The sequence below is a fragment of the Balaenoptera ricei genome, chromosome 4 (assembly GCF_028023285.1).
Source record: "Balaenoptera ricei isolate mBalRic1 chromosome 4, mBalRic1.hap2, whole genome shotgun sequence".
Taxonomy (NCBI): Eukaryota; Metazoa; Chordata; class Mammalia; order Artiodactyla; family Balaenopteridae; genus Balaenoptera; species Balaenoptera ricei.
Window position 1 is genome coordinate 81,796,654 of NC_082642.1, and position 1,153,433 is coordinate 82,950,086.

Here is a 1,153,433-nt window from a genome sequence, read left to right on the forward strand (position 1 = left end):
AACTGAAATAGACAAAAATTACAGGGGGCTTTTCGTCTTGTAGAAGCCTGTCTCCCCAGTACTGAAGGCATGTGGCCAAGGGTATGTGAGACCCCTAAAGACCCTGCCATAAATATCTTTGGCACTGTAATGTGCACGTACGGAGGGCTGGTGAATTTCAGTTGCCAGGCTACCTAGTCAGAACAAATGTTCTTTATGTTCCAAAAGGGTCCTGAATAAAGGGTTCCTCAATGTTTGGGGAACAGATGCAACAGGCCTTTTCTCTGGGGACAAGATTTTTCAGAGAGTCAATAAAAGCAGTAATCCTCACTTAAGTCCAAGGAACTCAGCTTTTATAAACTTCCGTATAGGAATCTGGGATGTCAGATTACCGGCCCTCTTGACTAGCCCTGGAGTCCCATCTGCGAGATTCTGGACACCTTAGGGATGGGAGATGCCAATTTTATGACAGAAATTAGATTTTTAAAAAAAGGATTAAAAAAATATAAGCTACAATCTACCTCCTGCCACGTCCAAATTTTGATTCTAACTTCTGCACCTCTGGGGTCACAAGGGCAAGTTCATTTCTGTTCTGTGGGTTGCTGAAGAAAGAAAGCCATTGCTTTTCTAACATCTGAGTGCAAGTGTTTCTACAAGAATGTTAAAACAGGCTATTTCACTCGCTAAAAATCAATCATGGGGGACTTCCCTGGCGGTCCAGTGATTAAGACTCTGAGGTTCCACTGCAGAGGGCACGGGTTTGATCTCAGGTCGAGGAACTGAAATCCCACATGCCACGTGGCGTGGCCAAAAAAAAAAAAAAAAAATTAATCATGAATCTTGGTTTATGGTGACCATAGTGGGCAATGACATACATGTAGTATATAATTTTCCTGTGGTTGAGCTTTAACTCAACAGAGTTACCAATTCCCAAACATCATTGGCAAGTGTGAAAGATCTGGGCTTAGATTCAGTAAACTCCTGTTAGAGCCTTGCCTGGTCTGAATGATCTCAAACAAGTTTCTCAGCCCAGGTCCCTCACCTGTGGAAAATGGAGATAACAGTGGAGCTGTAGGGTCCGTGGTAATCTGAGTTCTGCAAATGTCTGGAAATCTGAGTTCACGTGTGTAGAAAGGGGTGGGGAGTTCATTAACTCACTTTAGTTTCTGTCTGTGAATGAGCTGTCCGAGCTATGTAAGTGTCTTTACACTCATTCGTAGTTGCTGAACCCTTCTTTTTTTTTTTTTAATTTTGGGTATTTATTTAAATTTTTATTGGAGTATAGTTGATTTACAATGCTGTGTGCTTTTGTCTAGGTTGTGTGCCTGCAACATCTAACAAGCCAGCTCAGGGTTTTTCACATACAGTTGCGTTGTAAACACAGCAAGACAGGGTAAGAGCAGAAGCTACAAGGCTTCTCAAGGCCTAGGCTCAGAAGTTACAAAATATTACTGCCGCTGTATTCTTCTATTAGTCAAAGTCACAAGGCCAGCCTCCATTCAAAGGATGGATAAGTAGACTCCACCTCTTTGTGGGAGGGATAGCAGAGAGAGTCACATTGCAAAGAGATTATTGTAGCCATCTTTGCAAACATGCTACTGCCCTAACCAATGGCGATTTTTGCTTAAAGATACTTACTTTAAGTTTTCTTACTTCCTGATATTTAAACAAGGTATAGCATATGAAAAATGCAGCCTGGGGACTGAAATATATGCAAGTTGTAGGAAAAGTGAAAATAAATCAGAGTCCTTCACTTGTCTGCGCTACCGTAAAGTCTAATCTCCTGCCCACAGCCTCCTCAGGTCTGGCCAGTGCACCCTCTGGCCTCACTCACCTGAGGCTTCTGTTAGGATTCCAGTTTGTCACATGTCACTGGGAAATGACCTGTGAAAGTTCCTCTGCTTGGGGACTCTCAACCCATGGCATGGTTGGGCCAATGAAGTCTTTAGAAATGCCCTGTGCTTGCTGCTTGCTGACAACAATTACATGCCCATGAATGAACTTTGCCACAGAGAGAAGAAAGTGGCCCAATTGTTGTAAAAACAGAAATAATGCATGTACTAGTATGTACGCTTTGTAAGGATCACAGAGGGTTCTGATTTATGAACCTAAATCAATTAGTTCGCCTAAGTCCCCTGAGAAATAAGTGATACAAGTCTATGCATGTGGTTGTGCTTCACAGCGATAAAATTATATGCTTACGGTTTTTTAAAATATTTAATCAGAAAGCAGCTCCTGGGCACAGGCTTCCATAGGGGAGAATAACAGTTGACCGGCGTAGCCAGTCACTTCTAGTCTTTATGCGTGTTGACGCATTGAAGCTCACCACGAACCCATGAGGCAGGTTCTATTATCTCCTCATTCACACATTAAGTTCACAGTGGTTAAGTGACTTGCTGAAGGCCTGACTTGTAAGTGGCAGAGCTGGGCTGTGAAGCAGGGTAGTCTGGCACGCCAGCACCTGGGCTCTTCACCGTTGTGTCCACTGTCTCTCAAGGGATATGTGACTTATGTATATGGCTTCTGCCCTTCACGCAGGTGACTCTGGCTCCGCATATGAACCATGAAGCTTTTTATAATTACAGATGCCTCTTAGACTCTGCCTCAGTGGGTCTAGAGTAGGTATTCACAGAGTAGCCGAGGCAATAAAATATGAACAAGAAGGAAAAATGTAATAAAAATTTTTTAATGTAAAAATGATGAATTGGGAGATTGGGATTGACATGTATACACTGATGTGTATAAAATGGATGACTAATAAGAACCTGCTGTATAAAAAAATAAATAAAATAAAATTCAAAAAAAATTTTTTTAATGTAATAAAAATATAATAGATGAGATATAAGAAAAGTACTATGGATGTTCAGAAAAGGGGAGATTTTTCTGGCTGGAGAGGTGGAAATCTAGGAAGACTTTATGGAGAAAGAAAACTTTGGTTTCAGCTTGGGCAGTTGAGATGATATATGGGTATATGAAGTGATCACCTCTGGTTGAATGAATAGAATGTCCCCATCTCTGTTGATGCAGCAGTGCTGACGATTGGACTCTGCTCTGTGTTGACCACAACAGAGTGTGGGGAGCAGGCCTCTCTTGGTATTTCTTAACTACAACACATTTGAAAGTCAACTCAACAATCGTTGATATGAATTCTAAGAGACAATATGGCACACATATATGTGGAAACCACTCATAAACTGTAAAACTGGAAATAAACGTTAGTTGTTTGTGTTATGGTAGATTATGTGTTACGTATCATCCACAGTTTACAAGGTATAACTATGTACCTAATAGATTATCAATAAAATTCCCGTGGAATGAATTCAAAGTTGGTCACTTAATTGGATCTGGAGATTTACATTGGGAAGAAAGTTGTACTTGCCTGACTCAGAACTAGTGTGCAAGAAAGCTTAATGGTTGATGCTTTGTCATGATGATGGACTCTTTCAGAGGCTGGGATTGCTGAGTCATGGGGGCTCGTGCACTGGTGGCAAGGAGAAATGTTAATTGGGGACCGCTGTGGCTGCAGAAGGCGTGTCTCCACTTGAGAAGGCAAACAATGAGAGAGGAAGCCTTTGGCTTTAGGTTGTTCTAAAAAGAAAAAAATACTACTATAGCAGAGACTAGATGATGTGAGAATCAAGAATCAGGCTGCATATTCTTGTAAATACTAAGCATTTATTATTAATAGTTATGGCACTTTGACATTGTCATATTTGGAACACAACAACTTAAGTCCCTAAAAGCCAAACTTGGCTTTATCATCATTTTTAGGATTATAGAAGGCTAGATTTGGAAGGGGCCTTAGAGAGCTCTGAATCCAAACTAATTTCTTCTAATTTTAGAGCAAACAGTTCCTCTGGAGCCCAGGAAGCAAGTTGCCCAAGGCAGGATAGTAAGTTGTTCTAAATACAGAAAGATACAACATGTTCTTTTTGGTGTTTTTTAAAAAGAAACACAAGTATTTCCTTGGGTTTTCTATTTGTCAAGCCTAAAAAGCTATTGTTACTAAAACCTCTCAGTTGCTATATTAACCAAACTCAAAGCAATGCTACACAGCTGGTAAAAAGAAAAGACGTGGGGTATTTCCACAATCTTTTGCACCTGCCTCAACTCCTAGGACAAATGATGAATCATTCACTTAACAACACCTATTGGTGTTTACTGTAATCAAGGTATTTTCAAAACTCCAAAAGGCCTTGAAGAGCTCATAGTATAGCAAAGGCTTTAGACTATTACTACTAATACTACTATTACTATTAATAACATAATAATATGAGATATAAAGTGTAAAAGACCTGAAGAAACACACAGGGAGTTGAAGGAGGGTTAGAATACCAATGGTTCTAACTATCAGGGAGGTTTTTGTAGGGAAGGTGTCACCTGAACCAGCTTTGAAAGACTATAGGATTTGTCCCCTCAGATATTTTTGGTAGGCTGGGAGAGGTGGATTTCCCAGTTAGTAAAGACAGTGAGGTGACAAAGCATAAGGTAGTTTTGTTAGAACAGAGAGCAGGAAGGGGAAAAGTGAGAAAATGCTGGAAAGGAAGGCTTAGGGGAAATATCCCATATAAGTTATGATTTGTTTCCTGGCTTAAGTATTCTCACCATGCCAGAAAACATTTATTTAAAAATTTTTTTTATAATCTGTAATAATCAGCTCATTCAAGAAAACCTGAAAAATATAGAGATTTAAAAAGAAATAATTTTATTATTTAATAATTTGCTTTATTTCCTTCCGGTATTTTTTTAAACAGACATAACTGTTTTGATATTTTTTAAACATTGTTTTAATCACACTTAATTGTTTTTCTCAATAATTAAGTGATGGGTCCTGAAAGAGAAATTTCTTGTGTTCAATGACAGTATTAGTCTCAAAAGAGATAAAATGCCACAATGAAAGCGATAAAAGGGAAACTTCGATCCAGACGCTACTGCAAGAGGGCACCAACGCTTCCTGTTGTTGCAGATGCTTCGTCCCACCTGTTTAGTCACGGGTGATCTTGACCATGCTCTTCAGGGACCTTCTGATGAGGTGGGGGCCCTGTTGACAGTTCACAGAGCAGTTTGCCAATCATTTAAACCATCACTTCACCATTCCCGAGTTCATAACTTTGGTTCCATTGTTGGTCTGTAGGGTTCGTCTTAACCCAGTGTTTCTCAGGCAGTAACACGCATAGGAATTGCCTGAGGATCTGGGTAAAATGCAGATTCTAATTCAGTAGGTCCGGAGGGCTGGAGACTCTGCATTTCTAACAAGCTCCTAGATGGTGCTGGTGCTGCTGGCCTACAGACCATACTTCCAGAAGCGAGATCTTGGAGTATTTTCTTTTTCATGCCTAAGATGTCTTTCTGTTGCTTTCACACAAGTAAAACATGTTCATTTGGTCAAAACTATTCTCCCCAAAATGATATAAATCTTATTTTATTTACTTTTGACATTTTATTATGGCCCAAAAAGCTGAGGCTAAAGTGATTGTTTAAATTAATTATTTTTTTAAATTTTTGGCTGCATTGGGTCTTCATTGCTGGGCGTGGGCTTTCTCTAGTTGTGGCGAGCGGGGGCTACTCTTTGTTGCGGTGTGCGGGCTTCTCATTGCGGTGGCTTCTCTTGTTGCGGAGCACGGGCTCGAGGCACGCGGGCTCAGTAGTTGTGGCGCACAGGCTTAGTTGTTCCGCCACATGTAGGATTTTCCCGGACCAGGGGTTGAACCCGTGTCCCCTGCATTGGCAGGCGGATTCTTAACCACTGCGCCACCAGGGAAGTTCTGAGGCTAAAGTGATTTTTATTCCTTGCTAGGTAAACTCTTTTTGCCACCCAGATGTTTATGGGATTTGTTGTTGTCGTTTCGCTTTACTCCGTGTTACAAACATTTCACCCTGATGTGTGTGCGTGTGAATCTCTTGTCTTTGGTTTTGCCTTGAATGTAGTGTGGAGCCTGTGACTTGCACACCCAGGTAACCTCTGCAGCTTGGGAAAGTTTCCTCTACTGATGCCCTAGTCAGTGTTTCTGACCAGTGATTGTTTCCGAGCCAGGTCCTGTTTTCTTCCTAAGGACTTACTTTCAATAATTTTCAGGTTGGATCTCTGGCCCCTGATTTACATAGATGATTTTCTCCTTTTACTTTGATCTCTTTAGGCTTTTTTCCATAATCTAGGAGAGATGCTTAAGTTTATCCTCTGTGTCATTGGTTAGATTTTTCTGGGTAATTTCTGCTCTTGGTTCTCACCCCCAAAGTGGATGTTAATTCTGCTATTGGCACTTTTTAAATTTCCTAAATATTTGTCCATTTCCCATTTCAGTTATTCTGTTGTCTTTTCATATTGAAATCTCTCTTTATTACTTATGTCCTTGTTGCAAAAGGCATTGCCTTTAACTTTTTAGAGAATACCAAAAACCTCTTTCTCATTTTCTTCTGGTTCCTTGGGCAAATCAAAGGTTGTTCTCCCTTTGTTTTTCCAGGATAATATTCTCTTTTCCCTTGTTCTATAGGGTCATGGACATTTGTCATTCTTTTTGTGTCTCAGCATCTGAATCTCTTCCTTCCTCCTTCCTACCTTTGGAGAATCTCCCATTTTTTGGAGCAAAGTTTGTTTTCCATATAGAAATTGAAAATGCTGGAAACTCAATTTCTCCATCTCCCTTACCATCAGGGCACACGCAGTAGGCTCTGCCAATTAGATGTCTCTGGTCTACGCACTGACTAACACGAGTGGATCAAGGAAGCAGAGCAGAACTGGCCAACTCCAGTTTCCAGATGCAGCATGGCGGCAGTTCTAGAGGCAGCACCTAGGGTTGGGTACAAGCACTAATGTCCATAGCCAGCTGTAGCATTTAGGGGTGTCACCATGGGAGCAACTCAATAGCTTATTATATAGTCTTTGAACCTGCGCTTTAGTCTCAAAGTAGACAATGGAAGCTCCTCAACATCAGTTTAATAAATTTATTTTCTGTTTATATTGTCAGAGACTACTTCACAACTAATTTACAACTAAGAACCCTGCATGATACGATCAATATCTTTTAAACAGACCCCATGGTGGTCTTATTTTCTGGTTACCGTTTCTTAAATGAGTGGTCATCTGCTTTTATAGCACAGTAAATCCTTGACTCCACTCTATCCACCTGGGTCCAGGTCGAACCCATTCTCAGAGTAGAGCTGGATGTCATATTCCATTTCTGGCCCAGTTCCTGGTGTCTTCAGGTTTTCATTCTGTGCAGGTCTGTTGGTTGGGGCTGGGATTTCCTAGCTCTGAGAAAGTAGAAATAGAGGTCTGATGGGGGAAGGGGTAGCTACCTAGGGCTCTGTCGGGTGTAGATCTTGCCCAGAGGATCAGTTTCCTCACCTATTAAAGTGGAGGATGGGATCTGGTGATTTCTAAAGGCTACATACCTGTATATGCATGCAAGGCTGACCCACAAGTGATGAGGCAGGCTAAGAGGGACCAGAGATAGGAATCAAGCTAAAAGGTGCTGGGTCAGGGAGAGCTTCTGGCATTACACTCACTCTCTAGAAGGACAAACTAAGTACGAAAGCTTGTCATCACATAATCAAACTGTAAGCAGGGGATTAGCAACAGGATCAGATAAACTTCCCAGGGTTCTTGATTCTCTTTATTCTTTACCCTAATGAATGCTACTTCCCTTTTGATTAAGTGTGGAATATGCAACGGGAAACATTGCAATTTAGACACTTTTTGAACTGTAATCATTAGTCAATATAAAACAGAAGGAAACAAAATCAAATCTGTTTCTTCTACCTCTGCCATGGTGATCAAGCATAATCCTCTAACTGTAATCAGAGGTAGGAATAAAATGTCAAAGCCATGTGCTTTAAAGAATTTAATTGGAGACTCAGCCATCATCCCAATGCGGCAACCACTTTTTTTCTCTTTAAAGAAAAGGAGCATTTAAGCATCAGTTAAGTCATCCTCCATTTAAGAGCCTGATGCCCTAGAAGTCTTCTTATCTACATTCTATTCAGGGAAATCAAGGCTCAATATATATTGCATTTGGGTCAAACTGTGGTTTAGTAGATCTATTGTTACCAATAGGTTGACAAATTTAGGGTCAAATAGACCATGAGAGAACACTGGAGGCTAACTTTGAGAACAATGTTGAAAAGGTTCAGTGGGGATAGGAAAAGCAGTGCTAGGAATCATGGAAACCAATACCAATCGTTTCAGACATTTGCATGGTGTTTATAGTCTGCAATGTGCTTTCACATTCATTATTCATTATGAGCAGAGTTGGGACCAGAACCCAAGTCTCTTGACTCCTTGCCTGAGCATCTTGCCCTGGGCTCAGTTATATGGTTGAGTGCTTCATCTGTGCATGGTACAGGGGGCCTAAAAAGTGTGACCTGTCCTACTAGGAATTTGCAAGTGCCACCGGAAAACATTCACACTGCTTATCTTTCTGCTAAGGAAATCTTGAAGGGTTCTTGTTCTTTTCCTGTTTGTCTATTAAGCCATATGTGTGAGCAAAGAGAAAACGTATAATAAAAAACCTGCTGAAAGGAAGCTATATCTTATTGCCAGAGCCTTCTCAGTGCCCTGCAGGTATCTGAGCCTCAGGTTACACAGCTGCAGCCACCTGGGTGATCTGGAACTAGAGGGGATCAGGATCTAAAGGTGAGATATTAAGGTAGTGGGGTAATCCATGAGTCAACCTGACAAATGAAATACCATGTGCCTGACTGGGAATCTGTAAGGTTCAAATGGAAGGTGAAAACACCAAGCCCCCTTGGTTTAAAAAAATCATTTTAGGATGCAAACGTGAATTGCTGACCTACTATTCTAGATGTATATTTATTTTTATTCTTTTTGTTTCTTTGGTAGGATTGTGCTAATATTGTGTACTCAAAGTGCCTTTGAATTTTCCTGGTGACCATTCAGTGGAGCCCCATCTAATGTTAGTGTTAGTGATTGAAATGAAAGCATATAGTGAAAATTTTTGCTTGAAATTATCCTTGAAAAATACTTAGGAAGGTGCCCTGTTGGTGCCCAACCCAGCCTGTTTTTCCTCCAGCTTTGGAATTAATTTCTGTTTATTGGTTGAGCCCCAGAAGCAGTAGCTGGCTTTTAACTGAGGACCATGCTGAATAAAAAATGGGTACCATTGGGCTTCCCTGGTGGCACATTGGTTGAGAATCTGCCTGCCAATTCAGGGGACACGGGTTCGAGCCCTGGTCTGGGAAGATCCCACATTCCGCGGAGCAACGAGGCCCGTGAGCCACAACTACTGAGCCTGCGCGTCTGGAGCCTGTGCTCCGCAACAAGAGAGGCCGCGATAGTGAGAGGCCCACGCACCGCGATGAAGAGTGGCCCCCGCTCGCCACAACTAGAGAAAGCCCTCGCACAAAGACCCAACACAGCCAAAAATAAATAAATAAATAAATAATAATTTTTAAAAAAAATGGGTACCATTAAACAACAAAATCATAGAGGTGGGAGAGTTGACAATGAAAGATGGGCAGAGACTGGGAGACCCAGTGTGGGAGAGCAGGTTCACATCTTGCACCTCCTGCTCACAAGAACCCTGGTGGTAAGGACCACCAGCGGCATTTCCATGGTTACCTCTCTCCTCTCTCTGCTCTCATGCTGAATTTGTGGATGCTACATGCATCAATGATGGGACTACACTATAATGAGAACCTGACCTCACACAAGGGGACAAGTGGGAGAGAACTGTTTAGGGCAGAATCGGCTAGACTTGACAACTCATTGAAGAGAGGAGTTGGGGGGAGAGAGAGGTCAGGAATGATTCAGGGTTGTGACTGGGATGGTTGGAAGTAGGGAGGTATAATGTAGGGAGGACTTAGGAAGTTGAATTTAGAGCCATGTTGAGTTTGAGGATTCTCAAGTAAAGGCTGGATAACCTATAGATAATACTAGTTTGAGTCCGCAACTCAAAAGTGAGAAATAAAAATATGAAAATTGTCTACAATTGGGAGCTTCTAATTAAAATTAAATTTATTCTGCAAGGTAGGAGAAACCTAGTCTCATTCAATTCGAGGTCTATTCCACCCTTTCTCTGGGAATGCACTAACACAGAATGTCTTAAGCTAACTGGTTGAGTGAAGGGCTAACGGTTAGAAATATGAGTAAAAATCTCATTAAATATTTCAAAATAATATCTCACTACAAACCACCTGCTAAGGATTCCCGAGAAGATTCAATTGTCAAAAGAGGGACTGCAACTTTCCAAATATTTGTTGGTTTTTTTTGTCTTAAAAAATGAGAGCTATATTGTCTTTGTCTTATTCCAGACACATAGGAAAAGTTAAAATAATATAAGCTTATTGTAAGAAAATTTTGGTAAGTAAAAAGAAGGAATCATCTTACCATTTAACGAAAATCACTTTGAAAACCTAAGTTCATATCCTTTCAGATTCCTCTTTATATGCCTATCCTTTTTTTTTTTCCACTTTAAAACATCGTGTACTCAAGATAAATGAAAATACATGACCACACAGAGAGTTTTACATGATACATTCATAGCAGTGTCATTCATAATAGCTCCAAAGTTGAACTAATCTAAATATTCAACAACTGATAATGGATAAACAGAATATGGTATATCCATCCAATAGATTAGTATTAGGCCATAAAAAAGAACAAAAACCATTAATACATGCTATAACATGGATGAACTTCGAAAACATTATGCTAAGTGAAAGAAGTCAGATGCAAAGCCGCACAATTTATGATTCCATTTACATGAAATGTCCAGAATATGCAAATCTATAGAGACAGAAAGTAGATTAGTGGTTGCCTGAGGCTGCAGGCAGAAGTGGGGAATGACTGTAAATGGGTGCAAGGTTTCTTTGGGGGATGATGAAACTGTCCTAATATTAGAGTGCAGTGATGGTTATACAATTCCATAAAGTTATGTAAAATCACTTGTATGCTTAAAATGAATGAATTTTATGGTATATAAATTATACCGCAATTAAGCTGTCAAAATATATATCATGGACCTCTTTTCATTCACCTAAAAGTGTAGTTGGAAATATAAATCTAATCAAATCCCTACTGTTGGGCAGAGATTCTCTCTCCTGCCCTGATAATCTGCTGTGATTCCCTAAGAGTGGGTGAGGCTGTGTATCACAGCCACGAATGAGGCAAACTACATCCTAAAGCATATCCCCAGATACGCAGATCATCAAGAACGAGCAGACCCTCTTCAGAAGTCATACAGCTCTACAAAGCTTCCTAAAGGAAGCAGAGAGGCCACCAAGACCAAGGCTGCAGACGTCAAACCTCTGGACATTATCGTCTACCTCTTGCTGTTTTGTGAGGACAAAGATGTGTGCTCCATGTTTGTGTTCCTTCAACGGGCCCTGGGGGTTGTCTCCAGGCTCATCCTTGCCTGCTCCATCACTATCAAAAGAGGCTCCTGGCTGAAGTAGCAGGTCCAGTCCATCCAGGGGTCCATTAGGAGATCTCAGCCGAACTATCTCACCCACTCCTTCCCTTGGAGTTGCTATCCTGTTTGATCTTTATTTTAACATGTAGAACTGGCATTGTGTCTATTTTTCTCAACACTATTCCTAGGTCTAGTACAGTTAGCAAGTGCATATTATATACTTGTTAAAATAAAAAGGTGGCATAAACTGTCTCCCTTTGTGTTTGAGTCTCTCTGAAACTTTTCATTGGTAGTGGACCCAAGAGGGATTAAAGCTCCATCCATCAACATTTCTACTACCACAGACCGGCCCCCTGTCAGACTAGACTGCCTGACCTTTGAAGTTTCACTGGCTTCCAGGCGTGGTCACAGCTCTCCTATGTTCTGGGCTTACCTGAGGTCAAAAGCCAGCAGACTTGTGCAAGGGGTGAGTTGGGATGGGCCAGAATGCATTCAGATAATCTGATCCTGCGATCTGATAAAATGCAAACAATGATTACAGCCTCTGGCTGAAAACTGGGCTGCAAAGCTGGGTAAAATTGTGCAGAAATTCATGGGCCGATACAAACTATCATTTGTCCACATTGGCTTGATTTCTCAAAACCAATAAAGAAAGTAGCTTGTGACACCATTTTGCCCTCAAGAAAAAACCAAGTCTTTTCTCCCTCTCAAAACAGGGAGAAAATATTCATTTAGGAAGTCTGATAATCTATTCCTTTTTTACATGGAGATAATTTTTTCCCATTGTACAATGAGATGTGAAGAATACAGAGTAAAGAGACCTTTTGTAATAGACTTCATTATCTTAAATACTGCATTTAATAAAAGTCTACCACTATTGTTTACCATACAAGTTTTCATCTCTTTACAAAAGGCTGATGCTTATCTGATCTGGTCAGAGGTCTTGTTTGCATCACAGGCTGGTACAATAGTCTTGAGAAGAGAATTAAGCTCAGCTATAGAGCAGGACACATTAAATATTTAAACTGTCACTTGTGCTTAATTCTTCCTGGAAAAAGTTGACCTTTAGTATTTTTTTAAAGAATTTATTTGATATAAAGTTGCAAAGCAACCATTGCTTTAATTCTGTGTCTACTCCCAGAGCAGAACTATATCCTTAGATAATCTGTAAAACTGATATATGCTAAATGTGAGAAGACCTAGTGAAACAGGAGGGAAGGGGGCAGGGCACAACCTTTGAAAGAATGACATAGCCCGAGGACATAACGTAAGCTGATTTGAACCAAATGGGTCCAAGATGGCGGACAAGTCGATTTCCATTAGGTCTTGAGCCTCAGTATACGCTCACTGTAACACATGAGCAAGCTAAATGACACACCCACAGGCTCCATGACAGTCCCAAGACTGACCATAAGGATCAAAAAGTGGGTGGTGCGGGGCTTCCCTGGTGGCGCAGTGGTTAAGAATCCGCCTGCCAATGCAGGGGACACGGGTTCGAGCCCTGGTCCGGGAAGATCCCACATGCCGCGGAGCAACTAAGCCCGTGCGCCACAACTACTGAGCCTGCACTCTAGAGCCTGCGAGCCACAACTACTGAGCCCACGAGCCACAACTACTGAAGCCCGCACGCCTAGAGCCCGTGCTCCGCAACAAGAGAAGCCACTGCAGTGAGAAGCCCGCGCACCGCAACGAAGAGTAGCCCCCGCTCTCCACAACTAGAGAAAGCCCTCGGGCAGCAACAAAGATCCAACCCAGCCAAAAATAAATAAATAAATAAATTAATTAATTAATTTAAAAAAAAGTGGGTGGTGGCCCAATTCCTGGAAATCCCTGCCCCTTTCTGAAATAGCTGGAATACTTCTCCCATTCATTTGCCTATTAAATTAACCACTCCTGTAAAAACTGACAACCCCATACCCTGGTGCCTTTCTCACCTTCTGAGATGGCCCACGCTCTGTCTGTGGAGTGTTTCTCCCTAAATAAATCCATTTCTTACCTATCACTTTGTCTCTCACTGAATTCTTTCTGTGATGAGACATCAAGAGCCTGAGCTTCACTAAGTCCTGAAACCAGTTGGTGATCTCAGTTGGAAGACTGTGGGTTTCGGCTGGGTTTGAGTCCTGGCTGCGTGGGTTCAAGTCCCAGTCTGGGTTTTGGCTGGGTTCGAGTCCCAGCATGTGGGTTCAAGTCCCAATCTGAGGTGCACGGTTTCTCTAGAATCTCACACACAGGGCACATTGTAACAAATGACAAATATTAAATCCTCCCCCTCTCCCTCATCCCTCCTGGTACCTGCCCAGAGTCATGGGCTAAGATAACATGACCAGTCTTCCAGAGAGACGATATCAACTGTGTTGCTCTTCTAGCCGAGACGAAGGGTTCACGCACGCACGCACGCACTGGGTAACATTTGAGCGTAAGTCCCAGGTGTTGTCATGGCTGCTGGGGAGGAGGAATGAAGAAGATACGGAGCTCACTGTGAAGAGCTGTACGTTTGACAGGAGCAGATCAAACACACCTAGGAAAAATTACAATGCAATGGGACAATCCAGTGCGTGCCTTTTTCAGAAGATAGAGAAATTATTTTCATATCAGTGGAGGAGATTTGGAGGGAATGAGCAACAGGGGAGAGATTCCTTGAGAGGATGCTGGCAGGACAGGTAAAATCTGCATTCATGGAGGTGGGCCTGGGAAAGTATTTTGAGAAGAGGGGACTAGATGAGAAAAAGTCCTGAGGCAGGAAGTGCAGGAAGCTGTGCGTGTGTGTGTGTGTGTGTGTGTGTGTGTGTGGTGGTGATGGTGGAGGGTTGGAGGTACAGTCTACAGTTGGAAAAAGCTGATCATGGAACCAGGGAGGGGCAGCTGAAGAGTTTGGACTTAATGTGGTTGATATCATGGAACCTTTACAAGTTCAGAGTATAATGTGGCACGCTATGCTCTGGGAAGATGAATTTGGTCAAAGGGTTGAAAGTAGCCTCAAATTGAAGACAGTGTTGGAGAGCATAAAGTCTGAGAACCTAAACGTGTGTATAAAGAAACTGAGACCAAAGAGGAAGTGACTTGCCATGCGGTTACAACGCAGTTTTAGGACAAGGAAAGGACTACAAACCTTCCTCTCCTTTGCCTCCCCATGCCCATCCTGCTTCTGTTTCCAAGTGGCCAGGCCCTGTTGATTCTTCCTCTCCCTTCCCACTGGTCTGCTTACATCCAGTCTTCATCTCTTGAGGAAGTTATTCGATTTTATTTAAATGCCCAGGCCTTTTACCTTCTGCATCTTCCTCTGCCTTTGACCAGGAACAGGAAGGAAAAAAACAGAACACAACAGTTGAATGCCTACATTGACAACGGCAGGCACTTTGTTAGAGACTCAGAGACAAATTGCACTCTCAGCCCAGTAGCTGAGAAAGAGAAGGTGACCAATGACATCATGCAGAGTCACAGGGACTGAGGGTAAGCACAGAGTGATGGGAGCACTCTGTAGGGGCAATGCATCCAGTGGAGGTGGTGGGAGGGGCAAAAAGGCCTTTCAGAGGACATGATATTTAAGGCAAGCCTGAAGAAGCTAGGTAAGGGTTGCCAGGTGTACAGAGAAGAAAGAGAGCTCCCGGGAGAAAGAAGAACCCGTATAAAGGCAGAGGAGCAGGGTCAGTTAAGGTGTTTTGAGAAACCACCAGACCTCCAATTGGCTGGAGGGTTCAGGACTGGCAGATATGAGGCTGAAGAGCTATGCAAACTACACTGAGGAGTTTGGCCTGATGGGTTTTAACCCGGGGAGAGGCCACATAGGGTTGGTATTTACCTTCCATCTTCAATGTCCCTGTTCTTATTATTTCTCCAGTAGCCTCTTCATATCTTTTCCTCTTGGTCAGCCACGGCAGATTATGAGTTCTGCACATTGGAATGTTCAATCTGAGACCAGATGGCCACTCAGCAGTGGGTAAGGGAAGAGTCAGGCTGCCTGGGCTCAGTGGGGCATCTCAGTTTAACCGGGTACTAGCTCTGTGTTAAGAACAGGCTACTTAACCTCCTTGGGCTAGAGAAAATAATAATGCCAACCTCAGAAGGGTTTCCTGAGAGTTAAGTGAAATGCAGATGAAAAATCCTAGAATATTGCCGGGCATATATGAGGACAGAGAAAGGACTGAGAAGAGCTACGCAAAGGCCTTGGGGAAGGGGATTGTCATGGACGCAAGCAAATGGTGGGAACACAGCCTAGCATTGTTCAGTCTCTGGTGTCATCACTGGCAATCCTCCAGTCACATGCCCTCCGCCCCACCTGAAATTCCGTGCTTCTTGCAGTCTCTGAATTGGTAAACCTGTATTTCTCTAGCATTGAGTCTGCAGATTCACACAGCCTTCCCTTCTTTCCCAAGTCCCTGCACGCAGCAGGTTTTAATAGGGTTGTTGAGAAAAGTGTGAATACAAAAGAAACCAGATCAGCAAATGAGAAGGAGGCTTTTGATTCGGGTTTGCACTGATGACAACACTGCATGCGGTTCGCCAAGCATCCAATTTATGACTTTGCCTCTTACGCTCCTGGTGAGTGCCTCCTGAGTAGAAATTGTCTTTTGTGATTAACTTTATATAATGCTTGTGCTAACTCTAGGCCCACCTGAGCAATTCATAAATATTTCAGGAGGAGAGACACAGTGATCTTCCCCAACACACTCATACAACAGTTTCAACATAATTAGGAGCATTTCTGGATCTAACACTGCACTCTCACAATGTGTATGATGAAGGAAATGAATGCTAATTATACGTTATTAAATCTTATTAATCCTCATTAGAATCCTATTATTCTTTATAAGTGGGTTACTGGGGAAGAAAAAAAAAAGAAGCACTGGTCAAGTCCCGTTATGTCCAGTGGGGAATGGGTGAATCTATTCTTAGTTTGTGTGATACCAGGAGTTTTTCATGTTAAACAGTAGCACTCAGAATGTGGGTTTGCTGAAACGTTGAGAACACAGTAAGTGAATTGTGGTGTAATAGAAGGATCTTTTTAAAGCCCCAGAATAAAATCTCTTTAAGAACTCATGTTTCCTATTTCAAACTACATTAGTTGCAAAGACAAAAATTTTCATTATTGCATGGAATAGGTACCCTTGACCTTACCTCTACTACTATCTTCATATTTTTTGTATGAGTAGATGAGAAACTGAGAGCAAGAGAGATGGAGTAATTTGGACCCAAGAATGTCTGGATTCAAAGACTTCGCACTAAGAACATGCTCGATAAAGCAGTATCTTTACCAGTATCTGGTAAGTGCAGAAATGTGCTTCAGCGTTTGTTTAATTCTTGGTCAAAAAGAATCCCACCAAATCCCAAAAGAACCAAGTTTTGGAGGTTTCATGAATCAGTAACTCACGGTGTACTCTCAACATTCATTAACAGAAATTAGGAGGTCAGGGCCTCCTTGTTGGGTGGAAAAATCATGGGATTAGTCAGGTGACCTGGCTAGGGGGAGGTGGGTTCAGGTGCTTGCTCTGTTGCTTATTTTGTGTTGGGTAAGTCATTTTACCTGACTTTTTACCTCAAATGTAAACGATGCACTATAATCTGTCCTAACAAGAAGATCTAATAAACCAGTGAGAAACTGCTTTTATGATGTGCTGAGGTGAGGACGTCAGTAGGATAGAAATACAAGGAAACAGTCTCCAGCCTTGGAGTGCCTTCCAGGCAATGGCTGCTGCACATTTTAACCCCGACACAGTAATTGGTGGGTCCCCTGGTTGCTCACATTCACAACCGTCTGAGGAAAAGAAGTCCCACTCAAACCTTCCAAGAACAGACTTGCCTTTATTCAAACCCGTTCACCCAGTTCGCAGATTTTTTTTTGAAGCTGTAAGCACAGAATAAGCTTTCTGGGCTTCCGGCAGGGCTGTGAAGTGAACTCCAGGGTTTCGTTTATTTGAGCACCGGATAGAGGGAGTTGCCCTGAAGCAACTGATTGGCATGGCTATCCAGGGCTCACTGGCAATTAGAACCTTCCAGGAACTGACTCCCTCCGGGGCCCAGGGAAGCTCTGAATCTCTTCCCAGGGTGGTCCTCGTTGCCCGCTGACATCTAGCCTGGTTCACTGCTCCGCGGGAAGGAGGGAGTCAGGGCTCTGCCTGGAGACAGGAACACAGCTGGGAGGCCGAGCATCCGGGTCCCGCGCCTGGATCTGTGGCGGGCATGACCTTGTAAGAGTCATTTCTCTTCCGAGAGCTCCAGTTTTCCCATGTGTGAAGTGGACGGCTTGGAAGTTGGTCTGGGCCAGCTCTGAACCTTGCTGGGAATCCGGGGCGGGGCTCACGAGGAAGATCTCGGAAGGGGATTCAACGGCAGGATCTCGTCTGCTCAGATTCAGCCCCCTTATCTGGCGCCCTAACAGTGGACGCAGGTTCCCCCATTTTTTCGGCAACCCCTCGCCCCGGCCGCTTCCTCCTTCTACGTCTCCTTCCTCTTCCTCCAGTGCAGGCAAAACCTCCACACCTCCCTTTCCCTTCCTCCTTTGCAGTCTCCCCGCATCCCCGCGTCTTCCCTTCCTCCCAGGAAATCAACTGTCGTCAGCGCGCCCACCTTGGGGCAAGGCCACGGCCCGCGGCGGGCGCCCCCTCCCCCGGCGGCGAGCGCGGCGCGGCGGCCCCGCGGGCACCCGCCTTCCCATACCTTACATGGACAAATGCGTGCAGGCAAAGTCAGGAATTCAGGCCCCTGACGTCAGCCTCCAGCTCTCAGGGCACCGCACGGGAGACCGAGGGGAGGGGGTGGGGACGGTGGGGAGGAAGGAGGGGGAAAGGCACCAACCAGCAGCCGCTCCAGCCCTGCCGAAGTTTCACTTTTTGTCTGTGGGTTCGCTCCCGGGCCCCGCGCGAGCTTTCCTGGGATAAGTAGCTTTAGCGAGCGGGGGAGAGCCGGCCGCTGCAAGGTAAGGGCTGGCTGCGCGGCCGGGGGCGCGGGGCGCGGTGCGGGGCGCGGGGCCGGGCCTGGGGACAATGGGAGGGGGAGTGCCTGGGCACCTCCTCCTTCTCCGCTGCCTCCGCCTCCAGCCGCCGCCGCCGCCGCTGCCCCGGCCGCCTCCTCCCCGAGGTATTTGTTGCAAATCCTCCTTCCTTCCCCCCACCCTCCGCCCGCGGGCGCCTCGGGAACCCCCAGCCCTCCCCGAGCGCGAGCGCCTCCGGGGTGGCAGGAGCGCGGGGCGCAGGGCGCCGAGCGCGCGCCCGGGCCGGGCCGCAGGGCCCGCGGTGCGGAAGTGCCGGCCGCAGCGCGATCATGGGGTGCACGCGTGGGGGAGGGGGACCCCGAGTTTTTCGGGAAGCGTCGACCGGGGGCTGGGCGCGGGTGGAGGCCTTCCCTGCGCGCCCCCTGCCCGGGCTTTTCAGGGCTCCCTGGGGGCGGGGCCACACCCAGCAGCTCCGAGCTTTCGCGGAATCACAGTTGTCACAGTGGAAGGGGCCTAGGAGCCCTCACATGAAGTTCCCCCGTTTTCCAGCTGGGGCAACTGAGGCCCAGGGAGGAGGAGAGCCTACCCAAAGTCGCTCACTAGAGGCTGAGCCATAATTAAAATAAATGGCTCCCGACTCCTAGTTCCTTTTCTCCAAGCAGTTTTCCAGCGCCCACCGTGAGCCCGCGCTGTGCTGGGTTGTTGGGTCAGATGCATTTAGGGCCCTGACTCTGCCCTCAGGGAGCGCACAGTCAACCCGAGGAGCCAAACGTGACCCAAGGTAGAAGGTGCTAAGTGCTGGGGAAAAGGCAAGGGTAAAATTTCAAGGGGCTCAGAGAAAAGAGTTTGGTTTCCTCGTCCCTCAGGAAGCATCAGAGGCTTTTGAAGGATGGGGGGTTTTCTGAAGCCAGCCAGGCACAAGGAGCGAGGCCTTGTGCGGGAGGCAACCGCAGAGCAGAGAAGACTCAATAAAATGTGGAGAGTGGGGATGGAGCTGCAACTGTTACCGTGCTGGGAGCACGGGGTTGGGAGGCGTGGGTTCAGGAGATGAGATAATCAGTGGAATTGGGCCTGAGGGGTGTCTTTGGGACTTTGAGGTGCTGGGGGAGCTGAAAGAGCTTTGTGGCTTCCCTTCCCTTCCCAGTGATCCAATGTCTGCTCGCCCTCAACACAAAATGCAAAAATTTAGGTTCACGTTTGAGCTGCTTTTCTAGGACCAGACTCGCTTAACCTTGTGTCCAATCCCGTCTCTCTTTCCACCTCCTCCCCCTTTTCTAGTGCTTGCTTACCAATAAAACTCATCCTCACGAAGGTGTTAGTGACTTGGCAATGGCTTACCTCGCCCAGCACAAGAGCATTTTAAGAAAGCCTTTAAGCGGAAGGAGATAAAACAGCTAACTAACACTCGCCTTTCCCCTGCATCCTCACCCTCCCTGCCCTTACAGATAGGGAAACATAAATAAAAGCCCAGAGAAGATGGGTGCCAGTTCTAAAGCCTACAGTGAATAATGGTAGCCGGTGGGAGGCCAGAACTTCCAGTAGGGTTCTCTGTACCCCATGACCAGCCTTCTTCCTTTCAGGGTCTCTGCCTGCACCAGGCTCAGTCAAAAGGAAGAATGTGTATCTTTTTTTTTTTTATCTCAGTATAAGAATACACTTTTTATTTTATTTTTTATACAGCAGGTTCTTATAGTCATCCATTTTATACACATCAGTGTATACACGTCAATCCCAATCGCCCAATTCATCACCCCACCACCCCCCCTGCCCCCCTCCGCTTTACCCCCTTGGTATCCATACATTTGTTCTCTACATCTGTGTCTCAATTTCTGCCCTGCAAACCGTTTCACCTGTACCATTTTTCTAGGTTCCACATATATGCGTTAATATACGGTATTTGTTTTTCTCTTTCTGACTTACTTCACTCTGTGTGACAGTCTCTAGGTGCAAGAATGTGTATCTTGCATTTAATTTTTGCAAGGCAGTCCCCCAACACCAACACCCAGGCCTTCAGAGTCTAGAGTGTAGACTCTAGATGCGAGATAGGTAGCCGGGGTTAGCTGTGTGAATGGTAGGGGTGCACGCCTGGGGCCTTTGGGTCAGGCAGCTGCCCAGGGTCATGCTCCTTGTAAGCAGCGGGCAGGCCTAGCCGGCTCTGGGGATTGACAGAAGGAGGAGAAATAGCTGTGGAGCTGGTTACTGTGATTGGGACTGACTGAGTAGGACCCTTCTTCGAGTGACATATACCAGTGGACAGTCAGTTCCAGGCAGTGGGAGGTGGGAAAGGAGGCTTCATTATGAAGGTCCTTAAAAATGCCAGGCATGGATATGACTTGAAGTGATCATTCGAGGGTTCTGAGCAGGCTGGGACACGAGTGAGAGGAGAGGAACTGGCATTGGGAGGCCTTCTGCTGCCCATTCCAGTGAGAGAGGCCATAATCTGGCCTAAGAATATTATCGGTGGGGTGTTGCTCATTTACCCCACGTATGTTACTGAGTGTCTGTTATGTGCCGTTAGCAAAGTTGAAAATTTTACGGCAGGTTCCTTATTTTATTAGGCATATAAATTGTACATTGTATGTATTGAGGCATATAAAAAGTATACTTTTTCCCATTTTAATATCACTGAAATTGGGTTGTCTTATAATCACAGATGTGTCATAGTTGAGGGGCTCTTCATTCTAAGTTGATAATGGTACATCTTACCCTTGATGGTTAAGAGTTGATAAAATTTGTTGATCATACCCTTTATGAATGTACAGTGCTTTGCACTTTATAAAAGTTTTCCATCAGATATTCCATTTGAATCTCAAAAATCCCCTGAGAATTGGGCCTGGTGATCCTGTCATCTCGATTTTACCTCTTGCGCAAGGTCACAGAGCTAATTAGAAATGTGCTCAAAATGACAGCCTAGAACTTTGACTCTTGATGTTCATATGTGACTTTACCCTGCTGTGGAACTAGCATGGGTTCATTAGGTATGGGAAGAGTCAAATTGAATTTGATTTCAGAACTATGGCTGAAGATGCTGGAATGATGGTGGTTTTTTTTTTTTTTTTGGGTGGGGGGTGGTTTGGCCAAGGGCAGAATGTAACTCATGAGGACTGGGAGGATCCCTTAGCCCAGAGATTTGCTGCATTAAATAGAAAATGGGCAGGGAGATAGAAGATGCCAGGTAATACAATAAAACCAGAGGACGGAGCACGCTGCTGTTTTTACACAGAAAGGAGAGGAGCAGTGGATGAAGCACGCAGGTTCTGGAGCCTGCCTTCTGTGAAGCAGGAACTGACTAGCCTGGGAGTGCAAAGATGGGGAGGACACGGTCCCTGTTCTTGGGGAGCACGTGTGTGTGTGTGTGTGTGTGTGTGTGTGTGTGTGGTGCTGTTCGAGGGGTATGTTTCTGCTGCACTGAGGTGGTCCCACCTCAGGGAAGCTACCAGAGGGAGCAGTGTCTGAAGAGAGTCTTTAGGGTTATATAGGAATCGCCCAAGTGGAAGAAGAACAGGTAAGGGCTGAACCTGTTAGGCATATGCAGACAAATGTAGGGAAGGAGGAGCATGGTGGTTGAGGCTGGTTTTGGCATGGCCAGCATGAACAGGGTGGTGGGAGATGGGAAAAGGGAGGACTTTCATTCTTTGCTAAGTAGATTTAAATTTATCTTGTGGGCTATAGGGGCCATTAAAGGCTTCTCTAGAGATTTGCACGAAAACAAGGCTGGGCAAGGGCTCTGGAAGCATCTGTGGGATTAGGTATTGGGATGCTTACCGCAGGAAGAAGAGTAACATATTTAGTAAGTGGTTGAGTGGAGTTGAGACTTTGACCCTGGGCAGTAATTAGGAGTCCTAGCTCAGCGTGTGCATTGCTGGGTGGGGACTTTTCCTGGATAATGGCATTGGAAGGCAGCACCCAGCTGGAAGAAACCGAGGCGAGGAAAGGGGAGGTAAAGTTGTGATGCATGCAGGAAGCTTATCTGGGTGGAAATTCACGGGCTTGAAGGTGTGTGTGGAGCAGAGGTGGGGAAGGGAAGAAGGAATGGAATCGTGATGTGGGAGTCTGCTCTAGATGGCTTGGATGTGTGGAGGAAATGGCAGTGCCTTCTTAATGCGAGTCATAGAAATGGGAAGGGACACTGATGCATTGATGAGGACCTCACCTCTCCTGACTTTCTACAAATAGGGTGGGTGGCTGGCCAGGGTGTTAATGGGATTCATGCTTGGAAGCAGGTAAACCGCAAAATTGAGGCTAGAAAATGTTTATCTTTCGATCCTTCTTTCTTAATAATAATAACATAATTTAAAAAAGTTGAGTACTTACCGTGTACTTACATAATTCTCATACTGATTCATTAAAGTAGGTTTTATGATTATCAATCTCATTTTGCAGATGAGAAAATGAGTTTGGTTAACTAAGGTTACACAACTACTAAGTGAAATGGCTGAGTTTAGTTAGAACCTTTCCCTGATCTTCACCGCTCTCTCTGTGCCCACAGAAGGAAAAGTGAAAATTGTCCATGAAAATTAATCAGTCGATCTAAAAAAGAACTGGAAAATTTTATTCGATCCAAATTTGAGCATTATAACCCGGGAAGAGCATCTCAGAACGCTCTGAGAACTGTCTCGCCTGTTAGAAGTCAAGGCACGGTTATATAAGCTTTTTGAGACAGAGGGCTGTACGTCACATGATGTATTGATATTATCAACAGTTTACTTAATGCAGATCTAAGCATCATCCTGGTGGGTCATGTGACCCCCTACAACATCAAGAAGGAATGTTATTAAGGCGTTGTCTGGTTGATGCTAGGAGCATGTTGCTCTTGACGGTTGAGCAGGTATTCCTGCCGCTGGGGGAGGTCTGGTCGAATCGTAATGCAGATACTCGATGCAGATACGCGATGCAGATACGCGATGCGCATTGCGGGGAGAGAGGGGGCCAAAGGGCAGGGAAGCATTTTTATGTTTAAATTTTCTTGCCTTGCCATAAAATATGAATTTTATTTCACAAAGTCACCACTGTCTTTCAATGTTCTTCCTCAGAATTTAACTCAGTACCCATTCCTTGGGCCCCAGCAGGACCATAATCCAGGGTTTCCCTGGGCAAGCAGGCTTTTCACTTCCATACTGGTGCTGCTTCAGCCCGGTCTCTCATGAGATGCTGCCATTCCCTCTTCCCTTTGAGTGTCTTCTCTCTGCACAGCTGACTGGAGAGGACAGAGCTTCTCTAGCAAACATCTGCTTCCTCCCCCCGACATTGCCTTCTCCCCAGTCTCTTGGAGTAATAAGGATTTGAGGTACCCCACAGAGAGGCAGTTGGGGAAATAGGATAACAAAGTAGGGGAGTGATGGAGGGTCTTGATCTCAGTCATTGCCCTTGATCTATGGCTCCTGGGACAATGTTCTCTGGAGTCGAGCCAGATAGCTCCTGTTGGATCCCGCCCTTCCCTAGGTCATGCAGACCTCTTCCTCCAAGAAGGCTTTCTGGCTCAGGACTTTGAGGGATCAACTAAGGTCCCTTCTGTGACCTACCCACCTCAGGTGGGTTATTTGCATTTTGATAACTTACAGGTAAGATATTTTCCGGGGCGAGAAGACAGATCCTAGGAATGGCACCCAGCAAAGTAAATAAGACCTTGGCTTTCTCTTCTTTGAATACCTCTCATCTCTGGTACCTTGAAGATGTTCAGTAACTGCTTGTTTACTCATTTAGAATGAGTAACATTTACTGATACAATGTAAGCACGGATCGCGCTTGACCACATATATTTGCTTGACTTTGCTCTCCCCTCCACTTTAAAATAAGCGGCAGGAGTTTCTCACGGATGCCTACTTTGTTAAGGGCCATGATCCCCAGTCCAGAGGAGTGCCTGGTACAGCGTAGGCACCCTGGAACTGTTTGTTAGGTGAAGAAAGGGGTTGGCTTAGTTTACTGCGACCACAAGATAGCAATGATGGGGGAAAGGAACTTTTTACTGACCGAGAAGTTTGGGCCTGTGGGGTCCCAGGACTGGATTGAGTCCCCACAATGCTGTGAAGCGGTCACAGGTGGTACTGGGCAGACCCACCATCAGGGTCAAGATTAGGGAGCGGGAGTGTAGAACTGAGTGTCTAAACTAACTAGCCACCCCAAGAGTAAGTGTGATTCAAACTGCGCTTTCCCTTCTCCCTCACAGCCAGGTGGTTGTGTTGTCTTTGAACATTCCGCTGTTTTCATGTCCATGCCTTTCCTTATGCTGTTTTCTCTACCTGGAGTTCCAGGCCTCTCTGCGTGTTGTAAACCTATGATTTTTTAAGTTCAAGGCGAAAACCCACCTTGTGCCATGAAGCCATTCCCAGACTCTTAGCCCCCTTATACCCCACTTATATGTGTGATCACATGCATCTCTGTCTCTTGTGTTCAGTTCAGCACATCATTCGGGTCCTGAGTGATTACCCCATGCCAGACAGAAATGCTGGAAACTGATCTTACAAAGACAGCTAAGGCTCTGTCTTCAAGGATCTTCATTCCAGCCTAGGAGACAGACTGAAATAGAACATGGGAAGGCCCTACTAGAGTGATGAACAAAGAAATAATGGGAGCAGTGAGAAACGGCTGACTGACTATCTGGAAGAACAGGAAAAAATGCTCATGGAGAAGAAGACATTGGGTTGGGTTTTGAAGGGTGAGTAGGGGTTCTTATGGTGGACAGAGGTGGAAGAGCTTTCTGGGCAGAGAGACCTTGATATACAGGCACAGGCCTGAGGCCTAAGAGTGTTTGGGGGGTGTGTTTGGAGATCACTGAGGAAGATGGGGCTGGCCAGGGAGGATTAGAGGGTAAAGGGCTGGCAGCTTGAGCTAAGGATGATGGCAGCGGTGGTGGTGGGTAGGGAGCAGGAGGGCTTTTGTTACTTTTTGAGCAGAGGAGGGTGTCGTTGGGTCTGTGTTTCAGAGAACTCTGGTGGCAGAGTGATAGCAGTTCTGGGCCAGAGGCGGTGACACCGCTTAGGAGGCTGCTGAAATGTTCCGGGTCAGGAAACACCGGCCTGCACCAGGTCAGCAGAGTAGAGAGGGAAAAAGTTGTTTACTGGTAGAATCTTATCAGGCAGCTTAGTTCCTATTCTTGTCCTTCCAATTATTTGCCAGCTTATCAGCCTTGACTGGAAAAACTATTTTATCGGCACCAAAGCTTGTAGGCAGTGGAAGCAGCAGGCTGGCAGCCAGTTCATGCCTTAGAATTGTGGACTGGGGCCTTGGTGGCCAGAGCGACCTGATTCCTCCTTTTGCTGGTGAGGAAACCGAGGCCCCAGGGAAAGGACGGAAGTCCTCGGTCACACCCTTGTCCGCTGAGCTGGAGTTGGGTGTGGCCCTTACTCCATTTCCTGCCCTCTTCTCTCTGCTGAGCCTGGCTGGACACATTCCTTCCCCACCCCACCCCCAGGGGCTTTGCTTGGGAGAATTTGGGAGGGACTATTACTTGGAGATCGTTGTTACCGGGCTTGAACCTTGTTCTTTGCACTTTGAAAACAAAGTGATTAAGAAGGTTCAGTTTCAGTCTACCGGTGCTTTGGGGGTTTCTTTCTTTTTCTGCTGTTTATTCCTGTTGCTTGTTTGCCGGAACCAAGCTTCTGCATGATAACTTTAAGGTTCCTTGCCTGGGGCGGCCCCCACCCTCATTCCCCTTTTATTTTTACTTATTTTTGCTTGCCTAAAGGTTTTCAAGTTGCCAGCATTAGATCCCTTACAGGGTAGATCCTGCTGTTTTTTCTTTCCGTCTTAAAATCTGCCCATCACAACCCATCTCATAGAACCCATTAGCGTTTCATAGCCTTTGTAGCACTTTTTATGTGGCGAATGCATTTTACCGTTGTTTGTTATTACTTAGCTCCCAATTGCCATCCAAGGGATGGGTCAGCAGGATCAATCTTGTAAAAGTTCATGGGTGAAGGAACTTCCCCTGCGGTGCTTAAGTGGTAGAGTGAGAATCAGACTCCCAGCTCTAAAGCTCCTGTCTTGCTCCTTCCTTCACTTCTGCTGGTGAGCAGGAGATAATTTATGTGAAAGTCCTTAGCAAGCCCTATACACAGGTGAGAAACTGTTATAATTTCATGGTGTGCTAACTGGTAGCATTAGCTGCCCCTGTCTGTGACTTTGGAAGGCACCTGAGAATCTGGTTGGAGACCCCAGAGCCCTGAGGACCTGGGCTTCAGATGCTATCATTTCAGCAGTACCATCAACAACTTGGTTTTTGGTGTAAGAAAACAAAGACCTGTGTTTGAGCCACACATTAGCCCTGTGATCTTAAGCAAGTTCCAGAACATTCCTGAGCCTCAGTTACTTCGATTATAGATCATATGATCTATCCCAATGTGTCTGTGAGAACCAGACATTTCCCTGACAGTGCTTTATACATGGTCGTATAGTGTGTAACGTGGCCGTGCATTGGGTACACGTGGCTAATTCTTGCTGCCCAGCAAGGTGTCTAGCCCACAGGAATGGCACCTTGTTCTTCTAGAGGAGATTGTGGGATTTAGACCCAGGCAGCTCCAAGTTCAAGTCTTAGCTGTGCGACTTCATGGAGGGTGCTCCCTGGGGTGATCACGGGCGACCTGGTGTACTGACTTACTCATTTTTAGACTTCTTATTCATGAGGGCATCACTGTTGACAACAGTCACTTTGCGAAGTGGGGCAAGTGCCACAGACGTTCACAGGCATTTCCAGGCTGTGCAGAGGGATGGTTTGTCACCAGTGAATGGCTGTCCAGTGTTTCTTCTTCTCCGTTGTGATCCTACAACTCTCTCTTGGTTTTTTAATTTTTTAAATTTATTTTTATTTGAGAAAAATCGGCTGACATCTTTATTGCTTTGGGGAAGGGGGTCACTCAGGAGCTCTTTGTGGGCAGGTCTGCTTCCTCTTCACCGTCACAGGCTTCTGGCAGCGCAGGATGGCGCTGGCTCTGCAGGTGGCGGCCAGGCACCAATCCGTGCGGTGCTTGTTCTTTTGGATCACGTGCCGGATGCTGCTGAGGGTGGCCCGGGCATTCTTGTTGATGGTGGTCCGCAGATAGGTGGCCGGCTTTCGGGGGCCGGATCACCGCTTCATCGCTACCACGACCGCTTTGCTATCTGCCGCCGGCTTCACACCCACAGTCTTGCGGTGAATGAGCCCGTTGTGGCGGAAGGAGTTGCGGGCCTTTAGGTTACTGGGTTTGGTGCTGTACGTCTGCTTGTTCCTCTTGATCAGGAAGCTGGAGCAGTTCCGGACGACCAGCCATTGCAGACGCGCGGACATGGCGGCAGCTCCTCTGGTTGCGGAGGCTGGAAAGAGGCAGGCGGGGGGGGGCGGGGCCTCTCTGGGGTTTGGTTTGCGCTGTGTTTGTGCTCTGCTTCTGCTGCAGTCGTTGCTTCTTTCCCGGCCTCCCATCGAAGCCCCCTGTAGTTCCCATGGAAAGCTGGTGCTGAGGGGTGGTTCCAGGCCTTCCTCAGAAACTTGTGTGGGAACCTTTCACAGGGCAGGTAAGCAAGAGGGTCAGGGCAGGGCAGAGTTGTTTCAGTGTCCTTCAAGAAGTGTGCTTTGGCCTCATTCCATCCCCACAATGGGCACTTTTTCCGCTGCAGCCGTGATCGGCATTCCTTAGTCACTCAGGCCATCAACCAGCAGCTTCGGAGAAGATGGCCGTGGGCATGTGTAGTGCGAATTCCTTGGCATTTTCAGGAGACCGCTTTTTGGGCGTTAAGGGAATCCTGTCTTTAATGTTAGTGTCGGGTTCCTTGTCTGTAAAAATGGCTGTAGCAACAGTACTTGATGCAGAGGTAGAGGGACCATACTTTCTGGTTTTGCCAGGACAGCCCTGGTTTATGCCCGTGTCCTGGTGTAGTATATAGAGCGTCCCCTTCCACTCTCAGAGGTATTATGATTGGAGGTCACCCTACTTGTTAGTACTGAGTGAGGTTGTGTAAGTCAGGGGTCCCCAATCCCCGGGCCGTGGACCGGTACCGGTCAGCCGCCTCTTAGGAACCGGGCCCACAGTGGGAGGTGAGCGGCGGGCCAGGGAGTGAAGCTTCATCAGCGGCTCCCCATCGCTCACGTTACCGCCTGAACCAACACCGCCCCCCGCCCCGTCCCTGTAAAAATTGTCTTCCAGGAAACCAGTCCCTGGTGCCAGGAAGGTTGGGGACCGCTGGTATAAGTAATATGTATAAGACCAGGACTAAAGTAAAATGTCAACAAATGTCTACTGTTTTTGTCAGAGGAGATGCTAGGTGCTCAAGAAATGTTTGTTCAGTGAACTACTTTTTTTAAAAATAAATTTATTTATTTATTTATTTATTTTTTGGCTGTGTTGGGTCTTCGTTTCTGTGCAAGGGCTTTCTCTAGTTGCGGCGAGCGGGGGCCACTCTTCATCGCGGTGCGCGGGCCTCTCACTATCGCGGCCTCTTTTGTTGCGGAGCACAGGCTCCAGACGCGCAGGCTCAGTAGTTGTGGCCCACGGGCCTAGTCGCTCCGCGGCATGTGGGATCTTCCCAGACCAGGGCTCGAACCCGTGTCTCCTGCATTAGCAGGCAGATTCTCAACCACTGTGCCACCAGGGAAGCCCAGTGAACTACTTTTATAAAGGTAAAGTTTGAGGATGTTTGAAGGGCATGTCTAGCTTGTAGGCAGTTAGAGTTTATTAGGTTGATAAAAATGTGTTAGTACCTGTTTAGAATATAAAAAACCGCCAGGAGAGTGGTACGGATGGAGGGCTTATTGAGTTCTCTGGAACGTGTGCGGAAGCTTGTTGGAAGGGCTGGACCTTGGATTAAACATGGAAGGACAGGAACGCTTAGTCCAGGGTGTGATGGGGCAGCTAAATTGCTCTGGCTACTTATAGTTAAGAAATAAGATTGAATCTCTGTCCATGTGTGTATTTTATATATTTATTTCTGGCCACACCACGCGTGGGATCGTAGTTCCCCGACCAGGGATTGAACCTGGGCCCTCTGCAGTGGAAGCGCAGAGTCTTAACTACTGGACCACCAGGGAAGTCCCCATGTGTGTAATTTAGCTGGGTTTTAAAATCTATTATTTTCTAGCCGATGGCCCATCTTGATAAAGATCTTTAACTGTAACTGTGACAGCTTAATGCGGTACCAAGTTCTGTGCCAAGAGGTCACCAGAGTAACTTACACTTATTCTTCTAACGAGTTTCCAAAGAGTATGGTTCTTGTTTAGTTCCCAGGAAGAAAAAAAAAAAACAAATAAAAAAAACTTAGTTGGCACCTAGAGCGTCTGTCTTGTTTGATATGAAAATGAATCATTTTCAGGAACTGGAGGAGGGAGTTGCCAGCCAGAGGGCAGGGTGTGCCCCGATTTCATGGGAAAGGCAAATTCTGAAGTGACCTGGAGGGTAAGCGGCACCTTTTCTTAGAATGAGGTGAAAGGCAGGTCAGCTTTCCTGTAGTCTGGTTGTTTCCAAACTGGACTTCTCTTCTCGGCTGCAGCAGCTTCACTTCATAGGAGACTGTGAGGGTTCCAGTAACGACAGCTGGACAGGACCCTCCAGATACATCTGTCCATCGATCTGATGTGTTTGTGTGCTCATTCATTCCACACCAGGTGCCAGGTGTACGTGTGAATGAATGAGTGAAACTCTAGTCTGGGCTTGGGGGGTGGAAACATGAATGCTGTGCCATCCCTGCCTCCAGAGGTCATTTAAATAATCTAGAGAGGATGTAAAAGTATATGGAAAAAATATCTGGTGACTCTAATTGAATGGCGACTAACTCTAGGGACCCTGGGGAAACTTCACAGATAAAAAGACTATCATTTGATTGGGCCTTGAAGGATGAGTGGGGATTTGTCTAGTGGGCTAGAGGAGGAGGGGGGTCATTGAGCAAGGGAAATAACACGAACAGGTGAGAAAGTGCATGGCACCTTGGAAAACTGGAGTCATTGGGGATGGGCTGCGGAGTAGAGAGGCCATGGAAATGAGGGTGCAGGGGTGGGCTGGGACGCGGATTGACAAAGGTCTTGATTGCTGACTGAGGACTTGAGACTGTGCTGTGAAAGGAGCATCACGTAGGGATGGGAGATGATTGGATCTGTGCTTTAGAAAAGTGATGGGTTACGGATGGTTGGAGGGGCCTGGTACTGGAGATGGTGAGATGTGCTGCTGTAGTCCAGGCACCAGATAAATGGAAGCTGAAATGAGGTTGAGGCATTGGCTATGAGGGACAGTTCACAGGTGGAACAGAGGTCACCCAGTCTCCTCATTTAAACAAGAGGAAACCCAGGCCCTGAGCAGGTAACACATACAGAGTCCACAGCCCTGGTTCCATCATAACCCCCAGGTGATCCATCCTCTGCCCAGGGTAACAGGTGCCTAGTTGCTGAGATAGCCGTTTGTCAAGAGAAGATCTGCATCACTTTTTATCTTTTAAGAATTCCATGGAATCTCTTAACTCTGAATGAAATTGGCTCTTTCTAGAGTTATTGAATCTGTGATCACTGGAGATATTCAAGCAGTGGCTGATTGGGATGTTAACAGTGAAAACTCAGGCAATGGTTGAAGACTTGGTCTAGAACATCTTTGAGGTCTATTAACCCTGACTCTTTTTTTTTTTTAACTCATACCTTCCTACCTCCTTCCCTCCTTCCCTTTCTTCCTTCCTTGGAGAAGATACTTATAACAGTCTTACCTGGGGTTCCTCTATCCATTTGGCTCCTCAGGATGATTTTAGCCAAACTGGACAAAAGGCAGAGAGAGTTAAAAATGGATGATTAGGCACTAAGAATGGTGGGCCATAGTTCATGCAGAGTCATGAGGGAATAACCATTTGGGGGCCAGTAAGTTAATACTCCCCAGGGAGACCTTTGTGACCTAGGCCAGCCTGCATGATCCTGATCAAAATGGAATCCGCCATACAGTTAATGATGCTTTCGACCAATCGCCATTTTTATAGTGCTTTACAGTTAATCATGTATTTTCCTACAAATTACAGGTAAATCCTCACAATAGTCCTGTGAGCAGTTATTATTATTGTTCAGGTTTTACTATCAAGAACGTGAGGCTGAGAAAGATTCAGTGACTTGCTCAGGGCCCCAGCTAGCCAGATGTTGAACCAGGACTTCAACTTGAGGTTTTTATTTGCACAATTTTAGATTCCTCCTATTCCCAGGCTGCGCAGATCCCCGAGACAGGCTCTAGCTTTATTCCTATTGATAACCTTAAATCCATTGTGGATCCTGATATAAGGTAAGGATTTAATCAGTGCTTGCTGAATGAACATGTGAGTGAATAATATAAATGAAGTAATAAATGACAACTTGAGTTTTAAGAATATCTTTAGTAATAAAAAAACCTAATTGAGCTCCTCTAAACATTAATTAATCTGTTATCAAAAGACAATGAGAAAGAACTCATTTAGAATACATTTGCTCAACTTCATTAAAAAAAAAAAAAAAAAAAAAAAAAAAAACACCAGAAAAGCTCCCACCAAAACTCTTTTACCTGAATACCTCTCTCTGATCTTTTAGGGAACCATAACCCTGACCTTAACCCCCCCGAAAGGGCATGTCCACTTCTCTGTTTGTGTGCAATGTTTCCTTCCACCTAATATTATTACAAGAAAAGCTCTTTCTTCTTTTGGCCTGGTCTTTGTCTTTTTTATAAATGTATTTTATTTTATTTATTTATTTATTTTTGGCTGTGTTGGGTCTTCGTTGCTGCACTCAGGCTTTTCTCTGGTTGCGGCGAGCGGGGGCTACTCTTCGTTGCGGTGCGCAGGCTTCTCATTGCGGTGGCTTCTCTTGTTGCGGAGCTCGGGCTCTAGGTGCTTAGGCTTCAGTAGTCGTGCAGCATGCGGGCTTAGTTGCTCCGCGGCACGTGGGATCTTCCCGGACCAGGGCTCGAACCCGTGTCCCCTACATTGGCAGGCGGATTCTTAACCACTGCGCCACCAGGGAAGCCCTATATTTATCTTTTATATGACTAAAGATTTGTTGAAATTGATATTACCCATGTGGACACTAGGATAGTTTTTAGTTTTTAAAGAAATTTAATACAATTCAATATGTTAAAACATGCATTGTAAATATCAGTGGACAAATAAATAGCTTTTACTTCCTTCTAAATTATTTCCTGAAGACAATGATTTCTTTGGCACTTCTACTTTCCCGCACACTGGTTACCATTTTGTCCCTTATGTTTTGTGGTTATGTGACTATGTATCTTATCTCCTCAGGGATGTAGGAGAAAATGCATGTATGGCTGGAGAGTCAGACAGGTTTGGGTTCAAATCACAGCACTGTATCTTGATAGTTATATAATCATACTGGTTACTTAGCCTCTGTGAACCTCCAGCTGGTCGTCTGTGAAAGAGGATAATAGTGCCTTCCATGTAATGTCATTGTGGAAGGGATTCTGTGGTCAGGGTAGGAAAGCACTGAAGCCTGCCATGTCATGTGCTGAAAAATGCTATCTCTTCCCTCTTTTCTCTCTTGTCACCCACCAGATGATAAGACAGCCAAGATCCTTCCCCTTGTATTTCCCCATAGAGTATGACCCATAGCAGGTAGACCTTAAATACATGTTTATCAGCTGGCTAAATAAGTTTTAAGTTCTTTCAAAGGAGAATTATAGGCACAAAGTACTGAATAGTTCTATTACTTTTCATGCTGGTTGCTATTCAGCCTCCAGAAAGACTGTACTCATTTGCAGAGTCATTAGCAGTGGGTGAATCTTCTGGATTCTCCATGTCTTCCCTAGAATTTAATTTTATAACTTTACATTTGTCTCTGCTAAATTAATATGTAGGAAATCATATTTCATTATTGTTTCAATTTGCATTCCTTTAATTACTGCTAAATTAATATGTAGGAAATCATATTTCATTATTGTTTCAATTTGCATTCCTTTAATTATTGAAAAAATATCCTGAGAAGTGGTTTAGAGTTTGTGTGTCCCCTTGCGTGAATTCTCAAATGGCAATATTTAAAAATGGTCTGGGCTGGAGAAGGTTCATATGAAAGGGCTAAAAATGTTTAGTGTTTTGAGTTGCCTAAACTTTAGTTTATGTATTCATTTATTCAGTCACTCAATGTTTATTGAGCACCTGCTATGTGCCAGGTACTCTTCCAGGGGCTATGCATACCACAAAGAAAAAAATAAGTGAGTAAAGTCAGTGATCTCCACTCCAACCTCCTCAAGTAATATGTGTGGTGGCTGAGATCTAGAAAAAAGAGATTAATTACCAAAGTCATTCAGCTTGTTCAGTAGCAGAGCCAACCATTTATTTGAACAGTAATTGTGATTTCGTATGTTTTGTATCAGTAGCCTTTTAAGCCTTGGAAATATCCTGGAAATTGCAGAATTGTGATATCTAGACAACACCTCCAAACTGTATCTACATTGAGAAAGCAGAGTCCAGATTTTTGATTTAGAAAATATGATCATCCGGTTCTTCAGTCTCATATATAACTCCTTCCTAGAGCTCTTTGCCTCTTACATTTACATTCATTCTTAAATGAGCACACTTATTACTATTTATTTTTTTAAACATTTTTTTCGATGTGGACCATTTTTAAAGTCTTTATTGAATTTGTTACAATATTGCTTCTGTTTTATGTTTTGGTTTTTTGGCTGTGAGGCATGTGGGATCTTAGCTCCCCGACTAGGGATCGAACCTGCACCCCCTGCATTGGAAGGCGAAGTCTTAACCACTGGACCACCAGGGAAGTCCCCAGCACACTTATTATTAAAATAGGACTAGAAAACAAAATTACCCCATCTAAGCCGTTTAGACCAACTGTGAACCTTTTTGGACATGTTTTTGGTAAATGGGAAGAAGGTGACATATTTCTCTATCAAATAAAGTAGTCAGTTTAGTTTTAATAAGGCAGTTATCTTCAGGTAATAAAAATTCAACTAACTTGCCATAACTATCTTGTTTAAAGTCAATTAAGAGCCTCATATACCTCACTTGCTGGGTAAAATTTAATAGAACTTCAGTTAAGCATTTATTGCTTATTTAATTCAAAATTAAGTTAATCACCACACTTGGTAACAACCACTGAGTATTAATTAACATTCAGCAAACTATCTTATGAAGTCTAAATTAGATACAGACAGGTCTTGTTGATCCCCATCAGTTTGCAAACACCATTTCCCCACCTCCCACCCCAAAGGGCCTTTGGTTTTCCCATGGCTTTCCTCTTCTGATTTGTCATCTTCATTTTCATCTGCTTGACACCCAACTTGGGTGAAGGAGGAGGAGAAGAGGTAGGAGTCTATTGTGTTATGGGAACTTTCTGGCTTGGGGCGCAGCTGAGAAATTTTTCTGTTCCATTCCATTGCATTGCATTCCATTGCATTCCGTTGCATTCCATTCTTCAAGAATTGTTGAACACATTCTCTATGAAAGACATTCTTTTGAACACTTAGGAAGATACAGAGGAGGTCATGTTGACATACTTGGTTTTATTTTCTCATCTTAGAAATGAGAGGACTGGATTTAGTGCATTCATTGAACACGTATTTTTTGGCCTACAGCTTGTAAGGCACTCTGCTGGGTGTCAGAGATACCATGATGATTTAGACAAGGTCCTTGCTGTTAAGGAAGACATGTAGTCTAGTATGAGATGAGCAGTAGTGGAAATATTGGATAAGGTGCTGCTGTAGAAGCTCTGAGGTCCCTTAGTGTTCTATGAGAAAAGGTCTCGTAGCCAAGAAAGTTTGGCAGATTAAACAAAATTAAATGGGTATCCTTACTGTGGGACGTTTCTGAATCTTTAGGGAACTAATGTGCATTGTGACTTCCCAAGAGGTTTGTTCCCAAAGTTTTAGATCCTAGACTGTCTGCATCACCAACCTTCACCCCGCCCCCGGACGTTTCTTGGTCTTAGTCTTCCAACGTGCTTTGGGAAAAGCCACTGTGAGCCGTGGATCTGTCTCGCCGCATCTCCGCCCAGCAGGGGTACGCAGGCATGCACCCTAGTAACCCATACAGGGTTGGAAGTTCTAATTTGTATGAAAGGTGTGCAGAAAAAAGTGGGTGATTTCAGACATAGGGACTTTTGGCTGGGGTTGAAGGTGTGAAATCAGGGCAAACTTTCCTCATAGAGGAGAGTTGGGCTTGTGAGAGAGACACAGTTTGTGTAAGTGGAGAGGCCCGGAGGATTGCTTAAGAGTCATTGGGAACAGAACAATTGTGAAATTCTGACATGGCTGATTTGGTTGAGACACCCCAGCATATGGATACAACTTAGACCAATTTTTGTTATCGCCTAAATCTAGAGAGGTAAAGAGGCGGCAGATTTTTTGGTGCAGAACTGTCTGCTCGTTAGGCCTTGTTCCACCGAGTGACTGCCCATCTGCGGGAGTGATCCCTTCTGTAAGGCATCCTGACACCGTCTGGGGCAGAGCCTCTGCCTTGTGAAGAGGCATCTCTGCTTCTTCATTGACAGCTTCAGTCTGGCAGGTCCGGTTTCCATTTGCCTCATCACATCCCACACTCTGCACCTTTCCTTCCAACCTAGCGTCCCTTCTTCTGATGAGTCACCTGTGTCTGCATTTTTCATTCTTTTTTTTAATAAATTTATTTATTTATTTATTTATTTATTTATTTATGGCTGTGTTGGGTCTTCGTTTCTGTGCGAGGGCTTTCTCCAGTTGTGGCAAGTGGGGGCCACTCTTCATCGCGGTGCGCGGGCCTCTCACTATCGCGGCCTCTCTTGTTGCGGAGCACAGGCTCCAGACGCGCAGGCTCAGTAATTGTGGCTCACGGGCCCAGTTGCTCCGTGGCATGTGGGATCTTCCTAGACCAGGGCTCGAACCCGTGTCCCCTGCATTGGCAGGCAGATTCTCAAACACTGCGCCACCAGGGAAGCCCTGCATTTTTCATTCTTATCCATCTGTATCATCCTCTCCATCTGAGGCAAGCTACCCTTTATATTCTTCCTGACAAGTCATTTACTTCACTTGAAATAGTGCTACGAATTTTCTCCTCTCCAGGAGCAACCAGCAGATGGAACATGCTGGATGAAGTGGAGGATAATCTACAGATCTGGTCCTCCGTAGCAGGGGAGATTTGCCCTCAGTTTGGGTTCTTTCTGTACCCACCTTGTTAACCATGTCTGTATGGAAGGGAGCACAGGCAAAGGAATGGGGAGATCTGGGTTCTGTTTCTGGGCACGAGCTTTTCCCCTGTCTGAGCCTCAGTTTATCCATCTGTGAAATGTTAGGTGTAGGCTCAGTGTGCTCTCAGGGTCCTTTCAACTAAACATGTTGAGTGTTAGCATTTGCTAAGTCAACATTTGCTGGAGTCAGTCTGGGCTGTTTGATGAGACGTATTTTGGAGCCTGGAAATGGGCAATGGGCAGAGTTTTATGTCCATACATAGGAGGTGTGGTTCTCCTATGCCCAGCCTCCAACTGGATTCATTTTCCTTATATTGCCTGTTACTTTTTAGTCATACCTCCTTCTCCTCTGCCACTCAAGCTTACCTATTCTTTGCCAACACTCTCCCTGCTGTAAGTGTTCCTCTCCTGTTTGCCCAAGTGTATAGCCAGCGCCCCCCCCCCCCCTTAGATTCCTTTTTCCCTTCTGGATCTGCCCATGGAGGGTGTCCACTCTGGAACCTTCTAAAGACAAATGACTACCATGGTGGGGAAGATTGGGGAATGGCGGTCCTGGCCAGCTACAGATCTTTTCAGGAGACTATCTGTTCTTCAGAACTGTTTCTCTATTGAACAAATATTCTTCAATGAATGAGAACAGTCTTGCCTAGAGGGAGCCCACAGTGGCAGTGAGAAGCTTTCTGACGTCTCGTTGACACTTGATGGAAACCATAGTGAGTGAGGAACATTATACATTGGAGAGGAAGGTTTTTTGCTTTCTAGAACTGGGCGATGCACTGATAGGTCCTCGGCATGGACTCTTAAGCATCTAGGAAAACTAATCACTTGGAAAGCTGAAGCTTGTTTTGCAGACCTTGAAAAGGCAGCATGCATGTTTCATTTCACCATCTACCTGGACAGGCACTTTAGGGATGAAAATGTCAGCAGGCAGCCTGGCAAGTGACACACCAGAGGCCATAACATGGGCTGGTAGTGCAAATCATCAAGAATGATGTGTCAGGGAGCACAAGACACAACACAGGCCCAGAGATGTCATTCACATGTGGAGTCGCCATTAGTAACGCCAGTGAGGTTTGGTTCTGCTCCAGAAAAGATTTTCCGAAGTTAGGAATTTACCTTGAGAATCCTTTGGCTTCCTCTTCTTTGTTTTAAACATAACCCTCACCTTTTGGTCTTTGTGATTAGTTCTTTGGATTTTCCCAGTTACATAGGCCTACTTGAAAAAAATCCAGAAACATTTTGAAAGCTTTGATCTGTGTAGCGCTTTAAGAGCATGTCCTTTGGAGCTAGGCTGCATCCTGGCTCAACCATTACTACTTTGACTTGTTACTCAGTCTCTTTAGGATTTTGTTGCCATATCCACAGAATGGGAATAAGAAAATTACCTATCTCCTTGTTGTGAGGATCACGTGAGCTATGTCAAGCCTTTAGAACAGAGCCTGACACATGCCAAGTATCCATTAAATATTGGCTGCTGTTATTATGTGTTATCCTTATAAAGTCAGCAAATTGTGATTTGGAAAAGATATTAGAGATGAATGAGGTTTTGTGGGCTCTTTTTTCTTGTTTTTTTTGTTTTTGTTTTTTGCCTTTTTAAATAAACTTCATTTTGGAATAGTTTTAGGTTTATAGAATAGTTGTAAAGATTGTACAGAGAATTTCCATACACCCCTTACTCAATTTCTCTCATTTTTGACATCTTACATTAGCATGGTACATTTGTCAAAACTAAGAAACTGACGTTGGTACATGGCTATTAACTAAACTATAGACTCTATTTAGATTTCACCAGTTTTTCCAGTAATGTCCTCTTTCTTTTTTTGCAGGATACAACCCAGGGTACCACATTGCATTTAGTTGACATCTCCCTTGCCTAGAGTGGCTCTAAAACTTTCATATTTTTTTTTTAATAGGGAGGGATTCTTTATAGAAAAGCCTATTACAACAAGTAATGCTGAAGGAATAAACTGGAGCAGCTGTGGATGAAATGGGGCAGGACGTACCCGCCTTTCTTGCCCTTCCCTGCTTTTTCTATTTGAAGAGGCTCTGGTAAAGCAGGGCTTAAGTGTCAGGGCTTAAGTATCACCATAATCCAGTCTCCTTGTTTTCATGGGAGGAGACTGAGGCCCCTGATTGGGGAATGATGATGCTTCGTGAAACTGGAAGCCCAGAGAAGGTCAGAAAAGGATCATGGGAATATCCCGATCTTGTCTCTGTTGTTGAATGGATGAGTGAGCAACAGTCAGGGAGTCTGGAAGATCTGGGTTTGGATCCAGGTTCTTCCACTCTATGCCTCAGTTGTTGTTATCTGTAAAGTGTGTTCAGCGGTCAGTGATACCTCACAGTACTTAATACTCACAAAGTACCACCATTTACCTTGTGAAAGTTACATGAGCCAAGATGCTTACTTTTAGTATAGCCTGAAACGTAGTAGGTTCTCAGTAAATGCTCGAAAAAAAGAAGCTTTGAAAATTAGGAAACTTTATCATTAGAACTGATTTCAAGAAGATGGGGACAAATTGATACAAAACCAAAACTAGTCATTCATAAGGAAATCTGTGACACTCAGAAATGGAACCAGTGTTTGAGTTGCTGGTAAGTGGGGTATATACTGTCTGCTTTTATTCTTGGAGGCTTTTATCATATAATACAACATTATGTTGCAGTCTGTGACTTTCACACAAATTGGATCCCAAAACTTCTTATAGGAATTAAAAATACAAACTCGTGGGCAGTATGTGTTTTATAAATTACAGAAAACAGTAGTGTAACGACATGGCATAGTAAGTACAGTTAAGCCTGCGGCAGGCACTGGTACCCAGGAGGAAGACAAGGTTGTGGCGGCCGAGACGGCACAGGAGGCGGGAAGCGGGATGAGGCGATCAGGTGTCCAGCGTCGTGCTCAGTGCCAGGAGAGATGGAGGGAGGCCATCTCCAGCGGGGAGGCCGGGTGGAGAAGCTGAAGGCAGTCCAGGCAGTGGCAAAATGCTGGAGAAGGAAACCCTTTGTATATCTTTAAAAGATTTTTTAAATTTTAAAGACTTTACTTGTTAAGAGTAGTTTTAGACTCACAGCAAAAGTGAGAGGAAGGAACAGAGATTTCTCACATGCCGCCTGCCCTCCACACATGCAGAGCCTCCCCCACTATCAACATCTCCTACCAGAGTGGTATGTTTGTTGCCATTGGTGAACCCACGTTGGTACATCATTATCACCCAGAGTCCATAGTTTACATTAGGGTTTACTCTCAATGTGGTACATTCTGTGGGTTTGGACAAATGTATAGTGACATGTATCCATCATTATATCATACAGATTATTCCACTGCCCTAAAAATCCTGTCATCTGCCTATTCATACCTACCTCTCTCCCCAAAACCTGGCAACCACTGATTTTTTTATTGTCTCCACATATATCCTTTTTATCCAGCCATTTATGGTTGTGTTGAATGGGACCAACTGACTTTTGGAACCTAACCTCCATTGCTTTCCCTCACTCTTGCTTCATCGTAACGTTTTCTCAGTCTGGATTGCTGTTTTCTGCCATCATCACCTGTTTGAATCCAAATTGATCTTCAAAGCCAGCACTTCCTCCATGAAACAGGCCTTGATTTCCACCCTTTGCCCCTAAGCAGGAAATAATCCCTTCATCTTCTGATCTCCCATGGCCCTTTATCTGGACTGCATGCAGGGCACTGAGCACTTTTTACCTTCTATTGTAGTTATCTGTGTTCCTATCTTGTTTGGGGTCTTTAACTTCTTTAGGACATTCATTCCCGATCATCTGGAATCTGGCAGACATATAGCAAACGCTTGTTGATGGATGGACGGATGCATGGATGGATGGATGGATGGACGGATGCATGGATGGATGGATGGATGGATGGATGGATGGATGGATGGACGGATGCATGGATGGATGGATGGATGGATGGATGGATGGACGGACGGATGGATGGATGGATGGATGGACAGGTTTGACATTGCCCATACTACTCTTAAACTTAGTTCCTTTAGAGTAGCATTTTAAGTTGCTAATCTACATTCCCCCCAGTATCAGTACTGAGAAGGTGCACTTTTATTCGTTCGTTCATTCATTCATTCATTCATTCCACAATAGACTTTCAGGCACTACTTCAGGGTTGAAGCAGTGAATAGTCCATTTGTTGATGGTCTGCATAGAGAATAGAGTATTCTTTGGGATGTGTTTTTATTCTTATAAGGTTTATCTGGAATTTTTTTTTTTTTTTCTTTTGACACAGAAGGACCAAGCAAGAAATGTTTTGTTTCATCTACTTGTGTTATTGGTGTACAAAGCAAATGCTCTCTCATTCCTTCAGCTGGCTTGGTAGTAAAGAGAGATCACTGGGCTTAGAAAGGCACCAGGGTATCTGGCAGTCCCTTACTGATTTCCTTAGGAATAAGTCCTCATCCCAGTTTTTTTAAAGATGGTGCCAGGATGCCACAGTGCTCATGGTTGGGCTTCCTTGCTGATGTCTCTACTCTTATTTTTTTTATATAGTGACAGGATGCATACTGCTGAGGTGGTAAATGGAAAAAGAAGTGCAGTGGAGTTAACTGTCTGTTTCTTGGGGCCTTCTGTATTAGTCACAGGAGGAGGTGTCAGACACGGCCAGATGAGAGAGCCAGCTGACTGAAGTTCACGTCAGATCGAAATCAGAGTGGCAAAATTGGGAGGACTTTGATGATGCGGAACTGTGGACGCTTAAGGTTCTGGGTGGTTAGGGATGAAAGGATCCGAAGGTCATCTAGTGTCATGGTTCTCAGACTCAAAGGAGCACCAGAGTCATCCTGGAGTGTTTGCTGGACCCCATCCCAGAGCTTCTGATGCAGTAGATCATGAATTTGTACTTACGACAAGCTCACGGGTTGTGCCAGTGCTGATGAGAACCACTGACCTAGTCCAACTGCTGGTCTGTTGGTTTTTTATAGATGGGGAAATGAGATGCAGAGGTATGTGGAAAGGACTTGCCTAGAGTCACACAGCTGTCAGGAGCGAGGCTGGAGTGGAAACCATGAATCCTGGTTTGAAGTCATTTCCATACTGTCACCAGAGACTGTCCAGGAACAATATTATTTTTAGTTCTACTGCAGGGTGATGGTTTGGTTTCACCAGCTTTGCCTGATCTGGTCACAGGTTTATTTTTCATAGCCTTCCATTTAGTTGTCTCCACCTACATATTCTTATTCAGTTAATCCACATTTTTGGCTACTGCTGTGCACTGGGAATTGCATTTGAACCCGAGGTGGTGTAGCACTGTGGTAGTCTGAAAGCATGGGCTTCAACTAGTCTGACCTTGAGTAAATTACTTTTTCATTTTCTCATCTGAAAATGAGAACAGTAGCACCTCCTAGGACTGTAGGTAGAGTGCTGAGCATGTACCCGGCCTTCACTATGTGAATGGTAGCTTTTGTTGCCATCATTATTACTAAAGATGGTAAGATGTGGTCCTTACCCTCTCATGCATAGGTGGCTTCCTGAACTCTACAATTGAGAGGAAGTGGGAAGTAGTGGAACAAACACATGGCTTGGAATTAGGAGAGCTGAGTTCAAGTCCCAGCTTTGCCACTTACTAGCTGTGTGGTCTTGGGCAAGTCACTTGACCTCTCTGAGCTATAATTTGTAGCAGGTAGACTTAGTTTATATAATAGAAGAGCATAATGAGCAAGAAAAAGGACAGAAATTGGTTAAAGGTGGAAATCTGTCTGCCAGATGCAAGTTGCGGGTTGATGGGGAATGCTTCTTATTGAGGAAGAGGTCAGTAGAAGGAGCTGGGTGACGTGAGGCTTGGTGTTGGAAGGGGCAGCAGGCCTGGGGGTGGTCCAGTGGTGGTGGACTGGGCCAGCCAGCCCAGAGAGGGGCTTGCCTGCAACCCAGAAGAGATGTCCTCACTCCCATGTCAGGGACCCCCACCAGTGGAGAGCCCTCAGGACTGACAGGGAGGGGGCTGCCAGCATTGGAGCATGGCCAGAGTCATGGCATCTGCTTTGGACTAGGGCCTGGAGGTGAACTCACGGTTCTGCACTCTGGACCAGCACAGGATGAAAGACAGTGCAGTGATTAGAACCCAGGATTGACCTTGGCACTTTGGTTTCTGGGCTTATTTAGCAGCAAATAGATTAGATTAGAGAGGTACTGGATTTGATTGCTCTGTCTTTCATGATTGGTCCAAGAGCTGGGAGAGGCCTGACTAGAAGTGGGGGTGGTCCTGGGGAAGATAAAGATGAGGTCTCCCACAAGCCTCAGTTTCCTTATCTGTAAAATGGAAATGATGATGATTATGCTGATGTCCTCCATTCTGTCTGGATTAAGAATGAAAGTACTTGTCTGTGGGAAGACACTTCATGGTTATGAAATACCAGAGACCTGCGTGGTGTTCGTATTATAGGGGAGCATCAAAGAGCTGCAGAAGCATGAGAGATGGGGAGATGGAGCTGCTACAGGAATCTGGGAAGTCATCGCAGAGGAGGACAGGGATGCTGGGAGGATGGGAGTATGTGTGTGAGGACTGTGTAGGGTTTAAGCGTCTACGAGAATGTTACTTGCCCCGGGCTGATTCAGTACACACTCTTTTCTTTTCACATCCATGGAGCTTTCAGCTCAGGTGGGCCTGGGGGCTACAACGGGGCGGACACTGCAGCACCCTCGGTTCACACGGGTGAGAAAAGCGAGGCTCTTGTGGTCTCACTTCGACAGGGGTGTCAGGGCGGTGGGTGGTGCTCCCAGGGTGTCCAGGCTCTCTTGTGGCCCCATAGCCAGTCTGTGCTTGGAGAGACCTCAGGGATTCCGCTCATTTCACAGATGGGGGGAGTGATCCACGATGGGAAGTCTGTCCCCCGTTGAGTGCACCACACGCCCATGGGAAGGGCCTCCGTGCCCCTCACAGCCCCCTCCCCTCATGCTCCTCCTTTCTCTGGCAGGTTCCCCTCGCGCCATACTCCACGTAGGCCGACCCCCCATGTCTTGCCTTCTCCACCCATCTCGGTGGGTCTCTCTTCTCTGCTGCCTGAGACTACTACGGGCTCCTGGCTACTTGCCTCCCACGTGCTTTTCCAAGGTCTTGGAATCTCTCGATCTTCACTCAGGACAATATGGTATCATTCTTCCATTGTTTGGCTCCTACCCACTGCATCAAACCGCTCTTCCTTGATTGGAATTAAACTCCAGGTGATCATTTACCTCTTTGGTTCCCTCAACTATGGGTCACACTGTTGGTGAGTCAGAATGAGAATCCATCAGGCGTTTTGCTTGGTGTAAAAGGAGAGTCGTAGCTGACGTGTGGAGCAGAGGACACATGTCGACTCTGTGTCCACTGTCTGACATGCCTGGGACGGGGTGGAGAAGATGAATAAGGTACCCTTTCAGCCGTCTGCGAGGTTGTGGTCGACACAGGAAACAGACATGCAAACCAGATTGGGGCAGCGGGCGAAGCAGCGCCGGGTGTGTGTGTGTGTATAAGACACAGAGGAAGCGTCCCGGCAGCTGGGTGATGTAGAGAGCCCGTCAGGGTTGCAGATCAGTGGCTCTGCAGACATGCAGAAATGTTTGGCCACCAAAAAAGAGAAAGAGAGACATTTGCGAGCGTTGATGTGCGCCCTACAGAGCCACAGTCCTCCCCATTCCCTGTTAACCTTGGCAGCGTGCGCACCCCAGGGCTTTTGAGTTTGCCGTCCTTGAGGGCTGTGCGGAATCTTCCACAGCGGCCGCCTCTTGCATTGCCTCCCTCGCTGGCTCATCCGTGAACTTCTGCCCCGCAGCCCTCTCTGCAGCCCTGAGATCTCCTCCCGGGCTCCTGCCCCAGCGCTGCAGCTCATTTCCTGCCTTGGCTCCAGGGCCCCTGGAGGCTGGGAGGGCTGGCCAGACCGATCTCCTTCCCGTGGCTTCCCCTGTGATTCCGGAGCCCCTGCCCTTCTGGGGTGCCCATATCTTGGACACACTTGTTTGCCCAACACATGCTCTGCACTTCTCAATTCCTCCCTTGCTCTCATATTTCCATTTAAAGCCGTTGTGAGTAGGTCCTAATGTCTCCCACCAACACCCTTCCTTTTGGTTTACTGGAGCCCCATTTCTCTTCCTGCTGGGAAGCCAGTCTTGAATGCGACTTTAGCACAGCCTCTTCTCTCCTCCAAGATCATGACCTCCTGCTAGGGAAGGGACCAGCCCTGTCTTACCTTATATCCTCCTTGTTCCCCTCTTGTGAGGCTTTCTTCTTCTTCCTCCTCGTCCACTCAGCCTCCTGCCTTGGGTCCGCTGGACAGAATGGCACCTGTTCCTTTGCCTGGCATCTGTGCCTGACACTCAGAAGTAACTTGTGAAGCAACACAGAGGGTTAGTTGGGTCTACTTTTAGGAGGAAGTCAGAATGGCCTCTGACAATGCCTGGGACAATAAGAACGTGTTGGTTTGATTTCCCAATTAATTTTATTTCTAGGCACAAATACATGCACAGCCTTGTTAGGAGAAAATGAAGGAGAATCGTTTTGTGAGGGGAACTGAGTGGAAGACACTCGCCTACCAGTTTTCTCCCTGGTCTGCCTGGGCTTCTTTGATCCCCCATCTCTGCTTCAGGGCAGGCATTTCTCCTCCAGCTTCCCAGCTGGCCTCTGCCTTCCCGCTCACCCTCTCCCATGGCCTGTGGGTAAAATCCTTCCCTGGGCACACCTCTGCTCTGCCATCATCTGACCTTGCCTCGGTTCTAGAAGTGTCTCCTGCCAACCCTTGCCAGTCACATTCTGTGCTTCAGCTACCGCAAGTGTGTTATTGGTCACCCCATCTCACACGCCTGTGTCTTTGCACGTGCTTTCCTCTTGGCCTTGGGCCCTTTGTTTCTATTTGGTGAACAACTTGCTTATACCTCAAAAGGTAGCACAGATGTCTCCTTCCCTCGAACCTCTTCTCAATCCCTCAGGAAGAATTGTGAAAGCGTAAAACAAGGCCAAATTTTATAAGTATTGCTCTAAGAGCAGTACATGCTCATAATAAAATATTTTGAATATATAGAACCAAATAAAGGAGGAAATGAGACTCACTTGTAAATCCATGATTTAGATTCAAACACTCTTTTGTTTTTAATATTATTGAGTAGTTCTTTTCATTACTTTTTTGTGCATTTGACTGACTTCACGTCTTAACAGTATATATAGTTTTGTATGTTACCATTTCACCAAACAGTAGAGCCTGGGCACCTTTTTATGGCGTTAGGAGTTCTTCATACATGTAATTTTTGATGACTGGATATTATTCTATCATAAGAATATACCATAATTGTTAATTTTTTTATTTTTTTTATTTTTTTTTTTTGGTAGCTGACATTTGAATTTCTAATATTTCATCATTGTAAATAGCACTGTGATGAACATCCTTTTTACCAAATTCTTTATCTGCACCTCTGATTATTTTCCAAGATAGATTACTTGGACATGAGATTGCTTGCCCAAAGTACAAGAACTTTTTTTCACCCTTAATTTCAAAATAATCCATTGTCACTGAAGAAAATAAGGAACATATGGAAAAGCACAGAGAAGAAAATAAAAAACTACCTGTAGCCACTTGCAATAACCAATGTGATATTTGTGTGTCGTATCTGTGCATCTCTCTATATTTCTAGCCCAGGTATCGGCAAGCATTTTCTGTAAAGAGCTGGATGGTAAATATATCAGGCTTTGTAGGCCTCATACAGTCTATGTCACATCTTCTCCTCTTCCCCCTCCCCCTCCTTCTTTTTCCCTTTAAAAAATATAAAAACCACTACTGGCTAGAACCCTTACAGTTCTAGTCTCCAAAGTGGGGCCCTGCCGTACATACTACTTTGTGGTGTTCTCCTCCACAAGGTAACTACCTCCTCACTGCTCCTTACGGTTTTCTGTTTCGGATATTATTAATGGCTTCTTGCTGGAATGCCCATGACACCTTGGCTCTGCCTCAGACGTAGAACTAAAGCATTTTTTATTGCGACTGTTTGCTGAGATGTCTCTTTTCCACATCTTATTCGTCTCTGTCTTGCCGGCCCCAGCACGGGGTGGAGTGGTACTTAGTTGATGCTCAGCAAATTCGTGTGTGAGTTTACCCCCTTCCAAATGCCTCTATTCAGAACACTGCTGTTCAAGATTTATTTCTCGGGCCAGTTGCGTCCGTATTACCTGGGACTTGTTAAAAATGGAGACTCTCAGCCCCACCTCCGAATCTGCATCTTAACAAGTTCCTGCAACGATGTGTGTGTACCCTAAGGTTTGAGAAGCACCACTCTAGCGCTCACCTCTGCTCTTCTGGGCATATGTTTGTTCACAGGCAGCCCTTCCCCATTCTTTCCACTGGTAGGAACCTCCTGGGGGTGGACCATGGGTCTGCACTGATTCGGACTGGCCGGGTTGGCCAACACAGTTTGTTTCACAGCTGCCGTCTCGCCTACTAGAGCCTGTGTGGCTGCTGTTGCTTTTGGCTGGGGGGTGGATGTGATGGTGGAAGGAGTGAGCCTTTAACTAGTACCTGTTGTGTGCCAGGCCCCGTGCCAAGATCTTTACACACATTTTCCCAAAGGTGAGGCGTGATGATCTCAGCCAGAGAGGACATAGGGATCTTTAAGGTCTATGATTCTTCTTTTTTTCCCCCTTGAATTCTTTTTTTTTAATTGAAGTATAGTTGATTTACAATATTGTGATAGTTTCAGGTGTAGAGCATAGTGATTCAGTATTTTTGCAGATTATATTCCATTAGAGTTTATTACAAGGTAATGGGTACACTTCCCTGTACAGTGAATCCTTATTGTTTATCTATTTTATTTATAGTAGTTTATACCTGTTAATTGCGTACCCCTAATTTGTCCTTGCCCACTAAGGCCAGTGATTCTTAACCTTCAGAATCAGCCAGAGAATTTTAAAAATATATACATGCCCAGCTGCCACTCCAGTCCTGAATCAGAATTTCTGAGAGCTAGCCTGGTCCCGAGTACTTAGAGAAAATTCCCTAATTTTTGCCGGGTTTCCCTGGTTAACGAACCAACAGTCTAAGCCAGTATCCAGTTGTGCAGATGAGGAAAGTGAGCCTCAAAGAGACCACTGAGCCTCCGGGATCAGCTAGAGTTTAGTCCGAAGCCAGGACTGGATCCCGTGTCTTCTACCCGAGGACGCAGCCCCTGAGCTGCTGACGGGTGGGAAGTAAACTGGGTGAAGAGGAGGCAGACGTGTCCCAGGGCGGCGAGTGGCTCAGCAGCCTGACTGTAGAGGACAGACGTGGTCACGTGCTGCTCTTCCCTTTCGTCCCTACCTTTGCCCTCCTTCCTGGTGCCGGCGTTTGGGGCTGTGATTGGAGAGGCTTGAGGACTGTCCCCAGCTCCAAGTGGCCGAGGCGGCTGCTGAGGCATCTGATGTCCTTCACTCTGTGGAGTGGTGGGTGGACAGCACCCTTCAAGGCAGTAGCTCACGGATCTGTGTTCCCTGACTTTTCATGGTCCTCTCGGTGCCAGGGTTTTAGTGAGAAGTGTGGTCAGCCCTTGCCTCCATTCCTGCCAACCAGTGACAAACAGAACGGGATGTTGGTTGAGGCTTTGCAGAGACCTCCTATGGAAGGGTAGACAGGCATCACGGAGAGGTCAGGGGTGCGATTAGCACTCTGATTATGCGGCGGGCCGGAATGGGAAACAGGAATAGAACCAATTACCGTGATAGCTGCTCTTTATTGAGCGCTCACTGTGCTGGGCACTCTGCCTGAGTTATATTTCTGTTACTCCTTTAACAGCCATGAGAGGCCTGGGGTTTGATGCCTTCTCCCAGGTGGCAGGCTGGAAGGTGAACCCAGTTCTGCTTGATTTCCAAGTCCATGCTCTTAGTTGTCACGTGACACTGCTTCTGCAGCTGGTCCTGTGCTAACCCTCTCTCACCTGCTGCTCCTAGGGATTTAACCGGGAAGCCCATGGAGATAGATTGAACTCAACATTTAAGAATACATGGTAAGAGATATCAAAAAATGAGCGAGGAAAGACTTCTAGTCGTTGGAAGTGTTCAAGGAGAGCCTCTTGGCGGGAGACTGTCAGATGGGGATTGGACTGACCAAGATGTTGTAAATCTAATTGGAGGATCTAGTGATAAAACAATAAAAAGTACATTATGTGAAACTGAGAGGTGGTGAATTTTTGATTTTATAGGGCTTACTTCCAGCTGCGAGAGCTGTGCTGTGGTGGTTTCCTGAGTGCCTCCAATGCACCAGGACTGTCAGGCTCTGGGGTTTCCTGGGTGTGAGGACCTGCCCACAGGGAGCTCCCCATCCAGTAGGGGTGGGAGGACACGCTCCCATGAAAAGTTAGACTACCCAAGAGCAGATAGTGTGGGGAAAGCGGACAAGCGTGTGCCCCATAGGCTTAGAGGAAGGGGTGGGTTCCATGAGCAGGGAATTGTACTGTTCTATGAACAGTGTTGGACTTGAACTGGGCTTGTGAGGTTGCTTAGACTCCCTAGGATGGGGCTCATTGTATGCTGAGAAGGCAGGTCGGGCCCTGCTGTGGAGGGCCTCGGCTGATAAGAAATTGAAGAATGAGTCTCTTGGGCTTCTTCCGAAAGTTATAGTGATCTGTTAAACTCTTATTTTGCAGAGTAGTGGAGAAAGAGCAGGGGTGTCTTATCTAATTCCATTAGCACTTTGCTGTGTGGCCATTGTGGCTGGAGCGAGCAAAGCCCACCTCTAAGGATGAGGAGGGGTGAGCTCGAAGGAGAGGTCAGGCAGGGACCTGTCAGGAAGAGGGAGCTGTGTAGGTAAAGGTGTGGATGAGACTTGGTTATCTCTGTGGCCTTGAGGTGTGTAAGGGTCCCACATCTCTTTGCTCTCCTTGATCTTGACCTGGATTCAGTGCCTTGGTGTGTGGCGCCAGAAAGAGCTGGGAAATTCCCAGTACTTTGGTCTCCTTCTCTCCGTCTGGTATCTTCTAGTAATTGAAAGCTGAAGAAGCTCTTGGATAAGTTCCTTTTCATCTCTATTTTTTCCCCCTTATCTTCAGCATGAAATAGATTCCACTGTGTATTACTAACCGATCAGGTGCTGTATCTTCCTCCCACCACTTCCAGCTGGGAGAACTGAAGTGTGTTTTAGCATCTGTTAGAGTGGTCCAGGGATGCTGGCTCATGGGAGATGTGCACTGCTGCCCGTAAGGAGGCTGGGAGTCAGGAGTGGATGGTATGGTTTCTGCTGTGTCAGTACTTGTTCAGTTATTTGCTTGTCCTTGGCCTCCTATTAGGCTGAATATTTTGAGGGCAGCCTCCCTGTGTTTTCAGCTCTGTATCCAGGCACTTAACACAGCATAGTGCCTACATGAATTAATTGCTCAGTACATTTTTGCCAGAGGTATGAATGAAGGACTTCCCTCGTCTGCCTTCGTATACTTATGACCAATGTAAGTTACTTCTCACCTCCGGTTGCAGTATAAGACCATTAAGGGTAGGTGAGGGAATGCCTGGGAAGTCCCCTTAAATTCATAGGCTGGAAAGTTTTGAAGAATTCATGGAAAATTCTCATGGGAGTATCTGGGTAGCTGGTAGCCAGGTGGACACTTGCTAATATGTAGCAAACTTACAAACATGGGCCAAGACTTGCAAGGCACAGCTATATTTAAGTAGCTAATCTCAGTACCAACCTTGGTTCTGACTTCAGGATGTCCAGATAAAGGGCCAGGAGTGTCCATGTGCCTACAAGAAGGGTTGGGGTAAGAGGAACTGATCAGTGGATGTGATATAGGGAGAACAGTCCTCAGGCTGTATTTTTTTTAGTTGAACACCAGACTCTAGATTTCTTTTTTGTACAGGATAGCAAAGCAGTGTCCCTACATCATGGAGTTGCCACATGTAATGGGGAAACTGGTGCATCCAGTAGCTGAGTTGTATCTTAAATCTTTGTTTCATGACAAGGTCACGATCCAGTCTTACCTGAAGCCTCCCCTCCCCTGTGCCTCTTCTCTTTCCCAAGCAGAGGAAATTTGGCATCACCCCTGTCAAGTTTATGGGGACAGTTTTGGGTGGATATGCAGGGAAAATTAGCAGATGGACACAGAACTGCAGAAGGCAGGCCTCCCTATGCAGGAGAGACATGTGCCAGGCAGAGCTGCTGTTCCAGGCCACTCACCCTAGAAGCCTGACTGTGTTTGGAGGGTCTCAGGTGGACGATGCTGAGATGCGAGACAAGGGCATGAAGCTGGAGCTGCTATCTCCCTTAGGCTCGTGGCGATGGAGCTCAGATTTGTGGGTTTTTGGTGGCTCATGCTGTGTGATCCTTTCCTACATAAAGCAAGGACCCTGTGGAGTGCCAAACCCTGGGAGATAAAAGTTGAGCCAGGGCCCATGTTTTGAAAGGCTCTAAATGCTGAGATGGTGACAGCTAAGGTGTTGGACAGTATGAGAGGGAGCCCTTTAAACACTGGCACAGGTGCAATGTGAAATTTTGGAAATTCCTAAAAACGGAAATCCATGAGTTTTGCTCTGAGCTCTGAGAAAGGTTCACACATGGTCACTGGCCTATCTCCTTAGCCCCTTTTGCAGAGATGCCTTCTTTTCCTATTTCTTTTGGTGGCACAGGGAGAAAAGGCTTGGGTTTTAGAGCTAAAGAAACCTGGTTTTGAGTTTGTGCCCACTCTTACAGCTCCGTGACCTTGGGAAGGTGGTTTCTCTGAGCTCCAGATTCTTCATCTGTAAAACAGGGGGAAAGCATCTTACCCTGCTGGGTGGTTGCAGGAATGGGAGAGAAAGTCTATCAGGAGTGCTGTGTGCTCTAAATTTTGTTTGTGCTCCCCTGTTGTCTCCCTGAGGTCAAGGTTCGGGTCTGACTCATCCCCACCCTCCCTGTAGCACTGAGCACATGCCTGGTACATAGGGGGTGCCCAGTAAATTGGTCTTAAGTGACCAAAAAAAAGTGATTGGGCTGATGGCTGGCATTCCCCTGGCCTTAGAAACCAGAGAGAGGAAAAAATGGTTTAGGAATGGAGTGTCAGGCCAGCAGGTTCCTATTTCCTCATTTGGGGTGTAGGCTGGGATTGCCCGGAGCCACAGTTCCTTGAGACTTGCCACCTCGGGCCTAAATCTGCTTCTTTTAATTACCTCCTTTCCAGGGAACAGGAGTCCTTGTTGTCTGCCCAGAAGCAGCTAATTATAGCTCCAACCTCCAGGCCCTGGTGCGCTTCTAGGCCACAGGACCGCACAGGCTGAGCTGTCTGTTGATTTTAGGGTTTCCTCAGGGATTCTTTACATTTTCAAGTTTGCATTGAGGTTTACTTTTTATTTTGAAGCCAGCGAAGAAAATTGAGGGACATGGAGTGTTCAAAATTTTATAGGAAGATGTTAGGAGAGAGTTAAAGAGCTTGGGGAGAGAAGGGGAGAGGGAAGTTTTTAAAAGGGGGCAAAGTGACTTAAAAAGGGAACTGGCTGTACATTTAGTATCTACACGAGAGTGTCCTTTTGTAATGATTTTCCCAAGAAGTCCTCTCCACATTTGACCTCTGTGACCTCTGGGTCGTGCTATTTGGAGCAATTCCTTTTTCCTTTGAAATATTATTTTTATTATTTTTAAAAATCTTAAATGTTGTTCAAATAAATACTCATAGTAAAAACACAATAAAATACTACAGAAACATTTATTAAAAAACCAAGAAGAAGAATTTATTGTCCCATCTCTCCCTACCCCAGTCCCTTCCCCACTTGTAACCATTTTTTGTTTTTAATTCTTCTCGTGGTTATTATCATATCTCTAAAGAGTATGCTTATATCTTTAGTTTTTAAGTTATTAGTTTCAGGTGTTTGACTTCTGTCTTTTGTGATAGGCAAGGACGAACTCACATACACGCTGACACCTCCCATCCCCCTTCCCAATTTTTGACAGTTGGATCATTTCTTTTACTCTCTGGGTTAGTTTCCTTTATAAATTTATATAATGTGCATTCATCTCCATTCCTTGCCATATCAACTTTTGGCAGTATCTTTTTACCCACCATTTTGTAAGATGAAGATGTTGAGGTTTCTCTGTACCTTTCTTCTCCCACTTTTACTCTTAAAATTTGTCAGTTATGTTTTATGTTACATTTTGCATCTCCAGCTTTTATAACAGATACATGTCTACATGCACTTTTATACAGTTTTGTAGCCATCACTGAGTCTTCTATGCTGTGTCTGTGGGTTGATTTCAAAAACTGAAAACAATTAACAACATTTACATTATGATTTCTAGGTAAATATTGCTCAATACCAGGCTAAGTCATGTGCTGTGGTTTCATTTCCGTTTCTAGGCTTCTGAGGTCACCACCTATAAGCCACTCACAGGGGACTGAACTTTCCCTTAGTTTGCATCAAAATCTAATAGATCCTTCTAATTCTCCTCTAGTTGTTTAGAATCATTCCAGGTTGTTTGTTTTATTTCTACACTGAGACTCTTGCTTTTTTGTTGTTGTTGTTAATATTCTTGAATTTTGAGGGTTGTATTTTTTTGATTGGGCAAAGAAAATTAAGTAATTAAGTATTTTCTACCATATCCTATATATCTTCTGTCTTTCTAACTGCTCTCCTGCCTGCTTGGAGTCTATTCTGCATTTCTTCTTGAAGTTCCATCAACTTTTTCTTTTATTTTGTACTGGTTTCTCCAAATTTGCATCATAATTTCTCACGTAGTCTTTTGTTTTTTCTGGAGTTTCTGATTGCCTTCTATTTAAACCCCTATGTGTTTATCATAGCTTCAGATATTTCCAGGCTGTCATGGAGGAGTCATGAGTCATGCCATTAGCTGTTAGTCATCATCATTATTATTCAAAAGAAGGTATGTTATTAAAATATTATCCACTAGTACTTTCTTATTCTTACTAGGCAGTTTTATTTGCTCTTTTCTTTTCTCCAATGAGTATTCCTAAACATTTTCAGGTTATTTTATAGTTCTCATTTTTTTTTTTTTTTTGTTTTTGGCTGCACCACGTGGCATGTGGGATCTTAGTTCCCTGACTAGGGATTGAACCTGTGCCCCTTGCATTGGAAGCGTGGTGTCTTAACCACTGGACCACCAGGGAAGTCCCATATAATTCTCATATTTTTAATGACCACTTATATTCCATTGGGTAGATGTACTGTTTTTAAATTTAGCCATTTACATATTTTTGGACATGGATTATTGCCAATTACCTGCTTTTCTAAATAACACTGTTATGAACATTTTAACGCATAAGGCCTTTTTCATTAGTTTGTTTTATGAGTGCTTAGTAGGGAAAGAAAACTGGGGGACCTGTGTCATCATCTTTGAGGACATATTCCAGTGACTATGCTCGTGTTGGGTTCTAATAGAGTTCACCTGGCATTTCTTATTAAGAAACTTTTTTCTTTTTTGGGAAAAGAGCAGTAGGAAGCAGGAGAGAAGTACCACCTCTGAATCAGCATGTTGAGTCTTCTTGGCAGCTTCAGGAAGATTTAGTGTGATGTATTGCAAACCTGATACTGCTTAGAAATCCACTGAGTATCGTATCAGCCTCTTTAGGTGGGTCCTCTGGGGTCAGCTGTGGCTCTGTGACTTGTGCCCATGATGCTCTTATCACCCAAAAACTTCATGTGATAATTTTCTTGGCCAAGTATTATTCAGCCTGATCCCCTACAACTGGATTATCTCCCTTATTCACTGGAATTGTCTCTCAGTGACTGTTGCAAAAATAAGAATCCATCTCCAAAATCAGAGGTACTCCCATTGGGAATATTCTACAAGATCTACAGCTGCTTCTTCACAAAGTTTATAAGGAAGGGATTTGAAGAATGGCAGGAGTATTAGAATAAAGGAACCACTGTGAAGAAATCCACAGTCGCGGGAAGCCTAAATTTTGATGTATTGTTGAGACTTATTGTTTTATTCTCACCCTATAGCATGCGTTACTCTAAAACTTCATCAGTTTGGCAGTATTTACTCTATGGTATTTACAAAGTCTGTGTGACATAATTACATGAAAATGCAACCCTTGTTTTTGAAAAGCTTTACAATTCATTGACAACACTGATCACATGCTAAAGGACATATACCCAGTTACACTACGGAAAAATTCTGGGCTTAATGAGTTACAGTCTAATTATTTTGGATAGTGGGTGATAATATTATATTGAAGGTGATGATGAGACACACAGATCCAGAATATCACAGCTTGGAGAGGATCTGCTCCAACAGTCCCATTTTAATATGAGAAAAAGGGGACCCAGAGGGGAGAAGGACTCACTCAAGGTCATATAAGTGGTTAGTAGCAGAACCAAGTTTAGACTCCATACCCCCTCACTTCTAGTCTGTTGGTCTTTTCTTATACCATCTCTTATAATTTAAAACAGTTGCAATTTTATTTCTAGGTGTGTAAACTGTAGTTCATGGGGTTGAAAATTAGAGAAACATTCCATCATCTACAGAGATGCAGAATATTTAACAATGGAGAGAATACATTTGCCTGGAATGGAATCAGCAAGAATTTAAGCTTTGAGACACAAGGAATCATTTCTGAGCTGAGGGAACGTGGTGGGCAAGCCAGGGTTGTATCTTAGGATATAACTGGAGCCCTGCTGTTGTTAACTGATCTTTGGGGAACTTGGGGGGTTTGTTCTTGGCTAAGACACTTCCATTCTCTAGGACACAGATTCCACGTCTATAAAGTAAGAGAGTTGCACTTTATGGGCTGGGCTTTGTAGACATTTTTAGCTCTGACCTCTGTGAGCCCATGATTCTGTGTTATGACCTATGTTCAACATGACTTGGGGGAAAAAAAAGGACCTTGCTGAATCACTACCAGCATCACCTGCTTTGGTCTGGCTGGGAAGTAGGTCAGAGCTTGGCAGACATGAAAATGTGGTCGTTTGCAGCTGTGAGCTCAGCCTGGGCCTCTCTCATAGACACTGGCCACAGGAAGGATCTGACGCTCAGAGGTGGAGAAGGGCGGAGGTGGAGAAGGGCGTATTTGTGGCCTTAGGGCTGCAGGAGATGGGGGTGATTGATAGGAGAAGGAGACATTTAGGGGTGGGCGGGGATTGAAGGAAGCACAGCTGGTGGCTGGTAGAGAAAGGGAACTGACATTTATTGACTGCTTATCTTGTGTGGAGCACTGGCAAATATTTTTTTTTTTACACCCCCCCACCCCCAGCACACTGGGGAGTAGGTGTCATCATTTGGCTTTTAAGGATGAAGAGATTGAGGCTTGGAGAGGTTTAGTTGTCCACTGTTAGGCTGCTGGTAAGGGAGGGTGGAGGGAGTCAATATTGGGTCTGACTCCAAATCCTCTTTCCTTTTCACAGTCAAGTGCACCCTGCTCTGTTCTAGGTGCTGGGATATAGTGATGAAGGAGACAGGCAAAGTCCATGGCCTCGGATTGCTGGCGGTCTAGGGAGTGAGGCAGACAACAGACAAGTAAACAGATCCATGCTTTCAGAAAGTGAAAAGTGCTACGCAGGAGAATACAGCAGCCTTAGGACCCAGCGAGCGACAGAGGTGTGTGTTGTGTTTTCATATCCTAGTTCATAAAATTGTGCCTTAAGGAGATGCGCTTACCCAAGGGAACCCGACAGCTCTGGATTGAGGTTCTTGAGGTTAGAATTCAGTGGTGGCCGATGTGACTCAGCTGTGTTACGTGGCGAAGTCACCTCCCATCACTCATATTGGAGAAAGTAATCCCTGTTCTTCCTACTTCACTGGATGATGAGGGAGGAGGAAGTGAATCAATTTGATGTAAAAGGTGTTTAAAACCCTAATACGTTATAAAAATATCAGGAGCTGCTTTTAACAGCTTTGGTTAACTTTTAAAGGGTAACTTCTTACGTTTATGCACTGCCCTTTGTGTACTTTGAGGAATGGTGTGCCCTTCGGTCATCTCTGTATTCCTAGAAGGAGGTCAAGAATGAGGACGCCCGTGCAGTCTCAGGAGAGTCTGGATTGGTTTTGTCAGAACTGGGGGCCGTTGGAGGCGTGGAGCAGAGAGCTGGCCTCTCGGTTGTGTCGTTGGGGGGTAAGGATGGACTGCAGGGTCAGCAGCTGGGGTCAGGGGGCTGGACTGGGCAGCTGGGGGAGGCGGGAGTCAAACTGGGTCTGACTCCAAAGCTGCACACAGCAGGGCGGTCGGGCAGCAAGGACTTACTGAAAGCCTACTATGTGGCAAGTCCTGGCTGAGGAGGGAGAACCATCCGAGACATTGTGAATCACTTGGGCATTTGCTACGAGTTTGCCCTGGGGGGCGTGTTCTGGATGCTGAGGAATCAAGTGCTTCTGATCTTCAAGGAGCACCCTAGCCAGTAATGAATACCTGTCCTGCTCCAAAAAGTATGTAAATCAACGTTTAGTTTAGAGGTGAGTTGTCCCTACAGACAGAGGTGATATTTATATGTGTATAATCCCCTGTGCTGAAGGGGCACAAGCTCTGCCACAGGGAATCTTTTTGTTGCTGGATTGCGGGGAGGTTCAAGGGGTCCTAAGGGAGGGATCGGGAAAACTGAGGTGATGTGAGGGCATTTGGGGGCCTCGAAACAGAAGCTGGGCAAGGACATATTTAAATATTTTAGCAATCTGTATCGCCACATCTCTGTGTGTTGTGAATATCAGCTTTGCATGTGGTTATTCAATTATCTTCTAGTGTCATCAGTGTAATAATTCATGTGCACACGAAGCACAGAGGAAGGAATGATCAGAATGGCTGCCTGGGGTCAGTGAGGCTTGAGTTGGGTTTTATAATATGAATAGGAGTTTGGTAAAAAACTTTCTAGGAAAAAAGGGAGGACCTGGATAAGAGCACCAGTGTATGTAAGCACAGAGGACGTGACTGAATGGTTGAAGGGCTTAAGGGATTTTATGCCCAGGTGACTGTGAGCATAGCAGTGCCATTGAAAGAGCAGGGAAGAAAGGAGGAAGAGCGCCACGTCTATTTTATCCTTCCCACGAGGGAAAGGAAAAGATCCAGGGGTAGGGGGTGTGTCGGGCAATTTTTATTTTTATTTAAGATGCAGTGGTTCCTCTTTATCCGCAGGGGATATGTTCCAAGACCCCCGGTGAATGCCTGAAACAGTGGATGGTGCTGAACCCTTTATATACTGCGTTTTTTCCTATACATACATATCTATGATAAAGTTTAATTTATAAATTAGGCCAATAAAAGATTAACAATAACAATAATAAAATAGAACAATTATAACAATATGCTGTAATAAAAGTTATGTGAATGTGGTCTCTCTCTCAAAATATCTTGTATAAATTTAATGCCTTTTCCATCTTAACTAAGTACATATCATGTACTGTAGCCATAACTTTTGCAGTTTGAGGTGCGACAGCAAAACTAGCATGGATTTCATTTTCCTTCTTCACAATTTCATGGATTCGTTCTTCCTGTATGTAGATCTTAGCAACCTCAGCATACAATTTTTTTTTTTTTCCTTATTAAGTGGAGAACTTTTCACCTTTTATTGCCAGCATCACTACACTTGCGCTTTGGGCCGTTGTTACGTAAAAGAAGGATGACTTGAACGCAAACGCTGATACCGAGACAGTAGATTCGATAACCAAGCTGGCTACTAAGTGACTAAGAGGCACGGGATATGCTGAATGAAGGGATAATTCACTCTGGGGGCGACCGAGCAGGATGGCGTGAGATTTCAGGAATGGCCCTCAATTTAAAACCTATGAATTGTTCATTTCTGGAATTTTCCATGTAATATTTTTGGACCGCATTGACCTCGGGTAACTGAAACTGCAGATAAGGCGGGGAGGACTGTAGTAGCTGCCCTGGGCCAGGTGTTACGCTGTTTGCAAGCATTGTCTCTAATCTCCCAGTAACCCTAGGAGGTAAGAATTTTTATCCTTCCCCACTTCATGGGTTAAGAAGTCAAAACTCTGCATGTAACTGTCACAGTGTCATGCAGTGGCAGGAACAGGATCTGAACTTGGATTTGTCTGACTGCAGAGCCTGAACGGTCCCCCCCCTGCACTGTGTCACCACTGTGTCCCATGAACTCGTAGTGACGTCTGCGAGGAATGGGTGCTTCTCTGGAACTTGGAACAAAACTGGGGGCAGCAGTGTTCTCATCTGCAGAATGGGGATTGGAGTCCCTGCTGCAAGCATGGGAAGTGCTCGGGGAAGAGAGGGCCTCGGTCCTGCCTTCCAGTCCTCTCAGCCTGACATCACGGGGGTGATGCTTCAGTCTATCTCTCCTGCCGTCCCTGAAACTCGGACTTGACTTCACCTCTCCTGAGACCACCTCCTGACGGTGACAGGGAGTATACTGATCTCACGGACACTGCGTATTTCTGGTCTTGTGACAGGGCTTTCTCAGAGCAAATCAGTAACTTGGTTCCTCATTAAGATTTGGCCTCTCTTGACACTTGACTTTAGGGAGAGAATGTGCTGGTTGTGCGCCCTTCATATTTCTTACTGTCCATTAATGTTTGTGTTCTCTCCCCCAACAATAAAAACAAGGAGGACAAACAAAACCAACTGAGAGGCAGCGTAGCATGGAGGGGAAGAACACAGGCGTTGAGCCAGATGGCCTAGATTCAGTTCCCAGCCCCACCACTATCTATCTCTGAGTCTACCTGTGCCTCAGTTTTCTTATCTGTAAAATGGGAATAATGATAATGGTATGTACTTCATAGGGCTTGTTGGGAAGGTTATATGAGTTAATATCGGTAACAGGCTTAGAAAATTACCTGGCACATAACAAGTGTTTGTTAATCAACAATAGCAGTATTTTATAAATGGACCCTGCCTTCCATGGCCAGGATGTACTAGTGTGTTCTGGTTTTTCTTTAAAACCTCATCTTGTGCAGATGAGGGCACAAGTCTGACTTCTGCTGTGTGGTCAGCATAGAAAGGTGATGCGTTCATCTGTGTGGTCGGGTGGAGACTGGTTGTGATGGCTGGTTTGCCAGAAGAACTTTACTGGCTGTGGAAAATGTGTGTCTGAGAAATACCAAGTGGAACAAAGATTTGTCTTTTGCTAGTAGAACAGAGGTTGGATTAAGTGGCATTTACAGCTAAGTTTATATATTTTAAAATTTTTCCTGGTATTATACTCTGCAAGCTGTGTGTCAATAGTTTTATCTGGCTGGGTTAATTAGTGGGTAATTTTTAATTTGGCCTTTAAACAGATCAGGGGTCACATAAAGGGAGACAACAAAAGATTTGGATTCTGATCAACAGGGTTTAAGGCTTCGCTGTGCCACTCACATAACGTAACCCCATGGGTGACCCACTCCCTCCACCCCTCTTCCCCTCTTCCTCCCCCTATAACTAGGGACCTCCGCTTTCTCTTCTTCATATTGTTTCTTCCCTGCTGAAATTAGGTGCTGGATGGTCAGATGAGCTCCTTCATTCTGGGGTCTGTGAGTGGCCCTCATTCTTGGTCAGTTAGCTGCAGAGTTTTGAAGGAATTTTTAAAAAAAATCAGGTTTGTGGATGGTGACCCCGGTCAGCAGAAGAAACAAACTGATCATCTTAATTTTTTTCTCTCCATTTGGCAATTGTGCCCCTAAGAAGTCTTCATTTCAGCTTCACACCTTTTCTGATCTCCCCCAATATTTGTGTCTCACGCTCAAAAGGCCGAATGAAAGCAAATAGTTATTACCATTCCGCTCTTGGGAGTTGGGTGGGGTGGAGAAGATTTTCACTGTTAAAATCTAAGTGGTCAGTCCAATACAGGACATTTTCTGTGTCCCATCTGTTGAAAGGCCATGGAGCCCTCAACTGTACCATCTCCCAGGCTTACTCACATCCTGGACCCGCACTTTCAATTCTCTACTTAAGGCTGGTGACCACATCTTCTGTGGTTTTTGCAAGGAGACAGGAAGAATAGTGGTATTGGAAATTAAAATAGTAATGTTAATGTAGCCACACAGAGTTTTATTTGTTTTGTATGTGTGCACGTAGGCACGATTGGAGTTTATAATATGATAAGCTCATATGGTTTATATTTATAATATGGGGAAACTTCTTGGTGATACCTTGCTTCTGTGTAATACTTTAGTGTTTTCACTATTTTGAGTTTTCAATGAGTCTATGAGATATGCAGAGTTAGGCTTATTTTTTTATGGTAGGGAAAACGGAAGCTCAAAGCGGTAAAGTGACCTGCTTGAGATCTATGTTAGTGGTAGATCTTCTGACCAGTGTTTGACAGAGTTGTTTTGCTCTAAGAAAATGAGAGACTGCCACTGTTTTTGAATTTTGAAGGAAGAGAGGAAGTTTAGAAGGAATAGAAGTTATGCTGTTTATATTAATATTAAGCTATACCAAGGCTCCAGTCATAATATGACCCAAGACTGGAATTTTAAAGTGTAGTTGATAAAGGCAGAGAATCACAGAGACTTCAGTAATTTTCTCAATGGAATGACAGTTCATCCGTCCATCCTTCCATCCATCACTGGTCCATTCATTTCATCATATTAAAAAAAATGCAATGTGCCAGCTTCCATGCTGAGTCCTGACTCGTCAAAGTAAGATCAGAATGACATGTGACTGCTGAGGATTTAAAATGTGGCCCAGTTCAAATTGAGATGTGCTGTAAGTGTAAAATAGCAGATTTCAAAGGCTTAGTATAAAAAAAAAAGGTAAAATATCATATTAATAAATTTTATGTTCATTACCTATGAAATGAGTATGGGTATATTGGGTTAAGTAAAATATATTATTAAAATTAATTTTTCCTGTTCCTTCTTGGCTTTTTAAAAAAGGTGGCTGCTGGAAAATAACAAATTGCAGGTGATGCTTGCATGATCCGTCTACTGGGCAGCACTATTCTCCAAGCCTACTGCCTAGTAGGGGAAGTAAGATGTGTACTCGTTTCACCTTCTCCAACAACATGCCATCCCCCTTCTTTGCTTCTCTGTCTTTACACTTCTCTCTCCTTCCTCACCTTCTTTTGGCCTCTTAGCCCATTGCAGTCTGACAGAAGCAGCTCTCACGCAGGTCTATGGGGCCAAGTTCATTTCTTGTTAGCACTGCTCTGATCTGGCCTCTGTGGTATAGTCACTCTTGACCGTTCTTGCTTCTTTCATTCTTTCCCTGCATCTGTCCTCAAGGTTCCTTTGCTGGCCCTTGTCCCTGCTCACATGCAAAGCTTTGTCTTTAGCCTCCTTCTATGTCTCTGTGCTCATGACTCCTAGGGGGTTATATTGGGTTTGGAACTCCTGAGCCCCAGAGCCGTATACGTAAGTGCCTTTTGGATGCTCCGATTGGAAATCTTAATGTTATCTTTTTCTCTTAGCATTGTCACCTTAGTGAATGATAGCAACGTCTGTCTACTTAGTCACCCAAGCCTGGAAACTGGGACTCATTCTGGATGCTTCCTCCCTTTCCCTCACCTTTCTATCTATTCATCCTCAGACCTTGTTGAGTCAACCATGGTAACTCCTCTTCCTCACCCACTGCAGGTAACTACACCCTACCTACCCACTCCGCCTTTGCTGCCCCGCCTCAGTTCACACCCTCAGCATCTCTCTTCTACAGGGTTTCAGTAATGCTCGACTGGCCTTTGTTGTTTATTCTTTGTTTTTTATTCTCACCCTCCTCCAGTCCATTCTCTGTTCTTCCAGAGTGATTTTCCAAAAAATGCAAATCCAGTCATGCCAAATCTCTGTTTTTAAAATCCTTCAGTGATTTTTGGGTAAAATCCAAAACCCTTTGCATAAAATAGAAGACTGTTGGGAATTTAGCCCCTGCCTCTTTTCATCCTCATCTCACTAATCTCCAAGACAGATCCTGTGCTCCAGAATATACATGGGATTCTCTGTAGCCTCCACGACTTAACATACTGTTTCCTTGTCAAAACATCGCTTCTCTCCCACCTTATCAGGGTAGCTCACAGGTTCCTTTCAAGACTTTGCTCTGATATCAACTCTGCTTGGCATGTACCTCTGACCTCTGATAGCTCCACTTCCCCCATTTTTTGGCTATTTATTGCAGTTGGTTATCTTTCCTTGAAGGTAAGGGTTATGCCTTTCATTTCTGTATCCTCAAGTCCAAAATAGGTATGCAAGAGATATTTGTTGAACAAATAAACGCTAAAAAGAAAAGGGTAGAGATAAGGCATTGTGGAAATTGTGATGAAAATTCTAGCTGGGTAGGGATGGGAGCAGGGAAGGCCCCAGGAGAGGTGACATTTGAGCTCCACCTTCAAGTCTGGTGGCATTGGGTTGGGAGGATGCAGAGGAGACCCTGGTGGTCATCATCAGTGTGCTGTGTTCTACAGCACACAGGAATATAGACTGGGCCCTTCCCCTGGTCAGTACCATCATCACCAGAGTAGAATAAGGAGGATAATCTCAGGAGTCCACCTGGGCTAGTGTCTGTCTTTGGTCCTGAGCTGGGTTGTATAACTGAGCAGAGCCTCCTTCCCCCAGGGCACAGCTGGCATGGCAGGTAGACACCCCATCCTTGCTTGTGAGCTGCCCTGGAGGAAAGGAATGCAGGACGGTTGCTTGATTTTTTATCTTTGCTTGTCCTTTGGAGCTGCCTTTCGGGAGAGCAGAGAGGTGACCTTAGCAGCCAGAGCCGGAAAGAGCAAAATGAGTCATCTCAGGCCCTAATGAGGTGCATGAGAGACCCTTCCTGAGAGTGAGGGTCAGGTGAGGTCGAGCTGTGCCTGGGGTGAGTTTTGCCTCAGGGCTCCAGGTAGCACTGGAGCAGAGCTGAGCTAATTTTATCCGCAAGAGCTGACTGTGCTGAAGGGCAGGGCTTATGACATTGGCCTTATCATCCTGTGATGCCCAGAGAGCTCCCAAGGTACAGCCCCGTTATGTCTGGGCTGGTTTTTCTCCTCCTGCTTAATACCTTTTTCCATTAGGTGTTCATATTAGCAAGCAGGGCGCTGAGGTGCAGAGAGTGTCGGATTTGGTGGGAGCCATGGAGGTGGATTTGGATCCTGCCTCCACTCCTTGCTTACCAGCCGTCTTGACCTTGGGAGAGTTATAGAATCTGAGTCTCAGTTTCCTCATTTGTAGCAATAAAACAGGACTTAGACCTGTGTCCTACGATTGCTGCTAGGTTATATACTAGGTGACGCGTAGTAAGCAGTCATTGCGTGCCGGTTGCTCTTGTAGGTGCTTTATTCATAGCGATCCACCTAATCCTCTAAACAAGCCTACGAGGAAGGTACTAGTGCTATCCCTATGTTACAAATAAGGAAACAAGGACAGGAACAGACATTTCTGGAGGCCTTTTCTGTGGGGCTGCACAGAGCAGATGGGCTAGGTGTGCAGCCGGTATGCCTCTGAGGTACTGAAGGATTCAGTGGCAGTTCTGGAAAACAAAGAGGTCAAGCCAAATAATTCTCGGGAAAGAGTCAGTAATTATGCTATAAGCGTGCTTCATTGTATAAGAATTAGAGTTTCTGTTGATCATCATCTAGTTTATGACACCTGCTATTTATGTCCCTTAGGTCTGTTTGGCTGGTTACAATAAAGTGACATATTTTTCTCCCCTTCACACAGGCAAGGGAGAAGGTCTAGGTATAGATAGACAGAGGTCTCGATCAGATCAGAAATAGACGAATGGATGATCAGTTAATTGATCTATTGTTTTGTTTTTTCCCCCCTTCCTGTGTGTTTCAGGCTTAAGTGCGGGAAAGACATTCCGCATAATTTAAGTGGAAAGGGATTAATTCGGGGAAAGAGACGCTAACAAAATTGTTGGAAAGGCTGGAGCAGTGGGAGCCAGGAGGCTACATCTATAGCAATTGAGTTTAAGGATTTATTCCACAGCTGCAATCCGGGAGAAGGGAGATGGGATTAGGAAGCCCCTGCAGAGACCTCTGACGTTTTTCTCAATGTCCTCATGGTTGGCGGCGGGACATTGGATTAGCAAACAGAACGGCATTTTGACTTATGATTGCAAGGTGCAGCTTGCCAGAAGAAGGAGCAGCAGGGGGCCTTAGCCTCACTTCTGCCTTCTAAGTCTCACACAAGTGCATCTTATTCCTGGATTCTAGTTTATTAGCTTCAGGGGAGTATGGGAAATGTAGTTTTTAGCAGTCTGCTTCTGTGGCACAGGAAGGCACTTCAGAGGGTGTAAGGGAACTTGGAGCCAATTGAGAGAATGTATCAGCCACTGACAGTCATTTAAAAATGCCCAGGGCTATTATCCCCAAATACTTAATATGTATAATTAATTATAATACTGTAATATAACTGCTGGAGTGTTCTACTTCATATTTGTTTATTTAGATAAAATGTATAACATTACTATACTTAATATACCGAACAACAGGCCATTTGCTCAGTCTCAGCCCCTGCAGTGAGTTCTCCTTAGTATTGACAGCACTGGTTGATTTGTAATTTTCCAGCTCGGTTTAATCTCCTCCTGAGAGTCATGCCCTGGACAGTTGTCTTGTTTATGTAATTTGTTCATAAATGTTTATTAAACACTTGCTATGAGCCTGGTGCTGTGCTAGTTTTGGCACCAGGGGCAGAGATAAGTCATGGACGCTCCCACTGGGAGCCCTCCCTGGAAAGGGAGTATGTCAAGTACGTAGTGAGAATAGTACGAGGAAGGTCACCGTCCATGTCCTAGGTAGCAGGCTGAGCAAATCCAGAGACGAGAGACTATTCTGGCTGGACCGAGAAGCAAGGGAGGTTTCATGCAGGGTGACAGTGGTCCGGTGACTGTCCGTTGGGGGGCAGTAACATCACTTTCAGGGGCATTTGCGAATGTGGTGGAGGGTTTTTTGTTATCTCAGTGCTGGAGGCCAGACCACCGTTGTCATTCAGCGGTCAGGACCAGAGGTGCTCGGTACCCTGTAATGCATGAGACACTGCTGAAATGACTGCCTTTCTTCAAAGAGCGATCTTGTTCCAGTTGAGAACTACCAGTAGGTCTTGTAGGATTATCTATAAACTGATCTTGGCCTGGGGAAGGGTAGTAGGTCAGGCAAAAGCACCAAGAGCTAAGAGTTCAGTCTGAATAAAGCAGAGAATGTGTGCTGAGTGGGAGCGGGAGGGAGTTCATGGTGGAAATAGAAGATTGAGTCCAAGTTATTGAGAAACTTGAGATATTGGATAAAGCGCTTGGCCTATTCTGTGGCCACTGAGAAGCCACTGAAGATATTGGCGCAGGGTTCTTGAGAGCAGAAACCTAGCCTCATCCTATCGCTGTGCATTAAGGAGACATCAGTGATGCTTTTTGAATGAATGAATGCCCCCAGGCAAGTTTTTACAGGAGTTGGACCAGTTGCTATTTGAGTTTTGCCAGATCTAGGATCCTGTGGTCCTGGGAGAGCCTGGCAGTCAGCATTTGGACTTTAGGAGAAAGCACAGAGAGGGCACGGCAGCTTGTTCCACAGATACTGTTTTCACATCCGGATGGGAGTGTTGCAGTCAGGCAGCAGTTGTAGTTGCTCGTGCTAAAGAGAGAAGACGTGCTAATGTCTTCAGAATCTTGAAGGAAAGGGGTTTTTCCATTGCCCTCCCTCGTGGAGCTCATAGGCCATGGGGCATGTAAGATGCATACTGTGCTGTCCGCGTTAATGCTTGTGCATCTTGAGCTTATTATAAATTGCCAATCAAACCAGCAATCTGCTGACAAGGTTCATGCACTGTGAACATGACTGCAGTTGTTCTTGGGGAGCAGCTTGCTGGTCTCTATGGTGATCCTGCCACACTGCATTCCCTGTGCTGTGTCCTGTAGAGTCCTGGTGGCTTTTTGACACTCGGGTCAGTCACTCTTCCTTCTGTCGGGTTGGGTGTGGGAGTTTGGGAGGGAAAGCTTGGGATGGAACTGACCAAACACATACACAAGATGTTACCTCGGTAATTCCCTTGTAAGGTTTTTATTTCAGAAATCTTTCAAGGGGAGAGGGAAAGGGGTATGCAGATGTGTGGGATGACCTCAGAGCCCTTATTTTATGGCTTAGAGAAGGAAAGTGATGTGCCCTGGGCCATGCAGTGAGCTGGCCGGGAGAATGGCACCTTTTACAGCAGGGTTTCAGTTGCACTCAGCTCCTGGGGGAGAGTGTAGTGTGTGAGGGCTCTGGAGCCAAAGCCCTGTGCTTGGCTACCGGCTCAGCTCCTGACTATATTCTGGACCCTCAGGTTCCTCATTTATAAAGTGGGTGTCATGGTCGTATCTTACACGAAGCGTTTAAAAAGGTGCGGCATGTGAAAAGCTTTGATGACAACAAAGAAATACACAGATATTTCTTCTTCCCATGCTGTGGATGTTTATGGACCAGTAGTTGGTGGGACAGTCTTTAGAGAAAGGATGGGGCAGTGAAGACACTGTTGACTACATCCTGATCACAAAACACTCCCAAGGGTTCCTCTTCCCCACTGCACAGTGAAGAGATCTGGCACTCAGATTTGGAGACACAGTCCTGGGGGAAGCATGGCCAAACCTTGGAGTTGGGAGGAACTGGGGGTATACTCTTGCCTGGTACCCTTAATGACAATATAATGGAAAGTGTGACTGGAAAGATGGGTTGGGGCCCATCCTGGAGGCCATGAGTGCTGTCCTGAAGGAAGTTGGACATTATTTTTTGTGCAGTTCAGAGCACTGGTGAGGGGTCACCTGCGAAAGTTGGGATGAAATTGGGGGTTAACCTGGCAGCACCTTCAGGATGTTCAGGGAACCTGGGGCAAAACTCAGGTGAGAGACAGGGAGTCTTGTAGTTGGAGCAGGGGCCTCAAGATGAGGTGATTCGCAAGTTTTGGGCACATTCTAAGTTATTTTTTTCAGTGGTTCAACTTTTTACTTGAGGTTATAATAAAAATGATAATAGTTTTATAGCCAGATCCTGGGATACCAAGTCTCACACTTTCTCCTGTGCCAGTGACCTGGTTTTCTCAAACTCACCTTCTGCACCCTGGACTGTCTTGATTGACATCGTTGGAAGCCTGAGATGGCCATGAATTTCAAAGTTTCCAGAGACAAGATGTAATATTTTCAAAGATGATCTGTAGGGAATTTGGGACATGAAATGTATTCTTCCCTTTAGCTCTTTATTGCCATCATATTGTTTGTTTAGGTTGAAATGTCCGTGAGAGCAAGGAAGGAAAAAATTGGACCTCTGTCACTTGTTGAGCATCTTCTTTGCCCTGGATGCAGTGCTACCTGCTTTTTCATCTGTGGACATAGATGGACTTCTAGATGGAGTGATCATAACACAGCATTTATTGTTGCATTCTGCTAAGCAACTTATGCATGAAATTAGTTAATTCTCATAAACGCCTTATTAGTTGGATAACAATATTATTTCCCATTTACAGATGAGAAAACTGAGGTTTAGCAAGATTTAAATAACTTGCTTCTGAGAACACAGGTCTTTAAATAGATTATCAGCCAGGTTTTCTACTTTGAGACCTCTTTCTTCCCCCTTCCCCGCTACACCATATATTGCCTGTCTCACTGGTAAAAATGCAGAGCTGCTTAAAAGGAGGTACATCTCAGACCTTGGAAGTTACTAGAATCAGAGCTGGAAGGTACTATGAAGCTCTCAGAGGCTGCTGGTTTTCAAGCTGTGCTCCCCTGAGCCTGGGAGACTCCGAGAGGGGCCTTGGGGTTGGGCTGCGAGGTAGGGAGGCGACAAATGGTCAGAAGAGTAGGAGGGAAGGGGGCTCTGGAACCCAGTCTTAGCAGCTCTGCTTTTATCTTCCTTACAAGCTAAGCATCCACAAAGCATTTTGCATAATGGAAAAGCTCTACTGCTAGGGAAAAAAAGTTTGAAAACCACTGTGCTGGCCCAGTCTGTCTTTGTACTAAGGCTGAAAGGCAAAGTGGCATAGCACCAGTCACAGCTGTGAGGGTCCCGGAGCTTTTTCCTTTTGTCAAGGAAATAGGTGTCCTGTCCACCTCCTTCTGATGGGCCTCTGGAGCACCTGACTGTAGGTTCAGAGTCATGCATCCCCTGAGTAGCTGCAGAGCCTTCGGGCTGCTCCAGGCACATGATTCTTGACCTGTATCTTTCAACTTGGCTATGTCTCCCCTTTGGATCTTGGGACCCTCGCTGAGATTAGTTCCATTTCTATGTAGAAGAGAGTGGAAATTACAGCCAGTATTGTGTTACTTCCACGGTCCAACCTTCAGAGATGTTGTCTAACTGAATAACATGTAATTATTGATTGTCCGCTGTGTGTACAGTGCTGAGACCACAGACAAGGTTCCTGACGCCAAGGGCTTTGTGGGGAAACAGAATCAAGTAGGGAATTTTGTCAACTATTTTTGGAGATCATTATGTTTGTTATATAGGATTATTATGTGTGATAGGATGATTTTATCTCATAGAAATGGGATAGGAAGAGTCTGGGCAGTAGGAAAGAAGAAGGTTAGAAATTGGAGAGTGTGGTCTAGAATTGCAAGGGGTTGAGTTTGCACTGTGAGTTAGTTAATCCTGGCCTCTCCCACTTTCTTTCTCTAAGACTGGCACAGTTTATCTTTAAGCCTTCATTTCCTGATCTGTATTATGGGAGCCAGACTGCCTAGCTCACAGGGTTGTTGATGGGGTTAAATGGGACAGTGTATGCAGCCTGCTTTGTTCGGTGCTCAGCACAGATGAAATACTCAATAAATTATAGTTGTTATTGTTATTATTTAGCAGTGAGGAGCCAAAGAGACTATTTTTTAAAATATGATCAATGGTGTGATCAAAGATTGCTTCTCAAAAAGAAGACAGTTTTTAGAACTATAGAATACAGTCACCTTAGCCTCCAGCTATTATTTGGCTTCAGTTTACCTTGCTGAGCTACTCTTTGTCTCCGCTCACCTGCCCACCTGTCCCACTAGTTCCCTACACATCCGCTAAGCTTGCTGTTCACTGGGCATAGCTCCTTAACGCCTGGGCTCAAATCTTTCCTTTTGCCTGGCATGTCCTTTACTCCTTCACCTCCCCCTTTTCCTGTCCTACCCTCTTAATAGCTGACCCGGAAATCCATCTCTCCCATCGAGGGGGACCCTACTGAAGTCTCTTGTCCTGTGTTATGGTCAGCCTTTCTCTTCCATGCTTGTGAGCTCCTTGAAGTTATTTGCATCTCAAAGCCCTTCGCTATAGCATCCCTGAGGATGCAGGCACACACTCATGGGTAGGAATCACACATCTATGCAACAAAATAATGTAGGATCTTCCTTCACCGTTAAGCACAGGGAAGCAGATGATCAAATGCAAACTAGAAAACAGTCATCATTGAGCTGTGTGTGCATCAGCCTTGGGAATGGATTTCTGGGGAAGATCCGGCCCCTCCATAAATGCCACGGATGACTTGGATCTTTGCAGAAATTGAAGAGAATCCTGATGACTAGTGTGTTGGGGGAGGCCTGAAGGAAGCCAGGCTCCCACCTGAGCTCTCAGATCTTCTTGGGTGCCTTCTGGCTCCTGGTGACCTGCCGCAGGACCTCTGGTACGTAAACGGGCTTCTCTGCAGCCTGGGCTCCCCGAATGCCAGGCTGAGCCTCTGTGAGCTGGGCCGGAGGTTTAATGGGTTGGAGATTTCTTTTGGAATCTGCAGCTTGAAATATCCTGTTCCCTTGATTAATTCATGCTCGGGAGCTTCCTTAGTGTCCTCTGGTAAATAGCTCCGTACCGTGCGTTTCTTTCCCTACGGGCTTGTTGCAGAGAGACTGGAGCCTGTGTTTCTAACAAGTTCTCCAAGGAAAACATTGCAGGTCACGTTTTCAGAACTGAGACTCTCAGGGGGTCTTCCCAGCGCCCATCTCTATTACCTCCTTTTGGCCTGGCATTTGCTTGTAGCCAAAAAGGGCGAGTTTGTCTTGAGCAGTCCTGGAGACGTTTGTGACGTGGGGCTGAAAATCTGACAGTTGCTGCTGAGTTTCAGCTGCACGAATGAGTAGCATATAGACAGAACCCTGCAGCACGTCAAATCATTTCCCTTGACTTCCCAGAGCCTTAATGTGACTTTGTCTTGAGAATGACCTCGCTGCTTTTTGTGTTTGTAATGGAATGCACAGTCATTGACAAGGAATCACCATAATCCCCTACACTTTTGTAACACCTACCCATTTTCCAGAGGGCTTTCACTAGCCTTATCTCAGTTGATCCTCATAACCGCTCTGAGAGGTAGGCAGAGGGGCTGTTTTCATCTCTAATTTTCAGCTGCAGGAACTGAGGTTTAGAAAAGTCACACAGTTGGCCAGAGGTCATTTATTTCATATGCAGCAGAATGGAACTGGAATCTTAAATAGTCTAACTCTTAAACCAGCATTCTTTTCATTACTTACCATCGGTGTGACCTTGGGAATATACTTAACCTCCCTGAGCCTCACTTTTCCTATCACTACAGTGGGTATACTCCTCCAGGGATAGTTGTCAGTAGGGATTAAATGAGACTGTCTGGTAAAGCACTTACTAAACTGTAAAGAATGCAATAATCTGAGGCATCATTGTCACACATACCTTGAATTCAAATAGTGCCACATCAGAACTGTGGCAGAAAAGAACGTTTTTTCCCCCCAGTTTGAAAGGACACTGAGGAGAACGGTGCTGGCAGTTGTCAGGGATCACGAGCTCCCAGCCTTGTGATCAGCAAATTGGCCCTGCTGCCCTGCCTGCAGGCCGCTTTGTGATTCGGAGAGCGCTTATGTTGGCAAGGTGCTCTTTTCTTACAGAGTTCGCTCTTAATGTTCCTTGAAACAGTCCTGTATCCTGGAGACAGTTTTAGGTTGGCCAGGCTGGAGAGCAGGAGTGGGGAGCTGGGGAGGGGATCTGCATTCCTGAGCTTCGTCCACAAAGGGTGGGAATGTGGTGTGGGTGATGGGGTCCAGGTGGATGAGGAACTGATCTCAAAGTCTGTTTTCTCTCTTTTCTCAGTGACTGGGATTTAATAGGGTACGTCTTGTGAACCCACAAGGCCAGCAGTACATATGCAGAATGGGTTGCTAAGCACTAATGCTTATTGGAAAAATCCAAAAAGGATGGGCCTCAAGTTGGCAGGAGGCAGCCAAGGTGACCGAGGAATGAGATCTTGGAGAGCTTTGTTTCTGTAGCCACATTCACCTACAAAAGTTCCAAACCCACGAGACAGACATAGGTTATTTGTATGGTTCAAAGAAGCAGAATAAGGAGCCAGAGGTTGAAGGCCCGGAAGCCATATTTATTTCCATATAAGGAAGAACTTTCTGTTGGAAAGATGGAATTTACAGCTGCAGGAGATAATGATCTCCACCTCACTGGCGACCTCAGGGATGCCATGGGGGGAGGGTTTGGTTCATAAATAGGAGAGACATTGGGCTCAGTGGCCTTTATGGTCTTTTCTTCCCCTGAGATCCCGGAGCCAGTGATTGTCAGGGGTCATGAGGAAGAAAGACACACATACATTAAGGAATGAAGGGTTGCTTTGTGGATATGGAAACTGATCTCCAAATGCTACTAGCAGAATGGGGGGTAGCTTTAGACCTTTCATTCTGGTTTTCATTCCTGTCTCTGTAGTTCCCTCCTTGGTCCTTGGTTTACAGAGTTCCCAGGTCATCCCTGGGTAGCTATTTTCCATGGAATATCTCTTTCCTCTGCTCCTGTTGGAATATTGGAAGGAACTCTGAGCTCCTGAAAGGATGACAGTCTATCTACAGAAACACGAAGTCTGATGACTGGTTTCATGTCAGTTACAAATGAGGACCATCTCCTTACCCTCTTCAAGCCTACTTCTGGGACCTCTTGGGAGTACTGCAGTTGTAAGAATTCTGTGCTGAGTTCTGGTTCTGGCATGTGGTGGAAGGTTTTCTGATCCTGTTTCCTTACCTCATTTAGTAATCACTTATATTTGTGTTTACTTATGAAACATGCAATGAATAAGAAGTGTTGGCCATTTTTTCAGGTACTTGTGGCGTGCTTGCAAAAATAGAAAGCAAGTGATCAAAATAAATGTCAGGACTGTTCGATAGGCCGGACAGAAGCTGCTTTTAGAGCACATAGTTGGACAATTTTGGGATATCTACCCAATTTGTAGATGAGAGAATTTAAGCTACGAGAGGAGAACAGATTTGTCCAAAGTGGTAAGGAGTGACTGACCTGGGCTTAGGGCTTGGGTCCCCTTGCTCCCCGACCAGTGGTGTTTATTGCTTGAAGGTTGCCTTGGGATGAGAACAAGCACCCTCATGGTGAAGCCCCAAAAAGCAGCAAGTGGGCGATGATTCTGAACAATGGTTCATCTGACCTACAGAAAGCCTTTACAGCCAACAGTAGAATAAGATCGTGCTAAGGAATAGAACCACTAGGAAGCCAAGATATGGATTCCTTCTCTGAGCAGACCCCGACTTCCCCACACTGCCATTTCATCTCTCTCCTTTCTTCTCTAATTCAGTCTGGAGTCATTTCAGACCAGATTCATCCCTGATTGACTCCACCGGTTCAATTTAGTCATTGGACACTTTTCAGGACCTTCGGATGAGAATTAATCTTACAAACGAAGGGAATGAATCTTACAAATTAAATTGGGCATGTCACGCTTCTGTCCACCCTCCCTCCGCCTTCCCCCCCCACCCCCTCCAGTTTTCTCCTGGAAGTCTGGTTTTATTCTGGGTCTTCTTGCCTGGTGTCTGTCCTATGAAGAACTCATGCGAAACTAAGTTCCCAAGAGGACTCTAGGCCCACGGGGGTCAGGGATTGGGGTCCAAGGGTTGTTTTCGTACTCATCTGCCACTGAAAGAACTGTGGGCTGGATTCTTGGTGACCTCTTCAGGTGCATCCCCCTAAACACCCCCCTCCCCATTAATAAACTGACTTCGTAAATGTAGTTGCATTCTAGATGGCCCCATTCCTAAGATGAACTTAAAGCCTTTCAAACCAGTCACTTCCTTATCTGGACAGGGGAGCCTTTTTCCTGTAACAGGAGAGCCTGTGGAACAGCTGAGACTCCACTTCTTTGGGGGTTAATCATTCACTCTGAGTAAGGAATTCTGTCTTCAGTGGGGCATGTTCTTCAAGTGCCAGAGGAGAGAAGGGTGATTTTTCTGACATCCTCCAGCCTGCTTCTCCATATATGGAAATGTTTACCCACCACACTGATCTATTGGAAGGGAAGGAGGTGACTCAGGGTTTAGGAGAAGCAGGATTTGAATTCTTGTTTCCAGAAACAAAGTCGCCCCCTCCCCCCCCCCGCCCCTCCCCCTCCATTCCTTTGCCCCTTGTTCTGGGAGCCGAGGAGAGAAGGTTTCAGTGCTGTTCCCCTCCGGCCTGGGGACAACCTCCTTGCGGTGGGACTCAGGGTGTGTGAGAGAGAGAGTGAGGGCCAGCGGAAGGCCAGCTGCCTGTGGGGCCTGACGGCGCGTGAGTATATCGTTATTGCCAGAGCCAGTGACATTTCTGTCCGCAGACCCAGGGCTCGGAGTCCTGAGGGCTGGTTCGCTTGCATGGTGGTGGGGCATGTGGCTGGGAGCACTAGCTGCTTTCCTTTGGGGTGTGGACAGCTGCTTTCCCAGGGTAATTCTTCTCACAGTGGGATTTAGAGACGGGCTATGCCTGAGGAAGAATTCTATTCGTATATTAAAAATTAGAGAGGTATTCCTCCCACCTGAGTGAGGCCTAACTTAATTTGGGGAGAAAGGTGATTTGGGAGTGTTGTTGTCTGTCTGATTGCTAGGGCTAGAGCAACACCCCAGAAGGGGTGTTTGTGGACACTTGGGGAGGGCTAGTTTTATCTTGAAAAGCAGAGTTATGGTTGGACTTAAGAGTACGCAGAAGGTTTCTGTATGGCATTTGCACGGCATTCACTCTGCAATAAATACCTGGCGTGTGGACACTGCGTAGATCTGATGCACTGCGGGAGTTGGGATGATTTGATTGATCTGTTTCATTTTACAGCATGATGGTGGGCAGGGGAGGCCCAGGAGTGCAGCTCACCTGCCTCGCAGGTACATGGCTAGTTAGGTGGGATTAGAATCCAGATCTTTTTATTCTCGGGTCATTCCTCCTTCTACTATGTGGAAGCTGCCCCTTCAGACAAAGGCAGAGAAGATGCCCATTTTGTAGATGAGGAAATTGGGACTCAGGATGCCAGAGGTGCCCACACTTATTGATCTAATGTGTGAGAAATTGAGAACTGGAGCCAAGTTCTCCCAGGTCAGACCTCTTTCTGTCACATTACGTGGACTCAAAGGTCTGAATTTGATGGTTTTTTAATTTCACTTTTTTTTTCTTCTTTGGTTTCTACTTACCCTTTTCTTCTTTGGGTCATGTGAATATTGTTTGAATGTGAGCTGCTACCTTCCGATCTGCCTTGCTGCCTGTTATCTTTTTCTTTCCTGAAAGAGGATGATAGCTTGTCCAAGAGGAGGAACTGAATAGTGGAGGCCTTTATTTCAGCTTTACCCGGGGAGGTGAAATTATGCACAGGCCTTGAAAGAAACTGATCAGGGCTTTCCATCTGAGCCTCTCCCACTATTCTTAAAGCTGCAAGAATTCTGGAGTATAATTCCCATTCATAGGTGAGCCCTGATTCTGAATAGATTTTAAACACACACACACACACACACACACACACACACACACACACAGAGACATCTTTAGCCTTCTTTGATGTGCCAGCAGCATTCGACAGAGACCAAGAGGGCACCACCCTACTATAGTCCCCCAGATGTTACACAGCCCTAATGAGTAACTCTTCGTAGTCAGATCAGTTTCTGATCAGCTTGGGGGCCCCTTTCTCTAGTGCAGGAAAGATGTTGGAGATGTGTTTTGGAGAAGTGCTTTGATGCCCATGGCGTTAGGTGACAGATCACCATAGAGGGGAGAAAGTGCTCTGACACCTGAGCTTGTGTGGTCGGTGAGGAAGGGAGGGGAAGCAGCTCTCTAAGTGGCTCTGAAGCACAGGGGAGACAGGGACTTCCCTCCCGGGAACCTGCACGCACCCCACCTCCTCCTCCCCGCTGTGCCTGGGCCGTGATTGTAGGCTCTGTTCACCAGGTGGCACGAGCCTACCTTGAAGCATGGAGGCTTGGGATGTTTTCCCGCTGTGATGCTGACCAGGGGCACCAAGAGGTTAGGGTTGGTAGTACCAGTGGGAATGCTATTACTGCCCATAAGGAAAACTAACATGCATTGACTGCTTTCTGGGTGCCAGGCACTGGGCTAAGCACTTGACCTACATTGATTCACTACTACAGCTACCTGTGAGTAGGTACTATTTGGGGGGGTATTTATTTATTTATTTAAAAATTATTTGATTGAAGTATAGTTGTTTTATAATGTTGTGTTAATTTCTGCTGTACAGCAAAGTGATTCAGTTGGTACTATTGTTTTAATTGTATTTTTAATTTTGGTAGAATACACAATGATTTTTACTATCTTAACCATTTAAAAAATTTTTTTTAAATTTATTTTATTTTTGGCTGTGTTGGGTCTTCGTTGGTGCACGCGGGCTTTTCTCTGGTTGCGGCGAGCGGGGGCTACTCTTCGTTGCGGTGCACGGGCTTCACACTGCGGTGGCTTCTCTTGTTGCGGAGCACGGGCTCTAGGCATGTGGGCTTCAGTAGTTGTGGCACACAGGCTCAGTAGTTGTGGCTCGCGGGCTCTAGAGCGCAGGCTCAGGAGTTGTGGCTCACGGGCCCAGTTGCTCCGCGGCATGTGGGATCTTCCCAGACCAGGGCTCAAACCCGTGTCCCCTGCATTGGCAGGCGGATTCTTAACCACTGCGCCACCAGGGAAGCCCCATCATCTTAACCATTTTTAAGTGTACAGCTCAGTAGTGTTCAGTACAGTCATATATTGGACAACCAATCTCCGGAATCTCCGCTTTTCATCTTGCAAAACTGAAACTCTGTACCCATTAAACTTTTACTCCTCATTCTCCCCTCCTGCAGCCCTTGACAGCCATCATTCTGCCTTCTGCCTCTATGAATTTGACTTTTCTAGGTATCTTATAAAAGTGGAATCATACAGTATTTGTCCTTTTGTGACTGGCTTATTTCACTCAGCATAATGTCTTCAAGGTTCATCTATGTTGTAGCATGTGTCAGAATGTCCTTTCTTTTTATGGCTGAATAGTAATAAATTGTATATATACCACCACATTTTATTTATCCATTTAGGTACTATTTTTTACCTCCATTTTATAGCAGAAGAACCTGAGGCTTTGAGGAGTTAATAAGTAAGTTGTCCAACATCATGCAATCAGTAGTGGAGCTGGGATTTGAACCCAGGTCGTGCGGCTGTAGAGTGCATGTGATCAGGAGTAAGCAGATGGTGGAATTCAGCTGGCAAGAGTGTGAAAAACCAGGGTGATTCTCACCTGGGTGGTGACACCTCCTCACACAGTGCTGTGACATTTCAGTAACCAAGTGTTCCCAAGGACCATATGTACACAGGTATTTCCCTCTGGTTTATATTGGCCTCTGGGAAGCTCAGAGCCAAATGTGAAGCTCACCTCTAGCAAATGGTATGAGGCATATGGCTTATATTTCTGTCCCTTTCCTTCACCTTATTTTTCCATCTCCCTTCCCAATTTTCTTACTTCAAAAAAAAATCATGAACAGTGTGCATCTTTTGTCAGGTACTTCAGATTTTTTCTGGAACAAGGCAGAATATATAAATCGATGACATGATATCAGGTATTTTTGTTATTATTATTGTCTAAGGAATAACTGGTCTGTGGAGCAGTGGACAGAGACTAAAAAGGAGATTTTCTAACCTGACTCTGCTGTTAACTCAGTGTCTAACTTGGGCGAAGACGCATGCACCTTTCTGAGTCTCAGTTTTCCCGCCTGGAAGATGGGGCTGCAGTTGATGACAGCGAACATTTCGTCTGTGCTGAGCCCTGCTCTAGGCACGCCGCATGGTTTATCTCCTTTAATTCTCCCCACACTCCCACAAGGCAGGTGCTGTTGTCCCCCCCGCCCCACCCTTAATTAATATTATTTTTCTTTTTTCCTTATTTATTTATTTATTTATGGCTGCGTTGGGTCTTCGTTGCTGCGCGCGGGCTTTCTCTAGTTGCGGCGAGCGGGGGCTACTCTTCGTTGCGGGGGGCGGGCTTCTCATTGCGGTGACTTCTCTTGTTGCGGAGCATGGGCTCTAGGCGTGCAGGTTTCAGTAGTTGTGGCACGTGGGCTCAGTAGTTGTGGCTCGCGGGCTCTAGAGCGCAGGCTCAGGAGTTGTGGCGCACGGGCTTTGTTGCTCCACGGCATGTGGGGTCTTCCCGGACCAGGGCTCGAACCCGTGTCCCCTGCATTGGCAGGCGGATTCTTAACCACTGCGCCACCAGAGAAGTCCTGTTGTCCCCTTTTTAGTTGAGATAAATAAGGCCTAGAGAAGTGGGAAAACTTGCCTTAACTCCTACAGCTCCTGAGTGCAAGCATCAGTGATCCGCGTCTGACTCCGAAGCCCAGGATGTTAGCCGCAGTGCTGGGCTACTTGCCTTGAAGCAGCCTTTGAGGCTTCTGCCATCTGTGGCATGCATTCATCTAATTTCATTAAGTCTTTATTGGATTCCCAATTATGTGCCTCGTACTGCTCTGGGCGCTGATCCAGTATTGGGTTTAGAGTGAAGAAAAAGACACACAAAACAATGATCCCTTGGAACTTACATTCTAGTAGGGTTGTGTGGAGGAGGCGGATAATAGATGAACATGTAAACAGCAGAGAATAATAAGTAACGCTTAGGAGGGTTCACAGAGGGTGCTCTGCCTGTGAGGGAATGCGGAAGAGCCCAGGAAGTGATGTTTAAGCTGAGCTCTGAATGACAAGGAGCCAGCCGTGGGAAAGTCGGGGTTGGGCAGGGAGCGTTGTAGGCAGAGGGCAAGGCCAGTGCCAGGGCTGTGGAGTGGGAATGAGTTTGTGTTTGAGGAACAGAGGAGACCAGTGTGCCAGAAGGTAGTGGACTGCTGGGGGAGAAGCATGAGATGAGGGCAAGGCAGCGGCTGGTAGGTGTCAGTGAGCTCGAGAAGGGGCTTGGAGCTGAGTTGAGGTGTGATGGGAAGCATCTGAGTTACGTTTACCAGCATCATTCTGACTTCTGTGGGAGAAATGCATTGCCAGGAGTAGAAGCAAGCCATAATCTGGGTGAAAGGTGGTAATCACAGTGATTAGGGTAGTCGAAGTGGAACCAGAGAGAAGGGGATGGGTTCATGACATGCTTTAGTGGGATCATCTAACTCTGTAGGATGTCAGGTGCAGTTTCCTCCAGAGAAATGTCAAGCTCAAGTGGGCAGCAATCTGAGAGACCCCGATGGAGGTGGAGTGGGGTGCACAGACTTGCAGCTGGTTTGGACTAAGGAGTCTGAGTGCTCCCCGCTTTGGTTTCTAGCCTTGAGCTTCTGGCCAAGGACCGGAGGGCAGTGGCTTCCTGCCTCTGACGTCCTGGCTGAGAGCTGCTGGAACGCCCCACGATGAGCCCCGCAGAACATGCCGCTTCCTTTGCTCTTTCTGGGTATTGTATAAAGCATTCTTTCCCACCAAGAATACAGAACATCAGAGTGATGTTGACTTCATGGGCCATATTTAACATACGGTTTTTCCTTGATGTGTCCTCTGTTCTTGCAGAGACTCCTGCCTCCGGTAAACTCTGTGGTGAGGCGCCTTCAACCACCCTGTCAGATGGATTTAGAAGGCTCAGTGGGGGCCCGGAAGAGCTGGGGCTTCAAAACCCCACCTTGCCTTGGGGACCCTGGTCCAAGGGTACCCCTCAGCCCTCCTCTTTTATTTACATTTGAATTCACACTTGCTGGCCCTTGCCCTGCTCCCTGTAATTCCTTTTAATGGGCTGGACTCCCCTGTAAGTACTCCAAGTTTCAATGGAGAAACTGGTCTCAGAGAAGTTAGGTGATTAGTCAATGTTAGGTAGTGGCTGAGTCAGTTTGGGAATCCAAGATTCCTGACCGAGCCTCGTGCTCTGGCCACCAGGCCAAAGTGACCTAGCATGTGACCTCTTTTCCCGGGGTGTCTCATGGCGATCTTAGACCGCACTTGGCTTAAGCCTGGAGATGCCCAGAGATTATAGACGAAATCATCTGAAATTCGCTCCTGAGGCTTCTTCACAAACTCCTCTTCAAATAGTTTGCAGTCTATAGTTGCTAGTGTTGTTTTGTTTTTTGTTTTTTGTTTTACACCTCCTTTAGCATCATCTCTTAAAAACAATGTTTTGTTTTTGCTCACTTGAATTTCTTTTAAAATTTCTCTTGTATATTACCCATTCATTTAGTCAACAAACATTTATTGAATTCTTACTGTATGCCAGGCATTGTGCTAGGTGCCGGGGATGGATTCAAAGATAATTTGGAGGCGTATGGGAGTGGATAATTACAGCACAGTGAGATAAGTGCTATAATAGAGGGATATATAAGGAGCTAGAAATAGCACTATGAATAACATCTCTGAACAAATTGCCTTCTTTTTTTCCTTTTGGATTATTCCCTTATGTATATTGCCCAAAGTGGGATTACTGGGTCATTTAAAAGATGAAAACAGTTTGGCACAAAAAGATGTAGTGACTTTGCCTGGGGAATATAGCTCAATTTTCAACAGGGGGAAAAATTGTTGACAATTCCAGATTTAGATACTTCACCAGGAGGATTGGGCAGTTTTTATACTATTTCTATCAATGTGGTGGCTTTCAAGGGGAGCATCTATTCTAAACACGTCACCCCACGTGTAGAAACACATATCCTTATATTTAATCTCACAGATTCCTTGTTAATGCTCACAAGAACCTAGCTATGTAAGTATGATCGTTTCCATTGTACAACTGAGGAAACTGTGCCTTCGTTAAAAGGAAGTGACTTGCTCAGCATTCCATAGTTAATTAGTGGAGAATCCAAGAATCAAGTGTAAGGTCTTTTGATTCTATAACTCCTGTCCTGTACTCCATGCTCTTTTTTACCAACTGGGGGGTACTTATGCTCCAGCAAGGTCCTGGAATTCATTTCGTTATCTGTAGAAACTCTTCTCGAGAAGGTCAGGATCTATGAGATAGGTATAGAAGTCCTAACCTCCAGAGGGTCCAGTGTCCCGCTGTACATTGACCTGAAAGGACTTGAAGGCCCTTCATTCCTGACTCTGGCCCGGGTCCTGAAAGGTTAGTGCATGGTCTTAGCACCGAAGCACAGAATCCCAAGGAAAGCTGAGACCATGCCACAGTCCTGTTTTGAAACATTTATTATTTTCCCAGTATATTCAGCGGTATTTCCCTGACTTTAAATTCACTTATTTTGTTATTCATAACATTTTCCTAGTATTTTTGGCATCTAAGTAAACACTCCTGCCCCTGCTACCCAGGGCTCATCATAACCAGACAGCAGTACCTATCCACTGTGAACACCCTTGATGTTGCCGCTCACTCATTTTCTCACCTTCGTGCTGTAACTCATGCTGTTCTTTTGGCCTGAGATGACCTCTCCCATCTTCATCCCTAGAACTCCTGCTCCTCCTGTAAACTTCTGCACAGATGCCACCTTCTGAGTGAAGTAACCTCTGATCACCATCCGTTCCCTACCGTCCGTGCTCCCCTAGAAGCGATCTCTCTGTTCTGCTAACTCACAACCCAGTGGGCCAGGAGGCAATAAAGTATAACTGTATGGTGCCTACAGGCATGGGATCTGGATTTGAGTCTTGGCTGTGATGCTTCCCTAGCTGTGTGATTTGTTAGGTCAGTTAACCTGATGAGTTGCCTCGTCTGTCAAGTGGGTACAAATAATCACACCAACCCACAGGTTGTTATGAAGATTTGTACTGTTATCTGTGCTCCTTCTATGGCACCTGCCATCACCTACTTTATGTTTTATCTCTATCTCTAGACTGGGAGCTCTTTAAGGGCAGGAAGGATCACATCTTGCCTGTGCCTTTGACATATGGGACCTGCCACAATGTCTCCTTTAAGGGAGAGGTTTCCTTATAACATCACTGGTGGCATCACTCAGTTCAGGCTCATTACAAGGCCCCAGTCACGTGGTGCCAGCCTGGCTGGGAGCTCTGTGATATGGAGCTTTGAGCACACATAGTGTGTGCTGGATAGGCCTCTGGCTCCCGCTTCTTGAGTGACAGAAAAGAGGCTAGAGCTTGTGTTTAGCCTGTGTTCTTCTGGTTCATCAAATTGGGTAGTGCTGACATTTCCCTAAAGGCAGAATGGAAATCCTGTTTGGAACACGAGACTTGGTTTCTTTTCTGGGTCTTCCATGGGTGAGTGTTCCAGACTAGAGGAAAGTGTCAGTGGAGGGGTGGGTTTGGGGCAACTCTGAGGGCCACCCACTCCTCTGACTTCTCTGGGTGGGGCCACAGAGAAGGGGTCCCTCCAGAGGAAGCTTTTGTTTAGACACGCCCACCCTTGCTGTGCTTGGAAGCTGATTATGGAAGGGGATTCAGTTCCATCTAGCTTTCTCTTGTGTCATTTTCCAAAATGCAGTAGCCATGAGTCTCAAGTGCCAGTGTTTTAGCCTGGCACACAAGGTCCTCCATGTTCTGGCCGCAGCATTCCTTTCCAGCCTCATGTCCCACCACTTCCCTCCATGTTTTTTGCCACTGGCCTCACCAGATTAGTCACTTTCCCCAAGAAGAACACCCTGAACTCATCTCCTTAAAGCCTTAGCACACTGTGTTCTCTGGGCCTGTTTCCCTCCTCCTCATACGTGGAAATCCTCTTGGATCTTCAGGCTCAGTTTAGAAGTCATCGTCGGCAGAGCTCTTCCTGACCCTCAAAAGGACACTGCACGTACTGCTACTTTGCACACTTTTCCTGCTGCCTTGTCCCGGGTGAGTGTGTCCCTCTTGAACCTGTGGGCTCTTTGAGAGCTTAAGGCATGTCTGACTCAGCGCCTATATCTGCGAGGCCCGTACACTGTGCCTTCTTAAGGACGGGAGGTGCCAGCAAATGCCTGTTTTGTGCACCTCTGAATGCAGGGCAGCTGACATCGTGGCAGCTAACAGTTGCGCCGGGGGGTGTTCAGAAGCTCATACTAGGATTACCCGTGATCCATTTGATCATGAGCCCAGACATTTGAATAATGTTTTTGAGTTGCCCTGGTGTTAGCTCACTGCTAACCTTTCTCAGGCCTGCTTCTCACCTGGCAGATGTCTGCTTAGTGCCAGGGCTCTGAGCTCTTTATTTCACTTAAGAACATAGCAGCAAGATCATATGGCAGCTTCCATTTTTAGTTTTTTGAGGAACCTCCATACAGTTTTCCATAGTGGCTGCACCAATTTATGTTCTCACCAACAATGTAGGATTGTTCCCTTTTCTCCATATGATCCAGCAATCCCACTCCTGGGTGTATATCCAGACAAAACTATAATTCGAAAAGATACATGTACCCCTATGTTTATAGCGGCACTATTCACAATAGCCAACATATGGAAACAACCTAAAAGTCCATTGACAGATGAATGGATAAAGAAGATGTGCTATATATACACAATGGAATACTACTCAGCCATAAAAAAGAATGAAATAATGCCATTTGCAGCAACATGGCTGGACCTAGAGATTACTATACTAAGTGAAGTAAGTCAGAAAGAAAAAAAACAAATATATGATATCACTTACATGTGAAATCTAAAATATGACGCAAATGAACCTATCTACGAAACAGAAACAGCCTCACAGACATAGAGAACAGACTTGTGGTTGCCAAGGGGAAGGGGAGGTGGGGGAGGGATGGATTGCAAATTTGGAAGTAGCAGATGCAATCAATTATATATAGAATGGATAAACAACAAGGTCCTACTGTATAGCACAGGGAACTATACTTAATATCCTGTGATAAACCATATTGGAAAAGAATATGAAAAAGAATATACATATATACATACATATATATATCTGAATCACTTTGCTGTACAGCAGAAGTTAACACAACATTGTAAATCAGCTCTACTTCAACAAAATAAATTTAAAAAAAAGAACATAACAGCAAGGTGACATTCAAGAAGGATCTATCTGCTTTTAATGTGAACATTTTTTAGTTTGAAAGTTCAGACTTCGTTTTAAAATGTGAACATAGCAGAAGATTTTTTTTTCAGGTATATTTCTGCCTCTAGCAGAATAGCTGTCCATAGTATAGTTTTAACTGCAAAATAATAAAACACAGGTCGTGGAGCTTGATTTTGAAGACTTGGGGTCAAGTCTGGGCTTTACCATTTACTAGCCCCCAAATATTAGACAGTTGTTTGACCTCCCTGACCCTTAGTTTCCTCAGTGGACAATTGGGAAATCTTTTTCATAGGGCTGATGGACAGTTTAAATGAGGTCTTGGGCATTAAATTGGGGTTTTTACTACTGTCTGGCTCATCAGTTGGATTCGAAGGACATTTTTAGATAGCAGTTCCAAAGAGTTTGCTTTTGGTGGCAAATGCTTGGATGTGTAAGTTTTCAGGCATGTATTTTATTTTGTTTTATTTTTTAGATGACAAAATAAATGAATTTACAGTCAGGGGACACACAGTATCTCACAGACCTAGTGAGCATATATGGCTTATAAGACTCAGTTATAGTTCTAATAAATTAGAACCACAGAACCATAGGCTTTGAGAAATTGTAGATAGAAACTTTGGAAGATGAGGGGGTGAACATTGATTAATGCACACTGCCTGCAGGCTCTGTGCTTTGCATGCTGGGTACGGCATCCCAAGAAATGATTACATACACCCTGAGGGGTAGGTGATATTAGCCCCACTTTGAAGACAGGAAAGCTTGAGCTCAGGGAGGTTAAATAATTTACACAGGTTCCCATAGCAAAGCTTTGAACTTCGCCCTGTACTTGTGATGACCTCTAGAAATCCTTTCCATTTACAGAAGTGACAAGACCTGCCTTTATCCCTTCATTCCAGGGCAGCCACAAGTTCTGGGCCAGATAAAGCAGTGGAAATCGGCAGTCTTAATGTCCCATAACTTGTTTAATGAGTCTAGAAGGGTGTCTTGACTTTTCCTGCCAGGAATCTGCTCATTTGGAGCTCCTTTGACTATACTCATTCATCAGCCTTTACTTCTCTTTCTCCCTTTTGGGGAGATATTTGCCATTGACCAGCTGCACTTTTGAGGTCAGGGATGTATTTGAAGATGACTTCATATTTTCTTTAAGAAAAAAATTACAGGTGGAAATTAAATCTGTTGAGCATTTCCCATCATCTCCTCCAACATGTGGTAGTGGGAAGAGACAGCACGGGGCTGGAAGGTAGGGAGTTCTCACCTGGCACCTGTCACTGACCAGTGAGAGGACTTGGGCCAAGCCTTCCTTTCCCTTTCAGGGTTTCAGCGTCTTCATCTGTAAACAGTGAGGGCACCATCAGGTGACTCCTAAGATTTTAAAACTCTGCATGTCTTGTGGTGTTGAAACCATCAATTTCTGCTGAGCTGCGTAATCCTGCAGCTGTTTCTCTGCTACTTTTCAATCTTCAGGTTTAATCTATCCAACAATGTATAATTTTTTAAAGGGAAGCTTTTATAGACACTTCTGAAAATAAAATGGGGGGGAATAAATGGATGTTAAAAAATAGAAAACAACCAATTAAATGGTGTATAGTATGTAATTCTCCTTGGAAACTTGCGGAGAAATCGAGGCGCACTTTAACAACTGGTAATTTAAATTGCATTTGAACTCTGCTAATGGTTTGTTTGCATGAGAACTTCAATCATTTCACAGTGGTTTTTTAGCAGAACTGCTTGTTCTCTTTATGGAAAAGAAGAAGAAAATTGTTAGAAGAAAAGTTGACTACGGAGAAGGGGAACCGTGTTCATTTGTGCACGGAGAGAAGCTAGCCAGTGCCTGAAACACTGCCCTAGGCCCAAGGTGGAGAGCTTTGCCTTTCAGCGAAGTTTGAAAATCTGGGAAGTCAGCTGCCCTTTGCTGCTGTTGTACAAACTGTTATGATTGATATCTCCCTCTGCAAGGAGAAGCTTAGGTTTCCTGGGGCTTGGAGGTGGGGTCTTTTTGTTTTTATTTATTTAGTTTTTTTGAGATTTCACTGTCCATAGAGCCAGCGTTGGACTCCTCACATTCCATCCCCTCAGCAAGTTGGAAATTATGCCTTTCTCTCATTTCAGTGAGATGGCTTTGAAATTTCGAATGCCCGTCAAGAACGCTAGCTCTCAGGAAACACATTGCTTTGCTGGACTCACCTTGATTATACTCCATTTTCCCAACTTAGTTTCTTTCTGCTGTTGGGCTATATGCAAGAACTTTTTTTAAACATCTTTATTGGAGTATAATTGCTTTAAAATGGTGTGTTAGTTTCTGCTTTATAACAAAGTGAATCAGCTATACATATACATACATCCCCATATCTCCTCCCTCTCGCGTCTCCCTCCCACCCTCCCTATCCCACCCCTCTAGGTGGTCACAAAGCACGGAGCTGATCTCCCTGTGCTATGCGGCTGCTTCCCACTAGCTATCTATTTTACATTTGGTAGTGTATATATGTCCATGCCACTCTCTCACTTCGTCCCAGCTTACCCTTCCCCCTCCCCTTGTCCTCAAGTCCATTCTCTCCGTCTGCATCTTTATTCCTGTCCTGCCCCTAGGTTCTTCAGAACCATTTTTTTTTTTTTAGAATTCCATATATATGTGTTAGCATACGGTATTTGTTTTTCTCTTTCTGACTTACTTCACTCTGTATGACAGACTCTAGGTCCATACACCTCACTACAAATAACTGAATTTCATTTCTTTTTATGGCTGAGTAATATTCCATAGTATATATGTGCCACATCTTCTTTATCCATTCATCTGTCAATGGACACTTAGGTTGCTTCCATGACCTGGCTATTGTAAATAGTGCTGCAGTGAACATTGTGGTACATGACTCTTTGTTTTTTTTTGCTTTTTGTTTTTATATCATCTTTATTGGAGTATAATTGCTTTACAATGGTGTGTTAGTTTCTGCTTTATAACAAAGTGAAACAGTTATACATATACATATGTTCCCATATCTCTTCCCTCTTGCGTCTCCCTCCCTCCCACCCTCCCTATCCCACCCCTCTAGGTGGTCACAAAGCACCGAACTGATCTCCCTATGCTATGCGACTGCTTCCCACTAGCTATCTATTTTACATTTAGTAGTGTATATATGTCCATGCCACTCTCTCACCCTGTCACATCTTACCCTTCCCCCTCCCCATATCCCCAAGTCCATTCTCTAGTAGGTCTGTGTCTTTATTCCCGTCTTGCCATTAGGTTCTTCATGACCTTTTTTTTTTTTTTCCCTTAGATTCCATATATATGTGTTAGCATACTGTATTTGTTTTTCTCTTTCTGACTTACTTCACTCTGTATGACAGACTCTAACTCCATCCACCTCACTACAAATACCTCCATTTCGTTTCTTTTTATGGCTGAGTAATATTCCATTGTATATATGTGCCACATCTTCTTTATCCATTCGACACTTAGGTTGCTTCCATGTCCTGGCTATTGTAAATAGAGCTGCAATGAACATTTTGGTACATGACGCTTTTTGAATTATGGTTTTCTCAGGGTATATGCCCAGTAGTGGGATTGCTGGGTCGTATGGTCGTTCTATTTTTAGTTTTTTAAGGAACCTCCATACTGTTCTCCATAGTGGCTGTATCAATCTACATTCCCACCAACAGTGTAAGAGGGTTCCCTTTTCTCCACACCCTCTCCAGCATTTATTGTTTGTAGATTTTTTGATGATGGCCATTCTGACTGGTGTGAGGTGATACCTCATTGTAGTTTTGATTTGCATTTCTCTAATGATTAGTGATGTTGAGCATCCTTTCATGTGTTTATGCAAGAGCTTTGAAGCGGGTGTTCTGAGGTCTGGGTGTGTAAGTCCTGGTTTTCCTCCAAAGCTGATTGCATGGCTGATGGCAGGTCTCTGGCCAGTGAGTGTCGGTGATCTCTTCTGTTACAGTGGCCGTACCTCGGTCCAGTGGAGCGAGCCCCGGACTTGAGCCCTGGGCTGCCTGCCACTCACTAATGGTGCGCTCCTGGGTGGCCACCTCCCTCCTCTGGCCCCCAGGTTCTTCTCCTGTCAGTTGGAAGAGTTGAAGTGGGTCATTTTTAAGGTCTCTCTCAACTTTGAGCTTGTACAGGTATTTGAAGATTGAATGGGATCATATTCACAAAACAATTGTATGATTGGTTCAATAATGTTTCAAATGACAGCAATGAAAATGGGAGTAGTCATTTTTCTGGTATGTGGATTTCCCCTGTGTCTACAAAAGACACATTTTGTAGCAACCAGCTACCCTGGAATACTTGTCTGTTGGAATATATATTGAAGAATCCAAAATACTGATAGTTCTTTTTTTTTTTTTTTTAAAGTATTTGTTTTTATTTATTTATTTATGGCTGTGTTGGGTCTTCGTTTCTGTGCGAGGGCTTTCTCTAGTTGTGGCAAGCGGGGGCCTCTTCATCGCGGTGCGCGGACCTCTCACTATCGCGGCCTCTCTTGTTGCGGAGCACAGGCTCCAGACGCGCAGGCTCAGTAGTTGTGGCTCACGGGCCCAGCTGCTCCGCGGCATGTGGGATCTTCCCAGACCAGGGCTCGAACCCGTGTCCCCTGCATTGGCAGGCAGACTCTCAACCACTGCGCCACCAGGGAAGCCCATACTGATAGTTCTTAATGAAATAAAGCCAGTAATGAGGACTTCCCAGGAAGCCTCAAGGTTGTCCAGCCCTCTGCTGCTCACTGGCTCTCATTTTTTGGGCAAGGAAACTAAGGTTCACAGCAGCCACTAGATCCCATAGTTAGAAATCTATCTCCAAACTCATATTCCTTGTCTCTTTTTATTTATTGTAGTTCAGATTTTGCTGTTAGTTTTTTCTTGCCTAAAATGTGAGTATCTAATTGATCTATCTCTTTCACTTCTGATATTATGATGAAGCTATATTACCCCCAAAAGCTGAGGTATGAACACTGGGGTACGAGCATTCTCTTTCCTCATCATTCTAAGGCACATTAGTGAAATAAAAGTGCCAGGAGCTGACTGGCAGCTTAGGAGATACAGAGGTCAGCCACTAGATTTGCGGGTTTCAAGCCTGGTATTCCCAGTATGGTTTACCCAGTAAGTTCATAAACTTGGGAAGTTCTACAGCTGGTAAGATCCTAGAGATTCATAAGCAACCTCCTTCTCCCATTTCCACAGGTGGGAACATTGAGGAAACAGAACTGAAGACAGAATCCAGTCACCTGATTCCAGTTTAGTGCTTTCTCCGTTGTTCTACAGGGCACTCATCAGAGGGAGGATATTTTTCCTCAGTTGGTGAGTCCTATGCAAAGAAGAAAACTTTTTCCTTTTATAATCAATATGCATATTTTAATGAGTTTTAAAAATTAGTGGTTTCCATTTAAAGCATGGGCACTGGTAACTAGGATGGACTAAGAACTAAGAAGAACAAAAATATTCTTCCTGTCTTCTTGAGCCGATTTCATTGGCAATGGACAGGATATAATAATGCTAATAAAATGTGTGGCAAAGCAAAGGCAGGACTCAGCTCTTGGAAGGTGGCAGGAAGAGAAATTGGAAGAAGATTTGGACGAATGAGGATTTTAGATTGCCAATAATTGCATTGCTTCCTTCTTTCTCCTTTGTCATGGAGGGAAGTGTTCTTGAAATTGAAGGACCAGAAAGAAAGTGTCAATGAACAGTGTTATGGGCGTTTCTGAGGAAAAGAAGTCATAGTATTGAGCTGCTCTTGCTCACCCCGGTGCAAGAGGCTTCTTCTGTGATCTTATTGTATTTTCACATCAACCCTTTGAGGTAGGGGAAGCTAAATTTGCTTAGTCAAGGGTGTGCACCTGTGTCTTAAAGGGCCTGCACGGTCTCCACAGGGATCTGAGTTTGACTCCTGGAATCCTGTTGCACACTCAGAAAGGAGAATGGTGAGCAGGTAAGGGAAACTTTCCCTTGTGTTTTGGAATTCCTCTGTGTTTATAGCAGGTAGAACATCGTATTCTAGAAAAGAATCGATGATATGGGATACCCTGGGCTGTAGGGGGATCTGAGGAAAATAGCTGGGGGATTCTGGGAAAGGCTTCTATGTAGAATTCTAGATTTGTGCTCTCCATCTCCAGGGCCAGTCCCTATATGCCCCGCCTCTGGCTTTTTACCAGATAAATAATATGTGTTGCCATGATCGTGGTGTAGTTTTTCAAAAGGGAGCAGATGCTGTAGTGGTCCATAAAACCTAATTTCATTTAAAAGTATGTCTGAGTTTACAGTTACATTTTGTCACCCTTTGTTTTCTTAATCAATGTATCTTAAAAGAACACCGGGTTTTCTTTGCACCTATGGATCTGCATAAGATGAAAGGCTGGAAACCACTGCTTGGACTCTTAAACATTTTAGTCTGTTAACATTTCAAACATGGTCTGAGATGTCTTGCCCCAAGCATACGCTTTGAGCATCAGATGTAAATCTTTGTTCTCCCCTCTACTGCCTGAGTTTTTTCAGTACTTAAAATTAAATTGTGATGAATATGAAGCCTTGTACTTGGATTCAAACAAAAAAATCGAGTGTGTCATGACAGAATGGGAGAGAGCACCTTACCAGGAGCGCGTTGGAAGAAACTCAGAAGCGTCTGTTGTCCATAAGCTAATTATGAGCCAACAGTGGCTTTTGTCTTCCAAAACACTGACGCAGCCTCAGGCTGCAGTACAGAGAGAACAACGTGGGGCGGGGGGGTGACCCTGCCAGAAGCCGGCAAGTCCCGAGGTAAGGTGGCCCTTAGGCTCAGTTTGAGCAGGACCTGGGCTCTGTTTCTCTGCAGTGCTCCTTGCTCTGCCCTCTTGTGTGTGTGTTGGCTTCATCCGCAGGATGTTTCCCCTCTTGGTCACGAGCTGGCTGCCTGCTGTCACCTGGAAGCTTATGGCAGCTCCACAGTGGAGAAGAGGTGGTTCCTCCAAAGAGTATGTGAGTGCTGATAGGGGGCAGAGAGAGCACTAAGGCTTTGTGGGCGACCATGAACCTTTTGTTTACCCTCCTGTTGGGGCTCTCCTAGGGTATGGGACTTTAGTCCTTGCCTCCTCCTCTGAAAGGGACGTTAGCCAACTGGCCTCTCCGCACTAGGATGCTGAGAGGACCGGAAATGATGTCCCACGGTTACAGGGATGAGACCCGGAAAAGGCAGGATGCAGGGCACACATGACAATGACCTTTAAGGATACAAAATGCAGTCAGAAGAGGGGCAGCATCTCCTGCTCATGTGTGTAGCTCCACAGGCTAGTAGGATCTCTGGCACATAATAGGTGCACAGTGCATTTTCCTGGGTAGAAAGACTAAATCCAAAGGTAGTGACTGGCCCTTTTCCTGAGGGTGTTCTGTCAGGTGCTGACCAATTCTCTGTTGGCAAGCTTTAGGAATTCTAGCACAGATGAGGCTGAACTGCGTGGTTGTATGAGAATGGAACAAATAACTGGACAGAAATAGGCTTCTGGGACCAGTACACCTTAAGAAGTTTGCGAGTGCATAAAAAGGCAGCGAGTATGGTGGCATGGGGTATCAGAAGACCCGCCAAATATTAGATGTGCAACCCTAGAAAACAACATCCCTCCACCTTCATTCCCCTGATCAGAGAATGAGGAATTATAATCGTTGTCCTGCCCACGTCTCGTGTTTGTTTAGAGCAAGTGGGTTGATAGATGCCAACTTGTTTTGCAAACTGTAAAGTGTGGTCCATACGTGATAGATCGTTACAGTTGTTTTCTTCTTTAGTTTCAACATAAAGAGTATAAAGAAAAATAAGACATTGACTATAAAGAAAAATATTGATCTTAAATATAAAGAAACATAAGAATGTAATGTGCAATCCCCTGCACTGTTCCTGGTGCATAGTATATGCTCAGTGTGTGCCCTTCCTTCCAACTCTGTATCCCCATCATCCCCAGGACTGGATGGGCAGTAATTTGTCCTCCGTCTTGGAAAGGAGCTAGATCTGGAACCTAGCTTAATGATCATGGTTGAAGTTGAGATGAAGTTGTGTATCATGATTACTTTCCATATTTGTTTTTGCTCTAGGCGGCAGGAGGTGGAGGGAGGTAGATTCAGAGACTGAGGAAGTCTCAGTGCTTTGAGAAATTCCCTAGAAGCTACAGTCTAGCCATTTGGGACTTGCGTTGTTTGATTAGATAATCACACCTTCTGCTCTAGGCGTGACTGGCCTAGTGGGAGTCAGGAAGGAAATTATTTCCCTCTGTTGATACTAGCATACAATTGTTGATGGTAGCCAAGGGCTTTCAGTTTTAATATTTCCTCTTTGGTCCTCAGAAGAATCAGGTATTACTCTCCGCCGGAAGCAAAGCATTGGTCACTTCCGTCAGAGGTGAAGGTCTTGGCTCCCTCCAATCTGTCAGTCAGGTGATTTCTGGGCATGTGTGACCATCTGTGTAGCCAGCTTTAATGCTTTTATGTTACTGCTTCAAAAGTTGCAAAAGGATTTGTTGGGTCTGAGCAGGGACTCATCCAGACTCCTGAGGCCCTGCGGCTGTTCTGTAACCAAGGGATGTGTTGTCGGAGATGTTTTGCTGTCCATGTAAGTAGAAGGTGGAGCTGGCTCTTTCTTTTGTTTCTTTCCTCCTAATTCCACATGCTTCTATTTCCTGACCTCAGCAGAGTGGACACACTTCTACTCTACCTTGGGCAGAGCCCTAGGTTGTCAGGAGTTCTCAGGTTCTCCCCCATTGGGCTACTGTGTGGTGGAGGGGAGCTGATGGTGAATGGATGGAGAGCCCCATGAGTCCTGTGTAGATTGCTGCCAAATATTTACTCCTGGTTCACAAGGTGTGTGCTTGCTCTCTGCCCTGATCCCAGTGTTTGTCTGGAAGTCAGCAAAACTCAGGATCTTTAGGACACCATGGTGAATTAGGCATAGTCCCTAACCATGAGAAGCTTATAGTCTAGTTGGAGAGAAAGACATACATAAGAGGGAAATACACATTAGAAAGCTATTGTTTACAACACACATTCATTGATCACCAGGTCTTTTTTTTTTTTTTTTTTAACATCTTTATTGGAGTATAATTGCTTTACAATGGTGTGTTAGTTTCTGCTTTATAGCAAAGTGAATCAGCTATACATATACATATATCCCCATATCTCCTCCCTCTTGCATCTCCCTCCCACCCTCCCTATCCCACCCCTCTAGGTGGTCACAAAGCACCGAGCTAATCTCCCTGTGCTATGTGGCTGCTTCCCACTAGCTATCTATTTTACATTTGGTAGTGTATATATGTCCATGCCTCTCTCACTTCGTCCCAGATTACCCTTCCCCCTCCCCGTGTCCTCAAGTCCATTCTCTCCGTCTGCTTCTTTATTCCTGTCCTGCCCCTAGGTTCTTCAGAACCATTTTTGTTTTTTTTTTTTTTAGATTCCGTATATATGTGTTAGCATACGGTATTTGTTTTTCTCTTTCTGACTTACTTCACTCTGTATGACAGACTCTAGGTCCATCCACCTCACTACAAATAACTGAATTTCATTTCTTTTTATGGCTGAGTAATATTCCATAGTATATATGTGCCACATCTTCTTTATCCATTCTTCTGTCGATGGACACTTAGGTTGCTTCCATGTTCTGGCTATTGTAAACAGAGCTGCAGTGAACATTGTGGTACATGACTCTTTTTGAATTATGGTTTTCTCAGAGTATATGCCCAGTAGTGGGATTGCTGGGTCGTATGGTAGTTCTATTTGTAGTTTTTTAAGGAACCTCCATACTGTTCTCCATAGTGGCTGTATCAATTGACATTCCCACCAACAGTGCAAGAGGGTTCCTTTTTCTCCATGCCCTCTCCAGCATTTATTGTTTGTAGATTTTTTGATGATGGCCATTCTGACTGGTGTGAGGTGATACCTCATTGTAGTTTTGATTTGCATTCTCTAATGATTAGTGATGGTGAGCATCCTTTCATGTGTTTGTTGGCAATCTGTATATCTTCTTTGGAGAAATGTCTACTCAGGTCTTCTGCCCATTTTTGGATTGGGTTGTTTGTTTCTTTGATATTGAGCTGCATGAGCTGCTTGTATATTTTGGAGATTAATCCTTTGTCAGTTGCTTCATTTGCAAATATTTTCTCCCATTCTGAGGGCTGTCTTTTCGTCTTGTTTGTAGTTTCCTTTGCTGTGCAAAAGCTTTTAAGTTTCATTAGGTCCCATTTGTTTATTTTTATTTCCATTTCTCTAGAAGGTGGGTCAAAAAGGATCTTGCTGTGATTTATGTCATAGGGTGTTCTGCCTATGTTTTCGTTTTCCTCTAAGACTTTTATAGTGTCTGGTCTTACATTTAGGTCTTTAAACCATTTTGAGTTTATTTTTGTGTGTGGTGTTAGGGAGTGTTCTAATTTCATTCTTTTCCATGTAGCTGTCCAGTGTTCCCAGCACTGCTTATTGAAGAGGGTGTCTTTTCTCCACTCTGTATTCTTGCCTCCTTTATCAAAAATAAGGTGACCATAGGTGCATGGGTTTATCTCTGGGCTTTCTATCCTTTTCCATTGATCTATATTTCTATTTTTGTGCCAGTACCATACTGTCTTGATTACTGTAGCTTTGTAGTATACTCTGAAGTCCAGGAGCCTGATTCCTCCAGCTCCATTTTTCTTTCACAAGATTGCTTTGGCTCTTCGGGGTCTTTTGTGTTTCCATACAAACTGTGAAATTTTTTGTTCTAGTTGTGTGAAAAATGCCATTGGTAGTTTGATAGGGATTCCATTGAATCTGTAGATTGCTTTGGGTAGTACAGTCATTTTCACAATGTTGATTCTTCCAATCCAAGGACATGGTATATCTCTCCATCTGTTTGTATCATCTTTAATTTCTTTCATCAGTGTCTTATAGTTTTCTGCATACCGGTCTTTTGTCTCCTTAGGTAGGTTTATTCCTGGGTATTTTATTCTTTTTGTTGCAGTGGTAAATGGGAGTGTTTCATTAATTCCTCTGTCGGATTTTTCATCATTAGTGTATAGGAATGCAAGAGATTTCTGTGTATTAATTTTGTATCCTGCTACTTTACCAAATTCATTGATTAGCTCTAGTAGTTTTCTGGTAGCATCTTTAGGATTCTCTATATATAGTATCATGTCATCTGCAAACAATGGTAGCTTTACTTCTTGTTTTCTGATTTTGATTCCTTTTATTTCTTTTTCTTTTCTGATTGCTGTGGCTAAAACTTCCAAAATTATGTTGAATGATAGTGGTGAGAGTGGACAGCCTTGTCTTGTTCCTGATCTTAGAGGAAATGGTTTCAGTTTTTCACCATTGAGAACGATGTTGGCTGTAGGTTTGTCATATATGGCCTTTATTATGTTGAGGTGAGTTCCGTCTTTGCCTATGTTCTGGAGGGTTTTTAATCATAAATGGGTGTTGAATTTTGTCAACAGCTTTTTCTGCATCTATTCAGGTGATCATATGGTTTTTACTCTTCAGTTTGTTAATATGGTGTATCACATTGATTGATTTGCATGTACTGAAGAATCCTTGCATTCCTGGGATAAACCCACTTGGTCACAGTGTATGATCCTTTTACTGTGCTGTTGGATTCTGTTTGCTAGTATTTTGTTGAGGATTTTTGCATCTCTGTTCATCAGTGATATTGGCCTGTAGTTTTCTTTCTTTGTGACATCTTTGTCTGGTTTTGGTATCAGGGTGATGGTGGCCTCATGGAATGAGTTTGGGAGTGTTCCTGCCTCTGCTATATTTTGGAAGAGTTTGAGAAAGATAGATGTTAGCTCTTCTCTAAATGTTTGGTAGAATTTGCCTGTGAAGCCATCTGGTCCTGGGCTTTTGTTTGTTGGAAGATTTTAAATCACAGTATCAATGTCAGTGTTTGTGATTGGTCTGTTTATATTTTCTATTTCTTCCTCGTTCAGTCTTGGAAGTTTGTGCTTTTCTAAGAATTTGTCCATTTCTTCCAGGTTGTCCATTTGATTGGCATATAGTTGTTTGTAGTAGTCTCTTATAATCCTTTGCATTTCTGCAGTGTCAGTTGTTACTTCTCCTTTTTCATTTCTAATTCTATTGATTTGAGTCTTCTCCCTTTTTTTCTTGATGATTCTGGCTAATGATTTATCAATTTTGTTTATCTTCTCAAAGAAGCAGCTTTTAGTTTTATTGATCTTTGCTACTGTTCACTTCGTTTCTTTTTCATTTATTTCCGATCTTATCTTTATGATTTCTTTCCTTCTGCTAACTTTGGGGTTTTTTTGTTCTTCTTTCTCTAATTGCTTTAGGTGTAAGGTTAGGTTGTTTATTTGAGATGTTTGTTGTTTCTTGAGGTAGGATTGTATTGCTATAAACTTCCCTCTTAGAACTGCTTTTGCTGCATCCCATAGGTTTTGTGTTGTCCTGTTTTCATTGTCATTTGTTTCTAGGTATTTTTTGATTTCCTCTTTGATTTCTTCAGTGATCTCTTGGTTATTTAGTAGTGTATTGTTTAGCCTCCATGTGTTTGTATTTTTTACAGATTTTTTCCTGTAATTGCTATCTAGTCTTATAGCGTTGTGGTTGGAAAAGATACTTGATACGATTTCAATTTTCTTAAATTTACCGAGGCTTGATTTGTGACCCGAGATATGATCTATCCTGGAGGATAGTTCCATGAACACTTGAGAAGAAAGTGTATTCTGTTGTTTTTGGATGGAATATCCTATAAATATCAATTAAGTCCGTCTTGTTTAATGCATCATTTAAAGCTTTTGTTTCCTTATTTATTTTCATTTTGGATGATCTGTCCATTGTTGAAAGTGGGGTGTTAAAGTCCCCTACTATGATTGTGTTACTGTTGATTTCCCCTTTTATGGCTGTTATCATTTGCCTTATGTATTGAGGTGCTCCTATGTTGGGTGCATAAATGTTTACAATTGTTATATCTTCATCTTGGATTGACCCCTTAATCATTATGTAGTGTCCTTTTTTTGTCTCTTGTAATAGTCTTTATTTTAAAGTCTGTTTTGTCTGATATGAGAATTGCTACTCCAGCTTTCTTTTGATTTCCATTTGCATGGAATATCTTTTTCCATCCCCTCACTTTCAGTCTGTATGTGTCCCTAGGACTGAAGTGGGTCTCTTGCAGACAGCATATATATGGGTCTTGTTTTTGTATCCGTTCAGCCCCAGTCTATGTCTTTTGGTTGGAGCATTTAATCCATTTACTTTTAAGGTAGTTATTGATATGTATGTTCCTATTACCATTTTCTTAATTGTTTTGGGTTTGTTATTATAGGTCTTTTCCTTCTCTTGTGTTTCCTGCCTAGAGAAGTTCCTTTAGCATTTGTTGTAAAGCTGGTTTGGTGGTGCTGAATTCTCTTAGCTTTTGCTTGTCTGTAAAGGTTTTAATTTCTCCATCAAATCTGAATGAGATCCTTGCTGGCTCGAGTAATCTTGGTTGTAGGTTTTTCTCCTTCATCACTTTAAATATGTCCTGCCACTCCCTTCTGGCTTGCAGAGTTTCTGCTGAAAGATCAGCTGTTAACCTTATGGGGATTCCCTCGTATGTTATTTCTTGTTTTTCCCTTGCTGCTTTTAATATTTTTTCTTTGTATTTAATTTTTGATAGTTTGATTAATGTGTGTCTAGGCATGTTTCTCCTTGGATTTATCCTGTGTGGGACTCTCTGTGCTTCCTGGACTTGATTAACTATTTCCTTTCCCATATTAGGGAAGTTTTCAACTATAATCTCTTTAAATATTTTCTCAGTCCCCTTCTTTTTCTCTTCTTCTTCTGGGACCCCTATAATTCGAATGTTGGTGTGTTTAATTTTGTCCCAGAGGTCTCTGAGACTGTCCTCAGTTCTTTTCATTCTTTTTTCTTTCTTCTGCTCTGCGGTAGTTATTTCAACTATTTTATCTTCCAGGTCACTTATCCCTTCTTCTGCCTCAGTTAAAAAGAAAGAAACAAAGAAAAAATAAAATAAAATAAAAAAGCTATTAAAACAAAAAATAAAAAAAATTAAAAAGTAATAAAAAAAGAAAAGAAAGAAAGAAAGATCAACCGAGCCAAAAAAAACAAATCCACCAATGATAGCAAGCACTAAAAACTATACTAAAAAACAAACAAACAAACAAAAACGGACAGACAGAACCCTAGGACAAATGGTAAAAGAAAGCTATACAGACAAAATCACACAAAGAAGCATACACATACACCCTCACAAAAAGAGAAAAAGGAAAAAAAAAAAATCTATATATATTAAAAAAAAAGGAAGAGAGCAACCAAATCAACAAACATATCTACCAATGATAATAAACTCTAAATACTAAAGTAAGATAAACATAAAACCAGAAACAAATTAGATGCAGAAAACAAACCCCAAGTCAACAGTTGCTCCCAAAGTCCACTTCCTCCGTTTTGGGATGCTTCGTTGTCTATTCAGGTATTCCACAGTTGCAGGGTACATCACATTGATTGTGGAGATTTAATCCGCTGCTCCTGAGGCTGCTGGGAGAAATTTCCCTTTCTCTTCTTTGTTTGCACAGCTCCTGGGGTTCAGCTTTGGATTTGGCCCTGCCTTGGTGTGTAGGTCGCCTGAGGGTGTCTGTTCTTCTCTCAGACAAGACGGGGTTAAAGGAGCAGCTGACTCGGGGGCTCTGGCTTACTCAGGCTGGGGTAGAGGGAGGGGTATGGAATGTGGGGCTAGCTGGCGATGGCAGAGGCCGGTGTGACATTGCACCAGCCTGAGGCGCGCCGTGTGTTCTCCCGGGGAAGTTGTCCCTGGATCACGGGACCCTGGCAGTGGCGGGCTGCACCGGCTCCCGGGAGGGGAGGTGTGGATAGTGACCTGTGCTTGCTCACAGGCTTCCTGGTGGCTGCAGTAGCAGCCTTAGCATCTCATGCCTGTCTCTGGGGTCTGCGCTGATAGCCGTGGCTCGCGCCAGTCTCTGGAGCTCGTTTAGGCGGCGCTCTGAATCCCCTCTCCTCGCGCACCCCAAAACAATGGTCTCTTGCCTCTTAGGCAGGTCCAGACTTTTTCCCGGACTCCCTCCCGGCTAGCTGTGGCGCACTAGCCCCCTTCAGGCTGTGTTCACGCAGCCAACCCCAGTCCTCTCCCTGGGATCCGACCTCCGAAGCCCGAGCCTCAGCTCCCAGCCCCGCCTGCCCCAGCGGGTGAGCAGACAAGCCTCTCGGGCTGCTGAGTGCTGCTCGGCACCGATCCTCTGTGTGGGAATCTCTCTGCTTTGCCCTCCGCACCCCTGTTGCTGTGCTCTCCTCCATGGCTCCAAAGCTTCCACCCCACCCCCCCCCCCCATCTCCGCCAGTGAAGGGGCTTCCTAGTGTGTGGAAACTTTTCCCCCTTCACAACTCCCTCCTAGAGGTGCAGGTCCCGGCCCTATTCTTTTGTCTCTGTTTTTTCTTTTTTTTTTTGCCCTACCCAGGTATGTGGGGAATTTTTTCCCTTTTGTGAAGTCTGAGGTCTTCTGCCAGCATTCAGTAGGTGTTCTGTAGGAGTTGTTCCACATGTAGATGTATTTCTGATGTATTTGTGGAGAGGAAGGTGATCTCCACGTCTTACTCCTCCGCCATCTTGAAGGTCTCCCTCTGATCACCAGGTCTTGTATTAGGTGCTTGGGAAATCGAGGTAATTAAGTTATAGCTTCAGTTCTCAAGGGGCTTAGATGAAAGGATGGGGGAGTGGAAAGAATTGGGAACATTGGGGAAGGTTTCTAGGAGGAGGGGGTCTGACCTCAGAACTTCTCAGTGAACCATGGAGCTGCAGTTTGGCTGGACAGGTTCTGATGGTGGTGTAGCTGATGGCAGAACACAGCTGGGCAGGCAAGGAGCCTTTCACCTTCCACATGTGCTTCAGTCTCTGGTTTATTTCCCATCACTGTACTGCTGCCGAAACCATCATGTTGATTTTGACCTGCACTGATATTATTTCCATGGTCACCTCCAGGTGGCCAGAGCATGCGTGGGTATATGTTACCAAGCCAGCAAGCATCTCTACATTCTGTGGGACACAGGTTCCTTTCAAGAGTTCCTGATAGCCAGTCTCTTTTGGTCTACTCCCTAAGCCTCAAGAAAAATGGTGGTGTTGGTAGGGGCCTTTAAAATAATCCAGGACTGGACCTCTCAGATTGGAATGCCGTCTTCTCTATCTATTGCTGCATAACCAGTTACCCCAAACTTAGCACATTAAAACAAGAAACATTGATTATCTCACAGGTTCTGTGAGTCAGGAATCTGGGAACAGCTTAGATGGGTACCTCCAGTTCTGTCCTGAGGTTACAGTCTCATCTGAAGGTTCCACTGGGGGAGGACCCACCACCAAGCTCAATCACGTCGTTGGCAGGATCCAGTTCCCCATGGGTTGTTGGACTGGGGGCCTCAGTTCCTCTCAGACTGTTGGCTGGAGGCTGCCCTCAGTTGCTTGCCTTGTGGGCTTCTCCATAGGCAGCTCACAACATGGCAGCTGGCTTCCCTCAGAGCAAGTGAGCAAGACACAATCCCTCAGATCAAGCCACATCCACAGCCTTTTTGTAACCTAATCCTGGAAGTGACACACCATTTCCTCTGCCTCGTTCTTCTTGCTAAAAGCAAGTCACTAGATCCAGCCCAGTCAAGGGGAGGGACTGCACAAGGGCCTGAAGCACAGGAGGTGGAGTTACAGGGAACCCTCTGGGCGCTACCTGCCACAGGCACCCAAGCTTACATGGCAAGGGCTAAAGTGCATAATCTCAGTGCACCTCTGTGGATCAATTTTACTTGAAGACTTTTTTGGGGGAGAACTCCATTTAAAATCTGAATATAAGCATTGATATGTAATCACACAGAATGAAAAACTAGCATGGCTTTTCAGAGGAAGAACACAAGTTTTTAATTAATGCTGTGCTACTATACCTCTAACTCTTTGCCCTCTTTAGCAGTTAGGGCTGCTTTGGTGGAAATGTTTGCATGTTCTTACTTGAGCTCTTTGCTGTGCAGATGAGATGCCAATACCCAGAGAGGGGACAGACTCTTCCAGGGCCACGGAGCCAGGGGTAGCCATGGGAGGGACATCTAAGGCACCTCAGACTCTGGCCCAGTGTGTCCCCTCCACCTCTCCGCACAGTCTCTGCCTCCAAATCAGTCCATACAACTTTTAGGCATGTATTCTCTGCTTTTTGCAACCTCTATCCTGTCCCAGAAAGAGATTGGGGAAAATAGGTCAAAATTTGGAGACTTGAGCCTTGATGTTGTTGTTTTAGTTAAATTTCAGGGTCTACATCTCCTATTGAGTCACGCTGTGTCCTGAAAAGTTGCATAAATCAGTATTACTTGGCTCAGACAGTGTGTCTCTGCAGTTATGAATAACATTTGTATTAAGAACAGTGAGCCAATACACAGCATTACTGTGAGACTGACAGGATCAGACAGAAAACCTCAGTCAATACTTTCTGTCTGGCAGAAAGCCCTTTTCCAGAGCATCCGTCTCCTCCCCCCACCAAAGTAGTCTTTTTATAAAACCAAGCTCGGCAGTACATTTTATAGAAGATGACAGGTTCCCTTAGAGCCCACCTTAACATTCCTAAAAATTAATGGAAATGGGAGACTTAAAAGCATGGTCAAACTCATTAGCAGCCCTGCAGCCAAAACAAGGAAGGCCAGCTTTGGTCATTGAGACTGTCACTGGCCAGAATGTTAATACTATTCCCAACTCCACGGTTCCTTTTGGATTTCAATATTTTTTTTTTTTTTTTACTTTTGGTGCTTTCAAAGTGTTTCTTATCAATTATTTAACTTTTATTGAAAGTCGATAGTAAGAAGTAGTTTTCATTGGGGGAAAGCAACGAGATAAGCGGAATTTTTTTTTTTTTTTTTTAAAGGATAGCTTTATTACTGATACGTTGCCAGGCAAAGGGGGACACATTGGGCTCCTGCCTCAAAAAACTATGTGTCCCTGATAAAGCGGAATTGGAGTAGGGAGACTGTCATATATTAGCTTCATTGTCTTACTTAAGTTGTTTAATCATTTTTAAACTGGTTTCCATGTCTGAAAAATATTGTGCCAGTAGCACCTATCTTACAGATTCTTCTGTGCTCACAAAGCAGCATGACGTATTTAAAGTGCCAATTGTGTATGCTACTTAGTGCATAGTTGGTGCACATTAAACGGTTTCGTTTCCAATCTCCTTAATAGTCTGTAACTGCTAGAAACAACCCTGGTTCTTTTCTTTGTCAGACCATTATCTCAGTGGCCCCACTTTGCACTGTCTCCTCGGCTTGGGCCAGACCTGCGGCATTTGCATATGTGACCCCAGATTTCATCTTTTCCTGAATAACTAAAAGCCTTAACCTTTATAATTTTGCTCAATGGCTCCCAAGACATAAATACAGCCATCAAAATATGCTCATGTTTCCTGGTCTTTGGAAATATAGTCGTTTTGGGAACAACTATTTGTACACTGTGTTTCATGAGGAAGGTCTATTAAGAAGTCAGTGTTGGTTTTCATGACAAGATTGCTCAGTCCAGAGGATGAGCTCCACTCAGCTACCATCAGCCACCTCTTCCTTTGTAAATGGAAGCTTCTCTGGGACCTGCCCAGGGCTGACCCTCTCCGGTTCCTCTTTGGACTCCTTTAGGATGACATCACTTCCCCCTGCTTCAGTGGTGACTGGCTTGAGTTATATCAGTTATTAAAAATGATCTAATATTTTCCTCTTAAATCTAGGGCCCTGGCTTGTTCTATGATTAAGCTGGTGATTTATTTATAATATGGTACGAGACGGCTACAGCCACTCTATGATGTAATCTAAGAATGACATGAAAACAAAATAGGCTTTTACATAATGAAAGTGTTCCTGTAATACAGTTTAGGGCAAGGCTTTTTTTCCCTTGAGAATAGAGATGGATTCTTTACTTTCCCTCCCGTCCTTTCTTATCTCTGTTTCCCATTTGTAAGTCTTAAGGACTTTAAGTCAATTTTAAAAAAATCAGCATTTAAAACCCCCACAAAGACTCTGGTTGACTCTTGTCGTCATCTTTGTTCCCCTCCCCCAGTGCTCTCCTTGGCCTCTGTTTTGGCTACAGCTCTCTCAGCAGCCCTTAGCCTCCTCTCATCACGCCATGGTCCTCACTATTCCTTTGCTTATGCTGTTCTTGCTACAGGAAATGCTTCCCTGATCCTGAATTTTCTTCGGCTAAAGGCAGATGTAGCTCACTGGTTCCTACAGATAGCAAACTTCTTCAGGCCAGCTCAAATGCACCTCTCCCTCCAAGCCTTCTCTGAAGCTTCTGCCTCCTATTTAGAAACCCCTTCTCTGTATTTAATACCACAGAACTTAATACAACAGCGTTCCCATCCCCACTGCAAGGAACACTGATAGAATATCAGAGTTAGAAGAGGAGAAGGGACTCAGGAAAATGGAGAGGGGGCCTTTGTAGTTCTGGTTCTGCTCCTAACACTGAGACACCAGGGAGGTCACGGCCCATCTTTGAGCTTCAGTTTTCCTCATCTGAAGAATGAGTAGTTTGGGTTTCATTTCATGTGGCCGCATGGTGGATTGGTAGTGGCTCTTTGAGATGCTGTGTTGAGAAGGATTCTGAAGCAGTGTCCTGACCGAGAAGGAAGGAGTCCGTGATCATTTAGCAGTGTCTGCCATGGCTGTGGGTGGAGAGGGGAGGGTGGAAGCGCACAGGAGGTCTCTGGGCAATTTTTGGACTGGATGATTTAGAGCTCTCTTTTTGTTTTACCTTCTGGGATGCTTTGATTTGCTGACTTTAAGTGTCTTGCCCAAGGTCACACAGGCAAGTAGTGGTTCGAATCCAACGCTCAGATATAGAGATGGTTAAAAACTACATATTCTAATGCAGCCTGGCCGTGGGAGTTGAGAAGCTGGGATCAACAAGACTAGAGGGGCCATGGTTTACCAGAGGCATAAGACTCCCCAAATTCTTTGTGTCCTTGGGGTGGAGTGGGCTCAGGAGGTGCTCTTCCCCTCTTTGCCTTCTTTGCTTCCAAAGAGTTATAATGTCTACAATATTCTAATTTATGTCAAAGGTGGCATTTCAAGGTCAAAGTCAGAAAGTTAGGTTACTCTGCCAGGGTCTTCTTCCTGGGTCAAGGCTCACAGAGTTAACCCATGTTCCTTTGGATCCTCTGTGCCCCTCTCCCAGACCCCAGACAAAATGCTCAGCTCTCCAAAGAATGCTAAATTGCTTGAGCACTAGATCAGCTCCAAAAAAAAAAAAAAAAAAAAAGTCCTGGAACAGTGAGAGACAGAGAGAGATAGAGGAGGGGAAGGAAGGGGTCAGTTTAGGATGGATGAAAGAAGGAACCGGAAGTGGTTAGTGTGGAGAAGAGAGAAAGGGGATGGAGGAGGAGGGAGCAGAGTGGGACTCTGCCATGGAAGGGGACATGAACTTTCTCTTTGTGACCCCAGAAGGAGTTCTGGGAGCAGTGGGTGGAAGCAACAGAAAGACAGTGTGAGGGAGAGTGTTTTAGTATTAAGAGCAGACCACAGTGGCGTGGGCCATTTCGGGCGTTAGGGTTATTTAGGTAGAGGCTGATACTGATGGGTCCTCGCAGAGGAAATAAGACATTGGACTAGATGCCCTTTAAGGTCGTTCCTGTCGGGAGAGCATGGAATTTTCTATAGACATGTTTTGTGTGCATTTTGTGTGCAAATTAAATAATTTTCATTTTAAAGCGAAGGCTGTATGGAGGAAAGTGATTCTTCTTTTCTTCATGGTCTTGGCACACAGAAATGCTGACTTATCTTGGGCAATCTTGTTTCACTTAGCATTATTGATGAAGGAAAGGAGGCTAACTAAGGATGTCTAAGTACTTGTTTGTGCTGAATGCAGTTTTGAGGATGATTTCTGAGCTTCTTTTCAAGATAGTTCCAAGGAATTCTGTTCTGTTGGCGTCCTTCAGTCCGCTCCCCACCCACTCCCCACTCCAATGTCAACAGCTTGCTTTTTCTGTACTATCAGAGTGCTTTGTTTATACCTCCAGTGGAGCACGTTGCTTTGCTCTGCTATGTAAGCAGATTTCCAGTCTTCCTTCTCCACGAGGTTGTAGAAGCTTCCTAAGAGCATAAATCCTGTCTTATTCCATAAGAGGACCTATGGTGCCCAGTGTAGTGGTTTGCAAATAATGATGATGACTCATTAACCTAACAACTGGGTATTTAGCACCTACTGTGTGCTAGACTATTCCAGGTGTAGGGAATAGAACTATGAACAAAATCAGACAAACTTTCTCTTTGTTGGAAACAGACAACACATAAATCAATGAGTAAATAGATAATATTTAGGTTGTGATCTATTTTCAGAAGAAAAATAAAGCAGGTTAAGGGCACAGAGTGTGGGGATGACACAGATTTAAAATTCATTGGTCCGAGAAGGTCTTACTGATACGAGTACACAGGTACACGGGCCTGAAGGCAGTGAGGCAGTCAGCTGAAGAGAGGGGAAAGAATGTTTCAGGCTGAAAGAAAGCAATTGCCAAGGCCCCGAGGCCGAAGCATGCCTGACGCATTCCAGAAAAGTGAGGAGGCCAGCGTGGCTGGAGTAGAGTGACCGAGGTGAAGAGTGCAGGAGAGGAGGCCTCCCATTCTCATAAAGACAGATGCAACAACAAATATTTGTTAAGCACGTACTGAAGATGCTCAGAAAAAAAAATTGCCTTTGTGATTTAAAGAATCCACTGCAATCTAAGAAAAGGATGATGAAAGTTATTTCTGGCTTTCAGCTTTAAGATACAGGGACAGTGGATGGAGAGCTGGGACAGTACCGAGGGCAGCTCAGAACAAGTCCAGTTGCGGAGGGTATGGTTTCCCTCTTGTCTGTCGCTCTCCGTGGTGGAGGACCCTCCTTTCTTAGTCTCTGCTCCTGCGTCAGGCGCACCTGCAGGGAGGCTGGGGCCCCGGGTGCAGATGGGCAATTGCATGCCTAATCACCCATTCAGACACCCACTTATTTGTTTTCCACATGCAAATATGGGTTTTTTGCAGATGGATTTAATATATTTGTTGCTTCCCCATTTTATTTAAAACAAAACAAACGACCAACCATGTCAGTTGAGGGCAACAAATAGAAACATGAGTATTATACGGTCTTTGCCATGCGTGCTGATTACATGGCTGAGAGGATTCCTAGGCAAATCAGTCTTCTCTGTGCTCAATTTTATTTTTACTTTATAGTACTCCTCTTACTCTCATTATTGTTTTAAAAAAAAAGTTTTAAGAGGGATGTGGTATTATTTACCCTAAATCATTTTCTCAATTTTTCAGGCTCCATGTTTTTACTGTGTGGTTTCCACGTTTACCTTTTTAGTTTCTGAACTTCTGGTCCATTGTAAAAAAAAAAAAAAAAGGCATCATGGGGTCTCCAAAGGCCAATAGCAGGTGGTTCCTACAGCTTCTTTAGCCTGGGAATAAACAAATAAACAAACACAAATTAGAAGTACTTGCCCCTATTGATGCGCTATTATTACTTATTGTGCAAGATCATGCAAAAAGTCACTTCCATTTATCTGGGAGCCTGTAGGTCAACACCAATATCAGAGAGAGGGCTTTGGAGGGTGTCTGTTTTGATGTCTGATGAAATTTCAGAGCTCTAGAGAAGGATGTCAGAATTGGTAGTTGCATTGGCATTTATTTTATTCCGAATGCCTCACTTTACAGTTAGGGAAACTGAGGCCCAGAGAGGTAAAATGACTTGTTCAAGGTGTCAGAGAGTGAGGGGTAGAGATCAGACTTGAGCAGCTGGAGTCCTGGCAGGTGGCAGCCTCTGTGGCCGGGGGATGAAGAGACTGCTGGAGCCCCCAGAGGATCTCATCTCAAGGTGAGGTCTGTGTGTAAAGCGGGGGGCATGTGTCCCATTTTTTTCTCTCATAAACTAATTAAAAAATCCTTTTGGTGTCAAATCTTAAGCAGAGAAGCAGTGATGGGGATTGTGGGTAGGAATTGCTTGCAGTTTGCCTAAATAACAAGTTTGTGGACTGGATAAGAGGGATGTTGGGGTGGATTATGTGTGTGTGTGTGGCGGGGGGAGAGAAAGAGAGAGAAAGAAGAGTGGGGTGGGGAGTGAGAGAGAGGATGGAGATGAACAAACTAGGAGGGAGAGGGCAGACCACTTGGCAGTAGGAACTAAATAATTAGGCACAGGATTTCTGAGCCAGAAGGAAGTCTAAAGCTTATTGAATTGGACTACTTTATTTTGTAGAAAAAGAAACTGATGTCCAGAGTGGCTGAGAGCCTTGCCCCCCAGTCATCCAACTTGAACTGAGTAGTTAGAATATCACACCGGCAACATCCTTTGATAGAAACTTTTATTTGAAAAAGTACCAATCATCACTATCAAGTCGTATTTACTGGTTAGCCAGTAGGGCCACTCATGTGAGAGGAAGCATCTGCCTTCTTAGGGGTTCTTTTCTCAGAGGTGGCTTTGCCAGGAGGAGATTGTCAAGGGCTGTGACAGCTCCAAGCACAGGTCTTCTCTGTTCTTGCAGCCGTGACAGACACCTAATCAGACGTCAGATGAACGCTTGACCGACCTCCCCAGTGGCCATCTTCCAAATGATCTTCTGAAAAAGTTAGGTTTGGAGATGAAGGCCAGTTAAGTAACATTTTGTGGATCTTTTACATGTTCTTTAATGTAGGACCCTTTCACTTTTAAACGTTAAACGTTAGGATGCTGGATTACCGGAGATGTACGCAAAGTCCAAGGTGATATTTTCGGAGGTAGCCTGAGAGGAGGAAGGTCCGTATGTATGAAAAGGGCAAACTTGTCAGGAACATATTGAGAGCCGGTCAACGGGTAGTGGCGGCAGGAATGATGAATGGTTCTGGGGACAGCCTTGACCCTGAAGGCCTCCAGGAGTCGAGTGTGGTGAGCGAGGGAAGGAATATTGATATAAGATGCATTCAGCTTGCTGTGTGGGCTCTGTGCAGGGGCCCTCTCTGCAACTGTCTGCCCTGAAGTACTCGCTGTCTTCTTCTCCTGCTGATACTGTGTGGCTTGATGTAAATGCTTCCCACCGTGGGCTGGACAATGCCAGACACCGCCCGCAGCCTCTGTGTCCGTGTCAGACACAGCGTGTTGGGCGTTCAAGTGGCTCCATCCTTATTCCCATGTCTTTCTCTCCCCTCCGCCCCACCATGCCCACCCACCTCCCCCCTTTGAGAAAAAAATCACCCGAATTGTTTGAAGGTTCATTTGTGTGGATTTGTTTGTATTTTTGTTTTATTTTATTTAATTAATTAGTTTGTTTGTTTTTGGCTGCATTGGGTCTTCGTTGCTGCACGCAGGCTTTCTCTAGTTGCGGTGAGCGGGGACCACTCTTTGTTGTGGGCTTCTCAGTGCGGTGGCTTCCCTTGCCGCGGAGCACAGACTCTAAGTGCGGCAGGCTGCAGCAGCTGTGGCTCACGAGCTCTAGAGCGCAGGCTCAGCAGTTGTGGCGCATGGGCTCAGCTGCTCCGCGGCATGTGGGATCTTCCCAGACCAGAGCTCGAACCCGTGTCCCCTGCATTGGCAGGCAGATTCTTAACCACTGCGCCACCAGGGAAGTCCTGTTTGCATTTTGTTACTAATTTGTTTCCTGTTCATATCTGAAACAAATTCACCTTATGTGAGACCACATTATAATATACTTGAATTCTCTTTGGCTCTATGATTTCTTTTGTTTTTTCTTTTACTTAAAAAAGGGATTTTTCTTTCTCTCCTCAGACCTCTAGCTTTCTCATCTACACAGACAATCTATTTTTGAAGACTCTTCAGGGAGTTGCCAACTTTGTTGGAACTATTAGTGTAGAAGCAATTCGGATGACAGAATCCCACAGTTAACTTGCTTTTCTAGAAACAATTTATTTTCCCTTTAGCTTCAAGGAGTAGCAGTGGGGAATAGGGCGTTCTGAAAATAAAAAAAATGTGCCAAATGACTTGCTGATTTCCAGCGAGGCACATGGAAAAAAGGTTTTGATTTCAGTGACCTCTCTGCTGGTTGGAAAACTCTAGGCTGGTAGATTTCATGATCCGGAGACTGAGTGCTCTCAGGTTACAGAGAGAGATGAGGGGAAATCTCAGGGTGGAGGGCGCTCTCTTATTGGGCTCAGGGCTGTTACAGAGACATAGTGTCCTTTGGCATTAAGACACATCATTTCTTCCAGTCGGGTCATGTTTAAGGACTAGTTCCACCAAATCCCCAAGTACTCGGAGCCCAGAGGGAATGCAGAGCATTTGAAGAGTCAGCCTTAGCATGGATTGTGTTTGTACGTGGCCAGTGGCCAAACTTGGTGATGCCTACTGGCTTTGTTCAACAAATTTCTTACATCTAGACACAGGCCTGCATCTTATGTGCCCCCCCCCCCCCCACCGCCTTTTTGGTGGTGTCCCTATTTGATTCGTCTTGCATTTAGGTCTATTTGGTCTTAAAAATAACACACTAAATAAGAGGCCGGGTGAGCTGAGCTCCGACCCCAGCTCTGCTACAACCATCTGCGGAACTACCCTCAAAATTTTCATTTATTCAAGAAATATTTAAATGAGCACTTTTTACACATCAGTTACCTGAGACACAAAAAATGTGTAAGACACGGTTCTCACCTTGGCTGCTCACAGTCGGGGATAGAGGACCAAGTACAAAAATAGATCACGAAGTGACTTCTCCTTTCTGGTCTCCCTTTTACATATGGAAGAGTCAGAGCTGGGGCAGGTGATGGCCACGTCCTTTCGGAGGCTCACATGCAGTCATTTGTACAAAACTCATCAAACATCTGATAGTCACTTATCTAATTAAAAATTGACAAACATTTCCCTTTTCTCCCCAGTTTATCAGGGGTGATGTTGCAGATGAATGAGGCAGTATCTATAGAATGCTTTAATAAGCAAGTTGGAAAAAGACGTGCTATAACTTTGAGGCGTTATTATTAATGGAGAAATGAAAACAAGGGCTGATGTTTTTAGAGAGAGAACAGATGGTTCCTTTGTTTAGAATTTGAGTATAAATGAGAGAGGAAAAGAGATACTTGCCATATTGTTTAGGCCCTGAATGTGAGTGACTTTAAAATGCCAAAACAATCTGGTGAGGAAAGTCCCATGGATTCAAAATAGCTCCTACACTGATCAAACTATAATTAATTTAACAAAAAAATGACAGTAAGAAAAATCCTAATAAGAATTGCCACGGTGACAATTGACAGAACCTAACAAAAACTCCCATTTTTGCGTCAACTCCAGAAACTTAATTTTTCCTGTGTTCAGGACTTATACCACACAGCAGAACAAATTAGTGGGAACTGATTTAAAACGGTGTTTCTTTCTAAAGTCATCCCCGCCCCCCGAGTTATTTCAGTTTCCCATGACTCAGAAAGGAAATCTTCAGGATTCACGAGAAATTGGCAATCCTCTCCCACCTTTGCTGTCGGAAACTGCTGGAAAAACTGAGAGTTGGGGCAGTTTAACATGGGAGAGCAAACCTCAAAGGACATGGGTTGGGATTGCAGAAGGCAGGGTCTGGGAAGGTTCTTCGAGAAACTTGTGGACAAAATGTTGTCAAATGGTTTCTTTCTCTCTTTCTGCATTTCTTAATTTCTTGTATCTGCCTTTGCAGTCCACACTTAATTAATGTATCCTTTTGGTGTGGTCCTTGCCCTCTTGAGCCGACAAAAAACGTGGGCTGTGAGAATGAGGTCTTAGGCCACCAGGCCTTTCACCTTGTCTTAGGAGGCAGCTTGTGTGCTAATGCCTCCCGTACAATGAAGACGGCAAAGTATAATTGAACAATAAAGCATGTTTTCTTCTCCAACCCCCGCATTTTTTGTAGGTCAAAAAACTTTGCTTTTGGGTGTGCTCTGCTAAAAAAAAAAAAAAAAAAAAAAAATCAAATAATGGTAAATATCCTGTGCTGCTCTTACCGTTCTCCTTTGTCCATGATATCGTAATATGTTAGGGAAACAAAGATTTCCGTTTCTTGACTGTAATTGTTGAAATACATATTCTGAGTTTTCCATTTTATGTATTGGCTGATAGCATAAAATAGTGTGACATGGTGTAAGGATTTTCTAATGGAGAAATGTCTGAGAGTATCCCTTGGGTGTTGTATCTGCTTCTTAATTGTTTTGTCATCTTGAGGAAGTTTCTTTATCCCTTATCATTTCTTGATCTCTAAAATGAGATTATCAAGATGATCTCCACAACTTTTTTTTTTTTCCTCATTAACATTAAATCCGTGGTACCTGAGAGTTTTGGGAACAGACAGATATTTCTAGGCATCTTCATTTTTCTGACCTTTAAGTGGAATGATGACCCCTTAACGCACGTAATCATCAGCCTCAGTAATTTTCAGACGCCTCTAGGAAGCAGACACCCCGCACTTCATTGCACTAATTTGTTTGTGATTAACATTCTCTGCCCTTTCTCATATCCCAAGCTCATGTTTTGAAATGTAACTATAGGGTATTCTTTCCCTCTTGCACTAAATATCTTGCTCAAAGTTATTAATACATTAAGTGACAACAACTTATTGACATCTAAGGCTTTTCTTTCATTTTACGGCCTTAGATGAGAGGTTTTGGGGTCTGAGCCTCCTTTGCTAGAGGTTAGTGAACCAAGACCTGGTGAGGGGACTCTGGTTGTCTCGTCACCCGGATGAACTAGAACAGGAACTGTAGTCATCTTATACTTAAAGGCCTGACAGGAAAGCCTCTTCCCTTCAGCAATCAGAGAGGCATGTTGGTGTGGAGTTGGGGGATGTCAGTGTGACTAAGCTCAAATCACTTGAGCTTTCTGAGCCTCACTTGACCCATGCGTGAAATGGGGTAATGACCTCTTTTCTGCATGAAAGCGGAGGGCTGTCCAGACAACTTCTGGGGAGCTCTTCCTACCCTGGGATCTATGATTCTGTGAGCAAGTACCACTCCCAAGGTACTAGTTGCCAGGTACTTGGGTGGGGAAAAGAAGGTTGAGGCTATTTTCAGAGCCTTAGACTGCTTATAGACTATTTGGTAGGAGAGCAATACCTTTGAAAAGTTAAGGAATGCTTTTATATATTATGTAAGGAAGTTGATAAAAACTGATACATATACAAAGTACCTTAAAATCTATCACCTTTTTTTCCTCTAGCTTGGTGAAATTGGTTTGTCATTTTTGCCATTTTATTTTTGTGGAAACTGAACCAGGGAGAGAAATCGTAGGATGCTGTCAGTGTCAGTCTAAGGATACTGTAAAGCAGCAGGTGAAGTTTTTCCTAGAGCTTAGGAGCTGCAGGGGAGTTTACAATCTTCCAGTCCAGTGGTTTGCAAGCCTGGCCACCTATTAAAATCTCTGGAGGAGCTAAGAAAAAAAAATGCCCTGTCCTTAAGCTGCTCACCTGAATTAGAGTGTCTGAGCTTCAGTCTTATTTTAGAGCTCCTTGGAGACCCATTGATCTCATCTTGATCTTTAACCTGTGTCTTTGGTGGTATCTTGGTAAATATCTCTCTCCATGGGCTGTCACACCCCTGACACACAAGTGAAACTGCTGGAGGACCAAGAATTTCACCCAAACAACACGAACGCACTGGGAACTCTACCTGAGAAGGCTCTTAAGTTCTGCGAGGCCTTAAAATAAACATAAAGGGAGAGAAGGGCTTAATATTTTTTACACTGGTACGTGCCTTCTTTTATGCTTCTAGGAACGTATAAAATGATAGCAAGGAATATATTTCATCGCTTTAATTGTTCAGGTCTTTTTAAAGTCTGTACAATAAAATACCATTTAAGCTAACTGACATTTATATTTTAATGCTTTTTGGAAAGGAACAATACCTAGTATTCAGCTGCAGTATAATTTTTAATTTTATATATATATATATTTTTTTCCCCAGTCAGCAGGCCCTGTTTTGGAACCAGAGGGCTGAGAGTTCTGCTGCCTTCCCAGATATTTTACCTGTTTCTGTTTAAACATCAAATTCTATTTGGCTGATGGTTCTTGACCTCATAATGTCTAACCTTCATATCTTTTTATTTCCCTCTCCAAACTTATCCAGGAAGAAAACTGCAAGGCCTGATTCACTATTTTTTCCTCCTGCTGGGAAGTTCAGGTGTGTAGCACATGTGACCTAGTTTATATTTTGACAAAAAGAGTGTTCCTTGCCCATCCGCCTCCCCAACACCATGCACTTGGTGATCTTTAACCTCAAAGGCCACTGCTGATAGATTTTAAAAAATTGATGCTAGCTATTACCTTGTTAGATATAGCTCTTCTTCCAACTCTAAACTTGCTCTTTCTAGAAGGGAAATAGTACTCGGATTGCAAATGTGGTGAACTGGAATTTCAGAGGCTTGAATTGACCTACAAATCTTGTAATTGTAGCCCTGGTTACATATACACTGTGGCCTTGTACATGTTATGTATTATTTACCCCAGGAGTTTTAGAAGAAGAAATGATAGGATAATCTTCCATGTTAAGAAATTAAAATGTGCAAAATTCTTTGTATCGCTATGAAACATACAGACACATATTATATGGAATGAAGTAGTTTTGACTTAATTTATTAATTACTTTCAAATCCTGTTAGAAAACAGAGCTACTTCTTAATTGTTACATTTTTTCCCCTTCTCTTTCTCAGTGGTTATTACTTTAATTTTTTATTGTAAGTGATTTCCAACATAAAAAAAATAGTCCAAACAATACCCATAAGCTTTTAAAATTTAAAAAATTTTTAAAATTATTTTTTTATTGAGGTATAGTGGATGTACACTATTATTTAAATTACAGGTGTACAACATAGTGATCCACAGGTTTTAAAGGTTATACTCCATTTATAGTTATTTAAAAATATTGGCTATATTCCCTGTACTGTACGATATATTCATGTAGATTATTTATTTTGTACATAGTAGTTTGTGCCTCTTAATCCCCTACCTGTATCTTGCCCCTACCCACTTCCCTTTCTCCACTGGTAACCACTGGTTTGTTCTTTATATCTGTGAGTCTGTTTCTGTTTTGTTATATTCACTAGTTTTTTTTATTTTTTAGATTCCACATGTAAGTGATATCATACAGTATTTCTTTCTGTCTGATTCATTTCACTAAGCATAATACCCTCCCGGTTCATCCATGTTATTGCAAATGGCAAAACTATTCTTTTTTATGGCTGAACAATATTCCATTATATATCACATCTTCTTTGTCCATTCATCTGTTGAGGGACACTTAAGTTGCTTCCATATCTTGGCAGTTGTAAATGATACTGCTATGAACATTGGGGTGTGTATGTCTTTTCAATTTAGTGTTTTTGTTTTCTTCACATATATATCCAGAAGTGGAATTGCTGGGTCATATGGTAGAATACCCATATGCTTTCATCAGATTCATCAATTGTTAACATTTTATCCCATTTGCAGTCTCCCCTCTCTATCTTCTTCTTATGTGTATACACACACACACACACACACAAACACATATACATATATATATTTTTCTACAGTATTTTTTCTACAGTGTTTGAGAGGAAGTTGCACATGTCATGATACATCATGGCCCCCTATGCCTAAGTGCAGTGTGTATTTCCTAATAATAAAGATCATCTCTTCATATTCACATTATAGTTATCAACTTCAGTACCCATAACATTGATTTAATACTTTTTTTTGAATTTTATTTTATATATTTTTTTATACAGCAGGTTCTTATTAGTTATCCATTTAATACATATTAGTGTATACATGTCAATCCCAATCTCCCAATTCATCACAGTACCACCCCCCCTGCCCCCCACCGCTTTCCCCCCTTGGTGTCCATATGTTTGTTCTCTACATCTGTGTCTCAATTTCTGCCCTGCAAACCGGTTCATCTGTACCATTTTTCTAGGTTCCACATATATGCGTTAATATACGATATTTGTTTTTCTCTTTCTGACTTACTTTACTCTGTATGACAGTCTCTAGATTCATCCACATCTCTACAAATGACCCAATTTTGTTCCTTTTTATGGCTGAGCAATATTCCATTGGTTATATGTACCACATCTTCATTATCCATTCATATGTTGATGGGCATTTAGGTTGCTTCCATGACCTGGCTATTGTAAATAGTGCTGCAGTGAACATTGGGGTGCATGTGTCTTTTTGAATTATGGTTTTCTCAGGGTATACGCCCAGTAGTGGGATTGCTGGGTTGTATGGTAGTTCTATTTTTAGTTTTTTAAGGCACCTCCATACTGTTCTCCATAGTGGCTGTATCAATCTACATTCCCACCAACAGTGCAAGAGGGTTCCATTTTCTCCACACCCTCTCCAGCATTTGTTGTTTGTAGACTTTCTGATGATGCCCATTCTAACTGGTGTGAGGTGATACCTCATTGTAGTTTTGATTTGCATTTCTCTAATAATTAGTGATGTTGAGCAGCTTTTCATGTGCTTCTTGGCCATCTGTATGTTTTCTTTGGAGAAATGTCTATTTAGGTCTTCTGCCCATTTTTGGATTGGGTTGTTTGTTTTTTTAATATTGAGCTGCATGAGCTGTTTATATATTTTGGAGATTAATCCTTTGTCCGTTGATTTGTTTGCAAATATTTTCTCCCATTCTGAGGTTGTCTTTTCGTCTTGTTTGTAGTTTCCTTTGCTTTGCAAAATTTAAGTTTCATTAGGTCCCCTTTGTTTATTTTTGTTTTTATTTCCATTACTCTAGGAGGTGGATCAAAAAAGATCTTGCTGTGATTTATGTCAAAGTGTATTCTTCCAATGTTTTCCTCTAAGAGTTTTATAGTGTCCGGTCTTACATTTAGGTCTCTAATCCATTTTAACTTTATTTTTGTGTATGGTGTTAGGGAGTGTTCTAATTTCATTCTTTTCCATGTAGCTGTCCAGTTTTCCCAGCACCACTTATTGAAGAGACTGTCTTTTCTCCATTGTATATCCTTGCCTCCTTTGTCATAGATGAGTTGACCATAGGTGCGTGGGTTTATCTCTGGGCTTTCTATCCTGTTCCATTGATCTATATCTCTGTTTTTGTGCCAGTACCATATTGTCTTGATTACTGTAGCTTTGTAGTATAGTCTGAAGTCAGGGAGTCTGATTCCTCCAGCTCCGTTTTTTTGCCTCAAGACTGCTTTGGCTCTTTGGGGTCTTTTGTGTCTCCATACAAATTTTAAGATTTTTTTGTTCTAGTTATGTAAAAAATGCCATTGGTAATTTGATAGGGATTGCATTGAATCTGTAGATTGCTTTGGGTAATATAGTCATTTTCACAATCTTGATTCTTCCAATCCAAGAACATGGTATATCTCTCCATCTGTTGGTATCATCTTTAATTTCTTTCATCAGTGTCTTATAGTTTTCTGCATACAGGTCTTTTGTCTCCCTGGGTAGGTTTATTCCTAGGTATTTTATTCTTTTTGTTGCAGTGGTAAATGGGAGTGTTTCCTTAATTTCTCTTTTAGATTTTTCATCATTAGTGTATAGGAATGCAAGACATTTCTGTGCATTAATTTTGTATCCTGCTTCTTTACCAAATTCATTGATTAGCTCTAGTAGTTTTCTGGTGGCATCTTTAGGATTCTCTACATATAGTATCATGTCATCTGCAAACAGTGACAGTTTTACTTCTTCTTTTCCAATTTGTATTCCTTTTATTTCTTTTTCTTCTCTGATTGCCATGGCTAGGACTTCCAAAACTATGTTGAATAATAGTGGTGAGAGTGGACATCCTTGTCTTGTTCCTGGTCTTAGAGGAAATGCTTTCAGTTTTTCACCATTGAGAATGATGTTTGCTGTGGCTTTGTCGTATATGGCCTTTATTATGTTGAGGTAGGTTCCCTCTATGCCCACTTTCTGGATAGTTTTTATCATAAATGGGTGTTGAATTTTGTCAACAGCTTTTTCTGCATCTATTGAGACGATCGTATGGTTTTTATTATTCAATTTGTTAATATGGTGTATCACAGTGACTGATTTGCATATATTGAAGAATCCTTGCATCCCTGGGATAAATCCCGCTTGATCATGGTGTATGATCCTTTTAATGTGTTGTTGGATTCTGTTTGCTAGTATTTTGTTGAGGATTTTTGCATCTGTATTCATCAGTGATATTGGTCTGTAATTTTCTTTTTTTGTAGTCTGATTTAATACTTTAATCTATTGTTTTGTACTTCTGTTTTGTCAGCTTGCCAGTTATATAATATGCTTGACAGCATTTTTCCCCTCTAGTAGAGAATCCAGCCTAAAATCAGGCAGTGCATTTAGTTGTCATGTTTCTTTAGTCTCTTTTAATCTGGAACATTTCCACAGCCTTTCTTCTTTTTTTATGATGTAGACATTTTTGAAGAATACAGTGCCGCCCTTTTGAGAAATATAATATTCCTCATGTTGGGTTTGTCCACTGTTTCTTTGTGTTAAGATTCAGTTATGCATTCCCCACTAGAATATTATGTAGGTGATGTTGTGTCCTCTGCGGGAATTCTGTCTTGAGGCTCACGATGGTGAGTCAAGGTATTGCTTCAGTTTCTCCACTATATAGTTACCATTTTTCCCTTGCAGTTATTAAGCAGTCCACAAGGAGATACTTTATTCTTGCTCCTCATCAAAAATTTCCTTGAAATTCTTGTGAAACCAGTCTTTACTATGATGTTTGCCAAATGATGGTTTTCCATATTTAGTGCTTTCTTAATGTTTATTATGCAACATTCTGCAGTCTACTCTAAGCAAGACTCCTTCTCTTCTCTTTCTCTCTGTTTCAAATATAGGTATGGACTCCAGTTTTCTGTTTCAATCTTGTATAATTAATTAGTGCTATTTAATTATTGTGATGCTTAAATTGTCCCAGACTATTGCAGTGGAGCCCCTTTAAGCTGGCTCCTGTGTCCTTGTGATATGTCCCCATCTTTGTTGTTGCTAGCACTTATTTACCTGCTCAGATAAAAAGATATTTTAGTTTAATCTTGTATCTTCTGTGCTTGAGCTCTGAAGTCAACCATTTCTTCACTGTGTCCTGGTTCTTTTCAGTGGAGAATGCTGTTAGGGACCAATATTTGAGTGCTACGTATGCTCATGTGTACTGTGGTGCCTTTGGTCCTAGGCCCTTCCAATGGCCAGAGCCAGGAAATTTTACACATAAAAGTATATAGGCAAATACGTGTATATATAAAGCACCCACATATATACATACCTGTGCTATATGGATGTGTATCCATATATGTGTATACAAATAATAATAATAATGATTTTATTTTTATTATTGTACACTACACAAAACAAACCTGCTAAAAAGAATTCAGGGTTTGCTTGTGATCTTCTCCCCCCATCTTTAACCCTTCCCAGGATTGAGGGTATATTGTCAAATACTGTGTTTAGGAATTACCTGGATTGGTTCTTTTTTCTTTACGATCCTTCCCCCCAACCCCTCAGTGTCATTATGTTGTTCATTTGAAATTTGTTTGAGTTCAGTTGTTTCATTTGGCTTTGGATTTTATTTTCTCTCCTTCCCACCCTTGTCTTGTTGATTTAATTTTATTTTTTGAATACGTAAAATGTTAACAAGCTTCAAATGTCAAAACTAAACAAAAAAGTATACTCAGAGAAGTGCTACTCCCTCCAATATTTCTTCTACCCTGTTACTCCCTACACCTCTTGTAGGTAATCAGCCTCATTGTTTTCTTGGTTATCCTTCTTGTGTCTCTCATATTTCCTTTTCTTTCTTACACAAAAGGTAACATATATGCTCTTTTGTACTTTGCTTTTTAAAAATTCTTTTCTTCTTTCTTTCTCTCTTCCTCCTTTCTTCTTTCTTTAGAACTTCCTTCCTTCTTTTCTTCTGTCCTTCTGTCTTTCTCTTTGTCTCTCTCTTCCCTTCTCTCTCTTTTCTTCCTTCTTATTTTCCATCTTTTTGCCTTACTTTCTGCCTTTCCTTCCTTCTTTCTTTCTCTCTTTCTGTCTCCTTCTTTTATATGACTGATCTCCTATGCTTGGACAGTTGAGTAGTTTCCTGCCATGAATAATATTACGCATATTTATTTTTATAACATTGGAGGTGTATCTTCAGGCTATATTCTTAAAAGAGGGAATGCCAGGTCAAGGGAGAATGTTTTGTTAGGTAGGTAGTGCCATATTCCTCTCCATGGGGGTGTCCCACCAGCATCCTCAACCACAGAGTGTATCGTCAAGCTTTTGAATTGCTGCCAATGTGATGGGTGAGAAATGATATCTCAGTGTAGTTTAAATTTGCATATATCCTATTATGAATGAAGTTGAACATCTTTTCCTGTGTTTAAAGACCATATTAGTTAATTTTATAAATTCCCTTTTTGTGAATTGTCTGTTCATATCTTTTGCCCATTTTTTAAATTTGGATTTTGGTCTTTTTTTCCCTCAAAAATGTCTCTGTAAATTAGCCCTTAATTTATGAAATATATTATGAATATTTTATCCCAGTTTGTTTTTTGACTTTGTTTATAGTGCTTTTCTCTTTTTGTCATGAAAAAAGGCAACATTTATATTTATATAGACAAGTTTAACAATCTTTTCTTTTTTTTATTGCTTCTGTTCTTTGATCATAGTTAGAAAGCATTTCCTGACACGATATTTGCTTGCGTTATCTTCCAGTACGTGCATAGTTTCACTTTCTTTAAAAAAAAGTAATTAATTAATTAATTAATTAATTTGGCTGCGTTGGGTCTTCGTTGCTATGTGCAGGCTTTCTCTAGCTTCGGTGAGCGGGGGCTACTCTTCCTTGTGGTGCACGGGCTTCTTATTGCGGTGGCTTTCCTTGTTATGGAGCACGGGCTCTAGGCGCGCAGGCTCAGTAGTTGTGGCGCACGGGCCCAGCTGCTCTGTGGCATGTGGGATCTTCCCAGACCAGGGCTCGAACCCGTGTCCCCTACACTAGCAGGTGGATTCTTAACCACTGCACCACCAGGGAAGCCTATAGTTTCACTTTTCACATTTAGATATCTGATTCATTTGCAGTTTATTCTTATATGTGATGTGATGAATGGCTCTAATTTTATCTTTATCCAAATGGCTGTCTAGGGCCCCAACACCATTTAGTTAAACAATTCTTTGTGATTTGAGATTGATGGTTACTTTTTAACCTATACCTTGACTAGATGTGAAGGAGAGTGAATGATGGTGAACAGTGGAATAGGGTGACTAGAGGACAATTGAGAGGTTCTGGCTAAAGACTGAGACCAGAATCAAACCTGTATCTCCTCACTGTCAATCCAGAATACTTGACCTTTTATAAGTCAACCTCTCTCATCCATTTCTCCTAACATATTTAACAGGAAAGATGTTTAAAACAAAAGAGGGGTTTAGGCATTATCTGTCCTCTCCTCCTTCTCAGGGATCTGTAACCACTCCTCCTACCTGAAATAGATTATGAGAACTTGGCTGCATACTTTTTGGTGAGCACCTGTGACTCTGTGTCTGTTGTCTGTAGCACCTGGTCACACGCTGATTACTCACTTTGCCCACTTCTGCCAACTGCCTTTGTTTCAGTGACATCTCTGCTTGTAGCCCGTAGCCACATGGGGTGAGAAGGGATCCCAGAGGTTTTAGGGTTTTGGAAGGCTGGCTTTACAGCTCCATAAATCTCCATGAAGTTGGGAAATATACCAAAATCTCTTTTTCCTAGATTTTTGGGAATGAAGAATTACAAATAAATAAGTTTCATACCTTCAGGAGTCAAAATTTAAAAGTTTGTTAATTTTTATAGAACGCATAATAAATGTCTCCTATCTTCTTTAAAAGAACTCACCTGATAATTTAATATTGATGGCACAGCCATTTTTGTGCATTTTGCAAACTGAGTTCTGCTAAATGTTAGCCTTCTTTGATCTGTGGATGGCTATTCCATGAAAAGGGAAATTTTTGTGGTCAAACATGTTTGAGAAATGACAGCTTATGCAAATTTAGACACATTTCTTTGCTGTAGGACTTCTCATAGCTCTTAGTATGAACTTGTCAAATTTCTTTAATCAGGAACAAATAACTGCCCCCCTCTTCCCAACCCATTTACACCTATTAATAGCTTTGATACTTTGATCTGTACCATCAAGTGTATTTGGGCTGCAATACTGTATCATATAGTAGCAGGATTCCATATCCCCTTTTTGGTTTTATTGTTTCCTCCTAAACTCTTCTGAAGTTAAGCTCTGTGAAGGCATTTATTCATTACTGTGCTACAAATACCTACTGTGCTACAAATACCTACAGTGCCTGGAGTGTAGTAGGTGCTCATTAAGTATTTCTGAGCTTGAAGTTGTCAGCTCTCATTGACCTTGCTACAGTGTTTCTGGTTTGGTTCCCCTTCCAAAGGTATATGTTCTAAACAGCAGTTACTTTCTTTTTAGTCCTAACAATCAGACAACATATTTGCAAAGAATTCTGTGTATAACTTCCTGGCCTCTCTAGAGGTGTAAAGCTTAATCATGAATCATTACTATATAAATGATATAAACATTGCCGCTTGTCACCCCGAAATACACACATAGAAATGCCCCTGGGAGAAGCAGCTAGTTTACCAGGCAATGCCTGTGCTCGGGAGCTCTGCCCTTCTGCATTTTCAGTTTAGGACTTGGACTGGAAACCACTGTTGGTTTTCTCTGTCTCATGCATCTTATAGATTTGAATAGCTTTTCTGATCAGCGACTGCGCTGATGTATTCCAGTTTCAGCTGCTCTGAAAGATGACCACCTATCTCCTGGAGCTTGTCCAATCTTCCCTGCACCTTCCCATCCCAACCAGGATCTTACAGAGGATCCCGTATTTTAGATTAGTTGGTATCAGCCATAAATGTGTACTTAGGTGCGTGCATGCACATGCACGCACATACATCTTCTGAGTGAGGGGCTGAGGTGTCACATATCTAGGTTTAATACAGGAGCTCTTTGGGAACTCAGAATTCTGAGCTATTAGTGTGCTTTCTTTCTTTTCTTTTTTTTTTTTAAAGTTAAATGAGCTGGGTTTTTTTTTTAAAATTTATTTATTATTTATTTTTATTTTTGGTTGCGTTGGGTCTTTGTTGCTGTGCGCGGGCTTTCTCTGGTTCCTGCGAGCGGGGGCTGCTCTTCGCTGTGGTGCACGGGCTTCTCATGGAGGTAGCTTCTCTTGTTGCAGAGCACGGGCTGTAGGCGCGCGGGCTTCAGTAGTTGTGGCATGCGGGCTCAGTAGTTGTGGCCCGTGAGCTCTAGAGCGCAAGCTCAGTAGTTGTGGCGCACGGGCTTAGTTGTTCCGTGGCATGTGGGATCTTCCCGGACCAGGGCTCGAACCCGTGTCCCCTGCATTGGCAAGCGGATTCTTAACCACTGCGCCAGCAGGGAAGCCCTTTCTTTATTTTCAATATTATATTTGTGTTCTTTTTGAATATACAAGTAATTAATTTTCATTATAGAAAATTTGGAAATCACAGGAAAGTATAAGGAACAAAATTTGTATTGCCTGTAATCCTATTACCTCAAAATACATTATAGTGAATAATGTTCTATCCTGTGTATATGTGTGTGTGTGTGTGTGTGTGTGTGTGCGTGTGTGTGTGTACACACTGCAGACTGCTGTTCTGTGGCTTGCTTTTTAAACCAGTCCTCCACTGTTAAATAAGTCCTGTATTTTTAACATTACAATTAATATTTATAATATTTATGTATTGCAACACTCAACAGTTAACCTTTACTTAGTGCCTACAAGGCAAATCATTGTGCTACGTGAGTCAACGGTTGTATCTTGGTTCACCTTTGTACTTCTAGGGGCTAGCTCAGGACCATCTGTGCACATGGTTTTTGCTCAATAAATGCATGATGAATTTCAGTGGCTAGACATTAAACTAGAATTGGATATGCCCAACTATTCTTAAGAAGTTAAATTCTACACGTGATGTATTCTAAAACTACAGAAGAAGGTGAGAGCCACTACAGATGAAGGTGCCCTTATAAGGGCAGGACAAGTTCAGTAAGATTGTACCAGTTCAGTAGGTGTTACCTCTGCTGATTTGGAAGTGTCTGCCAGTATGAGACAGGGCCTCAATTTATTGTGTGGTCAGCACAGTTTGTATCTGGTCCTCATCATTTTAGGCCTGGAACCTCCCACTCCCCTTTTTTAAAATAGCGAATCAGGGTTTCAGTAGTGGGATGGGGAGGAAATTGCGTTAGTCAGGTGCATGAGGCAGCCTGGGATCAACTCAGTGCCACTTTCATACATGCCTGGGAGCAAGAGCTTTGCATTAACTGGCTTGCCGGTGTCTGTGCTCTGCCTTGGATGCTGTTGGAATGGGATTGCTTGTTAGAGACACTGCATGGTGAAGGAAGAATCAGAGCAAAGCGTTTGGAGGGTCTAAAGGAGAATATTCGCTGCTCCATGGGCATCTTCCTCTCAGGGCCCCAACAAGCTTGTGCCCACCAGACGCAGTGGGTAGAATTCCTTCACTGCCTCTCCTTTGGTGGAAGATGTGGCATGTGTAGCTGGAGGATCAAAAATCACCCAGGGCAACTGTTATCGGAGGATAGTTGCCTTCCTGGAGTGTAACCTCTCAGCAGGACTTCCAACAGAAATTGATGCCTAAATATTTAGATCCCTGGAGGCTTTGTCTTTCTCAGCCATACTCACCAGTCACAGGGTCTGTCTCCTCTGTGTAGTGCTGGACAAACACAGATAGACCCTCACATTCCGACTCACTCCCACCCCAGGCCAGGGAGGTTATAAAATGTTTGAGTGGCTTACTTAAGTGTTATTCCTATTATGGCTTCTTGGGAAAGTACCCTCTGCCTTGATGGAGTTGTGGAAACATCTTGGTTGTTTCAACAACAGGGTTAAGAACCATTTGGCTGCAGTCATGTACTAGGCATGTGCATTGATATTGGGAAAGGAGCAAAAAAGATACAGAATGCCGTATCCACAGCCGGAGACTGTGCTAGATGCTTCCACTAGATACCTTGTACAATCTCTCCAACACCCACTCAAAGTAGAGATGCTACCCCATTTTACAGATGAGGACACTGAGGCTCATATATTTTATGTTACTCTCCCAGGTCACAGAGGTAGTAGTCACAGAACTGAGACTCAAAGCCAGGTCTGGAAAGCCATGACATTTGTCACTATTCCTGTCCACCCTGCCATTCTAGAGCACCACTGTTTCTCTGAGCTTGTTCATAGATTCAGGTCATGCAGCCTCCATTTGGGGCTTGAAAGACCTGTTCTGTGAAGGTTTTCCTGATACCCTGCTCCCCACTACACACACTCTGTGCCAGACCTCTATGAACACAGTGATGGTTGTTGTGTACATATTTGTCTCCTGTGCTGAACTGTGAGTTCTAGATATCTTACTTAGTATGGTACCTGATTCATGTCAGGCCTTTGATATATATGTATTGAAAATTCTAGTTTTTGCCCCATGTTGTGTTTCCATGCTAAGACACTTTAAATCCAGAAGTGCCATTTTAGAATTAGGCAACTCAGTTGCCTTTAAGGATGCACTGACTTTGTTTTTTGCTTTAATATTTGGTGTAAAGATGCTCTTTGGCTTAGATCTCTGCTTCAGCCCTTGGAAGGGTAAGATAGCCATATGCCTACTTCATTAATATTTTGGGCATCTCTGTGCAGGAAGCGATTGAGTGCTAACATCACATAAGTTCTGTCATATCAGCATAAAATCATTTGCAATATGAACAAACATGTATTTCAGATTTGTTGTTTATATCCAGATATTACTTTCCACCTAATATCTGGCAAATTAATTTCCAGATTGTTACTTTCAAATATAAGTGAATCTTTTACATGTAATTTGTAGTGAAAAGTCTTCTAAAAGTGTTTTATACCCTGAAATTCTACAAATCCATTGACATATGAAAGTATACAAGAGCAAAATGCAACAATATTTAATGGTGATTGTGAAAGCTGTTAAATTTATGGGTAAAATAATTATTAAGAACTTTTGAATTGTTAAACAATTAGGGAAATAAATTGATAGTAAATGCTAGTATTAGATTAGTGAAATCTTAGTTAATAGGGTACATTAGCGAGGTAACTTTGGGAAGAACATCATATTCTTTCTTAGCTAATAAGTGTTTATAAAAATATAAATTGTAATAGAGGCATTGTTATGAGATTAAATTATATTATAATTCGAGTCATTATAGGATTGGTTGGTGAATGCATTCATAATTAAAAAGAGTGACTATTAGGAACTGTTTTTAAGTTTCAGTATTTAATTTTACGTAAGGCCATGAATCTTTCTAGAAAAGTCCTATTTAAGAATTGTTTAATTTTTTTAAAAGATAAATTACAGGAAGATTGCCAACTTTGTCCCCTCAACATTTCATGATCAGGAAGACCTCCACAATCATGCACAACAAATAATTGATAAATTATCTTCAACACAGAGAAATTTTGTATTTATTCTTGTATCAAGGAAATCTAGATGATGATGGTAATAGATTTCAGTCTCAGTTTTGGCTTAGTATTGATTTTTAACACTCAGCTATTTGGCATTTGGCCCAAGTGGGTAATGGGTACTAATCTTCTTTCAGTGGATTTTTATGCTTTTGTACTGAGATACAACATGTAGGTGTCTCCAGGTCAGACTGGAAAAAATTCCTCACGTTTATCTACTGTTAATTTGTTTACAAATGGTTTCCATGGTCGCCGTCTACTAATTCTGCTGGTGATCCTTAAGGATCAGGTGGTGGGGGACCCTGAACATTTGACCCCATCTCCATTCCAGTGCTTGGAATCCCCCAGACCTGGCTTTTAGTCCTGGCTTTGGAGCTGTTCCTGGCACACATAGAGTAAGGCATTTAATTTCCATACTGCCTGTCTTATGAGAAGAAGTGTTAGTAAACTCATTAATTAGGGTGTGTTTACAGTTCTATTCTGAACATCAGTAGCTCCTAAGTTTAATTAAAATTGACCACCTTCTTGAGGACAGACGTGCTCCTTACACGCTGTGTGTCCCCCGTCAGTCTTGGTTTCCTCTCTCGCTTGCACAGTGAGCCTGATGGTCATGTCTTCTCCGGAGACCTTTCAGCTTTGTCTTTCTGTTGTGTGATAAAGGCTGAATAGAGGAAAGGTGAGTCTTGATGACTGATGGAGTCCTGGCCAGTTTGTATTTGCTGACAGGTATGACTGAGGGCAATAAATTACATTCTAAGTTTAAACAGGCTGGTTTTTAGTTGTCACTGGAAGTGCAAATAATACTTCTTCCTGGTGTATGAGATGCAATTGGTTGTCTGCCACATATATTTCTTATTTTTGTCTTCAGTTCACGGTGTGGTCATGGAATACAATTTTGGGGGCAATTTCAGGTCGGTTTATTTGCTCAATAATGATAATAATATATTCATTGTCATTTAGTGAGCATCTGGTATGTACCAGACATCTTTTTTTTTCTGTATTTTTATTTTATTTTATTTTTTATTGAAGTATAGTTGATTTACAATGTTGTGTTAGTTTCAGGTGTACAGCAAAGTGATTCAGCTATACATATATATGTGTGTGTGTGTGTGTGTGTGTGTGTGTATATATATATTCTTTTTCAGATTCTCTTCCCTTATAGGTTATTACAAAATACTGAGTATAGTTCTCTGTGGTATACAGTAGATCCTCATGGGTTACTTATATATAGTAGTGTATATATGTTAATCTCAAACTCCTAATTTATCTCCCTGCCCCTTTCCCCTTTGGTAACCATAAATTTGTTTTCTATGTCTGTGGGTCTATTTCTGTTTTGGATATAAGTTCACTTGTATCAGTTTTTTTAAGATTCCACATAGAAACGATATCATATGATATTTGTCTTTCTCTGTCTGGCTTACTTCACTTAGTATGATAATCTCTAGGTCCATCCATGTTGCTGCAAACAAACAGCATTCTTAACCTTAGAAGAAAAACGACATGCAAGGCTTATATTCTAATTCCCAGTTTACAAATAAGGAAACATAGGCTTGGAGAGATGAAAGGACTTGCTTAAGTTCACGAAGAAAGTGGCAGAGTCAGCATTTACCTAATTGCAAAGCCTCTAGCCCCACGTCCACACTGCCCCGGCGTTGAAGTCTGGAAACTGAGATCCGCACACTCCTCCTTGTGGGAGGGAGAACTTTACATGAGCCAGTGCTGGCTCCTGCTGCCCTGGTGTCCTTGACTTGTGTTCTGATGTGGGGGACATACCTTCATTAATTACAGGATGCTGATGACCCTCTAGAAGGCATCCGCTGACAGACCCCGGGGAAAGCTGACCCCCCTCCCCCCGCCAAGAGCTCACCCTGGACTCTCCAACCAGAGGGAGGATTCCTTGACAAGGAGCTGGTGCCTGATTGGGATTACTGTGCTGCTTGAGTTGGGGTGCCAGTCAGTTCTTTTCATTTATTTGCTGTCTTGCTTTCCTTTGAACATTTTATCCAAACTTCCAGCAGTGACTCTCAATCCTGGCTGTGTGTTAAAATCACCTGGGGTTTTAATTATAACCATGCCTGTGTCCCCCGTCTAGACATTCTGATTTAAATGGACTGGGGTGGGGCCCTGGGTATCAGCATTTGAAAAAAATAAGTACTCCAGAGGATTCTAGTGTCCAGGCAAAATCAGTGCTTTAGGGGCAGAAAAGCCCTCTCTTTACTCTTTTGTTGACGTGGTATGTTTTCTTCTGACTTCAGTGAACCCTCAATCTTATGATGTTATCATTCCATTGAGAGGTTGAATTTACTCATCCAAAGCATTCATGCTTTTTTGAGGTGGCTTAGACTTTGGAGAAGGTGTTACGGGAACAGACACAGATACTGAAATCAGTGGCCTTAGAGGACGGGAATGAGCCACTTTGGAGCAACCAAAAGACAGAGCCATGACTTTTGCCACCTTCCCTCCTAATTCGTTCTCTCCCCCCACCCCGGCACCAGATTTTCAGCGTTTGAAGGCGTGTGTTTTTTAGTTGTGGGGTATTTACAATTACTTCCAACGATTTTACTCCTGAGCCTATTGTGGCTTATTTACACTAGCTTGGATATATGTTTATATGTAGCCTCTTTACCTTTTGTTTACTGATTGAATTTACTACTACGTAGAAAAGACTGGCTTCAACTGACAAGATCACTATGCACGCAGAGGCACTGCATCTTGCTCTGGTGGAAGTACACCCATCCTCCCAGGCTGGCATTCAGAATTCTCCCCATCATCTGATGCCAGTCTTTCACTCTGGAATTAAGGCCACTCTTGAGTGTCTTTGGGCTCCAGCCAGCTGAACTGTACCCTGGACCAGGGTCTGCCCGATCCCTGCCTTTGTTCCCTTCTTGTCCTGCTGGAACATTACCTCAGACCCTCATCCCAGAGGCTAGAAATAATGTTTTCTTTCCTAGAACCCCACACTGCTTTGAGTGGGAGCACTTTTAGAACTTATCACATTGTACCTTGAGCTATTCTTATTTATGCGTGTGTATAATTCTTCCCCTTCTGTAAGCTTCTGGAGGGTGGGGAAGCTTCTTAATTTTGGTGTCTTCTGCTGTGCCGAGAATATTGGAGCCGTTCCCTGAATGTTTTTTGAGTAAATGTGTTACTTTTAGTTCAACTCAGCAGTTGTCCAAAATTAACCTCATGAGATGTTGGTAGCTTTGGTGAACATTTGGAGAGGTCTACCGTGATAGAGTGAAATCCGGTGACCTAGTTACAGAATATCCCCTGCAGGCTCACTGGTGAGGGAGGCTCATGTTTAAACTCCGTGAAAGAAGAGCCTTGATTTTTTGTGGTGGCGGTTGTTTACATGTCTTTTAAAATGACCCTTCCCCCCTTTTTTATGGCTTCATGATTTAAAAAAGTTCTTTAGATATAATTGGATATTATCAGCTTTACTCCTGTAGTAATTCTAAGCCAGGTCGTTTGTTATTTGAGGACATATTGACTAAACGTTTATTTTTTATTTTTCAGTTTTTAAAAATTTTACTGAAGTATAGTTGATTTATAATGTGTTAGTTTCAGGTGTACAGCAAAGTGATTCAGTTATACATATACATATATTCACTCTTTTTCAGATTCTTTTCTCATATAGGTTATCACAGAATATTGAGTGGAGTTCTCTGTTCCATACAGTAGGTCCTTGTTGGTTCTATCTTATATATAGTAGTGTGTGTATGTTAATCCCAAACTCCTGATTTATCCCTCCCCCCTACGTTTCCCCTTTGGCAACCGTAAGTTTGTTTTCGATATCTGTAAGTCTGTTTCTGTTTTGTAAATAAGTTCATTTGTATCATTTTAAAAAATTAGGTTCCACATACGAGTGACATCACATGACTAAGCATTTAGAATGGGGCTGGCACCCGGCTCGGCGCAGGCGTTAACCAGAGCCGGAGACGCTGCTTCCGCCCTCCGGGTCTCAGCCTGGCCGAAGTGCGCACATCCGGAAGCCGCATGTGCTGCGGTGGGTGGGTGGGTGCGCAGGGGGCCCAGGGGCAGTCATGATAGTCTCTATTCTGTTCTTCATTTACCAAAATGAAGACTGCACTCGCATTGTTAGTGAGCTTCTGGACTCTCCCGATATTCCCTGCAGGTATGATTCCGGTTATTATTAAAATTAATTAATAATCAAATTAATATTAAACATAGTGGTTCTTTTGGTAAAAGTAACATGTGCTCATGTTGTAAATTTAGAATGTGGAGGAAAGTGTAAAAAAAAAAAGAAAACCACTTGTAATCCCACCCTTGACGGGTCACTACTTTGACATTTTATTTGTGGAATTCTGTTTGGCTATGTGACCCCAGGTTTTTTACCTGAACTCACTCTCCACAATCTAGTTCTCAGCTCTACTTTGTATCATATTTTTAAAGCATTTGAGATTAAAAAAGTACTGTATTTCAAGCAAAATGCACATTCATCTCTTTTGACACAGGCTAACCTCATACACACACACACGCACACACAAAGGGGAATGATCACTCTTGTTGAGAACCGACTTCTCATTTTACAGATAGGAAAACTGAGGCCTAGAACTTGTCCAAGATCGCATAAAAAAAAGTGGCAATCGACACTTCAGCCCAGGTCTCCTGAATTCCGGTCCAGTGCTCTTCCTACTCGACAGTGATACCTCCTTACTAGGTCATAGAAGCACTGGTGGAAAGAGAAAAGGAAAAACACGTCAGTTCTAAAGAGTGCAGGTTTTTTCCCCCCCGCGTCCTTTCGCAGAGCTATTTTTGTGACTATTCAATACATGTACAGTGTTGCCTCTCGCAGCATTCTGGCTGGACCAAGAGGCCATTCACTGCTGACTGCAGACATGCTCTCCCTCTACGGCAGGCTGCACGGAATCCTGGGCCCAGAAAGCAGATGGGAACAGGCTTTTTCAATCAAATTTCAGGGTCTGAGTGTACACAGAAAACAATGACTGCGTATCCTGTTCAACTTGTGTACTTAATGAAACAGTGATGGATGAGCATGACTGACTGGGGGTGGGGCAGGGGGTGAAGTTGAGGTGGGTTCATCTTAGTCTGTAATTCATTCATGAGCTCCAGTAAGTCTTATTCACACATGCAAATTATTCATTCTCTCTAAATGTGACCCTATTATTCTAACTCCCCAAACCTTCAGTTGTTCCCTTTTGCATACAGAACAAAGCATGGACTCCTGCCTGGCATTTGAGGCCCTATGTGATCTATCCTTGACACCGATATAATAGGGAGATGTAATAACGTAGCCGTTAGGAGCCAGACTTGGCAGTCAGGCACCACCAATTAGCACTCTAACCTGGGCAGGATACTGCACCTGTGTTTCAGTTTCCTCATGTGTAAAATGGCAATCAGATTGTTCTGGGGAGTAAATGAGTCAGGATTTGTAAAGGTTTACCAGTGACTAGGTCCTAATGCATTACATAGAAAGTGCTTTCTTTGTTTACTAAATGGGTACCTTTCCAGCTCCTCCACTGATAGCATTTCCCTTTTGCGCTAGACTTGCTGGTCATTCCTGAGACGGTCCCCTCATTCTCCTGCCTCTGTGCAGCTGTGACCCTTAACTTTAACATGTTGGCTCTCTCATTTCATGTGTGTCCAAATCTTAATCATCCTTTTAAGGCCAGGCTCAAATGCATCTTTATCCATTTCTTTCTTCACTAATTCACATATTCTTTACTCCCTTAACAGATTTTTTTTTTTTAGAGATTCTGTTGTGTGCCAGGTGCATTATTTAGGAAGGCTTCCACGGTTCTTGGAGCTGGGGGAGGTCCATCACTTCTGCCATCCCTCTGACACATCACCATCGACGTTGCTTTACAGTTTTGGATGGGTTTGTTTGATCTCCCCTACTAGAATATTAGCTCTTTGAGAGCAGAGTGCTTATTAGTAGGTGCTTATTAAACTATATTTAAATTGAATAAATGAATGAATAAAGTCCCACTTTGTGGGTATTTATTACCTTCTAATAAAGGCAAGAAAATAGGAACAACACTGTGTGTTGTTCTGTGTGTGTTGAAAATAGAACCAACTTCTCATTTTACAGATAGAAAAAAATAGGAACAACACTGTGTGTGTTGTTCTATCTGTAAAATGAGAGAGAGAGAGGGAGAGGGAGAGGGAAGAGATATTTTGAATGGGAAGGAGGATGAGGCTAGTTCTGAGGGCAGAGAACCCCTTCCAAGTTGAAGAAGGGCAAAAAGACAGGAATGAAAGGAAAACTGCAGAAGTAGAGAGAAACGGGATGAGAGAGAAGGTTATTCTCTGAACTGTAAAGCAATCGCTCCAAGAAATGGTTTTCCTTAAGTGGTATAAAATGTGAAGCGAATTGAGTCTCACTTTTCCTTTCCCTCTTTAGGAGGTTGGAGCTGATTTTTAAAATGAGGTGGGGGAGGGAGGTGGAGTTTGGAGAAGGAAAGTGAAAACTGTTTTCTGAAGTTCTCTTGCCAAATAGCTCCCTGGAGAGAAAGTTCAGAGGGAGGGCCTGCCTAAGCAGACTAACTCGCTCTTTCTTTCCTTGTTGTCCTGGTCACTCCCCCACCCCTATTCTTCACTTCCAAACATCTTCTTTCCTTCTTCCTTTTTTTTTTTTTTAAATCGTGTAAGTATTACAAATGAGAAGCTGGAGGAAAATTAAAACGAAACACAAGGCAAGCAGATAATTTCAGTCTGCAGTTATAAAAATGATGTGTTTTAGATTTGTTTTCCTGATCTGTTTCCCACTGGGAGCTTCCCCTCCTGCCACCCCTCCTCATTTCTTTTCCCAGACTTCCACCCACTTTCTGACTCAAAGCCAGAGAGGAGACTGACCACACAACGGGATTTGAGAAGTGAGCAGGGCAGTTTTCAAGTGCTGATTCTAGAGGTTTAACATGAGCAAATTCCTGACCTTTTTCTGAAGATTTTTCAGCTGACTTTTTTTTTTCTTTTGGGTCTCTCGAGTTTACTGCTAAAGATGCTTTGGTGTGGAAGGCACCAAGTTTCAGTGATGGGCTTGCCTTGACTGAGTGCTTGGCATATGCAGGCCTCAAGCTATTGGTGGGGGATGCTGAGATAGGAAAATTGGACTTCTGACTGCAAGGGCTTGGCTGTGTGTGTGTGTGTGTGTGTGTGTGTGTGTGTGTGTGCGCGCGCGCACATGCGCACTGTGGTTGCTGTGGGGATTCTGGTTTCTGGGGATGGAAGGGGGGGCAGGGAGTAGGTAGATTGGTTTGTCCACAACTGATGATCACCTCCTGGACGTGCTGTGTGCTGCTGCTGGGGAGAGCTTCACTGGGGGGTGTGGTGTTGAAAGGTCTTGAAAGATGGCTAGGACTTTAATACACAAGGAAGAGAGACATGCGTCTTCAAGACAAAGGGAACAGCAAAGGCATGGGAAGACAGAGAAGAATGGGGAGTGGCAGGCTGCGGAGGTGAGGAACCATAGAAGGGGTAAATCCTCCACCCCCCTGTATGTTTGGGTTTTTTTTTCCCTGTAAGCAGAAGGGAGGGATTATGAGTTTTAGAAAGAGCTGTGATAGGATTACTCCGGTGCGTGTGTGTGTTTTACTTTGCTTCTACTTTTTAATTTTCCGAGTCTTTTTAGGAACTGTGAGGCAACCTTGACTCTGGGAAGTGTGCACTGCCTGTCTTTCTATGTCTTTTTTCTTTCCTCTTCCGGCCTGGCCTGGGGCCTTGTGTGGCTTCTGATAATGAAGTGTGGCAGGGCCGGCTCCCGGGAGCCGATGTGAGGTCCGAGCAGACCCTGGGCCTGTTCTTCACGGTTTCCCGTCCTTTTTCCTCCTCTTCTTCTCTCCTCACCCCCAGCAGGAGCAGCAGCTCTCCCCTCCCTAAAATAAATAAACCAGTCGCTCCAAAAGGTTCCAAGCACATTAGTCACATATCCCAGAAGTTTAATACAGAATTATTTTGACAGTGAGAACAAGAAGTGTTTTCTAGTTGAACGCACAGAACTTGCTTCTTCCAACTGGGCTTTCTGCCGCAGAGACAGATGATATGTTTTTTAGATGGATCAGCCGTGCAGGAGACTGCGTCGCTTCCCTTGGAAGCATGACAAATTGCTCACTACCAAAAGTGGTTGGGGAAAAGATGTGAAATGAGAGAGAGAGAGAGAGAGAGAGAGAGAGAGGGAAATCGCATCCTTATTGAGAGCATAACTTTCTCCCTAATAACTTCAATCAGCCACTGAGAGCTTTCTATGTGTTTATTTATTTATTTGGCCGCCCCTGGAGCTGTGAAGTCCTTTTTTAAACCCGGGCTCACGGGTGTTCTAAAAGATGAGGACAGATCGAGTTATTGCAATGCGGGTGGATCTCCAAGCATTCCAGTTGAATAGCTCTTCCAGAAATATTTCTTGACTCACTAATTTAGCACTTTCTGTTGCCGTTACTAAGCAGATTGGAGAGTCCTGCCTGCGATTTCGCCAGACTCCTCTAGGGTTGATGTGGATCCTCTTATTCCTATCTGGCCCGTGGAAAGGTGGAGGAATGCAAAGCTCAAGTCTACTGGCGCCCAAGAGGGACTTTAACCCGAGCTGCCAGAGTGCCGTCTGAAGAGCCAGAGAAAAGTGTGTGCTCTCCTTTCCCAGCTTCGCCCTTCTCCTTCAGGGCCCAGCCACCATGCAGGAAGAGCTTTCTTCCAGGGTGGCTCACCTGGGTGTGAAGACCCAGAGATGAGCGTGGAGGACAGAAGTTAAGGAACTCCCAGACCTGGGATACCTGTCCTTCTGGCTCCCATGATCCTCCACTTCTTGCTTCTCAGATCTTTCTAGAGATTTCCAGCCTTTTGGGAGGGGTGGGGCAAGTTGACCTCTCGGATTGCAGTGCATGCTCTCTGGAGCGCTTTTAACCCCTTCTGATTGTTTCTCATTAGCCCCTCATTCCCAGGCCTTCATCCAAGAAACGTCTGTGTGGTCCAGACATTAACTGGCCGTATGACCTTGGACAGTAGACTCATTAGGCCTTGGTGTTTTCAGAACCTTTCCCTTCATGGAATCCTTTTTTAAACCCCTCATGAAATATCATGGGAAATCCCAGTGCAGGTTTCCCCTGCTATCCAGAAGTAGAGTGTTCGTATAAAATGTTTTATGAGCCTAAGTGGAGTAAAGCGAAAATCCTCTTTGGCTTTCTTTTGGTTAGTGAAAACAAGTGTAATGTAGATCTTTCATAAAAGCAAAGTGCTATAAAGAAAACTTTCGAGAAGCAGAAGATACCTGAATATAGAATAACCAAAGTAGAGTTATATGGTGATGCTGTTCTTAAATGGTTAAACAGGCTTCTATCCAGGGCCAGGTTATCGTCCAGAGCTCTGTGCCTCTGCGGAACGCGCTTTGAAAGCCATTGTAGTGGAGGTGCTTCAAGACTTCTGGCAGCCCTGGTGACCATGGTTCTGGCTTCTTCAAGCTTTCTGCCTTTCTGGACATCTCTCAAGGTTGAGAACGTGGCACCTGTACAGATGAGGAAGATGGGCCCAGAGGGAGACTTGATCTTACACTGGCTGTGAAATCCCACGTTTTGAAGGCCTTTTGGCTTGCTCACTTCCGGTGATTGTTCTCAGGGGGCTGCTCAGCCCCCAGGCCTCCTCACCTGGGCCTGGACCTGTGCCTGCCCTGGCCAGCACCTCATAAATAGTCATTGCACTGCACTGAGCAGTCATCTCAGTCAATTCTTGCCACCGTTGTTGGGCGCACAGCCTCTGTCTCAGGAACATTATGAGAGGAGTAACGTGGCATTCAAGCCATTTTTAAGGAAACCTTTTTTTTTTTTTTTTTTTTTTTTTTAAATGCTGAATTTCCTTTTTGGCAGAAAAGTAAAGCACGGGCCATCTCTCATTTCGCTATTGATACTTATGCAGTACCTACAATCGTATGACACTCTACTATTCCCCAAAGAAGGTTCTGACCTTTATGATCATACTTCACATTTTCACATTGCAAGACAATTTCTAAAGAGCTTTTTTTCTAGCTGAGATCTCACTTGAGCCTCACAATAATGCGGATGCAAAGGAGACTCAACGAGGTAATACATGTGGAATCAGAGTCAGGCTCACGGTGCACAGTCAGGTTGGGAAGAATTACGGGGATGTGAACCTTAGGCTCCGTGACTCATACCATTGTACCAAAGTATTCCTTCTCCTTGTAGCAGGAATTATGACTGAATATGCTACTAACAGCTACTGTTTATTAAGTGCGTATTTATGTGTCAGACACTGCTAGGGAGACACTTTGTAAAAAGCTCATTTAATCTCTTCAGCTACCGTATAAGGTAGAAATGATCATGTCCAGTTTGAAGATGAATCGCTGGAGATATTGAGAGGACAGGTAACTTGCTGAAGGTTCCTCTTCACAGAGTCAATGGACCTCGTATTCTAACCAGGACTGCTTGCCTCCAGAGGCCTTTCACATAGAGGATGTGATCTCTGCCCATCCTTGGTCCTCACTAGGGAGACCAAAAGTGCTCTCTTGAAAACGACAAGGCTAGTTTGTGGGTGACCACACGCTACAGTGAGTGCTGCATACTGTTGAGGGTTAACAGGTGGCCATTTTCTCTCTGCTCTTGGAGCTTGTAACATCTTTATGCAGTCTCTTCTCCTTTCCTTTTAGATTTTATGTGCTCACCACGGGAAATTACTGATCTGTGCACCATTGGGCAAGTCATTTATCTTCCTGGGCCCTTGGTTTCCCCCTCACTCAAAATAGCTTTTCTTTCCTGATCTTTCTGTCCTAAGTTTACATGTCCGGGGAATGTGCTTATTGAATTCTCTTCGTATAAGTCCTTTCAAAAATATTGTTGGGAATTATAGATGCTCAGTAAATGCTTGTTTTAAATTGAAATGATAATTGCAGGTAATGCCAGTTTTCAAAGAGATTTTCTGCTTCTGAAATGCCATTTGCCAAAGTTTGAAAGTCAGACACCGCATGAAGAGGTAACTAAGTCGTATCAGGAAAGATGAATGCCTAATACATATTCTGATTGGTTTGCTGGTGGTGTCTTGCTTTTTTCAGTGTCAATTTTGTCTTTCTAATTCTTGTGTTAGGACAACTATCCTCCCCTCCCCCAAGACACACGTCAGCATGCGCACGCACAGGCACACAGATGCACAGACACACACACACACACACACACACACACACACACACAGAGTTCTTGAGCAAGAGACCCTCTTACATTTGTTAAATTTGTCACTTTCTCCACAGAATCTGGTTAGCATACCTTTGGGTGAGCAAAAGAAAAATCTTTTTCTCTGTGCCAAGTTCAGGGTGTGAATCAATTCTCCCTGGCTTTTGCATTTCAGTAAATGTTTCCTAGATGGATTCATCGAATTTCCAGTAAAGACAAACAGCTCAGAAAGCAGATTGCTTTCATACCCGAGGCCTGAGTTCTGTGACCCAGGCATTGGAGCTCAGTTCCATATATGGCCAAAAGAGAAACAGAGTGAGGGAGCGGAGGGAGAATACCAGACATAAAATGCATTCCTGAGAAGTGTGCGTTCGCAACTGACAAAACAGGACCCTCGTTGGTTTCCATCTTCTGCAGAACATGAAACTGTGACGTTTTCAGAAAGAAGCCAATGTTCCAAGCATCTGCCACAGGGAACAGTTTATTTTCCCTTTTTCTTTTTGGTCACATGTAGGTTTAATTTGGAGTCAGTGTTGAAGTCAATGGTAGCAAGGAATGAGGACTCAAAAATTATTCTTGGAGTCAGCAGATGTGGGTACTCAGCCCAACACCACCGCCATCCAGCTGTGAAACTCTCTCTGGCTTGTTTTTTCTCAATGTCAGAGTGACAGGGCTGAATATGATGATCTCTGAGATCTCTACTATTTCTGTTGTCTTTGGTTCTAATTTTGCCTGAGATTTTCCAGTTCCTGTGGAATTCCCCACAGAAAGTAGTTTCTAATTCTTCCAAATACTTTCTGTGGTTTGAACTTAAAAAGACAAAATAAAAACCCTGGTCTTGAATTTTTCTTTGTGATTTCCTTAAATATAACTTGGACACGTTGTTAGCCTTTCACTTGGCAGATAGCTTCTTGCTGAGGGTGGAGATGGTTGCATTTACTGCACCCTCATGGTCTTTCCCCTCTGCTGGTCCCTCTTGTTGTTGGAGAAGAAATTCAGGTATGCCCAACACAGAGTTGTAGGAACAGGTGTGCACTTAGCAAATGCAGCCTTGTAATGGCCTTATCAGTTGTCTGCGTCTTTTATAAATTCTATCTCCTCTGTGGGAGAAACGGCATTGGTAGGAGGCAGCTCCAGAAACTTCCTCACACCTCGGGAAATGGAACTAGGGATGTGAAATGGAGGTGTTGGCTTTCCAGTTAGTAATTGTATGAGTCACTGGCCTGTCACAGATGTTAAGAAGGTTAAGAAGAAATAAAAATACAAAATTTTGGCCCTCGAGAGGACCGCAGTCATTTCTACTTTATGAGACCAGACGTGATTTCTTTCTTTCTCTCATTGCTCAGTTGAGATAAAGGGAGCCTTCTCTGTTCCCTGACAAAGCGTTCCAGCCTTCGGGCTTTCCTGTCTTGATGGCAGCCCATGCCCACCAGCACGCTGAGCGGTCGTGGAAAGGTGCTGTTTGGAGGAGCCCACGGTGGTTCAGCAGGTATCCAGGGGAGCCCCTTTCTCCCTGCTGAGGCTCAGCTCCGGCGCCGCTCTGCCTTGCTGTGACGGCCCCTCCGATGGGACCAATAAATGCTCCTGCAGAGCCGCCAAGTCCTAGGTGGTGGAGGAGGAGACAGGCAAGTACTGAGAAAGCAGAGAGCGATTGCTCCAGAGAGAGTGGGAGCTAAGAGGTCTGTGTTCTGTTGGCACCTGTGCCGTGAGCTTTCTTTGTGACTTGGTCCAAGATGCTTCAGGTCTCTAGGCCTTCATTTCTCCATCTGGAAAGTGAAATGCTTGTGGGCCTTGGAAGGTATTTAATTGAACATATTTCCAGATTGTTGCTTCATCTCTCATATTGCTCCTACTTCATATCCCCAGTCATACTGAGCTCATCAACTTGCACAGAGTTCTGACCAGGCCTCCTTAACGTCCAATAGAACAAAGGCAGGATGGCTCCTCTGTGGGTTCTCACTCATTATACTATTTTGACCAAATTTTTTAGCAAGGCATTCAACTCCCTTCACAGTCTAGTTCCAACTGATGGTTCTGGGTTGGGGAATGGGGGCTTCAGCAGCCGTTCCTTGCATGGGTGGCCTTCATCTTGACTTCGAGCCCTCTGGTGCCACGGAGGTAGGTGTGTGTATAAAAGAGAAGAGACTGCACACGATGACCAGGCAGCGTAACTGGGGCTGGAGTGGAATTGAGAAGAATGAGTCAGGATCCTGAGCCTCTGTGATAGACTCTACCAGTGAGTTAGGGGATATTTAAGGAAACTGAGCGCAGTGTATCTTCTGCTTTGGTAGAAAGCATACATTGTAATGGTTACAAATGCTTGGTGCTATTATGAGAAAACCACAGGGAAGACCAATCATATAAACGGTAATAATTTATTGGCTGTGACTGATCCTTCGGGGAGTATGATATGTGATGTAGGTTTCTACAGGGCTTTCCAGTGGACTAACCCTTTTCCATACGCATTAACTCATCAGATCCTCATAGGTGAGGTGGCAGGCTAAAGAATATACCCTCACTTTACTTAAGAGCAAACTGATGCTCAAATAAAGTTGAAGAGGCTGCCCAGTGTCGCAGGGTAAAGAGATGGCATGGCAGAGATTTGTCTAGTGCTTTTATGCCTGCACTGTGTTTCTTTTTGAAGCTTCAGCCTATCCAATAAGTCAGGATAAACACATACACACACACACGTACACACCCACCTCCCCCATCAGAGGATGGTAGAAGATGGTATTTAATTAGTTGTGAATTGTGCGAGCCATAATATTTGGTGAATCAGTCTTGGTGATGAGTAGGGTGGTGTGACAGTCAGTTCACTTTCACAGCTAAATTCTCAACTAGGGTACTATGACAGGGAACAGAACTGAGGATTTCTAGTTTGGGACTGTTCATTCTTGCATGTGTACTTTCATTTACTTAAGACAGCAAAGAACTAAAAATTATCAAACATTTAATATGTGCCAGGTTTAGTGCTAGATTCTAATCCGTAGAAGTGAATCATAAACGAAGGGTTGGGAAGGACTTTAAAATGTGTGTAGAATACCCCATCTTTCCTCTCATCCATCATTCCCTCCTCTGTTATTCTCATTAGGTGATATGTCCAACTGAACTTGACTACTTCATGCAATCTCTTATTGTAGGGGGTAGTTGCTCCAAACACTTTGATCTTTAACGTTTAGAGAAATACCCAAACTGTTTGTAACTTCCATCAGTGTTAATTTATTCATCTGTTAAGTGGCTTTATGAAAATGGAATCCTTCTCTTAAATTTATGTTTTCTTCTTAGAGTAAGTTCCTTGGGTTGGCTGACTGCTCTTGAGAGAAATTATTTAACTCTCATTTCTCCTAAAATTTCCTCTTACATGATTTGGGGCTGCTTATCTTGATTCTGGAAGGTGAAAATTGGGGAAATAAGCCCATATTGTATTCTTTCCACTCCATTTTTGGGACCAGAATTATATCTGTATAATTGCTCAAATTTTGGATCATGTAGGAACATGTTTCTGCACATGGTATTTGAAAACTATTTATACTTTCTTAGAAATGCAAACTCTTCAAGTTGGAAGGGAGCATAAAGATTCCCTCAGATAGCCCTAGACTATAAATTCCTTGAGGTCAGGAGCTGTGTCAGATATATTTCTGTACCTCTTACTGCCAGTGCCAGGGGGCCTTGACAAAAGAATTGGATTGATTGGATTTCTCAGTTTTCGTGCTTTCTTTGCCCCTTCCTCAACTTGTTCAGTCATTGGGAGAAATTGTATGGACCCATTGAGTGTGATGAATAAGTAAATCACGGGGTTAACCCCCCTCCGCTAGGGCTTTAGCTGTGTTTAGATTTAAGAATGCTGAGTAACTCATAAAACACGATTCCAAAGCACTTTGCAGATAGAAAATGCTTCATGTGTAATAAATAATAACGGGCTATAGAAACTTCTGATAGATCTTATGGTGGTAGAGTGAAATGGTTGGTGTTGACCCCTTTCATCATTTTGCAATTAGTGTTTCCATCTTCAAGTCACAGTATATTCCTCATTGTGGGCAAAGTTACTTTCTAAACTGGCTAGGAATTAAGCCTTCCAATTATCGTTAGGAGAGGGATCGAAGGAACATCATGAAAATTGATAGGCAAGTCTTTAATTGATAGGCAAGGCTTTAATTCCGTGCTTAAATCCAGTCCTTTCTGGATCCTGTCCTCTTCCTCAACTGTTATGTCTTTTACGGAGTCTGTAGTCACCTCTATTTTACTTCCAGACCATGAGTATTCTCAAGTGATGGAAAATGGCACCTTTCTCCAAAGGAGACAGTGGAATGGTCAGGGCCCGTCCTGCCTTTGAACCATCAGTATAAGAGGGATTTCATCCAGGGAACGGCCTGCCTTTCCTTTGTCCTGAAGCGTGGGTCAGTCTGATTCAAATTTGGTGAATATACGGTGACTGCCCACGAGGAACCATGAACTACATTTTCACCTGTGTTATCCCACCTTATGAAAGTGAGTGAACTGAAGTATAAACAGAATCTTGCTGTTTTTCTTGGTGACTTGCAAAGCCTCTTTCTTCTCAGCAACAGTGACCCACTGTAGCTGAGCATTATTCATTCAATTAGTAAATATTTATTCAGCACCTGCTATATTCCAGGAACTCTTCTCAGTGCTGGTCAGCGCATAAAACAAAGTCCTCTCAAGCTAACATTTGAAGGATTTAACACAAGTATGATTTTTAAAAAAATGACTGGGCTTAAACAAATAAACACCACAAACAACACACCAGCTCTTTCCTTCTGCCCTTTCCTCCTACTCTTTCTCTTGTCTCTCATTTTTTTTTTTTTCTCTTCATAACCTGACTCAACACCCTTTATTCTCTCACCCTGTCTGACCAAGAAGCCTGTATTTTCTTCATTCCTTTCTTTGTCTCCTCTTTATGTCTGCTTGTGCTTTGTACATGGGGGTGCAGCAGATGAGCCCTGATGCTGGCTTGCTCCCAACTTTGTGCTCACACCCTGGCTTCCCCGTGCTCCTGCTTCACCTCCAGGCATGGAGTGGTGGGTAGATGCCCATGCTGCCAATTGGAACCTGGAGGGAAGGGTGGCTGGTGGCTCTGGAGCTTTTGGTTGCCCATCCAGCAGCACTGCATTGTCAGGATCCTGTTGAAGAGATGGATGTGGCCCCAAATCCTAGGTGCTCCAGCAGATTATCAGCTCATAGGGGCTTCTCTCAGGCAGTCTTCCTTGATTCTCTCCTCTCAATTCTTATCATGCATCTTTGCCAGAATAGAAGCTCAGTAAATTTAGTTCCTTTGCTTCTCTGAAGTCTCATGTCTCTTTATCTGGGCTTGACTTAATGGGACTTACTCTTTAATTTCATGGTTCTTGTGCCCATTTCTTACCTCCCTAGGAAGCATGGACTGTGTCCATGTGTGTTAAAGTCTGTTAAATGAACTGGGGGTGGGAGGGGGAGCATTTTACAAAAACTAAAATTTGTTTCTTGTTTTAGGATGAGACTCTTGGAGCCACATTTATTACTCAATCCTAGATTTTAGTGGCTCAAATGCAGAGAGCTGACCTCTACACTGATCAAGTGGTTAAATTTTCAAGTGCTTCTGGATTTCCACTCAAGTCTGAGGTTTGCAGATGCCTGACCATTTCTGGGTTATTGTCATCTACCCCTAAATCTGATATTTGGGAATGCGACCATGATAACTCCCTAGTAGATACAAAGTAGAACTGGTAGGATAGAGCTTTTCTTCTCTGTTCCCATGATCTTGACCTCTAACATCATGCTTTACTTTTTTTAAAAAAAATAAATTTATTTATTTATTTATGGCTGCGTTGGGTCTTCGTTGCTGTGCGCAGGCTTTCTCTAGTTGTGGCGAGCGGGGGCTACTCTTTGTTGCGGTGCGCGGGCTTCTCATTGTGGTGGCTTCTCTTGTTGCAGAGCACAGGCTCTAGGCGCGCAGGCTTCAGTAGTTGTGGCTTGCGGGCTCTAGAGCGCAGGCTCAGCAGTTGTGGCGCACGGGCTTAGTTGCTCCACGACATGTGGGATCTTCCCGGACCAGGGCTCAAACCTGTATCCCCTTCACTGGCAGGTGGATTCTTAACCACTGAACCACCAGGGAAGTCCCATGCTTTACTTTTTGCCTTTTGTTTCTGTGCTGGATTCCAGCCCCCAGTCTCTCTGGTTAGCATGATAACTCATGTTTATTGCACATGTACTAAATGTCAGGCACCGACTAAATTGCTTTCCATATTTCCTTTCATTTAATCCTAAAAGCCAGCCAGTGTAGTAGGTAGTAGTATTATCTATGTTGGATGGATGAGGAAATTGAGGCTTAGAGAGATTTAAGTAAGTTGCCCAACATCACACAAAATGTGATGACAGGGTTTGGGTTAGAAGTCAAATCCCTCAGGCACCAGCTTTTGATTTCTGAATTACTCTACTCGCCCCTGGTTTCCTCTCCCGCCCTTTTCTGCTCTCCTTGCTTATGAGAGTCAAGGACCAGGTATTGGATGGAAGGAAGGCTCTGTCCTCTCTTCTTTCTCCCACTGGCACCTGTAGCCAGAGCGCTCTATTCTTCTGACCTCTCATCAGATTCTACATTGGCTCTCAAGGCTGAATTTGCTGACAGGTACCTTCTAATGGGTTCATTGTTTTTCATGGTTTACTTGGTTTATCACCAATGAGGGCCAGCTTGACATTTACTTTCCTGTCTATTGGATTCTGATCTCCTTTCAGTGTTTCTCCACACTTAGCAAAGACTCTATGACCGTGTGAACTTATAGCAAGTACCCTCCTGCATATCCATCATAATACAATATGTTATAATAATATCTAGAGGTATAGTTGAGATTTTGGGAGCAGTCTAAGAAAAGAGAGTGAAGTTTGGAGAGAGGCGTGGCCTTCACATCTTCTGGTGGATGATGGTGAGCACAGCCCAGCCCCTTGAAATCATTTGCTCTCCAGGGACCTGCCTCAGCCTGGGGCACTTATATTATTGGTGCTTAGCATTTTTGTATTACTTTACATTTGCAAAGTGCTTTCCAGTGATTTATTAGCTGTTCTTGTTTTTAATAGCCCCTGGAGGTAAGTTGATATTCAACCTTCTGAGAACATAAAACGCATAGAGAAGGCTCATCTCATCAGATATTATTGGATCTGGGGTCAGGACTTTGAACTCCTGGGATGAGGCCATTTGGGGTCATTGCCTCATGAGGATTAATAGGAGACCAAGTGGACTTTACTTTAGCTCCCAGGGTCTCTAAGGCAGAGGTGGAATGATGGTAGCTATTTAAGGAAATTGCCTAGAAGCCATTATCAAAGGACCTGGATTCCAGTCCTGACTTGGCTGTTGACCATCTGTATTGACCTTGAGCCATCGCTTTGCCTATCTGTATCTTGGATTCACTCTCTGGTAAAACAAGGGTCATCTCCCAAGTCCCTTTAGATCCAACATTGTGTTAAATATAATTCTATGACTTTGGACCCCTTCTTTGGAAGAGGTAGTTGGTGAATGATACGACAGGGAACGTGGGTATAGATCTCAGCCATTAGGGGATGTATATTCAAAAGGTGTTCACCTTCCCTTTTCCAGGATCCAAGGACAACCTGACAATGATAAGCCTTCAGATTTATTTGAAGATGCACATAGTCCTCATTCACTGTAAAACTAAGGTACTGAGTGGAGCTGCTAGAGGAAAGCCAGACTGGAGCCAAGAGCATCAATCCTGTGTCTTATGGATGTTGTAGAAAGTAATTAGTAGGCTTGATTATCTAACTGGTTCAACAAACGTTTTGGGGATATGATGTAATGTGAGGAAACATTTAGTTGTCAGATTTTAGGGCTGTATCAAATTTATTCTTGCAGGAAAAGTCTAGTTGTCCTGGCAACCTGAAATTGATTTTCTTTTTGCTCTTGTCAGCTGAAACTGGTCCCCGTTGAATCATTCCTCTAATTTAATATAGAGAACTGTATGTCCTCACCTGGTGACCAAATCGTTCTTAATGACAGGTAACCCCAGCAAATGTTTCCTCTTTCCTACCTGAGCCAGAGGCTATAGTTTATTACTGCCTTCACCCCATGTTGTTCTCTTTGTGGTTATTTATTCATCCGTGGAGTCAGGTGAGGAAGTAAAGTGGCATTCACTTAATTAAGAGTTCAATCAGGCCTGTAGAGCAATGATGTAATTGGCAGCCAATCACAGCCTTTCGTTTCCAGTTATTTCTTGGACAGGGATGGGATTAGAATGGGCTCCAGGGGAGGGAGTCCTTTAGTGTTCTGTAACCTGGGGAGGGTGATGTAATGGCCCAGATGACTGTTTTCTGCCTCTGTCAGTCATCTCTGTCAAGGGAAAGGGGATGATCTGTGAGCTAGGAAGGGTAGAATCGACGTCATTAAGAAGAAATTGATGTCCTCGACGGAAGAGGAGGTTGCAAGAGAGCAATCTGCTCTACTAAATGATTTCAAAGTTCATGGGCCACATGTACTGCATCTCAAGATACAGAGGACGTCTGATGGTGACTGTGGAAGGGCTGCCAGTAATTCTGAGGAAACCTGGAAATCAGCAGAAATGCCAGAAGTGAGAGATGAGGAAATAGATATCAGTTATCAAAAAAAAAAAACCCAAAACAAACCAGTATCCGGAGTCTAGAATCTGCTGACTTTATTGTGATTCCCCATATAATTCTAGACTTGCTTTTTCGACAGATGATTTTTGAGTCTTTGAAAGGAAGCTGTGTTCATGAGGAGCTGGAACAGGGTCACCTCGCCATTTCCCTTTTTGTTTGAGTTAATCAGCTGGTGGATTAGAGTGATAATCATAGACATAGTGTAGACCGGGCAGGCTTTGGAATCAGGTCGTCTGGGTTTAAATCCAGCATCCTCTGCTTAGTAGCTACACGACCTTAGGCAAGTTGCTTAATTTCTGTGACTCAGCTTCCTCTTCTATAAAGTGGGGCTAATGATAGAACAGAGGAAGACTCTATGAAATAATGCATGTGAAATCCTAAAACAACACCTTGCACATATTAAGCATTCAGTAAATGTTGCTATCGTTACTCGTAGTAGGAGACCTTTGAATTTAACAAAGCATTTAAAATCTTTTACATATTTATAGATAAGATGGAGACATGTAGGGTGGATTATGAAACAGGCAATGGATTAATTTATGGGTCCGTGAATGAATACACACTTTTTAGTAACATGGGTAGAGAAGCTTGAAACTTACATTGCAAGGCTGAGGATGCAGGGAGTGAGTGAGTTTGTGAACCTTTCTGCAACTTACCAAACCCCTTCCTACTCCCTCATCCTTTTTTCTCCCAAGAAGGAACCATCATTAAAAATTTAGTATGTGTCTAGTTTTCCCCTGTACATTTATATTGCTATAAATATATATTTATTTCTTGGTTTAAAAAAAAACCTCAAAAATTATTTGTAAAAAGTTTACATTCTTTGTTTTTTCAAAAGAATACCAGGACTATCAAAATTGAAACAGTCACTTGGAGCTGCAGTGCCATGTTTGACTTATTTATTTATTTTTTTTAGTTGAAGTATACTTGATTTACAGTGTTTCAGGTGTACAGCAAAGTGATTCAGTTCTATTATGGATTCAGATTCTTTTCCATCATAGGTTATTACAAGATAGTGAATATAGTGCTCTGTGCCATACAGTCGGTCCTGGTTGTTTATCTGTTTTATATATAGTAGTGTGTTATCTGTTAATCCCAAATTCCTAATTTATTTCTCACCCTTTTTCCCCCTTTGGTAACCGTAAGTTTTTTTTTTTTTTTCCTATGTCTGTGAGTCTATTTTTGTTTCGTAAATAAGTTCATTTGTTTCATATTTTAGATTCCACATATAAGTGATATCGTATGATATTTGTCTTTCTCTGTCTGGCTCACTTCACTTAGTATGATAATCTCTAGGTCCATCCATGTTGCTGCCAGTGGCATTATTTCATTCTTTTTTATGACTGAATAGTATTCCGTTGTATATATGTACCACGTCTTCTTTATTCGTCTCTTGTTGGACACGTAGGTTGCTTCCATGTCCTGGCTATTGCAAATAGTGCTTCTATGAACATTGAGGTTCATGTATCTTTTTGAATTAGAGTTTTCTCTGGAAATATGCCCAGGAGTGGGATTGCTGGATCATACGGTAACTCTATTTTTAGTTTTTTTAAAGGAATTCCTTATGTTTGACTTATGTATAATCATTCTTTATCCGTAGGCAGTGGTACCTATACTGTTTTCCCTTCTCACTGTGGCCTTGGGAGACTTTCCTTTCTTCTTTCACCTACCCTTCCCTTCTCATCTGTTCCCTCCCTTTCTTCCTTCCTTCCCTCCCTCCCTGGTTATCTACCTTCTTACCTTTCTTCCTCTTTTCATTTTTAAAAAATCTCTGTCCTTAGCTTAAATTGGATCTTAGTGACCATACTTTGCATGATGTTATAGGCCTTTGGAGAATCAGGCTTTGGCCACCCAGTTCCAGCTCTGAATTGCCAGGTCTCACCGATATATTTTCTTGGGCTTCTGTTTCCTTGTCTTTAACACTGGAGGTTGTGGTACCATGTCCAGCCTCAAGAGGCCATATTGGGGCATGAGTGAGTGATAACATGTCTTTCCTTGTTCTGTCTGTGGCATGCTAGGAGGTTGGCTTGCGTGCACGTGCACATTCCTTGGTTTTTTGGAGGGGTAGGTTTTATTTTGGTGGGGTGCCCTGAGAGTCGTGAGCTCACAGCCTCTGTCATGAGACTTGCCTTGTGTTTTTCTGGCCTCCCAGTGTCCTTAATATACGTGATAAGCCTGCCCAGGGCCCTACCCGATCTGACTTCAGGCTGCCTTTCCCCCTGCTCCCTGACTCCCCCCCCCCCCCCCCCCATCTACCCCATGCTCATGCTCTTCATCCCACCGCGAGGGCCATTCTGCCAGGCTGGCTGTGGATGCCAGGCACCATCCTTCCCTACCTGGCTCCAATTCCGCCTTCTCAGAAACATCAGCTTTCCCATTTGGAATCAGTCTCTTGGCTCCTACCTTCCCCAGCCCATGGTTTGTATTTTCAGAAACGCTTTCTCAGACCATCTTGTATTTTAATGGGTGATATCTGTTTCGGAGCTCTGATCTGCAGAAGGCGGGTATCTCTGAGCCTTGGGAGCCTAGCTCAGTAGCTGGCATTTTTAGGCACTCTGTAGATATGTGTTAAATTGAATTACTTAGGAGGCCTGAGGGGTTGGAAGGTTATCTACAGTTAACCCAAGGAATTAGAAGGGCTCCTGGGAACTGATTTAGGGACCTATAGCTCTTAAGAGCAGCTCTCAGCTTTTCCCCCCCCGGCTCCTTCTTAATCCTGTTTTTCCAGAGGCAGAGGGAAAGGTGATGTCTGCTTAAGATGCTGGTGACGACAGACTGGAGAGCAACCAGTGATTACCTGCTGACAGGGTCTCGCCCGATGCCCGGATCGGGAAGTGCCAGCTCCACTTGGACCCGTATTGGGCCACGGTCCAAGTTTGGATCTTGGCAGTTATCCCAAAGAGGACGAGCTTTCTCAGCATCTCTCTATGCGAGAGCTGCTACCCCGTCACCACCTCTTAGTTTCTGAAATGGGAGAGACTTCAGGCAGCTCTCCTCTCGGTGGCCGTTTCTAGGCAGCCGTCCAGCCTCTGACATTCCCTTCATAAGGAAAAGCTCACTACTTTTAAGGCCACCTTTTGCGCTGTAGACAGTAGCTGCTTGTGGCCGCCCCCTTTCAAAGCTACAATCTACTTTCTCCTATTCTGGGGGAGAAAGGACTGGAGGGGAGAAACCTTAGCGGAGAAACCTGCTAAGATTTTTTAATGCTGTCTTCACTAAATGAACTGGCTGAGGGACAGTCAGGGAGGAGAGAAGCAGGATGTTGGAATAAGATGTGTTTACCGATTTTTACGGCAATTCCAGGATGTTCCCTAAGAGTCATATATTGCAACTATTCGAAGGCATTCTGGCAGATGGAAAAATTCCTCTCTCATTTGGAATACTGTTTCCTTCCAAAGGAAAGCAGAGACTCAATGGTATGATGGCGATATCAGAGCTATCAAAACAGAGTGGGAGGATCTTCCAGGAAACAAGGAAGGGAGACTTGCAGTTGTTAGCAGAGAAGATGCAGGTTTATATTAGGGTCACACCAGTTAAGTGGAGGAGCACAGGAAGCTTCTCAGCGGCCACACAGGCCTCATGGCAGTGGAATGTGGTTCACATTGCTCGAGGTAAAGAGAGGCTATTCTGGTGACCTGACCAGTTATTCCCTCAGAATTAAGCTTCTCTTAGCCTCTTCTTCAACCTGACCTGCCTATGTTGTGTCTTGCATTCAAAACTAGATTGGATTATTCTAATTGGATTATTCAACATATACTGTGCAAAAATGCCCAGCCTATTAGGTCTAGCCCTTTATAGCATACTACCGGCCCAAGAAGCAGGGTCACATGGCATAATGCACGGCTTCAGGCAGGCACAAAATTTTCAAGGACTCCAAAACCAAAGATTTATCACAAACACATATATAGAGATTAATAGAGAATAAGCCTGTGGTATCATCTAATGCAGTAGCCCTCAAAGTATAATCCTTGGATCAGTAGCAGTAGCCTCAGAACACTTGGGAACTTGTTAGAAATGCAAATTCTAAAAAAAAAAAAAAAAAAAAAAAAAAAAAGATGCTGGTGACATTCCCAGTGAGATAGGTCAAGATGCACCATCTCTTCTTCTAGCTCTCAAGTTCTTGGAGTATCGACCTTCCTTCTGTCAGAAAAGGTTTCCTTTCTAAAAAAAATTTTATTTATTTATTTATTTATTTTTGGCCGCGTTGGGTCTTCGTTGCTGTGCGCAGGCTTTCTCTAGTTGCGGTGAGCGGGGGCCGCTCTCTGTTGCGGTGCACGGGCTTCTCATTGCGGTGGCTTCTCTTGTTAAGCCCGTGCGCCACAACTACTGAGCCTGCGCTCTAGAACCCGTGAGCCACAACTACTGAGCCTGCGTGCCACAACTACTGAAGCCCGCGTGCCTAGAGCCCGTGCTCCTCAACAAAGGAAAAGATTTCCTTCTGAAGAGGAGGAAGTGGCTTACGTGATGACCTCTGGATTTCTGACTTTGGTTATGAACCTTCTTGAAAAAAACTTTGCGGTTGCCCCTGCTACAGGGGAGGTGGACAAGTCAAGTTGTGCTTTGTGAAACTGAGTGAAACTCCAGCCTTGCTCTGAGACTCTGACCCCTGGGAACAGTCCAGGGTCAGGCTGTACGCACATGGCGTGCTCCAGAAATCCACCTTCCGCCATCACTATTGGGATCTTAACTCAATTGCTGCTTGTGAAACACCTTTTCCTGACTTGCAGTGCAGATTCTGCATGGACTACTGAGGGTTGCTTCTAGTGACTCATGCATAGAAAAACGCTTTATGTTTAACACATCACAGATAGAGATAGAGACTTTAGGTGTGAAAAAGAGGCGTGATACAGAGGAAAGAGAAAAAGAGCAAGTCCAGGACCCCTGCTTCCAGTCCTAAATGTGCCAGAGACATATTGTGTGGCATGTGGCCTTAATTTCCAGATCTGTAAAATGGGACACTAATAATTACTAGGAGGGGTTGTTATGTATGTTAACTGAGATTATCTAGGCAAAGCATCTGGCAGAGCACCGGACATGGTTCAACAAGAGAGAATCTCAGTGAAATTGTATCGACTTGGTTATGAGCCCGTTTCCAGTAGCTGTTTGAATTAAGATGATTCACATAACTTCAGTGAGACTGAGTTACTAAACCTCTCTGAGCCCCAATTTAAATGGATTTTATTTGGCATTAAATATACCTTGCATGCTCAGTTGTAAAGATTAGACAATGTTTGTAAAAGCCCTAGCAAGGTGGTGTGTCTCAGCATCTGGCCCGGGGATTGACCCTCCCCACTGCCCCAGCTTCTCTGGAGTGGTGAGATGTACGCTGTGGGGCGGTGTGTCTCAGAGGTGTTGACTGAAGTTCCCCTTAGCGCCATACTTCCTTCCTGTGTCCTGGGCACAAAACCTTTCTCTCTAGAAACCAGACTTGTAGAATAGACTTAGTTATGGAGATGCTGATTTTAGGAGGATACCAACCAGAGCATGTCTGGAGAAGTGCAGCCAGTCCAGTGAAGGATGTTTTAAGAGCTTTCATTTGTTGGAGAGCTGGCAGTATTTCAGTTAGGGAAAGGTGGATTTCGGATGCGAGGGGAAGGTTGAGATTGGTGGTGGACAGAGAAGTTAGTGCTGGTCCAGGGTGGAGGTGACCGGGCCTAACAGAGGAGAGTGGAAGGTGAGGATGGAGAAGCGGGGCTTAGCAGAAGGAGGGTGGGAATTAGGAAGCCCAAGGAAGAGGTGGAGGGTTCTGGTCAGAGTATTGGGTGCAGAGGCTGGAGACACATGAACAAGTATGGTGTAGCTGCGGGACTTCGCAGGATAAGCAGGACAGGGGCTTTCCGTTGTCACCATCCCACTAGGGAAAAGAAGGGATGGTCCTAGGGTGTGTGTGTGTATGTGTGTGCGTGTGCACGCGTGTGCATCTGTGTATGTGCATGTGTGCATAAGTGTGTATTAGGAACAGGACCAAAGAGGTTGGGGATTTACCCAAGGCCATGCAGCTAGGAAACATCTTTCATTTGCTTAAAGCGCTAAGTTTAGTAATGACTGTGAGTGACAGAAATGGGCAGGGGGAGCATGTAGGGAAAGGGCCTCAGCCCCATTTCCTGCTCCCTCCCAGGCAGGTAGTGAGTAGGAGTTTTAAGTTTCACTGTTTGATAGCATCACCTCCTCTGCTTTCCCAGAAATTATTCCTCGAAGTATGACTCGAATCGTTACTCTGTTGGGAGATGTCTCAGTTCAGAGCTGACTTTCTGCTGTGGTTGTTTACTAAAGAGATGGTGGCCCTGGCAATTCAGAGGTGGCTTAATCAAGTGGAAAGCACAGGGGGCCTGGGTCTGGGTGCTGGGCCTGCTTTGTGAGACCCATGAAAATTGGGCGAGTGAATAGACTTCTTAGTGCATGGCTTTTTGATTCCTACTTGATGAATTTGTCGTGACGATGCTTTGCAAATTGCAGTGTTGGTCCTCGTATGATAAAGATAAAGGGGTGTCTGGACTTTCTAGGTGTGTGAAGCAGAGGGGGAGGTAGCGAGGTGGTCAGCTCCCATGGGTGGTGTGGATCACTAATATCAAAGGAATACCAGAATTTTCTTTTTTTTGGAGGTGGTGTGTCTTGGAGCATTATGATTAACGCCTATAGAATCTACCCTGCCTTGGGCTGACCACCTGTACCAGCATTTCCCCCTAACCCCCAGCTATGGGCTGAGGATCTCCTAGCTCTTGTGTTATCTGGGGGGAATTTCTGAATTTTTAGGCCTTTACGTCTTTATCTGCAAAATGGGGATAATAATCAGTGCAGCTTTGGCTGCATTGTGAGGATTTGCTGAAGAAAGGGATGTGAGGGCACTCTGTAAGTTGCATTGAACTCTGTATTTTTGAAGCCCATTTTCTCTCTCTTTCCCCTTCTGCTAATGGCCAAGGGACATCTTTTGTCTTGAAAAGGCGAAGCGGCACAGAGGAAGAAGCGGGGGCTTATAGAGGAAGGGGACTCTCCAAGGCCCCAGAGTGAATTGGAGTCCTGGGATCTGTGCCCAGTTTTGTCACAACATGTCAAATTCCTCCATTCCGGGCAAGCCTGAATTTTTCCATGCCTACGACCTAGCCGGGGGAGATAGAAACTTCTGGAAGGGGTGTCAGCCCTTTGAAGCCTTGAAGGTGGTGGGAGAAGTCACTGGTGTGGCTGCTGCAGGTGTTGAGGTTCCTGTTCGCTGCCTCTCTTGTCCAGCAGTGACTGGTAACTTGGGTATTGGGGTTTGGGGTGAGTCAACAGGCCCATGACCCAGAGGACCTGAGTGTGCTTGGTGGCAGGCTGGAATTAGTCAGAAGGCAAAACTGGTCATCCTAACCCCAGAACCCACGTACTCTGGCTGGATGAGGAAGTCCTGTCTGATTCTTAATTTTCTTATCTACAGCAGCTTCTGGAGAAGAGGATTTTCTCTTTCCTGCTTTTATGGGGTTCATATGGAAATCAAAGGAAAGAGGGATTTTTTTAATAAATAATATTGCAATATTCAGATAGCACTAGTTTCTGCTGCTTAAAATAGGCAGCTGACTTCTCTTCTTTGCTCCCTCCCAGAAGTAATGTATTGATACCAAAGAAGAAAACCAATTAAATTCCTGAGGGCAGTTGGTAAACAGTCCAGTCTTGTTTATGTTTTTGTGTTTGGTGTCTGAGGTCTCTGAATTTAAGCTGAACCATTTCAAATATATAGTGGGGATACACGGTAAGGAGGGACCATGTAAATAGAAATCAAAGCACAAGTTCAAGAATCTCAGGTTCCCACGATGTGTCTACCTTGGCTTATAATATTTCATTCTTCATAGACACTGGGGCTTTGGCCCCCATTTTTTATGTCTGCCGTGGAGACTTGTTTCTCAGAGAGACTTGATCATGGGGCTCTGAAGGTCCCTTTGTAGGAAACTGAGTCCCATCAAGTCCTCCCATGGAGGAAATGGCAAAACTCAAGATGAGAAGCCAGGTGTTTGAATCCTCAATTCCCTGTTCTTTCTGACACATCACTCTTCCCTCCTGTCAGGTGAAGAGAGAAGCCAGATGGTTTGACAAATGGTTCTTGTTGCTGTCAAATCTGCCTCCTCTTTCTGCTCAGAAAGACAGTTCTTACCTTCCCTTTTTGGGGGGCTTAGATGGGATGGGCAGAGAGGGAGGGAGGTGCAGGAAGAAACACATTTTATTGCCCGATTCTTTCTGTGGCAGAGATGACCAATAAGTTCTCGTTTCTCTGTCAAGAAGCAACGCTGAGGCAATGAGGAATCGTCACCTTGAATTTACAGCACACAGAGGCCTCGAAATGGCAGGCTGTATTAGGAGACCACACTGATTTCATATATATTCATCTGAAAAAAAAACATGTTTAAGATGCCATATCCATAAATACTAATAAGGCTGTCTGATTCCAATTTTCAGGTGAGATTAGCATTTCATTGAGTATTTTATCTGTCAGATTCAATACTCGATGTACCATCCTCCCAGGCTTATTAGCATAATTGCTGTGCTTAAGCAACAATAAAAAATTCAGCAGTAAAATAGCAGTTAGTGCAGGCAATTTGTTATCAAAAGCTTTTACTTAAGGACAGCTCCAACCTGCATTTATTAACAAGTTAGGGTTATAATTTATTTTTATTTGGAAAAACAAAAGGGGGGAAGTTTTTGCTTTTTTGTTGTGGAAATAATAGAGACATTAAAAAGCATCACCTCTCTGGAAAACCGTCTGTATCCCTTCTTCCTGTGCTGAAAGCAGGCTAAGATGGGCGTAGATTCCACTTCTGAGGAACGGTGGCTCTGATGAAAAGTTGCTCTCCTCGGCATTGGAATAAACGGGTTACTAACGCCCATTTATGTTTGTACAGATGTTTCCAAAACACTTTCATATCTCTTTTGTTGCTTAGATCGCACACCAGTCCTGAGAGGGCTCCATTCTGAGCACAGGAGACTGAGTTGAAATGGCTTGTTCCAGATGGGGCAGTTGGATGGCACAACACAGCTGGGCTGCAAATCTAGTCCTCCGGCCCCCAGGGCCCAGGCAGCATTGTGACCCTTTGCACGCTGCCCAAAACTCCTGGTGTGGGCACCCCTTCTCCCGCCCAGTGGTGGATGGTTTTCATCTTAGCTCTTTTTCATATATGTGCGTGTGTGCATGCACACATGGACACACACCTAAACACACATACACACACACCTATACACACACACACACACACACACACACATTTTTTTCCTTTCCACCAAATTTAATTATGTACTCTTAAAGCTGTTTTTCCTTTCATGTCCTGGTTGAAGCAGTTCTGCCATATGAATTTTCTTTTAATGTCAAATGTCCTCTATTTCTTGTATTTACAATCTCCCCTCCCATCTCTCTCTCTGTCCCTCCTTCCTTCCTTCCCTTTCTCCTCTCTTTTGCTCACCAGTGAATGACTGAGGAAAGCCCTGTGATTACCATCTCTGAAGGACCTGATGCAAAATAAATGATTTTATAAGTAATGGTGTAGTCTTTGTAGAGAAGACAGACAAAAAGTTAAAAAATGTGGAGGTTGGGAAATCATTTTTCTTCTTTATTTCTTGAGAAATGTATCAGAAATAAATAAGAACATTCAACTGAGGCCTTTTAGTGTGTTTTAGGACTTCAATTATGGGTAATAATTTTCACATTGAAGGTAACATTTCCGGTGAGAATGGACAACCGAAGCTCCCAACCTTTCAGAGAAGTTAGCATCTTAGATTAGCATCTTAGATTTTCTTTCCTCAGTAAGTTCAGAGAAGGATCATATGATCCTTGACTCTAAACATCTCTAATGTGCAATATGTGCTGGCCATGTGGTGGGGTTTAGGGTCTGAGTCGGAGAGGGCTGTGAGACAAGACATGTTTAGACCATCAGAGGAAATGCACAACAAATGAAGATCATTTTTGTCTTTGAGCAGCTATTATATGACTGGAACTCTGCTAGGAATTGTTCTTAGATTATGCCATTTGATCTTCAGGTTTCACTCAATTACCAGTGAATTCTTATTGAGCACTGATGATGTATTGGTCACTGTCATAATGTTGTACATGCATCATCTCATTTAATTTTTATAACAGTCCTCGAGGTGGTGGTGGGTACTGTTATCATTGTTCTTATTGGTTCGATGAGGAAACTGAGGCACAGAGTAGCTAAATAACTTGCCCAAGTCACACAGCTGGTAAGTGATGGAACCTCTCTGGTCTTCCTGTTTCCTAAACACATGTTCTTTCCACTGCACCACTTGTCATAAACTAAATGAGCAGATAGCTAGGTAGATATAGATAGACAGTGCTAATGATGATTAGAGGATTGTGTAGTTTGCTGCTGTCAGAGCTGGGGCAGAACCTGGATGTTTACAAAGAGCACCAAACTTGAAATTGGACAGGGGTTCAAATCCTAGTGTGCTTCTAAGTGTTTGTTAAAACCTTGGTTAAACGACCTCCTAGAGTCTCTGTGTCTTTCTTTGAATTCCAGATAATAGAATCTGTCTCCCAATGTCACTGTGAGAATAAATTAGAAAATATACGTGAGAGCCTCCAGCGGTGCCTGGCTCCTGGTGGGTATTCAGCCAGTGTGGGAAGTACCCAGGGATAGGCAGAGCGTGTGCGGGTGAGAGCGGCCATCAAAGCCAGACCACCAGGGTCTAAATCTGTCCACTACGTGTTGTCATAGAACCTTGGGCAAACAACTCCATCTCTTGGCACCTCGGTTTCCTCATCTCATATACTTACCTCATAGGGTCGTTGTAAGGGTTCAATAAGCTAAAAAATAAGTTAAAAATGTGTGTAAAGCATATTTAATGGTGCCTGGTACAGCAAGCCCTCTGTAAGTGTTAGCTCTCATTATTCCGTCCTGCTACAGTGATGAAGGACAGGTACCAAGTGAATGGTTTAGGTCTGTTTTAGGACCCTGGCCTGTTCACTCAAGGACCGGGAACCAGTTTAGCCTGGGACATAGGAATTGCATTTGCACAGCCACTCAGGACCTTGGAAAAGTTTGGCTTCTCTGTCCTTGATCTTTGCTCATCCGCAGATGGTAGTTGAGAGAGCCAACTTCAGATGATAGCGTGCGCGTGGGGAGTTGAAGGCATCCACATCCTTGATAAGCTGCTTCCTGGAGCGTTGCCATGTGGCTCTGAGGGTCAGTTTGCTGATCCAAGATGGCCTGTAGGGTGGAAGTTTTCCTGTGTCACCCAGGCAGGTTCTGTCTTCTCTCAGTCTGCACGTGCCTGGTCCTGTCCTCAGTGCTGGCTTCCATTTCCCTCCTCTCCAGAAGACATTGATATGCTGGGGTCACTTCTTTCTGGGACCGTTTCTCCTGCACCAGAAGGAGGTGGGTGGGGATTTTGGCATAATGGTTTCTGAAAGGTGATATACTCTAAGGTATTTCACACACCTTCAAAAAATAAGATACACTGAAAGACACTAATTTTAAAGCTGTGCTCATGAGGATAGCTCAGAGATGGAAGATTCTTCAGGAGCTGGTGCTTTCTTGGGCTTATTGTCTTATACAGCACTTATCGTTAAAAAGCTTATGTGTGTGCATGTGTGTGTGTGTGTGTGTGTGTGTGTGTTTGTGAGAGAGAGTGAAGCTTCCTGGAACTGGTAGTGCTGATTTTGGGGGTGTTTCCTTGGCTTATTCAAAATAGAAACAGAAAGGCAAAAGTGTTTGCTCATGTCGTTTAAAAATGTCTTTATAGGAAAGGATATTGAGATAATGCCTCATATTATGAGTACCTCACATTGTGTATGGGGCTTTGCGGTTTGCAAAGCACTTAAATACACATTTTCTTATGTGCACCTTATGACAGCCCCATGAGGTAGGCAAGGCAGAGCTTGTCATTGATTTCCCTTTTAGAGATGATGTAACTGAGGTTCAGGGAGATGAGGTGAGTTTTCTTAAAGCAGTGATGGATGCAAACCTAGAACCTTTAACTCTGGGCTGCTTTCCGCTTCACCACCCTCATTCGGGTGTAATGAGGTCTTACCAAGCGCTATCTAGGTTGTATAGAGTTGCAATAAACCTGAAAAATGCTCCCCTTTATTTTAATTTTTTCCCATTGGTTAAAAAGTTAACTATGATTTGATATTAACTTGTTTCTCCCCAAGTATAAGCAGCAATGAATCTCTAAAACTTTCTGTTAAATCAGCATGTGTTTTTTAAAAATCAAATGTCAAAGTATTTCCTGAATACTTGCCTTAATGAACAAGAGAGGTGAAGGTAAAATTCCCTTTTTTGCATGAGGTAATTAGGAAACAGGATGTACGAACTTGCTATAGGAATTTAAAAAGGAACACTTGTACTGATGTACAAACTGGATGAATATATTAAAGAGGGTTTCATGCTGGTAGAAAGTTTAAGTGAAAGAAGCTCTCATTAAGTGTGTCAATTGTTTATGGTTTGTGTGAAAACCTAATGTTTCATGTTCCATGAGTTGGATTCAAGGAATGTATACATCCCTACACTCCAAAAAACAGAAACATGAGTTGGACTTCTTGTTTGATGGCAAAGTACCTTTATCTGGCAACTCAAGTGTGTCCTCAGAATACAGGACAGAGGAATGGAAGATGCTCTTGAGCTTCTTAATGACGAGGAGTCAACTCTACTCTTGCTTAGGGGGTGGGAAGGACTGAGTTCTCTTTGGCAAATGTCTTTGAGTCCCTTAGACATATGGCACCAAATAAGCCCAGTGCTGTATTATTGGCCTCATGTACCAGAGTATGGTTAGATTACATGTATTTTGGAAGCCTGTTTCTTTCCTTCACAGTATATGGTTTCTTAGGTAGCAACTTCTGGGTGAATTGCCAGCTTCCTGACAGTGTCTTAAAAAGCCTGCTTTGAAGGAGGCAGAAATTCCTTTGGTTTGGACAGATGACCCCCTTGACTTTCCATCTTGGATGGTTGCTTTTTTGGTCTACATTATCTGGTGATGTTAATCATGTGCGTGCTGAAGTTGTCTCTGTTTTATGCTCCAGATGCAGATCAGTTTGTACTTTTTCAGGACACTCATAGCTATGAATTCTCTATCTCCATAAAGTCTATGTACTATCTATGATTGTCATGTTGTAATTAGCTCCCACTCTACAAACAAGGTTAGAAATGAAATCACTAGCATGGCAAGTGAGATGTAATAAGCTAGAGATTTCCTTCTCTCAGTTTCTCTCACACCCTTAATTCTGTTCATCAGGCACTGATTTGTCCTGTGTGTATTCCTTTGGTCTTTTCTACTAGATTTTAAACCCCTGTAGGGCAGGTGTCATATCTTATTAATCACCATGATAGTGCCTGGCACATCGTAGGTGCTTATTACTAAGTAGTTGGGTCATATCTTAAGAAGCTGAAAAAGGTGGCTTTCCTAGAGAGAGAAGTGGATACTCGTGCTGTTCGTCCAGTGCATTCCAAGTGATGCTGGGCGCCTTGGGGAAGTTGGAGATGCAGACATGGCAGCTCCTTCCTCAAGGAACCACTGTCTAGCTACATGGCGCCAGTGAAAGCTCTTTGTAAACTGTGAAGCCATGCGCAGATGGGTCATCGTGATGAGCTTTCACTTTCGAAAGGCTGAGGCTGCTAGGTTCTGCCGCATCTTCCCACATGTGTGAGGCCCTACTACAACCCCACGTACCTTACATGTCTGATGGTGACTGGATCATGAAGGGGATTAGCAAATTATCTGCCAAGCTGAGTGCTGCTAAATAATTTGCTATTCTTTGGTAGATCTATTTTATTTTTAAAAGGCGGATTGCTGAATGGCTAAGCAGAATTTGGTATATCCATAAAACAGAGTAGTAGTCAGCAATAAAAAGGAATGCAGTCCTGATACATGAATGAATCTTGAGAACATTATGGTAAGTGAAAGAAGCTAGTCACAAAAGGCCACATATTATGTGATTCCATTTATATGAAAAGTCTACAGTAGGAAAATTCGTAAAGTCTATAAAGACAGAAAGTAGATTAGTGGTTGCTGGCAGGGGTGGGGTGGGGGGTAGGGAGTGACTGCTAATGAGTATGGGTTTCTTTTTGGGGCAATGAAAATGTTATTAAATTAGATTGTGGCAATGGTTGCACAACTCTGTGAGTATTTTAAAAACTGAATTGTAGACTTTAAATGGGTGAATTGTATGGTGTGTGAATCAAATCTCAATAAAGCTATTAAAAAAAATCAGTACATTGCCTTTCAACCTACAGTCTCTGAGGGTTAGTCTAGAGTGTCAAGTTTTTAACCCACCTTGATTTGTTTTGGGCCAGGAAGTCATGCGTACAATGGTGACCATCCCTAAGGAAAAATTGATAATACAACCAGAGCCACCAGACTTGAAATCTTTTCTCCCCAACTTCATGCATGGTCTTTTCAGGAGCTTTAAAAACTTATATTTCCAGAAATGTTGATTAGTGAGATATCCGATAAGAAATAACAGGGTACTGACAGCCCTGATTGTATAAATAGGCGTTTGGGATTGCGTTCATGGTTTGCTTGTCAGTACAAGAAAAGTGTGTGATTATGTTGAATGATGGTTAATTTCCTTATCCACCCATTTGAAAAATAAAGATGTACGGCTGGGAGACAGGTGCCCAGGGAGAAAAGGAGCCTTGCAGTTTTGATAATGAACTCCAGAAAGGAACAAGGTTGTATTGAGGAGTTGGCATTTGAGTCCTGGCCAGTGTCAGACTGTCGCTGATGAGCTAGGGAACCGTGTCTAGTGCGGTACAGAGGATTTATCACTGATTCCTGTTTTGTGTTTGGACAGCTTTTCCCCCTTCTCTTTTCAAGATCACTGTCCCACCCTCTTTGACTAACTTACTGTGTCAACAGGTTAGAAGAGCAGCCGGTGAAAGTGTGCAGAGGCTGGAGAAGAGCTGTGCTTTCTAGCTTTGTATGTGAACTCTTCATACACAAACACTTCTCTTTGATTAAGTATCCGGTGAAACCAATTCACATGAACGCCAATTAAACTTTAATGAACCAGTGGGTGTATTAATATCAGCTGAGTAATGCAGGCAGCACGGATTCCAGTAAGTGAGTCACTTCTCTGAGCAGCTCATTCCCCATGCACAGTAAGAGTTACTAGAAAGCTTCCAGCTATATTTGAGTGGATCTGGTCTGGGCCTTGTTATTCGAGCAATCCTCGGGGCTTGTTATTCATCTCATGACAAAACCACAGTGATCCAGACCTCTGTTTTCAGAGCAAGGATTCAGGTTGGGGAGCCTTTTCACGTTGATCAGTTAGACCTTTCATGGAGCGGTGACCACCTGGAGTTTTATTTTCTCCATTTACTTCTTCTTCTTCTTTTTTTTTTTTTTTTAAAGTGAGACTTCTTTTCCTCCTTAAAGCCAGGGGCAAGTGTAGGTGAAGGTCAAGGTCAAGGCAGTGAAGGTGGAACCCTCAGTTTGGGACTGAATTTAGTCCCCCTGAGTCTCACTTCCCATCCCCATCTGCTGTTCTGTCTCAAGTCTGCAGGTCTCCCATAGTTACACCAGACACAGTGAGATGTGCTTGGCATGATGAGCCTTTTTGAGCACAGACCCTGTTCCTTCTAGAGAAGGATAACTGTACCTACTTCCTAGGGAAGATTAAACAAGGTAGTGAACATAATGCTCTTAGTTTCATGCCTGGTACAAAATAAGTTCTCAATAAACACTAGTTAACTTTTGCCAGTGGAGGAGTGATGGGGAGGAGGTGATTGGGATTTGACAGTGAAGGAACTAAGACTCTGTCCCAGAGATTAGACTTACACTTAAAAATGTCTGTGATTACAGTGATAAAGACCAAGAGAGAATGAGCAGTGAGGATTCAGGGAATGGAGAGGTCCCTGAGGTTGGCTGCATCTGAGAAGGCTGGGTAATCCTGGCCTGTGGGTCGGGTGGGTCCAGTGAAGGATTTGGAAAGGTAGTTCGAGGATGAATGAGGAGTGTGAGTGAAGGCAGAAGCCCCAAAGTACCACGTGCAAGGTCACGTGCAAGGTCGGGTATGTTCAGTGTGGTTAGACTAGGTGATATGTCGGGGTTGGAGGGGGTTTGTTGAGGCTTAATCTAGCCTCTGCCTTGGCCCTTAAGCATCAGTTCCAGCACCATTTGCTATCCTGCCTCCTGTTCTTGTGTGTTCATCTAGAAACCAGTTGAAGGTAATGCAGCGTCAGGCAGCTGGAGATAAAGACTAGTTGGAGAATGGGCTTTAGGCCTGTTAGCTCAGTGGGCTTGTTAACACAGCATCCCTGAATCAAAGTTACCCTCTTCCTCTCGTATATCTTCTACCTGTGACAACTCCCTCATAGGGGACTTGGCCTGTAAAATTCCTCACCTTGAGCCGCAGGGAGGGTATGCTCCCCGCAGTCAGGTACATCCTAAGACTGGGAGGAAGGGGCTGAACTGCCCATGCCCAGTTCCTTCTCCAGATTCAGTAATTAGATAACTCACTCCTTCTTCCCTGTGGACAAGGGGGGTGGAGAGAGTCCAACATGGAAAGGCATGAAGCAAGGTAGAAAAGAGATGTTCTGCCATCCCCAGGTTCCTCACCACCCCCACTCTTACCCAGATCCCAACATAGTTTTTTTAGGGGCAATAGTGAGAGGCTGGAAGGAAGGACAGAGCTGTATTGTGAAGTGAGGGACAGTTTTTTGAGCAGAGAATAATGTAATGCAGTCATTCAGGCTGGTTCATCTATTTGGGAAACACTGAAGGACACACTTAGATAACTCAAACTAGAGTAAACAGATCTCAGGGTCTATGGTCCATCAGTCACAGAATCAGCCCCCATTTCAGAAATAGCAACCATGCCTCAGTGTTCAACTTCAGACCTCACATGTGAATATCAGACTCTTTGCATCCCTCCCAGACTTCTTTTCCAGAGAATGTCATAGGATAAAGAAATCCACAGGGTAAAGGCATAGCTTCCATAATGATAACAGAAGTGGGAAAATCTAATCAAATAGATAAATTCCATATTTGGAATTCTGGATAAAGCAGAAGGGATTCTTGCAATTCAGGTTTGAATAGGTTGATGATGCAAATTAGGAACTAGATGTTGCTTTTAGAAAAACAGAGGAAACGTAGCTCTTAATTATGTAAGTCATTTATTTAGCAGTTAGAGCTAAGTGTTTCATTATTTGGCAACTGCCTAGGGTATTATTTCTTTTTTATACTGTGGAGAGGAGTCTGTTATTCCCATTTTACAGATGAAACAATGATAGACAAATGTGAAGATCATTATCCTAGTACACCTGGACCAGGTTTCATCAGACAGATTAACCTTTTGTTTTATTTTGGGGCTTTCATATTGAAGTGAAACAACAGGATTTGTTTATAGGGACTCATAAGACAAATGAATTGGACTTGGTTTTGACATCCAAAGGGATCAGGGAGTTGTAATTAGCTAAGCGCTGTACCTTGTTTTGGCCGAAGAGATTTGTCATAGAAATTTAGTGGCCATGATGGATTATACATCTTTGATTTGGGGGCCGATGACAAATTTCTTTCCATTCAGGGTTCTTCCGGATCCTGTTGTTGTTACAGCAATATTTAAAGAAATGTGCAGAGGATATGCTTATCTATTTTTATCTCCTGTCTGTTTTCAAGATAATAAATTGAATATATTGTATAAATTGATTAATTAACCTTCTTGAGGTGAATACCTTTTGCAAACCCATCCCTGCAAAACCTAAATCCTGTCCAAATTTCCCTGTTTATCTCATTCCATGTCTCCTAAGTGGATCCTCTTTTCTGGAGATCTTTGACAGGACTGCTCTTCCCATGGGACACCTGTCTGTTGCCCTGGTTACTCTCCGGTCCTCCTTTCCTCCCTTTGTCCACCATGAATGCAGGTTACCTACGGGCCACTTGGTCCTCCTGGGGACACTAGCCCAGGTACCCCATTGCTTTGCTTCCCATTGGTTCTCCTGAGTTCCCAGTTTGGTGATTGCTCCCTACAGCAGTAGTTTCTCACCTGAATTTGTGGATTGGCATCCCTTAGGGGAAGTTTTACTAGAATTCAGATTTTCAGCCTGCATCCCTAAATCTTTGGGTATGGACATGGGCATTTGCATTTTGAAAACCTTTTTGGGTAATTCCAGTGGGCACTCCAGCTCAAAATCTACCCTTTTCAGTTTACTTATGTTGTGCAGTGCTTAGAGGTAAAGCTTTTTAAAAGATATTTAAGCTGTGGATTCCAAGACGGGAAGGACAAACTCAGGGCCTGAAAAGAGAGTCAAGGAGGGCGGAGAGGAAGCTGGATGACGCTGTAAGGGAACCAAGGCTCGGTGTCCTGACCATCCGCTTCTTGTATTCCCCAGGCTCATGCCCAAAATGAGTCTTTATTTTGCCCAACACAATTCTCGTTGTTCCCACATGTATGTGCTATGGGTTCTGTTCTAGAAGTTTCCACAGCACAGGGACTGAGAGCAGGAGTTTTTAGCTCATCCCCACTAAAGATGAGGCCAATCATGGGGCTCTATCTTATTCTATAGGGTTCAACCTTTTTACGAAAACAACCTCTATTCCTGCCCCCAGGCCCTAAGCAGACCCAGCCTTTTCCTCTATATATTCCCCACCTAACTAATCCGTCTTATGCCTTTAGTAATGCACCAGGTTTTGTCAGAATCAGCTAATTCTTTAGTAAAAAATCCAGAACGGACTCTGGTGCGTTTACTTAGTGGTGGAGGTGAAATGCAGGCCAGTGTTCCTTCAACTGACATTTTACTCTCCTTGGGCTTTTTTGAGTGTAGTATGTGGAATCAGTGTTATGACTTTTCAGTCATATCTTCCCTATTTTAAAACTGCAGAGTTGGGCTTCCCTGGTGGCACAGTGCTTAAGAATCTGCATGCCAATGCAGGGGACACGGGTTCGATCCCTGGTCTGTGAAGATCCCACATGCTGTAGAGCAGCTAAGCTCGTGCGCCACAACTACTGAGCCTGCACTCTAGAGCCTGCGAGCCACAACTACTGAAGTCTGTGCACAGCTACTGAAGCCCGCACACCTAGAGCCCATGCTCCGCAGCAAGAGAAGCCACTGCAAAGAGAAGCCTGCGTGCCGCAACGAACAGTAGCCCCCGCTCGCCACAACTAGAGAAAGCCCGTGCACAGCAACAAAGACCCAATGCAGCCAAAAAAAAAAAAAAAAAAAAAGAAAAAAAACCCCAAAACTGCAGAGTTGATCTTACCGCCTTACTGGGGAGCACCTCGGCAATAAATTCTAATGGAAAAAACTTGTGTGATGAATGGAGCAGGAAGGCATCACAGCAGTGCTGGTGAGTCATCCCAAGACCAGCAAGATTTGAGCAGAGGTGCTTCTTTGATGCTGCTGACTCGAAGCCTCCCTCAGTATCCTGTCCTCTTAAGCAGCTTTCGAATCCTTGTCTCAGATTTCTTTATCTAGGTCAGACCGTGTCTTTTAAAAAAGTTGTGCCTGGACATGCCCTTCATAGATTGGACTGGTCCCATTAGGATAATTGGCTTTATATGCTTTGAAAATGGCAACAGTGGGACATTTTGTCATTCTTGAACAGTATTCCCTTCCCGCTCTGGGGTGAGGTGTTAGGGAGCCCAGGTATGCTTATATGTGTAGTTTTTTTTTTTTTTTTTTTAAATAGAATGTTGACACTTTGGGGTTGGGAGGAAAGCAAAACAAGGTTGGAGCCCCTTTAGAAAAAAATCCCTGAAAAAGAAAACTCTTTTCCTGAGATAAATGAATGGAGCTTGTAAAGAAGGTGGTAATGTACCAGGACACCTTGAGTTGGGTCTGCTCTGTCCCATTTTGCTCAATGAGCTTGACTGCTCGCTGTCGCCGGGGATCCTTGACCCCATCACTCTGAATTGTTGAATAGATCAGATGAGCTACTAATGCATGTGAAAATACTATGTAAACAGGAAAATCAAACAAACCCTTCCGATTTGTTACCTTAGCACAGCTGCTGGACATTTTCCTAAAACAAAATAAACCTTTCTTTTTCAGATATACAAGTTATATACACTCATTTTAGAAATTTAAATTTCACAAAAGTACGAAGAAGATAATTAAAACCCCCATAACCCATCATCCAGAGATAACCACCGTTCTATTTTACACATATAACCACTCTATTCTTTTTTAAAGAGGGGTCATGTTACACATGTTTAGTTGTATATGTTTCCTTTACGTAATATTTTAGTGTAAACATTTCCCCGTGTCATTAAACATTCTTCAAAAGTACATATTTTAATCACTGCGTGATATTGCGTTATGTGAGTGCTGTGTTTGCATTTATTGTGATATATTTGACCGTTGTTTCTATTGTTAAGTGCTGACTGTTTATCAAGAAGAAAACTTGCTTTAAAACAAGGCAGGGGCCCTTGACACTGTTTTTACAGTAGAGGAATTTGACGTATTTTACTTCATCCTATAGTAATATATATTGGGCTGGAGTTTAGCAGTACTTTTAGTTATGATCTCAGTTTTAAGGTAAAATTACACCTGTGAATTGTGAATTTAGAGAAAATTCTGACAGTAACAAAATCTATTAGGCCACGTTCTCTTAATTAACATAACAGTAATTAGAGACATAATTTTCATAATTTCATTTAGACATTGAAACATAGTAAGGGTAGTCTCATGAATGTACTGCATTAGAAAAGTTGCTTGATGCCTTCTGGAAGAATTTTTGTTTTCTCTTACTAGGAGGATATGGTCAATTTGTATTGCCCAAAGGGTTCAATTTCCATTGCTGGGCAGATACATAATACTATGGTTACCACATATTTGAATATGATGATGTAATGATGAGGAGAAACCTTTGGATAGTCTTAAAAATGGAGATTTAAGGAGCAGTGGGCTAGAGAGGGAATTGTGCTAGTATTTCAGTCCTGAGATTGAGCTTTTTTTGTCATAGATTTATCTCTTTGCCTCTCTTTAGGAATTTCTACATGTCTGTGTGGCATCTTGTCATCTACATTTGCCTGACTTCCATGCCCCCACCCATCCATCCTTCCACTTATCCATCCAATCATCCATCTAATCATCTCTCCCCTGGCCATTTTATCTACCCACTCACTTATCTCTCTCCATCTCCATCGCTCATCTTTATCCATATCTATCTGTACAGTGAAGGGTGACTATTTTGATGGAAGCACATGCATTTCTTTGTTACATTTTACAAAGGGGATCGCAGGAATCAAGGGCGCCAGAACCAGAAAGTGAAAATGACTAGAACTTGACCATTTTTGTTTCACCTTGAAATCAGAGGGGATGTTCAAAACTGACCTGATTACCTATTCTATGATGCTCATCAGGAGGGTCTTAGTATATTGCATTTTGGGGAATGTTGTTTCAAGTAATAGTTTGCTAGAAATCAGTCACCAGGAGATAGACTAAACAAGAGCTATATTATAGCTTTTGAGTAGTAAATTCAGAGGGGAACAGAATTTTCTTGAGTTTGGATTAAAAGTCAGAGATGTGCAAATGACATCTTTCCAAATTTATTGCCTTAATAAATGTATTGTAACATTTTTAGGGAATTTAGATATATCAAACAAGGGTATTGTTGAGGTGTAGGGGCCTGTGTTGAACTTGTTAATGGAAAGAAAGGAACCAACTGTTACTGAAAACCTATCTTCTTCTCATTCTAAGAAAGCTGCTTTGCGCTTAACTATCTTCTTCAATTCTCACATCAACCCTGTGATGTAACTTGTATTATTCCCATTATGTAGATAAGAGGCAGAGACTTGAAGAAGCTAAACAATTTTCCTAGTTTACATGATTAACGAGTGGCACAGCTTTCTTGGAATTAAGACTTGTTTGACTCTAAAACTGTTACTCTTTGCAGTAAACCACACTGACACCGTGCTGAAGACTTGTAAAACCTTAGCTGTATATCAGCTCTCCGCTTTAAATTTTATAGTAACTCAGCCTCTGAAAAGGATCCTGCAGTTTTCAATTCTTTTCTTGAAAGATGAGAGGGTTTGCATATGGACATGATAAAGAAGACAGTTCTGAGGATATGGATATAAGACTGAATCTATAAACTTGACTTATTTGACAGAATGGGTTTTTCCTCATGTGCAGCTCTGTGTTTGTGTTTGATTTAACATGAGTCTTCTTAGTCAGCTTGATCCGAAAGACACAAAGTTCCCATCCACAAGATGCATCTTTTGAAGCAGACGAACCAGTGAAATACAATAACAACTCTCCTCAAACTTTTGTAAGCTCTGGAAAGCCAGACATAACAGCTATTGTAATATATTTTGCCAGACCAGCTGGTATGATCACAGGTGGACCTGAAATAGTCATGACTTCTGAAGACACAGCAAATTTATTTAGTTCTTAAATTTTCTATAGGTTTGAAAACTTATCCCCTCTCTTTTTATCATCCTAAACTGTAACATTGCTAGTAACATCCTAGAAATTGTCAATTATTAATTATTAATGTTTTGACATCACTAGGAATGAAGATAGAGAGTAGGTAAAAGAAGCTCTGCAATAGGACCTGCCTTACATGATCTTTTTTTTTTTTTAACATCTTTATTGGTGTATAATTGCTTTACAATGGTGTGTTAGTTTCTGCTTTATAACAAAGTGAATGAGCTATACATATACATATATCCCCATATCTCCTCCCTCTTGTGTCTCCCTCCCACCCTCCCTATCCCACCCCTCTAGGGGGAGGGGTAAGCTGGGATGAAGTGAGAGAGTGGCATGGCCTTACATGATCTTATTTCTCACTTTCCAACTTCAGTTTATTCTCTCAGCATTTGTTAGTGCCTTCTGTCTACCAGGCACTCTGCTATACGGTGATATACTAGAACAGGGGTCTTTCTATAAAGGGGCAAGTGGTAAATAGTTTAACGCTGTGGTCTGTGTGGTCTCTGTCACAGCTACTCATTCTGCTATCAGACAATGTGTAAAATACTCAACTCTGCCATAGACAACACGTGAACAACTGAGTGTGGCCATGTTTCAAGTACAACTTTTAACAGAAACATGCAGTGAGCCACATTTGGTCTGTGGGCCACAGTTTGCCAACTCCAGTACTTGAATGCCCATGAAATTGTGAACTTTGTCTTGTTCATTGCGATGTCACCAGTGCCTAGAACAGTGCCTGGCATGTGGTAGATGCCAAACACTCAATAAATATTTGTTGAGTGAATGAACTAATGAATGAATGAATGAGACTCCTCCTCTGATCTCTAAGAGTTCATAATCCAAGAGAGGAGATAAGAATACACGTATGAGAGTAGAGGAATCAGGTGGTATTTTAACTGGATCCTGAAGAATAGGTAAATATAAATCACCAGCCAGAGATGGGAGAAGCACACTGCAGGCAGAAGAAACACACACATTGACAAGAAGCAGGTCATTTGTGATGAATAATGAGTACTTTAGATGTATACTGTAATAGGATTTCCCTGACCTGCCTAATCATTGAAATTGTTGGTTATTAATAATATAGATTCCCAGTACCTTCCCTAGAAATTCTGATTTAGTAAGGCAAGTTTGGCCAATACTAGCTTATGAATAAAGGTTTGCAAGGAAGTAGTAGTGGGAGATGACACAGGAAAGATACACTGGGGTCATTTCTGATGGGAAATAAAATTTTTACTTTTCCTTCCAAAAGAATCAGTATTGACTGATGGCAGCAGGACCTAGATTTGTCCTGTACCTTCTGCCCATAGAATGGAGGGGGAACTCTGGTAGATATCCACCGTAATTATCTGTCCACCTTCATATGTCCCCTACTGATCTTGTAGGAGTACTCTAGCCTTTATGATGGGACGGCATGTAATTTAGTCAGTTGTATAAATTATAATGAAAACATCAAATTCCGTGTAGCTACTAGATTTATTGCTTTTGAATTATTGATTGGCAAACATCTAAGAGGGCAAATGGATTCAAACAACACAGTAGAGAACTTGCTTTCTCTTGCTGTAACTCCAATTCAAAAGGTCGTTTAATTGAATGCCCACGTTTGTAGACTGTGACCACTGGGAGGGCCATATGTCTCTTTAATGATGGGGGAAACTGAACTAAAATATAGGCAGTGACTTGCTTAAGTTCTGTCACCAAATTATTGGCAGAACCAGGAGTATAACGCAAATACCAAGTTATTCAACTTAGTTTTCTTGTCATAGTGCGATGCCACATTTATCAATAAAGGTCCTAATTTACGTAATTTCTCTTCCCCTTGACTCTCATAGCCTTTTGCCCATACCTCTTGTATGCTGCTTATCATCAAGTTATATCCTAATGTCTTCTCTTGGACCCATATCTCATTGTTATCCCAAATAAACACTGAGCTCTGTTTCCCTGGAGAGCTTAACATATTTCCTGGCACTTTAGCATGTATTCAGCAAGTAATTGTAGACTTGAAATATCTTGAGCATCTTTTTCTTTCTTGTGTGTTTTGACGCAAGTTTCTTTGCAGTTATATTGTCAGAAAAGTCAGGCTTTTACAGAATTGCTGAAATACAAAGATACTTTCTCTTAAATTTCCTTAAAAAAAAAGTTGAATTCCTCATTATGGCTGAGACCTTTCTTAACAGCTCTTTTGATAGTTAAATGTCAGTAACTTCAAAAAAGAAATGTCAGTAAATTATCAGAGAAAGAAATTGCATATTTATTTGGGTAAGGTATATTTTAATTGACCACTTAAAGTTTATAGCAAACTCCTGAGAATTTCATATCTTGCACATTTCTCTCAACCGCCAGAGACATTTGTCTCTCCCAGGAGATGGTGAGCATCTTGAATCAAAGCTTTTAAAAAAATTAATCTTTGCATCTCCACAAAGCCTAGCTCTGTAGGTACTCATACTAAGTATACATTTACTTAAAGAAACATGGATAGAAAATGGTCAGTCTTATCTTTACGTATTCACTTAATTCTTTCTTATTTTGCATCTGACTTTGTGCCATGCTTTGTGCATAACATTGGTGGTAGGGCTGCATTGGGGACGGCATAGAAAAGTGAATAGAAGATGGTTCGTTCTCTCAGGGAATTCTAGTTTGGTGGGGATGTTGACATACAACACATAAATATAATGTGATATAGAAATCTTAGATACAAATAACCTGTGTGGAATCTGGAGGCAGGTTAATTCTGATGAGGTGAATCAAGGGAGGCTTTAGCCAAGAGACATTGTTTGAGATGAACCTGAATGTGTCTTGCTCTTTCATTTTAGCCATTGGTTTTGATCTTTGTCAACACGACACATACACACACACCTGTACACACAAGGTGATGGTTTTTGTTTTTTGGCATTTTTTTGCAATCTGTTGGGCTGTAGATATAAGAGTAGAACTATCTTTACATGGGACAAAAGGTAGGGAGAGGAGCAGGTTTCATCGTGTCATCTGCAGGTTTCGCAACATCTAAAAGACACAGATGGCCTTCGTCATCAATGGCATGGACAGCAAGCAGATTGGCCAGAGAGAGAGTATCCTGTTCCAAACTAATGGTGTTCTTTCCAAGAATTTTCCCATCTAGTTATTGTTCACCTCAGTAGTTAAATTACACTAAATCGTTCCCTGGGTGGAGCGAGCATCGCGTGGTGGAAGAAGTTTCGACTTTGACGTCAGAAGGTTCTGGTTCCATACCTAACTTTGCCATCTATTATTCATGTGACCCAAGACTGTTGCTTATCCTTGCCAAGGTTTGGTTTCCTCATCTTGAAAATGGTCGTAATGGAAAGCACCCCCTGGAGTTGTGGGATTAAAGGAGCTAATGTTTGCCAAGCTCCTATTTCAGTGCCTAGGATATGAGAGGTCATTTGCCTACAGAGTCATGTGACTTATGTAAAAGAGGGAGCAGATGATGTGTAAGTTTCATGCTTTTGACACAGACACTGCATTGGCACAGTTCATAGACAGAGATCCTTGACTGCCACAAAGAAATGCTTCTGGTCCCTTTGCTTGAAACACAAAGCCCTTTTATCTAGTGTTCCTTTTCCCATATTTTGTTTTCTTTTTTTTTCGTAGGTAAGATAAAAGTGCAAGTGTGCTGATGAAATGGGACTTGTTCTTGGCCACAGTCTGAGCATGTGTCTTGGGGAGAGAGCGGAAGGGGGTAGTGGGGGACATGGAGAGCTTGAGAGCGCTGTCTCTGAGAAGGGTGGCGCTGCCTGGCACTGATCAGTTATTGCACATAGGAATGCATGGTCAGATTTTTTTTATGTGAAGTGTTTAGGTTTTCAAATGTTGGCAACTCATTCAAATATATTTAAAACATTGCAAGAGATACTTCCTCTTGGAAGGAGAAAAATGCAACTTATGATCTCACTCAGTAACATCAACTTTGGCTCAAAACAACAACAAAGCGCTTTAAAAGTCCACACTGTACATGGCAAACAGAACCCATCTAAGGACCAGCTTTGACCTGCAGCCCTCCAGTTTGCATCTTCTGTGCATATTTTTAACTGTTAAAGGTAACAGTGAATGATGGCTAACACTTCCTGAGTCCCTTCCATGTCCTAGGCACTCTTCTTTGGACTTTACATATATCAGTTAATTCCTTTTTTTTTTTAAATTTATTTTTATTTTTGGTTGCATTGGGTCTTCGTTCCTGCGTGTGGGCTTTCTCTAGCTGCGGCGAGCGGGGGCTATTCTTCATTGTGGTGCGTGGGCTTCTCATGGCAGTGGCTTCTCTTGTTGCAGAGCATGGGCCCTAGGCATGCGGGCTTCAGTAGTTGTGGCACGCGGGCTCAGTAGTTGTGGTTCACGGGCTTAGTTGCTCCGCGGCATGTGGGATCTTCCTGAACCAGGGCTCGAACCCGTGTCCCCTGCATTGGCAGACGGATCCTTAACCACTGTGCCACCAGGGAAGCCCCTCAGTTAATTCTTACAGTAACCCAGAGGTACTGTTACTATTATTATCCCAATTTATAGGTAAGGACACCGAAACTCAAGAGAGATTAAGTATCTTTCCTGAGATCACACAGATCATATGTAACCGGTGAGTTTCAAACCCAGGCCTGTTCATTTTCAAAACCAAGCATGCCAGTGGTTCTCAACTTGATTGTGTGTTAGAATCACTGGAGTACCCTTAAAATACTCTTTCCCAAGCCTACCTCCAAGCTAATTAAATCAGAATATCTGGCGTTGGGACCCAGGCATGGGTATTTTTTAAAAAGCTCCAAATCGGTGATTGGAGGTAGAAGCAATATAGATAACAGCCTCTCTCTCCACATCAGGCATTCCCGATCTTCTGTACCCTGTTTTATTTTTCTTTAGAGCATTAATTACTCTCTGAAAGTTATGTGTTCATTTACCTGTTTGTGAATTTTTTGCCTTTACCACTGGGATGTCAGCTTCCATGAGGGCAGGAATTTAGGTGGGTTTTTTTTTTGCTGTATCCCCACCATCTAGATTAGCGCCTGACACATAGTAGGTACTTAGTAAATATTAATTTGAATGAATAATCAGTCCTTCATTACGGGGTACTTACATTCTAGTGAAGAAGACAGATAATACGTATTTGGTTCTATGACAGAAGCTGATAACAGTGACGGTCATGCCGACTTCACTGAGACTCGGAATACTGTTGTTTATCACTTGCATGTTGTTGGGATAAATTGTCTTGACACGTACTGAATGGACTGTGGGGCATTTTTGCTCACCTGCTGTGCTGGACTGGATCCCTTCTGTGTGTGTGTGTGTGTGTGTGTGTGTGTAAGTGTAAATTGAGCCACAGGTAACACCCTCACCTTACCCTGTTTGGGTTCAGTGTTTTAGTGAGACAGCTAGGGATTACAAGCAGGGCGTTCTGAGTTTTTTTTACCCAAAGATCAGGCCATAGAACAGGTTCAGGACTGATGGTAGAGGTTTACCCAGTCTACAGGGAATTCAGATATTTTCTTCTCTTTCTAGGAAAGCCAACTTCTGTAGGTCACTCTGCTCCCACCACCTATAGCAGTAGTTCTCAGCCTTTATTCATCACAGACTCTTACGATAGATAATATTCCTGTAACAGAACACCATGGGCTGTGACCCACGGAAGGCAGGCTGAGGTTACATGGAATAACTAGAGACCTAACTATAGCTCTGCCTCTTGTTCTTCCATTTAAGAGAGTCAGTGGGAGTGTGCTCGACAATGTCATAGGGATAAACCTTGATAGAGCACTAGTTTCTAAATAAAAACAATTCATTTGGAACTTTAACAATGACGAGTAACAAATTGCTTGTGACACATCTGACAACTGAAGGACCTCGGGTGACAGTGAAAACACTTAACCGCTGGTGTGGCCCAGGCACTGAACCACCAAAACCGACCCTGACAGAAACAGTTGTGCCATCAAGTACAGCCTTGCTAATGGAGTCAGAGCCTGTCATGACAAAGCAGCCAGGAGCCAGCGATGTACACAGGATGGAGGGAGACTCTGGGCTGCTCTCCCCAGGCGGGGTGGGGAGTGGAAGAGATCTTGTTTCCCAAAGATAAAACTTGGGTTGAGGCCCTGTTCTTGCTAGTTCTTGCTGGAAGCTTCTGGGCAATTCACTTGCCCTTTCTGAGCCTAAGTTTCTTCTAATACAAAGTGAGGGAGCGTAATTTTGGCGACCCCTCATTTCCCAGGCTTGATAGGATGGGAAATACGCCCCCGTGCGAGACAAATCACCATAACCAAGGTAAGGAAGATGAGGAAGGGAGCGACGACAGCAGTGTTTTTTCTCCTCTCGTAGAATGATGATCCCTGCCTTCTCTGTCCAAATGTAGCCAAGAGTGAAGGTTGAGAGGAGTCTGGGGGAAAGGGGAGAAAAGCAAAGGCGGAACTGGACTTCCTTCTGTGCTTCTCCAGAAGAATTATGTTCTGTGGAGTCCAAAGATACAATTTGGGCAATCTGTTTCATAGTTAAGATTGTTTAACGCAATAAACTGGGTCTGAATAGGCTCATGCCTCTAGGATATTCATGAAAAGTGCCATGTCTGAGGTGGCCTGGTTGTTTTGAAAATGGGCTGATTTTGACCAAGGGGAAAAATTGGGATTCGTTTACTGTAAGTTGCAAGTAAGAAACAACAGAAAGTTGAATATTAGAAGAACTTGGCTATCGCAAAAACCACACACTTTCACATCAGTAAAACATGGAGTTCTGATCTGAGTGGAATATGAAACTCCTTGCAGACCACAGAGAGTAAAAAGGAGTACTTTTGTTTCATTATTAATACCGTTGTCCTTATTTCTCTAAATGAGAATTGATAGCAACCATAATAGAATCTTTCTCAAAGACCCAACACAGAAAGAAAAATAAAACAAAATAAACAAATAAAAACCTCACCACCACCATCACCACTAACAAACCCCAGTGCGCAGAGGATGCGTGGTCTCTAAACTAGCCACTTTTAGGTCATCACATTCTAGGGGAAGGGGCCTGCATTTCTTAAAACTATTTTTTTCTTTTTTTCCCTTTTCTGGAGGACTGGCAAAGTTGGCCTTTTATGACGCTGCAAGAAGGGTAATTTTGTCCTTTAATGTGCTTGGGCATCCTGAGACAGATGACTTTGTGTGTATTGGGACTATTCAAGTTCACTAGGAGAGAGAGGCCAGAGATGCTGGATTGAGGGGTGTGCTAGAGAGTAAAAAGGGAGCTCTCTGGAGGTAAAACAAAGCACCCTTTAAAAATGAGAGACCAGTGAAATTGAGGGAAAGAGGCCCATTCCTTGCCAACACATGACATGTGGTGAAACGTCTATGGAATGGAGGTCAGGGACTTGAGTGTTCGTCCCTTGGGGCTGCCACTTAACCACAGCTGGCCTCTGCTCATTTCTCACTGAAATGTGGGAGTTGAAATAGATGTTTTCCAGTCATTCTCCTGAGTGGTATTTAAAATTGGTGATTATTTATTCAACTCTTGCTTCATGGGGACTTGGGGTGTTGTGGCCGTGGGAAGGGAAGCTGAGGCCAGGGGTTGGGGGGGTGGGTGTTTGGTTGAATGGATGTGGTTGAGCAGAACAGCACTAGAAAGATTATTATTATTGTCGTTATTATTAATTCAGGAATAGTCCTTATAGTACGGGGAGCTAACGTTTATTGAACATATATTCCTTGCCAGACCTTGGGCTAAGAGCTTTATACTTGTTATCTTATTTAGTTTTCACCACAGCTCTGTTGAGGTGTGAATCTTAGCTTTCTGTTTCACAGCTGTGGAAACTGAGGTATTGCAAGAATAAAGAACTTCCCCAAAGTCAAAGCTATTAAGTAGCTGCTTTAGGCTTCAAACCCTGACACCTTTGTCATTCTCATTCCGCTATACCCTGTTCAGTTGCAGAGTTTGAAGGTTGCTGGCCATCTAGCAGGCTTCCTTCCCCTCCATTTGAAGTTCTCACTGACGCATTGTTGGTCAGACTTTCTCTAAAGAAAACTAAAAATTAATCTGAGGAATCAACACAAAAAGATAGTACACAATTAAAAAGTTACAAAAATGCATGTAATGAAAAGCAAGTCTTACTCTTATCAATGTCTTATCTCTCGACTCTGCCCGCTCTTTCATCCCCCTAAGAGGCAGGCACTGTTATTGGTTCCTTATATCCCTTTGTAGAAATAAACTGGGTATAAACAAGCATATATAAGTATTTATATTCCTTTATATCCCAGTGTATATAGAATATTTACACAAAGGGGAGCATACTACACTCATTATTTGGCATCTTGCTTTTTTCATATAATCATACATCTAGATGATTTCTATATCAGTATCTTGTGTCTGGTATCTTGTAGATTTAATTTACATTTATGTTGTTTAGTGATTTTGGGGCATCATTTTAAATAGACTATCCCCATTTGTATTTCCTTTTTTGTGAACTGCCCTTTGCCTCCCTTTCTATTGTATTGTTGGATTTTTTGCTTATTGATTTATTACAGTTAAGAAAATGAACCCTTAGTCTGTGATAGGAGGAGCAATACCCTGCCATTTTGCATTTGTCTTTTGAACTTGCAGATCAAAATTTAAATATATATATAGTCAGTTCAATCTTTTGGTTTTATGGCTTTTGGGTTTTGTGTAACACTTTGAAATGCCTTTTCCACTTCATTTAAAAAAATCTTCTAATTTTCCTTCTAGTTGTTTCATCTGGTCTCTCTCTCTCTCTGTCTCTCATCACCAATTCATTGAAATTACATTTTGGTAAAAGATGTGAGGTAGGGATCCATTTTTATATTTTTTCAGACCCACCTGTCCAAAAGCTATTTATTGAATAGTCCATCTTTTCCACACTGATTTGAAAAGCCACCTTTATTATATATTAAGTACTTTAATGCTTAAGTACTTAAATATTTAATACTTAGGAATTTGCCTCATTTGGGGGCCTTTTGTTCCATTCATCTGTCACTTCATGCATCATTATCAATTACTGTAGCTGTGTAATGTTTTATTATCTGATGGTGCTACTTCACTCTCTGATTAGTTCCTTTTTTTCCCAAGTTTTTGTCTTTTAGCACTTGTTTATTTTTTCCATGAACCTTAGAATGAACTTGTCCAGTTTTAAAAGTAATGTCCTGTTGACATTTTTATGGGAGTTGCCCTAAATTTGTTCATTAACTTCATGCATTATGCATTGTAAATTTGTTATTTCTTGTTCTTAGAACACTATGCCTTTGCATTTGTTGAAGTCTTCTTTTATGTCCCTAGGAGCGTTTAAATTTTTCATGTAGACCATGCATGTTTCTTCTAGGTTTGTTTTCTTAGGTATTTTCTGTTTGCTCTAGTTAATGGAATTATTTCTTATATTATACCATCTAACTAATTGTGTGTGTGTATGTGTGTGTGTGTGTGAGTGTGTGTAGCTTCTTGGTTTCAGTATTTTTTCTACACAGTCACCTTACTAAATTCTTTTATTACTTGAATAATTAAATTTTTTTCTAGTTTCTAATTAAGTAATCATATCATCTGCCAATAATTTACCTTTCTCTTTCTAATTTTTATAACTCACAGCTTTTTTCTAATTATATTGTCTACTACCCAGAGAAGAATGAATATAGAATAGCAGTGTTAGTGTTAGAGTGAATGACCTCTTCTTTCTGACTTTAATGGGAATGCTCATAATGTTCCCTGTTCATTGTGATGTTGGGTTTTGTTTTGAGAAATAGATTGTGTTAAAAACTATCCATCCTTATTCTGAGAGTGTTTTCTTATTTTTTTAAGTGGAGACTCGTTGTTAAATGTTTATCTAATACCTTTTTGGAAACTATGGAAATAATCATACATTGTCTCCTTTTCTCTTTTCTAAGAAAAGAGTTGTTTTTCTCTTTCATCCTATAAATTTGGTGAAATATATAAACACATTCTTCAAACAGGAAATCATGCTAGTGTTCTTGGAATAATATCCACTTTGTAACAGTTTGTGCATCATTTCATTTTATTTTATTTTAGTATTGTTGGAATCTAGATCTCAGTGCTCTATTAACAATTTTTGCATCAATTTCCATAAATGAGACTATTTCAAAATTATGTTTGTGTATATGTGTGTGTATTTGCATTGTCAGATTCTACTATTAGTATTATGCTTAAATCATCATAAAAATAATTTGGAAGCTTTTCTTTTTCTTTGTTCCTTTTTGAAATAGTTTAAATAACATTTGTATGATCTATTCTTTAAAAGTGTGTTAGAATTCCTCTGTGAAACTGCCTTGACCTGGTGCCTTTTTTAGAGCGGTGGAGGTGTTTGCTTTTTAAAAACTTTTTATTTCTTCTATAGTAATTGGACTGATTTTCTTTTATATCTTTTCTGTGGCCACTTTTGTTAATTGTATTTTAGGAAAGTCACCTATTTCAAATTTATTTGCATGGAGTTAAATAATTTCTTGTAATTATTTTCATTTCCTCTCTGTTTATGGTTATTTCCACATTATTATTTACAGTTTTGTGGTTTTGTTCCCCCTGCCCCAGCTATCCTCTTTTTGATTAGTTTAGAAAAAGTTTTATTATTCATTCAAAACATAGTTCTTGCATTTATTATTGGCTGTACCACTCTTTATTTTCTCTTTAAAATCTTCAATAGTATGTTTCTTCTACTGTGACTAGGTTTATGTTGTCATTTTTCTAATTGAGCTTGACTCTTCATTCACATATTTTCATTTCTGTTTTCTTATTCATATAAATAAGGAATACATTTTTCTTTACAGATTTCTCTAGCTGTATGCCATACATTTTGTTTTCGATTTAGTTATTTGGCTATGTACAATTTTCTAAAATGCCAGATCCAATTATAATGTAAGCATCACGAGGATAGGAACCTCTCTGTTTATTCATTTTGAGCCTACCATAGCGCCTATCACATAGCAAGTGCTTAAGAAATATTTTTGTATGAATAAATAACCCTATGAAATAATTATGGGATCTGTGGCTGGTTCTCTCCTGTTACTCTAGTTCATTTCTGCCATCTTTGGACATTCTCTCTTGGTATCTACTAATGTGGAGGCATGAGAAAATATTAGACGTACTTCACGTTCTGTTTTCAGAGTATGTTATTAGTGGATTTATTTTTAAAGTCTACCAATACAATTTCCCCCCAATCAAATAAACCTGAGTAAAAAGAAGATTAGCCCAGAGAAAATATATTTGAGTAGAATCATAATGTGAGAGCTGATGAGTTATCAGAGATCATGCCCATGATTTTTGCGGACTTGGGTCCTTTGTTCAAGCTAAATCTTGCAGACAGGCCCAAGTCCAGAATGTAAAATGATAAAAACATACCTGCTATAGTAGAGGGGAGGGCACAGAGCCAGGGAAGCCCAAAACCCTACTGCTGGCTGCTTTCCCTCCTGACCTCCTCCCATGTCTCATTTGAAAACCATAGTTTAAGTTCAAAAACTCTCAATTTTCAGCTGAGAATGAAAAACAAAAATGCAAAGAAGGCAAATGATTCATTCAAAGTTACTCAGTGAATTAGAGGCATAACGTGGGACTACAACTCCGGCCTTCTGTCTCTGCATTTAGTGGTATTTCCGGGCTCCCGGGAGGGCTCCTGTACTTTGCACCAGTGCGTGCTTTTTGATGGACCTGATATTTGATGACCTCCCTCGGCAGGCTTAACAATCCTTGCTAAGGCATAGGCAGTTTATTTGCTGATCCCGGAGGGGAAAGCTGTGATTCAGGCTCTGAGGTCTACGAACTGCAGACATAGTTTCTAGTCTCCTGATGAAATTGCTAATCTGGGTGCCAATGGTGTTTCTGCTGCACGGACACCTGCCCACATAGCATGATTAGAAATTATAATGACGACGACGATGAGTCTTCCAGGACACCCACGTTCTTTACAAGATATTTCTGCTAATCGTCTCTACCAGAATCAGTTGGAGAACTTTTTTCTTTGAGTTTTCGCCCCTTTCTAAATCAACTAAAAATGCCGGTCTAATTCTGGTGTAGGTTAAGATTTGTCCTCTCCGTTCCTGGTGTGTCGTTTGTTGTGCAGGGGATCGTAGAACCTAGGGATAATGGAAATCGCCTTGGGCCACATATGAGAAGATTTGGGTCCCAGTTTCAGCAGTGCCAGAACTTTCCTGTGAGCCCTTGGTAGAGGTTACTTCCCATCTCTGCAACTTTGCTTCCCCTCTGTTAAATGGGTATCTAGTTCTCCTGTGCCTGTTTACTAGGGTGGTGGGAATCAAATGAGGTTAATAAGTAAGGAAATGCTTCATTAGCTCTACACTGTAAATCGAGAGGGTTGTTATTGAAGTTATTTTTGCATTGTCGATAATTTAGTCTGTTAAGGTTATGTTTACTAGGTGTGAGAGCTGGGAAGGCAGATTGTTGTATTTATCCAACACTGGGGATGGTTAGGACAGATAAAGGGCCAAAATAATGCCTGAAATGTAGTACGTGGGCTGTACCTTCAACCAGGAAAAAAAATGCTGCCATGAAGGGATGGCGCCCAGGGAGGAAAGAGACAATCTTAGGAGCTGGAAGTCTCAGTGGAAAAGTAAAAGTAAAAATTAGAGGTGGGAGAACAGGAGACTAGAGTCAGGGTGTGTGATAGCGAAGGAACGACTGGAAAAGTACCGGCAGTGGCTTTGGACCCTGTCTATCTGGAGTGTGAGAGGACAGGCAGACACAAACAGAGAGGTTGCAGGGAAAAGAGCATCCTCAGAGACGAGCCGTCTCCAAGGAAGCCCTCCACATGTCCTCCAAGGAGTGTAAGAGTGGTTCTAAAGCTCCTTAGGGTCAGGGATGGCCTTGGCTTCTTTATTTGTCTCCGTATCCTGCCATTAGCATGGCACTTTGTTCACAATACTTGCCTTTTTATTATTTTATTTATTTATTTATTTATTTATTTAATTTATTTATGGCTGTGTTGGGTCTTCGTTTCTGTGCGAGGGCTTTCTCTAGTTGTGGCAAGCGGGGGCCACTCTTCATCGCGGTGCGCGGGCCTCTCACTATCGTGGCCTCTCTTGTTGCGGAGCACAGGCTCCAGACGCGCAGGCTCAGTAGTTGTGGCTCACGGGCCCAGCTGCTCTGTGGCACGCGGGATCCCCCCAGACCAGGGCTCGAACCCGCATCCCCTGCATTGGCAGGCAGACTCTCAACCACTGCGCCACCAGGGAAGCCCAATACTTGCCTTTTTAAAAAAAAAAAAATTTGTTTTGGGCCTTGCTTTTTAATTCAAGGTTAAATATCTGAAGGAGTGTTTAGGAGGGGTTCTGACAGGAAAGAGCTGATTTGTGTAATTCCATTTCTGTTTTAGCTTCACTGTTTCCTCATCCAAAAAGTGTTGGGCTTCATGACTTGGTTTCTATAACACTCACTACCTTTGTTGAAGGGAAAACATTTTTCTAAAACTAGGGCTAAAAAAATTCTCAGTGAATATGTTGATATTTCTGTTACAGTGCTAAGGCTTTGGGAAGGAGTAAAATGTTTCCAAAAGTCCTTTTCCTTTAATGGAGGACTTCAGCTTACATACTGGGCTCAGACAATCTTAGCTTTTATTCTTGTTCTCTTTCTCTCTCTCTCCCCCTCTCCCTCTCCCTTTCTCTCCCTCTCCCTTTCTCTCCCTCTCCCTTTCTCTCCCTCTCCCTTTCTCTCCTTCTCCTTCCCTCTCCCTTCCCCCCTCCCTTCTTCCCTCCCTCTGTCTACTCTCCTACCCGCACATCTACCCACCTACCTCCCTATCTGCCTATCTATGGAAGATGGTATAATTTAGTTTCTCTTATGCTTTAGACTTTGGTTGGTTTGGTGAATCAAGTCAACTGAGTTGAAGAAAAACTGACTTTTGAAAGAAAAATTTGAAAAAAAAAAAGTGTCATGATTCCTTGAAAAGGATTTTTTCCACCCTAGGTTATATAGTTTCACAGATACTTGGGATGGGAACTAAAAAAGTCTGGACACACTGCTATCTGAAAACCCTGTGAATGTGTTGGCTAAGCACTTTTTCTTCTTAGCACAGATGGAGACAGACTCTTTTTCAGTAAAACAGAGCCAATATAATCTTTGAAACTTTCAAACATGATTTGGGAAGATGATTCCCTATATAATGCCAGTCCAAATATAAAATTAAAAACTTCAATAATTAGCAAACATGTGACTTTTTCAATTACCAATTTTTTTTTTTTGGGCCAAGTTGTCCTTTCACATTCGATTCCTTTATTTATTTATAATTAAAAAAAATCTTTTTAATTCAGCTAATTTCTAGCTTGCAGTGAATCTTTTAACTAATTGGAAATATTTTTTAATTTATTATAAGAACCACAAAAAGCAAGAAGTCACTTTATGTAATGTCTTTTCTCGCAGTTCAGTGTTGTCAGCTCTTTTCCTGATCGAGTTTTGGTTTGGCTGGAAGCAGCCTGAGGGTGTTCATTTCCCCAGTAATTTTTACCTGTTTCTGTTGGTGAGTTACGAAAAGAGTAGAAAGTTCCTTTGTACACTTCACCCAGCTTCTGCTACTGTTAATAGCTCACATAACCAAAGTACATTTATCAAAGCTAAGAAAGTATCATCAGTTCACATGGTTAATTAATCTACAACTTTTATTTGGATTTCCCCAGTTTTTCCACTAATGCTTTTTGTCTGTTCCACGATCCAGTTCAGCATACTCTTCTGCGTTTGGTCATCATGTCTTCTTAGTCTCCCGTCTGTAACCATTTTCAGCCTTTCCTAGCTTTTTATGATCTTGGCACTTTTTAAGTGTACTGGGCAGGGTATTTTGTAGAATGTCCCTCTGATGTTTTCACATAATTAGACTAGGCTTGTGGATTTTGGGAAGACCACCATAGAGGTAAAACCCTTCTCATGGCTTCATATCAGGGACTACATGATATTAACGTGACCTCTCACTAGGATGTTAACATTGCTGTTGATCAGTTTTGTTTTATTATGTTTTAACTAAAGACCATTTGTCTGGGACTGTTAACACTCGGACATCTTGACACATTAGTGGTGACCATCGCTGACTAGTCTTCAAACTACCAGCTTCATTCTAACGGAAGTGCAAAACTCCTAAAGCAAGTGTCTGCCAAAGCTCAGTTAGAAAATGTGGTTCTGACGTGAGGCTCATCTTGGGGCTGGCTTCAACATTTCTCCAGTCCTAACCCTGGGCCTTGCCTGTGGGGAGAGTTGAACGACGGTGCTGGTTTTGTGCATTCTTACCCAGTGAACAACACAGGGATTGGGGCCCACCTTAGAAACCAAATCTCCAACAGAAAGGAGAACACTAGGGAAGGCAGGAAAGAGAGAGAGATAGGCTCTGCCAGACTTCTGGAGATGATCCCTCTCCTTGATTGGTATGGCTTCAGGGATGCCAGCCATTATCATCCTCCTTCCTATCTTGGGGGAAGAAGTGATAGACGGAGAGCTCTTTAGCATTTGACAAGGGAACGGAATCTTCCATATTCACGCACCCAAACCAGAAGATATGAAAAGGTGAAGAGTTTCTCACTTCTTTTTTTCTGTAGCTTCATGCATTGACGCATTGCACATTTACTGAATTTTTACCTACCTTGTCTTATTCTCAGAGGATACACAGTCGGGTTGGGAAGAGAAGTACTGATGACTAGAGTTGGAAAACAAACCTTGATTCAAGACACAAAAGATTTGAGGATAGAATCTCAGGTCCTCTGTGTGATGATATCAGTATCCCAGTGGGTAAAGTGGCTGAGTTGCTATTTTTTTTTTAAATAAATAAATTTATTTATTTATGTATGTATGTGTGTATGTATGTATGTGTGGCTGCGTTGGGTCTTTGTTGCTGGGTGCGGGCTTTCTCTAGTTGCGGCAAGCGGGGGCTACTCTTTGTTGTGGTGCGCAGGCGTCTCATTGCGGTGGCTTCTCTTGTTGCAGAGCACGGGCTCTAGGTGCGTGGGCTTCAGTAGTTGTGGCTCGCAGGCTCTAGAGTGCAGGCTCAGTAGTTGTGGCGCACGGGCTTAGTTGCTCCGTGGCATGTGGGATCTTCCCGGACCAGGACTCGAACCTGTATCCCCTGCATTGGCAGGTGGATTCTTAACCACTGCACCACCAGGGAAGCCCTAAGTTGCTATTTTGTTGGTCATAATCCTTGGTCCTCTTTGGTTTTCCTCATCCTCACATATGAGATGGAGCATTTTCTCTCTCTTGCATTTGCTTTCACAGTGACCTACAATCTCTTAGTCTCGAGGTATACGGTTGAGAGAAATACTTTGCAATATTGGGTGAGTTGGGTCTGCCTGTGGGAGTGGAGTATCTTAATAGCTATTGTAAAACTTTTTACCTTTCTGCAACAAATGTTTCACTCTGTTAGGTGAAGGTTGAGGAGAAGTTGGAGATGTGCTGTCCAGTATGACAGCCACTAGCCACGTGTGGCTATTGAGCACTTGAAATGTGGCTACTACCACATGCTGAAAGAATAAAATGTTGTATCTATTTGTAAGATAAATTTCTTTTTAATATTCTTTTAAAACGTGGTGGCTAGAAAATTTTAAATTGCATATGTGGCTCACATTATATTTCTGTTGGACAGTGGTTAGAACCTGGGAAAAGTAGGGAGCACAGTGAATTGACCTTGTGTTCTCCTCTGAGTTCTAATAATGCTGGCATTAAAAGGAAAGGCTTCAACAGTCATAATTTTCATTAAAAAAAAGTCTGATTCAGAAGAATTAGTTCATTTTACATGATTGCTTGGACTGGAGAAGAATCTGACATTTGGTATTTTCATAATTGAGAACATAACTTGCTGACTTAAAAAAAAAAAATCACAACATTTTGTGCTTGGCTTCAGGTACCAGACTTTGAGCTCTTTGAAAATAAGGATGGTGTCCTTTCTCTTTCTACCATCCTTTCCCCCCAAACCACAAACTAACACATAGAAGGTGGTTAACTGGCATTTGTTCAGAAGCAAAATAACTTTTAAAGAAGTGAAAACCTTATGAAGCTACCTTATATTTATGGTTGGAAGAGAGAAATATCCCCCTTTATAAGGCACCCTTTTTTCTTAAGTCAGTCATGAAAAGTAAAGAACATTGATCCAAGTGTTTATTTACTTCTTGATTTAATTATCATTCTCATCAGGTGTCCCTGTCAGCTTTGCTTATGATAAAGAATCTTTTCAAAATGCTTATTAAGTTTACCACCCCCCTGGGTAAGGGGAGACAGAAAAAGATGCTGCTTGCACAAATTAATCCTCATCTTGTTCAGATATTAAATCTAAGGGCCTGAAGACTGGATTATTCTTATTTTTCCTCTTGTTGGATCCTTTTCATTATCTACCTGTGCTTTGGAGGATCTAGGAATACTAATGAAAAATGAATTTAAGCTTGGGCTATATTAACTTTTCATCTGGTTTTTAAATTTTATTCTGCTTCATGCTGAGCCAGAGCCTCTGTGAACACATGACTTACAGGCCCTTACTCTTCCATTACGTTCATTCCCTTGAGTGTTCCTTCTTCAGTATAAGCCCTGGGGCTGGGTGAGAGAGCAGGCTTTGTGCTATGTTGTTATTTGGCCTGAGCCCTGTGCTGGGAAATTCAGGAGCCTCCATGACTTTTGATTTTACATTATGAATGGTGCAGACTCTACCTAATGTCCAGATGTAGTCCAGGACTTGTTGCCTCGGTTAGAGCCAAGGCTTATAGAATCTACAATGGCTTTGTAGCTCACTATTCCTAATAAAGGCCTCTCAAAAGAGATTTTTTTGGTTATATACAGCCTATTTCTTCTCTTTTTTTTTAAAATTTATTTATTTATGGCTGTGTTGGGTCTTTGTTTCTGTGCGAGGGCTTTCTCTAGTTGTGGCAAGCGGGGGCCACTCTTCATCGCGGTGCGCGGGCCTCTCACTATCGCGGCCTCTCTTGTTGCGGAACACAGGCTCCAGACGCGCAGGCTCAGTAGTTGTGGCTCACGGGCCCAGTTGCTCCGCGGCATGTGGGATCTTCCCAGACCAGGGCTCGAACCTGTGTCCCCTGCATTGGCAGGCAGATTCTCAACCACTGCGCCACCAGGGAAGCCAATATACAGCCTATTTCTAAGACTATTTGAAGCTTTGATTCTTCTGCTGAACAGAATGGAAGGTTGTGCATTCTCTTGGAAGTGTGTACATGGCGGCTGTAATGAGTGGAAGAAGTATTGGCTTTGGAGTCAGAAGACCTGTGTTTACTTTCTAGCTCTGCTATTTTCTAGTTTTCCGACTCTAGACAAGTAACATATTATCTCTGAGCATAAATTTCTTCATTGGTTCAAATGGGACAATATCTCCATCACAGGGTTCTCGTATGTTAATAAAGGTGCAGTACTTATTTTAGGGACCAATCCTTAGGCTTTACAAACACTAAATGAATTGGTTTTCTCACACAGGTCTTGTGATTTTGCTGGTGATAGACCACTAGCCATCTTCTGTCTTCATTTGGAGGTGGGGGAGGAGGGCACTGCGGTGATCGTGTGGTAAAATCCACTTTAATTCTAGCTGTGAGAAAAAGAGCAGGGAAAATGTAGTAAACAATTGCTTCTAAAAAGCTCAGACTAAAAGCACTTGATGGATTTGTGCTGGTTTCCCGGTAGACTCATCTCTGTACTGCCCGCCTAGCACAATTAATAGTTACTACTCAAGAAAGAACAAATAAAAAAAGAGAGAGAGCAGGCCTAAAAACATGCTTTCATCTTCCTGAAGACAGTCCCCTTTGTCAGGTCCGTGGAGCCGTACCTGTGAATCATCCTGGGAAAGCACAGTGTGGGTGACTAGAAGGAAGGTCTTGTGGTTCATTTCTTACCCACTTCCTGGGCTGGCAAATGTCTAAGCTCATCTTTCTTACCTGCTGATGCCTTGTCAATATCCACTACCGTTCACCATGCATCTTCACAAACAAGGGCCTCTTTCTCACATCCTTACTCCAAATACATCAATGTATAGAGAGCTTGTTACTCTCCGGGCAGAAAAAGCTATAAAGCAGAATCAAGTTGAGAGGGTAAGCCTGGGGCCAAGGAAAAGCACATGGAGTAGGTATATAGAAATGTGAGTGTGAGCACAGAAACACCCAAGCCATGTTTGTTTTGTGAGGGTATGAAATGAGTCACAGCCTTGCTCCAGACAGGCCAGCTGACCTTGGTTGCTTCACTCCTATGCTACTAGATAGAGCCCGTGGATCAAGCTTTGCCACTTGCAGTCTTAAAGCTTAGTCAGATTAGAAGAGAAGCCTGACTTTGAGGATGAATGCCCTCCATGGGCATCTAATTCTCCTATAGATTTAACTTCGCAGGCAGGATTGAGGTGAAGGTCATGGATTATAGGGTCCGTTCCCGTGTTTGAGTCCAGTCTAAGCAGGTGTGATTCTGGGCGAGCTACATGCTGAGTTTCAGTTTCATCTCCTGTGAAACAGGGATAGCATTGTGTCAGTACTGGAGGTAGCACGTGGAATAAGGTGCCTGGCACAGAATAAGCTCTCAATAAATGACTGGTATTGTGTTTGCTATTGTTATTGTTATTATGTCACCACAATCATTTTCCTTGATGCTGCCCTATAGGGATAGACTGTGGCTACAGGAAACATTAGTTGTGAAAGGGCTTTGCACTAGAAAGATGGAAACTATCCATTGAGTGAACAAAGTCATTAAAGAAAGCTTGGAATCAATTCTGCCATCTTCCTTTATATTTGCGCTCATGGATTGTTTGGCCTCAGGTTTTGGATATTATCCTTTTTTTGCTACATCTCTGGGATATTTTCCCTTTTCTCTGTTCCGCCTATTATTGCCCTAAGACACGTTCTCATTGCCTCCTGCCCGACTGGTGTTCCTGCCTCCAGACTCTCGTAGAGCCCTGGTTCTCAAACTGCGGTTCCCCGGGCAGCAGCATCATAGCTCGCTAGACAGGCAGTGTCTCAAGCCCCTTCCAGACCTGCTGAACCCTGGGGCACATCCCCTACCGGGCTGCGTGGTCTACATCCAATGCCACTTGCTACCACCTACCCCCTTTGCTCTGCTTGGCCAGTGTGTGTTTGTTCTGCCTCTGGAATATTTCCTGATTTTGATTGTTCTCACTACCTCTTTCGTAAGAGGTGGTTGAGCAGGTGAGCGTGCGCCGTGGAAAAGCACTGGGATAGAGTAGTGACCCACTCGAAGTCACCATTCATAACCTTGACTATGGCAATAGAGTCTGAAACGGTCTTGATACTTTTATGACTTCCCCTTGTGACCTTTCTGCATACTTGCTGAGTGCTTACTATACACCAGGCACTGCTTATAGTATACTCTAATGGGTTAGGTAATTGGATTATCTCATTCTCTTGAAGGATTATTTATTGATATCTTTATCTTCCTCTTGTTTTAGGATGTCAGCTCTCTAAAGGTTGGGGACCTTGTCTGTTGCCACTATATCCCCAGCCTGTGGAAGATTGCCTTACATAGGAGAGGCACTTGGGAAATGGTTATTTAGGGAATGAATGGGTCCCAGAAGATTGTCATTTGGAAACAAATCTACATGCAAGGAAGGAAGAGTCTCTTTCTTCCCTATTCCAGATATGTTCCAGGAGAAATTAACCTTAAGTTGGTCTTTATCTTTAGTCTAAGAGGTGGAGCAGGCATTGGAATCTGATTTAGGATTTGCTCTAGTGGCCTTGGGTACAGATGCAGGTCCTGAAAATCTGGGAGAGAGGTTCTTGAGTGGCACCTTAATGAGAACAAGTCTTTCTAAAGCCTTAAGTTTGGCGATTGGCCTGGTTGGAAATACAGGGCCTTCCGAGTTTTATGTTCTTTGTGCGCACGTTGTCGACGTGTGTATGTGAACCTTTTATTATTATGGACTCAGCCAGCAGTAACCATGGTGAGTAGACCTATCACACAGCATTTTTCTGAGTCAGTTTAAAATGCTGACAATTAAATATACCGTACTCTTTTAAGCGATCCATCAGTCTCCCTTGTTGTCATGGTGACTGGAGTATATTTAGAAATGTGACAAGTACACTGAGTTCAATTGCACTTTTGCCAAAACATAGTTTTGCAGCTAAAATTGAATTTCCTGATTGAAGATCCAAGTGCTGTTAAGGGGGCATGATCGTTTCTATACATTATTCTGGAAGCATAACTTACATCATTCTATTAAATCAGCAGTTGAAGTCTTATCAGGCTAGTAAGATATTGACACTAGAAGTGGTTATACTTAGAGTTGATGAAATAAAGTGAAATAAAGACATCTTTTTTTTTCCATTTAAAAGTGAAATTTGGGCCTCATCAATATAACTAGTTTAATGATTAGTACCTTATATATTTATAAAAATTTGGAGGTAAGTGTGCATTTGTCTGTTCCTCCAGATTATATTTTTTATTTAAAGAAACTTATGAGGACTTCCCTGGCGATCCAGTGGTTAAGACTCCATGCGCTTCCACCACAGGGGGCATGGGTTCCATCCCTGGTCCGGGAACTAAGATCCTGCATGCCGTGCCATGCGGTCAAAAAAAAACGAAAAAAAGAAAAAAAGAAAGAAACTTATCAAGGACCTCCTCTCTCCTACTTATAATCCATTCTTAGCAATATTAGGGCATCTCTTTTCACTTTTGGTCTGACCTCAGATTGACAAACATCCTTATTTTTCCCCAACCTCATTCCTTTTGGGTTTCAAATGAAGTGGAGTAAAGAGATAAAATGAACATGACTTTTTGCTCAAACAAAGGAAAAGTCAAAGTTTTGTCTAGTCAGGAACTTGGTTTGAATCCTCACTCCCCTCTTGTCCTTTGTCCTGTCCCCACAGTGCTGAGAATGATGCTGAGTATGAATTGCTTGCTCGTTTGACCACAGAAAGTTTAGGCAATTATGCAGTGGCTGGGTCATTATTACAACCCTGATTTCATTCCTGGTCACAGACAGATTCTTGTTCTTTTTTTTTTTTTTTTAAAAACAGAATGACATTTTATTTATTTATTTATTTATTTATTTATTTATTTATTTATTTCTATCTATCTATCTATATATTTATTTACTGGCCTCGCTGCGGCTTTCAAGATCTCAGTTGCCCAACCAAGGATTGAATCCGGGCCATGGCAGTGAAAGCCTGGAATTCTAACCACTAGGCCGCCAGGGAACTCCCCAGATTCTTGTTCTTGAAGTGAGAAACAAGTGCTCCTAGATAATTTTGCTTCTATGTTTCCATGGAGCCGAATGCTTTGGTAACTGGGGTTGAGTTTTAAGCCTCTGATAATATATATGTTAAACTGTTTTTATTTCTTTCATGTTCATGGCAAACAGTCTGTTTTGGTAAGAGACATCCTAGTTATAATAACGGTTGGTAAGATTTACTGAGTTTTTACTATAGGCCAGGCGCTGTGTATACTAAGCTTTTCAGTGGATCATTTCACTGGAGCGACACAGTAATCTTGAGTGGGTCCTAATGTCATGCTCATTTTTACATTAAAGAAACAGGTTTAAAGAGGTTTTGTATCTTGACCAAGAGCATCCCTTAAGTAGTAATGGAGTCTGGATTCTGGTCCACCTGACATATTAACCAGTGGCTGCCCGCACGGAAGGCACCCAGTGAATGTCTGTTGACTAACCGAAGGACTACTCCATGGTGAAGCCATACAGATGTTTCAGTGTTTCTAAATGCTCACTAACATTGCAGCTGCGTGAAGGTAAACAGGTAGCAGGATCTGAACGCAGAACTGAGGCCACTCTGTATCTTCCCTAAAGGTTTAGAACCAAAGAAGATTAGTAGGAGGTGGGAAGGGAGCAGACATAAATCCCATCAAGTCCAGTGGTTTGGTTTCAGGACCTATTTACATTCTTAAAAATGAGTTTTTGTTTATGTGAGTGATAACTAATGCTATTCACTATCTTAGAAATTAAACAAAAATAAAACCAATATTTTAATAAAAATATTTGTATGAGAATAAGTACATTTTCCAAAATAAACAAAGAAATTAGTGAAAAAAGTGGCAACTGGATTCTTACCTCTGTGTTGTATTTTTTGCGACATGTATTTTGATTAAAATTTATGAAGAAAATCCAGAAAGGATTTACAGAAAGGATTGGAAAAGGAAGTAAAAAAAGAGGTAATTGTGGATTTTCTTCTTTGATAATACACCAAAATTTGACAAGTGGTAGTTTCTTAAAGTTTAGTTGCAATGTGAAGTCTGAACTCATATCAATAAATCTTTTTTTTTTTAATAATCCATTATATTAAAATCCACTGGTCTAATTTTTACTTTGAATTGATCTTCACCTATGATTGTGTAACATCATTCACTGGTTATTTGGTTCACGGAGTTATGCGTATCTTCGAAATGTTGACATGTTTTATTCTTTAGCATTTAAAAAAACAATTACATTCATTAATATCACCACTGATTTCATCAAAAAAGAGTGTTTGAAGTATTAGGAAGATGTCAAGTGCATAATAGTAGATGCAAGGTTTTAAAAATTCTAATTTTCACTTTAACATTTGAGTTTTATCAACGACAATGAATCCTGTTAGCTGTTTTTCTTGAAATGATAGGTTCTTTTGGTTTATTTTTGAGAAAATGTATGACATGACCAAGTCAGAATGACCACAGTTTGTCCCTCATTCTTTCAAATAAAAATGGTGTTTCATGCAAAGAGCTGTTAGTTCATCTCTCGATATAAACAATCACACACGTGTGTTTCTTGGAGGCAACCATTATAGTTTGGGATTCAGCAGAAGTGCTTTGTGAATACTTCCTGCTATCTCACACAGAATATTAAAAAGATGTATCAGTCTTACGAAGAAGATGTGAAAACCTCAGGACTGAGATTTAATAAAATTAAGGATTTTTAATTCATTAAGGACAGTCTTAAGTGAAACAATCCCCCTGCACCCCCCCTTTACTGTGGGTGCTTGGTGGTGAAAAGCACAATGGCTATCAGTACATTTGGTGCCACTTCCTTGATTCATGTTAAAACTCCAGCCATTTTTACCCACTTATTGCTTTTGCACCATTGGTGTAAATGTCCACGCAGTGAAAAAGGTTCATAACGTCTTAGTATTATGAACTTACACTCCCCTGAAAAGGTCTAGAGGACCTACGAGTTTATGGATCACACACTGAGAGTCACTGATCTAATCCAGTCTTTGCATTTTATGACAGAGGGGAGCTGGAAAAGACCAACCCAAGACAGCCCCACCAGTTAGTGGTAGAACAGGGACAAGAGCTCAGTTGTTAGTGCATTCCTCTTTCTTTTTTTCTTTTGATTTCCTGTTTCAGTTTCAGAAATTTCAAGGTAGATGTTCGTGACATTCTTTTGTGAATATGGTGATGCCAAAGTATATAATTATTGAACATATTTAGGAAGATTTCCATATTTTTTGCATATTAAACCCTTTGCATATTTTCCCTACTCTGTACTCGCCACTTCACCACTGCTCTCTCTTCTGCTTTTCAATATTTCAGTAGTTACCACTGCTGCCTCTTTAAACAGAGCATGCTTTGTCTTTGCCAAGTGGAGAGAAGGTGAGGGAGCAGTTGACTGCTTATTCATTTTCTGGTTTAGAATTCCAGCTTTGTGGGGAGAAAAGAATCAGTGAGTTTGGGCTGAAGCAACGACTTCCTTCTTCACCTAGATTAGTTAAAAATCACAGGAAAGGAAATTGTACACACAACCATTATCTTTCGTATCACAACAAGTCATCTCACCGGCCAGCCACCCTCAACCTTCAATTCTCTATTAAAACTTGTCTCTCTCTCTCCCCCTCTCTCCCTCTCTTCTTCTCTCCCTCTCTCCCTCTCTCTCCCTCTCTCTCCCTCTCTCTCCCTCTCTCTCTCTCTTTCCTTCTCCCCTTCCCTGAAGGAGGGAGGTTGTCCAATAAAAATTATTCTTAATTTTGCTTTTGCTTATGTTAATGTTTTATGTGATGACTTCTTCAATAAATATTGGTCAGATTTTGAAATTGCAATGAAGGATGCTGAGAGAGGCAGTAGAACCAGACCTAGGCATTGCATTTTCTCTTTAATACCTTCCTCCTGTTTTAGAGTAGTTTTGAGGGAGGTTGGGGGTTGAAAGCAGTTGCAGTGTATGAAAATGAGTATGTCTGGCAAGCCGTAAAAGTAGGTTTGCAGACTCCCAAATGTATTGTTCTCTCATTTTCAAATAAGTTGGATGTTCTTTTGCAAGATGTCATTTTTTCCTATTTCTCATCCAACATTGATCGCTTTCCCTTACCTGTGAACTTTGTGAGCTAAACTTGGTTTTCTAACTTTCTGATTCTTCCCCCATGTCTGTTTTCATTACCCCAAAATGTGATCAGAACTGGCCTTTGGTCACCCCTGTGAATCAACTCTTTCCTAAACCTAGGCCTTTGGTCACCTCTGTGAATCAACTCTTCCCTAAACCTAGGCCTTTGGTAACTTCCTTTTCTTTCCACAAAACTGATGTTTCCGGCCCTTAGTTACCTGCAAACCATTAAGTCTTTTTTCTTTCTTTTTTAGACTTCTAGTTATGGTTTTTCCCAGCCATTTATTAGGCTCAAAAATTGCCTAGCAATAGTTCTAACTCTTCACAATGTTTTCCGCTGTCTTGTCGGAACTTCTGGAGCTTGGGTCTGTCCTATGCTTGGTGCATCATAGGAGCTCCATGGATGTGTTGAGTGGATGTTATTTTTATCTCTTTTTCAAAGGGCATTCTTCAGATTTTTATCTAGTGATCTGAGCTATTGTTTATGTCTCAGTATTGGCCAGCTAAATCTCTGAAACACAGAGCTGCACTGGCCCGTCTTCTCATGTTGAGTCCCTCCCACCAAATGTCATGCATGCTTTTCCTGGCAGATGGCCACTTAGCCTCTACTAGAACACTTCTAATTCTTTGGGGGCAATTGGTTCTGCTGCTGGACCACTTCATGTTTAATGTTCTCCTTTGCATTGCTCTGAAACTGGATTTTCTATCATTTTAACCCTAATAGTTCCAGCATTGTAGATTATTCAAAAGTATAATATGACTTATACAGGACACATCCTCAGATACCTCAAGATAGCTTTGATTCCCTATCCATCTTCTTTCCTCCTTCAGTCTTTTTCTTGCTACTTATGTCCCAGGATGCTCATATTCCTTATGCCTTCCCTATTTCATACCACTTTCTAGAGTTCCATCTTGCCATCCAACTCTAAATGCCTCTTTCAAACCGACTTCTTTTCTTTGTTATTATACTGAGAACAGTATGAGTTTGGGGGCCTAAAACCTGGGATATGAATTCTAGTACCATAACTTACTAGGTGTGTGAACTTGATCAGATTACTTACTCTTTCTAAGCATTCCTTTAGTCAGATGCAAGAGGGAAATATAATGACTTCTAAGAATATTTTTAAGGATTAAAATATGTGAAGGGCTTAGCTCAGTTACAGAAACATAGCATGTAATAGATATTACTTTTGACTTGATCAATTTTTTAAAAAATCTTTAATTTTTTTTATTGAAGTAGAGTTGATTTATAATATCGTGTTAGTTTCAGGTGTATAGCACAGTGATTCAGTTTTATATATATATATATAGTTTTATATTTAAATATATATGTATATATATATATATATATATATATATATATATATATACCGTTCTGTCTTTGATTTTCTTTTTTTCCACATATGACCTGGTTTTTAGTATTCATTATTTCAAGAATCTCTCCTTCCTCTTTCTTTTTCCATTGTTCCTTGTTTGGATTTTATTTATACCTATAATTTTAAAAGAAATTTCCATTATCTCTAGATTATTTTCCCCCTCTATTTTTAAATTTCATATCATTTAGCATGGTTTTCTTGACAAATATTGTTTTCCTCTACATGAATTTTCTCAACTCCTGCCTACATTTCTGTTCATATGTCCAGCCTTTATTATTCTTCCTGTGAAGAACATTTCTTCACCCCTCTACTGGGTTAATGATGGCTGGGCCACTGCAGGTTACTTAACTTTTCACTGAACCACTCACTTAGTAGCTTTTAGAATCATTTAGTTGAACAATATGCTTTTTAAATTAACTGTTCAGTTAATTTCAATTCAACTGACATTTACTAAGCACTTGTTATATGACAGTGTATTGATCTAAACGCTATAGGAATTACATAGAACACTTTTATCATTTGTTCATGCAGTCATTCAGTAAACATTTTCTTGAGTACCTGCTAAGGACCAGATTCTGGATTTGGGGTTTGGTTTCAAGAAATTGAATTGGACAAGGTTTCTCCTTCAAGACATAGAATCAAGGAAAAGTTATAAAACAGTGTGGTAATTTTAGTGATCTAGATATGAAACTAGACATTATGGTCATCTTTGGAAAGACTGCTTCGCCAAACCCCTTTGGGTCAGGAAAAGCTTCATAGCAGGAGATACGCTTAAAGGCTGAGTAGGGGCTTAGAGTCCACTGGAAAGATAAGACCCATATACTAGGGGTTAGTTATGTTTGGTTATAAAGCCAACTTCTAAGTTCTATGTGTTATCATTGACTTCCCCACCCCTGCTGCCCAGAATTGCATACATGCAACATTTACCTTTTTTCTGTTTAGTTTAGGGGCCTTAGAACCAGTGTTTGGGACGTAATTACTGCATGAATGCATATTTTTGTATTCCAAGATAGGAATAATAACATAAATACATAAAAATAATCTCATGATGGTAGGACACATTACAAAGTCTTTCCCCATCCATCATCTCCCTTACTTCTTATAGAACAGGTTAGTGCCTGTGGGTTTCCTTAGTGAGTATCTTAAGCATTGTTACAGATAGATATTAGCACAAGAATTAGCACTGAACAATTATGTATGGAGGATTTACAAATAATTTTTTCTCTCTTTATTTCAAAGTGATCATGCTGTATTGTCTGATTTTATTTAGATCACAAACCAGCTCTGCCCATAACCAGGTATCTAAGAAAGAGTCCCTTTTCTACTCTGTGCCTCACATTTGTCACTTGTCAAATAGGAATATTGCTACTATTACTAACAATAATACCAATTTCACCTCATTGGCTTGAGGTGAAGAATAATATCATTAATCCATGTGAAAACACAATATATATAACTGATCACAGTTAAAAATACAAAATGTATCTTTTGAGTGACCAGATTGTTGTCTACTTTGTCAAGGTCAATTCAGCTTAATTAAATAATTTTCACTTGTTTCTTAAACTTTCTGAGGTAGCTTTGTCTTACTTTCTTCTGTTTACCCAATAGTGACTGCTGGCAAGTGCTATATGTTCAGTAAACACTTGTTGATTGAATTTTTTAAAGTATTGATCTTCTAAAGTCCAGTGCTGGAAATTTGTGAGCTACTTATATTTCTGCTTAGGATTCCTAAAGCCTCTGATTTAATTTCTAGATTATAAGTTACATTGATAGAACCCTTATAAATATCACATGAAGAAAATGAGCATTACCTTTAGGCCATGCAATTTACTTTTTAAAAATCTGATTAATTTCAACACAATCAGCCAGGATGTCAGAAGATCTCAGTGCCTTTGATAGATGCTGACAGGTGAGGAAATTAAAATCAGGGAGGGAAGCAATCAAATACTGGCAAACATTACTTTAATGAGACAACCAAATTGTTCATAAGCCATGGAGTACGTTGTATTCTTGATAAACGTCTTAGGGTATCAGGTGAGCGTGCATTTAAAAATGTTCTTCATACGGGATTTGATGATGGGAATGAAGGACATTCCATGTTTGTCATCTAAAGCCTTTGGCCTAATCTCACATTTCAATTGCTTTTGGGGTCAGACTTCCTAATAATCATGTTTAAGATTATGACATTGTTTAATTTATAAGTAATCCTCTCACCACCACCTTTATCAATCCATAAAACTTACCAAAATGCACAAAGTCTAGACAAAATAATTCTTGGCCTTTTCACAGTGGTTTAGGGACAACCATGGTCAAGACCCATGGAAAGAGAAGTAGAAAAATGTATATTTAATACAACTTCTGATTTAAAAGACTTGGGAATTGTAGTGCTAAAACCAGAACCCAGGTCCTCAATCCAGTGTTCTTTTCAAGATAACCCCCCTTGCTCAGAAAGAAAATCTGGGACCACAGGACTGAAGACTTACTTGTTTATTTGCTTAGAGGAAGTTTTTACAAGGCTCTGTCAACTGCTCATTTGTACTATAGCACTTGTAAAATATCAAGTATTAAGGGGCATCTATACATTGACCTTAGTGATTCTCATGCCATTTGGTTGGAATTTTTGTTCGTAATGTCAGGATCATCATCTAGAGTTCTGTTGCCTAAAAAATGTTCTGGGGTGCAGTGGTCAATCCAGAGGTTACCATGGTTTGTGAAGAACCTGTCGAAACAGGTCTCTCTGCTCTCTTCATTGCTCATGTCCTCCCGTTCCTCTCTTCTTTTTTCCTTATTCCCCATCATTTTTCTTTCCTCTCTCTCTCTCTCTCTCTCTCTGTTTTTTCCTTTGGCTCTGTTGTTCTCTCCAATTTTCCCCCAAATACAGTAGAAATGATGAATTATTTTATACTAGTCCCAGCTAGGTTTGGTGAGTCTTGCTTTTGCACTGATTCTAATTAATAAGTTGAAATTTTGTAAGTTAGAGGTTGATCATACTGATTTCTTTATTTTTGGCTGAAATTGCTTCTGGAGATGAGAACAGTTTTCTTGGGAGAGGATGGGTGATTTGATAGAGGATGCAGACCTGCCAGGTTCTGGGCCAACAATCATAAAATCTACAGAGGCAGCCAAGGATAACTGGCTTTATTACCAAGACGCTAGAGTGGGATTTGTCACTTGTCCCAGATGTCTTTATGGGTCTAGTGGAGAACTCCACTGCATTGGGATATACTCGAGTTACTGAGGACACGTGCCACTCAAACCGTGTGAGAAGAGGACGGCGAACTTCTTAGCTAGAAGGTTTCAGCTTTTCTACGGTGTGAGATGAAACTTAGTGATGTAGACCCCTTTACGAAAATTCAGTGGTACAGCCTTCTGTTGTTTCTGTGGCTTGTGTTTCGATAGCTTGCCCAAGGATGTCGCATCTCTGAAACTTCACTGGGGAGAGCTGAGAAAGTGTTCATGGTAACCCTGCATCGAACACTCTTTTGCCTCAGCTTAGTAATGTGTCATCTTCTGGTTAGACCACAGATGTGAAGTCTCTCTCCTTTCACTTGCCAGTGAATCAGGACTCAATACTAAATGTGCTTTGGTGCCTTGACAATGGACTTTAATTGGGTATATACTCATTTTACCTTTCCCTCCAAATAGAGCGCCCCCAAATGGGAGGCTGCATCGTGTAGTAGAAGAGTCCTTACTTGTTTGGGGATCAAGATACAAGGTTAAACTTTTATCTGTTCCATGTTAACCACGTGATTTTTGAAGTTTGGTTTCCTGATTGGTGGAATTGGGGTAGTAAGGTTTCATTGGGGTTATGTCGAGGATGATTTGAGAAAACATGGTCATGAAATACTTTTCAAACTATAAAGTATAATGTTAAAGATGATTAATGTTTTGATATTGGTGGCATATGATAAGAGTTTCTTGCAGAGTATCCTATCAACCATGCTCTATTCATATAATCTGACTTGAGCCCTGTATGAAAATGGGATATATTCATAAAACTTCTCAGAGGTCTTTACTTCTCAACAAGTCTATGCTTATGTTAAAACAAATCCCCTTGTTCTTGCACTCCTGTTGGAAGCTCCATGTCTCTGAACCTAAAGCATGATACAGGCACAAACTTTAGAATGATCTGTGATAAACCTGCAGGCCATTCACCTAAAGCAGTTTTTTTTTGCTTTTGGGGGTTGAGGGGATACATGATTCTTAACTTTCGAGGTTTTGTCGTTTGGAACAAAAGTTCTTTGTGCTGCTGTTAGGTGAGGCCATGTTAAGATTGATATAGATAAATTTTGTGGTATTTTAAAACTAGGGTCACAAATCAAGGAAATACCCAACCCAGAGATATCCTCTAGCCTTCCGTGCTTAGAGTATCATTCTTTGATCATATAAGTGTGGGCTCATAGGAAGAAATGTTACCATTTTGTATACCACCGCTGTCCATGCCTATAGATATGAAATAATGGAAGAAAATCTTCCAAAAAAAGTTTAACTCATCTTTGGCTATGAAGTAGGTATTATATGCCACATTTATGTGTAAGGACATTGACATTTGGGGCTTAAGTAACTTGCCTAAGACCATTGGTAAGAGGAAGACAGGTCTGACTGGCTCTAAATCCCATCTGTTTTTGCTACTTCTTCACATCAATCAAATAGCTGGTTTTATTTCATTATTCCCTCTTCCACTAAGTCTAGTGGATCTAGTCAGTGAGTTGTCTGTCCTTGTGTTTTCCCACCTAATATCCTAGGTATAAAGGAAAGACCACTGGATGAACAGGCAGAGCTCAGAGGGTCCAAACTCTCACTCTGCCATGTACTATACTATGTAGTCTTGGACAAGTTACCTACTTTTTCTGAACTTCAGTTTTCACATCTGTAAAATCAAGACAATAATACCCATTTCCCATGACATTTGTGAAGTTAATCAAGAGAGAGATGTTAGTTCCCTTCTCATCCTCCTTATCACTCTGTGAGCTTCTGTTTCCTCACCTAAGAAGTGGGTAGAATAATCTCTTCCTGCTTCTTCACCAGGTTGTCATGGGGTGAAATGAGATAATGAATGTGAAAGTGTTTTGCAAACAAGAAACTGCTGTATGGATAGAAGAGTTTATGATTGTTAATGAATAAATAGAGCTTGGAACCTAAGAGTAACCTTTACCTGTTTCATTTACAGACACTAGCATTGCAGTTTGCTGAACCTTGTGTCCACTGATCATTCCAAGAGCTAGCTGTCCAAGGTAAGAGAGGCTTGGCATCATCATGTTTATGAAATGCTGATAGGCATCTTAGCCAGTAATGTTTAATGTAGATTTCACTCCCAACAGAAGAAATAGTAAGGTATTTCATGAGCATCAAAACCTGAAAAATGGCCAAGACAGTGAACTTTGCCCCTTTTATGTCTTCTTGATTTGATTTCTCTTTCAATTCCTAGCTTTTTAAGGTTCACATCAAAAGCACAAAAGTCTGGGCAACATGGAAGTATTTAAGTGTCCATAGTATGCCATGTCCTAGGATGGCCTTTTTTTTTTTTTAATTAATTACTTATTATTGGAGTATAGTTGCTTTACAATGTTGTGTTAGTTTCAGCTGTGCAGCAAGGTGAATCAGCTATACATATACATATATCCTCTCTTTTTTGGATTTCCTTCCCATTTAGGTCACCGCAGAGCATTGGGTAGAGTTCCCTGTGCTATACAGTAGGTTCTCATTAGTTATCTATTTTATACATAGTGTCAATAGTGTATATATGTCAATCCCAATCTTCCAATTGGGATTGGGATTGACATATATACACTATTGATACTATGTATAATAGTATCATAGTCTTCCCCCCCCCCCGCTTCCCCTTGGTATCCATATGTTTGTTCTCTTCCTAGGATGTTCTTATCTAGTACCTTCTTGTATCCCCAGTGAGTATATAGCAGGAGGGCTTTCTCTCCAGTTTCCTGGCTGTCGATTGAGTGCATTTTTCACTACACTATGCTGCCAGTGTTACCTGGCTCTGAAGGGGCCAAACTTTACTCGTTGGGTCTGTCACTGCCTCTTAACTGCCCAAAACACATCTCAAAAGGACATACTCTAAGCCTACAACAAAAAAAATCTTAAGAATACAGGACATGAGTTAGAGTTTTTTGAAACTCAGGGCCTATAGTGTCTGGATTCCACTCTCCTGGGGAACCAGTGTGAAGCAGTTGGGACTTTGGCAGAAGAATTCATTCTTCTTGAGTTTGTCAAGAAAACAGTGACCAGTTTAACAAAAGACCCGGAATAGCCAAGGCAATCTTGAGAAAGAAAAACGGAGCTGGAGGAATCAGGCTCCCTTACTTCAGACTATACTACAAAGCTACAATAATCAAGACAGTATGGTACTGGCACAAAACCAAATATAGATCAATGGAACAGGGTAGAAAGCCCAGAGATAAACCCATGCACATATGGTCACCTTATTTTTGATAAAGGAGGCAAGAATATACAATGGAGAAAAGACAGCCTCTTCAATAAGTGGTGCTGGGAAAACTGGACAGCTACATGTAAAAGAATGAAATTAGAACACTCCCTAACACCATACACAAAAATATACTCCAAATGGATTAAAGACCTAAATGTAAGGCCAGACACTATAAAATTCTTAGAGGAAAACATAGGCAGAACACTCTATTACATACATCACAGCAAGGTCCTTTTTGACCCACCTCCTAGAGAAATGGAAATAAAAACAAAAATAAACAAATGGGACCTGATGAAACTTAAAAGCTTTTGCACAGCAAAGGAAACCATAAACAAGACCAAAAGACAACTCTCAGATTGGGAGAAAATATTTGCAAATGAAGCAACTGACAAAGGATTAATCCCCCAAATTTACAAGCAGCTCATGCAGCTCAATATCAAAAAAACAAACAACTCAATCCAAAAATGGGCAGAAGACCTAAATAGACATTTCTCCAAAGAAGATATACAGATTGCCAACAAACACATGAGAGGATGCTCAACATCACTAATTATTAGAGAAATCAAAACTGCAATGAGGTATTACCTCACACCAGTCAGAATGGCCATCGTTAAAAAAATCTACAAACAATAAGTGCTGGAGAGGGTGTGAAGAAAAGGGAACCCTCTTGCACTGTTGGTGGGAATGTAGATTGATACAGCCACTATGGAGAACAGTATGGAGGTTCCTTAAAATCTAAAAATAGAACTACCGTACAACCCAGCAATCCCACCACTGGGCATATACCCTGAGAAAACCATAATTCAAAAAGAGTCATGTGGGCTTCCCTGGTGGCGCAGTGGTTAAGAATCTGCCTGCCAATGCAGGGGACACGGGTTCGAGCCCTGGTCTGGGAAGATCCCACATGCCGTGGAGCAACTAAGCCCGTGAGCCACAACTACTGAGCCTGCGCCTCTGGAGCCTGTGCTCCGCAACAAGAGAGGCCGCGACAGTGAGAGGCCCGCGCACCGCGGTGAAGAGTGGTCCCCGCTCGCCGCAACTGGAGAAAGCCCGCACACAGAAACGAAGACCCAAGACAGCCAAAAATAAATAAATTAACTAATTAATTAAAAAAAAATTAAAAAAAAAAAAAAGAGTCAGGTACCACATTGTTCATTGCAGCTCTATTTACAATACCCACGACATGGAAGCAACCTAAGTGTCCATTGACAGAAGAATGGATAAAGAAGATGTGGCACATATATACAATGGAATATTACTCAGCCATAAAAAGAAACGAAACTGAGTTATTTGTAGTGAGGTGGATGGACCTAGAGTCTGTCATACAGAGTGAAGGAAGTCAGAAAGAGAAAAACAAATACCGTATGCTAACACATATATATGGAATCAAAAAAAAAAACAAGGTTCTGAAAAACCTAGGTGCAGGACAGGAATAAAGACGCAGATGTAGAGAATGGACTTGACACGGGGAGGCGGAAGGGTTAGCTGGGACGAGGTGAGAGAGGGGCATGACACATATACAGTACCAAATGTAAAATAGATAGCTAGTGAGAAGCAGCCGCATAGCACAGGGAGATCAGCTCCGTGCTTTGTGACCACGTAGAGGGGTGGGATAGGGTGGGTGGGAGGGAGACGCAAGAGGGAGGAGATATGGGGATATAGGTATATGTATAGCTGGTTCACTTTGTTATAAAGCAGAAACTAACACACCATTGTAAAGCAATTATACTCCAATAAATACGTTAAAAAAAAAAGAAAAAGAAAACGGAGACCAGTTTAAAAAAAAAAAATAAGGACGCATAAAATTTGTTTTATGTGTTTAAGGAAGCACAAAAAGTTTTAAAATTTGCAAAATGTGAGTTTTCCTCTGCAGATAACCAGCTGATATCTGTACTTCCCAGCTAGCTCCGCTATGCTCTCTATAATCTTCTAGAAGGCTTAGCCAAAAAGAGGTGAAGTAGTCAGTATGGTGATCCTAACTGCAGCCCCTATAGAATAGCAACTTTGTGGAAGATTTGATATCAGCATTTCAAGTACTGTAAACATTTGTTCTGATGAATATTTTGATTATCCCTTTGGTATGTTCTTTCCATGATCTTTTTTTTTTTTTTTAAATATTTATTTATTTATTTAGTCTGTGCCAGGTCTTAGTTGTGGTACGTGGGATCTCTTAGTTGCCGCATGTGGGCTTCTTAGTTGCGGCATGCATGTGGGATCTAGTTCCCTGAGCAGGGCTCGAACCAAGGCCCCCTGCATTGGGAGTGTGGAGTCTTAGCCGCTGGACCACCAGGGAAGTCCCTTTTTCCATGATCTTAAACATAATTTTTTAAAAAATTTTATTGGAGTACAGTTGATTTACAATGTTGTGTTAGTTTCAGGTGTACAGCAAAGTGAATTAGTTATATATGTACACATATCCACTCTTTTTTAGATTCTTTTACCATATAGGCCATTACAGAGTACTGAGTAAAGTTCCCTGCAGTAGGGAATTCCTATGCAGTAGGTCCTTATTAATTATCAATTTTATATATAGTAGTTTAAACATGATTTTAATTACACAGACCTTTGAAAGAATTGAGGTTTGTTGGTACTGACCCATATTTGCAGGAGCTAGCAATTTAGAAATGAGTGGAAATTTTGGTGTTACATTAATACGGTTTTCAAAGCTGATATTCATCATACACATGGAATAAGAAGAGGTCATGTGCAAAGAAGGCCGGTGAGGGGGGACGTATGGACTGTGAAACTCTTCTATGAGCAGATCAGACCTAGAAGCCACTTGTGTTGTTTAGACTTTATGCTCATTTCTACAAAAGAGAGGGTTACTAAAAAAAAAGATGGTAGCCAAAAATACAGGAGTGACTCCTGCCCATCTTTTTGTCCCTCTCTAGTCCATAAAACACCTCTGCAAAAAAATCCTTTCCTATGTACTTCATGTATTTTCAGGGATAAACACATCAGAGAAGAATGTACTGTAGACATGTGATATCATAATTTTTGGTGGCTCTGTTAGGCAGAGATCTATTTGTTCACTTAGGAACTGCAGTTATTATATTAACTTTCCTCCAAATGCCAGTTGTTAAATATTAATAAAATAAATTTTGAAAAGTGGTTAACTATGCCCCCACTTCCACACTGAAACCCATCTTGAAGTTACAAAGAAGAGTTTAAGCAAGGCTGGAAAGGTTATGAAAAATTGCTGTTGAGAAAGAGGAATTTCATCTATCTCTCTATCTGCCTATCTCTCTATCACTCCATCCATCCATCTATTCATTCATCTATTCATCTATTTTTTTTTATTTTGGAAGTGGATTTGGTGGGGAAAGAAGGATAAAAACTCAAATAGCCTTTGGAAGGTAGAGAAGTAAATATTCTGGGGGCATGCTACAAGAAATTTAAAATAATCTTGTGGTAATAATTGGTGTCAGTGGCAGTAATGAAGAAAGAATAACAGTTTAAATAAATAATTAGACTTGACAGTAGATGTGTCAACAGGTACCCACTTAATTAGTGTAATCATTGTTTTTCTCAGCTTTCAACATTGATCCACTGACTGTGGTGTGTTCCATGTCCCATTTCCAAACCGAATCTATTTAAAGCTGTACTCCATGGAATCTGAAACTGTATACCCTGTTTACTATTTAGAGCTGATACCTGATGTTCTTTAACAGGGAAGATCTGTACTTGAGCAAGAACAGGCTTCTGGCCTTTGGTAGACTGTTGATTATCCCTGTTTTCCACAGGGTAATTCATTAGCAATGATGAATAATGCACAATTAATTCTCATGGACTTGTCTATATTGCTACAGTGAATTGTTTATTATAATTTGATAGAAACAGCCCTAGTCTACCTTAAATCCAATAAATCAGTTATTGTTATTTGAGGTAGAGTTATTATTGAGTTATGAGTTATTGTTATTTCAAAATATTTGAAATTATTTTCTTAGTTACCTGGATAGAATCTCATCGCTTGCAGGAGTGAAGTAATGTGTTATGGGTTATGTTCTATGAACCAGGAGTCATGAGAATCTAATTCTACTCCCATCTCTGGCTGTGTCACCTTGGGCAAGTCGTTTTCCCTCTTTGGGGTCCATTTCAGTATCTAACAACAGGTAGAGTTGGACCATGTGCTTATGGCATTATTTCTAGTCAAATGTCCTAATATCTATGATTTTATTTCTTGGTCAATTCTTTCTTCCTCCTGCTGCCACTTTTCCAAAGTCATAGGAGAGTTCAGTGTGTGAAAATAGTTGTTCTTTTTAGCTTTTGATTCTTGTACATACCTGAAGGGCAGTTAGTGATTTGAATTATATATATATACTGTGATTGGGCATTTATGCATTGCTTGTTCCCTACCCCCAGCAACATTCAGTTTCTGGTTAGAAAGGAAAAAATAAAAATCCATCTTTCTTCATGTTTCTCTGCTTGATAATCCGGGTCTCAGTTTTGAGGCTCTGGTAAACTTCACTAACAATATAGAGAGGATCCTCTTCTGTTGTTTGACTTTTCCAGGGTTGAGTCAGTGACCTGTAAGGAGAGGTCAGAATGTCAAAGGCAGAGGGAACTTTAAGGACCCATCTAGCCAAATCTCAGAGATGGAGATTTTGGGGTCAGGGAGGGAATATGATTTGTCTAAGCTTTTAGTGGCAGATCCTAGGCTAGAATTCTTTCTTCTGACTCCATAGTTGTACCTCTGTTTTAGGAGAGGAATCTCTGTATGTGAAGTATCCTTTCTCTTCCCACCATTTAAAGGGACATTATCTTTCAGGCAAAACCAATCCTATTGTTAATGCAGGGATGTGAGATGCCCTTGAAACATAAGTGGATGCCAGACTTCTTCGTTCATTCCATGAAGCATGGAATAGAGGATTCTGGCTGGCCTCTGCTCTCTGTGTTTATTAGGATTCCCTTGCAGTTCTTCCTGTAAGAGATTACTTGACCCTGACATCACACTGTTTCCTCCTGTCCTTTTCTGATCCAATGAATTATAGGAAGCTAAGGATGAGTTCCTAGCTGGCTGTGTACTGTGCATAGTTGGGAACATTAATAAAGAGAAGACAGATGCAGGATTAATACGCAGGAGGACAGGTGAGTAATAGCCAACACAGTGAAATCTAGTTCAGGGCCTGCAGTTCCCGGTCTCTGTGCTACACAAGATTAATAGCAGCATCTCTCATTCTTTCAGATCTTCTCTCTGCCTTGTTCTTGTGGGACTGGGCTGGGGCTGAGAAGCAGCTAGAATGATCTTTGCCAAAACCAAACTAATGTTTTCATGAGATTTCCAGGTCCAGAGAAGAGAGTAGTAATTATCTATCAGTTGGAAGATAACTTAGAGGCCACTGGGTCTAAACACTTACCTTGTACTTCATAATAATGACACACTGAGTGGAAATCATTTTACTGGGTCTGAGGTTCAAATCCTGACTCTACTTTATTTGCTGTGACTTTGGTGAAGGCATTACCTTCCTCTGAACCTTAGTTTTTCCATCTATGAGATGCGAGGAGGAGGAGGAGGAGGAGGAGGGTGAAATAGATTGGATCTCAAAGGTTCCCCAAAGCCTGATTTTCCTGAGTCTCTGATTTGCCTAAGGTTCTGTAGCAAGTTTGCAGCCAAGCTGAGTCTTAGATTCAGAGCTCTTTTCTCTGGATGGGAGCACTTATCGTAAAAACTTCCACCGTCTGTACTTTCTAAACCGCATGCTTGTATCTTTCAGCCTTGTTTTATTAAGTGAACTTTTTCTCTCTCAGTTGGCAGATCCCTTTCTGTCAAGGGACTTGCCTAAGGCAGTAGTTATTAATTCGTCTGTGTGTGTGTGTGTGTGTGTGTGTGTGTAGTGGTGGGGAGAGGATTACGGAATATTTGGAAACTCGGATGAATCTATGAAATAGTTAGAAAATGCACATCTGCATAGAATGTTGTCTACAATTTCATGAGGTTTGTAAACCTTCTGAAGGCCATACATAGGTTCTAGGTTAAGCGAAAGATTTTTTTCAATGTGCGAAGTTTGCGATGACATTTGGGTAACACATTTCCTTTGCTGTTGGATTTCTCCCACAGTTCACCTATTGTTTTGCTCTGAGTGTCAGACTCATTATGAGTGTGACTCTGGACATTTATGTTTCAAACTGTTGAGTGATGTTTTAATATTGAAACTCTTATTCTGCTTGCTTTATTCATTTATTCACTCACTCACTCACTCACTCAAATGTACTTTTAACCCAGAATCTGTTAAGTGCTATCCATTTTAATTCATCATTTCATTTAATCTCATAAAATAGAAAATTATTTTTTCCCACTTTTCATATGTGGAAACTGAGCTCAGAGAGGTTGAGTAATTTGCCTAACGTCATACAGCAAATGAATAGCAAAGTTTGGATTCAAATCCAGATCTGCTTGAAAATATGTGAATACCTCCAGAGATAACACTGAATGTGAATAGGGACAATGGAACAATTCTATAAATGATAGAAATTCCCGGTAGAAAATGGCCAGTGGGCCCCCGAGGAGTACAGTGAATGTGTGCTCTGGGAGTTCAGAGAGGGACAAGATCACATATCCTGAATCGTTTATTTGATAATTCATTAATTAAATGCCCTTCTGGTACCTTAAGGCAGAATAAGAAAAGCTGGGCAATTGTATAAACTGCATTATAAATAACTCATGTTTTTCCTCTTCTTTCAAACTTCTATCAGGTTAGTGGTCTCAGACTCTCCATTTTTGTGAGTGCAGGAGGAGACAGAGTGATTAGGGTCATAGAGCCCTGATCATACTGCAAGTTATTAACTGAATTGGAATTTCGATGCTTTGGGGAATCTGTTGGTTGTTTTCTCCCTGTTATATTGAGCGTGAGATATTTTACCAGAGATAGACTTCTGGCCGTGCACAGATCAGCACAAATGCAGATGTGAGCAGCTAGAATTTGGATCGTGCCAAGATGTAATGACTGCCACATGTGTGAATCTAATCTCAGTGCCTGGTGACCCACTGTGAGTCTTATGTGGGAGCCCTGGGAATGAAGGCCGGTGTTAGACGTGGAAGAGGCCTTGGAGATTTTCAGGGGCCACAGCTTCGGATGGGAAGACGGAGGCCCCGAGAAGGGGCGGCAGAACAAGAAGCAGGCTTCATACCGGCACCCTACAGTAATAGCTACTTAAATTTTCTGTCTTCCACCGGCTCATGCTTGTACTTGACCCTGGATTGGGAGCCTAGCATTATTAGCTGCATGACTTTGGATGCATTACTTGATTTCTTTGGGTCTCAGTTTTGTTGTCTGTAAAATGGAAATCACACCCTATTGGCAGGACTGTTGTGAGGGTGAGTGAAATACCATTGTGCTGTACAACACACAGAAGTATCATTGTCCATATGATTAACAATCCTCATCCTATCCCAGTGAGACAGGCACGCGTGTCCTGCTCTTACAGATTCTACTTCCTAACTTCATCTTGATACTTTTCAGGTCAAGTTGCTGCTCAGAGTTTGGTCTGAAGACCAGGGACATCAGCATCACCTGGGAGCTTGTTAGAAATGCAGACCTCAGGCCCCACTCCAGACCTCCTAATCAGAATCTGCATTTTAATAAGATCCCCATGTAGTTCCTAGGCTCGTTTGAGTTTGCGAAGCATTGTTTTCCGCTGGAGACAATTCCGAGACTGTTGGCCACAGGCCTGCTGACACTGACTGGGTCTGAGCCAGCATTCCGTGACATGCCTTCCCCAAGCCTTGAGAGGCAGGAGGGAGCCCTGTGAAGTCGCTCCCTGGGAGTAGTGGAAGGCCGGGTTGCAGGAATCCAGCAGGCTTTATCTTTTCAACGCCCTTCATTTCCTCAGAAGTGCTATTCACCAGGGGTCAAACTGGGATTGGATCCCAAGGCTTTGGGCTCCCAAAGTCTGTGTTCTTTTCATTAAACCACGATGTCTCAGTCAGGAGGAATGCTGCGCTGTGTGGGTGATAACTCTTCATTTCCCATAGTGCCAGTATTTCTACACTTGCTGTTTTACTCTATTACTCAATTCCTAGAGGGGAAGAATTCAAAAAATAAAATTAAGTTAAATGAAGAAGCTTGAGCTGAAAGCCAGGATCCTGCAGCTTAATCAGTTATTTTCATTTTTTAATGAGGGAGACTATTGTGAAATAAGTAATTATTAATTACTCAAAACTAATGAAATATTTTAGTTTCCTTGCTAAAAAAGCATATGGAAGCTAAAAGAAAGCATATGGGTGTTTTTCCGGAAGCATATTGGTGAATGGACAAATTACAGTGGTGCCAATATGCCTTTGCTGTCTGGCTGGGGCCATCACTGTGTGTGCTGGCATCTGAGTCCTCGTGTGTTTAAAGGGATTATTTAAAATTCCCATCTGATGTGTGCCTTGGGTTGCCTCTGGAGTTGCACAGCTCTGCCTCATGAATCTTTCTGCCATGTTTCACTCCGACATTACTGGTGGAGTGTCGCTCAGTATAAAACCTTTGCAGTCGAGGGCTACCGTGCTCTTCCTTTCCAGATGTTTCTCTCTCTCTGCAGTAGACGGAACGGACCTGCCTAGCCGATGGCTAGGTATTGAGACTTTGCCCATCTCTCCATTTACCATGGCATCCTTTCAGACTGCAGCACTGGACCTCCTTGCTCCACTGGGGACTATGTGTGAGACTCTGGGCCCCCACTGGTGTCTGCACTGCAGATTTCTCCCTTGTAAACCCGGCATGGTGATTCCAGTGCATCTCAGCTCGCAGGCATGGCTCTTTATCCGATTTGCAGTCCATGCCCTTTGCTCCCCCTCTTCTTTTCTTTATGTCTCTTCTCTCTTGCTGTGTGTTTAGTCGCTCTGGTAAATAGCTTGATGGATTTGGAGGTGGTTGAAGCTCTTTTGGCTGCTCTGGGGATCGCACACATCCAGGCTTGTGATAATCAGAGGCAGCATGATATGTTTGAGAAGGTACTTAGCCGAGTGTCAGAAAACCGAGGTGCAGACCAACCTAACTTGAGAAGCATTTACTTAGCACTTACTGAGAAAGGTGGCTCACTAAGACATCGAAGGAGGGAGCTGGCAGGTGTGTGGAGGTGAGTTTGATTCAGGGCCAGCCAAGACTCAGTGTGATGTGTGGGCTCAGAAATTATACTTCGTGAGTGAGAGAATGTGGGAGGTCTTTCTACGGGAGGTTTCATATAAAACCAGGGACTGGAATTGAGTTTGAAGGATGATTGGATGGACTTTGGTGGGATATTACAGGGACTTCAGAGGAAATCTCTGGCAGGCAAGGATCAGCCTGAGGCAAGTCCCAGAAGCAGGTGAGTACCAGCCTTGCCCAGAGAACTGGGCACAGATGACAGAAATGTGTAGTTGAGAGAAATCACTTCTTTTCTGGCGGACCTCAGTCTCCTCATCTGCAAAGCGTGAGCTTTGGACAATTTGGTTCTCAAGAAGCCTCAAGAACTCCAACTGGAATTCTTCAAGCTCTCCTATCCCACAGCTAGATAAGCCATTTAGCTAAAGGCTGGCAGCTCATAGTGGCAATGGAGCAGGTCTCAGAACCCAAGTGTCCTGTTTCCTATTTCACTGCTCTTCCTGTGACCCCACAGAGCATTATGATGATGAGTGGGTGGGATGACCATTATTATTCTATCCTTTAATGTATGAAACACGGAATTTTAAAATAATCTAAGACATAAAACAGACAAGATACTTAACCATCTTACAGACCTGATGACCCTTCCACTGGAGAGGGTCCACTCTTGTAAAATGCTACCTTCCTCCATTTTGCCTGTGTGGGCTTTGCTTTCCTGTCTGAAGGACCAGCACACATCCCTCCTCCTGAGGAAGCCTTCTCTCTCCACCCCTTGGCTCAGAAGTATAGTCTTAGAATTGGACTTTGTTTTATAATTGACTTTATTTTGTACTGCCATCTTTTTGTATTTCCTCTTACCTCCCCTCACCAATATACATATATTATAAGGGTTCTGAATCTAAGGACTACTTCATTCTGCTTTTCTGAATTTCCTTTAGCTCCTGGCACAGTGCCTTCTGTATCGTGCTCAATAAAGAAACGCACAACTGTGTTCTTCAACGGTTTTCCCCTCTGCTTCTTGCTTGTTTTTAAGATGGATATGACACTTAGAGATGTATAGAATTTCAGAACGGGAAAGGAACTTAAAAACTCTCTGTCTAGTTGAGCCCCCTCCTGGGGAAGAAATGGCTTACCCTACTTTACCTGCCCGATTAGTGACGGGTCTGAGAATGGCGCCCCCATATGACCAAGCAGGAGAGGGATGGTTGGGACCTGAGCTCCTGCTCACCACTCGGCAAGCCTTGACTGGGTTCCTTCTTTCTACAAAGAATGTTAGGAATAAAGGTGGTACACGTGACGCTGTTGCCGTATGAAACAGATGGAAGCAAGCACACGTTTACTGGGTGTCTACTGTGACGTACTATGTGACAGGCCCGTGGCAGGTGCTTTCACATCGTTTAGCTCGGTCAGTCATCATAATCTAGAATTCCCACCCCTACACGTGGGAGACAGGTGGAAACAGGACATTTAGCCAGAGCCCTTCCCTGTAAGCTCCGAAGAGTGCACAGTAGTGGATAGGTTTTTGCCTCCTACAGTGTGGGCAGAGGGCTCTGCAGAGTGGTACTCTTCACTGTTCTAAGGGGAACTGATGGGGGAGACCAATGGAAGCGAGCCGAGGTGGTGATCACAATTGCCGTGGGAGGACCTGTACTCCCCCGAGTATAAGAGAGGACTCAGCTCTCCCCCTCTCTCCTCCACACGTGCATCCCTGAGTCTTTGGAGAACTGAGACAAGAATGCCTCACACTTGGGGGTTGGTAGTATTGGCTCATACTTGCTCTGGTTACATCTTACTCCCGCCTCTCCCCTAGCCTCCAGCCTCACTGCGTCTATTTTTCTCCCTTCTATTCATTCTCCTTCTCCCCCTCTCTCCCTCTCCTGAGTTAACCCTGGGTGGCCTCAGGTTCTGAAGGCTGTCCAATAGCAGAGTCTCCTGTACTGGACTGTGAAAACGCTGGCAGGGAAGACGGTACACAAATCTGTTAAATACACAGTAAAAATAGCTTCTGATCTATGGGACTCGGTATTAAGCAAGATGATATTAACGAGGTTTGAGTGCTGTGCTGAAATGTGGCAGCTGCACATGCATCTTGGCTGCTTTTCCTCCCTACCTCTGGCAGCTTGCGAGCAGTGTTGCCATGACACTCCTTGGGCTCTGTTTAGATCAGCTATTTTCTGAAGGAGTCCCTGACCTTCCCCACAGTAGAAACCGTTGATGTGGTCATGTCAGTGCCTCTCCAGGAGGCCTGGGACTGGTGGGCCCCCAGTTATGACTTGGAAACTGTTGGAAGCTGTAGGTCAGGTCACAGACATTGAACATTTAGGAGCAAGAAGGGCTGTTAAATATCCTCTAGTCTCCTTTGATGAGTGAGGGTACTGAGGCCCATTGAGTGGAAGTGACTTGCTCAAGGTCGCAGAGTGAAGTAGGGACAAAGCTGGGACAGGAACTCAGGTCTCTTGATTCTCGGTGCGCTAATGTTCCAACTGTGCCACCCTTACCCCTGCCTCAGGGCCCTTTTCAGCCCAGATGGCTGTGGATGGAGATGAGCCAGACCCGGGGGCATGGCTTCCCTAGGAATGGGCAGAGGAGGTGAAGAGAGCAGGGGAAGCTCAGTGCAGAGGGACGAATGAGGAAAGGAGGGGGGTTACGGATAGAGTGGGGGTGATAGAGGCCAGAGCAAACGCCCGAGGGGCCCCTCAGCAAGGCCCATCCGAAGAGACTCTTTTCTATCAGATTCCACAGGTTGGTCCACTGAGAAGTAGATGCTTACAGGGGCAGGGGAATAATTAGGTCACGTTCTCTATTGCTCTGAACACTTTCTTCACCTCATGTTACACCTCATATAAAACTACCATTAAAACCCATTGTCAGCACCACCCTTTTTGGGGTACTTTATTATATAGTGTTAAGTATTCTTCAGAAAGTTCATATGTGAAATGCTGTCTCCTTCACAAGATTACAGGGTCTTAGGGGACAGAAATCGTGTCTTTGCTGGACCTTCCTCCCTTCCTTTTTCCTCCCTCCTTCTCTTCTTCCTTCCCCTGCCCGCCTTCAATCATGGCACCTGGCAGAGACTGAAATCACATACAATGAGCATCCAGTAAATTTTTGTTGAGTTGAACTTAGTTGAATTCAGATGACCTCTTAACATTTTTATTAATGGATGGTAAAAATTGGCAAATAAATGTTTGGGGGAATAGTGTTCTCACCAATTAGGATTCAGTGAGATTTCTTGTACACTTTTAGTTAATCTTCATGAAACCCAGTACACTGTCCAGTATTATCCTCATTTTACAATGAAGAAACAAAAGCCAAGTGACCTGCTCCAATTCACTTCAAGGAGTAAATGGTGAGATTTGATTTGCATCTAGATCTTCTGTCTTCACATGTTGTAATGTTACTTCTACTCTTCCCCAGTACTATGGAAGAGCAGTTGTTCCATAGACAGTGGTTCACCCTTCTATCGAGGAGTCTCCAACCTTTGAAGGTTGTAACCTACCCCCTTAAGAGTTTGGAAAAGTAAGTATGAGTCCTCAGATTGAAACAGTGACTTATTATGGTTTGGACATAGGCTGCTTTTTTTCTTCAGCAAGCCAAGGGAAAAATAGTGCATTTCTATATTCTTTAATTTGCTTAGTTTGAAAGAAACTTTGAAATGGTGTGTAAGACTCTTTGAACTTTTAATACATTTGGATACATCCAGAATATGGGGATTAAAAAGGCCTTCTGCCCTAAATGAATTGACTAATTTAGCTAAAAACAAAATTAGAGCACTTTTTTTGGTTACGAATGAAGGACGCAAGAAGTTTTTGATGCTGCAGCTAAAGCCTGGGTTTCGGTTGATATTCATGTTTTGTAGGTTTTTCTCAATATTTGTCATATACATTAAATGATATCCATTATGCCTCCTAACTCTCATAGGATTTGGATGCATTTGGTCGATAGCATCCTGCATCCTTTCTGAAAAAACATAAGTGTGGAGCAGTCTTCCTTTTTTATGTATGTGCTTCGGAAGACCACCGTTGTCTAATTTAAATTTCAGTACAGAGACAAAGCTTATCTGTAGTGAGCATAATATCTTGATATATATAGATCTCATGTTTCCTTTTTGTGTCTAACTTTCCAGGTGTTTAAATAGGAGAATGATTTGAATAATAATGGTATAATGTCCAGAGAGAAAGTTGAATACATAAAAGAAATACGCATGGAATCTATTTCTGTAGTGTGTGTGTGTGATGAGCTCAGTCTTTTTATAAAGTTGTCTGTACTTTGAAAGTACATAATAACTTTGGAATTACCAGAGAAAATTGAAATAAAAACTTGGATGTTTAAGGGGATGAATATCTTATCTTTTGTTTTAGAGCTGTAGATGAAGTGAAAGGTTAGAAGGGTGTATTGTGTGGTGTTAGATGGAAACCAAACACTATCTTTATATTTTCTTTGCGAAGAAAGCTTGGCTTGGGAATCTGAGTGTTCTTGCAAACTTTCTAAATTTCTTCAGCCCCCACTGATGCCCATACTTTGCTTAATTTGATTGAATTAGTTTACACTGAGCTATGGCTTAGAAAACATGTTATTTATTATAAGCAATGCACATGCACACTAAATAAATAAAGGAAAGGAAGAAAAGAAGCAGCATTTTGCACTTTTCTTGCATGTGTGAAGCAGTCTGCCTTGCTTTAGAATTGCATATGTGTGTGTCTCTTTAAATAGATTGGGAACACCTTGAAGACAAGAGAAATGTTTTATGCATGTTGTGACAATGATTTTGTGAACTCAAGTGCAGTAAATCAAAACAACTTTGATAAAATCCTTTACTTGGAGTTGATAGACTTATTCAGAATTTCTTAGAAGTCATCCTATTACTTTTGAAATTCCTCTGCTTCATATACTTTCTGTGGAATGAAGAAATGTTGTCCATCTGCCTACTTGCAAGAAAAATGGATAGTTAAGTAGTGCAATATAGCCTGTTTACATACTGGCCCAAACTGTCACTGTAAGAAAAGGTTGCGTATATTCTAAAATGTTACAGAGCTAGGAAAAATATACACACATAATATATAGAGTGAATATATATGTATATATATGATCATATATATATGATCTGTTCCTTGTCACAATATTTAACCTAATGTGCTATTTACAGTAATGAATCAAAATGTCAGTTTTAAAAATATGAAGTGTCAAAGTGTTCCCACGTTGTGGGAAAGTTTGATGTGACAGTTTGTTAATCATATGACTATTATATCAAACGTGTCTCACAGTGTTTTTTGCTCAGTTATCTTTCTTGTAGGTTCCTCGCACTTTTTCAATGAATTCCAAGTTCAAGTTACTAACCCAAAGAACACATTTGGGTTACGTGTCTCCCACAGCTCACACAAATGCTGCTATGTTTTCCTTTACTTACAACTGAATGGATTTAACATTTCAGAGTAGTTTGACTTTTGTGCCTGACACATTTATGTATAGAAGCTAAAAGAAAAAAAAAAAATTCCCCTACTGTAATTTTGTTGTTTTCACTGCAAAACCAGCACATGAAACCTTCATAGAATGGATGTTTCGTGTTCCTCCAAGCTGGGTTTCCCAAGGTTTAATTTAGATGTCCTTACTCTTTGACCTTGGGCGCATTTTTGAATTTTGCTTGGCACATTGATCATACCAACTTCTTCATCCTAATAAAAGGGCAGAATCCTAGAACATAAATACTATATGCTTGGGAAAAGGCAGCATGGTTTCGTTCGGAAGAATTTGTGGCTATGCTACTTACTAGCTCTGGATACAAGGACCACACTCAATCTCTGGGCCTCAGTTTCCTCTGGAGAATTATTAAGGTTGAAATTAGATTAGATTAGTGAATTTTTAAACTTATGCCTTCAAGGAGCCCAGAGTTCTGGGTGGATGTACAGCCTCAGATGATGGGGTGCGGGGAGAGTGGCGAGGACTCTGGGCCCTTCTGCCTGAGCAGCTCACTCTTAGATCTGTTTTAATTTAGTTTTATATACTATTTCATTTAAATAAAAGGCTCCACTGCTTAAGCGACCAACTTGCCTACCTGTTGGCAACCACTCTACTCTGCGATGTAAAGTCAGTGTTCTCTGATTCTGCGGCTCATTTCCTGAGAGATACCAGCTGGCGGCCACACGAGCAGATCTCGGCTAATCTGGCCTCAGGTTCTGCCTGTGCATCCATGTGGCCTCTGTGGAAGTCCTTTCAATGGCAAAGGATTCTCCATGGTGAGATTTGAGGGAAGGGCCACTAACTGAGGGCCTATCCATGTCTGATTCTAATCCTTGCAGTTTTTTAGTCTTAATAAACTTACTTTCCAACTTGGCAGATGTATACATCATCAAAGACTGTTGTTTAGAACAAGTACAGACAGAGGAAGTTATAGAAGCTTTGGCAGGTGTTTGATCTGCTTTTGGTTGAGGATAGATATGAATGCTACTCGTTAAGCTGGAGCGTTTCAGCCAATTTGGGGAGGAGGGTGAGCACCCACAACTTGGAATTTTACTTCATCCATTATTTTCTCCTTCCCTCCACCCCATACACTGCCACCTTGATCCACTCTGCAGGACATATTCCTGTGTATGTTCCCCAGAATGATGGGGCAGGTGAATTAAAAAGTTATGAATTACAAATCAAGGAAGAGACTGCAAATGATCAAGGGATATGACGTAGCAAGACTTTAGAAAAGCCTTTAAGTATGAACATAATAAAATCAAATTAGAGAAAATATTTCTCATAGATTAAAAAAAGTGTCCTAAAAATGGGAGAGAGGATGAATGTCTATTTTGCTAGACATTCAGAAGCATCATTTTCAAAGTTCCTCAGGGATCAAGTTCGGGGATTAGTTTAACTCTCCTAATATCTGAAATTGTGAAGGGAGAGAATGGTCAAGTGTACAATTTTGTCATGACAGTTTCTTATAGTGAAATGACCCTTTGGTAACAGATCTCATCAAAACGGTGTAAGCCCAGAAGCAGTAGCTGAGTGCCAAGACAGGATGTTCTTTTATTGAGTCACATATCAGCCACTGGGGATGCACCTGGGCTTATTGGGCTTGGTGGGGGGAAGGGATGACCCAAAATCCATGTATAGGATAACTAGAAAAAAACCAGGAGTGGTTCCTGACTTGTTCCTTAAAGAAACTGGTGAGATGAGGCAAAATGTTCTAAACCAATGTCAAACTCTAGACATCCAGTTTTCAGTGGAACAGGAAGCATTTTGTGTATAGTTTTGGTCGAAGTGGAATAGTATAAAGGATTGTTTGGATAGAGGGGATGACATGGGGACAAACCAAAAGGTACAGCCCAGGACTTGAACTCAGGTAGTCTGTTCCCAGCAGCTGCTCTCTTAACCACTAAGCTACGTTGTCTCCATACTGTGGGTGTAATTATACCTGCCTGTTCTACCTCCCAGCATGTCATGAGGCTGAAACAAGATGATAGGTGTGAAAGTATTAGGAAAGGGGTGAACCAACAGGTGAAGGTGAGACAGCACACAAATAACTATAAAGTAGAAAGTAGAAACTTGCTGAGAAAGTTCAGAGAAGAGAAAAGAATGATCACTTCCAACTGGGGTGGAGGGCAGGGGATTAAGGAGGGCTTCCTGGGGAAAGTGACACTTGGGTTGGCCTTGAGCGGGATTTTGATAAAGGGGGAGGCTTTTTGAGCAAATGGAATGAACAATGGAATAGAGTCATCGAAGTGCAGGGTGGTGAAAAAGAAGGCGTTAGTTCATCAAATGCTGATGAGTTTAGCAGATTCTTTCCAAAACTGTGTGCACTGAGGAACGGGGAAGGGAAGGGGCATGTGGAGGAAGGGGAGGACATGGTGAGTAAGGTAATGAATGGGAAGATGGAAAAGCATAACCAAAAACTGCCATCTTCATCATCTTTCTGGGAGTCAACTCTAGGCAAATAGATGATCCCTGCCTTACGTAGATCATGCTTTGACTCAATTTGTTTTCTTGTGCGTGGTCCATAAATACTAGTCCAAGGAGATACCAGTCTAAAAAGATGTGTCCCCCGTAAGCCTGGAGAATGCAGCATACTCTGGCGCCCTCTTAGGTATTGACAATGTATGTTAGCTTGTTAAATCTTTCAGGAAGCCCTGTGGGACAGCCGTCAGCTTACTTTCATTTGACTCTGGAACTTGGTTTTTCCCTTTGAGCAACCCTAGTTAACATCCCCGAGTAGATAGACTCCCAGAGACCTCCAGCCCACCAGCTGGACTGATCTGTGTCTGCTGTCCAACAGATCCTCTGAGAGGAGAAGCAGATCCACTCTCAGGGCAGCCCGAAGTCCCATTCTGAAAGAAGAAGTTGCACAGAGCACTTTTGCCGTAGAAATGGTTATGTGTCATTTAGAAAGAAAGCTGTGCCCAAGATAACCTTGAGAACCTGCAGCCCCTCTGAAAAAGTAAGAGTGAGAAGCAGGAAGTGAAGGAGCCCTAGGTCTTGGAATGTGTCTGAGTGCAATAGATCGCAACCACAGGACCACCCCCAGCAGGCTGCCCTGTGAACATTTATGAGAAAACATCCTTCAAGTCAGGAGCTTGCCAACCAGCCCTGGAGAGGGCGAGGAGCCTAGCTCACTCTCATGTGCTGCATTGTCCTGAAAGGGGAAGAAAGGCAGTGGGCTGTGTTGAATGTCTCCTCCTTCCCAGACACCACATTCGGAGTCGTCGTGGTGTAACACTTTCTCACTTAATCCCCTCAACAATCCCACTAGGTTAGGATTATTAATCTCGTATAGATGAGGACACCGAATCCAGGGTGTCTCAGTAGCGCTGAATACCTCACGTTGTTTTATATCTTGGACCTTGACCATGTTCCTTTCCATCCTTGTCTGCCTGGTGAACTTGTGTTTCTCCAGGTTGTAAAAGAGGTTCTCCTCTAAAGACCTTCTGAAACCCGTGGGACCTCTTGGTCCTGAACTGCATGATGCTCTTGTTGCTTAGGGCTACATGCTTTCTCTCAAGGTTCAAACGTGGGGCCTGAGTGATTCTAGAGCTGCCCTGCTCTGCCTGCATTCAGCTTTCTCTACGGTGTGACTTCATCGTCACTTCATTCAGACCCCGTCCTTCACAGGATACTTCTTCTCCAGCCCAGAGTTCTGGACCTTCTTTGCTGACATATTTTGAGTTTTCTGGGTTCTGGGCCTCTGAATTTTTAACGTCACCCCACTTCCACACCCCGTTCCTGGAACCTACCTGTTACCTTCTTGTTATTTGCTCAGGTCTGATCGTAACTTTCAAGCGACACTTTTCAAACTTGCTGTGCATTGGAATCACCTGGGGAATCTCACCCTCAGAGGCTACGGTCCCGGAGGTCTGAGAACACAGTGTGGGAGAATTTGTATTTCTAACAAGCTCCCAGATGATTCTGAAACTGTCAGTTTGTGGGCTCACTTTGATTAATACACCTTTAAAGTACAGTTCAAGACCCCTGTTTTCCAGGAAATTTAACTATCTTTACGCAAAGTGGTTTCTTTCTTCCTTTCTCTCTCTTTTTCTTTCCTTCTTTCATATTCTAATGGAACTCAGCTAGGCCCTATCTGATTTAGATAACTTCTCATTTATGTAAGTCTCTGGGGCTTCATTATCAACTTCTTGTGTCTGCTTAAATGCTTTAGATAAGAGAGACAAAGTTGAATAAATGAACCTAAGTCCGGATGGAGAATCTCGAATCCTGAATTCACAGGCTGTCATAGCTGCTTATGAGCTGTGTGTTTTGGGGCAAATCACATCGTGTAGAGTTGAGTTTTCTCATCTCTAAAATAATTATTCCATTTCCTCCTGCTGCAGAAGCTCATGGAAAACATCAAATGAGAGAGTGGGTATATAAAGTGTGGTACAAATGCAACGATGTTCACAGTAAATTATTGTTGGTGTTTTGTTTGTTTTGTGCAGTTGACTCATTCACTTTATCATTAATGATGAGGCATGAAGGAAATGCTGTTGGTTTTTGATGAGATGTGGAGTGGAGGGTGGGGCTGAAGTGATGCTGAGATTTCAGGAAAGTTCTTTTCAGTTTCTGGAAATGATTCTCACACTGACACTGACAGTTATAAGCCCGTGCTCAGGTCAGAAAAGCAACGTGCCTTTATATTGAACTTTTTCTTCGGGTAGGCCATGATAATGATTATGAAAATTGTGTTCATTTTATGAACTTTTCATGTAAACTTGAGTGATGAAATAGTCATAGTGGTTGTCACTTACAGGGGTTTGTAGGGTGACTGCTGGTGGTCAAGTTTATAAATCCTTAAATTTCTGTTTTCTGTAACAAGAATACCTAAAACAGGAAGTGTCCTCGTCTAGGTTTTCTTAAGATAGCATATGCATTCCTTAAGGGCCTACAGTGCAAAGTCTAGATCAGGCACTGAGGAATAAAAATATGGTGGGATGTGTAATTTCTTCTTTCACGGAGTTTACAGTCCAGTGGGAGACACAGACACATGCACAGCTAGCTGTTTCACAAAGCCAAACCAGCTAGGTGACAAAGGAGAGGTACACAGGTGGCATGCTGTGGGAACCCGGAGGAGGGGCTCCTGAAGGAGGTGGTGTGTAAGCATGCCTTGAAGAACTGAAAGGATTTCAGCAAACCAACTTTAGGTTGGAGCAAGCCAGATGAAGAGACACTGTGTTAGTACTCCAGGCATTTCCTATAGTGTTTTATAGCCAAGGTGATGGGAAAAGTATTGATGCACAGCAGAAGATCTTCTTTGAAGATCCCCTGCTGATATTCTGGTCCATCTGACTATGCTTATTTTATTTCCTTTAGTATATTTGTCCCCTCCTTCTTTACAGGATATCCCTTTTTGCCACTTCCTTGCTGGTGTTTTCTTTTCTGGTCCTTAGCCTCTCTTGCCTGCAAAGTTGGCTCACCCTTGCTACCATATCATCATACTCCTTTGGACCACCTCTTTCTCTGTTCCCCAACTATTTAAAAACCCCCTTTCATCCTCACTCTTGTTTTGATTTGCAGCATTAACGATTGCCTTTTAAAAATGTCCGTGTATTGATTAGATTGACGCGTTCACACTGATTTTTCTCTTCTCCAGGCTCTGGATCGCCAAGCCTGTAACACCAAGTCTAGGTGGTACTTAGATGTGTATAGTGCCTATTGTGGCCAAGAGGAGATAAGGTCACAGTGAAAGGAAACAGGTTGTTAAAATCTGTTGGAAGAAACATCAGGTGCCAGACTTGTCTGGGAATGCAGTGTAGATTGACTTTACATTCTGTGGCCCGCGTGTCAGAAGCCTTTGATGTTTAGAGCCTTACATTTTGATACTTGTAATCATGTAATACAAGTTTATATCAACTGAATCCACTGAATTGATGGTGACTCAATTTCACTATCCACTACATTATTAATTCCAGATGGGAAAATTCATGAGGGCTCAAATTTTGTTTGAAGCCCAACTGCTTCTTAAATTATTATTACAATTATTATCTATTTATTTTTTTACAACTGATGGGAAGGAAAATTTAACAGCTGTGTGATTAGCAGGGCATGAAATTAAAAATGTTTTGCACAGAATCAAGAGGTTGTTTACTACAGAATTCCTCATCTGAGAATTAAGTATCATTAAGATTGGCCACAAGATGCTCTCTTTCATCATTTAAGTTTGATTTTTCACATCCAGTTCTTTGCTAAAAGGCCTTTCCCCTTTTCTGGAAGGAAAATACTGACCAGGTCATCACAAAGCATCTCTAGCAGTCAAGGTAACAACCCCATTTCTTTCACTCATAAAATAACAGTGCAAGGAAAAAGAAGTTCAGCCTCACTGCTCTCAGCAAAGAATGAGTAAGTTCCAGTTTGAGGAAGTCAGGTAAATTAGAAAAAGCTACAGCTTTAAAGTGGCTTTAGTCTTCTCCTTTCAAATTGCGCAGGTAGAGACGTCTAGAATGTGATGTTTATCCTTAAAGTTTCCTTTACCCGTATGCTGTTACTTCTTGGGTCCTTTTGCAAAAGTACCTCCTTTGACTGGGTTCTGGAGAGTACCACCTCCCTCTTCCGTTGTGCAGGATGTGGACAGTCTTTTGCAGAAGCAGGAGAGCGTGGTGGTCAAGCACGTTAGCTGGAGTCTCTTTGCTGAAGTGTGAAGCCAGCTCTTCTATTTGCTTGGGCAAGTTGTGTGAGCTCTCTTTGACTCATCCCCTTATCGAATGGAGGTAAAAACAGTACCTACCTCCAAGGTTGCTTTGAAGATTAAGAGAGTTAATACCTGGAAAATGTTTAAGGCTCTACCTGACTCATAGCCAGTGCTCAGTTAATGTTAGCTGCCTTCATTTTTATAAGGCAATGTACTGTTCTGTGTGTGAAGGTCTTTAGTACACATCCCACACGGACTTGCTTCACTTCTAGTCTGGGATCCTTCATCTATCCTTGTCGTTTTATCTTTAATAGAATCATTCCTGTAAGATAATTATTTATATACTTGTTTCAAGTCTTTCTTTAGACAGGTTTTATCTTTATATTTGATGAATTCAACAAGACCCAGTCTCTGCCCTTAAGGGACTTTTTGAAGGGGAAATTGGGGTTGATGAAAGTTAATGCAGATAACTCTTATTGGAGATAGACTAGAGATTGTGCCAATGAGAGTTAAGATATTTGAATAGTACTCCTAAATATTAAGAGGTCTAGTTAAGGAATCTGTGGTCCTTAGAGGAGAGAGACATTAACTTTGGTTGGGGTTGAATGCAAATGTGGAGAAAATGAAGGAGGTCTTCCTGGAGGAGGAGGGATTTGATCTGGGACCTGAATGCTGGGTAGAATTTGACCTGACCGAAAAGGGGAAAAGAATTCCCAGGCTAAGTGAAGCGAGTGAACTGCACTTGGTTTTCTCACGTTTTCCTCGTGCTGCCCTCTGGCCACTATCCAGGCCCTTTGGAGAGCTGTTATTGCAGGTGGAATCTCAGTTGGAAAGCCAGTGAGTGTGTGAGTGAGGCTTTCCTAGTCCCCAGGTCCTGTATAAAAAAATGGACGGGGGCTTCCCTGTTGGCGCAGTGGTTCAGAGTCTGCCTGCCAATGCAGGGGACACGGGTTCGAGCCCTGGTCTGGGAAGATCCCACATGCCGCGGAGCAACTGGGCCTGTGAGCCACAATTACTGAGCCTGCGCGTCTGGAGCCTGTGCTCCGCAACAAGAGAGGCCGCGATAGTGAGAGGCCTGCGCACCGCGATGAAGAGTGGCCCCCGCTTGCCACAACTAGAAGAAAGCCCTCGCACGGAAACGAAGACCCAACACAGCCATTAAAAAAAAAAAAAAAAAAAAAAAAAAGTGGACGAAGGAGCCATTCTAATGAATGTCTTTTAAAGGGGGTGTAAGAGAGATACATTCTAATGAATGTGTTTTAAAGGCGGTGTAAGAGAGGAGGAATGGGAGAGACAAAGGCAGGAAATGTTGGATGTTTGTAGAGGGATTATAATGAAGGCCAACTGAGTGCTCTTTATGCTTTCTCAGATCACTTTTAGGGGAGATATAGGTGCTTTTGCATATATATATATATATATATCAAAGTGTCACTTTTTCCTCCTTGTCTCTTCTTCTTCTTCTTTTTTTTTTTAAGAACCAGTATTAAAATCACTCTATCCTCTGCCCTTAAAAATAAATCTGGGCGGGAAATATGAGTCTTTCCTGGAATACGTTATATGCTGGGCAATAGATCTGGGTATTTAAATGCCTTTCCTGTAGAAGCAGGTCATTATAAGCCAGGATGCTACCAGCAGCCCTGTGGGTGGTTGGTGAGTGTGCTTCAGCGCTGTGGCTGCTCTCCATCAGCTCTCTGCCATGTCGAGGTGGTTTTGAACTTACTGACACTTTTAGCAAGATGAGGCACCATAATGTCAGCTGGCCAAACATAACATGGCATGGTTGCAAAATAACGAGCCTGGAGTTTTAGCCAACACCCTGGAACGTGTAGATGCAAGTAGCGCTCCTTGTGGGGGTACCATTCCAGCACAGGGAGCGCTTGGTCCTAAGTTGCTTCCACTGCTCAAAGCATCCTTGGAATCGCCTTCAGAGATGATGATGAGCCACCCTAAAAAGTCATAGAAGCATGAAATGTGAGACCATGGAATCCACTAACCTCATTCTGAATGTGAGAAAACTGAGGCCCTGAGACAAATATTGATGTGTACAGTGGGGTCTTTCCCTTAGATGGGGAAACATCCTGTTCTCAATTACCTTGTTAACTCTCTCTGCTTATTTTCTCATTGTGTCTCTGCCTTAAGGAAAATTGATTCTGTGTTAAGCCTGTGAATAATTAGAAAAAAAAGAGAGAGAAGGAGAGAGGGGGAAAAAGTTCCCTTTAGCATTGCCTAACATCACAGAGTGTATCTGTAGCACAGGGAAAACCCAACCCTCCTGGCATGAGGCTCCTTCTATATTTACAAGAAAGTTTCAAGACAGAAATCACTTTATCAAAGTTTCTAGTTGGTTATAGTTACATCTATTGTAAAATCTGGTGTACATAAAGCTAGAGTTAAACATACAAGTTCCTAATTGAATTGTAGACCTTACCTTTCAGGGGTAGGGATTTTGTCAGGGCTAAAGCTTTGTCCTTGTCATGGTCCATTGGCAACATTTCCTAAAGTGTGCTCCGTGGTGTACTAGCTCTACAAATGGCCAAATCAGGTTGGGAATCAGTTGCTTTTATTGCAATCTCCATTTTGGAGATTCTTCCTGTACCTTTAGCAAGATTAACTCTGAGAAGACCTATAGGTAAAAAAAAAATAACCACACCATTCCTTTCTGTAATGTGAAATTCAGGCTTTGTCAAATTTATTTTATCATGGAACCATTTTGTGGATGATTTCCCAGACTCGTGTTCTGTGGAACATTCTTTGGATAGCATGACTTTATTGTTAAAATTCTTAAGGTTCACATCTGTCATCTTGTAATAATCTTGTGTGAAATATAAAGTCATCTGGGCTAAACTATAGACCTTCACCTGCCCTCCCTTCTCCATAGGAGAAATTACAAGTTTATTTCAGGATCAAACACTTTTCAAATGAAATGTTGTTAGGAGAAAAAAAAAAAAAAAAAAAACCCTTTTAGAGCCTAATAACTGCAGAAAGAAGACAGTATTATACCAGCCAAACCCAATTTTGTGAATTAGGGCTTTAACTTGGAGAGTTGTTCCTGAAAATAGGTTGTTTTTAAGCAAAACTTTTATGGCTTTTGGTGGGGGACTCTTTCACCATCAAAGGCACGAATATGGATACTTTTAAACTGACATGTTTCTTGCATTCAAAACCAGGGCTTGTGGAGGAAACAATACTTTCTTTAACTTTTCCGAAACAGTTGGCTTGACCATCATGGCATTTTTTTGGTTTATTTAGGATATTAGCTTTTTTTTTTTTTTTTTTTTTTTTTTTAAATGCGGGAAGGGTCCTTGTTGATCTTGTCCCAGCCTGCACTTGACAGATGAGGAAATAGAGGCCCAGAAGGCTTCAGTGACCTTTCTAAGTCTCTTTACTAGTTAGTGACAAAACCAGAGATAAAAATCAAGAACTCTCACTTACTTACTAAAGTAAGCCTAGTAACTTTTTATTTATTGTATACTCTGTTAAAAAGAAAGGAGTTAATTGCTTCTCTTGATTAGATAGTAGGTAGGTAGATATGTACCTACACAGATGATAGATAGATGCCCATAATTAGAAACTCTTTTACCCTCAAGGTAAGAAGACCCTCCGTAGTTCCTTGGTTGTCTCCTTTTTTTTTTTAAAAAGAACTTCATCCACCTCAGGCCAGGTCTTTGATACTGTTCACTTGAGAAATCGATTCACTTCCATGGAAGAGATAGGTGTGAAAAAGAGGGTCATGCCGAACATTTTAATCTCTCTTATTTCAGGCTGAGAGATTCACTACAGCAAGGGGGTATCTAAGGTTTTCGACATAAGGAGAAGAACTGGCTGTCACCAAGTGCTTGAGGGCTATGGCTTAGTTATACATCATTGTGTGGTTATTTCTCTCCTCTTCCCCTCCCCCTTTCTCCTAGTTTCAGCCCCTCTCTCCTTTCTCCATTGCCCATGTCTTCAGCAGGAGGGCTATCTCGCTTCAAAGACAGGAAAGAAAGCTCAGATCCAAGGAAGACATTCCTTCTGTGAGGTTTCACCCAGCTGTAGCAAAAGCAAAAAAAAAATTCTCATGCCTTTGAGTTTTTTCCTTTAGGTAGAAGGATTTGGTGGTTAGAGATCTTAGGAAATTCCCCATTAAAAAGCTACTGCAGAATCTGTATTCTGGTGCTTGCAATAACGGTGGTGTAGTATCATGTGAAGAAGGCAAGGGCCTTAAAGTTAACAGTGGAAAATATGGGTTCTGGGCTGCACTTCTCTGCTAACTAGCTGTGGGATCCTGGGAAAACCAAAAGACCTCTCTGAGCTTCATTTGACCCAATCTCTTCATCGGGGCTCGGGGAATCATGATTCCTGGAATTGTGTGGATTAAATGAGATAAGGGATATGAAAAGGCTTTGTAAACTATAAAGCGCCCTATAAGTACTTGTGAGCATATTTATAGCAATCAGGTAAGCGATAATAATAGCAAACACAACTACACTGCTGCTTTTGAGCCAGGTACCGTTTTAAGCCTTGTACATCTGTTGGTTCACAATTCTGACAGCAGATCTGTGTGTTAGCGAATAGCACCTGGCGTCATAAATCACCAGGCGGCTGCTTACCTGGATCAGCAGGCTATTTACTCAGTGGTTGTGGGTACGTTTCTCCCTTCCCTGGGCCTGAGACGTGTTCTTTGTAAAAGAAGCACTTGGACTCTGGTTGAATGTCAGGGCCCTTCTGTTCTGGGATTTGTGATTCTGTTCAGCAGTTTTTTTTACCCCTCACAGGTTCAGTCGCTGATCAGTAATCAGAGCTCACATTTAAACTGAGGGCCATCATCATCTTCATTTTACAAATGGGGACACATAAGCACAGAGAGCTCAAGTAACTTTCTCAAGGCTGCACAGCCAGTGAGTGGCAGAGCTAGGATTCAAACTCTGCTCTGGTGCCCCATAACGACGGCAGCTAGATAGATTTGAAGAACTCTCCAGCGATCCCAGGTGTGTCCTATTGTCAGAGTCCTCATCTAATCAGCTCCATGATTATCATTTAGCTCTTGAGGTTTTTGGTGGTGGTTGTCATTTAACTCCACATTAGATTTCCAGCATCTTGATTGCAGGTTTTCAGTGCTGGAGTGTGTATTTCCAATGTCTGATACAGGGTTTGGCAATGGGTAGTATCTCCCTGTATGCGCACCGTTTGTTTTCTGGCCAACCTTAGAGTCTTTGAAGCCCTCAGGGAGGCCTGCCATTGGCATTTCCCCAAAGTGTGTTTGACGGAATGACCTTTTCACATCAAAAGCCAGTTGAGGTTGCTGTGGTGTGACTCTGGACAAGTTTCCACAGGGAAGGCAAGTTTCAAGTTGCGGCCCGTTTGTTTTCTGCGTGACGTGCGCGCTCCGACTTTCTTATGCCTGCTTAACTTTATCTGAGTGAGTTCTGGTTGAAGACTCTCCACCAGAGTCTCCCGGCTGCTTCAGCTTGTTTTGGTTTTGCTGTTTTTTTATTTTTCTGAAGGCCTGGTTTTCTTGGGCTCTGCTTGCATACCACCCAAGATTTGTAGCCCAGTTGCATCTGGGAAAGAGTCACACCCATTGAAATTGGGAGACAATTAACTCTTAGAGCCCAAGGACATTGACATAAATCTTAGGTCACACACATCTTCCATCTTTCTGACTCTGCCTTCCTTCTTTATGTGATGCTGTTCCAAGATCTCTTACTGGCACCAGCTTTCTTGGAGGGTTGCCTTTAACTCCTAATCCACTCAGTAGATTTTACCACTAACACACCTCTCCAATGGATGGTCTCTTCAATCCCCATAAGTGACCCACTCTGGAGTTCACTTATTCCTTCATCTACATATGAATTATGTGATATTACCTACCTACCAGACAGAATAGTGATACCAAAATAAATTTGACACTATCCCAGTTTATAAGGACCTAATACTTTGAAGGGGGGAGGATTCACTTTGTTAAACAACAGTTAGTTCTTGAGTGCCCACCATGACCGAGTGGCAGAACCGTGGATACCAGCAGATACAAGCCCTCTCATCATAGGACTTCTGGTCCAGGAGTGACAACCACCACATTCATAATTTCACAGATAATTATATAATTATGGCTGTGATAGGTGCCACAAAGCAAAGGTACAAGGTGTGGTGGGAATATTAAACAGTTTTTTTTTTTTCCCTTGGCCTAGTTTGTGGGCGAAAGACAAACTGTATGTTTGTGTGTGTGTTTCCCAAAAGAAGTGGAATTAGCCAGGGAAAGATGAGCACAGGGGAGCGGGCTTGGACAGATAGCTCTCATATAAGGTAGAAAATGGTCAGTGCTCAGCTCAAGTACTGTGGAAGTTGAGGTGAAGAAGAATGTTTTGAAAACTGGTTTGATGATAAAACTCCTTTCAGAATATTTCCTTGTTGGACTTCCCTGGTGGTGCAGTCGTTAAGAATCCGCCTGTCAATGCAGGGGACACGGGTTCGAGCCCTGGTCTGGGAATATCCCACATGCTGCAGAGCAACTAAGCCCGAGCGCCACAGCTACTGAACCTGTGCTCTGGAGCCTGCGAGACACAACTACTGAAGCCTGCGCTCCTAGAGCCCATGCTCCGCAACAAGAGAAGCCACTGCAATGAGAAGCCCGCACACCCCAAGGAAGAGTAGCACCCACTCGCCACAACTAGAGAAAGCCTGTGCGCAGCAACAAAGATCAAATGCAGTCCCCCCAAAATAATTAAATAAATAAAGTTATTTTTTTTAAAAAAAGAATATTTCCTTGCTTTTCCCCCCTATAAGTGGTGGGTTTTTGTAGCATCCTGACCTGGTTTAGTAATTGTAAATTGACTTAAGAAAAGAAGACCTCTCTGTTTTCCTTACTACTTCCTAGATTGTTAAAATAATTCACCGTATTTCATGTGTACACCCAAAGTCCTTGAATCCAATTAGTAAGAAAAACACTTTTCATGTCATTGTTAAGTAACACAAAAATAAATAACAGTAAAGAAAAACTGAAATACCAATGCCTTGAGATTTTTGCTGGAATCTGGGAGTGTCTTATCATAAGACATGGTTTCAGCTGTACCATTTTCATTCTGCATGTATTTATTTATCTATTCAGAGTGCCTCCCTTGGGTCCTTTGGTATTGAAATGAACCGCTGGAGGTGAGAAGGAAAAGGGTAGAGGCAGAGCTACTGGTTACTGCCATTTGGATTATATCCTGCTCTAGGGCAGGAGGGCAAGTGGGCGTCAAATCCTGCCCCGCCTCTATTTGCCAAGCCAAGACCGGGTGCATTTTTCTAATGTGTTCAAAAGAACCTAATGGTTAGCAGAGGCCTGGGTATGGAAATGTCTGACACAGGTTTGTTTTTCTCTGAAAGCCCTCATAGTTTAGTGGGGGAGGCGGACATGGGAATAACTAAACATAATTATACTGCCAGCCAGAATGAAATATGTTAATCAGAGGTACAAATGACAGGCTGAGGGGCCTTAATTGAAGGATTTTAATTCTGACAGGGTGGGGAGAGTAAATTTATACAGCAATTGAAAAGCCAAGTTGGATGGGCAAGTTTTTTCTTCTTCTTTTTTTTTTTTTAAGTAGTAGCTTTATTGAGATCTAATTCATATGTCATACAATTAGCTCTTTTGAAGTATACAATTCAATGGTTTTTATTATATTCCCAGGGTTGCCCAACCATCGGCAAAATCAATTTTGGAACATTTTCAGCACCTCCAGCAGAAACCCTGTACCTATTGGCAGTCTCCGCTTCTTTCCCCAAACCTCCTTTCACCTAGCCCTAAGCAGCCACTAATCTACTTCCTGCTCTGTAGAGTTGCCCAGTCTGAACATTTCATATGCATGTGATCACATGATATGGGCTCTCTTGTGACCGGTCTCTTTCACTTGCCGTAATATTTTCCAGTTTCATCCATGCTGTGGCATGATGAATAGGTTTTTGATTGCTGGAAAACAGAAGGAAGTTCACCCCAAAATGATGCGCTAGGGTGAGGTAAGAGAAAGACCTTCTTAAGAAAGCATGGGTTGTGTTTGAGGGGTTGAAAGTAGAATTTCGGGTCTGCGGAGTAGGGCTTGTTGGGGAACCTATGGTAAATATAGATGGAAGTATAATTTGGAGCAGAGTATGAAAATTAGGAGTAAGTTTGAACTTCTTTCAGGATGCAGATGTTTTTGAAAGGGGAGTACTATGACTTGATAGAGATAAGATAAAGAGAAATTGGTAATTAAAACTCCAAGGTCACCTAAGTTGGTTGTGGAAAGCCAGGTGTGAAATCAAGAACTCCTAACTCCTGAGTAATTTTTCCTCACATTCTACTGCCTCTTGCTTTTTATTTGTTAGCTGGAGTGAGTAAAAAAAGTACAGGTGACTTTTTCTGTTATAGTTGTTTAAAAAAACTATTAGAAGCATGTAAAAAATAAAACTATATAGGTTATGATTAAAAATGCTGTTCCTTGGACACTTGGGATAAGGCGATATTTTCATGGTAAAGCCCACTATGTATGTTTCTCACATCAGGAGGAAACAGGCTCTCCTCTGGCCCATTCGCTTGCCTCTACAGTATCCTGTCATGTGCTGTTTTGGATACAGAGTCTGTATTAGTCAGTTTGGGCTGCCATAACAAAATACCATAGACTGGGTGGCTTAAACAACAGAAATTTATCATTATTATTATTATTTTTTATGGTTCTGGAGGGTAGAAGTCTGAGATAAGGGTACCAGTATGGTCCGGTTCTGGTGCGGTGTATTTTTCTGGCTTGTAGAAGACCACCTTCTCACTGTGTCCCCACATGGAGAGGGGAGAGAGAGCAAACTCTTTGGTGTCTTTTCTTACAAAGGCACTGATTTCATCATCAGGGCCTCCCACCCTCATCAAAACCTAATTACCTCCCAAAGGCCCTATCTCCAAATATCATCATGTTGGAAGTTAGGGCTTCAACATATGAATTTTGTAGGGAACACAATTCAGTCTGTAGCAGAGTCTTACTTTGTTTGATTTCCTTTGGACTTGTGGCCTTGGGTATGTTCCCTATAGTCATTTGATAGATTCCTGCCAATCAAATGAAAGTCAGAGGTATCCCAAGTGTAGTTGGTAAATGTTTGGTTCTCTTAAAGCCTACAGAAATTACTCATTGTTTGTTTCTGAGCTGCTTATGTCACAGGCTTTTTCAAGAGGAGGGATTTTGGAGATCATCTGGTTCATGGACTATTGACCTAAGGGTTAGTGGTCCACGAGCCTCCTGAAATTGTTTGTGTAATTCTCTAAATTTGTGTGGTGGCATATCTCCTTCCCCCAAGTGCCTAAAAGATTCTCAAGTGGTTTGTTTCCCTCCAAAGAGGATAAATCTCTTCCATACTAATCATATTGAGCTCCTTTGCTTATATCATTAAATCTTTACAACTCACCGTCAAGGATCACGAAACTGAGTCATACAGCAATTAAGTCACCTTGCCCAAGGTTACAGAGCTGGTAGGTGACAGAACCTAGATTCAGACCCTGCAGTCAGACGCCAGAGCCCATGCTTCTCACGCTTATGCCTTTTCACCAAGCATGTCTTTTGCATTTCTCTCTTTTACCTTGTTTAGACTCTGGAGTTGATTGACCCTCCTTTGATAAAGGGATCGTAGAAGGCCAGAGAGAAGTGAAACACGTTCAATTTGGTGCTGTGATTAAGAACACATACCTGTCAACATGTGACAGTGATACAAACAAACCCCAAGTCAAACCATGAGACTTTAACACACATTTTAAAATTAAAATAAAAATGCTCCTTTTTGACCTTTTGGCTCTGCTTCTGACCCTCATCCTCTCTCTTTCCCCCCTCTCTTCTTGTCTCCTTTTCTTCCCTCTCCTTCTCTCCGTTCCTTTCTCCCCTTCCTTTCTTCCTTCAACAAGCATTATTGAGCACTTACCTTACTGAGCTAAGATGGAATCATTAGTAATTGAGTGTTTTAATGTTCCTAAGATGGTTTTGTGGTGGGGGACCTGGAAACTATCCTACTCCTCTGTGGTCAACACGTCTCTATCCCAGAAGGTCCTTGGTGGAGCTGTCACACATGAAACAGTGTTGAGGGAAAGCAAAGTACCTGAAGCCAGTGTCTTACCCTCTGACAGAGGAGGCTCCCTGATTTCTAATTTTGGAGACTGGATGGTGGCAGTCATTGAAATAGGCAATACTGAAGGCAGCTCCCCTGTTATGTGGGTATAGGGCAGAATGGGAGTTTTTTTTAGCTTTTCAGATCTGAAAGGTTAGCAAATGAATTATTGTATGTTCAAGACTAAAATTTCGAAGAAAGGTCAGGACTAAAGTTGGGAACTGTCAGGATACAGTGAAAGCAGAGCAGTAGACGATATGGCTCAAGGAACTTTTGAAGAGAGAAAAAAGTTCTCTCCCTCCTTTCCTTCTGGAGGGTGACATCTATCTCAAGTCCCATCTGCCCAGACAGCTCTTTTGTCACTAACCTGGGCAATGTCCACCAGCCCCAGAACTCCTGTAAATCTCCTTTCCCCCACATTTTTTCCCCCACATTTATAATATAATAATTATGATGTTTGTTTTCACTTTCCAGGTAAACTCTAAGTTCCTTTGCATTTACATACACTTTTTCCTCTCATATACATTTTTTTCCTTTTAAGCTTCCTCAGTACCTATGTGTATTAGACGTTCATTGCACAATAATGATTAGAGTCTTATTTCTTTTCTTCTGCTTTTTGTTTTTTGGTTGTTGTTGTAGCATTTATTTTGAAGAAGTTTTCCCTGTATGTTAGTGGGATGTTAACTTCTCTATAAAGAATTTATTCTTTGACTTTATTGGTCCCCTCCCTTGGGTCTCACCTTCTGCTGGTGTGCTGTCCTACTGCCATCAGGTGGGTCTCTCCTGATATCCTGATGTTCTCACTCTGCCCCAGCAATGATGCCAGTAGTGTGTCTGCTGACACTTAAATCCTATAGGAACATAGAGTCCAACTGCTTCATAGAAAACTAAGGCCCAGAGAGGGTTCATCCATATTTGGTTCAGGTCAGTGTGGGTCCTGGTTTCAGATCGGTGCCAATTCTGTGCTTTCCACTCAGGCTTATTGATGTTTGTTTAGCTTCTTGCCTTTTAATTTTTTTTCAGATTTTGGGATGAAATTACTGACTTTTATCACATTAAAATTTCATTAGGATTCTGTTTTTGAGCCCAGTTCCATCCTATTCTACTTCAGATTGCACTCTCCTTTTCAACCTGTTGTGGTGTGTTTGTTCCTAGACATAATCAGGAATGACGCCAGGCATAGAAAACATTTTGCCATGTATTAGGGGAAAATTTACTGTTTGTTTTATTGTGTTGAATGTCGCCAGTATGGATCCACATAATCCATTTAAATTGATTTTTGGGTAAATATTATTCTCAGTTTTCTTTACTTTCTCCTCACCTCCTTAGCATGGTTTGCCACTTAATTTTTTTTTTTTTTTTTTTAACCAGACACCATGTAAGATGCTTTAGGACTTGAGACATGGTTAAGGTGTAGTTCCTGCCCTCAAGGAGCTCTGCGTCTAGTGGAAGAGACAGACATTTTAACAGGAAGTTTCTAGCACTGGCTGGGTTAGGATGCTTTCAACAGTAAAGGCACAAAAGTGTGTATTGGAGTATGTGAGAAGAAAAGATTAAACTTGAGTGGGGACTCTCATGAAGTTGCCAGTATACTCATTTACCATTGTGTATTTAGCGCCCACATTCTCCTTGCCTGAGGTGATTCTTCTTTATATGTAATACAAAATTTTAAAATAAAATTTAAAAATAAAACTATATATACACACACATGTATATGTGCATATATATATATATTCTTTATACATTATACAAAATTTTACCTGACTTTTGCCTCACTCTAACTCAGTCTTTTAATTTTAATTTTATTATGATTTGAATAGTATCAAAGCAGAATGAAAGATTTATGGGGCTTTTTTTCAGAAGATGAACAAGAAAAAGTATGAGGATGATTGATGTGTATGTCAGTGTTTAGAAAACCATAGGAATTAGGGAGAGAGATCTGTAGCATATCAGGAAATAGGAAGCTATCTCACCAGTTGCTGGAAGTGGTTGTTCAGACTCTTGGTAAGTGTGCTTTCAACAGATGATGCTTAAATCACAGTGTGTGCCCGCACACAAACATGCACACACACCAGTCTCTCTGCCTTATTAACCATTTATTCCTAACTCTGTTTTATTTGATGACTTCCTTTACCTTGTTCCTTTCCAAATATTACCTCCACTGGGACCTAATTAGAACCTCTCAAAATTCACAGAACACTAGAATACATGTGGGTTCCAAATGGTATCTTTAGGCATTACGGAATATTACAAACTAATTATGGTTATCCATTGTGTATACAGGTATATAAATAGCTTTTCTGCCAAATTTGTTGTCAGGCTGCAGTGAGAAAAGTCAAGGAACTAGTTCTTATTAGCTTTTGAATTTCAAAGGTATTTTCTCCCTTAGAGTAATAATACTGCAGGTTGAGACTTCGCAGTTTCTAAAGTAAGTGTCCAAAGGCGGAGTTTACCTTTTTATTAAGTTAATGCTTAACTCAGCACTGAAATTGCTTTATGATTTTATGTAGAAATGACTATTTCTACTAAGCAAGCTTTTGTAGAAAAGACATACTTTGATACCCTCTGCTGTGTTGAATAGCCGTGTTTAGAAAAAAAGTTTAATTCAATCTCTAGCACATTAAAGCATTTTGTAGGATTTTTAAAAGCAGTTGCTCTCTTAGACAGGTAATTGAACATTGTTATTTTCGTTTATATTAATTGTTTCATTGTTATTTTATATATTAATAATGTATAAAAATTTTTAAATGACCCTAGAGTTGGTTTGAGAAAAATGACAACACAAAAATGCTGTGTAGGAAAGAATACTACCTCTCAAGTCTGAAGACCTGCGTTTTAGTCCCAATTCTGTCTGTGACTTGATCTGTGGGCCTTAGAAAAGTCAGATCAGACACCTGAGTCTCATTTTTCCACCTTAAATAACAAAGGAATTGCAAAGCTTATATCTGGAAGGCAGATTGGTCTGCCAAAAAATTGGTCCTCTCTTTTAAAAATTTTTTTAAGTAAAGTTCCAACATTATATCAAGCTCAGACCATTTAGGAGGGAAAATGTCACCCATAATTCCACCACCTTGATAAGTACAACCTATCATTTTTGTATATTCCCTTCCAGTCTTTAGCTATTAGGCAAAAATTACCATAGTGCTATGTATCATATACATATATGGCATCATATATTAAGCGTTTTCTGTACTGCTGCATATTCTTGAAAGATTACAATTTTAATAACTGTTTAATATTTCATTGAGTGGTTACGCCATATCTTACTTAATTATTCCATTATTTTTATGTATTGCTGCGATTGACATTTTTATGCATAAATATAGCTTAATTCGTCAAAAATCTTAAGCATGTTGGAGGGTTGAGATCTCAGGGTCAGAGGTTAGCATTTTATGGTTATTCAAATTCCCCGATGACTTGTGTTCTACAAGGGATGTTTCTGTAATTGCAGCAGGAATGTGTGAGTGGGTCAGTGTCTCCCCAGTGGTGCCAGCATTAGATACGTTGTCTTCTTGGTACTAGTATTTCTTTGGTTATTGTGAGGTTAAACGTGTGTCCTCGTGTCTCATGTCTAGTTATATTTTGTTTATGGCATTTGAAAATGAATACTTTGTGATCTATGGGAACCTCTTCACAGCAAAATGAAGAATCAATATTTTAATGAGAATTGTACATGACTTGTCCAAAGAGGTTCTAGAACTTTTTGAGTCATATGAAGGAGCCCTTGAATAAATTGAAAGACATACCTTATTCATAAATGGACATGTTAAGGTTGTTAAGTAGTTATATACCCCTACATTTTATGTAATCTCAGCACAACTTTCAAGTTAATTGTTTTTGAATCTTAACAAAAAAATTCTAACATGGTCTAGATAGTAAACAGGCAAAACAGCTAAGAGAAATTTGAAAAACAAGAGTAATGAGCGACAGGGACCAGCCTGGCCAGATGCTAAAGTAGATTATAAGGGAACCATAATTGAAGTGGTGAAGTGTTGGTGCTGGAATAGATGAAGGCCATTGGGGTGACGTAACTCACCCAGAAACAGAGCAACTGCAGGTCGAATTCAATATGCAATAAAAGGACCACCTCGAAACATTTTGAAAAGGGAGGGTTCTTTTAATGGCATTGGGATAATTGGTAGGCATTAATGAAAAAAGAGTTGTATCATGAATATATATCAGAATAGACCTTGCTATGAATTAAAGGTCATGTTAAAAAAAAAGACAACTAGAGAAATGCTTTAATAAATGAACAGATTGATTATATCTTTAGTAATTGTAAATAATAACTTTTTAAAATTTAGAACTGGGGTTTACAAAATTTTTCTGTGAGGGACCAGGTAGCAAATATTTTAGGCTTTGAGGCCAGAGTGTCTCTGTCACAACTACTCAACTCTGCCATTGTGGCACCAAAGCAGCCATGGACAAGTCACACATCTAATAAAGAAATAGAGAACACATCTGTTTGTAAGAAGAAACATAATATTGTAAGTGTCAGTTTCCTCACACATCTGTTCCCAAAGTGAATTTTATGTATCTTTTAATTTTTTTGCCAGTGTGTGAAAAGTAGTATCTCCTTGCTATTTTAATTTGCATTTCTCTACTGTTGAAGTTGTGTATGTGTATTTTTATTATTATTATTATTTGCTATATTTGTTTTCCATTGAGGTCGCCTCTTCAGTGAATTACAAGTAGGGTTAATTTATCTCACTTATTTTATCTTCTTGTCACTTGATGTCTCAAGGCCCTGGAGACCTGTGGTATCTCCCGACCAGTGCAGACTAACAGGGCACCATTTGGCGTCACGAATTATAACTCTTCCTGTAACTTTGTGCTCAAGGGCCTGGGACTTGATTTTCAGTTCAGTTCTTACCCGTGTCCTAGGCTAGCTACTTGCCAATAGACTGAGGCTGGAGGACCACTTTGTTTCTCCATCCTGAGTGGTGCTTTGCTGCTTCCAGCTCCTTTAGAGTTAGTTGTTGTCTGAGTATTACCTGAACCTACCTATGCCCTTTGGGGCCTGAAATCCAATTGTGGGCAAGATCTACCTTTGCATTTCTGTCTGTCCTGGTGAGAAACCCTAGAGCTCGAGCCTCCCTCCCTCCAATTGCACTCCTTTAAAGAATGATCAGAATTATGTTTCACTCCTGAGTGATGATGGTTATTTCTGTTTTCCAAGAGATATGAATGAGAAAATGGTGAAGTGACTTGCCCAGAGCCACACAGAGGTTCTTAGAGGACACACACGGTGAGATTATGATAGGGACTGAGGTGGAAGCGTCCTTTTCTTGGTCCAGGGTCTCCATGTCCTGGGTGAGCTGCCATCACAAAGGTTTCCTCTGCCCCTCCCCGCAGTCTTTCCATTGTTGTGTGTGCTACAGGAACTGAGACCGTTATGACAGAGCCAAGCTGGTTTCTCTTCTCTTTTGGACATCATTGTTTGTCACAATTCTGAACACTATTTCTTCCTCCTGATTATAAAATTGTAAAATCATGGCTATATTTATATTTCCTTTTGCTGTGAAGTACCATTCACAGCTTTCCTAGTAAATTCCTTTACTAATAATCTTTCTTCATATATATGTATCATCTGCTGTTTATGAAATGCTCTTGTGTCCTGTGTTACACTTAATCCTCATCAACACCTATGAGGTAAGCAGGGCAGAGATTGTTGTCTCCATTTTACAGATGAGGAAACTAAGGCCCAGCGAGGTCTGGAAGGCCCTGGCCTTAGACTGCCCTTGGAGCTGGTAGCAGAACTGCCTTTAAATGCATGACCTTGACTCTGCTGACATTTTTCTTCCTGTCCACGAAATTGCTTCTCTTTTATGAGTTTCAGGGATTTTCTTGTCCAAGACACGAAGAAACTGGTGACTTTTCTTGAGAGATCTAAGCATTATTGCATTTGCCTAATATTTCTTTCACGTATTGGCCTGAGTACTTTCAGAGAAGATAGTCACATGTAAATATTCCCCCTTTTTTTTTTTCAGTCAGTGAGGCAGACATTTTCAGAGAAGACAGAGACCCTGAAGAAACTGTGTTTGTTCTTTGGTATTCTTAACAACCATTGCAACTATGAGTTTGGATTTTTTCCCTGAGGTTTTCTAGTTGTAGGCTGCTATAATGCTTCACATTTGGGGCTCAGTGATTCCTGTTCCTATTTTAACTCTGAGGCTTTTGTGTTATGTGACCTTTGTGCTCTGACCTTCAGATTTAGGGAACTGAAAATTTAGGAAGTTTTGTTAGGACTTGAATCCAAGTAAATTCCCTTATGAGTACAAAGACTCATAGAACTGTGGAATGTTAGAGTTTCAAGGGACTTTCATCCATCTAGCCCCCTTGATTTGAAAATGTGGCCAGTTAGTGATAAAATGGAGGCTAGGTTGCTGGAGTTAGATTAGGCTCTCTGCTGGCTTGTTGCATGTCGCTTCATACTTCCCCTGCTGTGTTATGTCTCTTCTTACCAGTCTCTGAGCTCTGAGAGGGCTGGCACTGTGTCTGCCCTGGGCATGGCTCTGCTCCCTAGTGAAAATCAGAGGGCTTTGCATAGGCACGCAAGGTTTCTTTGCACAGGGAGTGATTTGAACCTGTCTCTTGTTGATAAAATATCATTACTGTCTATTGGCAAATGGAATTTCAAGGGTATGGAGGTGGGGTTTAGTCAGGGTTTACTCTGGGAAGCAAACCACTCTAGATATTTGAAGCAGAAAGGTTTTAATGCAGGGTGTTAGGTGCTTCAAAATCATTGGAAGGATTGTATAGAGCCGGCTATAGGCTGAGCTTCCAATAGTAAATCTCAGAACCACATAAAATTACTGTGTGCGGGACAGCAGAGTCATGAGGCTGCCACGGAACTGCCGTGGTCAAGAATACGGCACAGTACTTGTGAACCAGAGGTTAAGAAGCCGCGATCGGGAAGGTAGTGATTGGACCCTAAAACCTGGAGTCCACCTGCTGTCTCTGCCGCAGCTGCTTCTTGACAACCACAAGGCTGAAGACTGAATGTTGGAATGTGGATGCAGAAAAACCCTCTGTCTCCGTGACCGCGTTTCCAGCAGACAGCAAGCCAAAGTGGCAGAACGTGGCCTCCATCTTACTTTTATCTTCCAAGTCTGAAGCTGGTACATATATTTTGGCAAAATCTCTTTTGCAATCTAACCCTACCCTGCCAGCCAGCCTCTGCAATATGGCAAGGTTGAGTGCTCATGCACCATTTCCAACACAGTAAGGGTTATTGTTGTCACATTTTGGGCATGCCTTCCATAAGGCTCTGTGTGTAGTTGATATTAAATTGAGGATGGATTAACAATTACGTTCCATTAGATCTCTATTTGTCAGTGTAATTAATTATATAACAGAAGGGAAGGCGAGAGTTTTACTTTAGGGAATCCCTAAGGGGAATTCCTATTTATCAGAAAAAAATGCCATAAGGAGGGAAGATCCTGAGCTGGGAGAGTATTCTAAACTGTTTTGGTTTCAAACATCTTGGAAGGTACTACAAGGAGACATGCGATTTTATGATACAACAGTGCTTACCATGTCTGGGGGGAGTTCCGTCTTTGGCAGGGGTTGTCGACTTTCCACTTTGAATGCTTCGCCTCCTCCCCCGCCCCTGTGGAATATACATTTTGAATTTCCAAGGGAAATCAACATAAAATAGTTTATTTAAAGTAAATTAAATTGACATATAGCCTATGGGCCAGCATTGAATTCTTTTGACTTCGTTTCCCTTAACTTTCCCCCAGACCCTATTTAAAAATGTAAAACATTTATAAGTAATCCCCTCCATCTTTACCCTTGTACCGTAGTGAATACATTTGGACGCACTTTATTTCTGTTTCTTGCCCACTCCCTAATTTTTCCTGTTCCAAATTGTCCTTCTACTTGAAACAGAGTAGACATAAAATCACTGGTAGTATTGATAGTCATGGGGACAGGAGTGGGCAGGTGGTAAAGATATAATTGAAGTAAATAATCTGATTTTCTTGGAAAAGGTGATATTCTTTACTTCAGGAGAAAGAGGCTGAGTGAGTAGGGTAGTTGATACTAGCCTCTTCTTGATTTCTCCTGTATCCTGTATTTTTCTACTCCTGTGCAGTCATTCTGGTACCTTCTTCCGTCCTTACTGGGAAGCACGTGCTTCTGGAGCAGGGAAGCCCCCAAGACCTTCTCACTGCTAATTGCTCTGCCCTCTTAGCAACTGCAGTAATAGACTCAAAGTTGGAAGGTCTTTGGCCATATGGAGCCTTTGGGAGGGGACCCTATCATATTCAGAATTCTCCTGGACTCAGTGACCAAAACCTCATCATTGCTGTTATAAGTAAAGTGACTATATATAAGGTATTGTCTAAATGGGGACACTTCTGAGAGTGAAAAGGGACACTGTTAATAATTACACTGAAACAGCAGGCATAAATTGGATGTATGGTCACCCTAATTATAAGGAATTATGGAGAACAGTGCTTGAAATGTGAACTGACGTGATTCAGAAGCAGAGTTTAACTCTTTATATTCCCAAATCTTTAAGTTTCCCTTCTCTTTTATATAATAATCACATGCTAAGCACTGATGATGGGACAGGTTCTGTAGTAGGCACTAGGAAAATAAAGGAAGATACCGGCCTGTGTTCTTTATTTCCTTGCAATCACTGTAAGATTTTAGAGCAGAGGGTTTTCACCCTGGCTCATAGCATAGTTCTCATTGGAGGGCTAAGGAAGTAATACGTTTTATACTTCCCCCACAAGTGAAGTGTATTCTGCCGAAGGACGAAGATCTAAATACATCCGAGGAACTCTTTTATCAATTTGTCCATTTTATTCTTGGGATTTTCTTAAAGATTTGGCATGAAGAAATAATGTTTTGCCAAAGAAAAGTTTGAAAACTACTGGTTTGAGATTTTAAATTTTATGTTATTGTTCTAAAGCTATAAGGCTAGTTGGAAAAAAAGGAAGAATGGGACTTAGAAAAAGTTACGTACGAAACTAAAAAAAAATATTTTAAGTATCTGGAGGGCTTCCATGTATAAGAGGGCTTGCGATTCCAAGGAAAAAGCAGGACTGATCGGTGGTTCTTAGGGGAATAGTTTTCAGCCTCACATAACTTTCTAGCAGTTAATAACTTTCCTGCCATGGAAGGGGCTGCCTTGTGAGGTAATAAGTTCCTTGTCATTGATTTGGACAAGCACACTCACAGAGGGTGATTAAGTTTCAACTTCAGCTCCATCTTAGAAGAAATAACTTCATTAACAATTTCATGCTTTTTGGATATTAAAGCTTCTGTATTCGTAAGTCGTTAGCTACTGCCTTACATATGTCTAAAGTGCACGTGTATGTATGTGTTTTATTTCCCCAGAATATTAGCCAATTTAGTACATTCTTCACACATGGCATTGTCTTTTTTGCATGGTAGTCAGTAATTAATAAAAATGCAGAAGGCATAACGTCAGCACTCTCATCGAAAGAAATTTGAAAGGGAATAACATCCACCCATGTCATTCTGAAACTGATCCGAAACAGCCTGGCTCGTTTTTACTCAGCGGCTATTGGTCGATGCTCTTACAGATTTTGTCTCTGTTTCAAAATCTTGAAATAAAAGTGGAACAGCTTCCAACATGACTTAAGAAAAAGGTCACCAGTTGAAAATGGTTTCAACTGTTTTGCTATGAAATGTGAAATTGGAAAACTAGCCTCTCTTACATAATTTGAATTTATAACACAGTCTAATGAGAAGCCTGCCTGTTTTTCATACCATTTCAAATACTGAGAAATTTCTCCAGGCTCTTGGATTGGTGTTAAACGGAAATTTTTATTTCAGAGCATATAATGCATTGAGTCTCTTTCTTCTTTAAAGCTGTATCTTATGATCCTTGAAGGATGAAAAGTTGTGCCTCTTCTTCCTCCCCCTTTATTTTTCCAGTGACTGGGCATTTTAATTTAATTTAGCAATATCCTTACATTTTAACCTTAGAATGAAGTAGATTTTGGGTTTAACAGAAATTTAAGATGAAAATTAAGTATTAGAGAAACAAAGATTAATTTGGAAACTTTAACTTGTAATAATCATATTATCCAAATTCAATAATGTTAATTCAAATTATAGCATCCAAACTCTATGCAAAAGCTCTGAACTAGTTTACAACCAGTAATGAGACATTAGGATACAAACAGCACTGTTGACAGGTGACAGTTTTGTGAGCAATATAATGTTTAGAAGGCTGGAGGGTAACAGTTAACTCTACGTCTTGTTGCTATGATTACTCTTGGCAGGTTATATGGTCTGAGCAAACATTGCTTCGCAGTGTCACATATAGTAGTGTCATGTAAATATGGCCTGAGATTTGTCAGTAGAGGGTTTATATTCATTGAAGACAAAGTGAAATATTTCTACTTTTCAAGATATATCTAAAAGAGAGTTTTTTTTCTCTTATTCAGTATAGTTTTATTGGGATATCAAAGTGAATTTGTAATAAAGAAGAACAAAAAAATTATTAAAAAAATTAAAATCAATGAAAACATCCCTCAAGTGCTAGTGATAGTCTCTGATCTGTCTAATGGGAACAATGGACTTGTAAACAGATTGCTAAAACACGGTGTTCATGTATTTTAATACAGGTTTGAACAAGCTGTCAGGGGAAAGCAGACAGTGAGCAGCAATTAACTTGTGGACCTACCCACTTGGCAGTGGGTTTGGAATGAGAGGATTCCAGCCAGATACCACCAAAGAGATTGCTAAGCCTTGTTAGAGATGCTATTGGTGATTTTTCCCATAGTCACTTTTTCATCCTGGTGGAGGGGCAGGGTATAAACCAGAATTTTAAACCCTTATGAATCAGGCACTCAGAATCTCATCTTTGTAAATCCAGATTTCCACTTTTAGAAGTAGACTTACTGAACTCAAAGGGCTCAAAGTATTGTTTGCCCCCTTTTCTTGGCCTTGTACAGAAAAGTCTGCTAGAATCAGAGACTTAAGAGAAAGCTCCTTAAGAGGACATTTTAAAAATAAGCACAGCACACTCCGCAGACTAGCCATACCATTGCAGAACATAGCATGTTGGAGATCACCTTCTTAATGCTCATTATTTCAGAGCTGGAGAATTTTTTTTTTAACATCTTTATTGGAGTATAGTTGCTTTACAATGGTGTGTTAGTTTCTGCTGTATAACAAAGTGAATCAGCCATACATATACATATATCCCCACATCCCCTCCCTCTTGCGTCTCCCTTCCACCTTCCCTATCCCACCCCTCTAGGTGGTCACAAAGCACTGAGCTGATCAGAGCTGGAGAATTTGAGGTCCAGACAGGGTACATATTTTCTTGTTCACTTAGCCAAGCAGAACCATTGTCATTAAAGGTGACCTGGAGTGCAAAGTTGGGGTCTCATGACTTCAGTGCTGATCTCCAGTGGCGTGGGTGCTGACTCTTTGGGAAGAGAAATTCTTTAATCCTATGTCTATTTCAGTGCCTTTTACCCACTCTTTCTAGTTATTATCCAACAATAAGCAAGAGTTTCTCACTTGTTTAGTGAAACTTTTCCACCACAGACACCTTCTGGAAGCAGAACAACGGGGTTGAATCCAGGTGCAACTCCCTGTGACTTCTTAGCCATTGAATAGCCTGTGCTGGCTGTTGTCACCCAGTTGCGGCAAATAAAAGCCCATGAGGTAGTAATTGGTTTGGTTGCATTCTCTCCTTTACCATCTTCTGAGAGGCCTGGTCTTCCAGTGCTGTTGTTTCACTGTCAGGGTCGCTTGTTCCCTTTCCGTGTGATATTCTGAATCTGAAGTGACAGTGCAATGTGGATTATGTCTCTATTCCGCCTCAATTCTTTATCAGAGACAAATGTTTACTTGAACGGACTGATGCTTCTCCCTCTTTCTGCTTCTTAGTTTACTGGCATCTGCAAATGTAGTTGGGTTTTTCTGGCCACCAGCTGTGTTGCCAGTCATAGGGAGTGCACCTTTAGCATTGATTTGTATTCGTACTAACTCTGTGCAAGGCAGGTTGGCATTTAACCTGTTGAGTCCTGGTCTGCCTCCCCTCACTCTACCGCCCCCAGTCAAGGGGACTCATAGGAGTGAAGACGGTTTTGTAAGAAACCTCAGCTCACTCAGCTGGCGGACTTGTAGGGGGAGTCATGGAACATGAGGGTTGGAAGGAATGGTAGCGGGCATCTCATCTTCGGTTTACAGATAGGGAGACACACTGAGGTTCAAAGAGGTCAAGGGACTAAAGTCATAGAGCCAGTTAGTGGCTGTGCTGGAAATCCACCCAAGTCCTCTGCATCTCAGTCCAGTGTTTTTTCCAGTATTTCCATCTGTCTGTCAGATAGTCTGTATAAAGGTTTGGCATTTCTGTAGAGTTGTTCTCTCGTCACCCCTTCCGAGTAATGCCAGCTATCCATGCGGAGAGTGGGGCACTTAGCTAGTGCGGGGCCAGAGTTGCCTGTAAAGAGAAGTGGAGTGAATGCATTGACATTTTCAGCCCGTGGCAGATCGTGTTTGCCCTTCCAGCTCTCATCAGAGGAAGAGTGATTACGTTTGCTATTCAACTAACAATTGTGTGCACTTTTCAGCCTGCCTTGTTGTTTAACGTTGTCTTCCCATGCTTCCGTCACATGCCACAACATATCTGCTTTGTAATTACACTTGTAGGGACTTACCTACACCGTTTGGAAAAGGTTTGCCTAAAGTACTTATTTACTTGTGCATAATAAATCTTGATTGATACCTTGGTAATCTCTGAGATCATTCTAAGGTTCCCTCCCACAATGGGGAGGATTGAAGAGACAGGGAAACGGGTGACAAAAAAAGAAGAACAACGACAACAAAAAAGAGGGCTGTGTTTCCTCACTGATGACCTAAGAGGAGAATTATGGATGATTTGGAATCTTCATGGCTGACTTTTACTTGTTTCTGGCTAGTTCTACAGTCAGGATCTTCCCTAGACTCATGAGTTTGTGTGTAGAGTTGTCATTAGCATTCATCTAATAGTCGAGTCACATCATTTTCAGAAGAGGTCACTGTGATCCCAGAGAGAGCAAAGGTTGCGCTATGAGCTCATGGCAGAGCTGAGACTGGGAGCTGGGTCTGAATTCAGAAGATCAGGTATCTTGCAGCTGAGGACCAAGATGTAGAAAAGGATAATTAGCTGTAGTCTAGGGAGGGAAGCACAGTGTACCATTTTAACAGCCTCTTAAGAAAGCAGTTTTGAAACTCTAGGAAGGCACTGACTTTTATACAAAGAGGGAAGATCGTGAAAAATCTCCAAAGGTATAGGACAGTGTTATTTAAATCTTAATTGCTTGTTTAAGTGGAGAAAATGTTGCTAAGGGACACGAATCCTAAACTTAATCGGCTATCAACTACTTCTGATGTTTAAGTCAGAAAGCCCCTCAGCCTCTCAGTTCTTCTACCAATAAAATAGTGTTGTTCATACCTGTCTCTTCCTTCAGTGTCATTCATTTATTCAGCAAACATTGACCAAGAGCCAGGCCTTGCTTGGGTTAATTGCCAAGGGAGATTAAAGGACTGATGCAACATAATCAAAAGATTAAAATAAACACTCTAAGTCAATTATTCCCAACCCTTGAATCAGAATACATACATAAAGATTCCCAGATGGGTCTAGTGTGCAGTTTTGAAAACCACTTCTTTAAGCTTATAGCACCTGGTGTTAGATAATACCATACAACGGGGCTTGGTTGTTTTTAAAGTTTGGTGAACTATGTCAATGTTTAAAGAAGAGTACTATCGATTTTAAGCTTTTTTTTTTTTTTTTTTTTGGCTGCGCCGTGCAGCACACGGGATCTTAGTTCCCTGACCGGGGATCAAACCCATACCCCTGCCTTGGGAGTGCAGAGTCTTAACCACTCGACCGCCAGGGAACTCCCTTGTTATTGATTTTAGAAAAGAAGCAAAACTTGAGCAAACACTAGTTGTTCTATTTTTGTGGATGACAGTGACTTGTCATTCACATGCTATCTTTAGAGAGGCTTGGTAGCCATTTTTAGTATTGAATGTCACCTTACCTGTAGCCCTAGGTTTTCCCACCCATAGAGGAAGGGTCTTGGACGTCACATGGCCTTTTTCAGTTGTTTGTGTTTTCTTGTGTCTGATCAATTTGGCTAGACTTTTGGCTTCATCCATTTGTGATCCTGGGGCTCATGATAGTTAGGTTTGATGGAACAAAATAGAGAAGACATTATGGCAGGTAGGATGCAGGAGCTAGGGATGGATGTGAAAGCAAAATCTCCTTTTTCTCAGTGATGACTTTCTTTGGATTGTGGTGTTCTCTTTTTCCTCCAAACATACAGGTAGTACCATGGTGAAGACCATGGCTTTTGGGTCCAAGACTTGTGTCCAAGCTTCAGCTTTGCTCTTTCTTAGCTGTGTATCCTTGAGCAAGTTATTTAACTCTTAGAGCCTTACTTTCTTGATCTGCTAAACATGGAGAAAGATAACCCTACCTCATGTAATAGTCAGAATGATTATGTGGCCAGTAGAAAATTGCTTGGCATATAGTAAGTCCTCAATAAACACTTTCTATTTATTGTTAGTCTGTAGCTTTCTTGTACTCACTGAACAGTTAGGAGGAAAAGACAGAAGAGCGACAGAGCGGCAATAAGTGAAACCTCTTAGGTTCTACTTAATTGCTTTGCATTTGATGACAGTTCCTGAAAGACCAGTGCTTAGGGAGCCCCAGCTTTTTAACTCCCATCAGCAGTAGGCATCGTGCTTAGAGGAGGGCCACTTCTCTTGTTTTCCTCTCTTCTGATGGTGTTTGTGTATTTTCAGAGCCTCTGTGTAGATCTTCCCTTTCACTTCTTGCTTTCATGATGATTATATGCTTAGAGTGAAACCAATCGAGAACCAGAGGAAGTAAGAGTAGGGTAAGTTTTGGTCCAGCAAAACCAGCTCTCACCAGTGCTTATCTCTCTGTTTACCATGGGTCTCTTTCTGAGAAGCTGAGAAACCCCAGGGAAATGTTCTAGTTCGTCCGTTCACTAAACTTGTGAGGTTTTCTCAAACCCATTTATCAAAATGAAGGGCTGTAATTAAGATTTCAGAGAAGGAAAGCACTCTAGAATATTAGAGCTGATTGGGACTTTACAGACATTCATTCTGCAAATGAGCATCCTCTCTTGTTAAAGGTCACACTGGCAAAGCTGAGACTAGAGCTGGGGTCATAGGGACTCTATGTCTATACTATTGTATTTATCTCCTTCCTTGGATCCATTTTGCATAGATTAGTTTTTCTTACATAGAGTTTTCACTCCTGTTAGATTCCCATTCAAAGATAAAAGTTCTAGCTTTTAATTTCTCTGTATAAGACATTTAAATGAGCAAGGCTCATTTTAACCTTCCAAATCTTTCCCCCAAATATTCTTAAGTCCCTCATTTCAGTTCAGCTGGTCTGCTGCCTTCTCAAAGAAATGCCTTGCTTCTTCCTTCAGTTCACAGAATTTTCAGGCATTGTCTTTTTGCTTATTCCCTTTGTCTTTCAGAGCCCCCTAGCTTTCAAAGTACCCCTGTGCTAGATCCTGTGACATACCCCAATTGGTTTTTTTTTGTTTTTTTGTTTTTGTATACTTTGTGTTGCCCTTTTTCTCTTTTCACATATAAAAATATATCTTCCTCAGGTAGGCTTTAAACTCCTTGAAGACAAGATGATAATCTGAACCATCTGAATACAGGATGAGACTTTGCTTTATCTGGAGCTCTAGGGCTTGGCAAATAAATTTACTCATTTATTAAATTAACGGACATTTTTATTGAGTGCCTATTATGTATTAGGCCGTGAGGTTAGAGCATGATAATTACTTCTGCTCTCAAGGATTGAAGAGTTTAGTTTGTGATACAGGCAAGCAGAGAGGCAGAGTGACATGTGATGAGAGTGATGACGGCAGTATCCCAGGTGCTGTGGAAATGTAGTGAAAGGGGACATAGCTTGAACTGGAGGATGGAGAATGTGAATTATGTCTTCAAGGACTAGTAGGAAGTGATGCTCAGATCTAAATGATACATAGTACATGAGACATCATTTTTAATCGAGAGGTAGCTTGGGTGAAGGGGAGCAGAGATAAAACCTAGAGGAAATGGATGAATTTCCAGCAGAATATAAATACTGAAAAATGAGCTCAAAAGAAGTATAAAACTGCTACAATTATTGTAGAAGTTCTTGGAAATATGATTAAGCTCTATTATTAAAGAAAGTTTCATATCTAGATGGCTTTACACTGAATTCTGATAAACCTTTAAAGATCAGATAGTTCTAATCTTATCATTAAACTAATCCAAACAGTAGAAGAGGATGCAGAACCCCCATATCAAAACCTAATAATGATAAGTAAAACAAGTAGAGGAAAACACTACAGAATGATCTTACTTAGTATTATATGTACAGAAATTCTATGTAAAATAGAATATTTAATTCATCAATATACCAAAACACGACAACTGTGACTGAGTAGGATTTTTTTCTAGGACTGCAAAGATGGTTCAATATCTAGAAATCTATCAACACAATTCATTACATCTCTAAATTAAGGGAGGGAAAAAAGAGATGATTCCATCAGTGGATACTAAGAAGGGAGATGAAGATTCTAGAAAGGGAGGAGTAACCAAGGAGATCAGCATTTATTCATTCACCCATTCATGCATAACATATTTTTCTAAGGGCTTCCTGGCCAGGCATTGTGCTGGTATAGTGAGACCACTTAGGAACTTCCAGCTTATTGGGGGCAGATAGACAGGTGATTAAATAGCTTACATGTGGACTGTTATTAGTATGAAACAAGAGCCTGGGAATTAAGTTACTCTTTCTGGAGGGAGCTAGGGAAATGTTCACAGCATCAGAGACATTTCAGCTGGGTCAAGATAACAAAGAGGAGGGGGGGTGTACTTGGTAGAAAGTAATGGCATTGTAGATGGTGGACACAGAATGAGCAAGTCTTCAGGGTCATTAAATTTCATTATAAATCCTGGGAGTGGTGTCACCGGGCCATTGGTAACATATAGAAGAAAGGTTTGAGAAAATGCTGTTAAGGTCTCATGCAGACAGGTACTTGGCCAGACCCTGGCGCTCACTGGAGGTGTCACTGGGGTTGCCTCCATGGAGAGTACAGTGGAAGGGTGATATATGGTGCTGGGGATAACTGAAAATATGGTGGGGTCCATGGTTTGCACATGGATGCTTACATTTTCATTTTTCATATTCTCCCAGAAGTTTCCTGTTCCTTTATATCTGTAGAATTTCTGAAAAGGCCAGGATTCTACAGTCAATTGGCAATGTGCGATTGCTCTGGAAACGTGCCTCTTTGCTTTAGAAATCACTGTATCCTATATTAACCCATTTTGAAAGTTTCTATTTTGGAATAACTTGAGACTTTATAGAAAATTTGCAAGGATAATATTAACCCATTTTTAAAAAAATCCACAAATAAAATTTATACTACAAATGTGCAGGGCATGTTGAAATTTTCAAATCTTAATCTTATCCTACTTGTTCCCCACTTATACTCACTTTGGTCTTGTTGAGAGTAGAACAGACACTTTATTCCCTTTTAGTAGAAAACTGAGGCTCAATTAAACAAACAAAACCAAAATTAATGTTTCTCAACCCTGAGAGATGAGCTTGGTTTTGGTATCTAAAAAAAAAAAAATCTCCAAGACTTCTAAATGTGCAGCCAGTTTTAAGAACCAGGAGTAAACCAGATTCACAGTTGTTTTTCTGTATTGGTTTTGTGCTGGGCCTTAATGGTGGTTTAGGGATGTATAAAATATGGTCCCCGCTCTTCCAAGGAACCTACAATTTACCAAGTGTCTGTGTACATTAGCATGTGTACAAGGTGCAGGGGAGGAAAATAAGGCCCTGCAACCGGAGTGAAAAGCCAGTGTCCCCACTGGCTTAAGTAACAGAACCCTCCTGATTCCTAATTTAGAGGCTTCCTCATTGCTTCATGTCGTCCTCTTTGAGAGACCTACACCTCCAACAAGTTTCCTCCCCTCACTTTGCTTAGCAGTTGACAGTATATAAAACACTTTAATGTTGTCATCTCATTGGTTGTCATGAAACTCTGTGAGTTAAGGAGGACAGGGAACAGGGGAACCTGGGACAGCGGATAAGGGCAGTGGGGCTGCTCAGGGTCATGTCACCCCTCCTGGCGTGGTGTAATGCTACCCAGGCCATGCTGGGCCCCATCTCTCCCTGGCCATGCCACGTGCTGAGGCCTTTATTTTTTCCTGCATTTCCAGTTTTCTTGGTTGTTACAGACATCTGGAGGTAATCATGGAGCCCTCTCAATTAATTCAGTCCAATTAATAAATTATGGGGTGGATTTGGGGCTGGGAGAGGGTGAGGGAGGCTTCCGGGCCTCCCCGCGCTGGAGAGCTCTTGCAATCAGACTTGGAGAGCCCTCCTCAGCGGCAGTCTGTGAGGCTTGGCCCCAGCCTGCAGGCTGCCTGTAGGGGTGGTTGGCTTACCCTGACACCAAGACACTGTTTTTCTTTCCTCGCAGAGTGTATTTTAATCCCAGTAGGATAGCCCCTGGACTGGCTGGGCTCTTCCTAAAGGTCCTGTATGGCATCCGCTCAGCAGAGTTCCTGATGCGTGTTATGCGGGGCTGCCCTGTGCGTTACAGGGGTTGAATATTTTAGCCCCTGGCTACTAAGTACCAGTAATTGTCCTAGGCATTGCGGCAAACGGTGTCCCTCCTTGTGATTTCCAAGTGCCCCTTGGTGAGGAGCAGTCCTGCTCCTGCCAGAGGGATCATTTTAAATGTCCTGCCTTGTGTTAGTCATGCCCTTGTTTCAAGAATAAACCTTTGGGGGTTCCCTAATGCCTGCAGAATAAATTCGGACTCCTCAAGCTTGCATGCAAAGCTGTCAGTGCTTTGGTTCCATCCCTCATTTTTAGTTCTTTTGCTAGCTACTTTTCCTTATTCCCCCACAGCCACGCTAAACTGAAGTACTGTGTACTTTTCTGCTCATGCGAGGTTGCCTCCTTTGTTCGGGCCCGACCTCTACTCAGCACTCAAGGCCCAGTCTGAAGGTTGCCTCATTAATGAGGTCTTAGTTCTGCTCCCTGCAATAAGTGATCTTATCTTTTTCTACATTCCAGCAACACTTTATTTTTTTTTACCTCCTTTAGATAATATCACCTCATTTAGGTCACTTACCACCATTTAATTGATGTGGTAATCATTTTAATAGATTATTAATAAAATTGAAGCTTTTTTCCAACCTTGCTAGTATAAGATTCTCCTACCATAGAAACTTCTTAAGGTTAGGGACCATTTCTTACTCATGTCTATTTCCTGAAGAGTCCTAGGCACTAAAATAGGTAACTGTTGGAAGAGAGGAATTCCAGATTGGTTGAGGGGAGTGTTCAATTTTTCTCCTCCTCCAGTTAAGGCAAGTTTTTCATAACTCTCCTCCTTTTTTTCCTCCCCTCCCCTCCCCTCCCCTCCCCTCCTCTGCCTCCCTTCCCCCCTCCCTCCCTCCCACCCTTCCTTCCTTCCTTCCTTCTTTCCTTCTTAGAGTCCTTTTTCAAGATTTTATTAAGTATGGATTAAGAAGAAGTAATAACAAAGTGAAGTATATTGTCTTCATTTTTGTGTTTCTTTAAAAACAACTGTTGGTTTCTTTTTAATTCCAGATTCAACAATGTCTCACCCATCTTGGCTGCCACCCAAAAGCTCTGCTGAGCCCCTTGGCCATGTGTCTGCACGGATGGAGACCACCCATTCCTTTGGGACCCCCAGCATTTCAGTGTCCACACAACAACCACCGAAGAAGTTTGCCCCAGTCGTTGCTCCAAAGCCCAAGTACAACCCATACAAGCAACCTGGCGGTGAAGGTGAGTGAAGGATTGCAGAGGTGGGTGCCCCAAATGGGAGAGTTCAATACCATAAAAAGTGATTTGTAGTACAAAGTTGTGTTGGAACAAGGTAGCTCAAGAATTTGTGGTGTGGTTATCATAGTGTATAGACTGTCAAAGGTTAAAAAGCATCAAGTAACCATCCAGGCAGCTCTTCTTTTGGGCATAAAGATTGAGATCTCTTAGGGGCTATATGACTATGGTTATACAGTGAGTTCGGGCCAGAGCTAAAACTAGAACCCTCATCTCTTCATTCATAGCTCAGTGCTCTTCTACTGCTGTATCCTCCATCCCCATCCCACCGTCTTATAGAAATGTGTCTAGCACCCAGTCGTCCCTCCCTCTTACCATTGGACGTGTGTCCAAAAATGCTGCCAAACAGTGGACTCCCTTCTGATGTGAAGGGAATAAAGACAGGGTTTCTTATAGAGAAGGAGGCAGAGGTGTGAGGAGGTCTAGCAGGTATGACAGTCGATGCACACCCGAGGGGCAGGATGGGGCAGGTCCTATATCGTGTTGGCGTGTGTGAGAGGGAGGAGAGAAGCAGGTAATGGGTGCACTTCAGACCCCTCCTCGAGGGGTCAGATTCACCACGAGTGCTGTGAATTCCGGTGAGTTGTCCCCTTGGCCGACTCTTCCTGCATTGAGATGCCCCATCCTCGTCACTGTACTCTGTGAGGTTCTCCCCCTGTCTAGCTGCGTCTCTGGGGACACTGGCATCATCTCTGATCCTCTGCAGCTCTTTGCTCCACTCTTTGTCCTTTCTTAGCATGACACCTCACACCCTTCTGTCACCTGTCACCATCCTATTTGTATCACCTTCTCCGGTGTCTGGACTTGACCTAGATCCGAAGTAATCACTCCCTTCCCTGGGTTTCCACGTGCATCCTATTCTGACTATCAACTTCCTACTTCTTTTGTTGTTCCTCCTGCTCTTCTTAATCTGCCGCTACTGACCAGATAGTCCGTGTGAGGCACTGTGCTTTTCACTGTCATTTTATTGCCTTCCCTATAACCCTATGAACTAAGTATTTTTTCACATAAAGCAATGGAAGCTTAGAGAAAAGAGGTGACGTTCTCTGCGGTTTTGTGGCTACAGAGTTTCTGAAGTGAGGCTGTTGTCTTCACCCAGCCTGCCGTGCTGCCGGTCCTTCTCTTCCTGGCATATGTGGCACTCAGGCCCCATATGATGGTGATACTTCCCTACTTCCTTATAAGAATGTAAGCTTTGTTTCCCCATTTAAGCAACAAGACATGGTTTCGCACTCATCCTTATGTTCCTCTTGGCTCTTATTATGCTACTGTGTTTTTAGTGGGAATGATTGTGTATGGTCAGATGTATGTCTGTATGTTCCTATGTGTATATATATTTGGATGTATGGCGGATGGCTGCATGGGTGAGGGCACCGCTCAGTAATTCTCGTCTTGCAATAAACAGTTCGGAATGTGGCATCCTCTCTCGAAGCAACTCAGTCTCACTGAATTTCTGAAGTCTTGAGTCTTTCTTGCAATTCTGCCAATCTCTCTTTTCTTTTTAATATAACCTTTTTTGAATACGTAAAGGAAGAAATTTCCCTTGCATATATACATTTTAAAGACAAACATGGATAAAGGTTCATGGATATTCAGACTTTTTAAAATATAGCTCCATCTCTTCATCTGCTATATATTATGGCACGATATTTGTTAGAAGTGTAAGATTTGCTTTCCTTTATATTTAATTTAAATGTTAGTGCATCCTCTGTGGCTCCCAGTGTTTTTATAATTCATGTTATTTTTGTTTAATTGTTTATACATTTCCTAAAGTTTATATCCATTTTCTTTTTCTTTTTTTGTCCATTTAGAATGTTCTGTACCATTAGTGAAATCCCCAGGTAGTAGGTAACACAGTTTTCATTTACCGCGTGAGTTGATGAGGTCTCGTGTCTCAGCTCACGCCATTGCCATTCTTTGCCCCGTACATACGCACCCTCAATTTCTAGCCCATAAAGCCTTAACATTCACAGCTTAATTCAGGCCCTGACTTCCAAAAACCTCAGCCACAAGGACAGAGTGTAGAACTAACAGAAATCACACAGTCCACCTTTTGCTGGTATAAAGATGAGAACTGCAGTGCAGAGAGACTGAGTGATTTGTTCAGAGATGCACAGCCTGCTTGTGGTCAAGTTGGTACCAGACCTCAGGTCCCCTTTGTTTGAGTCCAGAGTTATCAGGACCTTGTATTATATTCTACTCTGTCCCTCAGCCATAACCTCTGTTCATCTCATACAATCTTTTTCACAACTGTCCTTTTAATGGATTTACTTGTGTATGGTCCTGTCTCCTTTGGTAGACTCGGACCTTTTAGAGGCTGGGGCTGCCTGACTCATACCTTTTACTCCCAACAGCATCCAGCAGGACACCTGACACCTAGTAGCTACTCAATGATGTTTGCGGTGATAGTTAAACTACAGCAATATGAGCCTGCTTTTCCAGGCACAGATTCGAGCTTCTTAACCACTTTTTAGGCTTTATGGTTCTGTTTGAATTTCTTTTACCTCGTCTCCCCATTCCCTGAGCTTTTTAGCCCAGGATTTGTTTAACCACTGCTACCTTGAAGTTACCAATTACATTTCTCACCTTGGTATTTTGTCTGTAATCTCTGGGGTTGGGTTTGCTTTCTCATTTTTAAATTCTGACTGTGAAAGTAGAAAAAGTACCCACATGTTTTCCACGTCAACTTATATTTATATAATTTTTTTTATAAGGTATTCTGCTAATAACTTTCTCTAAAGGGCTTTGGCACATTTAAGAGTGGGTGTACTTTTTTCCCAGTTAGTAGCTCTTTAGGTCTTAGGGTCTTTTTATTTTACTACCATTGTTCTCATTTTTCATTGATTTTTCTTTTTCAACAACTTGTGTGTCTTGGAATGCCCCTGCATTTCCAAATGCCTTTTTGTGTCCTGTACTATATGCTTATGAGCCATATATATTTTTTATTGTTTTGTCTTCTTGCAAATTTTACCAGGTTAAGTGTCTACGTATTTTTTTGTGGAATGAAGTTGGTGTGTATATATGGTTTTGTCTCATCACGTTCTGTTCTAGACTGATGAGGGCAATAAGATGATGCAATTTTTCTTTTGGTCTTGAAAGTACTAGCAGTAGTGGTTTTTTTTTTTTTTTTTTTTAATACATATTAGTGGATATATGTCAATCCCAATCTCCCAATTCATCACACCACCACCCCTACCCCCACCACTTTCTCCCTTTGGTGTCCATATGTTGCTACATCTGTGTGGCAATTTCTGCCCTGCAAACTGGTTCATCTGTACCATTTTTCGAGGTTCCACATATATGCGTTAATATACGATATTTGTTTTTCTCTTTCTGACTTACTTCACTCTGTATGACAGTCTCTAGATCCATCCACGTCTCTACAAATGACCCAATTTCGTTCCTTTTTATGGCTGAATAATATTCCATTGTATAATAATATTCCATTGTACCACATCTTCTTTATCCATTCGTCTGTCGATGGGCATTTAGGTTGCTTCCATGTCATGGCTATTGTAAATAGTGCTGCAATGAACATTAGGGTGTCTTTTTTTTTTTTTTAATTATTAGCACCTTTAATTATTATTTATTTATTTATTTATTTATTTGCCTGTGTTGGGTCTTCGTTTCAGTGCGAGGGCTTCCTCTAGTTGCAGCAAGCGGGGGCCACTCTTCATTGCGGTGCGCGGGCCTCTCACTATCATGGCCTCTCTTGTTGCGGAGCACAGGCTCCAGACGCTCAGGCTCAGTAGTTGTGGCTCACGGGCCTAGTTGCTCCACGGCATGTGGGATCTTCCCAGACCAGGGCTCGAACCCGTGTCCCCTGCATTAGCAGGCAGACTCTCAACCACTGTGCCACCAGGGAAACCCTGGGGTGTCTTTTTGAATTACAGTTTCTCTGGGTATATGCCCAGTAGTGGGATTGCTGGGTCATGTGGTAATTCTATTTTGAGTTTTTAAAGGAACCTCCGTACTGTTCTCCATAGTGGCTGTATTAATTTACATTCCCACCAACAGTACAAGAGGGTTCCCTTTTCTCCACACCCTCTCCAGCATTTGTTGTATGTAGATTTTCTGATGATGCCCATTCTAACTGGTGTGAGGTGATACCTCATTGTAGTTTCGATTTGCATTTCACTAATAATTAGTGATGTTGAGCAGCTTTTCATGTGCCTCTTGGCCATCTGTATGTCTTCTTTGGAGAAATGTCTATTTAGGTCCTCTGCCCATTTTTGGATTGGGTTTTTTTTTTTTTAATATTGAGCTGCATGAGCTGTTTATATATTTTGGAGATTAATCCTTTGTCCGTTGATTCGTTTGCAAATATTTTCTCCCATTCCGAGGGTTGTCTTTTCGTCTTGCTTGTAGTTTCCTTTGCTTTGCAAAAGGTTTTAAGTTTCATTAGGTCCTATTTGTTTATTTTTGTTTTTATTTCCATTACTCTAGGAGGTGGATCAAAAAAGATCTTGCTGTGATTTATGTCAAAGAGTGTTCTTCCTATGTTTTCCTCTAAGAGTTTTGTAGTGTCTGGTCTTACATTTAGGTCTCTAATCCATTTTGACTTTATTTTTGTGTATGGTGTTAGGGAGTATTCTAATTTCATTCTTCTCCATGTAGCTGTTCAGTTTTCCCAGCACCACTTATTGAAGAGACTATCTTTTCTCCATTGTATATCCTTGCCTCCTTTATCATAGATTAGTTGACCATAGGTGTGTGGGTTTATCTCTGGGCTTTCTATCCTGTTCCATTGATCTGTATTTCTGTTTTTGTGCCAGTACCATATTGTCTTGATTACTGTAGCTTTGTAGTATAGTCTGAAGTCAGGGAGTCTGATTCCTCCAGCTATGTTTTTTTCCCTCAAGACTGCTTTGGCTATTCGGGGTCTTTTGTGTCTCCATACAAATTTTAGATTTTTTGTTTTAGTTCTGTAAAAAATGCCATTGGTAATTTGATAGGGATTGTATTGAATCTGTAGATTGCTTTGGGTAATATAGTCATTTTCACAGTATTGAGTCTTCCAATCCAAGAACATGGTATATCCATCTGTTTGTATCATCTTTAATTTCTTTCATCAGTGTCTTATAGTTTTCTGCATACAAGTCTTTTGTCTCCCTAAGTAGGTTTATTCCTAGGTATTTTATTCTTTTTGTTACAGTGGTAAATGGGAGTGTTTCCTTAATTTCTCTTTCAGATTTTTCATCATTAGTATATAGGAATGCAAGAGATTTCTGTGCATTAATTTTGTATTCGGCAACTTTACCAAATTCATTGATTAGCTCTAGTAGTTTTCTGGTGGCATCTTTAGGATTCTCTATGTATAGTATCATGTCATCTGCAAACAGTGACGGTTTTACTTCTTCTTTTCCTATTTGTATTCCTTTTATTTCTTTTTCTTCTCTGAATGCCATGGTTACAACTTCCAAAATTATGTTGAATAGTAGTGGCGAGAGTGGACATCCTTGTCTTGTTCCTGATCTTAGAGGAAATGTTTCCAGTTTTTCACCATTGAGAATGATGTTTGCTGTGGCTTTGTCGTATATAGCCTTTATTATGTTGAGGTAGGTTCCCTCTATGCCCACTTTCTGAAGAGTTTTTATCATAAATGGGTGTTGAATTTTGTCAAAAGCTTTTTCTGCATCTATTGAGATGATCATATGGTTTTTATTCTTCAATTTATTGATATGGTGTATCACACTGATTTATTTGCGTATATTGAAGAATCCTTGCATCCCTGGGATAAACCGCAGTTGATCATGGTGTATGATCCTTTTAATGTGTTGTTGGATTCTGTTCGCTAGTATTTTGTTGAGGATTTTTGCATCTATGTTCATCAGTGATATTGGTCTGTAATTTTCTTTTTTTGTAGTATCTTTGTCTGGTTTTAGTATCAAGGTGATGGTGGCCTCATAGAAAGAGCTCAGGAGCGTTCCTTCCTCTGCAACTTTTTGGAAGAGTTTGAGAAGGATGGGTGTTAGCTCTTCTCTATATATTTGATAGAATTCACCTGTGAAGCCATCTGGTCCTGGACTTTTGTTTGTTGGAAGATTTTTAATCACAGTTTCAATTTCATCACTTGTGATTGGTCTGTTCATATTTTCTATTTCTTCCTGATTCAGTCTTGGAAGGTTATACCTTTCTAAGAATTTGTCCATTTCTTCCAGGTTGTCCATTTTATTGGCATAGAGTCTCTTGTAGTAGTCTCTTAGGATGCATTGTATTTCTGCCGTGTCTGTTGTAACTTCTCCTTTTTCATTTGTAATTTTATTGATTTGAGTCCTCTCCCTCTTTTTCTTGATGAGTCTGGCTAATGGTTTATCAATTTTGTTTATCTTCTCAAAGAACCAGCTTTTAGTTTTATTGATCTTTGTATTGTTTTCTTTGTTTCTGTTTCATTTATTTCTGCTCTGATCTTTATTTCTGCTCTGATCTTTCCTTCTACTAACTTTGGGTTTTCTTTGTTCTTCTTTCTCTAGTTCCTTTAGGTGTAAGGTTAGATTGTTTATTTGAGATGTTTGTTGTTTCTTGAGGTAGGCTTGTATTGCTATGAACTTCCCTCTTAGAACTGCTTTTGCTGCATTCTATAGGTTTTGGATCATCGTGTTTTCATTGTCATTTGTCTCTAGGTATTTTTTGATTTCTTCTTTGATTTCTTCAGTGATCTCTTGGTTATTTAGTAATGTATTGTTTAACCTCCATGTGTTTGTGTTTTTTTACGTTTTTTTCCCTGTAATTCATTTCTAATCTCATAGCGTTGTGGTCAGAAAAGATGCTTGATATGATTTCAGTTTTCTTAAATTTACTGAGCCTTGATTTGTGACCCAAGATGTGATCTATCCTGGAGAATGTTCCATGTGCACTTGAGAAGAAAGTGTAATCTGCTGTTTTTGGATGGAATGTCCTATAAATATCAATTAAATCTATCTGGTCTATTGTGTCATTTAAAGCTTGTGTTTCCTTATTAATTTTCTGTTTGGATGATCTGTCCATTGGTGTGAGTGAGGTGTTAAAGTCCCCCACTGTTACTGTGTTACTGTCGATTTTCTCTTTTATAGCTGTTAGCAGTTGCCTTATGTATTGAGGTGCTCCTATGTTGGGTGCATATAGATTTATAATTGTTATATCTTCTTCTTGGATTGATCCCTTGATCATTATGTAGTGTCCTTCTTTGTCTCTTGTAACGTTCTTTATTTTAAAGTCTATTTTATCTGATATGAGTATAGCTATTCCAGCTTTCTTTTGATTTCCATTTGCATGTGATATCTTTTTCCATCCACTCACTTTCAGTCTGTATGTGTCCCTAGGGTCTCTTGTAGACAGCATATATATGGGTCTTGTTTTTGTATCCATTCAGAGAGCCTGTGTCTTTTGGTTGGAGCATTTAATCCATTCACGTTTAAGGTAATTATCACTATGTATGTTCCTATTGCCATTTTCTTAATTGTTTTGGGTTTGTTTTTGTAGGTCCTTTTCTTCTCTTGTGTTTCCCACTTAGAGAAGTTCCTTTAGCATTTGTTGTAGAGCTGGTTTGACAGTGCTGAATTCTCTTAGGTTTTGCTTGTCTGTAAAGCTTTTGATTTCTCCATCAAATCTGAATGAGATCCTTGCCGGGTAGAGTAATCTTGATTTTAGGTTCTTCCCTTTCATCACTTTCAATATATCATGCCACTCCCTTTTGGCTTGCAGAGTTTCTGCTGAGAAATCAGCTGTTAACCTTATGGGAGTTCCCTTGTATGCTATTTGTCATTTTTCCCTGCTGCTTTCAGTAATTTTTCTTTGTCTTTAATTTTTGCCAATTTGATTTCTGTGTGTCTTGGTGTGTTTCTCCTTGGTTTATCCTGTATGGGACTCTCTGCGCTTCCTGGACTTGGGTGGCTATTTCTTTTCCCATGTTAGGGAAGTTTTTGACTATAATCTCTTCAAATATTTTCTTGAGTCCTTTCTCTCTTCTCTTTCTGGGACCCCTATAATGCGAAAGTTGTTGCCTATAATCTCTTCAAATATTTTCTCGAGTCCTTTCTCTCTTCTCTTTCTGGGACCCCTATAATGCGAATGTTGTTGCCTTTAATGTTGTTCCAGAGACCTCTTAGGCTGTCTTCATTTATTTTCATTCTTTTTTCTTTATTCTGTTCTGCAGCAGTGAATTCCACCATTCTGTCTTCCAGGTCACTCATCTGTTCTTCTGCCTCAGTTACTCTGCTATTGATCCCTTCTAGTGTATTTTTTATTTCAGTTATTGTATTGTTCATCTCTCTTTGTTTGCCCTTTAATTCTTCTAGGTCTTTTTTAAACATTTCTTGCATCTTCTCGATCTTTGCCTCTATTCTTTTTCCGTGGTCCTGGATCATCTTTACTACCATTATTCTGAATGTTGCCTATATCCACTTTATTTAGTTTTTTTTCTGTGGTTTTATCTTGTTCCTTCATCTTGTACATAGCCCTCTGCCTTTTCATCTTGTCTATCTTTCTGTGAATGTGGTTTTTGTTCCACAGGCTGCAGGATTGTAGTTGTTCTTGCTTCTTGACACAAGGTCTGCTAGTGTTGGAGGGTCTCCTGCAGAGGTGGGGGGCAGCTGTGGCTCACCACGGGGATAAGGACACTGGCAGCAGAAGTTCTTAAGAGTACTCCTTGGCGTGAGCCCTCCCAGAGTCCGCCATTAGCCCCACCTAGCAGTAGTGTTCTTTTTCCTATCATCAGGGTCCTCTCTTTGCTTCAAATTTTCGAACATTCCCCAAAGCCCTAGACTTTGATGGTAGAATAAGGTATAGATCTTTCTTTTTTTTTGTCCTTGGTAGATAGCAAAGTAAGTGAGCTTTTTTCCTTTACTAATACATTATTTTATGGAGATGGTTTTGAAATTTTCCTACTGTTATAACTCTGGCAGTTGGAAATTTTCTCTGTCTCTCTCTCTCTCAATAGTTTGGCCGAATGACATTTGATAATGTTTTGTAACCCTCATTGCAATAGATTATCATACAGAATGATTTGTAAAGTTTGCAAGTTTGTATAGTTGGAGTTATCTTACAGCTTTAAGTTGACTTTCTCCAGTGTCTGAAGTTTCTTTTAAAAAATATTTTTTATATAAGATTTTAAAAAAAAATGATTCCATAGGGTACAAATTCGAGGTGACCCTTTCAGTAGAATTACTTTTCCTTGTACACTCCTTTGTAGTTCATAAAGCACTTCCATATTCATTGTTATTTAATTCTCAAAAGAGAGTTTTTACTGTAGCTCTCTGAGCCAGGTAGAACAGATGCTATTGCCATTTTACTGAGTGGTAAACTACCAGAAGTGAAATAACTTATTCCATAATCATGTAGTTAGTAAAATTGTAGAGCTAGGCTCTATTCTTTATATCTAGGGCTCTTGCTGATTTTAAAGGTTTCTATTTATTAGAGATTGGGCTAGACAGCCTCATCTATTTTAACTCCATTATTTTATTATTTCATGATTTTTCTTTGAAATTAATTTCAAAATGGTTGCTCTTTTCACAAACTTTTCCTTTGTATATTACCTTACACACTTCTGTATCATATAAACAAAGCCTCTGTTTTCAATCTTTACCTACATTGCTTCACCTCGACTTGTAAAGTCAAATCAGAATAGGTGAAGTGAATTCTATTCAGTGAGGATCCTAAGCCTGGAAATTTTTTACTAGATCTCTCTGTGCTTTCTGCTACCTGAGGTTACTAATCCATTCTATGGAGAGGGAATAGTTATAGGCGATTGATAATCTGGGGTAAACATAGTAACCAGAACAAATGTCCTCATAAGCAACTGATCTCCCATGATGGAAATGGCAGCCAAGCTTGTTTCCATTCCACTCTCCTGCCAGAGCCATTCTTCATGTTTTAATCACGAAGTCTTTGAGCAGCAGAACTAGAAAAGTGTTTGAAGGTTTTCTAGGCCAATTCTTTTACTTGTCAGATGTGAAAACTGAGTCTGAGAGGGAAGAGAATGTCTTCCCAAGGTTACCCAAGAGTTTGGGGCTGAACTGGCTCCAGAACTCAGGCCCTAAATATACTCATTCCATTGGGTCTCCACTGACTTAGATTGGAAGAGACAAAGTTGGGGCTTGGTTCCTAGGAATTGATGAGTCTGATTATTGTTACTTGGTGCAGAACTAGCTTTTAGTGATATGAAGTCATGTAACTTGGTCAGGCAGGACATATTTGTTTTCTCAACAGATAGCTAAAATGTGAGGGAAACGGATGGCCACCTATGGCAATATATTGGAAGAAGTAATTTAGAATGGATTTTTTTCTGCCATTTTTAATCTTGCCCATATAAGCCAATTTGATGCTGCTTCTCTTCTTACAGTTAGTAAAAGCTTTTTCTTTTTTACACCTGGAATAATTGGTAGTAGAAAATATATAAGGACTGATGGTGAGCTCTGAACAAGTTGATGTTGAAATATTTATACTTGCACTGTACGCTCCTGTCCCTGGAGTCCTATCGTCTCTCTTCCCTGACATGAAAGGTGAATCTGGCCTGTGATTTTGGAGGTACAAATGGGAAACATCTTCCTTATGTAGTTCTGACAGTCCTGTTAAGTTGCCAGCCATCGCAGAAGAACACTCGCGACTTCTCAGACTGTTTGTTATAACCATGCATGGTCTGTCAAGAGGACAGTCGCAGATTCACTGAAACATCAGGAACTCTAATGAGACTCGAGTTTGACTGACATGTCCCTTTTCTGGTTCAGGGTAAGCATCTTGAGCCTCATCTATCACTGTGGAGTGCCAGTACATGAGTTTTAATTTTCAGAGCCTCAGGGGGGAAAAAGGACAAGCTGTTCATTCATTAAAGGGTTGGGTAATAATTGTATTAATTTGATCTTTACATTGCACCTTCCTGAAGAGGAAAGAACTTGTAATTGGGTGAAATCGTGAAATCAGATCTTACTAAATATTCATAGGCCTTATTGACACTCAAAAGAGCCAAGGTTCAGTGGTGACTTGGTTGTCAGGGTATTTACATGCCAGCCTCAGTTTCACCACTTGATCTTGGGCATGACAATTTTCTATTCCATATTCCTTAATTTATAAAACTAGTTGTTAATATTAATTATCTTACCAGATTGTTTTGAGGATCAAATATAACAGTGAGTGTAAAAATGTTTTATAAATTATAAAGTACGTTACGACTCTAGGAATTACTTTTGCATACTTATTCAACAATCATTTACTTAAAACAGAATTTGTGCCAGACACTCTTCTAGGGGCTGAAGTAATGAGCAAAACAGAGATTGATCTCTGCCCTCATAGAGTGTATTTCTTGCTATAATAAAAATAACTAGTTGCTTTTATTAATATTAAGTAATATTGATAAAATTATAAAACGGTATTTAATAAATGCATTTCATAATTTTATACACACTATTACTAATAATTTTTCTAAATTATAACACTAGTACTATAAGACTAATAAATATATAGTAATATAAATATAATTATTACTAATAATAATATTCATAAATACTGGTAAACAGTATTAACCTCTAATAACAGTGATAGGAATCACAGTGCCTCAGTATTATATATATTATAAAATTCTTGAACCAGGATGAATCTTAAAAATTATCTAATACAATTTCATTTCTCACATAAGGATAGTTAATTCCCTAATACATTTCTAGGAGGTTATAGGACCTTTTCTCTAGGAATGCTGTAAATAACAAATCAAAATTGTTGAATACAGGCAGGGGTTATTACCTCAGTTTTAAAGGTTCAGAGCGGTCAGGTTGTTTGTTCAATATTACAGAACAGTAAGTGGTGAAGCTGAGTCTGGATCCTGTGGACCCTTCCATTATGGCCACTGTTCCGTGTCACTGAAGTGTTTTGGGTGACTTGCTTAGAATCTCCAGTGATAGAATTAATGTATGTGCACAGAGTGAGTGGATTAGATGTTTTAGAACAAAAACGAATTCATGAATTGTTGACAAAAGTCTCTTTTATTTTGTAACCTGTCAACTTAATTAACTGCTGAAGTGAATGCCTTAATGAGGTGGTAGATTCCTCATCCGTGTCTGACTCCAAAAACTGTGAATAATGCAGTATTGTGTGGTGAGGTGCTCTTCAATCTTCATTTTTAAATTATGTAAATGTGTGATACAATTTTCACTCCATGTTTTAAATATGAAGAAAGCTTAATTTCTTTTTCAAGAATAAAAATAAATGTAGAACTACAATAAGGCGTCACCATACACCCATTAAGCCAGGTAAAATAAGAAATCATATATGCTGGCGAAGATGTGGAGAAGCTGAATTTCTCATACATTGCTGGTAGTTGTATGTAAAATGGTATAACCATTCTGGAAAACTCTTTGGCAGCTGTTTTTTTTTAAACCAACATAAATGTGCACTAACCATATGATTTAGCAGTTGTACCCTGGAGCATTTAATCCAGAGACATGAAAAGTTATGTTCACAGAAACTCCTGTACATGAATGTTCATAACTGTTTTCATAACGGCAAGATACTGGCAACGTCTCAAATGTCCTCCAGTGGGTAAGTGTTTAAATAGAGTCAGGTCCATGCATACAGTGGAATAGTACTGTTCATTAATAAGAAGGGGTTGATACATGCAGCATCCTGGATTCACCTCAAGGGCATTATGCTTAATGAAAAAAGAAAAATCAATCTTGAAGGATTACATATATCGTATGATTCCATTTATAAGACATTCTTGAGATGACTAAACTCTAGTGATGGAGAACAGATGAATGGTTGTTAGGGGACAGGATTGGGGATGGAGTGGGGCAGGGCATTCATACCAAGAAAAAGCAACAGGGAATTGGTGGTGGAAGAGTTCTGTATCTCGATTGCGGTGGTGGTTACATGAACCTGTACATGAGTTAAAATAGCATAGATCTATATACACAGACAAAGGAATGCAGGTTAAAATATGGTGAAAACTGAATAAGGGCTAGTTAACAGTAATGAAACAATGTCAGTTTTCCTGGCTTGGATATTGTATTATATCTTTATCAGACGTTACCATTGGGGGAGGCTGGGGGAGGCTGGGTGAGCAGTACTTGGGACTCTATACTATTTTTACAACTTTCTGTGAGTCTATATTTTAAAATAAAAAGTTTCAGAACAATAAGGTAAATACATACATATAGATTTCTTAATGTTTTCTTGTCCTTCTCAAGGTACCATCTTGCATGCACCATTTGAAGATCACTGTTACAATGGTGGTTTACACCAGTGGTTTTCAAAGCTGACCAGTCATCAGAAAGACTTGGAGAACATTAAAAAAAAAAAAAAAAAAAAAAAAGAGCACGGTCCCTGGGGCTCATGTCAGTCCTATAGAATCAGAATCTCAGGGCATGGGTCCCAGAAATCTGCATTAAGGCAAAATGAAATAAAACTTGCCAGATAATTCTGATTGATACTCAACCAAAGTTTGGGAACCATTTGTTTATTTCAGTAACTCCAGGGGCCAATCTTTTAATGCCCTTGAACCTTCTCCAGGTCCTGTGGGTACAGACTCTCTCCTTAGTAAAGGATAGTGGCTGTGGAAGTCTTATGCATCTTTTATTGTATGAACAATGTAGCAATTCAGGGGCTCAAATCGGCCTTCATGATGCTGTGCTTTTCATCATAAGTACCAGTTTCCTGCATATGTTGTTCCAAGGAATTTTAATTGGGATCCAAAAACAGAAGAAGATGTAAATAAAAAAGATTCTTCTAGAATGCCTCAGCAGTGCCCAAACTTTTTCATTATAGAGCACTTGCTCTTGTGTAACTTCAGGTAACAATGCCTGAAATGTCAGCCGATTTTGGGTCACAACAGGCCTATGTAAATCATCTATAAATGGATTCATTATGAATATTATAAAAATAAATCCGACACCTAAGCCTTTGGGCAAATGTTCCATATAAAGAAATCATACCCTGGAACAATGATTGACCCTAGGAGCTGTAAAAGAAAGAAATATCATGCTGTTATATTTTTTATCATCCTTCCTTAAATTTACAGTATCCAGAGACTGGATGGCTGAGGACAGCACCAGAGAGAGAGGAGGGCAGATCCCTGAGGTGTGACACCTAGACCCTGCTAGCACTTTGACCTTCCAGCATTCTCTCTTACTATCCATTCTGTATGTTGTTCTGTATCTTGCTGCTTTCAAGCAGAATAGATGGTCTGCTAGTAAAGGTAGACATATAATAGCAGAAGTTGAATTCTGTAAATTAAGTGCTGTAAAAGAAGATGAAGGATGTGGTGTAGGAGGAATTGGGGAAAGCTTCACAGAGGAGGGGACATCTGAGCTGAGTCTTGGAGAGTGAGTTAGTTGTTTGCCAGGCAGAAGAGGGTGGTGGACAGCGTGACACGCCAAACAAAGGGAACGGCATATGCAAACGCAGAGCAAGGTGCCGGTTCTGACCCTTGTAATTTTAGCAGCTCTTTGCTGATGTCCTTAGGTGGTGCATCGGGGCTCCTGGGAACTTTGCAATATGAGCAAAGTAACTTCACTCTGAGCAGACTCAGCATCTCGTGTGCTTTGACACATATCTCTAGGAATAGCTCCAGGAAGTTGGGTAGCTACAGGCAGGAAGCACCAAGAAACAAAGTATACTGATCTTATTACACCATGGGCAAGAGGTACTATCCTGGTGGTCTTGGCCAGAAGGATCAGGCCATTTCTGTCCAAGCGTCTATCATGCTTGAGAATGAAATGTTTCTGTATGTACAGATGCTAAGTCCAAAAAGCAGGGGAAAAAAACCAAGTCTCTTTTAATTCTCCCCAAACTAGGTCAAAGTAGCCTTTTTTACCTAGTCAAACACTCATCCTTAAGAATGTGAGATGTGAGGCAACTAAAACATTTTTTTTTTTTTTTTTTGGTTTTGGTTTATCTCCTTTTTGGGGTGATCCTGAGAAAATAGGAAGCAGTGAAGGAAGAAGTTTATTATGGAATATTCACTATAACTTGCAACTTTAAAGATGTGTGTGTGTGTGTGTGTGTGTGTGTGTGTGTGTGTGTGTGAATAGATTTTGAAGCACTTTCCCACATAGTATCTAATTTAATTACCACCATATCCTGTAACATTATTATGGTTCCTATATTATTAAGGTTCCTAGAGACAAATGAACAATTTGAGATTCAGAGGACTCACAGTGAAGCTTATAAATGTAGAAGCCACATGTGACCAAACTTGAGTGTTTTCCCTTAAGTAAAGCATTGGTAATATAGAATAACCAGTGCATAATAATTGTTGACCACTGCTATTACTAAAACAGTTTCTCTGGGAGAACTTTGTTGTAATGATGTAAAAGACTTTTTAGTGGATTTATTAGTCTGTTTCATCTGCTTCATTGTTAACCTAATCTTTCAGTTACACTATAAAAGATGGGTATCATCACCTTCAATCTACAGAGAATATAATACAAAGTGAAACAGGCAGCACAGGGCAAAGCTGGGATTTGAATCCTTGCTTCCTAGCTCCAAGTCCAGAGGTTTTCCTTGGCACTACATTGCATCTCATGTTAATGCTATTATTATTTTTTAAAAGAAGAAAATTCTCACAATCATTTTCCCTAGTCATTACCATTCAGAGATGTTTGAAAATTGAATTTGTCCAAAAATATGTGAAAATTACTTAGAATCACCTGTGCATGGGTGTGTATGGGATGATATATGAAAGTATAAAACAGCCAAAGTAATCTCTGTAAGTCATTACCAAGAAGACATTATTTCAGAGGGCCTTTGGAATAACCATTTGAAATATCCATTAATTCTGGTGAATTATGTCATTTTGCTTAGACTTGTTAGATTGCATTGGTAGTTTTACTGACATTAAAATGAAATTAAAATGACATTTAAATTTGCAGATATTTTTGTTATTGATCTGTTCATATATAATAATGACTTGTAGTTTATTAAGTGCTTCCTTTGTAAAAAATATATTTATTGGAAAAAGAAATCTCCAAGTTATATGATGTGTATCTAGAAACATCACCATTTGAGGTGTCATACATACCCACCCAGTATGGTTCCCAGTAGACTGAATTTGCATTTTCATACCTCACCCTCTGCCTTTACTTCAGTTCCCCTACTCAGGCCAATTCAGATGCACCTTATGCCATTTTTATTGAACAGAACTCTATAATAGATAGGGAAAGAGTAAGAACACATGCTAGCCCTTAAGCAGTTTATATTTTCATTAGAAACCTGACATATGAAAATGATCAGGTAACTAACAACATAAAGCTATAAATTCTGTCTGTGAAGTGGCTTTATGGTTAACTTCTCAGAGGGTTCAGAAAGAAGAGTTTACTTGGGGCCAGGACAGGATTGGAAGGATAAAAGAGGGGAGGCTCAGAGGAGGCAGTGGTTAAGCACATAGACTCACATCAGATAGATCTGGGTTCAAGTTTGGATTTTACCCCTTACTTCTCTAGGAACTTGGGCTAACTAGGTTAAGTAGCTACTTAAGCTCTCTCCATATGTTCTTACATTAAAATAGAGATACACGTATCTCAGATTTTCAAAATTAAGTGAATAAATTGGCATAGTATCTGGCACAAAATAAAGGTGAAATCGATAGAAGCTGCCAGCATTATTGTTGCTATTATTATTATTAAAATTAAAACATGAACATTAACCCTGGGAATAATTATCCATAGTTTTTTCATCTATAGATTTTTAATCATAATTGTCTAAATGTAATTCTTACTGGCTATTTTTGAAAATAACCATGGTTTTATCTGTTCTATGATAATGTTTTGCTAATTGACATTTTAGGATTGGCTTGTCTTATTCCTGATAGAATTGTGATGTGTTTATATGTCCTTTTTGGAATTTGCAAAACACCTTTCTCAGAGAGAGGCTTTACTTTAACCATGTCAATATGGAAGAAAAAAGATTCATATGTATGCTATCTCTTTAAGAAGGAACATTTTTATTATTATTGAACTAGTATCACAGATAATAACATAAGTGAACATTATATAATAAAGCAAACTGTATAAAGTAAACCATTTTTATTAATTTAAAAACCCTTTTGTGTTCTAAATTCTTAAATGAGGCAGAGAGATTTTAGAGATGGTATTAATTATATCATCACAGAAAAATAATTAATTAATTTGCTGAGGAATTTTATGTTGGGTCCCATTTATCTCTGGGACTCATACTTGGAATTTAGCCTGTCTCCTGATATTGTATTTAAACTTAGTCCATGTGTATGTCTTTTTCAGGGAAGGGGTCCACATGTCATCAAATCCTCAAAGAGTTACTTAACTCACTCATTAAGAAAGACAACATCCCCTGCCTAAGAGGTCACCAGTCTCCCAAGCCAGTAATATTAATGCTGCTTAAATAAAAGCCAGGGTTTCCTCTTCCTCTTGCCAAATGTAGGAGGCAGTGTCTGAAGAGAGAACTGAGCATTTGGTGGTGATGGTGGTGCAGGTTCTAATAATTATATTAGAAATTACAGTGAATGTACAATATAACATATGATGTATATACACAATTATCTCATGATATATGGTTTTGGTACACGTTCATATCTATTTGTACATCTCCTCTGGGCAGTGCATATGTAAGGCGAGGCATGGAGATGGATAAGGCATGGGCTCTTTCCTCTAACCACGCAGGGGTATTCATTACCATCTGATGGTTGAGGAGATGGAAGTTCTGTGATGAAATTGACTATACCTGGTCCTACAGGTAGAAAGTAGTCAAGAGGAGATTCTTGAGTTCTTTATACTGCAGTATGCTTTCTGTTGCCTAGCATATAACTATTACCCATACATTTTTACTTATTTCTCTTATATGTGAATTTAAAATGTCATATTTGTTCTGCTTCCATTATTGCAGTTTTGAGTGATGATTCATCAGTGCAGTGGCCTATTTGAGCGAACCACAATAGCTTGGGTAGAAAGAAAAAAAAAGATTCAACATACTCAGGAATGGAAAGCAGCCATCTTTTTATAGCTAAAATTGCAAACATCTGGCAATTACTCTGTTCTACCTCCCTTCAAAAAAAAAGAAGAATCATCCCTTCAACTGCAGCCTGCTGCTGTGTTTAATCAAGGCAGCTATGCAAGCCTCAAGGAGCAATAGGTTTTGATTCAAGGAGGCCATTGCCTAACCCAGTTGGCCAGAGTCTCTTTGGAAAGTACACCATTTAATACTCCCCATATGCTACTGTGTTATATAATGATAATAATAGTAATATGGCAATTAATGGCTGTAGAAAATCCCCTTTTGCTTTCCTGCCCTGGCTCATTTGTGGTGGCTCTTCTGGCAGCTTTTATATTTTGAAGGTTAACTGTTCGGGTCAAGTTTGCCTCTCTCCATCCTCTGGAGCTTTTTGTACTCTTAAACAGAAAGTTCAACTACATCAATGCAAGCAACAATTACTGATTTGATTTTATTATAAACTGGTCTAGTAAAATGTTGAAGGAACAAATTGATTTCTTTTGAAAGCCTGGCAGTGATCATATAGTCAAAAAAACAATCCACCATGGTTATGATTCCTTCATACCCCACCCTTGTTTCTTATTGTGATAATTGTTTGTGAAACTAGTTCTTCCCTCCCTGGCAAAAGTCAGCTCTGTTGGCAGGGGAAGTGAGAATGGCTGGTGGTTTGCAATAAGGGCTGAGAGTCAGAACTTCTGCATTTTTCTCTTGGGGCCAGTGCCAGCTTTCACTCTGGCCTTGACCAATGTGCTTACCTTTCTATTCCCCATTTACCTTTCTCTTCCTCTGAGCCACTGAAGGGGAGAGGTGGACTTTTCCCTTCCCAGGTTCTGTCAACCTTATTACCACTGTTGCCTTTGGCTATAGGGTATCTCGGTGAATAATCATTAGTAATTTTGAAGGGATGGCAAAGATGTAGTATAAAAAAAAAAAGTTTCAATGGCACAGTGATTTTCAAAAACAACCTCAAGTACTAAAAATAGGCTGTTTTCTAGTGTTATAGTGTTAGCATATTATGGTACTTGGAAATCATAGACATTCAGTGGGGGCCTTGAGCTTATTTTACATTTGCTTTTATGCCTTTGGTAGATCTGTTTTCAATACCCAAAGCCACGGCTCTATCCTTGATAAAATAATTTTGCTAAGCTGTTTCTCCTGCCAGTCTTCCCAAAATTCCAGTGAATTCTGCAAACATCTCATTAACATAACTGCAGCTTTGGAAGAGGTGAGACTGTGACTGGGGAGTTTCTGGTTTAAAAAATAAATAAATAAAGGGAAGAAAAGGAGCAAGAACTCCTAAAAATCTGAAATGCATATCTTACTCAGTACAACTTTTCCATGTAGAGCCTGAGAAAGTAATGGTCTCTGGAATCTCAAAATGTGTGTCTCCCTTTCTCTGTCTGCTTTCAACGTATTACTTACTGATAACTCTGACCTTTCTCCTTCATGAACCCATCTTAGGACTTGGACTCTTTTATTACAGCCAATGTTGTTGCCTATTGCCTTTCTCCTTGATGACCCTGCTAAAGTGGAAGAGGTTATGCCACTGTCTTTCTACCATATTTTCCCTTTACTTTGGGGCTTAAAATCTACAAACATTTTAGAAAACAGCCCGCACTGTATTGCAGAGGGCTTTCAGTGTCTCTCAGTTGTTCTCTACCCTCATGACATGCAAAAGAATCACCTCGGGAGCTTCTAAAAATACCAAGACTTGGCCTTCACCCTCAGATATTCTAATATAATTGATCTGGGCACCTTTTTTTTTTTTTAAAGACACTTTCGAAGCTTTAGAACCACGGAGGCAGGCCAGTCTCTCTTCTGATACTTGAGCTACTACTGTCTCTAACAAGGTGTTTTTCAGGCTTTTCTTGAATATTTCTAGTGCAGGAAACTGAAACTGGCCTTTCTGTCTTTGGACAGTTCTGAGTTTTTGGAAAGTTCATCTTTATTCTGGTTTGAAATCTGCTTTCATAAAATCAGTGGCCATATCACTTAGTCTTATAAATTTATAATCTCCTGTCATGGAGTGTAGTTAGTACTTAATGTTGTAAGCATGTACCCTCAGGGGGAAAAAATCTGTAACAATCTAATTGCATTGTCCTAGTTGTGATCCAGTTGTCATTAAATGGAACCACTTTTGAGTTACGAATCTCTGGGAAAGGAACGGTGAAGAGCGAACAGAGAAACAAATTAAGCAGGCATTCATTCTAGTGAGGCGTCATCAGAGTTACCTTGCCAACTAGCTGATTTGGCCTTAAGAGCAGGAAGCAGCAGGAATGCTGGTCACCATGAAATTCACGGTGCCTAACACAGTTAAGGTGCATTCAGTGAATATTTACTGAATAAATAACACGTATGAAATTTATGAAGGTGGCTCAAATTAAACATACAAAACTGATAGTTTTAAACGTAACAATAGTTTAGAAAATATAGTGGGAGAAGGTCCCTTTTGCAGAGGGAATAAAGCTTAAAATGCCTAGGCACAAATTTAATAAGAGATAACAGAACTTCTCTAGCCACACAAACAAGAACAAAAACAAAATAACGACCCTCAAGCCCTCCGGAATGACATAAGACTCAGCAGCAATCCCCCTGTTGTAGATCTGTCCTCTTAGACAATCTGAAGTTTTCTTTGGCTTTAATATATGGAGGAGGTGGGAGCATATTTTATTTATAGAGTCACTTGTGTTTCTTTTGGATTAAAAGATATTTTCCTATATTCAGGTGAATTGCAAAGAAAAATCCTCTTCCCTATGTGAGCCCTTGGAGCCTTACAAGATAGTGATTTGTCCCTCACCCCATCTCCTTACCCCCCTTCAAGCTGAACAGTTCCATTGTAGGGTTTCTGAAGCTTTTAATTATTTTATTATATTTAGCCTATCCTGGAAAGCGTCATTTGTCAGGACCCAGAACTGAACTTAATGCTACAGAGTGCAGATAGAAAATGGCAAAATCCTCTAAGAGAATTCCTTTTCCTAAACAAAGGTGCAAGTACCAAGGATTGCCATTACAATTTCAGCACAGTTTGTCAGGCTTACTTATAGGACTAGTCTATGTGGTATTATTATGGTTGACTTTTAAAAAATTCATGTGTATACTTTTGAAAATACTCTTTTTCCTTCACTGTAAATGGAAAAGAATACAAGGTCTTGATGGGTAGTAAGGTCAACAAATGTATTTAGAACTTTCCTGTGATTAGATTAAGTAGCTAGATTAGGGCAAATAGGATTTACAGTTCAATAAATAAGTTGGAGTTCATGGGACTCAAGCAAGTCTAAATTTTGAGGAAACAAATTGGAAAAGTTAGAGTTAAGAATGAGTAATAGTAAAGACAAAACTAAGATTATTAATAAGATTATCAGCATTGCCCATGTAATTGTTTTTTGCAATAGCTTTCCCTGGTTTATCTTGTTCATGGATTCAAGTTGTTTTACAGACCTTTAATTTTTATTCTTTTTATTGTATTTTTCTTAAGGACGAAGGGTAATCTGTTACTTTCCCTCTGCCTATGCCAGTGATTTGTTATTCATGTGTTGCAATTACATGCTACCCCTACCTGGTTGTAGCATGCCTAAAACATTGGTTAATTGAAAAAGTGAACATCAAAACTCTTAAAACTCAGCCTATGAGTTAAGGTGATGAAGTGGCAGCATTCATTCCACAGTTATACTTACCTTTGTGATTTACTATCCCATATATTTGTTTAGAATGTAAAGAATTCATAGTTAGAGTAATAGAGGCAGATGACTCAACACCTAGAGACATCTGGAGAGGAGGTACTGGTGAGATTGTCTCCTGAAACTTCTAAGATCTTCCTGTGGCAACCTGACAAGGTAGAGGCATAGGCACAGGCTTCAAACTCAAAGTCACATAGGTAAGGCCAAGTTCAATAAAACTGAAAACACTTTTACATCATCACTGATGGCATTGAGCCCTCCAACACCCCCCCCACCTCAATGTAGATATTTTGGGGGGTATATAGATTTTATTTGTGCCGATAGTCTCTTTTCAATTCATTTAACCATGTCACAATTAAGTTCTTTTTTTTCTCTCAGGCATCTTGGATTCCAAATAATGTTACTGTTTCAGAGAGCTTCAGCCATAGCTCCCTTTAAAGATAGGGTTTTTTGAGGCATCATGTTTTGCGAGTGGTGAATCTATAACATTCCTAAGCAGTGTGTCCCATGCAGTTTGCTCTATATTGGATATAGCCCAGATAAAAATTAACCTGTATGAAAATATTGCCAGCTGTAGACTGAAATTGTCATTGGGCACTGGTGCCTCTTATCCTGGAAAACAGTATCAGCCTAAGGTTGAAGAAAGAGATATCTTAGGATCTATGCTCATTTTGGGTATTACAAGGACATTTCCTTCTCTTCAACAGCTGCCAGGACACTTGTTGGTAGTAGATCAGTGCCTTAGTTGGGCATTTGCTGGAAGTAGAGGAAGGGCAAGGCTAGAGTCACAGAGGGAATGCTAGGGCAAAGGCTTGTAGTTAGAAGGTGGGCACCATTCGTGAAATGCCCTTCAAACATCCTGTTTTCAGAAATAAGCTCAACCCTAGTAGCACTTGTTATTTCTTCCCCAGAGTATAAAGAACCATGAATCCTAGTTAATAGCTAGGATCTACTGCAAAGTTTGACTTTGTTCTGAATGCAACCTCAGAATTGTGTGGATATTCAATTGAAAGGAGAGAACAAATAACTTGCCAGAATAAAGGAAATTTTACCTTAGCTACACCAAAAAGGAAGCGCCAGCCAATCAAAAAGGCAACCACTGCACATGACAAGAGCTAACCAGAGGGAAGTGTGGTCCAGTGGAAAGGACACTTCCTAGCTACGCACTAATGGCCTATGTACATCACCAAACCACCCGGGGTTGGTTTTCCCAATTGTAAAACAGTGAGATTGAACAATATTATCTCTTCATTTCCTGTTCTAAAATTGTATGAAAATATGATTCAGCTACAGAAATTGCGTAAAATTGGTTACTCCTAAGAGGCGTGGAGTAAAATTGTTCCCATGGAATATCATGCATTTAGTAAGGCCATGAAATGGGCTAAAGGCTCTCCATTCTGTGTGCCCTCCGCATGTTCCTCTGCCACCTGCCTGCACGCCCTCTCAAGTCTTCCATTCTAGGCTAATATCCTCAAACATTCTTTTTCCTACACCAGAGCAAGATAGAAATTCATGTTCTTAACTACATATAGTTCATGAAGAAGCTAACATTTTATTTGTGTCTACTGTATGGCAGGTCTCTGATATATCATCTTTATATCATTATTTGAAATTTGGTACTAATATTTCAAATGTTCAAATAATGAAATTGAGGCTTAGAGAGATAGTAAATAAGTTGCCTGATGTCTCCTGGCTAATGAATAATGAATCTTTGATTTGAATCCAGCCATCTCTAAATCCAAACTTCATGATCTTTCTGTTGTATTTTGTATGCTGACTCCCAAAATCTATACAAGAAATATTTGTTAAATGTGCTCACACTGAGATACAGATATATATCTACCTATATCTGTATATTCATATCCAGCTAGCTAACTAGCTATCAGAAAGAGGGAGGTCTACATCTTTGAGAGTATGCCAAAGTGGAACCTTGCCAGAAGGACTTCTATTTTGAATAGAAATCAGAACCTTAAACTGAAGGCATGAGGTTCTAATGATAAAAGTTTAGATATCAGGAGATACCAGGAGAGGAGTCTGGGGGCCATGATGTCTATGGATATATACTCTAGTATATATGATATAGGAACTTGGCCTTGTGGCAAGAAGTGTGGTAAAACAGAAGTTCTTCCCAGTTAACCTCGGGATCAGGAGGAGAGAATGGTTGAATGGCTGGCTACCTGATTCTTCGAGGTAGTATGTAGGAAACAAAAACTAGGGAAGATGCGTTGGATAAAGATTCAGAATATTTGTTACTTCCTTAAATTTATTTATTTTAAAAAAAAAATCCTAGTCTGTTTTGAGGGTATCAAAACCTTTAGCAAAGAACCTGTAACCATTTCTTTTTCTTTTTACTGAAATAAAAGCGGGAGGCGGTGGGTGCTGGGGGAGTGGATAGGAGCCTCCAGAAATGGGAATAAAAGCCTAATCTGAGCACTCATTCGTTTATTCATTCAGCAAACATCCATTGAGCACCTGGGACATTTAATCCTACACACCCAAGAGCTGTGTAGGATTAGAGGTAAACAACGTGGGAACTTTACTTTGGCTGTGTATTTGTGCCAAAGAAGAGGAGGCAGGAGGACTCTGGCTAAGAAGCTATTTAAGAGTTTCCTTTCAGCTTTGTCCTTATCCAGGCTGGAGATGCACCCAGAGCATTTTTTGTTCTCTTTGGTTACTTGTGAAATTTAAAAAAAAATGTATATTAAAAGTAAGGAGATGGCATGGAACTGTTATGGAAATATATTTCAATATGAATATTGTCTGCTGTAATGAGGGATACAGTTGATCCATCATGACCACCATTTAAAGGAAGATGGGAAAATCCTTAGACCTTTGTAAAAAAAGACTTTGAAAATCTTGGTCCAGTGGTTGTGAGAGGGTTAAAGAGAGTCCACTGTTTTGTAACCAGGCCCAGTGATCTTGTATGAGACACGTCAGGATGTTGTCTGCATGCCATCTTTGCTGATCACAGTAATCGGGTCATAAGAGAAAGAGAAGTAATAGAGTGTCTCTTAGCAACCAACCCCAGGAGAAAGAGAAAATTACTCAAACCTGGCCATCCAGCCAGGGAAGTAGAAAGAAAAATAGTCTGAAAGACTGCTGAAAGTGCTCAGGAACATGATTTCTACGTGGCAGCTCCTATAGGCTGGCTTGGGTCTCTTTTTTTTTTTTAAAAGGAAAGTAAGAAATAAATAAGTAAAGAAACAAACAAACAAATCTCTGAAACAGAAACCTTTCTTTCTTTGCCTTCCTTCCTCTCTCTTGTGGTAATTTGTTTTTTTAAACTTATCTCAGAAAGAGGGAGAAAGAGGCAAAGGGTGGGCAGGGACCAAAGAATCTTTGTCTCCTAAAACAGGAACTTGGTGGTCCGAAGCATGAGAGGATGCTGGGGGAGGGAGGTGGTGTCATTTCATTGTGCCCAGTGTTACCAGATGAGACTGGAAATACTAGAATGCTCCCCAAGGAACAGGAATGCAAAGTCTAGAGGTGGTATTATTAGTTTTATAAGATCTGTTTTTGCCTGCCCTGCTTGTTAACTGTGTAGCAGTCAGCTCTGTAGCTATTAATATTTATCACTACAGACTTTGGTCCAAGGTAGTGACTTCCAAACTGTTTTTTTTTTTTTTGTGACACAAAAGGCAGTAAGAAATAGATTTTACGTTAATAATTACACACACACACACACACATAGATATAAAGATGTGAAAGAAAATTTCACTTCACAGTACATGCTCTTACTTTACATGATACACGTTGATGTTTTCTATTCTATTTCAGTTTTTTTTTTTAAATATTTATTTATTTATTTGGTTGCACCTGGTCTTATTTATTTATTTATTTTTATATTTATTTTTGGCTGTGTTGGGTCTTCGTTTCTGTTCGAGGGCTTTCTCCAGTTGTGGCAAGCGGGGGCCACTCTTCATCGCGGTGCGTGGGCCTCTCACTGTCGTGGCCTCTCTTGTTGCGGAGCACAGGCTCCAGACGCGCAGGCTCAGTAGTTGTGGCTCACGGGCCTAGTTGCTCCGTGCCATGTGGGATCTTCCCAGACCAGGGCTCGAACCCGTCTCCCCTGCGTTAGCAGGCAGACTCTCAACCACTGTGCCACCAGGGAAGCCCTCTGTTTCAGTTTTTAAGATACTTTTGGGGATCCAGTAAATTGATTTTATGATCCATTAATGAGTTGCTTTCTACAGTTTGAAAAACACTAGTCTGGGGGCGGCATTTGCCTTCCATTTTAATTGTATTAAAATGATGCCAAGCAGCAAGTTCAGCCATGGTGAGGAGTCCTTGGGCAGCATTGTGATGTTCTGAGTAACGGTTATTTAAGCTAAATATTTTCTTGTCATCTGTCAAGTAGATGCATCCTAAGATCTTGGCTTGAAATTTAGAGGAATAAACCTGAGGCGATTCCTCATGTCCTGTCAACAGTTTAGAAAAAGTGCCATAGTGTGGCCGGGAAGCACGGGATGGGGCTCAGGAGACTTGGTTGCACCTGGACACATTCCTTTCTCACTTGGAGCCCCTTGCTTAGTGATGGGGTTGCATTAGATAATGTCATAAATTCCTTCTGACTGTGACATCTTGGAATTTGTAGCTGAAAGGGACCCCAGAAATTATCCAGTTGAATCGCTTTATCTCCAAGATTCAGTTTGAGAAAAAGAACACTGACAGACTCCCTTCTTCCTAAATCTAAGTCTCTGTGTTAGGAAGCAAGGTACACAAAAGACTGAATCCTAGTTTCTCACCTCAGATGTCTCAATCTGGTATAGAAGTAACGATGTGTACACAACTAAGTTCAAAAAGACACAACTTGGGAGTTCCCTGGTGGCCCAGTGGTAGGACTCTGGGCCTTCACTGCTGTGGCCAGGGTTCAGTCCCTGGTTGGGGAGCTGCGATCTAACAAGCCGCACGGCGTGGCAAAAAACAAAAAAAACCAAAAAAACCCACAACTTGTTAAACACTACAGTTAGGGTAGAATTAAAATATAAAAGATCACAAGAAAGGATAAATTAATCTGACTGGGAAGGTAAAAGCTGAAGGCTACATTAGTGTAGGAGGACGAAGCTTTGGGGCTGGATTTCGAGGGGGAAAAATGGATTCATATACGGAGAGATTGATGATAGTAGTCATGCAGGTAGACTAAACGTTGTAAGTAACGGAAGAATGGCATCTTAGTTGCCGCCTCTGAGTTATGTTTTTTGACCTCTCTGAACTCACCAGTATGAGTTCAGTATGGTGAACCCAGTATGGTGGGCTGATTCCCACCCCCAATCCCACCCTGAAATTTTCTATATTTTATGACTTTTTTTTCTTCCCAACTAACATGACCCCTTAATAATGACCCATTGCCCACTACCTAGTGATAAGGTGAAGTTTGATTAAATAATATCTGTACAGCACTCTCTGCTGCTAAGAGACACATGCTTGTATAAATACAAGGTGTTGTTACAAATTTTTTCACCCCTGGGGGTGAGGAAAGTAAATAAGGAAATACAAATTAATACCTATGGTTTTTTCAGAACAAATAATGCTTGAACATTTTTCTTTTTCTTCTTATTTTTTTTTCCCCTTTAGGCAGAACCTTATTTAGTTTGAGCTGATCTTTTAGTAGTTTATAAACCATGGAAATACCCTGCACTATTGGGGATATTGGAAATAATGTTCTCAGTGATGTCACTTTCTGAACGAGACTGGTTTGGTTAAGTCAGTTTAAGGGACTTAAGTGCAAACACCAGAATGAATCTGAGGACTTTGGGTTTGTAATTGTGCTTCCATTTTGTGCCTTTCCTTGAGGAAATGCCAGACACTCACATATCTTACTCAACCATCCAATTCTCTGAAGTTTTCTTATTGGTGTAATGAGACAGAAAGGTGCATTGCCCTCTTGAAGTTCATTTACTGAGCCTCTCTTCAGAGGCCTCTTCTAGAGCAACTGTCCCATAGATTACACTCCTGATACTTCCTCTGGCCCAAACCTAATGTTAACAAATTTAGTCCTGTTAAGGACTAAATAAAATTCCTTAATATTATGTGGCATTTTACATTTGAAAAACATTCACAGCCGTTATTTTACGTGATCCTTAGAACTCTTCTTTGATAGGTAAATGGCAGGGGATACTCTTCCTATTTTGTAGATGTCTCAGCTGAAGTATCCAGAGGTGATGTCATCTCATATGACTCACCTATAAAGTCACGGTACCAAGACCAGAATAATAGGGCTCCTGACTCCTGAGCCAAGGGAGGTCAGGTAGATTGTGGAAGGTCACTGCCGATGTACAATTCAGATGATCTGTTTGAACACTCCTAATTTGTAGGTGAGGAAACTGAGGCTGAGAGAAATGGAGTTCCTAGCGTTTTGGAGGTCAGTACACAGAAACAGGTCTTCAATTCCCTTTTTCAGGGGTTTAACATAGTACCTCACAGATTTATCCCTCTCCAGGTCCCCTCTTCTGATCATAGCGTTGTACAGTGCTTGTATTACTTGAGAAGTATGTGTGCATTTCACAAATAACTCCTCTTTATTGTCAACATCTTCTATGTATAATTAATATTCTTTAAGCACATATTTACTTAGGCCCTAATATTTGTCCAGTATTATTAATTGCCTTGGGAACAAACAACGACAAAAACTTAAGACCTGGGATTTATATTTGAAATGCTCGAAAGTGCCTTCGGTGAGATTTGAAAAATAATGAGCCAATTAGAAAATAATCCAGACTTTAAGTTCAGTAGGAATTTTGAGAAAGAGTGTGTGCTTTTAGGCCTGGATAGTTGAAAGCAGGTGGGTTCTGAAGGTTGGATAGATACAGATTGGCTATGGGGTGAGAGATGTGGAGTGGGATGGTGAGGGGTAAGCAGGCAGAATTGGGGTGGAACGGGTGGTCAGCTGAAGAGAAATGTGTGACTACGATGGCAGTAGGAGGTGCCTACACCAGCAGGGAGTTCTGGTCTCCTAGGTGTGGAAGGAATGATCAAAGAGAAGGAAAGGAGAAGACACTGCCAGCCCTCCAGCCTGGAGCCTAGAACCATAGTGTGAGTTAAGGATGAAAACTCCTTGGAATCAGGGAGCCTCATCCAGCCATTTACACAGCCACTCACATGCTAATAATTAGGAATTAAGACGATGGCCTTGGTTGTGAGCACCCTTCCTAAGTAGCACTTGAGGCTGCTGATGAATGAGATTTAGGCACGTTGCTGCTTCTGTGGGTTTCAGGCGTAGGTGGATCTGGGAGGATATGAGAGCTTCCGTCCCAAAGCGCCTGCATTTGAGTGATGTGCTGAGTAATGCCTGGATTTAATTTTGGGAGTACTTTTGTATCCTTCAGAGGGAAAAGTTCCTGCTTATTAGGATGATTTGTTATGCACTTGAAGTTTTCTAATGTATTTCAATCGTATAAATCCTTCTTAAGATATTTTTTTCTTTGTGGACTTTAGGTAAATTTGAAGATTATTGAGATATATTTTAAAATGTGCACATGTGCTTTTTATAAGAAAAAGAAAATAAACTCATTTAAAAAATACCCACAATCCTTCTTCCCTAACACATCAACCCAATTTTCTATGTCTTCAGTAACATGGGTCTGTAGTTTTTATAATGCATAATCAGGAGAGATGTAATTTTGCATTTTTTTTTTCATTTAGTGTTATAGAATAAGAATTTCCGTCATCATATTTAGCAATGGTATTACGGTCCTTGGAGTAGATATTTCAGAATTTATTCAGATATTGCCATGTCGCCAATCATATGCGTTGCTTCCAGTGTTTTCTGTTAGAGAACATAGTGAAGGTCTTCACAGCTACAGCTTTTTAAGGAAATAGCATGTTGAAGAAATTGGGAACATATTTATGAACAACTTATTACTGGTTCTTGCCAAAATATCCTTTTAATTAAATTCCATTCTGCAGTTAGTACAGCAGCTGTGGTGAAATACTTGGGGGCCAGAAAGGATGCTTGGAACTGGTTAGTTGAGAAGGTTTTTACGTGTTTGAGGTGGGTGAGCATGGGATGGGCAGGCTATTTCCTTAGCCACACTTATTGAATTTAAATAAGCAATGGAAGCAAATCAACCGCAGTGAGGGAAAGGTGGTCCAGCTGGATTGCCTGGATATAATATCCTTCTGGGCTGGCGCATGTGGTCTCATTGTAGTCAGGACGGCAGAGCACAGAGATCGATCGCAAGTGAGTGAGCAGACAGAGGTCAGCTGGCATGCGTGACCAGGGTTAGTTGTGCAACTGATTCTGCTCCTGTGCAGAGTAATGAAAAACCCCCCTCTTGGACTAAGTGGGGGTAATAATAGTAATGAGAAAAATAGTAAAATTTTCTGAAGTGTTATGTTCCAGATACCATTCCAAACATATAAATATATATATATATCTCCTGATTATATATGTGTGTGTGTATATATGTGTGTGTATATATATGTATGTATGTGTGTGTGTGTGTGTGTATATATATATATATATATATAAATATATATATATATATATACACACTCATTTAATCCCCGTAATAATCTTATGAAATAGTGCTGCCATTCATTTCCATTTGTTGGATGTGGAAACTGAAGCACAGAGGCGTGGAATAACTTGCTCTTAAGTCACATAGTTATTAAGTAGCAGAACTAGGCTTTGAACCCAGACATTTGGGTCCCAGAACTTGTACACATAGGTCCTACACTATGCTGCCAGGTACTACACTATGCTGCCAGGTTATGAGGAAATGAAGCTATGAAGGCAGGTATGACATGTCTTTAGAGTAGGACTAAACCCCTTAGGTTTTTAAACCTATTAGATTGACCTAAGATTCCTAGCACTTTCTGAGGCTGCAAAACAGAACTAATCTCTTAACCCTAATGACGATATAACCTGCAACGTGAAGAGATTTAGCCACAACAGTGAGCTGAGATCAAGACGTTTATTATAGTTATTATCTCTTTTATTTATTTCTTTGTTTCTTAGGGAATATGAATCTGGAACATAGTAGTAGATGCCCATTAAGTACCTATTAATTTAAGGTTTGAAGGAAGGAATGAATGGATGAATGAATCATTCAGTGCATATGTCTGTTCCTTGGAGGTCTAAATCTTGACCTCGGAACCTTGGTTTAACTGGAATTAGCCCAGAGTATGCATGGTCATTTTGCGAAAGCAAAATCTTCGTGTAGAATTAAAAGATAACTCTGCAAACTATGAAGGGATGCTGTTAACTAGTTTCAAAATGTGTTAGTTTGATGTATTGTTAGCTTTTTCTGATAAAGAAAGGGAGCAGTCTCCCCAAAAGTTTAGTGATTAAGTCACTAGCCGTCTTTTCTATTTTGGTGCTTGTGGTAATTGACGTTTCCTGGAAATTTTCCCCCTGTTCTATTAATACTGTCAAAGGGGGTTACGGCCATGACTCACTCCAGGAAGTCAGCCATCGTTCGCTTCCTCAGTCTCACCAAACAACCCCCATGTACGAAATCAACGACTTCTGCAAATGAGTTACTTTATAGTTCTCAAGAAAGTTCTAGATAACACAGCTTTTGCGGTTCACTCCGTGCTTCCTGCCATAATGGGGAATAAAACAAGAGTTCATGCTTTGCTTCTTGGTATTCTTCAAATCACTGACCAGGTAGGTCACCAGTGTGGTCTCTTGGTTAAGAGAACTCCCACCTGCTGTCTAGCAAAAGTCCCTCGGCACTCGTGTTTGCAAAGTTACACCTGGGCACGGGGCTTTAGCAGTCAGGGAACTTGAGTTCATGAACTCCAGTGTGGTCTATACTTCTTAACAGTGTACACCTGACTTTGCGCTTCGCTATTCGTTCATTTGCTCTCTTTTTAACTAACACATTAATTCATTCGACCCCTAATTCCATATTTCTGTGTCCTAGACACCGTCCTAGGCACGAGGATACAGTACAGACAGCACCTGTCCTCAGGAAGCTTCCAGTCTACTTACTGTGAAGTGTATTACTGAATTACCCCAGGAAGCAAACTCAGAGAATACATAGTCCATAGGCTTATCCTAAAGGAATCAAGCCCCAGACGTTTGTAAAGTTGTGAAGAATAAGGTTATTCACGTTAATTCTGTAATTTTTTTCGGCCTAGAATTCATCTCATCTGCTGCGCACGTACCCCTTAAGTACGCCCCGCCCACGTACCCATAAATAGCAAGATGGAACTTAACTGTGCATTTCTTATGGTACTTAAAATTTTCTACCTTGGATTATAGTAATTTATGTTCATGTCTCAGCTTTGCTGCAGATTCTTTGGGTCGAAGCAGTCTATGACTCATCTCTGGGTCAAGGATGTCTCCCTTTTGACTTTTCCCTTCCCCAACCTGTCCTGGCCTCCTAGCACAGTGCCAGATAAATGGTACTGTTCAGTATGTTTGGTCAATGCTGACTGTGGGATCTTAGATGAATTAGTGAACTTCTCTGAGTCTCAGTGTTCTCTTCTGTAAAAAAAAGAAGACAATTATTCCTACTTCCTAGGGTTTTGTGAAGGTTGGGTATTGTACTGAAAGTTCTTTTAACAGTGTCTGGCATTTAATAAGCATTTACTACATGTTATCATTAATAAATGATTTTACTGCTGCTTGGGAAGTGCTAGCATTTCTTTCTAGGATTTTCTTGCAGTTCTTTATGATTGATAGAGAAGAGACATGCAGTCTAGGATTTTATGTCAGCCTTCTTTATATAGGAAACTAGATGTAAATATGCTGTTTCAGTTGTGTACGTCTCGTATTCTTCTATGGTTGCTGACAAAACGTTAGGTAAAAATTATGCTACCGTTTCCCCTCGATGTCAGTTCATGGTATCATTAAAGTCTCAGAATTTTTCCAGATACTTATTGCTGGCAACAATTTTACAAGAGGTTATGTTAATTGGTACCATCTTCCAGCGGTGCAGCTTGACCTTTGGGGTTTGACTCAGGTCCTTGGTTCTTTGTCCTTTGTTTATCCTGGCTGTGAGCAGAGGAGTCAGGCAGAAAGACTTTGATATCCTCTTACCTCCCTCTCCCATTTGCTGCTGGCAGAGAAAATGTATTGTAAAGAAGAACAACAGAGTGACTGAAAAATTGCTATGATGAAAAAACTGTGTAACATAATGCAAAATCCAACTATATACATAATATATATATGAATTTATGTGTATATATATGAATATATGTATATATTTTGTATGGTTATATATATATATATATATCGGACTTTTGGGTTGACAGTTATGTGTGCACACGATATGCACTTTACAAAATGTGTTTATACTGCACTGTCATTGAATCCTTACACATCAACCCTGTTTAGTTGTCACAGCAGAATTTATCGTCTCCATTTTACAGATGGGGAAGTTCAGAGTCAACAGCTGATGTGTTCTAGAGCAAGGGCTGAACAGATTTTCAAAGTCCTGAGGCAGGTATAATCTTTCACCATGTTGTATATCAGAATATATCAGAAGACAATTTAGAAGCACAGATATAGGATGAAGTTGAACATTTACTTCTTCTTTTGTAATGTTGCTTAAGTTCCTAATACAAATAAAACTGAAGTGAAGCTGCATTTGTCATCATTTAAGGCCTTTCATACTCCTTTTCTTGTTTTTATCACAGTTGCCTCTGTCTGTGTTTTGATAACCGGTCCCTGGAAGTTTCAGTGTTAGAGCTGAATGAATCTTTTCAAATCCTCCTAAATTTTTCCATTGCAGTACTTACCACAGTTCTATTTTCATAATTATTTGATCACTGCCCAGACTCAGCTGTAAACTCCAAGGGGGCACCCTTGCATCTTAGAGGTCTGAGCACAATGGGTGGCAGGCAATAGGTGCTTAGTAAATAACTGTTTAATGAATGAATGAATGGATAAATGATTAAGCAAGATGGATACACACTTCTTAAGTCCAGAATGTCAGTGTTACAAGGAGCCTTTTAAGTATTTGAATTCAACTTAATAAAATATTACTAAAAACCTCTATTCCAAGCACTGACATAGATGCTTTGCAGTTTGTATTGAGAAACAAGACATGGTTTCCACCCTCAAAAACTAATAATTTATGGGGGGGGAGGCATTTAAAATATGTGAAATGAATTCTAGCAGGGCTCTGGGCAAAGCCTATTCCGAACAGCAGAGAGAGGTAAGATATTTTTTCTGATCAGGGACATTGGGCAAGGCTTCCTGGAGATGTATTTCGTCTGGATCTTGGAGAGTAGATTTTTTTGTGAATGGGACCAATGTTAGAAAGAACAGTATATTTAGAGACTGGATCGTGAGGATGAATCACCGGGTCATAATAGAGAGACAGTGGGAATTGTGATCCCTGATGTCAGGGCTCAGAGTGACTCTGCAAAGTTAAACGTGTTCGTTATTCTTTCTCCTTATCCATCAATTATTGTGTTTCTCTAACCCCTGTCTTAACCATCCATGCCACCATTCTCCCTTACTCTCCTCTCCCTCTGTCTTTCGTGCCAGAATCTGACACTTAGATTGTTCATATATTAACGTGACAGGTAGACAGCCTGGGCAGCCCCACACTTTCTGTCACTCATAGCACGAGGCCAAGTGAGGTGCTTCCCGAAGTAGGTTTCTTTGGCTTTTCTTGCTCAGACTATTTTGTGGCTATGGCTTCAGTTCATACTTCCACTGTGGAGAGTTTCCCAAACTTAAGCTCTGTGAATACATTTTTTTTTTTTTTTTTAAATATAAGCCCCTTTTTTAATAGAAACTGCTCCGCCAAGATGCCTAGTGTTTTTCACGGTTGTATGTCAGACTGAGGTGTTTTGTCCTGAGGATGTCACCTGGCTTTACAAAGCAGCGGAGCATCTGGGTAACCCTGAGGACCTCTCCCGGGCTCCCAGGGCCTCCTCGCTTAACAACACATTGCAGGGGTTTACATGTCTGTTTGTAAAACCATTTTGGGGATGGCAAAAAGCATTCTAAGGAAGGCACTTTTTTTTTTCTTCTTTCTGTTTCAAAGGCAGGATAGAGGCAGATGGACAAGTCATGAAAGCGTGTTTGTGATCTGTCCTCTCAGAACTCGATTTTCACTACTTGAACTTGACTTTCCATGCTTTTACGACCGATGCACTTATACACAAAGGGACACATAATGCTTGCTAAAAGTAGAAGCCATTTCCATACTTGGGCTCCATTTACTGGTTCATTCGTTTACCACTGTCCCAACAACAGAAATGGCAATCCCTGTTTGTTTTTGAAAATAATGTAAGCAAAGCGAAAGAGTAGATGTCAAGTTCTTGCCGGTGCTGTAATTCAGTGCAGCCTTGTATATAAAAATGAAGTACTGGCCTGCCTTTGAGTCCTGGCTTTATCAGTTGCAGGCTCTGTGACATGGGAGAGGTCACTTATCCTACTGAACTCAGTTTCCTGATTTATCAAATGGGTGTAAACAGTATGTTTCGAAGGTTCAATACAGTTCAAATGGTAGTTGTGTGCAGAACTGAATTGTAAATTGCAAGTGCTGAACAAGTATGAAGGGGCTGTTATTTTTTCACCCCCTGGCTAAGGAGAAGATGGGAGCATGAGTCTTATGTACCTTTCTCTGCTATTTTGACTTCAGCAACACAGAGAGCGTCAGAACTTTTGCTGACATTCCTAATTAGCAATGCCGAATCTCAGCGTTGTATCAATCCTCCCAGATCCTTAAGATGGAAACTAGTGTTCCTGTTATAGCTGTTATAGCTCTACCATGTGCATGACAGGAAAGAATCGTGTTGCCATCAGAACCTTAATTTATCAGTCTTACTGACTTAAATTCGCCAGCTTAAGATGATTCATTAACAAAGTATTTTTTCAAGCCTTAGCATTTTCTCCAGGGAACAAAAGGAAATGGCTCACACCAGCACTTCTAATAAGCTCTCATTCAGCAAAGGATGGTATGCCCTTAATTTTGTCAGCATGTGTATAAAGAGTGTACAGTGCCTAATTTTCAAATACGCCTTTAAATCTGTCTCAAACCTGTTCAGAATCTGTGTTTTTCCTCTCTTCATTAAAATGTTCCAACCTGGAAATTTCATCTTTGGAAATTCAGACATTTTTTCACTTCTTTTGAAGAGAACAATGAAAGATTTCAATATTTTAAACTACAGGGATGACGCATTTTCAGCCTCTACAGCATTGATACGGTTGGGCTGTTTTCTTCTTCAAATAATACAAATAATCCATTTGTATCTATGTGTGTTTGAGTTTGTATCTCTGCATGTATATTTTGAAAAGAAAGTGGAATAGAGGTACATTTTGAGACATTAAGACACAATTATGGACGAAATCGTCTTATAACTTTAGCTATGCATCTCAATACTAAACTTGAAATCAAAAGGTTGTTGTCTGCTTCTCTGATTACATATTAACTAGGAAAACATATCTGTTATACCTGAATGAGATGGTTCTCAGGATTTTGTGAAGGAAAAGATGCAAGCATAATTTCATTATATAGAAGACAAAAGACACTAATTCACTCATTTGTTCATTCATTCATTTAGTCAAGCATCGATAACTCAGATGTTCCAGGTGCTGTTTTAGGACTGGGAATAAGCAATGACCAAAGTCCTTGCCCTCCTGGATTTTATGCTGTAAAAAGGGAGAGGATAGACTATACAGAAATGTGTATAATGTCTCAAGTGGTGAAAATCTCTCTCACACACACACACACGTATCAGTGTGTTACACATCAGTGTAAGAAGATAAAGAATTCCCCAGTCATTTGTGATATAGAATAGATGTAATGATTTGCCATCAGTCCCTCTTCTTATAATGAATGATTTCATTTGGTCCTTCCATGTCCCATCTTGTGGGGAGTGGAGTTGTCTGCCACTTTTGCACCTAATGCTTTCAGTTTTCAGTCAAAACAACTTTCTCATACTCTGCTCCAAGGCAGTGGCCTTGCACGTGTGTTTTGTGCTTAATAATCTCAGGAGAGTCCTGTCCACAATACTTACCTTAAAAAGGCTTGTGGGGCACCACTGAAATGACTAGAATCACCTCTCTTTAGTAAGCGCACCGGGATCATCTCATCACTTGAAGTGAGCCTGCAGGTTTGGCTTCCTTCTGCTACTCAAATCTCACCTGGCCTTTATGAACCAGTGAAAGTAGCAGGTGGTGTTTGGCTTTTAGTTTTTCTGAAATGTGTCTCTTTCTGCCACTCTCCAGGCTCTGTGCCAGTGGGCTATCAGGACCAACACTTCATGAAATGGACCATAGATCATTTCAGCTCTTTCTTTGTAAAAGCGTCTTTGTGACCTGTTGGTTACTGTGAATGACATTTAACTTCTCTGCCTTAGTCACTCCTAAGGTGACTGCTTTTATAGTGTGTCTGAAATTTTCTGTGGGTTTTCTTTTTCTTCCTTTTTTTTATTGTTTGTTATTTGTTTTTTAATAATCTAGCCCCACTCTACTTTTCTAACCTCATTTCCCTGAGCTTTCCTAATTTTTTACTGACTGATGAAAATACTGAGCTTATTCCAAAACTTGTCAGCCTTTCTTGGTGCCTTGCATTCCTTGTCATCTCCAAGTCCCAGCTCGCCTTTTCCTTCTTCAAAAGCCTTTGCTTGCTAACATTTATGTCTTCAAAATGACAATGAGGTAGAGTTGTCCAGAGTAGGATTGGACAATTTATATTTCTCATTTTTACATTTCCTCCATGCCCTTTTTAGCCCTAATTCTCATTTCTAAGCTTTCTAGACATGTCCTATTTGCCATAGAACTGCTGAACTGCTCTTTTCACAGTTGTTTTCTAAACTGCAGATGCTGGTGACCACATGACTATTGGAGGACAAGAAGGTGTCTCTCCTTCAGCTGTTGGCCTTAAAGAGGCTTTCTGAGGCGTGAAAGCATGGGAGCTTCAGAAAGCCTGAAGTGCCGTTGCGGTCTGAGTGGTCTAACTCTTTGATTCTTTTGGGTCAAGAACCTTAGAAAGTCTTGAGAAAAACCTGGAAGATCATCTGGGCTGTCAACCCTGCCTTTACCTCAGAATCAGGAACAGAGCTTTTATGAACTACAAGTACCAGGGCTTTCCCCACCAGAGATTCTGATTTAACTGTTCTGCAGTGGGCTTGTGCATCAGTACTTTATAAAAGTTTCTCATATGATTCTGGGAAACTTGGTTTGAGAATCACTGAGTTCATCTCACCACCTGATTTTATAAGGAGAAAGGTGACTTGCTCAGGCTCCCATAGCAGTATGACCGTGGAGTAGGGACAAGAACATGTGTCTCCTGATCTACAGTAGGCAGTGTTTCCACTGCATTTACTGCCATTGACTCTCATTTGGTGAGGGCCAGGTTGTCTCCTCTGCGCCTGGGTGGTGGGGAGAATCCCCGAGCTTCCATCACACAGGAGTGTAGACATGGGAGTGGGTGTTCAGTGCTCCAACTCATCAACGTTATCAACAGGGAGTGTTTGCAGGTGGTTGACTCAGGATGTTAAGGGGAATCTGGATAACTGGGTGTGTATAGATTCCCAAGGAGAGGATCATAGGATTTAGCTTTAGGGCTTGATACTTCAAAATGTGGGATGTGTTCCTAAGAGGTATTTGTGGTATATTATAAAGATATCATATTTGTTGACAAATATCTTGGGTTCAAGTTCTGATCCTGGCTTTGTGTGGTCTGGGAACTTGGGAAAACTCTGTTTCTTTTGAGCTCTCTTTCCCCCTGTCTTTATAATGGAGATAATTTTCCCTTCTTCCTGGGTTTTAGGCAGTTTCCTCAAGATGACATACGTGAAAGCTGACACAGGATAGATACTGAATAAGTGTTAATTGATTTGGAAGTAAGGCAGGTCTATCTAATATTTGCTGCAGCAATGGAGACAGGACTAAGTGTGTGGCCAAATCACAAGGGTGATTTCTGGCAGTCTTGCTTAGGACGTTCACTGGGATTTAGGTGGCAGACCATGGACAAGTCTCACCCGTGAAACATGCATGGCACGTGGTGCCAGTGGGAGGAAACAGGCGCAATGCCTGTAAGGCAAGAAAATCTCCTCCAACATTTGTATCACAGATGCATTTTGCACTATTCCTTAGTATACCTGAGGCTTTTTCTGCTCATAAAGGTCTTAGTGAGTCCTAGAATCATGCATTCCTGAAAAACCTTGGAAGTTAACTAGTTCAGCCTCCCATCCAGGACTTGCATCCTGGATTGATGTTTGCATAGACTCTGCTTGCACATCCAAGGTGATAAGTGATTCATGACCCCCTGGAGCCTGTTTATTTGGTGGGTGAATCATATGCTGGAAATACGTCTCTTATACTGGATTCTGTCTTCTCAAGTCTTTTGCCTTCTGAGATAACACAGAGCAAGTCTGATCTCTTTTCCACTTGAGGGCCTTTCTTAGTTAAATGCTTTAAGGTAGCAAGAAACAGAAACCAACTCATACTACACAAGTGAAGGTTGGTGTGCTGTATGTTAGAAAATTCAAGAGAGGTCAAAAGCCATGAAGGTGGGAGCCACAGTAGCTCTGGGGTCCTTGGAAACTAGAGTTTCAAGACTTTCACTCTATTGCACCTCCATCCCACGAGTCCGTGTACATCTCTGCTCTTTCCTCCTTTAGACTGAGTTAACTGTATGACTCCAAGGATGGTAAATTTCCACAGTTGGTTCTTGAAGAGCCTCTTTCTTATTTTTGTCTTTTTTTTTTTTTTTTTTTTTTTTCTTTGCCTCATCCTTTATCCTTATTCCCATTTCCCTTCCACCCCATAGATTCCTGCTCTAATGTGTTTGGAATAGTCCTTATATATGCACGAATCTTTACAAATATATAGCATTTTAATTTACCTAATAATAATGCCTAATGTTTATCATCTATTTCCCACTTGCTAAGCTCAGTTCCAAGTCCTTTACGTGTGTCAACTCCAGTAATTCTCACAATAAACTCTGATGCAGGGACTATTATCTTACCTGTTTTATAGATTAGAAAACAGCACAGAGAAGGTACCTTTCCCAAGGTCACATGGATGGCAAGTTAGTAGCAGGGCCAGGATTCAAACCCCACATAGTCTGACTCTGCACATCTCCCTCTTGGCTAGTTTGCTCTTGTGCCCATAGATCATGGTACTGTGCTGTAGACCCTGTCCTATTTCTTATCTTTTTTGCTGTTATTGTGGCTCAGCATAGTCTTTTTTTGCTCCCCAAATTAAGTAGTATTTTTATTAATTGTAATACATAGATAACATTCATAGAGGGTTTAGGTTTTATCAGACTTTATTCGTATGGATTAGATTGTTCACTTTGAATACCGCTAAAATATTGGTATTAATTTTTTTTAACAGATGAGAAAAAATTGCCTACACTTCAAAACTGGGAAGCTTGTGTGAGGTATATTTAATCGTATACACAAATAACGCTCAGTGAGCATATAATGGTTAGGACCCTTGCAGTATCTCTGATATACAGTCTTGCCCCCAGAATGGGAACTACTGCTCCACCATTACTAATGGGTTAAACAGTTATATTAATTTGCATTTGACTATATGATCAGCGTTGTCTTTTAAAGATATATTTACACTGCTGCCCCTCAAGGAGGTTTACTGCTTCTGACACTGCAGGGTATTCCAGAGTATGTATCTACTGCATTTCATGGATTCATTTTCCTCAGATAGTTTCCTTTCATATACCTCAAAGGTGCCTCCAATTCCCTGCTCCCACAGACCTGTGACCTGTGTTGAACATCTTTGTACAAGTGTTCTCAAGGATTGGCAGAACTTAGCTCGGCTTTGTGGCTAGGAGTAGTACGTTTTCATACTCAATCTCACTAGGTTCTGCCAAATTTTTTTACTTGTAGGCTGCACCGGGGTCCTTTTCCCCCAGTAAAACATTAGAATTCTTGTTGTCTCCAACACACAGTATCATGTGACTTTATACTTTTTACTAATATGATGGGTGTAGAGTGGTAACTTCTAGTTTCTGCTTCTATCCTACACATAATAAACAGACTTGTTCTCTCAAAACTACCGGGGTGACAGGTTTGTTTCACAATTTCAAGGTATCCATTTCTGGTCAAATAGATCTCTAGGACTGTGGTCATGAGAGGCAAATTGCCAGCAGGGTTCGTGGGTAGGAACAGATTCTCTGAGGAAGTGGTGTTATCAAGGCAGACTGTTCTACTGATGTTACTGAGGGGTCCTTATTTCATTCCTCTGTTTTTTTACAAAATTTATTGAGTGACAACCACATCTTAGGAACTTTTTCAGGTACTTGGGAACACAATTGGGGGCAAAATAGATATGACCTTTGGTTTCTTGGAACCTGTAGTTTAGTTGGGGGGATAGCTGTTAATCAAGCACTCATGTCAACATGAACCATGACCAGTGCTATGCAGAGGAAGCAGAAGCAGTTCTGGTATATAATGGGGGTAGCTGATGTTCTTATATTTATTTGATGCAAGTGTGTGGGGATGCTGTAGGTCAGGGGAGTTATAGGATAAGGTGAAGTGCTGAGGAAGAATATTCAGACAGAAAGAATAACCTGTTCAGGGACCCAGAGGCAAGAAGGAATCTGGTATCTTCAATGAAGGGAAAAACGAGTGTTGTTTTGAAGGCTTTTATTCATTTATTTAACACACTTTTGTTGAGTGTTTACTATAGTCCAGAATATGGCAGTGAACAAGACATAGCACTGAGGAGTGAGTGAGATGAACTTGGGAAGGCTTGCAGGCAAGGAGTTCTTTCCTGCACTTATCTCCCTTGATTTTTCTCTAATGCAAGCAGCCCATGTTCCAGTGATCTTTCATTTGTTTTTTAATGATTTGGTTTCAGATCTCTTTTAACCTTCTGTTTACCTTTATCAGAAGATGGTACAGTTTGTCTGAGACCCTCTTCATCAGGGGCCTGTAGGATTTGAAATCTTATTATCACGAGGAGGTGCATTCTTGTTAAGTTTCCTTGCTGTTATCAGCAAAGATCACTTCTTATTTTTCTTCTTTTGCCATAAGACCGGCAATATATCAAAAGTATGTGTTGTTCAAGGGCACATAGTTTGTTTGTGTGGAGCTGCTATAAAAATAGATAGCTTTGGGGCTCTGAGTCTGCTGTTTAGCTGACTGATCTCCACACCTCTTGTTTCTTCTTGTCCCCAGGAAGACTGCACTTGCTATGGGACAAAGTCAGGCTCTTGTCTGCTCAGTCAGTATTGTCATGCAAAACGCTTAACAGTTCTTTAAGTTTATTTTTTTTGTCCAGGGGTGCAGAAGTCTCCTTTTCCTTTAACTGACACGTGATGTAAAGGGAAAACAACAAAAAAATATTTTTTTGAACAGTTTCTACCCACTCCTGACTTCCCGACCTTATAGTTTAATGTTTTCCACCTACCACTTTTGCCCCCGACCATCAATGTTTGTGAGTGGAAAATGGCTGATGTTGAGGGGAGATTTTGTTATTGACCCTTGCTTCATTTTCTAAGGGATGAAGTAGGCATAATACATAATGCAAATGGTCCATTTCATGGGAGAGAGACCATAGCCTGGTTTTGCCTTATCTTGTCTGTTTGATGGAGTTAGTTTGTGTCCTATGAAAGAACCCTGTTTTGTCACATTATTCATTCGTTATAGCTGCTACATCTCTATTCTCCAAGCATTCCCCCAACCCCAATTCTTTTCTTGATCCTAGGTCTTTAGGTTCAAACTCATTTCTACGTTAAGGCAGCTCACATACTGTACATGAACGTGGTTCTCAGTTGTGTCTAGTGGCGCACAGGAAGGAGACTGTAGTTGGTTGTTTAAGATTTCTCCTTAGGTGGACCACCTCTTGTGGCTTCTTTGGTTTCATCGCTTTTAAATCTCCTCCTCCGCAGGCATCTGTGTATGACACTGCACAGCTATGTCATTTTTCTTTCTTGCTTCTTTCTTCCTCAGGTGTTGAGATCAACTTGTTCTACATCCCCATCATCTCTGCCCTTCTATGACATCACACCCCTCCATTCTTCGGCAGTAGCTTTGTTTAGACCCTTTATAGATTCTGGAACTCCTTATCTCCAGACCCTGGGCCTCCGATCACTCTGTACCTTGCACTGTTTCTTCTAAACTATTGACCCGATCCTGTTAGTGGCCTATTGCAACCTTTATTGTACCCACATGCCTGTGGGCATAAGTCCCAATCCAACCAGGAACCTATGATCCCTTGCCGATGGAATCTGCCTGTTTAACCTCCACTCCAGCTGCTTCCCTTTACACTCTTTGTGCTGGCCAGATTGGACCATGTGCTATTCTCTGAAAACATGCCATGCTTTCCTTCCTCGAGTCTAGAACACACTTTTCAATGTTTCTACTTCCACATGTCTATTCTACGATCTATATCAAGATAGTACTTCTCTATGAAGCCTCCTCTGATTTCTTAGCTAAGAATTATTTTCATTTCCTTTGAGTTTCTGCTACATTTTCGGGTACTTCTGTTTTATTTCTTAGCATTTCACAGTTGAGGAGACAGGACTCAGTTTAAATAACTCCAAGTCACAAATAGAACAGGTAGAAATGTAGAGGTTCTAATTCACATTTTTTTTCTTTTGTAACAAATTTATTTAGTTATTTTATTTTTGGCTGCATTGGGTCTTTGTTGCTACTCGCGGGCTTTCTCTAGTTGCGGTGAGCAGGGCCTACTCTTCATTGCGGTGTGCGGGCTTCTCAGTGCGGTGGCTTCTCTTTGTGCAGAGCACGGGCTCTAGGCGTGCGGGCTTCAGTAGTTGTGGCTCGCGGGCTCTAGAGCGCTGGCTCGGTAGTTGTAGCGCACGGGCTTAGTTGCTCCGTGGCATGTCCGATATTACTGAACTCGTGTCCCCTGCATCGGCAGGCGGATTCTTTACCACTGCGCCACCAGCTAAGTCCCTCTCATTTCACATTTTAATGAAAAATCCTTTCCACCATACCCCATTCTTTCCTTTTTGTATAGTCCTACCTTTTTTGTAATACAGTTGAGAGCAGGGTACTGGAGTAACGTCTACCTTTTTTTGAGTGCTTAGTGTATTCCAGCCACTGTGCTCCACATTTCAATGTTTATTTAATTTAATCATCCTAGAAATCCTTTAAGGCAACTAATCTTACTGTTCCCACTTTACATATGAGGACGTGAGGCAGAGAGAGGTTAAGGAACTTGTCTAAGTTTATGAAGCCAGCACGTGACAGCCAGGACACCAACCCAGGAGTCTGGCTCCACAGCCTATGCTCTTAATTGCCCTGCAAAGCTGCAGGAGAGCAGGGGCTCAAAATAGAAGCCTAAAGCCACTGACATTCTCAGTTAATAATGTTTGAGAATTGTGGGCAATGATATTTCTCAGTAACTTTTCCCAGTGGAAAACTAACATATCTCTTTGATTTGTGTTTCAAGACTTTAATATTTTCAAAGATTTCTCAGCTGTGGAATTTGAAATTTATAATTTAAGATAAACTAGTAAAACTTTCCTACCTGGAAATAATTCAGCCATGAAATCTTGATTTATATTATTTGCAAACAACTTCAATTTTTAGGCATTATACACAAGGATAAGCTAACTAATTTGTCTTATGTTCTAGAAGGTATTCACAATATGTTATTGGAAAAACAACTTCTCTTAGTCTTGAACATTTGGAGAAGTAGCCTTTATACAAGGGAGATGACACAGATTGTTAATACCCTGTTTTTATGTTTGTCTTTATAAGAGCTGAGCTAGAATAGAATCATAGTTCTAGGGCGAGACAATTAGAGTAGAAGATGGTTTAATAGATAATATAGGTGTTACTTCATTAAGCTAGGTAGTTTTAGGGTGGTTTATATAGCAAAATTTTTAGGTGAGAGCCTGATGAAATCTCAAGATCATCATTAATAATAAAATTTGGGGATGAGCAAAGTGCTACCATGGTAAGCACAGACAAGGCGGGGGAAGGGAGGTACTGACCTGATATTCTTGGCCTTCTCTTCCTACAAAGATTCTTTTGTATAGTTTATGTAAAATGTAATCTACACACACTCAGGAGAGTGTGATTTCCTTGAAGCTGAAGACGAGGTTTTATGCGTTACTGATAATAGGGCTCAATTAATGTTTGGAATAAATAAAACACACTCAGAGGAAGAGTGCTCAAATCCTTGCTTCCCTTGATTGGTGAAGTCATTGATATCATGTATGAGATTTAATTTGGTGGAATTTTATCGATCACCTGTTCTATGTAAGACATAGGTTAAGGTTGAAAACAGTAGATATGTGTACTTGATTTAAATATGATGCTTAAAGTGATCTCTTTATCATAATATAATACTTAAGAAGGAGAACGGCAATGTTGATAAACTTTTCAGGGCAAAAAAATGAATGTGACCTGCTCTGGTAAATGGTAAAGCCAGCTCTCAGTGCTTGACCTGTAAAAAGGATATTAGTTTTTGTCCATCATTCATTTTGCAGGGAATCTTTTTATTAAGGGAACAAAGAGAAGTATAGTTGAAAAATATGGTTGTGAAAAAGTAAATCTGTCTTTGTTAGCTGACGCATGCATTCGTTTGGCATTGTTTGACACTACGTAAGAAACCCTGTACTACGTACTACATTACCAAAGTGGTTCACAACCAATTAATAGGTAACAAATCAAATTAGTGGGTTGTGATAGGCCCAGCAAAAATAAACATGTCACATGTAGTGAGGGTCAGGGTTGTTTGGGAAAACTTTTCAGTTGTGTGTGTGGGGGGGAGGGGTGGGTGGGTGCACAAGCACATGTACTTAGGTTGTGTTGGACCTCTGTAAAATGCATTTCTTTTTCTGGGTGATGGCCAAGTATATCTGAGAAACTGCTGTGGGGATGGTGGGGGTCATAGAAATCAATCACAGTTTCCATCAGCAGGGAGCTTACACGTAAGTAGGTCTAGATGCAGTTATAAGGTAGAAAGTGATAATGCCAAAAGGATGACACATATATCTGCTATGAGAATGCAATGAAAACAGAAAAGAACTTGAATGGAGAAATCAGTGAAGGCTTCATGAAGGAGGTGACATTTGTGATGGACTTGAACAGTTGGTTAATTCTGAATGGGGTTTGGTATATGAGAGTCAGGATGGGGATTGGTGTGTGTCGATATGGTTCAAGGTCCGGAAACATTCCGTGATATTTCAAAGAAGCATTGCATTTCTTTTGGCCACTGATGGCAGAGCTAACCTCAGCTTCTGAGTTTAAGAAGAATGTGAGCACCTTGAGCAAATAAGTAAGCTAAACCAAAATGGAGCTGGGGCTTTAGGGAATGCCTGTGATTTATGAGAAAAAGAGCTAAGTCCAAGGAAGAAAGTGCATGAAGTGACATGATAATAGCCTCTAATTACTTTTAAGATTGCTTGTGTAGAGGATGTGACAGGCACTTAGTCCCTGAATCCTGTGAGGAAAGGGCAAGAGGTAACTAGCCAGAGCTGGCCTTGCTCCTTGCAGGAAATTAGGCAGCTCTAGTATTTGCATTAACTCTTTAGAAACTCTAGCACTGCCTTTTGGTATCCAAATCAGAAATGTACTAAAGAGTCACAGAATTTCACATCTGGAAGAGAATCATTTGAGAACTATTAGAAAGAAGCCTTCAGTTTTCTCTGGGCACATACACGTGGGTGGTCAATTTGGAGTGAATCTTCCCCAGAATTTGGTCCTGTTAAAAAATGGGACAGTGTTTCTCACAAGGCACTGAAGTCTTTGAGTCTGGACAATACTGTTCCTGGGTGAGCTGGGAGAGGAGATATTTCAGTAAGGTAAGAGGTTGGCGCCATGGTATCCAGATCATTTCCTGCTCTATAACCCATCCCCTCACCCTAAACTTACTCTCTTGTTGTACAGTTAAATAATCATTTTCAAAAGATCCTAGTACACAGGAAAAATGTACTGGGATACTGGGACTTTTGGGTGCCAATCTAATTTTAATTCCATCTTGTTTTTTAAAGAGAGGAAGAAACATTAAAATGCTAGAATTTGCCTAGAGTTTCCCACTGAGAGCAAAATACTAGCTCTTCACTATGATGGGTCTAAACACATGAAATGCTCCCATATTTGGAATTGCGTTGTTTAAGTGTCATTTTTCCCAACACTTGCACTCCTCGGGGGGGATGATTTGAGAATTAAAATATGGTAGTGTTCCCCTCATCCTCTGAGGTCACTGGATTGGCGCTATACAAATAATGGTGGTATTATTGGTATAATGTGCAGCATATTGAAATTAAACTATGAGCTGATATATGGAGCAGTAGATATTGTATTTTTAGTTCATTTCCTTAGGCAAATGCAAATATTGTACTTGCACAGTTACCTCAGGCGTTCACAAGTTAGAATTCCAGTGCAGACAGTTTCCAGTAAATATGAACCAAGTGATACTATTAGTTTTGCATGCACGAGGTGCCTTTTTAAGCTCTGAAGAGAAAACCGAAGGAGAACTTGTATATGGGGTAAATTGGGTATGTGTATAAAAGATTCAGCAAGGCTTTGAGGTACTTCCAACCCGCATGAAACATTAAACATACTGGCTGAGACTAGCTTGAAGATGGACTTTTTCTTGATCCTGAAGAGTCGTCTTTTTTATTTTGTAAAACAAGATGAGAGCAGCACATTCAGCTAAGAAATGAGGTGAACAGTTAAGCTTCGTTACCTTTCTTAATCTTAGGAGAGAGGGGGTTGCTATTATAACTTTTAAAAATATTTACTTTTCATTGTTTAAACGTTTTCCTGTGGAAAAATTCAAACATATACAAGAGTAAGGAGAATACTACAATAAACCTCCATGAATATATTATCCAGCTTCGGCAATGATTTGACTTAGGCCAGTCTTGTTTCATCTATATACCTATTTCTTTCCCTCACCCAAGATTATTTTAAAGCTAATCCCAGCTACCATATAATTTAATTGCTGTTGTAAATTTTCATTGTTAGTAGTTGCATCTAAAAGATTTCTCACAGCCATGAAGAACATGTTAGGAAGCCTCTTTTGAAAGAGGCTTATTTATTGATCTTGTGGCTTTGGTATAAGAGTGGCTACTGTTTTATGGAAGAGGAGATTAGAAAAGGCAGTCTTTTGTTTTGCCCATTTCTCTGCTTTCTTGAGGTAGGTTTAGCTTTAGGGGCACACTGTGAGGGTGTTATTGGATGAGGGTTTAAACTTTAAGTGGTTGGGAGAGACAGCAGGTTAGTCTAAGTTTATTTGTATTTGCCTCATCAGGTAAACTAGATTAACATTAGCGATCCTTTTGCCCTGAAGCCCAAAAAGCTAGCATTCTTAAATTATCTGAGTATCATTAAGTATTCTATTTGTAGCAGAGTTGTGGTCTTAATTTAAAAAGCACTGTAAGTAAAGTTACTGCAGTAAGCTCAGGTTGAGCGCACTTTAATACTTGACTACAGCGATTCCTCCCATTCCCTCAGTTGAGGAAGTGGGTCTTTGTGTACCAAGCCTAGTACCGAGTACAGATTACCTAGAAAACAGAGCCTGAGGCAAAACTTGATTGATTGGAAGGAGCAGCCCCCCCCCCCCCCCCCCACACCAGGAAGCAAGAAAGGAAAGCAGGGGGAAAAGAAGAGCGAGACAGGGAAGGAGGGAGAGCAGATATAAAGGGCACATTAGCCTTTATAAGCTGGCCACACTTCCTACCAAGTGGAATTGATGGCTTGGTTTCACAGCATGTCTTCACAAAAGGCCCATCCCCTTCCCCTCCCCCACCCCACCAGTGTGTCTCAGAATAGACCACTTATAGGAGGAAGGGAGAATTTATGCACTGGTTCCGGTTCCCCATTGCTCAGTGAGTTTCCTGTTCAGAATGGACTTTTCCACGAAACCTGCTTCATTAGCTCTATTTTCCAAAATAGTTCTTTTCAGTATGGTCTTGCTTTTTAAAATAAAAATTGTGGAAAAGGAAATTCTGAGAATCCACTTTCATGGGGACCTTCCTAATCAAATGTGACCTCAAGGGAAAGATAGGGTTTCATAATATTCACACCAAATGTAGTTCTGAACTTTTATATCTGACTATCATCAATAGAATCAGGTTAAGAGCATACTTATTTTCTTCTTAGTAATATGTATTGATTATTCTTTTGGGATCCTTCATTTTGAGATCAAGAGAATGCCCAGTTACATGTCCATGTTTTGTCTTAGTCAACAGTTTTTTCATCTTTCTTGTGTTCATGAATCTCTTGCTTGAGATTGGAATGTCTACATTCAAGGAAAAATGGAGAGTTGGTTAACAATTTCATAGCAGCAGTTTGATGAATTCATTTCCTGCACATTGAGTAAAGTAGTCAATTGTGTAAAACTTCCAGCTTTAGTGTTGTCTGCCTTATGATGAAAATTTTTGGAATATAAACAGCTGCCTCATTAATTTAAAGACATCTTTCTGTTCATCAACACTAACACCAACTTTATTGGCTATGCCTGCCTTTCCTGGTTTTGAATCTGAACAGGATCCATAAACAAAGAGTATATAGTTCTTAAAGTTGTCTGGCATTGGAGTGCAGGTATCAAGGCCATTCAGAGTTCTTCTCACAAAGAGCTTGTGCCCTTGAGAATGGCACCTCTACTTTAGATTTGGTTTCCTCCATTCTCTACAAGGAGATTGAACAAGGTACTCCTTAAATATTCTCTCCAGTTTGGTCTCTGTAGACTTCAAATGACTGGTCTCTGGATTAAACATCTCCTGGAGACAGTAGTGGAACTTGAAAACCTGGCTTTGTCCGTCACAGCAAACTTGACTTTTTCCAGGGACAGTGACCTATGGAACGGCATTCTCACTAATCCTTTGCCCCCATTATCAGCACTGATTTTTTCTTTTCCTAGTGTAAGAGAATAGGCTATTCCAGATTCTTCATTTATGACTTAACGGTAAAATTTCAGGAAACTATGTTTTCTTAGTTTCTAAGACCGTATGTATAACTTTTACTTCTAAACTTCTACTTTGAAAGAACATTGGTCAAGTGGAAAGCAGGGAGCTTAATTAAGATGATAAGGAGCCAGTCTGTGATGTCTGAAATTGTGTGATTAGGAGTGTGTTCCTTGAGTGAACTTGATAGGAGTTAGCAATACAGAGAGCAAGGAGTGTCCATTAATGGAATAGAGTTTGCCTTGTGTCTAAGTTTTCTCTCCCCCAGCCAGACCTCCACTGGGAAACTTGCTATTCACTTCTGAGCACTCCACTGTAAAACAGATATTGTCATCGAGAGAAAACCAGCCAAGACGGAGAGAGTGCTTGATGCTGCGTCTTATGAGAAACTGTTGAAAGAAGTTGTAATATAATAGGGGCCATACAGTGTTACCAAGTATTTTTAATCCATGTTCTTCACTTTTTGAGTCAGGCTTAAATAGCAGTGCTCTTCTTGGCAAGTTTCTATATATGCCTAGCCTTATGAAATAAGTACTTATAGGTAGAATTTTAGTGTCCAATATTTAGTGTCCAATTTAGTAACCAATATTCTAACATTCGAGATTTAGGTTGTTTTCCGTTTTTCACTCTTAAAGTCTTTGGGCATATAGTTCCACACCCCCTCCACCCCCATCTCTTTACACGCATCATCCCACCCAGTATTTCAGATTGACTTGCATTTGTGGAATTATTAAATCTAGTGGTATGATGCATTTTTAAAACTCTGGATTTATTTTAGCAAATTTTTATCATAAGGTTACCAAATTATACTTCCATTAGTAATGCATGATAGTGCCTGTTTAACCATATGCTGGTAATTTTTTAAAAAATACTCTAATTCTATGAGAAACTATTCTTTTCCTTTTCTTGAATTATTAATATGGCAACTTTTTTTTCACATATTCGTAAACCAGTTATACTTTTGGTACATATAGTCAGCCATGATGCTAAATAGTCTTTATATACTACCTCTTCTGCTGCTTTAAATTAACTTCTAAAAAGGTTGTTATTATTACTATTTCTCTCATTTTTCAGATGGGGAAACTGAGAAACAGAACACTAAGTAACATGCCCAATGTAATGAAGCTAATTAGTGGCATGTTTGTGGTTCTAAATTCTCTAGTCTCTAGCCTGATACTCTATTGTCTCTCACATGTATATCCTTTTCATTGAACTTTTTAAAATCATTTGTATTTTGTGTTAGCGTCTTTAGACAATTTGTTCTTTGTATATAAGTGTATGTATGCATTACCTTTTTGGGTGTTTATTTTCAATTGTGTTCCAATTTGGAAGCGTGTACAAGTTGGTTTCAATTTTTTTTTTTTTTTTTTTAATATTCAGCTTTTAAACCAAACTGGAACTAGTTTTGGTTTAAGGTGAGGATCTAAATTAATTTTTTAAATGACATATGTATATGTCTTCGTGTTTCCATTTAATGAATAATCTTACCTTTACTCATTAATTTTGCGATCTCTTTTACTGTATATGTGTTTAGCGTACAGGCACGCATATCTTGTGCCATTAACGTCTGTCTATTCTTGTGTAAACACCTCCTCCTCATCAGTTTCATTTTAGATTTTCTTAGCCACCTTTGCAGTGTCTTTGCAAAGGAAGTGAACTTGCAGGAATCCAGTTCTGCCCCACTTAATTTTATTAAATGTTCTCTGCGTCAGAGGACATGAGCAGTGTGCTAGCTTGTCATGGCTGGGATGGGACCTGAGTAGGAACTTTACCGGCTGTGCAGCCCTCCTGCTCATCCACCTTTTGGTGAGGTGGAGAGTAGACTTTAGCCAGCTTGTGTCCATTGCCTGTTCTATTCTAGGCTTTCCTGAGACACTTTTGCATCCTCTCTGTAATTTGATCATCATTAACATCCTTACACTGATGATGTGGAGGTGTTTACACAAGAATAGACAGACGTTAATGGCACAAAATATGCATGCCTGTACACTAAACACATATATAGAAAAAGAGAGAGCAAAATGAACGAGTAAAGGTAAGATTATTCATTAAATGGAAGCACGAGAACTGTCTGTGGACCGATTTGTCCCAGGTTTACAGCAAGCCCATGACAGAGCCAGCACTGGCCCCTGTGCTGCTTTGTCCTTTTTATACCAGGGCATACTGAGAAAACTCTTCCCGTTTACAGTCTTTCATTTGTAAGCGTGCTTGAAACAGTGTTGGATTTGGAGTTTTGAGAGAAAGTGAGACCCAGTTCTTCTTCCCAAAGGTATGGCTCCATTTAAATAAATAGAAATGCAGGTGTGTGTTTATGTTTCCAGCTCGTAGTCTAAAATCTTTATACGGTTTAAGTTATTTGCTACTGAAATCTTGGATTTCTTTTACAGAAGACATTTTTTGGGGGCGGTAGGGAGTAAAATTCTAAGTAAAATATGACAAAATCTGTGAGGTCCAATGTGGAAGGTACAAATGTGAATTTGAATTTAAATTAATTAAACTTAAATAGAATTTAAAAATTTAATCTCTCAGTCACTATAGCCACATTTCAAGCGCTCAAGAGAGCCACATTTGGTGAGTATTGACACAATATAGAACATTTCCAAAATTGCAGACGTTTCTGTTGTACAGCATTGGTATATGTGATTCTACAGACAGAAGATTTAAGAAAAAGGAAGAAGTATTGAGGTGTACCTTATGGGGTTCTGTAAGTTTTAGTCAAAGAACTCTTTCTTTTTTTTTTTTTTAAAGTTTGTATCTAATATGCTTTTCCTGATATGTGTGTGTGTTTTTTTTTTAATTAATTAATTAATTTATTTGTGGCTGTGTTGGGTCTTCGTTTCCGTGCGAGGGCTTTCTCCAGTTGCGGCAAGCAGGGGCCACTCTTCATCGCGGTGCGCGGGCCTCTCAGTATCGCGGCCTCTCTTGTTGCGGAGCACAGGCTCCAGAGGCGCAGGCTCAGTAATTGTGGCTCACGGGCCCAGTTGCTCCGCAGCATGTGGGATCCTCCCAGACCAGGGCTCGAACCCGTGTCCCCTGCATTGGCAGGCAGACTCTCAACCACTGCGCCACCAGGGAAGCCCAAGAACTCTTTCTTTAATGACTGATGAAACAGTGAGATGCCATGATTTCACGGACAACAATCAACAGAAGAACAAGATACAAAAATCATTTACTACAAGGGTAGATCAATACTTACTATACTCATTTTATAACTGAGGGGATTAAGAGAATCTCCACAGCCCAACACCTTAAATACTAGAGAAACAAAGGCTGCAGGTGTTTGAATAAAGTGTTGAGGTCTTTCTGTATCTAGAAATACGTGGTCTTTTTACATTTATACCTCTGACAGTTTGGGATGAACAGTCATTCTGAGTCCTTTAAATGTTAAGGAAGCTTAAAGTGAGACTGTTTGGATTCGACACACTGGTCTAATTTTAGACCCAATTCGAGGCTGAAAAAGCCCTACTATTGAAAACAAACTAACAAAATCAAACTAGAACCCGCGTGGATGCCATGATCTTTAATCCATGATCTTTTATTCACAGGCAAATATGGAATTAGAACATGTGATGTGATACGTTCTGGGAATTTATTTATTATTTTAAGAATGTCCCTGACTGAAATTTAAATAAAAATAAAACCAAGAGTATATCCCCCCACTTTAGTGACAGATAGAAATGAAACCTAGTAGAATTCCGTTTCTAGAGTACTCTGCTTTCAGTTTCATCCACCAGCACTCAGGATCTGGTGTTTGGTTTGTGACTAAGATGAGCTGGTGGGGGTCCACGTGAGAAATTCCACAATGAATGAGTTGGAACCCTTTGGCGTTATATCCAAGAAAGCTCACATGTCCTAGTTAAGGCTGTGTGAAGTGAACTGTACCTTCCTAGTGTGGTGGCCCCAAAGACTGTGTTTAATCCTCTGGTGTGAAGGCTTTCGCAAGTCTTTTCAAGAGCCTAAGTACCATAAAATACTCTCACAAAAGCCTTCATTCCAAAGAATGTGTGTGTCTGCTCATGTCAAGAGCTCTTAGTGAAGAACAATGTGCCTAAAGCTGTAATCTAATAAACAAACAGATAATCTAGTTCAGTTTTGTCTAAGTAATATAATGTCTCTATCAAACTATTTCCTGCACCTTGAGCTCTATTCACAAGGAAAGGGTTCTTCGTGGGAATGTGTGTATATTTTCTCTAAACAGGAGGGCATTGAGTTCCTGTGACTGGATGTCTTGTTTTTCTCTTCTGGGTAGCTCTGGTTGTTTATGGTGGGAATTTTCCGTCTTGGTAATTTGGTATTTTACTTGGTTTTATTGTAAAGGGTGGAAATGTGTACACCGTAACTTAAGAAATATTGTTGCATCACCTCCATCTCGGTTAACAAGGGCCAGGTCAGAAAGTTCTCACATGTTTTGAAGCCTGTCTACCAGATTTTTATATACTTATTAAGTCAAAGGGAATAAACTATTTCCAAGAAGCAGGTTTATGGATTCCCGAGGGGTAACATTTGCAAGAACTGACAGCCTAGGTACTCCCCTTCACACTGCTTAGGTGAGCACTCATTTGTCCTTTGGAAAATTATGGCCTTGTAGTGAGTAAAATATAACTTTTTGGGAAATTCTGAATACAAACAGCTTCATTTTCAGTGAGGCAGAGAGGCACAGGAGTCAGGGTCAGACCGTAGGTATTGCCTACATTACAAGTTGCTTTTTGCGGGATCTTGCTTCAAGAATTATTTTATGTCCTATGCTTGGTAAGCACCTACTTGTAATTGGGATAACTGTCCTATCATGGCATCAGAGGGCATTTTCTGACTATATCCATTAAAAAGAAACTTCAGTCTCTTATTGCCATTAATTGACTCTTGTACTTTAAGTCATGAAATCACAAACTACCAGTATTGAGAGGGCCTTTAAAGGCCATTTTACTAGGTCTGTTGGGTTTATAAAGCTCAGATCTTTATAATGTACACATCAAGTAGTTTTCTTGCCTCTACTTGAACACTTCCAGTCACTTCTCACCCACACATTCTCAAACCAGGTAATTTCTCTTCAGTCTTCACTGTTATGCCTTAGGATGTGTAAATGCAGTTACACTCTATTGATAGACATTTGTTAATGTTTCTGTGAAATTCTTAACATTTTTTGTAAGCAAACTTAATTTTTCTGTCTACATCTTAATAACGGTAAAGGCACATATTTTTATGTCCTTTAGTCTCAGTTATAGTTGTGTCTAAAGAGCTAACTATACTTGAAATAAAATATATAGCTCTATCATTTTGCTACATCATAACATTCATTTTTCTCAAAGTAATAGATTTTATCACCCCCCCCCCCCACCCCCCGGCTTTTTAAGGCATTGCCATGTAGATCATCGTAAAAACATTGCCCTAACATTTTTCATTCTGTTTATGTGGTTCAAAGAGATGAAATAAGTTTCTCTAGGCTTTAGCTGGGGTCTGTGTGGGCAGGTTCCTAGTCTATCTAAGTTTCCTTATCCACAGAATTGACCTAAGAAAAGCAATCCCACAGGGAGAGTATGAAATTCTAATTCAAACTTACTTCTTAAAAGTCCTCAACCTAATATCTAATAGGGTTTCTTTTCTTAAATGTGGTATCAAGATGATGGTTGCCAAAAGAAAAGAACTACGTGTGTGGAACAAAATGAAACAACTTTAAATAATAATTTAAATTTCAGATATGGTGAAATAGGATGACATTTTCAGAAAATTGTGGGAAACTCCAGAAAACTTGTACCATGAAAGAGCTTTGACTCTTGCCTACACTGTGCTCCTATGCAGACGAACTGTCCTTTGAGGTTTATAGCACTGTGTGCACACTTCTCTTCTTTATGACACCTGTGGTTAGCACAATAATGGCCCCAAAGGTGTCCATGTCCTAATCTCCAGAGCGTGTGAATATGTCCAGTTACATGGCAAAGGGGATAAAGGTTGCAGATGGAATTAAGGGTCCTTAATCATGAGGGTCTGTAGAAATGAATGATGGAGATGGAAGAGGTCTTTGGAGTGATGTGATTTGAGAAAGATCTCAATAGCCTTTGCTGACTTTGAACATGGAGGAAGGGGGCCACAAGCCACAGAATAATGGTGGCCTCTAGAAGCTGGAAAAGCAAGGGAATGGATTCCCTAGAGACTCCAGCAAGGAATGCAACCCTGCTGACGCCTTGATTTTAGCCCAGTGAGACTCATGACAGCCTTCTTATTTACAGAAGTGTATGATAATACTTTTGTGTTGTGTTTAAACAATTTTTTGTGGTAAGTTTTTGAAGCAGCAGTAGAAAACTGATACAATATTATGTTGATATTACCTGTTTATGTCTCTTCACTCCTCTAGACAATGAATTTCTCAAAGGCAACAAGTTGTCATTAAAAAAAAACTTAGCACTATTCTACCTTAAAGGAGTAAAATTTTCTGTCAAACACCGGAGAGATCTAGTATTTACCGAGTGTGTATATACCTTCTACCCAGCATTGCCCTAATCATTGTGCTTTGCAAATTTTGCTTACTCCCTAGGAACATTGTTTAACCTTACCGAATCTTAATCTTCTCATCTATAAAATGAGTTCAAGGGCTGGATCTGGGTTGCCAAATTTTTCTGGAAGTCAAGATGGAAAATATTTTAGGTTTTGCTGGCTGTAAGGTCTTTGTCTCAACTACTCAATTCTGCCCACAGAACACAAAAGCAGCCATAGACGAAAAATGAGTTCATGACTGTAGCTGTGTTCCAATAAAACTTTATTTACAAAACAGGAGACAGTCTGGATTTGGCCATTGTTTGCTGACTCATAGATTAGCAGAACCTCCTTATTCCATTCTAATTCCTTTCTAACCTGATGATTTTGTGAGTTTATAAAGTTGTACCATTAGTGCCAGTTAAGCCATGCAAGTGCCAGTAGGACTTGAAGAGGTAACTCAGGTAACGGGATGGGTCTGTTTATAAGAAGAAGCATGGTATTGCCAGCTTGAGTGTCAGGAAGGGAACTGCCACCAAGTCCTTGGCAAATGGACCTGGGACAAACACTCTTAAGGATGAGACATAAGGAGAACCTTGAATGCCAAGGCTGAGCTCATTGAACTTGAAACTCAAAAGAAGTGGAACTACTGTTGGAGAAGTAAAAGGGAGCAATAAATCCATTGCCCTCCAGAATGAAAGACCTTCTGAGACAGCTGGCCAAATGAAGCAGGAGGAGGGAACGAGGTCCTCATTCAGCTAAATTATGTCTTTGGGCAGCCAGACCAGGTCTGTTAAAATAACAAAGTGCCTGAACTTCTGCCCAGAACACGTCACCAAACTTTGCACTGGGGACTGTCTCCTATCACATGACTTCCTAATCTGAGGAAGTGAAGAAAGCAGAGTGAATGAAATACAAAGAATGAGGTTTTTCTTGGAGTACCTCCCTAGAGACAAAATCTGACTTTTCAGGAGATTACTGTTTGAATTCTCTATTCTAATTCAAAAATCGTAAGTTTATGAATCTAATAGATTTTGCAGCATCTAATAGGTTTTGAAGGCCTTTTGACGTTTTCTCGTGATGCAGGACTTGCCCATTGCAGGTGTGAGGGTGTGGGTTTATAGGTCAACGTGGGCCAAGAAGAGCCCATTCAGACCTCAGCGAAAGGCACTGGGGTTTGGGGATGTTCTTGTTTGTTTGACTGCCTGGTTGTGGTGGTGGTGGTGGTTTTGCCTTGGCTATTTTGGCAGGTTTTCAGGACAAAACTGACCTCTTTGATTGATTCATCACAATAGCTTGTTTATGTCTTACAAATTGTTCAAGAACAGTTTGTCCATAATAAAAGTGACCTAGTAATACTCCCAGACCCAAGGAAATGTTGGGTTAATCAGTCACAGAAGCACTTGATGTGCCAAGTTAGTGCCACCTCAGGGCTCTTTATGTGGTTCCTTTCCAAGATTTCTGAACATTCCGGGGAGAGCACAGTATTTGTTTATTTGGCTGCTACGACTTCATTCTGCTATTGTGTCAGTTACACTCCTATGCCCCTCTGTCTCTCTCTCTCTCCTCCCCTCCCCTGCACCACTCTCACTCTCTCTCCCTCACACATACATACACTTATTTTGAGACTGGTAACCACTCAGATTCATCCTTTAAAGGATAACTTAATTTGGCTGGGATTCAACTTGTAGTTGTCAAGAATTTGTGCATATACGCACTCAGCAAATATTTTCTTAACTCTTGTCCATATCAACTCTCTGAGGCATGGGAAGAGGTACTTTTGGGCTAGAGTGATGAATCGTACGTGATGTGTGCCCTCAAGGAACACACGGTGCAGGTACATGGGTCCTGTATTCTCAACAAGACGCATCATGAACATGCTCTCCAAGGGCTCTGGAGGGTGAGAGTTGGGAAGGTGCTTTTGTCGGGAGGCAGCCAAGAAAGGCTGTGTCGCGTTGGCAGGTGACCTGGGCTCCAGGAAGAGCTTGGGTTTCAAAATGAAAAATGGTGGAGAGGGAGGTCTTGATGCAGACAAAGGCATGAGCAAATTAATAGAGTCAAGGAACGTAGTCAGATATATGACTGGGTATGTGGCTGAGCAAAAGTCAGTGTTCTGAAGTGCTGAACTTGCAGCGCTGGTGCTGGCAGCAGTGATCTCAAAGAATGCATACTCACCGGAGCACTCCAGGAGGGTATACACTGGAGTGAACTTGTCACATTGCTCTCCATTTTCTCCTAAGAGGCCCATCCTGTTTAAGGATTCTGCCTGTGCCAGATGAGGTCCTGTCAGATTTTGGGAAACCTGGACCAGGGGTCTTACCAAGCCTCTAGTATTCCCAAGCCATCCTTCTCTAAAACTCCAGCACAGTTGCCATTGACTCAATTGGCCATGTATGTGAGGGTTCATTTCTAGGCTCTCTATTCTATTTCTCTGGTCATTATGTCTTTCCTCATGCAAGCACCATACTGTTTTGATTGCTGTAACTTTGTGGTGAGTTTTGAAACCAGGAAGGGAGAATTCTCCAACTTTGTCCCTTTTTTTTGCCCCCCCAAGATTGTTTTGGTTATTTGGGGGCCAATGGAAGTTTTCAAGCTGGCAACAGTGTATAAGATTAGTTGGAAAGGACTAGGCTGGGAAGAATGAAAACTATTTAGGCTGTTTCATAAGTCTAGATATGAAGTAACTCGTCATTAAGTATTTTGGTGGCAGTCGAGTTGGAGAGCAGTAAATGGATTTGGAATATTTGGAATAATTTAATATGGCTTGCTATATTCAGTGTGAACGAATGAGACAAAAAAGAGAAATGGGGTTTTCTCCCAACCTTTGTGATTGGAAGAATTGTACTGAAATAAATAGAAAAATAAAGGGCACAAGAGGAGCTGAGCAGGTCTGTGGGTTAGGGGATCTGAATTCAGTTTTGAACACTGGGCTAGGGGTTCAGATGGGGATGCCCAGCCATCAGTTACAGATGCCGACGTGGAATAAATGAGTGTCATGGTTATTCTGGGTCTTATGTTGCTTATAAATGGTGTAGAATTTTTTTTTTTTTAATGTAATGCATTTACGGTTACCATGGTGGCAAGAGCCAAATGAAGGGACGTGGTTGGCAAGAGCAGCAAAGATGGAGATCTGGTGAAAGGTAATTTCATGAAGCTTCTGTGCATTGCCTTAGCTCAGAGGAAAGAGAACGCTAGATGCTGTTGACATGTGTTTTATTTTGAAGTGACTGTTATTACCAGCGTCTCTAATCCTTAGCCTTGATCTCTTGGAGCCTAATGTTCCTGTTCTCCAGCTGAGACAGACTAATTCACCATCTTGTGTTGTAAACACTCACTCATTTTAACTGATTACACCTCCAGTGATTCTCAAATCACTAAAATTACTAATTGCTATTCCTTACACATCAAAGAATGAATCCTGAATAATTAACCCCAAATAAAATTAAATGAATTGGCCCTTTTAATTAGAGTCCCTGCTGCTGTTTGTTCTGAGCTTCCTTTTCTTACTGTTAAGAGACTTTTAGAATGATTAAAACTGTTTAAGACTTAAACAGCCAGTGACCTTTTAATACAATATAAACCCATGAAAGCAATATTTCAGCTAGCAGGTGGTGAAGTAAATTTTTAGAGCAAGTACCTGTCAGCTCCAGTATTCTTTTGGGAAAAAAAAAACATGCCAAAAAACAACCACCTTGAGATGAAATGAGTGTCTCTGTTTGATTATTTTTAAAGCATTTATGCATTTGCTAAGCCTCAGTCTCGATGAAATGGCAGGGTTGAAGGAGAGTGAGTAACGTTGGCATCATTTTATATAAATAGTAACAAGAATTTCTCAGTGAGAAGGATTTGAAGTCATTTGTGCATAAAAGATGAAGACTGGAGAAATCACACAAAGCCCCTGGTCTCAGACAGCCCTTCTTATCCTCAGGGAGTCTCCTGAGGCAGGGAAATGGGCTCACACAGTCGGACCAAGGAAGCGTGGTGGGATTTCATTGCTGCTGATCGTCACGCTAGGATTCCCAGCCTATCCATGCTGCATTTAGCCTGGGTGTTACTGAAGATATTTCACGTGTTTCTGATCATCTAATCCAAGTCTCCTAAATAGTAAGAACCTCTTCTCTTCTTCATGGTCTTCTGAAGTTGTAGGGGCCGAGCAGGTTTTCTCCGTATTCTTAAGCAGCCTCAGTTTCTCACACTAAATTTGCCATCTATCGTGGTAAATATGTCCTCAGCCAGAAGTTAGGGGATGCAGGGTCACAGTGGGTTTCTTGGTATGGTTCTACACTATATGTGTTTCTCTTTACCACACTGGTTGAAATTTCTCCATGTGTAAAATAAAAGCCCTGGCACATAGAAGGCACCCAATCAATGACTTTTTTTCTTAAAGTTTAAAAAATAAAATTTTACTTTTCACTTTGAAATGATCTCAGACTTCACACAAACGTTGAAAAATAATATAAAGGATTCTCACTTAGCCTTTATATCCAGTTTCCCCAAATGTTGATATCTTACATAATCATAGGACAGTTACCAAAATTAGGCAATTAACACACTGACCACAATACTTCTTGCTAATATATAGACTTTATTCAGAGTTAATCAATTATTCTATTGAGATTCTTTTTCTGGTCTAGGACCCTATCCAGAATCACAAGTTGCATTTAGTTGCCTTGTCTTCTTAGTCTTCTTTAAGCTAGGATAGCTTCTCAGTCTTAGTTTGTCTTTTATGAAGGTCAGTGACTCTTAACCAGGGCTACATGTCAGAATCATGTGGGGAGCTTGTCAAGATACTTGTGTCTGGGTCCCAACCCCAAAGGTTCTGATCTAAGAATTGTAGAGTGGGGCCTCGCTGTATGCAGTAAAAGAAAGTGCTTCCTGAGATGCTGATGCGTACCTTCGTTTAAAAGTCAGAGCTGTTTCAACACCTCAAGCACTACCATTTTGTGTTTCTATTCACATAACATCTCTCCTTCCACTTCCTTCATTTCCCTGTTCCTCTTCCATTCCCAAGTCTCCTTTATGGACAGAAACCTGACCCTCCAACATTCCTGGAGGATTTGAAGGAGTTTCTAGATACGTTGTGGGATAAGATCCTGTTAAGACCTATCTACAGACCTTTTATTGCAGAAGAAAGATCAAGTACAGTACACATGGTTGCAGTGTTTCTTGAGATGAGGGTGTCCCCATAGCCAGGTGGTGACTTAGGGATGAGGACTCAGGGCCTGTATCCTGAAGACACGCTCCGAGTAAGTTAATGTGTAAAAACAATGACAGCAACAACAATAGCAATGACAACAACAACAGCAAAACTAGGTGGCTTCTTTAAGACCGATGTTATTAACTGTCCAGCTATGAGCATCATGCAGAACCTATGACACCCCCGCCCCCAGTACTATAGTGTACTGACCTTATGTCAGTAATTGAAAAGGGGCAAAATGGTCCATGGTAGAAATACATATGTTCATTTTTTCAGAGTTCAATTCAGTTTAATATAATATAGATTTATAATAATAATCATTTATAATAGTAATATTATTACTATTCATCAGGCGTCTCCTGTGTGCTCTATGTGCCCTCTAAAACAGAGAGCCTGCTCTCAAGGTGCTTATAGTCTAGTAGGAGAAACCAGTAGATATGCAATTAAACTAACAGAGAGCAGAATATGTGCTCCAATAGAGCTAAATCAGGAAGGAGCAATATGTTGTCACTGGAAGTGACGATGGGTCACTCTATCCAGATATAGCAGTGGTGAAATAAGTTTAAGTGAGCTATTTAAAGTGTTTTTATTCTGCAACTATCATCCCTCCAGCTCCATCACCATCTTTGGAAGGAAGGTAAGCTTCTGGCCTCAGTGGCCGCCACAGGGTGACGTCCCATCTCCAAGAAAAAAGAGTATTTTTGGAATAGTCTCTCAGCACATTGATATTTGTTTGCCAGCTTCTTTTTTCAGTGGTAAGTTAAGATTTTTTTGTTTCTCTAGACTGATGCCTCATTCTGTGTCCACGGCATGAATTTTTAATTTTTAAACTGAGAGAATTTCACTTTTTGGTGTGGGGCTAAAGGTATCTCAATAGTTGGTAGAAGATTGATGCTTAGGCTTAAATCAGTGCCCTGTTTATTTTGAATGCCCATCTTTGGAAGCCAAATTATATGGTGTGGTTTGTTGTTTCGGTAGAAATTACTGTCTTTTTGTAAGACAATTGACACTTGGTGGATTCAAAAATGCTATTTGGTTTTACTCCATTTGGAGAACCAGACTGTCCTCCTAATTTCATATTATTTGAAAATCATTCAGTGTTTCTTGACTAAGAAAGTGAATCTGTTTTTCAACAAATGGAGACCCCTATGTGATAGAGAAATACAGCATACTTAGATATGATGCCCTAAGGTATTTCACCTTCACACAGACTATTTATTTGTGGTCAAACATGAGGACTATTGAACTCAGTGACGACCCAGGGATTCCGTATTAGCTAGATGTAGAGTGAAACTGTCCATCTGAAAATCAGGGAGACTTCATCTACTTTAGGATAATCATTCTTCCTGCTTTTAATTTGAGAATCTGTAAGAGCATTTCAAGCTAAGTTATTTAGAAGGATGACGGAGACATTACATTTTGGCTTGGGTAAATATAGTGATGCATTAAAATTAAACACTGGCTTAAGTAGATTCTGCAATTCATTTCAAAGTATCTTCCTTTTGATTTTTTAAAAATGCATGCCTATAATTCACATTTATTGTATAACAATTAAACCAAAAGGAGAAGGCATGAGCTGTAGACAACCATCCCATGAGCTATAAACAACATTGTTAACGTATACAAAATGTTTATACAGAAATAGTGCCATATTATAAACAATATTCAGTAGCCCATTTTTTTCCTCACAAGGTAATACATCAGAAACAGCTTTTCATGTACTTGTACCAGATACCCCATGACTCACATCTTCACTAGATTTAAGTCTTTGTTCAAATATCACCTCCATGAGACATTTTCCAACCTTTCTCTTTAAAACTGCAACGTTCCACCATCACCCTAGCAGTCCTTTCCCCCTTCTTTGCCCTATATATCTGTATAGTACTTATCAAGATTTGATATCAAGTATGTTTTATGTAATTTATTTTTTAAGTGTTCTTCTTCTCCTGATAGAGTATAAATTACACGAGTGCCGCTCTTTGTGTTTGTTTTATTTATTTGTTTGTTCGATGTTTCCTTCTGGTGTCTAAAATAATCCCTGGCACATAGAAGGCACCCAATCAATGACTAAATAGATGTCAGATCTAGATCAACATCATCATTTTGATGGCAACACAATTTTCCAGTGTGTGACTGACTTCAATTGATTTTTTTTTACCCAAATTTTATTGATGAATAGTCTGATCATTTCCATTGTATTTCACTGTGATTAAGATTCTTTAACCTGCTTCCCTGTATAGTCTTTAGTGACTGCTTTAGTAGGATAGTTTATTAAAAGTGGTATTGCTGCATCAAAGTGTATAAACATTTTTAAGGCTTTTGATACCTGTTGCCAAATTTTCTTGAGAAAGTTTTATCTTTAACACTCCTATTTATATATAAGTAGCATACGAGTGCTGAATTTCTTATATCGTCTTATACCATTATTGTGTTTCATCACTCTTTAATTTTGACCTTTCATTTAAATAACATGACTTAGAAAATTAAGTACTATCAGAATCAAAAATTTGTTTGTTTTTTAGTTAAGCAGCAGAAAATAAAAATGGAAGAAAAGTAGAAAGGTTTCTCTTCTAATATATCATTATATATAACAAAAGCATGAACTCCAAAAATGTCTAGTGTGAGAACTAGAGAACTGAAGTTACTTGGTTGAGGTCACATATCTTCCCATTTACAGATGAAGACGTGTCATTTAAGGGGGGCAGTATTGTTGCTATTTTGATGACAGTGAGGACAGGGAACCAGGGATGCCCAACCTTGCCCTGATAATTATCAGTTCTGCCAGTGAGTTCTCAAAGGGGCTGCACACTGAAGGAACAGGAAAAAAATGGAAATTCAGGAGCTGCCTTATTAGTAGCTCTGTGACTGCTTAATCCAGGAAAGAGGTCTGTGGTCACTCTGAGATGGTGCCTAGGCTTTGGCTCTGGGAATAAGCAGGCTTTTTATCCTACCTCTAATAGGAGCCACACATTGAGTAAATCAGAGCAACTCCTTTCATATTTTTTAGTTACAACCAATGGGTAGTAAATAGATTGAGAAGACTGGGAGGTGATGCATTAAATGGGCCTTATCCTCAATGGTTCCTTGATCTCTGCCATAGCCCAATATTTCCTGGTGGTTTTTGAAAACTTATGACACATTTCTAGGTACTGAAAATTCTCTTTTGAATTGTGTGTATGTGTTATTTTAAAATAAGTGGGTAGAACAATGACCGGTTAGAAATTTGTATAACGAAAAGTGAGTTTCTCTTCCACTCTTGTCCCCCAGTTGCAAAATTGATCTTCTTAGAGGCAACTTGCCTTTAACAATTTCTTGGGAATCTACTTCAAAGATACTCCCTGATAATACAGGCATATATGTATATATGTTATCACACAAATAACATTTACTTAATGTCATAAATCTTGATACTTCATTTTTAAAAGATTTTACCCAGTGTGCTTTCTGATGGAGTTTTCTTGGTGGCACATGTGTTTTAATGAGAACTGAAGATGGATTTGAGGGTAAAATTGTAAACAAAGTCTTCAGTTGCTTGGTTTCATAATAAATTGCCTCTCATTTACGAGGCGAATGCTACAGCTGTGATATAACTCAACCACCTTACAGGGATTTTTCACTCCTGTTCTATTTATTGTATCTTCTCACTTGTTCTCTTTTCTCACCCTTGCTCAGAGAGCTTCATCTTCTCAGATTTGGTCTTCTCTACTGAGTAGGCAAATTTCGACTCAGCTGCTCTTTTGTGCATAAGTGAAAAGAAAAAAATGTCGTCTATCATGTACACATTGTACAAGTCACTTACGTACAGTTTAGCTTAGCAGTGTTCAAACTGTGGATTGAGACCCATTTATGGGTCACAGTCGCTTTAGTGGGTCACACACAACACCTTTAAAGTAAATAAATAACAGAGAAAATGTCAGTGTGGATTACATGCAATAAGTATGGTTTCATGAAACCCTTGTTTCAGACATACATGTACTTACACATGTCCAGATAGGAATTTTGCATCATCATATAAAAGGTTATTTCTTTACTTCTAGGTTGTAGTCAAAAAAAAGTCCAGAGTCTCAGTTTTAACTGGGTTGATCTGCAGAGGGACACCGTGAAGTGGCTATTGTTATACTCGTTTAATAGGTGAGGAAAACTGAACCTGAGATGGTAGCAGTTCCTTTTCCAAAGTAAAGGGTTGAGCTAGGCTTTGTGTTTTAAGTTTTTGGGCTTGAAATTTTGTACTATTTTCTTTGGAACATATTTCCTTTCTCTATTAGTTACTATTAATGGAAAAGAATAACTGTCTTTACTTGAAGCTTATGATCTGGTCACCATAATTATTTTTATTTCGTGTGTGTGTGTGTGTGCGCGCGTGTGTGTGTGTTCCAACCCAATCTCTTGTGTACTCATAATTTAAATTCTTAATTTGTGGCGCTCCAAAGTAATTTTATTTATAATTACCTTAAAGTTTAGATTTTCCTTAAACAACCAGAATTTCTCCATTTAAGGAAGTTAGAGAGCCAACATCTGCCAACTGCCAGAGCCCTTCATGTGCGGTCTACAGATCTACATCAGCATCACCTGGGAGCATGTGAGAAATGCAGAATCTCAGGCCTCACCCCAGACCTGGCGAATCAGAGCCTGCATTTTAGCTAGATCCTTTTGGTGATTTGAACATTGATGTTTGAAAAGCACCTAAGACACCAGGTCATTTAAAAAAAAAAAGCAATTGAGTGATTAAATGGCTTTTTATTCATTTAATTTTTCAACCTACGTTTACTGAGGGATGACATGGCCCAAACCTTATGCCAAGTGGTGGGGATATAAAGATAAATTATGAGTGGGCTCTGTTTGTTAGGAGTTTCAGTTCTTACTAGGAGAGAATGGCCATGAACACATAAATGCAATCAAGTATTATAGATGCTGGGATAGAACCTGTATGAGGCACAAAAGGGGCTGTTATCTAAATCCGTATGTGTGTGTGTGTATGTAGGTTTACATGGATATTTGGATCAAGAAGAAGGAGAATGATGCTTGCTTTTTTTTTTTTTTTTTAACCATAGTAAATGAATCCAGACTTTATTGATGATCTGAGTTTAATTACTCCCTTGTACTTTTGCACTACAATCATATATAACCAGTAACCATCTTCTTTGTTGGTAAATTCTTGTTATTTTCTCCCTCTCACGGGGGACGTCATATCATGAAGGGCTAAGCAAACTGTTTTCAGGTAGATGCCTTTTATATATGCCTGAGCCATGTTACTGGGGTAGCTACAGTGGGTGATAACTCAGTTACAATCAAGTAGCCACATCTGCTTCTCAGTGCCACTGCCTTTTAAATACCCCTAGACTAGAAAGGGTAGCTTGATAAAATATAAATAGCTGGGTTTCTGGGAGTTTTTCCTCACTCTCTTCAAGTTAATGGTATGCATAACAGGCTATTTTCTGATGTCAACTGGAATAAAGTAGTGTTTGGGAATCAGGGATATAATACTTTATTTGCCGAACTCACCTGAACTGCCTCATGGTGCTACATCTGGCACAAAGCAGAAACCTTTTGAATATTAGCTGAATGAGATGGGATGGTATAGAGCAAATTAAGCAAGATCTTTCCTTGCTTCTCTCCAAGGCATTGTGAGCATCTATTTCCAGCTCTGTATTTCACTAGCAGTGTAACTTTGGAGTAAATCATTTTAGCTGGTAATTGAGGAATAAATGTATTTTGCGTGTTGGGTAGGCTTTGTATGGTGAGGAAAAGGGTGAGGAGGAAACCAGGTTTGTAGACATGTGTCTGTGACTACTCCACTCCTAATAAAACCAAATATTTCTTTCTTAGCTTTTATGTATCACTGCATTCCCCAGTTGCCTGATGTGTGTCCATTTTTGGCTTGCCTGTTTGATTTATTCAGTGCCCCTGTAATGCACAGGGTCTGGGAGGGAGTTCACTTGGATTTCCCCAGCAAGCCCAGAGGGCAGGGCCTGCACTAATGTGAAGGTCTACAGCTTAGCACTGCTGGTTGTAAGATACTACAGCTGATTCCGTCCAGGTGCTTTTTCCTCTAGGAGGGTTGCCCCGCGCGCATCTCAGCCAAGTGCTCTTTCATCGTTTGAAGAAATCTGCTGTAAAGGAAAGGATCTTCCCCCGCAACATTTATATACACACATTTTGTTCTTTCCTTTTTGCCATCTTCCTTAAACATGGAAATTGTGCCTTCTCTCTTAAGCTGAACTTACTGTTACTTAGAGGCATTTCCCTCTGTTGACCTGCCTGTTAAAGTGGTGAGCCTGAAGTCAGAATTCTCATAATAGTTCTTAGTCTGATTTAAAACTCTTTACGAAGAGTTTTTCGTTCCAACTGTCTTAACTAGTCATGCTTCCCTTCAAAGGACCCATTTTCTATCCCTTTATCATGTGTGTGTGTCTGTTTTCTAGACATTTACCCAGTTCTCCACATCCTTTTAAAATGTGAGCTCCACTCTGAACAATGTAGCAAGAAGCCTATATGATGATTGAGCTTGAAAGATGGAAATCTTTGGTCTAACTTAGTAACGGATTAAAATAAGCAGATACGTGTTATGAGGTTATCACTATGACTTTAATAATCTGCCTAATCTTGCCTAGAACACATGGTCTAGATTTATGTTGTTTTCAAGATATTTCTTTTAAAAAAATACATTCTGTTTTCTTTCTCGGTTCCTTTTCACCCTCCCAGGACTCTCATCAACCTGCACCTCACTTAATTTAATTTCTATGACAGAAGTATAGGGTCAAGAAGGATATAGTTGGAAGGGACCTCAGAGATAGGCAGGTGTACTTTTTATTCTAAGACAAGTTTGCTCTGAGAATTTGGGCAGTTCATGTGTCTTTTGTGGGCCTCTGTTTCTACCTTCATAATATATCTCCAAGATTTTGGTCAGTTCTGATACTGTTTAATGCTCTGACAATTCCTATGACATAAAGAATCTGGTAAAGTATAAGAAGGTGCTGAGAAATTCTCTTTTAAATTGAATATGAAGACGACATAGGTCCAGATAGAACATTTGAACCTGAAAATTAAGCTGTGAAGTAGAATTTGATCATCAAGTCTCCATCAACCTAGACTTCTTTGCTGATCACTTAAAACTTCATTGTGAGCTTTTGTCTCATACATTATGACTTTTAAAGGTAGAAAAGATCTTGGTGACGATCCTTTTTACTTGACAGGTATTTCATTTTTTTTTGAAGGCCAGCGAGTTTCTCAGTCCTGGCTGCACATTAGCATTATCTGGGTTTTAAAGGAATACGGGCATCTGATCCCTTCTCCCCATTCCTTTTCCCCATCCCTGAGATTCTGAATGCATTGGTATGAGATAGGGTTTGGGCATCGGCATTTTTAGATAAGATTCCTTGGTGATTCTAGTACCTAGCCAATGTTTAGAACTCTTAGATGGAGTTAATAATGATTTATGAGACTTATAATTTTAATAAGGATATAGACAACATATATCTTCAGATGTGTACACCCAGAAGGATGAGAGAAGTAGAGATGTTTCTATATGACATGCCATTGAACCTTTCCAATTCTATGGGGTCCAAAGTAGGAATACTATGACACTTTGCTTAATGCAATGGTTCTCAAAGTGTGGTCACCAGGAGCACCAGCATCACCTGGGGATTTATTAGGAATGCAAATTATCAGACCCTGACCCAGACCTACTGAATCAGAGCTTCTGGGGGTGGGACCCAGCAATCTGTGTTTTAACGAGACCTTCCAGCGATCCTAGTGAGCTCTAAAGTTTCAGAACCATCAGCAGCATAGAGAGTTGTTGTGGGAGTAAGAGGTAGCCTAGGAAAATCTTAGCTGAGTGCCTGGTGCATGGTGAGAGTCAAAAAAACAGAGTATTCTAAAGATAGTGTGTTTGACTTCTTGGTAGCCTGAATATGGCTGGGAGCTAGACTTGACAGCTGTTAGCTACTCTTCCAACTCTAAGACTGTTACTTTTTAAAAATTTATTTTATTGAAGTATAGTTGATTTACAATGTGTTAATTTCTGCTGTATAGCACAGTAATTCAGTCATACATATATGTGCATTCTTTTTCATATTCTTTTCCACTATGGTTTATCATAGGATATTGAATATAGTTCCCTGTGTTATACAGTAGGACCTTGTTGTTTATCCATTCTATATATAATAGTTTGCATCTGCTAATCGTAAACTCCCAATCCATCCCTACCCCACCTCCCCCTCCCTCTTGGCAACCACAAATCTGTTCTCTGTGTAAGACTGTTATTTATAAGGCAAATGGAGCTCAACTGAACAATCTCAAAGGTGTATCAGAACAATCAGTCCAAGTCACCATCCTTCCACTGTGAGATTTAGACTCTTTCTTTTCTGAAGACCTAAGCTGTGATGTTTTGGTACTATCCAACAGTGACTCACTGAGTGGTAGAGACTATACTCTACCACTAAGTGTTGAACAGCTGAAATGCAAGGAAAAACTATTTATCCATAGAGGAGGACAGTTCCCCAACACGTCTAAAACATTATTGCTAAAAGGAAAAGGGCACATAGAGAAATTTGTTTTAGAAAATGAAGATTTCCTTTTCTTAATAGAATTTCTTGCAAAGAATATTTAAAAAGATTCCATACCAAGAACCGAAGAAGCGATGTTAGATTTCCTAGTATCCTAAAGCCTGGGTAGTGTATAGCTTTCCAAATTGGATGTTTCTTATTCCAGTTTCTCCTAATCTTGTCCTGCACACACTTTTAGCTTAGTCTTTAGTAAATCATATTCTTAGAAGTGTTTCCTTCTCAGAAATCCTTAATGGATCCTCACTGCATGCACAATAAAATTCAAACTCTATGCTAGATGTGGGACACACTTAAAAGCTTATTTTCATACTGCTTTAATTTTTATAACCTACTAGTGTTATTTTACATTCCTGTGTTTATGCTATATTGTAACTTGCTTTTTATTCTCTAGACCCTGATTTTTTTTTTTTTTAACATTATGCCTCTATTTTCCTTTATTTCTGTCTAGCGTGAAGTTACTATCTACATCATAATGTTCAGGGACAATTTAAATACCTCCAGTAAAGCTTCCTTGTTACTCCAAATGAATGTAAGCTTTCCTTTATCTTAACTTCCAAAAGAGTTTGTAGAGCTTAATAAATTGCACCTTGTGTTACCTTACCTGTTTACACATTTTTTTCCTTCTCTACTTGACTGAAAATTTATTGAGAACAAGCAACAAGTCTCATACACCTCAGTAATCCACCACTCCAAGCACCTTCCCTGTTCTGGCTAAATGTACTTGACGCGCTTCTACACCAGCTTTATGTCACTTCTAAGTATCCCGTCTGATCCTTATTATTCTGAAAGTTAAGGATGCTAATTAAACGAGGAGAACTTAGGGAATAATTGCTGTGCAGGACAAAAAATTATGTGTCAAAGCCAATTACAACGCAGTAAAATGCCAGCTAATGCAAATCTTCCTTGACTTATGATGGGGTTGCATCGTGAAAAACCCACTGTAAGTTGAAAATATTAAGTGGAAAATGTATTTAATACACCTAATCTACCAAACATCATAGCTTAGCCTTGCCTACCTTAAACATGCCCAGAACACTTACATTTAGCCTACAGTTGGGCAAAATCGTGTAACACAACGCCTATTTTATAGTAAAAAGTTGAGTATATTATGTCATGTACTGGACACTGTACTGAAAGTGAAAAACAGAATGGTTGTGAGGGCACAGAATGGTTGTAAGCGTATGGGTTGTTCACCCCGGCGATCTCCTGGCTGACTGGGAGCTGAGGCTGCCTGCTGAAGCCCAGCATCACAACAGTATTGCACCCCATATGATTGGCCCAGGAATAGATCAAAATTCAAAGTATGTTTTTTGTTGAATGCCTGTTGCTTTTGCACCGTGGTAAAGCCGAGAAATTATAGGTGGAACCATCATAAGTTGGGGACTGTCTGTGTTTGTAAGAGTGCTATAGTATTGCATCCGTGTTAATTTCATGTGTGTGTTTCCTTTCCACAGGTGATTTTCTTCCACCCCCGCCTCCACCTCTAGATGAATCCAGTGCTTCTCCATCGGGCTCTGGGAACTTCCCTCCTCCACCTCCCCTTGATGACAGTGCTTTCAGGGCACAGGTAAGATCTGGGGTTGAAGTCATGTTTATAAGCCATGCTAGGAATCATGAATTCTGAGATTGTTTCTGTGATGGATAAACATTTATCCAGAGCCTACAGAGAGCTTTACACCTCACAAAGCACTAAGGCATTTTAATGCCAACTGCCCAGCTCAAGCTTCCTAGAGTTCTGCTGGCTTGCCCTCTGAAGCCCTGGAAATCCTTTTACCTGCTAATTTTATTTTGAAACTGAAAGTCATTCTTTAGGAATGCCATTTGAGAAGTCCACATTTTCTTGTTATCCTGGAGACACACAGCCAGGCTTTTTTATTGCCTTTTTTCTCTTTCCACAGACGTTGCATTCTAAATGAGTAAGGCTGATATTTTAAGGTTCTGGCTGGTCACTGTGGGTACTAATTGGTCAGCAACATCTTTCTAGCAAAAGCAACAGCAAAATTTCTTAGGTTTTCTCTTCTGAGTGAGGTCAGGCGTGCACAGTATGGTATGTATTGACTATTTAGAAGTATTTGTGCTCCAGGGGGTGTTGATAGCAAAGTGACTCAGGGCTAGATTCAGAAGCAACAGTAAAAGTTCTCAGCCTGTGTTCATGTAGAGCCACTGGTGACCAGCTGCCACTGTTTAGGCAGTTAAATGCCAGTTATGTCAGGAAGGAAGACTAAATAATATTGTCATAAAATTATTGTCATATTTTTAGGGGTGATGATGTTACTATAGATATGTCAAAGAAAAAAAATCCTTATTTTTTAGAGAAATGTCGGCAGGATTGGTCAATGAAGTGGAATAGTGCCTGGTATTTGCTTTAAAATCAAAAGAATCTAAAAAAGAGTGGGTATGTGTATATATACGTATATATATACATATATACGTATATATATACATATATATGTATATATGTATATATATATATATATATAACTGATTCACTTTGCTGTACACCTGAAACTAACACAACAGTGTAAATCAACTATACTCCAATAAAAAAGAATCGTAAGAGTAGGGAGCTACTGAGTGAGAATATAGGTGAGAAAATATTAGTTATGAGTTGATAATTGTTGGGTGCATGGAGGTTTAATTCATTATTTGTTCTACCTTTGTACATGTTTAAGATTTCCCATAATAAATTTTAAAGAGGAAAAGCCATAGAAAGTAACTGCTTAAATAGTTCAGTTCACTGTGTGACTTTTTTTCTCTTAAATTTCAGGTTAGAGGAGACAAAGGTAGAAATGATTAATTCACTCAACAAATATTTCTGTGCTCTGTGTGGGCACCTTTATAGCACTACGTATTCTATATCAAAAAAGACAAACAGGGCTCTGCCCTTATGAAACTTACATGTTAGTAAGGGCTGTTCTTTGCATATTGTTTAATTTATGCAATTAAACATTTTGCTTAGTCTATCTTCTTTCTTGAATAGTTATGTAACTATTTTGTAAGCATGTAAAATCCTGAGTTCTGAAAAGTTTGCTTGACCTTGTGACAGAAGAGTTGTGTTTGATACTAGTTGAGCAGCTTATTCTTGTCACATGATCTCGACCAGGTCACCCTAAGGCCCGCTTTTCTTGTAATTAAAGATAAGATAACTGTTTCTACCTCTAATAATTAAATGAAATACAGATGGATTTGAATGTACTAAACTATAATCACCTTATAGATATTTTGATGTTATAATTGTCACCATATAAAAGTAACAGCAACAAGAATAATAATAAGGCTTGCCAAGGGTTTCATTAAGAAAAATCAAACCTGGGGCTTTCATAAAATTGTAAGAAGTCTTTTTCTGTATAGATCTTGTCCTGTTAACTATATCCAAGCTATGACTTTGTTTTTGAAAAAGAAGGAAATAAACAAAAAGCTTCTTGCCATGTTGGCTTATGTTCTATAAAACAGAAGGAAGAAGGATAAAAAAATAAAACAGATTTTGCCAAATGGAAAAGGGCAGATCTGGTAGGAGAGGTGTGTTGTTATTGAATATGTGGAAGATTGTTGGCAAGTTCAAAAGAAAATGGGCAGGGACTTCCCTGGTGGCGCAGTGGTTAAGAATCCGCCTGCCAATGCAGGGGACACGGGTTCGAGCCCTGGTCCGGGAAGATCCCACATGCCGCGGAGCAACTAAGCCCGCGAGCCACAACTACTGAGCCCGCGAGCCACAACTACTGAAGCCCACGTGCCTAGAGCCCGTGTTCCGCAACAAGAGAAGCCACCGCAATGAGAAGCCTGCGCACCACAAGGAAGAGTAGCCCCCTCTCACTGCAACTAGGGAAAGCCCGCGTGCAGCAACAAAGACCCAACGCAGCCAAAAATAAATAAATAAAGTAAATAAGTTAAAAAAAAAAAAAGAAGAAGAAAATGGGCATGTCCTTTCCTTGTGTGGTGGTGATGTGATGTGATAGAGGCTTGGTCCCACTCTGGCCATATTTGCCCCAACTTTAGATTTGAGCTACGATGGAACTCAGAGTAATGTAATCACAGGAGAAAATTCTGCATGTTTTTCTCCCAGCCAATGGTGAAAACTCCTGTTGCCCAGTCCAAATATTAGCTGGTAAATGTGTGTTTTTATGTAGAAATCTGTTTATGTTTCCAGCTAGATCTTCAGGTCAGAGCCAAAAGAACCTCTATTAAGTGTGACTCTAAGAATTATAAGTTTTTCAGAGCTGAAAGGGACCTAAGAGATCATTGAGTCCAAACCTGGTGCCAGGCATCTGGTTACAGCTTTTCAAATACTTGCTGAATCAATTAATTCCCTCTCTTCATAAGTGAGGAAACTGAGACCCAAGAAGATGTGCATCCTATAGTTTCTGACAGAACTCTTTTGAGAAATCTTGACTCTTTATCTGTCCTTCCTCTCACTTTGCACGTGATTTTGCTTCAGGCCTCTCAAGACTCTGAGGTTCCGATGAGGGGGTAACATGCTTTTGTTTGGAAGGACCAGGTGTTGTTGGAGTTTCGCTTGTCTCTGAATTTCTGATGCATGCTGTAAACTTTTTTCTTTTTCCTTTGCAAAAGGCAAATATTTAGTGTCAAGAATTCTTGTTTTGAGAATTCGCATTTTTGTGGGAAAAGGTGAATCTTGGAAAATCAATGAGAGATTTTCTCTTCTGTCAGTATTGGTTCGAGCATAGTGGCTGTAAGGTTTGGGGTGACCATTTAGCAGTCACTTCATTCATTCATTTGTTATTCATTCATTCGTGATAAGTTGAATAACTTCTATAGGTCAGACACATACGCTGGGGTTTATAGCCTTAGAACTTGTCATCATGGGTCTAGTGCCCTGAGTCTCAACGTTGGAACTGTTAGCTTTGTTTGATCTCATGCCACAGTTGGTAATTCCTTTCTATTTCAGCCAGCCAGTGGGCAGGCATATAGCATCGTTTAGAGAAGTTTTAGAGAGGGAGAATATGTCATAGAATTTCAGGTTTGCAAGGGAATTAGAGATCATAACTCAAGTGCCTTTTCTGTCATTTGACTCTCCTAATTTTTTTTCAATTTAACAAAATGTTTATGGGTGACTGCTACAGCTGAGTCAATGTTGAAGGCCAAGGAATAGATCAGATACAACCTCCGATTCAAGCTTGGAAGATGCATATATACCCAACTTCTAAATTAAGGTGTTTCGTAGTAAATTATTCCTTAGTCATCATGCTTTGATCGGAAGCACAATCTTAGTCCTATATTGAGGTAGAGGGTGGGGGAAATAAATTAACTATGTCTAGAGACATGCAAGAAGGATTCTTGGAAACAATTTCAATTGAACTGAACTTTGATGGCTAATTAGGATCTTAATTTTCAAATGGGGGAATGGAATTTTAGGCAATAAAGCAACAAGTATAAGAATACAGAATAATCTGAAGAATATTCTGAAATCATTACAGGTATTTGTTATTATTGAAATATAAGGTTGAGATCCCCAGGTCTGTTGTTGGGTGCCAAGTGGTGCTTTTAACACACCATCAGACAAAACGTGTTGCCCTTGTGGGAAGCCCTATGCAAATAGCTCTGAGTTGTCTGGTAGACTTCCTTGAGCTCCTCAGGGATTTACCTGCTGATACCTGATGGCTTTGAGTTCAGGTGCCCGATATTTAACTTCCTCTTTTTATGACATGTTTGCTTGACTTTTTCTTCATGACCACCAGCTGACATCTCCTCACTCTGCCTCGCTCTTTGTGACCCAGAGCGTGGCTTGCTTTTACGTGTCTGTGCTCCTGGGCTTTTACCTTTCCAGTTCCCATCACCTCTTCCATTCCTTCAGGCAGATGGCTGCCTTTGCTAGGGTAACTCCAGCCCCTCCACCTCAGAAAACAGACTGTTTCATCCATTGGTGGTTACTCCAGGTATTACAAATGTCTTTCTCTTATTGAACTGAAATTTGTCCCTTTATGATTTCCTCATACTGATTTTCTTCCTACCCTCTTAGAAAATGATGTGCATTCAAAGGAACTGCCCGGCCAGGAGAGAGAGAGGTGGTGTCTCTCTCAAGGGGGTGATCCATAAAACTCCTGAAAGAGGTCACTTTTCTGAGGAGAGCATGAAAACAGTGTCATGTGAGCTGTTCACTGAACTTGAGGAAATGCCCAGAGTTTGTTGAAAAGAGAAGGAAGAAGAGAGACTTCTTTTTTTTTTTTTTTTATTTTTAATTTTTAAAAATTTATTTTATTGGAGTATAGTTGATTTGGAGTATAGTTGATTTACAATGTTGTGTTAATTTCTGCTGTACAGTGAAGTGATTCAGTTATATATATGTTCTTTTTCATATTATTTTCCATTATGCTTTATCACAGGATATTGAATAGAGTTCCCTGTGCTATAAGGTAGGACCTTGTTGTTTATCCATTCTATATATATTAGTTTGCATCTGCTAATCCCAAACTCCCAATCCATCCCTCCCTCCCCTTTCCCCCAACCTTCCTTGGCAACCACAGGTCTGTACTCTATGTCTATGAGTCTGTTTCTGGAGAAACTTCTGAAATCCTTTATTGTCTTGTCTTAAAGTCAGGGTCCAAAAGTTTGTGGACTATGTCATTTCTACTCTTGTGAAAACAATTTCAAAGCTCATAGATGTGTAGGGTGAATGGTGGATTGTAGTCACTTATCTACTTACTCATTTTATGTATTTCATTTATCAATAATAGCTTAAAAATCTATTGATGTTTCAGTAGAACTGGAACTGAAATCTGTGTCCTGTGACCCTTAGTCTAGTGCTATCATGATGACAGGTACGGAATGACAGAATTTTACTTGTAGACGTAGAGAACTCAGGCCCCCAGCCATGGGCACATTCATTCATGAGCTCACAGAAATAGGCAGCAGGCCTTGCTTTGTATGGTTTGGACATACCCTACCATAGAAGTCATCCCTTCTGCTACCTGGTAGTGGGGTGAGGAAGGAAGAGGCTGGGTGAAAAAGGAGATCCAGTCTACAAAAATTAAGAGCAGAGATGCAGTATTGCCAGAGCAAAACCAAAATGCTCAGCAAAAGCTTTAATCCACTCTGAAGTGCTTATCCTTCCTATGTAGTGAGGATATAAGAATATCTTGATCCATGAAAACATACCAGAGGAGTGACCGTGATGCTTATTTCTTCCTGGCCCTTTGCCTTGTTCCTTTGGGTCTTGTGTTAGCGAGGGGCCCTAGATGATTTGTAGGGTTGTTTGTGACCCTGGCAATAACAGTAGCAGCAGCAGCTTGCTTCATGTTTATCTCCTCCTTTTACGGTCCACACATGTAGAGGAGTGTATGTTTAGCAGGGCTGGTGGGTTCTTAGGCATGTCACAGCCTCCGGGCAGTGTGACTTTCTAGAAGCGAATGTCGGAGTTTTCCTGTTTGCCTTTCGCTCTGAATCATCCTCCGATTGGGTATTCAGATGAGAAATGAGATATTTTTGGTGTCTAGACTTATAAAAACTTCTTTGAAAGTAGCAGGCCACAGCCGATAGGGAGTATTCCAGTGTTTCATTTAGTAATTTGACCCTTTTTCATGAATGTCACAGTTTCTCTTCCTTGTTTTTTAAGAATCTATTTTAAAAGGTAAACCCTTTCCCAGGGATCGATAGTGGCGTATGTGTACACACGCATGCTCATTCACCCATATCAACTCAATTACCACTGCTGCTACTCTTTTGAAATAATCTAGGACACATGCATGTATTCTGCAGTGAAAGTTTGGCTGATTGCTGGGCAAGAAAAGTCTTAGGGGGAAATAGGTTGCGGTCAGTTCTGTTGTGTGTTGAGATAACCAATGAGGTTAGATTTGCTTTAGCTCCTGAGTTTCTTTATTGGGAGTAATTTACAATATTTGCATATTTCAGAAAATTTCCTGTGCCCAAATTAAGTGAAACTTAAGTTGGTTCTTTCTGAGTCAGTGGAAGTTTTTATCCCATTTTGTCTTTCCCATCAAGAATCTTAGTGATTCCTTCAAAGCTGAAATACATTTATTTATTTTTTGTACAGCTAAAAAGTAATGCATGTTTTTTCTTAGTAATGTAAGTAAATCAAACAATATGGAGTAAATATTTTCAAACATGTTTCTCTATCAAGGAAAAATTATGATATGCGTATGTGCCCCACTCCCAATATATACACCATATGAAATTTGAGCATTCCTTTTCCTGCCTCATCTAAAGTATTATTAACACAGTTTGGAGAATGTGTTGCAATATTTTAAACTTTATAACACCTCTTTTTAAAGAATTATTTCTCACATTAAATTGTACCATCACATTATTAATAAACTATAGCTTTTGTTTATTGCATTGTTTCTTGTTTGTTATTTCTTTTTCTTGAATTCATCATACTGGTTCTTCTTTGTCCTTTTTTTTTTTTTTTAATTCCTCCTACAGTACTTTATAAAATATTTATTTATTTATTTACTTACTTATTTGTTTATTTATTTGGGAAAGGCTACATGGATGATATATTTTCTAAGTCCTTGCATATCTGAAAATGACTTTTTTTTTTTGGTTTCATTGTTAAGTAAAAGTTTGGCTGCAAGTAGAATTCTAGGGTCAAATTTTCTTTACCTCAATATTCAACAAAGATTTCTATGTTATTACTTTGTATCATTCAGTCTTTAGTGTTACAGATGAGAAATCTGATGCCAGTCTGATTCTTTTTCCAATTTAGTAACTTTTTCTTGTTTGATCTGTAAGCTTTGTTTGTGGGATTCAGCAATTCTACTACACTGTTTCTAGATACAGCTTCCCTCACCCTCACCCCAATATTTCTACTCAGCATTCAGTGAATCTGTTTGATCTGAGGAGTCAAGTTTTTATTTAGCTAAGGGGGATTTTCTTGTGATGTTGGGAAAATGAGTTTTAATTTTTCATTTGCCGTTTTCTCCCTTATGGAACTCCTATTTTATGGTTTTGGATTTTTTTCCCCCATTCTTCATATTTGTATTCTTTTTCAATAGTTCTACCATATGGAATAATCCCTATTGCTTGCTTCCTTTCTTTATTTTTAATTTTGTGGTGATGATGTACTCTCAAATTATAAATGCTATATATACACCTGAGTTTAGGGAGAAAATGTGCTTTGGGGCTGCTCTGAATCTGCTGTTCTGGTAGACTTAGCTCGCTTGTACTCCAAACTTTATCTTTTATCTATATCAGAAACCATACAGTCCTTTACTTGCCACTTTTTTTTTTAATTGGAGTATAATTGCTTTACAATGTTGTGTTAGTTTCTGCTGTACAATGAAGTGATTAAACAGACCAATCACAAGTAATGAAATTGAAACTATAATTAAAAATCTTGCAACAAACAAAAGTCCAGGATCAGACGGCTTCACAGGCAAATTCTATCAAACATTTAGAGAAGAGCTAACACTTGTCCTTCTCAAACTCTTCCAAAAAATTGCAGAGGGAGGAACGCTCCCAAACTCGTTCAGTGAGGCCACCATCACCCTGATACCAAAACCAGACAAAGATATCACAAAAAAAGATATCACAAAAAAAGAAAATTACAGACCAATTATCACTGATGAACATAGACGCAAAAATCCTCAACAAAATACTAGCAAACAGAGTCCAGCAGCACATTAAAAGGATCATACACCACGATCAAGTGGGATTTACCCCAGGGATGCAAGGATTCTTCAATATACGCAAATCAATCAATGTGATACACCATATTAACAAATTGAAGAATAAAAACCATATGATCATCTCAATAGATGCAGAAAAAGCTTTTGACAAAATTCAACACCCATTTATGAGAAAAACTCTCCAGAAAGTGGGCATAGAGGGAACCTACCTCAACATATAGTCCTTTAAATATCAGGTCAGCCACAGGGTGTGTGCATCCAGTCGTCACTGTGTGGGAGGCCAGGGAACGGGTTTCCCTTAGATACACATGCCAAGAGCAGAACAAGAAGCATCAAGGCTATTTATTAGTTGTGAAGGTCCCTTGGCGGGTAGCAAAGCCCCTGTTTTACATGCTGTACATATATGCCCAGTGAGGGCAGCAGTAGGCTGTGGCCAGCCCTTCTGCGGGGTGTTCTCTGCTTGAGTTCTCAGTTTCCTCCCTCACTTTTTCCCCATTCATGCCTTTCTATGACTATGTCACCAGGAGTGTCAGGGATTGTGGCAAAGTACCTTTTATTAGAAGGAATGAACTCATTAAGTGATTTCACTGCTGTTTTGACTGGCTTTCAGTATGTACCCCAAACTTCCTTTTCTAAGAGGCTCCACCACCCCCTCACCTTTTTTGTCGAGGCAGTTTGAAGTCAGCTCAGATATTGCTATCTTTTGCTATTTATCTCAGGCTCACGCTGCTGCCCTTGAGGGCGCCACCACAGAAAAGCCCTCCCTGATTGCATCATCTAGGCCAAGTAAAACTTCAGGGACAACATAGTATGATGGCGGATGCTGTAAGTGCTGATCCAGACTACCTGGGGTCACACGTGGCTCCCCACTCACTAGCTACGTGACTATGATCATGTTATTTAACCTTTTCATGCCCCTGTTTGCTTATCTGTAGAATGGGAATAATTGTTGTACCTACCTCTTCGGGTTGTTGTGAGGTTACATAGAGAATATCATATGAGCCTGCCATAGCCTAGAGCTTAGTAAATGTTTACCATTGATGCTATTATGGTTACACTGTTCTGGGTTAACTGGTCTCTGTGCTGAGTTCTGGCATAGTTATTGCTGTCCTTTGCTTTGTACCACACCTCCCCAAGGTTCACTAATGATGCCATCCCTTGCTCTTACATGCTTGAGGATTTTAAGGCTTTTGCCAAAGAAATACTCCCACAAGCTCTTTCGTCAAAATGATTGAATTAAATAATCTTAGCTCTCTTATGACTCTAAAATTCAGTGCCCCAAGGTGTTATTACCAATAATAAGATATTCGCTTTTTATAACTTCATAGTTGTTTACAAACTGCAAAATACTTTATATTATTGAATTTGATCTTCATAAGTAAGAATAGCACACATTTAATTTAACAAATACAAAAAAAATTAAGCCTCAAAGATTTGAGGCAGCTTGTTTAGATTTCACAACAAGTTTCATGGAAGCAGTGATTTATTTTTGAATGGATAAAAACAAAAACAAAATGCATTTGGGGGACTTTTAAGCCTCTTGGCTTCGTATCAAATCCCTACAAATGAGAGAAGGCAGATCATTTTAAATTCTCAAAAAGCAGCCAAAGTCATCAACAATATGTGTTTATGGCTAGTGGCCAGGGGCCACCAAGATCGCTTTCTTTGTAATTCTTTAGTGGAAATAAGCACATCTTCCATCCCAGCCTCCGGCATATTCCCTGACAATCCCCTCACCGATTGTACCATGTACTTCTTATCCATGGATTTGGTAAGGAAGCCCTATTGGGCTCACAGATCCTTTAGTTTCTTTGTAATTTACGTAATCCACTCAACATGAGCACAAAACAACTTGATCCGAAAGAAGGGGTAAAAGTGGGCATAGAGGATGCCAAAACCAAAAACCGAGGGCATTAACTCATATTTTATTTTTGAAACTCTAATGTTTTAGGGAGATTTTCTGTGCATAGCTAACTTGGGTTGATCCATTCAAAAGTCAGGTATTTAAAACTGAAAATATATTACTGCATGCAGTACTTATATGAATCCTTGAGGGGTTAAGCTATTATTATCATTATTTTATCATTAACTTTTGTGAGTTTGACCTGTCCAAGGCTCTTACCCTGTAAATTCCATAAATTCCAAAATTGACATTGTTTTGTTGTTTTGTTTTTAATGAAAGACTTTCATATACTTTATCTCACTTGAGCCTTTAAATAACTTATGAAGGGGAAGGGTAGGGATAATTCTCCACCTTGTGCTAGTGAAGGGACTGAGGCTCAGAGAGTTAGGTAATAGTCCAGGTTTCCATAGTATTAGGTGTCTTGGGACAGGAACGAGACCCTACCTTTTTCTGAGTCATGCCAGTCCATTTCTTTCTCTTTTGGCCGCACTGCTTTATTGTTACTCTTCCTTTATACTGTTTTTCAATGAAGGACACAAAACACCAATTGTCATGTTCCTCTCCAAGTAATTTCATTAATTGGTAGCCCATGCTTTTATGAGTTTGGTTGTAAAATCCTCTATTGCAATATTGTCTTTAGCCTTTTTAAAATTGTCTGCATCTTTACAGATTGGAAGATTGTACTTTGACATTAAAATACAGGAAAGTTGCTTGTAGACCTTTAAAATGGAATTTTTTCCAAATTTTTTGTTTGTTTTTATATTTATTTTGTCAGTAAACTTCAGTAAAGATGTCAATTTTTATTACTGTAGAAAAAAGTAAAATTGGCAGGACCTGGTGTAAACAAGGAGAGAGAGAGAGGGAGAGCAAGAGCCAGAGCCCAGACACGCCCTCCTTTCCCCATAGTTTGTTTCATTCCCTTTAGTGCTTAAAGGAGTCTGTGCCTATCCTAAAACCACCTTCTGTTTTGACCTGTAGATGACACATCCATATGATATGTAATTTGGGGAGGATCATCTCTAAGAGCCAGATCTCTCAATTTTTCAGTCATAGAACTAGAATGATAATTCTATTTCTCTCATCTTCTGGTTTTTTTTTTTTTTTTTTTTGGACAGTCAGATGAAAATAACCCATTTGATAGCACTTTCTGAATCAGTAATTAAAGGATTTACCTTAAAATATGTATTTTTCATAACATTATTTTAGCATCCTTGAGCTTTAATTCTTTCTATTAGAAATTATATATTTAGAGCAATGATTAACTGAATGGCCTTCAATGGTATATTTGATGTATGATGTGTATTGAAAAGAGCATGGCAAACCGTCCCCTGAACACAGATTTAAGGATTCACGTCATATGTGCCCTTGAGAGTCAGGGTCCTGACTTCAGAAAACCTGTCTCAGAACTGCACAGAGGACCTGGCTGGCTCAGACTCAGGTATTCCATTGAGAGATGATCAAACAATTAAATAAAAAATAACAGCAACCAGAAGAATATTTCACTGTGCATATTCAGGGAACTTCATCATTTTTATTATTATTTTAAATCAAGCCATTTTGTAACTTGAAATGTGCCTATTGGATTGTTTTCATTTCCTTTTAGCTCATTGAAAGCCATACCGTGTCACTTTAGTATTTCTTTTCTGACCCAGTGGGGACAGAAACCAGTTTTCGGGCATGGCAACTACTACAGAAAACTATTTCCGCAGTTACAGATTCAGCAAATGAGGCTGTCTCCCCTCCCCTCCACCATGTTTCTCTCCGATTTTAAGTTACAGTCCTACCATGAACTTAAGTCATTTCAACTCTATTGAAATGGCTCTTGCATGCATCTGCTACCACCTACCCCCACCCCCACCCAATCCCTGATTCGCTAATGACTGTTATTTTTCTGAGACGTTCTTCTACCTCTGTCGGGCAAGGAACACTCTTGATGACTTGAACCTCCTTGCTTCCTCCTTCAATTTTCATTAAAAAGAACCTCCTTGGGGGACTTCCCTGGTGGTGCAGTGGTTAAGACTCCATGCTCCCAATGCAGGGGGCCCGGGTTCGATACCTGGTCAGGGAACTAGATCCCACATGTGTGTTGCAACTAAGGAGCCCATGAGCCACAACTAAGGAGCCCGCCTGCTGCAACTAAGACCCAGTGCAAATAAATACATAAATATTAAAAAAAAAAAAAAAAAAAGAACCTCCTTGGTTCCTTTGCTAGATCTGCAACTATTCCTTTTCTTTCTTAGAACTCCCTTTTTCTTTTTTTCTGTCCCTAATTTTTTAGGTGCCCACTCAGTGTTCTCCCTTTTGACCTTCTGTCTTCTCTCAGTAGAAGTCACAACTCTCACAGAGTCAACTTCCATCCCTGTCTATTTAATGACTTGGACTGGTTACGACTCTTGGCACTGTGTCTTTCTTTGACAACTATTGTGCCATTTATCCATAGAAAATCTTTCCACAGGGAGCACCTTCACATTCAATAGGTGTACAAATTCTACTCACGTCTTCCCCCAAAACTTCCATTCTGTTAGAGGTACCACCATATTTTCTTGGCTCCCAAATTCTAAACTCTGTGGTCACTGTTGATGTGTCTTACTTTTTAAATATATCTATCACCAACATCTGATTTTTTTTTTTTTTTTTTTGGTTCAAAATGACTCTCAAGTTTGCTCTAGTCTCTTCATTTTCGATGTCCTAGTTCATTCCTTCTCCATATCACAATAGACTCATTGCTTTGTGTTTTTTTTCCCCTTCCAGCTGCATTTCCCTAACCGATTAGTCTTCGAAAAATGTTATTTTCCTTCTATGGCTTTTTTTGACTGTCACACTAAATTTCTTCTCTTAGTTGATTTTCAGAGTACTCCAAGACCTACCTCATCCTTTAAACTACACCTTATCTCCCACTGTGGTCTTTTCATCTTTGCTCTTGCGAGGCTGATGGCGTCACTGTCAGTTTCCCATGTGAGTTAATTCTCCTTGTGTCTTTCTCGGTGCCTGAAGTATCCTCAGCTCTCAGCTGATCAGGAATCCTCCCCATTTTTTAAAAGCCTAATTCGTACCCTCTGACACCGCCAGATGTGTCATCCCCATCTCTCCCTTCTTTGCATCCTGACTCTATTGACTGGGTGGTGTGGTGCAGTGACATGAACCTAGGGTTTAGTGCCAGGAAGCTCTGCTCTATTGCTTACCAGTTGTGTTACCAGTTATCTTCACATGCAAAATGGGAATGATCACTTAGAAAGTTCTTCTGAGGATTCGTTAAGGTAAAGAGTATAGAGTATCCAGTAGTATCTGGTTCATAGTAAAGGCTACAATGAATCAGTTAATGGATAAATCAGTTAATTATGTTTCATTTTGCTGCCACTGGATATATGCCTGTTTGTGGACTGATGTAATTATGTCATGTGCCTCCAATCTCTATATCATAAAGCCAGAATCAAAATACGACACGGGGGAGACCTGTAGAAATCACTTAACATCACAAATCCTAGAGCCTCAGCTTCGAAAGGATCATAATCCAGTTCATCTTTCCTGTGATGAGGAAATGGGTGCCCAGATTTCTTGAGTTAACTGCCCAGGGTGACACCGTAGGAGAGGTGACCCCAACCCCCATCCCAGCTGGAAGTTCTGGACTCACAGATTTGAATGCTATCTATTATTCTCTTGTTATTCCCCTTTTAGAAACTGTCTGAAGGTTGGATCACAGCTCACATTCCTGTATCACCCATAGTGTTTATCTCATTGAGGGATATTTGGTGGATATTTGTGGATTGATTGATTCATTCTTTGTCTTGGCAATAAGAATTCTCTGGAAACCTCTGTGGAGTATGTACTATACATAGGCTTATCACCCTTTTGATGCTTTTGTAAACACTCAAAGGGTCCAAAATGTACACTTCTGTGCACTGGCTCAGCATGGTGGGGAAAGGAAACGGGAGAGGAAGTTATATTATATACATCTTGAGCAAATCAAGCTTTTCTATTTTTAGTCCTTGCTACTGTTTGGAAAGTACAACCCTGTTCATGGCAGTCTGGCATGTATCTCCTTAGTGCCATTTCAAAAAGGGAAAAAAATAAATATGGGAATTTTTTGTAGTGAAAATAGTTACTCAGTGAAATCACATAAGTTCCTTCTTTTTCTCTTGATGAAACCTCAAACCCACTAGGCACAGATTCCTCAACCTCAACTATGCATGTCAAAGGCTCATGCAGAGGAGGAGACTGGAGTCAGCAAAACCGAGGATGGCAAGATGTGCTCTGGTGCCTGAGAGACGGGGCAGAGAAGGCAGGGAGAGGGGAGGGAGACACCTCCATCAGTGGAGTCTTGGCCGGCTACCAGATGATGCCCCTGGAGAAAGCTGAACTCTGACCTACATAGATAAAGAGACACCTAGTGTTACAGCCCTTTGCTCAAGCAGTTCCTTCTGCCTGAGTGTCTCTCTCTGCTCTCTTTCTTTCCCTGAGTGCCTTACAGCCGCTGCCCTAATTCAAATAAGTGAATTACTTCTCTTGAGCTGTTTAGGTGACAGTTTGGGGATTTTCCCAATCTGAGGCTATCCTAGTTATCATTAGGGAACAATAAAGAACTTTATGAAAGAGAATAAAATTACCTGGTCTCCATTTAGATGGCTTTCTATAATATAGCAGGCCTTGACTGGTCAGAAGTGGCAATGGTAGGATGGTTTGGAGTCAACTGCAAGAGTCTCGTGAGGCAGACCAGAGCCTGAAACGGGGTGGTGGCCATGACCATGGTGAAGGGGAGCTGGAGTCCAGAGCCATTTGGAAGGAGGGGAGATGGGAAACGGAGGGGTCCGAGATGCTTTGCAGGATCCTGACTTTCTTCAGGAAAGAGATATTTGCTTTCTATCCTAGTGTTTGCCAAATGGGAAATTCCTCTGAAAAATCAGAACTCTGAGGCCAGTGTAATGTGAACTTTACTGGAGGAAATGTGGATACCACTGAGCAAAGATTACTCCTCATTAATGAGAGGGGCTCCACAGTCTCCAGACAGAAACAGCTCTGCTTCGATACAATTGTGACGGTAGGGTGAGAATCATACATTGCTATAATGAATGCTAATTCGTGGATATCGCTGTATTGTTGTCATTGCTTTTCAGTTGAGTATGTATTAAGCTCCAACAGGGTGCTATGAATAACGCCAATTTATAGTTGATTTATCAGAACACTCAGAAGACTTTATAAACGCCAGTAAATGGAAACTCACAGCACCCCTTCAAGGTGGTAAACGCTGCTGCCATTTCTACAGATGAGGACAAGTGAAGTGGATTGTGTTTGCTCTGTTGGCACTGTGGGTGAGAACACAGAGCTGTCTAGGGAGAGAAAAGTCTTTTCCCTGTCCCCGGGAATTGGGTTAGAATACATTAGTAAAGAGTTCTCCTTAAATGTGTTCAGAGTTGTGGGATTTTAATTAAATTGTTCCAGTTATTGTTAGCAGTTGCATTAGCGCCCAATAACCAAATTCTAGGCCAGCAGATTTCAAATTGAGTGTGGGAAAGAATTAGGGGAGGGGTTGCAAAGCGCTTGTTAAATTCAGATCACTAGGCCCTGCTCCCAAAAGTTCAGATTTGGTAAATCTGGGAGGGGGTCTAAGGATTTTCCCTTTTAATGGGCATCTGAGGTGCTTCTGTCCTCAGAGGCGGCTCAGTGTCCCTTCAAAACCTCAGCCTTTTCCTTCTTGTAAGGTCTTTCTTTCACCACCAAAATCTAGCCTCATCCTGAGACCAAGACTTGTGATTTAATATCTGTAGGGTCTCCTACCATTCGCTTAGTGTAATCCTGCAATCCTCTCATTTCCAAACACCCTGTGAGCCAACACTGACAGAAGAACCTACTGTACCCTTAGCATTCTACAGGGCACATGGTTCCCAAGACCTTAGCCCACCTGGTTTTCAAAGTATCCCTGTGGGAGTTGTATTATTATTTTTCTATTTCATAGGTGGGAACTAAAACCAAGAGGGGATATGACTTGGTGAGATACCTCACTACTTTAAACCCTTTTGATTGAAATCCAAGTGGGGGCCTGGATTCCACTTTGAACAACAGTTGGGGACAGAGCATCTAGAACTGGTTTAAGTGGAATGTGTCATAAAGAAGAGAGTTCACGATGCAATAGGTGAGAGGAGGGCAGGAATGGTAGAAATGACAAATTCAGTTTTTCATTATTTCCTTGTTATTCGTCCTGGTTCTTTAATAGAGACTAGGTATTGAACCATCACTAAGTAAACAGTAGCCATTTGATTATGGCTTGACTCTGAATAGTCTACGAAAAGGAAACATTTCTCAGGAAAGCCTGAGAAGAGGCATGAGCAGAGTTGTGGAGTAGAGGAAGGCTTTTTCAGTGGAGATGAGAACGCTGAGGCTTGAGACAGCATCATCCCTTGCCTCCTTTGGCTTCTTTACTTTCTGTTGGGGGTAATAACAGACTTTTCATAGCACTTGTTCATTTGTATTCCCGAGGTCGAAGGCAGAAATGTTTGTTTTCTTGCGGACTCACATTCATTCCTGATTAAGGTGAATTCAACTTTCTCCTCTGGTCCCATACTCACTTTTTATCAACGGCAACCTTTTCGTAAAAATAGGAGTTCCTCCTGGGAGTGTCATTAATGTGAATTGTCTGTGCACGGCCCAAAATATATGTGATTCATACGATGTGTTTGTTCCCACATCAACACTAAGCCCCAGGTTACAATGACCCCTGCCCACTCTCTCCTTTCGTCATGAGGACCATGTTTATCCTCCGGATATCTGTTCCCTGGATACCAGCCAAGCTTCTTCTATGCCTGTAGGGTTTGCACACCTGCATCATCTGACCACAGCTGATCCTCTGAGTGTGATCCTCTTATATGTGGACAAACTAACCCCTCGAATGGAATGGTAAGCCCTTGGAGGACAGAGAATTGATGATATTCCTTTCTCCTTTTTTTTTTTTTTTTCTTTAAAGTAATTCCTGTCCTTCATATCAATATGTAGTGAATATCTGATAAATATTTATGGAAAAGTGAATGAAAACTGTGCGAAATGGGGAGATAGAAGGCGAGAGGGAGGAACGGAGCTTGGCTTTTAACAGTAGCTGCAGCCGTGACCTAATTCATGGTAACCTAAGAGGCCCTTATACTCTCCGTTTCATGTTTGAAGGGAAGACCTTTCCCCTTTAACATTTCCAGCCTAGCGTCATGGAAAGTACAAGAGTTAGAGCTCAAGAGTTAGAGCAAAATGTTTGCGTCCCTAATTTTAATTCTTCTGTTTTCTACCAGAGTGACTTGGAAAAGTCTTTTATTCTCTGATCCTCGGTATCCTCTTTTGTAAAATAGGAATAATAGCTACCAGTCTCTATGATTGCTGGGAGAATTGGATGAGATGATATTTGGGAAAGCGCTTTTCTACACTTAGGCACTTCTCTGTTGATAATGGCAGCGTAGAGAGAGGGAGCTATGATTTTCTTTCTCCATGTTCTCAGCGGTAACTGTGTCCCAGGCTGTGTACAGTGGACTGTAGCTGGCCAGCAATGCTGCAGGTTCATAGGATATTTCCCAGAACTGTCTTGGAACAGAGAGTTTGACCAAGAGAAAATGATGAACAGATCTAGAATGATTATTAGGGAACTGATGCATCTTTGATTGTTAGAAAATATGATTCCTGCCATTTTAGGTAATTTCCCCCATACTTTTTCCATTCTTAGCCTTTGAGATAAGACATGACGTGTGTTTTGCCTTTTCCCCTCCTGCCTGCTTGCTAGGATGTTGTCACTCTCACTTATCTTTTTCCATTTCCATTAGTCAGCTAGTGACTCTGAAAACAATACAACCGAATGCAGCTTCCTCTCTGAAGTTGTTATCAGTAACCCTATTTTTGAAAGGAGTGTTTCAAATTGTATCTTGTTAGTATCTGCGCTATATCTTCTGTATTGTTGACTATCAAAGTACACTCACACTAAGTAGAAACAGAGTAATTTGGTTCCAGTAAGTGGCTATAAGGGAAAAAAACAACAACAACAATGAAAAACTTTAAGCTCCTTATAATGTTAGGTAGGCTGTATTTATATGAATGTGTTAGAATAACAGAACTTTTAAACTAAAAGAAAACATAAAGATCAAGTCTAAACCCATCATTTTGCTGTTGAGAAAACACAGGCTTAGAAAGGGAAAATGATTCGCCCAGGGTCACCCTACTGAATTAAGGCAGAACCAAGACAAAATGCCTAGTTTGTTGTTTCTCTACTCTCCTTGCCTACACATTCGCCTGAGTATTCACTAAAGGGATTTCTGTGGTTGCGCTGGGTGGATAATGTGTCACTTTTCTGGGTCAACATTTCTAAATATTCAGTCATCTTCTGACATGAGCGTACTTACTAGTTTCTTAGGAGAAAATTACAATCCTGTCTTCATTTACTTGACAGTGAGTTTTGAGTGGGAGGACTGGGGCCAGGAAGCATTGATTCAGGTCTCCCTGTGCCATCCTTATCACTTGGTTGTTTGACCAGTAGTAAATCACTTACGCTCTCTGGGCCTTTGTTTCCTTTTTGGTACGATTATGATATTGTAATAGATGTTAGCTAAGGATCTTCCTGTCTTCAATGCCACTTCAATGAATCTAAGTGTCTCCATCCATTCTGGTGTCTCTCTTCTAGGAATTTCTGTAGCACTGGTTTGCACCTGTTGTGTCCATATTGCATTCTCCACCGGTTGGAGGATGGAGTCCTTGCTTAATTTTGTTGATCTTGTCCCACAAGTGAGGCTGGAAATCCTCAGACAGTGTCTGTGCTCCTCTCTTCCATAAAGTTGCCACATCTGGAAGATGGGATGAGAGTAACTTTCTGCTTATTTCATGGATTCTTAAGAAGAATAGTTGAAATAATGTATGAGATATTTGCTTTGGAGAAGATGTTTCACAGTATAAGGTGTTCAATTTTTAGACTGATTTCAGTCCCTTCACCGAATTATTATCGCTGACATCTAAATCACTTCTTTGGGGGCATTTTGTTATATTTAAGTGAAAATGTTGGAATAACTGCTTAAATTCCCCTTCCAGTTCTAATATTTCATGAGCCTGAGTTACCTTTTCTATGCTAATCATCTATAATCTATTCACACGTTCCCAAACATCTCTTATCTGTAAGTCCTGGTTGATGGTGCTTAGCACACAGATTCAGAAACACAAAAGTTTAAAGGAATTTCTTACCCCTTATCTGCTTCGATGACAAGCCCCTTGGCTTTATAACTTTGGCTACTTGACATGGAATGCTTGACATGGGAACTGAATGCTTTCCTTCGTTTTCAATTTTGGTAACGTTTTGAGGAGTCCTGAAAGGATTCAAGGATAAAAGGTGTGAGAATGATGAACCAATATATAATGTTACCATCACATTTCTAAGTATTTGAATATTTGCTTCTGGTATTTCTGTTGCATTGTTGGGGAGTGTGAGGAAGTGGTTTCTGGTATTTATCATGCCCCAACCCATTGGTCCTGTGTTATCAAAATGCAAAATCAGAAAACTATCTTCCATGAGGTTTTAAAACAAAATCAATAGCAAAAATACCTGGCACGGTCTATTTTCTACTGCATGCTACAGCAGGGACCAAAAATATTTCGTCAGTCTATTTGTTTCGTAAGTTCGAACGATAATTGTTCTTTCCCCTCCCCGCTCAGATATTATTTCCTTAAGGGCAAACCAAACTCTTTTTTTTCTCTACCTCTTAAAACTTCTAATGCTTGTATTATTTTGTGTTAATTATATTAGCAAAGCATTCCTGGGAAAGTTTCCATGGCACTATATGATGATATCTTTATAGCTATTTCAGTTGGCTATTATCTCCTTTTTACACACACACACATACACACAGGCACACACAGTGCAGAAAAGGCAGCTTGGTATAGTGTTGCCAAACTATGTGTGTGGACTGACTGGCAAGGTGGCTCCCCTAAGGATCCTGTTTCTTCCTCTATAGCTCGCCCAGAAAATCAGCAGCAGTGATTTTCCAAGTATCTTTTATAGAACTGCTTCAGCAGACATTACTGGGGGCAATGGGAAAAACCCAGTGGGTGGAACCGTACGTTTCCCTGTTTGTATTTGAACCAGAGCAGCTCTGTTTTTATATGTTTTAAACAATGGGGTTCCGTGTATGATTTTATTTTCCCCATAGGGTTCTGCTGCTTAATAAAAGTGTGCCAAATGTCTCTTTTACTGTCAAATAATTAATCTTATTATGGTTATTTTTATGGCTCTTATTTTATCCATGGATAGATACTGTATGTATTTTCTATGTTATTATATAGCTATTCTCATACAAATTGACTTTTTAATTTTAAGAGACTACTTTAAGAGTACATTATCAATATTTATTTTATAAAGATTAGAATTCAGTAGAAATAACTCATATTGTGTGTGTGTGTGTGTGTGTGTGTGTGCGCGCGCTTATTTGTGTATGTTTTGCTTCTGAATAGAACAATGAACAAAGGGGCTGCTTGTGTGTACTTAAGCACGGACCACTTTAACCATGGCCCTGTCCTTCCTTACATCTGAGTTGGCTTAAACTCTGAGTGGGCCTAACTCTGGTGGGTTTGGGTCTGGTTGCGAGTGGGCAGCAAAGATAGTGGCAGGCAAACTGTGAAATGTCATTATAGACTCATGCAATGTTCGAGCTTAAAAAAAAATAAAAGAGGACCTGGCAGGTTCATACCCTTCATTTTATAGAAGTGAAAGTTGGGTTTCAGAAAGGAAAAGTGACTGCCTGTTGGTGTCACAAGTAGACCTGACCTCTTGCTGTCATCCCTGTGAATGAGTGGGTCTTGTGCTGGCTGCTTCAGTAAGGCTGACTGTGGAGCAGAGACCACTTGGGGTATTTCCATATAAAGGAGTTTATCTTAAGGATCCATGTGGTTGAGATCTGACACCAGAAGGCTCAAGGATGGGACCATATCTCTCTCCTTTTTATTCCCCTTTTTCTTCTTCCTTTCCTTTCTTCACTCTCTGATCCTCTTCTTTTCTATTATTTGCATTCCCATTAATCTCTTCTCTCCCATAATTGCATCTTATCTTCTTACATGCTCTGATTATTAGCCATGAACATGATCCTCTTGTTTTATCATGACCACAGTTCATCCTCATGGCAGTTTTGTCACATGTTGCTTAGTTCATATTTGTAAGAGAAGGTTTATTGCCTAGCTCATCTTTTTGTCACAGACCAAAGGTGAGATTAACCAGGCCGTTTGTAGATGGGCTGTCCAGCTTGCTTTTGTGGGTCACAGTGCTGTGAAGTGGAGTCCCATGGTCCAAAACATGGCTCTTTTGGCAACAAGGTCTGGGGGCAAGACTGTTTCCTTTAAAGAGATGTGGGTTGACCAAACATTATCAACTTTGGGTGAGTGTTCTAGGCCTGAAAAGGATGGGATGATAGGGAATAGGAAGGAAAAAGCTGAGGCCTGTGTCAAGCCTAGTGCTGAAGTTTTATCTTGATGTTTTTTGCTCCAAGTATGCTAGAACCATGAAAACCTCTCTTTGTTTCCTTTTGTCACCTTACTTTCTGTTTATTCATTGCCATACTCTCAGTTGCCAAACTATTGTTCTACTTTGAATTGTGAAGATGTTGTCTCTATTTTGAATGCTACAGTGTTTGCACCAAAGATGGCTTTTTATGGCACCTTTCCTCGCAGTCCTTAACCTGTAGGGTGGATGACTCTTCTTACATAATAATGAGACTCGAGTTTTAGCCTAGCTTTGCATGTTAGAAAAGTTGAATTGTATTTCTATCAGCCATTGGATAATAAGCTTCTTAGGGAAGGTTTGTTTGTTTGGTTAAATATCTGCCTCCTCCGTGTGGTTTTACAGAGTCTTAAAGAACATAAGTGTATTTGATATCACTAGGCAGATGTGAAGGTCATATTATCCAGTAGACTGTAGCCTCTTGCGGTTGGGGATCATGCCTTCCTTAGACTGCTTGCTACTTAGCACAAAGATTTTGTGGCGCAGCGTGGGGGAAGAGCCATTCACATGAACAAACAATGAGTTACCCTGTGAACCCTGCTGTCAGAGAGAATTAGACAAAGAAGAGTCAATTATCATATAAGCTGGGTTATCAGTGATGCCTTCCTGGAGGAGTATATATGATGAGATAGATGGGTTTTTGGAAAGGTAAGCCCTTCAACTCAATGAGTGGGAAGAAGAATGCACAACCATGAACTAAAGCATTTTTTTTTTTCTCTTTTCAACATTTTCCTCCAAATTCAATAAAGTGACATTTCTGTTAGATAAAATAGGCCATATTTTCTGGAGTTCTTACTGCTGAATGCTGCCTGTCTCGACTCAGCATTACCGGAATCAGTGTGATGAGGAGGGTCACACTATTATGTAGCATGCGGGATTATATGAAGAAGCAGTGCTACTGTTTCCATTTTATTTTGGTCCAGGTTTCTCTTACTCATTATTTGGATGGCCTCCATAACCATATAAAATATACACTATTTACCCTCTGAAGTGTTCGTTGTGTTAGAGATGCACTTAGAGCAGTGGTTCTCGAAGTGTGGTCCTCAGATCAGCACCGCCAGCATCACTCGGGAACTTGTTAGAAATGTAAGTTCTTGGGCCTCACCCAAGATTTACAGAATCAGAGACTCTGGAGTGGGATCCAGTAACCTGTGTTTTAACAAGCTCTCCAGGTGGTTCTCTACAGGCTAAAGTTTGAGAACTACTCGGGCAGATTTATATGCTTCACAGTTAATTCCTAGCACCATCCTGTGTTAAGAAGCATAGGTGCCCCATCTAATTGAAGCCCCCAGCAGCTGATTTTTACTTTGAATCAAAATGCTTTTAAAAGTTACATACTCAGTTGACTGACCATGTCATCCAAAGCATTTATTTTGAGACTGTGATCAAGGTAATGATCGAGTAGCTGTTGTTTATTGAATACTTAAGATGTGAACGGCACTTGACATGTATGAACTCATTTAATCTTTACAACAACTGCATGACAAACTAAGACCCAGAGACCTTAGGTAAATTGCTTAAGGTCACAAAACTGGTAAATGGCAGATCCAGGTTTCAGACCCCTCCAGTCTGACTCCAGAGCCTTCACCACTACTTTTTTTTTTTTTTTTTGGGCTGCATTGGGTCTTCGTTGCTGCGCGTGGGCTTTCTCTAGTTGCGGCGATCGGGGGCTACTCTTCGTTGCGGTGCACGGGCTTCTCATTGCGGTGGCTTCTCTTGCTGTGGAGCACGGGCTGTAGGCGTGCGGGCTTCAGTAGCTGTGGCTCGCGGGCTCTAGAGCGCAGGCTTGGTAGTTGTGGCGCACGGGCTTAGTTGCTCCGCGGCATGTGGGATCTTCCTGGACCAGAGGTCAAACCCGTGTCTCCTGCATTGGAAGGTGGATTCTTAACCACTGCGCTACCAGGCAAGTCCCACCACTACTTTTTTCTTGTTAAGGATGCTTTGGGAGTAGAATTCAATTAAAATGATCACAAAGAAATTCATTGATTATATTCTCATCTTCATCAAAGAAAGAAAGATGATGGATAAATGATAGATACTTATTTTTGTTGCTTAGAGATAATACAGCTTTTTTGTATTCCTTTTGTTTTCACCAACCAGTATCTTTTTAACATTAATTTAGAAATAAGGGAATAATGAACTTTATTAACCATAAAAGAATACAAAAATGAAGGGAAATTCACACTGTATTATTAATACTGAAATAATACCATTGAAAAGAAAATCAAAATTGTATGTAAAAGGAATATACTATTTTGTGCCACTTGCCTCCTAGGGTTCCCTAAGATGAGATAGTTTTATATATATTGCTCAGCTCTCAGGGAGAGCTTTTTTTCTCTCTAATGAACCACAAAGGGAAGTCCAGGCATAGGTAGGGGTTTGGAGTCCCTTAGTGTTACACATAGGGTCTGCCCCGAGGAGTTCCGTGAGCTTTGTGAAATGCAATGTAAATATCACAGATTTAGTACCTCCAACATCAAGTGGTCTCTCTGATTATTTTGAGCAGTCACATGCACATCTTGGCTCTTCAAATCCCCCTTCTGTGATGGGTCAGTGTGATCGCTTGGCCACCTCCAAGATTCTGGATGTTGTTGAGGATTAGGTCAGTTCATGCATGTTTGGAGTGTGACACTGTGGATTGGCTCTGATTCTAGGATGTTAACTTCCTAGGGCAGAGAGTGGTTCTTAATTAACTAGACCATTCCCCAATCCTTTGTTTATCTTAACAGCCTGAAGAGAACTCTCTCTTTAACAATGCTGATCTGATCATTAGGTTCCTGACGTTTTTTTCAGAGCAGAGGACTTTGCAGTTCTGCTCCCTACCTCAAAAAGGAAATGAATACTTAACAAATAAATTGTTATTATGCTAAGCAGGATCCATTTATTTCCATTTGTTAATATGGATACTCTCACCATTTTGCAACCACCAGTGCAATAATCCATGCAGGCAAGAATCATCTATGGATACTAAAATCATTGGGTGAAAGGTTTGTGATGAGCAGAATATTAGCAGAGTCTCAGAGTGTCACCTCACACATTATGTATTGATTTAAAAGGGAAGAAGACACTTTTACAGTGAAGAAATCTGGTGGACACTACCTTAACCAAGTCATCAAACTTGTCATCACAAAATGGCCAAATAACATTATGAGCTTCCTGATGTGATGCAATGGAAAGAGCACAGCGTCATGCATGGACTCTTCCTGACAAACTTGTATAATCTGAATCTCATCATCAGACAAAGCCAGATTGTTCAACTTTTTATAAGACACCTGGCCTGAATTCTTTACACAAAGTCAGTTTCATGAAAGGCGAAAATAGGCTGGGGCCTGCTCTAAATTGAAAGAGACTAAAAAGACATGTCACCTCAATGTATGATCTTTGATTGGATTCTGGATGGAAATTAACAACAGTCGATAAAGGACATTACTGGGACTTCTGGTGAAATGTGAACATGCGTGCATATCAGATTACTGCACCCACATTACATTTCTTGGGTGTGACAATGGTATTGAAAAGTTAGTTCTTAGGATATGTAAGCTGAAGTATATGGAGGGGAAGTTTCTGCAACTTCTTTCAAATAGTTAAACTACAATAACAAGCAAGCAAATATATTTTTGTTATTAGAAGGGGAGGCAAAATGTTGGCCATTGATAAATCTGGGGGAAGGGTGTGTGGATGGAGTTCATTTTGCTACTTGTTCAACTTTTCTATGAGTTAATTTTTTACATAAGATATTTGGATGTAAAGAGTGAGTAAATAACTAAATATAAATAATGCTCTTTCATGACTCACTGCTGGCACTCCTTATCTATCACCTGTAGTTAATGGACTAGCAATATAACCCAAACGGCCTCACACGCTATGAATTCTGGTTCTGGGCCCTATTTTAAAGTATATTTCTGTGTACTTACAGTGGGAGAGTCATCACCCTGTAATTCTAGTAGTGGCACTCAGAATTATGATTTTCCAAATTATAATAAGCCCTGATTGTGATTTGGTGAGCTTTTATCATATACATATTTATTGAATGAATGAAATTAAGTGTCTTATAGGAAATAATATCCCGTGAATGGCTTATTCATGTGAGTTTTATAGCTGTTAATAAGGGGACAGACACAGTCACTGGACACCCTTTGTACCCTACTTCTCACCCTCTCATTCCACCTTCAGACGCCAGCCATTGCCATGGCAACCACCACTGCATAGGTATGACCTAGCAGTACCTGAGGCAATACAGCCTCAGCTGTGAAACCTTTCTCTCACTCTGTCCTGGGACTTTTCTGCTACCTCTGTACTTCTTGGGACAAGTATGAGGGAGTTAATATCCCTGTAGGTGATTCTAAACCAGTAGAGAACTAGAGCCAGAGGATAAACATTCTCTTCTCTCATTCCCTACGTGGGAAAATCTGAGGCACGTTTCACGGAGCTCCTTAGAGAGCTCCCAGGAAAATGGAGCCCTAGTTCTCTGTATTGGTGACCAGCTCAATTCAGCACCTTTGAATTGGCTTTCCTTCCTCTCCTGCTTAACTTGTCCGGTCCTTCAGTACTGTTTTCTGGGACTGATTGCCAAAATCAATGACCTGCACACAAGCCTTTGTCTCAGGCTTTGTTTTCGGCAGATCCTGGACTAAGACAATGGAATCTCTCTACTTATTGTTGAAGAGCATAAGAATCATTATTATTATAGTGACCACTTTATAGGAGGCCCTTTGGTATCTGGAAAAAGCATTAGGCCAAGAGTCAGGAGACTCTTCCTTATTGTTACCTGGCCTCGGGCAGGTCATTCAACCATCAGGTGACTGGTAAGGCTGCAGTGACAGGGAGTTGAGGAGAAGGCATGTAGGTAAGTGTGTAGGATTCCATTAGCTGGTTATAGGACTATGTCCTCCGGTGTGTAGTGTAAAGTGTTGAGAGTAGCAAGGAAGTTCCTGGATCTAAAGGTGCTGTGGTAGTAGATGAAGCACCAAGAGAAGGGCTGGTGGTTAGACTTGTGCAGGACTTCAGTTATTTGAACTGAGACATTAAGTAGAGAATCAGTGGTGAGAAAGAAGCCTATCCTAGTCCATAATGGGGATTGAAATGTAGGAACAAAGTTCTTATCAGAAGGCCAGGTAGGGCAGCAAGGGGCGTCTTGGGTGAAAAATCTCACAGCATTAGGCTGGAACTTGTTCCATGACATCAACCTAATATGAGAAACTGAAAATGGGGAGTCGTCCCAACTCAGAGGGAAGGCAGAATGAGGTCTTACATGCACAGGCTGATCGGACACTATAATTACTTGTTTCATTGCATGGCTCAGGGCAATTCTGTGACTTCTGAGGCTCCGTGGTATCCCTTTACTCAGGTCATGGGCAGCTGCTGTGCTGTCTGCTACAGTGGAGTACAGATGTTGAAGACCTGATTAAATCCTGTCTCTTTACTGATACCCCAAGGGAATACTTAATGAATGATGCTCCCTTTAAGAAGAAGAATTCAAGAGGGAAGAGATATGGGAACATATGTTTATGTATAACTGATTCACTTTGTTATAAAGCAGAAACTAACACACCATTGTGAAGCAATTATACTTCAATAAAGATGTTTAAAAAAAAAAAGAAGAATTAACAATAGCTATATTATTCATGTTAATTTATAGTTACTGGTTGCTATAATTAATGCAATTTATGAAAATCATAATAATTATAGCGCTTTACAATTTAATGAGTGTTTTTCCCATCCATTTTCTTATCTGAGTCTTGTAACATCCCTCTGACTTCGGTAGGGCAGGTGATGTTCTCCTAGTTTTATAGGTGAGGAAACTATGGCCCAGGGAAGAATTTAACTAGACTCCAGTCCACCACCCTTACCCATATTTTGTGCTGTCTATGAGTATATGGGAATACAGTGATCAAATTCATGTTAATAATAATGTTTTATAACTGCATATAAGAGAATCAGGTTCACACAATTCTCAATTGCCTTCCATAACGCAACTGAGATCCTACCTTTCCTTGTACCAGAATCCATTGCCAGAATGTTCACATGAATTTTAAATTTTTGAGGGTCTTTTTTTCTTAATAAAACCACAGTATTTCATAGTTATTAATACTCAATGAAGTAAAGATGAGATCACCTCTAATAGAGGGATTAGCTCTTTGAAAACATCTGGTCCTAGGGCAGAGGCCCACTGGTCTTAGAGACTTTGGTCAACTGGAAATTCAGACTCTGAGAAGACATAACCAACCTGTCATTTCACTGTTTTCCCATTTCTGGCTGTGTAGCAAGAGGGCTGAGGAAAGCCTCTCAATTTTCACAAGGACGACCTTCAAATCTGGGCCATACAGCGTGAAATAGACAGACGCACACAAGTGTGCACACACAGGCACACTGAGCCTTTTGCTTCCCTTCGCATCCACTGATCCTGCTGTACTTCTAGCTGATTTCACCCAAAAGATGTTGACATGGAAAAGGTTATGGGCTGGACCTATGGCAGAGTCTGCCATTACTTATTCATTTATTTACTCAAATTATTCATTGAACACGTTCATGGATTAGGCCCTGAGCAAGATTCTGGGGAAATAATGACGAGGGAAACAGACAAATTCCTTGCCCTCATGAAGCTTACATTCTCCTGGGGAGTCTGATGATAGACAGACAAATATACATAAAATATAATGTTAGATGGTGATAGATATTACAAGAAAAATAAGCAAAACAGGGTGAGGGAATAGAGTGCCATAGAGGGGTCATACAAATGCATCCAGAAAGAGAAAATGATGAGAAGGTTGTTTTAGATAGTGTGATTAAAGGTACCCATAGTTAAAGAGGGCTCACAAGAACAGATGCCACTGCCTACGGGGCAGGCAGCAGTCTTTGGGTTTGGCTCCAAGGGGCTGGGCTATAGCTTCATCACCTTGATGTTATCATCGTGCCTGGGATAGATAAGGTCCAGAGGGATTAACTCATGCTGGCTAAATTCACAAGAGACTGACCAATACGCTAGATCCCAATAGAGATGTTTTATACAGAGAATTAAATAGGTATAAGAATTCAGGGAAGGTTTTGGGAGCAAGCTACTAAGGGAAAAGAAACTAGTGGTCTTAATCGGAAATACCATTATGCTATCATTGATGCATTATATTCATTAAAAAGATAAATTTGCCTAGAGAATTGTAAGATTTTAATGCTAGCTTGTCAGGGTACCCTAGTTTTTGTCATCACTGAGGAAACTCTGGTTTCTTGGCTTTTTTCTAAACTCTTCCAGACACTATACTGATATTTAACTTCCTTAGACAAGTTCAATAGAGTTAATTCAATTACACTAACTTACCATTATTTCATTCCTACTGGGCCTTACTGCAGATTCACTTTGATTTCTTGACGGAGTCTTAAGAGGTATTCTTATCACATGTCCATGATTGTTATTACACTGTCACCTTAAAAAATTAGGGCTTCCTTGGTGGCGCAGTGGTTGAGAATCTGCCTGCCAATGCAGGGGACACAGGTTCGAGCCCTGGTCTGGGAAGATCCCACATGCCGCGGAGCAGCTGGGCCCGTGAGCCACAACTACTGAGCCTGCGCGTCTGGAGCCTGTGCTCCGCAACAAGAGAGGCCACGACAGTGAGAGGCCCGCGCACCACGATGAAGAGTGGCCCCCACTCGCCGCAACTGGAGAAAGCCCTCGCGCAGAAACGAAGACCCAACACAGCACAAATAAATAAATTAATTAATTTAAAAAAAATTACTTTAACTCACCCTGCTTCCAAATTCTAGGGCGACCTTTATGGTTCCTTTGTATTTCACTCTCTATTTCCTTGCCTTAAGCTCTAGGCAAACTGTTTGCTTGTTTTTCCTAAACTTGCTCCCACTTCCTGGGGATGCCCTTGTGGCGGTGTTACTGCCCTCTGCTCGCTCCACATGGATTCTCAGTGCCGGTAGCAGTCGGTGCTCGTGCTAACATGGGACACTGACATATGAAATCCACAGATCCCCCGGTTCATAATCAGTGGTCACTGCCACATGCTTCCTCTGCAGCCCCTTGGCCAGGACCCTGAGTGGTCTTATTCTAGTTCACTTTTTAGGGGCATCGCTTGGGGCTTGCCGTCTCTCTCTGACACAGGCACACCTAGTCCACTGATCTCACACTGATTCCATTCCTCTTCCTGGACTTAAGTTTCTCCTTGCCTTTTCCTGCTCCAACTAAAATGTCATCATTCTGTACAGTGGTTTCTGAACGTGGAGTTTGCATTATGTCCCTAGTTGGATCTGCTCCTTCAGTGCAGGGATGGAGACATTTACTTCCTTTAACTTGGATATTCATCAAAGGCAATATCCTCTAAGTAAAAATATGACTTTAGGACAATCACCTCATATATTTCAGTTTTCTTACCTGTCAAAGAGGGATAATTCTCCAGCCTGCCTCACTGAGATGTTATAAAAGCTAAAAGAAATGAGGTGCAGAAAAACTTGGACCAAGTCACAGTATAACTTGAGAAATTTGAACTCAGATTGATATGGATGGAAACTGGAAATTTCCCTTTTTAACATGACTGTGTTGCTTCTCACAGGGAAATCCTGGAGGCAAGACCCTTGAGGAGAGACGCTCGAGCCTGGACGCTGAGATCGACTCATTGACTAGCATCTTGGCTGACCTGGAGTGCAGCTCCCCCTACAAGCCTCGGCCTCCACAGGTAAGAGCTATCTGCAAATACTCACCACAGATAACCTGCAATTATCTGAAAGAACAAGCTGCTTCTTTTATCTCTTCCATTCTTTTTGGATTTTCTCAGAGTCAACGGTCTAAGTTGTCTTTTTTTTTTTTTTTAAATTAGGTTTTTCTTTTTATTTATTTATTTATTTTTATTTTTATATATTTATTTTTGGCTGTGTTGGGTCTTCGTTTCTGTGCGAGGGCTTTCTCTAGTTGCGGCGAGCGGGGGCCACTCTTCATCGCGGTGCGCGGGCCTCTCACTATCGTGGCCTCTCTTGTTGCGGAGCACAGGCTCCAGACGCGCAGGCTCAGTAATTGTGGCTCACGGGCCTAGTTGCTCCGCGGCATGTGGGATCTTCCCAGACCAGGGCTCGAACCCGTGTCCCCTGCATTGGCAGGCAGATTCTCAACCACTGCGCCACCAGGGAAGCCCTAAGTTGTCTTTTTATTTAATATCAACATGTGTTAGTTAACAGACAGACATTTCTTTCATTGATTTGATTAGTATTTTCTTTAAAATAACCCAACAGTGTTATACACAAACGTTATAAAATTAAATCTCTTATTCCATTGCCCTGCTCTTTTTCTGGCTTTGTCTAGGTGGATATTTTGTTATATGTTGGTATAACCTTCAGAAATATGGCTTAGCATGGCTATGTTAAAGTTAGGGTGAGGGCTACATCTTTTCTAAGAAATTCCTTACGTTGGATATTGAGGCGGCTTGCTTTTTTGCTTGTTGGAAGTAATACTATGTGGGGCATTTTCGTGTATATTTTCTTTGGAGCTATTTCCCTAACTCAGATTTTTTTAGAGCGGGATTTCTACATTGGGGATTACGAGTGCTTTCTTTACTTTTCTTTCCACGGGTGGTACATAGCTTATACTGGCACCAGCAGTTTGAATATATCAGTTTCTCCCCAATCTTACCAGAATTTGGTGACAGCAATTAATCTTTTTTTTTTTTTAATGCAAATGGTGCCTTGTTATCAGTTCTTCTTTGTATCCTTTGGCTTCCTTTGGAGCATGGCTATTCTTCTGCACCTTCATTTATTATCTGCATTTTGGAAGCCGACCTTGCACTGCTTGTGGTCATTCCACTGCCTCCCTCCGGTCTTGAGAAAGTAACGGCAAATCAATTTCAGGGCTTGTGAGTCCTCAGAAGACAGCCAGCAGGACTCTGCATGCAGATCTTGGACCGGCACTGTTGTCACTGTGTTATTTGACTCTCGTGTGATGTTTGCTTGACCTACAGCACTCCAGTTCTTCAACAGCAGCCTCTATATTCACAATGGTTCATTTCACAGATTAAAAGCCAGTCCTGCTTCTCTGCTGTCAGTCGTTTCAATACAGAACTTCGTAAGGTGCTTTCCTCTTTAGACATGTTCCCATTGCCTTTTCTAGACATACAATGGGACTGTCAGCTATGTAGAGGCACAAGGCAAAACACACTAGAGCTTAGCTCTTCCTCAGCTCTCGTTACTCTTGGCTCCACTAGACCTGTCAGTGGTGAAAATGCACTTTATTTCCGTAAACAGTGTGCTGAGCTGCAGGTAGGTAGCATGGGCTGTGGTCTTTTGGCGGAACTGTTAGGAGGTTGAAAGGGAGAAAAATAGGACCGAGTTGTCATCTTTCAGGAGCCTATAATATCCTAAGTTCAACAGTGGCAGATATATAGAAGCACAAGGAAAAGAGCGAGATATTCTTTTAAAGGTGGCAACATCTGAGAAGGTTCATCCGAAGATCTGCGTGTTCAGCTAAGGGATGGGTGGCATGGTGATGTTGGAAGCACGAGGGGAGAGAGAGCAGCCTGAGCCACGGGGCAGGAAGGTCCGGGCTGCATTCAGAGAACTGCAAGCAGCGTGGTGGCTGCAGATGAGGCCATGGAGAGCTTCAAGTGGGCTACAGGCCTGGGGGCTTCCTGCTAACAGCCTGTGGACTTGTTTGAATGCCAGATTAAGATTTTGATCTGTCTTTTATAAATAATAGGGGATAGTTGAAGGTTTTCAAGCAGGGGAAAACTATAATTCATCCTGAAAAAAGGAACATAGGAAATAAGACAGAATCTGGAAAGATGCAAGAGGATGGACCCAGGTCTCAGAAATGTTTTCCAGCAAACTGTAGTTTGATGTTAAGCATGTTTCCAATTGCACCCAAGCAAATACCTCAAGCCCACTTTCTCGGAACAGCAAGGCCACTGACTTTGCCCCTGGACTCATCCATTTTGTGAGTAAATACTTCTATGCCCTCTCCCCCTTTTTATTGATTGATTGATTGATTGATTGATTGATTGATTGTTGTGTTGGGTCTTCGTTTATGTGCGAGGGCTTTCTCCAGTTGCGGCAAGTGGGGGCCACTCTTCATCGCGGTGCGCGGGCCTCTCACTATCGTGGCCTCTCTTGTTGCGGAGCACAGGCTCCAGACGCGCAGGCTCAGTAATTGTGGCTCACGGGCCCAGTTGCTCCGCGGCATGTGGGATCTTCCCAGACCAGGGCTCGAACCCGTGTCCCCTGCATTGGCAGGCAGATTCTCAACCACTGCGCCACCAGGGAAGCCCCCTCCCCCTTTTTAAATAGGAGTTTTGTTTGCTCTTTTTTTTCCCTCCTAAATTCTCATACCCTGATATACACTGGGGAGATTCTGCATAGAGGTTTTTGCTTAATATAGCCTTCATCCTTTAAGACTGTGTCTACACACGCCTCCCGTAAACCACTGCATTTTAATGGGTTTATTCAGCAGCCACGTTTTTGTTTGAGCAATCTCACTGTGCACACAAACTCATAATCACTGATATTTGGACAGTGCTTTACTGATTGTAAAATAAAGCACTTTCACATCTATTCACACTTCAGTGAAATACAGATATCTCAAGTCTGAGATATAGATGGTGTGCTTATTTTGTGGATGAGGAAACTAAGTTAGGACATATGACTACAATGTGAGCACAGCTGGACCTTGAATTTAGACCTGTGTTTGATTTTTAAGTTCTAGAACCAGATAGAGGATATCCCTCGGAATGTTTTTCTTTTTATGAGAAAGCCATACTCAAGGGACACTGGTCAGTCACATGAGTAACAGTGTCCCTTGAGTATGGCTTTCTCATAAAAAGAAAAACATTCAAAGGGTAAAAAAAAATTCGGGCGGAGGGGCAATATAGGAGTGGGGGAGTGAAAGGTATAAACTATTGGGTATAAGATAGGCTCAAGGATATATTGTACAACACAGGGAATATAGCTAATATTTTGTAATAACTGTAAATGGAAAATTACCTTTAGAAATTGTATAAAAATTTCAAAAATTAATAGTGATAACTCTTAAGTAGAACAGGTTGAGAATTCCACTTTTCAGCTGCCTGTTCCATTCAGAAATTAAAGAGTGCTCCATTCTAACTTCTTTATTATTCTAATTTAGGAAAGCAAGAGTTAATAGGGAGAAGCAGCTCATTCTTCTGAATGATCTTTACTCTGGTGCAACTAAATTAGATGTGTTAGTATTTATTGGTTAACATAATTATATGCTGTGAGAACAATAATCACACACTTAAAATATTAAAAGTATGTGCTAAGAGAAGATGATGTCTGCAGTAGACTGTGTTGTGTTGTAATCAAAAGGTACTTGAAAAGTCCTAGAAATGTAGACTGTTACTGCCCAATTTTGATGTTTCCATTTTTGATCCAAAGCAAACTGCAAAACCTGTTGAATCACCTGACTACTTAAAGTAGGCTAGTAGGTCTGTGATTTCTCATTATTCAAGAATGTGTTTTGTGCTTTCCCCGAACCCACCTCTGAATCACCTTTGCAAGGCTGCTTTGACTCATGGATTGAGCAGAAAATGATCATATAGGTGGAATGTTTGTACAGTAAGTGGTCCAAAGTTGCTCTATTCACATAACAAGTTTGAAAAATATCTGAGCTCTTGAAAATAGATTTTTATGGGGCATTTTCTTCCTTTTTTGAAAGGGGCAATTTCCACTCTCAGATTTCCCAACTTTATTTCTGTTCACTTGTTTATCCATATTTTTATTTGGGAAATGTGGCTTCATTCCACATTTTCATTCATTCAACTAACATTTATTGAGATCCCACTGTGGATTAGGCATTGGAAATATAGAGGTTAGTGTGTCAGCATGTTCTTGCTCTAGAGTAATCCTTAGTCTTACAGAAGAGACAAATGCATAAACAATTCAGAGGGACACAAAAGAAGAGCTTTGTTGGATGTGCTACTTTAAGTTATTGTGTGACTCACCATATGTTGAAATTGTTGGGAAATCAAAGATAGGAATATCAACATTGTATTTTATACTTTTCTAGGGAAGTGTCAGGGAGGACTGCACAGAACAGGTAGAATTTGAGTTCCCTTGGCTGCATATGTCATGGGAAAGGCATGGGATTCAAATGAGAGAATAACAGGAATGAGAAAGTCAAGGAATGTTGAAAGTGAATGCCTTGTTGGAAGAATGAGGTAGTTCAATTATGATATAGGGCATGTGGAATACAAAGTGAATGGCAGATGAAATCACAGGCACTAATTTAATACCTAAGTAGCCTTGATGCCCAAGGACTCTCTCAGTAAAAGGAGAAATTTGGGGGGGAGAGACGGGTAGCAGCAGTGTTTCTGGCTACAGTGGGTTTGGGGGGTAACACCTTTAGCAAGTTTTACAGAAGATATAAATTGTACATCTGTGCCAGCCACTGCCCAGAGTAATGCAATTAAACTACCTTAGTGTTTAGCAATAAAATTTCTGATCATTAAAAAATGTGTGTATTAGGGGGTGGTTTTAGAAAAACAGGTGTGAGAAGCTCGGAAGGGGTTGTGGGGTGAATTGCAGACTCAGTATGATCTGAGAGTATCACAGCTTAGAGGTCATGTAACCAAACTCTTACTTTACAGAAGGAAAGTTTTTGTCTAGAGAGGGAAAGAGCATTGCTCAGTGAGGCTCAATTCGAGGTAGGATGAATGATTTTTTTCTGTTTTGCTTGAACCATGATGTAATGGTTCCCTGTGGATGCTAAGATCAACCAAGGGACACCTTGGTTCCCTTTAGCATTTCAATTAGTTTATTCCAAAATATCTCTCTTTTGTGGTACTTTCCCTAAAATATGGCTTGGAAACATAAAGGAGTAGACAGATCAAAAACATAAAGGTAAACAGAAAATTTATGATAGTATAGTGTCTTTGAATTAGTATGTGTCTAGATCCCACCCATCTGGCTTTCTACTGTTAGTAAAAGTACAGCTTAGACTCTTGGGAAGAGCCACACGGGGTCACATTGAAATTCTCTTGATTCCTTAGAAGACAAAGGATAAATCCATGGACTTATCGTTTTCTTTCCCTTCTCTTGACAAAACCAGGCCTAGAGGGCTGGCCTTCTAATTCCTACTACAAAGCTGCCTTTTCTTCCCTGCAGTGAGTTTAATAGTGTTGGAGCTGGTACCTAGGTGACTTGGAAGAACTTTCAGATATTGTATATTAATTGTAACTGGGGATTTAGTATTTTTGAATCAAATTTCTTTGGAATTGAAATTTTGCTATCCTCATTTAGATTAGTATGAAAAAATTTGGAGAGATTCCAGGGATAAGAATAGGGTTGGACCTTGTTTGATAGTCTAGGCTCCCAAGTTTGCCAATAAGAAGAGCACTGTCTTCTCAATTCCCTGTGATCACCTCTCTAAAAAGAGCTCCAGTTGTGTGAATTCTCCACATCACCAGTCTGAGCTTCCTTTTCTATATTTCTAAAATGGGCATGGTAGCTACAGTTTTTCCCCTTTTGCAGAGATACCATATTGTTCTAGAGTTACAAGAAGTAAGATGTTGGCTTTGAGCAACAGTCCACTCAATCCTTCCCATTTTTGTTTTGGGATTGCTAGCTTGTGTCTGGAGCTTACTTTGAAGCTTCAGGTCTTTGAAGTTTTGGGGATTATCCTTTCTGAATGCTGGTTGCGCTATCAGTGATATATTTATCTTTCTCATTTAAATCATTTTAAAAGTATTGTAATTTCTTAGTCTATTTGGAAACTGAGTACATACATGCTGTTTGGTCACATGGACACATCTCAAATTGAAATTCCAGTGCTGCCACACTGAGTCCCTTTCATAGAGCAATAATCTATGAGGCAACCTAAGAAATTATTTCAGGTGTGTCTGTGTTGCCTGGAAGGCTTTTTGTTTGGAATTCATGTGGCCTGAGGGCTTGCAGGCAGCATAATCAGGGTGGAGTCTTATGGTGCCATGGATCTTCTATTCTCTTATGCTCCATGTTCTGGCTTGCAAAAGCCATGAGCAGCTGCAGGGGAGATTAATTAGGAATTAAATTTTTAATATTCCATATTATTTGTTGCAACCCAAACATGTAGGCTACTGGGAGATGAAGGCTGCAACATGCTGATACTGTGTGGTAAGATGTAGACTATCCCTGCAGACTGGGACTTTGCTGCTGCTTTGTTTGGCTTCTTGGGAATGGAGATAGGAACTGGGTATTATACTGTTGAAAAAGAAAAGAGGTGTGGACAGTGTCATTTCCTCTTCCCATATTCAACTGGGAAAAAATGAGGTGCATACTGTGTTTTGCTTAAGAAAGAAAAACAGATTTGTCTATGTGTCTGTATTGTCTGCTTACTAATAGTTTTCTCTGAGAGCTAGGGTCAAAGTTGAAATATAGTAGAAACCTCATATATGATACCAAATGGAGTCCAATAAAATAATAGAGGCAAAAATACCATTTTAAAAGAACAGGGGATCTAATTCTTTGCAGTGCCCATATTTAGAAGATCTGGGTTATTTTGAATTAGTCTGTACCTGCCAGGAAACCTCAACATTAAGTAACAATGAGGTGGCGGTGGTGGAGCGGTTAGCTGACTCAGAGTTGCATGCCCTGAGTTTGATGACGGGCAACTGATTTTTAGATTGTATATAACTGCATCTCAATAACATGTATACCTCCTCCTCCTTTTTAAGAAGGTGATGTTTGTGTCTTATATGACAAGCATAATAAAGTTAACTTTTAATCTTGTTTTGAGCACCATGAAAATGTAGCATTTTCAGAGTGGAACTTTAGGTTGAAGATCTACCTTGAATCGAACCTCTACAAAACTTTTGCCCCAAAATGCCCATTTTACTTGTCCCAATGTAAGGGTGTGCTCTGAGTATGTGGTGTAGGTTAGCTCCCAGCAGTGAAATAGGAGGAAGGTAAGCAAGGCAGCTGCTGCCGAGAGCACCCAGGAGAAACCAGCTCTGCTGGAGCCTAGGGCAGGGAGGGGGCGTCTTCTATGGTACCCTGGCCATGGTCCCTGGGGTAACCTTTAGCTGTGATATGTTTGCAAGACCTTGGATCAGAGATGATTGTGTTACATTACACTGAGTCACTCCATCCAGGCATTGGTTTAAAAAGAAACTCACAAAGATGCCTGTTGAGCTTCTCCATTTTACAGCAGCATTTTAGTGGAAATAATTAGCCTTATGTCCATGCAGACGCACACATCACATTTGCAAAATTAAAGAGCTTTCTTGTCAGGACTGGTTTTCTTATTTCTGTCCTCCTCTCCCACTGTTTAAATATCTATTTTGGTAGTAGCCTTGGTCTCAAACCCCATGGTTCCCTTTATTCCCTTCTTCTTCTTCTTCTTCTTCTTCTTCTTTTTTTAATTTAAAAGCAAATAAACAACAAAATACAAATCCGACTATATTTTTTACTCGAGATGATTAGATTTTACCATGGGAATATTGTGTTTTAAGAGCAAAAGCCGAATGTCAGATAAGATATTGTCACTGTTTTGTGCATTTTGACATCCATCTCCTTTATATGCCTTATAGCCAAACTAAAGTATAATGGTGATAACGATGGCCTCTCTAGACAGAAGGTTGGAGGTGGTTAATAGCTAATCCTACATGTCACCATTTGTCATGGTGAGTAACTGGCCTGCCCTCTCCACAAAATACCACGTTGGTGTATAACTGCTAAGTTTCCTTTCACACTGTGGAAGAATTACCAGGAAAGTTACACATCGCCTTTCAGTGAATATATCAACTACAAATATGAAACTTTAATTTGTTATGTTTCATAATTTGAACATACATATTTCCAGTTTACATAAAACTACAAACTGGAATTTTATTGAAATAAAAGGTACAAATTGGTCACTTACTGCTGTTGAGCCAGTAAGTATAATTTTCATCCATAAGTGCAGACAAGGCCACTTGTGAATTTTAGAATTTGACCTCTCTGAGGTCCCAGGCCCTCACCCAAACATGCACCTAATCTGTGCTGTCATATTGGGGTTCAAGACCACAGAATGGAACTGGATTATGTTTTGTTGTTCTAAATCACAAATTACTCAAATATAAAGTAAAAATTCTAGTAATTGTACCTCACGGAGTATACCTTACAGAGATAGTATAAAAGTGCATAATGCCTTAAGCTTGAACAGTAAAAATATAATTGTGTTAAATACCAGAGTATGAAGTCCTTGAGGCAAGATTATCTTTTCATTTCCTGGCAAACAAGAGACATACAAATTCATATGTACTGAATAAATAAGTAAATATTGCCATCAAATCTAATAATGATGTAAGGATTCACACCCTAGAAATCTGCTAGAGAACCCACTCCGGAATTGATATCGAGTTAGTATATGACATAGTTATAACTGCTTTCTGATTTTTCCATAATTAACAGGTATTTGCACCAATAAAAAATAGTACAGCTGAGGCAAATGAGTTTTATAAGGACAACTTAATGGTAGCTGCTGAATCAGCTAAAATTTCTACCTTTACCCCTGCACTGCCTTATATCACTTGAAGGCAATGCACTTGGTTGAAAAGATGATATTATCTGGGGTTATAATTCAATATTATAACTATTCTCTTATTATTGGGTTGATATAAAAATAAATATCAAGTTCTTTCCTGCATCCTCTAAGGAACTGCTGAAAAGAGAAGACCTTCATGTTACTCAGTGTTGCCTAAAACAAAGATCAACACAATCAATTCTTTGGATTCAATGATAGGAGACAAAAAGTTACCTGACTGATAAGCTGATATATGCTTCCTTTTTTTCGGAATAAAAGCAAAAGTCTGCAGAATTATCATATGACTTTTGCTTGAGACTCTATGGTTCATCTCCTTCCTTTACCACATTATTTCTGATACCTCCTGACACGATATTTGAAATGATATAAGTGTATGCCAATTATAAGCTATTTCACGACTAATTAATTGCCTTAACCTAACTTGTGCTTTTTAAATGGAAATAAACTTTCTATCTATATGTCCCTGTGAACATCCTTAAAAATATGTAAACTTCATACTTATTTTAAAGAGATAATTTAATTCTAAATGGATTCTTTGCTTATATTGATGGTAAACAGTGGATCCATTAAAGTAACATATTCTGCTTGTGTAAGTAAAATAAAAGAATTAAAGTGGGCTAAAGAGAATATTTATTTGTTCCTTTTAAGAAATGTGGTGTTTCAGAAAGCTTGAAGTACTAGTAGTGAGACATGTAAGCCTATTACCCGAATCATTTGTAAGTTGTCTTGAACTGTTTTGAATTCCATCTTGATATTGTACTACTTATATGAAAACACTGGAAAATGTTATTTCTCAGGTACTGCTAGAGGTGCAGTAAGGAGTCTTCTTGGCTCTCTCTGCCACCCAACCTACACAGAGTACTGTTTTATTTCCTAAATGGCCGATGTTAAATTGATCCTTACCAAGGCAGTCAAAGCCAGGGAACAGATTTTACAAATAGCATCCTGGATGACATAATATTCTATGTAATCCTAATTGTAGGGCTCTTTTCTCATCAGCCAGCCTAGCATAGCTAAAAATTATGTTGCTTTACTTTGTTTATAGGGAAGTCTACTTGTAGATGAGACCTCACAACCAGCGCATGGAGAAAAAAAAGAGGGAGGTTCAGGGTGGTGTGCTGGCAGCTGTGTTAGAACAAGTTTCCTGGAGTACCTTCTGAAGGAAAGGTGTGAATGGAGGTGCATCATTCAGCCATCACCTCTCCACCACACTGCATCATATCAATGGAAAAAAGAGAAAGAAACTATAAAATTTATTACCAAAAATGTGAGAATTCCCTGGTGGTCCAGTGGTTAGGACTCTTTGCTTCCACTGCAGGGGGCACAGGTTCGATCCCTGGTTGGGGAACTAAGATCCCACATGCTGTGAGGGGACCAATAAATAAATAAATATCCATTCTGAAAAAAAAGAAAGGAAAATCTTCATGGAAACCTGCCATGCATGTGCTGCTGTCTCTGCCTCAAGTTGCTTAGTGGGTGCGTCTGCCCTTAATTTATTTTAAAAAAAAAAGGCAAAAACCAAGAAACAAAAATGTGAGGAAAAGACAGAAATGTAGCTTGAAAACTGGGACTAGTAAAGGGTGGCTTTTTGAAAAGGGAAAAGCGAATTGAGAAGGTGGCCATTGTGTGTGTTTTACTAAGAGCTCTCTTATTCATTGATTGGTTTGTTCACTCATTTAGTGTTTTCTTTTGTTCACTGATTATAACTGAACATAAAATCTCTGTTGAATTGTTGAGTGATATTAAAGAAGACCCAAATAGGTGGAAAGATATTCGGGTTCTTTGCTTGGAAGATACAATATTGTTAAGGTGGCATGATCCCCAAATTGATCTGCAGATTTAATTCCTGTCAGAATTTTACAGTTATCTTCTTTGTAGAGGTTGGCAGGTGACATATAAAATTCATATGTAAATTCAAGGGACACAGAATAGCCAAAACAATTTTGAAGGAAAAAAAATGCAGAGGTTTACCCCATTTCAAAACTTAATACAAAGCTACAGGAATCAAGCAGTGTGGTACTGGCATAAAGTATACATATAAGATGATGGAATGGAATTGAGAGTCCAGGAATAAACCATTACATTTATAGCAATTGATTTTTGACAGGGGTACCAAGATATTCAATGGGGAAAGAATAGTTTTTTCAACAAATAATGCTGGGACAACTGGATATCTACATGTGAAAGAATGAAGTTGGACACCTCCCTCATATCATATACAAAAATTAACTTAAGGTGGATCAAAGACATAAATATCAGGAGTAAAGCTATAAAACTCTTAGAGGAAAGCATAGGAGCAATCTTCATGACCTTGGATTAGTCAGTGATACCAAAAGTACAAACGGCTAAAAAAATTTTGATAAATTAGACTTTTTCAAAATTAAACACTTTTGTGCTTCAAATGATACCATCAAGGAAGTGAATAAACAACCCATGGACTGGGAGAATTCATTTGCAAATCATATATCTGATAAGAGATTTGTATCTAGAATATATTAAGACTCTTACAACTCACTAAGAAGACAAATAGTCCAATTAGAAAATGGACAAAGGATCTTAATAGGCATTTCTCCAAAGATATACATGAAGCTAATATGCATAGGAAAAGATGCTTGACATTATTAGTCATCCAGGAAATAATCAAATCAAAACTACAATGAGATACCACTTTACCCACACTAAGATGGTTATAATACAAAAGACAGACAGTAACACATGTTGGCAATAATGTAGTGAAATTGGAATTGTTATACGTTGCTGGTTGATTGTAAAATGGTACAGCCACTTTAGAAAAAGTCTAGCAGTTCCTCAAAAGATTAGACATAGAGTTATCATATGATCAAGCAACTGTATTCCTAATTATATATCCAAAAGGATTAAAACATGTATCCACACAAAAACCTGTCAGTAAATGTGCATAGCAGCATTATTCATAATAGCCAGAAAGTGGAAACAACCTAAACATCCATCATTCGAAGAATGAATAAACAAAATGTAGTATGTCCGTAAAACTGAATGTTATTTAATCATAAATTAAATACTGGTACATGCTATAACATATATGAATGTTGAAAATTATGCTGTATGAAAGAAGCCAGACACAAAAAACTTCATGTAGCATGATTCTATTTATACGAATAGGCTAATATATATATATATATATATATATATATATATATATATATATATATATATATAGAAAGATTGGTGGCCACCAGTGACTGAGGAGTGGGGAGAATAGGGAGTGACTACCAGTGGGGACAATAGTTATTTTGGGAATGATCAAAATAGTCTGGAATTACATAGTGATATAAATATATTAAGGAACACTGTACATTTTTAAAGAGTGGATTTAGTGGTATGTAAATTATATCTCACTTAAAAGTTTAACAAATAAAGCTCTATATCAAGCAGTGTGCCTGGAATACATAGATAAAATTGTGCATGGCCTCCGCCTTAAAGAAGCTCACAGTCTATTGGGAGAATACAAACTGACGATTACAGCACAGAGTGTACATCCTAAGGAAGAAGCACATATAGAATGCTTCTGGAAGAGGAAGAGGTAGAACTCCGCCTGGATGTCGTGGAAGCTGTCTGTGCCTTCCATCCTTACTTGGATAGGAATCTCTGCAGATAGGAACAGACTTCTGTGCAGCTCCAGAGAGCAGAATAAAGCCTAATATTTAGAAGCCAAGAAAGGGAATCGGCAATACAGTATAAGGACAGTACCTTTCTACCAATAAGGACAGTTGTTCAATGCAGGCTGCCTCAGAAAATGGCAAGTTTGCCTTCATTGGAGCTGGTTGAAATGATACTCTGGCATTTACCAAGTGAGTTATTTAAACTCTCTAAAACCTCGGTTATTAACCTGAGTTAATAATACATCTCAGAGTTTACATGAGGACCACATGAAATAATGGGTGTGTGTATAATGTGTGGATACACTATCTAGCACAGAATGACACTGTTATTACTGTCGCTCTCACCACCATCATCATTATCAAATGAATTTTGGCAATAATGCCGGGAAAGAATTCAGGCAACAGATGGGAGAATTGGTTTGAATGATGCTAAGATTTTGTGGTACTCTCATTCTTGGTCACAGGGTTTGGAGTTTTCTGTTCCCTGATATAAAACTTGGAAGGAAAGACAGACCTTGGTCCTATTCCAGGCCCCCAAATTGACTATTTCTGTGTCTAAGACAAACTACACAGCCTCAATAATGGTTTTGTGCTGTTTGCTATAATAGCTAGTATAGATGTGTGATTTTTAAAGAATTGTTACTGACAATAACCTTCAATGACCTTGGAAGATGGTCTTTACGAATATGAATAGAACGCAGATGAACACTGAGAAGGGCTATAGGTGAAACAGTGTGAGGGTGAAGCAGAAAGAGACTACTTCCTCAACCTTGCAAAAACATGTCATCTCTTAAAAACAAGTTGGACAACTTGGTTAGACCTCTGGAAACAATTATTTAAGATGTCTTACAAGGTCCAGAATTTCCATGACTGGCCAAGATATCACTACCTCTCTTTGGGTCTGTTTCAATATCTGTAAACTGGACTTGAGGAATGAGATGATCTCTCATGGTGTTTTTAGCTTTGAGCTGGTATGGCTTTTGCCCTGTATAAAAGAAAAAATATGTATATATTGATTTTTCTTTCTGTCCTTTTATTATTTCACTATGGACGATTTTTCTGTACGACTGGTTTGAAGTTTCTGGGAGTCATTATGTGCAACCAGAGGAAAGTGTCTGCAAATTGAAGGGCCAAGTTCATGTTTTTCAAGATAATGTGAACCCAGATTCATGGTGTTCAGGATGATTTGGAACCAGCCTCCTAGAATTTAAGATTATTCAAAATGCTGTATACTGTAGTGATTAAAATAATAGATTCTTGGACCAGACTGCCTTGAGTTCAAATCCCAACTCTACCATTTTCTGTGTGACCTGGGATCAGTCACTTAAGCTTTTTGTACCTCAGTTTTTTCACCTCTATAATGAAGATAGTTACAGTATCCACCTCATAGGATTGTAATGAGGAATAAATGAGTTACCATGTGTAAAGCACTTAAAACAGTGTTTGGTATATAGTTAGCACCATTTGCAGTAGCAGATCTTATTATTGGGAATTAAATGCTCATGCCTATTTTAAAATTGTCCAAGTTGTTGCTTTTATGTAAAAAAAAAGATTGATTTATAAATTTGGTCTGTCATCACTATACAACTCTGAACAGATTATCTGTCTTACATAAAGCGGAAATCGTTCTTACAATATGCCAAAGAGTGTGGGTCTAGCTGTTCCTCAGCTTCTGTCCAGTTCTTTTGATTATTTTAGTGGCTTCTAATGCATGGATTCTAAAGCCAAAGCTAGAGCAAATAACCTTTCATCTGACATACGCATGAATCATCAACATCTATTTCTGTGGATTATAGGGTAATCCCTCTGATAACCAAATAAGGTTCACTTTAAAAACAAAAATCATGATTCATAGATTATCAACTTGTCACAATTTAATAAGCCTAGTATTGGACTCTTGGTATAGTTTATTCTCATTGTTTATCACCGGCACAGAGACTAAAGCGTGGACAGCTATGGTCAAGTTACTCTTCTTCTGGATGCCCTGGCAGGTTTGTTGAGAAGAGTGCTGGCCTCCACTCTCTGAATTTCTGTTGCAGTAGATCTGCCGTGATTCTCAAGAGTTTGTATTTCTAAGAAGTTCCCAGATGGTGCTGATGTTGGGACCGTACTTTGAGAACCCTTTAAAGCAAACATTGATTTGTCAGTCAAATGTTCTATAAGCAGCGTCCTTTCCCTCCTTTGTCTCACCTCTACAGCTGTATTCTCCGAAGGCTCGCTCTAGTGTCAGTAGCGGACACTAGCCTAATGTCTTCATTTTCTAGAGGAGGAAACCCAAACTCAGAAGTATTTCCCCCTGGTTACACAGTAAATTGACAGAATCTGGAAGATTTTTGTTTTTAATTGAGAACGATTTGCATCTCTAATTCTTAGACTAAGCATTTAGATTTAGAAAACTAGCATTCCAATTCCAGCTCTGCCATGTTAGGAAGTATGAATTTTAGTTGCTTTATCTCTCTGAACCTCATTTTCTTCATCCACGATATGAATACCTCCTCTGCTTACCATATATGGTTTTGTGAGAAGTAAATGACATACTGTGCATTAAAGTGCTTTGTAAATTATGAAGTGCTATACAAATATTTTTCAAACTCATTCCAGTTTTCAGATGCAATATCATGTTAAACATAATATATTTTATGATAGGCACATCATTCTCTCACTCATCTAGGGTAAATATTGACATTTGTAACTGATTTTGGGAGGAAGTAGTACATTATAAACCTGTCACCTTTTGCACAGGATATTTTTCATTTCCTTCCAACATTGATTTCTCTGCTAATCTGCTTTTAAAACTAAGCAATTAGAAATTGTCATTTAGCTATTTATGCATCTGAATACTTACATATATGTGAGATGTCATCATACACATATGCATGTACTATGAATTTTTCTCCTAGTATCCTTTTATGTAAGATACCTGCAAGTCACATTTATTAAGAATGAAATACGTGAATTGCTATTTTGCTTGAAATGAATCTTTTTTTTTTTGCATTTACGTTGGAAACAGAACTGAGTTGAGCTAACAGAAATGGATTCTGCTCCCAGTTCTGCAATTAACCAGTTGTGTAAAGTCAGTCAATTCCTCTAAGGCTCAGGTCCCCATTTGTAAATGAGGCCAGATCTTACTCATTCCTTCCACTCACAGTGTCTATGGTATTAGAGTTATAAGGCAGCTTTTAAATGATATTTATCACCTTCTTGAGAAACTCTAAACAGAGTGTCCACATTGACCTGGATCTATTCTAATAGTATATTTTCCTTTTCATGCCTCAGGCCTAACTGCTGTTTGCATTTCATATGATGCAGTATAACTCCACCATCCCTTTCCTTCAGGGTCTGACTGGGTTTCTTAGGACTGTGATTCTGTTGGTATGATTGAAAATGTAACAAGACTGTGTCTTGTTTTGGATCCCCTGAGATAGAGATGCTGGGTGGTGTGGGTGGAGACAAGGCTTTCATGTTTTTAGTGAGTTTCTCCTTTCAGTGATATTCAGAGGATCTCCCTTATTATTAATGCATAGTAAAAAGTATTAGTTCTCTATTGCTGTGCAACAGATTGCTTAAAAATCTAGCAGCTTAAAAACAGCACACACTCTCACATTCTTTTTGTGGGCCAGGAATCTGGACACAGCTTAGTTGGACCATCAGTTCACAGTGTCTCCCAAGTCTGCAATAAGTGTATTGGCCTCAGAGTCTACAGTCTCATCTGAAGGCTTGATTGGGGAATGATCTGCTTCCAAGCCCAGCTGGTTGTTGTCAGCGGTTCAGTTTCTCCTGGGTTGTTGAACTGAGAGCCTTAGTTTCTAGCTGGCTGTTGGCTGGGGACTGCTGTCAGCTCCTGGTCATGTGCAGCTCTCCAACATGGCAGCTCATTACATCAAAGCATGGAATCTGAGAAGGCAGAAGGTAGAGCCTGCTCACCAGATATAAGTCGTAATCATGTGAAACCTAATTGTGAAAGTGATATCCCATCACATATACCACATTCTGTTGGTTAGAAGTAAGTGACTGGGATCAGACCACACTCAGAGTGAGGAGATTATGCAAGGCTGTGAATACCAGGAGGCAGGGATCACTAGGGGCCATCTTAGAAACCTGCCTACCATAGGAGAGGGTGAAGTAAGACTTCTTGTGCACAGGGATTTAACACAAACGTGAATTTGCTTGTGGAATCTGGTGGATGTGTGAGTCAAGGACAGAGGAGGCAGGTAGGATATCAAGAGAAGAATCCAATCTGGAAGGAATAAGAGGTAATGAAAGGCTCTAACAGGTGTAGGAGGATTTCTACTCTCTGAGAATATTCAAGCTGTGTGGGGTTTTAGAGGTCTTTTGATCTAAACACTTCATTTTCTCAAGGACTCCAAGGCTCATAGAGGGCCTTGCTCAGGCCACAGGGATTGTAACTGAGCCAATAGTTGGATCAAGTCGTCAAACCTCTTTGTCCAGATTGTCAGCATGATATAATGGAAACAGCTCTGGATTTGGGGTAAAAAGATGTGGTTTCATGATTTTTGATTTGCCTCTGAGTAGCTGTGTGACCTTGATTGATTTACTTTCTTAAGATATGGTTACTCAGTTGGTAACATGGAACTATCATTTGTCATGTATACTTATTTGTGTGTGATGAACACATTGACTCTTGTTTGTGAAAATTTCTTATAACCTATAACAACCTTTTAGAAAAAACTATGTTTTTGTTGAAACAAATGATGTGCACAAAACAAACACCCCCTTTTCCCAGAAAGGGTGAATATCAGTTCATAAAAATACAGATAATTTTATCTATTTCTATATCTGCATCAGTCATCTATTGGTACATGATAAACTACCCCAAACATAGTATTGTTTATTTTGCTCACAAATCTATAATTTTGGTACTGCTCCATGAGGATGGTTTATCTCTGTTCTGTGAAATATGGCTGGGTGGCTTGACTTGGGGGTGGAACATTCACTTTCAAGATATGTGACTATTGGTTGGCAGGTTGGTGCTGGGAGCTTGGCTAGAGCTGTGCATCAGGGATCATGGTTTCTCCCCATGTGGTTACCTCCACACACTACTTGGGCTTCCTTATAGCATGGTGGTTGAGTTGTGAGAGTGAATATCCCAAGAGAACAAGGTAGAAATGCATGCATTTTTATGACCTGGTTTTAGAAGTCACATACAGTGTCACTTCCACTGTACACTGTTGGTTAAGATAGATAGTCACAAAGACTCACCCAGGTTCAAGGGCAAGGGACATAGACTCCACCTTTTGATGGGGTTGTGGCAAGGTTCTACAATAGCATATGTGCAAGAGATACTGTTGTGGCCATCTTTGGAAAATATAATCTGTTGTTGTATTGTATTGTACTGTACTGTATCATGTCATAGTTTATCCTATCATATTATAATGGCCTATGTTATATTTTATTGGTTTCCATTGTTGAGTATTTACTAAGTGCCAGACATGTAAGTTCTGTAATTCTCTTAGCGTTCACTTAATTTATACAACAACCCTATGAAGTAATCATTATTCTCATTTTCACAGATGAGAAAACCAAGGCACAAAGATGTTAAGTAAGTTACCTAGGGTCAAACCAGCTCACAAGTGGCAGAATTCAGATTCTAATCTGATCTAGTTCTGGAACCCATACTTTTAACCACTCTACCTGATGACTTCTATGTTTTTATCTATATCTCAGATCCTTGTCCATACCATGCTCTTACCCACACCTTTTCCATCCCCATCTCCATCTATCTACCTTAAAAAGAGTGGGTAGTTGGAGAAGCAGTATTAACAGGGAGGGATCACATGCAGACGCAGTACTGCCTTTGAAAGTGATGGGTCTAAGCCTGTCCCCAGGTGCTCCAGGGACCAATGCTAGGAGGCTCCAAGAAAAGAAACAACATGCCATTAGTTCCATCCAGAGATTGCAGTGGTCATGATGATTTTTCCTTTAATTTAAAAAGGCATATGAGAGTCTGGGGAAAGCCAGGGATAGCAGCTGAGTAAGAAGAGACAGATGAGAAGAGAAAATGGACAACAGGGGACAATATTGGAAAACTAAAGAAATTGAGGGTCATCTATCCTTGTCCCACCAAAGCTCAGCTACTTGGTATTCTGCCTGGTGACCTATCCAGCAAACTAAATCCTATACTGGAACTGGTTTCTATGTTGGAATTTTTATTAAAGTCTAGCCCCAAATTGAGAAAATTACAGCTAATTATGTATTAATTTGTATCAGTTTTTAAAACTTATTTATTCATCAAATTGTATCACTTCTTTATTCAAACAACAATTGTTAAGCCCCTGCTGAGTACAGGATGCTGCAGTTTAAAATCAAGGGGATCACAGTTCTTACTGTTCCCCATCCCACAAGGGACTTCTAATGTAGGAAACAGATACCTAAACAGATAACAGGGGTATATGACTAATACAATGAACAAAACTTTATGGATTCATAGAGGAAGGTGCTCCAGTCCCCTCCTGGAGAGGTCAGAGGAGGCTTTCCAGAGGTGGCATTTATGTAGATATATTAAGGAACTGGAAATAGTTCAGCCTGGTTGGAACCCAGGGTGTGTAGGGCAGATGTCATGGCATATGCCTGGAAAAGAAGGCAGGTAAATGTTAAATGTTTAAAAGGTAAACGTTTCTGCAAATGCATTCCCTCATTCTGTCTTCCTTTCTGCCTCATAGACACAGTGATGACTCAGGACCAGGAATCTCAGGCAACAGACAACAAACATACACAGTGTTACATTTCTCTGTGATCCCTCTATCTATCTGTCCTCAGTGCAAATACCTCATTGCCAATGACTGACCTAAACGCTGTCAGGATGGGGGCTAGAAAGTCATGTGTCCTATCAGGGTAAAATCACACCAGTCATAAGTCACTAGAGCCACTAGGGTCAACCTCTCCTCTCACATCCCTTCTTTATAAAGCTGCTGGGCCTGTCTGTAGCAGTGTCCTGTGGTAACAGTCATGATTTGGAAGTGCTTCACTGCACAAAAACCACATTTACCGTACAGTGTCTTTTTGATTATTTAGCCCATATAGGTTGTTAATCCGTCTAACATAAGATGAAATTTAGGTCCAGAAATATGAAATGTCTTGCCTTCATTCTCACGAAAAGCAAACTGGAGAAATCATTGCTTAAATCCATATCCTCTGTCTCCAAGTCCCAACACATTTCTAGCACATCGGTGGTCCTCCATAGTGTGGTCTCCGTTCACATGAACTGTGAGTTGGAAGTTGGTATATAAGATGGCTAAAGTGAAACAGCTCTGGTTAAAATATGGAGTTGGGACTCTGGAGCATTGCTGAGTGTCATCCTGCTTGCTCCAGATGCTGCCCTGAGGCGTCTCCATCTCTAATGTGAAAACCAGTCCCATTGCACTGTGCTAATTCTTCATGTCCTTCCTTGGAGCCCTCAGGAAAGACCAAATGATCATTTTGTTTCTGAGGGTGGGATTAACAAGGGGTACGAGTCACTCACCGCCCATGTGGGGTCAGTCACACCATTTTCCCACTGATCCTACCATGAGTTCCTGTGGCTCAAAGCCCAGCCCATGAGAGAGTAAAAGAACCAGAAGATGATGAAGGCAGTTTGGTGTAGTGGGCAGAGCATGTGAATTCTTATCTTAATTCTCCCCCTAACTTGCTGAGGGATTTTTAGCAGACAAGCTATTTCCCTTCTCTTGTGCCAGCAATTCAATTCACAGATGAAGGATTTGGATTCCAAGTTCCCTCGGGTTCTGTTAGAAAATATTCCATGAGGCCTTCATTCCTTGAGGAAGATACATAGCTTGTCCTACCTCAGACCCCAAAAGGATCAACCCTAGTGTTTCCCACTCCCTTTCATGACCTCCTATGGTAGATACTTCAGAAGTGTCATGTTTCATGGATAGAGAGAGATTGGCCTGCTGAGTTGGATAAATTATCATCATGTAGGAATTAAGTACTTACTCACTTTTTGTCCATGTGTTGGGTCATTGGGTTCAAACATTTCATTAGACTTCCTGCCTTATATTGCTGCCTTGAATGTGGGGATAATAAGTGAGGAAATCCTGGGGGTGAAGAAGAGGGAGGGGAAAGGCAGAAAAGGAGAAGGGCTATGAATGTAAAAATTGCCAGCCACTGTATCTCTTGTCCTACAAGAATCAGGACAGATTTGACTCAGATCTAAAAAGCAGGAAGGAGGGCAAGGTAGACACCAGGAGGGGCATGGATGGTATTGATGGCAGAGCCCTTTGTAAAAGGCTACATGTTTCACCTTTCCTCTGTCCAATACTGCAATGTGGGAAGGGTCCTTGGAAGTATTCTGGATCAAGCCCCTCAGTCTTAAAGAGGAGGACACCCAGTCCTGAGCTGGGGACTGACGTGCCCACTCACAACGCTGCTGCACACTCCTTTCACAGGGTGGTTTGTAGAGAATGGCCTCCACTGGAAAGCGGTGGGTGCTGGGGCCAGGTGGTCCTAAGATGTCCCAGAAAACTGTGGGTCCATCTAAATAGTCATTAACAGGTGCTTGGTGCTAGGGGTGAGACCTAACTGAGAAGAAATAAAGACTCCCACAGGAATGGCAGGAAAAGAAAACCACGAGCTTAATATTTTGATAACAACAGGTGCCACTCTCATTTCTGGAATGTACTTAACGTGTTTAGAGCCCTTGAACTTATGAAAATATTTATGAGATGTTCCAATACAAAGCAGTTTCCCACATAAGCTGGATGTTGGTGGACAGTTGAAGAGAAGTCTTTGTTTTGTTTTACTCATTAATGATTCCATTTTTGTTTTGTTTTTTTGACTTGGAACATTAAGATATGGCAGTACTGGAATATACTATCTCCCCTCATATTTTAAAGCTCCATATTATTTTTTAAAAATCCAAGAAAGATATAAATTGATGAGGCCTCACTGTGGTAATTCTACCTCTCCAGATCCTTTTTTCTGATGCCATGGACACCATCTGAAGACATTAGAGGATGTCGACTTGACTGGTATCTCAGAGACCTGCAAACAGTGGTTTTTACAAAATAATTTTATGTAGTTTATGTATCTTTGGTAGCTCCAAGCCGGATTACCAGACAATTCTGCTTTATAACAGTGGCCTGGCTTTACCACTGAAGGCTACAGCATTGTGCTTTATCTCATCATCTCCAAGTATAGCATGTGAGGTGAAGAAAAGACTGATAAACCCGATACATATAAACTCAGCTTCCCTGAGACTGAGGAGCACAGAGGCCTCCACCACCACCCATTTCCTTTTCTTTATGGGGGAATGAGGTTCTTCATTAACAATTAAGTTTATATTCTTATGACCACCTCACAGCCTTTTCCTGAAGTGGGTAAGAAATATCTGAGCACAGGCTCACATGTTTATGCTCGTTCCCTGTCCAGCAATCTCTGAGAAGAAAAGACCTTAGAGTGGGAAGATAGATTTGGAAACTTAATCTAAAGATGTGTCATTATTGTGCTATGAGATATCTAATTGCCCTTCTGCTTTTTTTTTTTTTTTAAACAGACACAGGATATGCATTTCTAAAGTGTTATCTGTCAAGGCCTTTATTTTTATTTGTAAACTAGCTTCTTCCCATCTACCTGACCCTGAGTTCTTTAATTTTTCCTTCACCCCTTGCCTAGCTTCCCCAACCCTACATGCACACAAGCATACGCACATTCACTTATATCCCCATACTCACACATTTATACAAACACATCATATACACACCTACGCTTATGCAGCATACGTGTGCATATAGAGTTATGTACACACAGTCACACGCAGACATACACATGTGCAACACACCCCCCTCTACACTTACATGCATATGCACACACCTTACACATATAACAGAGACGCACACACAGATACCCATACATTCTGAGCACTACTTAGAAGTGTGATCTTTACTGTCTGAAGACGTAATAGTCATAGTCTGCTAAATGTTTTGCGTGCATCATCTTGTTTCATGTTTATACTTAAGAGGTGGTACTAGTAGTATCCCAGTTGAACAGAGGAGGAACCTGAGGTGTGAGAGGGGTTTAAGTCAGTTTTCCAGAGTCACACAGCCCATGACTGTGTAAGCAGGAATTAGAGCGGTGGCTGTCTGATTCCAAAGCCCATGCTTCTATCTACTACACAATGGTACTCTGAGATAGTACTGAGAAAAGATTTGGCCACTTGAAAGACTCTTCAAAAATAAGTCAGAATTCTTTGCACATTGAGATTTATATCAAGTAACTTTTCCAGACAGGGAGGTGACCTATTATGGTAGGAATAGATCTGGACTAGAAATCAGAACATCTAGGTCCTTATCACTCTCTCTGTCTCTTTCTGGTGATTTTGGGCAGGTACATTATGGGAAAATAATTCAATGTATAACCACATAGAGGTGTAATTAAGCTCTGTTGAGATGGTCCCGTAAGAGATCTGTTGGAAAACAGGCAAAATTATCTGCATTTGTGGTATGGCTATTTTTGTCCCCTTACCTCTCACACCATCTTCTGCGATTGACCTTGTTGCCTAGTTGTTTGCCTGGGGGTGGGGAGGTGGGGGAAGCCATGTCAGATCTCATCAGTGGCCTCTTGTTTATTCTAGCAAACCCTTGGACTGGCTTCACTATTACCTCATTGCAGGGATATTCAGAGCCAAGACACAGCTTTTAGCTTTTGTGTACAGTTCCACTCCCTGCAAGAACCAGTATCTTAGGCTTATTCAGCAGTATCTTTTCCAAAGCACTGCCACATATATGTTGCACTTTACTATAACTGAGAACACTGAGACATATCACTGCCTTAAATTTACAGAGTATTTAGAATATTTAGAAGATAGGGGATTTAGTAAAATAGGACTTATACTTACCAGTCAAGTTGTCTTTTCTTTAGTTCATCACTCCTACCTTGGAAGTTGATGAACACATGGAGGTTCAAGTTGGTGTGCATTAAAACATTAGTGCTAAATTTTCATTGCTACTTTTGTGGAAAGTAGTGTTTGTGACCTCTGTCACTGTATTTACATCATCACTTGCACACTGGTCATGAAGCTTTCCTGAACTTCATGTAGGTCTCCGATGATGTATTGATAGTATATTGACAAGGCACTTCTATGGTAAAAGAAAAGGGATGTTGTTGTGGTGTTAATGTGACCAAGGTAATTCAAAGGCAATCTTACTTTATCAGAATCTTGACAGAACTCCTTCTCCCCATTTGACACTCTCCACAACTTTTTAAATTGAAAAAATCCTCTGTGTTATAAATAGTGATTTGTGCAAAGTTTTAAAAGTATAACTCAAGATAAAGCAGAATAAGAAATCAAATAAACAAAAACTAGCAGTGCAACAGTTTTTGAAAAATAAGACAAACAAACCAGGTTTTGGGGTATTAACCATAGTGGCTAGGCCCTAAGCACTCATTTAATTTTGGTAATTGAGACCTTTATAAAGCACAGATCAGCTAGTCCATTGCACTTACAGGCTTTAGGTTACTGGAGAGTTGACCGGAAAGGCTGCTGGTTAGAGGTGGTAAGAAACATAGATCATGGTGAGAAAAGTTGTATGAATGAGTATCCCTTATTTCTAGAATGGAGACAATGTAGCTGTGCTTCTTAACTCACGGGGTTGTGTGTTAACTGAGATGATATCAATGAAAGACATAATAAATATGTCTCCAAATATTAGTTGGTGTCCATGGATCTTTTGGCAAAGTTTCTCCTTATGATCCTTAGGGAGCTTGTTGTATCTACAGTAAGAAACTGGATCATAGGATATTTTCAGTAAGAATTGTGTAAGTTTCTACATAGTGAAGTAATATCAAACTTAATAATAAACCTAGCTGTTTATAGAATATCTAATATTTCCAAATATTTAAAAAACATGTTGGCCTCTCATCAAACTAACAGATATGTATGGAACAGATACTATGTTAGTCACCAGGCTGTAAAAAAGAAACCTTCCCTTTAGAAACTTACCTTTTAGTAGGGAAACTATTCCATATACAGTAACAGAGAATAGAGAGGAGGAGCTTTGGTCCATAAGAGATGAATGGAGAATATACAGCTTATGGGTGTTGGGGGGTGAGAGGGATGGCAGTGGCTGTTGAAGAGTCACTTTCTGCCAGGGAGATTGTTGAAAAAAATCAACGCTGAAAAAAATCATGTTTGAGCCTGGCCTTTATTTATTTAACAGATCAACTGTGAGCATTCAGTGATACTGGTTGTAATGCTGCTCTAGGAGCAGAGATCTCTAGCATAAGCAATTTCAAGAAACCCTGAGCAGTTTAGCTTTTCATTTGGAGTAGGATGCAAGGAGGAAGGAATGGTAAAAGTTCAGATTAGAAAGATGTGATTCCATCTTGAAGGTCCTTGCAAGTCAGGTGGAAAAACTTGTGCAAATAGTTTGAATATTCACTGATTCACTGAAAGAAAATTACATTGTATCCATGGGGACTTCCCATCCCTGAGCTTCAATTTGCTCATCTATCAAATGAGAGTCTTTACTTTCTAACTTCTAAGTTGTGACTATGATCTCTGACGTTTCGTAATTCCTTGAATTATTAAATCTTAATCTCCCACTGAGAATTATTTATTCAGTGCATATTTATAATAGAACTGCAGTGGTTCTACAGTAGATCTATAGCATCCTGTGCTAGGTCCCAGGGGCCCAGCACTGAATAAACTCAAATTATGGGAAGTCCAGTGGGAACTGGGGTTGGGAGAATAGTCATGTGTTTCTGATTTAAATATGATCTGGAAAACTCTATGAGAAGTAAGTAGAGGATGCTGTAAGCACCATTACCTGCTCAGGAAACATTATGGGCAAAGGCCAGAAAGAGGACATGAGCTTGGTATATGTATTAGTTTTCTATTATTGCTGTAACAAAATATCATGAACTTGGTGACTTAAAACAACACAGTTCTCTATTATCTTATAGGTCTGTAGTTCAGTGGTCCAGTACAGCTCTCGTTGGCTAAAAGGAAAGTGTTGGCAGAACTGCATTCTTTTCTGGAGGTTCTAGGGGAGAATCACTTTCCTTGCCTTTTCCATCTTGTAGAGGACACTGTATTTCTTGGCTTGTGGCCTGTTTTTCTCAAAAGGAAATTCTAGTTCCTTTCAAAGCCAGCAACATTGCACCTCTTTGACCATTCTTCTATAGCTATGTCTCCCTCTGACCACAGCTCAGAAAGTTTCCCTGCTTTTAAGAAGTCATGTGATTAGATTAGGGCTAGCTGGATAATCCAGGATAATCTCTTCATTTCAGAATCTTTCATCTTAATCACACCTGCAAAGTCTCTTTTGCCAAACAAAGTAATGCTTTCACGGGTTCCAGGAAATCAGAGTGTGGATATCTACAGGGGAACCATGATTCTGTCAACCATAGTCTTTTTATGGGAATGTAAATAATTACACATTGTTAATAATGTATAGAGAGTGAGGATATAAATGAGAAGAGCTGAAGTAGCCAGATCATGAAGCATGTTTTGTGCTTTATGTAGAGCTCTAAAGTAACCTGATGGCAACAGGGAGCTAGTCAATTCTTTTTAGAACAAGGATATTTAATCTATAATGAAGTTAAGCTATTGAAGTAAGAAGTTCAGTGGTACCCAACAATCCTTTGCATTTATTTCTATGGGAAAATTGTCTGTTTTTGAACTTAGTATCCTGGGACATATTTCGTGTCCTGTGCATAGTATTACGTTCCCCATTCCTTTGTACCATGTTCTTTTCTACCCTCTCTCCCTACTTCGTTTTTCTGGAGCCTGAAGGAATGCCATTCATGGTCTCTGACTTGTTGGGTGAAAAGTTCAGGATGGCTTTCATCGGGCAAAGGTGTCTCAGATTTTGGAAAATGGAACTTGGTAGCAGCAAGGGGTGCTTAGGTGGACAAAGAGATGCCTGTTCCTCGGAACAGTAGAACTCGTGCTTCCCGGAGCTGACAGAGCCTGAGTGAGGAGGTGGATGGCCTCTTCATATATCCAGCCCAGGAGCAACCCCCAGCTTTCTCTTGGGTCCCCAAGGAACAGATCTAGGAAGTCTAATGAAAGAATTGGCACTGCTCCCCTCTGCCTTTAATGTAAAAGTGGGCAGTTAACTTGTATACTCTTTCAGGAATGATTCGTAATCCTGAGGAGGAATTGCTGAATAGAAGGAGCCTAGTAAATTGAAAGATTCTCCTGATGCAACAGGGAAATTGAGATTTATTGTTCAGTCAGTTCCAATTGCCCTGTTGTCTTGCAGAGTAAAGCAGCTAAACAGGATGTTGGCTTGTGATACTACCAAGGGGGAATCAACCTCAAAGGACATGGTGTCAGAGCCGTGTCCAATGCCTGATCGTCTAGCAAGCGATTCACTTGTGAGATGATGCCTTAACACAGATAGAATCAGGGTGCCCACATTATATCTGATCGCAGAAATGTTGATGCAGAAGAGCAAACTGGCTTTGATCTTCATGAGATTGCAGGCTAGGGAATAAAGAGAGGGTTGTATTTTTAAAGGTCATCTCTATTACTTATGAGAAAACGCATTTTATGCTTATGTGAGACTGCATATCAAGAATGGGAAATGAGCATATTTGAAGGAAAACTGCAAGTTGTTTTCCCATGTGTGAATTTCATGTGCACGAGTGTGTGTGCATACATGTGTGTAGGTGTGTGTATCCGGAAGAGTTTAGCATCCTGACTACTTGTTCCTTCTATGCTGTAGTTGATAATGTCTAACATCCACTCTGGTGCATGGAGTGGAAGAAGCTTCTATCTTCCACTTTAGATGTTAATTATGTATTTTTTCAGAGAAGGCATGCAATTTCAAATGTGACTTCTTTCCTAACTTGCAAGTAGAGTTGACAACAGTGAACTGATCTTCTCTACACGAACTCAGAAGGGGTATCTGTTGAACAAGTAGTAGTTGAATTTCATACCAAACTACAAAACGTTCGAGATTTGAGGTGAATTGTTCTTTATTTGGATGAACGAGGAGAGCCCACAGGGCTGAAGCTGCTTGTCTGAGGTCATGCAGTAGGTCAGTGGCACTGCCAAGGCTGGAGCCATCATCACCTGACTCCCAGTTACTTTCTTTCTGGTCCAGCACAGCTGCCTCCCAAGTTTAATAGTCTCTGACTCACAGTCCAAATCTATGGTGACATATAATATGTTACTTTGATTCTAAATCAACAAGCCACTTTTAGAAGTGCTTACACTGCTGCCTTACTTTTTACGCTATTGGATTCTTCAAGTTGAGTCTTATTTCTAGAACCCCTATAAGAGTAACAAGAGGAGCCATGTACTCAGGATCATTTCAAATATGTATTGAACACTTGTTGGGTGACGAGTCTCTTCTAGAGGCTGAGGGTGCAGCTATGCATAAAACAAAGTGTATTTCCTCAAACAGTTACTTTTCCCCTAGGGAGAGGCATCATAAGCAGATAAACGAATAAACATTTAAGTCCAATGGAGTTAAGTGCTGTAGAGAAAAATAAGGCAAGACAAAAAGGGGAGAGAGAGTGCCTTGGATGGAGTGGGATAATTGTGGTTGTTTTACATAAGGCAGTTAGAGAAGCTTAGAGAAGGCAGGTAGGTGAGGGAGTGTGCCACGCAGGTATTTAGGACAGAGGGAAACGTGTTCCAGACAGAGGAAAGTGCCCATGTGGAAGCACTGGGAAGGGGCCTGGCTGGCACCTGGCTTGTGTGAGAAAGAGTAAAGTTGTCAAGGGAAGCTGGAGCTGAGTGATCTTAAGGAGAGTGAGAAAAGATAAGGGCAGGGAGGTGACAGGGACCGTTACACAGGGCCTTGTAGGCTGTTCTAATGACTTTGACTCTTACTCTGAGCGAGATGGGGACCATTTGGAGTCATGTGATCAGACTTACATTAAAGATCACTCTGGCAGCTTTGTGGAGAATTGAATGTGGGCTAGAAATGGTAGTTGGTTGGTAGCTATGGAGCAGGTGCTAAGAAGTAGTGGGGTTCTGGATGTATTTTGATGGTATCATCAACCAGTTTAGTGGACAGATTAGATGTAGAATATAGGAGCAAAGGAAGAGTCAAGAATGACCGCTAGGTTTTAAGCCTGAGCAATGAGAAGGATGGACATGCGATATAGAGAGATGTCAGGAGGACACAAGATCATTAGTTTTGTGGTTTGTTTTTTGTTTGTTTTGTTTTGAGAAGAAAAGGTGATCAGGAATTTGCTTTCCGATATGTTAAATTTGAGCTGTTAGCCTTCCAAGTAGTGGTTGAGTAGACAATTATATATTTGAGTCTGGGGTTCAAGGGCAAAGTGTTGACTTGATATAGATTTAGGAGTCAGGAGATATGAATTTAAAATCTTGGCACTGAGTGACATTATCTAAGATGATGGATTAAGCTGTGAGGCCACGACTTTGAGGTCTCTTGGAGACACAGAGGAACCATTAGAGATGTCATGAACAGGGGTGTTGAGGTGGGAGGAGAAGCAAGAGACAGAGCCATCCAAAAATGTAGTGGCAAAGGTGCTTCAGGGGTGAGTGAGTGAGCAAGTTATCTGCACTGTTGGATCAAATGCCATGAGGTCTAAAAATGGGCCACTGGATTTAAATCTTTGATGGGTGCTACCTTGACACAGGCAGTTCTCCTCATTCTTCTGAGCTGTTGGCTCACACTTGTTTTACATTTCCTTTGTCCAGGTGGAACCCACACTAAATTATCGTTAAATACAAGGACTCTCGAATTACATTGCCTGGAGTCCAATCCTCGTTCCATATTTACTGGTTGTTTAAGTGTGTACAACTTATTTTACCTTCGTCTGTGCTTCTTTTTTTAAAATTTTTTTTAGTTTATTTTTGACTGTGTTGGGTCTTCGTTTCTGTGTGAGTGCTTTTCTCTAGTTGCGGCAAGCGGGGGCCACTCTTCATCACGATGTGCTTCTTTTTAAAGGGAGGAAATGGTATTATCCACCTCATAGGGTTATTGGGAGGATTGAATGAGATAAACACTTAGCACAGTATCTGTCACATAGTAAATGACCCGTAAATGGAATAAAACAATCAGTAAAATTAACAAAAATACTTGGTATGGGTTAGTCTCTCAGTGGATGTTTGCTGAACCAATGAAGACAAAGGGTCGGGGGGTGGGAATTAAACCTTGAACACTTTTTTTTTTTAACATCTTTATTGGAGTATAATTGCTTTACAATGGCGTGTTAGTTTCTGCTTTATAACAAAGTGAATCAGCTATACATATACACATATCCCCATATCTCTTCCCTCTTGCGTCTCCCTCCCACCCTCCCTATCCTACCCCTCTAGGTGGGCCCAAAGCACCGAGCTGATCTCCCCGTGCTATGCGGCTGCTTCAACACTTTTTAAAACAACTCAGCGAATAGAGTTTCCAGGACTGCGAGGCCATAGTTGTTTTTGCCATTTTTACCTCCCACTTACAGTTCTAAATACAAGCAAAATAAAACTACAGGTTCCCCAAAGGTCACAGTTCTAAATACAAGTAAAATAAAACTACAGGTTCCCCAAAGGTCACAAATGAATGTGATGATCTAAAGGATAGTGGGCCACTCGGATTACATTTGATTAACTTTCTGTCTAGTGATGGGCATAGGACTCTGCTTTTCTCAGAGCAGAGATGCCTTTGTCCTATTCTGAACTCACAGGAAAAAGAAGAGTTACCGTTACAACAAAGAGCTTGACTTCTTGTCTCCAGTGGGAGACAGATCTCCACAGACATAAGGAAACAAAATATCTGTGTTCCAGTGCACCGCTCTGCCTGGGCTCCTGTCTAGCTGTGTGACCCTAACATGTCCCTGCCCCTTCTGGGCCTTAGTCTCTCCAGATGTCACATGAGGGAGCGGAAGTAGTTAATTTCCAGCACTTCCTCCACCTGGAATTCTAGGTTGCGATTGAGGAGTAATTCATTCTGATGACATATGACCCAACCTTCGGCTCTTAATTGGCCCACCATCATGATCCCAAGTACTTGATTATTCACACATTTTTGAATATATGAATTGCATAAAGCTGTTCAGTGATGGTGAAAATTGAGTCCTAAATATTCTATCAGATGTATATGTAATGTAACCTATTCAGTATCTCATTAGAGTGTAAAATGATAAGTGAAATATGCACCAAGCGAGAAAGAACATTATAAGGGAGTAATACAATTTGATTTTTGTGAGTTAAGGATGATGGTATAATAAGAGCTCCACTTATAGGAAGCCTGAGCTGCCATATGTAGTACTGTCTCTAGTAAGGAAAACCAATCATCATGTGTTGTTTTCATTCTTGAATCTCTATGTTCACAGAATCAACTATTTCGCTCAAAACTGGAAAACAAAGCTTCCTGCTAGCCTCTTTGTCCAAGTCATTCTGGCTCCTGACTCATACCAGTTATATTTATAGTTTTGCATATTTTATTATTCTTTAACCACAGCAGTGCCACAAAGAGAAATATTTTTCCTTTGAAAAAGGTACCCAGAATTGCCCAGTTTCCCATCAGAGAAAATAAAAACACTTACCTCGCATAAACTCACTTCAGAAAATGTGAATGTAACACTGTTCCCCAAACCACTTTCTCCTTTGAATGCCAGCTGTCTGCACAGCAGCTCTCCTGACCTCCTCCTTCCAGCATCTCAGGCACTTCTGCCTGCTGGGCTGGGACAGGGCTGGAGCCGTCCATCTGGCAAAGCACAAAGAGCTCCTGGTCTCACTCTGATAATCCTGGACCTGGATTCTCTTCTACCACTCAGCAGCTCTGTGAGTGCTGGAAGGTGTTGAAGTTCCCTAGATCCTAATTTCCTCATTGGTAAGAGAGGAATGGTTGGTTACATTTACTTTTTGACGTGGCTAGAATTATGAGAAAGAATGCATAGAAAGCATTCTATTCATGCATGGGTCCATCCCATGACCCATAGTATGTGCAGGTTTGCCTCCCCTCCTCCAGATGGCCCGTGGTCTCTGTTGCTTCACCTGCTTTTTCTCTCTGCTACTCTATCCCCAAGGGGTCTTCCACTGCTCTGATAAGTTAGGAAAAATGGCAGGCAACCACCGCTCAGGATCCCATACAATTTAGTGAGGCCTCAGATCACTCCCCAGCAGATCTTTTCAGCACTGTGATGTCAGTTTCCTTGTGTGTTTCTTAGGCTTCTGTTGTTTCAGTCTCCATAATGTAGTGTGGGGTCCACCAGACCTGGACTCCAATCGTAACTCTCAGATTCACCTAGTGTTTGAACTATGCCAACCCATTTCCTTCTGCATATTTAAATGACAGTCCTATCCCTTAAGGTCTCCCGAGAACTGCATAGATTATTTATGCTTTTGTTTATTAGATATTGAAGTATCGAGGGCCATCCCCTCCTGTGTTCCCTTCCTTTCTTAGGATTCAAAGTTTCTATGTTCCCACTGTTACCCCTGAAATAGGCACTAGGTAACATTTCTCAGCCTGGCTAATCTACAGGCCCTTCAAGGGCTGGTCTTCCTTCCTGATAATGATAATGCAGTGCTTTCCTCTGATATCTTAGAGTTTACAAAGTATTTTTATTTATTCTTTAGGACTGAGGTGTCACGATAACTCTTGGAGATGGGGATTCTTATCCACGTTTTAGACATGAGGAAACAGGCTGAGAGACAAAATGATTTGCCCAGGAGTCCTATAGTAAGTGCTGCGTAACCTAGATTTCAGGCAGCATCCTTCTTCTCCCAGACCAATGTCCCGGCCTTTGTTCTGAATGTAAACGTGACCCCCAACCTGAGTTAGGGTGTCTGTGTGCTTATTAGACCCTAAGCAAATCTGTCTTTTCTAACATGAGTATAAATCGAAACTTTCAAACATTTTCTGAAGCTTATAGGATCTACATTTCCCTCCTTTTCCAATACATTCCTAAATTTAAATTCCTTGTTAAGCTCAAGAAATTCACTGTTACCTTGGCTTCTGCAGAATTCTCAGTAAAGCACATTTCTTCGTTGTGATGGGCAAGAGCGGTGCACTCGGTAGCTGAATGCACCTCGCCTTGAGTATTAACTCGAGACTCGAGAGGCAGTCACGGTAAAAGAAAGCACACTTATTTTAATAAGCACCCTTGATTTTTCTCCCCTCTCTTTAATGGAATGCCATCCCATGGTTAATAATCCACTGTGCTTGTCAGTACACGTCCCTGTCATTACTCAAAAATGTAAGGGAACAAACAGTATGGTGTAGAAAGAGCACTGGGCTAAAGGTCACAAGAGCAGATTCCAAACCCTCCTCTTCCACTAATTATTTGACTTCGGAAAAATCATTTCACTTATCTGAACATCTCATTTATCTTTTATAAAGCATTGAACTAAATCTTTTCTAAGGTTCTTTTCAACTCTAATGATTGGTAAATTCTTCAGCAAGTTTTTCTCCTTTGTAACTTACTGGAATACTATCTGTCATTGTTTGCATTTTGCAGGGAAATGCTTGTTGCATGTAACATTAGGAGGCTTTACAGCTATGTATTGAGTGCATTCTATGAGAAATATAATTAAGGTATAATGGAAGTTTGGAGGAGGGAGACATCCAAAAGAGGAAATTATGAGTAATGATAGGACAGTTTGAAAGTGCAGGTTCTATTAAGAATGAGGCGTCACTGAGGATCTATATGCGTGGAGGTGAGCAGCTAGAGATAAGGTTGTGAGGAAGGGCAGTTTGGCGTGAGTTTGGGGCATCTCCACAGTGTGTACTGCAGGCATGCTCACACGTACACACATGCATATGCACATACACACCTCTTTTAAGGGTCTCCTGACTGTTGCTCTTTTTACTTCAGCAAGTGGATAAACTGTCAAGATTAAGTAGTTGTGTACATCTGAGAAGTAACTCCTTTACAACAATGGAGAAAATCAGGTATACCAGCATCTTTGAGCCATATGATTGTCATTTGGGATTGTAAGAGTTTATCTCCCCTGTTGGTAGTGACTTCTTGTGGGACAGAATTTTGTATATATTCTTTCTTGAATATCCAGCACCAAGCATGGTTCCAGCATAGTTGGTACTTGGTAGGAAATGCTTGTTGCACTGAATTGCTGCCTGCCTAAAATCCTAGGAAAGAGAGAAAGTAGGTGGTTTTTCTTATGTTCAATCACTGGGAGAATTTTTTTTTTAAAATGAGCTACCAGTAACAAAATAAAACTGCAATGAAAGAATTGACAGCCTGGATCTGTAATCTGCCTGACCTGACAATTAAAAGAACTTATTACTGTGTCAGCCTGCCAGATGGATCTCCTTGAAGTGTAGCGCTTCTAAGCGCGATTCAAGTGCAAACTTCCTTTTCTCCCCACTTCGTGTTTGTTGAGCTTGGGAAAGAAGCAGTTTTATATGCACTAAACCCACTCATCTCAAGTGTGTTTAATGACAGCAGTATGTGACAGATAAAATAGAATCCTATGGCCTCATTTGATGTTTGTTTTCATTTCAGACCTTAGTGAGAGGAGACAGAGGAGATAAAACGATGTGGCTCAAACAGAGGAGTTTAAAATAAATTATCTATTATCACAAACTTGTCAATTTCTCTCTGGGGAAATTGGAGAGGTCAAATAATGCAAACACTACTAGTAGTAGTTGAGATTTATAGAGCGCTTAGCAGCTTATAGGGTGGCCTTGTGTTCATTTCTCATCCTATCCTGACATCAAGTCTGTGAATTTGCCTGGCCAGAAACTACTGTCCACTTAATACACACAGGTTGAATGAATTGCCCCAAATGCATACTTCTAAAGTGGTCCTGTTGATTTTGATTTTGATTCTTTTTTTTTTTTTTTTTTTTGGCCGCACGGCATGTGGGATCTCAGTTCCCTGACCAGGGATGGAACTTATGCCCTGCATTGAAAGCGAGGAGTCTAAACCACTGGACCTCCAGGGAAGTCCCTTGATTTTGATTTTGAATCCAGTGATTCCTCCACTTTTCTGTACTGGCCCATCAGTCAAATATGTGTGCAGTACCTTGGAGGTATCCTTTTCCTTAACTTTATTGAAACATATGTATGAATGGAGTATGTGGATAAACTCTCATGACACTATCCCAACAATCAGAAGTATGTAGAATAGCACTTCAAAGTCATCCCTTACTAACCACTCTATTTATTTCTTCTCTACCCACACTAACTTCATACTTTTTTTCATGAAGTAATCACTATAGTCCGTTTGTACATCTTCCCAGTTTTTTACCAGTACATTAATATATTCAGTACATGGCTATGGCTGTATAGGTAGCATTTATTTTAAACATAAGTAGAATGATATTATCTCTTGTCTCTACTTTGTTCTTTTCCTCCAGACCTTTTCATGTCAATAAACAGGGATGTGCCATATTGTTTTTAACACCCATTCAGTGCTCCATAGTTTGCAGCATCATGTACCTCTTCTGCACCGATAGGCATTCAGGATGGGCTTCAGCTCTTCTTTATTATAAGTCATATTAAGATGAGCTTCCTTGCATGGTATCTTTGTTTTTGTGTGAATCCATAATTAAATGTCTGGAATTGGAATAGCTTGGAATTTCCAGGTTTATCAAAAGTCAGTTTCGGCCACCATCCCAAATGTTAGAATCCTCATATTAGCCCGTGTTATAGACCTGACCTTCCACTTAGTTGTTCAAGGATGTGTTTTTCGGAACAATCTAGACACTTCTCTAAACAGAGTCTTGTGGCCAGGAGAGTAAATGTTGGGGAGGTTATTTTCCATGACTCTGTGGCTTGGATACAGGTGGCACCCACCATGGAAGAAGAGTAGGGTATTCTTGTGACTATTTTGTTTACTTAAGACAGCCGCATTCTTCATTCGGCTAGAAGAAGTTACTTAATGCAATGAAAATATCTATCAGAATTAAAAATGCACATGGTGCCATGTGCTCAAAACTACCATGAATCTATTCTTTGTTAAGAAACAAGAGTTTTGCATAATCAGGCTTGAAAAAAATATGATTTAACTTTGTCTACCAGTTATATTATATGAGTGTCCAGAGAGTCAATTCTACGTTCCAAACCCTCCTGTCTCTTTCCACATCTTCTTGCTGCTTTGTACTGGAGGTAATTAATAGGGGTTAAAGTCTGAAAATGTGGGTATGGAAGAGAAGAGAGCTCTTGTGCAGTTTATAGATTGCAGGAGAGCCTGCTCGCAGATATTTCCCAAATCACGAATAATGTGTGACAAGCAGAGACACAAAATAAACTCCCTTTCCCCCGTCCTTCTATTTTCTTTTTCATTGTTAAAAGGCTTTAGTTATTTTTAAAACCATAATTACCAGTATAGGTCAGAATCCTGTTTGCCTAAGTTCTTTTAAAATAAAGAAATTATTTCTCAGGTTTGTTGTCCTTAGGTCCTTTTCGGTTGCAGGAATCCCAGATGTGCTTAAAGCTACCTCAGATGACATTAGATGGTGGGGATTTGTGGATAGGATACAAAGAGAAGGAAAGAAGTCCAAAAACCATGTCAGCAGCCAGACAACCAAGCCCCATGGAAACTTGGAAGATCACTGAGGACACAACAGTAGCTGATTTTGTCATCCCCTCCAAGTAAACACCCCATGTTTCCTTAACCAGTGGGTCTCCATTCCTAGCACTTAGCTTCACTCAGTTTTTCTTTCCGTTTCCTACTGATGCTCCTGTCGATGATTCTGTTTAGTCTTCTTCTGGACACCGTGATGTTCACTCTATAACACCCTCTCCTGCCTTAGGGCTTCTCCATACCATTCTGTATATCTCTTGCTTTTGCCCCATTCTATTTCTGCTACCCGCTGTTCTTTCTCTGTGTGCCTTGCACTCGAGGCAATGGGATCCATTATTTTAGCTGGTTCCTGTCCAGTACAAATTGGGAAACACGTCTTCCTCCAACACATCTCATGGAGCTGGTTTTGGTTCAATCTCTGATCCAGTTAGTTGTGGGCCAAACTCAGAATTACCTGTTTACAAAGATGTGGTAGTGGATTTATTTAAAAAACAAACCAACAACTTTTTGAGGCTCTCACCTTAAACAGAGCTGTGGCTGTGGTAGAGACTCAACATTTTATGCCCTCCTCTATCATGGTGAGGTTTTAACTCAGCCATTTGGAAGGTTTTGAAGATGCAGCATTCAAGTCCACATGCTCCAGAAACATTCGGAAGACTTAGATTCTGGTTCTTACGTTACTCCAACAAGCATTGGAGCTTCTTGTAGTTTAGCTCTCATTTCTAAGCTTCAGTTTACCCATCTTTTCAAGAAGTTTACTGTGAAAAAGGAAAAAGCTAGCTTAAGAGAAGGGGAGGACTAAGGCTAGGTGCCCACAATCCTCTGCCCCCAAGTAAAAGTGAGACCTGTATTCCCTTGGAAATGCACCCATGGAGTGGGAGCCATGGAAGATACTAATGAGTGTGGACAAGGGAGGGAATGAGGGAACTGGGTTCTAGAGGAGGCAGGAGGGGCTGGAATCAAGAACACGATGGGAAGGATTTGCTTAGCAAGGAGATTGGGTGTTTTTTTCCTCTGTTCCTGCAGAGAGAGACAAGTACATCTATGGAAACAAAGATAGGTTGATGAGAAGTGACTGACTAGGGGAGAACATTTATGCTAATAGAGCCTTACTCTTCTCCAAAGTAGGGAGGGAAGTTATGTGTGGAAAGAGGGCAAGGGAGTGTGTGAGGCCAAGGACATTTAGATGGACCCTTTGGGGGATGTTTAATAAAGAGATCCATGAAAAGGTTGTGGTGTAGCACTGAGACCCACTTGAAATCTAATGATGAGGTCTGCACTATTTCTTGCCCTTCTCAAGAATCTGCACAATCCCAGACAGCTACCAAAAATAAAATAAAATGAAAGGAAGGAAGGAAGGAAGGAAGGGAGGGAGGGAGGAAGGGAAGAAGGGAGGGAGGAGACATTGTAGGTGACTGTGAGTTAAAGGTTAGCCGAAATGTTGGATGAAAAACAAGGGAACAAGGCTAATTGAGTATTAATTGTGTGACTTCAGGGAATACAATAAATAGTACCCTCCTTTCTACCCATGTTCAGCAGCCATTGAGAAATAGAGGAATCAGATAGTTGGAGACTAAAATGTCAGCCTTATGACAGATAAAAGTACCTTGGATGACTGCCATTACCTTTAGGTCCAAGGAAATTACTACTGTTTTACCTCTGAATAGACAGGTGGCCCTTTGATAGTGGTCAGCACGTGTCACCTGCAGGCTCCTCCTGAAGTGAAGCTGTCTTCCACACCCTTCCCCCTTCCCCTAAACAGTTTTGAGTCTGAAGAAGTAGAGAAAAACATGATTTGCCGGCAGCAGATTCTGAGTGGAGCTCGGAAAGGGACTGAACCGTACCTGCCTTGTTTCTTTCCTCAAAGTTACAAGGTTAAGTCATTGCTCCTTGTCAGGAGGTTGAGTGGGGCATAGACTGACGATAGGACTGTTTCTTCACGGAAGGTCCCTCCTTGTGGAAAACTCAAGTATGGAATGAACTTTCCCCCTTCATTTATTGATGACAGTTCCAAATGGGGTGTTGAGGGGTTGGATGAAGGTGGAGTGATTTGATGTCTTGTAAAGGCAAAGAGACTCCAGATGGCTAAGGCAAAGAGGATTAAAGGGGCACCTATTCTGCAGGAAGTGTGGCGAGAGGTGGAAGTGAGGTCTGGAATGTAGCTGGGTGGTGGGTACTGCTGAGTGGACTTGAGTGTCCAGTGGGGTAAGAAAGAGGGAGGAATTATGAGTCAGGGTGAACTGACTATCTGAGGTGGGCTTTCTCCCTGATGCTTGCAAGTTAACAAGTTCTGTAACTTAGATATCTGCTCCTCTCATTTTCCTCTTGCCTCTGCCTTGGGCTCCTGGTCCAGGTTCCATGAGTACTTAGTTTTCACTGTGGTTTCAAAACTGTTGGGTAGCACAATCGCTGTATTACGTTTGCTGAAAGTCAGTGTAGACTACATGATTCTTCCTAATGTTACAACTTATGCAAAAGCTCATTTGGGCTTGCCTCCAATGGCAGTATCACATCAGAGCCTCCTTCCCTTATCTGCAATCAGCTGTGCCTACTTTCAGAGATTTTCAAGTGAGTTTGTAAAATAGTCATTTTGGCTGATCCAGGCATGAAAAAGAATCCTTACGTTTCTGATGTGCAGTCTCGGTGAAATTTAGTTAGCATCTAAAATGGAAAATTTCCCATAAGAGCATGATTAATAAAGGAAATTACTGTCATTACTAAAGATTTATATTTCAAGTAACGTTCACATCTTAGTGACTCTTTAAGGTATTCAAGAACAACTTTTTGTATTTGCCTTTTTACAGAATGTAAAACTAACAGCCAAAGAAGTTTAGTCAAAGCTCAAACGGTAAAATCCTTGCAGAAGAAACTGGCTCCCTTGATACTTTCACATTGCTAATTCCATCATGTGAAATGTCCAGTTCCTCACAGAGGCCTCTTCATATACAAACACACCTATGAGTATACACCTGTGAGTATAGGGCAAGTAAGTTCCTGTCCAAGTAAACCTTTCTTCAAAGTGCCAATATTCATTAAGAGGGATGAATTAGCAATACATACACATATACTTTACAGATTTCTGATAAAGGCAATTAGCACAGCAATGAGCCCTTTAGAAAACAATTGTGAGATAGCATCACAGCTTTGACAACTTCCAAAAGGTTTCATTCCATTTCTGTCCATTCAAAGCTAAAATTTCTAGCAGTTTTTTTTTTTTTTTTTTTTTGATGCTGAATAGAATTTTAATTTGTTCATAAATATGTTGTCAGGTGCATATTGTGTGTCTTATGGATTGTGGGGAAAGAATTAAAGAACCAAATAGAATAAGATATATTTGATACTAAAATAATTGAAAGCATTCAATATTTGATGACTCAAAAGGGACTTTTACTATACCTCAAGGTTATTCTTAGTAACATGTATTATTGGAAAATGCGTATAAGTTCCTTCACTCACAAACTCTCAAAGTTTTGCAAATGTGGATAAAGCTCTTTACCAGAATATGCAAATCATCTCTACCTGCCACTAACAGATGGTGTGGATGGGCGATTGTGTACTGTCATTTAGGATTTAGAGACAAAATGACTTTGGAACAGGCTCTAGTTCTTAACCTGTGTATGAGCAAGGAAGCTTTTACAGTGTAGTTAATAGAACTTTTCATATGGTAGAAAAATGGGTTAATAAGGTTTAATTTTATATTCTCGGTAACTTTTCAACTAGCCAAGATCTTTGATGACGAACAATTGCAGAAGTTAACAACTGTGTTTCTTTCTCATCTTCCCTTACTATCATAAGGCAATATGAAAGGGCTTACACCTTGTCTGCTTTTCCTAATATGTATGTTAGAATTTCACAGGTGATTTTGAATATCACGTCTTGACTTTTCGTATGTGGGAGCAGGACTCGGCAAGCAACTTTTCTGTACTTTGAGGGATTTTATATATAAAAGAATGTTGTTTTCAAAATGAGCATTGATGGGGACCATGCTCTTTAAAATCTGGGTCATATTTCATATGTTAGCTTCATTAGCTATTTTTATAACCTCACCAAATAACTGGGATTTTTTTTTTAATCTCAACTATGATCAGACTAAGAACAATGATCAAGTCTTGGTAATATTACAGTCACATCTCTGAAGTGTTGTATGTGTTGCTTTTGACTCCCCCCAACCCCGACTCCATACATACCACACCCCTGGATTTTTCTGTTTAGTTCAAAAAGCCATGATCTCTCTTTACGTAAATTACACTAATATTGCCACTAATCATATTTGGGAAGCTCACAATAATATATGCTTGAGTTGTGTTTTTTTTTTTTTTAATATCCCAAATCAGATCTCTTTTTTGCTTTTAATTAGTCAGCAACATTTATTTAATGCCTACTAAGCTCAGAGCAAAAAGCGTGGAGAGTGGAGAAGGGCAGAAATTAGATCTAAACCCAAATAGACTATCATCTCCAGAATAGCTGCCCATATCTTTACGAATACAGAAAACAGATAAATGAAAGGATTAAGAAAACTTAAAAGCAAAATCTAAATGAGTGCAAATTGGTGTGGTAAGAATTGAGTTATATAAATGCAAAGAGGATGCAAATTAAGAAAGCGAAGTTCAGTATTTAAAACTGGTATCTCTCTACTTTTATTTTCATAATACTTTGCCATGAGAATTGTTAGAATTTTGTACACCCTACACTTTGGTGAGCAAAATTTCCTGGTTGAATTATATCATTAAAAAAAGCAAATATTTCTTGACTTTTTTTTTTTTTTTTTTTTTTTTTTGGCTGTGTTGGGTCTTCGTTTCTGTGCGAGGGCTTTCTCTAGTTGCGGCAAGCGGGGGCCACTCTTCATCGCGGTGCGCGGGCCTCTCACTATCGCGGCCTCTCTTGTTGCGGAGCACAGGCTCCAGACGCGCAGGCTCAGTAGTTGTGGCTCACGGGCCTAGTTGCTCCGCGGCATGTGGGATCCTCCCAGACCAGGGTTCGAACCCGTGTCCCCTGCATTAGCAGGCAGACTCTCAACCACTGCGCCACCAGGGAAGCCCGATATTTCCTGATATTTTATGGAGAGCTGAAGCCACAGAGTTTCACGAGTCCTTCTTCTTGTCTTATCATCAGTGAAACACACTGTGTAACCTTCAACAAGCTACTTAACCTCTCTGTGCCTCGGTTTTCACATCTGGAAAATGTGGATGATAATAGGACTTACAGGATTGTTAAAGCATTAAATGTATAAAATTATATTCCTTCCATTTTATGAAGCACCTTTTTTTCCCCATGGTTTAATTTCTTTGAGATTGATATGCACACTCTGATTGATTTGATAAGATTTCATTGTTTTGCAGATTAATAGATACCAGTTATTTCTTTCTTACCAGTAAAAAAAAAATAATAATGCATCTTACTATCAAACGCATCATATTGCATGTGTAAAGTGCTTATTAGAACAGAGCCTGGCCCATAATAGGTCTTCCAGGGCGATACTGTTATCATTGTCTGAATGCCATATTTGTGGTTTGTAGGACATTTGTGCCTAAACTCATTGACTTCTACACCATGAGGCAGATATACTTATGATTCCTGATCTTTATTTTAATAAACAGAGCCAGGAATATTTGCCAGAGATCAAACAACTGGTAAGTGAAAGACCTAGGCCGTGAACTTAGGTTGTTTTATTTATGCTACATTTATCTCACCTTTATAGAGTCTTACTACATAGTATAAACTCTGGGTGCTGAGGATGAGAGATAACTAAGGCAGATGAGGTTTTTTTTTCTCTGATCTTAAATGCTGAAGAGAGGCGAGAGGAAAGTAAGACATAAACAACGAGTCAGTAAACAAATTTAGATGGTGAAACAGGAAAAAAAGTACAGATTGGAGTGTCTGGAAGGATGCTTGCTGAGAAGGTCAGGCAATGCTTCTCTGAGGAGTTGACTTCTGAAGTGACAACTCAATGTCAAGTTGAGAACTTGCACTTGCAGAACAATGCACGTGCCTGAGACAGAAATGAGCTTGAATCTTTTAAGGGCGTGGAATGGGTCAGGTGGACCAGCGGGGATAGATGCCTACAGTCCTAAGGTGGCTGTGATTTTAGGCTTTATAGCAGATGCTGAGTTTTGTCTCTCAGGAGCAAAGGATTTGGGTATTCTTTACCATACCTTATAAGCTTATATTTTTTTCAGTGCTTTAGGGAAGTTCTTATATTCTAGAGAGGGATATAAGCACGTGGATTGTTTTATCCTCTTTTCTAGATGAGTACACTGAAGAACAAGCTATGAAATGATTTTCCCTAGTTAGTTTTCTAAGGTTGTACAGTGCTAGTGATATCTAGTTGCCAAACATACGTACGCCTAGGTGTCAGTTTTGGAGGTTTTTGTTCTTTTTTTTCTTTGGAGAGTTTTTAAAAGCCTACACTCTTCCAAGTGGAAGTTTCTGATACTACAAATCTGTAAGTGGTAACTTTTCACAGTGTATGGAATTGTTCTATAAAAGAAATCATTAGTGATTTTTTTTTTCCCCCACTTCTGTGGTTCTTTGGTATTGCCTCTCTTGGTATCAGCTGTTTAGAAATATCAATTCTGTCTTGAAATAGACCATCAAATAATGACTCATGTCAAGCCAAGACACACAACTGGTAAATGAAAGACCTAGGCCGTGAAGAGTTTATTTATTCCTCTTTTCATGATTATCAGCACCTGTTTAATCTGATCATATATAAAAATTGGTGATCTATTATTTCTAAAAACAGCTTTTAACACCAGTATTAGGTCCTTGCATAGTATACACTCATAACTCTCAATCTGACTTCAACAGTGACATGCATCTTTCTAAGTCAGACACCATTAATGATAGTGATTTTGGAGGAAGCATTCTTTTGGGATCCTATCCACGTGATCTTGGGTAATTTGCTTCTTTCATTTCACCTGATTCCTTATTTATAAAATGTGGATGTTGAAATAAATGAGTTTTCTAGCTGTATGATTTGTGATATCACTATTAATTTACTTACTGAGAAACATCATATAAATTGGGCATTTGTAGAAAGTGGTTCAGTAGCTTAGAATCTAGCTAACATTTTCATTTTTATTAAATCATTAAATTAAATATAATTGAGCATCTTATAGGTACCAGGCTCTGCAATAAGGATGCAAGCATATAAGACCTCTGTCCAGCAACTGAGAAGTTAAACTATAGTGAAAATCATAGATTGGTAACTCAGAGTTTTTTTACAACAGATTTTTTGGATATATTATTTACTTACCATACAATTCATCGACTCAAATTATTTTTAAAGGAGGTGATTATATATTTACTCAACAAGTATTTTATGAGCATCTGCTATGTACCAGGGACTGTTTAGGTGCTGAGGTTAGAGAGACTGACAGTAGTTCTACAAAACCTAGCCTCTCACAAAATGTCCATCAACAGAATCTTTTGTTTTATTTTATTTTTTTTATTGAAGTATAGTTCGTCTACAGTGTTTGTTAGTTTCAGGTGTACAGCAAAGTGATTCAGTTATACATACATATATATATCTATTTTTTTCAGATTCTTTCCCCTTATAGGTTATTACAGAATATTGAGTATAGTTCCCTGTGCTTATTGGTTATCAATTTTATATATAGTAGTGTGTATGTGTTAATCCCAAACCCTAATTTATTCCTCCCCACCCCCTTTTCCCCTTCGGTAACCATAAGTTTTCTATGTCTGTGGGTCTGTTTAATAGACTCTTCAGTATAGTGTTAAAGACCAACATTTGGTGTCAGCAAAGGGTACTTGGGGAATACATCAGAGAGACAAAGAAAACCCACTCTTGGGAGAACTGGGGAGGTTTCTGAGAGGTTGTCATCTCTAAACAGAATCTGAGAAGCCTGTAAAGAGTTTGCTAGGTTGATGACTGGAGACAAAAGAGAAGGGAGAATTTTTAGGGAGGAGGAAAGAAACGTGCCACCGCACAGAGGTGAGACATAGGTAACCCATGGCAGTTCAGTAGAGTTAGAGCATGGGGGACGGTGTGGGAAGGACAGTTTCTGCTGGGTCTGAAGGTCAGAGAGTCCATCAATGTGTGCCTTCACAGAAACAGTATGTCTTACTAGGAGGTCACAAAGGAGGATGAGGTCAGCTAGAGGATGTGACATTTGAGTTGAGTCACAAAGGATGTCTAGGAGGTTGTTGAGGCAGTCTACAGTTAGTCCAGGCAGAAGGAACTACAATTGTAGAAATAAATGTGTGTAAAACAATGGTGTTTTCAGCCGGGTAAGGAATTTGAAGGGCTTGGAAGATGAGGTAAGTGAAACAGAGAAAGAACAAAGCCAAAATAGTACATTGGTGAGGGTTGAAGGGCAGCTTATAGATGGATTCTGTGCAGTGCAATGAATTTGTACATTGTGCTCTTCATCCTGTAGGCAGCTGGGGGTGGAGGGTAGGGACCACAGTTTGAGAGAAGACTAGAACATTGAAGATTTGAGAAAAGAAATCAGAAGTATGCTGCTAATCTTCTAAGATAACTCTGGCTATACTTGAATCGGAGGAGCCCAGGGTTGTAAATGAAACTTAGGAGTATGTCATCTCTATTGTTTTTCTAGTTAACATTTTATATAAAATTCAATTACCCTTTGCACCAATGTTCAATAATTTCTAATATTAGGAAATTATAATTAAATAAGAGATATGGAAATGTTAACCAACATTCATTGAAAATGTACTGTGTCACTTCCATGTATTAATTCACTTGATCCTTACAAAAGCCCAATGAGGCAGCCTATCATTTCCCCCTATTTTACAGACGAGGAGATCATGGCCTAGAGAGTTGAAACCTGGAACTAGTAAGTGGAAGAGCTGGTGTTTGAGCCAAAAACAGTCTAGCTACTAAGCCTAATTATAAGAATTGACAACTGAATGCATAATCAAAAATACTAACAGTAATTGTGTTGGTGAGGAGGAATTTGGGGGCAGTTTTTGTTTGTTTGTTTGTTTGTTTGTTTTGTCTTTTTTACAACTCAATGATTCAATGATTTTGCAACCATTATCCCGATCTAATTTTAGAACTTTTCTTCCATCCTGAAAAGAAATCTCATACCAGTTTGTAGTCAGTCTCTGTTCTCACCTCTAACCCTATGTAACCTCCAATCTGCTTTAGTGGTCATCAGTCTTTAAATGAACGTGATTTCACTTTAGTGACAGTTTGTTTTGAATAGTAGCAATCTGATAGGCTTACTCAGTAACTCAGGAGTGTAACATAGTTTGAACTTCTAATTTCTAACATCTGCATGAAAATAATGTTCTCTGTTCTTAATTTAGGGCAGAGAAGTGTAAAAGTGCCAGCCCTGTGTCAGTCATTAGTCATATGCACATGAGTAAGACTGCTCCAGGCTCCACACTTGAGTTCATTTGTCTTTTGGAGATGCTGACACAGAAATAGACACATCATTGAACAACATTGGGGAATGGAATTCGTCTAGAAATCTCCATGTATTTGTTGAAGGACTTGTGTTAAACTTCTTCCTGCTGAAAGCCATTGAATTGTTTATAAAAATCTCGTATGTATGAAGCATTTGGACTGCTTGGCATTTTGAGGATAAAATCCACATCAATGTTAAATAAAATAAAACTCCCCATCCAGAATAGAGTAGTAATTGCCAGACGTAAAATAGCCCAGCTGTGCAGGAGCTTAAAGGACAGTTGGTCTCAGGCAGAGAGTACTGGATAGGATGCTGCTACATAAGTAACTGTTCGGCCTGAATTACTGTACCTACTTGGTAGCTCATATATCTAAAATGGCTTAAAATAAAAATTGCAAATGCACCAGATTTCATCAATCTTAGCATTTCTTTTTCTTATTTTCTCAGTCCCAAGTTAAAAATAAAATCCTCTTGCCTCATTTTCCTGTGTGCTAGTTAGTTAGGATCAACTGGAGTTCCCAACAGGAAAGCAGTAGATATAGTAGACAACATTGTATAGAGGGTGAGAGCCCGGTAGAGATAATTATACAGTCACTCCCACTGTATTACCCTTCAAAGAAAATGAGCCTAATATTCTCCTCCTAAGCAATTTAACCAACTTCTAAAAAAACAAAAAGTATAAGATATTATTTAGAGAATGAAATAGCTACTGTATGTAATCAGGAGGAAGAATTATAGCAAATTATAATACTCATTTGATAAGTATATAAAGAGCTACACTCAAAGCTTTGTATCGTACCTCCTAAGTCATTGTTCTGTTGTGCTAACTGTCCTTTTTAAAGGAGAAGAGACAAAGAACTGCTGAAAAAAAATCAACTGTTATACTTGTTCAGTAAGATTGCCCCCTCTGGGCATAGACTAAGTCTAATTTCATGCTCTGTAAGGATCAAGCACACATTTGGTCTTCAAATATCCAACAGTGGTGATTGCTTTGCCTATCCAAAGATAATATCCATGTAGAAACATAGACACTAATAAAACTAAATGCGATGAAAATGTGTTTTAAGAGCTACAGCGTGTATGTCTGTGTAGGTATAGATGTTATATATCTGTGTTCACTGCACATACATCCCAATATTATAAAAAGATAGGTCTGCATGCAGATTGTTTTCAATAATTCTTTGAAGATAACCAAAAGGAGGCCAGGACATCTGCTAAATTGTCCATTTAGTATATAAAAAAAAGTTGGCAGTAATACAAGGGTCAGTTTTTCTTTGGCTTTCTTTCTTTCTTTTCTTTCTTTCTTTCTTTCTTCTTTCTTTCTTTCTAGCTGCGTTGGGCTGTGTGCGAGCTTTCTCTAGTTGAGGTGAGCGGGGGCTGTTCTTCGTTGCGGTGTGCGGGCTTCTCATTGCGGTGGCTTCTCTTGTTGCGGAGCACGGGCTCTAGGCGCTTGCGGCTTCAGTAGTTGTGGCACGCGGGCTCAGTAGTTGTGGCTCACGGGCTCTAGAGCACAGCACTTTAAACAAAACAGACCAATGTGTAAACTTTAAGAGACAAGTGAGCACTTACTTTGAGTTTGTAATTCTTGTGCCTCCACTCTCTACCCCATCCCCCCCCCCAAAAAAAGTGCTGATCTGATTTCTGTAATGAGAAGCTGTACCACATAGTGGCTAAGAGTAGTTACTCGAAAGATGGCAGCTACCTTAGATGCAAAACTCTGAATCCTCCACTTACTAGCTGTGTGAAGTTCAGCAGGCAATGTACTATCTCCATGCCTCTCAGTTCCTGATTGCAAAATGGCTATAATAATACAGTGCCCACTTCATGCAGCTGTTATGAGGAGTAAAACACCACTATACCTAGATCAGTAAAGCACTGTGTCTCTCACATACTTATATTTTGTCAATTCTAAAACCCATATTCACATCCTGAACCATTGCTGACTAATTACTGTTGGTGAATAATTAACAATGACATAGTTGTCATTGTTGCAAATGCGCATCAACACTTGTTTGGAAGAAAATCCTGCGGGTCATAATGGAACCCTCTTTTATCATTGTTATGGATCGCCCAGTGAACAGTATTTCGGGAAAACGCATAAAGCTTCCATGATTTTCCGTTGAAAAGTGATTCAAAGGGTTGAACTCTGAATATGAAGAAGCTTTTGGAATGCTTCAATTTGTTTCACATGTGTTATATATTTTTGTATACATGCAATGGAGTGACATGATTTTTTAAAAACTGTCTAAATAATTTTAAAACATTTCTTTCGATAACATATAACAACAATTCTAATAATAAAACACTGTCGTAATTTAAGTCACAGTATTTTTGTTTCTAGTGGTGCAGTAACTACTGGTGCATTTTATAATTAGTGACACCTTTTTTGATGGGACCTTGTAGTAAGCACTCAGAAAATGCTAGCAGTTGTAATTAGTATTTGGGTTGAGATTAATATGGGTAGGTACATTGTCAAAGTTAACAGTCCTAAGGCCTTTGATTGTGAGCCAAGTGTGTTGAAAGAATACCTTGGATTTACCCAAAGTCTAGAGAACTTGACTTGCAGCTATATCAGTAAGACTTGCCTACATTCATTCAGTGGATACTGCACTAACTTGGGCTGAAAGTCACATCTTCTAAATACCTACATACTGCCCTTTTCTCTTGATTATGAGAGTTAAGTTGAATAATAGAAGTGAAAGCATTTTGTAAACCATAGTAAGAAGTATGTCAGGATAGTTCAGGCAATGCTGTGCTAACAAATATTCTCCAGATCTTAGTCCTTAAAACAAAAGCTTATTTTTTGCTTCTGTTACTTGTTCATTGTGGATCAGAACTTCTTTGCAGGCTGATGGAATAGCCACCATCTCAAACACTGCTGGCCCCCATCCCAGAGTAAAAGACCTCTGAGGGTCTTTACCTGGCAATTGCATGCTCTGGCCTATAAGTAACACATGTGGACTTTACTCACAGCTTGTCAGCCAAAACTCTTCATATGGCTCCATCTAGCCATAAGGGTGCCAGAAAGTAGAGTTGGAAATATTGGAAAGTAGCATTGATGACTACCACAAAGTTTGCAATAATTAATAATAATAATAATGATTCCTATATACCAGAAACTGTTACATTATAAGTGCTTTCCAGGTGTGGCGTCCTTTAGCCCTTGTGAGGCAGATATGCTCGTGATCGCCATTGTACAGGTGGGAAACCGAAGCAGAAAAGCGGTAGATTAACCTGTGCAGAAGAGGCAGAGCAGGGCTGTTGCAGGATCTATTGCACTGATGGAATTGAACGTATCTTTTTAAACTGTAAAAGGAAGATACAGTTGAGATTTCTTCTTTTCTGAAAAAACAAGAGTGGACTAAGTGATCCCAAAGGCTCCCTAAAATTTCACCTGAATCCTAAAATGACCTGCAAAAAAGGTGACTCCCCTGTTTCTTTTGCAACCTCGTCTTCAGAAGCCAGGGGCCCTCCCTTGACCAGCACACTTCCCCTGGTATCTCAGGAGAGGAGTGTCGTCCCAGTAAATGGCCCGCCAGGGTTGCTGTGAATGTTCCCTCTTTGACTTATTTGAACTTTTCTATTTGGGAATTTCAAACGTATGTAAAAACAGAAGATTATAGTGAACCCAGTATTCCAGATTATCAGTTATCCATACACAAGTGTCAGTGCTCACCCAATCCTGCTTGACTTAGCTTCATAAGTTAATCTGGCCACCTATCAAGTAGACCTTTGAACACAGACTGAGTTCCTTGGGTTTGTGGGACTCAGAGAACAGGACTCACAACACAGAAAGCCGGTGACTAGTTGGCAGCTTGGTGCTGGGCAGGCTTAGTGAGGACATGGGGAGGACGGGACTGAAGAGGTTGATTTGAAGACAGGGCAACACTCAATGGACAAGTTATCAAGCTGAGGATAAATGATGTGACAATATTTAATCATTCATGGGACAGTCCTGAAAGGTAAGTGGGGAGAGGAGGAGAGATTTGTTGTTAATGTATGTCAAAATTATTGCCTTTCTTCCCAGCTAAAACTGCAGTCTTGTCCACCACTGAGGTAGTTAATAAACAGAGAGCTGGACATCTGATGTCTGTTAGGGGGCAGCGCAAAGGAGCTCTGTGTTCTGGGCCCTACCGTCAGGCAGAGAATCCGCTGAACTAGAAAGCACACTGCCTGACCGCCCTGGGCTTCCAAATGAGCCACATCCAGAGGACGCTGGGTCATTGAACCTCCCTGTCTCTTTGAAAGACGCATATACTAACCATCCGGGGGCCTCACAAGTCTATTATAACATTCAATTAACAAATGTTCCTCAAATGCTGTGAGCTGCCCGCTCGGATAGATGTGACTGAAATGTAAAGTACCTTTCACTGCCTTATTTATTGCTCCAGCAAACACGTTATATGTTGGCACCGTTTATCTTCATTTTAATTTTATCTCCAACAAATATAGGCATTAATTTAAATCACATACAGAACATAACAGTTTTTATAGAGGCAAACTTATTCCAGTGTGCTGCATTTTAATATCACACTTTACCATCTTTTCTCACTTGATTCAAGAATAGTATCTCTTCCTGCCTCAGCATTTAATCTGAGGACAACAGAAACTTTTTTTGTGCGTACATGTTCTTGCTCTCAAACTTCATCTTCGTCGCCGCCTTGCTGTTGGTTGCCTGGAAGTTTGCGAGTGTGAGAACAGACGTTTATTAGTGGCTCTCTTTCTCCTTTGCCAGCTTAACTTCCTGTTGTGTGTGGGGGTGGGGGGGGGGTCCCAGAATGATAGGTTTTACAACTGAATTTAATTCTAGGTTTTCACCTTCAGATACCTGTTCTAACTGTAACAGACACAAAGGAAGGTATACAGCTTCCTCCCGCCCCCCCCTCCGAAATGCATTCTTTCATTCAAAAGGAAAATTTCCCTTTTCCCTTTTTCTTCATAAGTGTTGCTTTTGCAGCAGCTGAGTCTCTCCCCTGAGGGGAAGCATGCTAAGTTGGCTGCTGTATTTATGGCTATGAACCATTCCTGTTAGCTGCTGCCCCTTAAGCAAGGGAGATTTGCCGATCCTGAATTTGTGGCCTGAAAAGCTGTGTCCCTCCTCAGTTAAGACTTGCTAGATTGCCTCTGACATGGCAGCATATTCCCAGAAGTCAGGGCCTTGGAGGCAGGAATAACATGAGCACGACCTTAAGGCAACGTGGATTTAAGCCATTCCAGGCTCCTTTGGGAAGCTTTCAGGGTCTTTCCCTCCGAAGCAGTAAACTGAAAAGAACAAAAATTGCTGTTCCAGTTTTTCAGGCCTCTGAATATCTAGGTTTAGAGACATCTGTCATAGCTTTTTTTTTTTTTTTTTTTTTTTAACATTACTTAGAGTTTAAAATGTACCAATTATTGTTTTAAGTTCCCTGTTTTATCCTTGTAACAACCCTATGAGACAGATGCCTTTATGCTCATCTTACAGATGAGGAAACAAGGCCTAGAGAAGTTAAAGGGTTTTTGTTTGTTTGTTTGTTTTTGTTTTGTGTTTTTCGGAATTCATCCAGCTGGGACGTGGCAGGGCTGGGATTTTGAATCTAGACCACTGTCACTAATTTGCTTTCGGTATAGCTAGCTCTCTTCAGCCTGAATTCTTGACCTCTTGTTTGACACTGACTCTTGCCAAACCCTTAATCTTTGTGCTACTAGGTGCATTTCATCTATGTCAAGAACACGGTTACCCTGGAAACCCACTAGCTAGAATGGCAATCCAATTATAGCACCACCGTTCCGGTTTCATTAAATTAGCGTTCTGATGACGTGGACTTCTTGATGGAAGGGTGCTAAGAAATGGGTTCTCACCAGTTGTTCTAGCCTCTTAGGACCGCTTGGAGTCATTCTTCCACTCCACCAAACAAACAAAAAAATGCTCCTTTGGGTGATTGACTGGACTTGAGAGTTACACTAGGATTGTCTTTTTGAACCGTGGGCTTTCAGCAGTGGCTGGAGAGCATGGAAGTGCATGGAAAGAAGCCTGACTGGATTCTGCCTGCCCTTTGAGTAGCCACGCCCACCCCACCACAGTGTGGTGATTTTAGGGCTCTGATCTGAATGGCCAAGGCTCATGGTCATCTGTTTGTGTGGTTCTTATCCCACTTCAGCCTATTGGTTTATATCCAGACTTGGTTCAGGAAAAGATGCAGCTCTTCGATATTCTTTGGCCCTTTACAGACTTCTGATGCACAAAGAATTTGCTTTGGTTCACAGTGATTTGATTGGTGAGTTTCCTTTAAATGCACAGAATTTACATAGAATTGAAGATAGTCAGTGCTTACCCCAGTGACACCAGCTTGGAGGAAGTGATGTTCTTTATGCCAGTGGGCTGTCAGCTCCCTGAGATGGTAACCGGTAGGCTGGTGGAATGTTGTGTTACTTCCTTGCATGTATCACGCACTATGTCAGGTGCACTACCTATTACTTCAGTGAATTTCATCAGCTCTATTATTAGCTCCGTTTTCTAGAGGAGGTAAAGGAGAAGCTGGAAGAGATGGCTTGCTCATTTGCAGGGCTGTGAGGTTATGATGGTGAGTTTTGAGCACAAGTTCCTAACTTGGAGTCCAGTGTTTTCTTTATACCATACTGTGTCAAGGTCGATCTTCTGTATCTCAGAAAACAAAACAAGAATTAAAAACACTGAATCTGAATTCTTGAAGTTCTAATGCCAGAACTCTTGTTGTCTTGAAAAGGGTGTTGGCACATCCTGTCGAGAAGGGTAATAACCAGGGAGGAGAGGGGGCCGCATCTTACTGTGTACCCCTGGAGAAGGGATGTTCCCATGACTCACTCTGTCACCAGGGAGCAGATTTCCAGAAGCAGAACTTCAAAATGGTGAAGAGAATTATGCATCTTCATAAAACATTCTACGTTCTGTGTTAGCTTTTCTACCTGTCAGTAATTAAAGACATTCACTGAAGTCCTGGCTCCCGCATTTACTGGCTTAGTGACCTTAACTACTCTGGTTGATGTCTTCAGACCTCATTTCCCCATGAGAAAAATGGAATAATAATAATATTGGATAAGTATGTTGGGTTGTGAAGAAATGAGTGAGAGGTATTTTCTCCGCTGCAAAGAGGTAATCTTCTGGACGGTAATGTCACTCTTGTGATTACCAGCTATCTTTCACATTCATCTCTCTCTTTACCCCAATACTTTCTAGTTGTGTGAAACAGTCTGAGAGTATCTTTGATACTCCTTATGTATAATTGTAGGGACTTAGATTTTAAAATCCTGACTCTGTTTTTATTTCCCTGACAGCAAATTCTTCTCTTAATTTACTCCATGTGAAATGAGAAGTAACACCCTTAATACTTCCACATCTATTATATTTCCTCTTAATTAGATATGAATCTATATATTACTTGGATTGTGACATATATTTTCATACACATACAAGTACATATGCATATTTTACAACATTTAAAGTGATAAATACACTAACAGTTATTTCTGGGGTCATAGGAGATACGACTTCTTTCTTATATTACTTCTACGTATTTTTAAGGTTTCTATAATTAACCTACTTTGCTTTTGTTTTACAGGTATAGTGTATATAAATGTTTTGGTAAATGTATATATAATGTCTCACTTCATAAATTTGTATAAATATGTGTATGTATGTATGTATGTATATACACACACATACAGTATTTTGGCAAAGTAAAACACCCTTTAACAGTAAACATCTACAGGGGAAAATTTCAAAACCATTAATTTTTTCTTCCCTCCCCTCTCCCTCCCTTTTCCCCCTTCTCTCCCTCTTCTTTATATCAGTCTATTAATCTATCTAATCTCTCCCTCCATCCCTTTTTCTTTCTTTCTTTTGTCCCTGCCCAGCACCTTTTTAGCACCTTTCAGAATAGAAACTGAAACAATATTGATCTTAAATATAGTGTGTTAGAAAAATAGAATGTGTGTTTTGAGAGGAGATGTCTTATCCTTGTATCCACATATCATTGTGGTATTGAACCTATCTCAAAACAAAAGTAGAGCTATGATTTTTAACACTAAGTTCAGTCTTTAATGAGTAGACTTTCCTTCCCAACCACCCTGATGAGAGAGAACAGAACACTTAAACCCAAGTCTGGTGATTCTAGTAGCACTCGTCCAAGTTGAGTGCCCTTTATGGTTCTCAGTGGCCATGATGATTTCTTTTCCTTTCTTTTCAGGTTTGCAAGCTCTTGGTTCATTAGCTTGTAGCAGCCAGGAGTTTGGGTCCTAATAACTAAACCTTATGCACTTTACTTTTTCTCTACAGATGTCTGCTATGGGACCACCCTGCTCTACTTATGCTTTTTTCTTTGTGTAGCGTTTCCCTTGTCAGTCCATGTGATGCTGTTCATTTTAGTTATTATGATATGAACTTAATCCAGAGTGAAGGGAGCAAGTGTTTGTGTGCCTCTCTGAATTTTTTAAGGGGAAATATTATTTCTCACTTAAGGAGACTGACTTTAGTAGTCTATCCTCTCACTTTTTTTCTTTTTTCAATTTGATCTGTCCAACTAAGGAGACCACATTTAGTACTTGCTAGTTGAGACTCGTGTTCTACAATTCTGAGTGAGTTCCTCCTGTGGCCCCCCTCCCCAAGGTGCACTGAGTCACAATGCGATCACCAGCTGCTTGCGTGCTTTTCCACCTGGCACACTAGACAGTGTGGTGGCCGAGGTTCAGCCTGGAAAGTACTTTCAGGAAAAGATGGAGACCCCTTCCTCACTCTGATCATCTTTGAATGGCTTGTTGTAGCTGGTATTAATGTCATAAATGATCATCCCTAAGTCTGTCTCAGTTCCAGCCCAGATGGAATTTTGAGTTTAGAAAATCATTCAGTGAAATGTATTTCCTGTGCCTTGTAGCCACTGATCACTTACCAAAAAAAAGGGGCTGGTGGGAGAATAAAAATAAACTTATGATAATTCACATGCACTTAACCTTTACTGAGTGAGTAATACCAAAAAGGGAATGAAGCCGGCTCTGCTGACCAGCATTTGCAAATGGATTCCAGGAATGAGGTCAGAGTTGCCAAAGCAATCTCTGCATCCTGCGGAAAGCATCCCTTGGGATTTTATTACGGTTAGGGAAAACCAGGGATGTGGAGGTGTGTATGTGAATATGTTTTAAAGCTTTCCTGCCAGCGGTGTGTGGCGGAAAGAACACTGGCTAAAAAAGCTGGAAAACCTGCATTCTAGACCTGGTTTCACCTAATCTCCATCATACTGGCAAAGTTAGTTACCTTCCTTGGCATTTACTCATGTGTAAAATAAGGATGTCAGACTAAGATCTTTCATCATTGATATCCTGTGCTTTAGATTATTCCATAACAGAAAGGCCATACATGTTCATCATGTCTCTGTGTTAACTAAAGTAAAATAAATGAAACAACAATGATGATAACAAAAGCAATCCCATTGTAGAGAATGAAAAAAAATACATATATAGTGTTTCTAGTTAGTCAGGATATATCAATTCTGGATCTAATTATACATTTAAAGACCCTGTCGAGTTAGGAGCTCAGGTTCAAACCATAGCTTGTACAAACTATAATACTATATGCAATGCAATTGACAAAGCTCCAAGAGCTATTTTATCAGAAATCCTCTCGTATTTCTCATGAGAGTAATACTATAACGGTTGTAGTATTGTTTTTCTCAATAGACCCCTCCTTTCCCAATTTAAAAAAATATGACCCAAAGCATTTAGGATTTATTTATAATTATATGCAGATAAAACCTATAAAGAATTGTTGTATCAGTGGTGCCTGCTACCTCTGCCTCTTCAATTACATGTTTTTCTCCACTGTTATTACTGCCCATTGCCGCCCTCTTCCTTATTTTAATTACTTCACTTTGTATGTAGAGTATGAAGACATTTTTATTAGCTTTCCATGTCTTGTAATTGCTCCCCCCCTTCTTGTGGGACAGCTACAAGCTTCCAAGGGATCCAGGAAGTCTCCATCTTGAGAGGCCCTTCGGGAGATATATTGCTAGTGTTCTTGGCTTATAGTAGGAAGGCATCTTTTTTCAGAAGCAACCTTACAGTTTTGTTTAGGGTGGAAATCAGAATGCAGCAAGAATGGTCTACATATAGACTTTTTTTTTTTTTTTTGAATTTTATTTTATTTTTTATACAGCAGGTTCTTATTAGTCATCCATTTTATACACATCAGTGTATACATGTCAGTCCCAATCTCCCAATTCATCCCACCACCACCCCCCTGCCGCTTTCCCCCCCTTGGTGTCCATGTGTTTGTTCTCTACATCTGTGTCTCAATTTCTGCCCTGCAGACCGGTTCATCTATACCATTTTTCTAGGTTCCACATATATGCGTTAATATACGATATTTGTTTTACTCTTTCTGACTTACTTCACTCTGTATGACGGTCTCTAGATCCATCCACGTCTCTACAAATGACCCAATTTCGTTCCTTTTTATGGCTGAGTAATATTCCATTGTATATATGTACCACATCTTCTTTATCCATTCGTCTGTCAATGGGCATTTAGGTTGCTTCCATGTCCTGGCTATTGTAAATAGTGCTGCAATGGACATTGGGGTGCATGTATCTTTTTGAATTATGGTTTTCTCTGGGTATATGCCCAGTAGTGGGATTGCTGGGTCGTATGGTAATTCTATTTTTAGTTTTTAAGGAACCTCCATACTGTTCTCCATAGTGGCTGTATCAATTTACATTCCCACCAGCAGTGCAAGAGGGTTCTCTTTTCTCCACACCCTCTCCAGCATTTGTTGTTTGTAGATTTTCTGATGATGCCCATTCTAACTGGTGTGAGGTGATACCTCATTGTAGTTTTGAGTTGCATTTCTCTAATAATTAGTGTTGTTGAGCAGCTTTTCATGTGCTTCTTGGCCATCTGTATGTCTTCTTTGGAGAAATGTCTATTTAGGTCTTCTGCCCATTTTTGGATTGGGCTGTTTGTTTTTTTAATATTGAGCTGCATGATCTGCTTGTATATTTTGGAGGTTAATCCTTTGTCCATTGATTCGTTTGCAAATATTTTCTCCCATTCTGAGGGTTGTCTTTTCGTCTTGTTTATGGTTTCCTTTGCTGTGCAAAAGCTTTGAAGTTTCATCAGGTCCCATTTGTTTATTTTTTTTTTTTATTTCCATTACTCTAGGAGGTGGATCAAAAAAGATCTTGATTTAATTCAAAGAGTGTTCTTCCTGTTTTCCTCTATGAGTTTTATAATGTCTGGTCTTACATTTAGGTCTCTGATCCGTTTTGAGTTTATTTCTATGTATGGTGTTAGGGAGTGTTCTAATTTCATTCTTTTACATGTAGCTGTCCAGTTTTCCCAGCACCACTTATTGAAGAGACTGTCTTTTCTCCATTGAATATCCTTGCCTCCTTTGTCATAGATTAGTTGACCATAGGTGCGTGCGTTTATCTCTGGGCTTTCTATCTTGCTGCATTGATCTATATTTCTGTTTTTTTGTGCCAGTACCATATTGTCTTGATTACTGTAGCTTTGTAGTATAGTCTGAAGTCAGGGAGTCTGATTCCTCCAGCTGTGCTTTTTTCCCTCAAGACTGTTTTGGCTATTCGGAGTCTTTTGTGTCTCCATACAAATTTTAAGATTTTTGTGCTAGTTCTGTAAAAAATGGCATTGGTAATTTGACAGATATTGCATTGAATCTGTAGATTGCTTTGGGTAGTACAGTAATTTTCACAATATTGATTCTTCCAATCCAAGAATGTGACATATCTCTCCATCTGTTGGTATCATCTTTAATTTCTTTCATCAGTGTCTTATAGTTTTCTGCATACAGGTCTTTTGTCTCCCTGGGTAGGTTTATTCCTAGGTATTTTATTCTTTTTGCTGCAGTGGTAAATGGGAGTGTTTCCATAATTTCTCTTTCAGATTTTTCATCGTTAGTATATAGGAATGCAAGAGATATTTGTGCATTAATTTTGTATCCTACAACTTTACCAAATTCATTGATTAGCTCTAGTAGTTTTCTGGTGGCATCTTTAGGTTTCTCTATGTATAGTATCATGTCATCTGCAGACAGTGACAGCTTTACTTTTTCTTTTCCAATTTGTATTCCTTTTATTTCTTTTTCTTCTCTGATTGCCGTGGCAAGGATTTCCAAAACTATGTTGAATAATAGTGGTGAGAGTGGACATCCTTGTCTTGTTCCTGATCTTAGAGGAAATGTTTTCAGTTTTTCACCACTGAGAATGGTGTTTGCTGTGGGTTTGTTGTATATGGCCTTTATTATGTTGAGGTAGGTTCCCTCTATGCCCACTTTCTGAGAGTTTTTATCATAAATGGGTGTTGAATTTTGTCCAAAGCTTTTTCTGCATCTATTGAGATGATCATATGGTTTTTATTCTTCAGTTTGTTAATATGGTGTATCACATTGCTTGATTTGCATATACTGAAGAATCCTTGCATCCCTGGGATAAACCCCACTTGATCATAGTGTATGATCTTTTTAATGTGCTGTTGGATTCTGTTTGCTACTATTTTGTTGAGGATTTTTGCATCTATATTCATCAGTGATATTGGTCTGTAATTTTCTTTTTTTGTAGTACCTTTGTCTGGTTTTGGTATCAGGGTGATGGTGGCCTCATCGAATGAGTTTGGGAATGTTCCTTCCTCTGTAATTTTTTGGAAGAGTTTGAGAAGGGTGGGTATTAGCTCTTCTCTAAATGTTTGATAGAATTCACCTGTGAAGCCATCTGGTCCTGGACTTTTGTTTGTTGAAAGACTTTTAATCACAGTTTCAATTTCATTACTTGTGATTGGTCTGTTCATATTTTCTATTTCTTCCTGGTTCAGTCTTGGAAGGTTATACCTTTCTAAGAATTTGTCCATTTCTTCCAGGTTGTCCATTTTATTGGCATAGAGTTGCTTGTAGTAGTCTCTTAGGATGCTTTGTATTTCTGCGGTGTCTGTTGTAACTTCTCCTTTTTCATTTCTAATTTTCTTGATGTGAGTCCTCTCCCTCTTTTTCTTGTTGAGTCTGACTAATGGTTTATCAATTTTGTTTATCTTCTCGAAGAACCAGCTTTTAGTTTTATTGATCTTTGCTATTGTTTTCTTTCTTTCTATTTCATTTATTTCTGCTCGATCTTTATGATTTCTTTCCTTCTGCTAACTTTGGGTTTTGTTTGTTCTTCTTTCTCTAGTTCCTTTAGGTGTAACGTTAGATTGTTTATTTGAGATTTTTCTTGTTTCTTGAGGTAGGCTTGTATAGCTATGAACTTCCCTCTTAGAACTGCTTTTGCTGCATCCCATAGGTTTTGGATCCTCGTGTTTTCATTGTCATTTGTCTCTGGGTATTTTTTGATTTCTTCTTTGATTTCTTCAGTGATCTCTTGGTTATTTAGTAACGTATTGTTTAGCCTCCATGTGTTTGTGTTTTTTACCTTTTTTTCCCTCTAATTCATTTCTAATCTCATAGCGTTATAGTTAGAAAAGACGCTTGATATGATTTCAATTTTCTTAAATTTACTGAGGCTTGATTTGTGACCCAAGATGTGATCTATCCTGGAGAATGTTCTGTGCGCACTTGAGAAGAAAATGTAATCTGCTGTTTTTGGATGGAATGTCCTATAAATATCAATTAAATCTATCTGGTCTATTGTGTCATTTAAAGCTTCTGTTTTCTTATTTTTTTCATTTTGGATGATCTCTCCATTGGTGTAAGTGAGGTGTTAAAGTCCCCCACTATTATTGTGTTACTGTCGATTTCCTCTTTTATAGCTGTTAACAGTTGCCTTATGTATTGAGGTGCTCCTATGTTGGGTGCATATAGATTTATAATTGTTATATCTTCTTCTTGCATTGATCCCTTGATCATTATGTAGTGTCCTTCCTTGTCTCTTGTAACATTCTTTATTTTAAAGTCTATTTTATCTGATATGAGTATAGCTACTCCGGCTTTCTTTTGATTTCCATTTGCATGGAATATCTTTTTCCAACCCCTCACTTTCAGTCCGTATGTGTCCCTAGGTCTGAAGTGGGTCTCTTGTAGACAGCATATATATGGGTCTTGTTTTTGTATCCATTCAGCAAGCCTGTGTCTTTTGGTTGGAGCATTTAATCCATTCACATTTAAGGTAATTATCAATATATATGTTCCTATGACCATTTTCTTAATGTTTTGGGTTTGTTTTTGTAGGTCCTTTTCTTCCTTTGTGTTTCACACTTAGAGAAGTTCCTTTAGCATTTGTTGTAGAGCTGGTTTGACAGTGCTGAATTCTCTTAGGTTTTGCTTGTCTGTAAAGCTTTTGATTTCTCCATCAAATCTGAATGAGATCCTTGCCAGGTAGAGTAATCTTGGTTGTAGGTTCTTCCCTTTCATCACTTTAAGTATATCATGCCACTCCCTTCTGGCTTGTAGAGTTTCTGCTGAGAAATCAGCTGTTAACCTTATGGGAGTTCCCTTGTATGTTATTTGCCATTTTTCCCTTGCTGCTTTCAGTAATTTTTCTTTGTCTTTAATTTTTGTCAGTTTGATTACTATGTGTCTCGGCGTGTTTCTCCTTGGGTTTATCCTCTATGGGACTCTCTGCACTTCCTGGACTTGGGTGGCTATTTCCTTTCCCATGTTAGGGAAGTTTTCGACTATAATCTCTTCAAATATTTTCTCGGGTCCTTTCTCTCTCTCTTCTCCTTCTGGGACCCCTATGATGCAAATGTTGTTGCATTTAATGTTGTCCCAGAGGTCTCTTAGGCTGTCTTCATTTCTTTTCATTTTTTTTTTCTTTAGTCTGTTCCGCCGCAGTGAATTCCACCATTCTGTCTTCCAGGTCACTTATCTGTTCTTCTGCCTCAGTTATTCTGCCATTGATTCCTTCTAGTGTAGTTTTCATTTCAGTTATTGTATTGTTCATCTCTGTTTGTTTGTTCTTTAATCCTTCTAGGTCTTGGTTAAACATTTCTTGCATCTTCTCAGTCTTTGCCTCCATTCTTTTTCCGAGGTCCTGGATCATCTTCACTATCATTATTCTGAATTCTTTTTGTGGAAGGTTGCCTATCTCCACTTCATTTAGTTGTTTTTCAGGGGTTTTGTCTTGTTCCTTCATCTGGGACATAGCCCTCTGCCTTTTCATCTTGTCTATCTTTCTGTGAATGTGGTTTTTGTTCCACAGGCTGCAGGATTGTAGTTCTTCTTGCTTCTGCTGTCTGCCCTCTGGTGGATGCTATCTAAGAGGCTTGTGCAAGTTTCCTGATGGGAGGGACTGGTGGTGGGTAGAGCTGGCTGCTGCTCTGGTGGGCATAGGTCAGTAAAACTTTAATCTGCTTGACTGCTGATGGGTGGGGCTCGGTTCCCTCCCTGTTGGTTGTTTGTCCTGAAGCGACCCAGCACTGGAGCCTACCCGGGCTCTTTGGTGGGGCTAATGGCAGACCCTGGGAGGGCTCACGCCAAGGAGTACTTTCTAGAACTTCTGCTGCCAGTGTCCTTGTCCTCACCGTGAGACAGAGCCACCACCCGCCTCTGCAGGAGACCCTCCAACACTAGCAGGTAGGTCTGGTTCAGTCTCTTACGGGGTCACTGCTCCTTCCCCTAGGTCCCGATGCACACACTACTTTGTGTGTGCCCTCCAAGAGTGGAGTCTCTGTTTCCCCCAGTCCTGTCAAAGTCCTGCAATCAAATCCCGCTAGCCTTCAAATTCTGATTCTCTAGTAATTCCTTCTCCCGTTGCCGGACCCCCAGGTTCGGAAGCCTGACGTGGGTCTCCGAACCTTCGCTCCAGTGGGTGGACTTCTGTGGTATAAGTGTTCTCCAGTCTGTGAGTCACCCACCCAGCAGTTATGGGATTTGAATTTATTGTGATTGCGCCCCTCCTACTGTCTCATTGTGGCTTCTCCTTTGTCTTTGGATGTGGGGTATCTTTTTTGGTGAGTTCCATTGTCTTCCTGTCAATGATTGTTCAGCAGTTAATTGTGATTCCGGTGTTCTCATGGGAGGGAGTGAGAGCACATCCTTCTACTCCGCCATCTTGAACCAATCCCTACACAGAGTCTTGCAGCAACTTTGGCAGACCTTATGAATGGTTGTTTGGTCAAAGATCAACCAGTGTGACTGGTGATGCCTATGGAAGGTATATTAGTGAATGTTTTACCAGAGCTGGTAGGAGATAAATATTTAGAGATTCATTGCACTGAATTATCTTATGTGATTGTGTGGGCTGGCTCAGCAATCCAACATCTGTAGTGTAGCCTGTTAGGAAGGGCAGGCTGGAACTTTGCTACAAGAGCTGACACTATTGTCCACAGGTAGAATTTCTTTTCCTTTAAAGAAGTCTCTGCTTTGCTCTCAAGGCCTTTCAACTTTCAATCAGGCCAACCCACATTATCTAGGATATTCTCCCTTACTTAAAGTCAATTGATTATGGACTCTAATCACTTACACAAAATGCCTTCACAGCCATACCTAGATTAGTGTTTGATTGAATAACTGGTGAGAATGTAGTCTAGTAACATTGACACACAAAACTGATCATCACAGAAGGGTAGCTGTTTTCTACAAAAGATCAATCTGTGGTAGAGAAGCCATGGGCACTGAGATCAGAAACAGGGAAAGCAGGAAAGGTGCAGGAGGAGCCTTGAGAATCCCAGCAGCATCATCGGGATTGGTGGCGGAGTGATGATAGATATATGGGACAGTAAATGTGGACAGACTAGTGTTCTACCTCATGCATGTTGAGACCTGAAAAGGCTTTGCCTACCTGCTCTGGGAATAGAACTATTGCTTGTCAAATAGTTCCTCTGTGTTAGTTCTACGTTCCAAACATCAGAGTTGATTGTAGTTTCTTTTGCATTCGTTATTGAGTTATCGATACAACTTCGTAACATGTTTATATGCTTCTTCAGAGTTGAAAGCATTTGGCTAAAATGCTTTTTCCTCCACATTGCTATCATCCCCTAGTCTCCTGGTCCTGGCTGTCACTCACTGACCTCTTGGCAAATGTCTCACTGTCTCTCCTCTGGGTCCAGGCTTTTAGCCTTGTTGGAAGATTTCAGTGCTTAATTCGCTGGCTTCTCAGTCCCTTGATCTCACATCTCCTGTGACTCTTATCTCCACTCAGCTGTAGCCCCCGATCCCAGGGTTACAACCTGGATCTTGTTATTGCCTTGTTCATTAATTAAACAATCAAAACAAAACAAAGCAAAACAAAACAAAACCACAGCCCTGTATTCTTCTAACTCTTAGACAACTCATACTCTACTCTTCTTCAGCATCTTTGCCTTCCATTATCTTTATTTCTATTTCCCCATCAGTCCCTGACTGTATTTCTTCTTATCCAATTTAGATTCTATGGATCAATACTTCAGCCCATTCTTCCCGCTGTTGACTTTCTTTCAGTTGGCTTTTTCCAGAGTTTCATTTGTGTACCTGCCCTGTTTCAACCTGCAGCACTTAGGCCATCTTGCCAACTTTCCTGGGTTTTTACCTACCATGCTCTCTTGGTTTTTCTGCCTCCTTTTCTGAACAATTCCACTTTTAAGGATCTCCTTAGCTCATCTTCTTCTGCCAGAAGATTGGTTTTCTTTAGTGGTGGTGGTGGTGATGGGGACCAGGGGTGGGGGACGTCTTTCCTGGAGTCTGTTCTTGTTCTACCTCCCAATTTGGTTTGGAAACTCTCAATTCTGTGGCCTCAAATACCTGTGCTGTAATGTTGTTATATAGATGTGTCTCAGCAAGCTTTCTAGCATTTCAGATCCAGACCTTTCTAAGTGCTTATCAGCCAGGTGCATTTGTATATATCACAGAAAACTTAGTCTCAACGTGTCTAAAATAAATTCGTCAACTTCTCTCTGGAATTCCTTCTCCTCTTGTGCTGTTAAATTTAATGGTGTCACCATCTAACCATTTTCCTAAGCCAGAAATCTGGGTACTATTTCTACACTCCTCTCTTTCCCTTATTGTCAATTTTACCTCCTAAACATACTTTCTACTTCTCCCCATCTCCACTGCCTCTGAGGGATCGCACATGTATCACATATGTATGGCATTGGCCATACACTCCTAACTGGTTTCCTTGTAGCCCCTTGCCTGCCACCTAGTCTGTTCCTAAAATGCAAATCTCACTGTACAATTCCCCTAATGCCTTATCTTTTTAGCCCAGTAGTATAACAGAATGATTAAGAAAACAGACTTTGGAATCAAACAGAAATGAGTTTGAATCTCACTTATGTGCTATGTGATCTTGGACAAGTAACCAATTTTAATGGTTTGTTCCCATATGTAAAACAGGAATACTGATTGCAGGGCTGTTTTTGTTTTTTTTTTGTTTTTCTTTACTTTTTTGTGTTTTTTAAGATGTTTTATGCCCTTTGACTTCTTCTACTACTGCCCCTCTTATGCTCTGTGAAGCCACACTGGACTTCTCTCAGATCCCCAAAGGCATTGAACACTATCCATACTCCCAGCCCTCTGTTGCCATGTCTCAACATAGATGTCATTTCCTTTGAGAAATTGTTCAGCGACCCCCTCTGCTCTTCTGTAGTTTGGGTGCTCTTGCTGTGTGCTCCTATATCTTTTTCCTTGAACTTCCTAATCCCCATACTGTCTGTCCTGTCCTGTGAATGCTCATTTACTCACTGCCTTCTCCTCCCACTCGATCATCCGGTGTCCACCCACTGTAAGTTCCGTGCAGACATTGACTACTGTCCTTGACCATCTTGTTAAGCTTCCTGACCCTGCTGTCCAGTGCTTAGCACAGTGTCTAGCAAAGGTTGGGCACTCAGTGAACATTTGATGAATGTTCACAAGATGCTCTCACTAATTCACTTATGTTTCCAACAAAGTGATCACATTGTTCCTTCTGTGGGAGAAAACATGCCAAAAAATATAATTCTCCTACCTCTGTGGTGGCTCCCTAGCAACCTGACTGCTTCTAGAGAGCTGTTTACACAATCACATCAAGTGGTATTTTGCCAGGAGGGAAAGCCCCAGGACAAGTCCCTTGTCTTGACCGCGAAGTTCTATGTTCTGTGTCTTTCCTTTTGAAACCTTGGTTTCAGCAAAGCAACACTTTTATCCTCTCCCCAGAATCCTATAAATGTAATACAGAGATGTGTTTACACTAAATCCCCAATAGCTTATAACATTCGGCCTTGGATGGGTGACAACAAACCTACTTTTAGCATTACTTGGAAGGAAGTTCCTAGGTATATAACTGACAAGCATTCATGGAGAGCTGCTTTACTTTTCTGTCGAGCTTTTGGGGAATTTTTTTTTTTTTTTTTTTTTAGCAGTTCTACATGCTGAAAGAAAGTTCACAAATTTTAAAAGGAAACGTGGCCCTTTTCATTAGCTCCTTTTACCTCATGCTGAGTCATGGATGAGAGAGAATTTGTAGGCGGCTGAGCTGTAGGAAAAGTAATACTGTCATTTACACTTGCAGGCTGTTATGCTTTCCAGAAAACTTTTTCCGTAGGTTGTGAAAGTGATTAATCTGCTGTTAAAACTGACAAAGAAGGTTCTCTGATAAGAACAAGAATTAAATGAGGGATTTTTTTTTTTTTTTTTTCCCTTTAAAAAGTAAGCTCCTATTTCCAGTTTTAGACTAGGAAAAAATAGGCTTCGATGTTGTTTTTTACTTTTGGTCTTTTTGCATCTGTGTGAATTTGGTCATGGCTTAAAACAATCACAGGACATTTTCTATTTAAATTATGTCTATTTATTGGCATGGTTCATGCCTTATGTTTTATATCTAAATTATTCATTTTTACATCCTGTTCCCTCAATTTTTTCTTTCATATTTCTATATCTGGGTCTTACTTTTTAATACGCTACACATCATCTCACTTCTCAAACACAGATTTCTTCAACCAACTTCTTTTTTAACATTCAAACTGGTGAAGATGGTCTGCGTTCCTTATGTGATATAAATTTCTCCCTCTCTGAAAAAATCTCATTCATGTAACATTTCTACAACAGTTTTAAAAACTTGAACAAAAGTTGTTTAGTATAATTGAAATGAAACATCATTGCCTTAAGAGTTTAGAAAATATGTTTTCATGTTTTATTTACAACACGACTTGGAGACGGAAAGCTTTTCCACTGAATTCTGGCAAATATACATGTCATTTGAACGTTTCTCTAGGGACCCCATATTTCAGCTGGCAACCTAAAGGAACAAATAAAGAAATAAATTACATGGCATGGCATGACTCAACTTTTTATAATTCTACAGAGAACCAGTGACTCATTTAGAGAATTCAGAGTCCTCAAGAAGGTAGAATAACTTGTTAGAAGTTTATTAAGTTTGTTTCCTTTAGCATATTAATGCCTGTTTTTTTTTAGTAACAAGTTTATATGGGTTGTTGAAATGCACGGGCTTTACCCTTTTTGTTTTACATTTTACTTCTTTGAAGGTTCACTATTTTATGTTAGGGTATATCAGGTTATTTTCCTGGGTTTTTTTTCTTCTTCTTCCTCTCCTTATTTTCTGAAGACCGACTTCTGAGCTTGAACCATTCCCTTGGCAACTGAATGGACTCCTGGGAGTAGAGAGGATTCTCTCACAACTCTGACAGCGTGGCCCCCAGTGAGATAGAGAAATGGGTCCCTTCTATAAGCCGGATGGACCAGTCTAGGGGACTTGGCATTCTTCTTTCTGTCCTAGAGTTTGGATATAAATACTGCTTTTGCCCCTGGGGTACAAAACTTTAAAATTTTGAAGTTGAAAATGTCCAAACCATTTACAATTGAAAACCTATTTTCCATTTACAGCTAACTATTACTGTATATTTATATCAGTATTTCATGAGGGAATAAATAGAGGACTTGTAAATGCACTGTTTTATATCTGAATTGCCAAGATTATTTCTGTTCCTTCATTAAATGTGTGTGTAATACATGCAAACACACACATAAACACATATCTGTGTATTTATATACATATATAAATCTACATAAGGAGCAGCATTATTAGCTAACACTCCTACAGTTTCTTTATCCATCTCCAAATTCTGTCACATACTGCATCTTGTAATAAAAGATTACAGTTTTTTGGAGGGGGTCTCCTTGGGGCAGGATGAGGTGTGGAGAGCTTTTACATTCTGCTTTTAAGCAGAGCAAGGTCATTGCTACCTGCAGAAGTGGCTGTGTGCAGGCTTGTCCAAGTTTTCGTGACAATGTGGAATACTTTTTTTTTTTTAAATAAATTTATTTATTTTATTTATTTATTTTTGGTTGCGTTGGGTCTTCATTGCTGCATGTGGGGTTTCTCCAGTTCTGGCGAGCCGGGGCTACTCTTCATTGCGGCGTATGGGCTTTTCATTGCAGTGGCCTCTCTTTTGGAGCACGGGCTCTAGGTGCGTTGGCTTCAGTAGTTGTCACACGCGGGTTCAGTAGTTGTGGCTTGTGGGCTCTAGAGTGCAGGCTCAGTAGTTGTGGCGCACGGGCTTAGTTGCTCCGCGGCATGTGGAATCTTCCCAGACCAGGGCTCGAACCTGTGTCCCCTGCATTGGCAGGGAGATTCTCAGCCACTGCGCCACCAGGGAAGTCCCTGGAATACGTTTTAAACCAGAAGGAAAAAAAAAAATACCTCTTTTGTTGTTGTTTTTATTATTGTTGTTGAGATTAACCGTCTTAATTTGACTGTAGTATTTTTAAGTTAGGAACACTTTGACTTGACATTTTTATTATTTATTTATTTATTTATTTTAACATCTTTATTGGAGTATAATTGCTTTACAATGGTGTGTTAGTTTCTGCTTTATAACAAAGTGAATCAGCCATACATATACATATATCCCCATATCCCCTCCCTCTTGCGTCTCCCTCCCACCCTCCCTATCCCACCCCTCTAGGTGGTCACAAAGCACTGAGCTGATCTCCCTGTGCTATGCGGCTGCTTCCCACTAGCTATCTATTTTACGTTTGGTAGTGTGTATATGTGACTTGACATTTTTAAATGGAAAAGGTTCTTTAGATTTTATGGAAAAATCTTAACCAAGTGCCAGCGACAAAATTTAGACCAGAAAGTAGTCATGAAGCAATAGTAATGAGATATGACTGTGGTTTAGTGGGAGAAATAAAGCCCTGTAGGCAACAGTACAAGTGCAGTAAATGATGAATCGCTACTAATTAGGTCTCATTAGTCCACCATTGACTATGTTTAATTGACATTAGATTCTGGAAAATTTTGGGACGTATATATAAGAAAACTTGATGTTACACTAATGTAAGTCTTTAGAGTGTCTGTTTTAAAATTTAGAAACAGATGATTGTGTGTGAGTGTCCACAAAACAGCACCCATGTCACTAACATGCTTATAGAAAAGCTGTTTATGTCTCCCAAGAGAAGGGGACGCACAGAAAACTGGGTGATGTAATACATGGCAGTTGCAAATGAGTTTCTCCCTTAGTCCTAGGTATTTTCCACAACATATAATAGACCTTAACTGTTGTTCTAAAGAAAGTTGACTGTACTGAGGTCTGAAACTCAAGAGGTCATTTATAGTGAGTATTTTCATGTTGTTACTCTACACGGTCTGCAAAGCCCGAGCGCCAGATGCTAAATCCTATCAACATAATGTATCTTTAATTAAATACTATATTTGCAATACAATTAATAATGCGACCTGTTTCCATAACTTTATTATGAAATTACCATAATTTTTGTGTAACAGGGTAATAAAAAAGCAGTGTGTTTTGAAACAGCCTTTCCTAAAGTGGTTATGTGCTTTGTGTCTGTTGAATTTTGAATTAAATAAAGAGATTGACGGCCAGAATTATCTGCTGCAATGTACTCAGGACTTTACATTAATAAGGGATCTTGTATTATTTTTCTTCTTTTAAAATAAAATACATTTCTTGCTTTTCGGTGGGCTCACTAGTTAAGATATTTAGGGAATAGTTCATCCGTTGGCTTTTTGCTCTCTCCCTCCCTCTAACTCTTTCTAAAAACCCCAAGCAATATTAAATAATGTTAATTTCAAGAAGTATACAGTACATTGCACTGTGATGGTTCCTAATAAATGGAAAGTCATGCTTCTGGTTCTGTGGCCATCATTGATGTTGTTTTAATTTTCACAATGTGTTAACATGATAATTAAATTCCCCCAGTGTCCTGTGAGGAAAGAATTTTAAATGGCATCATACATGGAGTTAAATCTTTGATATTTAAAAATATTATCTTTTAGACTGAGATTGTACGTGGATACAGAATAATGTATCTAGCTATGACAATAGGGCTTTAATAAAAAAAATAGTTTGTAAGCTGCCTTTTTCAAGACTGAAAATGTCACCCTCAGCTAAACAGAAGTAATTTGCATCAGAGGTGTGTGTGTCCTTACTCTTCATGAAACAACAGTGTCTGTCTTCAGAAAGTAATTGTTCTCCTTGCAACGTATTTTTTTCTCGGCACTGAGAGTCCCGCTCCTGCCCTTCTTTTGCCCTAATACTTGTCCCTTAATTCTATCAGATTAGTTGCCAACTACAGTTAAAGACAGCTGTTACCCTTCACAATCTGTCCTGATCTAATTTTGCAGATTTGTTTTAGGTACTTGCTTTTAGTGTAGAAGTGGCTAACAGAACAACTTTGGAACCACAAAGTGTAGATTCAGACACCAATATTAGATTATTCTGTAACCTTGGACAAATTAAACTCACTAGACCTCAGTTTCCTCATCTATAAAATGGGAATAACAGGCCCTTTGCTGTATGTAAAGCATTTAGATAAGGACTGGCACATAGGATGTCTCAGCTATTATTAAATTCCTGCCAAACTTGATTGCTCTCCTGTGTGCCCTATCCTTTTGTCTGTGCCTCTGCTCACATCTTTTGCTTGAAACAGAATCCGCCCTCCTCTTGCAAGGCAGGCACGTGCAAATGTAAACACGAAGCCATCTTTGTGTCCACTCCATGAGATAGCTCAGAGATCCCTTCTCTCTACCTGCCAGTTTGGGGCTAATGCATCTGAAACCTTAATAACTTCTCTTGTGTTTCTTAGTATTCTCAACTGTTATGCTATAGGCATTTGCTAGTGTTATTTTGTCTCTTTTGCTGGTATGTCAGCTCCTTGAATCCAGGGAGCTCATGTGATGAATTTCACCCTACTCCAAAGAGCCCATTGCCTTGTGATCTGCCGTGCTTATTTAATTAGCAAAGAGTGCTTTTCTTTATATCTTATTTGAAACACTTTTGAATGTACATGATGTGTTCTATATTTTTACATTAATCCTATCACTTCTGGGCATTGGCAAAGGTCAGAAAATTAGGAGGAACAAAAATAGATACATTTAGTCCATTTAAGCAATATGTGAGTTCCTCTTGTGTTTCCTTCCCTCATTTAGCTCTCAGTAGTTTTGGAAAAGAATGACAAATTCCTTATTAAAAGAAAATGAAAGCAGATCTGTTACTTCTGTGAATGATGTTCTTTATTGATGGATAATTAGACAAAATATTTAAATACTATATGTACAGTTAATGCACATATATACTCTATGAAAACTGTACAAGAAACTCTGTGCCTGAATGATATATTTTTTGTGTGTGATGTTCATGTGGATTATAAACCAACAGTTACATTCTGGAAACTCTAATGCTGTTATGTCTTTAAAAATATTATACTCTGAAAGAATATTTTAACACTATATTCCATGATAAAAGTTATGTTGCATTATTTCTTTACGCTGATAACTTGTGAGGCTTAAAACAGTTTAATCTTTAGACATTGAAGCTACTTGATTATATTTTAAAAACAAATCATAAAATCATAAAACATGATAGTGTGGCAAATTCTATTGGGAAATGTTTTATTATTGGACTTTTTAAAGGCTGTAGACTTTATTAAAAATAACAAAATTTGACTTAAAGACATGAAATGCATAGCTTGTATATCTTGTTTGAAAATACGAAGGTTTTACTATTTGCCGCATTTTTTGCTTGATTTTATTTTTGCTTTCTTTTGTCATTGTTTTTTTGTTTGTTTTTGCAACAGTGTTTCTGTGTCTGTTTCTTGTTTCTGTTGCATTGCACAGCACTCTTGTACACAGGTTTAAAAAATCTCTATGTTTCCTCATTGCTAAATGATAATTCATTTATTCTAGGGTGCTAATTTCATCATCGTAGATCCAGGTAAGTGATCAAAGCGGACCAAAAAGTATGGTTTGTTTCATAATGGCTTTTTAGGTTAGGTTTTCTCTTTATAGATGCTTCTTGTTTACATAGAGCACACCTAAGAATAATTTACATATTCTTCCATATTTCTTAAAGCAAATATTCTTTCCATTTTTTAGATAGACAAGTTATTGCAAAAGAGGTATTTCACTTTACCCTTCATTAGAGGAAAAACCACAGTACAAGCAAGGAGAGGAATGGTTAACTGACACCTCGTTTCTGATTGGGAAATACTAGGAAGTGATGAGGCAGTATGGCAGCTGTAACCCAAGCTGCATGTAGCAATGCAAACTCAGTGTTGCTAGATCCCTGGGACTGAGTTCTACTTAAATGGCCTGTGACTTCTAAGACTTAATTTGAGATTTGACATCACTGGAAAACAATCAGTTAGTGCTTTATTTAACAAAACCAAATTGGTCATGCTTCTCTAATGCCAAATCCCAATTTTGGTTGAACTATTTAGATAAAGTCTAATAAGTATGTGAAATAAATACAGTATAATTTGGGTTTTTTCCCTCTCCCCCCTGAGGGTTTATATAGGAATCTCCACAACCAGATGATAGCATTCCGAATCAGAGACAAGATTATATCATTGGATTTTGGCTGCAGTCAAATCATTTAGGTCATTGGGGACACGTATGTCGTGCTTCCCCACAAAATTGTCTAGCCCCTCTGTTAAAACATATGTATGACTGCTGTAATACTTGGATTTCCCAAAAGAAACAAATCATTCACTCTGTTAAAGGAACCATGGATTACTTAATGTGAAAAACATCACTTAATTTTAACTACCAGACTTGAGACCTTCAGTTTTAAGAGCCCTTTTCCATGATTCTGTTTCTCTCTGTTCTGACACCCTAGGTGTCTGAACAATGATCATTTCAATTATATTTTCTTGGTTTCCATCAAATCAGCTACACCAGTGGATCTCGTTTGCTCCGTACTTACTCATGTTTGGAAATAGCATTGTACAAAATAAAAGATGCTAGAAAAAGATCTGCTGGGACAGAATTTGTACAGGTATAAACTCTCTAGTTGATGCTGTGGGAGCCTTTTTCTTTCAAACTTTGCCCCTCATTTGGGCCTCATCATTTCTTGCCTGGATTATTGCCATAGCTTCTCATCTGGCTTCCTTTATGCCCTTCATAAACATATGGCTTCTAGATTAATATTTCTTTAACACAATCCTGGTCCTATCATTCTACATGTGGCTTCATAACAATCTACCTGTTATACAGATAGAAGGAATATAATAATGATGATAAGATGACAATAATAATTAGTGAATGCTCTTAGATGCTCCATCTCAAACATCAGATGTTTTGAGATAACAGAGTGGAATTCAATATCAGAGGGTTTAACACTGAGGTATTTGGCTTGGGTCTGAATGCATGTGTGGAGTGTGGCTGATTGAAAGAAGATCATCTGATATACATGAGAAGTGAGTGGGTGGGGAGTTGACATTTTGTTAGAATTGCATGCTTGGTGTTTTGATAGACCATTACACCTCCTCAAATCTTTGTTATCAGAAACATTGTCAAGAAAATATAGCATAATTCAGGACAGTGGGAAAATCTTAATGCTTTCCATCCTGGTCTTGGTTTTGCAATTAAACATGTATGCTAAATAGGAGGTTATTGCATTTGAGTGTTCATATCTGTTAAAGCAGATTGACTACTTGGTTACCACACTGTAAACAGCTTTTTTGAAGAATTTTTAAATTTATCATTTATGATATATTAAAAGAAAAAGTAAGATATAAAACTGCACATAAGCAGTGTTCACATTTAAACACCAACACCCATACCAACCACATGCTTGCACACATGCACACATACACACAGACACTCAGACACACACACAAATATACATGTAAATGCATAGAAAATAAAAAAGCTTGGAAATTAACCAAAATTTACAATTACTGTCACTAAGGTTTTGAATTATGAATTTTTTCATTTTCTTTATTAATTTTGTTAATATTTCCTGTATTTTCTACAATGAGTATTACTGTTTTAATGAGGAAACTGCAACTTACATGAGGGCTCACCTAGCACTCTCATTCAGTGAGAAATGAGTGAATTATATTATTCACTCATTATATTAATTTGTTCAAGAGTGAATTATATTATTTTGTTCAAACATCACTAAAAAATCATGGAGTGACACAATAAATAGTCAAAGTTGAATTATCTTTTTATAAGGTAAAATAACATTTTGAATAGTTCCACTGCCTGCCATCTATGATCAATGCTTCTGGGAAATTGTATGTTTTGCTGCCTTTTTTTTTTTTTTTTTAAATGACTGGGGTATTGAGTGAAGAAATCTAGCAATAAAATGGAAAGCTCTGTAGATTACATCTCTGATGCCTGGGATCATTTGTGGTAATTTTTCTTTTTATTCCTGTGATTTTCCTTTTTTATCACCAAATAGTGATATAGTTGATACCTAGAACCCACAAGGGCGGGCAGACACACACGAAATTAAGAAAAAGGAGGATAACTTCATACTTACTTCATACTTAAATATATTTATTAATTCACTAATTCCTCAATGATTTTTTTTTTTCCTCAATGATGTTTTGATAGCCTGCTGTGCCTTAATCTTTGTGCTACCATGTTCTGAGTGTTATGAAAGGATAATAGATGAATATTAGAATATGGTCCCTACTCTCAACATTGTTTAGCACCACAGTTCTTAAACTTGAGCGTGCATAAGAATTACGTAAATAATGGCATTTATCTGATATACATAGGATATCAGAGGAAGAACAGGCTAGAGGAAGATGTTTGAATGCAGCTGCTTATGTGATGTTCAAAAAAGAAGGATTTTTAGCCAGCACCTGAGGCAGAAGGAGCTGAGGAATGGAGAGGATAGGGACTTGCCTAATGTCTTCCAGTAGTTAACAGAGTAGAATAAAGGACCCTGGCCCTTGGCCTCTTAAGACAGTGCTTTTTGGCTGGCTCGAACTCAGCTCTCTGTTTAAAAAATGAATGGGTTACAGTGGAGCAGTGTTTTCCAAGTAGCGTTTGTCAGTCTTCTGGGAATCTGAGAAGTTTCCACTGGTTTTCTGCCTGTTTTCCCTGGCTATAGTTGAATTCATTGAGGCCAGGAACCATAACTTGTTACCCAGCAGTTGGCAAAATTCCTGGCATTTAGAAGGTGGTCAGTTAATGGTTGATGACTGTATGAATGACACCATTTTTCAAAAAAAAAAAAAAATTTCTTAAGTCATATATTTAGGGGCAACTAATGTATTTCTCTGCTATTGTGTGGCTTGAGAAAATGCAGTGTGTTCTCTGAAAGGAAAAGATATTTGGAGGTACGATTCTTTTTCTGTGTAAATAAAGCTATTTTATCTTAAATATTAGTATACACGTTCATTTTATAAAACAAAATGAAAGGGAAAAATAGCTGTTTTCTTAATAATATCCACTCAGTTTTTTTTTCTTTTTCAGATATTGGAGTTAAATCATGCTATATGTACAAGTTTATGTCCTTTTATTTTCTTGTAACATTATAACATAAGGGGATTAGCATTCTGTAACATATATAGATCTTGAGATGTATCAAAGTGAATCTTGAAAACAGTATCAGAATGAGAAATGTCTCAGTTTATACGCCATTGCAGAGGACCTCAGGTATCAGAGTTCATGGGATCAAAGGCTTTCCTGAGATGCTCTGCGTGCAACCAGAGATCTTTGAATTCTTCCATTCAAATCCCCTCATCTTTTTATAAGATGAAATTGAGGAAATTGAGACCCAAAGAACAACATAAGTGAATTTGTTTTGACCCAGGGCTTTCAGACCTTGTTGTCCCAATTCAAATTTGTGTCCCAAAGAATATTTATCTGAATTTGTTATTGTTTTCTATTTTGTAATGCTAAAAAGAAAGAAGAAAGGATAAAACAACTCTTCATTTTACCTTTGGAAGGAAGTTCCACTGAAGAAATGAGCCCCCAAGTGATTGAACTCTATCAGCCATTTGTAGGATTTCAGCTGTTGAAGGGTTTTAGTAGTGGTGCTGCTACACTGATCTTGGCCTAGCCATCATTCCCTTGCTCTTTCATAGGGCTCGGTCACCATGTGCCATGGCCAAAATAATGGTGGTCCCTCCCATGAGCCATCTTCAAATTTCCAGCTGACAATGTCTATCTAGAAAAGAGAAAACAAATTCTTTACTACTTCAAATTTTAGCACATTTACCCCACTGCATGATCTAAAATATCATACGGGCTCTATCTGCAAAGCTTTCAAAAATATAAATGGACAGAATAGCATTGGGTGGTTTGGGGGGCCATTCACACTAGGACTGTTTTTGCTCTTGTCGTTGGTATTTTTAAGGAGACTATCCATATATTGCAAAACACTGTGCCAATTTCCCTTCACATCTGAGGTAATAAAAACTCAATCCTATTACCTAAATAGTTGTCCAGAGAAAGCGAGTAGGGAGCTACCTTAAGTGTGTTCTCCGTGATTGAGTGACAAAGACAGGCGTGAGAGAAACCTTTGCTTCCAGATCAACTCCTCCATTGCCTCACCCTTTTTTGGCCACACCAACGGGTAGAAATGAATCTACCCCCATGTGGTCATTGCGGGATTCATCCGGGCATTTGCTGAACCTGCTCGCAATTTATTTTTATTTCTTCCGATAGACGTGGATTTGGCACAGGAGAGTGAATTCTTTCTGGAACAGCAGATGTGCCTGGTACACTCGTTTGCTATAACCATTTGTGCTGTGGTTGAAAAAAAATTTTTTTAGGAGTGCAGAATTGTTGAAGGGGGAGGGTTAAAAAACCAGAACCATTTTAGTGATTATGCAAAGTTGGAATGTGAGTAATTTTGCTGCAGTTAGTCATTATGTGCTTTCATAGCTTGTTTTACAAGGATAAAGGGATATGTACAGGTTTGGTGACTAGAGCTCTTATTTGTCTCTAATAGTTGCTTTTTACGAAAACATTTTCTACCCTTTCTCCTACTTGGTGGCAAAAGTGCTCTCTCCTTAGAAATTATACCCTTCTGTGATTCAGCCCTTTTATCTGTCTACAATAACTAGACAAACAGCCTCCATTTCTGAGAACAAATATGTTAGGAGAAAAGAAACTTCATTTTCCCATACAATATATAATACGGATGATGTATATTCAAATCATAATAATGTAGTGATCATTTAAAAATGAGCATTTTTTCTGCAAAAAGGAAAAAAAAAACCAGAGCAAACATCTAGTGACTGTGCTATGAGCTTATTGTGCTGTAAATATGGTGTCCTTGCAGCATTTTATTTGAAATATTCAATAGGTCTTAGCAAATTTTTGCTCACCGTATTCTCTGAGAACTGTAACACACCACCTATTCCTTTTCTTTTTACTTGCTTTCGGTCACCCAGATTCCTTTGGACATATGTGAACGAAGGGTCTGTTTGTTTCCACTGAAGCAAATATAGCCACTTGCTCACACTGGTGGCTTCCCTCACTGAATTCCACTACTATTTTGGAAACTCCTGTATGAAAACACAGCAACCCAACCTGTCCCCATTTGAGCCTCGTGGGTGATTTCCATGCAATACTGCCCAGTGTCTATATACTGAGGTTCACTTTTGTTACAAAACAAAACTGGGTTTGTTGCCTTTTGGTAAGCTTGTTACTAAGTCTGGTCATTCTGGTGTGATGGCAGGAACACTGGTATTCGAGTTCCAACAGTGGTCTTGGAAAACTGGATTCTAATTCTGACCTGTCAAGGCCTTATCACCTTGGGCGAATCTTTCCTGAGCCTAGTTTCCTTGAGGAGAAGGTAGAAATTTATGACCTTCAAATTCCTTCAAGCTCTAATACTCTGTGATTCTGTAAAGAATATCATGTATTTTAGTGATATACAAATAAGTCAACTTTATTTCTTCTTATAAATTCCTTTGTGTCTACATCTGCACCAGATAGCTCTCTTCAGACTGTGTCTCAAAGGTGACCACATTTTAACTTCCACCCTGACAGGCAAACTTCGGCAATGAGAAACCCCTATAGGACTTGGGGGTTTCCTGAAAGGATCTCACTCTTTTATTTATCTTTCTGCCTTTTAATGGCTTCTGAGTAGCAACAATAGACTGGAATGGTTGGTTCTATCATGGTAGTTGATTATAACCAAAAGCTACTGAAGCAGCCTCACCACATTTCCTATTACCTACAGCTAAGAAACCTAAAATGCATAAACTAACTCAGAATACTTTTTAAAAATTAGATTGAATTACAAAATCCTCTATCATACTTAAATACCTCTTGGGTAAATAACTAAGGGTTTGGCTTCACAAAGCTGGTGAGAAGGGACTTCCCTGGCGGTCCAGTGGTTAAGACTCCATGCTTCCACTACAGGAGCGTGGGTTCAATCCCTGATCGGGAAACTAAGATCCTGCATGCTGTGTGGCTTGGCAAAAAAAAAGCTGGTGGGGAAAGTAGAAGAGTATGGAGTGGTTATCATTTAGCCAACTACTGCCATTCTTGTTTTATTTCATTGAACCTCTCTTTTGTAGAGTTTGTCAATAATGCATTCTTGAAATCATTCATTCATTGAATAAATACGTATGGAGTATTTTTTTGCTGGACATTAAGTATATGTTGAATGAGAAAGACAAAGTCCTTGCCTGTATGAAGCTCAGAGGGGAAGATAACATTAAAGAAGGAATTGCAAAACAGTGGGCAAGGGCTATCATAAGGGAAGTACGGCCTGTTCAAGGACACCAGTGATGGACACCTTACTGAGACATGGGGACTCAGGACTGACTGGCTTTCCAGAGTGTCATTCATTTGAAACCTGAAGGATGAATACTGGTTAGGAGTTGGGAGGTGAGGCAGGTTGGAAAGCATCCAAGTCGGGTAACTGCAGGATGGCTGGAGCATCAAGTCCCAGGGGGAGGGAAGGAAGAGAGGAGACTGGAAAGCAAAGCGATGGCTGTATCAGGAAAAAAAATTGAACTTCATCCTAAGAACAATGGGAACCTTTGGTAGATTTAATAAAAGAAGGCAACGATCGACTTGGATTTTAGGAATATTCTGATTGCAGCAGAGTGTACTAGTGACCAATAAGAGGTCATATTTAAAAATACCTATATCAGCATATGTGTGTATGTATGCAGTATACATATATATGTATATATACATATTGCAGTAAACTAGGGCACCAGTGATGGTGGACAAAACTAGGGTATCAACACATCAATAGTGAGAACTGGAAAGGCTGAAGGTAATTACGAGATGGAATCAACAATCTTTAAAGTACCAAGGGGAGAAAAATTAGTATGGCCATACTTATAACATTCAGTCACATTACTATAAGTCTTTGAAATACCTACTGACCTTAAACATTACTGGTTTACAATTTTATCAGTATACATATGCACTCTTTTACTTTTCTTTATAGACCATTGTTTTGAATACCTGTTTCCTTGCTTACCAGTTGTATAACATTCCATCAGAACAATGCACCATGTTTTTCTCAAGCATCCTCTAATATTTTATTTTTAAATATACAATCAATGTAAGTTATGGACATTTTAATGGCTCTTCATTGCCAGTTTACCCACCAAAGGAATTATTCCAACTTCCGGTGCTACCAGTCGTGTAATAATGCACCTGCACAATCATATTCTCACAGAGAGGATGTTTTATTATTTCTTGACTAGGTGCTTCAACTCTAGGTGCTTTTCACTGACCCCCTGGCCTGATGGGAGAAAAGCACAAACACATAGGCCCTTGAGGGGATTACTCAGTGTATGAGGTCGCTTGCTATGGGAGAAGGCTCTTCTCTTGCCACATCCCTAGATTATAGAAGACACTCAGATTGAATTAACCCTCATCACCATGGCGTTTTATCCAGTGCCAGTTCCATGCATGCTAGGGACTAAGTGTTCTGTACTATGTGGGTATTTATATACATAGGAGCCCTGGACACCTCTCCAAGTCAAAACTGTTGACATACCATCTTATTTGATGTTTACTGGGGGAAAAACACTCCTTAAAATACTGGCTCTCGTGGTTTTAACATGATGACATGCTAGTTTTATGAACATGTGAGTGCAGGGCCTACCTAGGTCATTGCTTCTCTGTTGAACAGTTAGGGATTAAGAAAGGAGGACTTCAGGCAGCATCTTGGTGCTCCCAACTGCCTTGATTTTATTTCTGAGGAAACAAGTTGACGTACTGGCATCCACGTCTTCAGTAGTCCAGGGAGCCCTTTGTCTTCGAAGTATCTTATACCATTCAGAACGCTGTGAGAATTAATTAAGTGGAGAGTTTCTAAGACAAAAACTGCCCTGGATTACCACACCACACTGTACTGCTTTTTCAGTTTCAGCCTTCTGAAGTTATTGAGAATAGCCCCTCGCTAGCTGTTGTACGTGTGCCCAAAGCACCGCAGTGTGACGTGAACAAGTGCTGATACAATGCACGGAAGTAAGACATCTTTGGATCTCTCTGACAAGAGCTCTTTGGGGGACTTGTCAGGTGTGTGTGTGTGTGTGTGTGTGGTTTTAGGTGTCCATCAATGACTGAAAATTAGCATATTAGTAGTGTCCCCATCCCCATATTGGCAGCTTTGTTTTGAACTCAGTGGCACCAGTTAAAATACTGTGATTTTAATTTCAAAAGTAATCTTTGAGATCATTTTAACCATTCACCAGTTTTCCGCTACTATTCATGAGGTAACTTTTTCTTTTAATGTAGAAAATTCAAAAACATATGAAGACAAAAATAAAAATTTCTGTTAATTGTATCAGCGGATGCCATTTTTTAACCTTTTAAAAATATTTTTAAATCATTTTTAATTTTTCCTATGTCCCTTCCTTTTTTTCTATGTACACACAAACACACCCAAGCTGGGATACTACAATGTTCTTTTTTGGTGTCTATTAATTTTTAAAATAATTTATTTCATATATTATTTAAAATATATATTTACATGCATATGTATGTATGTATATATGCACACATCAGAGGAAGATCTATATATATTTTTCACAATATGTGATTGTGTTAGAAACTTTGGAAAATAGGAAAAGTATATACTCCAAAATCACCCCCTTATATTAACCACTGTTATCATTTTGGGAACAAATCCTTCTAGCTCTATATGCGTGTATGTGTATATGAGAGATACAGATAGATGCATATATTGATTAACACGTATAAAACAATGTTCCCTAATGTGATTTTAAAATGTATAAAATTGTTGATTTTTCTTTCTTTCTTTTCTTTTTTCCTTTCTTTTCTTTTCCCTCCCTCTCTCCCTCCCTCCCTTCCTTCCTTCTTTCCTTTTTACTATAGTAATATATACATAACAAAATTCACCACCTTAATCATTTTTAAGGATACATTTAAGTGACATTAAGTATATTCACATCGTTGTGCAACCATCACCACCATACATCTTCAGAACTTTTTTTTCCCCCAAACTGAAAATGCATATCAATTAAATAATTACTCCTCATTTCCCCCTCCCCTGACCACCCTGGTAACCACATTCTACTCTGTCTTCATGAATTTGATTACTTTAGGTACCTTATATCATTGGCATCATACAATATATGTCCTTTCGTAACTGGCTTATTTCATTTTAGCATAATGTTTTCATGGTTCATTCATGTTTTAGCATGTTTCAGAATTTCTTTCTTGTTTTAGGCTGAATAATACAACACTGTATGTTTATACTACATTTTGTTTATTCATTCATCTGTCAGTGGACACTTTGGTTGCTCCCACGTTTTTGGACATTGTGAATAATTCTGCTATGAACAGGGGTATACAGATGCTTGTTGAGTCCCTCCCTGCTATGAGCTCTTTGGGGTATATATCCAGAAGTGGAGTTGCTAGATTGTTGCTATGTTTTGAAACATTTTAATGATACAGTATTCCACTATATGAATATACCATCATTTATTTAACCAATCTCCATGTATTGATTATATAAATTGCATATAATCTTTTACTTTTATAAATTACATTACCATGAACACTTCTTGAAATCGGAAGATTTAAACATCTATGGTTATTTCCTTAGGTTAAATTCTTAAAAGGTACAGACTTTGTTAAGGCTTCTGATACATATCACCAAATTAACCCACAGATTGCCCATAGGAAGTTTATAGAAACAAATATCACGTTGGTTCCTAAGTCTAAATTATATAAACATTGCCCTTTGAAGACAATTGGGATAAAAGCCTCCCATCAGCCATAGACCCCAACTCCAGGTGTGATTCCCTATTCTGCTTAACAACAGAACCTAAAAAGGTGGTTCTTATCTCTGGTATCAACAAAAAATCATTTGTTCCTCCCCTTTTTAATTTCCAGATTTCACTCCCCAAGTGGATGGGTCTAAGATAATTTGTATCTAAAAAGCTCTAAATGCAAGATACTTTGTATTTAAAGAGTGCTCAATGATTCTGTTGTTCAGTCAGACTTGAAAAGCGCTTCTCTAAATGTAGAGTAGCATATTCATATATTGTACTCTTAGTCTATTGGGTTGTTTTCTAGCTCATGGGGTCATCTATCAAGTGGATAGAGTGTGACTCGAATGAGTGAGGAATGGAGCTGTGAGTATTAAACCCTGAATTATGGAAGATAATCAGTGAGGGGACTCAAGAAAGCAAAATGAAGTTATTTTCTATATTAAGGGCTTGGAGAAAATGTGAAGTAATTTTTCTTGAGCAAAAAACAAGTAGCAAATAATGGATGCCTGGCTTTGTAACTGAAATGGGTAAGCCGTGGTTCTTTTTTTTTTTTTTTTTTTTTTTTTCTCACTGTATAAACTCAAACACCAAGCCTGTCCATTCATTTATCCAGTCATGATTTGTTAAGTACCTACCTGGTGTGAATCCTTATGATGAGACCAAGCTCTTTTTGGCCAGTAAAACTCACTGCAAATATTCAGAATTTACTCTTGGAATCAGTGGATTTTGAATGTCCTTCTGACTTCTTTTGTAGAGGAATAAATAGTATTAGAAGAACAAGAAGTGTGAGCACGCTCCCCTCAACTCTGTGCCTTGTCCAGTGAAGCTCACTTCTTGTTTGGGTTATAGAAAGACTCTTATTTGAAGAAAAAGATAGGAGGAGCAAATGACAGTATTCCTAAGTCTTCTTTGTTGTTCCGATGAGGAGTCCGTCTGGAGAAGTAATACGAATTTTGCAGTGTCACTCAATTCTAAATAGTGGCAAAGCTGGAATTGGTTTCCCCCCGAGCTCTACTGCATGACCCTTCAATTTAATTACTCATCCTCCCTGGTGATATTTCTATCTGCCAGTGTCCTTAACTGAGAATGGAAGTTGCAAAATTTGGCTTCCTGGTGTTTGCAATCAATCAATCAATCAGTCAATAATGAGCAAAGCTTTAAAGTCAGAAGAGGAATGTCAGATCCATTTTTTACACGACAGCAATCAGCTGGCACAGTACAGCAGCTGCCTTAGACTATGAACTCTTATTGTATAAAGTTCATGTCACTCTATTGTTTCCCAGATAACGACACTGAATATCACTTGCTGTCTGTTGTCCCATTTACTCCATTATTTTTCTTCTAGGAGAGAAATATTTTTCTGTACCCACATAAACTGAGAAGGCCTCTTGTTTGTGTTTTTGTGAATTTCTCACTTTTTCTTTACCCGAGAGAGGTAGAATTGTTTTTAAAACTTCTAACTATGGAATAGACTACCTGGGTTGAGTCCTGGATCTGCCACCTGCTAGCTGTGTAACCTTGGGCAGTTACTTAATTTCTCTGTACTTCAGTATCTTCATCTGGGAAATCGGGGTAAGTAGTAGTTTCTGTCTCAAGGGTACTTGTGAGGAGTAAGTATAAACTGCATTGAATACAAAATATTTACGGAAAGTAAATGTTACGTAAGTGTTTGCTGTTAATATACATCTTTTTAAAGATACCAGTAGGTATTTTAGTTTGTTTTTACTGCCACAGTGATATACAGATAAAATACATAACTACAAGTGACAAATGGTCATCAGGTCTTGTTCAAATAACTTGAAACAATTGTCATGAAAAGAAAATTGAAGTTGAAATATTTGTAATCCCATCTTCTAACAAATCAACCACCTCTCTTTCCATAGTTTGTCTGGTCCTTGTCCATATGGAAATACCGTTTTGTGTAGCCTCAACTGTATTGTACACATGATTGATTTCCCATTCTATGTTTTTCATTTAATATTTACATTTTCATTTAGCATCTTAAGCATGTTTTCATGTCTTTATAATAGCTGGAATCAAAATGTAATGAAGGAGTTTTGAGTTTTATCTTGCTGTGTATATGTCAGGCTTTAGCTTTTGTATATTTTCCCCTTCTGTTACCTTAGAAAGTTTCCCTGCTAAGTAGAAATCATTTTCACTCATTACACCAAATTTTGTCGAAAAAATGAATGAATTAAGAATTATTTGAGTGCAGTGACTTTGATTCCCTTTGTCTTATTGTGACTTTAGCAACTAGCTCAGTGCCTGACACAGAGCAGAATTTCAATAAATTTTTGTTTAATAAATATCTTGGATTCATTAAATTTGAGGAGATTGGGATATTGTAATTATTTGATAGTTAATTCAAAATGTGTTTCTTTTCAGTACATGTTAAAAATTATTTTAAAATGCTTTAGTCTCTTTCTTTTCATGGTACTTTTATTTAAAATTTGCCCTTTGACTATTTCTGTAGGAGTTTGAGCTGGCATCAAGTAGAACTTACATATACAGTCTGACCATTGAAATGAAAATAAGCACCTCAAATGCTTCTTTGAAAGATAGTAGTGTTAATAAATTCAAAAGGTAAAGTCCTTAAACTGCTTAGAGGGAGGGAGAGGCTAATGAGATTACTGTAATTAAGCATGCATAAACACATTATTGACTCGGGGATTTTTGCAGAAACTAATGCCTGTGGCCATAATACGTCTCCAGTCAAAAATGTGTTAAATAATGTAAATTGATACAGCCACTATGGAGAACAGTATGGAGGTTCCTTAGAAAACTAAAAATAGAGCTACCATATGACCCAACAATCCCACTACTGGGCATATACCCTGAGAAAGCCATAATTCAAAAAGAGTCATGTACCACAATGTTCATTGCAGCTCTATTTACAATAGCCAGGACATGGAAGCAACCTAAGTGTCCATTGACAGATGAATGGATAAAGAAGATGTGGTACATATATACAATGGAATATTACTCAGCCATAAAAAGAAACGAAATTGAGTTATTTGTAGTGAGGTGGATGGACCTAGAGTCTGTCATACAGAGTGAAGTAAGTCAGAAGGAGAAAAACAAATACTGTATGCTAGTACATATATATGGAATCTAAAAAAAAAAAAAAGAAAGAAAAAATGGTTCTGTTGAACCTAGGGGCAGGACAGGAATAAAGACGCAGACGTAGAGAATGGACTTGAGGACACGGAGAGGGGGAAGAGTAAGCTGGAATGAAGTGAGAGAGTAGCATTGACATATATACACTACCAAATGTAAAATAGATAGCTAGTGGGAAGCAGCTGCATCGCTCGGTGCTTTGTGACCGCCTAGAGGGCTGGGATAGGGAGGGTGGGAGGGAGCCGCAAGAGAGAGGGGCTGTGGGAATATATGTATACATATAGCTGATTCACTTTGTTATACAGCAGAAACTAACACAATATTGTAAAGCAATATACTCCAATAAAGATGTTAAAAAATGTGTTATATCAGATTTCCTTGATTATCAAGTAATAAGAGAAATGAGATAGCTCATATTTTACATATTTGGTTGTAATCTGACAAGAGAAATGCACTTTTCTTGGGAGACCATTACTCATTTATTCAAATGTTTGTTACATGCCTACTATGTACTATGATATGAAAAAGCCAGTGGAAAAGCAGCAGCGAATAAAAGGGACAATCTCTAACTTTATGAGAACAGACATACACAAGTGTGATATGTGTAGAAGAGCTCACTGTGCCAGAGGATTTGGGCAAAGGTTCACTGAGGAACCTGACACTCAGACTGAGACTTCAGGGGTTCTTAGGAATTAGCTAGACATAGAATCCAGAGAGAGGTGGGAAAGCACAGAGGTATAATCCATGAGATAGGAGAGAGTCTAGCACATCAGATATGAAAGGAAGTCAGTGTCAGAGAGTAACATGACGTGTACCTCTCGAGGGTGACATGACATGTACCTCTCAAGGAGAGACAGAAGAAATAGATTGAGTCCAAATCACTCCACTAAACCACTGAAGATTTTTAAGCAGGAAAATAATGTGATTAGATCTGCATTTGAGAGAAATCACTCTTCCTACAGAATGAAGGATTCATTGAAGGGGAACAAGCATAGATACTGGGAGACCAGTTTGGATGCTGTTGGATAATTCCTGGTGAGAGGTGGTGGTGTCTTGGAATTGAATTACAGCAGAGGAAATGGTTGAAATGCAGACAACTTTGAGAGATACAGAATTTCCTATTTAGGGAATAGGATCAACAGGATTTGATACTTGAATGGGATGTGAAGGAGAGGCTCAAGAATGACTCCTAGTGTTCTCATTTGAACAGTGCTGGGGTGGATGAGAAAACCAGATGAAAGGCATGAAAAGCAGATTCAAGGAAGGTGATGAAACAGTTTTTAACATCTTGAGCCTGAAGAGCAAATGAGACATCCAAGTAAACACATGAAAGAGAGAGTTGAATATTTAGGTCTAGCATTTCAAGTACAGATGGATTCTAGAGAGAGAACTTCCAGAGAGTCATCATACACAGGAGCTATTTCAAGTTGTGGGCATGGTCCTGGAGAGAGTTAATAGAGGAGAGGAGGTCCTGTGTCAGATAAAAAGGATCTTTATTCAGGGGTGATTGGGCAATATGTTGACTAATGTTGTCAGTAGCACTTTTATAGAAAGATTGGAAAAGTACTTCTAGCAGAAAGCTAGCCAGAGCCTGGGTCCTTGCTGTCACTGTTGAACAGACATAGTGGTTCTTGGCTGCCCTTTCTATTACAAAAGATAAATTTCTATCTATGACCGTGATAATTTGATTTTCTGTAGCTTACAGTTTAACTTCTTCCCAACTTATAAAACATGCAAGTCAGTTATGAAAACACTGTAAGGTATTTGCTTTAATGGAGGTATGTACAAAGCCCATTGGCGGTAAAGCCAGAGGACCATAGAGAACCCCCAAAATCCTTCCAGGGGATTTTTATGTCTTTTTATGTTTTTATTTTTCCATTAATTATTTTGTAAATATCTTCAACATGTAAAGCTCTGTCAGGCTAATGGGAAGAGGATAGGATGTCTCCCTGTCCCCCAGCAGTTTATAGTCTGGTATAGGGGCTAATACATAGTAACTGTTGAATGGATGTCTCCAGACTTCCAGAAAGACATTACAGAAGAGGCACCATTTGATCAGAGACTTAAAGAATCAGTAGGCAACTTCCAGGCAGAAGATGGCTATGTTTGAGCTGCAGATGAGAAACATGGAGGAGAGTCATGAAGAACAAATCATAGACTATAGAAGGATGTGCTGGTGGACAGATATGAGTACACACATGAGTGTATGGTCTATTCCCGTCTCTACATAAGCCTAAGATTAGGCTTAATATGCTGTGACTAATATAGGAAATAAGGAGGTGTCTGGACAGAAAGGCAAGGGCTAGATTGGAACGTCCTTATAAAGTGTATGTAAAAAAGGGAGAGAGAGTACACCATGATAAAAAGAGTTCCACACAAGGCAGAGTCATTGGCAAATCTAGATCAGCAGAGAGCCGGGATCAGATAGTCACGTTAGAGAGATCACTGTGACAGTACTGAGGAGGAGATGTGAGAGAGAAGTGAGGTTAGATCATGGCAATAAACAGCTCTGAGAAGTGATGATGGGAGCCAGAACTAGGAGAGAGAAAGTGAGACTGGGGTAAAATACAGGGATGCCAGAAGTAATCAGGGCTTATATAGAAGACATAATAGTAGATTAGGGGGGTGTGTGTGTATGTACATGCGGGGTGTGTTCAGGGAATGGGCGGGCTGATGGTGAGAGGGATAGAGGAATGTAAGATGTTATTCCGAGTTGGGCAAAAAGGAAGTTGAGGGCCTGCTCCCAAAGGTGAGCACGAGAGGTGCTCTTACAGCCCTTTGTCTGTTCTTGTCTCATGGCCACAGCCAGTTCTGCCTGGTAGTGGAGACATCCATTCAAACAGTGATTGATCAGTCCCTCTACCAGACTACATATAAACTCCTGGGGGACAGGGAGACATGTGCTATTCATCCTGGGATGCTATCCTCCCATTAACCTCGCTGAGCTTTCCATGTTGAAGATGCTTAGAAAATAATTAATGGAAAAATAACCACATAAAAACACTGCTACAGAGACATTCAAGTCTCTGTATATACATATATATATATATATATATATATATATATATATATATATATATATACATATATATATATATATCTGTATGAGTGTAATTTTAAAAATGTGCTTGTTTTTCAAAACGAAAATGTTAAATCATGATAAAACTTCAAGAATTTTTGCAAAGAACAAAAAAGAAATGAAATGCCAAAAATAAATATTTGGAAGTGCCTACTAATCCAGTAAGTAGAAAAGATTCGCTGTGTATTTAATTGAATATGTGGGCCAAGAAAGTGTTGCCATAGCTTTCTTTTATCATCAAGAACATAAATAAGTATGCTTTAAAATGATTCCTGTTCTTTACCCCTTCCACCTCCAATGAGGTAAAGAATTTAAAATTGCAAAGGAAAAAAATAGAGCTAAATGTGCTATTTTCACACACATAGTTTTGAAATAGAAAATACTCAGAAACATGCCGGCACATACATAGCAGAATTCATAATAAAGTTGTGAGAAACCTTCTCATCTAGGGAGATATTTCCTAGAAGTTAGCAATGGCTCCTGAAATTGCTCCCTGATGCCTTCCTTCAAAGACTTTAGGAATCTGTAAGTAGTGAATGTGTGTGCACATGTGTGCATGTTCACCAAGAAAGAAAAAGTGAAAGAGAAATTTGTTGAAAAAAGTTGCTTCTAAGGAGTTAGGTCTACATTCTTTTTTGTTTACTTTATGAATGTGATTGGTTTTCATCTTCAAAGTATATGACTTTTGAAGTATCTGTTTTTGGGGCAGACTCCTTTCCAGCTGCGGCCCAGAGTATGCCTGTCATTAGCTCAGTTGCTCAGTCACTGTCTCCATTTATAGTTGGGTTTGTAGTGTTTAAAATAGGAACTCTGGGTTTCTGCTGATCTTGAGTCATCAAAGAAAAGCAAAGCTTTATTCCTTCTTATATTCAGTTCCATCCATGTGGACATTTTTTTTTTTTTACATTTATCAAGTTTAATTTTTATTTCTCAGGAACTTTTAACAAATTATAATAAAATGATAGATTTGTTAATTGCTTAGTAGAGGGTGTAACACAAACTATTTTAAGCTGTAATTATTATAGTTAACAATAATAATAACAATTATTATTATCATCTTCTTTCAAAAATACTCCATCAGTGATTTTGCACAATTCTGTACACCTAAACACTGATAGACACTTAAGCACTTTTAAAACAATGCTTTTATCAAAGTTTCATAGCATAGTAGCATCATTTTTTTAAAGCTTTGATTGAACTCTTTATTTGATAAATTATCTCTGTTTCATTAGTTGTTTTTTCAGGTTGTTTTTTTCCTTCTTCTTTCCTTTGAAACAAATTCCTCTGCCTTCTCATTTTGCTTAACTTTCTCTGTCTCAATGGAATTTGATGAAACAGTTACCCATCCCAGTCTTGAAGAGGCGTCCTTGTGTGGGAGCATCTCTATACAGTCTGCCCAGTGGCTTTGGTGGGAGAACTGTATCTGAAGTGAGCACGAGTTACATCTTTCCCCAGGGTGTGCTGGCAGCTATCACCTTGGTAGGAGGCGGGGCTGGAGATGGAGGGGCTAGGGCCAGAGCCAGGTGTGAGCCAGGGCTTCTCTTCTGTTCAGTGGCCAGTACCACGCTAATGGGGGGCAGAGTCAGTCCCCAATGTGGACATTTTTTAAGACCGACATGGTTGACTAGAAAAATCTAACCTTACTTTTTTTTTTGAGGTTCAAACTGACTCTTCCATACTCTCTGCTACAGAATGTCAGTGTCTTACTGAGCATTTATTTAGGGATTTCTTCAGGATATATATTTTAACAATGTGGAAACTGCATCTTCTGTTGGGTACTATTGGGACCACCTTCATACAGAAGGGAAAGGCTACTCCACCAAGACAAGAATACTCAATGATACTTAAATTACAAAAGGAAATGGCAGGTTTGCCCCCTGAGAGGCTATCAAAAAAGGAAAAAAGATAACTCTATTCAACAGCTTTCTGTAACTTAACAGAAAACTAAATCTAGAATTACAAAATCTCTAGGAAACTACAATTGAGACAAATCACAAATGACGGGAAAAGATAGCCGTCACAGTCAGATCCAGTGAAAATGATAGCACACAGAAACTAGTCCCTCTCAAGGAGCTGACTTATAAATGCATTGTGTACATAGGTCCACTTGGGTATAGAGAAGCCATTAGGGACAAAGTGATAATCTGGGGCTAACAGAGTCAGAACTGTCATCTCCCTGGGTTCAAGAGGACCAAGGGGGAGAACAGTGATTTGAACAGGAGGAGAGAGTGTGGTAGAAGAGAGATCCTAGAAAGGACCAGTGACCCTCCTTCCTTGGCTGACAGCTGCGAACTTCACAATCAGGTTCCCAGAAGACATGTGGCTCAAGAGTTTACTGGTGTCTCTCAACAGGGGCACTGTTGTCATCTTGGGTTTGACAGTGATGTGTATTTGCCTTTTAACCATTAAATGAAAATAGAATCCCCTAATCACTGTGACAGTAAAAAACATTGCCACACATTTCTAAACTCTCCCTGGTCGCTAGGTGATTTCCTCTCCAGTTGAGAACCACTATACAGAGAATTCCCTGGCAGTTCACTGGTCAGAACTCCACACTTCCACTGAAGGGGGCATAGGTTTGATCCCTGGTCTGGTCCGGGAACTAAGATCCGGCAAGCAGCATGGCACGGCCAAAAAAAAAAAAGAGAAATACTATATGTAACCAAACATCCCTGAGATGTTTTAATCTTTATCTCTGGATCAACCTAGATCACCAGAAAGCTATTCCCAAAAGCCATATGTCTAAATCAGTATACTTGTATGTTATGGTGGGGACAGGGTAGCTGTACTATCTCCAGCCCCACATCCACATCCCAGGCAGGAAGGAGGAAAAGGGAAAAGTAGGAAGGGATCATGCTGTGTCAGGAGAGCTCTAGCTTTTCCAGAAATGCTTCGCATACATCTCATTGGCCAGAACTGTGTCACATGGCAACTCCTACATGCAAAGTAATCTAGGGAAGAGTGAACACATTGCTGCCCCAAACAAAACTGAAATTTTTTGAGTAATGAAGAAGGGCAGTGGGTATGGGGAAGCAGTTAGCATCTGCCCCACATGTATATATCTCTAATGGCTTGGTGTGGGCAAATGACACTAGAGTAATATAAAGTCTTGTGTCGTTTCTTCCTATACATACTAGAATTGACCTGGAAATTAATGAACAACCGAATTAGGGTGTGGTCATTCATTTCTTGTATGAACAAATCTAATCAGAGTAAGCCAGAGCAAAATTAAGACATTCTGCCACTGGAATGTTTACAGATCCCTAATAGACTAGTGCCTTAGGATGAATGTTTGACTCTTCAAACCTTCCCTAAGCCTTTACTTATCCCCAGCCTAACCAAGACCTCTCACAGTTCAGCAGAAAGTCTTTTAATCTTTGTGGCCTTAGGACATTTTTAGTGCATTCAGTAAGTATTTCTTAATTGAACAAATGAATGCGACAAAAAACAGAAAGATGTAAAGGGAGGAGGCTGCATTTGAGTTATCTTTGGTAAATCACTCTTTGACAGGAATCTTTGATCCTAAATTTAGTATTTCTTTGGTTGTACCAGCGGTGTTTGTTTATTTCTCCCAACACCCCTCATTGCTTTTTTTTGTTCCCTCTGCTTAGTCCTTCAGCTCTCTTTCTCTAGTATTGCCTTTTAGCAGTATGGTGACCAAGTCTTTGGGTAGTTTGTTTGAGATCCCATTGTTCAATTTATCTGTTTTCTTTTGGTGCTGGTGCTTTTGATGTTTCTATATGTATTCAAAATAAATCATTGCCAAATCCAATGTCATGAATTTTTTTCCTCTGTGTTTTTTTTAAGGAGTTTTATAGTTTTAGCTCTTACATTTAGAGCTAAAATTTTGGATTACTTTTTGTATATGGTGTAAAGTAAGGGTCCAACTTCATTCCTTTGCATGTGGATGTCCAGTATTCCCAGCACTATTTGTTGAAAAGACTAACCTTTCCCAATCAAATGGTCTTGACACCCATGTCAAAAATCAAATCATGTATGCAAGGATGTATTTCTGGGCTCTCAATTCTATTCCATTGGTCTATGTCTGTCTTTATGCCAATGGAACACTGATTATTATAGCTTTGTAATAAATTTTGAAGTTGCATAGTGTGAGAGCTCCAATCTTCTTTTTCAAGATTGTTTTGGTTATTCAGAGTCTCTTGAGATTGCATATGGATTTTTCTATTTTTGCAGAAAAGTTCCATTGGGATTTTGACAGGGATTGCATTGAATCTGTAGATTGCTCTGGGTAGTATTAACATTTTTACAATATCAAGTCTTCCAGTCCATGAACATGATATGTCTTTCCATTTAGTTGTATCTTCTTTAATTTATCAGCAACATTTTGTACTTTTCAGTGTATAAGACTTTCACCTCTTTGGTTAAGTTTATTCCTAAGTTTTTTCTTTCTTTTTGATGTTATTATAAATGGAATTGGTACACAGAAGCGCAACTGATTTTTGTGTTGTCTGTGAACTCTTAGAAGTCAGGAACCATGCCTTGTTTATGTTTTGCAGAGTTAATACAAAAGTAATAATGGCATTTATTAATATTTGTCTGTTTATGTATTTTTATTTTTCATTAGCAATAACCTTTGTCTTTTTTTTTTTTCCTTTTCTCTTTTCTGCTTTAGGGCTCTACTAGCTCAACAACAGCTTCTCCTCCAGTTTCCACCCCTGTCACAGGACATAAGAGAATGGTCATACCAAACCAGCCCCCTCTGACGGCAACGAAAAAGTCTACATTGAAGCCACAGCCTGTACCCCAGGCTGGACCCATCCCCGTGGCTCCAATTGGAACGCTAAAACCCCAGCCTCAGCCCGTCCCAGCCTCCTACACTACGGCATCTACCCCTTCAAGGCCTACCTTCAATGTGCAGGTGAAGTCAGCCCAGCCCAGCTCTCATTACATGGCTGCCCCTTCACCAGGACAATTTTATGGCTCAGGGCCAGGGGCCCAGGGCTATAACACTCAACCAGTTCCTATCGCTGGGCAGGGTCCACCTCCTTCTACACGGGGAGGCATGGATTATGCGTATATTCCACCACCAGGACTTCAGCCTGAGCCTGGGTATGGGTATGCCCCCAACCAAGGACGCTATTATGAACCCTATTGTGCAGCGGGGCCTGGCTATGGGGGCAAAAATGACTCTGATCCTGCCTATGGTCAACAAGGTCACCCAAATACCTGGAAGCGGGAACAAGTGTATACTCCTTCTGGCACTGGGAACCAGAACCCTGCTGGGATGTATCCAGTTGCTGGTCCCAAGAAGACCTACATCACAGACCCTGTTTCAGCCCCCTGTGCACCACCACTGCAACCAAAGGTAGGGAACTCATTAACATAGTGATGGGAATAAGGGGGTACCTATCTTGGTCTGCCTTCCCCAGAAAGCAGAGCCTAAGGCAAAAGTATATGTGCTACTTTTATTTCATTAGAAAGTACAATCTGAAGGAAGTGCATGAGCGAAGCAGGAAAATGGGGAGATCCTATTTGGGGATATGGGGGGGTGTTACCAATATGGCTTCCGTTTAGTATCAAGTACAACTAATTTTTCAATCTTGAAGGACCTTCTTCCAAAAGACCATATGAACCGTAGCAGCTCAGGACAATCTGTTCGGAGAGAGGAAGGGAAAATAATTTATCTTCCAGCTCCTTTTCTGTTGGTCAGAGCTTCCTTCTGTGGGTCATAGACTTCCTCACACTTAGATGTTGCATTTACTTGGTCACTAAATAGATCTGAAGTATCTGATGCCTCAGCAGGGACAGGGAATCCCCACATGTGGAGGTGAGAGGTGCTCAGGGCAGCATGAGATGAGCTGATGACAGGTTGGCCTCATGTGAAGGCGGTCAGAACCCAAGCAAAGTTGGTACCATAGTGACTGCTGGGGAAGAACAAGTGGACAAGGGCCCAGGAGACAGGTGAGGCTAAGGAGATCTAAGGTAATGCAGATATCTTGTCTAGTTTTCTTTGGGAAGGGGCTGTAGTAGAATGGCACTTGTTTATTACCCCTTGTTTATCTACATTAATGATCCTCCAAGAAGAATATTACTCTCCAACCTTTAACCCTATTAGGCAACTTAAAAATATTCTTTATGACAGTTATCTTTTTTGTTGTTTGATTTAATTTCAAGCATGTATGTGTTTTAAATCAACATGTTCAATTACTTCCTGTGAATAGGCAAGATATAATACTATACACACCTACTCACCTACAACTTGGATTTTGCATGTGTCCTAGAACCAACATGATGATGTTTCCTCCCACCATGAAAAGAGGAACCAAGGAGAGTTACTTGGAAGGAGTGAGGTGGAGAAACCAATCTAGTTTCCAGCCATTGTGTTAGAACCGAGCACTCCCTTCCCTGTAGTAAGAACTGTAAGAAATCAGAAATTGGAGAGCCCTTGATTATCGAGAAGTTCAATGATAAATTGGGAGGATGTACTGGGTGGAAGTTTGGACTATATGTTTGTTTGTTTTTTTTAATCCTTTACACAGTTGAGATTGTCGATTTTCAGGCATATCCATTCACATTTTCAACATTATAACAGAATTTAGTGAGGTCCTTACTCTCCGGGTAGGGAGTTTACTAAATCACTATTCTCACATGAAAGCATCTGCTCTGTTAATGATGCAGATGGATTTTAGGTTCCTTAGAGGAAAGAGCCCTTCCCAGCAAGTGGGGCCTGTGGGTAGCTGGAGGCATCCATCAACCTTATGATTGCCCATTACATGAAAGTGGACCAAGCCATGATCATCTTCCAACATAAAGATCTCAAGTGAAAATGTTAAGTGTTTTTGAAACATTACTCTTAGAAGGACTTTCTTTCCAAAAATCTCTTTATGAAAAGAAATGTTATTAAGGGTTTTTTGTTTTATTTTGTTTTGTTTTTAAAATAAGTATTGCCCAAAATAGCCAAGCTGGACAACCTTGCCCTTTGTTAACATTGCAGTATATTTGCATTTGTCCATCCTAACCCCAGAGCAACTGGTTCAGAAAAAAATGGGGTTATTCAGCTTTACCTCACTTTGGTACAATTGCAACAAATTCCCCTACAGAAGATTAAAAATTTAGGTTGGGACAATGGCCATCAACATTTAAGTTCCAATAGGTATGCAGTTTTGCCCTGTCCAAAGCAGCCTGACTGTGATAGGATGGCTGAGTGATGTTCCTAAGGGCAGGAGATGGGCCCTGAGTTATTTAAGGATCCTATTACCCCACCTGGGGAAACAGACATGAGACAGAGCAAAAGTATGTCTAAGTGGGGAGAATGATCTGGTGAAGTACGAAGCCAATCTTTGAGTTTCCTGATTTCCCATCATGTCACTGGGCCCTCTGGAACCAATCCAGTAGGGTAAAAAAAAGAATCAGCACCCACTGCAAGACCTGGTTCTAAGATGTTAGGTCCAGAAACATCACTAGTATTTGGTCTGTCTTTGTCAACTTACTTGGGGTGACAGAATGAACTTGTATTAACCACTCTCCAGAAAGCATGAAACTTTATTTTCCTTCTTATTGGAGTAAAAGTAATATTCAGGATGATCTATTACCTTGTTAAGGATTCTGGACATCAGTGGATTTCATGTCACTTAAAAAAAATTCTGAAACATTTGTTTTTCAACAGTGTCATGTGTTTTAACATCATATTGTGCATTTAAAAAATGAAAATCAAATCATGTACTTTTTGCTGTGATTATTAAGGAGAGTGGTTAGAGATTGATATTTAGCCATCTGTCTTTGTTTTGGGAAAGGGGAAAGAGGCTGATGAAGCTACAGATATTGTCTGTGTGTGTTGTGGGAGCATTGGTGGATGAAGGGGTGGGCTCTTTCACAGTTGGTCTTTGAGCAGCACGCTACTGTATTCAACTGCACCTGTGCACAGAGCACCTTATTGTCTCAAATATTAACTTGGCTTGGCTTAGCGATGTGACTCCTGGCTTGAGAAGTGAGCTCCTAATTCTAATCCCAGCTCCTCCCTTGATATTCTTCTTTCAGCTTGAGGAAAGCCTCTAGACCTCTTTATGTCATACTCCCAGCCTCAGTAAAGTGGAATGTCATCTTCACTAATTAATTAATGATTGCAAAGGGCTTGGAAATGTCCAAGGGCTGAATAATTGCCAAGTGAGGACTATTCAGCTTTTTCACTGGCTTTCATTTATTTCCAATTTTTTAGGCACTGATGGAAAACATACCTCGGTGCCTTAAAACAATTACCCTTTGTTACATTGAGAAGTTCTTCGGAGTTTGGCATTTAACCCATTAAGGAAAAAGTTTTCAAAAAATGAAAGAAATAAATCTCCTTTAGATTTGAGATAAGCTGCTTTAATTTTTCCACACCATGGTATGATATAGAAGAAGAAGTAGAAGAAGGGAAGGAGAAAGTAGGAAAGAAAAGGAAAAAAAAAAAAGAAAAAAGAAAGGAAGAAAAGAATGAAGAAAGGAAGGAGACCAAATCAGAACCTACAAGCCTTGGGGGATCATGATTATATTTGTGTTTCCATAATGTGCTGAGCACTGAATTTGCATGCTACAGTAGACCATAATGTGTTTCCTGGACCATGTGAGCCGAGTTCCTTGAAAAATATTGTTATAAGCAAGTCTTTATAGGAGAGAAATGTTCCCTTCTCACTGGAAATCCTCTTAAAGACACAGTGGAATCTCTTCTCTTTGCCATTTTATAAAAGCTAATATCTGCTGGTTGTTGTGTTGTCCACAGAACTTTTGTCCTGTGTGTTATCTTCACATTCCCATGAGGTAGGATGTGTATTTTCTCCAATATTCAGGCAAGGCGAGTCAGCTTGAAATCCCCAGAGCCAGGACCTAGAGGCAGTCATCACTTTCAGGTCCACAGTGGCAGGTAGCTTTAGCTTCCATTTCCTTGTCATAAACCTAATCTATGGCAGCCTCAGCTCTGTTGCAGAGACAGGTATTTCCTCTGTAATATGTTAAGAGTGCTGGTGCTACACATGTCTGGAAAGCTGTGGAGACCCAACTAGCTGGGCGGGGGGGGTTAAGTTACATTCTAAAACCATCTATTAAAATTTCCTTGGAAAAATCCTTCAGGACAGTGAGAACTTGGAGATCAACCAATCACCTTTCAATAAATCCAACACCAAGTTTATCTTATCCAGAGTCAGAACAGATTACTGCTGTTCATTTAGTGTTTGAATCTGGGGATATTTAATGCGTCAGAGAGGAGAGTGAAGGTAGTGAACCACCAGGGTCAGTGTTGACGGATCCCCAAGACCTGGGAATTGTTGAGATTAAGAAAATATTTGAGAATGTTGATATAGTAGCATTTCAGATACTCGAGTAATATCAAAATATTTAAATTTCATTTCATTGTGGTCTTTTCCACAGTGAAATGGAGGTTGTATATATTGGGTGTCCTGCAAGAATTGGTGGCATTCGGGAGAAAACTATCTTTATGGTAATCCCTATGCTAAATATCTCTCAATTCCAGGATCAGAGAAACAAAAAAGAAGAGTTAGTTAGGGTGGGGAGAAGGATAGATGTGGATATAGGCCTCCAGTCAGGTGCAAATAATACCTAGGTCTGTATAAAGCTGAGGATGGAAGAGATTGCTTGAGGACAGTGACCGTAATATTAGTAATTCCCCTTTGCACAGGGTTTTTCAGTTTCCAGAATGCTTTGTGGACCTCACAAAAAACATAAGCGATACGCACAGGTAGAGGATTTTGTCTCTCTTTCACTGATAGGGGTTCAAAAGCTCAGTAATGAGAGTCACTCACCTAAGGTCATATGTCAAATTCATGGGTGAGCCACGTTTCCAAATCAGGTTTTCAGAAGGTTTGTCCTCATGCTTTCCACCTGGTAAACTATGGATGTTGGTTTGGCGTTTGGATGGGGGGAGTGCCACATCCGCATTGGCAGCCTCTGGGCGTGGCTCCGCTATGGCCCACATCACAGGCAGACATGTCGATAGGCTCAGGCAGTTGCGGTGCTGTGTCATGAGATCAACAGCTGCAGGGGAAGCACCGTTAAATCCCTGCTGGGCACCCAGGCTCAGCACCGTGGGGCTATGCTTCCTCTTTCCCATCACTATGTACAATTTATTCCAGTGTTTCTACGTTCACAGTATCTCAAATCTGTTTTCTTACTGAAACCCCCTTTGCTACTGTCCTGGTTCAGTTGTCCCCGTTTCTCACCTGAGCCATTGAAATGGCCTTTTACTGGGTGTCCCCACCTCTAGTCACTCCACACCTGTTCATCCTACACATGCTATCAGATTAACCTTTCTACCCCACAGCTCTGCGCTCGTCACTAATTGCCTTTTCTCAAAAACCTTCAGGAGTCCCCACCCAGTTATGGAATGAATTGAAACCCCAGCCTAGATTTCCAGTTTTATCTCCCCCTTTAAGCATCCCAGCTTCCAGCTGAGAAATTACATTCCTAGTCATTTTTCATCTCTATAGCTTTCATCGTGGAGCTACTTCTTCCTTGAATGCCTTCCCAGACCTCTCCTCAAATAAATTAAATGTTTGCATATCCAACGTGACCCATTAAGACCAAACTAAAGTGTTAATCTCTCTTGTGAAGCCTTCTCTTTCTAAAATTAAGTTGGACATTATTTTACCCTCTCTTATGTAAATTTTCACACACTTACTGTACTAGAATCATTTATGTGCCTGTCCTTCACCAGCCTATGCCCTAGCATATATTAGACTCTGAGATTTAGGGGATAGAGATGGTATCTGAGCACTGTTTCGTCCAGAGTAACTAAGACGGTACATAATACATTCTTGTTTAATGAAGGTACTTGAAGAAACTTCCTATGTCCTAGTAAAATAAGGAGTAAGCCCTGCTTTAGAATTTAGCAGACTGTTGATCAAAATGCCAAAACCCAAATCTACACCACCAAATTCGCTTAGGTGACCTCAGTAACACACGCATTGTCACATGAGCAACTCAGTATCCAAAGTAGCTAGATAATTTCTCATGTTCACAATTGTGCTAATGTTTTACATTCCTTCTGGGATACGTGTGTGTATGTGTATGCTGTTATGTACACAGTCTTTTTTACTTTTTGCATTTGCCAAACGTCCATAGAATTTGTTGATTCAGATCCCTTAATTACCTTTTTGAGGTTCAATCTATATACAATAAAATGTGCCCATTTGAAATGCACAAGGCAGTGAATCTTTGGCAAATTTATGCACCTGGGTAACCACCATCAAAATCAAGATAGAGAACGTCTCCACTACCCCACAGAGCTCCCTCGAGCCCTCTTGCAGTCAGCCCCCTTTACCCTTAGCCCCAGGCAACCTTTCTGCTTTCTAACATGGATTATTTTTACCCTTTCTAGAATTCCATATAAATAGAATCATATAGTATACACTCTCGCATCTAGGCGCCTTCTACTCACTATAGTTTTTTTGAGCTTCATTTGTGTATGTATCCATTATATGGATATACTACATTTTGTTTATCCATTCACTTGTTTGGGGGCATTTATTTTTTTTCCCATTTTTGATTATTAATAAAGCTGCTATGAACATGCATGTACAAGTCTTTATATGAACATAGTTTTCATTTTTCTTGGATAAATACCTAGCAGAGGAACTGCTGGGCTGTGTGGTAAATATTTAACTTCATAAGAGACTGCCGAATTGTTTTCCTAAATGTACCATTTTACAGTCTCACCAGCAATGTATGAGAGGTCCAGTTGCTCCCTAATCCTGGCAGCACTTGGTATTGTCAGCCTTCTTAATTTTAGCTCTTTTCATGCTGTATAGATGTATCTGATTGTGGTTTATATTTACATTTTCCTTTTGATTAATGATGTGGAACACTTATTATTCATGTACTTATTAGCCATTTGTTTGTCTTCTTTTGTGAAGTGTCATCAAATTTTTGGTTTATTTTTTAAATTGGATTGTTTCCTTTTTTTTTTTTTTTTTTTTTTTGTAAGAGTACATTATGTATTCTGAGTAAGAGTCCTTAGATATATGCATTCCCGGTCGGTGACTTGACTTTTCATTTTCTTAATGTTGTTTTCTAAGAGCAGAAGTATTTACTTTTGATGGAGGTCAATTTATCACTTTTATCTTCTATAGTTTATGCTTTCTGTTTCCTTAGATATTTTTGCCTCCTCATGGTCATAAAGATTTTATTCTGTGCTTTCTTTTAGATGTTTTACAGGTAAATTCAAGGTTATAATTCACTTCAAGTTAATCTTTGTGTATTGTGTGAGAGAAGGGTCAAAAGTCATTTACCCCCATTGAGACACAGTTTTTCCATCATGATTTATTGAAAAGACTCTTTTCTTCCGTTGAAATACCTTGACACCTTTGACAAAAATCAATTGACCACAGATGTGTGGGTCCATCTGGACTCTATTCTATTCCATTAATTTGTATATCTATCCTCAAGCCAATGCCACATTATCTTGATCTCTGACTTTTATACAAGATTTTGAAATCTGACAATATAAGCTTTCCATCTTCTCTTTCAAAAGTGCTTTTATTATTCTAAGTCTTTTCCATTTCCTTATAAATTTTAGCATCAGCTTGTCAATTTCCACAAAATAGCTTGCTGTGGTTTCAGTTGAGATTTTGTTGAATCTATAATTTGAAAAGAGCTGATATCTTAACAATATTGAGTCTTCCAACCCATGAACATGGTATATCTCTCATTCTGTTTATGCTTTTATTAATTTCTCTCAACAATGTATTGTAGTTTTACCCATATTTTGTTAAATTATTTCATATTCTGGGTGCTATTATAAATGGTATTTTTAAAAAATTCTTAATTTGCAGTCATTTTGTAGTGTATACAAATGCCATTGATTTTTTTAATATTGACCTTGCATCTTATGACCTCTTTACCAGTTTTACTAGCTTCTTAAGACTCCTTAGGCTTTTCTACCTGATCATTTCATCTGCAAATAAATTCTTGATTCAACTGTTTATTTCCTTTATGGATAGGAGTCTATCCATCACCTTTCTATGTTTGGAAGATTTGCTTCTTGATTGAAGAAGAGACAGTTTCCTACAAATTTGAAGGATGGAAATTGGAAAAAAAAATAATAAATCTTTACTCTCCATTCCTCTAGACTGGCCTGTTGAAACTGTCAGACATAGAAGTTATCTTCAGAATCAGTAGGTTATAATCCCTTAAAATTACAGATGAGAAACTGAGGCATGAAGAGTTACAGTGACCTGAAGAGTTAGTTATACAACTAGTAAGTGGCACATTTGAGTAGAAAACTTAACACTTTTTTCTAAATCACAGTTTCTCTCTACATTGGTTCAAGACCAATGAGATCGGAAGTATAAAGGACCTTTAAAAAGATATAATAACTATTGTTAAAAGGAGCTGATCTCCTGGCCTTAGACCTCCACACTAATTCTGTAAGGCCTCTTAATAATAGAAAATGGAGGCCATTCTGGTGTTTCTTGTTCGGGCTCACAATTGTTCCTGTGAGGCGACTAGTTCTTAGGGTCTTTATGATTTTGACTCAGTCTGTCATCTCTCCTTCCCCTGATTTTATTTTTTTAATTTATTTATTTTATTAGAGTTTTTAAAAAATAAATTTATTTATTTTATTTTATTTATTTTATTGAGGTGAGCAGGGGCTACTCTTCGTTGCGGTGCACAGGCTTCTCATTGCAGTGGCTTCTCTTGTTGTGGAGCATGGGCTCTAGGCACATGGGCTTCAGTAGTTGTGGCACACAGGCTCAGTACTTGTGGCTCACAGGCTTTAGAGCGCAAGCTCAGTAGTTGTGGCGCACGGGCTTAGTTGCTCCGTGGCATGTGGGATCTTCCCAGACCAGGGCTCGAACCCATGTCCCCTGCACTGGTAGGCAGATTCTTAACCACTGTGCCACCAGGGAAGCCCCTTCCCCTGATTTTAAAAGTTACCGTGAGGATGGATGTCCTAGTACACTAAGACATGTCTGTGAATATTATTTATTCATTTTACTTGTATAATGTTTTTCATAGATTTAGATGTTTGAAAGTATCCCAGGTCCCTAATCTCTTTGGAAAATTAAATAGTTTTAACAAACGACTCTAGCAATATGTAATTTTTGTGTTTAAGAGCAAGAGAACGCACTTCATTTTGCAAGTGGACCCACTGATATGTCTCTCTAGAAATCTCCTTTCCTTCTTGGCCAGCTGCAAACACCCACACTGTCCCATTTCAGAGGAGAAACTATAGTTGTTCTCCTCCCCAGCAAACAAAGACATTCAACCACTATCAATGTATAATAATTAGTGGTGAATATAAAACCTTTGACAGATGTTACACACAGAATATTAGGAAGTATCCCAAAGTGAAAGTCAAATAGCTGACTTTCCAAAACTGCCATTGTCCCAGAAATATTTACTTGTTATGTTAGGTCTTTGATTTTCTGGAATATGGAAAACCCAACTTTTGGATATATTCTTAGCAAATAATACAGTGTTTGCTCTATTTCATCCTTAGAATTCAGTGACTGTTCTTCAGAAAAATACAATATGGTTTATTTCAGAAGTTTACTTAACTATAACTATAACATCTTAGTTTATATAACAATAACATGTAGCATTTTTGTAACCCCTTACAAAATTTACCAAATACTTTCATATGTGGGGAAAACTCTGTAACATGTCCAGGGGCAGCTTGCCTAGTATCATACCAATACCCAATGTCAGAAGAAGGATAAGCTCTTAGGTCTTCTGAGTGCCAGCCCAATATGTTCTTTCCACACAGTGACACTTGCCTTCATTCATAGCTGTCTGTGTTTACATGTGTTAGCTCACTGTACAGTTATCCAAACATCAAATATTGATTGGGCCAGACAGTTTAGGGGTTAAAACCTTAGAGTTGTATTTCTGGGACATAACACATTTAACATTTGAAACCCAAGATTCAGTCAACATTATATCAAGAGTCCAGGAGTTGAAGCTATATACTAAATATAAGTTCCAGATAACAGGCCCCCTTTTATTCTGTCTTTATAAGTATTTGGTATATTTATTGCTCAAACATAGACACCTTGTTTATTTTTTATGTACCTTTAGATATTATTGTGAAAAGGGATAAGAGAGTAGAGGTATGCTTTGTATTCTTTATAGATCGGTTAGCTAAGTGTATTTTTCATTGTGCATACATGCAATCTTTAACATGAATTTGGATAGACTTACTATAAAGATGATACTTATAATCTTTACCAGATGAAACCCCATTTTTAATCCTGCTTTTCATCCCATCCAAAGGATGCAAAGTATTAAGCAGGCTCTCCATGAGACAGCTGAGGCTGGTAATCCCTGCAGGGGTGGGGAAATTGCTAGTGACCAGCAGAGAACCAGAGAAGAGTTAAGCAAGGCAGGTGGGGAACATGGACCAGGGCCCTGCCAACTGCAACCCATGGGCCAATCTCACCTGCCACCTGGTTTGGTAAATAATGTGTTATTTGAAATTCAGCCATGCTCACTTGCTTAAATATTATCTATGGCTGCTTTCACACTACAACAGTAAAATTGAGAAGGTGTATCAGAAGCTGATCTTCCAAGCCCAAAACATTTACTGTATGTCCCTTCACAGAAGAAGTTTATCAACCCCTTACTGAAAATATGGAAATGACTTTGCAAAATTTAGGTTCTCGATAAAATTGCTTGAATATTTTTCAGCTATTTTTTTCTTAACCAGTATATACTACATCTGAGCCGGAGGTTATTGGTGGGAATCTGGGGGGGAGGGAAGAATTAAATATCAAAACTCCAAATTTACCTGCTACTTACAGAATAGATTCTGCATCCCTCATGTTTTCCCAGCCTGGTCAACTACTCTTTAGCTTTCAAGAGCTATCTCTAATATTAAGTGCTTGGAGAAGCTTGACCATTCACCCAGTCCCCACATATTATTAGTTTGTCTTTCTTCTGAATTCTTCTCACAGCACTTTTTAAAATCCCTTTACTGTAGCATGCGTCTTATTGGATATTTTAAATAGATAATAACTTTATTGAGATATAATTCATACACAATAGAATTTACTCATTTTAAATGTACAATTCAATCGTTATTATTGTTATTATTATTTTAGTGTATTCATGGAGTTGTGCAACCATCATCAGTTTTCTCATCCCAGGAAAAAGCTCCTTACTCATTAACAGTCACTCATTTCCCTCAAACCTTCCAGCCCTTGGTAACCACTAATCTACTTTCTGTATCTATGGATTTGCCAAATCTGGACATTTGGAATTATACAATATATGGTCTTTTACTGGATTCTTACCATAATATTTACAAGTTTCATCTGTGTTGTAGCTCATATGAGTACTTCATTCTTTTTTATTGCTGAATAATATTCCAGTGTGTGGACATTCTACACTCTATTTATTTTTTCATCAGTTGATAGGTGCTTGGGTTTTTTCCACTTTGGCTATGATGTTATCAATATTTGAGTACAAGTTTTTGTATGGACGTTGCTTTCAGTTCTCTTGGGTATATACCTAGCGTGAACTTGCTGGGTTATGTGGTAACTTTTTGTTTAACCTTTTGAAGAACTGTTGGACTGCTTTCCAAAGGAGCTTTGCCATCTTACATTTCCACCAGCAGTGTATGAGCATTTCAGTTTCTCCACATCTCCACATCCCATTTGATTTTAATCATGTTACGTGTCTGCCTCCCCAGGTAGACATCTATGTTCTTCAAGTGTGTGAATCATGTCTAATTCAGTTGTGTTTCTTGTACACCTAACATAGTATCTTGCATATGTCAGGCACTCATGAATGAAAGAATCAATCAAAGTGAAATGATGGACATGGACCCACATACAGTTCTTATTACTGAGGGTTCTTTGTGTTTTTTTTAATAGCTGTGCTTTTATAGGTGTTTAATTTTTTTTTATTCTAGCTGTGTTCCTGGTCTCTTCTGGTCTTTAGCTCCTAGCTTGTATTACCAGTAGATTAATCTTCTTTCAGATGGAGTCTATTTTAGTCCTTGTTAATTTCCCAGCCTACATCGTTGTGGTTTTTCTCTCCTTTGTTGTGGTCAGTTTAAATTGCTCTTGTCTCTGTCCCATACAGCTCATGTTATGTGTAAACCTAAAGAAGCTTTTTTCATCACTGAGGGAAATAGGACCTTCTGATCTCACCTTCTCCCACATGGCACTGTTGCTCTTTTCAGAAGTGATTCTGCTCTTCCAGGAGCTCAAGCCTGAAACCTGAAGTCATGCTTGATTCCTCTTTTCTCTCACACAGCAAAATGCCTTCATCTCCACCTTTAAAGTGTGTCTAAAACCCCACCATGTCTCAGCGCCTCCACTGCCTGCACCTATCCAAGCCCCAGCACATCTTGCCTGGGTCATTTAACCCCCTCCTATTGCTCTGCTCTACTCACCTTTGTTCCACTTTGCCCTGTTCTCAACCCAGAGTGATCCTGTTTGTCACATTCTTTCACTGTCCTGCTCAAAACTCTCCAACAGCTTCCCATCTCAGCCAAGGAAAAAAAAAAAAAGCCGGAACTGTGCTTACAAGGCCCCACTGTCTCCACCCATTAACACGCTGACTTCATCTAGCTCCACCCCCCCTTCCCTCTGCTCCAGCCACACTCCTGTTTCAGGGCCTTTGTTTTGTTGAGCCCTTTTCCCCTGGTATCCATGTGGCCTATTCTCTCACCTCCTGCGGGACCTTACTCAAAGGTTACTTTGCTGGAGAAGTCTTCCCTGACCACCCTAAAATCCCTCCCCTGCCCCGAAGTGTCCCTATCTACCTTCACTTTATTCCCCTGTAATGTTTTTTGTTTTTTTCTTTTTTTTCTTTGTTTGTTACATTATGATTTCACTGCACATTCCTGCTCTTAGAGAAGAGAGACCACGTATTTTTATCATTTGTATCAGGCACATAGATAAGTGCTTAAAAACACAACAATTTTAAAAACTAGTGCAGGCTACGCAGTCCATATATAGTGACTGTTTGCTCTGAGCTATCTGGAGCCTCCACAGTGTGCTTGGTTTGATTTCTTTTTTTTCTTTTTTTCTTTTTTCTTATTAGTCATCCATTTTATACACATCAGTGTATACATGTCAATCCCAATCTCCCAATTTCCCCTGTAATGTTTATTTCCATCTAACATACTGTGTATCTTAATCATTTGTTTTTTTGTGTCTCTCCCTCTAGAATGTATCCCGAAAGCAGAGTTTTGTTTGTTTGTTTGTTTTTCTGTTTAGTTAACTGCTATATAGAGAACACTGTCTGACAAGTCATAAGTCCTCAGAAAAAATAAATGAACAAATGCTGGGCACAGGATCATTCCATCCGTTATATTTTTATCCAGATAAGTCTGCAGTGATGTGACAGTGACTTTTATTATGTGAAAAGGGTGCAAAGCCCTGAGGTCTTCCAATATATGCCACCCATTTATGTATGATTTCCCCAAACTGCGTGTTCCCCATCCCACCCGCCTTCTGCTACCTGAGCTCCCCAGCCCTCCCTTTAACACCATGATAATGTTGACATGGTAGATAGACCCTGGTATTTGACGTCAAATCTGAGGTTGGAGTCCAAACTACAAAGAAAGTCTTGCGTGATGACAGATGGGCAAGTACTCTTTGATTATAAACTACCACAGCTATTTGAAATGTTATTATTATAACTTGAAGGACTTAGAATAAAGGAGGGGAACCAAAAGTCTTAAGTGATAGATGGGGCTGTTAAATATTTTAAAGCTATATCAGGTACTGTGCTAAGCACCTTCTGTGGATTAGCTCATGCAATCTTCTCAGTAACACTTTCAGGTAGATAGTGTTATTATTTTCACTTTGCAGATAAAAACTGAGTCTTGGAGTGATTAAGTAGTTTACTGAATCCAGAAACTCTTTCTTTTATAAATTTTCATGAATATAAACAAAGTTAAGAGTTAAAGCAAATTAGGTCAATTTTATTGGAAGCCAACACATGGCTTCATTTGTACATTCATTCATTAAAAAATTATTCAGTGTCTACTTTTGGTGCTGGATTAGAGTCAGAAGGAGGGTAATATTTCATTCCTCATCAAACTTATATTCTAGTAGTGTTTTCAGAAGAGAGGCAGTAAGACATAATTTTAGGCAGTGATACTTTCTGTGGATAAAATAAAAGATTTTAATAATGAGATAGAGAGTGGCTGGTTTAGATAGCCAACTCAGAAAAGTCGTTGGAGAAATGACCTTTGGGCCAAAACCTGAATAATGCACAGGGGCCAGCTGTTCTAAGATCTGGGTGAAGAATATTACAAGCAGAGAACAGCAAGGATGAGTCCTCTCAGCTTGGCATTTACGGGAATAGAAAGAAAGCCAGGGAGGCTAGAACTTACTTGTTGGAAGAGAATAAATAAAATGAGGTGATAAAGGTGAGCAGAGTCCAGATCTTATGGACTGTAGTAAGGAGTTTGTCCTTATTCTAAATGAAATGGAAATCCACTGGAGCGTTTTAGCAAGGGACTGATAGGGCCTGGTTTTGTTTTAAGATAATCCCAGCCACTGTGTAAGATCAAAGTGGTTGTAGGAAGATTTGTTAGGTTCTGATGCTTCTGTGGTTTCCCTTAAAACTATTGAAAAGATGGGCTTATGAACTTTCTTATTTGCAAATAGAAAAGCTTTTATGTTAAGAAATACGAAGGTATGGGCCACTTTATGAGTATAGGGTTTATATCTGCAGATTCCTATAGTTAAACAGACTCACAGTCTCTGGCTCTAGGGGCAGTGGAGGAGTGTGGTTGTTGAATGAGAAGTGGAAATAGCAAATACACACCACTTGTTCTCTCACAAGTGGCAGGGCAAGTTTTCCCAAGATAGGTAGTAATGGAAGCCATGATGGTTCAAGACGTTTGGGAGATGAACTAGAGTTGACTGTTTCTCAAAATCTTCTGGTTTTAATTACTTCGCCAAAAAACATACAGTATGACACTACTATATATATATATATTTTAAATGGCACTTGAGCAGTTAAAAACTGAATACTCAATTAAAGACAGCATGGACATGGATGAGGGATGAGAGTTTTATCTACTTCTATTTCTATGACAGGCTCACTAGGATAACAGGGACCTTCTTCCTCATCCAGTCTCCACCCCTGGTGTCAGTATAACCAATAAAAGGCAGATGATGGTATCGCGTTCTTCAAGACTTTCTGTTCGCACCACGTGTCATTCACCTTGACATGTGCTTCTCATCAGCTCGATTTTTTGTCTCACCCTCCTCTTTCAAGTTATCTTTTCAAGTTATCCCTTTGCCTTGAAACGACTACTACCGCAATACTTTGCAGTCTTTATAACGATTCTTTGTATAAATGGCCCAAAGTGTTTATCAACAGGGGACCGCTTTCCCAGCACCTGCAATTTGGAGATATCTTAAGGTCTTTCTGTGCAACTCAAGAGCTGCTTACAAAGTACCAATGTTAGTATATTGCTGCATAGAACTATTTTTCTTAAATTTTTACTTTCAACAAATAACATATACCATTTTTCTAGATGCCAAAAGATAAGCAAAAAATCAACTAAAATTTAGTTCATCCTCAAAGAGCTTGAGATATATATTATTGGTAACACTGGCCTCTGACCATTCTTACCTTCTTATTGATCAGTGTGAAGTACAAAAAAAAAAAAAAATAGAGTTAGCATTCCCACTTGCTTAGAGAATAGAGCATTTCCCCCCATGATCAGTTACTTATGGACAAATAGTTCACACAAGACAGGAATTGTAAATGCTAAAAGAAAGGGCCTGAGAGAGTTCTAGTGATCTTCAGAAGAGGTACTGATCTTCAGTTTTGCAAGGGGTCATGTAGGATGTGACCTCTATTAGTTTTGAATCAATGGGATTCAAAATGAGGGGTGGGAAAAAAAAAAAAAAAAAAAAAAAAAGTACAAAATGAGGGGTGGGAAAGTAGCCAAGATTAGATTGTTCTATTGTCCAGAGCCTCTAATGGCTGAGAAGTCAAAAGCTCTTCCTTAACTTAGATTTATTTCAATATTAATTGACTGCCATTCTGATTCTCCATTTTTCTTGCCATTTACCTCTAAAAATAAGATCAATGTAAAGGCTGGCTCACCACTTATATCTTTACATGTTGTAGCTGAAAGACAAGCTTGTGCTGTATAGATAGCACAGGGAACAATACTCAATATCTTCTAATAACCTATCATGGAAGAGAATGTAAAAGTAAACATATATATTTTATATATATGTATCAATATAACTGAATCACTTGGTTGTACACCTAAAACTAACACAATGTTGTAAATTAACTATATTTCAATAAAATTTTTTTTAAAATTAAAATTAACAACAACAAAAAAATACAAGCATGCCTAGTAAAGACCGTAGCATAGCTTTTTGTTACTTACCAAAGTTAGTAGGTAAGTAATACCTAATAAATGGTGAATATTAACAATAGTGATTTTTAACTACTGGGAGCTCATGTCCCCTCAGCAAGCACATTCTAATAACTTGAGAAACTTTATGCTTGAAAATCTAGTGTGGCAAAATGTGTGTGTGTTCTGAAGTTTTCAAACCTGCTTTCAAGTATGAATGCTAGATATCACCCAAGGCGAGTTATTATTTCTCTTTGCAATGCCTTCATGTGCGTTGGCTCATTTAGTCCTGGAAGAAAGTATAAAAGAAAGTACTATTAATATCCTGAATTTTTACTAAGTGGGAAACCAAGATAGAGAGAGATTAAGCTACTCGCCCAAGACCACATGACGAGCTCTTAGCCATGCATGATACTACACAAATTCTCTATAAAAGGATGTTAACAAAAATTCTCCCTGATGTGCAGCAACCCAGCTGTAAACCTTAAATCACGTTCTTTTCTGATCATGAGTAGGACCCATATGCTAAGCTGCTGAGGATCCCTCTTCTTAGCATGAGTCTATTGAGAGGTTATCTGCCAGGAAAGCTTTCCTAATTATTTTTCTAATAGATGATATAAGTTCATTTCTTCATTCCTCATCTACTGGTCTCTCCTGCCCGGTACTTACGAAGCATCAGCGTGAGGGGTGTGATGGGTGGGCTATGGAATGGAGCTAAATGGAATGTCATAGGCAAGAATCTAGCCAGTAGCCTTGAATCTCTGAGAGGTAAGTACTCCTGAGCTCTGAGAGCTGCAGGACAAGTTGCATGAAGATGCATGAAGATATGAAGGCCTCCTCAGAGCCAATGTGTGGCATCAGCATAGTGTCTCCAAGTGAGAAAACAAAACCAACAATGCCCAGTTTTTCAAGTGTGATATAATTCCCCCCAAACGTGTGAACTGCTTGCAGAATGCCAGGAGTAACATTGTTTTGTACATTGGCATGAATAATTGACATTGTCTTTGAAGAGCTGATCAGCAAAGGGTAAGGGGAAAGAAAAAGTTAAAATAAGCTGTAAAACCCAACCCACTTATATCCAAAGTACAAAGCCGGACAAAGTGAATGTTCCATTGACTCGTGACATTTGCCATTGATTCAAAATGAGCCGGTCCTGAGAGAGGATTAAATCGATCTATAAATATCCCAAGCTGTCATTCTTAGAACCTTTGGGTAGAGCATTGAGTTGCATTCCTACAGGAGAAATGCCAAATGAGTGAGCCTAGGCCAAGTTTGTTTGGAAAGCCTTACTTAATGAACCGTGGAAGCGTGAACGTGGTCACGTGCAAAGCCCAGGGCTGTTCAGCCTTCTGTGGCAGTTCTACGAGTTCTAATACCAGGCTATTAATAGCGAGGAGCACAAGTGTGTGCTTGCTTTCCTTTTTTTTCTTAACTGCATGGATCATGTTTACAAAGGACCCTTTCCTTTAGCAAGAGGTGTTCAGGTGAGGAAGTCATTGGTTTCCATTTTATATCCTCTGGTTCCATGTTTATTCCACGCTAAATGTCCCTGTTAAAAACAGGAGTCTAGTTTTCTACTTTGAGTGTTAACCAATTACAAAGTAAAAAAAAAAAAAAGTCCTAGAAATGAAAACAAGCTTTCCCAGTAGTCTTCCGGAACATAATAATTACCACAAAAATGTTCTCAGTGATGGGAAGTTCACAGATTTTTTAGGCTGTCAGAGATGAAATGTGTCCCTTTGCTTTCCTAAGAAGCCATCTTGCCCATTTACAAGAAATTAAGACCCAGAGAATGACTGTTCAAGGTCTCACAGGCAGGACTTTAAAACAATGTTTAAACCTCTAGATTTGGGAGATCAAGAACAATCCTATGTCTACATTGATAGGTGATTTACCATTGCGTTCGATAAAATAACAGTGAACTTTTTAACGTAATACATTTTCATATCCATTGTCTCATTTGTTCCTGAAAACAAAACAAAACAAAACTTGCTGAGATGGACAAAGAGTGGGCAATTATCTTCTTTTACAGATGATGACACGATTTTAGAGAATCCAAGTCACTTCCCCAATTTTGCACACTGTATAAATCATAGAATCCTTGTCCCTTGTCTATAAAATCCATAGCATGCAACATGGAACTAAAAGAAATTGCAATCCCCAGCTTTTCTGTTTACAGAATGCCCTCTGCAGTTGCTTAAAATTTAGATTGAAAAATAGGAAATTCATTAAACAGGACAGTCAATAAAAGGCTGGGGCTGATATCTAGGTGTTCTTCAGTCCTCCATCTGGGAAGGCTCTACAGATGATGTCTCTGTAGATGCCAAGGTTACACAAATCTCAGAAGCTAAATAAACCTTTTGATTAAATGATTGATTCCTAATTGGTAGTTACTACAATATAAATGACTGTTCAAGATAGAAAGTTTTTGTAAAGAAGTATGTATAAAAAGTAAGAATTTCTGACAAAACAGCCTTGGCTTTCGCTACTATAGTTAATACACCCAACAGTGAATAGTGAGATTGTGTGTGTGTGTGTGTGTGTGTGTGTGTGTGTGTGTGTGTAGATATATTCAGATTCTGTGGGACCTAAAGCTTTGAAGCTTATCACTTTGGGGAGACTTCTTTTAAAAATACAAAATGATGACCAGAAAATTATTGCAGTAGCTTGCTAGGGCTGCCATAGCAAAGTACCACAGACTGGATGACTTACTCAGCAGAAATTTATTTTCTCATGTTTCTGGAGGCTGGAATTCTGAGATCGCTGTATTGGCAGGGTTGGCTTCTTCTGAGGCCTCTCTCCTTGGCTTATTTATCGATGGGCGTCTTCTCCTTGTGTCCTCAGTTGCTCTTTCCTCTTTGTGCATCTGTGTCCTGATCTCCTCTGCTTAGAGGGACATCAGTCATGTTGGATTAGGCCCAACCTAACAATCCCATTTTAACGTTAAGTGTCTCTTTGAAGATCCTATCTCCAAATACAGTCGCATTCTACGGTACTAGGGTACTTCAACATATGAATTTGGGAGGATATAATTCATCCCAAAACAATTATGTAAGAAAATGAATACTTATTTCAAGTGAGAAAAGCGAATGAAACATATTTTAAATTGTTTTAAAAATCTGTGAAATATGACAAAAATCACAAAATCCAGAAAAATATCATTTTAATTAATTAATTAATTAAATGCCCAATGACTTTTTCTTCCATTGTGGCTGCATGCTCTCTGGTCACCTCTCCATGCAACCTAACTTTGTAATTTTTTTCTATAAGGAGAATAGAAAGATAATTTCACTCTTTCCTCTTAAATGGTTAATAGAAATTTATTATTATTATTACTATTAAAAGTTTGGAAAACTTCCTTTAATCTGTACAACTGTTGTTGGTAATGTCCTAAAACTTAAGATGATTGTCAAATTTGGGGAATCTTCTATCAAGTTTCTTTTATTTGAAAGCTGTTACAAAAATACGTATACTGTTGCTGTAAGTTCATACACTGATACATTCTATTTTGTGAAATCCACATCAGAAAAGAAAATCAAGTCAGTGGTACATTTATAATTGCTTCTAGTACATCACTGAGTACAGTCCTAATAAGGGAAAGCATCTGTTTTTGCATCACTGAGTACTGAGTAGTCCTCTCTGTGTGTATACTTTTACACATCTGACAATTGGTAGAACTTTCTGCTGACCTAGCTTCTGGCTCCATATATTTCACACCCTGTTTCTCTCCTCTACCAGCATAATCCACATGCTGGGTGTTGCAGGACACATTCTTGTCACAGGATTTTTGGCTCCATACCCCTGAGTCCCAGAGCTAGGGGAGTAGTGGACCCAGGGGCATTGAAAGTATGCCAGGAAGTCATTCCTACACAATGGTAATTGGCCATGCCTTATGCACACACTGTAGTGACAGCAAACCATACGTAAATGTATCCCACGATGCTCAACTAAATGTATCCTCAATTCATCTTCCCCTAACCAAACCCCCAAATTCCTGACACCATTCCAACACTGTCCCACATGAGTATGTAACAGAGGACAGTCAGAGTGGAAAGAGGCAGCAAGGAACACATTGCTTGGACCCTCTGAAGGTCTTAGAAGGGGCTGAAGGAAGTGACGGACCCTGAAGCTTCATTTCTTGTCAATCCATGTTTGTTTAAAAGTATCTCTTCTACTCTGGGTATTTGCTTGGGAAGAGTTATTCCTTCCCTTCCTGCCCCCTTCCCTCCTTCCATATTTCTCTTTCTTAAATATTTATTCTGTGCATACCATATTCCAGACCCCATGTTAGGAGGGATAAAACACATATGATGATGCCTACAGCACAGGATAAAGTGATGGGTAGCCAAAGCTGTTAAAAATCTACTGGTACCAGATGATTTAGGGTCACATTCAGCTTGAGCGATCAGGGAAGTCTTTATGAGGAAGCAGCATTTGATCTAGCCTAAAGGATGGCTAGGATTGGGACTGGTGATACTGGGAAGACAAAAGGGCCTTCCAGACCACCGATGCTGCATATGGCTGCACCTCTACAGGACCTTTTTCTGTATCTGTAACATTTAAAGGCTTATTTGGTTACATGGTCAAAACAAATGGACTAAGGGGAAATCCCTGATGTGGTGGCCATCTCTGTGCTTTTGAGAAATGTCTTCCAGAGTTTGGTGCCTCTTTTAAGGCTCAAGGTTCAGAACATCTGATCACATCTTTATTGTGGGATCCCTTAAGTCATTTATGTGACAGCGTCTGTAGGAATTAAGCTAATAGCTTTGTCTGCTTCACCAGAGATAGATTTCAGACAACCCTTTCACTAAGACCCCATGTTTCAGTACTACCACCCATGGACAAATAGAATCTATTCTTCAGTGATATTTGGTAGCAATGTTGATGCTCCATTTTTTTTTTTTTTTAATTTTATTTATTTATTTATTTATGGCTGTGTTGGGTCTTCGTTTCTGTGCGAGGGCTTTCTCCAGTTGCGGCAAGTGGGGGCCACTCTTCCTCGCAGTGCGCAGGCCTCTCACTATCGTGGCCTCTCCCGTTGCGGAGCACAGGCTCCAGACGCGCAGGCTCAGCAATTGTGGCTCACGGGCCTAGTTGCTCCGCGGCATGTGGGATCTTCCCAGACCAGGGCTCGAACCCGTGTCCCCTGCATTGGCAGGCGGATTCTCAACCACTGCGCCACCAGGGAAGCCCGATGCTCCATTTTTGACTTGCTGTTTTTTTTCTCTCACGAGTCCTCAACTCTCTCCCAAATTTAGTATTTGCTTGTGTTTCCTTTTTTTTTCCCCACTCCCATTTGCTAATTTGTTTCAGTTATTCCAGCGACTCTTCTGTCTCCCATAGAAGACAGTCTAGGCACAGCCTTCTTTCTGAGCTTTCTGTGGCCCAGAGGGAGAAGAATCTAGAAAAGTTTCTCTTTCACAGGAAAGCTGAGGCAAGTGATTGGCCCAGCATCACCCAGTGTGACGTGATGACGGAACCAATAGAGATATTTGCATGTTCAGTCGTCTTTGTATCATTCTGCCAAGTCATATAGATCTGTTGGTTATTTTAATCTTCGCGAAAGAGACATTTTGCTGTCAACATACTAGACTGTGAGTCCCTCGAGAGTAAGGAACCCTGTAGTGAAGTGCACAATACCTTGGTAACTGGTAGTGCATAGGCAGCACCCAGTCTAAACAGAACCCAGCCGGGTTGCCTCCCACTTCACTGTGGAAACACAGTTCTTTGTACAGAGCACATGTTCAGTAAATGTTACATTGATTTTTGTTGTGGCTTCCATGACAGTTCTTACTGTAATTTGAGAAGTAAAGGCAGTGATGAATCAGTTGCTGACGTACCTGGTACTGTAAGGGTTAATGGTGGCAGATAGCAGCCCTGTGAGCACTATGAATATTACTCTCTGGTGGGAATGGCTGTCTGTGTACTGAGTTTTTAGGAATAATAATAGGAAAGACTGTACAAAGACTACTCTTCCATTTATAGTGAATGAACACACTTGTCTCGAGCACATTTATATCTCACATAATTTTGCTCCCCATGGTGATTTTTTTTTTTCCAGATAACTTATTCTAATGGCGTGAGTATATTAAAATAAAATTGAGTGGAGTGAGGGGAATATGCCAATAAAAATAATCAATCCCTCTTCTGACAAATGGCAAGTAATGCAGTCACAATATTTACAAGTAAAATAGCAGGGATATAATTGAAAAATATATCTGTATATCACTCATACAGTAATTCTTCAAACTATCACAGTTCTGTCTTTGACTGATGTTTCATCAAAATATTATCTAATGTGACATAGCGTTCCTCTTTTTTTTCTCTTTTGCTTTTGGTCATAAGAATTAATTTGAAGTCTTTTCACTTTGTGATCTCATTTTTTGCTCTGTTCTGGATGTGGGTCATTCTGTCTTCCATGGAACTATCAGATAAACTGCGTAGCTTGATTAGACCAGAACTGTACTACCTGTTTCAGTCAGTCTAGCGGTTCAGCACAAGGTATATTTTAAGGGGATCTCTACAAAAGGCTGAATGAAAATCTTCCATATAAAGTGTAGTTCCATAAACCTTAATAAAAAGAAAGTACCAGGAAGCACTTAGTGCCTCAGATTCTGGAATCAAAGCTTTCTTCCTTATCGTCCCTTTTCTCAGACCTTCAAGCGACCACCCTGATATTTTCTCGGTTGAACTAATAAACTTAAGCACTAGAGAGGGGTTTAGGTAACATCTAGTTCAAGCCCTTGTTCCTCTCATTTACTCCACACACATTGATTGAGCTCTTACCATGTGCCAGACCCTGTGCTAGGGGTTGCATCTACTGAGATGAAGAAGATACAGTCCTTGCTTGTGAAGACTTCAGTCGGGTAGGAAATAGGCAAGGAAAGTAGTGCTTAGAGCCATGTGCTCAAGGCCTTGTAGGCATAGAAGATAGAAGGGAGACTAGCCCAAGGTCTCCCAGCCCACCATTCAGTTCTGGTTCTCCACGACTGCTCCATCCCCCTAACCCGGGACATCGCAGAGAATCTGCAGCTGGATTGAAATTATTCTTGGTCCTGGTTGCAAACTTCACAGGCTCTGTGTCGAAACTTTATGCTTCAAATTTATGAATTTTGGTGTTCAGTATTAATTCCAAAGACATCTGGAAAAAGAAAGGATAGATTTTTGAGTGCTCTGAGTTTTCAGAAGCCTCTGTCTCACATTCTGGGTTGTTAGAAAGGTTCCCTTTCGTGACAGTGCTTCTTGGCCATCGGTAGTGGCAGTTTAGAAAGCCTGCATTGCATCTACCCAAACAGAGTCTGGATGTGTTTCTCAAGCTCTGTCATTTGAATTGTGGAGCACAGATCTCATAAGACAGCTTGTTCTCAAGAGGTTCCCAGCACGTTTGGTTCTAGCCCACCACAAATATGGTGAGAGCAGGCTTTGTCAGACTATTTCGACATACTCAGGGCGTTTTGAACCACATGAGGGCTGAACATGTGCATTCCAGGGAAATACAGACAACGCTTCTGGAGTCCCTGGGGTGCCCCACTCCAAGTATGCAGGGACTGGGAATTGCCTCAATACACCAACATCCTGTGTACCATTTCTGATAGATTGGAGTCTAGATGTTCTCTGTTTTGGAATTTGATGTCATGGGAAATGAGAGGATATGCCTTGGGGGATGGAAGAACGATGTGTACTTCCCTTGAAATGATGAAAATTTATTCCTCAGCATTCAAATGGCACAATAAGCACTCAATAAACGTTTGTTAAGTCAATACCAGATTTCAGTGGCCGAACTGAAATTAAAAAAATGAAGTGGTGTGGGATATAGGAAAGTAGACTTTTCTAGGTCAAAAATCCTAGGCTCTAGCTCTAGTTAATAATCCATAAGCGGTTTTAGACAATTCATCTCTCTTTTCTTCAGTTTTATGAAACAAGGAGATTGGACTCCTTTCTCTTTTACAAGTGCCTAGAGAGCCTGTGAATCAAGATGCTTAGTATTTAGCTCACAAGTTCATTGAGAACTTCTGTAAATAGATACCAAGGACATATCACAATGATGTTTCAAATAACAAGTTCTTAACTAACTCCAGGTTTATATCTCATTCCCTTCATGTTTCTAGACCTAGCGTATTTCTGAGCACCTAGACCAGTACTCAGTAAACATTTATTAAAAGACTATAATGAATGAGATCATTGTGATTGTGATCTGACCCCATTTCCTAAGCATAGGCCTATATTAGACTACATTGAGAAGCAGCAGGAAAGTGATGGACTCGTGTGTGTGTGTGTGTGCGTGTGTGTGTGATGACAGTATGCTACTAGTCACCTGCTCTAGCCAGTGTCTGGCCTAAAAGTTGAATGGTATTATAGATTGAGAACTAGATCCCTATGAATGTCACCTTAGGGTGAAATTCAACCCATTCAACATGATTGCCTCTTTGTACAGCATAAATGAGTTACATGAGTACACGTTCAGTGGCAGAATTCTCGTTGCCTTTTGGACAACTCTATTTTTTACTTGAATTAGTCAGAATGTACCAGCAGCAGACAGGAGGAAAAGCTCTACCCTAAGGTCAAAGACCAGTCTTCAGGTCCATACCATTGCCAGAGGTTATTGATAGCCCGAGATGTTTTCCCCCCTACCATACCTTCCCACCCAGCGGTTACTGTCCGTTTGTGAAATTCCTGAGAAGACAAGTCGAAATGCCGTAATGTGCTTGTTTAGAAACAGTAGAACAAACTGTTAAAATGATATGAGTGCACCGTCTATCTCATCCCAGTTTGTTACACATGAGTAATCGGAAGTGAGTTTTCTAAATGCCGCCAATCTCAAGGGAGGTGGGTACATTTGCAGTGGATTTTTCTCAGTAGGTTAAATCTAAAGGAGCAATTAAGACTCCATATTTCTGATTTGCAGGAAACGGTGTTATGCATTTCCCTTGGATGAGAATAAGTAAGGAGGATAAAGGAAGACTCTCAAATTGCAGTCTGTGTGACCTGTTTTTGAATAAACATCATCATATTCCACAGTCAATTATCTCCAATGTACAGTGTGTTCTCCAGCCAGAGAGAGAGAGAGAGAGAGAGAAGGATAGAGACTGTCAGTTAGAAGTGGTTAGAAAAAAAAGGGCACATGCATTGGAGTGTACATTAATCTATTGTCCTCTGAATAATTTTATTCTATTTGGGAGGGAGTAATAAGGGAGATTATACATTATTTGTATGTGATTTCATAAATATAGAATTGTAGTCATCAGGGAAAGAGACAAGCATGTCTAGGAAAACAAAATAAGGTATGTTATGTTCAGCACAGTAATAGGGCTCCTAATACCAGAGGAAAAACAAGCCATTAGTTACAACCATTGAATGGAAGTGGTCTAATCGGAGCAGCAGGATAAGTATCCCACTTTATTGGGGCTTCGTTATGTGTTTTGCAAGACTCTCTGGCTCTCCATTAAAATTATTTTCTACAGCAACACTGTGAGGGCTCAGAACCCAGGAGCGTAACTATTATTTTTGTTTACACCATGCTGCCCTGCTGGGAGAGTGAATCGTATTTTGAGTTTCGTTTGTTTCTTTTATCCTTTCCTTTCTCTTCACCTATCAGGAGATCAAAATTGAAGAGAAATATTTGTTGGAGAACCATCTTAAAAGAAGCTTAGGTTTATGGGGATATAGGTATACATAGAGCTGATTCACTTTGTTACACAGCAGAAACTAACACACCATTGTAAAGCAATTATACTCCAATAAAGATGTTAAAAATTAATTAATTAATTTAAAAAAAAAGAAGAAGAAGCTTAGGTTTGATCAAAATAATGTTGGCCACAGTGAAGACTGGTACATTACCATCGCCTGTATAATCAGTTGGGCTTGTTTTGTTTTTCTTCTTCTTCTTTTCCTTTGGAGGTGAAGCTGGCAGCAAAGGAAGGTTTTGGATGGACGAAGTACAGACAAAACGCTTCTGTTACTTCACCTGGGGACAGGGCAACCTCCCACAATAGCTGTGACATTTGGCCTGTTCTGATAGACACCCTTTTCTTTCTGTGTGGCCTGGGATTTGAATCTTGAGGCCTTTGATCCTTGGCCTGTCTCCTGGCTGGCTGCTGGGTAGGGTGCCTCTGATCATTCATTCCCCCCAAAAGGCCTGTTACCATCAGAAGCAAACCGCATCTTTGCTTTTACAGCAGTTACGCGTGATAATTATTGGTGGTACTGGCCTCTGCCCACTCTTACTTTCTTATTCCTAAGCCTGAAGTATTATTTAAAAAAACAAGATAGCAACCCCCTTTTGGGGGAAATAGATCATTTCCCCCACATGAAACCCTGAGGTTTACTACGGAACACCAACAGTGGAGTATCCTCCTTCTCATTGTGCCAACAAATCTTCACAAATTATTTATTTCCCATTTTAGACATTGGACAGTGACTCAGTGTGCCCTGGAAATACTATCACTGTAGTAATTTTCTTGTGTGGCTCAGCTTGATGTTAGAGAAATGGGTAGTTACAAGTCCAGACACTATAAAGATGGAGCTAAATATTCTTCTAAAAATAGGATGTTTGGTTAACGTTTAGTAGTCAACAACTTTCCTGAAGCCACACACAGTGCCGGACTAAGAAATGGAATAAATGCCCTCATTCAGTGTTTGGTAAGGTCTCCCTTTAGGAGATTAACTTTTAATGTTAAGGATTCGGGATACGTTGGCTTCATCTGTGAGGCTTTGCTATACGGCATGATGGTGTCTTTAACTCAAGGGATCAACAGTTGGGAGGAAATGCCATACTTATGGGTGATGGGTGGCATAAAACTGACTATAGGCAGACTCATTAACTCAACAAAAGGAAAATCAGTTCTTCTGAATCTTATATTTGTTGGAGAGATCCATTCCTAGGTGGCTGTGGCCTGGTATAGGGTGCAGAGAAGGAAAGGAATCGGAAGCGGTTAGTATAAATTTGGAAATCAGGCAGAACTGGGCTCAGAATTTTTCTTTGCCTTATATTCACTATGTGATGTTAAGCTTCAGCTTTTTTGTTTGCAAAGTGGTATAATAGCATGTACCTATAGGACTGTGGTAAAGAGTAAATGAGAAAATACTTGTAAACAGGTAGCCCAGTTTGACACATACTATATACTTAGTTAATGGTTACTTTAGTTATTATAAGCTTAATTATTCCCAGTGATGAGATGCTTATTACCTTCCAAAACAGTTCATCCCATCTTTGAATAGATCTATTCTGCTTTTATTAAGCTGAAAGCTTTCTAAACCCTGGTGCCACTTTTAAGCTCTGGAACTTTTTCTCTGATATTGGGAAGATGGAAGGAAGGAAGGAAGGAAGGGAGGAAGGAAGGAAGGAAGGGCATACCTGTTTACATGGCTTTCTTTTTAGTATATTGAAGTCAATAGTCATAAATGCTTTCAATATTCTCTTCATCTGGGTGACCATTGCCAGTTCTTAAATGGTTCTTTTTTAATATGGTTTTGAGGACCACATCTGTATTCAAGGTGTTGCCCTCATCCGTGTTAAGAAATGTATGACTCAAAATCAGATGCTGTCCTTGAGGTGTGGACTCACCAGTGGAGTGCAGTGTCACTTTCTTCTTATTAGGTGATAGGTGCCCAATAATAGCTATTGTGTAGGCACCTGGATCCCTTCTTTCTAACATCAGTTTTGCCGTGTGGTCCCTTGTAACTGAGCATAGCTTCAGAGAAACCTATTGAGCCCTTCTTTCCTTGGTCATAAAATATTTGTAAAGGGATAGTACATTTAGAAGAAATGTGTTGTGTGTTTCCTTTTACCAATGCCAAATATCATTCCTTGAACAAAAAAAGAAAAAAAAAAGAAAGGAATTCCCCCAAAAAATCTTTAAATAACTTAGATCAAAAGAATGAATGCAGTTCTAAACAATATTGGCAGAAAATAAAATTTTCTAGTCATTAGGTAAATGTTGAGTATCATACCTTTGCCCGCATCTTCCAAAACTTGGGTTTCCGTTTTCCTAAATTTAAACAAAGAAGTAAAACTAAATCATTTCTGATATTTCTTCTGATTTTGACATTACATATGTCCCCTCACCTGTAGAGAAAATATTCTTTCCCTACATCTAAGGGTTGTTGTCAGGAAGGAATGATATTGTTGATATGATAAGGCATTATGCTGGGGAAATATACTATATAGCTTCAGTCATTCACCTTAAGTTCCTACTATCTGTTTGCCCTCCATGGTCCTTTAGGATTTATGCAGGGGAGTGGCCAAGGATGGCCATCAGAACCTCAGTCCATTACCTGGAGCAGCAATGCGTTAGATAGAACCATACCCAACGTCTTGCATATTAAGGCAATTCTGGAACTCTATAGGCTAACCCTTGGAGGAGCAGGAGTGCTGATGATATTTACAAAATGACTCTTTGTATACCAAGTAATATAAACTCTCTGCAAATTTGAGTTAGTTAAGGCAGGGTTATTATTGTCTCTGTGTTACTGATGAGGCAACTGAAGCCCACAGAAGTAAGGTTGCTTATAAAGGTAAGGATATCAAGTAGAATCACCCACGGTAAGCTGGTATGTTGTGAAGCATGACCTCAAAACCACTGGTAGCTTGCTACATTTAGGTACAGAAAGCCCCTAGAGTTCCACAGAATTGTAACATTACCAGATCTGAAATTTTCCTTAGAAATCATCTCCTCTGATGCCCTCACTTGACAGAAGAAGGCTAAATTGTTCCTGAGGTGGAAACAAAACACAAGTTTTCTTTATATCACATTGTGCTGAGGGTTAGACGCATAAACACAGGAAAGCATCAGGAAACTATAAAAGGACCAAGGAATCCTTGTGACCTCCGTGCAAATCTCATTGCTACTTCCTGGGCATGTCTGTAGAGCTAGGTTGCTTCCCCTCCCTGAGCCTCATTGTGAATAATGCATGCCAAGCAGGGTGTTGGCCTTTATTAAGTAAGATAACATGTCAGTGTCTGGCTTAATGCTTGGCCCATAATGGATGCTCCACTAATATGTACCTCCTTTCTTCCCTTCAGTCCTCCTCTTATGCTATTAGGACTGCTGTTTTAGGCTATTCATGTCTGGATTTCCCTGTGTAACCCCACTTGGAGATGAGCACGGTGCATCTCCCCCCTCCCCCCCCGTCCCACCATGATGGCTCTGGGTCTGTCCTGGGCAGGCCACTGCCTACCTTGGGACCCTAACAGTGGTCCTCATACAGTGTTTAGTATCAGGGGGCCTGGTCCAGTCTAAGGGGCTTCTGCTGCAGGGCCTGGTTGGAAGCACCTACCTAATTAGGAGATAGGGCTTCATGAATGGATCTTTCATTAGTGACAAAATATTTGCCAGGAAGGACTGTAAACAGAAGAGAAGACTTGATTCACTTGCTCCTTTTCTCTTGCCCTCTCTTCGTTTTTGTTTAATTTAGTGTGTTTACACCTCAGGACACAGCTGCTACTGATTCTCTTCCAAGGTTAAGAGAAACCTTTCTCTGCCATCGCCCTCCCTTCCCGTTCCCCCCTTGAACATCTTTAAGAGACAATAAAAGGTGTGTGGGTACGAGACAGAGTGTGCGTTCACATGAGTCCTGGTTATTATGGGGACCTCAGAAGAAACATTACCTCCACTCTGGCCACAAGGATTTAATAGAGACCATCTGAGCACCTGAATTTCCCTCAAGCAATTTTTCCAAGAAAAGGGTCACTGCTGGTCATTTCCCTAATGTGTCACTGTTGTCCTGACCTCATCCTTTTCTGCTCTGCCTTAGCTAACCTAGCATATTTTTCACTTCTCAAAAAGTATTACTCTTTCATAATTAAAGACGAGGCAGCACGAGTGAAGAAAACTGCACAGTTTGCGGCCAGCACACAGGGCCTGTGGTCAGAAGATAGGACTTCAGTTATTTGGTCCTATCGGGCCTCGGTGTTTTGATTTGGAAATCCAGGATACTTGTATTTGGCCTGTCTATCTCACTCTGCTATGGTGAGGTTTAAATGTGAGACTCAGTGAGAAAGTGCTTCATAGACAATAGAGCACTATATAAATAGGGAAATTAGTATTGGACTTCTCTCATGTTCCATTAATAAATTGGCACTCTGCATTGATCTGAGCACATGATGCGGTCGACTTCAGATTAAACTTTCCCTAAGAATTACTTGGAGAAAATGAGCTACCGGTGTAATTCTCTGGGCCATGCAGGCTAGACGAAGGATGTTGAGTTCTTTCTATACCACCCGTATGAGCTCCCAAAGGGCTGTGCCTTACTTATTTCCACTCTGTAGATGACGAGCACAGGCCCCTGGGAATGCACTGAGCTAGCAGGGGTTCACCTGATGCCAAATCAGGATGGGAAGTTAGATCCTGGTGTGTGCTCATGACTGGCTTATGGGGTCTTTCTTTTCAGATAAGGAATATAGGAAGATGGATGAGGAGGGAACCATGACGTAGCTGTAGGCCCAACTCAGCTCTCTTCGAGACATCAGCTTCGGCCCATTGCACTGAAAGCCTTGTCCTCTTGTCCTACTGCCCTCTCATTTTTTCCCTTTCCTTCCATTGCTCTCTCCAGCTCCCATGCTTCTAGAACCATCTTCTTCATGGTACCCTTATTTTAAATAAATGGTACCATCATTTAGGTATTTGTTTCCAGTATTCCTGAGGCTGGCGGATTTCTCCAGAGTTAACTGCAGACTTTGGTGGTCAAGCACCAAGAAGATTTCCTCTTGAGGCAGATCTGACATGGGGGTTTATTTTTTCCCCTTTCTATTTTATTGTTGCCCAGTTTGGGCCAGCATGTTGCTAGGTTGTGTTGGTTTCTTAGCTCTTGTAACCAAGCTAAGATGCACATGTCAAAAAATATGTTTTCCTTCTCTCTGAAAAGGTCTTCCCTCTTTTCTGTAATGTTTCAGGATAGGAGAGGAGTGTTTGCTTGATTCTAATTCTGGCACGTGAAGTGTTTGCTACAAAATGTCTTTATCACCGTTTTATTTTGTCAAAGTGCTATTGTCATTGTCATTTTCAGCTTAATAGCAGGAATGTTCTATTTGTACCAAGGATATTCCATATTTTACGTAAATTCAACAAAAGAAATTTCAAATGCATAAAAGTCATAGTGAGAAGCTAATTAGTTTTACAGTTCTCGAAACCCTGAATTTAAAATAGCTTTAAGCTTCAGTGCATCTTGCTCTGACAGTACCATTTACAGGTAAACGATGATGCTTAATCCAGACTATTGTTATATTGTAACTACTCAAGCAAAAAAAAAAAAAAAAAAATCCTTGGAGGAAGGGGGGATACGGCTATTTGCCAGAATGGCCTCCAGGTTTTGGATGACAGTTGAGGTACTTTGATTTAATGCTTCTCTAGTTTTAACAGTTGTAACCAAACCAGCCCTCATCTCAGCCACCCCAAAGGAGACTGGACTTGACTGTAAGAAAACTCAGAGCTCCTGCAGTGAAACCCAGAGCTCCTGCAGTGAAACCCAGCCCCCTGTGGGAAATGATAACCACAGGTGAAATTGTGAGCTAGATAAAGACCATCGTTCTAGTGCTGAGGTGATAGCAAAATCCCTACGTTCCTCTGTCAGGCATCCAAGAGCTTTTAGTCTTCAAATAGCTATGGAGGCTTTTACTAGATCAGACCTTGCAATGAGCCACAGAAGAAATGAAGCAGCATCTGAGACAGAGACAGAAGATGAATCAATTATGATTCCTGAGTCAGCTATGATCCCTGTCCACAGAGAGCTCATCATCGAGGAATGGAGACAGATGTGTAAATTGCTATTTCCAAATCTGTAAGCTAGGTTTAATGAACAGGATACCAAGGAAGCACACAGGAGGCTTTGATGAATTCTTCCTGAAAGAATTTGCCTCAGTCATAGGTAATAATTATGAATTTGGCTTCTACCTTGCCCTTTTTCTATATCATTACTGTCATCTACTATTTATAGCCTATGTGTGTATCTATCTATGTATCTATCTATCTGAGTTACCACCTAATGGTATGTTTCATATTCGGAAAGATTCCTCACATGGTAACACAGCATCTGTCTATCCATTTATCCATCCATCCATCCATTCATTCTGCAAAAGTTCATGCCCTCAATATGACAGACATTTTGCTATATCCTAATGGAGATAAAGAATTCGGTTAGGAATAACTTGTGAGTTAGTAATGGAGACACAAACAGCTGAGTAAATGTTATGGATCTATAAAAGAGTGAAAGAAAAAGACACATAGAACTTCTTGAAGATGGTGTCATTATAATCATAAACTCAGGCGTTTCCTACTGAGAATGATGCCTGTGAGCCAGAATCACATTTCCCCATCTATCTTTTGAGAGTTTACCGTGCATTCCTTCCATGTCAGACACTGTGCTAGCATAAAGTGAGGACATACATTCTTCCGCTATCATGAGACATTGTTTCTAACCCTGAATGCTTGCCATTGTGATTGCACCTTTACTTCTGCTCATCTTAGCCAAGAGATGTACACATTGGTCACACTGTTTGTCTTTCCTATTATCTTCCGTCCTTGTGGTTGGGTTTCAGTGGACCTATACCAGGTGCTGTCAGAAGATAAAAGACTGAAAATCAAGATGAGCATTTTCACAAGTGTTAAGCACTTGGTTGCAACTCAGGATCAGTTTTTGGAGCAGTAGGGCATTTGATACATAGTGTTTCACATTGTCTAAGTGACTTGGAACTGTTGGAAATAGTAGAAAAAAAGATTTCAGTTAGTATCTAGGACAGGGAGCAGCAGACTATAGCTCCTGGGCCAAATCCGGTCCACTACTTGTGTTTGTAAATATTTATCGGAACTCAGTCATACCCGTTTGTGTATGTGTCTGTAGCTGATTTCTCTCTACAGAAAGAGTTGAGTAGTTGTGACAAAGACCAAATGGCCCACAAACCCTACAATCTTTACTATCTGGCTCTTTACAGAAGAAGTTTGCCAAACTAGGGGAACTTATGAATCTCTGAAGGAAAGCAGACAAAGAAAACAAAAATTCTGATGTCCCTAATCATACTTTTCTGTTTATGAAACATGTGGTCCTGAAACTCTCCATGAACTCAGAACAATTAAGAAGAGAAAAAAACTTAAAACAGAAACCCCAAGCTAAGAGATGATGGACAAGAAATCCATAGAGTATAATTCCTCATCTTCTTCTACCAGCTTGTTCTGAGGATACTGCATGTTTCAGGAATTTCTGCCAGATGCTGGATATTCAGGCAAATACAACACAGTCTGAGCTCCCAGTCTGTTAGCAGAGACAGACATGCAAATCAGCAAATGCTCTCATAGTGATAGATGCTATACGGGAGATAGAATAAAGAGGCCGAGAGAATGCATAGAGTAGGGGTAGCCTGACTTCTTGTAATTTTGGGGAAAGATATCACAGCGTTGTTAAAATTTCACCTGCGTCTGAAAGGATGAGCCTTGATAGATGATCAAGAGTAGAAACAAATATTTTATTTCTAGTAGCTTCAACTCTACCTTGAAATAATTTGGTATGCTAGTAACGGCATCACAGTTTATGAAATACTATTCATCCGTAATCTGTCTTTACGATGGAAGTTAGTTATAATAATTTTCTATGTTTTATTAAGAACTGAGAGTTGATCAGGACAGATAAGTTACTTGTTCAAATTTCCATTGCTTGTAAACAGTAAAACTGACCTGACCCTACTTCTTCTGGCTCCAAAGCCACAAGACTGTCCCCCTAAGTCAAACTTCCCTGACTTAAGTCTACAAATATTCCCTGGAACTTGTAATTGGTCTGAAAGATGGGAGAAAGGGGCCTTTGACTTTGCCTGCACTAAAGTAACCTGCTTTATTTCAGACATTGCTAAGAAATGTTTTTTTGCACTTGGCATTATTGCACATGCTGCTGGTTGAAGTAACCATGGTCGGGACTCCGTATGCTTTCCTCTTATATAAGTATGGCTGCCCTCATTAGATTGTCATTGGATTCTCTTATTCTCCATTTACTTGGAGCTTTCTCTGCTTTCTGTTATCCCTTTTTCCCTTCCTTGTTGTGGATACCAGCTCATAGACCCTCTACCCCCTCATCACACAGTTCCCTCCTTCACTAAGGGAGTTTTGGACAGAAGGTGGGGAATCTGGTGAAATGCCAACACCTCATAGAATGTGAGAGAAGTGGGAGGGGCCTCAAAAACCACCATTCACCAAGTCCCATTATTCACAATCTGGTAACCATGGGCTTCTGACCTTGTGCCCACTCCCCTTACCAAATCCTGTTCCAGATGTCTCTTCTCCATTTATGTGCTCGGTCGTCTCTCCAGATCCCTAGCTTCAAATGTTCAAGCTCTTTACCCCCCAAAAGCTCTATTTTCTCCTTAGTTGTCTGACTTGGACCATGGAAACCTCTAACACTGTATTGTAAATGTGTGTTAGAAATGTCTGTCTTCCCACTGCTCTTCCACAGCTAAAGGAACAGATTCTACTGCCAATTCTTATCCCAACAAGAGTGGCCTTGAAAAAAATAAATTGGAGCTTTCAGTACATTTTTTTCTTAGCTGGAAGTCATAAAGTATAGAGGTTAAGAGATGGGCTCTGGAATGAGTTGATCAGGATTTCAATCTTGCTACTTAACTTACTAGCCTGGACCTTAAGCACGTCTCCCAGTGTCTCCGGGCAAGGACTCTTCTGATCGGGCTGTTGTAAGGATTAAATGAGCACATGATAAGTTCTTAGGACAGTCCCGGGCTGTGCAAGGTTTAGTTACTATTGTTATTATCATTGTTTTTCTCTTCTCCTTGAACTTTTCATACCACGTCTCTATTTTGGGTTCAGAAAATATGATTCACATAATCACAGGTTTAATAGAATTTTTGGGTTAGCCTTGGAGCCTAACCTCCAATTAGAGCACTGTTTTTATGAAAGCATGAATTCCTGATTTCCAAAAGATGAGTTACAGAGAAACTCTTGGACTGAAGTCGCTCATCTATAAGAGATGCTCCAACTTGAAGAAGGAGCCTGATGGTGAAAGATAACAAAGTCTGCAAAGATAGGCATTTCTAAAGCACCTGCCCCAATGCAACCAATCATGGTCATGTATACAGCCCTCAGTTATTTGGTTTATGAAGCAAATGTATTTTCTTTGTTGGCTTTTGCTTTTATACGTTTTGACCATGTCCATTTCCTCATTAATTAAGGAATGACCGCCAGTAGTTGGATGGCATCTGCTCATGGGTCTTAGATATAAAACCGACAGATATTTAATTGATTGTCCTATTGTATCTGTCCTCAGGCTTGTAAACTGAGCTCAGTTAGTGATCTGCCACTATTGTCATTGCTTGGTGCTAGAATGGGGTGAGAGGTTACCATACCAGCATCCCCTGTCCTCTGTGATCTTAGACTCGATGAAGGTATTTCATTGCTTGCTTTATTAAATGTCCATGACCTCTATTTTATGCTTTATAAATATGTTATGCTGGTTTTTCTGAGGACTTCATCATGTTTGGAACTAGAAAGAATACTGTGGTTTATGCAAAAGATAAATTCAGTAAACTTGCACCAATATAAAATGTGTATAGAAAGCGGAGTATATTAAGTGCCACAAAGAGGAACAATGTCCTTTGGGGGTTGAGAGGAGGTTCAAGAGGAAAGTGGTGTTGATTGGGTCTTACCACTGAGCTTGGGCAATCAATGACCTCAGGGTACAGAGTAGGAGAGTGACATTCCTGATTGAGGAAATGGTTTGAGTATACTTAGGGAGGCAGAGAATTCTGGAGATTAAATCGGCCTATGCTTGTTAGTATGGCTTAAAAGTGGCACCTCTTATTAATATAGCCACAGTTTACTTTAAGATTCCCACATACTTTAGGGTAAAAATCAGCGAACCCTCAAAATGCAGACAATCAAACTCTTTCTCTCTGAATTGTGTGTGTATACGTACACACACACACGCAAACTCCACATGTTTCCACAAATCAATGACGATGCCAAATGGAGCAATTTTCCACAGTTTTCTGCAAATAACTGCATGCTTAAGCACCGCACTCAGCAAAATGATGAAATCTATCAATATTTCTCAGTCCTGCTGAGTTTCTTCGTGGTCTCCAAAAGCTTAGCCAGTCCCTTCCTGGATTAGTGGCTGAGGATAGGAGAATCTGCATCTGCAAGTAGCAGGATCCCTTCACGGATGAACTTTAGACCACACCCACCTGCTGTCCCTTCAGTCAGTCAGTAATGAGGACAATAGCTTCAACTTGGTTACACCAGCAGGGAGAAGATAATCCTAATCATACTCAGAGAACAGACTCATGCAATCAATAGTTTCAGTCCAGGGATATCATAGTGTTGGGCTGGCATCCTGTAGAAGGGGAAAATTGCCCTGGGGTAGGGTGGGAGGAGACATAATTTATATGGAAAAAACATATATATGTATAAAATAAAGTGGTAGAAGTTATTCATTGGGTGAAGGCATGTATATCGTTGGAATGCCAACTATGAACAGAAGATGCAAAATGAAGCATTCTTAGGCTTATGTTTTGTTTTGCAGTGAAGGGTATGATGTACTTTCCCTTTAACTGACACATCTGCATGATCCAGTCACCAAATATCTGTGTGGGTCTAAAATATGCCCCTGTTCCCCTCTTAACTTCAGGGTAAGAAGGTCCAGAAGAGAAGGTCTAGTTCCTACTATCATCTGGAAAAGAACCCAGAGCTTGGTAAGCACCATCAGGTTTGAGATGAGGGAAGGGATATCCAAAAAGGGTAGGATAGCCCTACTGAGCTTCTAGGAGAAATGAAATTTAAGGTGGGTTTTAGAAAGTGAATAAGGCAAAATTTTGGCAGACAGAATTAGGGAGATTGCTTAATAAACATGACAGTATAATAATGATAAGTGGAAGGTACATGGAAGAAACGATGGCTTAGCTCAATGACAGGAAGACCAAAACATAGCTGTCTGAAATAAAGCACCATTGCTTTTGAAAGTAGTGAGATTGCCATCTCTGTACTGGAAGATTGCAGTGGGGATTCATCAAATGAAGCAGAGGTTGAGGGTTGAATAGATCACCATGGAGGTTGTTTCCAGCCTTAAGATTCCAAGATTCTAGTCACTGAAATGAGTTCTTCTCAAAGAATAGAGAAAGATATCTACTAGAGGTTAGAGAGAATTGGCTGAACTACAAATTTATTTATCTTAGATAATCCTGATATTGGTCTGAACTTTTCAGGCAAAATCTACTGTATGCAGCTTTTAACTGTGACTTCAGAAAACATCAACCTGTGATGTTGATGTTTCCTTGCCCAAATTGCAAGCAGTAAAAATCTAACATTTAGAAAACACTTTGATTTAAGAAGAGGCCCCATGCCAAGAAGTACTAAGGTGAGCGGTACTGCCAGGCCTCTAAGTGAGGGTACTGAAGACAGGACTTGAGAGCTCCTTCCTCTGGTGATGCTTGCAAATATTGGCGGCTTTAATGCTCACTGTCTGTGACAGCTCGTTGATTTCGTTCCTTGAAGCTGATCTTCAAAGCCGTGAAGTAATAGCAAACTGTTTGAGATCCCAAATCAAAGAACAGATTGTGTAGACTCAAAAAAAGCAAACAAAAAATTACATTTAAAAACAAAGTGTTGGGAAAAAACGGCGACAACCTTTTTGCTCACCTGCCAAGGCCTCGTGGCTAAGTTTCTGTTTTTCCCAAATTACAGCAAATGACATCAGACCGTGCCCTACTGGCAGGTGAGCCATTTCTAGTGGTTAAATCTGGAGGGGTTTTGGAGCCCTCACTCTTAACATGACTTTGCCACTGGCTAGAGGTATGAGGTTGAGCAGATCAAGCTCATTTTCTCCGTTTGGAATGAAGGTTCCATGAAAATTCTCCACTTGAGGGAATAATAGTGACTAATAACTGACATTGACATTGGAGGTTCACAACAGCCCTGTGGAATGGATGAGGAAACTAGGGATTAGAGAAGAGGCTTTCTCAAGATCACAGGACCAGTAAAATACGAAGCGAGAACTCAAGCCCAGGCTTTCCGATATCACATCGCTGTTCTTTCTACTACATGATCCTACTTCTAGCTAACCACCCATTTGATAGCTCTTGAAAAGGAGATTCTGTTACCTCCTTTGAAAATAATACCAGATTCCTGCTTTCTCACAGGGCTTTCCAAATAGGGTCCGTGTTGGCCCATTTCCATGGGATGTTTTACAAGTTTTCAGGTACTTTATTAGTTGCCTAATTGTTTGGGGGGGTTAAGTTGTCCCAGGATATCATATCTGAATTCAGTTATTTTCTCCGCTTTCCCCTCCAGTGTGCACGTTCCCCTTAATACTCTTAGTGATGTATGAGTTTCCCAGAGCTGTCAAGGAATGTATACCCAAAAACAGAGTGTGTAAGACATTTATTATAGTTGTTTTAGTTTGACCTGGGCAAGAAACAATATAAAATGGCAAAGAATTTGGTGACTGTCATTCCAACCTTAACTTCAAAAATGTTTGCCCTTATGTTATTTGCAACACTTGGCCTTCCTCAGTATTTTAAATCATTGATCACAGGCTGATATAAATTTAGCCTTCCTACTACTTACTTTATATTTTATATGCTTTTTCATTTTGCTTTAGTCACTTTGCTACTCATTAATTTTGCTCTGAACAGCTTCGCATGACAACGGAAGGAAGCCTACACTGCAGAGCCTGATACCCGTGGCCTTTTTGTTGTTCTCTCTCCATTACTTTTTGCCAATTTTCCTTCGCAGTCTCCACAGTTTGCCCTATCCAATCAAAGAGCTGGTCCTTATGCATACTGACCATCTACTTCTCTGCTTTTAATTAAACTGTCCCCCTGTGAAGAATGCTCCTTTTTTTTTCAATCTAGGTTAGCTAAGCTCAGAAAGACCACTTCTATGACACCTTCACAGATTCCTCCAGATGGAAATAATTTCTTCCTCTGCCTGCCCACAGCACGTTACTGAACCTCTCTTACAGCCCTATGAGAGTGTGCTCTGTAAACTGAACAGTGGCATATAAAAACATGTAATGTTGCACCTGACAGGAGGGCATCTTAATATCCCTACTAAATTTTGATCTCCTTGACCTCCTTGGTGTTATCTGACATATTTGTTCATTAATCAACACAGTAGCAATGATGATGAATGAGTAACCAATGTTCTTGTCATTTATTTTTATTTTTTTATTGAAGTGTAGTTTCTCGACAGTGTGTTAGTTTCAGGTATACAGCAAGGTGATTCAGTTGTGTGTGTGTGTGTGTGTGTGTATGTATGTGTGTGTATATATACTTTTTCAGATTCCTTTCCGTTATAGGTTATTACAAGATATTGAATACAGTTTTCTGTGCTATACAGTAGATCCTTGTTATTTATCACTTTTATGTATAGTAGTGTATATCTGTTAATCCCATACTCCTAATTTATCCCTCTCCTCCCTTCCCCTTTGGTAACCATAAGTTTGTTTCCTATGTCTGTGAGTCGATTTCTGTTTTGTAAATAAGTTCATTTGTATCATTTTCTTAGATTCCACATAAAAGTGATATCATATTTGTCTTTCTCTGCCTGATTTACTTCACTTGCTATGATAATCTCTAGGTCCATCCATGTTGCTGCAAATGACATCATTTCATTAATTTTTATGGCTGAGTCATATTCCAGTGTGTGTATGTGTATGTGTGTGTGTGTGTGTGTGTGTATACCACATCTTCTTTATCCATTCATCTGTTGGTGGACATTTAGGTTGCTTCCATGTCTTAACTATTATAAATAGTGCTGCTATGAACATTGCGATGCATGTATCTCTTCAAGTTAGAGTTTTCATCTTTTCCAGATATATGCCCAGGAGTGGGATTGCTGGATCATATGGTAACTCTATTTTTAGTTTTTTAAGGAACCTCCATACTGTTCTCCATGATGGCTACACCAGTTTACGTTCCCACCGACAGTGTGGGAGGGTTCCCTTTTCTTCACAACCTCTCCAGAATTTATTATTTGTAGACTTTTTAACAATGGTCATTCTGACCCATGTGAGGTGATACCTTATGTAGTTTTGATTTTCATTTCGCTAGTAATTAGCGATGTTGAGCATCTTTTCATGTGCCTATTGGCCATCTGTATGTCTTTGGAGAAATGTCTATTTAGGTCTTCTGCCAATTTTTTGATTTGGTTGTTTGTTTTGTTGATATTGAGCTGTATGAACTGTTTGTATATTTTGGAAATTAATCCCTTGTCGGTCTCATCATTTTTAATTATTTTCTCCCATTCCGTAGGTTGTCTTTTTGTTTTGTTTATGGTTTCCTTTGCTGTGCAATCTTGTCATTTAAATGTTCCATATTTCTCAAGTTTTTTCTCTCTTTTTTTAAATTAAAGTAATACACTCTTCTAGTTTAACAAGCCTAGTAGGACTAATAGCTGTAAAACAAACAATATCCTTTTTATGCTCCACTCTTCTCCAATCTCCCAGTCCTACTTTGCAAATAACATTTAGCTGCTTCTCCCTGGCATTTGCACTGCTCCATGTTTCCAAAAGAAAGGGCACGTTTTCTATCTGAGGATTCATGAATTTTAGACATTAACTGTGGATTAACAATACAAAGGATATGAATATTCCATCTATATGTGTGTTTGACTTTTTAGAGCCTCCCAGTCTGGGGGGCTTTAGCTCTTCTCCCTCCAAAATCAGGAAACTGTGATAATGAGGTCCTTTCTTGCTGCTGGCTTCATTGCTGGCCTGCTGACCTGGTGTTTTAGGCTGATTATGTTTGCCTTTGAGCCAAAAGAGTTACTTGATGATCCTCTAGGGCCCCATTTCCCCACAACACTTAGGCTTGAAAGTTGCAGGAGAAATAATGATAGAACGACTTGGAAATTTTTAATGTCCTTACAAGAAATACAAGGTACTCTTAGGACCACAGAGCTGGCAGCCTACATTCATCTCAACTTTGTTAACAAATATAGTCTAGATACTTAATAAGTGTTATGAAACAACAGTGTATCTTGATAGATTCTTTATGGTATAAAATAACCTGTTAGGTGTTGGGGATAATTGGTTATATGTGATATATTTCTCTGCCCTCTGCCTCCCAGGGACTTAATGATCATTGTTTAGAGATGATTGGAATATGATACAGTGGATAGAACATTATTATTTAAGTCCGGAGACCTGGACTCAGCTGCTTTCTAGAAAGGGCATATTCCCATGTTACATCTTCTTTCGGTGCCTCAGTTTTCATCTATAAAATAGGATTACTAATCCTTTCCCTAGAATCATTTTTGTGTAACAATCAGATGAGCTAGTATACTTGGTTATCTCTGTGGCTCACAAGTTGCTCATAAAGGAAGGAATCTGGGGTGGCCTTCAATATATTCTTTTGCCATTCATTTATTCACTTATTTAACAAATGTTTCCACAGTTGTTTATCAAAGTTCGATTTATACTAAATAAGAGTCTGGTGGAGAAAAAGGTGTGTTGGGAGCTTGGAGGGAGGCCCCACTAGAGCCCAGAAGTGCAGCCAGAGTACCCCCCCTCGCAGGATTGCTCCAGATCCTTCCTTCATTTCATAGCTTGGCAAAGGTTCTCACCATCAGGCTTCTTGCGTTGCACTGATTAGTTTATTCAGTTTTAATTTTATATTATTGCTTCTGCCTTGTGGATTGGATCCTACACACACACTCACGTGACACACACAAGTTGAGAGCTGGAAAGGATTTTGCAATCCTGCTAACCTTTGTCTTTAATCCTTATTGTTCTTAATCCATTTCCCTTCATTCTTCATCTCTTGCCCAGGTGGTTTTCATTTTACGTAACAGAAATGAGTTGATTCTAGACTACATTGGTTGGATCTTTTAATGCCTAAGGATGTGAGAATAAATGGATGTGGAATGACACATGGCACAACTCACATATGTGTGCATTTGTGTATATGCTTCTCGTTTTACATTCCCAACCTCCTTACTTTCTTTTTTTTTTTTTTTTTTTTTTATTCTTTAGGACTTTTTTTTTTTAATTTATTTTTGGCCGTGTTGGGTCTTCGTTGCTGTGCATGGGCTTTCTCTAGTTGTGGCGAGCGGGGGCTACTCTTCGTTGGGGTGCGTGGGCCTCTCATTGCGGTGACTTCTCTTGTTGCAGAGCACAGGCTGTAGGTGCGCAGGCTTCAGTAGTTGTGGCTCACGGGCTCTAGAGCACAGGCTCAGTAGTTGTGGCGCACGGGCTTCGTTGCTCTGCGGCATGTGGGATCTTCCCGCACCAGGGCTCGAACCCGTGTCCCCTACGTTGGCAGGCGATTCTTAACCATTACGCCACCAGGAGAGCCCCCAACCTCCTTACTTTCTGCCTCTGTCCTTGGGATGGGTGGGAATCCTTCTAAGACCACCAATCATCGGGCTTTTACCTCCTACTCCAATTTTATTTCCCTGCCACGAATGCATGATATTTTTTCTCTTTTTGCATACGCAAACAGAAAACCTAAGTTCTTTGGAATCAATTCTTTAAGAAAGTTACCGCAACCACCTAAAAGCAGAAACGTTCAGTAACACGCACATGCTTTGAAGTGTGGAGCATTTGTGTGTCCATTATCTCATTCTCATGCTCACAAAACCCCTTAGGTGTTTCATCCCATCTTACAGATGTGGAGGTTGTTAGAGAAGTTGTTAAACAACTAGTAGAGACTAGAACCTGGAGTCAATCCATCCTTTCTCTCTTAAAAGCCTCTTTCTTTCAACTATTTTAGGCTACAGTGCTAAGCATCATAGAATTTCTTGTCTTTCCCAGCCTGAAGTGAATTTCCAAAGATGTGTGTGTGTGTGTGTGTGTGTGTGTGTGTGTGTGTGTGTTTTGAAAAGACTTTACTTTTTGTAGCAGTTTTAGACCACAGCAAAATTGAGCAGGAAGATCAGAGGTTTCCCACCCCCCCTGCCTCCACACACACAGCCTCCTTCACCATCAACGCCCTGCACCACAACGCCCTGCACCACAGCGCCCTGCACCACAACGCCCTGCACCACAGCGCCCTGCACCACAACGCCCTGCACCACAACGCCCTGCACCACAACGGTTCATGTGTTACAATCAATGAACCTACATTGTCACATCATAATCACCCAAGTTCACGTAACTTTCACTCGCGCTGTTGTACTTTCTATGTGTACGAACATATGTATAATGATATGTATCCACTATTATAGTATCCTGCGGAATGGTTTTACCGTTGAAAGTCTTAACTGAAAACCCTCTACCTATCCATCCCTTCTTCCTCTCTAACGTCTGGCAATCAGCCACCTTTTTACAGTCTCCTTAGTGTTTCCTTTCCCAGAATGTCATATAGTTGAACTTGTACAGTAGTGTAGCCATTTCAGACTGGCTTTTTTCACTTGGTAACATGCATTAAAGTTTCTTCCATGACTTTTCATGGCTTGATAGCTCCTTTCTTTTTAGGGCTGAATAATCTTCCATTGTCTGGATGTACCACAGTTTATTTATCCATATACCTACTGAAGGATATCTTGGTTGCTTCCAAGTTTTACCAATTATGAATAAAACTGCTACAGACATCCATGTATAGGTTTTTGTGTGGACATAAGTCTTCAGCTCATGTAGGGAAATATCAAGGAGTGTGACTTTTGAATCTTATGGTAAGAGTATGTCTATTTTTGTAGGAGACTGTCAAACTGTCTTCCACAGTGGCTGTACCATTTTGCATTTCCATAGCAGTGAATGAGAGTTCCTATTGCTCCATATCCTGGACAGCATTTGGTGTTGTCAGTGTTTTGGACTTTGACCATTCTAACAAGTATGTAATGTATCTCATTGTTATTTTAATTTGCAATTCTCTAGTAACATTAGATGTTTAGCATCTTTTTGCATGCTTACTTACCATCTGCATATCTTTCTTGGTGAGGTGTCCAGGTCTTTTCCCATATTTTAATCATGCTGTTCATTTTCTTATTGTTGAGTTTTATGAGTTCTTTGTATATTTTGGATAGCAGTTTTTATCAGATATATCTTTCGCAAATATTTTCTTTCCGTCTGTGCTTGTCTTCTTATCTTCTTGACAAAGATGTTTTTGTCCAACCACATTTGCTCCAGTGTACTGTCCCTTGTTTATAGCGTATCTTGAAATGGGTTTAAAAGATTAACTTGCAAGGAGCTGATTTTTTTCTTCGAGTTCTCTGTATTCCTTTTCTCTTTGATTCATGTAGTAAAAAGCAACCTTGGTGGATACAAGAATATTCTGATGCTCAGTGAGTGCTTAATCTGTCTTTTTTTAACTCTTAAGTAAAATTATTGACCATTACTGCAATAAGCAAACTTGTACACACGATGACATTTCAACGCCTGCGGTTAGTGTCATCAGAAAGAGAGAGGGGAGAGAGGAAGGAAAAGAAGGCAGAATCATCAGCTCAGTCTTTTGCTTATCTATGGAACATTAGCAATATTTAAATAATTGCTCTCAGTTATGCATACATGGTACTTGTTTATTTCTTCCTAAACTGTGAGCTTCCGAAGAGGAAGGGATTTATCTCAGAGAATCTAAGAGTGCCCAGCAGGTGGTAGGCATTGGGCTTCAGCTCACCATCTTTGTTTTAATGGGCTCAACTGGCACAAAAGGTTATAAAGATTTGAGGGAGCAGATGGGTGGTGGGTATATGCCCTTCCCTGAGTTCCAGTTCTTTCAGTTCCATGTAACTTGGAAATCCTTCCTGCTAGCAAGATTATGTGACTAAGGACTGGATCAATTAATATTTGTTTCATTTATGTTTGTTTTTATTCTTCAGAAAAACATAATAGAAAACCCCAGCTTAATGACATAACAAACAGAGGAAAATAACTGAAAATTGCACTTACTATTTAAATAAAGATTAATGTTATTAACCTAGAGGTTAGCTGTTAATAGTCTCAAACATCTTATTAAAAACCCAGCGCTTAATTACGTAGAGAACTTCTTATTGCCTCTCCCCTGCCCCCTCTCCTTCTCCACCCCCCACAATGCAGACACAAAAATCAAAGCTGTTTAGGGCTGTGAATCAGCATATTGCCTATATCTGATTTATCTTTGCACAATGAACACATTCTTGAATTTCTCAAAGGCATGTGACTTTCAAGGATTCTTTAAATGTGTAAATAATATCATAGTGTCCCTGATGAATTCCAGACACACTGCATTATTCTAGGTGTCTGAGCAATGCAAAGAATGGCTCAAATTCCCTGGTGAATTACCCGTTTCACATGTTACGTTAATAAACATCAGTCAGTTTGCAAGAATGGTGTGTTATCTGAATTTAATGAACTTCTGAACTGAACGGAATGCATCTAATTGACAAAGTGTCATCAAACGGAACAGAAGACAGTATAAGTCCCCAGAAAAACCTCAGGGAAAGGAGACGCAAGAGGGAAGAAAAAACCCAGGACAAGTGGTGGGGGTGGGATGAAAATCACTGGAAGACATTTCTATCTGAACGTGAACCTTGCGTCGACGTCCCATTCTTGTTTCAAGTGCAGGCATCTCAGATCTGGATGATTAAAGGTCCGTGGTGTCCCTGGCTGCTAGGCTTCATATTTCCTTTAATTGCAGTATACAAACTCCAAAAAGGGGTGGGGGAACTCACATTAAAGATAATCCACAGTAAATATTTCAAGCTGTTAGGTAAATGAAGTGTTTCCACAGGAGGCTCTATTTTTTTTTTTTTTTTTTTGCCGTCTAAATCCCTTTGCACCTAATAAATTAAAAATTAATTCTTTCAAACAAGTTTTTGCTATTCTCTTCTCCACCCTACTTTGTCATATTAAGTATCAAGCATGTTACTGCTTAAAGCTACATACAACAAGTAGCATGGCTATTACGTGCGGTACGTGTGCACATGATAAATATTACACATACGTTCAGAACACAATGCCATGACCTTGTTTTCTGATGCAATGTGAAAAACTATGGTAAGTGGGAAAAAGCCAACTGTTGTCATTTTGTGTCTTCAAGATGATTTTTGTGGAATTTTGTAATTGGGGCAAATGCTTTTGTAAGGTACTATAATGAAATTGGCTGTAGAATTTATACCATTAAATGTTACCTGGTTTGCACACCCAGTCCATTGCAAGCCGTGTATCACCACCATGTGCCATACTCAGAGTGTCGGGGTGGGTAGAGCAGGAACATCTTGTTTTCAGGTGCCACCTAGCCAATGAGCCTTTTCAGCTCCTTGAGCTAAAAGTGAATGCCCCTCTCTGAATTCCTCTTGTCCTTGATCATACACCTCTAATGGACGTTTTAATCTCCTGCTTCCTATTTTGGTATGCTGCTAAGTGCATAAAACCTAGAAGGTGTTCCATAACCTTGTTTGAATGAATGAACAAAGAAAATTACACAATGTGCTTCAAGTTGAGCTATTTCTTTGACTATCAAGATGTCTGCTTTTATTAAAATTGTGAAGTTCAAGGCCTGTGTATTCTAACACTTTCATATACTCAGTGGCCTGATCAAAACAATTTTTAAAATTTTACTTACCTTTACCATTTGAGAAAGAGAGAGAGAAAATGTGTGTGTGAGAGAGAGAGATCCATTACACCGGCTATGTCCTCTAGTTACATGAAAAAATTAAAAATTCTAAATAATTTTGAGACTGTCAGTATCTTCTGTTTTGTGTTTTGTGTTAGTGATCTTTTTGATCAAAGATTGATTTTTCAAGTGAAAGCTGTTTTAGGGTTTTCCAGAGAAACAGAACCAATAGGCTATCCATATATTTAAATATTATAGGAATTGGCTTAAGCAATCATGGAGGCTGAGAAATCCCACAGTTTGCTGTCTGAAAGCTAGAGAACCAAGAAAGGCGGTGGTTTAATTCAGTCAGAATCCAAAGGTCTAAGAACCAGAGTGGGGGCGGGGGCAGGGTTGGTGGTGGGGAGGCACTGATGGTTTCATTTCTGGTCTCAGTCCGAAGGCCTGAGAACCCGGAGCACGGGTACCAGAGAGCCAGAGTAAATGGATGTCCCAGCTCCAGCGGAAAGCAAATTTGCCCTTCCTCCACCCTTTTATTCTATTCAGACCCTCGGTGGATTGGATGAGGTTCACCCACATTGGTGAGGGCAGATCTTCTTAACTGGTCTACTGATTCAAATGCTAATCTGTTCCAGAGACACCATCATAGACAAATCCAGAAATATTTTACCAGCTATCTGGGCATCCCTTAGCCAAGTCAAGTAGACACATCAAATTAACCATCAGATTAGCTACAGAAATATTACTAGGAATCAAAATTATGGAAAACTCGGGAGTAAAGTAGGGTGTGGTCTGGTGTTTTTCAACTGGTGTTATTCACATTTAGGGCAAGAGAGTTCCTCATTTTTTGGCAATGTCTAGTGCATGGAAGCACACTGACGTTCTTGGTCTCTACCCACTAAATGTCCATACGACCTCGTCACACACACACCCATTGTGACAACCAAAAACACTCCCAGTGCATTAAGCCCCCTGAAGGAATCTATCCTCTCACTCTGGTGTCTTTGGAGAACCACTGTCTGGATATATGGAACTCTTAAGACTGATTGTGATCAAGGGTTGCCTGAGAATCCTGTGCTGTTTTTCTTTTTGCTGGTTCCTCTCAAATTCAGATTTTGTTACTGTGTGCCCTGTTTGACCTTTTAAACTATCATTTTAATGGAATTGAATATGTTGAATATTGTTGTAAATAGTACATCCCCCTTTTCTGTGCTGAACATTAAGTTCTAGAAAACGTAAAATTTTCAGACAATCTAAAGGGTAGAATTTTAGGACAAAGGAAAGAAAGATTCTGGTAAATCAATTTATTTCATCATAGTTCCTACAATTCATGTTTGAGTAGTTACTGTTTTATTAGAAAATTGTAACTTCCGCTCTAAATATAGCTAACATATTACTTTGTTCCTAAATACAATTTTAAAAATACATGTCTTGAGGCCAACTTGTCTTTTCCTTTGTAACAAGGATCAGTTTTGTTGAAGAAGTAAATGGGGACCTATGAATTTTGCATTTAGTGCATAATTTTATCTTAACCTCTGCCTTATTTGGAAGGATCTGACCCATCCTACAATTCTACAATTAATGTTTTACCAGAAATACAGTCATTTACATTTGTCCCTCTAAGACTTTATCATTCTTTTTTTTTTTAAATATCTTTATTGAAGTATAATTGCTTTACAATGGTGTGTTAGTTTCTGCTTTAAAACAAAGTGAATCAGTTATACATATACATATGTTCCCATATCTCTTCCCTCTTGCATCTCCCTCCCTCCCACCCTCCCTATCCCACCCCTCTAGGTGGTCACAAAGCACCGAGCTGATCTCCCTGTGCTATGCGGCTGCTTCCCACTAGCTATCTATTTTACATTTGGTAGTGTATATATGTCCATGACACTCTCTCACCCTGTCACATGTCACCCCTCCCCCTCCCCATATCCTCAAGTCCATCCTTTAGTAGGTCTGTGTCTTTATTCCCATCTTGCCACTAGGTTCTTCATGACCTTTTTTTTTTTTCCTTATATTCCATATATATGTGTTAGCATACTGTATTTGTTTTTCTCTTTCTGACTTACTTCACTCTGTATGACAGACTCTAGGTCCATCCACCTCACTACAAATAACTCAGTTTCGTTTCCTTTTATGGCTGAGTAATATTCCATTGTATATATGTGCCACATCTTCTTTATCCATTCATCCGATGATGAACACTTTGGTTGCTTCCATGTCCTGGCTATTGTAAATAGAGCTGCAATGAACATTTTGGTACATGACTCTTTTTGAATTATGGTTTTCTCAGGGTATATGCCCAGTAGTGGGATTGCTGGGTCGTATGGTAGTTCTATTTTTAGTTTTTTAAGGAACCTCCATACTGTTCTCCATAGTGGCTGTATCAACTTACATTCCCACCAACAGTGTAAGAGGGTTCCCTTTTCTCCACACCCTCTCCAGCATTTATTGTTTCTAGATTTTTTGATGATGGCCATTCTGACCGGTGTGAGATGATACCTCATTGTAGTTTTGATTTGCATTTCTCTAATGATTAAGGATGTTGAGCATTCTTTCATGTGTCTGTTGGCCATCTGTATATCTTCTTTGGAGAAATGTCTATTTAGGTCTTCTGCCCATTTTTGGATTGGGTTGTTTGTTTTTTTGTTATTGAGCTGCATGAGCTGCTTGTAAATCTTGGAGATTAATCCTTTGTCAGTTGCTTCATTTGCAAATATTTTCTCCCATTCTGAGGGTTGTCTTTTCATCTTGTTTATGGTTTCCTTTGCTGTGCAAAAGCTTTTAAGTTTCATTAGGTCCCATTTGTTTATTTGTGTTTTTATTTCCATTTCTGTAGGAGCTGGGTCAAAGAGGATCTTGCTGCGATTTATGTCATAGAGTGTTCTGCCTATGTTTTCCTCTAAGAGTTTGATAGTGTCTGGCTTTACACTTAGGTCTTTAATCCATTTTGAGTTTATTTTTGTGCATGGTGTCAGGGAGTGTTCTAATTTCATACTTTTACATGTACCTGTCCAATTTTCCCAGCACCACTTATTGAAGAGACTGTCTTTTCTCCACTGTATATTCTTGCCTCCTTTATCAAAGATATGGCGACCATATATGCATGGGTTTATCTCTGGGCTTTCTATCCTGTTCCATTGATCTATATTTCTGTTTTTGTGCCAGTACCAAACTGTCTTGATTACTGTAGCTTTGTAATATAGTCTGAAGTCAGGGAGCCTGATTCCTCCAGCTCCATTTTTCGTTCTCAAGATTGCTTTGGCTATTCGGGGTCTTTTGTGTCTCCATACAAATTGTGAAATATTTTGTTCTAGTTCTGTGAAAAATGCCTGTGGTAGTTTGATAGGGATTGCATTGAATCTGTAGATTGCTTTGGGTAGTAGAGTCATTTTCACAATGTTGATTCTTCCAATCCAAGAACATGGTATATCTCTCCATCTATTTGTATCGTCTTTAATTTCTTTCATCAGTGTCCTATAATTTTCTGCATACAGGTCTTTTGTCTCTTTAGGTAGGTTTATTCCTAGATATTTTATTCTTTTTGTTGCAATGGTAAACGGGAGTGTTTTCTTAATTTCACTTTCAGATTTTTCATCATTAGTATATAGGAATGCAAGAGATTTCTGTGCATTAATTTTGTATCCTGCTACTTTACCAAATTCATTGATTAGCTCTAGTAGTTTTAGATTTTATCATTCTTATTCACTTATCCAGTCATTCAATCTCAGAATGCCAACTTTGCCAGACACTGCTTATCAGGCACTGGCCAGTTCGTTCATGAGTAGGTGAATAAGTGCCTCGACTAAAGAAGCTTATAAACCAAGAATCATAATGTCAGTAATTATTAATATTTCTGTAGTATTTTATCATTTACAAAGCAAAGTCACACATTCCTATTTGTACCCAAGAGACCTGAGAACACATTCTTAATTCTCCATTTACTCACTTATAATTTGATCTCTGTTGAGCCAGTGATTCTCTGAAGTATTATATTATTAACCCATCCTTACAGAGGTGGAACTTGAAAGGTCAGAATGATTCACAGCCTTGTCTGTGGTCAAATGAGTTGACCTTATGCCTTTCAACTTATAAGGTTCATCAAGGCAACCTGGCTTAAGAGAAAGAATAGTAAACTGTAAGTTGGGGTGACATCCTGCTTCAGGCACTCTCTGGATATGTAAACTTAGGTAAAATGTTTAATTCTGAACACAGTATTTTCTTATTTGGGAAAAAGAGCATACGTCACAGATCTCTTTAGGACCATGATTTTTCGGTAGGGAAGAGGGAAAATGATATGCTTAAATGAGCCTGCCATTTATTTAACAGTCCTTTAATAAATATTTTTGAGTGTGTCTCTTCTAGGCACTGGAGATACAGTATTGAACACAATAATAAAAAATACCTGCCTCCTGGGTGCTTTCATTCTGGCTGTATTATATTGGGCGTCCCAGCTTTTCAAAGGAACTAGTATCTAACACCTTGCCAACATCCTGAAACCTCCACTCCACTCTCTTCCAACCTACCCATCCCCATCTAAGAAGTCTCACCTTAAAGGAAGCCACTGTTTCTAGTCCTTGTGTGTTCTATCCCTCAGGTTTGCCGCACAGAAAAGGTGTTGATAAAAGTTATCATCCTAAGGCTTCCTTAAGATTTTCTTAAGATTGATGTACGTTACTTGTGAATGAACCAAATGGAATTTTTGTTCTGATTACATAGGATTGCTTAAAAATCCATAAAATCTTTTGAAATTGCACTTGAATGTCAGCAAGACTGTTCCCTCCATTTAATCATAAAGTGAACTAGACCCAGGCGCAAGAAGGGAAGGGTGTGAACCCTGAGTGCGTTGGTGGGTGCTTTCTTTGTTTTTGATACCTCCCACCCCTGCAACTCTGTACAGTAGTTTTTGATAAGCATGTCTTCCAGATATGGAAACTGAGGCTCAGAGATTCTATGAAGCCAATTCACAGAGGAGAGTGAAAATGAAAACTTAGGGTCGCCAACCACCCTGCAGGGCTCTTTATGTTTTTTCTCCCAGGACACATATCCTTTGTGACCTGTTGGCGGAGACTGAGTTAGTCCACTGTGTTAACTAGAGAAGTTATCGTAGCTGTTTTCTTCCCTATGTTCTTAATGTCAGTTTAAAACATTTACAAGAATCGGAAAAGAGGGTTTCTGAGAAATTTGTGCAGTTCCTATTTCAAAGAAAAGATAGACTTTTCTCGATGAAGTCTTGACGGCAGCAAATTTAGACAAAAACTGAAAGCAAAACAGCCTACTCAAGGTTAGACAGTGACTCAAGTCATTCCATGCACTTAAACAATATTTAGGATGACCCTATGTAAACTCACATTATCACTTAAAAGCCAGTATAAAAATACTACCCATCTGCTGTGCTAGTCCTGCTGTTGCTTTTGCCACATTCCTCTGACAAGCTGTTACCTCAGTATATAGAGAGAGTATACATTTTGAAATCCGGAGTTTGAGTTTGAAAAAAAAAAAAAAAAATGGTATCTAGTACATATGGACTAGATTCTGTTCTTCCAAATGTAGATTTGTAACCTCATTTATTCTTAAAGATGATGTGTTAAATTAGGGGCTTTTTTTTTTCCTATTTCCTTTTTTTTTTTTTGACTCTGAGGATGGAAACTCTTATAATTTTACGCCTGTGACATGAACAGTGTACAATGGGAAGTCATTTAGTTTACACCCACTGTGTGTTATGCAGAGTGGGTATTGGGAGGTGTTCACTGCAAACACCATAACTCAGTGGTATGGTTTCTTTGTGAACTATGTAACTTTTCAGGTATTAAATAGCTGTTAGATAACTTAGGAAGAAGTGCAGTATGTGTAATTGCTTACAAATAAGTAATTTTCAGTGCTGAACAACTCTTAATTCCAGAATCACCAGTGTCACTGAAACAGCCAAGATGTAATCGGCCTCTTTGATAAGTATGTGAGCGTAAGAGGCAAGCCTGGAAGTTAGATCCTCAGGGCTCATCCTTCTCTGATGCATGAATCTGGGGATAAAGACTTTGGCTACGAATCACAATCTGGCATGGAAATACACGATCGCTGAGTGATTTGCTGATTTTTCCTTTGGACGGTTACTTCTTTTGGGACCAATTGCCTAAGATATATCCAAAAGTAAAATAGTAGTAATAATGGGAGCAACAATGTGTAATCTTCCTTGATATTTAGTGTTAATACTTCAAGATTTTTCTAGAAATATAATCTGCTATGTTACTCAAAAACTCTGACATTTCATTCATTCACTCCACAAATATTTATTTTATTTTATTTTTATAAATTTATTTATTTATTTATTTTTGACTGTGTTGGGTCTTCGTTTCTGTGCGAGGGCTTTCTCCAGTTGTGGCGAGCGGGGGCCACTCTTCATCGCGGTGCGCGGGCCTCTCACTATCGCGGCCTCTCTTGTTGTGGAGCACAGGCTCCAGACGCGCAGGCTCAGTAGTTGCGGCTCACGGGCTTAGTTGCTCCGCGGCAGGTGGGATCTTCCCAGACCAGGGCTCGAACCCGTGTCCCCTGCATTGGCAGGCGGATTCTCAACCACTGCGCCACCAGGGAAGCCCCACACAAATATTTATTGAATGAACATTATTTGTAAGATCCTGGACTAGGGGCTCTATCAGATACAAACACGAGTTCAGTGGGATATTTAAGTGATATATAGACTAGGAGAGAAGGAACAAGGTATAATTTTAGGAAAACTGCAGAGGGAAGTAGGGAGCCTTTTGATATTGGGCAACGGCAATGGGATCATGATAGAGAAAAGGCCATTTCAACTCCATGTCGGCCCTGAGGTGGTTGTAGAGTCTGACCTACTCGGAGCATGCAGTGTATGAAGTCAGATTATTAGAGTTAAAAGACTGCCCTAATTTGTCTAGTCAAAGCTCCTTGTTTACCGATGAGAAAAGCGAGAGTCTGGGTGAGGAAGGGATTTGCCGATGGTCACATAGGCGTTTAACATTATTTAATAGAAAACACAAGATGAGAACCCAGGTTGCCCATTATTTAAGCCAGTAGTCTCCACCCTTTTAGTTCCTATTTGTGTCCACTGTTAGCCAGGGCTACTTCAGGCCAGCCATTGGGGTTTGAATCAATTCTGAGTGAGGGCGTTTTTGAGATGGATCTCCTGCTGAACTAAACTCACCTCTGTGTTGGCACACATATTACTTCCTCTTCCCCTTTATAATTTTGCTATTGGATTTAACACATGTGGTTGGAGCTAAGGCCTTTACCACAAACATATTTGAAGATTATACTTATTTTTGGATGCAGCTTCCTTCGCCTCCAAACTGGATAGGGGTAGGAGACAGGGGAGCAAAATGAAGTCAAGGAGTTCTGAACTGTCACATCTCATGGCCACAGACTTTTTATATCAGTCAGTACCATTATTACTGCTGGCCCCATTGCCATCTGAAGCATTCCATAATTGTCTTTCATTACCTTTTTGGCCTTGACGCCCATCATTGCTACTTGTCAGTTATATGTTTCCAACCTAATGGACCAGTTTCAATACCTCCAGCCCCCCCCCACATATTCCACAGCAGTTGCCTTTTCTCCACACATTTGTTCATGCAGTTTAGCTCTTCCTGAGATGCTCTCTTTACCTTTTAAAATTCTTCCAATTTTTAAGTCTCAGATCAAACACCATCCAGGCTAAAATGGTTCTGCCTCTTTTACGGCATTTATTAAAGCCTATCTTGGATTATAGTTATTATACTGACACTAGATATTGCAACCTTGAAAAGAGAAATAGTTTGTATTTATAGTTACTATCTCCATTGAACCTAGCATTGCCTTTTTTTCACTTAATAAATATATGGGGATTAAATTATTTTGGCATACTATCCCATATCCCTAAAAATTTCGCATGACTTTCTTTGCAATCATGTTAAAAATTATAGAAGTTGACATCTAGAAGTGTTGGCAAAGCTGTCAGCATTTCCTTCAGTTTATCATGCTTCAATATTTACTTCACTGAAATTGAAAAATAAAAATTGGCAATTTTCTCAACAAAAAGCACAAATCCAATTGGCTAATACCCTCCCCTCCCCTTTTCCTTCACAATAGCAATAGGAAGAATTACATCTTGATATGATAAAAGGAGAAACATTTTTGTTAATATTAACAGTTTGTCCCATTGCCCCCCTTTATCCACAAATTCATGAATTCTCAGAATCTAACCTAGCTCACTCCTCAAACTTGAGTGACAGTAGAGTGAAATGGGTCAGGGCAGCTCTGATCAGTGTTAAATGTCACAGCTTCTCCATCAGAACTGCTTGATTAGGCAATGGAAGTAAAGTGACATGTTCTGAAAATACAACTTTCATGCCACCTGAAATGAAGATTGGTCAAGAGGTTCACTGAGGGTCTGTGCAGCTCTGGCATCGTAAGGGGGGAATAATAGTGAGGTTATTGATTGGATTGATGTTACTCTTAATACATCAAGTGCTCTTAGCGTTCTCCTTTCAGGTGATAACTAACACTGTAGACCTTAGTGGTTAACCTGATTCCAACTTCCTTGAGAGGTATTTTACATCTCCCAGCCTCTTGGAGTTTGGTCTACTCATAGACAACCCTTATTTTCCATCTTGGCCTTTTTATGCATAGAGTACCACAGTGCCTCACACAAAGTTGGCATTCAATATAGTTTGAATGAATGAGTGTCCTCAAAGCACTGGAACTTGATTGACATTTGTTGGTTGAATAATTTGGATACTGCTTCCATCCTCATCATGTCTAGATCCTTCCACCCTTTAAGGACCTACACCAGAATTTGAGCTCCTACTATATGGTTGGCATTGTCCTAGGTGCTGAAGTGTTCACACCAGCAGCGAACAAATTAAAGTTCCTTCTCTCATGGAACTTAAATGCTAGAGGGTAGAAAAGGGCAGTTAACACACATACACACACACACACACACACACACACACACACACAGGGTTCAATGATATTAAATGCTAGGAAGAAAAACAAAGATTGAGAAGATGGAGTATGGATGCAGTGGGGTAGATTATGGAAGTGCTGTTTTGATTAGTGCATTTGGATTGAGACTTGAATGACGTGTAGGATGTGTATAGGATCTGGGGAAGAGCATGCCAGGCAGAGGGAACAGAAATGCAAGCCTCTGAAGCCCAAGCAGTTTTGAAATATGCAGAACCAAGAAAGGCCAGGTGCCTGGATTGCAACGATGGGGGAGAGTTGCAGGACATGAGATCAGAGAGGCAGCCAAGAACCAGGTGCTGTAGGGTTTTATAAGCCATGAAAGGACTTGGATTTTATGCTAAATGAGTTGAGAAGGCGTAGTGTGTTTTGAGCTGAAGCATGGCATGTGCTGACCAGTTTTGTTTTATTTTTTTTAACATCTTTATTGGAGTATAATCTCTTTACAATGGTGTGTTAGTTTCTGCTGTATCACAAAGTGAATCAGCTATACATATACATATATCCCCATATCTCCTCCCTCTTGCATCTCCCTCCCACCCTCCCTATCCCACCCCTCTAGGTGCTCACAAAGCACCGAGCTGATCTCCCTGTGCTGTGCAGCTGCTTCCCACTGGCTATATATTTTACATTTGGTAGTGTATATATGTCCATGCCACTCTCCACTTCGTCCCAGCTTACCCTTCCCACTCCCCGTGTCCTCAAGTCCATTCTCTACATCTGTGTCTTTATTCCTGTCCTGCCCCTAGGTTCATCAGAACCATTTTTTTGTTTTTTAGATTCCATATATATGTGTTAGCTACAGTATTTGTTTTTCTCTTTCTGACTTACTTCACTCTGTATGACAGACTCTAGGTCCATCCACCTCACTACAAATAACTCAATTTCATTTCTTTTTATGGCTGAGTAATATTCCATTGTATATATGTGCCACATTGACCCGTTTTTTAAATGAATGACTCTGGCTGCTCTGCAGAGAGTAAACTGTAGGGGTAAAGAACAGTAGCAAGAGAGCAGTTAAGAGGCTGTTACCATAGACTGGGCAAGAGGTGATGGTGTCTTGGACTGAGGTGGTAGCCGAGGTGTTCCGATTGTTGTGTGTATATTTCAAAGGTAGAGTTGACAGGATTTGCTACTGGATTGGGTGTGGGGCTGGAGAGGCAGAGAGGAGTCAAAGATGTCACCATTCTTCTATGTGAGACTGGCAGAGTGCCTTCTTATTCTGAGCTTCTACAGTATTTTTATAGATGTTTAAGATTACTTACCATTTTACATCTAGTATTACTAGTAATAACTGAGTTTTGGAAAAACTCTGGGACTAAAACCTAGCTAAGGCACACAGACCCTCTGTGTTAAACCTTGTATTACTGTCTTGTCCCTGTACTTGTACACTTCTGCACAGACTGGGGTCCCTTGTATCTTTTGATTTCCCCACATGGTATTATATAGCACAAGGTCTTCTGCATGCAGAGGTGCAATAAATATCTCATGAAAGAGCGAATTAATTTGAATACCCATGTATCATCTATTTTTCAAAAGAGTTGCCTGGTAATCTGCTGCATACCAAACATAATCTTGCTTCTGAAGTGAAGATAACCTAATTAACATTTTCACTGAGCATGTATATGCACACCCATATGTGTGCATACATGTTTGCGTATGTGTATGTGGTTTAAATAAAGGAGATGACTTATTGAAAAGCAATTGAGAGGTAGTTGCATATGTTATTTTTTGGAGAAAAAAACTTCTACTTAATTCTGTGCTGTTCCTTATTTGCACTTTGAAATGTAACTAGTTTAGAGAGGTTGACCCATTCTCTCCAGAAAGCAAGGAGTTTATTTTAGGCAAATTACTGGAATAGGTCCCCGCATTCAATGAAATACAGAACCCTTCAGGCTGTAATACCAGAGGTAGCATTTGAATGTAATGTCGACTAATTATTTGACCATAAATGACAGCTCTGAACATTGTGCTCTTTTTGCATCATTTACTGCATTTGTGGGACATCTAATTATGAAAAAAATAAGTATTCTTCAATGGTCTCCAGCCACACTGCCGCCGAGAGCGAGAACGCAGTCTGTGCAAAACATTGTTTAAATAGAAGTGCTTGAAAATCCTCCATTAATCTTCATTTTTGCATTTTGAATGCTTTCCTGCTCACACTTTTGGTATCAAGGGAGTGAATGAGTCTGAACTGACGGTACAAGAATTTAAGTAAGAACTGGGAGGAACAGAAATGAGGAAGCTATTTGCATTCCTGGAAGGCAGGACTCAGGTTTATTATAATCTTTCATGGTACTTCATAAAAGGCAGTCTGTTTTCCAAATGCTGTTTAGGGTGAGCTTTTTGTCTTTAATTTTTAAATTGTTATAAAGGATGTTATTATTTTTTTTAAATCACCAATGCAAAACTATATGAAAGAAAAAGTGGAAGGCACCGATAGCAGCCTTCACTCCCCAGGGCTCACCCTGCTGAGTTTGGTACATTGTCTTCTAGGCTCTTGTTTTGTTTTTGTTTTGTTTTTTAATTTTTATACAATATTTAAATGTTACTTTCCATTTACAGTTATTACAAAACATTGGCTATATTCCCTGTGTTGTACAATACATCCTTAACCCTCTCTTACACCCAATAGCTTATACCGCCCACTCCCCCGCCACCCCCCACTGGTAAGCAATAGTTTGTTCTCTACATCTGTGAGTCTGCTTCTTTTTTGTTATGTTCACTAGTTTGTTGTATTTTTTAGATTCCACATGTATGTGATAGAATACAGTATTTGTCTTTGCCTGACTTATTTCACTTAAGCATAATGCTAAGTCCATCCATGGACTGCAGTTTTGTTCTTACTTATGGCTGAGTAGTATTCCATTGTGTATATATACCACACCTTCTTTATCCATTCATCTGTGGATGGACACTTAGTTGCTTCCATATCTTGGCCATTGTAAATAATGCTGCTATGAACATCCGGGTGCATGGATCTTTTCAAATTAGTGTTTTTGGTTTTTTCGGATGTATACCCGGGGTGGAATTGCTGAGTCATATGGTAGTTCTATTTTCCATTTTTTGAGAAACCTCCATACTGTTGTCCACAGGGGCTGCACTTATTTTGTTTTAATATATGCAACTTTTTTGATTAGTTTTGTCTTTGTTCTTGTTATTGTACAGAGACGGTTAAAAGACCCAAGTAAAAATACTATTTGTCTTTTGCCCTTTCTCACATTCAGTGAGTGTGCCTGAGAGTGATCTTACGCGCACCATTTTGTTTCTATCGCTGCTGCCAACTCACTCCCTGACCCCAGGAACTGCTGGCAGATGCCTTCCTCCTACTCCATGCCACTGAAATCTGCACCTTCACTGCTCTTGAGTCACCTGTTCTTTCCACAAAAAAATTTTGTTCATTCTCTTCACTGCTTTGACAACACCTTCTAGGGTTGCTCCCTGAACTGTGGCTAAAAGAAAGCATGGAGGCCACGATAGTGAGAGGCCCGCGCACCGCGATGAAGAGTGGCCCCCGCTCACCACAACTAGAGAAAACCCTCGCACAGAAACGAAGACCCAACACAGCCAAAAATAAATAAATTAATTAATTAATTTAAAAAAAAAAAAGAAAAAAAGAAAGCATGGCTTCTCTTCTAAATGTCCGGACCCTGAAAGGACAGGAACTGGAAGAATGGAGTTGATACAGTGTACGAATTGCTGTAGACTTCGTGACATAAAGTTCAACACAAATTCTATATCTGAGGACAAAACTGATTTCTTTTTTCATTTGTTCTTTTGTTTTGCTTCCATTCAGCACTCCTTTACTGAGACTCTCCAACTGTCTTAACTCCCATTTGGGACACTAAGATGGAGGCCACATGGTCTGTTTGTTCAAATAGAGGAAATGAAATATCATATAAATAACTTTCCTACAAGGGATGAGAATGCTTAGGGAGGTACGCATAAAACAACCTGTGGAGGTTCAAGTGAGAGAAAGCTTATTGCTAGCCAGGAGAAGTTCAACTTCCGCCAAGCTAATTCATGATAAAGAAGGCCCTCTTTTCTTTTTTTCATGTGAGGGCCCCTGTGAGCTTGGTCAGTTTACATCATTTCTTGAATGGCTGAGGGCCCTGCATGTGAAAACAAACAAACAAACAAAAACTATAAAATAGTGTCAAAGAAAGATAAAGACATGTTCACCCCATCAACATTTATGTAAACTGTTAAATATTTATAATATGGTTTGATAGCATACAGCCTCTATAATTAATGGACATAGCACTTCTGTGATACTTTCCCATTTAAAATTAGGATCTATTATATCGATGATAACTAGATTCATGTTTTCTGTCTCTGAGGCTTTTAAGACATCATGGGGGAGAGGTCATTTGGCAGAATTCATTTATCAGCTAAGGATTAATTTCACCCGCTGATCTTGACTGTTCTAGCTCTCCCTGAAGCTATGGTTGTGGATTCTGTGCACCTTCCTGCCCCTCCTGGTATAAAAGAAATGGACCACGTTGCTGCTTCTCCACACTGAAGACAAGAAATGAAAACTTAGCATGCCCTGCTGAAACTGGAGCGGGGGTGGTGTATTGGTGGAGTAACTGAAAAGCGGTAAATTGGAATATAGCCAAGACCAACACCCAGTCTCTTGAGGAAAATTAGAGCCTCTTGTTTTTTGGGGGTTTTTTGGTAATTTTTTTTTTTTTCTTTGTCTTGCCTTCAGAGAAGATTGAGTAAGATTCAGTCTCTCCGGGAGATGACTGATGAAATGTACCCCTTGGGTTATTTGCATCTCATTCCTGTAGAGTATAAGGAAGAACATTCCCAACCTATTATAACCATGGGCATGTCATAACAGACACCACCGCTTTCTGGAATATATTATTGAACTCTTGGTTTACCGAATTAGCCTGACAGCCCTCCTTATTGAATTGCCCCATTCTGAGCCGAGCTAGTCATATTTGGCTAAGTGTTTACTTAGTACATTCAGGGACGCTAGGTTTACAAAAATGTGGTTGGAAACTCTTTAACTTTTAATTTTGGCACAAAGGAGTTCCCAGCTTTCAAATTCCTAATAATCTTGCTTCCTACTACTCTTCAATTCATTGTTTCCCAACCTCTTTTCTGTGGACACTTTGGGTGAATTTTTACTATTTTTGCTTGATTTCTTTCCCTTCTTTCTTCTCACTTTTCATTCATTGCAGAAGTGGCTTGGCTTTCCTCCCTCTTTTCCATCCTGTCTTGGATACACAGTAATGCATTTGAATCTTTTAGCATACCACAATATGATTTAGATTAGGAAACTCTTCCTTTGTAAACCTCACTTGGTTTTGTTGATACTGCTGTGCCCAAGTTCTGAGTTAACTTAATACCATACTCTCAGTGAAGGTAAGGAAGGAAAAGTAACATATAATGGGTACCTTGTTTGCAACAGACACTGGGCTACGCTTCTTCTTATACAGTTTCTCATTTAATCTTCATGGTAACCCTGCTAAGTGTGGGTTACCATTCCACTTTGCAATGTGGAATCTGGAGCTTGGAGATATTAAATATTTTGCCTGAGGGTACATGTCTGAGGTGAGCTATGAACCCAAACATCTCTGACTTCAAAGTCCATGCTCTTTCCACCTCATGGAAAATCATACAGAAGATCAAGATGGAAGCTTCAGCGGTTATGACATATCTATTACTTCAAAGTCTATAATCCCAGAGCATGCATCCTGCCTTAGCAACTAGAGATGTGTGAATGAAATATTGGTATTCTGTTGTGTAAGCCTTTGACAAAATGACTTTTTGATGCCATTCCGATCCCGTTGAAAATAATTATGATTATGTGGGCATCGGAATAATCAAGAAATATTTTTTTAAGCCATTTCTACATGCCTAACATTAGGCTTAGTTATTTGTATAATATAAAAGGAGAAAAATAGTCCTTCTGGACGGTAGATAAAAAGATAGAATAATTGAAACAATCAAATAACTGGCACTGATTAGTTTCATTTACAGAGATGAGGCAGTGTGTCAAGTCACTTTTCGCTGGGGTATAATGAGAGCCTCGCAGAGGGAGCGTGTGGGTGTTAACCAGTTTTGAGGAATAATAAGATCTGAATGGGTAGCCTGGGTCTCCATTTCCATCATTTGACTTCCTTCCTTGTTCAAAAACTTCACCAAAATACACAAGTACAAAGGAGGGAAGGAGATTGGGAGAAAGAGGGAGACAATAGCTCCAGCAAATAGGAGAAATATCTTCGAGTCTGTATTTCCTGGTGTATGTATGGCTGTTTGGGTATGAAGAACAACACATCACAAAGTGGTGGTGGTAAAATCGGCTAAGTTTAGAAGCCAAGTATAGCGAGTTTAGTTCCAGTCCTACCGTCAGGTTACTGTCATTGTATAACCTCTCAGCTCCCCAGTGTCCTCCTGGAATTGTAGGGATTAGGCTGGATGATCACAAAGTTCTAGTTCAGCTCTAGCATTTAATGATTTTACAATTCTTAGTGTGCTTTGATTGCCCACTGCAGTATAGGGACATATATTAACTACTTTAGTATGCATCAAAAGAGGTGTGTTCTTTCTCCTTGAAAATGTTAAAGGCTGACCTTGTTATAGAAAAACATTCTGGAATCACGCTTTCAAAATTCTTAATTTTCAGTTTTCCTTTTTGTACCTTAATGTCTCTGCTGCTGTGTTCCTCTTTCGTATAATAGACACCAGTTTTAAGTTTTGGTGTTCTTCCCTTTTACATTGGAAGCCAGTTTTAAGTTTTGATGAGTGAAATCCCTTTATTTATTAACGAGAAAGAGTACTAGGGGTGAAAGATTACTCATCTCTAATTCAGAATTTGAGATAGGCTGGATAAAAAGATAATATTTTTGAGAAGAAAGCATTAGAGAAGGGAACATGCTGGAGAAAAAGTAAGTAGCAGTCACTACCATATTCTAGTGGACTCCGACCCTTGAATATTTGTCTGTTCATGGAATGTTCTTGATAAAATCCTGCCTTATACTTTTTGAGAGGATACACCAAATTGTTGAAACAGCTACACTTTATCCCAAGGGCAGGTTGTAGCGACTCTCAATTAAGTGTTTTCACTCGCCTACTCTGTTTCCCCACCTCTTAGGTAATTTGCAGTGGGTATAGGACAGGCCATTAGCACTGAAGTTGAGTCCAGGGCTGGACTTCAGAGCAGGATTAATGCGTCTCAAAGTAACCCTTGAGTTTTCTAACTCTGTCCAGAGGTTACACTGTGAAGGATTTAAAACAAAAACAACAAAAATGTATTCTCCATTCTTTTTTTTTTAATAAATTTATTTATATTTATTTTATTTTTTTATTTACTTTATTTTTGGCTGTGTTGGGTCTTCGTTGCTGCACATGGGCTTTCTCTAGTTGTGGTGAGCGGGGGCTACTCTTCATTGCGGTGCATGGGCTTCTCATTGCAGTGGCTTCTCTCGTTGCGGAGCACAGACTCTAGGTGCATGGGCTTCAGTAGTTGTGGCGTGCGGGCTCAGTAGTTGTGGCTCTCAGGCTCTAGAGCGCAGGCTCAGTAGTTGTGGCGCACGGGCTTAGTTGCTCCACGGCATGTGGGATCTTCCTGGACCAGGGATCAAACCCCTGTCCCCTGCATTGGCAGGCGGATTCCTAACCACTGTGCCACCAGGGAAGCCCCTTCTCCATTCTTTATCATATGTCTTTGTGCTTAACAGAGGAAAAAATACATGTTCTGTATCAGACAAATGATGACAGGGCAAAATCTTCATCAATACCTACAGTTCCTTCTCAATTAGAAAATGAAAACCCCTCTCTTGTATTTAAGACCACTGCAGCCTCTTAGACAGATATTTATGCAGAAGGCAGGAAATGTCATGAAAGCAGATAGACCCTAAGGTGGTTCCTAATTATCCCCACCTCCTGGTATTCATGCCTTTGTGTATGGCACTGCCCTTGAGAGTGGACAGGACTTGTGACTTGCTTCTAACCAATAGAATAAAGCAAAGGTGATGGCATGCACAAGATTACTCATACAGGATTGTGCTTCATGAGACTGTAACATCTGTCCTACAAGGAGGCTCTCTCCCTTGGTGGCTTTGAAGAAACAAGCTGCCGTGTTGTAAGCTGCCGTATGGAGGGGACCATGTGACAAGGAGTTCAGGGCAGCCAGTAGCTAAAAGAAACTGAAGCCTTCAGTCCAGCAGCCTGCAGGAACTAAATGTTGCCCACAACCATACTAACTTGAAAGCAGATCCTTCTGCAGTTGAACTTAATGGTGAGACCACAACCCTGGCAGGCACCTTGCTTGCAGCCTGTGAGACCCTGAGGCAGAGGACCCAGCTAAGCCACGTTGGTACTCAGGACCCACAGAAACTGAGACCATAAATGTATGTGGTTTCACTCCACTACGTTTTTATCGGTATGCAGCAATAGTTAATACAATCATGTTATTTTTAGAATCCACCATTTTCTTCATCTTTCATTCTCTTCAGACTAGTTACTAAGTGAAAGTGGCTTGTTACCCCATCTTCAGAATCATTGAGGGTATTTTATTTAGGAATTGACTTATCTTTGACTTTGTGTTGGTCTTAAATGTGCTCCTCAGTTTCCGGTATCTCTTCAAATGAGATGTCCCTTGTCTATGTGTTATAAGGAAGTTGGATAAGGTTGAAAATCATTGATACATCCTTGCTGAATCCAGCTGAATTATATGAAGATGAGTTTCTCTGAGAGCTGTTTTTAAATCTTTCTGAGCCATAGGTGGTATATCAGAACTTTTCCTACTGGAAAATGGGGTGTGGAGATCATTCTTTGAGCTTCTCTGTCATCTGCATTCTAGTGAAATTCAGTTAAAAATCACGAGAATAGGAGCCTTAAAATGAAACTACCATTTTACAAGGTCACTGTTGAGCCTGAAGAATGTTAGGGAAGTGGGGCAGGCACTCAAACTGGCCAAAAGAAGGATGTGTCTTGGGCTTTCCTGGTGGCGCAGTGGTTAAGAATCCGCCTGCCAATGCAGGGGACACGGGTTCGAGCCCTGGTCTGGGAAGATCCCACATGCCGCGGAGCAACTAAGCCTGTGAGCCACAACTACTGAGCCTGCGTGTCTGGAGCCTGTGCTCCACAACGGGAGAGGCCGCAGCAGCGAGAGGCCCGCGCACCGCAATGAAGAGTGGCCCCCGCTCGCCGCAGCTGGAGAAAGCCCTCGCACAGAGGCGAGGACCCAACACAGCCAAAAATAAATATAAAATAAATAAATTAAAGAAACGTTTAAAAAAAAATTAAAAAAAAAAAAAAAAAAAAGAAGGATATGTCTGTATCAGAGCCGCCTCTTTCACCTCCCGCAGGCCTAGGTGACCCCCAGATGTAGTTTGCTGGAAGACAGGGACTTGACAATTTGGAAATGACAGAGGATCCTAATACTCCTAATACTCTGAAACAAGTTGTAGCCCTGGAGTAACCCCAATGTGGCCCCAGTGTGGTCATGCCTCTTCTGACTTACATGGGAAATTACCAAACCCTCAACTAAGCTCTCTATCATTTCTTTATTCACCCAACCAAATGGAAGATAAAGAGCTATTTGGAAAGTTCCCGGAAACACTACTTCATATTTCTTTCTTTATAACACTCATCACATCATTCTAGCTCCTGTTCCAGTATCAGCAGAGCCCCTCTTCGTGGAGCTTCCATTTCCATCATGGTCCTGCGTTACAGCACGTTTCCCTCAATTTTGAATGAATGAGTGAAAAAGGAAATGAATGAGCAGATAAGTATGCTTGAATGTTAATAAGACAAACCACTTTCTTCTTCCCGTGAGGGACATTACATTTGGTATAGCTACATATAGCTCAGATTTATTTTATGAGTTAAAAGCATTTTGTTAAACTATTTCTAAAACATTCTGAATAGGTCACCCAAAAGAATATGGGGAAATCAATTGGACTGTAACTTAACCAAGAAGGTATTGATTATCTTCTGGGTTCAGAATACGTTATACAATTCTGCATTACTAGTTAGCAGAGAACTCCTAAGGCTTATGAAGACTTTCCCAAGGACACAACGCTCAGAAATAGCAGGGAAGAGATATAAATCCTAGTCTTGCCGATTCCAAACTTCATACTCTTTCCTTTATGCACAGACATATATTTAGCTAACATTTTCTATGCATCCACTGTGTCCCATGTACCATGTTAGATACGATGAAGGAATACAGATAAATAAGGCCTAGATCTTGCCCTTATAAGGAAAAAGATAATTAAGGAAGTGAAAATTCTGAGTTTTGTGGAAAGAAAGAAAAAGATGCACAAAAAGAAGGCCAGGCTCAAGTGAGTGCAGTTAGATTATAAATCTGCTGATGTAGGTAGGTAACTTGACGTTTCTGAGAACTGTTTCCTCATGTGAAAAATGGGGGCTGATAATCTGCTTTACAGATTGGTAGGGAAGATTGAATGAGAAGACATGGGGAGTGGCTGGCATTGAACAGACAATTCATAGCAGGAGTAGCAAAGTGAGCTTTGGGGTATGTTTGGTAGAGAGGCCCCTGACTAAGGGAGGAGTGGTGCTGGACAGAAGAAGCCATGTGGGTTGGTAACTCAGTGACCTGGGCTCCAGTCACCCAGCAGCGTGTGACTGTGGGCCAAGGCTTAGACACCTCAGACTCCTCAGGTGTAAAATGGAGATCTTTGGAAGGCCCACCTCACAGGGTGGTTAGAAAACATGCAGATAACAACACAGGTGTGACTGTAAATCATGAAAATCTATGGGAAAGTTCACTTATTTTTTTTACTATCAGGAATATAATAGGAGCCACCTTCTTTAAGATTGTGCCCTTTCACCTGTTTGTAAAATCATGGCTATTACCGTGTCCACTCTAGCCAAGCAAATGCACATTTCAGTATTTGTGATTATCTTGCTTTAGTTTGCCGAGACTTTGAATACGTGTGTGTGTGTGTGAAAAATATTTGGCCTCAGTGGAGAATTGGTGCATTTCTGTGTACTCATGAATGTATTATATACACGCTCTGTATAGCCACTTTGTACCTTACACTTGACTTTTCCACAAAGCTTAAGCTTTCTCCTCTAACAGAGACAAAATTAGTAATAATAATAATAATAATGGTAAGCAGTTGTAATGGCTTATTTTGAAAACCTTATTCAAATACATTTCATATTTCTCTCTGTCCGTAGAGGCCATTCTAAGCATTTGAAACCTCCTGATGACTCAAGGTCATCATCATGACCATCTATTATTGACTCTGCTGTAATGCAGGAATTTGTCTCTCCTGTCCCCTCAGGCTGTCAGCTGCCATTTCTGCTGTCACTGCGCTGCCTCTCACAGTCTTTCCCACCACCTTCTAATGTTTACTGGTTCTAATCTCCTCTGGTATGAGGAGGCAGCAGCAAAATGGTCATTAGAATTGTTGGTGAATATGAGCCAATAAGCACTGGATGCTCATAACTCCCAGAGGAGCATCCATCAGAGGAAAGAATTCTTTTATTCTGGCATTTAAAAAATTTTTTATTTATTTATTTTTAACATCTTTATTGCAATATAATTGCTTTACAATGGTGTGTTAGCTTCTGCTTTATAATAAAGTGAATCAGCTATACATATACATATATCCCCATATCCCCTCCCTCTTGCGTCTCCCTCCCGCCCTCCCTATCCCACCCCTCTAGGTGGTCACAAAGCACCGAGCTGATCTCCCTGTGCTATGCGGCTGCTTCCCACTACCTATCTACTTTACATTTGGTAGTATATATATGTCCATGCCACTCTCTCACTTTGTCCCAGCTTACCCTTCCCCCTCCCCATATCCTCAGTTGAGTTCTCTACGTCTGCGTCTTTATTCCTGTCCTGCCCCTAGGTTCATGAGAACCTTTTTTTTTTTTTTCAGATTCCATATATATGTGTTAGCATACAGTATTTGTTTTTCTCTTTCTGACTTACTTCACTCTGTATGACAGACGCTGGGTCCATCCACCTCACTCCAAATAACTCAATTTCGTTTCCTTTTATGGCTGAGTAATATTCCATTGTATATATGTGCCACATCTTCTTTATCCATTCATCTGTCGATGGACACTTAGGTTGCTTCCATGTCCTGGCTATTGTAAATAGAGCTGCAGTGAACATTGTGGTACATGACTCTTTTTGGATTATGGTTTTCTCAGGGTATATGCTCAGTAGTGGGATTACTGGGTCGTATTGTAGTTCTATTTTTAGTTTTTTAAGGAACCTCCATACTGTTCTCCATAGTGGCTGTATCAATTGACATTCCCACCAACAGTGCAAGAGGGTTCCCTTTTCTCCACACCCTCTCCAGCATTTATTGTTTGTAGATTTTTTGATGATGGCCATTCTGACTGGTGTGAGGTAATACCTCATTGTAATTTTGATTTGCATTTCTCTAATGATTAGTGATGTGGAGCATCTTTTCATGCATTTGTTGGCCATCTGCATATCTTCTTTGGAGAAATGTCTATTTAGGTGTTCTGCCCATTTTTGAATTGGGTTGTTTGTTTTTTTGATATTGAGCTGCATGAGCTGCTTGTATATTTTGGAGATTAATCCTTTGTCAGTTGCTTCATTTGCAAAAATTTTCTCCCATTCTGAGGGTTGTCTTTTCATCTTATTTATGGTTTCCTTTGCTGTGCAAAAGCTTTTAAGTTTCATTAGGTTCCATTTGTTTATTTTTGTTTTTATTTCCATTTCTCTAGGAGGTGGGTCAAAAAGTATCTTGCTGTGATATATGTCAAAGACTGTTCTTCCTATGTTTTCCTCTAAGAATTTTATAGTGTCTGGCCTTACATTTAGGTCTTTAATCCTTTTTGAGTTTATTTTGGTGTATGGTGTTGGAGAGTGTTCTAATTTCATTCTTTTCCATGTAGCTGTCCAGTTTTCCCAGCACCACTTATTGAAGAGACTGTCTTTTCTCCATTGTATATTCTTGCCTCCTTTATCAAAGGAGGTGACTATATGTGCTTGGGTTTATCTCTGGGCTTTCTATCCTGTTCCATTGATCTATATTTCTTTTTTTGCACCAGTACTATACTGTCTTGATTACTGTAGCTTTGTTGTATAGTCTGAAGTCCGGGAGCCTGATTCCTCCAGCTCTGTTTTTCTTTCTCAAGATTGCTTTGGCTATTCGGGGTCTTTTGTGTTTCCTTACAAATTGTGAAATTTTTTGCTCCAGTTCTGTGAAAAATGCCATTGTTAATTTGATAGGGATCTGGCATTTTTTTCAAATTGCTATTTTACAAACACAGAGCTGAGTCTGCTCCTCCTGCTGCTGCTTCTTCATCATCATCATCTTTTTCTTTTCTTTTCCATCTCTCAGGGAAATGGGAAATGTAGGCTCTGACTATATGCTTCCTTACCCTCTGCTCAGATTTTGTTCTGCAGTCGTAACAATTAGAGGAGTGTTTCTAAATTGGATCACAGCTGATTGTCTCAGTTCACTGTGGCTTTAAGAACAAGCTAATTTGAAGCCACATACTGTTGGCAGCTTTCATCCATTTATTTGGACTATCAAGCAAGAATGCTCACAATCTTTCAAATGAAAGAAGACATCTTTATTTCCAGTTCACACCCTTCATAATAAGAAGGGTATTTGAAATCAAGCCAAAAAGCATAACTTAGTTCCCTAACTTCATATTACAGATGCTTGCAGTAATGGAAGAACACTTCCTTACTACCCGGCCTTATCCCCAAATCAGCGGCAGAAAATGACGGTGACACATTCAGACTCAAACAGCAGCAAGAAAAAATAGAATCATTTGCTTCAATTTATAGGAAAGGCCTCAGCTTTCCTGAAAGTGTAACTTTAGGAAGTAAGTAGAGATACAGACCCAATAGAGGAAGATGCCTTTACTTATCATTTTACTTAGAAGTCATGTGTGAAAGGATCATTGTGTCATTATTACTGAAAAGGAGCCTGTGTAATAGTTACCCAAACTTTGAAATTAGGGAAAATCTTATTATGAAACACAGATCTCGTTTTACTCTGGTTAAGGCCAGAACTTAGAGGCTGGAGAACTAAGTTTCCCAGCAGAAGTGAGGACTTCCTGTTACAGAGAAAATGTTGCTGAGAACATTAAGTGGGCTGATTCTCCACAGTGGGGGGCTGACGGTTCCCCATTGCATCTTCCCAAGTTCATTTCCCGTTACATCCTGGGAGACAGCCAGCGTCACAAGTCCATGTTAGGACACACTCCTATTGCTTCCTCCTTCCTTTCTGCCTGGGACAGCCCTCCCCACCCCAGGCTCTGCCTGCCCCTCGCCTCCAGGAGGTACTTCCTGAGCTGTTGTCTTCCCAAGCGCAAGTGATCTCTCTGGGGGAAATCTCCAAGGCATTAGACCTACTCTTCTCTGAGATCGCTTTGATCACGATGTACCTACAACGATGGTAACTTACATAATGGCTTATCTTTATGCCATCTGCAAGCTTCCTGAGGGCAGGAGCTGCTTCTAATTTATCTGCTTCCCTTATGAACCTGCACCCCGATGCAATTCTCAAAGTATGCTTTTAACCAATATTTATGGCAGGAAGGGAGAGAAGGGAGGGAAGGTGGGAAAGATGAAAAGAAGGATATATTACAACTATAGAAAGCATATATCTAGGGCCCTAATGTAATAATGCTAAATAATACTTTTGACTTGTATGCCATTTTTACCACGTACAGTTTTTCACTGTATTTCTGTAGCATTCATCACTATCCTAATATTGTGTGCATGGGTGTGTAGTGTCTATCTGCATGTGTATCTTTTTAATATGTGTGTATATTGCTCCTCTCTCTCTCTCTGACACACACACACACACACACACACGTTGTGTGCACCCACAGCATAAGCTCTCTGAGGGCAAGGACATTGTTGTGTTCATGACTATATCCCCAGCTACTTGAACAGTGCCTGACAAAGAGGGGAAGCTCAATAAATATTTGTTACATGAATGAATGAAGATATTAACTCTTTGGTCATCCAAACCTTGTGAGGTGAATACAACACCATGCTTGTCTTCCTGTTTTGCAGGTAGCAAACCTAAAGCCTCGAGACCACTCAAGGTCACATAGCTAGTCATGGGCACAACCAAGACTTGAACTCAGATTTTCTATTTCCGTATCCTTTCCCTTCTGTCTTCTGGGAATTTGCTATATTAGTAGCAAAGCAAGAAAAGTCACACAAGGAAAATTTGTTTCCAAATTTAAATGCATGATGCGTACACAAGAAATTACTGACTTTTCAATCCAATGATAACACAGATTGTGTGATTTTTTGGGGAGGAAAAGCCTTTCTTTTCCATCCTCTTGCCTTTATTAGCATACATGTCAGTGTATGCACACATACACACACACACCCCCCCCACAGCTCTCAGCTTGTACTTTTCCAGTCCTTGTTAATTCGTCTTGTAGGCTCTCCCTGCCCTGATAGCACCAGTACCTGTCAGGGCTGTTGCTTCGTCAGGCCAAGGCCAAGTGACACGCAGCAGGGTTTGTTATGGTCCCTTTGGCAAGTGCAAAGGGCTTGAAGGAAGCAGCAGAGCAGGCATTTCAGGAGTAGAACTAGGCTGGGCTGTTGTCAAAAGTTTATGTTCGCCCTAATTGTAGCTCACGTTGGCAAACACAGTAAACATCCATGCAGATTACTAAGCTGTACTGAGTGTCCAAGGATGTCAATAATCACCATGAAATCTGAATGAAATATCATGTTTTGCTGAAACAGAAGCCAGGTATCGCGTGCCGTCTCCCCCTATAATTGCAGACAGATTTGGTGCATACACACCAGCCAGGAAAGGACACCCCTTAAGGCCCTGATGCGTGGAAGGACCTGGAGACATTAGGCAGCACATTGAGGTGTAGCAACAGTCACTTTCTATTCTCAGGCGCCGCTCTGTTTTGCTTTTATCTTAAAACAGGATGACTACAAAGAGGAATAAGGTATACAGTGATACAGGCTCCTACACTGAAGTACAAGAGAAAACAAGCGTTTGCTTCTATCCGAAGCCCGTGAGGGGAGAGATGAGTCAGTAAAAAAAACTGTACAAAGGAGATCTTAAGTCACAGACTCTGTGGCAGTGGCAGTGAGTAGCCCATGAGCTCCCCGAGGCCTCTCTCCTTATTCACTCAGACAGATCATAATGGGGTGAAAGGCATGTCTACACATTCATGAGTCTGATTCTCCATTAGACCGTGAGTCAGGCTGTAGTCCATGAACTCGGGGTACTCGGTGTAGGTAGGACTCATTTCTTTCCCTTTTCCTTTCTCATAAGTGACTCAGGAGACTCACTGGAGACCCATGTGAGCGTCTCATCCTGGAATTAGCACCGTGGAAGTGCATGTCCTCTGAGCTTACTGGATTCACCCAATGAAGCACGCCTCTCCTTTGGTTTCACCTCCTGTATGTGGTTTGCAGAGGTGGGCTGTTTGGGTTTCCCACCCATCCACGAGTGGAAGTTTCTGTTTCCACATTTTGGCTGCCAGTTCTATATTTGGTCCAAATCCTGCTTTTTGCCTGGTTTCCTAGGGAAACAGCTTGTCAGACTGCTGTGTTTTTGGTCCATCTGCCTTGCCCGCTTGGGTTTTTGATTGTGCACTCTGATTATTTCCTAATCTGACAGAAAGGCACAAGGCGTGAAATGAGGGAAAACTCTTGAAATTTCTTAAAGACAAGTTTATGAAAATGAATGGTCAGTTAGAAAATCATGGTTGGGGAGGTAGGGAGGGCAGTTTGTGTTTATGTGTTTCTAGTTGTCTATATGTATACAGCAAGTAAGCCAGTGTAAGTGAACAATAGGAGGGTCAAGAAATCTTATTCTATTGATGCAAAGATATTACATATAAAATATCAGTGTAGATACAGTAACACCCCTGTAAGGACCATCCAGTCAGAAGTATCAGCTATGATGTAGTTAAAGAAATACTAGACTCAAAGTCAGGAAACCTGAGTCTTTATGTCATTTTAATCTCAGGCTGGATCTTTTCATCAGCACAAGCACCTCATTTTACTTTTGGAATTAAGACCCCTTGTGCTGAAGATACGGCCCAGCAAGCTGCATTTATTAAGGAAATGTGCATTCTTTTCCAGTTTTTATACTCCAGCTCAGACACTTTGATCATAGAGTGATATAACCAATGTCACTGCAATGAGTTGATATTCTATCAGTAAACAGTCTAGCCCCAGCCAAATACTTGTGTATTTTAGGCTTTTTAAAATTTTGAAGTCATCCTGAAGCTCTGGTATACCGGTATCATGGCACATCAGGCCCTAGGGGCAAAAGGTTGAGGACCATTAACCTAGATGATTTCTAAAATCTTCTACAGATTCTTAGGTTAAACTCTCTCCCAAACTCTTTTGGGGCATGAAAGCTGGCAGAGAAGGAGAAGGAAGTATGTCTTCTTAATTATGGAACACCTATGTTCACCTTACCCAGGGAGTTCTGTCAGAGGGCCTAAGGTCTGCCAGGTTCTTGCATGTTCCCAAGATAGTTCTGGCTTCCTGAAGTCATAGATGAGCCAGGTTCTTCCCTGTGGTTCATGGGTAGACTGTTTGGGGGGAGCAGCTGTCCAGGTCACATTCCAGAACATCACCACACACCTAGTGTTAGAAACGGAGCCCTCAGCAGATAGAAGCTGTTGTTTCATTTAATTACTTTTCAAGATGCCATTACCAGAAATTTTATGTAAATACATATTTTATTCCCTGAGGCGTGTTAACATGAGACCAAAATTATACAGCACTGAAAAGAAAACAGAAATTCCTTCTTACTAGTTTTCTCTGTGTGCTATTGGGAAGATGCTATAGGATAACAAAGGTGCTCAATCTTAGCCAAAGCCTCTCTCTTTGCTATTCGGTTTGCAGAATCATAGGAATGTGGCATTGATATTCATTAGTTCAACACAATTCATTTCAATGAACATTTACTGTTTGCCTTCTCTGGGTCAGGTGCTGGGTCCATGCTGTGAAAGTATGGACACTACTAATCCCGAAACAAACACTTAAGAGTTCCTATAATGTGCTAAAAGCATGTAATGTACACTACCGGCTAGACAGTAATTGGTGCCTCAGAGGGGGTACTTATTCATTTGTCAAGTACTTATATTGCACTTATTATGTGTCAAGCACTGTTCTGTTTATTAACTCATGTCATCCTCAAAACAGCCCGTTGAAATGTGAGTGCTGTGATTATCTCCATTTTGCACTGATGCACGGAGAGGGTAAGTCATCTGCTCAGAGTCACACAGTTAATAGCAGTGGGTCCAGGCAGTAGGCTCTGGTGTGTGTGCTCATAAGCACTGTGCTATGCTTTGAGAGGTGAGAAGAAGAAGAAATTGCTTTGGGTTCAGGATCAAGGAATGAGGCATCTGAAGTAGGATGTGAAGGCAAGTAGCACTGACCCTACAGGGGATGTTTGGGACTGTCTGGCTCTTGGCATTCATGACAGTGGACATAACATGGGCGGTAGCCTTGAGGTGGAAAATGGCCTCTGTGGTTGTGTTGAAAGACTAGTAATTTCATTTGTCTGCGTGAGGCCACTAGGCGATTATAGGTCTAAGACCAGCATGGCAAGCAGAGCACACCTGTGTCCGCTGCAGCACTCTGCTCAAGGTAGAGAAGCTAACTGCTAATACCTGCCGTCCTGAGAGAGAACACCCTCAGATGCATAAACCCGATTAAGCAAGCTGGACCACTTCCCTAAAAGGTATTCACCTCTCTGTTGGTGAAGGAAGCTTTCCAAATTCAACCCATTTGCTTTAGTACAACCCATGTCCCACTGGAGCCAAGGAATTCTGAGTTGTAGACATTTTTCTTGCTCCCTTGATCAACCTTCTCTACCCTTCTTAAATAATTTCTGGGTCACCCCTTCCTAGGTAGGGATGAGTCTCCACTGAGAAAGGGAGAGACAGGAGTAAAGAGCCCTCTGAAGGGGGTGCCCTTTAGCAGGGCAAAGTGCTGAGGAAAGCTTCTTTGCCCGCCTGGGCATCAGTTCCGATGGCTCACACACAGCTGCAGCTCTTCTCCCTTCTCCACGGTGCTGGCTTTATCAACCAGCAAGACGAACCCACTGCCTGGGAGCTGCACAGCTCCCTTTTTCAGATGCCTCTTGAAATCTTTTGGAAAAACATTTGCTATCACAGCCTTGCTGAGTTTAGCTGCCATGCTTAGCCTATCACCTATGCTGAAAAATTTTCTTAATTTAACAACCGATTTTCCTCTAAAGGTTCTCTTTCCTCTACCAACCACCACCTCTCTTTTCTTCACTCAGTTTGGCCATTATTTAGGCCAGTGTCAGAGGTATTGTTAGGCACACAAACAGGTCCAAAGGATGACTTCTTACTCTTGGAGCCAAACGTGGACATACTGAGAGCTACATTTTCCCTCCATCTTTGTGAAGACAGTGATGCAGTCAGGGTATCACCATGGCCTAATGTGTATAATTACAGGCTTTGAAGGCAGGCAGCCCTGGGCCAGAGTGTGTTATGCATAGTTCACCTCACCGAGCCTCAGTTTCCTCATCTGTATAATGGGGATATTATCTGTACTTGCCTCACAGGGGTTTTTGGATTAAATGCAATAATCTATATAAAATACTTAGCCCAGTGCCTGCACACTCTCAGTGTCCAATAAATGTAGGCATTATTAATCCTGATAACAACATGAAGGATGAATCATACCAGTCAAAGTACCAGCTCTTCCTCTGGATGATTTTATTTTATGTAGCCACGGGCCTATACGAAAGGCAGTGATGATAAGGAGAAGGTATAGAAAGTTCTAGCCTCCTTTAAACTAAGTTGAGTGGCTCCAACTTATCCCCACAGCCGTTCTTGCAACTCTTACCCTGACTGATGGCTCTGGGGAGAAATCTAATGGGCACCATGGATGCAGGAGGGATAGAGGATTCCCATGAGGAATGCCAGACAGTAAAAAAGAGAGAAGTTAACTTGGTATATGACTTCCAGTGTTTAAACTAGCACTTGTTCTTGCCCCCATTTGCTGGTCAGAATTATCTGGGGAGCCTTGTAAACACACCAGTTCCTGAACTTCATCCCCAGAGATACTGATTTAATTGTTCTTGGGTGGGGAGTGGGCATTATTATTTTTTAAGCTCCCCAAGTGATTCCAGTGGTCAGCCAGGCTTCAGAACCCATGACTTAAGAGGATGGGGGAACCGAGAGAGGAAATGGAAATGCGCTGACGGCAACCACGAGAAGAATCAGTGTGAGACAGACTCAACAAGTGCTCAGGGAGCTGGAGCTTTGCTCCTGCTCCGTCGCTTATCTCTGGGCCACATTTGCAGGCAGTACAAAAAAAGCAGGGGTAGGGGGACGTCAACATCAAGGATGTGAAAGTTGCGTCTAATCTTCAAATAGATAGTAAGCAGGGGCTTTACGGCTCTAGCTTGGGGACCGGCAAAGGCACCTGGTATGTGCGTGCTGAGGTGAAGTATATGTACTGATGTGAGCACCTCAATGTCAGGCTCTCTGAAAGGACAGATTTTCTTAATTTTGCTTGCTGTCAAAATAATAAAGGAATTCTGTGGCTTTCTTACGAGTCTTTAGATTTATATGCTTGGTTACAGCTTATCTCTTTTCTCCGTGCTTTCTCATTTCCAGTTTCCAAATTATGGGAAATCATCTAGTTCAGTTCCAGCTGCCTCATGTTAGAGATGAGCAAACTGACTGATGCCTGACATCTCACAGTCCTGTAGGAACAGATCTCTTGTCTCCTCGGGCAGTGCACCATGGTCTACTCAATACGGGGTTCAAGGATGGAAGGGCTAACTTAGGAGTGTCTCCAACTTTCTCCTACTCCTTCTGTTTTCTTGACCAAAGCCTGGACTGTTCCCATGCCATCCTGGCTAACCATGTGTCTTATTTTCAAAGACGACTGAAGTTTCTTCCTTTTGAAAACACAGTTCTTACCTTAACTGCCCTAGGCACCACCGCAGAAGAACCATGACCTTGCTGAGAGCCACTGCATGCCAGATGAGACTCAATTTTCCCTGAGTACTTAGGAGAGGAAAAACAATAATGCATATGATGGGCTTTTGGCCCTGCACCCAGATCCTTGAGGAGAAGATACAGTTTGCCACAGCTTATATTCTGATTTAAAGAAAAATGTTTTGTTCTGATGTCACTTGTCTAATTAATAGTAAAAAAAAAAAAAGGACTGAATTTTTCCTATGCAATGTCATCCAGCCGTTGAGATTTTAAAGTTAGATGGCCCAAATCCATTGTCTTCTGTGACGCTTCCTAATGGATAAATCTAACCCTGGTGTTCACAAGGCATTATTATATTCAGGGCTCATACATAGCACTGATCGTTCCCTTCTCATAATTCGTGTGTCCATTCAGTGAACATTTGTTGACTGCCACCTCCATGGCCAGGTGGTTGGAGGTTAGGGAAATGGAGCACAGGGCATGTGGAAGGGCATGAATAGTGAAAGTTGAGGCTATGAAGGCAGGGCTGCAAAGAACTTTGTAAAGTAGTTCTCAGGGCGTTGGCAAAGCGCACCCAGCAGAGGTGTGTGAGAACAGAGGAGTGGTGTCAGTGGATTTGTATCTTAAGAGAGAGAACATCTGATTATGGTTTATCCATTCAGCAGACACTAAATAAACACCTTCTGCATGGCAGACACCACGCTTGGCTCTGAAGATACAAGAAAGAATAAAAAAATGGTCCTTGCCCTCAAGGAGCTCACAGTCTATTGAGTTGGCTTTCTGACTTTCCCACTAGATTGTGAGCTCCTGGAGGGCAGGCACTTTTGTTCAACTGAAAAAAAAGTGCAAGTTTCAGAGTTAAACCTGGATTACAATCCCAGCTCTATTATTTTTATTGTATGCACCTCAGTTCACTGATCCGTAAATCAGGGCTCTTAGTGCCTGCCTCACTGAGGATGTGGAAAGATGAAATGAGAAGATAGGATGCGCTTGACACAGCAGGAGCTTTGTAATCTGTTTCTTTCTGTATCACAGTGCCTGGCCTGCGGTAGGCTTCAGGAAGTATACTTCTGCTGTCTGGCTGGTTGGAAGGCCTGTGTACTCTGGTGCCTGTAGGTTGGGGGATTTCAGCCTAGGATCTGTAGCTGGCAGATCTCTTCTCTGCTTGGGCAGTGATCAAGTTGCTTACTCCCGGCTGTGAGCTGCAGTCGGGACCGTATCGCCTTCTGGATCCTCAGTCCCTGAATCCCAGGCATGCATCTTGTAAAAGTCAGAAGCAAAGTCAAAGGAAAATGACGAAATTTCCTCTCTGGCCAAAATGCTATCACTTCATCAAGGGCAACAGAACTTCTTGGCAGGAGAAGTTGATTTGCCTGTGCTTATAATTGTATTCGCAAGTGACTGAGTCCTTCTCACAGTGGCTTAAAGGGGTGGTGTTGGCTGTCCCTGGTCTTTGTCTGACATTCTGTTGTTTTCACATTTTCACAATTCATGATGTCACTCATTCCTAATAAAATCTCTCTGAAGTCCATATGGTCGGAATTTGAACACTTTACTGTATTCATTCAGTCACCGAGGAGATTGAGACCCACAAAAGTAAACTGACTTGCCCAAAGTCATAAAGCTCCTCGTGCTGTGTGTTTGTAAGAGGTTTGCTGTTACATCAGAGAAACTGTGAGGAAAGATACTAGTACTTTTTTGTCTGGTTAACACATGATGGTATGTCAGGAGATCTGGGTTCGTTTTTTGGCTCAGTGAGTGAGCACGGGCAACGCCGAATGGGGTTCTTAATATTGATATGCTTCTCTGACCTGTGAAATCACTGTCTCTCTTTCCCTGACTGATCACAAGGTAAACCTATTCCATCATAGACCATGTCTTCAATATATTGACCATATTTACATTTGACAAACTCTTAAAGATTTCTATAATGCTTCCAAGGGTAATTATCTTCAAACCTACTCTGTGAAGTATAGGTAGAACCCACTTGGTCCAGAATAAGGTCTAGGGAGATCAGGTGACATATGCTAGGTCATGTGACTAGTATGTGGCAGATTTAGGGCTGAAATCCTAGTCCTCTGGCTCTGACTCTGGTATTTGTTATAGTATCTGACATCTCAGCCTCCATCTGACCTCCTTGCTGTTTGCTGTGGGTTAGGCTTTCCCTTTGGAAGTTAGAACTTGGCAAAGCTAAACTGACAAGCTTCTAAGTTTGCCATAGTAATGCAGGTGTGATATACCCTTCGAAGTGAAAAATATGTGGCTTTCAAGGGACTGCTCCACTTGTTTAAAGAGAAGTTTTCGTTTATTTCCCAATTTTACCTCCAATTTTTTTTAACATTCCGCAAAATGTTCCAAGTTTCTTTAATCTACAAGTTGGAAGTGAGAGGTTGGCCTAATTTCTATGTTCCCTTCGAGCACAAGCAATAACACATCTTAAAGGGTGATAAATAGCAGTGTGAAATATAGATGGGTTCTATAAATACTCACAGAAATCCCTGTAGTCAGAGCCAGGTAGAATACGAGAATAGTCACGGCATTCTTCTCTCCTTCGCCATCCTCCTCCCTCTTCTAGACGTAGTTTTGTGGTTAAGAACACAAACACTAGAGCCAGACAGTCCAGGATTTGAGTCTTGGCTCTCCCGGTACTACCTGCAAGACTGTAGACAATCTATCTAACCTTCCGGGGCCTCTGTTTTCCTCATTTGGAGAAAGAGGTCTAATGCTATTCCATGTGATTTGTAGAACATTGATTTAGTACAATGCCTGCACATTTTTAGTTGGTAATTATGGTTACCTCTTATCACTGTGTTTGTCTTCATCCAAGACCCTTTTTCTTACCCTTTAGGATACGTCTATCCGTGTCTTTTCCATAGAGAAGAAATAGTATCAGCTACATTTAACGTCAGTTTATGCTACTGTGTCATGGGGTGTTTTGCATTTCTAATTTTATCTTCACCTTTCTAATCAAAGTGCTGACTAATGCAGTATCTGCCACCTTGTGCCGGCTCAGTAAATATGATTTGGATTAATAAATTTTAATTTTAACTTACGAGAGCAACATAACAACCTAGCCAAAAGTTTAGAAAACAGAGAAGAGAAAACACCGACAGTGCAACACTCATAATACCACACATGGTATAGCAGTCAAGGCCATGGACTGTAGTTGTGTTTGAATCCTGGCTGTGATACCTTGAGCGCTCTACTTACAACTCCAGGCTTCAATTTCTTCATCGCTGAATGAGTAACTACCTGAGCAGGAGGTTGGGAGGGTGAGGTGCATTTGAAACATTTAGAACAGGGCCTGACTCAATAAATCTTAGCTGTGATGATGAGGAAGAGGAAGATGAGCATGATTTGTGTGTCCCCTTTATGCATGTTGCTGTTCACAAATTACTTGAGTGATTTTACCTCTCCTGCTCCCTTTGTTTGCCATAAGAAACATGCATTAGGAGACTGAAGATTCTACCCATTGGAGAGAACCAGACCCAGAGAGGGGAAATGACTATCTAAGTTGTATTTAGCAAGTTTATGGCAAAGAGGGGCCTAAAATTCCTAACCACCAGGCTGCTCTGTGTTTGTTTCCTATATAGACTTCTTAGTTGGGGAAAGTAATTTTTGACTCCTAGTTACTATCCGAGATTGCAGATTAAGCTAAAGAGACAGTAAAGCACATTTAGTTTTTTTTCAATCTGGTTTTGTATGACAGTGTTTCATATCAACTGGAACATAGATACCTATGTAGGTTTCTAAGGGGCAAATGGAGAGGATTCCTGAAAACGTACAGCCAAGCTTTACGTAAAGACAGCATATCCCTCTGTGGAACCTGCAAAAGCAAATAAACAAACAAATAAATAAACAGCTTCCATCATGATTCTCATCTTTTATGTGTCGGCACAGCCCTTGCGGCAAAATCCCAGGGCCCCCGTGTTTCTCTACTCTGACCTTCCTCTAGGCACTGAGTTGTTGGCGTCAGAAATCATCACAGCCACTTGTATGCTCATTTTCTTCAGCCTCTCACTAAAGCAATCATTTTTTTTAAGATCAGCAGCAAAAAGCAAACATTTCAGTGAGCAGTATGCACTTGAGTCTGGAGCAGCTGACCTGCTGTGCCGAGGTCATGGGCTGATCTGTAGACATCTTCTCCTGCAGCCTCATGTAGGGGTGGTTGTCCCAGTAGACAATTCCCTCACTTTCGCTAAAGTATTACGGACATCTTCATGCACAGCACAGTGAAACTAACAAAAAGGAACAGAGAGAGCAGAAGAGCCAAAGGTCAATTACATGTGATTTTGACCTGAAATGAAAGATGATAACTTATCAACTTGACTCTCTCGTGTGTCCCTCTTGGGTCTTCACCTGGAATGTCATTCTTGCTGCATTTCTGGATGTCCAAATTCCGTATTCATCCAAGACGTGGTTAAAATGCCACCTTCCCTTGTGAGTGTCCCTTCGTCTTCCCAATGTGAGCCACCTCCTCTTTCTCTGTGTTCTGGTAGCATTGATTAAAACATTTAACTTTGGTTATTGTATTTTTGGATATTTTACATTTGGATATTTCCAGATGTCTAATATTTCCTACTACATCTCTTAGAGGGCAGGGCCATGTCTCAGTTATTTCTTTAAGTTCTTTAGCTCTAGCACTTACTAGGCACTCAGCAATTGTGCTTTGAATAAATGTATTACTTACAATCATCTCCTCAGTTATGTTTAGTTTCTGTGCTATTAGGACCTTGCTAGGTTGTATCTCATATGTGAAACAATATGATCTTTAATGTGCTTGATGTACTGTAACATCTTGTACTTGTTCTTCTCCCACAAGCTCATTTTATATTCAAGAAGCAATGTGAGCTGAGTCCATAACATTCAGCATTGTCATGAGGGTTGAGGCACTGCCTGCCAAGTGACCTGCATCAGTCACTGCAATACGTTTCTTGGTTAGAAAAAGAATAAAGCCAGTAATAACTGGCTTCCTACCTATCAGTGAGGGTAGTTAGAATGACAGTGATAATGAAACATATAGAGTTTTTGATGATATTCATGGTGGTGTTATAACAATAACTGTTTGTAAGTTTTTGGCACTTAATGATATCAAATCCACTTCATTCTTTTTTTTTTAATTTTATTTATTTATTATTTTTGGCTGTGTTGGGTCTTTGTTGCTGTGCACGGGCTTTCTCTAGTTGCGGCAAGCGGGGCTCACTCTTCGTTGCAGTGCACTGGCTTCTCTTTGCAGTGGCTTCTCTTGTTGCAGGGTATGGGCTCTAGGCGCACAGGCTTCAGTAACTCTGGCACGTGGGCTCAGTAGTTGTGGCTCTCGGGCTCTAGAGCGCAGGCTCAGTAGTTGTGGCACACGGGCTTAGTTGCTCTGCGGCATGTGGGATCTTCCCAGACCAGGGCTCGAACCCATGTCCCCTGCAATGGCAGGCGGATTCTTAACCACCCCACTTCGTTCTTATTATAGTGACACTTTCAACCCCATCCTTCTGGGTCTTAATCTCTAGCTACTAGAACTTGAGAGGCGGTTTCTAGAATCAGTGTGGTTGGATACATATCCTAGCTCCTTCTCACACCAGCTCCGTGACTTTGAGCGAAGCTCTTTGGAGTCTCTGTGTCTGTTTTCTCATCTGTAAAGTGAGGTAGCAAAAGTGCTCACGTAGTTGGATTATTTCAGAGGCTAAATGAGATAACACATGTAGACAGTAAGTGACTCCATAAATGGTATTACTATAATCCCTGGGCATTGAATAAGGCCCTGAGTCAAGAAAATTCTTACCAGAAGGAAGTATTTCTTTCAGAAAGCCATGTATGTCATTAGGAAACAATGGATAAGACAAAAAGAGAAGGGAGATATTGAGGCCAACTTTCCTAGGACTCTGGACTCCCCTGTGACGAAAAGGGGCTCGTGGGGTCTGCATCATGTGAGGAGAGATGCCTTTTGTTAAGTCAAGGAAGAGAAGACTGGCACGGGGGTGACACCAGCACAGCCTGCAGACTCCTCTGGGGACCACATCTGTTTGTGCCAGCTGTTGTCAGTCTGTGTAAGTTCGCCGAGAATAACAGCCATGATTTTCACTTTAAAGCAGCTTCCATCTCAGGATCTCAGAATGCTGCATAAATGGAGGTGAGGGCTCCCAAAGTCATGCCAAGAGGGAACATACTTTATAGGGCATCGAGAATGTATCACTGTGCTGAGTGCATCTTTCATGGTGGAAAAAGAACGAACTAGTTTCAAAATAGACCTCTTTCCTGATTTGAGCCCTTCTTGATTCCACCACTCATTATTTAGGTGACCTGGGACAGCTCAGTTCCCCTCCTTGACTCTCAGTTTTCTCATTATAAATGAGGGGCTTCACCTACCACTAAATGATCTCTAGTGTGTTCTGTTTCTGGAATGCTCAGAGAGTGCCGGGGATCTACAGTTACCTCCCAGTAGACTACCGCAGACTACAGCGTTTTACATTTCGGTGAGGCCCAAGTTCTTATAGAATAGAATATTGCGTAGTGTTTTATTCATGCTTGGACTTTTAACCCAGCAGAAAAAAAAATTATGACTTTGGTCACTAGGAAATGGTATTATCTTTTAGTTTTTTATATCAGAGTATTAATGACCCTTTACATGATTTTTCCTTCGCTCACTTCTAGTACAGTGCTAATTATCATTTCTTTTTACTGTTTTAAGATTTAGCATTACCCCCCAGCTTGTGTCAGAGATTGATAAAGGAAGTAGTCTTTTGAACAGCAGTTCTACTTCTCTTGCTGAATCATGAAGACATCAAAAGTGGCCCTGTCTCTCTACTTCTTGTGCTCAGTCCATCTACATCAGAATTACCCAGGACGCTTGTTATTGTCTAGGTTGCCATCTTTCTACACAGTAAATACTTCATATTTACAAAACAGAAACAAACTCACAGACATAGAAAACAAACTGATGGAAACCAAAGGGGAAAGGCAGGGGAGGGATAAATTAGGAGTTTGGGATTAGCAGATACAAACTACGATATATAAAATAGATAAACAACAGGGTCCTACTCTATAGCACAGGGAACTATATTCAATATCTTGTAATAAACTAGAAGGGAAACGAATATGAAAAAGAATATATTTACATATATTCAACTGAATCGCTTTGCTGTACACCAGAAATTAACACAACATTGTAAATTAACTATACTTCAATTAAAAAAAAATTGTTGGTATTTGTCCCTTAGGAAATTTCCTTTGATAGTTCAAGACTTCATAATACAAGATTAAATTCTCCTAAACGTAAGTAGATAGGTCATAAAATCCCTCTGAAAAAAAATGTAGATGGGTTGAGAGGCTGAGGCAGTTGTATGATGGTTAAGCATGCACTTTCTGGATTGATGACTGCATTCTGATTCCAAGTCCCCAGGTACTGTCAAGGTGATCTCCGTGCCTCAGTTTTCTCATTTGTAAAATTGGAATCTCTGATCTGATGGGGCTGCTGTGGTGACTAAATGAGTTAACGTATTTTGAACATTGTCTGGTCCTTGCTAAACTATTCAGGATACCTTAATTATTTTCAGTGTCATCAATTATAAATCAATAAATATATAAATTAAATACTTACATATTTCTACCTTTCAGAGTTTATGGAAGGAGATATTCCTTCAATAGAATTACTGTTATTTGAATCAAGGTTGCTGATCAGTTAGAAATATTCAGTGCTGTTGACCTTTAGATTCAGTGTCAGGGCATGATCTATTTCCCCCTCTGCTGCAGTGCTGATGAATGGCACTGAGTCATTCATATTCCCTCATCCACCTTCCTGCCACATTTGAAAGGCAGCCATAGCTCAAATTTGACAGACTGTTTGTGAGCATTTAATACAAGTCATGAGCCCCTATTAAATATTAGCACATGCCATGTATCATCTTAGGTATTACAACGGCCCTGAAATGGAAGCATTCCCTATTCCCTGCCTGCCCCCTGACCCCATTTACAGATGAAGATGCTTATGCTAAGAGAAGTTTAAAAAAACTTGTGAAGTGTTATGCAAAATAAGGGATATAACTTGGTATTTGAACCAGCTTTTTCTGCTTCCAAAGCCCACACTTTCTCCATTACACCACAATCAATATTTCTGAAAGTAAATGGGGCCACATTGGTCTCCAACCTCTGATATAAATAGCATCATGCTTTAATCAGTGAGGTTGACTGTCTTGATTAATCTTTATGACAGATCATATAAGTTTCATATTTCTAAATGAATATATAGAGGCAGCTGTAAATTAGTGGAAAAACACTGAGCTTGGATCAGAAGACTCATGTTTAACTCTTGGCTCTGCCACTTCCTATGGGTGTGATTTTGGCTAAGTCACTTAACATAGTCACTTAACAAACCACTAACGTGGTTTGTTTCTTTGTACAGAAGACACACATTCCTGCCTTGGAAAGTATTAAATAAAATGTAGCGTGCGTGAGTGTTGCCCCAGAGTTCCTTGCTGCCTGTGAAGGAGCGTGGAAATGCAAAGACCTTTCTTCCTTTGCTTCAAGTCCCAATGCAATCTTCTCATCCCCCGTGGCGTGTTTTTGGTATGCCCCAGTCCACTGTAACTTCTCTTTCCTCTAAAATCATATCATCCATTGGAGTATTCATGTGGTATCTATTACTGTGTAGCATATCTTTAAGGATAAGAATAGGCTCTTAATCAGTGCAGGCAGTGAATGATTTACATGGGCCATCTCATTTAACTCATGGGGTAAGTCCTACTGACCCCATTTTATGGTTTATGCAACTAATACTTCGTAAAATGAAGCATCTTGCCCCGAGTCACACTTGCGGTAAGTAGTGGATGTGGGATTTGAATCCAAGCAGGTAGCCAGCCCCTAGAGCCTATACTCTTAAGTGTCTAAACCATACTGATTACCATCAGCAGTCAGTGTTTTGCTTCGTTCTTTATTCCTCCCTCATGTGCCTTGATTTCTTGACTGAATTATAAATTCCTTGAACTGGAATTTCAATTCCAGTAATTGAGATATTGAATACACCTCAGTTATCCTGATGATTGCCATCATGCCTAATGACTAGTATTTGTGGATAACTTAATGTAGATTTCACCGAGGGTACAGTTTTTCACACTGCCTCAGTATCCTGGAAGCAAGGACTTTTGACTCCTTCCTTGTCTTTGTCTCCAGAAGCTAATCTTCCCACCATGTTGAGCTACTTTGATTTGATTTTCACAGGTCAAGCAAAAAACCTTTTCTCTGTTATCCTCATGGACACACTTTGCCTGCCTCCCCGCCAAGGCCCAGAAATCCAGTGTGATCAGTGCATCTGTCAGAGGATGGACTTGTTTGCTGCGGGTGGCATTGTTACTGAACAAAACACATGCCCTTCCTTTGCATCCTAAGCGCCTTGGATTGCTGAGCAAGAACCTTTCTGACTCAAATGAAAACCACCTTGTGTTAGGTGAAATATGGGGAGTTAACCATTTGTTTGCTGGCGTGCATTTCCCACGAAAAACTCAAAAACAGAAATTCACCTCAGCCATGGAAAGTGATGTGCCAAGCGTCACATTTGCATATTAAAACCGAAAACTGATTTGCATGTTATTTCAGTGTCTTGTGTCACGTTCAGGCATCTGTCAAGCCCATTTAGATAGAAACAGCTTGTATAATAGGAAAGTGTTTCTGTGCATATCTGACTGAAAATCTAGGTGCCTTTATTTTTTTCAACAAATTGTCCCCACTTTACATTCTTCTTTTTCATCTGGCTTTGTGTCTGAAAATGCTAAAGAAAAGACTGAAATCCCATGTCTTGTAAAGAATAGTTCTTATTTTTTAAGGGTCATCCATTTTTTACTATATTTAGATAATTTTAAAATATTAAAGAAAAAATTAATATTCCCATCATCCTAACATGAGCTGTTAACATGTTGGTATTTTTTTCTTCCAGTATCTGTTTTTTTATACCTACATAGACACACCTGCTGGCACCCTTACATATATATTTGTATACATTTGGAATTACCAGATAGTACTATTTTAATATCTTTCTGGGTTTTTTTTTTTTTAACATGATAATGACAAGAATTATGAAACAATCTAAATATGTAACAGTAAGGAATTGGTAAAGCCCCAGTGAATTAGAACCATGGTCAAGGCTGGAGCCCTGGTAAGAGAAACTGTAAGATGTCTGGTTGAGGATGGCTTTTCTATGGGACGGTGTATGGAAAGTAGTGCATGGTGGTAACACTTTTCTTCCCAGTGTTGGAGCAACTAGCCCTTTGCATTGTTCCAGGCAATCAAATAAAGATGAAATGTCTTTTCAGTGGAAGTCACTGCCAGGTACTAGTGGAGCACAGCAAAGACCAAGACCTCGTTTTGTTTGAAAACGCAACCTTGAACAACAGTTCATCCTATTCATCAAACTTTTTATGTCTTGAGTCTTGTTGAGGTGAAACCTACCAATGGAAATAATGTCTTGTCATTGTCTTTCCTTTGTTGTATCAGATCCCTTCTGCATAGCACACATAGGCCTAATTAATGGAGCAAAGAAATGCAGGTAGCTTTTAGCTCTCGTGCTGTGGAAATAGCTTCTAGTAGCCTTGTGTAGGAATCATGTATGGTGGTATATAAGAAGGAAGCAAATTGATAGAGATCTTATCACCTGCCACAGAGGCCACTGGCTTTCTCCTTTAAGGAAGGCCTGCCTTCTTGAAGGATGGAAAGTATGGAGAATATGGGAGTATGGAGAGAAGGAGTCATGAAACGAGAACTATGAAGCAGGTTGGTAAGAGATCTTTGCTTTAGCTTCTCCCTGACCCTGAGTATCTGGGACTCCTGCTTCTGACCTTTCCTACCTGCCTACCAGGTGGGAGAGCATATGTGGTTATGCCTTTTTTGCTTGGAGCTCATCTAGGCAGGAACACATAAGGGAGGCTACTTCGTTCTGAATAACCAAACATGAGCTCTGCTTTACTGTTTATCTTTGGTGCCAAAGGCTAAGATGTAGAGAGTTTAACAATTTGGAGAGCCAGCAAAGCATACCTTCACCAAATGTCATGTATTTCAAGGTTTACAATTAAAAAGACTCAGAGGAATTACATCTCTTGCTACAACAATTAATGTGAAATTCAAATAGACTAGACTGAAGTACTTTATCAGCAGATAGAAGAGTGAAGAGTTACTGGAGAGATACTGTTATCTGCACACATTCCACTTCCAAGAAGAAAATCATCTTTGTTAGTGGTTTGTAAGGTGTCCCTTCTGGTAACCACAACTGTCATTTAAACACAATATTATGTTTAATATTTTACACAGCTTCTTCATATGAATTAGATATTAGTATCTTCCAGTTTATAGATGGGAAAGTCTAATAGAGAAACAAAACCCTTGGGGAACTGAAATGGTGCCCTAGCTGTCAGGGCCAGAAATAAGCATGCTCCAAGCGAGGCACTCTTAAGGCTACCCTGATACTTTGGGGACTGGTGGGGTGCTCATGGAGAGAAGCCACTACCTCTCAGCTCAGCCTACGTTACCATAATTCTCTGGTGTGCAAACACCACAGCCCCTAGGTGGACACCCAGCGCTTTCCCCTGGCTGCGGTGACATCCAGCAACTCCCCCAGGCTGTCATTCAGAATCATCAGTCCTTGGCTATGACTCCAAATTTGGCCTAAGAAGGGTGATTTAGGGACATCCATTCATGGCATGAGAAAGGGAGTATGAAAAACGGGTTGTAAGAAAACAAACCTTTTGAAAGTTGAAGACTAAAACTGGCATAAAATCAAACTTTTAAAGTCAGATTTTCTGGAATGTCTTCTTTGTGCCCTTAACCATTCATTCTCCAAGAAAATGGACCTTAGGAATAGAAGAACTAAGCACATGCCTTTCTGCTCCCATGCAGCTGTGAGGAATGTTCATTGGTGGGTTTCTAATCGTTAATAAGTGGTTCTCCTCCTCCCCCTTCCTCCTCTGAGACCCATTGCTTTCAACCTGAAGCAGGGTGGGTGCCCAGCACATCTTCTGCCTTTGGCCTGAAGCGGAGTGCTCCTTCCACTGAACAGTGAGACGTTGAGCATAGAGTGTGATAATTCAGTGAGAGTCAGAAAGGAGAAGCAGCGTCAGGAAATTGCAAACTGCAAACTTGACACAGTTAAATAAGGGGAGAGAAAAAGAACGAAAATATCAGAAATATATTTTTTCTGGCAGGCTTTCAGCTCAAAATGGGGCTAATTCTACCGTTTGAAAGAAGATAATTTCAGTGTTTCTTTTTTCAAGAACACGTAATTGAAGTTATTTTCCCTCTGCGAGAAGGAACCTCTTGTACATCATTGCAAATGGACAAGAAAAATGAGAAGCTCTGGTACCTAGAGTGATAGAGTATTCATTATCATGTAATCCCTCTGAATATCTTGGCTGCCTTTTCCCAGTGTTGTATCTGCCTGGGCGGTGCTTTTCTGGTAAGGTTCAGATTTGCTCTAAGTTCCAGTTACCTAGCACTCTGTAACTAGGAAATCAACAGCAGGTAAGGACTCATGGGAGAAAAATGGCCCATGGCGAGGTCAATATCAGAGTAACCCAGAAGGCTGATGTGATGACAGATTAGGTAGCCATTTTGTAATATGGATCCTTAACACATATATTTAATTAGTTAAGTTGGTGGTAACAAAGATTCAAGGAGGTGGGTGTTCTCCTAGGTGTCTTTGCTGTTTGCACCATAGTGTAGGCTGTTTACCATGCTTCCTTTTCTCTTTAGGAGGGACAATTCTGCTTTCCCCACCCAAGGAAGGGTGGTGGTAGGAAAGGGTGGTTAACCTTTGTATGTTCTTGATTTCATGCCCCATGTGTAGTGAAAGTTCTGTAGGCTGCAGAAACCCTGTGACCTGCCAGCTGCTTACTCAGATTCAGAATGCTGAATGAAGTTCTAGATTGTTTCAGGGGATGCTGACAAGTGGTTTAAGTCCTCATGTAAATGGAAATCTCTATAATAATGAGGTCTCCACTTGCTCAGCCTGTCTGTTTTTATAAACTACAAAGTTGCCATAAATATGAATACCTGTGATTTCACTATAAATATCTGTAAATATCTGCATATTACGGGTTCAAAAATGTGATAGAGTTAAAAATCAAAGGAATCTTTGAAAACACCATTTTACGCATAAACATACCAAGGCTCAGGGAATAGAAATGATTTGATCCAAATGACTGGACAAGTTAAAGGCAGAACTAAGATTAGAGAGATAAATAGGTCTTTTGACTTAATAGGTTCTGATGTAAGAAAATACAAAACACTTCAAATACCATGAAGTGTTAATATAAGTATGATGGATACTGTTATTTGTGCTATTCTTAATCCGACAGAGTTTTTTTGCTCACCAAGCAGATTCTGTCCATATGCATTTTGTTTGCAGAAACAGTCCTTATTTTTGCACAGTCTCATCCATAACCTTTACCAGGGGCCTAGGATCCAAATTTGGCTGTGGTATTCATATTAGGCCTTCTCCAGAATGATAATCAGCTGGGCCCCTAGCAAGAAAAGAACCATGGCAGAGAAGAGCCTGCTGTAGATACTTGGATATTTTCTGTTTCCTGACACTTTGTGTCAGGAAAAAAAAATTATTTTTTCACATCTGAGGAAAAAATCTTCATTGTAGAAAAAGGAAAGTATAAATAAAAGGAATATAAACCACTGCCCATCACTTTTAACCATTAATCTCTGAGCATATTGCTTTCCAGTCTCCCTTCTGTAACAGTTTGAGGCAAGCCAGCCTGGTCAGTGGATGGCTCTCCTCCAGGAGTGAGCTCCTTTTTCCTATGCCTCATATGGCTGTATCTAACTGCAAGGGAGAATGGAAAATAGTCTAGCTGAGTGCTCAGAAGGAAGGGGAAACACATTTTGGTGAGCAGTTAGCAAATTTACATAGTACATATCAGAGTTCTTTTAAAGCATATTAACCATTAAATTGCTCAGAAATGCCATGATGTCTGGTTGCACTTTTTTAAGTCATCATTGGCTTTGGGTTTGAGATATTCACCAATAGGCATATTTCAGAAGCATGACTTTAGTAAAGTCAGCCCACCATTTTACATCTCCTAAAGATTATCTGTTGCCTAAAACAGTCTTGACTTTGACCACAACCCATTTTTCTCTAGCCTCATCCTAGCTCTGTTCTCCCTCTATTTCTTAACATTTTTGCTAATATTCATGTTCTTGTGTACGTACTGTTCTTGGAATATCTTTACTTTTTTTCTCTTTCTTTTTTCCTTTTCTTCTTTCTTTCTTTCTCTCTCTCTCTCCCTCCTTCCTTCCTTTCTCTCTCTCTCTCTCTGTCTCTCTCTCTCTCCCTCTTTCTCTCTCTCTCTCTTTCTTTCTTCCTTTCTTTCATCTGGTGAAATCCAGTTTATCCTTCAATATCAAACTAAGTGGTCACCTCCTTTCTGTCAGTGTTCTGTTATCTCAGAACACTGAATTCATACCTGTGTTTTTGTACTTACACTTTACTGTAATTACCTATTTTCATGTCTCTCTCTTCCTAAACTGAGTTGTCAGAGGCAGGAATCCTGAATAATTTGACTTTATAATGATAGTGCTTAGTACTTGGCATTTCCTTAGGAAAAGTATGTTCAGAGAATTTTGAAGGAATTCTCTGAAATTTATTTCCCAGTAATTTCATCCGTGGGTCATATAATGTTTTTTTTTTCTTTTTTTGCCTTTACTAGGAGGTCCAGGCATTTCAAAGAATGCACATATTAGTGATTAATATTGATACTTATAAGAATGTCTTTTACTTAGAAAAGGCTAGAGGCTGTGTTTATATTTGTTGTGCAGTGCTTTTGTTTCACTATTTAGCAGTAAGCCTCCACTCTGGAAAACATCTTTGCTTATTAGATAATACAATCAGTATTTTAAAATCCAAATGACTATAGTGATAGAGCTGGAAGGCTTGGAAATAACAATATCGGAATCCAGCGAGGCATTGAAGTGGAGCCAAAACACGGCCAACTCAGCCTACCTAGTCTCAGTCAGGGCTCTGCTGGCTTTCAGGGCTGGTACTGCACACAGCATTGCTCAGTTATCTTTTCTGAGCCTCAATTTCCTCATCCATAAAATAGGGTGATATATCACACAGGGCTGTTGTATAAACATTTGAGATGACATATGTGAAAGCAGGCACTTTGAAAAGGGTCATACAGATACAAGGAACTGTTATTATGTCACAATGAATATACTGCTGATGCTATTCATATTTCTACTTCTGAAGAAATAAAAAACAAAATAATATATCACATCCCCTGCCAGCCCTCCCTCACCCCCCACTTATAAATTTTCAATTGTGTTTTATTGCCCAGACACAATTTTAGAAGCTGCTTATTTAAAAATGATTTGGACACAATTATTAATTTTTCCTAGGATGTGTTGAGTCCTAAGCACTCCCGGGGGAGAGAAATTGAAAGGGATCTCTTCATCCCAGTGAGAAAGTGCTAAACTACTACTTACGAGACTTGAACGCTGAAGAAAGTCCTGAACTCTATTTTCCTGGGTGTGAGAGACAACTGGGAAGAACTTGACTTTTTACCACTATGTATTCCACAGATGTTGAGTATTACCCACTGGAGATGGGGGCAGTGGGGAGTTCTCTAGCCAAATAAGGTCCAGAAACACTGGAAGAGATGATCTCCTGGGGTCTTTATGCAGAAGGAATACCAGGAATCCAAGATCAGCAATATTTGAGATTAGAATCTAAAAGAAAAGAGCCTTTCCAAACTTCAGAAACAGTATCACAAGCAAATAGGAAGGAGTATTTGTAGAATAAAAGGTATAATATAAGTATTGTTTCTTAAAATCTGTGAAATACTGACAAGGTAAGTACTTTGAAATTAGGCCTCTGCTTGAAATTTAAGTGCTAAAGGTAGAATCTCAATTACTGGCTCCGATTTACAGAGGACAGACTTGGCTTTCTTGCTGCCTTTGTTTATATGAAAAGGGAAGCCGGCAGATTTTAGGGCCAAACAATAATAAATTGTGTCCATTCCCTGAGGGTTCACCCTAAGACTGGAAGCAGGAATTATCAGATTTTCTCTACTAGTTGTTGATTTAAATTAAAACAGCCACAACCATTAATATTTCATACTTTTCTAGCACTTTCTCTATGGAAAGCAATGTTTGATTGGAAAAGAATACGTAGAATTTAGAGTCAGGTAATACCAAATTTGGGGCTCAAGTTCTCTCTTAATTGCAAACCTGCAAAAAAAAAGTTGTAGATAATTTTCCTATCTCGTCTTCAATGTTGTCACCTGAACTGGGATAGTCCCCTCCCTCAGAGGCAGGCTGGGGGATCTAGAGTCCCTTTGTTGCCATGGCTTGAAAGTAGTTAAGCTCTATTTAGCATGAAATGCAAGCTGTCTCATCTTAATTCTCACAAAGACTGTGAGGTAGCATTGCAAGCCCATTTTACAGAGGGGGGTCTCAAGTTCAGACAGGTTCACAAGCTCACCTCATTAAATCTGTCTCCAACCACAATGCCACTGACACACCATATATCCCTTCACTATCTCTGGCCACAATAATTTTATGTTCTTATATGAATATTTCTGTAAAATTTTCTTGAAAGTTGATAGCATATATGAGCAATTTGAAGTTTAATTATACTAGCAAATCACTCCTCCAATGTTTATATCTGCATACACTCCCCCCAGTATAGTGTGCTTTATGGAACTGATGATCATTTGTGTCTGTCTTTCACCCTCACTAGACTCCAGTCCTTTCAAAGGCAAAGACTGTGTCAAATACGTCTTTGTGTTCCTCCCTGATGCTTGCAGAGGGTACACAAAATAGGCACTGTAAGAACGTGTGCATAAACTAATAAGCAAAACAAATGTGAATGAGTCAAGAACTTCTTTAACCCTCACACTAACTCAATGGGGCAGGCATTATTTGAAGTTTAGAGGAGGCCCTGAGATTAATGTTTAGGACAAATGAGTGAATCTAGGATGGGCTCTTGTCCTGGCTTTATCCTAATTAGCCCTGCCCTATCTTTTTGGGTGTCAATTTCTTTACCTCACAATGAGTAGATTGAGGTAATGATCCTGCAGATGCCAGATGAGAGATAATTAGAGAGAAAAGGCCAAATAGGTACCCATCAACAAATTCACATATGTTTAGAAGGCATTTCATGCCCTAGCCATAACACAAGTAATTAATACCCTTCTTAGTTGTTGAAATGATGCTGGTAATAATAATGAAACTTTTGTACAAGGATTTGTTCTTCACAGGATTTTCACATCCAAGAACTCATTTGGTATAGTGAAGATAACGGGTGAATGAATATGCAGCTTCAAGTCTTGTTGAACTGATTCTTGTAAGCTATTCATGAAAGGAGAAACTCTTGGTCAACAATTTTAAGAGTGCATAAAGATCAAGGCAGTACATTCCCAATCTCAGCTCTTTCCATTTGCCATGGGGAATATCATCACCGATATTTCTAAACCTTTAACAGTCTTTTTATTTTTAATACTTTGAAGATACTGGGGTGTAATATCGGAAGTGGTCAAAGTTATAATGTAGGCAAAGGAAAATATAACAAATTCCCTCTTATTTACATAGCACCAGCTATTTTACATCTGGCCTCTGGTCTTTCTTCTTTCTTTACGTACTTTAGATGCTTGGTTGATCACCTCAAGTGTTCTTTCACCTGACATTTTATTCCCTTGCATTGCTTTAATTCAGGCACATCCGCCTATTTAACACCAATCCAGTGTTTACTACTGCTGATTTACCTCCTCATTTGATATCTGGTTGTTTGCAGTGCAGGGGTGGTCTGGTGGGGTGGGGCAGGGAGGTTACTCAACCTCCTTAACTGGAACACAAGGCCCTTCACTTTGTGGACCCCATGTACCCATTAATATTCATCTCTTTTCTTATCTCAAACTTTATACATAGGAGTTCCTTATGCCACCTGGCTTCTTCCTCACCTGAATGTAAAAAAAACTTCAATGTTTATGATTCCTCTCCTTTAGCTGAATAAATCCTAGTCTGTGCTGGCACCTCTCCTCTGGAATTCTTCCTCTCCGGACAGTGGGAGTCCCCTTTGTGCTCTGATTGTGCACTTTCTACAGTTGCTTTATCTTTAATTACTAGGGTGCCTATACCTCTTACTTGACTGTAAGCTCTGTAAGGGAAGAGACTCAGTTTCTTCATCTTTTTTTGTAAATCTACAACTGGCACATAGTGACTGCTTAGCAATTGTTGAATGAAATAGAGTCCTATTCTTTGTAAACATGGATTTCTAAGCCTGATAGATGGCTCATCTATATAAGGCAAGTGAATAAAGAAGTGCCCCCAAGGTCAGACACTGACTAGCTGATAAAACCAGTTCTAAACCCAGGCCTCCTAATAGCCCCATCCAGTGCTTTTTCCTCTACAGTGCAAACACTACCTGATTGCCTTGGTTGAGTCTAGGTTGCACTTAAAGGACTCTGTGTTTTCTGCCTTTCAGAGTGGACAAACAGGATCCATGGGGCCTCCGGCTGTCCCCTCCTCATTCCGCCCTGAAGATGAGCTCGAGCATCTGACCAAGAAGATGCTGTATGACATGGAAAATCCACCCGCCGATGAATACTTTGGTGAGTGGGGTCTAGGGCTGAGTTCTGAAGTAAAGGTTCTGTTCTGTTTTCCTTAATTAGTAATTAGGAATAGTACCGGCTCCACTGGTAAAAGCTTTGAGTCTGGATGCGTTGGAGTTGGTATGCACGTACACACACCTGAGTGTTCTGGAAATTGCTTTGTGAGACTGCCGTAAATGTGATGTCTGTTTAGCTTGGACTAAAATTTCAGGGGTAATGCAGAGTTTCTTGAATACAAATTTGATTTTAAAAGTTAATTTTTGACAATTTATTAGCTTCTTATTAGGCAGAAATAGGGTTTCTGTGTGGGTTCAGGCCTCTCACTGATCTAAATGTTCATTTACAAAATGTGGAATCGGGTAGTATCTAAACTTTGTGCTTTCAATCCTTTCCCTATTTAGGAAAAGTTGTTCCCTTTGTATTTTTTTTAACTTCTCCTCTCTCCAAACCTGTGAATAATTATCAGTGGTTAATCATCCAGTCCATTCGTGTGATGTGAATTTATGAATTATACGCCAAGTATGAGGTGTTAAAGATACATAACCTATCCTCAGGGAGGTTGGAATTATTTAGAAAAGATAAGAAAAACAAACAATTGCTAATCTAGGTAGAAAGTTATGAGGCATAAGAGAAGCTTAGGTCGGGCTTCCCTGGTGGCGCAGTGGTTGAGAATCTGCCTGCTAATGCAGGGGACATGGGTTCAAGCCCTGGTCTGGGAAGATCCCACATGCCGCAGAGCAACTAGGCCCATGAGCCACAACTACTGAGCCTGCACGTCAGGAGCCTGTGCTCCGCAGCAAGAGAGGCCACGATAGTGATAGTGAGAGGCCCGTGCACCGCGATGAAGAGTGGCCTCCGCTTGCCGCAACTAGAGAAAGACCCAACACAGCCAAAAATAAAAATAAATAAATTAATTAATTAATTAAAAAAAAAAAAAAAGTCTGCTGGCCCCTGAATCAAGTCCCTCGCACTAAGGTATTACAGTTAAAAAAAAAAAAGAGAAGCTTAGGTCAAATGTTACAAAATGTAAAAGCTCTATTCATCGAGAACATCGGGAATGCTTTTGAGAAGAATTGGTGGTTCTTGAACGTGGACTCAAAGCAGTGCCTTTCAGATTTTCTGTTTTCTCGCTAATCTGTTGGAGACCAATATTTCCATAGAGTACAAGTAAAATTAGTTACTAAGAAAATGAAATAAACAGAATACAAAATGGAAGACTGAGTTTCACCATTATTAGATTTAACAGGAATAAATTACTCTATTAAATTGCTATCATATTTTCTAAATACTGTCTGTGTCTGTACTTGTCTCATTGCAGAGTGTCTTAGTCAGACAGGAATCTGTAGATCATTCTGAGTAGCACTGCTTTTCGGGCATCTGGAGAGAGGATATTACATTTGGGGAGCAGTTGGGAGCAAAGGCATAGAGGTGGAAAAATTGCACAGGACTTTTACTTCTTCAAATACTTCCTACTTTCATGTCTTCCCACTTGCTTCCTATTTGGGAATATGTAATGACAGGTAAACTGAGGGCATAAAGCCACATCATAAATGCATTGGGTTAAAATATGAAAAACGTGACATTTCTTTGTATGCAGGAGACAGTGTAGCTTAGCTAAAAGAGCACAGTAGTGGGGATAAAGAGTTCTGGTTCTGGTTCCTTTTCTGCCTTTTACCAGCTAAGCAATATTGGCCCGTTCCTCAACTGCCTCAACCCCATTTCCTACCTTGGTGAATCATAGGTGTGAAGCAAATGTGCTTTAGCGTTTCTTGCATAGTAAGTTCTCTGTAGAAACAGCATTAATGCAGAGAAGTACACAAAGCTAAAAGTTAAATGTAAGTTGATAGAGATTAGCACAAATGCATAGAGAATAGTTAAAAAAAAGTCTCTAGTTATATTAAAATATACTAAAAGTATATCATGCTCTTGTCATTGACATGGGACAAGGGCTTATATTGGAGCCTAAGGTAACTTTTTTCAAAAGCTTATTAAGAGTGAAAAATAAGGCCTCTGTATTAAGGTATACCAAACACAAAAAGCTAACATACCAAATATATATGCTTCAATTTTCACAACAACAAAATAGATAGCAATAAAAAACATTGAACATAGATAGTAACTGTGTTAATGAGTATATGTTAATCGCTCTGGGAGATTAATTAAATATTATCTTTGCCTTCAAGAACTATCCTAGCTCTACTACTCACTAGTTTAGACAACTTGAACAAATTGCTTATTCTCTACATCTTTTTGTTTTGCTTTATCTATAATGTGGAAATAATGGCTAGTTTATACTTTTATAGTGAGTACTGAATGAAATATTTATAGAAAGCACTTAGCCAAGTTCTTGGCATGTAGAATATGCTCAATAATCAAAGTTATCCCGTGCTTTACTAAAGAAAACAAGATATGCCCATTAAAAAGCCATTAATAATACATGATTTAAACTGAAGTTCCTAGCAAAAATAGAACATATGTCACCAATTGGTAAATAATCATTGCCAAATGAGTATTACAAACCATGAGAGAGAATGTGGAATAATGATTAAGTTTTATTGGGTGCTTACAATATGGCAGCACTGTTATACAGTATGTACTTCATTAAGAATTAACTCATTTCATCCTTACAGAAAAAAATATAACCCTGTGAAGTAAATGCTATTATTATTTCCAGATTAGGAAATCAAGGCACAGAAATGTTAAGTAATCTGCCCAATACCAACAGCTAATAAGTTGCAGGACTGGATTAGAATCCAAACTCCAGGTCTATACATTTTTTTTTTCTTCTAAAACTTTTTCCACAGCTTTATTGAAGTAAACAAAGTCACATAGTTAACGTATACAATTTGGTGGGTTTGGATGTATGTGTGCGCTTATATTTGCCGTCACCACAACCCAGGTAATAAACATATCCTTCGCTTCCAAAGTTTAGTCTGGATATGTAGGAAGGGTTTTACGGAGGAGATCAGCTTTGGACAGATGGAAAATAAGGGAAGGGCATTCTCTTCTAAGTAGATAGAATGAATAAAATATAAATTGAGGCCAAGATTATTTAAGGAAAATTACTTTATATGGCAGATATCCACCAAGGGCCTATTATGTGCAGGCTACTGTGCTAGGTAGGTGTTGGAGATATGTGGAGCTAGGGAGACGTGGGTCTTACCTTTAAAGGAGCTTATAGTCTTAAGAGAGGATGTGTACAATGTTGTGGTGTTTAATCCTAACACAAGGCAGAAAGCGACAAGTAACTTATTTGAAGTTCAGCCAAAGCACTTTGAGAAATGAGAAGAAAGGAGAGAGAACATTATGAGGCAGGAATGGAAAAGTGTTTGTGGAGTGGATAGCCTTTGGGTTGTTTTTAAAATTATGGTAATAGAGATTTGGAAGTGCGATGATAGTAGAGAAGTGATGTCATTTCTGAGGAGTAGAATTTTAACATAATAGGGAATAAAATCATTGGAGTGAAGCACCCATGTGGGAAGGAACAAATTTTGGGAAATAAGGTAGGGGAGGTAGGCTGGGACCAGTGGCCTAAAGACTAAGGACTTTATCTTATATAATGAGTGCTGCACGTTGAGATCAAAGGTTATGGGAACTGTTTCATGAAATGTGGTTAAGAATGTGGGTTCCAAAGCCAGAATGCCTTGGTTTGAATGCCAGCTCTACCTCTCACTGGCTAGATAAAAGCAGGAAGCAAAGGATGAGTTAACAGAACTATGGTTTACTGTTCTACTCAAACATTAAACATTTCCCGAACATGTTTTGCATGCCTGCTGCTGTGTGCAAGGGACACCAAGCAGAGTCTCTGCCCTCAGGGGATTCACAAGTTCTGGGAAGGACAGGAGAGAGGCAGGCATGTAAGGAATGTCTGTGCAGCAAGGGGTGCAGCACTGTGTTGGGTCTGCCTGAGACACTAGGTGAGCATAGAAGACAGAGTTAAGTCTGAAGATGAGAGAAGGAGGCTACATAATAATGTGTTCGCAACAGAAGGGCCTAACCCAAGGGAGATGAAGAAGAGTCATCTCTTGTTCTCTATCAGAATTTTACCTGAGTTCCATTCTGGGCTGGAAATAGCATTGCTAATCACCACCTTAAAAGAACTTTTCACTCTTGCGTTAACGTGCCCAGCCCCACCTCAACCCCCTCACTTTTTCTATCACTTTGCCTATGTAATGCTGGAATTTTCATTGACACTATAGCTGATTTGCTGAAGGTCATTAAACGCTTTCATGTCAAAGATCTCCTACTAGATTATGAGCTGCACCAGTGAGTGAGAGGGAACAAAATGTAAATAAATGGTGTCAATGGAATAGATTCCCCTGTGGTCATGTTCATTTTTTTCTGTGCAGCCCCTATTTTCTTTTTTCCTTGAGTGGAATAATTCACAAATATATTTGTGTTTTGTTTTTCATTATGGAGTTTCCCATTACTCTTAGCAGTTTTTCTTTGTTTAAAGAACTATAATTATGGCATGCTTGAAAGTAGGGGAGGAATATCAAAATATCACCCCGCAGGTGACTTAAGTCAAAGGAGAAAAGATACCTTCACAAATAGAGAGTTTGGAAACTTTCTTAATCCAAGTGATGAAACTTAGCATCACCAATAATGGGACAAACTGACATGTGCCAGCTGATATGATGTAGTAGAAAGTACACAACATCACCTGTGTAATATAGTCTTGCTGAAATATTTAACCTGAAATCCAACCATTAGGAAGTAGACAAATCCACATGATGTGCCATTTTTCAAGACAATTGTCCTGAATTCTTTTAAAATGTCAAGATTAAAGAAAATGAAAAAAAGACATGCCATTCAAATGCAAGGCATGCGTCTTGATTGAATCTGGATCAAAAAACAAAGTATTTAGGGCAAGTTTAGAGAAATTTAAATATGAACTATATATTAGATAATACATCAATGTTAATTTTGTGGGTATAGTAATGGCATTGTGGTTATATAAGATAATGTCCTTGTTTTTAGGAGCAAAATGTTGAAGTATTTAGGGTAAAGTGTCATTATGTCAGCAACTTATTTTGAAACAAGATAGATAGATGTAGAGATATTATGAGGAGGGCAGAATCACTTCAGATTATAACAATAAGAGATACTATAACTGCAAAGCTACAAAGGATACCCTTTCTCCCCCCCAGGAGTATTGAAGCCTATCACAAATGAATTATCTTTTATTTTTGTACGTGCCGCATGGCATACGGGATCTTAGTTCTCCAACCAAGGATCGAACCTGCACCCCCTGCAGTGGAAGCGCCAAGCCCTAACCACTGGACCGCCAGGGAAGTCCCACAAATGAATCATCTTAACACTCCCTTCTTGGGCGGGAGAAGTAGAGAGTCATTCCTATATCTTGTAAACTTGACTGTTTTAAAATTTCCCTTTCTTGTGTATCTGTTTCTTTATTTTCTACTGGACACATACCCTTTCTGCTGTTGGTGAGATGATAACCATTGTGGTGGAGATGATGAAAGCTATATTTACTTAAACCTCTACAAGTTTAAAAAGCCTACTCCCAGTCATGGTCTGACTCATATATCTGGCCATGAAGTTTTCATTTCTCTGATGAGGAAACAGAGATTCAGAGAGACTCAATGAGTTGTTCAAGTCACACAGCTATAAATTTTAGGATTTCGACTTACTCTTCAGATCGCAAGTCCATTCTGATTCATTACCGTTACAAAGAGGCATAAGCTGTTCCTGTAGGTGGCTATTCCTGCCTCATGTCATCCTTTACCTCCTGAAGTCATGATCTTTAAGTAAGAGATCAATTGTTCCGAGGGCCTCTGTAGCCCAGACTTCAATGTCACTGGCAGTATACTTTGACTATCTTTAACTCCTGCATTAACTGATGTGACACTAAGCATAGGCTTTTTGCCATGGCTCAGATACACACTGTAGGGAGATAGCCCACCTGATACCTCTCTATCAGCCATGTTAGCTGACTGTTGACCTTAAGGGAAAGCAAATCACTAAAAATCACTAAGAGCTATAGTGATTGTTTCCTCAAGTCATTTCTTGATAAAATATTACAAGCTGGAACCTTCAATTGAGTCTCAGCTGTTTTTTTTTTTTAATGATTTCTTCTGAAAATGTGCTAGTTTTAGTGCTTCCATGCCGTTCCTTTTACATCTTAATCAAAAATTGTAACTGTTGCATTACAGTATTAGCTACATGCCACAGCAGATGAATCATAGTAGAGCAGTATGATAAGTCCAGATCTTTGAAGGGAAGATAGCCTCTCACGTTCTGAACATTTTTCATCTACTTGGAGTTGAATTTTGGCTGTAGCAGATTCCCTAGTGTCTTTCCATTAGCAAGGGCGTACTTGAGTGGGCCTAGAACGCTGTGCTCTAGAGGGAAGAGAGGAAATATAGAAGAAAGTTGAAGGTAAGGAGAAATTCTCATCTAATTCAGTTAACCAGGCAGTAGATCTTTAGTTCACATCATTTGCAAGGCCACAGGCCTTGGTTCAAGTGCTTGCATCTTGGAGCAACCTGTTTCCCTGGGCAACTAGAAAACTATGTTTCTGCTAGAGGAGATTCTCAGTGCCAGGGGTAGATACACAGAAAGAACAAGGGGTGATGAACTATAAATTACTATAATTTAAGGTAAAGTTCAGAACTTAAAATAGGAGAGGGAGGATTTTTAAATTAGCTATTAAAATTAATGGGGGAGAAAGTTTTCGTTGTTAGAAAATTAGGAAGCTTACAGGGCTAGTGGCCAGCATTTGGAGCTTATATTTTTCAGATAGTTTTGAGGGAGAAATGTAAAGGAAAGTTGAGTTTGTCTCTAGCTATCCTTGAGCCATGTCTGTGAATTTATCCAGGTGTTCTCCATGTTGGTTGGTATACCCAGAGCCTCTAAGTATTGTGTTTTCATTCATTTTGAAAGAGAAAGCATGTTTGTAGGTGAGAAGTTCCATGTCTCAGTCTGTGGCCATGGCATGATTCTCTCCAAAATAATGGTGCTCTGGCTGTACAGACCCTAAGGCAGAAGGCAACAATCTTGGAATACAGTATCTCTGGAAATGAATAATGTAATATATCTGAGGATGGACTAAAAATATCTACCAGCTTATTTTTAAGCAGGAAACTGTAATTATCTTGGCAGTGTTTACATGGTGTTGTCTTATTCCTTCTTCCAAAAAAAAACACTGAAGTGTGTGAGTCTTAATATTGTTTAGTGAGCTATTTGAAGAATCCCTGTGCCTTTAGAGCAACACTAGGTAAATTCTCTTCACAGAACTTGGCATTTATCTAAGAATTTTTTTGTTTATCTCTTGAGCATTGTTAGTGAGGCATATTGAGAGTTTTTGCATAAAACCAGAAGTTGGTTCTAGGAGAAGTAGCCTTTATTGCTTCAAAGGACAGGTGAACAGAGGGGAAGATATGAGGCGGTGGGGACCTGGCATGTGTCAAGCCCTAAGAGAAGAAAGGCATGGATGGGAACGTGCTACGAGTACTTTACTGATAAAACCACCTCACCATACTTGGTACTACATATCTTCTCAATTGAGAGCAAGATGGAGGTCCAAAGGATGTTCGTGAGTAGAAGCAGAGTGCCCCAAACAATGGGGAAGATGGTTTATTTCTTTTCTATTCTAGTAAGACCAAAGGATAAGTGAGCATGTCTAGAGGACTTGGACTAAGAGGCTTAGGAAACTGGAAACCACTATTTGAGCTACAGTTGAAGGAGTGGAGAAAAGAAAACCTGGAGCCCTGAAAGCTATTGGAGAACTGCCATGTCGAAAAGGTACTAGACTTAATATGTGTTATCCCAAAGTTAGCTACAAAGGCAAGTGAGGGGAAGCTGGCAAATTTACATTCGGTATAATGAATTAACATGTTTAACAGACAGAAGAAGTTTCTTGGAAGAGCGTAGGCCAAAGCCCAGTAACCCCTTGTTGGGGAAGTGGTGAAAGGTACTCAAGCATTCAGTGGATTACGAGATGAGATTTCAAAAATACTTGTCCAACTCTGATATTCAGTGACTTAGGCATCTCAACTTGCGTGGGAATCAAGCTCTTGCATCTAACTTCTAGTGCTACCCCCAGCTTATCATTATTATTACATGATTACAACTAACATTTATATAGTGCTTTGTAAAGCACTTTCATACTTGTTATATAATTTAATTTAAACTAGACAGCAGCCCTGCAAAACCGACAGTATGTTTATTTCCATTTGGCATATGAAGAAACGGGATCTGTGTGATTAATGGACTCCCCATTCCTCAGAGCCCTCTGCCACCCCTGCTAGACATAGATCTCATTAGCATCAGAATTGCACAGGGGCCCAGGCCTACTGATCCCAGATCCTGTTCTCTTTCCACCCCATCATGCTCTGTTAGCACCATGTTACTGGATTGGTCATAGACTATGAGATAAATCAGTGAACATACTCTGTGTTTTAGCTTCTTCATCGGTACAAGGAACAATGTGATTGCTTTGAAAAGTTTTTAGAGGGTTTCAACTGGCAAGTGCTAAGTAATTTGTATTTCATTGTTTTTATTATTTTGTGTCAAGGAAATGGTTTCCAAAGTGCTCCTGTCAATTACGAACTAGAAAGTGATTCCAAGTGGGAGCTGCCTTTAGTACAGATGGAACCTGAAACCGTAAGGATCTTATTTTCACAGAAAAATAACCTAATTAATTAAAAACCCCAAAACCACAATGGAAGAATAAGTAGAAAATAAGTGGTTTAGAGAAAAGGTGGTATTGATTTGGGAAAAAAAAATGGATTTCTTGGTTTTGCTTCTCTCTAGCTTTTTGTTTAAGGTCTCTGTGGGTCATGGGAATAGAATGTTTTCTATTAATGAGACATATTTGATATATTTCCTTTTGTGGTAGTGATTTCTGGTAAAATGTTTGCTTGGGGCAATATATGATTACAGCAGTAAATAAATAATAATCCTAAGCATTTTATGTGTTCTATCTTAGCACACATTAATTTTTAATTAATTTGGCTACATAGTGTGTTTTTAAGCATCGATTTGGAAACCTAGACTTGTAGTATCATAAAGAATAATTTAATCTTAGAAACTATCTAGGACAACCTTTCATTTTCCAGAAAACTAAAGCCCAAATGACTCGTTCAAGGTCATACAGCTGGGAGTGATTTGAACTCTATGGCCAGAATTTCCTTTCTGAACAAAAAATAGAAATTAGTCTCTGATGGTAAGAAGAGGAATGGCAGGGCTGTTCACAAAGGTGAGGGAGTAGGTTGGGCCTGCTATTTTTGTGAACCCAGACGTGGTGACACCTTATTCAAATTTGAGTTAAGAACACATTGCCCTTAAAAATGATAAAATAAAATGATAAAAACTTGTTAGAACCTTTGTACATATACTGTCCTTATCTCCTTGATTTTCAAATATAAATGAACTGAAGTGATTGCCAATATCCTCTTTTCTCATACTCATCAAGTTACTTACTTGTAGTATTTATTGTTTACCTCACTAGTATATAAGTCTGATTGAAGGTAGTTTTTGTTTAGTACACTGCTGTGTCCCCATCCTTGGTCCTAGATCAATGCCTGGCACATAGGAGATATTTAATGTTTAATTAATTAATTAACCCATGAATAAGAATTGTGAGCAGACATTCCATATTCCTTGTGGCAGGACATGGTATAAACTACAGAGGGAAAATACTTCATTTATTTAACACCTTATGGAATCTTAAAATGTTACAGCTAGAGGGAATCTTAAAGACTACCTAGGAAAATCCTCTCATTTTTAGAGATTGTGAAAATAAGGGAGTTTTCTAGGTTCACAAACTAATTAGTGACAGAGCCATGGATTATAACTCAGACTTTCTCATTCCTTTTTTAAATCACTTAAAGGCACTAGAGAATGTTTAAGGTAGAACAACACATGGTTGCTACGATCATTGAACTTCAGTCAAAATTAGATTGATACCCTTGGACTTGATCTCTTTTCCATGTGTTTTCTTTGAAAATTAAAGACTGAAATTCATCAATGGATAGGTTACAAAGTTAGAATTTTCTTTTTTAAGTTCTAAATCACATTTTCTCCCCTCTGGGATTCCTTTGTGGTCCTTGGTTCCCAAGACAATCTCTTACCTCCTCAGTTTTCTTCTGTTCTAATCTAATTGGGTCAGATGGGCAGGGCATCACACTGAAAAAAAAAAATCCTTTCTCCATGTTTACGTGTTTTTTCCCTAGCAACCAGTTATAAAAGATCATTCTCTTATATTACCACCCCTTCAAGGCTGGGAAGACTCACCCAGGATTGGTGTTTCATACATACAGCAGATACTCACTCATTCTGTTGCTTTGGGATCACCATTCTCTGTATCAAAGAATGAAAACAAAAATAGAAAAGAGATTTTTGCTTTATAATCAAGCATCCTTTACCTAATAACTGTGGAAATAAGCTTGATATCCTGAGAGAGAAAGAGCTGGCGGGACACACAATGTGTATGGCAAAAGAAAATTTCAACTTGTAGGTTGTCTGTGGTTGTGTACTGAGACATGCAGAGCTGAGACCCGAACCTACAAGTGCTAATTATGCATTTTCTGATCTTAAACACACAAATACAGATAACTGTGAACTCAACTCCCTTTCCTCTCCAAACCACGCTCCTTTCCCCCAACCTGAACTTTCCCCACAACTTTCTCTAAAACAGATAATCATCTCCTTCCAGACTTTGAAGTGACATTAGAATTGTCAGAAGGCATAATTAATTGACTGTCAGCAAAGCCATTGTTTGAACATCTGCAGAGTTCTACTTGGTAGGCATCTGTTGTACTTTCAATTGAACGGATTCACTCATCTTCAAATATTTATTGAGTGCTTGCTATACACCAATCATTGAAGTGTGTGCTATGGGAGAGAAAAGAAATAAGGTAACATAATGATCAAGGAGAGAAAGCATTTGTTCAATCCTCTAGCACCAAGGGCTTTGATGGAAAACAGATTTCATGACTGGAAGTGGAAAATACATTCTTTTTCATCCAGGTTCAGGGGCTTTTGCCACTATTGCCAGCTGACCTGTGCCAGATAAAATGCCAGAGGAGTCCGCCTGTTGCTGGGGAATAGAGAGACCTATTGGTGAAGCACTATTTGTGGACAGAGTTCTCAGCAAAGACAGTTGAATGCTTTAAGAGAAAAGCAAGCAGAAAATATCCAAGGCCGATAAACTGGGAAATCCCTCAAGCAGGTCCAAATGAATGACCTTATCCTGATTGTCTTCCTAATTCTCACTCTGATGCCGGTCATGTTACATTAAATTCTCCCAGTTTCATTACAGCACTGCACAGCTCTGATCTCAGTCCCCATCTGGTTCTCTATCAAAACTTCAATTTATATCAGTCCTGGACCTGGCTCCACTCCTACCTGGAAGTGAACATCATTTGTTAAAATTCAACAAGAAGGAACACAAACACTGTGGAGTGACTTGTTGAAGGAGGCTAAGATGATACAGTAGGCAGGAGGTAATTGAAAACAGTTACTAACATCTACTGTCTCGCTCTCCACACACACACACTCACACAGACACACACACACTCATAACACACACTCACACAGACACACACAGACACATTCACACACACAGACACATTCACACACGCACTCTCACACAGACACACACAGACACATTCACACACACACTCTCACACAGACACACTCACACACTCACAGAGACACACACACACACTCACACACTCATAACACTCACACACACACACAGACACATTCACACACACACACAGACACACACACTCACACACACAGACACATTCACACACACACTTTCACACAGACACACACAGACACATTCACACACACACTCTCACACAGACACACACTCACAGAGACACACACACACATACACTCACACAGACTCACACACACTCACACTCACACAGAAACACTCACAGACACACTCACAGACACACACACACACACACCATTCAGCCCTAGGATCATGGCACAGTTAGAGAGCCGGCTATAAATCTTCCAACTTGAAAGCTTCCCATTCTTTGGTCATTGGAGGCCACCTTCGTAATTTTCACCACATATGCAAACCATCTGTACTATTATTTGCCTAACATTTTTGTTCAAATCAATTCATTTATTTTTTAACCTATTTTATCTTCATTCATGTCAATAATATCCATAATTTGATTTTATGGATTAAAGTACTTGTTGCTTTTTTTCCCCTAAAAGGCATGAAACTAAATACCATAATTAAATTTAAAATGTTCATCCATGAACCCTCCAATGTTCAAAATACTGAGAAATGTGTGTATAACTCAACCAGAAGATAAATTGATGGAATATTATGGTGAAATGATGTCAAAGGTTACCCATTGAGTTAAGTTTTACTAAAAAAAATTTTTTTTTATACCCAGCATCATCATGTTATCATGAGAGGCCATGTAGTGGTGTAAAGAGCCAGGTATCAAGTAACCAGAGGCCAGATTCTGGGCTGGTCACTGTCCCACAATCTTGCTGTGACATATTAGGCCAGCCCCTTTTCCATGGACCTCATCTCTCGTAGACTTCATGATCTCTTGGGATCCTTTGGCCTTTTAATTTACTTACCTCAAATACTTTTCGTATATTGTCCTCTATACACCATTAAAACATAAGTGGGTAGGAACATAGCTGCCCTATGTGGAATTACAACATTGCTTGCTTCAGAAGAATTGGAAAAGAAACCCAAGAATTATATTTCCTAGACTGTTTTATACTCTGCTCAGTACTGTTCCTCATTTCCTAAGATTTACGGGAAGGTTCACATCATTTGAAGTAGCTTTAAATGTCAGTTAACAAACATAAACTAAGATTGTAGAACATAAGGGACACTGTGTACTGAGTTGGATATGCTAGCATCACTGTTTAAGGATTTTCCTGGTTTAATATGTTGTTCACTAATGATACTTTGTATACATAAATAATATTAATATTAGTAACCATGAATGTGATCATGGTCTTCAGTGTATAATATAGCATTGTCATAAAAATAAATAATTCATCTTTTGTTACATGGCATAGTGACACCAGAACTGGACTTGGAGTCAGGAAATCCAAGTATCTTCTCTGCGTGACATTGGTGACATTTGACATTTGCAATGTGCTTTGGAACATATTATGCATTATTTGAAAACATTTTTTTTAACAGTTTTAGGATTAGAGAGAAATCAGCTTAAACAAGGACCAGTTAAGAGATGGAACCAAATTCTTAATGTAGGTTTTCTGGATTAAATTACATGTACTTTAAGCAACTTTATATAACCTCTTAAACTTTTTGAATTTCAGTTATTTCACCTATTAATAAAGGTTATCCTATCTATTGTATATAATTTTTGTGAGGACCAAGTTAAAGGAATAGATGTGAAAATGTATTCTAAACCATAACAAATCAAAAATTTAAGAGATGTCAGTATTGCTTCGCAGTGCAGCATCTAGCTTGATTTATGCCGCTTATGATTAGTGTGTAATAATCAGTTGCTCTGAATTTTTAATGTCACTGTTTATCTCTATTTGAATTAACACTTTGAATTTTCTTATGATGTTCTCTTGTTATTGGAATATCATTACAAAAAATGTTTTTCAGTCATTGTGTGTGAGAAAGCAACACACAGACATACCACAGTGTTCTCATTTGCTGAGCAAACTACTCTTGCTTTTTAATGTGGAATGAAGAAGAACTAATTGAAAAGAGACAAAAATGAATTTTGACTCAGATTGTGCAGGATGAATCATAACCCACTTTCTCATCTGAGATGTGAAGAAAAAATAAATTAAAATAAAGCCAGCCACCACACAGCTTTACTGTCAGTGTCAGCATAATCAATATAGAGTGTTTTTCCGCAGAACAAAGAGTGTATTACTACTAGGCTAAGAATTGCAAGTAGTAGAAAACATGGTTAATTTTTTCTTTGCTAATTTTTTTTATCCTGCTTTGTTTAAAGCATTCCAATCAGGAGAGTTTGGGACTCATCAGAAGTTGTCCAAAACATTCAGAAATGTACCTGTGATCTCTATTGAACAATTAGAGACCAATCAGCGATGGGACAAGCTTGGACCACATCTGATCCCAGTTTCATTTGTCAGTTCAGTAGGGAGCAGGGAGACAGCAAAATAACAGAAACTTGGCCAGGGTAGAATTGCTGCTTCCTTGAATTTAACTTACTTGGGTTATTGATGTGAATGATTAAAGAAAAATGAAGACTTTGTCCTGCTGGAGTCCAGGATTCAGATGTATAATCTACCTGACTTGCAAATGTAGCTTTTTAAAAAAAGGGTTTGGTACAGGTAGAAAGGCACTGTAACCTACCCTAGGATATAGTCTCCAATTTCTAAGTCAGCATTAATTTCATTTAAATTTTTGTTACTGTTGTATTTTATTCATAATTTTTATGGCCTTTATTTCTCATCTATATATACATACACACATGTGTATATATGTTATATATACTATGTAATATACATAATATATGTTTATATGTCTATACCTTCTACCTTACTGTAAGATCATTGTGAAGAAAGACCACCTCTTCCTTATCTTGCTCTTCCCCGAAGAGCACCACAAGGAGATAGAGCTAGATGAGTTCTTAAATCTCTCTATGCCCCTCCATCAAGACTTTTGCTTGCAGTAGAGTTTCTCTAGTCTGACTTGATTCTAAATACCCCCACTAATGGTTCTGTTTACAATAAGACTAGCATGCACTGAGCACTTACTATATACTACAAGTTTTACATGCATTATACATATTTCTTGACTATAAACCTGTGAGGTGTAGGCATTGTTCTTTCCCAGATGAGAAAACTGAACCAAAAAGAAGGTAAATAATTTGCCCAGGGTCTAGTAATTATTGGAGTTGTAATTTGAACCCAGAGTCTGCCTCCTAACCACTGTATGTACTTTGTCAATGACTATAGCTTGCAGAAGGTCAGCTAACTAGGCCTGGCAGAAGATTGGGCCACAAAGCCTGTGCTCATCATGTGGCTTTTCTGCCAAATTCCATTCTATTTCTCCTCTGCTTCTCCTGGGGGACTTTTTTTAGTATGGTTTGATTTCCTCTGATTGAAGAGTCCCACAACTGGCCAGGCAGCAGATAGAAATCCCTGCATGCCATCATTCTGTTTGCAGTCTACCAGATGTCTTCAGGGATACCGTCTTGGCTCCCCTACAAGGATAATAGTGCCCATGTGTGCCACTTACTCCAGACAATGTAAGACAAGTGCGGAATGTAAAACTAGTTTTGTTACCACTTGAAATATACATTTCTATTCCTCTGTTCCCTCTTGAAATTGAAACCTGGTTCTTGTGATTTTAACATTATCTAAATCCAGAAAGTCCCTTCTCCCAATGCTTCATCCCAATCCAGTGAAGCTTTCTTTCACACGTGGAAATAGTTACTTTTAACTTTCAGCAATCCATCTGCAGTGGCATCTTCTAACCTAGTGAGCCTTGGAAAAAGCCAAGTTCAGTCTCACTGTCAAAGCAGAAATGAGAGACAGCAAGGAGAAGGGAACTTATCTTGAAAATAAGGTCAGCCTATTGACATATCATCAGGTAGAAGAGTTCTATGCAATAGCTAGCAATTGGCTCACTCAGTCGGAAGTTGATGCTATTTTAGGCTGTCAGCAGGAGTGTCAATGTATTTGTGAATTTTGGCATTTTATTTCATTAAGGTGGTTCAGGAAGCCAGACACTGATTAACTGATTCTTCGACTTAGTTCCCACTCCTAATTTTGGATGTGTGTTGTCTTCAGGAAGCTGTTATGATACCCTGATGCTAAAGAAAACTTTTCTTGTGCTACTAAAGCAATCCTGGGAACAGTCTACCCCACATCCTACTATCCTGGCATCTCCCCTGCTCTACATCTCTGGTCACAGGTGGTGTGGGGATACCACTGCTTCCGGTTTTCCTCTGGCCGACCAAGGAAATACAACTCAGGTGTGTGCATCCTGTTACCTTCCACCGTGTGTCTGTCATAGCAGCATTCTCACTGATACATTAGGCTCAAGGTGGATTTTCATTTGGAGATCACGTTAAGAAGATACCTATGGAAGGAATGGCCTCAGCACTGCAGTTACTGTCAAAGTCAAGAGATACCTTAGACAGGCCACAAGATGTGTTTAGGTAAGACTAGGAAAATTCTAAACTTTGTCTCGTCGGTAAGGATTTGGGATCTGATTTGTTTATAAACATGCTTTTAAATGAGAAGGATAAGGATTTCTAGATAGGACATTTATGGTATTTGTTTGTTCATTTCTTTATTCAGTAGTTGTTGATGGCCTACTATGTGCCAAGCACTGTGTTAATTTCCATTAAACATTAGTCTACAAAAGAGAAACAGAAGTTTTAAAAATAACTGAATTGCAATATAATAAATGTATTACTGGAGTTAGGTGAAAAGTCTTATGGGAGGAAAAAAGTTAGAATGGCTTAGTGTGATTGGAAACGTGGGGAAAGGTTTTCCAGCATAGGTGATGTCGGGGCTGAATGTGGTGTAATTTCCCAGGTAAACCATGAATTTAAGGGCATTTCAGACAAACGATTCAGTGGATACAAAGAGACCAAGAGAGGATTACAAAAAGTGCAGAATGACTAGGGTAATGTAGTGGGGAAATGAGACTAAAAGGATGACCAGTGGTCAGATCAAAAGGGGTTTTTGTTTCCTGCTAAAGAGTCTAGAGTCTGTCCTGAAGGCCCTGAGGATCCATGAAGGATTTACACAAGGGAACAACATGATCTGATAGACGTTGATTAAAGATCACGCTGGGTACTGTTGGGGAGACTGGCGTTGAACAGGAGGTGATTTGGGAGACTGAAGGTCATTTGCCTCAGCCCACGGGGATAAAAAAGAGCCTGAGCCAAGGCAGTCATGTTGTGACAATTCAGGGCAGAGTAAGAGGGATGCGTGGAGGCTGATTCCTGAGCTTCTGTATTCGGTGGATAATGACATTAAGTGAGGTGAGAAAACGGAAGAAGTTCAAGAGTGACGTGCCTTCAGCCCCCCGAGATCCTCCTTATCCGGAAGCAATGTAGTTCTATTTGTCGGTGCTTATTGAGCACCTACTGTGTGCAGGCACTGTTGTAGGCATTGACACAAAGCAGGGGTAGAACAGACATAAAGCCTCTGTTATGGGCTTCCATTTTAGTAAGGAAAGACAACACATAAATAAGTCAAATACATCCTGTGTCAGATGGTGATGTATCCTACAGAGAAAAATTGAGCAGAAGAACGGAGACAGTGAATGCAACATTGGCGGTTGGGGTAGAAGTAACACAGTAAAAATGTGACAAATGTAGTTGTGAGGTTCCTCTTGCTGGTGAAATCTGGTCTGCCTAATTTTGTTTCTTTTCATGTGTGTTTTATAAATTGTTATTTCTCCTAAACAAAGGAAATAAATAGCAACATAAACATTTACAAACACAGAAATGTAGACACAATGGTTTGTGTTGCCAGCATAACACATGCCAAGAAAAACAAAAGAAAACAGCAGCTAAAAAAGTAAATATATTTTTTTTTAAAGTAAAAAAATGGAGGCTCCCTCAGACACTAATCCTTGTCATTCAAAATGCTGGATAGTATGAATTAGAATTTCGCAGAAAGGAGAGAGATAATATTTGAACCAGGATAATAATTCTGATATTTTAATGCTGGAGAACCTTGTATTTAATCCAAATCTTTTAGTTTAGACAGAGAAAGAAAATAGCTTATTTGAGGACACCCAGGTAGGTCTAGAATTTAGGTTTCCTAACAGTTCATCTAGAACTCCTACCATTATCCACTGTGCCAGACAGGCCCTAAGCTTGGGATCTGGGATCTGGCTTCCTGGGTTTGAATTTCTCCTTTGCCACAGTGGCCTTAAGGAATTTTTACCTCTCTGCGTCAGTTTCCTCATTTGCAAAATAGGGATGATTATAATAGTATTTATGAGAGTGTTTTTGAGGATTAAAGTTAATATTAATACATGTAAATTACTCACAGCAGTGCCTGACACACAGTTACTATTTAGAAAATGTTCACTATATTATAACAATACTAAGGGTATTAGAACATTATGATATAGCTTATTTAGACTTTGTGTGTTTGGGTATAAACTTGAAGCCAGACTGTGATGATGGCCACACATAAGATCTTCTGGAATTTCCAGTTAATATAGTAAAATATTAACAAGTTCCTTTGGGTCACTGAGTAAATATAGAACACATTAAAATAACTTTGATATTCATTTCACTCACATTAGTTCTAGACAATTCATTCTAGAACTGAGTTACATGAGATTCTAAACCAGAAATGGAACCCTAGCCTTTAAAGAAAAGAATACGTCGGGATCCATTTAGGTACATCTAGCACAGATTGGCCTCATAACTGTTGACAGCCATTTAATAAGTACTGACTATGTTCCAAGCACCATGCTTGAATGTTTTACATAGTTGATCATACTTAATCCCCCTGCAGGGAGGCATTTGTATCTGGATTTTACAGATGAGAAAATTCAGTTCAAAGGCAGTTCAGTACCTTGTCCAAGGTCACACAAATAAGATAGTAAGAGGCACAGACTAAATTTTCATAAACCAGTCCGTTCTTGTTTGTTCAGCACATGACTTTTTAATGATGATATTTTTTCTCAAGTAGTTACTTATGCTGCAGGCAGTCTGCATTTTACACTACTGTCCTTTCTGTGCCATTCATACTATTCATTCATAAAATTATAAAATCATAGATTGTTTTTGCTGGCAGGATCTGGAGGGAGTTTCCTGGTTCTCAACTTGAAGACTGAGAATCACCTGAGGGAACTTTATCATTAAACCTACACACCCACACACACCTACCTTGTACATACATTGTGATTCTGACATAATCTTAGGCCCACCTCCACTGAGAAAATGCTATTACTCTGAAAAAATTTAGCTGATGGAGTGTGCCATATTCCGCAGGTGGTGGAAAGAAAAAAAAGGGGGGGGGGGGGCTTGAGAGTTACTGATAAATGTTCATGTAGTGAAAATTGAGAATCAGAGAGGGAGTGTAACTTCCCCAAGATCACAGCTCATTTATTTCACATCTACTTGTAGAACCTGGGCCCTCTGACTTTCGGTATTAGGCAATTTTCCTGTTTATTCCTCACAACTGCCTTTGTGGAATGCACTATGTCCTCCTTGATAGTTCTAGAGGAATATAAGGCAGAACAAAGGGAGTGAGTAATTTGCCCAAGTTCCCATAACAAATCAGTTGGTCAAGAGAGGATAAGTTTGCTATGTTATGCTGTTCTCCACCTATTCACTGGGTTCTAGTAAAGTAACAACTCATCGATATGGAATGCACATTTTCATAATAGTAGGTTTGTGGCTGGCATAGCTCTTCTTGTGTCTGTTTTCAATTTCTGTTCCTTTGATAGCAGAACAAATAGCAGAGATGACAAAACTCAGAAGGAGAATTATCTCCTAGATTTTCTGTGATCTTTCTTCTCTAGTGAATCAGTATATCTAGTAATGACACAGTAGATTCTAAGGTTATTTGGCTTGTTTGTTAAGTAGGTATTTATTGAGAGCCTACCATATGTCCATCACTGACCTAGGTGGGTTGAATCAAGAGTTGTTATAAACCTTTTCTGGGGGGGAAAAAATGTGCTATAAGTAATTAAATTCAGAGATCTCTGGTCCCAGGAGATTTGTAGGCTACTAGAGGTTAAAGAGTCAAAAATACATAATAATCCTTTTACCATGTGATAAATGTTATGAAGGAGCTTTGTGCATGTGGCTATGAGAATGTCTGGAGGTCTGTGGGTGAGTGTGGAGATTACTGGGTGATACCTGAGCCAAGTCTTCAAGGAGGAACAGAATTTTTCCAAGTAGAAAAGGAGAGGAAAGATGCTAGAGAAAAAACAGCATGTTCAAAAGAATAGAGGTAGGAAAGCAGGATGTACTGGGGAACAGGAAGCATTACAGACTTCATATCAGAAGTTTCCTGGGACTAAAGCAAAGTTGAGTTGGGGGAAAACTCTTGGGACATGGGAGTATAGAGAACCTGAGGTCCAGTGATGAAAGATCAGGTGTGATGTCATAGAAAGGAACTTTTGTATCTTTTTTGTGGAAAAATGGGAAATTGTTGACTATTGTTAAACAGAGGGCAATATCAGATTAGTGATTTATAAAAAATTGAGGGGATAGCCGCTTCTATTGCCATGTAACACTACTAGTGGCCTAGATAACTTTATAGAGCCAGTTCACAAGGGATAATGAAGCTGAAGATTTCATGAGAACAGATTGAAGTGACTTGTGGAGTGAGAAAAAAGAAATGGCTACCTTTTTACTCATAGTTCAAAACAGGAAGTGCCTAGGTATGCAAAAATGCAAGTCGAGGAAACTGTGTTCTTGGTGTGTTTTGTGTGTATTCTGCTTTTTGCACATCAGCAATACTGCTGCTGAGTACTGCTATGTGAATAATTCACCGGATTCAACTGTTGGAGGACAAGCAGATTTTAAAAGTGATCATATGAACCTACAAATTTAAAGATGATTCTCAACTTTCAAAAAATACACAGATCCTCAGAAAATCATTGTGTGTGTGTGTGTGTGTGTGCATGTGTGTTATTTGTGCTGGTCCTACCTTCAAGCAGAAAACATTTCAAGGTCTGGATTCCTCCTTAAGAATTTAAAATAGATGTAGTGTTTAGCATAGAAAGTACCTTGAAATCATCTCCTAATTCTGTCATTTTTTTGATAAAGAAAATGATATCCAGAGAGAAGCAGTAGTCCAAGCCACAGCCACCAAGTAGCAGTGCCCAGGTTAAAACTTGGTTCTTTCCATTATTAAAAATTCATTATAAAAATAGAAACCTCATTTTTTTTTTGTATCATTTATTTGCAAAGTGTTTGGTAGTTATGGATTGAGTGAGTCATCCTAAGGTAACAGATGTCTTGGTACTCATTTGTAAATGTAGAAACAATAAGAAAAGAATATTTGAGGAATTTGGTAAGGAAGTATGATTGGATTTATCATAGCAACCTTAGTTCAAATCATCTTTCACAAGGGGAAGAAGGTAGGGCATGGGTAAGCAGAACATGAGGGCTTCTCCTCCCTTCTTCATTCTCAAATAGGTTTGATGTGACATGAAAGGGTATTTTATCAACTATAAAGGATTGCGTCAGAACTCGTTTATGAGGCCTGTATTAGTTTTCTATTGCCCCTATAACAAATTACCAAAAACATAGGGACTTAAAACAATACACATTTATTATCTTGCAGTTCTGTAGGTCAGAAGTTTAACATGAGTCTCAGTGGGCTAAAATCAACATGTTAGCAGGGCTCCATTCTTTTCTGGAGGCTCCAGGAGAGAATCCTCCTTGCCTTCTCCAACCTCTAGAGGTTGCTCACATTCCTTAACTTGTGGCCCCCTTCCTCCATCTTCAAAGCCTGCAGCATAGCATCACTGATCATTTCTCCATAGTCAAGTTTCTTTCTGACCGCAACTGGGAACACTCTGATTTTAAGACCTCTGAGACTAGATTGGGCCTACCTAGGTAATCTCAGATAATGTCCTTATTTCAAGATCCTTAAACACATCTGTAAAATCCCTTTTGTCATATATTATATTTTGTCATAAAATATTCATAGGTTCTAGGGATTAGGATATGGAAACCATTATGCTTCCTACCAAAATTCTCTTCTGGTAAATTTCTGGTGATCTTCTAGAGATTACACTGCCAGGCTCATCCTTGGGACATGGATGGAGGTGCCCCCAAAACCTATCTATTAAGGGTCCCAACTCTTCCTATGGATTCTAATCTTGTAGTAAAGGAAAACTTGAGATTTGCCTACAAATTTTATTGTGCTGATAGCTCCACTGTGAGAAAAAAAGTCATTCTGACTTAAACAACCATATGAAGGTCCTGGAGTATCTAAAACAAATTTTCTGATTCCCTGGTAAGCTTGATCCTTTTGATGGAACATTTAAGCTTATAAGTTATTAGAAACGAAGCTATAGTTTCTCTCAACATTGGTCACTCTTTTCCAATCCTTCCCTTACTATATCTTGACTCTTTCCTTTCTTCATTCTTTCCATCTTCTCTCCCTCCCTATCTCCCTTTCTTTCCTTCTTTTCACTTACAGAGAAGTGCTGGAAGAAAGGAAGGACAGGATTAAGGGAAGAAAGATGAGGGTTAAATAAATATATTAAAGAGTATATGGGTATTCTTAATTTCACTTTCAGATTTTTCATCATAATTGTATAGGAATGCAAGAGTTTTCTGTGCATTAATTTTGTATCCTGCTACTTTACCAAATTCATTGATTAGCTCTAGTAGTTTTCTGGTAGCATCTTTAGGATTCTCTATGTATAGTATCATGTCATCTGCAAACAGTGACAGCTTTACTTCTTCTTTTCCAATTTGGATTCCTTTTATTTCTTTTTCTTCTCTGATTGCTTTGTCTAAAACTTCCAAGACTATGTTGAATAATAGTGGTGAGAGTGGGCAACCTTGTCTTGTTCCTGATCTTAGTGGAAATGGTTTCAGTTTTTCACCATTGAGGACGATGTTGGCTGTGGGTTTGTCATATAGGGTCTTTATTATGTTGAGGTAAGTTCCCTCTGTGCCTACTTTCTGGAGGATTTTTATCATAAATAGGTGTTGAATTTTGTTGAAAGCTTTTTCTGCATCTATTGAGATGATCATATTGTTTTTCTCCTTCAACTTGTTAATATGGTGTATCACATTCATTGATTTGCATATATTGAGGAACCCTTGCATTCCTGGGATAAACCCCACTTGATCATGGTGTATGATCCTTTTACTGTGCTGTTGGATTCTGTTTGCTAGTATTTTGTTTAGGATTTTTGCATCTATGTTCATCAGTGATGTTGGCCTGTAGTTTTCTTTCTTTGTGACATCCTTGTCTGGTTTTGGTATCAGGATGATGGTGACCTCATAGAATGAGTTTGGGAGTGTTCCTCCCTCTGCTATATTTTGGAAGAGTTTGAGAAGGATAGGTATTAGCTCTTCTCTAAATGTTTGATAGAATTCACCTGTGAAGCCATCTGGTCCTGGGCTTTTGTTTGTTGGAAGATTTTTAATCACAGTTTCAATTTCAGTGCTTGTGATTGGTCTGTTCATATTTTCTATTTCTTCCTGGTTCAGTCTCAGAAGGTTGTGCATTTCTAAGAATTTGTCCATTTTTTCCAGATTGTCCATTTTATTGGCATAGAGTTGCTTGTAGTAATCTCTCATGATCCTTTGTATTTCTGCAGTGTCAGTTGTTACTTCTCCTTTTTCATTTCTATTCTATTGATTTGAGTCTTCTCCCTTTTTTTCTTGATGAGTTTGGCTAATGGTTTCTCAATTTTGTTTATCTTCTCAAAGAACCAGCTTTTAGTTTTATTGATCTTTGCTGTCATTTCCTTCATTTCTTTCTCATTTATTTCTGATCTTTATGATTTCTTTCCTTCTGCTAACTTTGGGTTTTTTTTGTTCTTCTTTCTCTAATTGCTTTAGGTGTAAGGTTAGGTTGTTTATTTGAGATGTTTCTTGTTTCTTAAGGTAGGATTGTATTGCTATAAACTTCCCTCTTAGAACTGCTTTTGCTGCCTCCCATAGGTTTTGGGTCGTCGTGTTTTCATTGTCATTTGTTTCTAGGTATTTTTTGATTTCCTCTTTGATTTCTTCAGTGATCTCTTGGTTATTAAGTAATGTATTGTTTAGCCTCCATGTGTTTGTATTTTTTACAGATTTTTTCCCGTAATTGATATCTAGTCTCATAGCGTTGTGGTCCGAAAAGATACTTGATACGATTTCAATTTTCTTAAATTTACCAGGCTTGATTTGTGACCCAAGATATGATCTCTCCTGGAGAATGTTCCATGAGCACTTGAGAAGAAAGTGTATTCTGTTGCTTTTGGATGGAATGTCCTATAAATATCATCTTGTTTAATGTATCATTTAAGGCTTGTGTTTCCTTATTTATTTTCATTTTGGATGATCTGTCCATTGGTGAAAGTAGGGTGTTAAACTCCCCTACTATGATTGTGTTACTGTCGATTTCCCCTTTTATGGCTGTTGGTATTTGCCTTATGTATTGAGATGCTCCTATGTTGGATGCATAAATATTTACAATTGTTATGTCTTCTTCTTGGATTGATCCCTTGATCATTATGTAGTGTCCTTCTTTGTCTCTTGTAATAGTCTTTGTTTTAAAGTCTATTTTTTCTGATGTGAGAATTGCTACTCCAGCTTTCTTTTGATTTCCATTTGCATGGAATATCTTTTTCCATCCCCTCACTTTCAGTCTGTATGTGTTCCTAGGTCTGAAGTGGGTCTCTTGTAGACAGCATATATATGGGTCTTGTTTTTGTATCCATTCAGCCGGTCTAGTTTTGGAAGTTTTAGCCACAGCAATCAGAGAAGAAAAAGAAATAAAAGGAATACAAATCGGAAAAGAAGACGTAAAGCTGTCACTATTTGCAGATGACATGATACTATACATAGAGAATCCTAAAGATGCTACCAGAAAACTACTAGAGCTAATCAATGAATTTGGTAAAGTAGCAGGATACAAAATTAATGCACAGAAATCTCGAGCATTCCTATACACTAATGATGAAAAATCTGAAAGTGGAATTAAGAAAACACTCCCATTTACCATTGCAACAAAAAGAATAAAATATCTAGGAATAAACCTACCTAAGGAGACAAAAGACCTGTATGCAGAAAATTATAAGACACTGATGAAAGAAATTAAAGATGATACAAATAGGGCTTCCCTGGTGGCGCAGTGGTTGGGAGTCTGCCTGCTAATGCAGGGGACACGGGTTCGAGCCCTGGTCTGGGAGGATCCCACATGCCGCGGAGCGACTAGGCCCGTGAGCCACAACTGCTGAGCCTGCACGTCTGGAGCCTGTGCTCCGCAACAGGAGAGGCCGCGATGGTGAGAGGCCCGCGCACCGCGATGAAGAGTGGCCCCTGCTTGCCGCAACTGGAGAAAGCCCTCGCACAGAAACGAAGACCCAACACAGCCAAAAATAATTAAATAAATTAATTTAAAAAAAAAAAAAAAAAAAAAAGATGATACAAATAGATGGAGAGATATACCATGTTCTTGGATTGGAAGAATCAACATTGTGAAAATGACTCGACTACCCAGAGCAATCTACAGATTCAATGCAATCCCTATCAAACTACCACTGGCATTTTTCACAGAACTAGAACAAAAAATTTCACAATTTGTATGGAAATGCAAAAGATCCCGAATAGCCAAAGCAATCTTGAGAAAGAAAAACGGAGGAGGAAGAATCAGGCTCCCTGACTTCAGACTATACTACAAAGCTACAGTAATCAAGCCAGTATGGTACTGGCACAAAAACAGAAATATAGATCAATGGAACAGGATAGAAAGCCCAGAGATAAACCCACGCACATATGGTCACCTTATCTTTTTTTTTTTTTTTTTGGAGAAGATATTCTCCATGTATTTCTTCTTTAGGTCTTTTTTTTTTATTATTAATTTATTTATTTTTATATTTATTTTTGGCTGTGTTGGGTCCCCGTCTGTGCGCAAGGACTCCCTCCAGTTGCGGCAAGCAGAGGCCACCCCTCATCGCGGTGCATGGGCCTCTCACCATTGCAGCCTCTCCTGTTGTGGAGCACAGGCTCCAGATGCGCAGGCTCAGCAGTTGTGGCCCACGGGCCCAGCTGCTCCGCGGCATGCGGCATCCTCCTGGACCAGGGCCCGAACCCGTGCCCCCCGCATTGGCAGGCAGACTCTCAACCACTGCACCACCAGGGAAGCCCGGTCACCTTATCTTTGATAAAGGAGGCAAGAATATACCGTGGAGAAAAGACAGCCTCTTCAATAAGTGGTGCTGGGAAAACTGGGCAGGTACATGTAAAAGTATGAAATTAGAACACTCCCTAACACCATACACAAAAATAAACTCAAAATGGATTAAAGACCTAAATGTAAGGCCAGACACTATCAAACTCTTAGAGGAAAACATAGGCAGAACACTCTATGACATACATCACAGCAAGATCCTTTTTGACCCAGCTCCTAGAGAAATGGAAATAAAAACAAAAATAAACAAATGGGACCTAATGAAACTTAAAAGCTTTTGCACAGCAAAGGAAACCATAAACAAGACCAAAAGACAACCCTCAGAATGGGAGAAAATATTTGCAAATGAAGCAACTGACAAAGGATTAATCTCCAAAATATACAAGCAACTCCTGCAGCTCAATGTCAAAAAAACAAACAACCCAATCCAAAAATGGGCAGAAGACCTAAATAGACATTTCCCCAAAGAAGATATACAGATTGCCAACAAACACATGAAAGAATGCTCAACATCATTAATCATTAGAGAAATGCAAATCAAAACTACAATGAGATATTATCTCACACTGGTCAGAATGGCCATCATCAAAAAATCTACAAACAATAAATGCTGGAGAGGGTGTGGAGAAAAGGGAACCCTCTTGCATTGTTGGTGGGAATGTAAATTGATACAGCCACTATGGAGAACAGTATGGAGGTTCCTTAAAATCTAAAAATAGAACTACCGTACGACCCAGCATTCCCACTACTGGGCATATACCCTGAGAAAACCATAATTCAAAAAGAGTCATGTACCACAATGTTCATTGCAGCTCTATTTACAATAGCCAGAACATGGAAGCAACCTAAGTGTCCATCAACAGACGAATGGATAAAGAAGATGTGGCACATATATACAATGGAATATTACTCAGCCATAAAAAGAAACGAAATTGAGTTATTTGTAGTGAGGTGGATGGACCTGGAGTCTGTCATACAGAGTGAAGGAAGTCAGAAAGAGAAAAACAAATACCGTATGCTAACACATATATATGGAATCTAAAAAACAAACCAAAAAATGGTCATGAAGAACCTAGGGGCAAGATGGGAATAAAGACACAGACCTAGTAGAGAATGGACTTGAGGATAAAGGGAGGGGGAAGGGTAAGCTGGGACAAAGTGAGAGAGTGGCATGGACATATATATACTACCAAATGTAAAGTAGATAGGTAGTGGGAAGCAGCCGCATAGCACAGGGAGATCAGCTCGGTGCTTTGTGACCACCTAGAGGGGTGGGATGGGGAAGGTGGGAGGGAGGGAGACGCAAGCGGGAAGAGATATGGGGATATATGTATATGTATAACCGATTCACTTTGTTGTAAAACAGAAACTAACACACCATTGTAAAACAATTATACTCCAATAAAGATGTTAAAAAAAAAAGAGTTTATGGGTAAAGAGAAGAGGCCAGGAGGAAAGCTTCTCTATCCCCAACCCCCTGCCAGTCTTAGGTAGTCCCATAAAACGGTTGTGTTTCCTGGAAATAGTTAAGCCAGGAGTTCCAGAATTGAGTAGTAGCTCTATGGAAGACACTAAAGGGAAATAAAGAGTCTTATGACTGATGCTATGGGAAAGGACGTGTTCATCAAAGCATGGGTTCTTTCTCAATTAGAAAACAAACATGGCTCCCAAGTGGAAATGTTTATTTCCGACCATAAGAATCAGGTCAGACACAATTCAGAAATGAGTGAACTTATTCTGAGGTCTGGGTAGGAGGAGAAATAAGGGGATGTGTTTTAATAGTCCTCAAGATACACTTGCATTTACATCCAAAATTCCCTCTTCCAGGAACCACTGCAATGTAAGTTGCCATATTAATGCCGACTGATTATAACAATTAGATGAACCAATATTGATCATAAAAGAATATCCTACTGACGAGAAAAGTCAAAAATTTTTAAGGTGTCTGATTCATATTTCTTTTTCATAAAATTGTTAAATATGTCTCCTACAGTACTGAGATATAGATCAAACTGAATAATATCAGTGAAAAATATTCTTTAAACTATTAGAGTTGTAAAATTTCTTCTTTCTGCTCCTCTTTATTCTATTGTTTCACCTCAGAGATATTTGATTTTCTCTTACGTGAGCCAGGGAGAAAAGTTGGACTAGCCACTACTTTGGCCATGGGTATCAAAGTGGGAGAATAAGTGGAAGTCAGACTTGGTGAAAAAGCACCAGCACTGCCTACCTCTGAGCTCCTGCTGCCATAGTCATGTCCACAGAGGGTTTGAACTTTGTTTCTTTAGGGATGATTACCTTTACAGTCCTAAATTCTAACCCAAGTCTCATTGTTACTGTGCAATAGGCATAGCCTAAATGGAACATTCCTATATTTCTGTGCTGCAGAGTGACTATGTCTACAGTAAAGTATACTCATCCCATTTTATTTTCCTTCACCAAAAATGTGTGTATGTATGTATGTGTCTGTGTATATGTGTGTGTCTGTATATGTATATCCATGCTAATATGCATGCAGACATACACACAAAAAAAACTCTGTAAAAAAGCTAAACAATTCTCTAATACTTCTGAAAAATAAGTTACTATTTGCATGTTGCTCCATAATTCTGTACTGGAGTCAATTTTTTTAAAAATTAGGCTTCCTTGTGATACTCTCTCCCTTTATTTAAATTCTGTTTCATGCCCTTCAGTACATTTTTTTATAATTTTCTTCATCTAAGTCATATATCTTTCCTCAGTAAACTAAATCAATTTTTGTTGCTATTGTGCAATTTTTGTATTCATTTGTTTCCATTTCTAAATGGTAATTGATTGTATAAAAGGAAGCTCTTGACTTTTACTTACCCCAAACACATTACTGAATTATGTTATTAGTTCTATAATTCTTTTGTTGGGGTTACTTGGGTTCTTTTAATCATACAGTGTTATTTACCAGTTTTGTCTTTTCTTTTCCAATGTTTATACTGCTTATTTCATTTTCTTGTCCTGTGGCTTTACTATAGTTTTTTTAAATGTTACTGAATGGTAGCAATGATATTGGACATCTCTTCTTGTTACTTATTTCAATAGAAATGACTTCAGCATTTCATATTTTGACATAATGTTTACTAGTAGCTTCAGTCAAATACTTTTGTATTATAGGAGATTTCATTCTATTTCTCTCTTACTTGTATTTTTTAAATTAGAAATAGCCATTAAATTTTATTAAATTTTCAGATTTACTTAACCTTACTTAGATTTTTTTCTTTTATTTATTCATGTAAATGAATTATGTTAGTAGAATCCCTGAAGTAGACCCATCCTTACATTGTTGGTTTACATTTTACTTTATAATTTTTACTATTTAATAAACTGATAGCTTCAAGTTTTTAATGCTATTCATTTAGAATTCTGTACCTATGTTCATAAATTAGGATTGAGCTCTTCTTTTTGCACAATATTATATTTTGGTATTAAGCATAGGCTAACCTCCTAAAATCAGTTTGAAAGCTTCCCATTTTTTAATATGGTCTAGAATAGTTTGATTCATTTAGAAATTATATCTTCCTTAAACATTAGGGTGAAATGAATTTCATCTGTCTTTTTCATTGGTAAATCTTTAACAAACTTTTAAATTTCTTCAGTGACTATGGGGTTGCTGAAGGGTTTAAACTTCTCTTGGAATTCATTTGGTAGTTTATATCCAAATGCTATAAAAAATCATCCATTTCATCAACATTTTTAACTGTGTTAGCATGATGTAGGCATATTACTCACTTGTAATTTTTAAAATATCTTTGCCTATATTTATCTCTTTTTAAAAGTTTTGCCTAATTTTCCTGTTTTCCTTTTAGCTAAGCTCTTCTAAGAGTTTTCTTATGTGTATATGTGTATGTGTGTGGAGTTGTTTTTTTTGTTTGTTTTCTAACTCATTACATTTAGTGTGTTATTAATTTATATTTCCTACCTTATTTTAGTTCATTTAGTTATCCATTGTTGTAGCATCTTAATCTGAATGTTAGTTCATTTATTCTCTGTCTCTTTTGTTTAATAATGAAAGCATTTAATTTTATAAATATTCCTCTAACTTCATCTGTATCCCATGGGTTTTTGATATGTCTTTTTAGATTTTTTATAAATATTTTATGATTCAGTTGTTCTTCCATCTAAGAATTATTTAGAAATTTATTCCCAAGTTATTTTCATCTTTTTATTTTTCTTTTTTTTAAATTGAAAGAAATTAAGCCTTGAAATTTATTACTGACACATAAATTCCAGACTGAGCATTATAAAACGTGCCCAGCTCATTGCTGGATTTGGTGTTTTGTCAGCTGGGAACACTAAATACCCTCACTTAACTTGATATCTGTAAAGCTCAGAGCAACATTGGGGTTTCTGTACACTTTGGCAATTGCCCCATGGCTAATTTGGCCAGTTTCCAATTCCTCAGAGAGAGACAAAGAGTTGTCTCATTGCCACCTGCTATTAACTAAATACTTAGGATTCAGTGTCCTACGGGTGACTGGGAGACATGGGAATGGATTATTGTGGCAGCCTGTGGGACCTCCTTCCCTGGGGAATTTTGAGAACAGTAAAGAACCATCTGTCTTGGGTGGTTTTAAGAGCAGCCCTGCCTAAAGGCAGGTGCATGGATTAGATGACCTGTGAAGATTGCCATCCATCCCAATGACTTCAATGGAAAGGATGCATTTGCTGAGTTTGAAAGGAGTCCAGGAGAAACACTGATAGGTTTGGCGAGCATATGGTCAAGAGCCTGAGGGTATTCAGCCCTTCTTGAAATTGTAGCCACTCAGTGTCACCCTGTGCCCTGAATTCAAGAATGCCATCCTCTACATGTGAACCCAACATTCAGTTATTCCATCCTTAAAAGTTATATGCATATGTAGTTCAAATTAGTGTAGTTCTAATCTTTGATCACAAGCAGAATTCTTTTTTTTAGCAGGTAGCCCAACTGATCCATATCTGTGAATTCAAATGCTGTTGAGTCTGATTCTTCTCATTTAGCCAGATCATGATGCAGTGACCACTGACCTTGACATTTCTAACCTTGTTCCTCAGAGGTTATTGTGTGTTTGTTTCAGGCAGTTAAATGGTCTGATTAATCTTTCAGCAGAGCTGCCCTAAGCGTATCAACAATAAAGGTATTACAGGTACAAAGGCAAAATGCTTAAATGAATTAACCAAGTTAAATCACCTTAATTGTGATCCAATTTTCATTGTATGTAATGTCCTAATCTATTTTAAAGTCATAGAGGAAGAGAAAAGCCCCAAAATCTTTTCAGAATGATATGTCGGACATAAGGAGTTATAAACTAACCATGGCCAGTTTGCAGAGGTGGACATGGGATAGGCCAACTGATTCATTTAACCATTCTAGCAGTTAGAGGGATTCTGACTTAGGGTACCCGCTAGCCTTACATGCAAGAGGTGGTTTGGATGAGTGGAATTAGGAGAGGTAGACAGGACCTGTCACAAACCTCTCCTGAAAGTTTAAACTACTTTAAAAATAAGGTTTATGGCTTATCCAAAGAATAGTGCTTTCGGAAAAACAAAAAGTTCCTTAACTCATACTATCTGCTCAATCCAGATGAATTAAAGAATTCAATGTTTAAAAGCTAACAACAATTTGAAAATAACCTCTGGTGAAATGTAATCAGATCTGAATTGATCTGATCTAGTATTGAGAAAGGATGTTCTTTATGCTTTATGCTTATAAAGCAATAAGGACAATAACAAAAGATATTAGCAATAGATTTGAGAAAAAATTTAAAGTATTTATAAATGTCAGAGATTAAAATTAAGAAAAAATAAATGGGAATTATATTTACAATAAATATGATAATAAATATTTATTATATATGATATATATGATATGAAAACTTTTATACAGTTGGAGAAATCCCAATAGGGAAACACAAAGGCTGTAAACAATTCTTAACAGAATAAGTACAGTGGATGATTAACTTAAATTTTATTCTCACTAAAATGAAACTAAAATTAAAACAACTGAAGTCTAGTTTTTCATATGAAATTAGCAAAGATTTAGCGGAAAAAAACTACTCTCATCTGCAGCTGGTGGGAGTGTAAATTAGCCCAGTAGTTCTGGAAAATTATTTGGCAATATTCTTCAAGAACTTTAAATGTTTCATATTTCTCAATCCAGATAGATGATAGGCAGGCAGACAGGGAGATAGATGCACATATAAACACATATATCATCTATCTATCCCAAGGAAATAGAAATTTGAACAAAACCTATTTACAAAAATGTTCACTGAGGAACAATTTATAATGAGAAATTGAAAGTTGAAATGACCAAAATTAGGGGACCTGTTTTATAAAATATTGTAGATCCCAAATGATGTGATATTAAAATACTGTATTTGAAGAATTTAATATATTTAGGAAAATGCTCTTCTGTGGGAGGGGGAATGGTTTAAACCTGTGTATTTAGTATGATCAAACGTAAGTTAAAAATACGTATAGAAGTTCTTTAAGAAAACACATTAAAATGTAAACAGACTAGTTCTCACTAATCAGATCATATGATTATTACTTTCTTCATAATTTTCCTTAATTTTCAAAGTAACTACAGTGAACATGTGCTATTTTTGTAATCATAAAATACATTTTAAAAAGAGAAATAGAACTAACTAGCAAAATAAGAATGTAAGAAAGAACAAGTAAATGAAGTTATGAGTGAGATAGTGAAGAGAGCTCTAGATTAGAAGTGGGGGGACCTGGATTCTAGAATCCAGAGAGATTTGTTGAGATTGTCGCTTTTGGCTCAAAGGTTCTACGAGCCAGTGTTTTACGCAAGAGCCCTTCCCTGTATACCCATGGGCCTGCCAACCCTGGTAGACAGTAAGTAGCCCAGACTAAATTTCCTGTGGATGAATTTCCGAACTCCTTCCCACTGATCATCCTTTTTCACTCTTCTGGAAGAGAACTAAGAAATTACTGATGCCAATTGTCCCCTTCCCAGTTGACATCGGCTTTGAGATGGGGGAAGCACATATTCAGTAATATCTGTGCTCTTAGGCAGTTCTAGACCCTCACACCACTTCAGCCTCAGAGTGATTTTTGGCTGGCGTTGGCTGTGGTTTGTTGCTGAATATACCCATCATGGATTTTGAAATGTTTAATAGCCTTAGGAAATGTAGCAGTGCCCTCTAAGTATGGGACTAAGGAAGTGTAAATCCACCTTTTCCGACCCTGCGATTCAGATTGAAATTGTAGTCATCATGTCCAGGAAACCTTTAGTTTAGAATGGTCTGCAGTTCAGCCTTCAGTTTACCTCTTCCTTAGCTCCAACCTGCCTTATTCTACGATGTGGCCTATTCCACATCTTGTGGCAACCTGTTCTCATTTGCTGTTTTTAAAAAAATTCCAGACATAAATTGAAATATCTTGTCTGTTGTAATCTTCCTACCCAACGTACATTCTCTTTTTATTCCCCTTCTCACCTCCCCCACTCTTTGCTGTTATTATTTTTGGTACCTGTATGCTTTTATTTCAGTAGAGTCAGGGACCGCATTTTTGTTCTTAGTCCCACATCTTGATCTGTTTATAAGGAAATTAAATTTCATAACAAACAAGCTTTCAGCAGTGTTATTCCAAATGAGGATCAGTCATGCAGGGTATCCGCAGACTCTTTGGCAATAACAATAACAGTAAAGATGGTATTTATAGATGCGCTAGGTGCTTTGCAAAGCTCTTTTTATGCATTGACATGTAATTCCCACAGCAACTCTGCTTAAGTAGGTATGATTATACCTTTTGAAACATATTGAATAATAATATTATTATATGTGCTTCACCAGGGGAGGAAACTTATGTCCAGATAGGTTAGGTGACTTGCCCAAGGACACACACCAGTAAGTGACAAAGCCAGGCCTTAAAGGCAGATAATATGACTTCAGAAACCTTGCTCCTGAGTGCTCCTTTCTAAATATAGTAATGTGACTGAGACCATCTGGAGAATTTTAGTCTACCCTAATGGTGAGTTTAAAGCTCTCTATTTTACTGTGTTGCTTTATATAGGTACGAGGGATTCCCATTTCCAAACATAGTCACTTGATAGAATGTGGGCTGCTTTTAATCACAAATGTAAATAGTTTCTTAGTTGATAACACAAGTTTTCTGGTGTCCCCTAACTCTTAACTTTGAACATTTAATTGGATCCCTGGTGCTATGTCTATTTGACTTTTGATATGAAAGTTATATTCATTTTATTCCTTCATTTGGCACTATCAAGACATAATTCCTATAAACCAAGGAGCAATGTACCTTTCAGCTCTCACCGTGAGAACATTAACTGGCCTAAATATCAAACTCCTTTCTTTCAAAGACTTGCTGTCCTGATTGTTTAAAAAATTATCTGAAAAATGGGGGCTTACCACTGTATATACTTATTTGAAGTCTTTCTATCAGACATAGACTGGGATCCCATGGAGTACATAAATAAATGTTTTTGCTGTAAAGGTTCTCAAGATCTTATCGTGGGGATCAGTCAATTATATAAATCCCTGTAACACAAACTGAATTAATATGATTGCCTGAAAAGAGCCAAAATTTCTACAATAATTTGAAGAAGGGAGATGTTATATATACTTTGGGAGTATAAAGAAAGGGTTCCTGAATGACCCAACAGAAAAATGGGTCAAAGTTTTAAACAGGCAATTCATAGCAGGGGAATACTGCAGTATTTATTAGAAAGAGAGAAGGAAAGGACTCGTTTCTTGTCTGGCTTCTGTCAGAAGGCAGCATTTGAGACAGGCTTTGGATAATTATTTATACTTGTGATTGGTGAAAAGGGGTTGCAGGGCATGAAGAAGGTAGGAGTAACTTCAGCAAAGACATAGAGGTTGGAAAACATGGAGCAATTGGAAAACAGAAGTCAGGAGGGAAACATGTAATTCTCTATAATATTGAAGGATCTATGCTGGTTCTTAGGAGGTTGTATAGGGATAACTTTCTATATTCCTATAATGGAGGACTTTTCATTTCAAATGGTGTGTCGTTGCATGATTCTTTAGAAGATGAATTCTGGGAAACTGGGGATGGGGTGATAAGATAAATCCAGAAGTTCCTGAAAATCTGTTCCCATCTGATAGAAGAGCCTTGTAACTGAAGATGGGAGTTAGTTACTTCAGGGTCACAAATATTCTTGATAAACCAGCTGGACATGGATGTAGCAGTGTTATCTATAAGCCTACTAAAGACCAGAATTTTTGATAGTCCTTTGAGTTGCCATCATCCTATCTTTATCTCCTGCTAAAGGCCAGAATTGGGAGTAATCCCTTACTCTTGCTTGATAAAACAGTTTGACTGACAATGGTGCCTTTTTATAATAATCTCTGAAAGTTGCTTCTTAGGTCTTCACATGTATCTCACATTTCATAAAGGTAAATGATCAACGATTATCATTCAATGGCCATCATTGTCTCAAATTTGTTGATACTAAAAAGTAATAAAAAACTTGCCTTTTGCTTCTTAGTCTGAATGCCCACAGAACTCTGCAAGGGTGTTATCTGTGTCCATCCAGGGCCAAAATGTATTTCCATATGCACTAACAGACTCTGGAAGGTGATTTCCTCCAGGTTGTCAATAGAGAGCTAATGTGGATGTTAACACAGGCATCATCAAGCCAATTTGTTTACTAAATGTTGCTTTTGCAATAGGGACTATGGTACCGAATGGGCTGTGAGCCTTAATTTGCTCATAATAATAGCAATGAATAATGGATCTACCTGCGGACTTCCGAGTGTACTCTTGCATTTTAGGACTGCAAGAAAAAAGTAATATAGTAACATATTTTATGCTCTGCTGCATTCATATTTTCTATTAAAGCATACTTATCTAAGCCCAATATCTGACATCAATTTTAATAAGGAGAAATTACATTTAATTGTGTCTCTATCCTTTCACATTAATCCATTATGAATATTTTATTCCACAGAGTTAGAAAAATTACATTCACTTATTAGTGAAGAATAATCCTTTATAAGGAGTGCTTCATACTTCAGGCCCTCATAACTTACTTTAAATATTTCAGGCACAATAAATGGTAAGAAATGAAAAATAAGCCTGGATTCATAGGGTAAGGACCATTTAGAAGTCTTTTGTCTTCAGATTTTGATCATATAGTTAAACTTATTTGATATGCTCAGCAGGTTATAAAATTCATATCTTTATGTAGTGATCCATAAGAAATGGCTTCATCGTAATGAAATACTTTTAAATTTGAATCTGTGAATTGCAAAATGATTATCATCCTTCCCACACCAGGAAAAAAAAGTGTGTAGTTTTGTTTGTTCTTTTGTTTGTTTAACATCAAAAGCCAGGTATTAATTTGATCTCTTGACAGAATGTAAAATCTCTCTGCTGATCATCTACCTCTTCTCAGTTTCCATGACCATACACAATTATTTTTTTTAGCAAATAAAAAAATTTGAGGGACAATAGTAATATATTTGATAAAAGATGTACAAATGTTCTTCTGGAGAGGAAAACAAATAAAAAGGCATTAATATGTTTCACTGGTATGAACCATCAAAAAAAATCAAAATACTAGTTTTTAGTATCCTTATAGAGGAAATTAGTAAAGGAAGTGTGATGCTTTCCTAAACATGCTGTTTAAACAAAAAACCTTGAAATTTCGTGGCAAAATTTTATGGAAAAGAAATATAATAGAACCTTCTTCAATGCATTTGGGTCCACTGAGCCAATCAAAATGCACTTTGAACTGGGGAATCCCAGTTGAGAAAAAGAGAGAGAGATTACATAATTTAATTTTAATATTTTTACCTTTATATCTATCCTTGTACCAGTACTCCTCTGTCTTAATTACTGTACCTTTAGATCAAATCTTGATATTAGATAACTAAGTCCTCCAACTGTGTTCTTTTTAAAAATTATTCGGACTATTTTGCATTCTTTGCATTTCCATGTAAAATTTACAATCAGTTTACCAATTTGTGCCAATAAAATTGGGGAGAAATGACACCTTAACTTGTCTTCCAATACATGAACATGGCATATTTCTTTCTTTATTTAGATCTTCTTTAATTTCTCTCAGCAATGTCTTATGGTTCTCATTGTAAAGGTCTTACACATGTTTTGGGTCATAGACCTAAATGTCAAAGCTAAATTATAAGACTTTTACAAGAAAACATAGAAAATCCTTATGATGTTAGGGGAAGAAAAGATTTCCTAGAGAAGATATCAAAAAAAAAAAAAACAAACAAAAAACCCACAAGCCAAATTAAAAAAAAAAAACACAATAAATTGTATTTTATAAAAATTTTAAAACTTTGGCTTTTCAAAAACCCCATTTTAAAAATGAAATGAATTTCCAGTCCAAGATGGCAATGTAGGAAGACCCTGAACTCACCTTCTCCCACAGACACACTAAATCTATACCTGCATATAGAGCAGTTCCTCCTGAAGAAGAACTGAGAGCTGATTGGGTGGCTTCTGCACAACAAACGATAGCGGGACCACATAGAGACGGGTAGGACAGATGGAGATACGGTACTGACAGGAACCCCACCCTCGATGCAGAAACCTGCAGTGGAAAGGGACATCACTGAGGGGCCTGCACACAGACTCACCCACCCTGAAGCACAGTGAAAAAGGAGCAGTTTAAAGGACACCTAGAGTATACGGGGAAAAAATCCATTTGCTAGCCCTAATGCATCTGCCAAATGGTCAGGAAACTGCTGGAACTCTCTCTGGTGTCAGAGGGGCCAGAGAGTGCCATTTTTTGCATTCCTCTTCCACCTTATAGTATTGCAGGAACATGGTTCAGGTGCTCTAGCCTATCTGCTAAGGTCACCCAGTGTGCCCCAAGTCCTAGGATAACCAAGGCAATCTACAGATTCAGTGCAATCCCTATCAAAATACCCATGGCATTTTTCACAGAATTAGAACAAAAAATCTTAAAATTTGTATGGAAGCACAAAAGGCCCCAAATAGTCAAAGCAATTTTGAGAAAGAAGAAGCTGGAGTTATCACACTCCCTCATTTCAAACTATACTACAAAGCAAAGGTAATCAAAACAGAATGATATTGGACAAAAACTGACACATAGATCAATGGAACAGAACAGAGCCCATAAATAAACCCACACTTACATGGTCAATTAATCTATGGAAAGGAAGCAAGAATATAACAATGGGGAAGACAGTCTCTTCAAGAAATGTTTTTGGAGAAACTGGGCAGCTTCTTGCAAAAGAATGAAACTAGACTACTTTCATATACCATATACAAAAAGAAACTTAAAATGGATTAAAGACTTAAATATAAGACCTGAAACCATAAAACTCTTGGAAAAAAACATAGATGCTGCACTCTTTGACATTGGTCTTAGCAGTATTTGGGCGGGGAGGGTGGGGTGGGGAATCTGTTTCCTCAGTCAAGGGCAAAAAAAAAGCAAAAATAAACAAATGGGACTGCATCAAATTAAAAATGTTTGCACAGTGAAGGAAACCATCAACAAAATGAAAAGCAATTTGAATGGGAGAAGATATTTGTAAATGATATTCTCAATATCCAAAATGTATAAGGAACTCATACAATTTAATATCAAAAGAATCTGATTTAAAAATGGGCAGTGGATCTGAATACACATTTTTTCCAAAGAAGAAATACACATGGCCAATGGGCACATGAAAATATGTTCAGCATCACTAATCATCAGGGAAATGCAAATCAAAACCACAGTGAGAGCTATCACCTCACACCTCTCAGAATGGCTATTATCAAAAAGACAAGAAATGATAAGTGTTGGCAAGGATGTAGAGAAAAGGGAACCCTAGAGGACTGTTGGTGAGAATGTATATTAGAACAGCCAGTTATGGGAAACACTATGGAGTTTCCTCAAAAAATTAAAAATAGAACGACCATACAATCCAGTGATTCCACTTCTGGGTATTTATCCATAGAAAACAAAAACACTAATTCAAAAAGAAATATACACCCTAATTGAAGTATTATTTACAGTAGCCAAGATATGGAAGCAACCTATGTGCATCCACAGATGAATGGATAAAAAAGAATGGAATATTATTCAGCCATAAAAAGAGTGAAAGCTTGCCATTTGCAATGGCATGGATGGACCTAGACGGTATTATGCTGAGTGAAATAAGAAAGAGAAAGACAAATACCATCTGATTTTACCCTCCTCCCCTCTTGCAACCATCAGTATATTTTTGGTGGTGAGCATGCTGTAGGGTATACAGATGTAGAAATATAATGTTGTACACATGAAATTTACATAATTTTATAAACTAGTGTTACCTCAGTAAATTTTTAATGAAATGACACACCATATATTGGGAGAAAATAAGTGCAATATATACATATCTGACAAAGCACTTGTGTCCAAAATATAGAAAGAACTCTTACTACTCGAAGGCAAACAATTCAATTTAAAAATTGGCAAAATATTTGAACACACTTATTGAAATAAAATATACAAAACCAATAAGCAAATTAAAAAATGTTCCAAACCTTTAGTCTTCAGAGAAGTACAAATTATGAGGTACCTCTACAAATTGATTAGAATGACTGAGATTTAAAGGAATGACATTACAAAGTGTTAACTAGTAGACGGAGCAACTAGAACTCTCATACATTGCTGGTACGATGTAAAATGGTACAACCACTTTGGAAAACACTTTGGTAGTGTCTTAAAAAAATAAAACACATATTTATCATATGACCCAGCATTTTTCCTCCCATATGTTGACCCAAGGGAAATGAAAACATTTTTCCATACAAAGACTTGTACATAAAAATTCATAACAGCTTTATTTGCAATGGCCAAAAACTGGAAACAAATCAAATGCCCATCAACAGGTCGAAGGACAAATTGTGCTATATATTTAGAATGGAATGCTACCCATCATTAATAAAAAAGTGAACTACCAATAAGTACAACGTGGGAAAACCTCGCAAACTTTATGCTGAGCGAAATGAGCCAGACCTCTCCCCCTGCCAAAAAAAAGCATCTACTATGTAACTCAATTTGTATGAAATCATAGAAAAGACAAATTTATAGTGACAGAGAACAGTCAGTGGATTTCTGAAGCTGGGGGAGAAGATTGACTCTAATGGGACACAAGGGAACTTTTCAGGGTAATCGAAATGTTGTAGGACTTGATTATGGTGATAGTTACAAGGGCCTATGAATTTCTTAAAATTTATCAAAATGCACACTTAAAATGAGTTCATTTATTACATGTAAATTATACCTCAATAAAGTTTATTTTAATAAATAAACAAAATGCATATTTCACCTTTTTTTGAAATATGAACAAGACATATTTGAGTGAGGGCTGTCAGCTTTGTGTCTGTTGTGTCATTGTGCATAATGTCATAATGGGTCCCCGACAATTTCCAACCTGGTTGGATATTGTCGGAGAGCAAGAATTTAAAAACACTTGTGAAATAATGTGAGTGCAGAATGCTTTACAATTTTTAAGCTTTTTTTCCTAGTATTTTAAAGTTGCTTATCCATACCTTACTGAATAATTTATTTTTTTTTTTTCCCTAAGTGAAGTGTCTCTCTGGAACTTTTCCAAAACATTGTATTTAGATGTTATTTTTCAAAATTAAAACATTTTCACTTTTTTGCTAGCTTACATAATAGTTCATTAAATAGCTTAATTGCAATAACAAGTTCAAATGGTATGAGTAGGTTTAGGATCAAATCCAGCTGACTCTGGTAGCAGGTTGGAGCATGAGTCAGGCTGTGCTCATGACAGTGTTCACTGGTTGTGCACAAAGACACATGACTGAGTGGCCACAGGGATGGAAACTGAAGATTGCTAGTTTGTCACACAATGCCTGACATATAGTATGTGCTCAATATCTGCTTAATTTGAATGTTTACCTTCTATATTATATATCACGAGTCTCAAGGATTTCATAGTAAGTGCTCAATAAGTGTTGAATTATTTTCAATCTTACATGGAATTACATGAGTTAAGCCTCTATTCATTTTAGAATTTTGGGCAGTTCTGTATTTAAAATTGCATTTGGAATGTGCGTTCTGCAAGGGCGTATCTGCATTACTACTTTATCAACTATGTTGGCCCATAGTAGGTACTCAATAAACATTTTGTGAAAGCATAATTGTAATGAGTCTTCTGTCTTCTCAGGAGTCTTTTGAACAAGAACAGGTCTAAAACTGATCTCTAATACCTTCCTCAAACTTTTTAAGTCGGAAAGTTTCTCGTGCAAACTTCTTTAATTTAGGAAATTCCTAAAAACTTATTCTGAGGAAGCTGATGGTATAGAGATGAAACTGATAAAGGGGCTCTGGTCATCATCACTCCCCTCCAGTCTTCTTTCTTTTCTCAGGATCCAACATAGCTGAATCCTCAGAACCCTTAAGGTTCTTCGGAGCACACTTTAAAAATATCTAATTCTGGTTCACACTTTATGAAACAGGTATCTGAGGCCCATGGTGGTTAAATGACCTAAGGTCACATAGCTGTGTATGTATGGTAAAGCCAACCCATAAGCCCATGTCTTCTGACTTTTATGCTAATATTTTTAAACTGCCTTTCTGTTTCAATTTTGCTGTATTCCATGGATAACATCTTAAACATTTAAACATTTATATTTATTTAAACATTTTTCTTTAATAGAGATCTTCCCTTTTCTTTAAGATACACCATTGCTTCCAGTTGTACCACCTGGACCAAGCTAAATTATTCCTCGGTGTTTACACCTTTCAAATATTTATAGACCATCATTGTGGCACTCCTTAGTCATCCTTTGGCCTCGTTATATGTACATATATAGCTCCTCTAATCTTTCTGTACAAGTCAGTGTCTCTAGTCTCTTCATCATTTGTACCATTCTTCTCTCTAGTGCCTCTAAGAGAACAGTTTGAGGATATTCCAGATGGGAAAAATAACCCCAACATGTTGTAACAAGGGGCAGAAAAACACGCTGAATAGATGAAAGGAACAATCTACAGGTTAATTAGTAGTATGGCCACAAATATGTGCACAGTTTTGTTTCAGAAATAAAGCAAGCTGTATTTGTTGTAACTATCTCTTCTTTGAACTTAACAGAATGCTGATAATGCCAGGCTGTGTTTACAGTCCAAATTTTTGCTAAAGACCTTCAACTTTGCACTCCCCTTGTGTGGTATCTCTTGCCCAAGACAGAACTACAAATAAAAGCACATAAACAGGAGCCGATGCAACAACCCATTACTGAGCTTATCTGGTTTTGTGCAGTTTCTGTGGATTTACTTGGTTTCTGGGAGCTCCCTATAAGCCTTAGTAAGGAAGAGCCCTTTACTTATCTCACTAGATAAGAGGCACTTGGGTATTAGTCATCCTGTAAAAATTAAATGTTTACCAAATATGATAATCTAAAAATGGAAACTACATTAGCACAAGAGGAATCACCCAGAAATACTCTGCTGACATAAATAGAACATGCCTATTGCCTGGTGTTCTTGTTTTTTTCTTTTCTTTTTTTTTTTTAGTTCATAACTTTTGTAGTTTTTCAACAAATTTGGGATCTTGAAAAGCTGTCCAAAGATTATTATTGAGCTTATTCTCCTTACCCTCAGGCAGACTTAATCTAACTTCAATTTGCATATTCATCTTATAAAATATATCTTAGAATGAAAAATTGAAGACTGGGAAGGTGCTTAGAAAAACACTTGACAGTTGATTCAGTGTATTCATTTTATAACAGGAGATAGAAGGTATATGTCCAGCCCAGTTACATTAAGGAAATGTTCCATATTTTTCTCAAACTCTCATATGGTCCAGAAAGTGTTCTTTCAATCCCAACCAGATCCTTCCTGTAGAACTTTCTGTGCCTTTCTTGTGCTGCTCTCCCATGATCTCACAGGACCATAAGCTTCTACAAGGTAGAAATGTGATGTCTTGCTCTGTTCTTTTTATAAAACATTGCACTGCACCTCAGAAATGATGATAGCCAGTGGAATTTATTAGAATGGAATTTAAACTTTTCTACCTTTAAACCCAGTGATCGTGCTATTCTGGAGGTGGCAAAGAAGGGTGACTATTTATTTCCTCTCTCACTCAAAGCAAGGTTGTGAAGGGACTTATTCTCTGAATGAAAGAGGAGAGGGGAAAAGTAGGAACCTTCTCATGTTTTATTCAGATGTTAACAAAGAAAATTGAGAAGTGTGTTTCCTTAAAGTTGACACCATTTTTATCCCAAACATTTTGGTATGTGATAGCAGACAATTGTGCAAGCTTTTTGAGAGAGAGGGATTTTTCCAGGAGCATAGTCCCGGTGGGAAGTATTACCTAAAAGTAATCCACTAATCGCTTTCAATCTTGCATATTTTCACATACTGTGTGCATACATACATGTATTAATAACTGTTCCCAAGACGTCAGTTCAGCGCTCAGAGGGCTCAGTGTTGCTATGCAAGTGCCAGAGATGGAATCCATGCCGACTGCAGTTTAGCAACGAGGATTTTACAGACACGCAAGGGCGAAGATGGCCTGAGGTCTAAGACTTCACGCCTGGGTCTCCCTCTGAGCTCTGATGTAGCATCATGTGTCAAATATTCACGGCATCCATCTGCCCACTCCACTGCGAAGATAAATGGCACTGCCAGCATTTCCAAGAAGCTTAGCTCTTCACAATCTCTCCACTCACATCCAGTACTGCATTCCATCTTGTAACTTTTGCATAGGAATTCCTTAGAATGTGATCTCTGGATGCAAGTCCCAGATACATAAATATTTTCTGCTCTATTGTGCATGTGATTTGTATTAATATCTGTAACAAAATTTATTTTACAGTGATATGTTTTGAAGGAATTCCTTACATCTTCTTGTCACTTATAATTTAGTGTATATATATTCCTCCCAGTAACACTTTGAGTCTCCTAGTTACTTGCCCAAAGTCACAGATATGGTAGTATTAGGAGTAGAACCCAGTTCTTCTAACCACAAATCTGCCACTTATTTCACTCAAGTGGTTCTTAGTCTTTAAAAAAATAATAATAAATAACAAAATAAAACTGGAAACCTATCAAGTGAATATTCAATGTAACTCAAATGTACAAACCAAATTGATTCAGACCAGCTATGGTCAAACAGACACCAGAACCTGGCCTTCTTTGGTCCCAAGATACCTCTGCAGGACCCAGTACCCCACATCCCGCTGCCTTTTTTTCCATTTTCAGAACACACAGATGTACAAATCCAAAGTATACCAGGTGTTTCAGACAGAAATGGAATGATTGTGCTGCTTCAGAGGGTAATGGCGTTAACCTTGTTCTGGAATCATGTAGGAGTCATCCTGTGGACTGCAGTCCCCACACAATACTTTCATTTATTGATACAGTGAAACTTTACCTTATGCTCAGGCCACAGCGCCTGCTAGTGGAAAGAAATTAACAGCTGAGGCAGCACACTGGGAAATAGTTTTGTGCAGCTGAAAGCACAGGGTACTGAGAGCCTGAAGGCCTGAATTCAGGTCTCACCTCTGCTGTTGGCTTGCTGTAGGATCTTAATCTAGGCACTGCCTCTGCCTGAGCCTTTGTTTTTTCATCTGTAGATGAGGTTGCACTGGATGGTGTCTAAGTTTTCACATGCTCTTACGTTTTAGGGCTTTTAAAATCCTCTAACCATGTGTTACGGGCATTTCAGCACCAAGTAGAAAATCCAAAACCCAAGTAAGACTAATTGGCTTCCCTGAGACGTGTCAGGTGAGAATATCACCCATCTCTGGGTCCAGCGCCATGCAAGCAGGTAACGTGGTCCAGCTCAAAGATCAGTAGTCTTGGGGTCAGATGAACTGAGCTTGAATTCCAACTCTTATTATCTACCTTTCAAGTCATGCACAAGGTTATTCCTAGGCTAACTCATTTGTTAAAAGAGGATAATTGTCTTATCTGGCTTTTAGTTTTTGTAAGGTTCAAATGAGAACATGGAAATGATGAAGTTTTATGTGAATTTGCAGGGTTACTCTCATTCTTCATATATCAGAAAGCTAAAAGAAGTAGTGTTAATTATAGCTTTCATTTTGCTCTTTTTGGTAGCGTCGGGTAAGAAAGCACATTTACTATTATAAGGCAATATATAAATATAAGGGGTGCTTGTTAATATTATAAAGAGAAGATTATGGCTATTGTTAGGCATTGAAATACAGTAGCTTCGGGGACACCCAGTGTTAGGTTTGCTCTTAAGTAACCAAAATACATTCGGAGATTTCCCATCAATAAAACTAAAAGTAACATGGCAAACAAAGTTTTTTTCGGCTTTGAGTGGAAGCTGAGGGAAATGCACATTCCCATGAGAGATACCCTAGAGCACATTTTAATCATAAGTCAAAAATAAACATTGCAGTAGCAGTTTTAACTGTACTAGTAAACACTGATTTTTTTTCCATTAACAGAGCAATCATGAAATAAATTTTAAATATAGAAGAATAGATTAAAAATTAAGAGTCAGGATATGAAAATGCCCGTGTGTAAAAATTAAAGTGAAAAAAATCTTGCTTTAGCCAAAACAGATACTAATATTCCTGTTAGGAATGTTGTAAGGTTTATGCAAGCTTACATCTGCCAGGCCAGATGTTTTTAAGAATTTTGGAATTCTAAAGTCAAAAACCAGAGTAAAGGACTGGTTAAGTGGGCTTTCAGGCCAGACCGACTGGTTCCCAATTCCAGCTTCAGTAGTTAACTCTGTGGCCTTGGGCAAGCTACCTAATCTTTCTAGGCTGCCATTTCTTATACTATAATGAACATAATGAGAGGACCTACGTCATCAGGTTGTTGGAAGGATTACTTGAGATAATATATTTAAATACTTAAAACAGTGCTTGGCACATAATAAGTGCTGAATAAATCTTGATGATTATCATCACTCTGGGATCCACAGATTTTTTTCAAGATTGGGATTGAATTTCGAGCACTGAATTCTATTAATACCATACTGGTAAATATAAACCTTACATAACTGCCTCATAGATGCAGCTTCCTCTTACCCCCTCATGGACCACCATCTCTGGTCCTAGTCATAATGAGCTCTTCGTTTTGAAGTTTTCCTCTACCTCCTTAGTTGGAGGGGGAAATAAGCACGGACTGTACTAGGCACTTTGTAGCTGTTCCCGTCATTGAACTTGGTGACCAGGTAGTCAAGGCAGTCATCGTCATGACTTTTTTTTTTTTTTTTTTTATTGAAGTATAGTCGATTTACAGTGTTGTGTTAATTTCTGCTGTACAGCAAAGTGATTCAGTTATACATATATATGTATATGTATATACATTTCTTATACTCTTTTCCATTATGGTTTATCATAGGATACTGAATACAGTTCTCTGTGCTGTACAGTAGGACCTTGTTGTTTATCCATTCCTTTTTACAGAGGCTGAGAAAAGGTTACCCCTGTGCACAGGACTTAGCACAGAATAGAGACTCAGTAAGTGCGTTAGTGGAGGGGTTGAAAGAATAACTGGAAAGATGACTCAACTACTTGTTTTGAAAACAAGGGACTTCAGGATCAGAGAATTTAGGAAACTTGTCCAGGTTCCCATAGCTAGTGAGTAACACAGGCAAGACTCGCAATTCTGTCTGATTGCCTTTATACCATGGAATATATAATTTTGTTCAAAGGGCACCATGTATTGTATCCCAAACTGCAAAGCAGTATTGTTTTTTGTTTTGCTTTTGTTGTTGTCTGGTTTTTGGTTATGTTTTTACCGCTCCTCCTGAGACTGGAAGTTGTTGTCAGAAAGTAATTTTCCTGACCACTGTGCCTGTGTATATTAGTTTAGTGAAGGTTAGGACCAGGGTACATGGTGACCAACTTTCTCCTTCTGCAGTTTCCTAGATGTAGCTCCTTAGGGCCAGGGCTTTTGATCCCAAACATCACTGCTTTCTAAGAACACTCTAGGATGGACTCCGCTTTGTGGAACATACGAACGCGTGGTTCCCTTTAGAACAATGGTCCCCAACCCCACTGCGCATTAGCATCGTGATTTCAGGGCCCCCCCACCAAACCAAATAAATCAGAATCTCTGCAAGCAGAGTGTGGCCATCAGTATTATTTTAAAAGCGTTCCTGGTGGGAAGCCAGAGTTTGAGAATCAACGAAGGGTAAGGGTTAGGGTTCAACCAAAGGTCTCTGAAGGACCCTTAGCTGTACTGATTTCGCCACGTGTAGCTGATTCTGACACTTCCCTAAGCTCGCCTGAGCCTTGGGGTGTTGGAGAAGTGATACTTTGCTGGCTCTTCTTTCCCTGGGAGTGGGAACACACCCCACTCCTCAGCAATGCCGAAAACATCACAGTTATGATTGAATAATGAGGTGTATTCCTAGAAAACCACAAGCTGATTAAGAAGATGGACTTTAGAAGTCTGACCTGGTTCCCATCCCAGCCTCACCTCATTTGTACCTTTGAGACCTTGGCCAAGAGACTTAACCCCTGGTTTCTTATCTATCAAATAAGAATAGATAAATGTTGATGGGACTAAATGAGAGAATGCATGTAGAGAGCTTAAGGCAGTGTCTGACCCAGAGGAAAAAATACAGTAATTTTCTTTTATGTTTTTGTTATGCTTCTTCACAATGCAGTGTATTTAAATCAGTGAAACATGCTTGCTTATGCAGCCCTATGTGGGACTTCCCCTCCCAATTTACCTCCTTACCTGAAGGTCCAACCTAAGCAAATATGTGTCTATAAATGAGTCACCTCATGGTTAAACTTTGTAATGACTTCCTTTTACCAGGTCACTCGTTTCTCACTCCATCTCATCTGGTTTGTTGCCCAGGCCTCTGTCCACCCATTCCCGAACCATTCTCTCTGACAATTTTTGGGAGTCTGTTTGTTTTGTTTTGTTTTCTTGTTACTTAGCTTAATTTCTTATTTTGTACTAAAATACTTCTTATTTTGTCTCCTTCTGAAAGCTGTACATGTCTACCGTTGGTTCTAGTGCTATTGTAGTCATTGCTCCTTTTCCTGTTGTCTGCCTGTGCACATGTGTGCCTGAGAGAGAGAGAGAGAGAGAGAGAGAGAATAGAGAAGAGAAAGAGAGGAGAACAGCTATCTGCCCTCTGCTTCTCATTCCCATCCATGTACCCGTTGAATCTGCAAGCCGTCTCTGCAAGGACCATCTAAGCAATAACAGTGAAGTCGTATAATACAATTATATACACACAAGCAGTGACAAAATTAGATGTGTCCTGCAGTCCAGCTTTTAATATATGTTAAGGATCCCAGGATTCACAGAGCTAAATGGCACTAACCATAGGAGACCAGATATTGGTACAGTATTTAAAGGCAGAGTCCAAGAAAATATATAAAACTTGATTTGATGTATGATGTATACTATGTGGTATCATTACCTTAAATGGCTATCGGTTGACATTCTTTGTGTGTTCTGTATTGTCTAAGGCCACATAGCAGTGCCATATGATAAATTTATTTACAGCACAAAAGAAGCCTGTTCTATGGGAATACTTGTAATTAATGTATGTGAACTGCTTTCTCCGGCTTAATGCTATCAAAGTATTTTATGGTAAAACTTAGCTGATTCTCTTCATGTGTGTTATCAATGGATGGAAAGCCACTGGAAACTCTTCAGACTAAAACATAAAGAGACAGCATTAGGGAAATTACTCTTGTTGGTGAAAAGCAAGATATATTATATGATGCCACAGAAATTTCTTTTTTTCAGCCAACTCACAGTTAACAGTCTGTCCCCTAACTGTTTTGCGTGCAGATGAGGTCTGTCTGGGCGCTTCTTGTCAGCTGTTATTCTGACAAGCAGTGCAGAAATAGGCACCCCTTGGAACAGTGGCTTAACTTGCAATCACCTGGAGAGCTTTTAAAAATTCCAATCCTAAGACATCCTACCTCAGACCAATGAAATCAGACTCTCTGGAGCTGGGACCCAGAGATCAGTATTTTTTTTTTTTTTTTTTTAATTCCCCAGATGATTCCAACATACAGGCAAGGTTGAGAATCACTGTCCTAGGACTTACGCAGTTTAAAAAACAGGTTATCTATTATTCCATGCATTAATACTACAGGGTTTCATAAAGTAAAAGCTTTGGTGATTAGAAAATGCCATCATCCTAGACTTCAGTGAATGTCATATGGACCTGTCACATAAAGAGTACAAACTTGTTCTATGAACTTTTTGTACTTTCAGTGGAAGATAATTTCTGAATCAACTTAATGGAGCCTGTGCTTTAGGAAGATAACTCCAGTGGACACATGTAGGGTAAATTGGAGCAAGCTTTGTTTCTAGGAATGATTTGCTATCAGTTCACTACTCTGATATAACCTTATTGATTCAACTTTTGGAGTAGGACTTTGTTCAGAATATATTTTAAAAGGTGCTTAGTGAGAAAGCTGATAGATCATACAATTGGCATATAGAGTTTCAATTCATTATAATATTTAAAGATAGACTATTAATTCTGCTTATGCCAAAAATTTCTGTTACAAGGCAAGTGGCAAGGAGGAGATGGAGACATATGTGACCTGGCTTTATGTCTGCATAAATGTACTAGTTTGCTTTTGATGTTGAATAATGCACAAGTTTGAGAGTATGTCACCACCCCCCCCATCACCATGCCACCGACTCTCAAAATGACTGGACATTTTTGGTCTCACCCCAGAAACAAGCAGTATCTGCAGAAGAAGGTCTATGGCCTATCGTATTAATGGTGTACTGGTCACAAGAACATCATTTTTAAATGAAATTTTATTTTCATATTATAAAGAAAATAAATTCACATTACAGAAAGAGGAAGCTGGCACCAGTAAATATGAAAACCCATGTCCCACTACTCCACCTGTCTTGCTTAACTTGTAGATTTGCCTGTAACGTTGCCCTTCACCCATGCCATTCCTAAAATGGCTTGTTCAAAAACTATCTAAACTTCCAGACTTAGCTCAAGTAGTAAGACCACCATAAAGCCTGTCCATGTGTAAGAGGGAGTAAGTCAGAGCTAGTGGAACAATCAGGAAGTCATTGCAATGACCCATGAAAGATAATAAGCCCAATGTGGGCAGCAGACCTGTGATGGAAGAGAAGCATTTCAGAGACTTTGCAGAGGTTGTAATAGTTGTGGGAGTAGGGAAGAAGGAGGGGGAGGGGTGAGAAGAGTCTCTGACTAGCTCCACAATCGATACAAAGCGTTATCGATATATAACAAACGATAATACATGGACAAGCTTTTTTTGGTTCAGGCATCTCAATTCACTGACAAAGTTCCCCCCAGGCTGTCTAACCCTCTGTCCTTGGATTTTTTAAGTTACTGTGCTAAGCTTTGCCAATGAGCTCCTCATACCATCCCTGGGTCTGAACTTGACCCTGGGCTTCCCACTGGCCCCTAATCAACAATGTTTCCTTCATACTCTGATGCCTCCAAGTCTGGTACCATTCCCCTGGTTTTTTCTCGTTTAAAAGCGCTGAGATACTTGTCTCCAAGATGGGCAGCAAGATTGCAGGATGCTTTTAATGATGTGTAGCATGAGCCCCTCTAGGGGCAAGGACGCATTATGCTCTAGTGACTTTCTTTCCATTGTGAATGCCTCCCTAAAAGGTATAGTCGGTACATTTTTGTTAATGTGAAAAGGTAACATTCGGGCACCTTTTCTGTCCTGCTGTAGACAGAAAGTGTAGAGAGAGCTATTTTTAATTTTTGTTCTTTGCTCTTTTCTGTGCTTGTGATTTTAAAGGTGCCAGACTGACTGCCCTCGAGCCTGGTGTCCCCAGTTTCTCCCAAGAATAGGAAAAATACGGGAGGCAGCAAGCTGGTCATGTCTGGGTCCAGCGTATTAGCCTGACCCACTCTGGAAGAATATTCTCCAAAATATAAAGGAAAAGATTGTTCCTTGTGAACACAGACCATCTGCTTTCATAGCCGAGAGGACAAAACCTTGTTGTCCCACCACCAAGCCACTGCACAGTGTTTGGATCCAGGAAACCCAGCCACTCATCCACTGTGTGGAAAAACTAGAATGTTTTTTTCTCTTCCATCCCCACCTGTCAAAATTCCATCCTTTAAGATTGGACTTAAATGCCTCTTTCTCCACAAAACCTTTCCTGAGCCCTCTCAAGTGTGATGTTCCTCCCACATCTCCAGAGCACTTTCTCAGATGACACCACATTTTGTCATGTGATTGTAGGATGTTATATAGTCTCCTAATTAATGTGAAAGGCACTGACGTCGCCTAATTCCTTTCTGGGTATCATACAGATTACAGTACTGGGCAAAGAGTAAATACCTGGGGAATGCCTGTTGAATACAATGATGATTCCAAAGCTTAGCTTTTCATCCTGCCCTTTAGGGCTCTGCTCCAACCTTTCCCTTTAATCAGTGATTGAAATTTTCTCCTAGATCCTCATGGGTAGCTCTCAAACTCTCCATAAACCATGTAGGCTCAGCCTCTTGGATTCCAGATATTACGCATTGGGCAGCCATGGTCTGGAATCATAATTGCAACCTCTACCTGTCTCATCGACCACCATGACCAATAGTCAATCACATTTGGCCAGAACAAATTTTTTCCAAAGTGTGGTCCACAGATCACTGGTAGTCCCTGATGGAGTATCAAGGAGTCCAGAAAAGGAAAGAGTAATAAATAATTATTTTGTTGACTTGCATTTAATGAATCTGAATTGTAAAACTACAATATTCACAGGAATCCAATATGCTTTTAATATGAATCATCACATTCTTAAAGATTGCATATGTACCACCAAACCTATGTTGATCGGTGTTGTTTATCCAATGTTCAGTAACATTGCCATTACGCTCACAGTATTTTCATGTCATTAGTATGTTTTTTTTTCCTACTGCTGCTAAACCTACATTTTTTAATCATTACTATATTACACTATTTCTTCAGTTCGCCAAAATAGATCAGTGATTTGAATATGATTCTTTGAAAGTAGAAAAGATAGTAATAAAGATAATCCCATAAATACCACTTCAGATTAACATTACAAATGTAAACGTTAGTGAAAACAATTCCAGTATAAATATTGGAAGTGAATCTATATACAATGGGATGAATGTGATTATTTTGCACAAGCAGTTGAAAAAGAAAATTTGGAATGCTATGATGATGACGATATAATTTTTTAAATTATATTTTATGGATTGGTGATCCATTCGCCTGTAATTCCCAATATGTTCTCTGTAGTGAAATGTTGTCAGATAGTGGCATGAAGCTCTCAGACTTTCAGCATCCTTTTCAAACATAGTATAGTGAACTTTTTAGTAAATCAATGAAGTTTTTTTTTTTCTGAAGAATCACAAAATAGTGCCATATGAAAATCCTAATTTTGATACTAAAGGCAATGAGAGTCTAAAATTTTAAAGCACCTTTCTAAAGTTGCACATCTTTTAATAAAAAACAGACACAAGTTCACTCTTGGATAGAAGTTTGTAAATCAAGCCACAAAGTTTATTACAAACATTTATTTTATAAAAGTTTATCAAATGTCAAGAATATGTCAAGACTTCATAAAAATATCATCTATGGTGGAAGTGGCTCAGTTTCCAAAAGTTTGACTCTTTTTTTCAGCACCTGATATTTCTCATTCTTTAGGGGGAAAATGTTCTATAGTTTGGGCTATATTTTAAAGATGCATTCAAATTCTGCAACAGAATGTAAAGAAATACTTTCCAGGATCAGTGCAAGAGAGGATTAGAAACACATTTGCCTCTTTTCTCCCAAGTTGAAACATTTAAACCTCCTCCCTTCTAGGTGTGAAATAGTCGTCAGTTCAATGTGATGGAGGGCTGAAGGCAGCCTTTAGTGAGAAATCTCTCCATAGTGTCAGCTCTGTGTTCAATCCTGACGCACAGAACTAGGCAGAAGCAAGACAGCAGAATGGTTAGGACCATCGACACTGAAGCTAGACTGCTTGGGTTAGAAGGTAGTCAACCACTTATGTAACCCAGTTTCCTCATCTGTAAAATAGCGATACTAATAGTACTTGTCACACAGGTTGTTGTGAATATGAAATGAGTTAATATACAGAAAGCACCTAGAAAATGCCTGACCCACAGGAAGCACTAGGTTTGCTAAAGCTTATCTGTAAAAGCCTGCCGATTCTTGCTGACGTTCCCAGTGACTTGTAATACTGGTTAAAACTTTTTACCTTCGTAGAAATAAAGAATAAGAAGGGAAACTGAATGCGGCTCTGACCTCTGGCTCAAGATTCCCATGGTGAAGCCAGCTATGGGTACAGACTGCAGCCAGCACAATGCCTCTCAATGACATAAAGGTTTTTTTTGTAAATTACATGTTAATGTTATTATTCAAATTTTAATGCAGTTTTTTTTAGCCTAAACACAGTGTCCATGTGTGGTCAGAAGCCCCACGAATCAATTTAATCATGCTGAAAATTTGCAGAACACTGGGCTGGACAGTGCCAACCAAGGCCATGAGGGACTCAAAATCCTACAGTCTGTGGAACTGTTGCATGATTAAGGGATATTCAAACTCTAAACAGACTTGGAGGCAATGCTGAGTTGTAATATCTTAAAGGGTGTCAAGTGTAAGAGATGAGACTTATTTCTTGAGGCCCTCAAGGACAGAACTGGGACTATTGGGTAACAGAATGAGGAAGCATTCCGGCTCAGTACGAGAACACTTTCTAGCAGTCAGCGCTATCTGGAAATAAAAGGGACTACTTTTTTATCTGCCTGTCACTGAGGGCTGGATGCAGAGGTTTTGCAAGCCAGGCTTTCGTGGAAGGAGTTGAAGTTTGAGTTTGGACCCAGTTCCCTCGCAGTCTAGCTGGACACATAGTCTCTCCAAGGAGAAAGACTTTTCTAGATTGTGCCTTCCGCTCCTACCATCCTGAGTCATGTTCCTCTTAATTTGTGTGTGAGATTAGAGGCAGAGCAGTGGCCTCAACATCAGGAGACCTGAGTTCTACTCAGTCACTCTCCATGGGACCTTGGCTGTGAGGGTCAGCTTGTCAACTGATTCGTAAAATCCCCGTCATGCTGGCCTCACGGGGGCTGTAGTGGTCACCCTGCTCATGACGGTGATGGCGGTGGTGGTGATCCCATCTGCTGTTGACATTACAAGTGTGCTGTCCCCACCACACGTTGTCTTCTTTAGAAGGACTGAAGGTGTTCTTAACAGTCAACCCCTTTCTTCTTTCAGGCCGCTGTGCTCGCTGTGGGGAAAATGTAGTAGGGGAAGGCACAGGATGCACTGCGATGGATCAGGTCTTCCACGTGCATTGTTTTACCTGCATCGTCTGTAACAACAGGCTCCGAGGGCAGCCCTTCTATGCGGTGGAGAAGAAAGCCTACTGTGAGCCCTGCTACATCGTAAGTTCCGATTTGGTCCTCAGGTACTTTACACAGATGACTTCTTTCGCAAAATGCCAGTCACTCCAGCTCAGACGTAGCCGTCAGATCTTGGCTTCTCATCAGATTTCAAAATATGCGTGTGTGTAAATTGGTCTGTCTTAATTTTTATCCATATGCCCCCTGTTCATATGAGGTCAAAGGGTGCATTAGATGGGGCTACCATTCAGTTAGTGGTCTGCCAGGAAGATCATCACGCTGTGGCTTACAAGTATACATGTACAAGCTAACACGTTCCCCCTTAAAGCATCAGAAGGTTTCCCAAGTAGCAGAGTCACACCACTTCTTATTAGATCTCACTCCGTATTTGATGTATTTGTAGAGGAACGTTGCAGGGCCTTGGGACTTGTGAGTGCTCTTTCAAACTCCTGGGTCCTTTGAATCACCTTTTTTCTACCCAGAATTTCTCTTACCTGTCATACCCAGCAGGTTTTCATGACGCAGTTAGAGAAACTATTATAGACTACCTTAAAGGGAAATAAATAGTCATGTTGACTGAGCTAATAATTGTCTCCTTTTTAAAATACACAACTATATTTTAATAACATAGCTGGGTGACTAAAAAATACTCATAGTCACATTACCTTAGCTGTTTGTCAGGCTACTTAAATCTACACGTTAGGCTATCTTCTGATAGAGCAGTTTGGTAAATGAACATAAACTTTTTTAATCTAAAGTAAATTTCCTTGCTATCCTTCTACACGATTTTATCTCTCTGTTGAACACTTGTTAGTGGAAAAAGTAGTGCTTTTTTGCAAACCCACACAAGAGGCACGATTTGGCCCTCAGCATCCCCAGCATTTCAACGTAAGAGAAACCTTGGGTGCGAGGTATTGGAAGTTATACACATAGCTTTTCAGAGCCCCGAGGTTCAAGTTTATTGCAGAAGTTGCTGGCCTCACTGGGATTTTCCTATAACCTGACAGCTCGAACTCATTGCAGCTCTGGAATCTGTAGCATAGATCTGAAATTTCTTCAAGATTAAGATCTTGCAGGATTGAATATTGTTTTGCATCTCTTAAGTTCAATTTTATTTCATTTTCCTCCCCAAGGGCAACTTGGTGACATATAATATCACTATAGTGCCACACAATGTTGGAGCTGGAAAAAAAAAACTTAAGGTCATTTGTCTAACTCCTCTCTTTAGAAGTGAGAATACAGGGACTTCCCTGGTGGCACAGTGGTTAAGAATCCGCCTGCCAATGCAGGAGACACGGGTTCGAGCCCTGGTCCGGGAAGATCCCACATGCCGCAGAGCGACTAAGCCCGTGCACCACAACTACTGAGCCTGTGCTCTAGAGCCCGCAAGCCACAACTGCTGAGCCCGTGAGCCACAACTGCTGAGCCCACGTGCCACAACTGCTGAAGCCTGCGTGCCTGGAGCCCGTGCTCCTCAACAAAAAAAGCCACCACAATGAGAAGTCCGCACACCGCAATGAAGAGTAGCCCCCGCTCGCTGCAACTAGAGAAAGCCTGCATGCAGCAACAAAGACCCAATGCAGGCAAAAATGAATAAATAAATAAATAAATTTATTTTTTAAAAAAAGTGAGAATACACAGAGAGGAAGGAAATGACTTATTTTATTAGTGTCAAAGCCAGGATTAAATTCAGTTGTTCACATTAGTCTCGTATTTGTTGCAGACACCACAAGGCTTTAGTTCTCCAGAACATAAACATACCACAAGGCTTTAGTTTCTCCAGAACATAAACACAGACACAGTGATATCCCGTTGCTTTGGAAGGGACAATTACATATCAGGAAAAGTCTAGTGAACAAAAGTTTGCCTCTTTAGGAAATAAAAATGTTTCAAATATCACTCTTAGAAATCTTCATTGAATGAGAAAATTACAAAGTTCCCTGCCTTTGTAACAGACTGTGTGGACTGTCATTCACACTGATCTAGGACCAGAGTGAAATTATTTATTGCAGTGATCTCAGCAGAGCCTCTAGAAGCACCTATGGCTGTTTGTCCATACACTAAGTGACCACAGAATACACTGTTTTTTGTAATTCTTGTGTCTATTTTTCACCCTTTTTTTCACTGCATTGTTGATTCTTGTTACTTGAATGATGCTCCTATGGCTGCTGCCTTCAGTTTTCTTTCATCTCTTACGAGCGAGGAATCACATGAACAATACCGGGAAACACTATAACATGGTATGAAGAACATGGGTTTGAATTTGATTCCATCACTTAATACTTTTTCTTTTTTTTTTTTTAACATCTTTATTGGAGTATAATTGCTTTACAATGGTGTGTTAGTTTCTGCTGTATAACAAAGGGAATCAGTTATACATATACATATGTTCCCATATCTCTTCCCCCTTGCGTCTCCTTCCCACCCTCCTTATCCCACCCCTCTAGGTGGTCACAAAGCACCGAGCTGATCTCCCTGTGCTATGCGGCTGCTTCCCACTAGCTATCTGTTTTATGTTTGGTAGTGTATATATGTCCACGCCACTCTCTCACTTTGTCCCAGCTTACCCTTCCCCCTCCCCATATCCTCAAGTCCATTCTCTAGTAGGTCTGCGTCTTTATTCCTGTCTTGCCCCTAGGTTCTTCATGACTTTTTTTTCTTAGATTCCATATATATGTGTTAGCATACAGTATTTGTTTTTCTCTTTCTGACTTGCTTCACTCTGTATGACAGACTCTAGGTCCATCCACCTCACTACAAATAACTCAATTTCGTTTCTTTTTATGGCTGAGTAATATTCCATTGTATATATGTGCCACATCTTCTTTATCCATTCGTCTGTTGATGGACACTTAGGTTGCTTCCATATCTTGGCTATTGTAAATAGAGCTGCAATGACCATTGTGGTACATGACTCTTTTTGAATTATGGTTTTCTCAGGGTATATGCCCAGTAGTGGGATTGCTGGGTCGTATAGTAGTTGTATTTTTAGTTTTTTAAGGAACCTCCATACTGTTCTCCATAGTGGCTGCATCAATTTACATTCCCACCAACAGTGCAAGAGGGTTCCCTTTTCTCCACATCCTCTCCAGCATTTATTGTTTGTAGATTTTTTGATGATGGCCATTCTGACCAGTGTGAGATGATATCTCATTGTAGTTTTGATTTGCATTTCTCTAATGATTAATGATGTTGAGCATTCTTTCATGTGCTTGTTGACAATCTGTATATGTTCTTTGGAGAACTGTCTATTTAGGTCTTCTGCCCATTTTTGGATTGGGTTGTTTGTTTTTTTGATATTGAGCTGCATGAGCTGCTTGTAAATTTTGGACATTAATCCTATGTCACTTGCTTCATTTGCAAATCTTTTCTCCCATTCTGAGGGTTGTCTTTTGGTCTTGTTTATGGTTTCCTTTGCTCTGCAAATCTTTGAAGTTTCATTAGGTCCCATTTGTTTATTGTTGTTTTTATTTCCATTTCTCTAGGAGGTGGGTCAAAAGGATCTTGTGTGATTTATGTCATAGAGTGTTCTGCCTGTGTTTTCCTCTAAGAGTTTGATGGTGTCTGGCCTTACATTTAGGTCTTTAATCCATTTTGAGTTTATTTTTGTGTATGGTGTTAGGGAGTGTTCTAATTTCATACCTTTACATGTAGCTGTCCAGTTTTCCCAGCACCACTTGTTGAAGAGGCTGTCTTTTCTCCACTGTATATTCTTGCCTCCTTTATCAAAGATATGGTGACCATATGTGCATGGGTTTATCTCTGGGCTTTCTATCCTGTTCCATTGATCTATATTTCTGTTTTAGTGCCAGTACCATACTGTCTTGATTACTGTAGCTTTGTAGAATAGTCTGAAGTCAGGGAGCCTGATTCCTCCAGCTCCGTTTTTCTTTCTCAAGATTGCTTTGGCTATTCGGGGTCTTTTGCATTTCCATACAAATTGTGAAATTTTTTTTTCTAGTTCTGTGAAAAATGACAGTGGTAGTTTGATAGGGATTGCATTGAATCTGTAGACTGCTTTGGGTAGTAGAGTCATTTTCACAATGTTGATTCTTCCAATCCAACAACATGGTATATCTCTCCATCTATTTGTATCATCTTTAATTTCTTTCATCAGGGTCTTATAATTTTCTGCATACAGGTCTTTTATCTCCTTAGGTAGGTTTATTCCTAGATATTTTATTCTTTTTGTTGCAATGGTAAATGGGAGTGTTTTCTTAATTTCACTTTCAGATTTTTCATCATTAGTGTATAGGAATGCTCGAGATTTCTGTGCATTAATTTTGTATCCTGCTACTTTACCAAATTCATTGATTAGCTCTAGTAGTTTTCTGGTAGCATCTTTAGGATTCTCTATGTATAGTATCATGTCATCTGCAAGCAGTGACAGCTTTACTTCTTCTTTTCCTATTTGGATTCCTTTTATTTCTTTTTCTTCTCTGATTGCTGTGGCTAAAACTTGCAAAACTATGTTGAATAATAGTGGTGAGAGTGGGCAACCTTTTCTTGTTCCTGATCTTAGTGGAAATGGTTTCAGTTTTTCTCCATTGAGGACAATGTTGGCTGTGGGTTTGTCATATATGGCCTTTATTATGTTGAGGAATGTTCCCTCTATACCTACTTTCTCCAAGGTTTTTATCATAAATGGGTGTTGAATTTTGTCGAAAGCTTTCTCTGCATCTATTGAGATGATCATATGGTTTTTCTCCTTCCGTTTGTTAATACGATGTATCACATTCATTGATTTGCATATATTGAAGAATCCTTGCATTACTGGGATAAACCGCACTTGATCATGGTGTATGATCCTTTTACTGTGCTGTTGGATTCTGTTTGCTAGTATTTTGTTGAGGATTTTTGCATCTATGTTCATCAGTGATGTTGGCCTGTAGTTTTCTTTCTTTGTGACATCTTTGTCGGGTTTTGGTATCAGGGTGATGGTGGCCTCGTAGAATGAGTTTGGGAGTGTTCCTCCCTCTGCTATATTTTGGAAGAGTTTGAGAAGGATAGGTGTTAGCTCTTCTCTAAATGTTTGATACAATTCGCCTGTGAAGCCATCTGGTCCTGGGCTTTTGTTTGTTGGAAGATTTTTAATCACAGTTTCAATTTCAGTGCTTGTGATTGGTCTGTTCATATTTTCTATTTCTTCCTGGTTCAGTCTCAGAAGGTTGTGCATTTCTAAGAATTTGTCCATTTTTTTCCAGATTGTCCATTTTATTGGCATAGAGTTGCTTGTAGTAATCTCTCATGATCCTTTGTATTTCTGCAGTGTCAGTTGTTACCTCTCCTTTTTCATTTCTAATTCTATTGATTTGAGTCTTCTCCCTTTTTTTCTTGATGAGTCTGGCTAATGGTTTATCAATTTTCTTTATCTTCTCAAAGAACCAGCTTTTAGTTTTATTGATCTTTGCTATCGTTTCCTTCATTTCTTTTTCATTTGTTTCTGATCTGATCTTTATGATTTCTTTCTTTCTGCTAAATTTGAGGGTTTTTTTGTTCTTCTTTCTCTAATTGCTTTAGGTGTAAGGTTAGGTTGTTTATTTGAGATGTTTCTTGTTTCTTAAGGTAGGATTGTATTGCTATAAACTTCCCTCTTAGAACTGCTTTTGCTACATCCCATAGGCTTTGGGTCGTCGTGTTTTCATTGTCATTTGTTTCTAGGTATTTTTTGATTTCCTCTTTGATTTCTTCAGTGATCTCTTGGTTATTAAGTAGTGTATTGTTTAGCCTCCACGTGTTTGTATTTTTTACAGATTTTTTCCTGTAATTGATATCTAGTCTCATAGCGTTGTGGTCGGAAGAGATACTTGATATGATTTAAATTTCCTTAAATTTACCAAGGCTTGATTTGTGACCCAATATATGATCTCTCCTGGAGAATGTTCCATGAGCACTTGAGGAGAATGTGTATTCTGTTGTTTTTGGATGGAATGTCTTATAAATATTAATTAAGTCCATCTTGTTTAATGTGTCATGTAAAGCTTGTGTTTCCTTATTTATTTTCATTTTGGATGATCTGTCCATTGGTGAAAGTGGGGTGTTAAAGTCCCCTACTATGACTGTGTTACTGTCGATTTCCCCTTTTATGGCTGTTAGCATTTGCCTTATGTATTGAGGTGCTCCTATGTTGGGTGCATAAATATTTACAATTGTTATATCTCCTTCTTGGATTGATCCCTTGATCATTATGTAGTGTCCTTCTTTGTCTCTTGTAATAGTCTTTATTTTAAAGTCTATTTTGTCTGATATGAGAGTTGCTACTCCAGCTTTGTTTTGATTTCCATTTGCATGGAATAACTTTTTCCATTCCCTCACTTTCAGTCTGTATGTGTCCCTAGGTCTGAAGTGGGTCTCTTGTAGACAGCATATATACGGGTCTTGTTTTGGTATCTGTTCAGCCAGTCTATGTCTTTTGGTTGGAGCATTTAATCCATTTACATTTAAGGTAATTATCGATATGTATGTTCCTATTCCCATTTTCTTAATTGTTTTGGGTTTGTTATTGTAGGTCTTTTCCTTCTCTTGTGTTTCCTGCCCAGAGAAGTTCCTTTAGCATTTGTTGTAAAGCTGGTTTGGTGGTGCTAAATTCTGTTAGCTTTTGCTTGTCTGTAAAGGTTTTAATTTCTCCATCAAATCTGAATGAGATCCTTGCTGGGTAGAATAATCTTGGTTGTAGGTTTTTCTCCTTCATCACTTTAAATATGTCCTGCCACTCCCTTCTGGCTTGCAGAGTTTCTGCTGAAAGATCAGCTGTTAACCTTATGGGGATTCCCTTGTGTGTTATTTGTTGCTTTTCCCTTGCTGCTTTTAATATTTTTTCTTTTTATTTAGTTTTTGATAGTTTGATTAATATGTGTCTTGGCGTGTTTCTCCTTGGATTTATCCTGTGTGGGACTCTCTGTGATTCCTGGACCTGATTAACTATTTCCTTTCCCATATTAGGGAAGTTTTCAACTATAATCTCTTCAAATATTTTCTCAGTCCCCTTCTTTTTCTCTTCTTCTTCTGGGACCCCTATAATTCGAATGTTGGTGCGTTTAATGTTGTCCCAGAGGTCTCTGAGCCTGTCCTCAATTCTTTTCATTCTTTTTTCTTTCTTCTGCTCTGCAGTAGTTATTTCCACTATTTTATCTTCCAGGTCACTTATCCGTTCTTCTGCCTCAGTTATTCTGCTATTGATCCCTTCTAGAGAATTTTTAATTTCATTTATTGTGTTGTTCATTGTTTGTTTGCTCTTTAGTTCTTCTAGGTCCTTGTTAAACATTTCTTGTATTTTCTCTATTCTATTTCCAAGATTTTGGATCATGTTTACTATCATTATTCTGAATTCTTTTTCAGGTAGACTTCCTATTTCCTCTTCATTTGTTATTTCTGGTGGGTTTTTGCCTTGCTCCTTCATCTGCTGTGTGTTTTTCTGTCTTCTCATTTTGCTTAATTTACTGTGTTTGGGGTCACCTTTTCGCAGGCTGCAGGTTCGTGGTTCCCGTTGTTTTTGGTGTCTGTCCGCAGTGGCTAAGGTTGGTTCAGTGGGTTGTGTAGGCTTCCTGGTGGAGGGGACTAGTGCCTGTGTTCTGGTGGATGAGGCTGGATCTTGTCTTTCTGGTGGGCGGGTGCACGTCTGGTGGTGTGTTTTGAGGTGTCTGTGGCCTTATTATGATTTTAGGCAGCCTCTCTGCTAATGGATGGGGTTGTGTTCCTGTCTTGCTATTTGTTTGGCATAGAGTGTCCAGCACTGTAGCTTGCTGGTCGTTGAGTGAAGCTGGGTCTTGGCGTTGAGATGGAGATCTCTGGGAGATTTTTGCCGTTTGACATTACGTGGAGCTGGGAGGTCTCTTGTGGACCAGTGTCCTGAAGTTGGCTCTTCCACCTCAGAGGCATAGCCCTGATGCCTGGCTGGAGCACCAGGAGCCTTTCATCCTCATGGCTCAGAATAAAAGGGAGAAAAAATAGAAAGAAAGAAAGAAAGAAAAGAAAATAATATAAAAGAAAATAAAATAGTTATTAAAATAAAAGATTAATAATAATTATTAAGAAAAAAATTTTTTAAAGTAAAAAAAAAAAAAAACGGACGGACAGAACCCTAGGACAAATGGTAAAAGCAAAGCTATACAGAGAAAATCACACACAGAAGCATACACATACTCACTCACAAAAAGAGAAACAGGAAAAATATATATATATATCTTTGCTCCCAAAATCCACCTCCTCAATTTGGGATGATTCGTTGTCTATTCAGGTATTCCACAGATGCAGGCACATCAAGTTGTTTGTGGAGATTTATTCTGCTGCTCCTGAGGCTGCTGGGAGAAATTTCCCTTTCTCTTCTTTGTTCGCACAGCTCCCGGGGTTCAGCTTTGGATTTGGACCCGCCTCTGCGTGTAGGTCGCCTGAGGGCGTCTGTTCTTCGCTCAGACAGGACAGGGTTAAAGGAGCAGCTGATTCGGGGGCTCTGGCTCACTCAGGCCAGGGGGAGGGAAGGGTACGGATGCGGAGCGAGCCTGCGGTGTCAGAGGCCGGCGTGATGTTGCACCAGCCTGAGGCGCGCCGCATCACTTAATACTTTGACTTCTTGGGAAAGTTCCTTGATCTTTCTAAGCCTCAGTTTCCTCATATATATAATGGTGATGATTGCTGGATTCTCCCCAGACTTGCAAATATGAAATGAGGCAGTCCTTGTAAAGCACACTTGTCTGGCTCAGGGAAGGCTAGTGGAATGAATGTTATTCTGAGATTAATTTTGATAAGATTTCTGGCCTATTTAGCGTTTCTGAAAGTGAGCACCTTACATGTGTAGTGAGATGCATCGGGCTTGGGAAATCTCAGACTTAACCCCCCTCTCTTTTTTAAATGCTTTGCTTGCTCTCCTGAGGGTATAGTAAAACTTAAGAAAGTCTAAGCTGTCTAATTAAGAGCTTCTACAGTGGTGGACTGAGGTTTCCATCTCCATTCCAGGCGTAGCAGCTCAGTGATTCTTTAGGATATGTTTCCTTAGGCCTTGGTTGCCTGTTACTATACTATGCTGGTGACAAGGAGCACTATCTGGGTGATATTTAATCACATCCTTGGAAGAAGTGGGTGAATTCAAATAATGGAAATTCTTACCATCCTTTTTGACTTCACTCCCTCTGAAGAAACTTTAATCACGATTTTTCTTTAATGAGATCTATCCGTGGTGACTCTAAATGTAATTTAATTCTTATCAGAATTCAGTTAAGCTTTACTGAAAGACCTTTCCTTGTTCGATATTGATTTCAGAGTTCAGCACAGCCCTCAAGCCCTCAGATGGATGTTTTAGCATTTTAAGTTCTTCTGAACTTTCCTAAGTCCAATAAGCTGCCACACGAAAAATGTAAAGAGTTCTCTTTTGGGGGAGGTTGGGGAAGCTGGGAGAATAAAATGAAATAAGTTTGTTTTGAAGATAGAGTTTGTTTAAGGAGGACCCTAGGGCTGTATGTATGTCTCTTGGAAACAAAGCCCTTAGAACAGAGCAATGTCATTCATTCAAACTGCCTCTTGTTCCATTAGTGGAAACAAGATGTCTGAAAGACATCCTGTACAAAACAGAGAAAACCTAAGCCCTGGGCTCAGTCTGTGCGTTTTTTTTTTTTGGTTGATGGAATCAGAATATTGAAGATAGTGGTTTAGTTAGTTAATTATTTCTGTGTAAGGACCACCCTGTTTGATGCTCTGAGTTCAGGAAGGAGACCAGTCTAATATAAATTTAATTTATTCTTGCCTGTGTTGGTTACTGATCAACTTAAGATCGTATTTTAATTAAACATTTACATAATTTGGAGAGAGACTATACCAGTTATGGCTTTATCTTTGATTTAATGATTATTCATATTTTCCTATGATCTCTTGAATCCTTAATCCTTACATGTACATAGCTGTGATCAAACAAATTTGGATTTAGTAAGGCATTGTAATTCTCTTTAATCATTTTATACATGCTTTCCTTTGTATTTTCTATTGATTGACTTAATGTAAATATGTATATAGCTTTCCATTGTTAATAATTTCCATTTTAGCTTTTTATCTGTTTAGGTTTACATTATGTTTACACACCACATTTTAAAACCATTGGCCACTAGGAAGATATTGGGTATTTTCCAAACTTTTAGTATTGTACATAACATGCGTATAAATAACTGAGTAAAAATTTTTATGTTATTTTATTTTGAATTATGTTCTTAACATAAGTCCTTTGATTTATGTTACCAAGTTTACTTTATGGCAATTGGAGAACTTTTACTGGATTTACTTAAAAAGATTTTTCCAATTTTCAGAACCATGAGCAATAATGAGACCAAATGTTAAACTATAACCTATCCACTACTGAAGAGGTTTGTTTACATTTATTTTGAACCAATTTCTAATAGATGCCTTATGTAATAGTTTTTAATTTGAGTTTTTATGATTAGAAAATCAATGAGAAGCTTTTCTACTTTGATGATAGATCTCTTAAAAGCTTAGTTTTGATTATTCTTATGGATTTGGATAAATGAACAAATTAAAATTAGGAGCACTAAGCTTCCTTGGGAAGGAAAGTGATGTAAATAGAATACATTGGTTCTAGTCCTTGCTCTCCTGGTGTGATGTTAGATCAGTCATTTAATTTCTGAGTACCAGTATCCTCATTTATTAAAGGGAGATATTAACTTCTTCCTTGTCTTCAAAGGGAAGGAATGAACAAGTGTCAGACTTTGTACATCATGAAGAAATTGTTTACTTCTATAAGGGCTTAATCTGATTAATAACATTATTATCATTGCTTTTTCCCTTAGCTTAATCTGATAGAATTTAGAAATGCTCTACCTCTGGGGTAATTTCATAGCTGCAGTTGCTATGGAAATACTGAAATAAATAGATGCCATAGAAAGAATATGAGGGCATATATGAGAAGAAGAGGTTCATGTGTTGCTTAAGAAGATTCTTGTGTTGGTAAAGGCAGCAACCATGCCTCCCACTTATGTGTCCTTCTGCCCTTAATGAGACAGGTTTACTCATAAGTACAGATTTACAAAAGAATTGCTGTGTTCGTAGCATTGCCAAAGAGTCTGGGCCTAGAGACACAGTGCATCAGAGATTCTCAGAAAGTCTGTTTATGAAATGGCAGCCAAGGATCTTCCCCTAAACCAGGGCTCTTACTCAGAGTGGGTGAAATCCAACTCCTGACTCTCCAGCAGTGGAAGTTGGTACAGACATTTTTATTACAGTTACAATCCAAGCGATTAAAAGACCTCAGGAAATAGGAGACCAACTCCACAGGAGACTAAACACTTGAAGTTTCCTGAATTTGACGCATTGGTGGCCAACACACTAACAGCCATTTGCTCCCTCTGTCACTAAATGGCTACAGTCAAAACATTCTAACTTTTCAAGCTACATTAGGAGGTAGGTTTTGTACCTCTGCTGGAAAGTTTTCCTTTTATATGCTCAATTCCTCCTAATAAAATGTTTTAAAAGCAGTTATGGCCAGTGCTTTATGTGGATATTAGGAAAGGACTTGAGAGTTCGGACTAAACTTGAAAAATTCACATGAACTTCCCTCCTCCTCTTTTCTTAATTGCCCACCTCTGCTCTCTCATTTCCAAGGAGTGTTTCTCTCTCTCTCACACACACACGTGGGTGCACACACACACACACTTTCTTCTTAATGTTACGTCATCATCCCACAAGCACTCACCCAGGAAGGAGAAAAGTGCTTCAAGCGAGAAGAGAATTTGTCAAGTATGCTCTTGAGAGATTTAACCATGCTAACTACTATGAATAATTATCTCTTCCATTTGTACAGCCCCTTATTTTACAGTGCTCCTGAGCCTGTATTACTGTACCTTGCCATACCTATTAGAATCTTGTGAAACAGACAAGGGGAAGATTATTAGTCCCATTTACAGTGGCTTTGATATTTTCAAAGTAAAAGACAAAAATGAAGACTAGGGAACAGATTTAACTTGCACTTTATGGCTGGATCCATACTGCCACCCTGAAACTAGTGTTCAGCTTCCTAAAAATGTGCAGATACTGACAGCCCCTGGGATTATAGCCTTCGATTCCCACGATTTTCATTGATGACCACAAGTCATGCCTTCCAGTATTACAGAACCTGAAAGGCTGAACTTCTATCAAAGTAAAACCATAGCCCCATCTTTTCTTGAGCATTTAATTTTTGCTGTCTTTGAAAAGCCTCAGGTTTTAAGACAAAAGCCTCTTTTTATGGTTAAAAATAATATAGGAGTAACTAACATTTTTTGTGGTGCTTTAACTTTTACAAAGCACTTTTCTTTTATCTCATGTCATTCTCTCATGATCTTAGAAAATAGGTACAGTTATTATCGCCTTCATTTCCAATAGTAAGAAACTGAGTTTTAGAAAAAATCAGCTTGCTCAGTTCCACAGAGCTTGAGTGTCAGATCCAGGACTTGACCCTGGCTTTTGATTCTGAAGTCCAGCTCTTTCCACATATCCAGCAAATCACTGAAGATCTCATTTGTTATTACTAGATTTCTTTTTTCCTATTAATTTTTTCTCTATTACCATATTGAGCTCAGCATATTTTTTCTTATGGTAGTAACTCTTTTTAAAAAAAAACAATGAAAACTCAGTTTTTAATTATTACATGCTTATTAGAGAAAAATTGGAAAATATTTTAAAAGGTATGTAGCTCTCCCGTCTAAATATTATAACAGTTTACTCTTTACCACATATTCCTTTTCTATTTCAGTGTACCTCTGTATGGATATATGCTTATAAATGTAACCACACATCTGTATAAATGTTTACACATATACACAAACACAATGAGGTCATGCTATTCATATGAATTAATAACTTGTTTTTCTTACTTAATAGTATACCAAACTTTGCCTTCTACAGAAATAGTTTCTTTTAAATATTCCATGGACACTCAAAAAGAATGTGTATTATGTACATGCCCTTTCTGAAAAAGTGACTCAAAGAAATATTCCAGCAGACAAATAAATTAATCAAAAAGTGTGTGGGAAATCCAGAGCAAATAAATTGGTGACAAGCCATGAACCAATAAAACTAATAGGTAAAAATAAGGAGATATGGGGATATATGTATACATATAGCTGATTCACTTTGTTATACAGCAGAAACTAACACAACATTGTAAAGCAATTATACTCCAATAAAGATGTTAAATAAATAAATAAAGAGATAGGAAAAGATGTAATGGCAAATTCAGACCAAAAGAAAATAATATTAATTACCTACTAACTATAATAATAAAAGCAGACAGGGATGCCCTGGTGGCCAGTGATTAAGAATCCATGCTTCCACTTAAGGGGGCCCGGGTTCAAACCCTGGTGGGGGAACTAAGATCCCACAAGCCACGCAGCACAGCCAAATAAAAAAAAAAGAGAGAGAGAATAAAAAATAGCAGACAAAATACAATATAGGACAAAACTATCAAGCCAAAGAACATTATTTTATTGATACATGTCACAGTTTCCAAAGAACAGCTCTGAGTCTTTCTTCATTAAATAGCATTATGTTGAAATATATGATATAAAAATATTGATGAAATACGAAATGAAAATGGTAAAACCATAGTCTTTATAAAACTGTAACACATTTCTTGCAGTCTCTGACAAACCAATTATAGAAGTTGAATAATATGATTAATATGATTAATATAATCTCTTTGGTCCATACAACCAAAGAGATTATATCTTTCCAAATCTTTGTGGAAGATTTAGAAAAGCATCATAATATAGTCTGAAAGGAAAATGTAGACAGTTCCTACTTTGGCAGGCAGAGTTGTACATATGTTATAGTAAGACAAGAAATCTATAAAAGGATAAACAAACACACTCTTGGGTTAAAAAATTCTTAGAAAGTAGTGATAATGATAACACCGTATGACAGGAAGATGAGATGCAGCCAAACTTGAGTTCCAAGTAAAGTTAGAATCATTAATTGCAACCAGAGTGCAAATATATGAACCTAAAAAGCTAGAAAAGGACAACAAAATCAACCCAAAGGGAGAAGGGATTAGTTTAAAATAAAGGCAGTTATCGACACGTTGAAAAATACTGAATTTTCAGGTCCAGGAGGTGATTCTTTGAAAAGCACAATAAAATAAACATCCAGTGAAGATAATCAAGAAAAAAAGGGAGAAACAAAATTTACAGAAAATTAGGAATGAAAAAAGAAGCTCTTAGCATAGGTATAGAAGACATATAAAAATTATTGCACTTAAAATTTTATGTAAAAAAAGGCTATTTTCTGTGCAAATCTAAATACAGGGGAAGGAAAGTTAAATAACCTCATAAACGTGGGTGAAATGCAGAGCTACCTACCACCTGAGAAAGAACCAAGAAATTTCACTAACAGGATTTTTCAGATCTTTGAAGAACAACTGATTCCTGTGCTATTTCAACTTTCAGAGCTTAGTAAGAGAAGATAAGCTTCCCAAATCATCTTGTAAAGCTAGCCTGACCCTGAATAATAATACATAACCTAGGTTGCCCCCCAAAGAACACTCTATGCTAATCAAACTTTCACAAATGCAGAAATCCTAAATGAAATATTAGCAAATGGAATGCCACATAATAAAACAACCCAGGTTATTCCATGATTCCAATGTTAGAATAGTATCAGGAATCTTTTAACATAATTCATTGTATTGATATATCAAATTTTAAAAAACTAGATAATCATCTCCATGGATGCCAAAAGGGTATTTAATGAAATTTGTCACACATTCTTGTTTAAAAACAAAAACAATTGCAGTAACTCAAAATGAGCTCTAAGTAAAATTGAAGAAAAAAGATGTATAATTTCAATAGGATAAAATAAACCAATAGTGAGCCTTCTTCCTAGATTTTCCTAGATATGCACAGAATCCCTCCTATTATATCAATATTATTCTTAACATTCTAGTCTTTGTAATGGAAATTTAGAAACAAAGGATAAATATATATTATATATATGACTTTTTCTTTGTTTTATGTATATTTCAATTGCATAATATTTCTAACACAGACAAAGATAAAAAGCATAATAAGATGAAATTCCATGTATCCATTATCCAATTTAAGAAATAAAATATTAGAAATTCAGTTGAAATCCCTTAGGTTCTTGTCCCTAATCACATTCTCAAGACTCCTGTACAGAGGTAGCTACTCTGCTAAATTTGTTTTTTTATCATATCCATGCATTTCTTTGTAGTTTTACTACATACCTCTAAAATATATACTTATACCTATAAATATATATAATATATAAAATATATATATAGTATTGTTTGTATATAGTGTTTCTTAATTTTAAATGAATGGCATTGTATCATGCCTATTTTTCTGAGATTTTTCACTCAAAATTATAAGACCAGGATGTATAAATGTTTACAGATGATAAGATTATTGTTTAAGAAAATCTGAGAAAACCTAAAGTATTAGAATAAGAAAAGTTTAGTAACCTACCAACATTAAAATTAGGAATTTAAGTTTAGAAAATATAACAGGAAAAAAAAATCCCTATACAGAAGTAACAAAAAGTATAAAACACCTAGGTAAACCTTTCAAAGTGTAAATGATCTAAGTGAAGAATGCTATAAAATTTTACAGGGATAATTAACTCATGAGCAAAATGATTTGGGGATTGAATATGCTTTGGAAAGCACCTCTCACTTTAACAGGCATTTATATCAGCACCCTGTAATTATACAACAGCACAGCTTTCAGTGGGAGAAGAATAGTTACTGCACTGTCCTCTGCTAATGGTTTTTATTTAGCCCTTTTCCCCAGATAGCCCCCAGTCCTTTGCTGATTTTGATTACTGCCCACCACATCCCTGCAGGCTTCAAGGCAGTCCTTGATAAGGGTAGTAAAGCTCACACCTGTAAGTAGACCTCCCGGAATAAGAAAGAGACCTAGCTGAACAAAACCTTTTCCTCCAGTGCCTATCCCAAACTATATTCATTTCTGTTGTCATAGAATTAGAATGCTTTTTAAGAGCCAGGAGGAACCTTAGAAATTCAATAACGTCATTTTCATAGCCAAGAAAACCTAAAGCCCAAGAAAGCTGACTGATTTGCCTGAGGTTATATGGTTTATTAATGTCAGGGGGAGGAATAGAAACCATGAGCCTTGATGATGCCTTCAAAGAACTGCTTTCTTTGTGACTGACATGAAGAGATTTAACCATATGTGGCTACAGGCCCCTGAGAAACATCCCTAGAAAATGTTGGTTGTGTAAATTTTGGTTGGAGAGTTTAGAAATAGGACAGCATTTGCTTCAGTCCCAACCAAGATGGAGAGTCTCAGATTTCCAGGTTAAATGCTTCTGAAACTTTATGCTAGAACCTTCCCACTGCCCTAGTTTGTTTATTTTTAAATCAAGCATGAACTCACCACTCGGTGTTTGCCAGAGTTTGGATGAATGTCAGCATCAGGCCACTGTAATAATGGTTTAAGATTATTTAATCCTATTACTTATATACTTCATTAGGCTGAGTGAATTGTTGGCAGTGGTTCAGTAAACTTCCTACTTTAGAGATAAAAGGATGGAAAGAAAATAGGGAAGGAGTCTGGTCCTTGTTTTCTTTCATATTTATCTTATATCTCTTAAAGGATAAAGGAATGATAATTACGCAGCTACAGCTTGGAATCTGCGTTAGCAGGGTCTTCTGAACTGCTCCATACCCTCAGAAGAGAAAAATGAAATACATTTTCAATTGGCAGAAAAAGGATTTGTGCAGAGGGGAGAGAGAGAGAGAGAGAGTTTATGCTTTCAAATTGATCTTAAAAATAAACCTGAAAATAAGTTCAAGAGTCCTAGGTAAGATATCAGTCTTTCACTTAGGGGACCTGATGTGAAGCAGCAAATGAGAAAGAATATGGAATTTAAAGTCAGACCTCATTCACACCCAGCTTAGCCAGCTACTATGCTGCATTCACCTCATTTCTTTTAGCTTAAATTTCCTCACAAATAGAATGAAAGTGGTATTTCTTACCTCAGTGGCTAAGTGAGAGTTCAGAGAGGTTGACAGGGCTGAATAAAACTCAAGGTATGGGGGCTTTGAGCAGTAAATAACTGCACAGACGAAGCCTCAGGGACACACCTACAAAACCTGCAAAGGAGAAGTTTGCCTAATTCACATCACCAAAGGACGTTTATTCGCCAGCATTTCAGTTTCCGCAATGTTACCTGCACACTACTGGTTTGAGAGCTCCAAGAGTCTGAGGGGCAATGGCCAGTCACGAGACTGTGGAAACTTGGTTTCTCCAAACGTGTCAGAGGTCACCTGCTTTGGAATCACCCTGAAGTCCTCATTAAAAATAAAATTCTGGACCACTCCCCAGAATCCCTGCACAACCAGCCAGGAAATTAGCATCTTTTACGAGGCTCTTAGGAAGGATTCTTAGGCATGCTCAGGTTTGAGATCCACATACCTGTACCTCCAGCCCCAGTTTCTGTAAGAAGTAGTCTCCCAAATACTTCACTTTTACCCCCATCTCTCTCCTACACATTCCTTTCGAACACTTGACCAAACTGGACACTTCTCCCAGACATTGCTATCTTAGCCTTCTCTCTCTGTGCCCAGACTGCTGTCTGTCTTGTACCTTGCTTTGTCTCCATCATTTGAAAATCTGTGTCATCCAACCTTAAAAAGCTTTCCTGGAACTTCCCCAAATAGATGTGGCCTTTCCTGAGCATGCAAGGCTTTTGTTTCTCCTGCTCTTATAGGATTTAACCCTCTACAATTGGTATTATAGTCATTTGAGACTCTGGCACATTTCCTTACTGATTTGAAATCCTTAGAGAGAGAGAGAGAGAGAGAGAGAGAGAGTGTGTGTGTGTGTGTGTGTGTGTGTGTGTGTGTGTGTGTGTATGTTAGGGTCGGGGGTTATCAGATTTTATTCATTTTTTTCTTTTCCTTAGTTCTTGTCCCAACATGTGAGCCTATGTCTGCTCTGATATTTATTTGGGATGAGAGGGGCTGGAGAGGGACTGGGTTTCCCTCTAGATCACAGTGTCTGCTGAGAGAGTCTTTGACCATTTGCCCTTTGCTATACCTTGGATTTGGAACTCTATGTGTGTATAAGAAGCAAAGAAGGGAACTTGGCTCCGGGAGCCTGGGAGCAGTCACTGTTGAAATGTAAATGTAAAAGATTGAAAGGAGGGATGTGAGAGTGAAGCCAGCTGTCTTGCTTCCAGCTGTAGAATCTTCATATGAGCTGCCGTACTCAAGGTCAAACACACAGGCCCGACTTACAGATGAAAATTGCCGCGGAGTTAGGGTGGAGGTTCTCTGATGTTCTGATGACTTTGAATGGGACATGGTAATTCTCTCCCACAGCCTGGCTTACTTAAAAAAAAAAAAAAAAAAAAATTTGCTTCCTGAACCTCTCTTTTGCTCACCTCCCTGCAGAGTCAAGGGATGCCAGGTGAGGTTAGCATCAGCTTTATAGCAAGGCAGATACTCTTTTTGAGCCCTTCGTAGTGACAAGGGCCTGGTATATCTGGTATACCTGATAGGTCTTCAAAAAGTATTTTTTTAACTTGAAGATTATTTAATAATTCAGTCTCCTACATTTACAATATGGGAAAATAGGATGCCAGGAGAGGGGAGAAGACTTGCTTGGGATATCATGAATGCATAGATGTACTGAGAACTCTAAGAAATCTGAAAATCACAAATGCACATATGTGATGAGTTTTTAAATTGTATCAGTTATTTTGGATCATAAACATCTTCCACAGAAGTTACTTTTACTTTATGGGCTCTTTTATAATGCTAAAAGTTATTTGAGGCAATTTATATCAATAAAGCCATTGGGACATATTAGTTAAAACTGAACCTTCTAAAATGTATCCCTAAAAAAGTGAAAATTTATATTTTTATTCTAGTTTAGACAAAAACTCTAAGTAAATTCTATTATAAAAGCATAACCAATAGACAAATAGTTTTTCCGTAAAGTAGATAGCACTGAATGTGCTGGGGCCTCAGAGGAAAGAACTAAGGGAAGGGAGTAGAGACATTTGGAGGAAAAAGGAGGAATTCAACAAGAACATCTTCATGGAGGAAGAGACCAGTACCAGTGTGTCACATGGTAAATCTTAGTTTCTTCTGATACCACATATTTATTCTTTTTCTACCGTGACAGGTGAATGAGAACTGTTACTATTCCTTTTTACAAATTAACAAAATCAAGGCTCAAAAAACCAAGGGCTTTGGAAAATGAGGAATTAGCATAGGATTAGAGCAGAACTTTGAGCTCCTGCGTTCTAAATCTTAGCCTCTACCTTTCTCTTAAATAAATTCAAGTTAACTGATGGCCTGTCATCAGATAGGTCTTTTTTTAATCAACAAGGCTTTTTTTTTTTCTTTTTTTTACAGCCCTCAGGTCCCAGTTGGGTTACCACTGTTTTGAAAATCCTTCCCTATGTCCTTCCAGCTGAAGATAAGCACTTCCTCCTCTGACTCCCCAGAGCTTTTATCTATACCTTTGTTTTAATCATTCACCTTTGTCTTAACCTTACATTAGGCAGACAGTCTCACCCACATGTATAGAGACTGTGAGCTCCTTAAGAAGCAGGCTCATTTTTTCCTGTTCTTCTTTGTGTCTCTTTCCTATTCATGCCCAAACCTTACTCCACATCTCCCAAAATAGTGCCCAAAGCAATACCTCTCACCCTGGGAGGTATTTAGTACTTATTTTTTTTTAAATGAATGACTTAGTCTGTTCAGGTTGTCATAACAAAATACCACAGACTGTGTGGCTTAAACAATAGAAATTTCTCACAGTTCTAGAGCCTGGAAATCGAAGATCAAAGTGCAAGCATGGTGGGTTTCTGGTATGAGACCTCTTCCTGGCTTGTAGAAGGTCGACTTCTCACTATGCCCTCACATGACAGGGAGAAAGAAAGAGAGTGCAAGCTCTCTGGTTTCTGCTTTTATAAGGGCACTAATCCCATCATGAGGACCCCACCCTCTTACCTCATCTAAACCTAATTGTCTCCCAAACGCCCCATCTGCAAATACTATCACATTGTGAGTTAGGGCTTGGACATGAATTTTGGGAGGAAACAATTCAGTCCATAGCAATGAACTACATCTTTTGGCTATAGGTCTGTAAATGCATTATTGGTCCTGGTTGATGGAGTGGTGATTAGAATATCCTGTGTTTCTAGATATAGAAGCTACATACTGAGATATTTAACAGGTATTTGCGTATCCTGTTGCCTTTAAAGAATTTTGGTGGACCCTCAGTAGGGCCCTATTAATGTTTAAAACATCATATAGCCCATTTTCCTTTAAGGTTACACTTTTACCCACTAGATCTCACCTCATTTTTTAGACCAGAGAAAAGAGAAAAACTTGGTTCTTTGGAGAGTTGCTGTGCATTCCTATTAGATCATTAGGAAATTGGCACAAGTGGCAGGAAGCCAAACTGGCCTGTGTCTGGCCAGGCAGTGTCTGCAGGTCATTCCAGAAAAGCTGCCAGAATAACGATGTGTTCTCCAATAAAGTGCTTTTTGTCAAAGTCTCTTTTGGAATTAACTCCTCAAGCATGGATCAATAAGCCTCACCAACTTGCCAATGTAATTAAGAGGTGGTAGGTTAAGCATTACTATTAATTAAGTTCAAAGTAAAATGAAATGAAGGTTGTTTTTGTGAAATTGTGCTGTCAGACTTTGCTCAAGAGTGTTTCTGAGTTTTTATGGAATAGAATCCAGGAGATGGAGGGGAGGATTACTGTCTCCATTGCCTTGGGAAAAGCAAGCATTTAAACATATGTCTCTTGAATATTTTTAACTGAAGAATAAACTATTTGCTGACTGTGAGAGCCATCGAATGGACAACTTTTGTGTTCAGAGGGCTGAGTTCAATGCTATGGGGGATACGAGCAGCATGAGGTGCAATCCCTGCTCTCATGGAGCCCTTAGTCAGAGAAGCAGCACCGCACACATACACAAGTGTAATATAAGGCAGAATCTGTCTGTGAGGGAGACTCAGGCAGTGATGAGAGCTCAGAAAAGGGTGGGTTTGGAGGGCACCAGTACCAAGAAAGACCTCCCAGATGATGCAGCATTTGAGCTAGGCCTTGAAAGTAGAGTTGGATATGATAGGGGGAAAAGAATGCACAAAAATAATTCCAATTTCTAAACATTTGTTTTCCATGTTGAACTCCTTTACAACTCCTGGGATAAAAGGAAAAGAAACCAACCTGTTGCTAAGTAAGGATTTGTTGAACATTCATGATATGTGTATTATTCTGCAGAGAAAGTGGGAGCAGAGGAAGTAAAGAATATCTTCTGGTTCATGGGTTTTTCTGCATACGCAACAAGATAGTCTCGGACTCATTACCTTCTTCTGATGGCGTCTTAATTGGATTTATTACAAAGGCCAAGTTCCTTTGTCCTGAGACCACCAGTAACAGCAACCAATGGAAAAGCCATGTTGATGCTGTTCTTCCTTTTCAGAAAAAGTGGGTACTTAAAAGCTATGAAAAAGTGCTACTATACCTTTAGACGGTTTAAGTCCATTTTGCTAGTAGAATTGAGTGGAAGTCAATATTGAGGCCATTGAAACCTGAAAGGACCTTGAAAACTCTCTAACCAAGCCCCGCTTTTTGCATATTAGTAAACTGAAGCCCAGAATACAGTTTTTCTAGGTGAAAGAGAGCCAAGTGAACTTCCTAAATCATATAACAACCAGTTTATTATTAGGTATTTGTGTTACCTTCACATGGAAGAGAATGATTAGGCTTTCAGGGAGGAATAAGTTGACTCCCAATTCCCTGAGTTACTATTGGATGGTATTAGGCAACTTCACTTAATAACCTATCTGTTGTCCAGCTATGATAATTATATATCTTTTAGCATTTACCACCTGTACCAATTGCTTAGCATAATAATACCTTATACTTAAATGCATGTGCCCAAAGTACCTTTATAGTTGTTTTTCATTTGATGCCCACAACAATTCCACAAGGCAGGTGTTATTCCTAGATTAAACATGAGAAAACTAAGGCTCAGAGAAAGTAGCCTATATAGCTAAGAAACTGAAATGGGCTCTGACTTCCATCTTCTGACTGGGAGTCTGGTTTTCTTACCTTGGCATCTCAGTTGCCTGACTAAATGGTCTTCAGTCATTTATCCAACCACTGAGTATTTACTAAGCGCCTTCTACACTTCAAATATTGTAGTGGGCATTAGGGTTACAAAGTTTAAAAAGATACAACCCCGAGTCCTTGGGGAGCTCCCCATTTGAAGGAGATAGCCATTCAAACAAATATGTAGCATGTTAAGTGCATACTGGGTCTTTGAGGGAAGGGGGACACATAAGATTGGGGGAATAATTTTGTAGCTGTTTATCTAAGCATGTCCCAGTCCTGTCTCCCCAGCTAGATTGTAAATATCTTACCATGGCATGTGTCTCTGTCTCCCCCGAGACTCTAAGCACAGGCCTCATACTCTGCTGGCATTCAGTCAATATCTGTTGTTGATGACGCCGATGATTTTTCCCTCTGACTCTCACACTGGAGAAGTTTCCAGCTGGCCCTTGAGTAGAGCAGAGTTTAATTTACAAATTTGAGTTAGCCTTTTAAAAATCACTTTTAAGAAAAATAAACAACTTTACGAGATAGCTTCTAAATACTAACATACTCAATATAGTAGATGCTCTATTTTAACCAGTCTTTGCCCAACATTTGCAGTTTAGAGTGTTGTACTTGTATGACTGTTCTCTTCTTCAGTCAGTGAATTGTATCTTTCATTAAGGGCTGTTAACACATCAAAACAGCCTTTAATCAGTCTTTAAAAATTCTAATTATTCCCGAGTATCTAATCATTACTGTTTCATTGATAATTTGAGTGGTATCAAACGTTGCAACTGTTTTGCACAGGAAGGGGATAGATTTCAGTGCTATTCAGTGCCAAAGAACACCCATATTTTCAAAATTATGGGGAAATTTTTCCTCATAGCCAAGTTGTGATTAAATATGTCAATTGCACAAGCTTGGAATTCTGCTGCACAATGCCAACATTTTGTATTGCTTTATTTCGACCATATATTACAAACAGAATATTTCCCAGCTCACATATATATATTTCCTGGTTTCTGAAATGTTACTGGCAAGCTTTGTGAACAAATATTAATTTCAAAGATACTAGAAATAAAGCAAAAATGAGGTTTTTCTCTCATATATCTAAGAGTTTCCTTTAATCATTAAACTCTCAAGATGTAATTAGTTCAATTCTGCTGTAGATAGGAGCTCATAAAGAATCTAGTTTGAGCAGTCTCTTTAGCAAAAGTGGCCTTTTTGATTATCTCCCAGCATTTCCTAAAAATGATAATGTACAGAGTGAATTGCAAGGTAAATGAGTAAATTGGACTTGATGTACCAAACACCAAGATACCCACCCATGTGTGCATACAGACACAAGCACAAGCTCACACCAAAGCCAGGAACCCTACCACAAAACAAAGTTCCATTTATCCTGAGGGCAAATAAAAATGCATGCCTACCACAAAATTATTTTCTTGAAAATTAATTTGGAAATTTATAAGCAGATAGTATGGCACTAATTTATCAACCAAATAATAATTTAAATGGGACTAGATAAGAGAAACTGTAATTTAAATATTTTTGAGTGTGGTACTGGTTAAATGTGTGTGTGTGTGTGTGTGTGTGTGTGTGTGTGTGTGTATTGAATTTGAAAGTAATTTATGGAAAGTGCTGCCAGCATGGTATTTCAAATGCTCCACAATTTGAATTTAAACTGCTCAGTGGGATCATTAAGATTATTATGCATGTTTTCCAAAGAGTCTGAATTCAAATGACAACTTTAAAAGAAAAAAAAAAAAAAGATGCCCTTTAAAAACTGAGGAATGTTATTGCACTTATAGAAATTCATGCAGTTTGAAGTAATTTGCCACCTCCCCTTCTGAAAAAGTACCTGATGATAACGTTGTCAAGAGATAGGGATGTTGGAGAAAGTACATGTTGCAGATACACTCCCTTGATGAGTAAAACCAGATTGTAAAGCAGACTTTATAGACAATAAGTTATTTCATTTAGTACAAATGACAGCAGAAAATCAGGAAGGGTTGTGGATCGATGTAGGATGGCGCACAGGGATCCAGTGAGGGCAGAGGCTCACTTGAGTAGTCCATAAAAGGCCCCTTCAAACTCATCAAGTGTGCCATTTGGTTCTCTTTCTCTGGGTGGGTCTTGGCCTATGGAGGTCTACTTTCATTTTGTGCCAGTTAGGCAAGTGAACAGTTTATGAAAGAAACAGAGGCGTGCTTACTCACTTTTCAAAAGTCTTTTTGTCACGGAGTTTGCAAAGTTGTTTTGCAATGGATTTACCATTATATTTTTTTAAATAAGCGCAGTTCCGGTGATGGGAAATTTACTAGCTCTCAAGGCAGCTTTTTCCTTTGTTGAATTCTCTAAAGTTTATAAAGTTACTTCTTGTTTTGGATGGAAGTCTGTTTCCTTACAACAGCTACTCATCTGTCCACAAAGTAGACAGCTAATACATCTTCCGTTTGAAAGCCTTTTAGGTATTTGAAGAAAGTTCTCAAGTCCATCTGAATCTTCTCTTCTTCTCCATTCATGTGTTGAATGAATGTTGAAATTCTCCATCCTGACCACTTTCTAATGGATTCTTCCAGCATATCAATATCATTCTTCCAGTGTAGTACTTAGAATTTCCATTACCTTGTGTAAAGAAATTGACCTCTTGGGATATGTAGAACTTTATTTAAAAGACAAATACATAACAACAACAAAAAAGAAGATTCTGAGTAACAATACGTGTTTTAAAGTTGAAAGAAAATTTTATAACCCATTGCCCAATTCTGCTGGAATAAAGTAAAATTGCATATTAGATCTTGTTCTCTTCAATCTGTTTTAATCAGAAGTAAAACAAGATTTATGACATTTATCATTTTCTAACTTACATTAAAGTACATGTTTCATCTCCATCCAGGGGTAACTTACTTATTTCTTTGCACCTTTAGCAGTCAGCACTGGCTTGGCATAGGTGATGTCCATTAATTGTTTAGAATTAAAGAACAATAATAATAATACCTAGTGCTTTCCAGTTTATAAAACATTTCCAATCTAAATTTGAGCTTGGTGTACAGGTTTTGTTTTTGTGTGTGTGTTTTGTTGTTGTTGTTTAATATGAGGAAATCAAGGCTCAGAAAGTTTAAGGGACTTACTCAAGAACGCAGAGCTGGTCAGAAGATTTGAATGTAAGATATTGTGGCTCTAAACTTTGTCATTTAAACAGAGCATCTGTTAGTTGGTTATCTCTTCCTTGGTTTCTGCCTGGGTAGAATGTATTTTTAAATGGGAGGAGAGCTTTTAAATGTATTTTTGGGGGGAGGGAGAGCTTTGATTTCTATACCCTTGCCAGAGGTGTTATTCAAATTCAAAGGCTTTTGGTAAATTTGAAAGCAATCCTTTGGGTTTCTAGGAGCTGCATTAGAGCAGCATTTCTTTGGAGCATTGTAGCCTCTCTATCCAAAATGAATCTGCAGTAACTTGGGGGAATGGCTGGTCTGTGAGGACCAGAACTGAGACAGCAAATGGAACCTCTTTAAGGGTTCCCAGCAACAGGTTCATTTTGTATCCAAATTCTGAAACACAAGTGGGAGAAGTGAGGCTTCAGTGAAAAGAGTGATGATCCCAAACAAATAAGTTATGGGGTCAGGGGAAGAGCTCAAGCTCGGGGCTCCTAGTCTCCAGCCAGTTTCCCCAGCCACCTGGACACAGTCGTCCAGAAGCCCAGGCTTATGCTTAGTCTGGACTTGCAGTAAAAGTCCAATGCTTCTACCTGTTTTCCCCTTCTAGTGAAAAGCCTCCTCCTCACTGCCTCTCTGACCTCAACCACCATCACTCCACATCTATCCCACCTCACCACTGCCCGGAGAGCCTTCTCATCACACCATTCTGTTTCTGGGTCCTTGTCCTTATCAAATGGGACCCACTCTTTCTTTCAGAATGCTCCTCAAATTTTCCACATTTGATGAAGTGTCCCAGCCATAAAGCCCGTTCCAGTAATCACAGTACTGCGCAGCCAGTTCCAGTAATGGAGGAGACACTTCCAACTGTTAAGCAATGCTCACCCCTTCAAAGGAGATTGAGCAATCTCATTTTCAAGTTGTATTTAAATCATGCATCTGGATGGTGAAAGGCATCTGGACCCTGACTGTGACAGCACTGGAGAGCTTTTGGGTGAAAGAGCTGTTAGATTGGTCCTGTGTGTATTCATGGGGTAGAACTCACTGGGAGAGGTAAACAGGGTTTTCACTTTCTTCTTCATGTAAAATTGCTATAACAGTATTTTTCAGGGTTTTGTGAATATCAAATAGAACTTTTTGAGACAGCGGCTACTGCCATTCATGGGTCGTGTTCAGCCCTCAGCAACATGTATTGCATAAAAAGGAAGGCAGATACCTGAGAGATCCCCAAAGAGACTGAACACACCGTGTCAAACAGGAGCATCCTGCCACTGGAAGGAAAGGGGCAGGTTCTAGATGGTCACTCATCAGAGATGACTCTTGTCAAGGAAGGGGGAGTGGAGAAAATGACCTCTACCAGCCTTTCCAACATGAAAGTCGAACACAGGAAAGGGACCTGTTTGTCCATAAACCCCCGACATGCTTGCATCCACAGCCCACATGGTATACCTATCTTCTTTAAAGAGTAGCAGAGCTATTCATGTGTCCTGCATGGAAATAATATGGCAATAGCAGTTAATGCCTTTTTTAGTTAAAGGGTACTTAGCTGCACCTGCAACTGCAAATTCACATCAGGACATACCAAGATGAAAAATCCAAACTCAGTGTCTTGTGACATTCAGGACCATTTTTGTCACTTGGCTCAGTCTCCATGTACCTGAACTGAAGACTGCAAGGCAATGCACAGAACTCAGACTGAATCAAAGAGAAATTTATTTGAACCCGGACTTTACTACTCTGTACTTTGTGATGGGTCAAGGTTATTTAGTTCTCTAAAGCAAGGCTGTGAAAGGAGGTTGATAGTACTTACTGTGTTGGGCTCCTGGGAAGGTTAAATGAGTTCATGTAAGTGCCAAGCACAGTGCCTGCCTCCTAATAGGTGTTTAATAAATGCTATCTGTTGTTGCTGAGATTCACCCTGAAGACATTTATCATACCATACCTCCTCTGGAAAATAGATTATAAATATACCATAGAAATTTACATCATAATATCTTCCTTCAATCCTTTGCTTTTCTCTCCTGTCACTCTTTCCTGGCAATACTGTAATCTGGATGAACTCAACCACTTGTCTTTTGCTCACCAAAGCGGCTGGATGTCGCTGGAGAAAAGCACACATCTAGGCATGTTGATATCAGAATAAATTGTGACCCACCTTAACCCCACTCACAGACTACATTCTGACATGCTGCTCTCAGCTGTTACCTACATTCTCTACTCTACCCCAGTATCTGACTGCACCCCATCCCCACTCCCCACTGGTTAAGAGATGACTGCCTCATTCTCCACAGTGGCAATGAAAGCCACCAGAAGACACTCCCTCAGCTTCTGCTGTCAAATTTGTGCCTGTCCTCTCTGTTCCTTCTGTTACAACAAGCAGAAGAGCTCGTCAGATTATCAAACACACACCAATTGGCATAAATGTATTCTGATCCCATTTCCTTCATCTTGAGAGGACCCTCACTCCATTGTTCGTCTGTTCTTCACCCTGGATCCTCTGCCTGTCCTTGATTGGATTCTTCTCATTAGCGTCCAGTTGTGTTCTAGCGTGGCGTAGATCCCCTCCCTGCCACCCCCCGCCCCCATTGACTACACAGCTCTCTCTAGCTGTTGCATTATCTCCTCCCCAAAGCCAGACACTAGAAGATTTTTCATTACACATGCTGCCTGCTTTTCCTTATCTCACATTCTGGCTTTTCTCCCCAGCACTCCTACCTCCACTACCCTGGCTGAGGACATCTGTGATTTGTGACTTCCACATTGCCAAAACCATAGATCAGTGTCAGTGTTCATCTGACGTGATATCTCAGCAGGGGGTGGGATGGACATTTCATCTTTAAAAAGCTATCCTCCCAGCTCCCTTGACATCTCCAGCTTTCTGATTTTTCTATTTATCTACTTCTCAGATTTTTTTTTTTTTTTTTTTTTTTTTTTGCCGTCTTGCTCCTTCTTGCATGTCCCTAAATTGTCTAGCTTTTCTTGGCTCCTTTTCTCCCTCAGTTCTCTCTGTAGTCACTCTCATTTCCTCCCAAGCGTCTAAGTACCATCAGTATGCTGTCATGTCTCAAATAGGTACCTGGATGGTGTTGTTTCTGTTTTTCATTTTAGCCATTCTAAGTGTATAGTGATATTTCATTATAGTTTTAATGTGTATTTCCCTAATGGCCAATGATGATGGAATGCAGGAAAGGATGTGAATAAACTGGATCACTCATACCTTGCTGGTGGGAATGTAAAATGGCATAGCCATGCTGGAAAACACTTTGGAAGTTCCTTTAAAAATTAAACATACAACTACCCTATAAGCCAGCAGTTGATTTCTGGGCATTTGTTCCAGAGAAATGAAGACGTGTTTACTCAAAAATCTGTTCATAGCAGCTATATCCATAATAGCCCCAAACTGGAAACAACCCAGAAGTTCTTCAACAGGTGGTATATTCTTACCCAGGAATACTATTCAGCAATAAAAAAGGAATGAATTACTGATACACACCACAACTTGGATGAATCTCAAGAGAATTATGCTGAGTGGAAAAAGCTAATCCCAAAAGGTTGCATACTGCATAATTCTATTTATAATATTCTTGAGAGGGTGCTAGATACAGTGAACAGATCACCGTTTGCCAGGGGTCACGGTTGAGGGGAGAAGTCAAGGGTTAAGGATGGGTAGGAGTGGATGTGGTTATAAAAGGGCAACAGAAGGGATCCTTGTGGTGAGGGAGCCGTCCTGTATCTTGGCTGTGGTGGTGGACATATTACATGTATACATGTAATAAAATTGCCTAGAAATAAATAAGTGCGTGTGCGCATGTGTGTGCGTGCAGGTGCGCGCACACACACATCTAAGCTTTGTTCTCTCTGCTCTCTCACCTCCTACTCACTACTCACCCCCTGCAATCTGGCTTCTGTCCCCACATCTCCACTTACACTGCACTCCTCAGCACCACCGGTGACCTCTTTGATGCTAAATATGCTGGGGGCTTTTCTGTCCTTATCTCTCTTGAGCCCTGTTCACCATTTAAAGCTGTTGACACGGTCTCCTCGAAACGTGTTCTTCATTTGGCTTCTGTGACACCATCCACTCTGGGTTCTCCTTCTACCTGTCTACTCACAGCACCCCGCTCTTTTTTAACAGATTTCCTTTCCCTTCCTCATTCCTTATTTCGATGTTTTTCTGAGTTCTGCCCTAATCCCCCGTCTGGTCTCACTCCACGCTCTCCTAAGTGATTTCATCTGCTCCCGTGACCACAGATATCATCTATGTGCTGAAAACTCTCTGGCCAAGATCTGCAGTTGAGAGCTCCCTCCGAGCTCCAGAGGATGTATCTATCCGCTTACCAGTCTTCATAAATTGGCTTATAGGCCCCACAAATTCAACACTTTCAAAACAGGACACACGATTTTCCCTTTTAAAAAAGCTCTTTCCTGTGTTCCTCCACGGTGAATGACACCACTTGCTTTCCCTCATCAAAGGCACAGGAGCTGTCCTGATTCCTGCCCTTGTTTCACTGTCTCCTCTTATCCGTCACTCACCAAATTCTGATGTAGTACTTTAGCTTCCTTTATATCTACCTTCAGAAATCCTTCAGTGACTTTTCACTGCCTTCACAATAAAGTTCACACTGCTCCGACTGTCGTATAAAAAGCCCATAGCCACATGCACCCACATACACGTGCCCATGTGTGTGCACACGCGTGCACGCGCGCGCACACACACACACACACACACACACACACACACACACACTTCCAAAACAGGGAGACTTTCTCTTACCTCTGGGGCTGAGCAAATACTTTCCATTCTTGGAATACGTGACCTTCTCACTTCCATCTTCGTCACCTAGCCAAGAATTATCCTCCTTAAGACCTCAATTTAGACATCCATAAAAGTGTGGTCCTTGTACCTTGTCCTCCCCAGTGCACTGTGGTAGCATTTCTTCCTTTACCTCTACCATACCACTTAGAAGATTGCATTTAAATGACCCATGTATTTCTCATGTACCCCATTCTCTATAAACTCTCCCCAAGGGCAGAGATGTTATAGTGTTCCTCGTTGTGTCCTATAGTAAGCACTCAAATGTTTCTTGACTGCTGGGTTGGACTGAACTGAACAAAGATGAGATCGCTGAATACAAAGCCATACGCGTAAGTGCTATAGGGACAGCTGTGGCGTAAATGATCGTGTACTGGATGAATGATTCCCCGCTGCACAGCCCCTGATTTCCAAACCTTTTAGTCACTTCCTGTGAATCTTGCCAGCCCTCTTCTCAATTGTTTTTGCAAGTTCTCTCACACTGTACAGGCCAGAATGACTCAGGGTTTAACCAGTGCTGACTGTAAGTGTGACATCATGAGTCTTTGGTGCCCCTTCTCAGTTTTAGTGGCTGCTATTCTGCTGGCTGGCTCATCGCAGTAGGACATGGCTAATCCTCCCAGTTTGTGGTCCCTCCAACATCAATGGTTATTTCACCTAATATGTTACCTCATCCATAGAGAGTCGAGGTTTTTTGTTGTTTTTTAACAGTTATTATAGCACGTCTGGCTTAGTGGAAAGTACATTGAACTGGAAATCAGGAAATTTGGACCCGCTTGGCTCTGCCGCTGACTAAGGGACTGCTGTGGAGCATTTGGCGTGCCCATCCCTTTAAAGGGTGTCTTTATGGCAGTAAACACATCTCATTGTGTCCCATTGTATGGCTAGATGATATGTGTGCAATGATTTGGAACACTCCAGTGAAGAAATCTTGTAAAGTCTAAGAATTATGTGTCTGTAGTGCTTTATACTTCTCAATATGCTTTCATATCCATTATCTCATTTAATCCTCACGCATCTGGAAACTGAGGTTCAGTGACTTATTCATGTGAACAAAAATAATCAACAGTGGAACGAATAGTTTTGATTGTATATAAAGATCACATGAAAATTGATTTAAAAAGCATCATCCGTTAGACAAAAAGAGTGAGGACATCAACAGGCAATTCACAAAAGAGACAATAAAAATAGCGGCTAAACCTATGAAAGGATGTTCAGCCTTATTTTATTTAAAGAAATGCAGTTTAAAATACCATTTTCCCCTCATCAAAATGACCGCGATTTACAAGTTTAATACCTGCTTTTGGCAAAGCTGAGGGAAACAGGTACTCTTGTGTGGTTTTGATTCGAGTACAAATTGATACAATCTTTTGGAAACAAAATTTGGTACTATCTTTCAAAATTTTAATTATACCCGTATTTTGACACTATGATTTAATTTCAAACAGTATGCTGTTTGATTTGCACAAGGGCACAGCAGTACCTGTTCAAAAATATACATTGTGGCATTGTTTGTAACGTTGTAGGGACTAGTTAAATAAAATTACAAAATAAGCAAGATACGGCAAATTCATACGACAACATGGAGACTTAGACATGATAAATCTATATGTGCTATAAAAGACACCCAAGAAAAACTAGTTAAAGAAAAAACAAGGAGCAGAACAGTACATAAAGGATCTCATTTGTGTTTAAAGAGAAACTTTTTAAAAGGGTGTTTACGTGTGAATGTATGTGTGTGTGTGTGTGTGCACGCGTACATGCACGTGTGCACACACAACCACCCATTTATGTACAAGCATAGAAAAATTGTAGGAATCATCAATTTTTGGGTGGTTACCTCTGGGATGGAGTTTTTTTTTCACTTTATATCCTTCTGTGCCAATTTGATTTTTACATGAGTATACATGTGTATACATATAAAAATTTGAAAAGTTAGCATTCAGCTTAAACAGTTTTTCTTATTTCAGTGAGCTGCAGTGGGTTTCATTGGTTTGCCCAATTTAGTTGACCACAATAGAAAAACCTTAAAGAAGAAAAAACACACTTCAGAAGCTTTATATTTATATGACTTTTAAAGTAAGAAAAAATTAATAATCCCACTCAGCAAGTCAGAATTCCCACCTTCACCCCAAATCATAATAGCAAGCAGGTGACTAATCTTTGGCCTTTCCTGCACCGTGTGATCTGTCAGCTGTCATGGCGCGTAGGCCTCAGCGTGGGAGGACCCGAGAGGCCACCCATCACCTCTCAACAATAGCCTCCTTCTGCAGATCAAGGCCCTATGTCTGAGACAAATAAGTGCCTGTCTACTCTTTGCTCCTTCTGGCGCCTTTGCCACCTAGATTCATGGGCTTGCCTCCTACTCCAGGATGTCTTCTTAATGGAAGAATGAATGATCTTTCTGAAATTCAAACCTCATCATGTTGCCCCTGTATTTCAAACCCTTCAATTAGCTCTTCTTCTCAGTGCTCCCTGTCCCTAGTTATTCTGTATATAAATGCAAAGCTTCTTAACGTATTTAAATGTGCCCTTGTTTATGGGACCTTTTGTCACTGGCCTTGAGCCGATGACACATGTGTTGAATGAGTCAGCTGCCCAAAGACGTGGCTGAGATAAGGCAGACTTTTTGTATCTCTCCAGCCTCATCCCTTCACTCTCCACTCTGACCGCATTGGGCCACTTTCAGATACTTTCAGTTTTCCAGTTGCACCATGGTTGGTCCACCCACAGCCCTGGGTGCATAATCTTTGTCTGCCTAGAATACTCTCTCCCATCCTTCAGATCTCAGTGGACTTTTCACTTCCTCCATGGAGCCTCCCTGGCCTCTCGAGACGGTTTTGTCCTGCTGATGTGTCTCCCTTCATAGCACCTACTACTTCTTACTCTGGATTTGGGCTCTGCTTGTCTGCAGCCCACTCTTCGAGGACAGGGAAAGTTTCTGTCCTCCGATTGTACTGAAGGCACTATTACATCCCTTGCCATGACCTGGCGCCTGACACACAGTAGATGCATTATCAGCGTGTGCTGCATGAATAAGCTTTAGACCAGACAGACCCCACGTCTTCTGAGCCTGAGCGCCCTGCTTTTGCTCCTACACCGGGCTCTCTCCCAACTACCTTCCCCTTGTTCTGTTCCCCTCAGCCCAAGTACTGTGCCCAGTGTGATCATGTATATCATCAGAGTTTTTAGGGCAGGATAGGAGTTGACAATTTAATGTCCTTCAAGATTCTGTTTAATAGGGAAGGGCTAGAATACCTGGAATCATTCTCACTTTGAGAATTGCTTTCCATGTTTCGTGGTTTCAGCTCCAATCAGATGGGTTTATCACATGTCAGTCAGTATTCATGGTCTCGGGGAGTGGCACCATGATAACCCTTCTCCCCCCCACCTCGGGCCAGCTCACTACCTCCACCTCTGATTGTGCTGGGCCTAACCAGTTTGGACACTGGTGAGAGGTGGGGCCGTGAATCCTACCTTTCTGTTTAGGGTTTCAGTCAACCTCTTATTAAAAGTTTTAAGACAAGAATTCAGATTTGCACTGGCAGAATTTTAGAATCACTTGTTCCCTCTTCTTCGGAAGGGCTCCTGTTCCTGGCAGGACCAACTTCTCTGAGGCAGTGCAGTGAAAACCATCTAGAAGTTGACAGATTCTTCTAAAAGTAAACAACCCTACCTGGCTGACTCTGAGGCAGAGGAGAAACAGCAAAAAGCAAACAAGAATGGTTTAGATCAGTCTGTCCCGCCTCTTCCGCACTCACTCATAATGTGTGTGGAAATCAGAAGTCAGGTAAAATCAAAGTGAGATCCTCTGCTCAGTCACCCTACCCTGCTAATAAGACCTCTGGGATAATGAGGCACTGCATTCAAGTATTAGCCGTGTGGACAGTGGAAGATAAAGACGACGCTACATTTAGTTTCAAACTTCCTCACTTTCTGGTACAAGAGAAGATTTTTATAAAGAGTAGAAGCCACAGCATCTTGAAGCATCTGAAGAAGGGAAGAAGTCAGGGCTGTGGGCTGCGAGTGAATGTGTCTCTAGTCCCTCTGGTGGGCACTGGTCCACATCACAGCGAGCCCAGCTGTGGTGGCTCTTAGCTTCCGAGGGGCTGGCACATAGCAGTCAGAGGCACAGAGAAGTTTCTTGTTATTTAAAAATCTAGAAGGAAGAGATTGTCAAGATAAAGGACTTAAGTTACCCTTTCCCATTGTGCTGATAGTGAATTTGAGACCCAGATGAGGGACGTAACCAATCGTTTCACTCTCTGGCTCTGAAGCCAGAAAGACCACCCTTTAGGTGAAGCCTGCTCGTCTAGGGCATATGAGCTTTAGTCATTAGCAAAGGGGTATCCAGGTCTCTTAGAAGCCATCCTTTTCTTCCTATGAGTGGGTGGACAGCTTTTCTAGTTTCTTATCCAACTAGGTTCAATATCATTCAAAGAACCTATAAAAAAGAGTTTGCATGCACCCTTAGGTGCTTAGGGGCCGGTGTTGCAGATGTTGGAATAGAGCCAGGAGCAAGGTACACTGGTCCCTGTCCTCCTGGAACTCACATTCCCATGTCTGTAAGGAGCTCTGGGCTTCTCCTGTGTAATACGTAAAGTGACTTGCTGGCATAATTTCCTTTGGAAGTGCTTTGCAGGACATATGTCCTTGTCTTGGTTGACCTCCAGCCAGGCCTTTCTCATCAAGACTCATCATCTTCCTCCAATTTAGGGTGCTTGGATAATGAGTGAAAATCATGGCAAGAAAAGATGCTTTTTTTTCCCTTCAGTCCATGAATCCAGCCTGATTTTAGGGGCTGCTTTGGACAAGAATCTTTGTAAGCAAGCTTACATTTTATTCCCTGCAGTATTCCTACATGGATAATTTACATTGATAGTTGATAGAAGTGTATCTCACTGTTTCTCAACTCTGGCTGTGCATTAGAATCATTAAAAAATTAGAGGGAATTCCCTGGCGGTCCAGTGGTTAGGACTCTGCACTTCCACTGCAGGGGACGTGGGTTCGATCCCTGGTCAGGGAACTAAGATACCGCAAGCTGCACAGCCAAAAACCAAGCAAACAAAAAGGTAATTTTTTTAACTCTGATGCTAAGTCCCCACTCCAGAACAATGAAATCAGAATATTTAAAAGTAAGGCCCAGGCATAGGCAATATATTACTTCAAATCATTAATAATCAAATATCACATAAGAATCTGACTTTTAGCGGCTCATTTGTAAGGAAGATAACTCTCCAGCTCCTAACTGCCTCCCGCGTAACAGGTGAATTTAGATTTCTTTTCTCAAACTTTCTCGCATATTCTGCAGCTGTGGTTTAAGTGACTGTGTTTGTCCTCCACCACTCTATCGTGCTCCCAATTTATGTTTAACTGGGTTTATATTAGAAGGCAAGGAGGGGGCACATGGTTTTTTAAACCCAGTTCTTTAAGTGTTAAAAGAATAATTCACTGGAAGAAGCCATAGAAGAGATTTGGGGTTCAGCATAAGAAACGATTTTATAACAATTAATGCAGGCTGAGAAGAGAGACACCTCAAGGGTCCTCCTGCCTTCTCTTATGAGGGTCTTGGCAGAGACTGTTGGTGACCTGTGATGACAAAGATTACTTTCTGCATTGGCTAGGAGCTAGACAAAATGGCCCTAAGATCTTGTCCAGCCCTGGGAATCTACAAGGAATCTACAAGCGCCGAAAAAAACTGAGCAGTAGAACTGAGCAGAAAGTCGATTTGAAATCTACTCTTATGATTTCACCTCAAATATTATGGAGAAAGATAACTTTAAAAATATAATTTTCTTAATGCCATGCCTGATGTATTAGTTTGGGCAAGTAGTGCTGAGTGCTGGAGCAAGTAAACTCCCAAATCTCGGTGATTTAACACAATAGTTTATTTCTCTCTGATAAAATCAGATATTTGGCAGGTGCTTTCCATTTGGGGAGGCAGAGTCTCTGCCTTATTCCATCCACTGGCTCCACTATTCCCTAGAGTTTGCAAGTCCCATACTAGAGTCTCTGCCATCTGGCAGACGAGGGAAGAGAGAACATTGAGGACCTCATGAGGTGGTGATGAGGATGGTTTTGGGCCAGACTGGGTAACGTGTTTCCTTTCTACTCATATTCCGTTGGCTGGGACTCAGTCATTTGACTACAGCTGCAAAGAATGCTTGGAAATGCAGCCACCATGTGTGCCCCAAAGGAAGAGGAAGTGGTTTGGTATATGTCTAGCCATGCTTTAATCATCCTCATCATCAGTGTACTTTCCTGGAATTTTCCAAATCAAACTTTGTGGATCACTTAGCTTAACAAAGTACTTAAAAGACACTTTTCCATAATGTAATTTATCTTTATTCTTGTGTGTGTGTTTCTATCTTGGTCTGATTTAAAATAATGACTAACAAATAGATTCCATGGGCCCCCAACTAGATAATTTAACCTCTAACTCCTCCATGTCCACAACTGAGGGATGTACCTTATGTTTGAGGAAGAAAATATTTATTTACTTATGCACCAAATATTCATTGAGAGCCCGCCACAGATCAGCAACTGGATATTCGGTGGTGAGCAAAAACAGACAAGCAGCCTGCTTTCAGGAAGTTTGTGTTCTACAGAGAACTGGACAGAGTGTTTTTTAAAAAAAAGAAGATTGTCTTAAAAGAATTAAAACAAAGGAACCTGACCTAGACGGAGGGGTCAAGAAAGCCTTCCTGAAGAAGTGCTCCTTCACTGAGGCAGGAGGAGTGAGGGGAGTTTGGCCATCTCAGACAGTGGAGCATGCTGATTTGAGGAACTGAAAGAAGGCCAGTGTGGTCAGAGCTCAGAGGCTGACGGAGAAGCCTGATGCAAGGCGAGTTTTCAGAGGTGGACCATGAAGGACTTAGGCCATGCTAAGGATTTTAGTCACTCTCCCAAAAGTAAAGGAAAGCCCAGCCATTTCATTACTTCGTACACCACTCATCCATCACAGGCTTTTCCTGAAAGGTCTTTGGCAATAAGGGAGATATGGAAGCAACATCATGAGTACGTGAATGGCAGAGCCTTTTCCCTAAGTGCTGTGGTTTTTAGCCACACACCATGCATTCTCCACGTCCCCAATTCTCCTCATTGTTTCCTAGAGCTAAGCCAAGCTTGATGGAAACGTGACTTAGTTAAGAGCACAACCCGCAGAGTGAAGGGTTTTTCCTCTTCCGAATGTGATCCCTGTCTGCCTGCATCATCTACTACATGATTCAGTAGAGACACAACTGGATTTGGAGTCATATTTCCAGGCCTTCCCTCTGCCACCCAATTCCAACTTATCAGCAACTTTCCAGCAGTTATTTTCAGAAATGGGTCTAGATTACAGCTTTCTGATTCCTAGTCCAATATACTTTCCACTTTTCCACACAGATCCAATTGTAGTTCTCCCTTCTCCATAATCTTTAAAACACCCTTTCTGATTGAACCAGGTCACTTATTCTTTATCCCCTTTTCTTCCCACTGAGATGACCTTTCTTTTCTTTCTAAAACTGGAGCTAACCTTCAAATTGGAACTCAAGACTCTCATCTCCACAAAATCTGCCCTGAGGACAAATTTATTGATTTTATTCTTCTCCCACTGAATAGAAAACCTGCTTGAGGGAATTGTCTTCAGCTATTTTTCTTGATAACACCAGTCTGGGCTCTGAACTGGGGAGTGTGGGCTTTGGTGATTTAACAAAGCAGGGAAAGACAGAAACTGACAGGACTCGAAGGCTATCTTTGGCCTGGATTTGCTGGAAAACCATGGTCAAGCTATTATTGAGTGTTCTTCCTCAGTTTGTTAATGCATGAGCTGATACAGCCCATGTATTACAGTCCGTACATAGTAATGCTTCCTCTGCCAGAGGGTTGAGGTTCATGATGATTAAAATGGTAGTAAAGTGTCTTGCAGTTAATCCAGTCCATCGCATCTATGTTGCCTGATGAATGTTCATTCCTACAGATTCAATGTTGCCTAAAGATTAAAATCATGGAATCTTCTAGACTTCTAGATAGAGAAGAGTTGGAGAGATCAAAGCCTTCATATGACCCGAATTATCAAAAAGCAGATAATCTCATCTCATTTCATACATCCTATACTTCAGCGGTCCTGACCTGTTGTATTCCTCAAAAAGTCTTACCCTTTTCTGACCTTCTGCTTTTGTTCATTCTGTGCCCTGCATTGAAATGCCTTTCCCTTCACCTTTATGTCAAAATCTTACATGGCCAACTCCAGTGTCACCTCATCCCTGAAGCTTCCTTTTGTCTCACAGTTTGGAAGTAATCACTTTCTCTCCTACTCACTTTATGACATAGGTTATCTTTATTGATATACTTATGCCTTTATATGTGTATGTCTTATATTCTCCATAAGAGCAGCTTTTGAGAGAAGGGCCTTTTCTTGATATTTGTGTTTCCTGGAGCTCCTTCTAGTGGGACAAAGTGTTTTGAGGTCAGTAAGAATTTAGTTCAAATAGAGCTCTATGATTAAAACATTTATTTATGACCATGGACAAGTTTCTTAACCTATCTAAATCTCCTAAATTCCTCACTAGGAGAATCTCTGGTGAGGAATAAATGAGAAGACTTATAAGAGGACTCCTGGTGTCGGACTTTGTTATGGTAGATATTTAAAGAGGGTAGTTTATATCCTGCACACATTGATGTGTCTGTGGTTGGTATGTACTGTTTATGCAAAATACAAAATATCTTATAAATGATAATTTTAATATTTAGTAAATACTTATGTGGTGCATTTCATGCATTGAGATGGGTACTCTAATCCATCCCATTTTATAAAAGAGAAAACTGAGACTTAGAGAAGCTTAGTAATTTGTCCAAATTTGGCACAGATGTTAGAGGTACTGGAACTTAAACTCGGGCAGTCAGACTCCAGGACCTGTGCTCTTGACACTGCCTTCTTGATACTTTCTCCAAGCTGAATTATCACTTAAATAGGCAATGCAACTCGTAAATCTAGCCATGTCCAGGGACATAATAAAGTCTGTTCACTCTCCCAGACATTCGAGGATAAATCTCAGTTCCCCGCTACGCAGCCTCCTCTGGAAAGTAAACAGTCCAGGTCCATCCTCTTTCCTCACAGGTCAGATTTTCTGCTCTCTCCCTGTGTTCATCTTGGTCTCTTTGCCCTGGACGGGTTCCAGTTCTTTTATGTGCCTTTTAAAGTATAAGATATAGCTGCTTTGAAATACTACCCAGAGAGGTGGCAGAAATAGAATATACAGTTCCTGGTGTCAAAGAACACTTCAGTGGGACCGTGAAGTAGCCGCTTGTTGACTTGAGTCAGTACTCACCATCACTTGGGTGGCCCAGGCTGGGAAGATGCGGAATAGAAATGAGGGAAAGATGCTTAAGAGGAGGCAGATTTCACCCTCTGTGCAGCCTCTACAGGTTTAGGTTTTATGAACTCTGTCACTTGCTGCTGAATGTTCTTGCTCAGTGTGTGAAAATACAGCTGCAGCTGAGTTGCACCCTCTTCACTTAAAAGGGTGATTAACTCTTTGTGATGAATAATTATTTAATTGCCAGTTCAGCTACATGTGTGTAGTTGTTTTGCTTCTTTCCCCTTCAGTGTAAGCCAAGTCTTCGCAATAATAAAAAAATAATCCAGAATTAGTCAACTGCCTTTTAACAGGTTTTCCTTCAGTCTGGCACAGCATGAAGGTTCCAATTTTACAACCTCACCTTTAGCTGAAAAAAAAAAAAAAAGAAAGAAAGAAGAGCTCCCCCTCAGCCAGTGAGATTTTGTTTAACTCTCAGAGCATCTCCTGTAACTGTTAATAGTCTCTACTTCATTTTGAACATTTTCTTCTATCTTTGGATCAAAATTTAATCAGAAAGAATGATGGCTCTTTTAATACCCGTTTAACCTTTGTATTCTCAACAGATACAAAACCACTTAAAATTTAAACCTCTCTTTTATGGGCTTGTACGTCGATCCCGTTTTTCTCAGAGATGTGTTTCGCAAGAATTGTAGAAGCATGACGTGGCGGTCACTGCAAACTTCCAGGCTCCACTCTTCACTGCCTTCCGTTTCCATGTCCTCTTCACTCTATTAATTATTTTAATAGTGTCTTGCTGTTTTAACAAAGGTCTTTATTAATGCCACTATATCTTTTTTTACTGTTGTTGACATCCTTTTTCTTTCCATCATTAGTAGTATTTAGTGTTTTCTGTCTTCAGAATGTGTAAAGGGCTGAAATTCCCATAAAGTGTGCCTGTCACCTTCTTTTTTTTTTTTAAAAGAGCTCCTGACTTATTTATTTATTTATTTACTTTATTTTTTTGGCTGTGTTCGGTCTTCGTTTCTATGAGAGGGCTTTCTCTAGTTGCGGCGAGCGGGGGCCACTCTTCATCGCGGTGCGCGGGCCTCTCACTATCGCGGCCTCTCTTGTTGCGGAGCACAGGCTCAGTAGTTGTGGCTCACGGGCCCAGTTGCTCCGCGGCATGTGGGATCCTCCCACACCAGGGCTCGAACCCGTGTCCCCTGCATTGGCAGGCAGATTCTCAACCACTGCGCCACCAGGGAAGCCCTGTCACCTTCTTTTTATAGACTTTATCAGTAAAAGGGTATGGAAGTGAGGTTCACAATTGTCTCTTGCACTTCATGTGTAATTTAGGCTTACATTTCCTCATTCAAGCAATGTTTATGTAGAGAGGCAGCATGCTATACAGTAGAGTTCTTTGTTTTAATTATAAAAGTAATTGATCTTCTAGTAAAAAATAAAATTATGCAGAAATATCTAAAATAAAAAGTGAAATTCTTCCCAACTCCTCTCCCTAGAAGAAGCCATTGTTAGCAGTTCTGTGTATCTACTTCCAGAATCCAGACTTTTTTATACATTATGAACACATATGTGTACGTACGTATTCATACAGACACAGCATACATAATATTCTACATCTCAGGACTTTTGTTTTTCCCCTAATAGAGGATTGATATCTTTCTGAAAATGATAGTATATATGGGTCTACCTTTGTCATGGTGCCATAGTGTTTATAGGGTGCATGAACCATAATTTAGTCATTTCTCTACCAATGGATATTTACATTGTTTCCATTTTTGTCATTAAAAGCAAATATCTTTGTGCAATTATCTTTATGCAGTTTTGAACTTTCTGTGGAATAGATCTCTAGAATGAACTTGCTGAGTCAAAAGTGTATGTGCATTTCCATTTTGATACCTACTGAAATAGTCCTCCAAAAAGGTGGTCCCAGTTCATTCTTCTCAATGGTGTGTAAGAATATCTGATTCCACATACCCTCCCTGACCTTGTACATGTTCATATTTTAAATTTCTGCCCCCCAAAATGGGATTCTTTTTCATTTTTATAATTTAGCATCATTTCATATGTTTAGTAGCCATTTGCCTAGTCACATCTTTTGTCCTTTTTTTGGTTGAGTTATGTTTTTCTTATGGACGTATCGGAAGTTATATGAGTTTTAACCTTTTGTTAGTGGTTATTTTGAAACTGCCCCGCAGAGCCCCGTGGGTTCCTTGGAGAAGACCCTGAGTAGGAAGAATTGGCCGGGCTGGTTGGGCTCTCCAGAGTCCTACCTCCCCCTTCTTACTTCAGCTACACAGAGACATTGATCAAACAGAGTTGCCCAGTTTTTACTTGCATTTCATGTTGAACTTTGGGCTTGAGATTTAAAAAAGGCTCCTGTGGGGACTTCCCTGGCTGTCCAGCGGTTAGGACTTCGCCTTCCAATGCAGGGGGTGCGGGTTCGATCCTTGGTCGGGGAGCTAAGATCCCACATGCCTCGCAGCCAAAAAACCAAAACATAAAACAGTAGCAATATTGTAACAAATTCAATAAAGACTTAAAAAAAAAAAAGTCTCCTGGGTCTAAAAAGATGTTGAAAAAACATTCCCATGGGAGGAAGAGCCCTAGATTTGTCATTAAGTGATCTGTCTCAGGCTCTACAACTTAGCATTTTTAAATTGGAAGGGTGCTTAGAAAGTAAATATTAAGTTCCAATTTCATTACAAACACCTAAATCATGTGAACTATACTGTTAATATATGTCGATACACATAAGATGCTGACAGATAGCTGTCATGAATTCCATAATACCTAATACTGATAATTATTTTACTCTTCATAATATCTTCAACCTATATATATATTTTTAACATCTTTATTGGAGTATAATTGCTTTACAATGGTGTGTTAGTTTCTGCTGTATCACAAAGTGAATCAGCTATACGTATACATATATCCCCATATCCCCTCCCTCTTGCATCTCCCTACCACCATCTCTATCCCACCCCTCTAGGTGGTCACAAAGCACTGAGCTGATCTCCCCGTGTTATGCGGCTGCTTCCCACTAGCTATCTATTTTACATTTGGTAGTGTATATATGTCCATGCCACTCTCTCACTTCGTCCCAGCTTACCCTTCCCCCTCCCTGTGTCCTCAAGTCCATTCTCTATGTTTGCGTCTTTATTCCTGTCCTGCCCCTAGGTTCTTCAGAACCTTTTTTTTTTTTTTTTAGATTCCATATATATGTGTTAGCATACGGTATTTGTTTTTCTCTTTCTGACTTACTTCACTCTGTATGACAGACTCTAGGTCCATCCACCTCACTACAAATAACTCAATTTCGTTTCTTTTTATGGCTGAGTAATATTCCATTGTATATATGTGCCACGTCTTCTTTATCCATTCATCTGTCGATGGACACTTAGGTTGCTTCCATGTCCTGGCTACGGTAAATAGAGCTGCAATGAACATTGTGGTACATGACTCTTTTTGAATTATGGTTTTCTCAGGGTATATGCCCAGTAGTGGGATTGCTGGGTCATATGGTAGTTCTATTTTTAGTGTTTTAAGGAACCTCCATACTACCCTCCATAGTGGCTGTATCAGTTTACATTCCCACCAACAGTGCAAGAGGGTTGCCTTTTCTCCACACCCTCTCCAGCATTTATTGTTTGTAGATTTTTTGATGACGGCCATTCTGACTGGTGTGAGGTGATACCTCATTGTCGTTTTGATTTGCATTTCTCTAATGATTAGTGATGTTGAGCATCCTTTCATGTGTTTGTTGGCCATCTATATATCTTCTTTGGAGAAATGTCTATTTAGGTCTTCTGCCCATTTTTGGATTGGGTTGTTTGTTTTTTTGATATTGAACTGCATGAGCTGCTTGTAAATTCTAGAGATTAATCCTTTGTCAGTTACTTAATTTGCAAATATTTTCTCCCATTCTGAGGTTTGTCTTTCCGTCTTGTTTATGGTTTCCTTTGCTGTGCAAAAACTTTTAAGTTTCATTAGATCCCATTTGCTTATTTTTGTTCAACATATATTTGAAACTGAAAGTATGCGTATGACTATAGACAATGCTCAGGACTTATTTTATTATTTTGATTATTTCTTTATTATCTGTTACTTTATGTAGTTCGTAGGTGATGCATTCATCTGAGGACCCTGCTGACTCAAGGCCCAGCAGGAATCTGCTGCCCACAGTTATGAGTAGCTGATTTGGGCCAAGCTTTCAATTCTGTAAGTTAAGAGATAATCTTTGAGGACCCTCAGCTAGTTAATACCAGAGCGGTACCCACATCCTTAGAGTCCTGACTCCTACTGCAGTCCTGACTCCTATTTTACCTACTTGGCCATTCTTTGCTGGTTAATCTTGGGCAGATCTTCTTAACATTTCTAAACCTCAGTTCTTTTTTCTCTTTTACAGTGAGAGTACTACTGCAGGTATTGTCATCCTGACTAGGGTAGAGTAGAGACATAATGAATGCTCTTACCTTTTGTGAATAGCATAGTGCCTTACAAAAATGCAAGGAATAATCCAAGTATGTATTGCCCTTTATTATGGTGTTGAAAGAAGGACTGCTAGTTTGAACAGGAACTGCAGTAATTAAATGTGTTTTAACATATCCCCATATCATGTAGACTAGCGTTGATATTTTAGCACTCATCTCCTCTGAAATGGGCTTGATTCTTCCCAGTTTAGTTTTTTAGACTTGAAAGAAAAAAATAAAAAGATGTAGCTATGGCTCTCATTCTTTCATTCTCTCTGAAATAAGAGCGGAGTAATAACTCTAAATGGTCCAGGTAGTAGCTGAGGACATTCTTTTGAATGCTTCTTTCTGTGTTGGTTCATTTAAGAAGGGGCTAATTTCTGCAGTCATCTACAGGACTCTTTTATACCAGTTTATTCATTAAATAAGACTTAGTATAACAGATTAATTCAAAGGCTTATTCAAAATAGATTTTTTAGATGGGAAAGTGGTAGATATTTATATTACAAGATAACTTACTCTTGCATACTCAAAAATCTTCTTTATTCCTTTAAAAATATATAGTTATCTAGAGTTACTTCACAATTATTCATTCAGTTCTTTCAGCAGATATTCCAGGGTCTTTATAGGCATCAGAGAAGCAGAAACCTCTGCCTTCCTAGCAGGGGAAGATATACAATAAATGATAAACCTGACACAAAAGTATATTATGTAGCATATTTGAAAATGATATATGCAATGGAGAGGAAAAAGAAAAAAAAGCAAGCAATCAAGAATGCAGTACAAGTGGAAGTTGCAATGTTTAATTGGGTGGTCAGGGTCAGACTTGAGAAGACCATCTTTGAACAGTGAGTTGAAAGTTGCAAGGAAGGGACCCTAGACCAGGAGCGTGCCTTCAGTGCTGGAGGAATATCAGTGTCCAGAGTAACCACGGAGAAGTGAGCAAGCGGGGGGTAGTAGGAGATGATATCAGAGAGATAACTTGGGGAAAAGAGCACTGATCACTTAGAACCTACTTGGTCATGTTGTACTAAACATTTTATGTATTGTTAGATCTAATTTGTTGGTAGTTTGTTAAGGATTTTTGCGTCTATCTTCATGAGGGATACTGGTCTATAGTTTATTGTTGTTGTTGTCTTTGTTTGTTGTAATGTCTTTGTCTGGATTTGGTATCAGGGTAATACTAGTTTCATAAAAGGTATTAACAAGTGTTCCATCCTCTCTTAAATTCTGGAAGAATTTGTGGAAATTGGTATTATTCCTAAAATGTTTGGCAGAATTTGCTAGTGAAACCATCTGGACCTGGGATTTTCTTTGTTAGAAAGCTTTTACCTACAAATTTAATTTATCCTAAGTGAACTTTAACAGTTTGTGTCTCTCAAGAAATTGGTCTATTTAATCTAAATGGCTGCATTTATAGGCACAATGATGGTTTACAGTATTCCCTTATTATTATTTTAACGTCTGTAGGTGCTGTGGTATTGTTTTCTCTCTCATTCATGATGTTTAAATCTATGTCTTATCTAATTTTTTTCCTTTGATCGGTCTGGATGGAGTTTAGCAATTTTATTGATTTTTTTTTTTTTCCCAAAAGAATCAGCTTTTGGTTCCATCAATAATTTTTTCTATTGTTTTTGTGCTCTCACTTTCATTGATTTCTGCTCTATTATTTTGTTTCTCTTTCTTGCCTTGGTTTTAATTTGCTCTTCTCTATTTCCTTAAATTTAAATCTTCAATCATTTATTTGAAGTCTTTTGTCTTTTCTAATATAAACATTTAATTTAAAAGCCCTGTTTTAACTGCATCCTATAAATTTTAATATGTTGCACTTTGATTTTCATTCAAGATGTTTTCTAATTTCTCTGTTATTTTCTTTTGACTCCTGGGTATTTAGAATTATATTATTTAATTTCTAAATATTTGGATTCTTTTTCTATTTTCTATTTTGGGTTGTGTATTTTTCACAACTATGTTATTCTTACACTTTTTCAATTATTTATACTCTTGATTGGAATGTTAGTGTTGTCCTTTGATTTGCAACATACATCTTAATTAATCAGAGTCCACCTTCAAATAATATTATATCACTGTGTGTACCATATCGGGACCTTACCATAGAATATTCCCACTCTCCTTGCCATTTTTTATGCTCTTGTCATTTCTTTTTATTTGTGGATATGCTATGAACACACAGCACATTGCTGCTAATTTTGCTTTAGACAATTTTTAGAGCAATTAAAAATAAGAAAAACTTTATTTATTTAGGCTTTTCTAGTACTCTTCCTTTTGTGTATGTAAATCAGGTTTCTGTCTGGTGTCATACTCCTTCTGCTTGAAGAAATTCCTCTAACATTTCTTGCAGTAGAGGTCTGTGAGAAATGAATTCCCTCTTAATCTTTGTTTTCAGTTCTCCTTCATTTTGAAAGATATTTTTACTGAGTAGAGAATTATGTTGACAGATATTTTCCTTTCCTCGCTTTGAAGATGTCATTCCATTATTCTCCTACTTGCATGTCTGACAAGAAGTCTCTGTAAAATTTTTCTTCTTTGCTTTCTATGCAGTATATATTTTTCCCCTTTGGTTTCAAGATTTTTTCTTTGTTTTTCAACAGTTTGAAAATGTTATATTTATAGGGTTTTTTCATTTTCTTATTTTAGTCTTAGTTTTTATACATATCCTTCCTGATGGTCCCTTAATTTCTTGCATCTCAGACCTGCACTTTGTTGTTTGTCCTTAATTTTAGAGATGCTCAACCATTACCCCTTCAAATTGTTGTTTGTTGCTTCATTCCCTCTTTCTTCTCCTTCTGGGATTCTAACTACATGTATGTTTGATATTGTCCTACGGCTCTTTGGTGCTCTGTTCTTTTGCATGCTTTTCTTGTGTTTGCATAATTTCTATTGACCTATCTTCACTTTTGATGATTCTTTCCCCAGTTGTTGAGAGTACACATGAGCCTATTGTAAGCATTTTTCTTCTATGTTTCTCATTTCTAGCACTTTCAGTTTATTCTCATAAGAGACAACAAGACATAGTCTCATAGTATATAGTCTCTGTGTCTCTGCTGATCATGCATGTTTTCTGCCTTTTCCATTAAAGCCTTTAACGTTAATCAGTTATTCTAAATTCCCTGACAGTTTGATATCTGTGTTCTGAGTCTGTTTTTGCTGTTTGCTTTGTCTCTTGATTGTCTGGCATGTTCTGTTGTTGTAAGGATGGCAGCAGTGGTCTTTCCAGCTTTCTTCATCCTATGCAGCAGCCATCCATCTCAGTTATTCATTTTCTTGTATGTATAGCTTTCCATTGTATAAAAAATAACATTATTTCTATTATATTACTGAGAGAAATTTGTACTATTTAGAGTTGGGTCCGTTACTACAAATAATGCTTCTATGATCAGATGTCTTTTGGTGCACACATATATGTATTTCTATAAAGTACAGACATAGGAGTACAATTGATGGGTTATAGAGTTATATGCACTGTAAGGTATAATGTTATTTTTGCTTTTTATATGCATTGTAATTTTTTCTTGAAAGCCAGACATCTTGTATAGTATAGTAGAGACTTAGGCCAGAATATTCTGTGCCTGAAAATAGACATATCTTTTCTTCTGTGAGACCTTTAGTGTAGGGTGCTTGAGTCAGCCTAGTCATGAGTTGCCCTTAGTTTGGGGTGTTTTTGATTTTTTGCTTCAGTTACCCTCAGTGCAACACAGGTTTCACATTCCTTTAATGTTGTCTTTGCAGTGGGGAGTGGTTTGCCAAAGGGATTTTCTCAGTATCTGTCCCACCCTCAGATTCAGGTCTTTTCTTTGTGCCTGTACCTCAGAGAACTCTCTCTTGTCTCTCTCCCAATACTAGACTGCTATGATGTTTTACTTGATGTTCATAAAGCCAGAGAGGTGCTCTCCATTCTGTTTCACTCTCAGTTTTAGGGCAGCACTTTGTGGGTCTCAGGAGCAAGCTGTCTCGACGATCCTGCCTCTCCTCCAGCACTAGAGTCTTATTTTGTTTCCTTCCCCAGTCACAGTGGGTCTTCACTGGTGCTCTAAGGGCAACAGGATTCACTGCCCTTTTCCCAAGGGCTTAAGGCTTTTGTTCTGAAGGGAAATACGAGAGAAGGATCTGGGCAGGGCTTTAGGCCTTTTGCAGGGCTGTTGCTCTTCCCCTCCCTAGGCTTACACCAGAACAGACACTTTATCAGGACTCTCACCCTACCTCAGGCCGTTCTTGTGAGAATCTGGTGAGATCTGTGCAGAAAATCCTACAAAGGGGTCGTAAATCAAATTTCCCTTCTATCTTCACTGCCCAGGAGCTCTGTGTTCTTATACTCATCCACAACCAGCCTTTAACAATGTGTTAATAATTTTAGATGACTTCTTTTTACCAGATAGTATGGCATTCAGAGGCATTTGCTTCAGGTATCCTGTCTCTCCTTAGATTTCATGTTAGTTGGTTACTCGACAGCCTCACTTCTCTAATGGGTTCAAAAAATGTGGATTTGCAGACTGTCTGGCGTGTTTTTTGTTGTTAGGATGGTAGCAGTGGTCTTTCCAGCTTTCTTCATCCTATGAAGAAGCCATCCATCTCAGTTTATTCATTTTCTTATACGTATAGCTTTCCATTTTATGAAAAAAGTATTAAAATTTTTTCTATTCTATTATGGAGAGAAGTTTGTATTAGTTAGAGTTGGGTTCAATACTTCAAATAATGCTTCTGTGATCACATGTCTTTTGGTGCACATATATAAATATTTCTGTAAGATATAGACATAGGAGTAGAATTGATGACTTATAGAGTACATATATATACATATATATGTATTATAAGGTATATATGTATAATCTTGATAAATTATTTTTATTAAAAATTTTCCATGAAGTATAACTTATAGAAAAGTACACCTGTCTTAAATGACCACAGGCCATCTTTTAAAATGTAACATAATAGATCTATGGATATTCACATACTCAAACATTAACTGAGAACCTGTTAACATAATAGGCACTTAGGAATGGAAAGGTGAAGGAGAAGTCACTGCCGTTGAGGAGCTTAAAAGATAGGGATGTGATCAAGTTCTGTACCAAAAAAAAAAAAGAGTGGGGAGAGAGAAATCATGACTGGAAGAATCAGGAAAAGCATATTGGAGAAAGTGTCATTTGATCTGGACCCCCAAGTATAGTAGTATAAATATCAGCTAAGAACTGGAATCTGGAGATTTTAACTTCAATCCTAGTTCTGCGCATCCCATCTGGGTAAAACTCAGTTTTCCCTTCTTTAAAATGTGACTAATCATAATAGCAACATGAATTAAATAATGCGCCATCATGCACATCTTAAGTGCTCAAGAAATGTTAGCTGCCATCATCATTATCAGCATCAGCCTCAGCCTCCGTCAATTTGATCTCAGAGTCATCTTCTTCAGAGATTTCATAGAATTTAGAGTCATTATGTCAGGAATGAAATATATGACCTTGTTTTAAGGAGATATTGAGGATATCATCTGGGTCTTTTTCCCCTGGAAGAACTAATCTCAGAACCATTCATTAAGGAATGGCTGTCCCTTAGAGATCACCAGGTCCTAAATTCTCACAGATGAGAAAACTGAGGCCCAGAGAGAGGAAAGGACTTGCCCAGGGTTGCACTCTGCTAAGGTATGTACTTGTTGAAATCTCCCAGCTGTACTCAGAGTTCTGAGTGGTGGAGCGTTGTCTTACTCATCTTTTTATTCTTCGTGAACTTTGTGGTTGTAGAAATTAGGAAAGAATTCTTATTCCCTTACATTCCTCCTGGCCTGTTCAAGGGCAAGGGTGAGCAAGTTTTTAAATATTTTGTAAATATGGTTTGTGGTTCAAAACCAAAGGTAGTTTATACAGTTGATGATCTAGGCGGCAGAGAATAAAGTAAAACCTGGAGAATCCTGGTTATTCTCTTTTTCCTCTGTGTGTTTCAGGTACAAAATTCTTCATTATAATGCTTCCCAGTTCCTTTTATTGGTACTTGCAGTGCCAGTGGGCAAATAACAGTCTCCATACAACCAGAGAATTCTGAAAGGTTATTTCTTGCAGCTAGCATAAACCTCCAATTCCACAATAGTAGCAATGGTGGATTTTACCCAATGTTTTAATGGTGAATGTAATCAGACATAAAAAGATCTAAATGCATACTTTAAAGGAATTTGCAAAGATGACTAGGAGGATCCAAAAAAGCACAATTCAGTTTGTTTCTTTCACATCTGTGTTTATTTTTTCATTTCTCTTGTGCATATTGAGGATTTTTTAAGATTATATTTTAAAAACCAACTAAATAGTTTCCAAAATGTTCACTGATGGAGTAGATTAGTGTGGGCTTTGTAGATGTGATTATTAAATAATTCAAAGGGCTAAGCCCAGAGTGACACTTTTTTCACTTATTCATGGGTAGTTTTTAAGATTTCCTTCACTCCCAGGAGCCAATTATATTTTATTGTTTTTGTATATTATGTCTAATAAATTTTACTCCAGACGTCTAATGTTCCAGGTACAGGTTTGACTCAAGAGAAAAATTTGCACTTCTCTTAGTGTCCTTTATGTTTTCTGTTTAAATTAAAGTATCAGTCAGTGAGGGCAGAGGAAGGAGAGGAGAATGAACCCAGTTGAATAGGGGAATTGATGAGTGATTATGAACAAAACATAGCTTCTGAATCAGTGTGAAGTTTTCTATTGTTTTCCCCAATTTCTGGAGCCAGTCCTGGTAATAAATGGAGCACTGAAAGCTTAAAGAATTGTGCCACCCAGATATATACAGAATTCATGAATTAAATTTAAAAATGGTCTTTGAATAATGGAAATTATACACTACATATAATCTCATATGCATGAACTTATTAGCCTCCAGTGAGATGAACAAATACCTTAGCTATTTAACTGCAGTAACACCAACACCCGTTTATTCAATCATGCATGTCCCTCTGGGTTCTTCAGTAATATCACCGACTTCATGCTTTACTCTGTGCTAGTTTTTGTGCTGAGCATTTTGCATGCCAGATCTTATTTAACCATATCAGTGATCTATTAAATCAGTACCACTATTATGATTGTTTACTTGATATCGAAAGAGAAAAGTAGGTCACTGTTAAGTTAAAAGGCTAGTAAGTAGTGAATTCTTAATCAGTACTCATTTGTTCATTTATTCGATATATCATTGGATGCCTACTATGCATCAGACAGAGTTTTAGGCCCTCTTCTAATTGCGTTTATAATCTCTCAGCCAGATAACACTAGATACCACACAGAGGCTACACACTCTGCCCCTTGGAACTGCCAGGCTCCACAAGGTTAATGCTGTTGCAGAGTTCAGGGACCCACTTGAGCAAAATCTAGCTTATTTTAAAGGAGCTAGTTCCCCAAGGGAATTTGGTTAACAAAGCATTCATTCACTTATCTGTCATGGTCAGTGCATCCCAGTATCACCTTAGGAGATGCTATCGGGCCTTTACTTGGGAGATCATCTGGTCTAGCTCTCTGAGTAGATGAGAAGGTGCCCAAAACTATACAACGAGATAGTAACTGAGAAGACAAACCACAATTAGGAGTTAGCTTGGGAACAATTTTACAACCTCACTTTCCCAGTATCATTATACGGCACTGACTCAGTTTAGAAGTAGAGGTGAAGATAATTAGTACCGCAGGAGTAATATTAAAATCCCTCCTTCCCCTTTCTTTATTATACCCTCACAGTATTACAGTCCACTCTCATGGAAATGGCTCTGGGTTAAAGCATTAAGCTTTTCTGTTTACTTTTCTATTTACTTCTAATTGAAATTCCACTCAACTGCCCCCTCACCTGAATTTCCTATATTCCCTTTCAAATAAACTAAATGGCTTCTCCCAGGTCAAATGGGATTAAAATTCCTCTTTGTTGTTCCCCAAATTCTTCTTTCCTCTCTTGTAGTAGATTTGTTCTGGCTTGGATGAGAGTTGTCTGCACACATTATGTTGTCAAAACCCAAACTCTGCATATTGAATAAAACAAAGCAGAAACATGAGTTTATTACAAAACTTTTGATTTGCAAGCTGAGGAAACTCAAGGCTACAGAACCAGTGAGTTCCGAGTTACTCGCAGGCTAACGGATTTGTATGGGACAAATATGGAAGTTATTTGGCTTTTTCAGCTGATAGGTTGCCTAGTGGTCTTCCTTCTTGTTTGGATCAGGGAAGCTGAGTCAGGGGAACAGAGAGGTCCAGAAATGGCGTGAACAGACTTGGCATTTGGGGATTGGCGGGTGTCCTCTGCTGATTTCTGAGAAGAGCTGTAAACCCCTGCAAGGTGAATTTTCCTTTTTGCACCTGCATTGACTGTCTCCATGCTGTCCCTGACATAAGCGACTCCACGTTTGGTTAGTTTGGTTCTACAGTGTATTCTCCACCCCTCTTTTACTCTAATGCACATTCACACACATATACACTAAAACACAGACTATTTTGTAACCTCTTAGAAGACAGAAACAGTATATGATTCATGTGTCACCCACTGTGGGAAGCTGGGCCTTGCACTGCTTCAGTCTCTCAATTGAGAGGCAAGATAGCAGAATGGTTAGAGGCAGGGCTCAGGAGACAGGCTTCCCTGCCTGTGAGCTATGGGGTATCAAGCCAATTACTCTTCCTGTCTCCAGGACTCAGTGCTCACATCCATAAATGGGGACAAGGGTAATATGTCTTTCCTCCCTTTGGGTAATTGTGAGGATTAAATGAGAAAATACATGCCAAGCGGTGCCTCACACACACTAAGACTTAATGAACACTAGTTACTGTTAACCTCAGCCAACATGTATTAAACATCTGCGAAGATCCAGGCACTTATTCATAGGCACATATTTAAAGGACTAGAATGTAGTGCCCCTAACTCTTCACTCTGATGGCTACCCTATGGATAACAAAGCCTCATCATGCCATTTGGATTTTGTTCCAAACCCAACCCTATCCCTTGAACTCAAGGCAGCTCCCAGGCCACCTGGATAGCTTTTCTGGCCTTTCTATAAACATTCTGATGTGATACAGGCATAATTATACTTTGCATCTATTCCCATGAATATTTTATGAGGAAAGCCAAGATGTTCAAGGACTATAGAGACAGGTATAGGTTTGCTATTAAGAGTACTTCAACATAGACTCGTTTCCTTTCTGGCTGATGTTGGTTAATAATCTAAGTCTGGATTTAAGATTATATCTCTGAATGAGACAAAATATCAGGGGATTCTAACTGCTTAAAAAAAAAATAGAAGCAGTAATCAACTTTTATATTTAGGCCAGGACTCCACAATGGATTTGTTGGAAAAAGCAATTGTTTTCATGGTCGCATATGTTGGTTTGGATTTTCTGTTGCTGCATGCGTCTTTTGAAAGAAGACTTTGGGTAAGCATTGTGATTTTCCAAGCAGCTGGTCTTCTCCTGGCATTGTTACAGGGTCAGTCTATTTCACCCTAATCAGACCATAATGTCATAAATTGCTGGCTGTTCCCTTGGCAACTGTTCAGGGTAGACTAGCCATGTTCTCTGCCTCAAGCCAATGGTGGGCTGCAGGCAGGCTCCTACAGGCCACAGGGAAGCATATTTCATTACTAAGGTCTTTGCATCAACTACTGATCACTTATGTCCATTGTGTTCAGAGAGAATCCAAAAGTAAATTTCATAAGAAGAAAAATGAATCTATATCCTGCCCATATGATTTTTTAGTTTTGTGAGGTTTTTTTTTTCCAAATGAGTAAAGTTTCTGCCCACTTTTGACCTTCTCTCCTAATGAGATGATTGAGGTAAAATCAGAAACTATGATTGATAAATTATAAAACACTCCACAGGTACTTCAGTACCTCATAGTCATTGCTTCTACTCTCTTTATCTAAGCTAGAACTCAAATCTCCTCATCCGCTGGGAAGCTCTTTTGATTTACTCTCCCAGTTCTCCCTCCTAAATCAGGCAGAGCTTATACCTCCCATCATATATATTAAAATCAGTACTAATGAAACCTTTCCTGAGAGTGTCCCCTTTTCTAAAATCCTATGCCATTTGGATTCAGTGTCAAACAAACTTATGCTTTTTATCTACTTGCTGGGAATGAACAGAACTTGAATGTACTTGGGAAGCCAAGACCAATATGTGAAATAACTAATCTTATGTTCCTAAATACTGGAAAAATCATATATAATCCCCAGCACTTAGCATAGAGCTAAGCACCCAGTAGGGGTACAAAAAATATTGCAATAAAACATTGGTAACAACTCCTTCATTGATAGAAGAAAAGCCACTCTCGATCTCCTTTTTTCTCCCTCAAAACGGAGCAGTGAGAAGCAACCAGTACCCTGGCGTTCTTCTGCCTCTTTGATTGTTGCATGGAAACAGGCATTTGTAAATAATGGAGAGGGGAAAATGGGGCTCCTTGAAAAGACAGGGCCGTTTTCAAATAAATTTGAAATGAATTAATATAAAGCCAGCACAAAGTGTTTAGAGCAAATGAGTCCATTTCCTGACATCGCCCCATTATTATAATTGTTTGTGAGAATGTCCTGTGTTATGGGCCCTGGCTACCAGAGTGGTTTGGTGGGAGTAGACATTGGTACAGTTCTACAGATCCTCCCAGCAGCACTCACCCTATTTTCCCAGAGCTTTATCGAAGTTTAATGCAGACTCTGGCATATAATGTGCCATGACCTCCCAGATGACCTTCCTAACAAGAGCTAGTCTGAGCCAATGTATAAGCTCTGAATGAATGGAAAACACATTTTCAGATTTCAAAAGGGCTGCCTAAGCGCTTAGCTCTGCACTGTAAAGATACGTAAATGAATATAACAAACTAGATGCCTCTTCTGCAGCTGTTTCCGTTAGGGTGCCAGGTTTTCCCATCCTCGCTGCTCCTGGCAGCTCATCCCTTTTCTGCAACGTATCACACCTTCTTCCATTTTACAAGTATTTTTGCAGCTCCTGCCATTCCCCACCCCAAAACAAAACCCAGCCCTGTTAGAATTCTTGTGGGCTCGTGGGATGGAAAGGAGTTCTGCTTGAATTCGAAGTGGTTGTAACTGTGCTTTGTATATAGAACAAAAATGGAAAACCAGATCCTGTGTTTGTCTCAAAACTGAAATTCCGCGTCCTAACCTAAAGTGAAGAAATAGATGCTACAGTGCAGTGAAGTGTCTGGGCACCCTTTAAAGGAAAGTAATGAGGAAATCACCTTCAGAGGCCTATTTTAGGCATTCACTTTTTTGTTCTTCCTTCTGATTCTTAACTTAGCATCAACAATGAGTTAATACTTTTAGGAAAATGGTGTGGATCATAATTCAATGCACATCAAATAATGTTCAAAGGGCGGGCATGAGCAGAGTCTGTCTTCATTGTTAGTGAGATCTTGTAGGTATATCAGTTAGTAGCCTCAGGCTCACAGGGTGTCAGAACAAAAGGGTTCATTGGAAATCATGTAATCAACCCCTTTACTGAACAAATGGGCCACAACGACAACCCAGAAAAGGAAAAGACTTACTCAAGATACCACCGCTGAGTCCATGGTTTCCTGTACTGAAATCAGCCTCATGAGTTCTAATCAATGCCCTTTTTGTTTTTCTAGTACATCTACCTGTGCTTTTTTGTGAATAATAACATACAATGTGTGTAATCTGACAGAACTATATAACAGTTGATATAAGCATGCATCCTCATTTTAAAAATTTTCAAGCTCTTCTGAGTGCTATAATAGTTTCTATTGTTACTTTCTCTCTTGAGCTATTGCTTCCCTTACATCTCTAAGCAAATTTCAGGATTTTGTATTGATAGTTCCATGTCAATTGGACAGGTGTTGCTCTAAAGCCCTAAAACAATGTAAGGTTGTATGAGAACCATTCTCTTTTTCATCTTCAGCTAAAGTCTTAACTATGTATTTGTGAGAGGCAGCTTGGTGGGGTAGAAAGAGTGTGGATTTTGTAATTCTACAGTCCAGGGTTTATACTGTTTTCAAGCAGTGTGGCCCTGGGCAAAATTTTTTACCTTTCTTAGTCTCAGTTTCTTCAAATAAAAAAAGCACAGGGCAGGTGTGGGTTAAATTCTTTCCTTGCAGTGTTTCTACTGGATTACATATGTGAAGTACCTGACTCCTTGTAAACACATAACACATGCCAGCTTCCTTCCCAGCCTTGTATGGTCAGCATCTGTTTTAACACCAACTTGGGTTGCAGGAAGAGAAAATAATTCGCCATGAAGATAATTGTCTGATAATTGTCGTGAGAATTCAGTTGAAGCTAATTTAAGAATTTGTTTCCCTTCATCTTTAAAGAGTTGCAACACATATGTTATTTCTATATGTGTATAATTTATGAAATTTTTGCCATCTCTGTTATTCCTCTATGACTCTATTTGATTAGTCTGGTTTTAAAAATCCAACTACATTTTTAAAAATCTGTACCGAATACCTATGGTACACCTCGCTGTAGGTGCTACAAAGACCCACACAGCAAACTCTGCCTTCTGGGAGTTTGTAAGAGGAAGGGAAAAAACTTAAGTGGTCTACAAAACAAAAAAAGTTGAATTTGAAGGGTGTTATAATAGAAATATAAAATTGGGTGAGAAAGGATTTATTTTAACCAGGTGATCAGGGAGAGAATGCTTTGTAGAGGAGGTGGGAGCTGGGTGTTAAAGACTGAGTAGGACCTTCGGCAGGTAACGTTGGTCAGAAAGGAGGAGAAAGATCCAAGAGTCTGGGCCGAGGATCAGAGTTGGACAAGATCAACACATGGGTGGCGATCAGCCAGCCAGTGGGGCAGGAATGTAAAAAGACAGGAGTAGAAAATAAAGGTAGAAGGGTCAGAAGGAACACTTAGGGCTGGTTCAAGGAGGGTCCTGAATGGTGTGCTCACCTCTGGGGGTCAACAGGAAGGTTTGTGAGCAGTGGAATAAGCATGACCAAACCTGGATTTTTAAGCAACTAACTCTGCCAGCCATCAATTTAAAAGCCTTAAGAAATTAAATTATTGTATATATTATATATATGTGTGTGCAATTATATGTATATACATATATATATGTATATATATATATATAATATTTGGCCATCATATCTGAAAAGGAAGCTTTGTGCCCTAACTTGAAGCAGACTAGAGATTTCAAAAGGTTACATAGTGTCTGTGACTTCAACTACACATGCAGAGTCCACAAGACTCGGAGTTATTTTCACTGTTGTGTAATAGGGTCAGTTTTGTTTTTAGCAGATTCTCCCAAGGAAGTGTGCTAAGCATTTTTCCAAAACCCTCACATTAAGTACTGTTAGCAATAAATCATTGCTTCTGTGTTAAAGGTCAAAAATTTTCCCCCATAGAATTTCTTTACTAGACTCCCTGGTATGTTTTGCTCTCCTGTAAACTTGTGTGTGCACGTGTGTGTATGTGTGTGAGTTTGCAATTGAGTAAAGATCAGAGGAGACTCAAGTTGAAATTCTCAAGTTATTTTGAGTCAAATGTTTATAAATGTATTTTGGAAGTTATCACTAACATACAGAAGTATGTGGGTTATCTTTTTTTTTACGGTTGAGTCTGTGTCTGTTAATTGGTATAAAAGGTGGAAAGCAGTTCTCAAACGTTCACATCAATATTTTTTCCCCAAAAACCTACTTTCATATTTGCTGGCTTGAATTATTTCATTCTTTGTTTGTATTTGCATCTCCCCAAGATACCCCACTCCCCAACATAGCCCCAAAGTGAAATTTCCTATATCTGGTCAGTTTACATATCTGAAAGTACTAAACTGAGAAATTATCTTCTGTGTTACAGATATATGGAAATTCAATGAAAAGGACACACATTTTAGTTTTCAGTGTTCTTGAATAATCCTTTTTATAGGAAAGAAATACATTGTCACCTACAGTAAGCCCAGACCATTTAGCTCAGTCCACCACTGAAATGTTTCACAAAATTTATATCAAACACTTTATAGTATTTTGCTTTTATTTTTACCTTTGGCTTTTATGAGAAGTCAGTGTTAGAAACTTTTATAAGAAAAGATGTCTCTATTTTTTGTGACACATTGATAGAGATGTTTTCCACTATATTATATTATATAGAGATGTTTTCATTTTCTCTTAGAATCTAGTTCTAAGTTTCTTTAATAGAAATTAATTATTTTTATTTTATATTAAATTCCTTTCTTTGTCCTGGCCACCAGGAAGCGCAAGCCTAAATTTAATGCTGTGCTACAGTAACTATCTTTTTTAGGTTTCTGGTACAGTTCTCTCCTCCATTCTTCTCTGTAGTCTCCGATTTTTTTTTTTTTTTTCAGATTTTAGTTACAACAACCTTAATGAATGTGACTTTTACTTGTAATTCAAGTCAAATTCTTTTTTGAACTGTATATTTAAAATAAATAAAGCATATGGTTGAAAATAAACATATTTTTAAAACTGATTCTCAGTTATAGCTAAACATTAGAATTGCCTAGGTGCTTTTAAAGTTCTGATACCCAGGGGCTCCCCTGGTGGCACAGTGGTTAAGAATCCGCCTGCCAATGCAGGGGACACGGGTTCGAGCCCTGGTCCGGGAAGATCCCACATACCGCGGAACAACTAAGCCCGTGTGCCACAACTACTGAGCCTGTGCTCTAGAGCCCATGAGCCACAACTACTGAGCCCACGTGGCACAACTACTGAAGCCCACGCACTAGAGCCCGTGCTCCGCAGCAAGAGAAGCCACCGCAATGAGAAGCCTGTGCACCGCAACAAAGAGTAGCCCCCGCCCTCTGCAACTAGAGAAAACCCAAACACAGCAATGAAGACCCAACGCAGCCACAAATAAAATAAATTAATTAAAAAATATATAAGAAATAAAGTTCTGATACCCAGGCAGCACCTCAGACCACTTACAGAATATCTGAAGGTGGGTTATAGGCATCAGTATTTTTTAAAGCTCTTTAGGTGATTCCCGTGTGGGGAATTATTGGTTTAAATCTTTTTTTATTATGATGTTCAACATTTTTTTTACAAAAACACGTTTTTAAAAAAGACAAGGAAATTTTAAAACACCTGTAATTCCATAATTCACTATTTAATTACTATAAACATTTTGTAATAGTTTACCTGCTAATCTTTTTCTTTGTTTCTTTTTAAAACAAAATTGCAATCATATATATATATGATCTTATGTTATATATTATATAAAATTTATTTATGCTTACCTATTGGATACCTTTTTACATACTTGTATGTAAGTTGATGATCATATGTGTGTGTGGTTTTATTCCAAATCTCTTTTATTTCCAGGCATGTTTTCCCATATATTCCCAAATATATTCTCTAAGAACCTAGTTCTTAATATTTGTGTAACATTTATACTACATGATTATACCACCATTCACTTATTCTTCTATTCTTATACATTAAGATTGCAGGAAACATCCTTAAACAATTTGGGGGCATTAATCCAATTTTTACTTTGGGGATATATTGAGTGATCTATTGATTCCTTTCTATGTGGGCTACTTTTCCACAGGGAGAAGAGTAGTAGCTCCTTGAGAGCTCCCTTGTACCCTATTTCTTTCTGGCATTTAAAGGAATTGTTATTTTCTGCTCTTCCTATAGACTCAGAACTTAATACAGAACTGCCCTGGGTTTTAGAAGCATTGAACCTTGGCCTTGAAAGAGTCCCTACTAACTGTCAAGGTTATGTTGGAAGTGATTGGCTATACTTTCTCCTCTGAGAAAGGAAACACAGGTCATGAAATGACAGCAAGGACTCTCTGAGGTGAAGCGGAAAAATATTGGGGAATAGGTGGCATATGAACATTATCTTCTCTGACATAAAAGGCTGAAGCCATCTACTTAGGCTAAGAGAAGTGAGCCTAAATTTGGAGGCATGAGGCATCAGGAAGGTCTGAGCCAAATTCTGGGAGAAATGGGTCAAGAGTGATAGAGGAAGCAGCAGATAGATGAGAGCACTGAAATTCCGCGGGGTCTTGTGTCACCTGAGTTTGACATGGCATATGTTCACAGGATGCTGACAGTCTGCTTGGAAAGTCATGGTTTCAGGTAGTTTATGATTAAGTTCCAAACTCAGCGGTCCAAAGAGTGTCCTGGCAATGCCTACTCTTCCGCGCTCTGCTGCCCTCTCATTTGACATAGCCTCCTAAACACTTATTTCTGTTCTTACAGTCTTACCCAGTCTGATGCATGGATCATTTTTAAGACCATGTGAATGGGATAGAGATTGTCATTGTGCCTGGGACATAGTGGGCATTCAGTAGATGTTTGTTGAATGAAAGAAGCAGACACAATCACAGCTTTCCCTACTGGTGATCTGCTTTATGATACAATTTCCAGGAATGCATTGTGTCTAAAATTGGGGACCATATGTACAGGAAATTCTTTCTTATGTCAATGTGAAATCCCTCCAAAGTAAAATCCCCTGTCATAGTTGTGTGTGTGTGTGTGTGTGTGTGTGTGTGTGTATACATACATGTATGTACAGGAAACTGTAAACCTTACACTATGGTAGCTTTCTTGAGAGGGGAGCAGTCCTGCACAAAGGCTTGGGTTCAGGTTAGATGGCCTGTCTCTTTCTGTAAAGGTTTTACTTGGACTTTTTATAATTCAATTATGTACTTCCTTCCGAGAGTCTTGTTCAGAATTCCAGCCAATCTGTGAGAGAGGAGCAAGCCAGGATAATAATCAAAATAATATGGCAAAGAGGTGTGAGATCTCTCAGCCTTTCTAGAGGAGATGGGTGAGAATAAATACCTTCAGGATTATAAGCAGCTTTCCCTAGTAGCCAGAGAGAGGGCCTGACCTTGCTGAAGCTGGCGCTTCTCCTTTGACGGCTCCTCTCCCAGTGCCGTCAAGGCTTGGGAGGACTCAGATGGCTACCGGATGGTTTATCTCACGATTTCAACTTTAAGTTCATCCAAGCTTCAGTGTAAATCTTTGCTCTAAGGAGGGTTCACCCAGGGATATAAAATAAAATGGGATTTGAATGGAAACTTGGCATCCCAGTTTGGAAACATTTTTTATTGGGTACAGATTTGGGTGGAGGGAGGAAAAAACAAACACAATTTCTATGTTGTAAATGTTAATAAAAAAAGAACAAGTAAAACAAATTAAAATGTTTTGTTTTGAAGAGGCTTTTTTGCATTCCCATGACTCCAAAATACTTTTGGATTTTATGACAATCCGTAACTGCTTTAGTACAGAAAGACAAATAACAAACGAAGTTAAATAAAGTTAGCGAATAGCAGGGGTAAGATGTGGAACTATAGTAATCAGCCGGCAAAGATTCTAATGGGGGTTTTTAGCGTGTTTTTACTAGTCCAAAAGGATTATGCTATTAATAATAACTTTTAATTTAGGATTTTCAAATTATGTCTTCAACTCACCAGTTTTGTCATTTGTCAATCATAAAACTTTTACATTCTGCCCTTTGCACATCTATCCAATCTTTGTGGCTGACCTTTTTTGTTGTTTTTACTGTTGCTAATTCTTAAAACCATTAGATCTTAAGTATACTTTGCTACAAAAGTCATGAATTTTAAGGAGAAAAGAGGAGGTTAATGGTCATGATTTGACTCATACTAATCTATTTATTTGTATCATAATTTCATCTCAGAAATATGTAGTTCAGTGGAAGAAGAATCAGGAGGTTTATTTTATAATCCTGGCTCTGCTGTGGAATGGCTGTGCCATTTTGAGCAAGTAATTTACCCTCTGTCGCTACAGTGTTGTCTTCTGAACAGTGCGTTCACTCATTTGGGTGATGTCAGGTTTAAAGGAGATGACTCATGGGAGGAGTAAAGTGAATATGCTGGTCTAGGTGATCCAGAACTGCATTGTCCAATATGGTAGCCACTAGCTACATGTGGCTTCTTTAAATGTAAACTAGTTAAAATTAAAAATTGAACTCCTCAGTCCCATGGGCCACATTTCAAATGCTCAACAGTCACAAATAAGGAGTAGCTACCATATTGGACAGTGCAAAGAGTTCATCACTGCAAAGAGTTCTGTTGGACAGCACGGATCTAGAATGACAGCCCCTTCCAGAGTGCTGGCAATTGCTGTTTGAGTTTGGATGGTATCAATTTGAGTTGGCCTGTGAGCTACTGGAACAGTACAACCCTCAGAGAACTCTGTCTCTCCTTGAACCACGTGCAAGATCGTGAACCTGCCATGTGGGAGTGGTTACTTTGTGTTGATGGCATGTCAGCTGCATCACCACAGATGTGAAATCAGTGGGCATGCTTATTCTGAATTCTGTCAGAATCATTTTTAAGGACCATATGTCCATTGTCATCTTTGGCACATTTCTCTGGCTTCATCTGAGTTCCAAAATGAAACCTCACAGTCTCCTTCATAAATTTAGTCATCCAAGGCCAAGGTGAGGATGACGTACTGAGCTTTAGAAGCCTTAAGTAAAGTGGGATAATGGTTCTGGGAATGACGAGTGAGGGCATATCTGAGAATCATGTTGCTATTATGGATTGGCAGAAATTCATCTTAAGTGACCAGAAGCAGCTGCATAATAAGCAGAAAATATATACCCCTTCTGCTTATGGTTTGCTAGCCCCCCACATTCTATGCAAATGTCTGATTTTGAAAGTTCTTATGAACTATAAAACCATATACCCAAGTTAGTACTGATTATTAATATCATCAATTTTTTTTTACAACATTGTGATAAAGTTATAGAGTGGTGACCATTTATGCCGCCTTTCCAATCTGAGGTTCATTTCAGTACAGGTTCAGTGGTACCTGAGTATCTCTTTTAATGTGTGTGTGCGTGTGTGTGTGTGCATGAGCGTGCACGCACATGCATACTCACTAGAGCTCACAAGTGTGAAAGTACATTTTTTCTTTATGCTTGGTAGTTTCACCTTTTTTCCCCAATATGGACCATGACCTGACTGTCTCTGTAGAATTCCCAGTTCCACCACAGACTAGTTAGATGGTCTTGGCATAGTTACATACCTTCTTTGTGTTTTAGTTTCCTTATCTACAATGAGGATTGTAAGTTTCTGTAACAGAATTGCCATGAGGATTAAATGAGAATGTCTGTGACTATATATGTCTACAAATATATGTGGGAGGATTGGTTCCAGGACCCCACACAGATACCAAAATCCACAGATGCTCAAGTCCCTTATATAAAATAGCTTAGTATTTGCATATAACCTGTGCACCTCCTCCTGTATTCTTTGTCATCTCTAGGTTACTTATTAATACCTAATACAGTATAAATGCTACATAAGTAAATAGTTGTAAATACAATGTAAATGCTCTGTAAATAGTTGCTAGCTTGCAGCAAATTTGTCTTGCTTTTTGGAACTTTCTGGAACTTTTTTCCGAATATTTTTGATCTGTGGTTGGTTGAACATGTGGATGCAGAATCCGCAGATCTTGAGGGCTGACTGTATACTCATACATATATACTCGTTCTCACATATGCGTATATATGTATGTGTATGTTCACATACATATATCTCAGTACAGTTCCTGGCACATTGTAAGTGCTATTAAGTATTAGCTATAAATTAGCCATAATTATTAGGACACTAATATTCTCATTAGTGAACCTACAAAGTCCAGTGCTCTCTCTCTGCCCCAGAACCCTGTGGTCTGCCAAACTGAGGAAGATAGCAAGGTGTCTCCATGTCCTGTCTCTGGAGTTGAGCCCTGTCAACTGGGTTGAGCCCTTCCCTTGCAGGATATCCACTCAACCCTTGAGTTGATAGGATGCTGCCTTCAGAACTATGTAACCCCGATAGTCTGGGACCTTCACAATACCTCCCGCTCACTGTGAGAGCTTTCTTCACCACCACACCCCAGTGCCACCTCCCCCCACCCACCAACACACACACACTCCAAATCTGTGTGTTTCTTTCTTTGCAAAATGCTTAAGACTTAAGGGTCCTGGAAAGCTCTTCTCTCACCTTGACCGAGGCACAGAGATGTCCTGTTCCCATGCTGTTGATGTTGACAGAAGTAGGGCACATTTTTCTTCCATGTGCCACTGAACTCTCAAGCAGAATATACAAGATGTTTTCTGGTTACCTAGGCTACCCGCTGACATAATCCTACCTAGCCTTTCTTTCCTCTCTCCACCCCCTCAAGTCTCCTCTCACCCTCCCCTCCCCTGGGTCTTTATGTGCCACTCTACGTGGCAGACAGCTCATTCTCTATAGCCTGTCACTTATTTGGGTTCAGAAGCAGCTGCCAGAAGATGGACTGAAGAGAACAGTACACTTGCAAACACTTCCAGACTCTCCAGTGGGCAGGTTAGCTCTCTCGAGAGCGGCTCATGCTCTCTTGTAGGCTGAGGGTTTTTTGCCATTTTTGAATGCATCCAGTTAATGCTTGGTTTCGGTTGGGGCACTAACAAAATACTCTCTGGTTTCTGCTGATTTACTTATTGGACACATCTTGCTGTCCTCAGTGTAGATTCTTGCCCCATTAACTTTCTGTAGTAATTAGTTCAAGGTCTCATCTGGAAAGTTCTGCCCTATTAGTCTTAATTGAGCAGTGTGTATTAGGATAGACATTTTAATAGGCAGAAGACTGCATGCAAACAGGAATGTGGCTTAATGTGCAATGTCAAATAATATCTATCACATACTATCTAGATATCTTAGATTGGCATTGTGGGTCCTCCATGATCTGACTGGTAACTCTATGTCCTTAACCTCCTTCATTATCCCCTCACATTAGCAATAGGTGTTCCCATCACTGTGTCTTTGCTTGTATTGTTGTCTCTGCCTGGAATTCCTTCACCACCACCATCACCATCACCACCACCACCATCACCTCCACCACTGGCATGCATCCTATCCCTTAAGACCTAACTCAAATACCTCGTCCTCTGAAAAGATATTGCCCTAATTGTCCTGGCTGAAAGTGACAGTCCTCTCCTCTGAATTTCCACTGTCATCTCTGTACTTCCCAGGATATCTTCAGCCACGTTTTATCTTGTGTTATTTGTTTTTTAGTTGAATATGCTTTATCTCCTACTAGATATGAAATTCCTTGAGATGATAGTAGGGTCCCATCTTATCTCCTCCTGCCCCTTTCCTAATCAGGTGTAGGGCAGGCTTAGTTCCTCACACACTGTAGCTGTTCAAAGACTACTGGTTGAATAGGTGTATGAATAAATGGCAGAAACCATATGCAGAATGCTGGAGCGAGTTGTTCCATTGACTGGGGCTATTAAAAAGAGATTGATTATACAGGAGATTTGAGAAATTTTATTAATAATGGGATGGAATGTTAGAGTCGTCTGGAACTTCAAAATGTTACCACCACCTCACCTACCATACCATCTTCATTTTCAAATGAGGAAACAAAGATTTATATATGACCAGCCAGATCACATAGTAAGGAAATAAGAGAGCTAGGACTTGTAACTCCGATCCAGCAACCACTCAGGATATCCTTTTGAAACAAAGCTAAAATAATAGTGACATAAACATACTATTGCCAAGACACATGATTATGGGAAGATAATTTCCCACCCCTACAGCACATCACCACATACATTTATTTTCTTGCTGATATAAAGAGTACAAACCAAATAGCAGCGACTTGAGAGGGAAACATGACTACTTCCATCATGTGGTGGTTCTGCACAGCTGAATCAGAAACCCAGGTAAGGGGATAAGACAAGTCTTACTCAATTTTGTACTTGGTAAACGACTGAATGAGTGAAGGTCAGTCAGTTGGGTCATTGACAGCACGAAAGGAAGTAGTAGTGGAGCTGGCTCACATTCCCACAATGGGGAGAGGAGTAGACAGGAAGAAAATACTGGGAGTTCTGCACTTCAGCAGTAGGAGGAGATGTAGGCAGGAGCCAAATGATGGGGCAGGGGGAAGATTCCTTTCTCCAACCATGTAACAGCGTGACGTGAGGGAATTCAGAGCTTTGAGTGTGTACTGAGCTGAGTGCCTGGTGGAATGTGGACTGTAAATCTCTCTCATCGTCCTTTTCCTCACTGACCTGCAAACAACCCCGGTTCCTCCCATCTGCTTCCCCACCACCTGCTTTCAGTGTTTCTTTATCTGCATAACTTTTTCCATTCTCCTACTTTCCTCTCCGTCTACCTTTTCATGGTACATCGCATTCTTCTTCCAAATGTTTCCATCTGGCCACCTTCTTCCCTAGCTATGAGACCCACAGTAGGATAATGTGATCTCTTAACATTTATTCATGTACCTGCTCAACAAAATATTATTGGGGACATACTTGGTTCCAGGTACCTTTCTAGTTGTTGAGGATACAACAGTGAGCAAAAGACACAAAAATTCCTCCTCGTGGAGCTTCCATTCAAAGGAGGAGACAATAAACAAAATCATTGGAAGTTATATAGAATATTGGGAAAGTAATAAGTGCTGAGAGAAAATAAGCCGGGAAGGAGGAGGGAGTTCCAGAGGAGGAGGGATCAAAGGTCTCAGTGCCGAGTCAGACAGCATGGGCTGGAGGTGGAATCCCAGCTCCATCCATCCAAGTCATGTGACTGGGCACGTTAATAGACCTCACTGGGCCTCAGAGTCCTCGTCTTTATATCAGGGATCATAAGAGAAATCTTCTTCTCAGGGTATCTTCTTGGGTTGTTGTGGAAATTACATGAGATGATACTTGTTAAGTGTTCAACACAGGGGCTGGTCCCCTGTAGACACTTAATGATTGTTAGTTTGTATTGTTATTAATGTGATGTTATATATTGTATAATATATAAATATGATGTATATATAGTGTATATGTGTATATGTTGTGTGTATGATATTCTTATCTGACTTTGTGCCTCTAATATTCCATTTTTCTCAAAATACCTATATTTTCATCTGTGTCTGTTTCTCCTACTGGACTGAACGTTTTTTTTCTTTTTTTTTTAAAGATTGATTGATTGATTGATTGATTGCTATGTTGGGTCTTCGTTTCTGTGCTAGGGCTTTCTCTAGTTGCGGCAAGCGGGGGCCACTCTTCATCGCGGTGCGCGGGCCTCTCACTATCGCGGCGTCTCTTGTTGTGGAGCACAGGCTCCAGACGCGCAGGCTCAGCAGTTGTGGCTCACGGGCCCAGCTGCTCCGCGGCATGTGGGATCTTCCCAGACCAGGGCTTGAACCCGTGTCCCCTGCATTAGCAGGCAGATTCTCAACCACTGCGCCACCAGGGAAGCCCCTGGACTGAACTTTTGAAGACAACAACCTCCTCTTGTTGGTCTCTGTGTCCCTCATAGTGCCCAGCACACAGAAGAATCTATGTTCGCTTGCTAAATTAGAAAGAAACAAATGGGATATCCCTTTCCTAGACACAGTAATCTTTCCTGGAAGCCAGTTTTTAGAACCCTTCTCTAATTCTCCCGTTCTCATATCACATCTAAACACCAGCTGCATCCTCTCCTTGTCCCCTCCCTGCTTTCTCATCACCATCCTTCCCACCTCTTACAGAAGGCCAAACTCATGGTCCTTGTCTCCCTGACTCACACACCCCTCTGCTCCTTCACAGAAGCTTTCTGAGGATCATTTGACTGTGGATCCAGCCAGCTCCTATAGCCTCATTCCACCTTCACGCAATCTTAACCATTTCTCTCTATTGGGAGTCACCCAATCCCCTGTCAAAACCCACATGCATGCCATATACCTCTAGAAATCATGTTATTCTAGCTGTTTAGCACCTTCTAGTAAAAGACCAATTTCATACATTTTCTCGATTGATCTTTAGAACAACTGTGTGAGGTACAAACTTCAGATATTATCAGCTGCATGTTTCTAGTAAGGAAACATGCTCAGAGGAGTGAAGTGAAAAATCCAAGTGCACATGGCAAAAAAGGCAGAGTCAACACCTGAATTCCTATTACCTGAAGCAATAATATCGAGTTTGAAAAAGTTCATGCCTGGCACTTGGATGACCTGAATTCTCACCCAAGTTTTGCTATTTACTCACCCTATGACCCTGGAAAATGCCTTAAAGTCTCAATTTTCACTTCTGTAAAATAAAATTAACTCTTGCCCTCCCTGACTCACAGGAATACTTTGAAGATTAAAAGACATGTTAAGAAATTTCAGAAAATATAAATTGCCATGTATAAATGTCAGGGGGGGATGAATAAACTCTGTGAAAATATAATGACTGATGTATGTGAAGGAAAGAAATGGACACTTTTTATAATTTCCACACACACCAGAGAAACAGAAGCCCTTTAGAAGCCCTTTTCAGGTGTATCTAAGATTTGACACTAATGGTAAAGAATATAGAATTTATGAAAGCGTTTTTAAGCTTATAGGCTGAAAAAAGAGTGTATGCACAACCCCCTCTCCAGAGTTTAAATATCATTTTAAAATAGCCCCTCTCCCAATGAACACACATACTTAAGAAACAGTGAAGAAGGTTGTTTCTGGGCAAACCCCAGAGGTCTCTATATTTATCTGTACAATTCAGTGATACTAAGTGATGTGTTGATCTGTCTTGTTATAGTAAGAGGCTCAGCATTATGGGCCAAGTTTATTGCAGAGTCCAGGAACCTATTCAGATTCTGTGGTTATCCTGGATTGTTTCTGTTGCATCACGGATCAACTATCCTTTACGAACAGATTCTTCCCCAGTCAAGCCTCCAGATAAGAATGCATCTCAGCCATCATCTCAATTGCAAGCCTGTGAGATTTAGTAGAGGACCCAGAAAAACTATGCATGGACCCTCAAAAACCATGAGATAATAAATGTATGTTGTTTTAAGCCACTAAGAATGTTAGGCAGCAATTGAAAGCTAATACAGTACCCTTTACAGTATTCTAAACAGATACTCTTCAGAAAAGCCTCATCCAATGAAGGAGTCCCCTCTACTGTTGTCCAACTCAAGTGGTTACCAAGATTCTGCTTAAACATCTTCAGTGGCAGGGAGCTACCATTTCACAGGGCAGCCCATTTCAGTGTTAAACAGGTTTGCATGTTGTCAAGCTCAGCTCTTGTGGAGGTAATACACTCTGCAGACATAGCTTAGGATGAACCATGGATTCAGGTAGGCCGGTGAGGAGGTCCTAGTTCTCTTGGGTCTGGACTATCCCAAGTGGCTAACAGTCCAGAGCCATCCTTTTTCATAAAAGAAGGACTGAAGGGGAATGCATGTGACAGATAGCACTGGATCTTTTGCTCCCAGTTTTACCGCTCTGCCGCAGTCTAAACTTTCACCCAGTTAAATAAGTTAATAAGCCCTACTCTGCGTATTTTCCTTATAGAATTGTGGCCATCAAGTGAGGTGGCATCTATGAAAATATTGGTGGCTGTACATCAGCAAATGATTGCAAATGATTATTATTATTAAAATAATAGTCATTTGTCAGTAAATATCTGTTAAAGCTGGTCCATGCTTATGAAGACAGGCTCTCCAGGGAAGCTGCTGATGTGAAGATAAGAGGAGACCAGCCCCTGTTTGGAATTGCATCACTGACCCTGGATTCCCAGCAGTGCATTTCAGGTCTTGCTTCAGGAATTTGTTTTTCGTTTTGTTTGGAAGGAACAAGAAGGCCCTGGAGCCAGTTACATTGTCATCAAACTTAGTTGGTAATTAGACTCCAAAGCAAACCTGTGGCAGCGAGATAGAGTTGAAACTTGAATTCCTTTCCACAGGTGGAGGGTTGGATCCTGGAGACAGTGTATACAGCTTGGCTATTTGAGTGTTTCTGCATGCAAGAAGGTTCAAGAGAATCTGGGTAAAGCAATTAGCGTTGCTCTGTCTACAGGCAAAACTGGTTTGAACGTGTTTGTCTGTTCTTGAAGGGCTGTTGGAGTCTTGGCAGTTTACCTGATGAGAGATTTCACTAAGCAAAATGTCTTCACTTACAAATCCAGCCACTTTACACTTTCAGCCAGCCCCAAACTCATTTATTTTCTTTAAGAGTCCTCCCTACAACCACGAGCCACGATGAAGTAAATTAATCCCCAAGAGCCCAAGAAATTATGAGGCTGTTTAATCTGTCCATTCAAGGATATCCCAGCAAAGCGCTGCTAATTCTTTTTGTACAGACTGTTTATGTATTGTGATTCTCCTCATTTGGAAAAGAAAAATATGTTTATACTTGTATTTTTCAGGGTCTGTTTGCTATCTATCTTTACATTGTATGGTTCACATTATTATTAAAAGTATCACTATTTTATTGTAGTGATATTTTTATTCTTTTGCCCACTTTAGGAAGAATAAAACCAAGGTCTCATTATTAAAGCCAAAATCCTCCACAAACCCCTCCTTTTAAAAACTTAGATTAAAAAGTGTTCAGTCAGCCAAATATCTATATAGCCTTTTATATTTGGTCTCACAAAAATGTTTCCTACCTTTGGTCTGAATTTTACCTGCCTCTGTACACACCCTGTTCTCTTGTCAGCATAATAATACGTGTCGTGGTAGCAAGTGGCAGGAGCGTATAGCAATGTGCTGTCAGCACTACATTGTGTGTCTTCGCCCTTTATCAAGCCTATATTGTTATTTTTTAATTTTCATTTTCATTTTTTGTTGTTCTTTGTTTGTTTTGGATTTTTGGCCTGAAGTCCAGTGCTCAGCTGAATGCTAGAGTGAAATATTTGAGCCTGGTTTCTTGGTGTTCCTCTGGCTGATGATCTCAGTTGTTCAGATGTCATGCTACCAGCCTTCCCCACCAAGGAAGTTACCTGCTTTCTCATCTTTGAGCCTAGAGAATTTTTAATCAACCTACCATAAATGCCACCATTGAAATGTTAAGTTATCTCTTACTTCCTCAGTTTCCCCCACTAGGTGGTAAGCTCTTGCAGTGCAGAAAACCTCCTTGCCCAGTTCATTATAAGCCCAGTGCCTAGCACAAGACCATACAGAAAGCTGATGTTCCATAACTGTTTATTTCATAAGTGAATGACTGTTCATAGGTTACACTTTTCTCATGGACCAGTAATGCAATCCTAAATTTTGCCATAGCATGTGGGACCCCAAGTGAAAGGATTTGAATGATCGGTGACAATCCATATGGGAAGCGCCCTAATTACAGGTGGGTTATGTTCTAGTAGTTCAGCGATGAATGAGTATTCCAATTCATAGATCTTGACAGAATTCACTACAGCCTTCCCTTTTCAGAGATGAAGCAACTCAACCCTGAGGGAGCACTTTGGCTCACTGAAAGTCCTGGGAAGAGTTTGTGGCAAAGCTGATTCCTGCTTGGTTCTGTGTATTTTCCTTATGGTTCATTCTCATTTTATCACAGACGCTTATACCAATTAGTTGCATCCCTTAGCCCACAGGGAAACTCATTTAACCCAGCGTTAGATAAAATAATTATTCACGGGTCCTGACCCTACTGGAGAATAAGCTATAAGGCAAATGAGAAAGAGTTCCAGCAGCCATCAGTGGTGGCAGCAAGAAAGGACGTCTGCTACCGTGAGGAAAAGCTGCATCCACTGTGAGGTCAGTGGAGTGTGTGTGGGCAGTGTGCCTGTACCCATCGCTATCTAACAGGAGAGGTGTTTACAATAAGGTAACAGTTCTTGATTCAAGGACGAGCCTCTGCACCGTCTTCATAGGCAAGGACAATAGTTTTTGTTGCAGGGAAACCATTCTAATCGTCTCCCATGTGTATCTTGTTCCTGTGCATGTCTTTTCATTTTTGTTAAAGAAAACAAGGGCTTTGTTACCTATCTTGTGAACACCTGTCTGCCAGGATTTAGAACAAATGCTTTCTGGCAATTTTGCCTTTTACTTCAGATAAATTTCATATATTACTTCTGTCTAGAACTGTAGGGTCATGTTAGGTTTTTTGAAACTCCAGGAAATGTTTATTTTAATTTTCTTTAAAGAAGGGGGAGAATAAAGAAAAATGTATCAAAAGCTTCTACTGCCAAACTACTGTTTTGATTTCTCTTTGTGTGAGCTTTCGCTTCCCCACATCTTGAGCCTCCAACTCTTTGATGTCGTCCCTTTTAGCATAAAATAAAAGATTATTCTCTTTAGTCTATAGCCTTGGAGGAGGGCAAACACAAAACGTTTCTGTGTGTTCATATTTCTATAGCAATTCTTGGTGCCGGTCTTAGGGCTTTCATACTTTCCTTAGACTTATACAATAAGCATTTGGTGTTCCATGACTTCTCAGTTTTGTCAACTTTCCAGACCTGTATGGGGTTCCTTCGTATTGTTTCTGTGTGAGCAACGTGACAAGGGTAGCATCCATGATCTGATTCCTCACTCTATCCCTGCAGGGCTTATAATTATGCTTTGCACACAGTAGAGGCTCAATGCATGAATGAATGCATGGGTGAATTTTCAGTTTGATTCCAGGAGCTGTTTAATTCTGTTAGATGCATCACCTAGGTTTTCATAAGACATTTAATTGGTACATTTTTCTTATTGCTTTTTTTTTAATATTCATTATATGTTGGACATACTGTGTTTTACATTTACATAAATGTATTTTATGTAAAATTCTGAATCTCTTTTTCACTTAACATTGTTTTCCAGATACATCCAAATAAATGTTTGTAAACCTAGTATTTTCATTTGAGTTGAAGCATAATACTCCATTGTACTAAAATTTACACTGTGATTCTCTTCCTTATGGACATTTTATTTTTTCCCAATTTTGTATTCCTACAAACAATGTTGCAATGAACATCCTTCAGATTCTTAGAGTTTTGTTTTAAAGAACTATCCCTGGAAGTAGAATTGCTAGATAGGAGAATATGTGCATTTCAAAACTTTTAAAATATTATTAAATTGTCTTTAAATATGGAGTACCTGTTTATAATCCTATTAGCTGTGTACAAGAGTTCCTGTTTTTCTATATCTTTACAGTACTTCATATCATCAGAACTTTTGTGTCATTCTGCTGACTGGATATAAATTGGTATCTCATAGTGGTCTTAATTTAAATTTCACTGTTACTGAGGTTATGTTTACTGGCCTTTCAGAATCCATCTTCAGTTAATTGCCTTTGTCAACTGTTTCAATATTTTTGTTTGTTCTTTGTTTTTTTGTCTATTTATTATCTTGTAGTACTAATCCCTTCTTAGTGTTATACATTGTAATCATTTCTCCCAGTTTGTGGCTTTTTAAACACATTTTGTGGTGTCTTATACTAAGCATGAATGTAATTTTTAATTTCAATGTAGTTGATTTTATCAGTCTTTTTCTAATGTGACTTTCCATCCTAAGAAATCCTTCCCTATACTAAAATGATCATATGAATTATCTCCCTTAATTTGTTAAACTGAGGAAATGTATTGAAAGATTTTCCGATGCCCGAAAGATCCTTGAGATAGTAAGGTAAATCCTACTTAGTCATGATGTACTTTTTAATAAATTGCTGGATTCAGTGTGGTAATATTTTGTTTAGAATTTGTGCATCTATTTTCATACCAGAGATTAATTCATTTATATTTTTCTTATACACTCCTTGTCCAGTTTTGTATCCAAGTCATGCAAGCACAAAGTTGGCCATTTACCTCTTTGTGAATTCTCTTAAACAGTTTGTACAGCCTTGATATTATCCGTTCATTAAGGTTTGGTATAACTATCCTATCCTTTTTTTTTTTTTTTTAACATCTTTATTGGAGTATAATTGCTTTACAGTGGTGTGTTAGTTTCTGCTGCATCACAAAGTGAATTAGCTATACATATACATATATCCCCATATCCCCTCTTACTGCTTTTTAATACCAAAATGAATGGTTTGTGTTACTTTCAGTAGAGCTCAAATGAATAGAAATTAAAATATTTCCAATGACAGAGTTAATCTTTTCAATATCTTCCCACAAAATGGCATTCAGTCCATGAGACTCAATTCCTGGGTTTCGTGGCCAGCTTGGTTGCCTAACTTTGTGTTCATGTGTCCTAAATTCCTAAACTCTCAGAGCTACACAGGCTTTTAGAGATCCTATCTACATCCATATCATTTACAGATGACGAAGCTGACATATTTGCATTCTTTATGGCTAGGGAATGAATTAAGAGTTTGCACTCTCCCTAATCAAGATACTCTGTGTATATTCACAATATGTTTTAAAATACAAATGTAATATGACTCTGTTTTGTGACTGTTCCCAGACTGACTGGTTCTAGAGGTAGAGAAGAGCTAAGAAGTAGTCTGGGCTACCTGCTTCATTTCCAGCGATGCTATTCTCACTGTCAGGCAAGACCTCTGTCCTTTGTGTTCATAGCTAAATTGAGGTTGCTTTTGTTTGGGGGAAAAGAGAACAATAGTCATTTTCATAACCAGCTGAGAAATTCATTCTGTTCTGCTGACCAAGTTCATATTTTCTGACAAATCTTGAAATTGCCCTTATTTCAAGTTTGATGACCAGTGACTATTAAAGCCATGGTTTGTTTTTGCTATGCCTGCAGCCCTGCTTTCCAAAATCTTTTCCACCTTAGAGGTCTTTCTAAATACTGTCATTACTTGGAGAAAAATTAACAACTTAACAAGTTAGGAAATAGGAAGGGATATTGCTCGAGTCAAAAAAAGGAGGCAGAATGGCCAGGAAATGAGGAGAGCCTTGCTTAGTTCTATAAAATCCTTGTCTGAATCCTTGCACGGTGTCCTTTTAGCCGTACGAGTTTAGGAACGTCAGGAACCCTGGAAACCTTGTCGCCCTATCTATCTATTATGGGAAAGTGTGGAACAGTTTTGGACCAGGGATTAACCTATGCAAACTCATATTATTAAAAACCACTATCTCTAGTGGTTCCTATTCCAAATCTTCTTTGGTCAGGTAGCTTCTCATGAGTAACAATCTCAAATGACAGCCAATATTTATTTAACATCTTATGACTTATACAGTACTTTATTATTTTATCATTCTATTATTGTTAACATTACTTAATGTTATTCTAGTATTAAAATAAATGTTCCCTTTTACTTTAGTATTGTATTACTGAATAATAGAGTATATTAGAATGTTAATATAGATATATATTACATTAATTAGATATATTATATATAAATCTAGAATGTATTAAATAATAGAATGTAGTAGAATATTGGATGTATCATGATCTACATTTTACAGACGAACAAAGAGAGACTGTAGGAGAATAAAGGACTTTGTGACACAAGTTTGCTTCTGAATAATGGGCGAGATTCGAACCCACATTTTGAAACTCCTAAACCCAGGTTCTTTCCTAAGGCTGTGGAGCTCCTGAACATCTGACATGATCGGAGTCAGAAAGGCTTGGCTTATCCAGCCCCTCACCCCTGTCTGTCTCGTTTTTCTCACAATATATTCTAGAAGGAATTTTGTTCCTTGAAAACATACAGCTTTAGGTTGGAAGCAGTTCCATTTCACACGAGTGGGTTTCATTCCCCATTTAAAAATGTGAAATGCAATTTCTTATAAGACTTTGGACGTTCAAGCTGGGGGATGGAAGTCACAGTTTGCAGTGGTATCTCCCACACCTCTGTCTGCTCACAACTTGATAAGAATCGCCAAAGAGGAGGTCTTTTTTCCCTAAAATTCTTCATGCGAGAGAACCCTGACTGCATCTACAAGTATGGAAAGGCACTTGGGCTACACAAAGCGTCTTTAAACTCTGAAGCTAGTGGACATTGTGGTGTACAAACTGGGAAAAGGTTTTATTGCTTTTAATAGAGTCTTATCTAAATATCTAAAAGCTGTCTGTGTCAGCTGTTACCCTAGGTTAGATTTCAAGGCCCAGCTCCCTTATGAGGTCAGCAAGGATAACTGATGTTTACTCTGTACTTAGAGCCCCCAAGGCTCCAGCAAACATTTTGCACATCACTTCTAGGGCTAGCAGTAAATGCAGTAATCATTGTCGAGACCGGGCTCAGACATGTGCTAAAAGGGTTATTTATTTGAGTCAACAGCAAGAGAAAGGGGAAGAAGCCATAGGAATGAATCAAACAAGCCTAAGTATAAAACCCAGCCTCACCACTTAACTGTTCATACAGCCAATCCAGGATAAGTACTTAACTTTTCTGAACTTTAGTTTTACTATCCACAAGTAGTAAATTATAAATGTCTGCTTTACAAGTAAAATGTGAGAAAAATTCACCCATCAAGTCAATTTAGGGTGCTGGATATTATTCCAATCCTAGTTCCTAGAAAGTCAAAAGACATAAAGATTTATCACGAAACAGAGGCAGTTTCTTTTCCCCACCGTATGTTTTCTTATTCCTTCATATTCGAAGAAACTCAAGATTCCCTTCCTTTTTCCAGCTGTTGGTGGAGGCAGGGAATGATATGTTCGGATCTTTGTTGCACCCCTTATCTATTTGGGAACCAATATCTGTGAATTCAAGGGATAGTTGGGTGTGCAACTGTGTGTTAGGCTGTGTTTTACCTGCACACAACCATGTCTTCCTCTGAGACCTAGAGGACCAGATGTTGAAATTGGGAAAGGAGGCCATACAGCTATTCCCCAAGCTAAGGGAAGATGTTATGCCAACCCTTGTAACAGTGAATCTCTGCATTTGGAGAAGCTAGATTTTACTTTCACTATGTCCCACAAAGGGACATTAGTATCTTTGTTTTACAGATGAGGAAACTATGGTGAAGTTACTTGCCCGTTGACATGAAATCACATGAGCCAGTAACAGCATCTTGGCTTGTTCCAGAATCCAATAACGTTCTTTTCCACCTCCAGCCTTGTTTCTGGCTCCCTCAGGCCCACAGAGCAAGCTCAGGCTCAGTTTGTACTAAAGGTGGAGAAGCAGTGTGATGTGGCAGCGTCCAGACCCCGTGGGAAAATGGTGCTGTCTTTGGGACTTGCTTTCCTTCTCAGGTCCCAATGCACAGGGTTACTGTGGGCTGTGGGGTCTTCAGATCACCCCTGACCTATCAGGAGAATTAGGAGAGCACCAGGGCTGGGGTTATACCGTAGGTTCTTCATGAGGACCAGCCTAGCGATAAAGTGTGCTTGTGAGACACAATCTTTGTGGGTTCTTTTTGTCAGCCCACATGGAAGACACATTAGAAAAGCAATCTCTATAACTTGTACCTGTATGCGTTTAGTATTCTCAGTGACAGTGCTTTATAAAGCTGAATGTCTGAAGGCAGGCTAACTTTAAGGCATCTCTCATGGTCATGAGCTAGTGTGGGACAGTGAAAAGAGCTTATCCTGAAAACTTAGAACACTAACTTCTAGTCCTTCCTCTTCTGGTAAAGTTACCTCCCCTTTCTGAATCTGTTTTCTCAACTACCCAGTTGTGTGTTTGAACCAGATGATTTCAAGCATCCCTTCCTTCTCTGAAAGTGTTCTTTAACTTTTCTATGTCGATTGAAAGAGCTGATTGAAAGAGCTACAGATCTCATTATGAAAAAAAGGTTAAGTTATGAATAAGAGCTATTTAAGGCAGCAGAGAAATAGAGCATCTCTTTCTAATGATGTCCATCCTTATAAAAAGAAAAAGCACAATTTTAGTTTCTTTCTTTGTACTCTTGAGAGTAAGACCCCTGCCTAGTTAGGACATTCATTAGTTAAATGGGCTATAAAGTTAATGTTTTTCCTATTTTTATTTATTTATTTATTTATATTTTAAAATATTATATTAGTATATTTTAGCATTTATTTATAATATCACTTAATATTATTACTTGCTTTTTTTCTCATTTTTAAAAAAGGCATAATTTACATGCAATAAAATACTCAGATCATGAGTGTTTCTGTTAGGGGCCTCTAAACTATTGATGAGATTTGACGATTGTATACATCACCCTAGAAAGTTCCCTTGTGAATCTCTCCAACCAATATCCACCTGCCACCCTCAGAGGCAACTACTTTCCAACTTCTGTCACCATAAATTATTTGTCTTTTTTAAAAATTCAGATAGATAGAATCACACCATATTTGTTTTTGTGTCTGGCTTCTTCATTCAACATGCAGGTTTTGAGATTCGTCCATTCATCCATGCTGTTGTATCATCAGTCTGTTCCTTTTTGTTATTGAGCAGTATTCCATTGTATGAATGTACTCCCAATTCCTTTATCCATTCTCCTCTTTTTTGATTTGGTCATGAATTTATATAAGTGGGAAACATGGGGATATAAGTAAGTATTGAATCTTTGGGTCAAATCCATCTTTTGTTCAGGCCCAAGGGCCTCAGGTGTTTGTCACCTGAAACCAATCTGAACCATTAGGCATATACCTTTGCTTCTCATACATAGTAGCCGTTTATTACGTCATTGTTTCCACTAGTGTCTTGTGGAATTGGGAAGAACATTGGCCTGAGAGTCAAGAGACTTGTGTTCAGACAGCAGCTCTGCCCCCGCTCAGCAGTATAACTGGCCACTTCATCACCAAGCCTCAGTTTCTCCATCAGTAAAATGGTCTGGTTAGACTGGATAACCCTTCAGCTCTTTCATCTCAGAGATCCCATGGTTCTTTGCAAATCCTTCCTCTGGGCTCTAGACATCACATCCTTTTTGGTCAGTCCTAGGATTTCACTCTTTTACATCTCTGTGGTGAAGTATCCAAAGCATCAGATTATTCGACAAATATCTCTGGTCCTTATTCCTCTTCCACACCCCACACGTTCCTTTTCTAGACTTGGAGCATAGAGAAGAAATGTTGTCTGGAACTTGCTGCAAGAAAGATTTCCCTAAAAAGTGTTGGGTCTTAAATTTTCACCTATTTGTCATGTTCTTAAATACTATTAATTTACAAAGTTAATCAGCAATATCATACTTCATTGTATTTTATATCATACTTCAAAACTACATTGTGGATTTGTACTTTCTGTCTCCCTTCCATGTTGAACCATTGTCTTTGGTGGTGGATTCTAAACTGTTGACTTAAGTTTTTTCCTCCTGTTTGTAGTAATAGTTGTGTCATCTGAGTTTAGGCACCAGATAGTCAAGTGCTGGCCTACCTATATTTCAGCTAGTCCTGGGCCAATATTATTCACTTGGCAGTGTCTATTTTACTTTAGAACTCAACTTTTAAATACCTCCTCTCCTTCTCTTCCCAATTCATAGAAAAAAAAGAGGGAGGGGGTCTTTGAAACACAACCATTCTCCCTACGGGAAATGTTTTCTATGAATTTTTTATTTTAAAGGCAACTTTGCTTCACTTTAAGGAATTGTATCTATCCTTAGAATGAAATTAACTGGAGGGAGATGAACAGTGAAGAAGGATATTTTTCCAACTTCTTTTAAGTCAAAATAATATAATTATTTTGGATACCAAGGGAGTTTAGAGGTTAGTATATTTACTCATATACAGTAGAAAATTCAAAATTCCATCTCTAAGCAAAAATGGATTTGGGAAGTATCTATCATTTTTATTATCCGTCTCCTTGGGTATATTCTTTGCAATATATTGGACAAGAAAGAGCATGGACTTGCAGAGTTAGAAAGGCTAATTTTTTTATCTTGGCCCAGCTATGTTCCAGTTGAATAACTTTGGATAATCACTTAACTTCTGTAAGCCTTGATATTTTTATCTGTAAATTGGAAATAATAGTCTCTATTTTTCAAGGTTGTTCTGAGGTTCTTAGATAATACATATAAAATTCATGGCACATAAGGCATGAACCCAATAAAGGTGGTAACGCAATTACTTTGGAGTTGTCATTTCTGCTACTCCTCATTATAACATCAAAATTAAAGCCCAAAGTTTTCGTCTCTAACTTTGGAACTTCCAAAATGAAGTGTAAATTTCATGTGCACACTCACAGAGTCTGAGATCTTTTATCATTGCCTTATATCTTACCAAATTGTGATTAGATCCAGAAAATTATATCTTAAAGGCCTCATACACACTCTTTTCCAGTGGAGGACCAGGTGGGGCATAATCAGAATGTTTACTAAGTGACCACACTCTGTGTGCATTGCAGAGATAAGACCTCTGTATGGGTAGGTGTCTCCTGATGGTGTAGTCGAGGCTAAGGCAGCCCCAAAATCTGGAAACCATCCTCCTGTCACTAGAAAGTGTGGGGGAGGATGGTAAAAAGCTTAAGAAATTCAGTGGGCTTGAGGGAGGATTACTGAATTATAAAAAAGATCCACACCATAAAGTAAATTTTCAGTTGCAAGAGATGCATTATTTGTCTAGAATTTTGAAATGGTCCTCTCTTCAGGTAACTGTTTGGAGTGCTTGTGATTTGTTCTCCTTGATGGAACATGAGTGGGTGTAGAAGCATATCTAAGCAGAGCTTGGAGCCAGCTTCCTTCATAAATTTCCTCCTGTGTATATACCGTGTATCCCTGACAAGAAGAACACTGTTAATGGAGACAGTGTGCTCTGGAACTCAGAGCACTGACATGGGAATCGGGAGCTCTTACGTCTGCTGTTTCTGTCAAATACTGACTCTGACCTTGGAGCAAGTTGATTCAAACACAAGATGAAGAAGATCATGTCTGCAATGAGCTGAGAGCTCATGGGAGAAAGATGCTACATGGCTACAAAGTGTTTACTATTGTGCTTGCCTCAGATAAGGAAAATGGTTACAGTTGCTGCCCAAACTTCCAGGCTCTTCCTTTTGTCTTTTAAACCTAACTTTTCTCTATGAATTCTAGTCTTTACTAAACCAGAGGAGGATTCACACTGTTAACCTCAACAGAATCAACTTAAAGACTTTTTCGCATTTCAGCTTTTATTGAGTCATTCATTAGCAAAAGCACTCTTATTGCATCCCTATTGTTTTGTACCAGACACTGTGCTGGGGATGCAAAAGATGGGTAAAACTTGGTCCCTTCTCAAGAAGCTCAAAATAGGATGGGAGAGATCAACGTTCACAAAACCAGAACGCAGTTCAAAAATGCCACAGCAGTACACCTGCAGAAGTTTTATGGATGAAGAAAGAGGTATCAGCCAATTCTGCCTGAGAGGGACTAACTCGGGGAAGGCATCAGAGAAGAGAGCACATATGACTGGAGTCTGATGTTGTCCAGGCTGGGATGAAGTGGGAAGAGTCATATGAAGAGAGGCACCAAGGGGGAAAGTGTAGGACATGTTCAGGGTAAGGCGAGCATCTGATTTGGCTGGACTGTAGGTTACATAAGAGGAGTGACTGAGTGTCCAGCCACTTATCCTTTCACCTGAAAGTGACCACCTCCTTAAATTTTGCTCCCTAAATGCCTCACTTGCTTTACCTTAATCCTGGCCCTGATAGGCAGATTTTGAAAATAAACAAATAAGTATTTATGATCAAAAATCATAAAATGTTATTCTCCATCCCATGAGAGTCTACAGGCCTTGATTACAGTTAATCATTTATGATTAATAATCTTGTCTAATTCTTATGTATGTCTCCACCATGGGGTGATACAAACTCTAGATTGAGACCTGTGGGTATTATTAAAGCCTCAAGTCTTGTCTCGTGAGTTTCCAGGTGGGGCTGAGCTGAGTGGACTATCGTTAGAATATCCAGCGATAGGCAATTGCTTGATAACTGTTTATACTGGCATTCTGCACTAGGGTGGATTCCTCTCTTCCAGTAGCTTCCACTGATACTGACATAGCCCTCTTATGGATTTTGAAGGGCTAGTCACTAGCAGGTCAGGTGTCAAGCTGCTGGAGGTAAGAATTTTTTAAAAATCATTAGGACTTTCTTTCCATTAACAGCTTTATGAAGTATAATCGATATACAAAGAACTGCACATATTTAATGTATAATTTGATGTTTGGACAGTGCAAACACCCATGATACCATCACCACAATCAAGATAATAGATATATCCAACAACATCCAGAGTTTCCTTGTGTCCCTTTTGTTTTGCTTTGCTTTTGCTTTGTTTTTTGTGGTAAGAACATTTAACATGTAATCTGACCTCCTAACAAATTTCAATGTGCACAACACCATATTATTAACTATAGGCATTTATGTTGTAGAGCAGATCTCTAGAATATACTAGCAAAACTGAAACTTTATACCCATTCAATAAGCACTTCCTATTTCCCTCTCTTCCCAGCTTCTGGCAACCACTATTGTATTCTCTGCTTCCGTGATTTGACTCTTTTAGATATCTCGTATAAGTGGAATCATGCAGTATTGGTCCTTCTGTGACTGATTAATTTCACTTAGTATAATGTCCTCCAGGTTTATCCATATTGTTGTGAATAGAAGGATTTCCTTCTTTTTTAAGGCTGCATAATATTCCAGTGTGTGTCTCTGTGTGTGTGTATATGACACATTTTCTTTATCCATTTGTCTGTCAGGAGACACTTGGATTGTTTCCATACATGGTCTATTGTGAATAGTGCGGTGCACATGGAAGTGCAGATATCTCTTTGAGAGCCTGATTTCAATTTGGAATCTTTTCTATAGGGCTTGTCATTCAGTCATAGAGAATGCGATATAGACCTTAGGTGTCATCTAGTCCAACCTTTTTCTAACATAAATGAGAAAACTGAAACACAGAGAAGGGGGATGACTGGACATCACAAAGCAAGTGTATTCGGTAGGATTAGGTTCAGCTGGAGTGACAGAAATCAGTGATGAAACAAAACAGTGTTCATTTCTCTCTATGGAAGGAAGCAGAGATCCAGGACAGTGGTAGGCAAGGACTTAGTCTCCTGCTGGTTTCCTCAGCCATGCTCAGCTTGTGGCTCCTACTGAGGGGCCCAAGATGGCAGCTCCTGCATCCCAATGGACTGAGACCAGAGCCCTTCCCTCTGAGGACACTTCCATTCCACCTTCAAGTCCCTAGCCAAACTTACCTGCAGGGAAGGCTGAAAAATCTAATATTTATTCAGGACAGCTGTGTACCTAGCTAAAATTTGGAGGTTCTAAAGAAAGATGGGAAGAGCAGCTATAGAACAACAACGATCAAGGCATACCATGGCAAATTCGGGACATTTCCAGGACTGGTATTCTGTTTCCTGACTCTAGATTTTTCTCACAGAGATGTGATCTTTAATTAAAGCCTATAGACCACGTTGAAATGTATAAATTCATCATTGTATGTGTCCATACAACATGCAGTGTTTCTCCTTTGCTTAAGATATTTTTGTATTTATTAATCCCTAGGCCTTGTAGATAGGAGTCAGGCAGACCCACATTTAATTCCTGTGTTCCAATTTGTGACTTCAGGTACATACAGATTAAAAATATAAACTTGAGTTTTTTCTCCTCTAAAATAATGATAGTATCTCATCAGTGGCATTGTTTTAAGAATTAAAGGGGATAATACCCATGAAAAGTCCTAGTCCAGTGCTTAGTAAGGAAGTAGGTATCTAGTGCTGCAAATGTTAGTTCCCATCTCCTTTCTCCTTGCTTGCTCGGGTTTCCTCTGAGACCACCTCAGTTTCCTAGGAGGTCGTTGAAAGGAATCGAAATCCTTGACAAAACTCTTCTCCAGATACCCACAATAAATTTGTTTAGATGCATCATCAGTTCTTTTTTGCTTTATAAAAACTCACATTTCAGACAATCTTCAAAGATCAGGAAGCTCTGGCACAATCATAGAACTTTTTAAAAGTTATGGATGTCTGAGCCCCGACCCCAGGGATAACGATGAAATAGGTCTGGGAGTGGTCTGGGAATCTTTAGTTTTTAAAGCTGTCTGATGAGTCCGTGCTATTGTGTTGTAAACAAATCAGTATGGTGGCAGATTGGAGTAGACAGAAACGGTGAGGCTGAGAGGCCAATTAGGAGGCTACTGTGATTCTACCTAGGTGAGAGATGACGGAATAATATGGTAGAGAAAGAGAATAATTGATGAATTTACATATTTAGTAGGCACAATAGTAGAACTTGGTGCCTCATGGGATGCAGGAAGAGGGAAGTTGATACTGATTTTGCTGTCAAACATCTTTTAATAGTAGCAAAATTGTAGCTCTTGAAATATATCTAACTTGAACTTACTGGTTTGAGGTAAAGGATGGGAGGAAAATATGTAAAATATGATCATTAACATTACTAAAATTTTTTGTTATCTGGAACAGTAACCCAGATCCAACAAGGTAAAATGTAAGAGAGACAAAAGTCAAATCTTATTCTTAGCTTTAAAAATTAACTCTGCAAGTACATATGAGGATCATTTAATTTGACAGACGTTCATGTCAAAAAAAAGAAAAAAAAAGACTTGGAGACAATCTGACCCCAAGATCAATAATAATAAATAAGACCACAGCAAAGTAAATGCACCTTCAGCAGCACTCATATAAGGAGAAGCATGTAGAAGAGGGGAAACTGTAGTTCCTAGAGTGATGTGTTTATTCCTGGGGCCCACACATTGAAAGGAACTGGCGCAGAAGAGGATGGTCAAGAGGATAAGATGACAGAAATCATGTCCCATAAGTAATTGTTGAAGGAATCCAGGTGTTTATCCCAATAAAGAGAAGGCTAAGGGGAGGGGCAATTTTTTTTAATATTCTTTAGGGCTGTTATATAGAAAAAGCAACAGACTTGTCCTGAGAGGGCAGAAGTAGGGCTAATGAGGTGGCAGGTATTTAAATTGATATAGTAAAGAATATTCTAACAATTAGACCTCCTGGTAGAATGGACACCTTCTGAGACCGTCTGCTGTGACTGGACATGGCAAAAGCAATCCCAGGGACTGGACAAGTGTTGATTGACTGACTGAGGATGTTACAGAGGGGATTTATGGATCAGACAGATTGACTGGGGCAGATGGTCCCTAAGGTCCTTCTCACTTTGATGTTACTCCATGTTGTACGTGAAGTTGTAGCCCCTTAATTTTTTTGACAGTACAATTAAATAGGTAATTTGTCTTTATTAATTGATGCCAACGCTAAGAGAAAGTTGTTGTCTTTTCACATGTAGAGATGTTAAGAATAGTACTGGAAGCTTTTGGAGAAAAAGATCTCTATACATATAGTTCTGTACCAGTTTATTCTCAGGCTATTACTGGGAATAAACAATAGCTTGCCAAATATGAAAAACACATTATCCCCCCATATGGAAGAGGAAGGTCTGTTTTGCATGTATATGGTTTGGGCATTATTGTTACTCAGAATGCCCTAGCTGAATAAACCTAACTGGCCTCATCAAGTTACAGGATATTAATTTATGTGGCCATGTCCAAAAGTTAATATTTATTCATTCAAGTATTTCTTCAATAAACCATCTCTTCCATATTTCATTCACCCTCTTTCATGCTAGAAACATACATTTTTAATTGTTATATTGGAAGAGCTCATAATCAAATATGGAAACTGTGCTTATGTTTCAGTTACTATGGCTACATGCCTAACCATTCCAAAACTTAGTAGCTGAAGAGAACAATCAACATTTATTATCTCTTACGTTTGGTGGGTCAGGCATTTGATAGCACCTCAAATGAGCAATTCTGGCTTGGGGGTCCCTCATGAGATTCCTGGATCTGAGTTCTCCCAAAGACTTCTTCACCTGTACGTCTGGTGCCCAGCCTGGGAATACTTGAGTACCTGTTCTAGAACAACTGGGGTTCTTCAGGCATCTCCCTCTATCTGCGTGTAGTCTCTTCAGCGTGGCAGCTTCAGGGTAGCTCAGCTTCTAACATGACAACTCAGGGCTTCAAAGGTATGTGTCTCAGAAGAAGACCATCTCTCATTTTATGAGTAGCACTGGGAGTCATACAGCATCACTTCTACCGCGTTCCATTGGCCAGGCAGTTACAAATGTCCTCCCGGGCATCCATCTCTCCCTGATGGACAGTCAGGATCCATCACACTAGAAGAGGAGTATATGGAATGAGATATGTGTTGATGTCACATCTTTGGAAAGTACACTGTGTCATAGCATATAGACAGATGACACTCTACACAGGGTCTGTGCTATCATGAAGGTATGAACAGGGCCGTGAAAGAACAGAAGAGTAGGGAAATGATTAGTAAGAAAGGTTGCATTCACATGCCCTGGGTCATAAAATCTGAGCCATCTAACTTGTTAAGAAATGTTCAAGGCAGAGGCAACAGTGGATGTAAAATCATGCAAGAACAAGGCGTGTGAAGTGTTAAGAAGTTTGGATTGACAGGTTAAAGACCGTATTGGGGGAATGGTGGGGTAGGTGCCTGGAAAGGGAAGGGAAGACAATATCCTGAAGGGCCTTGGGTGTCAAGTTAAAAAGTTCGGCACTGGGGAGCAGTGACTGGCTTTAGAGCACAGGCATATTGGATGATGCTCTTGTGTAATCTCCATCCACATTCTTTCCTGCCTTTGATAGTAAACATATCATCTCTGTTAAAGTTTGCTTCCTAGTTTAAACTGAACGCAAACTCTAAACCATCAAATCATTTTAGATTTTTTTTTTTTTTTAACCCCACCACAAACAACTCTAGGATGGCATGCATTTGAACAAACCCAAAGTGATTTCACTCTTCTAATTTTCAGAGCTTTTGGCTAGATGCAGAGTGAGAAATTCATACCTTTTTCAAGTAGTGTGGGTTCTTTTTTTCCCAATTCCTCTCATCCATCTGGTTCTCTGGAGGTCTTGGAATCCAGGAAAGTGTTAGTTCACTGTGCTGAAATCCAAAAAAGACTGCTAAACTGTGAAAGAAAATTTGCATTCCAGAGACACTGAAAGAGTTAGTCCACCACCCTTTTGTAGCAGCAAAGAGAAAACATCTGTATTTTCTGTCCCCTTTGTTTTTCAGCAGTTACAGAATGCAAAACCCTATATTAGTTGTTTCTGCCTTTCTTACCTACTTAATGTAAACCACTTCCGGCACGGTGAGGGTAGAGAGAGGAACCAAAACATGGAATTATTTTATTTCTCGTGTCAGGAAATATTACAGCCAAGATACAGTTGAAGGAAAGGAAATCTCTTCACCGGCTTCACTTTGTACTCTTCAGGAGGTCACGTTCTTATGAATAGGTGCCAGAGCCCAGTGTTTGACATATACATTGGCAGTGCTCTGCTCAGAAGGAAACTGCACAGTCGCAGCCATGATGTTGCCATGTCATCATGGTCTTTCTAAGTGATGGTGCTGTCTTTTGTCTTCCACTGGCAGAAGTATAATTAGAAGGGCTTGTTTTCACCAGAAGCCAAATCATTGCCAAATCTGTTAGACTGATCTCTAGAGAATCGAAGTTAGCTCATGGCCCTCTGGCTGTTCTCTTTGCCACTCCCAGGAGTTAAAGGCTTAACGTTTTCTTTCTTTTGAAAGAGGATCAAGTTTGGTTCAAACAAGCTTTTCTGTCATCCCCAGAAGTACAAGGAGAGACCTTCCGTGACCCTAGTTGTTTGGCTCAGACCACTTATGGCTTGTTATAATTTAGGAAGTAATTGCAATTCATAAAGCCAGGTAGAAGATAAACATCTTGGCAGAGCTGAGTTTCAGGCAGTTCTGAAGGGAACCGACACGTGAGCAGAATGGTATTGGGAACATTTCTAGTCTCTGCTTGCAGTTCTTGATTCTAATGGATGATTCACAATAGATTTAATTCTGATCTGAAATGCACAGGCAGGCAGTCATTGCTATGTATACATGGGGCTGAAAACATCACTGAAACCCCAGTTTTAGATTTTGCCCCTGGATGGGTCAGTTACCCATGGTAGACAGATACAATAAGTAAAAAGAGTGTTGTCCTACCTACTATGTTGTGTAATTAACTTCAGATCATTTATATTCTTAGCGAAGTTTGTAGCACTGATTTTTTGAGAAATATACTATTGCTGAGGTAGAACCAAAAAACCCAAGAATTGGAAGAGACCTTAGGTAGTTAAATGTCATTTACTTTTTTCATTCAACAAATACTTATTAAGTGCCTGTTATATGTTAAGTACTGCTCCACAGGCTGTGAATGCAGTCGTGTCTCAGGCTGGTGGGGAGATAAGCACTAAGTATGTCAGCAACTAAATCCAGGAGGTGATATCCGATAGTAATAAGGACTGTGAAGAAAGTAACAGGGTCATGAGCTAGAGTCTGGCTCAGGAGAGGGGGCTGCTTACGTAGGGTGTTGATGGAAGGCCATCTGAGGATGGTGATGGAATTTCAGGTCTGTCTATGGGAATAAGTGCTGTTGGATGACTCTTGGGAGTATTCATTCCCAATCATTCATTTACTGACTTAATAAAATATTTATTCTGTTCCTTCTATGTGCCAGTCATTTTTCAGTGAACTAGGGGTGAAGCAGTGGACAAGACAATGAGCCCTGCCCTATTGAAAGTTTTGTTCAGCCTCAAAGCAATCATGGAGTTTCAAGGGACCAAGAGGTCTATTAACTTAGGTCTCTTATTTTAGAGGTGAAGGAGTTTAGGCCCAGAGAAGCAAATGCTTTGCACATGCCTCCCTGCCAGTGGCTGGGCTTTGCAAGACTAGAGCACAGCCCTTGGCTTAGGGTCATTTCTCTTTGTCACTGTACCATGCGGGATTTCCATAAACATCTGTTTCAACAATTCCAGTTTCAAATAGTGCTGGGCTTAGTATTGGGACCCAAAGATAAGTCATTTTCCCCATCAGGACCTCCTGTCTGCTCTAAATTGAAGAGAACATGATTGAGGGTGATTAAGATAGTGCCTCACAGGCACAGGTATCAGGGGTTTAGTTAGGGACCCTGCCAAGTGTATCTGCAGTAAACTACATGTTCCATGAGGCTTCTCTGTGTACATCCTAAATGCCTGGTATGTAACTGGTCCATCACTTATTAGGTGTTCCAGGTATGTCAAAATATAATAAGAAAAATATCTGTTGAAAACAAAACAAAAATGAAAGGAAAAAAACACACTGTATTTTCTCAAACTCAATATACATAGGATTGTGGATGTCTGTTTGTACAGATCATATTTTCTTCTCTCCAGTAATAAGAGTAATGCAAAGTAACCTCTCAGTTGATTAGTCAGAAACTGAAGAACTAATAATTAGGTTCTGTTCTCACATGGAACAGTAATTTTACCCAGAGAAAAGAACTTTATGACAATATTTTTACATCTCTTTACATTCTTCAAGAGTGAATCTTACATTTCTCATCTCATTTAATTATCACAATTCTGGGAGGTAGACAGGACAGGATAATTATATCTCATTCTGTGGATGAGAAAATTGACACTCAGATTATGGAATTTTGTTCAAGATGCCGTGAAATTCTAGCTACTCTGCAAAGTGTCTGCCTCAGTGAAACTGGTCTGAGTGTCTATTAATAACCTCTGTTTACAAGTTGCAAATAGCAGGCATTATAAAAGCTGGACCTAATACATCATGCCATGATGCTGAGTTTAGGATTAGCTCCTCTGAGTTACTGGCCGGAGAACCTCTATACTTGTCAGTGTGAGACAGCCTTGTTTTGACAGTGACGAAAATCCAAGTAATGTAATATACTCCACCTAATGATTTTCCATTGGTCATGTAAATAATTGTCAATAACTAATCAACAAGAGTTGTCATATTCTTATGGTTAACAAGGGCCGGAACACCAAAGAGAAGTTTTGGTGCTCCAAAGAGGATCTAGTATGGGGTTTGGAAAGAGCACTATATAGAAGCCAAGGTAATTGGTTGGAAACCTTGGTTTCATATACTGCTCAGCTCTTTCACTAGTTTACAACATTAGGCAATCAACTTCCCTGAATGCAGTGTCCTAGTATATAAGGCAAGAGAGTTGGGCAAGATGATTTCAATGATTTTTTTCAAGTGCAAGCAAACTGTGTATTTGTGAAAGGCTATAGCACAGCAGTTTGCTAAAGGTTAATATCTCCATTCAATGTAATTGCCATTAAAGGGAACCAGATAGCAAGAGATAGGAAAAATCTGTTAATTGGAGAACAGTGTGAAGTAGAAGAATGAACAACTTTGTCTTTGGACTTAAAAGACATAGGGTTTCAAATCCAACCACATTTATAGGCACATGGCATATAACAGGGATAAGAATTCTACCATTCTACTGACTGTTGTGGAGATCAAATGAGGTCCTGGTTGGGTACCGTTACTAAACTTTAAAAACTCTACCAAAGCAAAGTGTCAGTTTTTGTTTTGCGAGTATAACATGATGTAAATTACTTTTATGAAGAACTAAGGTATTTAAGGGTTTGAAGTATAATAATTTTACATAAAAGGAAGAACAGCTTTTCCGCAAAATTCTCATGGAAGTAGGGGGGAAACCTCTTAGGAATCCAGAAGCCCATTTTATGTTTTTATGTAATCCAGTTGTCCCAGAGTATCATGCACAGAATTCCTTCAATAATCCATTTCTTTAAGTAGAGATGTAAAATATAAGAGAATTGATGGTGAAATAAAAAATTGGAAATGTAGTGCTTACATATAATAATTTAATTAAATGATCAAGGAATGTCAAGTTAATTCAATATATGTTCTACTCTCCTAGAATTTGTAAGAATCACACAAAACTAACATTTATTATACAGCCAGGCACTGTGTACTTGTTTTCATATATGTGATCTCATTTAGTCCTTACAACACTGCCGTGTAAATATTTTCATTCTTCTATACTAGATGAGGAAACAAAAGATCGAAGAGGTCGAGAAAATTGCCTAGATTTCAAACCCAGGTCTCTTAAATCTACCAGTAATTCTCTTACCTCACATCACAGACTCTTCTCTGGTTCCTGAGTTAACAAGTCCCAACAGACTGTACCTTAATGATGTTGTAAAGGGAAGTCCATGATCTGACTCAGCTTGGAAGGAAAGGAATTCTACTCTTCGTTTCCCCTCTCACAATAATCTCAGTGGGGTGCTGTGATCTTTTAATTTTGCTCCTGGCATAAAGGTCTGACACGCTCATCAAGTCCCAGCTCCCCCATCATTTTTCTCAAGGGTTAGGAGACGTTCAAGATAACTGTTTTTGTTTTGAACGAACTAGCATTCCACAAGGGCTACACATTTTAAGGTAAAATAGCACCTCTCTGGGCCTGAAGGTATAGACAAACTAAATGTCCTTTAATGGAGATTCTTTTTTTAATTCACTAAAGCTCAGATTGGAAGCCCAACCTAAGTGCTTCAGAATAAACAGGAGGGCATTATTTACTTTGTGAAGAATGTGATTTGTGGCTCATGGCAAAATTGAATAAAATGATCTAATTGTCTTGATGTTTGTGTCCTTTCTGTGGGTTTTTTCCCTTGTGGTTTTAAGACACATTTCTTAATTTTAAATCCAGTTTATTTAGTTCAAATATAAACAGAAAATCTTATAAGAATTGTTTTCCCTAAATTCTATGTTAATAGTCACACATGTTTTGTTTGAGTTAGTTTAACACAAAGACACGCATCTCTAGCAATGTTGAGTCCCCTTTTACCAATGCTGCCCAATACACTGATTTTCTTACAATATTCTTCCTGTGAAATGAATTTTGTCTCAGTGTAGGCATATCTGGGACTTATATAATGAAGACTTTTGTTATAACACAACATTAATTCCAAAAACTGTTATAATGTGGGTTTTTTTTTTTTCAAGAGCCAACTCAAATCCCACTTAGAATAGATTCCCAGAATCGTACATCACCACCACATTGCCTGCTCCCTCACCATTCATAAGTAATTACCCTCTTCTCTGTGTTCCCATCACACATTACTCATTCCTCTATAACAGCAATTTGTTGTGCCCTTCGCCTCTAGTCAGTTATTTACAGAAGTGTCTACCTCTCCTACCATGGTGGGAACCTCTGCGGGCAGGCATGATGTCCGTCTGTTCTCTCTTCAGCCGTACCTGCCAGGATGTTAAATGTTTTGTCCCACTCTTGAGGCTTTCTGCAATGTTAAATTATGCGGGGAGGCAGCTCTGCTCATCAGAAAATCATGTGAAAAGTTTTTTTAAAGGGTATTTATGAGAAAGCTGAGGTAACACAGGCGTTGGATGCAAAGAGTTGTGCTCAAAAAGAGTAACAGAAGTGACAAAAATAAGAATGTTGAAGTTCTTTTACTGAATTTTCAGTTGCATGTTTCATAGCTGTCATTTTGTGTGTGGCAGTAATGACATCAAAAGAAAATACATCTTGAGGTTTTGATGCCATTTGATAAATTGACTCAAAATTTTTCCTGTTTTGAAAAATCAAAATTCTCACCTACAGAGTAGGAATTTTGATTCTAATTGGAAAATCACAGTCATAGGGATGGGATATCACTAGGCTTACCATTGTTATTTTCAGTCTGTTTTGAAACGCATATTAGATATAAATACAGTATAGATTTCAATTTAAGATATAGATATAGGCAAAGGACATTTGGAAAGTGCACAAAAACTTTCAGTAAGTAATGCATGCCTCACTGGGAGGCAGAGATGTTGGGCAGTTTTGTACTGCAGGCTTATTAGGAAAACTACCAAGATAAAATGATGTCTTCATTTGCGAAGGAAACCCAGAAGTACTGTCATTACCTGGGAAGCCTTGATTACCAGAATCAAGAATAAGTTTGTATTCCAGAATTAAAGTAGGTAATACAATTATTTGAGTTTAAATAATGTCAATGGCATTTCAATGGAGCTTGCTGAGTCATAGCCCTGTTCTCTTCTTACTGTACCGCATTGCTATTCTGTTGGGAACACCTACACTCAGGCTGTGCTTCCCAACTTCTTTCACATCACGATTCATGTGGAAAGTGATGGCATTCATTCAGCACACTGGCGTGAGTAGATGAGGCTTCTCTTGGCCCAAGGTGACTGCTCAGGGACTATGGAATCTCTGGCCCCTTCTGACCCTCCCAAATATGGTACACCTGGGGCCCATTTGAGGCACACTGTGTCTTAGCCTGCCAGTTGAGAAGCTTTGCACTAGAGACTTGTTTTGCATGATTAAATAGAATAATTTTATTTTACGGCAAGTATCCAGAGTTTATTCATGATGAAACCAATATTTGTGCAGCATCAATTTTATGCAAGGATACTGTTGTAGATGCTAAGGATCCAACAATGAATTTTCTGTCTTACCCCGTGGGAGCCAATGAAATTGACAGTAGACGAACTATCTTAAGATCTCAACGTGTTTCCTCTCTTTATTTATATGCATGTAGCTTGCAGGTCGTCAGCCTTATATTTGTAATGTGAAGTATGGCTACTGAAATATGGAATAGGTATACTGTGATATAGCAGTGGGGTTATCCACTGGATGGGGAATTAGACCTATACTCTTAATTCCAAATCTTCCACTAGTAGTTTTCCCTCTCTGCACCTTAGTTTCTTGAATCTGGTAGTTGGACCAGATGGATGGGTTTTAAACTATACTATATGGATTCCCCACAGGCTCCATCCTTTCCTGTTCTTCATCCAGAAGTGATTTGGGACTCTTTTGGATGTGCTTTTTGATACATTGTTTCCCTGAACAAAGGATTATGGAAGAGGGAGGCAAGTGAGGGAAGTTGAAAACTTCTGGACCAGAATAATCTCTAAAGACTTTTAAAAGTCTCATATTTTCTAACTCTCCTTTTTTTTTCTTTTTATTCTTAGCTCAACAAGACCAAAACTGTATGTAGAACATGAGATGTCACCCTTAATCTTTCCAAGAGTCTTTTCTGTTCCAGTATTGCTTTGGTACCTAAAAAAAAAAAACAATAAAGACTGAATATAAGATCACATTTTAATTTTATGAAATGAAAATTTTAACATTTCTAAATGGCAATACTTTATGGTCTTCCAAATCTTCAAATATTTATGTCTCTTGATTTAAAATCTTCAACAGCGAACACACATACACCTAAGTAATATATAAATTTTAGAAATATTATTTTCTCCATCATATAACTAGTAGTCAATGCTTATGTTACCTGTATGCTTCATTTAGATTCAGATGATTCTTCCAGCTCTTCTGACTGTGAATTAGAGAATTTATTTATACAATATCCAAGGACAGAAAAGATACAACCAGATTGTATCTCTTAATTTAAAAACAGTTGCATTTGGGAGTTTTGTGTACAAGGTTTGTTGGTGATTTTATTTTTACTTTCACTTAACTTTTTGTTTTTAATCACAATTGTATTGCCATCATTTCAGAAAAGTTGATAAGCTGTGCCTTTTAGCAGTTAAATAATTTCTTGGTTTTTCTGCTACTCTTAACATCTTCTCTTGTTAACCACACTCTCATTGAAGTAACTGCTTAAAACATTTTCAAAAAATCCTTAAAAATCTTCAAACAGGGCCTAGGATTTTTAAAAAGCGTAAAATCTAGACTATTCTTTCAGCTTAATCTAGAAGGTGTTTCACACCTGGTTACTTGTTGCCTAATGTGTGTCATGGACCATGGAGGTCCTGGGCAAGGATGCTTACTGTTGTGACTGCTGTATTGCACTGCCCAGACCCCCTTCAGGACTGAGGCTCTCACTCCCCCACTGGCTGGGATTGTTGGCTGCTGACGGTTCACAGCTGAGTCCCTCTCTTCTTCCTTGCAAGCAGCCCGTATCCATTGGCTGGCAGATGTAGGGGTATAAAAGCCCTACCCCCTAGCTTCAAGGAAAGACAATTCTGCAGAGCCATCCAAACTCCAGAGTTCTCCGTGAAACCATCAGAAGCCTTTGTTATAACTGAACCATAGTTCAATTCCTCCCTCTATCCAGATGCTTCCTGTTCTCACCCACAGGCATGAGCTCAAAACCACTCTTCAATAACTTCTTTAGTGCAAAGCTCTGTTTCAGAATCTGATTCCTAGCAAACTCAACCTATGACTATAGCTCCATACGGGGAGAGCAGGGTGCCACTGTTTGGTCACGGAGGTTGACATAAACCTTTAAATCAAGGACATTATTATATTCGGTGTCATAGAAGCATCATACAATCCTATGGGAGTGGAAGAAGTGACTTATTTTGCTTGGAGTATAAGAAAGGAAGAATTACGAAAGGTTTTGCAGAAGAGGTAATGTTTGAGCTTAACTTTGAAGAATGAGTAGGTCTTCTCTAGACAAAGAAGGATGTGAGGTAGTCTGGGTTTGTAAAAGAACACAGCTTATTAAAGATGTGGCAGAGAGCTCAGTGTGGCAGCTGGAAGGTGGGCTCCACGGGTGGGGTCCCAGTAGAGATGGGTCCAGAGCCAGGCCATGAAGCACTCTACTGATTTTGAAGGTTCTTATGCTGGAGTGTCCTCTTCCTCCCTAATTCCCGTCTGTCAAACTTGGCACCCCTGCTTCACATACAAGATGTAATTTGAGTAGATATACTTAGAGACACCCTTCTTCCACTTGTTTGCTTGAAGACTTGTTATTTCTTTTTCTATTTTCTTAAATACTATTTTATTTATTAACCGTTTCATTTTAACCTACTTTAGAAAAGCTTCATGTTTATATAAAGAGTGTATCTTTTAGTCTGGCTTTAAAATAACCTTCTATAAAAAGACACAAAGATCTTTCTCTATCGTGCTTAAAATTCTACCACTAGCAATTTCTGGAATTCCAAGTGGTAAGGTAAAGTAATGTTTAGATAGTCCAGATTTCTAACACATGAACCCTCGTTTCAAGCCTCAGATGAAGGGTTGTCCAGTTGTTTTTAGTATATCTCTAGTAATGGAAACATTGACCTTTACCTGTTTCTGTTAATACTGATATATCACGGAGTAACAAAATTGCAGAGTTGGAATTAATCATTGTTTTACAGGTGAGAAAACCAAGGTCTAGAGAGAAGAAATCATTTACCTAAGGTCATACAGTAGATGTTGACAAATCCAGAGGGACAATTCATATTCTTCATCTAGCAACTTTGTCTCTCTATGGCTACATAATGAATTCATTAGATACCTATCTGAATTATTGGGAGGCAGGAAACTGGGGTACCAACCCATCCTCTGCCCCTAATCATCTCCATGACTCAGGTCCCAGCTGTATCAGTCTTCCAGATCTGTTTTCTCACCTGGGAAATCAGAGGTCTGGACTAGAGGAACTCCAGAGCCCTCCTCCCAGGCATTTTAAGAGTCTTTATCCTTTCTTTAGGAGCAGATATGTCTAAGGGTCCTAGTGGGCCAGTTGAAGACTGAAAGGAGAAGAATACAGTAAAGAGAACTGGCTCAGGAAGATTCACATGTCCTCCTCAACCATTTGCTAGTCCAAGCTTCTAGTCAGATGCATTCTTGGAGCCTTTATTTTCTGATTTAGGGGCATTTTACAATAGTCTCACTTTAGGTATATTTTACACTGTTCTTCCTTTGTAGCAGAAATGTTCAGATTACCTGTTCTTTAAACATGGACCATAAAGTCTTTCCTCAGAAACTGACTCTACCTTATATGCTGCTGCTGGTTTTGAGTAAATGGGCTTGAATCTTGCAGCCAAGCCTCAATGCAAACAAAAATATTTTCTGGTCAAGCATTTTCTCGTTTGTTCAACTCCATTACAGGGTTGGCTTTAAAAAAAAAAAAAAAAAAAAAAAGTGAAAACCCACAGAAGAGCAAAACACAAACCCTGGGAAGACAGTTTCCAGCCACATTAGCTCAGATCACCAGGGTAGAAAAGAACCAGGACCTTCATTGTCGAGACCATCGTCATCTCCAGACTCTCATCTTATGTTCTTCTGCTATTTTAATTTCACCACTTCAAAATGGGGGGAAAATAGGTTAATAGTTTCCATGAGTTTAGACTGTGACCAGAGGCATACTAAGCAATTTCAGAACCTCCAGCAACCGCAACTTGGAGGAGAGGACGGTGATGGATTTACTGTCCTCTGGATTCCAGAGTTAGGGGAATCGGGCCAGCACTGTGATGCCAGAGTGGGATGTAAACAATATTCCTTCCTTCATTCTTTTTGCACATATTCATCCTGAGTTTCTTTTTATTCCAGGTAGTATACCAGGTGAAGCATGGAACAGAGAAATACATTCTTAAGACATAGTCCCTGCCCTTAAAGAATTGCAGTATAGTAGAGGAAATAGACATATGTGCAAATAACTTCAATACAGTGAACACTGTAAGTGCTTTAAGCAACATGAATTAAGTGCTCAGGAAGGGGAGAGAAATAAGCAATTTATTCCAACTGAAGGCATTGAGGAAGGCTTTACTGGGGAGATGCCTTCTGACCTGTACCTTGAAAGGTCAAAATAGCAAATTGTGATTCCTTCTAGGCATTAGCCAATGCACAGAAATATGGAAGTTTCTCATAGGTTTGAACAAAAGTGAGCAGTCTGAGACATCAGGGGAATCTGAGCCTAAAAAGGGAGTTTTCATGTCAGGTAAGGAACGAGCTGTTTTCACATTGTGGAGCCATATAAGTTTTCCTAGCAAGAAAGCTGCTTGTTCACATCTGTGTTTTAGAAAGGAAACTGGAAGTCACTGTGAGGATGGGCAAGTGTTACAGGAAGAGAGATGGAAACAAGAAACCAGTCAGGAACTGTTGCTGTAGTTGTCATCAGCACACTAGTTATCTACCTATAGGCACGCCTTGCCTCATGCCCATTTAAAGTTTCCAGTGGTAAGAGGGAAATTACTCCTTGATTTCCACATCCCTTCGAGTTCCACATGTTTCTAATCAGATCCCCATCCCAGGTTTATTCTAAATCGTAAACTCATTGAGTCAGTCCAGACTTCTCAGTTGAAATATAGCACATTACATGTGAAACATGGCTGTTGGTAAGAGAGCATGGTATTCTAGGCAAGGATGGAAAGTTAACAGCTAATTGTATCAATCTTTCTGAGTCCTGACTCAATAAATGGTATCCCTTTTCAAGGGGGGGGGGGATTTATTTTTAAAGCTGAGCATATTTTTAAAGTCAAATAAATTGACTTTCTTAATTCATTTCTCAAAACTGGAACCCCGCTAGGTTCAACATTTCCATCAAGAGTTCACAACACTAAGCGTGGAGATGGTGTTGTTTGAATCAAGGCTTTAAATGATCAAAAGCCTCATTGATTATGCTGAGCTCTGATTGGGTTCTGCAACCAGCATGCTCTCTGCGAGTGTGGGTCATCAGAAAGATCACTCTAAAATGTTAAGGTCCTTGGTGACCCCACTAGGATTTTGATGACTAATCAAGTTTTAGAAGTAATAGAGAAGTATTCTTCCAGTGGAGATCCCGGATTGTGTAGTTCAGGGGTCAAAACTATCACCATGGCCAAATCCAGCCTGCTTTTGTAAATAAAGTTTTATTGAAATACAGTCATGCCCATTTACTTACACACTGTCTATGGCTGCCTTCTTGCCACTACAGCAAAATTGAGTTGCTCTAACAAAGCTAGAAGTATTTACTACATGGGCCTTTACAGAAAAGTTTGCTATTACCCCTGCTGTATTGGAAAGGAACACGAGTAGAAGTCAGACAACATGAGTTCTAAATCCTACATTTGCCACCCAGAACCTGCATGACCTTAGAAAAGCCACTTGATCCATCTGTGTTTCATTCTCTCTGTAATAAAGATATACACTCTGCCTTCCTCCAAATACTGTGATAAGCACATGAGCCCATGTGTTCTGTAACAGTGCTTGTCATGCTGTAAGTTACTACATAAATGGAGCTCTTCACGTCTTAGCCTAACGTTGGCATTTTTCTTTTCCTCCTCAGAATACCCTGGAGCAGTGCAGCGTGTGCTCCAAGCCCATCATGGAGCGGATTCTCCGAGCCACTGGGAAGGCCTATCATCCTCACTGCTTTACCTGCGTGATGTGCCACCGCAGCCTGGATGGGATCCCGTTCACCGTGGACGCTGGCGGCCTCATCCACTGCATCGAAGACTTCCACAAGTAGGCAACCTACTCTCCCTCCTGCAGCCTAATTGTCGTCTTGGGGTCTATTCTTACTGCCTGTATCTGGGCTTCACACTCTTCTCTCTCCAAGCTATAGGATCTCCGGATTTGGTGGGACGTTAAAAAGAGGTTATTTATCCCCTCCTCCAATGCAGGAATTGATATTAGGTACTCCATGTGGTCCTCCAGCCTGGCCTCTGCTTCAAGACTTCCCTGGGGCTTATCCATCACATCTTTGTGTAGCTCTAATTATGAGGAAGTTGACTTAGCCGCAGAACATGTGTACTGGAAAGAGGCAGGATCCTGGGGTAGCTCTCCCTGGCCTAAACGTGAACAAGATATGTGACAATGGACAAATTGCCCAATTTCTCTGAGCTTCTCAGTTTGGTCATTAGACCAGACCCTGTCTTAAAGCTTCCCATCTGAGACAGCCTAGGGTTCTCTCTAGAGCTGACCTCTACGTCTTGGCCACTCTGCATATAGGAGGTTATGGGAGGGACTGGCACAGAGAACAGTTCAACCCCTCTTGCTAATGCAGCCTCTCACATATTTGGAGGCTATTTTATGCCATTATCAGCATATTCACACCCTCCACTAAGCTCTAACCGCCCCCCCCCCCGGTCTTCCCTTCCTCAGGATATTTTCTAATCTTTCGATGACGATTAAAAAGTAGAATCTTAAGGTCAAGACCACTTAACTGATGGGCCTGGAAAATTATGTCACCACTTCCTCACTTCTCTAATTTGTAGATCCCTCTTTATTATAGCTGGAGTTTTCATGAAAATTGTATAGCTTTGCATTTTGCTTATTCTTATTTGGTCAGTTTGTTGGTTGGTTAATTGGTTGATCACATTTGTTGCATATTTCTAGGAACCATATGACAGCTATAGATGTGGTTTGTAAATGGCAGACACGGAGGTTTCTGGCTCATGTTTGCTTCGCAGTGGCTTTAAGAACAGTCTGAGGCTCTCAGAGAGATGAAGCTCATATGGCTCACCAGTTTGGGTATCTGTTCTATGGCCTCCAGATGTGCAGTCTTGTGGGTTAATTTTCACCGCTCTGTTGATTGTCAACAACTGGGAGGTACTTGCCACAAACAGTTTGAGGACCTGAGACTCATATTTTAAAAAAAGAATTTCCTGACCACTTTTCAAGTAGCAGGGAAAGTGAAAACCTCACCAAAAGATGTGAGGCTGAATAAATTTAAAAAAACAAAACAAAAAAAAACCCCAGAGGCAGGAATTCTCGACCTGAATTAGACAAGAAAGGGCTCACTTTGAAAGGGCAGTCACAGCATAAATTGTACTTCACATTATTGATATTTTTAACTTCTAATTACACATGAAAAAAAAAGAAAAAAATCCTGCATCTATTTAAGGGAAGTGAAAAGATACCATTGGGGAGTGTATTTCTGTCACTGTTTCTCTCCTTTCTTAGACTTACCCTAATCCAAGAAAGACTGATAGATATAATCAGAGCACACATGTTTCTGTTGCTGAAAAAGACTGATATGTTACACCCCTCAATTAAAACAGGAAATCAATTCTGACAAATGTAAGTTTATATCTATGCCATTTATCTTTCATTTCTAGGAGTGGAGAGCATAATTAGAGACTTGTGACTGGTGACATGTGTGTGGGTCTGAACACTCCAGGAAGGCAGACTTGAGCAACTGAAAGGGAAAAAGAATCTGAAACCCCCAATGCTCCCCATCACCGCTAATTCAGTGGCCAGTTAAAATACAAATTATTAAAAATACTGTTGTCTGCATGATTGGCAGGTATGCAGGGGGAGAAGCTTTTTGATCTTTTCTCCATTTCCCAAAGAAGAATAAAAGATACATTTTACAGAACTCCATTTCTGAGTCTTGAAAGGACTGGAATAAAAAGCAGCTACAAGTCCAACCCATTAGCCATGTCTTAGCCATGGACATTGCATGGCTAAGAAGAGTGGGCTGCAGAGAGGGGAATATAGCCGCCTTCTGCAGATTCTTGATCATTCTGAACAGATCTCCCATTTGTGAGCTTTTGGGAGATGTATTTCAATTCTGTTCTACCACATCTATGAAGAGTCCTCTATGTGCCAATTACTGTGCTTAGTGCTAAAGGAGAGAAATTGCATAGGTAGAAATACGTAGAGAGAAGCGCCTGTCTGCAAGGAGCTTGCCAGGACGAGGGGAGAGAATAAGTGCGGATTCTGTGTGATAGCAGGCAGAAAAGACTGTAAAGGTGACGATGTGAGGCACAGGCAAGGGCTTGAGCTGTCAGACCCAGAAGATATTACTCAGCCCTGGGATCTGAGTAAGCTTCTGGAAGCAGAGTGTACTAAATGGGAAATGGAGATTCTTGGCAGAAGGAACAACTCAGGCAATAACAAAGGGCCCAGAGTGAAGAAAGGCTCTCTGCTTTCAGGAAAGATCCGCTTGGCTGAAACGAGAACAGCCTGCGAATAGAAGCTATGGTGAGATGCAGGAGGCCCAGGAGAAGGAATTTATCTCTCCTGCTTAGAAACCATTCCTTTAAACTGGTGCTTCCCAAACTTCAGTGGGCTTACAAGTCACCTAGCGATCTTGTTAAATTGCAGATTTTAGTTCAGGAGGTCTGGGGTGGGGGTGCCTAAGATTCTGCCTTTCTGACAAGGTCCCAGGTGGTCTTGGACTGCACTCTGAGTAACAAGCTTCTGAAATGCTATTTTTAAAGCCTTGCTTATGGGCCATCCCCTCCATAACTGCCATCAGTCAGGGTTGGCCCAAATCCTCCATCCTATTAGGCAGAAACTCTGTCCCATATGTCATTTCAGATGACTGCTCAAACTAGTTCCCTGGCAGACTGCCTGTATCGCACCCTCACCCCCAAAACACACACACACACACACACACACACACACACACACAGACTTACTTTCCCATTTCACCTAAATGGCCATCTTTCAAGGCCCAACTCAATTATCATCTACTCTAAGAATCCTCCTCTGATCTCAAACGCTCCCTAAACCCATGTTTGAATTTATATCTCCTTCTCTATGTTTCATAGTTTTGTAAATTCACTATAGATAGCACCTTACATAGCCTGATTAGTAATAAAGAATACACACACACACACACACACACACACACACACACACACACGCTATTTTACAGTAACCCCCTTAAATCATTTTTGCAATATGGTAGGATATGTATATATGTTAATAGAACAAATGCAGAAATATATAGAACTCCCTCACCAGTGTGATTGCTGGAGTCCGAGTTCATTTCTGTATTCCCAGTGCCAGGACAGTGAGCTCAGAAAAGCAGATTCATTTAACTGACCCTTTCACTGTGTTGAGTCTTTATTCCACTATCTGTGCTTTCTTATCAGGGATGTTACATGCATCCATTTATTTGTTTAATCAGCATCCATTTGTGGATTGCCAGAAATGTGCCAGGACTCAGTGATTAAGATCATCCCTCTCTGAGCTTTGGCTCCCATGGCTGTAAAGCAGAAATGATAAAAGTATTTCTTAATAATGTTTGCTATCAGTAAAAAATAAGGCCAAGTGTATAGAGTGCTTAACAAGGCTTGGCACAATAATAAGCACACAGTTTTAACCATCAGAAGCGTTTTTATCAAATTAATTTTATTGTTATTGTCTGCTTAGTGAGCTGAGCCTTGAAATAGACCACCTGGGATTTTTAACAATCCTCAAAATGCTGGCCAAGGAACACAGTGGGGACGGTGGAAACCACTGCCTGTCTCTTCACTTTGCCTTTTCCCATCATAGAAATGAGGCCAATTGGTAAGAGGAAATCATTACTCAGCAAGAATACAGTCTGTGCCTTTCCAAAGAGGAACCTTGAGATTGAACATAAAGGCCTAAGCAACATCTTTTCATGCGAAATGTGGCAAATACTTCATTCCATTAGATATTGCCTGACTTTCTACCTTCTGCACCAGTCACACTAGTTATTTCTAGAAACTCAGAAATAGAGCAAATCCTGTCCTTTGGAAGCTCACAGTTTTGAGGTCTCCAAAGATATGCAGATAATTACTGCTAAAATAGGCAATTTCAGTGAAAGATATTTTATCCTCAAGGAGTTAGTAATCCTACTTGGGGACATTGGGGAAGACTCACAGATAAAGTGATAGGCAAGACACACTTCTGACCTCACAGAGTTTACAGTCCCAGTGGGTTTGGGGAAGGAAATTTTGCAGCTGATTCCAGAAGGCTGCTTATTTCACTACTGATGACCCAGATTCAAAAATAATCAAGTAGTCCAAAGCAATTTTTTTTGCCACTGAGTATGAACTTCTTGCATAAAATACCAATTATAACAACTCTGATTACTGCCGCAATTGTACCATGATCCTCTAAATTTTTCTTTCATAGCAATCAATTGATCTGCTGCTTAATTCATATTTATTTAGATTGCAGCCATACAGATGCCTTTTGGGTGCTGCCAGGAAAATTAATATGTACATATAGAGTATAATGTATGTAAAGATGCTTTGACAACCATAAAGTGCTCTGCAAAGAGTTAGATTACTATCATTATTTCTTTTTAAGTCTCTACAAATAGATAAATTTTAACATCATTAATCTTAAAACTATTACGATGAAAAAACTGAGTTGCTCAGTCTTTCTTTTTTAGTCTTTTCAGTTCTTATCCATTTCCGTTTCAAATCACGTCTCATTTCACACCTTCATAAATACCACACCTAATTTCCAGAAGATACAGATGGGTGCACAGCCTATATTTGCAGCCTATTAATCTGTTAAGAGAAAAAAAAAAATGTTATGGCCATTGGTCATATTAAGGAATATTAAGAGATTAGGAAATATTAAAATTCCTCACCAAGAGTTAACCTCAAAAACATATGGATATGTGTGTGTATGTATATATATGTGTGTGTGTGTGTGTGTGTTGGGTGGGGAATTCATATACACATACCCTTTGGAAGTTCTAAAATCCTTTGAAGAATAGAGAACTGGACAGCTTTATAATTTTCTCTTTTTAAACAAAAGTTTAACACAACCAAAATATAAGAAGTGCAGATTTGGCCGTAGGAAGTTTGGTATAAAGAGTATTTAAACTCACTAACCTCTGCTGCTTTGAAAAGATACGTATTTGAGGTTTCTTGTGTTCATTCCTAGAATTCAAGACACATTTCAAAGAAGAGGCTTAATAATTGGGAATGAGGCAAAGTTACCAACCTCAGGTTACTTGGGTAGCGCCTGGGGAGCACATACAGAAGTCTAGAAGCAGAAGTCAGAAACAAGTAGGGGCCTCCTTGCCTCTCTGGCTGACCTGCCCAAGCCCAGGGTTTGTGTTTGCGATCTATCCACAGGTGAATCCCACGCCACGGTAGCTCTTCATGCAGAAGCAGTTCACACACTTACGCCCCTACCTCACCAAATATCATGATATTTGTCATCTAGAAGGACCTCAACAGTCACCAAGTGTAAGTCCCTTATTTTAAGCTGAGGAAGCAGACTCAAGGAAAGTGACTTGCTCAAGGTCACACAAGATGGCAGACCAGGTGTCCTGGCTCTTGGTTTATACCTTTTCTTTTCACCTCCAAGTCTCATCTTTTTGCCAGTGTCTATGCTCAGTATCTAACCAGAACTATCTCTCCGTTTTCAGGAAGTTTGCCCCCCGCTGTTCTGTGTGCAAGGAGCCTATCATGCCAGCCCCCGGCCAGGAAGAGACCGTCCGGATTGTGGCTCTGGATCGCGATTTCCATGTTCACTGCTACCGGTGTGAGGTCTGTGGTCAGCGCCCCCTCACCCTGCCAGGCCCAATAGAGCCGGATTTTCATAAATATAGCAATGATTAAATCTGGGGGAGCCCCTAGTGCCTGTGTTCATAGGACTTGTGTTTTACAAGAGGCCTGTAATCCAGGCTGGAAGTGACAAGGGAAGCCTCTTGCCCAAGGGCCATGTCTTCATTTATACAGCAAAGGGCAGCAAGTCTTTCTCCTCTAATCTGGGTATGAAAAGGTATAAAAACATTCAGAGAATGATTTTAAAACATTTTCTTGTCCTCGTCCTATGACTTACCCAGAGGCCTTCTTTGAAAGCACTTTTCTTGTTTTCTAGCAGCGCTTCCGAGTGCAGCAGTTAGCATTAGCTGTCTGCGAGAGATAGTGTGAACCTCTTTATTACCACATCCTCATGAGATTGGCTCTTCTAGTCCCACGAGGAGATTTTCCCAAGACACAGGCTGGCGGGGCTGGTGGGGTGGCCCCTGCTCTCCAGGACTGCAGTCATGTCATTCACCGCCTGAGCTGTAACGACCACCTGTTTCATGCAGTGTGCTTTGTTTGGCCCTACATGCCTCTCCCTGGCCTTCACATGAGCAAAGAGAATAAAAGACTTGCAGCTTTTACACTAGGTTTTATGACTAAAGAGAAACAGCAGTGTCCTCTCCTCTGTGCTGTATCCTTTAGAAAGTACAGCAGGGGCTTCCCTGGTGGTGCAGTGGTTGAGAATCTGCCTGCCAATGCAGGGGACACGGGTTCGAGCCCTGGTCTGGGAGGATCCCACATGCCGCGGAGCAGCTGGGCCCGTGAGCCACAACTACTGAGCCTGCGCGTCTGGAGCCTGTGCTCCGCAACAAGAGAGGCCGCGACAGTGAGAGGCCCGCGCACCGCGATGAAGAGTGGCCCCCACTTGCCAGAACTAGAGAAAGCCCTCGCACAGAAACGAAGACCCAACACAGCCATAAAAATAAATAAATTAATTAATTAATTTAAAAAAAAAAAAAAGAAAGTACAGCAGGTCATTTCCCTCCAGCCCCCGCCCCCAAACCTTAAGATTTTATTTTCTTTCTAAAGTTGGAATAAGTAAGTAGAGCCCGTTGGTGGCCCTTCTGCTTAGCAGGAGTCACTCTACAACTTAGCTTCTGCCCTGGAATTACCAGGAGATTCTGTCCCTGCACCTGTATATTACTTTTGAGAGATCCTTAAATTAATGATAAATGGCAAAGATGAGTTAGTGATTCGGGATCTCTTCTTGTTTTATTTTCTCTTGTGCTTGTTCTTGTTGTTTGGGTGAGGGGAGCAAAACTACTAGCTGGGAGCCTAGACCCTCAGGTTCTTCTTTTCCTGGACCTGTATTTCCCATTAAGTGATCTCAGGAGGGTCATTTCACCCTGTTCATATTGATGTCCCCAGTCTCTACTTAAGCTTAATGCGAGACCTACCATGTTATATCCTGCAGAAGGATTTGAAGGGGTTGGTGGTATATGAAGACGAAAGGTAGTAGTTGGCCTCATTATGGAAGCCTTGAATGGAAAGCAAAGGAATTTGTTTCCATTTTCACTGATATCCTTTCCATCTGTCTTCCTTCTTCCAGGATTGTGGTGGTCTCCTGTCTGAAGGAGATAACCAAGGCTGCTACCCTTTGGATGGACACATCCTCTGCAAGACCTGCAACTCTGCCCGCATCAGGGTGTTGACCGCCAAGGCTAGCACTGACCTTTAAATCCAGTCACCTATTTAGCGGTTAGTCGGTGGCTCTGAGAAGGATGAAACACAAGAAAAATATAAGAAGAGAAATAGAAAAAGAGAGGAAAGGCAATCAAGCTATGGGATGGTCTCTACTTCATCCACTACTAACCTTTCTTTAGAAACACATAGAGTGTGAGATTTTTTAAAGTTCTTACCAAATACACATTTCACATTTAATCATGTAGGACCTTGATGGGCCTTTGTTCCCAAGGACTTGCACATTTTTGCACGGATTATACTCCATCCCATTCACTTCTGCATTCCTTTAACTTTTAATCCCTATGTTTGTCTCACTTTTCATCTGGTTGAATGGCTTTTTTTAGTGTGGTATTTGCTGTCACACAGTTTTTCCTGGGTGAGTCTGCCAACTCACAGGTGCTTTTAGGCTTGAAGGCTCCATCCTATCGCTTCCACATTGCCAGTGAGCATAAAAGATAGCCATTCTTTTTCTGTGTATTGAAAAATAGATCTTTCTGTTGCTCTAAACTAGTCGTGTCCCTTGGGAAAAAAAAATGCACAATTATATGTCAGGCTATAAAGAATTTAAGCTGTAAATTACATAGGTTAAAAGAAGCCCACATCGAATTTGCAACCATCCTAATTCAAAATCTATAATGACCAGTGTTTGGGACTCATTTTAAAACAGATACTGGTGAGAGAGAACCAAACTTCAATATTTTTCTAAAGAAATTATGGATAGGGTATGCTGGATAAAGCATTTTGGGGTGATATTTGAAAAACTCATTATTACCCCAAAATGTTATCTTAAGACTTTCCTTTTCCATGCTACCTGGACATAATAATATGGACAAACTTGGTTTTCTCTAGAATATAACATTTCCAATACTGTTCCACTTTTCATGTCAGAAATATTGCCATTTTTTTTAAATATCCAAACACAACTACCAAAATTGACTTTTTCTCTAGAGGAAAATAGCTATAAAGAGCAGTTTAGAATTTTTTTTTCCAGGCCCAGGTCCTTTTTGCCTGACAGTTGCAAATCAGGGCACATAAAATTGTGTTAGTTTTGTGTAGTTTACTTTAAAAAGACAGGAAAGCTTGAAAAGATTGTGAAACCACAGTTTCATTATTCTTATAATCCTTCTGCAACTCAAATTACATACTGCAGAAGACATTTTCATATCATCGATGTGACATTTACACCACACTTTCAAAGACAATCACTGAAAAAAAATTGCCTTTTTGAGCTAAAAATATGCAGAGTCTCTGCCTAGAATCTTTATTCAAACTCTTATTGGGCAGGGAAATGCTTGCTTGCCAGCTCCAGAACCGCATCTACTTTACTGCGTTTTAACATGTTTCTTTTAAGGAAGGACACTTCTCTTAGTAGCAGGTTACCGTTTTATAAACTAATTAAGTATTTTGGATTAAGATTAGTTAAAGCTTTCTTCAAATTTTCCACAAGTATATACTTTCAAATTATGAAGTATTTTAAATATACACAAAAGTATAAATAATAATATAATGAATCTCTGTGCCACCCAGTTTAAGAAATCAAATATAACAAATATAGTTACATTCCCCTGTATACCCTTCCCTGATTCCACAGGTATTTTTTTCCTGATTAGAAAGTGATAAAGTTTTCTAGTCTGACTTTTGTTTTTAATTTTTAATTTTAACACTCAGAAATGAAAAATTGTTTGTGCATGTTTTGAATTGCAACCCAGGCCTCAAGAGGCCCAATTAAATTTATTTTACTTTAGTAGGAATAATCAATCATAAAGGTGGTTGATTTTTTTTTTCTGTAAGAAATTCTTAAGCTTATAGCTCTTCTGAGTTAATCTGTGGCTCATTTGCTTTGGTCACCAAACGGTTTTGTTTTAGAACCACCACAGTTACAGCTTTTCAAAGGGTCCTTTGACCACTGTCCTTTCCTTACCTTGCTGCCCTTTTCCTTGATCTCACATTTCTCATAATGTGAAATACAAGGGGTCCACTTCGGGCAGCATGTGAATTTTAGGATACAATGGCAACTGTATCTCTGAATTTCTGTCTTCCAAATGAAAGGCCAGACCATGCAGATGATCTCAAAGAATACTGACTATTAGACAATTGAGGTGATAATGATAATATAATAATATAATCTGCTTGAATTGTTTCAGTAACTTGTTTTCTATGAAATACTTGGGGGGAAATTGTCTTTTGGTCAAAAGCAAAGAGCCCAGTTTATTGAGAGAGAGATTTTATCTCTTGAAGTGCAGTCCTATTAGTATGAATTTTGCCAAAGGAGGGAGAATTTATGAAATATTTATACTATAAAAATGCAATAACATTCTACTTGTTTGTTACATTTAAGTCCTTATGTAACTGAATGTTTACATGCCAAAAAAAAAAAAAAGAGAGTTATAAAAAAATGCTTTCACAGGCCCCTCACTGTGGCATTGCCAGAATACTGCTTGCTTACAATCTTTATAGTGCATTTTTATCACATAACCTCAGAGTATCTTTACCAAAGATTTTTAAAGTAAATGTCTTTTTAATATAGACTTATCATACTTTTTTAATAATGAATGTGCACACCTACATATATAGACTATTTAGATTTAGATTTTTTTTTTTTCTTTCACAAGGTATAATAAGGAAAGGATCCTAAAATATTTTATTTCAGGATTTCTTAAATATATGATTTATATTGCTTTCTTATCTTCTATTAATCATTTGGTGTCAGCAATGCCAAATCACTTTTTACTGTTTTAGCTACATGAAATTTTGCCTATAACAGAGATATAAGGATCTAGTACCTTAAGGATTATAATTCTACTGTCTTTTGATATATTGTCTTGATTGTTAATCATTTAAATACATAAATAATAGAAGAGAATCATAGAGTCTATAAGAGAAAGTTTGTAAAAATATACTAAAAATATACTGGCTTTAAAAAAAGTTGTCAAGAACACAAATATTTGGTAATTTTATGTAACATGAGAGACATAGAAAAGGAAAAAGAAACCCACTATGTCTTGGGCTCTGCAGACCGTTTCACAATTAGATTTCTCCATTGCCTGGATCTCCAGCTCATGGCGACTGAGTGTGGAGTCTCATCTGCAAACAAATCGGCCTTTAAAACTCAAAACTAAGTCATGTGTCCCAGCAAAGTGCATCAAGACTTTGAGATCCTGAACATCTCTGCAGCTCAAAGATGTGGGTTCTTTTTTCTTTCATTAACAAATTGTTTCTGTAAGAGCAACTTCTCTGATCAAAATTACTTCATTGAGTGTATGCTGATTAATACAGTGGAGATATCAACACTATAATTGTTTTCTCACTATGAAAGATTCTGCAGAGATGTTTGTGATGTTTCAAGCATATAAAACTCTCAAGTGTTTTATATTTGGGTCCCAGGGGAAAAAAAGAGCATTTTACCATGGGGCTATAGTAGAGGGTTTATGGAATATAGACAGGACTCTGAAAACACAACTTCCAACAGTTTTCCTAGTTAGTAAAAATCCTATTAATGTGAACCAGCCAGGAGTAACAGTGTTATTTCTATTTGATATGGTTTGGGCTTCTCTTGTCAAATCTGTGTCAGCTGCCCCTTGATCCCTCCATTATCAAGTTTTGCAGGGTGTTGGGGAAGTTATGGCAGCTGCCAGGGAGATCAGGGAAACACTGATGTAACCTCACAGCCTCTCACCATTCCTCTTGGCTTGGAAAGGCTTTTTTTCCATATACATTTCTAGAAATATTGCTATTCTACCTTAGTATTTCACATTTGTAGTTTAAACAAGCGATTGTCCATCTGTTGCCTGGAGCTACAGTACATGTGTGTTATGAATGAAATATGACAGCATGTTCCATACCGTGCTTTAGCCATCTGTGGGAAACCAGGAGGCTGGAAAAGATATACCTCTGCAAAATGTGCCTCAAGTTCATTTCCTGAGATCGCTCTTTTGGTGCACTTTCATGGGAGACAATCAGAGAGCAACATGTATTTGTGCCTTATTTTTAAAGAATCTTTACACTACTATGAATGCTCCACTGAAGAGTCTGTCACTTAAATAACCATCCCCAAATCTCCAAGATATACTCATCAAAAAGTCGAAATCCAGAGAAATCTGAACTCTTCATCTTAATGTATTCTAACAGTATTTCTGTTCTCGCCATCTCTTAGAAGTACCTTACAGATTCCTAAATTAGGTAAACATTCTTATGCCACAAGATGATGTCTTGGGTGTTGTTAGTGACTAGGTGGTCTTACTTAGTGGTCTTACTCTCATTTTATTTAGATAATGAAGACAGACTTCCACTTGAGCCTTTAACACCTATTCAGCATGTCCACTTTTTTTTTAACTGCCACAATTTTTTTGTTTGTTGTTTTTTTTTAATTTAATAGTGTACAGAACAAGTTGAGGATCTTGGTTCTGAGTCATTATTATGGTGCAGTCATGAACATTTCAGGTCAAGTTATTTCCTTGACAGATAACTTTTCTCATGAAGCTGTTGTTTAGTTCACTTATTATTTCAACCTTTAAAAAGTGATCTGATTAAAGTTGTGTGGCGTGGTGAGAGTTCTTCCTCTCTCTCTCTCTCCCCCGCCCCTTGTCTCCCTTCTTATTCCTTCCCATTCCTACTCATTAATGTTATCGTGCTTGGACTTTTCATAAATAAGTTAAATCAATGCATTACAATCCTTATGGAATTATGATCATATTAAGGGAAGAATTGTACTGCAAAATATATGTGTCATCCATAAATTCTTTCTTTAAAAGTACCTATTTTTCCAGATTGTGTTTATTCGTAAAGTGAGGTGAGATAATAGAGTCTTTCAGTTTTATTTTAATGAGTTTTCATCAGGGACTCAGATCACAGAGTTCTGGGCAAATTCCTTTATGACTGGCCTACTTTTCTCAGCTATAGGCAAAGTGATCTTTCTAAGACTAGGTTGAGATTTTTTTTTTTAATCCAAAGCATTTTGACCAACAAAACAATCATATTTTTAAGTGGTGGCATGTTATTTTAGATCAGTGAAACTTGAGAGTTTTCCTTATGGCAGGGGAAAGCTATTATCCTTCTGGAATTTTTAAACATATCAGCATTTTTCCCATGACAATAATATTAAACCCTAATACTTGAATCACAGTATTTTGCAGGGAGTAGGTCAGCAACAGAGTTTTTCCTGAAGCGCAGATTACAGACCTGTAGTCTGTTTATAAAAAGCAACCTGAGAAGAACAATCTGGGTCTTTCAGTAAAACATAGTGTCTTAAAATGAGTCAGAGATTCTTTTGAACTCTGGCTAATACCGATCGAAACATGCCTTCTGTGTCCACTTTTTATAAATTTGTTTAGAAAAAGCTTATAATTCTAGGACTGTATTTCTATTTTTGGTTTCTGCCCTTACTTCTGTTTTCTACAAGTTGACCTTGATTTTCATTTTTAGGAGGGTCACATATGAGGAAAGTAAAAGCATAACTAATACATACATAATTCAATACACAAATGAATTTGCCGAGAATTAATGATGGTCTCAGTGAATGTGTTGTTTTGATAAACAGGCAGAGGTTTTTGGGGGGGTTTTTTTGGTTTTTTTGTTTTTTTTTTTTTTAACCTGTCTCCAAGAAGAGAGGGATTTAGTGGGGAAGGAGGAATTTGAGAGAAGGGGCAGGTCACAATTTAAACAATAAGATTCTTGTACCGTGTAACTCAGAATTTTCATAGGGGTTTTAAGGATTGGCAATTGTAGTTTTTTAAACAAGTAAAATATTTATATTTCCAAGTTTATGAGGTGTTTAAAAATCACTATGGCTAACAATGTATTTTTCCCTTGTCAGAAGAGAATTAAAATGGGAGCTGCTTCTCAGCCCCATGGCATGGCCATAACTACACAAGACTTGTATAATACATGTCATTTCATCCCTCTGTGAGAGGGCCATAGCTCATTCTCTTTGTGACAGATGGCAATGCATATTCTTACATAGTCTTAGTTAAGCTGTACTACACCCTAAGCATCTCTGAAGGTTAGAGGTTTCTATTTTCACACATTCAGTATTTCATCCCTTCCGATGTACTTACTTGGTGAGCACAGTAGGCAGGGGTTGTTTTGGTCTGTGGGTCTCTTGTTCAAATCCAGTCATCCACTTTCTGTAATGCCCTGCCTAAACAGCTATACTAGAATTGATTTGTACTGCTTTTCTCCTTTTTAGTTACAAGCACAGAAAACTAACTTTAGCTTACTAAGTTCAAAGAAGAAATATAAAATGGCATATTTTTCCTTCAATATAGAAAGGAAAGACACTTACTCCTTTACCTCTTTTATTTTCCTGGACTCTGTGCAAGAAGTTGTAGACTCTATAATTTTGTTATCCAACATGCGTGTGGCTTATTTTGTGGGAAGTTGTGTGGAAGATGCATTTTATTAAACTCATTGACTTTTCTCCCGTGAAGTTACAAAAAAAAAATTACTAAAATCTTCGCTCTTTATTCCTGATTGTTACTTAATTTACAGCAGTTTCTAACCACACTAATAAATATCTCTTATCCTAGCCCGTGTTATAAGCACAGATTTTGTATGATTCTACAAGCAAAATGTTATGTATACTAGAAAGATGAGGGAAACCATAGCTAATTCTTTTGTAATACTTTAAGATGGTTACATTAATCCTTCCCTACTGTGTGCTTGCTACTTTTTCCAGGATACTTATTCACTTATGGGCAAGAGAAAACATCATTCATCTAACTCTGTTAGACATTTACCTAATAGGCCCAAATAGAAGTCTTATTAAATGACCCACAAATGCAATCAACTTGGTACTGAACATAGCTTCTAAATTCAGTGTTCAACCCCAGGAATAGAATGATCTACCAAGACTGAGACAGGTTTCATTATGTCATCTTGTGTTCTACACCAGTGTAGAGGGCTATAGCTGACCCCAAGCCCCAGTGCTGTTCCTAGACATATCATGTGTCCTTTAAGGATCTGAATCTCCCGTTATTTTCCTGACAAGTCTCCATTTCACATCTTCTTAGAGCTGGCTAGTATGTAGTATTATTCATGGCAGTCCCTTCTACCACTGGGGCAGCTTTTTTCTACAAAAGTTCTTCCGTGTTAAACAAAACTCTGGCTCTGGAGCTATGCACAAGAAGTCTAATGTGTAATGTCTAAATCGTTGCCTCTAGGTCAGATATCACTAACTCTTTCAACTTTTCCTCATTGATTGACATGGTATCAAGTCCAATCACCCTCTTGCTTCTCCTTTGAACAGTTGGACCCAACAGTATTTTCTAATTTTGTTTCAGTCCACTTGGTGAAATGTAGCCAGCACTTTGGGTCAGGCTAGGTAAAAACACTTTCTTCAGGGTTGAAAGTAAGTGGAATTGGAATCATCCAAAGGAAACTGATATTCGATGTGGAAACTTCCCCCAAGGACTCAGACCCAGGAGAGTGAAAGCTTGATGAGGATAGATCTCCCATGTGTGCAAAACAGTCCTCTTACACTATGTCCTTTACTGTTTTTGTTGTTACCAAAAAGGCAAAAGAGGAAGTGAGCTAGTTAGTATATATGTCATCCATAAGACTGCCACTTCTTGGTCAATGTTCATAAATTCTCTTCAACCCTTTCCCTTTGTTCTTGTCTCCTCAAGAATAAGACATTTCTTGTCCATGTTCCCATACTGAATACACAAAAAGAGTCCTGGGCTCTTTATAGGTTCCACATAAATATTTCTGGCTGGTTGGGTTTTGAGATTTGCTTTCATTCTTCTGGGCTCAAATGTTAGTACCTATAGATGTTGCACTCTAGACCAAGTGAGCAGCTTCTCTACTTGATTAGTTAAGAACTACCCTTAGGAGTCCATGTTTTCTCTATACTTTTGTCTTTCTAACATCTTTACCCCTTACTCATCTCCTCAATGTAATAATCACTTTAAGAGAATCAGCCCCTAAGTAACTTTGATTGAAGCTAACTGCAGTAAAATCAAATAGGTTCAGTCTGCACTCCATAGGAAGGAATATAGCTTCAGGAAAAGTAATTCTCCCCAGTGGTATCAGTAAGGCTTCGTGGAAGAGTGAACTTTGTTAAGGAATCTTGGTTCATTGGCTTGATTTAGAAGTTTAGAGAAGAATACTGACGGCACCAGAAACAAAAGGAAAGCATAGGTTATGTTCAGAGAAGACCTTCTGCTTTAAGTATCACAGATTCTGGAATGTCCTTCACAGGAGAAAACGCTTCCAGATATTCAAGGTCAGTGAGAAGGGAAAAGCGTAGAGCAAGATTGATTCAATTTGCTTTTTCATCTCTATGTAAATGTAAGATGGGATAAGTTGTCAAATTATAATCCAACCCATACAGTATTAACAGGAATCTTTTTTGATAACATACAAAATGTACATTTGCATTGGCTCATAGTTCTGTAATCCACTCTTGCACCAAACACCCGTATCTTTTGAGCCCACAAGGCAATGAGCAGGACACCTCTATTTTCCTATTACTTCTAGGTCCACAATTGGAAAGGACTCCACATTCATCTATTCCACTTGGTGTTAAAATTCCCTTATAGATTTCTTGCTAAGTCATAATCCAGACTCTGCTTAAGCGTCACCTGCATCAAGGAGCTCATTACTTCATAAGCCCTTCCATTTCCTCCATCATGCTTTGTTCCAAGCTCCCAGAACCAGCCTTTGGGGTTTAGGTGCTCCTTGGTGCCACACAAAATTAATCTTTAGTACATAAGAAAATGTCGCTTCCTCCCTCTGTTTTCCTTCCAAATATATTTTGCTTTCGGCAACACATTACTTTACAAAAAATAAACTTTGATTTTTTTTTTAGCTGAAGATTATGAAAACCTTTAAACATCCTTAAAAACAGTCTGACGGGTTTTCTAAGGGTTAGGTTTTAGAGTATGAGTTTGGGGTTGCTGTTTTTGCTTTCTTATTCAAAAGACAAACTGTTCTGACCGTTGTTACACAGCTTCATGCCTTCCCCCAGTAACTAACCCATGAAACCCTCTCCTGTTATTCATTCTGCTGATACTGACCTTAAAATGTTGGGAAATGTCAGCGTGTGGTCTCCACTTCTAACAAGGAAAATGTCAAAAGCAGAAAATACTGGTTCTATTGAAATGCATCACCTCTGGCCAGTTGTCCTGTGCGAAAGGAAGGAGGTTACATTATGTCATGGTTTTACATAGAAATGTGTACCTTCTTTGCGTATTGTCCCGAGTTACTATTTAGTGTCAATACCATTCCTTGGTCTCTGGGAGGACAAGGCTTTCAGCCCTTCCACCCCAGCCTTAAATTCCAGAGTCCTATCGGCAGAACCTGTCATCAGGCTCCTGGGCGGGACTTGGACGTGGCTTTCTGAGCTCTGAAATAATAATTCCTAAGAGAGCTTATAAACTGCTTTCACACATAAAACAGCCCTGGGAGGAAGGTTATTAATAGCCCTATCCTAGAAGAGAAAGCTGAGGCTCAGCACCGTTAAGTGACTTGCCAAAAGCGATAGAGCTGGTAAGTGGTAGATTTGGGGACATACCCAGGTCTTGCAAGTGCAGTGCTCTCTCCAGTGGCCGCTCTCAGGGCACAAAATACCTCAGAGCACGCTGTATGCTTCTCACAGACCACCGTGCCCCCTGTTTGAGGGCATCCAAGGAAATTCACATAGGTTACTCAGCTATCAGGTGGCAGAGCCATGTGTGTACTGTGGTGTTTGAGGTCATTTAGAGCTTGCATGCATTTTCTGTGTCATCTTGTGGGAAACTACTAGGTATTCTGATTGGCAGTGTGATGGAGCCGGTGAGGAAACGCCACCGCTAAGAACAAGCACTGTGGCACTGAAGTACACTGCAGCAAATTTCCCCAGAGACCGTGGTTTACTTTACATTAACTGAAAAACTCTCTGAAACTGTGAGGTTCTGTTTACCAACCAAGACCATTTCATTTAGAATCCAGTGGCGTGCAGAAGTGACTTGACCCTTAGGACGATTCTCCTGTGGGCTACGATTTACACCCCACAGAGGCAGGAACTGCTGTAGGTAAACAATGCATATTCTTCTCTCAGTTCACATTTATCGAGGCCCACCAAGTGTATGTCACAGCATCAGGCATTTCCTAGCCAGCCAACCGACCTTGACCTTGAAATGTCTGTGAACAAATGCTATGGGATTGACTGCCGTTCTGCGACTTGGCTTTTGCTATTTGATAGCCTGGGCTTACCCAGCTGTGGTCGTTTTGTGATTTGTGTGTACTTATCATGAGGCGTTTGGTACTATGTTGTTTCCAGCATACTTACTTGGAAGCCTGCGTGTATATTCTAGAACCTGCTGTACGTGGCATTTCAGCAACTGGGCATGCCTTCTCTTGAGCTGCATCCCTCGGGAAGCTGTGCCTTTTGATGTGTGCTCTTGGGTTTTTAGTTCCTCCCATTTCTCATTATAGTTGTTTGGCTTTAAGTTAAAATCTGTTCACTGATTGAAAAATATCTTTCTTCATCTGAGTTAAATCTACTGCAGGGAACCTTTAAAATGAGCTTATCTAATAAGCTTTCTAGGCCTTTTCCCTCCCTAGAGTCTGCCATCCATCAAGCTGGTCTCATCATCCCTCTGCTGAACTCCCTGGGATTAATGAGGGCCAAGTTAAATAACAAATGGCCTCTCACCCCTTTCCGGTCTTCACACCTGGGAAATACATGCGGGGCCGGCGGGGCCAGCAGACGAGTCTCCTTGGCTGAGACGGCAACATTTAGACACTGGAAAGGTGGCTGATCTTGCTGTGCGGTTGATTAATGTGATGACTGATAGAGTGGAAAATGATTTCTCGTAGAATAACAGGTATAACCCTCACTACAGGAGTGGGTAGCAGAAGCTACTGAGAACTTTTCAGAATTATCTGGGTGAGTACGCCTGAGCCGAGACTCACTTGGGTAGAAATGGTGCTGTCTTATTAGAGGGAATAAAAGGACAGTGAAGCTGTGAATATGAAAAAGCAGCCCTTTAAAAAAATCAAGGGAGCCACAAACTCTGGTTTATCTTTACATAATGTAAAGGAAATTATGAATGTATTTTTTTCTTCCTCCACTGTACACAATATTACCCCCCATACTTAGGGAAAATACAATTGTGTTGTCTTCAAAACGCTCATCCATGCACGTGCTTGCACACAGGCACACTCTCTCTCACACACACACACGCGCACACACACGCAGACATCTTCCAAGAAGGCTGATCGTTCAAAAAGGAAATCTTCTTTTAAAACACTTGGATTTTTCAGGCCAAGAAACTAATAATTCCTAGACCTGACCCATTTTAGTGACTGCCAAAAAAGAAAAGAAAAAGCTATTTAAATTTTGTACGCATCCATTTATCTCTTAAAATATGCCAAAGCAATTTGAGGTGAGGGTGGAGACTAAGGTATTTATCTCTGCTGCTTGAGGCTCTCTTTATATTTCTACCTGTTGGGAAAAGGGTAAGAACTATTCTTGGGTGATTATTATTTGATTCATTTGTGTTGCCACCTTGTACGATGCCTGCTTTGCTTCCTACCGAGGCATAAGAATGAGTTGGTTTTTTGACTCCTTTTCCCCTATCACGAGGGAGTACATATTAAAGCCTGAATGTCTTCCCTCACCAAATTATTTCACTCCATTTCTGAGCTAGTTTAGAAAGTGCACAAGGGGGAGAGCTAGCTTTTCCTGGATATATGTCTCCATTTTTCTTCTTTCTTGGGAGACAAATATAAAGGAAAAAAATCCAGTTTCTTTTCATCTTTCTTTCTCTTTGGGTGACAGTTGATGATCACTTAGTAATTATAAACCAGAAGTAGGCGAATAGCTTAGCCAGGTTATGATGTATCTGCCAACATGCTTCATTCCTTCAAACACAGACTTTGAGAGGAAAAGGGATTTTATCATTTAAATGCCAACAATAGGAATGGCCTCATATTTTAACGTTCAAACAGTAAAAGGTGAGTTGATATTTGGGCAGTGTTTGCATTTTACTAACCCTATATGCCTTCTGCTTAGTTTTTAGATGAATGTCATTACATTAGCATATCAGGGCGAAATTGCCAAAAAGTGTTAAAGTGCCTTGGACCTTCCTCACTGGGTAGCAAGTTGAAACTGGGATAAACCGTGCCAGCCTTCTTACTTAACTGAAATACCTGAACTGAGGTGTATCCTTGATGAAAGAGATTTAGGACCCTGGAAACTAAATCTTGTCACCCACCATTAGCTTCTAATTAACTAGTTGCAAAATCATTTTTAAATGACTTTCTTCCTTTTAGTGCCCATTTTTTCTCTTGGGAAAGCTGATGAGCAAATTATCCAAGAATTATTTCTTATTAAACAAAAAGTCAGAATATTTCCCCCCAAAAAATCTGAAGTAGTCCTCATTAATTTTCAGGAAACATATGAAAAAGCAAATGGAATTAAAGATGGCATCGGTTGTCTGATTATTTAGCACGAATAAAACTATATGATTTAATGTGCCTTCAGCGAAAATTTAAACTAAATGCAAAACTTTAACAGCAGGATGCAGTATTGAACTTTTGCCTTGTTATCTATGCAATTAATTACTTTTTTTGTTTTGTTTTGCCTTTTAAACTTCACCTTTATCATTCTTTATCATTAGTTAAACAGATTTGGGGCTGTCTCTTTCTCTACTGGGAATATGTGCAATTATGAGATGCACCCCCCCAAAAAAGGAAGGGAAAACAAAGAACTTTCGGGTTGCAAATCTGTGCCGTGGAGTAGACGTGACATGAAGATGCAGAGCCGGAGGATAGTAATATTCTCTGAGCCGTACACACCAGCTTTTATTTCATGGCTTTGTCACAGGCTTTTCTCCTTCTGTGCTGTCACCTTTGAGAAAAACGATTGCACCTTCTCCAAGTCTGCCTTTTAACAGCTACAGTTGAGTTGGCAAGACTTCCCCAGCTCTGAATATAGCCATTTGCCGACTCCGGCCTCTTTGCGAGACTGACTCAAATCTGTGATCTTCTGTTCAGCATACACATCAGCAAAGTGAGAAGATGAGCACTAAATATAGGCTCTATTAACTTTACTTTTAGATTTACTGCCTTCAAAAAAGTGCCTATTCTGAGAAACATAGACGTTATTCCTACATATGTATGTACACACGGTACCCAGAGTCATACCGTGCAGCCTTCAAAAACATACCATCGAAAGGAGTAGGTGCTAAGATAAGGAAACCTTGCCAAATGAAAGTCCCTCGTTTCCAATATCCCCTCCCAAGTGGCACCGTGAAACAGGCTGCAAGCACATTCCCTGAGCATTCCTTGCTGATACAGCCACTTTATATTTTTATCCTACTGGGTGGTGGCATATTGCTGAGGTTTCCTGTATCTACTTCAAGGGAATATATTATGCTTTATGGAATTGGAACATTTAGTCAGGAAAAAAATTGTTTAAGGGAATTAATGAGCCAGGGTCTGTATTAGGATATGTGTCATATGTGTGTTTTATAAACTAAGCATTGGTGAGCTTAGAATGTCAGCACATTGCTTCTCCTTTTATCTCTCAGGCTAACATCAGTGAAAACTAAAGAAAAGTCTTGGCTCTGAGAATCGGAGGCTCAGGGGGCCAAAGGACCTTGCCAGATCCTTAGAGCATCTTTACTTTGACTCCTAAAAATAGTAGCCCATGTTATTTAATGGCTTTTGTTTCCATGGTTCTGTCACTGACATTATAACTGTAGATATTGTCGACGGAGCACCAGCTCAGCCTAGGAAGTTGGATTCTTACCCAGGTGTGGCAACAGGAGAGGGTCTGGACAAATAGGACGAGGTAGACTATGCACGATTTTAGGAAAAGGGTTGAAGGGAGGACGTGCTTCCAAAAAAGATCTTTCTCAATGTGTCGTCTGACTCAACCAGCTGGCAAATTACACTTGCCAAGTCGCTCTCTTCCCTTCTAAGTCAGTTGGCTCCACGTTCACTTGATTCTGCCTCTGCTTTGGGAAGGCAGGATACCTCCATTTAGCCTTTCCCCAAGGAAGCTCTTGGCATCCACTTGGTCACAAAGTTGTCTCCTATGCCACCTAGTTTCACCAAATGGAAGTAAAGGGGGACAAGCAATAGAAGATGCTTCCCATGCCCTTGAAGTCAGCCACCATTCTGCTTTCCATCTAAGGGGCTCCACTACTTAAACTAGGGAGGAGGGCGGAACGGATCATGGTTTCATCATTTCCAGAGTGTGGACCACCCTTCCTTAGTTATCATTTTATGAGACCACTTGTCTTCTTGGAGAAAGTGATACTCTTCACTGAGACTGTCTACTCTTCCTGGTGATCTTCTGTTTTTACTTTATTCAGTTTCAACACTAGTCATTTTCTTTCATTTTTTTAGAGAATCAGATGTTAGTACTAGATAAGGGTTCAATCTCTGTGTGATGTCAAAAGGGGCATTGGGATACTACAGAGTTTTTCCTCCTTGGAAACAAGATGGACTGGGAAAGAGACAGCATGGCTTTGCTCCAGGTTTCAATCTGATTGTGACTATGAGAGAGTTTTATGTAATGTTAAATGGTATTTACAAGTAGACAGATCAAGGGAAAAGGGGGAAAAACCAGGTCTTCTCTGTGCTAAATGTGTCAAAGAACAAGAGCTTCCTTCTAACTAAATACAGTCATAGACCCACCATGATCAGCTGCGAGTCTGAATAACATTCTCTGACTTAGGGAAAGCCATACACACACACACAAAACGTATAGGGAATATGCCTTTTTTCACATGTATGATACTGACAGAGCCATGGTATTCCCAAAATACAGAGTTCTCTTTTTTATTCTTAGCAAATTGCATCTCTCCACTACATCATGAACCATCACTGACATATCCAAAATAGCCCTCATGGTTCCTTATGAAAATGAGATAAAACCTGTTATAAGCAAATGATTTGGGTTATTTTCTTTTGTTTTTATACATTACCAACTATATTAAATCATGTTTCTATTTACCTTCTATCAGTTTTTTCTATCAATTATGTTTTTCCAATACTCTATAAGAATAAATACGAAAATCATATTCCTTTTTTTCTGTAAAAGAATTGCAACTACTTTATTATATTTAGAAATCCAATAAAGTTATTACATTTACTTGCCTATGTGTGGAATTCTTTTTGAGTTGGATAATCCCTGTCTCCTTTCTTCTAACCTCTTTTACTGTGATTCATTTTTTACATCATTTGCTTTCCATATGGTCCTCTGAGAAAGGGAACGTCTCTCAAAGCAAATATGATGCCAAAAAGACAATGAAGGTACCCACTCTTCCCCACTGTTAGCACGGAAGATCTTAAGGTTAGATACGTTCAGGAATTACTTGACCACTTTGTCTTAAACTTTCAAGTAAAGAACTTTCCCCTTTTAAAGTTGGATCCAAATGAATCAGTTCCTGGGGTGGGGGGCGGCAAACGGAGAGTTCTCCACTCACATCACTAACGGCTGGCTGACTTTTCACACTTTTATTCCACCTGTTTTATGCATGCTTTTCCAATGCTGAGAATCTGCTCTGTGCTAGGCTCCTTGAGGGATACAGACATAAATAAAAATCAGACATAATTCCTGCTTTCAAGAAGTCTCTAGTAAAGCTGACAAATAACCATGGTAAGAAGACAGGAAGAATCAGACACTTGGGAGAGTATAACTCAGCATTTTCAAAACTTTTCATTGTCATATCATTTTTAATAGGTCTGTGATCTGGAAGGATTTTTGCCCACATTTTATAGATGAATATGCTAAGAATGTGAGAAAGTTAACAATCCAAGATCACCATTCGTTCACTGAACACTCATTTTTAACTTTTTAAACAGATCTACAAGAGAACCCAGTACCCTGACCCCTAGTCCAGTCTAAAATGTAAGAGTGGGGCTTCCCTGGTGGCGCAGTGGTTGAGAATCTGCCTGCCAGTGCGGGGGACACGGGTTCAAGCCCTGGTCTGGGAGGATCCCACATGCCGCGGAGCAACTGGGCCCATGCGCCACAACTGCTGAGCCTGCGCGTCTGGAGCCTGTGCTCCGCAACGGGAGAGGCCGCGGTAGTGAGAGGCCCGCGCACCGCGATGAAGAGTGGCCCCCGCTTGCCGCAACTAGAGAAGGCCCTCGCACAGAAACGAAGACCCAACACAGCCAAAAATAAATAAATAAATAAAATGTAAGAGTGGCTAGAACTAGAGGGCACATGAAATTCCTTCCATGAAATTCAGAAATGGGTATCCCTTCTCCTTCCCACTTAGGCTTTGGGTTTTATCTCTCCAACCTCATGTTTCAGCCTACTAATGCTGAGGGGTCTGAGAGCTCCGCAAGAGGCCGCCAGTTTCAAAGGTACCAGACACAAGGTGTGTCTTTGAATTAACAAATGGTAGATACATCACTGGGGCTCGGCGTATTTGTAACTTCTTGCCAGAAAGCTGTAAACAGAGAAGGGCATGTAACATGTGAACTTGCCTTTCCTTTCCCTATTTTCCTCAAATTACTCACTTTATGTTCTTTGGCCCCCTTCTGCTTTGTGTTTTAACACTGCACATATATTTATTTGCCCCTATTCATCAAATGTGAGAGCTAGAAAGGGCAAATAGAGAGCATGTTCTCTGATTTTGTGAAGGAAATACTAGGTCCCAGAGAGAGGAAAGAATTTACCTAAGGTCACAATGTAATTTAATTACAAGGCTGGATCTTGTGTCCTGGCCTGACCCCGAGTCCTGTGCTATCATACTGACAGCTTTAATAATGTGGAAGAGAGTAGAAAAAGAGTTTTATATATAATCTCCATTTCTAGGAAGAAGAAAGACAATTTAAAAATGAACAAATACTGAGAGGGCTTGGTGTCCATAGAGCATAACTAAAAGAAATTCTAAAAGACATATTTCAGGAAGAAAGAAAATAAACCAGGAAGGAATATCAGTGAGGCACAAGGAATGGCGAGCAGAGAGAATGGCAATCATATAGTTCAATCTCAACCTGAGTTTATCCCCAGAATATAGGAGTAGTCGAACATTAGAAAATCTATTAATGTGGTTCACCACTTTCACAGAACAAAATAGTAAAGTGTTATAATCATAATATCTCAATAGATGCAGGAAAAGAATGTAATACAATGAAACATTCATAATAAAGAACAACCCCTTAGCAAACTAAGAGTAGAAAGAAACTTCCTTGAGTAAAGTCTATCTATGCAAAGATCACCACAAATGGTGAAACATTAGAAGTAGTTATTTTAAATTATAAAAGAGGATACCCACTATAAACACTTCTATTCAACTTTGTACTGAAGATTCTAACCAGTACAGTTATAATAAAAACATGAATAAAAGATATAAAGAATAGAATGTAAGAAACCAAAGTGGCATTATTCATAGATGATATAACTACAGAAAACTATATATAGAAACCCAAAATAATATATAAATAATTAACATTAAACAGATTTATAGATAGAGCATACTGGTGATTGCAAGAGGGGAGGAGAGTGGATGTTGGGTGAAATAGTTGAAGGGGATTAAAAGGTACAAACTTCCAATTATAAAATAAATAAGTCACAGGGATGTAATGTACAACATAAAGAACATAGTATAACAGTAATAATTTTGTATGGTGACAGATGGTTACTAGACTTACCGTGTTGATCATCTCTTAATGTATTTGGTTGTCAAATCAGTATGCTATACACATAACAGTTTGCTAGATATAACATTAATATACCAAAACTGCATTTTATTTCTGTGCAATAGCCACAAAGAGTTTGATTATGTATTTTTGATAATGTATTTTTGAATAAACCATATATAATAGTGACCAAAAATGTAAAGTACCCTAGAATATCTTTTTTAAAATATAAAATACCTAAATGAAGAAAATCATAAAACGTTATTGAAAGACATTAAAGTAGATCTAAATAAGTGGAAAGATATACCATCTTCAAAGATAAGAAAATAATATCATAAAAATGTAAATTCTCCCTAAATTGATTCATAGATTTAATGGAATGCTAATCCAAGTCCCAGCAGAATTTTTATGGACTTTAGCAAGCTGAGTCTAAAATTTACTCAGAAAACCAAATGCCAAATACCCAAAACATTTTTAAAGAACAAGAAAAGATAATTTTCTTTACCAGATAAAACTTTCTAAGCTATAGTAATTAAGGCAATGTATTATTTGTATAAGAAAAAGACATGCATAATCTAAATGGACCACAGCTGAGAATCCTAAAACAAAACCATCCATTTATGGTAACTTTATCTTTGACATGAATGATATTTCAGATCACTGTGGCAAGGGTAGATGCTGAGATAATTAATTGGCTTTCCATGTGGAAAAAAATAACATCCAAAGCCTACCTCATGTATACAAAACTTTAAGACCTGCTAAAAAGAATCTTTATGTTACAAAGAATTTATTAAACAAAATAAAAAACATTAAAGCTGTAAATAAAATAATAATTTAAACCCCATTAAAATTAAGAAATGTAGTTAATCAAAAGACTCAAAATAGCTTCAAGCTAGGAAAAGCTATTTGGCAGACATAAAAATAACAAAGGATTACTATCCAGAATATACAAAGAATTCTTAAGAAAAAGAAAATTCAATAGAAAAATGGGGGCAAGAACAGTCATTTTATGGAAGAGGAAATACAAATGGCCAATTGACATATGAAAAACACTTATGTTAGTCACTAGGGAAATGCAAATGAAAACCAATATAAGTTATCATTTTATACCACCAGATCAGCAAATATTTAAAAGGCTGATGATGTCAAATATTGGAGATGACATGGAGCAATGGATATTTATATACAATATTGGTGGGAGTATAAATTGTTAAAATCACTTTGGAAAATAATTTAGCATTATCTAATAAAGATGATGATGTGGAAATCCCATGACAAGCAATGCTGCTCTTGCCCATGTAACCCAAAGTCATGTACAGAGACATACGGAGCTGTACTGTTTGTAATGGCAGAAAGCTGAAGATAAGACAAATGTCCTTCCAAGGAGAATTGGTAAGTGAATAATAGTATATTTCTGCAATAGAATGATGCATAACACTGAAAACTAATTATCTATAATTGAATAAATCAATGTGGTCAATTCTCAGAAACAATGTTAGAGGAAAACATTCATAAACAAAAAGATATATTCATATCATATTGTGTATAGGAAATTTTAAAACAAGAAAACTCATTATGTTGTGGAGTTAGGATAAAAGGAGGGAGATGTGATTGGTGAAAAACATGGCATAAGGGATCTTCAGTGCTGTTATTAATATTAGATTTCTTTAGTTGGATTGTAGGTTCATAGGCCTTCATTTTATTATTATACATTATAATATGTGTTATATACCTATCATATATTTCATAATATAATAGTTAAGAGAGAAAGAAAAGGAAGAAATGCTGTCTTTTTTTTTTTTTTTTTGGCTGTGCTGCACAACTTGTGGGCTGTTAGTTCCCCCACCAGGAATCAAACCCAGGCCCTCAGCAGTGAAAGCATGGAGTCCTAACCACTGGACCACCAGGGAATTCCGAAAGAAGTGCTTTCTGATAACTCTTTTTTCCACTCCAGTGCAGAGTCAAGTGCTCAATACATCCTTAATGACCTTAAGCCTGCCTTAGAAGAAGGCTAAGCACTTTTCAGCACTTTTTATACAAAATCCTACAAGTAACTTCTTTAGTAAATGTAGATGCAGATGAATGGAAAATGGGGAGCAAAGCTCTCAGCGTGGGCCATGCAATTATAGGACACTTATAGGACTCCACGTTAATGTCTGGCTTTGTTTACCTTTGACACTACTGACACTTCAAGACCCAGACTCCACGTCACCACCTCCAAGAATTTTTCTTTCTTTGACCTCCACTATGATATTTGTCACTCTTATGTATGTAAGTCCATACAACTTCTAACAGACATATAGTAGGATACTTATTGTACTAAAGTAAAATTTTCTTTCTTTTCTTCTAGTTTAAATTTCCATCTGGACTGAAACCTTGAAGGTTGAGAATTGTGTTTTATTCATCCCTGTATGCATTGAGCCAGGTGTAACAGGCCTGGAATACATGCGTATGAAGAGGAGCCTGGATGAATGAATGAATGAACGAGCAAATGGGCGCTTCTGTACGGGGTGGTAAGGGTTAAGATATGCTCTCTCGCTAGAGTGGTCCCTAAAGGAAATGGACACAGAGGTGTGACTGCAGAGCAGGAGGGAAACGATTACACTTCTCCAGGAGGAGAGGAAGACCGGACCAGTACACACTTGCCCTTTTTGTCGCCCAGAGATTGCCCACTCCATTTTTTTTTTTTTTTTTTTTTTCCATTCCCAAGTCTTTCTGAGTTTGTATGCAAACCTTTTTCTCTCAGGGGCTGTGAAGAACCATTTTGTATGCTTTACTGTAATCCAAGGGCAGGGAGGAATCCCTTCAAACCCGGGACAAAATCTGCCCACTAAAAGGACTTCATCGTGGCCATAGCCAGACGCAAATGTGTGATGTCAAGCCAACCTAAACTATCCCATTGTTTTCAAGTGTGACTAAGTACTGACTAATATTACTTCCTCTGGCACTTTTTTTTTTTTTTTTTTTTTTTGACTCAGTAGAATGGAAACGTTCCAGGCTGTTGTTCTACGTTGCTGTCTGGACAGGATAATTTGCTGCTCATCAGAACCACTCGAGAAAGGGAAAAAAATGGAAGAGGGAAAAAATAAAAACAACCTCCCAAGGGTTCCCTTAAGTTTAGCAATGGCTTTTTGTTCTTGGATTTAGTCATTTTTGTTTTTGTTGTCCTGTGTTATTCACAAAAGCAACAAAGAATATCACAATCCAAATGAGAAAGGACCTTGCCCAGGTCATCTAGTGAGGCGTCAACAGTTTCCTTGCCCATCCTGAGATCTGCGGTGTCCCTGGGACACCAAGGCATTTCCCCCACCCCCCATCAGGCGCGATGTAAACACCCTTTTTCTTAGTTCGGGAGCTCTGTTCCTTCCAAAACAAGCCTTCACACCTTTGGGCTGCCAACAGTTCCTTCCATCTCCCTGTAGACTATTCCTCTTAGTTTTGCCTTCTGGGAAGTTTTTTTGCAGAGTGGTGTTTACAGAGAGTAAGGAGATCCCGAGCCTTTTCCATGTGGACTAGATCACTAGAGACAGGTTGGTAATGACTTCTGTCAGAGAGAAAATGGAGAAGTGAGCGGAACTGAAGCTCTAGAAATGTGTTCAAAGAGTGGAAACAGAGAGGAAGGACGCCCATCAAATGTGCCTTTGGAAGATCAGAAGAGTCCCTTCTCCCTCATCATGGCAGATTATGGATAGCTGAAATCGTCTAACCCAAGCTTTTCAGTCTCAATATTTTCTCCATTCATTCTCTCCTTCCAAACCATCAGAAGATGCCAGCCCCTGCCTCACCCAACTTTTCCAGGCTGCTGGCCCTCCTAGCTTCCACTCAGCTTCTCCTCTCCCCCAACCAGTCTGGTGGCAGAGGGGATTGACTCTCCCATACTACATCTCCCCTCTCTGAGGTTTTGCTCCTTTCTTTGCAAGAAGCTGGATGCATTCACAGGAAGGCACAGCGCCGCTCCGAAAATCAACCAAAGCCCCTTCCAGCTGTTGGATTCACTTTTCTCAGGGGACAAGTCATTTCTACAGCCTTTGAGTTTCTACCAGGTTTAGGGTCAAAGGAAAAGCCAGTCCCCACAGGACCTTTTTTTTTTTTTTTTTTTTTAAACGTCCTTATTGGAGTATAATAGTTTTACAATGTTGTGTTAGTTTCTGCTTTATAACAAAGTGAATCAGTTATACATATACATATATCCCCATATCTCTTCCCTCTTGCATCTCCCTCCCTCCCACCCTCCCTATCCCACACCTCTAGGTGGTCACAAAGCACCGAGGTGATCTCCCTCCCACAGGGCCTTTTAGCTCCCTGGGAGTTAAGATGAAGGATTCATTACAAGGCAGAGATGATTGCCTTTTTCTTTTCAACTGTGATTGGTGGCCCAGAAACCACAGCCATCAAATACAGAGGCTCTGCTAAATCATCACAATTTCAGCTACTAATTAGGACTAACGTTCACAGCAGAGGAGTCTGTGGGGGGCAATAAACCGCTTCTTCAAGTGATTAAACTTCTAAGCAAACACACTTTGATTACCACAAGACCCATTCCTTGGCAAAGGTTCTCCCAGGTAATGGCATCCCCAAGACGTGCCTCCATGAGTGGAGGATCTGGTAGCCTGGAACTCTGGGTGTGCAAGGCACCCTGTCTCCTCTGCCAGAGCCCTGCTCCACCTCTAGTTCTGTTGAGATGCCTTCGGAGACCACATATGTGACAAACTTGTGACTAGCAAGTTCACTGGGTCAGCTGTGTGATGACAGTGCCCAAAGGCTCAGGCCATGTAGGGAGACTGAGCAGAAGCACAGCTGGGGAGAGGGTCATCTGCTTCTTCTGGGGTAGAGGGTTCCCTGCCCCTTGGCCGCAGTTTAAAGGAGTGAGTTTAGAGACAGTCACCGTGGTGACGAGGAAACCTGAGGAACTGTGCTAAGTACCTTCATATGAGTTATCTCCATAGCAAAAATATAGGGATTTGCTCCAGATCTTTTTCAGAAGTATTCTCTTAATGTGTTTTACAAAAACAAACAAACAAACAAATAAAAACTACACATGAACTACATGCTCGTTGTAGAAAAAGTAGGAAATAAAAACAAGCAAAAAAGAAAGTTTTAGTATTCCATAAGCCCATCATCTAGAGGAGGGTTTCTCTCAACCTCAGCACTACTGACATTCAGAGCTGGAGGGCTGTGCTGTCCTGTGCTCTGTAGGATGTTTAACAGCATCCCTGCATCTTCTACGCATTAGATGTCAGTAGTACACTGTCTCCTCCCCCAACTGGACCAACAAACAGGTCATGAGACATTGCCATATGCCCTCTAGCAGCAAAATTACTCCCATTAAAAACCAAAATTCTAGAGATAATCAGTAATGCCATTTTCCAGTCTTTTTTCCTACATGCAAACAAGTGATACCTATTTTTAAAATGGAGTTGCAATACATATATTGTTTTGTATTTTCATTTTTCACTTAACCAAAGATCCTGAACACTTTCCCATGTTGATATCTGTTCTACAATATTATCTTACCCTCTCTATTGTGCTCCATTGCACCGTTGTAACATGATTGATTTCATCTTTGATTTGGGGACATGGAGATTATTTCCAAAGGTGGTAAGAAGATGAAAACCAAAACCAATTTTTTGTGTGTCTTTTGCCTTCTAAAATGGGAAGAGTTTGGAATAATGCATTTGAATGGGGAAATAAATCTTTCTGGTGTGTCTTTTCATTCACAGACACCATTGAGGAAGCAAGAAAGGGAAAGAAATCTTAAGTTAAGGCTCTTCTGTGTTGTTAATGGGTAAGATACTGAGTAGAGTCCATTCAGGAATCTCTGGTTAGTATAGGGTAGGAATTGAGGAGTAGAGAGCCAGATGAATCTGAAAAGTATAAGGGAAGGGAAATAGCCTAGGCGTGGGTAGCCGAAGAAGAGGCCAAGAATGCAGGATCCTGGAAAGCAAAGAAGAGAGTAGATGGAAAGAGGCTTAGAATAGGGGGAGGAGGGTGCTGAGAAAGGTAGTTGTCTGCTGAACATGAAACCTTTCACTGTCCAAACCCTTAGTAAAGCTTGACCACACTCCTTGCTGTGTACTCCTCGCCAAGGTACATGGGAGAGTGAAAGATGTTTGGGGTGGTTTGTCTTATGCAGAGTGGTACTTGACAGAAAAGCGACAGTAGGGGCAGATGCAAAAAAAAAGAGCAGGGATGGAGAATTAAACAGATTTTGGAGGCAGAGTCAACTTGGAGAACAAGAATCACCAGAGATATTGGGATCGGGGTCCCAGGGTTTTCCCTGCACTTGAGATGAGTCCCTGAGCCAAACTTGCTTAAATATTAACAGCCAAAATGACCTCAGCAGGAGGTCATTGAAGAATGAAGAATGAAGAATTCTTCATTCAACATTCTTCATTCAACATTGAAGAATGTCCAGTCAGAAGACACTTAAATTACACTCTTTTTTTTTTTTGGCTCTTACAAACACTGCATAGAATACCACTGTAGTTAAATATTTGCAAACAATGCTTAATTTTTTCTTTAGGCTAAATATTAGAAATGGAATTATTAGGTCCAAGAGAATGCACGTTTTAAGGCTTCTGATACATGTTGTCAAACAGCCCCGACAAGATTTTCATAATAATTTATGCTTTTATCGTTACCACCAACAGAGTGCAACAGTTCCCTGTCACCATTATTTCACCAGCAATGGTATATGTTCTTCGCATTTTACAGGAGAGAGATATGAGGCTTGTCCATGTTTACAGAGTGATGGAGCTAGACCCAGACCCACCGCTTTCTGATTCCAAGTCCTGAGCTCTTCTCTATCCACTGTGTTGCCTCCTTTACCAGAACTGGGGGTATTTAACCTTTAGAAGACTCAGCCAGCATCAACCCTGATCCTGTTATTCCTCTGCTTAACCTCATTGCTCTTAGGTTAAAGCCTAAACACTTCAGTGGCTTGGAAAGCCCTTCACAGTCTAGTCCCTAGTTACTTCTTCATCCTTTCCCTCCCTTGAATTTTAAGCTCTCCCCATACAAAATTTCTCCAGGTTCTCTAATGTAGTTTGTTCTCGCTATGGCCTCAGGACCTTGGTACCTGCCCCTCCCTCTCTCCTAAACCTCTTTGCCTGGGTAACTTCTGTTTATCCTTCAGATTGAACTTAAACATCAATCCCTTCATGACCTTTAAATTATGAGTTAGGTACCCCTATTACTCCTATGTACTCCACAGCACTTTTTACTTCCCCATCATAGCACTCATTAATTGTGTTGTGATTCTTGTCTAATTACCCAACTTCCCCGTTAGTTTTTTTTTTTGGCTGCGTTGGGTCTTCGTTGCTGCGCGCAGGCTTTCTCTAGTTGCGGCGATCGGGGGCTACTCTTCGTTGCGGTGCGCGGGCTTCTCATTGTGGTGGCTTCTCTTGCTGTGGAGCATGGTCTCTAGGCGCGTGGGCTTCAGTAGTAGCAGCGAGTGGGCTCAGTAGTTGCAGCGTGTGGGCTCTAAGGAGTGTGGGCTTCAGTAGTGGCGTACGGGCTTAGTTTTTCCGTGGCATGTGGGATCTTCCCAGACCAGGGATTGAACTCGCGTTGGCAGGTGGATTCTTAACTACTGCACCACCAGGGAAGTCCCCCCCATTAGTTTTTAAGCCACAGAGAACAAGATCCATGTTTACAAAACCAAAATCAGTTCTCACTGAGTAGCACATTCCCGTTTAGACTAGACAGCTACACTCCCAACCACTTTGGAGGGTTTCATAAACAGCCCGTCTCATCCTCTATGTTCCCTGCTTGGCATCTGTAGGTATTTGAATGAACCATCCTCACAAGAGACAAACATATTTCCTGTCAATACCAGGAAGGAACTTCCAATAATAAGAGTTGTCCAATAATGGGGTAGGTCTTCTCTTTATGTCACAAGATGATCTGCGTGTGCTTCTTGGTAACTCCTGACATGACTGGAGGCGCCAGCAGTCAGGAATGAACCTGCCACCCTCCTGACCAGGCCACCCTACATGTGCCAGGTGGTCTTGGAGTGTGTACGGAGGCAAACTGAACTAAAAGACAGTCTTGGAGACAGATAACTTTCTGAGACTTGACAACTTGCTTCCGGCCCAGCCAAAGGCTTGCCGCTCTGAGGCAAATGTCACTGTGGTGGAGTTGTCTTAATGAGAAGGCATGCTTGCTTCTCTTCTGGGGGAGTTTCCTAGAGCAATGCTCTTAGAAACTCCTTGGCAGGAATCCTGAGCCAGGCTTGGCATTGACAGCGTCCTCCTGCTGGCATTAACAAGCCTCTTATTTAAATGTAAATGAGCTCTCAGTGCCAGTTTGTGAGCGAAACACATCACTTGTGTTAAACCAGAGCTGGGAATGCTACAACACACCAAATGTCGGCTTGGTTTCCACTTCCCTACCACATCCGTAGTTTTGAGGGGAGCTCTCTGGGCCTTGTCTTCTGCAGAATTGTGAGTCCTCAGACAACCAGGAGAATTTGTGGAGTCTGGGGGCCCTATTTTTAGCCCTAAATCTTCTTCGATATGACCTTGATCAAGTGATTGAGAGTTGCCCCCCAAAACGGGAACATGGTTAAATTGGGGTCACACATCAAATCCCAGTCCGTAAAGGGCCCTGCAAGGTCCTTGAGGCCCAGCAGAGGGTCTGAGCTGCCCCTCTGCTTTCCTAGCTGTGTCAGCCCAAGTTACACAGGGGCCCGCCTGGACTGGAGAGGCTCTGATCCTGTATGTGCTCTCTCTTTCCTCCTGGCTTGGTTCTGTTGCCACCCAAATACACATGGCTTAGTGATCTTACCTAATATCTGGACGTACTTGGCCATCTGCTTTCCCACTCAGTTTCCTGGACTTTGTTTGTCCATATTATATCTAATTTCCTGTTTTGGCATTTTCCTCTTTATTTCAGATCTTTCTGGAATTAACTTGTGCTCCTCTGATATCTGGATTCTAGCCATTTCTCCCCGAGACACCCCCATGGCCAGCATTTTTTTTAGCAAGCCGGATGCTAGATTGTTTCTGTTTTCATGTGCCCAGTAGAGTTGGGCATTAAATGCACCTTGAGGCCAAGGCCTGGGTCTTATTATGTTGGTAGCCCCAGGTCCCAGCCCAAATCCTAATGAATGAATAAATGAAGGGGTGGAGGAAAGAGCAGAGAAACTCCACCTCCCTCTAGGATCTTGCTGGGAGAGACCAAGTAGCACTTTGTTCCATTTCATTCTCCTTTGAACTTGGCATATGACTTTTAGCTACGTGTTTGTTTTGACAAAATCCACGGCATCAAAATAATTGAGTTACCCTGTATGTGCTATAAACGGAAAGCACATGTATTAGGGGTCTTCTGTGAGAAGCACAGTGGGCTGCACTCAGTGAGAGATGCACTACAATATAAAGGAAGTCCCTGACAGATAATAGGTAATTTTACCTGCGATGCTTTGATTTCAGCAAAAAAAGTGCCTTTGTTACAAAGGAGAAGCAAGGTCATCAGCTTTGCTGTCTAAACGTCTGAGTTTCTGTGCGGTCTCGGCCCAGGTACTGATGACAAGTTACGTTACTGACTGCCAAGCTCGGACTAAGGCAGTGTAGACAGACACCACGTCACGTTCCCCAGTCTCAGTCCTCATCAAGGTCTCTTGAGAGACTTGGTTGGGGGCTTGTGCTGGGGAAGACGATCCAGGGTATCAGTGGTCCCTGCTGTCCCTCACTGGTTCTCAGGCTGATTTGTGGCTCCTGTAGAGAGAAGAGTGTGAGACTGATAGGATCTGGAGGATTGACACAAGCCTTTGTGAGGCTCAGCACAGAGAACAGTACATAAGGCATGGGGGAGGGAGGAGTTGCTTTCCTTCCTTCTGCAGGAAACAAGTGACGGTCTTGCATCCTGCAGACTAAAAACATTGGAGACAGAAGGCTTGACACCAAAATTGATGTTCTTGCAATGGTGGGTGGAAGCCGGGAGCTTTCTAGAATTCATTCTGTAGGAATCGGTTGTGGACAAGTGGGCGGAGAGGCAAAGAGTAGGGCGGATGAATGATGGTTGTTGCTGACACTCTGCTTTGTGGGTCCCTGTGACTCTCCTTTTTGGGCACTCCTGACTACAGATGGGAGTTACCTTAACGGAAGCTGCTTTCTGGCAACTAGGAGCTTGTATTATCATACTTTCAGTAAAAAATGTCTCCCCCTACCTCTTTGTTTTTTAGGGAGTCACAGACTGGTAAGCCCTGAGGCATTTCAATTACACTCCAAAAGGAAAGGAAGAACAGCGTGATAGGTATTCTATCTTCTTTCCCTGGAGTCAGAAAACCTGGTGTGTAGCTCTGTCTCAGCCTTTAAGGCACAGTGTGAGCAAGTTTGTGTTGAGCAAGTTTCTTTCTCCCAGGAATTCAGTTTTCTCATCTGTAAAATGAGGCAGTTGGGCTAAATAAACCCGAAGGAGAATCTATGGAAGAGCAGGGTAGAAACAAAATGTTTATTACTTCATTCATTTAACAGATATTCAGTGCCCGCTTGGTATCAGGGAACGTGCTAGGCTCTGCAGATAGAGTGGTGAAGAAGAGCAGATGTGAGTCTTGTCTACATGAAAAGTTTCAATCAAATGAGTGAGACAGCCATTAATTAAAGAATAAAGATGAAGAAGAAAAAATTATTACTGTGCTAATGCTAAGAAGGTGAAAGAAATGGTTCTTTGGGAGTGTGTATATAGAAAAATGTTGGGCAATTTAAATAGCACACGTACTTCATAGTTCAGGAGAGCGAGAATATGGAAGGTAGCGTAAGGGAGAGAGAGTCTATAGATGTGTACATGAAAGATGCTTGTGCAGGGAAAGATGAGATCGGGAGTGGGGGCCAGACGGGTTCTGATCACAGAGAAAGCAAATGGTGCCACGCAAGCCGAGAAAGGAGAGTGTTAAGAATCAAGCAGTCCCGTTAGAACTTGATGGAGAGTGTTGCTTATTTCCTTTCTTCCCCTCCCCACGCAAAACACCACAACTAGCAGAGAGCCTGGTACAGAGTGGGTGCTCCATGTATGCTGTGGGATAAATACATTTTTCTCAGCTATGCAAAAAAATGAGACTCGAGGGGTTAAATGAATTGTTCAAGGTCACTTAGTCTGTTGGTGACTAGGGATAAGATTGAAATCCAATTCTGAGATCATAAAGTGTTTTTAAACAAAATTATTGCCATAACTGCAACCTCAGAACTGATTCCTAAGCAACAATTGCAACCCCAGTTGAGGTACCACAAGGAAAAGATCATTAGAAGGACAGGGCTTCAAGGGGCACACGCATCCGCACATGTGCCTGCACACGCACACCCCCTTTCTTCCTCACCCCCCTTCAGCTTCTCATTGATGTCATGCTACAACCATGCGCTTTGTTCACAGAGACCTTGCCTGAGACAGTCTCTCTCTCCTCTGGTGCAACTTTTTCTTCTCCTAAAGGGGCATGGCAGAGAAATGCCATCTGGGAAGCTGACAGCTGGGCAGTCATCAGATTTACAGCAGCAGGAGAAGAGGTCAGAGGCTAAGTGGAAATCTGTGTAGACGTAAAACATCCGCTTCCTTGAAATACTGTCTTCCTCTGTGAAATGGACATAGGAAGTGATCTATTGTCTTCGGTTCGCTTCATTTAAGGAGTTTCTGCGTCACCTTCTGAGAGAAAAACCTCCAAGCAGGATGCTGGAGACCTTGCCAGGCATTGCTGGGCTGATGGCCATTGGTCCGGTGAGGGACATCTGAGTGCTTCTGCAAATGACAGGACCCGCCTCTGAGAGGTCCCAGTCCAGCTGAGGCTCAGGATACTCCAGCAGCCTTTGGCTTGAGTATTTGAATTATGGAAATGGATTTCACGTGGGTGGCACTCATACTTGAAAGAGTGCAGTACAGCTGATGCCCATTCTGTGTCCCTGGAACAGCCTGTGCTTCCTGCACTTTTCAAGATCTGAGAGAAAGCAACTTTAGCCTGACAGCCTAAAGATCTACCCCATAGTTACTTGTATTCAGCTAAGTTGTATCCTCCAGTTGCCAGTATAGCACAATGTAACAATTAATTATCTGTGGATTTATGTATATATATATGTATATTGTATATTGATGTATATGTATATATACATGTGTATGTATGTAGTGTGGACATCTGTGATTTGGAAATGTTGACCTGCAGCTAGGCTGACTTCATCCTAGCCTAGGATGCAGATCTGTCTGCAGAGGACTGGAAGGTCTGTGGGATAGGTCAGCGGGTGACTATTTGCAGTGGTGACCAAGAAACCTGCTGGGAAGGAAGGCTTCTAAGGGATGGGAGAGGGATGAGGACAAAGGTCCATGGAACGTGAACCTTGGGAAAGGAGAGGGGCCATTCTCAGAATATTGTACCCATTTGCCTCAACTCATGCCAGAACTCAGGAGAATGGATGCTCATAAATCTGAAGCAAGGTTTCATGAAAGTCTGTAAGGATTAGAAGCACCAGGCAGCTCCAGTAGGGGGCCCATGGAACATCAGCCTACGAAACATAGAAGGAGGCAGCACAAGGGAGCTCTAATGCTTTGAGGATACCACTGTGAGTGGTGTCTGCACCTTTGACAGTTATACGAACTTGAATTTGGGATGGCAGCGTGGAGATTCTGCCTCAGTTCGTTGCTAGAGTCAACAGAAGGAACTAGAAGGGGCAAAATGACATATTCCAAATGATGTTGTGTATGAGAGCATGTGTGAGTCACCCCCTCAGGCTGCTCAGAAATAGTTTGAGAGAACATTACAGGGGATTATAGATGTTCAGGTGTGGATAAGACCAGGAAAGGACTGTTTGGGAACTAAAATCATGTCCTCACACTTACTACTATTACCTCCCATCATCCTCACTATTATTTCAGGGTTGGAATTACCCAGTGTTCATTAGCCCAGAGAGCTAAAGTTCAGAGAGGTAGAATTCTGCAAGGCCACCCAACTTGGAGGTGGCAGCTCAGGAATTCAAGACCAGCTCCGGAAAACCCAGATACTTTCCATCATTTTCTGCTGCTTCCCAGCACAAAGGATTCTGGCAAGACCTCTGGACTTTTCACATTTCCAACCTCAAAATAAACAAAGAAATCTAGAGAAGACACCTAGAATTAAGTGGTGGTCTTGACTGCCACTTTGTTCCCAAGATTCTAAAGTGTGAGGTTACCTTTGAAATCTGAGAGTCTGGAACTAGGCAGGAAACTCAGATGTAAAATACTGCTTGGAGGCCAGACCAGAGGGTTCCATTTCAGAGCCGCGCTGCTGCTCTCCAAGGCAGCAATCATTCTGTGGCAATGTATGCAAGAGACAGTTAAAAAATATCTCTTCCCCATTTACTGCTTTAGAAACAGAATCCACTGCCTAATTGAGAATACTTTCTGCCTAATTACTCCATTCCCAATTTTTTTTAAGCAGCAGAGTTGCTGTGGAATTATGTACTGTATAATTTCATCATTTAGCAATATGTAAATTAGGAGAAGAAAGGAAGAGGGAGAGATGATCATCCTTTTGAATTTCTGTGTGCAGAAATGGGCGGTGAGGTGAGTGTAGACAAGGAAAAGGCCCCATGGCAGAACTGGCTCTGGGCTCCAGTTCCCCTGCAGAGTACCTCTGTACTCCTAGGAAAAATCACATCGTCTTCCTGAGCCTCAGTTTCCCCTTCTGTCACCTTTTGCACATGTGATCCCAACATCTAGCACAGCTGCTGGCACAGAGCAAAGCCTTTTCATTACCTAGTAACTACCCGGTGAATGAATGAGGACCTGGCTTGTCTCACTCACAGAGTTACTAGCAGGGTGAAGTGATATAATGAATATGAAAACATTTAATAAATTACAACATGGCAACGGTGTGTAGAGTGCTTTAAGCACTAACGGAGAAAATCCTGTCTAATGCCAAAAGTCAGAAAACACCTTTCTCTTGCCTTGTTTATGGATTAAGTGGTCGGCTTTTTTAGAAGTAAAGGTAAAACAGTAATGTTCCAACGGGCTAGTGTCTGTCAATGATGAAGTCACTTAATTCCCCTGGCTGTTCTGCCACACTCTACAGTGGAGAAAATGGAGGACCTGAGCTTGACTTTTTATCAAGTTTAGGGAAAAATCAAGTCCCATACCTTGTGTCCCCTAGAGGCCATCTAGATCTGGGGGTCTTGAGGTAAGACCTCTCCTGGGGCACCACTCAGGTTTACCTATGGGCCTGGCCTGTTCTAGCCCACCTGCATAGGCAGAGGCAGCTTGTGGCTTGGAGCAGAGACTCTCAGGTTGTCACACTCAAGGAATGAGGCTTCAATTCCCCCAGGCTCCTGAGAGCATCTTTGCTGTGGGATTTGCTCTGAAGGACCTAGCGTTGCACTCTCCTTTACTCCCAGAGAGAAGGGGCTCTTAGTCCTTGTTGCCTCATTAATTCAGGCTTTCCCCACCAGGTCAGGGCAAATGCAGGCCAGGCTCACTTTTCTCCTAAAGCAGAGAATCCAGTTTTGATTGCCCCATGTGTCTTCATGAGACACTGAGTAGTTACGGTACAATGACTTAAAGATCTGGACTCAGGAGAACTCGGAAGTCACTTCCTCTTCGTGCCTCAGGTAAAAGTAGGTGATATCTAGGTACTCTTCTATTTTTCACTGTAAAGTTCTCTACCTCTGTGACCAGAGTCCCTGGGCCTCACTGGCCAGAGTATTGACACAGCTGGACTGACTTTGCATTGATAGAGAGAATTCACTGGCCCAGTGAACCGGCCTGCTTATGCCAGCATGGGAGAGGTAGCAACTGCAGACTGGAGAATTTGCCTTGCATATACTGTTTTTCATACAGTATAGAGCTTTACCTTACTGGTGGCTAAGATGCAGTGAGGTCTAGGGGGAAAGCATAGAACTTGGGATCAAGACACCTGGAGCCTCGGCCACAGCCAAGCTGTGTGACCCTGGGCTAATCACTTTACCCCACTGAGCTTTGAGTTTTCTCACTTGTAAAATAGGATAATAATACTTTTCCCCATAGGTGCTTGTAGGATCAAGTGAGAAAATGCATTTTAAATTATAGTCCTTAACAAAAACAAAAGATGTTATTGGTAGAATTTTCAAGAGGCTTGAAGAAGAATTAGGCCACCAACTATATATCAAAGAACATGTCATTGCAATAATGATGGAGACGTAAATTTATATTTCATTTCAGAATTTCCAAGGGCATCAGAGGTATACAGATTGACATGTACAGTTGTACAGTTAGGAGACACAGAATTTTCCTAGAAATCATTTCTTCTTACTCCCCAACCTTTTTCTATTTTATAGGTAGTCAAGTACTCAACAAATATTGGGTGCCTAGAATATGACAAACACAAAGTATGGGGCTACTGATAAGAATCAGACAGGCAGAGTTCCTGCCCCAAATATGCCTCATGGCATATTGCTTCAACATAAGTATATCCCAGGCCTCATTATTCTATGTCTCTTTGCTAAAGTCATAAGTCATCAACCCAACAGTGTTCAACAACGTTTGATGGATTTCCGGTCATTTGAAAGGTATCCATAAGAGAGGCTTTGGGAGTTTACTAAGAACTGACCCCTGCCCACAAGGATGTCACTCAAAGTCTGTTTATCAAAGGGTGGGAAAGAGGAGGGAATAACATAAATGCCCAAACAACTATTTTTATCCATTCATCCTGCATGTATGGAGCACTGACAGCGTATAGGGCATTACGTAAGGTGCTGGCATGCTCACAAAAATAGATCAGGCAAAATCTGCACTCTCAAGAAATTCTGAGTTAGGTGAGAAAGAGAGCCTTAAATACACGGATGATTATAATACTAATTATAATACTTATAACACAGATGATTGTAATAGATACTACAGGCAGGAAATCATAAAAAATATACAACCAATGGTAAGGAAAGAGTATTATGTCCTTGGAGGTGAACCATGGAAGGCTTTCCAGAGGAAGCGGCCTTTGAGCTGAGCCTTGATGGGAAGAAGAAAAAGCAATCTAAGTGGAAGGGGAGGTTATAAGTCATAGAGGCAGGAAAGTAGAAGGAGGGTTGAGCCGGAACACATACAAATGGAGGAGAGTAAGCCCACTCCTAGAGAGCTCTGTCTTCTCACCCACTCTTCTCTGCCTCTGCTCATAACCTGAGCCCCACACAGGCTGGCTTTGGTCATGGATACACAGGGGTTCTGTTCCTGATTCTTTGAGAACCGCATCCACAATTGCTCCCTCGTTGTGACATGTGAAAATGTCATGTCTGAGAATCACTAGCCTGGAGGTGGCAGTGTGTCTTCTCGTCATGCTTCCTTCAATCTTGAGAACTGGAATTTCTGCCGTGTGATGACAATTCTCAGCAACTCGTTTCAAAAGCTTATGTTAGCTATGACCCTAGTACCGGACAGACGGGAGGCAGCCAGATGTAAGGGGTCTCGCTCTGTCAGCTATCGTCCAGTTCTGAAACTCCACCTATCTGCTGGCATCTCCACCTGGAAGCCCCACAGGCACCTTGGATTCAACAGCATGTCCTAAACTGAACCCATCCCCTTCCTTCCCTGAACCTGCTCCTTTTCCCATACGCATTTTAGCTAATGGTTCATCTAATTAACAATCCACATAAGGGTATCAGTTCAAGTTACTGCGTTTATAGCTCGACCTCTTCCATGTTCCTAACCTTCTGTATATAATTAATTACCAAGTCCTCACAAATTGACTTCTTCAGTATCTCTACATCTTCCCCTCTTTCCAGACCGTTGCCAAGGTCGTCATTTTTATTGCTTTGGCTATTACAACAACTTCAAACTGGTCGCCTTACCCTCTCTTGTACATTCTTCCTCTCTTACACATCCTCCATGCTGTTGCGAAAATGATCTCTCAGAAGGACAGGACATTTCTAAAAAATGTTTGAGGTCTTCCTGCATAGAGGACACAAAGGGCTTCACATGGCATTGGCGGTGCTCCTCAGTTTGGCCTAAACAATACCATTAGCCTCTTCCCCCAGTGCTTCCCTCCCAAATAGATCTTATATTCCACTCTCACCAGATTATTTGTCATCGTTTCTTCTGTCCTCTCATCCTATAAAATCCTACCTATCCCTCAAGACCAGTTCAAATGTTGTCTCCTTTGTGACGCCCTTCTGACCCTCAAGCCTCTTGTTGGAATTTACCATGGCTTTCTTTGTACCCCCAAAGCTTCTAACTGTTCCTTTATGTGCTCGACAGAATCATGGCCCCCAATAATGCCCATGTCCTAATCCCCAGAACCTGTGACCATGTCACCTCACATGGCAAAAGGAACTTTGCAGATGCAATTAAGTTAAGATCTTGAAACGGGAAAATTATCCTAGATTATCCAGGTGGACCCAGTGTAATCACAGTGGTCCTTATAAAAGGGCAGAAGAAGGTCGGAGAGAAGAGAAGCTGCCATTCTGTTGGCTTTGAAGATGGAGAAAGGGGGCCGGGGGCGAAGAAATGCAGGTCGCCTCTCTAAGCTGGAAAAGGTAAGGAAGGAGATTCTCCCCTAGAGCATCCAGAAAAAATGCAGCCCAGTGGCCCCTTTTCAAATTTCTGACCTGGAGAACTATATGATAAGGCATTTGTGTCATTTGAAGCCATGAAGTATGTGGTAATTTTTTAAAGCTGCAAGAAGAAACTAATATTCTCTATTTAGCATTTATTTATTATTTGCCTGGTACTATCTTGTCCTTCGTAATATTGCAGACTCCCTGAGAGCAAGGACCAATCAGATTAATGGTCTTATCCCCTGGGTGCCTAACACAGAGCTCTGCACATGTAGATGCCTATTATGCCTTGGAATTTAAATCAAATGCCCTGTTTGGGGTATTTGCATTTAAATCAAATGGTCTTTTGGGTGAAGTCCCAGAACTAGATTGAAACTGTTGTGCGTGTGAAGCCAGGTGGGCTGGAACAGCTAAATGGGCATCATTTCAGGTAGCTGGGTTTTCATCAGGTTAGAAATGATGCCAGGCCTAATGTGGAGGGGGACGGCATCTGTGTGGCATTTATTAAGCAGAGCCTATCAGTGATGCCTTGGGGTTCATGCCGCTCTTTAACCTTTTGTCTCTCAGACTCCATGTTGTTTTTGTTCTCACTGAACTTTCCAAGGGAGTAAATATTAGTGGTCTCATAGGGGAAGACACACAGAGACCAAGTTCTTGGCACCAAAAAGCAGGTTATCTCGGTCAAGAGTTACATTTCATGTCTCCCCAGCCTCCAGGTCAGTTGCCTCTTGGTATATCCATCTATTTCTTTAGGCACACATGAAATCAACACGTACTGATCACGGCAATGTAATAGGCACCGAAGACAAAGAAGAAAAAAAGTCTCGGACATCAAGAAGCTCCTCACATCAGAGCAGCAGGAGCCGATGGGCAGGGGGTAAGCGTGATCTTTAAGAGCAATGCCGGAGGTGTGTATAAGCAGCTTATTCATTCTATTCCATTGGTCTTGTGGCATCTATCACGTAGGTGAGGCCAGGGCAGCCGTGAGTGTTGTCCACTCTGTGCTCAAGGCCCAGAGACCGGAATCTCCTTATTTATTTATTTATTTATTTATTTATTCGTTCATTCATTCATTCGTTCGTTCGTTCATTCATTCATTCTTGGCCACGCAGCGCGGCATGCGGGATCTTAACTCCTCGACCAGAGATTGCAACCTGCACCCCCTGCGGTGGAAGCACAGAGCCTTAACCACTGGATGGCCGGGGAAGTCCCGGGAATCTCCCTTTTTTAAGGTGTTCCTCTTAAGGCACATTCCACATACACAGCTGGATCTTTGGGGATATCGACTCCCCATTCAACAGTGTATCCTTCCAAGGCCACCTTACCCAGGAGGATGAACATTATGCATCCCTTCCAAAGGGAAATCTGCATCCCTCTTCGTTGGGACTTAGCAGGTGCAGATTTTTCAACTTTCCTCCTCCCTTCTCCCACCTCCAAATCCTGGCTGCTCTGCCACTAATTTACTGTGCAATTTAGGGAACGCAGTCCTAGTCTCTGGGCCTCAGTTTATTCTTCTGTAAAATGGGTGTGGTTACCATTCCTGCCTTGCCTACCAACTGTGGGTTTTGTGAAAAGCAAAGGCAAAAATGAACAGTAAAGACTGTTGTGGACTAAAAACTGTTTATATCTGTTCACTGTCCTTAAAGTAATAGTAGTTATTTTAATATATATATTTATACCAATAATTACCACTGCTATTCTTATTATTTTTATCACTATTATTGCCATGGGAGGGTTGTTAGCTGCTTCCAAGAATCAGGCAGCTGTCATTGCCAAGTGACTCAATCACCGCCTGACCAAAAATAGGCTAAATTAGAATGCATTTGAAGCCCCCTTCCATAAAAAACCACAGCCCTGCTTATAGCTGCATTTTTCCATTGCCCTTCTCTCCCTCTCAGGGTCACTATAGCCAGATTTAACCTTTTCTGAAACCGTCCAGGCGGAGGGGTGTTGACAGAGTCCTGAGCCCCTCCTAGGCACGGTCCTCCGTCCCCCACCCAGATGCAGGATGCGCCTCAGGCCCACAGATGACCAGGGTCTCCTAGGAGCACCTTGTTGGTCCTCTGGCATCCAATCTTACCTGCACTGCCGACCCTGCTGATGTCAGGGCCTGCCACATAGCTTCACCTTTGTCCTTCGGCAGGCCTGGTCCAGCGTATTTACCTTCTCAGCATCTGGGCAGCAGAGGAGGCCAAGCTGGGGCTTCCTGGTGTTGGCTGACTCTCAGAAAGGAGACATCCTTCTCCTGTTCACTGAGACCTCTAATCACTGCTGGTTCCTCGGGATGCTTTGGCTCCTAGTTAATTACAGATCTCAGATTGGTCTCTTTGATGACTTCTGTCTCCCTGTTGATGAACCAAGATCGAGGAGGTTGCAGTGCTATTTGTGATGCTGCAGCTCAGCATCTCTTCAGCTCAGCAGCTTGGTTCTCCTCCTCCACCCTGGACTTCAGTCCACAAAAGGCAACTGAGGAGGGTGGGGGTACCCTCAGGATGCACGGTAACTCCCGGGTACGGGGGTCCCTGGATGGGACGCCCCCATTTCTCTATTTTCTGCCTTCTGTAGAATGGCATACATGACGTTCTTCACAGTGAACATGAGAGTATATAGGTGAAAGTGAATACTTAATTAGAAAATGCCATACATTGATCAGGCAATATTAAAAGAGACTGTTCTAGAAGATTTTAGAGCTTAAAATAAGACAGACACTATTCACCACGGAGCTTTCTCCTCTCTGTCCCCTTCCATGGTGGAACTGGGGGTGGGCGGCAGTGGGAGTAGTCGCGAAGACCAAATAAGATAACGGACGTGAACTATGTGCTTGGGGTTCCAAGAGCTTAGTTCCAACCATATCTTGTAACTTCATCACTTAAACTTATGTCATCTTACCCAAGTGCTACCCTTTCTGAACCTCAGTTTCATTACCTGAAAAAGGCTCTAGTACTAAAACAAAACAAAAACAAAACCCAAATAAATGAATACCAGTGAGAAAACCATTGGCCTGGACTATTTCTGAAGTCCCGTCCAGCTAGATCATAGAATAAACTTCCATAAAAATTTTCCAAGAAATTGATAGGTTCCATGAAAATGTCATCCTAAAGTCAAGTCACGACACTTACCAGTTCGTGGAGAGTTTGAGCAGATCTGCGGAGGGACCCATACAGGTCAGCTCATGATTTTAGACGCTCAGTCTCCGGCTTCCCACCTTCCCCACCTACGAAGAAAGGACAGGGGACAGGTCAGCAGACGTCCTAGCCCTGAGCTCCAAGAGTAAGCCTGCGTGGCACGGGGCCTTAGTTTCCTCCTCATCAACCGAGCGGCTTGGGTTCAACGTTCTCGGAGGCGGTTTTCAGTTTCAAAGCCCGTGAATCTAACTTCTTTGAGTCTCACTTCTAACAAGGCCCAGGCCCAGGGAGTGGGGCCGGCCTCCTGTGTGCAGGAGACGCGCCTTGCTGGAGCAGATGGAGTGCGTCTATCATGGCAGCGGCGTCACCAGTCTGGTCACCTCAGATGTCTCTCCAATTAACACTCATGGTGGCAGCCAACTGCTCAGGCAGCAGAACATGCTGGTGGAAGGGATGGCGGGAACTCCTGGGCCCGCTGCCACACCTATTATCCAAGCCTGGGAGTGGGAGGGTCCGGCCAGACTTCGCGGTGTGTGGGAGATGGGAGGAGGGATGGATAAAAATGGGAGGTGGAATGTGTGCCGGGAGACTTCTTTAGCTGTCGAGTCCTAGAAAGTCAGCAGTGGAGAATGCTCATCTAGTCACAGCCCTTACTCTCTTCTTGGATGGCGCTTCCTTCTTCTCTCCCGTCCTGCCTGACATGGGTTGTGACACCATCTCCTCTTGCTCTTGCTTCCAGAGTGATCTCCCTGTCTTCCATTTCTCTTCCTCTCCAAACCATGCCCTACAAGACGGCCAGAGTGAGACTTCTAGAATACAAATGTGATTATCTTATTCCCCTGCATTTGAGTGTTTCCCCACTGCCTTCAGGAAATGACAACAACAGCAACAAAAAAAAGTAACCCATAACCTGAAATACACATAGCCTGATGGACACAGGCCCCTGGAGATCTAATTTGCTCCATCTCTTACTTCCTCTGCCCTTCTCACCCCAGGGCATCCCGTCCTTGGTTAATTACTTGAAACTCTCCAAACTCGCCCCTTCCCATATTCTTCTCTCCACCTCGTTCGTTTCCCCTGCTTGGTGCTCAGCCTTTAAAATTCAACTTAGCTGTCACTTCTTCTGGGACGCACTGTAAGAGCAGCCTCTCAGAGCATTTACCACCCTGTTAGGTGATTATCCCTCGATGTCACACTCTCCTTCCCTACACGGTTAGCTTTCCCAAGGATGAGAATACATCTAATTCATTTCCTTTACACACGCAGAACTGTCTTGACATCAGATACCCTACTGAACTCCAGAGTTAATTTGACTGATGTGGCTTTCATGCCATTCCTTGGGCTGTGACCTTGGTCAAGGAGAACCACTTCGCCAGAAAGCAGGCACATGGTAAATGCTGGTTGAGTGAGTGAGGGATCTCCCTCATTTCACAGAGGAGGAGACAGGCCTGGAAAGGGCAGGTGACCCACCGGAGCTCACATGGAGGGAGGGTCCAGCTGTGATGGCCCCAGGGAATCCTTCTCTTGACTCCTCGTCCAGATTTCATCCCACCACCCTACGCGGTCAGGTAGTTTCCACCTACCCTCCTCTTGTGTGAGAGGGCAGCAGAGTGCCCTGGCTGGGTGGCATGTGTGCGCATAAAGGAGGTCCCCAGTTCAGGCTGGACTGCCACACCTCCAAGCAGCCGTGGAATTCCTGGACTCATGGGCTGGGTATTGATGGATGTGCAGGCACGCAGTCAGGCTGGCAAATGGGAGAGCAAACCCATTTGAAATAGGAAGTCCCGAGACTCGGCAGGAGTGGGAGGTGTTTAGAATAGAAAGAAGTCGCAATTAGAAGCCATCTGTACTGATTCAGGTATGGATGTTATCTGTTGGTCTTACTGGCCGGGGGCAATGGCAAAGAGCCACCCAAAGCCTTCATCTCCCAAGCACATCGAAAATCCCTGCCTGTGTTGTTTTTGGGAGGGAAGGTTTGGCTTGGACTAGTTTTCCCTGAAAAATCAAAACAACTCCTGAGAGTGGGCCCAGCTTCCAGGGGCAGCCTGGGAGCTGGGCATGTTTCCCTCGGCCTGGATGTCAGCGTGCTGGCTTCTGGAGTGGAGGGGGCATCTGAAGGTCACGCGGCAGGGAATCCAAACCTCTGAGCCTGATTTACAGCTCAGGGCCTCAAATCTCCTCCCTCCCAGCCCACATAAACCCCCCAGTTTCCTCCTCTGTGAGCCAGCACTCCTCCGAGCTGGGAAATGAGATCTCACCAGTGGCTTTTTCTGGGCTTATGTATGGATGCTTCCCTGAGAGGGTGGCAGGAAGGAACAGAAGTGGTTCTTGAAAATGTGAGCAGGAGAGCGTCATGGTGAGTCAGAGAAGGACAAGACTGAAACAGCTTGGAGATCATCCAGCTCAGAACCCTTATTTGTCTTGTCTCCTTTTTTTCCTTTTCTTTTCTAGTCTTTATTTCCCCCTTTCTTTTCCTTTTCATTCCTTTTCTTGTTGCGGCTTCCACATAAAATCTTATATGGAAATCTAATGTATTAAACTTAAAAATGCAAGTGCTCTAGGCAGTTGTGGGTATGGGGCTTTGGCCTCCTTTTCTAGCTTCCGTCTTATCTGACCCCATGAGACCCTTCCTCAGATCGCTGGGCTTCACAGACAGCAGTTTGGAAAACTCTGCTGTGATCCAACACCCTCTTTTCACACATGAGGTCACAAAGGCCCAAGGGGGTGATGGGGTTTATTAAAGGCCAAACAGGGATTTAGTGACGGAGTTGAGCTCTCCATCCTCTTTCCAGTAACTTGTACCAGATTCCATGTAGACCCTGTAATGGCTCAGCCTGGCCCTAGGTTCTTTGGTGTTATAAATGTTATTTTTATTAGGGAAAAAATCAATTAGAATTTAAGAAGTCCGGGATCAGTAGTTCTGGGAAATAAGCACCAAGTCACCGTGGCTACTTCACCCCTTTGGCCCTGGTGCCGTGATTCCTCTGCCTGCATTTGGAACCTGGGGCCCTGCCTTTATAAACTCATGGAGCGGAATCCTACCTTCCAGCTAATATCCTTGACTTCTCAAGTTTCCCATCTTAGCGGGAACTGGCCTGTCCCCAGATCTGACCCAGGTGTGGGAATGCGTACTTGCTTCCAGGTCCCCCAACCCCCATCACTACTTGAATCGCTGCTCACTGCTTGTCCCCAGCCACACTGCCATGCTCTGCTTGTCTCCCAGGACCCCCCGAAGGACCTTCCTGAATTAGTAGGTGGCCTGGCAGCCTTCTCCCTTTGCCTAGATTTGTGTTCGCCTGACAAGGCCACAAGCCTGGCCTTTCTGTAGCCTTTGGGGGAAGGGTTGTGCAGTGGAAGGGCTTGACGGTTACTTGAACCTTCCAGGCCCTCCCAATCTGTTCAGGACAGCTGCTCTAAAGCACACTCTCACAACCTAGTGCTTCCACCTGTGGCTCCTGGATTTGTGCCAGAAGAATTAGACAGGACTCTGCCCAGCAATGGCCTCTCCTGCTAGACCCAGGAAAGCCCAGAATGAGAGACCCATGGGTTTATTTCCAGAGACTGTAGGGAAGGAAGTGGCTCCTGCAGCTCTCCAACCAAACCCAATCAGGTTCCCCGCATTCCCAAATTCTCTCCCGCTCTCTGGCTCTAGAGGATACACGAATTCTCTCTGAATCACCTCCAGTTCAGCTTGGTGCCCAGAACCCTCCAAGACAACTCAGACCCTGAGGCCTGAAAGTCTGTGACTGCTCCAACCTTGCAGCCTTCACCCTGCCGAGGTCCTACCCATTTCCAGCCCCACAGATCCCTTTCATGGCCTGCGTATGTGTAGAGGCCCAGCGAGGATCCTTGCCTGCCCTGGCTGTGCCCAGCTGCCCTTTCAGAATGCCACTATCAGAATTAGATCCCTGCCAGCCCACCGCCAGGGGTCAGGGAAGCCAAGCGGCTTCCTTCCCGAAGGCCCAGAGGCTGAGGAGACATGAAGCCTAAGCGTAGCTTGCCATCCTCCCCCACAGCAACCCTGTGCTGGCCCTTCATACCCTCAGCCCTCCCGGAGCCCCTCCCCGCGCAGTGCCTGGCTCTGGGTGAGAGGCTCAGGCCTCAGTGCTTCTCCGAAACCCAGGTCCTACAGCCACAGACTGACTCTCCTAAACCCAGACCCAGAAGTCCCAGGCCATGGTCAGAGAGGCGGGAGGAGGCTGTGAGCCTCTCACCCCCCAGAGGTCCACCTACCTCCCTGTGGCCCAGGTGGGAGCTGAAGAGCCCAGGGGCTGCCATGAAACATAACTGTAAGAGGTGGAGCTACCTGGAGAGAGCAGGGGCAGGGCTATCTGTTAGGCCTGTGGGAACAATCACACCCACTATCAGTGGAAGAGTGCATTCTATCTGGGACCCCAGCCTTGGCTCCAGATCCGGAGAGTCAATGCAATTCTTAGCTTAAGGGCCAGTATCCCCTAGTCCTGAGCTGGAACCTATATCAAATGCTGAGCTGGATAGAACAAACCCTGAGACAAAGACTGCGTGGCCTCCCGAGATCTTTAGAGAATATAACGGCTGCTTCAGCTTCAGGATGACAGCCCTCTCTCCTGAGTCCTGTATTGACCAGAGACCAAGAGACCCTCTCCTAGAACCTATTGTAATTGTTCCCGGGTGCATACCGGGAACTCAGAGGTCTCAGATGAGGCCGTGGCTGGCTGGGAACCCGCCCAGGCCATGCTTACTCTGCCTGAGTGCGATTGACGTGGGCAGGTCACTCAGAGAGGGTCCCCTGCCAGACGGAGACCCTGGAGATTTGTCCCGGGTATAACCATCCCCTGCAAGGGCCCCTTCAAGCAGAGAAACAGACAGGCCCTTTGGACGTCTCCCCTAGGCTGGCAGCACTCTTATTGCTGGGTTAAATAAGCTCCTCCCAGAAGCCTCTAGAACTTCCCTAGAGAGTAAGTGCTTTGCAGGGAGGGAGGATGGTGGGGTATCCACCACCTCTGGCCCAGTCTAGCCTGGAGCTGGGTTCTGATACCTCACAGCTGGTTTCCGGGCCCCATGTCCAGTCACCATAAAGCCCAGGAGCTCAGGCTGAAGAGTTCTGGGCCTGGAATTCCAGGTAGGCTTGAGTAACTCACTTCATCTTTCTCAACCCTAGTCCTCATCTTGAAAATGGGGTGATAATTGCTCCTGCCTCACAGGGTTGCTGGGATTCAGCTAAATGCCATGAACCTTCCCCAGAAACAGGAAGCCCTCAATGCCTCTTTTCTGAACCTGGCTCTGAAAGGTTAAGCCTGGGGAGAAAGCACAGGCTTCAGAGAGTCAGCGCGACTGTCCTCTGGGGTCCTGGGGGGAGGGCCTGGTGAGCAGCCCTCGGGCTCTCTGGGTTGGCTTTTAAAGCTGACATCTATATGATGAATTCTTTTCTAGAGCGATGTGCTAGATTTTAGCAACTAGGACCAGAGGCAGGAGGCCAGAATTCCCACCCTAGGTCTGCCCCAAAGCTGCTGAGTTAGCTGCTTTGTGACTCAAAGTTTCAGACCAGGGAAAAATAAAACAATTTCTCCTCTCTCCAGCCCAATGCATGGTAACAGAAACTTTCAAAATATACAGAGCCTTATAGCTTCCCAAACTTTTTAACACCCCGCATCTCCTCTGAGGATCACAGCCAGCCTATGAGGTTGGCGAGGCAGGGTTTTGTCCTCCTCTTGTGAGGAGTCGCAGCCTGTGGTCCAGAGGAGTGACTTGTTCAGAGACCCCCAGCCACTGGGCAGCAGAGGCAGGCCCAGAGCCCACATCGTCCTTCTACCCACTCCTCTTTGTCACTCTTGTTTAATTTCAGACTTAAACATTTATTTGGGGCTTTGGTTTAAATGGTGTCATTTCCAGGATGGCACGTCATCCTCACTCAGCCTCAGCATCCGGCTAATCAGAAGCCCTGCGGACATGTCCTGGGCTCCTTCTATGAGACCAGCCTGGAGGGACTTTCCCTCTGCCCTCTGCCCTCTGCACGGGCAGGGCTGCCCCGGACTAAGGAGGCCTGAGATTCAGTGCGGACAGCAGGAGACATAAGGGGTGGTCTGGGACTTCAGTGGACACTGGGCCCAGGATCATGAGAAAATTGATGGGAAGATGGCTTCGTAAACCATTCTGAAAGAAACCTTGTTGAGCGTGGGAAAGGGCTGTGCGTCTCTCTTTTGGTGTTTGCTTATTTCTTCCATTTGGCCTCATTGTCCTAGGCTACGGGAAGGAGAGTGAAGAAAGGATGCTTGCTAGAGGCTTTTGGTCCTTTGTTTATGCAACCCAGAAACCACAGGTGCAAAGCATATAAACAGACTGATTTGTAAAATATATTGAATGTTTGAATTTTTGTTAAAGTTAATACAGACACACATGGTTAAAACAGGTGCAAACTTCGGGCTCCCCAGTGGGCGGTTTTCCATTTTCAGGTGGGAAGATGTGGTTAACAGGTAGAGAGGCCAAAAAAAGACTTCGGCTGGGATTAGGCTGACTCCTCCCTGAAGTCAAATACTGTGGAAGGAATATAATAAAGGCAATACGCTCCTGATTTATGTCCCTCCCACCATGAGTCATTTTACTCAGAGGCAAGGACGTCTAACCATCCTGGCTCTAGTTTTGATGGTGATTACCTCCCCAAATCTAAATAACATGCTGATTAATATTATTATTTCTTGTTTATTTAACTTTCCTCAGCAATAATATGTACCGAGTGCTTTCTGTGTGCCTAGCTCTCTTCTACATAACCGGGAAGTTTATCTTGCGAACTAATGTTCTACCGAAATAGATGCGGATTGAGCTCACTTAGAACAACCCCTCCTCTGGGTACAGTTATGTCGCTAATTTCATTTTGAAAGAAGATATTTGAAAGAAGAAGGCAGTTTATGGTGCAGGGTGAAGGTGATAGGGAGAAGGAGGGGTTTAGAGAGTAAGGATATAACATTATTTCTTGAATGTAGGGGACTTGGATACAAAAATTGACAGTAAGGCCCTGAGAGAGCCATAGATACTGAAACACCTGGGGATGAGTAATTCCACAGCACTGAGACTCCTAAAGTGTGCTTGCCCAAGTGTAGCTAGGGTGGCACAAACATACACCCAGGCCTTGGACAAGACCCCTGGTGCCTGGAGAGGAAGCCGCTGACCTGACTGATGTACCTTTTGGAGGTTCCACCCTTGGCAGTGTGTCCTAGTCTGTTCAGGCTGCTATAACAAACCACGGACTGGATGACTTAAAAAACAGACATTTGTGTCTGAGTTCTGGAGGCTGGAAGTCCAAGAACAAGGCACTGGCAGATTCAGTGTCTGGTGAAGGGCCGCTTCTTGGTTCGTAGATGGCTGTCATCTCCCTGGAAGAAGAGGCAAGGGGTCTCTCTGGGGTCCCTTTTATAAGGGCACTCATCCCATTCATGAGGGTTCCACTCTCATGACCCATTCACCTCCCAAAAGCCCCACCTCCTAATACCATCACATTGGGGATTAGATTGCAACATATGAATTTTGCGGGGAGACACAAACATTCAGTCTATAGCACAATGTCTGGGAGAAGAGAATCCAGCATATAGTCAGGGGTCCTGAGTTTGAGGCCCAACTCTAGCACTAAATAATTCTTTGTCTCTTTGTCTGCCTGGACTTAGATTTGCTTATCTGTAAATTGTCAATGAGTCCAGGTTCTCTAGATTGGTATGAGGATGAAATCATAGGGTGATATACCAATTGTAAAATGCTACAGAGTGAACTCTTTTTTATTTTTTTAATATTTGTGTGGTTATTTTTATTTATTTATTTATTTTTGGCTGTGTTGGGTCTTTGTTGCTACGCATGGGCTTTCTCTAGTTGCGGTGAGTGGGGCCTACTCTTCATTGCGGTGCGCGGGCTTCTCATTGCGGTGGCTTCTCTTGTTGCGGAGCACAGGCTCTAGGCGCATGGGCTTCAGTAGTTGTGGCATGCGGGCTCAGTAGTTGTGGCTTGTGGGCTCTAGAGTGCAGGCTCAGTAGTTGTGGCGCACGGGCTTAGTTGCTCCGCGGCATGTGGGATCTTCTCGGACCAGGGCTTGAACCCGTGTTCCCTGCATTGGCAGGTGGATTCTTAACCACCGCGCCACCAGGGAAGTCCAAATTCTTATTATTAGAGAGTACGTGCAAAGAATGCCTGAAAAAGATTCTATAAATACAATTTCATGGTGCATTATTAATTTTCCTTGGTATAAATCAATGACTCTTGCCACTAATTTATCATGATAATGATTCTTATTCATACTCTGGATAGTAAGAGAAATCACAATCACACGTTCTGGTGGAATGACTCTTTTAGTTAAGTAAATCTCCAGATGCTTGAAGAAGAGTTTTCTTTCTGGCTCTCAGAGATTGATGGCTGAAGTTGTGTCATAGTCACTGTGGAAAAATTTCCTTGGCTGGTTTAGCCTCTGGGGGTGGGCTCTCAACTCAAGCAAAAGCACGAAGTGGTTTCACTCTGCTGCGTGAGAAGCTCAATTCAAGTAAACTGACATTTATTGAAAGCTTCCTTTCACAGGGATTGTGCTGATGAAGGACTGTGAGGGTGATTAGAGATGAATGTGACCTTCACCCTGCCAGTTATAGGTTTGCTCTGGTGCAAGGAGCACACACACACACACACACACACACACACACACACACACAACTCAAGATGATCAGTGATGAATTCTAAAATGTTAGCAAAGTTTTATGCAGTGGGAAACTCAAGCAAGAAAAATAATTCTGAACTGGAGGTATCTGGGACATACATGTGGGGAAGGCACAGTTTAAACCGTCTTGAACATTTACTAGAACTTTGGCAGAGTGGAAGGGGGAGGGCCCCGCCTGTGCAAAGGCCCGGGGGAAGGAGGGATCATTGAGCAACTGGGGAAAAGCAGAGTCTAGAGTGTGGTAGAAGAGAGTTTTGGAGAAGCAGTCTAGAATATTGGACAAGTGTGGAGGACCCTTGATGCCTAGCTGAGGCTTGCTTTTATTCCACAGGCAACGGTGTCTGTGGAGGTGTCGGAGTAGATCCCATCACAGTGAGAAAAGTGAATCAGCCAGAAGCAAATGTAGAGGCGATGCTTTTCTTTCCTGATCCACAGTGGGGTGGTTTTGGGGGAGGCAAGGCTGAGCAAAGTCTTCTGGAAGGGATCTGGTGGCCCCTCCCAGAAACCATGCCTGACCTTCTTCTGTAAATACTAAATTACCTGTTCATTTCCCCAGTTACCGAATCAGTGAAATCAAATCAATCACTGTTAATTCTAACTTTAGTAAACAATTCTTCAGTTTACATATAGGATGCTCTTCCTCAAACCATTAATAACTGCATGACGCGTGTGAACTTTGCCAAGGAGGTTTAGGTGGGGGAAAAATAGCATTCAATTAACAAGCTTGTCAGAAGCTGAGTCATTATAAATGACAGGAAAGCACATTTGCAATATTAAAAAAACTAATTAAAATATATATTTTCTAGAAAGCCATTTTATATTAATGAAAGGGGAAAAGCCTATGCATCAAATCTCAGAACAAAGCAGAAAGCGCCCTTGTGGGTTACCATCCATGATCATGGGAGGCACTAGAGCATGGTGGGTAAGCGCAATGCTTGAGTGTCAGACTACCTGCGTTAAACCCTGATTCTGCTCCTGAGAGCTACTTGGCCTCAAGTATGTGCTTAATCTCACTGAGTTCACCCATCTATCACATGAGGATGGAAACAGTTGTGAAGATTGAGTCAATACAAGTAAGGCTCCTAGAACAGCACCTGCTATATCACAAATGCTATATAGACATTAGCTTCTACTGTCATTGTTGCTATTACTTTTTTTCTCTGGTCCTGTGAGGAAGGAAGGAAACCCATAAGTCTGGGGACTTATTATGTGACAGACACTTCCACAGTTACTATCTCATTTAATTTAATATTGATAACTCTTTTCATTAGTTATTATTATTAACCACATTCTATTGATAAGGACAATGTGAGAAGTTAGGTGTCCCTGTTGGAGTGACCCAGCCAGAACTGGCTCTGAGACTGGAACCCAGGACGATCTGGCTCCAAGTTCCCATCCATCCGAATGAAGTCCCTTTATTTGAGAATGTTCTAGGCAAGGTTGGTTGATCTAGCGTCCTCTGATCAGCTTGGCTGTGCTTCGTTATGGGTTATATTAATGGTGGGGATCACTCTGCTTTCTTTTCCTGTCTAATTTGCTCTGACATCAGCCACGCAAGCAGCTCTCACAGACTGGAGGTGCTGAGTAACCTCGTGCTCCGTAGACATGTCAGTTCCACCGGAGACAGAGACAGAGAGAAAGCAGCCGGAGAAGGCAGGTGACCGCCACTTACTACATCTCATGACCCTCAGGGGAAATGGAACAGCAGTTGAGGAGGAAGAAAACTCACCCGACAGGTTTAGTCAGTGCATGATTATGATCTCTGACATGTGGAGAGCATAAAGGCACAAAGCCCTTTCCCATGTGCACAAACAGTATTATCTATTCCTCAGAAGGGCCTGAGAACCCTCAGCAGGGAAACCAAAAGGCCTGCCGGTGGCAGAGCGGCTTTTAACCTCGGGACTTTTCCAAATCCAAATTTGCTGCCTCCCACAGTAAGAAGAAGAATACCAACATCAAAGACAAGAGAAATGATTTTGAAATTAAGACGAAAATAATGGGCATCCCTTAGAGAGGTGGAGAAGGGTGCGTGGTCCTGCCCTAGGGCAGTAATGTACTTGCTCCCGTAGAAAGGCTCAAGCTAAACACCGTGGGGCCTTAAAAAGAGCAAATGGCTTGTGCTGATTGTCAGCTGCTAGGCAGGACCCCCCCTTCACTTCCAGAGGTAGTCAAGCTCTCCAGGGGATCGGAGTGTGGGCCAGGGTTCAAAGTCACTCACATCTGATGGCAGACCCCCTTCTCTTCCTGCGCTTCTTTGATTCAAGTAGGAAGTAATTCTAGGAACTTCTGACCCTGTGTCCTCGTCAGTAGTAATTTCGAAGCTTCCTTCTTGGCAGATCTGTGAGGGGCGACTTCTGCCGCAGCAGATCTCCTGGAGGAAGCAGCTGGGGGAGTTCTCATCCTGCCTTTGTTTTTCTCTTTCAAGGAAAAACTCCTTGAGAGCTGAGGGTGTCTGGCTCGGTCTGGCCTCCCCCTCCCTGTGCCTGACCCTGGACAACTGGTGAGAAGCAGTGTTCTCTCTGTCCATTGTCATGACCAACTAACCCTGTGGTGCCCCTCACCTTGGGCAATTCCTTCACAGCTATCTGGCACTTGGCTGCGTTTCCTTATTATTTACGTTTGGAAAAACTTAGGGGTGTAATCTTTCTGTCAGTCAAAGCTAAAGTTTCTGCTAGGGAGAGAATGTTTTCTAGCTATGTGGGGATTTTGTTTGTGTTCTTTTTCTCCCAAGTCCATTTTTTCTTTGGCTCAACATGGTGAGGGGGAATTTAGCTTTGGCTGCTTGTATTGCTGGAAAATTGGGGTGCAAGAGGATGGTCATGTCCCAGGTCTCGGGTGAGCCCCTGGGACGGGCCACCAAGTGAGGGTTCTTGGCTCCCCGCAGGAAAGAATTCAAGAGCGATCCACTGTAATGTGAAAGCGGTTGTATTTAGAGAGATACACACTCTATCGGCAGAGTGTGGGCCATCTCAGAATGCAAGAGGTGGCCCCGAAATATGGGGAGGTTAGTTTTTATGGGCTGGGTAATTTCATAGGCTAAAGAGTGGGAGGAATAGTCTATCTTGGAGAAGGGGGGGGATTTCCAGGAATTAGGGCACCACCCACTTTTTGGCTTTTTATGGTCAGCCTTGGAACTGTCATGGCGCCTGCGGGTGTGTATTTAGCATGCTAATTATTTCAATGAGTGTAGAATGAGGCTCAAGGTCTACCGGAAGTTGAATCTTCTGCCATCTTGGACCTAGTAGGTTCTAACCAGTTTATGTTGTATCCCACTCTTAATGGTTGTGTCATTCTTTAAATGGTTGTGCCCTGCCCCCTTCCTTCCTGTCTCACTAGGAGTGCGGGCTGGGACAGCCCAGGCTACATGCGCTGGTTGGAAGAACCCAGCAGAAGCAGAGACAGTCAAAAAGGTTTTCAAGTTAGAGAGGTGATTTTCCAGGATCCAAGAGCAGTGCTTCCATTTGTGCCAACGACTGAATAACAAGCAGGGTGTGCCTCCGCTGTTTCCAGCAAAGGCGCAGAAAGAGGGTTCTAGCATCCTGGAGGATTGGGGTCACTGTCTGAGGCTCAGGCTGAGCTGATGTGCGGGGAGAGTGGAGGTACCCACTCTGGGCAGGTGCCGCCTAAGTCCACATCTTAGTCCTGATCTCCCCGTGTCTGGGGGTGGTTCCCATTAATGGCTCTTTAGCACCTCCAACGCTGGCTGTGCCTATCAAACTCTTTTACTTCATTCCCAATCTCGCCCTCCTTTTGCTGCTTTGCAATCTCTGCTCACAGTTCCATTCCGTCAGCCAGTCTCCCAGGCAGAAACTTGAGGATTCTTGCTGGGTTCTTCTCCCGTCTCCTCACATGTTGATTCCTTTCAATCATTCTGCAGACTTGTCTTTGATCTTTTCATACCTACTAGGGCTGCCCTGGTCAGACCCCCATCCCTTTTCCCACGGATTACTTTAGCAGCCTTCTAATTATCTTTCACTCTCCAGTTTCTCTTTCCACCAATCAATCCTTCAGAAAGCTTCTTGAGCCACTTTTTTTAAAATTAATTAATTAATTAATGTATTTATTTATTTATTTATGGCTGTGTTGGTTCTTCGTTTCTGTGCGAGGGCTTTCTCTAGTTGCGGCGAGTGGGGACCACTCTTCATCGCGGTGCACGGGCCTCTCACTATCGCGGCCTCTCTTGTTGGGAGCACAGGCTTCAGATGCGCAGGCTCAGTAGTTGTGGCTCATGGGCCTAGTTGCTCCGCGGCATGTGGTATCTTCCCAGACCAGGGCTCGAACCCGTGTCCCCTGCATTGGCAGGCATATTCTCAACCACTGCCACACCAGGGAAGCCCCGGGCCACTTTTTTAAGTTCTAGCTCTGGTACTTTTATTTCTCTGCCTCAAAAATCACTGATGGTTCCCCCTGCCATTCCTTAGTGTGTCATTTGTGGGGAAGACAGGTCTGCTCCTGGGGACCATTTCAGTCACCCTTATTATCTGCATTTTTCCCTTTCTTTGCTTCTGGTCAGGCTACTGTATCCTCCTGGAATTCTCTTCTCCTAAATCTCTGTCAGAATCTTTTTCAAGGTCCTGCTCAAATCTGGAAGTGATGTTCTGACAATGAATAGGACTTAGCAGAGAGTATCAACAGGGAAATGGGTGTGTGAGGACACTGTAGCAGGAAGGAAAGAGCCTTGCCAGCCCCTAAGGTCGGAATTGACTACTCCTTCTCCTCTGTGTTCACAGAGCCCTTGGCACCTTGGTGATCACACTATTGACACCCACTCTGTATTAGAGAGCACTGCCCAGTTTTATGTCATCCACTAGACCGAGGATTCTGTTTGGGTAAGGACTGTGTGTTACCCATTTCATTCAACAATTCACTGGTCAGATGAGTATTTCTGCACACCTGGTATATAGGTACCAGAGGCAGAGGTAGGCACCAGACACACAGTGGTGAGTGAGGTATCCCAGTGCTTCTTACAGAGATCCAGCCACTATATCTCCAGGACTTGGCAGAGCACTGATCACACAGTACAGACTCAGGAAAAATGTGGAACTGAGCGTCCAGGAATATGTGCTTGTGTGATAACAAGATGAGTTTGACTTCCCGTTGAAACTACTTATTACAAACGCCCCTGAACAGTCTTTGCTCCTCAGGGTCATTGTGGAGACCAAGGCACCTCTCATGGAACATCCTGCAGAGATGGCACGGGCATGCACCCAGCCCTCCATTCCAGTCTCCTGGACGCTTGGGCACAAACATCCCCCTTCGACAGCAGACCTGCTGCCAGTTTCAAGTCGTTTGACCGTGTTCTAGTTTGAGCTAATTTTGCAAGTCAAATTGCTTAAGAGTGAATATGAAATCTTTGACTGAAGCCCAAATATATAAATACCCATCACATTTCCTTCCTCCCCAATTTTGCAATCATCCCCAAAAGCTGTTCATGTTATCCAGCGTAATTAGTTATTTATACACCCTCATGTGGTTCATTGTTCTGAATTAAATTGTCTGGTATACAGAATTTCTCTTGCAAGGCTTGTTTTTGCCATTTTACTGCTTTCTGGAAGCTGTTTGTAAATATGTCCTTGTGGAACCCTTCGGGATACTTGTGAGCATGCCTACGACTGTGGAGGGGAATAAGCCAGGACATGAAAGCAAACACGCCCTCTGAGGTCTCACACTGTGCCCTGCTTTCGAACACAAAAGTCACCAAGAATTATTTTTCCTTTCTTTGAAGACCCAGGGGTATTAGAATGAACACAAAAATAGTCACAGAGAGGTAGAAGTGGAAATCAACTTGGAGACCTAGCCACTAGATTCTAGTGACTCCATTTTGCCCAAGAGGAAGCCAGTTCCCAGAAAGGAGAAGTGAAAGGGACCGGCCCACAGCCTCTTGTGGGTTAGTGGTAGAGCCAAGCCCAAACCCTCTTCAGCTGACTCACATATGCTCTTTCTACTAAACCACTGAGTGTATTAGTACAGGAGTGCCTCGGGCACCTCTGGGCCTGTTATGCTTTGGCCCTGAACTAGATGACCCTCAACTGCTAAGTTCTGGGCCCTTGTGTCTGTATTTTATAGCTCTTTTGTCTCCTCCCAAATGGCTTGGCAGCCAGCTATTACTGATGAATGTTGCCCATCGGGAAGCAATTCTGTTTTTCTCTTCTGTCATGCTGTGATCAGAGACTCCAGATGGTCCATCAATTTTATGTAAAATGAGACTCATTTCTGAGTGAGGGTCTGAAGGTCCCTGTTTCGTGGGAGACATCCAGAAGGTTTACGACCCAGGATGTAGTCCATCTTGGTGAATGTTTCATGTGCACTTGAAAAGGATGTGTATTCTGCTCTTGTTGGGCAGAGTGTTCTGTAAATGTCAGTCAGATGCAGTGGTTGATGGGGGTGCTCTGTTCTTCATATCCTTGCTGGGTTTCCATCCATGAATTCTAGTTTGTGAAGTTTGTAACATTAGCTTTGATGGTCCAGAAGTCTCTTTAGATTTTCTTTCCATATCAGAGGATAACATCTTGGTTCTTATCTTAAAATGGGACTTTCTGGCCAGCCAGGTTAGGGATCAACAGCTGGGCACTTCTGGAATAGTTGGCCAGATAGTATGATTTGAAGAATCCTGAAGTCTTCCTCCTAACACACATATATGGACTGTCAGTGTGCAAACCTACCACGAACTTCTTCTATGAATCTCATTGGATTAAGACCTATTGTCTTACCTGAGAAATATCACATCAGCTAACCAAGATCATAACTTTTAAAACTCATTATCTTCCTATGTTATTATTCATGAAATCCCCAGATTTTCTACAGTGATTACATATTAATACAACTTATTAGATTTTAAATACGTTTATGCTCTATATTTTTATTTTAAATTATTAACTATGTAACCGTACCAAAAAGATATAACAGATGTCGTGTACTCACCATCAGAATTAACAGATGCTAACATTTTGCTATATTTGCTTCAGATCTCTTTTTTCGTAAAAGAAATTAAATGTAACACACATAGTTAAAGCCCCCACCTGCCATTTCCTCTTCCTCCCTCTTTCTTTCCCTCCTACTCTCTACCAAGGAAAACACTATTTGAATTTGGTAGGTATCATTCCCATGAATGTTTTCGTACTTTCACTCCAAACGATGTATCCACAAATAATATCATGGTTATTTATATAACCAAGACAATTTCATGGTTATTTATTAGATTTTATAATCAGAGGGGGAATAAAAGACTCATCTGTCATGTTCAGAAGCCCTAGGTCAATTTTATTTTTTAATTTTTTAAAATTAATTAATTTATTTTTGGCTGTGTTGGGTCTTTGTTGCTACGCGTGGGCTTTCTTTCATTGAGGTGAGCGGGCTTATTGCGGTGGCTTCTCTTGTTGCGGAGCACGGACTCCAGGCGGGCGGGCTTCAGTACTTGTGGCTCGCGGGCTCTGGAGTGCAGGCTCAGTAGTTGTGGTGCACGGGCTTAGTTGCTCCGCGGCATGTGGGATCTTCCCGGACCAGGGCTTGAACCCATGTCCTCTGCATTGGCAGGCGGATTCTCAACCACTGCGCCACCAGGGAAGCCCCCCTAGGCCTATTTTAATCCCCCCTAGGTCTATTTTAATCTCTATTGCTTCCAACTGGTTTTTGCTTTAATCCTGGTTTTTATGTTCTTTTTCTGGTGATCTTCCTACCCAGGTTTATTTCCTCCTAGCTAACATCTTGTCTGGCTTTTGCCAGAAATGGTAACTTGGACCTTGCTCCCATGATTTGGTCTTTGAAGCCGTGGTCTGTCTGCCTTTGGCTTTGCCCATCTCAAATCCCTGTACTCTGCCCCCCAGAGTATCTGTACTTGGATACTTGGTTGCCTGGTCTGTGAATGGCTGTAGCTCTGTTGCCAGACCTGAGTTGTCTGCTCAGCATTCCAGCACCAGTAGGCGGGTTCAGGTCCCACACTGCCTTACCTGTTCTGCTTAGATCTTCCATGTTTGGAACCCAACCCCTTGAGAGAACACATCAGGGGAAAGCTGAGACCGGGAGTGGGGAGGCTGATGAGTATGGTGATGACGACTGATAGTAGCTAACATTCTTGAGTAATATACTGTAATCAAAATGCTAAGACCTCAGGTGTAACATGTATTCAAGATGTGTTCAAAATAATGATAGCTGCTGTTTATAGAGCACCTACTGTATACATCAAGTACTGTTCTAGGCACTTTTAATCTCATTTATTCTTAAAAATATCCCATATTATACAGATGAGAAATCTGAAGCATAGAGAAGCAGTGTAGTACAATGGAAAAATCATGGGATTTAGAATAAGACAGACTAAGCTGGGTTCAAACTTGTACCGTCTTGGACCAGTTTCTTAACTTTTCTGAGTCTGACACAAGATCGGTGCCCAGCAATGATGGCTATTATTATTGTAGAAGGTCCGGCTTCTTGCCTAAGGTTACACAGCTAGTGTACAGTAGAACTGGGATTCAAACCCAGATCTGCTTCTTTCAAAGCTATCTTTATTTTCTTTTCAGGGAAATACGAATGTGATATATGTTATCATATGAATGTTACTTCATTAAAGGGGGTTTCATGGAGTATGGAAAGAGCACTCAACTTGAAATTTGTAGTCTTGGGTCCTGTTCTCCATCACAGATGAGCTGGATGATCTCGGAGAATTCATTGCCTCTCTCTTTTTCTTTGGTTTTCTCATTTATAACATAAAGGAGTTGAACCAAATAACCTCTAGGTTCTGTTTGTTCCACCTCCAGCCTTCTGTGTCTCTGATCAGGAATCATGGCACCAAATTGCCATCCCAAGAGAGAGGAAGAAAGGCAATGACATTGATATTTTTAAAAAGGCTGAAATAAGAGAGTAGGCAAAGTTTCTATCAGCCAGATGCTTGTCCCAAATCCTTAACAACTGAAACCAGTTGGATTTCTTTTCTGCTTCCCAACTTGAGCTGGGAAGGGATCCAGGTCATAGAGGGGTAGAGAAGACAACAAACCAGTTGATCACACTCATAGCTTTCTTGGGTAATTTCTTTTCTTCTCTCTTTCTTTCCTCCCTTCCTCTTCTTTTTTACTTTTTTAGAAAGCAAGGACTAAAAATAGAAGATGCTAATTAAGGTAACTAGGTAAGAGATGGAGAGTTACAGGAGGAATTTTATATCTGCTCCAGGTTTCTTCTTTTCCCTTTTTTCCCAGTTCTTTCTGATCTTATTTTCTAAAAATAGACCTATCTGAAGGATTGTGAAATAAGTCCGGCTCTCCTGTTTAGTGAATTTTTAACCCTGGGGACACCTGTTTGCTGAAGCAAAAGGTAGGAAAAACCTTGGAGAATCCTTTGACTGCTTTTGGACCACGTGGGTGGTGCTTTTGGCCTTGGAATCAAGGGAGCATACATTTGCTCAGTGAGTCTTTATTGAGCTCCTACTGTGTGTCAGTCACCATGGCAGACACTGGGGATAAATAAGAAAAGAAAGACTCTTACTCTCATCACTCAGGGAGCTTACATGTCAAAATAAAGAACGAAACACAAAAGTAAATGTACAATTATGAAATCTGAGAGGTGCTATGAAGGAGCTATGAAACCACCCCAGTTCCTGCCGCTTCAGCTCTGGCCCTGCAAAAGCATTCCTCCATTCTGTCTGCACTTCTGCTACATGGGATTCTTCAGTCTGACCATGAATCATCATCCCTAGACTGTCCCCGGCACATTGTTCCTCCATGTCATCAGTGAGGATCACAGGGCCCTCTTGGGCTCCCTGGGACTCTGCTTCCTGGCCTCCTAGCTTACCTCCCCGGCCCTCCTCTGTCAGGCTCTGTTCTCTGAACATGGACGTGCTTGCAGTTCTCCAATTACCCGCTTTCTATTCCTGCTTTGGGCCTTTGCTCTTTCTGATCCCTTTACTAGGAATGTCTTTCTCTCACCTCTGTCCTCACTTGTCCAAATCCTGCTCATTCATCCAGGTTCCGTTTATGCACCTGTATCCTTGCTGCAGCCATTCCTGAACTCCTCTTTCTGCCTCAGTGTATCTGCTTGCCTTCCTTCCCTGATGCCTCATGGCATTCGCTTTATTGTGTTAGGCAGAGCGCTCATCACCCTCTGCCTGGTGTGAGATAGTTATATATAGTTATACCCATCCTAGGCCTTACCTGCTTATCTGCACCTTGAACACATGGATATTATTTATCTCTGAATCTCAAATAAGAGGTGCAGGTGACACACAATATGTGTTGAATCAGTGCCCCAATAATACCGTTAATAATGAAGCATGTGAACAGTCCTATATAGTTTTACAAAGAGAGTTCATATATATTGATATTATCTAAGTTAATCCTCAGAACAATCCTGTGTGAGAGGAGCTATTACAATCTCATTTTATAGATGAGGAAATAATAATAGTTATTATGATTACTAGGTGCTGACACTCTGCTAGGCAATATGCTAGGGACTTTCCATATATTAGATCCGTATATTAGATCTAATTCCAATAAAAAGGACAGCCATGTGTACTGAGCACTTACTCTGTGCCAAGCACTATTTCCAGCCCTCTACATCTATCAGCTCATTTAATTCATGCAAGAGGTACTCTTATCATCCTCATCTTATACATGAGGACATTAAGGCATGTGGAGGTTAAAAAACTTACCCATAGCTGAATGTGGGTTCCAAACTAGGTAGTGATTGTAGAGACAACCATTCACATAGGATCAGCACTGCCAGTACTGCTCGGTTAGACCTCTATGAAGTATAATCATGCCCATTTTACAGATGAGAAAACTGAGAACTAGAGATTAGAGTTGTATGATATTCTCAATATCGTACAACTGATCAGGGCAGAGCCTGGTCTTGTACATGCAAAGCTCATGTTCTTGAACCACTCATCTGTGTTGTCAGAGACACATGACAATGGCCAGCCTAGGTATATACAAATTTCCTCAGCCATGTGAAAGTTTTATGATTCTTTAACATCTGTGGGTCTGCTCTGCTCAGTGCGTTGGGCTGGACCCTGTGTATGTTGGGCAGGGTGGGGACTTACAAAGACTAAGATACAGTACCTTGCTTCCAAGAGGCAAATACAAAACAATTAAAATATCCTGCACACCTATTCCCTCTCTCTTTTTTTTTCAGCGTGGTACTTGTTGCTGCACCTTTATGCATCCATCTGGTGGACATCTTGAGGGCACCGGGGAGACACAGGCAAAGAGTTATGTCCAGAGTGGTCAGCAAAGGTAAGGGGCTAGGATAAGTCTGGCCTTTTTTTTGGAGTCAGGAGCAGTGAGTAGGCTTGGAGACTTCTGGCCTTAGGGAAAGCAGCAGCTGTTTGTGTCCAGTTTCATGCCATGGCCTAGGATGGAGGCAAGAATACTGGGGCAGTGACCCAAGACTATGGGGAGGGGAGGCCAGTGGTCACGCTGGAGATGCCCAGGTCAGTTTGAGCGACCCCTCTTTATGACTAGGTGGATCCTTGCTCCCCCTTGCAGACCACAGCACGAGTACTGGACACACCCCAGGACAGGGGTGGGAGTCCGGGATTTGGCTCCCAACTTGGCCACTCATCAGCAGATGATTGTGAGCAGGTCACTTCCCCCTCCGACACGCCATTTCTACAGGGACTCTGTGAAATGGACGTACGACTTTCTACTGTGCTTGTGTGGCCTGGGTTAGGTCATGATGTTCGTGAGAGCATTCGGCCCACTGTGGGTGTTAGGGGCACATGAGACGCTGAGGAAGACACGTCTAGGTTTTGCCGCCTCTGGAATTCGTCGCGACGTGGTTATGCCGCGGGTATGCTGACAGAGGGCACATCAGGCTGACTCCCACAAACCTGACAGGAAGATGGGCATGGTTTCCACGTTACCCAGTTTCCAGGCCTGGAAGTATTAAACCTACCAGTGAGAATCAGCTGGCACTAGCAAGTTTTCTGTGTGGGAGCGGGTGGAGGTGCGGGGCAGGATGGGGGAGGAGCTGACCCGGGAAAGGAGGGGGAAGGATGGATGTCCGTAGGAAGGATCCATGCCTGGAAATGAATGTCACTGAAGTGAACTCTGCTCAGGTTCCAACCTGGTAAGGGAAAGGGAGAGGCCGTCAGGCGACCGGGCTGTCTCGGCTCTGCACTGACTCATCCTGTGCCCTGGGTACATCCCAGCTTCTCTCCCAGCCTCAGTTTCTCCATCCGTGAAACAAGATGCTACTTTCCCACAGCTTGAAAAGGCCTAAGGTTCTTGTTATTCACGGGGAGTTTTCGAAGGATGGGTGAAAGAGACAGGAAAAGCCGCCCCCCCCAACCCCACTCCCCAGTCTCTGTCCCAGACCCCGGGGCCCAGGCCTCTTAAAACCAATTCTGGAAGCACTTCCTGGAGGTGGTGGGGGAGAGCCAGAGGATTTGTGCACGTCGGTGAGCGTGCGTGCGTGACAGAGGGCTTTTAAATGAATCACTGTATCTAGCGGGGCAGCACCTGCTCCTCAGCCTCCAAAGGCAGCGCGAGCAACACGATCATTCAAAAGCTGCCGCTTTCCATTCACGTCTATAATTAGCGCGCGGGCTGCGGCCACAGCTGGCGCTGCAGGGGGAAGGGCTTCGGGGCGGGGCCTATCCCCTTAGGCCCTCCCCTTATCATTCCGCTCCCCGCCCTCCGCGCCCGGAGTCCCTGGCGGCCCCCACCCCGCCGCCGTCCCGGGTCGGGGGCTTGGCTCTCGGCCGCAGGATTCCTTCACTTATTGCCCGGACCCCGGGGCCCTCCGCACCCTCACCTTGGGGCTGCGTGTCCAGGAGAGCTATATTTAGGCTGGCATCCCCCTTCCCCCGCCCCGCCGCTCCGGCGTCCCGCCCTCCCCGCTCCCGCCCGCTCCCCCGCCCTCCCCGCCGCCCCTCCCAGCCACCTCTCCCTCTTTGTCGCATTACATAGTAATCTGAGATGCATTGGATGAGCTCCAGGGAACAGAATGTACTTGGCAGAGACGCGGGGCTTGATGTCTGCAAAATGTCGGAAACGCAGCCAAGAGCTGCTAACTGGGTCATTAACCTCCAAAAGCAAAGCGAGGTCTGTAGGCCCGCTTTGCCTCCCTTCATCTCGCCAATAAAAGTGCCTCAGTGTGAGGGGAAGAAAAAGCCCAAGGTTGGCTGCTTTGATTTCTAGGCACCAAAGGCAGGCCTGGCCCCTCCTCCTGGCCCGGGCTCTCCGGCCGCCCCTGCGCCGCGTCCCAGTGTACAAGTGGCCTTTGAAAGGCCGGGCCACCCCGCGGGGCCAAGCTCGCGCCTCTGGGAAGACGTTACCCGGCAGCCCTTCCCTACCGCACGGCCTCGGGCCCATTTTATTGGGTCCAGGAAGAAAAATGGGACTGGGGTGGGAAAGGATTAAGGGAGAAGCTTTTAGGTCCATCCCAGACCCCACGACTAGAGGGAAAGGGTTTGCCATCCCTCTTCTGCGACGCTCCCTCTTCCTCCTTCCCTCCTCCCACTCGGCCTCCTCTTCCTCTTTCCCCTCCTCTCTCATCTCCTTTCTGAGAGCAGGCTGTGGGGTGGCCGCCTGCATACATGGCCTGGCTCCAGGAGACTTGAGCTCTGTCACTTGCTGCGTGACCTTGGATGAGTCACCCATTTCTCTGCTCCTTCATTCCCTTATATGTCAATTGTTGGCCACAATAACACCTTCCTGACCTATCTCGCACAATTGTGAGGCTCAAATGTGAATGTCACTTACAAACTGCAAAGCTCTGCTTAAGTGTCACAGATACACAGATGTTCTCTCTGTCTCTCTTGACTCCTCTGAAAGCCGCAAGGTCCAAACTTCTTCTGGACTTGTGTGTACTCCTGAAAAATAGGAATATAAGTAGTCTCACCAAGAAGCTTCAAAGGTTTGAATACTCACAAGGGAAAAGCCCTTAAAATCCACCCCCCTCAAGCTGTCTAGCCCTGTTGGATTGCCAAACAGACACTTCCCCCTAACGTCCAAACCCACTTCTCCAGCGGCTGGATGGCGAGAGAAAGTGCTTGGTACTGAAACCAGAAGAGGTCGAGCAGTTCCTCAAATGATGAGACACCCTTACGTAGTGGAGGGAAGACAGTTGGCCTGGTGACAACGGCAGCAGCCTATGCCCTGTGAGTCTGGACATCTGCGTGTGTCTCACCCCAAGTCCAAGACCGGGAAAGCTGATTTATGCAACTCCACTTAGGACAGGAGGAGAGCTCGCCCCTGGGGGTGTTCACAAAATTAAAACCAAGTCCAACCGGGCATCAGCATTCTTCCTGTCCCATCCCTGACTGGGTTCACTCCGCCCTCTACTGCAACCACAGCAGATCCACTCTGCCTCCTCACCATGTCCCATGGAGGCCCACGCTCCCCTGTCACTGGAGCTTGGCCAAAGCTTCTTTTTTACAGTCACTTGGAAGACTGACCCCTCATTACCACACATGCAGATCCTTTGCATCCCTCAAAACTCAGCTCAAATGACAACTCTCCTTTAGAAAGAGTCTAGAGATGTAATATCTTTCTTTCAACTCTTCTTGGGACTTTTTAATGCTGTCTCAGTATAACCAGCCATCTTTGTGCTTATTATATCCTTCTTATGGAGTAGACATTTCTCTATGAATAGGGACCCTTTGTTGTTGATCTCAACTCTGAAGGTTAAGGTGACCAAATATCCTGGTTTGCCTTCCTACTTTATGCCTGTTGCCCTAGTATAATTAATGGCTCCCTCTTTCACTCTGGAGTGCTCTGGTTTGGACGATAAATTCTGTGGTCACCTTACTTCGGGTCTCTATCCAAGTACCTGGCACATGAGTAGACTTAATAAATGTGTGAACTGTTGTGAAGAATATATAAGAGTTGTTTCTTACCCGATTCCCTGGGGGCTCTCAGGCCTACCTTTTTCTCCAGCCTGGAGGCATTTGGTTCTCTTCTTCTTCCCTCGGGAAGAACTACAGAAGGACTTAGTGCCACTTTCTTTTTGACAAGCCTTTCCAAGATTACAAATGTTCTGACCCAACTAGAAGTGGCTTACTCCAATTCTTCCCATGCTTCTCAGCCCCTCAATAGTCAGACAGCTGCCGGGTGTTGGAAATATGTATCAAACGCTAGAGAAGGTCACTCGGTCTGTGGGATGAAGCCCTCATTTCCAGCCTCAGCTGGATTTGTGGTCTTGCCCAATTTCTTTAACAGTCCCACTCTTCAGAACTACTTTCATTTATGTAGTTGCCTTAGGAGGTCACAACTTTGAAAGCTCAGAGCTGCTTTATTACAAAATATGTAGTTAACATTCGAGGTATGGCTCAGAGGGTAGGAAAGATATGGTCTCTTGCCCTTTTGCATCATAAGTTTTCTCAAAAGTCAGCCTGTTGGGCTGTTTGTTGACTTATTTTTAAAGACACCAAGCCTTTGGAAATAACAGCAGGCAAGATGCCTGGCTTTGAGAATGGAGAACCAGCGTCAGGAAGGCTGGGTCTTCTTTCTCCTTCTCCTCTGACTCACTGCTTTCTGGAGCATGAATCATATGCCCTTTCTCGGCATTGGGTCTCACTTCCTTCATCTCCCCTATAAAATGGGTGTATTTGCCACTCCTACCACACAGGAGGGGGCTGAGGCTCTACCTTGGTAATTGTACAAAAAAGTACGATTAAAAGTAAAAATGTCCTGTCAGTGTATTTTGGACTCTCTGGAGGGGCACACATGGAGGGTATGTGAAGCCATTTTAGGATGCTGCTTTAGTTTCTAGAACACCTCAGTTCACTGAGAATGACCTCTCTGAAACTGGAAGTGGGCGGGAGAATCAGTCTCAAGATGGAGGTGGGAATGAGTCTGGGCTGTTTGAGTGGGAGTGAAAGTCATGGGAGCAATCAAGAAGGGGAACAGGGAGCTGGCAATAAAAAGCAAACAGGACTATTGTATGGAGGGCTTTAATGCTGGGTGGGGACATTTGCACTCTCTCCTGAGGGCCACGGGGGATCAGTGGAGGGGACTGAGTCGGGGCACGGCGCGATCTGCAGTGTGTTTTAGTGAGACACATCTGTCAGGTCGAGGGACAGACTCTGGAGCTGGCATCGGTCACATCCCAGTTTGGCCTTAAGCGAATGGCGGCTCCCCTCCATCTGAGCTTCTGTTTCCATCTCTGTAAAATAAATGGGTAAAATGGCCCTGAATAACTGGAACATGCTGTGATGCTACAGTAAAGACCATCAGGAAATAGCCTGTGTGTGTGTGTGTGTGTGAGGGGGGATGTGGTAACTGCTGTGTTAGACACAAAGCTATGTCTGGCAGCCTTGGTCTTCAGGTAGGAAGCCTGAGCAGCCTTAAGAGCTTAAGCAGGTCTGGAGGACTCCCTGTGTGTCCAGAACCTGGAGATCTTTCTTCAGGTCCCAACACAGCACATCTGGATTTAAGGCCTGGTCAGCAACCTCTGTCTAGACTTGTCTGCTGCCTACTTCCCAGTCGGGCTGAGACAGCTGCTGTTTGAGAAGGCTGAACTGAGGTTCATGCTAACCGGCTGCCCCTCAAGATGCTTCGGATCTCGCCCGCTCCTGTGTTAGGTTTCCAGGAAGGCTTGTACCATCCAGGACTACATGGTTCGGGGCCTCAGAACTCTGCCTTTAAAATACGACTTGACAATATGCCTTGACATTTACCCAGGTCCATTATAAGACTGGCACCTAGAAGATTCTCTATTATGAAGGTGCTATTGGGATATCGTCTGTTAAGTTATTTAATGGTCCTTATGTAAAGACCCACATAGAAAACCCTTGGTGAACTCATATAGTAAAGAAGAATATATTAAAAGTGGGGTTTTTGGGGGTCATTTTGGGGTTTGCAATAGTTCCTTTAGGTTCAGGGATAATTGAATGTATGCTCCTGTCTTATAGTTGGATTTAAAAATACGTATGCTTTTTATTGTAAGCTTCCTCAAATTGTTTTCCACATAGGTTTATGTAAATAAGTGAATAAATAAATAAATGAGGGTTCAGCTGGATCTGAGTCATTGTGTGAAGTGGAGAAATAAGTCCCCTTATGACTGGTGAACTGACTGAAGCCCTCCTAACTTTAGTTGAAGCAAAATATCCAAAATATCAGAGCATCCCTAGTGAAAGCATCTTTCACTCAAACTATTTTCTTAGTGCTCCTTTGTTTGAGTTGCAGTTTTGTGTGAGAAGTTTTGAAGGGATTGTGATTTTCTGTAAGCAGTGCAAGGACCCAGTAATAATTGGAAGAAGAAAATCTAAATAATCCAGTGAGTTTACGGGATTAGCAGGTATATGGTTATATGGTGAAAGTGACATTTCACCCATAAGGGCTAAATAATCCAGGTTGATTCTATCAATTACTATGTTGTCTTGAGATCTGTGTCTGAGCGTTTATCAAATGATGGGGGAGAGCAGTTGAACTTTGAGGTCCCTTTTAGTACTCATGTTCTATTTGCCTACAAGTCTCTACATGAGTTGACTGATGGAGCTCCACAATCCACCTCAGAGTCTAAAAACCAGCTAAGAAACTGATGTTTTCTCCCTTACCTGTAGCCCCACACCACACCCCTACTGCTGGTGAATGAAGGGCATATCTGGAGGAGAGTGGCGATGTGGCTGACAGTTTGACACAAGTTCTTCTGTCCTGTGAAGGACATGTGTGTTCACTGAATAATGAGTGATTGAATGAATGGTCAGCTACCCTTTACCTGCCATACATGGATTCCCCCCAAATATTTTAAATTGTAATTCTAGGATGCTTGAAACCCGCACTCTGAATATAAAATGTGAAACGAATCTGACAGATTGTGTGATTCAACTCCTTCAGTTGATAGACGAAGAAAATGAGGCTTAAAGAGACTTACCCCAGGGACTTGGCCCAAGACACAGAGCCAAGAAGCCTCAGAGCCAGGGCTGGACCCCAGATCTGCACTATTCCTTGGTGCTTATTTTTTGCTACTAGCTGGGTTGCAATGGATAAATCTTCTGCTAGGCGACCCAGTTGCTAAGCTTTGATTGCATCATCCTTGGGCTCAAAAACCTTTGTGGATTTCTGCTACCCATTCCTAATTTAAGGTTCATTTTGTGTCATTATTTGGGCTCTGTCCATGATATCTGGCACCACTTTAAAAAATGTAGGCATTCCCTTGTGGGTGGTGAGGTAGGGAGAGGCAGACAGGTGATTTTGCTTAAGCTGCTTTGACTGTCTCTGACACATACCAAACCTGGTTAACCTTTTCCTGATTTCTCAGCTCTCAGCAGCTTTTCTGTGCAGTCACCTGGATGCCACATTTCTTAACTCATTTCCTATCTCTTAAGGATCAGTTAAGTCATTTTTCTTTCTTGGTAGTGGGAAGAGAGGTAGAACTGGAAAATGGGGTCTTCAGCAGTTTAACTGGACTTTGAGCAGAATTCTATATGACAAGGCAAGAAGGACCAACGATCTGTCTTTCAGGTCAGCGCAGAAGGCTCAGATAACACCAGCCAGCCCTTGTGTTGAAGGAGGTTGAGATTGTCCTCCCAGAGTTTCCCACCACTGTCCTTAATTCTGTTCCAAGAGTGCCCTCTGCTGGACCGGTGCAGGCCCCAGCAGTCTCAACCATCTTGGAAATGGGGCCAACAGGGACTCTGGAAGGATGAAAAAGGATTGGGATTTCCTTGAGAGATGGGTTCCCCTTCAGGGAAGCTCCGAACTCCCCCTATTTAAATACAAGCTCAAAATAAGATGGATCCATTTCACGAGGTTCTCTTGCCTCTCCATTTCTCATTCCCTCTATTTCAGTTTCTTTCTTTTGTCTCATCCTGCTGATTAGTATTTGGGGAAAGAATCCACCGTGCTAATTCAGCCTAAAAGATCATCTTGGGGTGGAAAAATAGGATTTAAAGAGGGGAAACTGGGTCTAGTGAAATGGGCATAAAATTATGGATTCTACTTTCTTGAGGCCTAATGGCTGGGTTTCAAAGAGCAATTTCTTAAAATAACTCAATTTCTAATCTCAGATTGTATTACTCCTTAGGTTAAAAACTTTCATCAGCCATTCATTGCTCACTAAATTAAGTCAACAGTCTTTACCTTACATTCAAGGTATATTTATAAATTCATAATGCATTATTTTGTTTGCATTTCATTTATCAAGGCTAATAGCATGCTTATTTTAAACAAGAACTTTACCTTGATCTAGTTTTTAGGAAATGAAAATGTATTGAAATTTTTTAAAGTATATTTTAATATCAAAGTCATACATTTCACATTAAAAATCAGGCTCAGCAAATACTTAATCTGCTTATAATTTTGAACAAGGCAAAAGACCTTGCTTAAATAATTAGCTTTTTAAACAGAAGCAATAATTGGTAGATTGAATCCTATCTTTAACATTGGGTTTAGTTCTAACATGTTCTTTGGAGGGCAACAAGGTGAAAGTTACCAAACATTAAAAAGTTTTGGGGGTTGATACTCTTTGAAGTACCATGCAGACAATGGAAAGGCAGTGGCTAGGAATATACTTACTGAATAAATAGAGGCAGTAATATGGTAAACACTGAAATTATGCTGAAAAATGGAATATTGAAGCTGGATGAAACCTTAGAGAGGATTTCACCCTCTTATAACCCAGATGGTACATTGAGACCTAGAAAGAAAAAAAATCTCCCAAAAGTTCAAGGGCAGTTATTGGAGGAGCCCGGATTGGAATCTGGGTCATCCAATTCTCAATCCAGAGGTCTCACCACTCCCCAACACTGCCTCCCTACAAAGGCGTGAAAAAGGACCCATATGTAAAAGATCCTAACGTGCATTTGGAAACTGCTGCCTAAATCCCAATGAAATTTAAAAACATTTCCTAACTCAGGCTCTGTCCCATTTCACTACATCCGTAAGAGGCTGTGAGAAATGAGGAGTTCAGATCCTGACACTGACCCTTCATTCTGTTTACACATGGGCTGGCCAGATGGGAGAGAAATAAAACAAACATTTGCAGCTGTTATGGGGGGGAAGGGGGAGGGTGGAACCCATGAGGTTTCCAAGTTTTGATCCAACACATCAGAACACATTTAATTTTTACTGCTGGTTTAGAGTTTACTGCCTTTAACTTCCTCTACAAAGCCTGAAGGCTGTCACTTCATGTCGAAGCCTGCACTGATTGATGATGAGGGTTTCTGGAGCTAACTTTAGCCATCACCACAGCGGTCCAAGTGACCAAGGCAGCTACTGCGCCATTACAACTGTGGGGACCCCTCTCTCTGCATCCTCTGCATTCCTTGATGCCAGGTCTGTGGTTCTCCCTGGCAGGCAGAGGCCAGGAGGGGCATTGTGTGAGAGACAGTGTATTCTAGTGAGCAGAACATGGGCTTGGGGGTTATGTAAGACTCAGTTTTAATCCTGGCCCAGCCATTCACTGGTCATGTGATTTTGAATCAGTTGCCTTAAGTCCAAGCCTTATTATCGTGTTTTTCCTTAAAATAGGAAAACTAATATTTTTCAAAGTGAAAGGATTTAGCCACATCATGTATTTGAAGTTTATAGCAGGAGTGTCCAATATATCATAGCTATTACGATTATTCCCTGAGAGTTTTTTCTTCTTCCTGGAGCCTATATGAATGATGTAGCTACTAAGTTGTGAAGATCTAAAGGACAGCATTGGGCCTCTCGCCTTTATGCTATTTCTTAAGGGCTCAAAAATGTGATGACTTATTGTTATTATCAATAATAATAATCGATTATCAATAATAGTCTATTCTATTTGTATGTTTTAAAAATTTTTAAGGCACTCTTTTTTTCCATTTTATTGTGAAAAAATTTAAACCTATAGCAAAGATGAAATAATTTCCTAACACACATATACCCACTTCTTAGATTCTACCATTAACATTTTACCAAACTTGCTTTATCATTTCTCTGTTTATCCATTCCTTTATCCATCAATCCACACTTTATGTATTTCAAAGTAATTTGCAGATAACAGTACACTTCTTAAATTCTTCAGCATGAATATCATCAGTTAGAGATCAATATTTGTTGACTTTTTTCTTTTAATATACATTTATATACAATGAAATGAACAGTCTTAATTATACATTCAGTGAATTTTGACAAATAGTACATCTGTGTATCCCAAACCGCTACTAGGATATATAGCATATTAACATCACCCTATAAGGTTCTCACATGTCCCGTCCCAGTCAATCCCTGTCTTCCCCAACTAGGGAGAAACTCTATTCTGATTTTTTTCACCATAGATTAGTTTGACCTGTTCTGGAACTTCATATAAATGGAATAATATAGTATGTACATGTCTGTATAAGTCTAATTTCATTCAATATAATGTTTTCAATTACTCATTCTTGTTACTGTATGTATTGGTAGTTTGTTCATTCCCACTAAAAAGCTATCTTTAGTAAGTGGTGCGCATACCTCCTTGAGAATTCTGAATTGGTAAAAACAAAAAGCTTGCGTGTGTGTGTACAAAAAGAAAAAATATGGAAGTAAAGTCACCAAAATGTTTATAGTCTTCACCTATGAGACATGCAATTGGAGCAAGAGGAAGAAATGGGAAATTTTATTCCTGAATGTAGACACTTTTTTATTGCTTGAAATTTTTACACATATATAGAGACTTTATAATATAGAACAAGCATTTTAAAAACAAGGCAACAACTAAACTAAGCTCCTTGTGGGATGGGAAGAGGCTGAGAGTCTTGTGCTGTGTCCAGCTGAGGAGCATGTGTCTGGGCTCTCCTTCTGCCAGGGCACCCTCTGTGCTCCTTGGTGAACAGAGCCTGGAAAATGGGTGCAGATGGTAAACTCTGGGTGAGAAGAATACTTAGAGAAAAGGTGCACCTGAGGCATAAAATATGGACACGTTCTGAGGGGAAAGAAGGCATAAAGCATAATTAAGATGGCTGAAAGAAAGAATTCTGAAAGAGGGCTACTAGGATTAGAATAGTCCAACAAGGAGAACCATAGAATCCTACAGCCATAGACATGAAAGAGGCTTAAGGGACATTTACTGTGACTCCTCTATTTTGAAAAGTGTAAAATGAGGCCCTACCTAAGAAAATGACATGTAATCTCATTTCATCACTGAACTTTAGAGCCAACACCAGAGATGTTGGAGATCATCAAAACTCTTTGAGGGCTGGTCCATGTCTGTGTACCCTGTGAACAGTGTCAGGCGGTTAGGTGCTATTTATTGAAAGAGTGAGACATAAACTGATGCTTGCTCAGAACATGCGTCTTACCCAGAGGATAACAGCCAGAATTACCAGTGTCCACTGAAGCACCGCAATAAGAGATTCAAATTATATTTGAGAGACCTACGTTAACTGTAAGGAGGATTTTCTTGGAAGACAGGGTTGTGGAAACCTCTGTTTCTTAGAAGTCTTAAGAATTTAATAGAGTCTCCCATGTTGAAAGAGTTTAAATGTGGTGCTACTTGCCAGGCTAGAGAGCTCTCATTTCCTCCCAATTAAAAAAAAAAAAAAAAAAAAAAAAAAAAATCCAAGACTTGGGTTCTTTCTTGCAAGTCTGACCCCTAGTGGTCATCATCTCTGGGTTGTGCGAAAGGGAAAAAAGGCCAAGAAAAGGAGGAAAACCCAGACATCTTTTTGGGAATTGGTAATGAATCTTAGAAATTTCCTAGTCAAACTATCTAATGGGACTAATTAAACATGAATAGAAATGACTTCCAGCATCAGTGACTTTGTAGTAAAGCTTGAAGTGGAGCCCAGGACCTTTAGCTGGTGCTCTAGTTTCAGGATCCAATTCTTACACCTTCCAGAATCTCTCACCTCCAGTGAATCTGGAAGATGGACTCTGGCCAGATATTTAGGCTTCAAATACACCTACGGCCCTGTTCACTAGCCATTAGAGAGAAGTTATTTTCTTAAGCTAGTAGAGTACAGAAAAATAATTTATTCTGTTCTGAGCACTGTTTCGTGGACAGATGACTTCAGACAAACTGCTGCCCTTTCTGAGCCCCAATTTATTAAGACGAGGGAAACTACGTGATCTCTAAGGGCTGGTCCAGAGCTAATGTTTAAGATTTTCAAGTGTATATTGTATTTTGGCACAGAGTTCCTCCCAAATGGTGGCACTGTTACCATTACAAAAAGCACTCCTCCCTTTTAGAATAGTAATCCCTATTTTGGGATCTTCAGAATCCTATAGGATCAGGCTGTACCAAGAGATCTATGAGCTTTCTGAAGTTGCATGTAGTTGTTAAGGCTTCTGTGAATTTTCTTGGAGAGAGAGAAAAAACCTCCTTAGATTTCACCAGAAGGGTCTAGGATCACCCCAAAATTCATACACATCACCAAGTTAACCTTAGAATTAGGTTTCCAAGAAAGTGAAGGACGTAAGCTCTAACTCTTTTCGTAGAGTTACACTTAGTGTCTCTTTAGCCCCTTGTTGACATGGAGACAGCAGATATACACTGCTTCTGCATTCAGGGTCCAGGAATTCAGTTCTCATTCTCTCCTTCTCTTCCATGTTGAGGAACACTCATCAGTCAGTAGATGTAACTCCCACTGAGCTGACAGAAGCCCTCCATTCCCTTTGTAAAGCATTCTGACAGATGCCCACTGCACACTAAATACTCATGGCTGTGAGGCTGCTCTCTGGGGCCCTGTGCCCATCTCCTCCCATCAGTTGAACTGTATGCTTGCTTACCAAGGGTCAGTTGATTTTTTCCCCCCAAACTTATTTATGCCAATTGTATTAGTTAATACAATTATATAACTTAAGTATTATGCAAACAAATGAAGTATGAGTGTGAAAATAAAGAGATCGTTTCAATGATAATTAATTGCTTTGGAAAGGCTTAAGGGGGATGAGTTGCCAAAAAAATACTCTATAGTTAATTTGTGGGTGAAACAACTGTAAAGGATGACAAAAATTAAGATCTAGAAGAATTCTGCAAGTTTTTAAAGATTTCCTCCATTAAGACAAATAAAACAAAAGCAGACAAAATAAAAACAAAAACACTTGAAACTGGAAATAATGGAGTACATGTTATGGGAGTGGTTTAGTCAAGAAAAATGAGAAGGAACTCTGGAATTGGAAAGGGTATGCTTAAAGAAAGGACTTGGTCTACTGACTGGCAAATGAATGTCTTAAGTTAAAATATATCAGATGATTCCCAGCTTTAACCACATTTTCTGATTAGCTGACACTGATGGCAGTGTGTTTCTTTAGTATTAAGATAAAAATATCAAAGTGAGGTCCAAGAGAACTGGTTTGCTTATGTCTCCTGAGTACTAATCTCTTGAAGGTTTGGCCTTTTTAAACTTCCCATAAAATCTCATTTTACTCCTGTAAGTCTGTTTCTTGTAAGCACTTCTTACAGACCTTTTCCGCCTTGAAGCCAAGCACCAAGAATTCAGCATTCAAAACCTCTATTAAATTAATGTTTGCTCACCTTAGCAAACCAGTAATACTCACTCAAAATCTGGAACCAGATTCACTGTTCATTGTCTTAAGATTTCATCAATGCAGGGCCATTTGTGGTCACTATCAACATTACACTCTGTCTTTGCAGAGTCTATGAGCCACAAACATAGGTACGCCTTTTGCTTAGCCTTGCCTTCTGGGGAACGTATGCTATAGAAACAACATATCTGAGGAGAAAAATGAACTGCACAAAGAGGTTCATTGCAGCATTATATATTTAAAAAATATGCCAAAAACTGCTTAAATAATTTTGCAAAGGGGTAATCATTTTATTATGATATTTTGCTCAAATATCATCTGGTAGTTATTGCTGATTGTTTATATAGTCATGAAAATGATAATTATGAAGAATTTTAGCCATAATTATTGGAAAAATGTTTGTGATAGTAAATTAAGTGAAGAAAGAAAAATGCAAAATGGAATGAACTTCATGATTACAAATGTAATAAATGTATACATGAAATTGGTAAGCTGGGGAAGAGTTGGGTTTTTTTATTTTCTGACTATTTTTCACTTAAGTTTCATTCTTTCAATGATTAGAAAAATCCCACATTATGCAACAATTCACCAGTTTTTCAACCTTGGTGTCCTGGGAGACCTTGAGATGTCTGAGGTTTGACGTAGCGTTGCTCAGAACCACAGAATTACCCCCCAGGGGAGTGAGGATTAGGCAAGAACTCCCTGAATTATGGATGGACTGGGTGTGAAAGTACCTTTGAGGTCATAGTAGTCTAATGCCCTCATTCTACAAATAAGATTTATTATGGCACTTACTAGCAATTTGACCTGAACAGGTTACTTATTCACTCTATACCTTGGTTTCCTCACCTGAAAAATGGAATAATAAAAGTCTCTATGCCCACAGTTTGCTGGGAGGTTTAAAAGATATGAATATAGTGCATGGCACAAAGTAAGCCCTCAATCAATGTTAGTTATCAGTATGACAAAAGTTAGTGGTTGAGTCAAGGCCAGAGTTCAGGTTTCCTGACCCCTTCAATGGAGCTATTTCTATCACACCGCATCACAGACCTTTCACCTTAGTCCAGGCTGCAGTCCTTTGCTTTGCTGAGTACTGGGTAAGAAAAAGGCTATTCCAATAACACTGAGGATGCTATGACTTTACTTAACTCTTGCCTATCAGGCAACTGACAGCCTACACTGCAGTCAGGACTACATATGAGAACTATCAGGGATATCATACTGAACTGAACTGAAAATATGCCTTAAATAAGACAGAACTGGGCTCAAGTTCTATGATTATTTATGTCCTGCTTGACTTCTTGATCTGCACTTGCTTTTATGAGCCTTGGTTTTCTTATTCTCAAGATGGGGATTAATAGGGATAATCCTTCCAATGCATCTGTGATGTGAGTTGCCATATGTGAAAGGACTGTGTTAAATGTAAAGTGGAATACAATTCAAAGTGATGATTTTTAAAAAATTATTATTTTAAAAACATTTATATAGTGCATTCTATGTGCCAGGCATTATTCCAAGGACTTAATTGAATAGGTCTTCATAGCAGTCCTATAAAGTAGGTACAATGATTGTCCTAGCTTTACTCAGGGAGGTACAAGGAGATTAAGGAATTTACCCTACCTCACAGACCTGATAAGTGGTGGCACTGATCACCACTTAAGAACTTAGAACTTTTAACTTAGGACTCTGTAGTCTGACGACAGAGTCCCTGCATAGTTCTCATGCTGCTTTATTATCAGTGAAAGTGCCTTGGCCTAAAAGTAAAGAAACATAGGTTCTAGAGTCTGTTCTCCTTCCTTACAAGGTTCAATTCCATTAGTCCAGTCCAGTGGATTGCAATCCAATGCAGGCCCATCCAATCCAATCCAATCCAATCCAATCCAATCCAATCCAATCCAATCCAATCCAATCAATCCAATTCAATCCAATCCAATCCAGTCCAATCCTATTCAGTTCAATTCATTTCAATTCAAGAAATACTCTCTTGAGTGTTTAGTTTGTGGGTTTTGATGATAGTAAGATACGGGGTGAATAAGTCAGTCTCCAGAAAGAATGTCAAATCTGGAACTGTGAGGGTCAGAATAAAGGTGCTTTATAAAGTCTCACCTTTCCTCTGCTCATTAAATAAAAAGCGGCCCAGCCATGGGGAAATAGGTGTCTCCTGGGACCACAGAATCCAGGTTGGAAAAATAGGTACTTGGGATTCCTGAAAAGTAAATGATCTTTGGCTGGGTTTATGTCTTCAACACTGGGACCATTGCTCTGTGTCTGGTTCCAGACCTTGTGGCCAGCAGCCTTCTTTTGAGCTAAGATGAAGTCATCTCAGTGGCCTGGTACATGTAATTTCTTATTCCTCCTCCTCCACTAAGCGTTCCGAGGGAAACCTGCCTATTGATGGGATTTTCTACCTTTTGACCATAAAAGAGATATTCCATATAAAGCATCTTGCATGGTGTCTGGCCCATAGCTGGTGCTCATAAGGTGGCAAATGTTACCACTATTATCCTAAACTTTTGTCACGTGACCACTTTTCCATCGGTCCTTTTTTCTTTTAAAAATTTATTAATTTATTTATTTATGGCTGTGTTGGGTCTTTGTTTCGTGTGAGGGTTTTCTCCAGTTGTGGCAAGCGGGGGCCACTCTTCATCGCGGTGCGCGGGCCTCTCACCATCGCCTCTCACCATCGCGGCCCCTCTTGTTGCGGAGCACAGGCTCCAGACGCGCAGGCTCAGTAATTGTGGCTCACGGGCCCAGCCGCTCCCCGGCATGTGGGATCCTTCCAGACCAGGGCTCGAACCCGTGTCCCATGCATTGGCAGGCAGACTCTCAACCACTGCGCCACCAGGGAAGCCCAACCATCAGTCCTTTTGAGAGAGAGAGTTTGAATGGCCCCAGAGGCCGGACTGCATATGACAATCATCGTTTCTTAGGGAGTTCTGTCTTTCTGTTCCAAGATGAAAAGTGGGACAAGCCAGACTGGACATTACAGATCGTGCTCCTGCTGTCCAGTGGCCACACTGCACAGAACAGGAATATTCCCCATGGGTAAACTGTTCCCTTACACAACATTTTTGACGTTACACAATTAAAAAGGCTTGCACATTAACATGTGAGGCATGTGTAAGTACCTCATAATTAACTGCTGTCTATTTAACCAGACAGCTCCAGCAAGTTAATTTGATGTCTGTTACAAGACTTAATAATTGTCAGTGATTTTTAAAAACAATTTACTGGTATAATCATTGACTACCCCTAGATTATCTTGTCAAATTGATAATTAAATGCCTCAAAATTCATTACAGAGTCTGTGTATTAAGAGGAATGTAATTAAGTAATGTTTGCTTATGTAATCTAGAGTTTATTAGTTGTACACTTATTTATCTTTTCTACACTTATCAAATCTTCCTAAGGACCTCTTCAGAATCAATAGAAAACCAAGAATCAATAAATGTCTTAGTAGATCCAAATGAGCAATTTAACTGAGAGAATGTGAAATAAATATGGATTCTTCATATCTGCAAAGAGGGAGGAGAGATTATTCCTATTTCACAGTAGGATTATCAGTTGGGAAAACAGAGTTCCTTTCATTCCTTCTTCTGTTTCCTTCTCCCTCCTTCATTCTCCTTTCTTTCCCTCCCTTCCACCTCTCCATTCCTTTCCTTCCTCCCTGATTTCTTCCCTCTCTTTCTTCCTTTTTTCTCTTTTCTTTCTTTCGTCGAACATTTACGTGCCTGCTATGTGTCAGCCATTGTGTATGACACTGAGGAGATATATATATATATATATATAATATATGGTATGATATTAGTCTAACGTAGCCAAGGAGAGAGACCTATAAAAAATTACAGTGCAACAGTTTCTTCTAGCCTGGAGGTATGCACAAAGTGCTAAGGGGGCACAGAGGCAGGAAAAACTAACTGTACTGGTAGTTAGGGAAGAGTTCTCAGAGGGGGTGACATTTGAGCTTGCTGGAGATCAGGATGTAGGAGTTTTCCAGGGAGAAAAAGTCTGAGAGGGGCATTCCAGGTGGAGGGAATCACATCTGCGACAAACAACATGGACCACTCTGGAGTTAGATGGAAAGGGATGAATTTTGAACTGCTGAGTACCATGATCAGAGCTGTGCTTTTTTCAAAGGATAGCTTTGGAGGATAGAGTAGTGATTTCAGTAGTCCTCAGTTACGCAGTTACAATGTCTAGTGGCTTGCCCTAGTAGCCTTGAGTCCTCCAGATATGTATTCAAATTGCAGTTTGGCTGGCCCTTCCCTTCCACACCCTCTCCTCCTGGCAATCATCATATGCCCAGGGTTTTACAGGTTGCATTGGATTTCTGCTCTGTTGTCACTGTAAAGGTACTTATACATTTCAGATCACATATTCAAATTTTGAGTTTGATGAATAACAAAGTATTTCAACCTGAGCCTCCTAAGAAAAGGAATCTGTGGTTCAGCTTGGTTATCCCAGAAACTCTCCCACATGCCCAGGACCAACAGAAATCAAACTCAAGGATGTTTGGTTACATGAACAATCTTGGATAAGATTTAGAAGAGAAAGAGCCTTAAATTTACATTAATAGCTTTCAGACCTCTATATAGAACCCCCTCATTCATCACCTTCTTATCCTTCATAACTACTAAGACACATAGGAGTCAGTGGTAATAATTTTTGTCCTTACCAAGTGTTAATCACTATAAAAGTGGCAGCCTGCATGGAGTTTCCCCGGGCAAGATGGCTGGGTGCCTTTTGGGGAAGAAGGGAAAGAGGGAGAGAGAAACGGTGGAAATAAATAACATATTCTGGTATTTAAAACTATACTGACTATATTCAGCAAGTAGAAAATGCATTCAAAGTCTCTGAAGCCTTTTTCATGACACTTGGAAATCGATTTCATATCCTAATGCTATTCTTAAGCTCAGGCCCATGGAAAAATCTGGTTGGAGGGCTCTCCTTGCCCCAGAGAATAAGTACAGTGCATTTAGGATACTGATGTGCTCTGTGTGTGCCAGGCGTCCCTAAGTGATATATACTGTGATCAGCAATGTTTTAAAATTACTAAGATGATCACATTAGATGATCACATTAGACAAGGTCAGGGGAGATCAAAGTTAATGGCTAAGGAATCCTGGGGGTACAAAATTCTCTGAACTCTGAGGCTGAAAGTGTTTAGAAGTAACAAAAGACACTCTATAACTACAAAGTAGCTTCACCTAAAAAATTATAGGTTTATGGAAAGCAGAACTTCAAAACCCTACTCTGAGGTCTATTGTAACACATCTGCAGGTCTGACAAGAGAGGTAATTCAGTTTGTCACATCTTCTGGACCAAGGTGCTAGATGGTATTAGGTGGAGCCTGGACTTGAGTCTGATGATTTAGTTTGAAGTCCCGGTCTGCTACTTGGAATGACTCGGGACCCTTCTCTCTCAGGGCCTCCGTTTTCTTAGCTGTAAAATGGAGCTAATTGTCCCAGCCCTGGCCGTCTTACATCACTGTGGGATCAAATGAGATCATGAGTGTAAAATACCTTGTAGACAGAGGTCAGAAACATGAAGCCCTACAGAAATGTGAGGGGGTAGTATTATGATTAGATCTAAAAGATTGTAACCATTTCAGAGGAAAATATTCCGTACTGAAAGTATCCGGTTAGAGTTAGGTGCTGCCTTCTGCCTCAGATCCTGGCCGGCAGGCACAGGGCAGCAGGCCTGCATGTTCCCCTGCCTGAGAGGGGCTGCTCTCCCCAGGTGCTCCCCATGGGGGCAATTACTGTCATTGCCCGACGACCTGTCTGCACCCTCGGTTAGTCCGCAAGTGCTGTGAGAGGAAGGGTCCTGTCTGTCCACTGTGGCACTCTAGCACGGTGGTGACCGTACAGGCTTTAGGGACAGGCAGCCTGTGGCAGTTCTAGTTCTAGCCCTGGCTTTGCCACTTACTGTGTGACTTTGGGCAAATTACTGAATGTCTTCAAATCTTAGGTTTCTCATCCGTGATATGAAGTTAATAAATATGCCCAACTCCTATTGTGTTAAAAAGATTAAATGTGGGAGTACATGTCAGCTGCTTAATACAGAGCCTGGAACATAGACGATGCTCAAGGAATACTGAGTATTTGTTGTTGTTGTTATTATTTTTACTATTGTTATTCTTCCCTTCATATGTCCAGTGCTTAGAACACTGTTTAGCATATAATAGGTATTCAGTAAATAGGTAATGAAAGAATAAAAATGTAAGTTTTTATCTCAGCAGATACTTATACTGAGATTAATGAATCCTAAAGGTCAAAAGATAAATGGAAAAGAGATTGAGTTGTGTGGGCTTGGACTTCACACTTTGGGGCCCTTTCCACCGTTTACCTCTACTGGTAAAGAAAGCAGTTCTACCAGGCTGGAAATTTGCAGTATTGGGATAACACTTTAGAGTTTAGAAATAATTTTTAAGGCGAGTATCTTGCTGGATTCCCACCCAGCCCTGTGGGACAGCTATTATTGCACTACCCACTTCACCGGTCGAAACATCGAGGTTCAGAGCAGGGAAATGTCTTGCGTAACCACTACACCTCCGGTCAGAAGAAACACTGAAATTAGGTCTTCTGGTTTACTCTTCTTTCCTCCCCCTGGGAAGAGACCCAAGGCTAATCCACCCCCAGACTGCGTCTCTGATAGTGGCTAGGGAGAGTATTCTGGAGAAGGACCCGGGTTATCTCTCTCACTGCAACAACTAAAACGAGGGGAGTCGCTCCTATATTTCTAGATTTTTTTTTTAGTAATCCATTAAGAATTTCTCACCTATGAGTTTAACTAAACCCTGGTGAAGCTTATTATCAGTTTGGCTTGTACTTTGGTTTTGAACCCTGATATCCTTGGCATACGATATGTGCTTCGCTATCGTTTGTGCTGGGTTTTCCCCCAAGAGAGCTAAGCTGCTACAACCCGTCTCTCTGCTCTGAAGATGGAAACAAACCGGAAGCCCCAAAGGTCTTTCACCCTAGGTCATTTAGGCAAACCAGACAGAAGTGTAATTACACCATCGCTCAACTTTATAAATCCTCCAGATTGCCTCCAGAAAAAAGCTTTTCTCTCAATAAATCTAAAAGCCCTGATAATTTGCTCCAAAGAATTACCAGCAGGATGCAAAACCAGCATGGTTATCCACTGTCTGGCCTTCTCTCCAGTCGGTTTTCTTGGATCTCTCGGCAGCATTACATACTTTTGACATTCTTTCCCTCAGTGTTTCCTGAGACCCAACGTTACTCTGGTTCTACTCAAACATCTCCATCCTGACCATCTTCAGTTCTTTCACAGCCTCCTAACTTTGGGCACGTCCCTAAACTTAAGGCTGTGTCCTCTGTTTTTTCTCCTCTCATTCTCTCACTCCTCTCATCAGCTCCGGTGCCAGCTTTTAAGCCAGGTACTGGGTATGCAAAGATAAATAAAATAGAGTATCTAACCTCAAGGAACCCACAGTCTGATAGAGGGGAGATGGATGGGTGAATGAAGACCTCTAAGTCTAATGAAGTGTTGTGCTTTGACAGGGTTCGTTGGCGCTTGAGTGGAGGGTAGAAAAGTCTCTGTGGAAGGTGTCTTCAGGGACGTCTTGGAAGATAAGAAGGTGCTCCTCATTTGGGTAGAAAAGGAAGGGCATCTGTGGTAAAAGCACAGCTTGTACAAAAGAACCAAGGAAAAAACTTTTGGGTTTTGCTGTTCAAATCTGGCAAATGGGGATAATAATACTTAACTTGCAATGTTGATAATGTACATAAATAGAGCCTGGAAGTCAGTAGATAGTCAGTGAATGACCAATAATACAATAATAATAATGACAAACCCCTTTCTCTTACCAATCCTACTATTTCCTTATTTATTTTATTATTTATTTATTTTTGGTAAAAAGATGGGATTGGACTAGAAGATTTTTTTAGAGGCCTTTCTGAATGTGATATCCCAAGATGCCTTAAAATCCTCCAGGAAAATTTACCAGCAGTGCAATCCCTTCCCCTCCATACATTCTCCTAATGCTGGCCAGTCCTCAGCGCTCTCTCCCCTCTGAGGACACAGATCATTTACTCGAAGAACCATCAGTGTTACCGCCAAACAAAGGCTGCCTTATCTGGTATATTTTACCATCGCACGGACTGTCATGTTTTGTGTTGTTTAACGTTATACATGGGCTCACCTTGCCTCCTTTCGATTGTAACAAGGGTGGGTGACACTGGATTTAGAGCAGGAACACAAGATTTCAGATCTGGCTCTGGTATCTACTGGCTACTGGAGCTTAGGTAATTTTGTTAATCTCCATTTTCTCATTTATTAAATAGGGAACATGATAATAGCCACCTTTGGGAATTTTTATGATATTTAAATGAGATAATGTATATGATGGTACTTTACAAACTATAAACATTATAAAGATAAGAATTTTATATTACATGTGTCTCTGCACCTGTACTAATCAGGACACTTTTGGTTGCAACAAATAGAAACCCAACTCGAAGTCGACTAAGTGAAAAATCATGCTTTGGCCACCTAACGAAATAATTGCAACAGATAGCCAGTGAGAAAATCAGAACGATGTTTCTCTTTTTCCATCAGCTATGGTTTTCTCTGTGTTGGCTTCTTTATCAAGCATCTCTTTTTCTTGGTGTTTCTCAGCAGCTGCAGGTTTATATCCTATCAGTTCAAAAATGGTAACGGAAAGTTGTTTTATTTTCCCCACGTAATTTTGGCAAAAATTCCACAATTAACTCTCCATGGAGTGAATGACACGGGCATGTGCCCATCTCTAAGTCGGTCACTGTGGCCAGCAAGTTTAGATATGCTGATTGGCCAAGCCTGGGTCTCCTCCACAAATAGAGCCTAGAGGAGTGAGGTCAGTTCTTCGTAAACCACGTGGATTGAGAGCCGGAGGGGTGGTTCTCTAAAGGAAAAGTGAAGTGCTGTTGCCAGAATAGGAGAAAGTAGGTACTGGAAAGGTCAAAACAACAGAGAGACTTTGCAGCATCCAAGCCACGAGAGCTTAAAAGGCGAACGCTCTGTGGCAACACCATGCTTCGCACATTGGGAAGATACCGTGGTGAATCAGAATATCAATTCACTCAACAACAAATCTGGAAGAAGACAGGTTGTGGAAGTTCCAAAGCGGGGATATTCATAGGGCATATATTGGGAGTCCAAGCAAATGTTTAACAGCTTTCATTTTGTTGATTTCAAACTGGCCTAGTTTTCTTACTCTGGCATTGGTGAGCATGAGAGCAAGAGGAACAGAGAAAGTTCTGAGACCATGTTTTTAAACGAAGTCTTTTAAAATAAAACATCCGCTCGTTTGAATATCTGTGAGAAAGCAGGAGGGCCTCTGATGAGCTCACCCCAAGATGAGCTCAGCGCTATGGATCCAGGAAAAGGCAGAGCCCGCAGTGACCGGACTGTATAGCCTCCTGCCAGCTGGGGCAGCGCTCTCCTCCCGTGAGCCTCCTGGCAGCGGGCGTGTGTGTCTGTGTGTGTGTGTGTGTGCCTCCTGGCCTTTGATGTCCTTTCAGGCAGGGCCGCGGGGGGGGGCTCACCTGGGTGCCCACGTTCAGTCCTCTATCCTAGCTCTGGGGGCAACTGTCTACATTTGTTGGCAGTCACTGGACAGAATCTAGCAAGAGACTCAGGAAATGCCAGAAATGGCCCCACTTGGTGCTGCTGATACTTGGTTTGGGAAAACAAACTGAGCTAAGGGAATAAAGGGTCTTCCACCTCTTATTTCTCTTCTTCCCTTCCCCATCTCCTCCCTATCTTCCTTCCCCACCAACCTTTCCCCTTTTTTCCTCCTCTCTTTTACCTCTTCTACTAGGATGAAATCCCCTTAAAGACAACACGTATGTCTTCATTATGGACAAAGCCCTGGTTGGGGGAAGATATTAAAGACAAGTCAAAGGCAAATCATGTCTTTACACTTCTGTTGTAGTAGAGGGAACAGCCCCACTGACGATGACCCAGAGGTAGGCAGTGTGCCCCCCGCCCCGCCCCAGAGGCACATCTGGTGGTTTGGGAGTTCAGAGGCAGAGGTGATTTCTGCTGGGGACTCATGGGGTGTCTTATGAAGGAGGTTTTACTTGACTTTTAGACCTTGAAGGCCACTCATTGAAGAACACAAGTAAACCTGGCAAATAAGAGCAAAGGACGTGGGCACAGCCACAAGAAGGGCTCACGCTTAATGCACAAATGTTTACGGTTTGCTTATGGGCTATAGTCCTTCACTCAGAGCTTGATTACTTTTAGTTTATACAAACTGCTAATAAATTTGGTCACCTATAAATACATACGAGACCCAAACCAGCAAATTAAAAGTGAGAGAAGGGGCTACTACAGGTAGGCTCTTGAAAATGGAGAGAAATACAAGGGGGATGGCTTGATAAAAGAGGAGACAGAAGATCAAAACAAAACCCTACCACAAATCCTCAAGAATGGAAAAATCACAGCAATCTGGGTCGAGTGTGGGAGTCAAGCAGTCCTGAAATTGAGAGTCCTCTAGAATGTCATCCGACGTTAGAGTTCAGTGAAGAAAATGACAGCCTCTAGTCCTTTCAGAAACGGCTAATCTATATTCTTTATGCTTTGTTTTAGAATACAGACAAATGTATAATCGATTTTAGAAAGAGTTCCTTCCCAATTGAGTTACAATAAAATTTGTATTAAAGCCAGAAAGCGTCAGCATTTGGAATGCTACCTTCTAGACAAGGAATAATGTGGTTTGACTTTTAATAAATCCAGAAGTGCTGTGAGTCATGGTATGTCACAACCCCATCTTCCAGTCTCCTTTGCATCATCTCTATGCCTCCTGCATTCTTAAAGTTTCTTTTCCTTCTTCCCTGACTGTGGCTTTCAGCAGCAGGCACCGTGACGCTGTTGTTCCCTCGTCTACAGCATTTCCAACTGGCGGGGAGGGGCAAGGGAGGGGCTCTGAGGCGGGGCCTCGGGACCTGGACTGGGCTTAGCTTCCTACCTAAGAGCCAGAGATTTTAGAAAACTCACTTTCCTACTTTGTTTTATTTATTTATTTATTTATTTATTTATTTATTTATTTATTTATTTATTTTTGGCTGTGCTGGGTCTTCGTTTCTGTGCGAGGGCTTTCTCTAGTTGTGGCAAGCGGGGGCCACTCTTCATCGCTGTGCGCGGGCCTCTCACTATCGCGGCCTCTCTTGTTGCGGAGCACAGGCTCCAGACGCGCAGGCTCAGCAATTGTGGCTCACGGGCCTAGTCGCTCCATGGCATGTGGGATCTTCCCAGACCAGGGCTCGAACCCGTGTCCCCCGCATCGGCAGGCAGACTCTCAACCACTGCGCCACCAGGGAAGCCCTCCTACTTTGTTTTTTTTATTGTTATTTTTTTTTTACAAGGAAGCATTGAATCTTTTTATTTATTTATTTATTTTTGGCTGTGTTGGGTCTTCGTTGCTGTGTGCGGGCTTTCTCTAGTTGTGGCAGATGGAGGCTACTCTTCATTGCAGTGTGTGGGCTTCTCATTGCAGTGACTTCTCGTTGCAGAGCACGGGCTCTAGGCACATGGGCTTCAGTAGTTGTGGTACATGGGCTCAGTAGTTGTGGCTCGTGGGCTGTAGAGCGCAGGCTCAGTAGTTGTGGTGCACGGGCTTAGTTGCTTCGTGGCATGTGGGATCTTCCCGGACCAGGGCTCGAACCCGTGTCCCCTGCATGGGCAGGTGGATTCTTAACCACTGCACCACCAGGGAAGTCCCTCACTTTCCTACTTTGAAACTCTGTTTTCCTCTTTGGAAATAAAGGGGATAATACCTCTTATTCATGGAGTTGTTGTGACAACCAAAGGCATTAATTGATGTGAGATTAGTAAACTGGACAGTGGTTTCATTCTCAGCCTATACATTGCGCTTATAACTACCCCCACCTCTAAGCATCATTTGCATCCACATCTGTCTCCCTCATTTGATTGTTAACTTATTTGAGGTTGTGTTTTTCTTGATTTTTTTTTTTTTTTTTTTTGTATCTCCTTGAAGACAGACTTTCCTGAATGGCACTGCAGGTCATGTGCACTGCCCAACACTATTCATATGACCATGCAGTGAATGGGGTCCTCTATGGTTGTGTGATGCAGGAGGTCTGACTAAAGTGCCTAGCAGGCTGCTGTCTCTGAATAGTAAACGTGAGGGATTCTGTTTTCTATTCCTGATACTTAAGCCCTGTCCTAGGGCATAAAAACTTAGTGAATACTGGACTCTGGGCCCTGAATCAAAAATTTTGCACTCTATTATTCAGTTTCAGGCTCAGCCTTCAGCCTCCCATTGCATCTTTGTTTGGACTGTAGTGGTCATACTCTTAGCAGAACCCATCAGCCACAGACGTCTTCTGGTGAAGAGGAGCTTGGGGCCATCAGGATTTCAAAGTAAAAGTTAGGAAAAAACTTGGCAAACCTGGTGTTTTCATCTCAAAATCTTTGTAAATGACGATATCTCAGCAGCCAGTCTATTTTTTTTTTTTTTTTTGTCTTCTGGATACATTTTATTTTTTTAAATTAATTTTTTTTGAAGTATAGTTGCTTTACAATGTTGTGCTAGCTTCTACTGCACAGCATAATGAATCAGCCGTATATATACATATATCCCCTCCCTTTTGCATTTCCCTCCCATTTAGGACACCACAGTGTGTTGAGTTCCCTGTGCTGTACAGTATGTTCCCATCAGCTGTCTATTTTATACATAGAATCAATGGTGTATATGTGTCAATCCCAATTTCCCAATTCCTTCCACCCCACTCCTTTCCCCCTTGGTATCCATATGCTTGTTCTCTACATCTGTGTCTCTATTTCTGCTTAGGAAATAAGGTCATCTACACCATTTTTCTAGATTTCACATATATGCATTAATATACAATATTTGTTTTTCTCTTTCTGACTTACTTTACTCTGTATGACACTCTCTAGGTCCATTCACGTCTCTACAAATGACCCGATTTCGTTCCTTTTTATGGCTGAGTAATATTCCCTTGTATATATGTACCACATCTTCTTTATCCATTCTTCTGTTGATGGACATTTAGGTTGCCCATGTCCTGGCTATTATAAATAGTGTCAGCAGCCAGTCTTGAAAGCAGGGTTAAAAATCACACATGGCTCTTCTATGCTCCCTTCCCCCATTCCAATTACTAGGGAGATTTTATAGCATCTGTGAAATGTTGTCATCTGACCTCTACTTGTTTCTTGATGGGCTTCAGTTTGCTCATCTGCATAATGGAACTAATCATATCCTCTTCCCCAGCTTACTAAAGAGATGTCCTGTGAATGCTTTGAGACACAGACCCCTATTATGTGCTGAAAAATGGTGGGTGAATTTGAGACAACAGTGGCAAGAAGCCCACCTTTCCCACTCACTGGTGATGTCTTTTGTTGGACAGCTTTGACATAGAACTGTCTACCTCACAGTGAGAGAGAGAGAAAAAAATCTATTTCTGTGTAACTTCCACCTCTGAGACCCCTGGGCAAGGCTGAAGTGTCTTCCCAGTTTCCTGGCCTCCCCGCTAGTGAGGACAGGCTGCAGAGGGCCTCTGTGGTCAGAGGGCGGAGGAGCCAGACAAGCCTTTGTGGTTACGCACTTATTTATTTCCTTATTTATTAAATTTGCAGCTAACATTTTTACCATCATGTTATTCTGTGGTTTGTTTGCAAAATGGATTGTGAGCCAAGCCCGCTTCAAATGTTCCCTGAGTTGGAAGAGGGTTGCATTGGGAACCTAGGGAGAGGTGAGGGGAGGGCAGGAAAGCAGTTACAAAAACATTATATAATTGATCTATTTGTTAATGATCCTTTCTTTGTAATCAAGCTACCCAAGGCAGATGGAGAAATGAAAAATGAGAAAGCATCGTAGGCTCACAACCCAGGAGGAAGCCCCACTCCTGCTCATGGACCCCCAGGCACCCAAATGGCATCTTTTGAAAGACTTCGGGAGAGGGTAGAAGTTGGTTCCAGAGGAGTGATGAATAATGAATTAATTCATACATGTTATTATTAGGGAGCCTACTATAATTGGTTTTTGAAGATTTTAATAAAAACAAAAACCCAGTTTTCAGAGATTAGCTGAAATGGGGCTCAAGAGATGCTCTCCCGGAGCTGGTTTTCTTTTTAACTCTATATTTTTCTTTGCTCTCCCCCCAGGCAATAGTAGATCCCTGAGAGGATGCCCTGTTGTTGCTGAATCCCATTTTGACTGTATTCAAGTTTGTTCTTGTATTATTCCATCTGGTTGCTCCCCAAACCACTTTCCTTTTTTACCCTCCTTGTAAATATTTACATAAGAAGGTTTTTGCAGGATCCTATACTGGTGGATTGGCGCAAAGCAAAGAGTCTTGATGTGTTTTATTCCTTTTTCGAACAATTTGGTTAAATGGATTTCCTTCCAGCTCATTAAAAAAAAAATCCTTTCATTTTAATAACATTGTCAGACACTAAAGAGCATCAGAGGGAAAAATAAGTTTGCAAGGTACAGGCCCCAGTGGCAATCTTTGAGCTGCTCTGTGGCTGTTAATTGTTAATGCAGGAACTGTTGATTGTAGTGAAGGGCTGGAATGCCGCATGCATTTAAAGGCCTCCTCTCCCTAGGCAGGACAAGGACCTATGCTGTTTTCTGGGTTGGTTGGGTGGCTGAGAGATCAGATAACTGAATCAGGGTATCAAGACACAGTTCCCAAGCTTCAGACACCAGCTCATCTTGCCACCCTCCCTAAGGCTCTGTCTTTGCTTTTCCTTCTCTGTCCGCCCTCTTGGACAAGTTCATCCTTGCCCACAGCTTTAACGAACAACCTTTCCACAGGTAAACTCAAACCTCTCTCTTTAGCTTTGACCTCTTTTCTGAGCCCCAGTTCTGTATTTTTAGCTCTTTTAGACATTTCAGCAAAAGCTATCACTACCCTAACTCAACAGGACCAAAGCCAACCTCCTCTCCATCTGGACCTGGTCCTACTCTGGGTCCTGAGAATGTAGCCTCCTATCATCTCCACCCAAACCTGTGGCATTTACTCAGACACTTAGTTCCTAAACTGTCACCTTTGACTTCTCCCTCTTTGTTCCTCAAATCGAATCAATCACCAAGTGCTATGGATTTTAACACCTCATAGAGACTTGCCTGGGTTTATCTCTATTTCTATTGTGGCTGTCATTGCTCTGGGTTTCTTTACACTTTATATATTCATGTATCCATATACTCATGTGTTTAACACAGACATTGATTGGATACTTCCTATGTGCTAGATATCTAGCTGGTGTTGGGGATACCGACATGGTGAAGACAAAAAAGAATCGTACCTGGGAGAAGATATACATTAAAAATTTTAAATTATAAAACTGCACATAGTGTGACCACAGGAGTAAAACAGGGGAGGTCACAGGTTTCTCTGTCTTATGACTCTCCCAAGATCCTGCAACACATTCTTGCTATATTTATTTATCTGTCTGTGTTGCTTTCCTTCTCAAATGCCATCAATGCCCTTTGCCATTACTTACTCATTTTGTGCCATTCATTCATTCATTCATCATTTATATATTCTTGTGCTTCTCCCTCATACCATGCAGTTTATTGTCTCCATACTCTTGCTGTTGTGGTTCTTTCTTCCTTTGTTACTTTTTTTCACCTCACGACACCCAGCAATTCTTCACTTGGTTAATTAAAGACACCTTCATTAATGCAGGTATCAATATTTCTAGGAAGACCTCTCCACTCCTCACAACTATAACATATTCACCACCTTCTCCCCCACCCCTGCCCCCCATTAAGTACCTGTCCTCTCTTTAGGAGAGCATGGTAGCATTTGATACTGATTAATTTGGCTGTGAACTCTTGGCTCTGTGATGCTAGCCTTGACCTAAACTTGGTATTTGTAGAATGTCTTCCTTGAGTTAAAACCCCTGCTTTGAAATACGCTACCATGTGTAAAATAGATAGCTAGTGGGAACCTACGGTATAGCACAGGGAGCTCAGCTCGGTGCTGTGTGATGACCTAGGTGGGTGGGATGGGGGCGGCGGTGGGAGGGAGGTCCAAGAGGGAGGGGATGTATGTATACATACAGCTGATTCACTTCGTTGTACAGCGGAAACTAACACAACATTGTAAAGCAGTTACACTCAAAAGAAACCAAAAAACCAAACCAAACCAAAACAAAAAAACTCCTGCTTTCCCTAACACACAATCTGATTTGTCTGATCTCTCCCAGCCTTGGTCATTTTTGCCTCGGGTAGAGCCTGACCTCCTATAAAATGCAGTCCACAGAAGCTACTGTTAACCCGGGCTCCTTGGTCAGTACTGGACTGTGCCAGATCTAGAACAGGCAGAGGAGACGATTTCCATGTGACTATTTTATTATGTGACTGGGAAGCAGCATCTCATAAGAAATATTACTGCTCTGTGTTCCTTCTTTCTCTTTGTCCAATTTGCAGATGGGGAAGGACAAAATTTAAAGAACAATATCTTGTATGTTTTATAATTAATTAGAAAAGATGATAGAGATGTTAGAAATTGGTTTTACGAACCCAGATTTTGACATTCAATCTCCTGGATGTGTGGCTGCAATAAAAACTGGTTAGATGATGTGATGTTTTGTCGGTCCAGTTAGTCTACTTTGTTTTGATTCCCTTCTATTTAGTGTCTCCTCACCCCACCCCTTTTCAAAAAAAAAAAAAAAAAAGAGCAGGATTCTTGAGAATACAGAGCATCTGCTGTGGAGACACTGTGAAGGCAGCAGAGAAGCCCAAGGCTGTTGGGTAACACCTGCCTGCAGCTGGACCAAAGATGGGACGGGGTTCTGAGAAAGACTGCGCACAGTCCGGGTTGGAAAGACGACATCATTTCGGGAAATATTCAATAAAAACTTTTTGAGAAACAGAGTCCCATTCATGGTGGGAGGGATCGAAGGGAGATGTTTTCCCTCTTAAGGCTTGGCTCAGTCTGGAAAGATGGTATTTCATGTAACCCAGACTGATTATTTTGTTGATCATGTTTCAAAACCCGTGCCCTTTAAATGCGTTCCCAGAGTAAATTGAGTGCAATTGTGGGAAGTTTAACTTAAAAAAAAATTCTTATTATTTTTTTGAGATTGGAGGGAGAGCTCGACGGGAGAGGGTGAATGGAAACCCACCCAAGGACCAAAAACTAAAAGGGGCTGGGGGTGCGGATGAATAGAGCAAAGAGAGGTGAGGATTCTGGGTTGGAAAGTCTCGTTGAATGAGTCATCCAGCAGGATAAATAAAACCTCACTCATCACCCTGCCTTTCTTCTCTGTAGCGAGAGAAGCAAATAGTGGGGCCCTGGAAAAACATCAGCAACTTCTTGTAGCATCTGTAGGTGGGGAAGCCTTCCAAGCCACAGAGAGGGCTGTGAACACGCTTACTGGGGCTCCAGTTTTTCTCAGCCAAATAGGAAGAACCTCCAAATTGACCTTGGAAAAACATACTCACTGAAGGAAAAAAATATTCTAAACTCCCCCTCTGTATTTGTATTAAGAGATTTTTTTTTTTTTTAAAGAAACAAATAGATTGCTTTCCAGTTTTCCATGAAAAGAGTTTGAATGCTCTCAGATTCGCAGTGGTAGAATCCTTGAAGTGGGTTTTGAAAGGCTGCAGAGAGGACTTGAGCCTTGTCCCTTGTTAATGAATACAAGGTCATCCACATAGTAAACCGTATTCATATTAAAGAGCTGAAGGGGTAAGCATTCAAGCCACTCCTTTCTGCAAAGATTGCAATTAGCATTTTTATGAAGAACATAAACTCTCTGTGTATCAAAGATGCACTTTTATTACTCTGAAACTGGCTCGAATAAGCATTCCGCAAACGTTTGGCTCTTTCCCTTCCAGGAGAAGGCCAATTAAAACAGTCTGTCTCACTGCCAGCCTCTACCCACCCCTTAATGGGGTAACAACAATACTGAGCTGGTAGCGTTGGCGCCCTCAAAAGTGGCTGTTCAGTTATTGGACACCTGGAAAGAAAATAATGATTCCTTGGCTGTCATCACACACATACATACAAAAACAAAAACCCAAGGCTTATTTTACTTTTCCCTCTTCACTCCAGCTATGAATTGCTTGGTTCAGAAGGATGAGTTAACTTGCCACTAATTTTGTCAGCCATTTTCTCACCTCTGGAGCAGCAAGACTCAAGGGAGAATGACGCTTGACCATGTCTTGGTGGCGCCAGCATGCTTTTACAAATGGTATTGTTCTCTGGAAAGCAGCCTGTGCCATTGGTATGCTCCCTGGAGCAGAGACTCACAGCTGCACCGTCCCTCTGTGGCCACCAACTGACTGTGCATCTTAACATTGTCTCTTCAGGTATTTTCTGATAGGACCAGTGTGGATGCTCTATCATGGTGTGGGGAAGAAAGTGGAAGGAACAGTGTCTGTCTGCTTTTGGAGCCAAAGTCACCAGGCCAGGTTTTGCCTCACTCAGTTGGTTCTATTTGTCAGTCAAATGGGTCTTGCTGAAATATTTAGTCTCCATATACACAGTAAACAATCTTGAACCAGAGTCAGGAAAATGTATACATAAGCCCAATATCTCTTTCAATGGAAATGGCACCAACATAGTATAAGTAGACGATGCTCAGGAAATGTTTCTGGAATGAAGGAATTAATATGCCAAGACTAGGGAGGGAATACCTTCTACCAAAAAGCTTTAGATACAATTTAATGGTATTTTTTTAGTGTACCTCTATCCATTTCCTTCCACTTTCTGAAATGTGTTGAAATTCATTCTGGTGATTGCTATACTAATATTACCTCTGAAAATGAGTCTTTCAGATTTCAGACAAAGAATGGGACTGACTTCACATGAAAACAGTTGTAGCAGTGCTTACAGGTGTAACAGTTTGATGCTTTTGGCCGCAAATAGTGAGTACCTCTCAAAACCAATCCAAACAGTTCAGATTTATTAATAAAACTTACAAAATAAGACGTCCAGAGATTAGCAGTTCTCGGGTTGGATCAGCAATTCATCAGTGTCAAAGGTTAAGACCAATGTTCCTGGAATTTTCTTTGTATTTCTTTCATGCTTTCAAGATGGCTATTACAGTTCCAAGCATCATATCTTCACAGAATAATGTCTAAAGCACAACATAAGAGTTTTTGGAAAGCTCTTAAAGACTTCCTGTTATACCTAATTTTTCATAACCAGGCCATATGCAAAATATGAATACATTTCCATGATTGACTTGTAGCCATTGTATTAGTTTCTCAAGGCTGCCATAACAGAGTGCCACCCATAACAAAGACAGGGTGGCTCAGGCAACAGAAATGAATTTTCTCATGATTCTGGAGGCTAGAAGTCCAAGGTCAAAGTGTCCACAGGGTTGTTTATTATTTATTTATTTATTTATTTATTTTTTGAGTCGTCTCTTCTTGGGTTGTATATAACTGTCTTCTACTTGTGCTTCATATGGTCATTCCTCTATGTGTGTCTGTGCCTTAATCTCCTCTTCTTATAAGGACACCAGTCATAATGGACTAAGGCCCACTCTAATGCACTAATGACTTCATTTCAACTTGATTACCTCTTTAAAGACCCTATCTCCAAATATAGTCACATTCTGAGGTAATGGGGATTCAATACAGTCTGAGTTCTGGGGAGATACAATCCAGCTCATAATATCCATCATGACTGATCCTTTGGGATTTGGCATATGACTGCTCAGGCAACATTGGGGTTTGTTAACAAGAAAGAAGGAAGAATGACTGTGACAGATATCCTCACTTATTAGCATTATTATTTTTTCATGTAATGATTGTTGAAATCCTTCATTTCCCCAAACTTAACCAGTTTGGAACAGGCCAATATTAGAAATGATTCAGAGAAACCAAAGATCAGGGTATTTGATCACCTCTGTCTCTAGATAATGTCCCTGGACACATGGCTAGTCAGAATCCACTGAGAGCATACACTTTTGTACTGTGGTAAGTGAAATAAATGGGTTTCCTTAACAAATGGTACAGGACTTTCTCTTAAGGAAGAAAATGCCTTGGTTTAGAAAAATCCTTGACAAGATGCTTATTGGAAAAGTGATACTCAGAGGTCATGGGCTACCAGGAGTTAGAACAACAAAGGAGAAGGATAACCTTCTTTGAATAAATGATGAATAGGAATTTGGGAATGTGGGACGAAAAGTGAATGAATAAGAGGGAAAAGACAAGATGTTAGAAGGTAGCATAAGGCTGAAGACCTCAGCAGAAAGTTGGACAGTGACGATATCCAGTTGTGGGAAAATCAAAGGCTTTCTAGAGCAAAGAAGTCTGGTGTTCAGTTTGAATATATTTTTGTTGGTATGATATAGTTCTCTCTTCAGTTACCTTCCTTTGATCATTAGTAAAACATATTAAGTACACACCTATCTCAAGAGAGTAGAGTATTAGGAAAGGGGTGGGACGGCAAAAACTTGGATATGTCATGCACAGAACTGGTAGATGATCCACAAACGGAACTGATTCAACGGAAGCAGGACTTCAGAAACACAGGCATCTGTGAGCTCTAATCACTTCCTGCTCCTACCTCCAGGCAAGAACAGAAATCTGGGGAGACTGTTTCCATTTTTATAGAACACTGAAAGGGACATGGAAGTAAGGATGTACTTGACTCAATCTTATCTACCGTTTAAGGGGCAGGGTGATCCCAGATGTATGTACTGTAACCTCATTACTTTTTAGAAATAACAGTCCAACCTTATGTGTATTATGAGTGACTTAAAAATGTTTCCCCATGTATTATCCTTTATTTTCTAAGTCTTCAGTTTTGGTCATATATAATTATTGCAATCTGAGAAAAATAGCACAAACTTAAAACTAACATTTAATTTATGTATTTATGTATGTATTTAAAAATTTATTTTGAGATAACTTAAAATTGACATGCAGTTATAAAAAACAATACAGAGAGAGCCCGTGTACGCTTTACCCTGTTTCTACCTATGGTAAGACCTTCCAAACTATAGCACAATATTATGACCAGGATTTTTGACTTTCATAGAGTCAAGATACAGAACATTCCATTCCCACAAGGATCCCACTTATTCCCCTTTTAGCCATACCCATTTCTGGCTTGCCCTCTTACCTCCTTAACCCCTGGCAGCCATTAATCTGTTCTCGATTTTTACAATTTTATAATTTTGAGAATGTTACAGAAGTGGAATCATACAGTATGTAATCTTTTGGGGTTGGCTTTTTTCACTTAGAATAATTTTCTGGGGAGTCATCCAGGTTCTTGTGTGTATCAATAGATCCCCCTCCCCCTTTTCATTGCTGAGTAATACTCCATGGTATGGACATACCACAGTTTGTTTAAATATTTGCCTATTGAAAGACATCGGGATTGTTTCCAGTAATGGAATATTACAAATAAAGGTGTTTGTTATAAATTGAATTGCATCTCCCCAGAATTTGTATGTTGATGTCTTAGCCCCAAGTACCTCAGAATATAACAGTATTTGAAAACAGCATCTGTACAGAAGTAATCAAGTAAAAATGAGGTCATTAGGATGGGCCCTGATCCAGTTTGACTTTTCTTATAAAAAAGGTAAATTTGGACACAGGCATGCACACAGAGAGAGCACTATGTGAACATGAAGTCAGAGATTGGGGTTATGCTTCAACAAGTCAAGAAGCACTAAGAAAGGCCAGCAAACTGCCAGAAGCTAGGTAAGAGGCATGGAACAGAGTCTCTCTTACAACCCTCCCAAGGAAGCAACTCTGCTGACACCTTGATCTTGGATTTCTGCCTCCCAAACTGTGAGATAATAAATTTTTGTTGTTAAAGCCACCCAGTTTGTGCAACTTTGTTATGGCAGCGCTAGAAACTAACACAGTGCCATAAACATTTGTGTGTAAGGTTTTGAATGAATACAAGTCTTCATTTCTTTGGGATAAATGCCCAGGAGTACAATTGCTGGTTTGTATGGTAATTACATGTTTAGTTTTGAAAGAAATAGCCAAGCTGTTTCCAAAGTAACTGTACCATTTTACATTCCCACCAGCAATGTATGAGTGATCCAGTTTCCCTGCAGCTTCACCAGCATTTGGTGTGGTCACTACTTTTTATTTAAGCAATTCTAATAGGTGTGTAGTGATAGCTCATTATGGTATTGATTTAAATTTCTTAGCAAATGATGATGGACATCTTTTATATGCTTGGTTGGTTGTTTTTACTATTGAGTTGTGAGAGTTTTTATATATCCTAGATAATAGTCCTTTGTTGTATATGAGGTTTGTGAATATTTGTTCCCAGTCTGTATCTTCTTCTACCATAGCCTAAGTCTTTCCTGGAGTAAGAGTTTAATTTTGGTGAAGTCCACTTTATCATTTGTTTCCCCTTAAGGATCATGTTTTTAGTGTCAATTATAAGAATTCTTGCCTAGCCCAAGATACTGAAGACTTTTTCCTATTTTTTAAAATAAAAGTTTGTAGTTTTCTATTTTACATTTAAGTCCATAATCCATTTGAGTTAATTTCTATATAAGATGATGTGAGGATTATATTGAAGTTCTTTTTATTTATTTATTTTTGCTTGTAGATGTCCAATTACTCCAGCATCATACATTGAAAAGGGTGTCTTTCCTCCATTGAATTGTTTTTGTACCTTTGTCAAAAGTCAGCTGGGTATATTTTTGTGACTCTAATTCTTGGTTCTCTATCTTGTTCCATAGATCTATGTGTCTATTCCTCTATGAATACCAAACTGAATTGATTAATGAAAGTATATACTAAGCCTTAATATCAAGTAGCATGATTTATATCACTTTTTTCTTCTTTTCTTGTCTGTCAATCTCTGCCTTTTATTAATGTATTTAGCCTGTTTACATTTACTATAATTATTGATATCTTAGGGTTATGATTGCCATTTTTTTTGTTGTCTTTTTATTCCATTTTTTGTTTCTGTTTTTGTTTTTCCTAATGTCCTCTGGGTTACTTGAAAGTTTTTTAGAATTCCATTTTGATTTTTCTATAGCTTTTTTGAATGTTATCTCTTTTTTTTTGTTTTCAGTGCTCTGAAGACCTCTATTTCCAAACCATAAAAATATGAAATGCTAGACATCTGTTTTGCAGACTGTGTCCCTGATTTTCATCCTTCCTTGGTTTCCTTCCCCCAAACCCCTCTCCATTTTCTGGGGGTGAATATCCTGCCCTCTCATTTTTTTCACACACACACACACACACACACACACACACACTGTATTTTATTTTTACAAGAGATAAATAGACTGACACCAAGCATTGTAAATGGATGACCACAACAAAAGCAACAATGATTGCAATTACCAAACACGAAACACACTCATACTATGTCATAATATTGACATTCAGTCCAGTAATCCTCCACTGTAACAGCTCCTTTGCAGTGAAAATTGATTTGTATAGTTTTGCCTCTGAGTCCTGGTGGGATTTTTTTTTTTAATTCAAACAGAAAGTCACAAAAATTATAATCATCCTCATCAGTTCACTCAGTCCCATGTAATTAATTTTTTTTCATCTTGATCTTTTGTTAGCACTTTTATGAGTTCATAAGTTTTCCATTAGAGTTCTGAAAATGCTTATTCATTCAGTTCAGCAGTACAGTCAGTTACCAGAAACCTGTACTTGTCAGAGTCTTTTCCATGAATTCCTTGAAGATGAAACCCTTTTATAGGAACATATTTGCAAAAGCATCAGAGTACACCCAGAACTGTCTGTAAATGACAAAAGACGTAAAAATGACCACGGTTAAAGATTTGATGAAAATTCATAATAATGCAATTGACAAGGAAATTTAGTTATTACTGAGATATACATTTTAAAGTAATAACTAGAACTATGACTTATAACTGAATGTTATCTCTTTTTATAGCTGTTTCAGTGGTTGCTCTAGGTTTTACATTATATACACATAACTTATCACTGTTTATTGGTGTCATTTTACCAGTTCGAGTGACATATGAAACCTTACCTCCCTTTATATTTCTCTGCCTTCCCCCACTTAAAATATAACTTTCTTAAACATTTTCTCTACATACCTTTAGATACTCATCACATAGTGTTATGATTTTTTGTTTCAATTGTCAAAAATAATTTAGAAAACAAGAATAATTTAGAAAAGAGGAGAGGGATAGTCTATTTTTATTTATCCATATTTTTTCTTACATGTACTTTCTCCCTTCCTGGTATTCCTTCTTTTATGATTTCTTTTCTGTTTAGAGAACTTCCATAGGCATTCTGTTATGGTAGGTCTTCTGATGACAAATTCTTTTAATTTTCCTGTTTCTGAGAATGTCTTGATTTCCCTTTCACTTCTGAAAAATATTTTCACTGAACATTGGATTCTGGATTGACAGTTCTTTTATTTATGCTGGAAAATGTTGTGCAACTTGCTCTGGCTTCCACTTGCTCTTGCTGAGAAATCCACTGTAATTTGAATGGTGTTTTTCATAGAGGTTTGCTTTTGGTTCTCTTTTGTTGCTTTCAAATATTTTTTTCTTTGTATTCAATTTTCATAACTTTGACTATGATACATCTTGTTGGGGATTTCTTTGTTTTTTTCCTTCTTTGGGTTTGTTCAGCTTCTTGAATCTGGAAATTTATGTGCTGTTTTGTGGGGTTTTTTTCATTTTCTTTGACAAATTTAGGAAGTTTTCAGGCTTAATTCTTCAAGTATTTTTTCAGTCCCACCCTTTCTCTCTTTCCTTCTAGAACTCCAGTTACACAAATGTTAGATCTTTTGCTATATTCCCACAGGTACTTGAGACTTTGCTCATTTTCTCTCAGTCTATTTTTCTCTTTTGTTTAGATTGGGTAATTTCTACTGTTCTTAAAGTTCACTAATTAATATATTTCCTCCATTTTGCTGTTAAACCCATCCATTGAGTTTTAAAATATCAGTTATTGTATTTTTAAGTTCTAAAATTTTAATTTTGGGGAGGGGAGGTATTTTCTATTTCTTGCTGAGACCTATTTTTTTGCTGGCACTTCCTATTTTGTCATGTGCTTCAACTGTGTTTATAATTGTTCACTGAAGCATTTTTATGATGGCGCTTTACAATATTTGTCAGATAATTCTAACATCACTGTCATCTCAGTGTTGGCATTTATTGATTGTCTTCTTTCATTCAATTTGAGATCTTCCTTGTAGTTGGCATGAGTGGGTTTTTTTTTTTTTTAATTGAAACTTGGACATTTTGGAACTATGTTATGAGAAACTGGATCTTACTAAAACCTTCTGTTTTAGCTTTCTTTTACTGAGTCCACTTAGGCATGGGGAGGGGAGGACGCTGCATTGCTACTGCCATGTAGGACTGGAAGCTAGGTTCCCAACTTGGTGTCCATTGACACACAATTGGTGAGCTCCTTGTTACTGCTGGGTAGAACTGGGAGTTCCAGTTTTCTTTTCTTTTCCTTCTTTTCTCTCTCTCCTTCCACCCAATTTCTTTGAACCATTTGAGAATAAGTTGCAAAACCTAACGACTTCTGTATGTATACCCTGAAAACAAAAATATTCTTTTACATAACCGTGGTACATTATCAAAATCAGGAAATTAACATTGATACAATATTATCTAATCTTACAGTTACCAGTTGTCCCACTTACATTCTTTGTAGCACAAGAAAAAAAACTTGGACATTTTATGGGTAAGTATATTCTTTCTGTCATGTTGGATCCTGAGATTTGCTGTATCATTTTACTGGGTGATCAATCCCCTGATTCTCTCTATCTTTCATTCTTTTTCTTTACCAAACTCACTCTGATTCTTGTACTTTATAGTGAACCAGCCTAGAATCTCTTCACTTGCATCTAACTGGATTGTCACCTGTACCAAACTGGATCTTCACCTGTACCAGTCTTATTAGGACAGGAAAACAGAGTCAGTCTAAGCAATGCAGGAATACGTTTTATATTGAATATAAGTGTATATAATATTGAATTATATAAAGAATAGAGTTTTTGAATTCTATATAGAATAATATTTTAATATAGGAATTAGAGATTTTTCTGGGAAAGGGAAGATTAGGAAGGGTGCAGTTAAAATATCAGAGAAACAGCCTGAAACCCTGTAATGAGTAGTTTCAAAAATTTCACCAGGAAACTGCTGCAATTCTTGAGTCTCAGGGAAAGCTCCCAATCGAGTATTTTGGTTGGCTATGTTACTTTCCTCTGGCCCTCTGTGTGGCCACCTTGACCTCCTAAATCACTTCTGCTTTCCAAAATCTCATGTGAGTTTTTCTTATTGACAAACTCTATCTAGAAGTATATAACAAAGAGGATTCTGAGAAATGTAGTTAAATGGCTTCTGGTTCATCTAAATCTCCCTGATGAGTGGATAGTGCCCCATAATGGGAGAGGTAATGGATGGGAAAACATCCAGCTGGCCCAGATAATCTGTCTTTCTGGAAAATTACTCAAACAACTAGAAATACATTGCTAAATTCTGCCACTGAACCCATTATAGAGATAATTTGATCTTCCTTTCCCATCAGAATGTTGAATTTGTTTTTGTTACTTTCACATTACCCAACTGATTCACCTTAAATTACTATCTAAACTGGACATCTATAATATTTTCTAATCTATATTTTTCATTTCTTTTTTCTTCTTCCATTCCAACTGATTGGTTTTAGTTGGGGCTACCATGATTTTCTATGACCCTGATCCCATTTTTGGCCAGTTTATTGGTCCATGGATGGTATATTACTCAAATTGGGGCAGTCAGGGTGTATTCTTTTTTTCTTTTTTTTTGGCTGCGTTGGGGCTTCATTGCTGTGTGCGGGTTTTCTCTAGTTGCGGCGAGTGGGGGCTACTCTTCGCTGTGGTGCACGAGCTTCTCATTGCGGTGGCTTCTCATTGCGGAGCACGGGCTCTAGGTGCGCGGGCTTCAGTAGTTGCAGCACACGGGCTCAGTAGTTGTGGCATGAGGGCCCTAGAGCACGGGGACTTCAGTAGTTGTGGCACGTGGGCTCAGTAGTTGTGGCTCATGGGCTCTAGAGTGCAGGCTCAGTAGTTGTGGTGCACGGGCTTAGTTGCTCCGTGGCATGTGGGATCTTCCCAGACCAGGGCTTGAACCCGTGTCCCCTGCATTGGCAGGCAATTCTTAACCACTGAGCCACCAGGGAAGTCCCAGGGTGTTTTCTTTCATTTGGAAATGATTTATTGGTCTAAGTGTGGGTCCTTGTTCAGACTAGGCCATCAGAATTATTTCTAGAATTTCTTGAAATGTAATTGAGAAAGAGAGTAAGTCTTTATCTTTTAGTGGAAAATTCAAGAAATCTTTGCAGCTCTGTTTCTTGTTATCTGGAACAAGCAAGTTTGCAGTGAGAGGAAAGGAAAGTGACAAATGAGAGGAAAAGAGCAAAAAAAAGAAAAAGACATGAAAAAAGAGAGGGGTGTGGTCATGTTCAAGTCCCTGATTCTAGTTGTTTCAAAGTCCAGCTTCATCTCTCCTCTTCTGGTGGTTTGCTTACTCAAATCTTGTTTTGTTTATGTGAACCAATTACCACTCTCTTCCCACTCACCCCCCCTTCTCTTTTTTACTAAATTAGTTTAAACCAGATTTCTGTCACTTGGAAACACATATTATCATAACATTGGAACAAGTGCAATGTAACTCACATTTGTGAAGCTTCTCAAACGACTTAGTTTGAAAGTGGTCATTTATGATACAAACATTACCTCCACATTTTCTGAAGGGGTCTTTCAACAATCAAAGTTAACACTTCAGGTTTGAATGCTATTGGTCTATGATATGGATACTATATATGCACTTTTATATCTCTTATTTAATTTAAATTTCCTAACAGACAGAGAGGTGAAGATTTTTGTTCATATGTTAAAGATGAGAAAAAAATGAAAACTTTAGAGAAGTTAATTGATGTCTCATAGGACATCTAAAAGGTAAGTGAGATCAGCTTTCGCATAAAGCACTTTTGTGTAAATTGGAGAAAGGTGCCCGCTCTTGGACATAGCACTGAACCATGATGAGAAAAGCATGGATTAGATTTCAGATGTCACTTGTCCATACCAGATGGTTGTCCTTGTGCATTGTAAAACCTTGCCAACCATTATTTGGTACCGGCAGAGTTCAGGTCGTAGAGTGGATTTGAACTTTTGACTTTAAGTTCAGTTATTTCCTTTTGCTTTCAGCCATGCTGCATCTATTTTTCTTTTCCACAAATGGCTTAATTTTATGATGCATCTAGAGCAAATGAAAACTACATCAGTCAGTATAGACTATACACTCTGTGATAACAAACAACTCCAAAATCATAGTAATTTATCATAACAAAATTTTGTCTAGTGCTCATTCAAATTCTACTAAAAGTCCAAGTGTTTCTCCAGAGCTACTGTCTCCCATGTGCTAACTCAGTATCTTAGGCTATTTAGATCTCATGGTATCGCCATATGGTTACATGCTTCTGTAATTCTCATGGCAAGGGAAGGGCTAAGCTATAGATTAAAGCATCTGCAAATAAATGTTTCCACATGAAAACCATGCTTGTCACTTCCACTCACATTTCATGGTCAAATCAAATCACATGGCCATGCCCAACTTCAAGAGGCAGATCGGTGCAATCCTCCATGGACTCAGAAGTAGAGGATACCTAGATAATAGTGAACAATAGTAATAGTTACCATATGAACTTATGACTATTCAGCTGGAGTTAATGATTAAGGCAGCTAAGTATGACGCCCCTATAGTCTTGGATGAGAACACTATGAGTCAGTACTAAGGAAAATACTCTCTATCTTCTTTTGCCATTACTTTGATCACTAAGCTTGGGAAAGTCGAGCATAAATAATACTATTGCTTTATATTTTGCCCAGCATTGTAATTGTAGATAACCTGTTTGTCTTCTATATGATGCTTCTTCAGAGTTAGAAAATCTAGTGTTCAAGCTACTGAGAGAGTACTATTTATTCAGTCTACCACAAGAAGTTGTTGTAAACTTCAAATTAAATAATAATTACAAAAGGGCTGAGTAGACTTCAATATTTTAAGGTGTATTGTTTTCCCTTTGGACTTCCATCAGGAGCATGTCTGATGACTTCTCAGTTGAAAGTTGGTTGGATGATTCTTCAGAGGGCATAAACTCACATTTCCAGATAACCTAAAGGCCTCTTGGCAACAGACCCCCATAAACATTTCTTTATTCAGTGAAAGACCTAGTTAAGTGTGGCTGAGTGGAATAGGCCTGGGGTAGAATGTAAGTATGATCAGGAGAAGTTGGTGTTAAGGATGTGGCTCAGATGGAAAAATAAAGCATACTATAGTATAAATGTGAGCCCGCTGGGATCTGCTCTGTGATTCTCTTTAATAATGAAGTCGAGAGGTGTTAATGAGCATGACACAGGGCACACAGCCATCAAGTGAATTAGTCATAACTTGATCCTTTTATGTGCCTTGTCTAATGGCAAACATTACCCAGCAATCACAGCAGCAGCACTCTCAGATGGAGCGGAAGGTGTGGAAGGGAGTAATGAGGCTGCTTTAAACTGTTTCACAGAGCCCTGCAACAATTCACAACAGATAATAGAACTCAAAGCCAGACACATAATAGGAGCGACAGCCATTTATTGCTAAGAGACTGTCTGAATATTTGTGCGTAAAACAGCCCACTCCAAGTTCTTTAATCACATTTCCCGAGAAAAAGTGGCAAAAAGGAAAGCCACGTGGCAGGCTACTTCCATTAGTGTATTCTAAATGAGTATAAAGAAGAGGAATGAGTAGATACGAAGACAAAGAATACTGACAGAGACTGCAGATCAGAAACAGAGCCTGGCTGTTTGAATTCAGCAAATTGGGACATGGTCTCTTGTGGGTAGGGCAGGGTGTTGGGAAAAGATCTCATCCTGGACTTCTTTGATATTCAACATTGTTAAAAGAATCCTAGTTTACAATTCTCCTTTGATTCCTGAAAGAGAGGATGGCTCACTCAGACCCCGTTCTCTTTCACTTCATGCCTAGATTTTGGCACTTTTTTAGCATTGTGGATAGTGAAAAGGGACAGATGTCTTTGGTAAAAGTCTGGGAGATGAAATGCATGGTTTTCCATAAGTTTTTGTAAAGGCAAACAGTCCTATCTTTTGCCAAAAGATCTCCAAAAAGACCCCAAAAGGAAACATATTACAGGGTACCTTCTGAATATAATGTGAAATTCAGAAACTTTGTATTTCATATTTTTTCCCACTCCATCTGGCAATCATGTGTTTTGTTCTAGTGCCGTATTTTAAGAGGGACATTAACTGGATGAAGTGCATCCAAAAGAAGATGTCCAAAATGTCACTGGAATGTGAAACCATATCAAATGATTGGGCCTGAGGAAGAGTTTGACATGGGGAAGATTATGAGTGAGTAGCTTGACAATTATATTCAAATAGCTGATTGCTTTCTTGTGAAAGAAGAATTGAACATATACTATAAAACTTTATGGCGCAGAAAAGTGTGACTAGAGTGAAGTAGAACTGGTTGACCTTAACCTAATTATAAGAAATGATTTGGCAGTGATTAGAGCTGTCCAGGAATTGAATAGACTGTCTGGAGGAATAGTGAGCTCCCTGTCAGTGGATATGTTCAAGTAGAAGGCAAGTAACCATTTATCAGGGACTCTGTAGAGAAAAGTTAAGCTGGAGAGTGTCCTAATTGATGTGAAGTCCACTTGAATCCATAGAGTCTGTGATATTCCTCTTGTTACTAGTCTCCTCACAGAGGTCCTTGATGCACTGTAACCTGGAACCCAGGAGATGAGCAAGGATGGAAAAATGGGAACTTTAAAGGCTGTTTGAAATGGTTTTTCTTTTCTCCTGAAGTCAGAAAGACTTCAGTATTTACATTATCATGATTATAGAAGCAAGGTTTATTGTTGAGATAAATAGTAAATCATGATTGCTTGAGTGTTTGTATACAGTTCTTTGGTTTTCCTGGAGTTAATGATTGCCTTATTAATTTTCTTCATTTTTAAGTACATATAACTAATTAATCCCCATGTGCTCTAACAGCTTTATAAAATACTCTGCATTATTATTTTATATGTAGTCAAATGCACTAGGTCATCTACCAAGTCCACAGGTAACAATTTAGTACCCAAAATTGTTAGTAGTGCATCCAAAATTTATTCTCCCTTTCTCTTTTATTAATGGAAGCCTAATATTTGTTTAGGACAGCAATACATATAACTTAAAAAATTATTTTCTAGCCTCTCTTGCAGCCAATATTGTTCATGAGATACTCATAAGAAGATCCGTAAGATACTTCTCCTTCCCTTTATTCTCTTTATCCTCTCTTTTCTCCCTTCCTCCCTGAATAAGCTGATTTTATGTAAGGGGTCAGACAGCCTTTATATGACTTGAAGCAACCATGAAAATAAAGTTTACAAGGAAGAGAATAATAGAAAGAGACTAGGATGTGAATGACATTACAAAACCCCCTACGAGACTTTTTAATTTTCAGCTTTCTGGTTAAATATGGGGAAAAACATCTACTTGATTTAATCACTTTGATCAGGTTTCTAAGATATTCAGCTAAATGTAACCCTTCAAATCAGTGAATTTCTCAATAAATTATGTTAGGACATGTACCTAGTCATCTGGGAAAAAGCAAAGTGGAACCTTTACTTCACTTTTTACACCAGAATTAGTCTCAGATGGAATAACAATGTAAATGTTAAAAAATAAATGTTTTAGAAAAAAATGTAACATTTTATGAAATACAGTCTTGGATTATGGAAGGCTTGCCTCAATATTACCCAAACTTCTGAATAAAATGACAACTAAATTTAACCACATAAAATTAAAAATTTTCTATACAGATATTTAAATAAGACAAATGATTATTCAGTAGGAAAATGGTTGCCTACAATATCCTTAATATATAAAGAGTTCTTTAATAGCAAAAAGAGAAATTTCTCAGACTAACAGAAAATTTGGCAAAGGAAACACAATTCCAAGGAAAAAGAGAAACATCTGAGAAAAGTCTCTCACAAAACAGAATAAATAAATAAATAGATAAATAAATAAATAAATAAATAAATAACAAATAAAAAGGAATTTGAAACAAGCAGACTTAATAGAAAAAGCCAACTAAAATATTATAAATAGTTTCCTCAGGGAGGTAAGAGAAAATAAAACATCCTGAAAATAAGACAAAGATATTTAATATTAATATATTTAAAGATAAAACAAACAAAAACAACCAGAGAATAAGACAGAGCTTCTGAGAAATTAAAAATATGACAATAAAAATGTCTGAAAAATAGTTGAAATATAAAATTAAGGAAATAAGCCAGTTATTAGAATAAAAGCACAGAGACCATCAATACAAGAGAAAACAAAAGAAAATTAGAAGATCAAACCATAAGCTCTAACACCCAACAACTAGGCACTCCAGAAAGACCAGAGTAAACAGTGGAGAAGAAATTATTCAAGTATCAATTTTATAAAATCTCCCCAATCTAAAACACATGACACTTGAGGTTGGAAGTGTACTTGTGGTGCCTATCATAATGAATGAAAAAGATCCAGAACAACATGGACAAACAGAAGTTTCTAAAAGCCGCTAGATGATAGAAAATGTCACATACAAAGGATCAGAAATCAAAATGGTATATCCATCTCTTCTTATTTCCGATTTTATTATAAAATTTAACCTGGAACGGGTGACTGGAAGGGAAGGATTATAATGGGACACGAGGAAACTTTTAAAGGTTATAGACATGTTATCTTGACTGTGAAGATAGTTTGACAGGTATATACATGTCAAAACTTATCAAAATGTTAAGTTGTGCAGTTTACTATGTGTCAATATATCTCAATAAGGCTGTTAAAAAAAAATGTCAGGGGCTTCCCTGGTGGCGCAGTGGTTGAGAATCTGCCTGCTAATGCAGGGGACACGGGTTCGAGCCCTGGTCTGGGAAGATCCCACATGCCGTGGAGCGGCTGGGCCCGTGAGCCACGGCTACTGAGCCTGCGCGTCTGGAGCCTGTGCCCCGCAACGGGAGGGGCCGCGATAGTGAAAGGCCCGCGCATCGCGATGAAGAGCGGTCCCCGCACCGCGATGAAGAGTGGCCCCCACTTGCCGCAACTGGAGAAAGCCCTCGCACGAACCGAAGACCCAGCACAGCCAAAAATAAATAAATAAATTAAAAAAATAAAAAAATATAGTTACTTTAAAAAAAAAAAAAAAAAAAAAAAAAAAAAATGTCAGTATAGTGGACACTTGTGTGAGAGTGAGGGCAGTGAAGTGGGAGGAGCAAGAGAGATTTCTGAAATGGTGTTAATATTCTGTTGCTTGACCTGTTTACTAGTTGTATGGGTGTGTTTACTTTGAAAACTCATGGATTTGTACACTTAGGATCTGCACACTTTTCTGTATGCATGTTATACCTTAATTTTTAAAAAGCTTATTAAAAAAATGAGATACCATCTACTCAAAAAAAAATTTTAACCTGGAAAGAATGTTGGAATTTATCAAATACATTTTCTACTGAAAATGAATCTTAAACTCTGAGAAGGTGGTCTTGCTGGCCTCTCTTAGCTATGAGCAACTTGACCACAAGAGGGACTTGGTGTGAGAGAGCAGATTAACTGGCATAAATTCCATCTTTATTGCTGGTAAAACAGCTCAAAGGAATTGAGGTTCATCAGTGCCAGATTAATATGCTTTTTAATTCAAATCATTTATGTTTTTCTCCCTCTCTCCATTCATTTTTTTCTTGGCAAAATGTCTTCAAGATTTGGCATAGGTAGGAGAATCGCTAGGCCAAGAAGCACCAATTCTGTTTCCTTATATGTCATTTTTCCCCTGGGGCTCACTCACTATAATCACACTGACACCATCAGGTGGTCCCCTTTAAACACTCTTAATTTCTATATAGTGCAGAAAGTTGTTCCTGGGATTTTTAAATATATCAAAGTCTGAGGAAAGCTATAGGGAACTCAAGTCAAAGATAGAAAAATATAAAGTTTTGCTTACGAACGTGCGAAGTTCTGATCTTTTAGGGTGACCAATTATCCTAGTTTGCCAGGGGCTGAGGAGGTTTCTGGGACATGGGAATTTCAGTTTTAAAACTGGGACAGTTTAAGGTAAACTAGGATGTGTTGGTCACCCTATATTTTGCCCAATTAGCTCACTGTCTGAGATACTTACCCTCCAGCCTCAAAGAACTAGCACAAGCTTTCAGGTTCCTGAAAAGAGTTCTTATTTTTCTAGCTCCTGGTAATATATCCAGGGAAGGAACATCTGAATGACTACAGTTCAGGAGTGATCTCCTATGCATCTTGTTGCCCATTACTAACTCAAAAGAGGGAGACTTTCCCCTCTGCAGTTCATCTGCAATCTTCCTTCCCTCCTCCTGCCATCCCCAGATGCCGTCCCCTTCCTCCCCCAGTGTCTTGTTTGAGATGTATGATTCTTCTCCTCCCTCAGTTTGGCTTTATCTTAGAGATATACCCTTTTTCTACACACCAGGATTTAACTTTACTCTTAGAGACTGTGATATAATATAAAAATATATTTGGTCTTTGTCTCAGTTCCTGAGACACACAGAGCTCCTAAAACCCATGGAATTTCCTGAATGGTAGAAATGTCTTTTGTATATTCATAACACCTGAGTTTATGCTAATGAAGAGATTTAGGATAGGGCTCCTAAACAGCTTAAGGATGGGGCTGGTCACAAGAAAGACCCAGAGAATAGAGGATTGGAACTTTCAGCCTCACCCATGAACCTCCAGGAAGGGGTGGGGTGCCGTTGGAGATTAAGCTCTATAAACATTTTTGAACAATGAGATTTAGAAAGCTTCCAGGTTGGTGAACACAACAGGGTGCTGTGAGGGTGGTGTTCCTGGAGAGAGCATGGAAGCTCTGTGCCTCCACATCACCCTGCAGTAGCTTGTCCTATGCATCTCTTCCGCTTGGCTGTTCCTGAGTTGTAGACTTTATAACAAACTGATAATAGTAAGTAAAGCATTTTCTTGTGTTCTGTATGTTGTTCTAGCAAATATTGAAACTTGCAGGGGGGATGGGGTTTGGGGGCTGGTTATGGGAACCCTTAAACTTGTAGCCAAGTTAGACAGAAGCATGGGTAACTTGAGGATCCAATACTTAGGGCTGGCATCTGAAGTGGGGACAGTCTTGTGGAACTGAGCCCTGAAAGCTAACTTGGGGTAGTTAGTGTCAGAATTGAAATGTAAGACATCCAGTTGGTGTCAGAATTGGTTAGCATGAGGAAAAAAGCACACGTTCGGTGTTGGAAGTGTTGTGAGTGGAAACAATTCAGGGACAAACAAAAAAATTCATATTCATTCACATTCATTCATTCACTCATTTGTTCAACTAAAAATGTATGGAATTTTTACTATGTCCCAGACACTATTTTAGGTTCTGGGGGTTTGATGGTTTAAAGTATGTGAAACTTATGTTCTTGTGGGAGTAGACAGCCAACACACAAATGTGTGAAATACAAGAGTAACCTAATTTAGATGTAAATAAAAATAAAACTGTGGGGTGGATAAAGAGTAATGAGGTGTACTTTAAATTGGGTTTTAAGGAAAGACCTTTGTGAGGAGGTAGAATGTGAGCTGTAGCTGGAAATATGAGGAGGAGGCAGTCTTGAAAAGATTGAGAGAAAGGAAGAGTGTGTACATGAAGATTCCTAAATGCAAATGAGCTTGACTTGTATGAAAAACATCTAGAGGGTCAATATGGCTGGAACACAGGAAGCGAATATGTTATTTTATGATATTAGAAAGATAGGAGGGAACCAGAGCATGCTAGGGCTTTGAAGGCTATGGTAAAGAATTTGGGTGAAGACACTATGTGATTTTGAGTCAGAGAGTGATGTGTTCTGAATCACATTAAAAATAGATATCTTTTGATGACATGATACTATACATAAAGAATCCTAAAGATGCTACCAGAAAACTACTAGAGCTAATCAATGAATTTGGTAAAGTTGCAGGATACAAAATTAATGCACAGGAATCTCTTGCATTCCCATACACTAATGATGAAAAATCTGAAAGAGAAATTAAGGAAACACTCCCATTTACCGCTGCAACAAAAAGAATCAAATACCTAGGAATAAACCTACCTAAGGAGACAAAAGACCTGTATGCAGAAAACTATAAGACACTGATGGAAGAAATTAAAAATGATACAAACAGATGGAGAGATATACCATGTTGTTGGATTGGAAGAATCAGCATTGTGAAAATGACAATACTACCCAAATCAATCTACAGATTCAATGCAATCCCTATCAAACTACCACAGGCATTTTTCACAGAACTAGAACAAAAAATTTCACAATTTGTATGGAGACACAAAAGACCCCGAATAGCCAAAGCAATCTTGAGAACGAAAAATGGAGCTGGAGGAATCAGGCTCCCTGACTTCAGACTATATTACAAAGCTACAGTAATCAAGACAGTTTGGTACTGGCACAAAAACAGACATATAGATCAATGGAACAGGATAGACAGCCCAGAGATAAACCCATGCATACAGTCACCTTATCTTTGATAAAGGAGGCAAGCATATACAGTGGAGAAAAGACAGCCTCTTCAATAAGTGGTGCTGGGAAAATTGGACAGGTACATGTAAAAGTATGAAATTAGAACACTCCCTAACACCATACACAAAAATAAACTCAAAATGGATTAAAGACCTAAGTGTAAGGCCAGACACTATCAAACTCTTAGAGGAAAACATAGGCAGAACACTCTATGACATAAATCACAGCAAGATCCTTTTTGACACAGCTCCTAGAGAAATGGAAATAAGAACACAAATAAACAAATGGGACCTAATGAAACTTAAAAGCTTTTGCACAGCAAAGGAAACCATAAACAAGACCAAAAGACAACCCTCAGAATGGGAGAAAATATTTGCAAATGAAGCAACTGACAAAGGATTAATCTCCAAGATTTACAAGCAGCTCATGCAGCTCAATATCAAAGAAACAAAAAACCCAATCCAAAAATGGGCAGAAGACCTAAATAGACATTTCTCCAAAGAAGATATACAGATTGCCAACAGACACATGAAAGAATGCTCAACATCATTAATCATTAGAGAAATGCAAATCAAAACTACAATGAGGTATCACCTCACACCAGTGAGAATGGCCATCATCAAAAAATCTACAAACAATAAATGCTGGAGAGGGTGTGGAGAAAAGGGAACCCTCTTGCACTGTTGGTGGGAATGTAAATTGATGCAGCCACTATGGAGAACAGTATGGAGGTTCCTGAAAACACTAAAAATAGAACTACCATATGACCCAGCAATCCCACTACTGGGCATATACCCTGAGAAAACCATAACTCAAAAAGAGTCATGTACCAAAATGTTCATCACAGCTCTATTTACAATAGCCAGGACATGGAAGCAACCTAAGTGTCCATCATCGGATGAATGGATAAAGAAGATGTGGCACATATATACCATGGACTATTACTCAGCCATAAAAAGAAATGAAATGGAGGTATTTGTAATGAGGTGGATGGAGTTAGAGTCTGTCATACAGAGTGAAGTAAGTCAGAAAGAGAAAAACAAATACTGTATGCTAACACATATATATGGAATCTAAGGGAAAAAAAAAAGGTCATGAAGAACCTAGTGGCAAGACGGGAATAAAGACACAGAACTACTAGAGAATGGACTTGAGGATATGGGGAGGGGGAGAGGTGAGATGTGACAGGGTGAGAGAGTGTCATGGACATATATATACTACCAAATGTAAAATAGATAGCTAGTGGGAAGCAGCCGCATAGCAAAGGCAGATCAGCTCGGTGCTTTGTGACCACCTAGAGGGGTGGGATAGGGAGGGTGGGAGGGAGGGAGATGCAAGAGGGAAGAGATATGGGAACATATGTATATGTATAACTGATTCACTTTGTTATAAAGCAGAAGCTAACACACCATTGGAAGGCAATTATACTTCAATAAAGATGTTTAAAAAAAAAAAAAAAACTACAATGAGATATCATCTCACACCGGTCAGAATGGCCATCATCAAAAAATCTAGAAACAATAAATGCTGGAGAGGGTGTGGAGAAAAGGGAACACTCTTGCACTGTTGGTGGGAATGTAAATTGATACAGCCACTATGGAGAACAGTATGGAGGTTCCTTAAAAAACTACAAATAGAACTACCATACGACCCAGCAATCCCACTACTGGGCATATACCCTGAGAAAACCATAATTCAAAAAGAGTCATGTACCACAATGTTCATCGCAGCTCTATTTACAATAGCCAGGACATGGAAGCAACCTAAGTGTCCATCATCGGATGAATGGATAAAGAAGATGTGGCACATATATACAATGGAATATTACTCAGCCATAAAAAGAAATGAAATGGAGGTATTTGTAATGAGGTGGATGGAGTTAGAGTCTGTCATACAGAGTGAAGTAAGTCAGAAAGAGAAAAACAAATACTGTATGCTAACACATATATATGGAATCTAAGGGGAAAAAAAAAGGTCATGAAGAACCTAGTGGCAAGACGGGAATAAAGACACAGACCTACTAGAGAATGGACTTGAGGATATGGGGAGGGGGAGAGGTGAGATGTGACAGGGTGAGAGAGTGTCATGGACATATATATACTACCAAATGTAAAATAGATAGCTAGTGGGAAGCAGCCGCATAGCACAGGGAGATCAGCTCGGTGCTTTGTGACCACCTAGAGGGGTGGGATAGGGAGGGTGGGAGGGAGGGAGATGCAAGAGGGAAGAGATATGGGAACATATGTATATGTATAACTGATTCACTTTGTTATAAAGCAGAAACTAACACACCATTGTAAAGCAATTATACTCCAATAAAGATGTTTAAAAAAAAAAAAAAAAGACATCTTCTGGGACTTCCCTGGTGGTGCAGTGGATAAGACTCCAAGGTCCCAATGCAGGGGGCCTGGGTTCGATCCCTGGTCAGGGAACTAGATCCCACATGTATGCTGCAACTAAGAGTTCGCATGCCACAACTAAGGAGCCCACCTGCCACAACTAAGACCTGGAGCAACCAAATAAATAAATAAATATTAAAAAAATATATATCTTTTTGACTGTTGTGTGGGAAAGATCATAGGAGTTAAGAGTAGAGGCAGTGAGACCAAATTAGGGAGGTACTGAGATCTTTCAAATGAATGTAAAAACTGGCTTGTTGTTGGGTGGGAGCAGTGGAGGAAGGAAGTGGTCATATCTGGGACATACTTTGGAGGCACGGATAACAGGACTTGCTGTTGGACTAGAAGGCATAGGGGTGGGAGATTAGGAAGAATTAAGGATGCCTCCTAGATTCTTGACGTGAGCAAAAAAGTGTCTTTTGGTGTCTGAACACGCTTCATTGATCATAGCACTCATGGCATGCCTATAATAAGAGCTACTGAAAAGAGATACGATTCTGAAGGGAGCAAAGCATTTCTGCAGAGTATTAAATATTCCTTCACCACAATATGGGATTGTGCATGGTGGTTAGGAGTTGTAGCTCTTGAGCTACACTGCTCAACTTTGTACTCCATCCTGCCACTTCCTAACTGTGGATGTAGGTCAAATTAACTTCTTTGCCCATTTCCTCATGAAGGATAATAAGTAGTATATATCTCATAGGATTTCGTAAGGATTAAATGAGTTAACACATGTAAAGCACTTAGAAAAATGTCTGGCAAGAAATGAAAGTTACTGCATTTATTAAATAATTTTAATGGCTGTATGATATCCATTATATGAATACATTATAGATTATATAATTGATCTTCCCCTTTGTCAAACATTGATTATTTCCAATAATCTCTATTAACTATAGTTCTATAATAAACAATTTTCACATATACATATTTTTCCATATGATTATTTATTTAAGATAAATTCCTACAGTTGGATTTGCTGGCTCAAGTACTCTGGAAGATGCAAGATGTAAGGCTTTTGCTACATATTGCCAAAGATTATACCAGTTTATACTTCCACTAGTTGTGTATTTCCTCACACTGCAGCCAAATTTGGACATTATCATAAAGAAAAAGAAAAACAAATTTACCAGTCTGATAGAAAAAAAATGTCCCTACTGATTAAACTGATATTTAAAAAGTATTGAGTAGACTGAAATTTATATATAAAAATTAGCCATTGGCCATTATTCTATTGGAGTATTCAATTTGTAACAACTGTTTACTGCTACATATGCTTCAATCTAATTTATTTGACCAATGGATTGTTGTTGGATTCAATGTGTACATCTTTTACTATATTACAGCTGCCTTCCTTATACTGATATCATATAAATATCACTCATATTTTTAAAGGGTTAATTAAACTAATATTTATTTTAATCTATGGTATAAGTTTAATATCTAAGGTTTTATTTTTCAAAATAGTTAAATTGATCAATACACTTTAACTATTGAATCTTTTATTTCTTCTCTAATTTAAAATGCTTGCCCTCTCAAATTATTGAGATATACCTACAGAAACTCCTATATAAGTATACAGATGACTGGACTTTAAAAATGCAATGCATCTACCTCATTCTTAATGTAAATACATAATTATTATACGTGTTTGGCTCCGTTGTTTTAGCTTTCTCCTCCATTCTATTTACCCATCTCTGTGTTCCTGCTCCACTATTTAAAGAATTATAGCTCTTTAATCCCATTTTATTTCTGGGTGTGTAAGTCTTCCAAAGAACTCTCGTTTCAAAAAGACCTTCAAATTTTGACTGGAATAATAAGAAATGTAAAAATAAATTTTGGAGAATGTTAACAACATAATATATCAAATCTTCCCAACCAGGGATGTATATTCATTCATTTAGGTGTTCCTCAGGTTCAACAAATTTGAGTTGAGATATTTAAGCTAGAAAGACAAACAGCCAAACCAAAACCAAAAATAAAACAGAGAAACCAAAAGAAGGGGAAGGAGAATGTTTTCCCTTGAAGAAATTTTTTTTTCCAATGGCAAAATATCCATCACATAAAATTTACCATCTTAACCACTTTTAAGTATACAGTTTAGGGATATTAAATACATTGATGATGTTGTGCAACCATCACCACCATCCATCTCCTTAACCATTTTTCTTCTTGTAAAACCAAAAACTCTGTACCCATGAAACAACTCCTCATTCTCCCCTCTCCCCAGCCCCTAGCAACCACCAGGCTACTGTCTGTCTCTAAAATTTTGACTACTCTAAGTACCTCGTGTAAGTGTAATCATACAGTATTTGTCTTTCTGTCACTGGCTTATTTCTCTTAGCGTAATGTTCAAGTTTCATCCATGTGATAACGTATTGAAGAATTTCCAAATTGATACAGCCACTATGGAGAACAGTATGGAGGTTCCTTAAAAAACTACAAATAGAACTACCATACGACCCAGCAATTCCACTACTGGGCATATACCCTGAGAAAACCATAGGTCAAAAAGTGTCATGTACCACAATGTTCATTGCAGCTCTATTTACAATAGCCAGGACATGGAAGCAACCTAAATGTCCATCGACAGACGAATGGATAAAGAAGATGTGGCACATATATACAATGGAATATTACTCAGCCATAAAAAGAAATGAAATGGAGGTATTTGTAATGAGGTGGATGGAGTTAGAGTCTGTCATACAGAGTGAAGTAAGTCAGAAAGAGAAAAACAAATACAGTATGCTAACACATATATACGGAATCTAAGGAAAAAAAAAAAAAAAGGCCATGAAGAACCTAGTGGCAAGACGGGAATAAAGACACAGACCTACTAGAGAATGGACTTGAGGATATGGGGAGGGGGTGGGGTGAGATGTGACAGGGTAAGAGAGTGGCATGGACATATATACACTACCAAATGTAAAATAGATAGCTAGTGGGAAGCAGCCGCATAGCCCAGGGAGATCAGCTCGGTGCTTTGTGACCACCTAGAGGGGTGGGATGGGGAGGGTGGGAGGGAGGGAGATGCAAGAGGGAAGAGAAATGGGAACATATTGTATATGTATAACTGATTCACTTTGTTATAAAGCAGAAGCTAACACACTATTGTAAGGCAATTATACTTCAATAAAGATGTTTAAAAAAAAAAAAAAAAAAAAAAAAAAAAGAATTTCCTTCCTTTTTAAGGTTGAATACCATTCCATTGTATGTATATACAACATTTTGTTTAACCATTCATCTGTTGATGGACACTTGGGTCACATCTATGTTTTGCTATTGTGAATAATGCTGCTATGAACATGGGTGTACACATATTTCTTCGAGATCCTGTTTTCAATTCTTTTGGTTATATACACAGAAGCTGAATTCCCAGATCATCCATATGTTAATTGTATTTTTAATTTTCTTGAGGAACTGCTATACTGTTTTCACAGCAGCTATACCATTATAATCGCCCACAAACAGTGCACAAGGGTTCCAATTTTGCCACACCCTCACCAACACTTGTTGTTTTTGTTTTTTGATAGTAGCCATTGTAATGGGTGTGAGGTGGTATCTTATTGCAGTTTTGATTTGCATTTTTCTAATGATTAGTGATATTGAGCATCTTTTCATGTGCTTATTGGTTATCTGTATATCTTCTTTGTAGAAATGTCTTCTCAAGTCCTTTGCCCATTTTTGAATTGAGTTGTCTTTTTATTGCTGAGTTTTAGGAATTCTTCATATACTCTGGAAATTAATTTCTTACCAGATATATGACTTGCAGATATTTTTTCCCTTTCTGTGGGTTGACTTTTTACTCTGTTGATATTGTCTTTTGATATACAAATTTTTAAAATATTCATGAATTTCAATTTATCAATTTTTTCTTTTGTTGCCTGTGCCTATGGTGTCATATCCAATAAATCATTGTCAAATCCAGTGTCATGAAGATTTTGCCCTACTTTATCTTCTAAGAGTTTTATAGTTTTAGGTCTCACATTTAGGTCTTTGATCAATTTTGAGTTAATTTTTGTATATGGTGTTAGGTAGGGATCCAACTTCATTCTTTTGCATGTGGATCTCCAGAACTATTTGTTGAATAGTTCTTTCCCCATTGAATGGTCTTGGCACCCTTGTCAAAAATTATTTGATCATATATGCAAGAGTTTATTCTTGGACTCTTTATTCTATTCCATTGGTTTATATGTCTATTTTTATTCTAGTACCACATGGTTTGATTACTGTAGCTTTGTAGTAAGTTCTGAAATAAGGAGTCTTGCACCTTTGTTCTTTTTCAAGATTGTTTTGGTTATTTGGGGTCCCTTGATATTCCATATGTATTTTAGGGTGGATTTTTTATTTCTGCAAGAAAATTATTAGGAGTTTTGATAAGGATGGCATCCAATCTGTAGATTGCTTTGGGTACTATTGACATCTTTTTTTTTTTTAAATAAACTTTAATTAATTAATTAATTAATTTTAAAATTCTTTTGGCTGTGTTGGGTCTGTTTCTGTGCGAGGGCTTTCTCTAGTTGTGGCAAGCAGGGGCCACTCTTCATCGCGATGTGTGGGCCTCTCACTATCGCGGCCTCTCTTGTTGCAGAGCACAGGCTCCAGACGTGCAGGCTCAGTAGTTGTGGCTCATGCACCTAGTTGCTCCGCGGCATGTGGGATCTTCCCAGACCAGGGCTCGAACCCGTGTCCCCTGCATTAGCAGGCAGATTCTCAACCACTGTGCCACCAGGGAAGCCCTGACATCTTAGCAATATTAAATATTCCAATTCATAAACATGGGATGTGTTTCTATTTATTTATGTCTTCAATTTCTTTCACCACTATTGTGTAGTTTTTATTGTACAAATCTTTCACCTACTTGGTTAATTCCTAAGTATTTTATTCTATTGTAAGTGAACTTGTCTTTGTATTTACTTTAAGATTTTTCATTGCCAGTATATAGAAATGCAATTGATTTTTGCTTGTTGACCTTGAATCCTGCTACTTTGCTGAATTCATTTATTAGTTTCAACAGGTTTTTTTTTTTTTGGTGTGTGTGATGTGTGGAATTTCTGGAGTTTTCTACATATAAGATTATATCATCTGAGAACAGAGATAATTTTACTTCTTCTTTTCCAATTTTATTGCATTTTGATTTTACTTTATTTAGAAATGGTTAAATTTGACATCCTGGCATTATTCCTGATCTTAGAGGAAAAACTTTTAGTGTTTCATCCTTGAGTACGATGTTCACTGTGGGTTTTCCATATATGACTTCTGTTATGTTGAGATAGTTTCCGTCTATTTCTAGTTTGTTGAGCGTTTTTATCGTGACAGGGTGTTGAATTTTGTCAAATGCTTTTCTGCATCAATTGAGATAATCATATGTTTTTTTCCTTCATTCTGTTAATGAGGTGTATTTTATTGATCAATTTTCATCTCTTGAACCATCCTTGCATTCCAAGAATAAATTCCGTTTGTCATGGTGTGTAATCTTTTTAATATGCTGCTGAATTTGATTTGCTAGTATTTTGTTGAAGATTTTTGCATCAGTGTTCATAAGGGATATTAATCTTTTTTTTTTTTTTTTCTTGTTGTGACTTTATCTGGGTATGGAATCATGGTAACACTGGCCTTATAGAATGAGTTAGAAGCTATTCCCTCCTCTTTCATATTTTGGAAAATTTTGAGAAGGATTGGTATTAGTTATTTGTTTGTTAGAATTCATCAGTAAAGCTCTCAGGACCAGGGGTTTTCTTCGCTGGGAGATTTTTGATACTGATTCTCATTACTAGTTATAGATTCAATTCAGATTTTCTATTTCTTCATGATTTAGTCTTGGTAGATTTTGTATATTTAAAATTTGTTCATTTTTTCTAGGTTAACAAATCTGTTTGCATACAATTGTTCATAGTACCCTTTTATAATTTCTATAGAGTAGATAGTAATGTCTCCACTTTCATATCTGATTTCAGTGATTAGATTCTTCTTTCTTATCTTTCAGTACAGGTAAAGGGGATTAGTTACCAGTATATTTACTAGGGAGCATCCTTGGGATCAGTGCCTATGGGAGGGAGGGGGCAGAGGGAGAAATGGAGCTGCCATAAGGGAACACAGTTGCCTGATAGTTTCAGCTAATACCACAAGGACCTCTGGAGCTAAAATGGTCCATCAGAGTTGTCCCACCTTGACTGCAATGGCCAGGCCTTTATAGCCCAGCCTCCATTCTTGGATATGTGCCACAACAGGAAGGGTGTCACCTTGGGTAAGGCAGCTCTTCATGGGAGGCCATCCCTGAGGGTTGACTGCTGAAGGTGACCTGTGACAGCAATCCCAGCAACTGGGGCGAAAAATCCTTCCTTGCAGGGGGATCAAAGACATGTCTTTTCACATCCATCACAAGAGCCTTGCTGAATGGGAGGATTAGAGATTGTGTCCAAGTGTTATCAACACTTGTAGCAAAATTTGGATGTGAAAGCAGGATTCTCTGGCTTCTAGTCCCTGTCTTTACCATTCTCCTTTGCTGTTAGACTACAAACTCTTTTTTAGGAGTTTGTGATTTGGAGTTATTTGTAATTCTTAGATACGAGTTGTTGAACTGTGGAGAGTCTTGCCAGTCAGGTTGGCTCAATCTATTTATCTTCATGCTCATCAACCACAACACAAACATTTAAATCTATCCTTGAAGGTTTAGCAGCTCCAGCTATAGAACAGAATACTTCATACCAAGCTCTCCAAATGTCTCTCCAAACTCAAGAACTTAAAAACAAACAAACAAAAGGCAAACAAAAAAAAAAAACAAAAGACAAAACAAATCTCTGCTTACTCCATTCTCCCTGTAGCTACAAGTTGATAAATGGTAACCCTAAGGAGTTTTCTAAATCTGCATTTTTCATGTCTGTAGATATCACCCTTCATCTGATGAATATTGAGCCAGAATTCTCCAGTACCAAAAAGGATTAGAGGACATTATTGGGACCTTGCTCTGAACCAACACAGGCTTCACCCAGACCTTGAATTCAGTCATTATATTCTACCTGCCCACTATATTGAATGTCAGTTTCTTTTTTTTATTTTTTAAGCACTTACTCAAAGGCCACTTCCTCCGAGGATTAAATTACTTAAAATATAAAAAACACTTAAACCACACCTAGCATATATGTTTAAGAGTTTAATAATATTAGCTGTTATTATTATTATCTTTTTGGCTTCAAAAAATGGCTTTTGAATCTTCCAAATGAAGTTCTGTAATGTGTTCCCCACAGCTTATCCCCTTAGTTGTGTTAAAGGTGAAACAAACACTTTTTTTTTCACATGCCATTGTCGCCTGCAGCTGTGGTTTCAGAAACAGTGATTGTGTTTGTGTACTACTTACTACTTGGTCCACACCACGTCCCAGGCATAGTGTTCAAGCAGTGGCACACAAAAGGCAGAGAATGAGAGAGAGTTACAGTGCCAAAGTCACCCACAAGGTGTTGAGACCCCGGGCTTCAGGGTTGGCATGGACTGAGAGACCACCTGGCCCCAAGGCCTCCTGCAGCTCCTCCGGTTAGTGCAGCCCCAGGCCTCCGTGGCACTCCTTCCTCAAAATGCAAAGCAGTCCATTCCATATCTGGACAACTGTTTTTAAACTTTCTTAATTGCAGACACTTTGGAACTTTCATCTAGGCTTATACTTCTGTTGTCTGGGACCATATAGACCAAGTTTCTGCCCTCTTCTTTAAGACTGCCCTTCAAAATTTATGGAGACTTATTGTAGCTAATCACTGTGGAATGCTGTTGCAGAGCTGTGCCTAGTATATTGACTGACTTCAGAGTCATTTTGTGTTGCCTAGTCCCCTGATTCATTATTTTTTTTTAGCATTTGCATATTTATTTCTTTTGAAAAAAATTAAAAAAGACAATTACTGTTTGTTAACCATTCACTATGAAGTATTAGGTACATATATCCATAATACTATAGGAACCATATAATACACTGCGGATGAAGTAGTACACAGTGGCATGGATCTTAGCATTCTCTGAAAGATACAGAAAAGCAAATAACAGTTGCCATAGAGGGAGATGAGTGACATATTGGAGCAGCAGAGATACCCTGTGATTGGGACTAGTTATGGAATGGAGTGTGACAAGGCAGAGAAAATAATGTTGAAACAGAGATCTACAGATTGAAGAGTATTTTAATAAAGGGTTGGGGATGGAGTGCAAATGTTTGAGTCGTGCATGTGCGTGTGTGTGTGTGTGTGTTCAGACAGAAAGAGCAAGATGAGTGGCTGACAAGACAGAGAAAATGGACTTAGTTATGAAAGTCTTATAAGCTATAGTAAGATATGAAAATTTTATCTAAGAGCAGGTCTGGCTCCATAATGTGTGGGGGACGGTGCAAAATGAGACGATATAGCTTTATGTTCAAAAGTTATTAAGAATTTCAAGATGGTAGAGTAAGCACTAAACCAAGATTGGGCTCTTCTAAGAGCAGGACCCTGTGTAATCCCTGCTTCATTTTTCGTGTCTGGGTATGAATTAGAGATTTCGTTTGATCCTTGGATGGGTTGGTTTCACAGTTTCCTCTTGTCTTGCAGGCTAGTCTGAGAAGTCCTTTCTCCTTTCCTCTACTTACCCAAATGTGACTTTTTTTTTTTGGCTGCACCCAGTGGCTTGTGGGATCTTAGTTCCCGACCAGGGATTGAGCCTGGGTCCTGGCAGTGAAAGCGCCAGGTCCTAACCACTGGACTGTCAGGGAATTCCCTAACTATGACTTTTTAAAAAGACCCTTCATGTATGCCAGAAAATGCCATGGCTTATTTTTTCCTCAGCGTTGTTCTTCTTGTAATTTTTTTTAGGTGTACCTGTAGCTATATGTTTAGTTCTTGCCATCACTCCTCTGGGGAGCTGGAGAGAAGCTGAGGATTTAGGAGTGAATCTTACCACCTGGTTCTTGCCCCTGATTCAATGTGCTCACATTTTTATCTGAGCAAAATTTAGGGAAAATAAACACTATCAGTGAAGCCCACAAAGAGAACTGATGCTTCTGAAGGGCTGAAGGAAGACAGGCTACTGGGATGTATGTGAGCACCAGCTTTTCTTTATGTACATTTTAAAAGTTGCTATTTTTTGGAAATAGTAATGCATTTTTGCATAATGGTAATATTACAGTTATGTGTTTCAAAAATCCAAACAGTGTTAACATATAAACTGAGAATCTTGTTCCCACCCTGTCTCTATTCACTTTGTGTTCCCTTGCTCATTGTACTTATCATTCTACTGTTTATTTTTAAAATAACAAGTAAATATAAATGCATATTCTTATCTCCCCCCTTTCTTACACACTGGGTAGTTATAGCAGAAACCAGTAATGCTCACCAATATTCACCTCTCTATCTAGGAAAGACTTTGAGTGTGTGTATTTGCATGAGGAACTGACAAGAAGCAAATAGATTATAAACCTATCAAATTTTCTAGTGCATTGTAATGTCAGAGAAACTATGATCCAGGATTGAAAATGCTGTTCTATTTTCTTCAGGTTCTCATATTTATACCAGCAGGAAATTGGCTGTGAAATTTGGACTGCTCCAAAAGAGCACAAACATTCACTTCAGATATGGCCATAGGGTAGTGGACAGGGAAGAACTTCCCAGAGAGGGAGCCAGCTGTCATAGAAACAAATAGACAAGAGAGCTCTTCCCAAGGGCAGCTTCAACATCTAGTCAACTAATCTTCCCCACCTGCATAGTAGGAGGCCTTCAAAATGCCTTCCTAGAGAGATTTAGAAATTAATATGGATGCATCACTTTTGCATGTCTCCCATTCTTCTTTTTTGTTGAATGAGTGTTTCTATTTTGGTAATCCTTCCTTATTCACTATTATATATTCCATGTAGCTTGTAGGTCGCTGGACCATAAGGAGATATATCCAGATTGGACAGAGAGGATGGATTCAGACATCCTGGACTTTGAGTTTGGTGCAGTGACTGGATGGGACTTTGTGTTGTGTTTTCTGGGGAGGATGTAAGTGTGTTCAATATGCTGAAAAAGAAGTAAACTGGAAGTTTGATGGCCAGAACAGCACACTGTGGTGCAAGCTGTTACTATTCTTTAATAGTGATTTATTCTCCTCTTCCTGAGCATGCAGGCAAATTTTTCTCATCTTCCTTGTGGTTCAGGGTGACCACAGGACTGAGTTATGACCAATGGAATAAGAATAGATGTGATGTGTCCACTTCCAGGCTTGGCCCTTAAGAACCTTTCTCATTGATCCTGTCTCTCCTAGGACTCACCACCTGGCTGAATGGTGAGGAACCCAGGGAGGCAGGGGAGGGGAGAGTCACAAGATAGCATGGACCCCTCAATGATTGCATGGGGCAGAACTCTTCAGGAACCTGCTCTTCAGATGTCCTTTTGAGCCAGCTAGTAAAGCTTCTTCCTCTTCCTCTAGCCATTATCTCCTCAAATGCCCGCCCAGAGGCCTGTACTCAGTGCAAATATATGTACCACTAGAAGTCTGGAGATGGGAATTTGCCCTTGGAAGCTTTCTCCACCTATCCTGGCCCACCTTGCTCTGTCTGTCTGTCTGTCTCTCTGGAATTTGAAGCCAACACCCCATAGACTACTTTAGAGTCCATTTCAGAATTGTACATCTGTTCTTACTCATCAGATCATAAACTGCTTGAACTCATAGATCTTTCATCACCTCGCTGTCCGGTAAAGTGTCTGATGCATAGTGGGGGATCATAGTCTTAATTAAGCAATTACTGATTTCCCAGTGGAGCAGGTGAGAGGTGACTGGGGAGCTGGGGTGAGGTATCTCCAAATCAAGCTCTGAGGCGGAACTTATGACCCTCTCCAGAGCTCTCCAGGGGTATTTTGAGGTGTGTTCCAAGAAAAATTCTAAATGAAGAGGAAATTATCATTTTTACTGATGATTCAGCCAAAGTTGAGCATCTACTTATCCAGAAAAATCCTGCTGACAGCTTTGCTTTTGTGACCTTTTAAGCATTAATGATTCTATAAGGAAGAGAAATCAGCTGGGAGTTATGTTCCCTTATTTTAAGTAGTTAACAAAAGTGTTTCTGGGCATGTGCACTTGGCTAAGGAGATTCTACTTTGAGTTGGGAAGGAAATTCCCTTTATGTGTTGTCTTTTTATAAAAAAGTCATCTAATTCTCTTCTACCCTTGGGGATATTTTTATTACTCTTAAAAGGCTTAAGAGTAGAAGGAAATTTTAAATATAGGCCTATATAAACAAATCATTAGTAAACTAATTCAATTCATGCAGCATTAATTGGGCATCTATTAAATTAAAGCCACTGTACCAAATGCAATGACACATGCAACAGCCATTGGTTAAATAAACAACTCGTTATGTTAAGTACGTATATGCACATATGCGAATAGGGAGATGGGGCAGAGAGGGAAAGCTGGGGTGATAAATGTAAGTCCATCTGCTATTTCGTTCACTATCTGTGGGACCTGGATGGTTGGCCATTAGTCACTAGGAGAGGCAGTACATTGTGATCAGTGGTTTGCAAGCTTGGCTGCATATCAGATTCACCTGGGGATCTTTTACAGGTCTTGATACACAGGCCATACTCCACACCAATTAAATCAGAATCTCCTGGGGTGTGTCTGGACATTGGTAATTATTAAAGCTTTATAGGTAATTCCAATGTGCAGCCAAGGTTGAGAATCATTAATGTGGTGACAATAACCCTGGCCTGGGTTTCTGAAATATAGTTCTAACCCAAGCTCTGGCACTGTTTTATTTTAACAAAATAGTGGAATGTCTCAGTGAGAAATTAACTGGTATCCTATGCCTTCTTTCAAAGCAAGAATTTTTACTGTCTTCCTTGGGCTGGGAGAATGCCTGGGAGGCTCTAAAGTAATGACATTCTTATTTTGGGTTTGCTCTTTGCTGTCAGAGATTGTTCTTGCTCCACGCATGATGCATGGCAGGGTTTATGGACTCTGGAAGGCATCAGATGGGTGTGGTAAAGGGAACAGTCATGGGGCGAGTCCATTTGGAATTTAAGATGTGCTAAGTAAAACAAAGCAAAACAAAACAAAATCTGTTTGTTTGAATAGAGTCCTTAAGCATTATGCTATATTGTCTCCCAGCAGGGTAAGGTATAGACATCTCAATACTTTCTTTTGTCTCTCTAAGGCCTCTTGACTTTTCCAGATTGAGAGTGAGTGGATCAGCAAAGGTGGTTACGAGAAAGGTTAAGGGAATTAATTAGGGCCTTGCAATTTGGCCTGGTGCTGCAGCTGTCTGTTTGATACCACAGGACTAATGATTTATTCCGGCACAGAGAAGAGCTACTGAATAAGTGACCACATTCTTGTTAGTGATTAGAAGGCTGGTCTAGCCCCACCCATGCTTTCATGGACCACTGGCTAGTACTAAGGCTAGAAAGTCCAAATTTGGGGGGGTGTTTTTTGAAGGCATGATCAAAATTCAAATGTATTAATCAGGGTTGTAGAGCACTGCACCCTACTAATTCATTAGTTCCCATTAATATGGTCAATTATTTGACTGACCTGAGGGAAAGGACATTGACCTGGTGAATGTAAATGATGCTTAAGGGTGTATGCTAGACCAAGGAGCAGGGCAAGAAACGTGCTACTTAGGGAAGGAAGACCCATTGACATCCTATAAGGAAGGACCCGGGAGAGTAGAGAGCTAGGAATTCTGTTCAGTAAAAATTTCTTCCCTCCCCTACCCCCATGATTCTAAAAGTAATCCTTGATCACCAGAGAAAATTTGGAAATGCAGAGAGACATTAAAAAAAGAAAACTACACTAAAATCACCCCGTAATCTTTCCTTCTACTTACCAACTTTCTGGTCCTTTGTTTCTATTCATTTATTAATGCAAAGTCCTTTGCCAAGAGAAATAAATCTAATATTTATGCCTATATTTACCTATAGTGTTATCCTGTGACTCTCAGATGGTCATTGCCCAAATGCAGTAATTCTTAACTGGTTTGCTGATGTGCTTTTCAGGAGTGCTGATGAAACGTGAGCAGTGTTAAGCTAAACTGTGGTCTTAGTGATTACACACACTCCAGTGACTGACATCTCACCTGAAATAAGGGTAAGAGCAGGGAGAAACTTACTGACAGTGAGAAGGAAGAGACTTGGCATAATCAAGCCTGTGCTTGCTTTCTGGAATGTTCTCTAGAATATGTAAGAATGTTGTCTTTCAAATATTTAAGAAAGTACTATCAGATCAGTCAACATGTCTAAAATAAAAACAAATACAGTTCAGTATAATGACCCAGAAAAAGTGCAAAAAACGTGATATTTAAACATTCAAAGACACTGTTCTTCCTCAGAAGTGATCGTGTTGATTTTAATAGTGATTTTTTTGAGTTGTTTTTTCTTTTTTTTTTTAATTTTTAGTCTGCTATTAGGGCATTACCAAAATTTAAAGGACTCCAAAACAGTCACTGAACACAAGATTGAGAATTCCTACCTTAAGGAATAAGGGAGAGTGCATTAGTCTACTTGGGATGCCATAACAAAATACCACAGACTGGGTGGCTTAAACAACGGAAATGTATTTTTTTATACTTGAGGAGGCTGGAAGTCCGAGATCAAGGTGCCAGAGAGGTCTGGGAAGGCCTTTCTTCCTGGCTTGCAAATGGCCGTTTCTTTGCTGTGTCCTCACATGGCCTTTCCTCTGCGTGTGCATCCCTGGTGTCTCTTCCTCTTCTTATAAAGACACGAGACATATTGGATTTAGACACAGCCTTATGACCTCATTTAACCTTACTTACCTTCTTAGAGGTCCTATCTCCAAATATAGTCACATTCGGGGTTAGGGCTTCAACATATGAATTTTAGGGGGATTTAATTCAGACCATGACAGAGAGCATGTGATTTTTGCACATTGGAAGGCAGGTGAGGTTTATATTAGCCTTGGTATTGGGGAGGGTTTTTCATGCCCTAGGGACAAGATCATGGACATAGAAAAATCAAAACTGTGTTTTGGAAATGGCAAGGAGGGTTTAAGTTTAGCTGGAACAGAGTACTTGTGGAGGTAGTGATACAGGAAATAGGTTGAAAAAGGAGGTTGGGACAAAGTGATAGAGCCTTGGAGTAGGAGGGTGAGGATGTATCACTTGACTTGGGAAGATGGCTGAGAGCCACTGAAGAACTTTGAGCTGGCGAACGACATGGGTCAAAGCTGCATTATAAGCAGGTTATGCTGGTGAAGGATGGGTTGGAAGGTGTGGGTATTAGGTGGGAAGTAAGGAGGCCGGTTAGGAAGCCACTGAAATAATCAAGAATGGATAGTCCAGACACAGCTTGGTACGTACAGTATTGTTGGTAAGAGCATCGACTCTCAACCAGGCTGTCTGGTTTCAGACCTGATTTATACCACTTATATAACTGAATAACTTTAGGCAAATGGCATTACTTTTTGGGGCTTTTGTTTCTTTGTAAGGAAGGCAGGGCTGATCAAAGTGTTATGAGTTTTAGATGAGTCAGTTTATGTAAGGTGCTTAGAAAAGTACCTGGCATGCTCTATAAATGTTTGCTTATATAGTGAAGGTGGGAAAGCACTAGAGAAAAATCCCAAATCAACACTTTCTTTTTTCCCTGACCAACCAGAAAATAAAAGTTTTTCACTTAATGACGCCTGTGGTTCCACTACATTTATCTCTCAGGCCTACTTTTGTAAACAACTAGATTTCAGCCTGCTCCACTCTGCCTCCACTGACCCTGCCAAGAGAAACTCAAAATATACCCCACCAGAAACCCAAAATGCCTGTAAGCAACCAGTAAATCCTTTGCATCTAAGGGATGCGGCTGTTCTAAAAGTTTACATCTGGACTAAGTAAGGTAAGTAAATAGAAAGCCAGAACTATGCTTAAAAATCTCATTTTTCTGGATTCACTTGAACAACCAGTCTGTAATGAACCAAAACACTATAAACCCTGTATAGGAATGTAAACACATGCAGGGTGTATGCAGGACAAGCTCACAGAGGCAACATTATTGTGATTAAAAATATTGTCAGGTTGCAGTTTTCACTATGTTTTCAAAGGCATACAGAATCATTTTTTTTACATCCAATGCAATGTTCCCTGCTGCTGGTGGATGGTACTTGGACTCAGTTTGAGTTAGTCTATGTTTAGGATGAATTATGTAAAATCACCAAATCATCTGTTTTGTAAACATAAGAAAAGAAGTGATTCCAGTGAGTGGGAAAAGTTGTTTCAGATTGGAAAAATGGAAAACCAGGGCCAGATGGAAGTGTGTTGGAAGGCTTAAAAACACCAGCATTGCAAACAGTAAGCTCGCATCCTCTCCCATGCATTGAAGTGAAGGGAAATCTTATTTGTGTTTCCTAGGAACTGGAGTAAGAGACATATTTTTGTTATTCACTCATGTACTCATTACTTTATCCAAGTATTTATTATTGAGAACTTACTGTGCACCAGTTGCAGGGTTTCTCAGGAAGCTCATATTCCCATGGATTATAGGAAGATACAGCTATTATCTATATTATGATTATACAGTTTGATCTCATGATTTTACAGATGCAGAAACTCTGGTAAATTATAGTGTCAGGACCAGGCTTCCAGCTCCCTGATCCCCATTCCAGTGCCCTACTTGCCACGTAACCCTGGCGCTTGAGGTAGACCCTTGGGCATTCTTCATATTGCCCACTGTATAAAGGTGGGGAAAACAATGAAAGGCCAGATAATCAAGCCTAGGAAGATGACCAGTCGTGTCACTTAATGATCTCTTCTCCAGGGCCATAACATCACTTTCTATGCATTTGCTTTTGCACTCCTTGGTACTAAGTGAAGGATGGAGAAGGATCACAGTCATGGTCTCACATCTGAGGTCTTCACCCATTATAACTAACGATTAAGCAAACAAAGAACTTCTGGTGCAAAGAGATCTAGATCTAAATTCCTGCTCTAGCATTTTCTAGTTGTTTTGAATTACCCCTCAAGCCTCAGTTTTGTTTTGTCTTTTTTAACCTGTAAGGGAGGTGTGCTAATATTTCTTACTACTCAGTATTGTTGTGATATACTTTGGATAAGATGCTGAGCACGTTGCCTGAAGTGTGGTAAGCTCAATAAACGGCAGTTAGCATGGACATTTGTCTCTGTAAACAGAGAAGTGATAAACAAATACAATAATTTATTTTTGCTGTGTGGGTTAGGGTTCAACATAGCCCATGCCCTCAGGGAGCTCCCATTCCAGCAGACAAGGCAGACACATGCATAAGTAGTTTGCCTACAGAGCAGATTATGACAAGCGTTTTAGAGAAAACAGCAAGAATCTTAGAATAGAGGAGCAAGGGAGACTAATTTAACTTTCTGCATGTCCCCAGTCATGGTCTACTTCTTATTGAAGATGGAATCGAATAAGTGTTTTCGATGGAAAAAACAAAGTGATTTAGTGGGTTGGATGTGAGAATTTATTTTAGGTGGGTTGAACAGGATTGAACAGTTGTGGAAGAAGTTCAATGAAAATTAAACCTTTTTTTTCTATCCTAAAGTTATTAATATGATAATGTCTGCTAGCCTGTGCTAAGGGAGCCAGAGAAAATAATACCTCTTTATCGAAATTTAAATTTGTTCAGGGAAAAAACAGAGAATCAGTTTATGTGTGAGGTGTGATTTCACAGTCAAAAACAGGCTCGTGGAAATGTGGTTCACTTAGAGGTGCAGTGTTTTATGATGCTGCGGCTTATGATAAAAAGAGCAGGGAATAAACAGTATAAAATATTGATGTTATAAAACATTTCACGTGAGCTAACATCAATAGAGATGGATAGGGCTTTAACATAATTAATGCCAAACTGCCTCTGTCTGTCATTTATTGTAGAACAGACAAAAGCAATTCAATAAGCTTTTCCAGAGCAGGCCTACAAGATCTTAATTAATGGGTTAATGATTTTAGGAACAACAATAAGGTAGTATAGGGCTTCACAAATGACTGGGAAGCTGAATGCCAAATTTAAGATATTTTTAGGTCAGAGGTAGAAACCAGAGATGTTTCTCCCCCCTTTACTTGCTTTTTAACCTCAATACTTCTGACATTTTTTGTGCTTCACTTAAGAAAAGACATAATAAGACCTGGGTTTGACTCTTGGACCCCATTTGCTAGATGGAAGAGACTTTATTTCATCATCAATGTCACAGTTTCCCCATCATAAAATGAGGGAATTGAGTAAGATGATTATTGGAGTTTCTGAATAGAGTTGTCAGATTTAGCAAAAGATGAAAACAAAAGCAAAACAAAACCAACACATAGTTAAATTTAAATTCGAATTTAACTGAGCATCCTGTATTTTATCTGGCAACACTATCTCTGAGGTGTCAGTCATACACTTTTCTCAAATGAGTTTTGAATAGTCACTGGACTCAGGAGTCAAAATACGCTGGGCTCAGCTTTTTATTTTCCCTGATAAATCTGGACTGGATAATTTGGCTTTGAGTTACAACCAGTTTCCCATTCTTGCAACGATTATTCCCAATTAAAATTACTAAAAATTAAATGCAGGTAATCCCCATGCAGGGGAAGAAGCAAAGAGAGGAGCTGGAAGGGTTACTCCAAACGTGCTCCCATGCCCCACCCCACTCTCGTCCACCCTAGGGAGTGGAGTGGACCACTCCTCTTAGAGGCATAAAGAAAGGTTAATGGGCAGATTACCATCTATGACAATCTTTCATGGGATGGGATGGATTCCATTTCGCTGCTGCTCATGCAAACTTCACCATAAAGTATAAGGGAAAAGCGATTTAATTTACTCATTTAAAATTGATTGAAGGCTTCATAAATACCATTTAAAAAATAATAGCTAGCACTTATAGAGCTTACTACTTGCAACTAGTTAAATGCTTTATGTTTATTAACTCATTTAAACCCTTCATAAATCCTATCAATTAGCTTCTATTATCACCATCATCCCACTTGACAGATGAGGAAACTAAGGCACACAAATGTTGAGTAATTTGTCTAAGGTCACATAGCTAGTAACAGACAAACTCAGCACCTGAACCCAGACTATCTGGCTCCAGCGTCTATGCCCTTGACCACAATATTAGAGGTCTCTTGTCATCAATGTTGACACTCCATCACCAATTGCTGGAGAAAATATTCAATACAAAATTTAAAAAAGGCACTGATAACTATGTAAAGTTGAAAAGTGGGCAAGACAACTCCTATCTACAGAATATATGGTACACATGTACTTGATATGTGCGTGAGTGATGTTATATATATCTATACATTTATATCAAGGCTTTTTATATAGATGTGCATATCTCTGGAAGTCAAGGCATGCTACATTGAGAGGTAAATGAATATTTTTTCTAGTGTCTCTCCTGCCATATCTCTTATGTTGTTGGCTTTTCTCTTTTTGCTGTGGATGTCACATAAAAACAAATTCAGTGCTTCATGTAACAAAATTTTACTGAGTAAGTACTGTGTTCTAGGCACTGTTTTGGGCTCTTGAAATATAAATATGCACAGACTGGGTTCTTTATTAATACTGTTGATGATTGGCTTTGTGGAGGGATGGTCAAGACCAAGAGAGGAAATTTCAGGCAGCTCTTATTTGAGAAGTGGGGAGACAGAGACTGTACACGACATGTCAAAGAGAGTTTTCCAAACAACAATCTTCTCTGCAAACACTCTTGGAAGAAGTATCTTAACAAGAAAAGAAGCAACAAAAGTAATAAAAACAAGGGATAATAAGAAGAATCTAATAGAGTTTGGGAAACAAGGGAATATTAGAATTTAGGTCTAGCTATGTGTAAAACTGATCCAAAGTTAACAGTTATTTAAATAAGGTATTATAGGTATTTTAACGGTGCCTGAAAAGATGTCCACATCCTAATCCCTGTAACACATGACTATTGTTACTATGTGGCAAAGGAGACTTTGCAGATGGGGTTATGTTGCAGATTTTAAAATAAAGAGATTACCACAGATTATGTGGATGGGCCCAGTGTAATATAAGGAGGGAGGAGGCTCAGAGCCAGAACAGGAGATCTGATGCCCGAAGGAGACATTGGAGTGATACAAAGAAGGGGCCATGACCCAAGTAATGCAAGTAACTTGTAGATGTTGAAAAAGACAAGGAAACAGATTCTTCCTGAGGGCCACCAGAAGGGATATAGCCCTGTCTACACCATGACTTTATGACTTCTGATCTTCAAAACTGTATGATAATAAATTTATTTAAGTCACTAAGATTGTGACAGTTGGTTATAGGAGCAATAGAAAACCAATACACAAGGGATGAGTTATTTTTCTCCTAAGAAGAATCAAATGGTAGGTGGTACAGGACTCGTGGGATGGTTTTGCTTCACAGGATTGTCAAGAATCCTGGCTGCTTATAGCTTGTTAATCTTTCCTCTTAAAAATGTTGGTTACATTGATGATCAAAAATGTCTCAAAACTAAAATATGTTTCAAGCAGCTGGATGAAAGAAAAGGAAAAGAGAGGTCATGTCCCTTCTCTCTCTTTTTTTGAAGTATAGTTGACATAAAATATTATATGTTAAGGTGTACAACATAGTAACTCACAATTTGTAAAGGTTATACTCCATTTATATTTATTATAAAATATTGGCAATATTCCCTGTGCTGTACAATATATTCGTGTAGCTTACTTATTTTATACATAATACTTTGTACCTCTATCTTTGTATTGCTATCTCTATCTTGCCCCTCCCCTCTTCCCTCTCTCCACTGGTAACCACTAGTTTCTTCTCTATATCTGTGAGTCTGTTTTGTTATATTCACTAGTTTCTTTTATTTTTTATATTTGTATATCACATATAAGCGATATCATACAGTATTTGTATTTCTCTGACTTATTTCACTTAGCATAATGCCCTCCAAGTCCATCCAGAATGAAATGGCAAAATTTCATTCTCTTTTATGGCTGAGTAGTATTCCATTGTATATATATATATATATACTGCATCTTCTTTATCCATTCATCTGTTGATGGACACTTAAGTTGCTTCCATAGTTTAGCAATTGTAAATAATACTGCTATGAACATTGGGGTGTGTGTATCTTTTCAAATTATTGTTTTTGGTTTTTATTTGGATATATACTCAGGAGTGGAATTGCTGGGTCATATGGTAGTTCTATTTTTAGTTTTTTGAGAAACCTCCATACTGTTTTCCACAGTGACTGCAACAATTTACATTCCCACCTACAGTGTAGGAGGGTTCCCTTTTCTCCTCATCCTCACCAACATTTGTTATTTGTGTTCTTTCTGATGATAGCCATTCTGACAGGTGTGAGGTGATATCTTATTGTGGGTTTGTTTTGCATTCCCCTGATGATTAGCGATGTTGAGCATCTTTTCATGTGCCTGTTGGCCATCTGCATTTCCTCTTTGGAAAAATGTCTTTTCAGTTCTTCTGCCCATTTTTAAATTAGGTTGTTTGTTTGTTTTTTTTTGATGTTGAATTGTATGAGCTATTTATATATTTTGGATATTAACCCCTTATTGGTCATATCATTTGCAAATATTTTCTCCCACACAGTAGGTTGTCTTTTTGTTTTGTCAATGGTTTCCTTTGCTGTGCAAAAGCTTTTAAGTTTAATTAGGTCCCATTTGTTCATTTTTGCTTTTATTTCCTTTGCTTTAGGAGACAGATTCTTCCCTCCCCAACCCCCCAATTTCTATGATTTATGTCAAAGAGTGTTCTGCCTATTTTTTCCTCTAGGAGTTTTATGGTTTCCAGTCTTACATTTAGGTCTTTAATCCATTTTGAGTTTATATTTGTATGTGGTGTTAGAAAAAGTTGTAATTTCATTGTCTTAGATGTAGATGTCCAGCTTTCCCAGTACCACTTATTTAATCATGTTCCTTCTCTTGAAGTAAATGTTCCAGAAATTGCACACATAATTTCTCACATATCTTTGGCCAGAACTTTATCACATAGTCATGCTGCAAATGAGGCTAGGAAATGTAGTCTTTGTTTTGAGTAGCTGTGTGCTCAATGAAAAGCCAGGGCTCTCTCACTATAGGAAAGAGGGAGAATAGATATTGGAGACAACTAAGCAAGTAACAGTAAAATTGCTATCCCTCTTAATAAAAGAAAAAAGGTGTAGAATATTCTATGTATAGATTATCAATGATACCCACAAGGTTTGGGGAGATGCAGGGGTAGACAAAATGTTCATCAGAGCACATTAAAGCATTTGTCTGGTTGAGGAAAATATACAGATATTTATTAGCTTTTAAATTGTTAGTGATTTAAATATGTCCTGAACATTTAAGAATTACTTCAGGATATTAAAAATAGAATGCGTAATTTCCAAACAACCAGAATAAATTTTGACATATCCAATGACAGGTATATTGGGAGGGAAAATAGGAAACAAATAAAATTTTTATAAATAAAAAACACAAAACAATTTGGTAGCAGTAAGTTCTAACAAAGTAGTAGTTACAATAAATATAAATGATTATACTCACCCACCAAAAACAGACCTTTTCAGTTTGGATTAAAAACACCATTATGTTATCTATATAAGCTACATTTAAAGAAGAGTGTACAGGAAGATTAAAAATAAGGCATAAAAACACTAGACAAATACAATCTGATAGTAAGTCAGAATAGCAATTTCAAACTTGAACAAATTAGAAATGGAGAAAAATTATCATCAGAAAAAAAGATAGATGTAACATACTGGTAATCCGAACAACAGATGAAGATATATAACAATCATAAACATATTTGCTTCCAACATAACAAAGTATGTTCAAATGTATAAAGCAACAACTGACAGAACTATGGTGGAATAAAGGTAAATTAATATCTGGAGTTGGGCAGTCCTTGAAAACACTTAATTAAAACAGATGAAAGGAAGAAAAGGAATAAAAGATTGGAACAACAGCATTTAGAAGGAAATTTGGTGCTTTAAAAACATCTATAAAAATAAAAACTTATTTTCCACTGAAGAAGAAAAATAGCAACAACATAATATTATCCCATATAAGTGAGGAAGAAAGAAATAATAAAAAGAAGAAAATAAAATTAATGGAATAAGAAACAATAAAAATATATAAACGAGCACAAATAAACTAATAAATTTTAATTCTTTGATAAGATAAATAATATACATAGGTACTTGGTAATATTGATTAAAAAAGAAGATAAAAGTTAGAAAAATACAAAATGGAAAGATATAACTATAGATGTAATGAGCAGATGTATGATTATAATTATAGGTGTAATAAATAATTATATGTGTAAAGGAGATTACAAAAGCAGTAAGTACATGAAAGACCTGTAAACTGATAAACCTAGATGGAATAATTAAATTTTTGTAAAAAATTCCACAATCAGCAGAAAAAGAAATAGAAAATTTGAAATTAAAATAATTTCAAATTCAAACATCATAGGGTCTTCCCTGGTGGCACAGTGGTTAAGAATCCGCCTGCCAATGCAGGGGACACAGGTTTGAGCCCTGGTCCGGGAAGATCCCACATGCCGCAGAGCAACTAAGCCCTTGAGCCACAACTACTGAGCCTGCATGCCACAACTATTGAAGCCCACACGCCTAGAGCCTGTGCTCTACAACAAGAGAAGCCACTGCAATGAGAAGCTCACGCACCACAACGAAGAGTGGCCCCCGCTCACCACAACTAGAGAAAGCCCGCGTGCAGCAAAGAAGAGCCAACACAGCTAAAAATAAATAAATAAATAAAACATTCAAACATCATAAAAGAAACTGAAATGGTTCTTGGGAAAGTCCCCATCCCAACCTCTATCCTCTACTAAACGGTTTGTAAGTGATTTCTTAAAATAAAAATTAAGAAACAAATAATCCTCTTTATACAGGTGTCCTAGATAATGAAAAAATAAAAAAGGCTGAAGTGTTTAAATTATCTTCTGAGGCTAGTGTAGCATTGATTTTTTTTTTTTTTAGCATTGATTTTTGACTGTATAAAAATGTTATATGTTAAAAAAAAGGCCAGTTTTATTTATAAACATAGATGTAAAAATTCCAAAGTAATCATTAGATCACAAATTACATTAATTAAAAAAAAACATATTATGATCTTATATGGTTTAACTCAACAATGCAAGGACTTTTTCACATCAAAAAGTTATCAATGTAAATAGCATATTAGTTTACAAAGTAAATAAATCATATGCTTAATTCAATAGAGGTAGAGAATTACTGAATAAAATTCAAATTTTACATACTATACAATTTTTTCTCAAAGATAGGCATAGGAAAGTACATCACTAACTAGCTAAAAGCTATATATGAAATATTTCCAGCAAACATCTTATTTAAAGAAGGAACTTTAGACATATTTCATATAAGACAAGAAAGCCTTATTTACACTACTAGTTAACCTAATGCTACAGAATATAACTGGTATAATAAAGCAAGAAACACAGTTAGATATCAATATTGGAAAGAGAAAGAGTTTCAGATGACATAACTGTTTATGGAAATTAATACAATCCTTTATGCTATTTGGTGTAGAATCATAATTTGGATAAATGATGGATACAACAACCAACAGCATTCTTCACACCAGGAATAAATAAGTAAAATGTGTTTGTTATTCACAGTATACCAATACAACTTTAAAATATGTGTATTAACCTAATAAAAATTGTATAAGATGATTTTGGAGAAATTAATGTCTCTATCTAAAGGCATACAAGAAGATCTAAATAAGAGTAGAGATAAACCATGTTCATGGATGGGATAACTTAACATTTTAAAGATGTCAAATTTTCCCAACTTAAATAAACTGCACTTGGAATTGTAAGCAACACCTCTGCAGAGACATCTGAAATACTGGGTCTAAAATATATTTTGAAAAATAAAAGTCCACAAGTAAATGACAATTTTGGAAAAGAAAAGCAAAAGGGCATATTTGTTGTACTCTGTATTACTACATAACCATAAAAGAAACAATGCGGCCTGTAACATTAACAGATAAATAGAATAATGGAAAAGATTAAAGAGCCATAAACAGTCCCATATGATATATGGTATAAAATTAAGGTGACTATTCCAATTTGCCTGGCAAAGTCCTAACTTTGTGCCTGTTGGCCTACTAAAATTACAAATAATATCCCCCTTTACTCTCAAATCTCTCTCAGTTTGGATTATAAATGATTAGATGTCCTTATATGTACTAGATTGATACAATAAATCAGTGAAGGAAAGATGGATTTTTTTAGCATATAGTATTGCCAAAAGTGGCTCAATAAATAGAGAAAAATAAGAATTGATAAAATTTCTAATGCATTGAACTCCTAAATATATAGATAAATTATAAGCTAGTGAGAAAATGTTGGAAGACAGCCTGGTGACTTTGGGGTGGGAAACGTTTCTTGAACAGTACCCAAAAAGTCCAAACCATAATGAGAAAAATGGATCTGACTACATTAAAAATTAAGAATTTCTGTTCAGCCAAGGACACTGTAGATAAAGGTAGCAGATGGGAGACAGACTGGGAGAAGATAATTACAGCATTTAAAACTGACAAGGGATTAATATCTAGAATAATTAAGCAATTCCTGCAAATCAACAATAAAAAAAGAGGAATTGGCAAAGACTATGAATAGGCAATTCACAGAAGGGGAAACCCAAATTACCTACATGTTCATGAAGAGATCCCCAACAACACAAGCAATGAGAGGGATATAAATTAAAACCACAATGAGACTCATTTTACACCCACCAGATTGGTAAAAATTAGAAAGTCAGATGGTACCCTTGTTGGCACAGATGTGGGGAAATGAGAATCCCCATGCACTGCTGGTGGGAGTGTAAACTGGTGAGCCATTCTGGAGAGCAATCTGTCAGGAAATTGAATATGTGTGAATCTCATGGCCAGAAATTCCTCTTCTGGATCTATACCCTAGAGAAACTTACACAGAGCCATAGATGGCATATACAAGGATAGTCAGAGCATTATAGTTTGGGTCGGGAGATGTTGCTTGGTGGAAACAACAGCGAGAAACAAAGCATAATAAAGCTAGAGCAGGCTCTCCTGAGTCTTCAGGCTTGTATTCCTTGCTAAATCTATTCGTTAAGTAGGAGTGTAATTGCCCCATTCTACCTTAGTCCTAGGACACTGTCAAGGCCCATATACTGCCCCTTCCCCGGCACTCCCCAAACTTTTCATTGCTCTGTTGTGGAAACTATCTAGGAAGTTAAATACATCTAAAGTATTAGTAATATAGTGGAGCATTTAAAAAAGTGTTGTTAGCACAGGATGAAGGCAGTTCTTAACCCAGGGGAATGGTGATGGTGGTGATAGAATATAGGTTTCAGGGACAGCCAAATAAGAGAAATCCATGACATCTCTGAGTGCAGACAGGAGGTTTAGAAGTTTGGAGACCCCCTTCTGCTCTTTCCCTTCGCATAGTGAAAGGGAAGCAACTCCATAAGTGAATATGGCTGTGAAAACATGTACCAAGAGCCACAAAGTTTTTTCAGTTTTAGCACAACTCTAGTTTTTGTTTTTTTTTTAAGTAATGGCCTGTGATTTTTTAAAAAAAATTTAATGAATGAATGAATGAATGAATTTGTTTTTGGCTGCGTCGGGTCTTCATTGCTGTGCGGGCTTTCTCTAGTTGTGGCGAGCGAGGACTACTCTTCATTACAGTGCACGGGCTCCTCATTGCTGTGTCTTCTCTTGTGGAGCACGGGCTCTAGGCACACGGGCTTCAGTAGTTGTGGCACACAGGCTCAGTAGTTGTGGCTCGCAGGCTTAGTTGCTCTGTGGCATGTGAGACCTTCCCAGGCCAGGGCTCGAACCCGTGTCCCCTGCACTGGCAAGTGGATTCTTAATCACACTGCACCACCAGGGAAGCCCACAAATCTAGTTTTGAACATCAAGTTATTAAAAGAAAATTTTTCCTTGTTTTCCTGTCATTTCAGGAAAACCAAGAAAATAAGTGAAGTTTGTCTCAATTCAGAGGGAACCTCAGAAAGGAGATCATTCTCAGATATCTCTCTCTCATTCCAGATTTATTTATTGTTTTAATTTTTCAAAGAACCACAGAACATTAGAGATGGAAGTGGCTTCCAAAAAGTTAACTAACATAGCTCTAGCCTGCTATGGAATTCTCTCCACAAATATCCATTCCCTAATAAGTTAATCTCAAGAATCTACTAGAATCAGGCCATTGATCCATTCCTTTAAGAGACGTTGTCCCGTCCTTAAGAGAGTTTCCCTGGGACCCGGTTATAACTCTCGGATCTCACCTCCCTCTGTGAAGTGAGATCACATTTCTTATAAATCTTATCTTCCACATGATGTGCTCATTGTGGTGAGGAATAAAATGAACTTTAATGAAGATGAATTAATATTAATGAAGACTAAATAGACTTTTCTCTCTCCCTAGAAATTCAAGAAAAGAGTGAGATATTGGATCTCTACTTCCTAACCATCCACCAATTATTTTTAAGCATCCCCAGAGGTACACCTATGGCTGCAAAAATAAGCCTCCACAGTCATGGTTGCCAAAGTGCCCGTCTCCCTGGTAGTTTCATCACTGTCTCTGCTGCTGGTATGCCCTGTGGATGGTGCCAAGAGAGTTATGCCAAGGGTTCTCTTGGGCTTTTCTCTTGCCCTCTAAATCCCACCTCAGGCAAACTGCTTTGCTCCTTGCTGTGGCTGAGGTCCTTGACATCCACCGATGGAATCAAAATGCCATTCTGTCCACCATTAAGAGCATTTCTGTGCCTGCCTTCTAAAGCTGGTACCACTGCTGATACTGGTGCTGCTCCTGCTGATGTCTATGAGATGGAGAAGATCCCTTCCCCCTCTTTGTGCCATTGTCTCTTACACTGTTCCCATGGTGGTGTATCCCCTTACACCCAAAACTTTATGGCGACAAGGGGTGAAAACGTCCCATTAAAGGTTTACTTGCAAGTCTTCTTTCCCCAGGATTTGGGCACAAGTCCCTGGGGACTGAGCTGAGTGAAGAGTCTAAGGGAAAACATTGGGTGGTCTTCAATAGTATTCCTCTCTTCAGTTCAGATGCAGTTTCAGGCATCTCTGCCTGGGTTTTGGCAACATTCCTTAGACTGACTTATTTCCCAGGAGACTCCTCAGGTCTGTTCAGTCCTGAGCACGCCCTCTATATAGGTCTGGGCTTCTCCAGACTTGTCTCAATTTGAGGCTGCAAGTAGCTGCAGCTTGAACTGGGACCCCTTTGCCCTTTATCTACATAACATCACAGCTCTAGATATGATGGATGAAAACAGAATGGGGGAAGGGTTATTGAAGTGCAGACCAGCCACAGCTATTTTAGGACAGCACCAGTCTCCCTTCCTCCCTTTTCTGCTTTCTCTCACTTGGTTAAAGAGGAGCTCACCTTCCTCTAGAAACTGGATCATTTCACAAGCTGAAGTTTCACTTAGCATGGTCATTACATTTTCTGAACTCACTGCCAGGTCCAAGATGATGAACTAAAAGCTGCTTGAGTTATCCAGGTAACAGGGAAAACACGGCATTATGGTTAAGAATGTGAACTTTGAAATCAGACAGCCTTGGTTCAAATCCTGACTCTGTCCCTTTCTAGCTGTGTGATTTGGGCAAATTGTTTAACCACGCTCAGTCTCAGTTTCCTTATCTGTCAAAGGAGACTAGCAATACTACCTAATTCACAGGACTACTGTGAGGATTAACTAAGTAACATATGTCATGGAGCATCCAGTATGTGGGAGGTACTTCCGTTATTAATTAGGGAGCAAACCAAAATCACACACAGGACACGGGTGAGGTGCTCATGGCATCAATTGCCACCTTCAAGTGGGGAGGTGGAACTTCCTAGTCTGAGTCATTCACACAGATGTTGGCAATTTTCTGCCCTATTACCTGGTGATGGGGCTCTCTGGTGGCAGAGAGGAGTATAATTTCTTTTGGACCACCTGAGCTTACTCTCTGCTAGGCTTTCAAATGGGGGAGGAACCCAGCAGATTCTGCAACTGCCTTGCACAGAGCCCTCACCTTTACACACAGAGCCATCTTATCCTTGTTGCTTCAGGTCTGTTTATTTCCTTAGAATGCTGAATGTCAGATACAAACCCAGACATAAATCTCAAGCCTAATAATTTGGATTCTGATATAAAAATCAACACCCCCTCCCCTAAGCTTGGGATCCTTCTGGGTCATTAATGTCAACTTTAGAGGCCTGTTTCTGACGTAGTGGGGTGTTCCATAAACAACGGTTGAAGCGAATTGAGCTACCTGATGGGTGTCAGGGCTGGTTATGTCCTTAAGAGACCCCAAACACTGAAAAACTAAAATATTCTCATCTTTAGGAATTGGAAAATATCCTAGGTCATAAAATAAGTATCAGAAAGCCAAAAGAAGATGAAGTTTGGTGACATGATTGCAAATTTAATGAATTTGTAAGCTATCAAGAATAAATGTCTTTGCCAATTTCATGCTTTTTGGTTGCATTTATTTTTCTACCATCTTAGCATGTATTTTATCCCCCTTTGAGTCATCCAAGACTGCTAGACACATAAAAAGTTTTAAATTAGAGGTGAATAAAAATATTGGTAACATTTTCCATCTATAAGGTGTTTCACAATTTATAGATCATTTAGATAGCTACATCTCAAAAACCTCACACCAACCCTGGTCCACTGTAGATTTTCAAGAAATGGGTTTTGAATGAAGAGCAAGGAGGAAGGTGTCTGTCATCTTATGTCTGCAGATGAGCAGACAGCGTCCCAGAGAGGTTACGTAATAACCGGGCTGGCAAGTGTCAGAGCTGGCTCTCACGTCCAGGGCTTCTGACTGCTCCTTTATATCTCAGCTGCTTAGGGCACACTTGACAATCCCTGGTGAAAATGAACTCAGTCTTGCCCAAAGAAAAGTATGCCAAAAAAATAGAAAATGCAATAGTTTCTTTTGACATTTAGATAAAGCATTATATCACAACATATAATCTGCTAAGGCTGGGAGGAACCTTATTTTACAGAGGAGGAAACTGATGCCCAGAGAGGGGAGAGTTATTTGCATGAGATGCACAGTGGCTCACCAGCAGGATGGGCACTAGAACCCTGGTCTTGGCCCAAAGACCTCCATAAAGGGGACAATGGCAACTAGCCATAGTAGGCCTGGTTCCCATCACCACTCGTGACTGGTGACACTGATCACACTGACCATCCACTGTTTATTCTCCTTTGTCAGGCCACAGAGAATACTATTGCACCTACTAATTATAAGGCCTTTCTAGTTTCTCCTCACTTCTAAGGTCACAAATAAATGGGTCTTGCTCAGAAAACAGAGGCAAGAATATGCACAAACTAAATCCAGAGTAAGAGATAAGGTAAATCTGAAGCATCAAATACTGGCTTGAATATAATAGGGCCTAATGAAGTCTGAGTTTTTACAAAAATAAGATTCTTTCTTTGAGGAAAAAATATGGAGAGGGTGCAAATCAAAAGGGACACAAAAGGAGCACTGTAACGACCCCAAGACTGGGAATCAGGGGGGCGTCAGGCTGTGAAGAGGTTTCCAACACTTCCCCTGGCTTTCTCTGTGACCCAGAGCAAGCCATTTCTTTCTGAGGCTCAGTTTTTCCATCCACCAACATGGCAAGTTTGAACCACATATCACGCGGGCCTTTTATGGGATTTGACCTTCTGTGACATTAAGTATTCTCTTTATTTTTCATATTTTCCCCAGGTGAAAGAACAATTTGTTGATTTACTAAGAAGCAGTCTGTCACCAAAGTCAATCCTGTGCTTAGCTTGTTGAAATTTTTTGGGCGACAACTTCCTGCAGGGTCTGGCTTGTGTATATTGAGAGCATGCCATTCACCACCTCAATTTCGGTGCTGGAATGGCCCTGGAATTCTGTGACGCCCACTCTTGAATTGGAGAAGGGCACGGTGACATTGGCATTTCTGCTTGGGGCTAGTGGTTGAATTGCCCTTTAAAACTAGTAGCTGGGTTGTGATCCAGAGATGGCTACTGACGGGAGCCAAAAGTTTCCGCAAGAATGCCATTACAAGAAGTGACTTTCATTACCAGAGGAGAAAGCCGGCTCCCTCGAAATAATGAGGTCTCTCTGAATGATGAGTGCCATCTACAGCATTTGAGCTATACCCAGGAGAGGGAACTAACACAAGGAACTGAACTTTTTTCATGTCTCATTTTCCTATCTCATGATCCAATATCAGTGTTTCACTGGTGTCTGTTTTCTATAAATAGTAGGCACAAAGCTGATATCTAGGGAATGTTGGATAAATAAATGAGTCTTGATGTCTAAAATCCGTACATCTCCTCAAAGAATTAACAGGAAAGAGACAGAGGAGACATGGACATAAATTAATAAATACAAGGTAGCCTGTGACCTGTACTATAAGAAAGAGATAAGTATCCCTGGGACTTCAGAGCTGGAGAGATTAAATGGGACATCATGAAAAAGAAGGAATTTGAGTTGAGCCTTGAAAGACAGGTATGTTTTTCATACGTAAAAATGGTAAAGAGTAGGAGAGGAGACCCAGGTTAAGAAAGGCATAGCAAAGGCAGGAACGAACTATTTTGGGCAGAAAAGAGCTGTGGTCTAGGATACATGAGGTGGGGAAGAAATCAAGTCAGTTGGTGGTGGTCTTGAAAGAAACTAGAATGACAGAAGCTTTGGACTTCTGTTGAAAGTGGAGAGCCACTGGACATTTTTGAGAAGGGGCAGGCTATGATCAGAACAAAGATTAGAGTTCATTCATTTAAACCTAAGCTAGTATACCGTAAAAGGGCCACAGTATTACATTTTAGGTCAAAGTGTGATCGATCTTTGAAAGTGTAATGCTCATCCTGGGTGAAGAAAATGAACTCTTTCAGGCAATCAGAGGATTCATTAGTATTCCTGGAAAATGACCAAATAAAACTCTGCTACCCTGGAAGATCTAATTTATCTAGCATAAGCAGAAATATACCCTTGGAGAGCTTATTTAACCATGCCCTTCATTGGTTAAAGTCTATTTTTTTTTTTTTAAATTTATTTATTTTTATTTATTTATGGCTGTGTTGGGTCTTCGTTTCTGTGCGAGGGCTTTCTCCAGTTGTGGCAAGCGGGGGCCACTCTTCATCGCGGTGCGCGGGCCTCTCACTATCGCGGCCTCTCTTGTTGCGGAGTACAGGCTCCAGACGCGCAGGCTCAGCAATTGTGGCTCACGGGCCCAGCTGCTCCGTGGCATGTGGGATCCTCCCAGACCAGGGCTCGAACCTGTGTCCCCTGCATTGGCAGGCAGACTCTCAACCACTGCGCCACCAGGGAAGCCCCTAAACTCTATTTTTAACCAATGCTCATATATATATTTTTAAAGCACTACAGTAAAGATAAATATCATGAATGGCAAACATGATATTTCAGTGCTAAGAATACTAAAGGACTTCCCAAACAAATATGATTTTATTTTCAGCGCTAATACAATCTAATTGCCAACTGCACAGCATTCTATTGCAAGAATTACAGTAGATTCATCGATGTCTAGGTCCAGTTTTTCATTTCATCTTCATGGGCAAATGGTTTGTATAACTGCTGTTTGTCACTAGGAGAAAGAAGGGCAATAAGTCTCAAAATGTTCTAAATAATAAGATCAGAATTTATACATTTTGTGGTATAAGTGGAAAAAAGAGCAGATATTGGAATTAGATGTTTAGATTCAATTTTGACTCTGTCAGTTATAACAGTTATACTGGAACAGATTTCTTGATTTCTCTAAACCTCAGTTCTTAATCTGTAAAATGGGAAAAATATTTGTATAGTGCATGGAATAGAAGCCGGAAGAGAGTAATTCTCTGCTAAATGGTAGAATTTTAATCATTATCATTGTCATTAATATTAAATTCTTTTTCTTTAAAAATAATTTTTTTTTGTGGGATCTTAGTTCCCCAACTAGGGATCAAACCCATGCCCCCTGCAGTGGAAGCTTGGAGTCCTAACCACTGGACCACCAGGGAGTTCCTAAAAATTATTTTTATTGAAGTATAGTTGATTTACAATGTTGTGTGAGTTTCTGGTGTACAGCATAGTGATTCAGGGTCTCAGCTAGGACACCGCTCCCAGAATGGAACTGGCAGGAGGACAGCAGACTCCTGGGGCCTTGCGAAGAGGCAGGGTGCGGGGACCAGCAAGTTGAGGAAATTGAGGCAAAAGCCCGGTTGAGTCTTGGTTGGGGATCAGTGGTTCCTCGTGTGCACACTGAATTTCTAGGTTAGTGACAGTAAGATTTAATTTCAGGGTCCACTGATTGGCAGATAGAGACGGCTGGTAAACTCTGTTCCTCTTGGGCACTGAGTTGCACACGGCCCATGTGGTCTCAGAGAACATGATGCAGTCCTGTAAGAGGGATGATCAAGTCTGCTTCTCAGGGCTCTTGCAAAGATCCAATGATTAAATATGTGAGACAGAGCTAGCTGTTTCTCTTGGAAATATCTAGGAAAAATTTCCTGGCCTGAGATGTAGGGAGTAGTTATGCAGGGAATTCTTTAAGTCAAAAACCCAGCAGGGAAATACAGTGAGAAGGGAATGATTCATCTGACAAACCAGGGAAAATCCAAAGATTGTATAACAGAAACATTACAACAGAGTTTTTAAAGCTTCTTGAAAAGATTTACTGGTTTCTCTAAAAAGTTTGAAGGTTAAAGACATTTTCCATTCTTCTTTCCCTGTGGTGGAAGCTGTCCAGCCAAGGCAATTTTTGTTTTATGGCTATTAGTCAACACTTTCAACTGCATCCCTTAACACCACCTCAGACTACCACCAAGAAAAACTGATACAAAAACACCTGAGTCTTCATTGAACCCAGAGGGGAAGAAAAAAAGTATTGGAACAAGTACAACCCCTGTTTAAGGCAGAGAAAGATCTTGGAATACAGGCAGCTTTATTTTATTTTATTCTGAAAATATAGGTATGGCTCTTTCTGTCAAGGCCAACTAGATGGAGAAGGATGCTATAAAAATTGATATCAATGTAAGAGATTTAACATGTATATTACTGAGACATGTGTATCTGTGTGGTCAATATCCATTTGCCCTAAATTATCTTTTCCAATGAAATCTTACCTGGTATTTAGTTATATAGTTCCTCTGGACCAAATTAAAAGTTCTGTGTATGAACACTTAGGCCAGAAGTAGGAGGTGCTTTTCCAAGGTTACCAATTGGCTATGGGAAAGCATCTCCCAGTTCCCAGTCTAAAGTCATCAATGCCACAGCCTTTAATGTCATCTCCTTTTCCATCTTCTTTCTAAGTTAATGTTCCCTACTTGGGTTGTGGTCCCAGAAGCAGACCAAGTGGCAAAAATGCAGTTTTAAAGAAGCCAGTTTAAAGGAAGTGTTTCCAGAAGGAACCAGAAGGACATAGAGAAGTGGGACCCAGAAGGAGAGGAGGACATGCAGAGCACTTCATGCCTACTCCCATTGTTGTAATACTAGACGTATGGCTGTTTATTCTCTCTCCCTCACTTGTGTGCAACTCCATCTGGAATGGCTGAACCATTCTCTCAATGCTGACAGATGGACAGCTTGAATACGTAGTCCTGGACCAGGGCGGGATTTTTAGTTTTTATTCTGGTTCGTGCCGACTCCTTTGGGGACTGCACTGTCTGGGGCTACTAATCAAAATGATGGCAGAACCTCTGGGAAGTACCAACGTCATGTGAATATCGAAGAAGGTATGTAATCTCAACTGCCTGAGCTTTTTACTCCCGCTAACTCTTTCTTCTTCCAACGGCATCTTGAGATTCCCCCCTCCCTCCCCACCCAGAGGGATAATTTCTGAAGTGTAAGAATTAATCACTGTCTCTTCCTCCTTGGAGCATTGCTAAATTAACAGCTTGACATCGCATCTATCGTGCTTTCTGTAAGCTCTCTAAGGCCCATTAGGATTGGGGAGTTGCTAGGAGCATAGTAAATGCTGAGCAAGAAAATATTCCTCGGAAATCAGTGAGTGAATCCAAAAATGTTCTATACACAGTGGCATTTGAAGCCCTGGGCTTATTACTGTTTGTGTTGCCAGCATATGATGTATGCTTCAGCCATGAGGTGCCTGCTTGTGTGCCATATCTCTTTGGGTCTAAATCATTGAAGTGGAAAATATCCCCTCTGGGCTATACCTTGAAAACGAAGATTGTCGGATTGGAAATTATTTCATAAACCTCCAGCAGTTTTATTTTGTCTAGACACGACGCAAGAAAAAAAGAAAATCACCAGAGATGATAATAAGATGGCATGTGCGAGAAGATGCACTTCCTACAGAGACATGATTGCTCTTTACGCATTTTATGGTCTCATTTCTACAATCCTATCACCTTCTGCCGAATTCTTTAACCACCCTTCTGTGTGGCCCAAGGGAGAAAGTGTTAATAGCTGTGGGCAAACCTTTCACTGAAACAAAATAAATAAATAAATAAAACACCAGAAGAAATGGACCCACTGATAGAAGACAAGAGAGAGCTATTCTCCAGACTTGTGGTTGCCAAGGGGGAGGGAGAGTGGGGGAGGGAAGGATTGGGAGTTTGGGATTAGCAGATGCAAACTATTATATATAGGATGGATAAACAACAAGGTCCTACTGTATAGCACAGGGAACTATATTCAATATCCTGTGATAAACCATAATGGAAAAGAATATGAAAAAGAATGTATGTATATGTGTAACTGAATCACTTTGCCGTACAGCAGAAATTAATACAACATTATAAATCAACTATACTTCAATAAAATAAATTAAAAAAAAACCCAAAACAGCAACAACAACAGCTGTGCTTCTCATTTCTGAAGCACAGTTCATATCTCTATATGTGTATTAACATAAGAATATATGTATGTCAGGAACTTCTTCTGGACCTCCAAAGTGTTAATTGAAACTCATTTGGTTTGGGCTACTCTTTACCTGGATGGTGAGTTCTGCACCCATAGATTTTTGGCCAGAAAGGGGCCTTAGAGATTACCTAATACACTTTCACCTACACAACTCATACAAGAAGAATGAGACCTTAGAGATGACAAGTAATTTAAATATTTGCTAGAGCCAAGGTTTTAACCTAGCAGCCTGGGATCTTTCCACCACCCTGTGTTTTGTTCTCCTTGAAGCCAACTCTGACCAGTTTAACAATGGACTCCTTCTGTGTGATCAAAGCATGTAATCTTGGGATATAAAAAGTCTCCACAAAGTGGTCTGGCCTCAGTTGACAGTATAATAGGTAGAAAATGAAGAATTTAGCTGGTTATCATAACATAGTACCAAACATCCAACCTAAGTGACTAAGTTATTCTGTATGCATACATATCTGTGTATGGACCACTTTGTGGGGCTCATAAAGCATCCCACTGGATCAATGAATTTAGAAGGGTCAAGGTACTGTTAGGATTAACACAGTCTCCACAAATAAGGATCCTCAACAAAGACGCATGCATCATGAAACTGTTTTAAGAAAAATAATCCTTTATGCTGGTTTTTTAAAGCTAATGCTTTCTTGGGAAAGCAGTAGGTTGTCTGTAAAGGTGATTTACCCAGGATGTGGCTAACTTACAACAGCTGTATTTAACACACACATTCGGTCTTTACTCCTGAGGCTGGGGAAGAGATGGATGATTTATGCTTTTGCTGCTCAGGCTGCATTGGTGAAATGGACCTCAAAATATACTAAGTAGAGGACACACTCAGAGGCTTTGACAAAGGCCCATATGTGCAGAGACCAGTTCACGAGCAAGATGTAGCAAACACAGACTGAGGAAAGTCTTATGTAGACAATCCTCCTTCTATGAACATAATCTAGTTTTGCCCCTCTGCACACTAGCACCAAGACTCCAAGATCATTAGGATGTCCCAGGGCAGATTTGTACCAGTTTTGGCTCCATCACTTGCTAGCTCTGTGATCTTGGGCAAGTTATTTAATCACTTCAAGCCTCAGTTTCCTAATATCTAAAATGTGGATAATGATATTATCTAATTCACAGGCCTATTGTGAGGATTATACGACATAGTCCCAAGTGTTTAGCACATAAAGAGGTCTTAACAATAACAATAAGAATAATATTTACGGAGCTCTTTCTATGTACTAGGCACGGTTCTAAGAACTTCACATGTATAAACTCAATTAAATCCTTACAGCAACTCTGTGAGAGAGATAATATTATTGTTTCAATTTGACAAATGAAGAAATTGAGGCATAGAGAGGTTATATAATTTCTCTAAGGCCATACAGTCCATAGCTTTGTATCTGCAATTCAAACCTTGACAGTCTGGCTCCAGAGGCTCTTCCATGTTACCTGTATTGTTATTGTATTCTTAGAACAATACATAAGGACAAATTAGGACATTATGTAAATTGCATGCAGAGTAACTAACAATTTAACAAACCTGCATTGAGGAAGGGAGATTTATTTTTTCTAGCACAGGAAGGAGAGGGTCAGAGGAGTTAGTAGGTGAAGACAGGTTGGGTGAGCAAAGTGTTAGTAGGTGAAGACGGGTTGGGTGAGTAGGTGTAGTATCTTCATGGAATATGGAGAGTTTCAGTTGCCAGTATCTGAAGTCAGAGTCACAAAATACAGGCGATAAGGCTAGAAAAGTAGCAGGTCATGAAGACCTTGTGATAAGAAATCGTGGTAATGAGCCAAGCTTATCCTACATTTGAAGAAGAGTCAAGGAGAGGTAAGAGGTGCAGAGAAGGAGAGGCTGGATCCTAGTCACTTCATTTGAACTACTGGAGCCAGTTTTGTCTGAGGTTTTCCTGTAAACTTCCTAGTTATCTAAGTTAATACATTTTCTTTGTATACATGTGCTAGGTTGAGTTGGATTTCTATATCACTTGGAATGTAAAGAATCTTGACAAGATCAATTAGTTCAAATATTATATTATTTTATTTATTTATTTATTTATTATTATTTTTAAATTTATTTATTTATTTTATTTATTTATTCTTGGCTGCGTTGGGTCTTCCTTGCTGCGTGCGTGCTTTCTCCAGTTGCAGTGAGCGAGGGCTACTCTTCGTTGCGGTGCGTGGGCTTCTCATTGTGGTGGCTTCTCTTGCTGCGGAGCACGGGCTCTAGGCGTGCGGGCTTCAGTAGTTGGGGCACGAGGACTCAGTAGTTGTGGCTTTTGGGCTCTAGAGCACAGGCTCAGCAGTTGTGGCGCACGGGCTTCATTGCTCCGTGGCATGTGGGAACCTCCCGGACCAGGGCTTGAACCCTTGTCCCCTGCATTGGCAGGCGGATTCTTAACCACTGCACCACCAGGAAAGCCCTAGACTATATTATTTTAGGGAAGAAAATGTGAAGGCAGGCTTTAGGTATAGACCAAGAGAAGATTACAAATAAGAGAACTAGTTAGTGAGTGTAAGGGGCTGATGGAGCCCTGCAAAATTCTTTTAGGGAATTATCTCTCCTCCATCATGCATTGTCTTAGAAAGGCTGTTAATCAAAGAGCTCTGCCGTCTTTTGACCAAGGAATAGGTCTGTGACAAATGTAGGCAAAGGGACCCCTTTTTTCTGGTAATTTGAGTCTTAATAGTATAACCCCGAAATAGAAGAAATGCTTCCTCTTCATTTATTTCAGTGGCGAGACTGATGAAGTTCTCAGGATGTTTGTCCTACTGAGACTTTTGGGATTACCTGTTTATGAATTTTCAAGCCTGATTCTTCCACATGCTCCCCTCTTTTTTCAATTCTGCAAGTGATCCTTCTTCTTACAATAAAATCCTTTAAAAATTTTAGTTAGTCAATTTGTTTTGCTTATGCCATGGTCCTAAGAGATATAGAAATTAATCCAGGAAGTGAGATGTTGCACGTGACTGACCAAAAAAAAAAAAAAAAAAAAATGTAGAACTGGCTGAATTGGATGAAAGGCAGAGAGAGTTCCTTTATTCTCCTGGGGACTATGCAGTACTTTTCATGATGTTAGAGTCTACTGGCTAACATGTGGCCTCCAGAAAAGCTCTATAAGAAAGAGGTCAGCTAAGATTAAAGCTGGCTTATTGATGAAAAGAGAATGACATCTGGACAAGATGGCATAGATTGTGTTCCTCCTCACTAAGCACAAGTATAAACCCTCTTACATTATTTAATAAAAGGCAACCAAAAGGAGAGCTCTAAAAGGTGGTAAGAAAAAGGCAAACTCATTTAGAACCCCAGGACTGGAGGAAAAACACAGTGGCAAGTTTTCTTATATAGTCCCCCCTCCACCAAAACAGAAAAAGGAATCCCAGAATTTCCTGACCTCCAACCTAGCAATGGAAGGCAGCCCAGGTAGACTCCTTCTTTCCTAGATTAAATAGGAGTCTCTATGACAACATCAGGTGTGCCAAACATCACCAGCAAGGGTGATTGATCTGGAGCAGCTGAGGGAAGTGGGCTTCCTAACTGGACTTGAGAATTTCCTCCCCTGCCCAGAGACATCAGTGTGGGTGGGTGGAAGCAGGAAGAAAAACTTAGCCAAAAGAAGAGGCCTAGCCGGGAAATCCTCTTAGAATAAGAACCTGAGATTCCATTTCTTACCCAGAGACACTGGGGACCTGAGGAGCATAGGTAGGGGGTCCTACTACAACAAGTGCCTGGACAGGAGACCCTTTTGGTGTCCATAGGTCTGAAACTCCCCTCTCCCACCAGGAACACACAGTGGCCCAGCCCAGAGAAATCCTTCCACCACCTCAGGCAGCATCAGCAGGGACCAGCCCCAATAACCTCACATAAACCAGACAAAAGTAACATTGAAAGTGCTGTGCAAATTACACTATCATTAGAACCACAGCACAAAAATGTAGGCCAGGACCTACCTGCATGCTTAATCTAAACAAAGTGATAATGTAAAAAGATTTAAATAGGACCTAGATTTCCCTAACATAATAGAAACAATGTCCAGAATACAATAGAAAATTACTCATTATACTTAGAATTAAGAAAATCACAACTTGTATGAGAAAGACAATCAACTGACACCAACTTGGAGATGAATATGATGTTGGAATTATCTGGCAAAGATTTGAAAGCAGACACACAAAAGTGATTCAACATCAATTACAAATTCCCTTGAAACAAATGAAAAAAGAGAAAACTTTAGCAAAGAAATGGAATTTACAAAAAAGAACCAAATGGAATTTAAAGAACTGAAGAATAAAATGTCAGACATTAAAAAAAAAAAAAAAACTTATTGGATGGGCTGAATAGAAGCAGAGAAGTGATGGAGAACAGAATCAGTGAACTTGACGACAGATCAATAGAATTCACCCAATCTGAACAACAGAAAGAAAATAGACAGACTGAAAAAAAGAAAACAAAACAGAGCCTCAGAGACTTGTATGACAATAACAAAAATACCACCAGTCATAACATCAGAGTTCCAGAACTGAGCAAAAGAGAATGGGGCTGAAAGAGTATTCAGAGATGTTACAACTTAAAGCAGAAACAGAAACTTACAGATTCAAGAAGCTGAGCAAATCACAAGCAGGATAAATTCCCCCAAATCCACACAAAGACACTTCATAATTAAAAATCTGAAAACTAAAGACAAAATCTCTAGTTTTCAAAATGGCTTCAAAATCTTGAAAGCAGCCAGAGAGAAATGAGGCATTACTTACAGATTTCTCACATGAAGCCATAGAGGTTGGAAGAAAGAGGCACAACATTTTTTAAGTGTTAAAAGGAAGCACTGTCAACTGAATACTTTTTATCAGGTGAAACTGTCCTTTGAAAATAAATAGGAAATTAAGACATTCACTGATGAAGAAAAACTAGGAGAATTTGTTGCTAGCAGACCTACCCTTAAAGATCAGCTAATGAAATTTCTTCAATCAGAAAGGAAACAATAAAAAAAAGAAAAATCTTGGAGTATTAGAGAGGAAAAAGAAATAACAAAAAGAGCAAAAATATGAGTACATACAATAGACTACCTTTCTCCTCATGAGTTTTCTAAATCATAAATGATGATTGAACAAAAATTCTAACATCATCTAATACTCAAGACAATGATATTTAAAAGTGAGGAAGGTAAAGGAACCTAAATGGAAGAAAGGTTGTCACACCTCACTTGACGTAGTAAAATATTGATGCCAGTAGAATGTGATGTGCCATATATGATCTTTGTAATACCCAAAGAAATCCTACAAAAACCATAAAAAGGAATACTCTCAAAAACACTGTAAATAAATCAAGATGGAATCATAAAAAAGTTCATGTAACCCATAGGAAGGCAAGAAAAGAAAAACAGAGAAAGAAGAACCACAGAAAGCAAACAGAAAACAAATAATAAAATGGCAGGCTTAAGTACTAGCACATCAATAATTATCTTAAATGTAAATGGTCTAAATACACCAATCAAAGGCAAAGATTGGCAGAGCTGATTGATTAGAAAAATAAGTACATAAGAACTCTACACTGTTTATAAGAAATACACTTCAAACTCAATGACATAGCTATATCAAAAATAAAAGTATGGAAAAAGACATGCTATGAGAACATTAAGCAAAGCAAAGCAAAACAAAACAAAACAAAAAAGCAGGTGTGAGTATATTAATACCTGATAAAGTGGAAAAAGAGTTAAATTACATATGCAAGGATCAATCCACCAGGAAGACATAATGATTCTTAGAGTGTACAGACTAAACAAAAGAGCCTCAGAATACATGAAGCAAAAACTGATGGAGCTGAAAGGAGAAATAGTTAAATCTGTAATTCAGGATTTCAACACCTCCTCTCAGCAAATAATGGAATTCCTAGACAGAAAATCAGAAAGTATATAAGATACATAAATAACACAATTAACCAACAGTATCTAATTGACATATTAAAAAAAAAATCCTCCATTCAACAGCAGCAGAATAGACATTTTTTTTTCAAGTGTCTGTGAACCATTCACCAAAACAGACCATATCTTGGACCATATAATAGATTTCAATAAATTGACAAGAATTGACATCTAACAACATGTGTTCTTTGACCATAATGGAAATAAATATCTCTAAATATGTAGTTAAATAACACACTTCTAAATAATTCATTGGTAAAAAAGAAAATGTCAAAGGAAATTTAAAAATATATAGAACCAAATTATATTGAAAAATACAATACATCAAAATATGTAAGAGGCATCTAAAACAGTCCTGAGAGGAAAATTTATAGCACCAAAATGCTTACATTAGAAACAGGTTTGGTGATTCATTGGAAGGACTCATAGGACTCAAGTTTTTATACTCCTGGTTCCAGTTTATTACAGTGAAGGGATAAAAAGAAGAATCAGCAAAGGGAACGGTGTATGGGGCAAGGTCTGAAGGAATCCAGGCACAAGCTTCTAAGAATCTTCTCCTAGTGGAGTCACACAGGTTGCACTTAACTCCTCCAGCAATGAATTGTGACTGCATATGTAAAACATCTGTCAAGGAAACTTGCCTGAGCCTAAAAGTTCAAAGTTTTCATTGGGTATTGCAACTCAAAAATCATTCCAAAGAAAATAAAACACTTATGTGTCTACACTTAACAAAACAGGTGTTTTTTCCCCAGTTTTATTGAGAAATAAGTGACCTATAATATTGTATAAGTTTAAGGTGTAAAACACAATGATTTGATGTATGTATATATTGTAAAATGATTACCACAATAAGTTTAGTTAACATCCATGACCTCATATAGTTATAATTTTTTTAAGAATATGAAAATTACAAAATGTTGGTGAAGGAAATCAGATAAGACCTAAATAAATGGAGAGGCATACTGTGTTCATGGATTGGATGACTCAACATCTTAAAGGTGTTAATTCTCCTAAAATGGTATTTCTTTCAATATCCCAGAACTGTCTTTTGTAGACATAGACAAGCTTATTGCAAATTTTGTATGGAAATCCAAAGACTCTAGAATAAGCAAAGGAATTTGTAAAGAAGAATAAAGTGAGAGGAATCATTCTATTAAGGCATATAGCTATAGTAATCAAGACTGTGTGGTTTTGATGGAAAGATAGACACATAGATCAATGGAACAGAATTGAGAACCTGGAAATAGACCCACACAAATATGCCGAACTAATTTTTTTAATAGACTTTATTTTTAGTGCAGGTTTAGATTCACAGCAAAACGGAGTAGAAAGTAGAGAGAAAATCCACATACTTCCTCCTCCCCCTCTCCTGCAAAAGCCTCCCCCAATATCAACATCCCATACCAGAGTGGTACATTTGTTATTGTACCAATAACAATATAATCAATGAACCTACATTGACACATTGTTATCACTCAAAGTCCATAGTTTACATTAGGGTTCACTCTTGGAGTTGTATAGTCTATGGGTTTTGACAAATATATAATGATATGTTCCCACCATTATAGTGTCATACAGAATACTTTCTCTGCCCTAAAAATCCTCTCTGCTATGCCTATTCATCCCTCTCTCCCCACAACTCCTGGCAAATTCTGATTGCTTTAAGTCTCCATAGTTTAAGCTTTTCCAAAATGTCATATAGTTGGTATCAGAAAATATGTAGCCTTTCAAATGGGTTTCTTTCACTTCCTAATATGCATTTAAGTTTCCTCTATGTCTTTTCATGGCTTGATAGCTCATTTCTTTTTAGTGCTGAATAATATTCCACTGTATGGATGTACCACCATTTATTTCCCCATTTACCTATTGAAAGACAACTTGCTTGCTTCCAAACTTTGGCAATTATGAATAAAATGCTATAAACATAAGTGCTCAGGCTTTTTGTGGATATAGATTTCAACTCATTTGGGTAAATGTCAGGGATTATAATTGCTGGGTTACATGGTAAGAATGTGTTTAGTTTTGTAGGAAACTGCCAAACTGTTTTCCAAAGTGGCTATGCCATCTTGCTTTCCCACCAGTAATGAATGAGAGCCCCCATTGCTTCACATTCTCACCAGCATTTGTGTTGTCAGTGTTTGGAATTTTGGTCATTCTAATAGGTGTATAGTGTTATCTCCATGTTATTTTAATTTGCAACTCCTTAATGATGTAATGTTAAGCATCTTTTCTTACACACACACACACACAAAGACCACACACCACAAAAATAATCACAAATAAAACTGGAGGAATTGGAATAAGATTGCTTTGATTATATCAAAGTCCACACACCCTGATTGTAATGTACCATAATTTTGCAAAATGTTACCAGTGGGGAAAATGGGAAAAGTGTCTGGAGGATATCTCTGTGTTTTGTCTTATAACCACATGTAAATCAACAATAATCTCAATAATAATTTAAATTATATAAACATATAGTAAAAAAAAAAAAGAAAGAGAGAAAGAGAGAATGACAATACAGTTTTGCTCTGAAAACCCTTTCTACCTATAACTTGAAATTTAAGATATCTGAGTACCCAGGAATCCCAGAGTCTTAGTGTTGAAAAAACAGATTTCCCTCATCTTCAGTTAGTGTGGTTCCCTACTTCTCCCTTTCCCTAATGGGGATTTAAAGCTAACCTTGGACAATTCAGTTAAATGTGCCAGTAAATTTCCTTTATGTTTAAACAATTTTCAGTTTGATTTAATGTCATTTGCAATTGTGAGATCCTGAATAGTTATATTGTTTATCGACCTTATACTCAGCAGTGTGTAAGTTTTCATGTACACACAGAAATACACCAGTGCAGGGGTGTCCACATGCCTGTACAGAGGCATGAACCTACACCCACAAACACCAGTGTGCATCTGTAAACACACACCTCCTTGTGCACACACTGCTGAAAGAGGCCATCCCACAGGTATAAAAAATTTCATTCACAGTGGCATATGTGTATACATACACAGAACTCCCTACAAGAAAAACTATTATGAATCTTTTTTTTTTTAACATCTTTATTGGAGTATAATTGCTTTACAGTGGTGTGTTAGTTTCTGCTGTATAACAAAGTGAATCAGCTCTATGTATACATATATCTCCATATCTCCTCCCTCTTGCGTCTCCCTCCCACCCTCCCTATCCCACCCCTCTAGATGGTCACAAAGCACCGAGCTGATCTCCCTGTGCTATGCGGCTGCTTCCCACTAGCTATCTATTTTACATTTGGAATCTTTCTTTGCAGCATACTTTGGCATACCATTACCCTCAGAGTATTCAAAGGGAGAGATGATGCACTTATTGCAATAAAGTAATGAACAGAGCTACATTTTTTTTTTTTTTTAGCTTCAAAAGATGATGTGGGAGTTTTAGCATAATGAAGGTTTCTAAGGTTCCAAATCTGTTAATTAGGTTGTGTGCTCAATTCAATCCAGCTTCGGTTCCCACAAATACAATCAGGACCTGGATCTCCATGAAAGTCTCCACGGAGCTGGGTTCAGGCCGGCTGCAGACTCTTAAAACCTGGTATCATCTCTCTCCTCCTTGGCATGTGCATGAAGAATACAGCTAAGCCTCAATTAGTCGAGGAGTAGTGATCAGGGAATGTGAAATGTTGGCCCTGTTGGGCTTCATCAGGCAGACTGGACAGTGATGAAGGGGGAAAATGAATATTTAATATTCTTACTGAACTTGGATTCTAAAATATATGGAGGAAGAGGCATAACAGATGGGCTTATTACTCAAGGAGTTCCCTCCTTTCATCAATATGTTGAGGAAATTTAACATTGATATAATACTTTTATCTACAAATCATATTCTAGAATTGTCAACTGCCTTAATAATGTCCTTTATAACTGTTATTTTTCCCCCAGTTCAGGATCCAATCTAGAGTCATACATTGCATTTAGATGCCATGGCTCTTTATTTTCTTTTAATTGGGAACAAATCTTCAGTTATTCTTTGCTTTTCATGTCATTGATAAGTTTGAAAAATACTGGTCCACTGTTTCAAAGATTGTTCCCCAATGTGAATTTTTCAGATGTTCGCTCATGATAATATTCCTTTTGGTTCGTTTACTCTATAAATGATATTGTGTCTTTCTCGGGGGCCTCACATCCGGACACACATGATGTCTTGTTTCGCATTCATTGGTAAGGTTAATTTTGATCACTTGGTTAAAGTGTTTGGTTTCTCCAGCTTTTTCCTTTCTTAATTTATAAGTAACTTGTAGTGATATACTTCTAGATTTGTAAATGTCCTGTTACTCACAAAACTACCTTCCTCTAGCCAAAATTCATTATTGCTTTTTGCCTAAATTTAATTTTTACTATAATGGTTTCAAACTGTTATTTTCTAATTTCATCATTTCTTCTATATTTACCAGTTGGCATTCATCTGTAAGGAAGCATTTCTCCTATCTGTCTACCCTTCCACCCATCCATCCAACTATATCTATCTATCCACCTACCTATTTATTATTAGTATGGATTGATGGATTCTTATATTCAACTGGTTATAATCCATAACAATCCTTATTAATTTTTACACTCAAATTGTCCTAGATTTTAAAATGGTAGCACTTTCAAGTAGACTTTTGTGTATTTGTATATGCCTCCATTTTTAAGATACTTTTTAACTTTCTGGAACAAGATGTTTCATACTTATTTTGTACTTCCCCTGTTCTAGTTCTCGAATCAGCCATCTTCCCAAGGAGTACTGGTTTCTTTAATGAGAATGATATTTAGAATCCAAGATCTGGGCACTAGTTGTGTTCATTGCTATGGGAGTGTCATTGTTTCAAGATCTTTCAGTGGACAGGTCCAGGAAATAGACAGCCATATGAAATCATGAATTTAAACTGGTTCCTCCAATTCCATTTCACCCCCGCAGAGTTAATCCTCCCCTTCCCCCATTCCATATATGTATTCCCTTCCTTTCAAGTAAGAACGCTAGCTCCCCAAAATTTCAGTATATTTACTCTTTTGTTCAATCCCATAACACACGAAAAATTATTTAAATATTGTTATAACACTATGAAAACAAACCAATTTAAACAAATTCAAGATTTGCTTCCAGTTCTTTTTTTTTTTCTTTAGATGAAAAATATATAGACAAAGGACAGTGTCAAAAGTTACCTGAATAGCTCTTTTTCTTTCCCATTTAGTGTGATTATGTTAGTCATTTGATATACTTATGTTCATTGATTTCTGTTTGTACTTGCTTATATTGTTCCCTTTCCCATCTTTGCTGATTTAATTTTATGTTTTGAATTTGTAGGTAATTAACATTATCTCATATGTTAAACATTACAAAAAAAGGATACTCATAGAAGTGTCATTCTCCCTTGTCCCTTGTGTCCCTGGTAGGTAAGCAGTTTGATTATTTTCTGGTTTATGCTTTCCATGTTTCTTTTAGGAAATGTAAGCACAAATATGTGTTATTTTTTCATTCATGCCATTAGTATAATTGTTATTTGTAGAATTTGGCCTTTCTCTTAGTCCCTGAAATTCTGCAGCTTCATGTGTTGTGGTGAAGATTCGTCGTTATTAATTCACATTGGTATTTGGAGTGTTTTTTATTTTTATTTTTATTTTTTTTTAGTGTTTTTTATTTTAAGAACTTATTTTATTCTTTAAGTTGGGAAACTTCTCTGATATTTCTCTTATTTTTCTTCTCTTCTCTTCTTCTGTAACTCCTATTAGATATATGTTGGAGCATCTCAGTTTATTCTCCATGGTTCTTAACTGTTCTTTAATATTTCTATTTCTATATCTCTGTTATCTCTGTTCTCTTCTTTTTCAATTAAGTTCATATTGTCATATCTACTTATTCTTGTATTATTTATCATTTGTTCATATCTTTGGTTCATTTTAATTATGTTATGCCTTCCTTTATCTCTGGCTAGGCTAACATTCTTATTTTAGTCTTTTTCACACTATCTCTTAAAATTAATTTTACAAAGAGTTAATTCATGTTCTAATCATTGATTTCATTGGTTGTCTTTCTTAGCTACAGATCTCATCATTTCATTTCAAATTTGGGCTAATGGGCCCATTTTGTGTCAGAGGGATTATTTTTGTCTCTTTTTCTTCATAGTCAGTAGTTTTGTATTTTCACAGGCATTTGAAACTACCTCTCCTATAAACCCAGGCCCAAGCCTGATATTATAATGGCATTTTAAGGTTTCAGCTCTATGGGATTTTAGAGGTATTGAGATCCAATCTTTTTAAATTAATTAATTAATTTTTTGGCTGCACTGGGTCTTAGTTGCTGCACTCAGCCTTTCTCTAGTTGTGGCAAGCGGGGACTACTCTTTGTTGCGGTGCACAGGTTTCTCATTGCAGTGGCTTCTCTTGTTGCAGAACATGGGCTCTAGGTACACGGGACTCAGTAGTTGTGATGTGCGGTCTCAGTAGTTGTGGCATATGGGCTTAGTTGCCCTGTGGCATGTGGGATATTCCCAGACCAGGGCTCGAACCTGTGTCCCCTGCATTGGCGGGCAGATTCTTAACCACTGGACCACCAGGGGAGTCTGAGATCCAATCTTTGAGTCAGTGGGTTTCTAGCTCAGTCCCACATCAGGCTGTGTTTTTGTAGTCCTACTTCCTTGGCTCCACAGCTTTCTATAAACTATAAAACATAGCTTCAGGGATAAAATTGTCAACCTTTTTTTCCCCCGTCTCCTTTATGCATGTGGACACCCCCTACAGCAAATCCCTAGCCTCAAGCAGTGAGCCTAGTTTTTGTCACCCATCTTACATAAAACATTTTTATCCCATTATTCTTTGCCACTCCTGACTTCTGGCTCTGGAGGCTAGCAGGTCTTCTGTTTCAACATCCCCTTCCCAATTTACACTTCTGCTCTGTTTCTCAATATAACAACATATTTATTGTCATCAACCTCGAATTTCAGTTGAGGATATTAAAGTGCAGTTAATGAGTGAAAGTGCTGGGATTCAAATCCGGGTTTCCTGGCTTCAGATTCCACATTTTTTTTAGTGACTCCAAGTAGCTTTTCTGTTGGCTTTTATTTCTCCATTTAGTATTTTTCTAAACTTCTACTGAGTTTAGACATTCTTTAATACTTTGGAATGTAAATGAGATTAGAGTACTTTTCTTCTTTAATGGCGTCTTAATATGGTGAAAGGGCATTGGGCTATAAGTAAAATTACCTGGGTTCTGTTCTTGGCTGGGAAATTATTTAAGTCTCTGGGCCTCAGTCTTTTTTAGAACATTGTAGTTTGGCTGAGATGAGCTTTAAGTTCCCTTTCAGCTGTAATGGTTTTTGAATCACCTTAGTTTGCTCCTTTCTCAACAAGCCATATTGCTATTCACACCTTACACTTTTCAAGAACTCAGTATGGGTTAGTTGAAATACAAATATCTCTTACTACATGTTTTCTTGAACTTTGTTTTAGTTGGAGAACTGAGAAATTGCACTGTCAGCTTTGTACCTGAACAGAACAAAACATATAGTGGTTCAAATTTAATGCAATGTTCCTCAAGCAAAGCTAACAAAGTTGGTTTCTTCCCAACAAAGTTGGTCACAGAAACTTTCTCCAGCTAGTCTACTCTGAAGAACACTGTCTCATTACATTTTTCCTGAAACCTTTTTCCTTAAAAATGTGTTTCTATAATTAGAATGTCCTACAAATGCATTCTTAATTTCCTACATACCTCCTACTGAATAAAGGAAGAAGAGGAAACATGAGATTAGCAATGAAAGCTCTTTCCCTTAGCTAGGTTGTAGTCTAAACTCCTTTGTAAGCTAAGTTCTATAAGCTCTTTATTGCTGTATAAATTCACGGTTGTATGAAGGAAAATGATCTGGTGGTGACAGATACCGTATGTGGCACTGTGTAATTAGTGACTCATGACTCTGAGTTTAGTCATACTTGGGTTTAAATATTTTGGCTCCAGCACACACTAGCTGTGTCCTTTAAACAAAGTTTCAATTTCTGAGTCTATGTTTTTATTTATTTATTTATTCTTGTACAATAATAATGTGATATGTGGTAATAATATCTGCAAAAATGTTTGTTTTTATAATTTAAGTAAAGTAATAGTGTAATGTTTGGTACATAGCAGGTAACCATAATTATCATTATCAGGCTATACATTATTGTTTGTTTACTTGTTTGTGTCCCATACTAGATTGTAAGCTTCTCAAGGGCAGAGACCATGACTTACATTTTTTCACCAGCACTCAGTATATTTCAAAAATAAATGAATAAATAATTTGTTTCATTTTAAGGATCTCTTTTCATTATTAATTGAATAGCAATGCAACCTAATAATAATTTTTGAAAGGATTAATTGGTGTTTGATTCTTGGCCTTAAAAATCTTTTTGAGGGACTTCCCTGGTGGTCCAGTGGTTAAGACTCCACAACCCCAATACAGGGGACCTGGGTTCGATCCCTGGTCAGGGAACTAGATCCCACATGCATGCTGCAACTAAGAGTTCGCATGCCGCAACTAAAGATCCCACGTGCTGCAACTAAGACCTGGAGCAGCCAAATAAATAAATAAATAAATAAATAAATCTTTTTGATTTTCTTGGTTTTGGTTGACATTCTATACTTCCTATAACCCAGTAATACCATATGCAATTTCTACAGTGAAAAAATAAACCAGTTGATATTTAATGACCTTCTGGACATAAACTTCATCCTCTAAGCACATATTTAAAACCTCATCTCTTAGGGCAAAAAGTTTAAATATGGACAGCGATCACTTTCTGTTGTATTCACCCTACCCTTATCCAAGTACTGCTATGTTGGTGCTTGACCTGTGTGTGGATACCTCTCCCTACCGCCAAGATTATAAAAGCTTTGTACCCAATAGTTTTTTGTGCCCGCCCTTCAATCTCCAAGACCTGATATGGTTGAATGTACATTGTATATATTAATAGACATCTGTTGAATGAATGAATAAATGAGAAAAAGTATTGCACAATTCCAACCCCTATATGACAAAGGGCTACATTATGTGGTAATGGACAAAGACTGTTAGAGCAAGGAAGGATGTTTAAAGTTATCTGTTCAACTTTGCTTGAGTCTGGACAGGGAAACAGAAATGCTAAATATTTAAATAGAGGGAATTTCAGTGTAGGCAATTGGCCATACCTGTGATAGAAGAGCTGAGAAACCAAACAGGGGCTGTTGAGGTAACACGGAAAACAAAAACCACCCTTAACCTGGTAGGACCAAAGAAAGGTGTTGTTGTTTCCAGACTTAAGAAGCTGGGACTGTCCATATTAGCTAGAGCCATGGAGGAGACATAGCCATTATTGGAGACATCACAGAAAGCATAGAAGAAAGAAAAGAAAAGCGCTGCTAGTTTCCCTCTTCCCCTTTACTCTTTTTCTATGGGTTCTGGGGGCCAAAGCTACCTAGAAGCTTGAGGGCAAAGGAGCCTAGTTCCCTAGTAATGATACAGGGAGCACAAGGGAAGGGAGAGGATGGACCTGGGAGCAAACTGGCAGCTGACCAACAGAGGTTCCTAAAGAAAGAGGAGCATGGGTTAGGTCTTGAAGGATAAGTTGAATTTCAAGACTTGAAGGGTCAAGAATGAGCCACTTGTAGAAAATGGGACCTACATGAGCAAATACAAAGTGGTGTGAGGCATATTTATGACAGAATAGGAAAGCCACTCTGGGTAGATGAGGAAGTGCATGTAGAGTAGTACTGGGATTAAACTAGTCAACAGGATTATACCATGACATGGTATGCTTTGAAAACCTGACAAGGAGCTTCAGAATTATTTATAAAAAAATCATTACAGATATTTGAGTAGAGGAGTGACATGATGAAAATGGTGTTGAAGGAATAATTTCTTGAAGGGATATGCAGAGTGGGTTGGAGTGAGAAGAGACCAGAGACAGGGAAACCACAAATCTAGCCACTGCAATAATTCACATGTGGACCAGCAAGTCTTCACAAGGTAATGGCAGCAGGTATAGAGAGGAATAAATAGACTTCAGTGTTTGACAAACTTTTCTAATTATACGAGGTGAAAATGAAGAATAAGTTAAAAATGATGCCAATTTTTCAGCCTGACTAACTGGAAGAATAACTGTAATTGAGATGAGCTGGTGAGAGAAGATGATGTGTACCCTTTGGATGAGTTGGATTTGAGATAATGGCAAAATATAAACAGACAAATCTAGGAAAACAGACATACTACTGGCACGTAGTTGAAAGAACAGAAGTGGCAGTGTGGTTTTGGAGGTCATCAGCTGGCTAGGAGAATGAATAAAAAGGAGATGAAAAGAGAACGCATGGGAGAGGGATTATTGTGAGAGCAAAGGATTAGCCTTGGCTAATGTCCTAAGAAACGGGAGATAAAAAGGAGTTAGTATTTGTTTTTCTCTTTCTGACATAAAGGTAACAGAGTGCAATTAAAAAGGTAGGAAGACATGTAGAATTTAAGAAGGAAAGTGAAAAGACAAGTCAGGGCATGTTGGGGAGTCAGTGTTGTACAGGGGCAGGAAATATGGTTCAACTGGTAAGGTATCCTCACATAATGAGCAAGGCAAAATTCATGTTTGAATGAAAGAATAGAAGAAAAGAACAAAGTATGGTTATAAAGTGTTGAATGACACAGAGAATTTGATGGAAATACAGACCAAGAAGACCTCTTGCTGGATTTACTCTGTATCCTTTAGTAACAAAGATTACCTCTCTATTCTCAAGTTTTGTTAAAATGTAGTGATGTATTTCTTTCCATTAAAAAAATCCACCACACACACACACATACACACGCTCAATATAACTATCTTCTCTTCCAGTTTCTTTCCTTGTGAAAACTGTATGCCAAAATTTACAGTGTCCTACAACATTAATGGTGTTACATATTTTAGGTTTCCTTGGTTGTAACTCCATATAGGTGAAACTTTCTTTTTGTAGTACTATTTATCTGCCTGTAGAGGTTGAAATTTGCCTGGGAGTCATCTAGGTTCAATTAATTTCTGTTTTGAGATCAAAAAGAGACTTAGGAGGGGGTTAAACTCATTTGTAAAGAGTTGGAGGCCATTTGATAATAAGCTGTCAATAGCTACTGGCCTCAGCTCAGTGGGAAGAGTAGACTGTGTAACTGTCTCTCCAGGGAGGAGTCTCCTAGTGGTGAGTGACAAGACAGGGACACCCAAGGGGGAAAATAGGAGAGGGCGTGTCTCATATGTGAAAAGATGGTCTGCAGGTAAGTATGTGCACAGGAAAGCCATGCTATTTCACATGAGAAGACCTGGGTCCTTGCCTGGCTCTACCATCCCTGGGTGCATGTTTTTGGACAGATCATTAATTAACCTCTCTGGACCTTACATAGCTTTTGAGAGGATCTACCAAGGGAAGATGAATATGTGGAACTCTTTTTTTTTTTTTTTTTAAATATACTTCATCCAGTAAGACGAAAACCTAGAAACCTGTTAGGCTTCTTGTCAGAAGGCCACACAACAGTTGGTGAATTCTCTGCCTAACTCCTCAAGGTTGCAGGAAGTCTTCTGGGCTTTACCTGTACACACCCCCATTAATGGAGTCCCTACAACTGATTCCAAGTCCAGTTCAAGACTTGCGACATCTTATTGTACTTGAGCAACAGAGACAAATACTCTCAGGTGCCCTGCCACTCACTGCCATTTGCTCGGACTGATTCTGTGTCAAGCTTTACAATTTACTTTGAATTTCTTGAGCTCAGAGAGAGAAATTCCAGTGGTCAGAACTTTAATAAAGGCAGCTGTAGTAGCCATTAACTGTGTGACTGACACTTAAAGAGACCAGCAAATTAATACCAAGCATAACAGAATATTTGACTGCTTACAACATCACTGCTGCATTTATACACATTCACACTCACACACGGAGGAAATGTTTATGGGTATTTGTGTCTTATCACGTACATAACTGGGGGGAGAGAGAGATGAAGTTTGGGTGGGGACGGAGTCTGGGAAGAGAAAGGCAAGAAAAAGAGAGAAGACAGCGTGGTTCATTCTTTCAGTTTTCCATTGACTGGCTTTGAGTGCCTATAATTAGTGTGGACTAGGGTGGGCAGGGCGGGGGAAGCTGGCAGGTCTTGTTTAAAAACTATTTTGTGAGATTCTTGGCACAAGCAGAACCACTGGGGCCCAGGTGACCAAGGGCGGCACTGAGCTGCGGAAGAGGCACTTCTCACGGACGCTGCCTGGAAGCCAGCACAGCCCTGGAGACAGAGGCCTGGAAACTCTGACCACTCTCGCTGGAATGGTGGGTTCTGACCAGGGCTAGAGCAGCAACAGTGAGGCTTCTTCTAGAAGGTTCGTGGGCAACAGAGGAGAACCAGCAGAACCCAGAGAAGGAGAGGGAAGGCCAAGATGGGCACCTCATGGTCACTGTAGCTGAATGACTAGTTCACGAGCCTGACGCGTGGTCTTGTCCAAGGATTTAGGGAACAGTTGGAGCAGGGATCACGAGACTTAACTTTTCATATCAGCTTTGTCACTGACTTGCTTTGTTCCTTAGATAGGTCATCCTTCCTTTCTAAGTTTTGTGGTCTGGGAAATGAGGATTATGGATTTGATCTGAAATATCCTCCTAGGTGTAACATTATTCATCTCCTGAATTTATTGTTCTCTTGTCAATTAATTAAACAACTATTTTCCAAGTGCCCTATGTCAAGTTACTTTTGACAAATTCTAAATGTGGAATCATAAGAATGTCGTTACCTGTGACCCTTGGCAGATCCAGCTTCAGGTCCTATTTTTGTCATTCACTGCCTCTGTGACTTTGAACAAGTTTCTTTATCTCTATCACCCTCAGCTTCTTCATCTGTATAATGAGGATAGTGACACCTCCTGTCAGAGTCATTAAAAACAAATATACAACATATCAGGGACATAGTTGGTGCCCAGTAAGTGGTACCCACTGTTAGTGTATTATTATTTTTTTAACATCTTTATTGGAGTATAATTGCTTTACAATGGTGTGTTAGCTTCTGCTTTATAACAAAGTGAATCAGCTCTATGTATACATATATCTCCATATCTCCTCCCTCTTGCGTCTCCCTCCCACCCCTCTAGGTGGTCACAAAGCACCAAGCTGATCTCCCTTTGCTATGCAGCTGCTTCCCACTAGCTATCTATTTTACATTTGGTAGTGTATATATGTCCATGCCACTCTCTCACTTTGTCACAGCTTACCATTCCCCCTCCCCATATCCTCAAGTCCATTCTCTAGTAGGTCTGTGTCTTTATTCCCGTCTTGCCCAAGCTCTTCATGACCTTTTTTTTTTTTTCTTAGATTCCATATATATGTGTTAGCATACAGTATTTGTTTTTCTCTTTCTGACATACTTCACTCTGTATGACAGACTCTAGGTCCATCCACCTCACTACAAATAACTCAATTTCGTTTCCTTTTATGGCTGAGTAATATTCCATTGTATATATGTGCCACATCTTCTTTATCCATTCATCAATTGATGGACACTTAGGTTGCTTCCATGTCCTGGCTATTGTAAATAGAGCTGCAATTAACATTTTGATATATGACTCTTTTTTTGAATTATGGTTTTCTCAGGGTATATGCACAGTAGTGGGATTGCTGGGTCGTATGGTCATTCTATTTTTAGTGTTTTTTTTTTTTAAATAATTAATTAATTCATTTACTTTTGGCTGTGTTGGGTCTTCGTTTCTGTGCAAGGGCTTTCTCTAGTTGCGGCAAGCGGGGGCCACTCTTCATCGCGGTGCGCGGGCCTCTCACTATTGTGGCCTCTCTTGTTGCGGAGCACAGGCTCCAGACGTGCAGGCTCAGTAGTTGTGGCTCACGGGCCTAGTTGCTCCGTGGCATGTGGGATCCTCCCAGACCAGGGCTCAAACCCGTGTCCCCTGCATTAGCAGGCAGATTCTCAACCACTGTGCCACCAGGGAAGCCCTATTTTTAGTGTTTTAAGGAACCTCCATACTGTTCTCCATAGTGGCTGTATCAATTTACATTCCCACCAACAGTGCAAGAGGGTTCCCTTTTCTCTACACCCTCTCCAGCATTTATTGTTTGTAGATTTTTTGATGATGGCCATTCTGACTGGTGTGAGATGATATCTCATTGTAGTTTTGATTTGCATTTCTCTAATGATTAATGATGTTGAGCATTCTTTCATGTGTTTGTTGGCAATCTGTATATCTTCTTTGCAGAAATGTCTATTTAGGTCTTCTGCCCATTTTTGGATTGGGTTGTTTCTCTTTTTGATATTGAGCTGCATGAGCTGCTTGTAAATTTTGGAGATTAATCCTTTGTCAGTTGCTTCATATGCAAATCTTTTCTGCAATTCTGAGGGTTGTCTTTTCATCTTGTTTATGGTTTCCTTTGCTGTGCAAAAGCTTTTAACTTTCATTAGGTCCTATTTGTTTATTTTTGTTTTTATTTCCATTTCACTAGGAGGTGGGTCAAAAAGTATTTGCTGTGATTTATGTCATAGAGTGTTCTGCCTATGTTTTCCTCTAAGAGTTTTAGAGTGTCTGGTTTTACATTTAAGTCTTTAATCCATTTTGAGTTTATTTTTGTGTATGGTGTTAGGGAGTGTTCTAATTTCATACTTTTACATGTACCTGCCCAGTTTTCCCAGCACCACTTATTGAAGAGGCTGTCCTTTCTCCACTGTATATTCTTGCCTCTTTATCAAAGATAAGGTGACCATATGTGCGTGGGTTTACCTCTGGGCTTTCTATCCTGTTCCATTGATCTATATGTCTGTTTTTGTGCCAGTACCATACTGTCTTGATTATTGTAGCTTTGTAGTATAGTCTGAAGTCAGGGAGTCTGATTCCTCCAGCTCCGTTTTTCCTTCTCAAGATTACTTTGGCTATTTGGGGTCTTTTGCATTTCCATACAAATTGTGAAATTTTTTGTTCTAGTTCTGTGAAAAATGCCAGTGGTAGTTTGATAGGGATTGCATTGAATCTGTAGATTGCTTTGGGTAGTAGAGTCATTTTCACAGTGTTGATTCTTCCAATCCAACAACATGGTATATCTCTCCATCTATTTGTATCATCTTTAATTTCTTTCATCAGGGTCTTATAATTTTCTGCATACAGGTCCTTTGTCTCCTTAGGTAGGTTTATTCCTAGATATTTTATTCTTTTTGTTGCAGTGGTAAATGGGAGTGTTTTCTTAATTTCACTTTCAGATTTTTCACCATTAGTGTATAGGAATGCTAGAGATTTCTGTGCATTCATTTTGTATCCTGCTACTTTACCAAATTCATTGATTAGCTCTAGTAGTTTTCTGGTGGCATCTTCAGGATTCTCTATGTATAATATCATGTCATCTGAAAACATGACAGCTTTACTTTTTTTTTTTTCCGATTTGGATTCCTTTTATTTCTTTTTATTCTCTGACTTCTGTGTCTAAAACTTCCAAAACTATGTTGAATAATGGTGGTGAGAGTGGGCAACCTTGTCTTGTTCCTGATCTTAGTGGAAATGGTTTCAGTTTTTCACCATTGAGGACGATGTTGGCTGTGGGTTTGTCATATATGGCCTTTATTATGTTGAGGTAAGTTCCCTCTATGCCTACTTTCTGGAGAGTTTTTATCATAAATAGGTCTTGAATTTTGTCGAAAGCTTTCTCTGCATTGATTGAGATGATCACATGGTTTTTCTCCTTCAATTTGTTAATATGGTGTATCACATTGATTGATTTGCGTATATTGAAGAATCCTTGCATTCCTGGGATAAACCCCACTTGATCATGGTGTATGATCCTTTTAATGTGCTGTTGGATTCTGTTTGCTAGTATTTTGTTGAGGATTTTTGCATCTATGTTCATCAGTGATATTGGCCTGTAGTTTTCTTTCTTTGTGACATCTTTGTCTGGTTTTGGTATCAGGGTGATGGTGGCCTCATAGAATGAGTTTGGGAGTGTTCCTCCCTCTGCAATATTTTGGAAGAGTTTGAGAAGGATAGGTGGTAGCTCTTCTCTAAATGTTTGATAGAATTCGCCTGTGAAGCCATCTGGTCCTGCGCTTTTGTTTGTTGGAAGATTTTTAATCACAGTTTCAATTTCAGTGCTTGTGATTGGTCTGTTCATATTTTCTATTTCTTCCTGGTTCGGTCTCGGAAGGTTGCGCTTTTCTAAGAATTTGTCCATTCCTTCCAGGTTGTCCATTTTATTGGCAGAGTTGCTTTTAGTAATCTCTCATGATCCTTTGTATTTCTGCAGTGTCCGTTGTTACTTCTCCTTTTTCATTTCTAATTCTGTTGATTTGAGTCTTCTCCTTTTTTTCCTTGATGAGTCTGACTAATGGTTTATCAATTTTGTTTATCTTCTCAAAGAAGCATCTTTTAGTTTTATTGATCTTTGCTATTGTTTCCTTCTTTTCTTTTCCATTTATTTCTGATCTGATCTTTATGATTTCTTTCCTTCTGCTAAATTTGAGGTTTTTTTGTTCTTCTTTCTCTAATTGCTTTAGGTGTAAGGTTAGGTTGTTTATTTGAGATGTATCTTGTTTCTTAAGGTAGGATTGTATTGCTCTAAACTTCCCTGTTAGAACTGCTTTTGCTGCATCCCATAGGTTTTGGGTTGTCGTGTTTTTATTGTCATTTGCTTCTAGGTATTTTCTGATTTCCTCTTTGATTTCTTCAGTGATCTCTTGGTTATTAAGTAGTGTATTGTTTAGCCTCCATGTGCTTGTATTTTTTTACAGATTTTTTCCTGTAATTGATATCTAGTCTCATAGCGTTGTGGTCGGAAAAGATACTTGATACGATTTCAATTTTCTTAAATTTACCAAGGCTTGATTTGTGACCCAAGATTTGATCTATCCTGGAGAATGTTCCATGTGCACTTGAAAAGAATGTGTATTTGTTGTTTTTGGATGGAATGTCCTATAAACATTAATTAAGTCTATCTCGTTTAATGTGTCATTTAAAGCTTGTGTTTCCTTATTTATTTTCATTTTGGATGATCTGTCCATTGGTGAAAGCGGGGTGTTAAAGTCCCCTACTATGATTGTGTTACTGTGAATTTCCCCTTTTATGGCTGTTAGCATTTGCCTTATGTATTGAGATGCTCCTATGTTGGGTGCATAAATATTTACAATTGTTATATCTTCTTCTTGGATTGATCCCTTGATCATTATGTAGTGTCCTTCTTTGTCTCTTGTAATAGTCTTTATTTGAAAGTCTATTTTGTCCGATATGAGAGTTGCTACTCCAGCTTTGTTTTGATTTCCATTTGCATGGAATATCTTTTTCCATTCCCTCACTTTCAGTCTGTATGTGTACCTAGGTCTGAAGTGGGTTTCTAGTAGACAGCATATATACGGGTCTTGTTTTGGTATCTGTTCAGCCAGTCTATGTCTTTTGGTTGGAGCATTTAATCCATTTACATTTAAGGTAATTATCAATATGTATGTTCCTATTCCCATTTTCTTAATTGTTTTGGGTTTGTTATTGTAGGTCTTTTTCTTCTCTTGTGTTTCCTGCCTAGAGAAGTTCCTTTAGCATTTGTTGTAAAGCTGGTTTGGTGGTGCTGAATTCTCTTAGCTTTTGCTTGTCTGTAAAGGTTTTAATTTCTCCATCAAATTTGAGTGAGATCCTTGCTGGGTCGAGTAATCTTGGTTGTAGGTTTTTCTCCTTCATCACTTTAAATATGTCCTGCCACTCCCTTCTGGCTTGCAGAGTTTCTGCTGAAAGATCAGCTGTTAACCTTATGGGGATTCCCTTGTATGTTATTTGTTGTTTTTCCCTTGCTGCTTTTAATATTTTTTCTTTGTATTTAATTTTTGATAGTTTGATTAATATGTGTCTTGGTTTGTTTCTCCTTGGATTTATCCTGTGTGGGACTCCCCGTGCTTCCTGGACTTGATTAACTATTTCCTTTCCCATATTAGGGAAGTTTTCAACTATAATCTCTTTAAATATTTTCTCAGTCCCTTTCTTTTTCTCTTCTTCTTCTGGGACCCCTATAATTCGAATTTTGGTGTGTTTAATGTTGTCCCAGAGGTATCCAAGACTGTCCTCAGTTCTTTTCATTCTTTTTTCTTTCTTCTGCTCTGCAGTAGTTATTTCCACTATTTTATCTTCCAGGTCACTTATCCGTTTTTCTGCCTCAGTTATTCTGCTATTGATCCCTTCTAGAGAATTTTAAATTTCATTTATTGTGTTGTTCATCATTGTTTCTTTGCGCTTTAGTTCCTCTACATCCTTGTTAAACATTTCTTGTATTTTCTCCATTCTACTTCCGTGATTTTGGATCATCTTTACTACCATTACTCTGAATTCTTTTTCAGGTAGACTGCCTATTTCCTCTTCATTTGCTTGGCCTGGTGAGTTTTTACCTTGCTCCTTCATCTGCTGTGTACTTCTCTGTCTTCTCATTTTGCTTAACTTACTGTGTTTGGGGTCTCCTTTTCACAGGCTGCAGGTTCGTAGTTCCCGTTGTTTCTGGTGTCTGTCTCCAGTGGCTAAGGTTTGTTCAGCGGGTTGTGTAGGTTCCTGGTGAAGGGGACTAGTGCCTGTGTTCTGGTGGATGAGGCTGGATCTTGTCTTTCTGGTGGGCAGGTCCACGTCTTGTGGTGTGTTTTGCGGGGTCTGTGGCCTTATTATGATTTTAGGCAGCCTCTCTGCTAATGGATGGGGTTGTGTTCCTGTCTTGCTCATTGTTTGGCATGGGGTGTCCAGCACTGTAGCTTGCTGGTCGTTGAGTGAAGCTGGGTCTTGGCGTTGAGATGGAGATCTCTGGGAGATTTTAGCCATTTGATATTATGTGGATCTGGGAGGTCTCTTGTGGACCAGTGTCCTGAAGTTGGCTCTCCCACCTCAGAGGCACAGCCCTTACGCCTGGCTGGAGCACAAAGAGCCTTTCATCCACACGGCTCAGAATAAAAGGGAGAAAAAATAGAAAGAAAGAAAGAAGATAAAATAAAATAAAATAAAGTAAGATAAAATAAACTTATTAAAATAAAAAATAAAAGATAATTGTGAAGAAAATAATTTTTAAAAGTAAAAAAACAAAAACAAAACAAAACAAAACAAAAAAACGGACGGACAGAACCCTAGGACAAATGGTGAAAGCAAAACTATACAGACAAAATCACACACAGAAGCATACACATACACACTCACAAAAAAAGAAAAAGGGGGAAAAGATAATATATCTTTTGCTCCCAAAGTCCATCTCTTCTTTTTGGGATGATTCATTGTGTATTTAGGTATTCCACAGATGCAGGCACATCAAGTTGTTTGTGGAGCTTTAATCTGCTGCTTCTGAGGCTGCTGGGAGAGATTTCCCTTTCTCTTCTTTGTTTGCACAGCTCCTGGGGTTCAGCTTTGGATTTGGACCCGCCTCTACGTGTAGGTCACCTGAGGGCATCTGTTCTTCACTCAGACAGGATGGGGTTAAAGGAGCAGCTGATTCGGGGGCTCTGGCTCACCCAGGCCGCGGGGAGGGAGGGGTACGGAGGAGGCGGGGCGAGCCTGCGGCGTCAGAGGCCGGCGTGACGTTGCAGCAGCCTGAGGCGCACCGTGCGTTCTCCCGGGGAAGTTGTCCCTGGCTCACGGGACGCTGGCAGTGGTGGGCTGCATAGGCTCCCAGGAGGGGTGGTGTGGAGAGTCACCTGTGCTTGCACACAGGCTTCTTGGTGGTGGCAGCAGCAGCCTTAGCGTTTCATGCCCGTCTCTGGGGTCCGCGCTGATAGCGCCGGCTCGCGCCCGTCTCTGGAGCTCGTTTAGGCGGCGCTCTGAATCCCCTCTCCTCGCGCACCAGGAAACAAAGACGGAAGAAAAAGTCTCTTGCCTCTTCGGCAGCTGCAGACTTTTTCCCAGACTCCCTCCCGGCTAGCTGTGGCGCACTAGCCCCCTTCAGGCTGTGTTCACGCAGCCAACCCCAGTCCTCTCCCTGCGATCCGACCGAAGCCCGAGCCTCAGCTCCCAGTCCCGCCCGCCCCGGCGGGGGAGCAGACAAGCCTCTTGGGCAGGTGAGTGCTGCTCGGCGCCGAGCCTCCGTGCGGGAATCTCTCCGCTTTGCCCTCCGCGCCCCTGTTGCTGCGCTCTCCTCCGTGGCTCCGAAGCTTCCCCCCTCCGCCACCCACAGTCTCCGCCCGTGAAGGGGCTTCCTAGTGTGTGGAAACCTTTCCTCCTTCACAGCTCCCTCCCTCTGGTGTAGGTCCCTTTCGTATTCTTTTGTCTCTGTTTTTTCTTTTTTCTTTTGCCCTACCCAAGTACGTGGGGAGTTTCTTGCCTTTTGGGAGGTCTGACATCTTCTGCCAGCATTCAGTGGGTGTTCTATAGGAGCAGTTCCACGTGTAGATGTATTTCTGATGTATTTGTGGGGAAGAAGGTGATCTCCGCGTCTTACTCTTCCGCCGTCTTGAAGCTCCTGTTAGTGTATTTTTAATTAGATATTCTAATAACAAACCCTATCAATCCATTACTAAAAATGTAAATTTATAAAGTGTACAAATAGAGATGACCCACAAACTTGAGCTTGTCAAGAAGACTTGCTAAATCAAAAAATTTTCTCCTGAAGATACATTCTATCATAAAAATAAGGAGACATCCTTGTAAAACGCACTTAGCTCTTTATCATTATTTAAGTTTGCCTCAGAATTCCTCTCAGGTTGTCATTCCTCATAATTCTCTCAGCAAGATCTCCTCCATTTCTCTGACAAGAATCTGAACAAAGTCCAAGGGTCTTCCCCACCTTTGCAACTTATATTTTCCTCAACTTAATTAAAGTAGCATTTGCTTAATTAGGTTAACTTGTTTCATTTCTAATCGGTCTCTGGGGGAAGCTTCTCCTAAGCCAAAAGGCTTCTGTCTCTTCATGTGCGGTTCTCAGAATGGCCATCTCGCCTCACTTTTCTCGGGCCTCTCACCCCTCCCACCCTCCAGAGAGAACACTGCAGTGTTTTCTAAACAAAGGTGAGTTTTATAAAACTGTTGTTTCTCTGTTATTGTGATAACCTTACGCGATGCCAAGAAGACAGGGTACTTAGTAAATCTACACAGTTGCTACAAACATGATGATCTTACCCAAATGTTTCAGGAGAAACTACATCCTGAGAGGTAGGCAACCACAGTTTTGTCATTTCTATCACCTCATAAATAGTAGCTGCTTAATAAAAATGTTACATAGCAGTAAGAGAAAGTACAGGCCCACAAACGTTACCAAGCATGGCTGCAAGCACTTTCCTCATAGCAATTCTGTAAGGACAGTGTTATTACGCTGTTTAACAAGTGAGGACACATAGATTGAATGATTTTGTCCACAATCACATAAACCATAAAGTAGTACAGCCTAGACTCAAAAAAACAAAAATAAAACAAAAATCCAGGAACAGGCTCTGTCAGCAAGTGGGATATGTATAAATTATGGCCCTTGCAGGTGGAGAAGGCTAGAGGCTACGCAATGCCTGAAAGTGGGGAAGTCCGTCAGGGTGCTGCTCCAGAGTGAGCTCTTCTCACCATGCAAAGGTGTGTAAGTCCTGTCCCCATCATATCTGGGAACAAAAGGGAAAGATGGCTGCTAGTGATGGGCATGGTTTGCACGAGTGTTTTGCATATTCTCTGTGTGTGCGTGTGTGTGTGGGTGTGTGTGTGTGTATTTACTATGGAGTTCCAGCAACTGGATGTTGCAGCTTAGCCCAGACTAATGTTTGCTTCACTTGCAGGAGCTGGTTGTTGATTCTCTGGCTCTGGGTCATCCGCTTCCCGTCAAGTCCCAATATATAGTCCCCTCCCAATAAAGGCTAGGAACTCATTTCCTCAGCTTCTTCAAGAGCCATCTGGAAAGTGGGTTTAAATATTGACCAACAAAAGTAAACATTTATACTGAGATTACAACTTTTATGAATTTTTTTGCTTTATTAATGACATTTTTGCAATCGTTTCTTTCACTTTACTTTATGGTTTCTCTTTAATATGAAAAAAAGTAGAGCAGAATGTTATGTGACCTGGCTTGGAACCATAGCTCTTTCATACTAGATGCTTAACATTAAAGTTCTATAAAGTCTCTGTGCCTCAGAGTCTTCAACAATAAAATGGAAATGACTATAATCATGCTAAATTTGTTGCCTTGTTATAGGCATTAGGAAATTATTATACATAAATTATCTAAAACTTTGTCTATGGAAGAGTAAGTACCGAATAAATGTTAGCTATTTTTATCATTATGTGTATTTATCAGATACTCCCCAGTTGTATCTGTTGAGTTAATCAAACTGCCCCCTACCCCCTTTCTTCTTCCAGTATTTTGGAAGTGATACATCTAATTTTTACTCTTCAAACAGTTACTTTGTATATGTGACACATGCATTTTTAAAAATCAACTTTATTGAAGTATCATTTACATACAATATAACATACCCATTTTAAGTGTATAGTACTTTGGTGAATTTTGACAAATTTATATACACATTTAGTCGTCACCACAATTGAGACATAGAACATTTTCATCACCCCAAAATACCTTGTACCACTTTCCATACAGTACATCTCCTACTCCATCAAACCCTCTCCAGCCCCAGGTAGCCATTGATATGCTTTCTGCCACTATGGATTAGATTTGTTTTTTTAAGAGTTAAGTATAAATGAAATCATACAGCTTGTAGTCTTTCATGACATATACATTTAAACATATTTTTTAATTACTACCTAGTTACTCAATACCTTTATTCACCCCTAAATGGAACCAGAACCTAAGTAGTTTTTTCTTCTTTCCTGTCTCTTTTCCCTCTGCCCCCTTCTATTTTGAGATTATTTGGGATTTTAGTTATAAATATTTTAAAATCATGCATCAGGAGTTATTTAAACCTAATCTAGGTTTCTACTTCATTTACTCACCACTCTGTCTTGTATCTTATATATTATTTAATCTTTGATTTATTTTCTTTGTGCTTCACAGAGCTCTTTCCTTGTGCACCCTGCCTCCCCACCCCACCCCCAGAGTAACTTTTCTGAATCTTTGCAATCCTAAATACGTCTTGATTTTGCTCCCTTATTTCACTGGTAATTTACATACTAAGTATAAGATTCTAAGAAAAATTATCTCTTCCTTTAATTTGTCTTAATGTCTAGCTTTGCCAATGAGAGCTCAGATGCAGTACTGAAGGAAACCACCTCCACTGGGGCTTTTAACTCACTATTTTTTTTTTTTTCCTAATTTATTTATTTTTGGCTGTGTTGGGTCTTCGTTTCTGTGCGAGGGCTTTCTCTAGTTGGGGCGAGCGGGGGCCACTCTTCATCGCGGTGCGCGGGCCTCTCACTATCGCGGCCTCTCTTGTTGAGGAGCACAGGCTCCAGACGCGCAGGCTCAGTAATTGTGGCTCACGGGCCTAGTTGCTCCGCGGCATGTGGGATCTTCCCAGACCAGGGCTCGAACCTGTGTACCCTGCATTGGCAGGCAGATTCTCAACCACTGTGCCACCAGGGAAGCCCCTAACTCACTAAATTTTAATTCGGCTAAATCTGTTTCTTCTTTTCTGCCTGCCAATCATTTTCTTCCAATGATCAAACTTTCAAATGCCAAGCCCTGTATCACAGTGCTCCACTAACGGCAGTGGGCATACAAATGACCTGGCAGTGGGCATACAAATCTTGTAAAAATACAGGCTTTGTTTTAGTCATTCTGGGAAGAGGCCTGAGATTTCTGTTTCTAACAAGCTCCCAGGTCATGGTGATGTGGACCACACTTTGATAAGCAAGGCTCTAGCTGCTCCTTTTTCATGGCTGTGATGTCTGCTTTAATCTTTCTGAAGATCTGAATCATTAATCTTAAATGTCTGCCTCTGTATCCTCTATTTACTCTGTTTCTTGAGTGTTAATACTTGTGTTTGTGGAGTTTGTGGCTTCTCTCTTCTGGTGTTGGTTTTTCTCAAATCTTATCTTTTATTCCCTTCCCCTCCCCTTCCCTTCTCTTCCCTTCCTTTTCCTCTCCTTTCTTTTTTTTTCTTCTTTCTCCTTATTTTTAAGTTGGTTGTCAGTTACCTGTTGCTTACCTTCTCCTCAGGGGACTGCATGGGAGCGTGTGGGGCTCTAGATCCAGCCCCCTCCCAACTTCAGAGTGGCCTTTCACTGCTTTAGCATATGAGCAAACCACTGCTACCAACTGTTTAGCACAAGCTGGGGATAGGGCTGACCAGCACAGCTAATAATTAAGATGATAGAAACAATTAAATTAACATTTTTGAGTGTCTGTGGCATGAAAGGCACTAAGTGTTACATGTATTAACTCACTTAATGGATGGAACTTGTCAAACCTTGAAAATCTAAACCATATCAATCTTCCTCTCTGTATGTTTCATCCCTCTAACTTACTTAGATTGAGGAACACAATTTGTCTTTATTCTCATCCTATACTCTTGTCTTTCTTTACTCCTGGGAGTAAATGGAAGGATGCTGAAGACATAGTTATTTGGATGAAATAGACCAAATATTCCAGGGTAATTGGATAATAACCCAAAAGCCAAACCCTGTATAATGGGAAGGGAACAGAGTAAAGCAAATAAGAAAGACAGAGAGAAAGGAAGAGAAGAGAAGAAAGAAGTAATAAAAAGGAGAAGTTGGGGAGCAAGTGTCAACAAAGAAAAGACAATGAAAGGGGAAAGAAGAACAGAGTGAAGGTGAAATTTGCACAAGAGTGGGGAATTCAGCTGCATTTGCCTGATGTTAGTTTTTGACCGTCCTTAAATGTTTTCAAATCTCTGCAAACAAGAAGATTAATTGAGTAGCCCTTGACATTCAGAGAGAGCTCTGGCTATAGTGACCTTAGAGATGTAACCCGGGAGAACGGGGTGGGGGTGGGGGAATAGAAATTTCGGCTTACAAAAAGGCAGATTTTCATAAGTTTATTGGAGAGACATCTTGTCCTGTGTTGTATGGATTGTTTCTGTGAGCTAAATAAAATGGTCTTTTATTTTGTGGGCTTGCAGGGATTTTATTGGTAATATTTACCTAGATGCCAAAGAAGAAGCCATTTAAATCTTGGAACCTGACTGATTTGAATTTGCAGCTTAATGTGATCTTTTACCGTAGGGATTTTTCCTATAATTTTCAGGATGTGGATGGACAATGGAAAGACAGTTGAAACCATCTGTATTTTGGGCTCAGGCCACTAATTTCCAGTATGTTGGGTTCTGGGAATTTCAAAGCTCACACACTTAAAAATGTCTCCCCTATTTTTAAAGGTATTTGTTTTACAAAGGAAACACAATCCCAATTCTCTATATTTATCAAAATCTATTTCTTTAGAGTTTGAAATTTACTGTGCCTCCAAGAGCTGTTCTAACTGTTTTTAATTAAGATCAAACAGTATTATTCTTGGTAAAGAAAGCAACTTAACAGAAAGACATGGTCAGAGCAGCCCTTGGGACATTGGCTTTGTTTAGGTTTATCTCCACTTCTAATCAATTGTTCATTTTTCAGTTTTTCACTTGAGTCTCACTCAAAATACAGCCTCTAAATATACCGGGCTCCTACTATGGGCCCAGCCCTAGGTTCCAGCCCTGGGACACAAAGATAATTCCACCAAGTCCCTGAGCTCAGGGGCCATCAGAGTCCTATAGGGAGACAGACTTGGAAATAGAGTACTATAACACATTATGTATGTTGTAGGAAGGTGGTGCAAAGGGTGTCACATGAGATGAGCTGAGAGGAGGCCTCACTCCACCTGAGTAAGTGGGGGTCCAGGACAGGTAACCTTCTACCTGGATTCATAAGATGAATAGATATTCTTCAGTAAGATTAGTTCTTTCTTATACATCCTCAAGCACTCCATGACTACCCCCGCTTCTCCTACTCACTCAACCATGCCTCTGAATCCCCCACTTTTAAAGCTTTGTTGATAAACAAAAAATATCTATTGAAAGTGCCCTGAGATTCCCCTTTAAATGGTGCTTAGGAAGTCTTGGGTTGACCAGACTGCTTCAAGTCCGTGGGTTTGGAATTGGCTTGCTATTTATCCTGTTGAAAGCTCTCCGCCTCCTCGCTGACACCTGCTTACATCTTAAGTTTGTGTCATTTGTTCTGATGAACACAGCTCTGTGAGTTATGGCACCAGAGTTCACCCAGGTGTAATTAATTATCTCATGGTGTCACTTGTATTGTCAGCCAATCCCCCAAAGGGGAAGTGTTTTAAATGTGGGCATTTTTGGAGATGATGGGTAGGGCTGAATCTCTGCACATGTCAGTGCTGATGGGGCAGTGAGAGAAGTACACAATATCCCTTCCTTAGCGGTGCTAATCCTCTTGCTGTCTCCATCACTGAAGCCTTCCTCCTTGCTCTGGTCAAGCTGGGGAGCAGCCCATCCATCCTGGAGGAGCACAGTGCATGACCTCAGGAGATGACTGGCATCAGTTTTGCAGGTTGCTCCCCCAGTTCCAGGGCATCATATCAGTCTTGTGCCATGTGTATTGATTGTAGCATTTCTTGCGGAGATTCAGGCTCACATCTAGGGTACCAATGCAGTTCTTGTGGTCCCTGCCTGATGAGAGAGGGAGGTGAGAAAGACTGTGTGAAGGTGACACAGACTCGATCTGCAATGGCTACTGTCTCATTTGTCGTGGCTGCCTACGAAGCTCTGTCTGCCTGCCTGCAGTGGCAGATTTGGGTCCCAACGACTGGCAAGATTTCTAATGGTGGAGAAGGGGAGAGTGCGGAGTCAGACCAGAGCATAGATAATGTGTGGCATATTTGAAACTGAGTCTTAGGAATGGCCAAGAGGTACATGAAAAGATGCTCAACATCATTAATCATTAGGGAAATGCAAATCAAAATCACAATGAGGTATCACTTCATACCTGTTAGAATGATTATTATCGAAAAGAGACAACAAGTATTGGTGAGCCTGAGGAGAAAAGGGAACCCTTGTGCACTGTTGGTGCGAATGTAAATTGGTGCAATCGTATGGAGTCTCCTCAAAAAATTAAAAATGGAATTATCATATGACCAACAATTCCACTTCTGGGTATATATCCAAAGGAAATGAAATCACTCTCTCGAAGAGCTATCTGCACCCCCATGTTCATTGCAACATTATTCACGATAGCCAACACATGGCAACAACCTAAGTGTCCATCAAGATATGAATGCATAAAGAAAATGTGGTATATATTTACAATGGAATATTATTCAGCCATAAAAAAGAAGGAAATTCTGCCACTTGTAACAACATGGATGGACCTTGAGGGCATTACGCTAACTGAAATAAGTCAGACAGAGAAAAACAAATACTCTATGTTCTTCATTATATGTGGAATCTAAAAAAATCAAACTCAAAGAAATAGACACTAGAATTGTGGTTGCCAGGGGTGGGGGGTAGGGGAAATGGGGAAATGTTGGTCAAAGGGTGCAGACTTGTAGTTATCAGAGGAGTAAGTCCTGGGCATCTAATGTATGGCACGATAACTATAATTAACAATAATGTATTACATACTTGAAAGTTGCTAACAGAGTAGATCTTAAAAGTTATCACTACACACACAAAAATGCTAATTATCAGAGGCAATGGAGGTGTTAACTAACCTTATCGTGGTAATCATTTTGCAATATATATGTGTATCAAATCGTGTTGTACATCTTAAACTTACACATATTATACATCAAAAATATCTTCATAAAGGTGGAAAAAAATTGGGTCTCAGTAGCATACCTCTTCCTCACCCTTGCCTTCAGAGTAGCTCATCAAACATTTATGGAATGTCTCTGTTGTGATAGGCCCTATGCTGAGTGTTAGGGATCCAGAGACAAAGAAGACAGACTCACAGCCCTGCAGGGCTGTGAATGAGTGCTCTGTATCTATGTATCTAATCAGCCTTTATCCTTTAAAAGTCTCTTGAATCACTCCCATCTTCTCCATCCCTCTTGAAAGTTTCATCATCCTTTAGACAGAGGTCTTCTCTGCGCTCTGTACTTATTCTCTCTCAGTCATGGTCAGATGGGTCTTGCTCCCCCGAATGTCTTGTTCCAGAGACTATGAGGACAAGAGAAGTGTGTTTTCATTTCTGAGTACTCACTGCTCCTATCAGGGTGTGGGTATTCTGAGGAAGTGCTTCAAATGATAAATCTCCAAGTTTTTGTCTGGCTCACCCTAACTCATTCGGAATCACTTCCAAGGTGGACAGAGAAATTCCAGCCAGGACTTGACTTCAGAAGAAATTGACTGGTGAAGGAGACTTTGAAGACAGCATAGGGAAGTTTGATCAGGGCCCAGCTCTGCCTCTGATTTTGTATGAATTATCTCACTTCTCTTGGCCTCTAACAGCTTTATCCATAAAATTTTCTCCCTTACACTGTGGGAAGTGGGCTTGATAAGATATAGATAAGCCCATCCGTGCCTTAGTCAATCATTGTTTTTATATACAGATTCATTTGACACACATTTCTGGAGCGCTAACTCTACAAGGGGCTTCTCCCATGAGGCTTTGCATACTGTACCTCAGTTGGTCCTAATGGAATATTTACTCTCCACCCAATAAACCGTCTGCTCTTCTGTTCCCAGGTTCTTCCCCTTGCTTGGTAGGCACAACCCCTCCCCATCTCCCCTCTGCCTCTTTTTGGTTTTGTTTTCTAAATGCTCAGTTTCTATTTGGGCTTCTCGACTGTTATCTCCTCTGTGAAGACTTTTCTAGACCTCTTCCCTATACCCCACATGACGCTCAGGTGGCTCTTCATTTCTCTCCAGTGGCACTCCTGTGCTCGTAGTGTAGTTATTGACCTTAATGTCTTGTCTTCTCACTGGACCGTGAGGTCTGTAAGAGCTCGATCCCCCATAGTACTTAGCACTGAGCCTTGCCCATTCTAGATGCTCAGCAAATGAGTGCCGCACTGATTTATCCCTCTTTCCTCCTAAGACAGTCTATAGCAGGGATGCTCAAACATTTTAGCCTCAGGACTCCTTTGTGTTCCTTCAAGTTATTGAGGACTCTAGAGAGTTTTTCTTGTGTGGGTTATACCTATTCATATTTACTGTATTAGAAATTAAAACTGAGAAATTAAAAAAAATCACCAATTCACATATTTTCCAAAAGAAAGAGTGGTATTGTTTTACATTTTTGTAAATCTCTTTAAAGTCTGATTTGAGACTGGTAGATTTTTTTTATCTTCTGTTATATTCAACCTGCAATAATACGGTGTTTAGTTAAAGTAGATGAAGGAAATTCTGCCTTGTACATACATGCAGTTGGGACAGGGTGGAATATTTTAATAACATTTTCAGATAATTGTAGACATTTTTCTTTGCTACTATGTCAAAAATTCAATATGTGGTAGTTTCTTAAAATTTAGTTGCATTGTGGAGTCTGAAACCATATTAATGAACATTTGGTACTCAGATATAGTGAAATCTATTAATCTATCTTACATTTCAAGTGGATATTTTTCCAATGCAGGCACTGGTCATTTGGAAAACATTGCTTTACTGACTTACACTGATCTTTCACATGTTGACATATTTGATTCCAAAATTCAAGTAGTCACATTTGTTACCATCTCCACTGATCTAATTAGAAAAGTTTTAAGTATTGTGAAACCATGAAGTTTATGGTGGTGGATACACATTTTCCAACATTCTAATTTTTGACCAAAAGCTTGAATGTACGATTGGTAAAAAGTATTGTCAATCTGCCCTTGAAGTGACATCCTCTCTCTCACTTTGTTCATTATTAAGAAAACATCTGCTAAACACACAGGTGTAAATGACCACAGTTTGTCAGTCATTCTTCCAGATAAAACTGGAAAAGGTGATCGGTATAGCTTACATCTCAGTTGCATAACTACTTTTCCTTGAGACAAATATTATGCTTCAGGAGGCAGTAGGAGTGCTTTACACCTGTTTCTCATTTTGTCATGGAACAGAAAAAGATGTGTACTCAAGGTTCTAAATTTAATAAAATAAATAATTTGAACCACTTCTTTAAGGGCATTCTTAAATAAAATTTACTTTTTTAAAAAAACTCTTTTCCATAGCAGTGAGGAGTACAGTGACCATGAATCCAATTTGGTTTCAATGCCTTGACACATGCTAAGGCCCCAGAAATTTTTAACCACTGTGGTTTCCGTATCATCAATTCAAATGTTAACACAGTGAAAATGGCAAAGAATATCTTAGTGCTATGGTGAAAACAATTCTGACCTTGTAGACCCCCTCAAAGAGTCTCAGAGATCCCTAGGGGTCCCTGGATGATACTCTGAGAACCACTGATCTATAGGATTGATTTTGTATTTCTCCCTCTTTATGTATGCATCTTGTCTTTACTAAGGGTGAAAAGACCCATTTGTGCTAGATCTATCCTGAAGATTTGGGGAGAGACATTTTCATCTTGATTTGACTACTTTCGGCAATTTCATTCTTTCCTAGGTTTACACGTTATGTCTTTAGATTCACCAGGAGCTGGTGACCTATACAGAGGACCCCAGAGTTAAGACTGATCAATTGATTGAGTGCCTGAGGCACAGGGCAGAAAGAAAGAAAAGTGGGGTCAGAGAAAGCACAGAGGAAACAAGGTTTAAAGAGGAAGAATATGAGAATGAAAGAGGGAAGAACTAAGGAGAGAAGGCAGAAAGGGGAAAAAATGAAGAAAAAGAAAGACAATAAGAGTAAAGAAAATAAGACAAAGGGAAGAGGGGCTCCAGGGGTGAAAGGGCAACATGTGATCTGTTAGAAAGATGTGAATAGGAGGTCTGGGTTCAGTAGGACCACTTATAGCCTCTATTCTTGCAAGAGTTTACATCCTCTCTGGGCCTCACATTTCCCCTTCTGCAAAATGAGAGGGCTAAGTGGGAAAGGAATGGAACTGGAGGTAGACAAGACCTTCCACAGGTGGGCTCCAGGAGTCCCTGCGCTCCCCAAATTGTGAGCAAATCCTGTGTGTCCATGGGTTATTTTAGGGCAGGGAATGAGTTATTTTCATCAGTTACCAAAAGGTCTCTTTACCAAACTGGATGAAGAACCACCGACTTGGTTGGTTTACGATCTTTTCTTGCCCTAAAACTTTATGGTTCTTGCATGCAAGGGGCCTCTGTGAACCAATCCTAAAATTGTTTCCCGGCCTTAGAGCTTCACCTTCACTCTCTTTAAACATGAAGTCTCTGGGCTCTATAACAATTTGTTTTTTCTTATGTAGGAAAAAAAAAAAAGCAATCCCTGGGAATCCTGAACCCTGTCACACTGGAGTGCCCAGCAGGTAGGACAGGTGGGGAATCAGCATCTCTGGGGGCCACAGAGCACAGCTGCTGCCCACGGTGTGCATGCAAACAGAAATGGCTTCACTCTGCAGGCCAGGGCTGCAGCTCCTCTGGTCTCAGCTTGTTGACTTGGTCCCAGGGAAGGAACAAAGCTCTCCAAGTCCAATGAATGGCCGGCAGTGGAAAACCAGTGCTGCTGTCTGCTGGCAGCCGGGACGACAGACACCACACGTGGTCTGCTCCCCACCAAGCGGCGCTCTCCTTCCCCCGCTATGGCTGGCTTTGGCAGGGGCTGCCAGGCCCGAGAATGCAGGAAGTCTTGGGTCACGGTGACCTCTAGTTGCTGATGCCAGATGAAATATGCCCTGGAGGTTCTCCAGGGTCACATGGTGTGTGGAGCAAGAGAAGGCAGGGCTGTTCTTGCACTGACAAAGTGGATCTTGGCTCCAAAATGGCACCCTGGGGAGTAGGAGGGCTTGTGGGTGGGAAGGGGAAGGCGGGCGGGGCGGTGGCGTGACAGTGGGTAATAGGGAGAACCAGTCTTGCTTTCTTTTACCCCCTTGAGACTTCCAGGAAGCCACTTGCTCCTGGAGGTGGAGACACAACACAAAATCTGTGGCACAAAAATTTAGAGAAAGGTTTCTGTGTGTCTTTGTTGTTTATGTGACACATGGGTGAGCTCCTGGCTCTGTACATGCTGGGCCTCAGAGCTGGAAAAAACTGTATAATACGTGGGGCTGGACTGAGTGCCCCTTGGTAGCTCAGCTGCTCAAAATGGAAGGAAAGTGGACAGTGGCCGTTCAGGGATCTACTCCCTCTGGCCTTGGATTGTCCTTTAGCCATTTTTTTGAAAAACAAAATCTTTGCGGTTCCTCCCTGTTGAGTCTCTCTTCATTTTGTTCTTACACGGTAGGTTATCTAGTCCCGTTCTTCCGAGCCCCAGACTCTTAGAGAAGGCACAGCTGTACCCAAATGAGACCTCTACCAGAAGGCCAATGATGGACACCTTGGTCCCACCTAGGTCCATTGTGCCCAAATACAAACCCTTTGCCATGACCTGGGCAGAGGGAAGAAGCTTGGCTACTTTGCTTTCAAGAATCAGTAAGAGAGGCCTAAAATGGAAACAGCTGAGAAGAAAGAAGCCAAGTGGAAAACAAGATCCAGCTGGAGGAGGTCAGGCCCGATAAGCAGGCTGACCACAGGCTTGAAAAAGAGGTCAGGCCACAGGAGCTGCACTGGAGCAGTAAGAAGTGTTTTTGCCAAGGGAAGATGATGGCCTGTGAGGTAGGTGGGCCCTGCTCTCCCATCCCACACCCGGCTCCAGTGAGCAGAGGCAGGCCTTGCTGGTTTTTCCCCCATTCCCTACTGAAGGTCAGAATTCCTCAGCTTGGTTGAAATGGAGTTAGGCAAGGTATGGCTGGGAATTTAGAGGAGAGGGATCTTTGGGAAAAAGGAAACACATCATTCGAAGGCCAGCTCCAATCTCACCTCCTCCAGAAACCCTTGCCAAGTCACTCCCCATGGGTCTTGGCCTTACCTCTCTACTCCACTCTACTGCACTTCATATTTTGTTTATAGTATATACCTCAAACTGTCACATCATAAATTATTTGGTAGTAGTAGTGACTAATATTTGTACGGTGTATCTCTGCTAGCAAAATTCATTGCTTTTGCAAATGTTAACTCATTTGTTCTTTCTCTATAGTGACCCTGAGAAACAGCTAGAATAGTTATTGGTAGTCTGCTTTAAATAGAGGTAAACTAATACAAAAAGCACAGAGCTTGATTCCATTAGGTAAGGGTTTGAATATAAGCTTTATTGTTGGGTGACTAGGTGAGCTGGGACACTTGGCTTGATCAGTCCAGGTAGCCGTTGGTGCCACCAAGAGAGATCTGTGCCCTCTTATTTAGTAGTGGAATCACTATAGTTTCCACCACAAGCTATGTTTTTGGTAAAAGAAAATCCTGCCCTGCACACACAGAAAAAGATTATTTTGGAGGCATCGTATTTTCACCAACATGCTTTTTGGAACTCTGAGCAAATGCCATGGTTTTCTAGCATTAGAACAGGTTTATTGCAAAGTTTCTTTTGGAAATTTGTAGGCAGTGAGCTCTGCCAGTCTTCACATCACAGCTCTCCTTGGTAACCATGCCCTTGGGTCATTACTGCTCGTCTGGGCACATCCCTGCATCCCTGCCCTGCTTTGCTTCCTCTCCCTTCCCCATTTGCACATTACCCCTCCCAGCCATTTGCGTTGCTCCGTTGAAGTTTGCCTGTCCATGCCGACAAACTCGTATTTTTAGTCTCTTTATTGAGTTCTTTCTTTATCTTCTGCATTTACTGAAAGCTGGTCTCCCCAGCGTGTACCACTTGTCTGGAAGTTCTCTTACCTGAATTTCCAGCACATTTTTCTTAAGTCTTACCCTGACGTTAGAGCAATGGAACTTTTTCCTATGCTCCACATTGCTGCTTCCAAATCATTATCCTTCCTCCTAGGCCCTGTTGCTCTCAAATAGCATAGTCTTTGGCTACACCACCCACATCCTCCACATTCCACCCCCACCGCCAATCATGGCCCTCTTAATCTCTCTCCACGTTCATTGGAGACTTAGGCATGCAACTGGCTGTTCTCCCTCCTTCCCTAGGTCCTACCACTGTACTGGGTGGTCACTATCTAGAGGGCTATCCAATTCCTTGATTTTCAAAAACTTCAGCATTTCATCCTTTGACCACAAACCTCTGTCTTTCCACCTCTCACTCACCCTCTTCATCTATTCCCTGAGGTTTCGACACTCCTTGTGCTGTCCATGCTTACCTTCCTTCACCTACCAGTTTTCTGTTTTCCTGTCCATCTGTTCATTCTGTCCAGCCTAGAGAGCCATTCTTGTTGGTATCATGCATCCCTTTTCTTGACCACTGCACATTCTGATGAACTCCACTCTGTTTCCTCTGCTCCTGCACTTAGACCGCTGAGCCAACTGGGGAAAATCATAAATTGGAGCCACTACAAATTCATGGTTTCAACCTCAGTCTGGTCATCAATGACACCTGTTAAGTCTTTTATGCATCCAGAATTTGTCCTCCTTTTATTTCCTACAACACACATTGTAGAATTTTCTAGAGACTCAATTGCTCTATCTTATGGCTCTATCACTGTCAGCAATGTACCATATCTGCTACTTCACAGTGATGTTGATGTTATCAGATGAGAACTGTATCTGGGATCATTCCTTATCTTGTCCACACCTGCCTCTGTTGAATAGGTATCTCTTTACCTTTCAGGTCAATTGCCCCCTGAGCTCTGGATTTCATTATGTTCCTCTTCCTCCTCAAGCCCTCTGTTCTAACAGTTCTCTCCTATTCCTTGAATCTTCAACCTCTTCTTCACTACTTGCTTTTTCCCTTCAGCATAGAAAATTGCCCATCTCTCCTCCCTAAGCAACCCAAACTGATTAAGAACTACATCCCACCAGTACCTCCTTTAGCCAACAGTCTCTGCTTCCTTCACCTACAAACCATTTGAGAGTATACTTGGCTATTGTTGATTCTACCTCTTCACTACCCACTCTTTCCTCAACCAGCCAGTCTGGCTGCTGCCTCCACAACTCCACACATGACCTTGAAGCGGGTAAACCAAACAGATCTGTTTGAGACCTGTTTTTCTTGACCTCTCTATAGTATTTGATGCTTTGTGTATTTCCTGTCTCTTGAGGTTTCTCTTTCCTTAGCTTCTGGGACTATAGCTATTCCTACTTTTCCTATTTTACCAGTCATTTCTTGTTTCTTTTTCCTTTTCAAGTTAGTAATAACCATAATAGCAACTATTTCTTGAGTATTCACTATTGCCATGCTACCTGGACAGATTTTCACATACGTCCTTTCATTTGATGCTTACAACCTAGGAATTAGGTGTTATTATTATTCTCACTTTGCAGATGAGGAAACAGGGCTGGAGGTGTCTAAATGGCTTGTTCAAATCACACAGCTGCTAATAAGCAACTGAACTGGGATTTGAACTCAGACATTTTGGATTCAGTGTATAACCGCATTCACTACTGTCCCCATCTCCTGTAAGTTTTTGTTCCTGGGATTTCAGCCTCAGTCTTCCTCTCTTCTCATCCTACATACTCTTTCCAAATGAACTTGACACTTGCTCCTGTATTCAGTTAAGTAGTAATTCTGTAATCCAGCTGGAATTATTGTAAAAACCACTTCCCCTTGCCTCTCTTTTACCTCAGTTTCTTCATTTGCAAAATGGAAATAAGAACAGCACCTACCTCATAGGGTCATATGTAGTAAGGAGATGTATGTAAAAGCTGATCTACCTTCACAGCCCTTGGATGACTCTCCTTCTGCATCTCACCTTGAATCTCACTGGTATCTCATACTCAGCATGTCCCAAACTGAACTCACCATGCCCCAAATGTTTCAATATTGATGACTATCCCCTTTTTTCTACCCAACTGCCCTATGGGTATCTTTTTTTTTTCCTTCTCTTGATCTTCTATACAACCTATCTCTAAGTTGGATCCTATTGATTCTAATGCTTCAACTGACTTCATTGCCTACATTCAGGCCCTTATCACTTCATATCTGAACAATTGCAATGCTTTCCTATGTAAAATTCCTGCTTCTACTTTTTATAGTCCTAAAAGATTGTTAAAGAAAAAAAAAAGGGATCGGGTGATGTCGGATGATTTTTGGCAGATGATTTCTGCCTAAAATTCTTCCATGGCGCCCCCAAACTTTCAGGGTAAAGTTTAAATTTCCTAGCATATTAAGTCTTTTAAAAAATATTCTCTTTGCTTCTCTCCTTTTTCTTATTTTTGCTATTCTCCTAGCTTTTTACTTTTTGCCCCGCTAGTAGGGAACTATTGGGAGTCCCTCAAGTGCCAGTGTCTTTCAAAGCTCATTGCATCTGTAAATGTTTCTTTTCCTACCATCTTTTCTTGCTCTGGCTAACTCCACCTTGTGTTTCTTTAAAGACTCAGTTCAGATGTCATCTCTTGCAGAAATGTGTTTTCCTGATGCTTATGGCTTAGTTTGTTGCTTCCTCTGAGTTTCTACAGCATTTGGTACATACGTCTGCCAATCGCTTGACACTGTACGTCATGGTTCTGAACTTCACTTTGCCCCAAACACCTAGAGCTAGGATTAGTAAACTATGGCCCATGAGCCCAAATCCAGCCTCTCACTTGTTTTTGTAAATAAAATTTTATTGGAACACAGGCATGATCAGTCACGTAAATATTCTCCATGGCTGCTTTTGCACTATAAGAGCAGAATTGAATAGTTGTGACAGAGTCTATATAGTCCACAAAGCCAAAATATTTACTATCTGTTCCTTTACAGAAAACGTTTGCAGGCCCCTGACCTTGCATCAATTACTGTGCATCACTATAGCCAGATTCTTAGTCAGAGATGCCCATGCCTGGAGGGAGGAAATGTATCAAGATCTTGCAGAGGATGAGTGGCTAGGAAAGGGGTAATTGGCTGATTCAGATACACAACGTAGAGGATTATGTCCCCACCCCATCCCACTGATAATGTTGTAATGGTCTATGTCCACACATGTGTCCTTATGAAACACCTCTTAAGAGTGCTGTAAGGCAGGGACTGTGTGTTTTTCATCTTTGTGTCTTCCATAACGAGCTATTAGAAGTTAAAAAAAAAAAAAAAAAGACGAGATTATGTAGAAAGAATTTTTGAAGGATCCTGGGATATACTCATGGAATCTCAGGAAGAGGTGAACACCTAGAGAAATGGACCGGATAAATGACTGCCATCAGGATCTGGTCTCTGTCTCATGTCTCTGCTATTTGTTGCTATGGCAGCTTCATTTTCCCCTTTCACTAATGGACTTCCTCTAGCTGGCAAAATCATGGCCCATCTCAGCTCCTCAATATTTCACCTTATAGCTTTCAACTATTGACCAGACCTTGTTTTGATTGTCTCTTAGTCCCATATCCCAAAAGTTAGTTGACCATCGCTTGTGGTCAGGGAATAGGGATAGATGAGAAAATGGAAGTTTTAGTGATACATATAGACTGGAGAAAGAAGAAGATCCAAAAACAGAAGTGGTACTATTCAGAAGAAGAGGTGCTGAACAGATAAAACGATAGGTGTCTCCTATAGTAGCTCCTGGCAGGTTCCCCCTGTAATAGCACCTGATAGACGCCCCCACCCATAGTAGCATATAAGAGGTATTTAACTAATATAAGTTGACTCAATAAATGAATGACTAAATGAAATGACTAAAGGAGCTAACCTCTTCTTCTGCTGTAAAATGAGAATAGCATTTATTTTACAGGCTTGAGTGGAGAATAAAGCACTTATACAATACTTGGTAGGTAATAGAAGCTCAGTAAATGCTATCTAACTTTCTAATCCCTCATTTGGAGTGGATTTGGGAGGAGGATTTAGGGACAATTTATCATAGCAGGTCACGTTTTTAAAATTTCATCAGCATGATGACCTGATAAAATCTCTATCAGTCTCTATGTCCCATCTTGTCTCATAATCATACTTAAGTCAACATAAATAAAGCCAGGACTTGCCCTTGGCTCATCCTGAGTTGCCAGATTCCTTAAGAAAAATCTCGGGCACCACAGAACAAAGCCCTCGTTTGTACCAATAAGTGACTATACTCATATGTTCAGAAGGCTAACAGAAACTCAAGGTTAAGAATCCCTGACCTACTGGGTCAACTTTTATTTTTTCATGAGCAAAGCTCTAGCTTACCTGTTCACCAAACTAGCTCACACAACGTACACCCGAACTATTAATTCTTGTACTTTCCTGAACATACCTTCTCCCTCGGGTAACACTTGCTCTTTATTTCATATTGAAATGCATTCTTCTGCCCCATTACCTTCATTTGCATAGCTCTTCAACCTTCAGTTATCTGTTCTGACTCTATAACTTTCCTGACCCATCCCCATCTACCTCCAGAAATTATAAAACAACTTTTCCCCAGACCTGGGGATTTTTGCTCAAGCCAGGTACCTGGGCCTTCCACCTCCTACCCCAATTTCCATTACCAAACTGTTTCTTCTAAACCCATACTGGGTAATGCTAAAGAAGGTTTCTGATGAATAAAAATTTCTCTCCACTGGTAAATACTTTGTTGAAACCGTTTATTGTTTACAAAGCGCTCAACAACTCTCAGATGGCCATGGTATCAAGGCCATCCCACTCCTGATCATGGTGCCAGTCTTATTTTTTTTTAAAACATCTTTATTGGAGTATAATTGCTTTACAATGGTGTGTTAGTTTCTGCTTTATAACAAAGTGAATCAGCTATACATATACATATATCCCCATATCTCCTCCCTCTTGCGTCTCCTTCCCACCCTCCCTATCCCACCCCTCTAGGTGGTCGCATAGCACCGAGCTGATCTCCCTGTGCTATGTGGCTGCTTCCCACTAGCTATCTATTTTACATTTGGTAGTGTATATATGTCCATGCCACTCTCTCACTTCTTCCCAGCTTACCCTTCCCCCTCCCTGTGTCCTCAAGTCCATTCTCTACATCTGTGTCTTTATTCCTGTCCTGCCCCTAGGTTCTTCAAAACCTTTTGTTTTTTTTTAAGATTTCATATAGATGTGTTAGCATATGGTATTTATTTTTCTCTTTCTGACTTACTTCACTCTGTATGACAGACTCTAGGTCCATCCACCTCACTATAAATAACTCAATTTCGTTTCTTTTTAAGGCTAATATTCCATTGTATATGTGTGCCACATCCTCTTTATCCATTCATCTGTCAATGGACACCTAGGTTGCTTCCATGTCCTGGCTATTGTAAATAAAGCTGCAATGACCGTTGTGGTACATGACTCTTTTTGAATTATGGTTTTCTCAGGGTATATGCCCAGTAGTGGGAATGCTGGGTCGTATGGTAGTTCTATTTTTAGTGTTTTAAGGAACCTCCATACTGTTCTACATAGTGGCTGTATCAATTTACATTCCCACCAACAATGCAAGAGGGTTCCTTTTTCTCCACACTCTCTCCAGCATGTATTGTTTGTAGATTTTTTGATGATGGCCATTCTGACTGGTGTGAGGTGATACTTCATTGTAGTTTTGATTTGCATTTCTCTAATGATTAGTGATGTTGAGCATCCTTTCATGTGTTTGTTGGCAATCTGTATATCTTCTTTGGAGAAATGTCTATTTAAGTCTTCTGCCCATTTTTGGATTGGGTTGTTTGTTTTTTTGATATTGAGCACATGAGCTGCTTGTAAGATTTGGAGATTAATCCTTTGTCAGTTGCTTCATTTGCAAATATTTTCTCCCATTCTGAGGGTTGTCTTTTCGTCTTTTTTGTGGTTTCCTTTGCTGTGCAAAAGCTTTTAACTTTCATTAGGTCCCATTTGTTTATTTTTGTTTTTATTTCCATTTCTCTAGGAGGTGGGTCAAAAAGGATCTTGCTGTGATATATGTCATAGAGTGTTCTGCCTATGTTTTCCTCTTAGAGTTTTATAGTGTCTGGCCTTACATTTAGATCTTTAATCCATTTTGAGTTTATTTTTGTGTGTGGTGTTAGGGAGTGTTCTAATTTCTTTCTTTTACATCACAGTGCCAGTCTTAAATGATTAAGCGTTTTGGGAGATGAAACTTCTCTTTTACTGAGAATAGTTTCTTAAATCTTTCTGTTAAGGTGACATTTTTCAATGGCACCTTTCAGTGCCGGAAGGCACTTTAGAGGTTGTTTACTACATTGGTCTCTAAAGATACCTGAATCGTCTCTAAGTGTCCCCAAGGAGCGATGTAATCTGTACTTATATTTATGATTTATTTGTGACTTCTAGAAGAATACCTATTTCTTCCCTCTGCAAAATTAGGCATCTCCCACTCTTATCCAGTTCTTTCTTATGCACTGAGGAACATTTTGCCCTCCTGCAGGCTTTAACTGTGAAATCCTCTGGTGTCCACTAAAAACAGTCAGCATCGCCTCTTCTCTACATGACAGCTTGAGGAAGTACGTGAGATCAAGACTGTTATCTCCTTTGTGTTCTCTTTTTCAGCACCTCCAGCCTTAGGACCTTCAACTGTTGCTCACGTGTTATAGTTTCGGGTCCACTTAGCTTTTCTCAGGATAGATTCTGGTCTATCAATTTTCTTTTTAAAATTTTTAATTTTAACGGGTTGACTTTCTCTTTGAAGCCTACAGAATAGAGGATATTTCAAATGTCCTTTAGGCATAATAAACACTAAAAGTGTAGAGATTAGGATTTGCTTTGGATATAGAGACATCTAAATTGGAAACATTGGTTGAGGAAAGTTTAGCCTAAGTAAAAATTAGTGTGTCAATATTCATAGTTATTCCAGTCTATTCTCAAAAGTAGTATGAAATCATTATCATGGTAGCAGGAACACAAAAACCATCAGTAGCAACCTTGGCCTTCTGCTAGTGCCTTGAATGTGTCAAGCTTTTTTTACCTCAAGGCATTTATACGTGTTTTTTGCTTTGCCTGGAATACTCCCTGCAACGTCTTCTCATCAAAAATTTGCCTGCCAACTCCTCATGCTTCCAGCCTCTGAGAAACTTTTCTCTGATTCCTTTACCCCTTATTCCCAGTCCCCATGCAAAACATGTCACCCATCATGATATATTTTCCAACTTGCCTTTACATTTTCCTCATGGCAAACATCACAATTTTAAATATGTTTACTTGTATGATTATATAGCACCTGCCTTCTCCCCTACACTGTAAACTCCGAAAAGGTAGCAATTCTGTCTGCTTCATTTATTGTGAAAATCCCAGCACTTGGCAGAGAGCCTGGTTTATGTTGGGAATTCACATATTTGTTGTATGAAAGAATGAATGATTCCTAAAGCATACTGTTTTCTTTCTTCCTTGCTTACATTTGTATGTGGCCTTGCTATTTTCAAAGGGTTTTCAGGTTCCTGTCATTTTAGGTAGGGAAGGGTGGTCATTACTCTCCCAATTTTTGTCTGATGAAACTGAGGTCCAGAAAAAGGAACTAACACACACTCACTTAGCTGGTGACATGTGGAGCTGTTGACTCAGTTTAGTGCTTTTGTTTTAATTAAAATAATTTTTTTGATTTGAAAAAATTGTTCTGTTCTTTTATTTTTTATTTATTTTTCTAGTGCTCTTTCCATTAGTAATTTTTAAAAATAGTTTCTTTTAGAAATGATTTCATGCTCACAATTTAATTTTTTTTTTAACCTGGAAAAAAATAGTAACCACTTCCTAGAAAGATCTAGGTAAAATATAATCTCCTTAATTTTTTTTTCCAGTATACTTATTTTTTTTAGAGCAGTTTTAGGTTCATGGCAAAATTGAGGAAAAGGTACAGAGAATTTTCCTTTGTTCCCTGCAACCCCATGACTTTTAAAACTTGATTTCTTCATGTGACCTATGCTAGAGAAGACTGTGAGGGGAGGATTTCACTGACTTGATCCCATTTCTTTGGGGTTCACAGAACTTCACACAAGCTGTATGTAATATATACTGATTAAAGGCAGGAAACAATGTCTCCATCTGAATACATTTAATGTATTTTTTTTATGAGAGCAATTGGTCAAAATGAAAATATTAGTTTTTATCAAGCCAGTGGCTTAAAAAATTAAAAATACTCTCAAACATATCTTTTGCTTCATAATATGTCTATTACAAATTATGCTTTTTTTCCTATTATTTACTTCACTTTATTTGTCATTGCCTTTGCAATAATATGGAGACTTGAAAGCAATGCAAGAAATTCCTCTATAGAAATTCCATACATTAGCCTTTTTTTCCCCACTGAGTCATACTACTCTTTCATTGTTTCAGATTAGTAAGGTCTATTGTTTATTCTCCTACATTCAGAAAACCATAGAAACCCAGAACAGTCATAGAACACAAACTTAGTTCAAATGAAGAGTTATGTATATCACTACAAGTATTTCACTGAATTGATGTATATGAAAAAAATATTCCTTAATTTGTATACTAATCTCTGATTTATATCTCGGGTTATATAATTCCTGAACATGGTATCATTTTTCATTTCTGTATGGAATCAGCCAGGCTTTGATTCATTAAGGAAGAGAAGTTTCTTATCATGTAGTATTTTTTTTCTCACTTCTTTGAAAAAAGGGAAGTTCATAGAATCATAAGGTCTTATGGTGGCAGGAGATTTTATAGGTCATTTAGACCAACTGCCTTTGAATCTCCTCTGCACTGTGTCCTCCAGAGTCATCTCTTGCCTGCTTGAGTGCTTTGTGTGATGGGGAAGTCACCGCCTCACTTCTACCATATACACCCAGGGGTAAACCAGGTTGGTTGCCTACCCAACTAAATGTGGTCCCTCTAACCCTCCAGCGAGTTGCTGGCTTGTGCAGTATGGGGCTTCATTATGTCTGGACAGTATCTTCCCTGAATCGTGGACACCTGAAGAGTGCTCTCTGCTCTCAGAGCCAGTGTGCGATTGTTTGGACTGTCTGGTAGCAAGGCAGGCTGACTTCACATGGGGCTGGAAGCACGGGTGAGCTGACAGCAGCTTTCAGAATATGGGGATTCCGGGCTGGCTGCTTGCTAGAAAAAGACTGTTTTAAGTGAGCCTAGGGTTCCAGATGTCCCCCTCAAAAGTACATGACTGCCATTGGGGAGGATTAAAAAAAGGAGAATATGTAATATGTGAATTAATTAGTCTTTTCACTGATTATTTTTTACTTACCGTTGGGCAGCACAGTTTTAATAAATTGTAGTTTTTAGAATCTCTTTCTCTTTCTTTCTTTTTTTTTTTTCTTCAGAACAACTGTCCAGAATGCTGATAGAACCACAACTTCTCTAAGTAAGAGTTTATGCACATTCTTTGTCACTTGTTGGTTCACACATTATTCCTTACATTCGTTTCTGCATTCTGTAGAATAACATAATTTATAACATAATAACATAATTTTAACCATGTCAAATCAAAACCCAACATTTATGGTACCTTGTGAAATGATGTGGTTTGCTCAGATATTTCCATCTTCCTGTAGAGGAAACTGCAATAAAGGTAGCACCTTTAGATTGTTTGATCCAAGTGAGATGGAGTAATATTTTAAGATATCAGTCTGTTTTTTTTTTTTCCTACCAGTGTTTCTCCCTTCCCTCTCTCTGCACCCCTGTAGTTAACTCAGTACTTGATGGCTTCAGGGGAGGCAGGGAAAGGGCTGAGCTCAGAAATAGCCTGCTTATCCTTCTGACATTTGTCACGGAAAAGCCTAAGCCCTCAGGGGAACTTTGAGAGTTTTGTAGAGAAGGTGAAAGGTTGGTATTTAAGGATATAGACAAAGTATTTTGGCCAGAAGCAGGCAGAGGAGAGAGCAGAGTATTCCTCTGGGCACTTTGTAAGCCTGTGAGGGTGTGTGCGTTGGGAGAGGATGGGGGAGGGAGAGAGAGGGAAAGAAAAAGAGGAAAAGGGAGAGGGGGAGAGAGAAAGGATGACTCAGAGAGCTCTGCGGTCCAGAGGGAAGAAGGACCCCTCCCCCCTACTTCCCAGCAGCACTGATGGAGCAGTAAGGAGATCCTAAAGAGGAAATGGCAGCCTCCTGCGTGGAATACAATGTGAAAATTGATATGCAGCAGCCTTGTAAGAAAAATTTCTTTTCCCCAAGAGTGACAGGGAAACAATGGAGAGTTATCAGATATAATGAGCCATGCACCATAGGACAATGGATACAGCAACTCATGTGGACTTATGACTGCAACTCTATTGTAATTGCCCTCTCACCTTGCTACTGCATATGGAGTCCTAACTATGGCATAAGCTTGGGAGAGACAAGGATAGGGGGATAAGTCTCAGGAAGCATTGGCAATAAGTTTGTCCACCAACCCAGCAGAATAGAAACTCAAGATAGAAATATTACATTGAATTATAGAAAATGAATGCTTACTGTACACCAAGGTGAGAGGACTGAGAGGCATACTTCCTGTACAATCGAGAACTGTTTTTCTCACTTAAAAAAATTAAGGTAAAATTTACAAACAGTACAATTCATTCTTTTAGTACACAGTTCTGCAAATTTTGGCAAACATTTAGTCTTTAATCATCACCACAATCATGATATAGGACAGTTCTCTCACTCCCCCGAATTCCCCAGTGTTTCTTTGTAGTCAGTCCCTCTCCCCTGGCAACCATTGATCTATTTTTTCTCTCTGTGATTTTGGCTTTTCAAGAATGTCATTTAAATGGGATCAAAACTATTGAAGCCTTTTGAGTCTAGCTTCTTTCACTTAGAATAACGCATCTGAGATTCATCTGCGTTATCGCATGTATCAATAGTTTGTTCCTTTTTATTACTGAGTAGTATTTGATTGTACATATGTACCATGGTTGCTTCCAGGTTTTGGTGACTGCAAATAAAGCTGCTATAAATGTTTACACACAGGTTTTTGTGTGGACATGGGTTTTCATTTTACTTGGGTAAATACCTTGAAATAGGTTTGCTGCATTGTGTGATTTATGCCTAACTTTATAAGATACTGCCAGATCAATTTCCAAAGTGGCTCTAACAATTCACATCCTCATCAACAATGTGTGAGAAGTTCTACCTGCTCCACTTTGTATTGTCAGTTTTTTTTTTTTTTTTAATTTGTTAGTCTAATGAGTACGTAATGGTACTACATTGTGATTTTAATCTGCATGACTTACTTGCCATTTTTATATCTTTGGTAAATTATCTGTTCAAATGTTTTACCCACTTTTAAATTGTTTTTTAGTTTAGTAGCTGAATTTTGAGAGTTTTTAATATATTCTGGCTACAAATTCATAATCAGACATATGATTTGGAAATACTTTCTCCCAATCTATGCCTCGTATTATGCTCTTACTAAGTGTCATTAAAAAGCAGAAGTTGTTACATTTGATAAAGTCCTATATATCAAATTTTCTTTTATGGCTTATGCTTTATCTAATAACTCTTTGCTTATTCCAAAGATATAAAGATTTTTTCCCCCTTTTTCTTCTAGAAGTTTTATAGTTTTTACATTTAAGTCTATGACCCATTTTAAGTTTTGTATAAGGTACAAGGATCTATGTTCTTTTTGTTTTGTTTTGTTTTGTTTGCTTGTTTGTTTCTTTGCAAGTGGACATCCAATTGTTCCAGGACTTTTTGTTGAAAAGATGACTGTTGAAATTGCCTTTACACCTTTATTGGAACTCAGTTGACCACGTGTGGGTCTGTTTCGGAGTCTGCTGCATTTCATCAATCTATATGTCTAAACTTTCTCTATATACCAAACTGTTTTGATTATTATAGTAATTGACTATATATAGTATCCTAGTTAGTCTGGAAATTAGGTAGTATAAATCTTCCAACTTTGTTTCTTCTTTCAACATTGTTGCTTCTTTCAACAAAGTTGCCTTCTTTGCCTTTCTTCGAAAATTTTAGAATCAGCTTGTCAATTTCTAAAAAAAAAAAAAAATCCTTTGGGGTTTTGACTGGAATTGCTTTCAATCTGTAGATCAATTTAGGGAAAAATTAACATCTTAATAATGTTGAGTAATCTGATCCATAAACATAGTATATACATCCATTTATGTAGGTATTCATTGATTTCTTTCATCAGTATTGTATAGTTTTCAGCAAAGGTCTTTTAGATAATTGGAAAGATTTATACATAAGTATTTCATGCTTTTTGCTGCTATTGTAAATAAGACTTTTACATTTTAAATTTCTAATTATCCGTTGTTAGCATGCAGAAATATGATTGACCATATATTCTGCACTCTTGCTAAACTCATATATTAATTCTGGTTGTATTTTTGGATACATTTTGAGATTCTGTCTTTAGGCAATCATCTTACTTGTGAATAGAGAATCTTTTATTTCTTCCTTTCCATCCTATATGCCTTTTTCCCCCCTTGCCTTGTTGCACTGGCTTGTACCTGAATAGAAGTGGTGAGGACAAACATTCTTTTCTTGATCCTGGTCTTAGGGGAAAAGCATTAGGGGGAAAGTCTTTTATCATTAAGTATGATGTTAGCTTAGCTCTTTGTGAGTACTCTTTAGTAGATTGTGGAAACTCACTTTTATGCCCAGTTTACTGAGAGGTTTTCTTCTTTTTAATCAGGATGGATGTCAGATTTCGCCAAAAAATTTCTCAGTAGTTATTGAGGTGATCTATTGTTTTCCTTGTTTATTCTGTTGATATGATGAATTACACTGACTGCTATTTAAATGTTGAACCAGCCTTGCATTCTTGTGATAACTCTATTTGGTCATGATGAATACAAAAAGGATCAATTGAATCCTTTTTATATGCTATTGGATTCTATTTGATAGTACTTTGTGGAAATTTTGCATCTATATTCATAAGAGATATTGTTATATAATTATATTCTCTCCTTCCTTCTTTCCTTCCTCACTTCCTTCCTTCCTTCCAATGGCACCAGCTCTAGGGCAAGCTTTGCTGCTTTTGGAGAGAAGGAAACCAATGTGTTGGGCACAGAGATTGTGCCAGACATCTACATGCTGTGTATTCAGGTTATCTTTTTTGCCTTCAAAAAAATTTCATAGGTGGGGAAACAGTACTTCATAAAATCTGCTAATTTTCTTCTTATTTGAACTTGTCCAAATGATAACACTGCACTCTTTTTTAAAAAAATGCTCTAGTGTTCTTTTCTGATTTTAAAGATAATGCATGATTGTTATAGAAAATTTAAATTAGAAATAAAAATAGTACATAAATTTTATCAACTAGAGACTTCTACTATTATTTCTATATGCAGCAAAATAGTTTTTGGAGATATTAAAGTGAGAAATGTTTTTATCTCCCTTATGCTTTCCAGAGCCTTTCCCAACCATTCAGGCACTGGAGATAACTTTTCTTAATAGACAAAGATAAAGTAGGAATTTCTGTTTTTGCAGAAGTAAAGGGAAGACAACACTTATTTTTGCTCCACGTCACCTACTGTTGGAGAGACTTGATCCCAGAACATATACACACTCTGCTTGGTGGGAGCTTGTGGTTATATTGCCCAGCTCTGCTTAAGGCAGGATGTATGTGTTCAATTCAGGAGTGGAGCATGAAACTGAGGAGGAAGAAAAGCCCTTTCTATGTAGTAAAACTGATATTTTGATCTTTGATGATTCCTGAGTCATTTCTTAAATGGATCAGATCTTGAGAGGAGAAAGGAGTGTTACGTACTGTCTCCCAATGCAAACTTCAACAGATTGGTACATGGGCTGGGAACCTTGAGAAATAATCCCAAGGGCTGGTGTTTGGAAGCTGACCTCCAGGAGAAATTGAGCCTTTCACAATAGCTAGGGCAATAGGTGTAGGCTTTGATACTTTGGTAAGCCAAATTCTTGTGTGTATCTGACTTAGGTGATTGACACTGGCTTACGTTTTATCCATGTAGCTGGATTTCCACTAGTACACACATCTACAGCTTACTTTGGACAAAAGAAGGCATAGATTTGTACAATGCAGTTGGTGTTTCATTATACAAACCTTTAAAGTATTAATAGTTGACCAATGGTTCCCTGCTGTGTATTTTTCCAGGATTGCAGGCTGAGTTTTAAAATTATAAAAGCTAAAACTAAGTTCCACAAAGTAACAGTAGGCGAGACATGGTGTCTAAATTGTTTTAGGTGTTAGCCTTTAGCATTAGATCAACGTGCCTTAATTCCCTTACTCTTTATCTTATTTGAAATTGCATTTGGTTCTGGGGCAAAGGAGAGAACAATAGAGTTCTAACTCTCATCATCATCCCTCTCTTTCTCTGTGAGATTTTCCTTGGGCTCATTACCTGTTTGAATCTACTAACAACTGAAAAATCTCTTTTAAAAATCCCTCTCAAAGAAATGCAAATCAAAACTACACTGAGATTCCACCTCACACACATTAGGATGGCAACTATAAAATAGATAAATACAGATATAGCAAGTTTAGGCAAAGACGTGGAGAAGTTGGAACACTTGTGTACTGTTGGGAGGAATGTAAAATGGGGCAGGTACTGTGGGAAATGGTATGACAGTTCCTCAGAAAATTAAAAATAGAATTAACTTATGATCCCACAATTCTACTTCTGGGTATATACCCAAGAGAAGTGAAAGCATGGTTTCAAAAAGATATTTGTACACCCATGTTCATAGAAACATTATTCAGAATAGCCAAAGTGTGGAAGCACCCCAAGTGTCCATTGACAGGTAAATGAATAAATAATATGGCATATACATACAATGGAATATTATTCAGCCTTAAAAAGAAGAAGATTCTGAAACATGCTACAGCATGCATGAATCTTGAGGGCATTTGCTAAATGAAATAAGCCAGTCACAAAAAGACAAGTACTGTATGTTTCCATTTATATGAGCTATCTAGAGTAGTCAGATTCATAGAGACAGAAAGTAGAATAGTGGTTGCCAGAGGCTGGGGGAAGGGAGGAATGGAGACCTGTTTAATGAGTGTAGCGTTTCAGTTTTACAAGATGAAAAGAGCTCTGGAGATTGGTTGCAAAACAATGTGAATGTACTTAACACTACTGAACTGTACATTTAAAAATGGTTAAGATGATAAATTTTATGTTTTACATATTTTAACACAATTTAAAATAAAATAATTTTAAAAAGGCACTAAAAATATTCTTCTCAAAGAGAAGTTAGACTTGGCTGTATCCCCCTTTCCTTTCATATCAACTTGCCTGTCCTCCAAGATCTCAAACTTTCCCTTAAATAAATCTCTCTTTCTCCAGTTCAAACAGTCTTTCTTCCTTCACCTGAGGCAAAGTTTAATACAAATACTTCACTGGGAGGTACAATCTCAGGCAGAGAGAGTGAGGGAAAAGAGGGTAAAGAGGAAAAGAGGGTAAGGAAATACAAGGTGGGAGCTACTGAGCTGTCCACATCTTCATAAGCAATCAGTGGCTGTTCAATCATGTGGGTCATCTCTGGAAGGAGGAGGGAGAGGAATTAACCTGCCAGCTCCTTACAACCACCTGTTACTCAAACTTCTCATTACAGCCAGACTCCCTTGTTCTTAGTCCTTGGGGAAGCCGGGTTCCACACCCTATGGGTTTGCACTGCATCCAAGTCCAGAAGCGGTAGAAGGAAGCAGCACCTTTGTGACCTGGCTGCTGGAGCTACTCTGGTTGCAGCCAGAGCAGGCACAGTGGAGGCCATGTTAGCAGATGAGGAGGTGTTGGAGATGGCAGAGCCATCCCGAGCTCTCCATGGGGAAGAGCCGAATATCCGGGAAACAAGTGAGAAAGTGTGAGACCTGAAAGGGCATTTTAACTGTGCCAAACACAGAGACATACTAAAGGAATACTAAGTCAATAGAGATGGTGTCCAGGCTTGATATAAATATTAATCTGGTGGAACAACATGTTCAAAATGTGACCATGTAATGCTGGGAGATGTGGACAGACCAGATCCTGTTGAAAATAAACACAATTGGAAAACTCAGAACTCATGACTTCATCACTTTCTCTATGGAGGAGTCCCTGTGTTAGTAAGGGTAAGTGATACCAGCTGCTGTAACAAAACCCCAAATATCAGTGTTTGGGTTCTAAGCATCTTTGCCACAAGCATTTTTGCTGTATAACTAACTTGCTGTAAAAGAGAAAATCATGAAAAATAAAAGAGGAAATTAAAAAGAATGTAATGAAACATGAGCTATGAATAACAAAATTAAAAAGACTCTGTTGTGAAATACAAAATATTTGAATACATTTAAAATGTGTGTAGGTTCATGGCAATACTGTGCAAATAAATGACTTTGTTTTGTGGGTTGTACCTAACCATTTATCTTTCAAGTCTTTGGTTCATAGTGTTTATACATTTGTGTGTGTGTGTGTGTGTGTGTGTTGATTCGCCTCCTGGTTTGGCACCACACTTTTTCTTTTTCGCTAAAATTTCTTCCTTCATTAAGACAGGTATCAGTTCCAAATACTAGGATGAATGTTTGTAACTGAGCTTTGTATTGTGTTGTTTGCTCTTAGCATCTTGTCACTTGTTTGTTGACAGACATTCTGGAGTTCTATGGGAAGTATGGGTTCAACTCTGCACCTATGAGGCCCTGGGCCTCTCTCCTCCGATGTAGTGTGTTTCAAAATAAGAAACCAACTCTTGGGCTAAATCATCATCATCTGTAAGTTCAATAAAGCCATCAGTAATATCACTAACTGGAAGAAATACTAACACATTTCAACCAGTTAAAACCAAACTGTCAAACCAAAAACTGTCAACAAGTTATCTTATCTTTCACAGCAAAACTGCCTTAAGGTCAATTAGTTATGCAGTGAAAAGTTTGTGACAAAAATGTCTATAGCAAAGGTGCTTACTGTAAAAACACCAGACATGCAGTATTTGTCAGAGGCAGTGGCAATAGCCACTATGCTCACAATGCCTGCTTAAAATAGAGTGTGGAGGCTATATTAGCTCTCAATCCAGCGCCGATGTATCAGGAGCACAGGTTCAAGGTAGAGTTGGCTATTTTTAGAGGTTTAGTATGTTGGATTGAAGAAAACAAACAAACAAACTCAACAATGACTGATGCCTGGGGCTGCGACCACTGAAAATTTCTAAACTTGGAAAAAAAGCAAGAAAGTCAGTCTCTGAAGAAAAGTTGAGAGTATGCACAGGTGAATTCTCCCCACATGCAGTTAGGGTAAATATCCTTATTCTTAATTTAGTGATTTTTATTCTTACCAAGTATAAGTTCCAAGTTTTGTTCAAAGTAGACTCTGGACAAAGAGATTGGTAAGGCTGAAGGGTGTGGATATTATTTTTTTCTCTTTACTCTCCTCTACTCAGATATCCTGGTCATCTGCTTGTGCCCTGGCAACAGCTACATGTCTTAATGTTCTATACTTGAGATCTAGGGCATCATTTTGACTGGTATCTTTGTTCTAGGGGCTGGGAATTTGCTTGTGGTTTTTATATTTTGATGGTGTGGAGCAGGCATTGTGATAACATTTGTGTCTATTAACGTTCTGGTGTTTTAAACTCGTGAGCCACAAGAAAGCCTTGATTAGATTAATTTAATTTGGAAGGCATTTAAGGAACTACCCTATTCTATTAACAGAGTTCAGGCTGAGGATGATACGGGAACTCAGACTCTGTCCAGGGTTCTGAGCCAATCGACCTTCTGGCTGAAATGAAAAAGAAATAGGGAAGATTTTGTCTCTTGGCACAAAACATACAATAAGAAAGGACATTAATCTCTGGATCTCAATCTCTCCATGAGAATTTGATAATAGTTTGAAATTCTTATTGTTCAAATCTGAAACATTTTTATATTGAATTTAAAAAAAATTATCTTTACTTTGACATTTGATCTCATTGTCTCTCTATATATTGAACGATGCTAAAGGGAATAATTTAGAATGACAAGAGAATGTTTGGTCTACAGTATAGTATGATTTCCTCTTCTTACCCATTTGAGTATTTTTTTTTAAGTATTTGTTTATTTATTTATTTATGGCTTTGTTGGGTCTTCGTTTCTGTGCGAGGGCTTTCTCTAGTTGTGGCAAGCGGGGACCACTCTTCATCGCGGTGCGCGGACCTCTCACTATCGCGACCTCTCTTGTTGCAGAGCACAGGCTCCAGATGCGCAGGCTCAGTAATTGTGGCTCACGGGCCCAGCTGCTTCGCGGCATGTGGGATCTTCCCAGACCAGGGCTTGAACCCGTGTCCCCTGCATTGGCAGGCAAACTCTCAACCACTGCGCCACCAGGGAAGCCCCCATTTGAGTATTTTATAGGCAAAAGCTAAACAGCCCACCTTGGTCCCAGAAGATACACAAAGGAACAACTTGGTAGATTAAGAGTAACTCTCATAAAGGTGGGAGCTATATTACCCCAAGAGTGTGCTGGTCTCTTCCCTCAAAGTGAACAGCTAGTCTGCCTTCAGGTGGCCCGTAATGTAAAATGGTTAAAAGACTTTCCCACACTATAAGTGTGATAATAAACAATATCCAATTTGAGCTATATACCACCTTGTGATTTATCTAGGACAAGGTTTGCTATCCTCTACTTCCAAAGGAGAATAATAAAACACAGGGCGTAAGAATTTGCCAGAAGTCATGCAGCTACTTTATGATCTATAAACTATTAGTCATTGATATTCCTAAACAATTATATGAAATGGGAGAGAGACTGGAAACAGAGTCTTTAAGATAAGATTTGAAACAACATAAACACACAAGAACAGATTTAAAGATGTAAAAATTTATTGTGTGTTCAGATATAAAATTCTACTGTATGTTGTATCTACACTCAATTCAACATGCATTCATAGGGTATAATATCTACAACGTATATTTAGGAATCCTACTACACATAGCGCAGTGAACTAAGTATTGAGAAATACACTAAAACACAGTATATTCCTTGTCTCAAGAGTTCACCATCTAGTTAGAACCATAAGAAAAAGACACTATGAGACAAAATCACATATATTCAGTGCTATAAGAAAGGTCCTGTGATTATGGAGTATGACCACTTCTAAGTTGAGGTGACCAGAGCAAGTTCTGTGAAAGAAGTGATGTTCAAGTGTGCCTTGAAAGTCATCGCTCTTTTCCAGAGGTAATCCTTCTGAAACTTTCTTATTCCCATCTACATGGACTTCAGTGGTGATCACCAATTGCCGACACTGTTTGCCTCCCTTAAATTACTCCAAAATTTATTTAGCTGCTACTTTTCCTTATTCATGCATGCATTCATTCATTCATGTATTCATTCAACAAACATGGTTTTGAGGATCTACGTGGCTTTAGGAGATGGAGACACAATGACCACCACCGCCACCACCATCACTGCCACCAGAACTCATCTTTATGTCAAAGAGCTTACAGTTTACTGAGGAATACTGACCACCTCCCCATCAGGGGGAAAAAAAAATTGATGCTTTGGACACAGGGCATGGCAAATGCTATGAGAAAAGTAAGAACAGTGTACTTTGAGTTCACATAAAAGGGACACCCAAACAGACTTTGGAGACCAGGAAAGCCTCCCAGAGAAAAGTGATATCTAGGTTTAGACCTGAAAGATGAATGAGGGTCCATCGGCTAAATGGGGCTGGAGAGGCAAAAATGTTAAGAGGACTCAGGAAATTTTGTCTAAATTATAGCTGAAAGGCACACCTGGTCAACCTTGATGGTGTGGGTCAACTGACTTCAGGGTTTTGAAATCTAAACTTCTCCTCATTGTCAGACACCTCTGCCTGAGCCCAGGTTATGTTGAGATCTCTGCAGTTTCAAAGGAATGTGGGAAAATGGGAAAATTTAGTTGACTAGTAAAGCATTTTATTGTGTAATGGAGAAAGGATTACACTTGTGGGAAAGCTAAAGGTAAATTATTAAATTGTGCAGAGCTGTATGTGCAGAAGTCTTTTATCTCAGAATGAGATAAGTGACAATAAAGACACAGATCTGTATATTTTAATTTTCTTAGGGGATAAAACCACAAGAATTGTAGGAACAGTTTAATGTGGAGTGGATTTTGTCAGTTAGGTAGAGAACCCTGTGTGTTTGTGAATCTTAGTGCCTGATAAATTTCTTTTAATAGGATAAGATAATCTAATTTAAGTATCAGTCCTTGTGGCTCTGAGTTCACTGCATGACTTCCTTTTCCTGGATACATTAGAAGGCTACATCTCTCAGCAGCCTCCATGAAGTTAGATTAAGACTGAGTGACTGATTAAGATTAAGGATTAGATTAGGATTGTGTGACTGAGTTTTAACCAATGGAATGTGAGCAGAAGAGATGTAAACCACTTCTAAACTTGGCCTGTGAAAATATCTCATATATTGTCTCCCTTTCTACAATATACTTTTTGTAGTTAAAAAGCAGAAGCAACTGAATCCTTGAATCATGGCCTAGGAGAACCACTGAGTAGAGATAACCTACGTCAAACTGTATCATGAGCAAGAAGTAAATGTTTGCTGTGTTAAGCCACTGGTATTCCGGGGATTATTTGTTACTGAGGCATAGCCTGGCGAACTCTGACAAATACACTCCTCCACTTAGAGGTATTCCCGTGCCCTTCTTTGGATTTTGTGAGGATCATTTATAAAAATAAGGCTTGATAAATCATTGGGCATGGAAGGTGAGGGAGCAGAAATCAAGAAAAACTTTTGTGTTTTTTGGTTTGTGTAGGTGAAATGGTGAATTGAAATGAGTAGGTCTGAGAATTAAAAGTATGAAATTAATTTTGGACATGTTATGTTAGAAGAGTATTTAGCTTTATATCATGAATGATCTTATAAATATCACTGAGGGTATTTTGTGTATATACTTGTGGTCTTATAGGTTTAATTTCCTGTAGAATCTATGGATATAACACCTACATTTGTTGATGGGTTGGTTCCTTCACGGTTCAGCTGAATTCTGGAGGAATTTTTCTGACTCCTTGGTTCAATGAATTCCCCAGAGAGCTGTGAAGATGCTTATTCTTTCTGTGCTGGAATGGCCTTGAGTTGTCCACACACTCAAAGGAAGTAGATTGTTTAAATCATAATAGCATATTTGCGCTGCTTTCTCCTTGGCTCCCCCTCCCCCCAAATCTACATTTTCCTGAACATTTTTATGCAGCATACTCTTGCTCTTTTTTTTTTTTTTTTTAACTTTGGGTTTATTTATTTATTTATTTTTATGGCTGTGTTGGGTCTTCGTTTCTGTGTGAGGGCTTTCTCTAGTTGCGGCAAGTGGAGGCCATTCTTCATCGCAGTGCGCGGGCCTCTCACTATCGCGGCCTCTCTTGTTGCGGAGCACAGGCTCCAGACGCGCAGGCTCAGTAATTGTGGCTCACGGGCCCAGTTGCTCCGCGGCATGTGGGATCTTCCCAGACCAGCGCTCGAACCCGTATCCTCTGCATTGGCAGGCAGACTCTCAACCACTGCGCCACCAGGGAAGCCCTCTTGCTCTTTTTAAAGATAGTTTTCCTTAGGTAGATGTTAAAAGCCAACACAAATCCAAGTTTGTTGCACAAGCAGTTTGGAAGGTCAGAATGATCTCCACAAGATATGTACCAGCAGCTAACTAAATTTCTGATTTCCCCAAATGACTTTTTTTCTTGTGAAATCTGCTTTTCACATCTTCCCATGTTCTTCGCTTAATGGCTGCTTTTATATTTCAAAAACTAACCAGGAAGAAGTATTTTAGAAAAGTTATTGTTTTTGTTTTTCTTTGAAATCTCTTCCATTATTCCTTGGTGTTTTTTTCCTAGAAGAGTATTTTGCATAGAGTGGGGACTAACTATGTATTTGCTGACTGGTTTAAAGATCTTGGTTTGGGCTGGAAAGAAATTTAGGGATCATCAGGTCCAAGCCTGTCTGTTTATAGATGAGGAAACGAAAGCCTAGAGAATGGGAATGTTTAGGCCAAGGTCACAGGAGCTGATTAGGTACAGACCCTCTGTTATTACTAATGCTGCTGCTCCTTTAATTATGTGCATAACTCAACAGTTTCACAAAGCCATTATTTATCTCTTTGGATCCTTACAATAACTATGTAAGCTGGAAAACACAGACATTATCAATCATTTTGGTTTTTCACAAACAAGGAAATTGAGGCCCAGAAAAAGCAAGTCAAATTGTTGAATTATCTTATTCATTTATTCCACAAATATTGATTGAGCCCCATTTGTGGTCCAGGCACTGTTCTTGTTTTGTTATAATTACGAATGAAACAGGCAAAGTCTCTGCCCTCCTTTCATGGAGGAGAAAGAGAGAGAAAGCACTAAAATAAATAATAGCTGAAATGAGCCAGCTTGCCTCCTGACACTAATCCAGTGGTGTTTTTCTCAATGTTTTTGTTAATTAACTAAAACAAATGAAATATCTGATTGATTGATTAATTCTCTTTTAATAAGGAGAAATAACCCCTTCAAAAATTATTCTGTAAAGAATGCAAAGCCTTTTAGATGCAGCAATAAAAAGAGGGCTTCAGAGAGTTATATAATTTTATGTGCTCAAGAGAATATGGGGCAACATCAGTACATGTTCCCTTTCTCTCCAGCTTTTTATGATTGGTCTGTAACAATAATAATAACAATCAAATATTTGTGCAAGAAATGTATTTGATTCAGTGGGTAACGTTTGACAGCCTTAACTCATGAAATATTGAAAAGTTCTTGCAGGAAACTCCAGCAGAATATGTAATACACAAGAAGGTATTCAGAGAACAGAAAAATAAAATCAAAGGAACCTGCTACCCAGTCTGTTTCATTAAATATGAAAATTAAAATACCTTAACAAAATGCTTTCTCTTCCTCTCTCCTCCCAACAAACAAAAGCTTTGGTAGGCGGCCTGAAATTACTCATCAAGGAAAAAGACCAGGCTCAGATTCTAAATGGCTTCTCTTGAATTAAGCAATTAATGCTAAAAGGAACATGTTGTCTCCTCAGCATTTGTAAGGTAAAACATTCATTGTATTTCCTGGCACGCTATCAAGGCTTTCCTTGGCCTAAGCCAGCAGAGAAATGGTTTGCTGCCTGTGCTCTTGACCTCTGGTAATCAGGAGGATTTGGCTGATTAACTTGACAGCAGCCATTCTCCTTAAGGACTAAGAGTGTGCCTGAGAACTATTCTCCTGGGGTCCTCTGGCCCAGACCCTGACTTGCTGGTCTTGGCAGGTCCATCGAGGCTGTTGTCTCCTCCATTTACAAAATAGGGATGTTACCCTATGATAAGTTAGGTTTCAAAACGCGTTAGAGTGATGCCACAGAATATTGTCTTTCCCTAATTGCATTTGTTCTGATCAGATCTTTCAAGAATATTGCCTTCCTCCTTAAAGATACTTATTGTTCATTCGCTCACTCACTAATTCAGACTTTTATTCAGAACGCATTAATTAACGGATTCGAGAGTGTGGGAGACGGTACGGGGAAGGCTCTGGAGTGGGGACGTGAAATAAGACATGGGGCCTGTCCTCAAGGGATGCTCAGTCTGGTGGGGTGGGGGGGAGGTCAGGCAGGAAAACTCCTTATGACAGTAAAACGCAGTGGCTTAGAAGAGAGGCAGTTGCAACGTGCACTGGGGGCTCAGAGGGGCCTGAGGGCTCTCTTGTACAGGGAATAAAGCAGCGGTTCCCTAATGGGGCTCTGTCAGGAGAAGGCTGGAGACAGGCTGACCAGGAGGGCTTGGATTACTCTTGTGCCATCCCAGCCACCTCCTCCCCTCAATTGAAGACTTCCTCTTTTTCTTGCTTTGTATGGACATATTTCTTATGCGTTTTTTAGACCAAAGGACTTTATACAAAAAATACGGACAAACAATATAAGTTGCCTTCGTTAACTCCTGGAAGCACGAGTCAATGTCCTCCACATTTCACACGTGAGGAAAATATTTATCTTAAATAAATATTTGTTATTTTGTAGTCATGCTAAAAATAGTGATCCTTAGTTCTTCCTCCATGAAACCTACCTACTGAAGTATTTTTGCATTCAATTTGGGAAGGTTAGCAACTGGCTCGGAGCAAGATAAATATTTGCTGAATGGGTGAACCGTTGCAGTGACTAGACCTATCTTTGTATAGAAGACCCACGTTAAAGAAATCGTGACATTTAGTTTGTTATCTTGAAAGTGAAATAAACTTTCTACCAAAGCAACAATAGATCTTGCAATGAGATCCTAAGTGATTCACTCTGACTCGGTTTCATAGGTGATCTTTTAGGTACCTGCCTGCACTAAGTGCTCGCTTATACTTTCTGTTTTCTAATCTTGGATGATAAAGGTAGATTTTATTCACTTAATTAATTTCTATGCAGCTACATGGAGAAGTGTGCTTATACTCAAACCATAAGTGTTATTGTTTTCAGCATTTACTTTATGATAATCATGTTGCATAGTGGGGGGAAACCTGTATTCTAGAGTCAGAGAAAGTGGTCCAAATTCTTGTTCTGTTACAAACTGGCTGTGTAACCTTGGCCAAATTTCGTTCCTTCTCTGGGTTTCAGTTTTCTCCCATATGAAATGGGGATTCTAATCCCAGCTGACTTCCCTTATTGTTTTTGAGGATCAAAAGAAATAATCTAACTGGAAGTGTACCGTGAACTATAAAGTGTTACATAAATGAAGGTGCTTATTATTTGTTGAGCCCTGGGCCTGCCAGACCATATCATATTTTCCAGGGTTTTTTGTTTATAGTTGATTAATTCCTCCCTGCTTCTCCTGCTTTTTGAGGTCCACAGACGTAGGGGATTGGCAAAGAAATGAAAAGCTACAGCTTCATGTAAACAACTTCTCTCCCACTTAATGCTTCTTTGGTCTCCCTATTCATGTGTCTTCTTAGTCACAGGCACAAAGGAAGCAGTACCTTCCAGCCCCACGTTAGGATCCTGGCAGCTCCAGGACCTCAGACCTCTGAGCAGACCATCCTCTTCTTTTGCATGATTCTTCATGGCAGATTTTACGTTTTTTTTTCAGTGAGAGATTTCATTATCTGCTCAGAAAATGGAGCTTCTGTTTTTTAGTTATTGTTGTTATATTTTGTTTTATTTTTAAAATGTCTTTCACGATCGGCAAAGTGCTTCTGCGGGAACATCGCCCTCGTGGCTTTCCATCTTTATTGTCTCATATCAGATTAACTTTCCTGACAAAGTGCAAGGTGGATTTCTCCCTGCCAGCACAACGAGCACTGCTGATGCCTGGAACAGAGGTCGGCTCTTTGCCTAAGTTTAGAGCGTCATTATAGATAATAACAATTCTGGAAGCAGGACTTTGCTGGCAGTTTAGGTTTGGGGGACGATACATGAGACAGAAAAGCCCATTTCGAGGTATGAGGTGCTGACATCGGGAAAATTCCTTGTTCCAGATGAAATAAGTCAATTTGACTCAGAAGACACATGGAGGGGAGAGCCATGCTCTTGTTAGGTGGCATGACCTTCTTCTAGTATTAAAAATATATACCATTCTACTTTCAGACAGAGCTTGAAGGTTATACCGTTCTCTTTTTCTTTTTTTTTTTTGCAATACCTTTTATTCTTTTTTTACATAAAAATTATTTATTAAAGTATAGTTGATCTACAATGTTGTGTTAGTTTCTGCTGTACAGTAAAATGATTCAGTTATGCACAGATGCAAACTATCATATATAGAATGGATAAACAACAAGGTCCTACTGTATAGCACAGGGAACTATATACCTCTTTCTTTAGTTGAGGGAATCTGGTCACGGAACCAGGCAATGAGTTTGGCTCCTAGTTTTACAACTTGTTAGCTGGACAAAAATAGGTCCGATCTATGTTTATTTATAAAGTGGGGATAAAAATATCTGCGTTACCATCCCCTGGTGTGTTGTGAGGATTAAGTGACAATTCCTTCATGTGCGTGATGCCTTCTGATTTTAAAGCATTTTCACGTAAGAAGTGGGGAGCATGAGGTTAAGAGCATGGGTTTGTGGGGCAACAATGCATCTGTATCCCATTCCAATGATTTCCTAGCTTTGTGACCTTGCACAATTTGCTTAAACTTACTGAGCATGGATTTCCTCATTGTTCAAATGAGAATTGTGATACCAAATTTACAGGGGCGTTAGAAGGATTAAATGATACATGTGAAGTGCCCAGTACCTGCCTTGTGATGTGCACTTTCTAAGTGGTTGCTAGTTATACCTTATTTGATTTCTACCTAATACTGTGAGGAAAGAAGAGCATCTCTTTTTCACATGGTTTCCATTGTGGAACAATTGGTAACCTAAGGCCCGGAAAGATGAAATGTAATTTAAGTTACTCTACTTAAATCTAGCAGGAATATTCTGTAAAGCAACATATAAACTTAGAGCCTGTGACCACTGCTGGTTACAATTAAACTGCATCTTCCCTTTGAGGCAGCAAACATCGTTCCTGAAGATGACCTTGGGGAAAAGACAGCGGAGATTTAATGCTGTTGATTCACGGAAAGGCTACTGCTCGCTCAATGGCATGCTTGGAGCCTGGGGCATCCCCTACAGAAGATCCTTGCTTTTAATATTTCTGATACACCTCCAAGGTGGCGAGAAGGAATGTGGGAGTCTCAACCAAAAGGGAAGATTGTGATACGGGAAGTTGTTTTCAGTAGCCAGGCAGCGCAAGACCATTACTCAGATGCCTGCTCTATCAGACATCAGGGTCCCGGAGTGTGGGATGTCAGACATGGAAGGATCTTAGAAATCATCTAGGCAATTATATATGTGAATAAACAGACACTATTTACCAACGTTGAAATTGTACCTGTAACAGTATGTACTGTTACCAATGGGCCAAGTTCGTGGTTAATCTGAACCTGGACTTGGCCTCTCGATCCCCAATTTAGAAAGTCTCACCTTTGCTTGGAGGCCCTGTAGGGAATCTTGACATGCACATAACACAGTCTTTGCCCTCAAAGCCAAAAAACGAGATCAAATGTGGACACGTGTGACTACGATCCCAGGTAAAGGTCTTAGTTCTTTTCAAAGTAATGTGGAAAGTCAGAAAAAAAACAAACCATACCTGTTCTGGAGAATCAGGGGTGAAAACTCACAAAAAGAGGTGGCCCTTGAGCAGAACCTTGATGACCAGATGCTATGGAAGAATAAGAAATGTACACAATGAAAGACCTAAAGCAAAAAGATGGTCATGTCCTTATAAGTTTAAGAGAGTCTGAGTTCTTCGTCTTCCCTCAGCCTCAGTTACTCAGGAAAGAGAGAACAGGCTTACTTCCCCATGTGACTAGGTGATGTATGTGTAAGTGTTGTGCTCAATGCTCCCTCTTTTTCTCATTCCCTCCCCAAAACCAGACCACAGGTCTCAAGAGGTGGTCTATCATCTGGGCTGTTGGTTGTTCCGATTTTTCCTTGTGGCTTAAAAATGTGCATAAGACTATCATTGGGCTGTTGTGAGTGGTGGATCATAAAAATACCCTAACAATTTAAAAATAAATTGTGTACAATCACAAGTCAGAGAGAAGAGATTCCTCTATGTCACACATTCCCTGTGAACTCACTTTGCCAGAGTCGCATCCTGTTATTGACTAACCTTCGTGGGTTATTCCTGGAGCAAGGACCGCCATCGTGCACAGGTGGAATCCTGGCGCTAGAGGACGCTCAGGGCCGAGATCATCAGCACTGTATAGAGAGACTGAATGAGGGAAGGAAGGGCTGTCTTAAAGAAAGGGACAGAGTATTGGAAGTTGGGTGGAGGTACCATTGCCAGATTTGGTAAATGAAAATACAGGACACCCAGTTAAATTTGAATTCCAGATAAACAAACATACGGTTTTAAAGTGTATCTCAGTTATCACGTGGGACATATTTATACTAAAATCTATTATTTATCTGAAATTCAAATTTAAGTGGGCATCCTGTATTTTATCTGGCAACCCTAGGTGGATGAGGCACCACACACACGAGATAAAACAGGAAGCCTAAAATCCCCAAGCCACTCCAAGAAAGGTGAGGGAGGGAGGAGGGAGGAGCAATGATGGAGAAATGATGCAGCAACCCGTGGCGGAAATCACACACAGGAGGGGAGAACACAGAGGCAGGCTAGCTTCCATCTCTGTCGACCGCCATGAGGGGGGTAAATGATAATAAAAATACCTTTATAAAGAAAGAGTTTATAATTTAAAAAGTGCCCTTAGTTCCCTTATCTCATTTTGACCTCACATTAACAAATATGAGGACAGGTCTCCTAACTTTAGAGATGGTGAAAGGTGAGGGTCCCAGAGGTTAGGCGACTTACCCAAGGACATGACACGGATGGTGGCAGTGTTAGCACTCAAGTTCAGTTATTTTTTTAAACTTGTATTTTGAGATGATTTCAGGCTTACCAAAAAGTTGCAAAAATAGTACAGAGCATTTATGTTTACCCTTCACCCAACTCCCCCTAACATTAATGCCTTGTATAACCATAGAACAATAATCAAAACTAAGACGTTAACCTTGGTACAGTATTATTCACTGAAGTACAGACTTCATTCAGATTTCACCAATTTTTCCACTAATATCCTTTTTCTTTCCCAGGATCCAATTCTGATTCCCACACTACTATCATTGCCACATCTCCTTCGTCATCTGCTGCCATCTGGAACCATGCCTCACAGTTTTTCCTTGTCTTTCATGATCTTAACACTTTTGAAGAGTACTGATGACTTAGTTTGTAGAATAACCTTCAATTCTGGCTTACCATGTTTTTTTGTGATTATACTGAAGGTATTGGGAAGGATAATGCAGAGGGGATGTATTTTTCTCAAGGCATATCAGATTACGTTGATAGGTACTACTGGAAACATTAACCTTGATCACTTGGTAAAAAAAGACATCTGCTGGGTTTCTCCACTGTAAATTTACTATTTTTTTTTTCCTTTGTGATTACTAAATATTTTGAGAGGACATGCCTTGAGGAGATATAAATACCATGTTTCTATTTAAACTTTCACCAACTAATTTAGCATCTATTGGTGGATCTTGCTTACTGCACGATTATTGTGGTATTCTGGCCATTTTCTATTTTTCTTGTTCCTTCTACATTTATTAATTGAAATTCTTCTGTAGGAAAGAGTTGTAGCTTCACTCTCATTTAAAGTCAGTTATTGTAATTCCGAGTTTATTACTCCTGTCACTAAAGCACAGGTGAAAGAGAAAGTAAAAGAGTTTGGGTTACTGTAAAGGTATGGTTGTTTCAAGTGTGCCTTGGAAAGGGGATGGGAATTATTTTGTTCACTTCACAAGTATTGATCAAACACTTATTTCTATACAAGGCATTGGGTGAAGCACTGTGAAGAAAAGAAAAATGTACACATATCTCAAGGAGGCTGATAGAGGTGAATACTTAAGGCACTCTATTAAAGTGATAATGAAGCTTTTCAGTTGAATACTGAACTGATAAATGACTGCTTTGGTGGTTATGGCAAGGACAGGTATATCCATAAGGTAGTTATCAAGCTCTCACTGCAAGGTCTGCTCTGTGTAGTGTAAAGCAACCCCAGCCAGATGATGATGTATGTGCAGATCTTGGATGCCTTCGTTCATAGAGTTATAAGCACCATAGTCTCTCTTAAGTCAGAGAGAAGAACCCAACTAAAAGATAACCATTTGACTGCCTTTGAGACCCACAATTCCTTTTCTGCCTGAGAGAAACTATGAGGCTTCAGAGAATTCAAGCATTGTTCCTCATTAGGAAATTGGAAATTCCTTGGAAAAGTTAAACTTCTGTTCTTGGTGCTTTCTTTCTTAACAGGGGACTGAAACAGACCATATAGGTATAATCCCAGTGACCCAAATATCATCAGAGGATAAAGGACTGGCATGGTCAAACGATTTCTAAACTGTAGCCTATTATTTTAACCAGCAGTCAATAAAGCTAAAGGACAGCTTTAAAGAGAACACTAATTGTCCTTTTATGTGCAGTGTAATGAGATCCATCTAGGGGCAAATGTAGCTTCTCCTTGTGTGGGTCAGTGGTTTACTATCCTATCTCCTGTTGGAGGAATCATTTGCATATTCAGGCAGAATGTGAATTGTTTAGAACACCTCATGAAGAATGCTGATGTGAGGAGAACCCAGCTCCATTGCACTAATACCATTAAAAAAAAAAAAAAAAAAAATCTTCCCAACTGTTGAGCTTATTCCAGCTACAACAGGCCTTCATTTACATTCTTACTCAAATGCAGGTAAGTTTGAGATTCAGGTAGTAGCCTGTATTTTAAAATGAAGAAACTGAAGTCCAGTGCTATTCTGTTATTTTTGCTAACAATGGTGGATCCCAATCTTGGACCCAAATGCTCTGATTCTAGAGTGTGTATTTTTTACCTTATGCAATGTTGCCTGGGGACAGTGATATTTCTAAAATTCTTTATGACTGTACGTAGAGTAGCCATATGTCCCACTTTGCCCAAAACAGTTCAGATTTATGGTTTTTGTCACCGCATAATTATCAATAGTTTGACTTTCTACTCTAAAAAAATGCCCTGTTTTGGACCAGAGAACATAGGGTCACCCTATTTATAGGACGGCTCAGAGAAATTCCAACTTGGGTTGCATGCGGTCTTTAAACTTATGTTAAGGAAATCACTGATAAACTACTTAAATATTAAAAAATGATTGCCATTTAAATATATTATGATGCATTCTGATGGAATAGTATGCAGATATATATTATATACATATATTTAATGACCTTGGAAAAAAGCTCACAAAAAGGGCAAAATTATAATAATTTAGTCCTAGTGTAAGCATGTGGTTATAGCTGGGTAATGAGATGGTTGATTTCTTTTTTAAAAATATGTTTCTGGATTTCCAGGTAGTCTACAATGAGCATGTGAAACATTTGTAGCAAAAAATAATCTTTAAAATCTCTCATTTAGAATTAAGGGGTCTCCTTTGATAGGAGACTATGAAATCACCAAGTTGAAGAAAATAAGACCCTATAAGTAGAAGTCTAACAACATAATAAAATCCTTTCCACGAGTAGAACAGAGCTTTATATTGCCAAGAACTTTCTGACCATGTTTTCTCATTTAAACTTTATAAGAAAGCTCACAGTCAGTAAACGAATTCCCTCCCCATTTTGCAGGTGAAGCTAAAATGCAGATGTAGAGTGAATGAGGCGGCTCTGGGACCTCAGAGTTCGTCCTAGTTAAGACTCAACACCACTGACTCTTATGCTAATCCTATATTGGCTTTTTTTTTTTTTTTTTTAACATCTTTATTGGAGTATAATTGTTTTACAATGGTGTGTTAGTTTCTGCTTTATAACAAAGTGAATCAGTTATACATATACATATGTTCCCATATCTCGTCCCTCTTGCATCTCCCTCCCTCCCACCCTCCTTATCCCACCCCTCTAGGTGATCACAAAGCACAGAGCTGATCTCCCTCTGCTATGCGGCTGCTTCCCACTAGCTATTGATTTTACATTTGGTAGTGTATGCATGTCCATGCCACTCTCTCACTTCATCCCAGCTTCCCCTTCCCCTTCCCCATATCCTCAAGTCCATTCTCTAGTAGGTCTGTGTCTTTATTCCCGTCTTGCCACTAGGTTCTTCATGACTTTTTTTTTTTTTTCCTTAGATTCCATATATATGTGTTAGCACCCTGTATTTGTTTTTCTCTTTCTGACTTACTTCACTCTGTATGACAGACTCTAACTCCATCCACCTCACTACAAATAACTCAATTTCGTTTCTTTTTATAGCTGAGTAATATTCCATTGGCTTTTTTTAAAAAAAATAAATTTATTTATTTATTTTTGGCTGTGTTGGGTCTTTGTTTCTGTGCTAGGGCTTTCTCTAGTTGCAGCAAGCGGGGGCCACTCTTCATCGCGGTGCGCGGGCCTCTCACTATCGCGGCCTCTCTTGTTGCGGAGCACAAGCTCCAGACGTGCAGGCTCAGTAGTTGTGGCTCACAGGCCCAGTTGCTCCGCGGCATGCGGGATCTTCCCAGACCAGGGCTCGAACCCGTGTCCCCTGCATTAGCAGGCAGATTCTCAACCACTGCGCCACCAGGGAAGCCCCCATTGGCTTTTGAAGCTAAAAGTGTGACACTGAGTTTATAGTTAGAGGCTAATTCCTTTGCTCGTGCTGCTAGTCTCTCACTGTGAGCACAGATAAAGGAGAACATAATGCTGCCACGGTATCACACAGGGGAAATTAAGAGAAGCTTTTCCTTTCTGTAAGCCACCATTTAGCCAGCTGTTAATTTCTATCTTGACCCACTCAAAAGTACACTGACTACAACGTGGAGACTTAGGCCCCAAGCCTGAGTCTGTTGTGATTGTGCCTGCCCGGTGATGATTTATGACGACCTGCTTTTTTTCTCTGGTCCTGGGTTTCACCATCCACAGAATGAAAACGGGTAACCGGATCATCTCTGTGGTTCTCTCTGGCTCTGAGAGGGTGTGATTCCAAGCTTCTGAGCTTCTGGGGAAAAGAGGGGATTCCAAAGCTGTATTCCAGAAGCACCCTGTCTAATTGGGGCTCTACTTTTCTTTGCATTTGGAATGAGCCCGAAAAAAAGGTCATTTTTGCATACATCTTGAGGTTGTGCTCCAATGTCCTCATTAAATAACAGGATCCCAGACTGGCAGGCCCAGGGGAATATTCAGTCAAGGAGAAAAAGGCCAAGCCATTACCAGAACACTATCATCAGAGCTGTAAACACAAGCATTCATTCCTTCCTGGGTTTTAGTTGAAAGCCTGTTCCATTCTGCTCACTCTCTCCTCATACAGGTTCCGTTTGTCAAATGTGTGTGACCAGTCCAATAAGTCACCATAGGCGGGAAGGGAGAAAGAGAAAGAAAGAAAATTACAACTGTAAATAGACTCTGAACATAGAAAGATCAAAATAGACAGCCTCTGGCTTTACTGGGTGAGTCACCGCAGCAGCTCAGACCTCAAAAACTAGCGTGGCTTCTCTCCTTAGCAGTCTTCCTGTCTGGAAAGGAAATGCCGCTCTGATTGGAGGTATTGGCCATTTTACAGACTTCAAAGCAACTTAGGCAACTGAACAGACAAGAGGGGGAACAGGTAAAACGGTTTTTCCAAGTGCTTGTCTGGAGAACCAACTAATCAGCTCTGATTTGAAGCTGCATGGAACTGCTTTCATCTTTAGCCAATGGTGTTTTGTTTTTGTTTTTGCTTTTGTTTTTGAGTATGGTGGTCTTAAGTTCTGGTGCAGTGTGTGTATCTTTTTTTCTCTCAAATAATGTGTTATTTTCTGGCTAAGACTTGGTTTTCAGTCACTGAGCTGAGTGCAGTGGGGGATGGACATGAGGACCATCTAATGAGGAAGTGGGACAAGTACACACATCACGATATTATGAAAGAAAATGTGTGCTGAAAACAGGAAAAACATGAGACTATGAAGGTGCAAAGGAAACAGAGGTGGACCTTGACGATGGCCTACCAGAGTGTGAGATTAGTGTGAAGGAAGGCCTGTGTGTATTCAGGATTCAGTGAAGAGTCCAGGTTTAGTTTGGCATGTGGGGTACAAGTAAGGGAGTAGAAGAAATAAGTCTTGAAAGACAGATTGCGACCAGATCCAAAAGGCCTTTGAATGCCAACATGAAGTTTTGGGTCTTGCCCTGTATTCTGTGGAGTTGGGGAGGGGAGAAGTGTGACACTATGGGAAGATAACAATGCCAACTGTGGGGAGAAAAGATGAAAGAGAAGTCAGATCCAGGAGGGTCAGTTAGGAGACACTGCCTAAATAAAGTGTGACCACTGTGGCATAATAAGAAATATACACTACTCAGTTTTTGTCCCTGGTTCTTGGCATAGAGGTCCTCAAACCCTTTTAATTTCTTGAGTGATAGAAGTAATAAGAGCATCTTTTGATCTTCTGACACAGAGCTGCTAAATCCCTTGGAATTTCCTGGGTGATAAGAATGTCTTTTTTTTTTTTTTCAATGAGATGACTGGTGTTTGGTGGTCCCTAGATAGCTTCAGGATTGGTGCTGGTTGCCAGAAAGAGAACAAGATATTATTAGAGGTTGGTACTTTCAGCCCTATCTCCCAGCCTCTGGAATGGGAAGAGGTGCTGAAGCTTGAATTAAACACCAATGGCCAAGGATTTAATCAATCATGCCAACGTAAGGAAACCTCCATAAAAGCCCGTAAACAATGGGGTTTGGTGAGCTTCCAGGTTGGTGAACACATTGAGGTACTGGCAGGGTAGCATACTCAGAAAAGCTCCATGCTCCTTCCCCCATGTGTTGCCCTATGTGTCTCTTCCATTTGGCTATTCCTGACCTGTGTCCTTTATAATAAATCTGTGATAGTAAATAGTGTTTTCTTGAGTCCTGTGAGTTACTGTGACAAATTATCAAACGTGAGGAGAGGCTTGTGGGAACCCCCTGAATTGATAACTCTTTGGTCAGAAGTATACATGGTAAAACTGGCATCTGAAGTGGGGACAGTCTTGTGGAAATGAGCTCTTAACCCGTGGGGTCCACCTTAATCCTGAGTCATTAGCGTTAGATAGCTGGACAATTGGTTGATGTAGGAAACCATCCCACACACATTTGGTGTCAGAGGACAGCTCATTGCTCCCCACCTAGAACATTCCCTCTGGGGTTAGAGAGGAGAAGATCTACAAGAGAGGGTGAAGTTCATATGTCTAAACTTCTAGTCAGTGAAGATATCAATATAAAAATTCTCATCATCATAGAATGTGTTAGTGTATGTTGAAGTCATTGAGCTGAGGGGTCAGGGAGACTCAGCTGTGGCCAACTCAGCTTGACACAAACAAAGGAAGATTGCTCAGTTTGTAGAAATATGGGGTAAATAGTTTTTAACTGGCCTACTCACACTGAAGGCTTGATTTGCTGGTTGGGGTTCTGAATACTATCAGTTGGCTACTCAACCACATTTTTTTTCCAGCCTGTGGTTTCTTTCCAGCCATGGTCCCAGTTCTTGGTCTTTGGAAGGCAGTGGTGCTTGGAAGGAAGAACACATACCTATATGCTGGGTTTGCTCTGCTGCCTGTCTGATCTTGGGTAAATCACCTGCCCTCCCTGGGACTTGATTTCCCATCTGCAAAATGAGCCTGTTCTGTGATTCAGTGTCTAGGGCCCCGTGAGGCTCCACTAGTTTAAGATGTATATTTAGAACAGGCGGTCTCCACTGTTAATGTTATCTTTCACAATACAAACCCATCTCATTGAACCCTCCTGACAACCTTAGGAATAAGCAGTGAGGGTAACATTATTTTAACATATTTTACAGATGTGTAAATTGAAGCATAGAGACACATAGAAGGTAGGTAATTTTCCGAAGGATGTAAAGTGGTTTAATGATATAGTCAGGACCTCGGCTACCTGACTTTCAGCCCAGTGCTGTCTCCACTCTCCCAGGCTGCATGGATACCTAGGAAGGGTCAATGAAATACACTGAAAGGAACACACTCAATTTCCATGATGGTTCTTGAATATCCTGTATTTCCATTGTTTCTTCCCAGTGAGGCCAGGCCATAAGAAATGGAACCATTTTACAGGGTCATTACAAAGTTTTACTAGTAAAAGACATTTCTTTTAAAACCACTTCCATTCATTGGGATGTGTGCAGATGTCAAACTCCTCTGCAGTCATTACTTCCATGACCAGCTGCAAGAGGTTATGCACTTGGACGTGATCAGCAAGCAGAGGCTGGACCATCTACATTCCTCAGTGTGGGCCCCTCTGGCCATAAAATCAAACTAGTTCTGGGCCAGAAGGGACCTTGGAGCTTATCCAATCCAATGCCCTGTCCAGCGCTTGATCTTTTCCATAATGGTTGTCCAGCATCTTCTTGAACTACAGCAGCACTTCTGGAACCTAGACCTGTATTGTCAGCTCTCTGTTAACATCTTCACATGGTTGCCCCATTGTCAGCTCACATTCAACAAGACTGAAGCAAAACCTGTGCTATCTTCCTCAAATACTTCTCTTCTCAAATTGCACTGCCACCCATTCAGTCCAACAAGCTAAAACTTGGTCCTCTTAAATCCCTTCCTCTTCTGCATTTGGTAAGTCTTGATTATGCATCCTCTGAAATCTCTCTCACATACATGCCCTTTTGTCCTCACTTCCACTGCCCCTCTTCAGGCCCTGTGCCATATTTCCCTGGACTAGCTACATAGCCTCCAAACTTATTTCTCAGAGCCTTTGATCGGCAAATAGGCATTTTAAATTTCTAAATGGGAATACAGGATGCATTTCCCATACTTATTGGCCATAGAATATTTTTCTTCCAGAGCATCTCCTGGAAAATACTAGTTTAGCCATTCCAGATGAATTGTAGCCCCCCCATCATTGGCACATGTGTCCAGACCTCTTTGTCACTGCACTTGTTATTTCCTCTGCTTAGAATGCCCTTCTCTCTGACTCTGGCCATCTGGGGAAGTCCTATGCATATTTCACGGCCCAGTTCAAATGTCTCCTACTCTCTGAAGCCTTCTTTGATCCCACGTCCCAGAATGATGTCTGAGCTCTCAGAGGACTCTGTACTTGTGTCTCTTATGATGTTTAAGTTATATTCTAGTTGTGTTTGTTTGTATCTCCCAACAAATTCTAAGCTCCTTAAGGGCTGGGAACTATATTTTATTCATTTCTTTGTCACAAGTCTGGAATGGTGATTCTGTTCTCTTTCACTTCCTTTGACATTCATTGAGTAACTTACAGTGGATGCTTGATGAACGTCATGTAATACACAAGCTTACAGTTCTAGGACAGTGGTCTCCAGCCTCTTCACCTCCCCCACTACTACCTGGTCTAGATGGCAACCTGTGGGGGTTATGTTGGGACAGGCGAGCATTGAGAAAGGGAGATGGGATGAGTCTATTGGCAATTACAGTACAAGATCTGTATGGGAGGGGACTTCGGGGAAAGGAGAGCCACTCCTGGAGAGAGGATATTGGGGAAGATTCCTGAAGCTTCAGTATCAGGTCTTATATTTACTGAGCACCTTCTCTGTGCAGGGTGTTGTGCCAGAGCTGTGGAACATATGAAACCTCAAGGAGCATCTTGCAAGTAGTTGGGTTGGTAAAGACTCCTGGTTCCCATGAACAGAAACCCAACTCTGCTAGCCAGGCTACAAAGAGAAATTTATTTTAAGAATGTGAGGGTGTCAGAACCCAGGGGCAAGGAAGTAACTAGGTCTTAAACTGAGCTGGAACCAAGGGATGGAGAGCCATAGGGAATCCAAGAAGCGGCTCTACTTTTGCCCTTGTTCTTTCTGTGTGTCTTTTCTGTGTTTTAATCTTCCTTCTTGCTATAGGCCAATATCAGTGCTGCCAGCTATTTGTGATTCAGAAAGCTGTGTTCGGAATGTGGCTAGCACTGAATATCACACCTAGCTGAGTTACCTTGGACACATCATTTTCTTAATTCTCCTCCCATCAATGAAATGAGAGATTCGACCAGCTCAAATGTCAGCTGGGATGGTCTGTTTTGACAAGTAAGTCATTTTTCAGACTCGGTGGGATTATAAATAAATATAAAACACATTAAGGAATAATGACTCCTTGGGAAAATCCTTATCTGACTCTAGATTTCAGTGACCTTGGCCAGCCAATAAAACCTGTTCTGCTAGAACAAGTGAGCATAAGATTCCCCTCTGACATGTAACTCTTCTGCTTAGGAACATTCCAGTCCTCTCTAACACATGCTGCTTTCTCCTCTCTTCATCTTTGTTAGGACAGCAATTACCTCTCAGCCCTGTCTCCCATTTGAATTGCATCCCTGGGCCACTCCAAGGATATTATGCATATTTGAAACATATTTGCCAAAGTATCTTTCAATATCTTAAAATAGCTAAGTAACTCTCAATTTGAGGACAGTCCATGCATTCTCCATCTGTGCAATAATAACGCTTTCCTGTGTACACCACTACAGGATTTACAAAGTTTTTTTTATGTCTATTACCTTATTTGGTCTCTACAATAGACAGTCAGTCACTGAACAATCCTTATTGAGGGCCTACAACATACCAAGCACTGGGTATGTTCAGTTTTGAACAAAATGGACATGACCCCTGCCCTGATGGAGCTTACAGTCTAGAGGGACCGAGTTCATATTTTTATTCCTAGAGACAAGGAGACGAAGGTGAAATGATTTGTCCCTGGTAGGTGATAGAGCTGGAACTCAGCTGGACTGCCCATTCCCAATCCAGGACCCTAATTTAGCCATCCTTGTGTCTCACCACCGTTGGAAAATCCCTGAGCATTCCCTAGGTGTTATCTGAAAAAAATAGTTAATGCCAATGCAGATGGATGTGAGAGCAGCCAATAGAAAAGCCCAAAGTAACAAATAGAAGAAAGTAAGAAAATAAAGCAGCTCTTGAAAACCCCAAAGTGGGGGAAGGGGAATAGATCACAAACCAAAACAAGGAACAAGAGCAATAGCCACTGGAAAACAAAAACAAGAATGGTTTGTTCCCTTAGAGCTGGAACCCAGCAGGGTGTCCTTAAGTTGTACAAAGCGGTGTTTGATGCAAGCATCTCATCCTGCTGTGGACAGAACTCTACATTTGTATCTTCCTAGCATCCCTGATTGACAGGCTGAGCTGGACTCCGATGTGAAAAGGCCATAGTTTTACCTCTTGCCTTTTGAAGGATGATCAATAGGGGTCTCAGTGGGGTGACAGTGGGGCACGGGGTGAGCAGGGAGAGGGAGGAGGCCTCCATTCATAGGGGCATGCTTCATGCCCATGACACATTCTGTAGGCTTTTCTCAGGCCAGTACCCTCCCCCTCCTCACATCTCTGTAGGTATCAAGTGCAGGCCTCGGATGGTGGATGCATAGAAAGAGAGATATGATCTTTCTTTTCCTGAGCTGTAGGAAGAGAGCTTGTAAAGTTAAATGGGAATTTACATTTGCCTCTGCGCTCTTCCATCTTTGAGCTGAAGATATAGCCCCAGGGCCCCCAATCCCACAGCTAGTGGACGAAAGAAAACAGAAGCAAAATAAGAAAGATGCTTTCTCACACAGTCACTAAGGGTTTGAATGAGACAGTTTCTCTGCCTTAAGAGGAGGGAGATGTATGTCAACCATAATTCCACTATAATCCAGTAAGGGGCATGTACAAGTTCTGTGAAAACCCAGAAAAGAAAGTCATTAACTCCATCTGAGTGGGTTCTTCAGAGCTGAACCCTGGAAGTAGGAGTTTGCTCAGTAGAAAAGTATATAGTTGGGGTTGAGGGGCATGATGGAGGCAGAGGAAACATGTGAATGTGCATGCTGTGTTGGGAGTGTGTTTGATGAGATACTCGTTGTGTTTCTGGTAACAGCACATTTTATATGGTGAGATAAAATAGATGATTGCTTGGGTTTTATGGTAGGCTACCAACTTTAACAACCAACCAATGAACCTCAGTGGATGAAGAGAGTAGACTTCCATTTCTCACTCACTTCAGAGCCTAGAGCAGGTTAGCAGGGAATTATGTTCCAGACAGTCATTCAGGGGCCCAATTTCCTTCTATCTGTGGCTCTGTCATCCCGTAGATCCTTGAGTCTTGGCCCCTCAGCTGGTGGATGGCAACAGAGAATGAGGCAAGAAGTTTAAAGTTAAGGCCAGAAAGTTGTAGACTTTACCCCTGCTCATATTCCTGTGGCCAGAACCTAGCTACGTGGCCACACTTAGCTGCAATGGGGTTCTGGGAACTAGCGGTTAAGGGGAGAACATGTATTGTTGAGTAGAACAGTTTCTACCACAGCTTGGAGTCTGGAGTACAGGAGGGTGGAGAGAGTAAAGGCATTCTGCTTCCTTGATGAGATCTGATGAAAGCCTTCTAGCTTCCCTATGGGAAAAGCACGTGATAAAGGAGTCAAGTCAGGCTCTGGGTGAGAGGTGCCCGGTAACCAGACTCCTCAAAGAAAGAAGATGGATGATCCTAACTGAAAAGTGCTTGTACCTAGACAAAAAAATTCTGCTCCAGCCATGAGACAATGGACAAGAAATCATTTCAGCTCAGCTCTTAAAATGGGAACAAAAAGAAACTCAGCCAAGTAGGCAAATTATAGCCCCAACATTTAGAGCACCATGTGTTTACTGTATGTTCACACACCAGCTCTCAGCTGATCTTCAAAATATCCTTGGAAAGAGGACCTGGTTGGATATTATCATCCCCATGTCAGAAGTGGAGAAACCTATGCCCAGAGTGGTTAGATGACTTACCTGGGGTTGCACAGCAAGTAAAGATAGACCTGCAACTCAAACCCATATTGTGCTCTTTCTATAATTCCACAGATCCGCCTCTGCATGGGGGAGATACTGACCACACTTTAGGAAGCTGACCCAGATCCAGTCCTGGATATGAAGCCAGGAGCCTGGGGAAATTCTCCTCCATTACCCGCCCTTCTGTCTGCTTAACTTTTGGAATTAGTGAACCAACTCCAAATTCAGAGAGCACGTACATGTTAGCTGTCAAACAGCGCATGAAGCATCTGATAGCCCTAATATCACTGTTTGTATTATCAGACAATTACCAGCCGAGCTCGTATTCGTAATTTGACTAACAACTCACGACAATGATTATTTTTCCTTTCCTGGCAAAACAAATATAGCAGCATTTTCTTTTCAGCATCAGCGCTGATGCTCCTTGGCATTCTATCAGCTGAAGGATTTTTTTTTTTCAAAAAAAAAAATGTTAGTCGTACTCCCCCACATCTCACTAACTTTACAGTCCCCCATGGCATCTGTGTGCAGTGAACTGAGCTGTTGAGACTAAATGTAATTTGCAATCAAGCTTCTGTTAACATGGAAATGTACCGGCTGGTCTGCTGCAATATGGGTTCTCATTCTGTCTAGCATATGGTTGCATTAAATCCAGTCTCCAGAATGTCTCTTGTTACCACATTGTCAATCCGTGCAGAGCAGAGAACCCTAAAAAACCACTAAAGGAACATATTTTTGGAATTGGCTCTTCTATTGGATCTTGACAAGAGCTGTCCAAAGACATACTTGGTTACTTGAAATGAACTAGCCCTGTCAGATCTATACACACAGAGACACACGGGAAACTTGAAACCTGGTTAGATGCTCTGTACTCACAAGCATAGGCATTACACTGGAGGACAAAGGAAGGGAGAAGGCAGAGGACTCACTCAGCTCCATGAGTTACATTTGAGACTGGTTTATTGATTTTTTCCCTTGATATCTCTATGTTAAAAATGTCGCAGAATATTAGGTTTGCAAGGGACTTTAGCAGTCTTTGGAGCACTGGCTCTGAAGTAGGGTGAACCTGGGCATGAATCCTGATGCCATCCCTGACTTGGTGCCATAGGGCACTTTCTGAAGCTTTGTGTAACTCAGTTTCTTCATCTGGGATATGGAGGGTGATAAGAGTACCTTCACAACTTAGGATATTTTGAGGATTAAATGCCTAAGCACACACCTGACTCAATCAATTATGCCCGTTAGTATTCACTACCTCTTCCCTACCATCCCCATTCCCAAATCAGATGCTTCACGTCTCTTACAGATTCACCCTTCATTGTTCTCTTGTTCTGGTCTTGCATCCCTTTGGTGTCCAAGATGTCAGTCCCTTCTAAGGCAGCCCATTCTCTTCTGTATGACTCTGTGAATTGGTTTTTCCTTATATTAATCACAAATCTCACCCCTACCTTGAGCCCTTCTTCTGGGACACACAACAAAGGTCGAATTGGGTGGTAGCCCTTTGGTATTTGGAGAGGCTATCAGGCACCCTGCAAACATTCTCTACTCTCATTCAGCACCTCTTATACCTTCAGCTTCCTATTCTGGTGTAGCTTTTTTTTTTTTTTTTTTAATTTTTAAATTTTATTTTATTTTTTTTTTATGCAGCAGGTTCTTATTAGTCATCCATTTTATACACATCAGTGTATACATGTCAATCCCAATCGCCCAATTCATGCCCCCCACCGCCGCAGCTTTCCCCCCTTGGTGTCCATATGTTTGTTCTCTACATCTGTCGCAATTTCTGCCCTGCAAACCGGTTCATCTGTTCTGGTGGAGCTTTGAGCCCCCCTACTAGCCTGGCAGCTCTTCTCGGACTTGCTTGGGGTGTGTCCATGCCACATGGAGCACAGTATTTGGAGGGGGCATGTTATCAGCTGGGTCCTATCTGGTGATGAGTGATGTTTTGCCAGACTACATCAAGCTTTACAGAATAGACGTCTCCTTGGGAAATTTAAAGATAGCAATTTTCAATAAATCACATGATGCTTTAAATTCAGTGGGGGAGGGAAGCTTCATGCCTCCAGGTCTTTGCATCATTTTGTGGAGAAAAATCATTATTTCAAGGAAGTTGATGCCCTCGTTGTGCAACTATTCTGTAAATAGGAAGTTTTATAAATTTTACTGGATGTGCTCCAAGCAGGAATCACAGGCACAGAAGGTATATGAAACACCAGAGTCCTGGGACATAATATTCTTTCAACGTTTGAAGAGTACTTTGGAAGATCAGGACAACATGGGGGAAGAAATTCTACTCATTCATTCATTGATTCATTTAGTCTCTTAAAAATTATTTGTGTGCCAGACACAGTGCTAGGCACTAGGGATGTAGTGGTAAACAATCCATTCCTGCCACAAGGAAGCTGGCAGACAGATTAAGCCACAATTTATTATTTATTACTCACTTCAAAGCTTCCATACGTGTAATGAAGGAAGAAAACAGGCTTCTAGCGGATAATAAGATCGGGCCCTGACTTAGATGTGGTGGGGCATCAAGGAATGCTTCTCTATGCTGTATTTAAGTGGACACCTGAGAGCTGAGTAGGAACAAGAATGGGAGAGACAGGAAAGTGCATGCGCAAAGTCCCACAGGCGAATGAGCTCAGAGGGTTTGAGGAACTGGGAGAAACAGAGTGACCAGAAGCAGTGATCGGGAAGGGCTTTGACCATGTGGCCCCACTAAGGATGGTTCTCCAAGGCCAGAGGGAAAAACAGTGCATTTCAGACAAAAGGGGCAGCACACACACACACACACACACACACACAGAGGGGTCTGAAAGGGCACTCCAGGTCTGAGAGAAGCTCCATCCATGGCCCTTGTGTGTGTTGGCGAGAAATTAAGGGCGTGGCCAGAAATAGAGAGGGAGGCGGGGCCATGTCATAACTGGCTTCATAACCTATGCTGAGGGATTGCTTATATCTGGAGATGCCATGGAAGCACTGAGGATGCTCTAAATTGTCTTTTAATTTTTAAAAATCATATCTATTTCCTCAACTTGTTCGAAAGCTTGTAGGAGGAGGGCAGGGGTATGCCTTTTATCTCTCTGTATCCTACTCCCCACCTCCAGGCTCAATGAATGTCATTTAAATTAAATTCCATCTCCTCTTTGCCACTTTGTTCCCAGCTCTGATCCATGATCTAGGGTAGCTTTCACTTTGTGATTCTCTGTACCTCGTCGTGACATGATGCTAAGGTCCCTTGTCATGAGGAGTCTGCAGCTTCTGAAGACCCCAGAGGATCTGACTTCAGCCTTGCATGGTGCTTGCGACTTGCTCCTGCCTTCTGATGCAAAGGTTTCACCCAAAGGTGTGAAGAATGAGTCACCCCATGATGCAGGTTATTTTCAGCTGCCAGTTGGCCATTTCTTATTGAGATCACAGAAATCTGAGGCTTGTTAGACTGTTTAGCCCAGCACTGAGGTTCAGTGGAGAAACTCATTAGCTCCATTTAATTAGGGAAACCAAACACTTCCAAACTTACTGTACTCTCAGCCTGCTTCCCACTACCTCATTAATATATTTAAAAAAATTTTGCACTTTTAATGTAGTAATGATTTCCTTAATCCTTTCAGCATCAGAACTCTGTAGATTCAAGCTATTTAGCTAGACAACAAGTAGGACAATTAGACAAGTGGTAGTATGAATTGTTTGTGACAATATCTTTTGGTATTACTAAATAGCAGTTTTTTGGACTCAGTTTTCTGTGTACAATCTAGACAAAGGCAGTCTTCCAGGTTTAGTCTTACACTATTGCAAATATTAAGAACATCTTTATTTTTTTCAGAGCATTTTACAGTTTTCAAAGAGCTTTTACATTAATCACTGATTCTCATAAAATGCTGAAATCAAGTGGGGCAGGTGGAGTCGTCTCCATTCAACAGATGAGAATAATGGGGCTCAGAGCAGAGAAAAGATGTCTCAGGATGACGGTTACCTGCATCAGTTCTCTCAATCCCTACCACTGCCACTCCCCGCCCCCCACCCTTAGGCTGGTAGAGGGTTGACAATGAAGACACAGATTTCAGGCTCAAGTGGCTTGAGATACAGTTCTATCAGTAACAGAAATGGGGATGACTGATTCTCTGTGAAAGATTCTAAATTCAGTTTAGGATGTACTGAGTTTCAGTCGACTAGAGGACCCAGAGCTGGATGGGTATGTGTATGGCTTTGTCTCTCAGCTGCTCCAATACCGCACAAGCACTGTCTTCTCAACCCGGTGGGGATCAACGTTTTTCCTAAGTCAGAATCATTTCAAGTTTGCCTGAAAGCTGACAGTTAGACAGCAGTCTCTTCATCCATCCTAACTATATTCTTGTGATCCACTGCTCTTCTACTTAGGCTGACCCCAACACAGATTTGGGTGTAGGTGACACTGATTTGATGCAGTGCTTTCATATTCTTTATCTCATTAGATGCTCACAGCGCTTCTGTGAGATGTGACTTCTTATTTCTGTCACATCACTTAGGATTGAGGCTCTGTTAAGGTGTGAGGTTTATTCAAGGGCAAAGAGCCAACAGTGGACACTGGAGGCTTAAACCCTGGACCTCTGTCTCCAACATTATAGCTTATTCTACTGTTTCCAGTGCAGCTCCCCGGCCCTTCTACTTTTCCCTTCCCTTTCCTCTCTCCGCAGCTTTCCCATCCTCCTTTAGGAATCTTCGGGAACTCTTTCTGCAGTCTTCCAACAATACCTGGTTTCTAGAAAGTGTCTCATATCAGTCACACATATTTTAGTAAGAGTTCGAAACTTTGAGTTCCCTCTCCTAAAGGTATACGTACTTTCGTATTTTTAGTTTTTGGTCTGCAGCTGCTGTATCTTCTCCCCACTTGCTGTAAAGAATACTTCCTGAGCACTTACTATGCTCCTGGCACTGGGGATACAATGATGAACAATCTGACCTCACCCACATCCTCCTGGATTTAACACACTTGGGGCAAGAAAGCTGTTTCCTGTAAGTGGACTTCTGAGATCCGCATACCTCATAGGCAGCCATTTATTCCTACAATTTTAAAGAGCTTTTAGCCTTTAATTTGGGGGTTAGGGAAATTTAGCCAAACACTCTGCCAGGTGACAAATAGGCAATGAAAGAAAAAGGGACATGAAATACAGATGTGACATCATGCACCAAAATGAAGAAGCAGGAGGTTCTGCTGTCAAACTGAGCATTCAGTGTAACTGGGGATGCTTCTCAATAGCCCTGGGAACAGATAACATTTTGACAAGTTCATAAGGGTTTCCCCTTTGAATAAAGGGGTTTACTTGGCATCCTAATACAGGACTAAACACTGAAGCCAGGAAATGATGAGTTTTATCTAGGTTCCTGCTGAAATTTTGAAACAGATCATTACACAACTGATCTGTGGGCATTTTGAAGAAAAGGCACTGATCACTAGAAGTTCATGCAAGTGTACCACTAACGGGTCATGCTAGACACACCACATTTTCGTTTCTTATTGTGCCACGAAATTGGTGAATCAGCAGGATGAGGAAGTTTTAGCAACGGACTTCACACGGCTTCCTGTGATGTGATTTTGCATAAGATGGTGACATATGAGCAGGATCATGTCATGTATTCACTGATTTTACAGTTAGGTAACAAAAATGTCTCTTAAGGGTTGCTAACAGCTCCATGTTGGCTAGAAAGAGATCCCTGGTGAGGACCAAAGGCTTTTTTTCAATATTTTTTATTCATGACTTGAAAGGTTCTCTAGAAAGAGAAATGTCCAAATTTGCAGATGACACCAAACTAAGATGAAAAGCAAATGCCACAGACTGGCACAAAGAGATGGCTTTGTACATACAGTGGAAGGAGGCCTGGCCTTGGAGGAAGGCTGGGTTGACCTTGTCTCTTGTCTCTGACCCTTATCGGCAAGGTAACATTGAACAGGGGTTAATCTCTGCTGGTTCAGTCTCATTACCTATAAAGAAACAATATAGTTGCTTGCCCTTTCAGTTCAATATGAGTATCTAAAAAGAAGCCTAATATGATGCTTGGCATATATTTTTAATAAATTAATGCAATATTAGTAACAATAATGAAGCTTCAGTATCTAAAATGATCTAGAACCTCTAGAACATGAGACTGAAACCAACATGATGAAATAAATCAAAACTTAGGTATGTGTATGCTGGTGGTGTTGGAGGTATCAGGACTAAATTTACAACACTCAAAGCTTCTAAGAACCCACAAGGACTCAGAGGCAAAAAATATACAAATCAATTTTCACTGCAAAGTAAAGGAGCTGTTGCAGTGGAGGATTACTGGACTGAATGTCAATATTATGACATAGTATGAGTGTGTTTCGTGTTTGGTAGTTGCAATCATTGTTGCTTTTGTTGTGGTCATCCATTTACAATGCTTGGGGTCAGTTGATTTATCTCTTGTAAAAATAAAATACAGTGTGTGTGTGTGAAAAAAAAATCCAGTGAACACTCTCTGGGGATGTAATAACTGATTAATTTATTTTTCTTTGGGGAGAAGGGAGCCTCCCATTCCATTTCCTGATCTCCCCTCCAGAGGTAACCACTATCGTAAATTTGTTTACCATTCACCATTTTCTTGCTTAAGAAGAAATTGGACCAAACATGAATATATCTCCATGAAAAAAAAAAAAAGCTTCTAAGAAGAGCTCAGCGTATGTTAGGCACTTAAATAATGTGTGTTAATGATGGCTTAATTAGCTGTGTGTGTTTGAAGAGGAAAAGCACACAGGAGGATTTTATATTGATATTATATTTGTCTGATGTCTTCCTACATTTGAAGGGCTGCTGTGTTGAAGAGAATAGGAACGTATTTATTCTGCATTGTTCTAAAGAGAAAAACCAGGCCCAAACTTGTGGGCGTTAAAAGGAAAGAAACTTCAGATGACATTAGAAAACGTTCTGTGGCAATAGAGCGTTCCAATAATGCATCCTGGTGATTTGACGGACAGTGGACCTTCTATCCTATGAGCTGGTTTTCCCTGGACTGGCTGAAATAAGGCCAGTGCTAGTTGCAAGGGGTGGGGTGGGGACCATGGAAGCAGATTTCATTTGTGCATCACCATTGCTGAATGCCAGTTGTGCACTGGCCACTGAGTCAAGTGCTGAGGGCCAAAGTAAAAGTGTGTGGGTCCCACTTTCAATGAGGTCGCAGCTACTTGGGGAGAAGAAGCCCCTAAGTCTCCTTGGGGGGACTGAGGAAGACTTCTCACAGGATGCCACCTTCAGGCAGAAACTTGGAGGATTGGTAGGCGTTTTCCAAGCAGGCGGGCATTCCATTAAGAGAGCATAGTCAGTGCCAAGTTTAGATGTCTGAGATATCATAATGTGTCATCAGGAAGACAGTTATTTCTGGGAGCAGACGCTGACAGGAAGGCAAGGGTTAGAGCATGAAGGATGGCAATGCCTGGCAAGGCGTGTCAGGTCTCAGGCTCCTTCCCTCTGCATCTGCTGTATCATGTGCATATCCAGGTTAGAGCACGGATCCCACTACACTATAATTGCTTATGGGTGGGCTTCTCCATGCGCTGTGAGCTCCCTGAGGACAGAGACCATGTCTGATACAAACGGGTATCTTCATGGCCTCCCCCGAGCTTGCCCCAGCTTATAGACTCAGTTAGATCTTATTGAATGAAAGACTAAATAAATAAAAGCAAAACGGCTCTCATTTAAGGGATGGGTCCTGACATGATTTATGAAGAGCTTTTGGATTCTTTAGATGTTTCTGAAGCCATGCTGAGTGTAACACCAAGAATTACTCCTAGGGAGCTGTGTCTTCTGCAGGGTATTTCTGTTAATGCTTGTAGTGATTGCTAGCATTTATTTAGTGCACCTTGAACTGGTACTGTGCTAAACACTTTTTTTTAAATTAATTAATTTATTTATTTATTTTTGGCTGTGTTGCGTCTTCGTTTCCGTGTGAGGGCTTTCTCTAGTTGTGGCAAGCGGGGACCACTCTTCATCGCGGTGCGCGGGCCTCTCACTATCTCGGCCTCTCTTGTTGCGGAGCACAGGCTCCAGACGCGCAGGCTCAGTAGTTGTGGCTCACGGGCCCAGTTGCTCCGCGGCATGTGGGATCTTCCCAGACCAGGGCTCGAACCCATGTCCCCTGCATTGGCAGGCAGATTCTCAACCACTGCGCCACCAGGGAAGCCCTGTGCTAAACACTTTACATGTCATTTAACTAGCACAACATCCCTCTGAGGTATGTAGATACTCTCCCCATGCTATAGATGAGGAAGCAAGGATTTGGAGAGGCTAAGCAATTCACCCCTGGTCACACAGTTAGGACGTGGCATAGCCAGCATTGACCCAGGTCTGCTGACTCCAAAGCTTGAGTGTTAAACCACCCTGCTATCCACTGAATGAGGCATGTCGCCCAGGGAGGGGCAGAGTTAACCAGTGAGTCCCATCTCCAGGGAAACCCCCTTAGAAGTGAGAGCCTTGCTTGGTTAAAAGAAGCTGAACTCTCCAGAATCTTCTTGACTCACATCCCATTATAAATTCTGCTCTAGCACTGAAGAAAGGAGAAGTCTGTAAGAATAGGACGAGTTTAGAGGCGCTAGAGCATCTTAGATGATGGCAGAAACAACATAGAAGCTTTCAAAGTAGCAAGAAGGGAAGGCTCCTGCCTTCCTGGACTGTAGTGAGGAGAGAGGCTCACAGAAACAGAAGGACATGAAAAGGTGAGGCCCCTTTTGCCCCTGGGCGTTTTTAGTCTGGGACCTTCTTTGGAGATGTTTCTCATTGCTTTTCATTTGGACTGGGGATGTCTTCCATGTGGGAGCCCTTTGCTTCTGAGAAGCTCCAGAGCAGAGCACAGGGTCCCCAGGTAAAGAGGGGAGGTGCTCTATGCTCAGAGCGCCTCAGGTCTCCTGAGCTGACCATCCCAGTGCTCTCAAGTGGGGAAGGCAGGAACCCCAGGAAGACACTGTCTTCAGAAGTCAGCCTGCAGGTTTGGCTGACTTTGGCTTGCTGCCTGGGTCTGGCAGACGGGGGTGGGCAGGAGGTTAAAGAAACTCAACAGATGGCAGCGATCAGTGGGTGTTGGTGGCCATTTTTCCTAAGTGTTGAAAAGATGGTCACCTTGTGCCTGTGACGATCGAACTCAACTCCAAGTTCCTCCGTCCTTCCTAGAACACAGAGGAGCATAATCCTTTCTCAGCCTCCAGGAGGAATGTTTTCAGAGAGAGGCAGTATCGAGGGAATGCAACGGCTGCCTGAGGTTCTGATTCAGCGATGTGAATTCTGCCCAGTCACAAGCCCTGATGTCTGCAGAGATTTGCTTGTCGGTCTCCAAGGGCAGAGATGAAAGGCAACTTGCCCTAAACCCTTCCCCTCCCTTCTGATTGGTATCCACACACTGCCATCTGGTGGGAACTGCTGGTCACTGCAATTTGAATGAGAACGTTCACTCAACAAACGCTTAGAAGGGGCCAGGCTGTTCTCCCGTTTGTTACGAAGCAGTAATGAACAAAACATGGTTCCTGCCTTTGAAGACTTCCCAGTCTAATGGAAGCACTTGACATGTTAGCAAGTAATTTTAACTTAAAAAGCACCATTTTAGGAGTGTAAAGTGTAAGTTGTTAGGTAGTCTGGTTGGTAAGTAAGGAACGTGGGAAAGAAGCTATAGACAAAAAGCTGGAAGAAGTTTGAGGCCAGACCACGAAGGACCCTGAATGTCTGAGCAAGGCAATGAGTCCACTCAAGATGAGTTAGCAGGAAAAGATGGGATCAGATTTCGGTGGTAAAGTAATATAGACAACAGGTGTCTGTACGTATGACTTTAAGCATCTGGACCCTCTTGTTATTTGAAATCGTCTATGGAAATCCATTACGTGAACAAGGTGAAGCCATAGATATTCAGATTGAAGCAGAAGTGACAGTCCAGAGCCTGAAGAATTGTCTCCCATCTCCCATCTCCCATCCTTGGTATATGTGGATGCTCTGGGGCAATATTATGGCCCAGCAAAACATGGTTTGATACCCAGCACTGTGGAGGGTCCCTTAGCTAACACGATCATCTCTGCCTGGTTTTGGAGGTAACTACATCCTTCCCTCCTATGACATGGGTCTTCATATACTAGGTTCTAGATCTTTTCCTATCTTTTAAATTAATCAAAAAAATGTGTTACTTATTCTTGATTTTTAAAAATACTCTTTTTTTTTTTTTTTTTAAGAGCAGTTTTAGCAAAATTAAGAGGAAGGTGCAGACATTTCCCATATACTCCCTGCCCCAACACATGTATATCCTCCCCCATTATCAACATCCCTCACCAGAGGGGTACGTTTGTTACAACTGATGAACCTCCATTGACACATCATAATCAACCAATGTGCACAGTTTGCATTAGTGTTTCACTGCCCTAAAAATACTCTGTGCTCTGCCTATTCATCCTTTTCCCCACTCCCTGGTAACCACTGACCTTTCTACTGTCTCCGAAGTTTTGCCTTTCCAGAAAGTCATATAGCTGAAATCATGCAGTGTGTACCCTTTTCAGATTGACTTCTTTCCTATGCCTTTTACTAGAGTTGCTTACAGTTCTGAAAACCCCATTTTATGGTAACCCCCATTTTATGAGTAAATTAACTTTCTTAAACACTAAACCTATATCACCCGGTCCCTGGCTCCCGTTATAAGAGGGCATCTGTAGGAAGGTGACTAGAGACCAGTCATCTCTGCAATGTCTATTAAGCATCATTTGTCTACTGCCCAATATACTAACTCACATTCAGTATCTACAGCATATGTTCCATCCTCAGCCCACAGACCATCTATGAAGGAGTTTTGAGAAGGAATCTTTTGGCTCTCACTAATGTCGTGCAACTTGTTGCTTTCATTCTAAGAACTACACTCTGGGAAGGTGTTCAAGAGCCTTTTGATGAGTGGCTGAATTATGGAGAGCTGCAGGTCTTTCTGTTCTGTAAAGATGCGTAGCCTCTGGATGGCATTTGCCACAAGGAGAGGGATTTCAGTCTAATTGATCAATAGTGACTGTTCCCTTGATGGCCAAAAGCTGCTTTGTTCCCCTGCTGTGGTTATCCTTCTACCCTTTCAGATCTACACTTTCAGATTCAAAACACAAATGCCACCCACCCTACAGCACTTCCTCTCATTCCTTCTCTTGCTCCTTGTCTTTCCTCACGCCTTGCCCACACTTTCTGCACGATGGGGTCAGTTTGCTCTCACCTTCCCACACTAGCTTCTCTGTTTCAGGCTTGTGTCCGGAACTGCCTCCTTCTTGCCATCTGGCAGCTGACATCTGCCACATCTTTCCAACTCAGGCCCCCACCTTTTCTTGGAAGCTTTCACAAAAAGATGTTAACTTACACTCAGACTTTTCCCAGGACTTGATTATGTACACAGAATTTTCCACATGGTTGAACAGGTACTTTAGCATAGACTCTTGCCTGCATTACTTAAGTTAATTGTTATTTTCCTGAGGGCACATTGGCCAGTGTCCTTTTATGCACCCAGTGCCAAGTTCAGTAAACATTAACCGAGTGAGTATCACACTTTGCAGTGAATGGGTTGGGGCCCTTCTATGCTTTATTAGAGAAAGTGGAAATGTAACTTAGCCTATAGCCCTTGATGAAGAGCAGCCAGGTGAGGCCGGAGGGCCTTTGTGCACTGTGTAGATTTTGTATGAATGTCCACTGCTCACTTACCTCACTCAGTTGTAACTGTTGGTTTTGATGCTTGTCTCCCTTTGCTAAACTCTGAACTCCTCGAAGGAAGAAGCCTTCAGTGCTTGGATTGGGACCTGGCTCACAGAACATGATCAATAACTACTTTTTCAATGGATTTTCAATATAAGAACCCATATGGATACAGAAGGCATGTGGGCCCTCAGCAGAGTCTCCTTAAGACCAGATGTCACTTTTTTTTTTCCTGGAATAATTTCAAATGAAAATCAATAAGTAAACACAATGCAGTGCTACTCATGCATTGGGGTTGTTCAGCTTCCTTTGTAGCTCCCTGAGGGCAGGGAGGAGTGGATGTTGATGGAGAGCGGCAGGGCTGGAGGTTCTGACGTCTGTATTAGAGCCCTGGGTCTCCCAGCTCCTGCATACGTGACCCTGGGTAAGTCACTCACCTTAGGGCCTCAGTTTTCCCACCTGTGAAATAAGGACATTGACTCTCCAGGACCTTCCATCTCTGACAGTGCCTTGGATTTCGTTGGTTTTGTCTCAGGTACCAAAAAACCCCCAACCTTTTGATTGAAACTGCTGAGTAATTTTCAATTAGTAAAAGTCCAGTGTTGGCTCCCATTCACTTCTCAAGATGTCTGGGCAAAGATCAGCGCAGATAATTCAAACAGCAAGCATGCCTCCAAAATGACTTAGCGCTCTTGTCCTTGGGGTTCAGTAAGTCCAAGCATTCAGAAGAGCAGGTGGGTTCTGCGGTTCCTGTACTATTAGGCACCCACCCATGCTGAAGAAACCGATGTGAGCTGAGAGGGAGAGCTGATATCCAGTAGCAGTCTTCTCACTTTGTAACGTAGGTACGCTGGAGATGTTCTGTGGAGTCAAAACTGACCCGAAATATAGCGAAAACCACTGCCTTGCAAAGGGCTTTAGAATAGGGTACTACTTTGTACTTAGTAACTGAGGGTGTTAAGTTCCCTTGGCTGTGACAAAGGGAAAGTCACTCCAGTTAGATCAAGCGATGGAGGATTAATTTTAAGGGTGCATACATGTGAAAACAGGCCTCTGGGTTTACTGGAAGCCAGGTAAATCTTAACCATCAGGCCTCACCCAGCGCCTGGAACAGGAAGGCGATCTGGATCCAACAGACTGACTTAGACCTGCTCTAAGGACTGTGGGAAGTAAGGCACACCTGCCTTGATCCTGCGCTTCGTCTTCAGTTCAACTCGGCTGCTGTCAGCGTCTGCTTCTCTCAGAATCTATCCTTTGCTCTTCATGCTACCAAGTTTCATCATTTAGTCCATGTTATAAAATCTGGTGAGACATGATCTGATTACTGTGGTTAATTACCATAACCCCTGGCTGGGTAGATTGTTTTCTTCAAGTCATTCCATAGTTGCTGATTAGCCTATATTTTGGCAACCCTTAGGTCATGGGCACTTCCTGGTCTAGACAGCTTTGGCCAGAAGCAGGTTCTAGCCTATGAACATAACTACTCTAAACCCAGAGGGAGATCCCATCACTCAGTGAAGACGGTACAAGGGCAGTTTCCTTTACAAAGGACTGTGTGATGGTGGGGCAGCTGTGTCTGCTTGACTGGGAACGTTCGTTTGGTGAAGAGAACACCTTAGAAGGACTAGGATTGCTACACTGTTATTTACACAACTGTCTTATGAAAGTGGTATCAGGTGTGGCTCGGATCACCCTAGAGGAGAGAAATAGGACAAAGGAACAGGACATATGTAGGGAAACATCTTTTAACTTAAGGAAAATATTTCTTCTGACAGTCAGAGCACAATATAGATGGAGTTGGAGGTTATATCAGATAACGAGTTTACCACTGCCAGACTTTGACAGGTATCATCATTAACACTGATTGGGCATTTACATGCCAGGCACTGGCTAGGATTGTTCCAAGTAAATATTTTAGTTCTCTTCATCTGGTTCAGTCAAGATCTGTCTTAATTCAGGTTCCTTAGAATCAGAAACTGAGAAGGGATTTGGGTGCACATGGTGAATTGAGGGTATGCTCTGCAGAAAAATGTCGCCAAGGGAATGAGGATAGGGAAGGATAGGGAAGGGAAGAACCAAGCAACAATGTGATCTCAGGTGACATCAAGACTTGTTCTGATTCAGGGCAGGTCTGGAGTATAATTCACACAGGAGAGTGGTTCCAACCTGAAGCAAGAGGTCTGGGCTTCTTGACTCCTGGATCAGTCAGTCATTGAATATAAGGGGTGAGGGATGGGTTAACCTCCCAAGTGTCTCTGGGGAGTCAGCTTCCATTAGCCCAGGGCAGTTCTTTGAACATCATGTGTGTAAGCTGCTAGCTGCACTACCTTCAGGGGCTGCAAGATGGGTGCACCAGTTGGCAAGTGGGATCTGGATGGGGCACCAGTAGCACCTATTCCAGATCTCCCCCATGAGTCTACTACAGGGGCTTGGCCGCAGGCCACAAAATCTCTGACTAGCGTAGGCAAAAGAAGAACTGATTGGAAGCTGTAGAGGGCTGACTGATTTGAGGAGAAGGAGGAGGACTAGATGTGGACCATTGGCAGAAGCCAACGCAGTCTTAGAGGACCAAGAGGATCACGTCTTAGAAGACCCTGAGTGCAGTAAGGATCTTTCAGCCATAACTGACTAGCTAAGACAGCACCATGTCTAGATGCCACTGGACGGGACCAGAGCCTCTGTGAGTAAATCCCATCATGCCTCCAAAGCCGGTCCTCTGGTTAGAAGCACCTGTTGGCCAAATCTAGATCGTATGTCCATTTACCAAATGCCTGGAAATAAAGAGAGGGAAACTCTTTTGTTTTTCTTGGATGGGAAGAAGGCACTTCATCTTATCCGTAACTCACATCATGGGATATTCTTCAGAAATAGGAAGAAAGGTTGGATGCTGGACAGAAAATGGAAGGCATGTGCAAAACACCTCCTGAGAAACTTGCAAAATGGATATTGTTACTCCCATTTTATAGGTATGAAAACTGAGACTCAGAGGAGTAACTTCATTCGCTGATTTAGAGAGGTTAAGCACCTTCAATCATTTATTCATCAAATATTTGTGGAGTGCCTACTGTGTGTTAGGTACTCTTCTAGGTGCTGGGGTTTCAGCTGTGAGCAAAATCGTCAAGAATCCCTGCCCTCATGTAGTGTACATGTCTGTGTGTGTTGGGGGTGATAGAGGCAGAAAATAATAGATAAGTAAATCCTGCAGTATATCAGATCAAGAAAAATACTAGAAAGAAATATAACTCAGGGAAGGAGAGGAGGGAAGTGGCCTTATTATGATTTTGCCATTTTAAGTTGGGCAGTCAAGGTAGGTCTCGCTAAGACAGTGACATTTCATCAAAGACCTGAAAGAGATAAGGGGGTGGGCATGTGAGGGTCTGGAGAGAAGTGTTCCCAGGCAGAGTGAACAGCAAGTGCAAACTGCTGTGAGGCATGGGTGCACCTGGCAAGCTCAAGGACCTGCATGGGCGCCAGTGTGTTTGGGGCAGAGCGAGCAAGGAAGAGAGTGGCCAGAGGAGGTAACTGGGCTGGATCACAGGGGCTTTGGAGATCAGAAAATGTATGGAGCAGAGAATTGATGTGATCTGACTTACATTTCAAATAAATCACTCTGACTGCTGTTTCTAGAAGAACTCCTGTGTGTAGGGCTGGGGGTGGGGGAGGGCAGTGTTGGTAGAGGGATGGCAAAAGCAGGGAAACTGGTTAGGATGTTACTGCAATAGACCAGGTGAGTGATAATGGAGGCTAGGATTGCTGAGAAAATAATCGGAGTTGGGCTCTGCGGGAGGCTGAATAATGGTCCCCAAACATGTCCATGTCCTAATCCCTAGAGCCTTATGGCAAACAGGATGTTACAGGTATGTTTAAAGATCTTGAGGTGGGGAGATTATTCTGGGTTATTGGATGAGCCCAGTGTAATCACGAGGGTCTTTCTAAGAGGGATGCAGCTGAGTAAGAAAGAGAAAAAACAATGTGAGGATAGGAGAAGCAGAGAGAGAAGATGTTACACTGCTGGCTTGGATGATGAAAGAAGGGGCCATGAGACAAAGAATAGAGCTGGCTTCCAGAAGCTTCTCTGAAAAGTCAAAGAAAAGGTTTCCCCCTAATGCTTCTAAAAAGAATGCAGCCTTGCAGACTTCTGGCCTCCAAAGCTATAAGACAAAAGAAATTGTGTTGTTTTTTTAAGCCACTACATTTGTGGTGATTTGTTATAGCAGCAACAGGGAAGAAATATAAGCTATATTACAGAGTTAGAACCAACAGTGTTTACTGATGGAATGGATGCAAAATGGGAGAAAAAGAAAGTCGGGGATAACTTTAAGAGTCTGTGATGGAGTCACTGGAAGGTTGTCCTTTATTGTGATGGGGAAGACCTGCTCTGTGACAGTGAGACCAGGTCCATCTAGCCGTGCCCTTTCTACCCTTACTATGCGAAAGAGCCGAGCCAGGATGACATTCATGGGAGATGCACCCAGCGCAGTTGGTCAGATGGGTTTCTCCACTGCCATCACCCTTCCCCTAATTTCCCGGCAGAGTTTCACACTCTCTGTTGCAGCTTCTCTCTATCAGCACTTCCTCACTGTTCTCTGATGCCAGCAGGTAGCACAGAGCTGGATGAGATTAGACACATATATTTTATTTTAAGACACAGCTGAGAAAACACTCAGGAAATAAAAGTCGTTTTGACGTACACTGTGTTATCTGGAGGCCTGTGGATGGTCTGCTGGTGGGGTTCTCAGGCTGTGGGATAGATTCCTTACACAGAGCATCTCTGAAACAGCCGCTTACAACATTGCCCTTGTCTGGCTGTCCTCAGCCAGTGACGAGAGTCCTATTAGAGTAGTGAGAGGAGCGACAGGCTCCCTGACTCTGACTCTGGCTCTGCTACTCACCTGCTGTCCCTCTCTCATCTTCAGCTTCAGTTTCCTCATCTGTAAATTGAGAGTGCCGGAGCCAGTGTTTTCCCCGAGCCTCCTTGAACCTGGTTCTCTGGTTCTCACCAATATCAGCGGTGTGTCTGAGAAGCTTGAACGAGCCTTCAGCCAGCCCTGGTTCTGTCGAGCAGGCACTGACCTGCTTCTCTCATCTTCTCTTCCCTGCCATCCTACTGGGCTTTATTCTGCCCCTGGAGTGATCATTTCTTAGGCTGCATTAGAGGGCTTGTTTCTGTTCCAAGTGGTCCATGATTCACGTGTCCACAGGACTGAGCTGTGAGGCTCTATCTATTCAGTAGAGTCCAAGGCAGATGGCCACACTTCCTTTCCAGACTGGACATCAAATGCCAGGAACTCGGTGAGGGGCACCTTCCTTCTGGCTCGGAGCTCTCTGAGGCAGACACACAGGGCAGATTCCGGCCACCTTCTGTTCTGGTTTGCCTAATGATGCTTTTGGTGAAAGACAAGGAAGAAAAGAAAAAGCAAAGAAGGAAGGGATTCGACTGTTTAGAGAGTGTGGCAGAAATCCTTTACCTTTAGGGAGGACGTTTCCATGAAGATAAAACACAAAACAAAACACCCTCCTGCTGCATCCCAGGAGGATGGGCAGATCTGCTTTGTGAACATGCCCCCCATCTTCTTCCCTGCGCCAGGTTGATGAGTTGGAGCCTGCTGGGTCTAAGTGACAGGAGTTCTCATAAATTCCACCATCCTCTCTCCTTTCTGGCTGTGGGGAACCTGATCTGTCTAACAGCACCAAAGACTGAATTACTAGTGCTATGTATTGTGCAATGTGTATTATAGAGACTAATAAAAGCTTGAATAAATAAGCAAATGGATTAAAAGGGATATTGTCTATTTACTGCGGGACTTTATTAATGTTATATCACTCTTTTTGTTCTCAGGGACTACATTTATAAAACAAAGACTCTGCCCAAACCTTTTGTGATGGAAAAGATATTGAATGATGACGTCATAGTCATTCACCATCACCATGGGAGGGTCCCTCAAACCATCTCATGTAAGAAATAGTAACCATCATCATTTCCTCGTTTTCAAACTGTTCTTACTAATTTGTAACACTCAGTCCACCAAACAGCCCTTGTGAACTAGGTTTCATTATTATTCTCTTTGGACAGCTGGGGAAACTGAGGCTCCCAGAAATCAAGTGGACCTAAAGCCTTTTAATACCATCAAATGGGAAGAGCAGGCATCACCTTTCTTAAACCATCATTCCCACCAACGTGGAATTACACTGGCCTCCATTTATTTAGTTCAGTTTGCTCCCATCTTGTTGGGTTCTCTCTATTTTCCTTCTTTTCACAGCCCTGTTGTCTTCTTTTCTCATTCCCTCTTCTGAGGAATAAAACCAAATTACTCTCATTTTCACTGCAGATGTTTGCCCACTTCTCTGAAGCTGTCCGCAAAAACACATTTTCTATCTCAAGAGCTTATCAAGGTATTTTTTTTTTCTTTTTGCCCTAGACAAAGGCAAATTTCTTCTTAAGAAGAATTATTGTGAAAGCTGTGAAGACAATAAAGTTTATTGTCTCCAAAATTTTCTTCAGAGTAGCTGGCAGTTATAATGGTAAAAATGTACTCCACTCACACCACATTTACACCCTGCTGCCCTGGGTCTGTGCCATTCTGTGCTCACAACTTTTTGCTTCAATGTGAAATCAAAGTATACTCTTTAAAAACTATTTAAAATGGTAATTAATCTGAGCAATGCACTTAAAAAAAGATAATAAAGTTTCTTTCCAGCTTTTCAGATAAAGAGATAAGCAAGGGAAGAACCAACTGTGAGAATTACAAAAGTTACCCAAGGAATAGGTCTCCGAAGGTGGCATATTTCATCAGGTAAAGGAAGAGATGGAGGTGGTATTTCAGGTAGAGGAAATAGGATGGACAAAATTAGAGAAGCAGAAGCAAGCATGGTGTGTCAAGGTCATAGAAAGGGAGAGACCAGGGGATAGTGAGAGATGATTCTGGAGGAGGAGGCTGGGAAGATGGAAGGACAGAGTTATATCCCCAGTCCTGGTGATTTCTTAGAACTGACGGGAAGCCCGATAGAGATGAGCGATGGGAAGCTTTCATAGACTATGGAGCGCTGCACTAATATAAGGCAGCAGCGTTTGTTCATACCGATATTGTTATTTACGTGTTCTTGTCATTGTTATTACAGATGACTTGAAGTCAACCATGAGTCCCACACAGGAATGATTTGATTCAGTGGCTGGTGTTTTTAAATTATCTTCTATGTTGCTCTTGGTCTTAGGAATGCAATGTGGGACGGGCAATGAGAATCAGGACTTCTGTTTTTCTCAGGTTCTGCAGGTTCATACCCGTAACCTTGGGGTAAAGTCTGTTGTGGTAAGTGATGCTTTGTTGGAAAGTTTTTTTTGTGCAGTTTGAGTTGCAAAGATTCACTGTCATCAGTCTTGTAAGCATTGCAAAAGAGTGTAGGAGGTGACCTTCTCAGACATTGCCACTCTCAGCTTCATGTCATAATAAATTCTAAAATTCAAATTCCAAAGGAACATCTCTCTGGTGGTTGAGTGGGCAGATGGGTGGAGGGGTCGACATTGCTGAGAAGGAAGTGGGTGGAGTTGTCAGCCTGAACTGAGATGGGCTACAGACCTCACTGGGACTTACGGATGTCCGGGATGTCAGTTAGCACCTCTTGACAAATGATCTATGAGTTGAATTTTCTGAAGGAAAAATAAAATTGAGTGGAAGGACCCTAGACAGTCTGTAAGTTGACTCTGGGGGTTTGATTGGACGATTTCTTCTTCACGGTGGGAAGATAATCCCTCATGGGCATCAAGAGGGTGGGGACCCCATGCAAGGTGCTGGTATATTATTTACGATAATCTTTGGTTGGCTGAATACAATAGACTTTGGTGCTCAATAAACCCCTTCTTTAATTAGAAGTCTTAGGATCAGTCATCTATTTTGTACTGTTATTTTCTTTGTTTACTTTTAGGTTTTTCTCAGTGTTTGGTAAATTTTCATCTTGAATATGTCAACCTGTCTCAGTTGTGCTAAGAAAAACAAGGAGAAAGATTATGTTTACCTTGAGTGAAGAAGAAAAGAGGGAAAGTATTTCTCTCTCATCCTCCTTGCCTCCCCAGCCCTGGGAGATGGGGACTTAGCTTGGTGATGGCAACAGGAATCAAAATAAAAGAACTCCAGGGAAAGGTAAAAGCTCAGAGGAAGTGTTGGGATGCTGGCATTGCCCCACCCTCTTCACCTGCCAGAACTGTTTCCATGTATATTCTTCTCTGGGGGATAAAAATGTAGATCACCAAATGGAAAATTCTTGTGTCCTTCATATTCAAAACAATGATTCCTTCTAGGGTTTTTTGTTTTTGTTTTTGTTTTTTAAATCCCTTATGACTAGAATCTATGGAGTAGAGGAAATGAGCTTTAACTGAAAGGGCACCTCATAGAGATCCGGGTTGGATCTTTGGCTTTGCACTGTGGCATGACCATGGACACATCACTGAACTTCAGTTTCCTTCCCTGTAATGATATTTGTAATACCTACCTCATGGGATGATCAGGAAATTTTAGGACAATGTGTGTTAAGTACCTATTCACTGAGTACATGGTAGACATGTAGGAGGTATTAGCTTTTATCGTTAATTTTTTATTACATGTAACTGCTGACATAATCTAGTAGAAGATCAGCATGGAGGGCAAGATTAGAGGGAATAGGCACGGTCTTTCTCTCCTTTCTTTTGTTATGAGAAACCACATGCTTCAGGAAACAGCACAGGCGTTAGAATCAGACTGCCTGTGTGGCCTTGAGCAACTAATTTGTTCACTCTTTTTTTTTTTTTTAACATCTTTATTGGAGTATAATTGCTTTACAATGGTGTGTTAGTTGCTGCTGCATAACAAAGTGGATCAGCTATACATATACCTATATCCCCATATCTCCTCCCTCTTGCGTCTCCCTCCCACCCTCCCTATCCCACCCCTCTAGGTGGTCACAAAGCACCGATCTGATCTCCCTGTGCTATGCAGCTGCTTCCCACTAGCCATCCATTTTGCATTTGGTAGTGTATATATGGTAAGCTGGGATGACGTGAGAGAGTGGCATGGACATATGCATTCACTCTTGCTTCTCCTCACTTTCTTCAGCCATTGAATGCAGGGATCTTGTGAGAGCCAAATGATACAAATATGCCAACTGTCCAACAGAGTACTTGGCTCCTTAGCTTAATAAATAGTAAGTTCTTCCTTTTGTCCTTCTTATCCACATCTGCCTGCCTCCCCTCACCAACTATTTTTTTTTCAGGTGCCACGACTGTACAAAATATTTCATTCTCTAGGATCAAAAGCCTGGCACCAGGTCTAAATGATTGTGCCTAGGTCTTTATCTGTTTTTTTCACCTTTTATTTGTTCCATTTTATACCATTCCTTTCCATGAAATAAATGTTAATTGAGCACCTATTATATGCCAGGGATGACAGGACTTACTGTGATTAAAGTGACAGTTCTTCTCTCAAAGAGCTCCCAGATTAGTCAGGGAATGGCAGAGTCCAGAAATAATTATATAATGAGACAGAGACTGTATGTGCTGGAAAAGAGGTGAAAGAATGTGGAGGGTAAAAGTCGAGGCAGGCGGCACCTGAGCAGTGGCAGTTTGGTGACAATTGGAGAAGCTCAGTAGAGAAAGTCTCGGGCTGTGAAGACTTCCTCTAGGTGGAGGTGATGGGGAGGGGCTCCAGGCAGAGGGAACATCCTGAGAAAAGGCTTGGGTGTAGAAGCGCATGACACACATTTGGGGAATGGTGACAGTTTGGTTTGGATGGAAGACATGATATGTAAAGGGACATAATGGGGAATAAAGGTGAGGCGTTGTTGTTGAGTCTTTAATGACAGGATACTAATTTTGTACTCATTTTGATTTGCAATGAGGAAACACTAAGAGCTATTTTGAGAGGACGAGAAAGGTACAGTAAGTTGTATCAGAAGTGATGTTTACATCTGGCTCTAGCAATGGCCAGGTAATGGTATTTATCTGGGTCTTTGATGGCTAGTACGGCAGCATTCCAAGTTCTAAGTCAAGCAGACAGTAAGGACACAGAGGTGGGAAAGCCTTGGGAATCATTTGAAAACAGATTAATCCAGGCTGCTGTGAATATAAGATACAAATAGGGGAACTGCCCAGATGAATTTAAAATAAACACAATGGGATTCTGATGGTTCATATCAGTGATGCTGGTTTCTATTTTAAAAGAGATCAGAGTACGTGTAAGTCTATCAAATAAAGAACCTAAATAAGTTAACTTTGATTACTGCTTCTTTGAAGTCAGTTTTCTTGGAAGGTTTGTGTGCTATTAAAGTTTTTTTTTAATTGCTGTAAAATTCACATAACATAAAATTACCATTTAACTATCAAATGCATTTACATGTTGTTGCAACCATCATCTATTTGCTTTCAGAATTTTTCCATCACCCCAAAAGGAAATCCATAACTATTAAGCTGCCACTCCCTACTCCCCCCTTCCCCCAGCCTCTGACAAACACAGATGGATGAATGGATAAACAAAATCTGGCATAGCCATACAGTGGAATATTATTTAGCCCTAAAAAGAAATGAAGGACTGATACATGCTACACCATGGCTGATGACCTTTGAAAGCATTATGCTGTAGAAGCTTTTATATTTTGTATTATTTCGATGTTAATGAAAATGACTAGCTGTATCAATTTTTATGCTGTGCAGTGATAATTTGCAGTTAAAAATATTTGCGTAGGTCAGAGCAATTACATTTTAACGTAGTGATTTTTGAATAGGGCTCCGGCGACTCAGAAATTTTTGATGTATTTCAGAGGTTCACACCACTATTATTATTTTTTTTTCCTTGTAAAACGTGTCCATACATTTCTCAAGTTTGAAAAACTCTGAGGGTCTGCCAAGGATCACTTGCCAAGGGGAGCCTCCCGGAGTATCCTGCCCAGCAGCTCAAGCTGAAGTACTTCACGGAGCCAGGTTAGAAACATAATGGCACGAAGCCACCTGGGTGTCCGACGATGGGAAACCACGGCATCCTGGAGAGGGCATGCCTCCTCTAAAGAGGGAAGCCTCTACCAACTCTGGATTTTTCATGGAAATTTCTCAATTAGTAGATTTTAGCATCTCATTCAAAAAAAATTGTAAAAACACTCTGGGCAAAACAAACAAATCTGCAGGAGTCAGTTAAAGAACTCTACTAGAACACACATCATGTCGTGAGATAAATCTGCTTTTGAATTCCAACTCTACCTTTTAGGTTCCCATAATTTTTGGCCTATTTCATAACCTTTCTATGCCTCTTCCCTCAGCTGCAAAATGGGTCTAATGATGCTGTCTCCCTAAGAGACTTGTCATGCATGTGAGTATATTAACACAGTGCTGGCAGACTACAAGGTCTTAATATTAGATGATATTATCAGCTGAACGTTAATAATGAAATTAATGGCACAGGTTCTAATTGGTTCTGCTTTTTGGAGGTCTTGGAGTAACTTCGGAGGAGGTTGGTGAAATAATCCTGATGGTGATATAGTACCCCTTGTGTTGAATGTGACCCAGGAGAGTGTCTCTGAGACTCGTTACTCTGAACAGCTGTGTGATCGTGGTAACTAAGGGTTACTTAGTCTCTTTGTGAGCAGCTCTCCCACCTGTAAAATGGCAATGATATATAGTACCTTCCTCACAGCGTTTTTGTGGGGATGAAATGATTAATATTCTAAGTCGCTTACAGCAGTTCCTGGCACATAGCAAGCACTACATAGGTATTTGTTAAATAATTAGAAATAAGTGAATATAGGACACACGTTGATCCAACATAAGGTTCTTATTAATACATCTTCCTCTGAGTGACTTCTTCTCACTGAGGCATTGATTCAACTTGACGGCGCCTTACTTTAGTTGCTATTTTGAATAACATTTTAGAAGGTGCTAGCTCAAGTTATCTGTGTTGTGATTCAAGACGGAGCTGTGATCAACACTGACATTATCCAGGTCATCTGGAGACCCTTGAGAATGTCAGGCTTGTTCAACAAGAAAACGTTTTGCAATTTACCTTCAGTTGATGATTATTTCTGAGCTGGGTGTTCTGGTTATTTTAATGATTGATTAGTTTCAGGCTTAAGCCCTCACTTTTCTAGGAGACAAACAAGTTTCTTTAATCAAATTCTGTGGGGCAATAAGTTACAGTGTAAAAGGAAATACTGGACTGAAGCTAAAATATAATATATGACTTTGGGGAAGTCACTTCTCTGTGTTAGTTTCCCAAAATGTAAAATTAAGAAATTAGGCTTCTGTGTACTACTGAGACCTCCGCCCAACTTCTTAAGAATTAAATCCTATAAGTACCTCTAATATATACCCTTGGGGGAGTAGCGTCGTGCTGGGTGACTTGGGATGGTCACCCCCCAGCTCTACCCTTTTGGGCTCAGCCTATGTCTCATGGTGGCCCCCAAGGCATCTTGGTTGACCCAGGGCCCCCTGAATCTCATTCTGAAAACAACTGGGTAAGATGATGCTTTTAGCTACCAGACTCTGCTTCTAAAAAATATACATTTATTTTCAAATAAGGTGAACTTCTTTTTGCGTGATAATTAACTAAATGATAAATATATACAGACATGAATAAGTTTACTTGTATTTTACCCAGAGCTGGGGATTTTGCTATGTAAATGGACCCCATGTTAAAATGAAAAATCCTTTTGTAGCACGAACAACTCCTGGATGTCTCTGTTTTCTAGATTCTGTGCTTTCCTCTTCTTCTTAAAGTGGGATGCTGTGGGCTTGGTACACATTTGTGAAAACTTAGGATACTAGATTTTTTGGTTCAGTTTCTAGTTTTTGAGTCACTGGCACTTGTCCTTCTTTTTACCTCTCTTCAAAATTGGGATCATCTGAAAGAAAAAAAAAGCTTCCATTTAAAAAAAAGGTATCTGAAATTTCACAAAGTATGCTGGCATCACAGCATCCCATGAATATTTAATCATCATCATCAAGACAGGAGGTTGGAGAAAAAAATCAGGTTGTGATATTTGGGAACAGCAGGTGTGGGAAGGAGGGTGTTGACACCCTCTGAAAACGGATATGGCATGTTGTGTGGCAGGTTCCCTCTGCAGTCCCACGTCACCTGGGTGCTTTAAGAAAACTCTAGGGAGTGGGAGCTTGTCCTCACTGACCCCACACCCTGAACGTGGCAGAGAGCCTCTCTAGAAGCACGGATGGCCAAACTCCTTCCCTTCACAAGAGCCTTCAGGCTTTGTCTTTTGTGAACCTTCACATCATATGGGTGGCTCTGGCCCCTGTCCCTTGCATCTTTTTTTCTTGTTATCGTTGCTAAGCAAGCACCTCTCTTGTGTATAATAAGGCAGTGAGAGAACAGGAATCCAGCTATGAATTTGGGATGGAGAATGTTGAAACTCAAAGTTCACCTAAGACCTCTAGCATCCTGCAGTCAGGAGCAAGACAGAAATAAAAGGGCTGTGGGTCATCTATGTATAAATTATTTGTCTTCTAACTTTATCACACACTCCACTCTGCCCACCGCCCAGCTGTGTGGGTTTCACCACTGCCTCCTTGCAGGCGGATGGATTCAGCCTCCAAGCTCCTGCCCTTGGGTTTTTCACAGGCTGTTCCGTTTTAGAATTTTCTGGTAGTAGATGGAGAAAGTCTAACACTCTACTTCTCAAGCTTTTGTGTGCAGAACAGCTCTCTGGCAGAACTTCTTAACATGGAGATTCCTGGGCCCACCCCCGGGGGTTCTCACCTAGCAAATCAAGAATGGGACCCGAGAATATGCATTTTTAGTGAAAAGTTCTCAAGCCAGTGGTGCAGACTGCCCACACATCAAATATCTTCAGGGTTGTCTTTCCTGGACCCAGCACTAAAGGATGCCCTGAGCTGAAGGTATGGCCTGAGACTGGGGTCCTGCAGCCCACACTGCAGTTCTGGCTTTGGTTCAGATGTCACAGAATGTTTCCGACGTGCCAGATCCCTCATGTTGCAGGAGTGTGGCTGGGTCAGGGACGAAGTCAGACAAAAGGGACACTCCCTCCCCTTCCCCATGGGATTGGGGAGGCTATCTGAGGCTGTCACATCTCACAGGAACTCATCAACTGTCAAGACAATCAGGGAACATGGTCCCCAAAACATAACAAAGATGAAAATTAAGAACAAATTTCTTGGCCTAGTGTTGAAGTCCCTCAGTAACATGGCCTTGGCCTTAGAGACCACTGTTCCCTTCATCTTCACATGTCCCAGCAGAACAGAATGACTGTGCAAGTGACTGTGCTTGGGCTGGGGGTGTCAGTCTAAACTGAGTCACTTGGGAATGGGGCCTTGTTGCCCAAGGCTTGATCTGGGGGCCCAACCCACCCCAATATGCTTTTGTCACTCAGAGTTGTAATCTCTTTGGCATCAGAAGAATTCTCTAGCAGTTTCTTCTCTGGGTCACTTCCTATAGTCAGAGCTCAACTTTGTGAATTGAATTCTTTTGCTGTCTTCATTATTTTGCCACACCAACTTAGGTTCTAGAATGTAATCTTACTCTGCAGATCAGTCTTTTGGTCATGACACTGACATGGAGGTGATAACAGTTGATACTTAGAACCATAGAATGCCAGCCCTCGAAGGGACTTCACTTTGAGTGTGTCTGATCGTCTTCATGTGGTTGACCAGGAAGCCAAAGGCCAGAGAGAGAAACTTTCTCAAAGATGTATTTGCCCAGGAACACCCGGAGAGAGTTAGTGAACTAGGACCCAGAAGTAACTCTCCATACCTACACAGATGTACAATACCTTTTAGGCTAACTAGTGCCCTTCCTATTTTCCTTGAAGTCTCAATGTTTCAAAAGCGTGTCTTATTTGCATTGTAGTTTACATTATGCTTTATTTACATGTTTAAATTTTGTCAAGATTCCCCTCCTCCTTTGATATCTTTCCCGCTGAGACATGTGAAATGACTCAGGCTCTCAGAAGAACCTGGGATGGGAGAAGAGACCCAATGGTAATCATTTCATCTTGCTGCAGTTTTAAGATATCAGGATCATCTTTGATTTAATCTGACCAATATAAACTGAGGATCGGAATCTGCTGGTCTCTGCACTGGGTGTGGGACTATGTTATCTGTGTGACCGAAGAATAGTTTTTTTTTCCCCCCCTGTGGATCCCAACTACATAGAAAGGGGAAGGGATCTAAAAGAGAATTAATGACAAGAGCAGCCTGGGAAACTGACTCACAGTGTGAACTTGGGTCAGTCCATTCTCTGATCTGCTGCGGTTTGTTTCACTGATAAAGGAAGTTGTGTTGTGATGGCTGTCTGGGTTCTTCTCTGAGATCCTGCCCAGCTCTGCCAGGTCGGGTGCTGTCTGGATGGTTTCCACATCCACTCAAGAGCAACCCACATTTCCACCTGAGCCCGAAGAGCAGGGAGGAACCCAGTGCTGAGCAGGAATGGTGAGACACACCCCGGCATGAGTCAGGCCTCCAAGCCTCCCAAGAGGGAGAAGGTTGATAGAGATGAAGCTTATGGCAAGTTCCACGTCCTTGTCCTTTTTCTGGTTTTATATGCATAAGGACGGGAGGTCCATGGCAAGGCTCTGCATTGGGACGATCCCTTCAGGGCCATTCCTGCCTGGCAAAGCTGCACCACTGTTGCCCTCTTCCTAATGATTCTTAGTTTTCTTGCTTTGGGGGGCTGGGGGTGGAAGAGGAGGGGCAGGACTGGCTACGTAGTTTGTGACCCCAGTGCAAGATGAAAATGCAGGCCCCTTGTTCAAAAATTATAAAGGCTCTCAAAATGGTGACAGCAGAGCAGAACCAAACATGGGGCCCTTCCGTAAGCCGGGCTGTGTACAATGTTCAGACTGCAGGCCCGTGAAGCTGCCCTGCGGGAGGGTGGCTCAGGGAGTAGGGTGGGAATCTGAGGTGGAGAGGGAGGGGCTTGACTCGGCCAGCAGACCCCAGACCATTGCCTCGAACCAAAGCCAGAAGTGATGAGAAGTCTTCCCCAGCTGCACTGAATGTGGAAGATGGCACAAGGGTGACTGCAGCTTGGTGCCCCGAGAGTTTCAAGCAATTGCCCTTAGATTCTGTGGCAGTCAAGAGCAGACTTTACTTTGCAAAGGAGAAGCAGGCCAAGGTAGGAAAGGTGATTCGTGGAAGGTCACACTGCTGGTTAGTGACAAATGGGGACTAAATCTCAGACCTTCTAGTTTCCATGCCCTTTCTCAGCCTGAAGCTGAGTAACAACAAAATTGTGCTCTCTCATTGTGGGTTAAATTGGAACTTGAGAGTAAGAGCGAGATGCAGGAAGGGAAATGAGATAAATGATAATTGAATGGAGAAAACAAAACAGTTTAGAAAGCCAAAGCAGTTTGTCTGAATCCTATCTGATGCACAACACACAGCAAAGCAGACAAATGTCTGTGCAGCAAAACAAAACTGGAAGATGATATTTTCAAATAAAATACGCATATTTCCAACCAGCCTCGAGCTCATCTGATAAGGGACAGATTGTCCAGAGTAAATAGAGAGAGGAAAAAAGATGCTTTGGGCTGAATTTAGTTCCATGTCAAAATCATGGGGGAACTTATTGCTTCTTTCTCCTGCTTGTCATCTCTCAGGCGTCAAGACCTCATGGAGCCAGGAAGGGGAACAGAGTAGATCACATATTCGTGCATTTATTCATTCTTCCATCTATCAGGCATCTCTTGAGCACCTCTGTTTCCTTAGTGGATGGTACCTCTAGCTCCTGTACCATGCTAGATCCTGAAAAGAATGTTTAAGATATCGCCCCTACCTTTACAGAAAGTAGACAGCTATGTATCAGGGGAGAAAACTATCCACAATAAGGAGTAATACCAGCGATGCCTGCTGTGTGCTGTTGGAACTCAGGAGAAGGAGAAAGTCATACCACTTACATTTCTCAGTTGATAATCGGCCTGCTGGTTCCTGTTTGCTTCAACAACTGCTGCCTGGATCAATTTATCATCACTGTGCTCCTTTTTCCTAAAAGACTCCTGGGGAGGGCGCATAGCTGGGGAGCAGGGATGTGGGATTCTTATAGACAGAACCTATTTATCCTCAGTGATGCATGGCTATGTACCAATCCTTCTCTGCGGGGGGAAAGCTAGGGTGGAAAAGGTGGCTCTGGTTCAGATGTGGTGAGGATCCGTGCCTACTCATGCTTTCTCCTGCCCATCTGCTGCCCCCGGGACGTATGTAAGAGAATAGCCCTGCGGAGGCCAGGATGAGAGCTAGCTGAGCGCGCGTCAGGGTGTTACTCCATCCCCATCTGAAAAATGGCAGGAGAGGAGGAGGTCTAATAAACCAGTGTTTCCTAACCCAAATAAGGAACAACTTACATTCTCTCCCAGGGAACACAGGATTGAAATAGCGGAGGAAGGGGAATCAATTGTAAAGGCTGTTGCAAAAGAAAGAGAAGGAGCAACCATCCAAGAGAAATGATCTCTAAGTGCCTATCTAGTAAAAGCTTTCTGTGATTCTGTGCTCCTCAGCTGTTGATTGTGTTCTCATCCACCAGGAGATCTGTACATAGCTTGTGATACAACTGGAAACAGTAGACATGAGGCAAATCCCATGTGTCATCATATGTCCCATCATAATAGCACTGCCCATTCATGCCTAAATATTAGCATTTACAAAGCTGGCATTACCTCCAGAATCTCGCCCAGGGAGGTGGGTGGAATCTGTATTATAATTATTATTGCACAGAAGAGGAAACTGAGGCTTGGCGAAGACTAAGCTACTTGCTGCCCATCCCACTGAGTGGCAGATGAGGGACCAGAGACCATGTTTTCTGTGTGACGTTCTTTCTTCTGCCTGTTGTCCTTCCTGGATGTATATTGTTTCCTGCTCCAGTTACCGCAGGCTGCAATGTGACAGGAGCGCAGCAAGAGCTGGGAGGAGGGTTCAGCAGCCCCTGGAAACCTAGTGATAATTAGATAGCTGCCACGTGGACACATGGTGTCTTTTCACAGAGCATCTCGCCCTTTAAACTAACTCAATGCAGCGATAACTTCAACAGCAATGCATTGGTTGGTCCCCCTCTTAAATGACCAGGCTGAGATCCAGCATCTCTCTGCTCCTCCCTGCCTTTTGCCCCCATCCTGAGCCATCATAAAGACACTTGGAGCTCAGCGTGAACAGTATTTGTCTCGCAATTACTTCTAATTGCCCTGTAGTTTTGTGGTGTGTAAGTGGTGTGACCTACATACCAGTTATGTGAACCTCTTTTCATCCTGGAGTCTATATTAAGGAGGACAAAAATCAGTGAGATCAGGGAACAGTGGCTCAGCCCATCTCACAGTTAACATCTATATCCAACTCCATTGTTGGCACTTGTTGAAATGCCAGCTCTTCTTAACAGCCCAGAGTGAAGGCTGCCCCTTCCTCTGTGAAGCCTCCCTGGATTGCTCTTTCCTGTGACTTACCACAGTGCTTGTTCTGATCCTATCTGAGGTGTTCATCATTTTCTACATATTTCATCTTCCTGACTCCTTATGCCAGAGGCTGTGTCTAGTTCATTCTCCGATCCTTGTCTGCTCTGAGAACTGAGAATGGCCAAGCTCCTTGCTCAGTTAACTACTTGCTGAATGAAAGCATAAACTGATTACATCATAGATATTGTGGACACTTGTAAGAAGACACGTGTACCTGTGATTCTCTTCACATTTCATACTTTATAATGACTCTCTAAGTAGGAAACTCTTATTTGGGTTTCAAAATCTAAGATTCAATTACATTTTCTAGCCATTGTTGCCATGTCAAGTCTTATCCTACATTCATTTTCATAGGCTGCCTTTCAAATTCCATCCACATCCCTGAAGGAGGAATGATATCCTCAATTTACAGAAATATCAGCTCAGAATGGTAAAAATATGACTTGCCATAAGTTGCAAAGCCATTAAATGGCAGATCAGGATTCATTGACTAGATTACTAATTGATCACCATTCATTCAATATGCATTTATTTGCTGCTTGCCACATACTGGGCATTGTGGGGAATCTATGGGAGAATAAGATGTGGTCCTTGCCTTCAAGGAGCTCATAGTCTAGTGAGAGGGACATTCACTTAAATGGAAAAGAGTGTCATGTGGCAAATACTCTAATAGGAATACTGACCGGAGAGTTTTTGTTTGTTCTTATAGATATACTGCTCTACATGCCTCTACTCTCCTGATCTGAAAGTGGTGATGATGCTTAATATCACAAATAGCCAAAAAACCCAACTCATCATTCATACTAATAAAAGGAGTATAGTCTTCAGGCTTAAGCTTTCTTACTGCTAATGGGAAGCATACAGATGCCAGGGAGGAATGGACAGCAGGCTGCTTCTGCCCTCGCCATCATAAGAGGTCAATCAAAGAGGGAGTGGGCAGAAAAATCCAGGACTTCTTGAAGGAGTGGACAAGAGAGAGAGGTGTGTCACTGTAGAACAAGAAAGTCTCCACCCACAAACTCAGTTCCCCATCTCTGACAGGTGGAGTTCCTCCCTGTAAATATCTCCAGTCCTTTCATTTGACCCTTTGTTGGAGGTTGAGCACGTCACTCTCAGCCCTCTGGGTGAGGCAAGATTCAGACCGAGTGGGGTGACAGCACGAAAACACCCTCTTGTTTGGCTTCCTCTGAGCCAACCACATCTCCACCGGCCACTGTCTGTGGTCTGGCCCCCTTTGTCCAAGAAGACAGGAAGATCCTTGAGGACTGGCCAGAGTCTACTCAGGTGAGGCCAGGTGGCTTGTCACTGGTTCTACAAGGAGATGGGGCTCCTCTCTACGAGATGATTCCTCTTGTCCCCAACTTGTGTCTCGAGTCCCCTCCACTACTGCCTTGTAGTTTCATCTAGACTCATATTCTCCATGACCCGATGAAAAGTGCTCTATTCCTTACTGCTCAGGGTTGATGAGATTTGTAGAGCAGCATTTTTCAGCCTATAAAATCCCTTGACATACTTATCTCTCTATTGATTTTGATCTTAACTGCCCTGTAAGAACCGTGGGATAGGTATAATTTTCTCTATTCAGTGGCTTAGGAACTGAGGCTCAGTGAATAGAAGTGATTTGTTCAAGTTTGATCTGTAGACTAAGGCCAAGATTAGATCTGATGCCTCCTTTTCTCCCCCTCTCTGCTGCACCCACTGCACCCTGCCCCCCCCCCCCCCCCCCAAGCAGGTCACACCTTTTCTCTAAAAGCCAAGAGAAGCGAAAGGGCTTCCTGAACTGTCAAATGGCAAACAAAAGGTGTTCTTTTCTTTCAGGCAGATTGGGAGGGATATTTTGAATTCATCTGAGAGAGATTTTCTGGTGATATCTAGGCTTCATCAAATGGACTATTTTTAGAGAACGGATGAGAGTGTGTACGTAAAGCGGCCTTGTTAACTGAACACTGTTATGCAAATTGGAGAAGATCACTACGTGGAGCCTGACACATGCTTTGGCTTTCATTTGGGGCTGAATGACAATTTCTTAATGTCAACAGCAGTGTTATGAGGCACTGATCACAATGGCCCTGGGGAAATATTTTAGCTTTTCTGTCTTACTGTGGTATGTGGAAAAACAAATCTCAGTCGGGGTGGGGGGTGGGAAACATCCCCAAATCCTTTCACATTGACTCCTACAATTTCCTCTCTTATGACAGCTATCATTATATCTCATTGTTCTACAGTTTTAAGAAAATCTCATCTTCAGTGATTATGTAGTTTATTTTTTAAGATGCTAATTTTAGCTATCATTTTTTTCTTCATGCGCTACAGGTTGTATCTTTCTTAGTTGTGGAAGGAAATGTTTCCTTTGTGTGTGTGTGTGTGTGTGTGTGTGTGTGTGTCTGTTTGAGTTTGTTATGACAGTACTAATATTCATCCCCGTGGGCCCACCACAATGCAGTGGGTTGCAATGTTATGTAATTTTTAGCAGGCTTCTATCTATTCTTAAGTGTCTTTCTGGCTGTAAGGGTCTTGAAGAAATCACTTAAACAATTACCTTATTCAAAATAGAGAAACTGAGGCTCAGAAAGATGGCACGGTGTGCACAAGGCCAGGCAGCCAGTAGTCTCTGGGGCTGTAACTCTTTCACTGCCCACTACAGGTAGTGAATGGTGCTGGGGCTGGGCACCCCTAAGTAGAAGCGTTAACTCCGTCATTTTGGGGACTATACCTAGATGCCCCCTTTAAGACTCCTTTCACTTGCAAGTTTTAGGTACTTTGACCTCTCCTTAGCGTCCAGATGATTGCTGTGGAAGCTTGGACAAGTGGGTAGTGGTGGAGGTGGTGAGAAGTGTTTTGACCTGTGTTTGATTGATTTAATGGGGAGGAATGAGATGGGAAGGAGACAAGGATGACTCCAAGATTTTTTTGAGCAACTGGTAGGAAGGAGTGGCCTTCATTTGGGTCGGAGAAGACCAGGAGAGGACCAGGTTGGAAGGAACATCAGGAGCTTACTTTTGGAAGATGATGGAAATGTACTTTATTTGTACAGATTGTAACTTGATTGATCCACACAGATAGAGTATTTTATTTTATCTCTCCTACCCCTGTAAGTAGTCCTGGTAAGGGTTATTTCTTACTTTTTTTTTTTTTTTTTTTCAGGGAAGGAAAATAAGGCTCAGGGGGTTGAAGTCATCTGCTCTAAATCACAGAGGAAATTAATACCAGATGGGATTCACACCTGGGTTCAAAAAGTCAAATTCCCCTTTCCCTTCACTGCCACTGCCTCATACTAAACAGATAATTTTGGAGGTCACTTATAGCTTTAGAACTTTCTATGAAGCTCTAGAGAACTTTCACTTTGTTATTATTTAAGGACCTTTCCTAAATCCCAGGAATTCACACTTCTCAGGTATGTCTCCTGAGCTGCATGTGCTGTTATACCAGATGCAGGATGTTTGGGACCCTAGGAGGGAACTAGAACTCAGCATCTGCAACAATGGAAACTTGCAATATTAGGAAAGAGCCTTTCAAATATGGTCAACACAGGGCTTCAGGTTGAACCATCTGCCTGCTGGGGTGGGTGGGTGAGAATGCACTTTCTTGTGCGGGTAATCTTGGACTGATTCTCACATCAATCTCTTCCTCTAGTAGTGAATTTCTATCTGCTCACTGACATTCATGATACATTCTTAATGCTGTCTGCTTTCTGTCCACTTGAGGTTGATACACCGGTAAAGTTCTTTCTGTTTATATGGAGCTCCAACCACACATTTCAGGGTCAGGATATTGCTAGTCCCTAAACAGGGATACAGTGAAACACATATTATTTGATCCAGCCCTGGACAATGCAGGTTGTTAACCAAAATTTCAGAAATGGAGACCTGCTTGAAATAAAGAGGCATTTACTTTGGGTTTGTTAGGACTGCTGGACGGCAAAATAGAGGAAGCTTATAAAGGCAAAAGCTGCAAGGCTATTGAGTTACACAAGTTGTTTGTCAAGAAGTAGAATCGCAGCTGGCAAGAAGTGAGAATGCTTATTAAGCAAGGATTGGTTGGGATCTGAAATGGTTGATAGTTACAAAGCAGGACCTTGACACCATAAAGTTGCAGCTGTTGGCTGTTGTTCTGAATATGCTGGTGGTGTCCTTGGGTAAAGAAAATTCAAGTTCTCAGTGGTGCAGGGACGTGTCTGAGACCAGATCCTCAATGGCCACTCCATTCCATTTTTGTATACCTGAACTATGATTATTCCATAATAATTTCAACTTATCATCAATGTCTAGAATAAAAAACTTTGCGTACCATTTGTCCCCTCTCCCCCTCAGCCCCCGACCCTCCTGCTTGCTGGCAGGTGTTCTCTCCCATCACTGATGGCACCAAAAGGAAACATAAAATATAGCTGTTATCTTTCAGCAGCAGGTCATACTGGGTCCTTGGCGCCTGTTTTGCTTTGTGCAAGAGCGCTTTGATACAAATGTATCTAGACAGCTTAGTGTGATTCTTTGATGCCCCTAGAATGCTCCTACTGCACTTTGTACAGATTACTATCTAGGCTTTATCCAGTCATCTTGTAATTATCTATTTGCATATCTAATTCTTTCACCGACAGTGTGCTCCTTAAAAAGAGAAAGAAATATTTGCAGGTTTTCTTCTACTTTCCACCTCTCTCTCTCTTCCCTAGCACAGTGATTGGCACAGAGAAAGTCCCCCCAAAATGTGTTTGAAATATTAAATTAAATGAAACAATTTGTACTATGTAAAGCTTCACGATGGAGGTTAACCTAAGTCATATAAGAAAAAAGTAGAGTATCCAAGTTAAGATATCCTTATAAACAGAATTAATGAATGAGGCAAATCAAATCTCTAATTTGGAAGTTAGCTGGTGTGGTTCATTTTGCTCTATAGTTAGGGATACATAAACCTGTATAATGGATGTGTCCGTTTTGAAATTTTCACATCATCATTACTCATGCCTATAACCCTCAGGAGTGCCAGTACAGTCATTAACAGCTGTTGATGTCATACACATTCGTTTGATTGTTAATGTATTTAATAAATGAAGAATTCTTGTGGATCAATAAGACAAAGGACATGAAACTAAAAAAATGTTCAAACATACACTCCCCTAACCTTTCAATCTCACAACTAAAAAACAAAAACAGCATTGCAAATTTAAACAAATATTGGACTATTTAAAACTATTTATTGCCAAATATATATTTTTAAATTACAAAACCCTCTCCTGACCTGCAGAAAAATGGGCTTCATATTCTTTTAAAAAATTTTTGTAATTTTTAAAATATTGAGGTAAAATTGACATCTAACATTATATTAGTTTCCGGTGCATAATATACTGATTTAATATTTGTATATATTGGGAATTGATCACCACAATAAGTCCAGTTACCATTCATTACCACACATAGTTACAAATTTTTTTCTTGTGATGGGAACTTTTAAGATCTACTCTCTTAATAACTTTCAAATATGCAATAGAGTATTATTAACTATAGTCACCAAGACTTATTCATTTTATAACTGGAAGTTTATATCTTTTGATCCCTTTTACCCATTTAGCCCACCCCTCACCCTCTACCCCCAGCAGTCACCAATCTGTTGTCTGTATCTATGAGCTTTTTTTTTTTTTTTTTTTGAATGATTCCACATATAAATAGGCTTCATAGTCTGCTAAGACTTAAGTTGCTACAACACTGCTGGGAGGGGCAATTTGGCCTTATATACCAAGAACCTTAAATCTACAAACTCTTTGACCCAGCATTTCCATTTCTAAGAGTTTTTACAGAGGAAAAAATGAAGGATTATGAAAAACTGTACCTACAAGGATCTTCAGTGCATGGTCATTATAAAAGCAAAGGGGAAAAAAAAGCAACATGAGCAAGTAACAATAAGAGATGAGTTAAAGAAATATGGATGATTATATAATGGAACCCTACACAGTCATTAATGTGCTGTTGTAGAAAATTATTCATGAACTGAGTAGTGTAGCACAGTGGTGGAAAATAGGGGCTTGAAATCTGAGAGATATTTGATCAACTTAAAGCTCTTATCACTGACTGTGCAACCTTGAGCACATTCCTCAACCTTTCAGAGTTTCAGTAGACTAATCTGGAAAATGAGGATCATTGTAATACCTGGAGCACAGGGCTACGGTGAGTGTGAAATGAGCCAATGCAATTAAAGCCCAGTGTTCGGTACATAGTAAGTGCTTAATAAATATTGCTACCATTGTCAGTGTCAACATCCTCGTCAATATGTTAAGTGTAAAGGGCAGCTTTTGAAACGATGTTTCCAGCATAACTCAGTTTTTGAAGTAGAAAAAATAACATTATCTATCATAAATGTAGAAGTCTTGAAGGATATACATCAAAATGATTTACTTTCATTTTCTCTGCATGGTCGATTTAAGGAGAGATTTCTTTTCCTTCTTTTGCTTTTATGTATGACCAATAATGCAATAAGAAAATTTAAATGGGTTCAATGAATCATTAACATCCATCCCTATAAATAAATGAACATTTATCAATGCAATAGTTCTTTGCCTGTGTTATCAGTTTCCTCATTGTCAAGTCACCAAAATCTCTCCATACTATTGTCATGAAGGCTATATATCCAATGGTTGGTAGTGCTTGGTTGATTACCTCCAGGTCTCCCTTGCTCCTCTATCCTTGTCCTTCTGCCATACCCCATGTGGTGTACACCATAAACATCTGTTAAGCATCTGTTCTGTTCAGAACACTCAGTGTTGACAGTGGGGTGGGATATAAAGCAGCACAGAGGATGGTTTCTGACCTAGAGGAGTTTAGAGTGCCCTAGAGGGAAAGGACATTTACCTTAATGGTGCATGTTTCATCTTCATCTTGTTGAGATGCTTCATCTTGTTGAGAAGGTCCATCTGTCGCAAATGAGTTTTGGTAGCTAGGGAAAGCTTCTTTAAGGAGGTAGGGCTGAACGATTATTAGATGGACTTTAAAAACAACTATGTTTCCAAAGCCCACAGGTATAGTCATCTTTGACTAGGATGGAGTCCTTCCAAGCTCCTTGTGTCACATTACCTTTGATGAGATTTCTTGTATGACTGCTTCTTTACCCACCACTTTTTGGGGTCTTTGATTTTTATTCTATTTCAATTAATTTCTTTTGTAGCCATAGCCCTATGACTCTGACTTATATTCACTTGGTATACTTCCTTGAATATATTTTCCCTCAATCATAAGTATTATGTGTGTTCAGTGCCAAAAAAAAAAAAATTGGAAAATTTAGAAAGATGTAAAAAAAAAAGTAAAAATCATCCATAAGCTAGTCATGCAGAAATAATCATTTATAACATTTTGGCGCATGTGCTTCCAATGCATGTGTGGGTGATTTCTAATATTATTTTATAAGCTGCATTTCTGCTTCATAATAGTATATCTTTTCTTGCCAATTAATATTTGTCTACAGAATTATTCTATGAGATCTTTTACAACCTCCCTCTCCTAAAGATAAACTCCTTTTAACACTTCAATATGTTAATTTCTAGTATCTTTATTTGCCTATTTGTATATACTTGTGGTTTTGAAAATAAAACCATAGGGTATGTGTAGCTTAGGACCCTGCTTTTCACTTAGAATTATTCTGTGAATTCTTTTCTGTCATTTAATTGTCTTAAAAAATATGATCTCTGAGGGTTGCATAATATTCCACTATGTGTACATATAGTGTGATACAATAAGTACCTCTAATTTTGGATTGATGCTTAAATCATGATCTCCTCTTCTAAGTTTTGAACTCCATGCAGGAAGATCTAGTTTTGATTCTTCTTTGTAGTCTTGTAGTCAATTGACAAAGATAAAATCCTTTGTTCTAAATGAGATGAACTCTAAGTGGAAGCCTTTATCATGTGCAGGGATCCAGGAAGCTGTGACTGGGTTATTTCAGAGACTGGTGAAGAGGCTGTACTCACAATGTTGTAATTGGTTGGGTGGGAGCTAGAATTTTACTCTGGGTGGACCAGGTCTAGCTGGATGATGCCCCAGCCTAGGAAGGTCAGTCCTCTCTGAAGTGCCGCTCTCATAGGTTGGAAGAATCAGCTAACGAAACCAAACGAGACGTTCCTACCATTCAGTGTTCCTTGCCTGTTAAATTCAAAAACAAAAACAAGCTAGTAACTTGGTCTCTTGTTCTTATTGATTTCTTTTCCAGGATGCTCTTAAAGATGCAATTTTCTTTAAACATACAGCCAAGGACTAGAAAGTTTTGACTTGTAGTGGGATAAAGGTGATACAATTAAATATATTCCAGCCTTATTATTTTTGGTATTTGACCTGCTTTGCAGATGACCTCTTAGCTCTCCACCTTGATTTAGAATGGAGATTCCCCATCAGGTCTGTGTGGAGTCCTAGAAGGAAATGTGGGAACCAAGTGGTTCAATACCCTCTTAGTACAGGTGAAAAAATGATGCCCAGAGAGAAGAAATGACCTACATCTGAACCCAGATTTCCTGACTCCTATCACTTTAAGGCATTTTCCACCATCACTAGTTATCGTAGCGTCTTCTCCCAGTTGTTCAAGTTGCTCTCACATAGATTCAGTTGATTATTAGACTCCTTCTATCCATCCTTTTCCTCAAACCTTTAAAACTATGTTTTGAAACCCCACTGTATTTTAAGTACTTTGCTAGGACTTTAGATCCGTTAGCTCCATTCTTACACTGTCCTACAAGGTAAATATTGGATCCATTTCACATTTGAGGAAACTGAAGCTCAAGATTTTTAAATTGCTACCCAACCTCAGGCAGCTGGCAAGTTGTGGAGTCTGGATTGAAGCCCAGGTCTGTCTGACTCCAAAGCTTTCTCTACTATGCCAGCCTACTTCCTGATACAGGAATTGATTACATGAAATGAATCAATTTATGCCTTTACTGTTCCTTATCCATTATCTTGTGGAAAGGTTGGCTTAACTAATTCTCCAAACATTATTGTGTATTTGAGTTGTAGGTGAGTGATCTTGACACATCGCCAACAAAGTTGTGTTTAGATAAAAAGTAAAGACACCTTTCAGGTTCCAGTGGAGGAAGCTAAACTGTGTGGCTTAGCCCCTCCTACTGATTGGCTGAGCTCCCAATGGAGCTCAGCTGAGGGTTTGTTTGGATTGGTTCAAGATGGCGGAGTAGAAGGATGTGCGTTCACTTCCTCTTAAGAGAGCAACGGAATCACAACTAACTGCTGAACAATCATCGACAGGAAGACACTAGAACTCACCAAAAAAGATACCCCACATCCAAAGACAATGGAGAAGCTGCAATGACACGGTAGGAGGGGCGTGATCACAATAAAATCAAATCTCATAACAGCTGGGTGGGTGACTCACAAACTGGAGAACAATTGTACCACAGAAGTCCACCCACTGGAGTGAAGGTTCTGAGCCCCACGTCAGGCTTCCCAACCTGGGGGTCCGGCAACGGGAAGAGGAATTCCTAGAGAATCAGACTTTGAAGACTAGCGGGATTTGATTTCAGGACTCTGACAGGACTGGGGGAAACAGAGACCCCACTCTTGGAGGGCACACACAAAGTAGTGTGTGCATCGGGACCCAGGGGAAGGAGCAGTGACCCCATAGGAGACTGAACCAGACCTACCTGCTAGTGTTGGAGGGTCTCTTGCAGAGGCGGGGCGTGGCTGTGACTCACTGCGGGGATGAGGACAGTGGCAGCAGAAGTTCTGGGAAGCACTCCTTGGCGTGAGCCTTCCCAGAGTCCGCCATTAGCTCCACCAAAGAGCCCAGGTAGGCTCCAGTGTTGGGTCGCCTCAGGCCAATGGCGCTCAGCTAAGCTTCAATTAGGATTGAAGTTTAACAATGGAAAACAAACAATAATTAAAGTTTTGCAAAAGTTGAAGAAAATAGAAGCATGAAAGGGAAAGAAAGAAAAAAACCTTGTTCAATTTAAGTAATGTCATCTCTACTAAGAGAGAGAATGTATTCAGGGAGAAGCACTGATGTCAGAGAGTCATGGAAGAGTTAGCAGGCTTGAAAGAAATTTAGGGCTATGATTTGGGATATGGCTTCCCTTGGACAGGCATTTTTTCTTGACCTTTTTTCAAAGAAAGATGGGCTATACCATGACTTCTAATTCTTTTGATGTAACACAGGAGGAAAAAGGAAAATTATTTTCCTCTAGTTTGTTTCAGACCAATGTTTTTGAAGCTGGCCTAGGTCAAGGTTAGGGTGGTATGGAATGGCTCCCCTCCACAGGGCCCCAACTATCCCTCCCCCAGGTTACTCTTTAAAACAGGGTCACTGCCACCCCTTTCCTCTCCAACTCCACATCACTTGCTATGACATTTTGCTGGGAAAACTAGAACTTCTGCCAAATTATTCTGTCCAGTCCCTCTGTAACTAAGGGCTTTGTTCTCAGAGGATCTGTTCACTGGAGGTGCATTGGACTTATCTCTCTAAGACAATATTTCTCCCACCTTTTTCCATTACATAATTTACATAAAGAGTTTGTAACTTCTCGGCCCACATAGCAGTTTCATAAATTCTTGTGATAAAACTTGCCCAAGAGACACTATCTTTCACCATCTCTCAAAACTCCTTTGATTTTATTTCCTGAATGCAGCTTTTGCATATTAGTGGGCAGATAAAAGTCATTGCCCAAAAATACAGTTATGTGTATAGGAAAGTCTTTATTTGGGTATGAATTTTAGTCTTCTTTTGACTTTAATTTTTGGAAAATTTCTGAGGGCTAAATTTTGGTGTATTTACTGTATGAAACTATTTTTTCCCCTTGTACTGGAGAATAGGTAATTTGTGATGAAAATGTGAATGCTTAAAAAACCTTTACGTTTTCAAACGTCCTGACTAGTGTCAACACTTTTTTCTTATTTTTATCTTCTTTATAATATTTTCATTGTAGAAAATTAGAAAATATAATTAAGTAAAAAAAATCTATAATCTAAATTACCCAGAGAAAACCTATGTTAACATTTTTGTGGATATTCTTGTAATACGTATATATTAGTTATACGTAATGATATTTTATTTTGATAAAAACTAAGATCATTCTATGTCCTATTTTATAACTTTCAAAAATACACTGTGGATGTTTTTTTCTATTGTATTTGTACAATGTTAATTATAACAGCTACATAATATTTTATCTAAGCTACATTTAGGTGGTTTAGCTATTAAAAATAAATTATTAAATAGTATCGCTATTTTCAAAAGGGCATTGGTATAAGGAATGCACTTAGATTTGCCACTGGAAGATGATGAGTTAAAAAGATAGCTAGATATATCACTTATTTTAAGTGATCTCTCTATTTCATATGTTAAAATATACCAGCACAGTAATGATGTACTGATTAATCCCACTTCCTTTGTCATGAGACCTAAATCTATAGATAGGTAACGTTATTAGAAAACCAAAGTGACCAGCTTAGAGATGCCTACTGGATATGATGTTGAACTATCTAAGGTCCCTCCTAAATTCAAGATTCTACATTCAGTCACTCCCAACAGGAGAGCTGGTTTTAGCTCTCTCTGTAGCATTTTCTAATAAGTTTATCCACTGGCTGGGCTTTGGTGGGAGAATTACAGAGTTTCACAGTCAAACATTGATGGTATTTGGAACCTGGCATTACCTATTTTGGGGGGGGGGGGTTGCAAGAGAAGAAGTAATGAATAACATTAACTAGGAATAGTACTGGATATTGTAGATTGGTCCCAACTCATTAAGAAAGGAAGATGGAACTTCCTTTACAGATAACAGGGAATGTATTTTGGAGATGTGTCAAACATTTCCTTGATCTCTTTAAATACCATGCAGTGTCACAGTTGAAGTTCTTAGATTCAGAGATACTGCCAAACAGTTATACTGTGAACTAATCTACTTTGGTGACACTTATCTCAAAAGAGAAGATTTAAGGAGTGGTCACACTTATCCATTCAGTTGAATTTCTCCATCACAAATAGGACATACATAAGCCACAGATGTTTTTTCACTGCTTTTGTATTCTGAAAGGATACTCTAGAGCAGGAATTGACACAGGAAGTATGTGTACAAGTAACTTGGGCAGCATCAAATTCTGGCCCTATGGACTTTGGTTTCCATTTGGTCCCCAGGGCTGGGTGGGAAGATGGCCTCCTGGGAAGGTTTGGCACACCCCTTGTCTAAATACATTGCCTCTCCTCACCATCACCCCTACATCTTGCCAGTAGTTTCAACTTTGTCAATATAGGATTGACCTTCCCTAAAACCTTTGGGCAGTGCCACTTTCCCTTTGGCATCTTTCAGAGACTGCCAATAGCACTGCTCAAATATTATTTTATTGCCTTCTCCTTCTATGATAATATACTAATGGCTCTTCAAAGATGCAAGATCAAGGCACTCCATCATTTACAAAGTACTTTCACAACTTTTTAATTTGATCTTTACAAAAAAATCTCAGGAAGTAAGCAGGGCAGGTGTCCCCATGCACATTTTCACAGATAAAGAAGTTGAGAGGTATTACTAGGACATATGCATACACTTAGTGTATGAAGATGACATTACTGACCACACTTAATAATGGTTGTTTTCCCTGGTCCATATGCTACCCCTATCTTGATCACTATGAGTAAAGTCATACATTTACAGAAAGGCTGATCAAAACCAAACATCATCTCTCCCGAGTTAGCCAGCCTTGAGATACACATTCACAGAACCAAGGAAATCTGAATATCAAGGTAGCATTTTAATTTTCTCAGTGCATTTACTATTTATTCTGGCTAATGTTGCTCGTTGCTTTAATAGTAGTTGTAGCAGGTCACACATAAATATACATTTATCCTTACTTTCTAAAATTATGCACTTATATGTGTATATAATTCTATTTTCTTAGACACATATTTTTGTTTTATTTCTTGCTGAAATACAGAAACAAGAAAAGGCCTTTTTTGACGGATGTTACTGTTCTTCACCTGTGTCTCTTATCTAACTACCTTCAGCAAGCTAATGTATATATACTATATATATATATCTCTATATACTATATATGCATACTCTCTCTATATACTATATATATATATACTCTCTCTATATACTATATATATATATATTTAGTTTTTATTCTTTAGCATTCTGAACTGTGCACTTTTCTTAAATCATCTTGTAATGAATCTGAATGTCACTCTTGAAACTGAACTGCTTTCGTTTCTCTATACTTGTATCCTGGCCTTCATTATTTTCATGAAAGCTACCTCTTTGCTCTAGTTCTCTTGCCTTTTCTCTCTCTCTGGTGGAACTCTCTAGACCTATTTAGATCTTCTTGCACCTTGTAGAACAGACTGAATTTCAGGTGTTTACAGTCTCGCCTAGTAGGAGTGAAAACGGGTCAAAGTTGCCTTAGAATATTACTCTAACACTTTCTTATATTACTTATTTTGTCCAATTAGGTGTCTTGTTTAGCATTCAGCATTTTAGGAACTCAGTGTATACTTCATTATTAAACCACAGACTGTCCTTCAGTGATGGTGACCCACAAGATGAGAAGGTAGCAGTATTGTTTATGTGACCCTAGATGCTCTGCTTTCTGGTCTTTTCCCACCCCTTTCAAATGCCTGCTCCCCAACAAATATTGCCCTTTGGTTTTCAGATAAGCTCTCCTCTATTCCTTCCATCCAGCTCTTAGGAGAGGCTCTCATATTTGTCATTTACCCCACAGGGTAGTTTCAGGCAGAAGTGAGTTTTTCCTTGTTCTGTGTCTCTTGTGGTATAGATATCTTCTGTGACATCCTCTGTGACTGAGTTCACTGTGCCAAACACAGGGTCTGGCATCCTGTGAACATCCAAGAGGACAAATGAGGGCATGGTTCCTTCCCTCACGGAGCTCACGATCTGCTCATGGAGACCAATTACAGGCAATGACTAAAGAACTGGTTGATAAAAGATCATGGTGCCTGTGGAGAGCACAGGTCAAATTGCATTTCTAAATTGGCATTTATGCTAAACTTGAGGGAACTGGTGAGCTTGGAGCTTGGTCTAGAAGAAAGGGTTTCAAATCATCACTTGTCAGATCTCGTTCCATCACATCTGAGGAGAGAGACTCTCTAAGAGGAATCTCCTTTGCATTTTCTGCCATGGGCGCTCCATGGAGTATGGATGTTTATTATTGATCCATTTGTTCAGTTGATACATAATGAATGCTTTCTATGTGCTCCACACGGTGCTAAGGATACTGTAGTGAAAAAACAAAACAAAACAAAACAAAAAACCCTATCCCTATCATCAGGGATCTTACGTACTAGTGAGGAGGCTGTGAAAGTTAAGGCAAGCTGACAGGTACTGTATGATAAGTTCTGTTATAATGATAAATACGGTCTACAAGGAGAAACAGTGGAGAGGCATGTAAGTCATGAGGTGAGATTGGCCAAGGAAGCCTATAGCGGCTTTCTAAGCTGAGACAAAAAAGGGAAATGGGAGTTAATCAGGTAAAGGAAATGAGCAGGAGATTGGTGAATTTATGAGTCTACAGGTAGAGTAGTACAGCTGAAGCATAGGATATAAGTGCGTGGTGGGGTGAGGAAGATGGGGGAAGAAGAGGGAGAAGAAAAGGCAAGGAAAAGACTTGGTGAGACATGAACCTCTACAGGTTAGTAGGAGTTCAGATCATGAAGGTCTTGCCTACCATGCTCAGGAGTCAGATTTTATTTAGAGGGCAGTGGGGATTCATTGAAGGGTAAGTGGCTAGTGACATGATACAGTTTGTATTTTAGGAAGATGAGTCTTCCCTCTGTGTGCTGCATACATTTGAGAGAGTAATATTAGACAGAAATCAGTTAGAAGACCTTTATGATGATCCTCAAGAGATGAACTAAGGCTGTGGCAAGGAGTGGAGCAAAGTAGAGAATTCAGTAGCTACTAAGGAATTAAAAACTGTAGGACTAAGCAGCTGATTGGTCACTACTGGGCAAGAAGAGGGAATCAGGCAGCTCTCTGGCCTGGGCAACTGTATAGCTGTGATCTCCTTCACTGAGCTTGGAACAAAAAGGGGGAGCATGTTTATGGGGGAGGTAAGAAGATGATAAGTTCATCTTTGGTCAGGAAGAATTACCTGTGGGCCAGCAAAGAGAACAGATCTAGTAGACAGTTGTGTAGATGGATTTGGGGCTTGGGAGAGAGATCTGACTGTAGATGTAGATATGGGAGTCATAGATCTACAAATTGTGTTTAAACAACGAGAACAAAGGAGATGGCTTAGTGAGAGCATCCAGAGTGATTTCTGGCAAACATCAGCATGAGAGGCATGGGGGTATAGTTTCCATGAAGGAAACTATAAGCCATGAGCAAGGAAGTAGGAAAAAAAAAAAAAAAACTGGGAATCTGCCATGCCAAGGAACAGAAGGAAACAAGAATTTCAAGAAACATGGGTCAGAAATCAACAGTGCAAAAGAGATCAAGGGAGATAAAGAGTGGAAAGTATTGGCTTAAGTCATGAGAGCTTTGTTGAGAATATTTCAAAGATATGCTAAAATCTGTGGATTAAGGGGTGGATGAGATAAAATGAGAGAGAGCAAGAATGGACCATGTTTTTGAGAAACCTGGTCATGAAAAACAAGAGGTCCATTCATCCTTCTTGGACTTTCTAAGGTCAAATGAAATAAATGTGCTCTTTTCCTCCTGGTAAGCTTTTAGGTATCCGAAGGGAGTGATCAGAGTCCTCCACATTTCCTCTCTTCTCAGCTCAGTTTCTCCAGTTCCCTCTGTTGTTCTTCCTGCGACGCAGTCAGTGGTCACTCACCATCCATGTGATAACTTCTTTAGAAAAGAGGAAGGTCATCTCACAGGCCGTGGGTCCAAATGACCAGTCTGGTAATGGAAAAAGAAGAGGGAGGATTTGAAGAGCATCTGTTGATAACAGGAAGTGTCTCTTCATTAATTCACTTAACAGTTTACCGTGTGTTGAATGTATACCAGGCACTCTGACAGAGGAAAGCGATGGTTTGTGTAGGTTTCAGAGCAGTGTCTTCAGGACAGGTCCTCAGAGCCTTCATGGCTTCATGGGGACAGGAGAGGGCTGACCTCAGGCTCCTGGAGAAAGGAGTCACCAAGCAAGTTACTCTTGCTTCACAGGCTAGCTAAGGCTTCCTAGGAACTGAAGGCAATGAAAACAGGAAAGAGGGCCCTGAAACCCTGGTACTTCCTCTAACTTGCTTTTTGACCTGAGGTAGTCACTTCCCTGATCTCATGGGAGCATCTGGTTTCTTATTTGTAAACTGAGGGTGTTGAATTAGATGTCAACTGTCTGGCAGTGATTCCATCATGTGAAACCAACTGAATATTCACTTTGAGAAAAATAATCCTGTCAGGGTGCCAGTAATGTGGTGTCTCTTGACCTTTGTGATGGGTCCATGCGTGTGTTTATTTTTATGATACTTCATTGATCTGCACACTTATGATTTTTGGAATGCATGTCCTACTTCAATAAAAATGTTTATAATGAAAACGTCATTAATATAATAAAGGTTGTAGTTTTTATTTGGGGGAGAAAAAGACTGTTGTCAGCATTTGGATGAATGTCTTTCCCTGAATTTCATGAAATCTGTACGTGAGAAGTCACAGTTGGCCTAGCAGGAAACCCAGGCTCTGGGGCTACTTCCTGAAACAGAGCTCCCAGACAGGAACACCTGGTTGAGGAATGTAGGCTAGTGCCCCTCTCCCTGGCACCAGGATTAATGCTGGGTAGGTAGCAATCCCTGGTAGCATAATCCACACACTTCCCTGGGACGTCCCAATAACTGGGAAAGAGGCTGACTCTAATTTCTAAGCATTGTCACCATCTAGTTTCTGAATCAGCAGATTCAAAATCAGGGATCTTATTACTCTAGAGAGAGAAAAAACGGAGCTGCTGCAAGCTGAATTGTTGGCCTTGGTTGATTCTTTTCATTTCTTTGCTCCTTTCTTTTTCACTTGTACAGGAAAAAAATATTTGAGTGCTTACAAGACCCCCCAAAGTACATTGTTGGGACCAATATCTTTAACCTGGTCAGTTCCTCGCATTCTTCTTTTTTCTTTCTTTGGAGCATGTAGGGAGGCTGTTGATTTAGCCTTAATTATTCTCTTCCTCAGGAGGAGAATGCCACCAATTTCCTGTCCCCTCTCTGTCCTAGGCCAGCTGCAAAGTAGATGCTTCTGCTACTGCCTGAGATAAGTCATTACCCTTGATGTCTGACTTATAGGTTGGATGCCTTCTACTTTTTCAGACACATCTCCCTGACTCACAAATCCTTGTACAGGTTTATATTAATAACTACCTCCAGAATTCATCTTGGTGGGGGAATTCCATTTATTCTGGGATGTTGAGGGGAGAACCTGAGAGATCAGGTTATGTGGATAAAATAGATAAGTGTTTCAAATAATGAAAACACACACAAAGCAGAAATTGTTATCCTGGACAGAGAAGAAATAAATGAATGGGGCAAATTTGGACCATACACAATGTGACTCACCTCTCCACAACTGCTCTAAATCTTTAAGGAAGTTGTTAATCTCATGAAGTTCTTGAAGCAAGTGGAATCTTACAGTGCTGAGCCCAGACACTGCATCTGGGTTGACTGTGGGGGACCTATACCAGCAGGGATGGAGGTGTGACAGCAGAGAGAAGGGAATACACAGGACGTGTGAGGAGGATTCCAGAGTTTCATCCTGTCAGAGAGCCAAAGTTTTAACCAACTGTTACCAGCTCTTCAAGGGGTAGGGGCTGGATGTGGGCAGCTGACATCTGAGTTACACGCACCATATTACCCACTGTCCTTTGAACACACCCTTCTCCTCACACCTCACACCTTTGCACCTTTGCCAGGAATGTCCTCACTCATCCTCTGACATGCAGTCGGCTCTGAGGCACCTTTCTCCACAGCTCTAACTTTCCACCCTCTCCAGCCTCTCTCTCCACTCACCCCTGTTACTCCCATCTTCTGTTTCCATTGTATTTGTGCACATTCTCATATTCCGGCTCTCTCATATCGGTCTGCAGTTATCCACTTATGTTTCCATCACCTCCACTAGACTATGAGCTTCTATAGATGAAAGACTGTGGCATGTGTTTCGATGTGTGTCTGAGTGTAAGTGTATGTGTACAGAGCTATTTCCATTCATGCCCCACAAAGGGCTTCATTACTCAGTGCACAAACATTTACTGAGTGCTCATGGATGACGCATGAGGTAAGGTGCAAACAACAACGGATCAGACATAAGACTTGCCCTCAGATCTCAGACCTAACAGAGAAACAAGCAAGGCATCCATTCATGCATTTGAGAACTTGTTCTAAGTGCCTGTTCTGGATCATCCCATGCCAAGTGCTGTCTCTAGAGATGAGGGTAGCACAGTCCCTGCTCCAGAGTTGCTCACAGCCCAGGAATAAAGCCAGGAGAGCAAAGTAAATGGTGACTACAGAATAGTGTGACAAACACTACAGGAGTCAGGAACTCCAGCGTCATTGTAACCTGGACTCGGTGAGTGGTGGAAATGTTCATGGAAACGGGCAAAGTTAATTTCAAGGGATCTGTAATCTCACCGAGTTCTCTAGCCAATATCCTTATCTTAATCAATTCTTTTCTGTATATTTTTGAGGAAACCCCTCTAAAAATTAATGTTTTGTGTGAGAAGCTCAGCAAACCTCTAAATTTTTCCCTTCTTATATGCAAGAATAGTTATTGAGGATCTAGCATGTCTCTGGCCATGGTGCTGGTGGGGTGTCCAATGTTCCACTGTGGGTGTCCCTAGCATCTCTGGTCGTTGGGGATATCCACTTGCATTAGAGGTAAGTCAGAGGCCAATAACCCCAGAATTTCCACAGTGGGTGCCTGAATTCACGACTGCCATCACAATCTTCCTCCTTTGACCTCACAGCATTTGCATCACAAGGAACTAACCTGCTCAGCTGGAGAGGGGATGGGGAAACCATATTGAATGGCCTCTGCAGGCTTAGATCTGGAATCTTCTGGGCACTGGAGAAAAATTAAATCTTGTGGAGTGACTGAGCTGGAAGGAATAATTTAGTCCAACAACTTCAGACTTCAATACATTTTCCCCCGCAAATGAAAGCTTCAGAGGAAGTCCAGAAACAGATAAGTGGATCTGTTTTGATTGAAATGGGTGAGTCATTTTCAGGAGTACACATTTGCCAACCATAAAGTCTGGGCCCTCGTTTTGTAGATGAAGAACTACTTTGCAAAAGGGAGGAAGCAATTGCCCAGGGTTACCCAGTGAGGGAGGGAGGGAGTGGGGACCCACACTTCTTTATCCCGGACCTGTATTCTCCCCTCATCCTCCCACCCCCGTCCACTGAGTGAAAGCTCAGGTAGCAGAACAGAGGACCCTGCCTGGCAGAGGAGAAGCTGGGAGGGAAGAGACCCTCCATAAATTCCACTTTCCCTCAGGACACAGAGCAGCCCTGCTGGCATGTTATCACTAAAGTACAAATGTGAAATTGTGAAGAATTGTTTGCCAATTTTCTTATCTCAACTGGCACAGAGTTTCGAGGTGTTAGAGTACTGTTGTGTATCCACTGCACATCACCCAGCTGTTCTCACAGAAAGACCCAGGAAAGGCTGCACACATAAATTCACATAAATTACCTTTACAAAATGTCAAAACTAAAAGCAGATTTTTATTTGGGGGCTGTGCCTCGAGAATGTTAACCCCTTCATGTGGGTAAAGGCGTCACCATCAGAAAAACACAGTTGACATCTTTGAATGCAACCCAAGCCACAGGAACTGAGGCTCACACTTCCTCCCCAGCCCAGCACTACCTCACCTGAAAGAGGGGAGTATTTCTTGGTAACAAATCACAGACTTTTCTAAGCTCCTGGTCGGCCCACAGATATTCCTCTGGATACTATATTTTTAATCCTATGGTGGCCGTAACTTCATTCTTTATTGCCTTTAACTTTTAAAAAATTAACTAAACTGAGAGTTCAGGGGATGCATGACCCATCCGGGCCTCAGTTTCCTCATTTACAAAATGTGGAGGTTAGAATAGATGGGTGCTTTCTAACGAGGCATTCTATCTTTCCAAGGATCCAGGGAGGTGGTAATGGGGAGACTCAAGTAGCTATTAATATTGCAAAAACTTTGTGGAAATCACAGATATCTGCATTCGAGTTGCAAGGGTTAAAAAATAAATCCCAGGAAGACTTAATGGAGCTCTTAGGAGACAGACGTGGAAAGTAAAGAAAGCAAGGTTGAGACTGGCCATGCAGGCTCTCCAGAGTGACAGAGAGAGCAGGGAGCCAGGAAGGACTTCTTAAAACTAGATGGACAAAGAGGAAAAATCGTGCTGTGGAAATGGAGAGTACATTGCTCTAAGAAGGGGTTCACCATGAAACAGCCCCGAGTTTTACCAGTATCTCTATGTAATGTCAGTCCTTCTTTCTTGATCAGAAATATGATGCTTTTTGTTATGTCCAAACTGTTCTATATTAAACCCTTGAGAGAGGGAAAAAAAATCCCCAGACTCCACCTTTCTTTGCCTCTGGCTGGGGTTGTGGCCACTCAAGCTGATTAGTGGAAGTTCTCAGGGTGGTTATTCATCTACTTCTCCAGGAAACACATATTCCTTGGACATTGACTATGCTGGATCTCCCTTTGATTTTAAGAAAGCAAAAATAGTTATCTCAAGATTGTACAGTTTGTCTACAAGGACAGAAATCTTTCAGTGCATAGGATAACAGAGTTTTCCAGGGTAAGTGTTACCGAACCACGTCCATATTGACAGAAGCACAGCAAGTCAAAATGCTGATGCGCCGAGGTTTGCAGCAAAGAGAAGGCTTATTCATAAGGCAGCCACGCCAGTCTCACATCTGCCTCCCTGAAGGCAAGGGGCTCTGAGTATTTATGCGATAAAGAACAAAGAAGCGGGGTGGTCTGAGGTGTGGAGAGCACGGGGAGTGTGGGGAAAAATGATTGGAAAAAGGTGCAGTAATTGACAGACATCCTGCTCAGATGTACTAGCCTACAGGTCTTTCATGTTCACAAATGGAGGCGCTTAGCATGATCTGAGAGTGGAGTCTTGGCTCTCTGGCATCAAAATGTCACCAAGCAGATGGACACTTACACATGCCCAGTTGGAGGGTCAGTGGTCCTCTCCAGTCCTAAATAACTCAGCTCGAACTAGCCACAACTGACTCCAAGTTCCTGGAAAACACCTCCGGCAAACATCTTCTTACTTAGGCTACATGCTGCTCAGAGGACATGCAAATCTTAAACAACCTTGATTAGTGAAGGCAGGGGAAATGGATTTGACTAATGATTACCCACGGTGTTATAAGGAGATTGGAAAGTGCTAGAATGTGGGGATGTTTCTAGCTCTGATGGTCTAGTATGGAGCCCCAGAATGGAATATTAAGCAAGGAATGTGAGTAGTAGGATACAGATTCAAGTCAGGTCCACATTATGACTTCTATGGGCCTAAACCTCTTTTGCCTTTGTGAATGTCTCTACCAAAATAATATCACTATTAAAATTTATGTTTCTATAACTGTACATAGTTCAGTTTCTTATTAATTAATTAATCTATTTTGGTTTTTAGGCAAAATGTAATAGATTTTGGGTGGCCTACAAATTTCATTTTTTCTCTGATATGAGAAAAAAATAAAAACATTTTTGTGACCATAAAATTTCATTTTTCTCTTCTGATTTTAAAATACATTAAAACATTTCCCGAGCCCCTAAAAGTTTTGTGGACCCAGACACTGTGCTTCCTGTGCCTAAGGATAAGTCAGCCTGATGCCAGGTGAAGGAGGAAACTTTACCTGCAGTGTTGGGTGGGGGAAAAGCTGGGGAGAACCCCTGCTTCACGGGAGCTGTATCTTCCATCCCAAAACAAAACAAGGCTGACAGACTGCAGACATTTGGCAAAAGTATCTTCAGTTTAACAATGTGTAAGCCTGATAACTGCTTGTCTGCTTTTCTTCTAAATACTACAACTTGAAGCAGTGAACTAGAGTCCCAGAGTCTGATTCTATGTTTTTTTGTTTGTTTGTTTTTAAATTTACTTATTTTTATTATTTATTTATTTTTGGTTGTGTTGGGTCTTCGTTTCTGTGCGAGGGCTTTCTCTAGTTGCGGCAAGCGGGGGCCGCTCTTCATCGCGGTGCGCAGGTCTCTCACTATCGTGACCTCTCTTGTTGCGGAGCACAAGCTCCAGACACGCAGGCTCAGTAGTTGTGGCTCACGGGCCCAGTTGCTCCGTGGCATGTGTGATCTTCCCAGGCCAGGGCTCGAACCCGTGTCCCCCGCATTAGCGGGCAGACTCTCAACCACTGCGCCACCAGGGAAGGCCCTGATTCTGTGTTTTGATTCTATTTAACTGTGTGACCCTGGACAAGTCTTTTACATCAATGTTCCAAAATTTGCAGAATGAAGGAGTTGGACTAGACAATAATTCTCTAGCTATCATTTATGCCCTGTATGCTTCTGAAATATTCTTAGAAAAAGTCCCAGAGAGATAGATGAAAGCAGGTACAAAGGGAGGCAGGTATACTTAGACGAGGATCCAGAAATAAGTTATTTACTGCAATACAATATTAAATTTAGCTCTGAATTTGCTGGAAGCTGAGAAATATAGAATTCTTATTATCTGACCAAAGAAAGGGTAGCACTTCTTTATGTATTTATTTGGCATTGTTGGAGGAGGTCATCCAAAGGACATGGTTGCTAGCTGACCAGCAAGTGGACTGAGCAATGGGCGGCTCCTCAGCCCCTGCCCTGTCCTTGCAATGTACGTGTACATTTCACCCACCATTCCCACCGCGGCAGCTCTTTTTGAGGACACAGCCTTGAGAGAGCAGTGTGGTATTGAGACCATCTGGACTGAATACATGACCGGACCCAGTTAAGGCCTCTCTATAAGCTTTTAAGATTCTGGTGGGCAGGTGTGGAGATCTACTCATCTTGAAGCCACCCAAGACAAGCCTGGTATGTAAGTTCCCTTGCTTATGAACCCTGCCACCTACTGATCTGGAGTGGTCTGCTGCCTTCTTCGGTCTCTTTTGGCCTTTCTGTACAGGGGTCAGTTTCAGATTTCACCCGGGAAGCTCCTGAGTTTGTGAACCAACACATTTATTCATATATTTTATTTTTTATTACTAAAGCAGAACTAACATGATATAAAGTTTAAAAAAAACCCAAATATTCATTTATGATCAATCTATCAATAAATCCAAGTATTTCCCTTCTAATCTTTACCAATGTAAAGATTATTCAGTCATCCCAGAGAAAAATCTCTGTTTTTTGCTTTTCTTGACCCAAGAAGATACATCCTTTACTCCAGCTGCTGCAACACATATTTTAAATGTCTGCTCAATATCAATTGGGTAGCTTAGCAATTCCTTGGCCATTGGGTGTTTAGCTGGTTCCCAGTTTTTCATTATTGCCTAGAATATGCAATTAGTGCAGTATTGTAGGCTTTTCTTTTTTTAGGATAACTTTCACTACATGAATTCCCTCAAATGAGAAAATGAGGTCAAAAAGTATGGACATAATTCTTTTCTAAGCCTTGACCCTTTGCTTCCTTTAGAAATTATACTGCCTTTACTTTCTTGAGCACCACATGCTAAGATAAATTTACCGGGCAATCTTAGGGAACGATGACCCTTTTCAAATCTAAATGGATCTAGATGGGTCTGCGGCAAGGCGTAATTTATCCAGGTACAAGCTTTTAGTATTTCAATGTATATAGTCTGGTTAAGCAGAGATAGGAGGATGTGTTTTATTGAATTGGGAATAAACATTGTCTGGGCAGGTGGCGCTGAGGACCGTTGGGGGCTGCTTCGACGCATGGCGCTCCTCTCATATCCGGGAGGTTGTTGAAGAAGTTATGTTCATTGTCCTTGCAAGGATGTCCCCATGACTGCAACAGAGCTGGAATCATTCTGCATTGAGGTAGCTGGGCTCAGTTTTTCTACTCTTCACGGCTGTCAGAATTTAACTGGAGCTGAGAGTTTCCTTCTTCCTGGACCTCAAAATCTCAGTCTCCAAGTGCTTCACTTCCCTTCTCCAAGTGTTTCCAGAGAAGACAGCCTGAGGGAGAGGAAGTGGTGCTAATTAAATCCTCCCTCTGTTTTCCAAGCACTGGAGTCTTTCACAGATGTCCGTTGTTAGGCTCCAGTTCATAGAATTCTGCAAATACAGAAGCAGGATTTCCTTCCCCAAAGGCACAAACCTTCCTTCACAGGTTACAGGGAACTCTAGAAACACACGTCCTTCCAACAGCCACTGTAATAGAGGCGACAGACCTACAAAAATAGAGCATGCAGTTGCCAGGGAGGTCGCAGTGCCTCAATGCTCTCTCTCTCACACACACACAGCAAATTTCTCCTGCTTTTCCATGCGTGCCCTTGTATTTCCCACAGGCTAATAACTTTAAAAAATTATCGGAAAACTCAGCGAAGCCCTTTCTGTTGTAAGACAGTGTGCATCATGGTGGGCTTGTTGGACTCAAATCGTGGTTGGGAGTCCTGAGTGGGAGGCTGTGTGCTGTCACTACTATCCAAGTGTACCCTGGGGCAGGGGGGGTCCCACCAACTCTGGGATCCCCAGAGAGATGGAGATGAAACCATCCTTCTAGGGTTGCTGGGAGAATCAGAGGAAATAACCTGTAATATGATCTACAGAGGGTTTTTCACTCGTGAGTCCCTCACCAGCTGTGTTTTCCCTCCACTGAAGCCCCTCGGGGTGACTGTGTATGTTTACATTTTCCTGAGACAACGCTGGTTTACTCCTATCATCCTGGCATGATTGTTAATAACATTTTTTCATGCTCAAAAGTGTCCAGGGTTAGGCAATAAATCATATGCTCATACTATTTTTATCTCTCTTGAATACTTGAATTATTCCGTTTCAATAATGTAAACTTGCCATGGGTAGGGGCCATTTCTCACTTTCTGGTGTTTCACAAGAACAAAGGAATGGAATTTGTCTGATTAAGAACGCTGAGGCAACCTTGACACTAAGATGGCATTTCCAGTCCCACTGTCATGCTGTGTGTGAGACCATCCTACCTTGTAGCATTGGTGGTGTGCGTGCTGTAGCCATAGTTATGTGGCCTCCGCTTGAGAATGGCCACTTGACTGAGGGCACTTTTTGCTAAGCTAGCATGTACCTTCTATTTTGTTTTGCTTTGTGTTACTTCTTTACATTTACAAAATATACATAAATCTGTTGTGTTTCTATTTATTTTAAGTCAGATATAATCATTGTAAGCATCCAGAGACTTATGAAAACAGAAAATAAAAATCACCTGTAACCCTATCACCCAGAGATAATCATTTTTTTTAATTGAGGTAGAGTTGGTGTACAATATTATATGTTTCAGGTGTACAACATAGTGATTCATAATTTTTAAAGATTATAATCCATTTATAGTTATTATAAAATATTGACCACATTCCCTGTGCTGAACAATATACCCTCATAACTTATTTATTTTATACATAGTAGCTGGTACCTCTTAATCCCCTACCCCTATCTTGCCCCTCCCTTTTTCCCTCTCCTCACTGGTAACCACTAGTTTGTCAGAGATAATCATTATTAATACTTTATTTTATTTCCTTTTAGATTGTTTCTAACCTCTGTCCTACCACACATGTATATACATATGCAAGTCCAGGTATTATTCCTTCCCTTCCTTCCCTCCCTCCCTTTCTCCCTTCCTTCCTTCCTTCTTTCTTTCTGAATTATTGTAACAAATTTGAATAACATTATTCATAATATTTTATAACATTTTTCCCATTAACAATTTTTTTTTGGATGTCATTCCATGGTAAAAATATATCCTCACATTTGTAATGACTACATTGTATTCATTGTGCAGTATAACATGTCTTATTTAGCCAATTCTTTGCTGATGGATACTTAGTTTCACTATATTTTTTAGTATTAGATGCAGTGTTGTGTGAGTGTGTAATGTTGCTATTATACACGATGTTTTGCTACTAGACATAAAATTATGTACTTTTGTACTATTAGACACAGTGCTGTAATGCACAACCTTCTATATTTATGTCTTTGCATTTGTCTAAATTATTTCCTTAGGATACATTTTTATTTATTTATTTATTATTAACATTTTTTACTGAAGTATAGTTGATGTACAATATTATATAAGTTACAGGTGTACAATGTAATGATTCACAATTTTTAAAGGTTATATTCCATTTACAGTTATAAATTATTGGCTATATTCCTCGTGTATCCTTGAAGATACATTTTTAGAATTGCCATCTTGCGGTTAAAAATATGCTCAGTTCTAAGTGCTTTCGTGCCCTATTACTACCCAAAAAGTACACAAGAAGGTGCGATATCATTGCTTTTAACTCTTAAATAAGCTTGCAGGCTAGTAGGTTTTCAAGCAAAAATGCTATGAAGACTTAAAGAGAAATTGTCTGATAATGATTTTTTTTTTTAGATTTATTTATTTTTGATTGATTGATTGATTGATTGCTATGTTGGGTCTTCGTTTCTGTGCTAGGGCTTTCTCTAGTTGCGGCAAGCGGGGGCCGCTCTTCATCGTGGTGCGTGGGTCTCTCACTATCGTGACCTCTCTTGTTGCGGAGCACAAGCTCCAGACGCGCAGGCTCAATAGTTGTGGCTCACGGGCCCAGTTGCTCCGCGGCATGTGGGATCTTCCCAGACGAGGGCACAAACCCGTGTCCCCCGCATTAGCAGGCAGACTCTCAACCACTGCGCCACCAGGGAAGCCCTGATAATGATTTCATACTGCTGTTCCCTTGTTCAGCTTCCTGTCCCTGGGAATAAAGATGGGGAAAATGGAAACACTTGCAGCTTCCTTTTCTCTGTCCAGAGGGTCTCTGCTTCTTTCCCCTGGTAAATGTCCACAGAGGATTGTAGAGTCTGTGTTATTGAACTGCATCCATCAGTGCCTCTGCTTAGTTAACGTGTGGTGGGTTTGTCAGTTTCAGGAGCATCATTTGCTCACCATACACTGTTTTGCCATAGCTAGGACACAGGCGACTTTTTTTTTTTTTTTTTTCTGAGAAGATTGTTTCTTCCTTTGTTTTAAGCTGAAGAAATGTCAACCATTGGGAGTTTTGAAGGATTCCAGCCTGTGTCTCTGAAGCAAGAGGGAGATGACCAAACCTCTGAGACTGATCAGCTGTCCACGGAGGAGGGTGGCCCAGGCACTGTCTCACGGCCAAGGCAGACTTCAAGGTCTCCAAGCGTGACTGAATCAGCACTCTACCCCAGTCCCTATCACCAGCCTTATATCTCACGGAAGTACTTCGTTACATGGGTAAAATAATAAAATCATGAATTTAAATACTACATAAGACTTCTCCTTAAAAATATCCTAATATCCTTCCATATACCGCGTTTTACCAACTGTTTTCATGTTCGTTATCTTGTGTAATAGTCACAATAGCTGTGAAGTAGTCATCCTTATCTCCATTTTATAGGTGAAGGATCTGAATTTCGGAGAAGTTAAGGGTCTATTTTTGACCACCAGATAGTATCAAGGAGAAGCAGGTCCTCCAGCCTCCATGGGTCTTTGGCTCCTCAGTCCTGTATTCATGCTAGACCTGACCTCAATAAATTAATGCTCTATGGATAGAGAACCAGACTGGCTAGAATATAAAGCTGGAAGCCCAGAGGGAGTATTTGTTGTAAGTCTGGAAAAGACATGGGTGATGGAGTGGAAAGGGTTGCTGAGCATGGGCTAAACCTCAAGGGTCTACATGGGCATGCTGGTATAACAATGCGGGGACAAACACTTTATTCCAAACCTGTAGCTGCAGTTGGAGCTGAGCTTCTTCCCTGTGCATCAAAGCAGTGAGCTTGTAGGCTACCATCAACTGGGGGCAACATTGTAGATTTTGAACTGTGGCAACAGAGAGATTCTTCAAGTGTACATGGAACATCTCTTTGTTGAAAAAAATTTTTTTTCACCTCAACTCCTAAATAAGTGGTGGCCAAGAGTTTGAGACTATTTATAATGCTTTAACTAACAAACCCTGATTTGTTAGCCTTTAAAATATATCTTTGGTTAAGATAAAGTTGTAGCTAAAGAGACTCAGTGTGTGTGTGTGTGTGTGTGTGTGTGTGTGTGTGTTTGAAGATATATACCTATATTACCTATATTCAGTGACTCTTAACCTATATTCAGTGACTCAAATGTGCAGAGTGCTTTGGCATGTTCTATACTAAGTGTGTGTTTGTGTGTTTTTGCATAGGTAAAGCAAATGGTTTATTTTCCAAAGTATGAGAACTTTATTGAATATGCAAAGTTAAGCTGTAAGATATAGCTGGGAAAGAAATCAAAGCATCCCTTAAAGTGTCCTTTTCTTTGATAGTGATGATGAGAGAAGAACAGGATTTGATGAGAGAAGAACAGTGATGAATGATATAGAATAAGGACTTTATCATTGGAAGCTGGTTCAATTAAGAGAGCTGCCTGAGAAGTCTATGCAAAGCTGTTGTCTTTGCATCTTATGATGGGTCTGAAGTTGCTATAGATCAACAAATTGGCTGTTGTGAAGTAGGAATAGGAAATAGGGAAAAACCTGAACCTGAATGGACAAACTGGAATTCCTTTTGACCGAGCGGCTCCCACCATGGAAAAATGGAACCTGTGTTTGTCTCCCACCAAGTTTGAACTTGAAGATGTGAGTCACTTTCAGGAGAAGCCAGTGCTCTTCTCCACCGAGCGAGCTGCACACTTACCCAGTTCAGGGAAGGAGGATCTGAGGGAGGAGGTCTGACTGTAACAAAAGGAGCTGTAGGTCCAGGGGCTTCCCCACCCCCTCCCATGCCATCAAGTAAACAGGAGGTTGGCAGCTGTGAACATGAGCTGCACTTGGGCCTGATTGTCCTGCCCTGATCTTCAATAAGGGATCATGACTGATGTTTCACTTCTGCCTTTCAAATCTGACACAAACGTCTCTTGTGGCCAGCACTAATTTAGAAGCAGACAGGAAAGGAAATTCTAGAAAATGTAGTTCTAGCTTAGCTAAATTGACACAGTCTAAAGCTACAACAGAGCTTTTGTTTGTTTATTTATGTATTTACATGATGCTTTTATTTGTGTGGCTCTACGTAGCTTATAAAATACAGTCCCCTGGAGAAACACTGTGAGGTAGGCAGGAAAGGGCTTATCACTCTTGTTTTAGTGGTAAACATATAGAAGTTTCAAAGGAGTGAAGTGACCTAAGTCACGCAATATTAGTGTAAGAGCTGTAGCTAGACTCTGTATCTTCTGTCTCTAAGTCCGGTGTTCTTTCTACCATAATGTACAATTGAACGTATGGCCCCCTAGTAAAGGTTTTCTGTGATTGACTACGATTCATGTGAAGAACATCGTCTCCAACAGGTGTATAGAAAATAACTTTTAAGTTCTCAAGAGCTTGGGAAAGGAAAACCTTCTTCTAATCTTATCAGTGAGTCTGAAGTAGACCTGAGGACTCTTTAGGAGGTATCTGTAAGGGCTACATTCCCAAGCAGTCAGCGTTAACTTTCCTTCAGACCAAGAGACAAAATATGAAGAGGTTTTTTTCTTTTTTAGCATGTGAGTATAATGAAAGTGCTTTAATGCATATGAGGATAATGAAAATACGATTGTTGGTTCGACTGAAACAATGATAAATATTATTTTGAATAAATAATGATCCAGTTTTACTACCGTGTAAACCACAAATCTGCTGATGTGGTGGTAGCTGAGGAAATGGGAGGAGACATATGTATGTATGTATGTATATGTGTGTGTGTATATATATATACATATATATAAATTTTCTCATCTTCAAAGTATGGATAAAATACCAGTTTTTTTTTTTTGAATCTATTATTTATTTTTGCTGTGTTGGGTCTTCGTTTCTGTGCGAGGGCTTTCTCTAGTTGTGGCAAGCGGGGGCCACTCTTCATTGTGGTAAGCGGGGGCCACTCTTCATTGCGGTGCGGGGGCCTCTCACTATCGCAGCCTTTCTTGTTGTGGAGCACAGGCTCCAGACGCGCAGGCTCAGTAATTGTGGCTCACGGGCCCAGTTGCTCCGCGGCATGTGGGATCTTCCCAGACCAGGGCTCGAACCCATGTCCCCTGCATTGGCAGGCAGATTCTCAACCACTGCGCCACCAGGGAAGCCGAAAATATCAGTTTTATATGAGAGTTTAAATAAGCTAATTTTTAAAGAGTTCTTAGTACAGTGTAATACGCATCTATTAACATTTCATAAACAACATCTCTTGCTATTTTAAATGTTTTCTTTCTCTTTTTTGCTGACTTGGCGTTCACATTTCTGTTATTGGTAATAAGGAATGATATTAAGATGCCCATGACCTCACCATGACCCCTAAGGTGAGACATAAATGTAGACGTATAGGATCTGTAGCAGGAAAGAGGTTCAAATGAAGGAAGCTAACTGATTTTCTCAAGGGATATTTAAATCAGACCAGGGCTCTGAATGACTCAGATCTATGAAACATACATCATAATGTTTTGCTTCTTAGAGCTGAAATGAGATCTAAGGATGATCTGGTCCAGGGCTTCTCAGTACTTATCATGCAAATGGATCACCTGGAGAGCTTGTTAAAATACTGGTCTGATTCAGTGGGTCTGGGATGAGGCCTTAGATTCTGCGTTTATATAAACTCTCTGGCAATTGCTCATGCTTTCTGTCCACAGACCACACTTTGAACACCAAGTTGCTAGTCAATTCTCTCATTTTTAGAGGCAACTGAAGTCCAGAGAGGGGCAGTGGCTCACCCAAGGTCCTAACAGTTAGTGAGCACTGACTTGCCCAAGAGGTTAGTAAGTAGCAAAGCTAAGGTTAGAACAAATGTTCCCCAATTCCCATTCATAGTTCTGTGATCCCACGCAGTGATTTAAAATAAATCAGTTTATTACAGTGTAAGAATTTTAAGGATATATCTTGCAAATTCAGAAAAGCAGTAAGTGACTGAGTGGAGAAATTCCTTGGCCATGCATTTTATTTTATTACAGTGTTTTAAAATAATTTCACAGGAGGTGGTTTATTGAAAAAAATTGGAAAATGTGGACAAGCAAGATAAAAGTCACCATAATTCCATAGTTCAAAGTTAACCAAAATATATGAATGTGCTTTTATACATTTTGGTGAATAGCCTTACTTTTTTCTTACATGTACATTTTATTGTGCAAAAAAATAGAATTACACGCCAAATATTTATTATGTCAATAACTGTAGTTTCATAACATCATTTTTAACACTATAATATCCCGCTATGGAGATGTAGTACAATTTATTTAAGTTTTGCTGGATATTTAAGTTGTTTCTTGTTCATATCTGGAAAGGAAAGTTATTCCTTGGCTTGCTGAGGCAGGATGGCACTCAGTTACTCAGCTGCCAGGAGTGGACACCCAATGCTATAATAATAAGGAGGATCAGTATATGAGTTTCAAGCTGGATATGCAAAGATGTGACTGATATGAAAGTATAGATCAATTTAGGACAAACAAGGCATTTTAAGCATCATAATATTGTGCATTAGATCACGTCTCTGAATACCTGGTCATAAAACAAGCCAATCTGGTCCCTTAAACCTCTTATGTTCTTTTATGGGTCACTCTGGGTTGTTGCTTTCTTCCCTCAGGCTTCCAGCCAATTATTTATTTACTGCAAATTTGCCCTTCTGATACAGCTTAGCAACATTCTTTCTCAGAGCCAGGAGGGGCCTCAGATAATATCCAACCCCACCCCTGAGACACACAAAGAAGATGTGATTTGTCCAAAGGCAACCAGCAACTTAGGGGTCATAGCAGGCCAGGAACCCAAGACTTCTGGAACTTTCTACCACCCATCCACTGCCTCTGGCCTTGGGCAATGAATGAGGAGTCACAGTAATGAAGGTCTGAACCACTTGCTATCAGTCTGCTTGGATAACCTTTTCCTTGTATTTTTGTTCATCTGCTATTATTGCTTAGACATATCTAAAAATGGCCTACTGTCTTCTCTCAACAAAAGTACCCCTCAAGGCTGATAACTTGAGGTATATTATGATAATCACTTTAGTTGTGGAGAGTGATATTCAAAAGCAACTTCTTATGAAAGGAACAATACTTGATCCGCATGGGGAAAGATATATTTAAACTCCCTGTAGGATTCTATATTTGCAGATACCTTATCAGGAAGTTGAAAGCGATTAGAGATGGGGAATTATCTCTAAATTTATACTTGAGAATGTAAATTACATACAAACTAATGGGACTAAAACTCTTTGATCTTTTAATATTTAATTAATGGTTCCCCATGGCCTTTTTATAGCCTGTGTTCTATTGTGAGCAACAAGATTTTAATAAGCACGTTTGGGACTTCCCATTGTGTGGCAAGATGCTGTTACCTTCATGACACTAATTTGACTTTCATACTCTCTCCTTTTCCCTCTTCTCTTACTACACACTTCCCCATGTCTTGCTCTTGTACTGGGAACAACTAAATATATTGTATTGTTGTACTGTAATTGTCTGTGTGAGCTTCTTCGTGATTTAGAAATTATATATCTCACTGGGCAAAATGTTTCTTGACTCCCCTCCTTACACTGAAATCCTTTGAAGATGGTAGTAAAGTTGGTGTTTCTATCTGAGGGCAGACACTTAACAATCATGAAATAAGAAGCATTTCCTTCATTTTCAGGGAGAGATAAATTTGCCTGGGCTTTACAAATCACATCCAATTCACAGCTGGTTTTCTTACCTTATGAATATACCACAAAGCAAACTCTTTCTTGGTATGACGACACCCTCAAGGGAGAGCTGATTGTGTCTAAGTCCCTAGGAGCATTCCTTTCTATCTTGTCCCCTCCTCTCACTGTCTAGCTAAGGGGTCCAGTACGTGGGAAAATATTAGCAGCAGACATGAATATTGTTTGCGTGACTACTGGCCCTGGGCTATTCTAGCTCAAGGAAACACAAGGAGACAAATACATATGTCTTTGAACTTTCCTCAGTACGTTTGTTTTGATTGAAAATATTTAGTGCTAGACTATTAGAGAAAATATTGACCATTAAGCTATGTAGTGACTTATAAGTAAGGGTCCTACTAATGATTTTTTCTTAAAATTTAGAATTAGAAATGTATGTGTACTCTCTTGCCAGGCTTTCTCTGGTCGAGTGATGAGTACATATCATTCCATTATACTTTCTTATTAGTCTTAGACTGCAAGGAGTCTCAGAGCTAATTGTTCCATTGCAGTAACCATTTGATCCCCCAATCCCAGTACAATGATTTCCTTTCTATTTAATGTTAACAAGAAGAATGATAATAAAGTCTTCTATTCTTCAGTGTTACCAGATGTTTTCACCATTTCCTAACAGCTCTGTTACAGTTAATGATATCTTATCCATCTAACAAATGCTTACACTGATGCATGGAATGACAAGGTGACTTAACATGGGTCTCACAGCCAGCAGAAAGGCTGAGATTTAAAACCTTGTCCTGGACACAAGTCAAAGTGTTCACACACTTTATTTCATTTTTGACACTAAAAGGCTGAAGTTAATTTATCATAGTAACCAATAATAACAAATGGAGGAGAGTAAAATGCTCTATCAGGATACGATGCATAACTGTTCCATAGAGGCATAACTGATATTTCTACTGAAGGTAAGAATTCAGGCAGTGAGGACATGGACAGAACTCCAGAGACTTCCAAACTGTTCTATAAGGAATACACTTTATTTTTTATTTTTTATTTTTTTTACAGTTTTATAGCTACTTTATTTATTTATTTATTTATTCTTCGCTGTGTTGGGTCTTCGGTTCGTGCGAGGGCTTTCTCTAGTTACGGCAAGTGGGGGCCACTCTTCATCGCGGTGCGGGGACCGCTCCTCATCGCGGTGCGCGGGCCTTTCACTATCGCGGCCCCTCCCGTTGCGGGGCACAGGCTCCAGACGCGCAGGCTCAGCAGTTGTGGCTCACGGGCCCAGCCGCTCCGCGGCATGTGGGATCTTCCCAGACCAGGGCTCGAACCCGTGTCCCCTGCATTAGCAGGCAGATTCTCAACCACTGCGCCACCAGGGAAGCCCCACTTTATTTTTAATGTTTAACTTTTGAAAATGTGTACAACCAAACAACACCCATCCACTGGCTCCATCCACCAAGTTCCTTCCCTACCCTTAGGGAACCGCTGTTAACATTGTCTATGTATCCTTCTAGAGTGACTTTAGGCCTGTACAAACACAAATACTTATTCTTATCCATTCTCCTCCTTTTCACACAAAAAGGTGGCATATTTACCCTTTCTTCTGAACATTTTTTTCCTTTCACTTAATAACGTATTTTGAAATCAAAGATTAGTACAGGTTTCTTCATTTTTTACATATTTATCATATTTCATTGCATGGATATGTCCCATAATATACCTAACAAGTCTACTATTGATAGATATTTGCATGGTTTCCAAGTTTTTGCTATCCACAAACTAGGCTGCAAAGGACACTTTATACATATGTCATTTTGTACATATGCAAGAGTATCTATAGTATAACGTCACAGAAAAGGAATGTGTGGATCGAAGATTAGATCATTTTGATAGCTTTTGCCAATTGCCTTCCATAGGGAAGACAAGTAAGGTTTTGAAAAATTCTACATTCTTTTATTCATCTTTACATGTTTTTGGCAAAGTGTCTGGCATAAAAGCATCCAACAAAATGCTTATTTTAGGATTATTTCATTATTCTCCAATTCCACTTATAATTTTTTTCTTCTGAAAAGTATTAGTTTCACTACCAAGTTATATTAGCTTGAGGCAGAAATTATGTGAATACAGGAAAAGAGACAGGAAAAATAGCCATGATGAGTCATCAAAGAAAGCATCATTTTTTAGAGAACTTTGACCAGTGGGCCTAGTAGAGTCAGGCTGTATCATGGGGAGCCGAAGATGACGGGTGATGGGAGAAGTGTCACAGAATCAGGAAATTTCCCTGCAGGGTAGTCCAGTCCTACCAGCTGGATTACTGGAAACCAGTGATGTTGACACAATCTCCTGTGTCAGTGGGAGTGCAAGGCATATTTGACTAGTGTCCCAGAACTTACTGATTTTATGACACACAGGTTTCAGCAAGCACGGGGTACCATACTAGCTTTCTGACAATCCTTTAACCAGCAGCGGAGGATGACAAAAGAGTTGGAAATCATTCAGTCCCCTGGCTGACTGTCCAATCCAACAGGAAACTTGTTAAAATTGAAAATTAGAATCTCTCAGTGTAAAAGGCTATGATCATATTTTCTTGAAGATTTCCAGGAGGTTTTGATCATCAGCTTGGCTCAGAAATCTTTGGTTCAGTCTACTCAGTTGTCTTATAGATAAAGAAGTGGAAGCCAAGGAAAGTTAAATAATTATCTGTAGGTCACAGAATTTATTCATGACATATCTGGACTATGAACCCAGGTCACTCAATTCTCTGTAGTTGTCCTATCCATTTCCTGGATGACTTGTGCTGTGTGGAATGAGTGGAAGGGAGGGGGACAGCTAAGGATGTAAAGTTCTGTACCATTTACTACCATTTCATCTGAAGCAGCTCCATTCTTTTCCTGTATTTTACATGTGGACTCATATAAGATTTTTCTTAACTGATGGACTCTGTGGCCAACGTCTTTTAAAGCCTTTTATCAAAGTCTGAGAAAACAAGCAAACCAAAATCCTACAATCACCTCACCTCTGGGAGAAGATATTTGAATGGGTCCTAGCCAGGCTAGTATCCCCATTTCCTTTTGGGAGAGAAAGGTCTCAAGCTAGGAGGATTAGGAATGTTAATGTTTATGGAAGATTAGGTGTCTAGCATAAAGCCCTATTATACACAGAATATATGAGAACTTGTAACATACTTGTCCCAGGGTTGGGCATGAGACCAGCACTGTGTTGTAGGCCTGGAAGTGAAATGTCTGGGTTTCCTGTCTTGTCTCTGTCACTTCTTAGCTGAGTGGACTTGACAAGTTATATACTTCCCTACACAGACCCCTGTTTTCACACTTATAAAATGGAATGGCTTATAATAGATAAGCCCTTGGCTGTAGTGGTTTTCAACTTTGGCTATACATTGGAGTTATCTGGGATGCTTTTAAAACTTCTGATGTACTGTTATGTGAATCCCGTCCACTGAGTATCTGATATAATTGGCCTGGTGCACAGCCCTGGCATTAGGATTTTCAAAATCTCCGCCGGTGATTCTGATGGGTAACCAAGGCTGAGAGTAACTGCCTAGAGAACAATGGTTCTTATAGTAGAGTCCCACACCAACAGCATCACCCAGGAACTTGTTAGAAATGCAAATTCTCAGGCCCACCCCAGAACTACTGAATCAGAAACTCTGCGGACAGTGCCCAGAAATCTGTATTAAGACACATTTCAGGTGATTCTGATATGTGCTGAAATTTAAGAATCACTGAGCTAGAGGGTCTATGAATTTATTATTAAGACAGGGCTAATCCGTTTTTAAGCTAGAGGCAGGCTCATAGTAGGAATTCCTTTTTGGATAAAGGTAAAAAAAAGAGAGGTAAGGAGACAAAAAATTCATTTCCCAGAGCCAGATAAAATTATAGTCAGAATATTGGAAGAAGCTTTCCTCCTTTGTGTTTTATGGCCATGTACTCTTTGAAGAGAGAAAGGTTAGATTTTAAAAATGTATGTATTGCTAAATGCATTGAATTTCCTGATACACATTTGTTTATTAGAAAAAATGGTGCTCTGAAAATGACTATCTTCATTTCTATGAGAAAATGTGAGTAAGATTATAAAAATCTCACAGGACTTGGATCACTTTTGTCCCACCCAAGGAGAGCAACTTAGTAATTACCAGAGTTTAAGACTAAGCTCTCCAGCAGGCAGTGCCTACAACAAACAGGCAACTCCAAGAATTATCTTTCCTGGTCAACTTTTTGGAGGAATTGCTGGGATATAGTAATTAATCATAAGCACGAAGAGGACTCAGTCTTCTCTAAACTAGGTATTCTCTTTTTCCTACTCAGCCAGGGCCCATTGAGACTGCCACAGAAGACTTGAAAGGCCACATTGCCAAGACTTCTGGAGAGAAAATTCAAGGCTTCTGGCTCTTGACAGAGTGAGTAATTATGACTAAGTGAAGGGCAGTGGAAATCTAGCCTTTTCCTTGACAACACCATAATAGAATAGGAGATGGCCCAGTGGAAGAATTTCTCCTGGTTACAGTGAGATAATTGATTGACATATCCAGCTGGAGAGTAAAGTTTCATGGTGCCCCATGGCTGATGGTATGACCAGGTTTGACTTCTACCACTGTTTTCCAGGCTAGTTGCTTCACTCAACCATCACTGTGACTACCTTAGGTCAGGCCCTCATCAGGACTCTCAGGGACCATTGTATTAGCCTCCTAACTGATCTCTCTGGTTCCATTCTCTGTTTCTTGTAAGCACTCTCCCTCCAACCACATCAGGCTACTAACCATCCCACTCTGGGTACAGTGGAAAGGAAGGTTGGGAAAGAGGATGAATGAGATCAACATATACAGTGTGAATTTTATCATTAGGTAAATTGGGTACAATAACATGAGCAACAAAACTAGGGAAATCATGCAGGATAAAGACAGGCCACCTTGGAGGTAGGGAGGGATAGATTGGGAGTTTGGAATTGACATGTACACACTGCTATATTTAAAATTGATAACCAACAAGGACCTACTGTATAGCACAGGGAACTCTGCTCAATATTCTGTAATAACCTAAATGGGAACAGAATTTGAAAAAGAATAGATACATGTACATGTATAACTGAATCCCTTTGCTCTGCACCTGAAACTAACACAACATTGTTAATCAACTATACTCCAATATAAAATAAAAATTAAAAAAAACAAAACAAGCAAATAAAAAGCCCTCAAAAGAAAGGCCACCTGTCCAGAGTTAAGATAAAAAACAAATCTAACACTTAAGTGCTTGTCACTTTAATGACTGCTCCATTCACCCTTAAGACTTATCTTAGCTACAGGGGTTTTCATTGCCAAAGACACAATGAAGATGGTTAACTTTCTGTCCTACTCTGAAACTCTAGTGTCTGTGTGACCTTTTTTTCACCCACCAGGTGAATATTAGGAATGCCATGGTCCTTATAATAATAAGTAAAATATGCACATAATAAGGGTAAGAGGCATCTCTTTTCTTCTGCAGAATCCATGATATTAAATGGAGAATGCAATTAGAACTCCATTTGAGATACTTAATTGGTTCAGTAAGTTTTCTTGGTAATACAATCGCCAAAGGTTCCAGCTGAAAAGCTCAGTCATTTCTACACCTGAGTGAAGAATCATTTTATCTTTCACTTCTGGGAGGGACATCTTCTTTGAATAAATTTTAGGAGGACAACACTGGAATGTTTAACCTTCCAGTCGAGCAGAACAAATCCCTCAATCAAAGGAATGCAGAACCAAATAACATGTGGATACATCTTTCTGACCACCATATCATATTTTTGTTTCAAATGGGTTGCAAAAATTGAATTAAAATGAATTTTTGAAAACCAAGCTGATAAGTTCTGAGCATTTGTGTCTTCATCTATGAATTGTAGATAATGATATATACCTGACAAGTTGTTATGAAGACTAAACAAGGTAACATTGTAAAATTCTTAGCAAAGTCCCTAGCACATAGTGGATTTTCAATGGACATCAGTGTCCTTCCTCTGTTCTCAAGTACTAACTATTGGTAAAAGGCAATAGTTTTTGACGTTGTTATTGGTAGCCTCTACCTTTATTTCTATCTTGTCCATGTCTATCTCTATCATCTCTGGGTTACCTTTAATGAAAAGTCTTTTAATTTATTCACTTTTACCAACTTACATTTTATTCTCTACTCTCCACCTCCCATCTGCAGAGTAAAATATGATTTGTGCAAATGAAAAGGCTGCCTTGATTAAGTGAGATGTCTATGTAAATTCTGAAGGTCACATCAGAAGTAAACACTTACCTATTTTGTTTCTACAATGTACCTCACTTTTTTTCTACAATATATCTCATTTCATTTCTACAATGTATCTCATTTATAAGAAAGAACGCACAGACGTGGTCTTTCAAATCCAGTGGTGGCTATTTTTGAATTCTCAAATAATAGAATCAGTAATTTCTTTAATGGTGCATATTTTGTTTGGTTTTATTTGTATAGAAGTTTGACTTGTTTTTTTGTTTGTTTGAATGTTTCTGTTCAGTGATTACAATGGCCTGTAGATATCAATTTTCGAAAGATAAATCTGACTGTGTGATCTGCATTGAGGTTTAGCACTATAATTGTGTGCTTGATTTAACATCAACTAGGATGATTGCTAACACCAGCAGTTTTCAGGTAAATATGAACAGCTTTGCCCCAAAGACGCAAGTCTTGTACCTACCTCTGAACCTAACAGGAAGCTCAGAAAGTTGGTAAGAACTCTCTGGCAACTAGTTTTCTATTTCTCTTTTGTCTGTGGTACCCATTTATATTAAGGACAATAATGAGGCATGTATCCTGTGCATGTAGAATTTCAAGCAATCATACTTGCTTATTTGCTATCAGACTTTCTTCCTTTGCACATTGGAACCCATTTCTCCTTTTTAAATGGTAGTGATTTTGTGTTCTTTTTTGGTCATTCTTCTCTCTCCAAATTCTTTCACTTCTCCCACAACCCTCCATCAAAATCTGCTTTCAAGAAAAGATCTGAAAAAAAAAAAAAAAAAGAAAAGATCTGATTCCAGTCGTTTTTACCAGAGTAAGACATTGCCGGTTTCTTTTCTTTGCCTGTTACTCTTTGTAGCTGGTTCAGACTGCCTTCATGTAATGGAAGGAGGTGCCAGTTGTAAAGAAAATGTTCAGGCATCTGGACTAAATGAATGGGCTCCCATTCACTGTGACTGTTCAAGCAGAAGATAGGAAGCTGTTTGTCAAAGGAGGGGCATGCATAGGTTTTGAATGACCTTTCAGACTTAAGTCCTCTGTTTATTTGTAGTGCAGCAACAAACAGCAACAGCAAAACCAATCAAACAAAAAACAAAACCTCCAAAATAACAACAGCAAGACTGAACAAAACAAATGTGTAAACACACAGGCCCAGAAAGGTGAGAGCCTGGGCTGCTCTTGTCTCCTTTCCTCCTTTTTCTAATGGAACAAGACCCATCCATTCCTGCGAGTTACAGGAGCTGTAACATAGGCCAATTTCCCCAGCTCACCAACACACAAGACTCTTTTCAAGCATAACACTTTTTTTGTATGTGACAGAAAAGATTGGGCTTCATGTACATCAACTTTCAGCTCCTTCTGGGTAGATGAGAAATCCCTGGCTACTCATCAGTGGTTTAAAGAATATCTGCTTTCAAACCAGTATTCCAGTTTCAGAATGATGAATAGTAAAAACCCTTTTAATGTAGTATATAGCACATGCAAAAGTATCTTCATGTCCATGAACTTGCTTTACCTTCCTTACGTCCTTGTTAGTTTTATGATTCCCATTTTATAGATGAGAGGTGGAGACTAGGGAAAATGAAGTGGCCAGATGAAGATCCCATAAGTGATAGAGCAAGAAAGATGGACCACCACACCCCTGCATTAGCTGGGTTATGATTCTTTCCCCAAGGATATACAGTATAGATGTGGGGTGACTAATAAGCCCAGCTCCATCTTTAGTCATGGTTGGTCAGACTCCTAGAAGTAGTTTGATATAGGAGGGCAAGGTGGGAGCTGTTGAGAGGAAACTTGAAAAGGGCTTATGGGCCTTGTGTATCATGTTTAAGAACTTCAATTCTATCCCTTAGGTGATAGGGAGGCTCTGATGGGTGAGAACATGTGACTGTATTTATATTTTATGAAGATCACTAAAAGTCCACAATCCCTTATCCAAAACCCTTGAATCAGCTGAGAAGTTTTCATATTTTGGAAATGTAAAACAATGCATATGTTGTTTATTTTATGCCCCAAGTGGAGGTCTGGGACAACCCCCCACAATCAAACATATTAATATCTTTGCAGGGAAACATGTGATATTAAAAATGGAATAAATGGTCATGCTGGTTCAGATCTGGTTTTACTGCAAAGTGAGTTTGCACCACGGCTGCAATTTTCAGAGCTTTGTTGAATTTGAAATTGTGGATCAGGGTTTGTGGCCCATACATGTTTGAAATGTGGAGGATCAATGAATGGGTGGGAGGCTAGGTGACATATTAGATACTTATGCAATATCCATGAGGGTCTGATCCAGTGGCATGCTGGAGCTGGTTCACACGTGCTCATAAGAGGTGAATGGTAGGATTTCAGGAATTTTGAGAGTCAGTTGTTAATTCTTAAATTTAAATTATATACTTTTACAAGTTATTATTATATGTAAAATTAAATTAAATTAGTTTCACCCCCAAATAAATTTTTTTTGAATTTTATTTTATTTATTATTATTATTTTTAACATCTTTATTGGAGTATAAGTGCTTTACAATGGTGTGTTAGTTTCTGCTGTATAACAAAGTGAATCAGCTATATGTATACATATATCCCCATATCCCCTCTCTCTTGTGTCTCCCTCCCACCCTCCCTATCCCACCCCTCTAGGTGGACACAAAGCACTGAGCTGATCTCCCTGTGTCATGCGGCTGCTTCCCACTAGCTATCTATTTTACATCTGGTAGCGTATATATGTCCATGCCTCTCTCACTTCATCCCAGCTTACCCTTCCTCCTCCCTGTGTCCTCAAGTCCATTCTCTACATCTGTATCTTTATTCCTGTCCTGTCCCTAGGTTCTTCAGAACCTTTTTTTTTTTCTTTTTTTTTTTTCTTTAAGATTCCATATATATGTGTTAGCATATGGTATTTGTTTTTCTCTTTATGACTTACTTCACTCTGTATGACAGACTCTAGGTCCATCCACCTCACTACAAAATAACTCAATTTCATTTCTTTTTATGGCTGAGTAATATTCCATTGTATATATGTGCCACATCTTCTTTATCTATTCATCTGTCGATGGACACTTAGGTTACTTCCATGTCCTGGATATTGTAAATAGAGCTGCAATGAACATTGTGGTAGATGACTCTTTTTGAATTATGGTTTTCTCAGGGTATATGCCCAGTAGTGGGATTGCTGGGTCGTATGGTAGTTCTATTTTCAGTTTTTTAAGGAACCTCCATACTATTCTCCATAGTGGCTGTATCAATTTACGTTCACACCAACAGTGCAAGAGGGTTCCCTTTTCTCCACACCCTCTCCAGCATTTATTGTTTGTAGATTTTTTGATGATGGCCATTCTGACTGGTGTGACGTGATACTTCACTGTAGTTTTGATTTGCATTTCTCTAATGATTAATGATGTTGAGCATCCTTTCATGTGTTTGTTGGCAATCTGTATATCTTCTTTGGAGAAACATCTATTTAGGTCTTCTACCCATTTTTGAATTGGTTTTTTTGTGTTTTTGATATTGAGCTGCATGAGTTGCTTGTAAATTTTGGAGATTAATCCTTTGTCAGTTGCTTCATTTGCAAAAATTTTCTCCCATTCTGAGGGTTGTCTTTTTGTCTTGTTTGTGGTTTCCTTTGCTGTGCAAAAGCTTTTAAGTTTCATTAGGTCCCATTTATTTTTGTTTTTATTTCTGTGGGTCAAAAAGGATCTTGCTGTGATTTATGTCATAGAGTGTTCTGCCTATGTTTTCCTCTAAGAGTTTTATAGTGTCTGGCCTTACATTTAGGTCTTTAATCCATTTTGAGTTTATTTTTGTGTATGATGTTAGGGAGTGTTCTAATTTCATTCTTTTACATGTAGCTGTCCAGTTTTCCCAGCACCACTTATTGGAGAGGCTGTCTTTTCTCCATTGTATAGTCTTGCCTCCTTTATCAAAGATAATGTGACCGTATGTGTGTGGGTTTATCTCTGGGCTTTCTATCCTGTTCCATTGATCTATATTTCTGTTTTTGTGCCAGTACCATACTGTCTTGATTACTGTAACTTTGTAGTATAGTCTGAAGTCCAGGAGCCTGATTCCTCCAGCTTCGTTTTTCTTCCTCAAGATTGCTCTGGGGTCTTTTTTGTTTTCATACAAATTGTGAAATTTTTTCTTCTAGTTCTTTGAAAAATGCCATTGGTAGTTTGATAGGAATTGCATTGAATCTGTAGATTGCTTTGGGTAGTATAGTCATTTTCACAATGTTGATTTTTCCAATCCACAAGCATGGTATATCTCTCCATCTGTTTGTATCATCTTTAATTTCTTTCATCAGTGTCTTATAGTTTTCTGCATACAGGTCTTTTGTCTCCTTAGGTAGGTTTAATCCTAGGTATTTTATTCTTTTTGTTGCAATGGTAAATGGAAGTGTTTCCTTACTTTCTCTATCAGATTTTTCATCATCAGTGTATAGGAATGCAAGAGATTTCTGTGCATTAGTTTTGTATCCTGCTACTTTACCAAATTCATTGATCAGCTCTACTAGTTTTCTGGTAGCATCTTTAGGATTCTCCATGTATAGTATCATGTCATCTGCAAACAGTGACAGTTTTACTTCCTCTTTTCCAATTTGGATTCCTTTTATTTCTTTTTCTTCTCTGATTGCTGTGGCTAAAGCTTCCAAAACTATGTTGAATAATAGCAGTGAGAGTGGGCAATCTTGTCTTGTTCCTGATCTTAGAGGAAATGGATTCAGTTTTTCACCACTGAGAACAATGTTGGCTGTGGGTTTGTCATATATGGCCTTCATTATGTTGAGGTAGGTTCCCTCTATGCCTACTTTCTGGAGGGTTTTTATCATAAATGGGTGTTGAATTTTGTTGAAAGCTTTTTCTGCATCTATTGAGATGATCATATGGTTTTTCTCCTTCAGTTTGTTAATATGGTTTATCACATTGATTGATTTGTGTATATTGAAGAATCCTTGCATTCCAGGAATAAACCCCACTTGATCATGGTGTATGAACCTTTTAATGTGCTGTTGGATTCTGTTTGCTAGTATTTGTTTAGGATTTTTGCATTTATGTTCATCAGTGATATTGGCTTGTAGCTTTCTTTTTTTGTGACATCTTTTTCTGGTTTTGGTATCAGGGTAATTGTGGCCTCGTAGAATGAGTTTGGGATTGTTCCTCCCTCTGCTATATTTTGGAAGAGTTTGAGAAGGATAGGTGTTAGCTCTTCTCTGAATGTTTGATAGAATTTGCCTGTGAAGCCATCTGGTCCTTGGGTTTTGTTTGTTGGAAGATTTTTTTTTTAATTATTTATTTATTTATTTGTTTTGTTTTTGTTTATGGCTGTGTTGGGTCTTCGTTTCTGTGCGAGGGCTTTCTCTAGTTGTGGCAAGTGGGGGCCACTCTTCATCACGGTGCGCAGGCCTCTCATTATCGCGGCCTCTCTTGTTGCAGAGCACAGGCTCCAGACTCACAGGCTCAGTAATTGTGACTCACGGGCCTAGTTGCTCCGCGGCATGCGGGATCTTCCCAGACCAGGGCTCGAACCCGTGTCCCCTGCATTCACAGGCAGATTCTCAACCACTGGGCCACCAGGGAAGCCCTGTTGGAGGATTTTTAAACACAATTTCAATTTCAGTGTTTGTGACTTGCCTGTTTATATTTTCTATTTCTTCCTGGTTCAGTCTCGGAAGGTTGTGCTTTTCTAAGAATTTGTCCATTTCTTTCAGGTTGTCCATTTTATTGGCATATAGTTGCTTGTAGTAATCTCTCATGATACTTTGTGTTTCTGCAGTGTCAGTTGATACTTCTTCTTTTTCATTTCTAATTTTATTGATTTGAGTCTTCTCCCTTTATTTCTTGATTCATCTGGCTAATGGTTTATCAATTTTGTTTATCTTCTCAAAGAACTAGCTATTAGATTTATTGATCTTTGCTATTGTTTCCTTCATTTCTTTTTCATTTATTTCTGATCTGATCTTTATGATTTCTGTCCTTCTGCTAACTTTGGGTTTTTTTTATTCTTCCTTCTCTAATCGCTTTAGGTGTAAGGTTAGGTTGTTTATTTGAGATTTTTCTTGTTTCTTGAGGTAGGATTGTATTGCTATAAACTTCCCTCTTAGAACTGCTTTTGCTGCATCCCATAGGTTTTGGGTCATCGTGTTTTCATTGTCATTTGTTTCTAGGTATTTTTTGATTTCCTCTTTGATTTCTTCAGTGATCTCTTGGTTATTTAGTAGTGCATTGTTTAGCCTCCATGTATTTCTATTTTTTACAGATTTTTTCCTGTAATTGATATCTAGTCTCATAGCGTTGTGTTCAGAAAAGATACTTGATAGGATTTCAATTTTCTTAAATTTACCAAGACTTGATGTGTGACCCAAGATATGATCTATCCTGGAGAATGTTCCATGAGCACTTGAGAAGAAAATGTATTCTGTTGTTTTTGGATGGAATGTCCTATAAATGTCAATTAAGTCCATCTTGTTTAATGTATCATTTAAAGCTTGTATTTCCTTATTTATTTTCATTTTGGATGATCTGTCCATGGTGAAAGTGAGGTGTTAAAGTCCCCTGCTATTATTGTGTTACTGTCGATTCCTCCTTTTATGGCTGTTAGCATTTGCCTTATGTATTGAGGTGCTCCTATGTTGGGTGCATAAATATTTACAATTGTTATATCTTCTTCTTGGATTGAACCCTTGATTATTATGTATTGTCCTTCTTCGTCTCTTGTAATAGTCTTCATTTTAAAGTCCATTTTGTCTGATATGAGAATTGCTACTCCAGCTTTCTTTTGATTTCCATTTGCGTGGAATATCTTTTTCCATCCCCTCACTTTCAGTCTGTGTGTGTCCCTAGGTATGAAGTGGGTCTCTTGTAGACAGCATATATATATGGGTCTTGTTTTTGTATCCATTCAGCCAGTCTATGTCTTTTGGTTGGGGCATTTAATCCATTTTCATTTAAGGTAGTTGTCAATATGTATGTTCCTATTTCCATTTTCTTAATTGTTTTGGGTTTGTTATTATAGGTCTTTTCCTTGTCTTGTGTTTCCTGCTTAGAGAAGTCCCTTTAGCATTTGTTGTAAAGCTGGTTTGGTGGTGGTGAATTCTCTTAGCTTTTTCTTGTCTGTAAAGGTTTTAATTTCTCTGTCATATCTGAATGAGATCCTTGCTGGGTAGAGTAATCTTGGCTGTAGATTTTTCCCTTTCATCACTTTAAATATGTCCTGCTACTCCCTTCCTGCTTGCAGAGTTTCTGCTGAAAATCAGCTGTTAACCTTATGGGGATTCCCTTTTACGTTATTTGTTGTTTTTCCCTTTCTGTTTTTAATACTTTTTCTTTGTATTTAATTTTTGATAGTTTGATTAATATGTGTCTTGGCATGTTTCTCCTTGGATTTATCCTGGATGGGACTCTCTGTGCTTCCTTGACTTGATTGACTCTTTCCTTTCCCATATTAGGGAAGTTTTCAACTATAATCTCTTCAAATATATTCTCAGTCCCCTTTTTTTTTCTCTTCTTCTTCTGGGACCCCTATAATTTGAATGTTGGTGCATTTAATGTTGTCCCAGAGGTCTCTGAGACTGTCCTCAATTTTTTTCATTCTTTTTTCTTTATTCTGCTCTGCGGTAGTTATTTTCACTATTTTTGTCTTCCAGGTCATTTATCCGTTCTTCTGCCTCAGTTATTCTACTATTGATTCCTTCTAGAGAATTTTTAATGTCATTTATTGTGTTGTTCATCATTGTTTGTTTGCTCTTCAGTTCTTCTAGGTCCTTGTTAAACACTTCTTGAATTTTCTCCATTCTATTTCCAAGATTTTGGATCATCTTTACTATCATTACTCTGAATTCTTTTTCAGGTAGACTGCCTATTTCTTCTTCATTTGTTTGGTCTGGTGGATTTTTACCTTTCACCCCAAATAAATTTAAAACAAAGGTAATATACTCAAAATGCCTCATCCTCTGATGATTTTACTTCACTTTGCTGTTATGTATGCTCTGGGGGTTATTTTTGCCTATTCTATTTGTGTGGTGGAAATAATACATGACAGTGTGTTCCTGCCCATCTCTACCAACTGGATGTTCAGTGATATCAGGTTGGTAGCTTGGAATTGGCCCCAGTGACAGTGATTATCCTGTGGAAATAAGCAAACTAGAGATCAGAGTTTGATTTATTGTTTTGTTTATTGTCTAAACTTAAGAAAGTAATAGAAGATATATTAACAATGCAGATTAAGTTTAAAAGTGAGTCATGTCTGTGGCTATAATATTGTCATAGCACAAAAAAGTTGAGGAAATATTCTTCCAGAATTCAAAAATTATTATCCAATTCAGCAAAAAGTCACCTTTTTCATTGGTGAATGGATGAAGTCTGGACAGGTGGCTGAGGAAAGATGAATGCCAAGCAGAGGTTGCAAGGTTGCAGAGGGTCTGTGTTCTGGCTGGGGCAGAGGCCATTGGCTGTTCTCACATCAACCTGCTGACTCCCAGCCTAAGCTGGAAATTCCAAAGGCCTCTTTTTCCTCTGTATCCCTTTAGTGCTCTGTACTGCAAAATCATAACATGGGGCACACTTGAAAGCAGAAGTGCTTAAGGGAATCTGATGTTTATCATAGAGCATATACTGAAGTGTGCATTAGGAACTGAGAAGCAATAAGCTGATAACTGACATAGCTGGGCTTTGTGGATCTTTGTGTTTAATCATCTAGGAGGAAGGAGTTCCGGGTAATGCTTGGGCTTTGGCCTGGCAAACTGATGGGCTGTCTGTGCCACAATTCTAAGTTAAGAAGGACATGGTAACTCTACCTTACTGAGAAACCACCATATGCCAAACATTGGAGGAGAAACTGTGCACACAGTCTCACTTAATCCTCCCAACAGTCTTGTCATTCACTTTGTACAGAACTTGTTGTATAAAGTTGTGGGGGAAAAAAACGTGTCTGAGGCATCCATAGAGCCTCCTCATAGTGGTATTGAATAGATGGTTCTACATATGTGTACAGATGCCATCTCCATTAGTTTTCAAAAGGGACAGTAATCCTGACATATTTATATAGACCTGCCTTCTATAGGTGCTAAGGGCATGAAATAACATTAAGTCAGTCAAAGCATCTTCCAAGGGATATCACCCAAACTAGTGCAGATTAACTTCTTTGAGATGTTCTAAATTTAGACAGATATATCATTCAGCAGATTAGAAAAATGAGTTTGAAGGCACTTGGGTAGCGAATACAAGGAGGATGGACAGAGAGACCAAAAGGAGAACTAGAGAGATGCTGTCAGCTCCAGCGAGATCCCAGTTAGCTGAAACCATTAAGAATACCCTAAGGTATTCTTAAAGTGTACCATATATACTAATATGTATAAAATAGATAACTAATAAGAACCTGCTATATAAAAAATAAATAAGTAAAATAAAATTTAAAAATTCAAAAGAAAAAAAAAAAGAATACCATAAGGAGACTTCAAGTGAGACTCAGGCTTCCAGCCCAGCCCAACCCATTTAGGAATTTTATAACTTTACAGCTATAAAGACAGGATGATGTTTATCTCCTCCTCCTACTGTCTTTCTTGGCCCTCTGGGAAAGGGCTTTTACAATAAATAGTGCATACGCTTTTAGAAGTGATCCATTAAGCCAGTACCAAGGAGAACATCTTGACACTCTATTGAGTCTCAGAAAAGTGCAATACGATGGCAGTGACGTGGCTCTTCAGTCAAATGTACTCAAGATGTCTTTGTCTGTGGTGGTTCAGGAGGAGGGAGGAGATGGGATCTTCCCTCCACACACATTAGTGTGAAGTGGTGGTGTGGGTTTTTGTTCTCATCCCTCTTATTCCTGAATGAGAGGACTTGCCTCTAGTGGCTGGGATCAAGTAACTCTTGCTCTTCATCTTCATGGCAAATACTTTCAGCATGTTTCATTGCCTACTTCTCCCAAAACCCACCTAGGTTTTTATCCTCAGACTTTGGTGAAATCCGACTAACTATCTGTGTCGGACATAAAGACAGTAGAATGAAAGTGAAGTCAAGGAAGCAGCCTGGTGTCATAGAAAGAGTCCTGAATTTGGAATCAGAAGACTTGGGTTTGATTCCTGACTCTGCTACTTATTATCAGTGTAGCTAGGTGAACTTGAGTGGGCTTTCCATTTTGTTTTTTTAAATTAGTGAATTTGTTTTAATACAGTCTTTAATCCATTAGAAATCCAATGCTCTTGAAAGAAGCACAGCTAGTGTTAATTTTTGGTATATATCATTCCAGCTTTTCTCCATGCAATCTTCTGTCAAAGATTTTATAACATTAATAGGTAACATTTATTGAGCACTTAAACTGTACCTTGCGATAAGTGCTTTCCATGCATTTACCATTATATTTGTATAATTTATATAATTTTGATGATCTCTAAATGGCATTTTTCTTAGGTTTTTTTCCTCGTATTTTTCTTGGTTATCTTGTAATTTTTGTAAAGTAGTAGACAATTACTTTTAAACTGTCAGTGGCTACACAAATGTGAAGGTTTATATTATCCTTTTAAAATTGAAGCACCAAGTAAGGGAGAGTTACCAGTGGGCCAGAGTAACATTTCACAATTGGAAAGAGAAATGAAAATATATAAGGCAATCTCCACTTATTTTTTGATAAAAAATCATAAGTAATATTCCTGTAGCACTTTATAGTTTAAACATTACTCTTCTTCATTTAATTCAATCTTCATAACAATTGTCTGAGGCAGGAAACATGAACTCCAATTTTCAGATGAGGAAATCAAAGCTCAGAAGAGTAACACATACAAAATAGATAAACAAAAAAGACCTACTCTATAGCACAGGGAACTATACTCAATATCTTGTAATAACCTATAATGGAAGAGAATGTAAAAAAAGAATATATATATATATATATATATATATATATATATATGTATATATTGTATAACTAAATCACTTTACTGTACACCTGAAACTAACACATTATAAATCAACTATATTTCAATAAAAATTTTTGAAAAAGAAGAGTGACACAGCTCTAAAGTAGCAGAGACAGGGCTCCAATGCATTATGCTGCCCTGACTTTTGCTAAAATGGTCTTTTGCTACTGTGCCCAGATTCCATGTTTGCCCCTTATCAGATTGTAACCCAAAGGTTAAACTCAGAATTCTGTTTCTTGGGCTTGGTGGGGTAAGTGGAATTGTGCAGGGCATCTCTGCTTAATTTAGAATGATTTCCCAGAAGAAAGAACTATCCTAGATGTTTAAATAAAAAGAAAGGCATCCGGGAAGTGAAGCAATGTTGAGGCACAGGAGACTGAACGATTTCCCAGGCACAGGGTGCCACTGGAGTTCACTGATCCCCAAAGCAATGCCTGTGTTTGCTTTCACACTTGCACTCACATTTGATCTTCAAACAGACCCAGGGAAGAAGGCAAGGAGGAACTATTGGCTTTATTTTCTGGTTGAAGAAACCCAGAGATTAAATGACCTATCTAAGGGCAACCACTTATTAAGGGTCACAGGACGGCTTGACTTCTCAGGACCTCTCTCTCAGCCCAGTTGTCTTCTCACTGTACTGCTCTTGCTGCCTTTTGTGATTTTTTTTCATCTCCTGACACAGCCATCACCACGGTTTAAATTGGTTAAATGATCTTTGTGCCTGTGTCTGGTTTCTTCATTGATTGTCTATTGTTTGCAGGGAGGAGGACAGTGATTCCTTGTGCAGGTTCAGAGACCTTTTCCTCTTTTCCTCTCCAGACCTTTCTGGCCTTGTGTTGTCCGTTTGACTTTATTTAGTCTTTTCCCAGAATCAAGTAAAAAGTCAGATACTTGTAGGGAATGGTGGCTGCCGTTGATGGGCTAAGGTCAATCATACTTTATCTTGTCACAGTGTAATTAGGAATGCTGAACTACTTTTGTAATGAAAAACACTGCTACTAATAATTTAAAAAATGAAGACACACCCAAACCAAAACCCCAAGTGAACTGAGGAATCAGGGACTGCTAAACATTTTAGTCATGAATAATAAATGTAATATGAAAATTAACAACCTGAAATGTATCTCCTATCCAACCCCACTCATTTTTGCATACTTTCATTTATTCTAGACTTTGCTACTCAAAGTGTGGTCTTGGAATCAGCAGCAGCAGCATCACCTAGGAGCTTGTTAGCAATGCTGACCCTCAGCACCCACCCCAGTCATACTAAACCTGAGTCTGCATTTTCATAGGATCTCCAGTTGATTCCTATCATTAAAGTTTGAGAAGCATCGGTCTAGATCACTCTCATGCTCATGCTCTGAGGATATCAGTGGATTCTCACTGCCTATATACCCTTCTGTTGCATCTCTAAGACCCTACATGTCATGGACCGAATTTCCCTTTCCAAACTTACTTACCATTATGCCCTTTAACAAATTCTACCAGTCAAATTGAATTGCCTGCTGTTCCCCCGAAATTCCTGACACAATACCTTGGCTTCGTGATTGTACTCATCCAATTTGCTCTATTTGGTATGTTTTCTCTCCTTCCTGTTCATCCAGACATTTCTTGTCCTTCAGGGACACTATGCCTATAAAGCCTTTCCATATTAATTCAACCAGAATAATCTTCTCTCCCGTCTCTGTGCTCACCTTATACAACATAATATAGTTCATTGTGTACATTGTGAGGAAAGCATTCCTTAAGTCAGGGCCTGATTCGGAGTCACCGTTGTCCAAGCCCATCTCTGCCCACCTGCCAGTACTTAGTATAGTGTCTGGCATTTGGTAGGGGCTCAGAACTGATCATGGACTTGACTTGCATCTAATTCTGATAGAGCCATTTATTGCTTGAAGACCTTCACTGACATTAGCAGGGTCCATCCATCGAGTCCTGCCTCTATTATCCTGGGCCTCCAAGCAGCTCAAAGCTCAACGAGACTTCCCCCATCCTTGGGTGAAAGCACTCAGGCTGAAAATGCCTCAAATCTATCAAGATGTTAATGACCTGTGGCAGGACTCTGGCAGCAACAAAGGCACCTCTGTTGCCAGAATCCATTTATTCTGGGTGGGTATTTTCGACAACCACTTAATTAAACACATTGCTTTTCTCTATAAATTCCTCCATGGCAACAGCCTCATCCAGATAGCTAATGGTCCCTAAGTAACCTGAATTACAGGATAGTGAGGACATTTAGATACTGCAGTCACAAACATACTTGGAAGTGTTTGTTTTCCCAAGACTGCTATGAGTTAAGGAGGGGTCAGGAAGAGCCAAGTGGTGAAAAAAGGTCTAATGAAGCTAAATGCCCAGCTCCATCACTTATTAGCTATGTGACCTTGGTATGTAAGTCTCTTACATCCTCTGGGCCTCAGTTTTATCATTTATAAAATGGCTATGTAAAGAGGGATATTAATTTAAGAATTAAGTTATTTAAAATATATACAATGCTTATACCAATTTTTGCCACATAGTATGTGCCACCTAAGTGTTTGCTTTTATAATGATAATAACTATTATTATTATTAATAATATTCACCCATTTATACAACCATTTATGTGTTTACTGAGCTCCTTACATAAGCCAGACTCTGCCCTAAATGATGAAAATACAGAAACAAGTAAGACAAAATTTCTGTCTTCAAGGAACTCTCAGTCTTGTGGGGAAGGAGGACATGTAAAGGAAGTCACAGCACAATGTGATACTTGCTGATACACAGTCCTACAAATTATTCTGTGAGAGCTCAGAACTCAGTGTGTCTGCATTGTAGACATAGGTCAAGGGGACATCCAGGATTAAGGGAGGAAGAGAAATTTCCAAAAAAGATATTATGGGAAAGAACATCTCAGGAAGAGGGAAGAATCTGTGCAGAGTAACTGAGACAGGCTCAGGGAACCACAGACAGTTCTCTGTGGCTGGATTAGTGAGCGAGAGTCAGAGAACTAGAAAGTTGGAAAGGCAGAAAGGAGCCAGAAAGGAAAGAATTTTGAACGCCAGGCTAAGGAGCATGGATCAAATTTTTTTCTTGAGTCACAAATTGGAGATCCATAAGCCATTTCCACCCTGCTAAGTATTTTTCAAAATTTGAATTTGAATGTTTTTAGTTAAGGTATGTGCTTCCAGTTTGCCAACACCTTGTCACTTCCCATTGTCTTACACTGGCCCCTCTTCATTCCCTGATGCAGTGGTGTGTGCTCGGCTCTCCCACTCATGACAGCCAGCTGTGTGCATCTCTTCCAATTCCAGGTCCAGTGACCTCACCTTGGGATCTTGAAATCAGTCATGACAGGAGAATTTATACCAATGAAATAAAATCAGGGCATCATCTTATCATTATTGTTACTTTAGAATGTGTTTACCATTTACAGCACACCACTGCCTTTATGTTTCCTTCATGACCACTATATAGGCATTTCTGTCTTGAGTTAAATAGGGTGTTGACATTATTAGAAAGGTAATAGATTCTGGAAATAATTGCCAAATAATTTAAACTTAGTCTTGATTATTTAGGGGACTGCCAATGTGTGGTTTATTAAAGAAAACAAATAAGACCTCAACCTTGATATTGAGGCTATCAACACATTTAGGTCACTACAGCTGTTATACAGACAACTATTATAGTCTCTTATGAATAAACGTGCTGCCTGATACACAAAGAGGAAATTGTCTCCACTGCATTGGGTCCCTAGGTTATCGCAAAATGCCCTGTTGTATAGACAGTAGGTTGGGTTTAGGAAGAGTAATCAATGTGAAGAGAAAAGAGCCTCTGCTCCCACTAGTATGTTCAATAGAAAGAACTACCAAGTTTAAGAATTGCTGTGGTCTCTGAAACGCTGTGCTATGTGAATTAGTAAAAATGTAATCTTCTGAGCAAGGAAAATTACCAGGGAAATTGAGAGGAAACTGTATAATGATGAAAGGGTCAATCCTTTCATCCAAGAAGACAGAGAAATCTTAAATGTGTATGCACCAAATAATAGAGCTGCAAAATTTTTGAAATGAAACTGATAGAACTGAAAGGAGAAATAGACAAATCCATGATTACAGTCGGAGACTTCAAGACCATTCTTTCAATAATCGTTATAAAAAAATGGGCAAAAATTCAGCAAGGATTTAGAAGAACTTAACAACACTGCGACCCAATCAGCATTTATAGAACACTCCACCAAGTAACAGCAGAATACATGTTCTTTTCAAACATCCACAGAACATATACCAAGATCCACCATATCTTGCACTACAAAGCAAACCTCACCAAATTTAAAAGAATTGAAATCATACAGGGTATGTTCTCTGATTACAGTGGAATCAAACAAGAAATCAATAATAGATAACAGAAAAATATCAAATGTTTGGAAATAGAACAATATACTTCTAAATATGGGTAGATAATCTTGAGGTCAAAGAAAGAGTTTCAAAGAAATTAAAAAGTTCATTGAATGGAATGCAAATAAAGACAAAACATATCCATAGCTGTGTGGGATACAGCTAAAGCAGTCCCGAGAAAGAAATTTATAGTATTAAAGGAAAAGTGCTCAAATCAGTTGAAGAAACATCCTAAGTCAATAGTATAAGCTTCAGCTTCAAGAAATTAGAAAAAGAAGAACAAACCCAAAGCTGAGAAGGAAAGAAGTAATAAAGATAAAAGTAAAAGTTAATAAAAAACAAAAACAATAGGAAAAATTAAAGAAGCAAAAAGCTGGTTCTCTGAAAATTTCAATAAAGTTGACAAACTGCTAGCAAGGATGACCACCCCAAAAAAAAAAAAAGTCATAAATTACGAATATTAGGAATAAAACAGGGGGTATCACACAGACCTGACAAACACCAGAGAGATAATGAGGAATTATAGCCAACAACTCTACACACATAAATTTGACACCTTAGATGAAATGAACCCTTTCCTCAATACACACACCCAAAATGAAATAGATAATTTAAGTAGCCCTATAACAATTAGGAAATTAAATTTGTAGTTAAAACCTTCCCCCAAAGAAATATCTAGGCCTGGATGGTTCCACTGGAGGATTCTATTGAGCGTTTAGAGAAGAATGAACACCAATTTACATAATCTTTTCCAGAAAATAGAAGAGAAAGGAATACTTCCCAGCTCATTCTATGAAGCCAGTATTAACTTGATACTAAATCCAGACAAAGACAGTACAAAAATAAAACTACAGACCAATACCCCTCATGAATATAGATTTAAAAATTCTTAACAAAACATTGGCAAATAGAATTCAACAATATAAAAAAATAATTATATACCATGACCAAGTGGGGTTTATTCCAGGGATGCAAGGCTAGTTCAATATTAGAAAATTAATCAGTGTAATCCATCATATTAACAGGCTAAAGAAGAAAAATCATATGATCAGATCAATAGATGCAGAAAAAGCATTTGACAAAATTCAACATACCCATTCATGACAAAAACCCTCAGAAAATAACAGAAAGGAACATTTTCAATTTGATAAAGGACATCTACATCAAACCTATAATTAACATCATGCTGTTGGGAAAAGACAATGTTTTCCCCCTGAAATTGGGAACAAGGCAGGTGTCCACTCTCACTACCAATATTCAACATAGTCCTGGAAGTTCTAGCCAGTGTAACAAGGCAAGAAAAGTAAATAAAATGCATACAGGTCAAACAGGAAGGAATAAAAACTGTTCCTAATTGTAGATGGCATGATAGTCTATGTAGAAAATTCCAAGGAATCTACCAAAAAGTTTCCAGAACTATTAGATGAGTTTAGCAAGTTTGCAGGATACATGATAAACATACAAAAATATTTTAGTAATAATTTTAAAAATTTCAAAAAATCAATTATATTTCTATACACTAGCATTGAGGAGGTAAAAACAAAAATATAATAACATTTATAATCACTCAAAAAAATATTTAAGTGTAAATCTAACAAAATATATATAGGACTTACACACTGAAAGCTACAAACTGCTGATGAAAGAAACAAAGATCTAAATCCCATGTTCATAGATTGGAAGAATCAATATAGTAAAGATGTCAATTTTCCACGAATTTGACATACAGGTTAAACATAATTCCTTTCAATCTCAGGAAGATTTTTGTAGGTATGGACAAAACTATTCTAAAAAATTTTTTTCAGTTTGCCTGTTTTATTTTTTTATTTTATTTTATTTTTTTAATATTTATTTATTTATCTATTTATGGCTGCGTTGGGTCTTCGTTGCTGCACACGGGCTTTCTCTAGTCGCGGTGCACAGGCTTCTCATTGCAGTAGCTTCTCTTGTTGTGGAGCATGGGCTCTAGGTGCGCGGGCTTCAGTAGTTGTGGCATGCAGGCTCAGTAGTTGTGGTTCGCGGGCTCTAGAGTGCAGGCTCAGTAGTTGTGGCACAAAGGCTTAGTTGCTCTGTGGCATATGGGATCTTCCTGGACCAGGGCTCGAACCCGTGTCCCCTGCATTGGCAGGTGGACTCTTAACCACTGTGCCACCAGGGAACTCACTATTCTAAAATTTTTATGGAAAGATAAAAGAATTAGAATAGTTAAAACAATTCTAAAAAAGAAGAATAAAGTGTTTCTCACTGGCAAATCCTATTTTCTACTATATAACTTCAGCCCCTGGCCAGAGCTGATAGGACAAATGGGGGGCTAATCGGTTAGCTGATGTGAGACTCAAAAAGACAACTCAGAGGAATGATTTGGGCTAACGGAATCCCTTATCTTGAGAGTCTGAACTGGGAGATTTAGGACAACAGAGGCCAGTTAGCTACGAGAGCAGATTCTGCAAATTCATGTATAGTCAGGACTAAGGAAACAATGAGGTCATAGGCAAGGTGGAATTAAAGAGCAGCAAACACTGGCAGTAAGCACAAGGAGCACATCAGTCGAGAGGAAACAGATGAGATGCATAGAGGGATACACAGACATCCTGAGAGAGACAGCCCCTAGAGAGTAAATTTCATTCCTTGTGACTTTCTAGGTTTCCTAAATCCCAACTGTGCTATGGTTCCTGTTTGTAGATTTCTGTGGGATTCCTCAGAGTATTTTTTATAACACATCTCCTCTTCTTGGACTTGCCTGATGTGGGCTGTGTCTCCTGTACCCAAGGAGATGTAACTAACACAGTACAGTAAGCAAATATCTCTCCCACTTAAAAGAATAAAACAAGGGAGGTGGCAAGATGTGAGCATTTGTTGTATCCCATCCCTCTGTTCTTCCCTCTCTGTCACGTCCTCAAAATTAGTCCTTGTTCTCCTGTCGCTTCTTTGGCTTCTGATCAAGTGAATCCCCTAAAGTGAATTTGGGGGAGGCAGGGAGGAGAGAGCCCCTCGGGGATGGGCCTCTTGTTAGTGCCTGGTGTGCCCAGTAGCTATGCAACAGCTCTTCAGTTGTTTTGTGAGAAAGAGAGAAGGATGGGGTGTGCCCAGAGTCTTCTCTTTTGTGTAGCTTTTAAAATATCCTCTTACTGTTGGTACTGTGGTAGGGAGAGCACAAATGCCTGCTGCACAGGGAAGATAAGTGGCAGAAGCAGCTAGATGGAATGTATATGGCCTGGGCTGGGGGTGTCAGAAGCGCTGGATTCTCACCATGGCTCTGTCAGTGGTACTAGATGCACGTCACTTTATTAAGACTTGGTTCCTCCACCTGTGAAGTGGGGATAATAGCCATTTAATGTGAAAACATTCTCAAATTGCAAAGAAATTGTGGTTATTTCAGCACGAAATGTGGCTTCTAATTAAATCTCCTTCCACTCTCCTCCCTGTTCCTTTTGCTTTGGTCATGCTGGCTCCCTTGCTGTTTCATAAAACGTGATGGATCCCATCTTGCGGACTTCGTTTTCCAGGGGGAAAATTGACCATTGTTTTTTTCTGCACTCAACTGGAGCAATATGAAATGTCATGGTAGGACTTCTCTTACTCAGGCAAAAAGTGTTCTGTGGATACAAAAGTGGATGTTTCCAGGTTCATCCTTGTCCATATTTTATGGGGACACTTTGCCCTATAGTGAGTGGTACATGTTAAAGACGTGTTGGAGAAATGAATAAATATTCCTGATGCCTTTTTAGTGTACCTCCAGAGAATCATCCGTACTTTGCAACTTGTGCTTTTCCAACACTGAGATCTTCACCATACAGCAGGAAATGAAAAGCTGATAAGAGAGTCTTCTTTAAGGACATCAAATAGATACCTAGGGTTCCTTTTCCTCAGCCCTGTGGGCAATGGGCTGGGAATCCAGACACCTGACTCTGTGGACTTGTGTTCTCATTATCCAGTCTCATCATACCCATTAACTCTGCCTTAGGTGATTTCACCTCACTTCTTAGAGAACTGTGTATTCCTTAAGAGTTGAATGCTTTTCTCAGTATTCCCAGTAGCTAAGCACAGGGCCAGGTACATGGCTGGTTGCATGGGGTAGTGTGAAAAAAATGAACCACAGGAAGTCAAGTCAGGGGACGGGAACAGGGAAGGTTTGTGGACATCGGGTTTTTATTAGAATACTGTGTTTACTTGGAGGGTCCCCTATACACATCGGAGAGGCCCAGGGAGAGATTAACCAAATGACTGAAAGAATTGCATGTGGGTTATTTAGCTAAAGGTTTTATAAGACTTCACTTAACTCAGGGGGAGGCAAATTGCTTTGCTTCAATGCCATGCATTTTTCATCTGTTTGTGTTTGAATTGCAAACCCAAACTGGATTCTCTTCAGGGCCTGGAACCCAGTGGGTGCTCAGGGAATATGTGTGGAATGAATGATTCAGTGTTTTCCTCCTGAGTTGCTGATTCCTGGCTAACCAAGAAGCTGCTTCCTCTTTCAAGGGCTGGCTATTCTAAGAGACTACAGGGGCACAGGAAAGAAGATTGATTTGTAAATCAGGTATAAGCACTCTATTCAATATCAGGGACGATGTCTTAGTGGTGTGTGTGTGTGTGTGTGTGTGTGTGTGTGTGTATGCGTGCGCATGTGCATGCCTGTGTGTGCATATTTGGGGGAATCATATTAGAAGAAAATATTTGGGGGAGAAAAATCATTTCCAAACCATAAACTGACTTGACACGGCCTTAAAAGAGCAACTGAGAGTATTGTTAGGAGTAGGGCTGGGGCGACTGGCAAAGCATCTGGGATGGTTTGAGTAATGGGGTGGGGGTCCTGGAAACTTGCTCAGATGGGTCCCACCTGTCATTGCTGGTTCGCTGTTGCCCTCTGCTGGCCAAACTGTTGTAGTACCAGGAAACTGCAAATCTCCTGGAGCAACTAGGTTCCCTGTTTCCACCAGGAGGTCTAGGCCCCTTCCCTATCAAACAGGGGAAATGCAGCTAGTGCTGAGGAACAGCAGTGGTAGGAGAATGTAGCAAATTCTCTGCCAGGAGAGACAGGCTCTCATCACTGCGGGGATGAATCTTCTGATTCTAATTTTTTATTCCATGCTCTGTTCATTTACTAATACCTTGCTCTCTCTTTGGCTCTGTGCTGGGCACAGTGAGGGGAGCCAGATATGGCTCAGTCACTGTCTCTACACCATAGGGTCTTCCATCATGTGTGTGGGGAATGAAAGGACAAGTACAGAAAATTGTGACTAAGGCCACAACTGAAACCTTGATAAAGGCTGTGTGTATTTAAAGGAAAGAGAGATGGTATCTACTTGGGGGCGAGGGAGGTGAGGGGAAGGTGCCATTAAACAGATAGCATTTAAGCTGGGAACCTGAAGGATAGGTGATTTTTTTATTTAAAAATATCTCTTTTAATATTACCCAGCCATAAAAAAGAATGAATTCACGCCATTTGCAGCAACATGGGTGGACCTAGAGATTATTATACTAAGCAAGCAAAGACAAATATCATATGATATAACTTATATGTGAAATCTAAAAAAAATAAAAGATACAAATGAACTTATTTACAAAACAGAAATAGACTCACAGACATAGAAAACAAACTTATGGTTACCAAAGGGGATAGTGGGAAGGGGATAAATTAGGAGTTTGGGGTTAAAATACACACACTACCATATATAAAATGAATAGCCCACAGGCACCTGCTGTATGGTGCAGGGAACTATACTCAATATCTTTTGGTAACCTATGAAGGAGGAGAATGTAAAAAAAGAATATATATATTTATATATGCACGTATGGCTGAATCACTTTGCTGTATACCTGAAACTAGCACAACATTGTAAATCAACTGTGTTTCAATAAAAATTTTAAAAGATATATCTCTTTTATCATAAAAGTAGAAAGTTTATCATAAAAAATTAAACTTTGGCTAATAAAAGCATGAGAGCAAATGAAAGTCACTTGAAATCCCACCACTCAGATACAATCAGTGTTAACATTTTGATCTATATATTTTGCTGTTGTTACAAAATTGGAAGTACACTGAAGGTACCATTTTGTATCCTGCTCTTTCTCACTCTTTTGGTATGAACATTTTCCCAATGTTACTTTTTTTTTTTTTTTTTGAAAATGTACTATTTTACGGGGGAGTATTTCAATGGGTACAACTGTGGATAGGATTCTTCAAACAGCATGAGGCAAAGCATACAGGTTGCACTGCACAAGAATTGTTAACTCTTCACCAATTCATTTCAGAAATATTTTTTGGACACCTACTACCGTGGCGACACAATGCTAAGAACTGACTCTTTCTTTGTGATGTTTACAGTATAGGAGAGAAGACTGACATGAATTAGGTAATCACAGAAATAACTATAAAATTGCATCTGGGAGAAGTGCTGTGAAGGAGAGATGTGCAGTTCTATGAAAGTATATATTAGGAATAAGAGAAGTAGTCATGGAGGTCTGGGAAAGCTTTCCAGAGTAAGGAGTAATTGAGCTCAGCACTATAGGAGTTAATTAAGTAAAGAAGATCAGGAAGAACATGACCGGCAGAGGGAACAGCACATGCAAAGTCCCTTCAGCAGGAGTGGGCGTAGTGAGTCCAAGAAACTGAAAGAAGATCAAAGAGAAGGGAGTGCAGAGGCCTGAAATGTCATTGAAGAAATAGGTAAGGCCTGACCCTACAGAGCCTCTTAGACCAGGTGAAAATTGTCATTTCTTGTAAGAGCTATGGGGAACTGTTGAAGTGAAGCCAGGGTTGGGAGGTAAAGGACAGACAGATTTTATTTTATTTATTTATTTACTTTTGGCTGTGTTGGGTCTTCGTTGCTGCGTGCGGGCTTTCTCTAGTTGCAGAGAGCGGTGGCTTCTCTTGTTGTGGAGCACGGGCTCTAGGTGTGCGGGCTCCAGTAGTTGTAGCACATGGGCTCAGTAGTTGTGGCTCACGGGCTCTAGAACGCAGGCTCAGTAGTGTGGGCTTAGTTACTCTGCAGCATGTGGGATCTTCCTGGACCAGGGCTCAAACCCGTGTCCCCCACATTGGCAGGTGAATTCCTAACCACTGCGCCACCAGGGAAGCCCCAGATTTGTTTTTAAAAAGGTCTACCTCATTGCAGTATGGTATGAGGCTGGGAGGGAACTAAAGTATATGTAGATAAACCAGGTCCAGGTGGCTAGTGGCCCAAGCCCAATGAGAAGGGGACTCCAAGAGTCCAGGCAGAAGATGTGGGAAGACTGGATTAAGATAGTGAAAGTCGAGATGGAGAGAAGTGGATGGTTTTGAGAGCTGTCTGGGGAGTAGAATGTTTAGGACTTGGCATGTGAGGTGAGGAAATAGGATGCGTCCCGAAAGACTCCTAAGTCTCTAGTATACATAACCGGATGCAAGAAAGGTTTTCCCCCAAGATAGGAACACTGGAAGAGGTCAAAGTTTGGAGGGGACAGTCATAGATGTTTGCTTTGTTTCCCAGAGAGAACAATTTCAGGAGTGGTATAGATCATCACATCAGCTCCTTCCAGAGATAGCTCTTACCACACTTGCACACCACACTGAAGGGTCCTCTATTTGGGGGTGAGTGGTCCCATGGAGGAAGCCAACACTATGCCTGGATTTGCTGTCTCCATACTTATTTCAGGGCCTTGAACTACTGCTTGCTAGGTGTAAAGCATTGGGCAAGTCATTTTAAGGGTCTCTGGACCTTAGCTTCTTATCTTTAAAATGAGGGTAATAGCTTTTAGTCCAAAAGATTGTTGGGAGGATTAAACAAAAGCATTGATATTCAAGAGCTTTGTGAATGTCCGTGGACTGCACAAACACAATATGTTATTGTTATTCCTACTCCTATATTTGCTCTGAATATTACCGCCAAACTTATATTAATCTTAGGAATATAAAATTCAGTGTTTTCTCCAAGAGTTCTCTGGGAAGTAAGGTGTGATTGAAGTCTAAATAAATAAATATACCACCCAGAAGCTAGAGATGCTGGCCCCAAACTATGTATAAGCCTGTGTGTTTACTTGGATTCAGACTTCTCGACACGTAAATTATGTAGAGTCTGTGTCACAGCAGAGCACTCCGTTCCTAAAAAGAATTCTCTCTTTTTTTTTTTTTTTTCCTGAATCCATCCTTTACCTTTTAAAATAAAACTCATTATGGAGTGCTAACATTTTCAGTAAAACCATTAAACTAAAATCTGAGGATTTTTTAGACTAAAAACAAGTCTGGTTTATTAGGCAGCAGCTTATAACTTGCTGCTAAGTAGATACAATCTATTTAGAGAAATTTATGTAGATATCTGATAAAACATTTCAGAATCCTCGTCTCTTTCTGACTAAGACGGAGAATGTTAAACAGATTATCAAGAATTCTTTCTTTCTCTTGGTGGAGTAGAAGTTGGGTATTGCAGCATTGTTAGAGTGGATGGAGACCAGAGGACCACGATTTAAACCAGATCTCTTGACCCTACATCACTAACACTACTACCATATTCTAGCTGAGCGACTTTCAATGTGACTTTCTTCAAAGTGTAGTGCGGAGATGTAGAGCTAATACTTGTACATGCATAATGGCCAGCATATAATAAGGCATGATCTCATCTTTCTTTCCTTCCTTCTATTTCTCCCTATTTCTTCCTCCTTCATCTCCCGTTTTCTCTCCTTCATGTCTCCTCCTGTTCCTTTTCCTATTGATTAAACTTTTAATTTTGTCCCGCCTGTCTTTAGACTACATTGAGGAATGGCATATATTGGGGTTACCCAAGGTCACTTAGTCACTTAGGCCCCTGACAATGATAATAACAGCTCATTTACAAACCACCGATTGAGAGTCATGTCCTTTAATCCTCTCCCCAAACTTAGGAGATGAGTACTGTCTCCATTTCACAGATAAGGAACGTAAGCTACAGACAGGCTCAATAGCCAATCTTACAGAGTTAGTTAGCTGGAAGTTTTCACCCCCATACTCTCCCAACCCAAAGGCCTCCAAAATGATTATGATTGGCACTCCTTTACCACTCAACAGATATTTATTTAGAGCAGGCTATTTGACAGGAACAGAGTAAATAGCCCCGCAGGCACAGTCACAGCCCTCATGGAACACACACACACACACACACATAGGGATGATCCTCAGACAACACTCATGGGCATTGCCCTACCCTCTGTACTTTGGTGTCCATTCTGATTTGTCAGTGTTCATGTGGTACCAGTTACTAAACTTGTAACATATCGTTCCTTCTTACAAACTATGAGAGGTGCTGAAAATGGAAAAGGATCAGAAAGCTTTGAGAAAATGTAATAGGGGGACAAGTTTATATAGGAGTTTAAGAAATCTTCTTTGAATGAGGCATTTGAACCATGACTTGAACAATGAGTTTTCTCAGCCTGCTATGAGATGGTGCTGGGCAGAGGCCAGACCATACAGGGACCTGTAGTCCATGTTATGTAACTTGGATTTGATTCTGAAATCAAAAAGATGTCATTTAATAGAGTGAACAGGGGAGGAACATCATTCCTTTTGTATCTGAAGAATAGCACTCTGGTTACTATGTGAGAATGGATGGGAGCAAGGTGCCCAGTCCTAACCTTTACATTAGATGGATTCTGTGTAGTTGGGATTCAGATATGAATCAGTCACAAATCATCCTTTTCTGTCTCTTCGGGAAGACAAAACATGTACTGAAACAGTTATACAAGTCATGCAGTGCTATATACAAAGGCTGTGGCAGACAGACAGCAAAAGCGTTGAGAGTGAGAAGAATTTCAGACCATGCTCACTTTCTTTTAACCAGAAGCCATTGCTTCTGTTTCTCTCTGTTCTCTCTGTTGGAGAGATTCTTAACTCTCAGAATTTTCCATGCATACCCTGAAAGGCTCTCAAATCTGAAGCAAATCAATTCAGTAAACACTTACCCAGTGTCTGCTTTGTCTTTGGTTTGTAAGAATCTCACTTCACTTGTTTCACTGTATTTCTACCATAAGAAAATGATAGAATGAGCTTGAAATAGTGATGGCTTGGGTGGAGGTCACTGGACCTATATTCAAGTCTCCATTTTATCTTCAGTCAGCAATGCGACCTTTGGAGATTAGCATAAACTAATGCCTAGTGAGTCATCCAGATTGAGTTAGACCAAAGATTATTTTTGGTGTGCTTTGAGGAAGATGTGCTCCATGAAGGTTTTCTAGAGAACTGGGAAGACATGGAGGAGCATGAATCAGTTGACTGCCAACATGATACAGTCTTGCTATTCCCCTAATGGATCCTGTCAAGGCTAATCATCTCTGAGCTCTGTGGCCATAAAACCTCTCCCTGTGGACTTCCCTGGTGGTGCAGTGGTTAAGAATCCACCTGCCAATGCAGGGAACACAGGTTCGAGCCCTGGTCCAGGAAGATCCCACATGCCATGGAGCAACTAAGCCCGTGCGCCACAACTACTGAGCCTGTGTTCTAGAGCCCACGAGACACAACTACTGAGCCCGCGTGCTGCAACTACTGAAGCCCGCGTGTCTAGAGCCCGTGCTCCGCAACAAAGAGTAGCCCCGCTCGCCGCAACTAGAGAAAGCCCGCGCACAGCAACCAAGACCAAACACAGCCAAAAAAACCAAAAAACAAAAAAAAATCCCCAACAAACAAAACAAAACTTTCCCTGTGATCCTCCACCTCCCTCCTCCCTTAGTCATGGGGCTGGAATGAGAGAGAAGGGATGGCATTCTTCAGCTTCTCTTTCTTCCGAGGTGATCAAACCTCATTATTTTCTGTGTCAGTAGATATGTTTCAGACAATTCCATTATTTTCAACTTGGAAAGATTATGCAAACGACTTTTCTTCTCTGTGGTGTTTTTTTACAGGATAGACCGCTGGAACAATGAGAAGGAGAGGATTTTGCTGGTCACAGACAGAACTCTCTTGATCTGCAAATACGACTTCATCATGCTCAGCTGTGTGCAGTTGCAATGGATTCCCCTGAGTGCTGTCTATCGCATCTGCCTGGGCAAGTTTTCCTTCCCTACAATGTCACTGGACAAGTGAGTATGATGTCTTAGACTCGGGAAAGTGGTGCAGTGGGTGTGGGGCAGGCAGGGGAAACAATCACCAAGTTCAGTTCAGTGCTGTAAGCTGGGAGAATCCAAGGGAGAACAGTGACGCTGTAGCCGAATTCATCAAACAATCCTTGAGTTTCCACTCTACGTCAGACACCAAGGATACAATTTTAAGTACATTTTTACTTTAATATGAGTACCTGACAAGTCAGTGGTTGAATGTAAAGTGGAAAGAGCTGTGGGGACATGGAGGAAACGGTTTTAACCTAATTCCTGTGGCAGAGATCAGAGAAGCTTTCCTGTAGAAGCGCTTGAGCCAATATTTGACATGGGGTAGGAGTCAGCCAAAGAAGAACAAAAGCTTAAGAATATTGCAAGCAGAAGGAAGAGAGAGCAACCAAAGGAATGAAGGTGGGAAAAAGTTCTGTAGAGTAAACACCATACAGTACCACTCCCATCTGTGGGGTAAGTCTGAATACCCCCCTGTCTCCTCAGGGTGCTGTCACCTGCAAGACACCCAGTACTTTTAATTAAGGCAGTCTGGTTCTAGACACCTTGGTGCCTTTATTCGTGACATTTTAACCCATGGCTTCTAGCCCCAAGCAACTGACCATTTCTACCCTTCCTTGCTGTACAATGTTCCTGCAACTTTTTCTACAAAGGTAATGCCTTCCACGTAGGGTCAACCAGCTCTGAAACATTCCAGGGAGAGGTGCAGCCAAATACACCAGTGTGGCTTTATAACAGCAACCACTGGAGGGCCTTGTTCTTGGGGTCCTGCTGCCATCCTCACCCCCAGCAGCTGTCAATTGCCTTTGGGAATTGAAATTATTCTACAAAGCTTAATGAACAGAACCCAAGATGGCTAATAAGACTTCTTGAAAGAAGACTCTTTGGGATCTTTCCTGGAAGCTTAGTGGAGGAGGGGACATCACCTCTCTCGGAGAGGTTGACAGTTACCAAGAGACCTGATGAGGTCTATAGAGGAAGGTTGCTGAACTGAGCAAATTCTTGTTATGGTCTCAGGAGGAACTGACTTTCTTCAACATTTTAAATCTAAGCCGGAGGACAGCTGCCTTCCTCTGAACCTCTGAATGTGAACTCTGCCCCTGAAACTGTGAGCTCTTTGAGGGCAGGTACCTTTTGTTGTTGTCATTCTTTAAGCACCTGGCTGAAAAATCTTTCTAAAATACTGAAAAAAGTATAGGCCGATCAAGTGATTGGGTTTCCTTACATAAAGCATATCATATTAGAAAACTATTTCTTATTTGCTCTTTTCATGGATGCTAGAAATGATTGATTTAGTTTACTGACTTTTTGAACTGGTGGATTTTTCAATAATATAGGCACATGGTAAACATCTATTTAAATATCACAAAAAATTATTTACTGTCAGGGTATCTCTCCTAACCCAGACTTTCAGTTTTCCAGAATTATTTTCATAGGTGATAGTTAGCAGTTTCATGTGTTTTATTCTTTTTTTTTTTGAGAAATAATCTGCAAATATATAAGAATAAAAATGTCTTTGTATGTATATATGTGGATTTACACATATTTGTAATATTGATATACACATACATCTATCACAAATTATTTTACCCAGCAGGTACACATACCATACAATGTCCTGCCTCAAGCTATTTTACCCAAAAATATACCTTGGAGACTTTATTATGTAATCATGGAAAGATTAACTTCAGTCTTTTTACTAGTGCAGAATATTCCACTTCAAGTCTAATCTGTTTATCCAGCCCCTCATTCATGGATATTTATTTTTATCTTTTCTACTACAAACAAAGCTGCTATAAATATCCTTGTCTACAGGACTTTGCGCATATGTGCAAATGTATCTGTAATGTAAATTTCTGCAAGTGGAATTATTAGGGCAAAAGTCATGTGAATTTCAACTGACAGCTACTGCCAAATTGCCTTCTAAACAGGTGATGCCAGTTCATGCTCCCTCAATGTGTGGGTATCCTTTTTCACACACTCTCACCAATATCGTGTGTTATGAAACCCTTCTTCTTTGCCAGGGAAATAAAGAAAAATGTCTTATTTTTGTTCTAATTTCCATCACTAGAATTTGAAGGAAGTTGAGGGTGTTTTTCTTAGGTTAGAAAGTAATTTTATTTCTTTTTCTGTGAACTGCCTATTTTTGATCATAGCCCATATTTTTTTCTATTGAGATATTGATTTTTCTCTCACTGATTTGTAAGAGCTCCTTATATATCAAAGAACTTGGTCCTGTTTCTACCATATATATTGCAAATATTTTTTTTCCCATTTGTCATATCTCTTTTAACTTTATAATGCTATGTTTTACTGTCTTTGAGTTTTAGGTTGTCAAATGTATCAATCTTTCAAGACTTCTGAGTTTATTTCTTTTTGAGAAAGGTTTTCTCCACACTAAAATTATAAAATATATTTCCACGTTTTCTTCTAAAGTTTTACAATTTATTTTAAAAAATAGTTAAATTTATGTTTCATCTGGAATTTACTTTAAGTTAGAAAAAAGATAAGCAATCAGCTTTATTTTTTTAACCAGATGGCAGGCTAGATTTCTCAACATCATTTATTCAATGCTCCCCTTTATCAATATATATTTTACCATGTGTATTTGTGCTTATTTCTGGATTATCCATTCATCTGTTTACTAGAGTACAAAATGGTTTTAATTATTATAACATTTTATTACATTTTAATATCTGGTAGAGTTACTCCCCTCTTATTAATTTTTTAAAAGAATTTATTTATTTATGCATATTTATTTTTCCATCAGCTTGCCTAATTAAAAAAAATCCTATTGTTAATAGGATTTTCAAATGTTAAATCAACCTTTCGGTCTTAAAATAAACACATTTATTTATGGTGTATTATCTTTTCTATACATTGTTGAATTCAGCTTACTAATGTTTTATTAAAGAGTTTTGTGTCTATGTTCATGAGAATATTAGTCTATTATTTTCATTCTTTGGTAATGTCTTTGCCAGGTATTTGTGTTATGCCGACCTCATAAAACAAGTTGGATAGTGTTCCCTTCTCTTTTATTTTCTAAAAGATTTTGTGTATAATTGGTGTTATCTCTTCCTTGAATGTTTGATAGAACTTACAAAGGAAATTTTCTGGGCTTGAGATTTCTTTGTGGGATAGTTTTAGATAATAAAGTTAATTTGTTTTATAAATATTGAGTTACTCGTATTTTTTTCTTCTGTGTTAATTTTGGTAAGTTATATTTTTCAAGGAATTTGTTGTTTAAGTTGTTTTATTTGAAAGCATATAGTTAATATTCCATTATTATCCATTTAATGTCTTCTTTCTTGATTTTCGTGATCTGCATTCTCTCTCTTTCTTTATTTTTTCTGTTGATGAACCTATTGATTTTTTTTTTTTTTGGTTTTAACAAGAACATGCTTTTCACTTTGCCAATTTTCATGACTGTCTAATTCTATATAGTTGATTTCTACTATTTTCTTTATTTTTTTTCTTTCTTCTACTTACTTTTTGGTTTACTTCTCTTTTTCTTTTTTTAACATCTTAATGTGGAACCTGAGGGCATTGATTTTAGGACTTTCTTTGTTTCTAACGTGAGCATTTAAATCTATAAATTTCCTTCTACACACTGCTTTCACTACATCTCACAGATTTTGGTATATTGTGTTTATACTATCATCCAGTTAGAAAGATTTTCTAATTTTCCTTGTGATTTCTTCTTCGACCCATGGATACTTTAGAAAGTGTACTGGAAAATTTCCAAATATTTTGAGTTTTCCTAGATATTTTAACATTACTGAGTTTTAATTTAGAGAATATACTGTCTTTGACTTTAATCCTTGTAAATGTATTGAGACTTTTTTATTGACTCAACTATATAGTACATCTTTCTGAATGTATCATGTGCATTTGAAAAGAATTTTGTGTTTAGTTTTCTATAGATATCAATTAGTTCATTGAGTTTGATAATGTTGTTTAGATTATTTATGGGTTTACTGATTTTTGTCTAATTTTTTTTTTTTATGGGTTACTGAGAGGGGAATGTTAAAATCTGCTATTATTGTGGGATTTTCTCTTGTCTCTTTAATTTTATTATTTTTTGCTTCATGTATTTTGAGAGTCTATGTTAGATGCACACACATTCTTGATTAGTATGTTGTTTTGATGAATTGAGCCTTTTTTCATTATGAAGTGTTACTTTTTATCTCTGGCAATACTCTGTCTAGAAGTCTATTTTGTATCTCATATTATTATAGCCACTCTATCATTTTTATACTTATTTTTGCATAGTATATATTTTTTCATCCATTTACTATCTCTCTTTGTATTCAAAGTGCATTTCTTGTAGAGATTAATAATTGGGTCATACTTTTAATCTGTTCTGATCATCTCTGCCTTTTAATTAGAGTGTTTAGTTCCCTTTGTAATTTAGTAATTTTGATATGATTGAAGTTAAGGATACCTATTACTTGTTTTCTCTTTCCCCCTTCTATTTTTTATTTCTTTGTACTTTTTTCAACCTTCTTTGTAAGTATATAAATATTCTTCATAATTATATGTATAATTACATATATATAATTCTCCATAATTATATATTGGGTTGGCCAGAAAGTTCGTTTGGGTTTTTCCATAAGATCTTACAGAAAAACCTGAACGAACTTTTTGGCCAACCCAATACAATATATATAAGCTTTTTAGCTATAACATGTTACATAATTTTGTAGTTGCTTTAGGCAGATTTTTCCAACTTCAGCACTATTTACACTTTGATCAGGGTCATTCTTTGGCGTGGGAATCTGTTCTGAGCACTGTTGGATGTTTAACAGCAACACTGGCCTCTACCCACTGGGTGCTAATAGCACCGTGCCTCTGTGTTATGACAATCAAAAATATCCCCAGACATTGCGAAACGTGCCCTGGGGGTAAAATCACTCTGAATTGAGAACCACTGTTCTAGAAATTATAATATAAATACTTTTCACCATGCACTTATAGTTAATAATATAACACTACACTTAATATTATAGCACTACACTTAAAACATAGAAACCTTGTAAATACATTTTTCTAAGAATGTAAATGTTGGAAATGGCATGATAAAGTCAGTGTAGTCACAGGAGGAAACAAGAATGAGACTTTGAAGGAAGAAGTTTATTATACTTACAAGTCCCAGAAAGGGAGTCACCATATGCCATGTAGGGCCATAAGGGAAGACACAGTGTCTATCAAGAGGCAGAAGGGCAGGAGCTGGGGGACAACTTAGGCCATGATCTTTATTAGAGTTTCCACAGGAAAGGCAAGGCAGGGCAGGGTAAACAGTTTATGATTGGCCAGTATGAATAATTTTGATGGACTTTAAACTACAGGTGGTTCCTGGTTGCCTGGTACCTGGTCCTTGGCTAAGGCAAAAGAATATTGCCTTATGGGAAGTATGGGCCAGATAGAGGAGGTATGCCTCTGGATTGTTTAATTTGCATATCAAAGTCCATGCATTGGGACTTTTGCTATCTCTAAGAGTTGGCTACCCCTAAGAGAGGAAGTCTCTTCCCTGCCAGAACATTATAATACACAGAAAATTAAAATGTATGTATACAATATACATATAGCTCCATTTACATCCCCTCCTCACTGCCTTTTACATTGCACTTGTCATGCATATTACTTTCATGTGCATTTTAAACCCCACAAGATAACATTATAAATTTTGCTTTAAGAAATCATATGTATTTCAAAGAAATTAGAAAATAAAGTTATCTTTTATATGCACATGTTTTCATTTCTGATGCTCTTCGTTTGTTCCAGAAGATTCAAGTTTCTCTTTGAGGTCATATTCCTTACACATGAAAAATTACTTTTTAGCATTCCTTGTAGTGTAATCTACTATGATAAAATTTCTTATTTTTTATTTTGGGAGAGGTCTTTAGCCTTTATTCTTAAAGAATATTTTCTCTAGTTAGAGAATTCTGACTTGACATTTTTTTCTTTCAGCATTCGCAAGATGTTGTTCCACTGTTTTCTGGCCTCCATAATTTCTGAAGAGAAGTCCACAGTCTTTTGAACTGCTATTCCTCTGTGTATTCTCTAGCTGCTTTCAAATGTTACCTTTATCTTAGTTTTCAGAAGTTTGACTAAAATGTGCCTACTCCCTTGAGTTCTGCTATTAATTTCTAGTTTTAATATTACACTGTGTTTAGAAAATGTCTTCTATACTATTTCTACTCCTTGGGATTTACTGAATATTTTTACATTTCAATTGTTAATTTATATCAACATTTCATAAATACTTGAATGTGCAGTCTCTGCTTTCTTTGTATAGAATTCAATAAATGGTACTTAGATCCATTATCATTATGTTCTTTGTGTCTTGTTTGTCTTTGCCTATTATTCACTAATTAAGTTTTCTTCGCTACTTGATCCCTCATAGACTGAGAGAGGAGAATTAAATTTTCCTTAACTACTATGCTTTTTTTTTTTTTTTACTTTGTGACTTAACATTATGAATGTTTGTATTGTCTTGTTTGATGTAGGAACATTTATAGATGTTGAATCCTTATTTTAGATTATAATCTTTTTCATTATAAAGTTTATCTCCTTTAATGTCTTCCTTGCTTTTGGTCTTGTCTGCTGAATATTGCAAACCTTATGTCCTTTTTATTTGAATTTTCTTCGTATATTTCTGCCTGTTTTTTACTGTAAACTTTTGGGGTTTCTTTATTTTTTGATGTGTTCTTGTATGCAGCATATGATTGAATTTTACTTTGTGATCCAACCTGAGGGTCTTTTCTTTTAATTGGTAAGATTAACCTATTTATACATATTAATATGACAGTTACAGTCTTAGTTCTGCCATCTTGATTTTTGTATTATTGCATTTTTCTAAATATATTACCGTATTTTCTATATTTCCTTTGTTTTCCATTGAGCGTATTTTTCTTTAAGCAAGAAAGTTTAGAGTCTTTTTCTACTAGTGACTATAAGTGTAATTTATAGTAATCTTAATTCTCTCTTTTTTGAATATTATCTATTTACTTCCTAAGATAAACTCATTTACATTAACAACCCACTTTTTCATCTTTATCATTCATTTTTTAAAGTTGCTTATAATTATTGTTATTAGTTATATCATGGTTATTTATTTAAAGAATATGCTTCCACTTGATACACCGTCTTCAGCAGTGTATATTAAAGCTCCATTGTGAAACATAAGAAATCTACATATTCATACTATTCCCACATTCTCTCATCCTTCACCTCCCTTCTTTCATTAGTTTTACCAGACAAATTTCATTTTTTATGGCTTGTTTTATTTGATTTCCCATGAGGCACCTAGTTATTACCATAGAGAGTTGGTGTAATTCTGGGCCTCCTAATTAACTTGTGTGGCTTTATTCAGATTTTCATCCTGGGGTTAGAGTAAGAAAGCCTGTCCCAGCAGCTAGCATGCTGTTAAAAATTAAAATGCTTACTCTGGGCCCCCCAGGTGTAGGAACATAGTGTGATGAAGGGGTGGTTTTTAAAGTTCTGCTCAGTTTTTTTTTTTAGCAAACCTCCATAGTAGAGTTCTGGACTGGGGATAGAGTCTTGGATTTCAGTCCTAATTTTACAACTGTTAACTTTGTTTCCTCATCTTTCAAAAGGTCATTCATACTGTCATTCTGTTTCATTAATAGTCTTATTGTACAGCTCTAATGAGATAATTTGGAAGAACTTTGTAATATGCCTTATAGATATCAGGTGTTAACAAGTTCTGATTCTCTCCCAGATAAAAGCTTTTGTTAACATGGAACTAAGTAGATTAATTTGATTTTTATCTTTATTTCCAAGTCAGTTAGCCCTTCTTGGTTGGGCATTAAGTCACCGTTATAAGTCAGAGTTCAGGCAGCAGCAGGCAGGGAAAGGAGGAAGAGACAAGGGAAAATCACCTGCTAAATAATCATAAACTGAATCCAGAGGAAAGCCTGAATAGAGTGAGCAAATTCCCTTGTTATAAGAAAATGCAGTGACTTAACATTAGCACCTGCTGGCTGCAGAAGGTAATGCTGACACTGTTTACCAAGAGCTCTTACCACCCTCGTGCCATTTGACTTTCAACAGCAAGAATCAATAGCATGGACTAACTACATTTTAGAGATGAGAGAAGTGAGACCGAGAGGGGTCCAGGGATTCATGCACCATCAGCTATTTAGTATTAGAGTTGGGCTTCAAAATCAATTCTTCTAACTTCCTGTCCAGTGTTCTTTTCTTTTAATAAATAATATTTTATTTACTTTTCTTCTCCCTCCCCTCCCCTCTCCTCCCCTCCCCTCCTTGTCCCTTCCTTTCCCTTCCATCCCCTCTTTCTCTCTCTATGATCTTGCTTCTGTTTTTTCATCCTCTGTCCTCTCCTTTCCTCCTCTCTGTCCCTCTGGGTGAAGATAATCTCTCCTGTTAATGTAGCTTCTGCTTCTCTTAAGAAGCTGTGAAGAGGACTATTGGAACTTAGCAGAACATGTGCCAGTGTATCCCACGTATTGGCACTTACAAAACAGAGTTGTTCTGTTTTATTCACTGTTTTGCCTTTGGCTTAATATGAAGTGAGAGTGTGATGGGAAGAGACAACTACAGGCTATGGATCATTTATCTGTGAGATGAAGGAAGATTCGCTTTGGATTGGAACATTCACCAGACACAAAACCAGGAAATGGTAAAAGGTCTGGTTTATCTTACAGAGTAACTAGCTTAACTAGTTGCTAGTACACAGCCTTTGTTATTGTTCCTTATCTGAGATGAGAACCCTATATCTTATTTCTATCATAATTGGATTCATGCCCAGATTTTAATTAAAATTTAATTTTCATAATCCTGTTGTGTCTATAACCTCCCAGAAAAGTGGAGGAGGGAGAGGAAGACTCTGTTTCTTTGAGATTAACCATTAGGTTAAAGCTATAACCAATTTTAACCACAGCAATTTTCTTACTGCTTGAATTTGGACAATTCATTTTAATTCCTGGGCTCTCAATTTCCGATCTATAAAATGTCAATAATAAAAATCCCTGTCAGGCCTAACTCATAGGTCATTATAGATTTAAATAATTGATATAACAGTGTTTTGTAAGTTGTAAGGTGTTAAAATAATTGGTACTTAAAGAGTTCTAAAAATCCGTATTTACTTGCTAACTCTCCCATTTTTAAAAATATGCCCACAAGAGATAATGATGAGGAAACTGAGTGGTCAAGTGACTTGTATGTAATCAAACAGATACATGATGGTGGGTTCTGGAACATGAGATCCTCTGATTTCAAATCCTCCCTTTGTCATGCACCTAGTTCCTACTGGTCCTCAAATGCATTGTAATTTTTGAGGATAAATGGGCCCCATTTCATGACCTCTGTTCCTATCTGAAGCCTGTAATCAGGAGGTAGAGTATAGCTAGTTTAGAGCTTAGAGAGCAGCTTCTGAAGTCAGGCTGCCTGGGAGCCAATCCTAGATCTGCTTCTGGGTGACCTAGAGCAAGTCACACAACAATCTGTGCCTCAGTCTCTTCACTTGGAAACTGGAGAGGGTAATAGTATCTATCTCAGTCCATGTTGAGGATTAAATGAGATAATACATATAAAATATTTAGAAAAATATCTGGTATGTAATAAACACTTGAAGGATGTAAGCTTCTATAATAGGTTTGGGAGAAAGACACTGATTGAGGATTCAGGGATCTGGGTCCTGATCTACTTTCTTAATCAGGAAAGTCTCCTCCCCTGGCTGAATTTCAGTTTCCTCACTTATAAAATCTCTGAATTTTTTTATGAAGTATAATGTCTGGGATGGCCTCCTCTTTCATGCCTTCCTCCTGCTGATACTAAGTCAACAGGGGGCAACTCCTAGCATTTACAATGTTGTGTTAGTTTCAGGTGTACAGCAAAGTGATTCAGTCATTCATATATATATATATATATATATATATATATATATATATATGCATACATGTACACACACACATATATATTCTTTTTCAGATTCTTTTCCCTTATAGGTTATTACAAAATACTGAATATAGTTCCCTGTGCTATACAGTAGGTCCTTGTTGCTTACCTTTTTATACATAGTAGTGTGTATATGTTAATCCCAAATTCCCAATTTATCCCTAAATCTCTAAAAAACTTTTTCCTTTTTTAATTTTTTTTTTTTGGTCTTGAAATCCTATGCTTTTGTGGTACTCTATTTATATAGCAATTTTCCCAAGTCATTCATCTTAGAGGGCTGAATGATTTTACCTAATCAATTACTCCTGTGAAAAATGTCTAAGGTTTTCTGCTGGAAAATATTGTTGCTGTCACATTGATATGCCAACAAAAGCTGAGTGGGAAGGTCAGGCCTAGAAATTCCTTCCTGCAAGAGTAGGCATTACACATTTATCTCTCCATGACGTTTAAAATTTGCATTCTGCCAAATATAAGGGATAGCAATGCTGCAGGAGGGAGGCTCGGAAATTGCTTGAGGTGGTCACCCCTCATCCTGTCTGTCTGTAGAGACGCTGGTGAAAGCAGGGGCTAGGAGCTGCCCCTGTTGACTTAGTATCAGCAGGAGGAAGGCATGAGAGAGGAGGGCATCCCAGACATTAACCCATCACCTCAACCTTGCTCCCTGAGATCCAAAGGCCAACGAGCTGCTCCGTGCCCCCAGAGTTCTAATTTGGCATATGTTTGTCAGATGAGAGCTTCAAAGGGCCTCTCCTCTGCTCTGGGTGAAACCAGCTCATGGCCCAGGCTGATTCTGCTGGCTTCGCGTCTGTCAGTGCGTCCTAATCACTGTTATAAAGTGTGGTTCTGCGGAACGCCTTGTAAAATATTTTCCTATTGCTCCAGCCACATCTCCTGTCTAGACAATCTAATTATGAGCGTGGAGCAAACAGCTGAAGTGTTTGCCGCCCCCAAGGGTTGCCTAACTCCAGGAGTGGCGGTGGAAGGAGAGGGGATAGGGTGTGGATAGCATTGGTTACTTCTTGTTGACCAGAAAATTGAGTGTTCCAAAGGAATCCAACTAACTTTTAATTAAAAAGAAATGATCTGGTGGAAGCTGGCATTTTGTTGTTTTTCCACACTCACTGGAAGATTAAAGGTAGCGATTCATTTCCCTCCAATCACATCTTTTTCTTGGCTTCAAAGGTGGTTTGTGGTCTCTTTGCTTAAAAAAAAAAAAAAAAGCCACTGACTTAGTCATCTGCCCTCCCAGCAGCATTCTGAAAATAAAAAGCGGCTCCCTAAATGTATGTTCTTTCAAAGTAGTAACTCGATTACATTCACTGAGTCCTTCCTGAGCTCTGGCCACGTGGCAGGCATGATGATGACAAGGTAATGAGACCTGGATTCTGTCCCCAGGATATTTACGGTCTCATGGGAAGACAGACACATATGAGCTAATGCTTTAACCAGGCTTTGATTACTGCTTCAGTGGAAAGCCAACAGTGCCATGGGCACAGGAGACGGAGAGAGAATTTCTCCTGGGAGATATGGGAAGGTCTTAGGGAGGAGGTGGAATCTGAGCAGGTCTTTATAGGATGAGCGGAATTTGGGCAGAGAGACAGTGAGGAGTAGTTCAGGCATAAGCAGACAAATGCCCAACTAGTGTGATCATGCCAGCTCTCCTGTGGGGTTGGGTCTCAGCTGTTGAGAAGGCATGGTGGAAGCTTTTGAATGGTTTTGGATAATTATATGAGGTGTTTATTTTTATTTTTTAAAATTTTTATTGGAGTATAGTTGATTTACAATGTTGTGTTAGTTTCAGGTGTACAGCAAAATGAATCAGTTATACATATACATATATCCACTCTTTTTTTTTTTAGATTCTTTTCCCATATAGGCCATTCCGGAGTAGTGGGTGGAGTTCCCTCTGCTATACAGCATGTTCTTATTAGTTATCTATTTTATGTTTAGTAGTGTGTATATTGTCAGTCCCAATCTGCCAATTTATCCCTCCCCCCCATCCCCTGGTAACCATAGTTTTGTTTTCTACATCTGTGACTCTACTTCTGTTTTGTAAATATGTTCATTTGTACCTGTTTTTTAGATTCCACATATAAGCAATATCATATGATATTTGTAATATGAAGTGTTTAGGTTTTAATCATCTTAGAATCTGAGACGTTGAAGGTTTTAGGGGAGGAGCTAAAACAATTGGCATTTTTCTTTGGAAAGATAAGGGGGGCAACAATATAAGAAATGGTTTGGAGGAAACAGATGCTAGAGAAAGGCGCAGGCTAAGGGAGAGATTCTCATATTCTCTGAGGGTAGAGTTGGGAAATTATAATAATCTGAACTGGGTCAGTGGATGAGAAAAGGAGACCATGGATATGAGAAGACTTGGCTGCAGTAGAAGCTCTGGCATGTCATGACCGAATCGGGTATTCTTTGTATGGGAGGGGGAGTGGGGGAAGGAGCTGTGAGCCTACAAGTGGAAGATGCTCATCATGCTTATTATTTGGGGGCCTGCTTGGCTAGGGAAAAAGTCGATGGTTGGAATAAACTATTCATGCCACTGACATTTACCGAGCATTTGCCATTACCAGGTGCTGGGCTGGGCACTGTGATGCCATTGTGCTAAAGAGAGAGTTTCTGCCCTCACGGAGTTCACAGTCAAGGGGACAGTCAAATTATCATACCAATAAGTATAAAATTACAACACTGAAAGTGCTTTGAAGAAGAGCTACATGCGGTATGTGAATTATAGATTGCTAAGTAACTACTTACTTCAAAACTTGGTAGCATAAAATAAAAATCATTTATTATTTCTCTGTTTCTGGGTCAGGACTGTGGGTGTGGCTTAGCTGAGTCTGGTGGTTCAGGTCACTGGGGCCGTGACATCTCAAGCTCACTCGTGTGGTTGTCAGCAGGCTCAAATCCTTGATGGCCAGAGAGATCGGTTCCTGCTGTGTGAGACTTTCTCTAAGACTACTGACAACATGGCTGCTGGCCTCCCTCACAGGGAACAAGGGAGGGAGTGAGAGGGAAAGAGAGAGATTAAGCAAGACAGAAGCCACAGTCTTTAGGTAACCTAATCCTGGAAGGGACAGCTTATCACCTCCGCCATGTTCTATTCACTGGAGGCAAGTCGCTAAATCCAGCTTACGCTCAAGGGGTGGATGCCACACGAGGCCATGCATGTCAGGAGGTAGACACTGGAGGCTGTGGGACAGGTAGCCTACTGCATGAGGGCGATCAGAGCATTTATTACAGGATTTAGACCTAAATCGGAGGGTGAAGATGAAGGAAGATTTCTCTGAAGAAGAGCTTCTGGAACTCGGACTGAAAGAATGAGTAGGTGTTGACAAGGTGAAGGGAGTTATGGAGAGTGGTTCAGGGAGAGAGAAGAGTTTGTATAAAGGAGGGAGAGAGGCTGGCACCTCTGAGGAACTAAAAACAGGCCAACATGAGGGCCCAAGGGACACCGATGTGGAGATGAGTTTTATATTTAGATGTTGATGAGCTATGGCTTTTGGAAGAATTAGAGTAATTCAGCTTGTATCTGTCACTTGCATTGGCATTCCCTAGAGGGAAGGGGTTCACAGGTAAAAGTAGTTTGAAAGCCCTTGCTCTAAACTGTAGGACCGTTTCTGGAACTGCTGGAAAATGGGTCTGATTCAGTGTATAAAATGAATCAAATTGCCCACTTATCTCTTAGGATAATTACTTATTGTGTAATGCGATAATGTTCATAAATCACCCTGGGCTTCTTGGGGAAAGGTATATAAACACAAGGCTTTATCAGTGATGATGGAAACAGATTTGGAGGATTAAAATCAGATGTGCACCTTGATGCTATGGCATTCTACTCCCAACTAAGAGACCTGGGAAGTTCATGTGAGTTCTTGAGGAGGGTTTCACGTTAAGAAATCGAGACAGCAAGGTGTTGGGAGGTGGTTGGAATGGGTGTAGGCGTGGAGAGGCAGGGTGGGGGCTGAGGAGGTCTGTCTTTTTAGCTATTCACTCTGTTATTGAAGGGCACTAGCTTTCGTCAATCCAAGTCAAATGAATGTGACTACTTAGAAATGCACCATGGAGATTCTGCTGGGCTGGGAATAAGAAAATCTGAATTTTTATCTCTATTGTGTCTTCAGTGTTCTGTGTGTCCTTGAAAGAAAGTTGTTTCCCCTCTCAGAGACTTGCTCTACCCCCATGTAACATGAAAGGGATGAAACTAGACAATCTTTAAGGTCTCTGCCATCTTGTGGACCAATGATTTTATAACCTTCTTTCCACCATTGCTCTTGTGAAATGAGAACAATAAGAACTCCTTGTCAGCAGTCAAGGAATATTGTGACCAATGACAGTTTTTGTTTTGGGAAAGTGTTTAACATTGTTGGCAGAACTTGAACTTTTGTGCATTCATTCTACAGACCCCAGGGAAAGATGGAACCAGTGGAGAGAATATAGGCTAGAGTTGGTGTTTGATACATTTTTTTTTTTCCAGCTTCAACTGACACATTCTTCTTCTTTCTCCTCTTTTTTACCCCTCTGCTCTTCTCTTAGTCCAAACTCCCTGGACCCAGCCATATAGTTCATATTTTGGGGTTAAGAATATCCACCATATAGAGCTGTGAGGATTAAATGAGAACACTTGAGAAGTGCCAAGCTGATGACTGTTATAGGTGCTCCAAACACATTAGTTTCCTTTTGCTTTCCAATATGCTCTGCTTTTTTTTTTTTTTTTTTTTTTAATTAGGAAGGTGGCACTCGACAAGTATCCTTTAAAGTATTGCAAAATGCTAATAGAGAGCCACTCCCTGAAAATTTACTGAGTCACTGATGGGGCAGTTAGGACTACAGGTCTGTGCTGTAAGTTTCACAGGAAAGAAATGTCAATTATTCACTCAACTCAAGGCCTGTTACTCTGCAACAAAATAATGGAGAGCTGGAGCCTGTTTTCTGATGGAAGTAGGAACTTGATGAGTTGGTTTGAGAAAGGCTAAGCCCTGTTAATGGGAGATGGGGTCTATTTCTGGGAGCAGGGAAAGTACATGTTAAAATGCTCCTCGGAACAAGATGGTAGCTCCCAGTTTAGACCAAGCAGGAGGCATGTATAAGAAGGGATGACTCTACAGGTATGCATGGAGAAGTGGCCTTAAACCCAATACATGACCACCTGAAACAACTAGGGTTATATTTTTTTTTTACCATGTGGTGATGCGGCAGCAGGCAGAGGAAGCTGGTTCCAGCGTAAAACCTGACTTATAGTGAAGAACATTAAGTAATTAATAATCTTTGACTTTTTAGTTAAAAAGTTGTTTCAGCTACTTCATATAGTTACAGTCTTTGTGTGTTGCCCTTGCATTTCTTTCTCCTTCACAGTAAACTGGATATTGCTGCATCTAGATTCTGGAAACAAGCTTTAATTGTAATAGTTTTAATGTGATGATTTGACAAATGGAAGACAGTGACTAGTAGTCTCTGTAGGGAAAGAAAGATGAATTATATATTGGTCTTGCCCTCAAATAGTCTGAGCTGTAATTGGGAACAGGGAGAGTAAATATATAGAAAACTAATTTTCACAGAACAACACATAACATGACAAACCCTAAGTGAAAGCCAGAAGCAATGTATTATGGGAACAATGATGAGGCAATTATTTCTTTTTAAGGTTGGGAATTTTTGCTAAAGAGACAGACTGATGAATTTTGCTAGAGAACAGTAAGGTGCCTCATAGACTAGGGGAAGAGAATTATCAAGAGGTGATGATACAAAAGTATAAAACATTGCTTCAGAAACCATGACTAGCCTCCTGGGTGGCTGGAGAGTAGGGAGAGTGGTGGGAGAGAGGAGGGGGAGAGGAAAACCTGTTCACGGAGAATGGCAAATGGCAGCATAAGGAGGTTGTATATATTTTGATTGGCTAGTGCAAGTCATAAAGGTTTCATTGCAGAGAGGTTTTCTACCTCTCTTGTGTCCCTACAGCCTATAGTACATTAGTATGTGGCAGGCACAACACTGTGTACTCAGTGACTGGTGAGTACCTGACCACACCAGATAGTGGTGTGTGGGATGGATTGGAGCACTGAGAAAAATATGATCGGATCTTTGATTCAGTCCTGGTGAGAGGTGTTGGATGCTTGACCTAGGCGTAGAAAGGAGAAGTCATAAATGAGAATCTGAGTATCATTCTCTTGCGGGCAACACTGATGAATGGCCTCAGACTCTAATGGAGCAAAGTCATTGAGATTTGCTTGGATGACGATGAAATCTGGAAACAGAATTGCCTTGGGGTTTATGGACCTACCATCTTCAGAAAGTATCAAGTTACATGACATACTGCAATGAACTGGGCAACAGGCAAGGATTTTGTCACACATGCTCTTGACTTTGCCTTTGGAAATCTGTGCCAAGAATGCCCTGGACTTGATCTTGGGTGCGGTGCTGTCCACTCACTCATAATGCCCTGGGAGGCGTGTTGACAAGGATGGGTGGATGGTGGGGTTTTGCTGAGCTATTTCGTGGCAAACCTCTGAGAGGAGGCGTTCCCCAAATGCCACAATACTGTTATTTTTGAGTAATGGACTGAACCCAGGTGCCTGATTGGACAGGGCCATTCTTCTAGATAAATATTTGGTTGCCAGGAGGTTATATTTAAATGAGAAATACCTCCTTAGGAAGTTATTGCCTAGCAATTCCTGCAGAGGGCAGGATCCCACCCCTGCTAGGAAATGTTTGAGAACCACCCTAAAATGTTTTCTGTACTCACTATACACTTAGTGTGAGGGCATCCACTTTGAGGTTCCCTGAACTCTGTTGCTCTGAATTACAAGAAAACCCAGCAGTGTTTGAGACATTGCATTTCTCTGGGGGAAATGCTTCTGGTCTTCAGTGTCATAATGGCAGGACTCTGAAGAACAAATGGAATCCGTTAGGGATCTGGCTTTAAAGAGAGAAATCAGTTCTCTGAAAAAGAGCCTGGTTCCTTCTGGAATCCAATCACAGAGTCTGGGGAGCTAAGGAATCTGGATCTTTCAGACGTAAGTCTCTCTTGCCTTTGCTCTTGCCCTTTGTAATCAATGTTTGAATGTTGGTTTTTCAGGCCCCCCCCACCAATTTAGCTTTTCTGGTCTCTCTATGGAGAGAATCCTTTTAGTTTATGTATTTTCTTTCCATTTTCACTGAATGAGACTATTAGGACTCAGCAATTAAATCTTATAACTTTTTTGGGAATCATCTGTCCTTAGAAATTCCCCAGTTAACATCCTCATTTTTTTCCTTTAAGGACTCAAAACAAAACACAAAGCAAAAAACAAGGCATAAGCAAAAACACAAGTAAAAAGATGATCACTCCAGTGTTCTGGATCAAAGTTCGTTTTTTGGGTCCTCCTATCAAGATCCATCTTAAACACATATTCTCCATGACAACATGTGGCATCAAGGTCACAAGCTGTGACTCTCCCCATGATTTTGTGAATCATCACTTAATCACTAGTGATGTATTATTTATTATTATTATTTTATTTTTAAAATATATTATTTTTGTTTTTAACACTTTGGATGCCTTTCATTAGGGGATCCACTGACATAGATCACGTCAAAAAGAAGAAACCTTACCCATGTGTACCAGCTAAAATACAAGCGAGAAGAGGCTAGTTTAACAGATGGGGCTGAGCCCCCGGGCTATGTAGGGTCTGTTTTGGTGAGAATCCATTTGGAGGAATGACATGGGGACTGGGGGACACTTGGCAGAGTCAAAGTTCAAGATTTGTTTCTTCTGATTTATTGCAGAAAAAACTACTATTTATGATGTGTTTAAATTCTTTCAATGTGCTATTATTATAATTCAGTAAATGAGAATGAGTGATAAGAAATATAGGTTTTTGGAGTTGGAAAGGAATTTAGAGTATCTGGGTCAATCTTTCTCATTTTATAGATGTAAAGTGTGGTCTTAGGGGACTGTGGTCCAGACTCCCAATGGCAAAGCCGAGAGTAGAGCTTAAAGATGGAGAAACAACCAAGGAGGTTGTTCATTGACTTAAGTCTGTAAATTCCAGCATTTTAGGTTTTCTTCTCCTTATGTCATCAGAAAACAAGGAATCTGCTTTTTAGAAACATCTAGAGAATGACGCATTGGCCAGGTAGATAGAAGATGTAGAACAAGAGTTTCGACTTTCCATAAATGAGCTCCCTGACATTACACTTGAATATCTTCTCTCTTCTCTGGACTATTTTTTAAACATCTGTAGAGCGATGAGAGCAGTCTGTGATCTTCCAGGTGTCTTTCGAAACCAAAATTCTATAATATGAAACTGTTATTGCTCTTAAAAATAATAATGAATGATATACTAAGGTGAAAAAAAAGGTCCAGGTGGTTTTATAGAAATTATACTATATGGAAGTAGTTTTAAATTTGACCTGATCCCAACATTTAATCCCTTGTGCCTTTGTCAATTGTCATTGCTGGGAAGAGTCTTTCAAAAAAGTTTTCCCCTCATTGCTTCTTAGAATTTTCAAATAACCATCTCTTTAAATCCTAATTTTCTTAAAATCTATGCAGTTTCCCTGGGCAGTTGCTGGGTGGCAGCAGAAGTGCTGAAGTGGTGACCTATGTAAAAAGCAGAATGGCAAAATCATTCTGAGGCTCATTGAGCACCGAGTGTATGCCCTAGTCCGCATAGCAAGTGAGTGATACAGCTGGAAGGGCTAGTAGGGCTGGGATTGGCAGGTAAAGGAAGAAGCTTTCCTTTCCCATTGTTTGTCACTGGTCCTTTGAAAAAGGTGGTAAATAATTATGGTAGCCACTACAATTTACTGAACAGCTGCCGTGGACCAGGCACTGCCTTAGGCTCTTTAGATATGTCATTGTAAATTCATATATCACCATTAGCAAGGTGTTATTATCTCCATTTTACAGGTGAGAAAACTGAAGAAAAGAAAAATTATCTGAACCATGCTGAAGGTCACAAAGCCAGCCAGCACTTTACCTGGGATGAAACACAGATCCCTATGACACCAAAACCTAGACTTTTCCTACCATGGGAGTGCTGAAAAAAATAAAGCCAACAACAGAAATCTCATCTCTGTTTTTGAGGTGAGTGAATCAATGGGTCAGGCAAAATTTTGGCTAGAGAGAGAATAGTAATGTCTGTTCCCAGCATATTAGTGTCCTGGAATCTGCAAGACACCTTGCACACTCATTATTTGATTTGATTCTCCTCTCTCTCACACACACATGCATGTGCGATCTCATAATAAATGCAGGAGGGTTGGTTAATTTTGAATTTTATAAGTGAATAAACTGAGACTCACTTGAAGGTGAAGTCATCTTGGCAAAGTCCTCAATAAATAGTGCAGTGCTGGGTCTCCTGATCCCTAGGCTGGGGCTTTTTCTCTAAACCACAGTGCCTTGAAGAGATGGGTTATTTTCTCTACATGGGCTGTCCTCTAAGATCAATTGGACCAAAGGTAGAGGGACTGTTCACCTTTGCCTTAATGCATAGAACTGAGATGGTCTCCATCCATTTGATGGCCCTCGTCTTTCAACACAAGCTGACTCCAGCCTGCATTTATGATGATGCCTGTGTAAGCTGCAGCTGGTTACAGAGCTCTGCACAGAGTAGATGTCTCACTTAAGTTTGCCTGTCATGCACATAAAGAAACTGAATGTGTTGCTTCTTTACTGAAGGCCCTCAGTTTGTGCCAACATTCAGACAAATTTAGCTAAATGAGTCCTAGCAGAAAATAACAAAGAAAGTAATGTAGATATCTTGGCTATTGTGCATGCTCATGTTTTACATTATTTATTTTTGGATAGAATATATATATAAGAACTTCTTTCAAATCTTGAATATCGGAGGTTGCATCAGAGAACTTCTGGAACTAGAATGGGCCTTAGAGATGATCTGAGTCCAAAAGAGGGCAAGTTATTTATTTAAATCAAACTCATTTATAGAGTCATGGGTGACTGAGGTGTCCTGATCCCTTGGGACAGGAGCTTGGGCTTGAGAACCAAATAAATATGGATTTGAATCCTGACTCTGGTATTTACTGGCAGTGTGACAAGAGGGTAAACAGTTGATGTCTCTGAGCCCCAGTCTCATCTTTAAAAATAGAGATAATTATAACTACGGGTAGTTGGTTAGTCTAAATAAGCTAGTATATTCAAAAGCCTGGTGCTTGCATACTTTGTCTTTCTTATCTAGCCTGATGCCCCAATGTCTCTTATTTGGTTTGGATTCTAATGAGATCATGTGTTTTACAGTTTACAGCACAGAGGAACTACATGATACAGGAGTACAACTCAGTCCTTGATAGGAAAAATACAGTGCAATCAATCCCTTTATAATTTATTTACGTCATAGATTAACCATGTTATAGCATGCTTTTCCCATATGTAGTTTTAGCATCTCTTATCACACTGGGATCTGCTTTGACTTGTATTTCTGAACCTGTATAATTAAGTGTTATATTATAGTGGGCTTCACAGCATTGGGTAATGAAAAGAACTCTGGCCTTGTAATCAGTGGAATTTTGTGCCAACTCTACCAGGCACTAGCTGTGTGATTATAAATGCCTCCTCTTGAGGACTATACATGAGCATTTTAGTTCAGGTGATCTATAAGGTTCTGATAAGTTTTCAGATTTGGTTGGTCTATATTTCTTCTACTGGTATATATTGAGACCCCTGTTTATTATGTCTGTATCGTGCTCTAGTGGGATGTGAGCAAGTGTCATTCTTCTAACTCAAATCAACCTAATAGTGCAAGTTTGAGCGGCTTCCCAACCATAGACTTCTCCTGCTAAATTGGGTGGGTTTTTGGTTATTTTGGTTCTTGATTTTTGTTTTGATATTAACTGCAGAGCCCCAATACTAAATAAGATCAGCAAGTTCACTTGTCAGCTCAGGCAAGGATAGACCTTTACAAAGTACCCCAGGTTACAGGAAGATGGCACTAGAGACTCTTGTCTCAGAAAAATGATGAGGCCTACTATCTGGAATGGAATGGAATCATAGAGTCACTAAATTGGAGACCACCCAAAGCAGACATCTTCTCTCCAGTAAACCTGACAAGTGGTTTATCCAGGTTATCCAGCCTCTGTTTTCAGGCTTCTGGTAAAAGAGAATTCACTATTTCTCGCCTTGTCTGTCCCACTCTGGGAGGCTCTGGTTAGAATGGTCTTTCTTCTATTGAGTTGAAATAAGTTCCTCTTGAAGCTGTCGCCTGTTGGTCCTAGTATTGTCCTCTGTAGCTACACAGAATCAAACGTCAGTTCATTAACCCAACAACTACTTAGTTCCTGTTATATGTCAAACACTGTGCTGAGCTCTGGAAAGGCAAAATATGACATCTTTTTTTCAGGGGCTTATAGTGTAGCTGAAGAGCTAGACAAGTACAATGTCAGTTGCAGTATGATGTAGCAATTGCTGCTTTAAAACATGGAGACACAGAGGAGTGCATCTTACTCAGAGAAGGAGGGCAGGAAAGATACCCCAAAGAGTTTGAAAACCAAACGTTTTTATGTCCTCCTTCATCTCTATCCTCTGCAGGTTAACTGTACTTCTAGGGTGTGACAGGCAGTGTAATTTTGGAAGTTACAGAAAGACTCAGGAGTCTTGAGTTCTAATCCCATTTTTGCTACCATTGTCCCCTGTGAGACATGGAACACATCAGCCCATGTCCTGTAGTAGAGGACGCAGATAGCACCATTTCATGTTACTAGTCCTGGACGTTTTAAAATAAACAGTCGATGCACTCATCTGATGAATCTCCCAGTGTTTCCCTCCTCTTTATTTCTGCTCCTCACTGGTCAGCCTAGAGTAGAAAATTAACACTTAATTCTCCCTGTATCTGGGCCTTATCAAGTCTCACTGAGCCCCCCTCTTCCACACCATGTGCCTGCATGGGGGTGACCCTTAGCTTGTGCCTGAACTGTTCCCAGCATTAAATTAAAAAGCATTAAATTTAAAAGCACACTTAGAGAAACCCACAGAAATTTTAAACGTGTCCAGGCAAATTGGAAGTTGCCCCTGGGATCTTTCCCTTGACCAGCACAAGAAAGATGACTAAGACAATGTCTGCCCACTCCTATGTGGAAATAATGTTGCATTTGTCTGAAGGACAATGAAAAAATGAATGTTGGAGATGGCCTGATGACAAGTTATTTTGTACCCCAAATGCCTTGATATCTCAAATCCTTTATTTTTAAAATTCTTTCATTCCAATTTTTTTCACTGATCCTTGGAGGGATTTTCAGAGAAAGAGCTAGTGGACCAGACTCAGGGGTCTGAGAAGTCTTTTAGAGCTGAGATAGGCATTCCTCCCACACGCTTCAGCCAAGCTCTGATAAGCTCTTGGAACTAAAATAAAATGAAAATATTGGGTGAATGGAACATCTCACAATCACTGGAGGGAAATCTCTTAATGATGGGATATGGAATCCAGTCTCCAAGTCCCATTACATAAAATATTATTTTCTTTGGAATAGGAAAAAATAATTGCTGTTTTTTTGGCCAGTCTGGGTAAATTTCAAGGTCAATGGCAATCTTTCTTGGGAGTTTTTATTATATTATGCAGGACTTAAATCAGAACATGGACTCAAAGAGACAGTGGAGTCACTGAATTTTGGATTTTGAATGACTCTCACATGTGTGGTAGGGAAAATAGTAATTAAGGCATGGGACTTAGGTAGTAGCACTGAGAATTCTCTAAGACCATGTTGTCAGGGTACAGATTTTCTAATGCAATTTCAGTAAACTTCCACCACTGATTCAAATTTTTGCAAAAGAATCCCCAGGATTTTCTACCTCCTCTTTTTTGATTTTTTTTCTAAAGGAAATAAGGCTTGTCCCTCAACTTGGCAATAGGTATTTCTCATTGATTTAAAAACATTTGGAGGGAGTTGACTAATTTTGATCATATTTGAGAACATATGAATAGCTATCAATTCCTACCTTACATTTAATTTTCATCTATGCTTCTTCTAAAACAAATACAAGACACTAAGTCTTCCCAAGAGCATATCTTGGGAATTTAGTGAATTTTGATATATGTATAAAAGTGAAGTTTATTATTTACTGTAATAATTGTAAGCCACAAAACCATTCATTTATCAAAAATTTACTGAGGTTAAGGCACTGCACATATTTATGCCTTTTGATTGCTCTAGGAAGAAGAAAATGGAAAATGCATCACCTACAGGGAGGCCTGAGGCCTTTTCCTTTTTGACTGGTCTCCCCCAGATCAAGCTTCTACTCGATAACTTGGCTCAGACACCAAGTAGCATGCGTAAAAGTAATATTTCAAGCCAGGTTCAAACAATCTGTTCAACTAGAATAAGCATGCATTGGGTATGAAGATGTGCATATCACTATATCAGGTGTTGTAGTGATACAGAGCCAAGTAACATAGTCCCTGCTATGAAGGATGCATTTTGCAATAGTTAATTTGAGTATATGGACAGCTATACTTTAAGGTGCAGTAAGCTTTGCCATTGGAATGAAGTTGGCACCAAAGAGAGAATTCATACAGCTGAGGCTGTATCTGGGGAACATAAAAGAAATACTTTATGACATGACTTTGAAGGAGGGAGCTAGAATATTGGTGGTGAGCTGGGATGTAAAGAGAGGGTTAGGGGAAGAGGGTGGTCCAGGTGGAAGGTACAGCAAGAATAAAGCCATATGGTCAGGAAAGAGCAGGGAAATTCAGAGAAGAGTGAGTGGATGCAGTTTTGCTGGAGTATAATGAAGGCATAGGGAATGATGAGCCTAGAGATGGGGCCAGATAAAGGAGGGAGGATTTGAATGCCAGTAAAAAGTCTTTGTACTTTCTTGGTGGAAATAGAGCTACTACTGAATTTTAAATGAGGAAGCGCATCCATTTAACAAAATTTTTTTGAAGTGCCCTGTATAGGTCAGGCACTATGTAAACTACTGACAATTCAAAGAAAGAAAATAGACAGTCTCAAACCTCAAAGTCTGCAGGGAGGAGAGGCAAATACAATTATTTTAATACAGGTATGAGTAACAAGAGGGATATGTTGTTCACATAACTAGGGGATTATGGGAAGTTTCTTAAAGGCAATAAACCTTAAGGATTGGATGGGAGTCATCTAGGTGGAGAAAATGAGAAATTCGGCTCCAATAAGACCCTTGGAACAATTTATATGATTGTTAACACAAGGAACACTGGCAAGAGAGATTTGAGTGGGAGGGATGGGGAAAGAAGGATGGGGGAGAGAGGGAGGCCAGTTGGGAGGCTGCCGCAACAGAATAGGTAAGAGAGGATGAGCCTGGACCATTGAGATGGCTGTGAGGATGAGGAGATGGTGACTCCTATGGAAGAAGCAGCAGCAGTAGATCATGATTTGATGCTGGAAGTGCGGATGGGGGTAGGAATGGCAGAAGTGGAAGAGAAAAGGAGTTAAAAACAATGATTGCAGTCTGAGAGGTGAAGAAGATGATGCTATTATTGTTAGAGAAAGTAGCAGTCATGAGCAGCTGGTTTCAGGGGAAATGTGTGGAGTTCAGTGTTGAGTGACTACTGAAAAGCAGAAAAAGCAAATTCCGTCAAACTGGGCCATGAGCAAAATTCTTGGGTTATGATGTCATAGTTTCTCTTTCTTCCTTCCTGGAAAATTTCAGGACATAGGACAAGTGGCCAAATATTGCCTCAAGTACATTTTAAAGTGCTGTTGTCGAGGGCAAAAAGATTGTGTGTATTAACTGTAAAGTGTAAAAACCAGATATTATTAACAATTCCTTGGCTTGGCTTATGGATGTTCTAAATAATACCTTGGGATTATTTATGATGACAGGTTTGGCGTTCTTCTTGGAACATATACCTGCCCCCTTAAGCAAACTGCTTCCTGGGGAGGAAACCAACAGAGGCAGGGTTTTCTCCAAACACCTAATTTTCGTTTCTTTCTCCCCTTTTCTTTTAACGTAGTGGGGAAAATTAGTGATCACTGGACCGCATATATATATTTAATGACCCCGCATGCTTTAAGGGTGAATCATGGTGGCCTCCTCTCCTTGCCTCCTTATTACTTCGTTTGCAACACCATCTCTGTCTCCACTGTAATTGCAGGGCTGGGGGAGATGTTGCTGGAGGAGGAATTAGCTACACTGTGGTGGTTTGGCAACAGAAAGGTAGAGAGGAAATAACATGGGACAGGAGGTCTGTGTGAAACATGTAGGCTTGTGGCTTTCTGCCCCCAAGGCAGCTTCCCCTACAGTTCCCTGCCCTCCGAGGGCTTTCAAGACATTGAGTGTAAGATGGGAGTGTAAGATGCTGCTTTTGTCCCCAGTATCGTTATCTTGCTCTGAAGGGGCAGCTTAAACACAGATATATGCAAACACAACACCTCCTACTCTACAATCTTAGGGGAATTTCAAAACCCCTATACATGTTGCAGAAAAAGAGTTAATTCAAAGTAAGGAGAGGAATTGATTTGGGTTGTCTGATAGTCTGGTGGAAGAAGGAATGCAGATAGTAGGATGAAGTTAAGAAATAGGATACAGCACAGTTCTGTTCTATTAGAAACAAGCTTTTTTTAAAACTTTTTATTTTATATTGGAGTATAGCTGATTAACAATATTGTGATAGTTTCAGGTACACAGCAAAGGGACTCAGCCATACATTACATGTATCCATTCTCCCCCGGACTCCCCTCCCATCCAGGCTGCCATGTAACATTGAACAGAGTTTCCTGTGCTATACGGTAGGTCCTTGTTGGTTATGCATTTTAAATATCACAGTGTGTACATGTTGATCCCAAACTCCCTAACTATCCCCTCCCCCCATCCTTCCCCCCATTAACCATAAGTTCGTTCTCTAAGTCTGTGAGTCTGTTTCTGTTTTGTAAATAAGTTAATTTGGGTCATTTCTTTTTAGATTCCACATATAAGAGATATCATACGATATTTCTCTTTCTTTGTCTGACTTACTTCACTCAGTATGACAATCTCTAGGTCCATCCGTGTTGCTGCAAATGGCATTATTTCATTCTTTTTAACTGCTGAGTAATATTCCATTGTATATATGTACCACATCTTCTTTTTTTAACTTGTAACTCAAGCCTCCCCAAATCAAAATGGGCCACTTACTAGGGCTCTGCACATGTTTGTGCTCTGCACTCGGCACATGTTTGCCCAGTGGGGGGAATATAGAAGACTACATGAAGGTTCATGGCTTGCAGTGCTGAAAGCCAATTAATCATTCAGGGAGACCAATTGTTGGAAAACTATGTATAGGCAACCTCAAAACAAATGCACTGAGGACCATGGGTAGCATCAATCCATGAATTAGAGTGTAGTTTCCAGCTTTCCTAGTCCAATTTCACAGTCTATGTGGGAATTGCCATTAGCTGGCAAAGGGAAATAGGTGTCTGCTCTGACATGCTCAGAAATTGGGAACTCACAACCTCTTCAGGCAGCGTGTTCCATTTTTTAATGAGCTATAATTCGGAGAAACTTCTCCTATTTTGCCAAATCTGCCCCATCAGTGCTTCTTTTGCCTCTGTAGCCAAATGCAAGCCTAGTTCTTCATATCCATAAACATGTTTCTGATTTGTGAACATGTGATTTCTCAGGCTTTGTGTCTCCAGGCTGATTGACCCTCTTCACGGAGGACGTTCCCTTCTGTCAAAGTCCTCCATCACTACGCCCTTCCTTGCACCCCTGCTTGCCGATTTAGGCCTGGTGCCTTTTCTTTGCATGATGTTCCGTCTTTGTGGGGTTAAAATGGTGCTGTGACACGAAGGCTCAGGAGCAGCGAAGGGCCTGGGAAATCTATTGTCTGGATCATCAGAACGAGTGTTCTCAAGGCAAGCATTTGGGTAGTGGTCACCACTCCCCTGAGTGGGGAGAGCAGCAGGGGTCCAGAGGCCAAAAGGAGTCTTGGGTCTTCTGGCCCAGCGTGGGGTGTCAGAAGCTGATGCTGGGAAGTGGATTGATTTACAGCCTGAGCAAATGGTTCATCCAGATCCATAATGTCCCATCTCAGTAACGTGGTAAATGATGCTGTGAGGAATGCCTGTTTCCCTCTATCTCAGTTACAGTACATGTGCTCATTCCATCAATTTGGATATGGCATCATGGAAGGAGAAAAGTGCCAGGCACTGCTCAGTGTTCTTAGGAAGTGTGTACATAGCATAACATAATAGAATTCCACAGGTCAAACCTTTCAGGATATATCTGAGGTCAGGTATGTTCTAGGCTGGAAGTCAGCAAACTTTCTCTTACTAAAGGAATAGATAACAAATATATAAGACTTTATGGGTCATACAGCGTCTATCAATCACACTACTCAGCTTTGCTGTTACAGAATGAAAGCAACTGTAGACAACATATAAATGAATGGATGTGGCCATGTTCCAATAAAGCTTTTTAAAGTAATTACAGGCAGTGGGTCAGATTTAGCCACAGGCCCTAGTTTGTCAATCCCTACCCCAGAGGGTGGACAGTTAGTGTTGTGGAGGGTAGTCCTTGGCGGCTTATAGCAAGACCTTGTTCTGTCCTGTTCAACATTCCTGTGCGTGATTCAGTTGAAGGCAGAGGGCACACCTGGTAAATCTGCCGATTTTAGGAAATCGAGAATGTTCTCTAATATATTATGCAACATGATTAGGGTGCAGAAAGAGGAAGGTATAGTCTAGTGGCTAAGAGCACTGCCTTTGGAGTTAGGTGGACCAACATTTAAATCGTAGCTTTGCTACTTTCTATTTGGAGGAATTCTTACTAACTTGTGTAAGTTAGTCAACCTCTCTGAGTTTTATTTTCCTCATCTGTGAAGTAGCCATATTTTTACCTGTCTAAAGGGCTGTTGTAAGGATTAAATTAGTTGATGTATATAAGGTATTTAATGCGATATCTGGCACATAGTAAGTCCTCAATGAAAGGTAGCATGAGTAACCTCACTGAATCAATTACAGGAACAAAGGAAGCTGTCCAGTCTGGAGGAGAAAGGACATAAGCTGATTCATCACACTGAAGCAGAATCCCCCAACTGCTACTTCACATTGTGTCTAGAGACATTATCGACCTGTATATCGTGACTTTGAATGGAACAGTGCAGAAAGGTGATTCCCTCTTTAGTGAAGTGTTTACGGAAAGTTACAGAGGGGGAACTTATGAATGAAAGGGTAAACTGGGTCCAGTCCTTCAAATAGGCAGAGCAATTAGAAGAAGAGGTCTCTAAACAAAGAGTTAGAATATTCTGAATATTCTATTAAACCACAGGGTTTTATCTGGAAAATCTCTGAGCTGGATCTGCAGCAACTTCCTGTGATCTCTGTGGTTGGATGGGATTCCTACTGCAGAGGACAGAAGGGAGTAGTGATATTAATAACCTTCTCTTTTGCTATTTAGGGATTTTGCTGTTAATATAAATCCTATATCAGCAGCATCAGCTGTTTACAGGACTATCAACGTGCTAGACTTGAAGATATTCCAGGTGGTGAACTGGGTTCTACTTAGCCTTGGGTCCCTCTAGCCTAGCAGAGTATAGGAGAAAATGTTTTTTGTTTTTTTTTTACAAGTATGAGAATCATACTTGAAATGATAAATTAGTTAGGAAAAAGGATATTATAGCCTATGGGATATAGTAAATTCTAAAAGGAAACATGGTCTAGTCAGCAAAGTTTTTCCTATGTTCATTACAGAAGAGACACTATCTAAAAATTACTTAGTTCTCATATTTATAAAACAGAGAAAGAACATTAAAGTAAAATGAAAAGAAATGAGAAAATAGAAATTAAAAAAAAATAACAGTAGAAGTTAGCACAATAAATATACAAATCATCTAAAACCTGATTCATTTTAAGGCAAAACAAGGAAGATAAAGCTGTCGCTAATATGAAAACAGAGAATTAAGTACTAAAATCACTAATTTTAGACAGAAATAGATAAAATTAGGAATGAGAAAAGAGTATAACCACTTCTGGAGAAAAGGTTAAAATAATCATAAGAGAATGCTACAAACAATTCCATGGGAAAATATTTGACATCTGAAAGGAAACAGATGATTTCTTGGTAAAATGTAAAATACAAAAACTAATTCATGAAGAAGAAAACTCCATAAAACCTATTTCCATGGAAAATATTAGAAAAATGAGTCCAGTTCTATCAAAAGTGCATCAGAATTCATTATCATTTCTTTCTTATTTGTAAGCACTTAAGATACTTCTAATGCCTTTCAAACTTTTAGAAAAAAAAGAGTATGAGTGTCTTGAGTGAGCTGAGACTCAAACACAGTTCATTTAATAGATGTATTAATAATAAGAACTGAAGAACTTGTGGCTCTTTTTTATGTCCTTCTTACCCACTTCCTCCATTTTCCACTCTCCTAAGTTGTAGAATAGAGACAAGGGCATAAATCCTTTCCGCAGGCAGCTCCTTAGGGCTAAGGGAAAGCTATACAAATGGAGACTTGGAGAAGCCCTGGATCTTCCATTAAAGTGGATCTGGCAGTCATGATGGAGAGAACACAGGGCTTGCAAACAGCCTGGTTTAAAGTACCAAGCCTATCATTGCTATTTCCATTACCTTAGGCCAGTTAACCCCTCTGAGTCTTAGCTTCTCTGTAATATGGGTAGGATGCAATTGCATTATAGGGTTGCAATAAGGATGAATGGATACAGCACATGTAGCAGCCACTGTTGATTGCCTACCCAGCAACCACTTACCCCCTTCTTCCATTCTAGCCAGAACTAGTTTTATTTGTGTATTGATTTTCTTCTGAGAAGTATGTGATTCAGAGAAGGGGCTCTCCAGGACTTGAGATGAGCTCCCTCTCTTGTCAGTGAAGGCTTTAGGGGTAAGTGTATGACCCAATTCAGACACAACAGCTAACATGTAATAGGACTTTCTATGAACCAGATGCTATTATAAGGTCTTTACATACATTTACATATATCCTATGAGGTAAATACTGTTAATTAACCTCATTTTACGAATGAGGAACCTAATGAACAGAGAGGTTAAGTAATGGGTCCAATGCAACACAGTTAATAAGTGGTAGATCTGGGTTCAAACCTAGGAGTCTGGCCCCAAATTCTCTACTCCTAAACACTAAACAGTACTGCTTCTTACATAAGTAAAAGTCTGGGAGGACCATATATAACTTTATAAATATAAAGTCAAAATATATAATAATTGGCATTTTTTCATCATCCTTAATTTCTAAATACAGACTTAATGTTCATTGTAAGCCTGGGTTTCACAAGGATTGAGCGCTAGTTGAGCAGGCTAATTTTTGTCCTCCATGACTTTAGCTTTCTGATTTGACTCTTTTTCCTGCTCAGGTATCTACTAGTGTCATGTATTTTCTTCTTACCCCCGGGTCCAAACCAGCACCCAGGAAAGATTCTGAAAGTCACCTACAAGAAGATTAGAAATGGTTGCAAGCAGGCTGAAAGAGTTCCCTAACCCAGGGCAATGTCAGTAGGCATCATAGAGCTTTCCAAAATAAATGAAGCATGAACAGTGGAATTTTAGGCATCAGCCAGTGGATGAACGGTGTTATTTTGGGCAGTGGGTCATCCAGGCGCTCCTGAAGTCACATCTTGTAGGCGTTTGTGTATTCTTTCAGGGTGCCAGGCCAATTCTCTTTGCTGCTTCTGCACACCTTTATCTGCCTGGACATGCAGTTCAAAAGTCAGAGAGAGTCGGGGAGAGGGCGTTAAACATGTGGTTTCGAGCCTCATTTTGTTTTTGCCTCTTTTCTCCTTTGATTTCTTTCCTCTCTCTTATTCTTTCTCTTTAGCCCTCTCTTGTCAGTTCACTCTCCCCACCTCCCTCTCAGTCATCTCCTCTCTCCCTCCCTCCCTCCCTCCCTCCTTCCTTCCCTCCCTCCCTCTGTCTCTCTCTGTTTCAGTCTCTGCTTTCCTCTCTCCCTTTCCCCTCTTCTTCTCTGCCTTTCGCTTGTAGCTGTTCTAAAGAAATCATATTTTCTGGATTTTCTACAAAATTGCCTTGGGGCACTTCAAGGAATATCTTTCCCATCTCCTTGTTTTGATTACTTCGAATAGGTATACACAGCTGGCCTCTTTTCTTTTTGAGTGAAACCACAATCCACTCAGCAAATCACTGCTTTTCATTTTGCTGGCTGGAGGGAAAAAGGATCAGATAGGTGAGATGAGGATGTGGAGGGGGGATGGGAAGATAATGACAGATTTGATGATAATTAATATTTTCTGTGTCTAAATAGTGAAAGTCTCGTCCAAGTCCTCCAGCCAAGCTCAAGTTAAACTCTTGGTGTGTGGGTTTAAGAGCTCTGCAACCTGGCATGCTGGGGCTGGTTCAGAGGGAGTGATGCTGTATATGTGGAATTTTGTGGTTGTCTTTCATTATTATTACTGAGTAAACCATGCATATCTAAAAAGGAAACTTTAAGTAGACCCACTCGCAAGGTGAATTAGTATATTGGGTCTGAGTTACCTTGCCCATAATTTAAATTACCAGAGGTTTATGTATTAATTATTAAAGGCTTTGGCGTTCCTCAACCATTCATTTTCATTTTTATATCAAACCTCAGTTATTTGTGCCTCATGTTTGTGCCTATTTTTTAAAGTAATGGGACATCTTAGATCTTATGGACTGCTAATCATTTTCAGATCCATTAAATAGGTATTCGGCTTCCTTCAGAATTTAAGACTGGGAATGCCTCTTATGTGACTCTTAGGTTTTATTCTGGTTTTTCTTTCAAAAAGACATTTATTTTATATCAATAATGAAAATTAATAAACAAAATATGATTTTCTTATAATATGACTTGGCAATTTTAATGCTATGAAATTAGAGTGCTTTATTTTTTACAAATATATTTTACTAGAGAGTAACTGGATACAGTTAGAGTTTACTGACTGTGAAATTGATGTTTTCAACAATATCCTTAAAAATAATATTGGATGGAATCATGAAAGCCAAGAGGGAAGGTATTTTCATGACGGAGAATGGTTACCAGTGACTAGTCAGTCACTGGTTCCATAAACACCTGTTAAAACTGAGCATGGCAAGGAATTGTCACCGCCCCCAGCCCAAATGTTTCATTTAAAAACAGGAAAAGTAAGGCATGGGGAGATTGACTTCTCTAGATCACAGAGCTAGAAACTAGCAGAGCCAGGATCTAAACCTGACTTTTAAATAAATATGTTAAATAAATCAAACATCTGGATAGAGGGATTGACACTTTAAACTTGGCCATTTTTATGTTTTGCAATAGACAAGATGACTGGAGACTTTCTCCCTTCTCCTATGACCAGAATTGTATTAAAAGCAGGGCAGAGCAAGGACATTTAACACAAAAAGGATACACAGATATTATTAATACAACGGCAGGTATTCAACGTGGTCCCACTCATGTTCCCAAGGTCTGGATCAATGTTGTCCCATTAACTTCAGGAAGAAAATGTTCTCCCTGTCCTCTGTCCTCATTTTTTCTTTCCCTTTCAAATTCCCCACTTTTCCTTGAGAATGGACTTTATCATTCTTCTGTAATACTGGTTGTCACGTTGTTGGGAGAAGAAGGGGGTTACAAGTGGTTTGGAAAATGTTGGTGGACTTTGATTTGTGAATCTTTCTCTCCAATACCTGCCAGGACCCAGCAGACCTGTGGAATGTGGGTCTGCAGTGCTGCAGGGCTCCGCTTAGTGAGCCACTGCAGCTTTTCTCTGTCAGAGAGGGAAGGGTCCTTCCAGGACATCAGGCCTGATGTGTTCCATGGAATCACACACGTAAGAGAGGTGTTCAGTGCTCCAAGTAAATGAAGACATATCAGCCTGCGTAAAGTCAAGGATTTCTTCCTGATGCACATCCAGAATGTTATTAGACTAACGTTCATTGAGAATGTCTAGAAGAGAGAAGTGTTTCCCGAGGTTCTTTGATCATAGAACTCTTTCTTCATAGACTTTCTGCATGTAAATATCAGAGGCACTGTGCATAATTTAACTTATTTCATTCTCACAACAATCCTTTAAAGTGGGTATTAACTCTGTTTTACCTGAGAGTCAAAGAGGCTAATTCACTTGTCCAAGGTCCTGCAGTTCTAGTGGTCCAGGTAGGATTTGAACTCAGGTCTTTCTGATTCTACAGCCCATGATCTACCCTTTATTCAATTCTGCCTGTACTTTCTCCATAGAGACTTCCCTGACTTTCCACACATGATGATTGATCTTTTCTAAGTGCTCTAGTCCATTTATACCAGTTTGTATTAGATATTTTGAGGGTTGTTGTCCAGTCCATATCAGTGTGGTTTGCATGGGGGCCCTGCTCTCAAAGGTGAGATTCCAGAAGTCATAGTCTGATCCCTCACTTGACTTATCTGCTACAACTTGCACCCTACCTCCCTCTGCTGAAAATATGCTGGCTTCCTTGGTGTTTCTTAAAAAATGCCAAGCAAATGCTCTGATTTCAGGGTCTTTGCATTTGCTGTTCTCTGCCGAGAACGCCATTCCCCAGATATCATGTGGATCGATCCCTTATTTTCTTTAGATCTCTGTTTAAATGTCACCTTTCCAGAACCCAGATCATCCTATAGAAAAAAAAATTTTCCCTGTTGTATTGTCTTTTGCTTTGCACTGCTTTATTTTTCTTTATGCCGCATATTTCCACAACATATTATATATTTGTTTGTTTCTTGCCTGTCTTCATGAGCCAGAAGGTGAGCTCCACAAGAGCTAAGACTTGTTTTTGTTCACTGCTGTATCCCCAGTGTCTAAAACAGCTCCAGCTTAGAGTAGGAGCTCAATAAGTAATAGCTGACAGCAACTAAGTGAATAAATGTTTATTCTGTGCTACCCTACAACCAGGCCATGGGAGCAGATACCTGTCCCAAGCAGGAGCAATCATATTCTCCCACTCAGGTATTTGGAGTTGGGACTGAGAGACACTAGGTGGGGATTAGTAGTTGGGGTTGTGAGTAGGATGAGAAATACATGTAACCTTAGATATGGAGGCCAGCCATGTGCATGGAGGCAGAGGAAACATCTGGTCTTTTTCCAAAGAGAGAATAATGATGAAGCTGCACAGAGAAGTTTAGGTATAACAGATTATGTGGCCTGGGATAGAGGGAGATGGAATAGCTGTCTGGGTTCCTGGGCAGCTTTCTGCTTTCTGTTCTCTACTTCTCAGGAAGCCAGGCTGCATTTCTCTACCAGGTTTGGGGAGAGATCTCTGTATCCTTATAATAAATTCTTTCTTTTCACTCAGGTGAGCTTGAGTGGTTTAGTTGTAGGGATTGTTTTGTAACTATTAAGAGTAACAGTGGCTTAAACACTTAAAAGTTCAGGGCTGGCATCCATGATGGCTCACTGAGGCCATCAAGAATTCAGCCTCCTTTCATCTTCGCATTCTGTCGTCCTTCACCTGAAGACCATGGTGTTCATGCTTGTCACCTCATGGGCAAGATGGCACTGCATCTCCTGGCCTCACTTCTGCACGTCAGACAAGAGAAAAGGGGAAGGAGGAAGAGGCAAAGAATGTTCTCCTGGTGAGGCTTTGCTTTTTCATTTTGGACAGAAAGTCTTCCTTGGGGAATTCTACCTGTATCTCATTGTCCAGAAGAGTGTCCCATTCCTAAGCAGAGAAAGCAAGTATTTTAGCTTTTAGATTTTTTAGATTCAGATGGCAAAGGAAAAGGAGGTTGTAAATGACTTTTGGTTAGCTGGTCAACAGAATTTGATGCAAATAGAGGCCCAAAGAACCTGCTATGTATCACAGAGTTGAGCCTTAATTGCTCTCAATTGTTTTCTCTATCCAATTTGAAAGCAAGACATTGGGAGAAGGAACACATCTAATGCTTGTTCTGTGACCTTCAGAGCATGCAGTATAGTGCTGGACATATAACATGTATCCATATGAAATGTGATCATGGATTTTAATTCGTCTGAGACTCTTATTTTCCACAAGGGAAGGCTCAGCTCCAACCATATTAATTGCCATCTTCTCTGACTCCAACAGCGTTCCTTGTCTAACTTCATGTCTTAACTCTTCTACAGCTCGACTGTAATCACTTGCTGGTTGCACTGGGCCTTAACTTTCTTTTATACACTTCTAACAAGGCTATCTTCATGGTCAGTGCTCAATGAATTTGTAAAAAGTGAATATACATGTCATTGAGTACCAGATCTTAGAACTCGCTGTGCCAGAGGGTGAATTATTTACTCATTTTAAAATTTTTTTGGTACTGTTTAATTTTCTGTGTATTTTTCTAGAATTCAAATAAAAGTAATGTTTTATTTGATTTTAGTAATAAATAAATAAATAATTTTCCTATAGATACCATCAAATGCTTAAGATTCTCTAAAAAGAACATGACTATAAACTTTGCTGAAAGTGATTAAAATGCTTGTTTTAAGTGCTCATCTGCTAGTACTGTGATGATAGACTTCGGCTATGAGCACCAGTGAGAGGGAAAGTGGAAGCCAACAGATAAGATGAGAAAAGAAACAAGAAATACTTTAGATCCCCCGCACTCCAGGCAGCTCAAAGGGCATTGTGATTGTGATTTTTCCAGGAAAGCGTTTCTAATATCTGAGCAATTTGCTCTGGGTACTGATGATTTCAGAGGGGAAGTGTTCAGAGCTTCTGGTGTTGCTTTACTGTTCTAAGTGCTATGGGCATCACAATATCTGTCAGTACCAATGTCAGTCTGGTTGAAGATGCTGAGTTAATGTCACCCAGAAAAATCACCAGGGTTTTATAATGAGTATTTAATATATCAGCATTTTCAATGCAAAGTCAAATCTTGAAAGCATAACTCAAATGTGTTCATCTTTGTAAAATTTTCCCCAACTTAAGGTCTAATTTTTAAAGAAAAAAAATTAGGTGGGAGTATGGGGAAAGATTTAGAGAACTGAGTTCACAATGATGAAATAGGACTACATCACCTAACTCTATACTCATGGAAATTAGCACTTTGATGTTTAACAAACAGTTTATATTAAAAACAGTGACAGGGTAGAGAGAGAGAAAAAGAGAGAATGATGTGCAAAATGTGTGTGTGTACATGTCCAAAGTTCAGCTAAATAATAAAACTAGTTTCAAATTTTTTGGCTTTGGACAAATAATGTTGCTACTACACTTTTATCTTAAAAAGTGCGTAATATGTTGTGTGTAACAAGCAGATGCTGCTATCTGTGAAAAACTGAGATAGCAAAGTTTATATACTCTGTTTAGTTCTTTCTGGAATCTGTAATGAGATGGCAGTAAGAAGTAAGAACACAATTCCAAAGGTCAACATACATTGCAGGAGGAAAGGAAAGATAAGTATAGTATAAAAAAACTACTGTGAAAAGTTACATACTATTTACCATATAATTTTGGGTTTATGCTTATTTTTAGGAAGGGCAAACCCGGTCAACCCCATGACCATAAATCCCTAGTAATTGACATCCAGAGCCAGCTGTGTAAAGGACCTTGGGGGTTCTGTATTTCATCTCCTCTTTTTTTCTGCCAACCTTGGACTCTTCTCCATTGTCTCCATTTGCCTTTCTTTTCTCTTTCCACCTCAGCCAGGTCAGGGGCCCTTTTAGGCCCAACCCTGAGCAATGGAAATCATTTTGAGCCAACCGGCACTTTCAAAATTCCTAAATAGACTTCATTATCATGCAGGAGCAAATTCACCTTTACAAGGGCAGCTTGCTGCAGGGAAGGAAGGAATTACTCAGATGTCACTGCATCTATCCTCAAGCCACTGATTCGTGTGCCTAATATTCTGTGTTTGGAAAATAAGCAGCTTAAGATGGTTTGGGAAAAGACTCCAGCTTATTATGAGGTGGTCGAATTTCTGGGTGCCTGTGTCCGTGAGTGAGCCTTTTTTCTTGTTTTCAATTCCAAGCATTTATGGCAAATTTTATCCTGTGTCTGTCACCAAGGTGCAGGGTAAACCTAAGACTGAAAACCTAGGCTGACAATAGCTGCTTGGACCTTCAGCAAATGTGGAGGCCCAGTGATGGGAGGCACTCCACACCTGCATTTCTTCCCCTTGGCTGTCTCCACCTGTGTGCCTCACGGGCATCTCAAGCTCAACACATCATCTCCGCTGCCCCCATCTCATGCTCCCCCAGCAAACCTGTTTCTCTTCTGCAGGCCTTTATTTATGAGGATGGCCTCATTATCTTCCCAGTTATCCAGCCTTGAAAAATCACTCATCTTTGACTTTTTCTTCTTATTTCCTCCAATCTAATCAGGTTGTCACATACTGTCAAGTTTATCTTTGCTGCATTTCTTAAACCTAACCCTTTCCATTTCCAGTGTCGGGTCCTCTTTTGGGTCTTTATCTTTCATTTTCATTTTGATGATTATGGCTGTTTCCTGACTGTGCTTCAATGCAGCGGTTAAGAGCCTGGACTCTCCTGACTTTCTGGGCTGGCTTAAGTTCATGTTCAGCCACTTACCTACTATATACTTTTCAGAATATCTTTTATATTCTCTTTCTTTTGGTTTCTTCATCCGTAAAATGGAGATGATGCTATTTTGTATTTCATAGGATTGTGAGGATTAATTGAGACTAGTTAAACATCTAATACAGCACTGAATAAATATTAAGTACTGTAAGATGATTAGATTTTCCGGCCTCCACTGTGCACTAGTCCTCAAATTCATGCAATTTAGCACTACCAGATTATCTTCTTCAAATATCACTCTGATCAATTTATCTCTCTGCTCAAAATACCACCAGTATTGTTCCATTTTCTCCTTATGCTTCATAAACTGGATTACAGAAAATCTCAGGTAACAGAGAGTTGTGCTAGGGGTTATGAGAAGCCACAGGATAAACATGCCTTATCCTCCTGAAGTCTAAATTTTGATCAATGTTAAATGGTTTAAATGTTAGAATATTAATTCTTGTTAAAATCAATCCATGCCAATTAAATGCAGTAGGAAACATAATTACATGATTTTAATGACAAAACAAAGCAAGAAATTGCAGATAAATTTTGTGTTTGTAGTGAGTGGCTTTGACCCTACAGCACTGATGATATTCCGCTGCAAAGTGTGAGAAGTAGTAACATACAACTTCATAGCTTGACTCAAAAGATCTTTGCAATATGGTCCCAACCTACTTTTCTAGTCTGTCCATTCCTAAATTCCCTTTATATAATTCAAAACCTCATCAAATCAGACATATCAATGTTTCCCATACATGTCCCATCTTTCCTCTGCCAATAAACGGACTCACCTGGTTCCTTCCTCTTGAACTGTTCTAAACCACTCGACCACCGCCACCAACACCCGCACACATTGCGTGTACTTTCCTTTGGTCTAAATTCATCTATGTCTTACAGCTAGAGTCTTGATGATGAATTGATAAAGAGAGGTATGAAAGGTGACTTGAAGGTTTTTTTCATTGAGCACGCTAATGTAGAAAGCTATGTCTTAAGCCATGTTAGAGATAAATAAACAAATAGATATATTATTTGTCATCAGTGGAATCAGCAGTTCAGGGGGGAGTGTTGATTAAAGAGAGGTTGGATCTCTTTGGAAGGAATAAGGTTTTGTGAAGAAAAGCTCTCTGAATGATTTCAGGGCAGAGAGGAATGGCTATGTTTGACTGCAGACTGCTTTAGGTAGAAGAAGTTGGGGAAGTGGTCATTTTGGAAAACCTTTGCAGATGTCTTTGGAGTTATATGGGCTGGAACTAAGTCAGGTAAACCCCCTCTTAAAATAGTGGGTGCAGGTGCCGACCTTGGGGTATTTGGGGAGTTAACTGGATGAGGAAATTTTTGATGATTGTGTGACTGAACACTGAGGCAGTCACAATTTAGTTGAAAAAATCCTAGATAGACCCAGTTATAGACCAAGATCTGACTTCTACAAATTTTGTGACTTTAGGTAAATTGACTTTCTGAGTCATAGTTTCATCATCCAAAAAATAGAAATAATAGTAGGGATATAAGAGTCAAATTAGGTGATCTGTTTATATATAAAAACACTTTGTAAATTTTAGTGGAGTTTCCCTATCTGTGAAATGGAGATAATAATATATCTCCGCAAAGGTTATTCTGAGGATTAAATGAGAAAGCCATGCAAATCATTTACAAAGTGTTTGAAAAGATGATGCCAAGGGGAATAGGTATTAGTCATCATTATCATGAGCATTATTATTACTATTTATATTCTACACCTATGAAAAGGTATGATTTTATTATGGTAGCATTTTGATTATGGTTTTGCCACTAATTTATTGTTTAGGGTTTTAAAGGAGTAGTATCACGACTCCCTTGGCAAAATCTTCATCTCAGAAGTCAAGTCCTTAATTATTAGAGATTTTGACAATTATCTTTCATTTGCATAGTGCTTTGTTTACTTCAAAGGGCTTTCATAAATATTTATCTCATTAACTCCTGAAAACAATCCTGATCATTAAGCAGGGTGAGAGTGACAAACACCAACTGGGAGATGGACAAATTGTAGCCAGGAGCATTGTTTTATGGCCATGGTCACAAAACAAGCTTATGGAGGATACAGTGGATCCATCTGCTGCTGTTGCAGAGACCTCGCAGAGTTCCGGTTTATGCCTCTACTCATCCATGGCTGCCCTTTGGGGGAGCTTCTGGAAGACAGGTACTAAAAGAACACCGATGTCTTTTAATTTTCCACATACCAAGTGGTGTTCAAGGACATCGGAGGCCTTGCTGACTACTTCTCAAATTCACTTTTTAAAAACTCTAAAGACATCTTTTTTGTTTTTGCTCGATGATTCTGAATATAGCAAAAAGATGTAATTTGTTTGAAAGCTTTCTGCAGCATCAGTGTAGGAGCTCCAAAAAGCGAGTTAAAACTTTTGCAATTGCAGGCTTTACAACAGAATATTAAGAGCGATTATCTCTGGGTGGTGGGATTAGATGTAATTTTCCTTATTTTTTGCTTTTTTGCTTCTCTGTACTTGCTACTTGTTTTTTACTCCTCATTAAATTTTATGTAAAAATAACAGTTATATTAGGTTGGCAACACTACCACACTTTGGAGCTGGTGTATGTCTCCTCTGCTTGGTACCTGGGTGACTTTGGAAAACTTCCTTCACCTCCCTGAATCTCAATTTCCTTATCTATGAAATATGATAATAATCACGCACAGTTCACAGAGTTGTGAGGGATTAAAAGAAATAACATAAAGATCATGGCATATGATAGGTGATCAATTAATATATGTCTATCACCACCCTAACCTCTTCTTTCCTACTGTTCAAACTTATAGTAGTTTTAGGCTGGAAAAGAATTCTATGTGGAATAAAATATACACATTTGCAAAACTAAGTGAATGCTTTAAGGTGACTAATTACCCAAATCTCAGTTCTTTCCCACATGTCCTTTGGTGTCAGGCTCTTACAAGATAGTCTAATTAAATGCTACGTGGCAATGAGCAGAGAAGCCTGCCAGGTTATCATAGACAGGAGGTTGTGAAGCACTGTTTGCAAAGACATCCTTAGCTGTGAGGAGACGGATGGCAGTAGCCTGTGCAGTGTGGAGTGTCTCGCTGTCTCCTGGGACAGGCCAGAATTCAGGCATCCCGGGGCCCCGTGTCTGCTTGTTATGGCCCTTGTTCAGATCACTCCGCCTAATAGGGACCTGCGGCCTTGGTTTCAGAGCTTGGGCTCAGTGTAGGCAGCTCTCTAATTGGTTTATGTCATTCTTTAGGAATTTCTTTTCTTTAAAGTTGGCGACTTGAAGCCAGACTGTAAGAAGAGATTCCGTGCCACGCATATCTGTTTTGTTTTTCCCCAGGTTATAAATGAGGTGTTGTGGCAGCTTCTCTGGCAGTGTCCCTAGATTGGCTCCCAATTTCCACAGAGTTGGAGGCCTGGGTTGTGTGGATGGGAGGCCCCCATCTTCTATCCTCACCTTCGCAGACTGGGAAGAGCGCTGGTGGCAAAGTGCCTGCAGGAACCAGCCACTTTCCTTTTTCCCTTCTGCACGTAAAACCGAGGGCCTCCAGATCTGGGGCCTGGATAATTGAAGAGCTCTTTCATTCCCGGAGAGGGTTTGGCTGAGGGAAGGTGGGGAAAGATGTGGCAGGAAAGGAAGCAAAGAAATGCCAAGGATGGGTTTGCTACAACACAGACTCTTCAAACTCAGCAGGACGGGGAATAAACCCATATTCCTCCCAGACCTGCCCTGACTCTTCTGGTTAAGGGCACAACTGTCTTCTCACTTACTGAGAATGCAAACCTCAGGGCCATCAAAAAGCTGAGAGAAGGGTGCACTAAACAATTTTTCAAGGATATTTCCAACTTGAGGTCAAGAACCTATTACCTTTGACTCTGAAGTCTACCTCTTTTGTGTGTGTGTGTGTGTGTGTGTGTGTGTGATAATTGTTCTTTATTAATATTTAAAAATTTTTATTTCTCTTAATGTTCTTTTCTTCAAATTCTATTTGACTAATATTAATATTGCTAAAATACTTTGTACAATAATTTGCAAGGCATGTCTTTTTCTATCACTTTATACTCAGTCTTTACGTGTGGTTTTGTTTTAGGAGTATTTTTTATAAGCAGAACATAGTGGATTTTACTTTCTTTTTTTAAAAAAATTGATAATCTCCATAATAGAACAGTTTTACCTATTTAACTATTTTTTTTTAACATCTTTATTGGAGTATAATTGCTTTACAATGGTGTGTTAGTTTCTGCTTTATAAGAATGTGAATCAGCTATACATATACATATATCCCCATATCTCTTCCCTCTTGGGTCTCCCTCCCTCCCACCCTCGCTATCCCACCCCTCTAGGTGATCACAGAGCACCGAGCTGATCTCCTTGTGCTATGTGGCTGCTTCCCACTAGCTATCTATTTTACATTTGGTAGTGTATATATGTCCATGCCACTCTCTCACTTCATCCCAGCTTATCCTTCTCCCACCCCTCGTCCTCAAGTCCGTTCTCTAGTAGGTCTGCATCTTTACTCCTGTCTTGCCCCTAGACCTTTTTTTTTTTTTTTTTTTAGATTCCATATATATGTGTTAGCATACGGTATTTGTTTTTCTCTTTCTGACTTACTTCACTCTGTATGACAGGCTCTAGGTCCATCCACCTCACTACAGATAACTTAATTTCGTTTCTTTTTATGGCTGAGTAATATTACATTGTATATATGTGCCACATCTTCTTTATCCATTCCTCTGTTGATGGACACTTAGGTTGCTTCCATGTCCTGGCTATTGTAAATGGAGCTGCAATGAATATTGTGGTACATGACTCTTTTTGAATTATGGTTTTCTTAGGGTATGTGCCCAGTAGTGGGATTGCCGGGTTGTATGGTAATTCTATTTTTAGTTTTTTAAGGAACCTCCATACTGTTCTCCATAGTGACTGTATCAATTTACATTCCCACCAACAGTGCAAGAGGGTTCCCTTTTCTCCACACCCTCTCCAGCATTTATTGTTTATAGATTTTTTGATGATGACCATTCTGACCGGTGTGAGATGATATCTCATTGTAGTTTTGATTTGCATTTCTCTAATGATTAATGATGTTGAGCATTCTTTCATGTGTTGATTGGCAACCTGTATATGTTCTTTTGAGAAATGTCTATTTAGATCTTCTGACCATTTTTGGATTGTGTTGTCTGTTTTTTGATATTGAGCTGCATGATTTGCTTGTAAATTTTGGAGATTAATCCTTTGTCAGTTGCTTCATTTGCAACTATTTTCTCCCATTCTGAGGGTTGTCTTTTTGTCTTTTTATGGTTTCCTTTGCTGTGCAAAAGCTTTGAAGTTTCATTAGGTCCCATTTGTTTATTTTCGTTTTTATTTCCATTTCTTTAGGAGGTGGGTCAAAAAGGATCTTGCTCTGATGTATATCATAGAGTGTTCTGCCTATGTTTTCCTCTAAGAGTTTGATAGTGTCTGGCCTTACATTTAGGTCTTTAATCCATTTTGAGTTTATTTTTGTGTATGGTGTTAGGGAGTGTTCTAATTTCATTCTTTTACATGTAGCTGTCCAGTTATCTCAGCACCACTTATTGAAGAGGCTGTCTTTTCTCCATTGTATATTCTTGCCTCCTTTATCAAACGTAAGGTGACCATATGTGTGTGGGTTTATCTCTGGACTTTCTATCCTGTTCCACTGATCTATATTTTTGTTTTTGTGCCAGTACCATACTGTCTTGATTACTGTAGTTTTGTAGTTCTTTTTTTTTTTTAAATTTTAATATTTTTGTTACTGCCTTGATCCAGGTCTTGCGATTCCTTCTCGCAGAGGCTCCTAACTGATCTCATTTACTGTTTACTCTCCCAAATCCAACCTGCCTCTCAAGTTTTGACCACTTAATCTTTAAATCAAAGCTGTGGTCAAGTTCATATCTCTATTCTTATGAAAAGCTTTCCTCAGCCCCCAGTTGTTTATAGGATCATATCTTACAGGATAGGGATAAACTCATTAGCCTAGTTTTCAATATATTTTATTACCTGACTCCAGTCTATTTGTCCAACCTCTGGGTTGACTTCTTCTCCTATGTATACTAGGCTTAAGTCACACTGGAACACTCAACATTTTCTGTGCAATGTTTGACAATTTCTTCTGGGAATATGATGCAATATTCTAAGTACAAGGGGTAGCTGGATATATGAAATATGTGAATGTCTCCCTGTTAGTTTAACCTTCCCACCAGCTGGTTCTGCCCACGGGGGACTGACTGGTGATTTTAACTGAAATTTAAGTTTCTAGAGAAGGATAAGTGTGAAGAAGATTTGGGATCCAGTATTCAGACTGTGTTGCTTCTGCAACAGTGATATTTAAGATCCTACAGATGGGCAAAACAAAACAAACAAAAAAGAAAAAGAAAAAAGCAAGCACTTTCTTGGAACTAATTCTAAATAATGTAATAATCAGATTGATGGCATAATATCACCATATGAGATAGTAAAATTTGTGCTTGGGACCCATTTTACTTCTTGAGTGGGAGAGACTGAGCAAAGTTAGAACTAGAATGATAAACTAACATTACTGAAAGACTCTGCATCTTACACGATTTTTGGGAGGAGTTTGGCTGGGTAAAACCTACTGCCAGCCTGCCTCTACCCCCTTTGGAGAGATGAAGAGTAGGCTGTGTATCTTGGAGGGAAATACATAGGCCTTAAGGTCAAATAGACCAAAGACAATAATTCACTACTTTCAACTAGGCTTTTTGAATAGTTTGCATTTCAATTTCCTCATAAATCTAGAAATTGATATCTGCTTTGAAAGATTGCCATAAGATGTACAGGCAATGAATGTAAACTGTCTGATTAATAAATAGCAGCCATGTTTCTTATCATACCAGGCCATGACTTACCAGAGAGAGCTCGCTATGTACACACTACATGCTTCCATGCAGAACATGAATGCTCTCCTTTTCTGTGTCATCCCCAATCACTCAACACACACACACACACACACACACACACACACACACACACAATGGGGGCAGTGGAGAGAGAGAATTTCTCCCTTATTTTAGAGCAGGGAGAAACTGGTTCATGATTTAAGTGCAATATTAATATTGACAGTTCTCAATATTCACCTTGCCTAGGGTGAGAAGTAGAAAAACTCCAACACTTTCCCACATTCATGCCTTCGTATCATGTCTTTCTATTTGGAATAACCTTTCTCATCTATGGGTATCCACTTCTTCTTATACCTTCATGTTCCAATTGCTACTTCTTTCAGTATTCACTGATCGTTAAGTCAGTGGTGGAATCTCCCTTTTTGCTTTTCATGGTTTTCTCCTCCTTTCTTTCTTAGACCACATAGGTCTTTCCCAGTAGACTGTGAACAACCTATTGCAGAGGACTTCCCTGGCTTATCTCCAGTGAATGCTGCTTGGGCAGTGTTTGGACCAGTGAATGCTGCTAGGGCAGTATTTGGTCCCACTGAGCTCACATTTGCTGAATGAATATTATTGTTGCTAAGATAGAGTTCAATCCTTTACACCTTTAAAACTCCATTGTCTCTATGGCTTTAAATGGAAATTCATCTTTGTTTAGTATTCAGTACTTAGTTAACAGAAACTCTATTGGGCATCACTCTGATTACAAAAAGGGCCTTGGTCTCTTTGTCCTTTAAATTATTATGAAGAAGCTACTTTGATATTCTGAGACTCATTTCTTCTCTGCTGTCTGTAGAAATACGTGGGGATATGGTAGAAGAAGGCTGTAGTTGGACCGGAAGCATCTTTAGGGGATTCATGTATGTACAGATTTTAATTTCAATGATTAGAAGTTCCCAAGGGTGCACGCTACTGTATTAGGAATGATGCAGGATTAATTAAAGACAATGCTCAAACTGTCTTTGTGGCTCTTACAGCATTTTGGATAATGCTCATAATACAAATGGAATTAATTTTGCCAGACACTGAAATGTTTTGCCACTTCCTGATTATGTTGTGGGAAGATGATTTATTTGGTTTCATTTTTAAACTATCTCTTTTGTTTTTAACACTTAAGCCATTTCTTAAGCTTTGGCCAGGTTAGGAGATAGGAGACCTATCTATCAATCAATCTATCTATCTATCTATCTATCAATGTCACCTGTTTGGGGTTCTATCTCCCCTAATTCAATAATTAGTTCTAAAATGGAGGTACATTGTATGATAAGTTGGTAATTCAATGCCTGTCTTACCATGATATAGCATGTTGAATTCCTTTTGCTTTTGCCTTGAGCTTTTAGCCTACATAAGTCATCGGAAGGGCTTGTTTGTTCTGCCGTATAGTTTCTGATCAAAAACTTCTTTATGAAAGATCAGGTGCCAAAGGTGGAATTTAACTATGAGTTATATTTTCCATGTCTACTTTCTCCAAAAGTCAATTTGAAAAATCAACTTTTCACAAGGTATTTTAGCAGCAGCATATGTGAAAAAGACTCAGGAATTAGAAACTGTACTTGATGGTAAACTCCAGGTAAGTCAGCTGTGTGGTAAGTCACCAGCACAGCTCATGTTGTTGTCGGCTAAATTAACAGATATACAGCCTCTAGAAAAAAGGAGCGGGCTGTCATAGTGTATTCCACAGTGCCTGAATCACTGTTGTACCATTGTTTTCCTTTCTTGGCCACATACTTTAATAAGGGCATTGAGAAACTGGAACATATTCAGAAGAGGGTAAGTTGGATGATCAGGGATTTTTGACCTTCTCAAGTGAGGAATGGTTGAAGGAACTAGGTGTTTGTTGTCATTGCTGTTGCTTTAAAACACACACACACACACACAGAGGGAGATTCTATGATAGAAAGTTGTATCACTGTCAACATTTGAATAATCTTCAAGCAAACCTAATACAAGTCAATTTTCTTGATGAAAAATGAATTTTCTTGAGGGTTTCTGTTTGATAATTCCATTATATGGTAGGAAAACTGTCTCAATTTTAGCATTTGGATTTTGCCTTGAACTATAATAGATTACCAACAGAACCCTCTTCTCTTACATACCTGCCTTGCAATTATGTACAAACCATTGTGCCTTCCACCAGCCAACCAAGACCCCTGCCCTAGGTCCTCACTGTAGATAACCCTCCTTTGATCCTTACCTAGCTGTGGCCATCCCTACAGGGTTAGGAGCATTTAGGACCAAAGGGCTATACCCACCCATAACCCATGTCCCTCCGTCCCAGCTACTTGTTACTAGGACCAGTGGTATTAGGATCACCTGGGAACTTATTAGAAGTATAGTCCAGAACCTCGGGATCCACTCCAACAACTGCATCAGAATCTGTGTTTTACCGAGGTCCCCAGATGATTCAAATATGTATTAAAGTTTGTCAAGCATTGTTTTAAACCATGCTCTGGGTACCTGAGATGCTAGAATTCTTGGCCCAAATGGCCTCACACCTGCTTTCAGGGCTCTTCAGTGGGTTTGTCCTCCCAAGAGCATACCATGCTGCCAATGGACATGTACTTAGGCCTGAGCGGTGACCAAGAGATGGCCATTTGGGAAGCACACCTATGGGTGGAAGTTGGAGAGATGGGCTGATTGTTCTCACTCATGTATGCAAAGCTGCCACACTGATGGAGAGAACACAAGGATTGAAATAAGAGGAAGGATCTCAGTTCTCTATCTGTATTGTTGCTCTGGGCCTGGGTGGAAATATAAAGCTCTGTGGTAGAGGTAAATCTTAAGTAAAAACAAAATCATAAAACCCCAAGCTCATATGTATGCAAAACAATACTATTTCAACAGGAAGATAAATCAAAAACATCAAGTAAACCCTACTTCACTTACCTCAAAGCAAATATACACTGTGGAATGTAGGTAAATCAGTTCTATTTCAGGAAATATCTGGAATTTCTTAACTTTGTACATAGCTTAGTATTTTACACCATGTTCCTTCTTTGTCACACACTCTCCCCCATCAAATTATGATTGGCAGATTTTGCAAAAATGCAAAAGAAACTAGCAGGAGGGCAAGAGAATTCAGACTCTTCTTTTGATTTAATTTACAGAGCTCTGCTAAAGGAGTGCTTTAAACCTGTTTTGAGAGGTACCAGACACTCTACATATAACCCTACAATAGTTCTGCAAGCTAGGCATTCTTATCTTCATTTTGCAAACCAGGTAACAGACTATGAGGATTAAAGTGACTTCCCCAGACCATGTAGTAAATGAAGACACTGAAATTTGAACCCAGGTCTGTATCCTCTAAACTTCATGACATCTTTTATTACATCAAAGTACCTCATTAAATACCATGGGTTTTTTTTGTTGTCTGAGTTTCACTTGTGATAGGTAGAGTATTCCCTTTGGGCAGGGATGGAAAGGGCCACTGAACACCCAATTCTTGCTGAACAGTTTAAACAGCTCACGTTGGCCGTGTTAATTGTGACTACATTTTTGTGTGGAAGTTAGAGATGGACATTTTTGCTTTGTCCACAAAATGTACTGTATTAAATACCATAAATAAACTTCCCCAAGAAGTGTTTTCATAAACTTAAAGGGAAAAATAAATAAGTATATGACATTCAATCTCTTGAAATTTATTCTGTTTCAGTTCCCCCAAAGTGGAAAAAGCAAAACATTTGCAGCCATCAGAGCATGGTCCAAGGGGCAGTGTTAGGAGAGGATCTGGGTTTCTGCTCTGTCAGTCAGTCTTCTGCGCCCATTGCCTTTCTGGGCAGCCCCGGTTGTTTCCCAAAGGGCCATGGAGCGGTGGGCCAGGAGTTTGCAATAACTGGTCTCTCTAATTGCCCTTTTATGTGTTCCAGACAATCTACTCTCAACCTCTCTTGAGAGGAAATGAAACAGATAAGATTCAAAAAATGTTTTTCTCAGAAGAAGCTGGGTGTTTTTTGTTTTTAACTTAGCTACTCTGTGCTTGTTGAAACTTGGTTATTTGGGGGTGCTCAAAAGTAACTTCCTTTTAAGAAAGGAACAAAAACTTACACAAACCTGAAGCCAATGCAATTTGCCAAATAACCCAATTGATAATAGAGGGAGTTGCCTCAAAATTGTTTCCTTTATTGTGTGGCATTTTTTCTTGGTAGCTCTGTAAGAGTTAACCTCTCCTCTGTATACATGGCAGCCTCTTGGCACAGAAGGACCCCAATATGGAACTGGCATGCCAGCCTCAGCAGCACAGTGCTTTCAGAGCAGGATCACAGATAGACTACCTGCATACAAAAGTACAACCCCTTCTGTCCTGGACATTTCTCTAAAAATCTCATTCTATGTATACCTCAGAATGGATGGATTCCCCAATCTCCCTTAAACAAACAGAAAACAATTCAAGAGCTCATTTTTAAAACTCTGAAATTCAGAAATGTAGACTAATGAAAGGAAAAAGTAGCAGCCAGATCAATCTGGTCTAAGGGATGAATATTTCTGTTGTGTTGTGATTTGTATTTTTAACAGTAAAGACCATGGGTCTATTCATTTCAAAACTGGTTGGCCATGAATTATAAGGTGGATATCGTGAAGGCAATGGCCATGGTTTGGACATAGACTCTATTCTTGAACAGTTCCAGTTCATCTGATGATATAAGACAAATATTCAGAATCCTTTCATGTTGGTGAAATTATCACACATGCTGTAAGATAGGCTCAGCAAGTTGAATTGTTTGGTTGGAGGCTTGAGGAGTTCTGGCTTTGAATATTGAATATCCTAGCATATGAATGCTAGGACTCTAATGTTTGAGGGCTTGAATGTCAGGCTGGGAAAGTGTTTCGAATTTGATAGGCATCTGGAAGTGCCTTTAAGTTTCTGAGCTGTTTGGATCAGCACTGTGGAGAAAGGCAGAGGGTGGGTTAATTTAGATGAAGAGAGAGTACAAATGAAAATGTGAGCTCCAAAATGACTGTCTTTCTCATTTTGCCCAGTTTACCCTTCCCCCTCCCTGTGTCCACCTAGAGGGGTGGGAAAGGGAGGGTGGGAGGGAGACGCAAGAGGGAGGAGATATGGGGATATATGTGTATGTATAGCTGATTCACTTTGTTATACAGCAGAAACTAACACATCATTGTAAAGCAATTATACTCCAATAGAGATGTTAAAACAATCAAACAAACAAACAAAATGACTGTCTTTACATTGGTTCACTGGGGGAATGAACGACTGGTTGGGATAAATGTCTCTTTTTTTTACTGATTGATTGATTGAAATATATTTGTTATATATAGTATAACATTTTTATATTGTAAAAATGTTGTGCTACTTTCTGCTGTACAGCAAAGTGATTCAGTTGTACCTATATATACAAATCTATTCTTTTTCAGATTCTTTTCCATTATAGGTTATTACAAGATATTGAGTATAGTTCCCTATGCTATACAGTAGGTACTTATTGTTTATCTATTTTATATATAGTAGTGTGTATCTGTTAATCCTAAACTCCTAGTTTATCCCCCACCTTTCCCCTTTGGTAACCATAAGATTGTTTTCTATGTCTGTGAGTCTATTTCTGTTTTGTAAATGAGTTCATTTGTATCACTTTTTTAGATTCCACATATAAGTGATATCGTATGATATTTGTCTTTGTCTGACTTACTTCACTGAGTATGATAATCTCTAGGTCCATCCGTATTGTTGCAAATGGCATTATTTCGTTCTTTTTCATGGCTGAATAATATTCCTGTGTGTGTGTGTGTGTGTGTGTGTGTGTGTGTGTGTGTGTGTGTGTGTATCTCACATCTTCTTTATCCATTCATCTTTTGATGGACACTTAGGCTGCTTCCATGTCTTGGCTGTCATAAATAGCACTGCTATGAATATTGGGGTGCATGTATCTTTTTGAATTATAATTTTCTCCAGATATATACCCAGGAGTGGGATTGCTGGATCACATGGTAACTCTATTTTTAGTTTGTTAAGTACCTCCATACTGTTCTCCATAGTGGCTGCACCAATCTACGTTCCCAACAACAGTGTAGGAGGGTTCCTTTTTCTCCACACCTTCTCCAGTATGTATTATTTGTAGATTTTTTCATGATGGCCATTCTGACTGGTGTGAGGTGATACCTCATGGTAGTTTTGATTTGCATTTCTCTAATAATTAGTGATGTTGAACATCTTTTCATGTGCCTGTTGGCCATCTGTATATCTTTTTTGGAGAAATGTCTATTTAGGTCTTCTGCTCATTTTTGTTTGGGCTGTTGTTATTGTTGTTGTTGTTTTTGATATTTTTTGTAGTTTTGAGTGTGGCTGTCAGGGACATATTTTCTCATTTAATTAAAACACTCCCCACTGATTCTCCAGTGGCTTCTCATTAGCTCTTTCTTCTTCTTCTTTTTAAAAAATATTTATTTATTTATTTATTTGGCTGCACTGGGTCTTTTGTTGCGGCGGCACGTAGGATCTTCATTGTGGCATACAGGATCCAGTTCCCTGACCAGAGATCGAACCAGGGCTCCCTGCATTGGGAGCATGGAGTCTTAACCACTGGACCACCAGAGAAGTCCCATCTTAGCTTCTATGTTAGGGTTAGGCTGCTCCAGACCTTTCACTGTCCTGATCAACCACCTAACCTCAACCTTACCAGTTATGTAGCCTTATTCTGGCCTGTCTCCCACTACCCTGCTGACTCGTATGTAGTCAAACTGGAAATAGATAAGAGCATCATAAAAATACAAATCATGACACATACACTGAATTTCTCTGTTTCTCTCCCCAATCCCAACCCAACTGAGTCTTTGCTCTCATGATTTCCTCTGTCTTCAGTGCACTTAATGCTATTCTTTTTCAATCACCTTCTTGACTTATCAAAGTCCTCATATCCATCAAACCCCAGCTAATAGACCATCTACTTTACAAAACCTTTAGACTTCTCTGAGTTTCTTGAAGACTTGTTATATATTCTTCAAGCTCTTTGCATGGTACTTGGTACAGGGTTGAAGATCATTAAACATGTGTTAAATAAATGAAACCTTCTTTGATTAAACTCTAAGGGATTGTTCCAACCTCTAAGTCTTATTTACAATTTTATCCAGAGCAATTTCTCTGGGCTTTATAGAGGAATGTTAATGGGGATTTGCTGATAATGTTGACACTCAAAGCAATTGTTAAATATTGTGGGAGTTACACTCTAAAAGGTTTGAAGGAAGGATCAGAATATGAGGCTCCTTGTACAGAATATCATAACACCAGTCTACCAGAGTATGTCTCTAAGGATGACAAAATTTCATGTCATCTTCATCAGTGGCAAGCAGGTTATCATTTTTAATCCTGGGATCAAAATTTGTTTCATTCTGACAAGCATGGAGCTCCAAATGACCTTCTAAAGCATGAGCATTTAGGTGCTCAAGACTAAAAGAACCATACAGTTTCTTCTCCTTTATCTAAAACTTATTTACCCTCAACCTTATGGGATTAGCTTTCCATTTAAGTGGCATCTGGGAAACCAAAGCTTTTGCTATAAGATGGACACATTTCCCTTTAGGAAAGGGCCTGAGAAGGAGGTTTGTTTGTTTGTTTAATTATTTGCCCATGACTCCAATAGTAACGCATTCCTAGTTAACCTGTCAATAGGAGTATAGAAATAGCAAATTAGAAAGAAGAGCTCTGGAGTCAGGAGTGTTGATAGCAGCAGGAAATGACAGCCTGATGGTGAGAGAAGAGAGAGCTGATATAAGAACTAATAAAGTTAGCAGTCAAGAATGTTTTAGAACTTGAGTAATAGCCTTACTCTTCATATACAACAGTTGGCTTTCTTAAAGGAAAACATGAGAGGATAGGAAAGAAGTATGGAGGTTTAAGTATTAATCTAGGTACTCTTCTAAATTTCTGTCTCTGTTTTGGCAAAGTTAATGGGTGAAGGACATAGGACATACATGAATAATAAATCCCTTCCATGTCTTAAAATCTGGAGTTCGTGATGATTTTTATTAAGCCATAAAAGAATTAGTTATTTTTAATATAAACTGTTTAAGAAAGTAAGAATGTAAGTTTTAAAATGATATCCATCCAAATAATCCATTCGTACACCTTCTGGAAAATAAAAAAAATTTCTGTATGTCATTTAAATGAAACCCAAAAGTAGATAATCCTTGGCTCTTTCTGGTCAGAAATGCTAGATATGTGCATAGTTGAGTGTCTTCTAGAGGGTTACTAATCTAGAGCCTTTAGTATTTTATAAGAAGTGTGTCTTAGTCTTTTGGGGCTGCTGTAACAAAACATCAAAGACTGAGTAGCTTATAGACAACCAAAATTCCTCTCTCACAATTCTGGAATCTGGGAAGTCCAAGATCAAGGTGCCAGCAGATTCAGCGTCTAGTGAAGGCCTGCTTTCTGCTTCAAGTATGGTGCCTTCTCTCTGTGTCCTCAAATAGCGGAAAGGGCGAGGGACCTCTCTGGGATCTCTTTTATAAGGGCACTAATCCTATTCATGAGAACTCTGCCCTCATGACCTAATCACCTCCCAAAGGCTTCACTCCCTAATTCCATCATCTTGGGCATTAGGATTTCAACATATAAGTTTTGGGAGGATACAAACACTGCGAAAACATAGCAAAGGGAAATGAAGATCCAGAGATAGTGTGCCCAGCTCTAAGCCACACAGAAAGTTAGCATTGGTGCTAGGATTAGACCCAGGTTTTAGTGACTGCCAGTTCAGGAAATATACTGCCATAACATGTAACATCCTAAGAATGGACTCATATGGCATTCAAACTCGTAAGCATCCTAACTTGGTCTGTGAATTTATTTATTCATCCATCATCATTAAAGAAGGACTTATTAAGTGATTACTATGCACCTGGCACTATAAATGTCCATGTTTACTTTATTCTAAGTATTTGCTGTGAGCATACACACACACACACATGCAACAACAGCACTGTGAACCATGAAATCTTAGCTCATCAAAGGTCATACCTTTGGTTTGGACCTCAGTCTTCTTCACCTCAACCGTGAATGTGACCACCTCAAGGACAAGCACATCTAAAGTTTCCCAAGCAGATCAACTTCTCTTTTAAGGACTTTCAGCCCTGGAGCTTCCATATATTTTTTCTGTTACCCTTTTTGTAATTATTCACCCTCACTTTCTCTGAGTTCTGCTTTTGTTTTCACCCTAGGTCTTTCATTCTACCGTTTAAGATGATTTCTTCTTCTTCTAGGAGGAGAAAGGTCAGGTCTCAGCAGCCATCTGAGAATTTCTCTTAGCCACTAAGTTATCCTTTGGCTTTTTGTCTAGTAATATACATAATTAATACACATTATTTTGGTCTTTCTGCACAGATATTAATTTATTGGGACAGAAAAGGATCTTAGAGATGATCTAGTTCAACTACCTGGTTTCACAGAGGACCCTTGGAGCCCAGAGAAAAGAAAATGGTTCAAGTAACTCAGCAAATTGGTGGCAGATCAATCCGTTGAATGCAGGCTTCCTAAATGCCACACAAAGTTCCACCTCTGGCACCACACTGCCCCTGAATTCTCTCTTTATAGACACTGCTGATCTGTTTTTAACTTTATCACTCACCTCTTCCTCAAGGAATATAACTCACAGAGTTTCTTGGTTACCCATGCCAGTAAATGGTTAATCTCACTGCGTCCAAGGCCCTGGAAACTTCTGGGAGGGAGCCAGGTGAGCAAAGAGAGCAGATAAAGGCAGCACCTGCCTTGGGTTTGGAACAGCCTGGGGACACGGAGAGAATGTAAACACATTCTGCAAATCTTATTGTCTGACTCTGTGCCAGCATCTTTTGGGTTCTTGTCATGGAAAATGTTTCCTCTGAGGTCATTCATTGAACAGAGGAGCACTGAATACCCTCCGGGGTGCCAACCCAGTCCCCCCTTTTGTCCAGGTTAAATAAGCAAGGGACTAACGTTTCGTGGGCCTAGAAGGCCCACCTTTCAACAATACAGGATGGGAGGTAGGGAAAAGGAGCCATTTAGAAAATACACTGTGCTGTTCTGAACTGCTCTCTCCCCCTGGCTGCCCGCCCCTCTCCTTCCTCCAGTGCGGCCTCCCTCTGTTTGCTCACCCATACTTACAAGCACACGCCCTGCGTTTAGAGCAAGCTGTTAATGTCTGTGCTTCCTCATAAATCTCGGGTTGCTGCCTGGAGCTATGTTTTTAATTCTATGGTGGAGCTTTGAGATTCGAGAATGAGTAGAAAGGAAGGGCAGCGGATGGGTGTAGTAATGGAAGCCGCCATTGCTCCTTCCGGGGAGCTGGACTTCTCATTTGCTTCTTTGAACAGGTAGTTTATACCTCCGCACAACATCTGTGAAGGCCAGGATGGAAGGAGAGGGGGGCGTCGTGGGAAAAGATGTTGGCTATCTCACACTGTGCAAAAGGATGCATGGCTTCTCTCCGAAGAAAGAAAAATGTGTGGAATGAGCAAATGAACCCAGACTGGTGACCGGCTGGCATATTTTTCTAGTTCAGCTAAAAATGACTTCAAGGAGAGGAGTCTGACAGAAATAATTTTTGTCTCACAAAGCTTGTAATTGAAGAAAGTTTTCCCTCCATTGAACTTGAGCTCCTCTTTGTGTTGTTCAACCATATTTATTTTCCATGATTGGTCCTTCGGCACTTGTTTGATAGCTTCTTCTGTATAAGCCTCATCGCTTCAACATGCCTGTGCTTTTCTGGTGTAGGAAGCAAATCTTCTACTGGGCTGCTGTGATGGTTTAAAGTAGTAATTGCTTGGGCCTTCCACCCTGCCAGCAACTGTATTTGAGTAGAATTTTGCGTATGAGTCACTGAGTAAAACGTGTAATTAACATGACTAAAGGAAGAGCTCTGGTCTTTGAAAATTCTGGTCCTCAGTTTATATATCTATAAAATGAAAGAATTAGAAACACACCTCTAAGGGGCCTTCCAACTCAGGCAGTCTAGGATCCTAAAAATCTCCAGCTATTATTATAAACCCTCTTCCTCTACCAAGTTCTTATGAGTCCTAATGGATCCTTTCTTTTACTTCTATACCTTTCTGTGAGGTTTTGAAATTTATCAGAAGTGAAGGGTACATTAACCTTCTTGCTTCCACTACTGTGGGAATGGAGGCCAGATCCAGTTGGTGTCTTTGAGGATAGAAAGTGCGAACAAAATAAGTTGCAATAGGTGAACTCCTCTACTTCCGTAATGGGACTGTCAGGTTTCTATGTGTACCTGTTTAGGCCTGGGAAGCAGTTAATAGTAAAATAGGCCCAGAGATCACTAGAGCATGGGCATCTGGAGTTCAGGGATTGGGCCTTATCCATTTCTCTACTCGAGATAACACACTGCACAGAGAATGTGCTAATTAAATGGAGGAATTGAAGATAGACAACTTAGGAATGTTTCAGAGAACCAGCTCTAAGGTGATTTAAAAGATCGTTTTTAACCTATTATAAAAGTTTTACAGAACTAGGCTTATTCAGTCTGAAGAACAGAGAATTGAAAGGGTGTTTTAAGGTGAATGAGAGTCTCTCTGATGGATTTAAGTTTAAGTAGGAAATTATATACATCAATACATTGATGGGAAACAGAAGCTGAACACATAAGAAATACCCTGGGACTCAGAATCAGATGAAAGGAGAGGGATTAATAGGTGAAGCAGAACATAGAAGATTCCAGCACCTCCTCTGTGCTAAAGATTTGCTCCTCTGGTTTTGTCTATGTCCAGAGATCATGGTGTTTATCTCTCTCTTTTTATTCTCTTTCACTAGTGGTTCTTGACTTGATGATCTGATTAAACCTGGTCGTATTTTTTATCTTATGTCCTGTTAACTTCATCTATTTCTATCAAAAACATTTAAAAATTGCTTATAAGTGTTGAATAAAATGAAAAAAATATAAAGGCTCTAACAGTACCCAGTAAGCATTATGGTACATAATAGGGACTTAATATTTGCTTAGTCAGACAGAGCCTTACAGCATACAAAACATTTTTTCATTCATTATCCTCTTGTCCCTCATGAAATTGTTGTTACCTGAAGATGAGAAAGGTGATGTGAAATGCCCAAAGACACGGAGCTAGCAAAAGCCAGGGTTTACACTCAGAGTATGATATTGGGAAGAGAGCCACCAAGTCTTTCTTTGCTAAATAATTTGATTTTGGCATTCTTTACCTGGGACTATAATCCCACATTGATTAATTTGACCAAAGCAGCTCAGCGAGAAAGACCCAATCTTCTCACCCTGACAACATAACATTTTTGTAATTTCCCCCTACCCTTCTAGTGCTAACTTATTTTCCTATAATCTCATAATTGCTATTGTTGAGAGTATATAAAAATTTACAGTTCCTTTTGAGACAGAGATTTTCTTTCTGACCTTTAGCTAGGATCCCTGGGCAGGTTTTTTGCCCACAGATTATGGCAGGCTCCTTAGGGCAATTCTTTTAACTCTGTGTCTATTGGAAATAAAGCAGGCTATGTTGTGTAATGGCAGGAGCTTAACTTTGAATGTATTTTGTGACTATAGCCCAGGATGGTGAAAAGACCCCTAACTGAAGTCTTGAGAGACCAGGGCTCTCACCAGCTCAGCCCTGTCTGCAGTGATGCTTTGGGAAAGTTTTAGTCCTTCCTCTCAATATTCTCATCTCCAGAAAGAAGGCACTGGGCTAAAGCTTCCAAAAGTCCTTCTAGCTCTGACATTCTACAGTTTATAAACCTTAAACTACTCTTCCACCACATGGTGGCTGATTTGTGCTTTTCCATGTTTGTAAAATAGGGTGGTAGGTGCTAAAGTTTCCGAGGAGTGATGGAATAATACTGGGTGTAGGCTTTGCAGCAGAAGATCTGTTCTACTTAAGGAGGCTATTTTGATACCCCTAAATTACAGAAGCCATAATCCAGAGGCTTCTTATGGGTCCTGTATGTCCTTGACAGGGTGAATGCTAGTAGCATCATGACCATAGCTGTCTACACCATTTACACAGAGTTACCAAGATCATAGAATATCACCACCACATTGAGACACCCTAAAGGACATATGGGGAAACTGAGATTCAGAAAGAGAAATGAGCTTGCCTATAGTCACATAGTCATACAGCATTAAGTGTCAAAACCAAGACTAACACAGCACTCCCTGACCTCCTGTTCACTGCATTTTTTACTCTACTCTTGTCACCTCGGATGACCACTCTCATGGTAAGCACGAGTAACTGTTTAATAAAGCGTTCCCAGTCATAAAGGCAACTATATTCTCTGCAGTTGCCCTAAGGAGACATTTGACAGAATATGATAGATTTTTATAGCACTCTAGTACTAAAAGTTTTGCGGAGAAATACCACCTTAGTTTTACCTTTGGAGAGACTGCGTGGTTGTAGATTTATCTTCCCAGCTATCACCTTTGGAGCTCAGGAGAGAAGGTTGGCTGAGCTTGTATGTTTAGAAGTATACTACATCTCTGAGAAAGGGCATTGCCACACTCAAATTGATTGGTTATTTAGAAATAGGGTCCCTCTTGAATTTCATGCTTAAACTTCATTTGGGGTTTCCCTAAAGTGAAAGATATAAACTGTATTTACTAGGAAAGCTATCTTGGAAGATTTTCATTGCCTTTGAATAAAAGCAAAATTGCACCCAGCACATAAATTGACATATGAAGCAGTAAATAATTGTATCGTGCAAGTTGTTTTAAGGGACTCAAGCCAGAATGCTCCATTAACTAGCATGCATAGAATATTCATTGAGCTTAGGGCTTATTACCAGGCCAGCGGAAAAAAAAAAAAAAAAAGAATGAAGGAAAGTACAGGGGGGGAAGATAAATGTCAGTATAGCAGCTGAGAAAATGAAGGGTTAGAAAGGGAACTTTAGAGGTATTTATGATGTTTTTATTTTCCTCCCTCTTCCTTTTCTTTCTTTTTTTCCCCTTCCTTGGCAAAGGATCAAGTACACAAAAGGTGGGTATCAGCCTTCAAATATAATCATCAAGAATCTGAGAACTGAGCAGCAGAATGAGCCAAGCTCTTTTCTTACTTCGCTTTTGAAAGAAGAAGCTGAGCAATCAGCCCGTTGAGGTGTTATATGCATACGTGTGAGATTGTGTTTGTAGACATTTCTACACGGATAAACATTCAGAAACCACAATGACATTCCCAGAGGAATCCTGTCCTTAATACAGGAAGTGACAGCTTTGTGAAGGCATCACAATTGAGCTCTGGTTTTCCCTTGAGGTCTGGTTTTTCCTTCTAGATCCCAGGATTTAATTTCTAGAAGAAATGAGAGCTCTGTGATGTTCCATGGGGCTGCTTAGAATTACAGGCAACTTAGTTTTAAAGCTTGTCGAACGCAAAGCACCTGAGCTAGGCTTAATCTCCAGGGACCTCTTTTGCACTCAGAGATGTCTAAAACCATAAACCATAAATTCTGATGGGTACATGCAAAAGCAGAGGCCACAGAAATTACAAATTTGTTATCCAATGTGGCCACATTCCCCTGCCACAACTTTCCTCCCATCACCACTCCCAAGCTGACTTTCTCTTGCTCTGTACTTGGGTTTACCAGATGACCAGGCTTGCGCTATAACAGATGGTTACTGCCTCCTACAAAATGTGCGTCAGGACTGTGACCAGGCATACTCTTCCTATGAGCTCTGACGTGTTTGTTGCTGCAATTTTGGTAGATGGAATGTGTGCAGAGAATAGAGAACCATGAGACATAGAAGCTGAGGTCACAGGGCATTTTGAATTGGTCATCAACCCTCTTAAAGATCAGGCATACCCTCTTGGGAAGGTCCCAGTTCTTCCCAGTTCTTGGGAAGTCCCAGTTCTTTTCTCAGTCATTTCTTGCTTGGATTTACTGCTTAGTGGATACTGTAAGTTGTAGTCATCTTCCTTCTCCTCGAAACTGTCTCCCATGTTGACGATGTCTTCCATGTTTCAGCTCCTGTCCCAGCACCTTGACTCTTCCTTCTTCCTTTCTCTTTTAACTTTGACCATCAGAATATTGGCATGAGTTCAGTATCCATATTTCCAGCCATGGCCTCTGTCCAGAGCACCAGAGTCACATTTCCAACCAGGCATTTACCCACAGAATTCTCAACAACGTCTTGAACTCATCATGTTTGAAACCAAATCCACTCTTTTCTTCTCACCTCCTAAATTCCCTGGAGCAATTTAACTAGTTGGTCAGCCAATTATCTCAGCATCAATACAAAGGTTGACTGGGGCATTACATTCCCTTCCCACACTTTTCTATTTGTTTTAATCTAATGAAAATGGCTAATCTAAAGAAAAAACTCCTTTCTTGCAGGAGACAAGGAGAAGGCCTTAGGATCTGCTGGGGAAGTCCAGAGCAGCAGTCACTATTATCCTGTTGGAACCCGTGGTCCACTGAGGTGCCTTATGCTACCTTCACTGAACACCTTATGAAATACACCAGTGAGAAGTTTCTCGAAATCTGCAAGGTAGGAGACAGCTTGGGTATCACTCTCCAATTAGCTTTGTTGGTGAAGCTATGTGCTTTTAAAACATGCACTGTTAAAAAAAAAATAAGATACAACCTGGGGTTTATATAGATAAAAACTATAATAGGTTTATAGGACTTTTTCAGTAAACAGTAAAGCTGTTTTATATTTGAAAAAAAAGAAATCAATATTTATAGTAACCATACCACTGCTGTTTCCTCTTTGCTAATCTCTGAGCAAAAACTGTAGTGTAATATTGTTTTAAAATTGCAGTAGTATTGTTTGTCTGTGTTTATTGCTTACAGGGTACATAAAATTTTGGGTGTATAATTAAATTTGAATTATTTTATTCAGAGAAGGAATGTGGAATAGTGTGAAATATGAAGTCAGATATGGCTCGGTGGTCATGTTTAAGTCACTCTTTTTCTCTGGGCCTTGGTAGTCTCATCTCTAAAATGGACACAATGAACAACTGCCCTTCCTCTCAACCTCACTGGACCATTGTAAGGTTAAATGTGATAAAGCATATATAAATGTTCTGTAAATCATAAAGCAATTAAGAGTTATTTTTAATGCCTTTAAATTTCATCTCCCCGAGTAAATTTAAAATTCATCAGTGGCAGGGAGGTCCCCTTCTACTACGGTTTCATCTTCCCTAGGAGACTTAGCAGTCCTTGGACACTCTGAGTAGTCAGGAAGTAAAACAGCTGGAGCTGTAAACGCAGTGAAAGAGCAACCTGTATACTTCCGACAAAACCAGATGTACACATAGGAGTGTGCTTATGGCCTAGAAATTCTTGCCTTCTCTGTTCTCGCTAAGTTTATCTTTATATGCTGTCATTCACTTCAGAATAGCATAACTTTATTTGCTATAAATTCAAAACATGACAATCTACATCTAAAGTCCTTCTGTGGTTGGATGGCATACATTACATTTCTTGCCTTATTTTAAACACATTTATTCATACAAGTGAATATGTATATGTATAAACAAATATTTTTAATTGGTAAGTTCCCTATTTTATAAAAAAGAATCTGAGGCAAAATGTATGTGGTTAGAGGCTAGATGGAACCTCCATCCCCCCTAACATGTAGGTGAAGTTGGCTTGAATCCCCTTCTGCTCTCAGCAAAGCTCAATTGTCCTCTCAAGATTTATGCAGATGTCCTCAGGGGCTTCTGGTCTCCAGGTTTGCCTCTGACACCAAGCTCTTGCAGGCACTAAATTAGTTCTTTGTATGGATCGTTTTGCTAGTCTCCCTGTTATACTCCTATTTCACAATACCTCAACCCATGCATCAACATCAGCCCCTAGCTTGACTCTTAACCACCCAAAATCAACAATAACAAAAAACCAAAATGAAAACCAGAAAGAACAACATAACACTGACACAAAGGCATTTATGTGAGAGTAGACTCACTGAGGACTTCTGGGAGATAGAGTGGGAGTTTACATCACAATAATGCCCCAAAATTCAAATGGAATATCTGTTCTCCTTATTTTTAAAAGACTTTATTAATAATAATGCTCAGATGCATCGCTTCATAATCTCCTCTCCTTTCCTCTCTATCCTGCTCTTGTTCTTCCCCAAACTCCTGTTCCTTTTCTCTTTCTTATTAAAAGTGCAGAGTCATTTATCTGTTTCTTTTTTTTTAACACTTGTTAATCCAACTGAAAAAACTTAATAATGTATGTTTCCAAAGCCGTTTCCTGCCTTTAAAGGAAAACTGGTTCTAATAATTAATTTAACATATATTTTGAAGTAGTAGTGATTCTCTTTTATTTTAAGTCAAAAATAAATACCAACTGCCTGGGTTATTACGTCTATCACTTCCTGGGCAAAGTCTTCTCTTATTCCTCATATCTGGTGTGTTTAAGCACTTATTTTCTCAGTGTCCTTTGCTGGAAGAAATTCAGGGTAAAGGATTAAAAAAGAAATTCTGTGAACTACAGAGAAATGCCACTGCAGTACTCTAATACTTGATAGTGCTTTATTGTTTTTCTGCCATAGAGAAATAAAATTAAATAATTTAAAAGGAAGCTAAAAAATAAAATATCAAAAGGGGGATGGAAAAAAAGGGGGAATGGAATAACTGTTCCCCAAATACCCATGAACACAATTAGCAGACTGGAGCATTAAGTTTTGGCCAAGACTTCCTATCAGCCAAGGCTAAAGGGGAAACTTGTTGTTCATATAGCTCTCCTTGGATGGAAGAAGGAACAACAGGTGTGTGTGTGTGTATGTGTGCACATGCATGCATAGGTATGAGCACCATGAGTGGTTGGTTAGTTAGTTGGTTGGTTTCCAGTCAATCAAACTACTTTTTGAATCTGTTAAGTGTATTTTCTTTAAGGCTTTTCTCATTAAATTATTCTTCTAAAGTCTTTATTTCGTTCCTGAAAACAATCTGGAACTTTCATTTGCCAAGCCATTTCTCAGTTAAAGGCCACCCCGAGTCCCAGCTCCCTAAGAAAACAAGTGATCTCAGTCTGGGATATGAGATGATGACTGCTCTGATCCAGTTCTTTGTGTCTTGATTTCTCTTTTGTTGTTGGTTTTTGTGTCACAAAGTTATTTGTGTTTAGGACATTTTCCAAAATTGGCTTTGATTAATATTCAGTTTTATTAATGTAAAAGTATAAATAAGAAGAACAGTAATTCTGGGGATATAGAATCCCTTTTGTATGAATATTTTGACATAATAAGATTTTTAAAAGGTGATATAAACTAGTTTTTTCACTTCCCCTATGAATGAAATAGGAAAAAGTGGAAGAACGTGGGGGAAATGCATAACTAAATAAAATACCTGAAGCAATTTAATTCAATTTAGCAAACCTATGATGGCAGAGGAGAGGGAATCATGTACAGCTGAGATATCCACAGTCAAAAATTTCAAATTATTTACAATCTAATTGAGTAACTTGTTTTTAAAAGTACTTTTATAAAATTCATTTTTTTTGTTTTTACTCAGAGTCTTTTCTTCTACAGAACCTGGACTCTCTCTATTTAACAAATGTTTTCTGGTACTTAAAATGTGCAGCTATTCTGATTGTTGTTAAGAATACAAACATAAATGAGACAAGATTCTTGCCTTTGTGGAAGGCATTGCTTAATAGAGGAGGCAGATAAAAATGCAAATATTTTAAAATAAGTGCCAAAGAACTGAAACAGAGTTTGGATCAGATGAAGAGAATTGGAGATAGTTGAAGGTACATGGAGTATCTTAGACACAGACAGTTTAGCTGGAGTTTAATCTTGTATATTTCCCACCATAATTGTATTGGCTCAGATGGTAGGTATAAGGACCTAAACTAAGTTAGGAGTGTTAGGAATGGAGAGAAGATGAAGAGATTTTGAGATATTCAGGGTATCAATGGAAGATGGTAACTGGCATGATATGGTTGGTGAAGGAGAGGAAGAAATCAAAGATGGCATGGTCTGGTTTGGGTAGGTGATGAGTCCATTAATTTGAATGGGGAAAACTGAAAAAAGAGTAGGTTTAAAGGTTTAGTTGAAGACATGCTGAGTTTGAAAAGTCCGTGGAATGTGGGGTTGAGTTGGTGACCAGGCAGTTAGAAATTTAGGTCTTTCTGAAGCTCAGGGGAGAAAGTTGAGCTGTTTATATAGGTTTCAGACCATACAACACTGGGTCGAAGCTGAGTGATGGGGTTGATTGGTCAGAAAAGTACCTGAGGAAGAAGAATTAATGGAAAAAATTGCATTCAAATTCAAATTTATACTATCTCTAAGTCCTTCAGCACTGATATAAAAAAATCACCGTCAAGTTTATGAAATACTAGGTCAAAATACATTACTTCTTTTACCCATCTCACTAACTCTATATCACTTCTACTTCCGGTAAGTGTGATGGTCAAATGGCTTCTTTCCAGACATTCTTGCTTATCTCCAAGCCTTACCAACTTTTTTCAACTTGTGCATGCACATACTTTGCATTACTCATACAAAACAGTTGTGAAAATAGGAAATAATATTTTTGGTATTGATTTTATATTACAAGACATAAAAATAATCTCGTCAGTTATGTAATTACACTTTATATTTATTGATTACAGTTTGCATGTATTCATGTAATTCAAGTAACAAAAACCCTTTGAGGGCAGTATGCTATCTCCACTTTAAAAGTGAAGGTACTTAGAGTGACTAAGTGAATTGATTGAGGTATTATAATAATAACTGTATTTCCACACCCAAATAATTTGCAAATGCTCAGGGAAATAGTTAAAAACCAGAAAGAACTCTGTGTGTGTGTGTGTGTGTGTGTGTGTGTGTGTGTGTGTGTGTTCATAATCATTGCTATGATATAATATGATATGATACTTTACAACCAAGGTTAATTATTCTCAATTGTTTCATCCACTTTATATTTGCAACTTTTAGCATTATCTTCCCTCTTTTAACCATTTGTAACAGAATCAGTTTTGTTTGCCCAATGGGCAGCAAGCCAAACGCTTAGATGCCGAGGTTTTCAGCAGAGAAAAGGTTTATTCACGAGGCAGCCAAGCAAGGAGATGGATGAACAGATCTCAAGTCAGCCTCCCCAAAGACAAGGGCCTTGGGATATTTATGGGATAAAGAAACAGGGTGGTCTGAGACATGGGGAAACGTGATTGGAGGCAAGAAAAAACTGAGGTAATCTGTGCTCTGTGCAGGCGTATCGGAGTTACATTCTTTTTCTTAGGGTGCTTATTCAGAAAATGATGGTGTTGGTATAATCTGAGGGTGGAGTTTTTGGCCTTCTGACATCAAAAGGTCATCCTCTGGACACTTACACAGTTGAACGGTCGGTGGTCTCGACCAATTTGAACTGGACAAGACTAGCTCCATGTTCCTGAAAAACAACTTAAGCCACCATTTCTATGGCCACCCATAAGTTAGAGGCGTTATCTATAGGGGGCAGTTAAAGGACTCTTGTGATATAGTCTCTAACCTACATGAAGCTTGGAGGGCATGCAATTTGCAGGAACAATTAAAGAGAGCTTAGTCAATGAAGGCAGGTTACAGAATAGTATTTATTAAGCAAGTTATAGTTCAAGGGATCTAACTGATGACTGCCCTTGGTTTCACGTTGCCTTGCTGGATTCTCGGACTGTGTGGAGTCTTGCTGAGAGGAACTAGTGATTGAGCCCAGAGCTGTAGAATAATAGTGAATGGATTATGGATGCTCTACAGCTTAATCAAAGTGATTTACAGACCAACGCTTTTTACTTTTGTCTGGCATCTTTCTCCTTATTTTCAAGGGAATTATGAAAGTGAACCAATGTTTTAGCAATCAAATGTAACTTTATATTCTTAACCCCTTGGTTTCCTGCCGCATTAATTCAACAAGTATTTATGTAATTATTTATATATTTTTTATTTTAATTTTTTTTGGCCACGTGGCTCTTGGGATCTTAGTTCCCTGACCAGGGACTGAACCCGGGCCCTGGCAGTGAAAGCGCTGAGTCCTAACCACTGGACTGCCAGGGAATTCCCTAACAAATATTTACTGAATACCTACCTGGCATTGAATACTACATGCTGAGCAATGCTGTAGATAATTGTTGGGATAGCAAGAAGAATAAAACAGATTTTGCCCCCAGACGTTTATAGTGTAGAGGAAGAAGGCAAAAAAGGTAATGAACAAATTATAATTTAATGTGCAAATACTGTTGATAGAGAGATTCAAAGTTTTTATCAGAGACCAGCAGAGAGAACAGATAAGTCCAAAAGTTAACAAATGTGATAACATTTGATGTTAAACTCAAGGTAAGAGTGATTTAAGCATCAAAGCAGGTGGGGAAAGACATTTTAAATAAAAGAAACATGATTAGAAGCTGCAAATTACAGAGGTGTATGAAATGTTCTTGGACAAAGAGTCGTGCACTTAAGCTAGAGTTTAAAGTGTGTGTGTGTGTGCACGCGTGTGCGCGTGTGCATGCGGAGGGCTGGGAAAATGGAATAGGATGAGGATGGAAATTAAGATTTGTAGAAACAACCCTTTTGTAGGAAAAAAAGCTTTTGCCACATCTTCCTTTTTCCATCTATATGCCTGAATTTACCCACAGTCATGGTGTCTCTAAGATAATTCCAAGTAACACGTGCAAGGATGATATAAACATCTGTTTATCTTCTGTTCAGCTGTGTGGTTTCCCAAGGAGTTTCCATTGCTGGGTATTGGATGGACTTTTTACTGCAACATGCTTCACTTGCTGCATGGTGTGGCTGGAACCTGTAGCCTGAAGGCTTGGAAAACCTGCTCAGCTAAAGAATGTGGGCCTGCAGGCATGAAACCTGGTCTCTTTACCCAGTGTAAACAGGAAGCAAGTGATGGTTGTAATAAGGAAAACTGAGACTCTGGGCAGTGAACTGCTGGCAGACAGCATCTGAAGCAAACCAGGGGCCCAGTCACTCAGCTGGTAAATAATCGCTGTAAAGTCAAGAAGAACATTACACACACACACACACACACACACACACACACACAGACACACACAGAGCTATACTTTACCTTAACCAGCACACAGGCCCTATGTAACCGGAGTTGTTAAAACTTGACCCTCTGTTTTTGAGACTGGAATAAAAGAGAGAGCCACGGGTGGGTGTATAAAAGCTTTTAGAGAAAAGTATGTGGCTGGTGGCATTCATATCAAATGACACCGCGTTCCTGTCACACAGATTGAGTTCAGGTGCTTGAAATGCTCAAGAGCCAGCTTGGGGACTTGGCCTTTTGTCTGCCTCCTTCAATGCACAGCTTGTCCCTCTGTCTTCACGGCCCCTCCTCTTTTTAAAGGGCTCACAGAAATGACTAGAAATGAAGTGCATCTGACTCGAATGAAATGCCAAGTTCACTGAGCATGAAATAGTGTCAACTTTTTCTTTCCAGCACTTTGATTCTGAGGCCACAGAGAATTCCCATGAAATAAAGCTTATGATGAGGACTGGGGAGGCATCCAGTAACCCAAACTGATATATATTGATCTGTGAAAAGGCATCCTGACAATCCAGAGAGTGTTGACCATGGAAATATTGAGGTGAATTGATGAATTGCACTTTGGACTTCTGGAAATCATAGTTCAGTGATGACAGTGATGATGTAGTTAATGATTTATTGACAATATTCATTATTGGCAATAGGCTTCCTTTAATGCTTTTGCAATATGATTCCAAATTCCAGCCTCATCTTATTCACCTTCCCCAACCCTTCCTGAAAGACATTAGCATGTGGGCACACACACATAGAGCTTATTACAAACCCTTTGTTTATTAAAGTTAGTTTAATCTATGCAACCAACCTATGAGTTTGATGGTATTAATAACCTTATTTTATAGAAAGGAAACTATAAAATTCAGAGAGGTTAGGTAACTTGCCCAAGGTCACACAGCTCGTGAGGGCCATATTTGCAATGTAAGAGCAGATCTGTTTGATCTTAATACTCACGTTACATCATGCTATATACTTCCTTTAGTTCAGTGGTTCTCAACAGGAGACGATTTTACCCCTGGGGCACATTGGCAATATCTGGGCAACACTATTGGTTGCCATACCTGGGGTTGTGGTGCCACTGGTATCTGGTGGGTAAAGCTAGGGATGCTGCTTAACTTCCTAAAATACAGAGGACATACTCCCCTGCAGCAGAGGATTATTTGGTCCAAAACAGCAATAGTTCCAAGGTAAAGAAATCTTGGGTTAGTTGTATAGATGGACAGCCATACTTCTGACTTTAATTCTTAGAAAACTGGATGAAATATTTGAGATGCCTACATGAAATGCAACAGAATAAAAAATAATTTTTGCCTCGAGTATTTGGTGGGGCATTGTGGAAGAGATAGGATTTGAGCTTGGTTTTGAAAAATGAGTAAGAGCGTGAGCACTATAGATCTTTGTGGATTGAACAGACTGTCAGAGCTAGAGGTTCTTAGGCAAGCTTAATACAGTGGGTTTTTTGTTTTTGTTTTTTACATTTTTATTTATTTATTTATTTATTTTTGTCTGTGTTGGGTCTTCGTTTCTTTTTTTTTTTTTTTTAAGATTTTTAGAAATTTCATGTAATGTCTGAAACATTTATATTAACATATTTCCATACATATTTCCATACAAATAAAAATATAAGATTTTTAGAAATTTCATGTAATGTCTGAAACATTTATATTAACATATTTCCATACAAATAACCCAATGAAAGTTTAGTATTAGTTGTTTTGTTTGTTTTTTTATACTGCAGGTTCTTATTAGGCATCAGTTTTATACACATCAGTGTATACATGTCAATCCCAATCGCCCAATTCAGCACACCACCATCCCCACCTCACCGCAGTTTTCCCCCCTTGGTGTCCATATGTCCATTCTCTACATCTGTGTCTCAACTTCTGCCCTGCAAACTGGCTCATCTGTACCATTTTTCTAGGTTCCGCATACATGCATTAATATACGATATTTGTTTTTCTCTTTCTGACTTACTTCACTCTGTATGACAGTCTCTAGATCCATCCACGTCTCAACAAATGACTCAATTTCGTTCCTTTTTATGGCTGAGTAATATTCCATTGTATATATGTACCACAACTTCTTTATCCATTCGTCTGTTGATGGGCATTTAGGTTGCTTCCATGACCTGGCTATTGTAAATGGTGCTGCAATGAACATTCGGGTGCATGTGTCTTTTTGAATTACGGTTTTCTCTGGGTATATGCCCAGTAGTGGGATTGCTGGGTCATATGGTAATTCTATTTTTAGTTTTTTAAGGAACCTCCATATTGTTCTCCATAGTGGCTGTATCAATTTACACTCTCACCAACAGTGCAAGAGGTTTCCCTTTTCTCCACACCCTCTCCAGCATTTGTTGTTTGTAGATTTTCTGATGATGCCCATTCTAACAGGAGTGAGGTGATACCTCATTGTAGTTTTGATTTGCATTTCTCTAATAATTAGTGATGTTGAGCATCTTTTCATGTGCTTCGTGGCCGTCTGTATGTCTTCTTTGGAGAAATGTCTATTTAGGTCTTCTGCCCATTTTTGGATTGGGGTGTTTGTTTCTTTGATATTGAGCTGAATGAGCTGTTTATATATTTTGGAGATTAATCCTTTGTCCGTTGATTCGTTTGCAAATATTTTCTCCCATTCTGAGGGTTGTCTTTTTGTCTTGTTTATGGTTTCCTTTGCTGTGCAAAAGCTTTGAAGTTTCATTAGGTCCCACTTGTTTATTTTTGTTTTTATTTCCATTACTCTAGGAGGTGGATCAAAAAAGATCTTGCTGTGATTTATGTCAAAGAGTGTTCTTCCTATGTTTTCCTCTAAGAGTTTTATAGTGTCCAGTCTTATATTTAGGTCTCTAATCCATTTTGAGTTTATTTTTGTGTATGGTGTTAGGGAGTATTCTAATTTCATTCTTTTACATGTAGCTGTCCAGTTTTCCCAGCACCACTTATTGAAGAGACTGTCTTTTCTCCATTGTATATCTTTGCCTCCTTTGTCATAGATTAGTTGACCATAGGTGCGTGGGTTAATCTCTGGGCTTTCTATCTTGTTCCATTGATCTATGTTTCTGTTTTTGTGCCAGTACCATATTGTCTTGATTACTGTAGCTTTGTAGTATAGTCTGAAGTCAGGGAGTCTGATTCCTCCAGCTCCATTTTTTTGCCTCAAGACTGCCTTTGGCTATTCGGGGTCTTTTGTGTCCCCATACAAATTTTAAGATGATTTGTTCTAGCTCCGTAAAAAATGCCATTGGTAATTTGATAGGGATTGCATTGAATCTGTAGATTGCTTTGGGTAGTATACTCATTTTCACAATGTTGATTCTTCCAATCCAAGAACATGGTATATCTCTCCATCTGTTGGTATCATCTTTAATTTCTTTCATCAGTGTCTTATAGTTTTCTGCATACAGGTCTTTTGTTTCCCTAGGTAGGTTTATTCCTAGGTATTTTATTCTTTTTGTTGCAATGGTAAATGGGAGTGTTTCCATAATTTCTCTTTCAAATTTTTCATCATTAGTGTATAGGAATGCAAGAGATTTCTGTGCATTAATTTTGTATCCTGCAACTTTACCATATTCATTAATTAGCTCTAGCAGTTTTCTGGTGGCAGTTTTAGGATTCTCTATGTATAGTATCATGTCATCTGCAAACAGTGACAGTTTTACTTCTTCTTTTCCAATTTGTATTCCTTTTATTTCTTTTTCTTCTCTGATTGCCGTGGCTAGGACTTCCAGAACTATGTTGAATAATAGTGGTGAGAGTGGACATCCTTGTCTCGTTCCTGATCTTAGAGGAAATGCTTTCAGTTTTTCACCATTGAGAATGATGTTTGCTGTGGGTTTGTCATATATGGCCTTTATTATGTTGAGGTAGGTTCCCTCTATGTCCACTTTCTGGAGAGTTTTTATCAGAAATGGGTGTTGAATTTTGTCAAAAGCTTTTTCTGCATCTATTGAGATGATCATATGGTTTTTATTCTTCAATTTGTTAATATGGTGTATCACATTGATTGATTTGCGTATATTGAAGAATCCTTGCATCCCTGGGATAAATCCCACTTGATCGTGGTGTATGATCCTTTTAATGTGTTGTTGGATTCTGTTTGCTAGTATTTTGTTGAGGATTTTTGCATCTATATTCATCAGTGATATTGGTCTGTAATTTTCTTTTTTTGTAGTGTCTTTGTCTGGTTTTGGTATCAGGGTGATGGTGGCCTTATAGAATGAGTTTGGGAGTGTTCCTTCCTCTGCAATTTTTTGGAAGAGTTTGAGAAGGATGGGTGTTAGCTCTTCTCTAAATGTTTGATAGAATTCACCTGTGAAGCCATCTGGTCCTGGACTTTTGTTTGTTGGAAGATTTTTAATCACAGTTTCAATTTCATTACTTGTGATTGGTCTGTTCATATTTTCTTTTTCTTCCTGGTTCATTCTTGGAAGGTTATACCTTTCTAAGAATTTGTCCATTTCTTCCAGGTTGTCCATTTTATTGGCGTAAAGTTGCTTGTAGTAGTCTCTTAGGATGCTTTGTATTTCTGCGGTGTCTGTTGTAACTTCTCCTTTTTCATTTCTGATTTTATTGATTTGAGTCCTCTCCCTCTTTTTCTTGATGAGTCTGGCTAATGGCTTATCAATTTTGTTTATCTTCTCAAAGAACCAACTTTTAGTTTTATTGATCTTTGCTATTGTTTTCTTTGTTTCTATTTCATTTTTTTCTGCTCTGATCTTTATGATTTCTTTCCTTCTGCTAACTTTGGGTTTTGTTTGTTCTTCTTTCTCTAGTTTCTTTAGGTGTAAGGTTAGATTGTTTACTTGAGATTTTTCTTGTTTCTTTAGGTAGGCTTGTATAGCTATAAACTTCCCTCTTAGAACCGCTTTTGCTGCATCCCATAGGTTTTGGGTCGTCGTGTTTTCATTGTCATTTGTCTCTAGGTATTTTTTTATTTCCTCTTTGATTTCTTCAGTGATCTCTTGGTTATTTAGTAACGTATTGTTTAGCCTCCATGTGTTTCTCCTTTTTACGTTTTTTTCCCTGTAATTCATTTCTAATCTCATAGCGTTGTGGTCAGAAAAGATGCTTGATATGATTTCAATTTTCTTAAATTTACTGAGGCTTGATTTGTGACCCAAGATGTGATCTATCCTGGAGAATGTTCCATGCGCACTTGAGAAGAACGTGTAATCTGCTGTTTTTGGATGGAATGTCCTATATATATCAATTAAATCTATCTGGTCTATTGTGTCATTTAAAGCTTCTGTTTCCTTATTTATTTTCATTTTTGATGATCTGTCCATTGGTGTAAGTGAGGTGTTAAAGTCCCCCACTATTATTGTGTTACTGTCGATTTCCTCTTTTATAGCTGTTAGCAGTTGCCTTATGTATTGAGGTGCTCCTATGTTGGGTGCATATATATTTATAATTGTTATATATTCTTCTTGCATTGATCCCTGGATCATTATGTAGTGTCCTTCCTTGTCTCTTGTAACATTCTTTATTTTAAAGTCTATTTTATCTGATATGAGTATAGCTACTCCAGCTTTCTTTTGATTTCCATTTGCATGGAATATCTTTTTCCATCCCCTCACTTTCAGTCTGTATGTGTCCCTAGGTCTAAAGTGGGTCTCTTGTAGACAGCATATATATGGGTCTTGTTTTTGTATCCATTCAGCCAGTCTATGTCTTTTAGCTGGGGCATTTAATCCATTCACGTTTAAGGTAATTATCGATATGTATGTTCCTATGACCATTTTCTTAATTGTTTTGGGTTTGTTTTTGTAGGTCCTTTTCTTCTCTTGTGTTTCCCACTTAGAGAAGTTCCTTTAGCATTTGTTGTAGAGCTGGTTTGGTGGTGCTGAATTCTCTTAGCTTTTGCTTGTCTGTAAAGCTTTTGATTTCTCCATCAAACCTAAATGAGATCTTTGCCGGGTAGAGTAATCTTGGTTGTAAGTTCTTCCCTTTCATCACTTTAAGTATATCATGCCACTCCCTTCTGGCTTGCAGAGTTTCTGCTGAGAAATCAGCTGTTAACCTTATGGGAGTTCCCTTGTATGTTATTTGTCGTTTTTCCCTTGCTGCTTTCAATAATTTTTCTTTGTCTTTAATTTTTGCCACTTTGATTACTATGTGTCTCGGTGTGTTTCTCCTTGGGTTTATTCTGTATGGGACTCTCTGTGCTTCCTGGACTTGGGTGGCTATTTCCTTTCCCATGTTAGGGAAGTTTTCGACTATAATCTCTTCAAATATTTTCTCTGGTCCTTTCTCTCTCTCTTCTCCTTCTGGGACCCCTATAATGCGAATGTTGTTGCGTTTAATGTTGTCCCAGAGGTCTCTTAGGCTGTCTTCATTTCTTTTCATTCTTTTTTCTTTAGTCTGTTCTGCAGCAGTGAATTCCACCATTCTGTCTTCCAGGTCACTTATCCGTTCTTCTGCCTCAGTTGTTCTGCTATTGATTCCTTCTAGTGTAGTTTTCATTTCAGTTATTGTATTGGTCATCTCTGTTTGTTTGTTCTTTAATTCTTCTAGGTCTTTGTTAATCATTTCTTGCATCTTCTCAATCTTTGCCTCCATTCTTATTCCGAGGTCCTGGATCATCTTCACTATCATTATTCTGAATTCTTTTTCTGGAAGGTTGCCTATCTCCACTTCATTTAGTTGTTTTTCTGGGGTTTTTTCTTGTTCCTTCATCTGGTACATAGCCCTCTGCCTTTTCATCTTCTCTATCTTTCTGTAACTTGGGTCTTTGTTTCTGTGTGAAAGCTTTCTCTAGTTGTGGCAAGCGGGAGCCACTCTTCATCGCGGTGCACGGGCCTCTCACTGTTGCCGCCTCTCTTGTTGCGGAGCACAGGCTCCAGACGCGCAGGCTCAGTAGTTGTGGCTTGCGGGCCCAGTTGCTCCGCGGCATGTGGGATCCTCCCAGACCAGGGCTCGAACCCATGTTCCCTGAATCGGCGGGCAGACTCTCAACCACTGGGCCACCAGGGAAGCCCAATACAGTGGGTTTTTTAAAAAAATTTTTTAAAGGAAAAGACTTCTAAAAATAAGATCTTACTTAGAACCCCAATACATAAAACCTATAAAAATAGAGCAGCTCTGATTGATTTGATTATAGGGACTGAAGCTTACCTTTTACCTTTTCTTCCATATCTTCTCCCCAGATCCTCAGGTATCTGTTGTTTTAACACTATTAATAATGGCGCTTTCTTTCTTTTCAAAAGAATCCTGGTTTGGATGATAAATTGTAAGGTCATCCAACCTATGAAGAAATCTAGTGTTCTAAGGAACAAGTTATAAAAATTATTGAGTCTGATTTTTTCTCTATCCCTTTTGAAAATGAGGAACATAAATTCTTTCCTAAATATTAGGATTTCATTCAAATGCTTTTAGCAACTTATATAACTATAATATAGATATCAAAATCTGGAAATTAAACATTGGTACAATACTATTAACTAAACTACAGACCTTATTTAAATTTCATCAGTTTTTTGTTTTGTTTTTCCTAATGTCCTCTGTCTGCTCCAGGATCCAATCCAGGATCCCATGTTACATTTAATTATCCTGTCTCTTTATTCTGTTTCACAGTCTTTCCTTTATTTTCATGACCTTGGTGCTTTTGAAGAATACTGGTTGGTTATTTTGTAGAATGTTCTCACTGTGGGTTTGCCTGATGCTTTCTCATGATTAGATTGAAGTCTGCTTTTTTGGGGGCACAGATACTGCAGAAATGATGTTGTGTCCTTTCACTACCTCATATTGCAGGCACACGATGCCTGTATGTCTTATTACCAATGATGTTAACCATGATCACTTGTCTAAGATGGGGTATGCTATATTGTTCCTTTGTAAAGTTAGTATTTTTCCCTTTATAATTGATAAATATTTTGGAAGAGGTACTTTGATGCTCAACCCATGTTTTTTGAAGTCATGGTTTCTGAGTAGAATTTAATATAGCCTTTGGCATCTAGGGAACTTTTATTATTTTAAAATAGTGCATATCACAGGTTTTTACAAAAGTGCTTTCTGGAGTCTATCATGCGTATTAAAGAAATGGCATTCAAAGTCTGAAACTGAAGGGAATAGGACTAAGGAAGCGAAAATTGTTCTTGCTTGTAAGTGATAATATTTATGTCTATAAATAGTATGCTTTAAAAATATTTTTGAGCAATGCACTTGGATCTGATGAGGTTGGTATTTAACATCATTATCATTATTATTATTTTCCCATTTTCAGATGTGTAAACTAAGGCTCAGGGAGATTAAATGATTTTTCCAAGTCTAATCATCAGTAACAGATAGGGCAAGGGAACATACTTTTTTCCCACTATACGCAGTGATGGAATGGACATGGTTAGATTGCAGTGAGTTCCATATCACTGATATGTCCATGTAGAAGGGTGTGGCTTCTTGGAGAGGATGAGTCTAGGCAAATTAAACAATAGATGAGTGGCTGGATCTATAAACCTAAGATCGCTTCTGACCTTGATTATTCCATGTTATTAGTTTATTCTTCCAATTTTGCTTTTCTCTCTTGGAAACTTAAGAAAGAACACTTCTTTCTGACTTTTTTTTTTTAAGATACTGGTGATGTATTTTCTTTTCTTGTTTTTTATAAATTTTATTTATTTATTTATTTATTTTTGGCTGCGTTGGGTCTTTTGTTGCTGCGCGTGGGCTTTCTCTAGTTGCAGCGAGCAGGGACCACCCTACCTTGCAGTGCGCGGGCTTCTCGTTGTGGTGGCTTATCTTGTTGTGGAGCACAGGCTTTAGGCACGCAGGCTTCAGTAGTTGTGGCATGCAGGCTCAGTAGTTGTGGCTCGCAGGCTCTAGAGTGCAGGCTCAGTAGTTGTGGCGCATGGGCTTAGTTGCTCCATGGCATGTGGGATCTTCCCGGACCAGGGCTCGAACCTGTGTCCCCTGCATTGGCAGGTGGATTCTTAACCACTGCCCCACTAGGGAAGTCCCCTTTCTGGCTTTCTTATCCAATCAACTAAAGAACTGGTGGAGTTTGCTGTAAGGGACGATGTCCTCCTTTCCAGAGTCCCCAGACTACATGACTATAGTTTGTTTCATTCAATGATACTAATATTTAGATCCATTCTAAGGTCTTAAAGAGGGTGCTAGGACTGGGAACTAGTAATAAGAGGTAACTTCTGTCTGTCTTTGTCACTATAGACTCATGGAAAACAAGCAAAATCCTACTTGTCTGTTGGATTCTTTAGTCAGTGATCTTTAGAAGTGAGTCTGTTTTTTAAATTAAGGTTTGACATTATCTAATTTGGTAAATATTACTTGAACTAAAGTAGAGGGACAAGTACCTTAGTTTATTTTGAAAACCCACAGATACTGAGGCACTCTAGCAAACTCTATGTTGTTTATCATAAAGTCACTATTTTTTTAACTTCTGGTATCATCCCCAAACCATAGATTTAAATGCATCTTTTCAAAAGAGCACACTGAGGCTCAAAAAGCAGAAGAGAATTTACAATGTCACAGAGCAAGTAAATCAGCAGTATTATTTGCATGGCTTTTCTTTCTTTCTTTCTTTTTTTCTTATAGGTTAGGTCAAATAGTAGTGATGTATATATTCTAAATTTTAGATTCTTTTTCTTACCAACAGGGAAACTAAGCCTACAATGGAGAAGTGGTTGCCCAAGGGCAATTTGGTATAAAATTAAGAATCCAGGATAAAACCTATATTGAAAATGGGATTATGGGGAAAGACTACAGGCTTCTCTTTCTTCATTGAATCGTCATTCTGTATTAGTCCCTCAAAGCCAAGATTGGCCTCCTCATGGAGAAAAGGAAAAACAATGGTCACTTTATTGAACATGCTTAATAATTTAGATTGATATTGGAATATACTCTAAAAGTTTTAATTTAGACTTGTAAGCCAGTTGCCTAGGAAACATATTTGGATCTCACTGTGAGTAGGCCCTTATTCCTAATGTTCCTTTTTACCATGATGCAGAAAGTGGAGTAATTCTGGAAAAATCATTTACCTTCTATGAGTCTTGATTTCCAACACGGGAATATCATACCTTCTTTTACTTACCTGATAGGCTTATACTGGAATGAGATAATGGATATACAAGAGCTTATTGGAAATACAAAGATATGAGCTTTCCTAATTCATTTTCTTCTTTATATCTCTGTTTGCAGTGCTCCCTGAATTACCCTCCTCGTAACCCAATTCAACTTGATTTGACCAAAAGAAGGAATTTTTTTTCACTCATTTAACTTAAAGTTCAGGATAGGCTGATCCAGTAACTCAAATGGCTTTGTGAAGAATTTCTCTCTCTCCATGTCTTAGTTCTTTCACTTTTGTTGGTTTCAGTCTCAGTCAGGTTCTCACTGTGTGGCCAAAATGACCATGAATACCTCCGGGCTTGGATGCCATCAGTTTCACAACCACATTTGTCATGTGCCCATACCTGAATCAATCTCCTTAACCAGAGGAATGGATTCCTCTGATTGGTTAGGACTGAGTCATGTGCTAAAGTCAGCTCCACTTAAGCTATTTGGACTAAATGGAAGAATGTGGTTCTCCAAAGGAAAATCGAGGTACTCTTATTGGAAGAAGAGTCTCAAATGGAGGAAAGGATGCTGGCTTGGAAAGAACAGCAGCTGTCAGATAGGCCCTCTCTAACCTCGTTTCACCCATTGAAACCCTATTAACCCTTAAAGGATTGTCTCAAGAGTTTCCTTTTGAAGTCATTCCTAATCCTCTAACCACGTATGATTTCTCCCTCTTTTGTGTTTCTTTAGCATCATGTGCCTCTTTTTGCTGTTTATTTTCGTGGACTTTGTACGATCATCACAAGTTCATTTTTTATGTTATTATAGTGTCACTTCTGTGAGGGCAGAGACTATATCTCTCTTGTCTTTGAGTCTTCAGCAGTACCCGACTGGTGTCTGATCCATAATGGACTATCAGCAAATATTTATTAAACTGACTTCTTAATGTTGTACAAGTTATGAATAATGAAAAATAAACAAGGTGTGGCAGCTAATTTTATTATGTACATAATTTATTAACTGATTAATTTATTAAAAGACTAACAGAAGCAATGTTAACAATTCTGAGATACGATTTCTGTTTAAGAAGTAAGAATAACTGCAGCTGCAGGAGAGTGGTCAACTTTTGTGAGCACTGGCTGAGGAGGGGGTGTCTCTGGACCTACTCTACATTCACTAACTCTGTACCTTCTTTTCCTCTTCAGTCGTCCGGGTTTAGGTCTAAGCTTGTTCCAGCTATCCAGAATGCCCACAGGAATTCCACTGGATCTGGAAGAGGAAAGGGATTGATGGTGTTAACTGAACCCGTTTTGATTGAGACCTACACGGGTCTGATGTCATTCACTGGAAACTGCAACAAACTTGGCTATTCCCTTGCCCGGGGGAGTGTTGGTTTTTGACATTCTTTTTGGGGGATAAGTACATCATCCATAGCTACATCATTACTGAAGATTCTGTTTCAGCCCACCATATTTTTGGACTGAAACAATTAGTTACTGTTAAATAATATTACATGATTTTGAAGATTCAGTATCTTAGGGGACCTAAAAGCTTGATTAGACTGATAAATACACACTTCAGACCTTATATAAGGATAATCAAATTTCTTAAAACCAGAAAATAAATTTTCCTGAGCCCATCAAATAATGTTGGCAAATGAGTGACAAATGAACACCTGATCATAAACTTGGGGAGGACCCTCTGGGTTCTTGTTTCTCTGTCCTCTAAATGTAGACATGTTCTTGGTCTTTATTTTCAGCCCTCTGACCCCGATCTTCTCTCTCACTGGGGTCTCAATCTATATAATTTTAGCTACCTTTTTTATGAGGATGACTTCCAAATCCATATTCTCATCCCTGGTGTTTAAGACTCAGTTTTGCATTTCTGTCTGCTGATCATCTATATCAGTGTTCCAATGGCCACTTTTACTCAGCATCTTCAAAATCTTGGATTTCTGTATGGGATTTTAATGGTCTCAGTCATCATCCCTGAAATCCATCAGTTTTGATGTCTTTAAACTTCTTGCCAGATACATTCCATATAGTATCTGTCTTTGTCTGGGCTGCTATAACAAAAATACTACATACTGGGTGGCTTATAAACAACATAAATTTATTTCTTACTGTTCTGGAGGCTGCAATTCTGAGATTAGGGTGCCAGCCTGGTCAGGTGAGGGCCCTCTTCTGGGGCTCAGATTTCCTGTTATATCCTTACAGGTAAAGGGGCAAGAGTGTTCTCTTGTGCTTCTTTTATAAGGGCATTAATCTCATTCATGAGGGCTCTGCCCTCATAAGCTAAGGCCCCCTGTTTAATACCATCACAATGGGCTTTAGGATTTAAACATATAAATTTTGGGGGGGACATAAACGTTCAGACCATAGAAGTACCACATCTGTATGTGACTTAGATTGTGACCAATGCCCACATGTCAAACTTAAAGTTCATTCTTCTTTCAAAACTGTTCATATACTCCTTCTCCTTTCCATTCTCACAGGTATGTTATTAGATCATGTTTTAAATTCTGTTTACCTGGATATTTGTTATAGACTTTTTTTTTTTAAACTGTGTGTCCCAACCCCAGAGGATTTTTTTTTTTTAATTTATTTATTTATTTATTTATTTATTTATTTATGGCTGTGTTGGGTCTTCGTTTCTGTGCGAGGGCTTCCTCTAGTTGCGGCAATTGGGGGCCACTCTTCATCACGGTGCGCGGGCCTTTCACTATCGCACTCTCTCTTGCAGGGCACAGGCTCCAGATGCGCAGGCTCAGTAGTTGTGGCGCACAGGCTTAGTCGCTCCGCGGCATGTGGGTTCTTCCCAGACCAGGGCTCGAACCCGTGTCCCCTGCATTGGCAGGCAGATTCTCAACCACTGCGCCACCAGGGAAGCCCTGTTATAGACTTTTAATTGGTATCCCTGCTCCAAGGCTGACCCTCTTCTAATCCATTTTATACTTGGTTGCCAGACTCCTAAAGCACAATTTGATCATATCATTTCCTGTTCAAGAACTTTCAATGGCTCATTTCCTTTTGCAGGTTTTTTTTTTTGTTTGCTCATATGTTTTGTTTTTTTAACAGCAGACCTTTCCTTCTAATAAAATCTGTTTCAGATGCCCAATATGTAAAACAGATAGAAGTAGGACCACTATGATTGAAATAGAGATGGGAATGCCACTGATCTCCTCTTTTTTGGGTCTCAGAAGTGCCCTCTGTGGAATGTCTATGGATCCCACAGGAGTTTAAGAAGAATGTTTCCAAAAATGCTGTTCTAGCTCATTCTGTTTCTATTTTCTTTTCTCTCATATTTCCTCTTTGTCTCTCCTTGACTTAGGTCTAATTGTGAACAACTCAGGAGGTCATCTCATCTGTTTTCATCTCTAAAATTTTTTTTCAATTTTATTGTATTTTTAATTTATTTTGAAAAGAACCTTTTAATGTTGAGCACTATAAACATTATTATAATCAGCTCTTTGCCTGTCCAAAGAACCAAAGTTGAGACAACTTGGCTGGTATTCAAGTTAAAAATTCCAGCTGTTTTTTGGGGGGTGGGAAGGGGGAAGTGGGTGCTTATGTGAAGTCTAAAGTCTTTTCTTCAAAATGCTCACTTTCTCAATTTCAAAGATTCCCTCTGATATTTCACAAACATCAATTTGATGGAGGTATTCAAAATCCAAGCCTTGAATAACCCTCATTTTATTTTGTCTTTATCTTTGTTTACTTCCATTAGTATTTCTCTCCCTCTCTTTCCACTTCCCAGCACCCACTTTTTTTTCCCTCATGATGGCAAATATTGGTATAGTCCCCAAGGCAGGGAACTTCTCTTCAGACTGTAAAAGGAAATGTTGAAATCCTTAGCTGTCCTGTCGACAGTAGTGGAATGAAAAGTCGTTGGATTGTTTTGGCAGTGGTTCTGAAGCAGGTACAATTGGCAAATTATTATAACACCACTGCCCGAAAATCCCCGTTTGCCTCAAGATAGTGGCATTTGTTGACAGAAGCCTCTGAAATGTCCAGCACATTCTCTTGAGTTAGCATTTAAGGATCAGTCTGACAAGTGACATCTTTCTGCATATTTATTACCCTTGTAACCTAGGCTGGACTGTTTCCAAATGTCCTTCGAAAGGACACAATACAGCATCATCCATGGAGCAAATCAGAAAAGATGAGAGGAGGGAAATATCTCTTAGTCCTGAGGTCAGTCTGTACCAATAGGGTACCAAGGCTGTTTAGTGTGGAGAAGAATGATCTCAGAGATGACATGAGAATTGCCTTCACATTTCACACAGATTGTCCTGTGGGATATTCCAGAAACTGATAAATGGGATCTAGAAAGCAGGATTATGACCAGAGGATGAGAGGATTCAGGGATTTGGATGGCAGTTTAAGACAAGAAAGAACTTCTTATAGTTAAAAATGTCTAAAGATGGGAAGATTTGCTCCTTGAAAGAGTCTCCCATCACTTGATGTATACCAGTAGGGACTAGATAAAGTGGATATTGTGAAAGGGATTGTTAAAGGGATGATTGATAAAATCATTTAAAACCAGAGACCTTATGATTCTCCAAATAATTGTTGTCGATGATTAGGTAATACATCCTTTTTTTTGGAGAGTTGAATCAATCATGTGAGACCCTGGAAAATTACCTGAACTTTCCTAAGGTTTAACTTCCTCATCTGTAAAATGGAGACGATGCTATCTCTTTTGTCTACATCATAAAGACCTTGTGAGGATTCAATGAAATGAGGTTAAATTATTTTATTAAATAAAAATCATTGAGTATCTGCCTGTAGTGCAATGTCACTTTGGCAGCAGAAACTGGGACACCATCCAAGGAAACTAAATTCAGTTCTTCTGGGAATTGTTTTTTGGTCACCATGGACCTGCCGACCATCTCTTTCCCATTTGACACATGGTATTCTCACTTGAGTGAGTTCCTTGTCCATAAGCTTGACAAGTAACCACAACCCACAAACCAGGAGACCTATATGTATACCTGGGCTTTTCCTTCAGGCTAGCCTCTGAACTATACCAATAATGTTTCTCAAAGGGGCATCCTAGGTCTGATTGGGAATAAGATTTGATACAAGAGGCATTAAGTACAAAGCATATCATCATAAAAATGTCATGGTTGGCCATTTTCTCTATCTGATCTTTGTCCATTCAAGAAATCCCACTAGAAAATCTCCAATAAATCTCTGTTCAGAAACTATTTGAACAATTCTATTGACAGATTGCTCATAGTCTTCTGATACATCTTAGGCAGCTCTGATGGTTAGAAAGTTCTCCTGTTGATTTAGATTCTGGAACATCCATCCGCCATCTCTTTTATTTAAAAATAAGATTCCCATGCTGGAGTAGGTTCAGCTTGTGTTTCAGTACCTGGATGTGGGGCATTGGGGTTACAGAACCAAGGTTGATGGATTCTCTAACACTTACAAGAAGGGGATCTGCCATGAATCACCACGCCTGGCCTCCCAGTGGGCAGTCGGGACTTCTTGGAAGCTGACATTTGGCCAGCCTCTAAAGCAAAAAAGAGAAGCCAATTTATGAGGATCTTTTGCCTTGTGCCCCCTTCTCATTGTCCCTTTGCTGAAGCGTTACTAAGGAAGCCTATTCATAGAGCCCTGGGGCTAAGGAAGCAAAGAAACCATCTAATCTAATGCTTTCATTTCACAGAACACAGAGCAAAGGCCTAGAAACTGGAAAGAAATTGCTCAAAAAGCAGATGGCGAATTTTTGGCAATATGGGGATTAAACTCTAAAGCTTCCAATCTCCAATTCCAGCTCCACTACTCTTTCCATATACCTCCATTCCCAGGAAAAGGCACATCATCTAAATCAGCGTATCATAGTTCCTGTGTTCATTCTGACGTGAGAAAACAATAGGTCACCGTTGTTTAGGGGGAATTTCCAGAAATTACCTGTATTTTCTTAAAGGCTAAGGTCACTCATGGAGCTCTCTGATGTCCTATCTGATTTAAAAGCCCAAACAAAGCTGCGGAAGCCAGCAGATATTTTGTAAGGCAGCTTTACCTCTGCCTGGCATTTTGTGGGGCAAAAGAGGGGAGGGCAAAAGTATTAAATTCAGGCTTAAAAGCTCCTCAGAAATTCTTTACACACAGGAGACCAAGTTGGAGAAAAGAAGATGACTCCTGCCAAGGGGAAGAAAGAGAGAGATGAATGCCTGTGGTTTTCAAAGGTTAACAACAACAACAAAGCCCAAGTATTTGCACAGGGATGAATGTTCATTGGCTTTTGGCCAACAACTGTACGAGGGCTTGTGCCCACATCCTGTAGCTGTGGTTTAGGGACGCTGCTCATGAGTGACTTCTTATGCTTAGTGGCAGGAAACTTTAGTCACTGATGTGTAAACTCACCTTTGGTCTGCACCTCCCACAATGTGCTCTGAAGGCAGTTCGGGGACCAGGCCTCCTGATTTTCTTACAGATACCAGTTCCTCAGAGACTAAGGAAGAACTCAGTCTAAAGCCTTGGGAGGGACTGAGACTTGATCAGTACTTACCTTACTCCACTCAGTTGTAGCAACCCCTTAGGATAATTCTATAGCCACAGGGAGGAATTATGATATCCTCTGTGAGATCCTCCCTTTAACCTCAAAACCCCAGACAAAAAAAGGCGAGCTCTGTTCCATTTCAGGGCTGCAATATGAAATATGAGAGGCGAAGTCAGGAGGTTGCTTCTGAGCCTAGATCTTGTATCTGATGAGCTATTTTACACTCAATTTTTAAAAGTTCGTAGTAAACTCAAAGTCTCCTTTTCAGTGAAGCTAAATGGAATTTGCAAGAAATTGCTCAAAAAGCACATGGTGACTTTTGGGCAATACTGGGATGAAACTCTAAAGCTTCCATTTTCCTACTCCTAGCCACTGCCCTTTCCATATATCCCCATTCCCAGGGAAAGGCATATCATCTAAATCAGTGTTTCACAGTTGTCATCTAAATCGGTGTACCATAAGTTACTTTGAGGTGAGAAAACAATAGGTCCAGTTTAATTAACTCTCATGTTTTTAGGCAGATATGAGAGATTGTTATGTTACATTATGGGTAGAGAGTATGTTGAGATCAATTTCTGTGAATTACCATCTCGTCTGTCACATCCTGTCCACAGTGCCTACCTCATGCATCTCAGGAACTACTTTTCCTTCCTTTTATATTCCCTGCTCACTCTTTATGGAATTATTGAAACAGATTGGAAGGGACCCTAAAGTTCATCTAGTTTAACCTCCTACCTATTGCAGGAATGCCCTCAACCAAAACACACAGCAGATGCAGGCTCAGCTTATGCAAAAGCATTGCCAGGGCAGAGAATCCCTTGCTTTCTACAGCAGCTAATTCTACTGCCAAGCAACTGCAGTGAGTTAAAGGTTTTTCTAAATATTACATCCAAACCTTCCTTTCTGGAAATTTACCTATTTGGTCCTTGATCTTCCTTTGAAGTTACCCCAGGTCAATCAATTTCCTCTTTCATATGGCCACACTTCAGATAAAGGCAGTTAACTTGTGCTCTCCCAACAAAGTAGTTTTATTTTTGTTTTTTGACACAAACCCCCAGTTACCACAACCGTTCTTCATGTGCTGGATTATCCATAGCCCCTATTGTACTCCTCCTTGTTCGTGGACTATTCTGTTTGGTTAACATTTCTTTTAAAATATTGTATTCAGCACTGGCATGGCAATTCAAATATAGGCTGACCAGTGCAGGTTAGAATGTAGTTGTTCTTCACTTGCCAATGTACTGTTATTAATGAAATCCAGGTTTTCCTTATTATACTATTTGTTCACATGAAGCTTATGGTCAACTTCATACTATATATAATACATAACACTATTTTTCTGATTTAATAATCTCATTTAAGGAACCAGTGAGGTCACTTTAGTATGGATTAATTGTAATGAACCTGGATTAGCTCCTAGTAATCACTGCTTTTCTCTTTTGACTTTTAAATTTATTCGTTAAATTTTTTCTAAAGTATGTATTTAATATTTTATCCTGAATCAGTGTCAGACTTATTTTTCTACAGTATCTGGCAACCAACATTATTTTTAAGTGGGATTTTTTTCTGTCTTCAGTCTGGAGGACAAAGTGGGAATTGTTACCATGATGGGCAGCTGAGCCAAGAGATCTTTGGTGTTGGTTAGCTGATCATTTTGTCCTCAGAGCAAAAATAGATGGGCAGTCCACTCAAGTTTTATTTGGTCTGTGTAAGCAAGAGTAAACAGAAGGCTGACTTAAATCAGCATCTACCACCCCACTGTTACTGAAAGTGGGGTCCAGCAGCTTGCCACTCTAAAGCCAATAAAAAGACAAGGTTGGTGGAAAGGAAATTTGCTTTATTTCAGGGGCTAGTAATGGGGTCGGAGGGGAGTGTGGACTCATGTCCAAAGGCCAACTCCCCCACGCTGACAATCAGTGGGCAAGACCTTTAAAGGGGAGATTCAGGCGTGTATAGGCAGAGGGAAGGGGCTACATGCAGAACAGCACAGGCAGCTCTGACAGTCGTCTTGAAATTGATCATGTGGTGGTCTGACCAGCATCATCTTGATTGTTCAAAGTACAGTTAGTCTTCAGTTCCAGAGTCAGTTTGTTCCCATTTCCTTGAGGCCAGTTCTCGGAATTGTGGCAGCTTATGTCATGGCTACAGTCTGCTCATCATGTAGTTAACTTCTTCCAGCTGGTAGGGGTTTCAGTATCTACAAAACAGCTCAAAGGATATGGCTCAGAGTACTATCCATAGCCCTTGAGGAGAAACTAAAGGTCCTTGACTTTGCTTAATGGCTAAACTATTATTATATTGTCCTGTTTGACTGTTTTCCTTTGCTTCTGCATTTTCTCACTTCTCTGATTGAAGTTATTCTTTGGCTAAAGTTTTTCTACAGACAAAAGGCAGGCAGAAGACATGGGGGAGAAGGCCATAGGATCCTGCTCCGTTTCACCACAATACTATTATCTTCATTGAATGCAGATTGCCCAATTCAGTGGCGATAATTCCCACTGTCATTTTTGGCCTATGGAGACTAGCCACAATGAAGCTGTTTAAGAATGTTGGGTTTCCCCTCACGAATGTATTTCTCTTGGCCTTGGTGAAGGAAGTGTCTCTGAATCTTCTGAAGGGATATAGTTAGAGTGAAACTGAGACGCTCTTACATAATAAATACACTTGAGCATCACAATCTCCCTAAGCCTTTGGATACCTTCTTCTAGCATTTCAACTTCATTCAGAATACACTTCCTCTGGGTCCATCTTTGGGTCAATTAACCAAGCAAACTATTGGAGCCATTTTTTCTCCCACCAAGCCTTTTTATTGTTTCCAAAAAAGCAATTTTGTCCACAGAAAATCCCAGTGCCCCACATTTGTTACAAAATCATTCCCTAGGTCTGAGGCCAGGAGAAAACAGTGAGATATGGAATTCCTCCCACCAGCAGCATTTTCTGAAATGTAGACAGTTTATCAATTATAATTTATTCAGAAAAAATACAGTGTTTTAAGAACTTAATTCCAAAAGAAGACTGAAAAAGCCCAAAGGCTGAGCAGAAAACAGCCTCTGCAAGCAGCACCAGGTCAGCTGAGGCTGAGAACAGCCAGCAGAGTCAGGATCTGAGGGAAAGTCCACCAGTCCTACCAGCAGAGGGCGGTAGGCACAAGAGCCCCTCCCCTCCCACCATGAATTGATGGTGGTGGCCATTCTTCTTCCCAGGCTGCCCACCCACCCCACTGGGGGGTTTCCTGGTCTCAACCAGGACAGCCACTCCCCCAAGAAGCCACAACCCTTTAACACTGTGCTACCTCCTCCCAAGCAACCCCGCCCCTCCTTCTTCCGCTTCAGCCATCGCTCCAGGAGTCCTGCCCCGCCTCTCGGCGGGGAGGGGGGAGGGGGGAGGGGGGAGGGGGCGGGGCGGGGGAGGCTCTTCCGCAGGAACCAGCTGGACCACTGGGGCACATCTGACTCTACCTTTTGGAGTGTTTTGGGGGTCTTCCTTTTTGGGTGACTTTGTGGCCAGCCATTGCAGTATCTTCTGGCTGATGCTCCTTTTTGACCAGTAAGTCAACAGGAAGCAGACACTCAGGACTGCTGTTTCGGGAGTCGTTCACCAAGGGAGAGACTGGATGGAAGGTGATGTTCTCTGTGGGGTGGCTAAACCTCAGAGCTTCTTGAGCTAAGACCTCACCAAAGTCCAGCCACTTAGAGACTGCCTCCTCTCCATCTAATATGGCAGGCCGCCTGGGGTGGATGGCGTTCAAGCCTTTGCAGGAGTCCGCTGTGATGATGGTGTAAAAATACAAGTACCCCCTCCAACCCCAGCCCCCAGCCCTCAAAGATCCCAGCCATTGTCAGCAGCCTCCAGCTGTCCCAGACTTTCTCCCAGTCCTCAGGTCCCTATGCAGCACCCACGCTCTCTGACCTTTGTTTTGATTTGGGGGAAGTAGATGAAGTAGGGTTGCCTCTGGCTTCTTGCCTGACACGGCTGCCGCTCACAGAATCCATCTGCTAAAACAACACAGCGTCTTCCTTTTCCCAGAGGCACCTTGAAGGACCGTTTCTCCGTTATGGTGTCACTACAACAGCTGGGAGTGTTGAACTGCAGCTTGGAAGGATCAGCTCCTTTGAACCAAGACGGGACCAAGCCCCATCGCATGGCAGCAACGATACGCTCAGGTGAGTCTGCGCCCTTCTCCAAGCGCAGCCGGGACAGGAGCCCTGGGCTGCTGGACTGCCGGCTCTTGTACGAGGGGCAGTACCGGTCCGGGTCCCTGGCGGTCCCTGTAGGCGCAGGCCCTGGCGAGGGCCTCCCTGGGCAGGTGGCAGTCCATCCGCCTGCACACCCTCCGCGCCACCTTCACACTGCGGGTCCCTTCGCATCAGGCCCCGCGCCCGCGTGGCTCTCTGCGCGCCCGCGCTCCCCGCGCCAGGCCCCCCTGTTGGAGCCATTTTTAGTGACTCAAACACATCGAATTCAAAATCTTATCCTGGTGCCCTCTAATCAATAACATTTTGTTTGTCCCAACATTATATTGCTGCCACCTAGATCTAATACGCTTCGAATCATTTCCCATACATGTTTTCTGTTAGTATGAATTGGCAAAACCTCAAAATTATTTAGGGGCACTTTGCACCTTCTCATGAATAGTATTTCTTTTACTTATTTGTTAGAAGCTGAATTTGGTTATAAGTCTAGAAACAATGCAGAATGAGAATAGATTATTGTACATTTAATCACGTACTGACTCTGACTACAATTGTTGATCCAGATGTGTTTTATTTTTTTTTCACTTGAGTGAAACAATAAATTCCCTGGCACCTGGTATTGCCAGTTATTGATCTGGCAAGTTTTTTTTTTTTTCTTTTTACTTGATATTAAAAATCATCAGTGGCAGTTTACTGCCAGGTGTTAGGACCAGCAATGTACATCAACCTCCTAAACCTATGTCATATTCTAGTCAATAGGAAACTTGATCACCTCTGTGTTCTGTAAAACATGGCATTGGTCTGTTTTCCTGATGCTATCATGTGATGACCTAACCAGGTGAACAGGAAGTAGAAACTATTCCAAAACTTGTGTGACACAAATCTCTCCAAATTCTGAGGCTTATATCACCAAAAGTCACATTGGTGATTTTTCCAGGGTGTCAGTGGTCTGGGACATGTTAAGATATGCCTCCTAAGGGAAATGGCAAATTTCTGCTTTCTTATCACTGAAAAATGCCACCATGCTTAATGGGGTTCCTCAGATTATAGAGGCAACATTTATCTCCTTTAGGTCTGCTATTTGAACCTATTGATCAAGTAATCCCAAAGGCTGCTAGTTTTGAGTAGGGGACAGAAAAGGAAAAGGCTCTGCAACTGGTCCAGTCTGCTGTGAAAGCTACTTTGTCACTTGGACTATATCCCCAGTAGATCCAATGGTGCTTAAAATCTCTGTGGCAGATAGAAATGCTGCAGGGAACCTTTGGCCAGCACCTCCAGATGAATCACTGGATAGAGCTTAGGATAGTAGGCAAAGATATCCCATTCTTTTAGATAACAGTTTTCCTTTTGGATTGCTACTGGGCCCTCGTAGAGACTGAACACTTGACCACACACCATCAAGTTGCAGTGCAGCCTAATCTGCCCATGATGAACTGGATGTGGTCTGACCCACCAAGTCTTAAGTTTAGGCATGCACAGCAGCACTCTCTTATCAGTTGGAGGTGACATATACCTGATAAGGCTCAAGTAGGTCCAGAGGGCCAAGCAAGCTGCATGAGTAAGTGAACAATGGTACCTATTCCTACTACATTTTCTTCTCTCTCAACCTACACCTATGGCTTCATGGAGAGTTCCCTGCAATCAATAGACTGAGGCAAGAAAAATGAACCTGATTCATAGATGGCTCTGCATGATTTGCTGCATCACCTGGAAGTGGGCAGCTGTGGCATCTTCTCCATGGTGGTCCTGGAAGGCGATGCTGAAGAAAATGCCTCCTAGTGGGCAGAGTAAATGGAATTCCATTTCCATGTTCTGCTTCAAGACTACTTTCTAGTTTATAACTGAGGAAACATATCTGGAGTAGGGGTGTGATCCAGTTACTCTCACACATTGTCTCACAGAGCCACCACAGCTTCCTAGTGGTAGACACATGATGCCGTCTTCCATTTTGCCTATATCAGGTTGGGTACCTTTCCACATAATAGAAACCATTTCACAATTTTAAACACAAAGTGTTTTAATACATGGAATTAAGTATTTACAACATTGTTACAAAGGCTGGAGGCACAGGCTGGGACTCAGGAAGTGATTCCCAGAACAAAACTGCAAAACTGGCGCACCCGAGGGATAGTTATCTCTGCCATACACGAGAAGCTAGGCAATCAGGAGGCTGCTATCACAATAGCAGGTACCAGGAACACAGCCCCTTAGCTACAATTCAACAACCAGGAGTTTTTTCCTGGAACTGTTGGCTTCAGAGCCTCTTTACATCTGCTAGATCTGTACCAGCAAAATGAATACGACAACTTCTGCCCCCTTCCTCCTTACTTACTCTGAAGTAGGACATGGGAAGAGCATTCCGTTATTCCTCTTAATAGTGATTGCAAGAATTTATTGAGTATCTATAGGTACCAAGCAGGGTGCTAATGTCTTTGTATTCATTACATCAATGAATCCTGGAATAAATCTCTCAATATAATATTAATGTCAAACCTCCATCTTGAAATGAGGAAAGTAAAAGTACAAAGAGGCTAAGAAACTTGGCCAAGATTCTGTACTCATTGGTAGAAGACCTGGATTAACCTAGAACTTAATAATATCCAGAATCTAGCTACAAAGGAATCTGAGAATTGTAATGTTTAGCTTTCTAACTTCTGCAGTAAAAAAAAAAAAAAAAAAAAAAAAAAAAGCCCACTAAAACAAGGTTGGAAGAGATGTTGAGCTGGCCATTTTACTGAATCCTCAACCTGACATATTTAAGATAACTGTGGAACTATTTTTCAGCCTGATTATAAACTCCTTGAAGTTATCCACATTTCTCCTCCACCACACACATTTACCTAGGTAATTGGTAAATGTGTTTTATGATGCTGATCTCATAGACATTTCGGTTTCAATCCATGTCAGTAGCACTTGTTTAAGCTTCCAGGAAAACACTGCCTTTTTGTAGTCTGGTTTTATAGAGCAGCATACCCACTTAGGCCTTCTCCCTGACTTTAGAAAGAAATAGTATTTTGATTTTACCAAAAGTCTCTTTATTCCCAGACTTTGTTGTGGTTAAATACATAGCAACACTCAGAATGTGTCATCATTACAGAAAGTGAGGAATGGCATTTTCCTGGGGTAAAAAAAAAAAAATCATAAAGAAGACTAGCTGAGTGATGGCCAGAGCACCAGCCAGGAGCTTGACAGCTTTAGAATGTAGCTAGTTTACCAGAAGTGTGGGCCACACCTAGAATAAGCAGAACGTGATGACCTGGTAGGTATTCTGGCCAGAAGGAGTGTATCAGGAAGAAGAGATGAGCTGAGGCTCCCCCAGGCTGACATCAGCTTCAGGGAAAGTGAACTGCAAGCAGTAGACACCAGCCAACTGATTCTAGTGACTTTTCAGATGATGATTCCAACAGGAGAGGTGGAGAATGTAGGAAGCAAAAATGACTTCCACAGGAACTAAAACATGTTCAGATTTGGATAAGTTGAGTATGAAGGGCTGTGGGACATAAGTGAAAATATTCCTGTCTCATCAACAGGTACACGTGAAGGTACGTTGCTCAGGAGACAAGATCTTTGGCTTGAGATAAAGGCCAGGGAGCCATCCAAGGATGAGCGGTAGCTGAAACCTTTAGTGTGGATGAAATTGCTTAGAGTGAGGGTATAGAACTTTCTGCAGTAATGGAAAATTCCAGAATTCTATGCTGTCCAACACAGTAGCCATTTGTCGTGAAATATGGCAGATGAAACTTAGGAACTGAAATTTTGTTTTATTTTAACGAATTTAACTTCATGTGGCCACAAGTGTCTAGTGGCTATCCTATTGAATAGTACAGGTATAGGAATAAAGAAAAAGATGCTGAAAATGAAATAATAATAGCAATATTGAATATCTGAGCTTATACTGATGCCACCAAAGATAAAAAAGAACACATGCCTTTTTGAGGTTTTTTTTTCCCTCTCATATTTTATCAAATGGTAAAGAAAATCCAATGATACCAAAGAGTTTTGTTGGAAACCAACAGCTTCCCAACTCACCTCTTCCCACTTCCAGCTTAGTGGTAACTTATCTTAAGAGCCTTTCTTTCTGGTTCTGCTGGTAGTGACCTTCATAACTTTGAAAAATATGTTTCTATTTCTCTATATTGATTCATCAATATCAGATATTATCTGTTGACTGTCTTCTATGAAAGGACCAGACTTAGTTCACATACACTATCCTTCACACTTCTCTTTCCTCTCTACCTGTTTATTTTCACTTTTCTATTGATAAAATTTGTTACTTAAATAATACATTTTCACTTCTATTTCTCTGTCAATTTTAGTTTCTATTTCATCTCCCCTCTGTGAAAATAAAGATGTTGATGAGATAACTCTAGATTTCTCCAGCAACTCTTATTTTTTTGCCTTTTATCAAACATGCATTTACTTCTACCTTATCCAGGTTATAAACATTTACATTCTGTTCTGGAATCATATGAAGTGTGTCACACTTGTCTGCACTTAGTAATTCTGAGGAAAAAAGTGATGGGGCTTGTGAAAGGAGGAACGTGAGACAAATTATCTGTGCTTTGCTTTAGTTCTCCGTTTTACTTTGATGGTGCAAAAAATAATAACTCATTGTCTATATGTCTCCAAATTTACCATATAGTATCTTATGATTTTCTTACAGGCTTATAGGTTATTAATATCCTTGTTTTGCAGGTAAAGAAATCAAAATAGAAATAAATAGAATGACTTGACCAAGGTCATGCAATTAGGAAGTAGGGAAGTTGACAGTCAAGTTAGGTTTTCTGATGACATATCACCTTGCAAATCTTTCTCAGTAAAGTTCCCTGACCACTCAAGTTTGCAAAAAAGTAATGAGTTGGGTTTCTTGCTTTAGGTTTAAAATCCATGGTTCATTTTGGAGCAGAGAGATCTGAAGCTTGTGTACGGTGGCCACATTTTCTTTCAAGGAACTGCAGAAATACCTCCAAGCATCTGGGTACGTCATGAACCCAAGTTGGCAAATGCTTACCTATCGGTAAAGAATCATCCAACATTAAACTAACATTTACCGGGCACTCATGTGCCAGTGTCTGGGTTAGGATATTTCATACTCATTATTTTATTTGCCCCTCACAGCAACTCTTTGAGTAGAGAACATATCAGAGATGGAATTGAGTAATTTGAATGTCAATAACTCACCCCTATCATTGAGTCTTCTCCTTCTTTAAAATGGGGTAGAATAACCTGTCCCCCAGACATATTTTGCAAGTGCGCATATTTGGAAGATGAATTGAATGTGGTAAAAGGAAATGAGATTAAGTGGTTTGTTTACTTGGGAGATAGGTGTAGACAGACATAACACTGATGAGTAATAGTGAAGTCTTATGAGGCCTTTGCTTCCGTTACCGGCAGTGAAACTGACCCCAATGAATTGGCATTGGGAACTGCTCTCGTGCACAACGCAAATGACTCCGAACACTCTTCTAAATTGCTAAATTCCAGTGAGGATCATGCTAGCATGATTGTGCAGTAGTAATGGGTTCCTGATCCACAAAACCCACCCAGGATATTTCCTATCATTTTCAGTAATACTGTGATTAATGCAAACTCATTAAAGAGGTATCTCAGGCAGGAGACAGATCCAGATTCTATGCAGTTTATGTGACAAGGGGGCTCTCTTTGAGAAGAAAAGACTGTAATGCTATAAATACAAAATTAGGCATAAAAATGAATGTTTTTGAATGGCAAAATACATCCCAATCAAATATCCCAATCAATATTAAAAAATATAGGGCTTCCCTGGTGGTGCAGTGGTTGAGAATCTGCCTGCTAATGCAGGGGACACAGGTTCGAGCCCTGGTCTGGGAAGATCCCACATGTCACGGAGCAGCTAGGCCCGTGAGCCACAACTACTGAGCCTGCGCATCTGGAGCCTATGCTCCGCAACAAGAGAGGCTGTGATAGTGAGCAGCCCGTGCACCGCGATGAAGAGTGGCCCCCGCTTGCCACAACTAGAGAAAGCCCTCGCACAGAAACAAAGACCCAACACAGCCAAAAATAAAAATAAAATGAATAAATTAAAAAAAAAAAAATCAGCCTGAAATCCAACACATTCCTTTCTTAAAAAAAAAAGAAAAAAAATGAAAAAATATAGATATTACAAACCTGAAATTTACTACAAAATTAAAAATTCAGAAAATAACATAATACCTTTGTTAATTAGCACACTTATATAATACTTCATTCATACTCATTGTGACTGCATATTATTTGACTACATCTTCCTACGACAAGGGGAGCAGATGGCCTTGGGTCCTAAACCAGAAGTCAACAGTGTGGGCTGCAACAGCAGAGTAAAATGATAATGCTGAGATTTGGTACCTATTTCACTTATACAGATTGTTTTTTAAGAAAGTTAAAAAAAAAAAAAAAAAAGGGAATTCCCTGGAGGTCTAGTGGTTAGGACTCCGTGCTTCCACGCGGGCAACTAAGATTCTGCATGCCGAGCGGCCCGGCCAAAAAAAAAAAAAAAAGATCTGTGTCTCCTTCTGCATTTGATCCTCAAAGGCTGTTCCACCTGAGGAGGTCTGGGGTCCAGGAGTGAGGTTCCCTCAGACCATCCACCTTGGTCTTTCCAAGGATAACCAAGGAAGACGGTCTTGAGTAATCCACACCGTGGAGTATTATTTAGCCATAAAAAGGAATGAAACACTGATGCAAATTACACCATGAATGAACCTTAAAAACATGATGCTGAGTGGGAGGAGCCAGTCATAAAAGACCACATGTTGTATGATTCCATGTGCATGAATGTTCAGAAGAGGTAAATCCACAGAGACAGAAAGTAGATCAATGGTTGCCCAGGGCTGGGGGGTGGGGAGGGTGGGAGTGACAGCTAAAGGGTACAAGGTTTCTTTCTGGGATGAAGAAAATATTCTAAAATCATTGATGGCTATGGATGCACAACTCTGTGAATATACTAAAAGCAATAAATTGTGCTTTTTAAACAGGAAAAAAAAAAAAATTTCCATAAGGAGAATAGTTAATTCATTTTTTCTTCAGTTTATTGAAGTGTATTTTCATAAAATTATTATTAATAGTTTTGAAAAGTTTCATTCAGCTTTACAATTCATTGTTGATAATGGAAAATATTCATCAAGTTTCTTCCACATATGAGATATGAGATTTGGAAGAATTTTCACGGACTACCTCCTGACTCTACATATTTTAACGGTTGTTCTTCTCCAATACCCTCATGTTTCCTGTGCCAGATGCTTGAGGGAGCATTTGTATCTTCATAGGAGCTGAACTTTGGTCTTGCCCTTTCTTTGAATCTTGTTGCTAGTTGGTTACGGAAGTGGAGGCCAGTCTTAAATCAAGATAAGGGATAACTTAACTCTTCATGAAAGTGAGTGGGAACCATATAATTTTATCCTACCTGCTTAACCACAGCTAAATGCTAACCTACCTCAACGTTCCTTTAACCATATCTCACAAATGCCCATGGTCATTCTGACACCCAACTTGAGGGGACGAGTGATAAAGGGAGAGACAAAATGGAAAGGAACAGCACTTTAAACCAATTTCAGTTAAATAAAATTTACTTTTGAAAATTAAGGAAAAAAAGGAAAGAAAAATGGCCATGGGAGTACATTGCTAGGGCCCCTCTCACAGCCTCAGAATGGACCCATTAAGGGATGTATTTTGAAATTTAATCTTTATTAGCTTCACAAAAAATCCACTCTGACCCTAGGATTGTGGAAGGGGTAACAGATCTGGAGTGCAAAATCTTGATTCTAGTCCTGGCTTTCCCACTGATTCACAATATGGACCTTGGACATGTTATTCACCCCCTGGCCCCTCAGTTATTCCTTTAAAAAATAAGAGTTTGACTAGGTAACACCCAGAGTTCTCTTCTCCCTCTGACATTGAATTGTGTCAAATAGAACTGGCTGCAGTAGCAAAATCCACACAAATGGGGACCTTCCTGCCTTCACAGTCTCAGGGCACATAGCATCTAGGCCTAAATTCAGGAGGCAGAAGCAACCCTGGCTATTTTCACTCCGTTTTAGAAGCAGCTGCCTTGGTTTTCAAGAATGCAGTCATCTCTTCTCAAGGAAAAAGGTGTAGTCTTTCCAGGGACTCTAGTCCCCTGTACACCCCAGTGATCTTGTGAGTCACTACAAGATTGATGAGGGGCTTCTTTCCGTGGTGACCACTTCTGCTCTTCCCAGCAGCTGGAGGGCTTAACCCAGCCCTGACACAGCTTCCTCAGTTGGGTTGGGCATCCACTTAACCAAAGCATTCAGGGCAAGACTTGACAGCTCGGCACTTTGGGCCCTGGAAGGGATTCCAGAAGGGAGAAGGGTGGGAGCATGGTGAAACGACTCAACTGTGCTCTCATTTTTTCCATGGGTTAAGGTCTCAAGAGGTGTGTCTTAGCTAGAAAGGAACGTTAATGGCTAAGGAGGCTTAAGGGGCCCTCAAATGCTGAATGAAACATTTCTTGGTGGGTGGGGCTGTCCAGCGAGACTTCCCCATCCCATTTGCTTCTGACCTTCATAGAACAATCTTCTCTGTACCCTGGTCCATTGGGCTAAGCTGACTACGTCTCAATCTCAATAAATACACCTCTTTCACTACCAATCAATTCTCTGACAGTTTCCAGGTCTGCCGTCCTCTAGCTGCTTTTCCCCAGGTCTGGCAATGTAAGACCAAGAGCCATTTGCTTGAATGGAGAACCATGCCTAAAATTTAACAGACAGTCACAGCTGTGTTAAGAGGATTCAAGCTCGAGTACATTCTAAAATAGAACTCGGCCACAGAGGGCATGGAGACACGCCGTGCTCAACACTGCCAGAGAATGCGGCCCTGAAGCTTGGGTTTTCACGCCTCAAACTCATTAACCCCCAGCCTGCATTTCACACATCATGTCCCTCCAGAATCTCTGGCTTCCTTTCTTCAAACAGAACACCCTTTTCTTCCTCAGTGGCTTTGACTGGTCCTTGACTGTTATTGATACTATTACTCAACCAGAATGTTCTGAATGCCAAGGCTACAGTAGGAAACAGAATGTCCCTGTGGGGGAAGACTTGCTCTAATTATTAGAATTATTGGATTATAGGCATGTAGAGTTGGAGGGGATCCTAGAAATCATGTAATTCTACCACCATCATCCTACAGTTTGGGCAAAAAGAGGACCAAAGTTTACGCAGTGAGTTTGGGTCATTACCGAGAAAGTGGAAACTAACTCCTTGCCCTGTATTTATTTCTATTAGACCATTTAATAATCATTATTCTTAACTCTAAGTAATTTTGCAAAGATACTTTAGATAAGTTTTATAGACTTAGGTACCTACTACAAACATTGAGCCAATTGCCTTAATCGTTTGCTTTAGTTTGGGAGTAAAACCGAGCCTAGAAGTGCCGAAGAAATTATCCTCTGACATACACAAACATCCGAGATATTGTTTTCCTTATCCAAATCTCCATGTACAAACATCATAGTTTATAACTAAACACATTGATGTATACATATATTCATTCAAGAGGCTGTCAAACTGCGGGCTGTGTGCAGGTGCTGTCTCTTGTCCTGTGAACTACTGAGAGAGGAAATAAGATAATGCTGAGGTGGAGTCCCTAACACAACAAGAGAGCTAGGCATGGCCCTCTCCCACCCTTGCACACTGTGACTTTAGAATAAGGCAGATTGGGATACCTAATTTTAAAAGGTTTAAGATGGCTAAGGGAAAGAAGAAGAGAGAAGGATTAATTTAAACTAAGTCCAAGGAAGGCTTTTGGGGATGGTAGTATATGACCAGATCTTAAAGGATGGGTAAGAATTTTACATGCACACAATGGCAGGAGAGTGATCATCAAAGAGGGGGAAGTAGGGTGGACACAGCATGGAGATGGGGAGGGCATTGAGGGTGTTGGTGCCAACTTGTGGCCCGCTGATGCTATATCCCATGGCCCTCAGAAGGAGGAAGCACAAAACTCTACTCAGAAAGAGGGAATTCTCAAAGAGTTATATCTAATTTTCTAGGTGTGAATTCCCACATCCAGAAAAAAACACCAAGTAGGTAAGACTTTCAGATTTTGAGACTCCCTCATTTTAGCTATTTCTCTATAAAGAAGTCCCAAGATCTTCCTCCTTGCCTCGGTTCAAATCTTAGCTTTAAACTTGCTAACACTAAGATCTTAGGCAACTGATCCAATCCTCTCGGATCCTTTGTTTTCTTATCCATATACCTCCTCTAGGGTGCTTGTGAGAATGTAAATAACATAAAGCCTCAAAACTGCTCATAAGAGTACTTGGCACCTATGAATATTTAAGTTCTTCCCTGTGAGTTCAGCCTCCCAAGGCTTGAAGACGGATATGGCAACCAGACTAACTGGATCATTTTTTGAGGCTTGGGTTGAATCGTTGACAAACCACAGAGTCAGGATAGTTATGCGTAGGGTGATCAACTGTCCCAGTTTGTCCAGGACTGACGGGTTTCCTGGGATATGGGACTTTGATTGCTAAAATGGGGACAGTCCCAGGAAATCAGGATGGTTTGTCACCCTAATCTTGTGGTTAAGCGTGGGGCCTCTGGAGCCAGTCCATCTAGGTTCCAATCTTAGTTTTGCCATTACCACATGCATAAACATGAACAAGGTACCCAACCCTCCATACTTCAGTTTCTTCATCTGTAAAATAAAGACTAAAATAATAGTACTAACCTCGTAAAGTTGTTATGAAGATTAAATAAGTTAGTATACATAATTTAGCTCTTTTTAGTAGTAGAAGATACCAAACTTTCTTTGTCTTGACCCACCTAACTCTAAGTTCCTTAGATAATCCTTAAAAAAATAACCTGTTGAAAGGAATCAAATTAATTGCTACTTGTGTACTTACACACTCTCTGTCTTCACAATGGATTTGAGGTGGAGTGAATCTCTTCTCTCGGTGACCCTGGCACCGTGGGCTTGCCCTGTCCTCGTATCGTGGCACTGTGTTGGTTGGTCTTTTGCATCATTGGGTATTTGGGTTAGAACGTGGCTTATGACTCAGAACCTTTCTACTCCCCCTGAAGGGAGCAGGGCTCAGCATTGGGAGTCAGGACACTGTGCTCATGGGTTCGACCTTGGCCACAGCCTTCCCTCTCTGGATCTCAGCTTCCTAATCCTTTAAATAAGGGGGTTGAATGGCACGACTCCCAAAGTCCTTTGGTTTTGAGTGAAAACATTGCAGGGATACATTTTCTTCTTTTCCCTTTCTTTCTCTAGCTCAGGAAACAGAGAAGGGAGAAGCAGACAACAGCAGTCTCCTTGCATGTCCCAAGATGTCTCCCCATCCTAAGGAGGGGAATTCTGGAGCCTTACACAAAGGCTAGTGTAGGCTCTGCCCCTCTAATTATGGCCCATTAAGGCCCCAGATCCCTCCTGTCTGCAGAATGTTCTATTTAACATTCTCCCTGGCGGTGCCGTCGCCAAGGACGCAAGCCATTGCACTCACTTCTGTTGATGTTTATGTTGAGAAAGTAGATAATCCTCACTGCAGTGACAAGTTGATTGAAGCAAGTAAAAACCGAATAGGGTTTAGAATTCTAATTGCTGACAGATTCATAATGGTGTGTGAGCCTGGTGTCTGCTTGGCTGCCCTGCTGTTCAGAACAAAGTGTGAAGTTAAAGAGTATATTGTTTCTGGTATGAGATTTCTCAACCCCAGAATTGTTTCTTTTCTGAAGGGAGGTATGGGAGGGAAATGTGGCTTTCTGAAAATGATGAAGAAAAACATCCAGAGGACTTAAGGGGAAAGAGACAATCAGGTGGGGTTTTCTAGTGAAAAGATAAGTGGAGATAGGTGTAGGGGGAAAACATCTGAGTTCTAGTTGGATGGTGACATTGTGTCACTTGGGGCAAGTCACTTAACCTCTCTGACCTGTTAAATGGGTCTATTAGATTGAAACTGTTTACAATTTTGTTGTCTTACAGTAGTTTTCTATTAAATATTTCTAGGAAGAATAACACACAATCAAACAAAATCAGAATAGTTTTGATTTAATGTCCCTAATCCCCTGGCACTAGCTGGGAATATACATTGCCCATTGATATCTATATGTGTATGTTAAATTATACAAAGTAGATTGCAAGGATTCACAAATTTCTAATATTGGCTGTCCTTGGGTTGATAAGGATGTCAGTAAGACTAGGGGTTGGGAAAAATGTATTTCAACTGTATCTGCATAGCTTTATTTCTTATATAAAATATTTGAAAGAAATATAGCAAAATATGAAGAATTATTAATTATAGGTAGTGAGAAATACAGGTGTTATAATAGTTAAGTACTTCTATTTCTCTAAATTAAAAAAAAATGTTGACTAAATATTGTTGCTTCTTCAAATTCGAGTATTTTGTGATTTGGTAAGGTATCCTTTTTGAACCTCAGCTTTCTCATTTATAAGATAAGAAAGTAAGTCTAGGTGATCTCCAAGATCCTTTGAATCATTAAATTCTATCTCTGGTAAGAAAATAAAAACAAGATGGCTAATTGACAGGGAAGGAAGAACTAATTTTAAGCAAGTATGCTGGAAGATTGTGTTGAGACCCTATTAAAAGTAAAGGTGATGATTTTGTATTCCTTCCAACTTCCAGTAATTCTATGTAGATATATAGTTCCCAAATGCTAATTTAAACATCCAATGTTTGAGAATCACCCACAGTATTTCTCTGCCTTTGCAGAAATTACCACTATGATGAAGAGGAAAGTGGTAATTATTTCAGAGGAAGAATGGGCTCTTGCAATGAAGTGTGGTTTGGGAATTAGAAGATTCAGGATTTTAGTCCTGTCTATGGTACTCTCCATCTAGGTGACTGAGCAATTCACTTTAACCTCTCGGGATCCTGGTTTCCTCATTTGTAAAGTGAATGAATTGGACTAGGTAATTGTAAAGGTCTCTTCTGTAAGGAAAAAGAAAGAAGCAAACATTTTACTTGATAATAAAACCACGCTGGGAGAAAGATGGAAGACAGCAACAGATCAGGAATGTCATAGGTAGAGTTTGTAGTGATTATAGCTATTAGACTAGCTGTGATCAGTCTTTTGGTCGTCTGGAAGCCAAGTATTCCACAGTTTTATTTCAAGGTGGAGTCACTCTTTCAGTCCCTTCTCTCTGGACTCTTTTTTGCCATCTTCTCTATAGCATGTGCACTCTATGCTGCTTTGCTCTTGTGCTATGCTGGGCTCCTTACTTATCTTTGTATCCTGAACATTATTTTTCTTGATTCTCTGATTATTCTCCATGAAAACACACACACACACACACACACACACACACACACACATATGTATATACACACACATTTGAGATTTTTCAACCTCAGAAATATATATATACATATATATATATTTGTAGCTCATGGTCTTTGATTTCTTAACCACTTTCATTTTCAGGAGTATCCCTCCAGTGTGCACTCTGGGTAACTTCCTAAAACTTTGGTGCTGAAAATCCTTTGTAATGGATAATTTCATGTTTATAAAAAATAATTCTTTTACTCACTCATCAGTTATTACTAGATGGAGTTAAAAATGGTTTTACTCCTCTTGAAACAAAATATAGAATGCTTTTCTTTCAGAAATAAACTTTAGTTCTGTGCTCTAATTGCTATATTATTTTGTCTCTTCATATCCTTATCTCATATCAATCTGACTTTTTTAGAATCATCTCCTGGATTTATACAAGTCTTTCTCCAGTAAGATGGTGAAAAGCTTCAGGCACATTATGAGCTAATAAATTGACAGTTTCTAGATTAAAGCAAATGCAGAGACAATGATTAAAGAGCTTCTACACTAGTAAAGTGAATAATAAGCACTCAGAGATTGTCTGTGGATAAAGGATCCCTGTGGGCATATTTCAAAGTCCATTCAGTGGCCAGGGGTTGGAGAGCTCTTCTAGAAGAAGAAAAACCATAAATCACTTGCTCTTCAGATTTTTTTCTAAGGAGACAGAGACTGAAGCCATGACTCAGGCTTGCCAAGATTTTAGACCTGTGGTTCCACAAAGTCTAAGAATTCTGAAGCTGAGACCACTGAGTTATCTTTCCAGTATCAAAAGCCAACTGAGCATGGATAGTCCCCTGGCATTCTGAAGACACTAAAATAGGATGGTCCTCTACCTTTCTCTAACCGTTTTTTTTGCCAATCACGACTTCCATTCTGTATTATGGATGGTGGTGCAAATTCAGGAAAAGGTATCTGTTGGCCATGCCAAATCCACCAAACACAATTTAACCATTATGAATATTCAATCCTTTTGTTAACTTTTAACACCTGCTTTTTCAGAGCTGTTGATTTTTCTTTAATGATAAGTCTCACCCTGACCCCCTTAAAGTGTAATTGACAGAGAGAAAACAGAGCCTGGATTATTGTCACTGTCAATGGACCACAAAGAAGACAAAACCTGATGACAGTGACATGTGGGGGGGAAGTTCCAGTGATATTGTATTTTCCGATCCACTGACAATCAACACGTGTTTATGGAAATCACTCTGTCACTGGATTTCCATCACAAACCTTGGGAAAGAAGACTGAGAGAGTGAGGGGAGAGGAAGAAAGTTTTGGAATTATCCCCGAGAGAGATCATAAATCTTCTACAGGGCTTGATTTCTTGTAACTATTTCTTGCCTTAAGAACAGTAAGAGTCAAATGACTACCCTGAACTACTGCTTTTCTGCTGACATCTAAGAGAAATACAATATCTTGATATTAGACTAGAGAAAGAGGATTGAAAGTTATGTAGCTCATTCTTCTTATTTAAAGACAAGGAAACCAGAGAGTGAAAGCCCACGATCTCACTGAGAATCAGAGTTGGAAGTTGTATTTGATTTTCTCACTCACAGGCCCATGTTTAGTCTGAGCTTTGGAGGTAGACTGCATTTGATTTCAATTCCAGCTCCTCACCTTAATAATTGTACACTCTTGGGCATGCTACTCAATCTCTGTGCCTCAGTTTCCTCATTTGTCAGTTACAGATAGTAGTAATATCTATTTCATAGGATTGTCGTAAGGAGTAAATCATATAATTCAGGTAAAGTGCTTAACACAATCCAGGCACATATTAACACAATATGTATTAGCTATTCTTCTTCTTCTTCTTATTGTTACACCATACAACTGAGGGCATAGTGAGTCAGATATATAATCCCTGGACAGCGAGGTATGGTTAAGAAGATAATGGCAAATCTGATCCCATCACCCACTGTCATTAAAACACTTTTGAGACTCTGCATTGTCTTCTGAAATGCCTGCTTTCCTTATCCTCAGGATAAGGCTCACAAGACCCTTCCTGGTTGGCATCAGCTGACACTCCCAGCCCCATCCTTGGTCATCTTCCCTCCTTATCCACGTGTCTGCTGTTCCCCTCCCCAAGGTTTGATCAGTCCCACCCTAGTTTTCTCAACAATCCATGACCTCTCTCATCTGTAGGGCTTCACATTTGTCCCCTCCACCTGACAGATGCCCCCTCTAAGCTCTTTTCCTGGTTAATTCCATGTACTCTTCGAATTGATTTGCTCTAGCCAGGCAACCCCTGAACAATCTGGACTTACTTTTTTCGTATCCTTCATGACACACATTTGATTTTCCGATTTCCTTGTCTGTCTATCTGGCTTGACTAGATATAGACCCATAAGGTCAGGGATTATATTTTTTCCACTGTTTTATCCCAGCTTTTAGAGTAATGTCTGCTTTGTGGTTGCTGCCCAATAAGTATTTGTTGAATTGAGCAAATGATACACAGGGTTCCTTTCTCCCTACATAAAGAATCTTGCAGCCTGAACATAATGCAAGCTTTTGTTCTATTCCCAGTTGCTGGTAAATGGGAGCTTACAGGTCGGAATCAAAATCACCGAGGTAGCAGTTTCCCAAGAGGGACCCATCCGAACCTTTGACTACACATGAGCAGGGTTTAGGAAAGAACATTGCTGTGCCCTGAGAGAGGCCTGGAATATAAACAATTCAGCCATGAGAAAGAGAGGAGAATGGTGATTAGGTCTCTGTGCTAAGCGAGGGACTTGAAGATGTAGGATTTGCATTGTCTCTCTGGGTAATCCTCCCTTATATTTTCTCATGATTGCCTGCAATAAGATTTCTTAATCGTTTGGGGGGTTTAGAGTGTGATCCCTTGAATGTATAATTATCTCCATTATTCAAAACAAAGAAGATGCGTGCCAGTCGGAAAAAAATAAAAATAAAAATGTAGCCTCCAGCAGAAAACCAAGCTCAACTCTCTCCCTCACTCCCAGATTATCTTTTTTGTTTATTCCCAGTGCCCTCCCTCACATGAAGCATTCCACATCTCTGTTTCTGAGGGTTCTTAAGTGGAAGCAGCAAAGTAAGAGTAAGTACAAGTAGTGGATGGGTACTGGGACCGAAAGACATGCGGCATTCAGTTCAGACCAGGTTAGATGGCCAGATCTCACAGTAGAGCATGTGCTGGACCAAAATGAATTTGCCGTACACCTTCATAATTAGTTTCAGTGTTGTTTTGTCTTGTTTTTTCTTCTCTTCTCCTTAGGAAACACATTATTCACGTATGCTCCTGAACTCTGGAAACTGTGGCTCTGGTTCCTACAGCCTGTTCAGTCACAGGCTTGCTGTCTGTAATCCTGGGGACAGCCCCCCTCACCTCCACCCCAGGCCACTTGGTATAATGAGAAAGGATCCCACATGGAGTTTAGATGAGTGGGTTCTAGAGATATCTCTGTCGAATACCAAGTGGGTGACCTTGAGATATTTCTTCTCCTTGGGTTTTAATTTTCTCATCTTTAAAAGAAAGCATTGGTTTACAAAGGCTAGACAATTTTTTTTTTTTTTCTGTAAAAGGCCAGATAGTGGATATTTCAGGACTTGGGGGCCACATGATCTTTTTTGCACACACTCTGCTCTGCTGCCATAGCACAAAAGCAAGCCACGGCCAATAAGGGTGAGTGTGGCTGGGCTCCAGTGACACTTCATCTATGGACACTGAAATATGAATTTCATATAATTTTTACATGTCATGAAGTATTATTCTTCTTTTGATTTTTTTTCACCACCATTTAAAAATGTAAAAACCATTCTTAACTCATGGGCCATATAAAAGCAGGCTGCAGGTCATAGTTTACCAATCACTGACCTATATCTTAGTTCTCCAAGGAGGGTCTGTAAAAGTTCAAGGGAGCCGTGTGCCATGAATACACAGCAGCACACTTTGTTCCATTGATTTGATTTGCCTTTTTGTCACAATACTTAATTTACCTTGAATTTTAAATGCAATTAAATGTGGGCGTGTGATTTATTTTGTTTATCAAAGGGAGCTTGAAAAGACTGAGGAAGTCTTTTAATTTTGATTTTGATTATCTCCAAGGCCTTCACGTTCATACTCTAAGAACTCCTGGAATGGGTTGTAGCTGATCTTCAGCTTCTAGGGTGATTCTGGACCACTGTGGACCAAACAACATTTGTTAAATTTCATTTATTCATGGCCATGACAGGGAGCTGAGGCATGAATAATACAAAAGAGTGGATACAAAATCATTTATACTCCATTCGGCTTTAAAATACATCATGGATATTTTCTCCCTCTGGAGATTTACCTTCTTAATCCTTTTTGCTGATATGAAAATTAGTTTGCATTACCTGAGCTCACAGTGGATTATGGTAGAATTGGGATGCAAAGGAAAGATGTGCTAGAAATGCAATAAAAATGACACCCACGGTTAAATCTTCCTTCTCAAAGCCTCTTGACTCTCCTAGTCACTGAGCTTTTTCTTTTTCGCCAGTTTCTTCATTGCTGCCTCTCATCGGAGCCGTAATATTGTCTTTCCCGTCCTGACCATTCACCTTAGCCTGACTCTGGTCCTGGGACTCCCCTGATGTTTCCTGTGTGGCAACAAACTCCCTCACTCACCTGGTTTTGAGACTAGGACATAGAGAACACTGCATAATTTGAATAGTTGATTGACCCATAAGGAACTGATTAAGAATGATGTATCAACTTCAATTAAAAATTTTTTTAAAGGTACTCTGATGGTGGAGATCTGCCTTGGCTTGCACGTGAGTAGAGGTGGAATAGCCCTCCATTCTGGTGATCATTTTTTCATAGTGTCCTCCTTTTTCACCCAGGAAGATGTCACCACTTTCCAGGTTAGCAGACCAACATATGGATGCCTTCTGAACCTTCTCAGCCACCCCCTTCCTCCCCATGCTGGGCCTGCCTGTATCCCCTCCTAGGCCATCCCTAGGATGGCCTCCTGTCCATTTGCTGACATGATTCTGCACTCTAATAACTACCGGAGATTCTAAGGGCCAAAAGGAATTCTTGTGACTTACATGCATTTTAACTGGACAGGAGATAAATCAGGTAGGGATACCTTCTGTGATTTCACTTGGATAGGAGATTAATAAAGTAGGAGGAATAAGGTACCCTGCAGGGTCATCTGAGCCTGTCTCTTAAGACCCTGCAGCAGGAGCACCCAGGTGATTGAAAGGTTGGGGATATGGGAATTCTGGATTATAAGTGCTTTTGAACCCTTCCTTCCTGGCAAGGAATCCCAAACATTCTGTTTTCTGGAAAGCTGAATAAGATTTTTAAATATTAATTGATATTTTTACCTCCTTCCAATTTCTTGGATCCTGGGACTATTCTCTTTAGCCTCATGCTGTCAAGGTGAATTGTTAGTACAGAAGTACAGAAACAAGACAGGAGGAAAGGCTTGATTTTTTAGTTTCAAAATAGGCTTTTCAAAGCCCATGACAGACATGAAAACTTTCAGAGAAAATGCGGTAGAACTTTTAAGAGTCTGGCTCTTTTAGAAATTCAAAGCAAAGTCAAATAACAAACTAACAATTTTTGCCACCAGACAGAACTGGGATTTCAATTATATAAGATTATACCATCTTTATATCTATGTATAAAGATAATATACAAATGTATTGTATTACAGTTTTCTTTGTGTATCTGTGTTTTCTGTATTGGAAATACCATATGTGCTACACTTTTTAATAGCATGGGTAAAGGAAAGACAATATAATGAGTGTATGAGCTTCATGAAAGAATAAACTAAAAGGGAAATTTGAAAGCAGAATGGAAAATATAAGATGAAGGAAAGGGCTGTGGGGATCACGTAAACTGATGACGGAGGTAGTCAATGGTCCTGCTCTCTGTGTTTCATCAGAACACACGTGGGTGGCAGGTCCTAGATCTAGGGACCAGACCTTTGAGTGACAGGAATCTTTAGGGAGAATGACTCAAACCACTTCCTATGAGGTAGTCACTTGCAGAAGATTTAATGGAATTATCTTTATCATTTTCATACATCTGAAGCGCTGGCATGGAGGAGGCATTATACTTGTGCTCTAAGGGTTAGAGTAGGACTAAAGTTATGGAAGCTCCAAGAAAACTGGTTTCACAAGGTGAAATAGCCAGTGTTGTTCAAAGATGGGATGAACTGCTCCTAGGAGTTAGTGAGTTCTTTGTAGAGGGAGTTTTCAAACAGAAATTCCAGAGCCATTTGGCAGAGAACTGTACAGAAAGGATCAAACAACAAGTTCCAGTCCAAACCTGAGATTCTATTAGCTAATGATGGCACTGTGAAAACATCGACAGAGACAAATGTGATCTCAAAGGCTCAGCAGGATATGGGGAAGACCAAAAATGAGGACCTAACTCATGAAATCATTTTCTGCTTGTATGCATTTGGCAAAGTATAATGACTGGCCACATCTTCTAACATAGACTTTCATTAGCCGATTGGATAGGAAGATTTTAGGTTTATTCTAAATACGGAGACTTGAATATTGCCTAAACACATACTGGATAATTTGGCAGCTAAGAGTAGTTTGAGAAGAGAGTTGTTATTCTCATTTTTTTTAATAAACATACACAAGAAGGGAAAAAAAGTGTTTCTAAAGGCAGTTTTAAAGGATCAGAAGCTGGGATTGAAGAAGAGGCCACAAAGCTCCATTTTACTGTGGGGTGTCATTTTTCAAATGGCTCCAAATCACATTCCCGAGCCTGTCTGGAAAGGCCAAAATATTAGTGTTCTTAGGTGCAAGGCAGTTAAGTGATTACTGTCTCATGCCAACACACCTTGGTTTCAGCTGAGATCGACACAGCGAAATTACAGTCTCTGTGTCCTTAAGTTGGCCTCAGACTTTTCTGACAAACAAAAAGACTATAGTCATGCCCCTAAGGCACGTGTAGAACTCAGGGTAGAACTCAGAATCAGGATCTTGTCTCCTCCTTTGAGTTTGCAGTTCAGACTTTAGACATTGGACAGTCATCTTTTTGTCCAGAAATTTCACATCACATCCATTCATTCAGCAAATGCTTTTTTAGTACTTCTTATGTGTCAGTCGTTATGTTAGTCACTGTGGGGCTAGAAGATAAGGTAGGCAATGTCCTGGCCTTCAGGAGCTCACAATGGGAGTGGAAATCCAGGAAGCCAACAATAAGAATGCTTTGCTTTGCTTTACAATAGAGTCCTGGGAGCAGTTAGTGGTGGACTTCAGAGGGTTGATGCAGGCCAACTTTTAGAGGTAATTAGGTTTTAGGCAAGAAGGCAAAGATGGAAGATTGTGGTTGGCAGAAAGAGTAACATGTATTAATGTCTAGGGGCATGGAAGGATAGGAAGCCTTAGTGTCTCAGGCTGGCTGGAGGAAAAGGTGGATGGATGTAGGGGATTGCGGGTTAGAGGTGAGGGAAGCCAGGTAAGATGGAACCAGATGCTAAAGGACTTTGTGAGCTGACCCGAAGAGTGGGAATTACATGCTGAAAGTGATGGGAGACATTCCTATTTTACAGGGCTGCTGAAGAACCAATGAGATAAGACATGTGAAAATGTTTTGTAGGAACATGTGTATCTAGAAATCTGTTTACATCTTCTGTCATTTCAATTTTGTGGGGAAAATCCTTGGACCATAAGAGAATATAATCAAAAGATCATAAGAAGACATAAGTGCAAAGCTTTCCGTGGTGGGAAAGGGCTCAGTGAGACTCAAAGCCAAGGTAAACACACGATAGTGAGGCAAGAAGGCACCCTAATGCCTTCCAGTAGCCCAGGGATAGTATGGATGTCTCAGGGAAGCAAGAGCTTGTATACATACAGAACGTGACTCCTTTAAATTTACACTGGATGTAAAAGACTACAGACCAAGTGAATTTACTTGCTTGGCAGCCCTGGAAGAGTCTAAGAGTGCCCTGGTGATTGAGATTTCAACTTTTAGAGGAGCATAAAGTGAAAATAAAATATTCTAAAAGAAGATGTTGTGACAGAGAAAAAACACTAGAATCCAGGGTCAGATACAATCTGAACCACATTTGAATCCTGGGGACCACACCCTCCCTCTTTTTGTCTTATTCTTTTAAATTTTAATGGAATTTATTGAGATATACTTAGCATTTTTACCAATATATTCACCCATGTTACCACCACCCCAGTCAGATATAGAATATTTCCATCCACCTAAAACGTTTCCTCTTGCCACTTCGTAGACAATCCACTCTCCCTTCCAGGCTTGGGTTCCCGTCACTATGAATAGTTTTGTTTTTTCTAGGATTTCAAACAAATGGAATCTTATGTATTACTTTTGTATGACTTCTTTCATTTAGTATATTCTTTTGAGATTTATCATGATGCTGTGTACATCAGTGACTTTTTTTCCCCTTTTTATTGTGCAGTAGTTGTCCATCACAGGGTTATGCCAAAATTGTTGATCCATTAACTGTTGATGGATTGTTTCCAATTTTCAGCTTATTCTTTTTTCAGTAGACTCTATTGGCCAGGATGTCAGAGACAGGGCCCCTAGGCACAAAGTATAACTTGCTACAATAGTTTGAAAGGAGAATTTGACAGCACCTATTAGTTTTAAAATTTCCATCCTTTTTTTATTTAGCAAGTCTACCCTTTAGGATCTATTGTACAGAAATACCAATATTCACACAAGTCTGCAAGGCCATGGGTATGAAGCATATTTTTAAAATTCTCTACATGTATTCCTCTAGAATCTCCAGCCATTCCACAGTGGTTTTTGTTGTTGTTGTTTTGTTGTTGCATCCTTACCTTTTACTCCTCCCTATTGCTAAACTTTTTTAGCTGACCTGAAGGTAATTTAGGAAGGAATGCATCTTTTTTAATGCACCCAATTCCTCATCCAAAAGAACTAGATATCTGTATATTCTATGTATTGATATACGTATCCTTTTTTAACATCGGAAAGTTTTTATTACCCCATAGCTGCTAACTTTGGTTTTACTTTTTCATCCTTAATTCTGAATTTGTTCAGAATGTAAGAAAGTACCCGAGGAGTTTGTTAAAGTGGCTTGTTTAAAATGGTATTGTTCTTGCAATTCTCTCTGGCATCCTGGGACACCTCATTATCTGGCTAGGTTTTAGCCAAATGCCTTTTCAAAGAGTTTTGTTTTGTTTTTTTTTTTTTTTTTTTTTTTGAGTCATCTAATGAGTTTGCCCTACTCAGTGGTCACTGTAATAATTTTTATTTTACAACTGATGGCATTTAGTCACAAACCAAGTAAATATCCTTCAGAGAGAAAGACCAGGCAATGGCAGAGCACTGGATCCAAGGAATTCCCTACCTATGTCTTGGTGTCTCTTCAGCTGTCCACCCTAGTGCATATCACCACGCCCAGAATATCTACTAGCATCTATAAAACAGTAAAGTTTAAGATAGTGTATAGCTCAATGACGTGAGCCAAAGTCAAACCCTGGTGATAGGAAAGTCTAGATCTGAAATTTGATCTTCCGCTTATTATACATGAATTCAATCATTCATTCATTTATTTAAGTGTTTATAGAAGTCCTCTTTTTTGTGCAAAACATTAGTCTAAATTCTGGGCCAAGAATAGGAATGGATCATTCTTGGTTTTTAAGTATACCTATCTAATAAGAGAACTAAAATAGGCAAGTAGCAACAAAGACAGTAACACTGAATCCTAACTATGTGCCAGGCACTGTGCCAAGAATTTTACATCACTTTTATATTTAAATCTCACAGCAGGTAATGTTATTATTCCCATTTTATAGAAGAAGAACCTGATGTCTAGAGAAGTCAGCCAACCAGATCAAAGTAGCACAATGGTAAGTGACAGAGCTAGCATTAGAACAAGGCAGTTGGACCCCTGGGCCTGTGTTTTTAACTTCCTCACTATGCTGCTCTGGAAAAGAATTTTTCCACTTCATAGGTGCCATAAAGAACAGTTTGAAAGCAGGAGTCCTTCTGGAAGGATGGGAGGGTGTAGTCAACAACCCATTATGACCTCCCTAATCGCTCACTGCTTTCCATATGTATCACTCATAGTTTCACATTTTTTTGCTTTTGCTGCTGCTTTGACTTCAGCATGAAATGAGCTCTCCCGCATATTCTCTGAGATTCAGGTCAAGTGGTACTGATTTCATGACGGCCTTCTTGACATCCACAGCCAGAGTTAATTGTGTTTTCTCTGCATTCCATAGCCATAACGTGTCACTTTGCCTGATACTAGAGTTGATTTTCTTTTTACCTATTTATTCTCTCTGTACCTTTCTTGAGTGAAAAATGTGAGTATTGTTCATCTTTTATGCCTAAAACTGGACATGGTAGGTATACCAGAAGTAGGTACACTTTGACCTGCCAGAATGCTAAGGGTTAAATGTAACCAAGAAAGAGTTGGATATGAAGTAGTTACATTTTTCTTAAACAATTATCATTTAGTCATCTGTCTTGAGGTCCAGTGCTTCTCCATCCTGGCTTGTCCAGAAGAAGATTTATCTTGAATCCAGCTTTCTTCCTTCTCTCCATCACAGGAAAGAAGAATCAAGTTGAAGCAGTTTGTGCAAAAGCAGTTGAAGTGATGAGACTCGATCATAAATATTAGAAACCAATGGGTCCCTACTGTAACTTCCAAAAAGCTCGGGAACCTCCTCATGGTCTGGTGTATAAAGATTCCTTTCTCAACAACAATCTGCTCCCATTTCTTTAAATAATAAAATCACCGAGATTTTTCTGAGTTCTATGCTCTCTGCCAGGGAGATTCAGAGATCCCTGGAGCCTGAACTAGCAAAGCTCATGCAACCTCTCCATTTCATGGGCCTGAATATAAACTCTTGTCATCTGTCCTCTGAATGTTCACGCACTGTCTCAGAGAGGTTAACTGATTCATCCAAGATCACAGAAATACTTATTATGACTTTTAAAAATGAATTTCCCTAATCGCATGGAGCTAAGATGAAGTTACCAGGCATTGACTATCATTTTGGAATTTGAATCATGATCAGTTTCTCCTTTCTGTCATATAAGAGATCTAAGATCTAAGAGAATATATCTGAACTTCTGAAAACACAGATGCTGTAGAAGGAAGGTTGATTTTTATAAACTAAGGGGTTAAGACTATAAAAAAAAAGGCATAGTTTCTAGTTTCCCTGTCACCTAAAATCCTGTTGGATCAGGCTGTGTCCCTTCCCAGCCAGAGTATTAAATTAACTGCAAGTTGCTCAGAAAGCTGTATCTATTTCAAGGTCTCAGCCCTGGCTGTGCCTTTTTTTGTTTTTTTGTTTTTTTTCATCTGAACTGTTGGGTGGCAGAGGGGTCCCAGAGGGTGGGGAGATAGAAGGTAGGAGAGAAAGGGGGTTATTTCAGGCCTTGCTTCTCTAAGCCTTCAACGTCTGAGCCCCAGGACAGACCTTCCTGTTGTGAAATACTGGACCAGTTGTTGCGGTCTGAAGATAAACAACATTCCAGTAGTTCCCCTAGAGGCTACCCGAGGCCTTGTGCTTTTTAACATTTCCCTGGCCCTACGATGATCCAGGAGCTGAGGATTACTGCATTACCCGCTTCAGCACACACAGCAATTTTGTGGTCTCTGTGCTCTTAAACTGGGTTATGGTAATGAGCTCAGGGTGAGATCTGGATGACTCCACTGGCTCATTAAACCCCTGAAACACTAGCATCTTTTGTGTACCTTTGGACGCTCAAGCTGTGCTGATTGGAGGTTTGTAAGAACAAGGGTTCTTTGCCCTGATGTGCGAGGTTTCTGTCTTCGTTAAAGTTTGGGGCTGAGTTAGGACTCACTGGGGTTACGTAAGGGCAAGTTTGGAAACCAGATGCAAGCCGTTAACTAAATCAACCTGGGTTCATCATGAAAGGGTTGGGCCCCACTTTGCTGTACCCAATAGAACAAACGTTTCAAATGAATTTCTCATAAGTTCTTGGTTCTTATATAGGTAGGCGTGGCTTTAAAGGGCATAAAACCACAACAAATCAAAGGATAGCTTAGACTTGCCTTTCACTTTATGACTGAGGATTTGAGTGATGATTCATGGACTGTGAATGTCGACCCTGGTCCCTGGCTTAGCTCTACCTGCAAACATCATCAGGGCCAACAAACTCGGGAAACACATTCTCTCTGCTCTGGTCACTTTCTACAGTTTATCAATTTCACTCATAACCATTGTTATAACTGTTTCCCACAACTACCTATAAGACATATAAAGGGAGTATTACTAACCTCATTTTAATGATAAGAAACTGAGACTCAGAGAAATGAAGACTTTTCCCAAAATGTTACAGCTGCCACCATTGTATAAGTAAAACAATTTAAATTGTGTTGCCTTTTGTGCGTGTATATGTATGTATAATTGCTAATTCAGTAGGTATAAGATGGCTGTGACAGGCAGACATCTGAAGTGTCCCACAGTGATTTCTGACTCTTTTACTCCTTACAAAAAGAAAAAAAACATTTCTTTGATGTAGCAACAACTTTACTATTAGGTTCTGGGTGTTGCAGTATGGGATAGCTTGAACAAATATTCAGATTAAAATATCGAATGTGATATTTCCAATAAAAAACAAAAGCATCATAAAACAATAGAAAAATGAATGAAAAGAAACATGACTATTTTAATCATTAACAAATAAATACAATATTATACCTTGCATCTTCTTAATAAGACTTGGCACCTGGCATGCCCAAGTTTTGAAACAATGACATAACAGTAACAAATTACAAGTAACTAAGAAAATAAATAATGAAAAGATTTATATGATCATCAGGCTAAATGGTCATATATTCCTAGGATATAAAAACAGCTAAAGAGAACAACATCTGTAATATGATAGCAGATTCACATTGTATGGAGTAGCACTTGAGGAAGAGGTTAAAAAAGAGAAATAAATATAATCACAGTAAAAATGCCTCACAGGTACAATGCCATATAGTTTTCCAAATTGTTTAATATAAATGATTTCTTTTAATCTTTATACAAATTCTGTGATGTAGTGAAGGAGGCAAGGTGGAGATTATTATTTCCAGTTTACAGACATGGAGACGGAGGACCAGAGATATTAAAAGTCTTGCCTAAGGTCAAAGAAGAGAAAAGGTTAATAATCAACTCTTGCTCTTAGAACTTTTCATTAGTGCTTATGCATTTATAGCTTATCATTTTGTAATAGTATGCACGTCAAAATCTCTGTGTGTTTACAAATGTTTAATACAGAGTTTTGATGGCCAATAAATAGGGACATATGGAGAAAAAGGTAAGACTCCGCATATTTTAAAGCAGCAATGGAGTAATTGCAAAATAATTTTACATGCCATTAAAAATCATTGAAAACTTTCCAATTAAACCAGCATTTGAATAATTCAAGAACTGTGTCACATAAACCCTTCTTTTCTTTTTTTTTTATATACATATATGTTTTGTTTGTTTTGTTTTTAGGGGCAAGAAATCCAGCATCTGTAAAATTTGCTTATAAAAAAGAGACTTTTCTCTTTGTATAAAAATCATTGTCAGTTAAAGATTAAACTGAATATGATTATTTATATTCTGTTTTTGAAATGTACTTTAATGTGTGATGTGGACTCATCAGACCACGAGGCACATTTTGCCAAAAAGTGTGATGAGAACGCATTCAGCAGAGACAGCCAGAAGGAGGGAGTGGCACTTGGAGGTGGGGAACCAACAGGAATGGCAGCCATGACCCTGTAACATAGGGGAAAGCAGAGTATTCCTAACTCCCACTCGAAGCTGACTGCCCGGGGCCAGTGGAATCAGCAGATGTCAGAGCTTAAAGATCCTCTGGTCCACTTACAGACAGAAAAATAAGAGGACAAAGAAGGAGAGAGGCTTGCTGGTTATCAGGAAGAACAGCCATCTTCCATGATTTCCGCTCTCATCTCCCCCCTCGTATTTAGAGGAATAACCTGGGATTTGGTGGTGAGAAGAACAAACACTGAGTGCATATTACATCACTGCCATGACCCCTGGGCTCTTCTGCAACCTTTCCTGTCTTCCCCAGGGGCAAGTGGGATTGACCTTTAGCCCACTAGGCAATGCCTTGGACTGAAGCTTGGTCATACATCTCCACGATCCCCTTCTTGGTTAGCTAGGGTCTGTCATTATGATGTGAGGGAAAATGCAATGTGCTACGACTCAGAAGTTCTGTTTCTGCACTTTCCACCTGTAAAATCTGAGACCAGTTCCTTAACTTTACAGGGCTTCTGTGTTTTCATCCCTTCCATGGAATTTAATAGTTCCCACCATGACACCTTCCCACATTTTCATGAGGATTTAATAAGATGGAGGGTATTAACATTCGTTAACCCTGAAGGACAACATAGGTGTTAATTAACACCATCTATTCCCCCCAAGTGTAGAATAGTGGTTAGAAGCTCAGGATCTACAATTAAACAAAGTTTGTTCAAATGTTGCTGTTGCCTCTGAGAAGCTGTTTAAATTCAGACATGTTGTGTCTCTTCACTAGATCTCAGTTTCCTCATTCTGAAAAGGCAATGACAGTTCCCACCTCCCCTCAGTGGATGACTCTGAGGGTTAAATTAGGTAATGCCACGCGGGCTGACACAGTAAGTAATCGGCACATGATTCTATTACTATGACACCGCCTCTACAAACTGTGGTTGCTGTGATTCCCAAACTCTGCAAGAGAAAGTCCTTCTGGAAATCCACACTAGAACTCCTTACACTGAAGCAATTGCCCGGGTGCTCTTTTGAGCTAGTCCTTAACTATCCTTGGGAATTTCATTGTTCGCAAGTTTTAAAAGGCAGCTATTTTTATAGTGGGCAGTAGGAGTGAAAAAAATCAAAAGGATTTTTTTCTTTCCCATGTTTTCTTACTTCTGTATTACCTCTAAATTTTTCTGGGAGGATAGTGAAACTTGGTGGTGGGGGAAGGGGTGGTGGCAGTATATGAGGAAAGGGAACAAAAAACAGATTAAGGAGTTACCAGACTGGGAATCTAGTCCTAGGTCTGCTCTTAAGTTATAGTGTGAGCTATCACCTCAGGTGTCTTTTCTAAGAATTCCAGTTTCCCAGTGGTGAAATGGGGAGGGTAAGATTAGAGTTCTTCAATGTGGTAAATAGTCATGGTAAAGCATCTAACACAGTTTCTGGTACAGGATTAGTACTAAATACATAGTCATTTTCTCCCACTTTCTTTTTTAGGGAATTTCTAGTTCTGATATTCTATAATTTTAGAAGTGTGTCTTTTGGCAAAGTGAGACCCCTCCGTCTTAGATATGTTGAGGTATTTAACATAAGGCAGAACCTAGTGGGAAAAGTCCCAGGAAATCAGGAGATGGTTTCCTGGTCTGAGAAACTCTTCCCTAGCCTACCTCTAAGACTGTTTCTTTAATGACAATTTTGTGATGTCCTTATAGTTGACACTATTGGGTACAAAGCAGTACGTACTTTGAGTCATTCTCTCCAAAGTGGCGATCGGTCTCTTGGTGCCAATCCATACACAGTGAACCACCAAAGTCCTTTAGAAACCAATGTTTATTAAAGGAGGATGGACTGTACTGAGCCAAGCCCTGCAGACCACACAGAGAACTGAACTTAGAAGCCTCACCTAATTAATTGCTCTCATTGGCTCTAGTAACCAGCCAGCTTCACTACAAAGATATTATCTAAGAGAGCTGAAAAAGGATCTTAAGTATGCTCTCTAATCAAGCTCCTCATTTTATAGGAGGGGGAAAGAGGGATGAGAGAGTACAAGTGACTGTTCAGGGATCAGAGATCAGTAGAAGAGGTAACACTGAAAGCTAGATCTCTTGACCCCCAGCTACAACATCACCAATGCCCGAAAATAATGTCAAGCGATAGAGAATACTTTTTTCTTTATGTTAAACTGAACTTCCTTCCACCAAAATTTCCAAATTTCCTCTAGACACTCAAGTTCAGTAACTTAATGGACAATGTTTTGTATTCTTTAAACGAAAGACACTGCAGAGGCTATTTAAAATGGCCTGGAGACTAAGCCTGCTGCCCTTGCATGGGGCCAATTTCTGGTCAGATATCACTTACTAAATGGAATCTCAATGCACGGATTTTAGGGTTTTGTCCTGTGGGTTTAGTTGGTCTGTTGGCCCAGCTGTTGGAGGTTCAGGCTGTGTGGTCTCTTGCCTCTGTTGCCCCTCTGGGGAGACTTGTTCTTGCTAATGTCAGGGCATGGGTCCTGCAGAACCCAGAGAGACAACATGTGAGGTCACAGGGAGGTCTGTTGCCTGGGGTGATGGGTTTACAGAGAATCCTGAGGAAGCTGAGCAGTATCAGGCAAATAGAGTAGAGGTTGTCCATCTTGAGCATCGGAATCATCCAGAAGGTTGGTTAAAACACAGATTTGGGGCCCTACCCTCCAATTTTCTGATTCAATATATCTGAATGGGTCCCCAAAATTGCATTTCTATCCATTTCTTTAGTGACGCCGACACTACTGGTCTGGAGACCACACTGAGATCCACGGGCCTACAGCAGAATGAGTTAATGCACACAGTTGATATCCAGCCACACACAGCTGATGTCCAGTAATTTGAATGGCATATAAAGAATTCTAGAAGCTCTCTCTGTAATGGGCTCCCTGGGTAAGGACTTCAGCTTTTTCCTTTGGGTCAACTTGGGTCTTTAATGATCTGGCTAGCATTTAGGAAGGCATTTGATATTCTGGTTTTAATGTAAACACTTCCCACCTGTCCCAAGTATGTGTATCCCTTTCCAAAAGCTCCAACATTTCTGACATTGGCGGAACCCTAATCTCCCGTCTCCTCCCTTCTCGCGCTCTCCCTCTCTCCTGGCCAGCATCTGTTCTTTTCCCAGCTGTGGCTGCTTCATTCTGTCTGCCTCTTTCTCTTCTTGTCCCCAACTTCTCACTGGCCCCTCCTCCACACTCGGATCAAAATACTCTGTTTTTATTTATTTACTCGACAGCTGTCAGTGTTGTGTCTGGGTCACTGCAGTGCAACTTGCAGGGAAATGCGATCCTGAAGAGTCCTTAAAACTTCAGCTACTTGTAGTCACTAATGTACCCACACTCAATAACACAGATACCTTCCTTGGTCCCTGGATTGCTCTGAAAATGGCTGGCTTAGGCCTGTGTGTCAGGGTGACCCCAGGAGGAATGAAGCTAATAGTCCTTGGAATTTACACTCGACCATTTAAAGGTATTGAACAATTCTGAGTATTTAAAACTTTAGCACTAGAAAAGGAGATGGAATTGTTCAGTGGAAAGAGCTCTAAATTAGGAGTCTGGAAACTACAATCCTAATTCCAGCTCTCCTACTAATAAGCTGAATGACCTTGAACAATGAGCCCTCCCTCTTTCTTTCTCTCTTTTTCTCTCTCTCTCTCTCTCTCTCTCTCTTTCTCATCCTTAAATTGAAAATAGTACACTTGATAATAGCCTGCCCTCAGTGAGTCTAAGTAATAACAATGTGAAGACTCCCTTGAATGTTGGATTTCTCTATGGTGATTCCACATACTGTGCATAGCGATCCCAGTTCGGGTTCTAGGGGGTTTCCAATCTTTCACTGGGGTAACTGCAAAACGAGAAAGTTGTGGGTTTTGAGGCAAAGAGACTAGGACAATGAGAGCAATACAAGTTAATAAATCAACCAGTGAGGATTTATTCAGCAAGTAATATGTCTAAAGGAGATTTGAGAGAGGCAACCTGACAGGCATTTATTTCACTAGTGGTTGAAAAGGCACTGAACTGGACCAGATATAGGAAAGGTAATAGATATGAAAGAAAAATCAATGTGATGCAGAATGAAAGTGACCAGATTCTATGAGTCTGTGCTGTCTTCTGTCTTTCATATCCATGCTCTAGCTAAACCAACCTGAAGGGTGAAAAGCACAGAGTCATGCCGATAGCAGTGGGGAAATGACCTAATGGATGAAATGAATAATAAGTACTGCCTGGTAACATTTTTAATTCAGTTGCACTGATTTCTCGCATTAGTAGGTAACCTTTCTGGGAAGTGGTTACTGTCATATAGTTTAAAGAAAAAAAATCCTTCTTAATGCCCAAAGTGCAACACTGTGTGAACTTAATTTATTTTCTCTTCTTTAGTGCCTTAATTTTTTGGGTTTTTTTTTGTTACTAAGTGATGACGACCAAAAAACATGAAAAATTGCATTAAATAATAATTCATCTGTTAGAGCCAATTACAATTATAGCACACAATCACACCCTCTTTTCCGTTTGGCTGATACAATCCCCCTATAAAGTGGCCAAGTAATCACTGTTATTCTCCTTCAAATTTGGGATCTGGGATCAGAAAGGATCATGGACTTTGTTCACATGGATAGTGAGTGCGGTAATGTCACCAAAACACAGAACTTAATTTTCATTAATTAATTTAAGAACATTTAATATGTCTTAGAATTAGGACTTACCTGGGCTTATGAAGGTAGGCATGTTTCCTGTCCTCAAAGGCGATTCAGGGGGGAAGGTCAAGTGTGTGAAAGAGTGGGTGCAACCATGAGTTCCAGGTGGTGTGAGGACAGTACTATGTCAAGGAGGGGCATAAAGCTGGAAGCTTCAGGAAAGGAAGTCACATGGTTTACTCTCAATCTCTAAGTTATAAAAGGTTCCTGTCTGACAAACATTTAAACTTCGTTTTATTATAACTCTATTCCTTAACATCAAACAATTCAATATGTAGAGTGCATACGAATAAGAATTTATGTAGAATAAATGCCTTCTAGAAATATTGACTGTGATGCCCGTTTCTGTAAAACAAATACAATGGGTCACTTCACTTAAATTATAAATCAAACATATTTCCTTGATGATAAACATCTCAGAATATGATTTTGAAGATATTTTGCTGAGAAAAGAGTAAGGAAGTGGCCAGTTCCAGGCATTCTGTGCAATGTTAAGCCATTGGTCCATGGCAAGCCGGTCACCTTTCCTTCATAGGACCTGTGCTACACTGCAGAAACTTTTTAAGTTAAGAATTTCCCCGACATTTTAGTCTTTCTCCTGCCTTCACTTCTTACCCTTCATTTTATATTTCCCATGTTGGTAAATTCTCAGCCTAAAAACTCCTCTTTGAATAGAGGCCATTGCAATAGGGGGGTTACTTATTTTTTATATTATTTTTCAAGTCTTTGACTCCTTTCAGAACTAAACCTGTATATTTATTATTATAGAGCACTAGGGCATAACCTCACAAAGACTATATAGAGTATAGTTGTTTGTAAAATAAATCAATATGCCTGGTTAACATTTCCTCATTAATTTTTTCCAATGTAAGACATGCTCTGAACTTTACATGATGAAAGAATCTTTCACTGAACATATGCGCTAAATTCTTTTAATAAATACTTATTGAGCAAGAACAGCTATGCTGGGTGAACGAGTGGAGCTCTCAGAGGAGCTTTAGGAATGATTTAATTAAATACCTTTATTTTAGAAAAGTTCAGTAAATACCATAACTCACCCAACAATTCAGAGGCAGAGATGGCACTAAAATATCGCACTGTTGATTTCTGTCCTAAGAGGCTACTTTCTGTAACTGAGTTAAGGTCAATGGTATTTTCAAGCAGGTAATTTTCCGAGGCCCAACCATTTCACCACAACCTTAATTTAATTATAAGTTCTTGAGAGACTTCTAGTGCACCAGATGTTGTACCAAATTTTGCTGAAGCTATTTGGGACCAGTGATACTTGCAAACTTCAATCGGATATTTGCAGAGTTCCTAAGCAATTAATTGACAGTAGTATTCTATAGTGCAAAGATCCCTGGTCTGTTAATCAGTGAAGAATCCTACCAATAATTTTTTGGGGGCCCTTAAGCAAGTCCCTTGATTTCTCTAGGTCCTCATTTTTCTTTAGTAAAATTATGAGACTGGTTTAAAGATCTCATTTTTTTCTTACATTCTGACTCTATAACTCAAATTTGGCTATTGTATAGATACTCAGGGTGATAATGACTAGATGACTCCCATTATCTTAAAGGGTATTTCATGTCTTGCAAAATTTAATTGGTGTCTCATTGTTCATTAAGTACTTTAAGTATTTTATACAGAATTTTAGTTTTGTTTAATTTTTAACAGGTATATATATATATATATATGCATCAGTGTATGGGGATTTTGGATTTTGTTTATCCAAAGGTAACTATCCTGTGAAAGAAAATGGCTATAGAAACATAGTCTCTTTCATGGGAAGCCAGTCCACTTAAAACTAACTGTAAATAGACCATTAACACCTCTATACTTTTACTTATGAAACTGACAGAAGTTTAGCCTTGGGTAAAATCAGCTCAGCACACAGTGAGAGGAATGTGGTGGCCTGCACCTCATTGGAGAACAGACTAAAAATTCTTCTCTAGCGGCCCTCAGTTGGAATGGATTGCTTCATGAATTCTTTCCATATCTAATTCTCATGATTCTGCAATAACTCTACTTCCTGAACATAAAAATAGGTTGTCAGCACAGCAGTGAAATGGTGACTCCCTTCCACCCTAGGAAGGAAGGGTCTCTGTTAGGTGAGTAACCACAAAGGTGGACAGGTCCAATTCCCAACCAAATTCACATTTTTTCAACTCAAGTGAAATACCACTATCTGTTTTTTTATTTTTAAACCACCTAAATTTTGAGGACCTGATATGACTGAGAATACTGAGCTATAGTGGACACATTCTTGGAAGTGAAAGGTACTCTAAAAATACAGATATCATTGACCTGGCATCAATAGGCTCTCACTACATCCCTTCATTCCCCTCCCCCCACCCCTGCAGTCTATCTTCAGTAAAAGTGCATCCAAATATAAAGTATATGGGTCGTGTCCCATTCCATGGGATCTTGAAATGTCTGGACTTAAAACGGGATAAAGCTAAAGCTGTGTTTGAAGTGTCCTAAACTAGGGCACCAAGAGCAGCTGCTCTTATTTCCAGCTGGATCCCTCAGCCTGACAGGGAAGAAGAGCAACAGCTACCTTGACAAATTCTCATTTCCAGGCATTTGGAGATTCAGCTGTGAAGATTGCTCAAGGCAAAAAGCTGACAAGTCCAAAGCAAAACAAAACAAAACAGAAAACAAGAATCAGAATAAAAACAAAAATTATTCCATCATTTTTAAAGGAAATAGTCCATTTAAAATGTGAATCAAACACATACACTATTCAGATTGACAAATTTTTATAGCGTTCTGTAACTCTGCTGCTTCTGATGTTTGTAGTTGTTCATATTCATGATGAGGAGACAGGCATTCAAAACTTTTCAGGTAGATTTTGAAGACTACATTCAGAAAATGAGATGTACCTGTGTAGAGGCTTGATCTATAGAACCAGGCTTAAAGTAATGAGGAATGACTTACAGTTACAGAAAAATTCATCATTTGCTTTATTATTACTACTTGCCATTTATTGAGCTTCTACCTTATATCAGGCATTGTATTAAAATCTTTGTTTATGCTCTTTCGTTTTTACCACAAGTCTATGAAATAAGGAATGGTAAGTGTCATTTTATAAATGTGGGAAGCGAAGCTCAGAGGAATTAAATTGACCAAGTTTACACAACTAGATAGGGGTAGATCAAGGCTCCAAACTCAGTCAAACCCTACTACAAGCCTGTCTTTAAAAATACTATGTTGAGTGGCAGGGAAAAAAAATTGAAATTATAACCGATATTTTTCTTCCTTAACCCTGGTACTCCCTTTAATGCCATGATGCTATCCAGTCAAACTAGGTAAATCTAAATGCATTAATTGAGGAAAGAGGTGGCAGAGCAGGGTGAGTAAAAAAGACTGTTATTTTGGCTTTTGAGCTTTAAAAGTATAGCTCTTGAGGAGGGGCAGAGACCAGCTGATTTTATACTCACCCCATATCCTCTTCCTCCTATAGCACACAGCTCATTGTTACTTTCCAGGCTCCTTTGCAGTTAGGTGTTGCCATGGAATATGAATGGATGTGATGTGCACCATATCCAGGCTGGGAGCAATAAAAAAAAACAAACACCTCCACATGGGATAATCCATGTTCCTCTTCTTTCCTTGTTGGCTGGTTGACTGGAATGAGAGGACATGCTTGGCAAACTCAAAAGTGTGTTAGACACGATGGAGCCCTGTATCATTGCATGGAGGAGAGCCACTGTTCGGAGGATCAGTAACACCTGTTTAAACTTGAAGAAATATACTTCCATTGTGTCAAGCCACTCCAATTTGGGGTTTAGGTATCATGCACTAATACAGGGAAAAAAGCTTGAAAAATAGATTGAAGAAGGATATCTGATGAATATGTATATGTAAGGGGAAGGGGTGGTACAGGGGCTGGAGTGTCCCCATCTGGAGTCCAGATAAAGATTTCTTGAAAATATATAGGACAAAGACCTGTTTTTTTTTTCAAGAAAAAGAACAGGTTTTTTGTTTGTTTGCTTTTTGGGAAGGGATGTATGTGAAGATTGATGGAGCCATACCTATTAGATAAAAATAGATTTATAAGAAGTATCAATCAATAGCAATAAACCCTTCTTGTCTGGATCTCAAATTGTTTAAAAAGAAAAATATTTATTAGACACTTTAAGTGTGAAATATATGAATACTAAGTAGATATTTGATGATACTAGGGAATTATTTTCTGCGTGCTAATAGGATTATATCTTTCTTTTTAAAAGAATTCTTACCATTTAGCGATTGCCTAAATGTTTTCAAATGAAATAATATGATGTCTGGGATTTTCTTCAAAATAACCTTGGTGGGGAATGCTTGGGAGTATAGGTAAGACAGGATTGGTTTGGGGTAGATGATTGCTAAATCTGGGTAATGGATACATGGGGTTCATGATATTTTCTCTATTTTTGTATATACTTGCAACCTTTTATTATTAAAAAGTCTAAAAAAAGAAGAAAATGTTTCCTAGGTTGGGGAGAGAACTGGGTTACAAAGCAATGAACATGTAGATATTATGAGATCCTGAAAAAGTTATTCTGCCACTTTTTTTTTAATCCCAGATTAAAACCTTGAGAAGGATACTCAAATCCTCATATAGATTTGTAGAATTAGAGAGCTGAGAGGCCTGTGCCTTACTTCCCAGGAAAGCCTGGGCAAGAAGCAAAATCCAGTGTGGAACTGAGTGTATGGTGTGTGTGCAAATAGACCCTTGGCCTCACAGTTTCCTATGGCCGAATGTGGCCCAGAAGCAGCAGAATGTGACCAAGGAAACACAGGAAGAGAACCAGACCTCTTGGCCGTGAGAATGAGGGATGACTGAGCAGTGACCTGTGTGGACCTAGGGACATGAATCAAATTCATGGTGGATATCTCAGTGAATGGTTAGATGGCAGTAGAGGACCAGATGTCTCCTGGTGCCTCAGCATAAAATAAATCCTTTGGAACTGAGCCGAAAACCTGGGACAAAGAGAGGATCCCTTAAGTGACCAAGATTAAGTTTCTACCTCCTGGTAAAACGGGAATACAGCATATACAGGACGTTCAGTTACACACAAATAAAGAAAATGAAAATTTTTCTCACTTGCATGTTTGAACTACAATTCATATACACTACAATTACAGTGCCTTTCAGAAACCCAGTGATTAATTCCACCACATTTTAGTACCCCGGATGAAGCTCTAAACACATCCTTGTTTCTCTATTTTTCTTCTTCATTACCTTTATCTCAGCCCTTTATGTCAGTTAAATATTTAAATTCTAAATTCCTATAGGAAAAGCTCTTCCAGGGAGGTAAGAACTCTGGGCTGAAGCCTGTGCTCTGCTCATAACTATTTGTGTGACAAGTGAAAATAATTTACCTTCCTGGAACTGAGATTCTTCTTCAGTGAAATGAGGCTTTGCCTCTAAATCTACATTCAAATTCTCTTTAAGAGTGGTTTTTTTTTAGGGTTTGGTTTTGTTTCTTGTCCTCCAGGTGGCCAAGAATGTCAGGGAATGTCAAACTATACCATGTAGACTCACTAGTTGACCCCATATGATGTAGTTTCACAGATCATAGTCCAAAATAAAATTTCTCAAACTGGATTAGGGGTTAGGATAGAAGTAGTCAGTGTTTTGTGTGTATAATATTACTGGGGAAATCATAAAATGACAAATTCCAAATACTAGAAGGGATTTTAGAAATTATCTAATGCATTCTCCTTTGGTTCTCTCTCTCAAGAGAGAGTAACTTGTCTGATATTACAAATGATAGTGGTAGAGCCCTGCTTTGAACACGAGTTTTTTTGGTTTATGGTTTTTTCACTACTCCTTCCAGCTTCAACTATAAAGCTGCCGATTTCAACATGTCTGTCTTTGTTGTTCATCCCAACTACTATTACTGAGCATCTGTTGTATACAGAATGCTATGAAAGCTATGTGAGTCATCGTCGTCAGGGGTGGTGCTCATATTTAGGGGGGAGAGAAGCACCCATATTTTAAAATTATATCAGATAACACAATTCCAAGTGGGCTTTGTTGAGAGCTTCCTTAGGAGCCTTAAATAAATGTTTTGGATGTAAAGTTGAAGAAGAGCACAGTTCTGGGAGACGAATAGTATTTGACCTGGACCTTGAAATTTGGGCAAATTTTTCTGAAACGTGGAGTAGGAAGAATTGGGAAAGATATTTCAGAGTGGAAAAAAAGCATCAATAAAGTTTTAAAGAAAGAGAATGTAGAAAATTGGGGGGAAAATCTCTGTTTTACTGATGTACCCAGAATCATGGCAAGGCTGGAAGTTAGTCCTGGGGTTTGGGCCTTGCCATGGAAGAGGGAGTCATTGAGTTTAAAGGAAATGAACAATGGTGTGAGCTCAGTGGACTCAAGAGTCTCTTAAAGTTAAGTTTCGCAAAGTTAACCAGATCCCTGTTTGGAAGAATACATTGTTTACATGTTTCAGAAGTACATCTAAGCATGGGAAATTAATAGGGAGGAGCTTTGTCTGAATCCCTAAGGAGGTCAATGAAATTAGGGTTAGCTTCACTGGGAACATTAAGTTTAAAATTTGAATTCAACTAGGTACCAAATTAGGACTGGGAAGATGCTGGCTTTAGGCCAGAACACAGAAATACAATGGTAAATTAACTTAAAGTGTTTTAAATTGTTTTAAAATAAAACCATTTGCGCATAAGAACTTTAGGGCTGTGTAAGGGCCTGAAATAATTCACAAGTTTGCATTTTCAGAGTGACAGGAGCAGCTGACAATGCCTACTATGATTTTCCTCCTGAGGGCTTGTTTTAACACTGTCTTACCTTCACACATTATAAGGTTTAGCTTTTGGTAATGAAAACAAATAATTCTAAAAAATGATATTAGGTTTGCCAGGTTCCAGGGTTTTTGTCAGTTTCCATCTGCATTGCCTCTGCCTTTATATCTGGATGGTACTTACAAATAACTATTGTCCCAGGGGAATCATTTATGCCACGGAAATAGAAAAATAAATGAAATCTGTATGCTTTTTTATGATAGCAGCTGATCTTGCAAAAATTCCCTCCATGTGTAGTTACTTAAAATAATGTGTAAAATAATATGAACTCTGGCTCTGGAGCCCAATACCTGGATTTTAATTTCACTCCTACTACTTTCTTGCTCTGAGACCTTGGCAAAGGTAACTTCTCTGTACTTAGTTCCTTCATCCTTAATATGGAGATGATAATAGTAGCTATCTCATAGAGTTGTTTTGAGGCTTAAATGCATTATCATATGTAAAGAACTTAGAATGCAGCTTGGCAGACAGTAGCATTGTAAAAGTATCAGATATAATAGTAATAATTTTAATTAATTAATTTATTCAGTTGCATTAACCACTGTTCTCACGCTGCTCCTCATACCCCAACTATGCCAGACTACCTGTTCTTCCCAATCAAGCCAGGCATGTTCCCATCTCTTCCCTTAGTCTTGAGTCATTCATTCTGATGAAATGAACTTCCCTCACTTAACCTCTTGATGAAATGTTCTCATTCTTTAGCTTTTGGATCCTGTGACATTGCATTTTGAAGTCTTCTCACACCATGCCCTTCTGTAGCAACCCTTAGCGGAATTCATTAAAACCTCTTCTGTGCTCCCATAACGTTTTTCATATAATACCATTGTTATATATTTATCCTTGTTGCTAAAGTATGAGTCTACAAAATGTTGCCCTTTAGTCTTTTTTCTCTCCAGAGCCTTAGACAGGGTCCTGTTCCAAATGAACACTGTATAGATAGTCATCAAATTAATTAATTAGATGGCACTGTGCATATTGATATCAGAAAAAGTAAAATCATTAGAAATCATGAGACTCCAACAAAAATATCACTAAAATTTGTTGAACTGTCTAGAAATAAGAATTTAAGTAAATTAATACCACATGCAGGATTACAATGGATTGAAAAGAGGCTTTTCAAGAGTGTTTTCTATGACAACTCATGCCAATTAATTTTTATTGAGTGTGAAAACAATTATGCTGTGGTTTCCCGCTACAACAGTAACAACAAATTTTTTCTAAAATTGTGAAGATTTATAGCATGACATGTCACCATACTTCGAAAGCTTTTAGGTCCACCAGGTTTTATTTATCTAGTCACAAACACTAAGTTGTATTCATACACACATGCACGTGTATACACACACCACCAGCACCACTGTTACCATCCCCTAATCCAAGGCAATCTCTCATGGATCCCCTCAGTTAATTAATTATTAGCATGATTTTGAATTGCTGAGCAATATGAAATCCTTTCTTATCACCTTTGGGAATTCATGAAGAAAGAGTACTCCTAACACTGATGAGTCTGCAAGCTAAAATATGTCAGATAATTCAGTAGATATTTCCTAAAAGACAAAAATGCAAATTAATTATTTTAGTTCAGTGGAATTAAGAAAGGCGCAATAACAAAAACAGCATAATGATAATAACGATAATGATAATGATAAATGCTACAATCTACCAGGAACAGAGGACAATCATAAACTTGTAGTTGATAAAGAATATTGTCTCAAAATACAAAGTTCACAAAATGAATTGGACAAATTCATAATCGCTGAAAAATTTTAACACACGTGTCGGCAACCGATCTACCAATCGAATAAAATTTAGCGCTGAATATGGAAGATTTGAAGACAAAATTAACTAGCTGATCTAAATATCCAAGCAATTGGTCACAAAGGGAGTTTCACCAAGTTTCAAAGAATCAATATCATGTTCTTGAACCAAAGTGGATTTAAATTAGACATTAGCTACATAAAAGAATGCTCACACCGACACTCAACAATAACACGTTTGCAAATAAAGAAACACACTCTAAAATAAGTCATGAGTTAGTGAGGAACTCATATTCAACTCAAGAAACGACAGAAGAGGAACTGTGTAAAAATAAAGAAATTTGGAGGAAAAAAATGCAAATGGTAAGAGCCAAAAATAATTTTTAAAAAAGTAAACAACAAAATCAAAGGCCAATTCTTTTTTTAAAATTAATTAATTAATTAATTAATTAATTAATTTTTTATTTTTGGCTGTGTTGGGTCTTCGTTTCTGTGCGAGGGCTTTCTCTAGTTGCGGCAAGTGGGGGCCACTCTTCATCGCGGTGTGTGGGCCTCTCACTAATGCGGCCTCTCTTGTTGTGGAGCACAGGCTCCAGATGCGCAGGCTCAGGAGTTGTGGCTCACGGGCCTAGTTGCTCCACGGCATGTGGGATCTTCCCAGACCAGGGTTCGAACCCGTGTCCCCTGCATTGGCAGGCAGATTCTCAACCACTGTGCCACCAGGTAAGCCCCAAAGGCCAATTCTTTAAACAAACAAAAATTAACTAATTTTAATTGCATGAACCTCTATCCAAACTAATCAACAAAAAGAGAGAAAAGACAATGGATTGGATAAATGTACTAAATATTCACTAATTTGTATTAGATTTTAATAAATAATTTTAAATTGTCAATAAATCTTAGGAATAAAAAGAAGAGATGACTGTTTTCTAGAAAAATATTAATTTTAAGTTTGACTTAACAAAAAATAATAAATGCATTAAATGAATAGTAATTATAAAAATTGGTTTGATTGGTTTGATTGGTTTGATTCCCTTCAGAATATACAGAGGTCATGTTTTTTTGTGTGTTTTTTTTTTTTAACATTTAAAAACAAGATATTTATTATTAGCTTTTGAAGTTCAATATAGATATGACTTCTGATAGGTTTTTACAAATACTGAATAGCTTCCAGATCTTGTCTTCTTTTGAGGATCTTAGGAGATTCTTTTTTTTTTATTTATTTATTTTGGCTGTATTGGGTCTTTCGTTTCTGTGAGAGGGCTTTTTCTAGTTGCGGCAAGCGGGGGCCACTCTTCATCGCGGTGCGCGGGCCTTTCACTGTCACGGCCTCTCTTGCTGCGGAGCACAGGCTCCAGACGCGCAGGCCCAGCAGTTGTGGCTCACCTCACGGGCCTAGTTGCTCCGCGGCATGTGGGATCCTCCCAGACTAGGGCCCGAACCCGTGTCCCCTACATTGGCAGGCAGACTCTCAACCATTGCGCCACCAGGGAAGCCCCTAGGAGATTCTTAAGAACTACCAGATTTGATGACTGCAGTTACCATCCAAGGAGGAAGAAAATTCATGACTTCTCAAAAATGAAAATTAACATTAAATTACAAGTCGTTTTTTTTTTTTTTTTTGCTGTGTCTTGCATGGCTTGTGGAATCTTAGTTCCCCAACCAGGGATTGAACCAGGGCCCTGGCAATGAAATCGCCAAGTCCTAACCACTGGACTGCCGGGGAATTCCCTAAATTACAAGTCTTGATTATTCTTATGTACTTTTTAACAAAATGGTCAACAGAATTTTAAAAAAACACAAAAAAAATCTTGCATTTTACATAATAAAATACATAAGCATTTTAAAATACAAAGTGACACTACGAAGCAGTGACAGGTCTTCCTCTGTCACTTGTAAACTGGATTAGAAGGCCATCCCCAGAATTCCAGTAGTGCTGTGGAAATATTTTAATTTACAATTGGGATAAACTGCATTCAACTGGGAGCCAAGGGGTCTAGGTTCTAGTTGCCATCTTGCACCATGTGATCCTGAATACACTCAAATTCTGGACATCAGAAGCCCCATGACAAAATGAAAGGGGCTGAATCAGGTCATCTTAAATATCTTTTCCAGCTCTGTTATTTTGTAACACCATGAAATCAGAGTAACATGTCCCAAGCTGTTTGGGATCAGGGATTTTAGAACCTAAATTCAACATACAGTACTTTCAATCTTCATACTTCTTTTTTGTGTCCTGTTCTTATTAAATATATGTGTATTTCCACATTCTGTGTCTTTAAATATATTTTCCTTTTTAACAGTCTTTTCATCATTAGCAGTAAAAAAGTTTCTCAAGGGTGTACTTTTCATTTCTTGCTTTTATTTTTTTTCAACTTGCTTTTTCAGTTTCTCCAAGATCTCTTCCGGAGTTGTGGAGGCCAAAAGCTTCACCACTTTTTCACGAGATTTACCACCCTTGTTCATTGCACCAGCTTTCTTAGGCATCTCGGTGTCCAGAGGGAGCCGGGCAGCAGCCCGAGCACCGGGTCCTGTCCGCAGCTCCCTCACCCCGGAGCCGAGCCGCAGCATCCACGCCAAGGAGGCGGCAGGGAATCAGAGGTCATGTTTTTAATGTTGATTTTTACCACACATTCAAGGAATATGTTTTATATATATATATACACACACATAAATACATATATAAAATAGAGAATATATAGAAGAAGCAACTCAATTCCTATTATGAAGTAGATATTATCTCAATCTCAATAACAGTAAAACTTATATGGTACTTTACCATTGTAACCGAGCAGGACCCTATGGAGCCTTCCTGGGACAGAATCCCCTGTCTCTTCTTCCTGCCTCTTGTTTGTAGAAAAACTTTAGCCTCCTAGGCCTTCTCTGAGTTTCAAAGAATAAATTTAATCAGAGAAGTGAGAAAATGCAGCAACAAAGGAAAACAATCAAGACAAAATAATAATAGTTTAGCCATTAAACAAAGTCAAGGACTTTTAGTTCCTCCTCAAGGTCTATAGATAATATCCTGAGCCATATCCTTTGAGCTGTTTGACAGCTACTAAAACCCCCACCAGGTGGAAGAAGTTAACTATAATGCTGCCCACAAGCACCTAGAACCCAGACCAGCTGAAACCAGAAGGTTGATGATGTTGACTCCTGATTATCTCACCATCACCAACCAGAAGAAAGTCCATGAGCTGATCACACACCCTAAAACTCTTTCCCTCACTTTGTCTTTAAAAACCTTTCCCTGAAAGTCACTGGGGAGTTCAGGCCTTTTAAGCATTAGCTGCCTGGACTCCTTGCTTGGTGCCCTGCAATAAGCTCTGAACTTTCCTTTACTGCAACCCAGTGTCAGTAGATTGGCTTTACTGCACATGGGCCAGTGGACCCAAGTTTGGTTTGGTAACACCATGTGTTACATACTATTTTAAGAGTAAGTGGTAAGATGGAAATTCTTCTGCACTGCTGGTAGAAAAATAAGATTATACAACAATTTTAGAGATATCTAATAAAGCTGAAGATATATTCTTTGACCCCTCAATTTCTCCCCAAGAATTGCTCTTGTGTTCATGCCCTGAGAGATGTGTTTTAGGATGTTCATTGCATTGCAGTGCTGCATTAGTGACGAGTTAGAAACAATTCAATATCCAGCAAAAACTGTGTAGTTAATATTGATAAACGAAAGCCGTGTATATTAGTACGGATATATCTCAAAAACATAATATGGAATTTGGACAGTAAAAGTAGAGCAGCCTACAGAGATTTGACAAAACACAAAGTCAAAATAGAGGTTCTGTGGAGATAAGGGGTGGGATTTGAATCAGGAAGGAAATTATAAGTAGCTAAATTATATCTGTAATATTTTATCTCTCTGAAAAGGAAAGAAAACAGAAAAAAAAATCTGAAGAAAAATAATAAAGGAATTGTTCCAGTATCCAATTAGAGAAAACAAATCTACAAGATATAAAAATCCAGGCCAAAATCAGACATTACTCCAGTAACATTCAATTCTGTATTACAACAGAGCAGTGTCTTCAGGTATCTAAGGAAAGAAACTGTGACTAAAGGATATTCTACTAGTCAAGATTCATTCATTGTATAAAGACAGTTACAGGTCAACATTCTCTCACATGAAAGAATCCAGGGAGTATAAGTATGCATGAGCCCTTTGGGAAAACATTTCTTAACAATAATATCTAGTCAATTAAAGGATGACTCAAAGAATACAGAAATGAAAAATGCATGATTTAAAAAAATAATAAAGATGACTAAGTAAGTGACTCCACTTAAAAACAAAAATATGCAAAACAATTTTGCTAATTATGATAACAGAAGTATATTTTACAAACATTAGCAGTGTAAACCTAATAGAAACCACAAGCTGAGAGGAGGGATTTGATGCAGTAATTGTCAGAGTTCTCATATGCTCATCATTTTAGCCAAAGGATTCACAATCCTGTCTACATTCAAAGTGCATAGTTAAAACATAATGACTTCACTTGTTTTTTTATACGAATTTTTTTAATTAGAAGAATTTTTTACAAAATATTTCTTGTAGCAAAGAAACACACAAAAAGTCAGCAACTTCAGATTAATTCCACTTTCTATTGCTTCTGCTAAATTTAAGTAAAGCACTTATAATAAATGTTAGCACTTATATTACTGCATACTATTATATTAAATGATTATTATACTATTATACTACTAATTATTATACTAATATATACTACTAATTACTCAATAACATTACTCATGTTATTGGTTTTCCTCAAATACTGATGATTCTAATTTGTCTCTTCATCTTTGTATTTAAGAATGTTTAATGTTTTGAGAATATGATTTCTGTGTTTTCCAGCCTGTCTTCAAAATTGTAAAAGAGGGAGAAACGTGCTGTTTGTCAGGTTATACCAATAGCTGGCATTGAAAATATGAGAATTTCCTCTGCCTTTTAAATGTAACCAGTCATCCAAGGTCCTACCCTGTGTCTCAGGTCTAAGCATTCATAATTACTGCTTTTGCTTAGAGCGAAAGCACATTTTCCTCTATTGTCTATTGCCTGGGGAGTGAGAGATGTGAAGAGCAGATCTCTCTGAATATTATCCTGAAGTTTGCCCCAAGACTTCCTTTCTTAAGGATCTATTACCTTTAAACTTGGCAAACAAACATCCAAAGCCATTTCTACCTTTTATAGCAGTGCTCCCTTTTAAGTATATTGAACTGTGATTTTCTCAGGAATCAAATCCTATGTGTGTGTGTATGTGTGTGTGTGTGTGTGTGTGTGTGTGTGTGAGATGTATATATATATATATATATACATATGTATATATGTACATATATATATACATATATATATATATATAGATATAGATATATAGATATAGATAGACATATAGATAGAAAACAATGATCTAGTATACCTTCTGTTAAATGGAGGTGAATCTTCCTTGTTTTCAGCACTGTAACTCATTTATATTGATTCAAAATTCATATATATAATAGATACAAGTACTTAATATGTAATTCTATATTTATAATTTCCACATATATACTCACATGTGTACATACATTTAGTGATTTCTAAGGGTGTAAAAGATCAGAAGGAGGTAGGTACATGTTCACATTTGATTCACTTTCACTCAATATCTCTTTAAGTTCGGAACATAATCACTTTCCTTGTTTAAGAAAAAGTTATACTTAACAGAAATTCCAGGAATTCAAAATAACACAGGTCAAGCTGTGTGTGTATGTGGGTAAGGATTTAAAATAATCCTTACATAAATAAATATCACTAATTAATACTTTTTATAAAAAATAAAGTTCTGAAGTATACCTCTCATATCCTTTTTATCAATATTAAGATAACTGACATCAGACTTTTAAAATTTGTTAGAAGTCAAATTTTTAATTTCAGAAATCTAATGAGTTATTGGAATTTCATAAATATTTTAGGACATGCACATTAATAAAGATATAAATAAACCATTTAATGTCTTATGATCATAATGTCTTACAATTTAAAATATTAAATTACCTGTAATAAGCCATATTATTGACCATTTTTTAAAAAAATTTTATTAGAGTATAGTTGATTTACAATGTTGTGTTAGTTTCAGGTGTACAGCAAAGTGAATCAGTTATACATACACATATATCCACTCTTTTTTTAGATTCTTTTCCCACATAGGTCATTACAGAGTACTGAGTAGAGTTCCCTGTGCTATAACAGTAGGTCCTTAATAGTTATCTATTTTACATATAGTAGTGTGTATATGTCAATCCAAATCTCCCAATTTATCCCTCCCTGCCCTTACCCTCTGATAACCATACGTTCATTTTCTACATCTGTAACTCTATTTCTCTTTTGTAGATAAGTTCATTTGTACCTTTTTTTAGACTTCTCATGTAAGCAATATCATATGATATTTGTCTTTCTCTGACTTCCTTCACTCAGTATGACAGTCTCTAGATCCATCCACGTTGTGGCAAATGACATTATTTCGTTCTTTTTTATGACTGAGTAATATTCCATTGACCATTCTTTATTACATTCACTTCTGGCTCTCTTTAATGGCAGTGATGTTAGTGGTGTGAGATTATCATGATTTTACCCCATAGAACTGCTGGGTTTCACGGGAACTACTGACCTCAGGATTTATACGAGGTAAAAAAAACCCTTATTGTTTAAATTACTTTTGACTGGTTTTCTGTTATTGCAAATAAAAACACCCTAACAAGAAAAATAACTAAGTTTTTAAAAGTTACTGATAAAAATACAATTTTTCTTTTAGGAGATATGTTTTTAAACTTATAAGTTGATTTTGTTTTATATAAAAGTTAAATTTCATGTGAAATATTGTTTGCTTTGTCTTTTGCTGCTCTCTGATGATGGTTAAAATGAGTTCTGAGTGCTATTCTGGCTTCCATGATTCTGAGAGCAGTTCCAGAATGAAGTTAAATTTTAACCTTCACAAAACAACCTAGCCTAGTTCTCAGTCACAATGGTTGAAATGAACTACAATATTCAGCATTGGTAAGGTATTTTTCAGGCTATATAACAATGAATTGCTATCAGATTCATGATGTGGATCCAGGAAGATAAAACTGTTCTGATTGTGAACTGTTATCTATTGCATATATTTACCCAGAGATATATCTGCTCAGGCAACTGAGAATAAATCTACCTGCTTGGAACCAAAGGAAAAAAAAAATCACTTTCTGCGCTAAATTAGTACGAACTTAATTAAACAAATAAAATTTAACAAAACTTTACATTGACAAAGTGAAAGGGAATTAAACAAGAAAAAGATTAAAAAAGGGACACTAAAGTACTCAAAGTTTTAAAGAAAAAATTTTCATCATTTCTCCTTTTTTATGTTCATTGTTCAGAGGAATATACAGTATAAAAATTTATACACTTTAGTTTTTCATTAATTCATATGTAAGCCTGAGGAACAGATTGAAAATTAAACATTTAACTGGAAACCTATATTTGGTAGGTGAGTACTTATG

The 1,153,433-nt window shown here is 40.3% G+C and overlaps 2 protein-coding genes, 2 long non-coding RNA genes and 2 pseudogenes across 19 annotated transcripts; 2 read left to right on the forward strand and 4 right to left on the reverse strand.

The window, feature by feature from the left end:
- Positions 1–10,381: 10,381 nt before the first annotated feature.
- On the reverse strand, positions 10,382–18,413 carry LOC132364721 (uncharacterized). Of its 2 annotated transcripts, XR_009502897.1 has the most exons (4): positions 18,003–18,413; positions 17,142–17,717; positions 14,458–14,628; positions 10,382–13,866 (listed from the first exon to the last, which is right to left on the reverse strand). It is a non-coding gene; the product is annotated as an uncharacterized LOC132364721 (long non-coding RNA). The 2 variants fall into 2 exon arrangements; XR_009502896.1 differs by lacking the exon at positions 18,003–18,413 and having other exon boundaries at positions 17,142–17,968.
- On the forward strand, positions 18,112–713,981 carry LPP (LIM domain containing preferred translocation partner in lipoma). 15 transcript variants are annotated; one of them, XM_059920756.1, is made up of 13 exons: positions 18,112–18,422; positions 55,669–55,836; positions 88,345–88,461; positions 198,305–198,368; positions 250,473–250,673; positions 321,786–321,898; positions 351,880–352,002; positions 443,458–444,150; positions 538,932–539,058; positions 593,053–593,222; positions 691,246–691,424; positions 697,051–697,171; positions 698,763–713,981. In XM_059920756.1, the coding sequence occupies exons 5-13, from the start codon at positions 250,481–250,483 to the stop codon at positions 698,889–698,891; spliced, it is 1,848 nt and encodes a 615-aa protein (XP_059776739.1). In that variant the 5' UTR covers positions 18,112–18,422; positions 55,669–55,836; positions 88,345–88,461; positions 198,305–198,368; positions 250,473–250,480; the 3' UTR covers positions 698,892–713,981. The 15 variants fall into 15 exon arrangements, with proteins under 15 accessions (XP_059776739.1, XP_059776738.1, XP_059776741.1 ...); XM_059920755.1 differs by having other exon boundaries at positions 18,112–18,261; XM_059920759.1 differs by lacking the exons at positions 18,112–18,422; positions 55,669–55,836 and adding exons at positions 73,480–73,583; positions 74,118–74,167.
- On the reverse strand, positions 27,125–27,538 carry LOC132364374 (large ribosomal subunit protein eL28-like; annotated as a pseudogene).
- On the reverse strand, positions 372,445–383,051 carry LOC132365365 (uncharacterized). The gene is made up of 3 exons (XR_009503083.1): positions 382,943–383,051; positions 375,315–375,555; positions 372,445–372,516 (listed from the first exon to the last, which is right to left on the reverse strand). It is a non-coding gene; the product is annotated as an uncharacterized LOC132365365 (long non-coding RNA).
- Positions 713,982–739,393: 25,412 nt separating the features above from the next.
- TPRG1 (tumor protein p63 regulated 1) lies at positions 739,394–1,096,363 on the forward strand. The gene is made up of 7 exons (XM_059922075.1): positions 739,394–739,437; positions 756,862–756,962; positions 980,629–980,858; positions 990,559–990,650; positions 1,018,613–1,018,789; positions 1,078,322–1,078,475; positions 1,096,169–1,096,363. Exons 2-7 carry the CDS (start codon positions 756,941–756,943, stop codon positions 1,096,361–1,096,363), a joined length of 870 nt encoding a protein of 289 aa, XP_059778058.1. The 5' UTR covers positions 739,394–739,437; positions 756,862–756,940.
- Positions 1,096,364–1,103,164: 6,801 nt separating this feature from the next.
- LOC132364375 (abasic site processing protein HMCES-like) lies at positions 1,103,165–1,115,621 on the reverse strand (annotated as a pseudogene).
- Positions 1,115,622–1,153,433: the final 37,812 nt, after the last annotated feature.

Excerpts from the sequence above, each read along its gene's own strand:
- TPRG1 (XM_059922075.1), top strand. The coding sequence starts at position 756,941 with ATGTCCAGAGTGGTCAGCAAAG. Across the intron at positions 980,859-990,558 it reads GGAAGTACTTCGTTACATGG|CCAGGGCCCATTGAGACTGC; the intron begins GTAAAATAATAA and ends TTTCCTACTCAG. Across the intron at positions 1,078,476-1,096,168 it reads AGTTTCTCGAAATCTGCAAG|TCGTCCGGGTTTAGGTCTAA; the intron begins GTAGGAGACAGC and ends TTTCCTCTTCAG.
- LPP (XM_059920756.1), top strand. The coding sequence starts at position 250,481 with ATGTCTCACCCATCTTGGCTGCCACCCAAAAGCTCTGCTGAGCCCCTT. Across the intron at positions 321,899-351,879 it reads ACAGTGCTTTCAGGGCACAG|GGAAATCCTGGAGGCAAGAC; the intron begins GTAAGATCTGGG and ends TGCTTCTCACAG. Across the intron at positions 539,059-593,052 it reads ACCCGCCGATGAATACTTTG|GCCGCTGTGCTCGCTGTGGG; the intron begins GTGAGTGGGGTC and ends TTCTTCTTTCAG.